The 1,153,433-nt window shown below is 42.1% G+C and overlaps 2 protein-coding genes and 1 pseudogene across 2 annotated transcripts; 2 read left to right on the top strand and 1 right to left on the bottom strand.

Annotated features, from left to right (window-relative positions):
- Positions 1-26,497: 26,497 nt before the first annotated feature.
- Positions 26,498-47,103, top strand: LOC126188089 (V-type proton ATPase subunit e 2-like). The gene is made up of 4 exons (XM_049929548.1): positions 26,498-26,700; positions 26,833-26,880; positions 45,792-45,879; positions 45,990-47,103. Exons 1-4 carry the CDS (start codon positions 26,603-26,605, stop codon positions 46,008-46,010), a joined length of 255 nt encoding a protein of 84 aa, XP_049785505.1. The 5' UTR covers positions 26,498-26,602; the 3' UTR covers positions 46,011-47,103.
- Positions 47,104-63,536: 16,433 nt separating this feature from the next.
- On the top strand, positions 63,537-63,654 carry LOC126189884 (5S ribosomal RNA; annotated as a pseudogene).
- Positions 63,655-98,486: 34,832 nt separating this feature from the next.
- On the bottom strand, positions 98,487-931,036 carry LOC126188506 (atrial natriuretic peptide receptor 1-like). Its single transcript, XM_049930109.1, has 10 exons — positions 930,990-931,036; positions 930,647-930,892; positions 502,725-502,874; positions 244,917-245,040; positions 211,288-211,356; positions 208,938-209,112; positions 162,260-162,358; positions 159,653-159,744; positions 111,261-111,613; positions 98,487-98,669 (listed from the first exon to the last, which is right to left on the bottom strand). The coding sequence occupies exons 1-9, from the start codon at positions 931,034-931,036 to the stop codon at positions 111,281-111,283; spliced, it is 1,335 nt and encodes a 444-aa protein (XP_049786066.1). The 3' UTR covers positions 98,487-98,669; positions 111,261-111,280.
- Between the last annotated feature and the right edge of the window lie 222,397 nt (positions 931,037-1,153,433).

A 1,153,433-nucleotide genomic window follows, 5' to 3' on the forward strand; every position in this document is an offset into this window, starting at 1 on the left:
GGCAACTTTCCCTAGCCTAGCAGCTACAGTAAAATTCCAACGTGGTTTTATAGTCACCCCCTACGCACCTTGCAACTGATCTCATTTCTACAGCTTTCCGTAAGTGATCATTCCAATTTAAGTTGGAACTGCGCAGAAATCGGAGAAAGACGTATCCACCACCTCTTGCAACCTGTGTAGAAACAGAACGACCTGAGTTAGTGCAACAGAACCGTGTTTTGACCATTCAGCGGAAATGTGTGCAATGTGGTATGTATCCAAACTAGATACAGCTACTACAATCCGAAGCAGATCCATGTCCATTCAAGGCAATCAGCCCAACATGCTATCATCGTTATTCTCTACCCCTCAACAGAGAAAAATTACAAACTATAAAAGGTCCACTAACTTCATCCGATATAGAAATCACCTAGGCACCGACGCTGGCGCAGTGGCGCTAAGCCTCAATGCGGTCCATCGTGGAGAAAGGGATTTCGCAATGCTCCCTATAATAGCGCAGCGTGCAGCCCTCCAAGCATTCCTAACGGTATACCCCCTCCCTCATCGAATTTACACATCAAACTGCTGCTGCTACTGCTGCCTGTGTGACAAGATCCTAATATATATATACAGGTACTGCAGAGGCCACTTCAAAGTTTGATCACCTATACTCTAGGCGAATGATCTTATCCCACAGACTATACTAAGTCGCAAGAGACGCTTGCTCTGGTACTATTTAGTTGTTTGAACCACTGTTTTCTAACTCACTTTTGTACAATGCCAAACATTTCGTTTTTCTGTCAAGACTTCAGCTCCTGTGCCAGGTTCTAAACTGACATTAAGAAGTTCTGATCGATGGCCTTTCGCAGGAAACTAGACGTTGCATGGTGTAAATCATGTTCTTATGGCAGATACCATAAGCCATGGATCAAAAGACTGTTACGACGTAAGGAAACCGGAAGAGTCTGCTCGTGTTGTGCAGAGTCTCCAAACTACAGTCCGAAGGTGATTCATGAGCTCTACATTTAGAGTCGTCTCTCACACTGACGGAATAGCTGATAACTCTACGTTGCATTTCGACTGATTCTTCATATTGCAGTCACGTATGCAAGCACTGTTTCGCTGCTAGCAACCCTCGGAAGATGTCACCCATCCACAAAACTCATTCCCCAACTCAGACAAGCGCTGTCAGTCAGTCAGTCAGTACTGTAATAATAAGCATCACAGTTGATAGCACAAACAAGTTTAGCAATTTTACAGTAACTTCAACACTGACCAATGATGTGACAGTACGTTTCCCCAGTTTCAGTATCATAGGTAAACCACCCCTTCTCCACTTTGCGAGTATCATTGCGAACGTGGATAGATGACTGTGCAGTACCTCCATTCAGTGTTGATTCTCGAACACATAAATCATCAAAGTATACCAGACAGTGCTCCACACATTTCTAATACCTCGAGCATAGTGATTAATTTACGATCTATCTCTATGTGTATGGGAGTCAAAGAGCATTCTCGCTGTCTTAGGGTAAAATTAGAGAGTGAAAGACCCTCCTCACACTGTCATTGACCAACCCGCCATGCAGCACCGTTACCGAATTAATATGCAACCGCCCAGAAGAAGATCGCAACACTCTACGTCTCCTGGATGAATGGAGCTTTCCGATTCCTCACCCATCCAAGTGCAAGAGATTTCTTGAGATGCGCCCATTCGAGGAGCTTAGCACTCCTTATCGATGTATAGGAAAAGATTTCAAAGATGTAAAAGCAGACGATTAAGAAGAACAATAAACGACTGATTTTTATGCATGATGGAGATCCAGACGGCTGGAGGTCAAGGTATTTTTACGTAAATGAACCAAGCTATCAACACTTAAGTATTGTTCTAGAGTCTAGGATCGGTACCTGGAAGGTATCGGTAAGAGAGACATAAATACACCCATCCCTGAGGCTACAACGTTCTGCACTTAAAACGAGCTATAATGTTAGATCGCCTGCATTTCTAACCTATCAGTCGTAGGGAATGTAGCGTTGTTAATATTCCAATGTAAGAAACATATTTCAAGCGCATGATACACATCTTTCTTCCTGGTAAACTATGTTATCGAACAGTAAAACGAAAAAACTACTTCCGTAAAGCATTTGCTCTACATGATACGAGCACAATATACCTTTCCAGAGACATATAGTGTCCAATGTTCACATTTGACCACGGTTCAGAAATTAAACGATGCCTACATCAGACCTATATAAAATGATCGTTAGTAGCAAGGGATACCTCCTACAAGGAAACAGATAAACGCATAGCAGAGCATCTGACATATGAAAATTGCAAGTCATTCTGTCACAAACTCTGTAAACAGAACATCTGTCAGGCAAATGTGTACACGGGGTTTGTCGCGCCTCACAAGCTCCCATCGCTAACTTAGTTATGATGCTGATGTCTCGATTTTACACACAAGATGCGACAAGGGGGATGGAGTACATCGCGTAAATCAAAGTTCGTTTAGATGAATGTGTCAAGTTTCATCACACATGAGATGGAAGTCCTCTGCTGTCCGACTGGTTTACCATTAACGATCCCAAGTAGACTGTGCTTTAAACCACATACAGAACACATAGCTGTATACGAGTCACGCGATTGATGCATCTGGACAGAACACTGGAAAAACTGACCTGCAGCAACTTCTCCTTCTCGAGAATGCATCAGTCAACTATTAAATCGTACCTCGTTACAGCTCCAGCTCAATAGATCACCCTGTCCACTCTCTGTTATCCTTTAATGCAGATGCAAGTAAGTTTAGAGGTGAATGGTTCTCTGTCCTCCTAAAAAGCATCAAATCAGTAGTCAACTCACTTATATCACTGTTACCTCATTAGACATACGGTATAATGCTGCGTCGACGGAAAAAAATTGACTGCCTCCCTGATTCCCTTCGTTTCGATGTCGACATATTCACGGATTCCTCTTGTTGCCGCATACTTGTTCCCACGTACAAATTGTTTGGCGCGAACCAGAAGTACTTCCTCAATTTCCCCGCATTTCGGTGTATATTCGGTCAATTTATACCTATTCCCTCATCATTTTTCGCAATTATATCGATTTTATGTCAGATCTATCCATGAGATCATGACATAACCTCTCGTTCTGTGTTCTAAAATTGCCTGTAAATGTAGCACAGCTGCCAACACCTAGCCAAAATGCACTGATTGAAGGTGTAATGCAGCACTGTACTCGACTGTATACAGTTACCTGCACATTCGGAGATTGCTCTGTTTTCTGTATTCGGTGAGTAAATTGAATACGATCCAATCATAATGCTCGATTCATTCACATCCTTTGTGCTGGGATATAGGAGCCTCTACATAGCAGAGGGAACGTTTGTGTGTGTTGAAAGTACGAAGGGTAACACATGATGGACTGGGTACCACGTTAGGTCCGCGCGGAAGACTGCATTCGGCGTTATTCCACGCTATTTTCGTAAACAGGTTTTGTTATGGCAAGAATTTCCATGCTTCCAAGCTGAGACATCAAGAAACCAAGCGTTAACTATTTCTGGAACACTATGCAATTTCAGCGATGTCGACTTGGCTCTTATTTTTTACATAGTCATGTGACATCAATATAATATTGGGAACATTGTTAGAAGCGCTTGCGAGGGTTTGTAGCTACGCGTGCGTATTTCGCGGTGTTACATTAGTCACGCTGAGCGGTTAAGCACGGTTAGAGACGTCTCTAATGTCGCGATAGGAACAAAGCGCCCTGTGCTACTCTGTCATCAATGGTAAAGACAAGTGCTACCGAGAGGTCTCTCGCATATGAGAGCTGCGTGAGCGCGCCTTGGAGTTCTGTGACATCAGTATAACACTCGAAGAATTCTGACTGTATACAAGAAAATAAACCCAACTTCCACCAGCAGCTGTGTGAGAGCGATGGCTCGCGCTAGCTTGTGATTGGCGGTGAGTCGCGGCGGCGACTGCGGCTGCAGTGGGGGCGACGGCGGCGGCGTCGGGCGTCGAGTGGCGGGATGTGTTTTTTATTAGCAATCTTTTGTTTAAACTATGTTCCATCGATTTTACCGACTAATAGGATGTTGCGAATTAACAAAACTACTCCATACATGTGAAGAATACTGATTTAATTGATTTGCGTAATATTTTTTATATCAATGTGGTGTTGGCGGTACAGTAGTTAATGGGAGGGGGAGTGCATGAGTGGGGGACTTGGAGCAGAAGAGTAGGTTATGTGCAGAACACTACGCTCATTTGCATAATTTTTATGTAAAACGGAGTACAATAGTTTAAAAGGGTGGGTGACAAAGAAGAATGCGTCAGAAATAGCATTGAAAAGCATATGAAATTAGAAAAGTGTTCCGGAAAATGGTGGGAGGACATAACTGATTACTTAATTTGGTATCAAAGGCGATACAACAGTTTAAGTGCGGTGACACGGAAAACCACTTAGCAGAACAATAGGTTAAGTGCCGACAAAGGCCCAAACATTAGGTTAAGACATCCCAAGTACAGAGCCTAACATTAGGTTATGCAACATGTTTGCCCCATGTAATTACTTCTTGCAAGACCTACATGCTTCCAAACTGTCGAGAATTATGAGCAAGAGAAATCCAACATCCACAAAGTGATTTTTTTATAAATAAACAATGTACCATCTCCATATTCCATACATTGCCTAAATTGTTTAAACAATATTCCACACAGTGCAATCGAATTCCCTACAAATGATCGATCAACTGAGTCTTCTTCCCGCCAATTCCTAGATAGAGGTGGCGGTCAGATGTATTAGGTTAGTGGAGGTAGCCAAACTGCCCTTTTTTCCCGCCAAAATTCAAACTTGCAGCCAGGCGGGTGTGGCACTTGCGTCATCAACTGACATCACGACCGCCATCTTGGATGAGGCCGTGTGCTGTAAACATTAGTACACATTAGTGCACATTAGTACATGTCAGTGCACATTAGCCTGACAACATGGGTTGGTAAGGGGACGTGACGGTCGGTTGAGGATCGTTGTGGAGACTTTAACTATTTCATTCCAAGTCTGGGCGGGCATGGTACTCGCGAAAATCTGACAAAATTTGAGTTTCCTACCTGGGAGGGAGGCATGGCAGGGGGGCATGGCACTTTCCCATGAGAGAGGTTAATTAACTGATTAATTTATTTAGATATCAATGTGAACTTCCTGCCATTTTATTAGGTTAGAAGGGTTGCATTGTCCTGCCGGAGTTTGAACTTCCCACCAGAGAGGTTAATTAATTGCTCAATTTAATTAAGTAAATCAAATTGATAAGAGTGAGAGGGGGGCCTATTCTAATAACTCAGAACTGAAAGTGTACCTGAAGCAGCAAGGGTTTAGGAGGTTGGAGGAGGGGGAGGGGGGAGGGTATAATAGGTTAAGTGCCTGTCAATCCAAAGAAAATTGGGGTGACATGGAAAAGCACTTAACAGAACAATAGGTTAACTCAGACCTGAAAGTGTACCTGTAGCAGTGAGGGGGGAGGGGGTTTGGGAGAGGGGGAGGGGGTGAGCGGATCATAGGTTAAGTGCCTGTCAATCAAAGGAGAACAATAGGATTTCATCTGAGTGCATACCTGCCCCTGATGTAGGCAACCCAGACTAACAAAATGCATCAGCATCCCCTTCCTAAGGGGGGAGGGGAGAGGGAATGGGTGGGGGACAATAGGTTAAGTGCAGAGACATGGGAAAGCACTTAGAAGAACAATAGGTTAAGTACATGTCAATCAAAGGAAAATAGTAGGTTGACGTGGAAAAGCACTTAACAGAACAATAGGTTTGCCCATGAGTGCCTACCTGCCCCTGATGTAGGCAACCCGCACTAACAAAATTCACCACAAACGGCCTTGTCCCCATACTGCCAGCTGTACTGAAGGAGAAAGATAGTGGTTCTTATGTTATTTGGTTCTTAAAAAGAAAATAAACATAGTGGATAAGGTAAAAGGCTCTATGAAGGGACTTTTAAATATTTTTGATGTTTTGTATATACTTTCTTTTGCAAAAGATTGCCGATCTTTTGAATCGTTTTATGGCAATTTTCCTAGAGTTTCACTTTACTTTTAAAATAATTATTCACACAGCAGGAGACTTTCACAAAACATTGTTTATGTTGTACGAAACTAGAATAAAAAGATCACACAGAGAGAAAAAGGAAGAACCTGACCCCTAAAGAAATTCAAGACTATGATAAATCGTTCACTAGCCGCATGCCATAGCTGGACCACGAAGTTTTTCTGGAGATTTTTCACTTTGGCGTACTACAAAGCCATTCCGGAAAACCACTGCAGGATAATATACTAAAACAGATACTTGGCAGGTATGATAAACTGCAGGGAAAAGCCTAAACAATAGCAGTGCTTATATCTTCTTTCCTACAACAAAACCATAGCAACAGCTAATCTGACACATTTGTCATAGATAACCAAAATGCCCCTGTATTTACCTCTTCACAGTTTTAAACAAAATATATTCCAAAAATCGAATACAAATTGTTAAGGTGCCTATGGATCAAGTGTACAATTTCCATAATACTTTAGAACAAAATTTTTCTGTACTACCAAAGCAATGATTTTCAAAAACTGCAGGGCACTTGCAGGAAAACTTAACACTATAACACAGACTCGTGATTTTGGGGGAAATGTATGTCAACGCAAAAAAATTTCTCTTGTGTGCATCTGAGGCTAGGTGTGAATGATCGATTCTTCTGTCATTTGACTATCATTCAGCCAATCAGCATGCAGTGATATTTTGTAAACTGGTAGTTCACATGCATTAACATTTTATCATTTATTGACAACTTACACAGATAGGAATTTGGAAATAGTGGCAAGTGTTTAAACCCTACATTTAAAATAATGACAGAAGAAACAACAGCAAAAATGTTAGGTGCATCCAGTATTAAATGCAAGTCAAATGAAAGATGAATGTAATGAAATTTCACAGGAGAGCTTCTGTGAAGCTTGGAAGGTAGGAGATGAGGTACTGGCTGATGTAAAGCTGTGAAGAACAGGCGTGAGTAGTGTTAGGGTAGCTGAGATAGTAGAGCACTTGCATGTGAAAGACAAAGTCCCGAGTTCGAGTCTCGTCCTGACACACGCTTTTAAGCTGCCAGGAAGTTTCATGTATTTAATAGTTCATATGAAGAATCGACATTAACCTTTCAAAATTTTGGGACTCCAACAGAATGTTGGGCAACCACTTTCATATGATACTTCCTATTATTTCATCTCATATTACATACCAAAATGTTCTTTGAGATAGTATTTCAAGCACAGAAAGGCTTTTAGCTACCACAAGTTAAGAAGACACACAAAAACAACAATTCCCATTTTGAAAAGTGAGATTTTATTTCAAATTTGTTACAAATGTTGCTAAAGTCGTTCCGTAACAGACATTATCGCTGCTGTTTTCCATTGTTTCAACAAAACGCAGTTCCACTGAGCTATGGACTGAAGCTAATGACCTTAGTCCAATTTGGTACAGGTTCAACACACATCAGAGATATGCTAGGATGGGTCACTTGAGTGATATGTAAGCACTCTCCTATGTAGACTTAGTGCATAAAATACCAATAACTTGAAGGATATCACCTGCTTTCCCCACGACTGAACCCAATGTGATCATTCCATTTTACATCCCTACGAAGTGTGAAGTGTTCAACTCAGATATTTGTATGAATTGGTCCATTCCAAGTGTGCCTCACTGATGTTGTGGTTATAGGATACTATGTCTTTTTCAAATTAGTTATACACTTTTGTCCATTAAAATTGCTATACCACGAAGATGATGTGCTATAGGCGCGAAATTTAATCGACTGGAAGAAGATGCTGTGATATGCAAATGATTATCTTTTCAGAGCATTCACACAAGGTTGGCGCCGGTGGCGACACCTATAACGTGCTGACATGAGGAAAGTTTCCAACCGATTTCTCATACACAAACAGTAGTTGACCGGCGTTGCCTGGTGAAACGTTGTTGTGATGCCTCGTGTAAGGAGGAGAAATGCGTACCATCGTGTTTCCCACTTTGATAAAGGTCGTATTCTATTCGTGCAGCCACGTCTCGATCCCTGAGTCAACAGATGGGGACGTTTGCAAGGCAACAACCAACTGCACGAACAGTTCGACGACGTTTGCAGCAGCATGGACTATCAGCTTGGAGACCATGGCTGCAGTTACCCTTGATGCTGCATCGCAGACATGAGCGCATGCGATGGTGTACTCAACGACGAACCTGGATGCACGAATGGCAAAATGTCATTTTTTCGGATGAATCTAGTTTCTGTTTACAGCGTCATGATGGTCGCATCCATGTTTGGTGACATCGCGGTAAACGCACATTGAAAGCGTGTATTTGTCACTGCCATACTGGCGTATCACCCAACGTTATGGTATGGGGTGTCATTGGTTACACGTCACGGTCACCTCTTGTTCGCATTGACGGCACTTTGAACAGTGGACGTTACATTTTAGATGTGTTAAGACCCATGGCTCTACCCTTCATTCGATGCCCGCAAAACCCTACATTTCAAGAGGATAACGCACGACCGCATGTTGCAGGTCGTGTACGGGCCTTTCTGGATACAGAAAATGTTCGACTGCTGCCCTGGCCAGCACATTCTCCAGCTCTATCTCCAATTGAAAACGTCTGGTCAATGGTGGCTGAGAAACTGGCTTGTCACAATACACCAGTCACTACTCTTGATGAACTGTAGTATCGTGTTGAAGCTGCATTGGCAGCTGTACCTGTACATGCCATCCAAGCTCTGTTTGACTCAATGGCCAGGCGTATCAAGGCCGTTATTACGGCCAGAGGTGGATGTTCTGGGTACTGATTTCTCAGGATCGATGCACCCAAATTGCGTGAAAATGTAACCACAAGTCAGTTCGAGTACAATCTATTTGTACAATGAATACCCATTTATCATTTGCATTTCTTCTTGGTGTGGCAATTTTAATGGCGAGTAGTGTGCATGTGTTGATGATTATCCATCCAGGGTAACTCGCTGCATCCTCTTTACCAAAATATCTTCAGTCCACGCACAAACTTTTCTTGATATTCCAAATGATCATAATTTTGATAATAAGCAGAGGTGTGGTACCGAATCAAATGCTTTTTGGAAATCGGGAAATACTGCACTACCTGACTGCCTTGACCGAAGGCTTTCAGTATGTCATGGGAGAAAAGTGCAAGCTGGGTTTCACATGCTCTTTCCCATGGAGGAGGTAATTCTATTCGAGATCCCTCATTATGTTTGAGCTAATAATAAGTTCTAAGATTCAAAACAAATTGATGTCAAAGATGTGGTAGTTTTGTAGGTCACATCTGCTACCCTTCTTGCAGATGAGTGTGACCCGAGCTTTCTTCCAACTTCTGAGTGTGTTTTTTTGTTTGCAGAATCTACATTAGATTATAGTTACTAGAGGGGCTAGGTAAGCCACAAATTCCGTGTGGAATCTGATAGAGATTATTATTATTATTTATTGACTGTTCATTTTATGATATGAACTTTGTCATGTGTCGATACAGAAAAAATTAATGAAAGCTTCTTACATAATAGTGTCTGTGAACAAATCTGAAAAACAGATACATAAACCAAACAAATTAAATTTTCATGACATAAACTTGTAGCAGTATAGTAAACATATATATATATATATATATATATATATATATATATATATATATGTGTGTGTGTGTGTGTGTGTGTGTGTGTGTGTGTGTGTGTGTGTGTGTGTGTGTGTGTATATACACACACACACACACACACACACACACACACACACACACACACACACAGTCACATATATATGTGTGTGTTTCTGTGTGTGTATATACAACATATAATCATACACACCCACCCACACACACACACACCCACACACACACACACACACACACACACACACACACACACACATATATATATATATATATACAACATATAATCACACACACACACACGTGTATATATATATATGTGTGTGTGTGTGTGTGTGTGTGTGTGTGTGATTATATGTTGTACATATATATATATATATATATATATATATATATATATATATATGTGTGTGTGTGTGTGTGTGTGTGTGTGTGTGTGTGTGATTGATAGAAACAACTAGTTATTTAATACTCTTTATTGACAGATTAATTATTTTTTTTACTTTTTATGTGTACATAAAAATAAGTAAATTATACTGACCACTATACCATGTGGTTGACACTACCTTAAGCAGCACTTGATAAAAGCACTGCTAACTATGAACAACCAATTTCTGTATGTCTCAGTGCATCATTCAGTCCATATATCCAGGGCCACAGGGCTGCATGTACCTTGCATTATGCAGTAGGGATACTGAAATTCTAAAAATTAAAGTATACTCTAACACTATAAAAACTTTCACTTATTAGCATTTTTAAGCTCATTTTTAAAACTTCACAGCTTCGCTATCCTTTTAATTCTGAAGAAAAGAGCACTAAGAAGAATTTTTAGATGATATATTGCACTTTTGTGATATTGGGCTTACTTATGTGTTTCTCTGCGAAGAGCATTACTGTGTATTATTGGATATTTATGGAATCCACTGTTTAAAGAAGGAAACTGAGGGTGAGACTTCAAAAAGCAGATCTTTCATAGACATACATAGATGGAAGCATCATAACTTTAAATTCCTTGAAAATGTCCCTACAGTGCTCCCTGTGTGCAGCCCCTTTTATTAGGGTCTGTCAATGGTAAATCAGTGTTTTGCTAGACATGAAGGCACACGTTACTGTTTGTTCACTGCCATAGTTTTTAAGCATTCTAAACACATACCAGATTTTACTTGTTGTTGCTGTTGTGGTCTTCAGTCCTGAGACTGGTCTTATGCAGCTCTCCATGCTACTGTATACTGTACAAGCTTCTTGATCTCCCAGTACGTACTGCAACTTACATCCTTTTGAATCTGCTTGGTGTAATCATCTCTTGGTCGCCCTCTACGATTTTTACCCTCCATGCTGCCCTCCAATGCTAAATTGGTGATCCCTTGATGCCTCAGAACATGTCCTACCAACCGATCCCTTCTTCTAGTCAAGTTGTGCCACAAACTTCTCTTCTCCCCAATCCTATACAATACCTCCTCATTAGTTATGTGATCTACCCATCTAATCTTCAGCATTCTTCTGTAGCACCACATTTCGAAAGCTTCTATTCTCTTCTTGCCCAAACTATTTATCGTCAATATTTCCATACGTGGCTACATTCCATACAAATACTTTCAGAAACGACTTCCTGACACTTAAATCTATACTCGATGTTAACAAATTTCTCTTCTTCAGAAACGCTTTCCTTGCCATTGCCAGTCTACATTTTATATCCTCTCTACTTCGACCATCATCAGTTATTTTGCTCACCAAATAGCAAAACTCCTTTACTACTTTAAGTGTCTCATTTACTAATCTAATACCCTCAGCATCTCCCGACTCAATTCGACTACATTCCATTATCCTCGTTTTGCTTTTGTTGATGTTCATCTTATATCCTCCTTTCAAGACGCTATCCATTCCGTTCAACTGCTCTTCCAAGTCTTTTGCTGTCTCTGACAGAATTAAAATGTCATCGGCGAACCTCAAGGTTTTTATTTCTTCTCCATGGATTTTAATACCTACTCCGAATTTTTCTTTTGTTTCCTTCACTGCTTGCTCAATATACAGATTGAATAACATTGGGGAGAGGCTACAACCCTGTCTCACTCCCTTCCCAACCACTGCTTCCCTTTCATGTCCCTGAACTCTTATAAGTGCCATTTGGTTTCTGTAAATTGTAAATAGCCTTTCGTTTCCTGTATTTTACCCCTACCACCTTCAGAATCTGAAAGAGAGTATTCCAATCAACATTGTCAAAAGCTTTCTCTAACTCTACAAATGCTAGAAACGTAGGTTTGCCTTTCCTTAATCTAGCTTCCAAGGTAAGTTGTAGGGTCAGTATTGCCGCACATGGTGCAATATTTCTACGGAATCCAAACTGATCTTCCCCGAGGTCGGCTTCTACTAATTTTTCCATTCGTCTGTAAAGAATTCGCGTTAGTATTTTGCAGCCATGACTTATTAAACTGATAGTTCGGTAATTTTCACATCTGTCAACACCTGTTTTCTTTGGGATTGGAATTATTATATTCTTCTTGAAGTCTGTGGGTATTTCGTGTGTCTCATACATCTTGCTCACCAGATGGTAGAGTTTTGTGAGGACTGGCTCTCCCAAGGCTGTCAGTAGTGCTAATGGAATGTTACCTACTCCCGGGGCCTTGTTTCGACTCAGGTCTTTCAGTGCTCTGTCAAACTCTGTATTGCTGAGGCACGCAAGCCTCCCCACCAACGTCAAGGTCCATGGTTCATGGTTTGATTTCTGAATGTTTATTTCTATTTATATTTATTTTTGAATGTTTACCCTTTTTTAGAAGCTCTTCTAACAAAATTTCTAAAAGTTTTTTATTTTGAGTTTTTTGTATCTCTGGTTAGACAAACTTCACAATTATTTTGGGCTTCATATTGTTGTTGTTGTTGTTGTGGTCTTCAGTCCTGAGACTGGTTTGATGCAGCTCTATTCATCCATAATTTTTTCCTCAATTGCAAATAAACAATTAGTACCTCCTTCTTCTTATTTCTAGTTTTTTTGTGAAACTCAGATCTCATTATGAGCTTTAATAATGGGACTTGCATCATCAGTAAAAAGTACAGCATCAGCTTGTGATAAATAGCTTGATAAATCATTTATGAATATCAAATGCAACAGGGTTCCTGGCACTGAACCTTGGGTCACTCCACAACTAACTTCTTTATATTCAGAAAATTGTGAGTTCCCTTCATGAATTATTCCTATTTTCTGGTATCCATGAGATAAGTATGATTTAAGCCATGTGTGAGCAATACTGTGGATTCTGCAGTGGTATAGGTTTTTGGGCAAGAGATTATAATCAGTAATATTAAATGTCTTGGATAAATCAAAAAACACCCCACAGTTGGCTTCATTATGATCAATGGAGTTTAAAACAAGGTTTAGGAAATTATATATAGCAGTTTCAGTTGATTTATTTTTTCTAATACAATTTCATTCATTGACAAATATTCCACTTTTGGTCAGGAAAGCAAAGAGTCTTTCACACATTATTCATTCTATAATTTTTGAGAAACAATACTGTTGTAGAGGTCTGTAATTTCTTGCATCATAAGTATCACTGTTTTTATGTAATGGTTCTGTAAAAGATAGTTTATGTTCTTTAGGGGAAGTACCAGTGCTGAAAGAAGCGTTTTTATATCTACAAGTTCAGAAACAATACATTTATTGTGTTTAATATATCTGGATGTCATCAGTGAGAGAGGGCAATTTATTTTTTACAGGATTCGAGCTGGCCCAGGAGGTTTTTTCAATTTTACCACTTGCAGGTATTTCTCAATGCCACTAACACTAATTTCTGTTTCACTAATCTTTTCTGTGCTACGAAATTTAAATTGGGTCACTACTCCTGAGGTTTCCTTTGTAAATAACCTTTTGAAAATAGAGATAAGAATGTCTGCTTTTGCTTTGCCAATGTCAGTTTCAGTTCCTGTCTCATCTACAAGTGACTGGATGCTTAATTTAGTGCCACTGACAGACTTTACATATGACCAGAATTTCTTTGGGTCTTGTGAAAGATCTTTTGACAGTATTCTACTACAGTTGTCAACGAAGGCTTTGCATGTTGCTTTCTTCACAGCTAAAAGCATTTCATTCAGCATCTCTCCATCTATAGCCCTGTGCTTTGTTTTGCACCTGTTATGCAGCAGTCTCTGTTTCTTTAGAAGCTTCTCTACAGGGACTGTATGTCATGGAGGGCCCCTGCCATTAAGAACCATTAAACTGGGTGCATATTTATCCAGTGCATAGTCATCCGTTCTTTTAAATCGAAATAAATCTGCTGAAAGAGAATAACTTGGCGTCAGTTGTATTAGGTGCAGTTGTTCTACCTATTGATGATACGAAAATTTTTTCTGGACTGGGATTCGAAGCCGGATTTCCCGCTTATCGTGAACAGTCACCTTACCTTTAGCTTATCTGTGCATGTGACCTGGACCAATCAATACTTATGTATGTCACACTGTCTACTTCCCTTTACAATAACCTCGTACTTTCATCTCTGAATGTTCACAACTTAATTATGTATTCCTGCATTAGTGAGAATAAGACTTTGTGGAATCAAGACCTATGAATTATTATCTAATGCCCAACTCAGCATGTAATATTTACATTAATGATGATTGAAGCAGCTCAAAATCAGATCAAAATAAATTGGCTGAGTGTGAATAGCTTGTGTCACCTGTGTTATGTACAATTGACAATATATGCCAGACTGGGACTCGAACCCAGATTTCCTTCTTATTGCGAGAAGTCACCTTAGGCCGGTATTACACTATCAAATTTCTTTGTCCAATATCTTTGTCCAATATCTTTGTCAAAGATATTTGATAGTGTAATAGGGACTTTGTCAAATGTCGTCCAATATTTGATCAAATCTAGGGCCTCGCTGTATATTTGATCAAAGAAACCACTTGTCTTCTGTTCACTGCAATGTGACATGTTACCACATGGAGCGCTAGCATCGCTGCAGCGTTGTGTCGTCTGTAGTGTTTTTATAAACATTGGCGGTAAATACAATTGATGTGTGCCGACAACTACAAAATTAATAGAGATGTATAAAGCTGGTGGGGAGCTTTACAACGTGAGGCACCCTGAATACAAAAATAGATTAAGGAGATTGGAGACCTGACCTGACCTGACCCGACCTAACCTAACCTAACATAACCCTCTCCTGTAGCAAGTAATCGGAGTGTTACAGTGAGACTGTCTTCTGAAGATGTAGCAGTTCTTAAGTGAATATTGTGCTTTGTGATATGAGGATACACTTCATTGAGTACATACAGAAATGTATGCTCATCCATTCTTAAGTAATTGGTGTATGACTTGAAGTCTTCCACTGTAAGCTCACGTAACAAGTTTTGTTGAATGCTTTTATCGTGTCGTCGTAAAACCCACGGCTTCACCCAGATTAGATTACTTTTTCGTTCCATAGATCCGTGCTGAGGAGAGCCTCGTGGATGTGGAACATGTCGATTTTTTTAAGCTGAAATAACAATACTAATAGTATGAATAAATACATCGTTTGTTTCTATTAAAAATTTCGCCAATGCAGTAGGAGGAGTTAGCCAGTACTAAGTCTTTCAGGCTCCTTTTAAACTGATCTTTATTTCTAACTAAATTTTTTATGTTTCCTTGCAAATTATTGAAGATGAGTGTTCCTGAGTAGTGGACCCCTTTTTGAACTAAAGTAAGTGCTTTTAAGTCCTTGTGCAGATCATTTTTGTTCCTGGTATTGTATGTATGAACTGAGTTGTTTGTTGGAAAAAGAGATGTATTATTTACGACAAATTTCATTAAGAAGTAAATATACTGAGAGGCAGTAGTTAGTATACCCAGTTCTTTGACGAGGTTTCTGCAGGAGGTCCGTGAATTTACTCCACAAATAATCCGTATTACACGCTTTTGGACCTTGAAAACTTGTTTGACTTCAAGATTTACCCCAAAATATTATCCCATATGACATTATGGAATGAAAGTATGCAAGCTTTTTCATTTTTATGTTGCCTATGTCTGCTAACACTCGAATTGCAAATACAGATTTGTTAAGGCCTTTCTGCAGTTCTGTGGTGTGCTCCTCCCAACAGAATTTATTATCAAGTTGTAATCCCAGGACTTTTAAAGACTTTCAACCTCGTATGTATGGTTCCATTTTTCCCCCACTTCTTTTCCACATGTGCACACAATACAATCGGAGTACGTAGAACTGATGCGGTTAATAACAAGTTGTTGTCAGCCATCTTGAACTTTGACGAAAAATTTGATGACAGTGTAATACCCCCTCTAGCGCTACGTCAAAGATCTTTGTCAAATATATTGGACGGAATATTGGATCAGATCTTTGATCAAATCTTTGACAAAGAAATTTGATAGTCTAATACCGGCATTAGCATTAAGCTATCTGTGCACACCTCTCGGACTGACCCAAACTTCCATATGTCGCAATGTCTACATCCCTATACAACTGAGTTATTTCGATCTAATTTTAAACAACTGTCAGTCGTCACCAATTACATGTAAATATTACATGCTAAGGTGGGAACTAGATGATAATTCATAGGTCTTGATTCCCCATAGTCTTATTCTTACTAATGCAGAAATACAGAATTAAGCTGCAAGCATTCAGTGCTGAAAGTATGAGACTATTGTCTAGGGATATAGACAGTGTTAAATATGGAAATGTATTTTGTGTTCTTTCCTCTCCCTTGCTGCCATTCTCCTAAGGGGTACTATTATTCACTGTATGTTTGGACTGCCGAAAATTAATAGACCCATACCCCATTTTGTTTACCTGCGCTTGACACAGGACACAGCAGGTTTCCCATCAAATGAAGTGACTCTCACTGGCTCAGTTTCATTTTCAGTGAAAGGAAGCACCCCAGACTTGTTGGTTAAGGGTACCAGTATAACACCATGAGCTCTCCCTGCCCCCACCCTTCCTTGCAGGGCGCCCAGCACTATCAATGACACACTGCTCACAATCAAGTGGACGACTAATGATAGATTCCATACTTCCTACAAAGGAGTCAGGATCCACAGGAGAACATATATAAGAGGTACCATTGATATCTCTGATACAAAACTCTGGAGAGCTTTCTCAATGCACAGATTCACAGCTGCTGCTAACCATTTGACAGTAGTCAGCTACTTAAGAAACGTCAACCAACTTATCCTGTGTGAGAGAACAGCATTCACAATGGGGCTGTAGTGTATCTGCTGCAGTGTTTTACAGGACTGTGAACAAAAAACTTTAAAGCAAGTGTGCTGATATTCTATTTATCTGTTGAGCTAAATGTATTACTAATTCCCTTTAAGAACTAAAGCATTTAGTACAAAAAACGAGCTTTCCATTAAAGTAACAGAAAAACTAAGTTAAAAATTATTAGTTTCTTAAAAACTTTTGGGGTTTAATTGGCTAATAAACTCGAAAAAATCGTTAATTTATGATAAGCATAGATGATATACACTTCTCTGGAAAGGAAAAACTATACACACCACATTATTTTACAATATGTGCTACAGTAACTAGATTGTTATATTGTAGCCTGTCAATATCACACATAGGGCAACTATTACAGGTACAGAGGTTGGTACTATGAGGTCCAGCTGTTGTCCAACAGTGGCAGCAACAGTTACCAGTGCCATCCAAATGTTGGCTGTGTGAGTGCCTTGTGTCTAGAGCTGAGGCCCCACTAGCGCCATGGATAATGTGCTTAAGAGGACGTCTGACTGCAGCTCTGCTGATTTGAGTAGTCCCAGTCTAGCAGCACCCGAATATCGTTGTAGCTGCAGTCGCATCTTTCCCTACCAATGCAGTGCAACAGAACTGTCTCAAGACTTGACTTATGTTTAATTCTGTGTATTGCAAGACGGACGTGAAATACGTACTATTGATATGTTTAATGAGTCCTGTTCCATGACGACCTAAAATTGTTGCAGATTCATTTTTAGCAAAGACTACGTGGTTGTTTATGTGAGAGAACTTTTGTCTGTCTTTATTACGTTTTGCTTTGTGACCCTAGCCATACAAGACATGTCTCTGACACAGGCTATTCGGTTTCAGGTATGGCAGATACAGTAATAGATGGAAGGAATGACCAACTTCCTGGACAATCGGACTCAGGTGTCAGCACTGTTTACGCCACTTCATCACCTCCATAGTGAACAACACCTGCATGTGCCCTGCAGTTCAGGCAGTTTAAAGCATAGGAAGAATCGGCGACCTATACAGCGCAATTACATACACATACTTCGCGGTGCACCATATCCAAGGTATGGATCGACATACACATTTCTTGACCACAGCAGGATTGGAAATGTAACACCTTTGTGTGTTTCCAACAACCAACCCTGAAAGTGTTTCGTATATAGAACTAGTTGCTGCCCTTTATAGATGCATTGATGAAGAGATTCATGTTGCAGGTGCTAGATTCAAATTTTACAAACTTTGTAGACATCCCAATCAAACTAACAGGGAATGGATAGCAGACTTAAGAGGTCTGAATAGACAGAATAAATTCGGAGGTGAGTGATGAGATGTTACAAAACGCCATAACGCAGAATGTCTCTGGCAGTCATATAAGGATCAGATTCTAAAGTATCCAGATCCTATTTTAAAGTGAGTGCTTGATTTGATGGGTACCCCAGACACTTTACACATTACACTGTTAGGATTTGTGTCCCCACTCATATCTGTTGTGCAAAGTAGTGACAGTAAAGAGGGCACTGCAGGCAGCTGTCCAACATGACACGGCCGCTGCAGTGCGGCAGAAATAAAAAAAATCCTCTCCATGCCAAACATTCGTTTCCTTATGTAGAGTTCGTTGAAAAAATTGTAGTCATATGCAGTAGATGAGAAAGTTATGTGGGTCACATATGGTGAAATACTATCCGTTTTGCATGCTATCATCTGACAAAATTGGTTTCACTTTCTTGAACAGTTTTTGAGATCTGGAGGATGGTATAAATATTTCACATCCACTCTCGTTTTCGCAGACAAATGGAAGTGAGTACGCTACATACAATCCAATTTCTCAAGAATGTCGATAGGAACAAAGCTCGTCTCAAGTTTAAAGAAAAATTCAGTATGTTAGCTCCATTTCGTATACAGCAACACGTGGGCTAACATGGACCAAACACAAACTCATAGCGACCCCAGTTTTTCATTTCAAGGTATTCGAATTTAGCACAGAACATTACTGAAAACAGAAACGTCACAATAACTACGGCGGATAACAAAATGATAGGAAGTTGATCATGAAGATGATAATGAGGCTATGAGATGTATGAGAATAACGTTTTTGCCAAATAGTTTCTTTAAAAAGTCTGAGAAAGAATGCAGTCCCATTGGCGTGCACACGCCTCTGTTCTCACAGTATACCCGAGGCAGAAAGAGAATGTTTCGTTTTAACGGACGGAGCCCACAGCTGTGCAGGGGACAGGCAACTGGGACAGCCGCCCCTTTGGAACAAAGGGAAGGACTCGCCCAGCACTGAGAATGAAAATGCGTTTCTGCACACTGACCAAGTAATCCTGTGCGAGATCTAAAATACCGTCCACAGTGTTTTAAGTCTCACAAGCAGCAGGCATACACTTGCCGAAATTCGCAATGCTACAGTTCTGGCAAGTGTGGTCATTCATACACTTTGTATAAAAAAGATCATTCAGACAAAGTGAGGAGTTCATTTCTCTAAACATCAAGCTGTATGTGTTAATGTAATCAGGTTCATATTATCTAGTCAGGAAGAAGAGTGTTACATCAAAATCAAAGTCAGTGTCTGGTTTCCAGAACTTGTGTTCTATTCAAAGACATGCGAACAAGTTGTTTGTGTCATTGGTCAATTACAAGTAGGACGTTTTCATGTATCTTGATACTGGAGTATCTATTATACTTTTGAATAGCCATACCTCTGAATAGCTAGGTCGGCCTCAATTTTGTCAGGCACAATGTTGTCTACATTTAGTGGTGATGATATCCTTATCTTAAGTGTTTGTACTTCCCTGTCACATTCAAGAAAGTTTCAAAAGCAGTTTCATTGGTATTTCTCTGTGCAAAGGACAGTCCAAACATTTTAGGTAGAGACACCTTCAGCGCCGGCCGCTGTGGCCGAGCGGATCAAGGCGCTTCAGTCCGGAACCACTCTGCTGCTACAGTCGCAAGTTCGAATCCTGCCTCAGGCGTGGATGTGTGTGATCTCCTTAGGTTAGTTAGGTTTAAGTAGTTCTAAGGGGACTGATGACCACAGATGTACTTAGAGCCATTTGCACCATTCTGAACACCTGTGTTCTCAGTGAATACTTTTGTGCCTAAAGACAGTGTCTCGAGGTTATGTAGTGTGTTTCACGAACTCTTTCAGGCCATGTTAGGCTAAGCTAATAATTTTGAGGTGCACATAACATTAAAAGGCAACGCACAATCGAAATTCTTCCGGGCACAGCCGGTCCTGCAAGCTGTTTTGGACAGTTATTGCAAACCCACGGTTTTTCTCCTCTTGTAATCCTCGTCAAACTGAACAAGTTATGTTTGTGTGTTGACTCCAAGTCCACTGTAAACCTCAGACAGTTGTAGATTCATATCCTTTGCCACAGTCAGAAGAACTAATTACCATATTAGGTGTTGGCCAATACTTTTCCAAAGTTGACTTGCAAGATGCATATTTTCAGATATCCTTGGATGAACAATAACAGTAGTTTTTTGTGATCAACACGCACATGGACTGCTTCGAGTTTCTACAGTTACCTTTTGGGAGCGCGTCAGTGTCTGCCATGTTCCAGTGATACTTTGAACAGCTGACAGTAATTGCTCCAATTATTTGGACTATATTGTGGTTTCTCGTCACATGTCAGAAGAACATTTGTCAAATCAGTGAAGTCTTTTGGGCATGCTTTCCTTGTGTGGGTCTCTTATGCAACAAGGACAAATGTTCATTTTTTCAGACAGAGTTCGCCCATCTTCGACGTGTTTTAATGCACAAGGCATTCATACATGATAGGCGCATCTCTCAGCCATTCGTGACTTACCAGAGCTCTGCAATGTCAGTGAATTACAAGCAGTGTTCGTTAAACTTACTTATTATATTCGACTTATCCTGAATGCTGTTCGAAACGCAGTTCTGTTACATCAACTTTATACGAAGAACGTCCAGTTAGTGTGGTCCCATGACTGTGCTTCAAATTTCAGGAAATTAAAATACACTTTGTTGAGTATCAGTTGCCGACGCATTTGGATCCAGCCAAACCAGTTATTTTGGCAGTTCACACTTCTTTGTATGGAACTGGGGCAGTTCTTTCTTACAGAATCAAAGGAGCAGACAGAGCAATTGCATTTGCATCAGAGTTGCAAAAAAAGCAATGTAATTACTTCCAATCAGAGATAGAAGCTCTGCAATGATTTATGATATCACTAAGTTTCATCAGTACCTGTGCAGGCATAAATTCTATCTTATCACAGACCACAAACCATTGGCGTCACTGTTCATCCTGCCATACATACCTCAGAAACTGCAGTGCTGGTCTCTTATTCTGTCTAATTACCAGTGTGAGGTTGTCTGCTGTTGTATGACTAAGGACTCCAATGTTGGCACCCTTTTGCAATTATCTGTTGAAAGTGACAAAGTTCTTGAGCATTCAGAGGACTCATGCTTTTACTTGGATGCGCTGGATGTGGCAGTGCGCCAAGATTTCCCAATCACGCATATGATGGCTACTCAGTAAATGGTGGTGGATCCTGATTTACAAGTGTAGGTTCAGCACCTCTGCACCGGTTCGCTGTGTACAGCCAAAGCGATTCAGAACTCATATTTTCCAGAACGACTTGATCTACCAATTCAGCAACGTGTGTTTCTCCTCCATATGGAATCAAATCATTCAAAAATGCTTGTACTATGGTCTTTACAACAAGACATACCTCATTTATTGCACAGATGTCACTGGAGCATGGTCAGAAGAAAACAACTTGCCTGACTCCATTGGACTTGGATCGGGGTGCACTCCCAGATCGAAAAGTTGACTGCCAGTTGCATTCAAATGACGGAAACAGGCTCTACTAACATATCTGGCAGCCTACCAGTCCCAGCCGAGAGACGGCAAATCACATGTGGAATTGATTCATGACCACTACCAAAGAACTCTGCTTCGCCTACTGCAGCAATTTCAACAGTTAGCTAAGTACTCTTAAAATACTCAGTTCGAAATTAACTGTGTTGTCTTTATCAAACTGTTCAGAACCTGCAGAAGATGGGAATGTGGATCCATTTTGAAAATTTTGGGTCGTTCTCTTTTCATCATTCAAGGTCCTACAAGAATATGTGTGCGTGTTGGCTGTGTGATCCTGCCTCAGATCTCTCAGTTTCAGATTCGGTGCCACACTGGTCTTGTTGCCAATGCTGTCCACGTCTCCCTTGGTTTCGACGCTACTAGTGCCTGACATGGAGACCATGGAGATTGATGCAGCGGCGCTGATTGCATCTCAGCGCCTGCTGCTTCTGATACCAGGTTCAGGTCAGGATCATCCAACTGTCGTTCTTCACGACACCAGTGACACACCAGAAGCTGCGATGTCGTCCACTTCATTAGGGCCTCAGTCACTGGTCACAGGTTTGCACCATACGCCTGGCTTTTCGACCAATGTTAGGTGGGCATCCACAAGGCAAATGCTGGAGTGTGTACTGGGACCCTGCATTGGCTGTTGCCCTAGCTCCTGCTTCCTCAGTGACACATGTGGGCAAGCCTCCCCCCCCTCCCACTGTCGTTTTGCTCATTACAAGGCGATGGTGAGGAAGTCTGGGGGCAGGAATATGGTATCATAGCCTCTCGATATCACACAGGGGGAATATTTTCTGGTACAGACCCTGAGTTGCATGAGTGCCACTCCCTCCCCCCTCCCCATGAGCTGAAGCGCCACCAGCGCTATGGATCACATCTAGAAGGGGTCACTCAACTACATCTCTCCAGAGCTGAGTAGCTCCAGTCTAGCAGAAGTCGAGTATCGTTGAGCGGCAGTCGCAACATTCGCTATGGGTGTAGTGGAGCAACCTGGCCTCAAGACGTATGTTTAATTCTGCGGATTTGCAAGCTGGACATAAAGTGTGAACGATTAAGGGTTTTAACTTGCTCTATCGATGCCAAAGGAATTGTAATAGCATTTTAATGGGGATTCATTACACCAAGTTGAGTATATAATAATATTTCTACAGTATTTTGTTCTCCCATTCTTTTGATTTCTGTCTCAGAAACCCACACACCACCCCAGGGTGACACATCACAATTTTGGCGATAAGACTTCACTTGCTCACTTCATAGATCACAAACGCTGATTTATTACGAAATAGCTTATGCACACGAGGATTGTAACGTCTGAATGTTTTCAAAATTGTACTTTTATTCCTGTTGATATGCACTGCAATTCAGGGTGAAGTTTTCTTTGACAGTAACAGTAAATCACAGACGCTGATTTTCTACCAAATAAGTTATCCACAACACTTGTAACTGAGAAAAATTTTCAAAACTTTTTCTATAAGAATCCACAAATTATAAAAAATAAAACAATTTCTTACATAATTACATAATGAAATTAGGGATGGATTGTTTCTGAATGAGGATAGTCCTACTGTTGTCAAAAATTTATGAAAATCGCAATTTAAATTTAGGCCTACTTCTGTTGTAACAGACTAGTGATTTCAATCTGCACTGCAGTTAATCTTCAGGTCTGGCACCTCAAAGGACAGTTTGTTGCCTAACAAAAATTTTATGTTAGTGACAGACTGCACTTTGAGGTGCCAGACATGAAAATGATCCACAGCGCAGACAGAAACTGGTAGTTAGAAATAAAAGAAGTGACCCAGATGGTATTTGTTTATTTATAATTACACCAGTATTTCTATTTACTTTTTTGGGACACCAACAGGTGTATAAATTCATGTGGGTTGGATTGGTATCTCACAACTATACTACAAAATATTGTATTTATACACTACAGAGCAAAAAAAAAAAAAAAAATGGTACGCGTGCCCAATACCACGCAGGGCCCCAATAGCACCCAGAAGCGCCACAACACGATGTGGCATGGACTCGACTAATGTCTAAAGTAGTGTTGGAGGGAATTGATGCCATGAATCCTGCAGGCCTGTCCATAAATCCGTAAGAGTACGAGGGAGTGGAGATATCTTCTGAACAGCAAGCTGCAAGGCATCTCAGATATGCTCAATAATGTTCATGCTGAAGAGTGTTCCTGGAGGCACTCTGTAGTAATTCTGGATGTGTGGGGTCTGCAGGTGACCAGACAGGATGCTTATGTATGTGTCACCTGTCAGAGTCGTATCTAGAAATATCACAGACCCTGTATCACTCCAACTGCACAGGCCGCCTACCATTACAGAGCCTCCACCAGCTTGAACAGTCCCCTGCTGACATGCAGGTCCTTGGATTCATGAAGTTGTCTCCATATCTGTACATGTCAGTCTGCTCGATACAATTTGAAACGATATTCGTCTGACCAGGCAACATTTTTCCAGTCGCCAATAGTCCATTTTCGGTGTTAATGGGCCCAGGTGGAGTAAAGTTTCGAGTCATGCAGTCATCAAGGATATATGAGTGGGCATTCTCGTCTCCCAAAGCCCATATCGATGATGTTTCGTTGAATGGTTCGCACACTGACACTTGCTGATAGCCCAGAATTGAAATGTGCAGCAGTTTGTGGGAGGATTGCACGATTGTCTACAGTCTTCGTTGGTCTCCTTCTTGCAGGATCTTATTCCGGCTGCAGAGCTGTCGGAGATTTGATGTTTTACCCAATTCCTGATATTTACGGTACGCTCCTGAAATGTTTGTACATACTCTACTTCATCCCTACAATGGAGATGTCGTGTCCCATCGCTCGTGCGCCGACTGTGACATCACATTCAAACTCAATTAAATCTTGATAACCTGCCATTGTAGCAGCAGTAACTGATCTAACAACTGTGCCAGACGCTTGTCGTTTTATATATGCATTGCCGACCGCAGCGCCGATTTCTGCTTGTTTACATATCTCTGTATTTAAACACGCATGCCTATACCAGTTTCCTTGGCGCTTCAGTGGATTTCAAGATACTGTTGCACTGGATGGGTCTTCTGTGCTCAAACAGTCTGCTGCAGCTGATGATCGCACTGATATCAAAGTTTGTGTGTGATGTTTGAAAACATTGCAAGCGGTCTGCCATTCCATTAGTGGTGGTAACAGAAAAAACAACTTATCAAAATTTTTGTATTTTTTCGCTCCCTTGTGGCATGCACGGTCTTTTCACACCATGTGCTACACTCCTTTTTAAAACAAGTTCTTAAATTTTGACAACAAATTTATTTTTTTCTGTAAAAAATAAAATACATGCCCTGTTTTGAATTTTACGTGGTTTTATAAAACATGTAAACTATTAATAATACTGTCCACAGATATTTATTCATAGGGAACAGCTTCCAGTCCCTAGATTCCGAATATTTTCTTGACAGTACAACTGTTAAAGAAATAGTTAGAGATACATATATTAAATTGTGGAAATGATTCCAATCTATTTATATGTCAAAAAGACAACTGAAGCTGGATAAATAAATCAGAATGTTTTATTTACAAACTCATTTTCCAAATTATTTTGGAGCTCTAGGTGGGAGATACATGCACGTGATAAAACCAAATAATATAGTTCACCTCTAAATCACTCTTTTTATGAAGCACAAATTATATTTGCATGTATGAGAAGTGTTGTAATAACTATGTTCCCAGATGGACTGTTCCAGGATCTCCCATTATCAGCTGAACACAATATTCTGACTGTATACTTACTTAGAACAGACATGGTGTACTTTTTTTCTACACTGTCATGAGTGACATTAGTTTATTACATAGGATAGTAATGAGTGAAAGTACACCAACAATCCCCCAGCACTACATTGAATAGATTTAGTTACTTTGATTAGCTTTTTGCGGGAAACAGTTCACAATCCAATGAATTTTTAAAATTATGTTCCGTTTCTGTATTTGCTCTAGGGGCAGCCCTAAGCTTTGTTTTACACCTAGTATACAATAATTGTTTAGAAGTTTCTTTACAGTGACTGTATGCAACGCAGGTTCCCTTCTATTATGAACTTTTCTACTGAGTACTTGTGTCTATCCAGTGCATGGTCAACTATTCTTTTAAACTTAAGCCAGAGATCCTTTACATGGTCCCTTCCTGTGCTGACAGTTTCAAGTTTCTGACTGAGATATGACTGATTTTTCTATGTAGTTTACTGAAAGTGTATATTATTTTAGTTGTCCTTTGAACTTTGGTAATAATTGTTGCCACAAACGCGTCATTGTCAGTGATACCAGTTTCAATGTGGACATCCTCAAAGAGGTCACGTCTATTTCACTGACTGAACAAACTGCTGACTCAGACACGTTTTAACACCAGAGTTGCGGCTGTCTCCTATCCACACGCTACAGTTTGTTTGTACAGATATGATCTGAACCTACAAATTTGAGTAGTCTCTCTCAAACTTCTCCAAACATCAAGTTTTGCGCGCATGTCGTTTCTGCGCAAATCTTCTTCTCACACGCAAAGATTAGTTTGCGCAGATATTGAATTTTGCGCAGGCAGTCCGTTGCGTGTTAAGCGTCTTAAGAAGAATATCCAAAACCTAACAATCAGGATTTCTCCAAACTCGGATATCTTTTAGATGTAGAAATTAATGTACACTGGCTGCACAGGAGGTAAATTGTTGTTATGATGTATTGCTACCAGTACAATGCATCTTCTTATTATATCGATCAGAAGAAATCGACATCCTTTCGAAGTTTGAGAAGCTTTTGTTACAATGTTTGTATCACTGACGTAACAGATCATATGATTAGTGATAGCTGAACAGGAGAAAAGAAGGCGTGTACGTCGAAGAAACTTGGAATCGTGTTGTTATTAAAACGCACTGAACGAGATGGGAGCCGCAGCCACTCCTATTATTGTCTTTACTGCAATTTGGGGTGTTGTTGGTATTGTTTTACCATTTGTAGTGCCTAAAGGACCCAACAGAGGGTAAGGAGATAGGGTTGTCAAACGATAGAATTCGTCCGATTTATGTTACAGTGATATAGTTTCTGCTTTTATGCCATGAATATTTCCTGCGTATGTTACTTACAGAAAGCTAACAGTTAAAACTTTTCACAGGGTATTACAAGTTGTATTGATGCTGACGGCTGCAACTTGTTGGCTCTTGTAAGTACAATTTTTTTGCTTCTTTTCGCAGTCTCTTAGCTCTCGTTCACATCAATCTAAAGACTTGAAAGAGTATAAATTCATACAGTACGGGGAGGATATAGGTATTTCGTTTTTTTTTGGGTAGGATTGTTGTGAAATTAGAGAAAGACTTTCTGATTCAACAAATCTTGCATTATTTTATTGCGTGTGACAAAACTGCAGATTGAGACAGAGAGAGGCTCGATATTGATTAAAAATTTTGGTACACTATGTATTTTGTATCATGATATACCATGTTGTAGTTTACAGACACTGTGTGTGTGTGTGTGTGTGTGTGTGTGTGTGTGTTGGAGAAGACGCACAAAGCATCTTTTTATGAATGTCCTAAAACTGAAAATATATTATGACATTCCAATGAATACGGTTCAGTATAATTATCTATGAAAGCTCTTTACAGACTGGTAACACGTTATTCGCAATACAACAAAGTCGGTTGGTCATAATTTTGCCCCGAACAATCTTGGAGATAAGGCTAGGAGGAATTGATGAAAATATTACCTAGGTTAAGTGTGCATCACAGTTAGTAAATACTGACAAATGAGTACTTGAAACAGAAGTTGTTAAGCGCCTGAAAAAAGTTTTTCCTTGCCCATTTGTTGAATAATCGAAATTGTTTACTGATTACAAAATAGCGTTATTTTGTTGAACTTGTCAAGGATGCTTATGTTTTGTTAAAGAGGAAAAATGCACAGTGAATTACTTTATGGTGTTCTGTAAAATTAGTGTATCGTTGCCCTGTAAGTTCCTGCGTGTTATGTATCGTGTAATTGTAATGGAGGACTTTGTATTATGCATATTACACTGAGGTGCTGTAACGATAATCAGGATCAAAACAAATCATTAGTGAAGTCTAGATGAACATATTTGCTCTCTAAACTAAATGTTGTAGGTAATCAGTGTTCCAAAAAATGACTTCTTACCCTTGTGCAGTAAGCCAACCTTGATACGATGCCATCAACAGTATTTGAACATAGAGGATTGACTAAACTACACCATTATAGCGATCCTTGAGCATTCATGGCCCTTCCCATTATTTCAGGGAAGTCTTACATTATCTTGCGATTGATGAATTGACAGATGCAGCTCTGTAATTGAGTTTAAATGCAACCAGACTACAGAATACTGTACAGACTTAGCTTCATTGGGTTAACACTAACAACACTATTTACTAGCCTGAGATTAAATAATCGCGTATTTGTGCTTGTCGTATTAGTCTTTTCACAACACGTGGTAGAGTTAATTGGAAGGCTCTTCGATGAAAAGGAATGCACAAAAGTATCTAATGCTTTTAAGGAAGTTACACTCACCACTGAATGAAGTTAGATTACTGAAAATCGTTAAGTATTTTTTCTGACATCAGGCACAACCAGTCTAAATCCTGTTTCTCATTCATGACAGCAGATAATTAAGGTGACAGGAAAATTTTTCTTCAGGCAGTAAAGTCTACAACCATCAGTTCTACACGTGTTATATGGTATCAGTCTTTAGTCAAAAAGATATTCTTGTCTGGTTGTTCAATATGTGGTAAGCTGGTTTTGACCCCAAATTTTGAAAAGAGGACATCAATCTCACAACAGAAGGATAACATCTCACCCATAGTGAATCATAACATTGCACTGTATATGTAACAAAGTTACCGAAATGGATTCTAGACCATTGTATCATACATACATGCATTAATCCTTGTTCCATAGATCATGAATACATTTTGTAATGATGTGGAACGTGTCACTTTAATATGTTTTCTTTACACAAAATAATTAATTTTTTATAGTTACTTCATGTATTCATCTATTGAGTAGGAGGAGTTGTCATTTATAGATTCTTTTAATTTATTTTTAAATGGTGGTTGGCTCACTGTCAGACTTTTAATGCTATTTGGCAAATGACCAAAAATTTTTTTGGCAGCATAATTCACCCCTTTCTGTGCCAAAGTGAGATTTAATCCAGTGTAGTGATGATCATCCTTTCATCTAGTGTTGTGGCTATGCACTGCACTGTTATTTTTGAATTGGGATGGGTTATTAATGACAAATTTCATAAGTGAATATATGTATTGTGAAGGTACTGTGAATATCCTGAATTCCATAAATAAATGTCTGCAAGGTGATCTTGGGTGGGCTCCAGCTATTATTCTGATTATATGCTTTTGTGCAATGAATACTTCCTCTCTTAATGACGAATTGCCCCAAAATATGATACCATATGAAAGCAATGAATGAAAATAGGCATAGTAGGCTAATTTACTGATATGTTTATCACAAAAATTTGCAATAACCCTTATAGCATAAGTAGTTGACTCTAACCATTTCAGCAGATCATTGATGTGTTTCTTCCAGTTCAATTTCTCATCAATGCACCCACCCAGAAATTTTGAGTGTTCCACCTTAGCAACAGACTTATGTTCATAGTCTATATTTATCAATGGTGTTATGCCATTTACTGTACAGAATTGTATAAACTGTGTTTTCTCCAAATTTAGTGAGTCCATTTGCAAAGAACTACTTAATAATTTTCTGAAAGACATTGTTTTGCAATTTCCTCAGCTGATTCTTGCTTCTTGGGTGTGATTACTATACTTGTATCATCAGCAAAAAGAACTAGCTTTGCATCTTAATGAGTGTAGAGTGGCAAGTTCTTAATATATATTAAGAACAATAAGGGACCCAAGACTGAACCCTGTGGGACACCATTCTTGATGCCTCTCCAGTTAGAGGACTCTGCCGGTTTTTGCAGACTATCTGTATTGTTAATTTAAACCTTCTGCATTCTTCCAGTTAAGTATGAATGAAACCATTTGTGCACTGTCCCACTCATACCACAATACTTAAGCTTATCTAGAAGAATTTCATGATTCACACAATCAAAAGCCTTCGAGAGACCACAAAATATCCCGATGGGTGATGTTCGGTTGTTCAAGTCTGTCTGGAAAAATGCCCTGTTTCAGTGAGCTACTACCCATGTGGCTGGGAATCCTACTTATTTGTTGGGAACAAGCTTTTAGTACTCTGTTGGAAATGCCATCAATTCCATGTGAGCTTTTACTTTTGAGTGAATTTATTATTTTCCTAATTTCAGTAGGAGAGGTAGGTTGAATTTCAGTTTTATCAAATTGCATAGGTACTGCCTATTCCATATACTGCCTTGCATTTTCTAATGAATAGCCGGATTCTATTTTCTCTATAACACTTGAAAAATGATTATTAATAATGTTTTCTACTTCTGATTTCTTGTTAACAAACTTTTTATTGTGTTTGATAGAAATACAGTCTTCCTGTGCTCTTGCTTGCCCAGTTTCCGTTTTAACAATATTCCAAATTGTTTTAATTTTATTATCAGATGTGCTAATCTGACATAATGCACATACTTCTGGACTTTTTAATAACTTTTCTTAATACAGTGCAGTAGTTTTTAGAAAGTTTCACTTTTTCGGGATCATTACTACTCCTAGCTGTAAGATACATTTCCCTTCTCTGTTTACGAGATATTTTTACCCCCAACAGTAAGACATGGCCTTGTACATGGTTTCTTACAATTATGTTTCTCTGTTCTCTTAGGAAATCTGTTTCCAAATATATTCACAAAGGTATCATGAAATAGGTTAAATTTTGAATTAGCGTCGTATAGCTCCATTATCTCGTAAATAACTTTAAGATTTGGTTTAGGGTTATCAGTGCCCACTAGACAATCTGACTGGAATAGATTATTTCAGTATAGGAGATTTCCCTAAACAAACGATACCTCCTTGGAATATTGTTTGACCTAGATAAAAGCTAGAAAAACCTCTTGGTGTTACATTACATGGAACAGTTACATAAATTGAAATTTGAGGATATGACCCAGATCTCGCAATATAATTTCTAATGGAGCTGTCATTTTGCTGCAAAAATGGAGACACACTGGCCACTTCACTCAAGAGAGCAGAGTAATTCAGGAGAGCGTTGTAAGTAGAGCTTTATTGCTAATAATGGTATAATGTACACAATGTGACTGGCATTTGTTTTCTTTTTTAATAATTTTTTGTTAGTCTTTTAGTTACTAACGTGTTCCATGGATCATTTTGCATGGTATATCGTAATGATCTGTCATGCAAGTCGTCGTACACTCACATCACAAATTAATTTGTACATATGGTGATATTCTGAACCTTTCTAACTTTTTTGTTTTTTACAAAAATAAAAAGATGTGAGTTAGTAATTCATACCCACAATCTTTTACACATTAAAATAATAGAAATTTTTCTATGGAATAGGAGTTGTCATGGAGAAACTTTCTCAGTTTATCAAATTTTACTTTGCTGTCTGCCAGACTTCATGTCAGTTGGTAAATGTTTAAATATTTTTGTTGCAGTATTGTGCATGCCTTTTTGTGCTGAAGACAACCTTAATGTAGAGTAATGAAGGTCCTTTCTCCTTCTGGTACTGTACTTAGGTACCTCATTGTTCCTCTTGAACTGTAGTGGATCATTTACAACAAACTTCAGGAGGGAATAAATATACTGTGAAGCAAGTCTGTATGCACAACACCTCAAACAGATGTCTAAAAGATGATTGTGGGCGAGCACCACATATTAGTCTCGCAGCATATTTTTGTGCAATGAAGACTTTCTTGTCTAAATATGAGTTACCCCAGAACATTATTCTGTATGACATTATTGAATGAAAATATGGAAAATATGTCAAATTACTGAGTTGTCTCCCCAAGATTTGCAATGCTTCTAAGCCCAAATATGGCTGAAATAAGTTACTTTTCTATTTCAAAGGCAGTATTCATTGTAAATATGCAACTGTGATGCACTGAAAATTAACAGGAGAGAATTGTTGAGTGCAGATAGTAGAGGACTACTTCTTCTCAAGCAACCTAAAGGGAAATGAATATGAATGGTTGTAAAATTTTACGTTGTCAGGCCCCAGTGATTTTAAATGTCTCTTGGTGTCTTGTTCATCCTATGTATGCATGTTTTAGTGATGAATGCCCCATATCCAGTTTAGTATTAATGTTATTATTATAATTACTCCACTTGTTCAGGTGCTGCTGCATCACATGCTCCATTGCAAAAAATTTTAATCAGCCTAAGAAATCCTATATGACCTATTTCATTCAACCTGTGTTGACAGGGCAGAAGTTTATTGATGTAACAAACTCAGTTTTAATAGAACCACTGGCAATTTCTCTCTCACAAGTTATGTAAGTATGTTTATATGAAAAGAAAAGTTTCGTTCTGGATTTTGTTTTCAGGAGAGGAAGTTGGGCTCCGCTGTTCTTACCTTCCCGAGGTAGAACTCCAGTAGACTCTCACAAATGACAAACAAGCAATAAGATCCTTGTCAAAGAGGTGGGGGGGGGGGGGGGGTGAGAGGCAGAACAGGTCACGAATAACACAGGGTAATATGAACCAGAAAGATGTAAGTTGGAAGGCAGGTGAGGTAAAGAGAATTGGTGGAATTGAGAAATCAAAGGTAGTAAAAGTTTGTGACAGATACAGTTAAAACATTTTCCTTTTATGTCTCCAGAAGAATGTATCTGTGGTCCAAAAGCTAGAGATCCTGTATCCTATTCATTTCTGTATGTAGTGGCTATCCTAAAAATTTACATTCTGAATGTGAAGTGCATGGTTTATCGGTGTGATGTCGGACCTTATTTCTCTCCTCTGATAAGATGTTTTAGGTGCCAAATGTTTGGATACATGTCCTCCCACTGTTCTAATGAGACTGTCTGTAGGGCATGTGGTCTGGTGTCCCGTGAGGACAGCTATTATGACCAACCCGCACAGTGTGTCCATAATCCTCTGTGGGGCGGTGGCACTCTCTCTCTCGCAGATGGAGAGTATAAGAAACCTCCTTTCAGAAATGGATGTCTGCTTACTCAACACTGGAGCTGCAACACATTTCAGTGCAGACCATGGAACACTGTCAGCTATTGATCTCACATTTTGCAACCTGAGTGTTTTACCCCTGATTCAATGGCGTGTCCGTGGTGATCTTTGTGACAGCGACTATTTTCCTATTGTTCTCTCCCTCTCCACTCGGACATCATGGACATGCTTCACATTGATATCTTCAGGAAAGTGACTGTCAGGCTTTCTCCTCTACAGCTACTTTAGCAGCCGTTCATGTGACTGATGTCGACAAAGTGATACAGAATACTATTGATACTATTCATGTTGTAGCAGCAATGATGCTCTACTCCTCCAGCTCATCCTGATAACCACCAGTGCCATGGTGATTTGAAGATACAGTCACAGCTATTAGGGGATGCTGCAGGGAGCTTAAACGGCACAAGTGCCATCCCTCTATGGCTAATTTAACAATATTCAAGAGAATATGGGTGAAGGTGCAGTTTTTAATACAGAAAATGAAACAGGAGTGTTGGGAGCAATATGTATAATCTATGTGATCCCATACCCCATCATCCCCAGTATGGACTAAACTACGTTGCATTTGCGACCATCCACCACCCAAGGCAGTTCCTGGCATCGTTGTCAGTGGTAACATCTACACTGATCCCATGGTATTTGCTGAATGTTTTGTGGCACACATCATGGAAGTGCCTGCTTACAGTAATAACATCCTCATTTTCTGACCTGGAAACACCTTACTGAATGCTGCCCGCTATCCTTCCATGCAAGCAGCTCTCTTTATTCGTGGAGCATCAACAATGGCTTTTGCTTTTCCACTGACAAAACCTTTTGTATGATTTTCTGGCGTCTGTACATCTTGGGCCTGTTGCTCTTCCATTCATTGACACTACGAAATTCCTGGGGCTCATGCTCGATAGGGAACTTTCTTGGTCCTCCACGTGTCTTACCTGGCTGCCTGCTGTACCCAGTCCGTCCCTGTGTGTCTTTGGCAGTACTTCGTGGGGAGCGGATCGGATCTCCCTCCTCCATTTGTACCAGTCCCTTAACCATTTGACTATGGGTGCTTCATTTACACATCTGCACCTCTGTCCATCTTACACCACCTCAATACAATGCACCATCATGACATCTGTTTGGACACTGGTGCCTTTTACACTAGCTGGATTGAGAGCCTCTATGCAGAAACTGCCGAACTATTGCTGTCATACTGCTGTGATTTTCTCCTCAACAGATTCACATGCTGTTTGTCTGCCAAGCCTTGCCACTCATTCTATGCACCCCATCTTCAGTGGCTCCTTTGCTCACCAACATATGATGTGTCCCTCTTCTCTCTCATCTCCTGGAGTTCGCTTTCGCCAGTTGCTCCAGCAGCGTAACTTCACGTTACCTGCTACTTTCCCAATGGGTGTGAACCCTTCACCACCTTGGCTTTGTGTGCCAGCCCATGTTCACTTTGGACTTCACTCACTGCCTAAGGACACTACTCCAGGCTTGCTGTAAGTTTCTTGGCCTTCACATGCAACTTTGTGCCATTGTGTAAACTGATGGCTCTCAGACTAACCATGGTGTTGCGTGTGCCTTCATCGTTGGCACCAACACTTTTCGTTACCGGGTTCTGGAACACAGCTCAGTATTTACAGTGGAGCCCTGTATCGGGCCACGCAGTGCATCTGGTGACACACACTTTTAAATTGTCATTTACTCTGAGTCTCTCGGTCCCTATCAGAGCCTCTGTGTGCTGTACAGTTTCCATCCCTTAGTGCAACAAGTCCAGGAAAGCTTTCACTTAGTCGCTCTTGATGAAACCACTGTGATGTTTGTCAGTCCCTGGTCACGCCAGTCTGACAGGCAACGGGGCTGCTGACGGTGCTGCCAAAGTTGCAGTCCTTGAACCTCGGCCCACTAGTTCTTCCCTTCCCTTAGGTGATCTCTGTGTTGCCCTCTGTCATCAGGCAATGTCACTTTAGCATCACCACTGGTCTTCCCTTCATGGAACAAGCTCCGGGGAATGAAACCTCTCCCAGCTGCTTGGCCGACCTCCTGGCCCTCTCGCTGCGAGGAGATAATTATAGCTAGGATCCCCATGCGACCACAGGTTACTTTCTTCCCTCTCTCTTATTGTTATGCCTTTAGACCCTCTTGTGCAAGATGCTGCTTGAATTCTCTCATTTCTTTTACATATCGTGTCACAACTACTGTCACACACTTTTTCACACTCTTTGACTTGCTTATGTAGTTGAAGCAGACAAGTCCACCCTCATTTGCTTTTTACATGTTTTGTGTTTCTCTCATGAAAGTAATATAGAAGGAATAACTAAATACCATTTTCATTGAACACACTAAATAACATCATGCTCGTTATCTTCTTGTATTTCATTTCCATTGTCTGACTTCAAATTTTGATGAAAGCTATTGTGAACAGGGCTACAAACTTCAACATAAACATTCTGTCACACAGTATAGCAGCTTTGATGGACCTGCTATTCTGATGCTTAGGTTCCAAAACAGTGGTTACCTATGCCTTAATGCAGATTTGTGCTAGTGTAGTAGGGAATGTTAAATATTTTGACTTAATTATTTCAAAAAATGAGGGAGGTCTTAAAGTTGTATTTTGGTTAGCAATTCCCAATTATATCTACAAGAAATGGCAGTTACATTGTTTTGCTTGGTAAATAGCTATTGCAGTTTCGTGGTATTTTGATGTTTCATTCAAAATTTGCTCAAACTGTCTTCTTTCAAGAACTGCCTTATCATTATTTCTCTCTGTACTTCTGTTCTAAGGATAAGAATATACTATAAAATCTGTAATAATTTTAAACCACCTGTAAAAGTTTTTAAACTAGCAATACTCATTTACAGCAGTGCATTTTCTTAATATCTCACAAATAGTTAAGTTTCTTGTTTTTCTTTTTCCAAGCACAAATAGTTTCTTTCATTTTCAAAATCTGAAAATTAGGAACCATGGCTAATAAAAGGAAGAAAAGGCTGGAAACTACCACTCAGATGAGTAACTTTATAGGAACTGATTGAGAAATGCTGCTTTCTGAACTCTGAAATTTGCTTGATGTTCTAAGATATGTGCAGCTGCTAAGAGACCAAAGTGGATAGAATGTCAGAAATTACCCAGCAGTCACTCTTTGCAAAGGGTATTTATCCAGAAGTGCTTGAAAAGTGGTCGCTAGGAAATAGTTGTTTGTGATACCAATTATAAATTTTAGAATCGCATGTAGTGATCCATGCCATTCATGGAAGGGCATGTATCACATGTCAAATATAGAGCTCAAAGTAAAGATGTGCGTGATTGCAATTAGGTGGTAAACATGGAGCAACGTACTGTGATAAAGCATTACGCAATAGGTGTAGAGTCTACCTGCTGGAGTGCAATTGTAACCTCTGTGGAGCAAGGAGGAATGAAGGAGCTGTGTTACTGGGGAAGATTTTCAGCCCAAAGGAAGACTAATATGACGTATATCAGTGTACTACTCATAGAATATTAATGAGAGGCCTTTGAGACAGTAATATTATTAGTTTCCATGTAATGTGTAACCTTTTGTGAAAGTTTGTGATAGTATATAGAGTTAATAGGAACCAGTCTCCACTCTGAGTAGAGAAGCAGTGTTTTATTTTATAGCTACTTCATTTATAGAAATCTACCTTGAAGAAAGAAGTACAATGCCGAGGAAGAAGGGGGCACTGCATATCTGGATCCTGAGGTAAATCACGAGAGTTGCAAGGCTGAATATCGAAACTAATGTAATAAGGGAGTGTTATGGCAGTGGTGTTACATCTAGCTGCATGGAGTAATAGGTCTAGAACAGACATTGCTTAAGCAGTTAAAAGATCGCCGCACTAGCCAAGTACAGAAGTCATCAGCCATGTAATAAACACTCCACACAGTCCTGAAGAAGGGAGAGGAAAACTGGAAAAATGCCAAAACATATCACCTGGCAGAGGAAAAGTGAAAGAGACTTTCATAGCAATGTTAGACAAGCACCTTGATATCCTCAATTGCAAGTGTGAGATAAAGCTATGTTCAGAATTTGAGGGTCAATGTCAAAGGGAAGCTAACTGTAAACATGGAATGCACATCTCTTGCTCTTGTTCTAAGGATGTGAAGATCCCTGTCAAAGGACTGATGTTTATTAAAGGTCAAAGAAATAAAGTTGTATCTGTTGGTCAGCATCCGATTGGGTTAACAGATCTACCTGAGCACAGAAGACAAATTAAAATTCAGAAGAGGCAAGAAAATGAATTAAGAAGGCTTCCTGAATATGGGCAGAAAATGAAGGAAGAGTTAACATTACAATCGGATGAAATTATTTTATCTGATAAAAGATGAAGAGGCAGATGATGATAAAGATGAAGATTCTGAAGACCCTTTGCAGACATGATGCGATAATCCTGATGTACCCTCTATTTGAAATAAGAGCTAGTATTATACATTAGTTGCACAATGTTGCAGTGCGAGGTATTAGATACGATGCCACTCTGTGTGCTACAGATGCCATTGAAATAGCTACACATTTGGTGCTGGATTAACTATTGAAGGAGACAGGAGACTAGTGGTTTATTACAGTACAGTAACAAGGACCCAAGAGAAAATCATGTATCACTTGAAGAATTTCATGATCGATGCAGGATATGCAAGATTGAATGTATGTAATTTGATGAACCCCAAAATTCCAGTGAAGCTGTGTTACAAGCAGATAACTCAAGCTGTCAGTTTCCAAGTATTGTGAAATAAGAGCACTACACTGTTTGCAGTCAGCCAGGTGGAAGGTACCTTTGCCATTTTACTCCAGAGAACAGCTTAATGGGAAGTAAACCTGCTGAAGTTATTGATAATCATCTAGTGGATTTTTTAAAAGAAACAGTATTTATAGAAATTTGTAAACTATTGGTGGAGACTGAATGAATTTTAACACTGGTTGGGAAGGAGTCATGCATTGGGTTGAGACAAAGCAGAATCGTAAACTCATCTGGTTGGTTTGTGCTCTTCCTACTAATGAGTATCTTTGAGCCACTTGATCAGTTGGATGGGAAAACTTTGTCTAATGCTAGTGGAGCTGTAACTTTGGCAACATGCTTCATAGTGGAACAGAACTTGAAATCAATCCTCGTTTCTCAGAATTTTCTTGCCAGAGCTTCTGGTTCCAATGAGTGACACTATTGTAAAAGATATATCTACGTGTTAGGCTTGTGGTCACAGGATAACTCCGGCTATAAGGGCAAATGCACTTCCAACTGAAATGTCAGTATTGGAAATTGGTCTTGCAAGCCACTCTTGGTGGTTAACAACTGCAAATAGGGTTTGTTGAATATGGCTTTGAAAACATGGCCTTAAAGGCAGTAACTTGGTGGTGTTAAAACTGTTATGGAATACATTGATGCCTTTTACTATCCCTGTTGGTTTACAATCAAAATAGAAATTCTCTCAGATGTAAGGACCCCACCACATTCTTCAACTGAAGCTTTTAAAATCCTGGAAGAAGGCACTAGCATATATTGTTTTGCCATCAATTCAACGTTCATCATGGTTCACATTTAGTGAATTGGTGCGTTAGACAATTTATGCATGGAAGACCAAGAAGAAAAGAAAGCAGGGATGCAGAAGGAAGATAACTGAGTTGAGGAATGAAGATGATGATACACCATGAACCTATCTGTTCACCCTAGGAAGACACCTACAGTAAATTCATATGCAATTTGTTTTAGAATTGATAGAGTGGTCAGAAAAAGTATGTGAATCTTCAGTTACTTTTAAAATCAAAACAGAAATATGAAAGTTTGTTCTAGAGCCAATGCATGTTCGAAAGGAGCCTTTTCATAGACAGTCACTAGATAGGTGTGTGAAACAAGGAACGAAGGCTTCTGGCAAAGCGTGTATTCCTGAGAAGCGAGAGGGATGTGCTAGAGGCCAGGAAGCAGTTAGAAGAATGATTTCTAGGAACAAATTGGAGCAAGATTTGATGAATATTGGTGGCTGTAGCTTTTACATTTTTATAATGTGTTTTAATTGTTTGGGAGATGGCAAAGAAAATTGTTTGAGTTCATTAAACCACTTTTTGAACAAATTTTTCATTAGTTTATATTAATTTATGACCCTTTTGTTGGATATTTAGATATGCATTATAATCAAGCCCAAATGTACTGAGCTAAATGTTTATCAATAAAGAAAAACCTTTTAAAAAGCATATTACACATCAAAAGCCACATTTTTGGACCGCCTCATTCACAAAAATCATGAAATTTTATTTTTGCCCTCTAAAATGACACGCTCTACTAATATAGTCGCCTATATCACTGTACATGAACTTTATGCCCTCCCTCCAATCTTGGAACTGATATCTTTCGGAGATCCTACTAGACAGTTTTTTGTTATTTTTGTTAATGGAGTTAAACCAACAAAATCACCTTTCTGCATTTCCACTGCAGCAGATGGTTTGTTTTTCCTTGCATTCGGATCAGGTCTGCCTGATCTTGAGGGTTTGTCAGTAACTTTCCACTGATGTCAGAATATGCATCAAAAAACAAATAGGTATGGCCAGGTACCAAATATCTTTTCTCCATACTCTCAATCCAGCCCATTTCAATCAGGTAGATCCAAACCCACATAATGGGAAAGTTCTTATTTTTTCCCCACACAAAAATCACTATAAAAATGTGTTAAATGTTTTCTCTAATTTTGGAAAAGCTTGAAGCAAACAGCTACCCACTTCATCTGCTCCCTGTCCTGCTGTAAACTCTGGCCAAACACATGCAAGAACATAAGTTGTATTACAAACGTGAACACCGAAGTTTTGGGCCCATAGTTGTCTTAAATAAAACACAACTTTGGTTGAAATTGTAGGTGTCAGCAATGCTTTTCTGTTGCAATAATCAGTGTGTCACTTGTGGGATTGAGACATTTTCTGTAGCTCAGGTTAGTATTCTTTAGATATAGGAGATTATGTAAGACAATATCTTCAAGCGGGCTGCTTGCAGCTTCTTCATTATCTTACATGTGCCCTTCATGGAAGTTTGAAGGCTATGTTGAAATAGTTACTGAAAACGAATTTGTATTCACATAGGTTTAAAAAGCAACTATGTGACATACAGTCGATACCTTTATTAACTGAACTGAAATTGAGAACATAATGTCTATGTACAGTCTGAGAAAGTGAATGAGATCAGTACCTAGTGAACAATGCAGTATGCTGCTTTGCAGATTTGACATCATCTTTGCACACATGAGGCCTGTTGTATTTTCCATGTCTGTTGGAGTATTTAAACTATACGTCTTGCCATTGGTATTTGGAGGAACAACTTAAATAATACTTACAATGACTATCTCCTGTTAGGAACTAGAAATACATTTTATCGTATTTCAAAACTGAGATTTGCGCTATATTGTAGTAGTCTTGTGGGTATAAAATAGTGTTGATAACCTTCATACTAACTGAAACTTCATTAAGAATATAATTTAGGAAACTTAGAATCATTTTTTGAAATAATAAATGTAATCCATACCTTTGAAATAATCGAATCGCTTATTTGAGATTCCATGCACCAACAGAAATGCACTTTTTGCACAACTCGACCCTGGTTATTGTTTTAACATTATATTTAAAACTTTTGTCTTCTTCATGCTTCAGCATTTAATGTCTTTAATGTACTGTCTATTCCAAGAAACCCATTTAACAGAGCCTACAAGATAGCCATGTTGAGCATTTTGAACTCATACTTTATAATAAGTATTACAAAGTACTTTCTTTCTGCATTCTGCAGTATCTTTGTACCTACACCATTGTACAGTATTTAGCAACATTGAATGCTGCTGCACACTTCTAGCAGGTATAATTTTACTTCTGTAATATATTCTTGTCCACTGTTAGATGCCATCTTTCTGCTGTAATATTTCCAATGTTCTGGATTTCTCTTCTTCTTTCTGCCTTTAATTTTTATAGTTTTGTTACTTGTAAGAAAATTGTCACTTGATGTGTCAGTTACGTTTATTATAAACTCAAGGTATAAGGCTGCTCTCCCATTGGTCAGTTCAGTAGCCAGTTAGCCATTCAGAACCCAGGTATCAGTGAATGGGATACACCATTATTCTATTTAGAAGTTTTGAGACTGCTTTGTTAGGTCTGCTATCGTACCCTTCTTAGTACTGATGTGGAGCTATCCTATACTCTTGATAGTTCAATATACTGATGCCAGGTGGTCCCAGCTCACATAATGTGCACCTAGTTAACTTTTCATCACACTGGGGGATATTCCATTAGTTCATTGAGCCCTTCAAATGTCAAAACAACCTTTAGTGAAATTGAAATTAAGGGTTGCAAAACTTAGTGTAATGAGAATTCCACAGTTAAGTGACAGGAGAGAGCTGGTAGGTGGAAAGAGTACACCAAAGGCCTCTAAGAATGCGGGGACTTGTTGGATGTAGTAGAGGAAGAAATAAGAGTCGATATGGTAGACACAGGTCATCCAGTATTAGTCAGTTCAATGCAGATTTGGAAGACTTGTGATCAAGGTAGGTAGAAGAGGTAGAAAACATCTCTAGTGAATTTCTGAAATCTTTGGGGAACTGTGAACCAAGTGACTATTTGTTAGTGTATAGAATCTGTGTTGAGAGATGTAACATCAGACTTTCAGAAAATTATATCCACATAATCCTGAAGATAGCAATGGCTGATAACTGCAAGAATTATCGCACATTCAGCTTAATGACTTGTGCGTCCAAGTTGCTGACGAGAGTAATGTACAGGAGACTGGGAAAGAAAGTTGAGGACCAGTTAGATGACGATCAGTTTGGCTTTCGCAAAGGTAAGGGCACCAGAGATGCAGTTCGGATGTCGCGTTTGACAATGGAAACAAAACTGAAGAAAACTCAAGACGGATTCAATGGATTCGCTGACTTAGAAAAAGCTTTGATAATGTAAAATGGTACAAGAAGTTGGGAATTCGGAGAAAAATAGGAGTAAGCTATAGGGAAAGACTGATAAAATACAGTATGTACAAGAAGATGGAACAGTGAGAATGGAAGACCAAGAATGATGTGCTTGAATTAGATCGTAAGACAGTGATTGTGTTTTGCTTGTAGCATGTAATTTAAACAGTGAAGAAGCAGGTATGGAAATACAAGGAAGATTAAACAGTGGGATTAAAATTCTGAATGAAGGGATATCTGTTGTATGAATTGCTTGTGATGTTGCTACCCTTAGTTAAAGTGAAGAAGACTTAAAGGGTGTGCCAAATAGAATGAACAGTCTAATGAGTCCTGAATATGGATTGAGAGTAAACAGAAGGAAGACAAAAGTAATGAGGAGCAGCAGAAATGAGGTCAGCAATAAATTTAACATCAAAGTTGGGAACAACAGAGTAGATCAGATTAAGTGATTCTGATATGTCGCAACCAAATTACAAGATGGATCGAGCAAGGAGGACATAAAAAGCAGATCAGCACAGGCAAAGAGGGCATTCATGGCTAAGAGAAGTCTGTTAGTATAAAAAAATCAGCCTTAATTTGAGAAAGAAATTTCTGAACAAATTTTTGGAGCACAGTATTGTACAGTGGTGATTCATGGACTGTGAGAAAAGTGGAAAAGAAGAGCATTTAAGATATTCTGTAAAAGAATTTTAAAAGTAGATGAACTTTGTGTCTGTCCTGTTGAGAACCTCCTCATTCCTTATCTTATTGATTGGCAATGAGGAGGTTCTCCACAGAATTGACAAAGAAACAAACATACGGAAAACGTTGGCAAAAAGGGCTGTGATAAAGCATGTTAATACATTAAGGAATAACTTCGTGGAATTACAGGGTGCTGTAAATGGTAAAAACTCTAAGGGAAGATGGAGGTTATGGAGGTTTTAATACATCCAACAAATAATTGAGGATGTAGGGTGAAGAGGTTGGCACAAGGGAAGAATTCATGGTGAGCTGCATAGAACAGTCAGCAGATTGATGACAAAAAGTAGACCTGAAGATCTCTTTGGCAAGTCTGGTATCCTTGCACCTGCAAGAAAAATCACTCGATGATGTGGGCAGATATTATCATTCATAAGGAAGAAGTCTGTATCCATAGCAAATCTGAACACACTTACACAAGTTTAAAGCACCATGTATATGTTCGATCAACTGTGTTCATTTGGCCACCACCACCAAACTGATACCTTTCTGTGATTTACTTTGCCAACAGATTAAAGTGAATCATTCTACAAACAAAAATGTAATTTTCTTGTGAACGGTGCCTCTATATAATTCCTCTGCTTTTCACACTCTTGTGTTTGGCATAGGGTTCATAGAACTGCTCTGACTGCTTCTCTACTGTTTCACCCCTATATAGCAGCTGGGGGAAAATGGACACCTAAGATTCTCCATGCAAGCTCCAATGTATCGTATTTTACTACAATAGTCATTTCTCTGTGTCTGTAGGCGTCAACAAAATATTTTCGAGGAGAAAGTTGACTGAAATTTCATATATCTAAGTAACAAGAAATGGCTTTGTTTTAATGATTCGCATTCCAGCTCAAATATCGGATCATTGATACTCTGCCTCCTTTTTCCTAAGAATACTCTACCTTCTTTTTCCTGATGATGCCCTTCTTTGAACTTTTTGAATGTCTTTCATCATTGTCATCCAATACAAAAACTGTACTGCCCAGCTATGCTACAGTTGAGGATGGTCAAGTGTACTGTAGGCAGTCATCTTATTAGATTTGTTACACTTTTAAAATGTTGTGATAACATGCAATCTTTGGTTCACCTTCCTCACAAATTTTGTTGTCTGACAGTGTCAGTTCATTATCTGTAACTGTGATCCCAGGATGTTGAGCTCAGCTGACTACCTTTAAAGTTCTTTGATTTATCGTGTAACCAGAAGTTTTTAGTTTGTGCAGAACCTCACTGTTTATTTTTTGGGATCAGTTGCCACATTTTGCACCATGCAGAGATATTGCCTGAATCATATTGGCTGATAACTTCATTTGCTGATGACGCTGTCAGTCTAACAATATGAGTGGACTGCTCTGGTTGTCTCCAGATCATTTATGTAGGTTAACAATAGGAAACAACTTATAACACTTCCTTGGAAAACACCACATATTACTTGAGTTCCTCTGGATGACTTCCCAGCAATTACTACAAAGTATGACTTTTCTAGCAGGAAATAACAAATCAATTTGCACAGTCATGACAATACCATATATGTGCACAATTTGATCTGCAGCTGCTTGTGAGGAACGATGTCAAAAGACTTCTGGAAGTCTAAAAATATGAAATCAACTTGAGATCCCATTTTTATAACACTCTTTACCTTTTGTGAATAAAACTACATTTTCTGAATCTGTGCTGTTTGTGTGTCAGTAGATCATTTTCTTAGAGGTATTTATAATGCTGGATCTTGGTATGTGCTCCAAAATCGTTTTACAGATCTGTATCAAAATATGGATGTATAATTCAGTATATTACTTCTATTTCCTGTCTTGTGTAATGGCGTGATCTGTGAAACTTTCCAGTCTTTAGGTGCAGATCTTTCATCAAATGAAAAGTTGTATATGAATACTAAAAAGTGGAGCTAGTTCGTCAGCATACTCTGAAAGGGACTTACTTCGTTTACAGCCTGGACTGAAAAACTTGTATGCAGTTGCTTCATTACATGTACGTCTAAATCACTCATGTTGACAGCTGTTACTGATTCAAATTCAAGAATATTTACTGCAAATTGTGTGGTAAAAGAATATCAAAAATTTGTGTGTAGAAACTCCACTTTAGTGTCATTTAGTCAGTGACATTACCAGTGATATCACACAGTGAAGGTATTGATTGTGTTTTGCTACTGGTGTACGTAACTTTTCTTCATTCACAATCCAGTCTTGATGTTGCTGATTCCACAATAGATGTGCCCAGCTTTGCACTGTTGCAAGCTGCATGCGTACACTATTAGATTAATGACATGGAGACCAACTGCTCAGAGCCCTCCTACACAGTTTTTTTGTCTACTGAGGCATGTGGGAGCTCTGTAGTCATTGAACTACAGATGAGAGTTTTGTCCTGTTATGAAATTATCTTTACTTTCCTTATCTTGGCCTACAACAAACAATTCCTTTGTCTTGAAATCATTGACAATGCCTGAAATTTATAATTGGTTGAACCCTCAGTAAATATGAAACCGTTCTCTCTTCGACCTCTTCCTAGGCCTCAGGGAATTTAATCCTCCAAAGTAGGGTCCAAATGGTTTCCTTATAGCATGATGTAGACTTGGAGAGAACACATTGTACCCACAATGAAAGCACAGTAACAAATACAGAAAATCATTCTTTGTCCTGCACAGTGCTTGCATTGTCTTTGAATTGTGTGCTGAGACAGGAAGTACTTCTTTCATTTAAAGATGACATAATTCCATGTGAAGATATGTAATTTATGGTCAGGAAGCTACATTGCAATTGTAGTTAATATATTTGTAAGATCAACAGTATTGAGAAACACTTTGTGGTCTTCACCCATTGCTCAAAAGGCAGCAACCCATGGCATGTTTCTCAAAATGCCTCTTACGGTAGAATCCAAATGAAACAGTTGAAATGAATGCTCACAAAAGCAGACTAGACAATGTATCAACCTCTCATATGTTTACTTAAAATATGGTGAATACTTAAAGGAGTTTGTCTTCTGGTACCTTTATCATTCAGAACCACCACCTTGGTACAGGAGCCATTGTCGTAGGGTGGTGTGTGGGATAACATATCACAGGGCACAGAGAATAGCTTGCACACAAGAACTTGAGAGAAGAAGGGCTGGACCTCAGCAACTTGTAATAGGGTGAAGTGAGGGCTAATATGCACTTTTTAAGAAAAACCTGTTCAATGTTAGCCACATCAATCACACAAACCTTCAGCGCTGGTTTAAAGGTAGGTGTGTGTGTGTGTGTGTGTGTGTGTGTGTGTGTGTGTGTGTGTGTAAACTTTTCCATGTTGCGTCCCTCGGTTGAATGTTTTCCTATTCACTCATTGCATTATTATTATTTTCCAGCTGGTTATGTTGTTACATGGCTCAGATGAATCCTTTGATTGGCCCTAAAATTTCAAACACAACTCTTGCAATTATGGCCACTCAGTGGGTGAGTATTATTTGTTCTCTGATTACATGCATCATAATGTCTGACTTCTTTTTCAGTCTTAACATGATTTTGTAAGATACGTGAAAAATGCATTGAACTGTTTGTTTCAGAGTGGATACACACCAAAATAAATGGGTCACAAACATGACATAAAGTAGGGAGGACATCTCTCTACACATGAGGAAATGGTTTTGTGTTACCATTCTAGTTCAGGAAAGAACTATCAGTTCATTTGTTGGTGTTTGTATGTTTGTGTATATGTAGCAGAAAATGATTAAGTTATTTTCAAATAATGTAAAATCCAAGATGGAATAACAGTATGTAAAGGATTCTTGACTATTGACCACACAGAAGAGGCATTTATTCATAGAGCAGCACAGTGAACAAGAATGCTAGATATATTTAGCAGTCAAAGCCTGTCACACATTTAAGATCTCACTAATTCTACTTGTTCTCACAGTTGCTCTGTCATACTGATTATAACTGCTGGAAGAGTTTCCCCCAAGTCAGTGTTTCAACAATTGCATCAAAATATGGCCCCATGAGCTTCTTTTCCAATTTTGTAGCTGCTGCTTGTTCAGATTTGATTGCCGTGCTTCTCCTTGTAACAGACTTCTTTTCAGTGCTAATCTATTTTGTCATCATTGAATGACCAGTGGCTTAGAAACTTGAAGAAAGAGCTGATGAGGCTGGATTTTGAAACTTGTGAAACAATTTTTTGGTGAGGCTCCATCAGTTCGTCTGTATAACAGAATATCTGTAACAACGAAAGTAATTTATTAACTCTAGAGGTTCACATGCTTTGCCTACTGAATATCTCAAGCATTCTCTTTCATTGTGCTTGTCTGCTGCTCAGTGTGGAAGTAGCAATTTATTCTTTCCATAAAGTTGTTATTATTGTCTATATTAGTGTCAGAACTGTTTATTTCTGGAAACATCGTAAATACTGTTGTATAATAACATTTATTATTTAAGATAAACTAATGTGATCATTTAATAAAAAACATTCCACAAAGGGTAATTAGGAGGGTGTTTGTGTAAAGTCATGTAGTTGTATAAAAGTAATCGTGTTCAGTTTTCAGCTGTTAAAATGTTTTGGAGTAGCATAGATTTCTGGCAGTGATACTTACTATCTGTGAAAGCTACTAACATAAGTTTTTCATCAGTGTAATAAAATATCTTGTTTCATTATTGTCAATAAATTGATTACACATGTCTTTTAAATCTGGCCAGATGTCATTGTAGTGCTGCACTCACCTTTAAAGGTTAGTGTATTTTATTATGGGAACTGGTCATAGAAAGCAGCATGGTCTTGCACTTTAAGTGCAGGAGGTAGACAAAAATATGGAAACACCAAAAACAAAACACGTTAACATGCCTAACACGATACTGAGAAACTTTTGGCACTCGAAACAGCTTCCTTTGTGTAGTGCACCCCTGACCTATCTAGGGGCGTCCTACAATTCCCCACCCAATAGCGCAAGTCTAGAAATCTGCAGCTAAGACCGTGACAGTCGACGAAGCCTTTGGTTGAGACCCTCCACTCAGCTCCAAACCAAAGGACCCCGATCCACTCTGGGAACGATGCTGCAAATAGAGAGCTCTGCTTGCACCCCGCGTGTGAGGCCAGCGGTCTTCACCAAATCCGCCAGCCGCCCGTACGAACTGAGGATCACCTTAGAACCCAAGCGACAGGCATCATTGGTGCCGACGTGAGCAACTACTTGCAGACGACTGCACCTCGTATGCTCGATAGCTGCAGGCAAGGCCGCCTCCACATCTTGGATGAGGCCCCCCCCGGCAGACAAACAGAGTGCACGTTGGAATTCTTTACAGCCCTGTACGCTATTTCCCTGAGGGGCTCCATCACACGCCTAACGTGGGAGCTCCCAATAACCAGCACGCACACACCCTATCCATCCTACTGCTAATATCTAACTACTCTGCGAATTTTTACTCTATGGCTATCAATAAGCAATATTACTTCTCTCAAATATGAGAATGCGCAAGGATTTTATGTAATTAAATATGCATGCGCACAAACTCTCGAAAAGATACTAAGAATCAAAGTACAAAACAAATATGAAGCTAAATATGCGACTCGCTACTGCACTGCTGCTGCACTGATACTTCACCAGCGGCTGCTCAAGTCTCACTTAGCGTTTGACTACAGAAATTAGTGGTTTATGAAGATCTGTTCAACCATTGTAATCTGTCCACTTTAACTTGCTACGCACAACTTGGACAGCCTTAGAAGTGAGGAAATGACCGTGATAGATTTGTTATTCAGGTGACACTCAATGAGCTCTCCTGACTGATGCAGTCAGCTCTAACTGACCCTCTACTGACAACACGATATTCCCCACCTCCTTTTACAGTGAGATGCCTGGCTCCTGACATTTAGTGGACAATTCCACATTACATAGAATTATCTGGATACTTTTGACTACACAGTGTAAGCTCGATATTGATTTATTAAAATTCATTTTGTCAGGTAATCAAGTGATAATATTGACAGAAGCCGATCTGCTGATGCAATTTCTATGGAGATAGTGTGATACGTGACATTTGTTCAAATTTAAACTACAGTCTAGTATGTTTTACACGTGTAGCAGCAGTAACTTACTTGGTGGGTATTCCGATTATCAGTGGGGAATATTGTCATGAGAAAGTAGATGTAATTTTTATATACTGACACAGAGTTGAATTGCTGTATCTCAAAGTACTTCCAGATAAAAGACGTCAGTCATCTAACCTTCGCTGCTGTTCCGTGCCATGTTGCTTATATACGTCAACACAGATGGTTTGTGAAGGAATACTTCTGTGCTTGACTAGAAAGAATACTGTCCACATTCTGTTGAACCAGATGACATGAAACTTTACTGTAATAAGTTACTTTTCATACTACAACATGAAGATTACTTCTGTCAGTTCATGTATCTGTATCATATTCAGTGGGTGCATAGAGTTGTCCACCAGTAACTGAACACAGGAGAACTTTAGCTAATGGTTGGTTGCTCAAACTGCCAATTAGTTGTCCGTATCTCTTCAGTCTTGTTTACAGATCAAGCAACATGTAGAAAGGCAAATAGCACCTTTTCAGGCAATATTTGTGGGTGGAAACAAACAAAGAAAGAAAAACTCATGACAAGACATGAGCACCATTTAAGATTAATGTATGAACTAGAATTTAGGTCTCTGCCTTCTAGGTTCATTCTTTCTCCCACTGCATATTATAGTGGCTATCGACAAGGACCCAGAGAAAGGTGGTGTTGACAGATGTGAAAATTACTGAACTATCAGTTTAATAACCCATGGCTTCAAAATACTAACACGAATTCTTTACAGACGAATGGAAAAACTGGTAGAAGCCGACCTCGGGGAAGATCAGTTTGGATTCCGTAGGAATGTTGGAACACATGAGCCAATACTAACCCTACGACTTACCTTAGAAAATAGATTAAGGAAAGGCAGACCTACGTTTCTAGCATTTGTAGACTTAGAGAAAGCTTTTGACAATGTTGACTGGCATACTCTTTCAAATTCTGAAGGTGGCAGGGGTAAAATACAGGGAGCGAAAGGCTATTTACAATTTGTCCAGAAACCAGATGGCAGTTAGGAGTCGAGGGACATGAAAGGGAAGCAGTGGTTGGGAAGGGGAATGAGACGCTTAAAGTAGTAAATGAGTTTTGCTATTTGGGGAGCAAAATAACTGACGATGGTCGAAGTAGAGAGGATATAAAATGTAGACTGGCAAAGGCAAGGAAAGCGTTTCAGAAGAAGAGAAATTTGTTAACATCGAGCATAGATTTAAGTGTCAGGAAGTCGTTCATGAAAGTATGTGTATGGAGTGTAGCCGTGTATGGAAGTGAAACATGGACAATAAATAATTTGGACAGGAAGAGAATAGAAGCTTTCGAAATGTGGTGCTACAGAAGAATGCTGAAGATTAGATGGGTAGATCACATAACTAATGAGGAGGTATTGAATAGAATTGGAGAGAAGAGAAATTTGTGGCACAACTTGACTAGAAGAAGGGATCTGTTGGTAGGGCATATTCTGAGGCATCAAGGGATCACCAATTTAGTATTGGAGGGCAGTGTGGAGGGTAAAAATCATAGAGGGAGACCAAGAGATGAATACACTAAGCAGATTCAGAAGGATGTAAGTTGCAGTAGGTACTGGGAGATGATGAAGCTTGCTCAGGATAGTGTAGCACGGAGAGTTGCATCAACCCAGTCTCTGGACTGAAGACCACAACAAGAAAAACATTGACAAGGGCCATTCAGTACAGTGATGGGGTTGCAGTGTTGACAGTGGAGAAGGTAAGGGAGGACTAGGTCTGTGCCTGCATGTTCTCCCAACCTCAGTCCTTAGCGTTATGTGAGGCTACCTAGGTTGGTTGGCTTGGGAAGTTTCCGTTGCTACTATCAGGCTATATGCAAATGAACTATTGTCTGAACACGGAATTCTATTACAAATTCCCCCAATGTGATCCTTGTGTGCTTAATGACATCTGAGTGTGCAATCCTGGCCTCTGTTGAAGAATCGGATTGAGTGAGGTTGCATACCTCATAGAAAATAGTTAAGTTTGTAAGTTACTAACATAAAGTTAACACCGCCAAAATTTGTGACTTGGTTTTAGGTAAGGGTTAGTGTGCTGATATATATGTGTAATCTGAATATTGGGAAAGACAATCTGGTTTATTCCAGTTGACCATTACATGTACTAACAAACTGAATTATTGAAGTGATGCCTCTTGACGGTGGACTATTAATATCTTAATAAAGAGAGAGGAGTGTAACTTGAATGTATAACTATAAAACTTAGGAATGTGGATTGGCATTTCCCCTGAACAGAATCGGAGCACAAGATTCTAGGTCACGTTCTTTCTGTCAGTATCGAATCACAGAAATAATGTCAGAATGTGCTGCGATGCTCAAAGGGCCAATGACAAGTCATTTAACTTCTATGATCTGCAAGGCTGATCGTGCTACGGCCGGAGCTGTGTGTGTTACCTAGTCTGCTCCACAACGGGGTCCCCAGCTGGCTGTTCTCATTGTGCTGTTATGATGATCAGGTGTGATGTTGCAACCACAGCGGTGCGTGTATATGACACAGTTCTGCAAAATTATCCAGAGTTCCGGATAAGGTGCACAGCTATTCCGTCATACTCCATATCATATGGTACAGACTACTGCGGTCTTGGTGGACAGACGCTGAAATGCAAGTGTCTCATTTCTGCCAAAATCTTTTGCGGCTTATGGCTCCACTATTTTGTCTATCCTATTGCAACATTCTAACAAATTTTTTGCCAATGAGTGCTACTTCCGACCGGCTGTAAGTGCGTGGGAAACATTGCTTATGCCACGTCGATCAGCCCAGTCAGTAGCCATTGGGGTCACCGCTTGTCCAAACAACTTTCCAGACATTTCTTTGGCACCAGCATTTAAACGGACACATTCCACCCCTCTGTCCCCCACTCCAAAAATATGGAGTGGGGGTCCTTGCTGGCAATGTCGCCTGTGATGCTTTCTTGAATCCAGGGCGACATGGCCGAGTGGGAAACAGTGTCTGCCTGCATTATTCACTTTGGAGAGACATTCTGCTTGCCTCACAGTGTTCTGCCGGAAATGTCGGCTGCTTGTTGGGTTGCATCAAAGCCCAGCAACTGGTGCCCGGCCTAGCGGGGCCAGCACCTGCTGGGGTGCTGCAGGTTGTAAAATTTGACCTTCAGACTAAAGTGCTGCTGGCTTCGTGCTACTGGCTCCCTGGGTCCAGTCCCATGCAAAATTCTGTTTGCAAAAATTATTTGCACTTAACTCAATGCAGTTCATTCTCTTTTCTCATTCCTTAGCCATCTCTGTTAGCATAGTGCGATGAAACGCAAATTTGTTCACATCAGTGCTGCTACTTGTCATTACTTCTCTAATTAATTATTAAAAAAAAGCAAAGCGGCAATTCATATGGGCCTTGCACCTTCAGTAGACACAACCCATATAGGTTGTCACCTTACATTGGCCCCTTCTTAACACTAGAATTTTTTACTGGTCTGTATGTAGTTTAGAGCAAGATAGGTGTGGTACAGGTCCTATAAAATTCCGTGTGAGTAGCTTACATATGTGCTAATTGGGACAAACGTCAATCATAAATCAGACTGGGTGCCAGTCCACATAGTGTAACATGTATGTACAAATTTAGATGAAACACAGATAGACAATATACTAAAATAAATATACAACCTCTGACAATAAAGTTTGGTGAATGAAGTCGGAAAGGTCGATCAGGTAATACCGGTGACTCTCAACACTGCACCTGTGTAGTGGCAGGTATTGACAACCTGCCCCCACCATAGTTCAGTTGAGTGTTATGTGTGTTCTGTGTTAGAGCTGTTGGAGGATGTGCTTGTTTAGTGCATTGGTTCTGAACTGAGAACAGGACAATGAACGAACAAAGGATCAGTTTAAAGTTTTGTTTTAAGCTTGGCAAGACTCCGAAAGAAATGTGCAGTGTTGGTACAACTTTATGGGGATCAAGCGCTGTCCGTGAAGTGAAGTGTGTGTACGAGTGGTTCGCCCATTTTCAAGAAGGCCGGGAAAGTGTTTCTGACAGTCCCCGTAGCGTACGACTGGCGACAGCAGTCAGTGACGAAAACTATGAGAAAGTGAGGACATTAATCATAAACAACTGTCGATTAACTGTACGCATGATAGCAGATGAACTGCAGATGAACCATGAATCTGTACAACAAATCCTTACCTTGTCGTCTTGTACCAAATCACTTGACTGACGACCAGAAACAGGCACATTTAGAGGCTTCAGAGGATTTTATCGAAAAGGTGGGTGCGACACCCAATTTCTTGAACCGTATCATCACTGTGGATGAAACCTGGTTTCTCCAGTACGACCTTGGAACGAAACAGCAAAGTGTGGAATGGCATTCTGACATCATCTCGTCAGAAAAAGGTCAGAGTCAAAAGATTGTGCATCAAAATGACGCTCACCACCTTTTTTTGATAGTCAAGGCATTATCCACAAGGAATTTCTACCTGAAGGAACGACGTTGAACCGCGCGTCACCTGTTTCATGCAACATCTATGCAGGGTACGACCCCAGTATGCACATCAAGGTTCCTGGTTTTTTGTTCACAGCAATGCTTGTCCACACACAGCCAACATCGTCAAACAGTTCCTGGCAAGAAAGAGGGTGGTACAACTTGAACATCCACCATACTCGCCAGGTCTCAATCTTCCAGACTACTTCCTATTCCCTTGAGTCAAACTCGCTTTGAAAAGAAAGAGATTTGGTGGTATTCCTGACATCCAACACAACGTGATGCGGCTTTTGACCACCATCCTGAAAGAAGACTTTGTGCAAAGTTTCCAGAACATGTATCACAGAGCTCAGTGGAGCATAGTTATGGGAGGTGACTATTTTGAAGACAATAAGGCAATTGTAGTTCATAGTTCATCTATGTTAATGTTACAGGACTATTCACCGAACTTTGACAGTGGTTGTATTAATGGCCAATGATGGCATCTGTATACGAATAAAGGGTGACCCTCGCCATTGAGGGCAATGTAAGATGACACATTGTCTGGCAAGATGTATAGACATATTGACATTAATCATATATAAATTATAATAATTAATTTATCTTGAAATACTGTAATCAACAGGAGAGAATTATGGAAAGAACAGAGGGGTGACACGATAAAGAGTGTAACATCACCCAATACTGTAGTTTTAATCAAGGAGCCTTGAGAATTAATATTTGAGATAGATGAAAAACCCTAAGATTAACGAAATAAACTAATAATAATGTCAATGAACACGAAATACATGTAAATATTTAAAAATCCATAAATGGAATGAACTGTGCTAGAACAGTGTGGGTGCACACTTCAACGTTATGATTCAGATAGAGGTATGAATTAGGACAAGCTAGACATGAGCAATCAAGCAAATGTGTGTAATGTCTAATCATGAAATTATGTATTTGGTTGTGCAGTTAAGACATGGATACAATGACATGCAAGTCAAGCTTCGGTGATTCAATAATAACAATAATTTGATCATATAAACTCACTGATGCAGAAATAGCATGTTTTGAACACCAGTTTCCCTCCACTATTTGTGTAAAGGGGCACAGCAATGGCACAGTAGCTCATTAATGGCATAACTCTGTGCAGCTACCTCCTTCAAAACCTTCCGCATATTTTTCCATACCGGAGTCCCCACTCCATCAGCTGAACCACTTACAAAGCCCATCTGAACATCTGAATGTTACTTCGTAAGGTATAAAATTAATGATATTTTATCTTAAAATGATCCAATTATTGTTTGGTTAATGAGTATTGTCAGTGGCAACTCTCCCAGTTAACGTGAAGTGCTCAACCAATGTGGCGAAGAGAGCAATTTGAACAACACTGAAATAACGTTGGATCTTTATTCCCTGAACAAAATTTAGTAGAGAAAAAAAAAGAGAAATCTTAATAGTAGCCTAATTAGGGCACTAGATAAGAAAAACATTAGCCTAACCTAATATTGGGATACCACTGAGTCCAGTGGCAGCCATTTTTAATTTGCATTCTAATGGCATGAGCCAGAGAGAACAAAAAAACATTAGCCTAAAAATACAAGAAAAATTTGCTATTACTGTCATTTGTGCTGGCCGTTGTGGCCGAGCGGTTTTAGGCGCTTCAGTCCGGAACCGCGCTGCTGCTACGGTTGCAGGTTCGAATCCTGCCTCGGGCATGGATGTGTGTGATGCCCTTAGGTTAGTTAGGTTTAAGTAGTCTAGGGGACTGATGACCTCAGATGTTAAGTCCCTTAGTGCTCAGAGCCATTTGAACCATTTGCACTGTCATTTGTCTGTGAGGACTAGCAATAGACATTGTTCATTCCCAGAAGTGTTTCACATGACATACGTTGTCTAACCCAATAGACTTGTATGACTTCATAAATTCCAATTCCAGCAAGTCTCCATTGGCTGCTCTCCAGACACGGAACAAGGCATTGTAAATGGAGTAAAACTTGTGGCATTTGTGCTTGGCCTTGTTGGGTAGGCAGAATGATTTGAGGACTTTTTTGCCCATATGAAACACTCTAATGTGCGCCTTCTTATCAGCGTGCGTCTTCCTGCAGAGTGCCGCTGCCTTATTTCTGTTGAGCGCTGACTCGATAATGGTGTCATCTTGGTCTCTGTCTCTCAGTGGAAAGTCAGCTAACTTTCCAATAATGTCGATGGTTAGTTCCAGAAACACAAGTATGTGACAAAATCTTCATTTCGTATGTAGCATTGGTCCAGTCTGTTGCAGCACAAGAAGGGGGCATGTGGGTTACACCTCATACAGTATGTTCTGGAAATCTGGAAGAAAGACCTCCCAGGATGTGTGCTGGTTGGAGCAGTATGACCTACACAGGATTACAAGCTCTTTTATGATGTGCCCTGATGGGTTTGAGCTGGGATGGTGGGAGGATATATAAACAGACTTCACTCTGTGTCTTTGTAATGTAATGTTCCAGAGATTAGAGCTAAATTATGGGCCATTGTTCGATATCATCTTACCAACATGTCCAACTTGTTGCAGAAAGTCCCTTTGAAAGGCTTTTGATACATTCCAAGGGAGTTAGGGTAACAAATTTGGATGTTAGTTCCAGAAACACAAGTATGTGGCCGAATCTTCATTTCATATGTAGAATCGGTCCAGTGAAGTCTGTTGCAGCCGTGTATTTTAGCTTGTTTGATACAACTGGGTAGAGGTGTGTCTGCATGCTCATCATGGTATGTTCAGATTTCTGGTAAGACTAGCACACTGGTAGTACTCGTCTAAAAAGCCTCTCCATATTGATGAAGTGCATGAGGGTCCTCAGCTTGAGGAAGCATTTCCATGCACAAAATTGGCAGTAGCTCAGATGCATATGCCAAATGACTTTCTTGACTAGGTGTTCAGGATGGTACAGTGTCAAAGTTGCATTTTCAGTACACCCACAGTGGAATAGAATATCTTTCCTGAGGAGGTAATATTGTCTTATATTTGCCTCCCATTTGTCCTTGTATTTTAGTTTGAGTTCAACCATTTTAGGATCCTAGTCATGTTGACTGTGGGTATCCTTCATGGTAGCAGACAAGTCTTCTTGAAATGCGATGTTCCTCATGTAACAGAGGCTGAAATATTCCTCTTCTAGGTAATTGTTGGTGGTTTCTGCGAAGCCTATAGGAGAGTGTGACAAGTCGCCCACAGTGGTGTTATCACTGCCTTTAATGTGTGTAATTTGAAATGTGTACTTTTGTAGGAGCTGTACTGAATGTGTTAGTCACCTGTTATGAGTTTAGCACTTCAAAAAACTTCAAGAGCCTTGTGGTCAGTATACACTTTTGTCCTTCTACTATACAAGAAGTAGAGGAATTTCTGGAGTCACAGAGAGTGCCTCTAACTTGGTCCCCGAGTAGTTTCACTCACTTTTTGCAAGAACACGACTGCCAAAGGCAATAATCTTCCAGACCATGGTTCCCTTTCCCATATTTTGTTGAAAGACCAAGACACCTAAGCCTGTGAGTGAACTACCTGTCACTATGCAAAAATCCTTCCCTAGGTTAGGGTGCAACAGTGTGGTTGCGTCAACTAATGCAGATTTTAGCACTAGAAATTGCTTTTTCGCCTCTTCATCCCACTGCCATGGTGTGTTCTTTCCAGTGAGTGTACTGACTTGTGGGTTACTGAAAGGCACGGTTTGTAGGAATTTTCAGTAAAAATTAATGGCCTAGGAATTTTCGGTAAAAATTAATGGCCCCCAGGAATCCGTGTAACTGATGCTTACTTGTGGGCTGTGGGAATTGTGCTATTGCTGCTATCTTCTTGGAATCGGGAGAAATTCAGTAATTATGTGACCAAGGAAATGACCTTAGGTGGTGCCAAAGTATGATTTCTCAATGTTCATTGTAACCGTGTGATCTCTGAATGAATGGAGCAGTTCATGAGCAGTGGGAAAATGTCAGTATGGCCCCACTCTGTGTTGTTGCCAAATTAATTCAAGATGGAGGATCCAAGGTGGTGGCCTCAGATGTGGCAACATCACAGTGACATCATGGCGGGAAGTTCAGATTTAGAGGGGAAAATGGGTCAATTGGGCTACATCTACTAAAGTAACACTGCCTCCCCTCCCCCATCTGGAAATTGGCAGTAAAAGGCCTCAGTCTATGCTAGGCTACCAGATAGGACAAATGTAAGTATGCATTGTTTGTTCAAACAATTTGAGTTGTCATAGACAGTAGCTCCATCCGATGTGTTCACCATGAGGTCTGGTTTCCAACTGACCTAGTTCACAACATTGCCACCAGAAGGCGATGTCAGCCCTCCCCCTCTCTCCTCCTGTGATGCAACCCAAGATGGCGGTCTGGGGAAAAAATGGTAGGAAAAGGACTCGGTCTTTGACTAGATGATGGACTGGGAGGATGGATGTAACTGATTACTGTATTCAGTGGATGAGATGTCTGTGCTGGAGGAGGAGGAGGAGGAGGAGGAGGAGTCTAATGGGTATATTAGCTGTAATCGTGTAGCGGATGTCTGTTTCAATAGCAATGATATTTTGTGAAAATGAATATGCTTCACCAAATAATGAAGATTCAGCAGGAAGGGTCTAAATTACACTTTGCAACTCATGCTGATAAAAACAAGTGCTGTAACTTGAGATCACTCGATAAAATTCCAGTCAGTCTTCTGAAGAGGAAGACATTCACTCCAGTGTGCACACTCCCTGCTCCCAGAGGCCACATGCCAGTTTTTGGCACGGCCACATAGGAGCTGCAGGAGCGGTCGCGTACTTCTTCCTGTCACATTGGAAATAACTACGGCCTTACTCGCCCCCCCCCCCCCCTCCCCCCCCCACAACACATGGATACCCTTGGTCATTGAATACAAACTGCTTCTGGAGTTTTTACATCCGGTGTTGCGGAATATTGTCACATACATAACATGAAGATGTCACAGGAACTAAACAATGTACCACTGCACAGAGAGAGAGAGATAGGCGGGGAGAGATAGGCGGGGAGAGAGCACTTTGCAGATAATGTGAGAATATTGATCAGTTACACTTTTTTTTTTACTACTACCCCTGAAACACTCCATGCGCTTTTTTGGGAAATACCCTTAACTTTGAGCATGAGCTGCTTCAGGAGTTACTGAATCCAATTGAATATGTCTCTAAATACATTTTCAAAAAGATGGTTGCACAGTAGTTTACCCCAATTTTGCGGTGTATACCATCACACTAGAACATGTCCATTTTGGGCAGAGTTAAGTTAACTAGAAACTTATCTTGTCTGTGAATATCTTAACATGAAAATACAAAAACAGAGGAGCAAGACACACTTGTGAAACCATCCCTGAGATACTTTGTGCACTTTTGTAGTAAATACCCATGTCTTTGAGCAAGGGCTGCTTCAGAAGTTACTAAATCCAGCTGAATATGTCTCTACATATGCTTTAAAAAAGATTGCTGTGCAGTAGTTTGCCTCAATTTTGAAATGTATACCACTGCACTTGAACACTGACTCTAGAAGGATCATGACACACTTGTGAAACCTTCCAAACGCACTTTGCTTCAGAAGTTAATAAATCCAACTGAATATTTTTCTAAATACACTTTCAAAAAAGATCTCCACACAGCATTTTCTATTAATTTTGCGATATATACCACCACATGTGAACACGAACTCTTAAAAAAAAAAATCAGTGAACAGTTGTGAAACCTCCCTGAGACACTTAACTTACTTTTGTGGGAAACTTATCCTGAAACTGATATTGGCTGCAATATCTGATTTTACATGCCAAAATAATGATAGTTGGAACTTGAAGTACATATCTCTGTAAGTTTAAACAGGACGCTCACAAATTTTTGAGTTTTAGATACTTGTTTGAAGGCACTGCCCTAGAAAGAAAATTTTCTGAGTTCTACAGCTGCTGTGGTGCTCACCACTTTTCTAAAATAGTGAGTGGGCTTAGTTTACATTTGCTGCTGCTGGAATCAGGGATGTTATTTTCCTTACTTCTTGAAGCACACTTTAGTGTCTAAGCACAATCAGGAAAATCAGAACAATTGCACAAACAGAATTTGAAGCACTGTCATGCAGACAAGAAAAATGGCTGGCATTTTCGGTGCATTTTCGATGTCCTACAGCTGCTGGTCTGGAGATGCTCTAAAACCACAATAGTGGGTGAGGGATATCATCCTACCTGACCAAACCAGAGGAGTATGGTCTGCTAGGACTTGTCTCTGAACACTTGAACAAAGAAAACATCACATGACTCTCAGACGTCACAGAACTTTCCATAGACACCTCTCCCCCATCTTGCTTGAAACAGTTTATGGAGGTCCCTAAGCACCGCACAAAGGATATCTTGAGCCTCTCTGACATCATGGAACCTCTTGTGAATGAGACATTCTGTGATTGGTTCTTACTTAATTTACCCACCAAACTGCTGCTTCTGTTGGTATGGGAGCACTGCCCACCATTTTCTGCAGATGGACATATTACGATATTTTCAGTGACAAAACTATGTTGTACAGATTGAAAAAATGTACAACAGCCATATTGCACTGACGGTTAAATCTAGCAAAATTGGTCTACAGTTCATGAAATACATGTACTACCACCATAGATACTTCCTCAGACACACTCTTCTACTACTATCAAGGAAAGCTCGAATTTTTCAGTGTGAAACCAATCTACAACTGGACTGTATCACATACCGTACCAATGTAGCAAACACAATTCGTATCCTGCGCCATACAAAATCATCACCTCTGCATCCTGCATATAGGTATCAGCCACCAGACACTCGCACATATACTGCGAAGCCAGACAGATACCCAAAAAACATAAGCACATGCACCATATATAATCCTTGCTGCACTAGATATTTGCCGCACAGTCGGTCGATCATCCACTGCGGCCAGCGGTCACAAGTCAATTGCCCCCATACATGCTGCTGCGATATGCAACCGGAGTGCCCTCAGCAGACTGCTGTCCCTCTCAGAACTGGTGAACAAAGGCTGGGCTGCTCCCCCGTGCCAAAAAGGCATTATGTTTCCAGTGCTGATCTGCTTGCTTACACACACACACACACACACACACACACACACACAAACTGCAAACTGTGTTGTCCTCCTTATGACATGACATAGTCATTTTCACAGCACTTGTTGGAGCACTGACCACAGTATGAGCGAAAATCCGCAATGGACAGATATGTCTCATTTGTTTTTTTTCTTGCAAGTGGTACCAGCATGTCTTAGGAAGACAGATGTATTGTCTTACAAGCCACCAGATGTTAAAATCACGACAGCAATGCCTATGTTAATGTTGTTCTTGAATAAAAAGTGGGCTTAGCTCTATAGTGCAAACAAGTATCACTAATGATATCCATATTAAAAATTATGCAAGCTTTATAAATAGGGGCTTGGTATTGTTTTCAAAAGAAGTGGTCTTCCACACAATACAGTGACCTTAAATATAGATGATGATTGTGGGATGCCTATTAACAGACAAAGTGCGAGTGCAGTTTCCACATTAAATCCAAACCTTCCTTACGACAAGACAGTCATTTTCTTTGCACCACTGCTGGCATTCTGATTGCTTGTGTTCTCCATGAAAATTTGAGAAGATTCAATAAGGGTGTTTGTTTATGCTGGAGAGCTATTGACTCCCATATAAATTGTCTGGTTGACTGCTTCTGCTCATTCCCTGTGTTTATTTGGTTGAGAGAATGTCAGTTGTTGTTTTGTTGTGTGCATCTAGAGGGCGAAAACAGAATGAAGAGACATTTCTTGGTTCTCTAGACATGAGAAATACCCTAGTTGACTTTGTAAAGTCGAAGGATGATTTGGAATCTGTTACATCATTGACACCAGTATCTGTTTAAAAAAAAAGAGAGAGAGAGAGAGAGAGAGAGAGAGAGAGAGAGAGAGAGAGAGAGAGAGAGAGAGAGAGGAACAACCAGTTTCCTCTACTTTTGTTTTTTTCACGTAAAGATCTTCACAGACATTATAAGTTTCTAGTTAACTTAACTCGGCCCAAAATGGACATGAAGGCCCAAAGGTACCATCGTCACCGTGCCATGCTCAGCCCGCAGGTGTCATTGGATGCGGATATGCAGCAGCATGTGGTCAGCACACCACCCGCATGGCTATAAGTCAATTTATGAGACCAGAGTTTCTAGTTATTGAGTGGTTTGCAGCATGTCCCACCTCCCTGTGCCTTGCTCAAGTTTCAGGTTTCTAGAGATATAAATTCCAATCTTTATCTTTGGACTTACACTGTGCAGGCAATTGGTAGCATACTGATATGTGCTGGATTCGAGAACTATCGCGTGAATGGTATGATATTGTGGCAAACCATGTGAAAATACACATGTTCTTGTAATCCCAGATTCTGGAGATGGCTGTAAAAAGCATGGCAGCAAGCAAGCAGATTGTTGCTGGAAACAGTAATGCCTTTCTGGCACGGGGCGCAGCCCAGCCTTTGTTCACCAGTGCTGAGAGTGACAGCACTGCTGAGGGAACCTGGTTGCATATCGGAGCAGCATGTATGGGGGCAGTTGACTTGTGACCGCTGGCCGCAGTGGCTGATCGACCAACTTTGTGGCAAATACCTAGTGCTGCAAGGATTATAGATGACGCGTGTGTTTATGATTTTTGGGTATCTGTCTGTCTTCGTGGTATATGTGCTAGTGTCTGGTGGTCAATATGCAGGATGCAGAGGTGATGATTTTGTATGGTGCAGGATTACAAATTGTGTTTACTACATTGGTACAGTATGTGATATGGTCTAGTTGAAGATTGGTTTCACACTGAAAAATTCGAGTTTTCCTTGATACTACCAGAGCAATGTAACTGAGACAGTGTCTTTGGCATAGTTCCCGTATTTCATGAATGTAGACCACTTTTGCTGGTTTTGACTGTCAGTGCAATATGGGTGTTGTACGTTTTTTCAGTCTGTACAATATGGTTTTGTTGCTGAAAATATCACAATTCATCCATCTGCAGAAAATGGCGGACAGTGCTTCCATATGGCAGAAGCAGCAGTTTGGTGGGTAGACGCAGTAAGAACAAATCACAATTTTCCATTGACAAGAGGTTCCATGATGTCAGAGAGTCACAAGACACCCTTTGAGCGGGGCTTAGGAGCCTCTACAGACTGTTTTGAACAAGCCAGGGGCACAGTACCTATGGAAAGTTCTGTAATGTATGAGAGTTGTGTGATATTTCAAGTGTTCAGAGACAAGTCCTAGCAGACCTTCTCCACGGTTTGGTCAGGTAGGATGATTCCCTCACCCACTATTGTGGCTTTAGAGCATCTCCAGACCAGCAGCTGTAGGGCATAGAAAATGCACTGAATATGCCAGCCATTTGTCTTTCTGTAGGGCAGAGCTTTGAATTCTGTTTGTGTTATTGTTCGGATTTTCCCCCGACTGTGCTTGGACACAAATGTGTGCTTCAAGAAGTAAGGAAAATAACATCCCTGACTCCAGCAGCAGCAAATGTAAACTAAGCCCACTCAACATTTCAGAAAAGTGGTGAGCACCACAGCAGCTGTAGAGCTCAGACATTTTTCTTTCTCTGGCAGTGCCTCCAAAGAAGCAGCTAAAACGTGAAAATTGGTAAGTGTCCTGTTTATACTTACAGAGATATTTATTTTGAGTTCCTAATATTTTCTCATGTAAAATCAGATATTGGTTTTGGGATATGTTTCTCTCAAGAGCATGTTATGTGTCTCAGGGAGGTTTCAGAAGTGTGCACTGTTCTTGTTTTGAGAGTCTGTGTTGGTGGATTGTGGTATACATCTCAAAATTGAGAGAAATGACTGTGCAGAGATCTTTTTTGAAAGTGTATTTAGAATGCTATTCAGTTGGATTTAGGAGCTCCTGAGACAGCTCGTGCTCAAAGACAAGGGTATATCCTACAAAAGCAAGCAAAAGTCTTTCAGGAATGGTTTCATGAGTGTGTCGATCTTTTTTAGAGTCTGTGTTCAAGTGTGGCAGTATACACTGCAAAATTGGCATAAACTACTGTGCAGTCATCTTTTAGAAATTGTATTTAGAGACATACTCAATTGGATTTAGTAACTCCTGACGCAGCTCATGCTCAAAGACAAAGGTATTTCCCGCAAAAGTGCGCTGTCTCAGGGGTGGTTTCACAAGTATGTTACTATGTGGCCATGGTGATATTCCTTGGAATAAAATGCGTAATTGTTAAAATATTCTTGTGTCATCTGCAAGGCGCTCTCTTTCTCTTTTTGTAGTTCCTGTGACGTCTTCAAGTTATTTATGTGACAATATTCTGCAACAACATATGTAATAACTCCCGAAGCAGTCCTGATTCAACGACAAAGTGTTGGGGTTGAGAAGGAGGAAGGCTGCAGGTATTTCCAATGCAACAGGAAGTACTAAGCTGCTTCTACAGCTACTGCATGGCCATGCCTTAAGCCAGTGCATAGCCTCTGGGGGCAGGGAGCACGTGCACTGGAGTGAACATCTTGTCTCTTGCAATTCAGAAGACTGATTGGAATTTTATTGAATGATCTACAGTTACAGCATATACATGTAATAGCATGAGTTATGAAGTGTATTTAACCTCGTCCTGATGCATATTCGGCAACGGCCTTGCCGTAGTGGATACACCGGTTCCTGTCAGATCACCGAAGTTAAGCGCTGTCAGGCGTGGCTGGCACTTGGATGGGTGACCATCTGGGCCGCCATGTGCTGTTGCCATTTTCTGGGGTGCACTCAGCCTCGTGATGCCAATTGAAGAGCTACTTGACTGAATAATACCGGTTCCGGTAAAAGAAAACCATCATAATGATCAGGAGAGTGGTGTGCTGTAAACGCCCCTCCTATCCGCATCCTCATCTGAGGATGATACGGTGGTCGGATGGTCCCGATGGACCACTTGTGGCCTGAAGACAGAGTGCTGTGATGCATCTTCATTATTTGATGAACAATATTTGTCTTTACCAAATATCATTGCTATTGACACAGTCCTCTGATTTGTGATTACAGTTAATACACCCATTAAACTCCTCCTCCTTCATTACGAATATCTCATCCACCAAACACTTTTGTCCTCCCAGTCCAGCAGCTAGACACAGGCAGACTCCTTTTCTCACCCTTTTTTCCCCAGACTGCCATCTTGGGTTATGTCATGGGAAGGGAGAGGGGATGGACCAACAGCTCCCTCTGGTGGCAGTGTTGTGAACTAAGTCAGTTGGACTCTGGACCTCAAGGTGAGAATACCAAACGGAGCTACTGTCTATGACAACTCAAGTTGTTTAAATGAACAATGCCTACCTACATCAGTACTATCTGGCAGCCCAGCATAGGCTGAGGCCTTTTCCTGTCAATTCCCATATGGGGTAGGTGAGGGTGGAGTGGTGGGGGACGGGGAGGGGAGGCTTAGGTTAGTGGAGACAGCCCATCGACCTATTTTCCCGCCAAAATTTTAACTTCCTGCCATTACGTCACTGCGACATCGCCGCATCTATGGCCGCCGTCTTGGATCTGTCATCTTGAATAAATTTGGCAACAGTACAGTGTGGGGCCACACCTGCTTTGTCCCACTACTTTCATGTAACATTTAGTTTTGATCTTCCCATATCCTTTTTGCAATTAAGAGGTCGTCACCATACTTAGTGACTCTCTCCTCAAGAAATTCACTGAGTATCCCATGTAATCCATGTGTAAAGGAGGCAGAGGACATATTGAGGCCAGAGGGAAGTCCTCAGAATTGATAGCCCTTTCTGAAGGCCAAAAAGGCAGTGTATTTCCTGCAATCCATATGAAGCTCAATTTGCTAGAAACTGCTGCAGGGGTCGATTGATGTAAAGAGCGAAACGGCATGAAAGTTCTGCAGCAGTTCCTTTAATCTCTTGGGCCTGTCAGTTTTAGTGTCAATGATGGTACTGACTTGGCTTGATTCTAATACATACCTAATGGATCTGTCCTTTTTAAACAGTGTTAATGGGGTTGTTGTATGTAGACCATGCAGGTTCAATGACACCATCAACTAACATCTATGATATTTCATTCGCAACCCTGTCCTTGAATATGTGAGGTATGACATACAGAGCTGCAAAGAATTTCTTGTGATGTTTGACATCAGATTTGTATATAAAGTTTTGAATTATGCCAAGTTTGGGCATGAACACATTGGAGTTATCCCTTAGAACATTATGTAACTGCTCTCTGTCATATTCCTGCGTACATTGTACTGTTTTGACCTTCTCTGTTAGGACATATTGTATTGTTTCTGTCCGGTCGCCCTGATCCAGTCCGTTGGCTTCGTTTTGTTCAATGAGTTGTGTTGTCTGATTTCATTTTTTATTTATGTAATGTAATGTGATGCTATTTGTGGGTGATTGTGCTTTCATGGCCTGTTCATCAGCACGAATTATGATCTCATGTTCCTTACTCAGAGTGATAATACCTCTACTGATGTCAATGAGAGCTAGATGGTCTCTCAGCAAATTCATCCCTATAACCATCTGAACGGACAGATTGGGTACCTTGAGAAAGTTAGCCTCTAGCTGATGTCCCTGGCAGAGAAACTGTAACTGGGATTGTGGCACACTTCCATGGTCTTTCCTGAAATTTCATCTTTTGTGCATGCTTTCTTCATTGCTAAGGTGGACCAAATTTTGTCCACATTGCACATATGTAACACATTGCTTGATATGACAGTTATATGGCAGCCACTGTCAACAATGGCACATAAAGCTACCAACCCTTCTGTTATGGAGATGACAGGATGGAGTTCAATACTGCTTTCCTCCTCCCTATCATCTGCGAGCACATCCCATGCATCCTTATACGCAATGAGATTAATATTTTGCTTATTTGTCTGTAATTATGGGCGTTATGGGATGTTCTCGCACATCTGAGGCATCAGCTATGGTTGTTGCCACTGTTATTGGAACTTGACAATGGATTAGGGTCACACATTTCCATTCTTTGCCATTATGGTTTATGAAGTGCAGGCCGTTATTGTCATTGTTAGATTGTTGACCCTGTTCTGGTCCTGCCAATCAGTGTAGGTCCTATCGTCATTGTATCTATGGTGGTCATCATTGCCATTATTGTGTCTACCATTGTTTTGGATGTTACTACTTTGCCTGTTTTGATTATCACATTGCCTGTTGACTGATAATTAGTTTGTCCATTTGATCTGTTGTTTTCATATTAGTTGGTCTTTCTATGACCATTGTGACTTCCTGAAGTAGATGTCTGAAAACGTCCACATTTGCATCACACAGACTGACGAAGGCTTGCTGGTATATAGAAGGTAGTTTAGAGTAACAGATTCGCATGCTATCTTCTTCCAAATGTGGCATGTCAAGAAACTGACTTTTTTTCATCAAGTCTTCAAGAATTTTTACAGGTTTTGTGCAGTGTGAAGCCTCTAGGTCTGGACACTTGGTGATTTCATCTTTGACACAGGTCTGGACACAAGGTGATTTCATGTTTGACACGAGATTGTTCTGCTTGTGACCATTAAACCAACCTCATTTTTTTCTACATGTCTCATAAGTATCGCATCACTCTGCAGCGCATAGCATTTTGTCAGCTGCACTGCCATCCATGTGCATATATAATGGCCAAGACACAGGAAACATGTTCTGAAATAGTCTGAACCAGGCAATGGGGTGAAGTGGGCCTTCTTCTTTGAACGTTGAAAATTTCCTGATGGACAGATAATGTTTGAAGTCGAACACTAAATCTACTGATATATTCAGATATTGAATGGTTTGTGCAAATTGTGCCTGTTTGATGTGACGGGTTGTACAGCGCGAATCGAGACTACTCACAGGAACAGCACTAGCACTAAAATTCATTGGTGCGGCCTCTTGCATATGCCCAATGTGAGGCACCGGATGGTGGACGTTCTGATGTGTTTGAATCCACCTGTGTGGTACTACAGGGGGTAAGCCACTTTTACAACAGGTAAACTGTTGTGCAATGGGATCGTGTTGTTGGAGCGTGTATTTCCAGTTCTGATTGCATGCTCAATGGCTTTGATCAACTGTTTCGAATTTATTTGCATTTTCTTCCCTTAAAGTGGTGACCTGTTCAGAAACTATTTCTAATTTGTCATCCACATTTTGTAAATTGATGGCATGTCAGTCAAATATTCTTTTACGCGCAGTAAACCAGTTTTTAACTGCCCACGATGCTTTTGTGGCAGTCTAAACAGCATGTTTTGCTTGTTTTATTGCTATGAGTGACATTTTCTTAGTTACTACAGCATCTGATCTTGCCAAAGGACCACCTCTTTTGGCAGATATAGCCATTTGTTTGACTTCAGCAACGAATGCGTGCAGTGACTCTATCTTTATAGGTACCGCCACACAGTTGTCCTCATTTTGTTGACGCAATTCCTCATTAATCTTTCTTAAGTTTTTCATTTGCCGCTTCTCATTTTCCTCTAGCTGCTTCATAAATGCAATGAAGTCATAACACTCTGTGTCACGTTACTTATTTGGTAAGCACAGTGAGTTGACCCTTGGCTCTGGTGCATTGTAAGCATGACACCTACTTTGGGAAAGTATCTGGGGAAAATCTTGTGTGTAATTATCAGTGATTGGATTATGATTTGTCTCTGGTTCTGATTATCACACCAGCTGTCATGTTGTTGAATGTGTTTGCCTAAGTTTGGAGAGTCATGTGACCATGAATGGCTTGCACAAGAAAGTGTGATCTCATTACTCTGAAACACGCGGCTGTCTGACTGTTCCGAGAGTGGATTCATAGTTGGCAGTGTGGAATAGGTCCTCACCATAAATATGTATCTCCCCTTACAGATTCTTTGTCCCCTCTGTTTTGTCATTCCACAGTGTCTGTCATATTTGTTTGATTCCCCTGTCTAAGAAGGCTAGCATGACTCTGCATCAGCATTCAGAACTGGCTGGTATTAAAAGATGTGAGCAGCACATGGCATTGTGACTGATAGTATCATATATGAAAAATACACTAAACAACCTAACCATGTACTCACATACCCAATACAACTTAGATATTAACGGTGCAACACTGATGCGACACCGACGTGCCAGACCATGTTTTCATTGGCATGACAAAGAAGACATGAGAACAGAACAATTATCACACAAAGTAAAAAATGGATGAAAAATGAACACAATAGATTAGGAAATTTGCACAAGCACTTAAGGTAATGTGGCTCTTCAATCAGCTGGTTATGTGAAACTACCTGTGTGCTGAGTGACAGACTGAGAAAAAAATCTGTTTTAAAATACTGAAAAATGAACAAATTTGAATATCCTGTTTTTGTATCAGAAGGTCTCAGTGTACATACTTAATAGCAGGGTCACTAATTATGGGAAGCAACCTCTGAGTTTCCTTTGCTACTGTGAGGTGATATGCAAATGAGCTATTTGCTGAACTTGGAATTCTATTATAAATTCCCCCAATGCGATTCTTATGCACTTAATGATATCTGACTATGCAATCCCGGCCTCTGTTGAAGAATCAGATTGGGTGAGGTCGGTTACCTCATAGAAAGTAGTTCTGCATGTTGATTATTAACATCAAGTTAACCCCTCCAAAATTTGTAACTTGGGGTGCTGATATATGTGTAATCTGAAATATTGGGAAGATAACACAGGCCAACAATGGAAAAATTTTTTGCTGAAAATACCTTATTCTTATCCAAATATGATACCGGTATCACCCACCATTTCTTCACATTTTACAATTAAATTTATCAAATTAAACGATTTTTTTAAAGAATTGAACTGCTTTTATATAAACAGATGGTGTTCTGTTTACCTCAACCTAACCTCACTTTCCTGTTTCCTCTATAAGTGCTCAGCACAATGTCTAATCATGGTTGTAAAAACTCTGCTGACAGTTTTTGTTATATTTGCGGTGAATTTGTGATTAAAAAACACCAAAGAAACATTACAAACTTTGTGAAAAAGCTTTATCTATCATACTTTGTATCTAAACTTGGTGATAAAGATAAATCTTGGGCGCTGCATTAGGTACATTATGTGTGTGTTGAAGATCTGAGAAAATTGTCAAAAAAGGAGGGAAAAAGCCTTTAGATTTGCTGTTCCTATGATATGGAGGGAGCCAAGAAATCATTCCGATGATTGGTACTGTTGCGATGTTGATATTACTGGTCGTAATTCGAAAAACAAGAAGGTAATAAGCTACCCTAACCTTCCACCCACCGTCCAACTAGTAGGGCATGGTGTAGATTTGCTGGTTTCTGAACCACCAGATGATTTAAATTCAATTCCAACAGAATTATTTTCTGATGTACAATCTGATTTACATGAACCAGATGATGATGAATTCTATTGTAATACAGAAATTGTTTACTCAGACCGAGCTTAACGATTTGGTTAGGGATCTGGGCTCAATGAAAGAAAAAGCTGAATTGCTTGGCTCTAGTTTAAAAGAAAAGAACTTATTGGCTGTTGGAATCAGCATATACATGTATAGAAAGAGAGAGCAGCAATTTTCCAAGTTTTTTCAACAAGAAGGTAATTTAGTGTGATGCTCAGATATTCCCAGTCTGATGAATTAGTTTGGTATTGAACACAAAAAGGAGGACTGGAGGCTGTTTATTGATTCATCCAAAACTAGTTTAAAGACTGTTTTATTACACAATGGTAACATGTATGCATCTATACCTGTTGGACATTCTGTACATATGAAAGAAAGCTATGAAAACCTATAAATAGTGCTAAATAAAATAGGTTGTTCTGCTCTTGGTTGGATGATATGTGATGATCTAAAAGTAGCATGCATGCTCCTTGGTCAGCAAGGTGGCTTTACCAAATTTCCATGTTTCTTGTGTGAATGGGACATTAGAGCTACGGATCAGAACTGGTGCAGAAAGAACTGGCCCGTGAGGGAGTCTTTAAAACCTGGTGAGAAGAACATTCCACACAAAAACCTTGTAGATCCCAAAAAAAAAAAAAAAAAAAAAAAAAAAAAAAAACCAAACATACTCTTACCACTTCTACATATAAATTTAGGCCTAATGAAACAGTTTGTAAAGGCTTTGCCTAAAGATGGACCATGTTTTAAGTATCTCTGCCAAAACTTTCCACACCTTTCAGAAGCTAAACTAAAAGAAGGTGTATTTGTCGGACCTGGCATTAGAAAATTGATTTTTGATGTTAACTTTGAATCCACAATGACCTTAAATGAGAAAGAAGCTTGGATATCATTCAAGCAAGTCCTTACAAAGTTCTTAGGACATGAAAAAGACTCAGAATATGTTTCTATAATAGCTAAAATGTTAGAGAAGTTTGAAACTTAGGATGTTTAATGAGCCTGAAAGTTCACTTCTTGAACAGTCATCTTGATTACTTCCCAGACAATATGGGAGATGTTAGCAAGGATCAAGGAGAGTGCTTTCACCAGGTCATTAAAGTGATGAAAAAACGCTACAAAGGCCACTTGAACACCAACGTGATTGGGGACTACTGTTGGTCACTTCACTGAGAAGCTGAGAAGTTCAGCAAGTCACTCATCGTAGGAAAAGCTACACTAGAAGTTAAAAAAAAAAAAAAAAAAAAAACCAATTCCAACTGACATGTGAACCCTCTATTAACACATATCATTGTTTTAAGTAGCTTACTGTAAATACAAACCATGCTTATGTTGTAACGAAGCGTTTCATTAATTTCCCTGTTTACCGTATAGCATAGGCTTTTGAACTATATAATAAAAAGCATATTGCTCGAAAACTATGAGTGATACAAAAAAACTAAGGCTAGATTTGGATTCAGCTTGTAAAAATCTATAAACATCAGCTATCAAAGTAAAAATAGTTTAAAAAAATTTTTTTGTTGGCGTTTGTAATGAGATTTATTCCAGTTTTATTTATTTATTTATTATTTGTCCCGTGGATCAAATCAGTACAATGGCTTGTACAACTGATATGGGATAAGTCAATACAAATATACAGTTTACAGGAGTCTAAAATAGTAAACATGAATACAGAGGAAAGATTATTTTACATTACCTACAAAATTATGTTACTTAAAGTTACAGCTTTACAGAGAATTGTTACATGATGTGACAAAACTGACTTAACAACATTCAGCTTTGATACTTTATCATGCACTAAGACAATTTTGGTTCCAAATATTCCTGGATGGTATAAAAGCATTCTTTTAATAAAAGAGATTTCACTGTCTGTTTGAATTTATTTATTTCTTGGATTTCTTGTATAAAAGTTGGAGGATGATTATATAATTTTATTCCCATGCACTTGACACCATCACTGTACAGTTTTGTTGAGTGGGGAAGTATTCTTAGAGAGGTTTTTGATCTTGTGTCATAATCGTGGTAGTCCATATTTTTGCTAATTTTGTTGATACTTTTTTTGGTAAAGAATAATAATTCTAGTATGTATTGGCATGGGAGGGGCAAAATATTTAGTTTCTTAAATAATGGTTTACTAGTGTCTCTTTGTTTTTTGAACATAATTGTTCTGACTACCTTCTTTTGCAGTTTGAATATCTTAATTGATTCAGAATTTTGGCCCCAGAAGATGATTCCGTAGTTAAGTACGGAGTGAAAGAGTGCATGGTACATTGTGGTTAGGGTACTTGTGTTAGTGACGTTCCTTATTGATCTAATCATGAAGCATACTTTACTAAGTTTTGTGCTGGTAACGTCAATGTGCCTTTTCCATGTGAGCGTATCAGTAATAGTGACCCCCAAAAATTTTATTTCATTTTCAAGTTTAACATTATTTTTTTCCAGTGACATAGTTGGTTGTAATGGATTTCTGTTTTGGGCAGTGTGAAAGGTTATTCCAATTGTATTTTTTGCATTAATCAGCAGCCTATTACTTTGGAGCCATCGACTTATTTGATCTGTGGTTCTATCTATATTGGATTGGAGAATTTGTTCGGGCGCAGATATGAGTATAGAGGTGTCGTCAGCAAATAAAAGGGTTTTTGTGTTTGGTAGGCTGTGAGGAAGGTCATTTATGTAAAGTAAGAACAGCAAAGGGCCCAGGACGGAGCCTTGGGGAACGCCTTGCTTTATGGTATGTATGGAGGAATGTACTGTGCTAGCTGTACCTGAGAGCTTAGTTTCATTTAATTCGACATACTGCTGTCGATCTTCCAGATAGTTTTTAAACCAGTCATAGGCATTTCCTCTTATTCCATAGGAATGCATCTTTTGCAGAAGTATACTATGGTTAACCATGTCGAATGCCTTTGTTAGATCTAGGAATATACCTATGGCTGGGAGTTTTTTGTCCACAAGCTCCAGTGCATGATCTAGAAATTCTTGTATTGCATCTGTTGTAGCTTTCTTACTTTGGAAGCTGAACTGAGCAGGTGACAGGATATTTTCTTTGTCTAGAAAGGACATGATTCTGGTGGCCATTATATATTCAAATACTTTACTAAAAGTTGAAAGCAGTGCAATGGGTCGATAATTACTGGGATCCTCTTTGCTTCCTTTTTTGTGGACAGGTATAATTTTTGCAATTTTGAGCATGCCAGGAAATGTACCATTCAGGAATGAGAAGTTTATTATGTGAGCGAGGGGTTTACTGATAGAGTTACTGCAATTATGAAGGAGGAAGCATGGGATTTGATCTTGTCCAGCAGATGATTTTTTTTAATTTTGCTATGCAGTGTCTTTTCTATTTCAATTTCAGATGTAGGCCTTAGAAATAGAGTCTCAGAGCATAAGTTTGGTTCAAGTTGTAAGGGACAGCTATTTTTAAGATGGTTAGCCAGGTTTTCTACTGTTTCTGTAAAGTAGTTATTGGATTCCTCTGCTGTTTCTTTCCCACAGGAGACTAATTTTCCATTTATTTTTAGGCTAATATCACTTTGTAACTGTTTTCCTCTATTAGTATTCATATTAATGAGTTGCCACATGCTTTTGCTCTTATTTGATGACAATTTGAGGTAGTTATCATTCTGTAGCTTTTTGGCTGCATTTACTACGTTCTTTAATATCTTTTTATATAGAGTAAAGTATGACTTAAATGCTTCACTACTGCCTAGTTTGGATTTGCTCATGTAAAAAAGTTCTCTTTTTCTTTGTGATGATCTAATGATTCCTGGGGTGATCCAGCTGGAGAGTTTTCTATCTTTGGTGATAGATTTTGTTTGTAAGGGAAAGTGGCAATTAAAATAATAACAGAAAATATCCAAGAATGCTTCATATTTGCTGTCTACTGTTTGAGCCTCGTATACATTTTGCCAGTTTTCATTTTGTATATCAAAGAGGAAAGTATGCATGTGGGTTTTATTGAAGTTTATCCTCTGTACAGTGATTTTATTGTGTTCGTGACTGTTATTTTGCAACCAGACCTGCATAATTAATGCATTGTGGTCTGAAAATCCTAGTTTGACGGAGGATACAGTACAATTTATATTGCTTGCTACTTGATCCAGACAAGTGGTACTGTGATTTGTTATCCTGGTTGGAGTGTTAACCATTAGGTCTAGGTTGTAGCTGTTCATAAAATTTTTAATGCTTAGATGGCTGGGGTTTTCTGAGAGAAAATCTATATTATAGTCACCACATATTAGAACACTATATGATTTTCTTTTACTTAGATTTTCTATTACTGGTGCTAGATTTTTGTAGAAAGTCCCTATGTTACCAGAGGGTGACCTGTAAAGTGCTATTATATAAACATTTAGATCTGTAAGCTCTACACCTGACATTTCTATATCTTTTTCAATACTATACGAATTGCAAATATCAAGAGGTGTAGCAGTAATGTTGTCTTTTACAAATATGGAACTGCCTCCACCTTTGTAAGATGTTCTTGAGAAGCGACCCACGAGTTTAAAATTTGGTATCACAACACTTTCTATTTCAAAAGACCTCAAGAAATGTTCATTAATACATAATATCTGAGTATCTGACAGTTCACTTGCACTTGATAACAAAATTTCTAATTCATTAAGTTTGCTTTTGAGTCCTTGTACATTATGGATGTATACTTTTAGATCAAGAATTTTTTTGTTTAATTTTTTTACACATTGGTGAGGAGGTTCAGACTTTACCTTATTTACTACAATTTGCTGATGGAGTCCTTAGCCAGTTTTATGGTGTATCTTTAACTTGTTTGATGATGCTAAGTTTTTTCTTTTCTCAGAGGGGGATAGAAAAAATCCTCCTTCTTGGGTATATTCCGTCTTGATCTTAAATTTACTCTTACAGGTGTAGCTGCTGCAATCCTTTGTGGATCTTCTGATGTCTCCTCTGTCCTGCTTTCTTCGTTCTTGTCGAATTTGCTTTCCTCATTTTTGCATGTAAGTCTTTCAGGAAGCTGATAGACTGATCTATTTCGTAATAGTCTTTTTTTAATTATTTCACTGATGTGATCGCACATAATACTTTTTCCGTCATAATTAAGGTGCATTCCGTGTTTGGTGTGTAGGTTTCGATGTAGTTTACTTACGTCCAGTACATCGCACTTTGGGTATTCTGCACACAATTTCTTAATTTTGATGTTAGTTTTCCTGATTTCTTTATTAACACACGATCTGTAAATTAGGTCGTGTCTATGAGGCACAGTGGCTACTGTTATGTTCCTAGATTTATTCACTTCTAGAAAGTTCTGTAGCGTTTTAACGCAGGCATCGGCTTCATTTTTAGCTATGTCATTCGAACCCGCTATACATACAATAAAGTCATTATCCTCTATTGTGTTCATCTGAAGATCAATGTCTACAACATGGTGTGTTCCCGCTCCAGGTTTCACTATGCTAGTCACTGCCGTTTCTCGATTTTTCTCCCAGAGCATGCTTGATAGCTTTCTGCCGTGGCTGTCGGCAAGCAAGAGAATACCACACTTTTCCCTTAATGATTCGTGTTTGCCCTTACCACTGTTTCCAAGTTTACAGTTGGTGTTCGGATTGCAGGTTTTCACAGCGTCACGATCAGTTGTACACTCGTTATGATACATCATATTTGTTTTTTTCTCTAAGAAAGTAACACTTTTAACAGTTTTCGTGATTTGAGACCGAACTTTTTGCGACACTGCTTTCCACTTGGATGATTTATCACGTGTATCTTGTTTCACTTCACACGAATTTTCCACTGTTTGTACTTCGCCGATTTCTTTCTTCAGTCCAGCTATTTCTCTTTTTAAATTATTGACTACGAATTGTAGGCTTGAAATTCGTTCGTTTAGGGTTGTAATTTCAACTTTACAATTTTCACAGGTTTTCTTTTTAGCTACATAACTGTAACTATTTCTCGTGTTAAAATTATCGGCTTCCACACTCGTGGCCATCTTGGTTGCACAATTACATATACTAACAAATTGAATTATTGAGGCAATGCCTCTTGAGCATGGACTGATTAATATCTTAATAAAGAGAAAGAAGTATTACACGAATCTATAACTATAAAACCTAACAATGCGGATTGGCACTTTCCCTTAATTGAATTAGAGCACAAGATTATAGGTCATGTTCTTTCCATCAGTAGCTAATCACAGAAATAATGCCAGAATGTGCTGCGATGCGCAAAGGTTCAATGACAAACAGTTTGACCTCTGTGAACTGCAAGACTGATCGTGCTACGGTCGGAACCGTGTGTGTTACCTATTCTGCTCCACGACAAGGTTCTCAGCTGGTTGTTCTCATCATGCTGTTTTTGGTGATCAGGTGTGATGTGATTGCAACCACAGCAGTGCACGTGTACAACACAATTCTACGAAATTACCAGAGTTCTGGATAAGGTACTCAGCTACTCCATAATTAACCCGTATTGCCTGGGACAGAGTACTGCATTCCTATTGGACAGATGCTAAAATATGAGTGTCTCATGTCTACCAAAATCTAGTGTTGTGTGCTGCTCTGCTGCTGTGGCTGTGCAATTGGAACATTTTTACAAATTTTTCACCAATGAGCATTACATCCACTCAATTGTGAGTGCACGGGAAATGCTGCTTATGTCATGTTGATCTGGCCGATTGGGGTCACCTGTGGTAGTCGTTGCTCATCCAAAAAACTGTCCTGATACTTTCTTAGCACCAGCGTGTAATCAGACACGTTCCACTCCTCTGTCCCATGCTAAAAAAATATGGAGTAAGGGATTCATGGAGGCACATTCCTTGCCGACAAAGCCGCCTGTGACGCTTTTGTGAGCCCAGGGTGACACGGCAGAGGGAGAAACAGTGTCTCCCTGTGTTATTCACTTTGGAGAGACATTCAACTTGCCTTGCAGTGTTCTGCCATAAATGCCACCTGCCTGTCTGGCAACATCAAAGCCCTGCTACTGGAGATCAGCCTGGTGGGGCCAGCATCTCCTGTGGTGCTGCAGATTGTAAAATTTGACCTTCAACCTATCACACTGCTGGCTTCATGCCACCGGCTCCATCAGTACAATCCCTCATGAAACTCTGTCTGCAAAAATTATTTGCACTTAATACAATGCAGTACATTCTCATTGCTGATCTCTTAGCCATCTCTATTAGCATAGCGTGATGAACTGCAAATTTGCAAATTTGTTCACATCAGTGTTGCTACTTTTCATTACTGCCCTAATTAATTATTCAAAAAAGTTGTGATTGATATGGACCTCGCACTCCCAGTGTACGGCCCATATAGGTTGCCAACTTGCTGTCATGACTGCTTGTAAAACTGTTATATAACTCTTTCATTGCTTAACAAAATTGAAACTTATATCATATAAATTGTTTTGCATTATTTATGTCTCTTCCGTACTTTAATACTGACTGACAAAAGTAAAGTTAACAAATACCTGCTGAAAACCACATCTTTTGTGTTGCTGGAGTACATTGTAATCCAGATTCAGAATTAGTCATGATGAATGCGGTAAACCTCCTAAAAACACGCTTGAGTTGACTGTTAGAACCAATCCTTAACAGCCTAGAATAGAACAGAGACCACTTTCCTGTTCCCAGTTTGACATATTGTTGTGCAGCTCTTCCTACAAGTTGCAGAATGTGTAACTACATTTCTACATTAAGAAAAGTGTTGGCACCATCAGGATATGGATTTGTTGGTTCCTAGGCAATACAGGTTTCAAAACAAAACAAAAAATCACTGTTGTTCCACTTCCAGTACAGAAGATGCCTGATCCATTTACGACTCATGCATCTGGGTCACAAGACCATGTTCTAACAGTTGCTCTGCTATGTAAAAGTGAGAGTAGTCTGATAAAGACAACACAGATCTATACTGTAAATGAACAAATGGTTTACTGCTGTGGGTGTTAAATACAGAAATGGGGTAGGGGCAGTTTTTGAGGAATTGGCAATGGGTGTCAGCTAGGTATGTTTTGCTGATGAGGGATGAGATGGGAAAAAGTTTGCTTATGTCTTCATTGTAGGACAGCACCAAAACTGGTGCCAAAAAATGGAAAAATTGACCTTGAACAGATTGACTACCCAACAAAGCTAAGTTATGAAGTAGCTGTTAAAGTCACAGTATTCACAGTCACTTTTGCCAATTTTATACTAGAGTAGGCTGAACCTACTGTTTAGTAGACCATACACAATCATTTCTAGAAATTCAGGAGACATCAGTAACCCAGATTCCATGAAAAAGCAGGAGCCTCCATTTTACTCCCCTTGAAGATGCCAGTTGCTTTCATAGAATAAAGGACATAGTGATTATGGTGGCATATATAACCAAAGAAGACTGAAAATTAAGAGTAGGGATCAATGTTGGAAATGTACCTGTATTCCTTGTTGATGCTCTTGACTTTTGCCAACTGTTGTAAAGTTGTGTTGCCGTCATTGCAAAAACATGTTACTCAGCAAATAATTTACAGAAATGGCAAGTGTCTTCATCTTTTTAGGGACAGTAACCAGTTTCTCAGAGGAAATTATTATGCTTTATAACATGAGGAAGCACTGTATGGTGCCAGCCAAGCACTATCTGATAACTTTAATGTAAATTGAAAAAAAGAGAGGAACATCTGTTCCTTTATGTACATACTAATCAAGGTTGTTGTTGTTGTTGTTGTTGTTGTGGTTGTGGTCTTCAGTCCAGAGACTGGTCTGCTGCAGCTCTCCATGCTACTCTGTCCTGTGCAAGCTTCTTCATCTGCCAGTACCCACTGCAAACTACATCCTTCTGAATCTGTTTAGTGTATTCATGCCTTGGTCTCCCTCTACAATTTTTACTGTCCACACTTCCCTCCTTGATGCCTCAGAACATATCCTACCAACTGATCCCTTCTACTAGTCAAGATGTGCAACAAATTCCTCTTCTCTCCAATTCTATTCAGTACCTCCTCATTAGTTATGTGATCTACCCATCTAATCTTCAGAATTCTTCTGTAGCACCACATTTTGAAAGCTTCTATTCTCTTCTTGTCTAAACTATTTATCGTCCATGTTTCAGTTCCGTACATGGCTACACTCCATATAAATACTTTCAGAAAAGACTTCCTGAGTCTTAAATCTAAATTCAATGTTAACAAATTTCTCTTCTTCAGAAACACTTTACTTGCCATTGCCAACCTACATTTTATATCCTCTCTTCTTTTGCCCTCATATCTTTAAATAAATTAAATGAAATATATGTTTGGTATTTTCTTGGAAGATGTAATGTGCAGGGTTGTAGGACAATGATTTTGAGTACTAGGAAGATGTTCCTCTGGAACTTATCAGCAAACTTACTAGGATCCAGACCCTGCAACTGTGAGGTAGTGTTGACCTTCAGCTGCTATGCCATATCGAGCTTACTGCTGCTATTTTCTCAACTACTGCTCTTCTACAAGAAGTTGTTTTATGTCTTAAGTCATATAGGCAACAAGTATGGAATACATATGCTTGTGTTTTTAACTATCTAAAAATTTATTTCTTTATGATATTAAAGTGAATCACAGCTATTTTCATGCAAGATGTGATATCTCTTCTAATCTGTAGTGTGAGTCACACCATGTGGGTAGCAGATTATGATTCTCAGTCATTTGATTTGATTTTGTATTCCATAGGCCCAACTGTGTTGGGTTCATGAGGATGTGGAACAAATCAGTTTTTTACAAATACAATATGATTATCTTATAGCATATGCAGACACTTAAGTACATAATTATATAAAAATTGATATGGTAAATTCTCTGAGCAGCAATACAGAAAAAAAAACAAATACATATTTTCTTAGAATCATTAAAGCACTAAAGAAAACAGATACAGAGCACACACAGATACAGAGCTCGAGTTAAATAACATTCTAGTGGCATTATCTCAACTTGTATTATATAATATTAAAATTTTACAATTCATTTAGTTAAAAAATCATCCAGACTGTAAAAAGCTTTTTCTAGCAGAAATACTTTTAGTGATTTCTTAAACTTACTCTTGTTATGAACCTCTGTCTTTATTTCAGGAGGAAGAGCATTGAAGAGTTTTGTTCCAGTGTAGTGCACTCACTTTTGCACCAAGCTCAAATTTTAATGTTCGCTGTGTATGTCATTCTTCCTCCGTGTGTTATGCTCATGATAATTACTGTTTGGTTGAAACACCTCTATATTTTTACAAACAAAACACATGAGAGAAAAAATATATTGGCGTGTAGTTGTGTATATTTTAAGTTTTCGAAAGCTATTTCTACACGAGTCTCTTGGCTGCAATCCTCATATAATTCTTAAAGCTCACTTCTGTGCAATGAACACTTTCCTTGCTAATGGCTGGTTGCCCCAAGGAATAATGCCGTATTCAATGAGTGAGTGAACTTTAGCAGTGTTAGGTTCAACACATGTAGTGACAACCCGTAAAGCACATGTAGCAGAGCTAAGCCTCTTACAGAGATCCATAATATGCAAAGACCAGTTCATTTTATTGTCAATGTGCACTCCAAGAAATTTTGTTGCTTCCATGCTTTCTATTGGCTGATTACCACATGTCACACTTATCTCTCTCTCTCTCTTTTTGTTTTTGTACAGAACTGAATAAAGCTGGTCTTACTGGAATTTAATGAGAGGCCATTCACCTTGAACCAATTAACCACATCTGAGAGTATGTGATTAATGAGTTCTTCAAGATTACTATCTGTTTTACTACTCAAAAAAATTGTGGTATCATCAGCAAATAATGTAAATTTAAACGGCAGGCTTGTACATGATGGTAGAGCATTTATAAAAATCAGGAATAATAGATGCCCAAGAATTGAGCCCTTAGGCACTCCACATGTACTGGAACTCCATTCAGAATGTGAGGAAATGTCACATACTCCACCTGTGGTATTCAAGACAACTTTTTGTTTTCTGTCTTGGAGTTATGACTGTAGCCAATTGCCTGCAACACCACTTATTCCTACTAATTTTGCTTTTTGCAAGAGAATCTGCTGATCAACACAGTCAAATACTTTGGATAAATGACAAAAGATACCAAGTGCTAGCATTTTTTCCTTAAGGGTTTCTAGGATTTCATTTGCAAGTGCATAGACTGTGTCTTCTGTTGAATGGCCCTTTTGAAAGCCAAATTGGCTCTTGCTAAGAACTCAATTCTTCACGAGATGATCAGTAATTCTTATATGTATTAGCTTTTCTAGAATTTTGGAGAAATCTGTCAGCAAAGAGATAGGTTGATAGTTAGTTAGTTCAGCTTTATCTCCCTTTTTGTACAGGGGCTTCATGATGGCATACTTAAGTCTACTGGGAACAACACCTTTCTGAAGGGAAGCATTGAAAATATGACAGAGAATGTCCCTTATCCACACACAAGAATATTTCCATAAATTACTGGATATCAACCCCTGCTGGTTTCTTACTTTTTAGAGACATGACGATTTTTTGAATTTCTTCTACAGTGACAGGATTAGGGTGCATTTCTGAAATTGTTTGAATATACTGCTTGACAAAGAGTTACAGCTTCATCGACATTGGACTTGCAACCAGTCTGTTGAGTTTCTGATAGGAAGTGTTTATTAAAAATCTCAGCCACACTTTTGGGATTATCTACTAGGGTACCTTCATAGCTGATTTTATTTACATCTTCTTTGCTTGTTGTATCTCTTCCCGTTTCTTTTTTTACAATGCTCCAAATTGTTTTCATTTTATTATTAGAATTATCTATTTTCATCTCATAATAAAGGGCTTTTGATTTCTGTATTAGTTTCTTTAAAATTTTACAGTATAATCTGTAGTGTTCCCATTTTTCTACATCTTTACATAAACTTATTGCAGCATAAGTTTCCCTTTTGGTTTTACATGACTGTTTTATACCTTTTGTAATCCAAGGCTTACTTACAGAATTGGAAGCACTGTTTCTGAATCATTTCATGGGAAATATTTGTTCAAAAAGAGCACAGAATTAATTTATAAAACAGTTAAATTTAGTATCAACATTATCGTGCCTATATACTAAAGACCAATCCATTTGCTGCAACCTATGGTTGAAAGTTTCTTTTGCTTCTTCATTCATTACTCTTATGAATTTCCATTGAGGGAACATGATCTGGAAGCCCACTTACAACCTGCCTGACAGTATACTTCTGATGTCTACTTACATCTAAAAAATGTTGTCTGTCATAGTTTGGGACTCAGATGTAATTCTTGTTGGGAAGTTTTTTTACTGATATCAGATTATGTGAGGTCATCACAATCTCAGAGTCCATTTTATTCTTATTTTCTGTCATAAAGTTTGTATTGAAATCACCTAAAACTACAATATCCTTTGCTTTTGAATGTAACCCTGACAGAAGGAGTACCATTAAATGTAGAAAAGTTTTTATCTCACCTGAAGGAGCCCTGTAGACAGCCAAAACTATTATTGTGTAGAATTTAGTTATCATTTCTGTTGCACATGCCTCAAATTGTTGTTCCACACAATATTTCTTAATATCTATAGCTTTGAATGCAACACTATCCTTAACATAAATTGCTACTCCACCTTTGTGTTTACTTTCCCTACAGTAGTATGTTACTAAACTATAACTTGCTATAGATGGCAAGGCACATTTATCAGTAACTTGGTGCTCAGTTAAGCACAAAATCTGAGCATTATTTATGCTGTCCTCTTCATTAAAGTTAATAAGAAGTTGATCTGTTTTGTTTAAGAGGCCCCTTATATTTTGATGAAGTAAAGAGATGCCTTCCTCTTGTTTTTTCATTCTATTTATTCTGATAATGCTTATTTTTACACAATGGGATGAAGTGGAGGACTTGATGGAATGAAAATCTCCAGTAATCTTACAAAATCAGAGAGAGACACTGTGCTGCAGTAGTACCTAACCTCTGACCACGTCCTTGGTATCAAAATTGCAGATGCAGCCGAAACAGTGTAGTGACATCATGCATGGCTTTGTTTCAATCATGAGAGATTGCGCCACCATCTCTACCACCTCAACATGACCGCTTCGTCTTCATGTGAATGTGGCAGTGAGGAGGATGTTAATCACATTTTCTTCTGCTGTGACAGGAGGTGTCAAGAAACTATGAAATAAATACAGCATCTGAGGTTCTCTGGAAATACTTAACCAACAAACAAGCAAACTCTTTTAGCAGCAATTTACAAAATGTGTATAAGCTCCCATACAATTTTATAACAGAAGGTCCTATAAGAATATAGGAAAAAATTAATTTTTTTATATTATATATAGTAAGAAAAGACTGATTCAGTCTTTCCATGTCATCCCATCTGGTAAGTCTTTCCTGACCTGGGGTTCTGGGTGACTTTTCTCAACTGTATCCCTTTTCCTAAACCTCTCCAGCTCTTTTGCTTCACCCCTCTTACTTCCCTTTCAACTCTTCTGCCAGAAGATGCTGGCTCTGAAAGCTTGTAAAAATTAAACCTTTTTTGTGTGTGTGTCCTCCTGTCACCACTTGGTGAGTAGTTTTTCTATCTATCCATTTACATTAAGTTCAGTTTAAATAGATGTAATGGATAACTATTGTTTTTTGTGATTCTAGGGCTGGCAGTATGGGTGATACCCAAAAGTAAGTAATAAATTAAACAAAAAAAAGTTAGTTTTGCCCTTATATTCTTAAACAGCAGCCTAGAATGACACATGGAATTCTTTGAACAATTTGACTGTGATTACCGAATTGTTCTTTTTTTCTGTTTACAAATATTGTCAAATATGAGGGTGTGATGGAAAGTAATGCCTCCAAACTTTTTTATGTGAAAGTTCTTAAAGCTATTTAAATAAAACAGATGTTATTAACACCCTACATCTCTATTCTATGTGTCTTCATATTTGCAGCCCTCTGCCACTAGAAGGCTCCAGATTGTAGCATATAACATGGTGGTGTGTAATGCAACTATGTTGGTGCATGAGAAACAGCATGATGTAATTGCATTTCAACTTTGGAGAATTCATCTGCATATGGAGCACCATCTGTTTCAGCATGACAATGCCAGATGATATGAGTGCTGCGACATCTGCAACAATCTGATGCTTCGGGTTCATGGTCATCAAGCTTCCTCCATACAGTCCCAATTTGACCCCATCAAATTTTCAACTCTTTCCAAAACTTAAAGAACACCTTCAAGGAACTCACTGTGAACTGGAGGTGAGCTTGTGACTCTGACAACAAAGTCAAACACTCTACAGTGATGGTATCAACAAGCAGGTTTCTCATTGGGAAAAATTTGTTTGTCACCAGGATGATTATCAAGAAATAAATATGTAGAGGTGAAGAATAAAGATGCAGAATGTGAATAAAATTTGTTTTATTTAAAAATATTTAAATGTTTTCCCATTAAAAATTGTAGGCATTATTTTTCAGCACATCCTCATAGTACAGTGTAGCACAGTGCAACATATCTTGAGTCTGTAAGTATTTTCTGTGCTCTATTTGTCTCCCATGTGTTATTTCTTCTCATTATGCAATACTGGCCATATTCACTTTAAAACATTAGTCACCTGTTGTGCTGTTTAATTGGAAATGTGGTGTTTATTCTTGGTGTAGTGTTTACTGTGTAAGATTGTGGCACGTGCTGTTTAGTACCAAGTTGTCTTTTTCTTACCTGGCCTTATCCCCTAAGTAACAGGGTCTGCATGCTGTTCTGGATTTGGCATTGCTGTTGGTAAAGGGTGGCCCCTCGGTATGGAATGTGTGTACCCCATCTGTCTGCATGTCCTGGTAGTATTGCCCCTTGTGAAAGTGCAACAAAATTTTCAAAATGTTTGTGAATCATGTTACTGATGTGGGATGTGGGCACAAGTCTGGTATTCACTTAGTCAGATGTAGGAAACTGCCTAAAAACCACATCCACATTGGCTGACACAAAATGCACATGGCTATCCACAGAGGTCATTTAGTACTAAGTTACATTCGATTAAATTATGGTTTTTGAATGTTTTGTTTTTTTGTTTTGAAGTTAGAAGTAGTTTTCAAATAATGACGATGTGCTGTTGTGTTAAGCAAAGTAGCAGGAATGGGAAAGTTGTTAAGTTTGTGTGGTTTTATGTATTAATGATAGCTGATTCCAGTCTGCACTAATCCATTTAACCACCTTGCAAAGCTTACAGGGAAGGACAGGGAAGGTACAGCTAGCGATAGATCAGTGTCATGAAAAAGTATACTTATTCAACATTCTGATAACGAAAATAGTCAATGTTTGAGAATATAGTGTAGGTGGAGAAGAAAAACAATCTACTCACCAAGTGGCAGCAGAACACGCACATAAAAGGAGGTTATAATTATGCAAGACTTTGCAGCCAGTGGCTCCTTCTTCCACAATAAGGGTTGAATGGGAAGGAAGAGGCATGAAAGAAAAGGACTGGAGAGGTTTAGGAAAAAGGGGAGTACTGTCCAGTAAGCCTCCCCTGACCTGTGGTTCTGGGTGACTTTTCTGAAATCTATCCCTTTCCCTAAACCTCTCCACTCATTTACTTTCACCCCTCTTCCTTCCCCTTTAACCCTTTTGCTGGAACAAGGAGCCACTGACTCTGAAAGCTTGCTTAAGTATAACCTTCTTTTATGAGCTTGTTCTGCTACTGCTTGGTGAATAGATTTTTTTATGTATCCAATTACATTATTCAACAGTCTGCAGTTTGAGTGACATTTACAGAGGAGTTTGGTCTTTGTCATTTAGTTAGGGCATGTTTAGCTACAGCCTCATTGCTGGCTTGAACCATGAGCTATAATTGATTCGTTCAGGGTCTCACTAGCCTTGCCTTTGTTAAGTGGACTGTTCCTTTTTACACAGTTTCTCTGGCACATTCCAAACTAATTAGCATCTTATGATTTTCAGAGGCAATTTCAAGAGTAGAATTGTGAGTAATGATATTGAAGACGCTCTAATTTGAGCCATTTTTGAACACAGAGCTTCTATATCTGGGACCAGTGGTACGCAGATCATTGCAACTGCCTTCTACTGAATAAAATTAGGTGTAATAATGTTTTAGCATTAGCACCAATTTTTCACTAAATTTATTATTTTTATTCACTAAAATATCAGGACAAAAATCTATACATGGCATATATATCTAGTGCTTGGAGTTACTATAGATAAAAACTGATGTAATATTACCTCAGGAAGAATACCACTTGCTCTTTCACAAAAATTGCACTAACTGTAGTGGACTGAAACATTGTCTATTTAACTATTTCTGGCATAATAATACATAAAATTTGTGGAATTTGTTGAGATGATCATAAATTACACTCCTTTGGAAATAAAAGTTGCAAAGCTACACTTTTCATTTTTATTTCTTTGTCCACTATTAGTTTCAGAGTTGCAGCCTCATTCTCAACCACTCTTGTGTAAGATAATACATAGTGAGTATCAGCATGAAGCTATACATTTTATGGTTTTATTCCTATGATGACATTTAGCTATTTGATTATCAGATTACATAGCTAACTGTAACCTAAACCATATTTTATTCTCTGTAACAATTAATATCTTATTTTGTACTACATAAATCAATGACAGTATAAACAGTTTTATATTATTCACTAAAATTTGTATATTTATGCTGAAACTCCCTCTTCATGTATTGGTTTATACCAGAGCACCAAACAGTGTTATAACCCAGAAACTAGCAGCAAGTAGAAACCTATAAAATAAAAATGTGCAGCTTTGAAACTGTTGTTTCCGGGGAAAACCATGTCATCAGTTATGGATCTGCAAATAAAATTTCTCCTTATAAAATAATGGAAAAGTTCATGAGACATTTGTCAGTGCCTAGAAAAGCCCCGTGGATAATTTTTTAACTGTTGATAAAACTGATGGACATGTACATGGTGTGGATATTGCTTTTCTCCTTGTCAATAATCACATTTTTGTCAGAAGCAAGTCACTGTCATTGTGGTGAGGCAGTACTGAGAACATTGTTTTGCTGTCACACCACTGAAAGTAATCCACTCAACTAATGATGTGAATGGCTGCAAGGTAAATACTCCTGGCAAACAAGTGAGATGCCTGCATGAGCAGCAATGTGCTCACGTGAGCAACAATGTGCTAGCAATGATGCTACCCTCAGGTACTTTAAGTGTGAGATGGTAAACAAGCTGTAGCCAAGCAATCTACAAGAAAAAGCTTTATTCCAATGCTTCCCAGACAATCTTTTTAAAATCTGTCAGACTCTCAGCCTACTTTTTCATTTGTACTCACCAATCCTGTAACTCTGGGTAAAGATTTGAATGCAAGAGAAAGGTTCTCAGACATTTGAGTTGCTATAATTTTACTGGTTCCTTAGTGTTTTAAATATGTTGATTGCAAAAATTAATCTCTTCAAATTAATTGTTATTTTCTCTCTGTGCAAAAATTTGATGATTAATATTTTGTGTAATCATAAATTTACGATTAAAGAAAATGTTAATCATCAATTTAGCATATCCTTAAATTGTCTTACAAAAAGTGCTTGGATGGTGTTGATTATTGCATGTTTATTGAAATCAAACACCACTGTTGCCAGTTATGTTGCAGTTTTATTCATACAGTATCTTTTGACTGAATGAGACGTCATTATCAAGCATATTAATTGTTATAGCTGAAGACAACACAGCCACATAATGGGACTACTTGTGTCAGTATTAGCTGGAGTAAAAATTTGTACTAATTCTTACTTTGGAAGAGGATGTCATATGAAAGTGGTGATTCACAGTGAAAAGCATCAAAGACACAAAGGTCTAAAAGAAGTGTGGTTATAATGTTGAAAGTAGGAGCCAGTACTTGTCAGTAATTAGAGATGAGTGCTATGGTGTCACATACCAAATTGATAAAAAGAGATGTTATCTAAAGTATGTCTAACTGATGAATGATGATCATGACAGTTAAAAGTATTTTTTAGTTAATTTGTTTAAAATAGCAAACTGGTCAGAAGTTTTGTTACAGTTTGTGCATGTAAATTGGTATGGATGGCCGCCATGTGCCTTCAAGGTGCGACAGTGACAGCAGCTTTAATACACTTCACAGTTGCTGTTGGCTTGGCAGTATTCCAGGCCGAGACATCTTGGCTTATAGTAGCCGGGTGCGCCATCGAATAAAGGGTGTGCCTTCACTATGGTGCTGATATCATGGAAGACAGATGATGCTTGGTAACCTGTCAGCTTCGTATGGAATTTATGTACTGTCAAATCGCGTATATGAATACTAATGGTATATGTAATGTTGCCTTACATATACCAATTGTAACATAAGGAGCAGTATAACAGTGTTTCAGAAAAAGTGCTTCCTATTATCTAGTAGAAAGCTGAAAATTTAGCAGAACTTCCTTGCAACTGCAGTAATGAGGAAATCCACATTAATGCAAACTGTATGGTTTCTCTGAACATTGTTTCAGGATGCAGCATTTCAGAATTTAAGAGTAACAGTGCTTGCAACCTAGACATATGCATTTCTCACAAACTAGAGTGGGTCATGTCTTCAAGGGTTCCATAGTGCTTTGCCCACAAAATTATTGTTTGCAAGGATAAGCTGATAAATTCCAGGTTTTCAAATCTCATTGGAAAGATTTCCTTATTTTATAGTCTTCCAATTCTTTACACAAGTTCCTTGCAGTAGTTGAGAACTTCCCTATGTAATATTTTATTTATTTATATAATTTCCCAGTTTTGTGTATGATTAGCTCATTTGTCTTATATGATTATAAAAATTCTGATCAGTATTCTGAAGAGTAGGTATTGACTCGTTCCGTGTCCAAGTTAGCTTTGGCTCACATGGAACCTGCAAAATAATAACTAAATAAATAATAGGTAGGCAAATTTTCTCTACAATGCTTTGTTTGAGTATTTATGCGTGATACTATATATATACCTAAAAACAAAGATGATGTGACTTACCAAATGAAAGTGCTGGAAGGTCGACAGACACACAAACGAACACAAACATACACACAAAATTCAAGCTTTCGCAACAAACTGTTGCCTCATCAGGAAAGAGGGAAGGAGAGGGAAAGACGAAAGGATGTGGGTTTTAAGGGAGAGGGTAAGGAGTCATTCCAGTCCCGGGAGCGGAAAGACTTACCTTATGGGGAAAAAAGGACGGGTATACACTCGCACACACACACATATCCATCCACACATATACAGACACAAGCAGACATATTTAAAGACCTGTGTCTGTATATGTGTGGATGGATATGTGTGTGTGTGCGAGTGTATACCCGTCCTTTTTTCCCCATAAGGTAAGTCTTTCCGCTCCCGGGACTGAAATGACTCCTTACCCTCTCCCTTAAAACCCACATCCTTTCGTCTTTCCCTCTCCTTCCCTCTTTCCTGATGAGGCAACAGTTTGTTGCGAAAGCTTGAATTTTGTGTGTATGTTTGTGTTCGTTTGTGTGTCTGTCGACCTGCCAGCACTTTCATTTGGTAAGTCACATCATCTTTGTTTTTAGGTATATTTTTCCTTCATGGAATGTTTCCTTCTATTATAACCATACTATATATATTTATAATAGAATAATAGAAGGAAACATTCCACGTAGGAAAAATATACCTAAAAACAAAGATGATGTGACTTACCAAATGAAAGTGCTGGCAGGTCGACAGACACACAAACGAACACAAACATACACACAAAATTCAAGCTTTCGCAACAAACTGTTGCCTCATCAGGAAAGAGGGAAGGAGAGGGAAAGACGAAAGGATGTGGGTTTTAAGGGAGAGGGTAAGGAGTCATTCCAGTCCCGGGAGCGGAAAGACTTACCTTAGGGGGAAAAAGGGACGGGTATACACTCGCACACACACACATATCCATCCACACATATACAGACACAAGCAGACATATTTAAAGACAAAGAGTTTGGGCAGAGATGTCAGTCAAGGCAGAAGTGCAGAGGCAAAGATGTTGTTGAATGACAGGTGAGGTATGAGTGGCGGCAACTTTAAATTAGCGGAGATTGAGGCCTGGTGGATAACGGGAAGAGAGGATATATTGAAGAGCAAGTTCCCATCTCCGGAGTTCGGATAGGTTGGTGTTGGTGGGAAGTATCCAGATAACCTGGACAGTGTAACACTGCGCCAAGATGTGCTGGCCGTGCACCAAGGCATGTTTAGGCACAGGGTGATCCTCATTACCAACAAACACTGTCTGCCTGTGTCCATTCATGCGAATGGACAGTTTGTTGCTGGTCATTCCCACATAGAATGCATCACAGTGTAGGCAGGTCAGTTGGTAGATCACGGCGGAAAGACACTCTTGGTGGAGTGGGGAAGATTTCATGAAGGATGGATCTCATTTCAGGGCAGGATTTGAGGAAGTCGTATCCCTGCTGGAGAGCAACATTCAGAATCTGATCCAGTCCCGGAAAGTATCCTGTCACCAGTGGGGCACTTTTGTGGTTCTTCTGTGGGAGGTTCCAGGTTTGAGAGGATGAGGAAGTGGCTCTGGTTATTTGCTTCTGTACCAGGTCGGGAGGGTAGTTGCGGGATGCGAAAGCTGTTGTCAGGTTGTTGGTGTAATGCTTCAGGGATTCCGGACTTGAGCAGATTCGTTTGCCACGAAGACCTAGGCTGTAGGGAAGGGACCGTTTGATGTGGAATGGGTGGCAGCTGTTGTAATGGAGGTACTGTTGCTTGTTGGTGGGTTTGATGTGGACGGACGTGTGAAGCTGGCCATTGGAGAGGTGAAGGTCAACATCAAGGAAAGTGGCATGGGATTTGGAGTAGGACCAGGTGAATCTGATGGAACCAAAGGAGTTGAGGTTGGAGAGGAAATTCTGGAGTTCTTCTTCACTGTGAGTCCAGATCATGAAGATGTCATCAATAAATCTGTACCAAACTTTGGGTTGGCAGGCCTGGGTAACCAAGAAGGCTTCCTCTAAGCGACCTATGAATAGGTTGGCGTACGAAGAGGCCATCCTGGTACCCATGGCTGTTCCCTTTAATTATTGGTATGTCTGGTCTTCAAAAGTGAAGAAGTTGTGGGTCAGGATGAAGCTGGCTAAGTTAATGAGGAAAGAGGTTTTAGGTAGGGTGGCAGGTGATCGGCATGAAAGGAAGTGCTCCATCGCAGCGAGGCCCTGGACGTGCGGGATATTTGTGTATAAGGAAGTGGCATCAATGGTTACAAGGATGGTTTCTGGGGGTAACGGATTGGGTAAGGCTTCCAGGCGTTCAAGAAAGTGGTTGGTGTCTTTGATGAAGGATGGGAGACTGCATGTAATGGGTTGAAGGTGTTGATCTATGTAGGCAGAGATACGTTCTGTGGGGGCTTGGTAACCAGCTACAATGGGGCGGCTGGGATGATTGGGTTTGTGAATTTTAGGAAGAAGGTAGAAGGTAGGGGTGCGGGGTGTCGGTGGGGTCAGGAGGTTGATGGAGTCAGGTGAAAGGTTTTGTAGGGGGCCTAAGGTTCTGAGGATTCCTTGAAGCTCTGCCTGGACATCAGGAATGGGATTACCTTGGCAAACTTTGTATGTGGTGTTGTCTGAAAGCTGACGCAGTCCCTCAGCCACATACTCCCGATGATCAAGTACCACGGTCATGGAACCCTTGTCCGCCGGAAGAATGACGATGGACCGGTCAGCCTTCAGATCACGGATAGCCTGGGCTTCAGCAGTGGTGATGTTGGGAGTAGGATTAAGGTTTTTTAAGAAGGATTGAGAGGCAAGGCTGGAAGTCAGAAATTCCTGGAAGGTTTGGAGAGGGTGATTTTGAGGAAGAGGAGGTGGGTCCCGCTGTGACGGAGGACGGAACTGTTCCAGGCAGGGTTCAATTTGGATAGTGTCTTGGGGAGTTGGATCATTAGGGGTAGGATTAGGATCATTTTTCTTCATGGCAAAGTGATACTTCCAGCAGAGAGTACGAGTGTAAATCTTTGACGAGGGCTGTTTGGTTGAATCTGGGAGTGGGGTTGAAGATGAGGCCTTTGGATAGGACAGAGATTTCAGATTGGGAGAGAGGTTTGGAGGAAAGGTTAACTACTGAATTAGGGTGTTGTGGTACCAGATTGTGTTGATTGGAATTTTGAGGTTTTGGAGGGAGTGGAGCTGGAAGTGGGAGATTGAGTAGATGGGAGAGACTGGGTTTGTGTGCAATGAGAGGTGGTTGAGGTTTGCTGGAAAGGTTGTGAAGGGTGAGTGAGTTGCCTTTCCGGAGGTGGGAAACCAGGAGATTGGATAGTTTTTTGAGGTGAAGGGTGGCATGCTGTTCTAATTTACGGTTGGCCTGTAGGAGGATGCTCTGAATAGCCGGTGTGGATGTGGGAGAGGAAAGATTGAGGACTTTTATTAAGGATAGGAGTTGACGGGTGTGTTCATTGGCTGAGTTGATGTGTAGGTGAAGGATTAGGTGGGTGAGGGCAATGGATTGTTCAGTTTGGAACTGGTATAGGGACTGATGGAAAGAAGGGTTGCAGCCAGAGATGGGAACTTTAAGTGTGAGGCCTTTGGGGGTTATGCCAAATGTCAGACAAGCCTGAGAAAATAAAATATGCGAGCGTAATCTGGCTAGGGTGAAGGCATGTTTGTGGAGGGAATGTAAATAAAACTTAATGGGGTCATTGTGGGGGTGCTGTGAGGGTGACATGGTATTAGAAGGTGGAAAGTTTTACATGAGGTTGAAATGAAAATGAAAGATAGAAATATATGGGGAGAGATAAAGGTGAACTAGAAAGCAACTGGAGATCTGGTATGAAAAAAGGCGAAAAAGTGTTGGTTAAGTGAATCTGTGGTGAACTTGGGTTGGTAGACAGCGATGTGCATAAAGGTTAGGTGGTTGTGTTGCCGCTAAATCACGTTAAAGGACGGAAAAATTAGGGAAAATTTCGAAAAAACGTATTAAAAGGAGTGGTGTTGTGGTGAAACATTACGAAACTGGGGCTAACAATAGTCTGACGAAGAAATAATGACGTTAAAACCTGTGGAGAGCGGCTAAAATGATCAGTGATGTGCGAAAAACGGAAGTGGAAATAAAGTGAAAGTTATTAGAACTAGCCGAAATGGTTGTTTAATACGTGAAAGCAGCTGTTATTGAACTAGAAATGGTTAGCGGTAGTGTTGAAAGCGGAAAATAAAATTTTTTTGGTTATGGTTTGGAAGTGGGTTACGTATTATTGAGCATATATAGGCGGGATAAAATTGTATAGTAGATTACGGTAAAAGGGGAAGGTGAATACAAAGTGAGACTACTGGTAAAAACAGAAAGAGAAAATAAAGAGAAAATAAGAAGCATCACACCAACAACCTGACAACAGCTTTCGCATCCCGCAACTACCCTCCCGACCTGGTACAGAAGCAAGTAACCAGAGCCACTTCCTCATCCTCTCGACCTATTCATGGGTCGCTTAGAGGAAGCCTTCTTGGTTACCCAGGCCTGCCAACCCAAAGTTTGGTACAGATTTATTGATGACATCTTCATGATCTGGACTCACAGTGAAGAAGAACTCCAGAATTTCCTCTCCAACCTCAACTCCTTTGGTTCCATCAGATTCACCTGGTCCTACTCCAAATCCCATGCCACTTTCCTTGATGTTGACCTTCACCTGTCCAATGGCCAGCTTCACACGTCCGTCCACATCAAACCCACCAACAAGCAACAGTACCTCCATTACGACAGCTGCCACCCATTCCACATCAAACGGTCCCTTCCCTACAGCCTAGGCCTTCGTGGCAAACGAATCTGCTCAAGTCCGGAATCCCTGAAGCATTACACCAACAACCTGACAACAGCTTTCGCATCCCGCAACTACCCTCCCGACCTGGTACAGAAGCAAATAACCAGAGCCACTTCCTCATCCTCTCAAACCCAGAACCTCCCACAGAAGAACCACAAAAGTGCCCCACTGGTGACAGGATACTTTCCGGGACTGGATCAGATTCTGAATGTGGCTCTCCAGCAGGGATACGACTTCCTCAAATCCTGCCCTGAAATGAGAACAATCCTTCATGAAATCCTCCCCACTCCACCAAGAGTGTCTTTCCGCCGTCCACCTAACCTTCGTAACCTCTTAGTTCATCCCTATGAAATCCCCAAACCACCTTCCCTACCCTCTGGCTCCTACCCTTGTAACCGCCCCCGGTGTAAAACCTGTCCCATGCACCCTCCCACCACCACCTACTCCAGTCCTGTAACCCAGAAGGTGTACACAATCAAAGGCAGAGCCACGTGTGAAAGCACCCACGTGATCTACCAACTGACCTGCCTACACTGTGATGCATTCTATGTGGGAATGACCAGCAACAAACTGTCCATTCGCATGAATGGACACAGGCAGACAGTGTTTGTTGGTAATGAGGATCACCCTGTGCCTAAACATGCCTTGGTGCACGGCCAGCACATCTTGGCGCAGTGTTACACTGTCCAGGTTATCTGTATACTTCCCACCAACACCAACCTATCCGAACTCCGGAGATGGGAACTTGCTCTTCAATATATCCTCTCTTCCCGTTATCCACCAGGCCTCAATCTCCGCTAATTTAAAGTTGCCGCCACTCATACCTCACCTGTCATTCAACAACATCTTTGCCTCTGCACTTCTGCCTCGACTGACATCTCTGCCCAAACTCTTTGTCTTTAAATATGTCTGCTTGTGTCTGTATATGTGCGGATGGATATGTGTGTGTGTGCGCGAGTGTATACCCGTCCTTTTTTCCCCATAAGGTAAGTCTTTCCGCTCCCGGGACTGGAATGACTCCTTACCCTCTCCCTTAAAACCCACATCCTTTTGTCTTTCCCTCTCCTTCCCTCTTTCCTGATGAGGCAACAGTTTGTTGCGAAAGCTTGAATTTTGTGTGTATGTTTGTGTTCGTTTGTGTGTCTGTCGACCTTCCAGCACTTTCATTTGGTAAGTCACATCATCTTTGTTTTTAGGTATATTTTTCCTTCATGGAATGTTTCCTTCTATTATAACCATACTATATATATTTATAATAGAGTAATAGAACCATACTATATATATTTATAATAGAATAATAGAAGGAAACATTCCATGTAGGAAAAATATACCTAAAAACAAAGATGATGTGACTTACCAAATGAAAGTGCTGGAAGGTCGACAGACACACAAACGAACACAAACATACACACAAAATTCAAGCTTTCGCAACAAACTGTTGCCTCATCAGGGAAGAGGGAAGGAGAGGGAAAGACGAAAGGATGTGGGTTTTAAGGGAGAGGGTAAGGAGTCATTCCAGTCCCGGGAGCGGAAAGACTTACCTTAGGGGGAAAAAGGGACGGGTATACACTCGCACACACACACATATCCATCCACACATATACAGACACAATATATATATATATATATATATATATATATATATATATATATATATATATATATATATATATATATATATATATATATAATATGAACTGTGAATTGGTAAGATTCATCACCCACATTAAATACTGTCATGAGGGTATCATGTAAAACATATTTATGCAAATAAATTTTGTTTAAAATTTGTCTTTTATTGCAAAATGTAAAGTCTGTAACAAGATATTTAATGGTAGCATTGTTAAAGAGTACAATATCTATCTCACAATGAAATAACATTTAATAATTTATTAAATATTTATTACCTTGTTATAAACTATATCTCAGATAACTTTGGTACAATATTATTTGCATGAATACTTTGTTCAGTAAAATATTTCTTACATTCTTTTTCAATAGCATTTTCTTAGAAGATTGTTATTTGATATGTACATTAATCTACTTTCATGTACTAATCTAATTAATTTACATATATATCAAGTGGTAAGAAAGACATATTTAGGTACAGCTCTTTTCAGTTTAAAGTGTGTCAGAGCATGTTTCCATCATCAATAATTACAGATTTGTACATCTATACAGAGCTTGTTTCACTAAATAGCAGATGCGTTGGGTTCCTGAAGTGTAACAAGCTGATTTATTATTACAAGCATGCTCTTCAAAAGAGCAACAATATCTAAATTCAAAACTTTGTAACATAATGTAGGCCACATGTATAAACTAACAACAAATTTATATACACAAGTTATTTACATCATTTAGATCACCATTCTTTCTCATTTCATGACTTATTACATATAATTAAAACAATGGAGTAACTTTATAAATTATATTCTCAGAACTGAAGAAGCTATACATTTCTTTGTTTAATGATGTACAACCAAAAACAGAAAAAATAAGATTGCATTATATCATTGAAATAATAAACATACAGTTTGATAATTGTAAAAACTTTTTGTTTAAGTGAAAAGTGATTCTGTTTCATACACTTGACATTATTGAGTTTGACAGTATTTTCATATTGTTTGCTATAACATGTGAATTCTTGGCCCCTTCACATATTCTCTTTCACCTGACTACAAAATTTTTTGAGTGGACTTGTTTTCTATTTCTGTTGTAAGCCTAAAATAACAAATAGGCACAGTGATACACAATTTTGGCAAATTTAACATGTCATAGATTAAGTAATTACATAAAAATACATAAACTTGAACAGGAGCAACCACTAAAAACAAATTTGCAACATGAAGTTTTCTGCTACAACTTTTGTTTTCCCACTTATATATAGTTCCTTAAGGCATGACAATTCAGTACCAAATTATGTTTTTTTTAATTTTTGTTTTCATGTTTCTTCACTGCTTCTCACTGTTGTTTAATGCATTGATAGGTAACATTTCAGGAAGAGATAGATTTGTGTGATATCATTCTAGTGGATGAAGATGTTTTGTTGGTTGACAATTGAGATATTCACTACAAAAATAACTCTTGTCAAAAATATCCTTTCTTCAGGTGATCCCAACTATTTTAATAAAAAAGTGCCATTGAAGTGACTTAACTATGACTAGCTACTAAGAAAATTTTACAAAGTACAATCTTCACTGATTTTAGTTTTTGTTTTCATTAGAAAGTTAACTTGTCAACAAAGCAGAACAACACAGTATCTGCACTAATTGTGAATACCTATACTAATGTTTCCTTAAAATTAAAAAAATAAAAGAACTCTCAACAAAATCAAATGAACCACTCCTCATCTAGTTTTGTCAGTTTTGGTCCATCATTTTCCTATTTGGAAGTATTTTGGTTCTCATTGAACAAGAAAAGAAAGAGCCTTGAGATTTTGACGGTATGTTCTTCCTCCTTTGAAATACTGAGGTGACATTTTCTTACTCTTTAGCAAAGTGATAGGCTGTGATAAACATTGTGATGAGTTGAAATTGTACATTGGACTGAGACTCATACTCAGATCTGCCTCTTGTGGTCAGCATTTTGCCAACTGCTCTTTCCAAACTCACCTTGTGAATCCACTCTAAGCTTAAACTTGTCACTTGCTCTCCTCCACACTTTCCCAAGGTTCTCTTGCTCTACAGCAAGCTAATTCCCTTGGGAGGGAAGTTGAGACTTGGACCATAAGGCTTGCAGTTAAGATGGACCTTGATGTGATTTCTGCTTGAAGGATAGTTCATAAATGCCTTTCCACTTTTTGTAAATGATACTCTTTTTCAAATGATCACCCTTGTTTTAGCTTAACATTGCACCAGATATATGTTTGTCTGAGGTAAGAGAGACAAAGACAAAAAGGAAGATAAAGAATAACATAATTTTATGATTGCTAAGAAATAGTAATTTTGTGTGTCTAGTTAAGACAGGTACAACAAAAATTTTGTTGCTTACGCACTGAGCTTTTGGCCAAATCCTTCTTCAAAAAGGAGTGCCAAGCGCGCGCGCACACACACACACACACACACACACACACACACACACACACACACACAAAAAAAAAGCACACCTCCCGCACACGCGACTGCTATCTCCTACCACTCTGATCAGAATGTAATTAGAATGTAATTGCTGCATTCTGGCCAGAGCGGTCAGAGATTTTTTTTTTTTGTTTTACATGTCTGCAACTCAACATGTCATCTTTATGGTGAGTAGCGATATATCCTTTTCATAACATTGTTGATATTCCAACCTGAACTTGCCATTGTTTAAATTTGAGTGTCTCAGTGTCCCTGTGCAAGTCTTTCAATTGGACACCAGTTTGGTGACTTGTGTGTCTGACCTACCCCAGTTAGCCAAATGGGGAAAGGGGACCTACAGTTTAACATGAAATCCAAATCATGTGTCATTTCTGCCAACTCCTGATGTCACTGAGAGGTGAAGGCTAGGTTAAAAAGCACACAGAATAATCCTTGGTCCAACTGGGATTTGATCTCGCAACCCCTCAGTTTCCAGACATGCGCGTTACTGCTAGACTACCAGACTCAACAGATGAGCTACTATTTTCCAGTATAGTAACATACTTGTAAAGTTCTCTCAATTTTAAGATCTATTTCCAAATGTCTTATTGAAAGGGTGAATGCAGTGACAGTATTTATACTTGTCCAGAAAACATTGTGCATTTTCATCAGCATTGGGAATTCGTGCAGGTATTTCTTAGCGCACTTGCCACCGAAGCTACAAGGCAGATTTGTGATGTTCCCTGATACACACTGAACGCCTGAGGAACTGAAGAAGACTGTTAATATTTCGTTTCCCCTCATAACCTTCAGGATAAATATTGTTCACAAGCAGATGATTGCATAACATTGTGGCTGACCTCGAGTAATGTATGAAAAGCCATGAATCTATCTGTCTAGTATGCCCAATACTTAAACTTTATTGTAAAGAGAAATTGTATGCATAAAAGTGATTGCAGACAGTGTAACTGAATCAACTTTGCCACCATTAGCCCCTTCCTCAGCAACTACTTTTTGTTGCTTCATATTTCAAAATCTAATAAAACACTGACAAAAGAAAATCTTGTTTTTGTTTTCACTCCATTCCAAAGAGCTCTGTATAAATCAGCTCTCTTTGTCCAGCTATTGTTGATTCAAAAAAGAAAGTCACATTTAGTGCTACATTCTGCTACATATATAAACAATGGAAAACCCAGGCTGGAATAACAGTAAAACTATGAATTACAATAGATTCCTATTCACCACATACATGAGGTGTTGAGTGGAAGACAGTCATGTTGGATATTACCAGCTTTTGGGTACAAAATCCTTTATCAGATGAAAACACACACACTTCTCTCTCTCTCTCTCTCTCTCTCTCTCTCTCTCTCAGACATATTTAACTAAACCAAACTATGAGTTTCAGCCTTGGCCACTAGTCAACAATCACCCTCACACCACCCCCACCATCACTCTCCTCCTTTTACTCTTTGTTGCTTGTACTGAGCAGCTACAAAGTTCATGGAAAGCAAGTACTAGTAGCACTTTATTGTGAAAGTAAATGTGTGTTTATGCAAAGAAAGAATGGTGCCTAATGATAAAGATGAGTATTTTTTTTTTGCATCATGTAGTTCATTTGCATTTCCAGAGGAGAACTAATAGTTACACATGTACTTGTACTATACTGTAGCACATGAATGAGGTCTTCTGTAAGGTTGGTCCTTCCACTTGATTAGCACCTGAAATAAATTTAAAAACAGAAGAGAAACAGTGAAATATAATTCTATATAGTGGGCTATGGCATAAATATGTTTTCATTTTAACTAAACTAGGACAGATACTATTCTGATAAAACTAAATGTAGGAAAGGAGCACTACAGTGAGAGGCTACACACTGACTAACAGAATTGTAAATGTATGTTGTCGGATGTGCTTATCCTCTGTCACAATATGTATCTGGCAGCATGAAACCAAACAGCAAACCAGAGTTATAATCAACTCCTACAGAAATCCCATCCATTCTTATGCAGAACCCATTAAAGGGATTTTAATTCTGTGAGAAAGACTTATCACTCATCAGAAGAAATCCCCAACATACAATGCAGGAAATCATCCCAGTATCATACACTAGTCAGGCCACATCCTACACATCTTGTGACTTTATGGAGAGTCATGGGCCAAATAACTGAAATCTCTGCTGGCACCGTACTTCCAGTGCTGGTCCTTTTTCATGAAGTTACTAGACTGGAACATTACTTCTTTTTCAGTCTGGATGTGAAATTCCTGGGATTTGAACTGTGATCTGAATATTAGTTCATAAGTGAATAGAACATTGCCTCATTTTTTCCTTGCTTTTATTTATGCCTATTATGAGTTATAATGGAAATCCCAGGGTGGAATAATAAAGGATAGATTGCTACTCACCATATAGAGGAGATCTGAAGTCACAGACAGGCACAAGAAAAAGACTGCTATACATTTTAGTTTTCAACCAAAAGGCCTTTTACCAAAACAGAAAACACGCATACAAGCACAACTCACAGATGACCACTGTCTCTGACCACTGTGGCTGACTGTGACCATGCCTGATGGGAGCAGAAATTTGGTAAAAGTGGTGGAGGTAAGGAAGAGGCATGGTTTGGGGAGGGAGAGGGTTATTGGGGTAGAAGAGTGACAGATAGACAGCTTGTTACTTGTCTTATACACATAGAAAGCAGCACAGTGGCTACAGCTTAGTTTGTAGATCACATTGCTGCTTTCACAGGTAGCTCTGCCTTTTATGGGATAGATGATGCCAGTGACCAGACTGGAACAGGAGGAGGTGGGAAGGGAAGATGTGTGGGGTGGGTCATATATCTAGCTCTGTTGCAGGAGCAAGGGGTTGGGAGAGCGGGGTGAAGGATAAGGAATGGATATTGTTTAGGTTCAGTGGTTGGTGGAGTACCACTGTGGGAAGACTAGGAAGAATAGTGGATTGGATGTTCCTCACTTCAGGGAATGATGAGAGGTAGTTGGAACCATGTCGGTGGACGGGATTCCATTAGTGTAGTCCTGAAAATTATGGAGTCATGAAAGAGTGCTCCTTTGTGGATGGCAGACATGAGGAGGTGGTAGGTGACTGGAGAGACAAAGTACAGGAGATCTGCTTCTATACCAGGTTTGGAGAGTAACTTTGGTCTAAGAAGGCCTCAGTGTGGTCTTTAATACAACTGGAGAGAGACTGCTCATCACTACAGATGCAATGGTCATGGGTGGCTAGGTTATATGGAATGGGTAGCAGCTGTCAAAGTGGAGGTATTGCTAATGGTTGATAGGCTTGATATGGATGGAGGTACTGATACAGCCATCCTTGAGGGGGAGGTCAACATCAAGGAAGGTGGCTTGTTGGGCTAAGGAGAACCAGGTGAGGTGAATGGGAGAGAAGGTGTTAAGGTTCTGGAGGAATGTGCATAGGGTGTCCTTGGTTCAGATCATGATGTCATCAATGAATCAAACCAGTTGAGTGGTTTGGGATTCTCAGTGGTTGGGAAGGATACCTCTAGATGGCCCAAAAATAGGTTGGCATAGGATTAGGTCATGTGAGTGCCAATTGCTGTACCATGGGTTTGTTTGTAGATGGTGTCTTCAAAGGAGAAGTAATTGTGGCTTAGGATGTAGTTTTTCATTGTGACCAGGAAGGAGGCTGTAAGTTTGAAGTCAGTCAGGCATTGGGGAAGGTAGTGTTCAACAGCAGCAATGCAACATTAGTGTAAAGGAAAGAGGCAAGAGGCATCAACAATGATGAGCAGGGTGCTGTGTGGTAAAGGAACAGGACCTGTGGAGGGTCAATGAAGGAAATGGTTGGTGTCTTTTATGTAGGTTAGAGGTGTTGGCCCACAAAAGCAGAGATTCTCTTTGTGGGGGCACAGTAACTGACCACGATGGGGTGTGCTGGGTAGTTGGGTTTATGGACTTCAGGAAACATGTAAAAGGTAAGTGTGTGGAGAGGGTAAGGGTGAGGAGAGAGATAGATTCAGGGGAGAGGTTCTGGGATGGGCCTAAGGAGTTGAGGAAGAACTGATGATCTTGTTGGATTTCTGGAATGAGATCACTGTGGCTAGGTTTATGGGTGGATGGGTCTGACAGCCAGTGGAATTCCTCTATGAGGTTAATTCCTGCAGTTCAAATGACAATGGTGGAGCCTTTGTTGGCAATAGGATTATAAGGGTAGGATAAATTTTTATGTGGAGGATTGCAGTTCCTTCTGCAGATGTAAGGTTGGTTTCCATGCTGTGGGGTTTGGGAATGATGGCAAGGCATGGTTAGAGGTTAAGAAACTCTGGAATGTTAACAGAGGGTGAATTAAGAGCAGTGGGTGTGGATCATGTTTGGATGGAGGAGTGAAATGTGCCAGGCAGGGTTCAATATTGGTTTTGGATTTACTTGTAATCTGATTAGTAGGGTTGGTGCCGACAAAGTGTTTCCACTGCAGCTGTCTGCAGGGAGATAAGGTCTTTACCAAGTTCAGCATGAGTGAATTTGAAAGTGGAAAAAAGTTAAGGTCTTTGGAAAGAACTTATACTTTTGTGTGACTAAGTCTTTTGGAATGAAGGTTCACACTATGTTTTGGTACAGTTTAGATTCTGGATTCTTTATGGTGGTGGGAGGGACTTTCTGAGTGTGTGGCAAATGTAGTAGGTCTCTAAGGCAGGGTATATCAGCTATGAGGGAATGTGGTTGAGGTTTGGTGGCTTTTGTAAAGGTGATTGATGATGGTATTCCAAGCATGGGAATAGGAGGTGAACACGTTGGAGAATTTTTTGAGGTGGCATTGTACATGCTCCTCAAATTCTGGAGGGCATAAGTACACTGTGAGAGACTGGGTGCAGGAATTTGGAATTGCAGAGTAGGAGAATTTTACCAGTGAAGAGGAAATATTGCATGGAGGTTTGGACCTGATTTACATGGTTCTGCAGGACTAGGTTGATGAGAGCTGTGGACTGATGAAATCTGAACAGATAGAGGTCATCATGGAAGGAGGGCTTGCAACTGGAGATGGATATTTTTGATAGATGAGTTACTTGGGGAGATTCCATGAGCTAGGCAACAACACAGCAACAGTATCTGTACTCAATGCTGAATGTGGATAGGAAAATTTTTCTGTACTGGTGCAAGGGGACGGAGCAAGGATTCTTAGCAAAGGATAAATAAATGTATAAACAATGTAAAATATGCAAAAATATGCAGGGAAAGCTTACAAAAAGGATGGAATAGATGAAGAATGAGGAAACAAGGTAAAACCTGATGGAGTAGGGCTTACAGTGAAAGGCGAAAATAAACTAAAATCGATATGAAAACACAATGAGATGAAAGAGAAAAATAAATAAAAAGATAATGATAGTGGCATTCAGGACATTGGATGGACATGTGTGAAGATGCTTCCAATCTCTTACCTCATGGCTCTTATCCCTGCAATAGATATAGATACAAGACCTAACCCAAACATCCTCTCACCAATGTCTACTTCAGTCCAGTCACAGGCATCTGTTATTTCATCAAAGGCAGGGCTAGCTGTGGAACCAACCATGTGATCTACAGTCTAAGCTGCAACCACTGTGCTGCTTCCTATGTGCACATGGCAACTAACAAGCTATCTGTCCACATAAATGGCCACTGCCAAACTGTGGCCAAAAGACAATCGAGCCACCCAGTTGCTGAGCTTTCTGCCCAAAATGATATGCTTCACTTTAGTGACTACTTCACATGGTGCACTGTCTGGTTCCTTGGTACCAACACCAGCTTTCCTGAATTGCACTTGTGAAAACTCTCCCTGCAATATATCCATGTTCCCACAACCACCCTGGTCTTAAACTTCATTAGTCACTGTCCTCCACCTACCTATACCATTCCCTGCTCTTACTCCAGCACTTCACAGACTTCTATTCTGACAATGCACCAACTAGTCTTTTTCTCCTTTTCTTCTTCTCTCCTTTTCTGTGCCCCTTTTGCCCCCACTCCCACCACAGGTCCTGACAGCACCTAGCAGCCCTAACCTGCCCCCATATCATTCCTGCACACTCCCACAAGCAGCACTACACCTTTCTCCACACCTACCCTGCTCTCCCTCCTCTTCCCCACCCCATACATCCTACTTACCCACACCACTTCAGTCAATCTGAAGTCTGGTCGCATTGGGGGGAGACTGTGGTCATGTGTGTACAAGCTGTACATGTGTGAATGTGTCTGTTTTCATTTTTAGAAGAAGACCTTTTGGCCAAAAGCTTAAATTAGAGCAGTCTTTTAGTTGTTTTTGTGCCTGTCTGCAACTTAGTGTCTCCTCTATATGATTGGTAGCAATTTGTCCTTTTCATAATATTATGAGTTATTGTTTTTTATATGAAAATTGTCTTACGTAGAACACTGTCTCCCTCAGTTTCCTGTGGACTCTATGTTACTGGATACCTCTTTTTGTCATGTCATTACAGCAAGCTCTGAAGCAATTTGCTATACAGGTGCCTACACCATCCTCTCATGCACATGTAACTCAGAGATGTATAATGTCATCTTCTGTCACTTGAGCATTTCTGCTGATTTGTCCTTTAAGCAGTTACTTGCAGAATCACCAACTTACAGCTACTTTGTTGCTTCATCTTGTGGTTGTTCAGTTTCAAAAGGTGTTGGAAGAAGGAAGGGAGGATTAGGAGAAGGAGAAATACTGGGGTCAGACAAGAATCTTTAAGCCCTATACAAAAATGATACTAAATGTTTTCTGTATCAAAATATATGATTATTTTATGGAAACAAGAATAAAATCTCTTGTCAGTTGCAAGCCATTCAAAAAATCAAACCGCTTATTGATGGTAGGCAATGAAAACCTCGTAACTCCATCTGTTTTGAAAACCTCATAATTCCAGTAACCAGTAACTCCATTACCAGAGAGAGCCTTGAAAGTGCATGGATTCTCTAATCTCTCGATAACTAGGCATCTATTATACAGTTACAAATGTAGCAGCATTATCTGTGTCACTTTACTTTTTGAGAAGCTTTTTTTGTTTTTCCTGTAAAATTTAACAAAATGGAGTTATGAGGTTTTCATTGCCTACCGTCACTATGATTAAGAAGACATGTTAAGATGTGTGATTACTGAACTAACCAACTTCATCCATGTTCCTTTCATTTTATGTGTGTCTTGCCATTGATTCTACCTTTAAAAATACCTGTCTGGATGTTTATATCACTTAAGAACTAACCAGAATGCTAATGAAGGGTGTTCAGATTTTAACAATTTTACTTAATGTTGAATCAGAGTCTTGCATTCCTTTTGTTTGATTGACTTTATAAGTGCTTCAGTGCCATAGTTATGTGTCTCCAATATATCCATATAGAAAAATATTCTTAAAAAACCCTGTGTAAGTATCCGTCATTCACCCATAATCAAGTTTTACAGAAGCTTTATACAGGAACAGATATTGCACTAACAATGGGAATTGCAAAGAAGGATGCAAACAAAATTATATCTTGATGCATAGTTTTCTCCCTCTGAATCATAAACACAAAATAGTGTCAGCATAGGAAGGAGTTTGTGAATATAGACAGACAAGCAAATTTTCAGACACCACTGGTGGCTTTTTAAGAGAATATTGTGATCGTATTGTGATCTCCAGACAGTTAAAACACACTTATAATTCCATAGAAGAAGAAAATTGGATGATGTGTTTTTTGGAAACATAGCTGCCTCTAATAGAACCAGATTGTTAAGAGCTGATGTATACTGCCTGATAAATCAATAATAGCTGTGAGAGAAGCTTCTCATTTCCAAACCAAATGACAGATTACAGTTCTCTGCTCTTACTAAATTAGTGTGGTGGTCCAGTAACAGTTGAGGTGTATTTTATCCTCTTCTAGAGTTAACAGAAGAATAAAAATTGCTTTCCTTCTTCAGCTGAGCAATTGTCCTGTATGCCATATTTTATTAAAGAATATTAGGATTTCCTTTGAAATGTTTCCAAGATGCTGAAGTATATTATATTGAATTCAGCTGCTATAAGGAACATTGTCATTAGCCTCATGTAATCCTGAATCCCATGTAAATTTACTATTGGAGCCACAGTGATTCATCTTAGGAGATTGCTTGGTTTGAGACTGAGCCACCTTTGCAGTATCAATTAGCTGTTAGTGTCACTCATTTGTTTTTGTATCAAGACATGGCTTTCTGTATGCAAAGGAGTTAAATTAGGTGACTGGTGCCTAGTACACATTTTGTTCTTTTTAAGATGAGCTATCATAGAGAAAAATATCTATGAGTCCAGTTTGTGTTTAATTTTACAAGTAGTTGATGAATATGATTTAAAAGTTAGCCTAGCTGTATAAATGAAAAGACACACTTGCCAGAACTAAATATTATGCCATGTACATTATTTTTGTATTAATATATATACTGATGTTTGTTGTCCATGTGGCAGTGGTGAATCAGTTAGCGGCATGCATTAGGTTGTCTATTTGACAAAGACAGCAGTGCCCAAATTTCTGCCTTTAGCTGTTAGATGCTGTATGGAAGAGGCTTGCAAATGATAGCCCTGAAGTAAACTAAATGAAGAGGAGCTAAGGAGCAACTACTTTACTGTTGTTATTAATGAATTCCTCGTTATGTATTACAAAAGTATTAGTATTCTCCATGTGCTTGAGAAAGATGGGAGCATGGACAGAAGAGTTAGCCAACTGTGCAGGCATCACACAAGGAGATAAGGAAATAGGCCACAGAAAGAGCATTGTGAGCAATCCAAACACAACTGAAATGTTGAGATACCTCACAGGCCGTCCCATAATTTATGTTTTGCTTCTGTACACATTCACCTCCTCAAGGCACAGCAGAACTAGTTACATGTTTAGTTTCAATCATTTCTGATTTATTTCACATCCAGTACAAATGTTTCAGTTATTCTGGAAGACATAATTTTAGAGCCTTAGGTGGTCCAACCTGTATAAGCCACAGCTAACTGGAAGTTTGCAGTGTGAGATTTACACACATTCTGCCAGTTGCTGGGTTTAATCACAGGCAAGCTCCACCAAAGCATTGTCTTTTGAGGAATTCAACTGAGAATAATAGAACTAAGTGGTGCAGCATTATTGTGCGGATGGTACACTATAAGGCACTAGAGCACTTTCAGCGATATGACTACTGGGAAGTTTCTTGATAAAAATACGACTACATTTTATTTCTGGTTTTGTTAATCTCAGTCTTTTATTGTCATAGAGGATTGTCACCTTTGGAAAGTTAGGAGTATGCTTATTTTCGTATGATATAGGGGAAATAATTACCTACAGTTAAATTGAAATTGGCTTCATTATCAGCTATGAATATCAATACCTCATCTTCCTGTTTTGTTTGGTCACTGTAATAATGACTGCAGTACTACCTGCTGCAGGGAGGAATTTAGGATGGTGTGTTTACTAAAAATATGTAGCAGCTGTCAAAATGGATGTGTAGCTGACAAATAGTAGGTTTAATTCAACAGAGTTTCTTATGAAGCCATCAGTGAGGTAAAAGTGCTTTCTGCATGGAAGGCTGTTTACTGAGCTGAAGTGGGCCGAGTAAATAAATTGGGAATCAGTTTGAGATTAATGAATGTGAACTATCATAAAAAGGATTCCTCAAAGACATATAAGGCAATTCAAGAATCCTGGGGACATAGACCGATAAAATCACTACTGGAAATTTTCATCCAACGTTCCTGAGCATACAGTTGGTCATGAATATGATGAAATAAAAGTATCTGGTAGTGGTAAATGGGATGGTAAAGTGCCTGTACAAGGTGGAAGAGTTAGCAATGATTAACAGTATGAGGATGCAGAAGACTGTGAAATCCACTGCATTAAAGACATGCAATGTGTATCCACTGTAAATGTAGCCTGTAATTGAAAAAATGCCATGATGATCTCCTGATTGCTGAAAGCATCTTTCAGTCTAGATATAGTGGGGATCTGTGAAGTTAAATGAAGAGAAAAAGATAAGGGTTTCAGGTTACAAAAGTGTAGGGTAATATCAATAGAGACAGAAAATGGTGTAATGGGAGTAGGATTTATTATGAATAGGAAGGTAGGCCAGAGAGCGGCTTCTTTGAACAATCCAGTGATAGAGTTATTCTATTCAGAACTGACAGAAAACCAATATCAACACAGTTCAGATATACATACCAGCATCACAAGCAGAAGATAAAAAGAGAGATAAAGAACATGAGGATACTGAATGGGTAATTCAGTATGTAAACAGAGATGATAATATAATAATCATGGTGTTTCCTTCCCCTTCTACCAGAAAGAGTCATGGGAGACTATGAGGATGTACTAGGAATTAGAGAGCAGAAAGACTAACTGAGATCTGTTACAAAATTTGGCTAGTGACAGTGGAAGCACTGTTCAAAAATTACAAGAGGAGGAATTATACTTGGAAGAGACCTGGAGATACTGGAAGATTCCAGCTGGAATACATCATGGTCAAACAGAGATTCCAAAATCAGATATTGGATTGTAAAGAGTACCCAGGAAGAGATATATATTGGGATCTCAATGTAGCAATGATGAAGAGTATCCTGAAATTTAATTGACTTGTCCAGAGGAATCAAACAGCAAAGAAGTGGGATACTGAGGTACTGAGGAATGCACATATCTGGAAAGGGCACTCACAGAAATTGGTTAGACAAACATAGGTACAAGGAAAGTAACTGTGAAGAAATTACAAGTAACAGAACAAATACACCAACTGATCAACAAAGGAAGGAATTACAAACTGTTCAAGGTAATTCAGGATACAGAAATGTAAATCAGTTAAGAATGAAATAAATAGGAAGTGCAGGATAGCCAATGTGAAATGGCACCAGGAAAAATGTGAAGAAACTGAGAGAGGGATGATCATTGGAAGAACTGACTGAGGTATATAGAAAAGTCAAAACAGCCTTCAGTGAAATTAAAAGTATGTGCATTAACATTAAGAGCACAATGGCAATTACACTTTAAGTGTAGAGGAGAGAAAAGAGAAGTGGAAAGAGAACACTGAGGGCCTCTGCAAGGGGGAGGACTTCTCTGATGATGTGACTGAGATAGGTATGAGAGTCAGTATGGAAGACATAGGGGATCCAGTATTGGAGTCGGAGCTTAATAGTGCTTTGTAAGGCTTATGACCAATTCAGACAGAAGGGTTAGGTAACAGTCCTTCAGAATTTCTGAAATCATTGAAGGAATTAGCAACTAAGTGATTATTCAAGCTGATGTGGGGAATCTATGAGTCCAGAGACAGACCAACAGATTCTAGAAGAATATCATTCATACAATCCCAAAGATAGCATCAACAGGTAAGTGCAAGAACTATTGCACTCTCAGCATAATGGTTTACACAACCAAGTTGCTGACAAGAATAATATAAAGAAGAACGGAAGAGAAAGTTGAAGATCAGTTACATGACAATCAGTTTTACTTTTGAAACGGTAAGGGCACCAGAGCAACCAGTGTGAGATTGCAGTTGGTAACGGAAACAAGGCTTCAGAAAAATCAAGACATGTTCATAATATTTGTTGACCTGGACTAAGGATTTGACAATGTAAAATGTTGCAGGTTGTTAGCATTCTGAGAAAAATAGGAGTAAAATGTAGGGAAAGAAAGATAATATACAGTACGTACAAGAACCAAGATGGAAAACTAAAAATTGAAGACCAAGAATGAAACATTCAGACTAAAAAGTGTGTGTAGTCTAATGAGTAAAGAAATAGTCAGAGAGTAGACTGAAGCAAGTTGAAAGTAATGGGGAGTAGCAGAAATAAGATTAGTAATAAACTTAATGTCAAAACTGAAGACCACAAAGTAGGTGAAGTTAAGGAATTCTGCTACCTTGGAAGCAGAATATCACATGAAGGACAAAGCAAGGAGGACATAAGCTGATAAGAGCATGTAAAGAGGGCATTCGTGGCCACGAGAAGTCCACTGTTATCAAACATTGACCTTAATCTGAGCAAGAAGGTTTTGAGAATGTGCATTAGGAGCACAGTATTGCATGGTAGTGGATCATGAACTGTGGGAAAACCAGATAAGAAGATAATCAAAGCATTTGAGATGTGATACTATAGAAGGATGTTGAAAATTAGGTGGACTGATAAGGTAAAGAATGAGAGGGTTTTCCACAGAATACTCGAAGAAAGTAATACATGGAAACCACTGACAAGAATAAGGGAAATGGTGATAGAACATGTGTTAAGAATAACCTCCATGGTACTAGAAGGAGCTGCAGAGGGTATAAACTGTAAAAAAAGTTAAGAGATTGTGGAATTTGGGCAACAGTTGTATACCTGGAGTTAGGATATTCACTGTGTGTAAGATCACATAGGTAGATTGAGGATACTGCTGTGGAGAAAGTTAGCATTAGCAGTGACAGAGTACCAGGTGTAAAGGGACTGCAACTGGGATGGTCAGTGATTAGTGTGTTGGATATGGGAGTGTTAGCTATGGGCAGTAGACTGTGAGGGTATTGGCTTATAAAAGTGTAGGTTCTTTCAATGGAACTCTGTAATCAGCCATAGAGAGGTATCACAGGTGGTAGAATTCAAGAAAGTAGGTATTAGGGGAAAGGTGAGAGTGAGAAGAGAGATATTCTGGAGAGAGGCTTTCAGAATGGCATAGAAATCTGAGTAAGGAGTGGACTTCTGGAAAGGATCACTGCAGGAAGCCTTGCAGGCAGGTGTTTCCATTCACTGATAGAGGCCCTCCACCAGTAATGATAATAGTGTTGTTCAAAATTATGGTGGTGGAGCCTTTATTGATATCATCAGAGTTAATCTCTCATGAATGCCTTTCATTCATTAAGTGATTGACATATGTAACAATGAAGAATGGGCTGTGAGGGGAAGGAGGGAGTTACGTGAGGCAAAGTTGCAATGCAGCATAGAAAGTTGTCCCATCTGAACTGTGTCTCTCTGTTTCTGGGTGTCATGTAATTGTAATGAGCTGCAGAACACTTGGGAATCATTTACGTATTTAATATACAGGAAAATATTGGGTCATTTATGAGGCATGTTTTTTAAGTAATTACTGTTTTGAAATAAAAATAAAACAAGTAGACTTTGCTTAACAATGTTTTTACATAAAAGCCTGCTCTTTAACTTACTTATCTACATAATCACCGCCAATATTCACTGTGTTTATGTTTGTTTGTGAGTATTTGAAGTGCCTCCTCCAATTGTGAATCTCACAGATTGTGAAATATGCACAGTGATCCATTTTATTAGTGCTAAATGCGTGAAAACAGGTGAAATTCATCATCAGATCAGTGGAGTGTATGGAGAAAACATTATGAGTGATACAATGGTATAGAAATTGAAGAGAACTTTTAAAGACAACTGCGTGAATGTGCATGATGAGGAACAAAGTGGGTGACCTTCAGTCATACTGACGTTTGTTGCAGAAAGTTGATGAAAGTGAGAGGGAACAGATGCTTTACAATTTCAATGTTATGTGGTGCGTTTCCTCAAGTGTCAAGAACTGTGTTTTATGCAGCTGTTGCCTAATCAGGTGGTGATTTCTATAGGATGGTACTCAAAAGCTTGGTGTAAGTTATGCTACTTTTTGTATGTACTTTTTGTTTCAAAATGGTACTTACATAACAAATACACCTTTTATAACCTCAGTTGCAGTTTACTCTGATACGTAGGAAAAATTATAAAGCTTAAGAAGGTTAGCTTCAAATGTGAATGCTAACCAGAAGCCTATCTTCTTGTATGTCATTAAGACTTAACAACATTGATATTAATAACTGCTTGAGCTGCTGACTAATCTGCTTAAAGATGCAACTGAGCTAATCATATAAGAGACACTCACTTACCTATTGTTAGTAATCTTCTTCTAGTGCTACTTAATGATATATTGGGAAGTAAAATATTTTAGATATGATATTAAGATCTGCCTATTGTGAACCATGTTGGGAAAAAAAAGAATGTCGGAGGTCAACAGAGGTGGTTATAACAGCTGCTCTTCACACACTTTTACAAATGATTTCCTTGAAACCAAGAAGAAATTTAATAATTAATCACACATCATATTCCTATTCTGCAACTCTATATCAAGTTTGCCCTCAAAATAGGCAAAATCCCATTATTTTAAATTTGTTGCACATGCAGTTCTGTTCATTATCTTATCTGGTATGTCTACCAGCAGAATGAATGAGTCACCAGTCCATATTGAGACTAGTGTGACATTCAGTGAAGCTCATAAAATTAAGTATTTACATGTGATTTTTAATATTATTTTCACTAACTGCAACTCCTCCTTTTCTTTTAGAAATGAAGTACAATTAAACATCAGAGTTTTACCTTTTAAGCTAAGTGAACAATCACTTCTTTGGAATTGGCTTTTTAATATCGCATTGCTGTGCAGCTGATAATTTATTGCCATTTTTAGTTTCAGTCCTGGATGAAACAGTACTTATACTCTTATCTCCTTCTTGCACACAGACATTGTTGCAGGCCTCTGTAACACTCCTCTTTGTATTTCCTGCACTTCCTCTTATTGATACTAAGCCAGTTTCTTCGGCACTAACTGCAAGTGCACAGTTCATGCTGGAATCAGTTACAACAGTAGGCATCTGACCCCTGTTGCCATTTGCCACCACTGGTAGACTTTGTTTTTCACCAAGTAACCAGTAGGTAATTACTTTTCCTTTCCCCTGGAAATAAAAGTAAGAAAAGTTATTACTAAACTACAATAAATTAATTATTACTCAACTTCAGTAAATTAATGTATATGAAAAATTAAAAAGCACTGTATCCTAATAGCTGCTCCTTCTACAAATTATTTAATTATTTTGATCTGAGGTAAAAAAAATACCTCTCAGTAGCACATTAAATAACAATGCTCATTGGAAATATGCTCCTGTTCTGATATAATAAGATAGGTAAATATGTTTCATACATAATAAATTTTATCCTCTGAGAATAATCAATACACCCATGTAAATATTAACAGAATAGCAGCGACACTGAAACTTTCTGACAGTAGAAAACTGTGTGTTAGACTAATACACAAAAGAATATCTATAAGGCATGTCTGGATAGGCAAGTTGTGATGAAGCAAGCTGGGATATTTTTACTTCCCTGCTTGTTTTGCTATCTGCCTCCTTAAAATTCATTTTTTCATGTCTGACTAATTACCATTAACAATACCAGAGAAGGGAAGCTGCTACTCACCATATAGCGGAGATGCTGAGTCGTGCAACAAAAAGATTCATTCACCATTCACCAATCACCATTAACATACTTGAGTATAATTGGCATTTTCATAAAAGAAAAAGGTTGACCCTCAGTTTTAAAGAATATAACACCAGATCTAATTTTGTGCTTAGTTTTATGTATGTAATTGATTTTATAATTTATTTTGACTATTCCTAGTACTAATTCTGTACTAATTATAAACATTTGGAGGAACAACTAATTGTATCTTAAAGGATCTATTTGGCTCTATTCAAAAACATGTTAGCAAAGCTAGCTCTTAATTAATTGCAAAATAATTAACATTTTTATCAACAGTATTGTTTGCATAATGATATCTGTTAATGTCATCATTTAAACAAATAATCCAGTCTAACTCTTGTGGTGGAAGAAACTGTTAAAAAGAACCAGTTTTTTAATGTATTCAGTTAATTTAATGAGTTAAGTTTTAATTGTAGTTTCTGTAAATTAAACATTGAACAGTGTGTAGTTTCAGTGCCTATTATTGTGAGGATGTATAAGGGCCCGATTTTTGGTCTGAGTTTCAGACAAGAAACCTGTGTTGGTTAGAACAACAACAATGCATCAGCTTAATTGTGAAATAAGTATAACACAATTAGACAGTGAGTAAAAACAATGACAGTGTCTGTTCAATTTACCTGAAAGACTGTGAAATGTGTGGTTAGACTTTTACTGCTTGTAGATGTTAAACAGTAAACTACTATAGCAGTATGTGGATGTTTGCCTGCAAACTATTAATGAGGCTTATTGAAAGTGAAACAATAGTGCACTAGCCGTATTAAATATGTATATTGGAGGGGGAGGGGTCTACATCATTTACATAGTCAGTGTCAAACTTCCACACCCTATTTTTCAGCCAGTATAGCAACACGACACTTGGATACTGAGGACGAGCAATGATGAAATAAAGCAGGTGAATGTCACAAAGTCCACAAGATGAGTCTGTGTTTGATTACCATTGTGGCACACAGCTTTAATATATCTGTGATATTATTTTAAGTAAATTAGAATATTATGGTGTCACAAACAGTGCTGCAAAAAGTTTCAAGAAATTGGATGTCAGTATAGAAGCCATGTAAATTAGGTTATCAGTAATCATCTGACTGGGGACTAAGTATGTATGGTGTCCCATAATGTCCCATCTGAAGGCCACTGCTCTTTTTCGTATCTTGGTGATTTTTCATCAATTAAATTGATAGGTGCTACGTATTTTTTATTTGCAGTGGGACTAGTGTTACTATAAATAACAAGTCAAGTGGTTTTTTTTAGGAAGAGTTGTTAGTGAAGTTTTCTCAACATAATGATAAATGACTTTTAGCCATTTAATTGACATTAAACTTTGAAAAAAGTCATGTTGTATAGTTCAGAACTACATGCATAAAATATGAGAATTGGGACAACATTAAACTACTCTTACTTCAACATGCTCTTCATATCACAAATTCAGTATTAAAAATAGGAATGCTTTGTAACCATAAGCCTCTATTGGTGAAGCACCAAGAGATTAGTGAGTCATGTGTTTAGGTTTTCTGCCGGTATTCATAGTTTAATTCTTAAATTCTTTACAGGTTTTCATGTACTTGTAGAGTTTCATTCTTAAATTCATTGTGTATTTTTGTATTTAAGAGGTAAAGTACCACATTCACTTTTTCTCTTTGTTTTCACAGTTCAATTCTTAAGTTGGAAGCAGAAGGATGTGTAGGGTGTGCATGTGGCTGTGTAAAGATGCAGGAGGTGCTGGCCACAGTTCACAAACAGCTGAAGACACGTATGGTCACAGTCAGCCATCTGCTGTCTCAGTGTGTGGCAGTGGTGGAGAAACTGGCACATTGCTTGGGACACCTTGGGTGTCACTTGCTTCATCTATGGGCTCTGCTGCTGAGGCACCTTCCAGTGCACTTGATGTGGGGGTCTGTGCTAACTGCAGGTTCGGTGGAGGGTGGTAACATGGTTGTGTTGCTCAAGGCAGAGAGTCAGTTGGGAGGCTGGCCATCTGGCCTCACCCATTCACTCTGTGACAGGTGGCTGCTCTTTCAGCAGGGTCTGAGCAGGCACATGTGGACGAGGAGGGAAAGGCGGGTTTACTAGCAATCAGGTTCCAATGTTAGGCATGTTATAGGGCCCCTTTGGGAAATAGCACCCAGGACCAGAAGGAGTTCCAATGCACACTCAGTGTGTCTGCTGGGGGAGGGGGCCTCATATGAGATGTGGAAGAAACCGTGCCTGCAGCTATAGGGGGTGCCAATGGCTGGCTGGTGGATGTGGCAAAGGCTACTGGGTCTGCTCACAGGGTGCAAGCAGAGCTCACAATGTGCAGCTGCATATCCAAAGTTGATCAGAGTCCTTTGGTTTAGAGTCAAGTGGAGGGTCTCAAACAGAGGCACCACTGATCCTGTGATGGTCACGGCTGCAGGTTTCTGAGTCTGTATATGGGGTGGAGAGTTGTAGGACTCACCATGAGTTGCATATGTGTGCATGTGCTGCTTTCACTAATAAATAAACTGATTCAAAATGATGGTATTTTATGTACAATTTATTCTCACTACACCAGACAACTCATCCACCTGTAGATATGTAATATTACCCATGCAGAACTGCGGCATCATTGTATAGTAAAACCCTTTTTTTACACTCCTAGATTTCACATTTTCCTGTCATTTACATTGGCATTCCTAACAATAGTATTCTACAATCATGTTGTGAAGTTATAGCAAATGGCTGTTTCAGGTGGCATTGCACAATTTTGGAGTATGCATGTCTCAAGAGGGTTGCTTTAGATGTGATACGGAAGCTGCAAGTGCTGCAGAATATAGCCTTGGAGGGAGCATTACATGTCCCATACTTCATGAGGGTTGCTGTGTTGCATCAACACATCTGGAATCTCAGGATATATGACAGGTATGAAGCCTGGAAAAAGCAAGCAGCCTTTATCTGCTAAGGAATTGAGTCCACTCATTTCCAAGTCATTATCATTTCACCCTATCACATCCAAGCCCTCATTAAATTGCTACTCATGAGTCATTAATCAATTACCATCATGTGATATTGATTAATGCCAGGTGTAGCCATACCCTGGTGTGCAATATTGAAGTAAAGGTTAAGTGGCAACAGCCATTTGAGGGTTGTGATGCTGCATGCATCTAGATATGTGGAAACTGGGATGGTGAATTTTTTGTTCCCTAGGGAGGCAACCGTGGATATCCTTCTTAATGGGACTGTATATTCATGTAATACACTGAAAAGGCAAAAAACTGGTACACCTGCCTAGTATTGTGTAGGACACCCGCAAGCACGCGTAAGTGCCTCAACATGCCATGGCATGGACTCAACTAATGTCTGAAGCAGTCCTGGGGGGGGGGGGGGGGGGGGGTACTGACACCATTAATCCTTCAGGGCCATCCATCCATAAATCTGTAAGTAAAAAATACATTGCCCAGCCCTTCAATCAAAACTTCTTTTTCAGAGAATAGAGTGTAACTGCTTCTGCTAAACAAAAACTTGCAATTTATCACCAGAAAATTAGAGGCCTAAGTAGTAAGATCAATGGGCTTATAGTCAATATACATGAGCCACAAGATATGGATTATGCCTATGTATTATGTTTTAGTGAGCACTACATTAATTCTGGTATAGAAAAACTTATAATAAACAATTATTACTTAGCAACATCATTTTGTAGAAAATGTAAAGAAAAAGGAGGTGTTGCCATTTATGTTAAAAACAATATCACATGTAGAGTAATTAATGTGCAGAATTATTGTTTAGAATGACATTAGGAAGTGTGTGTCACAGGATTGTCATTGAATAATTCCCATATATCAATAGTCACAGTATATAGAGCATCTTCAGGGAACTTTAGTCTCTTTTTGAATAAGCTAGATGCTCTCCTAATATACATATTCAAACACTAAACAGATGTGATAGTGCTTGGGGACTTCAGTGTTAACTTTCTAACAAATTCTAGAGACAGATCAGACCTATAAAATCTGATGTCCACATATAATCTGGTTTCTCTGGTTAGTTTCCCTACTAGAATAACTTCATGTACAAGCACACTGATCAATAATATATTTATAGACCAGACCAAAATAGGTGATATACTACCAGGCAAGTCATGAATGGTCTTTCTGACCATGATGGACAAAGACTCACTATAAACAGCACAAGTATTTACGTGAATGATAGTGGTCCCAGTTGGAAAACAGTTAGGGCAGTTAATGAAGAAACTATCCAGATTTTTAAATCATATCTCCAAGCCACAGACAGGGCACCTATGTATAATTTAGAAAATGCCAATTCCAAGTACAATTTTTTTCAGTAATGTAATAGCACTGAGATTTGAAAGCACCTTCCCAATAAGGATATACAAGATCCAAACCACAAAACATACCAAAAAGCCCTGGATAACCACTGGTAATAAGATTTCATGCAAAAGGAAACAAGTCGCAAAAAATCAGACAGCCACCACATCCAGCTAAATCACTACAAAATACTGCAAAGTACTAAGCAAAATTATTCAGAAGTCAAAAAGTTTGTATCTCTGCTCCAAAATTAATAAATCTACTAACAAAATCAAAACCATATGGGAAGTGATAAAGAGTGAGACTGGTGCAAATTGCCCCAGTAGGTCCCAAAACATTGTTCTCAATAATGAAGATAGACAGGTACAAAATCAAACTACTGTGGCAAAAATTTTCAAAGAGCATTTTTTTGTGTTGCTGAGAAAGCAGAACACAATGGCTCCTTAAAAGAAGCATTAAAAATACTGAAAGGTCATTTCGCAAACTCTGTAGAGCAGATAGTTATAGCCCCTATAACAGCAAAGGAAGTAAGAAAAACCATTATTTCTTTAAAAGCAAAAAATTCAGCTGGTGTTGGCGACATCTCTAGCAAATTTCTAAAAGCCTGCTGCAATGAGTTCAGTGAAGTCCTAGCTCATACATTTGTGGCATTCATTGACCACTGGAATAGAGCAGAGTGGTATCTCTGCACACTGACACGCTCTTAGGATGTGGCTTTGGTGTGCGCCTTTGTAGAGTGTGTGTTTACGTTTTGACCGCTGACGCTCGCAAGGCTTGTTTATGTGTGTATATGTGTAATTGCAGTTAGAATAAATACGAATTTCATACAAGTGGTTTTCAGGTTATTATGGCAGCTAAGCGACCTGATTCCCATAGTGGTGACCCCAGACTTTTTCGATACAACCTCAGTATGCGCGTTTCTCATCTTTCCTCCTGCCACCGTCATGCACCGATGAACCACCACGTGATTTGTGACCCAGAGCTTGCCATGAGTCTGCCTACAATTTCATTCATGGACGAATTTCTGGTAATTCAGCCATCGATGGCTCTGACTGCAGTGTTAAACCCATGTGCACAACATAACCCCACTAGTACAGTCCACGCATCGTGGCCCACACATGTTGCAGTGCATCCAAATGCGTGGCAGTTTCCGAACTTCATACTGCAGGTGAAACAAGAACTTCCCTCACCACAGTGCTCAGCAACATCCTGTATGAATATGTTACATACCAGCCCGACACACACCCAGGTACTTTCGCCCGAAGTGCATACCACTACGTTCCCAACATACAAACGGCATGCGACCGCGTTTGCAGCAGCCACGACGCCCGCGCCTACTGCGTTTGCTCCTGTGCCATGTGTGTCATGTAGTCAGAGGCCTAATTGTGCTACAGTACAGACAATTGACCCTATACCAGTTTCTGGGCCTCTGCAACCCCTCCCCCCCCCCCAATCGCCATCTTCCCACAACGCCACAGCAGCCACCTGTAGGGCGGTTTCGGAAGCTGCCACAACTACAGAAGGACAATGCTATATCATGGTTTGTGTTAGTGGACAATATTCTGGACATTCACGGAGTGTGGGGAGATGACACACATTTCATTTGTTTAATTATCCACCTCCACGATGAACCGGACCTGGTCAGTGACCTATTGCTCTCACCACCGAGCCAGCACAAATATGCCATCGCAAGAGCTCGCATCATCGAGCACTTATCGCGCCCTCCAGCAGAAGCCATCCACTTCATAATTCATGACGTGCCAATAGGGGACCGTACACCTTCACAACTTTGGCGCCATTTAAGGCCCCAGGTGGGCAAGGAGCAACTCTCCGACCTCGCACTCTGGGTGTTGTGGTTTATGAAATTACTGCCAGACCTCCAACTACACCTGTTGGCTTACCAAAACGCCCCTCTGGAGAAAAAACTATGACTGGCGGATCAGGCATATTCCATCATCAAACATTGCCAGGTTGCATCATCCTGTTTTTCCGACACTCCGAATGTTGGCGATACTGCCGTCATGTCTACTACGTTTCACCAGCCGGCCGGCAGAGGCCGGACACGCAGCTCGCAGCAACACCGATGGAGCCCCCTGGTGCCCAGATGGCCATACTTGTTACGGTTCCTCGACCGGTTGCCCTGCTCACCTCCATGAGGGAGCAACAGAACATGCCACGCAGAGTTACTGGTGCACCGGCTCAGGCACAACACCCAGCATACCCACTATGCTGGTATCATATCATGTTCGGCAACACTGCGCGTTCTTGTCACGCACCCTGCAACTACCCAAACGGGAAGTGCGAGTCAGAATAGGTGCCACAGCTCGAACCGGCAGTTTAGTGCGCCAGAAACATTATCGACTGACCACCTCCACTGCCCACCATGCTTGCAGACTGTACATCCACAATAGGACGAGCAACTCTATTTCCTCATGGATACGGGCACCGATGCTAGTGTCATTCCTAAGTCGAGCGCCCCATCTTTGACACTGACGCCCGCCGTGCCACTGTGAACAGCCAACAATTCTGCAATTCACGTCCATGGTTCAGCCAAACTCCAACTAAATCTCTCGCCTGATTTACGCTGCACCTGGACATTTTGCATCGCAGATGTCGACTGCCCCGTTATCGGTATGGATTTCTTGCATAACTTTGGGCTCTTGCCAGACCTTGAGGCAGCAGCCTTCCTGCATAACGCTTCCAGCAACAGGATCACAGGGATTTTCGCCACCTTCCAACTGCCCCCTGCCACACACTGTGATACCTTGCCCACCGTGACAGCCGAACGCGCCCATCTCACGACAGAGCTCTCCGCCGCAAGGTTGCGCCTAACAACCCAGCGCCTCGAGATCACCGACCTTCACGCCGAAAATGCGTGCCTGCAACAGCTGATCACCGCCATGTCAGCCGAACTGTCATGCACACGGGAGGCAGCAGGGGACGCTTCCGCACCACGGGGATAGACCCACGAGAACTCCACCGAGGCATAGATACCTCCGCAACAATGTGTTTTCCTGCAGGTCAGTGACATTCCTACCTCTAATGTAGTGTGTGTTACCTCACCTAGTCCCAGTGTGGTTCCCCAGGGTGTCCCGCAGGTGATAGGCACGATTACTAATGGCACCTGTCACCGTTTGACCGCCACGGAAGGCCCCCCAGTACGCAACAAGGCTCGACGCCTTAATGCCACCAAATTACAGCATGCAAAAACTGCTGTACAGGAGCTGTTAGATTCAGGTTTTTTCCGTCCATCCAACAGCAATTGGTCCTCACCTATCCATCTAATGCCCAAGAAGGACGGTTCATTTCGTTTCCATCCTTTTCTCACTCCCATACTGTTACGCGTATTTGGACGACATCCTCATTTCATCAACTACCCTTGAGGAACACGAACAGCACCTATCAACAGTTCTTAGTATTCTCGCCGAGAATGGAGTCCAAATCAACGACGATAACTCTCAGTTGCGGTCTGCTAGTGTGACATTTTTGGCTATACTGTTTCTGCGAAAGGGACCCGCCCCACGTCAGACCCGCCGTCTGCCCGAGACTTACCGTGACCTACGTCGTTTTTTAGGGATGATAAATTTTTTCTGGCAGCACATACCACATGCTGCATCCCTACAGGCTCCATTGACTGTCGCGCTCATCAGAAAGAATACTTCAGGGCTCCGCAAGGTCCCGTGGGGCGACGACACTCAACCCGCATTCAACGCACCAAAAACGGCACTAGCGAACGCTGTCACGCTCGCGCACCCGGTATCTGACGCCCCAATATCAATCACAGCTGATGCAAGCGACGCTGCTAACGGCACTGTGCTCCTGCAGCAGGTGGCAGGCTCCACACAACCACTACATTTCTTCTCGCGGAAGTTGTCAGCCTCCCAGCGTAAGTGGTCCACTTTCGACCAAGAACTCATTGCTATTTACGAGGCAGTTCGGCATTTCTGAGAGGACATTGAGGGTAGGTCAGTGACCATATATACAGACCAAAAATCGTTGGTGGACGCTGTGCGTAATCCTACAACCCCCCCCCCCCCCCTCCCTACATGTCACGGGGCAGTACGATCTCGTTTTCTTGGGACTTCGACGAACTAGCTGCCCAGCAACAAGTGGATGACGACATTCAACAGTTACTGAATAGCGAGTCCACCTCGCTCTCAATTGAGCCCCGCCGATTTCCAGGTTCGGCCTTACCAGTCCTCTGTGATGTCTCCACAGGTACTGCCTGCCCCCTAGCACCGACCGCCTTGCACCATAAGTTATTTGCTGCTATCCACGACCTAGCACATCCCAGTATTCAGGCTACCACATGCCTCATAACAGAATGATTCGTATGGACTGGGGTTAGAGCAGACTGCAAAAACTGGACACGGGCATGCATACCTTGCCAACACGCTAAGGTCGGCCGTCACGCATACCCATTGTTGGGCTCGTTTGAGGTGCCGAAAGGCAGGTTCCGTCACATCCATCTTGACCTGGTCGGACCGCTCCCTCCTTCTGAGGGTTCTGATACATTTTATCTATCATCGACCATGTTAGTCGGTGGGTGGAGGCGATTTCAATAACAGACATTACCACCGACTCTGTTGCATGGGCTTCATTGCCTCCTGGATCGCGTGGTTCAGTTGCCCATCTTCAGTCACAACAGACCAAAGATGACAATTTGAAGCTGTGCTCTTTGGCAAATTATGTGATCTATGCAGTGCAAACAAATTACGTAGAAGCACCTACCATCCGCAAAACAATGGGTTGGTCGAACGCTGGCACCGCACATTAAAAGCAGCGCTGATGTGCCACAACAGATCTTGGTCCAAAGCCCTCCCCTGAGTACTAATAGGTGTCCATTTGGCTTACAAAGACCATTTGCAAGCCTCCCTACTGGAATTGTTGTAGGGAGAACCCCTCGTCCTCACCAATTAATCTGATTAAAACAGCAATACATATTGAGGCAGGAATATACAATAGTATTTGGGAAATAAAATTAGCTACCTCTGCTATAGAATTCTTCTAAAGAATAGAAACTTTTTCAAGGAAGAACTCCTTTAGCTTATTTTTAAACAGTAATTTTATCTTGTAGACACTTTATATTACTTGGAAGTACATTGAAGATTTCGATCCTCCCCCACAGTCTGAAATTCCAATGCTTAAAGAACGCATCTGACACTTCGCCGTAAATGTATGTCCCCCACCCCCATGAGCACACACGGTCCCTCGTGTCTTCGTGCACAAAGATCTACATGTTTGCGATTACATAATGCTGCGCGATGATATGGCATGACCCACGCTACACCCGCCCTACTCAGGCCCACACAAAGTGATAAGCCACTCGCCGCAGACCATTGACATTCTATGCAACGGTAGAATACAAACAGTGTCCGTCTAATGCCTTAAACGAGCTTGGCGTCTCAACAACGAGGCAACTTCAGAATACAATTTCCACCCCGACCACACTCTCATGCCACCTTACATCTCTAATACCTCAAATGCGCTGAACCCCCCCTCCGGTAGCCGTGACGCGTGTGACGATGCGTGTGATGATGTGTGTGACACCAGTGGTTCGTGTTCTCCCCCCAGCTCAGAGGCTGCAGGAAAGGTCGCATGTGAAGGTTTCACCCCTCCCTCTCCTCACTATAGTGTTTCCATTGACCAGCCGACACCAACCAACGACGCCAGCGTCGCCATTTTCCAAGTCAACGTGTCACCTTTTCCGGTCGAGGACCTGTCTCTCCACCTATGAGATGGGACACTGTTTGTCCTGCATGTTCCTCCCCACACATTGGATGATTCAGCCACCCAGGCTACATTCCTATGTATGTTTGCAGTACCGACAGACACGGAGGAGGCGGCAATCACTGCTTTAAGGATGGCCACCTCTGCATTTGCATGCCACTCACGGCACACCACGCCCCCGCATCGCTGGGCAACTTGATCCCAGTTTCCCATTTCGGCCGCCCGCTACGCCCACTGGTGTGGCACCGCGACTTCATCACAACGGACCAATCACCACGCCAACCTACATCACCTCCTCTCACCGTACTCTGCACTGGAAGGGGGGGGGGGGGCCTCTGTGGTGGTCATCGACCACCAGAATAGAGCGGAGTGGTATCTCTGTGCACTGACATGCTCTTAGGATGCGGGTTTGGCGCACACCTTTGTAGAGTGTGTGTTTACGTTTCGACTGGTGACGCTTGCGAGGCTTGTTTATGTGTGTATATGTGTAATTGTGCAGTTAGAATAAATACGAGTTTCATACAAGTGGTGTTCAGGTTATTACGGCAGCTAAGCGACCTGATTCCCATACATTCAATGCCTCTCTCAAACAAGGTATCTTGCCTGAAAGGATGAAATATGCTATTGTAAAGCCCCTCTACAAAAGAGGCAATTCCTCAGATGTTACAAACTATTGGCCCATCTCTCTGCTGACTACATTTTTTAAAGTTCTCAAAAAGCTAATATATGCCAGAATAGTCAGTCACCTAGAAAAACATGCAGTAATAAGTAAAAACCAGTTTGGAATCAGAGAAGGTATCTCCACAACTGAAGCAATATTTTCATTTATGAATAATGTTTTGGAGTGCCTCAACAAAAAGACATTGCCTGTGGGCATATTTTGCAATCTGTCTAAAGCCTTTGATTATGTTAGTCATAGAATACTTATAGAGAAAGCATGCCACTATGGACTCCGAGGACAAATGGGCAACTGGCTCAAATCCTACCTATAGGGCAGACAACAGAAAATAGTGCTAGATGGTAACAGTAGTCACATAGGAGGGGTAGAGTCCAACTGGGGAACAGTAAAATATGGAGTTCCAGAAGGTTATGTCCTTGGTACCTGCTATTCCTCATAGATATCAATGACCTACCATTGTCCTCAAACAAAGCAAGCAATTTTACAGTGTTTGCTGATGACACAAGTATTGTGATAGACAGTAAGATATCCTTTGATCTAGAATTAAATGCCAACCATTTGCTTGAGGATGTTCTGAACTGGTTCACAGTAAATTCTTTATCAATAAACCCTAGCAAAATTAATTATATTAATTTCCATTCTGGTCACAAAAGTCCACAGGAAATAAACATTATATATGAGAGCCAGCAAATAGAGAGAGCAGATTGTTTGAAATTCTTGGGCATATATATATAGATAGCAGGCTTAACTGGGAACAGCACATCAACCAAACCCTGAAAAGGCTCAGCTCAACAACATTTGCCATTTGGATAATCGCCAAACTTGGAGACATCAGTGTCTCATAATTTGCTTACTTTGGTTACTTTCATTTACTTATGTGTTATGGAATAATTTTCTGGGGCAATTCACCACTATCGAAAAAGGTTTTTACAAGTCAGAAAAAGGTTGTCTGAATTTTGTATGGAGTGCCTCCAAGAATCTCATGTCACAATCTTTTTAAACAAATAGGGATCCTAATGACTACTTCACAATGTATTTTTTCAATCATGACATTCATGCTTCACAATCCTTCTCAGTATGAAATAAATGAAATGTACCATCACAATAACACAAGGAGAAAATGTGACATACACTGTGACCTGAAAAATCTGTCCCTGGTGCAGAAAGGTGTTAAATACACAAGCACAAAAATCTTCAATGCACTTCCAAGTAATATAAAGTGTCTACGAGATAAAATTACTGTTTAAAAATAAGCTAAAGGAGTTCTTGCTTGAAAAAAGTTTCTATTCTTTAGAAGAATTCTATAGCAGAGGTAGCTAATTTTATTTCCCAAATACTATTGTATATTCCTGCCTCAATATATATTGCTGTTTTAATCAGATTAATTGGTGATATGTAAAAAATTGTTTGGACAAAATCAGAATGTTATATCTGGAACTCTGCTTGTGAGTGTGATTTTATCCTACCCATTGTGTTCCAACTTGTGTTATAATCTTTGTTTATTGTTCTTATGGAAACTAATGTAATAATGAACTAAATGTTTTTGACTTGTTCCACATCCATGTGTTACACACCATTACAGAGCCTCCATCAGCTTGAACACTTCCCTGCTGATGTGCTGGGTTCATGGATTCATGAGGTTGTCTCCATACGCATACATGTCCATCCAATTAATAGAATTTTAAATGAGGCTCATCCAAGCAGGCAACATGTTTCCAGTCATCAACAGTCCAATGTCAGCACTGATGGGCCCAGACAAAGCATAAAGCTTTGTGTCATGCAGTCATCAAGGGTACATGAGTGGGCCTTCAGTTCCAAAAGCCCATATTGATGATGTTTCATTGAATGGTTCACATACTGACACTTGCTGATGGCCTGGCATTGAAAAGTGCAGCAATTTGCGGAAGGGTTACACTTCTCTCATGTTGAATGATTCTCTTCAGTCATTGTTGGTCCCATTCTTGCAGGATCTTTTTCTGGCTGCGACCATATCAGAGATTTGATGTTTTACCAGATTTCTGATATTCACAGTACACTTGTGAAATGGTCATATGGGAAAATCCCCACTTCATCGCCACCTTGGAGATGCTGTGTCCCATCACTCGTGCACCGACTATAACACCATGTTGAAACTCACTTAAATGTTGATAACCTGCCATTGTAGCTGCAGTAACTGATCTAACAACTGTGCCAGACACTTGTTTTTTTATAGGCGTTGCTGACTGCAGCACTATATTCTGCCTGTTTACATATCTCTGTATTTGAATACGCATGCCTATACTGGCTTCTTTGGTACTTCAGTGTATTTTCATCATGCAGTTGATTGGCAGCTTCATTTCATTTTATTGTAGCTTATTAACAATGCTCAGAATTTGTTGACATGTAATCTTTCTTTCCTTATCAACTACGCATTATTCACTGGTACTAAAATCCTGAATATTCCACCTATAGAAATGAAAATTTAATTTTGCATTTTTTGTCATTTTTCAAGAATAATGTCTTTTTTAAGATCTTACTTGATTTCCCTTTACATGTTTGTGTTAAACATCAGTTTTTTTGTTATTTCTGTTGTTACTGTTTATTATTATTATGGTCTTCAGTCTGAAGACTGATTTGATGCAGCTCTTCACACTACTCTGTCTTGTCTTCATATGTGAACAACTGTCGCAACCCCATATCTATTTGATCATGAGTACTGTACTCATCTGTTACTCTCCCTCTGTAATTTTTATGCCCTCCCCTTCCTCACACACACACACACACACACACACACACACACACACACACACTTTCCTCCAATACTAATTGATGATTCCTTGATGCCTGAGTATGTGTTCTATCAACTGATCCCTTCTTTTAGTCAAGTTATGTGACACATTTCTTTTCACCCCAATTCTATTCAATACCTCCTCATTATTTGCATGATCTATGATCTACTCATTTAATCTTCAGCATTATTCTGGTAGCACAACAGTTCAAAGGTTCTATTCTCTTCTTGTCTGAATTGATTTTTAAAGAGTGTATTCCAGTCAACATTGTCAGTTTGTGACACAATACATAATTAATGTAGTTAATGTTTGCAAAGAAAAAACACTTCAATTGCCTCTCAAAAACAGCAACAATATTGCTCAAGAATGTATTCATACATGTGGAGAATAAATTGATGGTTCATATCCTTGTTATCATTGTCATGCCACTTACTGTTCCTAACATATATCAGGTATGGGTACTGAAAAAAAAATATTGATATTATACCAAACATAGTAGCCACCTCTGAAATTTTGGTGTCAATGTGTCAATTTCTTTAGACTGATTTTTGAAACAAAAAAAAAAAAAAAACAAAAAAATCAAAATGTACACTCCAATTGCTTAAGATTGCTTAAGTAAACATTGAAAGATTTTCTAATTACAAGCAAGTGTTGTCTGACAACAGACATTCCCTCACTTTAGAGAACCTCTGTATGCTGATTCTCATACACTGCAATACCTCTATAATGGCTATACAACAATTTTCATACATCTTCAAAGAACGACATTTCTTAAAGAAAAGTATAGCAGTTTTAAATTAATTACACTTACATAACCAGCATCGTGCAGATCACATGCTGTCCTTACAAAATGCCTCCAGCAGTTCCTGTCCTGTGCAACTTCCATCTAGCCCCCGGTAAACCATAGTTCTTACAGGCCTTCCCATAGGTCATCCTCCCATCTTGTTCATAGTCTTCCCTGGGGATACTTACCCTCTGGCCATTTCATTGACACTACTTCTGGAACAGCATCATCTATCATCCTTGCAAATGTGTCCAGATCATTGTAAATTGCTTAACCTTTCCATTTTGTATAATAATATGCTGTTCCATCATAGCATATATTTCTTCATTTTTCAGGCTCCTCAATCCTGTTTCTTCCTTCATTGGTCCAATACTCTTCCTCATGATGTTTTTCTTGCACACCAATAGTTTTTCTCTAATGCTCTTGATGGTACTGTGTTTCAATGCCACATAACAGCACTGGGACAATTTTTGTAATATAAGGCTTCTTTTTAACTCTTGTTTACATTATCTTTGATTTTATGTCTGCTTTTAGGCCATAATGTGATCTGGAAGCATTTACAATAATTCATTGATTTATTTCTAGATGGATACCTCTGGCTGTAGTATGATTCCAAGTACTTAAAGTTCGTGATTATTTTCAACTTCATCTCTCTCACCTGTAAATTCCCTGGCACATCATTCATCCTTCTACTTAGTTCTCTTTTCTGGATTTATTCTCAAGCCCACCTTCCCTGCATTACTACTCAGGTCTTCCACTGTTTATATCATTTATTCTCTTTATTCTCATATAGCTCTCATGTCAACCACATATGCTAGTTTTTGCAGATTTCCATTGAGATTGATGATGAGTAGGAAACTACTCATTTCATCTCACGCATAACACTTACAAGGACAAGATTAAGTAATTTGTATGACAATGCATCACTTTGTCATACCCCAGTTGGTAGCTCTACTTACTTTGCAATTCTTTCTTGATACCTTCTTTTAGCTTTCATCTCTGTTATGCATGCCTTTTACCAAGATGATTATTTTCTCAGGTGCTCAAAACTCCCAAAGAATATTGTGTATGCTCAGTTTATGGATAATACCACATCCCTCTGAATAACATATGAATGAGGTGAATACTAGGTTGATGTATGGACAGTTGTAGATTTTCTTGGTAATTCTGTACTGCTTCCTTGGCAGTTGGCTTGAGTTTTTCTAGCATTATCAAGTATAAGACCTTGTAGCTTGTATTCAGCACTGTGATCCCACTATAATCATTACAGTATCTTTTGCTTTTCTTATTGTGGATTGGTACAGTGACAACTAGCTTCCATTATGTTGGTATCTCATCCTTCTTCCGTATAAAACAATGGAAACTCCAGGTAGAAATATCAAAATTTAGGACAAGACAGATTGCTATTTACCACAAAGAAGACACGTAAGGTTGCAAACAGGCATGGTTAAAAGGCAGTCACATATGGCTTTCAGCCACAGCCTTCATCAGTAAACATACTTATGACTGCCAGCACCTCGGCCCAGAATGCAACATCACTTGGGATGCAAGCAGTAATCTGGAGGGGGTGGGGAAGGGGAAGGGATAGTAGTGTACATTTGGGGAGAGAGACAAACACTGTGTGGTGGAGTGTGCAGGGACTAGACTGCCAACAGATGCAGTTTCATGAGGTTGTGAGGCAGGGAGTTGAGGAAAAAAGGAACAAAAAAGAGAGGAGTGGGGAAAGACAGGCAGATGCATTGGCAGAAGGGTGCAAATAAACAGAGTGGGAAATGAGAATGTGGAGGAGATGATAGGACAGAGATGGTGGGAACTGTTGGATGGAGGATGTGAGGACAGTATATTACTGTAGGTAGCCTTTTTTTGAGTAACATTACCCAGTATGTTGACCTGTGGTAACAAACTGTTCACATACCCTCCACCCAACAGTTTCCATCCCTTCTGTCCTATCATCTACTCCCCATTCTCATCTCCCACTCTGTTTATTTGCAGTCCTCTGCCAATGCATCCACCTGTCTTTCCCAACTCCTCTAATTTTTGTTCCTTTTTTCCTTACCTCCCTGCCCCACAACCTCTTGATGCTACACATGTTGGCAGTCTAGCCTCTGCACACTCCGCTAGAGAGCATTCATCTCTCTCCCCACGCATACAATACTATCCCTTCCCCTTCTCCAACCCCTCCAGATTGCTGCTTGCATTCCATGTGCCATATGATGTTGCATTCTGGCCCAGGGCGCTGGAGTTGGCAGTTGTGTGTGCATGAGGGTGCTTGTCTCTCTCTCTCTCTCTCTCTCTCTCTCTCTGTCTCTCTCTCTTTCCCTTTCCTGGTGAAGGCTGTGACTGAAAGCTGTATGTGGGTGTCTTTTAATTGTGCCTGTTTGCAACTTGACATGTCTTCTTTACAGTAAGTGGCAGTCTATCTTTTCCCACATTGTTGATACATCTTCCATATCTGTTTGACTAGTCTGGTCAACTCCTTAACAAGGTCTTCACCTCTTTCCTTTATCATCTCTGATATTATTTGATATTATCCTGGTGCTTTCGTGTTCTTCAGATTATTTATTGCCTTTCTCACACCCTCTTCAGCAATGTCAACTATTTCATATGTAGGGTATTTAATAATTATAAATAATAATTGTTTACAATAACTGTGTGTTATTTATTTTTTTTCAAAGCAGAGACCCATCAGAAAAACACATAAAGACTTATTATAGATTAAGTGAACATTTTAGAGACTTTGACATGTTAAGCAACAATATTCAGTAGGGGCAGCTGTCGAACAAGGAGGCCGATGACAAGCAGAGTTTGCGCAGTAGCAGTCAGCACTTTGACAGATTGACAAGTGAGCAGATAGACAATGCTTCCAAGGAGAACAACTACCAGTGCAACTTGTACATCAGTGGTCAATGGTCCAGGAACTGTCAACATACTGACTCATGTGTGTGGCCTATCTGGCAATGTGGAGGAGGATGATAGGGCAACGTCCAACCATGCCAGCATAAAGGTAAAACAGGGAAAGTCAGCACATGTGTTGATATTGGTAACATTTCTGCCCAACATGAGAAGCATAGAGCAATGACCGATGAGTCAATCACTGCCCTAGAAATTTCGTAACATTGGCAAAAACACTGAATAAATACCTCCAACAAACAGGCATGAGGGGGTCTGTTGATGGGAGAAAGAAATAATGAAGAAACCTCACCCAGACAAACGGACTGATCGTCAGTCAGCAGATGTCATACTTTGCTGCAACAACTTCGCTGCTAAGCTGCTCAACAGAAGAAGATGTCAGTACTGTGCCAATAGGTCAACGCAAAAGATGCCATCCCAGATGTTAACAGAAAGAAATTCGCATGGTACTTAGCCCAGTGGCTGGTGAGGACAAAGGGACTGTGGCCTGATCAGAGGGTCACCTGTGAACCTAGAGGTTGATGAACTCCACCAGAAGATGCTGAGCCTGAGGGTCGCTGGTTCGATTCCAGGACAGAGCACTTCATGCCACACCATAGCTGCATGTTAATAATGCAATGAGTGAATTCTCAAGGAGAGGACCATGCTGACACCACAGAGGGTCATGGGTATGGTACTGAGTGGAAGAATATGAAGTCTGGCATTCTGCTGCAACACAAGCCGTCAGCGTTTCAGCAGTCTCTGGAATCTGCACACTACGACTCTTGCCAAATCGCTGCCAGTGAGTTAAAACACAATGTGTTGCTCTGTTTTTTTAAAGGATCTTATGTGTCAATAAATGACTGATGGTGGAACCACCGATGTTTCACTCTCACCTCACCCACAGAGCCAAGTAAAGAACCCATTCCACCATTCACAAAGTTCTACTTTTTCTTTTCTTGATCTGTTTGCTGATACATCTCCTCTGGGTCTTATGCATTTAACATACTTGCAAAATATTCCTCCTGCCATTCTAGGATAATTTCTTTGTCAACTATTAACTTCCCATTTCTATCATTTATGACTAGAGACTTGCCTCTTCTTCAACTTATCACTTGATTGTTATTTTGGAACATTTGCATACTGTTGTTTTTTGACCTGTCTCCTGAATTTCTCTAAGCACGGATGTCAGATATTTAATCTTTTCTGCTCTCAGTTCTCTCATTTCACTTCCATGTATCCTTCACGATTGTTTTCAAAGTTTTTAAGTTTATGGTCCACGTCGCATAACTTATTCTTCACAGCCACATAGTATCTTCAAGCTGTATCAGTCTGATACAGTTTATCTACATCAAGTATTATGTTGCTGTTGCTCATTTGTTTCCTGCTGAATTGCATTTGTAGTTTGAGCTTCTCAACAAGTACAGAATAATTTGTATCCTCATCTGCTCCTCTGTGTGACCTTGCACCTTCTACTCTCTCCTTTTGCTTTATGTATACAACAGTTGGTTAACTTGGTTCACAGTTTTCCCAACTGGTGATTTATGAATCATATTATTGCAGAACTGATTATTAGATCTTGGGTAGACACAAAATTGATCAGCCCCAAGCCACTGTCATCCAATTTCTCATGTAAGCTCTTGCTCCCAATGTTCATTCTATATATACTTCCCTGTCGCACTTTAGCATTAAAATATCCAAGAACATTTTTTATGTTTCTGATACACACACTCCTTGCAAGCGTTTTCCTATTGCTCATAAAACTTATCTTTTTCCTCTTCTTCACTCACTTATGTTGGGGTAGGTGCATTTACAAGTACAAATGTTATGTCCCCAGATTTGTGTTTAATAGTGAGGTATTGTTTATTAATTGCTACAAAACTCTTGATTTGTGTTACCAGACACTCATTTAATACAAAGCCTGTTCCATACTCATGTTTGTCATTTTCTCCACATCCTTCATAGAATATTTTTGATGTACTCTCTCTAAGTATGTCCTCATCTTTCCACTTCAGTTCTTGTAATGCAGTCACATCAAGTTTATGCCTCTCTATTTCTGATATTGCTCCCTTGGTAACTCCTGGGAAATATAAACTTTTAATGTTCTGTGCCCCACATTGTATACCTGTTTGTTTAGCTAGTCTTGTCTTACTGGTTAACAAACTGATCTGTGGCTCATTTCTAAGGTTTTTTGGGGCAGAGAAATATTTCCAACTGCATTACATGCGCTGTGCAGGGTAAGCTCAGTAGTGGGGATACCATATCATGGCTCATGATCTAGCAGGATTTGTAATCACTTTTTTCTCCCCTAGGAGAGCAGGCTTCACCTCACCTCTAGAGCCCCTTCCTCCTTGCTGTATACTGTGGGATAGGTAAAAAGGAAGGCTAGGTAGAAATGGAGAATGCAGAAATGTGTTGTCACGAGGCACATTTTGTCTGGATCCTCTGTTGAGACCTGTTGGACTGAGTTTTAACTAGATTAGATTAGATTAGTACTTGTTCCTTATATCCTACTTATCTGACACATTCATCGCCAGAGCATGATTTACAATCAGTTTAAACTTTGTCCATAACACTTCTACAGCTATCATATTAGAGCTAAATGATGTCTGTTCATTGTCTAACTGAGATGCTAACAACTTTTCATCTGCTTTTTCTATCACAAATACTCTTGTAGCCTTCTTGATGCCTTAATTAACTTTAGTAGTATATGTATATGAAAAAGAGCCTGTAACCATAGCTTCTGTATTTTTGTATGAATACGAAACTTCGTAATGATGTGGAATGTGTCAGGTTAATAAAAGTTTTTTTTTTTTTGAGGCTGGGGAAATTACCCACTTACTATATCCAAAAATTCATCTAATGAGTAGAAGGAGTTGCCATTAAGAATTTCTTTTAATTTCCTTTTAAATGCTATGTGGCTGTCTGTCAGACTTTTTGATGTTATTAGGTAAGTGACCAAAGACTTTCGTGGCAGCATAATTTACCCCCTTCTGAGCCAAAGTTAGATTTAACCTTGAATAGTGAAGATCATCCTTTCTCCTAGTGTTGTAGCCATGTACACTGCTATTACTTTTGAATTTGTTCGGATTGTTAATAACAAATTTCATAAGTGAATATATATATATATATTGTGAGGCTACAGTGAAGATCTCTAGCTCTTTAAATAAGTGTCTGCAGGATGATCATGGATGAGCTCCAGCAATTATTCTGATTACACGCTTTTGTGCAATGAACACTCTTTTACTCAATTGGGAGTTACCCCAGAATATGATGCCATATGAAAGCAGGGAATGAAAGTAGGCATGGTAAGCTAATTTACTCAGATGAATATCACCAAAATTTGCAATGACCCTAATAGCATAAGTAGCTGAACTCCAACATTTCAGCAGATTCTGAGTGTGTTTTTTCCAGTTCAACCCTTCATCAATGCATACATCTAGAAATTTTGAATATACTACCTTAGCTACAGATTTCTGATCAAAGTCTACATTTATTAATGGTGTCATTCCATTTACTGTGTGGAACTGTATATACTGTGTTTTGTCAAAGTTTAATGAGAGCCCATTTGCAGAGAACCACTTAATGATTTTCTGAAAAACATCGTTTACAATTTCACCAGTTAATTCTTGTCTGTTGGGTGTGATAGCTATACTTGTATCATTGGCAAAAAGTACCAGCTTTGCATCTTCGTGAATATAGAATGGCAAGTCATTAATATATATTAAGAACAGCAGAGGATCCAAGACTGAACCTTGCGACACCCTGCTCTTGATTGTTCCCCAGTTTGAGAAATCACCAGTTTTTTGCATATTATGTGAACTGCTTATTTCAAATTTCTGCACTCTTCCAGTTAGGTATGATTTAAACCATTGGAGCACTGTCCCATTCATACCATAGTACTTGAGCTTTTCTAGAAGTATTCCATGATTTACACAATCAAAAGCCTTTGATAGATCACAATCCCGACAGGTGACTTCCAGTTACTCAGAGCATTTAATATTTCATTAGTGAAAGTATATATAGCATTTTCCATTGAAAAGCTACCACAAATATAGCTCTCAGCTTCATTGGAGCATGCATGGTAGCTATGCTACCAGAAGTATAGCTCTCAGCTTCACTGGAGCACAAAAATTCTCCCACCCACATGGACAGTGCCACAATAAGCCAGCACCCCCATGGAGAACAAATTAATTGTTCTTAAAACATGATATAAAAACATATGTAAAATGAGTGATGAAATGAAGTAGAGCAATGAAAAACTTTAGAGGAAGTTGAAACTGAAATTACAAAAATAATTTTAAAAAATCTTTTTTGTAATTTCCGTTCAAACTTCCTATAAGGTTTTTCGTTACTGAAGTTCATTTTAACTCACTTTACATGTGTTTTATATCATGTTTACATCATTTTAGTGATAATTTTCCAGATATCTTAGGTAACAAAAATACAGAAGCTATGGTTACAGGCTCTTTTTCATATACATATACTACTAAAGTTAATTAAGGCATCAAGAAGGCTACAAGAGTATTTGTGATAGAAAAAGCAGATGAAAAGTTGTTAGCATCTCAGTTAGACAATGAACAGACATCATTTAGCTCTAATATGATAGCTGTAGAAGTGTTATGGACAAAGTTTAAACTGATTGTAAATCATGCTCTGGCGATGAATGTGTCAGATAAGTAGGATATAAGGAGGGTAATGACCCTCTGTGGTTTAATCATCAAATTCAGAAATGGCAAGGAAACATAGGTTTGGTTAAAAAAAGAACATACAAATGTCAACAGGCAAGAGTTCATAGAAATTCATGTCTCTATAAGAAGATTAATGTGCAAAGCGTGCAACAACTGATCTTGCTGAGAATCTGAGAAAATTTTGATCCTAAGCAGGTCAAAGGCTTCATTCCAGTCACTCATCAACCAGTCTGGGGTGGCAGCAGAAGACAATAAAAGGAAAACTGGAGTTAAAATTTCATGTTTAAGAAATAATTCACACAGGAGGATTGTACAAACATGACGCCATTTGACTGTCACACCGACCCCTGCATGGAGAACATAGAAATAGACATCTGTAACAGAAGCAACTGAAAGAGTTGAAAACAAATAAGTCGCCAGGTCCAGATGGAATCCCAATAGTGTTTTACAGATAGTACTTTGCAGCATTGACACCTTACATGACTTGCATATATCATGAATCTCTCACCCAGCACAAAGCCCCAAGCGAATAGAAAAAGTGCAGGTGGTTGCTGCATATGTCAAAGGTAAAAGAACAGACCTACACAATTGTAGACCAATATCCATAATATCAGTTTGCTGCAGAACTCTTGAATACAATCTGAGTTCCAATATACTAAATTTCCTCGACTCAGAAAAGCTTCTGACCACAAATCAGCACAGTTTTAGAAACCATCACTTGTGTGAAGCTCAGTTTGCCCTCCCCCCCCCCCCCCCCCCCCCATGATATCCTGCAAACCATGACAACAGCCAGATCCCATATTCCTAGACTTCCAGAAAGTATTTGACATGGTACCCAACTGTAGACTGTTGGTGATGGACTGAACACACAGTTTTAGGTTTCTGGATATGTGAGTAGCTTGAACCCTTTTTAAGTGCATGTTTCACTGTAAATTGTTCAATATGTGCTCACTTCTTGTAATTGCTGAAATGACTGATAAATGCTTAACATAAGTGATATCTCTCCTAAGATTGGCAGAAATAATAGTGAAATGAAACAAATATAAAATAATGTTCAATGAAACCAAGTTTTGTCTTACACTTATATTTACGGGAACTCTAACAATGCTAAGTCCCAGTTGGAACATCAACAATATTATGAAAAGGATTGATTGTTACTCACTGTAAAGATGACACATGGAGTTGTAGACACACAATGAAAAGACTGTTACACATTCAGCTTCCAGCCAATTCCTTCTTCATAAAAGAAAACATATACACATTCACATGAGCAGTCACACCTCATCACCCCATGCTCTTTTCTGAAGAAGCATTTGGCTAAAAAGTCGGTGTGTAACAGTCTTTTTGTTGCACCTACCTGCAACATAAAGTGTTGTATTTATGGTGAGTAACAATCTCTTCTTTTCATAACATTGCTTTTTACAGGACTCAACAACACCAAAGAGATAAGAATATACATTAATAACATTAATAACTTTAGCTAGGGTGGCAGTTATAACAGCGGTGCATAGAAGCGAGTGCTTGATGTTAAGAGTAGACAGAGTAATTTGCAAAGTTGTTTACATTCCAGTGGGAGCAGTGCAACCACCAGCATTTCTTCATCACAGAGCTTGACAATATCTCTGACAGCATAGTATAATAATGATGTAAGCAGATCAATAAGAGGCTGACTACTGGCTATAAAAGGTCATCCCATCAGTAGTCATGACACACCATCACTTCTGACAAGTATGATGTAGATCATAATTGAAAGTTCAATGTTTTACTCTAATTTGACATGGAAAGGACACCAAGAACATGTTACACAAAGATGTTCAAGACTAAAAACTTGATGCTGTTAATACTTTTCTCTACAAGTATGGTGAAGTACATAGTTTTTCAACTGGAGAAGCTTTGCATGAAATATTCAGAGCTGCAAAGCACCTTGGCATTTCTGTAATGCTGTGAAGATGAGGAAATTGTGTAAGAGTTTACTGTGGTTAAAGGGTTAACAATACTTTCTAGAAGACTAGCAGAAATGCACAATTTTTCATTTCTGAATATTTAAAGCAAATCCACGAACTTTTCACCACTTGTAGATCTTATCAAGATCCAATAGAATGTGTGTGCAGCTTTTTCCATTATAGATAACTGTATCATCTGTGAAAACTCAGAGCAATATTGTCCAAAAGGTCATTAATACACCACATGAACAGCAAGGGTCTCAACACACTTCTCTGGGCAATACCTCAATTTGCTTCTAGACTCTCTGTATAAGGTAATATGCTGCACCTCCCCACCAATAAATCCTCAATCTAGTTAAAAATCTCGCTTGATACCCCATATGATTATAGTTTTGGTAATAAGCATATGTGTAATACTTAGTCAGATGGCTTCTGAAAGTCAAGAAACACTGCATCTACCTGAATGCCTTTATGCATGGTTTTCAGGATGTCATATGAGAAAAGTGCTTGTCAGATTTTACATGATTGATGTTTCCAGAATCCATGCTGGCTTGCATGGAAGTCATTCTGTTCAAGTTGTGTCATTAAATACAAGCTCAGAATGTTTTCTTTATTTATCTATTCATTGATCCAGTGACAATTTTACTATGATACAGGATTTGTCACTGTAATACAATGAAAATAAACAGCTCAGAATTACACATAAACACAGAAAATATGAGCATGTTTCATGAGGATAGATCAGGTGGTCAGCTGTGGCCTTGATGAAGGAAACATCCCAGCATTTGCCTGAAATAATTTAGAAAAACCACAGAAAATCTAAATCTGAAGGCTGAATAGAGTAAATTCTATATTCCTTAAAACAGGTCAGTTTCTTAATGTTCTGTGATTTACACACAATGTTATTTGATTTACACACAGTTTGCTCTGGGCAACTTATAATATTGAAAGATAGTCTTGCTCTTCATCGCTGCATGCACTAAGGACACCTGCTGGTAACTTCTGAACCATAAACATGCTGCTGTTCCTGATGTTCTAACATTTCTTCTTCTTTGACTTTTCACATGAGAAGTTAGTCATTTTCTCCTTTCAGTTGTCATAGTTGCTCCAGTAAAAAGCTGTAACCTCTTTTCATCCATTGCTCAATCAATACGTAATTTCCACCACAAAAATGGTCATAACCTTTTTGTTCTTCTTGGGGCCCACATTAACACCTTCTCAGGCTGTCTATCATTGCTCATTCTTTTAACATGCCAAAATCACTGATGTCTTTTATTCTCCACTCTACTTGCTGTGAACTGTGATGCTTTCATTTTATCCCACATTTTAGAAGTTTTGATTTTATGTTCATGGGTGACCTGAAGGTATCCTATCATAAAATCTACTTCCACTTTCTTGATCTTGACCCTTCTTTTATCTGTAAGTGGCCATATTTCTGCACCATAAGCAATTATATTCTCAGTAGTACTATGGAACATCCATTTTTGGTCTGTTGATTAATTATGTTGTTCCAAACCAGTTCATGTAGGGATCTTGTCATCCATTTATCCATTGCTGCTTTGGTCTCAATATCTGTGACACGTGTGGCTGTAATAGAACCTAAGTATCTAAAGTATTCATCTTTTCTAATATTTTCATCTTTGAGACCTAAATCCGTTCCTTGTTTACCAAGACAAATGTACTCTGTCTTTTCTATATTAGTTTTTATACCCCCATCTTGTGCATTCATTCTTCAATTTATCCAGCATGTGTTCTTATCATGTCTGTCATTTGCGAAAATTATTTCATCTGAAAAAAGTAACGAATGCATTCTGTTGTGTCCAACTAATATACACATCCCTGAACATTTTTTGTACTACACTTCCAGTGCTTGGTTATGTATATGTTAGAAACTGATGGGAACAGACTGCAAATTTACTTAAGGCATTTGATGGTTTTAAAGCTTTCTGTTATTCTATTTCCCAGCCTAACTTTTGCTTCTGTCTCATTGGACATTCTCATAAGTATATCAATCCATTTATCATGTACTGTTAGTCTCTTCATGGCAAGTTTGATCTTGGATCTTGGGATGCTGTTGTATGATTTTTCCAAGAATCATGCATTTCTCTGAATAATCTCTGGTTTTCTACTGCTAACCATAACAATGGTTATTATCTCTGATCTACCAGCCTTAAAGCTATTGTGTTCCTCAGAAAAATTTGTTATATTCCGTTCAGTCTTTTCCTTGAGGAAGCTAGAGAAAAGCTTTGCTACTGAAGATACTACACTAATTCCCCCATAATCTGAATAACATTTCTTGTCCTCCTTTTTAAAGGTGTTACTAATAAAAGACATGTTTGACTGTATTTGTATCCTCCCATTCTGTTTTGTGAAAATTTACAATCAAATTTTTTACAATCTTTCCACCTCCATATTTCAATATGTTGATTCTAAATTTTCCTGGACTAGGAGACTGTTCTAACATTTTACAACAAATGAATGTCAAAGATATTGGACAATGATTTTGTGGATCACTTCTACCACCCTGCTTCTAGATGGGCATGACCTGTGCTTTCTACCAACCACTTGACATGAGTTTTTATTTGAGGTATCTACAGTACATTATGGTCAAAAGAGAAACTACATCAGCCACAAATTCAGTATATAATCTAATGCAGGTTCTATCAGTCCTGGACCTTTGTTGGATCTTAATGATTTCAGCTCTTTTTCAGTGCCACTGACAATAACATTATTTCGCTCATCTTTGCAGTGATAAGAGAATTACACTGGGGTAACTCCTGAATTTTCTTTTGTAAAGGAATATTTGAAAAAGGAATTCAGCATTTCTGATATTGTTTTGCTACCATCAATTTCAGTTCCTGTCTCATCCATGAGTTTGTGAACACTAACTTTGGTGATACTAACAGCATTTACATATGACGAGAATTTAATTGGGATTTCTGAGAGAACATATGATAATATTTAGCTACGATAAGAACTGAAGAGTTCACACACTGTCCTTTTCACAGCCAAATGCCTTTCATTCAGTATCTCTCTATATACAGCCCTGTGTTTTCTTTTATATCTGTTATGCAGTATTCACTGTTTCTTTAAACATTTCTTAACAATGGCTGTATATGTGTAAGACTCTATTGAGCATGGCTATGTCTTGATATGATGTTCTGTGCTTTTGGAATAGAGCACAGTAAATGCAAAATAGTGCAAGTTTTGTTTAAGAGTTATTAATTTACTTGTGTACTTTCTGGCTGTTTGTACATTAGTGCTCTTCACTGTCATTATAGTACACACTGAAAACTGCCCAGTGTACATTAGTGATCTTCACTGTCATTATAGTACACACTGAAAACTGCCCAGTTACTTAATCTGGTATTCACCACTGCCTCCCCTTGAGGGAATACCAACATTAAAATGGTGAGTCACCAGCTCTCAGACTAGATAGATGTACTGTACATTAAGGTCTGTGTAAACTAGTATGGTAGGGAGTGCTCCCCAAAAAATGTTTGGTTAATTTCAGAATATATACATCTTTTGAACTTCATACTGTGTTGATCTTTTCCCAGTGTATGTGAAGTATGAGAGATGAATGAGAGATGAATGCTAGCTGTGTGAAATGTGTGGTGTGATGGCAGTCAACTCAGTATGAGTAGTTCACCATCACCTCTATGAGGACTAACTTCTTTTTCTTACTTTCAGTTTGTCCCTGTTCAGCCATGTTGTGTGTCATTTTTGGTACCTGATGCGATTTTTGTGCAAAAAGACTACATTAATAAAGTGTTTATTATTTAATAGTGTATCTCTAGTACTTCCAACTATAGCACAGTAATGGAGTATCCATAGTGATGATCCCATTATTGTGCATTCCTGCATCACATCAACTTTCCACAGTGATCATCACCATTTGTTATGAACAATGTTTCCCATGACCAGTTCTGCCTCATCGTATCACATTTCAGATGCTGTGTGCCAGCGTCTGTATTTGAGTGCAGTACAGAGTGTTGCCTCAAGTATGTCAAACACAGCTTCAACTATGCACTCACAGCCCCATATGCTGCCTTCACATCCCTAGGCTGGGTTCTGCTGCTGCCAGCTGTCAACAGCAGCCATTTTGCACACTTTGGGCTACAGCACAATGGACGCTCAGCTTGAGCAAGTGGTGATAGAACAGGATCCTGTCCTCATGTACCCATGTCAGACTGTGAAGTAAGTGAGCATCTATCCCTCCCAACCTGTGTCATTTTTTTGGTCTTGAGGCAGGGCGACCCTGTCTGCTCGGTTTGAGTATTCCAAATTCTTTCATGATATAATGGCCATAGCCATTTCTGCTGCACTGGTCATGCGCCATCTGTGCTTACCATGTCTGCTGCAATGTATGACATCCCGAAGTGCTCCTCCACTACTGCTAAGATGTCAGGCACTGGGCAGTTCTTGCATGCTGCCCTCGCTACATTGAGCATACAGGCATCATCTGTATGTGGTTTTGTGCTCCAATGCTAGCCTAGGCCAGCCCCTCCCCCCCCTGCCCCCATATGGCACCAGCGACAATGCACACTTGTAAGTCTCATTGGACACTTACACACTGACCTGGGCTGACCTGGAACTTGCTAGTGATATCACCCCAACACCATGTTCTCCCTCCAGATAACTCAACAAGAGGCAGATCATTATCAAGAACCTTTTTCATTCACTGGAGGAAGCACTTCATTATGTGATACATGTGAAACAAATCAGCGACAGGACACCCTCTCAACTCTGGTATCATCTACGTGCCCCTAGCAGATGCTGGCTTATGGGCCATGTGTATTATCAAGTTCCATACAACATCCAGCAGCAGCTCTTATCTTTGTCTACAAAACCATTGGAATGTATATTTTGACATGTGGATTGCATGTATCAAGTCATGTGTCACCACCAGCTCACCACTTCTGCAAGAATGGATTCTGTTACCCACATTGGCAGTCCTGCTGTGGATACAGGTGCCCCTCCTTCAGCCTACCTCGAGTAGGTCAAATGAGTTGTCATGCATCATGAGACAGAGCAGTCTCCTAGCATCGGATCACCTGCACTTGGTGCATTCCCTGCTCACCCACTCCTCCCCTTCTACTCTTGATGGCTCCCAGCATAGCACAGCAGTGGATGTCAGAACTTCATGTCCTGCTTCTCTCCCCACCTACCAACTGTGTAGGTTCCATCTGCCATGTGGACCACAGTGGGTGCCATATCGCACACTTCTTCTCCAGGGTGCCACTTCCAAAATCAATCATACAACTGTCATCTCACATCCAGACACCTCTATGGACTCAAGAGGTTAACCAACATGTGCTTCCTGATTGACAATAGTGTGGCTGCAAGCATTATTCTACCAGATTTTGCTCTGTTGAGCATCCTACCCTTGCCATGCTACTGCTTCAGTTCACTTCTGATCTGCAGTTCCCATGGACCTTCCATAGAGCAGATGTCAACAGTCCTTCCTTGGAATTGACTTCTGTAAGAAATTAAGCCACTCACTTGACATCCATCCAACTGTGCTGTTGCATCATACTTCTGACACACACATACCAGGTTCCTTGGCTCCACTGGCTACAGCCCCTATGTGCTGATATGACACATTTATCAATTCCTCATCTGAGTGTGTACTTTTGACAGCTCAACTCACTATCTCCCAAATTGAGCTCTTACTCCAACATTATGTCAATGATGCCCTTTTTGGCAGCAACAACACTCTTTGTCAGCTGCTAGTGGACTTTCCTGACAACCTGACACGTGCACATAGTGCAGTTAATGCTCTTCCCGCCATGATACACCTGTTTTAACTTCAGCTGATGAAACACACACTACCAAGCCACAGGCTTAACAGGTCAGTGACTCCTCATCTATCAGTGTAGTGTGTGATGCTCCCATGCCCTCTTCACACGTCGTGGCTATTTCAAACAGTACCTTTCATAGGTTAATGAACATGGAGGTCCTCCTGTCTGTTTTATGGCAAGGTGTCTCACAGCTAATAAACAACACCATGCTAAGGCTGCTGTGCAGGAATTGTTAGACGTGGGTATAGTTTGCCCCTCTTCTAGTAACTGGTCTTCACATATCCATCTGATCACTAAGAAAGATGGTATCTACAGGTTGTATGGGTACTACTGCAAACTGAACATGCTCACAGTAACTGACAGTCATCCCATTCCACACATCCAAGACTTCATACAACAGTGCACATGTGTTTAGGGTCATAGACTGCTTCAAGGCCTACCATCAGGTTTCTAATGACATCCCAAAAATCATTACACCATTTGGCCTATTTGAATATTGTTTCATGCCTTATGGACTGACAAATGCCACCCAAACCTGGCAGCACTTTATTGATTTTCCATTTTTCCCACTGCCATTCTCCTATGCATATCTGAATGGCTTACTTATCTTTTCCTCTTCCAATGACAAACATGAGAAACACTTATCAATTGTGTTACAAGTCCTCATGGACAACAGTGTCAAAATTAATCATGATAAAACTCAAATATGCTTCTCTAGTGTCACATTCCTTGGTTATGAAGTTACTACTGCAGGCATGGACCCGACTTCTGATCATGTTGCCTTCATCTCTGGCCTACCACTATCTGAAACCTACTGTGATCTTTGCAGGTTTCTGGCTATGGTAAACCTTTTCAGGTACCATCTACCCCATGCTGCCTTACTTCAAGCCCCTCTCACAGATGCCTTAGCAGACAAGAGCACTTATGGACTGCTTAGAGTGAACTGGTATGAGGGTAATCCCAAAAGTAAGGTCTCCTATTTTTTTTATGAGTACATAGACCTGTTTATTTCTACAATGGTTTACATCAGTTTACAGCTTGAACATTTAGCTATTTTTCAACATAATCACCATTTCTGTCAATGCATTTTTGTAGACGGTGTGGCAGTTTTTGTATGCTCATGTCATACCAGCTCACTGCCATGCTGTTCAGAAAGTTATGAACCTCTTTCACCTTGTAATCGGAGCTGAATCGCTTTCCGGCCAAGTGTTCTTTTAACTTAGGGAACAGGTGACAGTCACTGAGCACCAAGTCAGGACTATAGGGTGGGTGGGTGATTATGTCCCACTGAAAATGTTGCATGAGAGAAACGGTTTGCTGAGCAATGTGTGGGCTAGTGTTGTCATGGAGAATGTGTATGCCTTTGCTCAACATTCCTCCTCTCCAGTTCTGAATTGCCCGTTTGAGTTTTTTCAGAGTCTCACAGTACCTGTCAGTGTTAATTGTGGTCCCACTGGGCATAAAGTTGACCAACAATACCCCTTTCTGATCCCAAAAAATGGTTGTCATGACTTTACTGGCAGACTGTGTTTATTTGAATTTCTGCGGCTTTGGTGAAGAAAGATGCCACCACTGGCATAATTATTGCTTGGTCTCAGGTGTAAAGTGGTATGCCCAGGTTTCATCAGCCATGATAACTGAGTTCAGAAAGTTGTCCTGTTTGGCTGCATGGCAGCGAAGAAATGTGTGGGAACCATCAACTCTTTGTTGCATGTGGATCTCAGTCAGCATGCATGGCACCCATCTTGTGCACACCTTCCAGTAGTTCAATGTTTCCATTAAAATTCTGTGAACGGTACTTTGGGAAACCTCAGGAACCAAAGTGCAGAGATCATCCAGGGTGATCCGCAGATCTTCACGCATGCTTTGCTCAACCTTCAACACTGTCTCCTCAGAAATTGACAGTCTCCTGCTCCTTTGTTCGTCGTGAATTTCAGTCCGACACCACTTACGAACATTTTTGACATCCATGCATGACTTACATCAATTGGCAATAGATTTCAATCAGTGCAGTGCCCTTTGCGTTCAAAAACTGAATAACTGCGTGAAATTCACACTTGGCAGTAACACCCGATGGGAGCTCCATTCTCAATGGCTGCCAAGCCAAGACTGAGCACCTCAATGTGGTGTGCACATCTTTACACACAGCATGTGAAGCACTCTTCATTACAGTGTGACCAAATGCCACACAAACAGAGTTCTGTACTTATAAAAAAAATAGAAGACCTTACTTTTGGGATTACCCTCATATAAATCTACGTTACAAGCTTTTGAAAATCTCAAGGTTGTGCCCTCCAGTGCTGCCACACTCATGCACTCCCATCACCAATGCATGCATCTCTATTACCACGAATGCTGTTGACTCCTGTATTAGTGCCATGGTTCAGCAACATACAGGTGACATCTCACAGCTGCTTCTCTTCTTCTCCAAGAAACTGTCCTCCTCCCAGTGTGTATGGTCTGCTTTTGATAGAGAGATATATGCTATTCATGAGGTAGTGATATACTTCTGTGAAGACATTGGAGTTCATGATGTTGCCACCTTTATAGACCATTGACCCGTTGCAGATGCTTTACATAACCCTGATAATGACCCTCACCTCATCATTTTTGACATATAGACTTCATTCCTCAGTACACTACAGATGTCCATTATATGAAAGGTGCTGACAATGTTGTCAAGGGCTAAATGTTGAGAATTAGCTCCATTACTTTACCCCTTCACTTGGAAAAGCTGGCTCACTTATAGCAACAAGGTTCTGATGTACAGAATCTGTTACAAGACTTGGCTACACCCCTTACAGTGGAATCCCAACTCCTACTTGGGTCAGCTGCTCCAGTATTGTGTAACACTTCTGCTGGCATGCCACATCCCATAATTCCTACTGCCCTGTGATGCTAAATCTTCAATGCCATTCAGACCCTGCCCATTTAGGCATCAAAGCCACCATGCACCTGCTTACCGAGTGCTCTGTTTGGCCAAACATAAAAAATGACTTCCATGCCTGGGCATGAGCATGCAAGATTGGGCAACATGTGCTGCCTCCTCTTGGACATTTTAACATCCCACAAGGACGCTGACTTGGTGGCCCGTACTTTTGTTCACACTCGGCTGGCCCACTTTGGCTGCCCGTCATCAGTCTAGATGAGGGTCAGCAATTCAAAATACTCCTTTTTGCTAAGCTCTATAATCTATGTGGTGTTAACCAAGTTCTGTACCAGCACCTACTGTCCACAAAGCAATAGACATGTGAACCATTGGCATCGCATTCTGAAAGTGGCACTCATCAATCGTAGCAGTGGCTAGGTGGAAGCATTGCTGAGGTTTTCTTATGCATATGTACCACCTTTAGAGAGGATCTTGAATCATCTTTAGCTGAGGCACTGTATGGTGAAACTTTGGTCCTTCCCACAGAGTATGTTGAGAACTCCAATCTGCTTCTCCCCTCTGCCTTACCCACATTAATTGAATGCATCCCATCACATAATTCGCACATTCATGTGCCCCTTTCTGCTCCTTTGATGACTCCATCACTGCACACGTTACCATTTACCACCTTCTGCTGGTGAGGTCAGCATTACTGCCTCCATTGACTCCTCCAGGCAGCTTACCATTATCGTCCCTCTTCTCTCCATGTCCTCAACCCGCTCCCCATCCCCTCACATTCCTTTATCCTGTGCAGGTCATCTGCTGTACCTCCAGTTTTGGCACTAAAATTTACTTGCATTCCTCACCTCCTTCTTCCTCACAGAGCAGTGGTCCAATCCCCCATGGCAGCTACAACACGGCTGGTCACGCAGCCTCTCATCACATTGGGAGCTCCTCCATCCTGTGACCTCCTTGCGCTCTGCACTTCCATGGTGGTGGGGGCGGGCAGGGGGGGGGGGGAGAGGGAATGGGGCTTTGTGGTGGCAGTTGACTCAGTATTAGTTGACCACAGCCTTTGTGAGGACTAACTTCTTTGACTTACTTTCTGTGCTCTTGTTCCGTCATGTTGTGTATAATTTTTGGTATGTGGTGCAATCTTTGCATAAAAAGACTCTGTTAATAAAGTGTTTATTATTGAATAGGGTGTCTCTAACACTTCTGTCTACAGTGTAGTATCAGAGTGCCTACATGTGGTTTTATTGCCAGTGAACCTAAAATGGCAGGTATGCAAACCGATGTTCAGACAACCAATGTTAGCAAGCAAATGTGAGGACAGTCCTGACATTGCTATTTAGTTAATGGTAACAACTTTTTGAAAAGCAAACAGTGCATATTTTAGCAATGAAGGGTATAAAGTAGTAAGATTTAGGACAGTTAGAGAAAATGAACTGTCTGATACTATTTTTGGAATTGAAATATTTGATACCATTTTAATTTTTAAATACGCAATACTTGATAACTGTACACAATACGTTGGCTCATTTTCAGCAAAAGTATTTTCCCTACTTGCTTATAATTAGTGAGAACATTTCTGTCAACCATAACATGTGAACATAATATTCAATAAAGTTACTTGTCCCATCAATTTAATTTGAAAACAAAGAAAATAATTTTGAAGATGAATGTTTCTTGAAAACAATGTAACTTTTCATCATTTAATTTGTTTAAATCATAGAAAATGTCACATAAACATGCAAAATCAAGAAATTTTATTATTCATTATGTAAACAGTTATCTTTTGATACAAAAATGTAGTTAGTATCACAAAAAATATTTTTGTTCAGTATAAAATCATGCAGCTGCAAAATGTGAGCAATGTTTTATAGGCATTCCATCCTTGAACTTCTACATTTAATTTGTAATTATTTAGCATACCGTATTGTCCCTATCTCAGTTATCTGATTTTTTTCACACATCTATATCTTCTATACTAATAATAAATCTGTAAAACTGCCATGTCTGTCTATCTGTACATACTTCTCCAAATCTACTAGGTGAATTTTCATGGGGTTTTTGCAGGTGGCTTGAACATAGCTCTTTGCCTTGTATAGGCTTTAGCTCATCAAAATCATAGATGACAGAAAAAAGATTTCATTTTAAGTTTTACTAAAACCATCTCATTTGGCTATTCGAACACAGTACTCTTCAGACTATTGGATGAATTTTCATGAGGTTGTTGTGGGCACTTGAGCATGGCTTGGTCCATCATATAGAGTTTATTTCATCATAACTGGATAATGGAGAAACAGATATTGTGATCTATGGTCTCACCTAAAAGTGTTGTACCTGTCTGTCTCTGTTTGAACATGCTAATTTCTTTTATGAGGTTTTCACAGGTAACATGGGATTAGCTCGGGGCACCGTATAGGCTGTTTTTCATCAAAATTGGGTGACAGAAAAAAAAAGATATCATAATTGAAAGATTTGTCCATGCTATCCACATACATATTAATATTATAAATTCAAAAATCCGTCTGTTATGTTTCCATGACTAACCCGCTGAACTGATTTTGGTGAAATTTGGTAAGGAGTTAGCTTGAACCCTGAGGAAGAACATAAGCTCCTATGAAAGCATGCAGTAAAAGATACTTATTGATTTGAAGAATGTTATATGAATTAGGAAAAATAATTGCTCTTGGGAAAAGCTATTTATCTTTCACTATTGATTTTTATCTTGTTTGTGGAAATGCCTTTATTGGTTGATATGTTTACATGATGTGATTAAAAGTAATGAATAGTATGTTTAGACAATCTTCAGTGTGTTTAATCCATATTTTCATGCTACTTGTTGCTTAATGTGAATATTGTATGATGCATGGCTGCTTCATTACCATGATGCATAGATGCATGCTCCTGCACATGCTTCTCTGTATGCACTGCCTGGCGGTGAGGCTGCACGTGCAGACACATTGAATGTTGGGACAACTTGGGTGGGGATAGAGCTGGGTGCACATCATAAGCTATGCTTATCCAAACAGGTAGACATTTGAGGGCAGCTGATGTTATTGCCCTTACAGTAGTTTACTTGCCCAACAACATTTATCATAAAAAAGCTACTGATATGAAATTGCAGCACTAGGTAACAGCTAAAAAAACATGTATTTTCTGAAACTTCCTGGCAGCAGCTTTTGTATTGCATATCTTTCTTCCTTGGAAACATTACTTCTTTGTGGATGATGTTGCATAATTGCTTGACAGGTTTCGCGTCTGATTTCTTCAGCAGAGTCCTCTGTTAGCAGTTGGACAGCTTCTTCAATGGCATTGATGGAAGATGATATCAGCGAAGTTTCCAAGGAAGAATGCTGTGTTATATGAAAGCTGTGTGAGGATACTGACACAGTCGTATTGCATGCTGATAAAGGTAATGCTGCCATCCTTCTGCCTCAGGAAGTCTACAAGGAAAATACATGTGGACTACTTAGTTCTGGTGCATACCAGAAGATTAACAAAGATCATACCAACAAGGTGACAATAAGGACTGCTGCTTTGCTGAACACTTCATCACTACCAAAGGAAGTCATAAGAAGTTTAGAATTGCGAGGTGCAGTACCACCAAGATTTTCTGGGCTTCCTAAAGTTCACAAGTTGGATAAGGATGAGCATCTAGAGGACTTGTCTATGAGGCCTATAATGGGCACTATTGGTGCACCAACATATTTTTCTGCCAAATATTTATCTTTCTTATTAAAACCATTGGTAGGAAGATATAGACACCACATTCGTAATTCTATGGATTTTATTGAGAAACTTAGCAATGTCAGGCTAAATAGTATGGATGTGCCTGTTAGTTTTGACATGGTATCATAATATACCAAGGTACCTTTAAAGGACTCTTTATCTCTTATTGGCCAACATTTTGATAAGAACATTACAGCCTTATTTGAACTTGTATTTTTATCACATTATTTTCAGTTTAACGGTGAATTTTATGAGCAAATTGATGGCATTGCTATGGGAAGCCCCATCTCCCCTCTGGCAGCTAATTTATTCATGGAAGACTTCGAGGACAAGGCACTGGACTCAGAAAGTTTTAGACCAATGGTCTTCTGGAGGTACGTGGATGATACGTTTGTGGTGTGGCCGCACAGGATGGATGAATTATATCGATTTCTTAAGCATTTGAATTCTATCCATGCTAGTATCAAATTTACTTTAGAAATAGAAAAAGATGGCTGCCTCCTCTTTTTGGATGTTGTCGTTTGTTGTAAAGTTGATGGCACGTTAGGACATGCCTTATAGCGGAAACCAACACACAAAAATCTATATCTATGTGCCAGTAGCTGCCACCACCCTTCACAGACCATAGGTGTCCTTAAGACCTTAGTGCATAGGGTGCACTGTATATCTGATAAAGATAATTTGCAAGGAGAGCTCACATACCTCAAGAGCATTTTTAAAGTGAATGGATTTCCTCTGCAACAAATTTGTAGAGCAGTCAATGCAAAACCTAGAATGTAGGTATGTGATGGGGAAGAAGATAGTAATTCCTTCAGATCAAGTGCGTTTTTGCCCTATGTGGGTGCTCTTTCCTTGAAGATAGGCCGTATTCTTGAGAAACACTGTGTTAAGGTGATCTTCCGGCCCCCCACAAAGATTACAGCTTGACTAGGCTCTGTAAAGGCTGATTTACTGCTTCGTAAAGTGGGTGTGTATCAGATTCCTTGTGTGGAAATTGTGCAGTCATACATAGGTCAAATAACACACACTGCTCATGAGAGATGTGTGGAGCATCAAAGATACACACACTTATCACAGTCAGACAAGTCAGCAGTGGCCGAACATTGTATTGATACAGGGTATTCCATGAATTACAGTGATGTGAAGATTTTAACATCCACCTCTTCCTTTTGGAAATCTGTCTTCAAGGAAGCTATAGAGATTAGATTAGCTAATAATTTAATAAATAGAGATAGTGGTTTTAATTTGGACAAAGCATGGAATCCGGTTCTTGAGGTAATTAAACTGCAGAGAAGTTTTCGTAGTATCACCACTGCCAAATGTACATCGATAAGTGAATTAAATGTCAGTACGCCTTCTCCACAGGTTGCTTAAGTGTAAGCATATTTCTTTGCTGCTGACCAGCAACTGTGACTTGCATGTACAGTACCACCATGGTGGAGCATATGAGGCAGCACTTGGCATCTTGTCATCAGTCTTGTGACTCACTCTGAGGATGGTAGGATGATACATGGCCGAAATATCAGTTGAGGAAATTTTATTTGTGCAGCTGCATGCCCAAAATTTAATGGACTATTTATTATGCCATTAGAAGTTGAAAATGCACAAAAAGTACTTGATATGTTTATCTTTTACTATGTTATCTTACATTTACATTTGTGTTTATTCCTTCCACATTCACCTGTCATCATGTAACACTATTTGGTTAACTGAATGTCCTATAAGTAACAACTTAGTTATATTAATTACAGTAATTTGGAATTTAAAGTGTACATTTTTGAGTCTATGAAAACACTAATTTCTAATCAAGAAAGATAATAATTCATTGCATAAAGTCATAACCAATAGTAAGGAATGATGTTGTTATAGCATAATTTCTGAATTTTCTGTCTGTGCTTTCATTCAAGTAAGAATGCACACTAGACACATGCCCTGACCACTACACCTCACTGGCCAATGGCTTTGCCCAACTGCATGGATTATTCTACTATGCCTTCCTCTTTAGTCCACATTCCCATTCATGTCATTTGGCCGGCCGGGGTGGTCTCGCGGTTCTAGGCGCGCAGTCTGGAACCATGCGACTGCTATGGTTGCAGGTTCAAATCCTGCCTCGGGCATGGATGTGTGTGATGTCCTTAGGTTAGTTAGGTTTAAGTAGTTCTAAGTTCTAGGGGACTGACGACCACAGCTGTTAAGTCCCATAGCGCTCAGAGCCATTTGAGCCATGTCATTTGTTTTTTCAGTCTGCACACATACATAACTTCTTCAAGTTGTTGTTCATAACAAAATTTACCCTGATGTTGAAATATTCAAAGGAGTTACTAAAGTAACGGATTTTAGTGGTCAAAGAAAGAGTATATATTATGGGAAGTATATACTATTAACAATTTCTATTTGGTTGATTCCATTATGGAATCTGTATATGATCATTAATTTTCTTATGGTTATCGAACCTGCACTGTGGAGTAATTTTTCAGAAACTAAATTCAGCTTTGCTTGTTGTAAGGCCAAATTGTTTTTCACTGCATAGGACATGCTGATATATCACAGTATATTCTGCTTGCTGAATAAATTAGTGATTATAACTGGTAAAGGAGTTTTGCTATTTGGGGAGCAAAATAACTGATGATGGTCGAAGTAGAGAGGATATCAAATGTAGACTGGCAATGGCAAGGAAAGCGTTTCTGAAGAAGAGAAATTTGTTAACATCAACTATAGATTTAAGTGTCAGGATAGTCATTTCTGAAATTATTTGTATGGAGTGTAGCCATGTATGGAAGTGAAACATGGACGGTAAATAGTTTGGACAAGAAGAGAATAGAAGCTTTCGAAATGTGGTGCTACAGAAGAATGCTGAAGATTAGATGGGTAGATCACATAACTAATGAGGAAGTATTGAATAGGATTGGGGAGAAGAGAAGTTTGTGGCACAACTTGACCAGAAGAAGGGATCGGTTGGTAGGACATGTTCTGAGGCATCAAGGGATCACCAATTTAGTATTGGAGGGCAGCGTGGAGGGTAAAAATCGTAGGGGGAGACCAAGAGATGAATACACTAAGCAGATTCAGAAGGATGTAGGTTGCAGTAGTTACTGGGAGATGAAGAAGCTTGCACAGGATAGAGTAGCATGGAGAGCTGCATCAAACCAGTCTCAGGACTGAAGACCACAACAACAACAACAACTGGTGCTTGTTTGAAGAGGCAAAATTTTAACTTTCACATATTAGATAAACTAAAGAGTATACTATTTTCTTTTTAATGAAACTGTACTAATTAGGACTTGAGTGGAGAAAGAAAACCAGTAAAGATCAAACGAATAGCACACCAAGAAAAGATGGAAGTTTATCAGTAGAGTAACAAACACAAATGACAATTTATGCATTTTCATACTGACTTGCATGTATCAGGTGCTCAATTACAATATCTCAGAGTTCACCATAATAGTTTTTAATAATTTATAGTAATTAAATGAAGTTGGTAGTAGTATTAAGCAGTCAGAAAGGGGCTTCTACATTCTGCCACAACAATGAGGTTAGAGGTCTTTCTTTTCTTTTTTTCTAAATGCCATATTATGATGCAACGATCATTGTCACAAGATGATGACAGGGAATTTAATGCAGTACTTATTTATTTTACTAAGGAAGAGACTGAAAGTTTCAGAAGTTTTGTCAACTCCATGGTGTGATAAGAACAAGGGCACTGATGTTAAACTTGGAGACTCATGAAGATAATTTAGTAGAAGAATATAACCCTGAAGAAGAAGGGAATGTCACGCAGGCTAATCAATTCACAGATCCATTAGCTGCATTATAGAGAAAATTAGAGATGGGGGTCTTTTACAATGTCTTTCATATTAAGTCAAGTAGGTGAATTTACAAGGTAACAGGACACGGTGACTGCAGAACTTGATGTGATGTCTAAAAAACAGGATGGACTGTCTACAATAGATGTCACTATTATGTTAGAGATCACTGAAATTCCAACAATGTATGATGCTTTGGTGAGCAATTAATGATGATAAACCAGCATTAAAAGTATCTCACACAAGCATATCTGAGGCTGTGTAGACATTATCAGGGGAAATAAATGAGGTTAACAGATGCAGTCTGATTTATCCAAAACTGTTCAGCAGCTCTCAAATAAATTGAATGATTTTACTGATCAACAAGAAGAATAAATGAGCATTTCAAATGACAAAAAAAAGCAGTTAGCGAAAGAAATCACTTGTTGGATGTCTAAAAGGATGAACAAATCTCACCGTTAGCCAGCACAAGGTGCATTCCAAGATGCTATTATTAGAATTTTGAGTGAAATGTCACTGTGACATAATCAACCCAACATCCAGGTGGAGACTGAATTGGGTAAAGCAACCAGAAACCTAGATCAAGACATAATAGTACATGATGAGAAATCAGTTGCACAAGGCTCCAAGGAATATTTATTTACTGAACTTATGCTGAACAAGACAAAGTGTGTGCACTCTAACCTGCTAATCCTATCATCACATAATTCACCATGTGGTATGGGGTTGTACCATACTTCACTTCCATGATGGTGGAGGAGAGTAATTTGACATAGGTAGTTTCAGGTATTTGCAACCAGATAAAAAGAATGTTCACCCTGTGGTAGTTTTAAGAACTTTTCATGGAGCGAGACCACATTTCTGGACAGATGCACAAAGAATAGCCTTTGACACAGGATATATCAGGGGAACATTGTGTTATGGACTACAGAAGTAGCTGAATACTGTAGAGCATATGATGAGTCAAAAAGGTTTTCTAGCCAAATATTTGTTTTCCAGGGTGCAAGAATTGTTATGTAAATAAATTTTTAACCTGGAACTATTCCAGGCATGTGAATGTAGTCTCTCAGGAAGTATTTTGAGAAGTATTTGGGTAAGACAAGGTACTGGGACAATCCTTTGTTGCACCAGAATGTGGGTGAGAATATTAAACACAAAAATGCCCACACACATCTGAGAAAAATTGGTCAATGTATCAGAACTGAACATTGAATTCATGTCTATTTTATATTATACAAATTTGACTCATGAGGGTTCAAGGGCCTCTTTGCAGAGTGGAAGGTTCATTAACAATGATAACAATTACAGAAAGCGAAATCACCAAGGCAATCATTCTGGTTAGAAGGATGTGCTGGGAGAGCACACTGTAATAACCTTAACAATAATAAATGACAGAAAACAATGATCATTTCAATCAGCAGAAGCAGAACTGTCACAATAACTGGTGTAATCTGAGTTATATGAATCAGAATTGGAGTAATTTGAGTCCAAGTAGAAATGTGACAGATGATGGAAACTGCATGTCCACCTTCAGTCTCGAAAACTAACTGCTTCACTGGAATCCCAGTACTGGTATTTTAGGAATGTGGTAGGGGCACTTACCAAATAGTCTCGCTTGTTAAGTGTAATAAAGGACGTGACATTTGGGAAATCTATGCTCCAATACAGTTAAATGTGACAGCTGACACATTACCATATCACAGTCTCCATTAAGTGCTTATGTAGTGAATATTCTAACCTTGCTTATACAAGATACAGTTGTTGCAGCTAGTGTGATATCCACTGACTTGTATAACGGGGTCTGTGAAAGCACTGATGTTTTTACCTTGGCTGTAAGTAGCTGCTGGATTCAGGGAGAAATTGGCACCAGATTGCGAAATGTGACACAGCAGGACCATATACCAATTAAAATATGAAATATTGCAACATTATACACTTTCCTAATAATTGAGTCTCTGGTTCTGGACTGCATTTATGGACTGATTTCCTGTGTGAGAGAAAAATGCAAGTATTGGCCTCTCCATTGGGAAATATAAAGTGGTAGTTGATGGAATCAAGGTTGTGATGGAATTAGTAAAAACAAGTCCTGGTCATAGTAAATACTGCAAAGGATTAAGAATTTACAACTACTGAAATCATAAATAGTTCAGTAGATAATAATCTTTGACATTGTTTGTTAGATAGTTGGTTGTACTAAATAATGTAACTTTAGCACTGAAGTCTATGTAAAGGGTAGCAACTAAAATAACTAAGCATTTTAGCAACAACTGGCATATTTAAAAAGTAACTATTCAAAATCAGCGCTTTATGAAATTTTGTATTAAAAATGCATGGCGCTCTCCTGGTCTTTGTCAGCTTTCGTGTCTTTGCAGCCACTACCTCTCACTCAAGTATCTCCTCAATTGGCATCACAAGGCTGAGTGCACTTCATTCTAGTCCTCCCACCAAGGAAAAGTTTCATGGGATAAGTATTATTTAGAAAATTCAGTGCATCCCTCATGTCATAAAAAAATTGCATAATAAATTCACTTTAGTTGATCTGCAGTATGGTTGCAGTTACACATGTGGCTGTACACCAGGAGTTACATATTTTACCTATAAAGTAGAAGTAGAAACTATGATTAAGTCAGTGGAGAATAAATGTTTGCAACATAAGGAGCATCTTCAGAATAAACTAGATACAAATAAAGTCGAGGGTATAGCTTTAGAACTTCATTGTAATTGATTTAGTAGAGCATCATTACTAAATAACAATTTGCATGATCAAAAATATCTCAATAAGGTAGAAGGAATCTACAAACTTGGTGTTAAGAAGTGGTGTACATCCAGTTGAGAATATATTCCCACATGCTCATGAAACAAAGAAACAAAGTCCTCCCTTAAGAGACATGTAACAGCCAATGCTTATAGGAGGGCTTGTCACTTGTCACTATTTTTCACCTACAATCATGTATGTGTTAGACACATACCTACAGATTAACTTTTTAAGACTGAAAAATTCAGCAAGCACAACAGTTTTAAAGTTGAATACTGATCTGGTTTCGATGTGCTTTTGAAGTACACATTGAGATCTCTTATTCTTAATCCCAGAAACATATGTGGAAGATTTTTAAATCTGAGGAATCTAATTCTACTTATACTGCTGCTGGTAAACCTTTTGGGGTATAAGGTCATGGTCCACAAAACTCTTCTGTTCCTAACATTTCATCCGGAACTGTGCTGGACATCTTCAGAGGTGTTGCTCCTCCATTGAGTCTTGTTGATAGGACTCAATGGATGAGAAATGCCTCTGAAGATGTCTAGCACAGGACTGGATGAAACGTTAGGAACAGAAGGGTTTCTTGGACCATGATCTTATACCCCAAAAGGTTTACCAGGCAGAAATGTCATCCAATTATGATAGCCTTCATTCTATCACCTCCATATACTGTTGACAATCAAAGCTACAGTTGCATGTATCATCTATTCATTACATTTTCCACTTTGCTGTCCATCGTTCACACAGAATTGATGACAACATATGGTAATTGAAGGATTTCCTTTTTTCAGTTTAAACTGTTTTTTCTATGACCTCTGTATGACTTCTACATATGTAAGAATTTTTACTAGCTCTCACCTAGAACCTCCCAAACAGAGCTCCACGTAAGAATTACTCTCACATTTTAGCAGCTGGCAATATTGACATCAAAAAAAGGAAAATGAATGTGAGTTGATATAATATTAATTATTGTAATTCATAGACTTTCTGTATAACTGTATTTTTAATTTAGTGTAATTAGATTTTGTTTTAAGTATACTACTGCTGATGTGGCCAACTCATGTGAAACAGTAGCTCAGTTTAGGAACAGATTATTGGGGTAATTTTAACTGAAAGAAAAACAGCAGACTATTTTGAGTCAGTTTTGGGGTGGCTGGAAGTTTGATCCTCATAAAAGAAGTACAAAATCCTTTTGATGAACAAAATTAAGTACTTGGATAATAAATTGGGTATTAAAACTGCTGTAATGCATTTAGAAAACTTGCAGAGACTACTAAGACAAATAATACCACTAAATTTACTGAATTATGATCTAGCAAGCACAATGTGAAGGAAGTGTCAAGGAAATTGTATTTAAGCAATGGAAGAATCTGATGGCGAGAGAAATTACTCAGTGCAAAATGTTAGCAGAGAGCATTCAAGGGATGAAATAGAAGCATTGTCTAAGGAGGTGGTGCTCTGACCAGCCTGGATGTGGTATTTTAGGCAGTTTTCCACATGCACTGAGGTGAATAGCTAGTTCTCATGCTCTGCCTCAGGTACTTGATGCACAAACACTTTGGAAATGATATCAAATTTGACAATGCGATTATGCTATGCTAGACATAGACAGAAATGGTATACAGATTCCTTTCTGGGGTGGGATGGAGGGCGAGGGCAGTGAGGGGGGAGAAGGTGATGAGAGAGGTTGGAGGGGGGGGGGGAGAGGAGGGTTGGAGTAGCTTTAAAATACCTTTGGGAGTGACAACCCAGTCACAATTATTGTAGTGTATATACAGATGTGGACGGTTCTCCACCAAATTGGGGAAGTACCATATCAGTCTTTATCTGGTATCTGGCTGTGGATATAGGGCACCAGGAAGACAGGAAGGAAGAAAGAAAATATAAAGATAAAACTATTAACTAGGCCAGTCACAATCAAGAGTCATTGGGGCAACTGGGAAGTTAATCAAGGCTGTAAAATAGGACACTATTTTGCTACTCAGCATAGATAGTTGTACTTTAGATTTTCAATTTCTTACCATCCCTTGGTTAAATGTATACTTATTAGTACATACAGATCTTTCAAATGGAACAGATATGAACATAATTTTTCAAAAGGGTGTTTTGTTTCAAATGGGAAGGTAAGCGTATGGTATCTTTTGTAGATCACATAAGTAAATAAGAGACAGAATTTCCATTAAGATTCATGGATGTAGGCTGCAATGAATGAACAGAAGAGAGGGCTTAAGAGGATAATCAATTAGAAATTTCTGGATCTAAGATAGGAAATATTCTTGAGAAAGTATGTCAGATACCAGGCCTGTTTAAGAAAGAGCAGAGAGATCTGCACAACATGTTATTGCAAAATGAGTCAGTATCTTCAAGAACATCAGGACTACATAGCGATATAGTGAGTAAATTAGAATTAAAGGATCAGGTGTGATAGTCTGGTAAGCACAACATGTTATTGCAAAATGAGTCAGTATCTTCAAGAACATCAGGATTACATAGAGATATCATGAGTAAATTAGAATTAAAGGATCAGGTGTGATAGTCTGGTATGCATCATTTTCAGGCTTCTCACCAATACATAAAAACAATGTTAATACTGGTATCCAGACAGAGTACCACAGTGTGACATGAAGCTGTGCTGCTACCAGCAATAGTTCTGTTTGTGGTATTTTAAATATTTGTTAACCTTGTAAAACTATTATTGTCCTCGTAGGACAATGAAATGCAAGAAATAGCTTTATTTTCTTCCCTAAGATTTACTGGAAGTGCTCATAAAATTGTTAATACCAGGTTTTTAGACCATAGCTGCTCATTCAATACAATAGTTCCAAAGTTGTCCTCATGAGGCTGCCTGATCACCATACTAGACCTTGCACGTTAGAATACTCTTTGGAGTTTGTGGGGACTATTCTTAGTGTCCTCTACATGGCAGACAGATAATCTGACATTTCAGTTACAGATCTGCTTCTCTTCACATTGTAAGCATACTTACCAAAAACTGAACATTTATTTGATCACAATACTCAGGTGAAAAGATATCAATTATTGAATTTTATGATAACATTGATATTCTGATGGAGGTGAAGAATAATTACAGGATTTGCTGAATGTAATGAACAATCTAACGTGTACAGGATGTGGACTGAGAGTAAATTGAAGAAAGACAGAAATAATGAGAAGTTGGAGTTAATGAGAACAGTGAGAAACTTAATATCAGGATTGATGGTCATGAAGTAGATTAATTTTTCGGAATTCTATTACCTAGGCAGCAAAATAACCAATGAAGGATGGAACAAGGAGGACATCAAAAGCAGACTAGCACTGGCAAAAAGGGCATTTCTGGACAAGAGAAATCTTCTATTATCAAACATGGGCCTTATTTGAGGAAGTTTGGAGCACAACATTGTGTGGTAGTGAAACATGGATTGTGCACAAAACTGGAGCAGAAGAGAATCAAAGCATTTGAGATGTGGTACTACAGATGAATGTTGAAAATTAGGTGGACTTGTATGATAAGGAATGAGGACATTCTGTGCAGAATCAGAGAAGAAAAGATTATGTGGAAAACACTAACAAGGAGAAGGGACAAGATGGTAGGACATTTGTAGAGGAAGACAGAGATTGGAATACATCCAGCAAATAATTGAGGACATCGATTGCTACTACTACTCTGAGATGAGGAGTTTGGCACAGGAGAGGAATTCATGGTGGGCCATATCAAACCAGTCAGAAGACTAATGACTCAGGAAAAAAAGCCTCAGAAATATGCTGTCCAATCATATTAATATGACCACCTGTCAAAAGCTTGAATAACCACATTTTGCAGTGTGGATCACTGAGAGACACACATTAAGAGAGTGAGTGGAGTTCTCAAAGGTACTGATAGAGATGTGGAACCAAACTGACCCCAGTGCTGCAGCCAGATGTGCTAGAATTCTCAGTTGAGGATTCATGCCATGAACAGTCTGAATGAGGTAGTCCCATAGAATCTTAACTGGGTTTAAATCCAGGGAGTTTGGTGGCCAAGGGAGGGTTGTAAACTCATCCCAGAACTCTTCATACCGTGCACATACATTTTGCATTGTCCTGCTGGTAGATGCCATCATATCAAGGAAAAACAAACTGCTTGTAGGGGTTGACATGGTCCACATGAATAGATGTATACTTGTGTTGATACATTGTGCCTTCCAGATTGATAAGGTCAACCAGGAAATTCCATGACAACATTCTCCAGATCATAATGCTTCCTCCTCCAGCCTGGACCCTTCCAACAATCCAATGGCCATCTGTCCAAGGGAGCAAAAAATGTGATTCATCTGCAAAGGCCACTTGTTGCCACTCAGTAGATGGGTATATGAACCAGGCACCTGCTGTGGAGGCCTGTACATAGTGATGCTTGCTGGATGGTCATTGATGAGAAACTGTTGGTATCCTGTTGGTTCATCTAGGCAGTCAGTTGCTAAACAGTTGCACATCTGTTTGACCATATTCATCTCTGCAGCCATCATCCACTCCTGTCGCCTATGGTCCATGGTGTACCACAATTGCCTTGGTGCCAGTTTTGTAAAGCACCATTTTGCCATGCAAAACATACTTTTAACACAGCAACAAGTGAACAGTATAGAAACTTAAGTGGTGATCACACTAATTTGACTGGACCATGTAGAACAACTATTTGATATAATTAACAAATTCTGATGACTTTTGAACAGAAATCCATGCATACCTTTATCTCAGTTTCGCCTCTTAGCTCCAATTCAAATGTGTCAAAAGTGTCGAGAATTGCCTTAGTGCTAGGGCTTACATGGATCTTTAGAGCTGAAACAAGCAACAATTAAATTTATTAGGACAATTTGTGCTGGTATCGATATCAGACTGAACAAACACATAAATCAAGATTTTCATCAATTCATCACTCAGAGATGCAACACATCTCTTTATCTAAGTCAGTTTGGCAAGTGTCATTGAAAATATAAAAAATAATACTTCAGTCTGCAACATGTTATGAAGGTAATATCAAAATTGTATCATTCTTAAAATATATTTAAAGTAAAGTGTAGAAAGCAAGTAATAAAAATTACAGGACAGTAGCACGGGTGTACACTGAGTTGAGCACAATGAATGACCATGGAAGAGCAGAAAACATTGTGTGTGCTTCTCATTAAAACCCTTATGTAGTTATTAATTTATGTCAGTGATTTGATGACGCTGTTAGAAGTGCACTGTATTGAAGCACCCCTTTCCACCAAAACCCTCACTCCCATTTTCCAGCTAAATCATTCTATATCTTGAGGAAGACAGCTGAAGCATGACTGAAACATTGCTTATTTTAGTATTCTAGTATTTTAAGTATTTTATGAGGTGTGTCAATACACCCAGTAGGGTTTTGAAATGATTGAAACTGGCTCTATGACATACACTGATCAGCCAGAACATTATGACCACCTACCCAATAGCTGCTATATCTACCTTTGGCATGGATAACAGCAGTAACACATCATGATATGGAGGCAATATGGTAATAAGGTCTTGGTAGGTTGCTGGAGGGGATTGACACTACATATGCACAAACAAGTTGCCTAATTCCTGTAAATTTGGGGGAGGGGGGGAGGGATGAGCTATGACTCCACATTTAATCACATCCCAGATATTTCCAATTAGGTTCATGTCTGGCAAGATGGGGGGCCAGCACGTCAATTGTAGCTCGCCACTGTTCCTTGAAGCACTGTATCACATTCCTGGCCTTGTGACATGGTGCACTGTCTAGTTGAAAAATTCTGCTGCCATTGGAAAACATGATTGTCATGAAGAGGTGTATGTAGTCTGCAACCACTGTACAATACTACTTGGCCATCATGGTGCCTTGCATGAGCTCCACTGGATCCATGGATGCCCATGTGAATGTTCCCATGAGCATAAAGGAGCCACCACCAGTTTGTCACCTACTACAGTACAGGCATCCAGGAGCTGTTTCCCTGTAAGACAATGGATTTGTGTCCTCCCACTGGCATGATGAAGAAGGTATCAGGACTCACCAGACCATGCAGCGCTCTGCCACTGCAACAGTATTCAGTACTGATGGTCATGTATCCATTTCACTCATAGTTGCTAATAAAGCGGTGTTAATTTGGCAGATGCATGGGCTGTCGGCTGCAGAGGCCCATTGCTAGGAATGTTTTGTGCACTGTTTTCAGACGCACTTGCACTCTGCACAGCATTAAAATCTGATGTTAGTTCTGCCACAGTTCACTTCTTTTCCTGTTTTACTGACAGTCTGCCCTGCCTATGATGTCTGACATTTGTAATGAGGGCTGGCCACCCAACACCATGATGTGTGGATGTAGTTTCACCTTGGCTTCACCACATATTGAAAATGCTCATCACAGCACTCCTTGAACAGCCAACAAGTAGCACAGTTTCCAAAATAGTCATGCCAAGCCTCCAGGACATCACAGTCTGCCCTCGGACAAACTCAAATAGATTGTGTGCCTTCCCCATTCTATACATGGATACTGATACTACATGCCCAGTGTGCGTATGTGTCTGACTAGCAGTCATTCCTAATCAGGTGACACTGCTATTGCCTGGATGGGTTTATACTGATAGTAGGTTGGTGGTCATAATGTTCTGCTTGATAAGTTTATTTGTTTTTGTGTGACCTAATTGTTTTAATATGATTTACACTGGCTGTGGAATATGATATATTTGTATTTTGTGTTATTGTCTGTCAGCTGTAAATTCCTCCAAAGGACATCTTTTTGAAGGCTTAAGTGTTCATCTTTGTGACATACTTTGATATAATTTCATATCTCATTCCATGAAATGGCTCCTCTCACACAATTTCTTTCCCAGCCTCTTTATATAACTGTCATGTTATTATTTTACTAGGAAATTTGCTCATGCTGTTCATCCAGTTGGCAGTTCTGGTGAATTCTGAACACAAATTGAAATGATCTAGAATGTCATCCACATGTATAAATACAAAGTTCATTTGATTCAATGCTGTAGCCTGCAGAAGTTGTTAATGTGACGTGCTATGGTTGAAGAAAATACTGACATTAGGCAAGTGATAAAGTTTTATTGGTCTCTGACTTTGTACCATTGCAATGGAGGTGCAGATCAGTGTCATTCATTTTTGAGTTATTCCTTTGTGTATAAAAACTAAACAAATGTAAATGTTTGAATATGGAAAACTTGTAACAGAGAATGTAAGATAATAGAACCAAAAATTAGATGATTTTTGTGTTGGTGTTCATGAAGAATCTTTCAGTTTATAAGCAACCTTAATGTATATCAATAATCTGAATAGTATACTTTAATCTATGTCACTTACGAAGGCCATGGGACTCCATACGTGAAGCAGTGTTGACAGTGTCACCAAAGAGGCAGTAGCGAGGCATCTTGTGACCCACAACACCAGCAACACAGGGACCTGTCAATAAAAGTCCCTGTTCGATTAATAGTGAAAAATGTTGATTTGGTACACTGATACTGTCAGATGGACAGAAAGTTTAGGTAGTTATTTTAGAGCCACTACTGCCCAACAGTATAGTATGTGTCACCTGTAGCTTGGTCAAACATTATATCGCAATAACACTCAGTCAGATAAATTTGAGATCACAATACAACTAAAGTAAAACAGAAATATGACTGTTATAAACAGTGATATTATGTCACCTGGCAGCAGTTGTATACATTTTTAAACTTGTACAATAAATAAATAGTCTGTCAAGATGACAAGTGACAATTTTGGTATAACTCATCTTGAGATTGAAGCTCACACTTGTAGCCATGTTTGCTTATAAATAAATTTATTCCTGGGTAGGTTCCAGCTGGACAAAACAAAAATTTTTCTTAGTATTGACCCAGATATATTTAGTTGCAGTTACAGCATCATCAATGTTTTTTTCTCTATTAAATAACAGGAAAATTGCTTTTTAGTAGTTGTACATATAGAATATAAGTTTTTAAGTAAAGGATTCACAAGTTTGAAAACAAAACAATTTTTTATATATGTCTAAGCAATATACATTATTATTATTATTATTATTATTATTATTATTATTATGATTGTTCACCTTTAGGAGAATGATTGAACTTGAATTCATAATTTCACCTCCGGATGTTTTTCTTCTTTGCTACCCAAAGACTTTTCATCGTCACAGAATTCTCCTTCTTCTGTTCTTATGTCCATTTTTTACCAGGCTGGTGTGATGGTCTTTCTTCAAACTTCACACTTGTGACTTTATTCAGGCACTCAGTGCAGTCTTTGAGATTTTTTATGTTGATCTGTTGCATTGTTATAATATTAAAAAGTTTCCTTGCTGTTCTGGAGTCTTCCATCCTGTAGATATGTGTATAAAATTTGGCTCAGCGTTTTCTAATTTCATCTGTTACTGTGTTGGTCTTTATATAGATCTCGTTTTGTGGTCTCTTCATACAAATGCCATTTTTGTTGATTGCCCCATCAATCTTCATGAGAATTTTTCTTTCCTGCTTTTCAATTACTCTAATTTTTGAATGACCATCAATCACCATTGTTTCAGCTGTGTAAATTGCTTCTGGAAGAATTGCTGTACTATAGTGCCTTAATTTTGCATCAGTTGAAATACAATTCTTTTTGTAATGCATCCATGTTAGCTCGTGCATCTTCTGGAGCTTGGTGATTTTTTGTTCACTGGTGATTCAGTTTAATCCTGAGGACTGTATAGTTTTTCTGAGGTATTTAAAATGGCAGAGTTGTGCAATTTTACCATGTTTTGTGGTTAAAGGGGATTTGCTGTTTTTCCATATATTTGATTTTTTCATAAGATATCAGTAGTCCAGTTTTTTGTGAAAAATTCATGTAGTTCATGTAGTATACAATATATATTTTATAATATATAAAATGCCAATACTTTACTTAAAAACTGAAATTCTATATGTAGACCTACAGATAATGAAAAGCAATTTTTTTGTGTTATGTAATAGAAAGAAAACAGAAAGCCCAATGACGATACTATAACTTCAGCGAAACATGTCTGGGTACACAAGAGGAAAAACCAATTTTTTGCTTAAGGTGAAACTTACCGAAAAACAAATTTGTGTAGCTGTTAAAGATATACAGGGAGAGAATATAATTCTGATAGTATGTTATATAATAAGAAAGATAATATGACAACTATCTTTACTTCACACACAAATATCAATGGAAATCAAAACAAGTGGGAATATCAGAAAGGTACAGTATGTACATGTTTCAATTACACTCCTGGAAATTGAAATAAGAACACCGTAAATTCATTGTCCCAGGAAGGGGAAACTTTATTGACACATTCCTGGGGTCAGATACATCACATGATCACACTGACAGAACCACAGGCACATAGACACAGGCAACAGATCATGCACAATGTCGGCACTAGTACAGTGTATATCCACCTTTCGCAGCAATGCAGGCTGCTATTCTCCCATGGAGACGATCGTAGAGATACTGGATGTAGTCCTGTGGAACGGCTTGCCATGCCATTTCCACCTGGCGCCTCAGTTGGACCAGCGTTCGTGCTGGACGAGCAGACTGCGTGAGACGACGCTTCATCCAGTTCCAAACATGCTCAATGGGGGACAGATCCGGAGATCTAGCTGGCCAGGGTAGTTGACTTACACCTTCTAGAGCACATTGGGTGGCACGGGATACATGTGGACGTGCATTGTCCTGTTGGAACAGCAAGTTCCCTTGCCGGTCTAGGAATGGTAGAACGATGGGTTCGATGACGGTTTGGATGTACCGTGCACTATTCAGTGTCCCCTCGACGATCACCAGTGGTGTACGGCCAGTGTAGGAGATCGCTCTCCACACCATGATGCCGGGTGTTGGCCCTGTGTGCCTCGGTCGTATGCAGTCCTGATTGTGGTGCTCACCTGCATGGCGCCAAACACGCATACGACCATCATTGGCACCAAGGCAGAAGCGACTCTCATCGCTGAAGACGACACGTCTCCATTCGTCCCTCCATTCACGCCTGTCGCGACACCACTGGAGGCGGGCTGCACGATGTTGGGGCGTGAGCGGAAGACGGCCTAACGGTGTGCGGGACCGTAGCCCAGCTTCATGGAGACGGTTGCGAATGGTCCTCGCCGATACCCCAGGAGCAACAGTGTCCCTAATTTGCTGGGAAGTGGCGGTGCGGTCCCCTACGGCACTGCGTAGGATCCTGCTCTTGGCGTGCATCCGTGCGTCGCTGCGGTCCGGTTCCAGGTCGACGGGCACGTGCACCTTCCGCCGACCACTGGCGACAACATTGATGTACTGTGGAGACCTCACGCCCCACGTGTTGAGCAATTCGGTGGTACGTCCACCCGGCCTCCCGCATGCCCACTATACGCCCTCGCTCAAAGTCCGTCAACTGCACATACGGTTCACGTCCACACTGTCGCGGCATGCTACCAGTGTTAAAGACTGCGATGGAGCTCCGTATGCCACGGCAAACTGGCTGACACTGACGGCGGCAGTGCACAAATGCTGCACAGCTAGCGCCATTCGACGGCCAACACCGCGGTTCCTGGTGTGTCCGCTGTGCCGTGCGTGTGATCATTGCTTGTACAGCCCTCTCGCAGTGTCCGGAGCAAGTATGGTGGGTCTGACACACCGGTGTCAATGTGTTCTTTTTTCCATTTCCAGGAGTGTATTTTTCAACGTAATCACCATTGCAACTGAGACATGTGCCATAATGGTGTGACAAATTTCTTGTCCCTTCTGCAAAATATTTCTACTTGTCTGTATTGCATCATCATCACAACACCATGCAATTCCATATGTGCGATGACATTTTGTCAATCCAGCCACTTTCTCAACCCTGGAAAAATATGTATGTAAAATCTTTGTGGTTGGGGAAGTCATCAGTTACCTTTCTTTTATTAGTGAAAGAATTTGTTGAGATGATGACCAACATATAGTAAGGTGCCATGTAATAAAACAATACACTTCCTTTTTTTTTGAAATGGACACACAACCTCATCAATGTCTCAAAATATACAGTTTCATTGATTACTGTCCATGTTTGCTTGAAGTCAACAAAAAACAACACCATTCTCATTCTAAATGAATATAGTCACATTCTTTTTGTAATTCTTGTAATTTTTTGGCATGTTAGGAGTAGGGGGATACAGAGACTGCTGTGGTTGCTGTTTGACTTCTGAAGAGTAGAAAGAAATTAATGTTTCATTGTAAGGATTCTTTTGTTGATGAATTCCTCATTGTAATCTTAGTAACACAGTAGAAATGTTAACACTGAGCACAACTGCTAAGTATTCTAATCACTATTCAACATTTTGGGTTCCCATTATGCACAAAGTTAGAGTCACTGTAATTGTACTGATATACACTTACCTGAAAATATTTGGGAAGACATTCATCAGTTACATTGATGATTACAAAAATGTTGGATTAACACTATTTGCAACTGATTTTTAATATACTTTACAGAAGTGGCCTGCTGTTACAGTATGGCTTGATTCACTCCTCATCTTTGAAATTCAGTCCTTCGTGATGGGATTTATGAATGCAAAGTATGAATGAATGATTGACTGGTTGTCGGTTGGTCACAGCCAGTGTGCTCCCTGCCGCCGTAGGATAAGCAGCTGCCAGTAGAAATTCATATACTCCTAGCTCACTTATTTGTTACATAGTTTAATTCTTAATTTCTTTGCATGTGTTTGGTACTTGCATTGCCTAATTCATAAATTTTGGGTGTATTATAGTATTTGAGAGTTGTAGCATCGCGTTTTAGTACCTGAATAATGTAAATTCGCATAGTCATCTGTCTTCTGTTTTTGTTTTGAACGGCCAGTGTTGGTTGGTCACAGCCAGTGTACTCCCTGCCGCCATTGGATAAGCAGCTGCCAGCAGAAAGTCGTATACTCCTAGCTCACTTATTTGTTACATAGTTTAATTCTTAATTTCTTTGCGTGTTTTTGGTACTTGCATTGTTTAATTCATAAATTTCGGGTGTATTATAGTATTAGAGAGTTGTAGCATCGCATTTTAGTACCTGAATAGTGTAAAATCGCGTAGTCTCCTTCCGCCGCCGAGCAGTGTCAGCAGTGCGCAAGTAGCAGCATTACTGCATTTACTAGGCAATCTTGTATTTTAATAACTGTTTAAATTTTGTGTCGAATTGTTTGTGCTCTCTGTAGATTAGTTCAGATGTTCCTTGCCAACAGTTTTTAGCATGGATAGGGACTGCAACTGCTGTGGTCGGATGCAGGCTGAGTTGGCATCCCTTCGCTCCCAGCTTCAGGCTGTTGCCAATGGGCATCACTGTGGGGGTCTGGATGGGGGTTTGTCGGGGGTGGCCAGCTCGTCCCACGCATCCCCTGATTGGACTATGACTGTGGCTGCCCGGTATACTGCCCACATTGAGGCTGATCCCTCACCTGTGGTAGAGTGGGAGGTCGTCTCGAGGTGTGGCAGGGGGCGAAAGACATTCCGGAGGGCTGAACGGAAGGCCTCTCCAGTCTGTCTGATGAACCGCTTTCAGGCTCTGTCCCAGGCTGATACTGATCTTCGGCCAGACATGACTGCTTGTCCTGTTCCAGAAGTTGCCCCTCAGTCTGCAAGATCCGGGCGGTCACAGAGGGTGGGCTTACTGGTAGTTGGGAGCTCCAATGTCAGGCGTGTAATGGTGCCCCTTAGGGATATGGCAGCAAGAGAGGGAAGAAAACCAATGTGCATTCTGTGTGTATACCGGGGGGAGTCATTCCAGATGTGGAAAGGGTCCTTCCGGATGCCATGAAGGGTACAGCATGCACCCATCTGCAGGTGGTCGCTCATGTTGGCACCAATGATGTGTGTCGCTATGGATCAGAGGAAATCCTCTCTGGCTTCCGGCGGCTATCTGATTTGGTGAAGACTGCCAGTCTCACTAGCAGGATGAAAGCAGAGCTCACCATCTGCTGCATCGTCAACAGGACTGACTGCGGACCTTTGATACAGAGCCGAGTGGAGGGTCTGAATCAGAGGCTGAGATGGTTCTGTGACCGTGTCGGATGCAGATTCCTCGACTTGCGCCATATGGTGGTGGGGTTTCAGGTTCCGCTGGATAGGTCAGGAGTCCACTACATGCAGCAAGTGGCTACACACGTAGCAGGGGTTGTGTGGCGTGGACTGTGCGGTTTTTTAGGTTAGATGGCCTCAGGCAAGTACAGAAAGGGCAACAGCCTCAAAGGGTGCGGGGCAAAGTCAGGACATGCGGAGACCAAGCAGCAATCAGTATTGTAATTTTAAACTGTCGAAGCTGCATTGGTAAAGTACCGGAACTTCAAGCGCTGATAGAAAGCACCGAAGCTGAAATCATTATAGGTACTGAAAGCTGGCTGAAGGCAGAGATAAATTCTGCCGAAATTTTTACAAACGTACAGACGGTGTCTAGAAAGGATAGATTGCATGCAACCGGTGGTGGCATGTTTGTCGCTGTTAGTAGTATTTTATCCTGTAGTGAAGTAGAAGTGGATAGTTCCTGTGAATTATTATGGGTGGAGGTTACACTCAACAACCGAGCTAGGTTAATAATTGGCTCCTTTTACCGACCTCCCGACTCAGCAGCTTTAGTGGCAGAACAACTGAGAGAAAATTTGGAATACATTTCACATAAATTTTCTCAGCATGTTATAGTCTTAGGTGGAGATTTCAATTTACCAGATATAGACTGGGACACTCAGATGTTTAGGACGGGTGGTAGGGACAGAGCATCGAGTGACATTATACTGAGTGCACTATCCGAAAATTACCTCGAGCAATTAAACAGAGAACTGACTCGTGGAGATAACATCTTGGACCTACTGATAACAAACAGACCCGAAGTTTTCGACTATCTAAGTACAGAACAGGGAATCAGTGATCATAAGGCCGTTGCAGCATCCCTGAATATGGAAGTTAATAGGAATGTAAAAAATGGGAGGAAGGTTTATCTGTTTAGCAAGAGTAATAGAAGGCAGATTTCAGACTACCTAACAGATCAAAATGAAAATTTCTGTTCCGACACTGACAATGTTGAGTGTTTATGGAAAAAGTTCAAGGCAATCGTAAAACACGTTTTAGACAGGTATGTGCTGAGTAAAACTGTGAGGGACAGGAAAAACCCACCGTGGTTCAACAACAAAGTTAGGAAACTACTGCAAAAGCAAAGAGAGCTTCACTCCAAGTTTAAACACAGCCAAAACCTCTGAGACAAACAAGCTAAATGGTGTCAAAGTTAGCGTAAGGGGGGCTATGGGTGAAGTGTTCAGGGAATTCGAAAGTAAAATTCTATGTACAGACTTGACAGAAAATCCTAGGAAGTTCTGGTCTTATGTTAAATCAGTAAGTGGCTTGAAACAGCATATCCAGACACTCCGGGATGATGATGGCATTGAAACAGAGGATGACACGCGTAAAGCTGAAATACTAAACACCTTTTTCCAAAGCTGTTTCATAGAGGAAGACCGCACTGCAGTTCCTTCTCTAAATCCTCGCACAAACGAAAAAATGGCTGACATTGAAATAAGTGTCCAAGGAATAGAAAAGCAACTGCAATCACTCAACAGAGGGAAGTCCACTGGACCTGACGGGATACCAATTCGATTCTATACAGAGTACGCGAAAGAACTTGCCCCCCTTCTAACAGCTGTGTACTGCAAGTTTCTAGAGGAACGGAAGGTTCCAAATGATTGGAAAAGAGCACAGGTAGTCCCAGTCTTCAAGAATGGTCGTCGAGCAGATGCGCAAAACTATAGACCTATATCTCTGACGTCGATCTGTTGTAGAATTTTAGAACATGTTTTTTGCTCGAGTATCATGTCGTTTTGGGAACCCAGAATCTACTCTGTAGGAATAAACATGGATTTGAGAAACAGCGATCGTGTGAGACCCAACTCGCTTTATTTGTTCATGAGACCCAGAAAATATTAGATACAGGCTCCCAGGTAGATGCTATTTTCCTTGACTTCCGGAAGGCGTTCGATACAGTTCCGTACTGTCGCCTGATAAACAAAGTAAGAGCCTACGGAATATCAGACCAGCTGTGTGGCTGGATTGAAGAGTTTTTAGCAAACAGAACACAGCATGTTGTTATCAATGGAGAGACATCTAAAGACGTTAAAGTAACCTCTGGCATGCCACAGGGGAGTGTTATGGGACCATTGCTTTTCACAATATATATAAATGACCTAGTAGATAGTGTCAGAAGTTCCATGCGGTTTTATGCGGATGGTGCTGTAGTATACAGAGAAGTTGCAGCATTAGAAAATTGTAGCGATATGCAGGAAGATCTGCAGCGGATAGGCACTTGGTGCAGGGAGTGGCAACTGACCCTTAACATAGACAAATGTATTGTATTGTGAATACATAGAAAGAAGGATCCTTTATTGTATGATTATATGATAGCAGAACAAACACTGGCAGCAGTTACTTCTGTAAAATATCTGGGAGTATGCGTGCGGAATGATTTGAAGTGGAATGATCATATAAAATTAATTGTTGGTAAGGTGGGTACCAGGTTGAGATTCATTGGGAGAGTCCTTAGAAAATGTAGTCCATCAACAAAGTTGGTGGCTTACAAAACACTCGTTCGATCTATACTTGAGTATTACTCATCAGTGTGGGATCCGTACCAGATCGGGTTGATGGAGGAGATAGAGAAGATCCAAAGAAGAGCGGCGCATTTCGTCACAGGGTTATTTGATAACCGTGATAGCGTTATGGAGATGTTTAGGAAACTCAAGTGCCAGACTCTGCAAGAGAGGCGCTCTGCATCGTGGTGTAGCTTGCTCGCCAGGTTTTGAGAGGGTGCGTTTCTGGATGAGGTATTGGATATATTGCTTCCCCCTACTTATACCTTCCAAGGAGATCACGAATGTAAAATTAGAGAGTTTCGAGCGCGCACGGAGGCTTTCAGACAGTCGTTCTTCCCGCGAACCATACTTGACTGGAACAGGAAAGGGAGGTAATGACAGTGGCACGTAAAGTGCCCTCCGCCACACATTGTTGGGTGGCTTGCGGAGAATAAATGTAGATGTAGATGGAGTATGATTTGTGATGTGTGAATGAGTGAATGAATGAATGAATGAAGTGAATTCAGACACTAAACTAATGTCTGGCTAGGATTGATTCATTTGCTGCACAAACTCTTCACTTGCCACTGATGTCAATCTTTGGCCAACTTGATCACACACATCAGATCAACCTTCTCTAAATTACTTGTACTTCTCTTGTACCAATTGGCACATGTAGTTGTTCTTATAAAAGAATCATATAAAGGTCTGATGTACTTTATGTTGTATGGTCATGTACAGGGTGAAAAAAAGCTACACTTGTAGGTCAGCATGCAAATCCTCATCTGAATTCAAGATAAAAGTTTATTTAGCAAAATTAGATTGGATGCATTTTGAAAACACATATTTGAAAACAAGGAGCTGGCAACACTGTCACACCATTCAGTGCATTGGGGTGTACAGAGGAACTTGTATCTCCCTGCACTGCTGTACCAGGCCTTCTTGTCATTTATAAGCAGGACATCATTTTGTCACATGATAATAGCCAATCACATGACAGTGGAATCCATTAAACTGCATTCAGGTATCTACTAACTATGCAGTGCACAACCATAACTGGTCCTATCCAGTACATGTAGGGCATCTTCCCAATGCAGAACACAAATGATGAATGCATCACTCTGGTAGATTAGACTCAGTCTTGATGGAAGTATGCAGCCATACTCACAGCCAGCATAAATATGACTTTAAAAATGCTGATAGGCTGGCAAAATGAAGGAGATATAGATGGCAATAAATCCTTTATTGCATTGATTAGTTTTGGGCAAAGCCCATCATCAGAGCACCTATTAAAAATACAAAAACAACACAAATAATAATATATACAACTAGTTGAAAATGAGTAGAACAACTAAAAAAAAAAGGAAATACATATAACTACTTACAAAAGAATTTAAAGTGGATGCATAATGACATCCGTACAAACTGACAAACAAATTTTTTTGTCAAATACAGTAAGAGATGTAGATCAGTTGAAACCAGAACACGAAATGAGACTGGTTCACTAAGGAGCCATAATGAAAGCACAGAGTACATAAGCTGAGTGCCCTTTACATTGTATGAGACATCATAAGTTTAAGAAATAAAATCAATAAAAACAATTTTTATGTTTTGTCATTTTTGACTAAAATTATGCAACTTTCTAGGTGGCTCTTTTTACATGTTGACATTTTCATAATTTTAATGAAAAATGACAAAACATAAAACTGCTCTTATTGTTCAGTTGCAAAAGCAAAACAGAACTCGGGTAGATAAACAGAGCAGTCTCATAAATGTGTGGAATACAGTTATTTAATGTTAACAAGAAATTCAAAGTAGTCTTGTCCTTAGGTTGCAAGCACCACATATCTGAGGAATAGGTTTAGATAAAAAAGAGAACTTTACCACACATGCTAAGCAAATAAACTAAAGATCTATTTTTGTATTTAATAGGTTTATTAGTATAGGATGTAAACTTTTCTTCTTCTACACACTCTTACCAAATTTTTTAACAACAGTTTACTTGCTTCAGTTGTAACTTATGACTCATTTGCAAAGGCCCACAAATTTGACCTGGAGAGACCTGCCATGGTTGTAAGAAGAGCACAAAGAAACCTCAACCTCTGAAGTATTTTATCTCTTGGAACCACACTAACTGAGGCATACCGCCTGAACTTTGATTTGCAGTATCACAAAGTAAGACATGACAATCATTTTGATGCAGTTTTTGCCTCTTTGCCTAGTGTTCGGAGTGGAGTACCCTGGTGTAAAGGTATTCATCAGACACCTGTCTAAAGTAAAGTGTGAAATTAGGAATGCTACTAATCCCAAAGAAATTAAAATGTACCTAATAAACCTCTACATTTAGAAATTATATAATTGTCTATGTTCAAAGATAGAACATTTCCGTTAGCTACATGGTAACTAGTCACAATCATTGTATAGTTCCATGACAAGTAATAGTGTATTGTAAACTGGCATTTGTTGTTACAGATGTAGGTAACAATTTTCTTTGTAAAATACCAACATAATTAAATTTAAAATTGCCAATAGTGGATAAATGGTGGTTGTTAAATATAACTGAAGAAGAAACAGATTTTTCCAGAGTAGCTGTTTTGTGTCTAATTTACTGGTTTACATTTATCTAGAGTAAATATAATATTAAGCAGTGTAATGATTGTTTATTGTTAATACAGTGCACAGATTAAGTTTCTACAAGCTGCTTGTCTTTCAGTCTTGTAGCCCCGACATGTTCAGAAGCTCTGAATGTCTGAATAAGCTGTCACCAACATGAAGATTGATTTGAACAGTGCAGTGCTTTATTAGGCATGCTACTATTTAAGCCTGTCTGCTCTTGCCTTCCTTTGACCTTGCTTTATCCTGCTACTAGCACATGTGAGTGTGAGTGTGCTGTGTGTGGTGTCACTGCACATGTGTGTTTGAACCTGTCACCAACTGTATTAGTGGTGGCTGGTCATTGGAGGGTGCCTGTGAGAGGCATGCCAGCGGTGTGGTCTCTGCATGTAGAGTCTTTAAGTGTAGTTTCATCAGGTTTAGTCATTATGACACTGTAGTACCAGCCCTGATTGAACAGCTTACTTCGGCAGTGACCTCTTCGTTAGCCTCCATTAACAGACAGGATACCATTCCACTGATCCATCTACCCACTTTTCCTGTACAATGATTCAGCCAATGATTGTGAAGCTTATAAAAATGACTCAGACAGCATTTTTTGGCTTTTGGTGTGACAGACTCAAATTTGTGCAAAGGCTTCTTCTCCTCTTTACCAGTTGTTCTTGCTTTTGATCACATGTGCAGTTTATTGTCCAACTACCATTGCAAATGAATTGGTGCCATAGCCGATACCGCAAGAAACTAAACAAGTCATGTAGGGCCCAGGCAGCTGAACTTCATGGCCCTAACTGTAAGTATCAGTTCATTACTGATGCTCACAATAACTCTCATGCAGACTCTATGATGCATGATACTATTATCTGTTTATCTCTGGACAAGAAAGTGTGCCAGAAGACTTTACTCTGTGAAAACCCCTTGTTAGCAGAAGTTTTGCAAATAGCACAATCTTTTGAAGTTCCTTGGTCAGCAGGTGACTAAATTGAAACATGCAGCGATGTTGCAGTAGTGTCACAAGGTATGCCCACCAGGACGTCAGAGAGCTTGCATGAGGAAGCAGCAGTGGCAGTGGTAAACATGCAGGTTCAGAGCTGAGCAGACTAAGGCTGGCCCAAGCAACTGCAAGCACCACAGCACCAGCATCAGCGTCCTCTGTTTCTGTCTTGTCCTTTCTATTTTTACTTCTAATGATTGCCAGAAGAAAGGTCACATTGCCTCCATGTATCGTTCACCAAAGGTTGCACAGGATATGGACAGAACCTATGTGAGTTTAAGCTCGCCACTGTTGACACTGGTGACGCAGCAGCTGGTCACTTATAACAAACGGAACATTGTGCTGTTGAGACAATTTACAGCATCTGCCTCATACAAGCCAGTGGTTCATTTCATTAAATTTTTGGTTGTTGCTGATGCTGGTGTTGAGAATTTGTTCGGGATGGACACGTTTCACGCATTTGGATTTTCTGTCACCGATGCAGTTCACCTTGGGTCCAATCAGGTACCGTATTCTTAATTGGAAACACTGTGTGAGGAGTTTTCGGACTTGTTTTCGAAAACTATAGGATGTGCTACGAATTTCACTGCTCATATTTCTTCGAAATCCACGGCTCGGCCTCGTTTTTGTAGTCCTCAAAGATCAAGTGAAAGCAGAAATGGTCAGACATCAATCCCTAGGGGTGGTACAGCCTGTTATGGCTAGTGAATGGTCGTTTCCGCTGGTTTCTCGCACGCCAGGAGGAAATGTTGGAGAAAATATCGGGTGGCCAGTACTTTTCTAAAACTGATTTTCCTGAAGCATATATGCAGGTTCTTGTGGATGAGGAGTCTCAGAGAGTTCAGGTTTGAATACTCCTTTGGTCTCTTTCAATATTTACATCTTCCTTTTGGTGTGGCTAGCGCCCGTACTGTTTTCAAACGATTTTTATAGCAATTGACTATGCCTGTCCCAGGTTGCTTTAATTTTCTGGATGATTTGACGGGCTCCTCCACGGCCTATCACTTGAAAAATTTTCGGACTTTGTGTTTGTTTTGCAGTCCGCAGGCTTACGGTGTAACTCGCTAAATCTCAGTTTTTCAACCTTCTATTGTTTATTTGTGGTTCGAAGTCTCGCGGGATGGGGTTTGCCTTCTACTAGGCAGCATCTCTGCTGTTACGTCTATGCCTCGCCCCTCGCTCATGAGGGAGCTTCAAGCTTTCCTATGGAAGATAGCCTACTACCATAAATTCTTTCTGGGGACAGCCACATTGGCCTATTCAAGGCATGCCTTGTTACAGAAGAATGTACCTATTTCCTGGAGCCCGGATTGCAAACGTGCTTTTCAAATGTTGAAATCCAAATTACTCTCGGCCCCTTGTTTAGCTACGTTATCTCTGGACGCACATAGTTTTGGCGACTCATGCCACATAGTATCAGCGCGGGTCCTAGTGCACTGAAATGCCAATAGCTCTGAACGACCTGTTGCTTTCACCTCTAAATCTTTCACTCCAATCAAGCAGCTTTATTGTCAGGCGGAAAAAGAAGCTGTTGCCATAGTCTATGCTCTCCGAAAATGTCATGATTTTTTTTGTGGCTCTAAGTTTCAGATTATTACTGATCATAAACCCTTGGTTTCTTTGTTTAACCCTCACATACGTTGCCTGACGTGACAGCACACCGCCTACAACGCTGTGCTCTGTTCTTGTCTCGCTACAATTACGAAACCCATTTTCGATCTTCTTCTAAACATGCCAATGCGGATGCCTTGTCCCGCCTTCGTGTGGGTTCTGATCCCGTCTTGGATCGTGAAGATTTGCTTTGCTTCCATCTTGATTCTGAAATGCAGACTGAGGGTTTCCGAATTACGAGCTTGCGCGTAGTAGCTGCTGTTGCTACCGACCCGGTTCTCCTCCACATGGTTCGGTTTGTTCAACAGGGCTGGCCGGATTAACTGCTGGGTCGAGCTTCGGACCCTCTGCACAAGTATTTTTCCTTACGGCATCGCCTCTCTGTTTTTGAAGATGTTTTTTGTTGTCCACGGAAGACCTATCTCCCAGAGTAATCATTCCCACTGTTTTACGACGCGAGGTTCTTTCCCTTCTTCACCAGGGCCGTTAGGGAGTTGTATGCACTACACTGTTGGCTAGGAGACATACCTTTTAGCCAGGGATTGCTAGAGAAATTGTCTGTTTTGTCGCAGCTCGTGAGCAGTGTGCCTGACAGCAGACAGCTCCCAGGGCATCCTTGTCCCCGTGGCTCCCTCCCCACCAGCCATGGGAACGAATTCATGTAGTCTTTGCGGGTCCGTTCTTGACTTCCTATTGGCTCTTTGCTGTGGATGCATTTCCTTGGTTTCCTTACACTCTCGAGTGTGCGTCGACGTTGGCTGAGGTCAAAAGTTGTATGCTTTTGAGGATTTTTTCTATTGAGGGGTTGCCTGATACCTTAGTTTCCAATAATGGGCCCCAGTTCGTATCTTACACCTTTCAATTGTTTTGTTCCCATTAAGGTATTTGTCATGTTACGGCGCCACCATTCCACCCTTAATCAAAGGGCAAGACAGACTAATTCAAGTCCCAAATGAAAAAAGTTTGCTGTGGATTATTCGCCAGATGACGCCCTTCCCCATTTTCTGAGGACCTATCACTTCACGCCTATGGGAGAATGGAACCTGGCTGAATTGCTTCACAGCTGGCAGCCACTCACACTCCTCCACCCTGTTTAGTCTGTGCCACACAAGCTGCAATGAGTTTTGTCCGGCCAATTTGTGCCGGGATTGCAGATGTGGGTGCGAGGATTTGGTTGCCTTTCCAAGTGGATACTGGCCACCGTTGTCTGCCACCGAAGATGACGTCTCTGTGACATCCTTATGGCTGATGGCTGGTGGTGCATCACTTTGATCAGTTGCGTCCACACTGGCCACCAGAAGCTACTGGTTCATGGGTGCAGCCCCGTCACTGCACCCTGCCCCGCTGCCCTCTGCCTGAAGCTCATCATCACCTGCTGTGGATGTACCCACTTTCTTTTGGCTACCTCCTTCACATGTGGCGCCATGGGGTTCTAGCTTCTGTCTCTGGCCTCAGGTCCATTACCACAGCCTGGGGTTCTGTTGAGGCCACCTCACTGTCGTCGCCTCAGCCATTGTCACTGGTGTGTCCACCCCATTTCCTCTGCACTGGCACCTGCCTGCTGATGACGAGGCAGAGATGATGATGGCACCCTCATCTCCCCTGCTGTCATTGGGTGCTGTGTGGGCCCACCGCCCTGGGGTCCTATGCTCTGGTGCCTGCCTGGCACATCGTCCCACCCCCCACCAGCGGCACCTGCTGCTGCTGCTCTGGATCTGGCAGACGAGTCTCTTGTTGGGCCGCTGGCGTCTTCTACGTCACCTGGGCGCCCACTTCACATGAGGGAGAAGTGTGCTGTATCCTGCTACTAGTGCATGTGACTGTGAGTCATTGTGCGTGTCTGCTCGAATTGGCTGCCAACTGTATCAGAGTGGGCCAGCTGCTGGAGGCCACTTGTGGGAGGCGTGCACATTTCACAGTCTCTGTTGCATCATGTGCTGGTGACATGCGCCTATATACTGTATGTGTAGAGCAGCACTGACTGCCCCTCTCTATGTTCTTCCAGTTTGTACCACTCACATCAGTTATTCTGTGTCTTGTTACGTGTGGTGTCATGAGAGGCTTATTTCCATTGTTGTTCAGAGGTTTATGAATAAAGCCATATTTGTATTTCCAGAATGAGATTTTCACTCTGCAGTGGAGCGTGCACTGATATGAAACTTCCTGGAATATTAAAACTGTGTGCTGGGTCGAGGCTCAAACTCGTGACCTTTGCCTTTCGCGGGCAAATGCTCTTGGAAGGTAGGAATCGAGGTACTGGCGGAATTAAAGCTGTGAGGGAGGATAGTGAGTTGTGCTTCGATAGCTCAGTTGGTAGAACACTTGACCACGAAAGGCAAAGATCAAGAGTTCGAGTCTCGGTCTGGCGAACAGTTTTAATCTGCCAGGAAGTTTCCTATTTGTGTTACTTGGATCGGTTTTGTGTATTCCTTGCTTTCTATAGACCTTCAAACAGACTTACCTAGCCAGTTGTAGGAGGATGTACAAAATAATGTGGAGTCTAAACCTCAAGGGAATTTGGGATTTTCATGCTAACAAATATTGCCAGAAGTGAAAGAAGTGGTAAGAGAGAAGTAAAAATCACAGGACTGACCAGATTTTAACCTCTAAATTTGTGATTGGCTCTTTATCACTTAGATATCAAGCCACCTTGAACATCAATGGAATGGTCTATGGGACATGATGAATGAATGACACATTACTATAATAATGGAGCTATGTCCATAGGACTTGGATATTAGAAAAAAAATTGTTGAAGAAAGGGAAATTCAGCAGAATTAGACATGTAATTGGTGTAGAGGTAATTAGCAAACAAGAAATTAGGATCCCTGAACGATAGAAATTTTTCATAATGTGAAAGAGAGATTAAACTTATTATTACTTCTGTCAGTTTTTGGGAAGGTGAACTTATTTACTCTTCATGGCTCCTACCCAACAGGAGGGAAGATTATATTGTAACATCGCATCTATAGTGAGACCATTAGAGATGGAGCGCAAGGTTGAATTGAAAAAGGATGGAGAAGGAAATCAGCTGTAGCCTTGCATAGGAACCATCCCCTGGCATTTGCCTTAAGTGATCTAGAGAAATTGCCGAGTATCTAAATCTGCATGGCTGGGTAGGGATTTGAAGTGGTGCATTCCTAAATATAAATTCAGCGTCTTATTACTGGGCCACTTCACTCAGTAGTACTTAGAAGAGATATGGGAAAGGTTTACATTAGATTGTGATGGTGATGTTCTGGATGGAATGTCACGTTACAGTATTCGAGTGCAAAGTGCACGCCCAGGTAGCCACTGTGGAAAGGCAGTAAAAATATATGTGAAATAGAGATATGAGAATGGAAGCGTAAGAGGGGTTGGTTGATTGGTTGAAGAGGTGCATTTCGGCACTTAAAATGTTATAAATTAAGCACTGTAATATTGTATTATTTAACTGCAGTAATGTTCATGGGAAGGTTTCAGAACTAGTCTCGTTTATAGACTGTAATAATGCCCACCACGCACTAGGGGCAGAAAGCTGGCTAAAATTCTAAATTTCGATCTGATTGTAAGCATCAAACGTGGACTGGAAGCCGTTGATGCAGGCAAGTTTATAGCCGTATGTAATACGATGATATCTATGAAGTCTAGTACAGAATCTGAATGCGAAATAATTTGGATAAGACAGAACGTTTAAGGAAAAAACTTGAAGCAGGTTGCACGATAATGTCCTGGTCATGTCACAGTAAGTACCATATGTAGATTTGGTCTTACTTACTACAGACAGAAAGACTAAAGTGACTAGGGGATACAGTAAGGCGAAGGAATCCCATGAAACCGTTATAAATGCTTAAAAAATTACCTTGAGCAGTTAATCAGAAAGCCAACTCATGAGACCTCTTTGATTCCCGAACTTTTCGAATCAGTTAACGTATAACAGGGAATCAGTGATCATAAAGCCATCATACGAGGTTTCACTGACTACAGGAGTACAAAGAAAATAGGAAGATTTTTCTGCTTCATAAGTGCTGCAAGAAACAGATTTCAGAATACGTGAGCAGTCAAACCAAACATTCCTCTCTGAGGCCCAAATTGATGAATAAAAATCAACAATACAACAATACTCAAGAATATTGCACAATAAGCCTTAGACAGGTAATGCCAGAGAAAATTTGTGAGGGATCGCAAAGATCCGGCGCAGTTCGACTGTCGTGTCAGAAAGCTGTTCCGAAAACAAAGAGACCTTCACCGCAGATTTATACGTAGCCAAAGCCTCGTAGAGTGACAAAGACGAACCATGCGTGAAACGTTCATTAGTTCGGAAGTAAAATTCTAGTTACTGATTTGACAGAAAATCCTAAGAAATGGTCTAGTGGGCTCAAAGGGATTGTCTGTTCTGAGGCGCTAGAGCAGCTGCGAGGTACTCAGCCGAATGGGTGTCGAAGTCTCTGCCACGTGCATTTTTAAATTTTTAATGTGCTCAACAAAGGCACATGTGTGGCACCGAGAATGTTGCGGAACAGGGGGGGGGGGGTGGAGGGAAATGCCTTTAGAGAATCCCTTTGCCTTTTATTTAGCCCCATGTCAATGTTGCACCCCTCCATGATCACGCCATAAGCGAACGCGCAGCGGGAGGGTTAAGAAAGCGTAACCACCCTTTACTGCTTCAGATCACGTTCAAATTTCGTCGAATGGATTTGAACGCCCCGCAGTGGCTCGACCCTGTTTACCAGAGTACTACATTCCTCAGGAGTGAGATTACGTACAATGGGGTAGCAGCCTCAGGTTGTCGTTAGACTAGGGTTTAATCGCCAGGAGAAGGAAGGGGGGGGGGGGATCAGTAGTGGTGTCGAACGTTGTCAGGAACGTCGTTCTGTTGCTCGTCACACTGTGAACTACTAAATGCGTGGGAATCAGCGCCCCCAAGGAAAGGGGCGGTTTCAATGGCGCGAGTTACGCCACCTCCTGAGGGCTTTTCATGTCGATTCTGAGCGGCGTGTGTCTGAAATCTTTTCCCCGACCACCCATAAGAAAACAGCGCAATTTTAACCCTGGGCATCGCAGTTCTCACCTTCCATCACAGAGATGTCAAAAGAAGGGGTGAAATGTGGGTAAGAGAGGACGTGACGACCTTACCATCGTGTGACACATCCAGGGTGGCATTGGGCAGAACTGTGGTGAGATTTGGTGCCAATGCGACATCATTAACCCACCTTACATCCTCACATGAACTTTCGAGCTTTGGCCTTATCTTTCGCACGTTGCAGTTTGAAGCGTCGCCGAGCCGGAGACTGACGGACGCAGGGAGCTACGCTTTTGCTCCGTTACAGAGTAAGGTTGCAGGCGTCTTTGAGCCAAATTTCAAACTTATGCCTCGCCACGGGAGACAATTACGGGCTTCGAAAGAGCGATACTTTTTTGTACAGTGTATATTTACTATAGTCTAGTATTTATTTAGCCTGCTGAAATAGGGTGAAAGTTTCTTTTGTTTCAAAACAGGGGGCGGTGGAGCAGTGGTTAGCACACTAAACTCGCATTCGGGAGGGTGATGGTTCAAATCCGAGTCCGAGTACCCTGACTTAGGTTTTCTCTGATTTCCCCAAACCGCTTCAGGCAAATGCCGGGATGGTTCCTTTGAAAGAGCACTGTCAATTTCCTTACCCCTCCTTAAATAAACTGAGCTTGTGCTCCGTCTCTAATGACCTTGTTGTAGATGGGACGTTAAACATCTTCCTTCCTGAATGAGATTTTCACTCTGAAGCGGAGTGTGCGTTGATATGAAACTTCCTGGCACATTAAAACTGTGTGCTGGACCGAGACTCGAACTCGGGACCTTTGCCTTTCGCGGGCAAGTGCTCTGCCATGTGAGCTACCCAAGCCCGGCTCACGCCCCGTCCTCACAGCTGTACTTCTGCCAGTACCTCGTCTCCTACCTTCCAAACTTGACAGAAGCTCTCCTGCCAACCTTGCAGAACTAGCACTCCTGAAAGACAGGATATTGCGAAGATATGGCAAGTTTCATATCAGCGCACACTCCGCTGCAGAGTGAAAATCTCATTCTGGAAACATCCCCCAGGCTGTGGGTAAGTCATGTCTCCACATTATCCTTTCTTTCAGGAGTGCTAGTTCTGCAAGGTTTGCAGGAGAGCTTCTGTCAAGTTTGGAAGGTAGGAGACGAGGTACTGGCAGAAGTAAAGCTGTGGGACGGGGCGTGAGTCGTGCTTGGGTAGTTCACATGGTAGAGCACTTGCCCGCGAAAGGCAAAGGTCACGAGTTCGAGTCTCAGTCCGGCACACAGTTTTAATCTGTTAGGAAGTTTTATATTTCTTCCTTCTTTTTCTTTTAAAGTTGTGTGATGTTTGAGAGCAGCACGATCACTTAGACGTTTCTCTAGCACCAGTTCAGCTGGAGTTGTTTCCGGCTGACGTTCTAGGTAAACCACTAGTTTTTCCAGTTGCGTCGATGCCTCCTCATTGGGCATTATTTCTTCTCCTTAAACGGCGCTTTCGTTGTCTACTTCATTCTCACTGTCGTTCTCAGTACAACAAATGGCAATACAAATTTTGTCAATGATCATTAGGCCGTAACCAGCATCACCGTCTAGCATGGTCTCCATCATACCTGCGGTACCAACATAACAACTGTATATATACAGTACCGTACCAACTACATACAGTACCACAAATTTTCGCGTAAAAAAAAGAACAGAAAATTGCTGATAGTGTAGAAATTTAGCTTTATCACAACCCATTTTTGTACTAGGTAACAGGCTTTATGTAATGAGAACAATAAACGAAAATATAAAAAAATACACTATTCCTGTACCATAACCTCCTTTATAAAGTTGAGAGTATACATTAGACTCACCTTCTGCTGAATTTCTGTTGCATTATCCCTCTTCATTTGCAGAAATCGAATAACGCTAAGTAACTAACACTTGTGGGAAAGTCTAAATCTTAGCTCTTAGTATTTGTGTGTACGTGGCCCGTTCCGGGTAGCTTTCTGGGTCTGAAAAACGAGTTTTGTTCTCGTAAGTTACGAGGTCTGTGCAGTGAATTGCCCACCGTATCAGTCATGTACTTTTTACTTTGCCAGGATCGGATGGTACTGGTGAACACATACGTATAGTCATACACATCCGATATTCTGCTACATTCAGACACGTATACGATTTATGCGTAACATGTGACTAACTTTTTCTTTCGTCCGGTAATTATTTTTCGTGATATCCGCAGCGATTTTCCACTTTCAGATGACCGGTATGCTTATGGCTCGAGTTATTCCTGCTCTTCTATAAGCAAGCTGTTCTCTTTGTTACGTGAGGAGACCAAACCTTAGAAATATAACACATCGCGTTTTCGTAATTTTGGATATTTCGATCCTCTATCTTAGGGTGTGAAAAACGGTAAGAATCTCTTCATCAGGCACTGAAGAGCATCAGTTTTCAGCTTTCTATGGTGTGCTGTTCGCTAACCTTCCTACCCGAAGCTATGCCAGTGTCAAAGAAAGCACCGCAAAACGAGACCCCTTCCATGCGCGCAGCAGCTGCCATACCTAAAAGGCTCGCTATTGTGGCAGGCACTTACAGTTCCTACGACGACGTACTCCAATATTTCTAGTGCGAAATTTACCTGACGGAAACGCGGAACTTATGGTGATCATATATATTTGAGATGTTCTTGATCACGCTAACGCTGACCTAGTTATTTGCAAAGTTATGCATTCTATAACGAGGCAGAGCACAAAGCTTCTCGCTCGTTGTTGGGTCTGCTCTTAACGAGCACTTTACGTGAATCCACAATCGTTTACATCTGAAGCGCTGCTCCCCCAGCAGCACCTTAAAATAAACTCACCATTAACGGTTTTCTTCGGAATGTTTTTATTATAACAACTATGCTTCTGCGGCGTAGTAGTAGAAGCAAACACTTATCCAGCTACTGTTGTCGGTATGCTATCGAAATTGTTGATACAGGCTCGGACAGACTTACTTCTGTGTTATTACGTTGACTTCTCAGTTTTTAAGGCGATTTACTATGTGAAACCGTGATACCAAAGCGTAATATTAGTACGATTAAAATAATCACGCACTTTTTCCTTGACGAACGAATAAATCCCAGATTCTGTAAAGAATCAAACTCACTTGTATGAAACAAGTTCACAACTCTTGATTACAAATGAGATAATATGCTAAATATTTGACGCTAAGCAAGTAAGAGAGAAGAAATTTTTGGAAGTCGCTAAAACACTGGATAATATGAATATTATTTGCACTCTGGTGTAAGAAAAAGTTAGATTTTCAAGCTTCTCAATGTTTGTGACGTCATATCTCGCGAACTGTGTGTCGTACAAAATGCATAATTTTGCAGGTGTGATTAACTTATTTCCTTTCACGATTTTGCTGCGGAGGGGGTATGGAGGGGGGGGGGGGGGGGAGGGAGGCTTAGGGAGAAGGTTTCATAAAGATTTGAAATTATGTGTAAAGTTTGTTGGCGGACACCAAGTGCTCTCATTCTCAAATAATGGATGAGTACAGTCTGGGTATTTGCGCACCCTGAGTTGCTCTGTCTTAAGACAAATAAACAGTTTCAAACTGTAATATTTGTCTTACTGTGTTAAACCCTTCACGTAAGATTATATCTCTTAGTGAGCAGATTATGACAGCATTTTAAATAAAAATTCGGTCAATAGTTGTGTGAAAAATTGGGAACCACATTTCTATTGGCCATGGAAGCTATTGGAGAGGGAACTTGCAACTGAGATTGTGCACCATAAACCTTGAAACATGAATAGCAATTTAGTAACATACGTGACCAAAAGTGTCCGCACACCTGGCTGAAAATGACTTAGAAGTTCGTGGCGCCCTCCATCGTTAACGCTGGAATTCAATATGATGTTGGCCCACCCTTAGCCTTGATGACACCTTCCACTATCGCAGGCATACGTTCAATCAGGTGTTGGAAGGTTTCTTGGGGAGTGGCAGCCCATTCTTCACGGAGTGCTGCACTGAGGAGAGGTGTCGACGTCGGTCGGTGAGGCCTGGCACGAAGTCGGCGTTCCAAAACATCCCAGTGTTCTGTAGGATTCAGGTCAGGAGTCTGTGCATGCCAGTCCATTATAGGGATGTTACTGTCATTTAACCACTCCGCACAGGCCGTGCATTATGAACAGGTGCTCGATCGCCTTGAAAGATGCAATCGCCATCCACGAATTGCTCTTCAACAGTGGGAAGCAAGAAGGTGCTCAAAACATCAATGTCGGCCTGTGCTGTGATGGTACCACGCAAAATAACAAGGGATGCAAGCCCCCTCCTTGATAAACACTACCACACCATAACACCATCGCCTCCAAATTTTACTCTTGGCACTACATACGCTGGCAGACGACGTTCACCGGTCATTCGCCATACCCACACTCTGCCACCGGGTCGTCACCTTGTATACCGTGATTCGTCACTCGACACAACGTTTTTCCACTGGTCAATCGTCCAATGTTTACTCTTCTTACACCAAGCGAGGCGTCGTTTGGTATTTACCGGCGTTATGTGTGGCTTATGAGCAGCCGCTCGACCATGAAATCCAAGTTTTCTCACATCCAGCCCAAATGTCATAGTACTTGCAGTGGATCCTGATGCAGTTTGGAATTCCTGTGTGGTGGTCTGGATAGATGTCTGCCTATTACACATTACGAACCTCTTCAGCTGTCGGCGGCCTCTGTCAGTCAACAGACGAGGTCGGGCTGTACGCTTTTGTGCTGTACGTGTCCCTTGACGTTTCCGCTTCACTATCACATCGGAAACAGTGATCTAGGGATGTTTAGGAGTGTGGAAATCTCGCGTACAGACGTGTGACGCAAGGTACACCCAGTCGCCTGACCGCGTTCGAAGCCCGTGAGTTCCGCGGAGCGACCCATTCTGCTCTCTCACGATGTCTAATGACTACTGAGGTCGCTGATACGGAGTACCTGGCAGTAGATGGCAGCACAATGCACTTAATATGAGAAACGTATGCTTTTGGGGGTGTCCGGATACTTTTGATCACACAGTGTACTTGATGGAACGGAACGGAGCAGCAAAACATTCCACTGTGCATTTCAAAGAGTAGTATTCATACAGGCCATCAACGGAAAATGGAACGGAGGCGGAACGCGTCGTCAACGTCAAGATCTCTAGGAAAGAAATGTTGGACGTTGGTGCTCGGGTGGCGGGAAGGGAGGTGGGTGACGGTGGCGAAACCTGCCAACATCGAAAGTTGACCTGTACTCTCCACACTCACTGATGACATGCTTTTGTCTCTTCATACTCTTAATTTTGTTATTTACTCTATTTTCGTGACACATAACAAAGATTCCATGAGTTGTTGACTCTGTGCTCCTCTTCTTAGTGTGCATCTTATTGTTTGCTTTATTTTCGGGACACATTGTAAAGATTCGATGAATTTTTTATATGAATGTTCTTGCACTAAAGGAGCCACATATCGGAAAGGGAAAAAGATTTAGTTTTTACAGTGCCTGGACAAAGAAAATGTCAGCACTTTGCCTAAATAAAAACATGAATTGATTACAATTTTCATTAAATAAACTTTTTAACATTGAAAAAGTCGGTCTTATTGAAGACCGAAAATAGAGTTTTTTTGGCATTATTCAATACTTACGGAAGATAAAACCGCAACCAAAAAGGTTAAAAGGTTCTGTTTATTGTCATATAAATACTGTTTGACGAGTTTTTGTCTATATATTTTCTCTAGAAAATACATATCGGTGTTTTGCTATGATTCTGTTAGTTCAGTTGGCAGCAGTTTACTGTCAAACTTTCTCGAAAACCTCTACTATGAATCTTACTTTGGTCATTAAAAAACTTATCATTAATAGTGGACTTAATTCTGGAGAATATTTCTTGTTTTTGCATCATGGACGGTATCTCATACCCTCTCATTCACTATTTGGTACCGGGCCAATTGAGTGGCATTGTGCTGGTGTTCCGCATAGTGTGAACACACCATTATTTCAATGTGACGTCGCCTTCAATTCCGTTTCGTTGACGTCCAGTAAAAATCGACCTCAAAGCGTCTGAAATTATCTTCTGTTCTAAGTCTTTTTCAATTTTTTTTTTGAACATAAATCGCCGACGTTTACTGCTCATAACTACACGTCACCGTTTCTGTAATGTAGGCCTAAGCAGTGGCGGATACAGAAAAACCTCAAGGAGGGGGCGCTAAGGAGCTACCTTTACGTTTACCGTAATAAAAAATAATCAAGTCACATGGAAAGTTTAGGAAAGTTTTATATAAACTGATTATACACACATACAAGACATGCCATCTTATGATATAAAAAAGTTACAATTGTGGTTCTCTTCCTTAAATGATGAATTCTATGCGCCTATTCTTCCTGGAAAATTGGTTAATTACATCTTCAATAGGACTATCAATGTCAGGATGAGTGTTCAAGAGAGCTAGGTATGGGAAACTATTGTTAGGCTGTTAGTAAAAATATTGTTATGAGTCTCGTAACAATATTTTTACTGAGAAATTACTGTGAATTACTATTATTAATACTTCACAGTCAACTGATCACTCTGACTCTTGACTTATCTTCACACTTGCACTTGCTACAACTTGCACTTTTTACTTATTCATTGTTCAGTCTTAATATTTCTGCTTCCGAATATAAAGTAGCTTCCTATTCGGCGAATAGACCGTATTTATGACGCTACAGATCTAAGGTTTTCTGTACAAGAAAACAATAGAATATTCGCGACTTTTACCGAACAAACGCCAGACAGAATAACATATCGAGATCACTACAACTGCCGCGACTTTTCTCGTAGGTATATGTTAGCTATCTATGTGCGAGACAAAAATGTATAAAATACGATGACGTGGACGCATGTGGTACATAGGAAAGTACAACCACTCGATAACTCGATTCAGTCTAGTCGACTGACGAAAGAAACAAACGAATAGCGTGCTGGCTGACTGCCGGAGGCGGCGCGATGGCAATGCCGGCGCCCCGCAAGTGCGGGGGGGGGGGGGGGGGGGGAGGGGGCCCCCTAGTCCCACTTATTTATCCGCCACTGGGCCCTGATATGTGGTTATCAGCATCAAATAACTGTTCTGCAACTAGTAAGGTAGAGTGAATCACGGATAATGCCCACTACTTGTGCCAGTGGAACATTAGAAGAAACAATTGCTAATAGAAAATTCTGAGAAAAATGGGAACCGATACTGAAACAATATCATTTAATTTGGTGATTATTATTCTTTTTTTGGCCACTTAGAAGTTTCTGCCGTGGGTCTACTTGTGATGCTGAAAAGCGGTACGGAAACTTGAAATATATACTGCATTGTAGTGGCACTACCCAGTATTTTAGCTAAAAGTATTAAGTCTTTGGTGTAGGTAACTGGAAGTAGCATGGAGGCCACTGCGGAGTATTGCAGTGAGAGCGCTGTCTATCAGCCACGCTATATCGACATGTAGGGCACAATAACAGATGCGCAAGCGACTTGCGAAGCGAAGATAGCTGAGCGCAGGGCAGTTTAGCACTGCGGAGCAAAAACCGCCACACTCGAGTGTCTCCTTGTTATGGGCAACGTGACTAGACGCCAGGTTTTAGAGAAACAAATGGGCAATAAAGAAGTATAATGAGGCTGAATTGGAGGACAGGACGTCATTCCATTGTGGTACTTTGCCGTAGCTGAGTAGCTGCTCACGACGCAGGACCGCCGACAGACCGCGAGACAACTGGGCAACGCCAGCAGCAGACTTCGGTTCGAGACCAGACTGCACTGGGTCCATGGGACTTCGTGCCACAGACCCATCGACCCGCTGTCGGTGCCTGCTTCCACCAACGCTGATGCCCAGAGATGGCGTCATCCGTTGCCTGACCGAGGGGCGCAGCCGCCTCTGCGACCACAGAGCAAAGAGCAGCGGGCCACTCACTGCCTGGCATGTCAGTCCACTGTGAAGCACCGCTGTTGCAACTAGCTGTGGGGCCTTGCCTTGGCTGCTGGGCCGGACTCCTGATGCTGCTGCACCGCCAGGCGCCATCCTAGCAGCCAAAGACGGCTGCACAGTCCAGAGCTCACAAGGAGAGGCGTCCCTGCCTCTTGTAGAACAGAAGATATAACTGTCCACAGTGTTTCCACTGGTTACCCGCCAGCTACGGTATCACCACAAACGCACCGACTCCTATAAAAGTGCACTAGAGTGTGGTCCATACAGAGTGGTGTGAGGAGGGCCGACGTTGTAGCAGTCAACAGCGGAAGGTGGGCACGCCCGCAGCCCGTTGTTCGAACCACAGCCCGCTGCATCGTCATTGGCCTGAGTGAGGCTATTTTCTTGTGTGGTGCTAATCACGGGCTCGAAGTTTAGAGGGTGTGGTTTTACGAAACTTACCTTTAAGAAACCAGAGGAACCTGTGGGTCTGTCTCAACTTACGAGTAATGGTAAAGATGAGTGATTAGTACCTGTACATTGCACTCAGTGTAATTTACTTATTCGTTTTTGGTTTACCAGTCTTGACGTTTGGTATCCTTGTGCGCTCTGTCGTATCCGTGAGCCAAATTGGTCCTCGGTATGACCAGTGAACGAGTGTGTCACACACTGTAATCTACCATGATTTCAGGGCTCTGGTAGAGAGTAAATTGCGATCTGTCTGTCTGATCGCTAGACAGTGAGATATTGCATTTCTTTCGTGGCCACGATCGATTCATAAGTGCTGCCTTACGCCTCGCCTCCACCGCACTTATCTCGCCAGCTGCAAGCTACCTCGCTGCACGAAGCAGACAGGGTAACATACAGCTGCTCCGGCATTGTCAGGCCATACAGATCTCAATCGCCACTTGCTCTCAGCTGCACCTAGGTAAACTTCTGTAGGTTATCAGTCCAAGTCTGCTCAGCGTCGGATCAGTTCAGATTGCGTTATCCACATTTTTAGAACCAGAGTACTTGACTCACTTCTGCCACCCAGGATCCTTGTCCATTGTCTCTTAACCCAACTGTTAGTTGTTTACTGTATTCAATCAATAACTATAATTTATGTCTGTTTTTCTTTTAAAAATAAATGTTGTTAGTAAATTCTACTACATTTTCAATCATTTTATGTAATCAGCACCACGCGTTAACTTTCATTGTGGCGTCCCATGCCAGGATAACTTTCAAGACTTACAAACGTTAACGTTGATATTATGGAATAGCAATAAGTAACAACACATATGACCTACAAGGAATGAAAAGAGCAGTGTGGGCTTCATTCTTCCACAAATGATACACTGATGATACACTTATACATGGTCTTTGCCACCTGGTGCTGATTCATGGTGCAAGTACCCTAAAGCTCAGGCAGTGGGTACAGAGGAACAATTTAAGCACAAAAACAGTTTACCATATGCAGTGATGGAGGTTATTAAGCCAATATGTAGAGAGTTAGCTCATCCTGATCTTCTTCCCAAATGTCTCAATGGCCGAACGCAAAACCCGAATGAATCTTTCAATAATGTTGTTTGGACCTGCATACCAAAAAATGTCTTTGTAGGTATGAAAACTCTATGCCTCGGGTTTTTTGATGCTGTGACAACGTTTAATAATGGCAATAAGGGAAGAATTTGGGTACTAGAGCAACTTGGTAAGACTCCAGGTGTCAACACACTGCAAGCTTTCCAGCGAATGGATCGAATCAGGATCATGAAAGCACAGCATGCAGCAGAGGAAGTGACTAAAGAAGCAGGAGGCAGGAAAAATGGCTCAAATGGCTCTGAGCGCTATGGGACTTAACATCTGTGGTTATCAGTCCCCTAGAACTTAGAACTACTTAAACCTAACTAACCTAAGGACATCACACACATCCATGCCCGAGGCAGGATTCGAACCTGCGACCGTAGCGGTCATGCAGTTCCAAACTGAAGCCCCTAGAACCGCACGGCCACACCGGCCGGCCGGCAGGAAAAGAAGGAAGCTTGTAGGTTTGCAGGATGATCAGGTACACAATCCAGATAATGCTGATTTTGGGCCTGGCTGTTTCTAGGAGCAGGCATGGCTCCATATGTGAGTTAATAGCAAATAAAACGTTTAAACTTTATTTCCCAGAAATGACATTTTTTAAAAATATTTGATCCATTATGTCAGGAACTATTACAGATACATATGTCTTATTTTACACTATGTTACCTCTAAGTATTCTGCACCTGCTGAACCACAAAAACATCTCTACTTGTTTTTACTTAGAGAAGGAAAAGCGGACTTTAAAAAAAAATTGAACATAATTTTTGAACAGTCATAACTAACTAATTATTTGCCTGCGTATTCTGACCCTGGTTCAGTAATCAGAAAAGGAGTAAAACTATATAAAAAAAATTCAGACCTCCATCTTGAGGTTCTGAGATAATGGGTCATCAATAATGCAAATTTAACACTGTAGGTTTAGGACGTACTTACTTCCCTTAAGGTGATAATGGATAATGCTGCTTTAAAGTGGTTCTTAGGCTTGAAGGACCTGTCTAGTAGATCAGCGATATGGATATTGAAATTAATGAATTTGAGTACGAAGTGGTCCACAGGCTGGGAAGAAAACTCTGAAATATGGATGGGCTAAGCAAAAATAGCTGTAATAAATTCACTGGGTCACGATCTTGAGGAATGGCGAGCAGCACAGAACACCAGCGATGACTGTAGGTAGTATAAGAAACAGCAGCAAGTTGGTATGCATGGTGGATTATTGTGCAGAGAGACAAAATTAGGATCGTGAGTGGTGGTGCTGGCCAAGTTAAAATTGGAAGCGTTACTTGAGATATATGATCACATTTTGGCAGGTCATTGTGGATGCAGGGCTACAGTAGAAGGGTGGCAGAGAAGTATTGGCTGGAAGGAAGGAAGGATAAAGAACTGTGTGGACTGTTCAGAGAGGGCCAATTTCAGTTGGAAGTAGGTGTTATTACAAAGATTTCCAGATGCAACAGAACCTATTACTTTCGTTGGGGTGGACGCGTTAGGACTATTCAACCAAACACCCGAGGATACTCGTATTGTGCTGACCATACTAGAGCATTTTTTTCCGTTACGTCTAGATAGTGCCAATGCTGGACCAACAGGCAATAACACAGACGATGATAACAGACCAATGGACGAAATTCATGTCAGACCTGATGAAGGAATTGAGTCAGTTGCCGAGAATGAAGAAGTTGAGTTCTAGACCATTACATCCGCATTCTAATAGGAGGACAGAGAGAGTTAATAGAACAATTAGCAAAATGCTTAGTTACTACATGGACTCAAATCATTCAAACTGGGATACATACCTAGCTTCAGTCAAACTCTAAAGTACGTGGTAGCAGGGGGTTATCATCATTCAAGGTAGTGTATGGCAAAAAGATGCCGTCACTTTTCAACATGATTGACCAGAAAGTGGCAGAAAGGGAGACGCAGTCTGTGATGTTGCAAGAAAAGTAAAGGTGGTGTGGAACAGGGTACAAAGAGCAAATATAAAGACTTTGGAGAAACAGGAAGAGGCAGTGAGGCGCTTGGGTACGTTAAAACATAATAAGGCGGGCGAATATGTGATGTTGTTGAGTCCATATACACCAAAGAGAAAGAAAAAGAAGTTTTTAAAACGATACCAGGGCCCGTACCAGGTAGTCAAAACTACTTCACTGGTGAATGTGAAGCTGCAGTTCCCAACAAGGACGACGATTGTGCATGTGCGACATCTGCGACCATTCGGGGGGTGCGCCAGAGGTGATTCCACGAGAAATGATAGTAAAGCCGAGGAAGGATATTAAGAGGAAAAAGTGAAAGGAGAGGGAAGTCTGGATACCTTACACTCGTTGTACATTAAGGTCAAGAGAATAGTTATGTGTATCGATTTTGTGAAGTTTTTTTTGTATGTGTAGTGAAGGATGTAATGCTGATAGTAGTAGGTGCAGACTTATATATTTGTGGTAGTCTTATCAGCAGAACAATAAGATTATCACTGTTCAAAGACAACAGGCTTCTTGGGGGAAGGGAGGTAATATGGATACCTGTCCTCGGGTTGCCAGATGAAGGAAGAGAAGAATTCTAGTTTTGGAAGTATTGTACCTCTTCCCAAGAGGGTGGGGTAACGGGACTACAAGTGCATCACCTGGACAGTGGAATGTTGTTTTCCAGACAGCCAGATGTGGTATTTTCTAGCCGTAGACGGGTTTTAAGTTCTAATATTTAATGTCTGGGAGTTAAGAAATGAAATCAGGAGGCTTGAAGAAGTATTTTCAGGGGTACATGAAATGTTGATTAGTAGTGGGAAGCAGAGAGAGGTCTCAAAGGAACACAGGAACTTGTTCAGGACATATGCACGATTAAAGGAGCAGATGGAAGAGGAGATTGAAGTAGCTACGCACGAGCTTAGGAGAGTAAAAAGAGTACAGATAGATGCTGGGGGTAGCATACTGACGACAATTTTCGGGACGGCAGATGCAAGCGACGTGTGAAAATTGAATGAAATAGCAGAAGTCGCAAGAGGGTTAACAGAAGCGAATAAGGTAACTGTAGAGTGGTATTCCACACAAATTATGAACTTGGAGAGCGGCAGGCTGAAGAGCACAAGTATGCTCTGCCAATTGACTAAGAAAGTGGCAGTATCTCGGCTAGTACCCTGAACGTGGATTTGGAGGCAGTGCAAGCACGTATGCAGGCAGGTATTAGATCATTAGATGCAAGGTTAGCCTTGACAAGATTAATGTAGTCGCTAGGTGACAGCATCTGGACGCAAGGTCGAGCTAAAAGATTTGTGGGAGGCAGTCCATTAGGCACAATCAAGTCCTGACTTGCTGTCACCTGAGAAATTTCTGAAGGGGTTGAGGAAGGTGCAAGGAGAATTGACATCGGAGTTACAACTAGTAGTGGAAACGAGTAGTCAGAAATTAACTATTTTTCTACCATAGTGGAGCAGTGAGTGTAGTAACAGATAGTCTGCAATTGTAGACACTGGTGAAAATACCAATAGCTGGGAAACACGTAGTATTTAGGTGTTATTCAATGCACACTTATCTGGTGAAGCTAGCGGCAGTTGGGAAATTTATGCAAGTAAAGGAAGAAGGGTGTTACTACTAGCTGAAGATGGGGAGCAACATGTGGAGATGAGCGCGGGTGAGCCCCAGGAATGTCGGAACGAAGTGGTCACCATATCCTGCATTAATTTAAGGGAAAACAAGAGAACGTCCCTGCCCAAGGAGGTGATTGAACCAAAACCTTATTTTAGGAGAGCATGGCTCCACTGGATCCATTCAGTATACAGTGAAATGGTGGTGGTCGCTAGCTGTTATGAGTGAGGGAAACTTAAGGGGGCAAAAATTTTGGAGTTGCGAGGCAGCGGACTACTAATTAAAGTATGATGTAGTAGGACCTACGTTTCATTAACCAGTGACCATGATTGGAATTACTCTATTTGATGTTACACAGCCGCAGCTATACTGACCATACAAACCACTAGAGATCTTATCCATAGAGAATCTTTCCTTTCTGAATGGTACTAGGGAGTCAGGTCTGGACCAATCCCTAAGTTAAATGATAGCCCAAGACGGGCGGGTAACTGCGAAACAAACGCTACAGCATGTAGGGCAGTACTGGAATAGGAGACGTGAAGTAACAGTGACTTCAAGTATCGCAGTTCCTAGCGCCATAGTGATTCTGATTTTGCTCTACCTAATCTTTCTTATATTTGAGGCGACGTAGCGTGAGAAAACCCGATGCAGGGCTAATAAAAGTTGAAGTAGATTGGATTCCTAGGGTACGAGAAGAAAGATAGATCGACTTGTTTGATATTTACTTATGTAATAGGAATAGACAAGCTGGGGTAACTGTACAGAAAAAGGGTATAGTTGTAAGCAAAGTAGAGTAATGGGTCGGATTAAGATTCGAGGTAAACGTGTTAAACTTTTAGCATAAGTGACTGCAAGTAGCATGGAGGCACAGTAACAGATGCGCAAGTGAGTTGTGAAGCGGGAGTAGATGAGCGCAGCGGTAAACTGTCCCGTGCAGCAGATAAAGATGTAGAAAGCGGGTCGTTGCACCACGCTTGACGAGTCTCTTTGTTATGGGTGATGTGACTAGACACCAGGTTTTAGAGTAACAAATGGGCAGTAACGGAGTATAAATGAGGGTAGGACGTGATTCGATTTGGGGAGTTGGTCGTCGCTGAATAACTGCACCAAGGTGCTGGAGCACTGTCAGACTACGAGACGTCTGGGCAGTGCCAGCAGCAGCCTCCGTTTTGAGAACAGGCTGCGTCTGCCACTGCACTGGGTCCTTCACTGTGCTCGGTGTCACAGCCCAGCCGGCCTGCTGTCGGTGCCTGCTACCACCAATGCTGAGGTCCAGAGATGGTGTCACAACTCTAGCAGCCATCCGCCTCCTGCCCGAGGGGCGTGAGTCGAGAGCCGTGCAAAGCCGCCTTCACCGCCGTGGATCGAAGAGCAGCGGGGCCGTTGTCCGCCAGGAAGTACTGCTTTCGCAAATGGCCATGGCCTTGTCTTGCCGCTGGGTGGGAGTCCTGACACAGCAGCGCCGTGCCCCGTGCTTACAGCCGACCCCAGCTTTGGGTTGTTTGTGCTAGACGGGTGTTTGACGGAGGGAGGTGTCAGCTTTTGTAACCTCTGTTTCTTAATTCAGCTCAGCTCGTAGGAGATTCCACTGTAGTGTCCTTTATTACAGAGTTGCAGAGGCTTTTCCTGCTTGTTGTTTTCTTATCTTTCAAATACTTTTTGGTTTCCGATTGTATTTTTTACAGGATGTTGTAGTTTTGTGGGATACCATGTCTCTTATATTTCCTCAGTGCTTTCTTACGTTATGCTTTCTGGCATTCGGTATTCCACCACACAGGTCTGTCTCTGTTTTGGAGCTGCCTCTACAGCGCCCTCAGTAATGCACTGTGTTGGTTTGGAGTAGTTAGAAACTATATCTTCAGATGTCTACAATTGTGGGAAGTTCACTTTTCACCTATCAAAATTTGTTTTCTAGTCAACTTTCCCGATTTTCCATCTCTGTATGGGATAGATCCAGCGTGGTTCCTCCCCTGTTCGAGGTATACTCACAACTGCTGGCAGGTGATCGGAAACCAAAGGATCTATTCTAACTCCCCAGTTTGCAAGTAAAGTGAAGTCGTATGGCATGACTGGTTGGGATACCTCGAGGGGCAGGTTGAGCAGCCTGAATAGGAAAGGTTTTTCCAGTCCTCTCACACTGGCACCTCTTCTTCGCGATGTGTGAAATTCTTGTGTTAAGTGTACCTGATACGTGTAGATGACTGTAATAAGTGTGTATGTAGTGTGGTATCATGTCTGCGTTGTATGATGATGAGAGAAGGGGGTAGTGTGAAATCCGGTGCCTCCACATAGCCTACTCCTCTCGAATAGGATCAAGGGGCTGCTACGTCGGTACTCTTCGTCCTCCCGCATAACAGCAAGGCGGTACAGGTTGCCTACGCAGCTAGCTGCAGGAGCCACGTCAGCACGTGTTCTTGCTTCCGCAGGATCAAGTATGCGCAAATAGGTCTGGCAGTATCCTGAGGCCTCCACAATATTTATGCCATCGCCCTGCAGTGCTGGACCAGGTCTACCGGGTGACCTCTTTGGGTTCTGAGTTCTTCAGTTCAAAGATTCGCTCCGGGAATCGTCGTGCAATCGGATCTCCCCGCGCTGTCTTTCTCTGCTGGGACTCTTCGCTAAGTGGAGCAGCCAGCAGTCGTCTTTGAGCTATACCGAGACTTGCCTCCTGTAGCGTGGTTGATTTTGCACAGTGTTATTTGGATCGCCACTATCGAGTTATTAAATTTTCAGTTCCTAGTGAAACCATAACTTGGACTTATACAATTTGGCCTACTGCCAAGTAAGCGTACGTTATGTAATTCTTCGCTGAGACACAGACTAAATAGCGAAATTTCAGTTGTGCGGTGTAAATCAAATTCCAGGAAGAAGACTTGAGTTGATGAGTATTTCAGTAAACTATTCACTGTCTATTTCTGAGGGCCTCCACCGGCGTGGGCTACGCCAGTCCCCATCCGACGGTTAGACGCATGCCCTCACTCCATGAGACACTGTGGATGGTTTGGAATTTAATACAGGATATTGGCGCGAAGTCTGGTGATCAGAAGCTTTGCGCAGCCACCCCTCCTCCCCTTTATCGGAAAAGCAAAGGGAAAATTGCCAACAGCGCGTGACGTGCTCGGACGGTTACCCACCCAAGTACCGGTCACGTCCAATGTTGGTTAACTTCGGTGATGTGACAGGAACGAGGCAAGGCAGTCGGCGAGTTTGTTATTAGTGTCACATGAGGCGATAATAATCAAGGGTCTGTTGTTCATCTTGTCTGTAACGATGTGGCTGTTCTTGTGGGGGAACGATCGTTCAGTAGCACAAGGTTTTCATCTTTTATGATTATCTTAAATAGCTCACGAATGTGATCGTCGTACTTACATCCTCTTGATGTGCGATCGACGTAAAAGTCCCACATCATAAGCAGTGAACGACCAGATTGTTATAATAGAGGTGTAACACCAGCGTCTAATAGGAGCGTGATAGGTGGCCGCCGGCCGTGGTGGCCAAGCGATTAAAGGCGCTACAGTCTGGAACCGCGCGGCCGCTACGGTCGCAGGTTCGAATCCTGCCTCGGGCATGGATGTGTGTGATGTCCTTAGGTTAGTTAGGTTTAAGTAGTTCTAAGTTCTAGGGGACTGATGACCTTAGAAGTTAAGTCCCATAGTGCTCAGAGCCATTTGATAGGTGGCCTGTAGATAGCAACTACGTTCAGGCGGGATTCTGAGGTTCGTGTGGCTATTGCAGCGGTTTGTAACATATTTCCGGGTCGTGCTTGTGTGCTAGTCCTGAGTGATATCATGGTGGCCACGACCAGCTTATGCTTACAGGGGGAAGGGTGCTTCTGTTTAGCTTGAAGACGATGGCTGGTATTTTTTATAATGCTCCAAATCGAATAGTTGTCGGAGTTGACTAAGCTGATTTCAAGGGCGAGTATTTTTCCCATGACGGCCGGTGCGTTTCACTGTACTATAAGTCCTCGCAGGAAATAACACCTTGAGACTGTCCTATATCCTCACGCATCGTAAGATTTACTGTTTTAGCATTTTTTGAGCTTATTGTTTCTTTTTGTCGCATACTTAATATCAATAGCCACCCAGCAACAGCTCGCTGAGCCGTATCCACCGGGAAGAAATTAATCATTGCTTACCGATATGCAAGTGAATTATTATTGTTGTTGAGTCGTCGGGCGAGATGAAGGTAATATTTGACTCAGAGTGGATCGGTCGACAGTGATATTGCGGTACTGGTGCGTTTAGACACTTGTGTTGCAATATAATCCAAGTAAAACTACACCCAATTCGAGAAAATGTTCAGTTTAATTATCCGTATTGTGTTTCCATTGTATCTGAAATCTAAGTGTGCAGATGTTGATTATGTGTTGTGGAATACGGGATTTTTCTAAACCAAAGTGTAGTTTCAACTGATTTTCGGAGAAGGGAACATTCCAATAGAAAAAAATACAATGCAATTTGTGATCCGTCACTGACTATTATCAACTGAATTCTTTGTAGTTTGTTTCATAATACGCCAGTGAAAGAACCGTTATGAGCAGCCGATTGGGCAATGGGAGGTGCAGATGAGTGATGTTGCACTGCCACTAACATCTTCGTGGAATTCTTGCAGCCTTACAGAACACGGTTTTCCTGTCTGGAGTGGAATTCCAGAACTGTTTCACAGGGAAAGATCCTATTGTAGCTCCTCTTTTAAAGCGCCCCACGAACGAAAAAGTGGCTGATTCCGATATAAGTGAACACGGGATAGAAAAGCAACTGAAACTACTCAACAGAGAAAAGGCCACTGTACCACGCGGGATACCAGTACGATTCTACATAGAGTATTGGAAAGAACTTGCCTTTCATGTAGCACCTGTGTACCGTATGTCTTTGAAAGAGCGAAGCGTTCCTTATGGTTCTAAAGAAGCACAGTTCATTCTAGCTTTCAAGAAAGATCGTCGAACATACGCACAAAACTATACGCTTGTATCTCTGGTGTCGATCAGTTACAGAATTTTGGAACATGTTTTATGCTCGCGTATTATGACATTTCGGGAGGCCGAAAATATCCTCGGTATGTTCCGGTTTTCCCACAGTCCATGTCTCACTACCATACAACGCTGTACTCCAGACGCATATTCTCAGAAATTTCTTCCTCAAATTAACTCCTATGTTTGATACTAGTAGACTTCTCTTGGCCAGGAATGACCTTTTCGGCATTACTAGTCTGATTTTGATGTCCTCTTTGCTTCGTCCGTATTGGTTATTTTACTGCCTAGGTAGCAGAATTCTTTAAATTCATCCACTTCGTAACCATCGATCCCGATGTTAAGTTTCTCGCTGTTCTCATTTCTGCTACTTCTCATTACTTTCGTCTTTATTCGAGTTACTCTCAATCCATATCCTGTACTCATCAGATTGTACATTCCATTCAGCAGATCATGTAATCCTTCTTCACTTTCACTGAGGATAGCAATATCATCAGCGGGAATGGATATCATTGATATCCATTCACCTTGAGTTTTAATTCAACTCCTGAACCTTTCTTTTATTTCCATCATTGCTTCTTCGATGTACAGATTGAACAGTAGGAGCGAAAGACTGCATTCCTGTCTTACACCCTTTTTAATCCGAGCACTTCGTTCTTGGTCGTCCACTCTTATTATTCCCTCTTGGCTGTTGTACATATTATGTATTACCCGTCTCTCTCTGTAGCTTATTCCTATTTTTCTCAGACTTTCGAACATCTGGCACCATTTTACGTTGTAGAACGCTTTTTGCAGGTCAACAGATCCTGTGAACCTGTCTTGATTTTTCTTTAGTCTTCATTCCATTATCAACTGTAACGTCAGAATTGCCTCTCTCGTGCCGTTATCTTTTCTAAAGCCAAACTAATCGTCATCTTGCACGTCCTAAATATTTTTTTCCATTCTTCTTTATATAATTCTTGACAGCAACTTTGATGTATGAGCCGTTAAGCTGACTGTGCGATAATTCTCGCACTCGTCAGCTCTTCCAGTCTTTGGAACTGTGTGTTGATATTTTTCCGGAAGTCAGAGGGTATGTCGCCAGACTCAACATTCTACACACCAACATGAATAGTCATTTTGTTGCCGCTTCCCCCAATGGTTTTAGAAATTCTGATGGAATATTATCTATCTGTTCTGCTTTGTTTGATCTTAAGTCCTCCAAATCTCTTTTAAATTCTGATTCTAATATTGGATCCCCTATCTCCTCTAAATCGACTCCTGTTTCTTCTTCTATCACATGCAGACAAATCTTCCCCCTCATAGAGGCTTTCAATATATTCTTTCCATCTGTCTGTTCTCTCCTCTGCATTTAACAGTGGAATTATCGTCGCACTCTTAATGTTACCACCCTTACTTTTAATGTCACTGAAGGTTGTTTTGACTTTCCTGCATGGTAAGTCTGTCCTTCCGATAATCATTTCTTTTCCGATTTCTTCACATTTTTCTTGCAGCCATTTCGTCTTAGCTTCCCTGCATTTCCTATTTATTTTATTTTTCAGTGACTTTTATCTCTGTATTCCTGAGTTTTCCAGAACATTTTTGTACTTCCTCCTTTCATCGATCAGCTGAAATATTTCTTCTGTTATCCGTGATTTCTTCTCAGCTTCCTTCTTTGTACCTTTGTTTTCCTTTCGAAGTTCTGTGACGGAGCTTTTTAGAGATGTCCATTCCTCCTTAACAGTACTGCCTACTGAGCTATTCCTTATTACTGTATCTGTAGCCTAAGATAACTTTAAGCGTATCTCGTCATTCTTAGTACTTCCGTATCCCACTTCTTCACGTATTGATTCTTCATGACTAATGTCTTAAACTTCAGCCTACTCTTCATCACTACTATATTGTGGTCTGAGTCTATATCTGCCCCTGGGTACGCCTTACAATACAGTATCTGATTTCGGAACCTCTTGTCTGACCATGATGTAATCTAACTGAAATCTTTCCGTATCAACCGGTCTTTTGCAAGTATACCTCCTCTTGTGATTCTTGAACAGAGTATTGGCTATTACTAGTTGAAATTTACTACAGAACTCAATTAGTCTTTCTCGTCTCTCATTCCTTGTCCCAAGCCCATATTCTCCTGTTAACTTTTCTTCTACCCCTTCCCCTACAACTGCATTCCAGTCCCCCATGACTATTGTCACCTCCCTTTACATACTGTATTACCCTTTCAGTATCCTCATACACTTTCTCTGTCTGTTCATCTTCAGATTGCGACGTCGGCATTTATACCTGAAATATCGTTGTCGGTGTTGGTTTGCTGTTCTGATAAGAAAAACTCTGTCACTGAACTGTTCACAGTAACACACTCTGTCCCACCTTCCTATTCATAACGAATCCCACTCCCGTTATACCATTTTCTGCTGCTGTTGATATTACCCTATAGTCTTCTGACCAGGAATCCTTCTTTCCATTTCATTTCGCTAACCTCTATTATATCTAGTTTGAGTCTTTGCATTTGCTTTTCAGATTTTGTGGCTTCCCTACCACATTCAAGCTTCTGACATTCCACTCCCGGGCTCGCAGAACTTTATCCTTTCGTTAGTTATTCAATCTGTTTCTCATGGTCACCTCCTCCTTGGCAGTCCCCTTCCAGAGATCCGAATGGGGGACTATTCCAGAATCTTTTGCAACTGGAGAGACCATCTTGACATTTTTTCAGTTACAGGCCACATGTCCTGTGGATACGCGATATATGTCTTTAATGCAGTGGTTTCCATTGCGTTTTGCATCCTCATGCCGTTGATCATTGCTGATTCTTCCGTCTTTAGAGGCAGTTTCTCACCCCTAGGACAAAAGAGTGCCCTGAATCTCTGTCAGCTCCTCCGTCGTCTTTGACAAGGCCGTTGGCAGAATGAGGGTGGTTTCTTATGCCGGAAGTCTTCGGCCGCCAATGCTGACTATTAACCAAAATTGAAGGAGTGGCAGGTTTCGAACCCGGGACCGACGATCTTTTGATCACTATTAAAAGAGGCTCCCCCTAGACCACGGGTGCAGAAGGAGCGGATATTCAACATCATTATGTACCTGCAAGGTCATCCGCAGAACAGTAAAAAAGGCATTATGAAAGATTTCGGATAAGTCCGCAGAAATATGGTCGTGTGGTGCGTAAGAAAAATTACGAATATTGAAGAGAGGACAAGGCGCACTTGTTACAAAAACTGGTGTTAGCGCGTTTCAAGTAGTTCGATACAATTAATGGGATGTGCATGATATTGACTTACTACGTCATGCACATCAAACTGCGTGCAACATGGATTACATCGATTTCAAGGGAAGCAGTGGGTGGTTGCGTAACATGAAACAGTGTTACGGAGTTCGAAGACGTAAGATAATGAAATTTCAAACGAAGCGTCAACTTGACGATGAATGGCAAACTGCGAAATCCGCCCGAAAATTTTTAGGTGAAATAAACAAACTTATCCCATCGTTCAGCAAGGAATTCATTTTCAGCTTCGACCAAACGGTATCTGACAATGAAATACAAGCAATCGTGGGGAAATGAGCGTAAGAGAACTCTTACTATGGCATGAGCACTGCTTTTGCCCAATAATTGGTCAAAATAACTTGTTTTTGCTTGTTTACTTGTCTGTATATAAATATCTTACTCCTTTAGAGCAAACAATCCCTCCTGAAAAGTCTGTGATATTGGAGTTCATACCACCTGGAGCCATAGGATAAATCTAGACTCTGTTTCTTCCGTGCCCATAAAACATATAATCGGACTATGCAGCTACGCCGGTTTCACTATAAGCTTCACGACAGACTGTTTCGCATTCGGTTGCATGCCATCATATTCCATCTGTTCTCATCACTCCTTTGCGCCAATATTCTGTATGCATTCTCTTTAAGAGTGGATACCTATCTGCCGCGCGGGTTTAGCCGAGCGGTCTAGGGCGCTGCAGTCGTGGACTGTGCGGCTGTTCCCGGCGGAGGTTCGAGTCCTCCCACGGGCATGGGTGTGTGTGTTTGTCCTTAGGATAATTTAGGTTAAGTAGTGTGTAAGCTTAGGGACTGATGACCTTAGCATTTAAGTCCCATAAGATTTCACACACATCTGAACATTTGATACCTCGCTGAACATCCTGCACGGTGTGTAACACCCAAGGAGTTCCCCGCCGATCTTGATGGTGCGAACCTTTTTCGAGCGGATTTTATGGACGTTTGATTCCATACAACATTGGGGTAAGGATGGGCACAAATGGTTAAGTGATTTTATTTTTTACACCAGATGACGGAACGATTGTGGATTAAGCAACTGTTGTGCTGTTTCTTCATTTTACAATACAAAGAAACAAGAACGAAACATTCTTAGAAAAATCTACAGTGCTGTTTTCTGATAGGTCTACAGTGCTGTTCTCCGATGAAACTCGCGTTAGGTGACTTACAAAGGAACACTACGAAATCAGAGGCAACATCACAGGTAACAGACTGACAACAATTGAAAATTTCGGTGGAAGAAACTGAGGAGAGAAAACATTTCAGAAGTAAAATGATAAGCAAGAAACTTGAACAGGTCTGAACGAAAGAAACAACGTAGAAAAAGGTGGACCGACGAAAAGAAGAAAAAACACAGTGAATTAATGAAAGGTTTTGGGAAGAAGAGAAATAAAGCTGTGATTTGTTTAAGTTCACATGCTCTACTGAATAGGAACAATGGAGTGGGTGTGTATGCATACAAAGCTGGGGGACCGGTAGCAGCTAAAAGAAGTGGAGATGTCCATTTTCCATCATAGTTTGATATCCAAAGACTGAAGCCAGTTGATTGTTGCAGGTGTTGGTCTGCGAAGTCGTTGCAGGTACCTATGAATTTTCTTTTTGGGCGGTCGTACAAAATATGGTCCAGTGTTTGTTCCGATGTTCCGCAGTCGCATTGGTCACCATCGATCAACCCCGTAGTGTTGCTTTGGTCACAGCGTGGTCATTTCTGACACGATTGAGGGAGCTCCATATTTTTTCTTGGGTAGTTCACTCCCTGGGGTTGGACGGTCGGATCTATTTTATCTATCTTCCAATGACCATACAAGAGCGTCCACCGATTACTCCATTCTTCTCTTAGATCATAGCTCTCTGGGGCGAGCTGGCCATTGTTTGGCTCTCTAGATTTTAATCGTCTGTGTGGTAAGTTGTTCGATGTTTCATGTTTTGGTAAGTCTTTGGATCTTTTGAGTTTCGTTCATTCATGTCACTGCTTGCTGATGTCGGAGGTTTGGATACAATATCGACGAGTACTGATAGCCACTTCGTCGCTTGGATGGATACCTACTTTGCTGACATGGCTACATCTACATCTAAAATCTGCAAGTCACTTTTCGGCGTGTAGCCGTCGGTTCTTTGTGTACCACTGGGGCATGAAAGGGGAACAGTGGCTGAGAAGAAAGTGAGACAGGGTTTTAGACTATCCCCGTCGATGTTGTATCAGTACATTGAGCAGGCAGTAAAGGAAGCCAAACGAAACCTTGAAGAAGGAATTAAAGTTCAGGAAGAAGAAATAAAAACTTTCAGGCTTGCCGATGACATTTAAATTCTGTCAGAGAAGCATAAAACTTGAAAGATCAGTTGAAGGGAATCGACAACGTCTTGAAAGGAGGATGACACATTCTCAAACACCAAGGGATCGCCAAATTAGTAGTAGAGGGAAATGTAGGGATAAAAAATTGTGGAGGGAGACCAAGAAGCAGTAAGCAGGTTCAGAAGCATGTAGGTTATAGTACTTATTCGGACACGAAAAGGCTTGCGAAGTACAGAGCAGTATGGAGAGCTGCATCAAACCAATCATCGGAATGAAGACCACAACAACAATAACAATTAAAACTTGTGTCACAGCGGCCTTTAAGACGAATCTCTTGCTTATGGCGAGAAGTCACCTTAAGAGACTGCCCTCACTATTGATATGTAAGTTCTCCATGATTTCCTTAAATATGTTCAGGTGAAGATCGACCGGTGATCTTGGAAAAGGATTCGGCAACTTTTCATCCTCGTCCTTGTCAATTCTAGCTTGTGCACCTTCTCAAAATACATTGTTGTTGAGGGATTATGAACGCTAGTCTTCCTTTCTTCCTTCTAAAGTAACCTTAAAATAGGCTAGATTAAAATCAGTGACGCACTTCGTAGTGATTGAGAGAATATGGCTGTAAATTTATGAAGGTGTCTTTCGCATGCCACTTTATACACTTTTCAAAGATGAGAACGTAAATTAGGGATAGCTACCATTTTTGAGAGATAGCATTCCTGTACTGAGTAGTTTAACGTAGTACGTCAACTTGATCTCCCCGCTCCTAGCGTTTTCTGTGCGAGGACAACTGCGCACAGGATAACGCGAGATTTCTCGTCATCGGGGCGCGTGCTTCGCACCATCCCAGTAGTTGTGTAATCACTGTGCTTTTTTACTGGACAGGCTGTCAAGAGCCTGCGGCGAGCAATATCATTCGGGTAAAATTACAATCGCCAGGGGGACCGCTGTTGACAAAAATGTGACGACAGAGGTCGCCCGATTGCTACCTCGTTCCCTGCGGTGAATAGAAGGGCTGCAGCACACTCGGTAATTGAATGGTCCGCGTCATTACCATTCGAGTTACTACGCAATACAAAGATAGATGCCCCAACCCGCGAGAATGTTTCGGCAAATTGCTTGCAACAGTGCACATACATTAGCAGGCACGCAGAAACAACGTTATTCGATGCTAAAAGCGTGCAAACTATTCGCTTGGACTTATGAGCTGCGGTACATCGTGGTTTGGAAGCGTCGAAAAACACAGGAGGTAACGGATTCCGCCTACTTGCAGGGTTTAATTAATGCTGGTGGAAGTATCCTAAGGGGTAGGAAAGTTTATATAACATTAAGCGAGCATCTTGGAATATTGACCATCATTCGTCGCTGGCGAACGGATAGGGTGAGAGAGACAGGAAAATGAAACTTTTGCTTTGTAGCTGCCCGAACAACGTAATGAAACTTGCCGACAGATAGTAACTATGTTAATGAGTGAGGCTCGAAAGTGGAACTCGTGTTTTGCAAGCAACATTTTAAAAACTGTGCCATCAAACAATGCCTGACTTCAACACTCAGTCTTCCAGTTATTCTGTGTCTCACTGTTACAAACTCCACAGTAGCTCATCTGCATATCTCGCTGGACTAGCAGTTATAATCTGCCAGTAAGTTTCATTACACTGTACATTGCGTTGCAGATAAAAGTTTTATTCTGTAAACAACTACATTTCAAAAAATTAAGCATCCTACTGGAGACTTGTGTGTACAATAAGGTACTCTCCACCATTCCAAATCTGTACCTCAGTTACCTGAAGAATGCTCTACAGATAGTAAGGTACCTACAACGGCTGCGATGTCGCCTAACCTGACTCCTACTGAGTACATTTGGGATGCTTTTAAGAAATAAAATAGATTGCAGCATTTTTTTTTCTACGCAATCTAAAGGATTACATTTATGGAGCATTTAGGTTATATAAACAGGCATTAGGGTGCTGTAGCTGATTTTAAATCGATATTAATTAAACTGGGGGATGGGGGGCTTTATTATAAACAAAGCACTGTACTGAAAAAAATTGTACTGTAATACGAAATGTTAAATTGGGAAGACTATGGAACGAGATAGCAGTTGCGCAACAGTGAGTGTGTAATGTGAAGCGTTCTTGATTGAGAGAATTTGGAAGTAGGTATAACACACGGGGGGGGGGGGGGGGGGGGTGTAGATGCTATGTCGAGAGAAAATGAGAGGAGGGGAAGAAGTAGAGGCCTAATATATCGATGGCAGGGAAACAATGGATCAGATTTAGTGGTTTGAGAAAGGGAGTAGCTGAAAATTATCTTCGAAGTGGATTTTCAGGGTATATAGGCTTAGAGTCGCTAGGCTGTGTTCATAATACGAGTAACCGGGTTCGTGCACCAAGGAAATAACGATATTTAAGATTTCGTATAGGAAAAGGACTTTCAGTATGGTTGAGGACAGTGGGTAGTTTGATTATGTTGCAAATATTTCCTCTGAAGCAGGTAAACAGAGACAGAAACGAGGCAGACACATGAATTTGAAGACGTCTAGGGAGTGATGGAATATTGGTGGAGCAAGAAGCGAAGTGGTTTTCATTTGAGTAACATTGGGTCAGCTGAAAACTTTACAGCTGTGCACGGCGGTGAAAGAATGTAATTTCCAAGATTGACCAATTACTGACTGTAACTTCAGTAGTTTTTGCACGCTGAAGCTTTTATGTTGGGTTGGTAGTAGGAGTAGCTCTAACAGTCCCTTATGTCCTATTCCCGAATTTCTCAACCTTTTTACCTTTGAGACACACCAAATTTTCAAACTTTCGTGACAAACTTAGATGTGAGTTTTTTCCCTTTATGCAAAAAAGTGCATACAATACCTTTTTTCGTCATGGAACGACCATGAGATGTAAGTTTCACAAATGTATTACCCAAGAAACGATTTGGCGAAATTTTTTTTATGTTCTACATATTTTATCTTGAGGAAAATTAGAAGACAGTAAAAATGTCGCGGCATGCCTGACTTGAGCACGCAACACACAAGTGTGATATGGCACAGCGATTGAGAAACGCTGGTCTGGGATCCAGGATAGGTTTCTCAAACAGTTTCGACATTTTAACAATATTTATTTCCTTAGAATTATATTGTGATTTCTGTGCTATTAGTCATGATTTAAAATGGAAGTAATCGCTGAATAAAACAAGTTTTTCTCATTTAAAAAAAAATTATTAGCCTTCAAAATAAACCAGGTATTCCTTCTAAGTACCAGAATTCTCAAAATGTTCCATCAGAGGAAAACTGTGGGAACCTCTTCACTAGGGTGAGACTCAAATTAGCCTTCTCTCGGCTGGTCTTCCTGTGTGTGGTGCCCCATATTCCAACATGACCAGGCACCCAACAGAAGGACACCTCCTTACCCCGCCGTTGGAGCAAGTACAGTTGGTCATACATCAGCTGGACCATCTCCTCAGTTGGGTACAGATTTTGCAATGATTGTAAGGCACTAAGAGAATCGGAGCAGAGGAGAAATCGATTGCCCCGAACACGATTCATGTGCTCCAGTGCCTTCAGGATCGCTTGGAGCTCCGCTGCGAAAACGATATATTCATCAGGGAGGTGAATCCGGGTAACATGATCAGGGAACACTACAGAACAGCCAAGGAAACTCTCTTGTTTGGAGCCATCAGTGTAAACGATGGTAAAACCGTGATGCACATCTAAAATGTTAAAAAACTGCGATGAACAGGCCGATCGAGCTGCCAAGGAGGCCTGCAGAGAGCAGGATGTGGTCCAGTGATCTATTCCCTTGCAGTGTGTCATTTCTACACTCCACAAGAGGTGCAAGGAGTTGTGGGAGGAAGAATGGCTGGCGGTGACGGCCAATAAATTGCGGTTGGTGAAGTCAACAACTCGGCCATTGCGTTCCTCCTGCCGGTTGCTCAGGCGGGAGGAAGTGACCCTCACGCGTCTTCGGATTGGGCACTGTCCTCTCACACATAGCTTTCTATTACGGCTGGAGGATCCCCCGTTTTGTGATGCTTGTGATGTGCACGCCTCTGTCCCCCACATTTTAACAGACTGCATTTTATACCACGATGCAAGGGCAGAAGCAAAAGTTGATGGGGATCTGGCCTGTGTTTTAGCTAATGATGAGACGTGTGTGTCTAGGGTTTTAAAGTTTTGTGATGTGTCTGGACTCTGGCCTAAACTTTTAGGCTGGAGGTTTTAGTGTATTGCAAAGTGGCTGGCTCCTCCCTTTTTTCATTGAGGTCAACCAGCCACTTCCATCTGCTATATTGTTTTAGCTCCCTCTACCACTTTCTTATTGCGTTGCCCATGTTTTACTGCTGACGGCACGCTTCGTCCCACGTTTCGGTGTGGGTAGGCACATATTTTTCCAACCTTGTTACCTGTGTTTTACGTTCTGTTTTAACTTACTGTTCTGAGTATTTTCTTGACACCCGTCTCAATCTGTTACTGAGCGTGTACTGAAGACCTTACCGTCGTGCGCCCATACAACCCTCTCCATCATCATCATCATCGGTGTGTGGTGCCGGCGACGGCTAGCCTTCTACATGGCGGTAGAAGATTAACGAGCTGCTGGGAAGGTGTTTAATACTCGTACTATGTGTAGGGTTAGTCGTGGTTGCGGAAGCTAGGCAGGCGCCACTGACCGGTGTGCATGCCGATGCGCAGCTTGAGCTGCTCTCCTGGCCTGTGCCGGATGCGGAAGCCCGCCACCGCCTGTCGCAGCGCCAGCGACATGCGCGCCACCTCGCGAGCGTGCCGCGAACCATTCCGGACTGGCAGCCCAGATACCACCATGTAGGCGTCCCCGATTGTCTCGACCTGAAAAACATGAGACTGAAAATGTAACTCCTAACTTCACATCATTTAAGGCAACGAATACTCGAAAGCAGATACCCCATACCCTATGGTTATTACTTCCAGTCTCGACCAAAAGGAAAATGTCTCCATTAAACCAATTACAGATTAAGAGCTAGCTACCTCACTAGCAATAAAAGGGAACAACTGTCAAATTTAGCTCCTATCTCCAAATTGCAGCTGTTGTACAATTAAAGAAGACATCCTGCTTTCTTAAAATTCGTGTTTGTAACACCCAAAAAGCAAAGACAGGGAACGCTGTACAACGAATTAAAATTGTTAATTGCTTCTTAATTCTACTATTTGCAATTTCTTTGAACTATCAAATCTGTGTAGCCATTTACAAATTTATTAGACTTCATGGGACGAATCTTTACTGATAGTTTATGTTTGTACTTATCACTTGATTCATTCCTTGATTTGTTTGTGGAAAAGTTCAGCTTTGAATTACACAATGTTAATTGGCCTTATATTCATGAAAACGAAGTTACAAACACGAATTTTATAAATTTCACAATGTTCATGTCCTATGTAAATGTAACCACAACTTAATTTTACCTCGTGTTTCTGATTCTTCTGCTTTGTTGTATAGGGCACTGCCTGAAGCCATTTGAAACACAATAAATAAGGCGACACTAAAATAGTTCGGAAAAAATGGGAATGAAGTTTTAAACACTGAGCACACCTACTCAGAGTATTATTATTTCACAGGCACCAACTATGTGTATGTATATAAGTCATGCGTTTCAAACTCATGTTGGATGCTACATTAACATATAACAGTTAAGCTAAGTGAAAATATGAGAGAAAATTTACTGAAAATGAGTACAGAAGAGTTATAAGGAAGAAAAACTTAATTCACATGACGTTAGAGTAGAACGGAGAACAAAACGTGATTCTGTTCGAATCTTCAGTCTTCTGATTGGTTGATGCGACCCGCCACGAATTCCTCTCCTGCGTTAACCTCTTCATTTCAGAGTAGCACTTGGAACCTATGTTCCCAGTTGTTAGTTACATGTATTCAAATAAAATCTCTGTCCCCCCACACCGCTCCACAGATTTTGTCCTCTGAAACTCCCTCAAGTACCACAGAGATTATTCTCTGATATGTTAACACATGTCCTGTCATCCTGTCCCTTCTTGTTTTGAGTGTTCCTCTTTTGTTTCCTCTTTTGTTTCCACTAGCGACTCTAAGCCTATATACCCTGAAAATCCACTTCGAAGATAATTTTCAGCTACTCCCTTTCTCAAACCACTAAATCTGATCCATTGTTTCCCTACCATCGATACATTAGGCCTCTACTTACATCAGACTTACATAAGAGGAATTTGTCATTATTTAACCTATCAGTTCCCTAATTTTCGTCATTCTTTTGCAGGACTACCGTGCAGAAACCAGACTGTAGTTATAAGAGTCAAAAGACGTTGAATGGAGGCAGCAGTTGAGAAGGGAATGAGACAGAGCCATGTTATTCAATATACAAGTCATGCAAATAATAAAGGAAATTAAAAAAGAAATTTGGCAAGGGAATTAAAGTTTATTTAGAAGAAATAGCAAGTTTGAGACCTGCTGATGACACTGTAGTTACGACGAAGACAGCAAAAGACTTACATCAGTTGAAAGAAAAAAATGTTTAAAGATGATCGTTAACAGTAACAAACCAAGGGTAACGGAATACAGTCAAATTAAATCAGGCGAAGATGAGGGACTTATATTAGGAAATTAATAAAAGTAGTAGATGAGTTTTGCTATTTGGACAACAAAACAATGACGATTTGCAAAGGAGACAGGATATAAAACGCATGTTAGCAATGGCAAAGAAACTTCCGGAAAAAAATTGTCTGATAGTAATTTAAGTTAGAAAATCTTATCTGTTGGTGCAGCTATAGAAAAGGAAATCTCCGCCAACTTTTGGCTATGGCCACAAATCTTTTGCGCTACTGACTTACAAGGGCTTGTTAAGCGAAGAGACAAATGCTCCTATGTTCAGGGACATGTGCGCTAAGCTGAGCAGCCATGGATAGCCATAAAACACTGAAGCTCAACTTTTGTGCAACACGTGTACCCGCAAAGCTGTTAACTAAAGCGAGTGGAATTATTGTAAACAAACTGTAAGAAGATACTTAGAACTGGCTTACCTTATACACGTCGAAGTGCTCTATGATGGAGTCGAAGCAACTGTACAAGTCGTTGAGTAAATCGACAACCTGTGAAGAAAAACGACAGAATTCATTACTGAATAATGACGGTGATTTATCCGGGAACAAGAATAATAATGCACTGTCTAGTGGGGAGAGAGAGAGAGAGAGAGAGAGAGAGAGAGAGAGAGAGAGAGAGAGAGAGAGAGAGATGCTTATTTTTAGTATACTGAAGTGCGATATTTATAAATTCAGCCGTAAATGCAAACAAATCATACGGTGTTTCACATGCAGAATTAAGAAATAATTATTTAAATACAAATGAATTTTTAATACACCGTGTTTTTAAATCGGACTAAGAAGTTCCAAATAATTTCTCCTAGCCCACATAGATTCCTAACCCCGTACTATCCTGAAAACTTGTAATTGTGGATTTTAAATAGCTATGAAAAAGGTAGGAATTTAAGGAGATGGGACCTGGATAAACTGAAAGAACCAGAGGTTGTAGAAGGTTTCAGAGAGAGCATTAGGGAACGGTTGACAAGAATAGGGGGAAGAAATACAGTAGAAGAAGAATAAGTAGCTTCGAGAGATGAAATAGTGAAGGCAGCAGAGGATCAAGTAAGTAAAAAGACGAGGGCTAGTATAAATCCTTGGGAAACAGAAGAGATACTGAATTTAATTGATGAAAGGAGAAAATATAAAAATGCAGTAAATGAAGCAGGCGAAAAGGAATACAAACGTCTCAAAAATGAGATCGACAGGAAGTGCAACGTGAATAAGCAGGGATGGCTAGAGGACAAATGCAAGGATGCAGAAGCATGTATCACTAGGGGTAAGATAGATACTGCCTACAGAAAAATTAAAGAGACCTTTGGAGAAAAGGGAACAACCTGCACGAATATTAAGAGCTCAAATGGAAAAACCAGTCCTAAGCAAAGAAGGGAAAACGGAAAGGCGGAAGCAATATATATAATATAGGGGGCGATGTACTTGAAGGCTACGTTATGGAAATGGAATAGGACGTAGGTGAAGATGAAATGGGAGATAAGATACTGCGTGAAGAATTTGACAGAGCACTGAAAGACCTAAGTGGAAACAAGCCCCCGGGCGTAGACAGCATTCCATTAAAATTACTGATAGCCTTGGGAGAGACAGCCATGGCAAAACTCTTCCATCTGGTGAGCAAGATGTATGACACTGGCGAAATACCTTAGGACTTCAAGAAGAATATAATAATTCCAATCCCAAAGAAGGCAGGTGTTGACAGGTGTGAAAATTACCGAACTGTCAGTTTAATAAGTCATGGTTGCAAAATACTGACACGAATTCTTTACAAACGAATGGATGAACTGATAGAAGCCGACCTCGGGGAAGATCAGTCTGGATCCCATAGACATGTTGGAACAAGCGAGACAAAACTGACCATACGATTTAACGTAGAAGAACGGAGCGAGGTGGCGCAGTGGCTAGCACACTGGACTCGCATTCGGGAGGATGACGGTTCAATCCCGCGTCCGGTCATCCTGATTTAGGTTTTCTGTTATTTCCCTAAATCGCTCCAGGCAAATGCCGGGATGGTTCCTTTGAAAGGGCACGGCCGACTTCCTTCCCCGTCCTTCCCTAATCCGATGAGAGCGATGATCTCGCTGTCTGGTCTCCTTCGCCAAACAACCCCAACTTAACGTAGAAGATACGTTAAGTAAAGCAAACCTACGTTTCTAGCATTTGGAGGCTTGGAATAAGCTTTTGACAGTGTTGAGTGGACTACTCTCTTTCTAATTCTAAAGGTGGTAGGAGTAAAATACAGGGAGTTTTTTTTGTAAAGAAACGAGATGGCAATTATAAGAGTCGAGGGGCATGAAAGGGAAGCAGTGGTTTAGAAGAGGGTGTGACAGAGTTTAGCCTATCCCCGATGCTATTCAAGCTATGCGCTGAACAGACTGCAAAGGAAACAAAAGAAAAATTTGGGGAAAAAATAAAAACTTTGAGGCTTGTCGATGACTTGTAATTCTGTCAGAGACAGTGAATGACTTGAAAGAGAAGCTGAATGGAATGGACAGTATCTTGAAAGGAGGATATGAGATGAACATCAATAAAAGCAAAAAAGGATTATGGAAAGTAGTTGAATTAAATCAGGTGATGCTGAGGGAATTAGATTAGCTAATGAGGCATTTAAAGTAGTAGATGAGTTTCGCTATTAAAGTAGTAGATGAGTTTCGCTATTTGGGCAGCAAAGTAACTGATGATGGTCAAAGTAGAGAGGACATAAAAAGTAGACTGACATGGCAAGAAAAGCGTTTCTGAAGAAGAGAAATTCGTTAACATCAAATATAGATTTAAGTGTCAGGAAGTCTTTTATGAAAGTATTTGTATGGAGTGTAGCCATACATGGAACTGAAACATAGACGATAAACGGTGTAGACAAGAAGAGAATAGAAGCTTTCGAAATGTGGTGCTACAGAAGAATGCTGACGATTAGATGGATAGATCACGTAACTAATGAGGAGGTACGGAATAGAACTGGGGAGAAGACGAATTTGTGGCAGAACTTGACTAGAAGATTGGATCAGTTGGTAGGACACGTTTTGAGGTATCAAGGAATCACCAATTTAGTACTAGAGGGAAGCGTGGGGGGGGGGGGGGGTAAAAATCGTAGAGGGAGATTCTGAAGGATGTAGGTTGCAGTAGTTATTTGGAAATGAAGAGGCTTGTACAGGATAGAGTAGCATGGAGGGCTGCATCAATCCAGTCTCTGGACTGAAGACCACAACAACATGAAAATATTTGCAAGATTTAAAACGAAAAACGTAGGTTGAATCCAACAGATATTTTTAATGAGGTGAACTACTTAAACATCAGCCGGTAAGTAGTATAATAATGAGGAGGTGAACTATTCATGCATGAATTATGTATGGCATATGACTGAAATTTTTCGTTTTGAACTTTACAAATATTTTCATAGTTATTAAAAATTCGCAATCACAAATATTCAGGACTATCTGGAGAATGTTAGAAATCTGTATGAGGTTAGGAGAAATTATTTTGTACTTTTCAGTCTGATTTAGAAACATGGTATGTTAAAAATTCATTTTTATTTGAATAATTATTTTCTGCTTTTTAGTCTTATCTGTGTGTGTGTGTGTGTGTGTGTGTGTGTGGAATTTTTTAGTCTGTTTCAAATGTTTTCTGAGATTATACTTGAGGAAAAAATTGGAAATTTGTGGTAAGGACTATGGGACCAAACTGCTGAGGTCATCGGTTCTTGGGCTTACACATTAATAAACTAACTTACACTAACGACAACACACACACCCATGCCCGAGGGAGGACTCGAACCTCCGACGGGGGGAGCAGCGCGAATTATACTTGAGACATGAGGTAAATTCAAGGTTTTTATAGTTTCTTTCACCTGACTCAACCAATATTCCTACATTTTCCTCCTACGTAGGCTTACCAGCAATTGTTATTTCCATGCACCATTTGCGACTGGAACAAGAAAAGTGGGAAATGGCAGTGATACACCAAGTACCCTCGCCACACACCAGACAAGGAAGCAAGTTAATATTGTATTGTCATCAAATTCTGAGTTACGTCTAAAAATTCAAATCTCCAGGTCATCAGGACGTTAGGTTAAAATCGATGCCAAAATTTGTATCGAACAAACAGACAGACAAGAAAGCGACCTAATACAAACATGATAATCTAGGTGTCGGACAGCTGATACTGTGACGAAGTCTCAGAAATCGCAAATGCGACAATTAGACTGGTCACCGTCGGGATTCTCTCACCTAGTTTCATTTAGAAATTACTGTACTGGCTCATTTTTGCTGTCTAGAATATGGAGTACTATGTACGAACAGGTAAAAGAAATGTTCGTTCTACCTAACACACTATAGGATGTAGCAGTTTGTGAAGAAAGTTCTCTGCAACTTCAGCAATCCACTGTGTATGTATTAGTGATCCAGTGGTACAGTGGTAGGGTAGAGTATAAACATTAAGTTTAGTGTTCAGGACACAAATTGAGCAATTTGCATAGAATTACCTGCAACGATTCTGAACACTAGCTGAATATCAGACATTCGTTACATCACCTTTTGTCAGCTCAGTCCATAAATATTTTCACAAAAGGGTTATCAGTACCTCTCGGTCTCAAAGCCATCGGGAGATTAGATTAAAATCATTTCCAAAATTTGTACTGAACAGGTAAACAGACAAGAAAGCGATCTAATATAAACGTTGTAAAAATAATCTGTCAGTCAGCTGATACATTTGTTCTAAAGTTCTTCGGAACCCGCCTCGACGCAGCCGATGTCAGACATTGCTTGTATGTACTGTCTGCATCTCGGGACGCTACCTACTGCTTATTGCTTTTGTGAGCTAATCGTTTTATTGTTGTCGGTGTTTTTCGTAGGGAAATGTCTATGAAAAAAAGACTGACATCCTGGAAAAACTACATTTTATACAGAATCGTGTGTTTTTGAAGTTCCTTAGTCCGAAAAGCTCTAAATATTTGTTAGTTTCTAACATAATTGTCAGAAAATTTCGAAGAAATGATGATAAAGCAATGTCGCGACAACTGTTCATGCAGGATATAGATCAAATCAGTAGATGATGGGTGAATTATATTAGTAAATGACACACTAAAAGTAGGTAGATTAGTTTGCTATTAGGAAAGCAAAATAAATGACAATGGCCAAAGCAGAGAGGGCTTAAAATGTAGATTGCTGACAGCAAGAAAAGAGTTTCTGAAAAAGAGATATTTGTTAACTTCTAATATAAATTTAGATGGTAGAAAGCTTTCTGAAGTTATTGTCTGGAGTGTAGCCTTGTACTCAAGTGAAATGTGGATGATAAACAGAACAGATAAGAAGAGAATGGAAGCTTTTGAAATGTGGTGATATGGAAAAAACCTGAAGTGTAAACCTGTAGGTAGGATAACTAATGACGGAGTACTGAATCGAATTAGTGAGAAAATAAATGTGTGGCACATCTTGACTAAAAGAAGGAATCCGTTGACAGGACACACACTTAATCATCAAGTCATAAATACAGTAATCAGACTCAGGTGAATGTAGATTGCAGAGGTTCGCCCCAGGTAGGCTGGTGTGGACTGCTGTGTGAAACACAATAATAATACAGGGTGTGAAACATTAAAAGATATGGTCTGCCATGGTGATTAAAGTTTACTCGAAATTTGAAAGAATTACACACGTATCACGGTTAATTAACGATGAATATTGATTTCAAAAAATGAAATTTTATTTGAAGTCGTACTTTCCAGAAACGTCACGAAGCAGTTTATTATGCATTTCTGACCTCTAAACTGTTGATGTTCGCTCTTGTGTTATATACAAATAATATTTTACGGCTGACGCAAAAGTGTGAATTTTTGATGGTAGAGGTAGATGCATAAAGAAACATAACTACGGTAAGAAATTATTCGACATAAGCAGTCGCCGGCCGGGGTGGCCGAGCGTTTCTAGGCGCTACATCTGGAACTGCGCGACCGCTACGGTCGCAGGCTCGAATCCTGCCTCGGGCATGGATGTGTGTGATGTCCTTAGGTTCTAGGGGACTGATGACCTCAGAAGTTGAGTCCCATAGTGCTCAGAGCCATTTGAACCATATTTTGTGCAAGTAGAGGTGGGGTTATGACTCCGTCAACAAAATCACACATTCTGCAGTGGCAGTATGAACAGACTGGTCTCTCGTTGGGAGAAATAAAGACGTAGAATGTTAAAAATGTCCGTTTTATTTAAAAAGTTTTAAGAGGTTTTTCATAAAAAATTCGGAGGAATTACTTTTCAAAATTCTCTTAACAGCTACCTGTATGTTGGCCAATGAGACGCAGATAAGATCTAGTGATTCGAAAGCTGGATCAAGCGGTGAGAAACGCAAGCGTATCCAGGGTGGAAAGTTTCCGGACTTGGAAAAATGCTCAGCAGCTGTGTGCTACTATTGTGCTTATTTCAGTCACAATTCTGAGAGAAAAGGCTGTAAAATTCTCAAAAAAGCAGAGTTTATGTGGAGGCTAATAGCGTGGATAATTTCACCGTAGAATATTGGAAAGGTTCTGATCTTTCAAATCTAACTGCAAAACACAGTATGAAAAATATTTACAATACAGACGTAACAGGACTTTTCTTAAACTTATTACGGACGAAACATGGGCGTTTAAGGGCGACTCCTCCTTTGGGGGCAAAAGTAGAAGAGCGGCGGCACTCTTTACCACAAACGCCAGTGATGGGGAAGTAAGAGCAGCCTCGGTGTTTCAAGGGAGTAAAATCGTACCCCACCGACTATGAATCAGACAAGAAGGCATGGAGGACTGAAAACCTCTTCAAGGGTCATCTCGAAAATCTTAATGGCCGCATATGCCGCGAGAACAAATAAATAGCTTGAGTTTTGAACAATTATTGTTCCGCTCACCGCCCGGCAGCCCAGCGACATGGACATGTTATTTTTACCAGGAGCCATCTTCAATCTCTGGACATGGGCGTCATTGCTGCCGAAAAAGCAAACTACAGGAAGAGGCTGGTTCAACCACTCATCCTTCTTCTCAGCAGCGGAAAGGAAGTTCCTAAACTGGACATGCTGCAGGTAAGCCAAATAATCGAATTGTAGATTAGGATACTCTTTATGCATAACTACATACTTACAGCATTCCCTGTCATTTCCCTCTGAACGTCACTGAAGTTTTTTGAATAGTTTTATAAATCAAAATGCGGTATAGATACTTATATTATAACCGATTTTTACGTATGTAGGCAATGCGATACTTAAGGACTGCATTGAAGCCAAACACAACACGCAACTGCTTTCGAAAACTGGTCTCACAAAAAATGAAACTCAAGCTGACCCAGAAAATGTTCAAGGTTTTGTTGTAGATCTCTGCGTACCAAAAGACAATGTCTGGGCTCGTATTTCAAATGGGATGTTTTTGATGACTTTGTTCACTGTGGTGCTGATAGCGCCGTTTGTTGTGTGTAAAACGATGACGAAATAATTAAAGAAGTTGTGCCATTATCAGCTAAAAAAATTGTTCTGAGGAATCCGAAGAATCGGATGATGAATCTGTGACCTGTCTCAGTCTGTCAGAAGCACTTACTGCAGTGGAAGTAGCACACTGCTACATAAGATCAAGAAAAAATATTTGATGGCAAAATGTACACATAATTGCGTATGAACACTTGATCTATGAGCGCTGTGTTGATTCCAAAAAACAAATCACAACTGATTTAGTCTTTAGGCATAACCTATTTGAATTTATTTACTACTGTATGGTATATGTATCTTCCGTTTGCATGCACTTAAGGTTAATACAAATACATTAGGAAATTTCATTTTCACTTTAATCTCACTTGTACATTTATTTGGTCATCCGCCTTTACGAACATATAAACGAGACTCAACTGAATTGGTTTTATCGTAATTTTGTTACTAAAAGTATCTCAGTATTTGCAAAGCAGGCTTCTGTAACCACTCCTGCAGGCTATTTCATCGAAATTGCTCAAATACTTACGGATCATATGCCACAATAAGAACTTGTTGACAGCTACAATTGATGACTATTTTGTGATGGAACCAAAAAAAGAAAGAAAGAAAGCAAGAAAAAAGAAAGAAAGAAATGTATGTTATTCTTTGCATAGGTCACCAGAAATGTGTCAATCTTATCAACCACGTTCCCCGATTTGCGCGATCACGCTAACCGTCGTTCGTCGGTCCCAATTTCGAATATATTAAGGTTTATGATTGTCGCCTTTATGATGCAACGCACCATTTACATAAAAGCCATTTAGCGCTTAAAAGAGTGAACACAAAAAATTAAACTGGTATTGTGGAGGCTATTCTTCCGAAAGTATGTCTACCGTGTTACAGATTCAAAAAAATGGTTCAAATGGCTCTGAGCACTATGGGACTTAACATCTGTGGTCATCAGTCCCCTAGAACTTAGAACTACTTAAACCTAACTAACTTAAGGACAGCACACACATCCATGCCCGAGGCAGGATTCGAACCTGCGACCGTAGCAGTCTCACAGATTCTACACACTACACTAACGTGAATAATAGTTTAGTTGCAACTTTCCCGGATGATTTCAGAGGTCCGTATTGATTTTATTTCTAACTAACTTACGTGCTGTATCGTGTTCTTTTACTGAATACTTTAGTACTTCCTTCTTTCGTCGATCATTTAATGTATTAATTCTGTCATCCAAGGTTCATTCACAGTTGCCATTCTTATTACTGTTTTTATCTGTCCAACTATTGTGACTGAGACGCTAATTACAGAACTAGTGCCGTCTACTATTGGAACTACTTTTAACTGTCGATCCAGTTCTTTTATATGAACAGATTTCACTCGCAGATGTAAATGTTTTCTGTTGTGTTATTTCGATGTAGTTTTTACAGTTGATAACTGTCCTGTGACTGTTCAATTTACACTTCTCATTTAGTTTCTCTCATGCGATACCGTGGTAAATTTTTACGTAGCTTTTTGGGTACTGTATTTAAATGGTTCAAATGGCTCTGAGCACTAAGCGACTTAACTTCTGAGGTCATCAGTCGCCTAGAACTTAGAACTAATTAAACCTAACTACCCTAAGGACATCACACACATCCATGCCCGAGGCAGGATTCGAACCTGCGACCGTAGCGGCCGCTCGGCTCCAGACTGTAGCGCCTAGAACCGCACGGCCCTCCGGCCGGCTACTGTATTTAAGTTGATGATATTTGACATATGTGTTAGTGTCAAAACCTTACACGAAAACATTTTACGATATTTATATTTTATATAACTCGTGCCATGATTAGATTTCACTTGAGATTCTTCTAAGTTCTGAATCTACAGTCCATTATCGTCGTTTAGTAGTGTGAGTTTTAGTTCAGGAAAATTTTCTTTTGGTTTCTTTTTTTAATTTGTGAAATATTTCTAAATTTGATTTTATGGTTTCTTTTAATGTTGCGTTAAGTGATCTACTTGCTGTAAATTTTAGTAACTACAGCCTGCAAACTTATCGTTGTCACATTTGCGTTTCTTCATTAGTTGAGTTAAATGTATTCCTACTACTTTTTTTCGAATTTGCGCCAGTAAATTTTCTGTCTGCTTTCGAGAGTCTCCATCATTTTCCACGTGGAAAACTGAAAATTATTTTATTGTAAGGTTCAGTAAATAATTTTGAATATGAATTGCAGTGCAGGCAGCAGTGCTAAGAAAGGGTTCTCTAGGGGCAACGACTGTGACTAGCAATCAAAATGTCCCGGATCTCCGAATCGATTCCAACCACTGTTTAAATCCATATATGAAATAAAAGCAAGTGTGGTGTGTCTGTCCATGTGTATACAAAAAGCAGTGGATATGGGAGACATAGTGGAGCAGTTGTTGTTGTGGTCTTCAGTCCAGAGACTGGTTTGATGCAGCTCTCCATACTACTCTATCCTGTGTAAGCTTCTTCATCTCCCAGTACCTACTGCAACCTACATCCTTCTGAATCTCTTTAGTATATTCATCTCTTGGTCTCCCTCTACGATTTTTACCCTCCACGCTGCCCTCCAATACTAAATTGGTGATCCCTTGATACGTCAGAATATGTCCTACCAAGCAATCCCTTCTTCTACTCAAGTTGTGCCACAAATTTCTCTTCTCCCCAATTCTATGCAATACCTCCTAGTTAGTTAGTGATCTACCATCTCATCTTCAGCATTCCTCTGGAGCACCACATTTCGAAAACTTCTATTCTCTTCTTGTCTAAACTACTTATCGTCAACGTTTCACTTCCATACATGGCTACATTCCATACAAATACTTTCAGAAACGACTTCCTTACACTTAAATCTATATTGAAGTTAACAAATTTCTCTTCTTCAGAAACACTTTCCTTGCCATTGCCAGTCTACATTTTATATCCTCTCTACTTCGACCATCATCAGTTATTTTGCTCCCCAAATAGCAAAACTTCAAGTGTCTCATTTCTTAATCTAATTACCACAGCACCACCCGATTTAATTCAACTGCATTCCATTATCCTCGTTTTGCTTTTGTTGATGTTCATCTTATATCCTCCTTTCAAGACACTGTCCATTCCGTTCAGCTGCCCTTCCAGGTCCTTTGTTGTCTCTGACAGAATTACAGTCATCGGCAAACCTCAAAGTTTTTATTTCTTCTCAATGGATTTTAATTCTTACTCCGAATTTTTCTTTTTGTTTCCTTTACTGCTTGCTCATTATATAGACTGAATAACATCGGGTTAGCCTACAACCCTGTCTCACTCCCCTACAAACCACTGCTTCCCTTTCATGCCCCTCGACTCTTATAACTGCCATTTGGTTTCTGTACAAATTGTAAATAGCCTTTCGCTCCCTGTATTTTACCCCTGGCACTTTCAGAATTTGAAAGAGAGTTTTCCAGTCAGTGGAGCAGTAGTAGAGTTTAAAAATACTTTGGAAAACTTGTGATCAAATAAGGCAGAAGAAATAGATAACATTTCTTCGGAAATGAAGCCCAAAACGACTATTCAAGTCAGTGCGTAGAATCTGTGAGACTGGTGACATCCAGTAAGACCTTCGGAAAAATATCTTCCACATAATTCCAAAGATAGCAAGGGCAGATCGAGAATTACCACACAACCAGCATACAGCGACATGCATCCAAGATGCTAACAAAAATAATATGCTGCAAAATGGAAACGATAACTGACGGTCTGTTAGATGAAGATCATTTTGGCTTTCGGAAATGTAAAGGAACGATGCCGTTGATAATGGAAGAAAGACTTTAGAAAACTGAAGACACGTTCATAGGGACTGTCGACATAGCAAAAGCGTTCGACAATTTAAAACGGGGCAAGATGTTCGAAACAGCGAGAAAATTAGGAGTAAGGTATAGAAAAGACGACGCCGGCCGGAGTGGCCGAGCGGTTCTAGGCGCTTCAGTCTGGAACCGCGCGACCGCTACGGTCGCAGGTTCGAATCCTGCCTCGGGCATGGATGTGTGTGATGTTCTTAGGTTAGTTAGGTTTAAGTAGTTCTAAGTTCTAGGGGACTGATGACCTCAGAAGTTAAGTCCCATGATGCTCAGAGCCATAGAAAAGATGGGTAATATACAATGTATACAAGAGCGAAGAGGGACCAAAAGAATGGGAGATCAAGAACGAAGTACTCCGTTTAAAAAGAGTGGAAGACAGGAATACAGTCTTTCTCCATCACCGTTCAATCTATACATCGAAGAAGCTATGTTGAAAATAAAAGAAAGATGATGGAGTGGGATTAAAATTCAGGGTGAAAGGATATTAATGATTAGATTCGCTGATAACATTGTTGTCCTCAGTGAACGTGAAGGAGAATTTCATGACTTGTTGAATGAAATGAACAGTTTAGTGAATATAGAATATGGGCTGAGACTGAACCGGAAAAGAATAAATGTAATGACAAGGATCAGAGATGCAACTATCGACTGGCGACCATGAGGTAGTTGAAATTATGAAATTCAGGTACCTTGGAAGCAAAATCACACTTGACGGGCGAAGCTAGTAGACACCAGAGAAGCAGAGGCATTTATGTCGAAGAGAAGTCTACTAGTATCAAAAATATGAAAAATAAAGGAAAATATGTAATACTCTGACAAGAAGAAGAGGCAGGACGTGTGTTAAGACGTAGGGAATAGCTTCCATTGTACTGGATGGAGCTATAGAGGGTAAAATCAGCAGTGGAAGAAAGAGATTGAAATATATCCAACAAGTAATTGAGAACGTTTGGGGCAAGTGTTTCTCTGATATGAAATGGTCGGCACTAGAGAGGAATTCCGTAAAGTTTCGGAATTGCAGCCGGGTGAAGTCCACGTCTTGTCACGATATTTCGGCTTACAACCATTCAGGCAACTTCAGGTGAGTGTTTTACAGTGCTAAGTATTCACACGAAGACGGCTGAATGATTGTCAACCGAAATATCGTGGCAGGGTATGAACATCATCCGGTTGAAATCCCGAAACTTGAGGAAATACTCATTTCGCCGAGAAAACTTCAAGAATCAAAAGAGAGGAATTCATGGCGAAGAAGACTGATGACTCAGAAAAGTTAGCAAAATCTTGAAAAGGATATCATGTGAAGTGACAAAGAAGCTCGGTGTGCGAAACAATTTAGGTCATTTTAATGATATACCGTTAATTTGAAAAATTGTGGAGGCCTGTTTGCGTAAGAGAAAAACTGACAAGCTGCGGGGTGTTTCGAGAAAAATATCAATGTAAGATTTCTGAAAAAAGTAAAAATAAAAATTTAGTGCCTTCCACTGTTTCTTTTGTGGCAATGGATAAACTTTCAGAATTTGTCGCTGAAGTTATCAGTGTTATTGAAAGATGTCAGGGGTTGCTAAAAAAAAAAAAAAGGGTCTTGAATGAAATACATGTGAAAACATATAGCTGGGGACATGGAAGGGAGCTCAAAAATATGGTGCCTGAAACGTTCGGCTTTGATAGGAGAATAAGTGTAAATAATAAACTGTTACGATTGTTGAGACTTAATAAAATCATTTAAAGCCATAATGACTTAATAAAATGTCAACTGACATTTGCGTCGGTGCATGGTTTCATAAAGTGGGTAGATATGTTTTCTCAGTTCCACTTTATATGCTGCACATGATATTCTCAAGAGGGGATCTTTTCAAGCCACTCAGTAATCACCTGGACATCAAAAAATAGAGAGAGTGTAGATCATACATCAGAAATGCTGTCACTTAATGCGACATAAACTGCTTAAAATAAGAGATTTTTGCGTCTTCGTGCAAAATTTATCACTAGAGATGAATGCAACGGAAATTTAAAGCGATCTTCTCGTACACAGATTGACCTAATGCTGTCAAACTCTCCATTAGCAGGGCCCATAAAATATTTGCCCGTCTGGTCCCTTGTCCCGACCTAACCGCGAAGCTTGTGTGTGTTTAGCGAAGTAAACTCACGAAGTTTTCAAAGTTTCTCCACAGTATCGATCTGCCCATGCCCCGGCTCAGTCTTCCAGCGTTCTCCTGCTTTAATAAGTTTCGTTATGAGCTTTTTTACCGATATTTTCCTCAAGGTCCCCGAGTTCAAGGGAAAATGCTGATACGTGTTAAAATGTGGTACCTTTTGCATTTTTTCGACTTGTCTGATTTTACGCTTTAATACTTCAGATATGTTTTTTGTTCATTTGCATGCCGTCGATTTGAATACAAATTTATCGCATAAAAAATTTGGCATCGTTTTGGGACACATTGAAAGACCTGATTAAATCTTTCTAAGTAACTTTTTCACGAAAGCTATACTTCAGGATTAATAATCACGTATTCACAATATTAAAACAGTTTGATAATGTCTAATATTTTCTTGTAGACGTAGACGATGGAATTTATTTTTCTGTAAGAATATGCAGAAAAAGACGAATTCAGAAGTATGAGAGACAGCGGCCACTTAACTAAGCAAAATCATTAAGAATAAATTATCGGAGCAGCACAATAAAAAGTGACGAAACCATACCAATAAGAATTATAAATGTAGCCATTGATATTTGAGGAAATTACGCCCACTTAATGGTGAAACAAAAGTGAAAAATGTAGATACGCCATAGCGCAGATGACTTAGAAATAAAACTGACAATGAGGGTAAAGAAGCGAAGAGTGAAGTGGGTGGTAGGGGGATGTAAGGGAACAGGAAAAAAAGTCGTAGGAAGAGAGAAATGAATGTCTCAACTTCAAGAATGAAGATCTGTTTGCGGATCCTGCTCTCTGCTTGCAGTACTAACATTTACACACCGTCCAGGGACATTAATGTGACCACCTATCAAAAGCCTGAATAACCGTCGTTTTCAGCGCAGGAAGAGAGTTAAGGAGATTCTGGAAGTCACTGACAGGGATGTGGAGCGTTGTCGACTCCAGTGTCGTGGTCAGCTGTCCTAGGTTTGTGATCCATGGCTCAAATAGCTCGATCTACGTGGTCCCACATATTCTCGATTGTATTTAAAACCGGGGGGGTTGGTGGCCAGGAAAGTACGCTAAATTTATCCTGGTGCTCTCCGAACAATACATGTACATTCTGTGTGAAGTAAGTGAGTCGGGTGTTGGTCACACTATTGAAAGGTCTGGAAACGGCTTGCAGAGCATAGAGATAAAGATACAGAAGACGTTGAATTTTGGAAATGTGGTATAGTAGAGATTTGTTAGAGAAGTGTGAAGATTTACAGGAATGTTGTTGTTGGACTGCTTGTCTGCATGTAGTTTAGGACGTGTTTGGGAAATTGATAGTTTTAGTGGGATTTTTCTTCTTCGGTTCGGGTTAGTTAGTTTCATTGTTAAGACCTAAATAAGTAATGTTACCCGTTCGCATATCTTCAACTCACTCCTTTACCATTTCAATAATTAATTTCATGGCAGAGTCATATTTTTAATAAGAAGTAAGTTTTGCAAAGATGATTGCAGTTGTTTTGAAAACAGACTTCCAGTATACTTTTCGATTGCTAGTATCTTTTGCATCACTTAGTAAACGCAATATCTTCCACCGCCTCCTCACGAATTTTGTTTTTTGGTTATGTGTGTCGCCGCATTGCGGAACACAGTTGCTTAAAAGCGAAGCACCAACTGTTTAGCGTAGTTGCACGTCCTTGCATTGCACGGCTCAAGGCTTTGTCCTATTTAGCTGGTTTGCTGCTGCGCTGTGCTTCAATGTGCATAACTCCTGAGCCGTATCAAGTTCCCGATACTACAAGTAAGCCATAAAAATTAGTTACGGCCAGGTTAACATCACAGTCAGAATATAGCAAGATGATTTACAGTTGTCTTTGCATTTCAAAATTATTATCAGTTTCAGTTTAGCTAAAGTTTATTTCAGACTTCATTTCATATGCAGACGGTCTTATTCTTACAGTACAGTGTTACATTCGTTTGTATCATTTAAGGTTCGGAATATTACTTAGTCAGTTTGCGTACGTAGGATCACGTGGCTTTCTCACAGTAACATTTCGGTTATTTTTTTTTTTCAAAATTCGATTAGTAATTTTATGTAGCATTTTTTATTCTGTTAGTTTTGGGTGCTGAAACTGCTAATCAAGTATTGTAATTTCAAGCGCTGTAGCATGTTCATTGCACTGCACAATACAGAATTTCACGGTATAGTTTCTTTAATCTACAGCTTTAGGTTTTCTAATTAATTTGACTGAAGTTAATTGCAATTTCAGTTAGTTAGTGACTAATTTTATCAGATAGTGTTTCGTAACTGCACCACTTGCATTGCGTCTGTGTTGCATTGTTCAGCATTACAACACGGACACACACACCAAGTTTAAGATAGAAAACCAGTTCAGTTCAGCTCAGTTTTTTTAGTTCACAACATCACCATACTGTCTATATTTACTTTAATTGAATCAGCTGTGGGTTATTGGTGAAACATTGTAAATTAACTAAACAAACACTGTTTTTAACCTTGTTTCACAATTTATTATTAATGTTATTGCACAATCTAGGTTTCGTGTTATACGCCCATTTTCGGGTACATTACTGATTCCCAAAGATGATAATGCACCGATAAACATGATGACAAAGCAAAGATATTCATCTCAACTTCTTAAGATATCGATCCATAGCTTAATGTACAATTATGTCAATGTCTATTTTTTTTACAAATTACATACATTAATACACATTCACCAATTATACTACAATGACCGGACTAAAGTTATGCATCAGGCAAGATACGTGGGTGAGTCAAATGAAAACCTTAAATTTGTAACAACAAATCGAAATTTCGCGCCGTTATCCTGTAAGTTGGTAAGCATGCTACAAACAGCGTGCAGAATGGCCTGTGGGTGGCAGCATAGTGCAGATGCACACATACAGCCGCAGTATCAGTGTAAAGATGGCCGCCCCACTTGCGACTTGCACGAGGGAAGAACAGCCTTCTGTTATTCGGTTTTTGCGTATTGAAGGTGTGAAACCTATTGAAATTCATCGACGAATGAAGGTTCAGTACAGTGATGCATGTTTGTCACAGCAGCAAGTCTACGAATGGAGTAGGAAGTTCGCAAATGGTGTGACTTCAGTGGAAGATGTTCCTCATCCAGGTCAGGCACGACGAGTTGTGACTCCACAGAACATTGCAGCAGTTGAAGCCATAGTGAAGGAAAACCGCCGAGTGACACTGAATGACATTGCAGCATGTTTACAGATTAGTCATGGGTCAGCACACCACATTGTGCATGATGTGCTCCAGTTGCACAAAGTGTCTACAAGATGGGTGCCATGGCAGCTGACTCCTGAAATGAGAGAGCGACGTGATGATGCTTGTGAAGAACTACTTCGGCGCTTTGAACGAGAAGGTGATGGCTTCCTTTCAAGAATCATTACTGGGGATGAAACCTGGGTTCACATCCACCAAACGGAAACGAAGAGAGCGAGCAAGGAATGGCGCCATTCCTCATCACCAAGTGATTTCCATATGTTTCGACCACTCAAAGACGCAATGGGAGGAAAGAAGTTCCGTTCTGATGAAAAGGTACGCTACGCTGTGCACGAGTGGTTGCGCGGACTACCAAAAGAAGTTTTTTCTTTGCAAGTGCTGGAGAACTTGCATTGAGCGTGGGGGAGATTATGTTGAAAAGTGATACAGCGTTGTACCACTTCTGCACAACAAATAATATTCAAACAAATATTTAAGGTTTTCATTTGACTCACCATCGTATTTTGAACTACGATGGACTGGGGCCCAAAGTTTTACTTCTATCCTGGGGTAGTGATCTCATGTAAAAGAGGTGAATAACTGAATTCGGTTTGCTCGTTTAATTATAGGCGTGGGGATATATACATCTGTTTTTTAATTTCTAAAATTTCTGATTGGTTGTATTTGAGCCCCTTTTCCTCTGTGTGTAGGACTTGTACATCTATTGTGTATTTGTGGTTACTGTTCAGGCAATGTTCTGCAAAGGCTGAATCAGGCTTCTTCAATCTCCAGCTTCTGTGGTGTTCTTTAAGCCTGGTACAAATTGACCTCCCCATCTGTCTTGCTCCACTGGACAGCATCTCTTATTAGTGTTGTAAGAGTTCAGACACCGGTAATTGGTGAACTGAACAATTTGGCCTTAACCTAACCCCCCCCCCCCCCCCGCCCCCAAAAAAAAAATGTCAAGGGAAGTTGTGTATTGCGAACGTGGTGGCCGTGACGTTGGACCGTCTCTATCGGTCCTTCTGTCCGGAAAGGTTTCATCCAAGAACAAGTGAACAAGCAGCCCCAGTGTGGCAGTGCACCGTCTTACTGAAACATTGTTCGTGGTTGAAACTCCGATACCTCAGGTGTAACGTAAAGTTCCAAACTGTCGAGGTAAACTGTTGCTGAATTATTACGCTTAATCAAAAAGAACATCCCAATAATTATGTTGTACATTAAGCCACACTACAAACGCACTTTCTGGCTGTTCCTTATCTACTGTACCATGAGATGTGGTTTCTGCGACACCCAGATCCGCATATTACGCTTTTTTACTTTCCCAGAAATGCGAAAATTCGGTTCATCGGGAAAACAAACCGTATTACTGTTGTCAGCATCGATTCGTTCTAGCATGTTCCTGGCAAACTCAGCCCGTCTGAGACTATCATCTGGCAGCAAATCTTGCATGAACTGCACTTTGTGTGCAAGGGAATGCAGTCATTTGTGTAAAATCTTCACGACAGTGCTCTGACAATGTCTGTTTCTCCGGAAACACGACTAGCCGATTTCTGGGAACCGTGTTGAAATGCGGTATGCATGGTAACAAAAGTGTCGTCATTCACCCTAGGTCTACCACTTCTTGACTTGCCACCAACGTTGTCAGTCTCTTCAGTCCTTTGATTCTCTTCACAACTGGAGGATCTCGACTAGGCACTTCGAAAATGTCACTGAAGTGCAATAGTCAGCCGTGTTTCATGAAATCACAAAACACACTGTGCTTTCTCCTCTATAGATGCAACTGTGACAGCAGCGCTCCTGAATTATGCTGTTTGTAACAAGAGAGAAAGAGAGTAAAGAAACCACATGCTGTCAGGATACACGCAGAAGTGTTTCCATAAAAACTTCATGAGCCATTTAAAAAGGTTGCAGTGACACGAGAAAATGCATCCTTAAAAACTTTGTGAGTTAAATTACCATTTGCAAGAAACCACATAACCGTATCTAGCATACTTCTTTAGAAATAAATTTTTGTAATCAAGGAAAGACATTATGCTCAGCCTGTATTGTTCTGCAGATATATTTCGTAACGGTTTTTGGCAGAAATGGGTTAATACACTGCCTGCTACACTATTAAAGAGGTCTAAATAAATGTTTCAACCCTCGCTTTAAGCCGCGAGAGGGTTAAACTTATCGCTACTCCAATGTCAATAGTTAAATCCATGTAGCTGTCTAACTACTCACAGAAATATTCCGAGATTCAACCATTGGACTGAAACATGCCACCGCTAATAGTTCACACATCATCTTTAGCTGGCTCCTAGCAACTTACGCCGATAATTTGCGTATTATGTAAATTGGAGATGGAGGGGGAGAAAAGAAAGGAAAGGAATTATTGATGTCAGCTGCATCGGCATTTTACGTGCAATCACCGGCAACGAGTGAACATGTGTGCCGGACTGGGACTCGAACGCGGGATCTCTTGCTTACTAGGCAGTTAAGTTAACTACTGAGCCATCCGGACACAATGTTCGGCGCAATCGCGTGGGCTACCTCCGCACGAATCCTGGCCGACTCACGTTCTCACCTAGCGCCACCTATCTGCAGTCCACGTCCGTGTCCTCCACGCTCGCTACTTTGAGATTACCACCACGAATCCACCACCTTCAGGGAGGTTGCAGAATGAAGTCCGACATTCTGTGGGAATTTCAAAGTAGTTTGCACATTATTGTCTGACGTTCGCCAGTATTTCTCCTTCCGACACAACACCTGCGACCAGCGGGTAGTCTGTTCGAGTGCTGCAGGCGCTCCTCCGGAGACAGTCATGCCCCGAGCATCGCAAGTACTCCGCATGTTTTGGAAATATTACCGCTGACGGACGATAATATGTCTGTTGATACGCTAACGTGTAGCAGGCGCCACCAGAGGCAATAGCCTCGTCCACAAGCATCTCGCGCAACGACGACAGTGGCGCTGCAATCGCTGCGACCATGTTGCATTATAACACCACTTGTTTATGGTTCATCTAACTTTTTATCATTTTTTGCTTTAAAATGTTCGCATATTGATACTATAATTTCTGTATATGTAAAGTAAAGTGTGTTGTACTGGAGGTTGAAGTTCTTTCCACTGTATATGAGTAATGTATGTAAAATACAACATAAATTGTTCATTACGTTAAATAATTTTCTGATGACATTTTGTATTTAAAAATATTTGTGTGTATAAACTGTTCATGTTGACGTAAATTTGACAATTGTAAGAAATGGTCACGCTTAGGAACAATGTAAGAAATAGGTGTTATGTAAAAACCAGTGCGCTTTTGTTTGAAACGAAAGCGGCTTTGGGGAGTGGAAAAGGTGGCAAGGACAAATTGACGCGCTACCTGGAGCAAGCGCGGGAAGTAAGCCACACAGTCTGTAGGCAGCAGTGACTGGGGCAACACCCTTTTGGAGCTAGAGAAGCTTTGCCACAAAATTGCCTCGAATGAAGATTGCAAACGGATTACGGCATAGTTACGAGATGTTGGGCAACCGTAGGTAAAATTGAACGACTCCAAGAAGAGAAATTGAGCCCATACAGCAATATACTTGCTGGCCATAGTGCAGCCGTAATAATTGTTCCCGCCACACCCAAGCCTACAGCCACCAGATAAGTCTTTTTTTGGCATTTTTCTTTTGAACAGGGTGAACCATTAATTTAAACTGTGTTTTATTAGTGAATAACCATTCTTGAACTTTAAAGAAACTGGTTCGCCCTGTTATTTCATCCTAATCGTACAGCTATATTACGTTCCTCCCTGATGTTTGATTAATCCGAGTATTCTGTTTTACAGACTTATGAAGTGCCAAGTTAATATAAAGAGACACCATTTAAATTGTTTTTGTGTAAATAATGAGATGTATGTGTGAGGCACTAAATCGGTAGTAATGAAATCACGACTGAGTAGTGGAAGAGTGTAAATTGATTAGTGAATTTTAATGTAATTTTGCATCATATAGTAAAAGAGTTCACAAATATTTTCATCTTGAGCAATATTTAAAGAAAAGTTTTCTTAGTTGTTTCACTCAAAGGCGTAATGAAAATTTTAGTTAGAGTAATAACACGTCCATGCTTTGGTACGTTACGGAGAAATAAAATCAAAACATTCTTGTGTTAAAAGTTTTCTTAACTATTGCAAAGTTTTATAGTAAAAGTTTGCTTACATAAAATTCAGTCAGTGAAGCAAAGTTACCAGAATCTGTTAAATGACTATACAGAGTTAGCTCAACAAGTAATAACTTTTGAAATTAAATTCTAGTAAGAAACAGGTTTTCTTGAAGTGAAATGTTCAGTATAAAAAGTGTGTGCTTTAGTATCTTAGTATTTTAGTATTTAAGTTGGTTGATTTTTTTAGTTTCCTTGAAGTTATCTACTGGGTTCTATCTCTTTTAAAACGTAATGTATAAGGGTGCAGTAGTCAAATAATTCCAGTGACTGCACCAACATTGTTTACTTGGAGTAATATTTATTTGAAGAAGCAACTTAAATAGTAGCAAGAAAGTAGGCTAAATTCATACTTCTGCTTTTCCAAGACTTCATTGTGTCATTGCCTGGATAGTCTGGTGACCGATAGTACATATTTTAAACCACTAAATGAACTTGGAACTGAGCTGTCCTAGCTTTAATATAATACTTTTCATACTGCGTTTCTTTGTAACCGCTGGGTAAGATCTTAGGAAAAGGATCGAGTAGTCTGATTTACTTATCCATTAGACACAGCACACAGTCAAATACTATAAAAAGGGTATCTCTATTGATTAGATTTATTAACAGGACTATCCTCCCATAGTGTACTTTACTTGGAAATTAAACTAAATTTAATAAGAGGGTTATAGGTGGCAACATAGAAACAGGGTTTTCTGTTATTTAGGTAAAAGCATACTAAATTACAAATGTAGTCGTAGGGTTATAGCATCCGCCAGTCACTTGTTCGCTGAAAGATGAGCGATATCTCTCAGCGTGCTGCCTACTTAAGGCCCGACTCGATCGCTAGCAAGCTATCCATTCTTTCACACGCACATCGAGGACTTACGCATCAAGGCCACGACTAAAGACAATAGATGTGTTTCTTCAATAGCTCACACATACCAAACTCAAACTCTATAAGGCCACAGTTTCAGTGAAGATTCTCTGTGGTACCCCGGTGAAAGGGCCGACTCAAAAAGTCTTTCAGAACAATTGCCTCTGCAGGATACTGCGTGCACACGAAGAGAGCAGGATTGCGGACCCTTACGCTGAGACCCCATCGACACTACTGATGAAGCGATTTGGAAACGATCTGAAACCCTCTACCGAGTGTCGAAGAGGAGAGCCCCGCCCACGGTTCCCACGCTCAGGGCCTTATGCTGGCCGCGGCGCAGCCTTTCAGCTGTAGCGCCTGAACCGAGACATCGCCCCAACAGCCGCCACGGATGACACTCCACAGCAGCCTACCGTGGCCCCAGCCATCTTTCTCAGAGTCTCCGGCTCCTCTGATGAAGGCCTTTCCGGGACTCGGTGCGGCTGGACTGTTGGTGCTTCTATGTAACTTAAAGTGTTTACTTGTTGCTAGTAGTGACCGTCGCAACCAACGTCACTCTGAACTTCGGTTGTGTCATACTAACATCAGAACAGGACGATCTTTCAGCTGTATTACTCATACTCTGCTTTATGTCGAACTTTCTTTCGTGTGTTGTGTAAATGAAAGTGAAATTGAATGCTACCAGGGAATCATCAGTCGTGAATCATTAATGCCTGTGTGTACTTATACTACAAAGGACATAAAACTCCGCAACATACAACAGGACTACGGTTTTTCAAAGTCAGTTGATCAAAACGTACACGAAAACACACATTTCAATATTCTTCATATACAAATATAATTTATTGGCTTCAATTAAATTTCGTAAAGTCCTTTACTTTCAACTTACACCACTACCCTACGAAAATACCTGAACCACGCAACTCTGGATGCCTGACCATAACCCACTTACAAAGATTATGAAAAGAACAGCCGAAAATCTTCGGGTTACCGAAAACCGGCCCAGGTGTTGACAATAGCGAATAGGACGAACACACAGGCGCCACCGGGCCGGGAATGGTATGCTACAGCCACATGCCAGGGACCCTGGATGCATTTCTTGGACACGTCAGTGCCATCCATGGACATACAAAATTCACCATCGAACAAGAGGGGGAGAGTTGTCTTCCCCCTTTTGGCAGACGAATATTGAACAAGCAAGATCTGCATCTATATCTACATCTATACGACTACTGTGTAACTCACACGTAAGTGCCAGGCGGAGGGTTCATCGAATCACTTTCTTACTATTTCTCTACCGCCCCAGTCTCGAACAGCACGCTGAAAATAGGCACTCTTAAATCTCTCGCTCCGAGCTCCGATTCCTCTTATTTTATTACGATGATTATTTCTCTATAGTTAGGTCGGCGTCAAAAAAATATTTTCGCATTCTGAGGAGAAAAGTGGTAATTGAAATTTCGTGAAAATATTTTGCTTTTGTTTTAATGATTGTCATCCCAGCTCTGGTATCATATCCGTGACTCTTTCTCTCCTATTTCGCGATAATGCAAAACCAGCTGCTGTTCCTTGAACTTTTCTGTATGTCCTCTGTTCCATACCGCACAGCAGTACTCTAGCAGAAGAGAGACAAGAACAGTGCAGGTAGTTCGTTTAGTGGGTATGTTGTATCTTCTAAGCGTCCTGCCCATAAAATGCAGTCTTTAGTTCGCCTTCCACCCAACGTTATATACGTAATCGTTGTCATTTAAGTTGTTAACTCTTGGTATTTATTTGAACTGACAGCCTTTACAGTTGTGTGATTTCTCGTGTAACCGAAATTTAACAGATGTGTATTAGAACTCATGTGAATAAAATGTAAATGTCGTGTGACTAGGGCCTCCCGTCGGGTAGACCGTTCGCCGGGTGCAAGTCTTTCGATTTGACGCCACTTCGGCGACTTGCGCGTCGATGGAGATGAAATGATGATGATTAAGACAACACAGCCCCCAGTCGCTGAGCGAATAAAATCTCCGACTCAGCCAGGAATCGAACCCGCGCCCTTAGGATTGACATTCTATCGCGCTGACCACACAGCTACCGTGGGCGGACACTCATGTGAATGACCGCACTCTTTTCATTATTGAGGGCCAACTAGCACTTTTTTCACAATATAGGTATCATGTCTAAATTATTTTGCAGTTGGGTTCGATCTTCTGATGACTTTACTACACGGTAAATGACAGAATCATCTGAACCAATCTAAGAGGACTGCTCAAATTTTACTCGATGACTTACGTCAATCACTATGAATTGGAAAGGTCATGAATCCAGTCGTAAAACTAAAATGATACTCGACAAGCATACAATATAATTATAAGTAGTTTATGAGGAACAGTTTGAAGAGTCTTCTCAAAATACAGAAAGACGGAATGAATTTGAGATCCTCTATTGATAGCACTAATAACTTCATGAGAATAAATAGCTGGTTGTATTGCACAAGAACGATATTTTCTATATCCGTGATAATTATGTGCCAATAGATTGTTTTGCCAATAGATCGTTTTCTTCGAGGTAATTGGAACACAGAAGATTTTTCAAAACCCTATTGCAGTCATAAGGGTTTGTAATTCAGCGGGTTACTCCTATTTCATTTCTTGAGTATTACTGTGACATGTTTAGCTTTCCAGTCTTAAGATGCGAGCCTTTCGTCAAGTGAGCGGTTGTATATGACTGTTGGGTATGGAGCTCTTATATCCGAATATTCTGAAAGCAATCTAATTGGTGTACGATGTGGACCGCAAGACTTCCCTTTAGTAGGTTATTTCAGTTGCTTCGCTTCACCAAAGTTATCCACATCGCTCAAGAAAATTGAAGGACCACGTTTTCGAATCACCGTAATTGTCTCCCATAGAGATGGATAAGTTTTAAATTTGGCTCAAAGGTGCCTAAAATCTTCCTCAGTGACCCTGCAAAGGCGTGGCGCCCTGTGACGACACCATAGGGCTAGGCGACGCCTCAAACAGAAAGTTGTCGACACATCCGAAAAAAGGCCACAGCTCGGAAGTTCATGTGAGCTGTAAGGTGCATCAATAATGTCGCTTTAGCACAACATTTCACCACAATTCTGTCCAACGCCACCGCGAACCTGTCACACTATGAAAAGATGCCCCCCTTACCCATATTTCACCTTTTCTTTTGACGGCTCTGCGATGGAGGTCAGAAACGCGACGCCCAGCATTGAAATCGTGCGGTTTGTGTGTTGGTGGCCGAGGAAAAGGTTTCAGTCACACCTCTGCTCAGAATCGAGAGAAAAGGCCTTCGGGGGTGGCATAAAAGGTATTGATGAAGCGTTGATTCCCACACATTTCGGGAACGACATTTCGCAGTGTGATGAGCAACAGGAAGATGTTCTTCAAAACATTTGAAAGTGCTGACACACTCGGACGTTTCAGTCCTTATCGAAGTACATTCTGGGACTGTATCCGCATTGACTGTGATATGACCCCTTTGGACTGTAACACGACCGCAGTTTTTGCTCTCATATATAGGTTAAAATCACTAGGGACCATTAAAAATCATTCAACGAAATTTGAACGTGATTCAAAGCAGCAAAGGGTAGTTATGATTTTCAGCCCTTATGCTTTCCGCTCTCCTGTGGCGTGATCATGTGGGAATAGTGGGAGTCAACATTAACATGTGCGTGAATAAAACGACAAAAGGTCCCCCTATGTCCGTCCCCGCCCCATGCAATTTTGTTGATCACGTGTCAAACGCACCTGTCAGAAATTTTCCAGCAATTCAGCAGGGCGGCTGCTCTAGCGCCTCTATGTAGGCAAACCCAACTACCGGGTGTCGAAGGGGTTGCCTAACGCTCAGGTGCTACACTAGCCGCCAGACTGAATTTTTGTCGAAACTTCTTAAGGTACATCCCTAACGTATTCAACAAAGGTGTGTGGGTGACACAGAGAGTGTTTTGGGACCGAGGGAGGGGGGCAGGCTTAGAGGGATCCCTTGCCATTTTATTCGTGCACTTGTTAACGTTTGACTCCCTCGTGATTACGCCACAGGAGGCCGGAAAACAGGGGCGCTGAGAAAGTGTAAGTACCTTTTGCCCTTCGGATCACGTTCAAATTGCGTCGAATGCTTTTGAAAGGTTCCAAGTGGTTCTAAACCGTGCACGAGAGCAAAAACTGCGGTCATGCAGCACTTCAAAGGCGTGTGATCACAATCAATGGGGATGCAGTCCTTGGAGATGGCTTGAACCTTTCGGGGACGTTAGTAGTGTCTAGTGTTGTGAAGAAAGTCATCCTGTTGCTCACCGCACTGCAAACTGTTGTTTCCAAACGTGGGAATTAACGCCCCAGGGAAAGTGATCCTTTCACTGACGTCCTTTATGCTACCCTCTGAGGCCTTTTAGTGTCGATTCTGAGCGTCGGTGTGTCTGAAATGTTTCCCTCAGCCACCCGTAGAAATACCACGAGATTTCAATGCTGGGTATTATGGTTCTGACCTCCACTGAAGAGACGTCAAAAGAAGGGGGAAATGTATGTAAAAGGGTCCCCGGAGGCCTTGAGCGAAATCTAATGCCAATGTGACACCATTAACCCACGTTACTACTCGCATAAACTTCCGAGCTGTGGCATTTTATTCGCATGTGCCATTTACCTTGCTGTTTGAAGTGTAGCCGCGCCCTAGAGTGACATCGCAGACTTCCACGCTTTTGCTCCATTACAGAGGAAGATTGAAGTCACTGAGCCGAATATGAAACTTGTGCGTCGTAATGGGAGGCAATAACGGTGTTTCAAAAAACTGATTCTTTAGCTCTGTTGCGCGGTGTGCTCCTAGGTTCCACAGGATGTATGTATGCAGGTAATTGAATTACATGGATTTACGGGATTTACATGCATACATTGGGCAGTTCACCACATCTCTGTCTTCGAGAACCCAAGTCTACAGAGTTAGTATCATAAGTGAAATAGAGCTTTCCATCGGAACTGTAACACCCGAGGGAGTTCCTCTGGAGAGATGGCTTTATTGAGAAATAGAGAGAGAAGGCAGTGCGAACAAGCTGCAACTCCAAACATACACAGGAAGAGATCTTGCGATTAGCGTTTCTCTCTACTTGGAACCAAACTCAAACAAAGCACAAAGAAATGTGACTTCAGAATTATCTACTGACCACCATAGAAGATCAAACAACTAGTACTTTTTAGATCGACCAAGATTCGAACCCTAGGACTACGAACGGCTGGTGGGCTGCGGTACATCGGGCAGACACAACCAAGCGCAGTTGGAGCACGTCAGTTCCACCCGCCTTGAACACAAACCAGCAATCGTCGAACACAGCTTGGATGATGACGTATGTTAGATTATGAACAACAGTCCTGTGCGGGACCATTGGATTCTGAGGAAGCATAATAAAGGAAGCCACGGAAATTACGGCCGCAGATGGCCTCGTAAACACAGACGGAGGCTACCAGCTGAGCACCGTTTGCGACCACAGTCCCCTGGGAGGTCGTCCACTCGATCGACATGCAGACGGCACGTTGGAAGTCGACTGACCATGCGAGGACTTCGCTCCAGCCATACCTTGTATAAATGGAAAGAGCCAGAGACTCTCAGATATTGCCTTATAAAGAAGGCACAGATACTGTCTTAAGACTTCGTCAGAAGACGATGAGAGAGACTCTCTTCGAATCCTGGCCTTTTCGATGAACTTACCTGGCAGGAAACCGTAGGTTTCTGTATCATTTCAACTTACCGGAAAAGGGACATACATCATATGCGTTTCATCAGAGAAGGAATGCTGGATTTTCGAAGCAGTATCACTAACAACTTTTTCTGCTGTTTCTTTGTTAATGTTCTTACTTCGAATTTGTAGTCTGGTGACAGAACTTCCTGTTCCACGAAGCTACTGACAATATTGATGAAGACAGTGGAGCTGAATACGTCTACCCACAAACCATTTCGTGGTCAGTTCTGGTTCTCCTGATTAATTTTGATGACGCTCCCCATATGTTACTGACGCATGCCTGTACAGAGGGACAGTCAAAAGATGGACGTATCTCACCAGAGGATGACGGTCCAGACTGATGGAGAGAATTGGGCAGTTGTTGTCGCTACTGGAGACAGTAAATTAAATACAGAAGCCCTGACTTCGTCACCTGGCAGATAAGACTGGCTGTAACCGTTACGACGTAAAGATCTTCGTCCATGTCAAAATGTGTTGATCTTGGGAAAAGATTTTTGTGAAATGGAATTTTTATGTAAGACTGTTTTAGAGAAGAAAATTTTATATGCAAGTCAGACGTCTGAGTGAACACCTCTGCTTGAGACTTAGTTGCAGATTTTGATTATTAGCCATAATGAGAGACTATTAGCTAGTAGTTGACAGGTACTGCATGACTAGTATCGTCGCTACATTAGCTGTACCCAAGTTACCGAAGAGTTCTTCTGTAAGCAATGATAACAGAAATCGGGACATTCCGTTCACGTACAGAAATTTAAACAGTGTTAAAGTTAGTAATCATGTTAGAGAAAGGAGTGTCATGGAACTGGTCGGTTTTATAGCTTGTGTATTCACCGAAGCACTAAAACTACTGGGGAAAGGTGACGCAGCACTGCTTACTACGAGACGCAATGCAGGGCGGTTTGAGGTGACGTGGAACCATGCCGTGGAGCTTCCAAACGCTCCTGCGGAGGATACTTCTACTTAGACGAAGTCATTGCGTAGAAAATATGAAGGAATATCCTCAGCTGAAAGAATGACTTCCACCGAAAGAGATAGTACACGATTAAGCAGGTAAGAACTGAGCACCTTTAAATTGTATCTGAAAGCGTGCTTCTGTAAGAAAGAGTGAAAAAGACCGCGGCATGCGCTCCTACTTATATCATAATTTCATATTGTATTGTATGTTAACCGGGGACCTAGAAACGACGGAGAGGCGCCGTCCCCGCCGCAGCCGCAGTGGTCCACAACCCCACGACGACTACCGCAGTCCACTTCACCCCTCCGCCGCCCCAAACCGAACCCAGGGTTATTGTGCGGTTCGGCCCCCGTGGACCCCCCCCCCCCCCCCCCCCCAAGGAACGTCTCACACCAGACGAGTGTAACCCCTATGTTTGCGTGGTAGAGTAATGGTGCTGAACGCGTACGTGGAGAACAATCGCCGACATAATGTAGCTGAGGCGGAATAAGGGGAACCAGCCCGCATTCGCCGAGGCAGATGGAAAACCGCCTAGAAACCATCCACAGCACAGACTGGCCGGCTCACCGGACTTCGACACTAGTCCGCCGGGCGGATTCGTGCCGGGGACCAGGCGCTCCTTCCCACTCCGATAATTTTATATACTCCGTGCAGAACGCGAGTTACTTTTTTGAAAGTATCGTATGCCTTGCAGTGCAGGCCGCCAAAATTCACGAATAACTGGGATGAGATATATCTGTAACTCCAAAATTGAGTTGTACCGACATGCTCTGAACGAGAAAATTACGCATTTGCTTCTGGGTTCTGCTCTGGTGTAGTTTTGAGGTTCTGGAGGAAGACGGTGAAATTTCAGTCCTCGCTGTATGGCACAACTACTATGAAGCGCCAAAGAAACTGGTATAGGCAGGCGTATGCAAATTCAGAGATACGTAAACAGGCAGAATACGGCGCTGCGGTCGGCAACGCCTATATAAGACAACAAGTGTCTGGCGCAGCTGTTAGTTCTGTTACTGCTGCTACAATGGCAGGTTATCAAGATTTAAGTGGTTTTGAACATGGTATTATATCGACGCACGAGCGATGGGGCACAGCATCTCCGAGGTAGCGATGAATTGCGGATTTTCCTGTACGACCATTTCACGAGTGTACCGTGAATATCAGGAATCCGGAAAAAGATTCTGCAAGAACGACAACTGAAGAGAATCGTTCAACGTGACAGAAGTGCAACCCATCCGCAAATTGCTGTAGATTTCAATGCTGGGCCATCAACAAGTGTCAGCGTGCGAACCATTCAACGAAACATTATCGATATGGGCTTTCAGAGCCGAAGGCCCATTCGTATACTTTTGATAACCGCACGACACAAAGCCTTACGCCTCGCATAGGCCCGTCAACACCGACTTTGGACTGTTTATGACTGGAAACATGTTGTCTGCTGGCCGGAGGAGTCTCGTTTCAAATTGTATCGAGCGGATGGACGTGTACGGGTATTGAGACAACCTTATGAATCCATGGACCCTGCATGTCAGCAGGGGTCTGTTCAAGCTGGTGGAGGCCGTGTAATGTTGTGGGGCGTGTGCAGTTGTTTTGGCACGTCCAGCTACATTGCTGACCATTAAAGTTGCAATACCATAAATGTGCCATTTACATGATGCATACTAGGAGAGATTACGTAGCGGATTTCTCTTTCAGTAATGGCATTTAAACGTTGTTTGCTCATGAGAGACTCTGTAATGAAGTTGCTCAGTGAATACGTGCGTGAACGGCCTTTTTACGATTATGAACCTAAATAGATCACAGTTCCAGGGCAACCTGAAAGCGACAATATGTGCAATTGTCTGCGTCCGCTCGTGTGCCGACAGTTTGCACCAGATAAAAATTTATTGTGCCTTGAGCGCACCAAAATTAGTTAAATAACACTGAAAATTTGTTTCATTTATGATCTGTGTTGTTGATAAATACGAAATGTGACTGCACTGACATCCGTAAATGGTGCATTAGCAGTTTCCTCCACTTGCCTCTTGCCTCTCCTCCCCGTCAGACAGCATGGTGTGGTGGTGGAGGAAGTGTATAGCCAGACTGAGTGCTATGGCACATGAGCCTGGGCATGGATCATGGGGCCGAATTTTTTGTCAGTCCGTGTCCTAGATATTATACAACGGGTTTTTGTCCGAATTTCCAAAGCCAAAACAAGAGTACGAAATGGGCAACTTGGGTATCAAATTGGCCAACATGAAGTCTACTTTTGAAAAAAAAAATATTTCTTTGGAAGCAATCAGGGTAGATCTGGAGTCCACAAACATGCACGAGTCAGGGTAATTAAGAAAGAAAGTAATTAGTGATATGAGAGGAAATTTTTGTCTGATTTTTCATAGCAAAACGAAGAGTGGCAAATAGATAAATGAAGAATCACATTAACTAGCGTGCAGTCTCATTAAAAAAGTTTATTTAATTGCTTTTGTGAAATGATTTATTCAAAAGGAAGAAATAACGTAACTAGAGGAACACTTGACGTGCCTTTGAATCATGCTCGAAATCATGTGCAGCAGATGAGGTGCGTCAAATGTTTACCCTATCTATCTTATGTCTTACTTTTAAACAAACTATTTCACAAAACATTTGATCAATATCTTTTCAATTTCTTTTATTTAGAGAAGAGAATCAAATGCAGTTTTTTCTTTGTCAATTCTGTCGAAAGAGAGTAGTTCACTGAATAACAAATGTGACAAAACTACGTACGGAAACAGTTCACAAGTGGATTGCACCAAACGAGGGTCGAACAGCACACGCGCAGCGGGCTTACGATGGTCCTCAGCCGTGATAGTCATATCTGATAACACCATTCCATTGTTCTGAAGTAATCCATAAATTCCGCAACCGGAAAAACGTTTACCTTGATTAAATGTTGTTTTTAGTGGGCAGCATATTTGTGTGCAGACAAATACCTTTGATGTTAATATTTACGTTTGATGTAAAATGAAACGTTCAACATTGGTAGCTCATGTATTTTCAGGTACTGTTTATCACGATCAGGAAAAAAAAATACCAGAAAACAACGGCAGGAAAGGAGGGAAAATATCAACGGAAAAGAACTAATTAAAAATCGCAATGAGAAGCGTGTTTGTATTAGGCTGAAACAAACATTTTAGGTCCATCTAAGTTTACTTACGACGTGTACCTTGAAAAGAAAAATAACACAATTTCACTACATAAACACACGAGAATGTCGAATGCACGACTGCGCGACCGAAAAGCAATAAAATTCCAGCTGAATATTCTGTACTGAAAAGTTTTTAACAAGGTATAAGCACACAGCGTTCTGATAAACTTCGTAAAGCATTTTAGGAATAGTAACGCAGTATTTGTTTTTCAGATTTAGCTCTTACCGTTGCCAACTATTCTTTTCGGTTGGTCAGAATGCTAAGCGATAAAAGCTTGACTACCTGCTAAATTATGATGGAAAGACGTGGCTGTATGTACTGCATCTACATCGGGTTCTGCAAATCACTGTGAAGTTCATGGAACAGGGGACACTCCCGCCTTAGTACTGCCCGGCAGCTGGCTTCTGACCTCCCAACATCCACTGGACGTGTTGTGTCGAGGTTTACGGTGTATAGAAGGCTTCGGTAGAGTGGCCTTTACTGTTGGAGACCTTCTGTATGTGTACCTCTGATGTCTCTTCACAGAAGGGGGCGTCTACAATTGAGTCGTTTACAGGCCACTTGGACAATCGAACGTGGGTCAATGTTCTCTTCACAGATGAGTCCCCATTTGGTCTGGAGAGTGATTCTCGGCGGATTCACATCTGCAGGGCCCGTGGACCACTATTCTGGACCCAAACATTGTGTAAAGAGTTCGATGTCGAGGAAGATCGCTAATTTTGTGAGTAGAGATTATATTGAGCACTCGAATACACCGTCAAGAAGTAGTACAGGCGAATCGGCGAGGTTTAATTGTTGTCATGTATCGTGAAGAGATCTTGGGACCTCATGTGCGGTTACTGCGAGGTGCTGTGGACACCGGCCGGCCGGAGTGGCCGAGCGGTTAAAGGCGCTACAGTCTGGAACCGCACGACCGCTACGGTCGCAGGTTCGAATCCTGCCACGGGCATGGATGTGTGTGATGTCCTTAGGTTAGTTAGGTTTAAGTAGTTCTAAGTTCTAGGGGACTTATGACCACAGCAGTTGAGTCCCATAGTGCTCAGAGCCATTTGAACCATTTTTTTGTTGTGGACACCGATTTCGTATAAGTGGACGATAATGGTTCAAATGGCTCTGAGCACTATGGGACTTAACTTCTGAGGTCATCAGTCCCCTAGAACTTACAACTACTTAAACCTCACTAACATAAGGACATCACACATATCCATGCCGGAGGCAGCATTCGAACATGCGACCGTAACGGTCGCGCGGTTCCAGACTGTAGCGCCTAGAACCGCTCGGCCACCCCGGTCTGCGGACGATGATTCTGGACTTCATACAGCACGGGTGGTTGACGTTTTCTCTGAAACGAAAGATACTGCACGCATGTCGTGAGCTGCTCGCGCTCCCAATTTGAATTCCTTAGAGCACATCTGAGATGCACTTGGGAGACGGGTGGCACTACGTCATCATCCACCAACCACACTCCAAGACTTGCGAGCAGCTTTGTGGAAAGAATGGGCGTTATTGCCTCAATGTGAGATTGATGACATCATTCAAATCATATCCTATCGTTTCCAGGCCTCTATTGCTGCCAGAGGTGGTCAAATCCCACACTGAGCACATTAACCAGCTGTGTGCAAATCCCTTTAGTTGGAAAAAACGAAGAAAATTTTGTCTTCCTTTACGCTTATTGCCGTTTTTTATGTTCTGTATTCTTTATATTGTTTTTAATTTACTGTCAACAGTTTATACTGTTTTGTGGCAAAATAAACGGAACCTTGCAAAATTTCCGTTTGTTGCTTTAATTTTGGACACCAGTGTGTATCATAGCGTGGCTTTACAGTTCAGGGTTTTACTTTTCTTCTCTTGGTGGTAGTTATTATAACAAAACGCACGACATGCGACACTGTTGTGCTTTTTGATAGCTGTACCAAAGAAGTGTGGGCAGCTTCTCCCGAAACAGTGGAAAAAATTGTCCACTCTCCTAGCTGGAAAACGTTATTAAAAAAAAAAAAGTTCAAATGTGTGCGAAATCTTATGGGACTTAACTGCTAAGGTCATCAGTCCCTAAGCTTACACACTACTTAACGTAAATTATCCTAAGGACAAACACACTCATCCATGCCCGAGGGAGGACTCTAACCTCCGCCGGGACCAGCCGTACAGTCCATGACTGCAGCGCCTTAGACCGCTGAAAACGCTATCTTCCTGAGGTATATTTGGAAGGATTAAATCATTGTTTCTTCGATAAACAGGAAAATATTGTGTTTAGGGCCTCATATATATATATATATATATATATATATATATATATATATATATATATATATATATATATATATTATAGTCGAGTGTTTTAAGGATTCCACCTGTTCCAAATCAGATTCTCCATCGTGATCATTTTTTTTTTGCAAAATGGAAAGTAACTGCATTCACTGAAGTTACTTTCGAGTCGTCCCGACTAGTATGCCGATGCTTGCTGAAATCTATCGGTCTCAAGGTCTGGCCCCTCGTTGATAACACAGAAGAAGAGACTGGTAAGAAATTTAACTGTGCCTGCTGCACCTCACTGGGTGTCCAACTGACCTGTAGCGGCGTACTTTCTGCAGACAGTGCCGTGAATCCGACTATGTCGCTGAAGTAGATGGTGACGCTGTCGTACGTTTCGGCGATAACTGCTTGGCCCAGGATCAGCTGACTGGCAACAGACCTATGGGCAAGAGAAAGAAAACGCGTGTTGCCAAGCAATGATACCAGACATTAAGGATATCAATGTTAAATGGATGTAGGGACAGAAGTCTTAAAAGTGGGAAATGGTATGCAAGGTTAATTTTAAGCTCCTTACTTTCTCCATCATACAGAATGATTCAGCTGCCCCTACCGAAAGGTTGTATGCAACATGCAACACCTTCAGATACCATACACAAGATTTTTATATTCTCATGCTCTCTCCTTTCAAACTATTAGTCCTACAGAAAAAATGAGCAGGGCCTTTTTTAGGAAATTCAATGTAGTTAAATTTTGTATTGCGATACATGTCCGTTGGGGGCCACCGTTTTTGAATTATATAAGAAAAACTTACAAGTCACCTTCAAACGCATATTTCTTGAAAAACACGAAAACTATGGTCTTCAGCGAAAACATATTCCCATATAAAATTTAACCACATTAAATTTCCTACAAGAAGATCGTGTTCATTTTTTTAAGTCTAATAGTTTGCATGCAACACGCGAGAGAACATGAATAGTTCGTGTGTTGTTTTTAAAGGCGTTACAGGTTGCAGAAAACCTATCGGTAGGGGCAGTTGAATCATCCTGTGTAATTCGAATAATAATTCTACAGCTTCATTGCTAATGGTTCCTATTGGCCTACTAAGATAATACAGCAGATATAGAGAATATGTATAAATGTAAAAAGGATGTCTAGAAAGTGCCATCTTGGACCAACAGCAATCCGTAAGTGCCTTCTGATTTATAGCTGTTTCTGTTTTTTAGAATAATTTCAGTACTAATTGATTTGTGATAAACTGATTTAGTGAGACACATGACAAGCGGGTGGGGTAGGGGGGGGCGAGAGGTGCCCAACAGCACTATGAGAGGCCGCTACCAAACAGGCACAACCAGTTGCGTGGCGCCTATCAGTTCTGAGCAGCTGCCTCCATATGGAGTTCTCTATTCGGACCACTTTCTACTCAACCAGCATGTCATATGCGTCAGCCAACAGTGTTGTTAGCTGCCAAAGAGAATGCTGTCAGTGGCGGACTATTTGCTTCCGCTTGTTCTGTCAGAGATGTAAATCCTTCTACCGACAGGAAGAAAAGATGCCGAGCTGCTGACATTTCACCAGTTCAGTGCCTGCAGCTCAACTATTCCTACTGTGCCAGCGTTTCCTGCGTTATGTCACAGAGCGTAGTTTCGCGAGTTCCGTTCAGAGGACAAGTGTTCCGACCTAGCAGTCACTATTAAAGGAGCTATAGATACCGTAAACGAGCGTAATTACTTTCAGTCACATTGACAATATCATAGACTGCCAATAGACAGCCAAGTTATTTAGATTTCATATGTATTATGTGTAGAACATCAAGTGTCATGTATTAGCTGTTACGAAACTTAAGTAAAGTTTTGTAACATACTATTAATAAATGTTAAGGGTTATTTCTCATTGTGTTGCCACAATCTGTTCTAGAACCACCCAGGCAACAAGTGTTTAATTAATAGTACTGGAATACAAACTGACAGCCCTTTTATTGAACAATAGTAGGAATGAAGTTTTTTACTACCGTGGATGTTTAGGCTTAACTGATAATAACATGCATTTACAACGTACCAACTTCGAGTTAAGGTTATTTAATCATATAAAATAGTATATTTCCAGTCTATTTAGTCGTTTAGAAACACGCTGTAGTTGTCATATGCTGCAACTTAGTAAGTTTTAAAATTTTGATTTTTCAGGGAAGTATGTAATAAAACCACTATAAGTCGATTTTTTACTGCGTCTTGACTACTTCCTAGTAATTTCGTGGCAGTGAACCCCAGAGAAAACTTGGAGAATAGTACAACTAAGTTTCCGCTCATGGTCCTATTAAAGTGTCGTGATCGGGAAACTTACTCGCGGTATTTTCCATTCAACATAGCAGTTATAGCACAGGAGACCCGCGCAAGTGAAACTGGTGTCAGCGACAGGGATACATGTAAAATTGTTTCGAATATCTTATCTGAAAATTATTTCGAGCAGATAGAGAAACGACTTGTCAGGGTATTGTCCTAACAAACCTGCTTTCCGAATCGGTTAATGTAGAGGATGACGTTATGGCTGTTATAGCATTATTGACCGCAGTCGTTACTAGCAATATTAAGCAAGGGAGGAAAATATATTTGCTTAACAAGTGTGATAAGAAAAAAAAATGCAAAATATGACAGGTTTCTTGCCCTCTTCTGATTGGTTTGATGCGAATTCCCTCTATTGTGTGATTCATATCAGAGTAGTACTCACACCGTTTGTAATCAATTGTCTGTTAGATGTATTCCAATCTATGTCTTCCCCACAGTATTTAACCTCTTCAGTTCCCTCTAGTATCACGGAAGTTATCCCCTGAAGTCTCAACATACGTCTTATCATCCTATCCTGTCTTCTTGTCAGTGTTTTCCATATGTTGATTTCTCTATGGATTTTGTGGAGAACCTTCTCAGTCTTGTTCTTATCAATCTGCTTACTTTTCAACATTCTTCTATAGCACCACATCTCAAATGCTTTGATTGTCTTCATTCTCAGTTTTCTCACCGTCCACGATATACTGCGGTATGAACGTACATTCTTAGAACTTTCTTCCTCAAATTACGCCATATATTTGACATTAGTACACTTCTTTTGGCCAGGAATGCTCTCTTTGCCTCTGCTGTTCTGCTTTTTATGTTCTCCTTGCTTTGTCTGTCATGTGTTGTTTTGATTCCAAGGTAGAAGAATTCCTTAACTTCGTCTACTTTGTTGTTACCAATTTGTGGGTTATGTTTACCGCTAATTTCATTCCTGCTACTTCTAATTACTATCGTCTTTCTTCAGTTTACTCTCAATCCATATTCTGTACTCATTAGATTGTTCATTCCATACAACAGGTCCTGTACCACTTCTACAGTTTCATTAATGATATCACGGTCTCCAGATAATCTTATCACCGATATCCTTTCACACTCAGTCCTGATTCCACTCCACAACATAGCATGGCGGTGGTATATTTCCTCCTTAAATGATCAATTAATGTAATTTATTTGGTCGATTAGATTAACATATTTACATCATTTGGGATAGAACGTTTCATGGTGTTACAGTTTTCTTAATCATACTGGTTAATACTGGAGAGCTTCACTCTGCCAGTTGTAGTTGTGAGTGCTTCACAAAAGTAAATTTTGCTCTGGCTATGACAGCAACAAAGGCTGAGAAAGCGACGGATGTCGGGCAGGTCGGGAGTGAGCTGGGAGTTTTTTTTTATCAGCAGCTGAAGGGCAGAATCTTACAGCCCATCACAAAGCCGTCCTCTGCAGCAACCCAGTGAGGGCCACCTCACGTTGTTAGGGGTGCGGGCGAAAGTTGAAAGGGAGTGGTAAAGAAAGACATCTAACAAGAATAGCTTGCAGTTTTTTTTCAGCCCCATTGGAAAGTGTCTCCTGTCGCCACACAGATGCCTGGGAGTTGGTTCAAATGGCTCTGAGCACTATGGGACTTAACTTCTGAGGTCATCAGTACCCTAGAACTTAGAACTACTTAAACTTAACAAACCTAATGCCAACACACACATCCATGCCCGAGGCAGGATTCGAACCTGCGATCGTAGCGGTTGCGCAGTTCCAGACTGTAGCGCCTAGAACCGCTCGGCCACGCCTGGGAGTGAATGGTTAATAATTCTTTCTACGCAGATCACGTAGCAGTTTCCAGGAGGCCTTGTGATTGGCTGAGCCCTTCAGGCAGACATTGCTTTAAATTTTTTGAGAAGCTTCTGGAGCGCTTTGTATGAACTGCTCAGGGTTGGCCTGCGGTTGCATGTTTGGCAGGAGTGGGAGGAAATCCGGTTGTAATGAAGCCATTATTGAGAGAGACGAGATCCCACATTAGTGAAACGAGGTTTGCTAATACCGAGGCAGAATGTGTCGAGGACTCTCTGGTAGGTGTCCAGCCGACATCACTGGAGAACATGTAATTTGTTTGAGACATTGCTGGGAAAGCAAACTTTGCCTGAGAAAGTGCCGATTGTGCCACCTGAAGCAGAGAATCATTTTGTTTCTCAAATCGGTGCTTCTCCGTGGATGCTTAGGCATTCCGAAGTGCTCACTTACAACCGCATACTTGAGTCAAGGTCTGCTTCTGGCATGTTCAAGCAGATTGTCTCGACTCGTGAACGGACTCTGTACTTGAGTAACTTCGAATGTACAGCTTGCAGGCGCAATCATACGTTCTCTGCATAGTTACATTCACATCATACGTCTCCACGACGACTGAATCCTTCCTCTGATTGATGCAGCAGATATATTTATGGTGATATACGCACCATGCATTGAGAAAGAGGGGACCGTAATGATAAATGGTTCAGTTCCAATATATTGTTCTCTGCGATCTCTGCTGTCAGCGTCATTCAGGGTGGGTGTTTTTATTAATAAAGAAGCTAGACAGTGTCAACCATTTACGTGTTCCTGTTACGAAAACAGAGGGCACGAATTTAGCACATAAGATAGGCATTCTGCCAATCTTAAATTTAGTCTGACCAGTATAATTTTGGAAATTTGTGGTAAGGTCTTATGGGACCAAACTACTTAGGTCATCGGTCCTAAGCCTACACACTACTTAATCTAACTTAAACTAACTTACGCTGTGGAAAACACGCACACGCCGCACGGACCGTGACAACGCGCTTCAGACCACGCGGCTAACCCGCGGGGCCCAGTACAATTAACTGAACGTTGTCTTGTACAGACTCTGTTTTGCAATTTACTTGATTTTTTGTAATAAATGTCTTTATAGCATGTTACTATTCTTATTTAACTAGGCTTACTCTTTACCTCACTTATTCTGAATATGTTTTTAAGAACAATAATCAGTAAGGATCAACTAAATAATTTATCTCTAACATCTCAGGGAGGTCAACCAAAGTAGGGGTTGTTAGATAGCAACATATTAAAATCACGACCCATTCCAGTGTTACACAAAGGTGACCCCCTGCCACGGTCTTGAAAAAATAGGAATCTACTAATCATATTTAGGTCTTAATTTTATCAATGCAATTTTTGTAGGCACTAGGTTAATAAACAAAAAAGTGCTTAGTCTTATAAAAATAAATGTGTGGAGCTGTTACTAGCTTAGCGCAATTTTGTAATAAACAATTAACTTCACGTGGTAGAATAAGTAATGTACATGTGTTCCGCTGCGCTACCAATATTTCTTTTTCAGAAATTTTATATGAGATCCGTTAGAAACAGTTTTTATAGTAGATTCAGTTAGTGTATAGGAATTTTTGATTCCTGTGAATATTATTTTCATGTATGTAAGTGCAAACAGTAGACAAATTTGTTTATGTTGCCGAGAGCATGTAAAATCAATAGTTGCTGTGCGGAACTATCCAGAAAGTGAGTCAGATAGTCCGAAAGTGCAAAGAAGGTGTTATGAGGTTCATTCAAGTTCTAAGGCCTCCGATTTTTTTTTCTAATTAACTACTCACCCGAAATCGATGAAACTGGCGTTACTTCTCGACGTAATCGCCCTGCAGACGTACACATTTTTCACAACGCTGACGCCATGATTCCATGGCAGCGGCGAAGGCTTCTTTAGGAGTCTGTTTTGACCACTGGAAAATCGCTGAGGCAATAGCAGCACGGCTGGTGAATGTGCGGCCACGGAGAGTGTCTTTCATTGTTGGAAAAAGCCAAAAGTCACTAGGAGCCAGATCAGATGAGTAGGGAGCATGAGGAATCACTTCAAAGTTGTTATCACGAAGAAACTGTTGCGTAACGTTAGCTCGATGTGCGGGTGCATTGTCTTGGTGAAACAGCACACGCGCAGCCCTTCCCGGACGTTTTTGTTGCAGTGCAGGAAGGAATTTGTTCTTCAAAACATTTTCGTAGGATGCACCTGTTACCGTAGTGCCCTTTGGAACGCAATGGGTAAGGATTACGCCCTCGCTGTCCCAGAACATGGACACCATCATTTTTTCAGCACTGGCGGTTACCCGAAATTTTTTTGGTGGCGGTGAATCTGTGTGCTTCCATTGAGCTGACTGGCGCTTTGTTTCTGGATTGAAAAATGGCATCCACGTCTCATCCATTGTCACAACCGACGAAAAGAAAGTCCCATTTATGCTGTCGTTGCACGTCAACATTGCTTGGCAACATGCCACACGGACAGCCATGTGGTCGTCCGTCAGCATTCGTGGCACCCACCTGGATGACACTTTTCGCATTTTCAGGTCGTCATGCAGGATTGTGTGCACAGAACCCACAGAAATGCCAACTCTGGAGGCGATCTGTTCAACAGTCATTCGGCGATCCCCCAAAACAATTCTCTCCAATTTCTCGATCATGTCGTCAGACCGGCTTGTGCAAGCCCGAGGTTGTTTCGGTTTGTTGTCACATTGTTCATTAAACTGTCGCACCCACGAACGCACTTTTGACACATCCATAACTCCATCACCACATGTCTCCTTCAACTGTCGATGAATTTCAGTTGATTTCACACCACGCAAATTCAGAAAACGAATGATTGCACGCTGTTCAAGTAAGGAAAACGTCGCCATTTTAAGTATTTAAAACAGTTCTCATTCTCGCCGCTGGTGGTAAAATTCCATCTGCCGTACGGTGCTGCCATCTCTGGGACGCATTGACAATGAATGCAGCCTAATTTTAAAACAATGCGCATGTTTCTATCTCTTTCCAGTCCGGAGAAAAAAAATCGGAGGCCTTAGAACTTGAATGCACCTCGTACAGTAGGCCTCCGTCAATGGATCCAGACGAGGCATTCCGAGGGGCAGATACAGTTGTAAAATATTAGAAACACAAAAACCAAGGTCGCCTGAAAGGAGAGACTCATCCATCAAGTTGGAAGGAGGGAGAGCAGCACGAGATTGAAAGCAGGATAGTGATACATGTCTTCTCAATTGTTTGACAGCCGTGCGGGATTAGCCGAGCTGTCTAGGCGCTGCAGTCATGGACTGTGCAGCTGGTACCGGCGGAGGTTCGAGTCCTCCCTCGGGAATGGGTGTTTGTGTTTGTCCTTAGGGTAATTTAGGTTAAGTAGTGTGTATGCTTAGCAGTTAAGTCCCATAAGATTTCACACACATTTGAACATTTTTTTGATTATTTGACAGAGATGAGACAGAAAATGCGAGAACAGATTAGGAAGATGTGATGATAAGTCCGAACAGAAATGAACAGGACACAAGCAGATATTAACAAGACACAACAATAAATAAATAAAGTAGGAGAGGAGACAGGAAGAAAGATAGAGCGGTTAGAAAAACAGATGTTGGTGTTATCAGCAGAATTAGAACAAGATATTTCAGATACAAAAAGCAAATAAAGTAAGTGAGAATCATCGCACAAGGCGCAAACCGAATCACGGAAGAAACTCGAGAAAAAACCAGAACCGCTACGAAAGCGGGTGAAACTGTTCTCATTAAGGTCCACAGATATAGAAACTGGAACAGGAAAAAAACACGATCTTCAGAAATGCTAACGGCCTAAGATCATGACGTAAAGCACCGAGACACTGAGAAGGGATTAGAGCAGAGGCTACTCCAACATCATGAAAAGAAAGAGTCCTCTGTCGGTTACGGTACACAAACGCAGTAATCGGACACAGGAATGTGCGATGTTACGAATACTGAGACAATGAGCGTCGCCATGCGATCGGGCGATGGCGCAAGAAACTTGAAAACAACGTATCAGCTGTGCGTGAAATCGGACTAACCGGTGAATGGACGCAACAGTAGTCAGGAATCGCAACAAATATCAAACTGGATTTTATTAAGGACATGTGACACTCATATCACTAATGTGAGCGCATCGCAACAAGCAGCAGAAACGGCTAGAATGGAAAACACACATTCGTGAGAGAAATATAACAGTACAGCAAAAAGGACAGTCAGAAGTGGCATTTGGCCATGACAAATATTTCACCACACGGAAGTTTAAACGTTATAAAGGGGACGGTAACACACTGCGAGCCGCGCGGAGTGGCCGCGGGGTTTGAGGCGTCATGTCACGGACTGCGCGGCCCCTCCCGTCGGAGGTTCGAGTCTTCCATCGGGCATGGGTGTGTGTGTTGTTCTTAGCATAAGTTAGTTTAAGTAGTGTGTAAGTCTAGGGACCGATGACCTAAGCAGTTTGGTCCCTTAGGAATTCACACACATTTGAACATTTGAACAACACACTGCGTTCCTGAACATTTGTTGAACAATTTGTCGAAGCAATACCACCGTACTGACTGCAACAAAAGAAAACTGATTTTGTGTCAACTTATCTCGAATGAGTGCTGGCAGAGATGATGGGATGGAGCCCACGATCTTCCAGGATGTATGAAGAGTTCAAAATTGCGTTCTTTAGTCGTTACTGGCCACGAACAGCGCAAGAAAGAATCAAACACGAGTCGATGATGTACCGACACATGGAGTCATCTGGTTTAAAAAGCGCTGTAAAAGTCTTTGATTAGATGACCAAGGAAAGCCATTATCTGGACTCACTGTGCAGCGATAGAGAAATTATACGGCTGTGCTTCATAAAACTGCCACCTTAATATCAGCAATTGCTGATTGGAAAGTGCAACAACGGCACAGTAACGTGTCGCGTAATTTTACTGGAGGTCGAGTTCGACATGAACGAAGAGCAAGTAAAAAATAAGCGAATACAATACGACGCTACTTCCAATAAGCCATGCAACAATAATAACAGCCATAACCATAACGAAGGAAACTTCAAAATACCAAGTAATTGGAATGGAAACAGAAGCAGGCCACAATACAAAGGTCAGAAATTCCGAAACCAGAATAATCGAAGCTGCTACTGAAATGGTGACCATAGAAACAACGGAACCCATTCTCAGCGAAATGGGAATGTACGAGGCAATACTAAGCAAGGACGTCAAATTGTAGAAATTCGTCCACTATACATGGGGTGGGAAGGGAAGAAGAAAACACACAAATGGACTACGTTCTACAGCGGGAAAGACTGTACATAAAGCCGTACAAAATTAATCGATTATGAAGATTTAGGGGAGCTACTGATCGAATAAGAGGATACAAGACAGAAATAGACTTGTATCCAATAGTAAACATCTTAATAGGAAAAGTAAAGGTAGAGGCTATCTTATATAGTAGAAGCCAAGTATCAGCCTTTCCAAACAATTATACAAAACAGGTGTGAAGTGTATAATCACACCAGTATTGAAGGTACAAAAAACAAAGGTACAAAGAGCGCTCTTAGGGAAAAATATCAAGATAAATAAACAGATCAGGCTTGAATTTGTGTGTGAAGGTCACGAACTTCCCGTAAATCTGTTTGTTATGCCTAACTTAGCAACTGGCACCATTCTTGGAATGGATTTGATAAGTGAAAAAAGGCCACAATGGACGTAGGAGGTGGCTTTATAGCGTTAGGTGAAAGCGCAGAAACTAATATCAGGCTTTATAAGGAAGCTAAGAAGGGGCAGATAACTTCTAGCTGCTGAAAGCTATAGGCGGAGAACGTGGTGATAAATCAATAGAACAGCACCCCTGGTGCAATGGAGAGAGCAACAATAAAGTGAGGGACACAGAGGTAATGGCCGAAATCCATCAGGCTATTGACGAGAAACTAGCGGAATTAATACAAATTGACGATGTAGATAAAGCAGAACTAGAAGGGACACTGAGGCGCAGCGCCGAGGTGCTCTTGCCCAAACGTGGGTCAATGAAAGGACTCCAGCACCAGTTCCAAACCAGACCACACAGGCCATCCTCCTTGCTTACAAAAAGGCCTTTATTGAGCTGCAAAAGACGATGATCGATAGGGTGAATGCGATGGTCGATAGGGTGAACAAGCATCCTCCGCATATATTACGAGGAGTAGAGGGGATAGGAGTATCCGACAGTCCTCGAGTACATGCAGATCAACACTAATCATTCTAGAAGCGATGGACCGACCAGAGAAATTAGAAGAACTGTTACTGAAATTCTATAGAGTTTCTGCGTTTACGTCATTAGGTCTTTGATGAAGTTTTTGGCAAATTGAACTGGCGCCTGAGTGTCATTTGTACGCTATCTTTATCGTGTTCGGTAGGTGCTTACAATTTCAATAGCTATCTCGGCCTCAAAGTATCATTCGCAGTTTAGGGACCATTCTAGACAGACTTCGAGACAGAATTGTGTGCTACGTTGATGGTACCGTAATAGGAGAAAGCGACTGTATATGGCAAATGAAGTGCTTGGTGCGCTACTCAATAAGATGAAAGCACATGGAGTAACTATTAATACTTACAAGTCCTGTGTCAGGACCAGACAAGTACACTTCCTAGGGCATATCATTTTACTAGCCACTCCTACACTGTCTGCTAAGACAGGGAAAAAGACGCCATTCGTGTGGGACGAGACAGGGGATGGAAAGTTCCTTAGTTTGAAGGTGACCCTGTTAGCGGCCCCATTCCAATTGCATCCAAATTTGAGAGAGGACTTTTGCATGGGCACAGATAATTTTAAAACAGGACTTGATGTGTTAATATTCCAGGAGTAGGACGAAAATGGTAGGATGACATACAAGACAATTAGTTTTGGAAGTTCTACGCTCATGAAGTCCAAGCACATCTGTTTCGTTACCAAACTGGAGGCCCTAGCGATCGTCTTGGTATTTCAGAAATTCTCATATTTTCTCTGTGGGAGAAAATCCTTACTCTATGCCGACAACTGCAATTCTTAATGACCGCAAAACTGGGGTGATGGATTTCTATACTCCAGGAGTATGATTTTTCAGCAATTTAGATCACAGGCCCAACGAATGTGTTTCGCAGAACCTCCGTCTCAGCCACCTATCGGAGCCAAGAATCAAAGGGGGAAAGCCATTAAAGACGAGCGTTTCTCGACGTGTTGTATAAGAAAGGAGGTATTCGAAAGCTTCATCATGGTGTCGATGGAGAATATACATGCGGGACAAGATAAAGACCCACATCTCCTCAACATAAAGACAAATAACAGACACAAAACTCGGACATAAATTAAGTAGCCCCATTGGCGATTATTCGCGTTGTTATGTAGAATGTATAAGTCTGGCAATATACCATCTGACTTTCAGAAAAACATCATGTACACAACTCCGAAGATTTCGAGAGCCAATAAGTGCGAGAATTATCGCACAATCGTCTCAAAAAGTCAGAAAAGTGAAGTTTTGTTAGACGACGATCAGTTTGGCTTTATCAAACGTAAAGGCACGGGTGAGGCAATTCTGACGTTGTGGCTGGTAATAGAAGCAAGACTAAAGAAAAATCGAGACACGTCACAGGATTTGTCGACCTAGAAAAAGCGTTTGGCGATGTAAGATGGTGCAAGCTGTTAGAAATTCTGAGAAAAATGGGGGTAATCTATAGGGAAAGATGAGTAATATACATTCTGTTGAATCTATGCCTCGAACAAGCAATGACAGAAATAAAAGAAAGGTGGGATTAAAATTCAGGGTGAAATGGGATCAATGATAAGATTCGCTGATGACATTTCTATCCTCAATGAATGTGTGGAAGACATACAGGATCTCCTGAATGATATAAACTGTCTAATAAATACAGATTATGGATTATGAGTAAATCGAAGAAAGACGAAGGTAATGGGAAGTAGAAGGAATGAGAACAGCGAGAAACTTAACATCAGGATTGGTGATCACGAAGTAGATGAAGTTAAGGAATTCTGATGCCTAGGCAGCAAAATAACCCATGACGGGTGGAGCAAAGAGGACATCAAAAGCAGACTAGCACTCGATAAAAGGGCATTCCTGGCCAAGAAAAGTCTACTAGTAACAAACACAGGCATTAAGCTGAGGAAGAAATTTTTGAGGATGTACGTTTGGAGTATGGAATTGTACGTTTGTGAAATATGGACTGTGTGGGAAAACCAGAACAGAAGAGAATCTGAGCATTTGAGGTGTGGTTCTACAGAAGAATGTTGAAAATTAGGTGGACTGGTAGGGTAAGCAATGAGGAGATTCTCCGCAGAATCAGCGAGGAAAGGAGTATATAAAAAACGCTGACAAGAAGGACCAGGTTGGTAGTACATCTGTTAAGACATCACGGAATAACTTCCATGGCACTAGATAGAACTGTAGGAAAAAAGTGTAGAGCAAGGCAGAGATTGGAATACATCTAGCAAATAACTGAGGGCGCAGGTTGCAAGTGCTGCTATGAGACGACGAGGCTGGCACAGGAGATGAACACAGCCACACGAAACCAGTCAGAAGACTGATAACTCAAGAAAAAGCACTGTCTTAAAAAGGCGTATTATTCTTCAGAAGTAAACAGGACAGCACCCTGTGGAGCTGATCATCAAAATTATTTGGCACATCCACCTCAAGAGCGCACACTTTGGTGCCAAGAAATGCTTCCTTAAGCTGTGTCATTTTAATAATATGCAGAGGTGATTACGGAAGCTGGTGGCAACGTGTAATCTTTTTCAGACGGCCAAAACTATGACAATCCGAATGCAGGCACCAGTGCATGCCACTGTGCTCCCAGAATCAAGGGAGACAGTGGCATCCGATCTCATGGGCCCCATGCCACGCACATCACGTGGGTTTGCATACATTATTTTGGTAGTCGAACTAATGTCATAGTACGTAATGCTCACACACTCGGACAGACAAATAGTTCTTGTAGTGTTGGCAGAAGAGCCAACACCGTGTTACGAGAGGAGGCCGAAATGCACGCATTTTAGCTCACGCAGGCTGGCGTGAGGAGGAAAGGACTATACTGACGTGAGGTCTGGAACATGACAAGGAATTAGAATTCAGAAAGCGGACGTCATTAGTTTGATACTTAACTTTAATACGTTAATGATGAACGTCGCTCTTGATGGTACATGACTCACAATATCAATATCAATAGTAACTGAATATGGCGCCTTGCTAGGGCGTAGCAAATGACGTAGCTGAAGGCTATGCTAAACTGTCGTCTCTGCAAATGAGAGCGTATGTAGTCAGTGAACCATCGCTAGCAAAGTCGGCTGTACAACTGGGGCGAGTGCTAGGGAGTCTCTCTAGACCTGCCGTGGCTGCGCTCGGTCTGCAATCACTGATAGTGGCGACACGCGGGTGCGACGTATACTAACGGACCGCGGCCGATTTAAAGGCTACCAACTAGCAAGGGTGGTGTCTGGCAGTGACACCATAGTTCTTACGTTATTGTGGTGGTCGAATTGATGTGAGTAAACGAACAAAGCGAGATCTGACACAGCTTACGTTTTTGCCATTTCCTCCCCCTCCTCCCCCCCTGGACGTTGACTGGTAACATCGTACTGACGTAATGGCAGGAACACCAAATTTTTTGGGGGAAATAGATCAGTTAGGCTATCTCCAATAACCTAACTCCCCCTTCCCACTACCCCCACCTGTATGACATCATCCAACCTCCCCACACCCACCACCAACCCCGCACTCGTGAAAACACTGAGAAACGTTCAATCTGTGCTCAACTGCTGGTGAGGAAGGTTGTGCAGTGTTCTTTATTTATTTTCTGTGTACTCCACTGGCCCCCCTCCCCAATCTCCCCACCCGTCGCCCTACTACTTTCAGCTGCTCATGTGGAGATACTGTCAGAGTGAGAAAAATTTCAGAGTACTACAGCTATTGTGGTGTTCTTAACTTTTCTGAAACGTTGAGGACTGGTTATTTTCGCTGTTGGAGTCAGTGCTGTTAAGGCACCTATTTTTTTTTATTTTCCTCACTGGTCGAAGCGCAGTTCTAAGTTGGGAAACCCACAGGTATCTAAGAACAGACGGGGAAAGCGGAACAATTGCATATCTAAAAGTTCATGATATATTTCGAAACCCACAGCAGATCGAGATAAAACAAAGATCACACACAGACGCAGCAGACCGGATGTCTAAAAGATTCTCCTAGAATTCGAAGCACTGTTCTTCGGACGAGAAAAATGGCTAAGTTTTCGGTTAATTTTCGGTGTCTTACAATTGCTGGTCTGGAGATGCTCTAAAGCCACAATAGCATGTGCAAGACAGCATCCCTCCTGTCCGAACCAACGGAGGCTGGGCTGCCTCGACTTGAAGACGTCACGTCGCTCTCTGACATCACAGACCTTTCCGTAGATACCTTGTTCGAAGTAGTCTGTAGCGTTTCCTATGCTCCTCCTCCCCCGCTCTTGTGACTCTCTGATGTCATGGAACTTAATGTGAATGGAGCATCCTGATTGGTAGTTGCTGAATTTACCTGCCTAAATGCTTCTACTGGCTTCTACTGCCACAAATTAAGATAATTGTAGCGGAAGCCACACAGATACCAAAAACAGAAGCACACGCAATATATATGGTCACAGCGCTAGATATCCCCCGCCTACGAAAGCACTTCACCTGCGAAGTCTGTTGGTCATCCACTGTGGCCAACAGTCACAAGGCAACTAACTGCCTCTGCTTATGTGGGCCTGGTAGGCTTGAGCCGTGGTCACGCTCCTAATTGGTGTACAAAGGCTGGGCTGGTTCCTTCGTCACTATGTCGTCCCTTAACGGTGCTGTTTCCGGCCCGGCCTGGTTGCTGCTGTGGTTTCTGCAACGAGTTTCGAGCATCTCCAGACTCTGGGATTGCAATAATATTTACTTTCTGAGCTCAGTCGATGAGAAACGCTTCGTCAATAATGGACTAATTATCGATATCTCGAAACCGATATCAGCTGCAATATCCGATTATATACGACAAAACGACGATACTTTTGACACTGTGCTGAAATAATAGAGTATCACATGAAAATCTCCAGAATTTCATAAATTTTCATATGGTTTGCCGGAATATCTTACCATTTACTTGACTGTTCTCGATATCAACTTCGTAGCAGTATGCTAACGAACGCTTGCACAATATAATTCCGAAGATAAAGAGTGGAAATTGTATCTCTAGAGAGCCGAAACTTTAGCAAGGTCATTACGTGGGGCATGCTACAAATGTAAGTAAGTATGAATATGGAGTAACTTATCTCATCTGCATAGATTTTTACGTGAAAACTCGAAAACGAAGGAATACGGCAGTTGCGCTGACATTTTTTAACGAATACTGATGTCAATGATATAATAGATTCCAGATCATCCATGTACTTCACAAAGCCAACTAATGTTTTAAAAGTCATTATCTTACGTGTTTCTCGTGTCTAGAGAACCAGCAAATGTCTGTTCCACCGGTGTTCCACATTCTCGATGCAAACAATGTATCACAGTCGATGTTGTCTCAGCCAACCAAAGACGGAAAATGTGTACAATGGTAATATACCTCACAGACGAACGAGAGGTTTCTGAAACTCTTTGACCTGCCCGACCGATGACACAGAGAGAGAGATGACTTGTCTCACTACAGCCCCTACAAAGAAGTGTTATGTCACTGATCTCACTACATAACAGTCGAACAACAGCTTCTGGAAATTGCATTCAAAGATTGACTCTCAATGATTCCTGAAAATCCATTAGTAAGATTTTGTATTACTCTTTAAAACAGGGTTATTTCCTGTTAAGGTTTTCCAGAACAATTTTTCTGCATCCCTTCAGCTAGTGTGTTAATCTGGCCAAAGCTACTCTTTGATGCTTCTTACAGGCTATCCTATCCTTCACAGTGCTTCAGCCAGTGTGTTAGACTGGTCAAAGTTACTCTTTGGTGCTTCTCACTGCTGGTGCCTTCATACCTATACCCGCTGGAAACTTTTAGCACTGAAATATGGTCTCTTGTGCGTATTCCGGAGCGTCAGATTTAATATGATGGGTTAAAAGAATGTTATTTCGTGTTAAGGTTTCCAGAACAATTTCTATAAACCGGGACATCCCTTCAGCTAGTGTGTTAGACTGGTCAAAGCTACTCTTTGGCGCTTCTCACTAATAATCCCTTCATACCTATACCCAGCGGACACTTTAATGGTTCTCGTTCGTTAGATTTACTCTCAAGTGAGAGAGATTCACGACACGCTATATCATTGTCGAAATATCCTCCACATCAAAACACAACCACCGCCTCCTTGTTACTAGCACCAAGTTACAACAGGCTAGCGGACCGGAAAAACAATCCCGAGGGCTAGGGGACCGGGGGGGGGGGGGGGGGGGGAGAGATAGAGATGGAAGGTTGCTTCCCCCAGCACCCTCTATCGGTTGAATTGTGAACTTACTTAGTTGGTCCTTTGATATCTAGGTAAACACTAGAGTCTGCCTCTATTGTTTCTGGGTGAAGGTTTCTATTACATTGATTTTTCGTAATTTATTTCGATGTTTTGGTCGATTTCAGGTATTAGCGCTGTGAGTCATGATCTGAAAGTAGGGGAGCTGAGGGTGTATTTCATGACAATTTCGAGGTAGGGTGATTGTTCCTCATGCAATTTAAAGCGGAAGTTGTTATAGAAGACCTTCCTGATACATTTTTCGTAAGTGATGGCGCCGTGATCTCTGTGTTTCGAGCACCATGATTGTTTGGCAGTTCAGTTATAAGATCTGTAATTTTAGAGCTTCTCCTTTATGTTTTCAAAGGCTGTATTGTGCACTAACGCTTCCCAGTCTCTCAGGGATAGTGGAATAGGACAAAGTCACCAGAGAGTATCGTTTAGAGAAACAGGGCTATAGAGTGCTTCATGGGATAGATGGTTGGTGTTTTCGAAGTGCGGTTAGCCTACTACGAGGGCCAGCCACGTGGCTGTTGAGGCATCGCACGCCGACCGCCGACGAGGAATTGGTCCCGGTAGGTATGTGCCTGATATTGAGAACAGTCGTATAAATGATACGATATTCCGACTAACCATGTGAAAATAAATAAAATTTAGGAGATTTTCATATGCTCCTTGACGACTTCAGCACAAAAGTATCACAAATATCGTCGTGTTTGCGTGTAAAATCGGAAATTGCAGTTGATATCGGTGTCACGATCGGTAAATTATTTCGCGATTGATTAAGCATTTCTCATTGACATAGCTCAGAAAGTAAATATTCTTGTAATCCCCTAATCTGGAGAGGGTTGCAGTTCATTGCAGAACCACGGCAGGAAGCAATTCGGACACCCACATGCCTTTGTGGCTTTAGAGCATTTCCAGGCCAGCAGTTGTAGGACATCGAAAATGTACCAGAAGTTCTAGCCATTTTTCTTGTCTGTAGGACATGCTTCAAACGCTAGGAGAAGCTTTTAGACATTCGAACTGCTGTGCCTTTGTGTGATCTTAGTTTTTTCGCGATCTGTTGTGGGTTTCGAAATATCTCATGAACTTTTAGATATGTAATTGTTTTGATTTTCCCGTCTGTGGCTAGATGCCAATGTAGGTTTCCCACACTGTACTTCTAAAAGCGAGGAAAACAGAAACAGTACCTTAACATCTCTGACCCCAGCAGTGACAATAAACTGAAACCACTCAGCTTTCCAGAAAAGTAATAAAGACCACAGTAGCTGTAGGACACTGAAATTTATTTCTCTGTGACAGTACCTCTAAACAACTGAAACTCGAGAAATGGGGTAGGTGCGACGAAAAGCGGATGAGGGGCGCAGTGGAGTACACAGAAAACAATGTACACTAACCTAACTCTCCTTTCCAGTAGTTGACCACAGAGGGTTACTCACCATTTCTGGGGATGGGGTGGTGGTGGTGGAAGGTGTGGAAGATGTTATAGGAGTGGGGGGAGGCGTGGGGGAGTTAAGCTAGTGGAGATAGCCCAGTTGACCTATTCCCCCCACAACCAAATTTTAGTTTCCCTTCATGACATCAGTACAATATTGCCAGATCTGCGACTGAGGGTGAGAGAGTTTGGAGAATGGGGAGGAAATTGGGCACCAATGGAAACTGTGCCAGAACCTGCTATTTTTTTTCTAATGACATACTGAAATAGTAAAAGGGGTGCTCCACCACAAAATGATAGTTAGGAGAACACCTAAGAGAACATAACCTCAAACCAACCACTAGAAAAACAGCAGATAAGTTGACAACAGTAAGACACTTACATAGGCCAGAAAGACCTGGTAGAATCGCACCATTTGTTAACTTACTTACAATGGTCCAGTGCAGGTGGGATACATAGTGGTGTTAGATAGTATCAAATCAAGTAAGGCACCTAAACACATCCATCAAATAGAAAATGACAATTTAATAAATTGTAAACATAATGTAGAGTTTGTAAATACTAACATGGGGTAGAACATAAAAAAAGGAATTCACAAAATCAGAAAGAAGCAAGAAAAGTAAAAGTTAGTGTCACAGTAATTGTTCAACCAATATTTTCCTAGATAGCATTGGAACGAGTGATGCATTTGTTTGTGGCAAAACATATCTGAGAATGAAATGGAAATGCTACACACAAGAACTGTAAACAGAGCCTGACAATAAAGAAGTGGTGACATTTCCATTGTCATGATAATCAAGCTCATAACTTACATGTTTGGTGGATTAAATGGAGCAATGTATGAACAATTAGATATTTGGTAGGATGGTGTTCGGCAGCACCATATGTCAAAGAGATAGATCCATAATGAACCAGCAATATGATGACGTTTTCGAAAAGAGGTATCAAGAGGTATTGTTGAACTGAAAATTTTGTGTTTGCAACAGAGGAAAAGGTTTGTCTGACTTAATGGTTAACAATTTACATGTTTGGTATTCCTTGGCTAAGTCAGTGTGACTTGTTCATTTTTTTCTGGTTCTTTCTCCCTGTCAGTCAGACATAGAAGACCAATTATGTATATGAAGGACGTGTTTGTAGATAGACTTGACGCACTGTATGTGAGCAGTAGCACCTTCATGAGGTCCTATGGGGCTAGCTAATGGCAGTGCAGTATGCCATGAGCTATGGGTGAGGCTGGGCTAGTAGGTATCTATGGTAGGTTGTCAAAGTGACAGGGAGAGGTTCCCCACCACGTGAACGATTGACTCTGGGAACTGCAGGGGAGGAGATGCGCCATTCTGCGTGCCACAAGAAGAGCTAATCTGAAAGTAATGTGCCACCTCAGATGCAAAAGTCTTACTTCTCCTCCACACCCACTGCACTGGGTAGTAACACACTTGTCATCCATAACAGCCACAACTGCAAACAATAATGTTGAGCACCCATTGTACTTGCACCACACAGTGCACCAACTCCATGTAAAAATGATTGCAGATCGCTGTTAATTTCTATGTGAACATTTATTCACTATGGTGATCCTGGATACAGCTCCATTGCTGTTGTTTTATGATAAAAAATTATTCTACCGCTAATGATGTGATCGTTCAACAGGAAAATACCAATGAAAGAAACATAAAAATATTAATGGATGTCACAATAACTGTAGGTGTGTTACCATGTCACATTTTGCAGTTTAAAAGATACGTCTAATAAGCTGTCTTATACGTCAACTGCACTTTGTAAATCAAAAGAATTATGAGGGTAGACTGCCACAGACATTAGGTTTTCCACATTTTTGTCATCTGAGTTAGAGTATATTTATGGATGGCTGAAACAGACTTGCAATTTGAGATGCATCAGCGCACTCAAGGATAGGCTTGAGACTGCCTTCGTCAGACAGACAGTACAGAGAATTGTCTTCATCAAGACTGATTTGCAGTTTGATTTTTGTTCCTTGATTTCTCCATTTCTCCACAGAGTCAGAGAAATCAGAGATCTTCCTCAAATTAAGAGCTATTTTTGACATTAGTATACTTCTTTTGCCAAGAAATGTACTCTTTGATTCTGCTAGTCTGTGTTTTATTCCCTCCTGTCTTTGTCCATCATGTGTTATTTTCTTTCCAATGTTGCAGAATTCCTTAACTTCATCTACCTCATGGTCACCAATTTGTGGGTTACATTGATCACTAATTTCATTCCTGCAACTCTTCCTTCAGTTTCCTCTCAGTTCATATTCTCTACTCATTAGACTGTCCATTCCACATAACAGGGCCTGTAACTCTTCTTCAGTATTGCCGATAATATCAATGTCTACAGTGAATCTCATCACTAATATCCTTTCACACTCAATTTTTATCATACTCTACAACCTTATAATGCAGCAATATTTTCTCTCTTTACATGCTCATTAACATAATTTTTTGATTGATTAGATGCACATATCTATACCATTTGGGACTGAATGTTAGATGGTGTTGTCAATTTATTAATCATACTGGTTGATACTGGAAAGCTTCACACTAACAACTGTAGCATTGCATGCTTTACTGAAGTTATTTTTGCACTGGCTAGGAGAGAGAGGCAGGCTGAGAAAGTGGCACACTTCAGACAGGTTGGGGGGGAGCTGAGAGTTTTTTGTTGGTGGTCAAAGAGCGGAATTTTACTGCCTGCCACATTGCCGTCCTGTGGAGCAGCCCAACGAGCATGACCTGCCATTGTCAGGGGCCTGGGCGAAAGCTGAAAGGGGGCAGTACAGACAGCCACTTACCAAGAATCAACTGCAGTTTTTTGAGCAGCACGTAGGTTCCTGGATGTCAACAGTTAAGAATTCTTCACACACAGAATGAGTAGCACTTTTCTGCCACAGCATCTAGGAGGCCTTCTGACTCGCTCATCATTATTGCCATAATGGTGACCATCAATGCCCCGATAGTATCCACCACATGTCCTGATATATGTGCAATCTGTTAAAATTTGTGCAGCAGTGGTGATGTAGGGAGTAATTTGTTACAATTTTATTCTAACATAGCGATGCATGGAGGAATTTGTTACAGTTTTGGTATAACATTGTGATACATGAAGTAACTGATTACAATTTTGCTGTAACATGGCGATGTATGCAGTAATTAATTACAGTTTGACTGTAATGTGTTAGATGTATGAGATAGTTTGTTTCAGTTTTGCTGTAACATGGTGATTTATGGGGTTACGGGAGGGGGTCAACATATTGTATAGTCTGTATCATGCAATAGTATGGGAGTTATATAATGTTAGGCTGAATTTGATATGAGCTTTTGTTGAATAAAAAAGACTTTTTGGATGTCAGACTAACACTGTTACTTTGCTGCAAAGATTAGAGTATTCTATCAACATAATACAGCAATGCAAAAAAAAGGTATAAAAAATAAAATAAAAATCGAACACTAAGGAGTTGTGCCATTGCACAAATTTTTGTAGCCTTGTTATAAAATCTACAAGATGATGTCTATTCAGATTGTACACTAGTCGAATAAGAGTGGTTCTAGTAGCACCATTATGAAGATGAAAATCAGGTTGTCTTTAAATACACACCATAATGGTCGTGAGTGTTGGTTACCTTAATATTGGATATGATGAGTTGATGTTAGCCAAGGATGTCTTTAACGCTACAAATGCGCCATTATGAACCTCACAGAGTTTGAAGGAGGTCGTGTAATAGAGCTATGAGAAGCTGAATGTTTCTTCTGTGATATTGCAGAAAAAACGTGGCAGGAATGCAGCCACTGTACATGATTGATGGCAGCAGTAGTCACGAGAATGCAGTGTCGCAAGAAGACCGGGCTCCAGACAGGCACATGGCACTTTAAAGAGGAAAGATCATCATCTTCAGCATATGGCTCTGCCACATCTTCAGCAGCAGTTTGAGAACCAGTTGGCTCCACAGTGACACAGCGAACTATTACAAACTGGTTAATTCAAGGACAGCTCCGAGACAGACGTCCTGCAGTGTGAATTCCTCTGGTCCCAAATCACCTCCATTTGCGTCTTCAATGGTGTCAAGCGAACGCTCATTGGAGGGCAGAGAGGAGGTCTCTTGTGTTTTTGGATCAGGCTGGTTCTGCCTTTGTGCACGTGTTAGCCATGTGTTGATTAGGAGGAGGCCAGCTGAGAGCCTGGAACCAACCTGTCTTTATGTTAGACACACTGGACCTACACCTGGAGTTATGGTCTGGGGTGTGATTTTGTATGAGAGCATGAACACTCACGTGGTTATCCCTCACATCCTGACTGCAAACTTGTACATGAATCTGGTAATTTGACTTGTTAGACTGCAATTCATGAAAAGCATTCCAGGGGCTGATCTCCAAAAGAATGCTTCTCCAAACGAATGCCGCTCGTCCACCTACTGCTGTTGTAATCCAACATGCTTAACAGAGTGTCGACATGTTGCCTTGGTCTGCTCATTCACCAGACCTGTCTCCAATAGAGTACATATGTGATATAACTGAACGATAACCCCAGCATTATCTACAAACAGTACTGACTGACCAATTGCAACAGGCATGATACTCATCCCACAAACTGACAGTTGATACCTAGTCCATTTTTTCACAATAAGGAGGAGGTGATGAGAGGGAACAGCTTGCTCCATCTCATTATAATTAACTTGTTCCGTCGCATTATATTGAATACTATATATGTTTGAGATACTTCCATCATTTTTTCCATATTTAAGAAATGTTATAACTCGAGTGAAGAAATGGACTAGCTGTTTATTTAATTCATAATTACATAAATGCACCTTATTTCCTTAATCCCTGTATGTTGTCTTGGGTTAATTATCTTTGAGTTTGTATTAAGATTTCGTCTGCAGGTAGTGGCAAGGCAGCAATGTGGACACTCTGTAGGATGGTTAGTGTCAACCTAAATTTGGGGTAAAGGCGGTGATGATGCACCTGTTTGCCAGGGATAGTTCGGGGTTGGTAACAGGTTCCCCTCCCCTCCAGGGTGGAAGAGAACGGCCGGTGAGGGCCGGCGTGACAGGGTCACTCTGGGGGAAACTGTTGAACTGAGTGGATGGAATCGAGGGTGATCTCCATCTTTTCCGCCAATTTCTTTGTAGGATCAGGTATAATTTATTATATTGTTATTAATTCGCTCTTTTTCAGGATGGACGTAGTTAGTATGTCGTTACAACCTTTCATTTTTTTTTGAGGAATTTTGCCTGTAAAGATTAGAATTTTCAGTTAGGGTTTCTTATCCAGAGGTGAACTTGGGGGCTCACGTTATCCATTTGTAGTAATGCAATGAGTTAGTGCCATCAGCACACGAGGGCAGCAATAGTATCAGAAATCATATAGTTCCACTTTAAGGAGTAGTGTTTTGCAATTTTAAATTTCTTACTTCTCTTGCTAGAGTAACATGGGTCTTATACCACCTAGTTAGAAATATAGACGATGATTCCATGAGAAACCGGCTAAGATATGCCTGTGTTTTGTGTGAGGTACTTAAAGCTCTAAACATGTGATGTAATTCTTTTAGCAAATTCATAAATTTTGTGCATGGGTCTCTTGATTCATGAATGAACCCCATTTGCAAACAGCAATGTAGACGATCCTCCATGTCCTAACTAATTGGTAAATAATAGGTTGTGCATGTAACAATTGTATAGATTGAAAACAACAACGAACAGTAAGGTGAGTACAACAAATTAGCCATTGGTGTCGATCACCCAGGTGGTGTCTAATTGCACTGCCAGCGAGCTACCAGTTCGTTCTTGAAAATAGTTAAGGTGAGGATGCTTGCTTGTGTTGTAATCTGTTAATTTGCGGGTGCCACATTATATGGGATGTTTTATTTTTGAGAAATTGTTTCTTTTGTGTATACGAGAGATGTTTGTGTCTGATTTGTTTCCCTGTTTTCTCGCCAAGAATCTTTGCTATAATTTTGAATAAGGGAACCATGCTGAGAAGTAATGGAGAGAATGGTGTAATTGCTTATCTCATGCTTGCATTAACCTGTTATCTTGCAGTGTTAATCACTTACATAAGTTACCTTTCCCATTGGTGTATATTATAAGCTATGTATCACTGTGCTTTTTGTGGTCTCTACCTATTATGTCCAGTTGAACTTCCATAACAGACAAAATATGATAGAAAACGACAAACACTTAGTACTACAAGATACAGTTAGTAACCTAATATGGGATTGCTGACCTTAAAAAGTAGTTTCAAAGCGGTTAGTTGAAGATATAGCAACCCTCATTTCTTATCTCTACAAATGTATAGCACTACTTTTCAGTTTTCTGTTTCGCCAAGATGTCGTGTAGTATTGTGCTGCAGAATGTGTTAGCATTATCACCAGAAAAAGATGTCAAGCATATAGCACTGCAAGACGAAGTCAATAGTCTAACATGGGAGTCACATAATGTTTGTTGACTTTAACGTCAGGTTTAGAGAGATTAAGACGAATTTTTGACAAATAATACAGTCAGTTTAGATATGGGTATAACATTTTCTACTCTATTATCATTGACATAATATATCATGAGTTAAATAACTCAGTGTTATTTTTTCTGATCGATACCCATCATGTCCTGATGGACTTCCATAACAGACAGAAAATTCTAGGCCTTCATGAATTTCCTAGATGATATCACACAATAGCTTCCAGAGGAAGAACTAAGCTGCATGTAAGCAAACATGGACAGACATGATGCACTGTGTGTCAGGTTTATACGAAGTCAGACAAGTCTAGACTTGACATAGTATCATGCTGTCCTCCTTGATTTCACTGCCACAGCTGACTGGCTGTTTGGTTTACACAGTTCAGATCGTTGAAGTGCTTTTGAACATGGTATCTATTAATGCAAAATTCAGAACATGTAGATACTGTTGAATATGGTTACTTTCGAACATGACACCAATCTATGCAAAATTCAGATTGTTTGGGTACTTTTGAACTAGGACCAGGGATGAAGCTATGGATGATTCGTTTTAAGGCTCAGTACAATACTGTGCTACAATTGGCTGTTTCGATTTAATTAATGGTGAAATATTGAGCTATTATCATTGGGAGAGCAAAATGTTGTATGTGTGTGAGTGTGTATGTTTGTTTGTTTGTTTGTGTGTGTGTGTGTGTGTGTGTGTGTGTGTGTGTGTGTGTGTGTGTACATGTATGTGTGTGAGTGACCGAGTGAGAGACAGAGGGAGGGAGGGGAGAGAGAGAGAGAGAGAGAGAGAGAGAAGGAAAGAGTGTTACTGTTTGCACACATGAGATGAAATTTCTGACTACAAAGCAGAAATTTTGTTGTTGATACAGAATTTTTGCTTATGAAACTCTATATCATGTTACTGCTCACGCAGCATCTTGCCCCTGCATTTATGATGTCATGGATTTTCCCTGTTGGTGTATGACCTTCAGTCCAATATTCAAGGTCAAAGTTAGCTGGAGTCGTTATAGTCCTACTAGTCCTTGTGGTGATAAATAGTTGATATAATTACTGGCAGCCATTTTCAATGTAAATAAATGCGCTGCAATGCAGTGATGTCACTTCACCTCACTATTGGCCACCAGATGTTGGATCCAGTCCTAATGGGGAAGTGCCTAGGGCAAGCGTACGTTGTACAACTAAGTTGCTGGAGCAATCTTCCTTTTCTCTCCATCTCACAGCTTGTCAAAAAAGACATTGTTGCATCATGGATTCACATAAATAAATGAAAACACTTGATGTCACTTGACATCAGTGTAGGCATCCAGTTATTGGAACCAGTCTTAATGTGAAGTGCCAAGATGCAAGTGACAGTTCTATGACCACACGTAGACAGAGAGTGTTCCTTTTCTCTCTGTCCCACAGCTAGGGCGAAAAGTACTTGTCATAACACCAAACTAGAGAAAGTGGGTTTTCGAAAGTTAGGTGCATGGTCGCATTGGAGTAGAAGAATTGGTGATGACAATTCCTTCAGTAGGGTCAAAACAATAATGGATGCGTTGTAATATCGCAAATGTTCTCTTGATGTCAGATACAAGGAACACATGAGAGCCTGGAAGTATGGGACAAACCACTCCACATTTGCAGAACACTTAAGAGAACATAACTACAAATCAACCACTAGAGAAGAAGACATGAAAATAATTAGAATCAACATTGCAAAATATCTCCAAACCCTGCAAGAAAATTACCACACACAGAAAAAGCAAAGTAGAAAGGAAAACCCTGTTGAATGATCATGTACACTTGCCAAACAATTCATTGTTTACACTAATAGATAAAATAATAGAATGACACTCCAAAAGAGGATTATTATCATAATAATAATAATTAACAATATCACCCAACACCTTGTCACTCACTTGTCCAAGGACCAGTTCACAGAACATGTGACCTGAAACTCAAATTATCTCATTACCAGTGTTTTCAGTCACTTTCTAATAACTATTAAATTCATATTCAACACACTGAAACTCAAACCACCAACACCCACCCCTCCACACACACATGAAAAAAGCTCTCTCTCCATTTGTGTGTGGGCACACACACACACACACACACACACACACACACACACACACACACACACACACACACCTTGAATAAACATTAGTTTTCAAAATATACTTCATTAGTATGGCATGGCAACTTGTAGGTGAACAAACCAAACAGGAGGAAACACAGAATGAACTCAGAGTATTTACGTCTATGAAAGCACAGTGTTATAACAAATAGCTGTAACTATAGGCAAAAGAATATTAGTGCACCACAAAGGAGAAGAAGAAACACAGTGAAGAGTGTGAAAAGTTTGGAATACAAAATTGGGCTTATGTTTCGGAAATCAAGTGGTAGGGCGCCCTCCAGACCAGAGGTCAAGAAACTGTAAGTAGTTACTTCTTTACATGAAAAACGCAATGTGAACTGGTGGGTAATCTAAAAATACAAAACTGTATCGATATTGATCCCACTGAAGATGCCTTAGAGTAAGAAGAAACGAAATGCTTCTGGGAAAAATAAATTAAGTTGCAGCAAGAAGAGGCACTTTTATTTACAAAGTTGACTTTTAATGATATTTTATACTCATGACAACGTCAAGTATATCAAGAGTGGGAAGCATCGCAAATTATTACAGACAGATAGAAGTATGTTGAATGTAATTAAGATCGTCGTTGAGGTATGGGTCCTTAAGTTCGCATTGGGAGTGATTATGAATTTTATTCGCTCAACAATAATGGCAGCTGTAGGGATTGGAATATAGGCCAGCATTATGCAGATTAATTATGCGAATCTATCCAAAAACCGGAAATAGCATATACGAAAAAAGTTTCAGCTTGCTGTCGATCTCTATTTACAATGTTCCACGATATTTCGTCTGGGTCATTAAATACAAAATTTTTGTACTGTGAATGGTAATTTAACATACCAGATTCACGCTAATTATTTTAAGAGAACAATTAAAATAAACTTTTGTGACTTTGACCTGACTGATCGAGGTGGCAAAGTGGTTAGCATACTGGACTTCCATTCGAGAGCACGACAGTTAAAACCCGAGTCCAGCCATCCTGATTTAGGTTTTCATGATTTCCCCAAATCGCTTGAGACAAGTGCTGGGATGGTTCCTTGCAAAGGACACAACCGACGTCCTTCCCCATTCTTCCCTAATATCATGGGGTTGATGATCTCACTGTTTGGTCTGTTCCCTAAAATCAACCAACCAGCCAACGTGACAAAAATGTGTTTTCAAAATAAACTCAGGTCAGTGAAACTTAATTTTGGGACTGTTCATATTAAAAATTTTCCCTTCGTTAATAGCATAGAATGTTGATTGAAACTTTAATAGTGTTCGTATTTGTTAAGGCACATGGTCGATGATAAAAAGATTTTTTATCCATGGATGTGAGCCTGCTAGTCAATGTTCGATGGACAAATTTTGATAAACAATAAAAGAAAATGCTGGTAGGAAGCTTTCACGTGATTTACTGTGCCACGATCTCAGTTTTTAGTTAAAGCTTCGGTAGCGGCTGTTATGAACTTAATTCGATCAATAGTTATGGCAGCTTTAGGGACTAGAGCTCAGGCCAACACAGAGTAATTATGTGAATGTATCAAAAAACCAGAGGTAGCATATGCAAAGAAATTTCGGGCCTGCAGTAAGCAGCGCTCCTGCTGATTGAATACCAGAACTCAGTTGTCCTCCACATGTAGACAACTGGTAGGTTCCCAGTCCAAATATCATGGATTGTTCTAAACGACAACTGGCTACAAGCCCAAAAGTTCTTTGGATATTTAGTTCTCCGAGCACTGCAACAATAACTACTGGGCAATAAGAAATGCTCTGAAAGCATCTGAACATGTACCCTTAGTGTCACAGTGATGCGCATTTTCAAGTGTATTTTACCCCACAGACTGTAGAACGCATTTTGGATGACGACTGAAAAGTCTGGCACGATGTGTAGATCAGTGATCTACATGTGACGAAGTTAGTAGAGATATTCAGTAAGTTCTAGTTCAGTTTCTGTGAGTTAACTCACTAGCTCATTTCACTTGCTTGTTTCACTCGCTCGTTCACTAACTCACGAATACTTACCTTGAACCTATTAAGTAGCTATACTATATTCCATTTTTTAGATCTAACTCACTTATTTTCATTTAAAACAACCCTATTTACTAATAAATTACTTAGAAAAATTAAGAAAAATGACTGTTTTTCTATTGCAGTCACTTATTATAAAAAGTAATTTTTTTCTTACAAAAGTGCACAAAAGAAAAAAGGTAAAATGGATGTTTTTATAAAAGGTGCATGTAAGGAAAAAAATGAAATGAATTGTAGTGATCATAAGAAATCTATTCTTTGAGTAAAATTTTTCTAATTCTTTCTTCTTATGCACTCATAAGATTTTTATGAACTGTTATTTCTGAGCTTGACTCTTCTTCTACCACATTCACATTAACTCTTATTTTCATGTATTTATTTTTATATTCTTTATAATCTGAACAATATCTATATTTTCGATATTTATCTTTATAAAATCATTAATATTCAACTGGAAACACTGAGTAAAAGAGGTAATCACTTTTTTCTATTTCCTCATTCAGTTATTAAAACAGTTTTAACAATTGATGTATTTTAAAACATGGTTAACGAAATAAATTGACTGCTTAAGCAGTCTTAGACTGCAAAATGTCCGTATGGTAATGTATCTATTATTTTATTTTCCAAAACATATCTTTTCTCATCATGAGGATTAGTGCTTTCTTGTATATTTAAGTTGTGTTTACTTTGTGTTTTTGACTTCGAAACATATTAATACTTCTGTACTGTTCTCTATTGTTAAACAGGCCATATTTATAATGTGACTTAAACAAGATAAAATTGTTGTATAAAAATAGTGTGAATAGTTATCATTCTTGAAATAAGGGAATTTACATGCTTCTCCTTCTTACATTTTGTAATTTTTAATGGTTACATTTGATATGTTTACTCAAACGAATAAACATTAATCGATACATTAACTCTACTCTCAATTTTTGAAATATTATTATCAACCACCAGAAATTCAAAATTTTGGGTTACAAATCAAGAGCTAGGCCAACTTTTTTATATTTTGTTACTCTTTCAGCATTTTTGTCTATAGGATATTATGCAGATTTTATAAAGCAGAGAGAACATTTTTGAACATTATTTTTTACATAAATACATGCTTTTTTATTTTATCTGTGAATTCATTGTAAGATGATCCTCTCAATAGAACATATCTATTAATTCCTAGCTGTAATTCAATAATTCAGTTTAATGTCCATCCTGATCCATGTGCTTGAAAATTACCCATTTCAAATATTTTGTTTACCAATCTTAATTTTTTGATTAACTCTCTTTCATTTGTGATCCTTAAGGACTCTTGTGGAAATTAAATACCATAGTATTTCTATTTGTCTGCATTTGGTAGTCACAAAATATTTAAAGTTACTTTCAATGCATGATGTGTTTTTAGATTGTCTTTTACAATTTTCATAATTTTCGGTTTTACTGCAGTTTAAGAAATGCAAATGTCTAAAATATTTAATTTTTAATTGCTTATCTAATTCTTCTATGTCAAAATTTGGGAGTCATCTGTCATATATATTAATCATCTCATAGAATTTTTTTTCATTCCAACACCAGCTTTCTTTTGGTTTCTAAGTTGTGTGTTTTTTGTTCTTCTAATCCCTTATCATTCTTCTGTTTACTGTGAATTTATTTTGGTATTGCTTCTGTACTTCCAGCTAATGAAGTAAAATTGGAAAATCTACACCTCTGTGTTTTGTTTCTTTGTTTTTTGTTAAATATTCGATCATCTTCTTTGCAGCTGTGATACATAATGTAATAAGTTAATTTCCACTAGTTTTTTCTCTCTTTTTCTTTTCTGTGCATTAGTTAAAAATAATCAGTACTTTGTAACTGATCATTATTTAGTTTAATTTTAATTGATTTTGGTTTTGTGTTGCCACTAGGTAGCAAAGTATAATGTAATAAAGTTATTCATTCATATAGATTAAAAATTTATAAGTATTAATAATTTTAAGGTAAACAACAGCAACTTCATCAAACCACAGGCTTAAGACAGCACAGTGAAAAGGCTGCTTTCACCTGCTGGTGCCACTGATAGCGCAACATCAATTCCATTGACAGCTGCACTCATTCCTAATTTTCGTTTTCCAGTCATTATTGCTTCAACGGCAGTTTGCAGCTAATTTTTTCCCCTAATGAAGCACCAGAAGCATACATTCTTTCTTTTGTAACTAGTTAAAGTTCTTTATTTGCTTTGTGCCTTCTTTCTAAATCTTATTTATGTCTACAGGTAATATCTCGTTTTTTACAAGCTTCATCTAATGGATTTATTTCTTGATCTCCTCTAGATAATCTGTCCTCTAATTTTGTTCCAGGACCATAGTAAGTATAGCCAGGAAGATGCATTTCAAATGGTTATTTGTTATTCAGAGTGTTTACTAAACCTTTTCCATATTTTTCACTTTTCCCAAACATATGTGGTAAATCATTCAAACATTCTAATCAAATGTGGAATTCCTTTTGTATTATCGATAAGAATTCACTAAATTTATTTGTTAACATCTGTGCTATGCCAACATTTTCGTTATGATAATTTTTGTTTGCAGCTGATTGTTATCCATGAATTAATGCTAATCTATCACTAAAATCTCTAACATCATTCATGCAAACATATTTGATGTTTTTTTTCTGAATATTTCGTTACTAAACCTTCACCCAATTTCTTTTTGGAGCTTGTTGATTTTCTTATTTTCAACGATATTGGATTCATTAATGGACTATATTTCTCACCTCTACTTGATTTAGATTAATTAGCACTAGGACCATTATTTTGAAAAATAGCATTTGTTGATATTAATATGTATTCATAGTTATCTAAAGCATCCTCATAAAATTCATCTTCAACATTAATTTTAATTAAGAGCTTCAGTAAATCTACAGTTGCTCTGTAATTTTTATCTTTGATTAAAATGTTATACTTGATAATTTAACTGCAGAGCCCCTTATTTACTTGAATCTAAGCTGCACTTTTTTCCGGTTTTTGTAATCCAAAAAACCGCCTGTGGCTTAGAGTCGAGTGCAAAGAAAGCGGAAGTTCTGAAAAATGTTGGTAGGTGCCGCCACAACTAACTTCTGTCGTCGAATATATGTAGCGCTACACGGGCATGTTTTGCAGGCAGAAAGATAAATACTAGCGCCAAAACCTCTGTGTCAGTAAATAAAATAAAAAAAGATGGAAGATGAGCTTTTTTCTCGACCCCGAGTTTCAACCACTGCATTTTCATACATTATCCGACGAAGTAAAAACAAAGTCCGTATTGTTCATCTTCGAATGTAGCAGCATTTCAATGTACTACGAAAATCAGAGTGGCAAGACTGTTTGGGATGTTTGTCAATATGGCCAACTCTACATTCTGAATTTTTTCCTACCTGTGAGAAGAGATGGTTGCTAATAGGAACTTTTATGAATTGTGAATCACATGCAATATTCTCTTCACCATAAGAATAATAACAAATATAAACATTTTGCCATGTATTCTTTCGTGTTTGCTGCTATCTCATTTAAATCCTGTCTGCCTAATAAACTACGAAACTGGAGTAAGACAACAGCAAACACGGAAGAATATACATATCATGTCATGTTTATATTCGTATTATTCTGCATAATAGTGACACAGTCAGAAGTGAAGCAAGACAATTGACTAGCTTTTTAAATCTAAGATGACACTAATTTCTGTGCAGAATATAATGTACTAAAGAAGCGTCTGCAATGATTTTCAAATGGAGAAAAATTTTCGCTAAACTCTCGTTCAGAACATCTTGTATCATACACAGTCTATTGTTTGCTTCTTGTTGATCATTATCAAAGAAAGCAGCAGTGTAAGTAACAACAAATTGCAATCTCTTGCCATTGTTTCGCTAATAAGACGATTCCACTCTTTTTTTAACTGTAAGCAGCAGTAGCGTGCAAAACAGCAAGCCATGCCGTGACAGGCTCTAAACGCTCATTATCAGAATGCGACAATCAATGCATGACACAGTACAGTAATGCATTTTCAGCTTAAGGTGACGTAAACACCTATAACAAAAAGAACGGCACTTACCAGATCAAATAAAAATAAGCAATCAATGCAAACCAGACGGAGCACGTGAAAAAGGAAGGGTACCCGTATAAATACAGATGGAGCGTCTAATGCACAGCAGTGGCTACCTGGTAAAGCTTAACTGCTAAGCTTATGACTTGAAATAAACTACTGTAGCTATATCGTCATTCTTTCGACCTAAATTGTGTCTCATATTACAATGGACCAACAACTTTGTTTCGATTTGGAGGTGCAGCCTAAAACCTTTATCTCCCCTTGAATTTCAAGTCCCAAATTTCAGGTGTGGCTTAGATTACAGTGTGGTTTAGATTCGAGTAAATACGGGAATGTTTATCATTTTCAAAATGGAAGCCAAAATCTTTATCATTGAGAGCACTGACATATTTTGATGTTGTTGGACCTATACCATAGTTTTAGGTAAAATTCGTTTTCCTTTCTCCTTTTCTTCTTCTTCAAGATGTTTTTGTATTTGTGGTGATGAACTTTCAGTTCGAAATAAACTTTTCTCAAATGAAATTTTTGACAGTGTCGATGGAATAGTAAACATAACATTATAATTTGATTGATGGCGAAAAGGAACTATTTGTTTTTCAACCTCTCTGTTTTCTTCAATAACTTTCAGAAAATTATCACTTAAACCTTCGATTACTAGTTTTACTTGTTTGATTGCATTGATCTTCCTTTTTATATTTTTCATATTCTGTTATTGGTTGTTTCTTCCAAAGTTTGAATTGTTCTTTCAATTCTTCAGGTTCCTTTCTATTTCATTTAGCTTCTGGGTTATATTTTGCAAACATTTATTAGAGATGAAAAATAATAATCAATTATTTTTAAACATTTAATGCTCTTATTTAACATTAATGTTTAATGTTTAGGTTGTTAAAGAATCAAGAGTGTTGTTATGAAATTTTATATTTTATTTCTGAACTTACCTCCATTTGCCTTTCTAGTCATATCTATTGTAAAAAATCCAAACTGATCATTCCAACATTTACTACATATTTCTTTAAAACCATCATACTTTAAATCATCACCAACAAACTCATGATAAATATGATTTAAATTTATGTCATCATGTCAGAAAGTATTCAAATAATTAAATTATCTCTGACTAATTGTTTTGGTATTTTTGAATAAGTTTGAGGTAAGTAAAAAGAATGCATTCCTTTATATCTACCTCTAATAAAATATTCTCTAACTATATCTTTGACTTCAAGAATGAAATTGTCAATTACTACTACTGAATTATCTAGACATTGATCCAATAGAATAATTTCATCAATATTCAACAAAAGTAGCAATTATTTCATTACACTTTCCTTCAATTTTTCACACCTTTTTATAAATTCTTGATGTTTTGCTTGATCTAAACTTTCAGAATAAACGTATAAATGATTAATTTTATTCCAGTTCAACCATCCTGGTGCTAGAATGAAATTGTCAGCCATTAGTGTAGTCTTACCAGAACCACTAGTTGGTATAAGTTTACGATGTTTAATTTTTGATTTCTTTTCTAGAATTCTTATTTTCAGATCCCAATTCGTCATTTATTTAAATAAATTTTTATTAGTCTAAATGGTTCATCTCTTTAAGTTGAGTGATAAATCATCTGTTCTTAAGAAAAGATTAACCTTTCCCATAAGAGAAACCTATAAAAATCTTACATTAGGTGGTTTTTATACAACTTTTTAAACTCCAAATATTGCATCAAAGAATAATAAAGTATACTGCAATAGAGAATCGATAGAAATTCCTTTAGCTCAGTTAAGTTCGAAAAAAATTTAGAAAATTTTGTTCATTTGAAAAAGCAAAATGCTCACATTAAAGCTGTTGAAATTAAAAAAAAAACTCTTGAGTGTGATATGTATATAATAGAAGATAATATTGCAAGTGTGTTAGGATGTAATAATCAAATATTTAAATCTAATAAAAAGACTGTTGCTAATAATGTTCCTAAAATCATTCCATTGAATCAACAAATTTTTTAATCGAGCTGATGAAATTTTGTGTTAAACATTCTGACATTTTCATAGAGAAACTAAAATTATTGCACATTATCTTGTATATATTGCAGTTCATGATAAAATTAAGACTTAGAAAAACTGTAACTGAAGAAAGTGACAGTTTGAGTGCTTTTAATAATGCTTCTGTAACAGATGTTTTAGAAATGTCTTAATAAATTTTATCCATAATAAATCATGAATAAAACTAAGAATTATCAGTTCCACTCATTCCCTGTGAATGAGAAGACAAAAAACAATTTAAATGCACACAAGAAAGATACAGATATTGAAATGCTGGAGATGGATGGCTCAGTCCTAACAATGCACAGTTATACATTAACTTTAGAATTGTAATAGCTAATCCTGATGGGTCACAAACGGATTATCCAACATATGATTAAAAATACAATAAAAATTAAACGATAATCATGTGGCAAAATTGTTTGATCTTGTGACCATAAAGAAAGGAAATAATATTTTATATAGAATCGAACATCCTTTTATTTCATCAACAGCTATGTTATATTTGACTGCATATGTTGCTGACAAAATAAGCATGAAAGTCATATACTTAATAATGAGAAAATAAAAAGTGAAAAAAATGGAGTGTTTTGTCCATTATCAATGCTTGGTGGATTTTTTAAAGATTATAAAAACGTTATGTGGGAAGGGGATTCAGCTGTAATTTTATCAAAGTCTTCTAGTTCAGGAGATGAAATTCTTAGATGGCCTGACTATAATCATTCTGGAGTTGAAATAAAAGACACACTTCCAAAAGAATGTAAAATTGTCATAGAATCGATGGAACTTCTCTTTGTGTTGTTGAATATGAACCAAATTGCGAGTTAGAACAACGAGAAAATACTCTAAATAATTAAAAATTTCAATATCTTTTTATAAACTACAAAGTGTAGAGGTTGCAGGATTAAACAGAAAGAAGAGTTTGAGTTAGATATCATGCTTCACTGTAACTCAGCAGAATTTGATATGCCATATTTTGTATTTGTTAGATTTCGGACATATCCTAAAAATAATCAGTTAGTCGACTCTTTATTATAAAGTCACGTTAAACTACAGAATAAATAGACGTAAAATGGAAGAAAAACGAAATTTTCCCACAGGAGATGTGGAATATTAATCCTCCGAGCAATTTTCTCAAAGCAGATGATGCACTTCTCGATTTTAAATGAGTCACACAACTCTGAGCAGATATAGATATTAGTCCTCATAATTTCATAAAAATTATCCAATTTATGTTATCAACATGACTCATAGGAAGAATATTGTGACAAACCAAAAGACGACTATGAACTTATGTGATACTTTTATTGATAAAATTCCAAATGACACATTTGCTTATATAGTTATATACGGAAAAAAGGATAACAACACAGAATATTAACAGAGAAGTATTAATATGAAGATTATGTTAGCTTAAAACCAGGTAATAATTGACTAAAGAATTCATCACTTTAAAGAGCACAGTATGTCGAAAACGTACGCTCGTTTGAAAGAACTAAGTTGATTGATAGGTGAACGATCTTTTCTGGTCATTGGCATGCACGAGAAAAATACATAGGTCCTTCTCCTGTAAGTCCTCACAGTCACAGTCAACTGAGCGCTGCAGGAAATGCAAGCCGATAGATTTCCACTAGCAACATAGCCTTCAGATGACTAGCCTTGCCTTCCACTTGCTCCGCCTTTTATCTCTATTTCTGTTGCTCCTCGCACAACAAGGAACAGCGCCAGTTGCTGAGAGCTTTTCATAGGTGTCTCTGAGTGTAGAAAACTATTATTACGATCCTTTAGCTATTTTTAAACGATTTTGAATTGAAGCTAATTAAACCGTTTCCTAACGTTTCTAAGTTTCGAGAGCGTATGACAGATGCCGTTGGCGTAAGTTTCAGTAGAATTAATACAGTAACAGACATCACTTAAGACGGAATTTTCTCTTTTTTAATTTTAATTTTGGTGTTCAAAATTATATTTATGTCTTGTTTACACACATTCTCTGATATAAGAGTAATAACTGTAGGAAAATAATGAATCTGCGCCCAAAATAAGCTGATGAAATGTAGTGATTTTTAGAATGTACTTTGTCACTCCAATACGAAATATATATACGATTTGTGAGTGCTAATACCTAGCGCTGTGGGGCACAGCTGAATTGAAATAGAATTGGTTTGGCTCGCCAGTACTATTCTAATTTGCTGTGTCATCCACTGCTCGAGTCCATCAAGAAGAACATAGCCAGAAGCAGCTCTCCCACTACATACCAATGTGTACTGACCAATACAGAGCAGGAGAAGATGGGTGGAAGATGGTTAGCAGCCAAATCGCAGAACAACAGTGACGTTCAATAAAGCAAAGCCCCCATGGGAAATGAAATAAAGAGAGTAACATCTAGAAACCCGGAGGGCTTATCTTCAAAAAGCACCGAAGGTTTTGCACTTTTTGAGAATGAATTGTTTCTTATTCAGTTTTTGGTAGAATTGCTAACAAAACATTAACTATAAGAATCTTATCGTTGGTCAAGAAGAAAGAGATAGAAAATATTTAGGTAAAGAATAGATTTCTTACGTTCACCATAATTCCTGTTATGTTTTTTCTTACTTGCAACTTCTGCAAAAAAAGTATATTTTATTTTTTTCTTATGTACGCCTTTTGTGAGAATTTTTTTTTAAGTGAACATGTTTAGAAGAAATAGTGATTTTTCTCAATTTTTAAACTAATTTATTATAAAAAACGGTTTATTTTAAACGAAAATAAAAATGGAGTATAGTAGAGATATTCGGTAGGTTCTAGGTAATTTTTTGTGAGATAGTGAACGGGTGAGTGAAACGAATGAGTGAGCTAACTCACGAAATCTGAGCTAGACCTACCGAATATCGCTACTGAACTTTTATTTAAACTGTGTGGTAACATTAAGATATTGCGACTGCTTACTTATTTACTTATGTTACTTATTTATCGCAGTTGTAATCATGGAAGGACAGGAAGATGTAATCGATTACTCGGAAGTTTTGTTGCACGAACTTCATGCTGCAACGAAACCAGAGGAAGCAGACTCGAGGCCTTCTGATCACAGAAAGACGTATAATGAGTTGTTGGACGACAAATTTGAAGCGGGAAATTGTAGCCTACTCAGCGTGGACATAAAGCATATAATGGTTAAAAGCGGGAGAGAAGAAATTCTCCAACAAGAATGAAACGAAAACCACTGAGAGACAAATATCTTTTGAGTGGTAAGTCATAGATGCGCTCTTTGTGGAACAAGTAAAGTGAAGACAGAAAGATGCACCTAATAAGGCAATGGAGTATCGGGAGAATGCAGTTACAAATCGAAAAAAAACCCAACCAAAATGAAGTCAAGAGTAATCACTCAGACAGCAAGAAAAAAGCGTTAAGGAGCTAAAAATAAGAAAGGAGGAAGCAAAAAGCAGGAAGAAAGCCTTAAGGAGCTGAGGCGCAGTGAGGACACAGTAATCGGGAAGCTAAGAGTAACTTCGTAGGAGGCAAGAAAAGGAGATACAAAAAGAAGAGGATAGAAAATAACAAGACCTAGAACTCGAGAAGCAGGAGAAGCAACTAATTGCTATAGAGTAAACAAACACCGAGCATGCCAGGGAAAACTCGAAACTCAAATTCGAACGGAAAGCAAATAAAACTGAACGTGAAAATCGGGCAGATTCAGACCGAAATATGCCTGCATAGAAAAGAAGGTAGTTTCACTCGAGGGTGCACTAAACATCCAGCAAAAAATGTTCAAAGGTGTGTGAATTCCTAAGGGACCAAACTGCTGATGTCATCGGTCCCTAGACTCACACACTACTTAAATTAACTTTAAATTATGCTAAGTACAACACACACACCTATGCCCGAGGGGAGACTTGAACCTTCGGCGGGAGAGGACGCGCAATTCGTGACATGGCGCCTCAAACCACGCGGCCACTCCGCGCGGCAAACATTCAGCAAGAAGAGCTCGCACCCACTAGCTGAAACCACAGGAGGGTTTATTCTTATATTCTACAAATTTAATCCAAAAGGGAGATTAACTCCAGTAGTTTTTCTGTCCAGTTTCGAAAGTTCGTTGCCAGAAATCTGACCAGAAGCACACAAAATCTCATATGTAGTGAAGCTGCAAGTTGAGAAGACAGGCTCGAAAAATACAAGTTGACGTATACCGTTTCGAAGCTACATTTCTAACCAAGTGTTAAACAAGATGTCGCAGTTAGTTCGATTAATAAAAAATGGTTCAAATGGCTCTGAGAACTATGCGACGTAACTTCTGAGGTCATCAGTCGCCTAGAACTTAGAACTAATGAAGACATCGAAAAAGATATGATTGTCGGAAGGACAGACTCAGCATATAGGAAAGTCAAAACAACCTTTGGTGACATTAAAAGCAACGGTGGTAACATTAAGAGTGCAACGGGAATTCCACTGTTAAATGCAGAGGAGAGAGCAGATAGGTGGAAAGAATACATTCAAAGCCTCTATGAGGGTGAAGATTTGTCTGATGTGATAGAAGAAGAAACAGGAGTCGATTTAGAAGAGATAGGGAATCCAGTATTAGAATCGGAATTTAAAAGAGCTTTGGAGGACTTACGGTCAAATAAGGTAGAAGGTATAGATGACATTCCATCAGAATTTCTAAAATCATTGGGGGAAGTGGCAACAAAACGACTATTCACGTTGGTGTGTAGAATATATGAGTCTGGCGATATACCATCTGAATTTCGGAAAAGCATCATCCACACAATTCTGAAGACGGCAAGAGCTGACAAGAGCGAGAATTATCGCACAATCAGCTTAACAGATCATGCATCGAAGCTGCTTACAAGAATAATATACAGAAGAATGGAATAGAAAATAGGAAATGCACTAGGTGACGATCACTTTGGTTTTAGGAAAAGTAAAGGGACGAGAGAGGCAATTCTGACGTTACGGCTAATAATGGAAGTAAGGCTAAAGAAAAATCAAGACACTTTCATAGGATCTGTCGACCTGGAAAAAGCGTTCGACAATATAAAATGGTGCAAGCTGTTCGAGATTCTGAAAAAAGTAGGGGTAAGCTATAGGGAGAGACGGGTCATATACAATATGTACAACAACCAAGAGGGAATAATAAGACTGGACGATCAAGAACGAAGTGCTCGTATTAAGAAGGGTGTAAGACAAGGCTGTAGCCTTTCGCCCCTACTCTTCAATCTGTACATCGAGGAAGCAATGATGGAAATAAAAGAAAGGTTCAGGAGTGGAATTAAAATACAAGGTGAAAGGATATCAATGATACGATTCGCTGATGACATTGCTATCCTGAGTGAAAGTGAAGAAGAATTAAATGATCTGCTGAACGGAATGAACAATCTAATGAGTACACAGTATGGTTTGAGAGTAAATCGGAGAAAGACGAAGGTAATGAGAAGTAGTAGAAATGAGAACAGCGAGAAACTTAACATCAGGATTGATGGTCACGAAGTCAATGAAGTTAAGGAATTCTGCTACCTAGGCAGTAAAATAACCAATGACGGACGGAGCAAGGAGGACATCAAAAGCAGACTCGCTATGGCAAAAAAGGCATTTCTGGCCAAGAGAAGTCTACTAATATCAAATACCGGCCTTAATTTGAGGAAGAAATTTCTGAGGATGTACGTCTGGAGTACAGCATTGTATGGTAGTGAAACATGGACTGTGGGAAAACCGGAACAGAAGAGAATCAAAGCATTTGAGATGTGGTGCTATAGACGAATGTTGAAAATTAGCTGGACTGATAAGGTAAGGAATGAGGAGGTTCTACGCAGAATCGGAGAGGAAAGGAATATGTGGAAAACACTGATAAGGAGAAGGGACAGGATGATAGGACATCTGCTAACGACATGAGGGAATGACTTCCATGGTACTAGAGGGAGCTGTAGAGGGCAAAAACTGTAGAGGAAGACAGAGATTGGAATACGTCAAGCAAATAATTGAGGACGTAGGTTGCAAGTGCTACTCTGAGATGAAGAGGTTAGCACAGGAAAGGAATTCGTGGCGGGCCGCATCAAACCAGTCAGTAGACTGATGACAAAAAAAAAAAAAAAAAAAAAAAAAAAAAAAAAAAAAAAAAAAAAAAAAAAAAAAAACCTAAGAACATCACACACATCCATGCCCGAGACAGGATCTAACCTGCGACCGTAGCGGTCGCTCGGCTGCAGACTGTAGCGCCTAGAACCGCATGGCCACTCCAGCCGGCAGTTCGATTGATAACCGGGAATATTACCTAGCGCAAATGGTACGCACATGGAATCTCTGAAAGAAAGCTCAAACGAAATCAGTACCATGACAACCTGTCTGAAGGACATATTGTAATATAACTTATAAATCACTTGTATCGAACGTACAACACACATGATTGCAATCGTCATCGGAACTGTTGATTAAGCGACCAATTAGGCGAATGCAATAAGAGTGTCGGTAGTATTTGCATCTGATCGAAAAGAATACAGCAGAATGGCAAAGACAATGTTATAGACCGAATGATAACAGGTAAACTTCCACAAATCACAGGCAAAGCAGACGTGGGGAGGCGACAGATACGTACCGAACAGAACCGGATATGAACGATACGGATAGCGATAGCAAAACTACCGGAGTTATGCCGACAGGAATAAAGGCCAGTGAAGTCCGAACTCTGATCAGTAGCACAAGAGAATGAGCGACCACATATCAAGCCCTGGAAACTCACTGGAGCAGCGAACAACGCAAACGTGTCCTATGAAGAAGAAAGTGGTTGGAGGAAAACATAGATTATGCATCAGGAAGCAAAACGACGATTGATGGTGCTGTTAACGATGTGGATGAGGACTGTGGCAATGGGCATACCCAGTGGCTGGCAGCAGTGGGGGGCAGTTGCCAATGCTCCAGCCCCTGCCTTAGAAAAGCATTATCTTCACAAAGCGCACTCGCACCTACCCCTGCCACACAGACAAAATTATCAGTTCACTATCAGTTTGAAGAAAGCCAGGACTTGTAATGGATACTCACTATAGGGAAGTGTGTGTCATGCATATGTCGTGAAATATCAAAGCTATTTCGCTGATCACCGCGAAACTAACATGAATTCCACATTCCCCCACGCCCCGCGACCAGTCACGATCCTTCATCCAGTTTTCACTGTGACCATGCGACCATGACGTAATATCAAGGAAGAAGAAGACTGCAACTGCTGTAAGTTGTGAAGATGAAGAAAATAGTTCTGTGATACGTTTCGACGCACCTTTTGCCATTAAAAGAAAGAAAAATAACCTACAAGACAGGGAAAGCACTTTACGAGAAAATGTGGTAAACTTGAATAATGTCTTACAAACTTGTCAATGGCTATATCTGTAATCGAAACAAAAGTAATGGCAATCGAAGAGAAGCCAGAAAAAGGGCTATAAAGAAGCGTTCGTAGTTAAGAAGTTTCGTTTAATAGGTTGGCTAGGGTAATGTTTGGCCTACTGTATTCCGGTCTCAGAAGTGGCCAGCTAGGTAGAAATTTCAGGTTCAGCGCGACATTCGTTTATGAGCACCGGGCAGAGCTAGCCGGGCTAGAAAAGTACTGCGCCGTTCGGATGAAATACTTTTGTTCAGAGTAGCTAGACCGAAATTTTTAAAAGGGAGGCTATTCCAGAAGGCATTTACTTAATTACGAACACTTATTTCATTATTTAATCATTGATTAACAATTGGTTTTCTTACTGGAATGCAAGCAAGGAAATTGTCAAACACGAGAGAAACAAGGGATAACGTGTAGGTTCCACTACATTCCGTCTTCTTTTTACCCTGTCCTTAAGCATCTGCTATTATCATCGTGAACAAAGCTTTAAATCCTACTATACGCAACTCCGGCTTTGAGCCATTTTTAAGCTATAGTTGCAAAATGTCATTATTTACTCTGAGAAAATAGAAACTGACGTCGAAAGGTTTCTGAACTACGCCACTGCAATAGCCAGGCATTATGTCAAAGAGCACTTATGGTACAATATGCCAAAAGGAGTCCATGGACGGTTGATCGACTGACCAGACATAATTTCTCCTATACTTTACTAATAGGTCAGCTGCCCTAACATGCTTAGGGATCAACAAACAATTTAATAACATCGCCTAAGCCGTGCCCAAAAGTCTTTTCACATGAAAAATGTGGAGGATGTGTTCTGGAGACATCTGGCAACAACTGATCCCTATATTTATTCTTTGCCGAAACTGTCTCCAAAGAAAGTGAAAACTTTGTCGTCGGAAACTGTTGCCCTCTTGATACCTGCTGCAGACGATTACGAGGAATCAGATGCTGCGGATGATGAAGAGGAAACAAAAGTCGTCGAGGAAGAAGATGAAGAAGGAAACGGAGAATTTGAACTAGAAGTACAAGAGAAAGAAGGTTGGGAAGAATTATAAAACTTTCAAGTTTTGTAACTCATATATTTTCTGCAATAAAGACAATAATAGAGGCAGTTTTGCAATAACGTTTACCTTCAAAATCATAAATGTTTACCGAAAATATTTAATGATCATTAATTTTTTCCAGATTCTTTTCGCCATACTGGATCTGCCATTTTGAATTTTTACATTTTAACATAAAAATCGTTATCTGAAGGATCAGAAGCCCCATTACACCCCTTTTTGGCCATAGCGAAGCAATTTTGGCCAGGTTTTCAGGATTCTGGCCTACTGTTCTCTATTCCGAGCCTTGACGGAATAGCGTGAGGCGAGAGGAGGCAGCCACCTGCTCCGTATCGAACTTGCTACAACTCTCGGAGGCCAGCGTCATGACTGCAATCGGATAGCCTGCGGCGCTTCGTAAACAGTCAGCGCTGGTGTTGGAGATTTGGATACGGCAACCGTGGTTGACGTCTCAGGCCGCGCTGGGAGTTGGGCAGTGGAGTGGGAGTCTTGGGCCGCCAGCAATCTAGCCGCAAGGAGCTGTTACTAATGGAGAGGTCACTTGCTGGATAGTCAGGAAGAAGGCAGTGGCTGCAGAGCCAAGTACGGGAAGCTTCTACAAGCTGGTACGCTGCGCAGGTGTCGACAAGACGTTATTAATTGTCAGAATAGGGCGTGACTGCTGTCTGGACATAACAACTTGGTGGAGCGTTGTTGTCCTTTCCTGGAAGAGAGGAAGACGATTCCAGTGAAAGCAGTGAAAGGGGCTTTTCCATGTCAGGAGCAATTCTACCAGCATACTTCAGTAGGCCACTGTTACGCTCTGATGGATGATGATTCAGTGCGCTAAGCGGTGCTGAGTTGAAGCGCTGGATTGACTGTATTGGTTAGCAGACAGTATCATGCGCGTAAGTCCGAGGTTATCGTGTGATAAGTTAATATTATTGTCTGATGGCACACTGTGAGTGCGATTGAGTTCTCTAAAAGTGACAGCCATTTTGGTTTTTCTAAATTATGTACTGTGAACACGACTGATTTGTATTGCATAGACGATGATTGTTTGTATTACGCTGTGAGTGTGACTGATTTCTTAATGTCATTTGTATGAGGGAAGTGGCCTTGTTATTTTCTCTGCGAGAGTGATCAATTTATATATTTCATTTTACAAGAATTTATTGAGATACACAGTATGTATCATATTTAACGGCTTATGCATGTGCAATTGAAAGTATACGGTATTAGAAGCAAAAATGTGTGAGTCAACACAGGTTCAAAAACGAACAATTTGTAAGATTATTTCAAATAAACATCATCCCTGTTAGAAAAAGGGAACATTCAACATTAAGGAAATATACTACCGATAGTTTGGTAAAGGTGCAGGTATTTTGAGTGAATACGACAAGTTATATTACTGTACTCGTAGTTATAGGAAGTGTTCAAAGTGCCGTTCTTGTTCCCCTATGCAGGTATGTACCTGTCACCGCAATGGCTGTAGAATCCTTTCAAGCATCTCTGGATTATCCTGAAATTCTTGACAGGCATTGACAAGTCTCCGCTCACTTCTTCAATCGTGTTAACTGAAAGTTGGGTACACTACACCTTTAAGTTGGGTCAAACACAGAAATCCATGGGGTTTGGTTCAGGTGGTCTTGGAGGCCACGGTACAAGTCCTCCTTACCTAATCCATCTTTGGTCATATCGCCTCATTGAGATACTGTCTCACCATCGCAGCAAAATGTGCCCGTGCTCCATCGTGCGTGTACCACATCTTTTGGCGTTGCTCTGAGGGAACGTCCTCAAGCAATCCTGCAAGATGATAGCGCGGAAACCGAAGGTAATTTCTTCCACTGACTTCGTTTCGTCACATATATGGTCCAATAAGACGTTCACCTAGTACCCCTAACCACACATCCAATGAGAAACGTCGCAGCATGTGGGTTGGTATCTTGATGACGTGAGAATTGTGAAAATGAAGCACACCACCTCAAGTGAATCCTGCTTCATCTGTAAATAAAATGTTACTGTCAAACGAAGGATTGCCTACTGATTGTTGTTGCATCCACTGACAGAACGTTAATCTAAGGCCAAAGTCCGCCTCAGTAACACAATGAACTCGTTGGAGATGGTAGGGCTGCGTTGCATTTTGATGGAAAATACTCCAAACGCTACTGTGGCTAATTCCAAGAATTCGTAAGGCAAGTCTCCTTGTCGAAATTCATGGAGAGTGTTAGACAGTTTCAGGACCGCGTATTCAAGCACAGGTGTAATTCGTGCAGGCCTACCAACTCCCGCAGTCTGTGCAATGCTCCCAGTTTCTCGGAGGCACCATTGTATAAGTTCGACTCTTGGGGTGCCTTCATGTAGGAAGAAGCTTGCAACCTCCCATGCATTGCCGTTAGGCAAACCATACACGAAATGCAGTCCCACGTATTCCGCATTATCGTAATGGGCCATGTTACCTCCAACACTCGAACAACACAACTGACCTCAGCAAACAACTGACGTGAGTGGCACTCTGTATACTGTAATATCGTATCCATTCTGTTTACAACTCCATGTATCGAAAATGTAAATAAAGACCACACCACGGACCTGCATGCGGTGTTTACACAGAATCACCACAAAACTTGCAATTATCTCACAGACGGTTGTTTGTTGTCCAACGTTTACTGCAAATGTTTTGCTTGTAGTACCGTGTATTTTCAGTTGTATGAGTTTACGACATTAATTATGATATACCCTGTATATGTAAGAAGTTTTGTAGGGTATTGGTGGTAGTGGTGGTAGCAGTGGTAGGCCAATATTAAATTATGTGGTATGTGGGTAATCTTAAGTATGGGACTTGTTTTAATGTCTTATGGTTAATTGCAGAAGTTATATCTATTGTATTTCCTGTCTGTAGCTGAGAGCCCTTTACTGTAATTGTTACTGTAGTTTGCTGATTCTGTGAGCTGGGCAAAGCTTTGATTTTAATTGTATGAAGGCATTTTATTTGTATTCTCTTGATTGAGCCTTGATTTCAAAAACTATACCCAGCTTTGCTGTTCTTGTATTGTTATTCTGTTATCAAGAAAACGTTTATGTTTAATAAATTAATAGTTAAATCGAGGCCATTCTTCTACAACTCCTACTGTGAGTCCCAATACACCCAAACCCCACGCTACACTAATGATAAACAATAAGATAATACGACAGGTAAATTATTTTAAATGTCTCAGGACAGGTATTCTACCACACAAACGAAATGACATGTGGTTCAAAATGTACTGAAATACAACGTTATAAAAGGTTGTATGAGGAGGTAACTTGGCAGAACTGTGAGGAGAAAGATAACACTAAGACTGCAGAAAGTGATGGCTGGACTCTAAGAAAAGGAGAAGGACAAGGAATTGAAGCAACTGAGATGAAGTTTGTAAGGTCATTTTCTGGTTTAACATTACGAGATAGAGCGCGAAGTAATGACGAAAGACAACAACTAAAAATGAAAATAACAAAGGCAGAAGAGATTAGACACTACGGCAAAAGAAAAAAGAATGTGATGCACATACGAAGCCACACGAGCGCCTGCCATGGCAGACATTACATTTCAACCAAACTGAAAGAAGGGATATACAGCGGCCAATGAAGAGATGGAGACAGCAGTTCTGATGTAATGGAAGAAGATGAAGGAATAGAAGAAGAATGTACACAGAGCCTCAGAAGATTATTTGTTTTTATTTGTTAGGAAAAAATGAGTAGTCAATTAGTAAATGAGTGAGATGTGATGTGCACTACGTCATATTTATCATTGTGAATTGGGTTTATGTGTACTGACAGGTTTGTTGTGGGTATAGCTAGAATGAACTGCTACAAACTCAGTCTTTGTCTGTAAGGGAAATTCTACGATAGTGCGTCAGTGCATAGTGCAGTTCCAGTTAGGTGTGTGGTGGATGTAAATTAGGCATGTGATGAGAGTGTTATGCAGTACTGCAACTGAAGCACTCTGCGTCTTTTCATGCAGATCGGGGACAGAACGAAATGCTTTGAGTGCACCGGCTGATGAGACCTCGCTAGGCAATCTTGCCGGCTGGTCGGACTCTATCACGCCAGCAGTGGGGCAACCGACAGACTAGGGGTAGGGGAGGCCAGGCACCGGGCGCAACGAGCAATGCAGGGGCTCAGCTCCGCTAAAACACCTACATTTTGTTCTTACTTTTCTCTAAATCTCCAAAACTAATAAAGAAACATAATTTCTCCTCGCAAATTTTGAAGCACTGACTTTGTCGCTTCCTGGCTGATGACCTTTCGCTTGAACAACTATCTATCTGCAAAAGCGATTACTCAGTTAGTCTGGATCTGTAAAATTTTCAAAAGAAACAGGCCATTTACGAGTATGACAGGACAGCATTTGCTATGTTGAATTTGTGTCCGTAACCAGCGAATACCATTGCGTTTGCACCATTATACTTTAGAATACGGTCATTTGTACGCTTTCATAAGCAGATTTTCAGATTTTTGTCCTTTGTGGGAAGTAGATACACAGAATAAGACCTTTTATTCTAGGTCTCATTTTAACATCATACTGCACCATATAGAACTGTGCTTAGCGTTTAAGTAGAAAACACTGCATAAGACCTCTCCCACGTGTTGCTACGCTGTTATTTACGCATGATAACGCCTTTTATGATATAATCCATAGGACCAGTTAGTACCATTAAAGGAATAAAACGTGGAGTAAATTAACATCGATGGTGTCCATGGACCAGGTTTTCATTCGTATCTTTTGTCTCGCATCGGACATTCACGTCACCATTGATGCTGTTGCTTTCATCGATATTCAATTACGCCTTCCTATTTGAACCATGAGTCCACCAGGCAATCAAGAGGACAATGTCGGATTGAAGGCAGCTCAGACAATACGTCCCTTGTTGAGGGATAACGGTTATCTGCGTGTCCTCTCCGCCTTTGAATCTTCGGAACTGTCAGCTGCATAGGCACGATCAACAGATCTGGTAATATGAGTTCTTTCTCAATGCATTGGTGTCCATGATTTAGGGAAACATCACAGAACAGGAAAAAAACTGGGAAAACGTAAAGTCGGTGAGTCGGAAGCTGAATATGCAGCTGCCACATAGTAATCGTAATCTCTCTACTAATAAATTATTATTACAATTTATAAGAGGTGATAAAAAAGTTTGCGTCTGAAGGGGTTGCTGCACCGTCTACGCAACGTAGCGCTACTTCAATATACGGGTGTACAAAGAGTTAGTGTGGCATTTATGTATTTCAGACGTGTGTTCAATAAATGCAGAAACGTGAACTATTGCGGCGTTATTACCGAATCCGCCAGAACATGTTCAATGTGCTGTTGTTCTCTTCCTAGCTGTCGAAGGACAAGCACCGATATACATACATCAGAGAACGAAGAATATGTATGGGGCAATACGTCTGTCGAGAACCATTGTCTTGGAATGTTGCTCTAAGTTCCGTGCTGGCCGCGATTCGACACAAGACGGATGTCGATCTGTGAGGCCAGCCAGATGAAGTCGGAGGCACTCGAGGAGCATCCACCCTGATGTCGTACCTTCTATCTCCCAAAAAAAAAAAAAAAAAAAAGGCCCTGAATGGTCGACTGTTTAATTAGTAGCGTAACTCACATGTATTGTTCATATTCACTTCTCAGAATGACCGCATGCTCTTAACTAATAAAACTATGGTTAACGTCATTATTACGAGTGTGTGCTGTTAATGACTGAGAAGGTACTGAATAATAACGGTTTACGTCAAGTATCACGACACTTTTCAAATTTATTATCAAACTTGATTTCTATTTTATACACGAAAGCCCATTGCCTTCCAGTTATTTGAAATAGTCAAAGTAAGAAACATTCTGTGTAAATCACTATATTGTTTCGCCTTTCCGCTGTTACCAAACTGTCGTATATTATTTTTCACATCCTTAACTACACGCTTCGCGTCTATGCACCGGCCTAAGATTCGACAGAGTCCTCATGGTTCACTCCAAACAACGCCTATCGTCTGCACTAGCCGCGGTGTATTTCAGAGAGACCCAACGTCGACAGAAAGAGCTCGCAACGCTGGCTTATGTGAGGTTACGCTAACACCACACATAACAGTTTTCCAAATAATCCAGGGTCAGTTTATAAAACACAAAAAAATATCCCTCATAAGAAAAAATAAATAAATAAATAAATAAAAAAAAATAAAAATAAAAAACTACATCCAAAAGCTAAAACCTCCAGTAATGAATCATCAGTCGCAGTCACTTAAATGACAAGCAAAATAATGAAAGTCAAGGTTTGTCAACAACATACCAATATTTCTGTTTCCCTAAGAACTCATTATCACATTCTGATAAACAACGCAAAATGGAACAGTACAATTACAAATACATAACTGATCGTGGTATGACAACATAGTCCAACTCTAGCAATAGTAGACGAGAGCGATTAAATCAATAATACATAAAAAATACAAATATTGTTTGAAAATGTGCCCACAACGGAAAAATAGAATTTATGTTTCAGTGAAATTTCTCATAATTAAGAGATTGGAAGGGGCGAAGTATATTTGCTTTGAAAAAACTTTTTAATAGGCAAGATAACGTTCAATACTTTTTATTCCTGTTGATCAGTTTCAACAGTTTGTCATTTCCTCATCTGTCAAGTGATGCATTTACAAAGAGTACATGTACAATCGTTGTTTGTATTTGTCATTACAAATGTCAACATGGCATGAGCCATATAATCATACAGGAAAAGGATGTATAATAACAAGTTTTTTGTAGGTATAAAATGTCGAATTTCCATTTCTTCATTTGTTATAGCAAATATAATTTATGATTGTACATGCACTCTCTGTAAATGCATTACTTTATAGATTAGAAGACGATAGTCATAACGGTTGAAACCGCTTTTCAGGAATTATATACCGGTACATATAAGTTTGAATAACAACAACATTGTTTTTATTCTATTATTTTTCCTTAGTTCAAACAATTTTTCGGCCATGTTCAGATGAAGACGGCCCAACAACCCGAAAACTAGTTTGAAATAAACAAAAATCAGTAGAACAAAAACAGTGTGCTTGTTATTCAAGCTTAATAACCAATAAATAAAATCATATATATTACTCAAGTCAACATCCCTTTTTCTCAACACATACTAATCGTTCAGGGATTAAGAAGGCATAGTTAGAAATGTTTTTTAACTAGCTTGTGACACTGCATACCGATTTTTCATTAAAACTTCTTATTCGAGGAAAATTTTCACATAAAAGAGATTTTTAACTATCATAGGCAAAAAAGGCATAATGGATGTTCAGCTTCGTACAAATATTTTACGAAGGTAACTTATTAATCAAAAATAAGACTCTGCGTTTTCAAATTGTCTTACTACAAATACCTTTTTATTTGTTTTAAAGTACTTACTAACCGGATAATTTGTATACAGTAGTGTCATAGTTAATAACCGTGGCAACTGCGATAGTCCTTTATCTCTGCCTGTCGTAATGGTTGACTTTGCTGAACGAATATACTTCCAGAAACGACAAACATATTTGTCATCATCGCCTTGAATTGTGAGTTACCTATTGCCACTACGGCTTGACATGCTTACATTAAATGAAAATGTTTATCGAGTTAAAGTTACAGGTTATGTGGTCCTACTGACACTCCCTGATCTCTTCCGGTCGTACAAGCGGGGACAAACATTCCGAATGCAAAACACGTTTTTGGACTAATGGAAATATGCATATGAGGATGCATCGGAAATTCATGATCATTAGTTCATGTCCTGTGGTTCATTTTTACAGTCGTTTTTTCTTTATTACCACAACTACATTTATCCCAACGTCTGAGCTTATTCCAAATACTGCTATTGCTTAAAGTGCGTAAGTGTTTCACGGGCCTCTGGCAAATAGACTTTACGGACTTCAATATGCACTTTTTTCTTAAAAAAATTGCCTCCAAAATCACGTGCGTCTTATACTCGAAATTAATATAAAAATGTTCAGTGCTTGATTTAAAATTCTCGCCAGTCTTAAAAATGGCCTTATAGATATTCGATGCTGCGGAAAACCTATCACTATCTGGCAACACTGGATTCAACTGGCAGCAGCAAAGCACCGATGCTACAAACATGAGTTGCGGAGGTTAACAAGCTTGCTAACTCTGTCTCTTTCCCGCCTCGCCATCACAGACCCAGAACATTGTCTAGCCTACGATGCAGTCTACAGTGCCAGTGAACTTGAATTGAAAGTGATTTGTGTTATTGGTAACAGTACGTTAGTGGCTCGTTTCATAATGGAAAAAAATAAAAGGCATTCATATGATGCGGGCTACAAATTGAAAGTAACAGCATATGCAGAAGAACATGGAAACGGAGCAGCTGAGTGGCATTTCAGCCTTCCACCAACAGAAATAACCATTCGCTACTGGTCGGGCTAGTAAAGAAGAACTGAAAAAATGAGTAAGACTAAATGTCCAAATAGAGGATTGAATGAAAAACAGCCTAAACTAGAAGATGACGTACTGAAATGCATTCGAGGATACCTTCAAAATGCCACTGGAATTAATGCAAAAATGATTCAAATACACGTTCGTAAGCTAGCGCTACAGTGGAACTTAATAGACTTTAAGGATGGAGCTGGTTGGTGCAACATGCGAACCAAAACCAAAATATCTCAGAAAACGCCACAAGAGTATGAAGGGAAAATATTATCTTTTTCTCGCCTTATTATTCAACATCGAAAGAAAATCAGTGAGGAACTAAGCAAAATAGCGAATGCTGACGAAACTCCTCTGACATATGATGAGTCAAGTAACAGAACTGTTGCCATGAAAGGTGCTAAAACTGCAGTTATAAACTGAAGTCGACATGAAAAAAGTGCTACACTGTTGTTATGTAATCCAATCATCATTTTCAAGAGCAAAACAATGTCAGAACCTTCTGAAATACAGCCAGGTGGTGGTGATGTTCACATACATGACAAGGGTTGGATAAGGAGGCTAGTACGAAATCATGGATTGACGGAGTGTGAGAGAGAAGGAAGGGTGCTTTACTGAAGAAGATTTTTTTTTTTTTTTTTTTTTTTTTGTAGAGATCTGTTTAGTAGTCATTTGAAAAATTCTGTGAAAGAGAAACTGAGACAGGGAAATACAAATCTTGCTGTTATTCCAGGAGGACTTACTTGATATTGCAACCGCTTGATATCTCGATAGTTAAAACATTTAGACTGTATATGAGAGAGGAAGGGAACAAATCGATGATGGATGAAACCCAATATGAATTCACGCCGATGGGAGATTTAAAACGACCCACAACCAAACAAACGTATCAGTGGATAAAGCAGTCGTAGTCTAGAGGGAGAGAAGAGATTGTTGTTAAACCTTTCAAGAAGTGCAGCGTAAGTATCGCTCTCGATGGCAGTGAAGACCATGTTATATATGGAGAGGACAACGATGACAACGGAGAGGAAGAAGAAGAAGAAGAAGAAGAAGAAGAAGGAAGTTCAATGACGATTTTCAGGTTTTTAAAGGTCAGTTCGGTTTTATAATCTAAGAATTTTTTTTACTCTGGTTTTGCAGTCTAGCAATAAAAACGGTAAAAATGTAATTTTTTAAAACACTCCTTAAAAATTAAGGTGCGTCTCATAGTCTGTAAAATACGGTATTGAACGCCATCTTGGCTATTAAAAGTTTCTTCGTTTATATGTTCCACTCTGCATAAATGTACAATAACGGGTTACCTTAACTAAATAAATCGCTCGAAAAGGAAAATCGTATAGTTCTGAAACAGGTTCAAATGGCTCTGAGCACTATGGGACTTAACTGCTACGGTCATCAGTCCTCTAGAACTTAGAACTACTTAAACCTAACTAACCTAAGGACATCACACACATCCATGCCCGAGGCAGGATTCGAACCTGCGACCGTAGCGGTCGCTCGTTTCCAGACTGTAGCGCCTAGAACCGCACGGCCACTCCGGCCGGTCTGAAACAGGTATTCATATTGTTAGTTAATACATATTTATAAAGGGTTGTATCAACACACCGCATAGCAGCCTTCGCGCAGTACCATGGGACAGCAGAACGTGGCGATCACTGCTAGTGCATACAACCTGCGCCCCCAGCACTGTGGGCCTGCTTTACAACATCCGCCCCACCAGAATGAGACAACAGATGTGCGGGTAACGCATCCCGACTCACATATTTTCAGACGACGATGTCGTCGTAAGACGTGAAGGACCATAGCTACTCACCAACGAATGCATCACCAGTCAATACAATAACGGAAACTTGGTAAAAACCTGTTGTGCAAAGCAGAGCATGGTGTAAAATAAAGTTTCAATTTTTTTTACTTTACCACTCGAACTTCGTTATTATGCCTCTAAATTTTTCTTTTGTTGTGTGATTGCTACACTGACTGACAAAAGAAATGAATCACCTAGAAGACATGGTCGGTTGTCACTTTAACTTCATACACGTACACACCATCGGCGGGTATTCAAATGATTAGGGTTCCAATTCTCTGTGACAGAGTGATTACCGGATGTCATTAGTGTTGTTGTTGTTGTTTAGTGTTGTTACCAGACGTGAAAAGCAGAATATGTTGAGTGATCACTGTAAGGAACATGCAGATGACGCGTACTTGTATTGTTAAATCAAGCAATATCTAGATTTGGGGGCATTCGGATGTGACTGTGGTCCGATGTTGGACTGCACGGAAACATGAGAACAGGCATACCAGTCTTCAACGTTCCGGTAGACCACGTCTGACAACCGCAAGAGAGAATCGCCGTACTGTGGACCAAACACTTCGTAACTCGTTCGCATCTGTGCCTGTCATCCGAGAACGATCTACGGATTCTCTGTAACATTCTGTCTTATCTCGCACCACTGGTCAGGGACTAGGGAATTAACATCCTATGCGTAGGCTGCTGTTAACACCACAACACTAGTCGCTGCGTTTGGAGCGCTACTGTGACCAGGGAGGATGGACTGTTGATAAACTGATATCACAGTTCATCAAGAGTAGTGACTGGCATATTGTGACGAGCCAGTTGCTCGGCCACTAATTAACCAGACGTTTTCAATTGGTGAGAGATCTAGAGAATGTGCTGGCCATGGCAGCAGTCGAACATTTTCTGTATCCAGAGAGGCCCGTACAGGACCTGCAACATGTGGTCGTGCATTATCCTGCTGAAATGTAGGGTTTCGCAGGGATCGAATGAAGGGTAGAGCCACGGGGCGTAACACATCTGAAATGTAACGTCCACTGTTCACAGTGACGTCAATGCGAGCAAAGGGTGACCGAGACGTGTAACCAATGGCACCCCATACAGTCACGCTGGGTGATACTCCAGTACGGTGATGACGAATACACGCTTCCAGTGTGCGTTATCCGCGATGTCGCCAAACACGGATGCGACCATCATGATGCAGTAAACAGAACCTGGATTCATCCTAAAAAATGACATTTTGCCATTCGTGCACCCAGGTTCACCGTTGAGTACACCATCGCAGGCGCTCCTGTCTGTGATGCAGCGTCAAGGGTAACCGCAGCCATGGTCTCCGAGCTGATAGTCCATGCTGCTGCAAACGCCGTCGATCTGTTCATGCAGATGGTTGTTGTCTTGCAAACGTCCCCATCTGTTGACTCAGGGATCGAGACGTGGCTGCACGATCCGTTACAGCCATGCAGATGTGATGCCTGTCATCTCGACTGCTAGTGATCCGAGGCCGTTGGGATCCAGCACGGTGTTCCGTATTACACTCCTGAACGCACCAACTCCATATCCTGCTAACAGTCATTGGATCTCGACCAACGCGAGCAGCAATGTCGCGATACGATAAACCACACTCGCGATAGGCTACAATCCGATCCGACCTTTATCAAAGTCGGAAACGTGATGTTACGCATTTCTCCTCCTTACACGAGGCATCACAACAACGTTTCACCAGGCAACGCCAGTCAACTGCTGTTTGTGTATGAGAAATCGGTTGGAAACTTTCGTCATGTCAGCACGTTGTAGGTGTCGCCACCGGCGCCATCCTTGTGTGAATGCTCTGAAAAGCTAATCATTGGCATATCACAGCATCTTCTTCCTGTCGGTTAAATTTCGCGTCTGTAGCACGTCATCTTCGTGGTGTAGCAATTTTAATGACCAGTAGTGTATATGTCTCGATTAATCTGTGTTTAATGTTCCCATATTTGGGTGTCCACATGTTCTTCTTCGTGCATTGTGTCCTCTGTGACGGTGTTGGAGGAATCCGTGGTAATGGAGTCGTTACCTGAACTAACCCGGTCGTCTCTTTGACGTCTGCCATGATGCCTGTAAGTCTCATTTGTGTAAAAATTGGGCTATGCTCAATCAGAATATGAACCGTGCCACTGCCGCGATTGGGATGATTCACCCATAATCGTCCCCTGATGGTTGGGAAAAAGTTGTACGTCCTTCGGCCTTTGTCACTTCGGTCCCACTCCTGTTGCCAGACAACGGACCACCAAGTGCGGAGTTGAGTATTATGTTCGATGTATTCCCCTGTTATTTCCCCGATCTTGTCAGTGTTCCCCTCTTGAGCAAGCAGCATGTGACCCGTTATCTTATCGTTATGTCGTTCGGGAAGACGCCCTACACCTCACACAGCGCCTCTGTTGATGTAGTGCGGAATGCCACCGACAGCCTGAGCACACTCCTTTGTCTCCGCCGCACTGCTGCCTTGTTGGTTACTAGAGCTAACCTGTGTGACCATACACTCGCTGCGAAGCCCACCGCCGACTCACAGAGAGCGCAGTGGTATGCTTTGATTTGTGTGATTGGTAGTCGGTACTGTGTAGTGTTTATGCATGCAAGTTTGTAGAGTATTGTTTTTACTTTACTGGTAGTAATGCGTATGTGTCTGTGGAAATTGCGTTTTTCGTCAGTGTATTCTCTGCGTTATCATGTGCCTATTCCTCTTTTAATGTTTATGTTCTGTATTTTGGTCGATCGGCGTCACTGTAATGAGTCTTTCAGTAATATGTAAGCTGTCCTGTGTGCTGCGATTGTTTGTTTGCTTTGCACCAGTCTTGAGTAGTGTTTAAGATACCAATGCCTTTGCTCTCTAGTGAAGACTCGTTGTCTGCGGAAATTGTACTAACAAAAATCGCCGGCCGGGTGGCCGAGCGGTTCTAGGCGCTACAGTCTGGAACCGCGCGACCGCTACGGTCGCAGGTTCGAAACCTGCCTCGGGAATGGATGTGTGTGATGTCCTTAGGTTAGTTAGGTTTAAGTAGTTCTAAGTATTAGGGAACTGGTGACCTCAGAAGTCCCATAGTGCTCAGAGCCATTTGAACCATTTGAACAAAAATCGGCGTATGCCACAACCCAATCAATGCGTGAGTCTTCGTCTATGAGATGCAAGTAAGGCTCGATTCTTCACCTACATAGGTACTCTGCAGGTCGCCGCACGGTGCTTGGCGGAGGGTACCCTGTACCACTATTTGTCATTTCCATTTCTGTTCCACTCGCAAACAGAGCGAGGGATAAACGACTGCTATATGCTTCATATGAGCCCTAATTTCTCATATTTTATCTTCGTGGTCCTTAACGCGAAATCATATGTTGGCAGCAGTGGTATCGTTCGGCAGTCAGCTTCAAATACCGGTTCTCTAAATTTTGTCAATAGCGTTTCTCGAAAGGAACGTCGCCTTCCTTCAGAGATTCCCATTTGAGTTGTCGAAGCATCTCCAAACGTTGGGTCCCCAAATAGAGCTTCTGGGGCATCGCTTTGTGATCTCTTTCACCATTTTCGGCCTTCCCGCCTGCCACTTCGCAACTCTGTTTTTGCAATAATCGGATAAACTGTTGTAGAGGGATGTGGATACCTGAAGGTCACGGAGTCGTGCAAACAATGCAGGCTACCAAAGATTACCGAAGCTCTCTGCAGTGTCGATTAATATATCGATAGAATACTTAAGTTGATTATGCCGTATGATGTTAGAGACTGTATTTACAGCATCGTCTACTGATTCTCCTACTCTGAACCCATAGTGATGGGGGCTAAGACCGCAGTGTTCTCTATGTTCCTGCAGGCGCTTATACAGCAGCCGTTCCTGCACCTTAGGTAGGGATTGATGAGGCATGTAAGTCTGTAGCACTCGGTTTCTGATAGGTCTTTGTCTACAGATTTCTTGATGATAAATGTGTTGGCGGTTTTTTCATGATTCAGTCGCCATTTAATAGATAAGTCAGGTAAGGTGTTACTAGTGACATTGCCTGTTGTTATTTTTCTACATGGATGTTGTCTGGCCCTGGTGCTTTGTATTTATTCAGACAGGCGATTGCCAGTTGAACTATGAAGCGAGCAAGGAAGTATACAAAACATAAAAACTGCTTTAGCACAATTACTTCCGCTTGTAATATGTGTCTTGTGGGCAGCAGTGCTGTCGATGAGTTCATACTGGGTGTGACAAAGTTCCTGCACCACTTTCTTTTCTCAGGTCAACGCTCTGCCTGTAGGCTGGGGGTCGTTTTCTGTGAAGTTGGCAGCTTATTTGCGTCGCACTTCGTTTGCACCTCACGGCCGACTTTTATTAGCTGTTGTCTCGCCCTTCCGGGCCGGGCCGGCAGTCGATTCCGACAACTTGATTGTAACGATGTTAGAGCTCGTCGGCGCTCCCAGGCTGCCGTTATCGACGAGTTCTGGCTCCTCGGCTCTCAGACGAAATGAAGGCAACTCAATTACCAGCAGCTGCCAGCTAAACGTCGTTACCTCACTCAAGTGTCACTTTGGCCGCTTCCGCAGGAAAATATTACATCGTTTATGGCCGCTGTCACCGAGGAGAGCACTCAGATATCGTCAGCGGATGAGAAACACGCAAACAATAAAACAAGTACAACGAACAATTACGCTCTATTCTGAAGGGACGGAATCGGCTTGTAAGCTAAAACTGAGTGTGCCATGATACTCAGAAGATTTGAAGAGAAACCCCTGTATTTTTCAGAATTGGTGTGGAAGAATATGACTTTCGTTCCATGCTAAAGCAATGATGTTTTCGTGTAAGTCACGAAGATAGAAGAAAGTTTCCCGAGAAAACTATGTCGGGACTTAACGAGAAAACCAACAAATCAGTGATGGATTAGTTTCTTTTTCACATGTCAATTTCTTTTGATGTGATGGGCCCCAGATCCGCCAAAAGCCATAAAGATTTGGAGCACAGGGCGTTACCATTTTATGCAAACTTGAAGACCTTAGCACAGTTGTCTACCCGGCCCTTTCCCTTATTGGGCGGAACCTGTACCAACGAGTCACTTCCCTCCTTCCGCTTCCACACTTTGCGTTTCCTATCACAAAGCAACCTCAACGGGCTAGGTGGGCTTGGTGGTCTAACGATGAAAGGCGAGCCTGGAGACAGTAAGGTCGCAGGATCGAATCCTGGTCAGACATCGGATTTTTTCAATTTGCTTTTAAGCTAGACTTCACCTCTCAGTGATGTGAAGATACATCCAAACATATGATGATCATATCCAAGAATCTAACACCAATAGATGGAATACTTAAAGGTGCCCCGATCACTCCAACACTGTTCAACGTAGAAATAATTCAAAAGCCAAGATCGCGTAAACACTGTTTACTAGATGACCGGCTACAACACACTAAAGGTGCCAGCATCGGATCTGAATGTAGCTTAACATTTACAGAGCATTTGGATATAACGATACATGAGGCAGACCAGCTGATATAAAATCATTGTCGCAGAAATAAAAATTAAAAAACTACTGCTCTCATGGTCATTCTATTCCATCAGATACGTAAAACCGAAGTCACAAGATAAAACCATTTGACAAATGACGGCAGCTCGACTAACAACGGTCGCCATCACACTGTTTTTTAATTTTTATTTCTGCGACAATGATTTTATATCAGCTGGTCTGTCTCATGTATCGTTATATCCACATGATCTATACATGTTACGCTACACTGAGATCCGATGAAGGCACTCTTAGTGTGTTGAAACCGGTCACCTAGAAAACAGTGTTTAAGCGGTCTTGGCTTTTGAGTTATTTCTACAACAGAGTGATCGCCCCGCAACACACTATGTGTTCACTGCAAAACTGTTCAACATGACAGCATATACCACGAAGATCGTCATGGAGCATCTCAGCAGCACTCATACTTTATTCGGATGAAATGGTAATAGGTTCAGAATACAAAGAAGAACAATAAAAGGTGCTAAACAGACTGTCATGGACTGTGGAAAATGACGTGCAGACAGACCACAGCAAAAGCACACAGGTGATCATCAAAACGGTGGTAAAGTCTTAACAAAAGACACGCTGGCCCTTCACAACAAACCACTAGCAGTAACACCAAAATATAAGTATCCCGGAGTACTCTGCAAACAATACTCACATCATCCAACACTCATGTGAAATAAAGAGCAACAGCAGCAATAAAAGCAATTTAAAACATTCAACAGCCTCAGAAACTCCCAATAAAAACGGCGATGACATTATTTAAAACGACCATAGCACCAATATCAATTTACGGGATCCACATAATTTGGGACAAACTAAACTTCAATGACCTGGTAACACTAGAGAAAGTCAAATCTCGCATGTAACGAATCCTGGGCATCGGGAAGTTAGTACCTTAAAGACTGAGAGGACATCAGAATGCAGATACTCCTGTCCAACGCCAAGGCCTACGCAAACACGCGGCCAATACTCATAGAAAAACTCAACTCTATCTGGAATGATTCTATTCATCCGATGCCATAATGGCAAAAGAGCGGAAACAGGCAAACTACGAACTGCGACACATGGTAACACGATGCGCAATACATGGATCCTATCACAAGTTTTGCCAAAACGAGAGATTCTACCAGCCAATTGGAGACTGCAGTTAACACTGTGAAATACATCATGAAAAAAATAGCAGAGAAGGAAAAATGTCAATAATAAAACTAGGACTAGAGTAATATGACTCTACTTTATATTTGTATTGGTAATTACACATTGTACGCATTTTCATCAATAAAATAAAAATGATGTGAAGATATGCCAGAAACGACATAGGGCTCGATTTCCCCGTTAAACTGTAGGTCCCCTTTCCTTGGTAGGATTATTACGGTAGGTTAACGGAGCACGTAAGTTCGGTTGTAGGGAGAAACCGAATAGTAAACTTCGGCTTATTGGGAGAAACGTTGGGAGTGTAACTCGTCTGCAAAGGATGTCTCGTACAGAACATTTGCGCGACCCATTCTTGAGTATTCATCGAGCGTTTGAGATTTCCAGCAGCTCGGATAACGGAAGACATCGAAGCAGTTCAGAGCTCTGCAGCTAGATTTATTAACGATAGGTTCGATCAACACATGAGTGTAACTGAATTGCTCCGTGAAATCAAATGGCAATCGCTGTAAGGAAGAAGACGTTCTTCCGCGAAATACCACCGAGAAAGTTTAGAGAACCAGCATTTGTGACAGACTGCAGCTAGGTCCCACTGCCACCAACATTCACCTCACGCAAGGACTGCAGAGATAAGTCAAGAAAAATCAGGGTTAGTACTGAACCATATAGACCGTCGTATTTTCCTCGCTCCATTTGCGACTGGAACGGGAAAGGGAATGACCCTATGCCACGCATCGTGCACCGTATGGTCGCTTGCGTTGTTTGTACACAGTTGTAGATGTCGCAATGTGCAGTGGCGTCAGCGTACATATGTTTGCTGCAAAGCGGTGCTAGGCAGGGACTGGTGTCTTGTAACTTCGAAGGTGTGAACGTGTCATTGGAGGTCGTTTCCAGACATTGAATTACTGCCCTTGATTTGTTCCTAAAGATACCCTTTACAGCCTTACGAAGTTTGTCGGTACCATTTTGTTCCACCCTGCATATTGTTGTTGTTGTGGTCTTCAGTCCTGAGACTGGTTTGATGCAGCTCTACATGCTACTCTATCCTGTGCAAGCTTCTTCACCTTCCAGTACCTACTGCAACCTACATCCTTCTGAATCTGCTTAGTGTATTCATCTCTTGGTCTCCCTCTACGATTTTTACCCTCCACGCTGCCCTCCAATACTAAATTGGTGATCCCTTGATGCCTCAGAACATGTCCTACCAACCGATCCCTTCTTCTGGTCAAGTTGTGCCACAAACTTCTCTTCTCCTCAATCCTATTCAATACTTCCTCATTAGTTATGTGATCTACCCATCTAATCTTCAGCATTCTTCTGTAGCACCACATTTCGAAAGCTTCTATTCACTTCTTGTCCAAACTATTTACCGTCCATGTTTCACTTCCATACTTGGCTACACTCCATACAAATACTTTCAGAAATGACTTCCTGACACTTAAATCTATACTCGATGTTAACAAATTTCTCTTCTTCAGAAACGCTTTCCATGCCATTGCCAGTCTACATGTTAGGAACAGTTTATTGAAAGCTTATATGGTTCAAGAATTCGAAATTCCATTCAAGTAAAAGAGTTAAGTTATAGATAATATGTACAAATATCTATGTACTCTTGAAGTTTAGTAAGAACATACATTGTAACAATAAAAAAAACAAGCAAACATCTTCAAGGAGTGCATAGCCGGATTAATGTTTAAGGAAACATATTCACGTTTGGCAAGGTGGGATTAACCTTCGATGGATATGTGATTGGACTTCTTTAACATGTATTTGTATTTTATTGTAAAATAAACTGAGCAATTTATTTCTTATCCAAAGCAGAAGCTATAATTAGAGTATCTGTGCATTGTACGTCCAGTTTCATGTTTTGCCTTTCACACATTAGTCGGTATACTTTAGCTTCTGTTTGTACGATGCGTTTTTATTAATTTTACTGCTATAATCTGGGCACCTCTATTATCTCAGCTGTCAGTTTTCGACTTTATTCATATATCTCTTACAGTATCTAGAACTTTCAGTATTCAGTCGATACTCACGATGTTCATGTGAATTCCTTAAACGTCACTTTTACAGTGTCAGTAACGCTCTATTACTTGCTACTGTACATCTCTTCATTCTGTTCTAAATCTTCCGTTTTTCCTCTTTGCAAATGCCGATTTCATAATGTCATTTTAACACACAAAAATTGTTTGGCCGCCGCGCGGGGTAGCCGCCCGGTTTGAGGCGCCTTGCCACGCTTCGCGCCGCTCCTTCCGTCGGAGGTCCGAGTACTCCCTCAGGCTGGGTGTGTGTGTTGTCCTTAGCGTAAGTTAGTTTAAGTTAGATTAAGAAGTGTGTAAGCCTAGGGACCTCAGCAGTTTGGTCCCATAGGAGCTTGCCACAAATTTCCAAATTTGTTTGTATACTGCGTTCTTACACTGTTTTACTCCAAGAGGATTGTGCCTAGTAATGTACTTTCATGTTCAAAATAACCTTTGTCTCGACATCCACTTTACTTTTATACCACAGATATAACCTTTTAAATGTTTTTATTAGTTAAACAAGTTCATCAGCTGGTGTCGATCGTGTTTTCGAACTAATAAAAACTATTTACAACTGAAGCGGTTGATTATCTGATTCTGCTATGTAGTTGCGAATGTCCTTCTTATCAAATCTGATGTTTTTATTAGTGTAACAAACTTCGTATGAAAATATGTGTTTCAACAGTTCGTTGAACAGAATCATAAGACAGAATAGAAAAGAAAGATAGACGGATACTACATACAAGTAAACTATCTTTATTCGCTTTCCAACTAAAATCCATTGGACTCAATACACTTTCGACACGTTTATATAGCTGGTGGAAACCACAAGCAAAGGCTTGTTTTGCAATTAGGAAGTGAATAGTCGCAAAGGTTGAAGTTGTAAGTAGGCTGTTTAGGTTTTCTTATTGGTAACGCCACGTGGCGCTCTGTATGAAAATCACTGGCTGTGCTGTGTGCAGTCTGTGGCTAGTTTGCATTGTTGTCTGCCATTGTAGTGTTTGGCAGCTGGATGTGATCAGCGCGTAGCGTTGCGCAGTTGGAGGTGAGCCGCCAGCAGTGGTGGATGTGGGGAGAGAGATGGCGGAGTTTTGAAATTTCCAATACTGGATGTCATGAACTGCTATGTATATTATGACTATTAAGGTAAATACATTGTTTGTTCTCTATTAATATCTTTCATTTGCTAACTATCCCTATCAGTAGTTAGTGCCTTCCGTAGTTTGAATCTTTTATTTAGCTGACAGTAGTGGCGCTCGCTGTATTGCAGTAGTTCGAGTAATGAAGATTTTTGTGAGGTAAGCGATTTCTGAAAGATTTAGTTTAATGTTACTCAGGGCCATTATTTTGCAGGGATCTTTGATAGTCAGATTGCGTTGCGCTAAAAATATTGTGTGTCAGTTTAAGCACAGTCTTGTATAATTGTTGAAAGGGGACGTTTCAAAGTATAAGACTGACGTACGCGAGAAGTTAGGTTCAAATCCACTTCCAGTCGTCGAGATTTAGGTACCCCGTGGTCTCCCTAAATCGATTAAAGTCGGGGCGTGATTCCTTTTGAACGAACAAGACCGATTTACTTCCCCATCCTTCTGAGGTTGCTTTCCATCTCTAATGAAATTGTAGTTTATGAAATATTTGGCGATCATTTTCATTCTTTTGAGACCGATTCAAGCATTGCCTGATACCTTTAAATGTGTCTGGAAGTGTGACGCAGCCAGCTGACCTTGCGACGATAATAGTTGCCTGTTGTACTACGGGTCGAATTGACAGCATAGTCCCCTATGATGATGTCTTGCAAAAATGGATCTCGGCCATATGTCTCAAAGAAATCACCAGAAATTTTAGCTCATGTAGTCTTTTGCTCGACGCTTAATCTGGGGAGCACAAATTCCCCCAACTCCCACCCCCCCACCCTACCCCAATCATATATTTTTGAACGCTGTTGTTTCGTTAGTACTGTCTCTAACTATACTCAAATCATATGGTACTATTCTCGGAGTCATTCACCAATGTTGTCTTTGCTTGATTCTTCTGCTATGCAAAGAAATATCGACGCTGGCCGAAGAAAATGCCGAACTACATACACAGTATTTCTATTTGATGTATTGACTGGAAACGGCTTTAATTGTGGGAAAATCTAAGATAATATCAATAAACAACAGAAATAATCCCATACTATTTTAAGAAGATGATGGCCCACAGCTCATAAATATCTGAAGAACTCCATGATTTACCACCAAGAACTTCTGATAGAACTTCTTCATTTAACAAACAATTTCAGTCAATAGAGCATCAACAGATCCATACCAGGCGTCAAATAGTAAAATCCATGAATTCGCCACAGTTTCCAAATAGTAAAAAATTACATTGTCAGTGATAAGAATGTGCCAAACAATGCGCCCAGCCATGTTATAAAAAAGTACGTAGTATTAAGACAGTTAATGTAATGTAAAAGAGTGCACTGTATGGCACTGTACATTTTTATGACTGACGATGTAAATTTGATTTTATTATTTGAAAGCCCTAGATTTTATTGCCTAATATGTTTTTAAACGTTTTTATGAACCTGAAGATAATCAATAGTATGATTAAAGAAATTTTGTAAGAAGCTCTTGAAGGTAAATCAGGACGCTCTTCCTTAGTATTTCCTTACAATGTAAGTTCCGTCACGGGATCGTTTCGTTAGTGCGAGAGCTTTACAGAGATGTTCAACAAATCGCAGTGGCAGACGCTGCAAGAGAGACGTTGTGTATCACGGAGAAGTTTACAGTTGATATTCCATGACTGTACGTTCCGAAAAGAATCGAGCAACTTCCTCCCACACATATTTCGCGAAGTGTCCACGAAAATCGTAGAACATCGGCAAAGAGTGCATATGAAGTTTTACCGATCGTCGTTTTCCCCACGCACCTTTCGTCAAGTGGAACTGGGAATGGACCAAAATGATCTTGATATCAGATGTACCCTCCACCACACGCCGTAAGGTATCTTGTGGAGTGTGGATGTACATACAGTAATAACTTCTGGAGTCTTTCACATTGGCGCAATACTATGAAGCGGCACGAAAGGGGAAGAATATGTAAAATCAGTAGCAGGGAAGGGAATGAGAACTTAAATTCGCAGTGTTCTGAGCAAATGCAGTGAATATATTATTATAATAAACAACATGCGAGACGCTCATGTGATATAAACTATTGCTGAATAAGATGGCGCCTTGGTAACACATGAGACTCCCCTTTCGGAGGACAACGGTTCAAAACCAGTCTGGCATCCAGACTTTCCTTGATTTCCCTAAATCACTTAAGCAAAATGGGTGGATAGTTGATATAAAAAATACACGACTGATTTCCTGCCTCATCCTCCTCCAAAACGAGCTTCTACTTCATGTCTAACTTCATAGTCATCAATGAGATATTAAATTACCATCTTCCTTTCATTCTCTTCTAGGTTACTGCTTCTGCGCGTGGCGTGTTTGTCAAATGAGCCGGGCGCAATCCGTAAGAAATTCAGAGACGCGCTGCCAGAATCATAACAAGTCCGTGTGACTCATTTGAAAGTGCAAAAAGATACTCAGGAACCTCACACGAAAACGTTTGTTGTGAAAGCGCAAGGCGGTAGTCGAGTACCGACGCCTTCTCGTGTCATACGTCCTTACTCCACACGACAATGCGGAGAGGTGTAGGATTTAATCCGAAGCTTCGGTGCGTAATCCAATGACGAGAAATTTTAGACCGCGTCCTATCCTCTTCTTATGGCCAAAAATAACGGTGACGAGTCCACTTCCAGTTCGAGTGCCACCAAACGTGTGCTTACCGACTTCGGCTCGGGATATGAGTATTTGGTATTAGAGGGATCGAGTGTGGATCTGCGAGAAAGAGTGGGGATCACACACCATACACCTCTCGGATAGCAGTAAGGAGTCGTTTGAATTTAACTTCCCCTTGTGATCACCACCGTCAGTGTCAAGAGCTCTCACTCAACGAGGCACAACGAAAGTGTTGGCGATAATATAAAGAAGACAGAAGCATACTTTGGTGTTCCGTAGCTGTAAGTCTCCAACTCGGCACCTATTGAGGTTGAAGTGTTATAAGTGTCTATTTTTGCTTCTGGCATCATAGCAACATAATATTGAAAACTAAGGAGACTAGTATAAGCAAAGAGGGCGTTTATCACTGATGGAAGTCTATTATTATCAACGTAGGCCCTCATTTCAAGAAGAAATTTCTAAGACTGTGCCCTTGGAGCATAGTATTGTGTGAGATTAGTGAGTGTGAGAAAACCGGACAAGAAGAGATATGTCGTGTTACCGAAGTATGCTGAAAATTAAGTGGATTGATAAGAAAGGGGGAAGTTCATTGAAGAATCGGTGAGCAAAGAAAATCTGGAAAAATTTACTAAAAGAAGGGACAAGATGATAGGACCTTTGTTAAGACAACAATGAAAACTTCCATAATGCTAGACACTAGCTGGACCTGTAAAGGACAACATTTTTAAGTCAAGGCAGATGCTCCAATACGTAAAAAAATAAGTGGAGACACGGAGTTGTAAGCTTTACTGTGAGTTCTTGGCACAGATAAGAAGTTGTGGCGGTTGGCATGAAATCAACGAGAAGACCGATAAAAACAACGAAGAACACTACAGAATGCAATTTTTGGAAAATTTAGAGGCTCCTTACATAAAAGTAGTATTGCAGTTTTATCTTTGGATTCCGAGTTTAAAAAACATGAAGTCTTTGTATGTGTTGATGTTATAGAACAGTTGGTTTAATTTTAGCAGGCTGTTTCCATTATTTATGTTGAAAGAGACCGTGAGCGACTGCTGAGTACGAATACTTCCGCTCTGAAGCGCGCTGAAATATTTCAGAAATCCTGATACTCCGTGCTTTAAGTCCTTTGTGGCTTACGGCTAAAGTGAGCCGGTTCTCTGTAAACATGAATGTACGTCAGAGTAATTAGCCGACACACGTCTTTCCTCTTTGAAGCACTTTTCGCATGCTTTCACCCGAGTACAGCGTTCTCTGTACTTCCGCCGCTCGCTGCGTGTGGTTTGAATATTTCTATCGCCCATGCATTTCACTTCCCCCCCCCCCCCTCCCCCCCCCCCCCCCCTCCTCAGCCACTCAACACTTTGCCGACGACCCGGAGCGCTTGCTTTGCATCACGTACTTCGCATAAGAGATTTCTGTCCGTGTTTGCAGTCAGGGCTAACACGGTACTAGACGACCAAATTTTGTTCTCTTCTATATTCTCTTAGCATATTTCTACGAACGTCAGTACTCCCAAATTATGAGTGCGCCTTTCACATATCTGCAACGACAATGAAAAATAACGAAGTAAGCGATTATGTTCAGAATTTAAATGTTTGATATTTCGACGAGAAACTGGTACCGTAAAAAACAAATATTTTTCTTGTGAAATATGGTTGGTTTCTTTATCTTTGAAAATCGTCTCAGCACTAAAAAGAAATGTTCAGTAAATTCTGCCACCGAAATCAAATTAAAAATTCCATAGTTAGTTCTTGTTTCGAAACATGGTCATATGGATTTCGTTTTCCGCGGTTTCCAGAGATTGCTTAAATCGATTGCCAGGTTAGTTCTTTTCAAACGCACGGCGCAATTGAAAGGTGACGATGATCACACCTGTGTATTTTCAGGGAAGATTCAGCGAAAGAGCTTAGCGGTGGCATTTACGACATTACATGCTTGCAATGGGACTGTGGCCGGGGCCACAGCGGAAGCAGGGCATCAAGAAACCAGCGAGATATTCCCATACGTGCCTGGCCTGTTTTCGCACAGACATATATGAGGGTGAACAAGAAACAGTATTCTTGTTTGAGTAGTGAACAACATAGATAAAACTATTATTGCTGAACTGACCGAGCGATATTCTAAATAAACATATTTATTAACCGATCAGCACTAACAAGCTATATCAGTACAACAATATCATTAATCACTTTTATATTAACAAAAAATGATGAAACACCACAGTACAAATTAGAGAATTCTTTTCTTTATATTACTTACCATTCTGTGAGCTTGTCATGTTGTTCAGTTAAGTTTTGCGTTAAACTTTATTACCTTAGCTTAGTGATTAAGTAGCAAGTGGTGCAAGTGAATAAAGATTTACTAGCATCAGAAGAAACACAGTGAAGAAAAAACGTAAACAATGCAATATAAGTGTTTTTAGGATAATTTTTGTAGGATGTATAATATTTTTTCCCCGGCATTTACCCCGTGCCTCAATAGTATGACGGTCCACTTATGTGGTCCGTCTTTGTGCCTTTTTTTCCTTCCTCGAATTAAAAAGGGACAACTTTGTGCTCGAACGATCCGAAACTCACGAAATCATGCTTAGAGTAACACTAGAGGTAAAAAATAGCGGTTTGTGTCGTTTCCATACAAAACATTGCATTCTACCACAAGTGACATTTTAATAGAGAGAAACAAAGTAAAACATTATAAAACCATACGAGGGAAATTATACGTAATTCAGTGACGCTAGTGTATCATTACATTTTCAAACAATGGTGCCAAAAACCCTGTGCATAAAGTAATTTTAATAAACCCATAATTAAATGGAAATTCTTATGTTCGCCTACTAGGAGACCATGTGCAGCCATTCATGTTCCCAAACAATGATGGAATTGTCACCGGGCCACAATTTTTCGCAATTGGTTTGAGGAACATTCTGAACAATCTAAGAGAATGATTTGGCTACCCATATCGTCCGATATGACTCCCGTCGGACGTTTATGGGACATAAGCGAGAGGTCAGTTCGTGCACAAAATCCTACCCCACAACACGTCCGCAGTTACGGACGGCTATAGAGGCATCATGGATCAGTATTTCTGCAGGGGACTTCCAACGACATGTTGATCCCATACCAGATCGAGTTGCACTATGGCGGGCAAAAGGAGGTCCGACACGATATAAGGAGGTACCCCAAGAGTTTTGACGGCTCATTAAAATTGCCACACCACGAAGATGACGTGCTACAGACGCGAAATTTAACCGACAGGAAGAAGATACTGTGATATGCAAATGATTCGCTTTTCAGAGCATTCACACAAGGTTGGCGCCGGTGGTGACACCTACAACGTGCTGACATGAGGAAAGTTTCCAACCGATTTCTCATACACAAACAGCAGTTGACCGGCGTTGCCTGGTGAAACGTTGTTGCGATGCCTCATGTAAAGAAGAGAAATGCGTACCATCACGTTTCCGACTTTGATAAAGGTCGGATTGTAGCCTATCGCAGTTGCGGTTTATCGTATCGCGACATTGCTGCTCGCTTTGGTTGAGATCTAATGACTGTTAGCAGAATATGGAATCGGTGGGTTCAGGAGGGTAATACGGAATGCCGTGCTGGATCCCAACGGCCTCGTATCACTAGCAGTCGAGATGAAAGGCATCTTATCCGCATGGCTGTAACGGATCGTGCAGCCACGTCTCGATCCCTGAGTTAACAGATGGGGACGTTTGCAAGACAACAGCCATCTGCACGAACAGTTCGACGACGTTTGCAGGAGCATGGACTATCAGCTCGGAGACCATGGTTGCGGTTACCCTTGACGCTGCATTACAGACAGGAGCGCCTGCGATGGTGTACTCAACGACGAAGCTGGGTGCACGAATGGCAAAACGTCATTTTGTCGGATGAATCCACGTTCTGTTTACAGCATCATGATGGTCGCATCCGTGTTTGGCGACATCGTGGTGAACGCACATTGGAAGCGTGTATTCGTCATCGCCATACTGGCGTATCACCCGGCGTGATGGTATTGGTTCAAATGGCTCTGAGCACTATGCGACTTAACTTCTGAGGTCATCAGTCGCCTAGAACTTAGAACTAGTTAAACCTAACTAACCTAAGGACATCACACACATCCATGCCCGAGGCAGGATTCGAACCTGCGACCGTAGCGGTCGCTCGGTTCCTGACTGTAGCGCCTAGAACCGCACGACCACTCCGGCCGGCTGGGGCGTCATTGGTTCCACGTCTCGGTCACCTCTTGTTCGCGTTGACGGCACTTTGAACAGTGGACCTTACATTTCAGATGTGCTACGACCCGTGGCTCTACCCTTCATCGATCCCCTCGAAACCCTACATTTCAACAGGATAATGCACGACCGCATGTTGCAGGTCCTGTAGGGGCCTTTCTGGGTACAGAAAATGTTCGACTGCTGCCCTGGGCAGCACATTCTCCAGATCTCTCACCAACACCAATTGAAAACGTCTGCTCAGTGGTGGCCGAGCAACTGGCTCGTCACAATACGCCAGTTTCTACTCTTGATGAACTGTGATACCGTGTTGAAGCTGCATGGGCAGCTGTACCTGTACACGCCATCCAAGCTCTGTTTGACTCAATCTCCAGGCGTATCAAGGCCGTTATAACTGGCATAGGTGGTTGTTCTGGGTACTGATTTCTCAGGATCTATGCCCCAAATTGCCTGGAAATGTAATCACATGTCAGTTCTAGTATAACATATTTGTCGAATTAATACCTGTTTATCATCTGCATTTCTTCTTGGTGTAGCAATTTTAATGGCCAGTAGTGTACTTATAACGTGCATATTAGAACTTATAATTTTTAATGTAACCACGCCACCAAGGAGGTTAAGCGATCAAATTGTTGCTCCGATGAGACATATCGACTGAGATAATCATATGATCCGTAATTAAGACGAGTGAATCAATTTAATTGCAAATCAATTCAATTTAACTTAGAAGACAGATACACTGACGGTGCCGCAGTATGTGTTGGCAGCGGATACTGGTAACTACACACGCTGTTTAGATGTAGAATGTAGTTATTATTAATCATTGTGATTGTTTGATGTTAAATTTATAGTTATACCTGTAGTTTTAATGTCATTAAAGATACGTAAATTCTGTTTACAGCAATGAAAAGAGGAAACGAAATCTGATGAAAATGATGTAACATTTGTAATAATAAACTAAATAACAAAGATACCAAGATCATAAAGTTGTGTATAAATAAACTCTAATTTACGGGCAAACATTGGAACATAGAAATTATTATATATATGTTTTTCAAGTAGAATTACAGGCGCTGCTAATGGCATGATCGGACTTACCTAAATGACAATTAATAGTTGTCTCGGTCTGACTGAGTATATTTTATCATAATTTGTAGCTGTGAACACAGGCTGATGTTTTTTCAGCTAGTTTATTAATTTTTTAAGTTTATGGTGAGTTACTATCCAACATTGTGGCTCGAGTCATATCATATATTGCACCACAATAGATTATGTTGGTCACGAGAGGCAATAACGTATGCTGATTGGACAATAAATTTGATTTGTGAAAATTTAAATGAATTTTAGTTGCGTTAGTGATTTAAAAGTTGCACCTATGTTTTAGCCTAGCAGTTAGTTGAATTCTAACCAGTTGTTAGTAACCACTCTATAGTTCTGATGTAAATTAAAGTGAAGCATGGTAAATACATAAATATGCTCCTAGACGAACAGATGCAGAGCCCAATTTCAGATACGTATAAACTTTAATTTAACTCCAGCAGCGTCGCAAACTGAAACGCTTATCATTTGCATTTCTATAAATGCCAGTTTGACCTTTATTGCAAGGCACCTTCATAGTGTATCAGTTTAAATGGCCAGCCACGTATCATGCCAGCGAAAGTACCCGTATTGGCAAAGATGCGCATACTTATTATTTAAGAAACAGGATGGAAAAAGTTACCCTAGGCTGTCTGAGTAAAACAAAGAGGGTGTCACATTATCTGCATGTCCCACAGGGTTCGGTCATTGGCCTACTACTGTTCGTGCTTTGTGTTCATAATCTGTCATTTTATTTTAATTGGGAGACAGAATTATTCCTGCTTGTGCATGATACAAGATTTGTTGTGAAGCCAAGCAATGAGGTATCAGCAGAGAAAATAGTTAATAATATATTTCTGAAAGTTACTGACTGGCGTAACTTTAAAGTTTGAAAAAACATTTTTTGTTCTTTCCAAAGTACCCTTCCTCCTAGTAACCTAGTACACCCAAGAAAAATAATAAATAAAGTAGGAAGTTCTAAGTTCTTAGATATGCTTGGAAATTGGAAAATCATATAGTAGGGGTACTAAAACTTTTGAGTTTGGATACCTTTGCCATACGAACAATTGACAGCTTTGAGTGTATAAAGTCAGTAAGTTAACATATTTTGCATGTTTTCGTTATAATTATTTCCATATAATATCCCGGGATAGTCCCTCACTCAAGCAGAAAATATTAGTTTCACAAAAACGTAAATTCGCATAAATACGTGTTGCAAACCTCTTTAACCAGCTGGGGATATTAGCTGCAGCCTGCCAGTGGGGTTATTCAGTTAGAAAATTTGTCATCAATAATCCACGTCAGCCTGAGAGAAAGGATAAATGATCTGAATATTCCTGTCATGAATCCAGTTCGAGTGTCCACGGTCTTGTCAGTGGCATCGCTGGCAGCAGGTCCTGTAATGTCAGAGGAGAATTACATGAACCAGTCAGGGCATACCTGCCTGGCGATAAATTCGCCAGATCGGCAGAGCTCTGGCGTAAACCTAATTCACGGGGACGCCCATCACAGTGATCTACCTGGCAAACGTTGAACGATGACAGCTGCTATTTGAAACCTTAAACGAGGTCACATTGTCCTCAGGAGGAGACCAGTTTGAAACTTCCTGGCAGATTAAAACTGTGTGCCGGACCGAGACTCGAACTCGGGACCTTTGCCTTTCGCGGGCAAGTGCTCTTCCAACTGAGCTACCAAGGCACGACTCACGCCCCGTCCTCACAGCTTTACTTCTCCCAGTACCTCGTCTCCTACCTTCCAAACTTTGCAGATTCTCTCCTGCGAACCTTGCAGAACTAGCACTCCTGAAAGAAAGGAAATTGCGGACCAGTTTGTTTGATATCTAAATACATATCGAGCTCACAGGCTTTGTCTCATTTTATTTTGTGGTTACATGTGGTTGGTTTCGGCTTTACAACCTCATCAGACCTTATAAGGCAGTGACGTATAGCGTCAACTCAATTTACGAATAATATTGTTACACATGACTCTATTTGGTTTAGTAATCCGGCCTGTTATTTTCCCTGTGGTCTGTAACGACTTCTCGGAACTGGAACTGGAACTGATTTTGGGGTGTCGACAACGTACCCATATCCACCTGTCCTCACTGCTCGAGTGACCGGTGCATCCTTTTGAGCAGCCGCAATTCAGAGCTCGGTCCCCAGATGAAAAACATCTATGGATTTATGAAAGTGTGGACGTGGAAGTACCAGATGCTACTGTTATTAACATCAAGAGACTTATACACTGAAGTGCCAAAGAAACTGATGCAGACATGCGTATTTAAATACAGAGATATGTAAACAGGCAGAATGCGGCACTGCGGTCGGCAATGTCTGACGCAGTTGTTGGACTGCTACATTGGCAGGCTATCAAGATTTAAGCGAGTTTGAACGTGGTGTTATAGTCAGTACACGAGTGATGGGACATAACATTTCCGAGGTAAGACAAAAAGTGTCTGGTGCAGTTGTTGGATCGATTACTGCTGCTACAATGCTTTATCAAGATTTAAGTAAGCTTAAACGTGGTGTTATAGTCGGCGCACGACTGATGGGGCACAGGATCTCCGAGGTAGCAATGAAGTGGGGATTTTCTGGTACAACCATTTCACGATTGTACCGTGAATATCAGGAATCGGGTAAAACATCAGATCTCCGCAATCGCTGCGGCAGGAAAAGGATCCTGCAAGAACGGGACCAAAGGCGACTGAAGAGAATCGTTCAACGCGACAGTAGTGCAACTCTTCCGCAGATTGCTGCAGATTTCTATGCTGCGCCATAAGCAAGTGTCAGCGTGCGAACCATCCAACGAAACATCGTCCTAAAGCGACTAGGTTCAGCAACTTTTACATTCAGAATAAATTGCCAATTTTTAGAATGTAGAAATTAGTAAGCTAACATACTTAGCATATTTCCACTCTCTGATGTCGAACGGAATAATATTCTGGGGCAACTCCACACTTAAGCAAAAGGTATTCACTGCGCAAAAGAAAGTAGTTAGAATAATGTGTGGGGTTCAAAGTCGCACATCTTGTAGGCATCTGTTTAGAAGGTTAGGGATTCTTACAACTGCTTCACAGTACATTTACTCAGTAATGGACCAGCAGCAGGTAATGCATCAATTAACAACATGGACCAGTTTAAAATCAACAGCGACATTCATGATTACAACACCAGAAAAAAGAAAAACCTAGACTATCCTTTACTTAACCTATCTTTGGCACAGAAAGGGGTGAAATATGCTGCTATAAAACTTTTTGATAAATTACCAGATGAAATAAAATGTCTGACAGACAGCAGTAATAGTTTCAAGAACAAATTGAAATCATACCTCCTTGACCACTCCTTCTATACCATATATGGCCGGCCGGCGTGGCCGAGCGGTTTTAGGCGCTACAGTCTGGAACCGCGACCTCTGCGGTCGCAGGTTCGAATCCTGCCTCGGGAATGGATGTGTGTGATGTCCTTAGGTTAGTTAGGTTTAAGTAGTTCTGAGTTCTAGGGGACTGATGACCTCAGAAGTTAAGTCCCATAGTGCTCAGAGCATTTGATTCATTTTATACCATATATGAATTCTTGAATATGACTAAATAGATCTCGAGATATAATTTATGCATTTTGTGTCTTTTAAGGGAATGGAGTAGATAACAGAAATATTTAGGTATAACACTATAATGTAGAGAAAAACTTGTTTCCTGTGCGCATTTCTTGTGCATTTGATACGTTCCACATTATAAAGGTTTTTCCGTGCTATTGATCAATGGAACACGTAACTAAGTAACTAACTAACTAGCTTTCGGAGCCGAAGGCCCACTCGTCTACCCTTGATGACTGCACGACACAAAGCTTTACACCTCACCTGGGCCTGTCAAAGCCGACATTGGATTGTCGAGAGAGAACATTATAAATCCATGGACCCTGTAAGTCAGCAGCGGACTGTTCAAACTGATGAAGAGTCTATAACACCATGGGGTGTCTGCAGTTGAAGTGATGTGGGACCCCTGATAGTCTAGATACGACTCTGGCAGGTGACACATACGTAAGCATCCTGTCTAATCACCTGCATCTATTCATGCCCACTGTGCATTCCGACGGACTTGGGCAGTTCTAGCAGGGCAATGAGAGACCCCACTCGTCCAGAATTGCTACAGAGTGGCTGCAGGAGCTCCCTTCTGAGTTTAAACACTTCGGCTGGCCATGTTTCCAGGCATTATTGAGCATATTTGGGATGCCTTGCAACGTGGTGTTCAGAAGAGATCTTCTCCCCCTTTTACTCTTACGGATTTAAGGCCAGCCCTTCAAGATTCATGGTGTCAATTCCCTGCAGCACTATTTCAGACATTAGTAGAGTCCATGCTACATCGTGTAGCGGCACTTCTGCGTGCTCGCTGGGCCCCTACACGATATTAGGTAGGTGTACCAGTTTCTTTCGCTCTTTGGTGTATGAGTGTATCAGCATTCAAGACTGTTACTTACAACCAGAAACTTTACCATCATTTCTTTAAGAAGCGGTTTAACGAAACGAAAAGCAACTGTTAATGCATATATCTCACTGTGAGAGAAGACTGGTCAATGCGTTCGTGGATAAATGTTTGCGGTTGCTAACAGAAGCATCATTGTACAAAGGCATGCACTTCTTCGGCCGAAGCAAATCAAAGCAACGAATGTTTTTCTTCTCCAAAAATATAGAAATCGCATGGAGAAAGATCTGGACTGTATGGGGTGTGTGTAAGGGTTTCCCAGCGTAGATGAAACAACATCGGCAAGTCGACAGGGGGCGGAGACGTGTGTGATGCCTTTTCAATAACAATCGGTTTCTAATCCCGCAGAAACTACTGCTGTCAGTAAGTATGGTCCTCCACAACCAGTTTTCAAACGATCGTTGCGAAGAGCACTGCATGCAGTCGACACCTGGAGTCCAGCATCTCGCAAAACGCCGTTACTCACAGCGATACATTAAGCCGAAGCTCTTTAGTGGGCCAAACAGCATTAGCCAATAGGTGACTGGAGACGTGTGGTGTTCAAAATGGCTCTGAGCACTATGGGAGAGGAGGAGGAGGAGATTAGTGTTTAACGTCCCGTCGACAACGAGGTCATTAGAGACGGAGCGCAAGCTCGGGTGAGGGAAGGATGGGGAAGGAAATCGGCCGTACCCTTTCAAAGGAACCATCCCGGCATTTGCCTGAAGCGATTTAGGGAAATCACGAAAAACCTAAATCAGGATGGCCGGAGACGGGATTGAACCGTCGTCCTCCCGAATGCGAGTCCAGTGTGCTAACCACTGCGCCACCTCGCTCGGTGTCTGAGCACTATGGGACTTAACTTCTGAGGTCATCAGTCCCCTAGAACTTAGAACTAATTAAACCTAACTAACCTAAGGACATCACAAGTACGTAAATTCAGATATAAGTTACCTTATATTTGTGCACACTAAATCGGCCAATAAGCTGATCCATCACTGTACATTATTATAGTATTCCGTTACAGTGATTCGTGATGACTGGGTGTTGCGTGATGTCCTTAGGTTAGTTAGGTTTAAGTAGTTCTAAGTTCTAGAGGACTGATGACCATAGATGTTAAGTCCCATAGTGCTCAGAGCCATTTGAGCCGTTACAGTGATTGCGCAATGTGGTGGCAACTACATGTTGGTAGGTGGATTTGCAGGCAGAATTGCTGGACTCTGTTCCTTCTTGGTGGCGATGATGGATACCAATTGCAGAATCGTTCCAGCTATTTATCCATCCATCCGAGGCATTGGAAAGTGGAAGAAAAAGCTTCTCTCGCAACCAGCACAATATGCAACTTTTAAACGGCAGTTCACAGTTTGGTAGCTCGTCCCCGACTGACTCTTGGTTCCACCTTTTCTACCTAGGCCAGCTACAATTTGCGCGCGCTAGTCAGTTCCGTTCCAGAGGGGATGGTACACCTTTTACATACAAAGTAACTAAGAATTCTAAGTGAAGGTCAGCAATTTACATAACAGCAACCAAACGCATAACACAGAACATTTGCACATATTGACATTTCTACAAAAAATTATTCACACAGAAATTACAATTATATATAGTAAGTTTTGTTCCCTCCAAATGGGACAAAGAATTTAAATGACAGATATTCTACATTGCATAGAATCAAACCACGACATCAAAGTTTTCACAAAGAAAGGAGTATACGTTTTTATGTTATCTGTTCAAACATATTTACAGATACTCAATGTTATAACATTAAACCAAAGCAAAAGGCAAAAAAATCCGTACAGCATTAGAGCTATGATGTTACACCATCACATGTCAAATGCTTCGATTATCTTCTGTTCGGGTTTTGCCACAGTCCGTCTTTCACTACTGTACAACGATGTGCTCCTAACTACATTCTCATATATTTCTTCTTCAATTTAAGGCTTATGTTGCCCACCCAGTTAGCCGTCGGTCTAACCCACGGCTTTCCGGATTGGGAAGGAGCGCCTGGTCGCCGGCACGAATCCGCCCGGCGGACTTGTGTCAAGGTCCAGTGAACCGGCCAGTCCGTGGATGGTTTTTAGGTGGTTTTCCACCTGCCTCGGCGAATGTTGGCTGGTTCCCCTTATTCCGCCTCACCGATTGCTGCGCAAACAAGTTCTCCACCACTACTGTACCACAGAAACATAGGGTTTATACTTGTCTGGTGTGAGACGTTCCCTGGGGGATCCACCGGGGGCCGAACCGCACAATAACCCTGAAAGAGTGGTTCGGTGTGGGGCGGCGGAGAGGTGAAGTGGACTGCGGTAGTCGTCGTGGGGATGTGGACCACTGCGGCTGCAGTGGGGACGGAGCCTCTCCATCGTTTCTAGGCCCCTGGTTAACATACAATACAAGGCTTATATTTGACACCAGTAGACTTTTCTTGGCCAGGAATGCCCTTTTAGCGAGTGCTAGTCTGTTCTTTATGTCTTCCTTGTTCCGTCCCTTATGGGTTATTTTGATGCCTAGGTAGCAGAATTCCTTACTACATCTACTTCCTGACTACGAATCCTTATGTAAAGTTTCTCATTGTTCTCATTTCTGATACTTCTGATCTCTTACGTCTTTCTTCGACTTACTTTCAGTCTATAATCTGTATTCATAAGACCGTTGATTCCATTCAGCAAGTCCTGTAATTCTTCTTTCCCGTAATTTTTCTTCACTTTCACTAAGGATAGTAGTCTCATGAAGTGAGCAACATGGGGCTATTTCGGACTCTAAAGACAAACGTTTTGCAATCCTAGCAGATACGATCCTTTCAAAAAGGACCTCTGAAACCATGCCTGCCATACCTCACATTCTGAAGAAGTTTCTTTCCCGGCACGGATATATGTACAGGACGACGGCCATTGCGCAGCACGGCCTGAAAGTTGTAAAAAGCCGTGCAGCTAGAGCTGGGAACAATACACACTAGTGCATTAACAGCAGGACACCGATAGCGGCTGGGCTGCTTCCCAGTGGCATGTATCTTCCGAAAAGACTCTCTCGTGATGTGAAAGCCGCGACCTGACCCTACGTAATCCTTGCGATTGTATCTCCGGTTTGGTGCATCGACCTGCACAGAACTTCGGTCGCTAATGCGTCCCTGTGGTAACTCTCCGAGCAATGTGTCTCTTCCCACACACTGGAACACAAACAGTTCACAGATTTTACTCAACAGAAAGAAAGACCCATCACCTCCAATTACCCAGTGCAGCTACCCTTTCGGAAAAAAGTTAATACCCCTTTTAGAGGTTTCCAGTTCACTCAAGATTTATTGTTGCGTCAGTGCATATGGAGTACATGGAATGATTACATTTACAGATCTATAGCACAAACGGTTCTGAGCTACCAGGTTTCGACCCATGCTGACACACCCGTGATTAGTACACGTTGTAGCTTCCGTGGACCGCAACACACGCGCTGACTCTGGTTCAAAAATCGTTCAAATGGCTCTGAGCACTATGGGACTTAACATCTGAGGTCATCAGTCCCCTAGACTTAGAACTACTTAAACCTAACTAACCTAAGGACGTCACACACATCCATGCCCGAGGCAGGATTCTAACCTGCGACCGTAGCGGTCGCGCGGTTCCAGACTGAAGCGCCTAGAACCGCTCGGCCACTCCGGCCTGCGCTGACTCTGGCATCCAGTCGATCGCACAGATGGTGAATACTGTCCTGGGCTACAGCTGCTCTACCTATTCACGAAGTTCTGTAAGAGTTGTTGGTTGACGAGTCACTTCTCGTCCCACCATATCCTTCACATGATCGATTGGAAACAAATCCAGAGCTGTCCAGAGAAGTTGCCACACATCTTGCAAAGCTCGTTGAATTTCACGGGTAGTGTGTGGGCGAACGTTTCCTGTTGGAACGACACATTACCTTCCTGCTGCAAGAACGGCAGAAGAACAGATCTAACGACATTCTGCATATACCGGGCGCCGGTTAGCGTCCCCTCCAAAAAACAGCTAAGGTGAACGAAAGTTGCAGCTTATCGCATCAAACAGACCGCAAGGCCTGGTGTGGGGCCATTGTGTCTTGGACGAATGCAGTCTACGAGACATTGTTCACCAGTCTACGACGTTCGCGCGAACGACCTTAACTTGCGTGCCGGCAGAATCTGCTTTCATCTCTGAAGATCACGGCGCGCCATTCAAAGTGATCCTTTGACTATACCACTCAAGCCTATAACACTCCTTTCTGCTACTGCTGTACCATAACCTCAAAACTGGAGGCAATTTGCAAAACAGAATTATTTTGTTGGATTAATAATGGTATAAAGCAACAGAACAGTGTTACCCTCTGAGAGGAATTTTGATAGGTTGACCGTGTTGTTCCTAACGGAGGTGGCTTATCGGAAATCAAAGTCAGAATTACGTAAATATTTGAATACTAACAAATAAAATTTTGCCTAGCTATACTGTTTATAGAATAAGGAAAACGGTCGCCAGCCTAATTAGGCAAGAGAAAGATTAACGTTCTCGTTTAAGAAAGTAGGTATAAGTAACTATAATGGACAAACACAACCTAGACTTAACCACACGCGAGTGCAATGAACTCTGACACACATATGTTTTAAGATTGAAGCTAACAACTGGAGCAGCACAAACTATTTGCTAAATTATAAGAGATACCGAAACACCCTATTACTTTCAGGCTTACATAAAGTGAATGGTCTTTATAACATTACTATTAACATGCACTTCTAATACACAAGATACACAAACACTTAGCAAACATGAATATATAATGTTTCACAACTGCAGCTTTCTCACTTTTACTACAGCGAAACACAATACTGACCAAATTGCAAGAAACTGACTCACCTTTTAGAATTTACTACAGGCAATAATGTGATCATTTGCCTTATAAGCCTCAGTCTTAAGAACTTTTAATATTGAAGTTAGCAACAGCACTTTAAGTAGCAGTTTTAATAGGAAAATTATTTTGAGCAAATAACATTTACTTTAACTCACTCTATTGCCACATTAACTTTAACTTTCTTATTACTAAGTTCAAGAGGCATTAATTAGCAAAACTCTAGGCTTTAATTTCTTTTAGTAAGGACACTCGGATATCACTTTAGCTCAAACGGAGAGGAACCTGAGAGGTGTTATGATGAGGAGAAAAATCAAGGTAGGTACATAAATTCAGATACAAATTACCTTATATTTCAGCACATTAGCACGTCCATTAAGCTGATCCTTCACTGTACATCATTATAGTATTACGTTGCAATGATTGCGCAATATGGTGGCAACTGCATGTTGGTAGGTGGAATTGTAGGCAGAATTGCTGGACTCTGTCATTTCTTGGTGGCGATGATAGATACAAACTCCAGAATAGTTCCAGCTATTTATCCATCCATCCGAGGCCTTGGAAAGAAGCAGGAAAAGCCTCTCTCGGAATCAGCACAATATGCATCTTTTACATGGCAGTGCACGGACTCGTAGCTCGTCTCCGACTGGTAGCTCGTCTCCGACTGACTATCAGTTCCACCTTTTCTACCTAGGTCAACCACAATTTGCGCGCGCTACACAGTTCCGTTCCCGAGGGGAACCACTACACCTTTTACATACAAATTAACTAAGAGCCCTAAGTGAAGGTCAGCAGTTTACACAACAGCAAACAAACACATCAAATAAAACATAACATTTTCACTTATTGACTTTTCTACAAAAAATTATTCACACAAAATTACAATAATATACAGTAAGTTTTGTCCCCTCCAAATGGGACAGAGAATTTAAATGACAGATACACTAATTTGGATAGAACCAAACCATGACATCAAAGTTTGTACAAAGAAAGGAGTATACAATTTTGTGTTACCGATTCAAACAAACACATTTACAGAAGCTCAACGATATAATATTAAATAAAACAAAAGCAAAATAAATCAGTAGAGCATTAGAGCTATGGTGTTACAAGCCGTGCACGTCGATGCTGTGGCAGGAGTGAAAGACGGGCTAGAGATGTTTGTGCCTGTAGTCCCACTGCTAACAAACGGCTCGCAACACTTCGTGTTGACATGTCTGGGCTCAGAAGCCCTCTTATCTGTGCTGTGATAGCCTTACGACCTGCTGCTGCTGCCCTTACAACACTACGATCCTGGTGGGCGTCTGTGCTGCGTAGACGTCCATAACCTCGCATGTAGGTGTGAGAATGTTCACGTGATCACCTGATACCATCACCGTTATTCATCTCACGCAGCTTGTCCAACTTGTATGGTAATTGTCCGGAAGGATCATCCCCTCACATACACTACTGGCCATTAAAATTGCTACACCACGAAGATGACGTGCTACAGAAGCGAAATTTAACCGACAGGAAGAAGATACTGTGATATGCAAATGATTCGCTTTTCAGAGCATTCACACAAGGTTGGCGCCGGTGGTGACACCTACAACGTGCTGACATGAGGAAAGTTTCCAACCGATTTCTCATACACAAACAGCAGTTGACCGGCGTTGCCTGGTGAAATGTTGTTGTGATGCCTCGTGTAACGAGGAGAAATGCGTACCATCACGTTTCCGACTTTGATAAAGGTCGGATTGTAGCCTATGGCAATTGCGGTTTATCGTATCGCGACATTGCTGTTCGCGTTGGTCCAGATCCAATGACTGTTAGCAGAATATGGAATCGGTGGGTTCAGGAGGGTAATACGGAACGCCGTGCTGGATACCAACGGCCTCGTATCACTGGCAGTCGAGATGACAGGCATCTTATCCGCATGGCTGTAACGGATCGTGCAGCCACGTCTCGATCCCTGAGTCAACAGATGGGGACGTTTGCAAGACAACAACCATCTGCACGAACAGTTCGACGACGTTTGCAGGAGCATGGGCTATCAGCTCGGAGACCATGGCTGCGGTTACCCTTGACGCTGCATCACAGACACGAGCTCCTGCGAAGGTGTACTCAACGAATCCAGGCGTATCACCCGGCGTGATGGTATGGGGTGCCATTGGTTACACGTCTCGGTCACCTCTTGTTCGCATTGACGGCACTTTGAACAGTCGATGTTACATTTCAGATGTGTTATGACACGTGGCTCTACCCTTGATTCGATCCCTGCGAAACCCTACATTTCAGCAGGATAATGCACGAGTGCATGTTGCAGGTCCTGTACGGGCCTTTATAGATAGAGAAAATGTTCGACTGTTGTCCTGGCCAGCACATTCTCCAGATCTCTCACCAATAGAAAACGTCTGGTCAATGGTGGCCGAGCAACTGGATCATCACAATACGCCAGTCACTGCTGTTGATGGACTGTGGTATCGTTTTGAAGCTGCCTGGGCAGCTGTACCTGCACACGCCATCCAAGCTCTGTTTGACCCAATGCCCAGGCGTATCAAGGCCGTTATTACGGCCAGAGGTGGTTGCTCTGGGTACTGATTTCTCAGGATCTATGCACCCAAATTGCGTGAAAATGTAATCACGTGTCAGTTCTAGTATAATATATTTGACCAATGAATACCCGTTTATCATCTGCATTTCTTCTTGGTGTAACAAGTTTAATGGCCAATAGTGTAGAAGGTCACAGGTTGACCCATTCCAAAAATCACTGTGTTACTTGTAGGAAGTGCCTCCACGGCACGACTGCCTGCTTGCTTCAGACGCTTGCACCACACTGAGCCTTCAGGTCGTCGTCATGGTCGTACTGGACGAGCGTCCAGTGCTCGGCCTGGGGCAGGGTCAGGGTGAGCATGTGGCTGCTGTCTCTGCAGTATGTAGGACTTATGTGTGCCTGTGTCTTATCGTTTGTTTGAGGATTAGCTCTGAGACCGCTGGGGAGCTGTTCAGTACCGCAGCAAGTCCGGTCAACGTGTGTTCTGCCGATGATTTCGTTGTTTGCCCAGTCCTCCTATTAGCCTCTTGCGAGAATGTCCCACTTTGTCATAAAAAGAACGTGCTGTGATCCGGAAACTGTCGCTCAACTGCAGGATAGCGGTATCCTCATAAAACTAGTGGGTGGGGTAGTATCGTGGGAGGTGGAAATCGAGCTTTCCCTCGCACCAAGGTCGCGCACTCCAACACTAGACTGATCAGTGTGAGGTACATTGTAATGCAGTGGTGAAGAGGCAGAGTCGACTTTTGGTTCAACAGAGGGTAACAGGCGCGGAGCCGCCCTATTGCTCTGTTCCTAATCCATCTGACGTGAGGGGCCAACGACAGCCTCTGGTTCAGCTTGACACCGAGGTAAGTGGTAGTCTTGGTCCACAGGACGGGGCCACCCTCGTTGGTGATTGGCGCTTGTTCTGGGGCTTAACGAAGGCGACCGCGTGTCTCTTGGCAGCGTTGAACTTACGGCGCCACTTTGTGGATCAAGCTCCCAAGACATCACACCCAAGCAGGAGGCTGCGACCCATACTGCGGACATTCAGACCATGGATGAACAACGCTCTATCGTCGGCGAAGAGAACCAGTTCCACTCTTTCCACAGGTGGTGCTGAGCCTTCTGTCTGTGATCATTCTCTATTAAAGGGTAGACACAGATGGCGCTTTAGTAGCTATACAGATATCTGTTGGCAGACGAAATTGAAAGCTTTATCAGAATCTTCATTACAACTCAGATGGAGTATACCGTTAACAGATCAAAATCCATGTCGTTTTTTCACATGTACTAACTTTTTTTCCCAGCAGTGTATATACCAAGGGAAGCAGTATACAATCACTGCCAACCCACTTTATTAAATGTCGTAACTGTCCTAGTACCTTCCTGTTTAAATAACACTGCATTAAGATACTCTCCGTTTATCCATTCCAAACGCGACCACCTATCCAAAATCAATACAGTTTTTACACATGGACCTCTTTATGTAGATCACTGATCTAGGTTAAATATTACCGTGGTTGTTGTTGTTACTTGTAAAGACAAAATTACAATTCAATGTTGTCTTTTCTATGAACATGACTTACGTGAATGAACTTTTTTCAGATAATCAATATGAGAAATTTGCTGTTCGGTCCACTTTTAGGTTTCTTGCTCAATGTCGTTGTCGAAATGAATCAAGTATTAGCCACAGTTAAATTGTTTCTCAATAAGTTATCTCAGATATGCAGGTGGTTGGAAAAGACGGATACAATTACTGTAGGTAACAAACCTTTCTTTCCTTTACAAGTAAGTGGGAATGTAAATTCAACATTATAAAAGAATTTAAGCATAAGTGCCAAAGATGATAATCTGATGTGTGTGTCTCTACTTGCTGGTTATATTTTCCGGCAGTTGAGCATGCAAGACAGTGTTGTAGTACCCGATACAGGGCAAAACAGTATTACAATATCTGATAAGGTTAAAACAGTATTGTGATATTCGATGCATGGTCTAATTCATTGGTCGGCCGGTGTGGCCGAGCGGTTCTAGGCGCTTCAGTCTGGAACCGCGTGAGCGCTACGGTCGCAGGTTCGAATCCTACGTCGGGCATGGTTGTGTGTGATGTCCTTAGGTTAGTTAGGTTCTAGGGGATTGATGACCTCAGATGTTAAGTCTCATAGTCCTCAGAGCCATTTGAACCAATTTCTAATTCATTACAGTCCTCGAGATGAGTATGCTGTGGACACTCTCGTCTTCCAAGATGACAGTAATTGTGTTCACAGGGCTGCATGCGTACGTTGCTGGTTTAACAAACAATTAGGCTTCCTATCACCTAATGAAACGTAGCAAATAACATCACCACAATTTCGTAACTGTACGGGATCTAATAATCAGTGGGTTACTTCAGCTGTGTATAGTAGACCAGAAGAAACTTGTCAACTTCCTTCCTTGTGGAACTGAGTACATTATCAATAGAGGAGATGTTACACGATATTACCAGTTGTCTACTGAGAGTTCCTAATTTTTTGCTCGGTGTGCTTATGATCATATGCTGTTGTGCACGTCGAACTCAACGTTAGTCTGAAATCAGCCAACAGTATCAGATAAAACATCGTAGTCAAATAGTCGAATTTTGATAGCTGTGGACCAAAACATAAGGAGAACACCTGGTAAATGAAACAGTGATACAAGCCCGTCGCTCGTTGTCGCTACCGTTCCTCTCTTAGTTATACCAGGAGGCTGGCTGGACGTGAGACTGCAGACTTATCACCAGCGAGAGCGAGCGCGGCGACGAAAACGGCGAGTGCGTAGGCAGCGTGAGGTGGGCGCCATGCGCCGCCTCTGTGGCAGCAGAGACAAAGCGAACCGTGGCGCCCGCGAGGCAGCCGCTCATACATCATGCGCTCAGCGCGGCAGAACGGAGCAGTCGAAACAAACCGCCAGCCGCCTGTGTCCTGAGGGGGAGGGTGGGGAGGGCGGAGGTGGGGAAGAGGGTAAAGAGAGGCGGCGCTAATGCCGGGCAGGCGACGTAAATCAGGCGCCGGAGACCTGTGGAGCGCGCCGACCCGCTACACGCGGCATGGGTCGATCCAATAGGCAGCACGGCGCTGCGAAATGCTGCCGATAAAGGTGTTGCCGTTCGTGATTTACTGGCGGGGAAGGTCACGGCGAAGGAAAGGAAATGAAATGAAATGAGACCCGGACTGCACTGAGAAGCGTTACAGCTTCTTCGAAGCGCTACTCAGTCATGTCAACCCTAAGATGGTACTGTTTCGTCGACAATTCCTCGACCCTACTCACGTACTGATTGTTGTAACGAAGGCCTTTCCTTTATGGATGATTGCTGATCTGAAATGGCTCCCCCCGTCTCTGTTTCCTGATAACGTGGATTCCTTTTAGGAGAAGTGATTGTTTCGCGAGAGAACAGTTTATAATCGAGCCGCCGAAAGGAAGTCGCTGTCAACCGGAGGCTATGATGTCAATGTTGCTTCGCGCTCATTGTTTTTATTCCGTGTCGGCCGCCCGACTACTAATGTCACACCCGAAAACTGTAAGAGCCTTTGCAAGTGGCGAACTACTGAAGCGTAAATAAAGAAAAAAAAAAACGCTAATAACCTTGGGAGATTGAAACATACTCTCTTCGTAATTAAAAAAGAAAAGGTTTGGAAATATATGTTAGGATAAAGTAAAGATTACACTGTTTCAGTACATGATTTAATGCATAGATGCATCTGTTACCTGTATATAATTGAAGAGGATAGAGAATCACAGTCTTCAATGTGAATGTCGTCGTTAAGCACATCTCCTACATCACAATCACTACCTACAATCTTGCTCCTGCTATTGCTATCATCCCCAATATTTTTTAAGACGTGCCATGTAAATGTGATAATATTGTTCCGTGTTATGGGAGTAATACTGCACAGTGCCTCACGCACTAAAATTTCGACATCTTTTAATTTAAAACTTTTATTTCTGTCTGCAACGTATGATTTTCACCTGAGCCCACACGACTTCTGATATTGTGGAAGTCAATTTTCTTCTGCAATTTCGTCAATGTAGTAACGTAAAATTACATGTTTCATGCTCCTTCACGATTTCCAGCGTTTCTGTCTTTTACTTTTCCCCATCAAATGGATCAATGTCATTCTTCTTTAAACAGTCCACTTGTAACACCATAGCTCTAATACTCTATTGATTTATTTTTGCCTTTTGTTTTATTTAATGTTAATGATAAATAGCTGGAACGATTCTGGAATTGGTATCCATCATCGCCACCGAGAGGGGACAGAGTCCAGCAATTCTGCCTGCAAATCCACCTACCAACATGCAGTTGCCACCATATTGCGCAATCACTGTAACAGAATACTATAATAATGTACAGTGAAGGACCAGCTTATTGGATGTGTTAGTGTGCTCAAATATAAGGTAACTTATAATTGAATTCATGTACCTACCTTGATTTTTTTCCTTATCATAACACCTCTCAGGTTCCTCTCCATTTAAACTAAGATTACCGAGTGTCCTAGTTTGTGGAGAAAATGAAAGCCTCAGAACATTAAATAATGTTGTTTGATCTTTAGTAAGAAGGGAGTGTTCAGATTTACTGTGGATTCAGTGAAATTGTGAGAGGTAGTAAGTGTAGTCTTGTGAAAGCCTCCCAGGGATGGAAACAGTCTAATTTAAAGTTTTGTAGAATTTCAAAGTCACCCATTTAGTCATTTACTTGAAAGTAGAAGACTGTGGTAATAAAGACAATTTGCAGTTTCTTTTAAAGATTAAAAGCTCTTAAAACTGAGGCTTAGAAAGTGTTGCTTGGTTCAAAAATGGTTCAAATGGCTCTGAGCACTATGGGACTCAACTTCTGAGGTCATTAGTCCCCTAGAACCTAGAACTACTTAAACCTAACTAACCTAAGGACATCACACACATCCATGTCCGAGGCAGGATTCGAACCTGCGACGGTAGCGGTCTCGCAGTTCCAGACTGCAGCGCCTAGAACCACACGGCCACTTCGACCGGCTGTTGCTTAGCTAATGATCATAGTGCTGCCTGTAGTATATTGTAAAAGGTGAGTCAGTTTCTTGCAAATTTGTCAACATTATGTTTCACTCTAGTAAAAGTGGAAAACTGCAATAGTGGATAATTATATATTCATGTTTGCTAAGTGTTTGTATCTGTTGTGTATTGGAAGTGCATTTTAATAGTATAACTGGATCCACAGTTTTTCAATTGTGCTAATGGTAGGTAACAAGTAGCGGGAAGACCACTATTTATAAAAACAATAATTTCTTTATTCAAAAGATAGTGAGAAGCAACCTGTTAGTGGATTCCAATTAACTTTCATTTTAAATAGTAAAGTATTTAACTGAGAGAGACTTAACCTATGTCCAATTTATGATTCTGCAGTGAATGTTAATAGTAACGTTATAAAACTTATTCGGTTTGAATAAGCCTTGAAAGTAATAGTGTATTCCGTTATCTGTTATATTTATGCAAATAGTCTGTCCTGCTCTGTCAGCTTCCAATCTTAACCGTGGACATATGCAGGTGTCAGAGTTCATTGCACGGTCGTGTGACAAAGTATAGGTTGTGTTTATCCGTTAAAGTTACTAATAACTGTTTTCTTAAACAAGAGTGTTAATCATTCTCTTACCTAATCAGGCTGGCGACCGTTTCCTTTATTCTTTAAACAGTGTAGCTAGGTAAAATATTATTTGCTACTGTTTGAATATTTAAGTAATTCTGATTTTCATTTCCGATAAGCCACTTCCGTTAGGTACAGCGCGGTCAATACAACAAATTCCTCTCAGAGGGTACCACTGCTCTATTGCGTTATACCATAATTGCTTTAACAAGATAGTTTTATTTCACAACCTGCCTCCAACTTTAGGGTTATCGTATAGCAGTAACGGACGGTAGTGTTATACGTGGCTTTTCCGTGACAGGACTATTTGTTCTGTTGGGGCATAGTACGTAAACCAAATTTGGTATTTCATAGTACAAGCTACGTAAAATCCATAGCAGTGTTATACACTGTCCAGTCCAGTCCTGCACGTAGGGATTGGTTTAATTGAACCAAGTGATATGGTGCATAATCGAACACTATAGTGGAGTTCTCTTCTGTGTTGGGGAGCAAAGAGTGTAAGAACCATTTCATTGCCCTGTTTTCCATGAGACTTCTTTGATGTAAACAACAACAATCCAATTTCCACGCCGGCATGCGTGGCCGAGAGGTTCTAGGCGCTTCAGTCTGGAACCGCGCGATCGCTACGGTCGCAGGTTCGAATCCTGCCTCGGGCATGGATGTGTGTGATGTCCTTAGGTTACTTAGGTTCAAGTAGCTCTAAGTTCTAGGTTACTGATGACCTCAGATGTTAAGTCCCATAGTGCTCAGAGCCATTTGAACCCTTTTGAACCAATTTCCACAAACGCATCTATTGTTCTATATAAAAAAAGAATGAACCGTCTTTTCCAGCTGGAGCTTTCATTGTTCTTCGTGGAGTCATTAATCTTTGCAGTCTGTCTGGATTGACAAGCGTTTTCCCACATTTCGTCCAACCAAACTGCTTCGTGAGGCCCGCATTTAGATACTTCCCTCAATAAATAGCGTCTCTAAGCAAACATCCAGCAATTTAAGTAGAACTGTTCTGCCAGAAAATATTTCCACTGAAACCCTATCTTCTTTAATATAACTCAAAGAAAGTTTTTTTTCCTGAAATACAACTTACTACTTCGTAGAGAGACAAGCAGATTCTTCCGAAAGGGGTATTCTATCCGCACATAGTAGTCATCTATATGTAGCCGAATTGCGTCCTCTTGAATGTTAACGAGTTTTCTCATTTTAGCAGCACCCACCCTGGCTTTTTCTGAAGAGTTCCAGAACACTTATTGCTCGTTATTTTCTTCATAGACGGGATTCCAATTTTCAAGGCTGCATTACTCATTCGAAAACTTCCAACAAAGGCAGAAGAGGACCGCTGTTATCCCCTTGTTCCTCAAAATATCGTCGTACATTAGATGCAAGCTCACGACAATGGCTCTTTAACGTAGCGTCCCTTCCTCTCTACCTGCTTTACTGCAGCTTGAGGAAGATGCCGTGTAGCATAAGTTTTAAAATAACAATACGACACTAACCGCTCCGTTAACACGAACGGTATCGGTAACGCACGATCCGCGACAAACGCTTTGCAGCTGCTGAGTATAGCACCACGCGCGACCTTGAGTTATTGGGGTGACAACGGGACACCATCAATCACCATGGCAACGTTAACCAATCACAGAGCTCGGATTGGCTCTAGAATTGCCGCTGCACTCAATGCGCTCCACGTGCGTGAACTGTCAGGAACGGTCTTTCAATGGCCTGACTATAGCAACGGCTGAAAGCACTAAAGTCACAGCTTTCTCGTCTTGGTCGAACTTTCTTTTGGAGCATACCATTGAACAAATGAGCCTTTCACCACAGTCTAGGTGCTACTGTAGTGCTCTTCGCATTCTCAGAGTTTTACTTTGGGTTATGTCCAAGCTAATCTGCTTGTGTATCCGAAGTACACTCGCCCATAATAAGTTAGGGAACGAGTCAGACATTTCACAAAAAGGTGACTTGTTTCATTTTACACGACAGGGCCCAGAGGACCACGCGGCGTCACGATTAAGGCTCTCCATCTGCCTCTGTCTTTTGCTATCTGCTTCCAGTTCTCCAGTTGCTGCAAATCTTGTCTTACTACATCGATCCATCCAACCATCCATCGACCTCTTCCCTGTTTTCCCCACTGGTCTGCTGCGTAACGAGGTGCTGTCAATCATAGGCCACCTCGTTTCCTCCATGGTAAACATAGTTCGTAAAAATATCATTGACTTGTTTTTCTGCTAATGGTCTCATCGTCAATTTTAAAATGCCACAACATATTCATTTCTGCACACCTAGGGATACTACACAAGTGATAAGTGTAACACATCGGGAGAAAATTACGGGATGAGGTGGAAACGTCAAAAGTTTTGGTTGTCCATATTGATGAGAATTTAAACCGGAAAAAGCACAGTTTGGAACTTCTCAGCTTAGTTCAGCCGCATTTGCACTTGGATTCATTGCAAATCTTGGGGAGAATCTTCAGTAAGGTGACATATTTTGCATATTTTCATTCGACAATGTCACATAGAATAATGTTCTCGGATAACCTACCTTTAGCAAAGAAAGTCTTCATTGGTCAAAAACGTGCTGTAAGAATAATTTGTGGTGCATACCCACGATCATCTTGCAGACGTACGTTTAAGGAATTGGTCATTCTGACTACCGTTTCACTGTATATTTATTCCCTCATGAAGTTTTTGTAAATAATCAGCTGCAGTTCCAAAGCAAAAACGTTGTACATAATTACGATACTAGAACACAACACAGAAAGGGGTGCACAATTCTGCAAATAAAATTTTTGATCACTTATGGAGTAATATAACATGTTTGACAGATGCCGAAATAAAATTAGAAAACAAATTGAAAATGTTTCTCCTCGACAACTTCTTCTATTCTGCAGAAGAATTTCTAGAACTGTACTGTGTGATAGGTGGCAGATAGCACTTAGTAACTCACATCTGTACATTAAAAAAATTAATAAAAATAAAAGTAATCCTTATACACTTTCAGCATGCAGCCATATTTGCAAATTAATTTGCGATGTGTATGTAAAATGATTCGTTCCACATCATAGCGACTTATCATGTGATATGATCCATGTAACATGAAACTAACTAACTATCTAGTTAGATATCCAGTCAATTGAAGTCTTTTGTTCATCTCTCGCACGATGTTAGGCTCCTTGTACAGCACTTCTAGTTCCGTATACGGTGCCTCATCCACTCTCAAGTATTTCGTTGCCAGACTGGTCAGTAGAGTTTCTTAAGAACTTTTCTCTCAGATGTAAGTAGTCGGTTAAGGTCTTATTTTCGACTGCTCCAACGTCAGTATTTGTGTAGCCATTAGCAACTGCAAACAGTTTAAGCATAATTATTTCTTTGCCTATCATGTTTCTTCTATCTCATCATCTGAGAAGCCGTCCCCTGATAGAGGCCTTCAATGGAATCTTACCAGCTGTGCGCTCTCTACTCTACATTTAACAGTGGAATTCCCATTGTACTCTTAACGTTACCATCCTTCCTTTTAATTTCACCGAAGATTGCTTTGACTTTTCCATATGTCGAGTAAGTCCTTCCATCATATCTTTTTCGTTTTCTTCATATTCTTCACGCAGCCATTTCGTCTTAGCTTCCCTGAACTTCCTGTTTATTTCATTCCTCAGCGACTTGTATTTTTGTATTCCTGAATTTCCTTGAACATTTGTGTACTTCCTTCTTTCATCTATGAACTAAAGGTTTTCTTCTGTTACCCATGTTTTATTCGCTGTTACCTTCTTTGTACCTATGTTTTTTCCTTTTTAGAGTTGTCAAATCCTCTTCAACTGAATTTCCCGCTGAGCTGTTCCTTACGGCAGTATCTATGGCCTCAGAGAACTTCAGGTGCATCTCTTCATTCCTTAGTACTTTCGTATCCCACTTCTTTGCGCACTGATTGTTCCTGACTAGTTTCTTAAACTTCAACTTACTCACTATTAAACTGTGATCGGAGTCTGTATCCGCTTCTGAGTACGCCTTATAATTCATTATTATCTGATTTAGAAATGTCTGCCTGACCATAATGTAATCTATTTTGAAATCTTCCCGTTTCACCGGCCTCTGCCAATTATACTTATGCCTCTTGTGATTCTTGAACAGAGTATCCGTTGTTACTAGCTGAAATTTATTGCAGAACTCAATTAGTCTTTCTCCTCTCTCATTCCTAGTACCAAGCTCATTTTCTCTTGCAACACTTTCTTCTACGCCTTCCTCTACAACCACATTTCAATCCGCCTTTACACACTGAATTACCCGTTCAAATTAATAGTAAGGTTTCTCTATGTCTTTATCTTCGGCTTGCGACGTCGACATGTATATCTGAAAAATTGCTGGTGGTGTTGGTTTTCCTGTCGATTCTGACCATATCGCTGAACAGTTCCCACTGACCCTATCTTCCTATTCATAACGAACCCTACACCCATTATATTATTTTCTGCTCCTGTTGACCCCACCCTATACTCATTTGACCAGAAACCCTTGTCTTCTGTCCATTTCATCTTCCTATTCACAACAAATCCTACAGCCGTTATACCATTTTATGCTGCTGTTGATCCTACCCTATATTCACCTGACCAGAAATCCTTGTCTGCTTTCATTTCACTGATCTCTATATATATCTAGACTGAGCCTCAGCAATTCCATTTTCAGATTTTCTAGCTTCCCTAGCACATTGGAGCTTCTGACACTCCAGTCCCCGACTAGTAGAATGTTACCCTTTTGGTTGGTTATTCAGTCATTTTCTCATGGTCACCTTTCCCTTGTCAGCCCCCTCCCGGAAATCCGAATAGGAACTAATCCGGAATTTTTTGCTAATGGAGAGACCATCATGACACTTTTTCAGTTACAGGCCACATGTCCTGTGGATACACATTGTGTGTTTAATGCTGTGATTTACATTGTCTTTTGTATCCTTATGCCGTTGATCAACGCTGATTCTTCCGTCCTTATAGGCAGTTTCCCACCCCAAGGGCAGGAGAATGCCCTGGATCTCTGTCTACTTCTCCATCCTCTTTTGACAAGGCCGTTGGCTGACTTCTCATGCCGGGAGTCTTCGGCAGCCATTCCTGATGATTTTTATTCAAGATATTACCAGTGTTGCTTTGATTCAGTTTGTTCGGTTTCGATCTGGCATTTGTCTAGGCGGACGACACGTGATGGGCGTTGAAGTAAATCGTTGAATCCTTTACTCAGTTTTTTTGTTACAGAGGACAACCAGCCCTCTGACCGAACACGCTGAGCTTCCGTGCCGGCGCCCCTAGACAACCCCATTATCTATTTTATTTGTTCTCTTAATCGCGTAAGGCTTGGTTTCATCATTCTACGTGGCTTCTTCTCTATGTTTGTGAGAAGGAAAACTGTGCTGTCTATCTTTCATTTTAGATTCTTCGCAAAACTGTTCGTTGGATGTTTCATAACTTCAACGATACCATTAATAGAAAAGAAAGCTTCAGTTTTATTTCTACTTTTGAGGTGTGTTTCTAGATTTTCGTCTGCAGTCTTGCCTTAATCTGTGCTTTAGTTGATATTACTTGAGTAAAAATTGATCCAATATATTAAAAGCCTTTCACATGCTTATACCTGGAACAGTGCACTGTTAGGTCTTGGGAATTATGGGGATTTCTTCCTACGGTCATGTACTAAGACCTTTCAGAACTATTTGTGGACTGAATAACTGTGCCACTAATACCAGGAAATGAATATTTTTTCTGAGTTATTCTTTTGTGCATGCTGTTAGGACAGTTTCGTCTGCACAGGACCGACAGGTGATATTTTCATGGTTGATTCGAACACCCTGAAAGTATCTTTATTGAACTTCTCTATTACCTCTCTGAACGCCGGGTCGAAAACAACAGGTGATGTCCGCAGCTCGTGGTCTAGTGGCTAACGTTGCTGCGTAACATGGTCCCGGGTTCGATTCCCGGCCGGGTTGGGAATTTTCTCTGACGTAGACTGGTTGTTTCTGTTGTGCTCATCATTTCATCATCATCAACATTCGTGAAAGTGGCTAGATTGGTGTAAAGATTCGAACTTTGTACGGGCGCTGATGACCGCACAGTTGAGCGCCTCCCCATCCCATCACGGCAGATGATAATCCTCTCCTTGTTTTAATCCGGTTTCCACTTTGAACCTTTCTGCCATTTGCCTACCTATCTTAACCTTAGCTTTCGTGTCACTTAAGCATATACAATCAGTTTAAATAAACGCAAATACACCCCCCCCCCCCACACACACACACAGAAATCGAAATCTAAAACGTTTGCGAATAAACTTATTTTGTGATTGTAGTTCTGAACTGTCTCACTGCAGTGTTGCCACATCCACACTAGACAAAATCAGTACTACGATATCACGAAAAATATGCGCTCCTGTAGTTCTCAAGGCTTCTGTTTACTATACCTGTAAACATCTTGCCAACGCTCTCCAAGACCACCTTCTTTTTATTTGGTATCTTGTGACGTCATTCCCATGGCGTCAAACAGACCCTACGTCGGAATTACGAGCTGTCTTATGAATCAAATAAAATTCGGCGCATTTGAATGACATCTGTAGTTCCTCACAAACTGGGTGTTGTTTTCGCTTGCAAATCGTGTTTACAATTTATTGATTTATTGATTGAAAGAGGACTGGAAGACTAAAACATATAACAACAAAGATCATTAGAAACATGCCTAAATCGGAATCAAACAAGGTGTTATTGTAAAGTATATATATTGCGTTTTATGCGCAGAGGATTATTGAATAGCAATTGTATTTTGTATAGGCAAAATATTACGAGAGTTATCCACGTATCTGTGTTCTAATTAATTAATATTAATTAAAACATCTTCTTTTGACTAAAATTAGTTATTAGAACCAGGGAGTTTTGACCTTGTGCTTCAGTTTAAATACTTCAGTTGCCTCGAAGGGACTTTCTAGAAAAGTGTCGAAGTTAAGATGAGCAGTGCTCTCAAATCAGTTTCTGTAGGTTTGGTTCATGGAAGATGTCACCCGCAAAACTTATATCTGTGTGAATAAGAGGTGGTTCTGACATCCAACGAATGTTCGCAAAAGTGGACAATTTCTTAAAGAGATGCCAAATACGGAAACTTGAGCCATATGAAGAAGGCTGATAAAATAAATGCAAGTAAAAAGATTAATGCGGAAAGGGCAGCAATTTTATGCAGTGGCCGAAAGTGAGAATCAAGTTTTATTACGTAACATCATAGTTTATGCTTTGCAAAGGAATTTTCATCTTAAGCAGTTGATTGGACGTAGATCGAGAGCTTGCAATCGATCTACGTTTTATGAAAAGAGCGACGAATTCAACAGATTTATATCACAAAACACACACATGCAGACACATAGACACACACACACAAACACACACACACACACACACACACACACACACACACACACACACATACAGACGCACGCACGCACTTTAAACTAGAACTTGATGCGCAACGTGAGATGGTTGACAACGCACGTTTGCTGGTAGTTTCTTATTTTTGAAAGTGGCTAGTGGCATAAAAGCTTGAAGCACTTGATAATGGGATAACGTAGTCCCGAAATATGCTGTAGTAAATATGTCACCCATTTGACAACTGACGCGTAACATGCTCATTATTGAATCAATTCTAAAACTATGTTTTGTCCACTGCAACTCAGGTGGAGTAGGGGGTGGAGTAAGGGGTGGTCAGCTGTTGCAGGATTCGAAGAGGAACTAAGTCGAAAAGTCGCAAAATAATTCACGAGTAACGAGTGCTTGCCTTGGAAGTTACTAGAATAATTGTAGTGACAGAGAGGACTGTATTCAAAAAGTTCATTGAAGGATGAAGCGCCATTGATGGAGATCCCAGAAAATATTGTGCCTCTGTCGTACAGCTCGTCCCCAATGCGAGTCCAGCGCTTTTAGCAGTGTGCCGCTTTACTCGGTAGCACCTGCGGGGGAATAATAATTTAGCGAGGCACCAACGCCGGAGCTCGATGTAAAATTTTTAAAGTGAACTCACTGTGCCATGTATAGGACTCTTAACGCTTCTTTTTTTTAAATTGAAATCCTCTTGCGCATTAAGCCGTGTCATATTGAGGTGAAAAACTGCTATTAGAACCGACGTTTCGACCAGTTTCGCAGCGGTTCTTTTCAGCGTGACTATACCGTTGGTTACTGGGGATGGTCTTCCCTACATACCATCTTACGGCACTATACAGTAACGTCATTGGATAGTTCGAAGTCAGTGTTACGCCTTGTGCTACTGTAGCAGTATATTGGTAGACAAAAGTGAATCGGCAGCTTAGACAGCGTTTTCCTGCAGCAAGATGTCAATAACGTACGACAATTCCGTGTGGCCTCTTCTTCATACTGTTTATCATGGGTGTTGTGGAGCTGCTGGCTGGCGAACACGCACGGCATGTTGGACTGGAGTCGCTGGCTACTAGGACGTCGCAAGTGACGTTCATAGTATCGTAAACACAGACGTCGTTCCATTCACTGCGAAGTTCGTAAACGCCTGCGGTGTGAAGAACATCTACGTAACCCTATGTGGGACTCAGTAGATCTCGGATCTTGCGGTCGCTCTGGAATATTGGCTCAATTCTTCGGTCGCGCAGTATGTAGCTTCCGCGGTAGCTGATATCTCCCTCGAAAGTGAGTAAAAGAGTGAATTTTCTCATTTTGATCAAAAGAGCAATCTGTTTTACGCTCATTCAACGGCCTAAATCGCATAAATATTTCCTTATTTAAGACAACCAGGTTCGACGGGTGATTTATGTTTTTAAAAACACGCATAAAAAATTTTGCATTACCTCGGTTCGAGAGTTTCGAAACCTGTATGGAAAATTGGAATAGAGGTCCACATAAACATCATTTACACCTTTTTTATTGCTCAAGAAGACCACACATTGCAAGTTGTACCACCATAAGCGAGACTTTCAGAGGTGGTGGTCCAGACTGCTGTAAACACCGGTTCCTCTAATACCTAGTAGCACTGATGGCATGCCTGTATTCGTCGTGGCATACTATCCACAAGTTCATCAAGGCACTGTTGGTCCAGATTGTCCCACGCCTCAACCTCGATTGGGCATAGATCCCTCAGAGTGGTTGATGGGTCACTTCTATCCCAGGCACGTTCGATAGGGTTCATGTCTGGAAAACATGCTGGACACTCTAGTCGAGCGATATCGTTTTCCTGAAGGAACTCGTTCACAAAATGTGCACGATGGGGGCGGCAATTGTCGTCCATGAATACTAATGACCTCGCGAATATGCTGCCGATATGGTTGCACTATCGGTCGGAGGATGGCATTCACGTATCGTACAGCCGTTACGGTGCCTTCCATGACCACGAGCGACGTACGTCGGCCTCAGATAATGCCACCCCAAAACAGCAGGGAACCTCCACCTTGCAACATTCTCTGTACAGTGCGTCTAAGGCGTTCAGCCTGACCGGGTTGCCTCCAAATACGTCTCCGACGATTGTCTGGGTGAAGACATATGCGACACTCATCGGTGAGGAGAACGTGATGCCGATCCTGAGCAGTTCATTCGGCATGTTGTTGGGCCCATCTGCACCGCGCTGATTGGTGTAATGGTTGCAAAGATGAACCTCGCTATGGACGTCGGGAGAGAAGTTGCGCATCCTGCAGCCTATTGCGCACAGTTTGAGTCGTAACACGACGTCCTATGGCTTCGCGAAAAGCATTATTCAACATGGTGGCGTTGTTGTCAGGGTTCCCCCGAGTCATAATCCGTAGGTAGTGATCACCCGCTGCAGTAGTAGCCCTTGGGCGGCCTGAGCGAGGCATGTCATCGACGGTTCCTGTCTCTCTCTGTATCTGCTCCACGTCCGAAAAACAAAGCTTTTATTCACTCCGAGACGCCTGAATACTTCCCTTGTTGAGAGCCCTTCCTGGCACAAAGTAACAATGCGGACACGATCCTACAGCGGTATAGACCGTCTAGGCACGGTTGAACTACAGACCGTGTACCTCCTTCCTGGTGGAATGACTGGAACTGATCGGCTGTCCGACCCTGTCCCTCTAACAGACGCTGCTCATCTATGATTGTTTACATCTCTGGGCGGGTTTAGTGACTTTAGTGACATATCTGAACAGTCAAAGGGACTGTGTCTACAATCAACTTCTATCTTCAGGAGTTCTGGGAACCGGGCTGATGCAAAACTCTTTTTTATGTGTGTACTTTAGTTATGACAAACCTGATTTTTATCTACGCGACAACTTGGCGTGAGGTACAACGTAAAATAAACACGTTTCGCAAGAAAAAGACTTTTTAAGAGCTGAAGATGATAGCATAGTCTTAAATAAAGAAATGTTTATGCGATATAGGCGAATTTTTTTAGCGACTAACAGAGTGTTTGTCTTCCGTTCATTCATCTGCTTTATCCTCGCTGTACCTCGTAGCTTTCTGTACTGTGTCCATTCGCATAGACTATCGTTCAGACCTCGTTCGATTCATGTTCCACCTCTCCACAGGCATCTTGACTTTGCGCTGACGATGACCTTCCATTATAGTAACGTCGGTTGTGACGTGACAACCGAAACATGACTGATTTTAGGGATGACCATCGGCAGATATCAGCAGTTTAGTCGCCCTGAAATTGACTTGCAAAGAGTGCCGAAATTAATGCCGAAAAGAATTTGACTGAAAGTGATACTGTCTTGGATCTTACGAGCTTAACACTTCTTTTAGCGAGTGCTCGACGTCCCAACCGGGGGGAATACATGGATTGAGCTACACAGCTGACTGAGTGTTTCAAGGTGTCTAAATAGGAGAAATGGCCAGGGTAACAGTATGAGAAGATCGTAGGGTAGCTTCTGTACAGAGAACCATTAAGGAATAGGAAAAGGGAAGGTATTATTATCATATTTGTCACACGTACTGTAACTGCAACTGGTTGCTGTTCATGAGGATAATCGAATTGTGGTCTTCATCGTTTATAATTTCAGCAATGCCGCCACTAAGGTCGTCCTTTGCACGCAGATCAGCGATGACGAACTTTATAAAACTGGTCTCTTGCAGATAGGACGCAGAGGTGTTCCCTGTTTCGGGAGCATCACTTCCACCGAGAGTGGTACACTGACTGAAAAACGATTTGTGACGGTGTGGACTCAGGACAACAGTGCGGCAAAAAAGAATGAGCAGAGGTCCTTTCAAGACGACTACACGACGAGAAGATAGAATAGCTCTGATGAACAGATGGATGACAATCGCTGAAATTCGGACAGAAGTAGTGTCACCACAGACCTCCGGGAATAGTTTACTTGAAGGCCGGTTGAGATCTCGACTTACCACACGACGTTTACCGCTCACACCATAACACTGACAACAATCTTGCATGTCGAAGTGTGAGAGTCAACTGGGACCCTAAGTGGCGTTCTGTGGTGTTCAGCGATGGATATCGTTTCTGTTTGTGGCGATCAGATCGACACCGATGTGTCCGCAGACGAACAAATGAACGGCCAGAAGAAGCATCTGGATTCATGTTGCGTATAGGTGTTGGACATGACAATGGGACTGACTGCTAACTGCTGAAGGGATGCTGATTGCTCGCCAGAATGTGGCAAGAATGTTAAACACGGTTGTCATTACCAGGTTACCGTGTAGGTTTTTCCACCAGAATAGTGGAAGACCCTATGCAGAAGTTCAGACCACAAATACCTTGTGAAACTTAAAGATCGTTACAATAATTATTATGAAAAATGTCTTATGTTGCACAGGAAGACCATTTATTTATTGACGACCTGTTTCGGACTGCTTGTCCAGTATCAAATCAGCCTGAAGGATAAACTACAGGACATATTGCATATTGCAGTATACAGCAATAAGGTTCACAAAATGGCATTGCAGTGGCGAGATACGTCCTACAACACTAGTACTGTTCAAAAATAGATGACTTAACATAAATGTAAGTCTTGCGTTACATCGGTCATACAAGTGGAAAACTGGCTATGAAATCAATACGTGTGATATTGGACAACGTGTCCTCCTCATGTGCTGATTGCTAACTGTCTGAACTAAAACTGCCCCTAAGAGGTGCCTATGGCGTCCACGTGACGTAGGTGGTCGCTAAAGGTGGCGTGCGTCCAGGGTTTGGGGCACTTTGACATAACAGTAACGAGGTTTACCATACCCTAAGTGAAATACATTCTTAACAAGTTGTTTGTCGAATGCCTGGATAAAGATCCAAACACACAGACATAAAAAGCAGTGAAATTTTGAACTCGGATTGGACAATGCTTAGAAAGGATAGGACTGATGCTATGGGAGGTGGTGTGTTCATTGCAGTTAAAAGTTGTTTAAACGCAGTTGAGATCGATACTGGGTCGGACTGTGAAATAGTCTGGAAAAAGCTGTCAATCAGACAAGGATTGACCACTGTATTAGGATGTTTTTATAGACCACCAGCATCCACAACAAACGTCACAGAACGTTTCAGGGAAAGTCTTGAGTCCATAGGAAATGAATATCCAAATTATCCATTATTTATAGGTGGAGACTTTAATCTGGCATCCATTGACTAGGAAAATTACACGTTTATCACAGGGGGCAGGAGCAAAGATTCGTGTGAAGTTACTCTAGGAGCGTTCTCAACATACAACCTTGAGCAGTTGGTTAGAAAACCAACTCGAGATGGGAAAATATTAGATATCTTGGCGGCAAACAGACCTGATCTTTTTGAGGAGGTTAATCTAGAAGAAGGTATTAGCGACCATAATGTCCTTGTGGCTTCTATGTCAGTGGAAGTTGCAAAAAAACCAAAGAAACAGCGTAGAGTTTTTTTGTTTGGGGAAGCAAATGAAAGTGTCATGAATGAATATCTTCATAGTAAGCTCCAAGCATTCACAGCGGGACACAAAGATATTGAGCATCTTTGGTCGAAATTTAAAGGTATTGTCCACCATGTGCTAGAGAAGTATGTGCCTAGCAAAAATATAGGGGAGGGAAAGGATCCACCTTGGTACAACAAACACACTAGGAAGTTGCTGAGAAAGCAGAGAATTTTGCACAGTCGTTTTAAACGTAGCCACTGCCTCGCCGACAAAAAGAAATTATGGAAATGAAAGCAGCTGTCAAAAGGACAATGAGAGATTCTTTTAACGAATCTGAAAGCAATATTTTATCTGCAGATTCTAAAAATAACCCCCAAAAATTTTGGTCGTACTTGAAGTCTATGAAGACTACGTATAATTAAATACCTTCTCTTGCTGATAGTACGGGTAATGTAACTGATGATGATAAACAGAAGGCCGAACTTCTAAACCTAGCTTTCAAAAACTCGTTTACGGTAGAGGACTGCAGCACCATTCCCCCTTTCAACTCTCGAACAAACGCAAGGACGGCTGAAATAGTGTTTAGCTTGTCTGGGATTCTAAAACAGTTAAGACTGGAAGAACGCCCAAGTCATAGCAAATATATAAAAAGGGTAGAAAATCGGATGCACATAATTACCGGCCAATTTCACTGACATCGACTTGTTGTAGAATCATGGAACAAATTTTGTGTTCGGACATAATGACCTTTCTAGACTCTGAGAAGCTCATCTGTAGAAACCAGCACGATTTTAGGAAACAGCGGTCATGCGAGACACGGCTGGCCCTCTTTGTGCATGATATACAACAGGCTCTAGATACCGGCTCCCAGGTTGATTCCATATTTCTCGACTTTCGAAAGGCGTTCGACTCAGTTCCTCACTGTCGCTTGCTACAAAAAGTGCGCGCTTACGGTCTATCCGATGACATATGCGGTTGGATAGAAAGTTTTCTAACAGACACGGTGCAGTATGTAGTCCTGAACAGGGTGACTTCAACAGAAACAAGCATAACTTCAGGTGTGCCCCAGGCCAGCGTAATACACTCCTGGAAATGGAAAAAAGAACACATTGACACCGGTGTGTCAGACCCACCATACTTGCTCCGGACACTGCGAGAGGGCTGTACAAGCAATGATCACACGCACGGCACAGCGGACACACCAGGAACCGCGGTGTTGGCCGTCGAATGGCGCTAGCTGCGCAGCATTTGTGCACCGCCGCCGTCAGTGTCAGCCAGTTTGCCGTGGCATACGGAGCTCCATCGCAGTCTTTAACACTGGTAGCATGCCGCGACAGCGTGGACGTGAACCGTATGTGCAGTTGACGGACTTTGAGCGAGGGCGTATAGTGGGCGTGCGGGAGGCCGGGTGGACGTACCGCCGAATTGCTCAACACGTGGGGCGTGAGGTCTCCACAGTACATCGATGTTGTCGCTAGTGGTCGGCGGAAGGTGCACGTGCCCGTCGACCTGGGACCGGACCGCAGCGACGCACGGATGTACGCCAAGACCGTAGGATCCTACGCAGTGCCGTAGGGGACCGCACCGCCACTTCCCAGCAAATTAGGGACACTGTTGCTCCTGGGGTATCGGCGAGGACCATTCGCAACCGTCTCCATGAAGCTGGGCTACGGTCCCGCACACCGTTAGGCCGTCTTCCGCTCACGCCCCAACATCGTGCAGCCCGCCTCCAGTGGTGTCGCGACAGGCGTGAATGGAGGGACGAATGGAGACGTGTCGTCTTCAGCGATGAGAGTCGCTTCTGCCTTGGTGCCAATGATGGTCGTATGCGTGTTTGGCGCCGTGCTGGTGAGCGCCACAATCAGGACTGCATACGACCGAGGCACACAGGGCCAACACCCGGCATCATGGTGTGGGGAGCGATCTCCTACACTGGCCGTACACCACTGGTGATAGTCGAGGGGACACTGAATAGTGCACGGTACATCCAAACCGTCATCGAACCCATCGTTCTACCATTCCTAGACCGGCAAGGGAACTTGCTGTTCCAACAGGACAATGCACGTCCGCATGTATCCCGTGCCACCCAACGTGCTCTAGAAGGTGTAAGTCAACTACCATGGCCAGCAAGATCTCCGGATCTGTCCCCCATTGAGCATGTTTGGGACTGGATGAAGCGTCGTCTCACGCGGTCTGCACGTCCAGCACGAACGCCGGTCCAACTGAGGCGCCAGGTGGAAATGCCATGGCAAGCCGTTCCACAGGACTACATCCAGCATCTCTACGATCGTCTCCATGGGAGAATAGCAGCCTGCATCGCTGCGAAAGGTGGATATACACTGTACTAGTGCCGACATTGTGCATGCTCTGTTACCTGTGTCTATGTGTCTGTGGTTCTGTCAGTGTGATCATGTGATGTATCTGACCCCAGGAATGTGTCAATAAAGTTTCCCCTTCCTGGGACAATGAATTCACGGTGTTCTTATTTCAATTTCCAGGAGTGTAGGTCCGCTGCTTTTTACGATTTAAATAAACGATCTGGTTGATGGTACTGACAGCGGCATTAGACTGTTTTCAGATAATGCTGTAGTCTGTAAGGAAGTAGTATCACACGAAAGTTGTGAACAAATCAATGAAGATTCGCAGAAAATAAATACGTGGTGTAATAACTGGCAATTGTCTCTCAATATTAGTAAGTGTAACCTACTGCACATAACAAAGAGAAAATCCCCATTAATGTACGAGTACAAAATAAATGCCCACTCCTTGGAAGCGGTAACATCCGTCAAGTATGTGGGTATGACTATTCGAAATGATCTCAAATGGAACGATCAGATGACACAAGTAACTGGTAAGGCGAACTCTAAATTGCGGTTTATTGGTAGAATACTGAAGCGATGCAGTCCTTCAACAATGGAAATAGCTTACAATAAGTTAGTTCGACCAGTCAGAGTATTGTTCGTCTGCATGGGATCCTTACCAGTTGTGCCTGAGTCAAGATATTGAGAAGGTCCAAAGAAGAACGGCAAGATTCGTGACTGGTACATTTAGCCATCGCGAGAGCGTTACAAATCTCATAGAAAGTTTGAAGTAGGACGCACTTGCAGATAGACGGCGCGCTAAACGGAAGGGGCTGCTCCCTAAATTCCGAAATCCGACCTTCACCGAGGATGTAGAGCATATATTATTACCACCAACTTTCAAATCGCGCAATGATCACCATTCAAAGATAAGGGAAATTAGAGCTCGTACTGAGGCGTTCAGACAGTTGTTTTTCCCTCGCGCTATCCGCGAGAGGAACAGAGAGGGGGGGTGGGGATATGACTTTGGCGCGAATTGTGCCCTCCGCCACACACCGCTTGGTGGCTATCGGAGTATATATGTAGATGTAAATGGAATATACAAACGTCAGGTAGAATGACGCCACACACAGCATAGTTTAGAACATCAGGCAGTAGCACTGCGTGATAGGATTTGTAAATACACTGACGGAAAAAAATTGCAACATCAAAAAGTAATTAATGTAGGGTGATGAAATTTCGGGAATACATTTGTCTAGCTATATATAAGATTAAGATTGCTGTATCACAAGTTAATGTAAGTTCGAGATATGCCATTGCAAATGTGAAGTCCTGGTGCATTAATAGCTAGTACAACACCCAGCATGTGGAATGCACGCATGCAAACGTGCATGGATTATGTTGTTCAGGCACCGTATATTAGTTTGCGGGATGGACTGGTGCGCCTGTTGCACTTGATTGGACAATACAGGGACGGTTAATGCTGTTTGGGGAGGACGCTGGACGTCCTACATGTGCTCGCTTGGGGACAGAGCTGATGATCGAGCAGGCCAATGCAACATGTCGACACTGTAGATCATGTTGGGTTAAAACAGCGGTATGTGAGCGAGCGTTGTCCTGTTAGAAAGCGGCCACTGGAATGATGGTGGTGAATGTCAAAAATGGTTCAAATGGCTCTGAGCACTATGCGACTTAACTTCAGAGGTCATCAGTCGCCTAGAACTTAGAACTAATTAAACCTAACTAACCTAAGGACATCACACACATCCATGCCCGAGGCAGGATTCGAACCTGCGACCGTAGCGGTCACGCGGTTCCAGACTGAAGCGCCTTTAACCGCACGGCCACACCGGCCGGCTGAATGTCAAAACAACAAGTCTTAACACCAGACTGACGTACAGATAGACAGTCAGGATGCGTTGGATAATCACGACAGCGCTTCTGATGTCACACGAAATCGCACCGCAGACCATAACTCCAGTTGTAGGTCCAGTATGTCTAGCACGAAGGAAAGTTCGTTGTAGGCCCTCAAGTGGCCTGCTCCTAACCAACACACGGCCATCACTGGCACCGAAGCAGAACTAGCGTCCATCACAAAATACAACACATCTGCACTTTGCCCTTCAATAAGCTCACTTGTGACCCCACTGAAGTCCAGATGGCGGTGGTTTGGGGTCTGTGGAAAGCACCCTACAGTGCGTCTGGCTCGTAGCTGGCCTTTAAGTAACTGATTCGTAACAGTTCGTCGTGTCACTATGGTGCCAACTGCTGCTCAGATTGCTGCTGCAGATGCAGTACGATGCAACAGAGCCACTCGCCGAATACGATGGTCTTTCCCCTCTGTAGTGTCACGTGGCCGTCCGGAGACCGGTATTCTTGTGACCATAAATTCTCGTGACCACTGCTCTCAAAAATCACGTCTTTCCGCAGTATCGCAGAAGGAACATCCAGCTTCTCGTAGCCATATTATCTTCCCTTGTTCAAACTCAGTGAGATACTGATAATGGCGTCTTTGTCGTCTTATATTCTTCTCTAAAACAACTCACCACGTCCAATCTCAAAGGTAACTACGCTCACGACTATTACAGTATATATTTAAAGCTAATCTGATTGGCATCTTCAAAGTTGTGCTACTACCACCACTCCTACACTAATGGTTCGGAACTTTTAGCACGCGTCGTCTTTCAGATGTAGAAACACGCCTACCAGCTTTCGTTTCTGTCGCACAACTTATTCTTGGTCTTGTGATTTTTTTTCCGTCAGATTACTAAAATTCATTCTTTTCAAGTTGTTTTGGGTACAGGACTAAACAGGTTACAGCGTGATTTATCGCTCCAGATCACTCGTATCCAATCATACACTGTCCAGTGCCGTCGATCTTCACACCATCTCAAGTGTCACTTATCGATTGATTAAAGAAATGTATAAAGAGCTGCTCGACCATTGTACAGGACTACAGAAATGGAGGGCTTATGAAGAGCGTGTTTGCCATTGTCCTCGGTTCTTCTTAACAACCTAAGCAGAGTCTTTGTGCTAGCTTGACTGCTGGTTGCACTTTGGAACTCACCAGAGATACTCTCAGCTGATGTAATGCGATTTTGTACAATCACTCTCTGTGGTGCTCAAAGGTCCCTATCCGTGATTACATGAGGTCTGCCTGGTACTGGTTCAGCTGTGGCTGTCCCTTCGCGTTTCCACATCACAGTCACATCACTTACATCCGACTTGGGACCCTTTAGAGGGACTGAAATGTCCGTGATGGATTTCTTACTCAGGGCACATCCAATGACTGGTCCACGTTAGATGTGTCTGAGCACTCCTGTCCGACCCAAACTGCTTCTTTGCTGACGATACACCATTTTTATGCTGGCGGGACCGTTTGTAATGGTGGCTAGTGGTCAATACTGCATTATGTAGGGCTTTCCGGAGACTTTTTATCAGATGGTTCAAATGGTTCAAATGGCTCTGAGCACTATGGGACTTAACATCTATGGTCATCAGTCCCCTAGAACTTAAAACTACTTAAACCTAACTAACCTAAGGACATCACACAACACCCAGACATCTTTGAACAGATAACGTACAATGTTATGGTAATAGCAGATCGTCATCTTGGTAACAGTAGGTTACATGTCGAGTCCAGGATATGGTTCTTACTGCGGTATGATTTGCTGTGTTGAGTATTCTTGCATGACTCTTGGATCACGGCCCATTAATCAGTTGCGATGTGAAAGCTGATCATCGGCCACGATGGATGCCCCCCCCCCCACTCATCCTCTCTCCTCTGCCCTCCACCATGGAAATATGCCAGAAGCTATGGCAACAGACATCACTAGAAAGATACACAGCATGATTGAAAAACGGCTTACAAAAGAAATAACATATCCCTCCACACAGAGACTTTCTCCTGCAGGAGAAATGGTTTCACTTTGACTTTCCTTTCTGCCAAACTTTCTTCCAAGTGTATTGTGTCTGGTTTGAGCAGATTTCAAATGTGTGTTGGGCTCATATCCGCAAGAGCGCCGCGAGTCGCTTCCGCGGAATGGTTTCGACGGATCAAGCGGGCTCCCCGGCGGCGCGGCCGTTGAAAAATGCAGGTGGCAGCGCGTCGCGGATTATACAGGTCAGCTGTCCCACTCTCACCCGGCATTCCGTTTTCAATAGCACGCTCCTTCAATATTGTATAAACTGCGCCTGGGCGGCCCAGGGAATTCCGCTGCCTCGGATTTACTCTTCATCTTCTCTCGCGATTCTCTAGGGGAGAGAGACGCATTTTGTGGAAAACGAACCGATACTCTTGTTCCATCTTGTTTTGCGTCACTTCAGAGCGGGACACACTACGTGGACAATCACAGTTTTATACGGAAAGCTGTTGGGAACATACTGCGAGGCCTACGTAATATGAATAACCAAAATATTTCGTAAACTGTTTGAGCTGTGGAAAACAGGTTTTTGATAAGAGATAACTTGTAAGGGGCGAGCGTATTCTTTAGCTCTCGCATTTTTTAATTAAGACATTGTCGGTTGCCGAGCTCTATTTGCAACAAGCCGCTGTTATTCATTAGGCTTGTATACAATCGGCCCTTGAATGACAGCGCACGGTATCAATATGTTCCATAAAACCGCCGGCGAAAATCCAATTTCTAGGAGGTCATATCTCAGTTCTATTGATCACAGAGATAAACGTTACCGTGTTTTGGGTATCTCTTGGTCCAGCGATCATTTATATATCTAAAGGAAGAACAGACAGAATGTAGCTGCCCTAAAGAACAGGATCAAAATTTAAACAGTGTGCACTTAACTCCAGCTCACTCAGGCCTATGGAGCAAATCGATGTATTATATCGAGTTAGGTTTGTTATGGAGTGGATCTTGGCCGACTTATAAAAGAACCCTTTGTTCAGGGGCCATTCCTGAGAAAAGTCCGAAGTATCATAATGTTCGGGTACGAAAAGTACCAGTTGTGGGGATGGACACTTCTGTAATTTATATTCATGGCAGATCGCCGAAATTGTTACCTTATGTCCTTAAGATGATATCCTCGGCGAATTTAGAAACGTCTTTCGATAAAATTATTTTAACGAGATCCAGAGATTCAGTTTTACCGTACTTATGCAGAAACCCGCAAAACAATATTTTTAGCCGTTTTCACACCGTGGGCGGCAATTATCTAAATTAATTACTTTTGAATACATTATGGGAGTGGCAGTGGTCAATGTCTTACACATATTTACTATTAAAAACAGTCTTGACCACGATTTATTTATTTTTAATAGTAAAAATTATCTAAATAACTAACAATAGAAAAAGGCTAAAATTTTAATTGTAAATTCGTTAGACATTCTTCTAGAAACGCCATTATTCCGTTTTCGAAAATTTGTACCACCCGTTATCAAGATACACCCGAAAAGCTATCATTTTTTGGGGTACAGAAGTGCCAATTGTGGGGATAGCCACTTCTATACTTTCTGTTCATGCCAATTCGTCGTCATTTCTTCTACGTGTGCTTAAGGTGATGTTTTCGTAGCACCTTGAAGTTTTCTAGGTGTCATTATCCGTTACCGAGATCCATAGGTTCAAAATTACCGTACTTATGAACCTAAAATACGCATGTAATATTAGTCTGAGGTGGAAATACAATTTTACCTAACGCAGTGAACACTTTGCAGGGGCTCTGGGAGCATTGTAATGGTGCTGAAGTCACCATACTATGTTCTAATCATCATTTTTTCAGCAATAAAACTTGATGGAAATTTGTGGTAATGTCTTATGGGACCAAACTGCTGAGTTCATCAGTCCCTAAGCTTACGCACTACTTAATGTAACTTAAACTAACTTACGATGAGGACAACACACAACCATGCCCGAGGGAGGACTAGAAACTCCCTCGGAGGGTGCTGCGCGGACCGTGACAAGGCGCCCCTGACCGCGTGGCTACCCCGCGTGGCAAAAACTTATGACGGGCTGTCTCTGTATGATGGGTGCTTCACGTCTATACAAGTATGCCCAAAGTGGTGCTGCAGTGACAAGAAAATGAGCTGCAAAGGGTGTTAATATGTCTGGGAAGAATCAGAAATGACTACCAAAAAATTACATAAAATTTGTAAGGTTGCAGATTCAGTAAAATGTTTCTAATAACCTTTTTACTGTTTTAAGATACAAATCGTAAGCCGGGCGTTTACGATGAAATGCGATCGGTGAGCAAAGTATCCAGAAGAAATAAAAGCAGATTGTTTTGTGTTAACCTTGTGTTAAGAGTACTTATTGGTTGTTTATATGCTTCAAAGTATATAAATGCGTCGAAGCATATAAATAAACTATCAAATTTTACTGACCTATAGATTCGCTTTATATTTGCAGTACACCATGCTCTAGCAGGGAAAAGAAAAGAGCTATCGGGAAAATGCTCGTGTCGGAGCACAGAAAAGGCGAATATGTCCCTCTTTAAAAGACTCTGATAGAAAAGTGGGGAACCAGCTGCCTCAGTGCTCATTCTGTCTCCCTCATCACAAATTTTGGCACGCTATCTTATTCGTCTTTTTTGTTGTTGTTGTTGTTGCTGAGAGAGAGTAGCAGAGGAACAGTGACGGTGGAAGAGCGAGGAGACAGTGCCAAGTGAGAGAGAAAGAGAGAGGAGACAATGATGGAGGGAGAGAAACAGTGCCAGTGAAACAAAACAGGGATGGATGAAGACAATAGCAGAGGGAGTCAAACAGAAAGGAGATGTTGACGGTCAGTGAGAGACAGTGCCAGTAAAAGAGAAAGAGAGCTAAGTGGAGACAGAAGCAGTGGGAGCGAAAGAGAGAGGAGACAATGGAAGTGAAAAATACAAAATGGTTCAAATGGCTCTGAGCACTGTGGGACTTAACTTCTGAGGTCATCAGTCCCCTAGAACTTAGAACTACTTAAACCTAACTAACCTAAGGACATCACACACATCCATGCCCGAGGCAGGATTCAAACCTGCGACCGTAGTGGTCGCGCGGTTCCAGACTGTAGCGCCTATAACCGCTTGGCCACCACGGCCGGCGTGAAAAATACAAATGAGTGGAGGCCATACATGGGCTTGGGAGGATCTGGACCTTCGTAGATCGGAGAACGTTAACACGTCGGTAAGCGAGCGCATTTTCCACAAAAATTTTAAACACGTGGGTACAGGAGAAAAGAGAGGAATTTTTGAGCCATTGAGGTATGGTGGAGACAGTTGCAGTGGGAAAGACGGTGTATCAACGGGAGAAAAAAAGGAGGCAGTAAGGGAGAGTTATGTGTAGACAAAGGCAATGTGAAGGGGTTTCAGAGTATCAAGGCTTAACTACAAAGAGAGACTCGGCGACAGGATTTACAATATTCTGAGACGAAATATAGCGAATATGTTCCCATGCCATAATTTTTGGTGAGGAAGGCGGAATGAGGATTGAGGGAGCTCGTTTGCCACCTTCCTATCAGTCTTTCAAAGAGGAACATATTCGCTTTTTCTTCTCCGACAGGGTGTTTTTATGCTAGTTTGTGTAGCTCCCAAGTGTTTTTTGTACTTTTATAGATATTACTCAGTCATTAAACAACATTACATTATGGGCTCCTACTTTATGATTCCATCTGAACTACGATTAAAATAGCAGCTAACTCGAGAAAGATTGCGTTACAAAAATAGTAAACAACTTGTTACTCTCTCCCACAAATACCACGTGAAACGAGCATGAGGAGGCTTGTACAATGGTTTTCGACCGTCGTTTTTTTACTCATCATTCGCGAAGGTAGAGGATGTACCTTTCGCCATGTCCTGTGAAACCAAATACTAGAATATATTGAGACTGTTTTGATCCGATAGCTGCGTCTCTTAAAATGTAGGTTATGTCTGTGTCTCAATGTAATGTATTTTTGTTCCACGTGGTGATATTGTAAAATATTAAATAAGTGTAAAGGCTTTTGATGTTGTGTTTAGTACTTGAGCAATAGTTTACTGATACGGTCTCGCAAAAACCGAAATTTGTAGGTCAGATAATGGAGAAAGATACGGTTATTACTAACATCACTTTAAATCGGTTACGAGGTTCGTCTTTACAGTCGGTATTCTTGTAAAACCTTACAAAGGCAGCGGGTGCGACGACCTCTTAATATCTTGTTATACAATTTTTTAGGCTCTTTTTCTATCATCTTATGATCTGACATAGTTAATTCAACATAAAGAGAGGAAAAATATTGATTGACCTCAGGAGAAGCATTTCAGTTCCCATGTTCAAGAGCCTTGTGCGTTCGTGTAATTAGCAGCTGGAGGTCGGAGACTCCGTGTGCAGGGAGACTCGTTGATCTGGCTGCTGCAGTTTTCTTCCCAGGTCTTGACGTGTTGTGTTGCTGCGTATTGATGTTGCTAGGATCTCAGCAGTTAAACAGTTTGCTGTCCTGCCTGGTTCCTGACCTTCACCAAAGGATATTCAAAGACTGTGTTAAACGCAGTGATAAGGAAGTTCAGAAAGATTTCTTTGTATTTTGGCATTTTCCTAATTTTTAATATCGGCCCCAGGGATAGGTTAGAAATTGCAATTCTTCGTTGTGTCGCAGGCGGAAGATGAAGTGCGCTGTGTGGGCAACTATCCACATGCAGGCGATCTCTTTCATTCAGCGAATGGCTCATTGTGTTGGTTCTGGGCGGATCTGTTAGTCAGGTTGAGTATTTGTTTGCGTTTCCAAAAATCCTGTGCTGGTTAACTGGATGTCTCGTAGGCGTCTGTCCGGATCAGGTGTACGCATGCCAGCTTTTCATTTATCGGTATTATTTCCTGTTAACAGCCCTATACCACGTACTGCGGAGTTTTTATGGCAAGAAACGCACGGAATGATTTGGATATAAGATGTTACACCGAAACGGTGGGAATTTTAACTCAGTTATGTTTTTGAGTGAGTTGCCTCTGACAGCGTCGTATAGTTTCTTCGGAATATTCTTTCTCTGCAAAAACAGACATAATGTCTTATGGGATAACAGCAATCAGTGATTTTATAATGTTACTTAAAATCCGTCTTGATTGCAAAAATTTTTTTTATTATTCATATGACCGGTTTCGGTTCATTCAGAACCATCTTCAGATCTGATATTTCAGTTACAGGAGTAACCCGTCCAAATCCAGCAACTTTCACATGCTACGTCACTTCAATGATCAGATGTGACGTAGCATGTGAAAGTTGCTGGATTTGGACGGGTTACTCCTGTAACTGAAATATCAGATCTGAAGATGGTTCTGAATGAACCGAAACCGGTCATATGAATAATAAAAAAAATTTTTGCAATCAAGACGGATTTTAAGTAACATTATATTCTTTCTCGACTGAGGGTGTTTCCTGTTGGCTCTTCTGCGTAGTACAAGTACTCACGGAGGTCCACTGTGGACTATAATTATCGTATGGCAGCAAACTTGGTAGATAGGCTAATGCGTGAATGCTGATCTGATACACTGGAAAGCAGATTAGTTCCAATAGTGGCCACCAGATGCAAATATGACGCTGACGGTATGACATCCTTTGAGAAGCCATAACGTGAGTAAATAGTCTGGCTGTCGAGAAGAGAGACCGTTAGCTTTTAGTGATACTGAACGGCAGAAATTACGATGCTGCAGTGAGCGAGTATCGCCTATTGAAAGGACTGAGGAGAGGCCCGATGACATTACACGTTAAAGAAGATGATAACGGCATCCGGGTGAGCTTGGCATGGCATCTGGGAGAGGAAGGCATCCAATCCTTGTGGCAGTTATTAACGAGGTTGCTGTTGCTGTAACTAACCAAGCAGCGTCTGCCCCCGATAGTGCTAGTGCTCGTGCAGGAACATGAGAATTGTCCATCTCATGATTATCAGTACGGAAAGTTTTGCAGTCTATTTTACACTGGTACGCGTACAAGATCCAGATGGTGAAGGAACTGAAACGTAGTGATTTGCAGATCGTTCGTTTGTGGTTACAGACTGAAGTTAATGGATGCACCAAGAGTTTGTCAGTAAAAATATTTGTATTAATTGTATCTTTTCTACCAGCGTCAAATTCCTCGTTGCGTTTGCATTAGTTAGTGGTTTGACAGAATCTTTTATTGTCAGTCAGTTGTAAGCTGCAACTTGTTGATTATTGGTTTGGACATGTACTACGAGGATTTTATATTTCCCAAATGTTTTTTATTCCTGTCTTTGATCACAATATGAATCCTATAGACGATGACCGGTTTCAGTGCGTAATGACCATCCTCAGGTCTATAACATACAAAAATATACACCTAGTGAGCAGTGTGTCTTTCAACATAATACAGCAATACAATATACTATCAAACAACCAGGGAGATGTACAGAAAATACGGTAAACGTACCTTTTTTTACACCATGTCCTGAAGTGATAAGGCCATAATGGCATCGTCAAAACATATAAATATAATCAGCATAGCATCGTCATGTAGATCTAAAATAAGGTGTAGGATAGGCCGCATCGTCCACACAGTCATTATTGTAACTGGCTACTGAAGTACAGTAGCTACCAGAAATCTGTTTGCCTAAATCATTCCTAGATGTCGCTACTGTCGACTTGGATGTAGTCATCATTTACGCAAAAAACATAATCTGATAAAAAAAACACATTACGTAAAATACATATTTCCTTTTTATTCCGTGCCAAGGCCATTGTAATTGTGTTTTTCCCTGTGGATATGACCACCGTTTTTGCTGCATACGACGCTTTTTCGTACAGATTTAAATCTTACTTTGCTGTGTTAAAGATTTGGGCGTCTGTAATAAATATCTCCATATCATATGCGCAACCTTGCCAAACTGTGCGTGAGTTTCCCACTGTCAGGCCCGTGCAGGATAGCGAGGTTTCGGGTAGTAATGGATCGAGCGATATGACGAATAGTGCCATAGATGAAGAGCACTGTTATTTTGCGGAACATTTAATCGCAAATGTATCTGTTGCTTCCCCGTTGGTGATAATTCGAGTATTTACATTTGTCAGAAGATGAAACCTAAATTTATTCTCAAATCCAAGAGCGTCGACGACTGTCCTGAGGTATTCATGGCTGACGCTGTAGAAGGGCTTTTTGAAAACAATTGATGTTATTGCTGTGGGACTGTAGGTGGCTGTTGCACATCCAATACAATAGCGATACGTTAGAACTGCGTCAAAAATCGATTTCCTTGGTTCTTGCTAATAATTTTGTTCATGACCGGTGAAACATCGGGTTACCTTTTCATAGTTGCTGTTAGGAACTGTGAGGGGCCGAAGCTTTTCGATTTGGTATTATTTTTCACATTTTGGAATTATGATACGTCGACTTTTCGAAGAACCGTGGTGCTGCTAGGCTGGAGTGCGGTTGCCTTAGGTAAGAACTTAGAGGCGCATTCATTTTCGACGTCATGGAACGGAAACTAACGGAAAATCAACACATTCCGCATTGCATTTTAAATGGTAGAAATGACACATACCCGCAACTAAACGCAGCGTCACCGTTAAAGATTCTTGGAATGCGAGTATTAACGCTGGCGTTGGCAGGGGAATGATGGCGTCGTTTGCTAATATCATAAGTTAGCCTAAGCTCGCCATGTTCACTCAAAGTGGTGGATTTTCAGTTGTATTAATGTTTATTGCTTGCTTTGTATTCGTAAACGTTGGCTGAGGACTTAGATATTTTGCCTATAAGTTTTCTTACATCAACGACTGCTAGCGAAAAATGATTAAGATTTTGTAACACCTGTAAAAGGAGAAAGACTGCACCAATACCTGAGTAAATTTAACAGTTTTCATTTAAATATGTTTTTCGCATTGAAAGAGTCAGTTCTATCGAAGGTTGCGAAATATAGTTCCGGGAGATCAAAAATTTACGTTTTAGGCCGTTGCTGCAACGTGTATGCAATGTAGCGCGATTCCGATGGGGCAGTATAAGCACAGATACATAGGAAAGGAATTAACGTGGCACTCATGTCTTTCCGACCTGCATACGGTAAATGTGGAAACGTGAACTATGGCGACGCTTTTACCAAATGCGCCCAGACAGGACCAATATACTGTTATTCTTTTCTTGGCTGCCGAAGGATAAATGTCGGTAGACATCCACCAGAAAATGAAGAATGTGTATGGGGCAGAATGTCTGCCGAATGTCACCGTTGTGGAACGGTGCCCAAAGTTCTGTGCAAATCGCTATTCGGCGCAAGAAGCGAGTTGATCAGGGAGACACTGAAGCACCCGTCTTGTGGTCCTTATCTCTCCCTATTAGGTTATCACGCCTTCGATCCCTTCAATAACGCCTTTGAAGGGTCGACGATTCCTGTCAGACGAGAATGTGCAGCAAACATTTACGGACTTCTTCACACAGCAGGACACACGGTGTTTTATCCAACGTGTATCTGCAAGCTGGTGCGTCGGTGGGATGATTGCCTCAAAGTTCACGGCGATTTTACCTGATTGACATACCTATTCTGGACTCTATATCAATTTCAGTAAAGGGATCATGGTCCCGAAAAAACTGAGTCAAAAGTTATAAGCGAACCTCTGACAATAGAATCGGCACTGTTTCTATGATTTTAGGATAAGCAACTTTGAGAGGTGGTAGCATGGACCGCAACAAGGAAAAAATATCTAGTATAAATGGACTCTAAAATGCATACCTGAAGAGTTATTAACACTTGTTCATCTTCGCTACTATAAAACACCGCTCTTCTGCTGAACAAGTATTCATAGATCTTTAGATCTGCATTATGGAGCCCATTTTTACTATACGTTTATTTCTTATTTTGGTCCAAAGTATTACCTCTGATAGTTGCCTATCGTACAACAATGACAGTACGTAAATTTCACTCTCACAGGTATCAAAACTTTTTCGCTTACAGTCTTCGACTCGGTCGTTTCTGGACCAACGTCCCTTACCTAGAATTGATACATTACCCTTCTCCATCAGCCCTGAAAGTTTGTAACCTCATCACTGAATCACAAATTTTGCTTTAGTCGTTACTAAACTCTAATGTCGTTGGTAGTTCCTTCATTCTGGTACTATATTCCGATTGACTGTATCACAGGTGTTACCTCATGCAGTGACTTTCACCACTCAGTATTGGGACAGGCGAAGATACGTTGGGTTGAAGTTCTGTCTGAAGTGGTCACAGGTTGTTTGACGCTGACGTTACCTTCCATTCCGTTGATATTTTGTGTGAACTGAACCGAAATTCATTTGTTTTGTGGACGCTCCTGTAACGGTCGTTGTAGAAGTTAAAAGGGTAAATTTTTTGGCAAACTGGCCCTATGCTAAGATCTGATGTATTGTTCTGGAATATGGGATAGATTCAACTTCGCGACAAATGTCAGGTCGTGATCACACGCTGGGTGCGTGGTCGATTACGTCAACTGGCGGAGAAAACGCGTTTATCGTCTGTCTTTGGCTGTCCAGAGCGTGTACTTACAAGAAAGTGTCGCCTTTTCTGGTCTCTGATACGGTAGTTTCGAGAACATAGACTCCAGACCGAAAGGTCGGGAGTAGTGCATTCTTTTCAGGAATATTACAGTTCACGATTCATTGACTCTTAGATACTGGTTCATTACAGAGTGCATTATGACGGTGATGTAAACAATCATCGTCTCCAAACAGTTTGTATACTGTAGGTAGAACAATATGCTGTAAAAACGTGTTCGAATCCTTCCACATTTAGGTTTTCTTAAGAGTAATAAAGGGACCACAACCTAACCACAAAAAACGCTCCCTTGTCGAAGTACGATGTTCTCCGTACTTCACTGGTGGCACTACACATAATGAGAGGTAACCTTCTCCAGCCATTCGCTAAACACAAAGCATTCCATAGAACTGCCACAGGGTACAGCGTGACAACTCGTTTCCAGTAGCTCCTTACACTACTTCAAGCGTCGCTTGGCACCGACTACAGAAATGTGTGGTTCATGAAGACCTGCTCGACATTTGTACCAGATTATTTTTAACAGTTACGCACAGTCATTGTGCTAGCTGGATTGCTGGTAGTACTTTGGAATTCACGAATAATTCCTTTCGCTGAGCTCATGCGACTTCTTACAAACGCCTCCAGCAAATGCTCGACGGTACCAGTTGTAACACTACCGCCCTGCCGGACGTGCGTTAGCTCAATAAAGCCTGTACTGTAATAAGTTCACGGGCTTCACCTTGTAAACAAGGATTTAGTACATAAGTTGACCGCGTGTACCTAATGGAAGCAAGTCGGACTTATTCAGTCAGTAACTACAGTGATGCGTCAAGCAAATGTAAAGTATAATTACGCGTTCGCATGGACAAGAAATACATACAGTAGATACTACCAATGATTAATAATACGGTCGCCAGCCTAATTAGGCATTGAGTGAGTTTTTCCCTGTACAAGTGGTAGCATATTCAAGCATAATGACACGTAGTAATGTTGCGTTTTATGGCAAAATTTAGAATCAGAAAGAATCTAATGAACTAAGGTTTTCTTCTTTTGTACCAATTTATATGAGCTAAAATTACACAACACCACACAGCAATGATTACTACGAGCTGCACTTTGTATATTGATCAGACTGAAATCGGGCATAGATTACCCTAGAATCAGCAATTTTGAAAACACACATACAATGTCACTATTAAAATTGGAAAAAACACTAATACACTTAGATTTAACATAGAAATTAATTTTACTATTCAATTCTGATCAGTACACTTCAAAATGTGCAAGAATAGGCAAGAGAAAGGGGGGGGGGGCCCTGAAACTGTTACGGTCGTTATGCTGAAACTAGTAAGTCCTGAAGGTACATTAACACTCAAAATTATCAACCTATGGATTACTATTCTTTTGTCACGCTTCTGGAGTAATTGACTAACATTCTTTCAATCTCAAATGAATTAAATATCATTGCTAGCTCAATTCATAATTTATCTTTCAATTTAACCACACTGTTGTTCTTTACTAACATTTACATTGGCACTCCTAACTTTCAAACTGCTTTATAGCTTAAATTGGTCTGCAGATAATTTAGTACTAACTGTAAACTTTCAATTCGGGATACTCGGGTCGCACAATATGTGGTAAGGACCCTGTCTAGGTCAATGATAAGGATAAGTGACGGCTAAAGCAATTCTGGTAAAAGTCACGTTATTATTGAACAGTCAAAACAGTTTCAACACTGGTCCACACAGATACACTTCTAAAGATGAAATAAATGTTTGACCTGTGCAAGTCGGTGCGGCGGATGGCGGGCAGCGAGATAGCGGGCAGCACAGCACACATACAAGCACGGCTAAGGCTCTCACAGTATCGGCACTTTCATTCTTCTTGGCGTCGTAATCTTTCCAGTTTTGTGCCTGAGAATATAGCCATGCTAAGTAGTCGTCGGAATCGGCCCATCCGAGGCTCAATGGAATCCACTTTTCCTAGATAGCCTTCTCGGTACAGCACTAGTTCCTCTGACCGATGCCCAACTCCGACTGTGTTACTGAGCCCGTTGTGCCGAACCGCGCCAGTGTGCGTTTTTCCGCACTCGCCTGCATCCACCTTTTCCCGCGCCCCTACAGGTAGGGTATTCACCACAGGTTTTCTACTACACATATCCTAATGCATTAACTACGTATGGACCAAGTGTTTTAAATTACAATTTTCACATTATACAATAGTATTTAACATTAAATACATTTTCCTTTGGTTATCAAATTGCTTGAAATCTAACATAAATAATGACATTCATTTCAAAAGTTGTGTACCGTTTCTTTAACATGACACGAAAAGAAAAATTCTAAAAAAATATTTACATTATTTTACATAAATTCAGAAAGAAACATTTATCTAAATGCATAAAGAAAAAAATTATTATAGGTACCTTATTGTTACACATGCCCCTGTTTCCAGAAAATTTTCTTAAGTCCAAATTTTATGGGAACACTAAATTTAACAATGATACACTGGTTCTGAATCTTTACGTAAAAGTTGAAGAAGATTTACACTACATATTTCCTTCCACTCACTGTATATAGGTTCACACTATTTTAATATATTAAGACCAATATCTTGTTATTTACTTAAGTGCCTTTTGCACAGTCCAACTTCCCATTCTAACATTACTAAATAGGCAATTTAATCATTTTTTCCCAAATTTCTTAAAGAAATAATTTAAAATTCTGGAATGCAAACATTTAACTACAAAACAAATGCATATTTCGTATACACTATAGGATAATTTATCGCTGCTTGCTTTAAATAGCAGTCCATTTCTTAATTTACTAAACAAAACACACACACAAATTTTTCAGAAAATTATCTACACATATTTGCTGCCTATTATGTGGATTTGGGCAGTCCATTTCACTTCATATTGTCACATCCTCTGGATTACATTTACTATTTTCCATCGACTATTTATCTGCCCTCATTGGTATTTGGCAGTCCTTCATATTATGGTTCATACACTGCCCATTTTCATTTTTGACAGTTCCATCTGTTATCTGTCTGAAAGCATTTATCCTTTCCTTTCAGTCCTTTCCTCCATACATTTTTATAGTTACAGTACAATTGGTAATCTGAAACTCACATAACTACATTAGTACACTTTCTATGGAATACAGACATTTACAAAGATCAGTTACATTTCAAATAACTTGGGTTCAGCATAAGATACAGCACAATTACTCGTTCCTGGGAACATACAGTTTCATGTCCACAATATTTCTTACACCTAAAGGTCTTTTGGATTTTGGATAGATTAGGTAGTAAGCATTGTCGTGTGGAATATTCTGTATTATATATGGCCCATTATAAATATATTTAAATTTTGAAATCTCATGGTTTAGTTCACTAGACTTTTCGTGGGTTTTTAAAAGAACATAATCTCCAATTTTAAATTTTGAAACTTTTAGATTCTTATCGTGTCTTTTAGATCTAGATTCGGCTCTTTGCTTTGCCCTTTTTATTACCAATTCTTTCTTTTGATTCAATCCCAAACTTGTACAAGGTGGAAACTCTAATTTTTCTTCAATTAAACTTTTACTACTTTTATCTAACAAAATTTCTTCCGGTGGGAACCCTGTAGTTTCATGATGTAATGTGTTCATGACATTCTCAAAATCTGATATGAATCTGCCCCAGGCTCTAATAAAAAAAAAAAACACAAAACAATAATTCACTTTCAAATAAAACTGAGTTACAGTAATAATAAAGTCATGCATAATAATAATAATATATACAAATACAATATCCTGCCCCTGCTCGTCTCTTTATTAACAAGGCAGTCTTTTATGGTTCATAAAACAGTCACTCAAGTCTGGTGGCTTCTTAGGCCTCTGGAGTTCAAAGTCTTTGCTCACTTGAACTCTTCGCAAAATAAACACTGAGTCGTCAGGCGGCTCTTTCTTTCTTTGTTCAGTCACAACATCTGGATTCTGTTTTGATACCTCGTCATCGTTAGGTACAATATCGTACTTAACTGCCTCCCCTTTGATTTCACTGATTTTTTCATATCCTCTTTCAGTAAAAGTATATTCACTTTCTTTTACCCCGAAAAATACATCTTCACTAGAGTTATCACTACTCTCTTCCTCCACGTCAGATTCATTTAAGTATGCTACTTTTGCACAACAGGGAAAGTTAGTATATTCAATTTTGTCTATATTAACGTATCTTTCATCTTCTGCACTATCGTCGGAATCCGACCATTCCGGATCGCTATCAGGTTCTAACATAAAGGCTTTTCTGAGACAGGCACTAAGTTCTTCCTCGGTATTGTCATCAAGCTTAAATTTTAATTCAATCTCCTCTTTTGGTGAAACGGCCTCTTCATCAGCTTTATTTACCTCTACTGTGACTTCATATTCGGTGTAATCCTCGTGGACTTTAATTACTTTCATGTAATCATCTGCCCCTTCTCCACGGTGCCTCTCGGTAGCAGCTTGCACTATTGGCGGATTGTTAGCAGAAGTTATTTCTTCGTCAATGCTGAGGAATTCATCCTCCAAATCCTTCCTATCATTAACCTTCCCCTTATCGGCAGCACGCGTACTTTTCGCGGCGCTATTTATTCTCCCTTCTTCAAATTTGGGCCACGTCACTATATTGACGCCCCTATCATTTCCCTTTCTATTAACTAATTTCTTCGCCTCATATTCCTTCTTAACATCCTCCCACTCACTTTGCTTTAGGCCCTTGTACAGATCGTCGATCTGCACACGCCAATCAGTTACTTCTGCTAATTCATTATCGCCCTTTTCCTCATTGCGAACACTGCTAACCGCACCTCTCTGAGCACTCACTGTCTCATCTATTGTTTCCTTTGCCACGGAATTATCACTCGTAAAATGTTCATTATCTCTTTCGGCTACGTTCGTACCTACTGCTGCCGCATTGCTAGCTGCTTCTCTCTGAACAGATGTTCCGCTAGGCTGGGCCGTTGCCCTCTGATGCTCCACTCGCCCGTTAATCTGGAGTATGCAGTGCGGCCAATATGACTCATGCTGGCTCGCACCTGACGCTTGTCTCGCCACTACATGTTGCGTCGCTTCACGCCTGTCTCTAACCTGTCTCATTACATTGCGGTCGGTCCGGTATCTTTTCTTAAATCGGGGCCGGTATGTATTGTCCGCTTCCGTTTGGCCCGCAACGTTCGCGGAAATTAGTTTCCCGCGTCGTTATTATTTTGCGCGGTGTACTCTCGACCGCGACCTGGATAACTTCCTCTGCCTCTTCCTCTGCCTCTTCCTCTCTGCATCATATTGACGCGAAACCCATCGCCGTCATTTCTTTCGTCATTATATCGGTTATTATGGTTGCCAAAATTTTGATAATTGGCACGACTTGCGCGCCAATGGTCTTCGTCTTCGACCCTTTCCAGAAATGCTTGGAAGCTACGATGGTTGCTTCCTACATACCTCTTTGAATCTTCTGGGAGCTTTTTATACAGTTCCCAGATAATTTCTGAATCTGATCTCCGGCCTCTTAAGTGTGTCAATTTTCGGTACCAATACTCGCAGAAATCTTTCAAAGAATTCCTGCCCCTGTTATCATGCTGTTTGGCCATGATAAATTCGCGCCATAAATGGTCCTGCTTTTGTTCAGACCAATATTCTTCGGTAAATTTTTGCCTAAATTCTTCGAACGTCATTCGTTCGGTATTTAAATTTATTCCCCAGCGCTTAGCGTCACCTGCTAAGGCGCTAATTACTACATTTATCTTTTCTTGATCAGACAAGTGCTCAGGAAATATTCTCTCGCAATTTTTGATAAAGTCTAACGGATGCCACCCGTTATGTTTCTCGGCTGGATCGAAGCGTTCCTCGCCTTCTAACAGCTTCGTAATTGGTGCGCCATTACAGACCACACCAGGCCTATCTTTAATTTTGCTCTCTAGATCGAAAATTTTGCCTTGAATTTTCGTACAATTTTGAACACATCCGGTTACTTTTTCACCTAATTCTTTTTCAGTGTCTACAACTACCTTTTTCAACTGAGATATTCCGTGTTGACATTCGTTTACGATCTCAGTTTTAAGACCGAAAACTTTTTCGTCTACCTTAGTTTCAACCAGAGGTTCTACTTTCTCTTGTATGTTGAGAATTTCAACATCGAATCTACTGTTAATGTTACCGATTTCCTCCTGCATAGTATCCATATTTTTGTTAATAGTATCAATTTCAAATTTCAGAGTATTTACCACAGAACTTAAATTACCTACTTTTTGTTCTACTTGTTCTATTTGTTTACTAATTTTAATTCCCTGTCCTTCAACCTGTGCTTTAATTTGATCACTTTGGGTTTTTAGCTGCTCGTTTTGTGTTTTTAGCTGCTCATCAACATGTGTTTTTAGCTGATTAACCTGATTACCAACTTGTTTTTGAAGTTGATTACTCTGTGTTTTAAGCTGCTCGTCAACGTGTGTTTTAAGCTGCTCATTCTGTGTTTTGAGCTGCTCGTCAACGTGTGTTTTGAGCTGATTAACCTGATTGCCGACTTGTTTTTGAAGTTGCTCATTCTGTGTTTTAAGTTGCTCAGTCTGTCCTGCAATTTGTTTGGTTAATTGTTCTAATAGATCGTTCATGCTCAAAATTTTTACACTGTTTTGTTCTACGTAATCCGTGTGTTCCGAACCTACTTCAAAAGTTTCTTTCGGTTCTTTCTTTATCTGCGGTGAATCAAATATGTCAGTGGATTCGTTCACGTACCCACTATCATCTACAAAGTCACCCTCTTCTTCCCGTTTTGTCCCTTGCTGTGTTCGAGGCGATCGCGACATTTCAATCTGTTCATTGACGTGTTCATGATATTGTATGTATGCCAATTGTCTTCCGCTAACGCCATCTGTTATCTGGCTGCGTAAACTCCTGCTACTACTCGCCGCATTCTCCATTTCGCTCGGCACATCTATCCTGTCCCCGTTCTTGTCCATATTAAATGCCAATTACACCACACTATTGTACTTGACTCATACTGCAGTTTATTTTACTGAACTGTATTGCTATTCGTGCCACTGAACATCGACTGTTCGGTCTTTACATTAATTTGTAACCGACAATAACTGGATGTCCTGTCACCGGGAAGCCACTTGTAACACTACCGCCCTGTCGGACGTGCGTTATCTCAATAAAGCCTGTACTGTAATAAGTTCACGGGCTTCACCTTGTAAACAAGGATTTAGTACATAAGTTGACCGCGTGTACCTAATGGAAGCAAGTCGGACTTATTCAGTCAGTAACTACAGTGATGCGTCAAGCAAATGTAAAGTATAATTACGCGTTCGCATGGACAAGAAATACATACAGTAGATACTACCAATGATTAATAATACGGTCGCCAGCCTAATTAGGCATTGAGTGAGTTTTTCCCTGTACAAGTGGTAGCATATTCAAGCATAATGACACGTAGTAATGTTGCGTTTTATGGCAAAATTTAGAATCAGAAAGAATCTAATGAACTAAGGTTTTCTTCTTTTGTACCAATTTATATGAGCTAAAATTACACAACACCACACAGCAATGATTACTACGAGCTGCACTTTGTATATTGATCAGACTGAAATCGGGCATAGATTACCCTAGAATCAGCAATTTTGAAAACACACATACAATGTCACTATTAAAATTGGAAAAAACACTAATACACTTAGGTTTAACATAGAAATTAATTTTACTATTCAATTCTGATCAGTACACTTCAAAATGTGCAAGAATAGGCAAGAGAAAGGGGGGGGGGGGCCCTGAAACTGTTACGGTCGTTATGCTGAAACTAGTAAGTCCTGAAGGTACATTAACACTCAAAATTATCAACCTATGGATTACTATTCTTTTGTCACGCTTCTGGAGTAATTGACTAACATTCTTTCAATCTCAAATGAATTAAATATCATTGCTAGCTCAATTCATAATTTATCTTTCAATTTAACCACACTGTTGTTCTTTACTAACATTTACATTGGCACTCCTAACTTTCAAACTGCTTTATAGCTTAAATTGGTCTGCAGATAATTTAGTACTAACTGTAAACTTTCAATTCGGGATACTCGGGTCGCACAATATGTGGTAAGGACCCTGTCTAGGTCAATGATAAGGATAAGTGACGGCTAAAGCAATTCTGGTAAAAGTCACGTTATTATTGAACAGTCAAAACAGTTTCAACACTGGTCCACACAGATACACTTCTAAAGATGAAATAAATGTTTGACCTGTGCAAGTCGGTGCGGCGGATGGCGGGCAGCGAGATAGCGGGCAGCACAGCACACATACAAGCACGGCTAAGGCTCTCACAGTATCGGCACTTTCATTCTTCTTGGCGTCGTAATCTTTCCAGTTTTGTGCCTGAGAATATAGCCATGCTAAGTAGTCGTCGGAATCGGCCCATCCGAGGCTCAATGGAATCCACTTTTCCTAGATAGCCTTCTCGGTACAGCACTAGTTCCTCTGACCGATGCCCAACTCCGACTGTGTTACTGAGCCCGTTGTGCCGAACCGCGCCAGTGTGCGTTTTTCCGCACTCGCCTGCATCCACCTTTTCCCGCGCCCCTACAGGTAGGGTATTCACCACAGGTTTTCTACTACACATATCCTAATGCATTAACTACGTATGGACCAAGTGTTTTAAATTACAATTTTCACATTATACAATAGTATTTAACATTAAATACATTTTCCTTTGGTTATCAAATTGCTTGAAATCTAACATAAATAATGACATTCATTTCAAAAGTTGTGTACCGTTTCTTTAACATGACACGAAAAGAAAAATTCTAAAAAAATATTTACATTATTTTACATAAATTCAGAAAGAAACATTTATCTAAATGCATAAAGAAAAAAATTATTATAGGTACCTTATTGTTACACAGTGTGTCAGTATATGGCTCCCCGGTCTTGGTTTAGCTGTCTACATCAACATCTACATCTACATGGATACTCTGCAAATCACATTTAAGTGCCTGGCAGAGGGTTCATCGAACCACCTTCACAATTCTCTGTTATTCCAATCTCGTATAGCGCGAGGAAAGAACGAACACCTATATCTTCCCGTACAAGCACTGATTTCTCTTATTTATCGTGGTGATCGTTTCTCCCTATGTACGTCGGTCTCAACAAAATATTTTCGCGATCGGAGGAGAAAGTTGGTGTTTGGAATTTCGTGAGAAGATTCCGTCGCAACGTAAAACGCCTTTCTTTTAATGATGTCCAGCCCAAGTCCCGTGTAATTTCTGTTACACTCTTTCCCATATTTCTCGATGATATAAAACGTGATTCTAAAAAGAGGACGGACAAGCGTAGTGTAAGCAGTCTCCTTAGTAGGTCTGTTACATTTTCAAAGTGTCCTGCCAATAAAACGCAATCTTTCGTTAGCCTTCCCCACAACGTTTTCTATGTGTTCCTTCCAATTTAAGTTGATCGTAACTGTAATACCTAGGTATTTAGCTGAATTTGCGGCTTTTAGATTAGATTGCTTTATCGTGTAGCCGAAGTTTAACGAATTCCTTTTAGTACTCATGTGGATGACAACACACTTTTCGTTATTTAGGGTCGACTGCCAATTTTCGCACCATTCAGGTATCTTTCCTAAATCGTTTTGCAATTTGTTTTGATCTTCTGAGTACTTTATTAGTAGATAAACGACATCGTCACCTGCGAACAACCTAAGACGGCTGCTCAGATTGTCTCCCAAATCGTTTATATAGATAAGGAACAGCAAAGGGCCTATCTTGGGGAACGCCAGAAATCACTTCTGTTTTACTCGATGACTTTCCATTAATTACTACGAACTGTGACCTGTCTGACAGGAAATCACAAATCCAGTCACATAACTGAGACGACATTCCATAAGCAAGCAATTTCAATACGAGCCGCTTGTGTGGTGCAGTGTCAAAAGCCTTCCGGAAATACAGAAATACGGAATAGATCTGAATATCCTTGTCAATAGCACTCAACACTTCATGTGAATAAAGAGCTAATTGTGTTTCACAGGAACGATGTTTTCTAAACCCATGTTGAGTGTGTGTCAATAGACAGTTTTCGTAGAGGTAATTCATAATGTTTGAACACAATATATGTTCCAAAATCCTGCTGCATATCGACTTTAACGATATGGGCCTGTAATTTATTGGATTACTCTTACTACCTTTACCGAGCGAGGTGGTGCAGTGGTTAGACACTGGACTCGCATTCGGGAGGACGACGGTTCAATCCCGCGTCCGGCCATCCTGATTTAGGTTTTCCGTGATTTCCCTAAAATCACTCCAGGCCAATGCCGGGATGGTTCCTCTGAAAGGGCACGGCCGACTTCCTTCCCCACCCTTCCCTAATCCGATGAGACCGATGACCACGATGTCTGGTCTCCTTCCCCAAACCAACCAACCAATCTTACTACCTTTCTTGACTATTGGTGTGAACTCTGTAGCTTTCCCGTCTTTGGGTACGGATCTTTCGTCGAGCGAACTGTTGTATATGATTGTTAAGTATGGAGCTAATACATCAGCATACTCCGAAAGGAACCTAATTGGTATACAGTCTGGACCAGAAGAGTCGATTTTATTAAGTGATTTGAGTTGCTTCACTACTCCGAGGATATTAACTTCTACGTTACTCGTGTTGGCAACTGTTCTCGATTCGAATTCTGGAATATTTACTTCGTCTTCTTTTCTGAAGGCATTTCGGAAGGCTGTGTTTAGTAATTCTGCTGTGGAAGTACTGTCTTTGATAGTATCTCCATTGCTATCGCGCAGGGAAGGCATTGATTGTTTCTTGCCGCTAACATACATCGCACACGACCAGAATCTCTTTGGATTTTCTGCCAGGTTTCGAGGCAAAGTTTCGTTGTGGAAACTGTTATAGGTGTCTCGGATTGAAGCCCGCGCTAAATTTCGAGCTTCTATAAAAGATCGCCAATCTTGGGGATTTTGCGTCTGTTTAAATTTGACATATTTAAATTTGGCATGTGGTTGTTCCTTCACGTTTCCGTTTCACAGTCACATCACCAACAGTCTGCATGGGGAGCTCTAGAAAATTTGAAATATCCCCGATAGGTACGCTATCCAGCTGACATCCAAAGGCTAGTCCTCTTTCGAAGTCGCTGAGCTGTCTTCGCCAAGGCATTCTACTGTTACTGGCCCTCTGCTAGCAACACACTACTCCGTGCCTCCTCTTATGCTGGTATGCTGGCGAGACCTCCTTTCCTGACATCTAGTGGTCAGTTCTGCATTACGCAGGGCTGATCGGTTGCTTAGCCTTGAGATGTAGAGTCTGACATGCTGCTTAGTAATCGTATCTGTGCCATCCCTCACCGACAGCGTAATTGTCGGTGGGATTAGCGTGCAACGCTTGTTAGAGCGTTGGCTAGGCACCGGCAACAATTGGGGACGGGTCGCCCCGCCCACTGCGCCCTGACGCTAGCTGCGAGTAATTCGGCGCGTCCCGCAGGATTCGCGATAATCAGTTCAGCTATCGATTCGTGGGCGACGCCGCGGCGTTGTTGACAGCGCGGCTGGTCCATTAAGCGAGTAACCGTGACTGGCAGCGTCCGCGTCACGCCGCAGCCGCAGCGGCAGCCTGCGCCGAGTCCGGTCCTCTGGGATTCACTTCACACGCCACCGGCGCGCAACGCTCCAGCCGAGGTGCTGCGCGGCATTCGGATATGCAGCGGCAGACCTCGCACTTAACGCCTCTGCTACAGATTTAAACACTTTATATTCTCATACAAATAACCCACTGCCCACTAGAACTTCTACGGCCAAAATAACTTATGATAACTATTACTGCCTTTATAAAAGACATCATATTTACGCTGGTGACTGTAACACTTTCTTTACTTCACGATTGCAATTTCGGTCTTAGGCTATTATCAAGTGCAGATTTTAAGCCATGTCAACTTAAAAGCCACAAAAATATGCGCTTGATAATGGCCTAAGGCCGAAATTGCAATCGTGAATTGCAGTGTTGCCAGTGTTACAATCACTGGCGTAAATACACTACTGGTCATTAAAATTCCTACGCCAAGAAGAAATGCAGATGACAAACGGGTATTCATTGGACAGATATATTATACTAGAACTGAAACGTGATTACATTTTCACGCAATTTAGGTGCATAGATTCTGAGAAATCAGTACCCAGAGCAACCATCTCTGGCCGTAATAACGGCCTTGATACGCCTGGGCATTGAGTCAAACAGAGCTTGAATGGCGTGTACAGGTACAGCTGCCCACGCAGCTTCAACACGATACCACAGTTCATCAAGAATAGTGATTGGCGTATTGTGACGAGCCAGTTGCTCGGTCATTGACCAGATGTTTTCAATTGGTGAGAGATCTGGAGAATGTGCTGGCCAGGGCAGCAGTCGAACATTTTCTGTATCTAGAAAGGCCCGTACGGGACCTGCAACATGCGGTCGTGCATTATCCTGTTGAAATGTAGGGTTTCACAGGGATCGAATGAAGGGTAGAGCCACGGGGTCGTAACACATGTGAAATGTAACGTCCACTGTTCAAAGTGCCGTCAATGCGAACAAGAGGTAACCGAGATGTGTAACCAATGGCACCCCATACCATCACGCCGGGTGATACGCCAGTATGGTGATGACGAATACACGCTTCCAATGGGCGTTCACCGCGATGTCGCCAAACACGGATGCGACCATCATGATGCTGTAAACAGAACTAGGATTCATTCGAAAAAATGACGTTTTGCCATTCGCGCACCCAGGTTGTCGTTGAGTACACCATCGCACGTGCTCCAGTCTGTGATGCAGCGTCAAGGGTAACTGCAGCCATGGTCTCCCAGGTAATAGTCCATGCTGCTGCAAACGTCGTCGAACTGTTCGTGCAGATGGTTGTTATCTTGCAAATGTCCCCATCTGTTGACTCTGGGATCGAGACGGGCTGCACGATCCGTTACAGCCTTGCAGATAAGATGCCTGTCATCTCGACTGCTAGTGATACGAGGCCGTTGAGATCCAGCACGGCGGTCCGTATTACCTTCCTGAACCCACCGATTCCATATTCTGATAACAGTCATTGGATCTCGACCAACGCGAGCAGCAATGTAGCGATACGATAAACCGCAATCGCGATAAGCTACAATAGGACCTTTATCAAAGTCGGAAAAGTGATGGTACGCATTTCTCCTCCTTACACGAGGCATCACAACAACGTTTCACCAAGCAACGGCGGTCAACTGCTGTTTGTGTTTGAGAAATCGGTTGGAAACTTTCCTCGTGTCAGATCGTTGTAGGTGTCGCCACCGGCGCCAACCTTGTGTGAATGGTCTGAAAAGCTAATCAATTGCATATCACAGCATCTTCTTCCTGTCGGTAAAATTCGCGTCTGTAGCACGTCATCTTCGTGGTGTAGCAATTTTAATGGCCAGTAGTGTATGATGTCTTTTATAAAGTGTGACTGTGAATCCCAGGTATAAAAAGTTTATTACTGCCAACCGTTCAAGCCGTCTCTGAGGGTTAGTTCCTTCTCTACCACACCTAGCATTTTATGAAAAGTGGTTCAAATGGCTTTGAGCAGTATGGGACTTAGCTGCTGTGGTCATCAGTCCCCTAGAACTTAGAACTACTTAAACCTAACTAACCTAAAGACATCACACACATCCATGCCCGAGGCTGGATTCGAAACTGCGACCGTAGCGGTCACGCGGCTCCAGACTGTAGCGCCTAGAACCGCACGGCCACTCCGGCCGGCAGCATTTTATCGTCGCTCGTTGTTCGTGTATGCGTTTGTTAAGAATGTCTCGTAGTAACATTTTCACCTACACTGACGGAAAAGTAAAGCCCTACACCATGAACGCCTAGACAGCACGCTACGAAACTGTACTCCAAAATTTCAAGACCTGTGGGATATACACTGGTGGGCAAGACCTTTTTAACGAAAGTGTCATTGTCATGTACTACATTTCGATGAAACTGACCCATAAATTGGAAGAACTGCTACAGCACAATTTTTAACAGGGTGTGTTATCACCGTGGACTTCAATGCGCTCCTGTGCTCCTGTGCTGGCTACAAAAGTGGTAAAGAGTTTTTGTGGTTGGGCGTTGCGCGCGTTTGACGACCTGGATGGTCGTTTCTGGATTTGGACGTGCTGTGATACGTCTCTCCAAGGCATCCCACATGTGCTAGATGGTATTTAAGTTGGGAAACGGGCAGGTCCACCCATTCGCAGTACATCCTCTCGTGGCAAGAGCTCCTCCAACTGCGCATTGTCATCCATACAAATGAAGTCAGGGCTGAATTCACACCTGAAAAGACGCATATGGGGAACGAGTACAGAGCTGCAAGTCGACTGGATAGTGTATTATGTTCAAAGATTTCGTCAGCACGCCCAAGCAACTATACATCTCGTTAGACCATAGCACCTGTACTACCATACCGATCATGCTCGACAGTGTTCTTGGGTCCTTTACGTATTTCCACCTAACACCATTTAATAGAACGTAACGCACTCAGAAACAATGTCGAACATAATCGTTTTGGTGGTCCAGGTTTTGGTGGCTGGAGTCCTAATGATACGTGGGTGTGCTGACATCCATACCTTTGAACACGGTTCACCCCTCGGTCAGTGGGCGTATTTGCAGAGATAAATTTGGCCCAGACTTCATTTTGTGGATCACAATACGCGCAGATGAAGGACCTCTAGGACTGGCTTGCTCCCCCCCCCCCCTTCATATCCCCCGCCCCCCCCCCCCTCCCCGCGAACTAAATCACATCTGTGAGATGTGTTGAGTAGACGTGCTCCAGTACCAATGATCGTCCAGCGGTTGTCATCCGCGCCGGTGCAGGATTGTAGCGCTCCACCACAAGAGCTTCTAAGCAACCTTGTGGTCAGCATGGTAACACGTTGCAGAGGAAGCACTGCCGTCCGTGGTGATCACACACCCTATTAAGTACCATTTCCCGCCTTTTGTAACGTCCAGGGGATCATCATAAATCGAGATGACTTCAATGTAATTCTTGTCTGTGAGTAAACGAGTCATTTCTGTACGTCTCATTGCGTATTTATTCCACTTACCTTCCGCACTATAGTGTAACAGTTCTTCTTACGTACGGTCCAAATTTCATCTAACTATGTTGTTTAGCAGTAACACATCATGCGAAGGTTTTGCACGCAAGTGTATTAGTAATATCATCCTTGTGCGATCTTACTGCCAGTTTTTTAACGCAGCTTAGCGACCTGTCCCTGGTACGTGCGTGTAGCACTATGTATCTACCTTCGAACGACGGGTCTGGCGTACGGGTAATGAATTATAAACACAAACCTTCGGCGAGAATCATTCTATCAGTAAAGACCGTATCAAAATCCCTAAAGTGGTAGTTCCTGAGATATGCCTACCAATACGAACAGAAAAACAAGGTAGGTTGCTTTAAATTAGTAAGCTGTATAGAAGAAAGCCAACCCTACAGGTGAAGAACGGTGTGAATACATGATGGCTGTTGCGTGCGTCTAAGTTTACTGGAACTTTCCAGGTTAGATCGCAACATACCAAGCAAAGAGCTTATCGCTATATTTCGGCCTTTGAGCATGTTCTGATCACTGCATGAGGGATATGGGAGCATCATAGTAGTGCATTGACTGTAGAATGATCTCAGGACAACAGTGCGGCAAGAAAGAGAAGGCACAAATCCTTTCAGGTGTACTACACTCCGAGAAGGTTGAACAGGTCTGACGAACAGGTGGATGGCAACCGCTGACAATCGGGCAGACGTTACAGATAAAGTGTCATCACAGACCGCCAGGAATAGACTACTGGAAGCTATGTTGAGATCTTGACTTGTCATGCTTTCTTTCTCGATCATGCCGTAGCTCAGACGACGGCCTTGCATGTTGCAGAGTCTTAGTCAACTGGGACGCTAAGTGACTTTTTGTGGTGTTGAGCGAGGGGTCTCGCTTCTGTTTGTGGCTGTCAGATCGACACCAATGTGTCCATAGAAGGTGAAAGGTCACAAGAAGTAGCGATTCTGGGGTCTCATCTCTCTCCGACACGTGGAAGCATGTTGCGTGGGGAGCTGTTGGATAACACAACGGGGCAGCTTTGTTATTGCTGAAGGGAGGTTAATACTCGCCGGTATGTGGCAAGAAGTGTAAACCCTCCTCTCATACTCTCGGCGACTAGTGTACCAAATGGCGTATTCCAGCAGAGTAGAGCAAGACTCCGCACAGAGGTTCAATCCATAAACACCTTGAGGAATGTAAGGATCTTTGACTGGCCTAATCAGTCGACTGATTTATCACTCATAAACTATGACTGGTGTGCTATGAAAAGACGTTTACTTTCATACCAGCTTCCAATCAAGAGTATTGGTGAACTAAGACAGAATGTGTATCAGGCATGGCAATAAATTCGTCAAATTGACATTCTGAAACTGTTTGCTTCCATGGTGCAACTGATACAAGAGTGTTTTCATATCTGCAGTGGTCACACCACGTGCTGTTGTTGATGATAAACATCAGTTTCGAACGACGTGGAAAAAAAAAATTGTGGTGAGGTCTTATGGGACCAAACTGCTGATGTCATCGGTCCCTAAGCTTACACAATAGACTACTGGAAGGTAGGTTGAGATCTTGACTTGCGATGCGTTCTTTCCCGATCACTTTCCCTTAATCTAACTTAAACTAACTTACGCTAAGGGCAGCACGTCCGAGGGAGGACTCGAACCTCCGACGGAGAGAGCCGCGCGGACCGTGGCAAGGCGCCTTTGACCACGCAGTTACACCGCGCGGCGAACGTAGTGGAAATTTAATCATTCAGTACTCGTAACGTGATAAACATTTTCGCATTGACTGTTAAGTACCGGACTATTAACTCACGGTGTAACACTTCCCATTTCTGTCAACGTATTTTATTTTTAGTTCAGGCCAATTGTCATGTAAAATTAACAGCAATAGCAGCGCTTGGTCACAAAAAAGGAGTCTTTTGACCCAGGTTTCGTACTGCTATGAGTGCCTTCAACAGAAATAAAACACTCAAATTTGTCTATAACATGACTACAAAATTACAGGAATTTTTTTTTTAGTGTAAGTAGTAGGTAGTAGTACGAAAAGGAAACACACTTACATGTCACGTATTAAACGACAATCAAGCGATAAAACTTTAGTCACAAAATTTGTAAAACAGAATACATAAAAGGCAAGCCAGGATGGGCTGCTCACATGCGTCGTGCTACGGCAGCATCAGACTGAGGCGTCCGCGTTAGCAATTGCGGACAGGAGAACGTTACGCCAAGAGTGCCATCTAGTAGCCGCAAATACAAACAGGCAACTTAACATTCTAAATATAGACAGACGAATGTTTTGATGAACATTATTTTGTACATGAACTAAACGACAATAATTTTATCTGACACTAGCAGACATGGTAACAAATTGTCTACATAAGAGCTTATGAATACAGTTAAAAGGCTGAAAACGCCATTTTAGAAATACAAAGGGAACTGAATAACGCAGCGAGCAGAAAAAAATGGTATAACATGAAATGCAGTTGATATAAACTTTTAAGAAACAAAAAATTATGAGTTGATTTAGATAGAAAAAGTAGTTCGGTAACTGCACGAGGGAATACGAAATCAAATACCAAGTAACGGCTTTGTACCACTCAAGAAGACTTTATTACGTAATTGTAACTGATCTCTAAGAATGAGACCATCATTACAAGAAATGTGTTTAAAAATATTTCTAATTCCTCGCGATCATCTAATCTACTGCCTTTCTTCTCAGTGTGCAAAATGTTGATATCGTGAGTGCGTGACCTGTAATCAGAAGATGGTCGGCAAAAGACGAATTCTGGGTGCTAGTCCAATTTCTTCTTAAAAGATAGCCTTTGACTATAAAGGCACGTCTTATTTGTCCTATGTAGTAAGACGAGCAAGTGTCGCAAAAAATCTTACAGACACAAAAGTTTTTCAAAGGGGAACAGATCGATTTTAAATTGTGAAAAAATATTTTTTTTCAAACAATTATTGGTTGTAAAGACAACATAACAGTTGTATTTATTACGAAGAAGTCGTTGAATCTGATAGGAGCTGGGCCCTAAGAAAGGAATAGAAAAGATCTTCTTTTGGTTGGCCTCAATGATGGACGTGTCGATTGTAGTAATTTTTTTAAAAGATTTCTTTTTAAGGATGTCGTCAACTATGGCAAGTTAGAATTCGTTATTAACTGCTATAGTTATGATTAAATTAATTTCTTCCTTGTATTTTTCTTTCGAGAGTGGAATAGAAGTAGCTCTGTGAATAGCAGAGTGAAAGAAAGCGTTTTTATGAGATTGAGGGTGCATGGAAGAGGAAGGTACGATCTGATCGGTAAATGTTTCTTTACGAAAAACATTAAAAGAGATTTTATTTTCTCCTACTGTTAGCGTCAAGTCAAGAAAGTTCAGTTGGCGGACCTCGTTTTCGATTCATCGGTGAAGGATATTTTCGTGTGAATTTCATCAAAGAGATTGAAAATGCGGTCAATAGCATCAACAGGTCCTTTGTAGATGACTAAAATATCATTGACGTATCTGAAACAGGAGAGAATGCCCAGCGCTGTAGCTGAGAAACAGTTGAAGAACTTTTCTTCCAGAAAGTTAATAGAAATGTCAGCAAGGATACCAGACATCGGATTTCCCATAGCAAGAGCATCGGATACAATTATTCATTAAATTCAAAGTAGCTGTATTTGACTACGACTATGATTAGATACGATCCAAAGCGTTCCTTGCACGCGTATCTTTGCAAATCAAAAATCTTTATACAAACGTTCCCGTGTTGTTCCACTCGCAGACAGAGTGAAGGAAGAACAGTTGCCTATATGCCTTCATATGAGCCCTAATTTCTCTTATCTTTCCATCGTGGTCGTAACGCGAAATGTAGTTGGCGGAAGTAGAATAGTTCTGCAATCAGCTTCAAATGCCGGATCCATAAATTTTCTCAATAGTATTCCTCGGACAGAACGTCGCCTTCCCTCCAGGGATTCCTATTTGAGTTTCCGAAACATTTCCGTATACTTGCGTGTTGTGTGAACCTGCCGGTAACAAATCTAACAGCCCGCCTCTGAATTGCTTCGATGTCTTATATTAGTACGACCCAATACGGATCCCAAACGCTCCAGCAGCACTAGCGTCCTATACGTTGTCTCCTTTACAGATGAACACAGTTCCCTAATAAAATCACCCAATAAACCGAAGCGACCATTCGTCTTGCCTACCACAATCCTCACATGCTCGTGCCATTTCATATCGCTTTTCAACGTTACTCCCAGATAATTGAACGACGTGACTGCTTCAGGCAGGACACATTACGGGTCTGTTTGTCCTACAAGCAAGTATTTGTGATCGACCATCTTTGTATAGTAATAACTCGGTGAAAACGTATTCGAAATCATAGTTAATATGCTATTATTGTCGCAAATAATTCACAGTCATGTGTAAAACTATTTACAGTAACATACCGGGTGATCAAAAAGTCAGTATAAATTTGAAAACTGAATAAATCACGGAATAATGTAGATAGAGAGGTACAAACTGACACACATGCTTGGAATGACATGGGGTTTTATTAGAACAAAAAAAAAAAAATACAAACGTTCAAAAAATGTCCGACAGATGGCGCTTCATCTGATCAGAATAGCAATAATTTGCATAACAAAGTAAGACAAAGCAAACATGATGTTCTTTACAGGAAATGCTCAATATGTCCACCGTCATTCCTCAACAATAGCTGTAGTCGAGGACTAATGTTGTGAACAGCACTGTCAAGCATGTCCGGAGTTATGGTGAGGCATTGTCGTCGGATGTTGTCTTTCAGCATCCCTAGAGATGTCGGTCGATCACGATACACTTGCGACTTCAGGTAACCCTAAAGCCATTAATCGCACGGACCTGGGAGGCCAAGCATGACGAAAGTGGCAGCTGAGCACACGATCATCACCAAACGACGTGCGCAAGAGATCTTTCACGCGTCTAGCAATACTTTTTTTCGGTTCTAATAAAACCCCATGTTATTCCAAGCATGTGTGTCAATTTTTACCTCTCTATCTACATTATTCCGTGGTTTATTAAGTTTTCAAATTTATACTGACTTTTTGATCACCCGGTGAAATGATAGTAAATTCGGTTATAGTACTACGGAGGTACAAAAAGATATGGTAACGTACTGTAATATTATTGATTTATGCAAGAAGGTCTACTAATCTCCTCAAAAAGCTGGTTTTGCATCACGGTAGACTGAAAACCAGTTGTAACTTTCTCGGTTCTAGACGTAAGCCTTTTGATGTTAAAGAATCTCCGTGTTCACGGCCCATTGGTATTTTCTTGCCTGTAAATAGCGTCTGAGTGTTTCATGTAATGCAGTTAAAGGTTTTAGTCAAATGAACGGCGATGGTGATAAATGTAGCATCTTACTTCGAACACGAACCGGTGGTATAACGGTGATACTGTTTTAAATGTCAAACACTAGGAACTGTAGTTCTGAAACAAATAGGTCCGTCGCAGACATACAGAGCAATCAACTGATCCCTTTGTTCGAAATGCTGCTATAATATAGAATTAGTAATTTCTCTTTGCTGAAATATGTGATAGTGCTGCATGTTCATATCCTTTAAAAATTTATACGTGCTGCGGATCGCAGCACCTGTCGACCAAGAACTGGAGCACAGTACGGAAGATTACAATCAATATAGAGTACATAGGGTAGTCACAATAATGCTTTCAGATCATATAACTGCAATATAATTCACTACCAGCAATAATAAATTGATAGAGAGTTCAGATTCTGTGTTCGAAAAAACTAAACATCACTAAAGCGGTTACCCGTGCTTGCGCTACAAAACAAATGGCCGAGCAGCAGAACAGAACAGCTGAATACACGAAACAAGCTGCATTAGCGATGCGGAGCAGCCAACTGCAGGCCAGGATAATGGGCTGAAAGAGAACTCCGATATCGGTTCTGGAAGATTAATTCGCCAGTTAAATCTCCACTAGGAACCAATATCCAGCATTCACAGATACCTACCTAATCCTCGCTTCCAAACGAGTTGCTTTCCGATTGTAATTACCTCGGTACTCGAATGTCAGAGGGCATTTCTTTCAATCGTAAAAAATCAAATACAAGCTTATAACGGTCATGGATGTATTTACAAAATATGACAAAACACAGCTTCGCGTTCATTCATCATCCAGGAGTGATATTCATGGCTATTGTGATGCGTTTTATGACTAATGGGCTCAGAGAATGATTTCAAATTGAAGGAAGATACTTGGCAAGGTGAATTATTATTTGAATGATTTTTACTCTTAATTTCTGTTAATTGTATTACTGGTTTTTCAAGAGCGAATGGAGGAATCTTTTAAAAATAACATTTTTCACAAAGACTGTAGTTATCGCATATTCGGCCTGTTATGACATTTTAAAGAGACAGCTAAGTTTTAATTGCGTCATGCTTCGTTCCTTTTAACGCTTTGATGACCGAAACTCGTTGTACACCTATCACATTGCCAGCAAAAACGTTTTAAGTTGACAGGTTTGGAAGTCATTGTATGACCTTGTGACCCATGAACCTGACCAGGTCTTTGTTTTCGTTTGAATATACGATTTTAAAAGTTAAATTTTTATTTGAAGACAGCCTTCATTACAATAGTACATACAGAAAAAGTACAAAAAATCATTATCAAAGCGCAAGTATTCTTATGAGAATGAAAAACATGAAATGTTGAATACAAATTTTCGATATGAAATTTGAAGATGGCTTTGGCATAGCACATACCAACGTTTTCGTACGTTCTACGAACTTTGCTTTGTATACATCGCACTAATTTCAGGTCATATACAAAGCAGCAGAATTACTAAGGAACATAAAACTGTGCCTATAATACCAATAAGGCTTCAGAAAAGGAAGAGCCTCTCTGTCTAAAAAGCATCCTCACAGTAAAAGTAATAAGAGGTTAACGTACTGCAGGTGCATTTGGTTTTAAAAGAAGCATATGACTCGATCGACCAGCAGACGCTCCTTTGGAAGAATTTGGAGTAGGATGAAAAACTAAGGCAACTATAAATCAAACGCTAATGGAACCCATCACCAAAGTAGTATTTAATGGGGAAATTTCATTGCCTATTAAGGCAGATAGGATAGGTTAAAGTTAGATATAGTGGGAATTAGTGAAGTTCGGTGGCAGGAGGAACAAGACTTCTGGTCAGGTGGCTACAGTGTTATAAACACAAAGTCAAATAGGGGTAATGCAGGAGTAGGTTTAATAATGAATAGGAAAATAGGAATGCGGGTAAGCTACTACAAACAGCATAGTGAACGCATTATTGTGGCCAAGATAGATACGAAGCCCACACCTACTACAGTAGTACAAGTTTATATGCCAACTAGCTCTGCAGATGACGAAGAAATAGAAGAAATGTATGATGAAATAAAAGAAATTATTCAGATAGTGAAGGGAGACGAAAATTTAATAGTCATGGGTGACTGGAATTCGAGCGTAGGAAAAGGGAGAGAAGGAAACGTAGTAGGTGAATATGGATTGGGGCTAAGAAATGAAAGAGGAAGCCGCCTGGTAGAATTTTGCACAGAGCACAACTTAATCATAGCTAACACTTGGTTTAAGAATCATGATAGAAGGTTGTACACATGGAAGAACCCTGGAGATACTAAAAGGTATCAGATAGATTATATAATGGTAAGACAGAGATTTAGGAACCAGGTTTTAAATTGTAAGACATTTCCAGGGGCAGATGTGGACTCTGACCACAATCTATTGGTTATGACCTGTAGATTAAAACTGAAGAAACTGCAAAAAGGTGGGAATTTAAGGAGATGGGACCTGGATAAACTGAAAGAACCAGAGGTTGTAGAGAGTTTCAGGGAGAGCATAAGGGAACAATTGACAGGAATGGGGGAAAGAAATACAGTAGAAGAAGAATGGGTAGCTTTGAGGGATGAAGTAGTGAAGGCAGCAGAGGATCAAGTAGGTAAAAAGACGAGGGCTAGTAGAAATCCTTGGGTAACAGAAGAAATATTGAATTTAATTGATGAAAGGAGAAAATATAAAAATGCAGTAAATGAAGCAGGCAAAAAGGAATACAAACGTCTCAAAAATGAGATCGACAGGAAGTGCAAAATGGCTAAGCAGGGATGGCTAGAGGACAAATGTAAGGATGAAGAGAAATTTGTTAACGTCGAGCATAGATTTAAGTGTCAGGAAGTCATTTCTGAAAGTATTTGTATGGAGTGTAGCCATGTATGGAAGTGAAACATGGACGATAAATAGTTTGGACAAAAAGAGAATAGAAGCTTTGGAAATGTGGTGCTACAGATGAATGCTGAAGATTAGATGGGTAGATCACATAACTAATGAGGAAGTATTGAATAGGATTGGGGAGAAGAGAAGTTTGTGGCACAACTTGACCAGAAGAAGGGATCGGTTGGTAGGACATGTTCTGAGACATCGAGGGATCACCAATTTAGTATTTGAGGGCAGCGTGGAGGGTAAAAATCGTAGGGGGAGACCAAGAGATGAATACACTAAGCAGATTCAGAAGGATGTAGGTTGCAGTAGGTACTGGGAGATGAAGAAGCTTGCACAGGATAGAATAGCATGGAGAGCTGCATCAAACCAGTCTCAGGACTGAAGACCACAACAACAACAACATTAAGGCAGAAGTTAGGCAAGGAGATGGGCTATAACCCATTTTGTCTAAAAACGTCATGGAAAAAATAATGAGAACATGGAAGGAAGCCACGAAAGAAGTAGAAGGAATCTGTTGAAGTGAATGCTGATAAAACACGCCTTAATTTTAATCCAATCGATCGTAGCTCTTGACGCGCGAACGAGCAGTGCTTTATGAGTCACATTTGACTCGAAGTGTGTCTGATAAGAGATATGCCAGAGTTCTGGTTTGGAGCAGACGAAAATATATTCTTAAAATTTCGTTTGCATAATATTGGGTTAGTGCATAAGTTCATGGCATCTCTTCCATAAGTTTAATAAACATAACAGATACACTTAACAGAGACTTAGTCATCAATAATACGTTCTCCTTCACTATCTATTCAAGACTGGCAACGATGGGGTGACTTTTCGATTCCACGACTGTATAAATCACGTGGTTATCAAGCGAAGAACTCGTCGAGCCACTTTCGGAGTGCATATTCATTTCGAAAGGACGTTCCTTGATGTCTGTTCAATAGCGAGCGGAAAAGGTGAAAATCTCAAGTGAATAAGTGGGTACTGAAAGTCCTTCCAACCCAACTCCTGTATAGTGTTTTTTGTTAGTCTAGCAGAGAGAGTAGCTTCACTTCCCGCAGTCTTCCTGGCCGTTGTTCCTGGATTGCGTCTGCAAGAAGTCTCAGTTGTTGACAGTAAATATCAGCAATGATACCCCTTGGGGAAGCAGTTCGTAGTACACCACACCGTCGTTGTTCCACCAGATGCATAATAATATCTTCTGTGGATGCGCACAGATAGTTGTATTGGAAGTTGCTCCTTTGTTCGGGCTCAACCATTCCTTTCTTTACCTTACGTTAGCATAAAGCCACCATCGATCGTCACCAGTAAAGTCGTAGGATGGGAATGGTCCTCGTTATTCACCAGCCAATTGATGACATTCAAGCAGGGATGCTGATTTTTTTTGATTTTGGCTTAGAGCATTCTGCAGCCAAACACTCGATTTTTGAACCCTCCCCTTTGCATGCAAATGTTGCACCATGGCAGAATGGTCATGGTTGATTGCCATTTCTCGAGCACACTGATAATGATAATTGAGGATTAATGCCTTAAACGATCTTCATCAAACTCCACTCTTGTTGGACTTGGAAAGTCACTAATGTCAAAACGATCATCCTTAAAACGAGGAAACAATTTCCTTACGGTACTCTGTCCATTGGCATTATCCCCATATTTGGCATGAATGCTTCTGGATGCCTCCACTGCTGTCACATCTGTGTTGCATTCAAACAGAAGAACATGTCAGAAATGTTCCGATTTATCCATTTGGCGCTTTGTGCTTTAGCGTCCACAGCTCCACTCACTATCTCCAAATCACCAAATGGCAATATGTAAACTCAAATAGCAACCGTGAACTACAAATAAATAATGGAAATTGATAAATAAAGCCATAGAAACCGGAATACCAACATGCAAAACAAAAATGCTACGAACTTACGCACCAACCTAATATATGCACCTAACTAAAATGTCAAGAATGTTTTCTGCTTATCGAAATTTCCCTGTCATCACAAAATAAATTTTCATAAATTTACGTGTACCACAGAACCAAATAATAGCTGTTCCGTCTTTGTACATCGTACAGTTTGCAAGTTTCAGCGTGATGAATGAAATGTAGGATTACTTGTGAGTTTCGTGGGATATGTAACAACTCTATGCTCCGCCTCCGCTTGTGGATGAGCAACTGCTAAATCTAAAGTAATTTTAAACAGGAGATTAGGTGCGTGACAATACCTCTGTTATGCGTGTTGCATGTTAATTTGACAAGACGTGCCGAAACGGTCAGTAATGTAGAAGAGATGGACCTCTTGTAACATGACAGTGGGTTGCGTTCCAGACTCCATTCCTTGTTCCATTCCGCCTCATTTTACCTTAATTATAATTATTGTGTGGTTAATCTTACCTCAGATATTAATTAAGAAAATGTAGGCTGACGTGGGAGAAAAATCTTGATTTAATAACTGTGTGAGTTCGAACTATACACAGATAATTGCATATGAACTAAAGCATTGAGAACAAACATGATGGCACGTCTCTTAGTTACCCTGTGAGGACACCCTCTCACTGCAAGAATGAACCGCCCTTTTATCAGAGTCGGGAGAGGGGGGGGGGGAATCAGGAGGGGGGGGAAGGTGAAGGGAAGGAGACGAGAATAGTGCACAGTGTTTCTTATATTATTCATGAGGGATGGCAAGGTGCGTCAATGAACTTTATTAAGTTTCAGAGATATTTTCAGACAAAGATTTATTCAAAATAGTGGTTGTTGATCACTCAACAGAACGTTGCGATAAGACATTCAATGGAAGTTTATGTGACGGAGTGCTCGACAGAAAAACGATGTCCGTGACAGTCGAGCCATCCTGGGGCTCCGTAGAGCTCCTGGGAATCTAATATAATATTATATCACTTTATCGTGATGTACTACGCTCCTGGGAATCCTTAGTTACCCTGTGAGAACACCCCCTTACTGCAAGAACGAGACCGCCCGTTTATCCAAGTCGGGGGGGGGGGGGGGGGGAGGGTGGAGGAGGTCGGGAGGGTTGGTGGAAGTGAAAGGTAGGAGGGCGGGGCGATGTACAAAGACGGATACATATTATTTTATTACGATGTATTACGCCGGAGATAGTTTCAGCGTCGTCGAAGAATTCCAACTATCCACTGATGTAAGATGTGGCTATGCTATAAGCCTTAAAATACGTAAGTTCCTTCGTGTTTGCAGGGTCTATGTCAGTTTTACAATCTCTAGAACATAATAAGTAGTATTCCTAAACTAGCAACCGCATCCTGGAGATCATTTGACAGTGCGTCCAGTATATACCAAATCGTAAGATTAAACTCTTGAGTGTTAAACCTGACTGTGGCCTCATTCAAAGAGAAGAAGTCGATATTTTTGCTAAAGAAACTACAAAATCCAGAACCTTGACCAATGTCGAACTTTCGGCTTCAGAGTTGTACCATCTAGCCACACAGAATGCCTTTCAACTATGGCAAGAGTACTGCAACGTGTCTCAGTACTTCAGTGGAAGATATTGTGCCTGTGTTCTGCCTTTTATTCCGCGTGGATCTTGGTTTCGCGATAATAATAATAATAATGTCTTGTGACGAAGGGCTCTCGCCGGGTAGACCGCTCGCCTGGTGCAAGTCTTTCGATTTGACGAAACTTCGGCGACATGCGCGTCGATGGGGATGAAATGATGATGATTAGGACAACACAACACCCAGTCCCTGAGCGGAGAAAATCTCCGATCCATGATGTTCACCTACCTAAATGGCTGATATCACTGTCTGCCGTATGAGGTTCAGCCACGGAAGTTTCCCGACACTCCTTCACAGCACTGGAATTACCCCAACTCCATTCCGCGACTGAAATACCACAACAGAAGTTAGAGCCTCTTTGCATATGCAGAATGGGAGAGGCACAGACAATAGTTCTTGCAACAGTTACATCGTCTCAAAGCAGAGTTTTCTCCGAGTGCTGCCATTCTACTTTCTTTGAATAATCATGCATATAATTAAGAGCTTTTTAAAATTTTACAAGCTGCCAAGATATATTTGTAGTAAAAACGTGGCACTGAGAAGTATGTTAACAGTAGTTTCATGTTAATATGTTTTGTAGGTATAGTTACTTCACCTTTGGCACTGAATATTTGTAACTCTGTTGTTCCTGATTTTTTCGTTGTCTTTCCTTACTGTGGTGCCAGAAGAATTAACTCAGTCAATCTACCATGTCAAACACCTTTCTTAAAAGCTTGTGTCACAAAAACATTTTTACACGTTCTTCTACGTTTTCTGTAAGATTTCAAAACCTGTTGTTGGAAATCGCACATGCATGTCAGTCACCAGGAGGCTTATAATGCACTTTGTTAAACTAGTATGTGTACGTTCTTATGTTATATCGTCAATTTATGTTTTGCACTGCTGGCTGAATGGCTTTTAGTTTCCGAAGACCAAATGGATAAAAAAGTTTTCACGCTTGTGGTTCGTGTCTGCGTCTTCTTGACGATAGCAGATGAATTGCGATGGTCGCTGTGTAGCTCAAGTGTCGTGTCTCTGCAAGTGCTCCAGTATTCTATGAGACTGGTATAGTGAATAAATATCTAAGCTTTACAGAATATTACGTCGGCACTTAGAGGAACATAGACACATTAAAAATTGAAATACACAATATTGGTATTCTACAATACTGTGGAACTTTTAAAAATGTCAGAGACGCGCGGCAGAACCAAGAATGAGGTGAGCAGTATCTTAACTGATCAGTGGATTCCAAAAGATACAAAAACTTACACCAACTTGATAGTACTGGAGGAAGCTACACTGGACGGTTTGACTCCCTCTGCTATGGTCTCAGGCGCAAGTCTAATTGGGGAAGTGTTTTGTTCTTTACATACAACTAACTTAGCACCCAATGCTTCGCTCGCGTGGACTGTATGGTCTGCGCAGATTTGTTTCGTTTTCCTTTTATTTCATCGAATTATATGTTCTTACGCCCATCGCTCACGAGTGGATCTACACTCTATAGAAGTTAGTGGCCCTTTACATGGCTGCCAGACTTCGCATAATTAAAGTGTTCCTAAACATTTAATTTCACACAACGAGTTAAAAAAAACCAATCGGATATGTGTATCTACAGTTACCGGTACACCGGTACTAAATTCTCGCATCTCAAAACAAATATTCCTGTATATGGAGTCACATTCAAACGTGGTGTCTATTTCGTCATTGCTAATGATTAGTTTGCGTAGTAATTACAACAAAAATAATTTAATAAACACATTTTAGGCCTACTGAAAAAGTTAAGTATTAATAATTAGTTTCTTTTTCTACGCAATTCTGACAAAGCTGATTTGTCGTGGAGGCTGTTAAATAGCTTTCTTTGATTTAGTTCACAAACTGCAACACCTTATAAACTTTCCACTCTCATTAAGGCCATAGAAGCATGGTCTTTTCCGAAAAGCGATTCTGCTTTCTTAATGAAATGATTCTATGAAACATTTTCCCTTATTTCACTCCCTTAGGGATTGAATTCCCAAAAACACTGGAACACACATTTTTTTCAATTCTAAGCGGTAAGTTAAATACCTATTTTCATAGATGTAGCTTCAAACATGCTTTAATAATTCTTTAATAATAATTTACTTATAAAACTTTCACCAATGTTTTTACCTCCTTAGAGGCTGAAATTCCAAAAACTCTGGAACACGCATTTTTTTTATTTATGACCAAGAAAGCAAATATTAAATTTCGTAGCAACATATTTTCAAAAAACCTTTCATTCTCTCTTTCACCCCCTTAGCGGTGGAATTTCGAAAAAAAATCCCTTTTTAAAGGACGCTTACAGTATAAGGTCAACACTATCTATGTTTTGACATAACAAAAATTTCCATTAAAATTTTCATCTCATATTCTACCATCGTAAGCGCTGAATTTCCAAAAACACTGTAACATGTATTTTTAATTAATAACCCAGAACTCAAATAGCAATCTTTCTATAGATGTATCTTTAAATACGCTTTAGCAGTTCTCTAACAATGATTTATTTAAAAAAAGAAATTTTGTTTGGGGTTGATTCTCTAATATTTCTGAAACACGTATTTTTTAATTTTTGACCTAGAAATTTTTTTTCAAAAACCTTTAGTCCCCTCCTTCACCCACCTAGGGGTGGCATTTCGAAAAATCCCTTCTTAAACGATGTCTACAGTATAAGATCAACAGTCTCTCGATAATTTAAGTTTTTCTTATTACCGGTTTTGGCTGGGCAGTGATGAGTCAGTTAGTCAGGACATTGCCTTTTATTTTTTTTTGGTCATCAGTCTACTGACTGGTTTGATGCGGCCCGCCACGAATTCCTTTCCTGTGCTAACCTCTTCATCTCAGAATAGCGCTTGCAACCTACGTCCTCAATCATTTGCTTGACGTATTCCAATCTCTGTCTTCCTCTACAGTTTTTGCCCTCTACGGCTCCCTCTAGTACCATGCATCATGCATCGAAGCTGCTTGCAAGAATAATATACAGAAGAATGGAAAAGAAAATTGAAAAAGCGCTAGGTGACGATCAGTTTGGCTTTAGGAAAAGTAAAGGGACGAGAGGGGCAATTCTGACGTTACGGCTAATAATGGAAGCAAGGCTAAAGAAAAACCAAGACACTTTCGTCGACCTGGAAAACGCGATGGACAATATAAAATGGTGCAAGCTGTTCGAGATTCTGAAAAAAGTAGGGGTAAGCTATAGGGCTCAAATGGCTCTGAGCACTATGGGACTTAACATCTGTGGTCATCAGTCCCCTGGAACTTAGAACTAATTAAACCTAACTAACCTAAGGACATCACACACATCCATGCCCGAGGCAGGAGTCGAACCTGCGACCGTAGCAGTCGTGCGGTTCCGGACTGAGCGCCTAGAATCGCTAGACCACCGCGGCCGGCTAAGCTATAGGGAGAGACGAGTCATATACAATATGTACAACAACCAAGAGGGAATAATAAGAGTGGACGATCAAGAACGAAGTGCTCGTATTAAGAAGGGTGTAAGACAAGGCTGTAGCCTTTCGCCCCTACTCTTCAATCTATACATCGAGGAAGCAATGATGGAAATAAAAGAAAGGTTCAGGAGTAGAATTAAAATACAAGGTGAAAGGATATAAATGATACGATTCGATGATGACATTGCTGTCCTGAGTGAAAGTGAAGAAGAATTAAACGATCTGCTGAACGGAATGAGTACACAGTATGGTTTGAGAGTAAATCGGAGAAAGACGAAGGTAATGAGAAGTAGTAGAAATGAGAACAGCGAGAAACTTAACATCAGGATTGTTGGTTACGAAGTCAATGAAGTTAAGGAATTCTGCTACATAGGCAGTAAAATAACCAATGACGGACGGAGCAAGGAGGACATCAAAAGCAGACTCGCTATGGCAAAAAAGGCATTTCTGGCCAAGAGAAGTCTACTAAAATCAAATACCGGCCTTAATTTGAGGAAGAAATTTCTGAGGATGTACGTCTGGAGTACAGCGTTGTATGGTAGTGAAACATGGACTGTGGGTAAACCGGAACAGAAGAGAATCGAAGCATTTGAGATGTGGTGCTATAGACGATTGTTGAAAATTAGGTGAACTGATAAGGTAAGGAATGAGGAGGTTCTACGCAGAATCGGAGAGGAAAGGAATATGTGGAAAACACTGATAAGGAGAAGGGACAGGATGATAGGACATCTGCTAAGACACACACCAACGTGAATAGTCGTTTTGTTGCCACTTCCCCCAATGATTTTAGAAATTCTGATGGAATGTTATCTATCCCTTCTGCCTTATTCAACCGTAAGTCCTCCAAAGCTCTTTTAAATTCCGATTCTAATACTGGATCCCCTATCTCTTCTAAATCGACCCCTGTTTCTTCTTCTATCACATCAGACACATCTTCACCCTCATAGAGGCTTTGAATGTATTCTTTCCACCTATCTGCTCTCTCCTCTGCATTTAACAGTGGAATTCCCGTTGCACTCTTAATGTTACCACCGTGGCTTTTAATGTCACCAAAGGTTGTTTTGAATTTCCTGTATGCTGAGTCTGTCCTTCCGACAATCATACCTTTTTGGATGTCTTCACGTTTTTCCTGCAGCCATTTCGTCTTAGCTTCCCTGCACTTCCTATTTATTTCATTCCTCAGCGACTTGTATTTCTGTATTCCTGATTTTCCCGGAACATGTTTGTACTTCCTCCTTTCATCAATCAACTGAAGTATTTCTTCTGTTACCCACGGTTTCTTCGCTGCTACCTTCTTTGTACCTACGTTTTCCTTCCCAACTTCTGTGATGGCCCTTTTTAGAGATGTCCATTCCTCTTCAACTGTACTGCCTACTGCGCTATTCCTTATTGCTGTATCTATAGCGTTAGAGAACTTCAAACGTATCTCGTCATTCCTTAGTACTTCCGTATCCCACTTCTTTGCGTATTGATTCTTCCTGACTAATGTCTTGAACTTCAGCCTACTCTTTTATACAGAGAGATTTTAGCAAGCCACCACACTTTTAAGTGAGTAGTATTTCCTTGTAAATGATAGTTCTGCTCACAATACCCAGCCGACATAGATCCATTCCTAACTAAGGGGGTCCTTTCAGGGTGGTAGCCCCTATCTTAAACAATGTTAAATTTATTCATCTGAAAGGTACCTTTCATTAGAAACTATAAGGAATAAAAATTTGTAAAATACATGACTTGTGTTTACGCATTTCTAACCACTATAAAAGAAAGATTTCTAAAAATATTGACTAGTTTTGAAATAATAATTATTTCTGTAAAAGGTGGACATCAAAATATCAAACTTTCTAAATTTTTCTGTGTAAGCTAGACTCTAACTTCTTTGAGACTTACAAAATAAAAATCACAATACTCAGCGTTGTGTACCGTAATTTTGAACAAATTGTGGCAAGTAGAAGATGAGAACAAGTACAATTTATTCTTAAAAAATACAACTAATGGGAAACAGCCATTAAAGTTGTCAATGCATTCCCACTCCATAAGATGGGTTGTCTGCCTCCTCTTCCATCTGATCTTGCAATATCCTGTTTCCTGGTCGGCTGCTTTGTCTGTCCCTTGTTTGAAGGTCTCTAGTCACTTTTCGGGTGCCCTAACTCTTTCTTTATCTAAATTTAACATTTGTTTCACTATAAAACGACCAACAGTTTGTAGCGGTCTTCTCAGAAGTTCATACCTTGCACCGTTTCTTTCACTGAACGTTGCTACTCCATCAAAGACACCTAAGTGCACGGTACTAATTGACATACACGCTTTCTCGGTAATTCTGTCTCAGATTACGCTTTTATGAGCTCGTTAAGATTCTGGGTGTGGCCATGAAGACATTTCTTCAATGGCCTTACATCTGACAAAGCCCTGAAAGTCAGTTCAAGACATCCACTACAGCGAAAGGAATAGCTTTTTATGAATAAATTTCGCACCATTTTTCTATGCTTTGTTGTATTTGCACCATGAATCACTTCCTGGGTGACACAGACCATGAATGGATTTATCCTTTGTTGGACAGAGGTGAAACAAAATTGCCGATACTGATTTTCTGATATCTTCTATGCCACTAATATTTTGCCCGATAGCTACGCAGTAATAATTTTGATTTTATCTGTTCTAGATTCTGTGAGTCTGTTCTTACCATCTAATGCTCTGCCTTCTTCCAATTTATTCCCTTGCATGCGGTTTGTAGTCGTCACAACCTCGTACCCATTCACGTTTGTCTATGACCAATGCACTCCAGTTTAGCGACAGTTACACCTTCTCCCTACCGTTTCTCTTCCTCACCTGCTTTGAAAGCTTTTGAATCTCTATATCCTAAATAATTGACGGATCTTACATTATTCGGCATTCTTGGAAAATGGCTACGCTCACACAATTTTTTTTAAATGAATGAATTAACTATAAAGAAGGCAATAATACATGTGTATTATATATCAGTGGAAAGGGGAATATTAGGTAGAGTAAGATCAAGCAAAACAAAATTCAATGCTTCAACTGGTACGGAGCCTCTTAAAGTATTGGATATTCCTTATCCACATGTGTAACGGAAAGAAAGTGCCGCGCTCTCGTTTTTGCAACGATGGACTGTCATGTAGGTAACCCTCAAGTCAACAAGAACGACGCGCAATTTCAGGGTAAATGCCGGGCACCAGCAAAAGGGTTAAGTATAGGCGTACGTCACGGCCAGAGAAGGACGCTACGGAGCGCGCTGAGCAGCAAAAGAACATCAAAGTCGCTGCATACGCAAAGGAGCTGCCATGCTTCTGGACTCGGAACTCAGACCGTGGGGCTAAAACTATCCAGAATGGAAGTATCTGAATCATATGTACACAAGAGTGAAAAGAGAAAAACGACTCGATGGCGAAGGAACGGCTGCACAAGTGGTCGGCCTTTCGCTGGGCTTCGGTGGAGCGGACGTGAAAGGGCAGGCGGCCTACTTTAAAAGAGAGCTGCCGGCGCATTTTTCTGCCCCGAAGAGCCGCCATTACAACGCTGCGCCAGATCCAGCAGACTGCTGCGGAATGGGAGAGGCTGGTGGAGGGGGGGCTGGTTGTGGGTATGGGGGGCAGGAGGGTTGGGCGTAGGAAGTGAGTACACAAGTCGGCCCCCACCCCCTTCTCTCATTCCGCCGATAGCCGCTGCTGGGCCAGCGCGGGCTTAGGAGGGCTTCTATAAACATGAGCCGCCCGTACTCCAGCTCCCACACCACGGGTTTTGTGAATCTCAGCGCTACACGCGGGGCAGGTCCTGAGAAATATTGGCTGATAGTGCAGTAGAGGCTTCGACAGAGCATTAGTGTATTTCCCAGTAGAGTACGTACTCACAGGGAACTCTATGGAGCAGATTTTTCATATCTTGAATTGATGTACGCACTAATCGGTGTTCTCGACAGGGAATATATTTATTCCAGATTTATACACAGACGGAAGAAAATCACAATACGAAGATTTTAGCGATATAAACAAAACCTGGCAGGCGTGTTTGTACATCTGGAAGATGATGTACACTCACATTTTTCTCCAGTGGCATGAAAGTGGCGCTAGTAGAACCACTACGGGGATGCAAATCAGGTTTGCCTAAGGTGAGCCTTAGTTACCTGTGAGATTGGATGTGGTGAGTTGATGATAATCAAGAATACCTTTAAAGTGACAAAGGCGCTATTATCAACACCTCATTGAGTTTGAACGATGGAGTGTGATAGGGCTACGAGAAGCTGGATGTTCCTTCTCTGATATTGGTGAAAGACTTAAAAAGGAATGTAGCCAATGTACATGACTGCCGGCAGCGGTGGTCTCGAGAATGGACGGTCACAAGAAGACTGGGTTCCGAACGACCACGTGTACTACGGAGAAGGAAGACCATCGTGTTCTGCGTATTACTCTGGGGCACTGTACTGCATCTGCAGCAGCATTCTGACCAGCAGTCGGAACCAGAGTGACACAAAGAACTGTTACAAATCGGTTACTTTAAGGACTGCTGCCACCCAGACACACTGTACAGTGCATTCCAATGGCTCCAAACCACTGCCATCTGCGACTTCAGTGGTATCGAACGTGAGCTCATTGTAGGGCAGGGTGGAGTGTTGTTTTTTCTGGAGGACGCTAGTTCTGCTTCGGTGCCAGTGATGGCCATGTGTTGATTAGAAGGTCGGTTGAGGGCCTGCACCGAACCAGTCTGTGGCTGGGACACTGTGTAACCTCCCCCTCACTTATCGACCTTAATGACAGTGAAAAATTAAACCGCGTGCACCTAATGGAAATTTGGGAAAAGCACCGAAGTTAATTTGTCGGTAAAGAGGGAGGAAAGGATTACATCTAAATGAAAGGAAAAATGCAAATGAAATTGGTGGAAATTAATTTTGAGAAAGGGGTAAAATTAGTAAAGAAAGTAAATGTGCGGTCGTTACGTTAACAATTAATTGACGTTAATTAGATATTTGAGATTTGGGGAAAATTACGGTCGCCAGTCCCACAGACAACTAATATAATAACTGAAAATGAAAGATTAATGCACATATAATTAGAACCAAAAGCGTGGCAACTGAAGATTGACACGTGTGAAAACTGAATGTTTGTCATTAGTAATAAATGTCGTTACACTCTGACTTAATTAGTAGAATTAATAAAACTGGAAAATTGAAAGTTAATTTAGTGACTGAAATTAATAGTGAACTTTGTTTCTGAAGCACTACGAAATTTAATAAAATAAGGTTAGCCTTGGGCTACCTCAACAATCATTTCAAAAGCTACTTGAATCTACGCAATTTAGAAATAAGAGATTTAACTTTGAACTTGAATTAAATGATTCTGAACAATTAACAATAGTAAAATTTAGTTCGTACCGAGCTGAGCTGCAGCCACGGGTAAGCTAAAATATGGTAACAAAACTCGCACTTTTAATTTCTGCTTGTGTAATCTAAGTATTGTAGCCAGCTATGAATACTTTAACTGAACTTTGAAATTAATGCAGTGAAACGGAATGATATTACTTTAATGCTGGCGTACGAATTTCAACGACACTCGGGTTCATTCCAGAAAAGGAAAGGACCCTGCTTGGTAATGCAATTGGGACAATGAGCAACAAAGGTTCATGCTAAGTTGCTGTATTTTTGTGATGCAACAGATTGAAAATCTGAGCTCTGCCATACAGTTCTAAAACTTAACGTGCTTTTAGTCTTCCTTGTTGGTTGATTGAAGGTTTGCAGTCGTCGATCGGGGAGGTGGCGACAGTCACTCATTGTCGGCCGTCGCTGTTGCAGAAGCTGGATGTTGGCGCGCCTTCTTCTCGACACGGTCACCAGGCGAAACGGGCTCTTGATGTGCGCCAGCTAATGCTTCCCGTCCGCGACACCTTGTAAGAAACTATCATAGCAGGTCGAGCGCAATTACTTGCTGCCAAACCCCGAAAGCGCGGCAACTCGCCGGAGCGTCACACAACACACCTGCTCCACCGCCCGACTCCAGCCAGACTCCCTCTGCCCGCGCTCCATGCGGCAGAGTTAACTCTACCAAAGATCCTAAAGACTTTGGTTCTCCACACGACCTATCGATATAATCGTTCGATAACATAGTTTTCCCTAGGCCAGACCCAGCGTAAAAATACAAATAGTGTTTACAAAACTAACCAATTATACATCGACATAAATGCATATACAGGGTGAGTCACCTAACATTACCGCTGGATATATTTCGTAAACCACATCAAATACTGACGAATCGATTCCACAGACCGAACATGAGGAGAGGGGCTAGTGTAATTGGTTAATACAAAAAAAAAAAAAAAAAAAAAAAAAAAAAAAAAAAAAAAAAAAAAAATGAAAAATGCACGGAAGTATGTTTTTTAACACAAACCTACGTTTTTTAAGTGGAACCCCGTTGGTTTTGTTAGCACATCTGAACATATAAACAACTACGTAATCAGTGCCGTTTGTTGCATTGTAAAATGTTAATTACATCCGGAGATATTGTAACCTAAATTTGACGCTTGAGTACCACTCCTCCGCTGTTCAATCGTGTGTATCGGAGAGCACCGAATTACGTAGGGATCCAAAGGCAACGGTGATGGACTTTAGGTACAGAAGAGACTGGAACAGCTCATTACGTCCACATGCTAACACCTTTTTATTGGTCTTTTTCTCTGATGCAGATGTACATTACCATGAGGGGTGAGGTACACGTACACACGTGGTTTCCGTTTTCAATTACGGACTGGAATAGTGTGTCCCGACATGTCAGGCCAATAGATGTTCAATGTGGTGGCCATCATTTGCTGCACACAATTTCAATCTCTGGCGTAATGAATGTTGTACACGCCGCAGTACATCTGGTGTAATGTCGCCGCAGGCTGCCACAATACGTTGCTTCATATCTTCTGGGGTTGTAGGCACATCACGGTACACATTCTCCTTTAACGTACCCCACAGAAAGAAGTCCAGAGGTGTAAGATCAGGTGAACGGGCTGGCCAATTTATGCGTCCTCCACGTTCTATGAAACGCCCATAGAACATCCTGTCAAGGGTCAGCCTAGTGTTAATTGCGGAATGTGCAGGTGCACCATCATGCTGATACGTCGACGCGTTTCCAGTGGGACATTTTCGAGCAACGTTGGCAGATCATTCTGTAGAAACGTGATGTATGTTGCAGCTGTTTGGGCCCCTGCAATGAAGTGAGGACCAATGAGGTGGTCGCCAATGATTCCGCACCATACATTTACTGTCCACGGTCGCTGTCGCTCTACCTGTCTGAGCCAGCGAGGATTGTCCACGGACCAGTAATGCATGTTCCGTAGATTCACTGCCCCGTGGTTTGTGAAACCCGCTTCATCGGTAAACAGGTAGAACTGCAACGCATTCTCTGTTAATGCCCATTGACAGAATTGCACTCGATGATTAAAGTCATCACCATGTAATTGCTGATGTAGCGACACATGAAACGGGTGAAAGCGGTGACGATGCACTATGCGCATGACACTACTTTGACTCAGTCCACCGGCTCTCGCAATGTCCCGTGTACTCATGGTTCATGGCAACAGCAGCTAATACAGCAACTACACCCGCTTCTCCTGTGACGGGCCTGTTACGGACCCGTTTGCGTGCTACGACCATACCTGTTGCATACAGTTGGCGGTAGATGTTTTGCAATGTGCGGCACATTGGATGCTCTCTGTCCGGGTACCGTTCTGCATACACCCTGCGGGCTTCAGCTGCATTTCATCGACACTCGCCATAGATGAGTATCATCTCCGCCTTTTCAGAGTTCGAATAAACCATGGTTACAGTTCCTACAACACTACACAATCACAGACGTCTGGTAACACGGTGTACTACAGTTGGTCTGCGTGCGGAGACGAATACAGAATAACAATATCAGCAAGCGCTACATGCGGACACTGCGACAGCTAGACCAAACCACAACAGTGCACTACAGCCACAATCGTAAACACGGTCGTCATCGTAAACACGTACCTGCAGATGCTGCTCGCCGACCGTGGCCCGTGTTTGTTACAACACGCAACTGAACGTCGGAGGTTTCAAGCGTCAACTTTAGGTTACCATATCTCCGGATGTAATTAACATTTTACAATTCAACAAACGGCACTGATTACGTATTTGTTTATATGTTAAGACGTGCTAACAAAACTGACGTGGTTCCATTTTAAAAAAACGTAGGTTTGTGTTAAAAAAACATACTTCCGTGCATTTTTGTATGGTTTGTATCACACAATTGCACTAGCCCCTCTCCTCGCGTTCGGTCTGTGGAATCGGTTCGTCAGTATTTGATGTGGTTTACGAAATACATCCAGCGGTAACGTTAGGTGACTCACCCTGTATATATATATATATATATATATATATATATATATATATATATATATATATATATATATATATATAGTGAATCAATTAAAATATATAAAGATACAGAAATGTCATATCTTCAGGTAACAAAATAAGGAAAAAATTTATAGTACAATAGATGGAAATAGGAGGATATGCATTTCCGGCGTTACAACTGGACCTACACCTGGAGTTATAGTCTGGGGTGCGATTTCGTATGACAGCAGGAACACTCTCGTGGTTATCCCGCCCACCGTGACTGAAAATTTGTACGTCAATTTGATGTTTCGACCTGTTGTTCTGCCTTCCATTAACAGCATTCCAGGGGGTGTTTACCTACAGCATAACGCTCGGCCACATTTCACCATAAGGCAAAGCGAAAAATTTTGGTGCGATATTTGGTCGGACATGACGGTAGAGAAGACATTGACGGGGTCCAGCAAAATTAAGGAGGGCCTCGCTGGTGGTGGATGCTTCAGTGAGAATGTTCTTGCCAAGTGGACGCAAGGGAATGTCAATCTGCAATATGTGTTTGACGTAACGGAAACCTACTGTCAAGTGGCTGTAGTTTCGTCTGAGCAGCACGTCAATGCAAGTCCCACCAGAGTGGCTTGAGACAATGTCGATTCTCTCAAACTATAGGCATGGTTTCACCAGCATCCTCCATTTCCAGAGACCGATGTGATCATGTCAGTCTGCGGTGGAGTAGTTGGTGGGGAGCAGGTGAATTGTCATTCAGCCCAAGAAATAAGAGACCGCTGGACCGCTGACCAAGCAGTTTAGTCCCCCCACTTTAAGCCAACCAGGAAATAGGCAAAGTATGTATGATAAAGGCAATCGGCCAAAACTACCACAACCTTAAGTGGAAACACATGGATAAAGTTGTTACACTCGTCCAGGTTACACAAACCTTGAAAGTTGGCTCAAAAATGCTGTCTGATGTTGATCCTATCACGTTGTTTCAAAGAATTTGCACAGCGAAACAGTCTGACGTAGATTTGAAGCACTTTTTCATCCACGCAGTGGCACCATAACCATTATTGTTGGTCAGAAAAAATGGATTGCTAAAGGGAACCATATCTCTGTTGTAGAAGGCTTTCAACCCAGCAGCTGTTCCCACAGGATTACAAAATAAAACGGTTGTTGTGGATGCAGAATTCCTTCTTCTTGTTTGGGACAAGCACGAATCTTTTGGTGTCATCTGCAAAACTACACCAGCTTTGTCAGCTGGCACTATGGGTCCACATTGACTGTTGTATTCGATGGGTATCTAAGTTAGGAGAATCAGCGAGGCACTAAAAGCTTGGAAAGAGCTCGGCGTTCAAAAGTGAAGACTTCAGCCAGTATAATGTTTGATGAGAGTACACTACGGGCTGTTTTCCAACAGAAGTTCTTGGGAAATGAAACGAATAAGAGTCCCCTCACTCAAATATTGAGAACACGTCTGGAAGAATCTGCCATTGGAGTATTGGAGGTAGCAGAGGTCGCTGATTTACTGATTGTGACAACAGTTTGCTCTGTCACCCAGGTTAGACATCGTGATTGTAGTCCGTGACGATATTGACGACCTAGTCATCCTGTGTGGGGCTCCCAGCCATGCAATCTACAACAATATCTACCTAGTGAAGCGGGAAAAGAAGTTCGTCCAAGTTCGAGAAGAAACACCTCCTGCTCTCACATGCCTGTTCTGGGTGCAACACAACCTCCATGATATTCGGGCATGGGAAAATCAAACTTTGTGGTCTCATCGACAGGACGCCAGCATTGAGGGAAGCTGCTATGGTGTTCTACAAGGCATTTGCAACTCCAGCAGACGTCAGCAGAGCTAGGGAGAAGATCCTGATGGCAATTTAGGGCACCAGAAGAATGACCACCTGCGGTGTCAATGAGCTGAGTTATCATCTTTTTGTGAAGAGGCTGGTTCCTGTTTTGACAGGGGATACACAAATGGGCAAGGAAGGCGGGGGTCATTAGTTTCAGATTGATCCCAGTTTTCAAGGTTCAAAATGGTTCAAATGGCTCTGAGTACTATGGGACTTAACTGCTCAGGTCATCAGTCCCCTAGAACTTAGAACTACTTAAACCTAACTAACCTAAGGACATCACACACATCCATGCCCGAGGCAGGATTCAAACCTGCGAGGCTCCAGACTGTATTGCCTAGAACCGCTCGACCAATCCGGCCGGCAAGTTTTCAAGGCTAAATTGGTTTTTCTCGCTAGGCTGCCACAGTAATAGTGAGGGAGGAGGGAGAGGAGGGAGTGGGCAGGAGTACAAGTGTGGCACAATCAGGCCTAGGGTTTTAGGTACTGTACTTCCACTGTCTTGCGTGCAGGATCTCTCCAGTCTGCGCAGTGTTTATACGCCACACGCGAACAGCAAGGAAGAAAACCGGTTAATTTTGTGGGCAGAGGGCCCGGTGCTGATCGAAGACGGAAGCATGGCTGCAAGCCGAGAGCTGAACTATTTGTGTGTGTTTGTCGTACGTACAGCCTGGTTATGCCAATGGCGCATCGTAACTGTACTCTGAACGCCAAGGAATACGTTGACAAAGGAGAGAGAATTAGCTCACTGTTCATATTTCTGCTATGCATAACATAAACAGAACACTCGCTCATGTCACTGCATCATCTACTCGCAATAACACCAAAATGTGTACACCGAATAAAGTATTACCCTGCAGAGTAAAAGAAATTAAGATTAACTGTATATCTACGTACGCAAAAAGTAGTAGACCTGCCTTACTAACCTTATTCAGTAGGACCGATGTTAACGCCATTCAAAGGTATCTTTGAATTTTGACGAAGTGGTGACCACTTGTATAGGAGCTCAGTTCTTCTGTACTTCATGTTTGCAAATTTTTCACCCTTTGACTCAAATCAGAAATTTCAAAAATGTGGTCTCGTTCAGTACAGAAAATTTCGAGTGCTGATATTCTTTCTTGGTCTATAGTATTTTGCAAGAAGGTTTTTGATACGTTTCAGTGATGAAAAACAACGTTCAGTCATACCGGACTTATTTACAGAAGGGACCATATTTGCTATAAAGCGGGATCACTTAAAGGTATAGAACTGGGGCTATACTCTCTCACGGACCCCCAGATTAAAGTAAGTAAAAGGAGGGCATGTTTTCAAACTCTGTGTCAGAGTTCATCAGTTTTAGTGGATGTCGACTGTTAACATGCCAGTATCTCGGCACCTCATCTCCAGATGCTTTCAGAGGTCTAAGTGTCCAGAAATTGTGGTGACCAGGACAACAGCCGAACTCCCCCTGTACCGAGGGAGGTCAGGACAGCACGGGTAACATGCGGTCTTGCATGACCTTGTTGTAGGATTACGTTACGGAAAGTTCGGAGATGGGGCTAGGCTATAAATGTGATGACTAAGGTCCAAATTACTAGCTACGCGAACAGGAGCAGATCTTGTTGTGTACGCAATGGCACCCATACAATCAAGCCAGGTACTCGGTGTAACGATGAAGAATGAAGGTGGACGCACCGTTATCGGCACACCTGGCTCTCTACCGCCGTGTAAAGGGAAACTGTAACAATGATCACTGTGCTGCCATTCCATGGTGCTGCAGATGTCATCTATGTGGGTGCTTGCCCTGCTGGAAACAAGACACTTTTCTAAGTCAAGAAGTATCACGTGGTTGTGCTAGCGAACAATGTATCTGTCTCTCGATCGCTAGACCTGTGGAGCGGTTGACATTTCTCATAACGTTAAGTATGGCCTTCCTGAACCCAGGAATTCCATGTTAACAGTCATGGGATCTTGACCAACGCGATCAGCAATACCACGAAATGGTAAATTGCGGTATCGTTAAGCCACGAGGTAAGATAGATGTTTTTCATTCTTACGAGAGGTGTAACACGATTTCCTCACAAAACAAATAGCAAATACGATTTCTGAATGAGAAATCCCCTACATAATCTTAATCATAATCATAAAAGCTCGTTATTTAGAATAAGTGCCAAGCTTCTACATCCAAATGGATCTTGAGCAGATCACTTGTACTTTCAAATTAGTATGACACGTATGAAATGGGACTTGCATACAGACTACCAGATTACAAGTCATAAAAATAAAAGGATGATATCCAACTGAAACGGAGCTGCGCAATGTACTGAATTATAGTATCCTTGTTGCATCAAGCAGACACTCTATGGACACACCGAAATAGAAAATGAAATTGCCTTAATATATAACTGAAATGTACCCCCTCCGCCCACCTCCCCAAAGCATAAAGTCAAGAAAAACTCGTTAAGGAAACTAGCTCGGAAATAGCTTGGGGTAATAAAAGAAAACCACGAAATCTCTTGGCCAGGTTGTCTTAATCACAGCACCGCCTCGGCCGTCGTGTAATATTTAAGAGATAAAGGCACTTGCGAAGAGTGGTACGGGTACTCCATATCGTTGTTTAGCACTAAAAAGCTTCAGGATCGATACAACAAGTTTAACACAGCACCCACTCGCTGCCCGGCGCCCTGTTTTACAGCTCGCGTAATGAGTTAAAAGCTTCTGCATCGCGCGACATAAAATCTGCGTAACTGTCGCGGTTCCCGGCTTCTGGACGCCACAAAAATAGGATTGCAGTACCAGCAACAACTGCTCTTGCATCGAACGACCCTTTCAGTTCCTCTTTATTTTCATACGACTTACACAGTACTTTCAAAACTTCACGAAACTGGTACCAGTAAAGTGTAATTAATAGACAGCATACAGAAATACTCCCAGGGGAAGTAAGCACACCAACCAAAAAATTAGTCACCGCCAGGAGACACAACGCTAATATTACGTACTGATTCACATATGCCACATCCAGCCGAAGCCGCTCATTCTTAAAAAAAAAAAAAAAAAAAAAAACAACCAACGGAGAGAGCTTTCAGAGAACTGCCACACAAGTTCGACCTGCACAACGATGCTGGTATCAGTGGTCAGTGAACATTCTCACACCTACAGATAAGGTTATAAGGTTCTGCACGTCCACGCAGTACAGGCGCCCGCGAGGATCTTGCTGCCAGATCGTACAGCTAGCACAGCGCAGATAAGAGGGCTTGTGGTTCCAGACGTGTCAGCATAAGCTGTTGGGAATTGGTTATTAGCAGTGGGACGACGAGCACACGCACCTCTATCCCGTCTTCCACTCACGTCGCAGCATCGACGTGTATTGGTTGACTGGTCCAATTCGAGGATCGCCTGGAAGACGGAATGCCGCGCCGAGGTTTTCAGCGATGAAAGCAGATTCTGCCTGCACGCAGGTGATGGTCGTTTACTCGTAGGATGTAGAGCTGATGAGCGCTGTCTCGTAGAGAGCATTCGCACGAGACACGCTGGCCCCACCATGAAGCTTATGGTCTGAGGTGCGATAAGCTACAACTCTCCTTGTTGTGGAGGGAACGTTAACCAGCGCTCTGTACGTGCAGAATTTTGTTAGAGTTGTTCTTTTGTCTTTGTTGCAATAAGAAGGTGATGCATGGGTCCAACAGGCAATTCTCGCAACTTTCCTGGCCAGCACGTCCAATCGAGTATGTGTGGGATATGATGCGACGAGAAGTGACTCGTGCGACTCGTCAACGAACTACTCGTACAGAACTATGTGAACAGTCGGGCAGGCGTGGAATAATGTAGCGCAGGACAGTTTTCGCCATCTTTTCGGTCGTCTGGATGCCAGAATCAGCGCCTGCATTGCCACCCGTGGAGATTACACTACGTACTAATATGGGTGTTAAAACGCAGATCGATACCTGGAACCTCAGAACCGCCTCATCTGTAAACGTTATCATTTCATGTACTCCATATGTACTGTTGCAACAATGTATCATGAGTGACCTAGACGGCTCTGAAAGGATGCACTAATTTTTCCGGCTGTGAAGTTTCAGATATTTTCTATGAGATTAAATTGGAGTTGTTTAGCGTTCCAGTCACGGTGCTGTAGGGTACCTGAGTGTATGTCAAACCGAACTGCATGGTCGTAGCGGTGTGAAAACAGCCGTTGTTATCCTGGAAGACGGGAGTGTCCACAGTCGTCATGTAGATGTGTACGTAAAACTTGATCACCGAAAATGTCGACACAAACACCCTAATTCAGATTAAAACTGTGTGCCAGGCCGAGACTCGAGCTCGGGACCTTTGCCACTCCGCTGCAGAGTGAAAATGTCATTCTGGAAACATCCCCCAGGCTGTGGCTAAGCCATGTCCCCGCAATATCCTTTCTTTCAGGAGTGCTAGTTCTGCAAGGTTCGCAGGAGAGCTTCTGTAAGGTTTGGAAGGTAGGAGACGAGGTACTGGCAGAAGTAAAGCTGTGAGGACGGGACGTGAGTCGTGCTTGTTGTAGCTCAGTTGGTAGAGCACTTGCTCGCGAAAGGCAAAGGTCCCGAGTTCGAGTCTCGGCCTAGCACACAGTTTTAATCTGCCAGGAAGTTTTATATCAGCGCACACTCCGCTACAGAGTGAAAATCTCACCGTAATTCATGTTCTCAATAATAATGAGCAGGCTCAAGGTGTGGTACAAAAAACAGCCTCAGTCATCACGGAACCATCTCCTACCCGAAACAATCCTCCAAAAACCGTGTCTTAAACGCTTCATTGTGGTGTCCGTCCACTCGACTTATTGCATCATTTGAAAGGAAGCAAAACCAAGTGTGGTGCAAACATAGAAGTATGCTCATTGGCAAGTTAGAAGCACAGGGGACAAAGTGGGGCCCTGTTTCATGTCAGTGGACAGTAATATACTGGGATATGATTGATTATTTCACTTTAATGGCCGGAATAGTACATGGCTGTGACTGAGAGATCTAAATATTGGTATGATGGCTTAGATATTCTCTGGTTGCTCTATTTCCAAGTAAATGGACGTACGTTACCACCTTACCACCATGCTGGATTGTGCCATCATTGGCTTACCGCTGCATGTGGGCATCCCAAAGGTCAAGTTTGTCCCTAAAACCCCTTCTCCCTCCTACTGACGAAGAACAGAAGTTGAAAAATTTACATCGATCACTTGTTGAAAGAACTGAATGCCAAAGTGAATTGTTATGAAGGTTACCAGCAACTGGATGTTCCGACCGGGAAGATTAGTGAAGACTATGTCTCTAGAAAAATGAATAGCCGACGGGGATTGACTATCTGATGATGACTTAAGCGTCGAAAGCTGTGAAACCTAATTAATTTAATAATTGAAACTGTGAATAAAATTGCTGTACATGTGTTAATAGGTTAAGCAACTATGGATATGGAATTAAGAAAGTATGTTGCAAGGGAGAATATTGCAATGAAACTAACTGGAGACCGAGCTGTAAGGATCTAAATGAAGCATGTGTAGTAAATGTGCTAAAAATAATTCCCAGTCTACTGGAGCAAAAATAATCTTCAGTAATTTTTCATTCACATAACACAATTTACATGTTAACAGGAAATCAGAGATGCCACACATTCTACATTACGACTTACATAGAATTAAAATAGAAGCAAATAAAATCACTGTTTTACGAAATGTGATTACAGACAACAGCTACAGAAACTCCACGAGCATGCCTTCGGTTAGTAAGGTAACAAACCATCTGGATCGGAATCTAGTTCACTGTTCCTCAAAGAACACCATCTGTATGATGCAAGGCAATTTGAGTGGAAGAGCGTCCAGAGAAGTTTTCCAGTTTTGGCGGTGCTTTCATGAAATCATCTTCGAATTGTAATTATCAATAAAGGTTGCATATGACAGACAGACTGTCAGTACATAACGTAGGATAACGGTAAGAAAAGCGATCACTGTTCAAGGAAACATTCCAGCGGTTGCGTGAGGTGCTACACAGAATCCACGGGAAGCAAAAATAGGGGCGGCGGAGCAGAGATTTTAATGTCTCTTCTCCTAAACATGTGTCTGTTTGTGGAGTCCTGCATGAGAAGATGAAAAATATGGGGAAGTGCGTTATTACGACAAGAGAAGAAAAGATTGAAGAGCAGTTCGAAAGTTTAGCAGGGATCTCCAACGCAGAATCGTAGCTCCCGGAACGTCCTAAGCAGCCACTCCCGGGTACTCGCCTAAGGAGCAGGTCAAGGTAATTACACACCGTCTCGGAAGGCCGTAACTCTCAGTAAGCCCTGTCGTAAACTCTTTGGGGATTCTCAGGTAAGCTGAAATGGAAACGTTCCACTTTCACCAGCCTCGCTGAAGTGGTCGGAGAAAACAACTGTGCAGGACGTGTGTTGAGCGTCCCATCACTGTATACTTTTGAAAAGAAAAGCTGGATCGTAATTTTCTCTGACAAGATGAATCTGCTATGAAAGAAAACTCAGTAAACACATTGGTAACGTATGTAGGAGTTATCAATTACTTTTCTTAATAGAGTAATAGAGTCCCTTACTAGACTTGATAATTATGGTAGTGGTATGATAAAACCTCATTACAATCTCACAGCAGGGTCATCTAGCTACTGTGGGAAGAAATGAGTGAGTGTTGATTCAGGGATAGTGAGAGGGGAGGTGTTGTGGTGGGGGGGGGAGGGGTCGAGTTAGATTTAATGTTTAATTTGGAATCAAAGTCGTCGTGTAACTGAGTTTGCTTGCCATAAAAATTGTTAGCAGCCATGAAGATCACGTTACAAGGAAGAAAAAACTTAGTGCAAACTGAGGACGGTACTCAGTCATTTCAAGTTGTAGTTTTATCAGACTATTCAGCTAGTCAGTCACTCATAATATACATTAAAATTGTTCTTATGAGTATGCTTAGTTCAGCCATCTTCTAGTAATGAGACAAGAGCAGATAAATTACATCTGGTGCTATTAAACTGCATAATAAGGAAAATAAAGACAATTAATAAGTATTTTGGGAATTTTTTAAATAGATCATTTTCAGTTTCGAAGCATCAGGCTGAGTGTAAGAAAGGCGTATGAGGGCTCTGGGGCTGTTTTAAAGTCCCTAACGAATATGTGTGATGATGACCTGTTTATTAGGTTGAAACCAGCCATAACACTGGAAAAATTTAGATGCGATCTGATCATCAAGTAAACCTGTTAAAAAGGTACTCTAACAATAAATGAAGGTATTAATGCATTCAGTCTACTAATACAGTCAACACGCATACCACTAAGTTATGAGACAGGAAAATGAGGCCGACATTAATTAAATCTGCACACTCCGTTATAGTCAGTTCATCTTGAAAGCATAATTACTGATACAACACAGAAACAGAAGGGAAAAAAAAACATATATTTTGAGACGACTGCCGTACGTGACTTTCCCCTCCATTTTACGGAACCGGTCTCTGTGACGACGGGAATGGCAAAAATGCCAAACCCATGGTGGCTGTGAAAGAGAAAGTGAGTGTGTGCGTGCGTGCGCGCGCGGTGTGTGTGTGTGTGTGAGAGAGAGAGAGGGAGAGAGAGAGAGAGAGATAGAGAGAGAGAGAGAGAGATGTCTGCTCGACGATCCACAGCTGTTTGGATCAGTCTGGGGAGCGTGCACGTGCGACGGTGCCTAACGGTTACTGTTAGTGTAGTTGCTGTTGCTAACAGAATCCAATACAAGCAAGCCAGTTGCGTCTTTACCTGCGGTTACTCATACTTTAGGTACCTGGGTTATCCACAGACCTGCTTAAAAAGAATAGATCGATATAGACGTAGGGTCAGCCGCGCATCTCTTATTTCATGCTCTGCAGCTTACTGAAAATAGGAACCTCTAGCTTCGATCTTGTAGTCAAATAGTCTACGCATTAACTAGAACTGCGAGTTAACAAAATACACAGAAATACAAAACGAAAGGTACATGAATAATTCAATAAGAAGGGTTCTATTCTAAAGCCTGTATTTGATGTAAGTAACAGACAATTATGTTGAATAATGTTTATTTGAGAAAGGACGTCAAATAAACGTGAAGTGGCCCTATGATATTCAGTTAAAATGCGGACAGAAAGTACGCTTGTCAAACGGCAGTGAAGTTACGTTGAGAGCACTACCAGAGTAGCTGCAAAATCCCCAACCCAAACAGTCATCAAAGATATGAGAATACGAAGTCCCTCTCGTAATCACAATAAATAGTTCAGAGTTGAACATGATGATTTACAAATTAACACACAAATAGAAATTCAAACTTTTGGAAGTTAAAATACGGTAACAGCCGTTCACTGTTCAGATCCAATACCACTCGGTTGCACAGGCAGGTCTGCCTCCCTCAAGCGCAAAACGTCAAAATGTCCAGAATAGCTCCCTTGAGCTCTTCATTCGAAAAGTTCCAGTCTCCACATGACTCCCGTAATGTTGCGATACTGTCTGCTTTTCCATTGACTGAAGGCATTCCCCACCAAAAATACGTCATTCTTGAGTTCTACAGACATGATTTGACTCAATCGCTAGGAAATTCAATATTCCGTGATCCACAGTGTCACGAGTATGCCAAGAGTAGCACATTTTAGGAATTACCTCTCACCACGGGCAAAAACAGTTGCCGACGGCCCTTACTTAACGACAGAGAACAGCAGATTGGCGTAGAGTTGTCTGCGCTAACAGACAAGCAACATTGAGTGAAATAACGGCAGAAATCAATGTGGGAAGTATGACGAACGTATCTATTTGGACAGTGCCGCGAAATCTGGTAGATCACTGACGCGAGTGGCTCTGTTAACGGCGTAACAACGCATGGAGCACTCCTCCTGGGCTCGTTATTATATAGGTTGGGCCATACGCGATTGGAAAACCGTGGCCTGGCCACAAGAGTCACGATTTCAGTTGGTGAGAGCCGATAGTAAGGTTCGATTGTGACACAAACCCCTCGAAGCAGTGGACAGAAGTTACCAAGAAGGCACTGTGCAAGCCGGTGGTGGCTCCATAGTGGTACGGGCCGTGTTCACATTGAATGGATTGGATCTTCTGGTCTAAATGAACCTATCATTGAATGGAGATGTTTATGATCGGCAACGTGGAGGCCATTTGGAACCATTCATAGACACGAAGTCCAAACAACGATGGAATTTTTATGGACAACAATGTGCCATGTGACCGGGCCATAATTGTTCCCGATCGGTTTATTGAACATTATGAACAACTGGAGCGAATGATTTGGCCACCCAGGTCACCCTACATGTACCCCAACCATCAGTTATGGGACATAATATAGAAATTAGTTCGCGCACGAAATCCTGCACCGGGAAAACTTTCGCAGTAATGGACGGGAATAAAGGCAGCATGGCTCAGTATTTCTGCAGGGGACTTCCAACGACTTACTGAGTCCATATCAAGTAGTGTTGTTGCAATACGTCGGCCGTTGTAGCCTAGAGGTTCTAGGCGCTTCAGTCTGGAACGGCGCGACCGCTGCGGTCGCAGGTTCGAATCCTGCCTTGGCCATGGATGTGTGTGTGTGTGTGTTGTCATTAGGTTAGTTAGATTTAAGTAGTTCTAAATTCTGGGGCATTAGATGAAGAAATGAGACACTTAAAGTAGTAAAGGAGTTTTGCTATTTGGGGAGCAAAATAACTGATGATGGTCGAAGTAGAGAAGATATAAAATGTAGACTGGCAATGGCAAGGAAAGCGTTTCTGAAGAAGAGAAATTTGTTAACATCGAGTATAGATTTAAGTGTCAGGAAGTCGTTTCTGAAAGTATTTGTATGGAGTGTGGCCATGTATGGAAGTGAAACGTGGACGATAAATAGTTTGGACAAGAAGAGAATAGAAGCTTTCGAAATATGGTGCTACAGAAGAATGATGAAGATTATTGGGTAGATCACATAACTAATGAGAAGGTATTGAACAGAATTGGGGAGAAGAGTTTGTGGCACAACTTGACAAGAAGAAGGGACCGGTTAGTAGGACATGTTCTGATGCATCAAGGTATCACAAATTTAGCATTGGAGGGCAGCGTGGAGGGTAAAAATCTTAGAGGGAGACCAAGAAATGAATACACTGAGCAGATTCAGAAGGAAGTAGGTTGCAGTAAGTACTGGGATATGAAGAAGCTTGCACAGGATAGGGTAGCACGGAGAGCTGCATCAAACCAGTCTCAGGATTGAAGACCACAACAACAAACAACAAGTTGACCTCAGATGTTAAGTCCCATAGTGCTCAGAGCCATATTTTGCTGCACTACGCCTGGCAAAAGGAGGTCCGACACGATATTAGGAGGTATCCGATGACTTTAGTCATCTCAGTGTACTTCCATCTGTGTCACTTTTTCGGTGTTAAAAATGATACACTGTGTATAATGAGGGACCAGGAACAACGCTTGCCCCATGATTGAGAGAGATAGACAGACAGACAGACAGACAGACAGAGAGCTAAGATATCGACGAATTAGAAATGTTTCCATTCCACTTTAAATGTTTAGATGTCGAGCTGCCTGCACGAAACGATGCAGAATTAGCTCGCAAAATTTGCTTTTCGGACAGTGTCGTACGTAGATTGTCTCATGGTGATGTAATAGAATTCCCCCAAATCAATAGGTAATATCTCCCAGTGCCAAAGCAGTCAATGTCAGCTGAGAGGAGGCGAGGAACTTGGTGAGTTGAAGCACCAGAGGGGGGATCAAGTGGAACGGCTGAGGCGCAGGCGCAGGGGGCGCAGTAATTAAACTGTGTCTGGGGGCAGGGCTGCGCTGGAATTTAAGCCTGACGCGGAAGGCGGGAAAGATATTTAACTGAGATATTCCGCCGCTGAATGCCACCCGAAGCGGCTTCCGCGGGAACCAATTTCGCTGTTCGCCGTCGTCGACTCAATATCGTGAAGGTGCAGGGAAGGGGGGCGGAATTTGTTTGCCGCCAGAGGCTGCTTTGCTCCTGGAGCGACGGGGCGGCTTCGATAGCTCAGCAAACGCGTCCGCTGCTAATGGAATTTAGTTACTGCTGGTTATGAAACTGAATGAGGCAGCTGAATGTACCCCTCGTCTGTCGATTGCGAGAGATAAGAGAATGGTTTGGCGACTGAACCGAAAGTAAGACCTAGTATGTAAACACGGCTGGACATCTATAGTGCACATAAAGTCGTTACAGTTCCCACACCCAAGTTTTCGACTTTAGTGCTTCCAGTTATCCAGGTGATACCAACGGCCTTGTCACTGTGGTAACACCGATTCCGCCAGATCACCGAAGTTAAGCGCTGTCGGGCTGGGCTAGCACTCTGACGGGTGACCACGCTGTCTGCTGAACGCTGTTGGCAAGCGTGGTGCACTCAGCCCTTGTGAGGCAAACTGAGGAGCTACTTGATTGAGAAGTAGCGGTTCCGGTCTCGGAAACTGACATACGGCCGGGAGAGCGGTGTCTTCACCACATGTCCCACCATATCCGCATCCAGTGACGCCTGTGGGCTGAGGGTGACACTGTGGCCGGTCTTTAACGTTGGGCCTTCATGGCCTGTCCGGGTAGGGTTTAGTATAGTTTTTATTTATTCAAGTGATAACTGCATATTATCGATGACGATCTCAACTGTTAGGGCAAATACATCTGCTGATCTGATTTCACCAATGATTGTGAGCACTGCAACACATAGGCAGAATCGCCCGAAATGCAGAATTTACTGCTTTGGCTTATTTGTTTAGACGATATGGCTCCAGGCAAGGGAGTCATTTATACACTCCTGGAAATGGAAAAAAGAACACATTGACACCGGTGTGTCAGACCCACCATACTTGCTCCGGACACTGCGAGAGGGCTGTACAAGCAATGATCACACGCACGGCACAGCGGACACACCAGGAACCGCGGTGTTGGCCGTCGAATGGCGCTAGCTGCGCAGCATTTGTGCACCGCCGCCGTCAGTGTCAGCCAGTTTGCCGTGGCATACGGAGCTCCATCGCAGTCTTTAACACTGGTAGCATGCCGCGACAGCGTGGACGTGAACCGTATGTGCAGTTGACGGACTTTGAGCGAGGGCGTATAGTGGGCATGCGGGAGGCCGGGTGGACGTACCGCCGAATTGCTCAACACGTGGGGCGTGAGGTCTCCACAGTACATCGATGTTGTCGCCAGTGGTCGGCGGAAAGTGCACGTGCCCGTCGACCTGGGACCGGACCGCAGCGACGCACGGATGCACGCCAAGACCGTAGGATCCTACGCAGTGCCGTAGGGGACCGCACCGCCACTTCCCAGCAAATTAGGGACACTGTTGCTCCTGGGGTATCGGCGAGGACCATTCGCAACCGTCTCCATGAAGCTGGGGTACGGTCCTGCACACCGTTAGGCCGTCTTCCGCTCACGCCCCAACATCGTGCAGCCCGCCTCCAGTGGTGTCGCGACAGGCGTGAATGGAGGGACGAATGGAGACGTGTCGTCTTCAGCGATGAGAGTCGCTTCTGCCTTGGTGCCAATGATGGTCGTATGCGTGTTTGGCGCCGTGCAGGTGAGCGCCACAATCAGGACTGCATACGACCGAGGCACACAGGGCCGACACCCGGCATCATGGTGTGGGGAGCGATCTCTTACACTGGCCGTACACCACTGTTGATCGTCGAGGGGACACTGAATAGTGCACGGTACATCCAAACCGTCATCGAACCCATCGTTCTACCATTCCTAGACCGGCAAGGGAACTTGCTGTTCCAACAGGACAATGCACGTCCGCATGTATCCCGTGCCACCCAACGTGCTCTAGAAGGTGTAAGTCAACTACCCTGGCCAGCAAGATCTCCGGATCTGTCCCCCATTGAGCATGTTTGGGACTGGATGAAGCGTCGTCTCACGCGGTCTGCACGTCCAGCACGAACGATGGTCTAACTGAGGCGCCAGGTGGAAATGGCATGGCAAGCCGTTCCACAGGACTACATCCAGCATCTCTACGATCGTCTCCATGGGAGAATAGCAGCCTGCATTGCTGCGAAAGGTGGATATACACTGTACTAGTGCCGACATTGTGCATCCTCTGTTGCCTGTGTCTATGTGCCTATGGTTCTGTCAGTGTGATCATGTGATGTATCTGACCCCAGGAATGTGTCAATAAAGTTTCCCCTTCCTGGGACAATGAATTCACGGTGTTCTTATTTCAATTTCCACGAGTGTATAACTGTTGATAATTTAACTCACCAGGTAGACATGGCATCTTGTTTTCGTTATTGTCCTTGCTGTTGCGCACTTGTCCGGAGACTAGTTTGATGAAGATCTACACGTTCATGTGAAAGTCTCTTCATTTCTACATAATTACTACAGTCTACATCCATGTGAACCTGCTTTCTGTGTTCGAGCTTTGGTCTCTCCCTATATTTTTTATTCTCACATTTCCCTTACTAAATTAAATGTTACTCGATGTCTCAGTATCTATGATGTATACATGTAGACTGAAGCAACGAATGAAAATTTGTTCCAAAGACGTGATTCGAATCCATATCTCCTGCATATGCGCGTACCACTATCCGCCCCCCTACCCGCCCCTCTCCCCCCCCCCCCCCCGGCATAGTGGCTTAGTGGCTTTGCATAACTGCACGTTTTCCCCCCAATCCAAATTCCCATTCACGCCTCAGCCCACTGGGCACTTCTGCCTAATGAGCAGGAGACATGCATTCGAGTCCCAGCATTGGTACCAGTATTCATTCGTCACTTCAGTCTGCATATATACGTAACATCTGAGACTTGAAAATGTCTCTGGAACCATGGAGTTTCATCTGATAAAGCACCTATGTCTGGGTATCATGCAAGGTCCCCCGTTTCATTCGATGTTGAGGTGCTGTCTCAATGCACCTGCAGAATCTCTGCAATGCTGTTCGAGTTTAGGGGGAAAACCAAACGAGTTGACGCTTGAATGGGAATTTTGATTGAGGACGAAAACGTGCAGTTGTGCAACTCCAGGATGGGGTAGTGGTTAACGCCTCTGGTTAGTAAGCAGGAGACCCAGGTTCGAATGCTGGCCTCGGTACAAATTTTCGCGTCTGCGTATATGCCTCATATATGTTTCAGACTTGGAACAGTCTCTGGAACCATGTAGTTTCATTTGGTCTCTGTATCTGTCCTATCAACCTACGCCTTCTTTTGGAGGGACTTCAGTTCAGCTAAATACCTAAGGATGACAATTACGAACAACTCAAGTTGGAAGGATCATACAGATAATGTTATGGGGAAGGCGGACCAAAAACTACGTTTTACTGGCAGAACACTAGGAAACTAAAACCCCGTCCGACCAGGTCTTGGGAGGCCCAACGGTACTGACCGACCACCATGTCATCCTCAACCAGTAGTCGTCACTGGATGCAGGTATGGAGGGGCATGTAGTCAGCACACCGACCTCCTGCCTGTTGTCAGCTTTCGTGACATGGGCCGCCACTCCTCAATCAAGTAGATCCTCAATTGGCCTCACAAAGCCTGAGGGCACCCCGCTTGCCAACAGCGCTTGGCAGACCCGGACAGCCATCCATCCAAGTGTTAGCCAAGTCCGATTGCGCTTAACTTCGGTGATCTGATGGAAAACACTGTGGCTACTGCGTCAAGGCCTATGGCAGAACACTAAGAAGATGCAACGAATCCACCAAAGGGACTGCCTACACTACGTTTATCCCTCTGCTGGAGTATTGTTGTGCAGTATCGGATCCTTACAAAATGGGACTAACGGAGGACATCGAGAAAGTTCAAAGAAGGCAAATTAGTTTTTTTTTTAATCGCGAAATAGGGGACAGATTGTCATGGATATGATACGCAAGTTGGGATGACTATCGTTAAACCAAAATTGTTCGTTGCATCGTGGCCTTTTTACGGAATTTTAAACACCATCTTTCTCCGTCGAACACGAAAATATTTTGTTGACCCCCACCTACAAAGGAAGAAATGATCGTCGTAATAAAATTAGAGAAGCGGAGCTTGTACGGAAGTGTTTGTTTTTCCTACACGCTTTTCGAGAGTAGAAATGGCAGAGAAATAGTATGGAAGCGTTTCTTGAAGTTTTCCCGGCGGATCGAATATTCCATCATTTTTTCGGATGTGCATCCGGGATACCATTAATTCTTGTACCGATATTTCGGCTGACAGCTTTTTAGCCATCCTCAAGATGAGTATCTCGCAAGATTTTTAAAACTATGGAAATACAATTAGCAGACAGTCTACTCAGCCGAGACGAGCGTTTCCAGATCGACAAATCATGAAACCCCACATTTCACATCTGAGCTGTCAAAGAAAATATTTTTCTAACCGGTCACTGCCTGACATTCCAAAATATGTCAAGCATAATGATCAGCTAAATACTTATTAAGCACATTATATTCGCTGACGCTGCCCTTACTTTGTCTTACACGACGTAAGGTTTTACATGTGGATGCCGCTCTTGCTACCAAGAGCGTGATCTCTGACGCTTGCGTGGTTATTGAACAGTGCTTTAAAAATCTTGCAAGTGACACAGCTTGAGAATGACTGCAAAGTTGTCATGAGAAATATCGGTACAAGCATTAAGAATATCCTGGATGCACTCCCGAAAAATGATGGAGTAGTATGAGTGTGGTTTGGCGAACCCTCTGCCAAGTGCTTAACTGAGAATTGCAGAATAGTCATGTAGATGTAGATGTGGAAGACGTCTCCCCGAAGATTGTGGGGATTATAATCGGACTTCTTGCGAGCATCGAAGAAATACCAGTTAACTCTTCCGTACAGCTGCTGGTACACAGCAAGAGAGGATATGCAACGAAACACTGAGACGTAGCATTTAACTCGATTAAAAGTGGTTATAGCTTGAACACTGAGTCAATCTTAACGCTAAATGTTGAATATCTCTCACATCGGACGCTGGCGAATGATGTAGATTTAACGCTAACAAAGGAGAACCATGTTAAGGACAATGCAGATCTTTCTAGGAGATATTTCAGTCTCGTGGTCGAGCCACGAATATGGTCCTTCAGTCAGCTTCTAGTAGTCTAACAACCTTAACCACGAGTGAGGATATACCGAAATGTAGCCGCTCTCAGGACCTGTTAGGAGGCGAAAAACCTTCACCCCAACGCTAAGTATCCAGGTATACGAGTATATAGATCTGGCGGATGGCAAAATGCTTATTCTTCTGATCTCTGCAACGCTATCAATTAAAATGTGACACAATGGAAAGTTGTAAAGCCGTTTCCCCGCAGTCAAAACATATCATCCGCTATGATTAAAGATTCTACTCGCAACCTTAGTCCATCTTCGACGAAAGTTCGGACATGCAGGCTGGGAATATTTTAAGAACGATGTTGAAGATTCTGTCCAGTGCATCTCTCCAACCCCTGTGAGTTTTTAGAGATTTGCGGTGCTCCAAAATCGAATGTCTAAAGTTCATACTGCACGTAACTGGGGTTAATCTTTCTGTACCAACACATATGTCAAAGAAGACAACAGAGCAGACAGAGATTTACGGCACCTTTTTTCCGTCGTTGAGGGAACGAGGCTACCCCTATAAGCAGAAGAATCAGCAAATATCGTTTGAGGAACATTAAAATATAAGTACTAAAATAATTCCCGTTTCAGTCATATTGTAGCGGCCTTCCTCAGGCAGAGAGTAATTTAGCTGTGTAGGGAAGCAGCATATTCACGCCGTATAAAATTCACATCAGTCTTTCCATTGTGTGCCAGCCAGTCCGCTGTAACTAGATCTGACATCATAAATGTTGCACAATACTTTAAAAATCAAGTAAATAACCTGAAACGTTTCTAGCATGTCAGGATTAATACTAAATCAATATGTGTTGGATATTAATTCAATAAAAAAATGGTTCAAATGGCTCTGAGCACTATGGGACTTAACTTCTGTGGTCATCAGTCCCCTAGAACTTAGAACTACTTAAACCTAACTAACCTAAGGACATCACACACATCCAAGCCCGAGGCAGGATTCGAACCTGCGACCGTAGCAGACCCGCGGTTCCGGACTGCGCGCCTAGAACCACTAGATCACCGCGGCCGGCATTAATTCAATAACTTTTGTAAGTAGGCTGTTTATGTTTTCTTATTGGCAACGTTACGTATTGCGTTGCGCTAAAAATATTGTGTGTCAGTTTAAGCTCAGTCCTGTATAAATTGTTCTAAGGGGACGTTTCACTTCAACCATTTTCGAAATTTGGACTTTTTCTGTAAAAATCATTGGCGCAACAGAAAAGAGCTAGAAACTTAAAAATTTATATTTAGATTCCTTTTTCATAATAATTTAGTAAAAACAGTATTCTGTATCTCACAAATTAAAATTTTAGTCGAAATTCATGATTTTCTGGTTTTTGTCTTAAAAATTAAGGAAGCAAGATAGATTAAGTAGGCGAATAAATAAGGCTAGGATGTTTAAATTTAAGTAGAAGGGAGATCCGCTATAATCATAAAGATGTGAGAAGTTTCAGCTGAATAACTATAAAACTATAGCTATAGCGTATCTCCAAAGAGCAAGTTCAGAGCTCGTCTACTGCGTGTAGTGTAATTAAATTAATTCTCTCGCCCAAAATATTTGACTTAGCCACGTCAGACTTTTATTATGATTACTTACCTGTGTGCTGATTGCAAATTTAAATTGAGAGCTTCATCGGCCATCAGCAAAGGAAGCAATGATTTATTCGATAACTTAAAGTGGTGCATTATTAGCCCAGCGGCTAGTCGGGAGAGCGGATTTGATCAGGCGTTCCCTTAGCTGTCCGCACCGCGGCTTTATATGTAAGAATGCTGCGTGAGAGAGGAAGGCCCCAGTTCTCTCCAGACGCTGATTAGCACACCACATGTGCTGGGAGTCGCGTCGCGTCGGTATCATTGCTATAAACAGCCTCGGATGCCGTAATAAGTTACTCGGGATACGCGTAACCATGAAATCGTTTTCGAGTGAAGTGTTAATTCTGGGATGACTTTAATGATCTATCTTCAGTTTGCGGATATCGTATTTTCACGTGCCGCCGCGGGTCAGACATTCTACCATTATTTAGCGTGGCGTGTGATGAACAATATCATCAAATTATGGCGAGCATTCACTTAAACATTTAATTTGAACAGTTATAGTTACATCAGCACATTAGACTCTGAACTGCTCTGGTAGTTGGATTGTGTGGATTCTTTTTGGTCTGTAACTTTCAGAATATAGTGAACATTTTAGACAGTTTTTGATTATGAATCCCAGACAATCTCCTAATTCCTCAGAGCTATAAGCTGTAGCTATAAATGTATTTCTCAGATGAAGTGGGTACTAGGAATTCTAATTACAGGCTTCACGTTTTGCTAATCACTTTCTGGTTGCCAATATTGTAGTTAGAGAGGCAGTGTTGAGAATGGCAAACAACAGTAATAAATAAATAATAGGAACATTACATACAACAATGATTCCACCCGCCGCCCCACATATGTTGCTAATCGGCCAGGAAAAACAAAACATTAATTACAACTAAATCCACCCGCCGCCCCACATATGGTGCATCGGCCGGGAAAGAAACTGAGTAAAAGTGAAAGTGATTTTTAAATATTCGGGAGTGAAATGCGACACGCAACTGAGTAATAGAACAGTGATAGTGTTACGTGTGCATATGGACGGCGCAATTGGATTAACAACGCATATGGATTGACGGAACGGGCACTGAGTCTAGCGGCGCTGCCGGCATCGCGAGAAGCCAGTTTTGCCTCACCGCAGCAACCGGAGCCGCACCTGCAGTTGCGGGCCACGCAAACACACAGCAGCCGTCGAAGTGCCGTTTGCAGTTCAACGCGCCGCGTCGGATCAGTAATCCTGGTACGCCGCTCCGGCAACGCCATACGTCGTGCAGAAGGAACTAAGTTAAGTGAAAAGCTGTTAAAAATTTTACTAACCTGCACTAAAAGACTGTCGGCGATGGAACTGCCAGAAGAAACCGAGGTTAAACTTAAATCAGAACCTATGTCTTGAGGGAACTGTAAATCCAGACAACGGTTCAAGTGTAAATATGCATGAAAATAGTAATGTTAAAGTGAAATATGAAGTATTGTCTCCTGACAGTAGTGTGAAAAGGGGCAATGATTCAATAATAGAGACCCCTGTAGTAAAGCAGAAATTAGAAATTGTTAATTTATTGGATGATAGTTGATCTGATGAGTTAAAAACGAAACAGTCATCAGAGGTGGTAGAGTTTAAAAAGGATAAATTAGATATGACTGATCGATCAGTAGTTTCATTTAGTTTTGATGATTCTGGTGTTGGAGCTAGTTTTTCGTCACCTGAGTGTGATAAAAAACCAGCTAGTGAGCAACCCAAAGTTACTGGGGCTATTGATTTAAATGTTATATTACAAGCAATAGCTGCCAGTAATGCAAAATTGTCAGCCAGTAATGCTGAATTAAAGTATGAGATTGTGGCCAGCCAAACTAATTTTAATAAACGGTTTGAGGCAATGGACAATAAATTAGAATCCAATAATGCTGAATTTAAGTATGAGATTGTGGACAGCCAAACTAATTTTAATAAACGATTGGAGGTAATGGACAATACCTTCGAGGCTGGTTGCAATAAGTTCAAAGAGGATCTGGACAGTTTGAATTATAAAACTGATTACAATCATGAGGATATTAAGAAAAAGGTTGCTCAACAATTTTCTGAAATGTATAAAACAGTAAAATCCGAAGTTGCTGAGGTTCGCAGAGACTTCCAAATGGAAGATGCGAAGCTGGAGCACAAGTTAACAGAAAAGATCGAGGCGGAATCTGAACTGTGCTCAGATAGGTTTAAAGATGTTAATATAAAAGTAAACATATGTCAAGCAGAAGTAGATGCAATCAAAACTGATACTACTCATATTGTGCAAAGAGTAGATAATGTTGAAATGAGAGTAGAAAATATTAGTACTAACATTGCTAACATTGAGAGTAAAGTAGCTTCAGTAACTTCTGGTAATGGTAGTATACAACAAGTTGTAGCTGCAAACGCCGCTTTTATCGGGTGTCGGCAGTTCTTGCGGTTTGTTCCAGATAAAAATATCCACCCGCTAGATTTCTGGAACGATTTTGAAGATGTGATTCCACCAACTTGGTCAGAACGAGAGAAAATCTCATTTATTAGATGCTATTTAGCAGGTGACGCCATGCGTTGGTCAGCTGATGTTATGTTGAAATGTAAAACATTAGCGGAATTTAAAACAGCTTTCATTAATGAGTATTGGTCTAGTAATAAGCAAAATGAAGTGTTGAGAGAATTTTGGAGTGGAAAACGCTTCAATGCAGGCAAGGAATCTATTAAAGAGTTTGCTAGGTCATGGATCTCACGTTTGTGACATTTGGCCGAAAAGATAAAACCTGAAATAATAACACTAGGTCTTCAAGCCAAACTGCCATGGTATTGGCAAACTAGAATTATATCTGCCCCTAGAGACAATCTGGATCGTTTCATTGAATATTTGGAACGTGTAGAGCGTGTTGCTGCCAATGAGGAGCAAGCACGTAATAGCAGAAATGGTAATAACACTAGTAGTAATTTTAAGAACGAGCAGAATGGCAATGTAAACATCAGAACAGTAGGTGTTCGCCATCCTAAGAGAGGTAGGAATTGGAGAAATAATTATCAGAACCAACAATGGCATCCAAATGATAGTAATTTTGTTCCAAACAAAATTATGCAGGTAAAAAACAGTGCGGAAAGCTGTGCCAGTTAACTATAATGGAAATAAAGGAAACAGTAGTAGGCCGAGGCAGGAAAACTAGTTCCCGTCTATGAGGACACTGGCGCTCACCAGGCGGTTATTTTTCTTAAGCCAGTAATTACAGTAATTGGTAAGACAGATCAGAATACTCAGACTGAACATGTGAATGAGGGGTCGGTAGTATCTAAGGATACAGCAGAAATATTAGATCACTCACAGTATTTGATAGATACCGTGTTAGAGACGCTTTCTCAGTGGGAAGAGAAAGAGAAGGCGCAGTAGTGTAACGGTAGGGAACAGCTACAAAATACTGAATTGTCAGGTGAAGAAGCAGAAGAAATTCATGCTTATATTTACGATGAGGATGATGTGCTCTTATCTAAAGTGCCTGTGCAGGATGTTGGTACTGTACTAATAGATTTAGGACAGGAGGTAAGTGAGAATGTAGAGGATAGCCTGTTTGGGGTCAATGAACCCAGTAGCTGTGACCAGTTGTCACTTGAGAAGGAACCCGACGATAATAATGAAAGTGGTTTAGCTGTAACTAGTGTTATGCCCGGTCTGGAGGCGCAGAATCGCTCAGACTACAGTAATTTGGGTCATGTTCAGCAAACTAAATGTAATGAAGTCGTGCGGTGTTTCGATTTAAAATTAATAGACCGACTGGAAAAGGCAGCTGAAAATGTAATTCAGGAAACCCCTACACACTTTGACCTAAATGTAATGAAGACAGATGTCGATCACTTTAGTTGGAGACAAATCCAAAAGGAACTATTGGATGCGTTTGAGGAAACACCTGTATAAACTAGAATAAGCCACCCTATAATAATAGTGAATATGTTGGGTATCAATGTACGTTGTCTCTTAGACAGTGGAAGTGAGGTGAGTGCCATATCTCAGTCCTTCTTTGATGCATTACCTGGTAAAGACAAGCTTACAGTAATGAGGGTATCAGGACTAAGAGTAATTGGTGCTACTGGCAAGGTGTCAAAAACGGTAAAGCAAGAAGCTTTGCTGCCCTTTGATATTAATGGTAATTTAATTGATCATCCATGCTTAATTGTAAACAATCTCAGTATTGAGGTTTTAATCGGCATAGATTTCTTGTCTAAATATCAGAGTGTTGTTGACTTTGAAAGAAGCCAGTTAAAAATGGTCTTGCCAATAACCGGAGTAATTACGGTACCTTTTATTGATAAACATGTAGTAACTAATGATGAAACTTGGGAGCTGCCTATACGAGTCCTGAAAAATAGGAGATACTGGGACGAAGGCGTTAATCTTAGTAAAAGTAAGCTAAACACAAAAGAAAGAAAGAAGCGTCATGACGCAAAAGCTGTACCCACCAGTTTTGAAATAGGTCAGTTAGTCCTGGTCAAAACCAAGGAAAAATCAAAGAAAATAAATGCAGAAACAAAGAAATTCATGTTCGTATACCAAGGACTTTTTAGGATCATAGGAAAACCACATGCCAATGCATATAGGCTAGAGTATCCTAAGAGTAAAAAGCTATTATGTCTTAGGAACGTGATCAACCTAAAGAAGTTCATAGGTAGTGAATGAATTCTGTAGGGAGAAGGTTGTTCTGTAACCTCTACACAGTGTGGCAGCTGTGCAGTCCCAGCTGTGTGAGATCGTCTTTCCTTTTCAGGTCTCACTCATTCTTCATCTTTCCTATCCACCAAAATTTCGGCTCTTACTCTCAAATACTAAAATCTTCCTGTATGACTATCAAGCCAATAATAAACTAATGAATTCTGTAGGGAGGAGGTTGTTCTGTAACCTCTACACAGTGTGGCAGCGGTGCAGTCCCAGCTGTGTGAGATCTTCATTCCTTTTCAGGTCTCACTCAATCTTCATCTTTCCTATCCACCAAAGTTTCGACTCCTTCTTTGCAACACAAAAATTTTCAGTCATGGCTATCAAGCCATGAGTTCTGTAGCCATTCTATCCACCGATCAGTGAAAAAAAACCTAATGTGACAAACCTAACAGTGACATAAACAACAAAGAAGTATGAAGTAATTAAGATACAAATGTATTTGAGTAACAGGTATGTATAGAACCCTGGTAATATTGTAAGTACAAAGTGTTGTTTTATTGGAAATGGTCCACCAACAGTAATTTAAAAAGATATACAAATTCGTGTACAAGCAGGGTCTGAAGTGACAGTGAAACCTAGTGTATGCTGTAGAGCTAACTAATTAATAGTAAAAGAGATTGCTTAGTGTTATGAAAAATATGCAGATAAGTTACAAAAATGAACTCACCTTGTGTAGCAAGGAATGACATTGTAATAGAAGTGAACAGTGTTTGTGGTTGAGACGTGAAGGACACGTCCTTGAAATATTTATAAGGTAGGAGATGGCCATAATTTTGTGTTGGGTGTGCGGTGACACACCTACATGTATTGAGGTTATGAGTTGGAGGCGTGAATGCGACCATAGGTACCCTTATGTTAGATGAGACAGAGCAGCTCATGGTGTCCTATAGGTTTAAGGAATTTAGCATTACGCTCGTCCATAATTATTTAATACACTTTAGTGGTAAGAGAGATTACCTGTGGTTTCAGCGTCCGATCGAGTGGAAATGGATTGCCACGTGAGCAAACTGATCAGCAGCAGTACACTATAGATATGAAATAAATGTGCTATCCTATGCGTTAAATGTTAATAGAGTGAGTGTTAAATAAGTACATATACTAGCAACATAATTGAGTAACATAATGGCAGACGTGAAACATTATTTATAGCTCAGCATAAATACACTTAGATGAATTAAGTACATAATTGCAGATGTGGAACTGACACAGCAGCAGAGCACCAATAAGTGGAGTTAGTAGTCAACTAAACGTAATGTGTTTTGAACACTCAGAACTGTACTATTACCACAAGTTACTCACATGTACAAAGAAGCTGAGAAGACAACTACTAATCAAATATACTCGTACTATCTCTAAGAATAAGGTAATCGAAGATGAGTCAGTGCTTTCGAAGCGCATTCTGAGGTTGAGTTTTGATATTATGTGATAGACGCAGGGCCATTTTGTTATGAACACAGAATATGACTGACATCGACAAGTACACCTTGACACTAATAAATGTGTTCATGTTGGTGATCGGTCTAAAATGTAGGACTGTTGTGAAGAGCTCGGTGGAGGGACGGAACCCAGCCGCATCGGCCGGAGGTCAACCAGAGGGAAGATGCTGTGGAGTCAACCGACGGCTGGGGGCAGAAAGGCCCTTTCTGTGGTGGTATCTAGAGGTGCAACAGCAGGAGAGCGGGATGGCGCCACCAGCCGTTAGCAGAGAGTCACGTCTGCCAGCCTGTTTCCCGCGATTTTTAACGTGGAAGTTTGCTGTTAGTAGATCTGTATTACGTGATGGGAAAGGAAATTTGTTCTAGAAGATTTAGAAGGAGAAACCAGAGTTTGCGGTTGGCTGGAGTCTTTTAGAGCCAGGGGAGTGAGAGTAAGAACAGAACGTACTAAGTTGGTGATTCGGCCGCTCTTACTCAGGGGGGAGGTAACCAGAGGAGACTGGAGAGCCTGCATTTTTTGAGAAAGGAGAGAGCGGTCCGAGCCATCGCACTGGGCGGTCTTCTGTGTGAGCGGTTGAGCTGTATAGACCTGTGTAAGAGCCCTTGGGCTGGACAGAACTTCTGTTACAGGAAGTAGTTCCACATAGAAAACTTTGTTTTTCGTTTAAGACGATTCTGAACTCCGGCCCTCGGCTGAGAGTTCTCCGTCTTGTGTCTAGCGCACAGTTTTCTTATGAGCACTTTCTCTGTTGTACACTTACATTTAAAACATTTCTTAATTTCGTCTCTTTGTCTGGTAATATACGTCTTACGTTGGTTGATGGCAGTGAAACTTGGGCTTAGCAGTTTCTGGGCAGTAGTCACCTGTCTGAGGATTTAGATCTCAGCACTGAAGACATTGCTGACTGCCACCTTGCTTGCAGCACACAATACCTCGAGAGTCGTCGCTCCATGTCAGTGGCACGCTGCCTGAGACCGTGAAATCGCCACTCGCTCCGGGATTCAGGGCAGACAGTTTAAATGAATGGTATTACTTGTATAGAGATGCTCCAATGAGGTTTCAAGTCAATTGATTGGAGTAGATTCATCAATATTTTCAGTACGGAAGCGACGCCAGCCATTTCGTGTAGGGAATCTCAGGTCGCATTATTCACAGGCGGGCAGAATTAGGCAGAAGATACCCAATATTAATTTATTGCAGTCGCTTACGTCTCTATGTGTCCACTAGACGTTCTGTACTTATTGTTCATATTCATCATATGGGCTTTCTCCTAAATAAATTGTGCTGTCTAGACTATAATTTACATTTTCAGTAGAGTGTAGAGTTAATTTGTTCATAGGTTGTGTATTTATTAAGCATCGATCAGAGGAAGTATATGATCTGTGTCAGCAGGGCGTGGGACAATGTTTCATTAACTTCACACTGACTGAAATAACACACTGAATAATTTCATATTGCAGAGCACTTTTGCTGGGTCACAGTTAATGTTTTCTCTCACCTGTACTCTAAAAAATTCCTGCAGGGGGATATTTGTGAGTGACAGGGTCACTTGCTAAGATAGCGTTTTAAAATTCCCATTGTGTAATTAATACACAGACAGATACCCTGAGTCGCTTATCTCGAAACTGCACAGTAGAGCAGTATGAAATCAACAGACACAGATAACTAAGTACAGTGAACGCCTGGAGGGAGAGTTAGAACGGACTTGGAACACTAGAAGAGACGCGGCTGTGCTTTTTATGCGTGACAGGCAGGCAGGCAGGCAGGCAGCGGGCGGCAGAATCCGGTCGGCGGCCGCTGGCTGGTGGAGGAGCGTGGCGCGCTCCCGGGGTCAGGGGTCGGCAGGCGGCGGGCGGCCAGGCGTCGTCCGTGCCTGGCATCCGGCAGGCGGCGCCGCCGACATCACGCGCCGGGCTGCGCCGCGTCGATAGCCCCCGCCGCCGCCGCTGCTACCTAATGACATTGGCGTGCAAATTCCGTCCAGCGGGGCGCCGGAGGCTGTGGGTCGCAGCTGCCCCTCGCTGCCTGACGTACAGTCCGGGGCGGTCTGCCGATTCACTGCTGCCACGCGGCTGGACCTGGCGTTCTACATCTACATTCACATCTACATCCACACTCCGCAAGCCACCTTGTGCTGTATGGCCGAAGATACTTGTGTATCATTCTCTGCCTTTCCCTTTCCTGTCCAGTCGCGAATAGTTGGGAAGAACGACTGCCTGAAAGCCTCCGTGTGCACTCAGATCTCTCTAATTTTTTTACATGGGTTTTCTGGGAGATATACTGGATGATTACAATTAACGTGCAGCTGCTCGCAGAGGTTATTATGGCGAAACTTGGTAGATATTCTAGTTTGTTGACGAGGAACTGATTTACAAGGGAAAAAAATTAGTTCCAATTTTGGCCACCAGGTGAGTAGGTGGCGCTATGAATGCAAGAAAGACGTATCGAAATGTTTCCTAATGTAACGGATTAGGAACGGTACATGGGTGGAAAAGGTCAAACAAATTAGAAAGGCATTATGTTGATTTTATTATCAATCACTGCTGACACAGTTTGTTCAATACGAGCAGTGGAGTCATCGACGAGATGCTGCACAGAGTCAGATTTGCGTCTGGTAATTAAGATTGGAACTAATATTTTTCCAGCATAAATCGGTTCTGCGTTAACGTACTTAAAGAAATCCGATAAATTTTGGGTTTTTCACTTTTCCCAGACAAACGGGGACTGTGCTCTGGGATTTGCACATGGTTAAAAGTTGTTACTTCCCCAGTATAAAGAACATTCAAACGGAGGATATATGTAGCATCTTTAGTGACACCTTTGTACCAGTTTGACATTTCTACTTTCTGTTAGTGTTTTCATAATATACCGTTTCGTTAAAATAATCCGGATTAAGCGCTGAGTACTCGCGCAGCGGGCAGCCGATTTACCGCTCTTGGGGCCTTCTATTCAGGTAACCAGGCTATGCCACGTCACATGTCGATACCGTCGCGATTGATTTATGAGCTGCGGCTGTGAACGTGGAGGACATGTAGGAGCCACGCAACCCTTACTTGGTCTGACGATAAGGACTAGGGACTGGAGGCGTTGCAGCAAAGAAACAAGCTGTCCTGCCCATGTCCCATCTGACCGCCTCTGTTGAAGCTGTTCAACTGTGTTAAGCAATGTTCCATAACTGACACTGATCCCGCCTCTGTAAAAGTTATACTTCAGCAGCCAATAACTGTTGATAATAATTCGTTATTAACAACCCTTTCGATCTTCACACCACATTCATGTGTCACACATTTATTTACTACAGCCGATACAACAACACTATCAATGTAGCGCTGTTAGTAACTTTAAATTACCTGAAGATTATCTCAAGATCAAAACTAGCAGTAAACACAAAATTATCAGAAGCTCTTAACGGTTGAAATATGACATTTTCCACATGCCTACTCGCTGTGGATCGTCACCTGCACAAAATACGTCGATAAAGTCAGTTACACATATTTTTCATTAGTGTTAATAATGATGTAGTATTTCTGAGTTTCTTCAATATAAAGTCGATATAAATGTTTCTGTAATCTCTTAGTTTAAATCTGCGAATATTATAAAGGCGCACTCTGTTGCCGAGAACAGATGGACGTACTCTTGTAACGAAGAAACGCGTAATTTTCGACAGCAACACACTGGTAAATAACGTGTCTATGCAGACAAAAACTTCCAGCATAGGACTAAACACAGACGTTACAGCATGAAAAGCATACATCTTGTTATTATATCTTTTTTAAAATTATTGTCATGGTTTATTTAAAGTATGCAATAGCAAAAACTGAAAATTAAGAAACTGCCGCTAGAAAAACTCACGTGAATAATTTTGGACAGAAATATTGTAACAACCAATCTGAATAGAGTATGAGTACGAGGCTCTGAGCACTATGGGACTTAACATCTATGGTCGTCAGTCCCCTAGAACTTAGAACTACTTAAACCTAACTAACCTAAGGACAGCATACTACACCCAGCCATCACGAGGCAGAGAAAATCCCTGACCCCGCCGGGAATCGAACCCGATGAGTACGATTGACTGAAATCAGCAGAATAACTGTGAAACGATGTATGCACGACAAAATACTGTCAGCTTCTTAATCCAGCTTGAACGTTGACGAAATAAAGATTGTTTTATAAAAAAATAAATTTTTTACAATGTAGCATAGTAGTTTTTGAAGAAAACGTACTAAATATTTTATGTTGGTTAGAAATAAGGTGACCTTCCTGACAGTTACATTTATAGCAATTTCGTATAGAGAGAGCAATTTTCTGCTTGGTCATCAATAAAGCTCTAAATGCTCGATCAAATAGTATGTCATTTTGTACAGGGCTGGGCACAAGTATGGTTTGATACATGCATTGTTTTGTACGTACAAAGATTATTCTATTATTTTTAGCGTATAAATACCGAAACGATTATAAACTGCAACGCATGTCTACGAAACACCGTCCCACGTGCACTCGATAGCAAGAAAAGCAGACCACACTTGACAGCCAATGAGTAGGCCGCACCGGACTGTAGCAACCAACAAAGCGTTGCTGTGTCGCAGGTCCCCTAAACCCTTTGCAGTACAGTCGGTTGACTATACACAATGGGTTCCACAAGATAAGTGGTTCAAATGGCTCTGAGCACTATGGGACTTAACATCTGAGGTCATCAGTCCCCTAGAACTTAGAACTACTTAAACCTAACTAACTAAGGGCAACACACATATCCATGTCCGAGACAGGATTCGAACCTCCGACCGTAGTGGTCACGCGGTTCCAGACTGAAGCGTCTAGAACCACTCGGCCACACCGGCCGGCGGTACCACAAGAGATTACCACAGAACACTGCATTCATTCCAGATGACAACTAAAGTAGTCGTCGTATAAAACATATAGAAAACATGTTGTTAGTGATGATACAGTCCTTACCGCTTGAAGGTTAAACTACATTACAATAAGAGACACTGCAGACGTCTTATCACATTCATTAGATGAAATGACCAGGTGTTATTCGTGATCCGAATCTGAATCCACTGTTAATCAAACGAAGCTTTCTTATCTGCCCAGTCTCGACTAGACATAAAGAGACGTAAAATATCGAAAGTTTCACCAACATCAGTTCACAAGGATGAATGTCCGAACTTGGGAATAGATGACGATTCCTTTAGCACTACACTGGGAACCGCATGAAGCTTATACACTCCTGGAAATTGAAATAAGAACACCGTGAATTCATTGTCCCAGGAAGGGGAAACTTTATTGACACATTCCTGGGGTCAGATACATCACATGATCACACTGACAGAACCACAGGCACATAGACACAGGCAACAGAGCATGCACAATGTCGGCACTAGTACAGTGTATGTCCACCTTTCGCAGCAATGCAGGCTGCTATTCTCCCATGGAGACGATCTAGAGATGCTGGATGTAGTCCTGTGGAACGGCTTGCCATGCCATTTCCACCTGGCACCTCAGTTGGACCAGCGTTCGTGCTGGACGTGCAGACCGCGTGAGACGATGCTTCATCCAGTCCCAAACATGCTCAATGGGGGACAGATCCGGAGATCTTGCTGGCCAGGGTAGTTGACTTACACCTTCTAGAGCACGTTGGGTGGCACGGGATACATGCGGACGTGCATTGTCCTGTTGGAACAGCAAGTTCCCTTGCCGGTCTAGGAATGGTAGAACGATGGGTTCGATGACGGTTTGGATGTACCGTGCGCTATTCAGTGTCCCCTCGACGATCACCAGTGGTGTACGGCCAGTGTAGGAGATCGCTCCCCACACCATGATGCCGGGTGTTGGCCCTGTGTGCCTCGGTCGTATGCAGTCCTGATTGTGGCGCTCACCTGCACGGCGCCAAACACGCATATGACCATCATTGGCACCAAGGCAGAAGCGACTCTCATCGCTGAAGACGACACGTCTCCATTCGTCCCTCCATTCACGCCTGTCGCGACACCACTGGAGGCGGGCTGCACGATGTTGGGGCGTGAGCGGAAGACGGCCTAACGGTGTGCGGGACCGTAGCCCAGCTTCATGGAGACGGTTGCGAATGGTCCTCGCCGATACCCCAGGAGCAACAGTGTCCCTAATTTGCTGGGAAGTGGCGGTGCGGTCCCGTACGGCACTGCGTAGGATCCTACGGTCTTGGCGTGCATCCGTGCGTCGCTGCGGTCCGGTCCCAGGTCGACGGGCACGTGCACCTTCCGCCGACCACTGGCGACAACATCGATGTACTGTGGAGACCTCACGCCCCACGTGTTGAGCAATTCGGCGGTACGTCCACCCGGCCTCCCGCATGCCCACTATACGCCCTCGCTCAAAGTCCGTCAACTGCACATACGGTTCACGTCCACGCTGTCGCGGCATGCTACCAGTGTTAAAGACTGCGATGGAGCTCCGTATGCCACGGCAAACTGGCTGACACTGACGGCGACGGTGCACAAATGCTGCGCAGCTAGCGCCATTCGACGGCCAACACCGCGGTTCCTGGTGTGTCCGCTGTGCCGTGCGTGTGATCATTGCTTGTACAGCCCTCTCGCAGTGTCCGGAGCAAGTATGGTGGGTCTGACACACCGGTGTCAATGTGTTCTTTTTTCCATTTCCAGGAGTGTATGTCTCCAAAATGTATTTACTTTTTAATGGCAAAAAGAAGGTGTTTTGCGCTACGATCTGCTTCACAGGGATACGTCCCACGCAGTTGACATTTATTGCCAACAAATGAGATGGCTTGCAGTAGTAGAGTAACAGTGGGACCTGTAAGACACCACCAAAGAGCTTGGTTGGCCAACACGACTGCTGCACATCTTCTAATCTGGCAGCTTCATGTGTTCACCTTTCTTGCCACTTATCGATCAACATCAAGAAAGTTAGTTTTTGTTTGTTTCGTGTTGGTGACTACACTTTAAACATGACTTAACCCAGAATCAGCAAGTCACTACAAGTGTGTGGTCGGAAAACTACCCACGCTTCATCAGACGGTTTCTAATAATGAGGTGGAATATATTGTAGCCAATTTCTCTGATATTTATGACTGTTTCGTTCAATAACCTAACGGGAAACGCTATTAATATGCAATACACTAATACAAGTGGTGTGTCATCATAATACTTGAAACCTTTTGTCATACTCAAGTAGCTTTGCTGGACTACAACGCAAATACGCGAATGTGGCTGTGAGAGTAGTTGTCGAATGAAACAAAGTTAACAGTGATACAATTTCATTAACAGATTTGCGTATTTTCAGTAGCTGCTCTGCAGTATTTCATGTTTCTTACCTCTAGATCTACTGACTACTGAACATAGCGGGACGTCTTGTGATGACCGAATTTCTAAAGATGATGTTCTGAATACGGTGTAGCTGTTTGTAGCTCTCACAGAGGAGGTGAAATGCTACTCTGGCGCCAGTTTAGAACTGAGAGCTACTACCTTTTGCTCTTTACAATGCTTCGATGTTTTCATGGAACAAGCGACCAACTGCAGCATTCATCGCCTCTTCATTGCCCTTGTGATGGCTGATACAGATAATTTGCAATGTAGACAACCAGATTAATTGTAGTCGCTGCGTGAAAGTAATCCCTCCGAATAGTAAACATTTATTTGATAAGTCAATGACACACCAAAGAGGAATTCATTCAGAATCTTTGATTGGTATTCCATGAACATATCAAATGAATCTCGCAAGATAATTCTCTGTCATTCAGGAAGTAACATAACTATCCGAGGGTCACCAGACATATTCCACTATGTTGTCATGATCCTAGAGGCAACGTCTTTCTTGAGTGGTAGCAATGATGTAGCGCCTTAATTACTTTTGATATGACGTCTTGAGGAGTATTCTAGTATTTACAAGGAATGAGAAGAATGAAAAGTTGCACAGACCACGCAATACATACGAAAGTAAATAAACGTTATCCACTGAGTTACAGATCCATTTTATTGACATCGACATGTAGCAATGTTCCAATGTTATGAATTATCCTGAAATATACTACCCATTGACAGCAAATCAACGTGAATTTGGAAAGCATCACTCTTTTGAGACGCATCCGGTACTTTCTTCACCTGACGTAAGGCGTACATGGGCTCTCAAATTATTACGTATTTAAGAGTTCCAAAAAGGCTTTTGATATCATTCCTCTAAGCGGCTTCAAACCACGTTGCTTTCCTTTGGAATATCGTCTCAATTGTGTAACTGGATTCGAGATTTCCTATCTGACAGGCCACAGCTCGCAGTAACTTATGGAACGTCACCTAGTGAAACGGAAGTGATGACTGTTAATCCTCAAGTAAAGTGATGTAGTTCTTCTGCTGTATCTAATATATACAAGAAATTAGGCAGACAGTCGGAACATTTCTCTTGTGGCAGATAGTACTGCTGCCTCATAAACTCCTCGGGAGAGCAAGATGAATTTCAGAATCAAGTTGAAAATATATCTTCAAGGTGCAAAACGTGACAATTGACCCTAAACAACTAAATGCGTGAGGTTTCCACACGCATACCGAAACAATTACGTTTAAGTTCAGACACACTTAAAGGTTGTCTATTCAACTAAATGTGTTGGAGCTACGATCGTGAACTACTTAAACAGGAACTGTAAATTGGGATAATCCTGTGGAGAAGTAAGTCCAAAGACCGCGTTTTATTTATGGAGTACGTAGAAGATGCAACAAATCTATTAAAGTGACCGCCTACAGCACACTTATACTTTCTCTTTGTGAATATTCCTGCGCGGTATGGGATCTCGGAGTAGGGCTCGGGAAGACATCTCGAAAATTTTCAAAGAAGGGCTGCTCGATTTTATTTGAAATAGGAGATATTGTATCACGAGTTAGGATGTAAATCATTGAAACATAGGCGTTTTACATTGTGGAGAGATATTTTCACTAAATTCCAAGCTGGTTGTTTCCTTAGTATACTTTTTGGATCTTCTAAGAGTTGTATCAATAACCTAACATTTGTTTCACCTTTACCGGAACATGTGATGTTTCCCAGTTACGTTGTTTATATTAATAACACCTAGGAGTTTCGTTAGATCTATTACTCTCAAATATGTTTTACTTATCGATTTCTCGAAGCTTGACGACACCTACTTAGTAATCATGTGGAGAACCTCACACATTTTATTGTTTAGAGTCAGTTGTCATATTGGGCACCGTGAAGATATATTTTCAACATCATTTCACATTTTGCTTTGCTCTTCGAAGGAGTTTACTAGACGGCAACATTTCCTGCCACAAATGTAAGAGAGATGTTCTGATTGTCTGCTAAATGTTGTTGTTGTTGTTGTCTTCAGTCCTGAGACTGGTTTGATGCAGCTCTCCATGCTACTCTATCCTGTGCAAGCTTTTTCATCTCCCAGTACCTATTGCAACCTACATCCTTCTGAATCTGCTTGGCGTATTCATCTCTTGGTCTCCCTCTACGATTTTTACCCTCCACGCTGCCCTCCAATACTAAATTGGTGATACCTTGATGCCTCAGAACATGTCCTACCAACCGATCCCTTCTTCTAGTCAAGTTGTGCCACAAACTTCTCTTCTCCCCAATCCTATTCAATATCTCCTCATTAGTTATGTGACCTACCCATCTAATCTTCAGCAGTCTTCTGTAGCACCACATTTCGAAAGCTTCTATTTTCTTCTTGTCTAAACTATTTATTGTCCATGTTTCACTTCCATACATGGCTACACTCCATAAAAATACGTTCAGAAACGACTCCCTGACACTTAAATCTATACTCGATGTTAACAGATTTCTCTTCTTCAGAAAGGCTTTCCTTGCCATTGCCAGTCTACATTTTATATCCTCTCTACTTTGACCGTCATCAGTTATTTTGCTCCCCAAATAGAAAAACTCCATTACTACTTTAAGCCTCTCATTTCATAATCTAATTCCCTCAGCATCACCCGACTTAATTCGACTACATTCCATTATCCTCGTTTTGCTTTTGTTGATGTTCATCTTATATCCTCCCTTCAAGACACTGTCCATTCCGTTCAACTGTTCTTCCAAGCCCTTTGCTGTCTCTGACAGAATTACAATGTCATCGGCGAACCTCAAAGTTTTTATTTCTTCTCTATGGATTTTAATTCCTACTCCGAATTTTTCTTTTGTTTCCTTCACTGCTTGCTCAATATACGGATTGAATAACATCGGGGAGAGGCTACAAACCTGTCTCACTCCCTTCCCTTTCTCACTGTGCTGAATAGTTTATATATATTAGAAGAAGCAGCAGACCTGCATCACTTTACTTGCGGAATCACATTCCGTTCCACTAGGTTACGTCCCACCAATTACTGCGGTCTGTGACCTTCCAGACAGGAAATCTCGAATCCAATCGCACAACTGAAGCGATGGTACATAGAAAAGCAATGTCGCTGGTAGCCGCTTGTGAGGAATGATATCAAAAGCCTTTTTGGAACTCTATAAGTACGGAATCAAATTGAGAGCCCTTGAACACAGTACGTCGTGCAAATAGAGTGGCAGCTGTGTCTCACAATAATGATGTTTTCCAAATTCATGCTGGTTTAATGTCAACAGGTTCTAAATGTAGGGGTTATTCACAACGTTGAAACGAAATGGATCTATAATTCAATATTTTATGTTTATTTTCTTTCGTATGTATTGCGGTGGTCTGTGCAATTTTTAATTATTCTCCGTCACCGTAAATACTACAATAATCGTCGTAATGTCATAGAAAAAGTGATTAAGCCGCCACATGGTTGATGCCCAAGATACATCTGTCCAGGACTTTCTTTAGCCCTTTCTCAAGAATTAATCGTAAGCACTGTATTCCTTCTCGTGTGCCCACTTATGAAGCCAAACTGTTTGTCCGTGATCGTTGCATTTATCCACCTTACAATGACAGAAGTCAGGCAGGCACATGTTAACTGAGGATCCTAGAGAATTGGCAAACAAAATAAGCTTACAGATTTCAGATATAATTCCCATTTCCAGACGCGAACAAGAGCCCCGCTGCGCAGCAAGGAGAGGTACGGAAAATTTACAACATATGTGATAGAGAGAAATAAAGGAAAAAAAGAAAGAAGGAAATATCGGTGTGAAGTGAAATACAGTAAAAAGTGAGCTGCGTATCGATACAGGTTTGCCTTCTGTCACTATCTGTGAGTGCAGCCTAGTAAACTAGTCCGATGGCGTCTCGCTAGAGTGCGCGACCTTCCCAGTCTGTTGGCTTTCACAGCGCTCTCTGCGTAAGCTAGCTCTCAATGGTATTAGAGTTCATGCTGCGAAGCCCATGGCAAAGACAGGCCACGGCGCTTACGTTACAGTACGTGACACTACAGGTCTTACGAGTGCTACCAGCCATCTGCGGAGGGGAGCTATTTCAGATGAGTTTAGTACTATGCTCGTTTAAACGCTTTCAAGATCTCGGTAAAAGACAACAATTCTAAGACCTTTATTGGGTAGCTTTTGATTGATAGATTCGTCTCCATGATTTCTACCTCACCATTTATGGCCGTCCTATCCATCTACCCGCAAATAACTTGGCCTCCCCATCTCCTTACCATCCAACACAAAGCTCACAACAGAGTCCGCCTCCTGAAACTCCGGCCGGACATGAGGTCTGCATGGCTCTGAGCACTACGGGACTTAACTGCTGTGGTCATCAGTCGGAACTTAGAACTACTTAAACCTAACTAACCTACGGACATCACACACATCCATGCCCGAGGCAGGATTCGAACCTGCGACCGTAGCGGTCACGCGGTTCCGGACTGTAGCGCCTAGAACTGCACGGCCACTCCGGCCGGCGAGGTCTGCATCCTTCCACCATCCTTCTTACCTACAAATCTTTGATCCGCCCCATCCTTTGTTATGCCAGCGTTGCTTGGATTTCCGCCTCTCTCAGGTTCTATAAAGCCTTCCAAATCCTCGAACACCATGCACTCTGCCTCGCCTTCCCCATCCACCTTTCATCCCCTACATGCATCCTCTACCACCTCATCTCCTTCCCCCACCTTATCCTTTTCCTTGAACACATCCGCACCCTATATATTGTCCGCCGCCTCGATCCCTCTCACCCTCTGGTGTGTCCCTTCCTCTCTTCCCCCAGCCCTCTCCGCGCCTTTACCGTTGCGTCCCACCCTCTCTCCATCTCCACACCCTCCGCCTCCTTTCCCAACGCAACTTCCAGCATCTATCCCTCCAAGATGATGAGTCTCGCCCTGACGTCTACCCTTCCTACCCCACCTTCCTCCTGCCTCCTCCTCAGGGCTCCCTCTCCTCCCCTCTCCTGAGCGGCTTTCCCCTCCTACGCCCCCTCCCTCTCCTGTGCTCCCCTTCAGTGTATCTACACTCCCTCCTGCCTTGTCTTCCCTGTTCATCTCCCACTCCACCTGTCTCCTGCCTCTTGGTGCACACCCTGACACCCTTACTCTTTTCATCCCGCCCCCTCCCCTGCTGCACCTGCTCTCTCCTCCTTTTCCATCCTCTCAGGCCTCTCCCGCGGCAGGTCCCTCCTGGCAGTTTTATTCATCGTCATGTGTACTTCGTCTCTCCAAACTGTCTTGTTCTGGACTGTTTTTAAAACTGTGGCCAACGTTTAACCTGTGTGTGTGGGACTTCAGTGTCTTTTGTGTGCTCTATGAATCGTCAACTGTGTTTTTTCACTTTATTTCGAATTTTTTAATTGCCCCTCCCCCCCCCCCCCCCCCATGAACGTATTCATGTCAGTGTATTTTTACCTACATTATCTCGCCTTACTGTATTTTTATGTCCCCCATGCCCATATGGGGCAGGGGAATGGAATCACAATAAAGGAAAAAAAATGACATATTGACTTCCCCTGGTCCTGTACGGAGCCGAGCGTTGGCGAAGTATGGTAGACGAGGCGACTAGAGTAATGTTACGTTGCGGGGCCTGATTTCTTGTGGGCCCCGTCGTGCTTCAGCTGACGAGTACAAGGGACGTGGCGAACCGCGGCGGTCCGTCCGGTGTTCGCACCACCAGCTCGTTGGAGACGGTGCACTCGCTGGACTGCATTTGGAGAGACGTAATGCATTTTGAAGGCTCCGGGGAATGTCAGACGAAGCCGGCTAGCTCTAAAGAACTTGCTGCTGGTGACTTCAACCCACGCACCGCCAGCGTATTATCGAACACAATTTTCTGAGAACGCTCTCGGAATATTCGCCTTCAGCTTTCGGTGTTCCTCAGTCAGTGACTGGTGTTTGTACAATTTTACTGCCAGACAGGACGGTGTCTACTAGCTCTAGTGGTAGCTAATATTATTAGTAAAATTCTGAACCATTGCTGTTGCATTTGTCTATCTTATGCTAAGGATCTTGGCTTTTATTATGGCATGTTTTGGTATTTAATATTACTGCCTTTAAACACTACTAGGAACCCAACCCAGCTAACATTAAGTATCTACATACAGAAAACTTGTGTTATGTAGAGTATTTTGTTTCCGAGCCACTGCATAGAGTTGTGAATAAACTTCAGAGAACAGCATTAAGTAACTAAATATCATTACTTTTACATAACTTACGCGACGTAAGCAGCGCATAGCAGGAAAATTGTATGGAGACGTGACTGTTACGTGTTCCGTACTCAATTGGCGTTTGTTGTGATGTCTCATGGCAATGATGGAAGCACATCGTGATCTCACTTCTAACGAAGTAATGAATGCTACTGACGACGGATGTCAAATTGAGTCCATATTTTTAGGTTTCCAGAAGGCTTTTGATACCGTTCCTCACAAGCGACAACGGAATATCGTCTCATTTGTGCGATTAGATTCGTGATTTTCTCTTAGAAAAGTCACAGTTTGTCGTAATTGACGGAAAGCCACGAGTGAAACACCTGTAATATCTGGCGTTGACCAAGGAAGCGTTATAGGCCCTCTGATGTTCCTGATCTACATAAACGATTTAGGATACAATCTGAGCAGCTCCCTTAGAGTTTTTGCAGATTGCGCAGTCATTCACCGTTTTGTGAAATCATCAGACGATGAGAACTAGTTAGTAAATGAATCAGATAAGATATCTGTATGGTGCGAAAAGCGGCAGTTGATTCTAAATAATGAAAAGTCATCTTAAGGAGTACTAAAAGGAAACCGATAAATCACACAAATATAAGGGCTGTGAATCCAATTAAGTACTTAGGGATTACAATTACGGATGTATTAAATTGAAACGGTCACACACGTAATGTTGTGGGAAAAAGCGAACCAAAGACTGCGATTTATTTGCAGTATACTTAGAAAATTCAATAGGTCTACTAAAGAGACTGCCTACACTACCCTTATCTTTTCTCTTCTGGGGTACTACTGTTTGGTGTTGTATCCACTTCAAATAGGATTAACGGAGGACGTCGAAGAAGTTCGAAGAAAGGCAGTTCGTTTTGTATTATCCTGAAATAGGGGAGAGATTGCCATGGATAAAATAAGCGAATTGAGGCAGCAATCGTTAAGACAAAGGCATTTCCCTTTGCGACGGGATTTCTTCATGAAATTTCAATCGCCAAGTTCTTCCTCCGAATGCGACCATATTTTGTTGGGCCCCACCTACATAGGGAGAAATGATCATGTAGTAAAATAAGGTCAGATCTTGCACGGAAAGATTTGTGTTCGTGTTGTTTGTTTATTCCGTGCGCTGTTAGTGGTGGAACGGCAGAGAAATAGCTTGAAGTTAGATGAACGCTCTGCCAGACAATTAATTATGAATTGCGCAGTAATCATGTAGATGTAGAGTAGATGTGAGAAACATGTTTACAATCACTGTACATATTGCATGGGAATCTTAGGTGGTATGGGTGTATGTGTACGTGTTTGCGTGCGTGTGTGTGTGTGTGTGTGTGTGTGTGTGTGTGTGTGTGTGTGTGTTTGTGATTCAATATGTGTTATTGGAGGATAGCATAATTAGCGCAAATAAAAAAAAGTGTTAAGCACTCCTCTTGTGAATCTTGGTACACACAGTGATGCATTATTGAGACTCATTGCCGCAATTCTTTATCCTGGACTCTTTTATGGCAGACTTCTGTGTCATACCACGCAAAGAATCACGTCCCAATCAAGGTCTGAATCAAAGAAAAAGGAAATCTGAAAGCTGAGTGGTATGCTGTAGTGCTGAAGCAGCTTACTGTGTGTAACAAAGCAAAGCTGCTGAAGAAGTTTTCGGAAAACTTTTCACTTGTAGAAAAGAAAACAGCACGTATTTTAGATTTGCATTCTTTTTCGTCAAACTGTTGTTCTCAGACGACTGCAGGGGGACTTTTGGTTTAAAATATTTGATTATTTCAAATTGCAAGTCACAGCCTTTTCGTTATTGGTGATATTTATTACGATACTTAAAAAATGAGTAACTCACTACCTAATCTTCGAGGAATTTGCAGTGGCAACAATTTGTAATTCTCAGGGCCTGCTGCGTAAAAAATAATTTATTATGTCTTTGAAAGACGTTAATCTGCAGCGAATTGAGAATACAAATTGTGATTGCTCATCTGAGAGAAGCAGAAATTGACAGGCCGAAATTAATGCTAGACAGAGTGAAAAAAGTGAGCCAGCGAGGGTTTGTTGCAACTACTTCTCAATTTCAAGCTACATACCTAACCGCTAGAGCACCACATCAGACGCATATCAGTTCCCACTTGATCTTTTTTTTATTGTACTGTGTAGTGTGTGCTTAAGATCATCCTTGATGACTTATTCTTCTGGGATGGGATGTAAGGATAAAAGGAAAACAGTTTATTCAGCTAGATTTGGGCACTCAATGGTCCTTTAGCCTGCTGTCTTTGGTGATGTCTATCTCCTGTGGAGGGTGAGATGTGTCTAGGCTGTTACATGTGACTGCTTCTTCGTGTTATGACAGATTGCCAATGGGGGGTGAAACGTTATTGACTTCGGTACTCGATACTTGTGCCATCTTGCAGGGTTTACCGTTCCTACCGATTCTAATTGTCGAACTTCATTTCTAAGGACATCGATTTTGACAAAAACTCGTAGATGCTTGTCATGGGCCTTCTCTTGTGTAGTGGTCTCGTGGAGTGCGGTGCGGATGTTGACTTTCTTGTCCACCGTGGAGCTCCTGTGATCCATCGCTAGCAAATGTTTTGCAGCGCTTGGAGTTTGTTGTAGTTGGAGATGCACGTAGTTCCCCACGAGGTGGAGCCATATAACATTGTGGGTTCCACCGTTATCTTATACAATTGGAGTTTAGTCTTAGGGTTGAGATCCTTACTCTTCAGGAACGGAATCAATGACCTGGCCATCTTCTGGGCTGCCGTCTTTTTGTCGTCAATATGCTGCGTAAAGAGCAATTTTTTGTCAAGGTTGACACCGAGGTACTTCACTCCCGGCGACCATGGGATAAATTGATCAGCTATTTGGAGTCTGTCGTTCAGAACTGGTTTCCTCCGTGTGAACATAACGGCTGCCGACTTCGTCCGGTTGATCGTTATCTTATTTTGCAGCGCCTAGCGTTCCATTACATCAAGTTGCAGTTGCATCCTAGCGATTAGCTGGTCTAAGTGTCGTCCAGTCGTCAGAAAGGCCGTATCGTCCGCATAAAAACTCGCCGTAACGAGGGGAACTGTTGGGGTGTCATTTATATATAAGTTGAAAAGCAGAGGCGAAATGACAGATCCCTGCGGAATTTCATTTCGGAGTTTTTATTGTCGACTCGGACATACAGTTTCCTGTCCTGCAGAAAGTTGTCTATGAGTCAAATGTAACAATCCGCAATAGAGATAGTGCGATGTAGTTTGCTGATAAGGTTGGGTCGCCAAACTTATCGTATGCTTTTTCGATGTCAAGCAATACACCAATTGTGAAGTGCTGCTTGTTGTATCCTTCTTGTATCCGTCCGCTGATACTTGATGAAGGCAGTGCTGCTCTCTCGAATTATGTCGACCGTTCGCTAGGTGGCAGTGGCATCGTTTTCACAACTCAGCTTTAGTTAATAATAATTCAGACAATTTGTACGAAATATTTATAAATTATGCACTACTAGCACTCCCGAGAAAAGTGTGTTTCCCCTGCCATCTGTACGTATGTGCGCTAGGCTCTCCTGCAGATCTGGCTGTAGGGCTGCTGGGTGCTACGGCGGCATTGATTCTTGCAACCAGACGGTGGAAAGTGCGGGAGGGGAAGGGAAGGGGAGCAGTTTACGAGCGGAGCGGCGCCCACGGCTGTGCTCGCTCGCGGCTTCCGGGGGAGTAGCCGCTGGGCGCTAACTGCTCGCTACCGGTGAGGGGGGGGGGGGGGGGGGTTATGTGGAAGTCCTCCGAACCAGCAGCATGCCGCAAGGTGCGCTCAACCCTTACTTCCGCACGCTTCCCTCTCTCTCACACACAAACACATGTTCACACCCTACGTGGCGATGTGTGGAACTACGTACATGAGTTCGCTTTGCTACGTTTCGAATTTTTAAATGGAGCAGCGTCAACCACAGGATTGCACTTCCCCGCGTCGCTGTTTACGTGTCGTAGTTTCCTTTATTTTGTTTTATTTTATTTTCTAATTTTTTTTGGAAACACTGAGGGGACCAGTTGCTCGGTGTAGCATTAAGAAACGTAACTGGGGTTGGGGGTGTGGTCTACAGTAGCAGGTAGTTACCTGTTCTCCCTGCACTGTGCCATATTGGACTAGAATATTTATGTTTAGTTTCGGGCTAAATTGTGACTTACCGATGTCAATGATTTCTGTGAATGCTATTTTTCGGTAACTACGATCTTTAGTTGTGGTTTGCGCAGTTCACAACTTGTAACCCCGTGGAATCCCTGTGGAACGTTAATATATGATTTCTACGTTTCAACCCCACAGATGTGCGGTTAGTCGCAAGCAATAACGAACAGCCATTGGCAAATACTTCCGCTGGCGTGGTGGAGTGTTGAACTGCTTCAAGTGCAACGGAAGTGATATGCTCTCACCTATACATACATACATACATACATACATTAATCCTTATTCCATAGATAATGAATACGACATTTCGTAACGATATGGAACGTGTCACTTTAAAATAAGTTTTCTTTACACAAATTAATTAATTAACCAATTTTTTTACAGTTACTACTTCATATCTAAGAATTCATCTATTGAGTAGAAGGAGTTGTCATTCAGAAATTCTTTTAATTTGCTCTTAAATGTTGCTTGGCTATCTGTCAGACTTTTAATACTATTTGTCAAATGACCAAAGATTTTTGTGGCAGCATAATTCGCCCCTTTCTGTGCCTAAGGGAGATTTCATCCAGACTAGTGAATATCATTCTTTCTTCTAGTTGCTCTTCGCTGTTAATTTTTAATTGGGGTGGGTTGTTAATGACAAACCGAGCGTTTCAATAGTGTGTCACTGAAGTCCCTATGCGATTTGAAGGGATTATATGAATGTGAAATACATTGCGAATGAATAACGAAAATTCCCTGCTCCTCTTGTTAAGGCCGTTCGATAATCCTGAATTTTCCACCAAGCAGTTGTTGATAAGAACTTGGTTAGGTGCTTTAAGGTTGATGGCGTGGGAGTGAGAAGAGTGGGAAGAAAAGATCTTCCAGTTAGAAGCTGACATCCAGAAGAGTTTAAGTGCAGTTCTTGAAGATACACACAAAACTTTACCTGTGTATTCTATTGCTGAAAAAAAAGTCCGCCTTATGAATACAGTGGTGTTAAAGATTTCGTAAAATTTACATAGAGATTCCCCCCAACCTTCTTCGCATTTTCATATTTCATGTACGATATACGTGTATAATAAGCATCAAAATAGTCTACAGGGAGTTGTCCATCCCCTAATATACGTATTTTGATTTATCTTGCAGTTTTGTTTTTTATGATGAATAATACATTGTGTTTAAATACGGTGCGAACGTAAACGTTAGGCTACACTATAGGTCAAACCATTACCACAACTTCTATTTGGCATTCACATTCGTTGGCTTCACTGAGTCTCTAGCCAAACATATCAGTGCTGCTGCGAGCTGAAATACCAAGTGTAAATTATTTCGCAGAGCAAATTGACTTCTTGGTTCACTTCTTCGATTATAGTTACGTTATACATCCACAAACTGAAATGCAACGTTCTTGGAACCAAGTAAGAACTGCAACCAACAAGAGAAGCACGCCGTTGAACGTTAAATGCTGCTTTTAGTTGCTACTAGTGACTTCTTGTTGCGACTGAAATCACAGCAAGCTACTGTCATTATTGAGAAATCTGCGTCTTCTGAATCATTGTGATTTTTTAATAGATACGTGATTTACTGCCCACACCTAAAAATGTTCAAATGTGTGTGAATTTCTAAGGGACGAAACTTCTGAGGTCATCGGTCCCTCGACTTACACACTGCTGAAACTAACTTAAACTAATTTATGCTAAGAACAACACACACACACCGACGCCCGAGGGAGGACTCGAACCTCCGGCGGGAGGGGACGCGTATTCCGCGAGATGGCGCCTCAACCAGCGCGGCCACTCCGCGCGTCCCTGCCCACCCCTATTTACACTACAGACGGAGCAGAAACACGCGTTAACTAATGAAATCTGTCGGTTCCTTTTCAAAGGAACGTCTCCGTCATCTGTCTTAAGCTGTTTGAGAAAACCACGGAAAAGGAATTTTAAACACCGTACTTCTGAATGCTACACCAGTCGTGAAGTCTCATGTCATTGGGAACAGTGGGGAGCAGATTGTGAATGGCAAAAGGTTCTAAGGAATGACTGAGGAATGAATGCAGAACAGACGACTGTTGTTAACATGTTGATTACTTGCAACTTCCTGACAGATTAAAACTGTGTGCCAGACCAAGATTCGAATCGGGACCTTAGCTTTTCGTGGCCAAGTGCTCTACGAACTTCTTTCTTACACTTATCTGTTGCTAGAATTACGTGTGAATGAAATGAAGAAAGACTACCGGAAGGGAAATTCGACCCGCATATCTCGCGCTTATGAAACTAAGGGCTTAGCATTTTTTTTTGGGGGGGGGGGGAAGGGGGGTGCATTTCTTCTTCTGTAACGTCATTATACAGTTCCTCCCACTCGTAGAGGCCATTATACATATCCGCTATTTCCTCTGCGTTTAACTGTGGACTTCGCTTTACACTCTTATTGTTGATGATTTTGATTTCACCGAAAGCTGTTTTGACTTTTCTGTATGCTGAATCCGTCTTTCTGATGGCCATTTATCTTACAACGTCTACACATTTTTTCTGCAGCCGTTTCACCCTGGCTTCCTCGCAGTTCCTATTGGTTTCATTCCTAACTTATATTACTGTATTCCTCTCTTTCCCTGAACATTATCAGTACCTTTTCTTTCGTCAATGAATTTAAATATTTCTTCTTTTACACAAGGTTTCATTGCAGTTATTTTTCTTGTACCTATGTTCCTCTGCCCATTCTCTGTGTTTGCCTTTTGCTGACCTTTTCAACTGATCTGCCTCTCGTGGCATTCATTATTGCAGTATCTACAGCCTTAAACTTCAAATGCATATCATCATCCCTCACCAATTCAGTATCCCATTTTTCCCATATTGATTCTTCCAGGCGATTCTGTTACACTTCATTCTAGTCTTTATCGTTACTAAATTGTAATCCGAGTGTGTATCTGGATACGGTTTAAAATCTAGTAACTGATTTCGGAATCTGTTTGACCATGAAGTAATCCTTCTGGAATCTCCCTGCATCTCCGAGCCTTTTGCAAGTATACTTCCGCCTTTTGTGATGTTTGAATAATATATTCGCTTTTACCAGCTGAAATTTATTGCAATACTCAATTGGCCTGTCTCTTCTCTTATTCTTAATACCAAACGCACATTCTCCAGTAACTGTGTTTTCTATTGATTCCCCTAACACCACATTCCAATCCCCCATGATAATTAGATTATCGTTTCCTTTATGTAAGAAATTACCCTTTCTATACCCTGATATAATTTCACTGTCTCCTCATTTTTCTACTTGGGACTTCGGCGTGTATACCTGAACGCTTGCTGATGACGCTGGTTTGCTGATGAGAACAACGCTGTCACTGAACTGTTAATAGTAATTCACCCTCTGCCCTAACTTCCAGTTCATTAAGGATCCTAGTGCTGTTACACTATTTTCAGCTACTGCTGCCATTACTCTATTTTCGTCTGACCACAAAGTATCATCCTTTCCTATTTCACTTCACTGACTTCTATTGCATTTCTCTTTTCAGTTTTCTCTAGTTTCCATACCACGCCCAAAGTTCTGACGTCCACGTTCCGACTTGCAGAATGTTAGCCTTTCATTGGTTTTTTGATTTTTTTCTCATATTTACTTCCTCCTTAGCAGGCCCCTCCCGACATCCAAATGAAGGACTAATCTGGAATCTTTTACCAAATGAGAGATCATTTTGACACGTTTTCGATGACAGGATCCTACATGTCCTGGAGATACATATTATGTGTCTTAAGTGCAGTGGTTTTCATTGTTTTCTGCGACATCATATCGTTGATAATTCCTTATGTTTTCGTCTTTTATGGGCAGTTTTTCACCTCTGGGGCATTCATTTGTCCTAGAAGTAGTGTTGAAACTTCCGTCCGCTGCTTCGCACTCTTTGACAGGGCCGTTGGCAGAACGAGGATCACTCGTTACTCTGGAAATCTTCAGCCACCGTTGCTGGTGATTTTTATTGCTATGTGGATGAAAAATCTGTGGACAGGCAGGACAGTCAAGGATCCCTTCATTCCTCAAGAATATAAGTCGGTATGATGCTCTCACGCCTCTTATATGCCAATGGTTCAAACTTTCTCGAAGCTCGAAACTTTTCGAAAGTCTGCATGTGTACGTCCTATGGGTATGCTGCGTTTCGTTTTCCTGAAGAAAAATTTCAGTAGCATTAGACAGACCCACAAGCCATCATGTACTGACAAGCACGGGTCTATGGAAGGGAGGGGCGTGGGGCAGACCGGAGTATCTGCCCGGGCCGGTAATGTCAAGGGGCACCAAATCCATATTCTTGAAGAAAAAAAACCTTGTTTTGCAAAGCGCCTAGCATCCAGCGCACGTTTGTATATTGATTATTTATATGATTATTTGAACACATTCTAAGTTTATTTCTGAACGAATCATAAGTTGATTTTTGAATGCCGCCAGTGAAATCCCCTTTGCATCTAGAAATAAAAAATAAAAAACTTCCCGCAGACAATAGGGACAGGGCTACACGATCTGAGCCGAATAAACCCGAACGGGTGAATGCCAATTGCTGTTTGTATATGTTGTTGATTGGGTGTACGAATAATCAGCCAAATCCATGGATAATGACTACCAGAGTGGAAATAAACGAATAACACCGAAAACAGGCAAGAAAGATCACACATAATAAAAAATGGTTCAAATGACTCTGAGCACTATGGGACTTAACATCTCAGGTCATCAGTCCCCTAGAACTTAGAACTACTTAAACCTAACTAACCTAAGGACATCACACACATTCATGCCCGAGGCAGGATTCGAACCTGCGACCGTAGCAGTCCCACGGTTCCGGACTGAAGCGCCTAGAACCGCACGGCCACCGCGGCCGGCCACATGTTATCTTCTCGGTGTATCCAAGAAAATGAAATTTTGGCAGAAAATTCTTGAAAGATCGCTACACTACTAAGGACTAGTTGTACAGTCCCCGGTTAGCAGCTGCCTGAAGTTCATTTCTCGGAATAGCGCGGAAATGCGTTATACGAACGTGCAATAATGCCGAACCGGAGGATAAACGCTGGATAACTGAACCGGTGATTCTGGCAGGGTTTGTGAGGTTAACCGGAGACTAAGTTTTGACAATGGCAGGAATAGTTACAGAATTAGTGATGACAAGATTGTTTGTTAGAACGAGGAAGGAGAAGAAACGGAGGCGTCTGACAAATTATAGGGAAGAATGTGACTATTCCAAAGTTATATAAAAATTTTGTACTGCTATTTCTCGATATCATGCTTGAGAATCTGGGGCATGTCAATGAAATGTTGCGCTGTTTCCTAATATAAAACTTTTTCGAATGGCTCTGAGAACTATGGGACTTAACTTCTAAGGTCATCAGTACCCTAGAACTTAGAACTACTTAAACCTAACTAACCTAAGGCCATCACACACATCCATGCCCTAGGCAGGATTCAAACCTGCGACCGTAGCGGTCGCGCGGTTCTAGACTGTAGCGCCTAGAAACGCTCGGCCACCCCGGCCGGCATAAAACTTTTTGCTTGTAGTAGTCCTAACAGGAAGTTGATACTGGTACTTCGGGAATTATATTCTGTCGTGTTACTTACGTAAAATAGCCATTTGTGCTAAAACATTGCCGCAAAGCAGACGTAATCAAATCGAGAAACCGCACCAGTCTGGGAAGCGTTTGTATTAACAGCTTTTTCAGTATTAAACAACGACATTTTGATTTTTCATGAAATGTTTGACGACCTTTCATGAGATAGTAGATTCTTTCGCAGAAAGGAAACCACCACAAGTAAAGCTGTAGCAACATTAGAGAGAAAAAAACTGCTGGGACCTAAGGATTGAAGAAATGTGTATTGTCTTGCTTGTTTCTTCTCTTTACTGGTTTTATGCTTCCTGTGTATAATTATATGTCACACAAAGGAGTAAGTCATTAGCTAATAAACAATAAAGAGCTCAAATTTTCTGAAGAGTTCTTATTCTCCCGGTTACAAATAATCGCAACCAGTATTAAACGTGATTTTTTTAAGGGGGGGGGGGGAGTAAGACGTCAAACGGGCCGACTGGGAGCAGGAGAGGCAGCAAAGGACACCTTAATTTCCACTGTCCTGAATATAGGTTAGCCTCCTTCAGAAAATATAGACGTTTGAATTCAATAGAGCGAAATACAGCATCGTACGATAGAAGAATGCTGTGTGAAAAGACGTAGCGCTGCGCTTTGGCACACTTTAGATCACATAAATGTCTTACATTTCCTCGAACATATGGGTTTGATATATAAAACTCTTCAGAAAGATGTGCGCTATAAAATGAACGTATTTTTGAAAAATCGATTATTAAAAAATTTTTGACGTCCTATCCCAAACGTTCGAGGAGGAGTGGTGGCTGAGGGGCGCCACTATCAAGCTTTTGATCCGATTGGGAAATATCGTTTATCTGTAGGAATGGAAGTTTTCTGTACAGGAAATAAGCTTGTATAAACATGAAATTGTCATCAACATATCCCACAGGCATGCAGACATCGCAGTATCAGTTTCGTAGCGTTCGCTCGAGGTGTTCACAATATACACTACTGGCCATTAAAATTGCTACACCACGAAGATGACGTGCTACAGACGCGAAATTTAACCGACAGGAAGAAGATGCTGTGATATGCAAATGATTAGCTATTCAGAGCATTCACACAAGGTTGGCGCCGGTGGCAACACCTGCAACGTTCTGACATGAGGAAAGTTTTCAACCGATTTCTCATACACAATCAGCAGTTGACCGGCGTTGCCTGGTGAAACGTTGTTGTGATGCCTCGTGTAAGGAGGAGAAATGCGTAACATCACGTTTCCGGCTTTGATAAAGGTCGGATTGTAGCCTATCGCGACTGCGGTTTATCGTATCGCGACATTGCTACTCGCGTTGGTCGAGATCCAATGACTGTTAGCAGAATATGGAATCGGTGGGTTCAGGAGGGTAATACGGAACGCCATGCTGGATCCCAACGGCCTCGTATCAGTAGCAGTTGAGATGACAGGCATCTTATCCGCATGGCTGTAACGGATCGTGCAGCCATGTCTCGATCCCTGAGTCAGCAGATGGGGACATTTGCAAGACAACACCCATCTGCACGAACAGTTCGACGACGTTTGCAGCAGCATGGACTATCAGCTCGGAGACCATGGCTGCGGTTACCCTTGACGCTGTATCACAGGCAGGAGCGCCAGCGATGGTGTACTCAACGACGAACCTGGGTGCACGAATGGCAAAACGTCATTTTTTCGGATGAATCCAGGTTCTGTTTAAATCATGATGATGGTCGCATCTGTGTTTGGCGACATCGCGGTGAACGCACATTGGAAGTGTGTATGCGTCATCGCCATACTGGCGTATCACCCGGCGTGATGGTATGGGGTGCCATTGGTTACACGTTTCGGTCACCTCTTGTTCGCATTGACGGCACTTTGAACAGTGGACCTTACATTTCAGATGTGTTACGACCCGTGGATCTACCCTTCATTCGATCCCTGCGAAACCCTACATTTCAACAGGATAATGCACGACAGCATGTTGCAAGTCCTGTACGGGCCTTTCTGGATACAGAAAATGTTCGACTGCTGCCCTGACCAGCACATTCTTCAGGTCTCTCACCAATTGAAAACGTCTGGTCAATGGTGGCCGAGCAACTGGCTCGTCACAATACGCCAGTCACTACTCTTGATGAACTGTGGTATCGTGTTGAAGCTGCATGGGCAGCTGTACCTGTACACGCCATCCAAGCTCTGTTTGACTCAATGCCCAGGCGAATCAAGCCCGTTATTACGGCCAGAGGTGGTTGTTCTGGGTACTGATTTCTCAGGATCTATGTGCCCAAATTACATGAAAATGTAATCACATGTCAGTCCTAGTATAATATATTTGTCCAATGAATACCCGTTTATCATCTGCATTTCTTCTTGGTGTAGTAATTTTAACGGCCAGTAGTGTAACATCTTCCATTACAGTCGATGCAGTACTTGTGTTGGAAATTATTTCCATGTACTCAGCAACTGAGATCGCAGGAAAACTGCTCTGGCGATCGATTCAAAGTAAAAAAATAATGAATTTCTACATATGTTTCTCAAAATTATGCTAGGATTTTACTTTCTGTGAGAAGATAATTTAATACGAAAAAGCAGTTTGGTTACCACAGCGTTGGACGTTGCTGGAAAGTCTGGCGTATTTCAGGGCTGCCAGACGATCAGAACTGTAATTACACAGTATTAACCCGGCTGTCGGGGACGAGCACCCGTCGACCTCATCGCGATAAATCCGTGTCCTGTAAATAACTATTGCATGCAGAGTAAATTGCTACCTCGATAGAATTACGCGCGTGCTGACATGGGCAGGGGGGAGATCTAATATCCGCTAAGTCAGTTCTCGCTACAGCATTACCATGTCGCGAGCACCGTCACTGCCGCTAAATGCATCGAGATGGATTGGACTATTCCTGTCCACATACCGCCCACTTTCACTACAAATGTATGATTTTGATGATTAAGTGGAGAATTAATGAAACCAAACACATGCTAAAACCAGTATGGACCAAAGAATATTTTACATATTTGTTCCACGGTTGTGCATGTGGCCAACACATACTACTGACACTGTCGTAGAGCCACTATTTATTGTAACTATGAGGCTATGGAGACTGCGATAGGGACTGCTGCAGAGAATAGCTCAGTAAGCAGTTCAGTTGAAGAGGACTGGACATCTCTAAAAAGTGCAATCACAAAAGTTGGAAAGAAAAATATAGATACAAAGAAGGTAACTGCGAGAATACCATGAGTAAAGATGAATTACTTCAGCTGATCGACAAGAGAGAAAGTACGAAAATGTCTAGGGAATTTCAAGAACACAGAAAACAATTCACTTAGGAAGGATATAAATAGGGAGTGCGTGGAAGCTGAGGCGAAATAAAAGATGTGAAGGAATCGACAAAGAAATGATTGTGGGAAGAACTGACTTAACATATAGGAAAGTTGAAACAACCTTCGGTGAAATTAAAAGCAAGGGCAATAACGTTACGGGTACAATGGGAAACTCACTGTTAAATACAGAGGAGAGAGCACATTGGATACCTCTGTGAGGGGAAGACTTGACTGATGATGTGACAAAAGAAGGAAAAAGAGTCGATAGAGAAAAGATAGAGGATCCAGTTAGAATCTCAAAGAGCTATGGAGGGTTTAAGATCAAACCAGGAAGAAAGGGTATATAAAATTACATCGGAATCTGCAGAATTATTGGAGCAAGTGGCAACAAAGCGACTATTCATGTTGGTGTGTAGAATACATGAAAATGGCAATATTCCATCAGACACTCTGAAAAGCACCATCCACACAAATCCGAAGACTGCAAGAGCCGACAAGTGCGAGAATTATCGCACAATCAGCTTTACATTTCACGTATCCAATTTTCTGACAATAATAATACAGAATAATAGGAAAGAAAATTAAGAATGTGTTACGTGACGATCAGTTTGGCTTTAGGGAAGATAAAGGCACCAGAGAGGAGTTCTGACATTGCGGTTGACAATGTAAGCAAAACTGAAGAAGAATAAAGACACCTTCATGGGATTTGTCGACCTGGAAAAAGCATTCGACAGTATAAAATGTTGCAAGATGTTTGAAATTGTGAGGAAAGTAGAATTAAACTATACGGAAACATGGGTAATATATAATCCGACAAGAACCAACAGGAAACAATAAGAGTGGGAAACCAAGAACGAAATACACGGATTAAAAAGAGAGTAAGACAAGGATGTAGTCTTTCGCCCTTACTGTTTAGTCTATACATTGAAGAAGCAATGGTGAAAATAAAAGAAAGATTGAAGTGTGAAATTAAAATTCGGGGTGAAAGGATATCAATGATAACATTCACTGATGACACTGCTGTCCTGAGTGAAAGTGAAGAAGAATGTCAGGTAGCCTTGAACGGACTGAACAGTCGAATGGAAACAAAATATCGATTGAGAGTAAATCGAAGAAAGAACCGAAGAAAAAAGTAAGTAATGAGAAGTAGCAGAAATGAGAATAGCGAGAAACTCAACATCAGAACTGGCGCTCACGAAGAAGACGGAGTCAAGGGATTCTACTAAAAGAAAACATAGTCTGTTGTAGTCTGTATTGTGATTTTATTAAAATCGTGCTGTTGGCTAATTTCGGCCGGGAGCCATTATCAAGTACTTTCGCTATGTCATGTATTACATACTGTGTTCGTCACATTATTTTACGTCGCATACAAGTGGAAACCCAGTAGTAAACAAAGAAGGAAAAGCAGAAAGGTGGAAGGAGTATATAGAGGGTCTATACAAGGGTGATGTACTTGAGAACAATATCATGGAAATAGGAGAGGATGTAGATGAAGATGAAATGGGAGATACGATACTGCGTGAAGAGTTTGACAGAGCACTAAAAGACCTGAGTCGAAGCAAGGCCCCGGAAGTAGACAACATTCCATTAGAACTACAGACGGCCTTGGGAGAGCCAGTCCTGACAAAATTCTACCATCTGGTGAGCAAGATGTATGAAACTGCCGAAATACCCTCAGACTTCAAGAAGAATATAATAATTCCAATCCCAAAGATAGCAGGTGTTGACAAATGTGAAAATTATCGAACAATCAGTTTAATAAGCCACAGCTGCAAAATACTAACGCGAATTCTTTACAGACGAATGGAAAAACTGGTAGAAGCCAACCTCGGGGAAGATCAGTTTGGATTCCGTAGAAATATTGGAACACGTGAGGCAATACTGACCCTACGACTTATCTTAGAAGCTAGATTAAGGAAAGGCAAACCTACGTTTCTAGCATTTGTAGACTTAGAGAAAGCTTTTGACAATATTGACTGGAATACTCTCTTTCAAATTCTGAAGGTGGCAGGGGTAAAATACAGGGAGCGAAAGGCTATTTACAATTTGTACAGAAACCAGATGGCAGTTGTAAGAGTCGAGGGACATGAAAGGGAAGCAGTGGTTGGGAAGGGAGTGAGACAGGGTTGTAGCCTTTTCCCGATGTTATTCAATCTGTATATTGAGCAAGCAGTGAAGGAAACAAAAGAAAAATTCGGAGTAGGTATTAAAATCCATGGAGAAGAAATAAAAACGTTGAGGTTTGCCGATGACATTGTAATTCTGTCAGAGACAGCAAAGGACTTGGAAGAGCAGTTGAACGGAATGGATAGTGTCTTGAAGGGAGGATATAAGATGAACATCAACAAAAGCAAAACGATGATAATGGAATGTAGTCGAATTAAGACGGGTGATGCTGAGGGAATTAGATTAGGAAATGAAACACTTAAAGTAGTAAAGGAGTTTTGCTATTTGGTGAGCAAAATAACTGATGATGGTCGAAGTAGAGAGGATATAAAATGTAGACTGGCAATGGCAAGGAAAGCCTTTCTGAAGAAGAGAAATTTGTTAACATCGAGTGTAGATTTAAGTGTCAGGAAGGCGTTTCTGAAAGTATTTGTATGGAGTGTAGCCATGTATGGATGTGAAACATGGACGATAAATAGTTTGGACAAGAAGAGAATAGAAGCTTTCGAAATGTGGTGCTACAGAAGAATTCTGAAGGTTAGATGGGTAGATCACATAACTAATGAGGAAGTATTGAATAGGATTGTGGAGAAGAGAAGTTTGTGGCACAACTTGACTAGACGAAGGGATCGGTTGGTAGGACATGTTCTGAGGCATCAAGGGATCATCCATTTAATATTGGAGGGCAGCGTGGAGGATAAAAATCATAGAGGGAGACCAAGAGATGAATACACTAAGCAGATTCAGAAGGATGTAGGTTGCAGTAGGTACTGGGAGATGAAGAATCTTGCACAGGATAGAGTAGCATGGAGAGCTGCATCAAACCAGTCTCAGGACTGAAGACCACAACAACAACACATAAACAAGAAGTCGTACTCCACGGTACGTGTTGCAATGGAGTACGACTTCCATTTTGTATATATGTTGAAATTAGCTAATAGCACGATTTTAATGAAGCGAAATGTAACCTTTAAAAGACAATGTTTCCTTTTATTGCACATTTTGGGGCTATGGATCCCCACGGAAATTAAATTTTCAGGGTATCCTGATGTCTAAGCAACAAAACAACCCTTGACGGACTGAGCAAGGAGGACATAAAAAGCAGACTAGTACAGCATTGTATGATAGGGAAACAACTGCAGGAAAACTAGAACTACAACTGAAGAGAACTGAAGCATTTGAGATGTGATAGAGAAGAACGTTGACAATTAGGGGGACTGCTACGGTAAGGAATGAGGAGGTTCTCCACAGAATCGGAGAGGAAAGTAATGTATGGAAAACACTGTCAAGAAGAAGGGACAGGATAGTAGGATATCTGGAATAACTTCCACAATACTAGAGGGAGGTGTAGACGGTGAAAATAGTAGAAGACAACAGAGACTGGAACACATCTACAAATAATTGAGGAAGTAGTTGCAAGTGCTACTGTGATATAAAAAGGTTTGGTACAGGCGAGGAATTGGTGGCGGGCCGCGTCAAACCAGTCAAGATTGTTTACAGGGTTTGTATAATAAGTAATGAGTGATAATTTTTTCGGACGCGGCTGTAATCCACAGCATGTTCGCACCAGGCGGGAAATGTTCTTCTAAACGCAGCTCGTGACATTTACTACGAGCTTCCGCATGGTTCGTATCGTCGATACGTCAGTAGGATCGATCGAAGTGAAAAATGAACTATCTGTCTAACAGAGCTACGTCATCAGATTTTTTGCGTGTCGTCGATAAAGAGGTCGTTAGAGACACAGGCTATAGAGATGTTGGCCATGAGCCAGCAAGAATTGACAAGTCAGAGCCTACCAAAAGCTACAGTTCTGAAGTGACAAGTGCTTCACAGACGGGCGACAGAGTGTGGAAGAGGAACTCCAAGCAGGATGTCGTGCGACGGACGGAGATGAGGACATGTGCAACGTGTGAGTGATGTGTTGAACCCAGATCGGCGGTTAACTTTTCGACTCGTTGCTTGGAGGAAGCTTCACGTAATAACTTACTGAGCGCCTTTCAAGAGTGGGAAACACTCTGTCAAAAGTGTGTTGACACTTAAGGATTCTGTTTGAAGAATTTCAACAGTTTTTGAGATATCGTCAAAACACTTGTTCCCAAATTTGAGCTCATTACTTTCTATACGAATCCTGTAAGCTTTGTGTTTTTATTAGTTATTAAGAAGAGCTGCTTTACTGAAATGTGAATAATAATGGCGTAAATGCCATGTGTTTGTTGGCAGAATATCAATTGTAATATAACTTCGGTGATGGATAGTTGCGGGATCATTTGAAAACAGAGCAATTAAGGTAACATAGGGATAACCGCGGCGGTCGTTCAGTAAGTAACGCCCCAATTTTTTTTTTCTTAGAACATTATTAATATTAAATTAGAATTTGGTGACAGTATCAGTTATATTTCTTTTACTTGTAGCATTTTTCTACAGAGTTCCTATCACGTTCTATGGCCTTACGCCAGTGTCGCGCAGGGCAGGTACCCAATATTGGTAAAAGCTCTTGTCATGTGCTTGTAGCCCAGCTACTGCATGAATTATGCTCCCTTCATCCCACACAGAGAAGCCCTAAGTGGCCCAAACAAATGGATGACAGAGTGTACCAGGCCTGGGCTATGGTGTATACGAGGCAGTGATGTCCGACCAAATTTGGCGGTGTGTCCTGGGTTCTGAGAATTGTCTGAGGCCGTGCATTTTCTTGTCAGAGTAAAGTATCTTTTGGATTGTAATCAGACCGAACACTGGAAATGGTTCATGAGTTTGTTCAGCCTTCACATTTGCCTCTGACACGGTGGACTGCGAGGTTGCCATTCAAGGCAGCTTCCTCTGATGACGAAGTAATGATGAGTCTTTTGGAATAGTGATGCCACCATCACTACCCCCAAAAGACCGTTATCATGACTTCGTCAACAGAGGAAGCAGCCTTGACTGGTTTCCTCCCAGTTTACCATGTCAGGAGCAGTGCCTGTAAGAGGACGTTTCGAACCTGGCCGAACATAAAGCCCAGCTTCCTCGGCTCGGGAAGCTTTAACTCTGTTTAGCCATCCCACTATTAGCTGCATCATTACTATAGACTGTACACGAAAGTTTATGGGTGTTCACCGCGGTTCCTTTCTCCGCAACCAAGAATTCAATTACAGCACGTTTAGTGCAACGAGCGTCTTTCTTCTTCTGCTGCTGCTGACTAGAGTTTCTAACATTCTGCGTGGTGTCTGTTTGTTCTAAGTCGTGTCTCCCTACCACTTTCGCGCAACGACGCTCTGAGCGTGTTTTTTAGGGAAGTGACTAGTTTGAACCTGGGACCTGTTGCTGGTTAGGAGACGCCAGACCACACGTGACATGTAGAGTTCAGAAGCGTTCAGTGAGACTAGCGATGATATAATCAAGTACTTAATGATTTCAGCGTCAGCTCCACTGCACTCCCTGTAAAATAATCTTAATACTAACTAAATTTAGTGGAAGGGGTTCGAGGCTTTCCTATTTTTAGTTAGCTGGTAAAATAACGTCGAAAAAGCAGTTAAGTTTACCACTGGAAATTTTATTCTACTCACAAAACATTGTTTATAAATTGCACTATTGACAAAAGGAAATATTTTAATACAGGATGATAAAAACCAACTGCGTTCAACAAAAATGTGAACGAATATTCCCTGAATGGGTTTCCAAGTTCTACAATGGATCGAAGGATGCCCTGTGCCATATCACATCTATAATCTAGGTTTAAGTTAAGTTTCATAAAAGAGAAAACTATCAAAATGGTCTACAGTGACCCTCAATTATCTTTAATTACTTATTTAACTTGTCGTAAATTACAGTGGCTGATGTGGCTTCTCAATAATTATATAGCAGAAAAATCATCGCGTTTCGAATTTTAACTTCAAGTAGCAAATGTGAATACCACGATAATTGACGATCGTCACTAGTATTACGTAAAAAGGGGATGTAACAGATGAGACTTCCGCAGTTCTGAGTGAAGCCTTATACGCTCGCATCGCGTGCGTTCATTACCTTGTCGTTGGTTAGGCAGTGTCAGGGGGCGGTGGGCGGCGCAGCTCCACACTTCGCCGTCTCGGAAGCAACTCCCTCTAACTTCTCCTTACTACAATTTACCAAAGTTGGTTTTAAGAAAAGGTATCTGGCTGTGTTTTCAACAGACCAATGTTATCTTTAAGCTCCTCCTACAAAAATTCTGTCTATCCAATGGGAAACGTTATACTTTTCGTGGTGGGGCAATGTTTTTAATGTTTGCAATGTAACAGAGGCGCGTATAGTCTCACGCTAAAACTTGCAGCTGGTGTGGCCCTTTTAGTGTTATCGTAAGATCTATATTGTTCTTCTGGAGGGCTCTATCTTTTAACATGGGCAGGAGGGCTCTATCTTTTAACTTGGGCTGGGGGTGATCTTGGCGGTCGGCTGGCGACGTGGGTGTCCGTCCCTTATCGTAGGGCTTTCTTGCTTACACGACTCTGCTCTCGGCTTCTGTTCTCGTTTCTCCCCTCGGAACTGCGTCTGTTTCACGGTGGGAAGGTATGACATGCATTTAGGCGTTCTTGTGTTAGTCTGTGGTATTCCTAATGCTCACTCTTTGATCGTATTACTTTGGTTAATTTAATGTCAGGATTTATTCGGAGTTATGTGACATACTGTCGGATTTGCTATCATGTCAGAGTTTTCATGGAAGGGGTTGGATTTAACTGACACCTTACAAGTTACCCCTGTTTGTCCGTTTCATTGCGTGGGTGTAGCGGACCAACTGCTGTCCCTTTCTTTGGTGGTCATCTGGGTAGTCGTTCCCCTAGCTGTCGTACATTGCAAACTTAATTAGTCTTGTGGGTCCATCCTTTCTACATGATCTTCCCGATTCCTTTTTCTTATTTTCATCCGTTTATTTATATCTTGTATTCCATGCTGTTCCGTTATTGGCACATTTGTTCCTTTTTCCCGCACGGTTTCTCCTTGGATGTGTCTTAGTACTTTCATTTCTGCTGCTGCTGAATTTTGTTTACTCTCTTTCGTTTCTGCGCTAATTTTGTTGCATATATCAAAACAGGACGCACAGCAGTGTTATATATTTCGATTTGCCCTTCAGTTTTCATAAATTTGTTTCATCGTGTAGTATTTTCCAGGCATCCAGCTCCTCTTACTGCCTTTGTCACTTGATTTTTCACTTCCTTGGTTAAGTCTTTATAGTTGGTGCTAACAGTCCCTAGATAATTAAAACTCGTCACCTGTTCAATTAACACACCATCTACTACTAATTTACGTCGAATATATGTTTTTGACGCTACTATACTTCCATCTGTCGGAATTGTTCGAAACTTCTCACATGTGCAACAGAAATAACAAATCCGAAGCACCTAAGAAGACGTTTTCCTCTATACACTGCCGGATAATAATGTGAAGCACCCAGAAGACAAACTTCGCACAAGTACACGCCATTGGCTGGTATGTAAATGATAAGAACTACAATTCTTTGTGACAGGCCACCTGAGTGCACTTACGTTGTTGGTGTTGAACGTTGTTTTCAGGCCTGGTAGTGTATATAGGGGGCGTGGTGTAGTGTCAGATGTAGAGTGATCACTGTCAGGGACACGGAGATGCAGTATACTCGTATGTGACATCGGTATCAGTACCTGGAAATCTGAAATGGATGTTATTGTTGTTTCCATTTGGTCGTCTAATCGAATCGTGCAATATTTAGATTTTATTAGTCATTATTACTAGATAAACTTTGTAGACGTTCGCCAAAAGTGACCTCTGTAGGGCAATAAAAATACCAATTGAAGTTGGCACCACAGTAAAAATATGCGCAGGAAACATAAACTTATACAATAAATGATTTTTGTCGTTGTTACGTTACTGTCAAGAACATATATTTTGTGACTTCGCGCCAAAGGTTGAAAAGCCGTTCTTTAGATTTAGAAACCGCATCACAGAGATTACTGACGAGTTTCTGACACGATTACAGACATTTTAGAAGTATTTTTGATGCAGTTCAGTATTAATGATACCCGATGTTATGAAAGATGGAAAATGAGACCATCTTAAATGTTCTTAGTCAACGATATGTTTATGGAAAAAGCAAGTGGATGCACGGAGTAAAACTTCATTGAACTACTCAAAAAGTATCCAAGCGGCAATTGGGTCTGTGGCAGTGTAACAGATGCTTCGCGAAGAGACGTAGTGAATGTTGTTCAAAGTGAGTCACAGGTAAAATTTTCTGTGGTAGGTGTGAGTTAGGGATGGGAAAAACCGACTGATTAAAACCGATACCGGTTTTTTAGTCCTGAATAACCGGTAGTTTTTGTATTTGTTTTGCCTCTGATATAACAAGTATTTCTCTATTTTACTGATAACTGGCTCTACAGCCGATGTATCGATTTCCAAAGAGTGCTGCAAAAAATAAAAAAAAATAAAAAGAATTTTACCATTTTACCATTTCGAGAAAAGAGAAAAGTCATAAGGACTCAGACCAGGTGAATAGGAGGGCTGTGGAACAACAGGAATGCATTTTGAGGTAAAAAGTTTCTTGATAGAAGTGGCCGTGTGAGATGGGGCGTTGTTATGTATGAGGCGGAACTATGGGCCTCATGAAACAAGGGTGAACAGGCTGAGTCACGCAGTTTGACTCTTACAAGGGGAAGGCCTCAGACACGGCCAACCGATTCGGCTCAGATTTGGCAGGTCGCATGTGTACAACCTAAAACGAAGGAATCTAAGATATTTTGGGTCAACACCCCCGCGTTTTTGATAAAATCACCGCTAAAGGTTATGAAGAGCGATCGACTCAAAGTTGGCGGGATCGATAGATAATTGTAAATAGAGTATTTTTCATCGCCAGGTATGGGGTACTAAAACGCATACTTTTACTGAAATCGAGGTAAGGAACTTTTGCAACCGCCGCTTCTGTACCAACATGGTCAACACTTTTCGCCGACATCACCGATAGTGCAACGGCCAAGGTAACTGGCTGCAAATCTCGAAGAAACGTAGTGGATGTTATTCTTTTGGTTTGTATTTTTCCATATCTCAATTGATAGTGATAGGAGGGCTAATAAGGTAAGTAAATCAACAAGGAATGATAATAACGTAGGCAAATAAATTTCTCAAACCTCTTGGCATAGTAAACAACTAAAATGTTACTCCAGGTCACTTTACAATGGCTCTTCCAGTCACTGTTACGTGTCCTCACTTTTCTTCGAACAACTAGATGGATAGTACTTTTCATATAAACATTGGAAACAAATATACTCACGGCACCAAGAGCATCTAATGAATGCAATCTTTCGACAGCTACAATGTTCCTTCCCTATGATACGACGAAGAGCCAAACAGGACAACATAACTCTCACAGCTTGCATTCTATCCTGTGCCTCGCTGTAAACAAGCGTTGGCTATATGTGATCCCCCGTGAGGAAGTCGCAGCACTTTTACTCGGAGTTGTTTTCATGTGACAAGGCTTAAAAGTTTAATATTTTACTAACTCACGGCGTTTGGGAAATTAGTTTGCCTACCTTATTATTATGTTTCCTTATTGATTTACTTACCTTATGAACCCTCCTATCCCTATCAATTGAGATACGGAAAAATACAAACGAAAACTATAACATCCGCTAGGCTTCTTCGAGATTCGAACCCAGATTTACCGATTACAAGCCGGTTACCCTGGCCGTTGCGCTATCGGCGCTGTCGGCGACAAGCGTTAGTTAACCATGTGGGTACAGACACGGCAGTTGTAAAACTTTCTTACCTCGATTTCTGGAAAAGTATGCGTTTTCGGACCCCATACCTGATGATGAAAAATGCTCTATTTACAATTATCTATCGATCCCGCCAATATTGAGTCGATCGCTCGTCATAACCTTTAGGGGTGATTTTCTCAAAAACTTGGGGGTGTTGACCCAAAATATCTTAGATTCCTTCGTTTTAGGTTGTACACAAGCGACTTGCCAAATCTGAGCCGAATCGGTTGGCCGTGTCTGAGGTCTTCCTCTTGTTAGTCTGATCACGAGGTGTGGCCATTACTTCCGCGCGTTGATCACGTAGGCTGACGTGAGGATCAATGAACTATTCTTGACGGGATGTATCTGGAACATCTTAGGTGATTAGAAAGTTAGTAGACAGAAATACAATTAAATACTTAGCTTTAATTCAGCATCAGCGGTGAACGTCGATCTCCACTTTGTACAATAACATTTACAAGTGCAGTTATAGAATGAACTGCGAATATTTCTTTACAATTCTGATTGCTTCATACATATAGATCCACTGTCAATGCACAAACAATATGTGGCGCCTGGCTAGGTCGTAGCTACTGACTTACCTGAAGGCTATGCTAACTAGCGTCTCTGCAGATGAGATCTCTGAAGCTGTAACAAGTGAACCATTCCTATTAGAGGCTGTAGAACTGGGCAGTGCGCTAACTTGTCTCGTAAGACCTGTCGAGTGGCGGCGCTCGGTCTGCTAGCGTCGACAGTGGCGACTCGCGGGTCCGATGTGTACTGACGAACCGCGGGCGATTTGAAACCTACAACCTAGCAAGTGAGGCGCCTTGCCGTGACACCACAGTTGTCATGGTACCGCATCCACTTGTCTGAAATGTCCGATCACACTCGATTCACCCTTTAACTGAACTTTCCAAGGAAATCTTTGTAAAACACTTGATTGGTAATCCTGAGGGAACAAATTCTGTATGCACGGGACCCCTACTGTGAAAACAGCAAATCATCATTATTTTTAACTTTGATTTGCTCATTACAGCTTTTCTTAGGCCGAGAAAAAGTTTCAGTTTGCCACTCCTCACTTTGACGCTTTGTCTCAGGAGACTAATATAAAATCCAGGTTTCATCACCTGTGATCGCGCGAGTGAATCATTCGTAGTAATTGACAGTCCTCAAGAATATCAGCGTAAAAGTTTCTTCGACTATCCTTATGCTCAGTTGTGAAACTTTTTGTCAATTTATTGTGTAAAGACCTTCCGCATTTCCAAAACTTCTGTCAAAATTTGATGTACGGTGGAAGTGTTTAACAAGTCACTCATCATCCTTATTGTTAAATATGGGCCTCATCTCACAAGAGCACGCACATTTTCGACGTTCTCGTCACTTTTTGAAATTGGAGGTCTCCCTGAGCGAGTTTTATCTTCAACGCTTTCTCAGCCTTCCAGAAATGATTTATGCAGTGGAAAACTTGTCCTCTTGATAAGGAACGTTCTACGCAGGTCTGTTTGAACTTTCCTCATGTCTACTCTCGGATCCGCCAAGTTTACCACAAAATTTGACAGCATAACCTTGCTCTAAATTCCGCTGTTCTATTTTCGAAACACACAACAAAAACACAACTTCACCGGTGGTGCTCCCAAAACTCTCGTGCTAGCTGAACAGAGCTGAAAGTCGGACTGAGCCTCTGGAAGAGATGACCACAACTATCTACGCAAGTATAAAAATACAGCATTGCCATATAGCTCGCAGTGTTGTCAGCCTAATTAACTTTTTCACAAACCAGCTATGAACAGATTGGACAATAAATACTCGCTACTAGATTAATTATTATCGAAATTTTAACTGCTGTATTTTAATGTTCCTCGTTTTTCCCAATATATAAATTGTTTATTTAGGGGACTTATGACCTAAGATGTTGAGTCCCATAGTGCTCAGAGCCATTTTTTAGCCAAATTGTTTATTTGAATTTTTTAAAAGAGCATTTTTGGTTTTGTCAAAAAAACAACTGAATTTAACTTCTCTCTAAAAAGTAAAGATATATATTTGACTAAAAACGGCTTTTTTATTAGAAATAATTAAAGAAACAGAACATTACAAATTTTACACAAGAGCTTATTATTTGTTTACCATTTGAATGAAAGAACGAAAAAATGAAGTAATGTCACCAGTAATAAATTAAAAACTTAACAATTCATTCATATTTTCTAGGAAAAATAGAAATTAGTTGATCTGCTGCCAGTGCCAGTCTGAAGGAGTAGTAGAATTTTCAGCCTTTGTGCAATGTCACCGTTTAATATTGGAAATACAAAGAAACTGGTATAGGCATGCGTATTCAAATACAGAAACATGTAAACAGGCAGATTTCGACGTTGCGGTCCGTAATGCTTATATAAAACAACAGGTGTCTCGCGTAGTTCATAGATTGGTTCAAATGGTTCAAATGGCTCTGAGCACTATGGGACTTAACTGCTGAGGCCATCAGTCCCCTAGAACTTAGAACTACTTAAACCTAACTAACCTATGGACGTCACACACATCCATTCCCGAGGCAGGATTCGAACCTGCAACCGTAGCGGTCGCGCGGTTCCAGACTGTAGCGCCCAGAACCGCTCGGCCACCCCGGCCGGCTGATAGATTGGTTACTGCTGCTACAATGCAGATTATCAAGGTTTAATTGTGTTTGAACGTGGTATTATAGTCGGCGCAAGAGCGATGGGACACAGCATCTTCGAGGTAGTGATGAAGTGGGGATATTCCCACATGGCCATTTCACGAGTGTAACGTGATTATCAGAAACGGTAAAACATTAAATCTCCGACATCTCTGCGACTGTAAAGAGATCCTGCAAGAACTGGACCAACGACGACTGAAGAGTATCGTTCAACGTGACGGAAATGCAATCCTTCCGCAAAATGCTGCAGATTTCAATGTCGGGCTATCAACAAGTGTCAGCGTGTGAACCATTCAACGAAACATCATCGATAGGGGCTTCCAGAGCGGAAGGCCGACTCGTGTACCCTTGATGACTGCACGACATAAAGCTTTACGCCTCGCCTGGGCCCATCAACACCGCCATTGGACTCTTGATGACTGGAAACATGTTGCCTGGTCGATGAGTCTCGTTTCAAATTCTATGGAACTGATGGACGTGTACGGGTATGGAGACATCCTCATGACTGAAACTTCCTGACAGATTAAAACTGTGTGCCAGACCGAGACTCGAACCTTTGCCTTTCGCTGGCAAGTGCTCTACCAACTGAGCTACCCAAGCACGACTCACCACCCGTGCTCACAGCTCCACTTCCGGCAGCTGTGAGGACTGGTCGTGAGTCGTGCTTGGGTAGCTCAACTGGTAGAGCCCTTGACAGCGAAAGGCAAGGACTGGTCGTGAGTCGTGCTTGGGTAGCTCAACTGGTAGAGCCCTTGACAGCGAAAGGCAAAGTCCCCGAGTTCCAATCTCGGTCCTGCACACAGTTTTAATCTCCCAGGAAGTTTCATTTCAGCGCACGCTCCGCTGCAGAGTGAAAATCTCATTCTGGAACCTCATGATTCTATGGACTCTGCCGGCCTCGGTAGCCGAGTGGTTCTAGGCACTTCATTCCGGAACCGCGCGACTGCTACGGTTGCAGGTTCGAATCCTGCCTCGGGCATGGATGTGTGTGATGTCTTTAGGTTAGTTAGGTTTAAGTAGTTCTAAGTTCTAGGGGACTGATGACCTCAGATATTAAATCCCATAGTGCTCAGAGCCATTTGAACTATTTTTTTTTCTATGGACTCTGCATGTGAGAGGGGATTTTTCAAGCTGGTGGAGGCTCCGAAATGGTGTGGGGTGTGTGCAGTTGGAGTGATATGGGACATCTAGATACGATTCTGACATGTGACACGTACGAAATCATCTTGTCTGATCACCTGCATCTATTCATGTCCCTTGTGCGTTCCAAAGGACTTGGGAAATTCCAGCAGGACAACGCGACACCACACGCGTCCAGAATTGTTACAGAGTGTCTCCAGGAACGCTCTTATGAGTTTAAACGCTTCCCAGACATGAACGTTATTGAGCATATCTGGGACGCTTTACAACGTGCTGTTCAGATGATATCTCCACCCACTAGTGCTCTTACGGATTTATATACAGCCCTGCATGATTCATGGAGTCAGTTCCTTCCAGCACTACTTGAGACATAAATCGAGTACATGCCACGTCGCGTTGCGATATTAGGCAAGTGTACCTGTTTCTTTGGCTCTCCAGTGTATTAGTAATAAGAAACCGAAAATCGATTATTTCAGAAATCGTTTGACAGTTGGATGAAACTGGAGATGAAAACAAATTGTATAACAGAAAATGGTAGTTTCAGCGATAGACGCCATTCCTAGTGTGAGCTCGCGGTGATTTACTTAACTATTCTCAGACTCTCATTGGCGACATTGTGAACAAGTAAAGCTAGAAAAGAAAGCTTCTACCTGGAAACGCTTGGCACATGTGGAAGCAGCTTGTGACTAGTGCTAGGGACGTGCCGCGGCGCACAGCGGTGTCAGCAACAGCTGGACAGCCGAACCCGAGTGGCCGGCGGCGTCAGCGCATTCGGCGGCATTGACTGACGCCGCCTCGCGGCTAGCGGCGCCCTGTTCAGCTGGTGACGTGCTTTGTGGCCAGCGGTCCAGAAGCGAAGTAGCGCCGTCGGCACACGGACCGTGTATTCAAAAGTCCAGTGTTGAGCGTGCCGGCGTCATAGCGTGGAAAAAGCCCACTGGGGAGTTTTACCGAACATGCGTTGCTGCAAACACTGAGGCGATAAAAGTCATGTGACAGCGATGTGTACGTATTACAGATAGCGGTAGTACCGCGTATACAAGGTATGAAAGGGCAATGCGTTAACAGAGCTGTCATTTATACTCAGGTGATTCGTGTGAAAAGCATTCCGACATGATTAGGGCCTCACGATGGGAATTAACAGACTTTGAACGCGGAATAGTTGTTGGAGCTAGACCCATGGTGATGCCTTCTCGGAAATTGTTATCGAATTCAATATTTCACGATCCACAGTGTCAAGAGTGTGCCGAGAATACCAGATTTAAGGCATTATCTCTCACCACGGACCACGCAGTAGCTTACAGCCTTCCTTCACTTGAAGACCGACAGCAGCGACATTTACGTAGAGTTGTCAGTGCTAACAGACAAGTAGAACTGCGTGAAATAACCGCAGGTACCAATGTGGGACGTACGGCGAACGTATCCGTTAGAGTGGTGCGGCGAAATTTGGCTTAAATGGGCTATTGCGGTAGACGACCGACGAGTGTGCCTTTGCTATGAGCACGGCATCACCTTCGGTGCATCTCCTGGGCTCGTGACCTTATCGCTTGGACCCTAGACTAATGGAAAACTGTGTCCTGGTCGGACGAGCCCAGATATCAGTTTGTAAGAGCTGATGGTAGGGTTGGAGTGTGGCCGAGACACCATGAAACCGTGGGCTCAAGTCGTCAACAAGGCACTGTGCAAGCCTGGTGGTAGCTCCACAATGGCGTCGTCTGTGTTTACATAGAATGTACTGGTCCAACTGAAGTGATCATTGACTGTAAATGGTTATGTTCGGCTAAATAGAGACAATATGCAGTCATTCACTGACTTAATGTTCGCAAACAACGATGGAATTTTTATGGGGCCACAATTGTCCACGATTGGTTTGAACAATATTCTGGACAGTTCGAGCAAATGATTTTGCGATCCAGATCGTCCAGTATGAATCCTATCGCTCATTTATGGCACAAAGTCGAGAGGTCAGTTCGTGCACAAAATTCTGGATCGACAACACTTGTGTAATTATGGACGGCTATAGAGGCAGCATGGCTCAACATTTCTGGAGGGTGTTTCTAACGACTTGTTGAGTCCAAGCCACGTCGAGCTGCTGCATTATGCCGGCAAACAGGAGGTCCGACGCGATGTTAGGAGGTATTCCATGACTTTTGTTCCCTCAGTGAATAGAAAGTCAGGTATTCTGAATTGTGGATATATGGGCCCTGCCAAATGCTGAGACATATGTAAATAGTTCAGATTGTGGAGGGAGAGGAAATATCAAGAGAGTGGCGTGTATCATACACATCTGTTATCTATAAAAAAGGAAACAAGAAGCATCCAAACAGCTTTAAAGGAATTAGTGTCACGGCATCCATCAGCAGACGTCTTAGCGCTATCCTTAAAAAAATGTTGGAGAAAGAGATTGAGGGAAATATACGAGAGGAACAGGAAGGTTTTACGGTTGCGCGATCTTGTGTGGATCATATTTTTGGCCTTGGACAAATAATTAACTTATTTGTATTCTAAGGGTCACGAGGTACACCCAATATTTGTGGATCTAGGAAAAGCTTATGATTTTGTACCCATCAACGCACTATGGGAAACGATGGAGTGTATAAGTGTAGAATATCTATAATTTGGAGAATATACCACCAACTGTAACTGGTTGCAGCGGTTAAATTAATAATTGCCGAGATGGTTGATACCTATTGGGATATCTTACGGCATACACCGTACAAGAATGAGCTGCGTTCTTGCTACACTCTCCATACAACAAGAAGATGTCGCCTTTTTCTACATTGGTAAATGCTATCGTTCATTCACGATCTACAGCTTGGACTGTCGCTGAGATCTAATTTACCCTGCTTTTAGTTTGCTAATGTCAATAGTCGTTGTTCCGTTTGAAAAAGTGCATGTTTGCACAAAAAATAGACTTTCTAAGTGTTCTTACAATTCGTTTAATTACTAGCAATACGAGACAATGACTACCAATATGTTCTGTGAGAACCGCACATCAATACCACCTTCCATTTCTGCAACATTTGCGGCGCAAGTTTTAGATGATTCACCCTGTGTAACAGTCGATGAAAGTGCTCTCTTTCTGAGGAGTGAGTTTGTTTGTTTGGCTTTATCTACAAGACGGTTTGCGATACTTGCTGTAAGATATTGTGCACTTTCTTGTTTAATGTGTTGTATTTCACATACTGCAAAGATTCTGTTACTGAACAGGAACAGTGATCAAGTAAGAATGTGCTCAGGGTTTCACTAAAAACTAAGAATGATGAAATAATTATTATCTTATACAGAGAACTATTGTATATATGTATCACGCTTTTGGTAACGGAACTTTTATAAACCGGCGTCCTTATTGACTGGACAAGGTACTCTGATTTTTGCCCTATGACATGTTCATGGATATTATTTATGTATGAAAAAACAAATGGCTCTGAGCACTATGGGACTCAACATCTGAGGTCATAAGTCCCCTAGAACTTGGAACTACTTAAACCTAACTAACCTAAGGACATCACACACATCCATGCCCGAGGCAGGATTCGAACCTGCGACCGTAGCAGTCACGCGGTTCCGGACTGAAGTGCCTAGACCCGCACGGCCACCACGGCCGGCTATGTATGAATGGTAGCAGTATTTTGCACCTTACTGTAATATAATAAGTGTTGCAAAGACGAGTTAGATATCGGTTATTATGTTATTTATCAGGCAATGAGCCCATTGAAATTAATATAGGGAGTATCAGATGGCATAAGACGAGTATTAACTTTAAGAAATTCGCATGTTGCATGAAGTCGGGGTGCAGGTGATATTTTCATGGAGTTTGGCTGGAGCGGACGAGCGGCACTGCTCAAAGGTAGGGCAGAGGGGTGCGGAAGTTTAAACCGATCATTACGAGTCGCCATGTGAAAGCGTCCCACTGGGGGAGACGCGCCGCCGGAGCAGGCAGGCACCCATTGCGCGGACAACAGAGGCAGGCCTTCGATGGTCGGCGCCTCGTTGGCGCTGGGCGTTACGCCGACGCCACTATGTCGAGATGAGCTGGCGCCTAAGGGACCCTTCCCACGAATCTTAACGTTTTCTGGGGCTTTCTAAGAAACGCGGTTAAGCTAGTGCAATGACCTTTTCCGGCGCAAGGGCGAACAGAGAGACACGATTGGTGGGTTCAATTTTAAACGGAGTTTCAGTTTGTCCAGAACATTCTAGGCACAGTAAGGCGCAGAATGTTTTAATTGGCTGGATGAAGCCAGGAAATAATAGTGGGAGCGAACTGTGCTGGTCTAGAGCCACGGGATTGGCCAGCTCGAAAAATAGCATGGGGGTGCTGATTTTTGCAGAGGGAAGCTTTTGGAGATGTTATCGAGGAGAAGCGTCTTAGCCCCTGTAGCGAGCGGACGTCGTGCTTTCGGCTCTGCTGTAGGAGAGTAAATTCCTTTCAGTGTGCTGAGCAGAACTTTGAATAAGTCTGCCAGCTGCAACTGAACCTAGTATTCAGTTAGGGGTACTGTCATGTTTTACTGCTAGAGACAGGCTGATTCCACTAATTACGGTTGGGAATACTGTCTCACAGGAAGCAGACAGGAGCAGAGCAACTTCCTTGAGCCACACTTTATTAGAGACGTTACTGGATCCCGCCTTTCGGCTGGTGAGTCCCGTCTTAACGAGTTCGAGACGATTGGAAAGAAAGCAGAATTAGCTTATCAATAGGAGTTTACGAACAGGAAGCCTGTTCGCGAAAATAAATTCATTTTTGTTGCAATTGAGGCTCTTCGACGACGCAGACGCCATCGGCAGCTCGCTGACCTGTCCACGATGCTGCATTTGGTAACGTGATGCTCAATTTCGGCATTTAACCTGATATTACGCACGCCTGTGATGACCAGAGCTAAGTTTTCCAGCCACGCTCTTATTGAGAATTTATTAATTACAGTAGGTTTGTCTGACGTATTTTATGCCTTCTGACAAGGAGAGAGTAGAAAATAACAAGTACAGATGCGTTATCCGACCTTAACAGATAGTTTTGGAATTTAAGGGTCATTGACATTACTTGCATAATCGTATCGCTTATAAATGTATGTCATTATTCAGTTTGATGTTAGGAAGATTGTTGTTCAATAAATGTGTTCAATGCTATCCTTGTTTGTTTAGTAGTGATCAGTCCCCTGAACACTATTTAGTTATTAAATATTAATCAAAATTAGTGAAGGGGCAGTTTTAATTAACAGGTTGGGTCTCATAACAGGCCTTCAGCCAGAGCCAACGACCCGATCCGGTAAGCAAAGTGAACAAGTAAAAGCATTCTTGTTAACCCCCCCCCCCCCCTCTGACATTTGGCTGACTCGCCTAAGGTCCCTAATCATCATTCTATTGAAAGAAACCCTTCCACGTGGCTGATCCTGCCTAGGATGCGTAGACAGCTGTAATCTTCTGATTCGTAATCATGGCAGCAGTTATTTGTGCGGGGTAAATTCTTTATATTCGTGTTTGTGTATTTATGTTGTGTGTTTGTTACAGTGTTTCTATGTATCGCTAGCGCGTCGTTAATTTTTTGTTGTTGGGATTACTGCGTTGTTTCGTGTTCTGTGTCGTGTCACAGATTGAATAAATATTTTGGATTAGGGAAATAATTAGAGTAATTGGTTAGGAATAGGATCCGCAGAGATCGGGAATATTTGAGGGATTGTTGGGTAACCTGTTTGTGATTATTATAATAATATTGGGAGTTAATGATTATTATGTGTATTTTGTGCGTAAAGTTTTGTTAGTGTATAACGTTAGTGGGTAACGAAACGTAGATGATTACAAGGGCTAAAACGCGCTTAATAGAGACAGTTCAGGGCGCATCAGGGGTTGACAGAGTGGCAGTCATGAGAGGAAGAAGCGACAGTTTACACGAATTAGCGGCAGCGGAATTCGAAAGAGAAAACAGCTATTTTCGGGAACGAACAGAGTACATGGCATGGCGTCACCGGACGACATGGAGCAGGATGCAGAATTTGGTGGGCCATTGGCGAGTCCAAGAGGTGCAATCAGGCACATGGAACCGGTGATACGCACGCGCGAGGTTGGCAGTGTGTCACTGCAGGGGCAAACGTCGCCTGCGAGAAGTATGAATGGGTTGCGTAAAGAAGGATCGAAACGGAATAGTCCGACACTGTCGTACCGAGCAGGGTTTAGACCTCACTCGACAGGAGACGAAAGAATGAGCAGGAGATCACCTACAAGTCATGACAGTAGTTATCATGCGGAAAGTGGAGACTTGGCGGTTGACGGTTCACGTATCGCTGGATTCTTGGAGCGTATGATTCAGAAGATAGACGCTAGTACGAAAGTGATGCAGGAAGGAATTGAAAAGTGTAGAAAGGAGGCGAATGAAAGTAGAGTTGAGACGCAAGCTAGTTTGCAAAGAATCAGTGAAGAAACACAGAGGAGCATAGAGGAAAGTAGAGTAGAGACGCAAGCTAGTCTGAAAAGAATCAGTGAAGAAACACAGAACAGCATACAGGATTGTAGAAAGGAAACCCGGGCGCAGCTTGCCATCATAAAGCGTGAGACATGCGGTGTGAAGGATGAAGTAAAAGCAATGCGTGAGAAGTTAGAGCGAGAGATAGTCGAAGCGAAAAGAACCACCAATGAGGCGAAATTAATTGCGCGGAGAGCCAAGAGAATAGCGAGAGAAAAGAAGGAGGTCACAGAGAACACGACTAAGGTCGGCAAAACTGTTATAAATAAGCTGCAGACGCGAGTGAAAAAGATTGAAGAAACCATGTCGAGCAGGAAGGAGGAAGCCGGAGAGGCACCACTGATGGCAGAATTTGCCGAATTTAAACGACAAATCGGGAGTAGGGTAGAGGCACTGTCAGTCGACAGAACTTTTACAAATACAGGACAAACTGGAGCCGATATTCAGACGGTATCCACGGAAAAGGTAACCTCGGAAGTACGGCAACGGGACACAATATCTGTCACAGGAGCAGTGAACCGACGTGATAATGAAGCACGCATGCCGGAAACCAGACCGTTAGAACGTCAGAGCAGCTATGAACCGCGAGTCACACGTACGGAGGTACCGCGCGTAATAAGTGATTTGCCGGAGGCGGAATTCAATAACAGAACAACTGGCGCAAGCAATTGCTACCCGCTTAGGTGATCCATCACGCACGTGCGAGAGCCACAGGATATCCAGGAGGCGCACACGGAGGTAGTTTATGAAAACATCGAAACGCGACCGCAGGAAGATGAAATTAGGCAGTTTGATTATTAACACTTTCTGTCGGTACGCAAGTTCCAACACTATAAGGATGATAATAATACATTACATCCAAAAACGTTCATTGGACAGTTTGATCTAACGTGACCACCACAGTGGCCGTTAATGTACAAACTTGACTTTGTGTGTGCTCACTTGGAAGGTGCATCAGCGGAAAGTATGCGTAGTGTTGCTAAAGGTTGCAGAACGTACCAAGAGTTCCGCGACGCATTTATGAGCAGATATTGGTCAAAGGAGACCCAAGACAGAATTAAACATGAAATCCTTATGTCACGCGAGTTCGAGAGCTCAGGTTTCCGAAGTGTTGTGAAATTTTTTGACAACATGCTGGACGAACCGTGCAGCCCTGGGGAGATTACACGCGTATGCTATATGAAGTTGCCATTTACATATCAGCAGACTTTAGCTGCCAGATGCGGAAATGCCGTAGAAGCATTTAAGGGCATTCTTAGGGAACTGGAGTTTGCCTATAACGAGCAGCAAGTGCGTGAGAAGAAGAAGCAAAGGGAACCGCATGAGGAAGGCCAAGGCGCGAATATAGAGAGAAACAGAAGCTAGAATTGGCAAGGAAACAGAAACCTGATGAGGAATAACTATGCCCGTAACGGTAACAATAGGGGAAACAACCCACAGTGGCGCGATAATAGACGACAAAATTTTCCTCTACAGGAACGTAGGTGGAACCAGGGTAATAATAACTGGAACCCAGCCAATCAAAATGGAAGGGAGCAACCAGTGCAGAACTGGAGAGCGAGTGAAGACCGCAATCCAGAACATGCACAAATAATCGAAATTAGTCCGGCGAACCCTGGCCGTACGCAAACTGCGCAAAACAGACAAGAATGACTGGGGCGGCACACACGGCAGCGGAAGAACGCGGCCGGGAACAAAGTCGAACCTCAGGTGATACGGATCCTAGAATATAAAGACATACGAGACGCGTTGTTTGAAGAGACAAGCAGTAAGTCCCAGCAGGAAATCTACCCACTGATAACAGTGAATGTTGGTGGTGTGTCGTGTGTTCCTATTGTCGACAGCGGGAGCCAGCTGCCCGCAATATCAGAGGAGGTGTTCGCGAGGTGTAAAGACTCGGTAAACCCTCCGACTTTGAAAATCCAGAAAACGAAAGTGCGTGGGTCGCTATTAGGCAAGTGTAGCGATATTTCGCAACAAACACGGCTAGAATTAGAATGTCAGGGACACCACCTGGCTGCCAACTTGTTCATCATACCTAAGTTAAGCGCTGAAATGATTATCGGGATGGATTTCCTTTCAGAGAACAAGGCGATCTGGATCTGGGACGGGGTGAGATGTTATTAGGGGCTAGAGAAAAGTTGCGCATCCGGTTCAACGAACAGGCGATAAAGGCACAAGAACCAGCAAGCTGTTTACGGATACAGTTTGCCGAGGGAACAGAGGAAGTTAAGGGGGAAGAAAGTCAACGGTACGAGCAAAACTCTCGGATCGCAGGCAAGACGACCCACTCGATGACATTCACGATGAGATCAACGCAAAGTTGGACAGTATCGAAAGGATAGGAGAATCTGAAAAGAGAGAACACTTAGGGCTAACACGGCAGTATTCTTGCCAAAGCCAGGTGCCATCAGGGGATATGAGTACAGGTTCATGATGAAATAGCACATCCCTTTCCGTGTACTGCCGATATCCCTTGGTCGTGCCGGGAGAGGGTTGCCCAAGAACTTGAGAAGATGCTGGAGGAGGAAGTAATCGAAGCTGCAGCCTCCGAGTACAACAGCCCGCTCTGGGTCGTGGATAAACGGGACGGCAGTATACGGCTAGTACTCGATTTCAGACAGGTCATTACGATAATAGTACAAGAGACAGACCGGCCGGAGAGACTGGAAGAACTCTTGCAAAAATTCCACGGGGTTTCAGTCTTCTCTACGCTGGATCTGCGCTCTAGCTTTTATCAAATCGAGCTGCACCCTGAATGCAGAAAATATACGGCATTCGTAGCATTTGGTAGATGTTACCAATTCCGGAGACTGCCATTCGGACTTAACATCTACTCTGCCGCCTTCATTCATGGGTTAGGTACTATTTTCAATGACGAAATCAAGGACAAGAAGACGTGCTATGTCGACGATGTACTTATAGCAGAACCAAAATGGCAGAAGCACAATGAGGTGCACGGTGAAGTCTTAAATAGATTAAAGGAGTACGGTGCTACTGTAAACATAGGAAAATCGTGTTTCGGTAACAGTGAGGTCGACTTCCTGGGGCACGTGATCTCTGCGGATGGTATAGCGCCGAACCCAGAACGATTGGAGGCGATACGTGAATACGCGACGCCAACCACACGAAAACAACTAAGAAAGTTTCTGGGGGTTGTAAACTTTTATAAAAGATTTATATATCTAGAGGCGCTCGCGACGCCACGACTTTGCGAGTTGACTGGCAAAAAGACACCGTGGATGTGGGACAGCAGGTCTGACAGCGAATTTCATGCACTGAAATCTGCACTAGTGAGGGCTCCAATCTTGTCTCACCCAGACCTATCCCAAGATTTCTGCATGGCAACCGACAGTGCAAGAACTGGGTTGGGAGTAGTGATATTTCAGGACTACGAACAAAATGATGAACGTGTACACAAGACGATTGCCTTCGGGAGTCGGGTCCTGACCAAAAGCGAAAGGAATTATTCGGTCACGGAATTAGAGGCCCTAGCAGTAGTTTGGGGATTTGAGAAGTACCGGTACTTCCTGTTCGGGCAAAAGACACGGGTCTTCACCGACCACAAAGCAGTGCAAAATTGAAGTACGGAAGTCTGGCAAGATGGGTGACACTGCTCCAGGAGTATAATTTCACCATAGATCATGTGCCTGGTCCGAGCAACAAGATTGCGGATGCACTATCCCGGGCGCCGATAGGAGTAGAGAGTAATGTGATAACAAATCTCGAGGAGGAGCATTATTATCTGTTCTATCTGCGCAAAGAAGCGTTTGAAAACTTTATCACGACTACACTGGGTAGCATCAGGGCAGAGCAGGACAAAGATCCCCACTTGCTACAGCTGAAAGAAAGGGTAAGAGATCGGCGGGAAACAGCGCTGAGAGCACATTACCTTCTGAGAAAAGGAATACTTTTTCATAGGGCAGATCTAAATGCTTCATTGTGGACTGTGTGTATACCTGATGAGGTTGTCAACAAGCTTATCTGGTACATACACCTAAGCTACGCACATTTCGGGCCGAGAAAACGTTTTCTGAAGCTCAGGGGATTCAAATGGTTCAAATGGCTCTGAGCACTATGGGACATAACTTCTAAGGTCATCAGTCCCCTAGAACTTAGAACTGCTTAAACCTAACTAACCTAAGGACATCACACACATCCATGCCCGAGGCAGGATTCGAACCTGCAACCGTAGCGGCCACGCGGTTCCAGACTGTAGCGACTTTAACCGCTTGGCCACACCGGCCGGCTAGCTCAGGGGAGTGTGCTATTTTAAGAACATGGAGCAGCAGATACGGAAGGTGTTAGCACAATGGAAGCAGTGCCAGAAGGCGAAGTCATCCACTGTTAGCCTGCAAGCACCTCTGTACCCGATTATCCCGGAGAAATTGAGACAAATTTTCGGCAACTGACCTGATGTGCCCCTTGCCGACGACACCACGAGGGTACAGGTTCATCCTTGTAACCCTGGAGTTGACATCGAAGTACGTCACATTGACGGCCTTTAAACGTAACGGGCGTAACTGTTAGCTGGGCGTTCTGTAAGGATTTTCTTGCAGAGGTTGGACAGGTTGACTGCGTCTTGTCAGATAATGGTCCACAATACCGATCCAAGACGTGGATACGGACGCTGACAAGACAAAAAATCAAACAAATCTTCATCTTTCGTTGGCATCCCAGTTCAAACCCAGCAGTTAGAACAATGAAGGATCTAGGGAACTTATGTAGATGTACTCCAGGAAGCGCCACGGAACGTGGGACGTACTTTTGAAGGACTTCCAGGATATCATTAACGAGCTCCCTCATAATACCACATCGTTACCGCCAATGACGGTTTTAAAGAACAATTGGCCTCCTGACAGGATTAGGGAAATCATTGACTTCCCACCCAGGACACGCACACAGCACAGGGCACTGATAGCCGAAGCTATACAGAGGATAAAACGTGCAGGAGAGAAACGGAAGGCACGGGCAGACAGGTGGGTACAAATGCGAGATTTTGTTGTTGGACAAAGAGTTCTGGTGAAATCAAACCATCTGTCCAATAAACAGAAGAAACTCTGCTACAAATTTTTTGCACTGTATAATGGTCCTGTAAAGATTAGAAGGAAGGCTCACGACAATGCCTACGAGCTGGAATCACTGAAAACCGGCAAATCACTGGGCTTACACCACATGAGTCACATAAAAGCATTTGTAGGGTATGTTTGGGTGACCACAAGTGCGGAGAATGTATGTAAATAGTGTATAATTAGATTAGATTTTTGTGATTTGTTGGTATTTGTATTAGTATAGGCAGTGTTTTATTTGTGTTTTGTGATTATTTGTCTTACGTTGTGTGTATTTATTTTGCTATTTTTCGTGTTTGTCTTATTTTGGTATGGGTTGTGTCTATATTATGTGTTTCATGTTAAATTTTGTTGTATGGGGACCACTGGGTCGCTTAGTATAGAAAATTTGCTTCAGCTATTACACAAACAATATTTAGAAGTATAGATTAATTATAGAAGGGGTTATGTAAATAACTTCCTATACAAAATTTTATAGCAAGGCTATTGGACAGGAGAACTTTCAAGACAAAATCTGGAACTATGGTTCATGGATTTGGGGTGTGTTGAGCATGTTGTGATGTGGTAAGTGGACATTGTGTCCCACCGAACGTGTTGCGTTTCTTGAGACGAGTGCAGGGTGTGATGTCCGACGCGGTAGTGTTCAGGACCCACCTGTTGCGGTAATTACCGTATGGCGATAGTGGGTGTTTCGGGTGATAATTATGAGGTGGTCTGTCCGACGCAGTAGTGTTCGACACGCACCTGTTTTGTCAATTGTGTTGCTAGTGTGAACATGGTGACCAAAACGATTATCCGGTGGTCAGTCAATCGCAATTAGGACGCACCAAACATGGATAATTCGTAATGGGTGTGATGAGGGCGTTGTGTGAAAAGGCGAGTTTTGAGCCCTCATAGAAAGACGTAAACCAGGTGGCTGGCCGCACGCAATAGCGTGATCGACACACCTTATTGATGATTTGCGCCGTAGGAGTGTTGTAGAGACGTGTTAGCGACGCTAGCCGAGTCTGGACTTAACTATTTGAGTTAAGCAGAGACGCTAAAACAACACGCCATTCAGTTTAAATAAAGATAATGAAGTTCACCACAAGAGATAGATGCTCTGAACAGCCAAGAACCTTGACCAATATCACAGATTTTTATTTGCTGTAACGTGCAAAACTAACTCTTATTTTGTTCAACAGATAAGCATGACGTTGAATTGAGCCTACCGTTACAGGCAGAAGCAGACAAGGAGCGGAAGACCAATGCCATAACCAGTCAAACAAGCACAACATCAAAGGGGTATCGGAGAAATTCGGAGTTACAGTAACTTACAATAATGTGCAACAAATGTTTTTAAGTGTTCACAGATAATAGCAGCAGCTGAGCGACTCCAGGGAAAGGAGTTTACTATAAAAGGTCACAGTATGTAGTAGTAGCATGTTGAAATCAACTGTAGAAAGTAGAAATAGAGAAATTAGTAGTTAGAGACCATGTGGTGATGGGATGACTAAATTAATAAACCTTTAGTTTATTCACAGGAAAAGACCATCATGCTTGTTTCTATAATTTTGTTTTGAACATTTGTTTAGAAATGTCTTTCTGTAAAAGAACTGTAATGTATTGTACGTGATGACGTAAGAGGAAGTGGCTTAGGCAATAACTAATCATGTACAAAATATTGTATCCTTAGTGAGTGCAGTTACACATTGTGGCGGTGACTGGCCAGCTGATGATGAGCGGGACAGCAGATGAGAACCACGAAGGCACAGCGCAGAGCGGCGTGTGACCAAGGCGAGATGAATGAGCGGTTGGCAGACGGCGGCGTAAGTCAACACAGCGTGGGGCGGCTCTCCAGCAGACACAATGGCCTAGCTGGAAGGAAGGTGGGGGTTACGACCCTCCCCAGAACGCAGGGAAGCGGTCTGGGCTCTGAGATCCACCTTCGCCGGGCAGATGATGCAATGTGGAGAGGAGGACTGTCATGCAGAGAAGCGTGAGTCCAGGCGTTTGGTTCGTGTTCCTGAATGCTCTTGAAATGTGGAGGACAGAAGGTGGGAATGCCTACAAGTGGACGTTCTGCTGAGGAACCTAAAACCTTACCTTTACCTTATCCTAAAACATGAGATTGCAAGAACCGAAGAAACACGAAGAGCCTGTATTTAGGTACACTACTTAGATGTTCATACACGAAGATTGACAACTAGACACAGATACACAGAATCGTTAACCAGCGGAGAAGAATGATTAGGTTCCGAAGCCCCACCGAAATCTAACCATCAATATTTCAATGCCCACGACCACAAATGACGAACCTGGTGTGCACTAGGCTACCAATGGAGACACAGGGAGCAATTCCCCATGTCCAGGTGACGACGAGGTTGGTGCTGGACGGGACAGTGCGCCACGGCCGTGGGCGCAGTGGTACGATCGAGTTGAGAGCAGCTGGTCTTCACAGAATTCAGAGCTGCCACCCAAATTTGTTAGCGTGTGCTAAATGCTTTCGAATGGTGCCAGTGCTTGTGAATTAAATTTGCTGTGTTTGTGCCTGCAAACGAAGTGACAAAAGTGTAATGATATGCCCTAAGTCAATAGCCACAAAATTTAAAAGACAGCTAGGAACTGTGTACTCACTGACCTCATTTATGTGTTTGCTTTTGTATAGATTCACTGTAGTGGGCCTTTTCGTAGTTATGAAAATATGTCTGCATCATGATTAACATTAATGAATAAGCCAGATTCATTTTGGTCATCACTCATAATTTTCTTGTCGATTTTATTAATGTATATGTTGTGGAGTTTCTGTGTATTTGTTTGTTTTGTCTTGTATTGATTTGATTCATGTGTGTTTAAATTTTTTGTGTGTACTATGTTGTTTTATGTGTCACCTCTTTGATATATGTCAATTGTTTTATGTGATTTTGTACTATGTGGTTTTGGTCACTGTTTGAATATGTTTTTATGAAATTCTTTGTGTGGTACATAGCGTTGAAAGAATCCACATAGATGTGATATTATTCTTGCCAGCAGTTGCCACACTAATTCAATAATTATTTCTGTGCTATTTGACAAAATGTTAACACTTTCACAGGCACTGAACCTGAGCAGACCGTACTGAAATTTTGTAAAGCTAGAATGTCACATTGTCACCACAAACACGAAACATCGAGCAACAGGAACACGATTTTGACTGAATCAAGTGAGCTTCAGTTGGAAGCATATGTTAAAATTATTTTGTACAACTTTTGGGCAATCTGCTGAGCGTAAATTAAAGGGGGATTACCTGGCGATAACAGTGGACATTTCAATGTGTAGTTGTAAAGTAGGGAAGGATGAATGGGATGAATGGACCTTATGTCAAAATCATGAATAGGATAGGATGTATTAATTTTGAAAATAAATAATTAAAATTCATTTGATCATGGACAAGAGTAAGTTTTGCTGAGTTTTGCTATACCTCTGGACTGCGTTCCAGCAAAGAGGAAGGGAATGTAAATGTAGATATATTCTGGTCCATTAGTAATTTACTTGCCTTTCAGTACTTTGTGCGACACGAATCAGTTTTGACTTGCTATTAGTTTTTTTTCGAACCTTCAGGACTATGTACCAGCATAAGACGATGAGTTAAATGCAAATGTAAATGCGTTCGTGTCCATAACATATTTCATTGATTTTGAGTATTTTGGGGGACAAGAGACCAAAAATTGTTTGCATTTGTCGTAACTCTGGACTACGACCCAACATTATCGAGACGACTATAGAGCCAGTGTCCGTGTTCCATGATAAGATTAATAATATCTTCATAAATGTATTTATACAAGTATGATTGGAGAGTGAATGTGCAGGAGGCACTGGCACTTAAATTTCCTTCTCACAAACGTAATATAGCGAGCTCATAATATGTACAGATATGATTTTGTTCGGCGTGAGGTAACTCCAAATGAGTCAGCTCACTTGTACAAAATTAATGGAGGACGATGGGGTTTTGTAAGGTAGCAGTACTTTGCACCTTACTGTAATATAATAATTCTTGCAAAGACGAGTTTGATATCGGTTATTATGTTATTTATCAGGCAATCAGCCCATTGAAATTAATATAGGGAGTATCAGACGGCATAAGACGCGTATTAACTTTAAGAAACTCGCATGTTGCATGAAGTCTGGGTGCAGGTGATATTTTCATGGAGTTTGGCTGGAGCGGACGAGCGGCACTGCTCAAAGGTAGGGCAGAGGGGTGCGGAAGTTTAAACCGACCATTACGAGTCGCCATGCGAAAGCGTCCCACTGGGGGAGACGCGCCGCCGGAGCAGGTAGGCACCCATTGCGCGGACAACAGAGGCAGGCCTTAGAGGGACGGCGCCTCGTTGGCGCTGGGCGTTACGACGACGCCACTATGTCGAGATGAGCTGGCGCCTAAGGGACCATTCCCACGAATCTTAACGTTTTCTGGGGCTTTCTAAGAAACGCGGTTAAGCTAGTGCAATGACCTTTTCCGGCGCAAGGGCGAACAGAGAGACACGATTGGTGGGTTCAATTTTAAACGGAGTTTCAGTTTGTCCAGAACATTCTAGGCACAGTAAGGCGCAGAATGTTTTAATTGGCTGGATGGAGCCAGGAAATAATAGTGGGAGCGAATTGTGCTGGTCTAGAGCCACGGGATTGGCCAGCTCGAAAAATAGCATGGGGGTGCTGATTTTTGCAGAGGGAAGCTTTTGGAGCTGTTATCGAGGAGAAGCGTCTTAGCTCCTGTAGCGAGCGGACGTCGTGCTTTCGGCTCTGCTGTAGGAGAGTAAATTCCTTTCAGTGTGCTGAGCAGAACTTTGAATAAGTCTGCCAGCTGCAACTGAACCTAGTATTCAGTTAGGGGTACTGTCATGTTTTACTGCTAGAGACAGGCTGATTCCACTGATTACGATTGGGAATACTGTCTCACAGGAAGCAGACAGGAGCAGAGCAACTTCCTTGAGCCACACTTTATTAGAGACGTTACTGGATCCCGCCTTTCGGCTGGTGAGTCCCGTCTTAACGAGTGCGAGACGATTGGAAAGAAAGCAGAATTAGCTTTTCAATAGGAGTTCACGAACAGGAAGCCTGTTCGCAAAAATAAATTAATTTTTGTTGCAATTGAGGCTCCTCGACGACGCAGACGCCATCGGCAGCTCGCTGACCTGTCCACGATGCTGCATTTGGTAACGTGATGCTCAATTTCGGCATTTAACCTGATATTACGCACGCCTGTGATGACCAGAGCTAAGTTTTCCAGCCACGCTCTTATTGAGAATTTGTTAATTACAGTAGGTTTGTCTGACTTATTTTGTGGCTTCTGACAAGGGGAGAGAGTAGAAAATAACAAGTACAGATGCGTTATCCGGCCTTAACAGTTAGTTTTGGAATTTAAGGGCCATTGCCATTACTAGCTTAATTTTAGCACTTATAAATGTATTTCATTATTCAGTTTGATGTTAGGAAGATTGTTGTTCAATAAATGTGTTCAATGCTATCCTTGTTTGTTTAGTAGTGATCAGTCCCCTGAACACTATTTAGTTATTAAATATTAATCAAAATTAGTGAAGGGGCAGTTTTAATTAACAGTTTGGGTCTCATAACAGGCCTTCAGCCAGAGCCAACGACCCGATCCGGTAAGCAAAGTAGCAAAGCGAACAAGTAAAAGCATTCTTGTTAAATCCCCCCCCCCTCTCCCTACATTTGGCTGACCATCTAGGGTCCCTAATCATCATTCTATTGAAAGAAACCCCTTCCATGTACACTACAGATAAAACAACACAACCAGCACACGGACAAGGGAAGAAATTTTGATTTTAATAAAGATAACGCAGGAATTTTACGCCCGTCCATTAAGTAAACAGTGTAATTTGCGAGCCATACACAGCCGACAATTTCACTGATGTGCGGTGCGTTCGCATACACCACGATGAGCCATACGCGCCGTACGCACAAGTGGCATGGGTTCTTGGCGTTTAGCAGCGCGTTGAACTCGGCACGTTCACCGTTGACTTTCGAGAGCACTGTCAGAGTGCCGAGAGCTTAAGCAGCCACACGTAGCTGGCACCAAGGTGGTGACACTGGGTAAAACACTAAAGGTGTGAAGATGCCTCCTGGAAGAAAAAACTAACTGTGTGCAGGATCCTACTATGAAAACTTCTTGGCCTTCGTTGAGGAGTCAATTAAAAATTAAAGAAAAAGGGTTTCATTGGGCGTCACTTAAGAATTTCAAGTGAAAGCTGGTATGGCGAATAGCAACTACCGGAAAGGATTATACTGCAGTCAAAGAATAGCTCAAGTGTCAAGATCGAGAAAGTTAGACAGCAAAGCACACTTTTCTTTCGATCCAAGAACAAAAACAACGTAGAACAACAAGAAAAGACCGCCATAAGATTAAAACATTCGAATGCTCAGTAATGCGTTGATAACAGTGACTGAACCTGAAGAATACCGACAAAAGTTTACTAATAGAGCTGGTGAGTTACCCAGAAAGAAGAGACCACTGGTCGTATTGTATGATATCCGATTGGCAAGCAGCCAAAGGCGGTGTGGATTCGCTCTATGAAGAAAATAACAGATGGTAACATAATGAAACACGAATTATTATCTGAGATTCGACATAGCTCGAAAACGGGTTGCAGAGGGAAGAATTACGTTAACCTTATTCATCTTATCTTTGAAGTAAGTACAGGAGAACGAAAAATTTCTAAGGGTACAAAAGGTATATATTGAGTAAAGATGCGTGTCTGTCAAAAACTACGTTGTTATGTCAAGGTGCAATAAGTGCTGCGGTCTAGGGCACTATGTAAAGCCTTGCATGGAAGTTTGTGCAGTTTGTGCGCATTGCGGTTGTAAGTAGGCAGTTTGTGTTTTCTTATTGGCAACGTTACGTAGCGCTCTGTATGAAAATCACTGGCTGTGCTGTGTGCAGTCTGTGGCTAGTTTGCATTGTTGTCTGCCTTTGTAGTCTTCAAAAGTTAGACACAATGGAACAAAACCAGAGACAAACACAGCAACAGTTAGACACAATGGAACAAAATCTTCGGAAGTTAGACACCACACTTGAACAAACACGTGAAGATTTAACTACAGAGTTACATAACATTGAATTGAAATGTCAAAAAGTCTGTAATGACATAAAAACACAAATTTGTTAGCATTTTCAACCTATTTTTTCGCGGCATGAAAATGCATTACAGAATCACGAAGCAGCCATAAAAGAACTGCAAACCATTGTTCATGAAAATCATGAGACCTTGTGGGCTAAAATTGACTCAGTGCCATCTACCGATTCGGTTATGCAACTTGCAATAACTCAGGAAAACTTAAAGGACACAGTAGATTCGATTTCAACACAAATGGACACTCTGAAACTTGGTTCAGAAAAACAAACTGAGGAAATGTGTTCACTATCGGAGAAAGTAGCCGAACTTTCGGATCAGGTCACTAACTTATCTACAAAGGTAGATGATGATCTGAATGACACAAGACCCGTAGCCTTCACTGACACAGAAGAGTATGAACAAATTAGAAAATTCAAACAAAATCAAAATCAAATCAATACACAGTACAAAAGAGAAATCCGGGAAGTACAAGATCAGTTGACGCAGGTAATACAAGATTTACATGTTTCAGAGAACACTAGCGCTCCAGTACGGGAAGAGGGACATAGAAATACGGAACAACCACAAAATAATAACACAGGACACTTCGGAAATTATGAAAGAAATTGGCAAGGCGCATTGGATTTTGAGATGGAACCGCCGAAACGAAGTAACAATGAGCGATGTACGACTCGCCGAGACGATGATTTCGACTATAAGCTGTTCATTACTACACGTAAATTCAAAACATTTAAGAATTCTGACAACGACATTCATCCACAAGCATGGCTTCATCAATTTTCTCATTGTTTTCCTCCCAACTGGTCATTGGAGCACAGGTTAGAATTTATGTGTGGCTACTTGGAGAATGAACCAGCTGTAAGAATGCGGTCGGTCATTCACGATTGTCACAATGAAGGAGAATTTTATCATGCCTTCCTCTCAGCGTATTGGTCTCAAGCTACACAAGATCGAGTAAAACATAGCATCATAATGATGAAACGTTTCGAACAATCTGAATTTTCCAGTCTTATGAAATATTTTGAAGACATGTTGCATAAGAATCAGTATCTTTCAAACCCATACAGCCCCTCAGAACTCATCCGCATTTGCTTAATCAAACTGCCTGAACATTTACAACATATTATTTTGGCAGGACGTTGCAAAGACGACATTGAAGCTTTTCAGGGACTGTTACAAGAACTGGAAATTGACACTGACAATCGCGGAACGCGAAAACAGGAGCACAACAATTACAGATCACATCTGTCACAATTCCGCGATGACAGAAATAATAACTGGACACGACAAGGCTATTCTTACAACGCAAATCGTGAACAAAACAGACACCACCCATATGACAACCACTGGCAGAGTAATAGTTACAGAGAAAGATCACATTTCCGTAGTAATGAATATGACAGAGACAATCATAGAAACAGACAATTTGGCAACCAGAACTATTATTATCACGGGAGACAGAATAACTTCAGACGCAACAATCCACCATGCAGTTACAATTCTGGGAGAAATTCTCCACCACATGACCGACAAACAAGGAACTATGTCAACTACCGACATAATGACAGACCTGAATTTCATCAGAACTGGCGGGATTTAAACAGGGCTGGGCCCTCTGGGCAAGGTGAATTTGTAGAAGTTAGGTCTCCTAATCCCAGTAACGATGTGCGCCAACAAAGAAACAGACAATGACTCGCACCGCAGGCAGGCAAGTGCGCTCGCTGGCTCAGGGAAAAACAACATAGACGCTAACCTTGAGAAAAATTCCAGTATCCCTTACCGACGTATACCACATGATAATTCCGTTAAAGTTGAAACTCTGTGTACTAGGAAGAGCAAAGGGTTACACCACATTTCACATGAACAACCGTTTATTGAGAGATAATCTGCTTTTTTATTTTGACTTTGCCATATAACTTTTCACTTTACATTGCTAGTATGCTTTGTCAGACTTAGAATCTGTTAATATGCAACAATGTTTAAAGATAAATATCCAGTCAAGAACAAAGAGAGCTTATTTCAACAGAAATTATGAATGCATTGTTATAGTGAACAGACGACACAATGTTGTTATTTGTAAATTTTTGCTTGTTAGTTACACGATTACGTAACGACTATAAGGCTCACATACTTAGAACATTTACCAGTACTGCTAATGATATTTTAACGCAACATTTTGGTTTACTTGAAAATACATTCTGGATTTAAAGTACTTTCTGTGAGATACCAGATGACACAGTGGTTAGTTTATTTGACAGCTACACGATTATATCACGACGCTACTAATGAGTGACAATTTACAATGTTGCTTTTGCGGTGTTTCTGTTTTATATCTGCACAGTTTTTCTGAATTCTTCTGGAAAGTAAAACATGTTTAATAGTAACTTTGTGGTATAGCTACAATAAGACAGCCTTTTTTTTTTTGCTTTGTAGCACAACAATACGTTACAGTGTAGTACTTTCTTGATCATGGTACTGTACATAATAACCGCGATATCTATAAGCAAAGCATTTCACTTTTGTTTATCATGAGGTAAGTACATTGACTTCTGCAGAACTTAGCTTTCGGAGGACAATACCTACGACACTTCCACAGAGATTATCCTACAACAAGAAGCACAGTTTAGCGTTACATTACACGTATTTGAGTGATTAATTTTGTACTTAAAACATTTACTTTTAAAGATATTTGAAGTACAATGATACAAAGGTTTTCTGTGATACGTTTCATTCCATTGCTGTAATCTGTAACACCTGAGGGTATAATTACATTAATCCTCAGGGGGGTACACGCTTACTTTGTGTACCATGTGTTTGGCAAGCACAAGGAGCCCTAGCTAATATTTTATTTGCTTATACAACTTTACACATTGGTACCATATTTCTCTAACACACAAATTACACAGCTATCTGATCATTTAACAGAGAAACAAACATTTTCTTTACTACATCAGTGACACATGTTTACACAATTACACAGTTGAATAACTTCACACTTATGGAACTGTATTTTTTCTGTACTTTGTGAACTGTTCATGTTTTTTTTCGGAACCATTGTGATACAATGAGAGCTTTGAATGATGTATTTGGTAAGGCAGCATGATTTTAAAGTACGTTTGAGGTAGATGACACTATTGAAATGAGCAGAGAATTTTTTTTAGGTTTTGACATTATTGCAGAAAGCTACGACGTTTTTGAGATTTGACTGAGGTGTTATGATATTTTTACGACGACGGTGTGTATTATGCTGTTGAGGTATGTTTATGATCAATAAGCTGATGCTATATGAGGAATTTGATTATGCTACGTATTTATTATGATGAAATATTGGAGAAGTGTCGACGAATATGTATATGTGTAATAAGGTAAGGAATAATGTGTAGTGGTGAGGGTCTCTGATAAGTGAAAAAGGATGTTGGAAACCAAGAATCGTACTTTAAGAGTTATGAAATGTTTGTAAATGGGTGAATGTATCACAATGCCGGCGAAAATTTTTTGACACTGTTATATCAATTGGATTTTGTTTCTACAGATTTGTAACGCAAATTCTTGACCTGTGAAATGTTTTTATATGAGACTGTCACTGTAGCGGAAACTGCTGTCGAAAATATTTCCTTAAGAAAGTTAAGTGACCACCTGCACGTAATGCGTCGTGGGCACCCAGCTGTGCCAGACGCCTGGAGAAAAAGCCATTAGTGTGTGCCTTTTCAGAGGCACAGATAGAAAAAAGAGGGAGGCCATTATCCTCGCTATTGACATTCCTTTGTAGAAAGCATCGCAAATACGACACACTCAAACTTGAAAACATATGATTACACTGTGGAGCTCTTAATTTATGATATTTACTGAAATGCGTAATGAAATGATGAGAAACATTTTACATTTATTGTCTTTCTAGTTGAGAGATTCTTTTGCCTTTGGAGACAACATTTGCCCAGTGAATGACATTTCATGCATTGCTCTATATAGGCTATATATATTTGCTCATTTGTTTAATATCTAGTTTCAAGCTGCACTGCAGCAATGGTTAAAATAAAATTTTATAGATGAACTGATATAAATATTTTATGCCTACAGACCCAGTAAAGACTAACTTTATGATGTACTTCAAAAAACGAAGGAGCACAAAAAGACATTTCCCTTCACAGGAATTGCATACAGAATTTTCTTTTCAAGTACTTGGTAATTTCTTTTGTAGAATTAATTGTGATGCATCACTCTAGTATTAAGATGTGACATAGGTATTAGACATGGCCATCTTTAGTCTAATATTTTTTTTGCTTGAGCTTTGTCATGTTTAGATATAAGTTATTACATTTGCTGCTGCTGTGTGCCAGGCATAGTGCTACTAAAATTCACTTTGTATTACTCCGTTAAGCTAGTTTTACTACTGAGTTATTTTTCTTGTTGCTGCACATTGGCTCATATTAGTTGTAATGTTGCATTGCTTGGTAATTTAGATTTATTGCAGCTTGCTTTGACAATTTCCATTTTTTTCATTGCTGTTTGTATTAATTGTTTTATGCTGCTGCATTGCCTCATCCCTTAGTTTAGCATCTGAGCTCAGTAGATTTAAGTTAGCTTAAGAGGGGGTAGCCTATAAGAGAATAAGTTGCGATGAATTTGAAGAAATGCACTGAGATGTTATACGAGAAAAGTACAGAAAGCAGGTATAGATAGGACTTTTGGAAATAATGAAGAACGAAGGGAGATCTCTGAGAAGTAAAGAAAGTTTTGTTTGCAAAATACTGCAGCAAAACAAACCCTGTCCTTTCCTTGTATTATTCCGCTATATGTTTGTGTACCCTTGTGTATTTATGTTCTTCCTGTACTTATATGTTTATCTGATACGACTTATGTTGTAGAATTTTTCTAATACTCAGCTACATGAACTATGATGAGGAATACTGTTATCCTCAAATATAATTTGCAATAATAATATGTTATTTACTTTGTAAAGATGTTTAGACATTATTTATTCTGTTTTGTTTTAATGCTCATGTGTGAAGTAGATGTTTCAATAATTATTCTGATTTTTTATGTATTTACTTATGTCATAATTCCTGTAATACTGATGTATATGTTTATTTCTATTCTGTTGTAAAGCCTGTACTACAAATGTTATCTGTATTGTTATGTTCTTTAATGATGTATTTTGTACCTTTGTAATTGTATTCTTATGTTATAAAATTGTAATTGCCACCAGTTCATCATATTATTAAATTGTAAGTTCCATTTCACTGCACACGTTTCTGTTGGTCATAATATATGGACAATATGTGAGAAGTAGGGACTGTTAGTGTTTGCACATGTGGTAATAATTCAGCAAGGGACTGGATAACACCATTGCTGGTTCTAAGGACATTTCAAAAAAAATTTTTTTTTAGTGCACAAGTGGTGGTTCATGGACTTGCTATATTGTCCACAAGACTCTTCGATGGTGATTGTGGCACCCGCACAGTCACAACAGATGGCTGCTGGCCATCTGTACAAGGACTATAGTGGGTCTGCATCTCTGATGGCCCACCAATATCATTATTTCTACGAGGATTGCAGTGGGTCTGCATGTCTGGTGGCCCACTGATACCGTAATCTCTACCAGGACTACAGTGGGTCTGCTCTTTGATGACCTACCTACCAATGTTCTTCAAAACTTCGACTGACTCTGCTGTGGGTTTGCTCTGTTGTGGCCCATTACCTGTCTGCATGTCAAGAGTCAGCATTGTCTTTCTGTTGGAAGGACAACACTACTTCTTCAAGACTGCATGGAAATCCACTACTTCCTTGTCCATTGTCTTTTACTGCTCAGACTTTGAGAAAAGAAACGGCAGTTTTACTGTGATGAATGATCAGGACTGTCTTTATGGACTGTGAGAAAATTTTAGCTTTTGACCAACATTGTATTAATAAGTGTGTGCATTTGATATCTTTCTTACTGTAATTATAAAAAAATTTTATCAAATCATTATTGGCCACTGCCCAAAACAATTTGTAAAATTTTTTTTGGGGAGCATGGGGGCTATGTAAGTAGGCTGTTTATGTTTTCTTATTGGCAACGTTACGTAGCGCTCTGTATGAAAATTACTGGCTGTGCTGTGTGCAGTCTGTGGCTAGTTTGCATTGTTGTCTGCCATTGTAGTGTTGGGCAGTGGTAGCTGGATGTGAACAGCGCGTAGCGATGCGCAGTTGGAGGTGAGCCGCCAGCAGTGGTGGATGTGAGGAGAGAGATGGCGGAGTTTTGAAATTTGTAATACTGGATATTATGAACTGCTATATACATTATGACTTTTGAACACTATTAAGGTAAATACATTGTTTGTTCTCTATTAAAATCTTTCATTTGCTAACTATGCCTATCAGTAGTTAGTGCATTCCGTAGTTTGAATTTTTTATTTAGCTGGCAGTAGTGGCGCTCGCTGTATTGCAGTAGTTCGAGTAATGAAGATTTTTGTGAGGTAAGTGATTTGTGAAAGGTATAGGTTAATGTTAGTCAGGGCCATTCTTTTGTAGGGATTATTGAAAGTCAGAGTGCGTTGCGCTAAAAATATTGTGTTTCACTTTAGTGAATGTTTCAGAACGTTCAGTTTTGCTCAGCTGTTTGAAAAGCAAATAATGTAAGAGGTTTATCAGCACAGTAATTCTAAAATTGTTCTGAGGGGACGTTTCACGGTAAATGTGGTAATTAAACACTTGAATGCCCGAACAACCGGCAGCCAACATAACACATCTCTTGCCCCAGAAGGAACACGAAGTTCAGTCAGACAGGAGAGATTGCGCTACGTACCAGCAATTACTATAGAGAAAGAGATACCGGAACTGTCTACGATGGCCAAGACAGTTGACATTCAGGCCTCTCAGGATATACTTATTAGTACTGATACAAATACAAATAATTGGTACAGTTCTAGGTAAATAAAAGAGATCAAAGATTCCTTCTATCAAAATGAGGAACTGGGAGAGAGCACTTAAATAGCGAAGGAAAATATTTTCAATACTGATACGTCTATATTCTTCCAGAAATTGGACAACATGGCTACGTAAGCAATAAGCAAAGATCTGAGTGTGAACACAGAAGAAATGAGTCATAAAAATAATGTTCCCGTACAACTCAAGTAAGTGCAAGAGTATGTAAATTGTTTCTAAGTTCGCAAAAGGTATACATTAAGTACAGTCGTGTTTCTGTCGAAGATTACGTTGTTGTATCGAGGTGCAACGAACGTTACGATCTAAGGCACTATGTTAAGTCCTATATACAAGAAATTATTCGAGAAAGAACACTGAACTCTACTAGAGATCGAGGAACTGAAAGCCGTCGGTATGAGAAAGAGCCACGCAAGACAGCGAATTTGGCAGTATTGCTCAATGAGACTACCTAACAGATCCTGCTACTGTCGAATTCCGACATCTGTTGGTGGAGGCGTGAACCCTATTACACAATGACTAACACGATATTCTCATAAAACAAACCAACGTTAAAGTGCGGTTTATTGATGAGAAACGCGCTCCGTAATATTTGCTTGTATACAGAATGAAGGTGGCGTAAGTCCCACATACTTTTTTTGTTTGCTACGAAATACTAATTATTTGCATACCCAAACGTGTAGCACGCTTCAGGTGAATTTGGCGTTTGTTGCTTGCCGTCTTCGTAAAGCCATCAGTGCAGCTACATAAAAAAGGAGCTAAATCCTTATCTAAATGGCCGGGTACAAATGTTAAAAATTATTTAAGGAAAACCGTTTTTCGAGGTATTCATTTGTTGCGGATACGTTTTGATTGGCCTGTCTTATCTGTTTCAAAATGGTATACTAATGTAAAGTTATAATAACAATCATCCAAGACCGAATGCTGTGCACGAGGTTTCAAGAAATATTGATTATTTTTCTCTTAAATTAGCTCTTAGCCCATAGAATGGTTCGACTGTCGAATGTACATATTAATGATTAGTTTTTGTCATAAATTTTATCTTGTCTTGTAATTGTGAAGTCAGACAAATGTACTTTTCTAGCAAAACGTTATCACATAACTCTAGGCTTACTTCAGCTTATTAAGTTTTATGCACCAAATGGTGTTTCAAATTTCAGTGACGAAGTACGTCCAAAGCCTTGTTCAAATGACTTTGTAAAATGCATACTTTCACGGCCAGAAATGCCACAATTAATAAAGTATTCCGGGAAATTATGTAGTGGTCGAGAGATTTAACATTAAAAACCAACGTTTCGTCTCATCTGCGGAGGACCAAGAGAAAGTATCTTATTTACGCAAACATCTCGATGGGAGTAATCCTAAGATTGTTCACCAAGGAAGGAGAGGTAGGCGGCAGATTAAATTATCTTGATGTGCTAGTTTTCAAGAAAGAAGATGGTAGCTTAGGCAAGCACACAGTTCGTTACCTAAACCAGGATTCGAACCACCACCCACAATAAAATCGAGGCATCATAAAAACGTTGGCGGATGGAGCAAGGAACATTGGGGAGCCAAATCTGCTTGACGCTGAATTAAAACATCTCATCAGTGCATCGCTCATGAATGGTTATTCGTCCACTGAGGTAAAATGAGCGTCAAGACCGGTGCGCAGAATTCATACTGAAGCCTGTGAATTGAAAGTTTTCCTGCCTTTTGTTAAGGACACTGCTGACCACGCAGGAAAAATCGTGATAAAACGGAACATCACGGTAAAGTACAAACCCTCCCAGAAGATACAAGAGCACCTCAGACGGGGTGTTCACAAACCACTGGAACCGGGTATTTATAAGATTTCATGTAGTTGTACGGAGGTGTACTAGAAAAGAACAATAAAAAACGGCTAGAAGAGCACTAGGGCAACTCTAGAAGCGGAGAGATCGACAGACCAGCTGCTGCAGAACATGCTTTGCAGCAAGAGACAATCATATACATTTTGATAGGATACAAGTATTGGCAGTCATAAGCAGATACCATGAAATTCTGTGCAGAGAGGTCGTAGAGAGTGTTAAACACCTCAGGAATTTCATTAGGTAGGAAGTGGAAGTGTAATTTAATGACATCTGGATCGTGGTGCTGAAGAAGTTGTGTACGAGTCTTCCATCATGCGGTGATGGACAGCGAACGGCGGCAACCGACAACGGCCAATTGCGCCCGTGTATTCGAAGCATATGACGTCACGCCACTGCGCGTGAAGGGAGCACACGTAAACGGAATTTTCCTGCAGTCAGTAGCTAGCCAGTGTGTGAATCGGACACTTAAAGACCCTACGATCCCCCTTGAAAATGTCCTCCACAGACAGGAACGAAATGTTAGGCTTAAATGTGAAATTCATTAATATTTTAGTAATTAAACGTCTTTGTGCGATTTGTGGGTGGCAAATTCATTCAAGTTCGCACATGATTTTACATTGAATCTGGTCAAATGGAGTTTACGTGTAACCTAGAGAACAGGAAAAAGCTTATTCTCGCTTGTCTATAGAGTATTTTCAACGTTATCCAATACATTCGACCTATCCATCATTTTACACTTACCTAAAATTTATAGTACTAAGACTTTATTTTTAAATGAACGATTCACTTTTACAAGAATGTATCTTTTACATGTATTCGTACACAACCTTGAGGTACTTTTTACAATTACTTTTCAGAAATGTTCCATTTTCCCTCCACCGGATGCCCGAAAAACTCGTTCCATAATTTTTCATGCATGTCTGAAGTTATTGCATGCGTTGGCGCCACGCACGCGCGCGCACACACACACACACACACACATACACACACACACACACACAAACACACACACACACACACACACACACATGAAACATTGCATACACACCCACACACACACACACACACACACACACACACACACGAAATATCGCATACAAGCAGATCCTTGGAGACTACGTGGTGCAATTCGAGACGTCAACATTCCTTACGGCCGATGCATTATTAAGGTAGATCATTGTTAAGGAATGCTATTATATGTATGTGTCAGTCCGTGCTAAACGTAAAACGTGAAGCAGAGAATGCAAAATACCTCGTGTCGCTGTGTTATCACTGCTCGACTCGACACACATTGAGTAATAAACGAGCGAGCTAAATGTAACAGACAGACTCTTAGCGGCAACTACGTGAACTGGCAACTCACAACCGGCGCCAGAATAAACTTTTAATTTCGATGCGCAAGTTCACTTGAAGTTTATGTCTTCATTCATGTAGCAGATGTAATCTTGGCAAAGTCAGACGAGTGTCGTGGAAACAACCTATAAAACAGAGGCAACGTGTGCTCAGAAAATCTTCAGTACCAGTTATTTGTATTCCTTTTCGGCCTGAATCTTAACAATTCGCTGTAGGATATTTGGCTGCTATTAACAGTAAGCCAGTAATAGGATGTCTTAAAGCACAGTAGAAGTTATTGCTGCCAGTATCACTATTTAGAGAACGGTGTTATGAACATAGTCGGATGTACCGAACTCTGTACATTCACACATATCTAAGTACCTTTTATAATTACTGAGAGGATATGGTTCATGGGACATTATGAAATGGATCATGTCTCCACTTGCCCAATTCTATATGCTTGTACGAATGTCTGAAAACAAGAGCATAAACAGCCCTGTTGAAGCAGCTCTTTTGTCATGTACTGGTTCCCCAAAGGTTTTATTGAACTTTATACGTGATTTGCTCACAAGTGACTTGCCACATTTACCTAATGTCTCCATCCTGCCATCATTCAGTTGCAGCACTTCAGATGACCTTCTGTAAAGACCCAACAGAATGTTTTTTTCTCAGAAAACCGTGAACACCAAAATTTTGGAGGACGTATGTTCAGGATTTGTCATCCTCTCACATAAAGTCTAAGAGGTATTTAAAAAAGCTTGATTGAGAGAAAGATTTTGATAAAGTCGACTGCACTGCTGCCTTTCACATTTTGGAGGTAACAGGGATAACATACAGAGAGCGAAAGGTTATTTACCGCTTGTACAGAAATCGAACTACAGTTATAAAAGTAAAAGGCTGTGAAAGAGAAGCAGCGGCTGAGGAGAGAGCGAGAGAGGGTTGTAGCCTATTCTCGATGTTATTCAGTCTGAACATCGCTTAAAATGTGGAGGAAACCAATAAGAAATGTGGGAAGAGAATTGAAGGTCATGGAGTAGAAATTAAAACTATGTCGTTTGCCAGTGACAGCAAATGAGTTGGAAGAGATTATAAGTTGAAGATTAACGAAAGAAAAACAAGCATAATGGAATGTAGTCAAATTAAATTAGGCGATACTGAGGGAATTAGTTTAGGAAATGAGGCATTAAAAGTGGTAGATGAGTTTTGCTACTTGGCCAGCAAAGTAACTGACGATGGCCGAAGTAGAGAGGATCCCAAATCAAGACTGGCAATGGAAAGAAAAACGTTTCTGAAGAAGAGAAATTAGTTAACATCGAATATAGATTTCAATGGGTGGGAATCTTGTTTTGAAGCTATTCGTATGGAAAGTAGCCTTGTGTGGAATTTAAACATGAACTCTAAGCATGAGAAAGGACAAGTCACTCTCTCCTTTTCATATTCAATACTGCTCTTTAATGTTGTTATTACACCACAGACATCGTTTTCTGTGAGGCAACAGAAAGTTATCAACATGAGAAGGTGTTGATGGGAGGACATAGTTAATGAATGTGGAATCTTTATGGTAGGTCTCCTTCGAATAGTGTTTTCTGGGGTTGAGTACAAGCAGGCGGTTTGGCTGTTTAACAATAAATCTTGTAATGGATATTGGAGAGTTGGAAGCCACGTGCGGCTGTTAGGGAGAGGAACATGTCAAAGCACTTACTGGGGACAGAATGCTGGTCCCAAGCATTTCTCACACCATTGTGAAGACAATGCTTTCGGCCGAAGAGGCGAAAAACAGCCTTCCTGGATCCACCTGTCAGACGTTTCTGGCGACGGCAGGGACAGGGGTGCAGGAGAGACAGTAGGTCGCCTGGCCAAGGCATTTCGACAGTGTTGTAAACGCCTATTCTGTACAGAGCTGGTCTCCATAAAAATCCGTGACTTTCCATGTTCGCCTTGGGCCAGACGCTGTAGACGGAGCCATTAGGTTGTGTCATCCCTCTGTCTGCAGAGATTTTTGGGAAGCTTCGGGCCTTCGGAAGAATTTTAGGACGGAACGCGACATATGTGGTGGCTACGAAATGGTCTGTGTTGGGACACAAAAGCACTTCGCTTGGTTTAGCCAAGGCCTCTGACTGTACATGCTGTGATGTTAGGCCTGTCTAGATAATCATCTCTTTTATAAATGTGTTATTCACTTAAAGCCTAAACAAAAACATTCAGAACACGCTGCCTAAATTGGCTGTCGGGAGCTAAACGTCTTCTCCTCCATGTGTGAAGTTTACGAGTCAGGGATTGACTGTTTCTCCGGCAGGGAAAAGAATATTATCAACTTTAGTTAGGACTGGCTGGAAGGTTGAACAGACAAACTAGATGGGATGCGTGGCGCTCGTGAAACCAAAGAGGGGGTGCCTGTATTGGTGCACTTTTAAGTTTACTGAGTTTTGATGGAAAGGAATGTATTGTAACGGCGACCGGAACAGTCGCGGGGTTGTACTGACGGAAACGCGGCGGGACCCGCGGAGCGGCCTGCGAGCAACAACACAATGGGAGAGGACGGACACGGCCAACGAAGGACCTTACGACACAACAAGAACGGACAACAGAGTTACGAAAACCAAACAAGACAACTACGTCCACTTGTAAAGAAAACACGAAAGTCAACACGCCGTCTAATGCGAGGCGATATGTCCTGAGACGTACGCAAAGTTAGACTGACAGGCTGAGCCAGCCTCGGTGGCCGAGCCGTTCTAGGCGCTGCAGTTGGGAACCGCGCGACTGCTACGGTCGCAGGTTCGAATCCTGCCTCGGGCATGGATGTGTGTGATGTTCTTAGGTTAATTAGGTTTAAGTAGTTCTAAGTTCTAGGGGATTGATGACCTCAGATGTTAAGTCCCATAGGGCTCAGAGCCATTTTGACAGGGTGAGCTTTTTTTTTCTTTATTGTTATTTTGACACCTTATACAAAAGGTGGGTCGGCAGCAGCAATATTACGCCGCTCTTCGGCCACAGTCAGTACAAATAGAAACAATGAAGACACAGAGAAACATAACATAATGGCGGATAAAAAACAGTAGACACATGAGTAAAAAACACGGAACCGTTCACAGGTGCAGTAAAAAAAAAAAAAGGTTATCACTGTACATGAACACTGATGACTGAGATAACACACATGAACGATGGAGCATGGGGCAGTGAAAACACTGAAGCACTAACACGACGGCACACACACAGAACCGATGACGATGATCCCCGGCGCGCAAATGTTCACTTGACGTGTGCGAGTCCGGGGACCTGCCAAAAAGGGGAAAAGGTGGGGGAGGAGGGAGAGAGGAGAGTGTAGATGCCAGTGGCAGTGGAGATGGGAGGGGGAGGAAAGAAGGTATGGGGGTAGGGGAAGCCTGGGGGGAGGAGGGAGGGAGGAGGGAGAGAAGGGAGAGATGGTGCCCTAAGGAAACACAGGGAGGATCAAAGTTTATAGGAGGGGTAGATGGAGGGGATGAGGGCATCATCAGGGAGGGGAGTTGGTGGAAGCCACCTTGGGAGAAGGTATGGAGAGTGGAGAGATGGAGAGCAGGTGGGACGTGGAAATACAGGTGCGGCAGTGGATGGGGGTGGGAGAGGATAGGAGAGACAAGTGGGTGAGGGGGATCAAGTTTATGGGAGGTGTAGAGGATCCATATCCATTCGAGGAAAAGGAGGAGGTGTGGGATTGGAATAAGGTCATACAGGATCCGCATTGGGGAGGGGAGACGGATGCAATAGGCGAGGTGGAGAGCATGGCGTTCTAGGATTTGAAGGAATGGGGATCCAGGCAGGGTGGGCATAGCAGAGGATAGGGCGGATGAGGGATTTGTAGGTGTGTAGGATGGTGGAGGGGTCCAGACCCCATGTGCGGCCAGAAAGGAGCTTGAGGAGACAGAGTCTGGATCGTGCCTTGGCTTGGATTGTCCAGAGGTGGGGGGTCCAGGAGAGGCGACGGTCAAAGGTGACGCCAAGGTACTTAAGGGTGGGGGTGAGGGCGATAGGATGGCCATAAATGGTGATATAGAAATCGAGGAGACGAAAGAAAGGGGTGGTTTTGCCTACAGTGATCGCCTGGCTCTTAGAAGGATTCACCTTGAGCAACCACTGGTTGCACCAAGTGGTGAACCGGTCAAGATGGAATTGGAGAAGGTATTGGGAGGGTTGCAGGGTGGGGGCGAGGGCAAGGAAGGCGGTGTCATCGGCGTACAGGAGAAGGGGGGTGAAGGCGGCGGCATGTCCTCCGTATACAAGAGGTAGAGAAGAGGGGAGAGGTCAGAACCTTGGGGCACACCGGCGGAGGGGTAGAAGGTATAGGAATCTGTGTTATGGATGGTGACGTAGGAAGGATGTTGGGAAAGAAAGGACCCGATCAGACGGACGTAGTTGATAGGAAGGGCGAAGGCTTGGAGCTTGAAGAGGAGCAGGTTGAGCGACAGGCACGCGCTTACATACCCTAAAGGCCGGTTCCCACTAGGGCTGCCGCGCGTCAAAACCGCGCGTCAGCGGCGTAGTTGCCATGGAAACGGCGTCAGCGGCACAGCGCGGCGGGCTCTGCGTCGCAGTTTGACCATGTCGAACCGCTTGCGTTGCCGCGTGCCGCGCTCCAGGTGCGTGCCGCCAATCACAGAACGTGCTGGGCGTGACGTCAGGTACGGAACCCCGGGCCACACGAACTTTCGCTGAACCGCTGGCGCGGACGCGGCGGCAGCTATGAAATACTTATCATCCGAAACTATTCGGCAGAAAAATGTGATTCTTGGGCATGTTACAGCCTGATATCTTCTCTCGATAAAGGACCGAATTTCTTTTCATTATTTGTCGTGGTTACTTGCTGTATCGCATTTACGTAAACCTTTACACGAAATTTTAATGAGTGTGCAGAGGTAAAAACGCATTGCGTGGACTTTGCGTACAGTTCATTTTAGGTAATACATTATTGCGTATGAAATTTAGTCAACATATCGAAATTGTTTTTAAAGCTGAGAGCAGATCGATAGCTATCACCGTTCTCGAGATATTGAATAATATGTCGGCGGACGGGCTGTGCCGTGACCGCGCACGGGTTGCTCGCAACGCGACCGATACTTCGTCCTGCTCGTCGTAAACCATGTGGTTTTATCAACCGCAAATTTCGTAAACGGTTCAAGAAATCGAAACGAGTTTTTTTGCAAACGATAACTTGTGAAAAGTCATATATTTCGTCGCATGATAAATATCCTAAATCTGTTTATCTACCGAGATACGAAAGTAACTACAGTTTTTCAGAATGGATAGATGAATTTTTTTAAACAGCATTTAATAGCATATGGAATGAGAAGTTAAACCGAAAGTAATTTGCTGGTATGTCATAAGATGTAATTTACTAAATATCTACAGCTATTGATTGTTTCCTTTGGTAAGTAACAAACTTTTTTTTCTTTATCCAGTGTACTTTACTGATTCAAGACGCGTTTCGCCTTTTACTTTAAGGCATCTTCGGAGGAATCTAGAATGATTCAGTTTTGTTTTGACACGTGATACTTGCAGATTATAAAACAGTTCACATCTTTTTTTTTACTTGAATGACTGATTACTTTCAGTGAATCGAGTTTTTGGCGGACATATACGTTTCCCCTCATCTGATCACATGCTGGAGGTTGAACTAAAACTTAGATTATGGAACATAAGCACATTTTCATGTTCGCTCTTTTTTCTTCTGTCACTAGCAGTAGACGTTTTACCGAAAACTCTGATTTGAAGTCGTAACTACAGTGTGTTCACCTCACGTCCCTTCCTGTCTGGTTTGTTTATGTACCTGTTGCCAACCTGCAGAATTATATGCTGAAAACTAATGTTTGTTTATTTTTGTTCTCCTTATATCTGTATGTGTGTGTGGCTAGCCAGTGATAGTTGTAGAAAGTTGAAAGTGAATGCAGTAGTTGTCAGACAGTGGTTGAAAGATTTGGTGTTCAGCTGATTTCAGTTTTGGTTTAAATGTTTTGTGGAGGAGTGCATGGAAGAGTAAATTCACTGCTTACATTAATAGATAAAATAGTAGAATAGTATTTCAACAGATGATTATTATCATATCAACCAACCCCTTTGTCCTCACTCTTTGACGTCTCATAATATGTCCTGTCAACTTACCACTGTTGTAGTCAAAGTTGTGTCGTAATTTCCTCTTCCTCCTCTATTTAATTCGGTACCTCTTCTTTAGTTGCACGACCCTCGTATCTAATCTTCAGCATTCTTATTGATCACCACGTTTTGAAAGCGTCCATTGTCTTCCTGACAGAACTGTTCATCGTCCACGTTTCACTTACATACAAGGCTGCACTCCACACAAATACCTTTGTAAAATAGTATCCAACCATTAGAATTTATATTCGGTGTGAACAAATTTTCTTTTTCAGAACGCTTTTCTTGCTATTGACAGCAAACAGTCTGGACCTCAATCATTTCGGATAACTTGCTGTGCCAAGGACGATCTTATTCGTAGCTGGTCTGCTACCATGACGTTTGATTTCCTTGTGTAAACTGCTGTATAAGCGAGTCAAATTGATTCATGTTATGATCGACAAATGGGAGTGCCACACGCTAGAATATTCCGAGATTTCAGGGCTCCATTAAAGAGTAATTGAGATCCATCTGACAGATCGCCTGCCCGAAAATTAGCATATTTCATGCCCGCTACTCTGTCGATGCTTGTGCCACAACTGTCGCCTGAGACAATTCTGTCCGTCGAGAAAGGGGTATAGTATTGCTATTCCGGCTTGTTAGGGCAAACAGAATCACAGTCTCGCTACTTTTTCTCAATTGAACCAACGTAGTGTAACTTCTGAGAAGAAGAAATCTATCAGAGTCTATTCAGCGTTAAATAATTTCAGATTGCGTCATCGATGTTTTGAGCCAGGGTAAATAGATTAAACAGATAAACCTTAATCTTTGCTAACCAAACACCATCCAATGGATTTATAATTATTTATTGCTTCTATTTGTGTTGCCTACAGCTCATAATTTATTTGTACTCTCGCTTAACTTGTGTTGTTTGTCCTATTTTATGACTAATAAACTCTTGCTATTTTTATAAAAGATTAAGCCCATGTTGAACTATTAACCACCCATCAGCGATTGAGTACAATAATGACAGGGCCACCATTTTATTATTTTTTCTCAGTATTCAAGTCTTATTTAATATTCTAATGAAAGTGATAACCTCCAATGCAAGCTAGCAATTATAACCACCGTCGGAAGGCAGATTTAATTTAGCAGACAAGCGGAAGGCTTAAAAATTAAAGTGGTTGGTGTCAGAGCGTAAACCTGTAGTCTTTCAAATCAAACTGCAAGACCATTGTATCTTGCAAGTATTTCAGACAAGAACAGTGTAGAAGCTTCTGAAACGTGGTGCTACCGAAGGATGCTGAAGATTAAATGGGTACGTCGAGTAGCTGATGAGGAGACACTGAACAAAAATGGTTAAAAACTAATTTTATGGCATTATTTGGTTAAAAGAAAAGACTGATTCATAGGACACATCTTGAGGCATCAAGGAATTGTCAATTATGTAATGGGAGGAAGTGCAAGGGGTGAAAATTGTGGAGGGACGCCTAGGTATGAATACAGTAAGCAGGTTTAAATGGATGTAAGTTGTAGTACTTATTCATGATAGGCTACCATAGAGAGCTGCATCAAACCAGTCCCCAGACTGAAGATCACATCAACTACCACATAAAAATGCTTGAAAGCTAAGATAAATGAGCATGAATAATTATTAAATTAGAAACTGCAAAATCAGGCAAAAACATGATACATGAATTGGTGAAAGAAACAACCGATAATAAGGCAAAGCACAGATAGTCTAACTTTCGTTCATTGCTTATAATATCCAGTTTCCAGTGCATCCGAATAGCAATGGTTATTCAAACCCCTACTTCGCACAAACCGTTGAATACTCAGACCGTACAACGCAAGCAGTGCTGCGGCAGTATAAGCAGAGAATGGAGGCGGGCGTGGCGGCGCTCACTTGGGTAGCAGCTGGTACAGCAGTTCTTCACACTTGCGCTTCTCCTCCAGGTAGTCAGACGTCCTCTCCTCGACCAGCGTCTCCAGGTTGTTGGCGTACTGCTCCATGCGCGACAGCAGTTTCTCCAGGATTTTCCCGCCATCACTGTCTCTAAAACACACACAAAACGGATGGCTGCATAAACGATACAATCAGTTTAGAGCAGCAGATAAAAATACTAACGTTCCGCTTAAATTTCTTTCTTTGAACTGGTGTCCAAAGCTTGTATACAGTTGTTAAGTGACAAAATTTTTCAAATAATTGGCTGTAATTATTAGCGGATAGCGGAAAATTTGCTTTTCCCGCTTGAAAATGGCCGAAATCACCGGACTGCATAAGAGTAAAAGACTTTTAATCTTATTTAATCCATGGTGGATCTCGTTGAAATTCTTGGCTATTATTACATTAAGGATTGTACGTTAAGAACGAAATAGCCTCAAATACGTTTAAATAGCTCTAATTTATTGTCATGAAAGATTTCAGACTATCACGCCCCTCTTCAAATGGATACACTTCTTTTATTACAATGTTAGATTCATTAGCAGCATGTTGTCCGGTTCTGCACTTTATAGGAATACTATCACCATTTTATTTGCTGTGTGGATGACTTGAATAATATAGCAAAACATGCAAATACGCTACAGTTGATAGCATACCCTTACATTTGCTCTTGAGGTACGAAACGCCTTTTACTAGATCAAAAATAGGTGCAACTGACTAACTTGCTTTATGTGTTACCAATTGTAGCATATTTATCTGCATTACTCGAGTCATTCACCCAACATATGAAGTGGTCCTAACTACTCAGGTATTCGTATGCAGTTCAGGAGTGAACGACATGCTGCTAGAGAATGTAATACTGTAATAAAAAGAAGTGTAGCCATCTGAAGATGGACATGGTATCGCGAAACCGACGGAGCCTACTTGGTTGCCTTATAGGTTTTTAATTTCACCTAATGACTGATATTTGTCAATGGCCGTTGCACAAAAACTTATAAAAGACACGTCTGGGAACATCACCCCACATAAGTTTTCTTCGTGAGTGCAGGCAATGAGCGATGAAAATGCCTGCCTTTTGCTCCTGGTTCTGACTGGCTGGAATGCCTAAAGATTAAACCATTTCGTGGAGCGAGGGGATCGCGACATCGAAGAGTCGGCTGGCAGCTCTCGGGTGGAAGTAGAAGGCATGCCCTCTCTGGGTCGGAGGTGGTATTTTCACTGTGTATGTCAGAAATCGCAAGAAAGTAATCCTTCGTAATCAACTGTGCTATTTCTTACAGTACGCAAAATTATAAGGTAACGAAAGTGTGTTCCTGTGAGTGGTCGTGAATTTGGCGTCGAACCATTGTGGCGTGGGTTGTTTTAGCGATTGTGCAGAAGCTCAGTTAGCTGAGACCCATACATTGTGAAGCCAAGTAGCTATCTGGATGGCAGTTTGTAGTGAACGAGACGATTTGGCGAAATTTTCGCTGCAACCAATGAATTACGCAGGAACTTTAGCGTGATTTTCTTGCACTGTTTCTTGTTTTGTTGCTGTGGGGATTGTCGATGGACGTTTCTAGGAGATATTCGCAGGCGGCTATGGTCTATGAACACTTAGTGGTATACATATTCCAGACCAGTGATCAGATCTTGTATTTTCTCTGAAACTGGTTGCATTACTGCAGGGTTTTAATTATTAACAGCAGAGTAGTGAGAAACTTGACCTTCCATGAATTTTCGGCACTGCAGCCGTATGATGTCGACTTCAAAAATGCCTCTGAGCACTATGGGACTTAACTTCTGTGGTCATCAGTCCCCTAGAACTTAGAACTACTTAAACCTAACTAACCTTAGGACATCACACACATCCATGCCTGAGACAGGATTCGGACCTGCGACCGTAGCGGTCGTGCGGTTCCAGACTGTAGCGCCTAGAACCGCTCGGCCACCCCGGCCGGCCGATGTCGTCTTCTTGCCGCTTTATTTCGGTTGATTCATCTATCTTAAGGTGAGTGTTTAGCTTTGGAGATTACTAGCTTACGTCGCTAACTTTATACCAAAAAGTAGTGGAGCGGAGGCGCATGCGCAAAGGCAGCTGCTACATGAGCCACCTCTGTCGAGTTTCGCGCCCTCTTCAAATATTGCTCCATCTGTGGCGCACAGGCGTACACGTAAAGGTGATATCACATGAACGCTCTCTGTCGGAAAACGGGCTTGCGAAATACAGATGTGAAATTAACGAAATTAATTATCGCTAGACGTGTCACTAGCCATAAAAAATTCCTTTTTGTAGATATTAAAGAAGTCACCGGGTCCCACTCCTTATCCAGTTGAAAGGCGCCATCACAATTAAAAAGATCTTCCGCCAGACGTATTTCCACCGATTAATTAAAAACTGGATCCCAGAAGGATCTCGTCGAGGCTAAGATTTCTGTGGCAGAATAATACTTGGAATGTACTATGGAGATACAATACTCGTCTATTGCTGACTTCCTGGGCTGCTAAAGGCGAGTGCGGCGATCAAGTTCAACGCACCTCTGACGCACTGTGCACGTTGTCTGACCATTTAGGCTTTGCTGCACTAGCAAAATATTATGTACACTCCGGCCCTCCGCAATCCCAGATCGTCATTTGCCGAATCGGGAAGAGCACAAGTCATTGTATGTGGGTGAAAGATTACTTTGACGTGGTGTTTCCTTAAGACTCTTCCTAATTTCGCCGAAATGTTGCCAAGGTATGGGTGGAGCGTCCTGAACTTGAACCACTCGTTCTCCTTTTGATCTCGTGGGTGGTCACGTTCCTTCCTCCTTAAAGCTGCGCAGATCTAATGTGGAGAATAACCAGTTTCTTTGAACACAGCTTGTAGGTGTTCCGTCTCCTCTGCAAGTTAGTCTCCATCAAATACAACACGTGCCCGGTGCATCAACATTCGGAGGACGCCCTTAGTTTGTGACTGTTGGTCACAGTTAGGCGCCTGCACGTGCGGGCTCACAGTAAACGAAGTACTTCAATAATCCACCCACTTTACGACTGTCCAAAACATACAGAAACGGTAGACTACCGCCCTTCTCCATTTCCATCGTAAATTTTATACCCTCGTGGATTGAATTCGGGTGCTGCAGAAAGCGTGGCAGTTCCTCTTCACCGTGGGGTCTCACTACAAAAGCGTCATCTACATAACTCCATAAGACTTTGTGTTCTGCCGCATCAAGTGCCCTCTCCTCAAAAACTGCCATAAATGAAGTTTGTTACCGGAGGAAAGAGAGGACTTCACTGACGAATAAAAAGTAGGTTGAGGAAAGGGGATGATGAAATAGCGCTGTTATATCAGCTTCGAACTTACTGCTGATGCGGGACAATGAAGAGCGAGACGACATCGAAGCTAACTAAAAAGTCGGACTGAGTCTATTAACGAAGTCGTCGGACTTGCGATTATGATGCGAGCACTCCCCCACATAGCGTCTTAGTAAAGATGCAAGAAGTCTAGCAAAGTCATATGCCGGAGCTCCGATATTGTTCACAATAGGACGTAAAGGAAGACCATATTACTTCGGTGGAAGAGAGCTGTGAGGTCTTAATCTTTTCGCAACTTCTTGCTGAAGGAAAGAAGAATTCAACGACGCTGACTTTTTTTTTTCTATTCTCCCTGCGGGGACTTTATCGATCTTCCGGTAGATTGCTACACTCAGCAAGCTATAAATCTTGTAGAATGAGATTTTCACTCTGCAGTGGAGTGTGCGCTGATTTGAAACTTCCTGGCAGATTGAAACTGTTTGCCGGACCGAGACTCGAACTCGGGACCTTTGCCTTTAGCGGGCAAGTGCTCTACCAACTGAGCTACCCAAGCACGACTCACGCCCCGTCCTCACACCTTTACTTCTGCCAGTACCTCGCCTCCTACCTTCCAAACTTTACAGAAGCTCTCCTGCGAACCTAACCTTGCTGAACTAACACTCCTGAAAGAGAGGAGGCAAAGGTCCCGAGTTCGAGTCTCGGTCCTGCACACAGTTTTAATCTGCCAGGAAGTTTTGTAAATCTTCTGGTCATCGTGGGAACAGTACAGCATTTCCCTTGCCCGATTGAAGGACCAGCATGTGAGGATCTTCTCGTAGGTTGCTTAGTGCGACCCTTACCATGCAAGAAATGTTACTCTTCTGAGGTGGGCCTCTTAGTAAGTGTGCGGCATGTTTCACGCCTAATTTCGTCTGCAGTGTCATTGGGAAGTCTAACAGCCTCTCCAACAGCACTAATAAAATCAGTTAAAGGCAAGGTTCAAGGCGTAGGCGGGAAGTTCAAGCCTATCCCAAGCTCTGACAGCCTCACGTTGTCCAAAACGTTATCCGTAAAATCGACCATGGTGCGTCGAAAAGCATTTCCATGCGTTAATGTTGCTGACAGGAGGGAAAACTTCGCAGATAGTCTTGAAGCAGAATCTTTATGGGCCCAGTCTGATTTGGCCCACGTCATGCCGTCGACCTATTCCCAGAAGACTGGGAGCAATTTCCAAGCGCAGATAAAACAGCTGTTTTGAAATGACGTCCATTTCACGGCGAGTAAAACGAATCATCTCCTTCACAATGCTGGGCTTGTCTCACGTGGGATGAACTTTGCAACTGTGGTCTTGATAATATGTGTCACTGTGGCACTGAGAAGATTATTGGGCATTTGTCTGGTCGATCATATCAACAACACAACGATTCGGCAGCCTAGCTAAAGTGACTCCAATGAATGAGAAGAGGCAGGCATGGAACACCTAGTACGGGCACTGCCCAGCTGAGTCATCAGCTCAATAATCTCCTTGTCGAAGGCCAGAGATGTGGCTGGTCCCGGCGGGGGTTCGAGCCCTCCCTCGGGCATAGGTGTGTGTGTTTGTCCTTAGGATAATTTAGGTTAAGTAGTGTGTAAGCTTAGGGACTGATAACCTTAGCAGTTAAGTCCCATAAGATTTCACACACATTTGAACATTTTTTTGAAGGCCAGAGATAACGTGGAAGACCTAAATTACGGTGCCTGGACATAATAACAGCAAACCTTTGACCAAGAAAACTAAATCCACGGGAAGTTTATATCATAACAAATAGTGTGCAACGATCCAATTAGTGGACACTGTTCCAATGGAGAGGAGCTAGAAAGAAGAAGAAGAAGAGGACGAAGAAACGAACGAGCAGCCGTTGTTTTCACGTCCCACCCAGTAACAAAAATGGAAGGAACCTTAATCTACCTCTACATCAATACTCCGCAAGCTATCTGAGGGTGTATAGTGGAGGATACTTCTGGTACCAATAACTGATCCTGTTCCACTGGCGAATGGTGCGTGGTAAAAATGATTATTGGTAAACCTTTATATTAGTTCTAATTTCTCGAATTTTCTCATCGTGATTTTTTCACGAGGTGCATGTGGGAGCAAATAATGTGTTGTTCGACTCTTCCCGGAAAGTGCTTTCTCGAATTTTCTTTAGTACACCTCTCCGTGATGCACAAAGGCTCACTTGTAGCTCGTGCCACTGGAGTTTGTTGAGAATCTCTGTAACGCTCTCGCGCTGACTAAACGATCCTGCCTGGTAAGGCTCGCAGCTTGGTAAACAATACTCAAGAATCGGTAGAACAAGCGCTTTGTAAGTCACTTCTTTTGCGGATGAGTTACATTTACTTAAGTTTCTTTTATGAGTCTGTCTGGCGTCTGCTTTTCCTACTATTTGTTTTACGTGGTCATTCCATCTTAGGTCGCTCTGGATAGTTACTCCTAGATATTTCACTGTAGATACTGTTTCCAGCAGTTGGTCATGAACAGAGTAGTTGTGCAGTAGTGGATTTCTTGCGGTGTTTACACGCAATATGTCACGTTTATTGACGTTCAGGGTCAATTGTTGGAGCCTCCACAATTCATCAATCGTCTGTAGGTCATTCTTCAAATCGAGACTGTCGTCTAGCGTTGATACTTTGTTATAGACAACTGCATCATCTGCGAGAAGTCTTAAAGAGCATCCGACGCATTCTGTTGGATCATTTATATACGCTGTAAGCTGTAATGGTCCTACCGCACTGCCGGCCGCGGTGGCCGTGCGGTTCTGGCGCTGCAGTCCGGAACTGCGGGACTGCTACGGTCGCAGGTTCGAATCCTACCTCGGGCATGGGTGTGTGTGATGTCCTTAGGTTAGTTAGGTTTAAGTAGTTATAAGTTCTAGGGGACTTATGACCTAAGATGTTGAGTCCCATAGTGCTCAGAGCCATTTTATCCTACCGCACTTCCTTGTGGTGCTCTCGAAATTACCTTTACATCCGTCGATCTTGTTCCGTTAAGAGCGACGCGTTGAATTCTGTCTAGAAGGATGCCTTGATTCTAGTAACACATAATGGCATGCAATTCATATAGTAGATGCAGCAACGGAGAGTAATGGGGTGGGCTTTGTTTCCTGGTTTGGGCTTACAGCAGTAACTACATCGATGGCAAACACAGAGCAAATGTTTATGAAAAAACTTAACGTGGCGGAATACGTTTAACCCGTTTGGCAACAGTTTGGAAACGCATCTCTTCTGAATCAGTATGCTATTGTTTCTGCCAACGAAGCACGAGTAATTGAAGTCTTGTGCGGAAACAGTCAGGTGGATTTGCTTGTACAGACTGCTGAAAACCATAAGTTGAACCCCGTTGATTAACTAGATATTAGAGGCATACATCATTAGTTCACACAAAAACCAGGCAACAACCACGCAATGTTAGCATCAAGAAAAATTTAAACAAAATCTGCTCTCAACAGTACCAGAACTTAGCAACAAAGTCTTCCAAGAAATTAGACGACGTAGAAGCTGTTGATTTTAATTTTTTAAAGAGCACAATGGTCGTTTTGGAGCGCTGGTGATATTGTGGGAATGGTACCAGGCGGTTATGTGATCTTCCACGGCCGTCGTAAGTCATGGCAGTGAAGAAGAGTGTATGTGCAAGGCGGTTATGTGGAACCAGCGCAGTAAGTTGGGTCGACGTGGAAGCGTGCGAAAATGGCAGGAGGTACCGTTTTTGGCGTGCAGGAGGTGCCGTGTTTGGCGTGCAGGATGTACCGTGTTCGGCGTTCCTATGACCAAACTGTGTATAGGGGCGGCCGGTTTGCTTGTTATCAGTGTGGACTGTCCAACATGTCTAAAGCAGTGCTGTACCATTCACAGCAATATAACACAGCGTCAGCGCAGATTTATGAAGGAAAAGATAATAACCGAGAGGAACTGGAGGCGAAAATCGGTTTTAAACACGACAGAAATCGACGCTGTCAATGAGTGCATTTCCATCTCAACCAGTTTCCAAGCTAATATTGCGAAGAGAATCGCAAGCAATGGACACGGTGACTCGGATACTTCCCAAAAGGCCCTTATACACGGCGGCACGTGAAACTGCATCTCTTTAATGGGCCAAAGAACGAACTGGACAGGGAGCGTGAAGCGTGGTCTGATGCGCCGTGAGAGGTCTGTTTTTCAAATGATGCAGTGGCCCGAGTGTACCGACGAGCTAATAAGCCGTTTAATCAGCAGTGTGTGCAGTTCATACCGGAAGTGGTACCGTGATCTTGTGGCGTTGTTTTTCGTATCGTGTTTTGGGTCTGCTCTCTCAGGTTGCAGTGTACATGAACAAGGATGTGTAGTACTTCAGCATGTCGGTGACCTAGTGTTGCCCGTTCTTCTTCGTCTTCAGGGTGGGGATGCTGCGGACACTCCCGTCCCGCAAAATGACAACAGCCGTGTTCGCCGGACTGCACCCACACCTCCCTGTTCCGGCGTATAACGAGGGCCCCGTAACGCATTTTTACTGCTCCCCCGATAAATCACCCAGTCTTAACCGCATAGGAAATATATGAAAGTGTTAGGACCAGAGAGTGAAACGTAGTTAACATTCCACGCAGTTTGATAGCTGTAACGGATCTCATCATCAATAAATGGCTCCAGAAGGGTCTGGTATATCTGAAGAAATTTGTGGATTTCTCCTTGCCGAATTGAGGTCGCTGTCACTTCTAAATGTGATGTTACGTGGTATTAGCGTGATATTTTGTCTGGTGCCCTTACCTCGGTACGTGCCATTAAGAACCGTGAAATTATTTAGGTTCAGGATAATGAGTGCACCTCTAACGTAAGTGACTGTGGAGACTACTTGTCTTTGTTTCGATGAGTGAGTACGCGTCGTTGAGTGAGCACGAAAATAATCGGAGAAGATGTAACAGCCAATAAAACGTGGCAATTTCTGTACTACTATTAGAGCAATAAGTGTGTCTGTGATTTGTAATACGAGTATAAGTTTGCGATTTTTGCGAACTAACAGTGATTATTGTTGTTCTGTCAGACCGAAATCATATTGTAAAATTCTATTGTTTCAAAAAGTTCTTTCATTTTATAAAATCATTTATGTAATTGTGTACACTTGCAATAGTTAGTCTGATGTCGAAAATGTGAATTTATTTTGCAAAAACCAACTGTTTAACAACAGTCATATTATATCTTTTAACTAGTTATCTTTCTCTGTTACGACGTGTGTGGGATTCAGATACAACATCTTCAGTTCATATTTGCAGCTAGCTCGAGCATAACGTGAGATTTCAGGCTAAAAGTAACATTTCTCAATCGAAAGAAAATAAATAAATTATTTGTCGAATGTTAAGAAATAGATGACTCATTTGTTTAAAACCATTATCATTATCTGTGATACAAGAAGATAAAAAAGATGTGGAAGAAGATTGCTGTTTTATGAAAAAACGGGCAAGTGCGAGTAGCACTCACGCACTGAAGGCTCCGTACAAACTTTATTATGTATACAGATAGTGCATCTATAGGTTTTGATCAGTGAGTTTGCGAGTATATTGCCGTATCTTTTGATAGCATTGACTGAGAAGCTTGAATCTTTCTACATCGCTAAGGGACCGAAGACAATAGTTTTTGGCCTAAATTTTATCTTGATAAAGTGGTCCTATGAGGACTCCGTCATTAATGACTGAGGCACGAAACCCTAAAAAGTTAGTAACCGAGACTTCAGAACAAACTTAATGTCAGGATCCAGATCGCACAGTCTCCTCTACCTCACTGACGAAACAGTCAAAATAAAAATTACACAGATGTGAGAGATTCAAAGCCGCCACCTCTGCGACTGCACGTCACGGCGTTGATGGACACCCGCCACGGCAGCCAGTGTGAAAGACGTCACACGCTAAAGAAAACATGAGAGCAGCGGAGAACAACACGGCGGGGCACTTGGGTAATCTGCACACCAGATGTCTCCACACACTGCACTGAAAATTTGTAGTCTCAACCATGACTGAGCACAAAATTCAATTTGATATTTGTCATGCTTGTAGAGGGAACCTTAGTGACAAAAAATCGTCCGTACTGACGTTTAGGTCTGAAGAAAATAGAAAGGCTATTCTGTAGGAAAATGTTAACTTATGGAAACTCAGTTCTCATATCTTTAGCACCCTATTGTACTTAGAAGGGGACCGCATCTACTCGGTATCACCGATTTACTCCAGATTTGTAGTATATGCAGAGCTTAGCTAGAAATGAAAGTGATGGAAGTGGGAGTTCTAGATAGCCACACATCTAGAAAAATAAAATAGCAATTTTGGCGCGGCTCGGTGTGGCACGAGCCATTTATGTTAGAGTAGCTTGCAGGTATCTATTGGCGCAGAGAAAAGAGTGTAGTTCGGTAATTTGAGTGTCAGTGGGTGCATGGAATCTTGCACTGCAAATGAATCGAAATAATACTCAATAAATGGTACTAATTAATATTTTCATAAAAGGCATGAAAAGAAAAGGCAGAGTAGATTTGAGGTTGAAATTAATTTCTAAGAAAGGACTGAATCTGTAGCGACCACGAAGGAACTGCAATTAAAGAGTACAGGACTTCGTATGCCTACGAGAGAGCACTGGCACTTTTGGACTGACAGTTCAAAACACGGTGGATGTGTAGCCTATGCTGCAAAATATAGGAACTTCCTCATTACTTCATAGATAGCTGGGAAACTTACAATAACCTTAAACGAAAATGTTTTAACTGATGTGGTGAAGCCCTGTGCTGGAGAAGAAAATTCTCTCTTTAATTAACTCGTGGAGAGGTCTAATACATCCACAATTATAGGAAGAGATGTTTCAAGTTAAAGAGGATTGTCGACGTGCAGTATTAACGTCATTCTCCCAAATCCACTCCATTAATGTAACTCTGCTATGTTTATTTTTATCTTCAGGTAAACAATTTGATCAAACAGCGTCAAAACTGCTCTTATCTCATAGAGAGAGAAGAAGGAATCACATCCCGAAAACTGTACCAAAGTACATTCCACTGTCCATCATGAGCTATGCTACCCAAAATTTATGCGAAATGATAGATTACGCGTGGTTTGCTGCCAAACAGTGCGATGAGAGAGAACATTTATGACTGTAAATCAAATTTGTTTTTCTAGAGAAACTCTAAAACAAACATGCAATTGTAAAAATGCGGCGTTTATAACCTATGCAAGATGCCGAGAAAATTACTGCTTCCCTCGATTTTACGATATCACCTCTGCACGTGTAAACATCGACTGTAGAATAAAATGCATCAAATTTTACATGCGACGAGAGGAAATTATGCCTCTAGCAGTTATAAACATTGTCTATTCGACATATGAAAAAATAGTGAATTAATTATTTATATAATCTTCTATGATGTAATTGGACATATCGATGTGTATCACACAAAGACAATGATAATTGTAAATTCCTTTTATGATCTGTGTTTGTCTTCCTTTGTTTTTACCTTTTGTTGGTTGGCTTTTGTAGGTTCAGCAAGCAAGACGCATATCAAACTGAGGTCTGTTAAGAAATTGTAATTATTTGTTAATTATTACTTGAAAATAGAGTTCATTATTATTATAAACATGAGTGAATAATTATTTGTAACTTTAATTCCTCTCTCAGTAAGCATTATCTGTGTTAAGTATTTCTTTCCGCTGCAACGAGCGCAGCCACTGATGATAGTGATTTGTATCGCGTTTTTGTCTGTGTTTTCCTTAGAAACAAATCAAATGTTTGCTTGATGAAGTCTAAATAGTGCACAATACGAAAGTAGAGTGTCTGTAAAGTTCAATAAGCATTTAAAATACTTATTTGCTCTAACAATAAAAAGTCTCTATCAATTGTCTGCCGCCATCTTCACAATTATCACAGCGGCAAATTCAAATTACGCAACTCTGCAGACATAAATGCTGAACGTAATACAAATGTGTAAAAATAAATGTGCACCGGTGGTCCCGAACTCATTTTAACGAAAATAATTCGAATCAGATTGGTTCTTTAAAAACAGTGCTCATAGCACGATCGTTATAACAAACTTTTCTAGCTGATGTATGGAGCCGAAATTAATTACGCACAAGTTGCGAAGAATATTGTTTCAGGTAACATACGTCAGTGTTGTGCGCGGCTGATATTCGGTGGTATTAATGATCATTTTGCTGAAGATAACTGCTTCTTCCATCTTAATCAATAGTTGTATAGAATCTGTTGTATGAACTGTGATTTAGTGACACTTACACAACTTACAGATAACACTTTAACACGACGTTAACTTGGAGTTCTTTAGCAACTTGACCAAATCTTTAGCCGGGAGAAAAATTATGTAGTAATTACTCAGTGTAATAAAATAAGATTATCATTTTAATTTACAAATTAGTTAAATACCAAACCACTGAATAACACAGCGAGCGCCACATGTACCAAAGTATATTCCACTGTCCATCATGAGCTATGCTCCCCAAAATTTATGCGAAATGATAGATTATGCGTGGTTTGCTGCCAAACAGTGCGATGAGAGAGAACATTTATGACTGTAAATCAAATTTGTTTTTCTAGAGAAACTCTAAAACAAATATGCAATTGTAAAAATGCGGCGTTTATAACCTATGCAAGGTGCCGAGAAAATTACTGCTTCCCTCGATTTTACGATATCACCTCTACACGTGTAAACATCGACTGTAGAATAAAATGCATTAAATTTTACATGCGGAGTTCTCGTAAACGCATTACAAACCCTTATGGGAAATTTATTTGCAATCCCAAGTTCTCCTTTGCCTTTCCTCACATGCCTTTTACGACTCGACCACACGACCCTCGACTAGCGCTCTGTACTCTTTCAGTCACCTGGAAACTACGCTAGCATAAATGACTCATGCCTCACACGACCCGCGTCAAAATTTCCGCTTCTGGCCAACCCCTGCATATACCAAAAATTTGGACGAAATAGGTGATGAGCAGTAGGCGCAGTCCCTTGCTAGATCAAAGGCACATCGACATGTTTTGTGGGCTTATTCTCTTGAAAAATGATCTCGAAGAACATCTCCATTTTGTTTCTTGCTTGATTGCTGACATTATCATCCCATTTACTCGAAATTGCAGATAACTGTTCCAAAAATTCTGACGGTTATATTTTATTGCACGTTACTTGAAGAAAGTATATCGAAATGACACATTATTCAAGAGTTTTCATAAAACTTGGCATACAATACTGAAACTACCAGGAGCTGCTGATTAATAATTCTTCATTTACAACCGGTTTCGATCTTAAGCTCATCTTCAGGTGTCTTAGTCACTTATAATAGCTTACATGGTATCAAATAACTTAAAAATATCTTGTGGCCTCTGTTAATGGTCGTCTACGTATTACTATCAGGTTCCAGTTTTCCGTGTGGTTGCACTCTACATACTGAGTGACACGCAAAGTGTGTGACGTCGGATCTCCTTAGAATTGAAACGACTCAGTGGTGATGGTTGTTCCAGTCGGTATGACGTGGAACGGCGTCCCTCGCTCACGACAATGCTACCCTATAACTAGTAGAAAAACACAAACTCCTCGCGGGTTTTGGTCATATTTCAGATGCAGTCTTTCGTGATTAATGTCAATATTTCAATAGAGCGGCACGTCAGAATGTGTAAGCCGCTCTTTCTTCTTCACTGATAAACGCGGCAATTGCATCTCTCGATGGCGCGATGACTCCCTTGACCTGAAATAATGACCACTAGTTTTCTTTTGTTGTGAGCCCGCGACAGACCTTTAGGCTTGCGCGAACTGGCTAACTGTAGTCCTTTTTATTATGCCCGGTTAGATAATGGATGTTGAATATTAATAATATAAAGTCTTGAATCTTCAGCCCATCACCCAAATCGTAGCCACATTATGGAATTGCGAGGATGTTAAGTTGATAAAATTGTAATTCCGTCGTCAAGACGTCGCTACGTGACGTGTTCAATAACTACACGACGTAATTCCAGAGATAACATACAGTTAACCAATGTTCAGAATGCGTCGTAATCTTGGGACAAATCGATGACAGTTCACTGTTAAATAATCTTGAATTCATTTTTCACTTCATAATGTTCTACTAGTCAATTAATTTTCACTAATACACATGATAATGTCTATTCAATTATGTAGGCGACATGAAGAATTAGAGTTTGAATCCAATTTTATTGTTCCTCGTAATTAATTGTCGCTACGCTGAGCAGGCACACCGATTTCTCACTCAGGGAATGTTTCCGTTTGCATCAGTAATCCTGTCGTTAACGACACTGACAACTCGGCGCAATTGTACGTTCTTCGTGTTTGCGATGGTCTGTTACCTACTAGAGACTAATAATTGTTTTTCTGTCGGCGATCTTTTTTTTTGAATGTCCCTGAATGTTCGTGCTTATTCAGTGTCACGAAGGCTAAGTCCCATCACAAATCTCACACGATTTAATTTCGTCGCGAATCTCCGTATTCCGTTAGCTTTCTAACGATAAAGATGACTTTACTTTAGTATGACTTCTGAATAATACTTCAGTCTATATCGCAAAACTTTTAAACTTCCGATTAGCTTAAAACAGTCTAGTAGCACTTACATGTATACTGCTATCGCAATAGTAGTAGAGAGCGACTAGATAGCAACTGAAGCTAACATTTGCATTTCCGAGTTACATTGTAGTCACACCGAGCTTTCTTCTCGATGCGGCTACAACTCTTTTCTATGGTAAATGTTATCTTTGGCCAGTTTACCATCTGGGCTTTAACCTTCGTTATAAATTATTTTGCAATTCTTTCTTGGATGTTTTTCTTGCGTATCCTATTATATTCTTTCATTTAGTCTCTATTTCATGATAATTATCCACATGACATTCCTGTTGCTCAAATTATCACAAGTGTAAATTTTGTCTCCATTAGCTGCCGTCACTGTCAAGATGACTAATTTTCCTACTTCTTTTACAACAAAGAGTTGTTTATTAGGGTTTCTGTAATTGGTGTGTTATAAGTGTCTCCAGACGAAAATACTTACGAGCTGTGGCGCACCTCCTGCAAAACATACACGGTCCAGTCCAATTAATGTGACCACCGCCTTTGTTCTATGTCAATAAGCAATAACCACTAGCAATGGAGCGTAAATGAAGCATGTCGGGGGAACGCGGAAAACAGTGCAGACGTTGTCGCAAAGCGGAAATGGAGCGTTATCTGACGTCCAAATGGGAACGATCGTTGGCTTTCGGACCAAGGGTGGAAGCATTTCAGTAACGACTAAGTTTGTGAACTTCTTCTGTGCCGCCGTGGTTAAAGTCTACCACGCGTGGCAAAATGGTGCTACCCGAAACCTGCACCGAGGTAAATATGGTGAACACTGCCGTAGATGAGAGGGTTGAACGATGGCTGCGGAAATGTGTACAGGCGAAAAGCCGTGCAACTGTTGAGCAACTAAGCGCCCAGATGAACCAAGGGGCTACCAACAGTGTCCCCCCGAAGACTATTAATCGAACATCTGGAGCAGGCGCCTGATTCATTCACCCATGCTGACTGCTGTTCATCTGTGACGAAGGCTGAAATTTGCTCTCCAGTACCGCGACTGGACGTCCGTTGTTAGTGACAGTTGATCTTTATAGCTGAATTACGTTTTATGCTACATTGGACGGGAGGAAACGTAATGAAAGCAAACATCCACCGACAGCCTTTGGAAGGGCCCAGGCCAGAGAAGGGAGTATTATATGGCGGAGGTTCGAGTCCTCCCTTGGGCATGGGTGTGTGTGTGTGTATTTGTCCTTAGGATAATTTAGGTTAAGTAGTGTGTAAGCTTAGGGACTGATGACCATAGCAGTTAAGTCCCATAAGATTTCACACACATTTGAACATTTTGGAGTATTATAGTTTGGGGAACGTTTTCGTGTTATTCCCTCGGTTGTCTCGTCAGTCTGGGAGGCACAATGGACGACACAAGTATGCATCTATCTTTGATGACCACATTCAGCCTTCTGACATTTACGTTCTTGCGAATGGGTGGTATATGTTGGAAGTAAAATACTTATACAACAATAAATTTGCCAGTTGTAAACCGTCTTAAGGTGTAATTACATTGTGTAATTTCATAAGCAAGAGACTGTCATTGTCAAGGAAAATACAGCCTCTTGAAAACAGTATTTTATGTTGGTCATAATGTGAGGGCGGAAAAAATCATACGTGCTTGGTAATTCCAGTGTCAACAAAAGTCAAATTAGTAGACTCAGAAATCATTAGTTTTTCATTTACCTACTACCTACTTTTTGCATCTCTCGTCTGAGCGTGTCCTGTATCACAGACCTATACACAAAAAATAATTTCAGTTCTTTGCTTAGGTCTTGTATCCAAAGTAATAGATAAGTGGAGTAGCTGGTTATAGCTGGGAACAGCGTAAATTCTACTCATGATTTTACGGTTCTCGTACCGTACAGAAAGCTGGTCATTTCTCTAACCGAGCAGCGAATACATTTTTAATTTTGTTCGAATGCTATTAAACCAAATTAAATTCACCATGCAAAGAAACAAAGTAACATTCCCACCCGGTTACTTGGTTACAATAAGTACTTTATTTAGGAATACCTAACAGTTTCTATGTTTAACTCATTCTCATGTACCTACACAAACGGTTCTGGACACATTCTCCTAGTAAATATGTACCAAATATCACATGCCATGCACATTTACACATGGTATGGTCACTAGTGAACACAACGTGCAGACAAAATGGCCAATGGTGTTAAACAAAGTACTTATAAGTGGATATACAATGCCTTTCCTTGAATTTATTAAGGCTTTTGTGTCCATCACGATCAAATCAATGCAAACAGTTCTTATGTATTTGCACTCACAATTAAAAGGGTAAAATACATAGAGAATTCATAAAAGCTGGAAGAGTCGGTGGTGTCATTTATGGGAGACAGAAATACCATTAAGTGGTACGAAAAAATGAGGATAACATTCTCAAACATTGTGGAATATTATCGGTTTCCTTCCGACCTACTACATATTAATGAAATAGAGTCCTTTTCTGTGATACTACTCGTAATGCAGCATTGACCTATCCTGCCACTACACTAAAATGGCCTAAAATATAGTTCTTTGTGCTAGATTACATATTACCAACACTAAACATGTTTGTCTTTCCTGTACTGGGAACACCAAACTCTCATTTACTTACGAATACTACCACAGAAATAAATATAGACAGAGGAACGATTTTTAGCACAAAAATCAACTGAGACGGAGCGTTACCTCACTTGTACACGGATGGCGAAGAAAATCAGACGTGGCGTTAAATTTTATTTTAACTGATGTAGAGAATTTAGGGAAACTAGGGTAACGTTAGACTAGGTGGAAGAGTGACGATTTGAATTTTGAACCTATGTGTCTTAATCACTTATCGACTTTTCTCGGTACTGTTACTTGAAAACTGTCCACTGTGATGACGGTTTCAGAATTACTGTGTTATCCCTGTGGTTCTCGCGCATTGTATCACCTGATAATTTTTTCACAGTGCAGGAAAAGATATTCGCTACAGTTTCTCACTGCCGACTAACACATTTTAAGCATGCTTAACAGTGTATCTTTCACCATTAAAACTGTAAATTCACTTCATGTGTCTCTTTACAGACAAAAGTCTCTGATCGCCACTTTGACGATGCTCGCAACTAATCGTATCATAGAAACTAAAAATTTGTGAGGTAAAAAACACCCACATATTGGGATTCAAATATCTGTCCATTCATGTTTACTATTTTCCGCGGTTTCCTAACACCTCTAATTGGACATGGCCGGAAGGCTCCTCATAAATCGCCAAGGTCCAACGCTTTTCCCATCTTTGTGCCGTCCGAAGCTGTTCTCTGTCTCTAGCGACCTTAATAACGGTGGGATTAAACGCTAATCTCCTTCTTCCATTGCACATCACCGATAGGCACCAACAGAATTGAGTCATGGAAAACAGTGCGTGTTTGGGGTGGGGATGGAAGGAGGGGGAGAGGAAGAACGACACATAATCGTTTTTACATCCATGAGTGATACTAAAACAATTTTTAACAGTTCTGGAAATATGGGAGGGTACATTACCTTGCGGAATGTCCAAATTGCCTGTAGAATGCTGTAGGGCAATAAATACGTGTAAGGTGATACGACTGTAAGGTCAAAGGGTATCAATGAAAAGATTGCTGATAATAGTCTTCTACTCTGTAAGAATAGCAACAATACGGAGCTCATTGGAAGACAGGAATGAAAAGTGTGAAGTCATCTCCTAAATTTCGGTGACAGGATAAAACACACAAATGTAAAGGCTGTGAATTCAGCTCAATATTTAGGGAGTACAATTACGAATAACTTACGTTGGATCGATCACATGGATAATATTGTGGGCAAAGCAAACCAAAGACAGCTATTTATTGGCAGAACACCTAGAAAATGCAACCGTTCTACTAAAGTGAGTGCTTACGCTCGCTTGGCCGCCATCTTCTGGAGTACTGCTGTGCAGTATTTGACTCGCATCAGACAGGATTGACAGAGGACATCGGAAAAGTTCAAAGAATAGATACACGTTAAGTATTTTCGCAAAACAGAGGAGAGTGGGCCACGGATATGATATGCGAACTGAGGTGGCAGTCTTTAAACCAAAGGCGATTTTCGTTGCTGCAGGTTCTTCTCATGAAATTTCAATTCGGAAACTTTGTCCTCTGAGTGTGAAATACTTTGTTGGCGCCCACCTACATAGGAGGGAAATATCATAATAAAATAACAGAAATCAGAGCTCGCACAGAGAGATTTAAGTTTTACTTTTTCCCTCGCGCTGTTCGAGAGTGGAACGTTAGAGTAATAGCTTGAAGTTGATTAGATGAGTTGTCTGCAGGCACTGAAGTGTGAATTGCAGAATAATCGTGTAGATGTAGAATAGTCAGCTGAATATAGAATATGAGTTGCGAATAAACCTTATAAAGAAGAAAATATGAGAATAGCGACAAACAAAAAATTAACATCGGAGCCCACATAGTATAAGAAGGAAAGAAATTAGAAATTCTGCCATCTTAAGAGCAAAACAACGAACGACTAACGAAGCAAGGAATGAGAAGCAGACAGGCACAGGCAAAGAATTTGTTTCGCGGGAAAAGGCAGTATATTAGACTTTAAAATGGCTCACATGGCTCTGAGCACTATGGGACTTAACATCTGAGGTCATCAGTCCCCTAGATCTTAGAAGTACTTAAACCTAACTAACTTAACGACATCACACACATCCATGTCCGAAGCAGGATTCGAACCTGTGACCGTTGCGGTCGCGCGGTTCCAGACTGAAGCGCCTAGAACCGCTCGGCCATTCCGGCCAATTTATTAGACATTCCTTTGAGAAGTTGAACCGGAACTTAAGAGTACAGGAATAGCTGAGATGAGGTAAGTGCAGTGATAAGATACGAAAGGAAGCGCTCCACGTAATCGGCGAAGGAAGGAGGGTAGCACCACGTGTGAAAACATATTGCTATAACTTCCATGGTACTAGAGGACGAAGTAAGGGTAAACTTAGTGAGGGTATACAGAAATTGCAATACGCATTACAAATAATTGAGAAAGTTGGGTGGGAATATTACTCTGAAGAGGAAACAGAGATGGACTGCAACAACTAGTTCAACATTCAAAATTATAGAAACTACAGAGGTAAATCGATAGTCCCGTACACAACAGCTGCGAGGCTGTTGTTCACATTCATGGATGAAACTTCCTGTATCCTACTACGTCTGCAGCAAAAAATCATGCAGTTCTATTCACTCTTTATGACAGGATGTTTGTACATAATAAGAACATGTGTGGTCCTCTCACGTATTTTTTTCAAGTCATCCTATGCAAAAGTTCAACATAAATAAAACTGAGAAATTGGCACCTAGTACAGAACTTCACGATGAAAACACAATATGCTTGACCGTACTCTTGCACGGGTGATAACCAATCACACGTTGTATGTTTACGTTGGTGCACCTGACAAATTCAGTGACCTCGAAATTGACCATCCATGAAGTATGAAAATATTTCTTCGACAAAATGCAGCAAACTTGATTTCATTCCTTATTCAAACGGAGATTAATTATTGATCGTTATTCATAGGAGAATGAGACCAGTTGTATTGCGAAGTTATATCACTACTTTTCGTATTAGTTAGATTAGAGTGTACGGGCAGCACTGTGGGCACCAAACGCATGAAACAGCCACAAAGAATCTAAATATTTTAGAAAATGACAAGAAAATAATAGAAACCAGTCATGGTTTTGATGAAATATGACGTAATCACTGCTTTCGGCACAATGATCCAACGTCAAAAATTTTTATATGTTGAAGCAGTGTTTGATAGCAAAAATATTTGTTTTAGTAAAATGTATCTAATGATGAGCATACAGGCTGAAGCCAGTTATCAAATAAAAGTTTGCTGGATTAAAGACAATTCCACAACTTTCAGTCGTGGCTTAAAGATATGTGATCGCCTGCTTTCATTACAATACAACGTACATTCTATTTTGTAAAGCTGTGGAACCGAAAGTGAATAGAAAACGCTGACGGAACTTGCGAAGCTCACAGAAACAACTTCCTTGTGAATTTCAGCAAGTCGAGAATCGCCTATTCCCAGTTCCATATTGTCGTCTTGGACAGCAGCTGTGTAGGCTGCGCGCGGAGTTTTTATCTGGGCTAACAAAGCCCGAATGTGAAGCGGGCTGTTCCGTTCGGTCGTTCTGTGTGGCGCTTTAGATTTCCTGGTACCGCGCACACCTGTTTGAAACATCGTGCTATTCGATCCATAAGCTGCGCGGGGTAGCCGCGCGGTCTGCGGGGGTCTTGCCACTGTCCGCGCGGCTCCCTCCGTCGGAGGTTCGAGTCCTCCCGCAGGCATGGATGTGTGTGTGTGTGTGTGTGTGTCTGTGTGTTTGTGTGTGTGTCGTCCTTAGCGTAAGTTAGTTTAAGTTAGGCTAAGTAGTGTGTAAGCTTAGGGACCGATAACCTCAGCAGTTAGGTCCCATAAGTCCTTACCACAAATTTCCATATTTTTATTCTTGAGACTTGATTCTGGCTTGAAGGTGGATAGAACTACACTTTTAACAGCAACAAATTTAGCAGAATCTTATGGAATTAATAGATTGTCAGTTATCCATTTGTGTGCAGTGTTCGATTCCCGGCTGGGTCGGAGATTTTCTCCACTCAGGGACTGGGTGTTGTGTTGTCCTTATCATCATCATTTCATCCCCATCGACACGCAAGTCACCGAAGTGGCGTCAACTTGAAAACTTGCACCAAGCGAATGGTCTACCCGACGGGAGGCCCTAGCAACACGGAATTTCCATGTGTGTGCAATGTGTTGTTAATGACGCACATCAGACGCAGGGAGAACTTGAGGCTAGCTGAGTACTGGTAACATATCGTTAACTTACACCTCAAACCCTGTGAAGTAGGTAAGAAATGGAATGAAATATGCATTCCAGATGGTCACGTATGATTGGTAGAACGTTGTTCGCGTTAAGCCAACACCAGGTTTCAGCCCCAGGTCAGCACACAGTTATAACACGGCAAGAAGTTTAGAGACCGCACATACGTTAAAAAAAAGTGTAAATCTACTGAACAATCAGTTCTTGGCTGATGGTGCAAGTATTTTGCCCAATTCCATCATAGCTGAAACAATAGAAGGAGCAATAAAGGAAATACTGAAAAGTATTATTGGTTGGTTCTAGATAAGTGGCATATCACTTGGGAAAAACAATTAATTAATTACGTAAAGGCAAGATACATCATCGTCAATAAAAATGCAGCATGGGGGAAAGCAAGTACGTAAAACTGATTGTCCAGATTTCCTAGATGTGAATACTGATCAAAACTTGAAATGTAAGTCACCTGGAACAGATCTTCTCAAATGATTAAGTTTAGAAACACTAGCTCTGCATATAATTGCCTATTTTGCCCATGAAACCATCAGAAAATTAGCCTAATTCGCAAATTTCCATTCAGAGATGTTACATGATGGAGTAACTTTTTCAGGCAATTCCACAGATATACAGAGATTCACTGCACGAAACATGCTGCAAGGATATCCTCTAGTGTCCACGCTTGTTAGTTAGATATTAGTTAAGTGTTCCCTACATCATTTGAATGACTGTTTTATTGAAATGATGTGGAATGAGTAAGTTTACAGTACATGTATAAATGGTTCGTGTTAACATTAATAAACACATTATTATTTTGTTCTATTCATACAACTTTAAGGATTCATGTAAGGAGAAAGCCACCTACTTTACATGATATATTACTCATATAGATAAATTTGACTTCTTCTATAGGAGAATTTTAGAGAAACACGTTGTTTACCTCTTATATCAAGAAGAACTTTTATTTATAAAGAATAGCTTATCGACTGTATTTGTAGTGTATCGATTTATGCATATCAAAAAATTTGGAGCGTTCTACTCTGTTTACAGACTCCTGCTCATGTGCTACATCAATTGCTGGTATGACTTCTTTGTTGTATAGTATGAATATAGAGTGTTCTTTCAAAATTTAGGGAGAGTCCATTTTCTGTGAAAAACTTTATAATTCTTTGGCAAATATCTTTTACAATCTCTTGTGTTGCTTTCTCCCTAATGAGACTCAATCCAATACTAATACTGTCTGCAAAATGTATCTATTCTGGTTGTAGAATGTTAGGTCTGTCATCCAAAGATACAAGAAACAGGATTCGACTCAAAATTACTGCCTCTGTGTTTTCTTCCAAGACCCTAAAATTTACTAGCCTTCTGAGATAGTTTGAATTGTTCAGTACAACATTTTGCATACTGTTTATTAACTATGAGTCAATTAAGATGTGTGTAAAGCCATCTTGTCTCCAAAACTTGAGGTTTTCTAAGAGAATAACATGATTTACACAATCAAATCCCTTGAAAAGATAACAAAAAGTATGAACTGGTGATGATATATTATTTAAGGCTTGTCCCTTGATGAGCGAATGTATAAATGGCGTTCTACGTCCAGCAACCCTTATGAAAACTAAACTGTGATATATTGATTAAATTGTTTACGGTTAAGTGTTAGACTACTCAAAAGTGCATAACTTTTTAGAATATTTTGGAAAAAGTTATCAGTAGAGCAGCTGGATGAGAATTGTTTAAGTCTGTCTTGCCACCTTTGTTGTGAAGGGGGTTAACAATTGCATGTTTTAACCTGTCTGGAAAAATTCCCTGTGCTAATGCTGGATATATCACTAAACATGTTACATATTAAATTGTAACAACTTATCAGAATTCTGTTTGAACGTCCATCAAGACCACACGAGCTTTTGTCTTTTAGAATTTTTATAATTCTATTACTTTCAGTGAAGGATGTCAGTGCTACTTCTAGCAGCTTAATGTTTTGTGGAATGACATTTCACATATTCTCTAGCTTCTTCAATTGAACCATTCAATTCTCTTTTTGCTTCTACATTTGGAAAGTGTTTGTTAAAAGTACTTGTAACTTGTGAATTATCAGTCACAACATTGTCATTTAGTTTATTTGCTATGGTATCTTGTGCACTGATTGGCTATTCTGTCTCCCATTTGACAATATCCCACATAGTTTTTATCCTGTTACCTGTATTACACTCCTGGAAATTGAAATAAGAACACCGTGAATTCATTGTCCCAGGAAGGGGAAACTTTATTGACACATTCCTGGGGTCAGATACATCACATGATCACACTGACAGAACCACAGGCACATAGACACAGGCAACAGAGCATGCACAATGTCGGCACTAGTACAGTGTATATCCACGTTTCGCAGCAATGCAGGCTGCTATTCTCCCATGGAGACGATCGTAGAGATGCTGGATGTAGTCCTGTGGAACGGCTTGCCATGCCATTTCCACCTGGCGCCTCAGTTGGACCAGCGTTCGTGCTGGACGTGCAGACCGCGTGAGACGACGCTTCATCCAGTCCCAAACATGCTCAATGGGGGACAGATCCGGAGATCTTGCTGGCCAGGGTAGTTGACTTACACCTTCTAGAGCACGTTGGGTGGCACGGGATACATGCGGACGTGCATTGTCCTGTTGGAACAGCAAGTTCCCTTGCCGGTCTAGGAATGGTAGAACGATGGGTTCGATGACGGTTTGGATGTACCGTGCACTATTCAGTGTCTCCTCGACGATCACCAGTGGTGTACGGCCAGTGTAGGAGATCGCTCCCCACACCATGATGCCGGGTGTTGGCCCTGTGTGCCTCGGTCGTATGCAGTCCTGATTGTGGCGCTCACCTGCACGGCGCCAAACACGCATACGACCATCATTGGCACCAGGGCAGAAGCGACTCTCATCGCTGAAGACGACACGTCTCCATTCGTCCCTCCATTCACGCCTGTCGCGACGCCACTGGAGGCGGGCTGCACGATGTTGGGGCGTGAGCGGAAGACGGCCTAACGGTGTGCGGGACCGTAGCCCAGCTTCATGGAGACGGTTGCGAATGGTCCTCGCCGATACCCCAGGAGCAACAGTGTCCCTAATTTGCTGGGAAGTGGCGGTGCGGTTCCCTACGGCACTGCGTAGGATCCTACGGTCTTGGCGTGCAGCCGTGCGTCGCTGCGGTCCGGTGCCAGGTCGACGGGCACGTGCACCTTCCGCCGACCACTGGCGACAACATCGATGTACTGTGGAGACCTCACGCCCCACGTGTTGAGCAATTCGGTGGTACGTCCACCCGGCCTCCCGCATGCCCACTATACGCCCTCGCTCAAAGTCCGTCAACTGCACATACGGTTCACGTCCACGCTGTCGCGGCATGTTACCAGTGTTAAAGACTGCGATGGAGCTCCGTATGCCACGGCAAACTGGCTGACACTGACGGCGGCGGTGCACAAATGCTGCGCAGCTAGCGCCATTCGACGGCCAACACCGCGGTTCCTGGTGTGTCCGCTGTGCCGTGCGTGTGATAATTGCTTGTACAGCCCTGTCGCAGTGTCCGGAGCAAGTATGGTGGGTCTGACACACCGGTGTCAATGTGTTCTTTTTTCCATTTCCAGAAGTGTATTTATTTCTGTCAGCATGCATGTATTTCTGCACTTTTAATGACTTACATTAAAATATTACAGTCGTTTTGTAGCATGCAAGTAATGTCAGATGTTGGTTTACTCTGGCCTTTATATAAATTTCTGTCTTCACCTTAAAGAATTAAGTAAAATTTGAAAATAATAGTAGCGTTCACTAATATAAGACTAAAAATAAAAATAGAATCGACTGTCCGCTACTTAACTGTAGTCTTGTACAGAACATGGGAATGTATGCAGGCAAACACCAACTACTTAGCTACGAGTTGCAACCAGCAAGTTACCGTTAGATTGGAGGATGAGGGACAAAATCCTACAAAGTTTTTCACAGATTAGGAACGTGGGACATAACTCTTTACTATGAGTGTTAAACAGTTTATGGATGTGGTAACGAAAGGGTAACAAGGTACTCCCTTGAGGAGTACCATTCTTCTGTTGAAGGTACCTGAAAGATATTACTTTACCAGATTTTTCTTGGATTATAAATTAATACCTATTGCTAATATTGTATTAACGTGAAAGATGAGAGTTACGAAAGAAATCTATATTAGCAACATCTCTGGTGGAGAAATAGGTAGCCGAAACTTATGTAAAGTGTTTTCTCGAGACTAAAGAGGTAATTTTTATATTATTGGAATGTGAACTTAAATCTAGTTATCCATCAATGACTGGAATTGTTATCGTAAGCATCTGAAGTGACAAAAGGTATTTGAGTTTTTTGGAAATATCACTTTCACAGTCAAAGACGTGGCGTATGTTGCTGTGCGCTTGGGAAGTAGCGTCTCTGGACTGATATAACGACCGATCAACAGCTACGGTAATCATCATTTGTAAGGATCCTCAGTGCAGATAAGTCAAAGGACCTACGACCGTGTGACGTCTTTTGCGTAAGGGATATAAGTGCAAAAGACGCAAGTTTAGACGAAAGCGCATTCGCGATTTGTGCCTGAAATGTACTTGTCTGCCGGCATGAAATGTATTTCAGTTACAACCAGCATACATTGTCAAGTTCTCGGCAGAAATGAGGAGTGGAAATATTACGTTATCGGTTACAATCTACAGGAAATTAGTGATGTTTCTGTGAATACTGATTTGCGTGAAAGTGGGATGTAGCTCTATGAGTCCTTTCAGCATTGTAAGTACGTACGTCGTTTCATATATCGCACACAACGAAACTTGTCGCTGTATAATTGTTTCCTTCTAGGACAATGATTTCCATTGACTGTTTTTAGCTTTGAGTTGCTTAATGAACTGCTCTTCCTGAATGTGTGACTTATAGTTACTCATTAATCAGACGTATGACTAGTGTATAACAGAAGTTGAGGAGTATCAGGTAAATCGATATAGAACAATTATCGAGCGAGAGATAAGTGGCTCCATGATTCAATATTTACTGGGGCTCATTATTTTGCTGTTGAAATTTATAAATAAAATAATTACGTTTCATTCATTCTCAAATACATCTGCAACATTTTATACGTTTTTTAGTAATGAGACCGAAATAGACGTAATCGACTTGTTTGTATTGGAAGGCTGACGTAGAAACGGCCTGGTATAAACGTATGCGAACTTTCCCTTTATGGCGCTGTGTAATACGACATCGAGCACCTGTAATCAATTGCATCAAAGACCAACAGCTCCATTAAGCATCCCGTTCTGGCCGAGCGCGTTTGAACCTGCTTGTGTCCCCTGCCCTTGACTGTCAGTTTCGGTTTCCAAAAGCGCCCCACAGTATCGATCTCCCTCTAAGCGGTAAGGAGATCACACCCAGGTAATACAGTATATGCTAAACTATCACTTCGCTTATCTCTGGCCCACAAAAAGGATGACATTTAATGACACGGCCGTTCATGAAACTAACTACTCGATGAGTGACCTTTTCAAACTGTTTATTTCTCTTGTCATCATTGTTTCGTGACCGGAAAGAAAACTTTTTTTTCAGGAGTGGTAGTTTCCCTGTGTGTACGTCACGCAATTATTGATTTTTAGGTGCTGATAAATGGAACTCTTCTATAAATATTATTTCTATAAACTTATCAGCTTTCATTTGCACCATCCAACGTGAATCCTCGTTAAGATTTTTACATTTAATAATTTCTTCGCCATTTTTATATTTCGTTGTCTAGTGCCTCTCTGGTGCCTCTATCTTTCGTAACGTCATCGAATACGTTTTCAATCTTTTTTATTGTTCTTCTTTATATTATCCTGGTCAACCACTTTGATGCATGATCTGTCAAGCTGGTTGTACGATTGTTGTTGTTGCTATGGTGTTCAGTCCAGAGACTGGTTTGACGCAGCTCTCCATGCTACTCTATCCTGTGCAAGCTTCTTCATCTCCCAGTACCTACTGCAACCTACATCCTTCTGAATCTGTTTAGTGTATTCATCTCTTGGTCTCCCTCTACGATTTTTACCCTCCACGTTGACCTCCAATACTAAACTGGTGATCCCTTGAAACTTCAGAATATGTCCTACCATCCGATCCCTTCTTCTAGTCAAGTTGTGCCACAAACTTCTCTTCTCCCCAATCCTATTCAACACCTCCTCATTAGTTATGTGATCTACCCATCTAATCTTCAGCAATCTTCTGTAGCACCACATTTCGAAAGCTTCTATTCTCTTCTTGTCTAAACTATTTATCGTCCACGTTTCACTTCCATACATGACTACACTCCATATAAATACTTTCAGAAACGACTTCCTGACACTTAAATCTATACTCTATGTTAACAAATTTCTCTTCTTCAGAAACGCTTTCCTTGCTATTGCCAGTCTACATTTTATATCCTCTCTAGTTCGACCATCATGAGTTATTTTGCTCCCAAAATAGCAAAACTCATTTACTACTTTAAGCGTCTCATTTCCTAATCTAATTCCCTCAGCATCACCCGATTTAATTCAACTACATTCCATTATCCTCGTTTTGCTTTTGTCGATGTTCATCTTATATCCTCCTTTCAAGACACTGTCCATTCCGTTCAGCTGCTCTTCCAGGTCCTTTGCTGTCTCTGACAGAATTACAATGTCATCGGCAAACCTCAAAGTTTTTATTTCGTCTTCTTGGATTTTAATCCCTACTCTGAATTTTACTTTTGTTCCTTTACTGCTTACTCAATATACAGATTGAATAACATAATGGATAGGTAACAACCCTGTCTCACTCCCTTCCCAACCACTGCCTCCCTTTCATGCCCCTCGACTCTTACAACTGCCATCTGGTTTCTGTACAAACTGTAAATAGCCTTTCGCTCCTTGTATTTTACCCCTTCCACCTTCATAATTTGAAATAGAGTATTCCAGTCAACATTGTCAAAAGCTTTCTCTAAGTCTACAAATGCTAGAAACGTAGGTTTGCCTTTCCTTAATCTATTTTCTAAGATAAGTCGTAGGGTCAGTATTGCCTCGCGTGTTCCATCATCTTTACGGAATCAAACAGATCTTCCCCGAGGTTGGCTTCTACCAGTTTTTCCATTCGTCTGTAAAGAATTCGTGTTAGTATTTTGGAGCCGTGGCTTATTAAACTGAGAGTTCGGTAATTTTCACATCTGTTAACAGCTGCTTTCTTTGGGATTGGAATTATTATATTCTTCTTGAAGTCTGAGGGAATTTCGCCTGTCTCATACATCTTGCTCACCAGATGGTAGAGTTTTGTCAGGGCTGGCTCTCCCAAGGCTATCGTAGTTCTAATGGAATGTTGTCCCAATTATCAGCCCTTACTGTCTACGGGATTACGTTAATGATATTCTTCCGAAAGTCGTATGCTATGCCTTCAGACTTCTAAATTTTACATACTTACTTGAATATTCGAATGATTGCCACTTCGTCCAGTGATGTTATATGGTCCACTTGTTTTGTTTAACTGCAGCTGTACCAATTCTCTGTCAAACTCCAATTCTGAGTTCCATAAATCGAAATCCATTTAATCTTCTATCACGTTGTCAGACAGTTTTTCCCTCTCGAAGAGTCTCTCAACATAAGGGAAGATCGTTGTGCCTCGGAACACTGTTAACGCTTTCGCCTTTAGCCATCCCTGTAATTGAAATTTAATATATTTTCTTATTCCAGTATGAAATTCTAGCATTCATTTTGCGTGTTTCAGTCTTTTATGGGAGAATAAAAATTTTATCCCGGGAAAGTAAAGTTGTCTCAAACGTGAAAAGGTGTTCCAAAGTTCAATATTGCCATGTATCTAATAACAAATGTTCTATTCAAATTTACAAGTGTTGCAATCGAGAAAATCTTGCAAGTGCTATATTTAATAGTCTGCGTGTAGCATTGTTAGTCTACAGCACTCTAATATTCACAAGTGAAATCAAATTAAGAAAAAGTTTTATCAAAAACCAGTTACAAGTTATAAACTTTGCAATTGACACAAATTTTCAGTTTAGAGATACGGAATATTGTTGAGACATCAAAGAAACTCATTTTATTGGCAAATATCACGTCTTCCACGCCTAAAAAGAAATTCTGTTTCCAAGTACAATATGGTGCGCAACTGACAAAGCGTGGCTTAACCGTCCACATGTTATGTAATAATTTTAAAATTAGACAGACTTTTACTCGCCATGAAACTCTGTAACTGAAAATTAATAGTGTACGTAAAATAGTGTTAATATGTTATATAGAATTTAAATATGTCGAACTCGTAATTCTACAAATCTGCACAAAACACAATGTCATGTCTTTTAACAGCAAAAGAAGTGGTTAATGCTGCAACTGCTTGTGGCGGTCTGAAGGTCTCGGTCTGTCATGTGATTCTAAAATCTGTCACTAGAGTGAAACGCAGACTAGAAAACATCTTATGTTCCTACGTACATCAGTCTCCAGAAACATGTGTTCCTATGTACATCAGCCTCCGCAACAATTCTCACCCCTACTCTTTCCACCTATCTGCTGTCTCCTCTGCGTTTAACGGCGAAATTCCTTTTTCACCCCAAATGTTGGCGCCTTTGACTACCAACGAAGAAATACTGAAGAAAGGTACACAATGTTGCGATTAGGTACGGAAAAACTCTCTCCCAATATCAGTTACCTTAAATCTTCAATCAGAGAGCTTTTTTCCAAAGTGAAACGCGTTTCTAAACACTAAAAATGATAATGTAATGAACAAATACATAAAATTAAAATAAATTATCTTAAAAGCTAATAATTTGTAAGTAGTTGTTTGTAGAAGATAAACAAACAAGGTATATTTTTAATTTCATAGGAATATCCAGCAATTTATATGACAGGATCTTTAAAGCAAACATCCTAACTTTTCAGCAAGACAATGCTGTGCCCTGTTTCAGGCCAGAGACCGTAAAATATAGTATCAGATCTATCTGGCTTGTCACTTGATATTAGCAGTGGATATACGAATTGTATTTCTCACGTTGTCTCTTGCTAGAGCCTACGAAAGACGTACGGAAGGAGTGAAATTTGTGCTTGAATGTCATATTGACACAGAGGTCGTAAGTGATGGAGCATTAGCAATGTTTTACAAGTATTGTACAGAAAGAAGGCGATCGATTAAAGGCTGTTTACCCACAATGGCTGGAGCTAGTTAATGAAATCGTCAGAAGTAGAAATCAGTATGTTATTACGGAAATATTAACCCAGTCCCTGTGTCTTAAACGTTGCATCGTCTCACACAGATTCATGAGTGGGAATGGTGTAGATTTTCTTATGACGACTGAACCGGAAAATAGTTCTCTGGAGCTAAAATATTGTAGAGTGGTGTTATGGAACTAGTGCATGATGCTGCATAGTGGACGTTGAGACCCAGAGAATTCCTTACGATACCATCAAACAAATAACAAAAATATTGGGTTGTCGCTTTCGAAATAAGTTCCAAAAAGCATTAATTATTATATAACTTGTGCACTTCAACATCTGACACAGTGTATCAAACTAAAGTTCCAAACATCTTAAACATTCTGAGCGCCCACACTGCCATCTGTGAGTGTTACGCAGAGCACCAAATTTAGGAGGAGAGCTCGACTTTATCACAAAAAACCCACAAAAACGCATTTTATTCTTCAGGTTGTGATGTTACAAACTGGAGCGAGGTTCCTTTTACTTATTTTTAAGGTAATACGGTGATAAACTGATAATTTTTATAATATTTGCATTCAAAGATGCACCAAGTGGTAACTTACCAAACAAACTGTAATTTACTGCCATTTCACTTAATGTATAAACCTTTCAAACTATGTAAATTTGAAAAGTTAATGTGAGGTGTAGAATGTGAAGTAATTTAATAATGTGCTGTCAATTGCGTTCTGACGTGAGTTTGCATGTGTGCAGTTGCCAGGAAAGTCAGCAGTAGTGTCGAAAAGGAAAAGATACGTAATTAGGCCGTACCTCTTCTCATGGTATTCTAACATATTTAACTGAATTTTTCTTACGAGGGCATTCGGATGAGTATTTGACTGGTGGACAGTACTACCAAACTCATGAATGTTCATTAAGAACTGCTGGTTTTTAAACACTAATCGTCTGCCTTGTAGGGAGACATGAGTGCTGTACTGTTGCTAGTCTGATATTTAAGGCTCTGTGCACGCTGAGGTATGCTCTCATTCGCTAATTTTTTGCTCGGCCTAATCTTGCCCACCTCATTTTACTCATGACAAATCGAAGACAGGGTTAATGTCTTACTAATTCAGAGTATTTCCGCCAAAAATTCGATGTTGGCTTGCAAAATACAAAAGCTTCTTAACAAATTCTGTTCCCTCATGACTCGTATTCTTTGATTACTTGGTAGAGACAGAGACAGAGAGACAGAGACAGAGAGAGAGAGAGAGAGAGAGAGAGAGAGAGAGAGAGAGTGAGAGAGTGAGAGAGGGAGAGAGAGAGAGAGAGTGCGTGCGTGCGAGACTCACTAGCGCAATAATAAAGTGGTGAAATCAATTTTGTTTATTGGTCTTCTCGCTTATCAAGCCTATGAGCAATCAAGTCCGTGTCGCTTTCCACCCATCACTGAACACGCAACTCCTTCTCCGAGACCACAAGGGACAGCACATAAAAATTTCCCTGCCGCAGGTACAGAGTAACAATTACTGAACTGTGTGAAATAAAATCGTCATAACTTCTGAACGGTTTGCATTACGAAGTTCAAAGTGCACGTTTGGCCGTGTGGTATGATGCGGATCGGTAAGCGCCGTATGGTTTGGTTTAGCGACGAAGCCCACTTTCATTTGGATAGGTTCGCCAATAAGCAAAACTGGCGCATTCGGGGGGATAAGAATCCGCATTTCGCGACCGAGAAGTCTTTTCAACCTCAATCGGTGACTGTGTGGTGTGCAACGTCCAGTCGCGGAATAATCTGTGCGATTTTCCTTGATGGCACGGTGACTACCGAACGGAACTTGAAGGAACTTGAACGGAGCTCGACCCATTGAAGCAGGAGAGTGTTTGATATCCTGGAGGAGCACTTTGGGCGCCCTATTCTGGGTCTGGGGTACTCAGAGACCATTGGCATGGGCCTCGCATGGCCACCATATTTCCCATATATGAACACATGTGACTCCTTTTTGTAATGCTATATTAAAGACAAGATGTACAGCAATATCCCCAAAATCATTGCTGAGCTCAAAACAGCCATTCAAAAGGACACCGATAGCATCGATGTTCCGACACTTGAGCGGGTCATGCATAATTTCGCTATTCGTGTACGCCACATCATCGCCATTGATGGCAGGCATAATCGAACATGTCTTAACCTAAATCCGAATACCTGTAGTGACGTTTACATTTTGAATAAAGTGAGTGCACTCAGTAGTTCGTAACTAATTTACGTTTCTTTCATATAGTTCAATAATTATCACCATGTATAAAATTTCTTAGTATGTGCACATGCAGAATGCCTTCCTCTTGGAACTGAAATTCCTTTAGGGCAGCAGTCACACGTATTGGCTTCCGTTTAAAAAAATCTGTGATGTTACGGGAAGCCGGCTCAAGGAGTGAGATGCAGTGATGACAGCTCGTGGCGGCTAACCGACTACCTATGAAATGGAGGTACGTTCGTGACCGAGCGCTGGATGTAGGGAGGAGACGACACAGGGGCATCTGTCGTGGACGAAATGAAAGATTATTATTATAATTGCAACGACACTATGTTATAGACCATGCAAACGCGGTACAATGAAACCGAGTACCTGGGTGAATCAGAAAGCTTTTGTCCCTATTTTTTTTAGCCAAATCACAACTGTAAGTGCAAAGTCAACATACTCATTACCAGCGGTGGACCTTTCTTGGACCGCCGCGGCCCTATCTCCCGGTATCTCTGCGGCACTGTGCTACTTTCAATTGTTGAAGATGGCGGTCGTGCTTTACACGTCCACGACGCACGGGCAATGAAATGTGATTCGTTTTCTGTGGAGCAGGGAACGAACGTCCAGTGTCGCGCTTTAAGAAATGTAAGGTGATGATGTTGTGAGTTCGCAAAAGGCCATGATGACTTGTTACTTGCTTGACATCTAGCATCCAGGGATTCCATGTTCGTCGCTGACTGACAACATTTCCCTCGGGAATGCAACATTGAATGTGGTTCGGCTTGTACACTTCAAGGATATTTTCTGGAAGTTTGGGATTTCTTATGGAAATTTTTACATCATTCGTGGGTCATTACGGTACCGGAAGGTTTCACGTCAGTAGGTGCCTAAGCAGATGGATGACATGATGAAAGGCAAGCGAATAACTGGTCCACTGAATCATCTGCTACAGTATGCCGAGGAGGGTGATGGTTTCTTGGATTGCATTGTTTCTGGCAATGGCAAGTGGATACTGCATTTCATGCGAAAACAAATCAGTAGAGCATAGTATGGAAACATCCGGTTTGACCTGTGACAATAATTCCGTTCAGTGTCATCTGTTGGCAAAGTAATGTTAACGGTCCCTGGGATCGCCGTGGACCGCTCCTGCTGGATTTTACGCCACGAGATGCAGTTATCAACGCCGGCTGTTACTGTTCCACACTGCCACGTCAGTGGCCTGTCATCAGGTGAAGCGCAGAGGAGTTCTCGTCGTGGACAACGCGGTTATCTTCCCTGACAATGCGAGACCCCACGTACAATCAGAAACGCCGACAAGCTCCGGTCGTCTCACTGGCAGTGCGTGGACCACCTACCATACACTCCAGCCCACGCCCCTAGGATATGTACGCATTCCGTCCGCTAAAGAAGTTTCTGGCAGGACAGTGATTCACGTTCGACGATGAAACCGAGACAGATGCCCAACGGTAGTTCCAATGTCAAGTGTATGAATTCTACCACGGGGATATCTCAAACGTAATGCTGCGAAGGGAGAAATATCTCAGCCGGTGTGGGGACTACGTGTAAGATACGTAGATTGGTACGTATATTTGTAATTATCTGTTTGTATTTTACTTCTGCTAGTAAAAAAGGGGAAAAACTTTCTGATTCGCCCTTATACACCAGTAAAATTGTGGAAATGAGACGCCCTCATTGAAAAATGAAAGCTGACGAAATCGGTAAACACTGAAGCAAACTACGTTTCAAATCATGCATGTGTTTAAAGAATTACAGATCTGTTCATTAAAAGCTTATATATATATATGCCAATATACCAATGCTACAAATCTTCCATGCTTATACATAGTGTGAAGGAAGCATTAATTTCCTAGACGTTACCTGATCTTCCTAGTGGATGAGTACTAAAATTTTACTATTTGATACATTTTATTTGACTACTTATGCAAAAAGCCATTAAAAATTGTATGAAACAGCCGTGGAGTCGCAAATTATAATGAATAAAACATGAAAATAAAAGGTATTGTAACCATAGAGCCGAAGGACAATCTTTGTTGAAACTGATTATTTGTATTTATGATTCCATGTAATTTTTTTGTCACATTGTAAAAATGATATGAGCATTCTTTGTAAATTCAGTTAATAATTTCTTCTATTTTAATAAAAGTTGACAATATACTTTCAGTAATTTTAACAGTATTCTGGCATGTTGTATGTGTGTGCAATGAGCTTTATATACGAAGAGTACTCGTTATTTTAGTACCCAACATGGATTCAGTAGCTTGTGACATCATAGAAAATATTTAAAGACGAGTTGTAGAGTGCTCGTTTTAGTTTACATCATGATTTATTTTACATCACGGTTTATTTAGTCATTTATTTACTATACAGCGAAAATAGCAAATATTAAGAAATACGTACAGTCTACAATTATTACTTTTAAGGATTGAGGCACAAAGCAAATATGTGTAAATTCTGAACAGCAGCACTGAAAGGAGAACTTTTAAACTATAAAATTAGAACATAATTAAAATGGGTACATTTATTCACAGCTCAGCACCTAGTGAATGAAGCTAACTGATATGAGTGGGAGGAGCATTCAAACATTACTGAAGTCTTGCGTACTTTCTCAGAGGGCACACTCTGACAATGTGCTGAATGGTTTGTTCTTGAGCCCCACAATCTCACGCTGCAGAGCTTTGGAGACACCACTTGTGCATCATAGCATTGCACCTGACGTGAAATGTCGTTAACTTGATATCTGTGTATAATCTTCAAACACTGATAACCTACGATAATATTTGTAGTAGCCCATACTTCTATTCTATGTATGTAAAAAATTGGAAATTTGTGATAAGATCTTATGGGACCAAACTGTTGAGGTCATCGGTCCCTAAATTTATACACTACATAATCTAACTTTAAACAAACTTACACTAAGGACGACACACACACACACACCCATGCCCGAGGGAGGACTTGAACCTCCGACGGGGGGAGCCGCACGAACCGTAACAGAATGCCTGAGACCACGCGGCTACCCCGCGTGGCTTCGATGTATGTCTTGGAATTATTTTTACCTGTATTTTCCAAATATTTTTATTTGGTTTTATAAGTTTTTCTTTGCGTAATGTGATTCATGATATATGTTCTCTTAATGTAAGATACATATACATGGTTTTGGGAAGGATATTCTCCCATTTGTCTGAGTGCAATATTGTCAAAATGAATTACGGTCACACGGAAGAGTGCCGGTTCGCAAAACATTTTACCTGGGCCAGGCGGCAGGCCATCGTGAAGGAGGCCAGTTGGCGGAAAGTGGGTGGAGGAACTATTTAAAGAGACTACTGTAATCTGAGATTTTATGCAAACGGTGGGAATGTCATAAGACTCCTTGCATTCCCATGTTAGGTTCTTTTAGTGAGCAGCAAAAACATATATTTCATGGGCATGACTGTCTGGGAAGCTTAGCAGCCTTCTTTCAGAAATTGGAAATGGTCAGCCCAGAAAGATTAGATATTTGTGTAGATGAGAGACTGTGGTTCCACCTAGGTAGATGTTTATTGCCAAAAATGGTCATGTCTACGGCGAGAACGACGCCTCCTTATTCTAAAAGTCTCCTTTTTCCAGGCAAGAGAGATTTGGAGTCGCTAATTGGCTCTTCTCAGGATATGCAAAGTGGAGTCTTGTCCCCCAGCGTCTGAACCACGGTGCTGTGTCTGGATTGGCTACCAGGGCAAAAAAATAACCAAGAGGGGTGATTCGATGAGTATAGTTCGATTGGTTTGTACAATGGGGTCGGTTTCGTTTTTGCTAATTCAGCTCCCAAACCGAGGCTTGATGGAAAGTGGTTATGATTTTTGGCCTTCTTCGTCTTACAATCTTCCCACAGTGGAGGGTTGGTGTTTAGAGCCCTATCAAAGATCTCCATGAGGTGGTATGACTGCCGGTTACCAGCCTCACTTTCCTTCGTAATTCTGTTTCAGCGAGCTTTAAGCAGAGATCACTCCTTTCACCTTGTGGTTAGTCGATGCTTTCTCTGACACTTGTTACACTTTCTCAGAGCATACACTTAATCTAGTAAACTTAACCTTTGAATCAGTATTGATATCGATATTAATATTTGTGCGTCTTAAATATTATTAATTCTTAAATGACTTGTGTCAAAGTGAAAGATAGAACTGACCTGTGTTCTTGCCACATTTTGTATGACAGGTAGAAATAAACCACTTGAAACAAAAGCAGCAAATGGTTCCATGTCATTATTTGATTTTTTAGCTGTGGTTTCCATATTTGTCTTCTGTATCCATACATAATGCCCATTTTGCGGAATCAATTAACTGATTAGGTGCCAACAACAATATCACCTGCTAATTGGTTGCTATGTATATACTTGTCATTGTATTAACGTCCGCATTTACCGATATGATTGACTTGATGCACAGGGCGTTTCTATATGAACATACTGGTTTTAAGCTTTATACCATTTATTATAATCAACTTACAGTTACAAATAAGACACAAAATGAAAGAGCAAACCCAAAATATTTCTCTCACAAGTGTTCAATGTGAGCACCATTCGTTACACATCGAGTCAATAGGCGAGTTTTTCCGAAACTTTGATTAGTGTTTCTGAAGTAACTGCTGCAACAATACTTTTTTTAAAGTCGATCAGATCAGCTGGCAGCAAAGGCACATACACATGAGCCTTTATGGACTCCTAAAGGTAAAAATCACTTTGTCATCCGGTCACTTGAGGCCAATCCAGCTGTCGGGTACAACGTCGTTTAACCAATCGCGTGTTAAATTATGCGAGTGAGGCTGCACACCCTCTTACTGCCAAATAAAGTATCATGGTACAACTCCTGACAATAGCTGAAAGAGCCATAGTTCTAGTGCAACAAGATAAAAAACACCAGTTACGGCTGCTTCACTGGGAAAGAAAGCCCCATAAACTTTTCTCCCAAACATTCAATTAGAGTAGTGTCGTTGCACCTGTACCATCTAGTGGTGATTTCATAACCCCCAGTTGCGCACGTTATGTTTATTCACACGAGAGTTGCCCAGAAAATGATGCACCGCATTCTTTTTTCTTAGCCGGAAACAATGATACGAATGCGAAACCTTACGTCTCTATTATTTGAAATCTCCCGAGGGAGCGCGCCAAGTTTCCGTCACTTCCGACAGATAGCGCAGCTGCAATACATTTTCAAAATGGCGCCTGTAGGTGATGTACAAGCAACGTGACATCATTGAATTTCTCACTGTAGAGAAAGAAACTGTGAGGGATATTCATAAACGCTCGTGCAAAGCTTATGGAGCATCTGCTATCGACATAAGTGCAGTTAGTCGCTGATCACGGAGGTTGAAGTCATCAGAAGGCGGTTCGGCGGAGCTCCACTACTTACAGCGGTCGGGGAGACCACTCACGGCTGTCACATCTGACATGTTACAACGAGCTGCTGATGTCATTCGCGAGGACAGACGCATTACGACTCAAGAAGACATATTGAGGACGATGAGGAGGTGTTTCACACAATGAAGCAATGGCTCCGCCATCACGACAATGATTGGTACCGACAGGGCATACACGCCCTTGTTTTGCGCTGGAGGAAGGCCATAGAACGGGGTGGTGATTACGTGAAAAAATAGGGTATGTAGGTAAAACACCATTCTTTCGTGTGTGTAATTCTCATTATGTTCAATAAAGAATTGTTGAAGAAAAAAAGGCGGAGCATTACTTTCTGGGTAACCCTCCTATTTCCACTTAGGTGAAATGAAGTATCACTGAAGAGGACAAGATCCAAAAAATCTTCAGCATCATGCAGCAACATTTCATTTGCAAAGATGGCACATAAACCATAGTCTGTAGGCTTTAGAGCTTGTAACAACTGCGGACGATGAGGACAAAGCTGTAAGTGCCTCCGTAAAAGCTTGCAGATGTCACTGGCATTGCAAATTCGCGCCTAGCCTTCCGAAATGATTTCTTGGGACTATGCGGAAAGGACTCTCACTTGTTCAATACGTTCTTCAGTCACTCTTGATCGTTCCATGATCTTTCCTTCACGGACAGGCAAATAAACAAATCCGTTTGTGTTCCTTTTTCATCTGATGTATCATTTATAATTGTAAGTCGAGTGTAATAATTGCTGCAAAGCCTTATTGCCCGTAAATTCATTTTGAAACAACCTGTATATTAGGAAGAGATGATCGAGCTCGAATCCCGACAAAAGGAGGATGACTGAGAGAACAAGTACAGGTCACCATAAAGTATAGCGACTGATTACTTCAAACTGGTACTTGAAGTCGTGGCCATCTCAGTTGCTGGTAGTAGACCGATTGAAGGAATCGACTGCGATAAGAAAATCAGTTTAGCAAAGATATTACAGGAACGAATCTCCGTCGCACAAAGGTAGCATTGTAACAGGGGATAACCTGTTGGTAAACTGTGGGTTTTGCGGTCTGAGAGAACGAGTTTACTCGGATCTCGCGAAGCCCTGATTTGGCCGTGCCCTGCGCAGGCTGCGATGGGCTTAGGCTTCGGAGTTGGAGCTGCGGAGGAGCACGCTTAAGCCACAAGGCTGTTTGCGGCGCGCGCCCGCTTAATAATGCAAGGTGCAAGTTGCGGCGAGCGTGGGCACGCGCACCTGCCCATTGTTCCGGTGGGGCGTCTGCCCACGTCACAGCCCGCACTCTCACTGGAATACTGCAGCGGTGCCGCTCTGCAGCAGAAACCCGCGAACTCTGACCGCGCAATTACCGTCCAGGGTCTTCACTGGGAGCTAAAACTGCCACATGAGAAGCGCAGCAACTACCTGCACAATTAACGGCCATTAACGTGCTTTCAAAAACTTTTCTGAGAGACGGTACTTGTTAGAGCTATTTTACAGCAGCATGTTCGTTGGAAGAGTAACAAACACTGAATTCGTGCTGTAGAGAAACAGAGAACAGTTCTCTGTACGGTTATTCTGATACAGTCAAGCTTAATGTACATTAGGAACCGTTCGATAGTGGTCGATGACGATATCTTCATTTATCAAAAACTGAGTACCTGGCGTTGCCAGAGGATTTATTTATAATGATCTTCTCCTTCACCCTCTCTCTGTCCATCTCATCTTTCATTCCTTCCACGTTCATCTCCTTCTCCCCCAATCTCTGTCCATCCCTTCGTTTCTTTGTAAATCTCCTCCTCCCCTCTCTCTGTCCATTTTCCCTTCCACTCTCTTTGTCCATCCTCTCCATCCCCTATCTTTGTCCATCTCAAACTTTCTCTTCGATATCTGTCCGTTCCTTCCCACTCCATTTTCACACATCTGTGTTTATGAGGTCACACCTCCTGAACAATGTGTTTTATTATAATATAGTGTTGTAGATACATTCAGCAGCGTATGTGGATACTGTCTTTGAAAAGTGTTATGAATAGAATTGGTAGTAACGCACAAATATATGTGAATACTGACTGAAAAATATGCCATGAAGACAGTTAGTAGTAAATAAATAATAAATTAAAATATCATACTTCATTCTGTCTTTTTACTGTATGAATAGCGAAAATGTAGTAGGCGATAAACCTTTTTCCTTTCATCATTTTGTAGAGAGTTTTCAGCAAGAAAAAGTTTCACAAAGGCTTGAAACTATGAGTAATGTTTGTTGCAAGTCACTAAGTGCTCTCATTCTCAAATATTTAATAACTTAAGTATTAGTATCCTCACGTCGTGGGCTAGAATGCTTTTTCGTACCCACCCCCGCATCTTATATAAGTAGGTGGTTATTACCCACACAGAGATTGTTTCCAGACAGTAAGTGATACGTGTACCAAGTCTGAGTGAAATCGGCCTTGTGGTTTAGGAGGAGGTGTGGAACACACATATATACACATATACATACATATAAAGCATGAACCACTATTGCGGAAATGGAAAATGCTGTTGATGTGCGGTTTCCACAGAACGGATTGGTAGTTACGGGGTCGTATTGTTAGCCAATCAAAAAATTGTAGTAGTACTTAGGAAGTGTATTTTTGTGCAGACATACACTTTTTAAACAGAATAATGCCTATTGACATTAAAACATTAGAAATAGTGAATTAGAATGTTAGTGGTGTTTGTTGCAGGATTCTAGTGTGAGCCATTTACGAGATACCGTATTTTGAAAAGTTCTTACACCGACACTTGTACAATACCTGTGGCCCTAAATAATACACACTAAATATCAAAAGAAATGCATACACTAGTTATGTGGATTCTGACAAGTAACGAGACCATTTACCAACTTAGAATGCATTCAAAATGACCGCCGAACTGCTGGCAAGCTTCCAGTCTGCTATAGAACGACTTCTGCACACTTGCTAGGATTTCGGCGGAGATGTCCGAGCAGGCTGCAGTAATACGTCGTTGCACATCATCGAATGTAGTTGCTATACCCTTAGAGACGTCGTCTTTCAACTTTTCCTAGTTTGCCGAGGAACGTCTTCTAGAATCCGTGGAAGATAGCCTGTTAGAAGGCTGCGATACTCCTGCGCATTCAGTGTTGCGTCTATGAAAGGCAGGCCTATGAGCTGATAGTACACAATGCCGCACCATGTATTTACACTCCATATTTACACTCCATGGACGCTGATATTCTCCGTGGCGAAGCAACTGGAATTGTCAACAAACTAATAGTGCACGTTTCGGCGGTTTACCGGGGTGTGGCTGGTAAATGTGGCTTCATCAATGAACAATATACATGATACATCTGGAGTATTCTGTCTTAATGCCCATGCACAGATGTTAACACGATTCTTATAATCGTTTCCATTCAGCTCTTGATGGGCAGAGATGTGGTAGGGATGGAACATGTGTCTTTGGAAAATGTGTAGGACATTGCCTGACTCATGCCATTTCCTCGCGCGAGATCTAATGTGCGAATCAATTACAACAACAACAAGAACATTAATTTCCCCTTACTCTGTCGTCACTTGCTTCTTTTGTTCTGTTGCCCAAATGTTAAACTACCACTTTCACGTAACTGGTTGAAGAGGTTGAAAAATAACTGTAGAGATGGTTGAAGTCTATTGGGATTATTGCTGCATACACTGTACTGCATTCTCCCTACGCTCTCCATACACCATGAGTATGTCAGCTTTTTCTGCATTGGTAATTACCATCGTCCACTCGCAATCTACAGCTTTGACTGCCACACACTAACTGACTAGTAGATTGCAATGCACTCAAGAAGCATACAAGCATGCTGAAAGCAAACATAACACAATTGTACCTAGTCACTTCAGAGGCTGAATGGCACAAAAAGCCGGCCGGAGTGGCCGAGCGGTTCTAGACGCTACAGTCTGGAACCGCGCTACCGCTATGGTCGCAGGTTCGAATCCTGCCTCGGGCATGGATGTGTGTGATGTCCTTAGGTTACTTAGGTTTAAGTAGTTCTACGTTCTAGGGGACTGATGACCTCAGAAGTTAAGTACCATAGTGCTCAGAGCTATTTGAACCATTTTTATTTGGCACAAAAATTTGCCGGTGAGGAAACTTTTCAAAATACGGTATCTCGTAAACGACTCGCAGTAGAATCCTGTAGCAAACAATACTGACTCTCTAATTTGACTTAATTTTAGTTTTTAATGTCGGTAGGCATTGTTCCATTTAAAATAGTGTATTTTTGCGCAAAAGTACACGTTCTAAATGTTATTAAAATTTGTCGATTTGCTAAAAATACAAGCCCCGACTACCAACTTTCACATGAACAGCACTTCCCGCAATATTTGACAGACAAAATTTACTACATCCTTTTAGAGGTTACGAATTCACCCAAGATTTATTGTTGCAACAGTGTATATGGAGTACACGAAATTACATGTACAGATCAGCAGCACTTGCAGTTCTGGGATACCATGCTGAAACACCCATATTAGTATGTGGTGTAGTCTCCACGGACGGCAATATAGGGGCTGACACTGGCATCCAGCCGATCATAGAGGTGGCGAATACTGTCCTGGGACACGTTATCCCATAACGTATCGCACCCCAGAGCATACGACTTGGGATGGGGCCAGTCTTGTCTCGGATAAATGCGCTCTGCGAGACAGCGCTCACCAGGTCTACGTCGTATGCGCAGATCACCACCTCCTGCATGCAGGCAGAATCTGCTTTCTCGCTGAAGACCACGGCGTGCCACTCCATCTTCAAGTGATCCTCTGACGGCACCAGTCGAGCAGTATACGTCGGTACTGTGGCGTGGGTGGAAAACGGGCTAGAGGTGTGCGTGCCCATAGTCCCACCGCTAATAACCAGTTTGCAATATCTCCTGTTAACATGCCTGGGGTCACGAGCCCTCTTACCTGTGCTGTGGTAGCTGTACGATCTGCGACTACTGCCCTTACAGTACGACTATCCCGCCGGGCGTCTGTGCTGCGTGAAAGCCTAGAACCTAGTCTAGAGGCGTGAGACTGTTGACATGACCACAGATACCAGCATCGTTGCACAACTGGCGCGGCACGTCCAACTTGTGTGGCAGTTATCCGAAAGGATCATACCGACATTCGGAAGGCCACAATTCAACCTCTTTAAAACTGGCTCTGTTGGGTGTAGGAAGCACGGATGCATCTCCGTGGCATTGTTTCCTGCTTGCTTCACACACCTTTGTATCACATTGAGCATTCTGGCTGTGAGCATTCCTTATTAAAGGGTAGCTATGCCACTAATCCGTCTGTCAGCGGACGACGTTGAAATCGTTGTCAGTGCGTACACAGAAGAGCCAAAGAAACTGGTACACTTGCCCAATATTGTGCAGGGTCCACGCGAGCATGCAGAACTGCCGCAACACGACGTGGCATGGACTCGACTAATGTCTGAAGTAGTGCTGGAGGGAAGTGACACAATGAATCCTGCAGGACGCTCCATAAATCCGTAAGAGTTCGAGGGGGTGGAGATCTGAACACCACGTTGCAAGGCATCCCAGATATGCTCAATAATGTTCATGTATGTGGAGTTTAATGCCCAGCGGAAGTGTTTAAACTCAGAGTGTTCTTAGAGCCACTCTGTAGCAATTCTGGACGTCTGGGGTGTCGTATTGTCCTGCTGGAATTGCGCAAGTCCATCGGAATGCACAATGGACATGAAGGAAGCAGGTGATGAGACAGGATACTTACGTCCTGTCACAGTCGTACCTAGACGTATCAGGGGTCCCACATCACTCCAACTGCCCACGCCCCGCAATATTCCAGGGCCCCCACCAGCATGAACAGCCCCCTCCTGACAATCAGGGTCCATGGATCGATGAGTTTGTCTTCATAGCCGCACAAGTCCATCCGCTCGATACAATTTGTAACGAGACTCGTCCGACCAGGCATCTTGTTTCCAGTCACCAACACTACATTGTCTGTGTTGATGGGACCAGGCGAGGCGTAAAGCTTTGAGTCGTGTAGTCATCAAGGGTACACTAGTGGGCCTTCCACTTCGAAATACCATATCAATGATGTTTCGTTGACTGGTTTCCACCCTGACACTTCTTGATGACCCAGTATTGAAATCTTCAGAAATTTGCGGAAGGTTTCACTTGTGAAACATTGAACGATTCTCTTCAGTCATCGTTGGTCCCGTTCTTGCAGGATCTTATTCCGGCCGCAGCGATGTCGGAGATTTGATGTTTTAGCGGATTGCTGATATTTACGGTACGCTCGTGAAATGGTCGTACGGGAAAATCCCCACTTCTTCGCTGCCTTGGAGGTGCTCTGCCCTATCGCTCGTGCGCCGACTACAACGCCACGTTGAAACTCAGTTAAATCTTGATACCTGCCATTGTAGCACCGGTAACCGATCTCACAACTGTGTCAGAAACTTATCTTATATAGGAGTTGCCGACCGCAGCGTCGTATTCTGAATGTTTATTTGAATACACGTGCCTACACCAGTTTCGTAGGCGCTTCAGTGTATAATGCATATGCATATGCATATGCTGTCATCAGACCAAAAAAGACGTACTCTTTTCAGGTGCACTAATTTTTTGCAACAGTGGAATACATCCATTTTTATAGTATTTACGGATTATAACCTTGTCTAAATATAACTGGTTATAAATGGTATACTTTGTGAATTATAGATTTCATTCGAAATGAATCGAATAATTTTGAAGTTTATTAACAAGCATCATGATGATGTAAATTTTGCAAAGTTACTGGTGAACCTGACAATGCTTCTCAACTATTAAATACGTATGAGAAATGGATGTACGTTGTAGTCTGGGGTATCCCTGGCAGCTGTGTCAGGACGCAAATTTCGGTTCGTCTATGCGATCACATTTTTAGGGCACGGAGCCCGAAATTTTAATAAATCATACACAATACGAATGAAAAAGACTCCTTTGTTTTCGTTTATTTGTTTTCTTGTTTTTAACTTTTTGTATACAATCAAATTACAAAACATTTAAATATATAACATTTTCCTTTTTTCGGATACTAGCCTATGAATTGATTTTTCAATCTACTGGTGAAACAGCACAAAGAGTTGCCCAGTAGATCAGTTCAGATGTATCTGAATGTCTGACCTTGAACCTTCTTTGTCATTACAGCAAACGAATCCTTGATTCCCTTAAACTGAATGGATAAATCGGTTGGATCATTGGTAAACTTAGACCTTTCCGGCTGCTGGATTTGTGAGGGGTAGTAGATCCAGTGACATTATTTAGCCTGGTTTTAATCTGCAAACGGAGGGCATTAAAAAGTTTTGGACAACTCAGATTGCGTAGTAGCATTCGAATCATAAATCTATAAGCCACAAATACATCTTTCATAATATAAAGGTTTTCTATTAAACCCGTATGCAAGGAAGAAAGCAAATCATCACATTTTTGTGTACACAATTTTTGTTTAAAATTATAGACAGCATGATTCAGCTGCCCTACCGATGTCGTTTTATGTAGCCCCATATGACAGTACAACGTTGGCCAGTTCGTTGTGGGGATGTGAAGCTTGTTGTCAGAATTTCAGAGAATAACTGGTAACGTATTGGAAGACATCTTAGACCTACTGTACAAATTTTGCTTACGGAACTAATTTAGCATCTTAGCGCAGCAAGTGAAACGTTAATCTTTTCATTGGGTCATATACTGGAAAGTTGTTGCTTCCACGCTTCTCATTTGGTATCTCTTGTTAATGTAGTTGTTTCCGATGTGATGCACACTTTATGAGGCAACGTTTCTGAACCAGTTGCGAGGGATTAAGTACTATAAACTGAATGAACTGACAGACACATCCAAAAGCTGTATGACTACACCGCCAGTTACAGAAAGAAAGATTGAAGGCAGTTGGATAATTATGGCAGAAATAAGACGTATTTTGATTTTTTACAGCATGATTCTATTCGATAACTGTCGTCCAGTGCTTTGAGAGGAAACGTATATCGGTTACATGGCTTTCGCCTATCTGGATATCGTTCCTGATACAGATGTAGTGCGGGTTGCATGAGACAACATTGATAGGAACAGCTGCATCGCCCTGTATACGGAGAAACAGCTGGAGAAACAGTCTGCTATCATAGTTAAAACCTACTATGACAAAGAAAACGAAACTACGCAGCTTCAGAGCACACCACAGCGTTTTGCTTCCTGCATTCGATTTTAAAAGAATATCTGTACATTATTGTCTAAAAAATATACAGCCCACGTCTGTCGGAATGTGTTTTAGAAAATCGCGTAAATATTGGAAGTAAGTCGGTTAAGGACATTTCGAGATATTTTGAAACCACATTTCCCATTTATGTATTTATATAGAAGATTTATAACTACATCTCTCTTGTTGTATTTATGTAAAAATATGTGTAAAGCCATTTTACAAACATCTGTTGTCGTAATTGTAAATGATCAGATTATCTGCCTAGAGTTATAACCACTCTGATCTCTCTTACTTAGGGCGAAGAGACAATGGGAAAAGTCAGACATGTCTGTGTAGCTGTAAGGAATAGTTTGACTGCCGGCCGAAGTGGCCGTGCGGTTCTAGGCGCTACAGTCTGGAGCCGAGCAACCGCTACGGCCGCAGTTTCGAATCCTGCCTCGGGCATGGATGTATGTGATGTCCTTAGGTTAGTTAGGTTTAATTAGTTCTAAGTTCTAGGCGACTGATGACCTCAGAAGTTAAGTCGCATAGTGCTCAGAACCATTTTGAACCAATTGTTTGACTATTGTAGCTCATATGGACAGAAGGAAATTATGTTACGGTGGAGGTTGAATGATTATTGTGAGCCGGCCGCGGTGGCCATGCGGTTCTAGGCGCTGTAGCCCGGAACCGAGCGACTGCTACGGTCGCAGGTTCGAATCCTGCCTCGGGCAGTTAGGCCTAAGTAGTTCTAAGTTCTAGGAGACTGATGACCTCAGATGTTAAGTCCCATAGTGCTCAGAGCCATTTGAACCATTTGATTATTGTGAATCAGTTGTTTGAGTGTTCAAAAATTTCAGAATCTTATATGGATGAAGTGTTGTCAGATAGTGGTTAAAGTCACCCACTGAGCTTTTACAGTTTTGTAAAGTTCCAGATTTCTTTATATGGGAAAAATTCGAGACAATAGTCACACACCGAAGAAAAAGGTGGTTCAAATGGCTCTGAGCGCTATGGGACTTAACATCTGTGGTCATCGGTCCCCTAGAACTACTTAAACCTAACTAACCTAAGGACCTAAGGATATCACACATATCCATGCCCGAGGAAGGACTCGAACCTGCGACCGTAGCCGTCACGGGGTTCCAGATTGAAGCGCCTAGAACCGCACGGCCACACCGGCCGACCATAAAATGGGGGAACAATGCATACGTAATTGAGATCAACATAGTGCTGAGAACCCACGCTGGTTCCACAACATGTCAACCTTCAGGTACTGTCTGCTTCCTTTAGTGAGCAGAGCAAATCAAGTTATCAGATTTAATTCAACTGGGTTATAACTTTGTGATTATCACATCGGTCACCGCAATTTTTTTGGTGTGGTGATGTCCCTTAAAGACTCTTGTACATGATACCGGACGAATCAGTCGATGGAAACCCATCATTATGTGCTACTCGTCAAAGCTGCTCAGACTGCCTGTAACTTAAGTGAATCTGACATTTATCTGATACATTAATCATTTTGAGATTATCTCTGTGTGCAGCAGAATAACTGCATTTTATTTTTATTTATTTTCTTTCGTGTGGTTTTCACGTCAATTCTTTTAAGTACACGCAGTTTCAGTGTGTGTTGATGTTGCGCTACATATATGTTTGATTTCACCTCTGCCTCCAACACTGGAAATATTTAATACCAGGACACACTGACTGTAAGCACACTTTTTTAGCACTTTAATAGGCTGAGTGTTTCTGTGGAACCAACGTGATTATTTTGAAGTGTTCATCACGCGTCCTTTTAAAGCTGTAGAGAGCATAGCTCCAGACGCTGTGAACATTCGGTAACATTTAACGGTCTCACCCCCAACTCCTCTATCAGTTGCAATGGCGGTTGTTAGCAATCAAACATAATAATAACGCAACTCATTAGTGCATTCTTTTGATTTGTGTTGCATTTAGTGTCAAGTGAAAAGTGACGGACTACCCAATTCTTGCTGTTACTATTAGATTACTATACAGATGCGTCAACGATTTATATATGTGTGTAATGGTGTTAATTTCCTTTCTGCGTTGAATGAAATGCAATATAACTGTGGCCTACTTGAGTAAAAATGTGATAATGTGAATCCGATTCTTCCAGTTTTGTATGTTATCTTCTTTCAGACCGTAAATCACATCCCTTTCGAAAACTGGTGTCAGGAATTGCTCTCTACCTGGAGGTTTGCAAATTAAGGTAATTAGTGGATGAACTCTGCTTGCGGAGAACGCTGGCAAACGTCGCCTCATTAATGCGTTTACGGGAGAAGCGCATTAACTATATTAGCAACCAAGGCTGCCGTAAATTGCCGCTCAAACTAAACAGAAGCCGCCGTGGTGCAAGCGTTGGGCTAAAAGCACAGGTTGACGTAATCATATTAGTCTCCAGGGCTTCGCGTAGGGCGGAATATTAAACAATCTTCTGACATTATTGCGGAGTATGGCCGTTAATATGAAGGACGTAATATGTGACGCCGAAAACCTCAGCAATACATATGCGGTTATCTAGGAAAAGTCGGTACTTTAATAATACACCCAACAAAAGCTAGAATTTAGATATAAACAAAAGAGTTGAAATATCCTGGCAGATTAAAATTGTCTTTCAAAGGCAAATGGTATTTCTATCCCAGCACGACTCGTGAACCGCCCCACATCCAAATCTCACTCCGCTGAGTGAAATTTCATTCTGGAATAAAAGAGGTGCTTGTGCTACACAACTGCGGGTACAACGTCGAAAATAACGCCCTAATACAGAAGAATATGCGGGGTGTAACGATAACTGTTTGCAACACACCACAGTTGTGCAGCGACATTCGAAATGAACAATTTGATACGAGTCACTTGCGGTCTATGAAGTCAGGTCACCCTACCTCAAGCTGGCTCACAGAAACCACTCAATCTACAACGCGTTCACGTCGCGGAGATTTTCAGTAGCCTCACGCTCCCTTCATGGGGGGTATTACTGCTAGGAAAAAAATAACAGGATCTTCTTTGTAAGAAATTTGGTATAGTTTCATTTAATACTGAGATAAAATTTAATGTACTCGTAGTTTCATTTTGCACTGAGATACGTTTTCCTAGAAGCCGCGATTTTTGAGTTATTCAAGAAAAACCTACAGAAGTGGTCATCAAAGCCCCCCCCCCTCCACACTCCCCACTCCCCCCACCCTCCCCACCACAGCACACACTCACACACACACACACACACACACACACACACATTCAAACGTCCCTCACCGATCAAAATTTTTTATAAAGATCAGTTGAATGAAAATGAGGCAGGTCGAAAAATGTATGAATGTATGTATATATGTATTATTATTATTATTATTATTATTATTATTTCAAAAGCAGTCGCCATAACTGTTAATACATTTACCCCATTGTGAGTTAAGATGGTGGACGCTATTATAGAAAAAATGTTTGCTGTTGTCTACGGAACCATGATTGTACCCAGGCGTGCATCTTTCTGTCAGTAGAAAATCGACGTCAAGATCGTCTTTCTTCAAGGCTCCAAAAATATGGGTCCCACGTGTTGTCGACGTTGTTTCGAGTACGCTGTAGAAGTTTCGCCGGGAAGCCTTTATATAAGCTCCATACAGACCCAATCTCTCCTCATGCGATTTCCGGATTTTTGGGAGCCTTGAAGAAAGACATACGTGACCGTCGCTTCAGACAAGGAGTTCACTCCTGGATAGAATCCTACTACTAAATAAATGTTTGCCCTTACACGAATTATTTCGCATATTAGACCTTTTTCTGGTCTTTTACTGACGTCTTCCACATCGCTGTGGTGCATTGTAAACAGATATCGCTAAAAATCCTGTATGTAACTCTTGCATTGTTACATGCACGGTTGGTTTAAATGGAGCGATATACTTTGTTTTAATGGTTTTCGAAAGCTCTTGAAAAGGCGACTATAGTGATATAATGGTTTATGAGCTTCCTCGTTTGCTCACTTCAGCAATAATTACTCCTCTCCTTGTTGATTGTCGGTTGTTTCTTAACTATCAGTTAATAGTGATCAGTTGGGCGAAGTTCACTAAGCACAATTGTCTGAGGTGTCACTATAAGTTTATTACACCCGTTGTCGAAACCTGAATCGAATTATAATAACAAAACTGAGATACGATATTCGAATAAAACTTCATCTTTCATGAATACTTAAACTTGGAAATCACTCCTCAGTATCATTATCTCACTTTGACTGACATACGACCGTAGTATTCAGTTTTCGGCTGCCATTCGACTACTTCCTCCGACCCACTGTTCACTACCAGCCACATCTGTAGACTCTGCTTCAATAACTGTCGTACTGGCGCGCTCTTAGAACAAGCCATTCTCGGCCTCAGAGATGCTTAACCGCGCGTTGCTGTACGGTACAGAGGACGTGTTATTTGATTTCATTCCGATCGGGATGCAAGTTTTGGATGTTGTCGTTGAAACTTTTCGCATAATATCAAGAATATGAACTAAAATGGACAGGCAAAAAGGTCGGAACCGGCTGTTGTGGCGTGAACGCAGCCAAGCGTTTCCCAAGTTGTATACTACGTTGTTATTTTTAACTACGTCTATTGTAGTTGTAAATTTGTGTAGCGCAAATCAAAGAGGGTCGTTCATGTGACTTCAGATTCAGAAACCATTGAACGAGAGCTTTCAAACTTGAGACACGCTGCCAGGATCGATGGATACCATACTAGTCTGGTAGACCGAATGTGCAATAACAACTCTGAAAGCAGCACCTCCCCCGACTCCAGGGCCAATACTAAGCCCAGCTGTCTCCTTACCTTTTCTAGGAGCCCTCTCTTAAAGACTTGCCAACCTTCTTCAAGGTCACCACGTGAAGGTAGCTTTCACAATTAATGATAAGGTCTACTTCGTTTCTCAGCTATCGTTGAAAGACCCATTTCCTCGCTCTGTGGTCCAGAAAATCCTACGCTTGCAGTGCCCTACATAGTACATGGTCAAACCATATGGGCCCTTAAGACACCATTTAAACTTTTGTGAAGAGCGCTGTGAAAAATAACCCAGCCTTTGCCGACAATGTCAAGAGAGGCAAGCATAATAAGCCTCCTCCAGACATGCTGAAAATCCTTCACTGTACCTCACGGGAAAAAAATCACTTCTGGAAGAATTAGAAATTTCCAAATTCATGATACGGCCTGCAAAAAGACTTTTAACGATACTATGTTATCCATCTTCTTTCCAAAATGAAATAGTCCTGTTCTCCTCCCCACCCTTCTTATCCTATTTCCTCTTAAAAACCAATTCCAATGGCACCTTTTTCTCCATTCCTCCAGTCAAAATTTTTCCCTAACAGCCGACTACTTTTCCTTTCCTTTATAGCAACGGTACCCTCTATCTTAAATGAACCTCGCGTCACAATATTTCCTCTCTTATCCTCCCCTTTTTCCTACTTTTTCATATTGAAATATACCCTTGTTCGAGGAACAGCGTCTTTGACTAGCAGTTAAAACGTTCTGGCTCCCGGTTCGAACCTCGCCATTGCACAATTTTTGAACAAAAGTCGTCAGCAGTGGCAGCTGAGGACTTTCGATATAAGAAGTCGCTCTTGTTCTGCCAACAGCCTCGTCAAACAGAGCGAAGGAGAGGTCACTTTCTTGCCCTTGGGGTTTTAAATTGCCTCTAAAAGGCGGAAGGATCAATAGTGACCAACGGCTTGAGGATGAAGAAAACAATGGAAACCACTACATAAATATGTTGTTGTTGTTGTGGTCTTCAGTCCTGAGACTGGTTTGATGCAGCTCTCCATGCTACTCTATCCTGTGCAAGTTCTTCATCTTCCAGTACCTACTGCAGCCCACATCCTTCTGAATCTGCTTAGTGTGTTCATCTCTTGGTCTCCATCTACGATTTTTACCCTCCACGCTGCCCTCCAGTACCAAATTGGTGATCCCTTGATGCCTCAGAACATGTCCTACCAACCGGTCCCTTCTTCTAGTCAAGTTGAGCCACAAACTCCTCTTCTCCCCAATTCTGTTCAATACCTCCTCATTAGTTATGTGATCTGCCCATCTAATCTTCAGCATTCTTCTGTAGCACCACATTTCGAAAGCTTCTATTCTCTTCTTGTCTAAACTATTTATCGTCCATGCATCACTTCCATACATGGCTACACTCCATACAAATACTTTCAGAAACGACTTCCTGACACTTAAATCTATACTCGATGTTAACAAATTTCCCTTCTTCAGAAACACTTTCCTTGCCATTGCCAGTCTACATTTTATATCCTCTCTACTTCGACCATCATGAGTTATTTTGCTCCCCAAATAGCAAAACTCCTTTACTACATTAAATGTCTCATTTCCTAATATAATTCCCTCAGCATCACCCGACTTAATTCGACTAAATTCCATTATCCTCGTTTTGCTTTTGTTGATGTTCATCTTATACCCTCCTTTCAAGATACTGTCCATTCCGTTCAACTGCTCTTCCAAGTCCTTTGCTCTCTCTGACAGAATTACAATGTCATCGGGAAACCTCAAAGTTTTTATTTCTTCTCCATGGATTGTAATACCTACTCCGAACTTTTCTTTTGTTTCCTTTACTGCTTGCTCAATATGCAGATTGAATAGCATCGGGGAGAGGCTACAAACCTGCCTCACTCCCTTTCCAACCACTGCATCCCTTTCATGCCCCTCGACTCTTATAACTGCCATCTGGTTTCTGTACAAACTGTAAATAGCCTTTCGCTCCCTGTATTTTACCCCTGCAACCTTCAGAATTTGAAAGAGAGTATTCCAGTCAACATTATCAAACGCTTTCTCTAAGTCTACAAATACTACACTCCTGGAAATGGAAAACAGAACACATTGACACCGGTGTGTCACACCCACCATACTTGCTCCGGACACTGCGAGAGGGCTGTACAAGCAATGATCACACGCACGGCACAGCGGACACACCAGGAACCGCGGTGTTGGCCGTCGAATGGCGCTAGCTGCGCAGCATTTGTGCACCGCCGCCGTCAGTGTCAGCCAGTTTGCCGTGGCATACGGAGCTCCATCGCAGTCTTTAACACTGGTAGCATGCCGCGACAGCGTGGACGTGAACCGTATGTGCAGTTGACGGACTTTGAGCGAGGGCGTATAGTGGGCATGCGGGAGGCCGGGTGGACGTACCGCCGAATTGCTCAACACGTGGGGCGTGAGGTCTCCACAGTACATCGATGTTGTCGCCAGTGGTCGGCGGAAGGTGCACGTACCCGTCGACCTGGGACCGGACCGCAGCGACGCACGGATGCACGCCAAGACCGTAGGATCCTACGCAGTGCCGTAGGGGACCGCACCGCCACTTCCCAGCAAATTAGGGACACTGTTGCTCCTGGGGTATCGGCGAGGACCATTCGCAACCGTCTCCATGAAGCTGGGCTACGGTCCCGCACACCGTTAGGCCGTCTTCCGCTCACGCCCCAACATCGTGCAGCCCGCCTCCAGTGGTGTCGCGACAGGCGTGAATGGAGGGACGAATGGAGACGTGTCGTCTTCAGCGATGAGAGTCGCTTCTGCCTTGGTGCCAATGATGGTCGTATGCGTGTTTGGCGCCGTGCAGGTGAGCGCCACAATCAGGACTGTATACGACCGAGGCACACAGGGCCAACACCCGGCATCATGGTGTGGGGAGCGATCTCCTACACTGGCCGTACACCACTGGTGATCGTCGAGGGGACACTGAATAGTGCACGGTACATCCAAACCGTCATCGAACCCATCGTTCTACCATTCCTAGACCGGCAAGGGAACTTGCTGTTCCAACAGGACAATGCACGTCCGCATGTATCCCGTGCCACCCAACGTGCTCTAGAAGGTGTAAGTCAACTACCCTGGCCAGCAAGATCTCCGGATCTGTCCCCCATTGAGCATGTTTGGGACTGGATGAAGCGTCGTCTCACGCGGTCTGCACGTCCAGCACGAACGCTGGTCCAACTGAGGCGCCAGGTGGAAATGGCATGGCAAGCCGTTCCACAGGACTACATCCAGCATCTCTACGATCGTCTCCATGGGAGAATAGCAGCCTGCATTGCTGCGAAAGGTGGATATACACTGTACTAGTGCCGAAATTGTGCATGCTCTGTTGCCTGTGTCTATGTGCCTGTGGTTCTGTCAGTGTGATCATGTGATGTATCTGACCCCAGGAATGTGTCAATAAAGTTTCCCCTTCCTGGGACAATGAATTCACGGTGTTCTAATTTCAATTTCCAGGAGTGTATTTAGAAATTACCTGACGCTGTTTTTCTCTGGCGGCAGTTAGTTAATTAGGAACGACGTACTACTTCAGAATGAAAAGGATAAAACGTTGATTGAAGCATAAACCTTGACGTTTGACCGCAGTGTTCAGAAGAAACCTGTATATCTCTATAGTTTTCCAATTTAAAGTTCAGCGTTTCAGTTACTGGATCCTCTTATTCACTTAGTGGTCTTCACAACAGTAGTAACGTAAGAATACGATCAAAGAGCTCTGTCAACGCACATTTAAAGATGTTCACGTTTCGCAAACTTCAGATTGCAGATAATTTTCCTGAATATAACATTGTTAACGGTTATTAATAAAACGTGACGATCTGAGAAATGTTCGAAAGATTCTAAAGGTATTTTTATTATTACGCTTATTTATGTCACCTTAACTAATTACCTGCGTGTTGCGTTACAACTGAATGACTTTTTGCGATAATATTCGCCATACCTCTCCTGGTGAGGTGGTAGACGGCGGGCGAGATTTTTTGGCGTTCTTCTCTCTTTCGCTGAAAATTCTATGCGTTGAGCTGTATGGATATTTGAGGGAAGTGCATTGGCTGAAAGCCTGCCTCAGCAGTCGTACCCGCCCATTGTAAGAGAAATAAAAGATACGTTACAATGGAGGACCTATTTTTGAGAGCCGCATTCTACGCTCTGGCAGCCATTTCTCAACCGACTCTGTCGATTACTCTCCGCAGAATCAGAGGGCGTAAATGCCAAGTTCATTAAGAACGCTTTTGAATTATGGAAAAATCTATTTTTTGTTTTTTTTATTAAACTCTGAAGTTTTCCTGGTTACACTTATATATACATTATTGTGTTCAGAATGAAAAAGATCGCGATATACTAAATTTTATTTTAGGGCCGCGTACGCTGCCACACTCCCAACTGTGAATTGTTGACACTGCTGGTTTCCATCACCCTTTTGCTTTGTTGAATGTTTTATTTACGTCCTACCGAAAGTTTGTAGCCTAAGTACTACAGGTGTTGGTGGAGATATTCTTTAATGTATAAAGATATGCTTGAGTGCTGCCATGGCAGCTAGATTGGAAGTGTTGGAGAAATTTACACATGATATGCGGCTCTCCGAAGTGGCCGTGCGGTTCTAGGCGCTGCAGTCTGGATCCGCGAGACCGCTACGGTCGCAGGTTCGAATCCTGCCTCGGGCATGAATTTGTGTGATGTCCTTAGGTTAGTTAGGTTTAAGTACTTCTAAGTTCTAGGGGACTAATGACCTCAGACGTTGAATCCCATAGTGCTCAGAGCCATTTGAATATGCGGCTCTAATATGGAAGGCAAATTGCTTGGCTGTAACAGACTTCATGTGCAGAAACCTGAAACATTCGCTCTTCAGGTCAGCAGAGAAGGAAAAGGTGCTAAAATTAATGTCAAGAGCAAGTTTGAAAGTGAATAAGTGCAGCCGAATGGAGACTATGCTTGAGGAAACTTCTGAGTCACAATTTTGTTTGATTCATATCACAATTCACAGATTTCCGCAAGTATTTTTCAGTATTTAGGTCACATACCTCTTTAAGTTTATAAACCAGTGTACATTTTGTTCTGAAACTTCCAAATGACTATACCTGTCTAACAGATAGCAGCTTCCACGAAATTATGGAGAAATGAAATTTTTAATTTGGGAAAATACTCGAAACAAGAAAATATAAGACGTAATGATATTTTTTCTGTTAAATACACATGGTGTGTGATATTAAATAGATCTTTTATCTCAGCCATAATTTTACTGTAATAATGTGGTTTCTTATGTATTACGAGGTTAAACGATACCTGAGCTTCAGGAACCATTTTAGAAAGTCTTGTATAGTAGTTTTTTGTTATTTTTTTTGGAAGCAGCAGTACGTCATAAACTGTTAAAAATTCTTGTAAATTGTTTATAAGGTATTGTGCATTAAGTATGACAAAAAACTATGAAACATATGCAGAATAAATACTGCATGAAATAAATAGGTGTTGATTTTCATATTACACAGAGACGAAAATGCACTCAGTGTTCTTGAGCTATTTACCAGCTTTGACGTACTTTCACGAAAAGTAGACTTTTTATATAATGTGTTTCATAACCAATCGTAAGAAATTCTGGAGCCAGTTGTATGAAAAATTCGATTTACACAGTTCACACAAACCCGTTTTTAACTTGTAGCCGCGCGGGATTAGCCGAGCGATCTAGGACGCTGCAGTCATGGACTGTCCGGCTGGTCCCGGCGGAGGTTCGAGTCCTCCCTTGTGCGTGGGTGTGTGTGTTTGTCCTTAGGATAATTCAGGTGAAGTAGTATGTAAGCTTAGGGACTGATAACCTTAGCAGTTAAGTCCCATACGATTTTACACAAATTTGAACAATTTTTTTTTTTAACTTGCAATGCTGTTGGGGTACAGCGACTTCGATATTATGCTTTATAAAAATATATAGGAGCACAAAGATAATAATATACTTAAGCGTTTTATTCGCGGAGAAACAATGAATAATGTACAATAAAATTAAAAAATTCTACCATTGATTTCCGTTAACTTTTCGCCTTCCTTCTTAACATCACAGCTCGTGTTTCTGTAGATATAATGGTGCAATTATGTGAGAGTAACCTATTTTCAGAATGTCTCTTTAGAGCACACTAAAGGTTAAAGCAGATGCCCTTGCTACTTAAATGGAATTCTTTGGAAAAAAAGGCGTCATTAGTGCTGCAAAACTTTGTTGGATCAGTTTTAACAGTTTCAAAGAGGCAGTACAAAAGTTGTATTACATCAACGGTACAATACTTTTAGCGTAAGCATTATAAGAACAAGGTAAGAGCAACGAGGGTATTTACGCACCATACAGGCATTTATCTCTACGTTCATGAGCTAATAAGACGGGAAAGGAATTGTTTTATAATGTCGTGAAATTATCTTTACCGTACATTGTACAGTTTCTACAGAGAAATCATTTCTTACTCGATGATTTTGTACACCTTTTTTTCCAACGGGCGTTAAAAATATCATAGAATACTCTAAATTCTTAGACGTTTGAATTGAACAGGAACGGAACTGGAAGTAGCATGTTACAGATCTTCTTAGACGGCGAAGATTTGCAACTTTTGCGTTACCGGTAGTATCAAATTTTGGAGATTAAAATGTAAAAAATTAACTTATTTTTCACAGCTTCATTCAATAGTGTCTTATGTTATCATACTCTGTAATAACTAGTCACTGAAGAAAAAAAGGATCTGTTGCACAGAACCGTGTAACAAGGATAAGAAGTGAGGCCCACTCTAGAGCCTCTTGTACACATCTCTGTAAATAGTTGGACACACTGACAGCAGATCACATTACATATACTCTCAAAAGACGTTTGTTGTCAACAATAGCGTTCATAAGTATAATACTAGAAATACATGTTTTGTGTGTGTCACGGTGGGACGTCACAGTTGTGACTTATGGAACATGTAGATGATAACTAAACCTGAGCTTGTCTACATCTACATCTACATCTACGTGATTACTCTGCTATTCACAATTAAGTGCCTGACAGATGGTTCAACGAACCACCTTCAAGCTGTCTCTCTACCGTTCCACTCTCGAACGGCACGCGTGAAAAACGAGCACTTAAATTATTCTGTGCGAGCACTGATTTCTCTTATTTTATCGTGATGATCATTTGTCCCCATCTAAGTGGGTGGCAACAGAATGTTTCCGCAATCGGAGGAGAAAACTGGTGATTGAAATTTCATGAGAAGATCCCGTCGCACCGAAAAACGCTTTTGTTTTAATGATTGCCACTCCAATTCACGTATCATGTCTGTGACACTATCTCCCCTATTTCGCGATAATACAAAACGAGCTGCCCTTCTTTGTACTTTTTCGATGTCATCCGTCAGTCACACCTGATGCGGATCCCACACTGCACAGCAATACTCCATAATAGGGTGGACAAGCGTGGTGTAAGCAGTCTCTTTAGTAGACCTGTTGAACCTTCTAAGTGTTCTGCCAATGAATCGCAGTCTTTGGTTTCCTTTACGCACAATATTATCTATGTGATCGTTCCAATTTAGGTTATTTGTAATAGTAATTCCTAAGTATTTAGTTGAATTTACAGCCTTCAGATTTGTGTGACTTATCGCGTAATCTAAATTTAGCTGATTTCTTTTAGTACTCATGGGAATAACTTCACATTTTTCTTTATTCAGGTTCAATTGCCACTTTTAGCACCATCCAGATATCTTGTCTAAATCATTTTGCAAGTCGTTTTGATCATCTGATGAATTTACAAGACGGTAAATGACAGCATCATCTGCAAACAATCAGTTGTAATCAAGATTCCCTAAAAAATCAAAAATTGAAGCTTTTATTCGTCTCAAGACGAACTCCCTGTAACTGTGTAATACGAAAACCACCAGTGCAGAACTTGCATTCTTTGCAACCGTTCTGAAGCTTATGTTACTTAAAAAGAAATAATGTCATCACAATTCATTTAATGCAAGTTATCGGCGACTCTAAAGAACATGGAGCCTTCGTTATGATCGTAATGGTTGTGAAAGGCGTGCCGCTAGAACACTGGATTTTCAGCATACTGTGAGAGAAGTTTAATAATGCGCTATCAATTTGTACATGGTGTGTAGTGCATGGTATGGCACAGGTCATGTAAATATTTCGAAAGCGTTGCAGGAGGGCAGTTCTAACATGTGCGAGACTGATTCTGATCTACCTTCCTACCACAGTTGTGCAAGGACGCTCTGTGAGTGTTTTAGGAATTTGTGTTGAACCTATGGACTGCAAGGCAGGAAGACAGCAGCTCACTATGTAGAATTCAGAAGAGTGCAGCAGTACGCACAGTGATGTAATCAGACAATGGTCTCAATGTCAGTTCCACTACACTCACTGTAAAGAAAACTTCGTCATTTACAGAAATTAGTGTATTGGTTCAGTCGTATCTATATGTTATCAAAAAATGAAAATCTTAAATTTTCATTGTTAAGGTTTATATTTTACTCTAAGTATGACTTTATGATATCAGTCATCATTATAATACATACAGGATGGTACAATATTGATAGTGGGTGTTCACAACTGTGAAGCGTAATCCCTAACTATTCTAAGGCTCTTTAATAGTAAGATTGTGATGAGCATGTCTGGGGGTCGATAAAATACAAATAAATTAAATACAATTGGGGCCAGAGATATCAATTAAGCTACGTAAATACCACTGCAAATATAATTACATAATTAAAAACAGTTGAATATCTTCAGAGTGTAAAGCACTCTGCAGTGGCTGGTCGCGTTTCTGCTTCAATTAAGCCTGGACAGTGTTTAACTACAGGTCATGGTTGAATATACGAAAAATTAAGAGAGACGGAGACGACTGCAGTTCTATCAATTGAATATTACTTGCTGGCATAATGCGAGCGCGCGGGTGTTTACCTTTCGTCGTCGGCAGCAGTGGCTGCTGTCGACACGAGCTGTAAACCTGGGAAGCTATTCAAAATCTCTCTAGACTGTTAAACACCAGTTTGATACATTTCCTACGTCTTCGGTGAAGCCGAGACTCCTAGTTATTCCCTATCTAAGCTAATTGGCTCGTTACCGCTATTTGGATGTAATAGCACGTACACTATTGCCATCAAACCGCTCGCAAGCGTTAACTGTCAGTGCTCGATGCAATTATACATACCAGGAGACTTTGCAGTTTAGCCCCTTAAGAGTAAAGATGGCCTGTGAACAAGTGTTCACATAATTACTCTCGCAATCATCTAAGCACGGCGCGAGTCGCCTTACTCAAACACTCGATGATTTGCTGCAAGAGGAGAGCGAATTCTTCTGTTTGAATTTGCCTATATCAAAGCTGGTGGCCAGTTGTTTTCTTTCTGGCCAATCAGTGTGTTCTTATTTGCTATAACTCCACCCACTAGAGTTTCTGTAGCTTATCACAGGCGTCGTTTCTTTCGTAGGGCAGAGTTTAACTTTTGATACGTAATACAAACAGCTTTTTTCCACACGGATTTTAACATAGGAAGCTATAGTGAGTCACCACTGTTTTGAGGTGGGTTTCTCTGGATGTTTATCTGCCATCTCCAGCCGTGTTCCTGTAGAAAGGCTCCTGCATCGCATTGTGTCCGCGAATGTTCTGCTGTGAAGGTTTCAGCCTAACATGGGATGGGCAGTGCCATCGTAAAATTCTCCTTTGCTCACAACTGCGTCTCCTAGCTCGGTTTTGGGAAATAATTTGCTTGCAATTACTAGTACGAGTGATATGGTTTTTATTCACGAAATTTCATCTTGTTTATTCGATTTGCATATCAATAAACTTCGTACATGTTCACATAGCTATGTCGTGTGACATCGAGTTAACTAGAATTGTGTCAGGAATTCAATGTAAGGTGTGTTATTTGTCTGACACCTTACACAGTCTGTAAATGAACCATCTTAAGATGGCGCAGGCACTATAACTCAACAATTTGGTGGCTCATACGGAATTTGTGCTCTACAGAGTTATACGATGATTGCTGCATAGTTGTCAAGCATGTAGTAAGGGAAAGGGCAAGTGTTCGAGCATCTGTCATACATTTATTGGAACATGTTTTTAATAGTCGTTTGTGTACAATTTAGACACCTATTTATATCGGCTACAGGATAACAACGTGTGTGTGCATCGGTGTGACGCGGAAACAGTGCAGTCGTTGTCGTAATGCAGAAACGGAATGATTTATTTGGCTTTTGGCCAATATTGGAAGCAAAACTGTTAATGTGCCGCTGTGGTTGATGTTTACCATGTATGGCAAACTGGTGCTATCCAAAATCAATGCTGAGGCAACCATGCTGAAACAAGAGCCATAGATGACAGGGGTGAGAAACGACTGTGGAGATGCATACAGGTGAATAGATGTGCAACCGTTGAATGACTGCCATCTAGGTGAACCAAGAGACGACCAACAACCGTTTAGGGAACGTTGCTGAGTATGGGCCTCTGCAGCAGGCGGATAGTTCATGCACCCATGCTGCCCGCTGTTCATTGGTGATGAAGGCTGCAATTGATACTTTGGTACCGCAACTGGAGAACCACTGTGTGGTAAAATATGGCCTTTTCCGATGAATTACGTTTGAAGGTCCATCAAATAGGTGGCCGTTGGTATGAACGGCGAGAAATGTCTGGAAAAAAACACCATTCAAGCACCATCAGAAGGGTTCAGGCCGAAGGAGGGAGTCTTTGGATGATATCGTCATTCTGGAAGGCGCAAAAGATAAACAAGTATGTATCTACCCTTAGGGACCATGTTAGCACTACATGCAGTTTGTTTTTCCATGGTTGGTTGTTGGGTTGTTTGGTGGAGGAGACCAGACAGCGAGGTCATTGGTCTCATCGGATTAGGGAAGGAAGTCGGCCATGCCCTTTCAAAGGAAACATCCCGGCATTTGCCTGGAGCGACTTAGGGAAATCACAGAAAACCTAAATCAGGAAGGCCGTCGTCCTCGCGAATGCGCGTCCAGTGTGCTAGCCACTGCGCCACCTCGCTTGGTTTTCCATGGTACGATATCATGTACCACCAGGGCAATGCAATATGTCACACAGCTTGCAGTGTGTGTGTGGGTGCTTCAAAAAGCACCAGGATGAATATACCTTACTACCTTGGCCGCCAAACTCCCTGGATTTAAAAGCAAGAGAGGATCTGTGAGAGCACCTCGATTGATCTGTATGTGAGTGGGTCCTCAAACAAGAAACGTAACACAACTGGCCATGACATACGTCGTTCTCAGTACGTCCTAGAACCTCACTAACTCTGTGTCTTACAGTGGTCTGTGTTGCAAAAAGCGGTTATTAAGGCTTTTGACAGTTGGTCACATTAATGTGACTGGACAGTGTATAAACATCCACCTGTGGAACTGCGATCCAGTTATGGTGGAAATATGGGTATATGAAATAGTTTAATATCATGTAATCACTGTGTATATACACTGACTGAATTGGAACGCCTTGACCGAATGCAACCAATCTTACACTCCAGGATTTCAAGGGCTGTGGGATACTTTGGTTAAAATTTCGTCCTTAAGCGAGCATAATTTTCAGTACAGAAAAGTGCATTCCTACAGATGAAGGATAGAGTGAGTCCATGTTGGCTGTTGGGTGTACCTAAAGTTATAAGAACTCTCCATCATGCCCAGAGGTCGTGCATGTGCAGGTTGTCGTCTGTCAGACTTCGAGAAAGGTCCAGTCATTGGCATGGAGGACATAGTAGACCATACTGACAAATAGTACAGACTTTTAGCTGTAGTGGGATGACTGCAGAACAAGGAGTGATGAGGTGGGCTCAGGAAAACACTCTGACAATAAGGGTAGGTACGTTTCCTTCTAGCTATGTATGAAAGAGAATTGTGGAATATAGCTGATACCATTGAAGCCAAAGAGAAGATTTATGGGAAGAGCTCCAACACAAAGATTGCAAAAGTAGTGGCACTAGGTGGAAAGAAAAGGGTAAAGATTATGGTGAGTGGAGAAATGTTAGATGTACAGAGCTTTAAATATATAACAAGTGGGACAGAAGCCGACTGAAAGAGCAGCACAGAAATTGAAACCAGCATGGCGAAAGAGGTATTCTGTAAGAAAAGGATAATGTTCTGCAGCAATAACGACATAGAAAAGGCAAATAAAATATTTTGTAAGGAGAGTTGTCCTATAGGGTGCTGAAACGTGGACACTGAGGAAGAAAGATAGAGCAAGGCTAGAGGCTTTCTAGTTGTGGGTATGGCCAAGGATGGAAGGAATGTAGAGTTACTGAGAAGAGTATGAGAGTAAAGACAGTTACTGAATGCAATCAGAAGAAGGAAGAGAGCCTGGACATATATTAATAAAGAAGGGGTGGCTTATAAAAACAGTCTTAGATGGATATACGGAAAGGAAGAGGATGCGAGAGAAGAGAGTTCAGATCCTGGATGAGGTGATGGACGGCAGCACGTTTAGCGACACTACAATGAAGTAGCGGACCAGACGAAATGGAGACACAAAGAATTTTCTAACACAACAGAAAACTGGTGACGACGACGACGGTGACGACGATGATGACGACGACTATGTATGCCTCCAGAAGGAATACATCACAAGAAGCTCGTTCGACAGCATTTTACGAACGGCTGACATCTGCTGCGATCCGATCAGAGGTTACAGATAGTGTCATAATGTTTTCCGAGATCGATACCCATACAACTTCTGGAACCGTAGTAAGGGGAGCTACAGTACATAACAGGACTGATTTCGTAACTGTTGTAAGGAGGCATAATGATTTCCATTATGTGGCAAGAGAGCCAGTCCACAGTCAATCCAAAAGATTTGGATCCAAAAGATGTGGATGTATGGTGTCGTTTCCCGCCAGGAGGCGGGCTAGTCGTGTTATTGATGGTCAAAATTGGTACACGGCCCGGCTCGGAGACCATTGCATAAAGCCGGTATCAAGCAGCTGGTGTTCAGTGAGGGCCTGTAGCTTATTGCTTCCTCAAATAAAACCATTTGTTGACTGCAATGTTGAAATGATTTAATTTCGTGAGTTTCCATATCTAAACAATTTTGAAAATGTTTTATGACATAGATGTTTGAAATCAAATTCGCAGTTTAAGTGCTGTAGTCTATCCAGCCGCCGGCCGGTTGGCCGAGCGGTTCTAGGCGCTTCAGTCTGGAACCGCGTGACCCCTACGGTCGCAGGTTCGAATCCTGCCTCGGGCATGGATGTGTGTGATGTCCTTAGGTTAGTTAGGTTTAAGTAGTTCTAAATTCTAGGGGACTGATGACCACATATGTTAAGTCCCATAGTGCTCAGAGCCATTCTATCGAGCCTGTGCGTTTATTTCTGTGGTCCTTCTCTGATTAATTCCGTGTTTCTGTTTATGTGTTTGGTCTTTGCATAAAGTAATTTTATTTTACTTGTGGTTAATTGAGGTAAATAAATAATTTGAGTAGAGTAATGTAATCGAAGCACCATGTAAGGTGATTGTAAAGCGGAAAGTAAATCGACCATAGCTCAGCGAGACTTGTGAACTCCTCGTAAAAAGTTAACTAAATGGCTTATTCCAACACGATAATGCAAGACCCCTCACTTCTGTTCACCTGACAAAAGTGTTGAGGAGTGCACGGAACTTGGATTGGCCTGCCAGATCCCATTAATGAAAACCAAAGAGCATATCTGAGGTGGTATGAGGTTACAGCCAGAAGTTTTTAAATACTGACACAGCATATGTTCCACGCATGTGAAAAAAGATGTCAGTTCAGAGGTGAACGACAGTTTACTCATTTAATACAGGTCACGTTATGAATGTCACGAAGTCTGATAGATATCGTATTAGGGCTTCACTTCCTGTTTCCGTCAGTGTACAATTGATACGAAAGTAAAAAGAGATTCGGAAAACGGTGAAATTGGCGATCCTTTCCGTTCAATTATCAGTACGCAAGAGATCCAGAATATAAGAGTCACGTTGTAAGATAACTTTATGAACTGACGCCATACTTACCCGTCATTGGCAATCTCGGCATCAGATTTCAATTTACTCGTGAGATTTATCCCTGCGCAGGGGTGATAGGCGGGTGCTAGGAGGGAAAGGGGTTGCAACCCCCGGGCCGTTCAGAGGCGGCCCTGTGTGGCATTGCGGCCGGCCCGCAAATGCGGCGCGTTAATCCGAATGGCCGCCGCCTGCAGGCAGGGGATGGGCGAGCACGGCCTCGAGCGTCCCGCTATAGCGGCGCCGCGCTGCAGGGGCCGCCCGGTAGGCGGCAGGTGCTTCGGGAGGGGCCTAGCTAGAGCCTATACAGAGGGAGAGAGTGGCCAATGGTGAGAGCGCCGCTGATTGGCTGAGATCCTAGGACGCCATGTTTTTAGCAAACTGACGCTGACTTGGTACGAATATAAATAGATACTGTGTGTGATTCTGTACTATGGTTCTCTTCAACGCTTCGAACGCCAATTCCGCTGTACAGTTATGTACAGGTTGTAATACGGTAGGTATTGAACTTTTGCATGTTCCCTGTCGGTTCTATTTACGTAAATTACCTTGCAGTCACTGTGTTGGTCAGATCTATGACGATACTTTTAGAATTTCACTGCAATTTTAGAGGCAAAATTTTTATTTTGAGTGATTTACTGAGTGTCACTAATAATATGAACTACAAAATCATTAAGGACAGTCAAGAGGAATGCCTGATTGCTCCATTGTTGGGCGCAAAAATCGAAGTGAAGATGGATATATGATGCTCGTTTTCCCAAGAAATGAAGAAAGGCGTAAACAGTGGACAGTGAAAGTCAACCGAGAAGGCGGGAATCGTAAAGGCAACTTATGCAAGCCAACAAACTATTCCTGTCTGTGTGAAGTAAGTAATTTTCTCCTGTGATATGCCGTTAGTAAGGCCCAAGCGCCGGCCGGAGTGGCCGTGCGGTTCTAGGCGCTACAGTCTGGAGACGAGCGACCGCTACGGTCGCAGCTTCGAATCCTGCCTCGGGCATGGATGTGTGTGATGTCGTTAGGTTAGTTAGGTTTAAGTAGTTCTAAGTTCTGGGGGACTAATGACCCCAGCAGTTAAGTCCCATAGTGCTCAGAGCCATTTGAACCATTTGTTTTCCTCTTATTCTGTACTTCTGCGTGCTTTTCTTATTATTTTATGTGCTATATATTAGCCATCGGTTTTTTTCTTTTATAGTACAGCTCGATTTTTATTAATCCACGTACGTTGATTTTCATTTTAGTGCTCTAAAAGATATTGAGATTTATAGTATATTTGTGACCATATTTTACAAGTGTGTTTGTCTCCTTTTCCTTTCGGAAACTGCACAAAAGCAGACTGCTTCACGATACTTTCATTTATTCACAAATTTATTAGGCATATATAAACATAAACGAATGGCATTTGTTTTAATCATGTACCGAGTATTAAGCTAGAAGAACTGCTTTGGTCTCATGCGTCAAACACATGCCTTATTTTACTCGTGAAGTGGCAAGCTTCCTGCTTGCGTCGTTACCTAATTGTAAGTGCCGCAAGCAATCTGGTAAAAACATGGTGGCCACGGGCCGATTGGCCACTCTCTCCCTATACAGGCTCTCTAGAGGGGCCCAGCCATGGCACGAGGGGCGACAGCGGCCCTATGCAGCTACCGTCTTTTCGCTGCTGATAACGGGGGATCTCTGGAATGACGTCCAACAGCGAAGCTCGAGTCAACGTTAGGCGTAGCTGTCTTTGACATTCACGTCTTTTGGGGTCATACAACACATTCTGAGATCAAACGTGATGTATGTTGAACAAAATGACCGAGTCAACCGGCATGGATTCCGGAAACAACGGTCACGCGGAAACCAACTAGCACTTTTCTCATATGATATGCTGAAATCAACGGATCAAGGCCGTCAGGTGTATACAGCATTTCTTGCCTCTCCAAAAGCATTTGACTCTGTGCCAAACCCAAATGCTTATTAATGAAAGCCGTATCGAACGAAATCTGTGTGAATGGATAGAGGATTTCTCGATAGGGAGGACGCACAGTTGACAGAGGATCATTGACAGAGCCATTTACGCTTCAAGTTGTGTGTTAGTGAGCTGGCAGACATTACTAACAGAAACTTCAATCTTTTTGTAGATGTTCAAATGTCTGTTGATTCCTAAGGGACCAAACTGCTGAGCTCAACGGTCCCTACACATACACACTAATAAACTAAATGAAACTAACTTACGGTAAGGACAACACACAGACTCATGCACGAGGGATGACTCGAATCTCCGGCGGGAGGGGCCGCGCGATTCGTGACGTGGAGCCTCTAACCGGGCGGCCACTCCTTTTTGTAGGTATTGCGGTTTTCTGTAACGAAGTACTATCCGAAATTTCTAGGTAAATATTCAGTCACAACGTTTCATGTGTTAAATCCTGCCTAGCCGTCGAATATGGGGTGTCTAGGAAACCTGCTTCGGGGATCACTACAACATTCAAACAAATCGTTTTAATGAATCTTATTACGAAAAGTAAATGACAATACTTAACTTTGAGAATTACATAGATGTGTCGCAAACAAAGGGCGAAATACGAAATAAACAAGGTTCTTCAGCATAACAATCCTAATGCAAGCGAAGTAATACAGTTGAGCCGTGCGGAGTGGCCGCGCGGTTTGAGGTGTAACGTCAGTGATTGCGCGGCCCCTCTCGCCGGAGGTACGAGTCCTCCCTCAGGCATGGATGTGTGTGTTGTCCTTAGCGGAAGTTAGTTTAAGTAGTGTGTACGTCTAGGGACCGAAGACCTCAGCAGTTTGGTCCCTTAGGAATTCACAAACATTTTTAATTCAGTTCACGCTTCTACTCAGGTCGCAAGTCTTGAAGATTCTCTTCGACCGGGCCGCGGCCAATCTGGCGCGGTGCTTATGTTCTCTTCGCATAGAGGCCGGTGCTGTTGCGTTGTCGTCCTGGAGAGGGGTAGGTCAGCGTAAGATTGGCTGACGTCTTCACAGTCACTCTCTGCTCTCTCGTTCACGACTGGCGTGCCGGCGCTTGACTTTACGCCATGACAATACTGTTTCGGAAAGGTCCTAAGATTAGCAACTCATCTTAAAGTTTAAAATTGTGTATTTCACAAAATGTAGAAAACTAGTATCTAGTTGATACATCCCCTTAGAAAAATTTATGAATGACTGTGCTGATAAACCTCTTACGTTATTTGATTTTCAAACAGCTGAGCAGAACTGAACATTTCGCTCTTTACTTATTCTGATCAACACTAAACTGACGCACAATATTTTTTAGCGCAACGCAATCTGACTTTCAAAAATCCCTACAAAAGTATGGCCCTGACTAACAATAACCAATACCTTTCATGAATCACTTAACCTCACAAAAATCTTCGTTACTCGAACTACTGCAATACAGCGAGCGCCACTACTGCCAGCTAAACAAAAGATTCTAACTACTGAAGGGACTAACTACTGATAGGCATAGTTAGCAAATGAAAGATTTTGATACAGAACAAACAATGTATTTACCTTAATATATATATATATATATATATATATATATATATATATATATATATATATATATATCAGTTCATGACACCCAGTCTTACAAATTTACTGCCTCTGATGGACACACGTCCAGATCATCCGCTCTCAAAACTCCGCCATCTCTCTCCCCACATGCACGACTGCTGGCGCCTCACCTCCAAGTGCGCAACGCTACGCGCTGTTAACAGCCAACTGCCCAACACTAGCAATAGCGACTATTACAACAACGCAAACCAGCCGCAGACTGCACACAGGACAGCCAGTGGTTCTCATACAGAGCGCTACGTGGTGTTACCAATAAAAAAACCTAAACAGCCTACTTACACAGTGACTACAACATGAAAGAGGTACAAATGGAATCGCTCAGTAGGTAAAACAAATGGCAGGCGTCGCTTCATTGATAGGATATTGGGAAAATACTCTTCTTGACAAAAAGTCTGAGTTAGCTGGAAGACGAGGTCGGATCGCAATCTAACTTCATATACGGAAACAGCATCGAAGGGAACGTAAATAATTAGAGTTGAAATTCTTTGCGGCAGGTAAGGCGACCACCAGAGTGCATTAGTGTTCGTGTTTGTGGTATCAACGTTCGATACCACACTTGTTAGGGGTTGCAGTTATCTACCGTGGTCCGTGTTGGTATCGTTGGACCCGCGAGTCGCGACCAGATACGCTAGCGTAGCTAAGCGGGCTTGTATCAAGTTTCTAGCGAACTCTCGTCCACTCTTGCTCGGGACGTCAAGTAGTAAAGTAGCATAGCCTTCATCTGATTGGAAGCAACCTCTAACAAGGCACTTGGTAACGTATGGCCTAAGTGAGGCCTCAATATGTATGGAGCCAAGAAGAATCCTGTACAACCAGTTAAGTACAATATATATTATTTTTTACCAACAACTTCTAATTACTTTAGTCGTTGCAGATCCAGACCATGCACCCAGCACCTTACCGACGTTACTGACAAACCTGCTGTGATTTATAAGTTTCTATTTCGCATTGGCCACCAGTGAACTTTGGCGACGAGTGAACATTGGCGACGACTCGTTCGTCGTCGTCATAACAGTGTTCACTGTTGTTACCACGTCTGGTAAGATATGAGAGGGGCGTGAACAGCGTCAGATACTGAGTGATCTTTGTGAAGAGCACTGCTGTGTAGTGCTCGTACTCGTGTGAGACAGCGTTTACAGCACCTGACAGTCTGAAAGGGGCCTCGTCATGCATCTTCATTTGGCCGACTGGTCGAATCGTGCAATATCCAGATTTGTGGGGTATTAGCATGTGGTCCTACACTGGACTGCATGGGAACGTGAAGGCAGGCATACTCGTCATCAAGGTCGGGCCGATCACGTGTGACCACCACTAGGGAGCATAGCAGTATTGCGCAGCAAGCGCATCGTAAAGCCTTCACATCTACGCCTGTCAGCCGAGACCGAGCAACGGACTCCCTGCAACATTCTGTGTATTCTTAAACCACTGGTCACGGCCTAGCAGCAGCCGGAGAAGGGAATTATTGGTTCTCACGTAGGCTGCGATTAAAACCATAACACAAACGGCGCGTTTGGAGTGGTAGCCAAACCCTAAGCGTGGTTTCTTATGAATTGCGTCGCATTATCTTCAACGATGAAATGCGGTTCTGCACTACCCCGGATCACTATAATCATTAGTATGGCGGCGATTTGCGGAGAGATGATGATGTAATCCTGTAGCGAGCAAGATTCCTAGATGTGTCTAAGATAGGACATTTTTAGCTCTGTTCGAGCGCCGGTATCCAGGATATCTAGCACCACGTACAACAGCTGTGGGCCAGTTTTCCTCGGGAGACGATACAATGGCTTTATGATATCCTTCCCAACCACATCATTACATACATCCAAGACAGAGGGGTTGCAAAGTCGTTCTGTTACGTTGGCTCTTCGTAAATTTGCTTATGTAATCGCTGAAATAACAACACATGTTGTCTCAATGGGTGAAGCTTCATTTTGTTTGCTCTTCCACTTAAGTGTTCTTTACTTTTTTGTCACGCAGTGTGCAATCAGTCCACATATGAGACTATTGCTCAAGAGTATAGGACCCATACCCGGCAGATCTAACAGAAGATATAAGGGCATTTCTAAAGGGCAGCATGAATGACCACAGGACTAACCGAGGATACAGAACATTTCTAAAGAAGGGCAGCACGAATGGTCACAGGACTAACAGAGGATATTGGACATTTCTAAAGAAGGGCAGCACGAATGGTCAGAGGACTAACAGAGGATACAGGACATTTCTAAAAACGGCAGCACGAGTGGCCACAGGACTAACAGAAAATACAGGACATTTCTAAAGATGGACAGCACTAGTGGACGCAGGACTAACAGAAAATACAGGACATTTCTAAAGATGGACAGCACTAGTGGACGCAGGACTAACAGAAGATATAGGACATTTATAAAACAGGGCAGCACGAGTGGACACAGGTTTGCTTGAGTTAGGGAGAGGGCCACGGAACTGCTGAAAAACGTGAATTGGCAGACGCTTTGAGATAGACGCCAATTATCCAGCGCTGGTGAAGTGAATAATACAACAACATACTCCGTCTCCGTAAGTATCGCTCCCGAAGAGTTCACAACGACTAGAGTAATTATGGCACACAGCATTTTTCTCGCGCCTCATAAGTGACTGGAACGGGAAGATGCCCTAATGTAAGCTATTTACCCTTTGCCAAGTAATTCACAATGGTTTGCAATGTATGTAGACAGAAGTGTAGAAAGCCTGGATGGTCACAACGGAATAGATCGCAGCTCCTCTGGATTGCTAGGCTAATGTATCAAGGACGTCATCATTTTCTTCAGTGCAGTTTAAGTACCAAGTCACACCATTACAGGCCTAGAAAACTTTTCTTATTTTGATATTTTACTTTACTCCAATTTGTCCATCATCTCTCTCACTTTCACACATATTTTGAAAAAAGCTGCATTTCTCCTAATATTCTGGCGAACTGGAAATGAAAGATGGAAAAAAAATTGTCATCGGAGAATATAATGAAACTTCTAACGATATTTTCATTTGACTAAATCACAAGGGTATTCTTTATTCCCAGTGCTATTTAACTTCTACATACATAATTTAACATAATTTATAACTGAAAGGAAAGCAAGGCTCTGAAATTTAATAAAGAGCGCGAAGACAAGAATACTTTCTGCAAAAGACCAAGTAATTATAGCAGAAAATGATTACTGAAGTCAGTTTACGAACTGTACTTCATCACAAAAAACACATAATTTTGAAATGTTTGTATACTCTACATGCTAAGTTAGAAGCATTCAACGGACAGCAGTCACAAAAACAAAAATGTTAGTAGGAGACGAACCTGTGTTTTGCAATAGACTGGTATACAAAACTTAAGGACGAAAATAACCTTCGCATGATGCAGCAGTGCCAAGTAACACAGCTCGATGGAATTTGGACCATACATAGGAAAAGCTGCTACAGTGTAGTACACAAGAGACAAACAAAAATGACACTCTTTTTCAAAAATGTTTCAATTGGCTCTGAGCGCTATGGGACTTAACTTCTGAGGTCATCAGTCCCCTAGACCTTAGAACTACTTAAACCTAACTAACGTAAGGACATCACACACATCCATGCCCGAGGCAGGATTCGAACCTGCGACCGTAGCGGCAGCGCGGTTCCAGACTGTAGCGCCTAGAACCGCTCGGCCACTCCGGCCGGCTACACTCTTATTGAAAGACACTAATTACCTAGAAGTCGCCATGATTTATGATGGTCCATTGGACATTAAAAAAGATGGAACGTGGTTTTTAATAGGGTGTGTGAATGTCACAGGTGGCTATGCATGTTCTGAACGTGCATCGTTGCTGGCCACAAGGTTGGTAAAGAGTTATTGTGGTAGGGTTGTCCAGCCCTTCATCAGTACTGATGCAACTACCTGATAGTCATTGCTGAAAGTGCGCATGCTACAAGACGTCTCCAAAACGTATCTCAAAAATGTTCTATAGGATTTATATCGAGGGAACAGGCGGGGCAGTCCATACGACCAACATAATCCCATTCCAAGAGCTCCTCCGTCTGCACATTTGTCTTCTATAAAAATGAAGTTAGGGCCGAATGCAGCCCTCAGAAGTTGTACATGGAGTAGGGGTACAGTTGTCTCAGTACTGCTGAGCGGTGAGTGACCGTGTTCAAAGATTTGGAGGTCACTGCGGCCATGCAACCTTACGCGGCGCCACATCACAGCACCTGGACGAGCAAAACGAAGCTGTTTGACAACATTCCTGTCTCCATTACGTGTTCCCACCTCTCGCCATATGAGGGTACGTCCAGTATTGTCGAATATTGTCAAATACGATGGTTTTGGTGATCCAGGTATATTGGTGCTGTGAAGCATAAAGTTGGATGGGTGTTCTGACCTTATCTCTGAAGACGCTTCACTCACAGGCCAACGTTATTGTGGCACTGAATGCCTTCCACAAGTGCTACTTTTCAGGAGTGCGTTCTGCCTTTACTTCATTTTTATAAATGTCAATGCACGACCGCATCGAATATCGAATGTGGAGCAGCTCTTCGAAAGAGGAGCTTTTCTCTGAATGGACTGATCTGCCGTTATTCCGACTTAAATTCCATCGAACACTTGTGGGATGCATTGGGAAGACGTATTGCAGCCTGTCTACATACATAAACAACCATCGAGCAGTTGTCAAACACGCTTGTGATGGAATGGAACGCCTTACCACAAGAACTCATGAAAAGGATGGTCGCCAGCCATGCACTACGTTGCAGGACATGCACTGCCATTAGTGGTAATTTCGCACACAATTAAAACCTTTCCCCGCCTTCTGTAACGTCCATGGGATCGTCATAAATCGCGGTGACTTCATCGTGATTATTGTCTTGAGATAAGTTATTTCTGTTCGCCTCATTTTTTTAAATTACCTTTCTTTCAGTAATAGGCTGTGACAATTGTTTTTATATATGATCTAAGTTTCAGCGAGCTACGTTACTTGGCAGTCACACAGCATGCGAAAATTACTTTCCTCCTCAAGTTTTGCGCATCACTGCACATTGATTATAATTTAAGCGTAGGTATTTCAAGCGAGATAAATAAGGAAGTTAAAAGAAATCGATTTTTGAGTCAACGACAGAAATCATGACGCTTTGAACAGTGTTTGATCCTATTAGAAATACAAATCTGATGCATCCGAAGTGAAGATTAAGAATGACATTAGGTGTAACGTTTACGCAGGAATAAATTAAAGCAAGAGAAAACTGCTACATTATGTTAAACGAATGTACAATAATAGTTTTCCACAATAACGTATAATTACAATTCCATAGTGAAACGCAATAGCGGCAAACTACAGAAAAGTGGAAGACCAATTTTGAGATCCTTGAAGTCGGAACACTCTTAACAAAACTAATCCTTCGTGTTGGTTATGATGATGATCTGGATGACAGTCACGTTAAAAGGTATGAGTCATTATAGTGTACACGTTTTGAAGAGTTTTGTGACTGTGCGAATGAAAACAAAAACAGTTTAATTGTTGATATGAAACACAGCCATTCAAATGGTTCTGAAAACGTGAGTTTCGGGCATTGAACAAAACATTTACTAACAGACGATTCTACTGTGGCAAGCAGTGATATCATTGTGTTATTCTGTATATTGGAGCTGTGTATCGAAAAGAGCAGGTGCGCTGTCACCTCCTGGAAACAGTGTATGTGGCGCGACAGTGATGGAAAGCCGATCACACTGACAAAGGGCCGTCATATGTCAGGTACATCATTACGTAGCAAATGACATAGAGTGAAAAGAAAAGAAAATCACAGCAGATGTTAGACACATCTAAATGGACATTTACGAAAGTTTGATGTTGGGAAGACTGTGTAGTAAAAACCCGGCTGAAAAGACGACATCATGATGTCGCCCAACGAAACAGGATGTACAAACGAATTTCTCTACGTATCTACGAGGATAAGAAAGTTACCGGGCTGGCATAGAAAAACTGACGCAAATGAAAATTAGTTTTTATAATGCCGGTACACGCTACAAACTAACGTAACGGTGTGTGAAATTAATCTAAGGAATAATTCTGTTGAAATGGATTTTTTAAGTGATTGTAATGCTAGAGTTTTGCTCAAATGGATAACCGGAAACACACCACTGTTGCCAACGTAGTTGGAGTTTCATGACATTATTCCTCACCTTTCAAAAGTTACCAAGTGGACAGCTGAATTAAAAAGTTGCTTTATTTCTCTTGGAAGCGGCGAACTGCTTCGTATTTAAAAACTGCAACCGCAAACTTAAACTTTGAAAAAAAAAAAAAGCACAACAGAATTTGGGGCAATCTGAGATTGAGAGTACTTAAAAGAGTCGGTGACACGGAAATATCAGAGAAGATATTAAGATCAATTTTGCATGAAGAATTAAATATGAGAAACTTTTTTCATAAACGAGCACCACGTTTTTTGAATGTTCAAAATAGCTGCTAAAACTAATTTCCCTGAAATGTTAGGATCGTCTAGAAGGCTAGATGATACATGAGCTGAATCTGGTCGCCAGAAACGAAACAGTAAAAACGATGTACATATCATCTGAAGGAAAGTTTACGGCAAGTATTTATTGGAGCACAAGTGAGATTCTTCTTATTTATTACCTTATAAATTGATTACCTCCTGCTCCAGTTACAGAATGATACACTGAAGAGCCAAAGAAACTGGTACACCTGCCTAATATCGTGTAGGGCCCCCGCAAGCACGCAGAAATGCCGCAACACGGCGTGGCATGGACTCGACTAATGTCGAAAGTATTACTGGAGGGAACTGACACCATGAATCTTGCAAGGCTGTCCATAAATCAATAAGAGTAAGGGGGAGGTGGAGATCTCTTCTGAACACCACGTTGCAAGGCATCCCAGATATGCTCAATAATGTTCACGTCTGGGGACTTTGGTGGCCAGCGGAAGTGTTTAAACTCAGAAGAGTGTTCCCGGAGCCACTCTGTAGCAATTCTGGAAGTGTGGGGTGTCGTATTGTCCTCCTGAAATTGCCCAAGTCCGTGGGAATGCACAACGGACATGCATGAAGGGAGGTGATCAGAAAGAGTGCTTACGTACGTGTCACCTGTCAGAGTCGTACCTAGACGTATGAGGGTCCCATATCACTCCAACTGCACACGCCCCATTCGATTACAGAGCCTCCACCAGCTTTAACAGTCCGCTGCTGACAAGCAGGGTCCATGTATTCGTGAGGTTATCTCCATACCCATAAATGTCCATTCGCTCGATGCAATTTGAAACGAGACTCGTTCGACCAGGCAATATGTTTCCAGTCATCAGCAGTCCAATGTCAGTGTTGATTGGCCCAGGCAAAGCGTAAAGCTTTGTGTCGCGCAGTCATCAACGGTATACGAGTTGGTTTTCGCCCCTGAAAGCCCGTGTTTCATTGAATGGCTCGCATGCTGACACTTGTTGATGGTGCAGCATTGAAATCTGCAGCAACTTGAGAAAGGTTTGCACTTCGGTCAATGTGAACGATTCTCTTCAGTCGTCGTTGGTCCCGTTTTTGTAGGATCTTTTCCCGGCTGCAGTGGTGTCGGAGATTTCATATTTTACCGGATTCCTGATATTTACGGTATACTCTTGAAATGGTGTTACGGGAAAATCCCCACTTCATCGCTACCTCAGAGATGCTGTATCCCATCACTCGTGTTCCGACTATAACACCATGTTCAAACTCACTTAAATATGATAAACTTCAATTGTAGCAGCAGTAACAGATCTAAGAGATGCGCCAAACTACAGGGCCGTATTCTGCCTGTTGAATACGCTTCAGTGTATAAGCTGTTGTTATGGTCTTCAGTCCGAAGGCTGGTCTGATGGAGCCCATCATGTAACTGTGTCCTGTGCACCAGACTTCGTTCTCAATCTGCTCGCTGTATTCATCTCTCGCTCTCTCTCTAAAATTTTTACCTCTCACACTCCCCTCCCATACTAAATTGGTGATTCTTCATGTCTCAGAATGTATCCTATCAACTGATTCCTTCCTTTAATCAAGTTGTGTCACAAATTTCTGTTCTCCCCAATTTAGTTCAGTTCCTCCTCATCAGTTACATGATATAACTATCTAATCTTCAGCATACTTCTGTACTATCACATTTCAAAAACTTGTTCTCTTCATGTGCGAACTGGTGATAGTCCACGATTCACTTTCATAAAAGAGTACACTCAACACTTCCTAACATATAAATCTAAGTTCACTGGTAGTAAATTTCTCTTTTTCAAATACGATTTTCTTGCTTCTGCGACTCTACCTTTTATATTCTCTCTACTTCCGCCATCATCAGTTATTTTACTTTCAGATAGAAAATTTCATCTACTACTTTTAGTGTATCGTTTCCTAAGTTAATTCCGTCAGCCTCGTCTGATTAAATACCGTTACTTTCCATTGTCCTTGTTTAGCTTTTGCTGATGTTCATTTTATATCCTTTTTTAAAGACACTGTCCATTCCATTCACCTGCTCTTCCAAGTACTTTGCTGTCTCTGACAGAATTACGAAGCTCAAAGCTTTTATTTCTTCTTCCTGAACTGTTAATTCCCACTCCAAATATTTCTTTGGTTTCCTTTTCTGATTTATCAGTATACAGATTGAGTAAAATCAGAGATAATCTATAATCCTGTCTCACTCCCTTCCCAACCGATGCTTTCCTTTCATGCTTTTACACTCTTATAACTGTCGTCTGGTTTCTGTAAAAGTTGTAAATAGCCTTTCGCCTTTTCTATTTTACTCCTCCTCCCTTTGTTTCAAAGAGCGTTTTCCAGTCAACATTGTCAAATTTTTCAGTAAGTCTACAAATGCTATAAACATAAGTTTGGCTTTCCTGAACCGATCTTCTAAGATAAGTCGTAGGATCGATATTGACTTGAGTGTTCCAATACTTCTTCAGAACTCATGGTGATCTCCCCGTGGTCGCTATTGATATTGTTCATTAGCAACATTGTTCTAGTTAAAATGAAGCTTCCACAGCTTACTTTTCCAGAAAAATTCCAATGATAAGATTTTTTCGTAGTGATCATTTTGTTAACAGGTTACTTTAAATTGTCACTATCACAAAACGCTGTAAAACAAGTACACTGTGTACGCCGATACCGATTAACGTTGTGATGTGTTTTGTGGTTTTCATCATGACCGTCAGTGTCAAGAATTAATGTTTTTGAAACTATTCTATCTTCAAATATCTTACTACCGGTCTTACCAACTTTTCTCTTGTCTGCTTCTACTAGAACCAAGTAGATGTAATAATAAGTAGGATGTGGCCTGGAATGCAGACGAAGAAAAAACCGCTGTCATCGTGACTGGTTCACCCTATTAAATGGAACATTAATCACCTTACTTATACAATCAACTGCTTTATCAAAAATATACATGTACAGTTTGTGGATGTGGAAAATGCCGAGTTGCACTGTGGTTCTCTGCAGTTATAGGTCCCCCATAACTGACTGCGTAAGTCACGTCAAAAATCGGAGGAACACAGCGGCATATCACTTCAAACAAGAGCATGCATAGTAATGTACTGCAGGGTTCACAACAATCTTCCGGTTGATGACTGCTTTGTGGACAGAGATATTAGTGAATGCATATGTATCATTTTAATGAGTGTACTTGTAGATTAAAAAAAAAGAAACTAAACTCAGACCCAGAGGATGGCGCGATGTCGACCGTCCACCGTATCATCTTCTGCCATGCGGCGTCGTTTGATTGCGGTATGGAGGGGCATCTGGTCAGCACACCTCCCCACCGGCCGTTGTCGGCTATCCAGACATTGGAACCCCTACGTCTAGCGGTTGACGCTCGCCTCATCCATAGCAGTCCATAAGCTCTTGGGTGGCGTTGTAAGCAAACACGCCAGGGAGCATAGTCTTAGGTGGCTAAGGTCAGGTTTGGTGAGCCCGTGATTCCTGGGATCGCGACTGGTAAGCTCTAGGCAATATTTGGTGATTGCGTTGAAGCGTAGAGGTGGAATATTCTGTGTCATCGTGTACGGGGACATCCTATTAACAAACCAGTTAGTAGTGTTGGTTCCTATTTCTAGAAAATCCCTCAGCATGATGTACTACGTCCCGCTGAGGTGAAGGTCTGTCGAGACGACGCAGCTGTTAGCGGGGAACATCAGAAGAACTTGCAGGTGTCCAGCTGCGTGCTTACCTCTTACGACAAGTCCCGGAAACACAATATCAACTAGGGCCTTACCCATAATGTGAGCTTTCTCCATCTGCACTCCTAGACTGTTTTTCCTTCATAGAATTACAGAACAAGATCACCGGTATCACCTACAGCACAATGGTGCCTTTCTGGAGGAAAAACGTACGTATGAGAGAAACGACCGTGTCTACCAGAATCTTTCTCAGTGCAGCAGTGCTGCGTTTTCAGCACGTTATGTGAGCAGGGACCGACTTTGAGTATATCAGGAATGTAAATATTTGTTATACAGACCTCCTTAATATGAACTCCAAATTTTATTGTTGTTTCATAATGTTATGTAGTACGAGAAAAAATCCAATAGCAGGATTGCAGCTTGTGATTAAAACAAAAATATCGAGTTATGCTAATGACGAGCAAGTAGCCATGTTGTCACAGAGAAAATGTTTCTGAAACTACGTGGTAGATTAAAACCGTGTGTCAGACCAGGACTTAAAACTGCGAGCTTTAGTGATCTCTTATCAACTGATATATCTAGGCACGACAATCTACTTTCTCTCATAGCTTCACTTTTGGTAGTATCTCTCTCCTAACCTCCAAACTTCACAGAAGTTCTCCTCGCATATTGTGGAAAATAGGACAGTCGTTCTAGCGGAAATGAAGCTCAGAGGGCGGATCGTGAATCGCGTTGGGGGAGCACAGTTGGTAAAGGTCACAGTTTCGAGTACCACTCCCGCACACAATTAAAAAAGTAGTTTGTGGACCTATTGACACTTGTGGACCTATTGACATAGTACATCATGGCGAGCTGTCGTCAGTATGGTACACGGAACGTTGAAGAAAAGCCAAACTAAGGATGCCGGGAGTAGCCATATCGAAAGAAAAAAAATGCCGACATTCGCTTCGAATGATTTGTGAAAACAACGGAAAATCCAACTTGTAATGTTCCGACGATGAACTAAGTTCTGCTCCTTCCGAGTAGATATGTAATGCCCTAACCACATTTCTGCAACTTGCGTATATTTAACTAATGTCTGTCAGCGTTTATCTCTGAGAACTGTGACAACGCATTTATTATAATTTATTTTGTAATATTTCTTTGCAAAACTCAATATTTTCCAAGTCTGCATTCATAGGAGAAACGAAACCCATCGTTCGTATGCACATTAGTAGAATTTAAATATTGTTTAGCATATAGGGCTAAAAGAAAGTGATATTTTGCGTGCTTGTGTTTCATTTTACATTCACTCACAGAAATTATGCATGCGAGATTGCTAGATGGATATGACTTGTGCTGCCGCTTAAATTACTTTTTCAATCCAGCACCATTCAAAAAGCCACAAGTAGTTGTCAGGAACAGAAAACTAATTGTACTGTGGCATTAACCGATTTAAACATCGGTTTTCTCACTTGGCCTTAGCAGGCTAAACTTCGAGGTTGTTAGTGGAAATGTTTGCTAATCAGGCGCCATATAGATCAATTATTTCCTTGGGACTTTAGTAAAATAAAAATATAAATATACCTGTACGAAAAACGTTAATCTTACTCGTAGGATTTGAGTTTCATCTTTGGGAACATCGCCGAGTCCCACAGTATACTGCCTTCGCAGAATATGTTTAATTCATGTAAAAGCGATATCATGTGGACCTTGTTGAACTTATGATCCTTTCATGGATGACATGCACTGTAAACAAGGAGAAAATGGTCTGTTTTTGGTTTATCTGTTATTTCAACTAACAACAACAGTGAGTAATAACTCATAAATACTGGAAGTGAAACACAAATATCATCCCACAAAAGGCTGCATGAACATAACTGAAAAATTTAGGCTAAGCCTACTGTAACAATTTACTATTAAATTCGATGTTTATTCTGAATGATCGCCTGTTGGTGATCTGAGGTTCTCAGTGCATAGTGACACGCACTAATCCACATAGCTTCAATAACGCTTGTTGGCGGTTGGTAGCATAGCGTATAAAAATTAATGAATATTTTTGTCCAGAGACTCAAAAACAAGTTTAAACTGATGATGTATAGTGCATAAAATTTATAAATTTGATCGTTACTTATCAAAGAAGAGCTTGATCTTTTAATATTATTGTATTATCCGATGCATGTACTTTCGTCAGTTCCATTAGATACAGAAAATGGAATTCTGATCACGAATAAAAAGTTTCTGATGCAGGATAGTAACAAGTATCATATGCTAATATTAGGACCACTTAGGAAGTTATTTTCGTGCAACGCATAAGAATACACATTGCTTCAGGCAGTAAAAAGTCTGTTTTTAGCTTGTGTTCGACAAATAAGTGCGTGGAGATGGAACTAAAGTGACACTGAAAAAAAAGCAACAGTGATGAGTTTCACAATACTTTAGAAAGGCAATACGAATGTAGAAGGCTTGGATGTATCACGCGATGTCTAGTGTTTCAAGGGGAAGTCATAATCGTAGCAACAACAGCAGCTAGTTTTTTTCCATCGAAAGACACGAAGCCGTATCACCATATTTAGGTACTGTCAGTACAACTTAAATTGTAAAAATATTGACAACATTTCCAAAAAGATGTAAGTAGACGCATCTATCCGACTGGTTTGTGAACAAATTATGATATTATTTTCAGGGAGTTGTTATACTTAAATATTACGCTTAATGACATTCTTGTCTGATGTAAATTTATTCATCCGCGTCCTGTAAAGAATGCCGAAACTAGTTTCGAATTCCTGAATCTCCTGTGATAACAAAACTAAAATACAACTTGTTGTTTGACTGGAATAAAAAATGGCTCTGAACTCTATGGGACTTAACATCTGAGGTCATCAGTCCCCTAGAACTTGAAACTACTTAAACCCAACTAACCTAAGGACATCATACACATCCATGCTCGAGGCAGGATTCGAACCTGCGACCGTTGCGGTTGCGCGGTTCCAAACTGTAGGGCCTAGAATCGCTCGGCCACTAAGACTGGAATAAGATCCGAGTTTTGCATGTCTCTGATAACCTCTCCAGGTAATTGCAATTGTTGCTGACAACTTCTGTGAGCAATGTTAACTGTATCAGCAAAAGTGATATTGAAGAAATGTGTGCCCAGTGTAGTGTAGTTAAAACGGCAGTACTCTTCAATATTCGTAGAAGGTTTGATATTCTGCCTAGCGTTATTTTCTTTAAAGGTTTTTCCTTTTTAAGTCTTCTTGCTTCTGCGTAACTTGATTGCGCATAAGACAAAATTACTCTGCTACGCAAATGTTAAGGAAAAAGGTAACTTTATCATGTTGTATCACTGCCAGGTAACATAGCTCGACGAAACTTGGATCACACATAGAAAGAACAGCTACAGTATAGTACAGAAGGTAACTGAAAGAAATTCGCAATGAGACGAACAGAAATGATACTTTTATCAGAGGCAATAATTACATTGAAGTCACTGCTAGTCATGATGATCCCTTGACATTACAAAAGACGTGGCATTATTCTTAATAGAGTGTGTGATTGTCAAAGACAACAATGCATGTTTTGGAACACGTTCCCACGCTGACCACAAGGTTGGTAAGCACTCTTACAGCAGCGCCTTCCATTCCTCTACAGCTGGATGGTCGCTGGTGCATGAGGGCGAGCTGTATTACGTTTGCCAAACACATCTCACAAGTGCTCGATGGGATGTGAGTTGGTGGAATGCGCAGGCCTTTGCATTCGACGAATATTTTGTTCCAAGAGCTCTTCCATCTGCGCAGTTATCAATTATAAAAATGAAGTCAGGGGCGAATACATCCTTGAAAAATCACACATTCGGATGGACTACAGTGTCGCAGTAACACTGACAGGTCTTGGTCATCACACATTCTATTGAGCACCACGTCCCGGCTCTTGTAACATCCATGGGCCAACATTAATCACGGTGACATCAGTGTATTTATTGACTTTAAGTGTCATATCTGCTCGTGTCATTGCATATTCCTGACAGTTACGTCACGTACTATGCTGTTTCTATGTATGATACAAGTTTCATCGAAAATCTTATTTGCAAGTAATGCATCACGAGATAGTTACTTTTTCCCTTAAGTTTTGAACATCAGTACATAATTGTCCGACCCCGGTAGCTGAGTGGTCAGCGCGGCAGAATGACAATCCTAAGGGCTCGGGTTCGTTTCCCGGCTGGGTCGGACATTTTCTCCTCTGAGGGACTGGGTGTTGTGTTGTCCTAATCATCAACATTTCATTCCCATCGACGCGCAAGTCGCCGAAGTGGCGTCAAATCGAAAGACTTGTACCCGGCGAACGGTCTTCCCGACGGCAGGCACTAGTGACACGACATTTACATTAGTAAATAATTTTGGCGCATTGTCTAGGTTATTGCCGTAGTCTGTTGTACAATGAGGAAGGCAGCTCGGAAGCTACTTCTCGGTTCCTCTTCAGGTCTGCTGGGCGTTCATAGACCAGCTTCTTTACGTAATCGCAAAGGAAAAAAATCTGTGAGAGGGCAATACGGCGATTGAGTTGACCGTGTGGCATGATTTTCTATTCCAGTCAAACGTTGGTGGTATATTTCGTTGAGGTGTTCATAGACATTCGTATCAAAGACGGATGGGCCACCATGGTAAAGAAACTACACTCCTGGAAATTGAAATAAGAACACCGTGAATTCATTGTCCCAGGAAGGGGAAACTTTATTGACACATTCCTGGGGTCAGATACATCACATGATCACACTGACACAGGCAACAGAGCATGCACAATGTCGGCACTAGTACAGTGTATATCCACCTTTCGCAGCAATGCAGGTTGCTATTCTCCCATGGAGACGATCGTAGAGATGCTGGATGTAGTCCTGTGGAACTGCTTGCCATGCCATTTCCACCTGGCGCCTCAGTTGGACCAGCGTTCGTGCTGGACGTGCAGACCGCGTGAGACGACGCTTCATCCAGTCCCAAACATGCTCAATGGGGGACAGATCCGGAGATCTTGCTGGCCAGGGTAGTTGACTTACACCTTCTAGAGCACGTTGGGAGGCACGGGATACATGCGGACGTGCATTGTCCTGTTGGAACAGCAAGTTCCCTTGCCGGTCTAGGAATGGTAGAACGATGGGTTCGATGACGGTTTGGATGTACCGTGCACTATTCAGTGTCCCCTCGACGATCACCAGTGGTGTACGGCCAGTGTAGGAGATCGCTCCCCACACCATGATGCCGGGTGTTGGCCCTGTGTGCCTCGGTCGTATGCAGTCCTGATTGTGGCGCTCACCTGCACGGCGCCAAACACGCATACGATCATCATTGGCACCAAGGCAGAAGCGACTCTCATCGCTGAAGACGACACGTCTCCATTCGTCCCTCCATTCACGCCTGTCGCGACACCACTGGAGGCGGGCTGCACGATGTTGGGGCGTGAGCGGAAGACGGCCTAACGGTGTGCGGGACCGTAGCCCAGCTTCATGGAGACGGTTGCGAATGGTCCTCGCCGATACCCCAGGAGCAACAGTGTCCCTAATTTGCTGGGAAGTGGCGGTGCGGTCCCCTACGGCACTGCGTAGGATCCTACGGTCTTGGCGTGCATCCGTGCGTCGCTGCGGTCCGGTCCCAGGTCGACGGGCACGTGCACCTTCCGCCGACCACTGGCGACAACATCGATGTACTGTGGAGACCTCACGCCCCACGTGTTGAGCAATTCGGCGGTACGTCCACCCGGCCTCCCGCATGCCCACTATACGCCCTCGCTCAAAGTCCGTCAACTGCACATACGGTTCACGTCCACGCTGTCGCGGCATGCTACCAGTGTTAAAGACTGCGATGGAGCTCCGTATGCCACGGCAAACTGGCTGACTGGGTCTGACACACCGGTGTCAATGTGTTCTTTTTTCCATTTCCAGGAGTGTATATCCTCTCTCTGACAAGAGATGTAGTCTCCAACAACTGTGGCAGCTCTTGAATGAACATCACGTCTCTCTTCTTTCTCTCTGTTGTGTGTGTGTGTGTGTGTGTGTGAGTGTGTGTGTGTGTGTGTGTGTGTGTGTGTGTGTTCGCGTGCGTGCGTGTCTTTAGGGAGCTCAACGGCGAGGTTATTTGCTCATTAGCTGTGAAAATTTGAGACGAATATGGTAAAGGGTATAGAAGGGAAAAATGCATCAAATATAAACTCAATTAAAATAACAATCGCACTCATTCACATTTCCAGTCGTGCCCAACTAACGTGGTCGTAAAATAACCAGTGTAAAAAGGGACAGTAAAAATCCTAATAGAAGAACTGCAGAATAGAACAATAGAATTTATTGTAAAATAATAGCCGGCCGTTGTGGCCGGGCGGTTCTAGGCGACTCTGTCTGAAACCGCGCGAACGCTACGGTCGCAGGTTCGAATCCTGCCTCGGGCATGGATGTGTGTGATGTCCTTAGGTTAGTTAGGTTTAAGTAGTTTTAAGTTCTAGGAGTCTGATGACCTCAGATGTTAAGTCCCATAGTCCTCAGAGCCATTTGAACCATTGTTGTAAAATAATAACTCGGGGTAGTGCAGCTGCCTGATTACTTAGAAACAAACCAAGATGAACCAGATACAGCAACAACACACTGAAACCTCTAATCATTCAGTTAGCAAGTCAGACATTTACAAAATATTAAAAGTTGTACCATATTCGCCTTACCGCCTTGTAAAATAGTGGACCGATCACGTTGTGAATTAACCGGTACTGTCTTGCCTGATATAAAACGCATTCAGTGGAATTGTAGCGAAGTGGAATCTTTGCTTCGCAAGCGCCCAACGTAGATGACCCCTCGCATTACAATAGGAAGCCCTGCGTCATCGGACTGTGCCCCTTCTGCTATCCAGTGAGAACGACCTCATCTCCTCTTAGTGTTCGAAAAGATGACTACCAATTACAGCTTGTTGTTAGCCACCTTCAGACATGCTAGTTATCACCGACTTACGTCCCCGTACTTTAGCCAAGGATGAGTGGTACAGGGGGAGATGCTTTACTCTTTAATTTTATATAAGTTTCGGCTACAGTTAATGAACTTTTATGTTTTCAAATGATTCGTTGTACTCTGAAAAGGTATCTAGAAACGGTATTTCGGGACAGAAATGTTTGTTCTGTCATCGTACGTACGGTGTTCCTTCCTTACCGTATTTTTTCTATATTACCCACACATTAGGGTATGATTGTAAATTTAGTTATGTTGCTTTTATCAATAGAATATACTGCCTGTAAACTTTATGACAAATACGAATATCGTAAAAAGGCTTTTTGTGTCCAAATCTCGTGGAGCTACTTATTGAAAAACACATATCTGTACCTGAGATCTTATAAACAAACTATACATTCATTTGCTTGCAGTACCTCCGCTCTTTTGGTTTTTAATACTACAGTATCTACCTATCAGTACAGCTGTTTTTTGTTCCCACGTCATAACTTGTGGCGCAGATTTTGGATGAAAGGAAGACGAGGGTTGAACGTCCCGCCGACACAGAGGTCATTAGAGTCGGAGCACGAAGTCGGAATCGCTGCAAAGCGCTATGCACACACCTCACAGAAAATGCGACGTGCCATAAGGTGAAAACCCCCTGGAATGTTGTCAGCTGGAATCCTCCTGTTACCCGATACCGCCCGTCCCTACACCGCCAATCGGACGAAAGCAACGCTTCAGCAGTTTGGTTCGGAAACGATTCAACATCCTCTCTACAGCCCGGGTCTTTCCTCGTGTGATTTTTACGCCTTTGACGACTTGATGAAAGAAACGCGTGGACGTCAGTTTCAGTCGAACGAAAAAGTGCAAGAGCGGGTGCTGTCGTGGATCAGTCAGCGGCCGACGCATTCTACTAAACAGCAATTGATCTTCTCGTTTCCCAATTGGATAAATGTGGATCATTCCGTGGTCCCTTTGTGGCAGGTGTTCGATTTTCAATTGACTGCCCACACCTTCTAGGTGTACGTGAACGTAAATAGCTGAGACCTGTTTTCGGAATTTACAAAGAAAACTATGGACTGCGTGAGTTATACTAACAAGCTCACCTTTATACAAAAGTGCATTTTTTAATCGAAATATTTTACATTTTGTTGAGAATGAAATTTCGGCAATTTTTCTCTGTGATGGTTTGCTCTGCAACATGGTCAGATATTAGGGAAATGTCAGTTTCAGCTATAACAGCGTAAGGTGCTATTTACGTCGATGATTCTGTTTCTTGCACAGAATTGTTAACGAAATATAAAATTCGATAATTTAAGTGGGTACTTCCTTACGACCATATTATGAATGAGTAGGGCCATTAACAGCGGCAAGTTAAAAATCTTTATTTTTCGGTAAGAAATTATCTATATTATAATATCCACGACGTAATTGTTCCATTTAGCTACAGCACAGATTATTCGACGTTATGCTGAATGGGATTATTGGTATTATTAAGGACTGTTATCTCCTTCTTCTACACTTGCTATTCATTTTGTGATAGATACATTTGTTTTTAACTCGTGATGAATTTTAATTTACACATCAAAACTTAACGTTTATGATCTTGCCAGTTGTAAGTTGCCAGTTCATGAGATTGCTAGTAGGGGTCACAGTGGTGTAGCTAGTTCTAGTTCGCTAGTGTCTAGTTCGCTCGTTCGTTACCCACTACGGTCGCAGGTTCAAATCCTGCCTCGGGCATGGATGTGTGTAATGTCCTTAGGTTAGTTAGGTTTAAGTAGTTCTAAGTGTAGGGGACTGATGACCTCAGATGTTAAGTCCCATAGTACTCAGAGCCATTTGAACCATTTCGTTACCCACTGGGCGTCGACTCCTGGGATGGTGACACCAAAGCCTTTTTGAATTCTCCGTTTCAACAGGTGCAGTTCACTTACATTTGTGAGACGCGATCTTCGTCGTTAGCACGCCCTCAGCGATCGATTGACCATAAGGGGCTAAAGGGACTCGATCCTATGGCACAGAGCCTCCAAGGAGCCTAACCTGACGGTACGTGACATTTTGTGTGGTTTGTAAAAGAGTCCGTCTGTGAGCTTCATTTCTAACAAGTCGGAGTGAACTGCGACGTCCATAGCAGCAGCAGCAGCGAATTCAGCAACTCCATACATAGTCTCAGCATAGCGGAACGAGACTAGTGTTTGTCTTCCTTCCGGTGGAGGGCACATTGAACATTTGTGGAAGGTAAATGAAAACTTTGATCTTAAACGTAATTGTAAAATGTACCTCGAGATCGTATATGCATTTATGTAAAAGATATATCCTCATAAAATCGAATGGTTCTCTTGAATATAAAAATATGGTAGCCTATGCGTAAGTGATTATCTTCCCCGAGTTTCTAGTTTCACTCACAGTCTTGTTAAATCGAATGAATTATTTTTGAAATGTCCTGCATTTCAGCTACTTTGTGCGTTAGCGGCCTCAGAAATAGGGACCGGGAAGTTACTTTCTGTGCTCATAGCGATGCCATTATTGTGTGCAGAAACTGCGACGTGACGAGGCGATAACTACGTAGATCAAAGTGGCTGCATTCTTGGAAACTAGTTAGTGGCCTAGTACACCAGAGGACAAACACCTGCTCCGCCCTGCAAAATTTGACCGATGATCGACTGAGTTACATTCAGTAGCTGCATTCCGAAGGAATTATTGATGTGCAAATCTTTTTCTAATGTAACGAGGTGTTGTTTTGAACGCCGGCCGTAGTGGCCGTGCGGTTCTAGGCGCTACAGTCTGGAGCCGCGAGACCGCTACGGTCGCAGGTTCGAATCCTGTCTCGGGCATGGATGTGTGCGTTGTCCTTAGGTTAGTTAGGTTTAAGTAGTTCTAAGTTCTAGGGGACTGATGACCTCAGAAGTTGAGTCCTGCAGTGCTCAGAGCCATTTGAGCCATTTTTGTTGTTGTTTTGAACCTAAGAAGACAAAGAAAAACGCAAATGACGCAATAAATAGAGAACTGACTTAAACTAGTTTGTAGTTCATAGTCGAAATTGGTGACAAGCGTGAAACCGTGAAAGATCATTCACAGGCAAAATATAAATTTCTTCTTCCTATATACCATGCATTTGGGGTAAGTACACAGTTAAGGACGTATAGAATAAAACTTATGCAGTGCTTTTTACAGCTTCGTTTAGAAAACCCTTTTGGATCGTACAAAGTGTATGTCGTGAGTAGTCAAAAGCTGCACATAGCACAAAAACAAACCCGTGCTGTATAGTTATCAGAGTCTGTCGCTGGTAACGCAAAGTTGACCATCACAGTTCGATCTGCATATACGTCATAAGCAGTACTACAAACACGTTTCTGAACGGTGTCCGCAGACATTCAAGCGTTTGAATAAATTTGTTGCGTATTACCAAATATACCAACCGATAGCAAACAGCAGCAACTACTCAAAGAATTAAATTTCCCTACAAAGACCTAAACGTTTTAAAGTTATTGCAAGTTTTATTTTAATGAACTCAGAACATTTATTTCCGAAAAAGTACAATACCAATGGTATTAATGAGCCTTTCTTTCGGTTAGAAAGGTACGTTATGGAGGGACAAATAGGAATACCTTAAAAGGTACTTGCGTTGGGCAATACAACTCACATTTCCTCCGATACCTGTATTGATTTAAGGGAATTGTGTTTGTGTGGATGGCCATATTCCTCAGCAGGTGTTACATAAAAGCTTTTTTCTGACTTAAAGCGTAAGGAAGCTTAAGAGAGAGCAGTAAGACGTGTTTCGCTTTTAGCGACAAAGCATCAGCAGAAGAGTAATGTTGCATTCTTAATATCTCTCTACAATTGATTCACATATAGTAAAACAATTTTAGCCCTTGACTGTGATGCACATTTTAATTATTCTTCACTTTTACGCTCTTTGGAGTCAACAAGCTTTTCCTTTGTTGGTAACAGAGGCTACAGCCAAAAACTTTGATTTCACGCTCACCCTTCGCTTTTTTTTTCAGTTTTGTGGTCCTGCAACACACGAGAACAAATGAACACACAAAAACACAGTGCTGAATGGAGAACAGGTGAAGCCACAGTAACATTACTGCGAAGACTGCTTGCTTGAAATTTTACTAAAGTGATCTGAAGTGCATGGGAACCGAATACAGGAAAAGGGGGATCCTAAAAGCAGAAAAATCGCGAATGGACAAGAAGTATGTGTAGAATATAAGACGATTAAAGTTAGATGAAACAGCTGGCCTAACAGTTATAAACAGGAAATTTTTTTAACGAAAAACCGAATGTCGGAAGACTTCGTACAACTCTAGCGCCACTTTTATTGGACAATGATCAAAAGAAAATGTGAAAACTAAATTCTCTGCACTGCATCGTGTAAAACAATGAAGCCGACTGAATTTCTGCGCTGAATTATTACTATGACTTAAGTGTAGGACCAGCACTACACGGGAGAAAGCGAATAGCAAATAAAGAAGTGGGTGGAAGTCGATGGGTCTGCATGAAAAACTTGGAGTAAAAATATGAAGTCTTCTATAGCCACGCCCTTTAAAGATTCACTGATTTCATTTATACTATATTTTGAGACAATAGAGGTGCAAAGGTAATGTATTTGCATCTACTCGTGGCGCAGTACATAATAAGGATAGTATGTAGTAGCTTTTAACTGTCCTAGTGGTCTTCAGTGCTAAGACTGATTTGAGATGCAGCTCTGCACGATACTCTATTCTGTGCAAGTATCTTCATCTCCGAATAACTACTACAATCTACGTCCTTCTGAATTCGCTTGCTGTATTCATCTCTCGGTATCCCTCTACGATTCTGTCCCCTCAACCTCCCTCCCCCGACGAACTTCCCTCCAGTACTAAATTGGTGATCCCTTGATGTCTCAGAATCCATCGTATCAACCAATCCTTTCTCTTAGTGAGGTTTCACCAACAATTTCTTTTCTCTCCAATTCTACTCAGCACCTCGTCACTAGTTACGTGATCTACCATCTAGACTGCAGCATTCTTCTGTAGCACTACATTACAAAAGTTTCTCTTTATTTCTGAACTGTTTATCACCAACTTCCATACGTGACTACACTCCATAGAAATACTTTCAGAAAAGACTTCCGAACACCTAAACCTATATTCGATGTTAACTATTTTCTTTTGTTGGGAAACGTTTTTCTTGACATTGTCAGTTTACTCTATACATCCTCTCCACTTCGGCCATCGTCAGTTGTTTTGCTGCCAAAATAACAAAACTCATCTACTATTTTCAGTTTCTCGTTTCCTAATCTAATTCCCTCAGCATTACATGACTTAACTCTTTTTTTGCTTTTGTTAATGTTCATCGTATATCCAACTTTCAAGACATTGTCTATTCCGTTCTAATGCTCTTCCAAGTCCTTTGCTGTGTCTGACAAAGTTACAATGTCCTTGGCAAACCTCAAAGTTTTTATTTCTTCTCCTTGGACTTTAATTCTTACTCCAAATTTTTCTTTGATTTCCTTTAATGATCGCTCAGTGAAAGATTGAATACAATCGGGGATAGATTACAACTCTCACTGCTTTCTCAATCATTATGTCCCCTTCATGTCCCTCGATTCCTTTAACTATCGTCTGGTTTATGAGACCAGTATTTAACCGTTATCTCGAAGAAACAAAATCATGTATATAATTTTTTGTTTGTTTGCAGGTACATGTCTGAAATCCGTGCGCCACAGTAGCACAGCAGGCCGCTAAACGAGTCAAAACAAAATAGCTCAACCCATTAATAAAGTGCAGTATTGTGCAGTAATTTGTTTTCTGCATTTCAATGAGAACACTGCAGCTGTCCTTTGGTGCGTTGGTGGATGCGTATGGTAGTAACGCACCATCAGACAAAGTACGTATTTGCAGGCCATCTCTCTGCGAAGACGAAGCTCTGGTGTTCGAAAACTAGGACAAGGAAACAGTAAACATAGTCTTGGGTCTGCTTTCAGGACGTTGCACGATAATTTGAACATTACCAAGGTCACTGACAGCAGGGTTTCGTGTCTTTTACCATTCAAAAAGCCTACCTAACCGAGGCAGCTTTCGAAATGTTGGTGTCTTTAGCAATTTAATCAACATGGGCGAGTGCTTGATGTATGACTAGGAGACGAAGGAGCAAAACAAACAGTGCAAACGAGAGGATTCACCACCGCAGATGAAGGCGAAGTCCCAAAAATCATGGGGCATTGTCTTGTCCTAATAGATTAAGCCAGTGAGAAGCGAATCGCCACAAGAGCGTACTATGGAAATCTCCTGACCAGTTTACGGGAGACTATCTGCACAAGACGTCACAGGAAGTTGTCAAAGGTGCTGTTTTAGCTCCAGGATAACGCGCAAAGGCTGCTTCCACGGGTCAAGAAGTATACAGCGTCTGTATAGTCTGATGCAATGTTACTTTAGGCACGCATGCATGTCCGAACGAACAGACACTGCTGACCACCGACTGCCGTATTAAATCATGAAATGTATTCACAAACTGCGAATACAGCACCACAAAAGCTATACGATTTACTGGAAACATATGAAAATTTGTCCCAGATCGGGTCTCGAACCCGTCAAGCTTGTCGCAAGCGGTCACCTTAACCACTTCAGCAGTCCGAGCACGCTTCCAGGTCCGATCCAAATCTCCGTATGTTCCAGTGTCCGATTCCCATAGCGCTTGCACAGGGTAGGATTTGTTCACTTTTTTCTCTTTTGGCTGCTTTGGATTTGGCATGTATTCGACAGCGTTTGTATAGGTCGTACAATGTTCCTTCGGACATGAATGCGTGTTCGAATCCAGTCTGGCACAAATTTTAGTATGTTTTTGGTAAATTTCATACTTGTTGTGGTACTGTAATCGTAATTGGCGAATATATTTCATGACTATGACTATTTTGTTTTTTCCCCGGATCTGCGTCAGCTGATTGTAGTTCTGTGTTGTTATGTCGTACAACTATGTATCCTTAGCGTGAGAGTTGTATTAAGCATCCTGTAACTTCAGCTGAATATTTGTTCCAAAATCTTGCTGCTATGTGGCGCTTTTTTCCTAGAGATATTTGTGTAATCGTCAAAAACGGTAAGAAAGTTGCGCACTGTTTCACAATAAAAGAGATATTTATAATTTTCGTAATTGAATTCTACGTGATGTTTCCAAAAGTATGTCAGTATCTCCAGATAGTTATCGTATAATATATTTCACGCGTTGGAGTGCAATTTGTTGTCCGCGAAGTTCATCAACTCACACAATCATAGAACTGAACTCAGGAAGAGAATATTTCAAGGCGAAAGATAATCAGTATTTGAATTTGGAAAAAAACTTTTGCTCTGCAGTGCTGTGTACGTTAATCTGAAATTTCGTATCTGTTTAAAACAGTGTGCCCAACCAGACTCGAACCTGGGACCTTTGCCTTCGGCGGGTCAGTCCTATGTCGACTGATCTATCCAAACACGGCTCACAATCACGAAAGGGAGAATTCCAAGGTTCGAGTTGTTGTCCAGCACACAATTTTTATTTAGCAGAATGATTCAGTATTTAAAAGTAATAAATGTTACTAAATAGCCGATTTAGTATTATCTGTATTCAAAGATTTCCAAATGTCTGTTCGAAAAAAAGGACGACGAAGTACATAAAAGGCGAACTGTTGGTATTTAAATTCTATGTGCTACCTGTTATCGATTTCTAATAGAGTAGACCAGCGTGAACATGTTGCAAGGAGAATGGAGAAGCGAGGTTGTGCTTTTTTATGTGAATCAATAAAGTATGTGTATAATTATTTATTGAAGATAATTATTGGTTATATGACGGGGCTAAGCGCCAACAGTCGGACAAATTTTAGAAGCTTCATATGTTGTTAATTAACAACTTTGTAAATGATTCGTGCAATATACGATACTCAAATGATACTAAAATATGAGATGAATAAAATGTAAAATTAAAATTTTTGTGTTGTTTTGTGGTTAATATTAACATTCTTAAATTATAAGTGAATGTTAATTTGTTAAATCATCGTATTATGACAAAGACACAGCAAAGTGCGTCCGGTTCAGCTAGTACTACAATACAGAGTTTAGTTGAAGAGACGAGATGAATGAGACTGCATCTGAAGCTTCGAGGGTTTGCCTGTTGGTTTGTCAAGGGTGCTATGGTGCTGAGACTTGATCCACCTTGCTGCAAATTTTTCTGCATTGAAGCAATGCAGTGGAGGTCCATTTATTGAAATGAAAAGTAGCTTTGAAGGGTCGGAATTTGTAAGTGATTTCTCTGATCAGTCAGTGTTAAATTCATGGCACTAAATCAGCGTTCACATTCAGCCGTAGGTATAAATATAACTTCGACTGCTTTCACAAGTTCCTTCACAGAACTGGGCATGTGATGAGGATTTTCTTTATGGCAATGGTTCAAATGGCACTGAGCACTATGGGACTCAACATCTTAGGTCATAAGTCCCCTAGAACTTAGAACTACTTAAACCTAACTAACCTAAGGACATCACACACACCCATGCCCGAGGCAGGATTCGAACCTGCGACCGTAGCAGTCCCGCGGTTCCGGACTGCAGCGCCAGAACCGCTAGACCACCGCGGCCGGCCGATTTTCTTTATAGATTCGAAAATCTTTAACTAGTGATGCACACGTGCTTTCACGTAATTTAAAATCCACCTTATTACACAAGCGAGAAATTGACTTGTCACCATGAAACACACGTTCATAATCATCTGAAGGCCATGTATATGAATTTAATACGGTTCCACCCGAAAAGAAATCCAGGTCCTCAAAGCGATTTTTTGTATTGTCAAAGACTGAAAAAATTTCTTCCGTAATGTCTGAAATCTGTTATATTCATCATAAGATGGTTCTTTAATTACTACCCCTTTGAATGTGCGCTTTTCCTCCAACTCTTGCACTACCATCCTAATTCGTGGCGAGTCATTTGTTTTCACTGTTTCAAGAGTTCTTATAGCCACGTCAATTTCCTGTTTTGCTTTAAGGACTGAAGAATTTCTGTTCTGCATAAAGAATGATAATACTTGCAGAACTTCTAGGGCCTCATAAAGCATAACTAATTCCATTACAAGCAAGCACTTTGTGAGTTGTTGTAGTAAACCTTCAAATTTAGATCTCTCCTGGGTTGATCGGGAACCATCATGTCTCAGTTTTTCGAAAAGATGGACAAGAGAACTGTGACTTTCAAGAAGAGCTCGTATAGCATTAAATGAGGAAGCAACCCAACGTACACGGAAAATACCGCCTAGTTCTAATAGCTGCGAGGATAATTTTTGTGAAACAGTTTGTAGTAGTCGCTGAGTTTTGGGACTTCGAGAAAACACAGAATATAAGGAATCTAAAAAAAAAAAAAAACCTGTATATGGTATACATCTGCTACATCATTCATAACATCGTGGACAGCTAATTCCATTTTGTGGTTCATACATTGAACGACAGTTAAACCCTTATGTAAATGACAACGCAGTAGAGCGGCTACGCCTTTGTAAGGTGCAAGCATTGTTGAGGCACCATCTGTTGCGATACCTACAAGGTGGTTCTTTAGTACATCATTTGTAATGCCATACTTTTCAAGAGCTGCTAACTGTGTGCTGAAAATGCATTCTCCTGTCCCACTTCCTAATTCAGCGATGTCAAAAAAATAATTGCAAGCAACTCCCTCAAAGAACAAACGTAAATATATTATTAAACAAGTTTTATTGGAAACCGTTGTACTTTCGTCCATCATGATACTAAAGTTTGTACCCGATACTACAAGGAAGTGATAAAGATTATTTTTCATTTCTTCTTCTTCAAACATAATGATATTTCTGCATGCATGGTCAGAATGAAGCATATTACCGACTGATAAACCACTAAGCTTTTGTAGTTCGATTACTGCAAGATACGATTTGAATGATAATTTCTGTTTAGCTATTAAATATGCAGATCTGAACAACGAAGCAGTTGCGATTACTTTTTCTTGATGCTGCTTTCCTCACAACTTTTCACTTTCACTCACGCATTTTTCTAAACTTTTCTTTTATACTCATGATTTCTACGCACTTCATGTGTGATTTGCACTTTGCATGATCCCCGAATTTATCATTTAGTTTTTTGGCGTTATTAGCAGAAACACCAGCTAAAAACGCGTTATCGATAAGCACACGTTCACTGCTTTCCACCTTAAGTTCACGAACTAGTGAACACACTGTGCATATTACTAAGTTTTTGTCATTTACGGACAGCCACGGCTTAGTCTTTTGCCAGTTTTGAAAACGTGATAGGGCAACACAATTTCCTACTATAATCTCAAGAGTACTGTTACTCCCATTCCTACCTTGAGAAGTGTCACAATTTTCAGTCACCGGAGATTCAGTCTCTTCCCCTGTATCAGCACCATCATTACCGTTTTCTTTTTTACATTCACTGTCTATTCTAACTCTTTTAGCACCACTGTAGTATCCTGACTGTCAGAGTTTGTACACGTATCAGGTAATGCACTGTTCTTAAGGAAATCAGAAATTTTGCTTTGTTTGAATGACATCCTGAAATTCCGTAGTTCTTACAGGCCCGGACGCACTCAACTCCCTAATGAAGCTACTGAAGCGGGAACGTGTGAAGATCGCCGTGTGTTTGGCGGACGCGAGGCAACGAACGAATGGCACCAATTAATTTGCAGTACGCGATGCTGGGAAGCCTGTGTTAAGCTCCACCCACGTGGTTCGCGGCTAGCGAAGTCAGACTGTTCGATCCCGTCTGACCAGTACCGTTGCTCACTTCGCACTACTTTGTGCTTTCGTCCCAGGCGCGTTAATCCGTACCATACCGTTGCTGAAAGGTGTTCTAACAGTAAATGTTCGCACAGGTACCGGGCCGGTCACCACCCTGTGTCAGGGCCCGGGGTGGGAATTTCAGCCCCCAGCTCACCCAACTCTGCGGTACGATTGCTGCGGTATGACTGCCACACTACTTGCCTTGCAAGCTCGCAAGTAAACGGATGACGCACCTTAGACGAAAGCAACAATGACAACATGATAATGATGATTTAGTTCTAAATGTTTTTAAATGCTTAACTCCTACATAACACGTTTTCAAAATTAATAAGCAAACATATTAATAGTATTAATAGTAAGACTGTATTAAAAAAGTCCAGTGTTCGGCTCCACAAATGTTCGGCTCCACAAACTTAAATTATATGTAAAGTTTTACTCCAGTGAGTGGGAAATAAACATCCCAGGTTGGGATGCATAAACTAAAACCAGAGGAAGGGATGGTCTGATGCAGAGGGGGGGGGGGGGAAATCCCCCCCCCCCATCTCCCCCTGCAAATCGCACACTGCTGTCAGAAGACAATCATTCTTAAAAAGGAATTTATTGTGCTCTCTAACAAGAGTTAGAGATGTTTTTGGATGTCCTTCATTCCCAACTTATAACAAAATAGTTCAAATGGCTCTGAGCATTAGGGGGCTTAACATCTGAGGTCATCAGTCCCCTAGAACTTAGAACTACGTAAACCTAACTAACCTAAGGACATCACACACATCCATGCCCGAGGCAGGATTCGAACTTGCGACCGTATCAGTCGCTCGGTTCCGGACTGAAGCGTCTGGAACCGCTCGGCCACCGCGGCCGGCAAACTTACAACACATTGTATCGTTGAACATTTGACTTTTCGACTCTAAATTCTTATACTGCTGAATATTTTGTCGCGTTTATGTCATCTATGGGAATCCTTGAGCAACTCATTACTAGTTTGAATGTTTATCATGCTAATATCTGCCCGCAGATTTTATTAGAACTGTTACAGACTTGTTTTCGCCGCAGTCTGCTGTTGTCCAGCCCCTGCGCTCTTTTGAACAGCACTCGTTCAACTGTGAACTGCAGATAGGGAGTAATCGAAGTGACAGGGTTTTCCGCGGTTTGCGCAGATGTTACCAGCAGACAGTCCTCCGGGAGGTCCGCTTATTTCGCAGCGGGCGTGGAGGCATTCCACTAGTAGCGGACGGCCTGCTGGAACGCCATGCCGATTATACAGTCACCAGCTGTGGCTTGTGCGACGCGCTCATGAATATTCACGAAACGCAAGACGCAAAATTTATTCATTCGTTCAGTGTACCGTGAGAGGCGAACCTAGCTAATCTGTTTACGGTCTACTGGTCGCAGATATTAGTGCACTCTTGCGACACTAGTATTTGGTGGACAACTACTCCAGAATTATTAAGAAAACGGCTACACTTATGACTCTAACAGCGGTTGAATAAAAGTGCAGAAATATGTCATCTACAGCTTATATTTATTTCATTGTCATTTGCAACAGAGGTAGATGAGGAGCGGCTTAAGTGAGTAAGTTAATAAGTAAAGTGCTGTATGTATTTGATTCCTTACTTCATAGGTTGTCATAATGTTTCGTGTGCTGTAACATAGCAATAAAGCTTTTCAACCGCAATACCCACTCCAACTAAATGAATTGCTTTGCAGTCACACGCTGCATCTGCTGTATATCGTCAAAGAAATGGGGTAATTACCCTATCGAAGCGTCGTCATAATACTGAAGTGTAGATAGTTTATTAAAAAGAAAGAAATAAGTCCTCCACAAAACCTTTTTTTTTTTCGTCACCAGTCTCTTAGCCTTTTCTCCATCGCTTCCTTCGGCAGATACATTTCAGTCAGTGCACGTATACATAGAATAAAACAGAAATCACATGCCTTACACAGTTACGAAAGTGACTCCTTGTTTATATTGCTTACGAGAATGATACAACACGATATCCTTTGCATTTGACACTGGGTACACATACGAAATAAGGTATCGAGGGGGTTGTGTCCGCTCAGAAGAAGTCAATCGACAAATATCTATGAAGTTTTTCTGAATACTTTTTTCCTGGAAAGGTCATGTTTGCCTTGTACGAAGTAGGTGAGAAGCGAATAACGAAACAAATTTTTAAAATCTTAACAGAAGAGTTAAACATTCGGACGAATGGTCCTCAGAACCTAGAAAGACTGTGGCAATACTAAACTAATAGACATAAACATCTGAAACAGAACAGAGAACAAGTATCTCATTAATATCTTAAAAGGATTCAATAAGAAGAAAAGCGTTCAGCATAATGTCCCAGACTTTGTCACTCGTTGGCATTAAGAAAATACACGCGTAATACAAAGGAACAGACAGTTGTTTGAAATCAGATAGCAGTAAGACAGTAAGTTTAGATTCGAATGCGTATGTAGAGCACAGAAAAATAATTCAAGGAAGGAAGATTAGGTATTAAAGTCCCGTCAACAATGTCATTAGAGACGGAGCACAATGTTGGATTGTTTTTGTCAAGGACTGGGAAGGAAATCGGCAAAGACTTTTCAAAGGAACCATCCTGGAATTTGCCTGGTGCGACACAGGGAAATTATGGAAAACCTAAATCGAGATCGCCGAAGGCGGATTTGGACCGAATGCGTATAAATAACTCAGTAGAGTCTAATGTCATATACTATCGGACCGCGCCGCGCGGGATTAGCGGAGCGGTCTGAGGCGCCGCAGTCATGGACTGTGCGGCTGGTCCCGGCGGAGGTTGGAGTCCTCCCTCAGGCATGGGTGTGTGTGTTTGTCCTTAGGATAATTTAGGTTAAGTAGTGTGTAAGCTTAGGGACTGATGACCTTAGCAGCTAAGTCCCATAAGATTTCACACACATTTGAACATTTTTTACTATTGGACCAAAAATGCCCACAGCTGACCACTAGATGACACGAGAGACGGACCTCCCCAGTATAAAAGGAGACTGGGAGTTCTGTGTTGTCGGTAGAGAAGCAGTAATAGCAGAATTGATCGTTCAGATGAGCTCAGTGCTTCGACCGTGGAGAAGTCACTGGATGTCACGTGAGTATGAAATACATCAGAGACATTTCAGTCCTTCTAAATCCATCCGTTGTTGATGATGTGACTGGGAAGTGGAAGCGCAAAGGGACGACAACAGCATAAGAAGACCATGCAGGCAACATGTACTGACAACCAGGAACGTTCGATCACTGCGAGGGGTGGCTGTAAAAATTCGTGCGAAATCATCGGAGGGAAACACTCGTGTGTTCTAAAATTCTACCAGCAATCCAGTTAAAACAGTGATTGTAGGTAGGGAGTTAAAAATGTCACATTTTTATTGTCGGTGCTACGCGACGCTTGAGGCGGTGTATAAAGCGTCGTCACTGGATTGAAATTTCCCCCAGAATAGTTAAGCTGTCATAAAGAAGACGGGTGGTCACATGCCATATTAATACACTAATAGGTGTCCGGATACTTTTGATCAAATTGTGTAAATAGAGAGCTAACCTGTGTGAAGACGGGACTAAAAAAGTAATCAGATGCCACTACGTCAAGCAGAGAAAGCCTATAAAATATTATTGCTAATTCCCTTGACCCACGTCATAGTGACAGACGGAAATATCTGTCTGCTTTTTACGGACTGGATGACGTAAGACTGTAACACGGGAAGCAGGGTCAATATTACTGGAACTTTGTACTAAACGCATTCTCCGAAAGTTATTTGGACCTGTTGGTAAGAAAATCCACCCTCAAAGAAAACTTACTGGATCTGATTGCAAGGGCACAGATCTAAAATTTTTAATTCTGTGGACGTACAGGTAGGAATCAATGAGCAGAAGGCTGAGGTAGAAAACATGTTTTTTTTTCTTTTCTCTCTCTCTGAGCCATCAGCCTTCTAAATGGTTTGATGCGGCTTGCAACGAATTTCTCTCGTGTGCCAATCTTTTTATCTCAGAGTACCAATTGCAACCTATGTCCTCAATTATTTGCTGGATGTATTCAGTCTCTGTCTTCCTTTACAGTTTTCACCTTCTACAGCTCCATCTTGTACCAAAGAATTTATTCCCTCACGTCTTAACAAATGTTCTATCAACCGGTCCTTTCTTGTCAGTCTTTTCCTTTCTTTCCTCGTCGATTCTGAGGAGAACCTCGTCATTCCTCATCTTATCAGTGCACCTAATTTTCAATATTCTTCTGTAGCACCACATCTCTAAGGTTTCGATACTCTTGTGTTTCGGTTTTCCCACAGTCCAAGTCTCACTACCATACAATGCTGTGCTTCAGACGTACATTCTCAGAAGTTTCTTCCTATACTTGATACTAGCTGATTTCTCTTGGCCATGAATACCCTTTTCGCCAGTGATTGCTACTTAAGTTCTCGTTGCTCCGTCCATCGTGGTTTATCATACTATCTAGGTAGCTCAATTCCTTAACTTCGTCGACATCGTGATCTCCAATTCTGATGTTAAGTTTCCCCCCGTTCTCATTTCTGGCCTTCCCATTACTTTCGTTTTTCTTCGATTTACTTACAGTCCGTATTCTGTACTCGTTAGACTGTTCATTCTGGTTAACACATCCTGAACCCGGTATCTCCTGCTTCGTAGGCATTAATCACTGCGCCACCCGGCCACAGCGGTTATCTTATATGCGCAGGTTATCTTGGTACTTCAATCGGCCTACCCAAATACCCACCTAGCGCCGCCTACCCCAGTCTCCGTCCGTGTCCCCCTTGCTCGGTACTTTGACTTTCCCCCAGGAGGTATTACGTGATAGTGTATTCGCACTGAAGGTGGTAGATTCATAGCCCATAGAGGCCAATCATTTATATGAATTTCCTAAAGAATGGACTATACACATTCATATACTTCACTGTACTCTTTCCATCTACTCGTCCCCTCCTCTGCGGTTAGCAGTGAACTTTCCGTTGTACTCATAACGTTATTACTCTTTCTTTTTATGTCACCGAAGGTTGTTCTGACTTTTCTATACGCCGAGTCAGTCCTTCTGACGACCTTTCCTTTTTCGATTTCTTCACACTTTTGGCTTCCCTCCAATTACTATTTACTTCAATCCTAGGTGACTTGTATATCCTATATTTTCCTGAACATTTTTATACTTCTACCGTCCATCAACTGAAGTATTTTGTCTTTATCCATGGTTTCTTCGCAGTTACTTTCCTTGCGATTTCCTTTTCGTCTTTTGTGATTTCCCTTTCTAGAAACGTCCATCGCTGTTTAACTTAACTGCCTAGTGAGCTATTCATTATAGCAGTAACTACATAGCCTCAGAGAACTTCAAGCGTGTCTCTTCATTCCTTAGTACTTCCGTGTCCGACTTCCTTGCACATTGCTTCTTCCTGACTGGTCTCTTAAAGTTCAGCCTACTCTTCATCATTATTAAGTTATGATCTAAATCTATATCTGCTCCTGGGTAAGCCTTAAATCCAGTATCTGATTTCGGAATCTATGCCAGCCCATGCAATATTCTGAAATATTCCCGCATTTCCTGGCGTTTTCCTATTATATCTCCTTCTCTTGTGATTCTTGAACAGAGTTCTGTTACTAACTGATGTTTACTGCAGAAATCAATAAGTTTTTCCTCTCTCAATCCTACTACCACGCTTGTACTCTCTCACAACCCTTTCTTCTACTCCAATGTAGCCGCATTCCAGTTTCCACGACTATTAGATTTTCATCTCTTTTTACGTACTGAATTACCCGTACAATACCTTCATATACTTTCTCTTCATCCGCTGACTGAGACGTGAAGAACGTGTGATAGGAAAACTACTAGAAAATGACTGAGTTGTCAGCATAAAACCTGGAGAACATGGAGAATCTCTGACAGAAATTTAGACATACTGTAAATCTTGTGCTACGTAGGTTAGAAGCATATAAGATAGTGAGGATGGGAAAACACACGATGGTTTGAAAAAAAAAGTATTAATATGCTACTACGAAAGCAGACTTAGCCGTAGAGTAGATTCAGACAAAACCGAAACCTTACCGAGAAACAATAGCTGAATGAAGGCAAGTGAGAAGAAAGGATGCTGTAACGAGAAGTCTTGAATATATTCGGAAGCAACAGCATATGTCATAAAATCAATCAGGTGAACAAATATTCGTTGCCGATGATTGGAACCGATACGAAAGATAATGAAGCGAGAATTAATACATTCTGATTCCCAGCACCATTTTACAGTGTATTTCCTAGGTTCGACCGCTGCAAGGATATGAAAATAATAGACGCACAATTAAGTAAGCATGGAAGTAGAAAACAAAGTCGCTCAAATCACTCGTTAGACCAAAGGCCACAAGATATGATGGAGAGCTCGCTAGACTCTATATTGAATGTGCCCCTTCTTCTAGCATCAAATTACGAAAGAACTTGCCAGACAACTTGAAAAATTCACAAGCCGTTTAAATCGATAAGAAGAGTTGTAAGACCAACTCCCGGAGGTAAAGACCTACTTCACCAACGTAAGTTTCTTGCAGAATAGTGGAACATACAGCATTGTGATCGCGTGTGATATTTCTGGAGACCGAAGAACTCCTGTGAAGGAATCAACGAGGTTTCTGCAAGCACCGAGCGACTGGAATCCGGATTGCTCTGTTCGTATATGAGATTCCGAATGCAGTAGGTACCGGAGTTCAGATTGATGTCATATTTCGTGACTTCCAGAACCCTTTGATAAAGTTCCACTCCTTCGAGTAGCAAATAAAATACATACATACGGAATATCCGAGCAGACATTCGATTGGACTGAAGAGTTTCTTTTGCGAACTCATCACGTCGTTCGCAGTGGAGAGATGTTATTAGAAATGAAGGCAGCGTCTGGTATGATGGCGGCGATGCTGTTCACAGCTTATATAAGTGAAGACTGTTCGCTGAGAACGCAGTTATGCTGGGTCTCTCGCTGAAGTTTTTCTTTTATGTGAATGTACCAAGATACGCTGGCGATGCGGTCTACTCTTACTTGGACGTCAACACATTCTTTACCTTGATTGATCTGAGGATGGCTGTGTGAATAACCGAAACTAGTTATCAGCTTTAAAACTGTAGACTGTTCGCCATCTATACAGTTAAAATATCTTCTACAATTTTTGAAAAATACGTTCTGGTATTGTAATGCGTTTAAATAGACGAAAGTGTTAAATATCGTTTATCTATGCCACCAGCGAATCACCGAAGTCAGTCCCAACTTACAAATACCAAAACGTTTGTGTCCGAAATGATTTAAGGTAAAACGAACACATTAAGATGCGAGACTCAGATTAGTCGGAAGAATTTTAAGTCAGACGAATGAGGTAGTTTGAAAAACTATTCTTCTATCGATGTAGGTCCCTTATGGAGTTGCAGTAACGAAAGAGAGAGACTTTTTCGAGGAACAGCTTTAGGAATCGTCTCGGATTCCCTCATTCGGTGTGAGAGTGAAATGCCCAACGTACAGCTGTTTGGGGCGTTACAAGCATGAGGCTCCGTCTGATTGGGAGAGTTACTCACAAGTTGGCCTCATAGAGAGTGGTACCGACGTTCTTTCTTCCACAGTACCAAGTGTGGAAGGAGTAGGAAAGGAGCGAGGGGGATGAGGAGGAAGCTTGGGAAGAATACTCCTACACGATGTACCCTCCACCATACACTGTACGGTTTCTTGCAGAGCATAAATGTATATGTAAACAGTCGGACAATGATTGGAGGAAAGAAGACGAGTAGACAAGGAATAAGTGCTGACATACTGGGCATCAAAGAATACCAATACAGTGTCAAATACCTATTCATATTATAAATTTAGGCCTCCCTCCATGTTTATATGTCTGTACGTTAACGAAAATCTCAGAAACTACCGTATGGATATTGATACGGTTTTCACTAATAGACTGATTCACGAGGAGGATTTATCTACATTATTTATTACCTTTACGTCAGCCAATGTCGTCTGGCCGGATACAAGGCCGTACCAAAACTCCACCGACAAACTTTCAGAAGACCAAAGCAAGGAAAAAAGTACAGTAAATATGAGCTTTAAAGCCTTTAAAATGGCTACCTTAACAACCACGGGCACTTGCTCATCTTCGGAATGTATCTCTTTACTGGACAAGTCCTCGTAGGTCTTAAGGTGTGTAAATAAACTGCCTGTGTTTAATAGGCATTCTTTTCTTGTTTTGATTCATACTAGCCATACTACCTCCTCGACTTCTAGAAGACTCGTTCTATTATTAAAGAGATCGATAATCCTTTCATTGACTGAGTGCTGAATTTTTTAATGTGGTGGTATTTTGACGTTGAACTGGTACATATTAGGTAAGAGCTTATGGTTACTAAGAAACTTTCATTCGACGGCATTCATTAGTTTCATCATGAAGAACTAAACAGCTGAATACTGGAAATGCTTTGACGTGTTTATATATGCAAAGGTAATATAAGTTCTACAAAGTAATTGACCGGGTAGGTGAATTTCATATGAATTGTAAATTTTAGCAGCCAGATTCGCGCTCTCCGCCAAACCCATTATTTCGGAAAGATGACGAAATGGCTCTGAGCACTATGGGACTTAATTTCTGAGGTCATCAGTTCCGTAGAACGTAGAATTACTTAAACCTAACTAACCTAATGACATCACACACATCCATGCCCGAGGCAGGATTCGAACCTGCGACCGTAGGGGTCGCGCGTTCCATACTGTAGCGCCTAGAACCGCTCGGCCACTTCGGTCGGCACGGAAAGATGATGATAGGTATTACCCTCGTACCACCATTCACGCGTTTCTTTGAACTGTTAACAGTTAATCTCTTTTACTATGTGACGCCGTGATGTGCAATTCATTGAAGTTTTTATACGACGTCCTTAGGTCCAGGATGCATAACAGGAACTGTTGCATGTAATGACTAAGATTAATCACATTTTGTGGTGACAATCAGTGTTAATGTGAATGCTGTAATTATTAAGCGATCTTGACTTAATGAATTACTACATTTTATCCAAGTTATTCGTCTTTCGGAACATTTGTAATGGTTCATAGTAGAATGATCATTGTATGAGCTAGTGACATCAAAAGCCATTGCGGAACGGCGGACTGTTGTACGCTACAGATCTGATATTTTGGCAAAACACGGGAGCACAATCCAGCCACTGCTATGGGTCCCAGCGGATTGGTGTCATAACAAACCCAGATTCTGAAACACGGTTTCGTCGCCATTGCAATGTAAAGGTAAAACAGCCTCTTGTGGGACACGTCCATAACTGTGGCGTAATATTATTCGAGTAGCAGACAATTAGTCCTCCATGTAGACGCAAATGGCAAGGGATTATCAAACCGCACGAGTAAGCTTTGTTGTCGGAAGACAATACATGGTTAAACTAATTAAATGTAATAACTTGCAAAGGACAAGAGGTCTGTATATTGATAACTTTTTCCAGCAATTTTGTTTCTGGCAAGAGTAAAAGCTGGTCAAGTCACACAGCTTTTCACGTTAAACTGAGTGTCTGGCATATCTTGCTAAACCATCTCAAATGAGAATAAAAAAGCAATATACTAGTTTGAGCGGAGCTGCACTTTCTCGTCGTTTATGAAGCCATGTTCCTAGGAGGATCAGTTCTACGTCTGGCATTTACTTACGCATAGTTCAGTTTCACTAACATAAATTTCATAACCACAAAGTGAAAATAACACGGCCTCCTTGTAAACGTATTGATATGGCGCTGTTTCATAACATACTTCCATCTTTATTACTAAATTACACGATGTGTGGGAACGTTAAAAATATTTCCGATAAACTGAGTTAATTCAATGGCCTTAATTGAATCGGTTATTTAAGAACTCACTGATGTCCATTGCTAGTAATTTCGGGAAAAGTGGAAAAAACTGTCTCCGCCTTACGCCTTATGGTCTATTGTTCTGATTTTTATCCACTGGGTGAAACAGATCCTTCATAATAATTCGGCTTTATTTCCCAATAATCTTTTCATACAAGGATGCTCTGCGGTTCCGAAGTGTCCGGACATGTGTGGTTTCTCAAATAAAAGAAAATTTATTACAGAAAGCTAAAAAATAAATATTTTCTACGTAAACTCAGCACAGGGCCACGCATATCATGTAATTACATTGTTCATTTGAGTCGTCCCTTATATAACAAAGTAATGTCAATTCTCTGATGGTAACAAAACGATTCTACAGAAAGAGTATTTTTCTTGTACTACTTCGGCCACCACGTATATTGTCAGAGTCCTCCACCGCAATAATTGAACTGATTTTTACTGCTTGATGTTACTATTAGTTCTGCATCTTGGATAGATGAATTCTATCAGGCCTTCTCACTTCTCACCTTTTGTTTAATTATTCCATAACCTCTGTCGTATGACATAGGGGAGCGATCACGTATTGGGAAATAATGGCCTATGACGTCGTAGCTACCTTGATTTGCCCATTCTTAAAGCCATGTGGTTTTTGTTTTGTGAAAACATAGGAAATTCTCTCGCATCTTATCATTAACTTTCAAGATGTTCTAACAAATTTCGAGAACAACACTCTCTTTCCCCATGATGAACTACAATAAGAGCTGACGTTCGGCAAGAAAATATCGTGTTCAGCGCCAGTGGTTCATGTGGTTGTCGTCCGGACTTTTAAGTGAGGAACAGCTTTTTTCCTAGACATGCGTAATTTCTCAAATAAACAATACCTTCAAAAGTCTAGTAATACTGTTAAAACGAGGCTCATATGTATGCTTTCTCGCTTGAACATGAAACTATATCTTTAACATTATATATATGCAGTAAACCCATTTTGGCTGCAAATGGACATGTGTGGTTTCTCAGATAACCGATTCAGTTATGAAATGTGGAATGTCTGAAGATGAATTACGTACATTTTAATAAATAAATGATGCTCTCGACAGTGAGGTCCAAAAGACAAGAAATAATAGGGTGATCATTCCTACTCGAGAGAATGAATGTCATGAACTGTGTCTGTTAACACAAGCGTGCTAAGACCCAGCTTAGACCATCTTCGCCATAATGTATAGTTTTAGTAAGCAACATACATTAATTATTTAAAGAATAATAGATTTATCCTGGAGCATTCCTGTAAACACACTGTGAAATGTACTTTCTTTCTGAGCTATTAAGTAAATTATACCAATTTTGGTACGACCGTAATGTACTTGTCTCCCACTCTGATAATGCTTTGTCTGCTGACAGGAGACGAACCTGGCATCTGAAACTAAATATGGTCTGTGCCTGTCCGAAAGTACCCAGATCACCTGTGCTATCCCGCACAGCATTTTCCGGCTAAAGCTACGAATCTTACGTCCTGTAGGACGACGCGATATTAGAGCCCAAAACATCGGGGAAAGCTTAAAAGGAAATCAAATAAGTAACCTGTGGCCAAGATCCGTCACAAGCTCTTATTACAGCTCAGCCATACCATGTTTTTTATAACTAGTACCGTCAGACTTACATCTTCTTTCTGGCTACCCGTACTTAGCCACATACCACCTCCATCTCTGAGGCGGGAAAGTATACATTTACGGTACAAAGAACTACAGAAAAATCCTAACCTCTCTGTTCATGCAGGAATTCCAAGCACCAGCAAAGGGAGTCTTCGCACTCGTCGCGCACCAAAGGGGACTGCAAGAATGTTAGTTGAAAACGGGTTTACTACCGATGACTGCTGGAGCTTGAAAACAGGTTAATACTGATGATTGTTGGAGGAACAAATGGCAGATTAATGCTACGACGAAACAACTTGAGACGCAATGTGTTTCGACCAAGCCACCTGGCCTTGAATTGCCAGGCATGATCTGGTCGGTTCTTAACCGAATAAGAACCAACACTGGAAGTTGTGACGACTTTTAAATGTGAGGGGAACCTATTGTATGAGCACTCTACATTCCTCAAACAGCAGGATAGCATTTTATAGAACCTCATTGTATCATGTCAATGCCAAAAGACCTATTACCCCGTTCCTGTTGCTGCAGCTATTCAGCGGCAGAATGAAGTTAGTCGGAACCATGAGAAGTTATCTATCAACGTCTCATCAAGTGTGAGACCTAGATCATTACTGATGCAGCACTAGTTCAGAATGAGAATGAGCAAGGAGGCCGCCAGAAGTTGCTAAATCAGTCTGGAAGGCCATTCGAACCTCGCTATCTTCGCATATGAATCCATTATGCCACCTTGATCGCTAGAATCGATAAGTCTGGAATGTGTAGTTAGTAAATAGCTCGAAGAAAGTTTATGCTTTTGTTTCAGTTTGGATTTTCTTTTGCTAAACATTGTTCGCTACAATCAGATTTCGTCGTCTGGGTATATCAGATCTTGCACGAGCTACGAGCTGTTCGCGGGTGCTCGTCAATACCCACACTGACGCTCCATGTGAAACAGCTCCCTACAACCTATAGAAGACGCCATATTCCGTATGCTTTGATTCTAATTCTCCCTTTGATAGTCACAAAGCACCACACAAGTCTGCTGGTGCCGCGAAATTCTTGTAAGGTTTCAGCATTGCATCCTTCCCTATCTTCATTTTTGGGGTTACAGTTGTGGTGTCGCATATTATACAGAATTTCTCGATTTCTTCTAATATAAACATATGTAAAGAATTAATCTGTGTAACTACATAGTATAGTCTGTCAGTTTGTTTAGTATCGACACATCAGGCTAACATATAGATGACTAAAACACCGCTTGCATAGCTTTTTTTTTGTGTAACTTGATGCCGCTGAGAAGGCGTGATCGTACTGAAATAATACATCTTGACCATGCAACTTCTATTGATTACTAATTTCAAGTTTTACAGATTATTATCGTTATTTCAAAACACACATTCATCATCCTACATAACGAAAATGATCTTTGTAATAAAATAAGAGAAATCTGAGCTCGTACAGAAAGATTTAAGTGTTCATGAGAGAGTGGAACGGTAGAGAAATAGTCTGAAGATTGTTCAAAGAATACCCTGACAGGCAGTTAAATGTTAATTGCAAAGTAGTCATGTAGAGTGCGAGGGTAAGTCAATTATTATTCGCAAAGTAGTTATAAAATTTTATTGTAATCACATAGGAAAGTTACAAGATCATCATTTTTTGACGTAGTCTCCTTGCGTTTCAACGCACTTAGTCCATCATTGTACAAGCTTCCTGATGCCCTCATAAAAGAAGGTTCTCGGTTGAGCTGCGAGTCAGGAATGCACTGCTTCTTTCACTGCTTCGTCCGGGGCAAATCGACGGTCCCTTAATGCTTGTTTGAGTGGACCAAACAAGTGATAGTCAGAAGGGACAAGATCGGGACTATATAGAGGATGATCCAGTACTTCAAATTTGAGTTTCTGAAGCGTTTCATGCAGTGTGAGCGGTAGTATGCGGACGGAGATTGTCATACAACACAACACCTTTTGATAGTAATCCTCGGCGTTTGCTTCGAAAGGCAGGCTTTAGCCTGGCAGTAAGCATCTCACTGTAGCCGCGCGGGATTAGTCGGGCGGTCTAGGGGCGCTGCTGTCATGGACTGTGCGACTGGTCCCGGCGGAGGTTCGAGTCCTCCCTCGGGCGTGTGTGTGTGTGTGTGTGTGTGTGTGTGTGTGTGTGTGTGTGTGTGTGTGTGTGTGTTGTCCTTAGGATAATTTAGGTTAAGTAGCGTGTAAGCTTAGGGATTGATGACCTTAGCTGTTAAGTCCCTTAACATTTCACACACACTTGAACATTTTTGAATCTCACTGTAACGTACATTGTTTATTGTAGTGCCCCTTTCCCCATAATGCTCCAGTACTGGACCTTGTGCGACCCAAAAACCGTAAGCATCAGTTTTCCTGTGGTTGGGTCTTGAATTTTTCTTGCACGGCGGATTTGGATGTTTCAGTTCTATACTCTGCCGTTTACTCTCCGGCTCGTAATGATGAATCCATGTTTCGTGACCAGTAATGATCCTGTCTAAGAAGTTGTCCCCTTCGTTATCATAGCGATCTAAATGTTTTTTGCAGATGTCCAAGGCGTTTGTTATGCAACTGCGTGAGTTGTTTTGGGACCCATCTTGCACAAACTTTTTGAAACCCAAGTCTGCTGTGGATGATTTTGTAGGCAGAATCGCGACTAATTTGCAGACGATGTACCACTTCGTCAAGAGTTAATCGACTGTCCAAGAGAATCATTTCACGTGAACGCTCAATGGTTTCTTCATTTGTGGCGGAAAATGGTCGTCCGGCTCCTTCATCGTGCTTAAAATTGTGCGACCATTTCGGAATTTTTCAATCCATTCGTAGACAGCCCATTGTGGCAAAACACTGTTCCCGTACTGTACCGAAAGTCTTCTATGAATTTCGGCCCTTGATACGCCTTCCGACCAAAAAAAAAAAAAAAAAAAAAAAAAAAAAAAAAAAAAAAAAAAAAAAAAAAACAGATTACTGAAAGTTGCTTCTCTTTAGTGCAAATAGACAGCGGAGCAGCCAAGATTAACAGCACGGCAGCGATAACGAAACTAATCTAGCAGCTTGAAAATTACTAAGATATAACAACAAAACAAGCATGCGTCATCAACGTTAAACGACAGTACTACCAAAATATACAAAAATATAATTAAATTGCGCATATTGATTGACTTACCCTCGTAGATGTAGAAAAAAATCACTGCCAAATACTGTTAACTTCAGAAGTTGGTTTTCTTTGACACGATGATCCGTTAATACCACACATTTCATATAGTAAGAAAGGCGCTCAACATATATATATACTCCACTATGCCCGAAATGTCGCCAAGTGGATGACGACCATCACCGCTTAACTTGTATCGCGGTGGAGGACGTATGGTTCCTAGGAAGACAGATGGTGGATTGCTACCTCCGTGTGACCCCGCAACGTATTACACCTGCTTCCTTCTTACATTCGGAGAGTGACTACTTTCCGGCGACAAAATCACAGTCGCTCCTCTGGGTCAAAGGTTGGACGATCGCGTACGTCTATGGGGATGCTGCCAAGTCGCGACTTGACTTTTGGTATTTCTTGCAGCAAGCCCACAATGAGGTTCATAGATGGTCACACTATCAGAAAACCTTTGCCAACTATCTTCGGGCAGTCTTCCTCGACCCCTCTCACAGTTGGGATGTACCGGGTGCAGTCGGTGTGCACATTTGACAGCTGATAATGAACATCACGCTTCTCTTACCACTCAATGTGTAATGATCTACATGGATCTACATGTTCCTCTTAACAGAGTGATCTTGACTGAAAATAAATAAATACATTTAAAAAAAGCAACATCCCTGTTCCTTTAAATTTGTTTTTTGTTTTACAATGATTTTTTTTTTGCAGAGGATGCATTTCATTTAGTGTTTGTGAACTGCCTAATATTGTATCCAAATAGAATACTAATAAATAAAAAAGTCCAGCGCGACAGAATTCAATAAAAAAAAGATGGATAGAGCGTCTGCCATGTAAGCAGGAGAGCCCGGGTTCGAGTCCTGGTCGGGCCACACTTTTTCAACTGACCCCGTTGACTCATATCAACGCCTCAATGCAGCTAGCGGTATTCATTTCATTGTAATTTCACATATCACATATATTTATTCTCGGCCAATTTCAGTTGCAAAATGTGGAATTTGTTGTGTTACAATGCGGAATATTCCCGCTTCAGACCCTATAGTTTTATGAAGTTCCGATAGGTGGCGACAGTACATGTAAACTTCAAAATGCAGTTGGTAGCGTAGGTGCGTTCCAATTAGAGAGCTGTAATCGAGTTGCTTTCTGTAGAAAACTAGAGCATGGCAGATATGCGTAGGCACTTACCGGATGCCTACTGAGATCTGTCGGTGAACGAAAGAAAAGTGAGTCGTCAGGCGAGGCGTCTGTCATAATCGCGACAAGATCACACAAACCTGTCCGATCTCCGACGCGGCGGCCGGCCACACACAGCTGCCACTCCTGTAGTGTTGGGATGTGTGGACACTCTTATTCGAGGTGATCGACGGATGACAGACACCTCACTACACAACTGAACTTCTCTGTTGGCAGTGCAGACACACTCGTGCTCACAAAACTTCATTGGACTTTTCTCTCTCATCCACCCTACAGTCGGGCTCTCGCACCTTCGGATTTCCATCCGTCTGACCCAATCAAGGATGCACTCCACGGAAAGCAGTGCGTGGATGTTGAGGAGGTTGTTGATGTAACAAAACGTTGCTTACCACGTTGACCAGTAGCGGGGTACCATGCAAACCCTCCCAGTAACGCGGCGTAAAGCCATCGTATTGAACGGATAGTACGAGGGTCACTCCAAAAGAAATACACATTTTTTTTAAAATTCCATCTTTTATTCTAAATGTTTGAAACTTTTACCGTGTGTATATACATACTTTAGGAACAATATTTTCATTTCTCCACATAATTTCCATCCCTCTCAACTGCCTTACGCCATCTTGGAACCAACGCCTGTATACCCGCACGGTAAAATTCTGGACCAACCTGTTGGAGCCACTGTTTGGCAGCGTGCACAAGGGAGTCATCATCTCCAAACCTTGTTCCACGAAGAGAGCCTTTCAGTTTCCCGAAGAGATGATAGTCACATGGAGCCAGGTCAGGACTGTAAGGCGGGTGTTTCAGTGTTGTCCATCCGAGTTTTGTGATCGCTTCCATGTTTTTTTGACTGACATGTGGCCGTGCATTGTCGTGAAACAGCAAAACATCCTGCTTTTGCCGATGTGGTCGAACACGACTCAGTCGAACTTAAGGTTTCTTCAGCGTCGTCACATATGCATCAGAATTTATGGTGGTTCCACTTGGCATGATGTCCACAAGCAAGAGTCCTTCGGAATCGAAAAACACCGTAGCCACAACTTTTCCAGCAGAAGGTGTGGTTTTGAATTTTTTTTCTTGGGTGAATTTGCATGATGCCACTCCATTGATTGCCTCTTCATCTCTGCTGAAAAATGATGGAGCCATGTTTCATCACCTGTCACAATTCTTCCAAGAAATTCATCTCCACCATTCTCGTACTGTTCCAAAAGTTTGCTGCATACGGTTTTTCTTGTTTCTTTGTGAGCCACTGCCAACATCCTGAGAATCCACCTGTCACAAACCTTTTATAACGCCAACACTTTCAGTATTCTGCAAACACTTCCTTCCCCTATCCCAACGTAGCGTGACAATTCGTTCACTGTGATGCGTCTGTCAGCAGTCACCAATTCGTTAACTCTCTGCACATTGTCTGGAGTGTGTGCAGTACGAGGCCTGCCGCTGCGAGGACAATCCTCAATATTGCCGTGCCCGCTTTCATCACGTAACCTGCTTGCCCACCCACTAACTGTACTGCAATCGACAGCAGCATCTCCATACACCTTTTTCAACCTCTTGTATATGTTTCTCACTGTCTCGTTTTCACAACACAGGAATTCTATGACAGCACGTTGCTGCTGACGAACGTCAAGTGTAGCAGCCACCTTGAAGACATGCTGTGATTGCGCAACTCACGGCAACAGGTAGAACTAAGTTTGAAAACAAGCGGGAAGGATGTATCTACACACTGTAAAACTTTCACACATGCAGAATAAAAACTGTATTTTTACAAAAATAGCGTGCATTTCTTTTGGAGTGACCCTCGTATGTGGATGAAATGGTTTTGTAGTCAAAAGAGTGGCGAATAATATGCTGTGTTGAAATCCTGATTAAAAGCAACCTGCTTTCAGAAGAAAGACGTTATGCATTGTTTACTGACCGCACTTCGTTCTATGCGTTGGAAATAACAGATTATTGCAGAGACGTGAAACTGGCAATCAATTAAGTTTTTGTGTGATCAATGCGTAATACATAAACATAGTCTCAGTTCCACAATCTCTATTAAAGTTCTGAAGCGTGCATTGCGTGGTTATAATGTTAACAAAATTGCGGTGGCCTTGCAATGGGTCACTAAAACTTTGAGCTCTGTTGTCGCGAGTGAATTATCTGCTGAAAGATTTTCCTTTTCTGTTTAATAATTTACACCTTTCGAGTGACTGGTAGGTTCGTATCTGAAGGATGCTACTTACATGGTCACGAGTTTATAGCGTAGCGCAGAATTTCTTATAAAATTAAATTTTCTAAATAGAAAGTAATTTATATTGTGACCAGGAATCCAGGATATTTGTTGATAATTATGTGGATAGAACATATCGAAGTTTTCCAACTCAGCTGTATTTTTTACAATTATTCAGTGTGCTATACCTTTCACGATTGGCCAATCTACGCCTTAAAGGCTACTTTCAAGCGTAGCAGGCATCGGCGTGTTGTAGTAATCTGTGATCGGAAGTCAAGCACATATCGTACAATCGTCCGAATTAACACCAGAAAGCTTATCGCGTGTAGTAATAGTCAACTTTATAATTAACATCACGTTATAGGATACTGCTCGCTGTCGTTGTTGAATAACTCAGCTGGTGCTCAATAACGAAAATGAGCTCATATAGCGTCTTATAACGTGGCATTAGTTATAAAGATGACTATTACTGCAGCCAATAAGCCTTCTGGTGTTAATTCGGACGCTTGCACGTCATGTATTCGCTTTCAGATCGGTGATATCCATCGTTTATTGACACAATTGTATAACAGATCGACAGCTATTGCGCTTTAAAATTGCCTGTGCACAGAAATTGCCCAATAGTGTCATATATGATAAACTGAACACTTGTGAGAAAACAGCTGAGGTGGATGATTTCGATATCTTCTGTAACGGCATTACGACTGCGGCGTAGCACATGAAGAAAATGATCAATATGTGATAATTTTTGCCTTCTTACAAACGGAAAGGGAGTACTGTGTTACGTTGTAGAGTAGGCGTCGTTCTCGGAATCACTCTTCACAATTATATTGTGATAAAAGAATTTACAAGCTTTGTATTAGAAGATTTTAGTAACGCACTAGCAATACAAAAATTCACCAGTAGCAAATTACACTGAGGTGACAAAGGTCATGGGACAGCGATATGGCCGGCCAGGGTGGCCGAGCGATTCTAGGCGCTACAGTCTGGAACCAAGCGACCGCTACGTTCGCAGGTTCGAATCCTGCCTCGGGCATGGATGTATGTGATGTCCTTAGGTTAGTTAGGTTTAAGTAGTTCTAAGTTCTAGGGGACTGATGACCTCAGACGTCAAGTCCCATAGTGCTCACAGCCATTTGAACCATTTTGAACAGCGATATGCACATAAACAGATGGTGGTAGTAACGCGTACACAAGTTATAAAAAGGCAGTGCATTGGCCACGCTGTCAGTTATACTTAGGTGATTCATGTGAAGTGGTTAGCGACGTGATTATGGCCGCAAAACGCGACTTAACAAAATGCTTAAAGCTAGACACATAAATCATTACATTTCGGAAATCGCTAGAGAATTCAATATTCCGAGATCCACAGTGTCAAGAGTGTGCCCAGAATACCAAATTTCAGGCATTACCTCTCATCACAGACAGCGAAGTGGCCTATGGCCTTCATTCAACCACCGAGAACAGCGATGTTTGCGTAGAGTTGTCACTACTAACAGGTAAGCAACACTGCGTAAAATTCCCGCACAAATCAATGTGCGATGTTCGCAGCTCGTGGTCTCGCGGTCGCGTTCTCGCTTCCCGAGCACTGGGTCCCGGGTTCGATTCCCGGCGGGGTCAAGGATTTACACCTGCCTCGAGATGAATGGGTGTTTGTGTTGTCCTCGTCATTTCATCATCAGTTCTAAAAGTGGCGAGACTGGACTGAGCAAAGTTTGGGGATTTGTAAGGGTGCTGATAACCGCACGGTTGATACGCCCCACACACCAATCATCGTCATCGCCATCATCATCATCAATGTGCGATGTATGACGAATGTATCAGTTAGGACAGTGCTGTAAAATGTGTCATTAATGGGCTATGGCAGCAGACGACCGACATGGGAGTAGGAAGAGATGGCGAATTAGCACATGAACCAGCAGATTAAGTGCCCCTATCCTGCAAAGAACGAGCAGTCGCTCTTACAACAGATCATCCGGAAAGGAGCCTAAAGAGTTTGCAGCCCCACGGCGTCTCTCGATGAAAACATAAATCAATGCTGTATTGATGGAAAGAGGATGCGAAACGAGGTGGAACTCGTTGTGACAAAAGGAACACTATCGATCTTGAGACGTATGAACGGTTCGTCGAAGTGAGACATAATTTGGAACAGGTAAATCATATCAAAATATATGTCAAATAGACTGTAAGAAAGAGACTGGCTTGTTAGAATAATACCATTTCTTTTACGAGCAGGTGACAACCAGAACTTTACAGCAATGGGCGATGAACGCTGCTGTTCCAATTTTGTAGGATACCTTTAATTTCATGGCCAGCTGGACTCGGGTCCAACGTTTGAAACAAAAGCATAAAATCAGGCAAAGGAAGATTAAGAAGTTTATCAGTTCCAAAGGATGTGCAACGATGGAAGAAGTATTAGTAGCTGCGGAAGAATTCCGCACACAAACGAAAATACTTATTGGTAATTTTAATCTCAACTACGTAATCAACACCCATCAAACGGACTGTCAGTGTCAATCAACGTACAATATATCCCTCTCGGAGAAAGGTGCGAGAACCATTCTCGTGCAGAGGAAAGATTCAAACAAGATAAGTCATTCGCACACAGCGAAGTACACTCTGCGTGAGCAAAGGTGATCTCGTACGTTTTTTTTTTATGTATGCGGGAACCGTCGGAAAAATTTGGCCATAATGTTCAGAAAAGAGTGGATGAATTAACCCTCAAAGATAAAAACGTAATTGTGGCCTGCACGAAATCAAGGAAGTTCAGGAAACTAGTGTACGAAACTTTTTAAAATCTGATTCTTCCGTACGTGGGACAGGAAAAATTTCTGTACATCATCGATACGTGGGGAGGCCAGACTGATTTGACCGTGTACGATCAGGTCTTCGTGGATGAGAAGAAAGCGTGCACGTGCAGCGTAAAAGCTATCCAACCAAAATGTACTCCACTTTGCCAGTCTTGTGACGTATTTTTTTCCGACAGATTAAAATTTTCACGAAAAAAATTCACAATGCTCCCGATTTGTTGAAGACAGAGCAAACGCGTCCAGGGACGATTCCATAGAACTACACTCATTAATTTTGCGTCAATTCAGGGCACCTGCTTTTTCGAATATGATCAAATGCGCATGGGTCTCATCAGAGTTAACGTATGAAAGAGAAACCTTCTTGATTGTAAATTAATAATGTTTTCCGGTATCGCTCTTAAAATTCCGCGCCCTTGCAAGACAGTAGCTTTTATGAAATGTAATTGGTGCAGTAAAACATTTTGTTTCGGTTGCTTTTACGACAAATATCATACGGTTTTTTTCTGCATAGCAAGCGATGAAGGCAATAGCGGGTAAGATGATGTGAAAATTAAATTACTACGCCAAAATTGAATATTTGTTATCAGTTTCACACAGTGTACATTGTCTGTTGATATTCTGTAAAATGAAATGGAGAAATGTCGGACTATTCTGATTTAAACATAAACAAAAACACGGAAAGGACCCGAATACGGTACCTCCGACGTGGTAGCTGTAGATCTTAACCGCTGCGCCACGCTCACATGGTTGGAACGTGCCTAACGTTAAGCGTATTACAGCTCGTAGTGAACTTCAAAATCAATTTTCTCGAAAACCAAGCCCCGTCGTTAAATAAGCGGATAGTCTCATACTCAGGGCATGTCCCTCTACAACAAATCCGAGACGTATCAAAATCAGTTATTTACACGTCTGATGGTCCCCTTGTAAGACTCTGACCTAGCAACCAGTGCTATGGCGTCCCGCTAGGGTGCTCAACTTGCACCGCCTGCGTGCTTTAAGAGGGCTTGCTTTCAGTCTTCCTGGGAGTCTCCGTGTTGCAGCTCGCCTGCGGGGACTACCCAGTCCGGTGTGCCACGCTGTTCGTACAAGTAACGTCAACGCTAGCTCGTTGGGAGAGACTTTCTACAGTGAGAAAGTTGGCTTCCCGAGGCCAACTACATCTGAGCAACTAGCCCTTGGCGACTTCGTACACTGCACCGCCAAAGGACCATCGAAGACGATTAATCTGGTGATAAGCGATGTAGAACAGACGCTTCTAGTTGCCTGTGCACCAGAGCCAGAGACTTACGTGCTTAGTTAATTGCAAGACGAATTTTAGCTATCTTTTATGTAACTTTCCCGTTTTCATTTAATTTCAATTTTTTGGCAGTGCGCTCTACCTCCGGTTGTGTTCTCATGAGATTTCCTCCTCCGCCATTGTGTTAAAAGGGACTTTAAATCGCTTCCATAGCGTTTATGAAGTGATGTATAGATGTATAGGTGATTGTGGTTCGATGTCAACGTTAATTACATATAGTTGAATGGTTTTTGAATGTTAATGGTTCTATCCATTTTCGGCCACTTAACTGCGTGAAACTGTCAAGTTGCAGGGCAGAGCGTGTGCCCAGTCCTGATTGCCCAGCACCTCGCTCTCGACCTTTCTGCTGGAACGCATCTATAATATCGACGCAAAAATTAATGGAAGAGGCGTACTGCGCTTAATGCAAGAATTGAATTACTCGTAACAACAAAATGTCGATTTCAATTTGTTATTTCTCGTTTAGCAGGAGTTGTTATTAAATTTAGAAATACAAAAATGTAAATAACTCATTCATTGAATTTCGGAAGTTACATTACTACTGTTAAAAACGATCGAAGCTAATTACCAGGTACTCAATTACCTCTCGTGTCTCATTAAGTTTTTAATTTTATCCAAAACGATCCCGGTGATATTTTATCGCTGCGTAACCATTTTTTAGGTAATGCTAATATTATCTTAAAATTACTTAATGTTACAATTCAGCTTGGCTTTAGTGTCATAAGCGCGACGCGAAACACTTTCAACATTATGCAGCTAAAACATGATGGCAATGAAACATTTTCAACCACCTTCGTACATATTACACAATGGGAAAGCAGATGTCACACCGAAATAAATTGGTAGAATCATAATCAAACATAATTTTCTCACGAAAGAGGTTGCTGATAAAACCATAATTCGACTGATTCCTTGTCAGTTATTGATCCTTAGCAAGTAGGATTATTAGAGCAGATAAGTCCAAAGTATAGCGACGCAGTTTGTCACATCACGGAGATGCTTATCGATTTGCAGTGTCAGATGCTGCGAGACGGGTAGTAAGAACCACAGAAATATTTGCCGATAACTTGCATCATACATCTTAATGTAATATTATAAGAGGGCAAACTAGCTAAGTACGTTCCAGGAGGGGTAAGACAACGAGCTAATCCACTCACTTACATCTCCTCAAATGACCACGATGGTTTAAGTTAGAGCTCATATGTAGAAATGGGAAGTACAGATGTAGAAGTACATGTAAATGTGCGCAGTAAAGTGAGTGAATTTTCAGTCCAATGTGCGGAACAGTTTTGTTAATAAGGCTTCTTAAAGGATTTGCGTTGCGCGGGTTTCGTTCAAATGGAAAATTAGACTGTGTTGTCGAAAATTTCTTTGTTGTAGTTAGTTTGACGCCAACAGAAATTTTCTCGAAACAGATGAACGTTTTTAGGTGTCTTGTGCCTTACTCATCAGTATTTACGATATGGTTTGTGGAATTCAAACGCTTCGAAAATTATTTAGAAAGTGGACGGAGCACACAGATTAAGTAAGTACCCTGTTGGACGTGCGGTGGTTAAAGCGATGTGAAATGGCTGGTGCCTTATGCATATCAGAAGAAAGAGCGCTGTACATTTTACGGCCAGAAATAACTAGGAGCACATTTTACGCAAGGTAAATACTGTCACTATGCAGGTGTTGGCAGATCTGCAGGGTGTTACAAAAAGATACGCCCAAAATTTCAGGAAACATTCCTCACACACAAATAAAGAAAAGGTGTTATGTGGACATGTATCCGGAAACGCTTAATTTCCATGTCAGAGCTCATTTTAGTTTCGTCAGTATGTACTGTACTTCCTCGATTCACCGCCAGTTGGCCCAATTGAAGGAAGGTAATGTTGACTTCGGTGCTTGTGTTGACATGCGACTCATTGCTCTACAGTACTAGCATCAAGCACATCAGTACGTAGCATCAACAGGTTAGTGTTCATCACGAACGTGGTTTTGCAGTCAGTGCAATGTTTACAAATGCGGAGTTGGCAGATGCCCATTTGATGTATGGATTAGCACGGGGCAATAGCTGTGGCGCGGTACGTTTGTATCGAGACAGATTTCCAGAACGAAGGTGTCCCGACAGGAAGACGTTCGAAGCAATTGATCGGCGTCTTAGGGAGCACCTATGACTCGCGACTGGGGAAGACCTAGAACGACGAGGACACCTGCAATGGACGAGGCAATTCTTCGTGCAGTTGACGATAACCCTAATGTCAGCGTCAGAGAAGTTGCTGCTGTACAAGGTAACGTTGACCACGTCACGGTATGGAGAGTGCTACGGGAGAACCAGTTGGTTCCGTACCATGTACAGCGTGTGCTGGCACTATCAGCAGCTGATTGGCCTCCACGGGTACACTTCTGCGAATGGTTCATCCAACAATGTGTCAATCCTCATTTCAGTGCAAATGTTCTCTTTACGGATGAGGCTTCTTCCAACGTGAACAAATTGTAAATTTTCACAATCAGCATGTGTGGGCTGACGAGAATCCGCACGCAATTGTGCAATCACGTCATCAACACAGATTTTCTGTGAACGTTTGGGCAGGCATTGATGTCTTGATTGGGCCCCATGTTCTTCCACCTACGCTCAATGGAGAACGTTATAATGATTTCATACGGGATACTCTACCTGTGCTGCTAGAACATGTGCCTTTACAAGTACGACACAACATGTGGTTCATGCACGATGGAGCTCCTGCACATTTCAGTCGAAGTGTTCGTACGCTTCTCAACAGCAGATTCGGTGACCGATGGATTGGTAGAGGCGGACCAATTCCATGGCCTCCACGCTCTCCTGACCTCAACCCTCGTGACTTTCATTTATGGGGGCATTTGAAAGCTCTTGTCTACGCAACCCCAGTACCAAATGTAGAGACTCTTCGTGCTCGTATTGTGGACGGCTGTGATACAACACGCCATTCTCCAGGGCTGCATCAGCGCATCAGGGATTCCATGCGACGGAGGGTGGATGCATGTATCCTCGCTAACGGAGGACATTTTGAACATTTCATGTAACAAAGTGTTTGAAGTCACGCTGGTACGTTCTGTTGCTGTGTGTTTCCATTCCATGATTTATGTGATTTGAAGAGAAGTAATAAAATGAGCTCTAACATGGAAAGTAAGCGTTTCCGGACACATGGCCACATAACATATTTTCTTTCTTTGTGTGTGAGGAATGTTTCCTGAAAGTTTGGCCGTACCTTTTTGTAACACTCTGTATAGAAAATATGAGAAGAGAGGATTTCTGTTCAGATAGCATCCTCTGTGAGTGGAGCAGAAAACGCCACGTTTCTCACGGCACAGTCTCCATACTACACCTCTGCTTGTACTCAAAGTAAAATCGTGATCGCAAGACGAAATGATATAGACATTGCATTTAACTGGATGATCACTAAGCCACCAGACAAAATACATTCTAAAGAAAATTATCGTATTGGGATATAAATGGGTTGGTGTGATGTACATGTAGAGAAAAACAAATGATTACAGTTGCAGAAAAATTGTATGATTTATTCAAGGGAAAGCGATTTACTAATTGAGAAAGTCTACCTCTGGCTCTTATGCAAACGATTATTCGGCTATGCACTGGGTGTCAGAGTTGTTCGATGTCCTCCTGAGGGATATAGTGCTAAATTACGTCCAATTGCGGCCTTAGATCGTTTAACTCCCAAAGTTATTGGAGGACCCTGCCCATAATGCTCCAGATGATGTCAATTGGGGAGAGATCCGGCGACCTTGCTGGTCAAGGTAGGGCTTAGCAAATCCTAAAACAAGCAGTAGGCACTCTCGGCATTATCTGGCTGGAATGTAAGCCCGCGGTGTCTTGCCGAACAGGGCAAGGTAGTCACACCGTGGGCTGTAAGGGTGCTGCGAATGACGACCAAAGCGGTCCTGCTATGAAATGAAATGACACCCTAGACTATCATTCCTGGTTGTTGGGGCGTATGGCTGGAGACAGGAATCTGGCTGGAATAGCATTGTCATCAATTATGAGTTCAAGTCGGTTGTGTGGAGTCAGCGCTCTAGGGTAGTTCAACGTGGAGACGTGACACAATGGTGGAAAGAAGCAATCGTGTTTTGAATGGACTGGTGATCACACTGTGACTGAAGTCGCCCGATTTATTATTCGACCCGAGATGTAATACAGTGGCAGAAGAGACTATCGTGTTTGGAAGTGACGGTGACCACATAGTGAATGAAGTCCCCCCGATTGATTGCAGTATCAACGAAAACACAAATCGACTTTTTAATTTTTGTCTTAAGAAATTCTCAGTACTGTTTTGGACCAGTAATAGTTTACTGAGGGGAAACTGTACCGAAGAAAACCCCCAAAATTAGTGAAATTAAGAAGTGTCTGCACACGTGACGGCGCGCCAACTTCACGCAGATTGCTCTGTTAAAAACAAAATATTGTTCTCACTTGGTCGTTATTTATGACTTTGTAATCTCTAAAGCAATAGTGACACAAAAGTATTAAAGGAATAATAACATGGTGGGACTCAAAAACCAAATGAGAATTTTAACAACTGTACATAGGAATGGAAACAGTTCTGGTAGGACTAAATACTATGAAAATAGGTGTGCTGTATGCTCTGATACGTTTCAATGGTGGTGCAGTGTCAAGGAATTGATGAGAGTGCCTGCTTGACTAAATATGCAATGAACTTTAATTGCCATTGACTGCAAGAGACCCTTCGAAGCAGAGAAATCAGTGTTGGAAGCCACCAAAACAGGAAGAATAAGAAGAAAAAATGTGAATAAGAAAAGGGTGGGAGAATAACACGAGAAACAAGATCATTATGGACGTGGGACGTATTAGTGTTATCCAGGTGAGGTAGAGGAAGTTTGACTTGTATTTCCCGATAGTTCAGTTTTTTGAAGTCCTAGTACACACTCGTTAAAAACTATTAAAGATAGAGGGCTGAAATTTTATATACCGTCTTGAAATATACCTCGCTATAAAGTAGACTATTCTAATGACTTGAATTTGAAAGTTAATGAGTTTTCAAACAAAACTGTGAGTTAGTTACTGAAATTTTTGATAATCGTTATTAAAAATTTTTCGAATCATAATTTATGACAGCAAAGTGTTCTTAAAAGTCTACTTTAAAGATAACAGTGTAAAAAATTTCCAGAAGAAAATCAAGTTTCTACTTTGTTGTTATATTGACATATGTGTACAAATGATGTACATGGATAGTTAACGCACTTTATTTCGCTTGAAACAAAACACAATTCAGAAAAATTTGTGAGACCAAAAGCCGTATAGTGCATACGTCAAAATGTTCCTAAAAGGCCTATTAAAAGATAGTAAGCTTTACGTGGGCTTGCAGCTCTTATTCTTTGAGCTACACTATTTGGAAGAAATGATAAATTTTTCAAGATTTATCCTTGTGTTCTCGAACCATTTACCTTAAGAGATTATGACCAACAAGGTCTCGAGAGATGTGTCCCGCCTCGTCAATGATAACTGGGTTCAAAAGTTTACGATTAAAACATCCGCTACAGTTGTACGTTTACTAAAGTCTTTACCAGTTCTCAGGGACTCAGGTGTATCTATAAATGGTGGTCGAAGCGTCCATGTCAAAGCGAAGTTATATGGCAACACATCTGCCTGAAACCCAGTAGAGTAAGGACTTCAGTCAATAAACCAGTGTAAAACTGTAGAGGATGTTTTATTCGCGGTCGTTACATAGTATAACAGTTGTGGATGTCCCACCAGCAAAAAATTAGGTTTCAAAAGAGACAGAAATTGAAACTTCATGGCAGATTAAAATTGTGTATCGGACCGAGACAAGAAACTGACACCGTTACCTGTCGCTGGAAGGCAGGCACTGGCGGAAGTAAAGCTGTTACAGTGGGTCGCGAATCGTTCTTAGATCGCTCGGTAGAACACTTGCCCGCGAAGGCAAAAATTTCTGGTTTGAATCGTGATAGGGCACACAGTTTTAATCCGTCAGAAAGTTTCAGATCACTGCATATTCCACTGCAAACTGAAAATTCATTCTGGTGATAGGAATCGCTGCTGTCAGTGAATGAATATCAATCTCATCCAGTTTCCGAGTGAACATTGCGAAGGTAACTGCATGCAGTGGACATTTTAGTCATATACTTCGCATAAGGCAGTAAAGCTATTCATCTTTAATGGCAAAACAGCACAGAAGTTGAAAAGTAGCTGGTTGTGCAATACGTCACAATTTTGACCGTTTCCAAATGATACAAGGGTCTGAGTGCACTGACAGCTGACTGACAAGAGGAGATTCCCAAGTGGCAGTCAACAATATACGATATTGATGACACTTAGCGGGTGTGTACAGGGGGCAAAATAGTGCACTGTATATGTAACTTGTTCCCATTTACACTTTTAAGAGGTAAAACACACGCAGAGAGGTAATTATATAAAAGTTGACACGTAATTAATGTCCTTGAAAACTATATAATAAATTTCCGCAATAATTTCAAAATTTGGAAAATACCCCACCGCCATCAATTAAATCCGAAAAATGAAAATTTTTATCACAACGTAAGTTAAAGTAGCCTTCAAGTCACATATATTCCCGTGTACTAAAGCTAGTTTTCTGAAATATCATTTTAGGAAAATAATTGCAATGCTTAAAATATACTGTTTCTTACATCATGCACATAAAACGAACGAAATTTTTTTCACGTAATGTACAGGACGGAGAAGACAATATAAAACAAAATTTAACAGGATTTGAAATTTGCTCGTGCAATCCTCTAGATATCCTGGTGTGGTAAGCCGTGACCAAAGAAATTGGTTATGTGCTAACGACTCCAGTTTGATCGATGGAAATACCGACAGCACACTGTGTACAGCTTATTTTCAAAAAAATTACATTTCAGAAACAAGTTTTCAAGAACATTAATTACGTATCAACTTTGATATGAAACATATTTTTATATATCATCGTTTCGAAGATATGTCCTCTAAACCTAAAATGCCAAATAACCTTTAGGGGTGAGTTTGACCCTTTGAGATCAGGCACAAACAAAAACAAGCGCTATTTTGTCCCCTCTACATAGACGCTTATTGAAACTTAGAAATGTTTCCTTGCGAGTAATTTAATCCGTGATATCTGCAGCATGTAGTTCGTTAGGGGTGTTTCTACTATATTTTGAGGTGTTACTCGCTCTATGACTTGCCCTCACTCTTTCAGGTTAACGTGAACATAAACTAAGATGTTTATTTCGGTGGCCAAGTGTTGCCCTTTCTTTTACATTGTCATATTGTGAAAAATTCTGGGCACTCCTCTCTCTCATAATAACCGTGCTCACAGGGCTGCCGGCATAAGTCGTCCATCCAGAAAGTTTCAAGACTGATTTTATTCCTGGCACCGAAGCACATTGTAAGTTGAGCATATCATTTTAATTTTTGTATGTTATCGATGTGCACGTCAGAGAGAGAGAGCACGTTATGTTACTGTTAAACGGTCTTTGGTCCAGTCGTGGCACAGTCTATACCTCTACGCAATCTGATGCATTCTTAGTTGAAGTGTGGCGGGTTATGGACGTATTTGGTAAAGCTGTGTTTACTTGTGATTGTATGTGTTAGATGAAGAAAGATTTATTGTAAAGGGCAGCAAGGATACATATGACGTATACACTGAAAGGCAAATAGAATATAAATTTTGAATAATATTATTTTTTGTGAAGGAAAAAAGTCTGAGTTAAGACAACAGCGATGCGCAGCTAGTTCGTAGTAATGATTGTCAGCTAAATAATTTCGTTCACTTGCTCAGAGCTGAGAGAAAGAACACCTCACTTCCCAGAGTCATGCGTTAACATATTAACAGAGTAAGCCGTTCGGTTTTTATAGAAATTCTCTATTAATATTATACTCTTTTTAAACCATTGTTTCCATTTAAGTATTGTAGAGTTCAGATTAATGTTAAGTGTGAGATCACATGAAGTTTTACTCTGTATTTTTAATGTATAGTTCATTCTAATAGCGTTGTTTTGGAATATCGTACCATAGGAATAGTGACTGTTCCCATCCCACTGTTTAAAGATGGTTTATGATTACGCGTTACCACATTACGCCGTATGGAATGCAACAATTTGAATACTGTTTGGAAATGTTATTGAAAAAATGGAAATTAGCTTAGCCACTGCCTGCTTGCTGTTTGCTATTGTGCTTTCGAGAAATCTAAAACAGTGTTGTCAAGACACGAGGTAAATGGAAATTTTGATTGGGGCCAGATAACTGTTTTACTTCAGTTGCACATTTAATATAAAGAAAAGTAGTAATCAGATCATTTACAGTTCAATTCCAATTAGTTTCAGTATCGTCGAAGGTAGCATACTAGTTTAAGATGGATAACAGTTTGCCGGCCGGGGTGGCCGAGAGGTTCTAGGCGCTATAGTTTGGAACCACGCAATCGCTACGGTCGCAGGTTCGAATCCTGCCTCGGGTATGGATGTGTGTGATGTCCTTAGGTTAGTTAGGTTTAAGTATTTCTAAGTTCTAGGGGACTGATGACCTCAGAAGTTAAGTCCCATAGTGCTCAGAGCCATTTTTTTTATAATAGTTTGTGGGTACATAGTTTTGATGATACGTAGACGTTTTATAGAGTTGGAGGTAAATTTGGACTAAATTTCATACAGAAACACATAGTGGGAACTTACAACACCAGCGCGTAACTACCGTTGCAGCTTGGACTAGCAACTGTGAACAACAGATGTGCATTCGACCGGTCAACAGCGAGCAAGTAGTGTTAAAGTGGTGGACGTTGTCACAAGTTGCAATGGAGCAACATCTGTCAACTTTCATCACTACGTTTTGAATAAGAGAAAAGTGTTAACAAAACTTGTCCGGCACTACTTGCGAACAAAATCAACTTCGTTGAAATGCAAAACGCCGACCTCGTATTACCAACACTAACCTACCGCAAATCGACAAAGTGTAAAAATTCACTTGAAGGGTCAACGCTTTTACAACATAGCAGACATTAAAGCCACTGTGACGCGCCAGCTGAACAACATCCCAAACAAAGACTTTTCTGACAGTTCTATATTTAAGAACGTTCTGTACCTCTACTCAAATACTCTACATTGTCGCACAGATGACAAAATGGTAGATATCGAAATAGATGACAGAGGGATAGAAAAAACAATTAAAATCGCTCAAAGGAGAAAAGGCCTCTGGACCTGATGGGATACCAGTTCGATTTTACACAGAGTACGCGTGGAGCTTCCTCCCCCCAACCCCCCCAACCCCACCCTTCTTGCAGCGGTGTACCGTAGGTCTCTAGAAGAGCGTAGCGTTCCAAAGATTGGAAAAGGGCAGAGGTCATCCCCGTTTTCGAGAAGGGACATCGAACAGATGTGCAGAACTACAGACCTATCTCTCTAACGTCGGTCAGTTCTAGAATTTTGGAACACGTATTATATTAGAGTATAATGACTTTTTTGGAGACTAGAAATCTACTCTGTAGGAATGAGCATGGGTTTCGAAAAAGACGATCGTGTGAAACCCAGCTCGCGCTATTCGTCCACGAGACTCAGAGGGCCGTAGACACGGGTTCCCACGTAGATGCCGTGTTTCTTGACTTCCGCAAGGCGTTTGATACAGTTCCCCAGACTCGTTTAAGGAACAAAGTAAGAGCATATGGACTATCAGACCAATTGTGTGATTGGATTGAAGAATTACTAGATAACAGAACGCAGCATGTCATTCTCAATGGAGAGAAGTCTTCCGAAGTAAGAGTGATTTCAGGTGCGCCGCAGGTGAGTGTCGTAGGACCGTTGCTATTTACAGTATATATATAAATGACCTTGTGGATAACATCGGAAGTTCACTGATCCTTTTTGCGGATGATGTTGTAGTATATCGAGAGGTTGTAACAATGGAAAAATGTACTGAAATGCAGGAGGATCTGCAACGAATTGACGCAAGGTGCAGGGAATGGCAATTGAATCTCAATGTAGACAAGTGTAACGTGCTGCGAATACATAGAAAGAAAGACCCTTTATCATTTAGCTACAATATAACAGGTCAGCAAATGGAAGCAGTTAATTCCATAAATTATCTGGGAGTAGGCATTAGGAGTGATTTAAAATGGGATGACCATGTAAAATTAATCGTCGGTAAAGCAGATGCCAGACTGAGATTCATTGGAAGAATCCTAAGGAAATGCAGTCCGAAAACAAAGAAAGTAGGTTACAGTATGCTTGTTCGCCCACTGCTTGAATACTGCTCAGCGGTATGGGATCCGTACCAGATAGGGTTGATAGAAGAGATAGAGAAGATCCGACGTAGAGCAGCGCGCTTCTTTACAGGATCATTTAGTAATCGCGAAAGCGTTACGGAGATGATAGATAAACTCCAGTGGAAGACTCTGCAGGAGAAACGCTCAGTAGCTCGGTACGGGCTTTTGTTGAAGTTTCGAGAACATACCTTCACCGAGGAGTCAAGCAGTATATTGCCCCATCCTACGTATATCTCGCGAAGAGGCCATGAGGATAAAATCAGAGAGATTAGAGCCCACACAGAGGCCTATCGACAATCTTTCTTTCCACGACCAATACGAGACTGGAATAGAAGGGAGAAACGATAGATGTACTCAAGATACACTCCGCCATACACCGTCAGGTGGCTTGCGGAGGATGGATGTAGATTTAGATGTAGAAGTGGGGTTACGTTTCTCTGTTTTTGATTAATACGATCACGAACCTTTATGGACTGGTCGGTACGTACCTGACTTGACAGACGCTAAGGTACCCTTTGCACCTCTAATGGAACACTAAAGTAGCCGATATTAATTTTATACAAAGTGCCTGCGAGGATTCCGAACAGATATTGGAACGCAGAAGTCACACTCCCGCAGTTTGTTAGCCGTATCGGATCTAATCATGAATGAGAGGTTTCAGCTGAGTTTCGCAATCCTGAAGGAACTTGTAGGCTCCCTTTGTCGCCGAACTGGAGGCTAGAAGCGGTGTTAGACGGTATTAGTTGATGTATGTTGGGGCTTTGTTTGGTGTACTTATGTGGGTGAATATTGTAGTACAACTTTTTTCTATCGCTATTTCCTTTATTTTTTAAGTGAGTAGTTCAATGAAGCGACGTAAATTATTTATATTCTGTTCTTACGTTCGTTTGGGAAATTATTTCCATTTGAATCTTTCTGATAGATTAAAACCGTGTGCTGTACCGGAAATCGAAACGGGAATTGAAGACGGAACATTACCATTTGTTAACAATAGTCTTACCCAGTGGACTATCTGGCCACGACTCAAAACCAGTCCTGTCAGTAGAGAATGCTTCTAATGAAATTACAAATTTACTTTATCTTAGTTATTTTATTTTAGTACAGTATCTCTTAAAAACTATGTATGAAATTTAATCTGACACGAATAGAGAAAATATAGTAGTTCGGAAAGACTGTTATTTAGATTTTAAAAATTCTGAAATTAATGTTAACATTTTTGTTATTCTACATTTATGTTATTTACTGTCAGAGGCTGATTTATGACGCATAAAATCTTTTCGTGCTATAAATATGTCGCTAGTTGCGCTTAAGTACCTTATTGAACGCTGCTTGTTTTAGGAAAATAGAATTATTCCATTCCTGTTGCCTTTTTCAAGTGAAGTGAACTACAGATTGAAGGTTACTTGTTCCGAGTTGCAGCGACACGTAACTCATTATCATGATCCTTCGGAAGTCGAAACCTGAAGTTCAAACCGAGCGAGGTGGCGCAGTGGTTATCACACTGGACTCGCATTCGGGAGAACGGCGGTTCAATCCCGCGTTCGGCCATCCTGATTTAGGTGTTCCGTGATTTCCCTAGATCACACCAGGCAAATGCCGGGATGGTTCCTTTGAAAGGGCACGGCCGACTTCCTTTCCCATCCTTCCCTAATCCGAGCTTGTGCTCCGTCTCTAATGACCTCGTTGTCGACGGGACGTTAAACACCAATGTCCCCCCCCCCCCCCCTCTGAAGTTCAATTTTATCCGTGACGGATAACGCGGTTAGCGACGGTAACCAGCTATCGTATCTCGTTTTCATTTCCATTTTCGACGGAATAATGGTTAGCATGAAATCTTTGTGCTCTGAGAGACACTCTATTACACTAAAATGTAGAAGGAAAGCATAAACCGCATCACTGAACCATGTTTCTTCTTTTGTGGAGGAACAAGTCGTGGCATTAAGACGCTCATCATTAGACTGTGCTCTTGAAAGAGCGTACTCGTAACCCTAGTAAACATGTTTCAAATATCAATGAAACTTGCACCATTCAAACCATTCGCTGTTGAGTTTTACACACAGGAAAAATTCCAGTCATCCAACAATGTCTTTAGGGAGGTAGGACGTCAAACGGGTCGACTTGGAGCAGGAGAAGCACCACAGGACATTTTATTTTCTACTATCTATGCTTTTACAAATAAATTCATAAAACTTTGTCAGCATGACCAGGAAGTATTCAGGAGTCACACTCATAGCAGTGGAAGTGCAAAAACATAACAAAATAAATTTTTTTTAGATATGAAATTTCATCATTTTTTCACTTACTGTTGGCTACATTTGTTGCTATAGGTACATTTTTCTTCACAAGTAAGAGAGATTCTTTGACGAATTTTGCACAGCATACAAACCATACTTACAGGTGTATGAAACTCTAGTATGTTCCAAATCTATTAAAAACTGTGGTACAAATTGAGATAATTAACTACAAAATTCGATTTTTTTTCTAAACATAAAGTTTAAAAAGTAAAAGCTCATTCTAGAGTTTCGGACACCTGTAAGTATGGTTTGTATGCTGTGCAAAATTCATCGAACAGTCTCTCTTACTTATGAAGAAAAGTGTACCTATAGCAACAAATGCAACCAATAGTAAGTTAAAAAGTGTTGAAATTTCACGTGTAAAAAAAATATTTTTTATCTTTTTGAACTTCCGCTGCTACGAGTGTGAATCCTGAATCCTTCCTGGTCATGCTGACAAAGTTCTATGAATTTTCTTGTAAAAGTATAGACAGTATAGACAGTGGAAATTAAAATGTCCTGTGGTGCCTCTCCTGCTCTAAGTCGGCCCGTTTGACGTCCTAACCCCCTTAATAACTTTTAAGAGGGCTGTACCACAATGAGTGAACATGTTCGCGATTCTTTCTTCGAAGCTAACTTAACATTTGTAGCGTGTGCTGCTCCAAAATAACATAAATTTGTGCCTAGAGTTCCAGATGTCGGAGGGAAAAAGGGAAAAGCATATAGTCCGTGTGTATGTTAGGGAGAGAGAGAGAGAGAGAGAGAGAGAGAGAGAGAGAGAGAGAGAGAAAGTGTGTGTGTGTGTATGGTGTGCGTGACAGATGGGCAAATGCGAAGACAAAAAGAGAAAGAGTGGGTGTATAGTGTGTGAGAGAGGCAAAAATAAAGAAAAAGAGGGATAGTGTGCGTGAGACACAAAAATGAAGAAATGGCGAGAAGCAGACAGAGATAGAGAAGGATATGTATCCGGGTAATGTGTTTCGTCATTCCCTCAATGAGAGACAGGTTAACACATAGCGCATTGGAAGTCTGAGATAAATGTGAATTTCCCGGTGTCCATATGGAGCGAGTGACGCACAGGCCTGGCCAGCCGGGAGCTGCGACTACGAAATCAGGAACTGTGGGGTGTGGGCGCTAGGGAGCTTCGATCGGATCACATGTTCCCTCAGGAAGAGCGCTGCGGGTCGGTAGTTTATCACGCAGGGGGTTGGGTGAAGACGAAGGGAAACAAGAACACATAGTAACAAAGTTCCTCCTGGTCGGGAGGAATGCCGAGAGACCGAAGGGAGGAGGAACATTGGAAAGAAAACTCTGCAGCTATATCTAACGAACGAAATTCTTTGTCCGTTCATGTGCACTAATTCCGAACTAATTCCGAAAATGCGTAGCTTCTGAGTCGTCATATGACGAGTACTAAATACTGTTGAACTTCGATATTTGAAGCTGTTATCAAAATATTCAGCTTTTATGTTGAAATATTTATACAAAAAAGATAATCGCTATTTGATTTTAATAACTTACTTTTCTTGTGCAGTCTTCATTAGTTACCAATGACAAGCATTCACCTGCGCTAATTGACGTTCTCAGTACGTACATTATTTTATGAACGCCAACGTCATCGGTGCTCATATTAAACAAATTACGTAAGCGGCGGTTAAGTACGTTGTCCTCGATGGCGAGTGTTCATCGGAGGTGAGGGTATCATCTGGAGTGCCCCAGGGAAGTGTGGTAGGTCCGCTGTTGTTTTCTATCTGCATAATTTATCTTTTGAATAGGGTGGATAGCAATGTGCGGCGGTTTGCTGATGATGCTGTGGTGTACGGGAAGGTGTCGTTGAGTGACTGTAGGAGGATACAAGATGACTTGGACAGGATTTGTGATTGGTGTAAAGAATGGCAGCTACCTCTAAATATAGATAAATGTAAATTAATGCAGATGAATAGGAAAAAGAATCCTGTAATGTTTGAATACTCCATTAGTCAAGTCGATTAAATATTTGGGCTAACACTGCAGAGCGATATGAAGTGGGACAAACATGTAATGGCAGTTGTGGGGGAGGCGGATAGTCGTCTTCGGTTCATTGGTAGAATTTTGGGAAGATGTGGTTCATCTGTAAAGGAGACCGCTTATAAAACACTAATACGACCTATTCTTGAGTACTGCTCGAGCGTTTGGGATCCTTATCAGGACGGATTGAGGGAGGACATAGAAGCAATTCAGAGACGGGCTGCTAGATTTGTTACTGGTAGGTTTGATTATCACGCGAGTGTTACGGAAATGTTTCAGGAACTCGGGTGGGAGTCTCTACAAGAAAGAAGGCGTTCTTTTCGTGAATCGCTACTAAGGAAATTTAGAGAACCAGCATTTGAGGCTGACTGCAGTACAATTTTACTGCCGCCAACTTACATTTCGCGGAAAGACCACAAAGATAAGATAAGAGGCAAATAGGCAGTCGTTTTTCCCTCGTTCTGTTTGGGAGTGGAATAGGAAGAGAAGATGCTAGTTGTGGTACAATGTACCCTCCGCCACGCACCGTATGGTGGATTGCGGAGTGTGTATGTAGATGTAGATGTAGATATCAATATTATGCGTTTCTAACTTGTTTCACTTTTTCTGTCCACGCCCCGTTCCTATCCGTTACACAGGAAATATTTCTATACGCCTTTCGTGCGTTCACAGCGTAAGATTTGAACCTCCTAGCTAAAATTGGAACTAACTTTTCAACGTAAATCAGTTTCACATTAACGTATTAGAATGTTAACCAAGTTTGGCTGCATACGAGAATTACAGCCCATTCTGGACTTCTGCGTGTAGCTGCACTTTAATTAAAATCAAATAGTACACCAAAATTTGTTTTATGCACACACTAAGTTCCCGTAATCTGAATGAATGAAAACATTTCAAAAATGATCGAAAATAAATATATGAAATGAAGTTAATTACATTAACACTAATTTACGAATCCTTGCCAATTTGTATGAACAGTTCAATGTAAATTACTATTTTGTACTTTCTGTTTGTCTTTCGGTGTGATGATGAAATCTCGTGTTTCCAGGAAATTTCATATCCACCTCCACAACTGATGTAGCAGAAGTTGCTGCTGGCGGCGTGTCGAAGACTGGTAAGAGGGGAAGATTGTTGAAGCCGCTATTGTGTCCCAGAAAGAGAACTTCCTCCGAGAAAGTGAATCTCGTATCTGTCGTTGTCGTTTATAAAGAATTGACGAGCTGTGGGTATGTATCTGTGAAAGAATTATTTTGTTGCTTTTGGAGACAAACAGATACACGAACTCAATTATTAAGGCTGATTATTCGCATTGCTCATTTTAAAGACGGACGAATAAAGAAAGTTGTTACTTTTGATATGAGTTTTATCATCTATGAAGGGTGATGTGTATTTGTGACAGTTCGAGGCGCTTCAGTCTGGAACCGCGTGACCGCTACGGTCCCAGGTTCGAATCCTGCCTCGGGCATGGATGTGTGTGTTGTCCTTAGGTTAGTTAGGTTTCATTAGTTCTAAGTTCTAGGCGACTGATGACCTCAGAAATTAAGTCGCATAGTGCTCAGAGCCATATGAACCATTTGAACCATATATTTGTGAGTTAGGGGAAGAATTACTTCCACTACGTTGTGCAAACTGTTGCGTTTTAGGTATGATGGTCCAAGTCTTCATAAAAAGAGCGTGCCATGAAAATTCATTTTACAAATTCAGCATGTGAAGAGTTCTTGATGCTTACAACATATTTTCATTTTTTATTGAGAATCTGCACAAATATATTTCTCAATTAACAATCGAGATAAAAACGTTTACGTGTAAGTGGTGTTGCCAAAAGAGGAGATTTTTCTCTGTGAACGACTGTTTTAGTGAAATGAAGTTAACATTAAAAATACATTAATTACTTCCCAGAGAACAAGACACGTTACTCAGAATAGGACGTGTTTACACGATAAAAGCCTTCATTCTAGGAACGGGTTTCTATGGATAAATATTATTTTTTTATTTACACATTCTAGGAAATTTTCCTCAAACAGAGAATTCTTAGCTTTAATCCATACATATTATAAAATTGTTTGTGTGTGTGTGTGTGTGTGTGTGTGTGTGTTTTCCACTTCTCCTCCCAAACCACTGAACTGATTTCAACCATACTTGATACACATATACTTTACTGCCAGGCAACAATCGCTGTGGGAACAAGAAACATCTACCTATCAATGGGGTGGGGTGGAAGAGGAGCATAGCCCGCGACGAGCAAGTTCTCAGATTTTATTAATCCAATAATTCCGAATGAGAGCACTTAGCGTCTTATAAAAACTTGACACACAATTTCAAATCTTTATGAAATTTTTCTCGCTGAAAACCGCTACAAAATGATAAAAGTAAAAAATGTTCATCGCTTACTACTTTTCGCCTGTTCATGCAGTAAGAGTACCGCATGAGGCACGAAGTTATAATTTTGTACTTATTTACGACTAAGGGTATTCGCGACACATTTTGTGGACAGTAAGGGTATATAGCACTGAATGAAACAGCAAAATTATAACATTATACGACAGGTAGTTTAGGAGATACGACGTCATAAATATTAAGCCCAAAGTCAGGCGCTGTGTGGTACTAGCGAGGAAGCAGAGCTATAAATAACCGAGCCACGCTGGGTTTTTCTGCTAGTATCTAAATAAAGGTGGGCAGGAAAAACTGCCAGCGCTCTGTTATTACTCAAATTCAGACATAAATGCAGAACTAATCAAACCCGCGTACCACCCCCTTCTCCTTCGCAATACAAAGACCGCCTTTTGAGGATGTCACAGCAAGTTTTGTAGCATTTACCGCTTGGATCGGTTGATTACGAACAGAAGCAATGTGATACAATCAGACTTAGCGATTTTTTACTGACGCTTTTCGTCACACAGTTTCGCAATCATGTGCCACTAAAGAGCTATTTAGAAGAGAAGCAGCTTTCTTACGAATATTATTCTAGAGAGGGAAATTCAAACATAAAACCGAGCGCTTTTCAGGCTGGGGCAACAGTCGGCGAAAGAGCCTGAATAGCGGATAGAGCCGAAGTCGGAACAGAACTACAGCTGGCGCACGCGTCATATACCTGCATTGTCGGCACATCCAGTTACGTTCCACATTGTTAATATAAATAAATGTGACCTCCAGTGCTATGAGACGATTATGGAGCGTACGCTGTATACCAGGTCTCTCTCCAGTGGGTCGTCAGGCGCATTGTCTATGCTGTTTGAAAAGAATTTGCAGTTTCGTTCTTTCAGCGTGTAGTTGGAACCATTCCAAGCAAATATCGCTCATTCAGTCTCTCATGCGACGCCCTGTTTCGACGGAAACCGTCGGTTTGTTTTCCGCTAAATTCAAACTGATTTTTTTACCCGTCCATTCGACTTGGTGGCACCAAATTAGTCCATTGCGATGTTCCTTTTATTGGTATATATTTATAGGAACAGTAAAACACGAAGAATAACCCAGAACTCCAGCGGCGACGTAGCATTGCTGCTGCGTGATGGTAGCAGCGCGGGCCAGGGCGGTACTGTTGATGCTGGAGCACTCGTTAGAATACCTCGTGTTTTACTGCTCCTGTTAATACAGGTCGGTAAAACGAATGTCGCAGTAGACTTATCTGGGACCACCCTGTCGAATGGGCACATAAAATGTCATTTTAAATATAATTTTCTCTGTAACGGGAAACAAATGTTTAGTTTCTCGTTTCCTAAGCTAATCCCCTCAGCATCAACTGCTTTAATTAGAGTGCATTCCATTACCCTTGTTTTACTTGTTGCTGATATTCATCTTCAGTTCAACTGCTCTTTCATGTCTTTTACTATTTCTAAAAGAAGTATAATGTCATCGGCAAATGTTAAAGGTTTTATTGCTTCTCTTTGAATTTTAATCCCTTTCTCCAATTTCTCCTTGGTTTCCTATACTGATTCCTCGCTGTAGACATTGAAAACCGTTTTACACACTGAATAACACCGAGAAGAGGCTATAACCCCCTCTCGCCCCCTTCTCAACTACTGTTTCCTTTTCATGCCCTTTGACTTTTATAATTGCAGTCTGGTTTTTGTACAAATTGTTAATAATTTTGTACTCCCTGTATTTCAACCCTGCTGCCCTCTGAAGTTCGAGGAATGTTTTCCAGTGAACATTGTCCCTGAATCTACAAATGCGTAAACGTAGGTTCGTCTTCCTTCACTATCTTCTAACGTAAGTGGTAGGTCGTATATGACGTCCCGTGTTCCTACACTTCTCCTGAACCTAAACTGATATCAGAGATTGGATTCTATCAGTTTCTCCATAATTCCATAAAAAAAGCGTGTCACCACGACTTGCCAACATAATAGTTGGGTAATATTCAAAACTTTCAACACCTACTTTATTTGGAATAGCAGTTATTGGTTCAAATGGCTCTGAGCACTATGGGACTCAACTTCTGAGGTCATTAGTCCCTTATAACTTAGAACTAGTTAAACCTAACTAACCTAACATCACACACGTCCATGCGCGAGGCAGTATTCGAACCTGCGACCGTAGCGGTCTCGCGGTTCCAGACTGCAGCGCCTAGAACCGCACGGCCACTTCGGCCGGCAATAGCAGTTATTACTCCATGCGATAGCGGGATCATATTAGTAACGACAGCTGATTTTGAAAACATTCTGCTGCCGGTCTATGACAAAATAGGAACAATCACTACAAAGTTTTCTCTCTGTACTTCGTGGGAAAACAATTGTCTACTTGTTCACCCCTACTACTCCATTGCTCTGTGCAAAGTATGCGAGTCAGCTGATTCGTTACCGTGAACATAAAAGCTAAGTCTGAAATTTACACATCTTATGGCAATCTGGTGTGGGATACATAGACATGGACGAAATCTTTGTCCAGTTCTGGTACAATTATATTTCTGGTTGCCATTATTACTCTAGAATGGCTCGAGAGGCTGCCTTAACTAGGCCTTCAGGAAGCGCACTATCTAAACTTGTTAGGTATCTTTTAGATGGATTCTTGGACATGCGGGATATCAAATAAGCTGGCTTCTAGCTGCGTGATTTCCACACCAGCAAAGAGCTCGCCCGACCTCGCGTTGCTGACGGAAGAAGGCGACCGGAGGAGATGTTTCTCGGTTACCACGTTCAATCAGCTGTGTATCGATCGATACGGGCGCGAGGAATTCTGCCAATCCGAGCTGAAAGCGCTGACGATGCGCAACGGAAGCAAGACTGCGGCTGGTTTTAGCGTGCAAGGGACCCCCACCTGTGTCGAATACCTTTGTCGAAGAAGAACCGGAACAGAAATTATGTACTGCGTAGGGAAATATGAACTCAGGAGAGAGTACAATCGTTTTACTGTGTAGGTGTCTTTCTTAAATTTGAAGAAGCAAGTAGGGGCTGTACGAAGAAGTTATTACTACCACTGACGTCTATTGGCAAGAGTCGTTGTAATGATGCATCCCAGATAATGCCCTGATAATTTTGGATTGTAAGGTGGCCGAATTCGTCCGAAACCTATTATTGCAATTGATGAAAGCAACGTTTGAAACAGTCATATTTCAGAACCCCCAGAGCTACAGATAAAATAGTTCAGCTCTCAGTTTCGATAGTCTAATCGTCTTTAGGTATTATAACATCATTTACTATAGCCTAAATTACAACGTCCTTAGCGTGGCGTCTAATAAAAAAAAGGTTAACTTGTCAACAAGCGTGATTTAATGTTGACGGCAGTGATGCAGGGTGGTTTTTATTTTATTTGAGTCCACAGTAAGAACTTTTCCATACAGGCTGTTGTAAGTAATTTCATAATACCTGAAGTACACTCCTGGAAATTGAAATAAGAACACCGTGAATTCATTGTCCCAGGAAGGGGAAACTTTGTTGACACATTCCTGGGGTCAGATACATCACATGATCACACTGACAGAACCACAGGCACATAGACACAGGCAACAGAGCATGCACAATGTCGGCACTAGTACAGTGTATAACCACCTTTCGCAGCAATGCAAGCTGCTATTCTCCCATGGAGACGATCGTAGAGATGCTGGATGTAGTCCTGTGGAACGGCTTGCCATGCCATTTCCACCTGGCGCCTCAGTTGGACCAGCGTTCGTGCTGGACGTGCAGACCGCGAGAGACGACGCTTCATCCAGTCCCAAACATGATCAATGGGGGACAGATCCGGAGATCTTGCTGGCCAGGGTAGTTGACTTACACTTTCTAGAGCACGTTGGGTGCACGGGATACATGCGGACGTGCATTGTCCTGTTGGAACAGCAAGTTCCCTTGCCGGTCTAGGAATGGTAGAACGATGGGTTCGATGACGGTTTGGATGTACCGTGCACTATTCAGTGTCCCCTCGACGATCACCAGTGGTGTACGGCCAGTGTAGGAGATCGCTCCCCACACCATGATGCCGGGTGTTGGCCCTGTGTGCCTCGGTCGTATGCAGTCCTGATTGTGGCGCTCACCTGCACGGCGCCAAACACGCATACGACCATCATTGGCACCAAGGCAGAAGCGACTCTCATCGCTGAAGACGACACGTCTCCATTCGTCCCTCCATTCACGCCTGTCGCGACACCACTGGAGGCGGGCTGCACGATGTTGGGGCGTGAGCGGAAGACGGCCTAACGGTGTGCGGGACCGTAGCCCAGCTTCATGGAGACGGTTGCGAATGGTCCTCGCCGATACCCCAGGAGCAACAGTGTCCCTAATTTGCTGGGAAGTGGCGGTGCGGTTCCCTACGGCACTGCGTAGGATCCTACGGTCTTGGCGTGCATCCGTGCGTCGCTGCGGTCCGGTCCCAGGTCGACGGGCACGTGCACCTTCCGCCGACCACTGGCGACAACATCGATGTACTGTGGAGACCTCACGCCCCACGTGTTGAGCAATTCGGCGGTACGTCCACCCGGCCTCCCGCATGCCCACTATACACCCTCGCTCAAAGTCCGTCAACTGCACATACGGTTCACGTCCACGCTGTCGCGGCATGCTACCAGTGTTAAAGACTGCGATGGAGCTCCGTATGCCACGGCAAACTGGCTGACACTGACGGCGGCGGTGCACAAATGCTTCGCAGCTAGCGCCATTCGATGGCCAACACCGCGGTTTCTGGTGTGTCCGCTGTGCCGTGCGTGTGATCATTGCTTGTACAGCCCTCTCGCAGTGTCCGGAGCAAGTATGGTGGGTCTGACACACCGGTGTCAATGTGTTCTTTTTTCCATTTCCAGGAGTGTATATCAGATGCCGAAACTGGCAGTCAATAAAGAGTTATTTTATCAACAGCTCTTGACGGTTTCTTGGCACCACCTGCAAAATTATACGATGTAAGGAAAAAATAACGATGCAGCACGAAGGAATTGACGGAATGGGCTGGAAATTGCTAGAAGTAATGTACATGTACAGACAAATAAATGATTACAGTTTCACAGCAACTGGATGATTTATTCAAGAGAAAGAACTTCACCAACTGAGAAAATCAATAATGCATTGAATCACCGCTGGCCCTTATGGATCCAGTTATTCGGCTTGGCACTGCTTGACAGAGTTGTTCGACATCCTCCTGAGGGATACTATGGCAAACTCCGCCCAACTGGTGCATTAGATCGTCAAACTATCGAGCTAGTTGGAAATCCCTGCCCATAATGCTCCAAAATTCTCAATTGTGGACGGATACGGTGACCTTTCTGGCCGAGGTAGGGTTCGGAAAGCACTTGAACAAGCAGTAGAAATTCGCTGTGTGCAGGCGGTCATTAACTTACTGAAATGTAAGTCCAGGATGGCTTGCCTGAATGGCAACAAAACGGGAGTACAAATCATAGACGTACTGCTGGGCTGTAAGGGTGCCTCGGAACCTAACCAAAGAGATCTTACTATGAAATCAAATCGCACGCCAGTTCATCACTTTTGGTTTTCGGGCTATATGCCGGGTTAGCACCCCACCACTTTGCGAAGCGTCTCCAGACATATTTTCGCTGGTCATAGGTGCTCAATTCGAAGCGGCACTCATCACTCAAGACAAGTCTATTCTAATTAATGAGATTCGAGGCCGAAAGTGCCGCACACCACTGCAAATGGGCTTGTTGGTGTACAAACGTGATCTCAGCTTCCTATATGTGATCCGCCTATTAATGGCAACTGAAACACAAGTTGCATGTCGGATCGATGATAATGATAAATCCGGGGCTCTTGAGTGTATCTCTGACAATTGGTTGGTCCTCACTTTATGTCGTTTGTCTAAGTCAGCCGCTTGGACACGGTTGACCTAGTCCTGCCAACAACAACGAATAGCGGTCTTTTTCCTATTCAGATGTCGAAAATACTTTCAGTATCCTGTTTGCAGCTCCAAAAGTGAAAGAGCGATTCTGTAAACCACCAATGGGCTGTAGCTACGCCATTTTCCACTGTGTACTTTCACTATACTGCACGTTCAGCGAGGAATATAGAAGAATTCCTGAAAATCGCACAAACGCCGAAGTGGCAGGTATTCTGATAACTGATTGCGGAATAGAAAAATTAATTGCAATAGATTAATATTAGACGTCATCTAGACCGGACAGAAATTATGAGAAAGAACCAGCTTTGTTTGTAATAAGGCGATGGAGCAACGAAGGGTTCTAGCGGCTGGAAAAGAGCAGGTCATTTCCGTTTTAGAGACGGATAGTTGGGCAGATGCTTATACACTGCCCAACGAAAAGGATCCAAATAACCCTACGTAATGAGTAAATGACAACCAGTCGTCAAGAGAGGAGGATCCAGCATCAAGGTGGCGAGGAGTGTAGTTTCGCCAGTAGAGAAACAAAAACTGCAGAATGGGTCGGTCAGGAGCGCTCAGTAACTTTGAACGTTGATTAGTCATTGGATGTTATCTGAGTAATACGTCCATCAGGAACATTTCAACCCTTCTAACGCCGTCCAAGTCGACTGTTGATGATGAGACTGTGAAGAGGTTCAAATGGCTCTGAGCACTATGGGACTTAACTGTTGAGGTCATCAGTCCCCTAGAACTTAGAACTACTTAAACCTAACTAACCTAAGGACATCATACACATCCATGCTAGAGGCAGGATTCGAACCTGCGACCGTAGTGGTCGCGCGGTTCCAGACTGTAGCGCCTAGAACCGCTCGTCCACTCCGGCCGCAGACTGTGAAGATGAAACGCGAAGGAACAACCACAGCTAAAACCAGACTACAGGAGTGTCATGCATTGTTGAGGATTTTTGTGAAAAGTCGCGTGAAATCTGTGGCATAAATCACCCGTGAGTTCCAAAGTTCTACCAGCAGTCCAGGGAGTTGAAAACAATAAGATACAATGGTCAAGCAGTTGCTCGTAACCCACACGCTTCTTTAGTCAATGCAAAGTGATGCTTGATTTGGTGTAAAGAGCGACGAATCATGCTAGACCCTGTTGCGGTCCGACGGCAGTGTTTGGGTATGGTGAATTCCTAGATAAATTTGCCTTATTATGTGTAGGGCCAACAGTGAAGGACGGAACAGATGGTGTTACGGTACGGCGTTAGGTTTCATTCCAGTTAATGTGCTTAAAAACGCTAAATGCTGAGAGACATGTACATTTTTCAGAGCACTGTGTACTGCGTAAGATAGAGACACAGTTCGCAGACGATGACTGTATCAGAATGACACTGAAGCAGCATCTAAGAGACAATTGTTCGTAGGCAATAACATTTCTGAAATGGACTGGCCTGCCAAAAGTCCTCACCAACACGCAGTGGAATATCTTTGGGACGACCCCAGTGTCCATCATTACCTTATGTCGGCTCCTGAGCAATAATGGGCTGTAGACTCATCACATACTGATGTCCAGAAACTATTGTCCTAATATTTTTGAGCAGGTAGTGTATTTATAGGACTAAATCGCTGACATAGTCTGTTGTAGAATTGTGGAACATGTTCTATGCTGACACATTGACTCCACAAACAGGTAAAATAAAAGCGACAGAGAAGATTGAGCGAAGAGCGGCGCGTTTCGTTAGTGGATCGTCTAGTTTAGGCCCGAGAGTGTTACGAAGATGCTATAAAACTCTAGAAGCTTTGTGCACCACTGAGACGTTTACTGCTGAAATTTCGAAAGCGTGCGTTCAAGGAGAGTCGAGCAATACAATACATAGTCCCACGTATGTCCCGCAAAATGAGAAAATCTGAGAAACTGGAACGAATATGGAGGTTCGTCAACAATAATTATCAATTACCCGAACGCACCATTCGCGAATTGAACAGGGAAGGGGAGAACATATAGCGATACCAGAAATACCAACCACTTTTGGCGAACAGATGTATGTGTAAACGTAGAGAGATACCGACAGATTCAAGTTTTGAACAGAGTTGTGAGATGTGAATGACTTCTAAGCTGAGAGTATGCGTGCTGGACGTAAACTGTGTGACGTGACTACGACTCTAGTTTTGTTGTATGACCAAATTTCAGGACCTTTAGAAACAATTATTAATATATAGTGACAAAACACCGTTCCGCATAAACACTGATATAAAAAATGGAAAAGTTTCGCCGAAATAGACTCGCCACAGTAGTGTAAGAATAAAAATCCACCCGTTGACTCCATTATACACGTATGCGCGGCGTTAGCTTGTAACGCAAATGTTAAAATGTTTGTTTATTTACTCAAGTAGTCGTGCACGTGATGGCAACCCAAACGAAGTGTCATGGTTTTGATCCCTGGCACAGCTGCTACTTTACCCATTGTTTCAACACATAAAACCATATTTGAATATTAAAAATTCGAAGATATATGACGTATCACTGTATACTGCAACAACGATCTTTCCTGACACTAACTTCTGAAATACGCTTGTATTGTTGGTACATAAAAATGGTTCAAATGGCTCTGAGCACTATGGTACTTAACTTCTGAGGTCATCAGTCCCCTAGAACTTAGAACTACTTAAACCTAACTAACCTAAGGACATCACACACATCCATGCCCGAGGCAGGATTCGAACCTGCGACCGTAGCGGTCGCGCGGTTCCAGACTGTAGCGCCTAGAACCGCTCGGCCACTCCGGCCGGTTGTTGGTACATAAATTCGTAGCGTTTTTCAATAAGTTTCATTAACACAACAGATACACGTAACAGAGACTTTGGTCATCAATAATAAATTCTCATTCACTGTTTACAACAGTCTGCCAACACTGGGGTAGCTTTTAGATTCAGCGACTGTAGGAATCTCGTGGTTTTGAAGCGTAGAACTTGTCGAGCTATGTTCGGACCACATTTTCACCCGGAAAGGAGGTTCCCTGAAGGTTGTTCGATAGAGAACGGAAAAGGTGAAAATCTGAATAGTTCAAATGACTCTGAGCACTATGGGACTTAACTGCTGAGGTCATCAGTCCCATAGAACTTAGAACTACTTAAACCTAACTAACCTAATGACATCACACACATCCATGCCCGAGGCAGGATTCGAACCTGCGACCGTAGCGGTCACGCGGTTCCGGACTGTAGCGCCTAGAACCGCTCGGCCACTCCGGCCGGCAAAATCTGAATGCCAAGATCGGGTGAATGAGATGGGTGTGGAAAAACTTCTCAACCCAATTCCTGCACAGTGTTTTTTGTCAGTCTAGCAGAATGCTGGCGGGTGTTACCGTGGAGAAGCATCACTTCACATTGCCTTCCTGGTCGGTGTTCTTGGACTGTCTGTAGTACGTTCCATTTGTTAATGGTAATGTCAGCAGTGATTGTTACATCTCGGGGAAGCAATTCGTAGTACACCACTAGATACACAGAATTATCTTTCGTGGATGCGTGCAGATTCTAGCACGGGGGACTGCTTTGTTTGGGCTCAACCATTCCTTTCTTTGCTTTATGTTAGCATAAAGACACAGTTTCTATTCATCAGTAACGAAGTCGGACAGGAGTAATCGCTGTTGTTCACAAGCCAATTGATGACGAGCAGAGATGTACATATGACGACCCGGTGATTTTTGCGATATTGGCTTAGAGCAAGCGGTAGCCAAACACTCGATTTCTGAACCTTTCCCATTGCATTCAAATGTCGCACGATGGCAGAATGATCACATTTCATATATTTGCCAGTTCTCGAGTACGCTGACGTTTATCGTTGTGTATTAATGCGTTTAAAAGATCTTCATCAAACACCCGAATGTCTTTCTGAACGTTCAGGGTCACTAATGTCAAAAATATACTCTTTAAAATGAGAAAGCCATTTTCCTGCCGTGGTCTGTCCAAAGGCATTATCCCCATACACGGCGCAAATATTTCTGTCTGTTTCCGCTGCTGTCAGCCATCTTCTATTGAGCTCAGAGTATTATGTCGGAAATAGCCGATTTCTCCGCTAGGTACTCCATTTCCTAGCGTCCACAGGTCCTCTTACTTTCTCCAAATGACAAAATGTCAATTTTTAAATGCAAATAGAGACAGTAATTAGAAATAAAAAATGACAATCGATAAATAAACTCGTAACAACAGTGATACCAACACGCAAAAAAATCAAACTATTGGATATGTACTGGTAATAGCCTTCATTCCAGTGTCAGTATGCTTACAGAGGTATACGAAGATTTTCTTCCTTTTTTGACTTTAAGCGAGATCAAATCCTTTTCAGGATTATTCTAAGACCGGTAGGTATATAAAAAATATGTGAAATTTCTTCCTGTGTGAAGTTTACAGGTACACGTATATCAGAGGACATTAGAAGATAAAGAATAATTCTTGAAAAGTAATGACCTACCTTTTCAATCGAATGTGGCAAGGGGTGGGATTTAAGAAAGCATTTGACGGCACCATTCAAAGAATTCAATATCGCTATGTTATTTTCTTAGAGTACTGAATGTGTGTCGGAACATCAGTCTTGCATCTCGTAAACCTCTAACATAACATCACTTAACAGTTCGTACGGAACGGTTATGTGTTTATTTTAGCTGCAATATTAGCTAGACTTCAATTTATATTGTAGAGAATCGTCACTTTGCAGCTAATATCCTGCTTTGACTGACTTCGTGATAATAAATTTGTAAGAGAGATCTCCTTTGCTAGAATGAATACATGCACATACAACGAGCAGTAATAAACAAACACACAGCTGAATTACACGCTCTCTTTGGCATTTAGCAGCCGATGAAGTGCATCGAGATAAGCTTACAAGTGATGTGGTCGGACAGCAATTAAAATCGCACTAATGAGAGCTGGTACCACGTTGTAGCAAATCAAACCGCAGAAGCGTAACTGACGGCAAATTTGCGGGATTTAATAATATCGGATTCAGGCCACAAATGTATTTCGTTATGAGACTGATCAATAGTTTTCTACATATCAGCAAATTTATCTGCTCTAATGCTGAATAAAAGCGGACGTTCGATGGTTTTTTGGAAAATGTCTGTTTATGTTTTAATGCTTGATTATGAACAACAGTGGTGAAGCATAGTAATCTACTATTCTGTTTTAATTGCAAGCACTAGTGTTTCAGTGAGAAACTCTGGTCCTATGTGACGAAGACTAACTTAATATACCACGTCGAGCTTTTGATGGGAATGTGAAAAGAAAGGTGGATGTTTCTTACCTAATCATACAGTGTTTCCTATTAAGTTACTCGTTGGAGAGTTGAACCATGTAGCCGGCCGGTGTGGCCGTGCGGATCTAAGCGCTTCAGTTTGGAACCGTGTGACCGCTACGGTCGCAGGTTCGAATCCTGCCTCGGGCATGGATGTGTGTGATGTCCTTAGGTTAGTTAGGTTTAAGTAGTTCTAAGTTCCATGGGACTGATGACCTCAGAAGTTAAGTCCCACAGTGCTCAGAGCCATTTGAACCAAGTTGAACGATTTGTACTGAATAAAGGAATTAATTCTGCAGTTGCGTCATTAGAACACGTTTGTCGAGTTTTTCTGGGGACCTACAGAAGTACACAAAATATCGTGTTTTCTCGAAAATAAGTCGCACTTCTTCCTGCAAATTCAACCACAAAAGATTATGATGTTGCTTATCTCCGTGACACTACCACTACCGGTACAATATCGCGTTGTAGAAAATTCAACTCTTGTGCCGTTCCTTCATTAGACTTGGAGCAACAATATCGCTACCCTTCGGAAATTCATCGTTATACGGTGTGGTGCCCAAAATTTTTGAGAATATCAGCAGTACAAACTCCTGCCGCTAGGTGCCTCTAGTTATCTTCTTCAACCGCCAGTCTTCCGCTTCGTGTCACTGCGAGTGCATCGATGTGAACTTTGTTGCTGATGTAACACAGTGTTTCATTGCGTCTGCGAATTTAGAAATAAATGACTTGAAGGAACAAATGATCTACGTCAAATTTTCTTTTAAGTTCGAGAAAACGGCTGCTGAAACCTTCCGCGTGCTAACGAAGGATTCTGGTGAGCAAGCTTAGAGCCGAGCAGGACATCTGAGTGACTGAAGCGATCTGAAAACGGCCAGGATCTGTAGGGGATGACAAACACTTGGGCGACTATCGTCATGCAAAACTCCGTAAATGATGGCGAAAATGCGTGAAGTGATCCACAACTACAGAGGGCAGACAATTTATGATATTTGTGAAATCGTTGAAATTTCATGCAGTACACGTCAACGTGAAAAAACAGTTCCAGATGATCCAAGTTTCCAGTCCAGGATCATAACCGCCGATGAATAATGCATGTACAGCTGTGACCCTCAGGCAAAACAGCAGTATCAACGGTGGAAGACACCATTCATTTTGTCCGCAGCTCGTGGTCATGCGGTAGCGTCCTCGCTTCCCACGCCTGGGTTCCCGGGTTCGATTCCCGGCGGGGTCAGTGATTTTCTCTGCCTCGTGATGACTGGGTGTTGTGTGATGTCCTTAGGTTAGCTAGGTTTAAGTAGTTCTAAGTTCTAGGGGACTGATGACCATAGCTGTTAAGTCCCATAGTGCTCAGAGCCATTTGAACCATTCATTTCGTGGCCGAAGAAAAGAGCGCCACGTTCGCTACAACATTTTAACATTGATGAGTAACTCACGGAATCGCCCAGAATCTTTTCCATGTGATCGGTCAATCAGATGGAAGTTCTAATGTGACATTTTGAAGAGACTGGGGGAATATGAAACAAACGATCTGATAGATGGGAGAACAAAGACTCGTTGCTGCATAATGACAATGGACCTGCACACACTTCCCATATTGACGGAATTCCTGGTGTATTTATGTATATATAAACCTGAAACCCCACCCACCCATCCTAATCGTCTTGTGTAGCCCCTTGCGATTTCTTTCTCCTCCCAGGAATGAAACCGAAGTAGACAGACCGGCATTTTGAATACATAGAGGACAGTCTGTTATCTCCTCAAACTTTTACTAGAACAAATCTGTCATTATACCTTACACTGTTTTCCCTTATAACCCTTAGTAATACATTTATGCAACTAGTGTATTTTTAATTAGTGTGCGTCTATTATGTTCTGTGTTCGTTTCTGTTGATCATGAAAACTGTAATCCAACATCGCAATTTTACGTGTTCAGTGAGTGAATGATGAGCGCTCGATCTGACATTTCCGATCTAATCTCATGACCAAAGTTTCTGTGTGTGTTCATAATATCTTTGTTTCTAAAGTTTTGTTGGCTACACACTACTGTCTCTTGTGGTTGATTCCTGATGATGGCACAATAAGCCGAAAACTGTTCTGAAATAAACCAGTATTAATAGAATAAAAACGCAGTTTGTTTTTCAACGTTAAATGTGAAATGTTTTAACTAATAAGTGACGGAAGACTCTACAGATATGACAACTGTAATGATCCAAAGATTGCGCACCTAAAAGGTTTTGCCTCGGCACCGATTCACGATTCACCAAATTAACATGAAACTCATTTTGACCTCGAGGGGTTCTAATTGGTATCTCCACCACCCTGTTAAGGTAAAATTGCCGTTACATGTTACTCACAATGCTCCACTGGTGACTCACAATGCTCCACTGGCTTTCTGCATTTGGTCGCCGAAGACTGTGCAGTTTACAGCAGTACAGAACTAGAGCCAGTGACCATCTCCAAGCTTAGGGGGTTCGCCAAAATCAGAACAAGTACGCTCTGACTAAGCTCCTTGAGCCTGCGGTCATATTCGAGAGAAGTGCCGTGATTTCAGTAAATCGACAAGATAAATGTTACTTGGAAAAATATGAAATATGTAACTATGGCTCCTTTGCAAAGAACGCGACCGGTTGCGCATCCTAACGTTCCCCTCTCAGTGCAAGAACTCCGTGTCCAAATACCTAATTGTCAACAGGACCTTAAGCACCAATCTACCTTTACACTTCATTTAAAGAATTCCTTCGCAAACTAGGACGAGACGTTGGGATCTTCAAGAGATTCTACGATAGAACAGCCTGAATATTTTACACTACTGGCTATTAAAATTGCTATACCAAGACGAAATGCAGATGATAAACGGTTATTCATTGCACAAATATATTATACTAGAACTGACATGTGATTACATTTTCACGCAATTTGGGTGCATAGATCCTGAGAAATCAGTGCCCAGAATAACCACCTCTAGCCGTAATAACGGCCTTGATACGCCTGGCCATTGAGTCAAACAGACCTTTGATGGCGTGTACAGGTACAGCTGCCCATGCATCTTCAACACGATACCACAGTTCATCAAGAGTAGGGACTAGCGTATTGTGACGAGCCAGTTGCTCGGCCACCATTGACCAGACGTTTTCAATTAGAGAGAGATCTGGAGAATGTGCTGGCCAGGGCAGCAGTCGAACATTTTCTGTATCCAGAAAGGCCCGTACAGAAACTGCAACATGTGGTCGTGCATTATCCTGCTGAAATTTAGGGTTTCGCAGCGATCGAATGAAGGGTAGAGCCACGGGTCGTAACACATCTGAGATATAACGTCCACTGTTCAAAGTTCCGTCAATGCGAACAAGAGGTGACCGAGACGTGTAACCAATGGCACCCCATACCATCACGCTGGGTGATACGCCAGTATGGCGATGACGAATACACACTTCCAATTTGCGTTCACCACGATGTCGCCAAACACGGATGCGACCATCATGATGCTATAAACAGATCCTGGATTCATCCGAAAAAAATGATGTTTTGCCATTCGTGCACCCAGGTTCGTCGTTGAGTACACCATCGCAGGCGCTCCTGTCTGTGATGCAGCGTCAGAGGTAACCGTAGCCATGGTCTCTGAGCTGAGAGTCCATTTATTTATTTATTTATGGTTCCGTGGGACCAACTTAAGGAGAAGTCTCCATGGTCATGGAACGAGTCAATACATGAAATTATAACACGATAGTAAAACAGATAAAATGAAATACAAGAAACGTATTCAGGCGACAATTCTTAAGTTTAAATAAAGAAAATCAACAATGTAACACTGGAATTTTCTTAATTTTGCAGCTCTTCCAGGAGCTCCTCGACAGAATAGAAGGAGTGAGCCGTGAGGAAACTCTTCAGTTTAGGCTTAAAACTCTTTGGGCTACTGCTAAGATTTTTGAGTTCTAGTGGTAGCTTACTGAAAATGGATGAAGCAGAATAGTGCACTCCTTTCTGCACAAGAGTCAAGGAAGTGTATTCCACATGCAAATTTGATTTCTGCCTAGTATTAACTGAGTGAAAGCTGCTAACTCTTGGGAATAAGCTAATATTGCTAACAACAAACGACATTAAAGAAAATATATACGGTGAGGGCAATGTCAGAATTCCCAGACTATTGAATAGGGGTCGACAAGAGTTTCTCAAACTTACAGCACATATAGCTCGAACAGGCCGTTTTTGAGCCAAAAATACCCTTTTTGAATCAGAAGAATTACCCCAAAAAATAATAGCATATGACATAAGCGTATCAAAATATGCGAAGTAGACTACTTTTCGTGTTGAACTGTCACTTATTTCAGATACTATTCTAATGGTAAATAAAGCAGCATTTAGTGTCTGAACAAGATCCTGAACATGGGCTTTCTACAACAGCTTACTATCTATCCAAACGCCTAGGAACTTGAACTGTTCCGTCCCGCTTATAATATGCCCATTCTGTCTGATCAAAATATCGATTCTTGTTGAATTGTGAGTTAGAAACTGTAACAACTGAGTCTTACTGTGATTTAGCATCAAATTATTTTCCAACAGCCACGAACTTATTTCATGAACTACATTATTTGATAATGTTTCAATATTACACACAAGATCCTTCCCTACCAAGCTGGTGTCATCAGCAAACAGAAATATTTTTGAATCACCTGTAATACTAGAAGGAATATCATTTATATAAATAAGAAACCGCAGTGGCCCCAGCACTGACCCTTGGGGAACGCCCTCCCCCCCCCCCCCCCTTAACAGTGCCCCATTGGGACTGAACAGCAATAGCACTTTCAATATTGCGGAGAATTACTTTCTGCTTTCTGTTCTTAAAGTAAGAGGCGAACGAATTGTAAGCTACTAAAAAAATGGTTCAAATGGTTCTGAGCACTATGCGACTTAACTTCTGAGGTCATCAGTCTCCTAGAACTTAGAACTAATTAAACCTAACTAATCTAAGGACATCACACACATCCATGCCCGAGGCAGGATTCGAACCTCCGACCGTAGCGGTCGCTCGGTTCCAGACTATAAGCTACTCAAATGGTTCAAATGGCTCTGAGCACTATGCGACTTAACATCTGAGGTCATCAGTCGCCTAGAACTTAGAACTAATTAAACCTAACTAAGCTAAGGACATCACACACATCCACGCCCGAGGCAAGATTCGAACCTGCAACCGTAGCGGTCGCCCGGCTCCAGACTGCAGCTCCTAGAACCGCACGGCCACTCCGGCCGGCAATGTAAGCTACTCCCCTTACTCCATAATGGTCCAATTTATGCAGTAATATTTTGTGGTCAACACAGTCAAAAGCCTTCGGTAAATCAAAGAAAACATCTAGCGTTCGCAACCTTTTATTTAATCCGTCCAAAACCTCACAGAGAAAAGAGAATATAGCATTTTCAGTTGTTAAACCATTTCTCAAACCAAACTGTACTTCTGACAGCAAATTATGTGAATTTAAATGCTCCAGTAACCTTGTATATACAACCTTCTCGATAACTTTAGCAAATACCGATGGCATATAAATAGGTCTATAATTGTCAACATTATCCCTGTCTCCCTTTTTATAAAGTGGCTTCACTACCGAGTTCTTTAATCGGTCAGGAAACCGACCACTCCTAAAGGAAAAGTTACAGATATGGCTAAGTACTGGGTTAACTTACATAGAACAATACTTCAATATTCTGCTAGATACCCCGTCATATCCATGAGAGTTCTTGGTCTTTAGTGATTTAATTACTAACTCAATCTCCCTCTTGTCAGTATCATGGAGGAGCATTTCAGGTAACAGTCTCGGAACACTTTTTTCTACAAGCGCTATATGATTCCCCGTTGGGACTAGGTTTCTATTTAGTTCACGTGCTATATTCAGAAAGTGATTATTAAATACTGTACATATATGCGACTTATCAGTAACACGGACATTCCCACTACGCACTGATTCTATATCCTCGACCTGTCTCTGCAGACCAGCCACTTCCTTTACGACTGACCATATGGTTTTACTCGTAATTTTATCCTGCATACCACATACTTTTTGCCTTCCTAATAACTTTTTTAAGCACCTTACAATACTGTTTGTAATGGGCTGCTACATTTAGATTTTGACTGTTTCTAACGTTTCGATGTAACTACCACTTTGTTCTACAGGCTATTCTTATCCCTCTAGTCAGCCAGCCAGGCTGCTGCAAACTTCGTTGATCTGTTCGTGCAGATGGTTGTTGTCTTGGAAACGTCCCCATCTGATGACTCAGGGATCAAGACGTGGCTGCCCGATTCGTTACAGCTATGCGGATAAGATGCGCGTCATCTCTACTGCTAGTGATACGAGGCCGTTGGGATCCAGCGCGGCGTTCCGTATTACCCTATTGAACCCACCGATTCCATTTTCTGCTAACAGTCATTGGATCTCGACCCACGCGAGCAGCTATGTTGCGATACGATAAACCGCAATCGCGATAGGCTACAATCCGACCTTTATGAAAGTCGGAAACGTGATGGTAAATATTACACCTCCTTTCACGAGGCATCACAACAACGTTTCACCAGGCAACGCCGGTCAACTGCTGTTTGTGTATGAGAAATCGGCTGGAAACTTTCCTCATGTCATCACGTTGTGTCGCCACCGGCGCCAACCATGTGTGAATTCACTGAAAAGCTAATAATTTGCATATCACAGCATCTTCTTCCTGTCGGTTAAATTTCGCATCTGTAGCACGTCATCTTCGTGGTGTAGCGATTTTAATGGCCAGTAGTGTAGTTAAACCTCGGTCGTCGTGGACAGCCGAATGTCAATTTGAAACTTATTCCTCCTGTCTTAAGCACTGCATTATGTCACTCAGAATGGTAGCAACTACAGCTATTGGAAGCAACGTAATGAAAGCAGATTAAGGGTTAATGTTAGAACAGAATTCAATATGGGATTTATCAAGCATGTGCGAAGCATTCAGCAGTATCCTTCTCAAGGCAACCATTCCAGAATTGTTCTTAAACGAGCTAGGGAAACTAGGAATTACCAATATTTGAATAGCATGATGGAGAGTTCAATTCCCCTCACACCGAATGCAAATTCTATGCCTTCACTACACTGCCACCACCTTCGGTTCCGTTAACAGAGATGACAGCGGTATAACAAAATTTACTCTGCAGCGGTATGTGCGCTACTTTTAACTTTCTGTGAAGTTTGGGAGGTAGGTGACTAGAGTAAGTGGAACTTTCAGGGCGTATCTTGTACGGTGATTGGATAGATCAGTCACTAGGACACTTGGCCACACAGGCAAAGAGTCCAGTTTCGAGTCCCGCTCCGGCAAACTGAATCTGCCAGGGGAGTTCCATAACAGCGAAGAACTCACATCGTATTACAGCAGCGCAAGAAGAGTCACCGTCTGTTTGCATCGTTCAAAATATATAATAACTCAAGTGGAAGGAGCAAACCTGAAATGCAAAGAAAGACAAGTTAGTGTTAAGAAGGGCGTAAGAAAGTTTTGCAGTTTAACACCCTGTTTATTTTGTACATCGAAGTTGCGGTAATGGGAATAAAAATGAAGTTTAGACACAGGCATGAAAGTTCAAATGGAACATGTATCTCGAGGCTTAATTTCTCAGACGACGTAGCTCTCTTGGAAATATGTGAGAAAGATTTAGAAAACCTAATGAAAGGAATGATTAAGGTACATAGCGTAGATTATGGCTCAAAGATAAACAAATCAGACACAAAGAGCGAGTAAAAGGAAGGAGAATAATGACTTAACGTGAAAGCTGTGGAGTACACGATAGGGAAGGAAGTGAAATAATTCTTTTATCTACCAAGAAAAATAACAAAGGGTGGGCAAAGCCAGGAAGATATCAATGGTATGACACGTTTTCTTCCATAAGGAATGGATACTGATATGAAACTAAGGAAGGTCTCCAATGAGTAGGTCTTCAGCACTCTATTGTGTAGAAGTGAAATGTAAACCATCGTATATTCGCACAATATGAAACTGCATTTAAAATTTGTTTCTATCGAGTAATGTTAAAAACGTAAGAGGACAGATGTAGTACATAATGAAGAAGTAGCAAAAAAAAAGTAGGCGAGAAGGAACTAAAGCTGTGGAACATCTGCTTTTGTATCTAGGAATAGTTAACCTGACGATGGAAGGGCACTGGAAGAGAATAGTGGAGCAAGAGCAAAGTTAGAATATGCAAAACAGGTTACAAAGCGGGTTACGTATAACCAGTAAACCCCTAGATCCCAAATTGTTCACATAATCAAACTACCACGGAGAAACCAGCTTCCAATGTCTGGTTATTTTAAAATTAAATTAAGCATGTAAGCGAGAAAAGTTTAGAAAAGATTTGAAGTTTTGTTTAAAGTTTGCTGGAAATCGCTATTTGACCCTGTCATCAAACACTGCAAGAGTATGGTCTGGGAAATTTGCAGCCCGTTTTAAGCAAAAATTAGTTTTGCTCGCTTCTCGCTTCTCAGTGTTTATGTCATATATCTAGAAATATGTGTCGTTCAGTTGTGTAGTTTTGCAGATACAGTTAGTGATATACGTGGATACTCTTTGCAAAATATGTTGCGAATAGATTGCTTTTGGCCCCCAGTCACCACGTGTTAAAGTCTAAACCAGTCAATTTTAACCAAAGTAACTGCATAAACCGTAGTAAACACGTAAAAAATTAGAACTGCATACCTGATGCCGAAGTTTCACTTATGAACAGCAAAAATATAGTACGCGATAGACGTTTTACCTTTCATCATTTTGTGGGGAGTGAAGGCGCAAAAGGTTTCGTAGAAGTTTAAAATTATGTGTAAGGTTTGTTGGAAGTCACTGAGTGTGTAGCTGCTGTAGATGTTCTACGAACAGCTGAGAATCAAATTAATAGTACTGCCTGTCACCGTTTCCATGTTAGCAGATGAATGAATTATTACCTGCCAACATTCTGTCCGCTGTCAGCTCTTCAGAGCCCATGTTTCCTGGACATTTTTTCCTTGTTTTAGTCCATATTGCTATCTCTCAAAGTAAGGAAAACAATGAGCTTGCAGAAGAAGAGATTTGTTTCGCCGTATGAAAGATGAAGTGTTCACAAACTCTTTAGGTGCGCATTTTACTTGTTTACTACACTTTTTGTTCCGAATATCGGCCAGTCCTCCTGGAACACCCTGTGTAGTGTGGGTAGTTTGCGCACCGTCTGTTACTTTGCCGTCCTGACACATACACAGCTTCTAACTGTAATACTTGTAGTACTGTGTTAAACCTTTAACGTAAGGTTACATCTCTGAATGAATGGACTGCGACAGTATTTTAAATTTTTCTATCAGGTAAATAATTACGTTAAATATTGAAAATAAAAGTTATGTTCCCTCTGGAAGCTACTGGATAGGCAACCTGCAACTGGGAAATGCGCCATGCTCTGGGTTAACACTGAGGTGGTAACAGTCATCTCTTAATATCTTGTCGCACCTCCTTTTGCCCGGCGTAGTGCAACTACTGGACGTGCCGTGGACTCCAAAAGTCGTTGGAAATACTGCCTCTATAAGCCGTTCATAATTGCGAAAGTGTTGCCGGTGCAGGAGTTTGCTGGCGAATTGATATCTCTGTTGTGTTCCGTAAACGTTCGATGGGATTCATCTCGGGCGATCAGGTGGCCAAACCATTCCCTCGTTACCTCGAATTGTCCACAATGTCCCTCAAACTATCGCGAACAATTGTGGCCCGGTGACACGCCAAATTGACACCAATAAAAATTACATCGTTGTTTGAGAACATGAAGTCCACGAATTGCTGCAGATGGTTTCCAAGTAGCCGAACGTAACCATTTCCAGTCAATGATCAATTCAGGTTGACCAGAGGACCCAGTTCATTCCATGTAAATACAGTCAATACTTTATAGAGCCACAACCAGCTTGCATAGTGCCTTGTTGACAACTTAGGTCCATGGCCGAGTGGGGTCAACGCCACACTCGAACCCTACCATCAGCTCATACCAACTGAAAACTGGACTCATCAGGGCACAATTTTTCACCCATCTAGGGTCCAACCGATATGACCACGAACACAGGGGATGCACTGCAGGTGATGTGTTGCTGTTAGCAACAGCATTCGTATTGGTCGTGTGCTGCCATAGCCCATTAATGCCAATCTTCCTGGCACTCTCCTAAAGAGTACGTTAGTCGTACGCCCCACATTGATTTCTGTGATTAGTTCACGCAGTGTTGCTCGCCTGTTAGCATTGACCACTCTAGGCAAATGCCGCTGTTCTGGGTCTTTAAGTGAAGGCCATCGGTCACTGAGTTGCCCGTGTTGAGAGGCCTGTGGGATCCGTACCATGTCGGGTTGACGGAGGACATAGAGGGGATCCAAAGAAGAGCGGCGCGTTTCGTCACAGGGTTATTTGGTAAGGGTGATAGCGTTACGGAGATGTTTAGCAAACTCAAGTGGCAGACTCTGTTGGAGAGGCGCTCTGCATCTCGGTGTAGCTTGCTGTCCAGATTTCGAGAGGGTGCGTTTCTGGATGAGGTATCGAATATATTGCTTCCCCCTACTTACACCTCCCGAGGAGATCACGAATGTAAAATTAGATACGAGCGGGCACGGAGGCTTTCCGGCAGTCGTTCTTCTCGTGAACCATACGCGACTCGAACAGGAAAGGGAGGTAATGACAGTGGCACGTAAAGTGCCCTCCACCACACACCGTTGGGTGGCTAACAGAGTATAAATGTAGATGTAGATGTAGATGTAGGTAATTCCTGAAATTGGGTCTTCCCAGCAAACTCTTGACGCTGTGGGTCTCGGATTGAACTCCCTGACCATTTCCGAAATGGAATGTGCCATGTGTCTAGCTCCAACCACTATTCTACGTTCAAAATCTGTTGATCCTCGTCGTGCAGCCATTAACATGTCGGAAACCTTTTCTCACGACTCACCCGAGTACAAATGACTGCTCCACCAATGCACTGTCCTTTTTATCCTTGTGTATACGATACTACTGTCACATGTTTATGTGCATATCTCTTCCCCACGACTTTTGTCATCTCATTGCAGATAGTTGCTTCGAAATGAAATTATTAACACAAGATATGGAGGATGAGGGGAGCATCAACCCAGGCGAAAGATTAATAATGTTTATAGGAATGCAGTCTCTTCTGCGAAACGAAAAGTTGCCTCGGGTGTTGTGATAGACCAGACTAATGTCCTGACGGAGCTTGGGTGAATGCCTACGTGCCTGTGCATAACTAGACGTGGAGGATTAGTGTCTTATAAATTTCCCGTTCCCCCAGCGGAGCTTGCGGTAGAGCGAAGCGCATGCAGAGTACAGCCACCCCGCATGCGGGTCGTCTGCTTTAATGTGGTCGTTCAGTGGCGGGCGAGGCAGGAGGGGAAGGGGACGGGGAAGCCGCGTGCAGCGCCTCCGCGTCAACTCGCGTCCCCGTGACGTCCAGCCATACGACAACACTGAGGCCCCGTCCGTGCTGCCTGCTGCTTCAGCTCGTCCAACTTTGTTATCTCGGTGCGCGCAGTCGGGCGCTAGGACCGTGAGTTTACCTCGCCTGTGTGAGGAAATTGGTTCCAGACTACGTAAACGTACGAGGCTATAGCACGCCATCTACAGATATTTCTTTTTTTCATCTGTTAACGGTTAATTTTTTGATACGTATTTGCGCAACAGAAATAGTATCTGCTCATATGATGTAATCTGACTCCAATGAAATGTTGGTAAGCGAAACTGGCAACGTGCAAACTTTAATCTTGAAGCTTCCAACTGTTTGTATAGACACCATGTTATGACGTATCTTCTAGTTTGAAGAAATACTGTGCTACACATGCATATAATATGAACTGTGTAAGCTGCAAGATGATGGTGAGCTCCATCTGAGTGCGTAGATCTTTTCTTGACGTTAGTTCGCTATTAGTTGTAACTTATTATTTCCACATTGCTTTACAGCACCAACTGCATAACCTTCACTACTTTGTTTAAATAATGCGTACATAAACGTATTCGCAGCTGCGATTGTGAATAACCAACACCTGTGTAATGGAATGAGGACAATAAAAGTTTGTGCCGGACCCCGAGGTTCGAACCCAGAGCTGTCGTCTTATGTCGTATCAGTTCTTTTCCTTTTTTTTGGCTATCAGTGTAAGCTTCAGAGCCAGACCCAAACTTCCGTACGTCGTCAACCATGTGGCTACAACGTGCACTTGTACACCCATTACGTATATTCCCATTAAGCGATAGCGGCGGTTAAATACGATATAGCAGTGCCTGTGTTATTCAGAAGTACGATGCACTATTCCTTCGGATACACATACATGCATTCCCTGTGGGGATATACATCATGGATGTATAAGTGCAGGTTGTAGACACAAAATTTCGATGTGTTTATGAAGTGTGCACAGATTGCTTAATGGTAAGGTGACTGCTCGCGTTAAGCGAGAAATCCGCGCTCGGCACGAATTTTCACTGTCGTCATTCCATTATGCAGCTGATACACTATATGATCAAAAGTATCCGGACACCACCAAAAAACCGAGCGAGGTGGCGCAATGGTTAGCACACTGGACTCGCATTCGGGAGGACGATGGTTCAATCCCGCGTCCGGCCATCTTGATTTAGGTTTTCCGTGCTTTCCCTAAGTCGCTCCAGGAAAATTCCGGGATGGTTCCTTTGAAACGGCACGGCCGACTGCCTTCCCCGTCCCTCCCTAATCCGATGAGACCGCTGATCTCGCTGTTTGGTTTCTTCTCCCAAACAATCCAATCCAATCCAACCCCCAAAAACATACGTTTTTCATATTAGGTGCATTGGGCTGCCACATACTGCCAGATACTCCACATCAGCGACCTCAGTAGTCATTAAACGTTGAGAGAGAGCAGAATGCGGCGCTCCGGGGAACACACGGACTTAGAACGCGGTCAGGTGATTGGGTGTCACTTGTGTCATCGTCTGTGCGCGAGATTTCCACACTCCCAAACACCCGTAAGTCCACTGTTTCCGATGTGATAGTGAAGTGAAACGGGAAGGGACACGTAAAAGAAAATCGTACAGGCCGACCTCGTCTGTTGACTGACAGTGACCGCTGACAGTTGAAGAGGGTCACATGTGTAATATGCAGACACCTATCCAGTCTATCACACAGGAATTCCAAATTGCATCAGGATCCACAGCAAGTACTATGACAGGTGGCAGGTGAGAAAATTTGGATTGGTTCAAATGGCTCTGAGCACTATGGGACAACATCTATGGTCATCAGTCCCCTAGAACTTAGAACTACTTAAACCTAACTAACCTAAGGACATCACACAACACCCAGTCATCACGAGGCAGAGAAAATCCCTGACCCGCCGGGAATCGAACCCGGGAACCCGGGCGCGGGAAGCGAGAACGCTACCGTACGACCACGAGCTGCGGACAAAATTTGGATTTCATGGTCGAGTGAACAGTGGAAAATCGTTGTGTGGAGTGACGAATCACGGTACACAAGCTGGCGATCCGATGGCAGGGTGTGGGTATGGCGAATGCCCGGTGAACGTCATCTGCCAGCGTGTGTAGCGCCAACAGTAAAAGTCGGAGGCGGTGGTCGTGTTTTTCATGGAGTGGGCTTGCACCTTTTGTTGTTTTGCGTGACACTATCACAGAACAGGCCTACACTGATGTCTTAAGCAGCTTCTTGCTTCCCACTGTTGAAGAGCAATTCGGGGATGGCGATTGTATCTTTCAACACGATCGAGCACCTGTTTATAACGCACGGCCTGTGGTGGAGTGGTTACACGGGAATAACATCCCTGTAATGGACTGGCTTGCACAGAGTCCTGACCTGAATCATACAGGATACCTTTGGTATGTTTTTGAACGCCGGCTTCGTGCCAGGCCTCACCGACCGACATCGATACCTCTCCTCAGTGCAGCCCTCCGTGAAGAATGGGCTGCCATTTCCCAAGAAACCTTCCAGCACCTGATTGAACGTATGCCTGCGCAAGTGGAAGCTGTCATCAAGGCTAAGGGTGGGTCAACACCATATTGAATTCCAGCATTGCTGATGGAGGACGCCACGAACTCATTAGTCATTTTCAGCCAGGTGTCCGGATACTTTTTATCACATAGTGTAGGCGCCCATATTTGCAACTTCGAGTACGTTTCATGGATTTCATAACGGCTGTAATCGCTTTTTCCTTCGGATGCGCATGCATGTCCGAAGGGACATTGCATCGTACTTTTGTACAACACAGGCACTGCAGTATCGTAAAATAATCCTTATTCGATGACTTCCTTATTGAGCAGTCATGCCTGTCTTGTGCCCAAAGTACTCTGTTTGAACTTGTTAACTATCTCAATATTTCTACAGCACTTCTACGCTATTTGCCACCGCTCTCATCGTCATAGGCTGCTCTCTTTTTGTGTTGTGACGTTACCATGACATCCCCTTAAGTGGTTTAGCGTCCCTGCATAGCATGCAATGCTTTTCACCGACTGCAGGAAATGCATTCACCTGATTTGCCAGTAAGGGCGACATTGTTCTTAACAATTTCTTTTCTTACTGGCATACGTCTGATCAAACGGAAACATAGAATCGGGGCTTGTTGCAGGGTGCATTTATATATTCATTTAACTTACGGAAGTTTGTCATTTGTCAGTTAATAAAAATGTGAGGTGACATCGACGGTTTTCGAATATATGGTCACCTTACTTGGTGCTACTTATAATTTCTCGAAAGGTTCTTAAAAAGAACAGATACTGCAGTGGTTAGTCTCTGTCTACAAATCTGAATGTCACATGTCCAAGCCCCAGTTCTGAAAAAACAGAAAGAAAATTCACGTAATATGTGTCCAATATTTATCGGTAACAGAGACACAACTGTTGGAATACACCTCAAAGAAATGCTGACAGAAGGTGTTAAGCAACACAAAATTCTTGATAAGAAAAGTGGAGGAATGTAATCAGTGAAAAATCTTTACTAGAAGTAGTAAGAGGTTGACAAGGCATATCATAAGGCTCCGTTTTTACTAGTACTCGTAGGAGCAGCAAAAGTGGTAGTCTTTTGTATACATCGATATAAAGCCGCTATGGGTTTCATGAAGGAAGTTATTTCCTTAAGTAAGCTGTTTTTATTTTGAAATACTTTATTTCATGAGTTAGCTATTAGCTTATTTCCGCCTCGTTGGCACCTTCAATCTACTTATAACTAAAAACAATATCAAAAGTTACAGCAGCTTCAAGAAGCAGCAGGAAATAAATTTAAAAAATATACATATAGAGGGTGTATTATAATTTATGGCATAAACGTATACAGTTGAAGGTACACAATAATAGAAGCAAAAAAGTCTCTAAAGCACATACATTAAGAGCTATGAGCATTTCTTCATCTTAGATAGTGTGAAGCAAATCTCTTCCACTGAGAGCTCTCTGGTTGCCATATTCTGAGAGGTGGTAGTATGGACCATAAAAAAAGAATTGCAGAAAACATCAGAGTAAAGCATTGTAGGCATGTAGCAACTTCCGATAGCGTCCTTAATAACAATGGTCGTTACGGGCTCAAGCTCTATAAACGTCACTAATTAGCATAATTCATATTAAATACGTAATTATATGAATTTAATACCATGTTCTCGTCAAATGACGACCTCATACTTGAAGTCAACATGTGAAAGAGGAAATGCAAGTCTTTTATGGCCTCTACCGCAAGCCCTCCGCATGCCGTATTTGGAGACGTGGTAATATGGTCCAAAACAAGGAAAATAGTTTTCAGTAAACATACTGTGCCGCTAACAACACATTAAAATACGCTAGTTTAAAATTTTTAACAGCACAACTGCATCGCCAAGGACATGAGAAAAACTTACACAAATAGGAAACACTCACTGGTCAAATACATTACTACATGTGCTTACTTTAATGGTTTTACAGAACATAACGTAAGTGAAACATAATTATATCAGATAATGTGTTGTTTTATAATTAGGGAGAATTATTATAATTGTGGCAAGCAAAAAGTCGCTCAAGAATGATAGAATTGAGGATGCCCAGTTCAGTAGGTATGACCAACGTAAATATCTTGACATACGAGAGAAACCACTCCAATGGGTGAAGACTATAAAGACCCTCTCGTGATACAACCACTTTCAGTGAGTGACAAGTTATTTCTTATGATAAAATGCGCTTCACTGCAACTGACTGACGTCAAACAGCTCTTAAATGTCGCTAGTCGCAGGGAAATGACAGACATTTCGAAGAACGCAAACGAATAAAAATGATGTAGAGACAGTTTGTAGTCAGATTTTATAGCATTGTTTCTAGATGAAACCATCCCATTTGTGAGGAGTCACTTTCATCGAGTTCTTAATCTTTTATATTACAAGAACTGCGTTCATTTTCTGCTAAAGATACCGATTTCTTTCTCTGACAATACGTGAAGAATGTAAGAAAATATTAGGTACCTTTCTTTTCTAAATTAAATAGCAATTAAGAGACTGAAAGCTAATTGTATTTATTTTTCGTTTCATTTTCAGCATTGTCTTGATAGATGGAAAAGAAAAACAAAGAATGTGTCATCCAGCATCAAAACAACGAGAACATTGTTCGGCTGTGGACGATTGATCTATTTAACGACCGGGTCCACAAAGTATTTATAAAGCACCCTTCTAAATGATGAACTGCTGAAATTAGCGCTAACAACAATATATTACTTTTATAACAATATCAGTCATGAAGAGTACAGGTCGTGTTGGAAAGCAATACCTCTGAATTTTTATGTGAAAACTCTTAAAGCTTTTATTTTTTTTTTTTTTTTTACATCTTCATTCTTCGTGTCGACATATTTATTTCTCAACATACTTAGCATGTGCTTTTCACTGGTGGTTTGGGTGCGCTGGTACAGTAGCTCAGTGTGTTCGGTCAGAGGTTTAGCTACCTTCTGTAATGAAAAAAAACTGCGTGAATGGATCAACGCGGTCTGGAGCAATACAAGACGTAGTTATGAATTGTGATTATCATCTCTATAAAGTAAAGTTAGGAGAGACACATGCTTCCCGTGCAGCCACACGAGCCCGAATGCCGAAAAACGATGTGGCAGCGATCTCTCTTTGAAACACCGGGAGATGTAGCAGAAGTTGATATCCTGGTGTTCGAAGACTCAAGTTTCACAGTTGGGGCAAGAAACAGAAGATCAATCACGGCACAACTTTCAGTTTCTTGCACCACGTTTCTAACAAGACATAAGTCGCCTCCCACTGGATTCTTCGGCTTATCACACCCATTTGAGGAGCGCAGAAGCGTAAATGTTACTGCTGCTTTAGGGCAATCCAGATGAGTTCTCCAGTCACCTAAACACCATCGGCAAGTCCTAGGTTTATCGCCATGGTCCTGAGACTAGGAGTAAAGCAAACAGTGGAACCGTATGGATCATTACCGCCGAAAAAGGCAGTCACCATTGGGCAACTTGATGTTGAGTGATTACTGCGACAGCCACCATGTGCTGCTAACAGATTATGCAGTGAAGGGGTAAACCGCCGCAGTACTACTATAATCTGGCGAGGTTACAGGAGATTGTTAAGTCCAAGTGTCGCAGGAAACTGAGCAAGGGGCGGTTCCTCTCCCACTACAACGATCCAACTCGTTTCCAACATGACATTGCCACACACGCTGCTACTTCGAGTTACCAAAATTTGCCTACCCCATGGCACCCAGCGACATCGTCCTCTTTCAGCGGGTGGAGTAAGCGTTCCATGGCAGACTGTCCCAGAATGACAAGAAGATTTTGTATGTAGAAAGTTCCCGGAACATCCAAAATAAAGAATTTTACAACCAAGCTCTCCGTCAAGTCATCTATCGTAGAGAAAGATATATCGCACTGAAGGCTGAATATGTAGACTAAATCAGTCATCAGAATTTTATGGTCGCAGTTTGGTTAATTAAATTTTTACGGCCAGCCACCCCTCGTATAGGGGAGAAATAGGGCGAGTTCCTTTCGAACCAAGTAAAAGAGATTTCAGACCCGATTGCTTCTCAGATCGGAGGAAGAGTAGCAACTAAACGACACGTATATCGACGATTTTGTGTTTGAAATGTGCTTTGCTACAGAACTTGCTGCAGTTGTATAGTATCTGGAGGGCGACTGACGGCTACAACATCTGTTTTGTACAGTGTCTGTATGTTAACCCTTTATTTGGCAGTGTTGCTCTCAAGCAACCTCAAATTTACGTTGGCCTTATGGGACAACAAACACTCCCCAGTGCCTTTTAATGGCATTGCTGCCTACAGACAACGTTCCTTTACACAACGCGAATGCCAGTTGTTGTAATAGTTCAAGGTTTTCCACACGAGATGGCAGTTTGTGCAGTGGTGTTACACTGCGACGGAATTGAAGTCCGAGTTGGTCCCACACATGTTTTATTGCTAACAGATATGGCGATCTTACTGGCCGCGGGAGCATCCCAACATCACGCAGACAGTTGAGAGAGATATGTGCCATGTGTAGACAAAAATTGTCCTGGTGGAAAATGGTACTACGATACAGTTGCATGGGGTGTACAACATAAAACTGCAAGATCACCATGACATACGACTTTGCCGTCAGATTTCCCTCAGTCGCTACATTGCGTGATGTGAAGTCGTACCCAGTGGCTTACCATGACGCCACGAGTAACACCGCTGGCCCTCTGACAAACACTGAAAAATGGGACCTCTCCCTTTCGCCCTCGTAATCGAAAAACTGGTGATCTGGGCCAATGCAGAAATGCGATTCGCTGAACACAAAGCGACGCAATTCATCAGCAGACCATGGTTCCCAGTCATGGCACGACTCCAAATGTAGCCGTCTGTGTTGTGGTATTAACGGTAGCAAACACACGGAAGGGTAATTCACCAGTGCAGTTACTACTAGTCTCCGACCAATGATGTGTGAGGACATTTAATGTTGCAGGGAGTTCATTAATTGTTCTCGGATGGTAGGCGCAGATGTGAAGAGGTTGCGGTGTGCTTTGTGCACAATACGGCGATCTTTCCTTGTGAAGGTCAGATGTGGTCGATAGGAATCTTGACAACGAGTATGCCTGCCTTCACATTCCTATGCAGTCCAGAATAGGCCCACTTCCACATCTGAAGAAAATGGAGACCCGTAATGAGGCTCCTTTCAAACTCCAAAGTGCTGATTGTCTCACCTGCGTATGCAGCATTTCCGTGTCTTTCAAAGTCAACATCCAAAATCCGACGCTGTTCAAGATCTTCACATGCCCTCCCAGGCCACTACACGAACAACATTAATGCATTCTGGTTACATTTCTGCCTATCACAGAGAATTCAAACAATAATTATGCGCCAGTGTGTATACGTGTTGGAAGTTACATTGACACCCGCCCCCTGAGAGCCCACAGCTCTTTTGTGGGTACTTGTGTGGCGTGCACGGATCCCTGAGCTATTCCAGGCTTTCTACTTTTCTGGAATGCTTTATCTTCCCCCTTCCTTCTCCCTCCCTGCCCTTATTCCTTTCCCTTTTCTCCTTCCTTTCCCTCTCTTGGTGTTCTTATTTATGTCGGCCCAACCATCCTCCTGATTTAGTTTCGTCTTGCAGTTTTGGTTTGTTGTTTTTTCCTCCTCCTTTTCGGGTTTTCCTCTTTTAGTCCCCCTTAGGGGTTTGACCATCTCTTAATTTGAAATCTATAGTATGAGACAGATGGGGAAGAACTCCCTCCTTAGCGCCTTTGGCGCGGGTTCCTCTGCCCATCTTCCTCATCTAATTCCCCCCTTCCCTTCTCTCCCTGTCATGTAACTTTCCAGCTTCGTAGCCAGTCCATGTGGTGGGGCTGCTATGTACTCACCTGTCTGAGTCCCCAGATACCACAGGGCTCTCACTCCTGGTACCTGCGCTTGAACGCCTCGTGAAAACCTAAGACTGATTCCGTATCATTTCGGCGCATAGGAAATTCCGCCAATGACCGTCATGCCAGGTGGCCATTGCTGTGGCTGGGTGCTGCCCATGAGGTGAGCCCCTAATCGGAGCAGGCTGTACCTGGGTGGACGTTTGGAACATGAAACGTGTTAAATTCTCTGGTGCTCTTCTGTGGCATCAACCCTTCCTAGGAAGAGTTCCGTCTCAGTTCCTTTTCCTCCATCCACCGCGTTTTTCCCCTTGGCTACACCCTGGGAAGACGGGTGGCCCACTGGCTTGGGGCGAAACCCTTTCTGCGGTTTCTGGTCTGTACCAGGATTGACAGGGAGATTTTTGTCACCAACAAAATCTGTTTTCTGTGGAACACATTGAGAACAAGTTCGATGAAGTTGAGTCCTAAAGTAAGATGGGATGTGTCTCTCTCCTTATAAAGACAACTTACGCCAGTCAGTCGGCTTCCCTCCACACCTGCCACCGCTAAGAAGATATCCCAGTAAATATCACTCCTTATAAATTTCATTTCCTAAGGGCCTTCTCCTCCAGTCCGATGATGAACTTAGGTCTACATTCTTCCCACTCATCAGAGTGTCTAGCGTTTATAAAGGAAAAAAGAATCCAGGAAATAAAGATCCTTGACCACCTCAGCTACTTTGAACCCGTAAGAAGTGTGACAGACGTCACCTGTGAATCTCTCATCTACCTTTGCCTCCTCTCTTCCCCCTCCTCCTAACTCCCATCCTGCTCCCTCTTTCCGTCCCCCCCCCCCTCCGCCGGCGGCTCCTCGGCTCCTGTCCCTTCCCCTCAAGGAACTGCTTCTCCTCCTCCTCTTCTGCTTCCTCTATCTACACAGCTACTCCGCAAGCCACTGCATGGTACGTGGCGAATGGTACCCTGTGCCACTAGTTGCCATTTCTCCTCCTGTTCCACTCACAAATAGAGAGAGGGAAATACGACTGTGTGTACACTTCTGTATGAGCCATAGTTTCTTGTATCCTATCTTCATGGTCCTTAAGCGCTGTGTGTGTGTTGGCTCCAGTAGAATCGTTCGGCAGTCAGCTTCAAATGACGGTTCTCTAAATTTTCTCAACAGTGTTGCCAGAAAATAACGTGGCCTTCTCTCCAGAGATTCCCATTTGAGTTCCCAAAGCATCTCCATAGCACATATTGTTCGAAACTAGTAGTAATAAATCCTCCTCCTCCTTGGCCAGAGAAGGAATCCTCTTCTCTGGCTCCTGCTAGGGATGAGGCTCCCTCTTGGAACACACCGCACTGGTGCCCTCAAGAAGCCTGCAACCCCTGGTCAGATGAGGGATTCACGCTACCTTTTGATATAATCTTCTCCCTCCCTCTGAGGAAGAAGACGAAGCATCGTAAGTCCTCCTTCTCACTCTGAATCAGACCCAGTTTTATGGCTGTCATCCCATCCTCGTCGTGACGACCATTGGCCTAGTGAGATGACCTCTTCATGTGTGACCCGAACTCTCGCCACACAATAATACAGTGGGATTGCAACGGACATTACTGTCACTTGCGGGAAATACAACAACTTGTTTCCTATAATTCTGTGTTCTGTCTTGCTCTTCAAGAAAGGCATATACTTGACGACCACTCTCCAATTTCTCGTGGTTATCGGTCATTGTGTCAGAACTGTGCTGGCCCTGAGACAGCATCTGGAGGGGTCTGCACTTTGGTTTGCACCTCATTGTACCAACCTGGAAGCAATAGCAGCAGGAGTGTGAACAACCCCACAAATCACCATTTGCAACGTCTACCTCCATAGAGGTAGGTCACTTCCTTTTGTCGGAATAACAGCAACGTCCGTCCTCGTACCTCCTCTTCAGGGACTTCAGTGCACAGCCAACCCTTGTGGGATGTGCCACTTCAACAGGTAGGTGTCGTATAATTTACCAACATATTACAGATTTTGATTTGTGTCTCGTCAATAATGGTTCTCTGTTCACTTCAGTGCTGCACTTTTTATGCTGTCGATCTCACGATCCCCTCTCATGCTCTTGTGACTTCACTATACTGATCTTTGTAACAGTGACAACTTTCTGGTGATTCTGTCGTTCCCCTGTCGCTGCTAGGCAGATAGGCTCCCATGCTGGGCATTCCTCATAGCTAATTGGCTTTATGTACGTCTGCTCTGCACTTCGACACCTCTCTGTGGGATTGCACTGATGCGGTCGTGGAAGATGTCTTTGACACTATTCTTCATGCAACTGGCTCTGCTTTCACCCAATTAACAGATCCACTCGTCGTCGATCGGCACTGTGGTGGACCAAGGACGTAGCAGTCGCTATCTAGGACACCCAATGGGCGCTACAACGATTTAAACGACACCATTCACACCGCTTTTAAGTGTCTACGTGCTAAGGCTCACTTCCTTATTAAGCAGAATAAAAATCAATGCTGGGAGCACTTTATTTCCTCCCTGAGGCGTATGCCTCTTCCTCCCAGGTTTGGTCTAAGCTCCATAGCCGTCTAGGCCACCAGTGACAATCAGAAGTCGAGGGTCTGATCTATTGCTCTGTGTAGAACATCTCGTGATGCTCTTTGTCACAACATCAGCTTCCTCTTCCTATCTGCTACATTTCACTGGTGCAAACGACGCGCTGAAGAAACCTCCCTCTGTTTCGACTCCCTCAAACTGAAGCCTATAATGGACTCTACACTGAATGGGAATTCTCACAGGCTCTTACCTCTTTGTATGACGTGGTCCCAGGCCCAGATTCAATCCACGACCAGATAATACAACACTTGAACGTAACCCAGAGGCAACATCTGCTCAGGGTCTTCTACCAAATTTGGCTCAAGAGTGTCTTCTCCTCACAATGGCAAACCAGCATTGTTACACTCACATTGAAGCCCAGGAAGAACCCAGCCTCTCTCGACAGCCACCGGTCAATTAGCCTGACCAACGTACATTGTAAACTGCTACAGAGGTAGTTTAGCTTTAAATTTGTTGGTACCCAAATCTTGGGAATTTTTATACCCATATCAGTGTGGCTTCCAGGAAGGATGATCTACAACTGACCACTTACCCAGACTGGAAACATCAGTCAGAGACAGGCTTTTTCTGAAGGCCGACACTTCGTCGCAGTCTTCTTTGACCTACATAAGGCATGTGACATGGCTTGACACTGTCACATTTTAGTTGCCCTCCACTACTGGGGCTTTCGCAGCCCCCTTCGGATTTGTATCTGAGTGTTTCTTCCCACCTGTTCTTCTGGGTTAGAGTTGGCACTTCACTCAGCACCCCTTGGATCCAGGACAACGGTATCCTACAGGGTTCTGTGTTAAAGGTGACATTCTTCATCACCATCGATGGGCCTGTAGCCTCTTTTGGTCTTTTGGGCCAACAGTTACTTTGACATTGTATATCGACGATTTTTGCATCTGGTGCAGCTCCCACTCGGTAGCATCTGCTGAACACGAGTTCCAAGGCGCCATCCCGTGGCTTCCAGTTTTCTCCCTCCAAAACGTGGGTTATGTATTTTTTCGTCGACCCACAGTACACACCAACCTGGAACTTCATTTAGGCAACCAGCGTGTAGAAAGTGTAGCACAGTCCTGTTTCTTGGGCCTTCTTTTTGATAGAAAGCTGATTTGGCTGCCCCATATTCGCCAACTGAAGACTACATCCATGCAGAAGCTTAATGCTCTCCACCTCCTGGCCCACACATCTTGGGTTGCACACTGTGCTACTCTTTTCCATGTTTACCATGTCCTGGTTTTTATCCAGACTATATTATGGTTGTCAGGTTTATGTCTGAGCGGCCCCTTCCACTCTGAAACTACTTGACACTGTTCATCATTATGAGGTATTTATGCCTGTCAGTGCCTTACACACTAGTCCCATCGACAGTCTGCTCGCAGAAGTGGGGATTCCCCCTCTACAATTATGACAGAGACAACTCTTGGCTTCATAGCCAATCACCATTCGTTGATTCCCTGATCATACCGTGTACCCTATGTTCTTCATGAACGAGGGACACCTCCATCCTGATACCTGCCCAACTGTGTGGAATTGGCAGTTGGAGTGCTTCTCACTTCCCTCTGTTGGGATCTCCATCTCCACTCACTGGAATGTCCGCCATGTAGTTCCCCCTCACTCCCTCTCCCATGGTACCCAGACCATGGATTGAGACCGACCTGTTCCAGGGTCCTAAGGTCTCTGTCGCCCCTATGCTATTCCAGCTTCATGTATGTTCCTTCCTTGCCGAGTTCCAGGGTGCTACCACCTTCTACACAGGTAGTTCTAAAATGGTAGGTTAGGTGGGATATGCTTTCGCGTCTCTTAGTGGTGCGGAACACCATTTACTGTCAGGATCACGTAGCGCGTTCACAGCAGAGCTGCTAGCCATTAATGGGTCCTCCATTTTGTTACTCAGGTCTCTCTGCACAGTGTTTTAGTATGTACCGAGTCAATGAACAGCCTACTGGCTATAGACCGATGCTAGACTCGTCACCCTTTGATCTTTGCTAACCTTGACTGTGCTGCCTGCTCAATTATCGTTCCCTGATTCCCAAGTCATGTGAGAATACCAGAGAATGAACTGCCTAGAGACGCAGATACCTACCCTCATTCCTTTTCATGATTCCAGGTGCAGACAAGCGGATCCATATCAAATTTCTCTTTGTCCTAAAATGGAGTGACATCTGGTGCGCTATTGGTCTCAGTAATAAACTCCGCACAATCAAGGAGACTACTGCAGTTTGGTGCCCTTCCTTCCACTCCTCTCGGCAGGAGTCCACTGTCTAATACCATCTACGGATCGGAGATACGAGGCTCACCCGTTGTTTTCTCTGACGTAACGAGCCATCCCCATAACGCTGCTGTGTAGCCAGTCTGACGATAACCCATATATTGATGGAAAGTCCACTTATGTTTGCCCTTCGCACTAAGTATAGCCTTTTAGATTCCTTGACTTTAATATTAGCAGATGGTTCAAGAATGGTTGAACTGGTCCTCAGTTTGCTACGTCAAGGTGGCTTGTATTTTCAGTTATAAGGTTTTGCTTTACTCCTGGAGCAGGGGCAGTGGTTGCGGTTGGGGACTGTCTTCTGGGTCTGGGACCCATAACCACTCTTCTTTCATCCCACTGTTTTTGCAGTTTTTAGATTTGGCCTATCCTTTATGCTTTCTACTGTGTGTGTTTCTAGCTTCCTCGTTTTATAGTTTGACCTCTCTGATTGGATCCGCCCACTTTTAGCGAACACCTCTGTCTTACGCAAATAACTTTGGAATCGCGGGACTGATGACCTCGCCATTTAGTCCCGTAAGCCCCCTCAATCAACCAATCAGTCAGTTACATTGACACCCGACTATGTCTTCTGGTGTTTCACTGTTTGTAATGCGTAGCGTATACGTTCTTGAATCAGAAACGTAAAGATAAACATTGACAAGCAAATCTGGTAAGATTCACTGAGACGATCATCAGCGGTGGTACTCAAAAGGACCGAGATATTGTTTCTGTGTGGAAGATTTAGCCGGCATTACCATCCTTTGTATCTGCAGACAAATATTTCAGAAGAATACCATCAAAGTTGCCAAAGCTATACAACTAGTGCGTGCAGACTAAACGCGTTTGGTACCAGCTGACAATACCTTATGGATTACTTGAAGTAATTGAGTTATTAACTGCAAGAAGGTAATTTTTCTGGAACAGAAGCGGAAATTGCTGGTCTCTTGGTCAGCTGTAAAATTCCTGGCCGTAATAACTGCAGACAAAACATACATAATTAAATGACACTCAGGATGAGAATCAATAAATATACCCGTACATGCAGTGTTGGTTTTATTGCGACACACTCGTTAACAGAATTTCCCGAGAAAGTCCTCACTTCGCTATCCAGCCAAATAACCTTTTGCCGCTGGGGTTCACGTGGCGGGGTTGTTATACTGAGGATGTGGGCGGTCATAGCTCCCGATATCCGAGCCGCCTTCTGAGAATAAACGGCAAGTGGCAATCTGCGCTCGTTACGCCCTGCCCACGTACATCAAGAGGAACGCCTTCCTAGGTAGGCAGCCCGTGGCGCAGCATCACTGTGGGCAGCCCATTGTGCGCTCTCACTCAACACAGGCTTTGCGCGCTCGTTAAGCTTCTGTCGGAGAACTTGTTAACTCCTTGCGCGACTGGCGACTGTCGTTCCCTCTTACTGCCACTTCTCTTCTCCACTCTCAGCCTTACGTACTGTAGAAATATCGAGGCACCATGCAGGATCCTTGACAATATTCTAAGCACCAACATTGTGACGTTCCAGGAGGAGAGAGAGTTTCTTCAAAAGAATCAGCACGCGTTCAGACGAAAAGTACTAGTGTGAAACCCACACCACTTCAGTTATACACATCTTGCAAATAGCAGATGACGGTAGACCTGTGGATTCCGCGTTCCTGGTGGAAATAAGACGTTTGACACGATACCATATCCTTCACCGAGAGACGATCGTATGGAGAATAACCGTAAACGTGTAACTCGTTCGAGGAAAGTTTGAGTAACAGAATCCACTATGCTATGCGGTATGGCGAATGTTTCACAGAAACGTAAGTGACATGGGGTGTGCCTCAAGGGAGCGTAGTAGGACCTCTGATCTTTCTAGTACAATTTGAAAATTTATCTGATAGTATCAGCAGCGCTATCGATCCGTGCGCGACAGTGCACGGTAACAGCAGGTTCCAAAAAGCTGCGCACAAAAACGCAATATTTCAGGTGGTCCTACCCTGGGTTCTATTGATCAGAGGTAAGCGATTAAGTCTTTTTTGGGTAGACCATTTGTACACCTATGGGAAAAATGAGCATACTGTAGCTATCCTGTAGTACATTTTCAAAATTTAAACACTTCACAATCCCAGCAGCCCAGCAACATTGAGCAAATTTCATTAGGTGGGGTTTAGGCTGGAACTTAGGTGGCTTAAAGAACCAACACTTTTTTAAGGCTGGTTTCGAACATAACTTTTGGGTTCGGAAAACACCAATTGTGCGATTCCATTTATACAATTTATATTCATGGCAGATCGTAGAAAATTTTACCGTATGTTCTTAAGATGATGTTCTCATAGAATTTTTATACTTTTTTCGATATCGTTACCCGCTACCGATATTCAGAGTTTTAAATTTACCGCATTTATGAAGAAAACAGCAAAAGCTGGTTTTTATTTGTTTTTATCTAAATAACTAATCTAGGCAAATGGAAAAATTTTAAGTGTACATTATTTAGACATTCATGGAGAAACGTTATTTTTCCTGTTTTTGAAAATTTCTATTCAATATCAAGATAAAACCGAAAAACCATGATTTTTGGGTACGAAAAATACGAACTGTGGGATGGCTACTTCTATGATTCCTATTCATGGAAAATCGTCGAAAGTTTTGCAATATGTTCTTCAGGATATGTTCTCCGGGTACCTTGAAACTTTTTATTGTATGACTATCACCTTCTGAGATCGAAGGGGTCAAAGTTACCCTACTTACGCCAGTAATATTCGTTGTGAGGCGTATATTCACCTTTCTTATAATCCTATAGGAACATTGTTCCGCTGGTAAGATTGTTAGGTGAACATGCTGTTGTGTACGCGAAAGTATCATCGTAGGATGATTGTAAAAAAATTGCAGAAAATATTGGGCAAAATTAAAAAAAAATGTTCAAATGTGTGTGAAATCTTATGGGACTCAACTGCTAAGGTCATCAGTCCCTAAGCTTACACACAACTTAACCTAAATTATCTTACGGACAAACACACACACTCACGCCCGAGGGAGGTCTCGAACCTCCGCCGGGACCGGCAAAATTTCCACTCGGTGCTCTATTTAAACGTGAACTATGTAACCAAATGCCTTTAACAACGAGAAAGAAGCCTGCAGTATCTGATTACAATATTAATGATGAACGTCTTGAAAACATCACATCGTATATGTCGGTTTAATACTAAGAAGTGAGACGAAAAGAGGCGATCACTTGAAATGAGGGTACGCACTTTTAGAATCTTAACAAGTGGGTAGTATAGACCGTAAGGAGGTTTAACAGAAATGTTCCGTGAACGTAGATGGCATTTCTCGGAAGAAAGGTCTCGTCAAACACACTTGGACAAATCTAGACCCTTTATTCTGAATTTTTTGGCGTATAAAGACACCTTTAGGAGAAAATGAAAATTTTAAGGTGTCCACTAGACTGAGACAAGCGGACATTTCATCTGTTTTATTTGACCTCGTCTTAGAGAAGACCGTTAGAAAATATACTAAATGTAATCCACGAGCGATCTACCTGCAGGATGTGGACACTACTAGACTTGTCTAAGCAGATGATGTAGCATTGATAAGTAGTTACAAAACAGAACTAATCAGAAAGACGAAAATTTTTTACAGAATTACTGCAAAAACAAGATTATGTGTTAATATAGGAAAGACAGAACACCTGGTCACAAATAAGAAAATAAGGAGCGAGCCGTAGTAAAGCTAGCTTTGAAAAGCGCACCGCATCGCGTAGCGTGAAGCAGTCGCCCTCCGTTTTCTGGCGGTGGCGCCTTTGTCGCAACTGAAGGCTTCGGTGTCTCCCTCTAGCGGGAAAGTGGGAAAGTGGGCTGTTCGCGTGGGTTGAAGAAGTGGCTGTATGGGCTCTCGTGGAGAGTTGGCAGTCGGGGCATCAAGAAGCGACTTCTCTAGAGGGACAGCACGCAGATCGCGGCATCAGCGTAAGCGACGCGAGCAGCGGCTCCGTGGTATGGGGCGTTAACTGCTCGTCGCGAAAGGAATATTCCTGAGCGTGGGTCCACAAGGGGCCTAATCTGCAGTTCGGCCGTATGCTGTCGACCGGCGAGGAGGTTCTGAAAATCGGCGGGTTTTCCTGTGTCCGTTGAAACGGATGGCAGCGGGCGGCTCGGCAGAGCATTTGGAGGTGCTGCGTTGGTTCAGTCCAGGGAGTCGTAACGCACCAAAAGTTGAGTATTGATTGTTAGCAGTTGTTATGAAATTTAACTGAATTCAATTTACTTATTCTTGTTAATTATACCAGCCGTATTTTTTGGGGGGTTTCCCGCCATTCATTCTTGTCTGCCCACCCGCGGGAAGGCGGTAATATTTGAAAGGTTGGTCCGTTTGTCCCCTTTTGAGGACGAAAGGGGGGGTGGGGCAGTCAGAGTAAATCTGTAGTTCGGATTGCTTTTTACCCCCCCCTCCCCCCCAGCTTACCTACGGGTTTATTCGACTGTTAGCCTCTGCCATGTCTGTGAAAGCCTAAGACACCAACGACTGTACTGTTTAAAATACAAGGCACTAGACCTGATCCATTCTCTCACCTGCCATAGCTAGTATTACTAGACTCACGTGTAAAAGGTACTCTGAGAAAGAAGAAAAATTCCTTTTGCCTCGTGGTAAGAACTAGTCAATTGCACAACGAATTCCTGCTCATCTGGAAGCTGTAACTTACGTAAATTTGTGTTTATGTATATTTGGCTATAGTCAAGCAAGGTTGTTAACGTACGCCGTAGTGGATTTTTTATATTGTTTCTAGTCAGCAACAACTGTTGTGTGTTTTTCCAATTCAATACCTTTCAAGGCTTTTACTCAACGTGCTTATGTGTTTTATACAATGTGTTTTCTTGCCATGCAAAAGTTTGCCATTTCATTACGGGCAGAAATTGTTCCCTTGAAACGAGAATGTTGTAAAAGTTCAAGTCCTACCTGGCGAGCGTGTGTGTTTGCCGTAAGTTAACTGGCAGAAATTTGTAAAATTTGTTTTTTTATATATTTTGGAAATGTTAACGTTATCAACTGTGAATGTCGTCGTCGTCGTCGTCCCCCCCCCCCCCCTCCCCTCCATCGAGCATGACTCATGCGCTTTGGTTTTTCTATTTTGAGAACTTTTCAAAACAGGATTGTCTTTATATGTTGCAGACAAGTTAGATTCTGCGCCATTTAATGAATGGAGTGCAGTTCACCTGTAATTTAGCTGAGCTTGAAATATTATACAGCGTCACGTTGTATACGTTAAATTGCTTGCCTGTACTTGACTTTTATTGGAGTGAAATTTTTTATAATAATTTAAAAGTTCTTTCCTATCGTAAATTGTCACTTATTTGTTAAATGATTGTTGGTCTTTTTTAAAAAATGTCGTAAAGTGTTGCACCAAATTTGATTAAAGAGTGTTATTGAAAATCGTGTGTAATTTCACCAGTTATTCCTTGGCACCTACTTCCGCTCTACATTTTGTGCATTGATTGAGATTAATAACCTTTGGTGAACCAGTAGTAATTTTACGGTTCAAGAAGTGATGTATCCTTGGCAGTAGATGGTTTCACTTTCAAGAGTGTGTGTCGCTTCAAGTAGTTAGGGAGTCTTTTTAATAAGAACAATAGAGCGGATATAGAAATGGATGGCCGTCTAGCAACAGCGACGTTCTAGATTCATCAAAATTCTAAAAAAAGATCATTTATTTTTACATCTCCTACACGATTACTTAGCAATTCACACTGAAGTGCCTGGCAGAGGGTTCACCGAACCACCTTAAATCTATTTCTAAATGGCTCTAATGGTTCAAATGGCTCTGAGCACTGTGGGACTCAACTGCTGTTTTCATTAGTCCCCTAGAACTTAGAACTACTTAAACCTAACTAACCTAAGGACATCACACAATACCCATGCCCGAGGCAGGATTCGAACCTGCGACCGTAGCAGCAGCGCGGCTCCGGACTGGAGCGCCTAGAACCGCACGGCCACCGCGGACGGCAAATCTATTTATCTATCGTTCCATTGTCGAAGAGCGCTCGGAATGAACGCTTAAATCTTTCCATGTGAGCTCTGCGTTCTCTAATTTTATGACAATGATCATTTCTCCCTATGTAGGTGGACACTAACAACATATTTTCGCATTCGAAGGAGAAAGTTTGTGACTGGAATTTCATCAGAAGACAATTCCGTAATGAAAAAAGCCTTTGTTTTAGTAACTGACACCTCCAGCCCAAGTATCATATCAGTGGCACTCTCTGCCCTAATTCGTGATAATACAAAACGAGCTGCAGTTCTGTGAACTTTTTCGACGTGCTCCGTCAGTGCTAAGTGATGCAGATCCCACACAGCACAGCAGTGTTCCAGAAGACGACGAGCAAGCGTACTGTAGGGTCTCTTTAGTGGACCTGTTGCATTTTCTGAGTGTTCTACCAATAAATCACCACTCATAATTAGGTGGCGTGATAACATCCGTTAGGACACAACTGGGATGGACATTAAGGCCAAAAGGACAAAAATTGCACTCGTCGTAAAGAAATGGAAGAGGATCGCAGAGCAGGTGTTCGGATGAGTCTTGTCACATGTAAGTTTAAATAACAATTCGACGTAGACTGTGCGCTCTTTATGCTACCGCTGTCACATATCTCGCGTAGAAATCATGAGAGAACATTAGTACGATGTACCTTTCATCATTCACTCTGCGTGATTGGCTTTGTATAAATGTAGATACAGAAACGTAATTTCTTGTATTGCGTGCTTGTGTGTTGTATTGGACTAGCATGCTCTACAGCAACAGCGAGTATGCCACAATGAAACTTAATAGGATCTCTAGTGTTCTCTAAAAACATAAACAATTTATTGCATAGCAGTAGTGTAAGGTTAATTGTTGACTGCTGCTGTCTGCAAAAGGGCATCGTTGCTGGACCGTTGTAAAACACAAACAACGGAAAGGGCTTTGCAAAATTTCCATTTGGTCTAATGATTGCAAGCTCTCCATAAATGTGAAACGTAAACAAAGAGAGAGAATCCAATAATATCTAATCATAAGATTAGTGGTGTCACATGCTGTAAGTATTTATTAGATACAAAGAAAAGTTATAAAAACGAAATGATCGAGTAAAATCTGCGTTATGGAAGGCGAATGAAAGGCTTGTTTTGTTGGAAGGATTCTGGGGAAGTGTAATTCATCTATAAGTAACTATCGTAAATGACACTAGTGTGACCGATTATAGCGTACTTTCCCCGCATTTTGAATATTTATCAAGTACCATAGGTAGGGAAAAAACGTAGTAACTGTTTGCTATAACCCATACGAAAATCTAACAGAAATGCTGGAACTAAATTGAGAAGCCTTGGAGGAAAAAGGATGTAAATCTTTCGACACACTATTGCCGAGAACCTGTGCAACAAATCTACTGATGATGTTTGGTTTCTGGGGCGCTCAAATGAGCCGTCGTCAGTGCCCGTAAAAATGGCCCTGAGCACTATGGGACTTAACTTCTGAGGTCATCAGTCCCTTAGAACTACTTAAACCTAACTAACCTAAGGACATCACACACATCCATGCCCGAGGCAGGATTCGAACCTCCGACCGCAGCGGTCGCGCGATTCCAGACTGTAGCGCCTAGAACTGCACGGGCCACTCCGGCCGGCTCAGTGCCAGTACAAAGTTCCAATTTTTACACAGTCCTATCTAGCCAGTGTCCGAAATGATGATGATGATGATACAAAAACCCAATCTCCAGGCAGAGAAAAATCCACAACCTGGCCGGGAATCGAACGCGTGACCGTGTGATCCAAGGGGAGCAACGCTAGCCACTAGACCACGAGCTGCGGATACAAATCTACTGCGACCAACGTATATCACTTAGGGATAATGAGAATAACGTAATACAGATTACAGTGAGCGCTGACGTAAATAATCATTTTATTTCTTGCTCAATACGCGAATGAAGTATGATAGAAAAACCGATATTAGTACAGAATGCATTGCACAGTGGCTTATGTATATACAAGTTTTGTAAATACACTAGTAGACAAAAAGGTGAATCATGCGGAAGACATGATCGGATGTCAGTGGAACTCCATGCAGGAACACACCATTGGTGGGCGTGTAAATTGCTACAGAGTTGTAATTTTCTCTAACAGGTTGAACTCCCATCAGAATGCATTAGTGTTGTACGTGCCACCAGGTCTTGTAGCATATATAAGGGACGCGAGCAGCTTCACATCTTGACCACTGCGAGAAACACAGAGATGCCGCTTACTCGTGTGAGACTGCGTTATCAGCACCTCACAGATTTTGAGAGGCCTTACTGAGTGTTCCCATTTGGCCGGCTGCTTGAATCGAGACTTGTCATGCATTCTTTTGTGGCAGTGGCCCAATGTTGCACTTTATGGATCATTGAGAGTAGAAATACTCTCCGTCGAGATTCCAGTGGACTACGTCTGACAACCAGAGTGGAGGATCAGCGTGTTGTGCACCAAGAATATCGTAACCCATTCAAATCTACATCTGCCATACGAAAATGAGTAACAGAATTCATGCAGCACTCTGTATCATCTCGCACCATTGGTCACACACTAGCAGAAACTGGACTAAGGAGTTCGTATCCCATATGTAGGCTGCTTTTAACACCGTAACACGGATGCTTTGGAGTGGAGTCGTGACGGTGTAAGTAGCCTGTTTGTATGTTGGCAGCACTATAGACTGTGTTAAAAGCGCTGACAGCGCTCTGCGCCCTCGGCAACATATTCTGTGGGTGGACAGTCTAGCAATTAGAGAGAGGATAGGAACATGATATTCTTAGTGGAGACTCTGTGTTGGCAGGACATGCATTGTAAAGTGAGATGAAATGATGTGTTTATAACAAAATATGCAAGCAACTGTTTGGTTGATAATGTTTGGGCAGTGGTATTATTGACAATTACATAAATTTTGGAACTAGATGTCACATGAATAAGGTAAAATTATCTAAATACATTGTTTGCTCTTCAACAAAATCTTTCTTTCGCTAGCCATATGCCTGCTAGTAGTTACTCTATAGTAGTGAGAATCATTTTATTTAGCTGCCTGTAGTTGCTACTTGTAATTGCTGTAGTTCGTGTTATGAAGATTTTCTGTGAAGAAAGTGAGTTACGAAAAAGAATGGAGTTTGCACTCTTGGGACTCGAGACTGAAATGAGTTTAGGCAATTATCAGAGTTGGAGATAGTTTCATATTTCTTTAATTTCATACTAATTGGATTTGTATTATTATGATTTCTTTCAATTCAGGGCCAATCTTCTGTGTTAATTATTGGAACTCATGTTGTCAATGTATAGTAGTCAGATTGTGTTGGGCTTGTATATATTGTAGTAAATGAATAGGTTAATTTTGAGTTGTCTTTGTCAGCGAGAATTCTGTACGTCAGTAATTACTAAAAATAATTAAAGATGTAGTTTCAACTGTCGACCCTTAGCCGAGGATACGCTACTGTAATCTTCTGATTTCCTTGTAGTTTGAATTATTAGTGCATGATCAGTAATTAGCTATTTTTCACTGCTAACGCATAATTGTATGTATGAAATTTCCTTTGTAGTTGTAGTTTCTTATTTTTGTACTGTATTGTTATGAGCAAAGTAGTTGTGACCTGCATGTATGTTTGCATTAAGAATCTCGCAGTCGCTTTTGCAACTAATTAGACATTTATTATTTTCAGTGGTATTTTAGTGTTTCGTTTTATTTTTACTCTTCAAATAGTTTTGGTGTGGTATTCTGTAAAATAGTGTGATAATCATGGCGAGTGAAAAGCTTAACACAAGGCTGCAAAGCAAATTGAAAAATGACAGTGACGACGAGAGTAGTTTATTGGCACCACCTAGTAACTGGCAAATGTTCAAGACTATAATTTGGTAATAGTGTATAGGGCCATGGACCAGACAGTAAATAACGGTGTAGAATTTGGGACAATCAGTGAACAGGGAACTGTTCACGATCGATCGGTTGGTAACGGTTCACCTCAGGAATGCGAAGTTACAGAACAAAATCTTGCAAATACCGTAGATCAGGTTTTGCATCAATACACTTTTCTCAATTAACTCAAGACACACTCTCTGCTTTTCAAAATACGAATATTATCGATGTAAACACACTGACAAAAGCACGAAGGAACATGTTTCAGTCAATAATGCATTTTTATTGCAATTAATTAAAAAATTTGATCAAACAAACCAAAAGCTTCAAAAGTTAGACACAGTGGAACAAAATCAGAAACAAACACAGCACAACTTTAAAAGTTAGACACAACTGCCGAAATTAAACACACTTCAAAAACGCGTGATGATTTAACCGCTGAGATACTCAAAATTGCATCGAAACATCAAAACTTCTCTGAAGACGTAAAAACACAAATTTTTGAGTATTTTCAGCCTATTGTTTCGCGACATGAAGATACATTACAGAACCATGAGGCAGCAATAAAAAACTGCAGACCATTCTACACTAAAATCACGACACTTGCAGGTTAAAATTGACTCTGTTGCATCTACCGTTACGGTTGCGCAACTTGAAAAAAGTCAGGAAAACTTAAACGATACAGTAGATACGATTACGACACAAACGGACACGGACGAAATCAGCACGTTATCGGAAAAAGTAGCCGAACTTTCGGATCACTTAACAAATTTATCTATGAAAGTAGATGACGATTTGAATGATACAAGCGTTTACTGACACAGAGGAGTATGAGGAAATTAGGAAATTTAAACAGAGTCAGAAACAAATTAATACACAACACAAAAGAGAAACATGGGAAGCACAAGATGAATTGGCGTAGGTGATAGAATTACATATTTAAGAAGATACTCGCGCTCCGACACGGGGAGAGGGATTTAGAAATACGGAAATGTCACACGGTAATAATAGATAGTATTTCAGAGATCTTGAAAGGAGTCGGTAGGGTACACCGGGCCTTGAGATGGAACCGCCGACACGACGTAACAGTGACCCGATTTGCGACTGGCCGACACGATGATTTTGACTATAAAATCTTAATCACAACGCGTAAATTTAAAACATTCAAGAATTCTAATAATGACATACAACCACAAGCCTGGCTTCATCGAGTTTCTCATCGTTTTCCTCCTAATTGGTTATTAGAGATTAGAATTTATTTGGCTATTTAGAAAATGAACCATCTATAAGAATGCGATCGGTTATTCGCGACTGTCACAGTGAAGCAGATTTTTTTCATGCCTTTCTTTCTGCATATTGCTCTCAGGCTACACAAGGTCGAGTAAAACACAGTGTTATAATGATGAAGCATTTCGAACAGTGTGAATGTTCCAGCCCTGTAAAAAATTTTTGTAGATATGTTACACAAGAATCAGTCTTTGTCAAACCCGTACAGCCCCTCGGACCTCGGAACTTATTCGCATTTGCTTGATTAAATTAAAACACTTAAGACATATTATTTTGGCTTTTCAGGGACTTTTGCAAGAACTGGAAATCGACACAGACGATCGCACGTTGCGAAAACAGGAAAACAGCAAAAATTAAAGGTCCCATCCGTCACAATTTCGTGATGACTGAAACAATAACCGCGCATGACAAGTCTACATCTTATAACGCAAATCGTGACCAAAACAGACACCACTCGTACGACAACCATTACAGAGAGAGATCACATTTCCGTGGTAATGATTATGACAGAGACAACTGTAGAAATACACAATATGGTAACCATAATAATTATTAACAAGGCAGACAAAATGACTTTAGACGCAACAGTCCAGCCACTAATTACAATTCTGGGAGAAATTCTCCACCACCCAACTAACAAGAAGGAAAATACAGAAATTACCGACAAAACGACAAGCTATAATCATGACAACAGACCTGAATTTTATCTGAACTGGTGTTATTCAGATAGGGCAGGGCCCTCTCGACAAGTTGAAATTGTAGGAACCAGGTCTCCAAATTCCAGTAACGACGCGCGACAGCAAAGAGATAATAGACAATGACTCGCACCGTAGGCAGCTTTAAAATGTACTTATGAGGATGACGACGTAGCTGTCATGACTATCAATTAAAATGGAAGACGTTAGGTACATTTTACTCCAGGAACATGACATGAAAGAGAACAATACTGAATAACCTGTAATTCACATCGTAACAAAAGACATAAAATTTACGGGAGTACTTGACTCCGGTAATTAGTGAAACAGCTTTCAGTAAATACAACAAATCGAACGATTGCCCCATACTTCCTTCACGTAAAATGAAAGTACAAGGTGCAATTTTTGGAAAAATGTGTAGTTGTACGCTAACAAACTAACTTAGAATTCTTTTGTCAAAGCCACAGATTTATTATGATTTTTGTTATTGTTCCATTATTGTCGACGGAGATTATATTAGGTGTAGATTATCTGAATGAGTATAAAGCAATTTTAAACTTTGACGACGCTGAAATAAGTTTAGAGAAAGGAGGTAAGTCAATAGCTTTGACAGGGATGCCATTGATGACATATTAGATACTTACGTTTTAATTTAGAATAAAATTCAAACAATTGAGAACTGTAATGACATTGATCGGCAGGACCTTATTGACATCTTACAGTCACATTCCACCGTTTTTACTTACAAAACAGGAACAATTAAAGGATTTCAGTCCAAATTCCATGTTCGTGAGCATGCAAAATTTTTCGTCAGGCTGCACGTAATTTAGGCACATTATAGGGATCGTGTCAGAATGGAAATAAAATCTATGCTTGACAAGAGCAATTGACAAACTTCGTTTTTTTCATTCTGGCAAACATGTATAGTGATCACCGAGCATTGCAATTTATGTCCTCATAATGAAATCGACAGGTTGAAACGTTGGGCATTATTTCTGCAAGAATTCTGCTTCACAATAGTCTACATTTCTGGCACGAAAAATACTGTTGCGGACGCACTTTCACGTGCATCGGCCGGCCTTAAGAGAAGCAACACAGAAGCAAACCTTGAGAAAAATTTCGGTATTCTTTACATTCAAAATGTAGCTTTTGAAAACTTCGTCACTGCATCTTTCAGGGACATTGCTCTTGAGCAATGTATTTCCGATTTGGAAAGATATTAAAAGTAAATGGCATGAACAGACACACGCACAGATTCTTCATTATTATCTGGTTAGAAATAACATACTCTTCAAACGTTACGCTGTTGATGACAAGCTATGGTTCTTTGTGTTCCTGAAGATAAGCTCATCTGGTACTTTCATTTCAGCTACGCACAATTTGATCCACTAAATAAATGTAAATGCCGTGTGACGAGGGCCTCCCGTCTGGTAGACCGTTTGTTGGGTGCAAGTCTTCCGGTTTGACGCCACTTCGGCGACTTGCGCGTCGATGGGGATGAAACGATGATGACTTGGACAAAACAACATCCAGTCCCTGAACGGAGAAAATTTCCGACCCAGCCGGGAATTGAACCCGGGCCCGTAGGATTGACATTCTGTCGCTCAGACTGCATCCACTAAAATGTTATCATACGCTTCGCATGACTTGTTATTTTAAGAACATGGAAAAGATAATTAGAAGAGTTCTGTCTATTTGCAAACCTTGTCGAAAAGCTAAATCATCTCCCATCTCACATCGTGATCCATTGTTTCCTATTAGTCCTGCTAGATTAAACGAATAAGCTGTAGTCGATCTCCTGGGACCCCCTGTTAAAACACTGAATGGATTTCCGTACGTTTTCTTCACTGTTGAATTTACGTCAAAATTTTTCTTCCACATCGTCGCGTAAAGCTACTGAACGTTCTGTATTCTAAGCCTTCGTTAAAAATTTCTCACTTGAAGATGGACACGCTGACAAAGTCACTTCACTTTACGGAACACAATTCAGATCTGCTATTTGGCCGCGGATGCTTCGGAATCGTATAATCAAACCTGTTTTTATTTCATTGCACTCTCCACATTGTAACCCGTCTGGCGTATTATGAAAGAAATTAATAAGCTTTTCAGTGTTTTTCACAGAAAACATCGGTATTGGGACACATATTTACACTTATTTCAAAATGTAATTAATGAAATGCCTCATGACTCCACTGCCTTACCACCTATTCTTGTATTGAAGAATGAGGAACCACTGAACACAATCAGGGAGATGGTATCTTTTCCGAGTACAGGTAAACTTCGAAATAAAGACATAATTGATTCGTCTATTAAAAATATAGATTCTGCTGCAGACAAAAGGAGAAAACTACGCGGTAAGACAAATTCAAAGAAACTACACATTGGTCGAAAAGTTCTCATTAGAGCCCATTCAGTGTTACATAAAAAGAAACATTTGAGTCACAAGTCGTGTCTGATTTACAAAGAACCTTACAGTATCCGACGTATACCGCATGCTAATTGCGTTGTAGTTGAAACTTTGCGTACTAAGAAAAATAAAGGATTACACCACATTCCTGAAGTAAAACCGTTTATTGAGAACTTATGTGCTTTCTGACTCAGTAACTTGAAGTGAAAAATTTTTATAGCAAAGACTATTACATTTTGTCACATTTAGAAACTGTTAACATGCAGCGATGTTTTGAAGTTAACTATCCAGTCAAGAACCTATGGAATATATTAAGACAACACTTTTACGAGTACAGTTTTATAGGGAACAGACGACACAGTCTTATTTTGAGTACATTTTCGCTTGTCATTTGCACGATTATGTCACGACTATAATGCTCACATTCTTGGTATATATACCGCTAACGAGGTTTTACTTGAAAAGTGGTTTACTTGAAAAGACATTTTTGATTAAAGTACTTTTAGAGTGACAGATGACACAATATTTGGTTTGTCTGACAGCTACACGATCATATTACGACGCTACTATTGAGTGACAAAATTTTCATTATTGATTTTACGCTGTATCTGTTTTGTCTGCACACTTTTTCTACGTTCTTCTGGAAAGGAAAACACATTGTGGTAATGACTTTCGTGGCATGACTACAATGAGACTGTTATTTTCGTATCACAACAATACGTTACAGTACAGTACTTTCAAGGTCATGGCAATGAACTAACAACTACGACATTTATACACGTAGCACTTTACTATTGTATATGAGAAGGTAAGTACATTTATTTCTGGAGAACTTTGCTTATGAACGACGATAACTAAGATACTTGGCACATTTTTACCATTAAGCGATGACAGAAATTTTCTTACGGCAAGAAGTACAGTTTTGCGCTAGATGACATCCATTTGAGTGATTACTTTTTGCAATTGAAACATTATTAGAAACATTTTTGAATTGCAATGGTTCAGAGGTTTTCGGTGGTACATTTCATTCCACAGTTTTGACCTGTAAGATCTGAGGTATAATTACATTATCCCTTTAGGGGGTACGTCTACTTTGTGTACCATGTGTCTGGCAAACGCAAGGAGCCTTAGTTAATATGGTATTTGCTTACACAGTTTTACACATTGGTACCATATTTCTCTAACAGAGATAAACACAGCGATATTGTCATTTAACAGAGAGATTAACACTTTTACTATGTCACTGACACATTTCTATGTAATTACACAGTTGGACTACTTTGCATTCATGAAATTGTACGCATTTTGTGAACTGTTCACATATATTTTCGGAATCACTGTGACACTGTGAGAGCCTTTGAGTGATGTATGTTGTACGGAAACATGATTTTTGAAGTACGTTTGAGGTAGATGACACTATTGAAACGAGCAGAGAGCATTTTTAAGAGGTTTTGAGATTATTGAGGGAAGCTACGACGATTTTGAGATTTGATTGATGCGTTATGATATTGTTACGACGACGACGTGTGTTATGATGTTGAGATATGGTTATGATCAATAAGGAGATGCTATATGAGAAATATGATTATGCAACATTTTTATTATGATAAAGTATTGAATTATCGACGAATATGTATATATGTAATAAGGCAGTGAATAATGAGTAGGGGTTATGGACTTTGATATGTGGAAAAGAATGTTGGAAACCATGAATTGTACTTTAAGAGCTATGAAAAGTGAGTATATATGTGAATGTGAGCACCAGAAATTTTTGGACACTGTTATTGAGGAGATTTCGTTTCTACACACTTCTGTAATTTTTCAATCTGTGAAATTTTTTTATTTGTATGAAACTGTTATTGTAACTGAAACTGCTGTCGTAAATATTTTGGTAAAGAGTATATGAGACCTTGACGTAATGCTCTGCTGTGCTGGGCTGCGCTCTAGGTGCCTTGAAATATACCCATTGTTGTGTTGCCTTTCAACTTTACTGCTGCCGCTTCACCTGATTTGAAGCTCACTGCACTCCCACAAGCACTCACATAGCTATAGAAAAGAGAGGCCATTTACCTAGCTATTGACATTTCTTTGCAGAACACACCAGAAACATAACATACACTACTACTTGTAAACATATGTTTATACTTTGGAGTTTGAACTTTGTGTTACTGAAATGCTTATGAATTGATGGGAAATATTCTTACGTTTACACACCTGATTATGACAAGTTGCTCTGTACAAGAGTTGAGAGAATTTCTACTGACTTATGGAATGTCACATGGCTATTGAATGATGTTTTTATGCTTTGCCTTGTACATATTTGCTTGTTTTATTTGATACCTGGTTTCTGGCTGCACTGCAGCATTGATTTTATAAAATAAAATTTAATGCATATGCTAATGTGAACACTTTCTGTTAACAGAGCCATTAAATAGTAATTTTATGGCCAACATTCTTAAAAAAAAGAGCACTTGGAAAGGAAAGAACAATAAGAAGTAGAAGGGACTAGTAACAGGAAAAGCACCCATAATTTTAGTTTCAAGATCTTGTTTTTTTTGTTAAAGTAAGTTGTTGTGGTGCACCAATTTAGTGTTAAGATGTGACATGGAACCATTGCATTTCACATGGGAGACGGTATAGATCTTGTTCCTCATGCTGGCACTTTACACAGTTTTGATGATCACAGATGCACATATGCTGCTGTAAGCTTACACATATATTTCCCTTATCTGCGTTGCTGTCTTTACTATAATATTTTTTCTAATTGTGCTTTGTCATATTTAGGTGTAAATTATTGCATTTGCTGCTGCTACTTGTCAGGCACTGTCCTACTGAATTTTACTTTGTATTAGTGTGCTGAACCAGTTTTACCACTGATTTATTTTTCTTGTTTGCTGAATATTCCCTTATGTAAGTTTTAATGCTGTATTTCCTTTGCAAATTTAGATATGCTACTGCTTGGTTTGACAGTTTGCACATTTGTCACTGTTGTTTGTGTAAATTTCTTTGTGCTGATGCATTCTCATTCTGTAGTTTATAGATCTGAGTTCAGTAGATTTAAGTTAGCTTCAGAAGTGCTATGTTATATAAGAAAATGAGTTGTGATGAGTCAGGAAGAAATGCATTGAGAAGCTATGAGGAAAAGGTCTGGCCAAAAGTTTTGTATAATGAAGGACAATTATTTTGAAGGAGGAAATGGACAGACATAAGTAGGGTATAGTGACAAGATGTTTAGGTAGGATTTTCTTGGAAATGAATGATGAGGTAAGAAAAATGTGGAAGTATAAGCACTGGTTGAAAGTATAAATACAGATAACATGCTCAGGTAGCATTTTTGTGGGAACAAATGTTGAAGTAGGAGAGGTCTGCGAGAATGAAAGTTTTGGTTGGAAATGAAGTAGTTTTGGTTGAAAGTAAAGGATATGAGTATGAAGGATATTATTGAAAAGAGAAAAATGAAGCAGAGGTATAAAATACAACCCACAAGTACTGCAGTATCAAATGTTACACTTACACTTTTACACATTTACAATTGAAAACAGAGCCTGTCCTTTCCTTTTGTGTTATTACGATATGTTTATGTGTACCTGTGTGTCTCTGTGTTCTTCCTGTCTCTTTGTGTTTACCTGATAAGATAAGTTAGAATTGTTTTCCCCCTAGTACCAGGCTGCGTTCTCTACGATGAGGAATACTGTTATCCTCAATCCTAATCTCTGTTCTTGTACCATGTTCTTTACTTTAGGAAGATGTTCAGAAATTATTTATTCTGTTATGTTTTCTTTTAATTTTCATGTGTCAATTTCATGTTTCTACTGATATTCTCAGTTTTCATTTATTTGCTTATATCATAATTCCTGTAGTACTCATGAATATGCTTAGTTCTGTTCTTTTTCTAAAGCCTGTGTTACTACAGTTTGTTATTTGTGTTATCATGCTATAATGATGTTTTGATAATATGACTGTGTTGGTGTCTGCACGTTTGTTGATAATTCAGCAAGGGACTAGTTAACAGAATTGCTGGTTGTAAGGATATTGCAAAAAAAAAAAAAAAAAAAAAAATACTGATGCACAAGTGGTGGCTCAAATATGCATCAATACTGACTACACAGTGGTGGCTCATGGACTTGCTATATTGTCCTCAAGACTATTCAATTGTGATTGTGCACCCACACAGTTGCATCTGAACATCCCATCTCTACAAGGTGGCCCATTACTATCGTTATCTCTAATAAGACTATAGTGGTCTGCTCTGTGGTGACGCACTAATTCTACCAATATTCTTCAAGACATCGGCTGATACTGCTATGGGTCTGTTCTGTTGTTGCCCATTACCAATCTTATGTTACTATTTTAAAACTTCATGTAAGAGGCAGCACTGTGTTTCCATGGGGAGAACAACACCACTTCTTCTAGACTGCATGGTTGTGCACTGCTTGCTTGTAGATTTTCATATACTGCGCAGCCTTTGTGGGCAAAATTGACATGGACTTCTCTTCTGGTGAATTATTAGGACTGTCTTTAGAGACTGTGAAGAGAATTTTTACTTTATTGACCAACAGAATTTTACTTAACCTTTGTGTGCATGTGCGCTATTAGATGTTGTTAATATCAAAATGTTAACAACTTGGTCTTGACCACTGCCCAAAACGCTTTGTAAATTTTTTTTAGGGGAGCAAGGGGGGCTACGTAAGTAGCCTGTTTGTATGTTGGCAGCGCTATAGTCTGTGTTAATATCACTGACAGTGCTCTGCGCCCTCGACAAGAGATTATGTGGTTGGATAGCCTTGGTAGGACGTGCATTATAAGGTGAGATGAAGTGATGTGTTCATAAAAAAATACGCAAAGAAATGTATGATGCTAGATGTTTGGTTCATAATGTTTGGGCAGTGGAATTATTCACAATTATATACTTTTTGGAACTGGCTGTCTCATGAATAAGGTAAAATTTTCGAAATACATTGTTTTCTCTCCAACAAAATCTTTCTTTCACTAACCGTATTTCTCCTTGTAGTTAGTCTATGGTAGTTAGAATCTCCTTATTTAGCTGGCTGTAGTTGATACTTGTTGTAATTGCTGTAGTTCCTGTTATGATGATTTTCTGTGAGGTCAGTGACTTATGAAAACGAATGGGGTTGCGCTACTGGGATTCGTAATTGAAATGAGTTTAGGCAATTGACAGAGTTGAGGGTAGTTTCATAGTTTTTTAATTTCATATTTTTTGAATTTATATTATTGTTATGATTTCTTGCAATTCAGTGCCATTCTTCTATGTTAATTATTCGAAGTCATGTTGTCAATGTAAAGCAGCCAGATTGCGTTGGGCTTGTATATTGTGGGTAATAAATGAATAGGTTACATTTGAGTTGTCTTTGTCAGGGAAAATTCTGTAGGTCAGTGTTTAATGAAAATAATTAAATCCTGGTTAATGGTTCAAATGGCTCTAAGCACTATGGGACTTAACAGTTGAGGTCATCAGTCCCCTAAACTTAGAACTACTTAAACCTAACTAACCTAAGGACATCACAGACATCCATGCCCGAGGCAGGATTCGAACCTGCAACTGTAGCAGCCGCGTGGTTCCGGACTGACGTGCCTAGAACCACTCAGCTACCGCGGCCGGCAAAGCCTGGTTAATGGCGTCGCACTGTGTCCTGCAATATCCTGGATAATCACCGTCGGCGTGTGTGGGGGCGGATTGGGGAGTAGTCTCATACTTAAATTGTTTTGGTGTCCCACAGTGATGTTATTGAAAAAAAAATGACATTACATATTATGCCTGGCGTCATGGTGTGGGCAGCCATCGAGTGACTTCAGGACACAGCTGTTAGTGACTGAGGGAAGTCAGACGGCAGAACAATATGCAACGTATATTTCGTGTGTCAGCTCCGTCCCAGTGCCAGTATGGAGGATATCAAATACCAGATACAACACTTGTGAGGCAGCCTGCAGAGGAGAAAATACAACAGCTATATCAGATCCTTGGTAACCGAATGAGTGCATACTAGAGTGTGTGGAACGTCAAACTGATAACTGAGCTCATGCTGTCGTGTTATTTGTAAGTTACACTTAGTTTTCTGGCCACTACAATGACAAAACACACCCTCAATCCTCAAAGGTTCAATTCGTTTGCTCCTCTATTTCTGGGTGCTTCAAGTTTTTTGTCAGGCACTGTATACACTGGAATAAAAAAAACATTCATATAATATACAGTGGCGGCACTGAGTAGAATGAGGAACTACAAAACTCGATGAATAAGACAGGGTTCCGCCTCTTTGTTGCATATCACAAACTATTGCCATTTTCATTGTCCAGATATTTTCCAGAAATTCAGTGCTATCATCGGTTAATTGAGAGTTTTGTTAAATTTGATAAAAGCATCATTAATTTTGTTTGAAATGCCTGTCGTAGGTTTCTCTTCGATGTCATTGTTCATGAGAAGATGACAAAGCAAAATGAATGTTCTACAAACTCAATTAACAAGTTTTCTCTTGTAGTTTAGTTACCCCTGAAGATGAGAGTAAAACTGTAACTAAAGAAGTAATAATGACTTTTTACAGCAACTATGGAGGAAGAATATTATGGAAACATAAATGTTGGTTGCTGACATGATAGTGGGAAAAGTTATAACTTTAAGGGAAAACGAACTGATAGTTACCTTGCTACAAGGTGGCACTGGGAAATCAATCTATAAGAAAGTAATTACGTACCAGTGGTGTCTTAAGAAAAAACATCATCCCTTGGCTTCAGTCCAGATGGGGAGAAGTGACCACTCGCGGTAGAGGTGGTGACTCTGGCACCACAGTAACTCATTTTGCGGGCACAAACTGCGTTGCGAAAACTGTTCCGTGGCAGGAGGGGGCAGGGGCGGCTAGGCTGGAGAGGTTGGGAGTGTTGCCACCTGGGGCGCTGCAGGTAACTCCGTTACTTCCGCACAGGTGCGCCGCTGCTGGAATGGCATTCCGGGTCACGAGGCACTCTGCGTCCCTTTGGATTACCTGGAGAAGCACCTTCTGCATACAGACGAGCTAGTCATCGCTCCGGGAATAAGAAATCCCTAAGAGCCGGCCGGAGTTCCCCCTTACGGGACTGAAGTTCGGAGTCTTTTGTGGCGCGCGGACTTGCGCTGTTTTCCGAGGTCGTTCTATTAAGACAGAGCAATGACTCGTCCTGTTTTGTATGAAAAGGTAAAATGCTTCCAGTTTACACCTGGGGGAGATACCTAAATGAAACTAGTGTGCGGCTGCAGACTGACTGAGTGTCTTCTTCGCCATGAATTTAAATCGCCAGCAATTTACGCATGACCTAACTAGACTTTCCTTCGTTAATGTTGTGAGCTCGGCTAGACTTCCCTACTTTTGACTTCCTTCAGCTTCTCGGTGGCATACAGTGAAAAGTAAACAATATTCTCCTGGTGTCGGTAATGGAATATAGTTAATCATCATTATTCCCTATTGAAGTTCACTGCCTTAAGTTCATCGTACCTATTTTATTCGTTCTGATTAGGAGATTACTGGGTACGTGTAACATAAACTTTAAGGGGCAGTCAAATGTAAACTAGACGGAGAAAAAGTAAAGGGTTTATTGTTTAAAAAAAATACTCATCATATCTGCAAATGCATTTATGCCGCTGTGAGAGAAGCGTTGTCTACGTAACCGTGGCTATACTCAGGTTTGAACCTCTTCGTCAAAGCACATCGACGGCCACATATCGATGATAGGCAATGAGAACCCCGTCACTACATTTTGTTAAATTTTACAGGATAAGCAAAAACGGTTTGTTAAAAAGAAATATGAAGTGAAACACGTAAAGTTGCTGTATGTGTAACGGTATAGTAGATGCCTGACTATTTACACAGCAGACAAATACATGCGCTTCCAAATCTCTCTTTGGTTATGGAGTTACTGGTTACCGGCATCAGGAGGTTCTCACGGATAGATAGTTACGAGGTTTTCATTGCCTACTGCCGAAATGTGTTTCTCTTTTTCAGAATTCCAAAGATATGGTAATGGCATGGGGAGAGATGGGAACCACATGTTGCTACGGTTGTTCCGACTACTATGCAGACATTTCGGCAGGAGGCCCCTACACATCCTCCATACAGTTCATATCTTTCCCCATACGATTTCTCTCTCTCTCTCTCTCTCTCTCTCTCTCCCTCTCTCTCTCTCTCTCTCTCTCTCTCTCTCTCTCTCTCTCTCTCTCTCTCTCTCTCTCTATATATATATATATATATATATATATATATATATATATATATATATTAAGCCCTGACAAAAGGCATTCCTGCTGTACATTTGCTTCGGACGAAGAAGTGCACGTATGGTACAATAATGGCGCCGTATGTAACCACAAACATTTTTCCATGAAGGCACAGACCGGCTTGTTTCACGTGGGCTAAATGTACTAACATGTATGGAGACTACTTAGTAAACAGTGTTCTTAAATTTTTTGCATCTATTCTCACCTAACTGCCGCTTATGCATGTGAAACTTAGATCAAAACGGTATACCGAACTAGGACTAGGATCCGTGACGTCTCCCTTTCGCCAGCAATTGCTCTAAGAAGTATGGTATCCAAGCACGACTCACGACTCCTCCACACAGCTTTATTTGTGCTAGTATAGCTCTTACCTTCCAAACTTCACAGTTCTCCTCTGAAAGTTGCAGGACTAGCACTCCTGGGAAAAAGGAATGGGGACGAGTCGTGAGTCGTGCTTGGGTAGCTCAGCTGGTAGAGCACTTGCCCACGAAAGGTAAAGGTCCCTGTCAGGCACACAGCTTTAATCTACCAGGAAGTTTATCAGCGCTTTCCCCGCTGCAGAGTGAAAAATTCATTCTGTAAACTACATTTCAAGCATTGTAGGAATTACTTTTGTATTCTGTTACATTTATTGGAATATAACGTAATTTACCAAAATTACCCATTGCACTATTTTTATTCAGAAGAGTTTGAGAATGGGGATATGAATCAGAAACTAGTTTCAGATAAAGAGATAAAAGTTAATAAAAACAATAAACGGCTCTTTCCCGAGAATGGGCCTTCATAGATAATTCTCTTTGTAGTTTGATGGAGAAGATTATTGAAAACAATATGCCGTCGCTGCTAACGTCAAAAAGGTTTAAAGCGACATCCGCAACGCTTCTGGTGTCGTGTACGTATATGTGTAGCCAGTTATCTGCACTGACGAGCCGAGACAATATGACCGTCTGCTTAAATGTTGATCCACTATTGGAAGGAAATACAGCAGCAATTTGGCGTGGTGTGGTTTCCACATGTTCCACATATTCAGTGGCCTGGAGTATGTACATATTTTTGTTATTTAGTTTACATTTTGGGGCAATGAAGCTATAGGTTATAAACTGTTCTGGTGGTTGGTTTTTGCTGTGATGTAGTAATGTTTTACATTCTATATCATAGTAAAATGTCAATCACCAAAACTGTTTATAACCTATAGGTACATTGCCTAAAAATGTAAACTAAATAGTAAAAATATGTACATATTCCAGGCCACTGAAGATGCCTTTCAGAGAATAAAGGCGAAACGCGTTTGGCACGAAAATTGTGCTTCATCCAGTTGTAGTCAGACGCTCCAAAAAGTAAAAATTATCAATATACCGTAACATTACACGCAACTGAGGAAGACAGGACTACAAAAGTTGAAAAGGTGTCTACTTCAGTTAAAATTCCTGGGCTGAGAGGCCGTCGTCGTTTTACAGGCTGGACAAAATAAAGTTGAACCAGAAAATATTTCAAGCGCCTTAATATAGGCAACCCGTAGTACTTCATTCGTCCCCAGAGCCGATGATTCCTGTAGAATTGCCTGTTTAAGGTGCACGTAATGCACTCTTTCGCAAAACTTAAGAACGAAAGTAAGTTTTGCACGATGTGTCACATCAAGTAACATACGAGTAGCTAGATGAAGCTTGGACCATACAGAACTGCTACAGTGCAGTACGGAAAGTAATTGAAGGAAATACGCAATGAGATGAGCAGAAATGACAGTTTTATTCAAAGACAATGGCAGTGACATCACCGTCACTCATTATGATCCCCTCGACAAAACCAATTGCGTCCTTAGTAGGGTGTATGACCATCGCGGACAGCAATGCGTCCTCTCAACGTGCTACCTTGCCGGTCACAAGATTGGTAGGGCACAATGTTGCATGTGGGAAATGTCTTCCTACTATCTGGAAGCAGTACTCACCGGTCAACGTTACTGTGACACTGTACTCCTTCCTCGCGTGCGTCTTTGCAGGGGTGCATTCGAGCCTGATTTCATTTCTATAGATGACAATGCGCGACCGCCTTCAGCAGTGGAGATGGTGGAGCTCTTGGAACGAGAGGATATTCGCGCAAGAAATGAGTTGTCCGTTCTCCCAACTTAAGTGTTGTTGACCACATTTGAGATGTATTGTGCGAAGTACTGCAAACGCGTCCAGGTGCACCAATGACTGTCCAGCAGTTATCAACCACTGCCACAAGAACTTCTTGCCAACCTTGTAGCCAGCAATGGAGAACTTTGCAGAGCATGCGTTGTCGTCCGTGGTGATCACACTCTTTTTTAAGAACCATATCTCGCCTCTCTTAATGTCCAGGGCATAATCATAAATCATGGTGACTTCATTGTAATTGCTATCTTCAATGAAAGTGTCATTCGTGTTCGTCTCATTGTGAATTTCTATCAGTTACCTTGAGCACTATATATGGCAGTTCTTTCTATGTACGGTCCAAATTTAATGGAATTATAATACTTGGCAGTGACATATCATGCGAAAGATACTGCCATCCTTATGTTTTGCACAGTAGTGTATTTTCTGGGCCAGTTTTACTTTTTCCACCGTGAATAAAATTATTCCCTCACTTTTAGTTTCTGACCCTGAAAGACATTTTAGAAGATAAAACGGTAGTAACTGGATAAAATTTCACAAGTCGAGATCGTTAAAATACATTTTACTGGGTGACCTGTTCCGACAGAGCTAAGCTTTCATCATCAGATCTTATGGTTTAAAATTTTTACAACATATAGTGCATTGTGAAAATGTTAAAGCGTAAGATCCGACGATCACAGAGCAGATCTGTCGAAACCGGTTTTTCAGCGATCTTGGTTTGTGAAATTTCCTTCAGTTTTACACTTTGTAAATCATCTCCAGATTCTCAACGTCAGGAATGTATGCCGGCCGTTGTGGCCGAGCGGTTCTAGGCGCTTCAGTCTGGAACTGCGCGTCCGCTACGGTCGCAGGTTCGAATCCCGCCTCGGGCATGGATATATGTGATGTCCTTAGGTTAGTTAGGTTTAAGTGGTTCTAAGTTCTAGGGGACTGATGACCTCAGATGTTAAGTCCTATAGTGCTCAGAGCCATTTGAGCCAGGAATGTATAGTAAAACGGTAAGATGTCTCCCGTACGCAAGAGACTAAAAGTCAGGAAATACAAGGTGCATTCAAGTTCTAAGGCCTCCAATTTTTTTCTAATTAACTACTCACCCGAAATCGATGAAACTGGCGTTATTTTTCGACGTAATCGCCCTGCAGACGTACACATTTTTCACAACGCTGACGCCATGATTCCATGGCAGCGGCGAAGGCTTCTTTAGGAGTCTGTTTTGACCACTGGAAAATCGCTGAGGCAATAGCAGCACGGCTGGTGAATGTGCGGTCACGGAGAGTGTCTTTCATTGTTGGAAAAAGCCAAAAGTCACTAGGAGCCAGGTCAGGTGAGTAGGGAGCATGAGGAATCACTTCAAAGTTGTTATCACGAAGAAACTGTTGCGTAACGTTAGCTCGATGTTCGGGTGCGTTGTCTTGGTGAAACAGCACATGCGCAGCCCTTCCCAGACGTTTTTGTTGCAGTGCAGGAAGGAATTTGTTCTTCAAAACATTTTCGTAGGATTCACCTGTTACCGTAGTGCCCTTTGGAACGCAATGGGTAAGGATTACGCCCTCGCAGTCCCAGAACATGGACACCATCATTTTTTCAGCACTGGCGGTTACCCGAAATTTTTTGGTGGCGGTGAATCTGTGTGCTTCCATTGAGCTGACTGGCGCTTTGTTTCTGGACTGAAAAATGGCATCCACGTCTCATCCATTGTCACAACCGACGAAAAGAAAGTCCCATTCATGCTGTCGTTGCGCGTCAACATTGCATAGCAACATGCCACACGGGCAGCCATGTGGTCGTCCATCAGCATTCGTGGCACCCACCTGGATGACACTTTTCGCATTTTCAGGTCGTCATGCAGGATTGTGTGCATAGAACCCACAGAAATGCCAACTCTGGAGGCGATCTGTTCAACAGTCATTCGGCGATCCCCCAAAACAATTCTCTCCACTTTCTCGATGATGTCGTCAGACCGGCTTGTGCGAGCCCAAGGTTGTCTCGGTTTGTTGTCACACGATGTTCTGCCTTCATTAAACTGTCGCACCCACAAACGCACTTTCGACACATCCATAACTCCATCACCACATGTCTCGTTCAACTGTCGATGAATTTCAATTGGTTTCACAACACGCAAATTCAGAAAACGAATGATTGCACACTGTTCAAGTAAGGAAAACGTCGCCATTTTAAGTATTTAAAACAATTCTCATTCTCGCCGCTGGCGGTAAAATTCCATCTGCCGTACGGTGCTGCCATCTCTGGGCCGTATTGACAATGAACGCGGCCTCATTTTAAAACAATGCGCATGTTTCTATCTCTTTCCAGTCCGGAGAAAAAAAATCGAAGGCCTTAGAACTTAAATGCACCTCGTAGTTTTATATTTTGACTACAGCCTCCCAGCTTGGAAGTTTGAAATGGAGATTAGTGAGACAGTTTAGATTCAAGCCACCTATTCAATGACAACGTTGTTCTGTAGCCTATTGAAGAGAAATGTAAAGTTCCCGTAACTGCTTGGGTCTGGCGAAGTATTTTAGAATTGAAACAAATATTGCAGAAATATATCTGCGACGGCAAATTCAATCAGTTAATTGTAGTGTTGACACAGGTTTTGCCTAGAACGCACAGCCTCGCGACTGAGCGGAACAGAAGTGAGCTGCATTTTAAACGCCTCGCCTGGTCACTACTCCCACTCACTAATTCCCTGCGTGGAAATCAGCATTACGAGTCAGCTGGTTTAGAGCTAGCGTGTGACAGGGGCGGCCGCACAGTTGCCAGAGCGAGAACGCACCTCTTGAAATGAAGTAGATACGTGAATGAAAATAACGTTATTGTGGCTGGTTGGTTTTCTACACTGCTCCACACTTTGCTAACGGAATACCTAAAGGTACAATTTGAGAAAGATCAATTTTACTTTCGAAACATTGCACGTGTTTGTTGAGGTGTTCAGTCCGAAAACTGGTTTAATGCAGCTCTCCATGCTATTCTATCCTGTGCAGGACGCTTCATCTCCGAGTGACTACTGCAACCGTGGTCTCCCTCTACGACTTTTACCCCCCACACTTCCCTCCAGTACTAAATTGGTGATCTCTTGATGTCTCAAAATGTGTCCTACCAACCGATTCCTTCTTCTAATCAAGTTTTGTCACAAATTTCTTTGGTCCCCAATTTTATTCAGTACCTCATTAGTAGCATGATCCAAGTTTCATTTCTCTTCTTCTCTAAACTGTTTATCGTCCAAGTTTCACTTCAATACACGGCTAAACTCCTTACAAACACTTTCAGAAATGACTCTCTAACACTTAAACTATTTTCAACGTTAACAAGTTTCTCTCCTTCAGAAATGCTTTTCGTGCCATTGTCAGTCTACTTTTCATATCCTCTCTACTTCTGCCATTATCAGTTACATTACTGTCCAAATAGCAAAACTCATCTACTAGTTTGTGTCTCGTTTCGTCATCAAATTCCCTCAACATCATCTGATTTAATTAGATTACATTCCGTTTTCTCGTTTGGCTTTTGTTGGCATTCATCTTATATCCTCCTTCCAAGACACTGCCCATTCCGTTCAATTGTTCTTCCAAGTCGTTTGCTCTCTCTGACAGTATTACAATGTCTTCGGTAAATACCAAAGTTTCTTCACCGTGAACTTTAATTCCCAGTCCAAATTTTTCATTAGTTTCCTACATTGCTTACTCATTGTACAGAATGAATAACATAGGGGATAAGCTACAACCCTGTCTCACTCCCTTCCTACCACTGCTTCCCTTCCATGCGCCTCGTCTCTTACAACTGCCGTCTGATTTTTTGTACAAGTTGTTAATAGCCTTTCGCTACCCTCAGAATTTCAAAGAGAGTATTCCAGTCGACATTGGTAAAAGCTTTCTCTAAATCTATAAATGCTATAAACGTAGGTTTACCTTTCCTTAAACCAGCTTCCGAGGGAAGTCGTAGGGACAGTATTACCTCGCGAGTTCCTACATTTCTTCGGAATCCAAACTGGTGTTCCTCCGAGGTCGGCTTCTACCTGTTTTTCCATTCTTCTGTAAGGAATTAGCGTTAGTATTTTGCAACTCTGACTTAATAAACTGATAGTTGAATAATATTCACAGCTGTCGGCACCCGCTTGCTTTGTAACTGGAGTTATAGTATTAATACTGACGTCTGAGGGTATTTCGCCTGTCTCATACGTCTTGTGAAGCAGATGGAACAGTTCTGTAATGGCCGGCTCTACCAAGGCTGTCAGAAGGGGATGAAATGTCGTCTACTCCAGGGACCTTGTTTCGACTTAGGCCTTTCGGTGATCTGTCAAATTTTTCCGCAGTATCACTTCTTCCACCTCAGCTTCATCTACGTCCTCTTCCGTTTCTATAATACTGCCTTCAAGCACATCTCCCTTGCGTAGACCCTCGATATACTCCTTCCACCTTTGAGTTTTCCTTCCTTTGCTTAAGACTGTTTTCCATCTGAGCTGTTGATATTTATACAGCTGCTTCGCTTTTCTTCTAAGGCCCGTTTAATTTCCCTGTAGGTGGTATCTATCTTTCCCCTAGTGAAATATGCTTCTAAATCCTTACTTTTATTCTGTAACCATTCCTGCTTAGAAATTTTGCATTTCCTATCACTCATTTTTTAGACGTTTGTGATGCCTTTCATATGCTTCATTTACTGCATTTTTATATCTTCTCCTTTCATAAATTAAATTTAGTATCCCTTGTGCTACGGAAAGATTTCTACTAACCCTCGTCTTTTTATCTACTTGATCCTCTGCTGCCTTCACTATTTCATCTCGCAAAGCTAATTATTCTTCTTCTACTGTATTCCTTTCCCCTGTTATTTTCAATTGTTCCCTAATGCTCACGCTGAAACTTGCAACCGTCTCTGGTTCCTTCAGTTTATCCAGGTCCCATCTTTTCAATTTCCTATCTTTTTGGAATTTCTAAAGTTTTAATCCACATTTCATAACCAGTATATTGTGGCCAGAGTCGACTTCCGCCCCTGGAAATGTCTGACAGCTAAAGACGGCTTTCCGAAATCTTTCTCTTGCCATTATATATTAAATCTGAAACCTTCCAGTGCCACTAGGTCTCTTCCACGTATACATCTTCTTTCATGCTTCTTAAACAAAATGTTAGCTATGACTAAATTATGCTCTGTGCAAAACAAGGTTTTTAAAATAATATACTGTTTTTATTTATTTAATCGAAAAGTTCATGTGTGTTTAGATTTAAATCACCTTAGAACTAAATATGTAACCTGAATACCTCATGTGAACCCTCAAAACTTTATTTATACACATTTAGTGATCTTTTAAAACAATACTCAGTGTTTTTAAATAAAAATGAGAAACCGAACCATTTAACGTAGCCAGAAAAGAAGTAACGTCAAAGATGGTATAATAGTACTAAGCAAGGGATCTAATAATAGGATTGTTCAACGAAGATGAAATTGGTCTACGTTTACAGTCTTAAGTGCTGGTACCTGGAGAACACAAGGGGAAACCATTTGTTCTTATGAGAGATTTATAACAGGGATGTCTTGAACAGATTCTTCGTAGCAGCAATTCTTGTACAAGCTGCTGTGGGAAAAGCCAAATGAAAAGTAGAAAGAGTTACTTTAGTGATACGTTGCAGCTTCAGACATTGGTCCTTGTGATAAAAGTCCAGAACAGAGTGCCGAGGAAGATGAATTTCACGGAGACGACTAAGATCTGAATTCTGAACAATCAGATTGAATCTGACGATATGAAAACTAAGTTTATAAATATATGTAGTGATTTGCATAATTGATTAAAGTTTTATGTATTTCTAAATTAACTGCTTTTATTTAACTCGTACTTACAGATCAACCTATATTTTCTTTCTCATGAAAACTTTCTACAGTTAAAATATCTTTGAACATTACTTTTTTTTGAAAAAATAAACTCGTACTTTCATTTTCGTACTAGTGAATCTACAACCTAGGAATGTCAGGCAAATTCGTGCATTAAAGATTGGTTGTACCTACACTAAACATATGTGTGGAATAATGTTCGTAAATGCTTACAGGTATTCTTCATCCGTTCTCTTCCAAAATATCACCATCGCATCTATACATAAAATTACGAACTGAAGTTGAGAAACTTCACGAGGAGCCTGGTACAGTTGCCTGTCGTGGTCAGGATCGTAAGACAAATGAACGTAATACCCGCACCAGCCTAGACTACATCTCAAAGGGTGTTCGGAAATTCCTGTTACAAATTTGTAGGACTTGTAGAGAGGCGTAAATAATATTTTGAATGAAAACCCTTGTCTCCGTTCTACAACGGATTTAATTCAGGTGCTTAACTCATCCACTTCTGTTTGATGAATAGTATTAGGCGTCAAGCGGTACAATTATTAGGTAACAATTCGAAAGGAAACTTAACGAAACACTTCTTTATCACTTACACATTTGTATTTATACTTAAACATTACGTGTTTTCATTATTCAAAAACAAAAATGAAGCCAACATACTGCTGTTGTTGTTGTTGTCTTCAGTCCTGAGACTGGTTTGATGCAGCTCTCCATGCTACTCTATCCTGTGCAAGCTTCTTCATCTCCCAATACTTACTGCAACCTACATCCTTCTGAATCTGCTTGCTTTATTCATCTCTTGGTCTCCCTCTACGATTTTTACCCTCCACGCTGCCCTCCAATGCTAAATTTGTGATCCCTTCATGCCTCAGAACATGTCCTACCAACCGGTTCCTTCTTCTTGTCAAGTTCTGCCACAAACTCCTCTTCTCCCCAATTCTATTCAAAACCTCCTCATTAGTTATGTGATCTACCCATCTAATCTTCAGCATTCTTCTGTAGCACCACATTTCAAAAGCTTCTATTCTCTTCTTCTCCAAACTATTTATCGTCCATGTTTCACTTCCATACGATTTTTACTCTCCACGCTGCCCTCCAATGCTAATTATTATAAAATACTTTCAGAAACGACTTCCTGACACTTAAATGTCAACATACTGTACGTACAGAACAGTATTGATGCACTGCAACAGCGGAGCGATGTGGCGACCTCCGACGTTGATAAAGACATTGTACCAACTAAGTTTATTCTGGTACACACACTCCATCCCACCTGGTATCTCTTCAATCTGTAGCGCAGCGGTAGAGTTCGTGCCAGCAGATTTTCCTCTGTCTCTACAGGAGTCCCGCAAATTACACATTATGTACGACCCCACAAGAAGTAGCCATAGGAGTAAAACCCGGTGATCGTGCCGGCCACGGGGTTGGACCACCTCGGCCTATTCATCTTTCACCGTATCATCTGTTGCGATATCTCCGAACCGCATGTGAGTAGTTAAGTGGTGCACCATCATGCTGACACCACATTTCCTGACGGACATTCAGTGATACAGCTTCCGAGAACGGGTCCAATATGTTTTGTAGGAAGATCAAGTTTTCAGGATCAGTTAGCTTGAGTGGAAGGAGGTATGAACCAGTCACATGATCGTACAGAATACCTGTCCACTCGTCAACCGTGATTATGCATGGCACAAGGGTTTTCATCTGCCCAGAGATGGCCATTTCCCGAATTCAGAACACAATCCCCAGTGAACTTTCATTCATCTGCGAACATCTCGACGTGCGTCGATTCAGCGGTGTAGGAAGCATGTGCAGTAGACAACCCGTTGAGAAAATCGATTGGACCCATAGTGTGTACCCTTTGTAAGTGGTAAGGATGTAATTGTTGGTCACACAGAACGCCCCAGGCAGTACTGTAACGAGCACCTACTGCACAAGCAATTTTTCTAGTACTCGTTGACTGGTTCTCTTCAACGCGATACAGCACACCTTATTCAGATTCGGGAGGGCGGCGACGCCGTGGTGAACACCAGTCCTGCGTCCGCCCGGAGAAGGTATCTGTTTTTCGGAGCAGCTGCGTGACTTGGGCACACAGTTTGTGCGATGCGATGGGTGTTACGTTGCAGAAATCGTTCATGATACAGTCGACTAGCAGCTCTTCCGTTACCTCGAGCTCCACCATAAACAAGAAACATGTCTGTGTATTTCGAAAAGGTGTACCGAACCATGTTTACTGCATCGGAGACGCACAGGCAGTGAATAAGTCTTGCAGGAAGTCAAACGTTAAGTGAGATCAGGTGACCGTCTTACGTAGTACGTGTCATCCTGTCTACGTTATTGCATTCCAGGACAAGCAAGGCTGAGACCTTTCTCTTTCCCTCAGCAGACGTGGAACCGTTTCCACATCTGAATTGAAAACGTCGTAGAACGGAAACGGTACGTTTCCGGACACGGGTTCCCGTTCAAAATATTATGTACTCACTCCCCTCTAGAACTCTTAAAAGTTTGTAATGGAAATTTCCCAACACCCTGTATGACAAAGTACACGAAATACCCTTGTACATATACACTGAAGAGACAAGGAATCTGGTACATCTGCCTAATATCATGTATGGCCCTCGCGAACACGCAGAAGTGCCGCAACACGACATGACATGGACTCGACTAATGTCTGAAGTAGTGCTGGAGGGAATTGACACCACGAATGTTACACGGCTGTCCATAAATCAGCAAGAGTAAGAGGGAGTGGAGATCTCTCCTGAACAGCATGTTGTAAGGCATCCCAGAGATGCTAAATAATGTTCATGTCTGGGGAGTTCGGGGGCCAGGGGAAGTGGTTAAACTCAGAAGCGTGTTCCTGGAGCCACTCTGTAGCAATTCTAGACGTATGGGGTGACGTATTGTCCTGCTGCAATTGCCCAAGTCCCTCGGAATGCACAATGAGAGATTTGATGTTTTACCGGATTCCTGATAGTCACGGTACATTCGTGAAAGGGTCGTATGGGAAATCCCCACGTCAGCGCTACCTCGGAGATGCTGTGTCCCTTCGCCCTTGCACCGACTATAACACCGCGTTCAAACTCACTTAAACCATGATCATCTGCCATTGTAGCAGCAGTACGCGATCTACACTACTGGCCATTAAAATTACTACACCATGAAGATGACATGTACAGACGCGAAATTTAACCGACAGGGAGAAGATACTATGATATGCAAATGATTAGCTTTTCAGAGCATTCACACAAGGTTGGCGCCGGTGGCGACACCTACAACGTGCTGACTTGAGGAAAGTTTCCAACCGATTTCTCATACACAAACAGCAGTTGACCGGCGTTGCCTTGTGAAACGTTGTTGTGATGCCTCGTGTAAGGAGGAGAAATGCGTACCATCACGTTTCCTACTTTGATAAAGGTCGGATTGTAGCCTATCGCGTTTGCGGTTTATCGTATCGCGACATTTCTGCTCGCGTTGGTCGAGATCCTATGACTTAGCAGACTACGGAATTGGTGGGTTCAGGAAGGTAATATGGAACGCCGTGCTGGATCCCAACGGCCCCGTATCACTAGCCAGTAGAGATGACAGGCATCTTATCCGCATGGCTGTAAGGGATCGTGCAGCCATTTCTCGATCCCTGAGTCAACAGATGGGGACGTTTGCAAGATAACAACCATCTGCACGAACAATTCAGATGGTTCAAATGGCTCTGAGCACTATGGGACTCAACTGCTGTGGTCATCAGTCCCCTAGAACTTAGAACTACTTAAACCTAACTAACCTAAGGACATCACACACACCCACGCCCGAGGCAGGATTCGAACCTGCGACCGTAGCAGCAGCGCGGCTCCGGACTGGAGCGCCTAGAACCGCACAGCCACCGCGGCCGGCGCACGAACAGTTCGACGACGTTTGCAGCAGCATGGACTATCAGCTCGGAGACCATGACTGCGGTTACCCTTGTGCTGCATCACAGACAGGAGCGCCTGCGCTGGTGTACTCAATGACGAACCTGGGTGCACGAATGGCAAAACGTAATTTTCTCGGATGAACCCAGGTTATGTTTACAGCATCATGATGGTCGCATTCGTGTTTGGCGACATCGCGGTTAACTCACATTGGAAGCGTGTATTCGTCATCGCCATATTGGCGTCTCAGTCTGCATGATGGTATGGGGTGCCATTGGTTACAGGTCTCGGTCACTTCTTGTTCACATTGACGGCACTTTGAATAGTGGACGTTCCATTTCAGATGTGTTACGACCCGTGGCTCTACCCTTCATTCGATCCCTACGAAACCCTACAGTTTAGCAAGATATTGCACGACCGTATGTTGCAGGTCCTGTACGGGCGTTTCTGGATACAGAAAATGTTCGACTGCTGTCCCGGCCAGCACATTCTTCAGATCTCTCACCAATTGAAAACGTCTAGTCAATGTTGACCGAGCTACTGGCTCGTCACAATACGCCAGTCGCTTCTCTTGATGAACTATGGTATCGTGTTGAAGCTGCATGGGCAGGTGTACCTGTACACGCGATCCAAGCTCCGTTTGACTCAATGCCCAGGCGTATTAACGCCGTTATTACGGCCAGAGGTAGTTGTTCTGGGTACTAATTTCTCAGGATCTATGCACCCAAATTGCGTGAAAATGTAATCTCATGTCAGTTCTAGTATAATATATTTGTCCAATGAATACCCGTTTATCATCTGCATTTCTTCTTGGTGTAGCAATTTTAATGGCCAGTAGTGTAATAACTGCACCAGAAATTTGTTGTCTTATATAGGCATAGCCGATCACAGCGCCGTTGTCTGCCTGTTGACATATCTCTGTATTTGAATACGCATGCCTATACCACTTTCTTTGTCACTTCAGTGTAGCTAGAATTACTGAATTGGATCGAGAGACTAGTTTTAAGAAAATGATGACAGAAATTATAGAAAACAAACTACTTATGGGAAATCATTGTGTGACGGCGCATTTGGCTATCCTAATAGAAGCAATCCTGTAATCATATCACCTCCAATATTTATACAGAACATTGAAAGTATGTCATAAGACTGTATTGGAATTTTCGAGCCAAAACACCAGAATTTGTGGTAACTAGTTGGCACAAACTGGAAGACAGACAGACTAACAAATGCATACCGAGTCGTCCCATGTGCTTCTCTAAGTTTGGCAATCAAGTAATTTAGAGGTATTTACACTTACAATTAAATTAAAAGTGAACGGGAGTGCTTTAAACGTTTAAAACTATGATAAATAATTTTGGCCAGGTTTTCGGTACAAATACTGCACTCAGAAACGGCCCAACGAGGCAATTAAGCTGCAGTGCATAGAGTATGTCGCTCAGGCCAGAACTGTTTCTGCTATGTTTTTATGGTGTTTTCCGTTCCGTGACTAGGGCCTCCTCATTAAAGTTATCATAAACATCAGCCATGATGTTTATTTCAAAATTGATGGTGGACGAATTATTCCCTTTATCCCTTAAAAAAGAGCTTCATGATGGGTATGTGGTGAACACCTACGGCGTCCAAGAGGACGATAACTAAGTTCACAGCTTCGCACGCTTACGTTCCTGGTTTGATGAACGCTGAGGAATTCTGTCGCTCCTCGATTGGTCTGCAAAACCACATGATCTTAAGCCTTTAGAAAATGTCTAGGACTAGTTAGAGCAGGGTGTGAAACGTAGCGATCACCGTCCCCATAATTCAGTAGCTTTATCACACCTAATCATCAGTGGCTTCCTCGGCGAAATGAGGCAACTATCAAAGATAAACGATGTTTCAGGGTATCAGCTGGTCTGGTTTTCTTCTTACGAACCGAAGGATTCTGTAGGTTTACGTGTATGTACGGGGAACGTTCAATAATTGAAGAGACGAATTGATGTAGCTAAATCTGTATTGTTACAAAATGGGTCTTTTACTACATCTCACCATAATCCCCACTAATATTAACACACCTACCCAACGATGAAATAGATTTTTGGCACATGATTGTCCTTCGCAGTACTCAATAGGCTGTCTTCCGATCGAATATCACAATGCTCTTATTGTCTTGATCATTTATCCAGACTGTCTTTAGCCTGCTTCGACTGGGTAGTACTATTGGCGTTTCCACTAAACCCGCGGCACCTAAGTACATAACGGGATTACATCTGAGAAATTTGTTATGAAAACTGAATTTGTTAATAAGAACGCAAACAAACGATATAAAAGATAATTTGATTAGAAAATAAATGTACACCAAGCTTCTTTCCATTGTTTTAGAATTGCTGGCATCTCTAAGGGATGCAGTCATCAATGATTGGTTTCAGTTAGATGTGGCACCCCTGAAAACACTTGTGAGCTCTTTTCCTTTCAAAAATTGGACCATTGTTAGGGCATAGATGGTGTTTACATGGGATCAACGTGATGCCTCTGCCATGACAGATTTTTTTCTAGTTTCCTTAATTTCATTGGAGTGATATAACTGTTGGAGTAGCGCATATGGAAGCTTGAGTTTTAGTCCTCTCCCCCCCCCCCCCCACTCTCTCTCTCTCTCTCTCTCTCACACACACACACGTTTCAGCCACTTAGCGCTGATGTTTATTTTGAGCGATAGTATCGGAAAAACATCTATGGATTGCAGAAGTAGACGTGCAGACGTCATTACGTAGGCGTGAGCCACGGGAGTGCTTACGACCATTAAACTCCGCTTTGGTTCTCAGAAGAGCGAGCGGCGTCTGCAGATGACGGCGCGTTTTGTATCTCGTCACACGCTCATGATTTATTGCGCTTTTTGCTGCTCGCACTGCGACGCGGACGCCGCACTGCTCGATAATTTTTGATATATTACAGTTGGTACAATTAATTCTACCAAGAGACACGCTACCTGATAAATTAAACTCTCCGTAAATTTTCATCTCCTGTCACTTGACAATCAGAAATAATTGCAGAACACGACTGATTTATCAAATAAACAGACTGAATATTACCTGTGTGCGCAGTGCGAAAGTATTCATGGCACCCATATCCAAACTTAAACGTACCAGCATGACGAGTAATCCGTTGTTCAATATATCATTATTGTAAGAAATATATAGTAACGATTTATCAGATACGGTTGGCAGCACTAACGCATTGTTCGCTGACAGCAGACGTTGACATCTGGTCAGAGATAACAAAATCTGCAGCCGAACAGATGTAAAGCTATGGCGGACCTGAAACAGTGCTAGAAATCACGTGGAACAGCCGTGATAGTTACTCGCAGCGCTCTATAGATCCCGCAGTCGCACAGAAACGCGCCCAAAATCCTTAAAACCATTCTTATCCAAAGAACGAGGCTTTCGTCCTATTCCACCGCCGACCAACATCTTTACCTTACCCCTCTTATCTCCCACTAACTAAATAAATGAAACGCCCTCACATTTGTCTCCCTTGACATCCTGAAAGCCTATGACACTCCGGCATCGTGGATTGTACTTCAAGCTGCAAACCTATGCCCTCTACGTTAACTACGCCTTCTTTATACCACTCCTTCTTCACCAGAGTGCTACATGTGCTACAATCAACCACATCTGCTTCCGCATCTTTCACCCGACTGCAGAAGTGCCTCAAGGCTCTGTGCTGTGCCCCCTCCTTTACATCCTATGTACTGCAGACATTCCCATGTCACCACCTCCCACCTACCTCCTAGTCCGCCCCCGGTGGCTGAGTAGTCAGCGTGACAGCACGTCAATCCCAATGGCCCGGATTCGATTCCCGACTGGGTCGGAGATTTTCTCCGCTCAGGGACTAGGTGTTGTGTTGTCTTAATCATCATCATTTCATCCCCATCGACGTACAAGTCGCCGAAGTGGAGTCAAATCGTAAGACTTGCACCGGGCGAACGGTCTACCCGACGGGAGGCCCTAGCAACAAGACATTTACATTTTTACCTACCTCCTGCAACATAGTGGCTACACTGCCTACCCAACTACCCACCATTTGTTACAGCTCTCCCATGTCTCCCTCCAAAGCCACTTGAATGTCCTGGTCGAGTAGTGCAACACGTGAAAACTTCAAATAAATTCACAGAAAAGCCGAGCAGCCATCTTTCGTCGCCTCACTAAATGTTTTCGTCGTCCAGATGCTCACCTGTCCGTCTATAGTCAACCCATCCATCTGCCAAACACAGTAAAGTATTTCAGATTAATCCTCGACAGAAAACCGACATACACACCTCCTTACCCCACAACATAAAACGCAAAACCGACTAAAACGATTAAGTCTACTACCAGGCCGAACCTGCGCCTTACGTCCTACAATTGTTCTCATCTGTCAATACTTCATCCACCTCATCTTAACGTATGCGAACATTGCCTGGCTCTGTATATCCCCTAAATTCTACAAAAACTCTGAAATCCTGGAAAGATGTCACCTTGCTTCCACATTAGAATACCTTCCCCAATTTGAATCCTGTACCAACCAATCCTCTTCTCACAGCCTCTTCTCTTCTTGGCGTACCTACAGATCCAATATATTAACTGGAAAAGCGGGTCCTGGCATCCACTATCTTATTCACTACAATCCAGATATCCATTCTATTCCATCGGATCTTCCGATACTCAACTGTAGGATCCGTTCCTATATATATCCTTCTCTCTAGCCCTAGTCTCAACATTCGTGTCCACCTCATCCTTCCATTTCACTGCCTCCCCATACTCCAACTCAGTGATTTTTACTTGCTATCTGCGGTTCAGCGAGAAACTCACCACCACCTTCTCCTACGTATACATTAACTACAGACTGAAAACTAAACTCCTCCCGAACAGGCCATGAAGGTCCAACGGTAGTGACCGGTCACCGCGTTATCTTCAGCTCATAGGCGTCACTGCATGCGGATATGGAGGGGTATGTGGTCAGCACACCGCTCTCCCGGCCGTGTGGCAGAGACCAGAGCCGCTATTTTTCAATCAAGTAGCTCCTAAGTTTGCCTCACAAGGGCTGAGTGCACCCCGCTTGCCAACAGAGCTCGGCAGACCGGATGGTTACCCATCCAAGTGCTAGCCCAGCCCGACAGCGCTTAACTGCGGTGATGTGAGGGGAACCGGTGTTACCACTGCGGCAAGGCCGCTGGCACATTGACTTCAAAACGGACATAAAATACAATTAGCAAAAAAAAAAAAAAAAATTGAGAGTTTTGTCTCAAACAACATCTTACTTGGGTTATGTTATCAAAGTAGCGGCCGAATTTGTAATAAACAGTAACAATTTTGACAGAGACCAAGGGTACACAATAGGGCATGGGGGCGCGCTTTGGACACTGAACGAAAGCAAAGACGCATTCTTCACGCTTGTAGGGACGCGAGAGCGGCAGTTTCAAACGTGGTGCTGGGCGCTCTGGCGCTGGCCGCTGTGGCCGAGCGGTTCTAGGCGCTTCAGTTTGGAACCGCGCTGCTGCTAGGGTCGCAGGTTCGAATCCTGTCTCGGGCATGGATGTGTGTGATGTCTTTAGGTTAGTTATGTTAAAGTATTTCTAAGTCTATGGGACTGGTGACCTCAGATGTTAAGCCCCATAGTGCTCAGAGCCATTTGAGCCGCTCGGGCTTTGTGATTCACTAGCTCCCGCGGTGGGACGGAGCCACTTGGAGCTGCCCAACTTGCCTTCTGTACACACTCCATTCGGACCCTTTTTGGAAGTTACACACCCTGCCAGTTCTATATAATCAGAACACTGTGCCAGCCCTGGTAATCAGTGATTTCAACTCCTGATGACGATGGCGGAGACAACTTTCGAAAACTCGAGTGCTTTATTCGAAATGACACGTCAGTAAACCGAAGAGATTTTATTGAAACACGCCAACATGAAAGACTCCATGGACACATCTACAAACAAACTCCGAAAGCCTCCATACGGTGTGTGGCGCAGAGTACCTTGTACCGCCACTAGTCGTTTCCTCTCCTGTTCTCCCACAAACGGAACGAGGGAAAAAACGACTATCCGTATGAGTCCGTACGAGCCCTAATTTATCGTATCTTGTCTTCGTGGATCTTACTCCAAATGCATGTTGACTGCAGTAGGATCGCTCAGCAGTCAGAATCAAATGCTGGTTCTCTAAATTTTCTCAATAGTGTTTCTCGAAAAGAATTTCGTCTTCCCTTAGGGATTCCCATTTACGTTCCCGAAGCATCTCCGTAACGACTGCGTGTTGTTTGAACCTACTGGTAATAAATCTAGCAGCCCACCTCTGAATTGCTTCGATATCTTACCTTAATCCGACTTGGTACGGATCCCAAACACTCGAGCAGTACTCAAGCATAGCTCGCACTGACGTCATATATGCGATCTCCTTTACATATAAATCAGACTTTCCAAAAATTCTCCCAAGAAACCGTAGTCGATCATTCCGTATACCTTGGAGGTATATCTTCAAAAAAATGGTTCAAATGGCTCTGAGCACTATGGGACTTAACATCTAAGGTCATCAGTCCCCTAGAACTTAGAACTAATTAAACCTAACTAAGCTAAGGACATCACACACATCCACGCCCGAGGCAAGATTCGAACCTGCAACCGTAGCGGTCACGCGGTTCCAGACTGTAGCGCCTTTAACCGCTTGGCCACACCGGCCGGCGTATATCTTCAGGTCATATAAAACTAACACTACATGTACCGCGACTTCCAAGATGCAAGTGAGTATAACAACATATCAGTCCTTGATAAAACCATGGTTGAATTGGCAGATGGACATCCGATCCGAATCGTGCATGTTTAGTAAAAAAACTCCAAAACGTGACAATCCACGTCTGATGGGATAAAACCAACCTGAAAACCCGCGGGGAAAAAAAATTAAGACATACAATCCTTTTCAGTCGTCAACAGACTAAAATATGTTGGCAGGCGTCCAGTAGAACTGCACGCTATAGCGCTGGCCACACACTGGATACCATTCAGTTTAATATAGACTATTTTACCATCTTTGATTTTAAATTGTTTCATTGACCGTCATATTATGTGCTCGATCTTTAGCTGTGGTTTCCCGACCTATACGATTATTTGTACAGACAATTTGGTTAAGGAAATAATGAATTTTTCTTAAAATGAGTGGTACAGCAATTAAACTTTGGTCACCTACAACTGCTACTTTCTCTGAAGTTTTATAACTAGTGTTAATATGGAAGCCTTAAGATTTTTTAAAAATATTGTAGAAAAATTAAGCTTCAGTAGTAGAGGCAAGTGTTTTTTTTTACGTGAAATCTTAGATATTTTGACACATAATACAATTTTCGGTGCAATTTTTGAATTTTCGTTCGTGATCAGTGATCGGTAATTGTACTTGTGTAATATGATAAGCATATTGTGCGTGTCTGCGCGTGCGCGTCTATGTGTGTGTGTGTGTGTGTGTGTCTCTGTGTTCGTGTATATGTGTGTGTTTCTGTGCTGAAATCATTACTTATGATATTTATTTGGGTTTGGTGGAAAAGGCTGTATTTTTCAAAATATAGATCTTTCATCTGTTTAGTTATACCATTAGTTTTGGACATTTGCACCTCTGTCTTGTTCAACCACCGTCTTTGGTAAGATTGTATAGAAAGTAAACAATCAAATTGATGTAGTTTCCCTTGTGTGTTGCAGCGCAATAAAGATCTCTCCGGAAGACCTTCGTCGTTCCTTCCCAAAATGGTGTTTGGTCAGTTCGTTTGTCTTTTGGCTATGCTGTGTGTTTTTGCATCACACGTCTTGATTATATTTTGTTATTGTTTAATAGCTGGTTATGGGAAGTACTATCTGTAAATGTTTTAGAGGGCTTTAGTACCGTAGCTGCGATTTGTAAATATTGCAGCATTCCTCTAAAGTTGTTATTGTACACAATATGGTGCAGGCCTGAACCATTCATAACAAGAACAATAATTGCCAAAGAATACCGTAAGTTATATTTTTCTAGTGTATAACAGAATGGCAAAGAAAATCAAGGATGTGTTAGATGACGATCAGTTTGGCTTTAGGAAAGGTAAAGGCACCAGACAGGCATTTCTTACTTTGCGGTTGATAATGGAAGAAAAATCAAGATTCAGTAATAGGATTTGTCGACCTGGGAAAAGCGTTTGACAATGTAAAATTGTGCAAGATGTTCGAAATTTTGAGAAAAGTAGGGGTAAGCTATAGGGAGAGACGGGTAATATACATGTACAAGAACCAAGAGGGAAAAATAAGAATGGACGACCAAGAACAAAATGCTCGTATTAAAGAGTCTGTAAGACAGGGCTGCAGTCTTTCGCCCGTACTGTTCCATCTCTACATCGAAGAAGCTATGATGGAAATCAAAGAAAGCTTCAGGAGTGGAATTAAAATGCAATGTGAAAGGGTATCAATGATACCATGCGCTGCTGACACGGCTATCCTGAGTAAAAGTGAAAGAAAATTATATGATCTACTGAGTGGCATGGACATTGTAATGAGTAAAGAATACGGATTGAGGGTAAATCGAAGAAAGACGAAAGTAATGAGAAGTAGCAGAAATGAGAACAACGAGACACTTAACATCAGGATTGATGGTCACGAAGTAGATGAAGTTAAGGAGTTCTGCTATGGACGTAGAAAAATAACCGATGACGGACAGAGCAAGGAGGATATCAGAAGCAGACTAGCACTGTCAAAAAGGGCATTCCTGGTCAAGAGAAGTCTACTAATATGAAATATTGGCCTTAATTTGAGGAAGAAATTTCTGAGAATGTATGTTTGGAGCACACCATTATATGGGAGTCAAATGTAGACGGTGGGAGAACCAGAGCAGAAGAGAATCGAAGCATTTGAGATGTGGTGCCACAGGTAAATGTTGGAAATTAGGTGGACTGATAAGATAAGAAATGAGGAGATTCTGCGCAGAATCGGAAAGGAAAGGAATATGTGGAAAACACTGACAAGGGGATTGGAATAAATCCAGCAGATTATTGAGGACGTAGGTTGCAAGTGCTACTCTGAGATGAAGAGGCTGGCACAGGAAAGGAATTCGTGGCGAGTCGTATCCAACCAGTCACAAGACTGATGACTCAAAAAAAAAAAAAAAAGAGTGAAACATTAGTGAAAAAGTTGTAAAAATGTCAGGGGATTACAGTTTATTCTGTGAATCAACAACATAGTCTCAGATTGAAATACCAACATCATTTACGACTTTTAGACGTGGGGATAACATTGTAATGTTTGGGAAGCACCACAGAACAATTTAGAAATGGAAATACTTAAAAATGCATTATGCCTTATACTAATTGTAGGTCTAAAGATATTGAATTAGTAGCATTTTTCCCGATGGTAGTAATTCAGATTGCCTATTTTTTTGTTTATCTGCCTGCTTAGTGTTGTGTCTAGACAAGACAGTCTAGACACAAGGCGAGGAAACCGAAAGGGCACGCGTCAACTCACGCCGACTGGCGTGAAGTCTGGAACAGGATACGTAATGAATGCTATAAAGGAAAGTACGTAGCTTCTATAATACTTAACTTTAATCCATCATTTGTATACAGCATTCTTGATGATACAAGTGAGACTCTCAGATATGGTTAATGGCGCCTTGCTAGGTCGTAGCCATGGACTTAGCTGAAGGCTATTCTATCTCTCGGCAAATGAGAGAAAGGCTTCGTCAGTGTAGTCGCTAGCAAAGTCGTCGTACAACTGGGGCGAGTGCTCGTACGTCTCTCTAGACCTGCCGTGTGGTGGCGCTCGGTCTGCAATTACTGACAGTGGCGACACGCGGGTCCGACATGTACTAATGGACCGCGGCCGATTTAAAGCTACCACCTAGCAAGTGTGGTGTCTGGCGGTGACACCACACTTAGCATAATATTTTAGCAAACGTATGCTTTCTTCAGTTGTAGATTTTTGAGGTTAGTATTGCTACATCGTCTGATTTAGGCCCAACATAAAGTTTCAACTATATGTTTAGTGTGTTAGTTATAACTATTAGGCACGAAAATAGCATTGGGGACACATAGAGAGCTTACAGTCATGTTTTAAGCAGCGATTTTGACGCGAGTGTGTGGTGTGTTTAATTTTTGATGATCTTTATGATACTTTAGAGCCCATCCAATATGATAGCACGGGAGCTACAGTGCGACTGGCTGTGCCATTTTTATGGCTGATAAAATGCTATGCTGTTCTTGGCTGTTTCTTTTTAATACTACATCGCTAATGTCTGGAGAGTGGTGTAGAAGAAGAGGGAGCGGGAGGATGAAGGCGGTGGTGTAGAGGGGGGGGGGGCGTGGTTTTCCACATGATTGTGATGGCGTCATTTATTAGGGGGGTGGAATTACAGCCATCTTAGATTGTGACGTTATTGTCCCTGCAGGTAGCTAACCCGCAGTAACACTTTCACTTGACGTCAGTGGATTCCAAAAGTTCAATACTCCATTTAAATGAAAATTTGGTCCAGAGTCGCCATAGCCTTCAGTACTAACTTCGCGTAACTACACTTTGGGGGAACATGGAGTTACGATATCACTGTGTTGTTCAAGTTAACATTTTGTCTGTGAAATTAAATCGTAGCCGCTCCACTTACTGATCCGTCATACAAATAAGATGTCCGAACATCATAAAGACAAGCTCCGTATATCTTCAGTGTAGTACCATCGCAACTAGCATTACGATCATTTTGCTCTCATACCTGTGTGTCTATTTATCGTAATTTATTTTAAGATTTTGTTTCATCAAACAAAAAAACTAGTTTGTATATCATAGCACAGTTACGTTGGTATCACTGAATTCTTTTGTCAATGTAATGCACGAGAAACGGTCTTTGTTGAAGCAGCAGGTCAGTTTTGACGCTTTTTATCAGTTTTGTGTAGTTTATTGGTTGGCTGGTTGGAGGGGACTAAACAGCGATGTCATCGGTTCCATCGGATTAGCAAACGATGGAGAAGGAAGTTAGCCGTTCCCATTCGAAGGAACCATCCCGGCGTTTGCCTCAAGCGATTTAGGGAAATCATGGGAAACCTAAATCAGGGGGGGGGGGGGAAGCAAGTTTGAACCGTCGTCCTCCAGAATACAAGTCCAGTGTGCCAACCACCGCGCCACCTCGCTTGATGTGTAGTTTATTGATATCGCCAAGTCATATTGAAAGTATTGCTGTAACTGTCTACAGCTACATCCATACTCCGCAGGCCACCTGACGGTGTGTGACGGAGGGTACCCTGAGTACCTCTATCGGTTCTCCCTTCTATTCCAGTCTAGTATTGTTCGTGGAAAGAAGGATTGTCGGTATGCTTCTGTGTGGGCTCCAATCTCTCTGATTTTATCCTCATGGTCTCTTCGCGAGATATACGTAGGAGGGAGCAATATACTGCTTGGCTCTTCGGTGAAGGTATGTTCTCGAAGCTTCAACAAAAGCCCTTACCGAGCTACTGAGCGTCTCTCCTGCAGAGTCTTCCACTGGGGTTTATCTATCATCTCCGTAACGCTTTCGCGATTACTAAATGATCCTGTAACGAAGCGCGCTGCTCTCCGTTGGATCTTCTCTATCTCTTCTATCAACCCTATCTGGTACGGGTCTCACACTGCTGAGCAATATTCAAGCAGTGGGCGAACAAGCGTCCTGTAACCTACTTCCTTTGTCTTCAGATTGCATTTCCATTATACTAGAACATAATACGTCTTCCTAAATTCTACAACTGATCGACGTTAGAGATATAGGTCTATAGTTCTGCACATCTGTTCGACGTCCCTTCTTAAAGACGGGGATGACCTGTGGTCTTTTCCAATCCTTTGGAACCCTACGCTCTTCTAGAGACCTACGGTACACCGCTGCAAGAAGGGGGGCAAGTTCCTTCGCGTACTCTGTGTAAAATCGAATTGGTATCCCATCAGGTTCAGCGGCCTTTCCTCTTTTGAGTGATTTTAATTGTTTCTCTATCCCTCTGTCGTCTATTTCGATATCTACCATTTTGTCATCTGTGCGACAGTCTAGTGAAGGAACTACAGTGCAGTCTTCCTCTGTGAAACAGCTTTGGAAAAAGACATTTAGTATTTCGGCTTTTAGTCTGTCATCCTCTGTTTCAGTACCATTTTGATCACAGAGTGTCTGGACATTTTGTTTTGATCCACCTACCGCTTTGACATAAGACCAAAATTTCTTAGGATTTTCAGCCAAGTCAGTACATAGAACTTTACTTTCGAATTCATTGAACGCCTCTCGCATAGCCCTCCTCACACTACATTTCGCTCGCGTAACTTTCGTTTGTCTGCAAGGCTTTGGCTATGTTTATGTTTGCTGTGAAGTTCTCTTTGCTTCCGCAGCAGTTTTATAACTCGGTTGTTGTACCATGATGGCTCTTTTCCATCTCTTACGATCTTGCTTGGCACATACTCATCTAACGCATATTGTACGATGGTTTTGAACTTTGTCCACTGATCCTAACACTATCTGTACTTGAGACAAAACTTTTGTGTTGAGCCGTCTGGTAATCTGGTTGCAGTGCAATGCGTCGTATTGCATGTACCCCAAGCTAGCTTACATTTTGTCTTTTGGCTGACAACATAAAATGAACCATTCCAGATTAATATTATAAGTGACCTTAGAGAAAGCACGAATGGATGATTTTCTGCAACCAAATTCTCCATCAGAAAACACAAGAGATGAAGGTGTCCTGCGTAAGAGTACCCCTTCATCTAAACAGCAAACAAACACCAATCAAGAAGGTAATAATATGGTTGTAGGCTATGCACTATTGCACAGATTGGCCTATTATTATTATTATTATTACTGATATATTGAAGAGGGCAACAATGGAGATTCTTCTGTAGAAGACATTCCTTTGTTTGATGATTTATCAGAGTATCAACCAGTACGTAATTCTGAGATTCAAGATGGTGAACCAAGAGTTCCAGATACGAAGGAAAACTTATTTAAGCTCAATTAATTTGATTACTCTGACACAATTAGCAGTATTACCAACGTATTATAGTAAAGAAACGGAGTTACTACGTCATGAGAAACTGTTATTGATATGGGAATTTCACGAGCTCGCCGATAAGTGCAGGATCTTTCAACTGAAAATTCAGATGGGATAGATAATCACAAACAGTAGACAACTCTATTGAAACGTCTCAGACAACTGCACATAAAAGCACAGATAAGTGATGTTATAGAAGTATAATATGCTTGCTACATCAGAACCCACCTTTTGGATTCTTTAACTGAATGTGCTGTAACGGTAACTTTTTAGCCACGAATAACTCGCAAAAGCAAACGTGAAGAATGGAAATAGAGTAGATACATTAGAGACGGTTATCAGAAAGGAAAAGCATACATTAATTCAAGCAGAAACGCAGGCAACAAAAGCTGATTGGTCGAGGTTGTGGAATAACTGTAAGGTAACTCCAAGGTGTAACTGCAAAGATAAAGTAAGTTTAGATCAAAGACAGAAATTGTTTGAGATATTTTATATATTATTATAATTCCGAAGGTTGCAAGAGCTGACAGGTGCGAGAATTATCGTACAATCAGCTTAACAGCTCATGCATCCAATCTGCTGACGAAATTAGTATACAGAAGAATGGAAAAGAAGTTTCAGAAAGTGTTAGATGAAGGTGACCTTGGCTTTAGGATAGACAGAGGCACGAGAGAGGCAATTCTGAAGTTGCAATTGATAATGGAAGGAAGACTAAAGAAAAATACACGTTCTCAGGATTTGTCGACCTGGAAAAAGCATTCCACAATGTAAAATGCTGCAAGATGTTCGACATTCTAAAAAAATAGGCATAAGCCGTAGGGAGAGGTGAGTAAAATATACAATAAGTACAAGAGCCAAGAGGGAATAATAAGAGTTGATGACCAAGAACGAAGTACTCAGATTGAAAAGGGTGTAAGACAGGGATGCAGACTTTCGCTCCTACTGTTTAATCTGTGCATTGAAGATGCAATGATGGAAATAAAAAAGAGGTGCAGTAATGGGATTAAAATTCAAGGTGAAAGGATGTCAATGATACGATTCGCTGATGACATTGCTATCCTGAGTGAAAGTGAAGAAGAATTATGTGATCAGCTGAATGAAATGAACAATCTAATGCGTACAGAATATAGACTGGAGTTAAATCGAAGTAAGACGAATGTAATGAGATATAGCATAAATTAGAAAAGCGAGAAACTTAACATCAGCATTGACGGTCACGAAGAAGATGGAATTAAGGAATTCTACCACCTGGACAGCAAAATAATCAATGACGAATGGAGCAACGAGGATATGAAAAGCAGATTAGAACTGTCAACAAGGGCATTCCTGGCCAAGAGAAGCCTACTAATATGAAATGCAGGCCTTAATTTAAGGAAGAAATATCTAAGAATGTATATTTGGAGCACAGCATTCTAGAGCTTTGAAACATGGATTGTGGGAAAATCGGAGCAGAAGAGAATCGAAGCATTTGAGACGTGGCGCTACAGGCGTTCGGTGAAAATTAGGTGGACTGATAAGGTAAGAAATGAGGAGGTTCTGTGCAGAACTGGAGAGTAAAGAAATATGTGGAAAACACTGAGAAGGAGAAGGGACAGGATGATAGAACATCTATGAAGACATGAGGGAATGACTTCCATGGTACTAGAGGGAGCTGTGGAGGGCAAAAACTGCAGAGAAAGATATAAATGTTAATACATCCAGCAAATAAATGAGGACGTAGGTTGCAAATGCAGCTCTGAGATGAAGAGGTTGGGGCAGGAGAGGATTTCGTGGTAGGTCATATCAAAACAGACAGAGACCGCCGACTCAAAAAATACACTCCTGGAAATTGAAATAAGAACACCGTGAATTCATTGTCCCAGGAAGGGGAAACTTTATTGACACATTCCTGGGGTCAGATACGTCACATGATCACACTGACAGAACAACAGGCACATAGACACAGGCAACAGAGCATGCACAATGTCGGCACTAGTACAGTGTATATCCACCTTTCGCAGCATGCAGGCTGCTATTCTCCCATGGAGACGATCGTAGAGATGCTGGATGTAGTCCTGTGGAACGGCTTGCCATGCCATTTCCACCTGGCGCCTCAGTTGGACCAGCGTTCGTGCTGGATGTGCAGACCGCGTGAGACGACGCTTCATCCAGGCCCAAACATGCTCAATGGGGGACAGATCCGGAGATCTTGCTGGCCAGGGTAGTTGACTTACACCTTCTAGAGCACGTTTGGTGGCACGGGATACATGCGGACGTGCATTGTCCTGTTGGACAATGCAAACACGCATACGACCATCATTGGCACCAAGGCAGAAGCAACTCTCATCGCTGAAGACGACACGTCTCCATTCGTCCCTCCATTCACGCCTGTCGCGACACCACTGGAGGCGGGCTGCACGATGTTGGGGCGTGAGCGGAAGACGGCCTAACGGTGTGCGGGACCGTAGCCCAGCTTCATGGAGACGGTTGCGAATGGTCCTCGCCGATACCCCAGGAGCAACAGTGTCCCTAATTTGCTGGGAAGTGGCGGTGCGGTCCCCTACGGCACTGCGTAGGATCCTACGGTCTTGGCGTGCATCCGTGCGTCGCTGCGGTCCGGTCCCAGGTCGACGGGCACGTGCACCTTCCGCCGACCACTGGCGACAACATCGATGTACTGTGGAGACCTCACACCCCACGTGTTGAGCAATTCGGCGGTACGTCCACCCGGCCTCCCGCATGCCCACTATACGCCCTCGCTCAAAGTCCGTCAACTGCACATACGGTTCACGTCCACGCTGTCGCGGCATGCTACCAGTGTTAAAGACTGCGATGGAGCTCCGTATGCCACGGCGAACTGGCTGACACTGACGGCGGCGGTGCACAAATGCTGCGCAGCTAGCGCCATTCGACGGCCAACACCGCGGTTCCTGGTGTGTCCGCTGTGCCGTGCGTGTGATCATCGCTTGTACAGCCCTCTCGCAGTGTCCGGAGCAAGTATGGTGGGTCTGACACACCGGTGTCAATGTGTTCTTTTTTCCATTTCCAGAAGTGTAAATAAATAAATAAATAAATAATAAAAAAAGAAGAGACGTAACGGAATATAACATTTGTTTCCACAAGTCTTGAAATGTAGTTTACAGAATAAATTTTTCACTCTCCAGCGGAAGAATGCGCTAAAGAACCTCGTGGCAGATTAAAGCTGTATGCCTGACTGGGACCTTTTCTTTCGTAATTATACACTCGCAGCGACAGCCAGGCAAAGTAGAAAAAGAGTATGATGTACATGAAACGTCACAGAAGGATTTGTTTGACTTTAAAGTGACTTCGTCAACAGTCCGAAAGTGGACTAAAGCTGAAAAGAAAGAAAGGGTAAGATGATATGATACCAAAGTAATAATGGTGAGGAAAGACGAAGCATGGATGATGTCATTTTAAAGTACACATGATACAGACAACAATACAATCGATATAACGCACAAGTTTGGAGGACGCAGGCCAGGTGTAGAGCATGCTGTAGGGTACTTTTATTACTATGTATATTCTCATCACTGCCAAACTCAGAAGAAAATTTTATGGTCTGCCAGAAGAATATTATTCCAACGGTTTACCATGAATTCTACTAGAGTCTGAAGCGTGTGAACCCTCATAAAACTGAAAAAGAAGATGAAGAATTAAAACTATTTTAATTACAATATTAATCTTAGAATAGTCTTTATTTTCCCTGGGAAGTATTTTTTATTGTTCTGTTGTGGCTACATATTACAATATTCATGTGCTAGAAAGCTTCGGAACAAAAATGTCGTAGGGGTGTTGTTACTGTCGACAGAATTTAAGAAATAAAGATATTCTCATTTGAGCCATATGCTGATGTAGTAAAATTTCAGTGAAATATGATTGTAAGTACCATAGCAATATCTTTATCAATAATCCCGTCTCTAAAATAACTTCTGAAATGTTTTTTTGCTTCAAAGTACTTCACAACAGTGGAATAATAGGACATTCTAAGCGGCATTCGCAGGTGTATGTTCCCAGGTTGATTTCTGTGAAATACTGGAAGTTTATAGTTGTGATACTGTAAAGTATTTCTCTGAACCGTCGTTATGTGAAAACCACTTCCAATTCCGCAGTTGAGCTATGATACGGCACCTACCAGAGTCCGAGTAACAGGTTCCAGCGTATGCTGTGGTTAAGTTTGCCTTCTTGGTGTATACTGTGTATGATCACAACAGAGCCAACACCTGCCAAAAGTTAACTGGCTGTTATTTTCAAATTGATTCTAAGAAAAAGTTCATGTATCTTCGATGTTCTCATCATCAAAATCTGCACTGCCAGTAGTAGAAGTTAATAAGTAGATACGTAATGAGAAGATAAGTTAATAAGTAACGTGTTGTTTTGTAGGGCGGGCAAACACAGCCAAACTTCGACATTTTTCCAAAGAAAATTCCGCACTCTCTGTAAGAATGATTTTTATTAAATCTGCGACCGGTTTCGCACCACTTATCGGCCGTGTCCGCTGCCGTGCGGCTCCTCTCAGCTTGTACGGTCATTGCCATCCCCATCATTTAAAAAAAAATTTTAAAATATTTTTAAATATTAACTATCGCTTTCACCAGATGACGGTATATTGGACGTGAATGGTGGGGAGTGGCTACAGGGCAGTGTTCATCGTTACTATGTTATAAATAGCGTGTATTGCCTGAGGATGCACCGATAAGTGGTGCGAAACCGGTCGCAGATTTAATAAAAATCATTCATACAGCCAGTGCAGAATTTTCTTTGGAAAAAAGTTAATAAGTAGATAAGTTAATAAGTAATTCAGAATATGCGAAAATTTCTGTACTACTAAGAATTAAAATGTAAAATAATGAATATTGTGGAGTGTCGTAAATAACTCAGTACAGACACTTCTGTAACTCTTGAACTTTATAAGTCGCAGTGAGAAAGAATTAAGACAAATTTTGCTTCTTTTAGCTCGGTGACGTGGTATGGAAGTATATTCTCCGGCCTGTCATGTATAAAAGGAAAGTTTTGAGGCAAAGATGTGGTCGCAAACGATAATATTGTTGTCCACTTTGAAGAAATTAGGTAATGCAATTATTGTCTCCTGTAGTTTACTTTAACTATCCACAACATTTCAGGAAAAATAATGATGCGAACAAGTACCCTACTCGAAGAAAAGGTTGTGTACTGGAATAATAATATTTCGGTTGACAGTAAGTGCTGCACAGCTTCGGTATGTTTAAAGAACGGCATCATGGAAGCACAAAAAAACTGCTGTAATGAACATTTATTTCCAGACATATGGTTTTGGTTATTCACTGACTGGCACTACATAAAGTTTCAGTAGGTTTCCTTGGCGTCAAATAAAGTAAGTGTTTTAGTCACAGCATCAGCCCATGTGTATGACAAGTTGTATGTGAAAAAATACGCATTACACATTACATAGTTCACGTCTCTTGAACTATGTGTCGCACAGTGATATATTCATGTAAGTACATTCAGCGACATATATGGACACAGTCTACGAAATATTTTGTGGATAGAGTTGGTACCAAAGAAGTAATAAGTTCAAACATTATGCACAATGCTGCAGGTTTTCGCTCATCTCAGTGTCTGTGACGTTATATCTCCTGAAGTGTTTGTGGTACCACAACACACTTTTGTAATTCATTTAGCGGCGTATGGGACTACTGACTGTGAAATTTATTGTGAATGTAGTTCTTAGAACAGAAGTAATACATTTAACCGCTATGCATGCTGCGGCAGTTTTTCAGGCATCTCATTGTACATGGCGTCGTATCTCCGTTTTTTTAATGTATGTGGATAGTAAAAAGTGAGTTAGATGCGAAGTGTGAGTGAAGTTGAATAATAATCAAAATATCCACGGGTATGCTGCCGGTCTATAGTGTCCAACGGGCACAATATTTCGGCGATCAAACATGTCGCCATCATCAGGTGAACTGACGGACTGAGCTCCTGTGAACGTGCCGGCACGGAGATCCGTACGCTATGGCTGCTCAGAGGGAACTGGGTTCGGTCGCGGCGGCGGCCGATTTAAATACCCTCCGCCCGCGGCGCGCTCCCTCCGCCGTCCGCGCCCAGCGCCACGGTCGCGCGGTGGAACAGATTGCGGCGACGGTACGCATCGTCTGACCAATATACGACTTGCCACATTGACACGGAATCTGGTACACGCCGGCCTTCCTCAAACCGAGGTCATCTTTGGCGCTCACCACCAGTGCACGAGTTTTATTTGGAGGACAGATTCCGTGTCAATGTGGCAAGTCGTATATTGGTCAGACGATGCGTACCGTCGAGGATCGATGCCGTGAACACCAGAGGCACACTCGACTGATGTATCCGAGCAAGTCGGCGGTCGCTGAACATTGTTTGTCGGAAAATCACGCCATGGAGTATGACCGCACGAGGATTCTGGTACAGACGTCGAGATACTGGGACAGCGTTGTTAGAGAGGCCATCGAAATTCGCACCAATGACGACCTCATAAACCGGGACTGTGGCTATAATCTTAGCAAGGCTTGGGAACCAGCGATCGGGTTAATCAAGAGCAGACGTATAGTTGTGACGACCACGGCGGACAGAGCCATCACACCGACGTCATCTCAGACGCCGTCGCAATCTGTTCCACCGCGCGACCGTGGCGCTGGGCGCGGACGGCGGAGGGAGCGCGCCGCGGGCGGAGGGTATTTAAATCGGCCGCCGCCGCGACCGAACCCAGTTCCCTCTGAGCAGCCATAGCGTACGGATCTCCGTGCCGGCACGTTCACAGGAGCTCAGTCCGTCAGTTCACCTGATGATGGCGACATGTTTGATCGCCGAAATATTGTGCCCGTTGGACACTAGAGACCGGCAGCATACCCGTGGATATTTTGATTATCAAATACGCCGGGAGAAACTCAAGAATCACAAGTTGAATAATGTTCTGTGTCATTACGATGTATCGCACTAATTAGCCCAGCTTTCTTCTCAACGGTTCTATATGTTTTATGAGGAGCTCAATTTCATAGTTGTTGAATTGTAGGATGTCGGCTTCATAACGAAAAATGCTAAAAGTCTCAAAATTTTTACATTTTTTTCAGCTTTTCCATTATATCTCGAAAACTATGTATTTTTCGAAGATTGCTACTCTCAACAAAATTGAAGTAGGAAAATTCTTATAAAATTCACTATTCAGGTTTGATTTTATGACTAGCAGATCGGTGCTCGAGTGCACTGAAAAGAAATGATATTTTTGCTCTTTTCGGAAACCTCAGAATCGCCCACTCCGACCCCCTACAACTCGAAAAATATACATGTTATCAAGAAAACACTTACACCATGTGAAAGTTCATTAAATTTTCTACGAGAGGCGTCTGTAACATTGTTTTCTCATAAGGGCGCAGGAAGCAAAGCAAAAATTTCCAAATCTGCCTTCTGTATCTCAGAACCCTCCCACCTGTATCTGTCATCGGATGTAAACAAGCGGCGTATTACGCTTAAGAGGTTGTTTTTAATAAATTGTAGGGAAAACATGTTTGATGCAAACATCAACAATTTATATTTACTATGTAGGTACTCGACTGACTAGAAAGACGAATATGAAATCCGTAAGTAGTAATATATATGTATCGTGGAATGAGTCAATGTCGAGCCCAGGAGTGGGTCATCATTTAAAGCAGGTGCTCCGCTTGGAAAAGGAAGAAGGCACTTCGTGGTATAATATGAGTAGAAGAGATAGATAATTTGTACACGGATAGCCCAGGAAAAGTGTCAGGGGCTGTGGAAACTTTAAGCTGACCAGTGAGTCGCTGTTCAACTAAACAATTTGTAATCGAATGATCATTGTTATGATGGAGCAAAACTGATTAGTAAAGATGCACTGTGCTGCAAAAATTACGTGAATTAATGCCTTCTGTCGCCTCAACTGCTTCAGATAGTGGCACCGGCAAGGGGCACGTCCAGGTTGTCTTCGTCTTGGAGCACAACCCTTCACGTTGCTGGCAAAGCTTCATGCAAAACAGTCCTGCTCGCCTACAACCACACCGACCTTGCCAATCTGTCTTACATTTGCAAGAAACCTCTGGCGTGCAGTGGTTTTCCTGTGTGATAATGGGAGCCAGTCCATTTGTTGTCAACCTGAAACTCCACTGCTCTGGATGAAAATATTTTCCAATCCACTACTGCACCTGATTTAAAACTCTGAAGGTGTCTTCTGGAGTTGCAGCTACGTTGGAAGCTATGCTGATGCCGTGTAGGCTAATGTCACGTAATACTTATACCTCAGCTTGTTGAGTTTTGTGGTTGAGTGGTTCCATCATAAAAGGCAATCAGAAATTTCTGACCATCCTGTTATTACCTTCATATGGGCTGAACGCTTAATGAATGTAGTAATGTATGTTTCGAGATCCTGATTTCCGTAGGTGGTGTTGATAGATTTAACCTTGATTTGGTAGATTAACGCCCATAGAATGTCGCAATCAGTACTGTGTGGAGGAAGAACATGTTGCTGGTAACAGTCTTCTCCTCTGAACTTTCCGGGTGGCAGAGGAACTGAGGAGCCGCACCTCATCCTGGCTTGAGGAAGGATGCACTGCTGGGAGTTTGGAGACTCATCATTATGAAGAGAAGGTCAGCATCCTATTGCGATGCTGTTCTGAGCCGTAGAAAGGGATTCCGCCGTCCACACTATCAGTGTGTCTACATCATTACCTGATTGCATGAATGCCACTCTACTTTCATTGTATTTTGTAATCAGCAAGTTTTCAGTCTATCCTTCTTTTACGCATTCGATAGAAAATGAACTTGTGAGAGTGGTGGGGTAATGGTGCTGCTCAATTGTATCACATCGAACTGCGATTTCGTCGACCTCCTCAAGCGTTCCATAGGCTTGGTAGTCTTCTTCTGTCCTCCCACTACGCATCGAACACCATTGTCGCTCTTTGATTGTACGTACTTCGTACATAATGGATGTATGACGCACGAATCTGTTCGAAGGTATACCGTTCGACCATATCAATCTGTGCAGCAGAAAGCTCCTATTTCTTGGATCCAGAGCAATGGGAGTGGAAGTTGACAAAAGATGGGTTGGCTCCCATTATCACACTGAAAGCCCTGACTTCCCACAAACAGACAAACGAAGACGTATTTCCCTATACATCGATAGTTCACTATACAACTTATCTTTCTTTGTATTCTATTACTATATGCGCTCTTTGTTTTCCAGGTGTAGCGGCTGACTTAACTCTGGGCTCGACATTCACTCATTTCATGATACATGTACATAACTATATAGATCTCATATTCATCTTTCTAGTCAGTGTCAAATACTTAATATGATATAAATACAATTCGTTGAGGTTTCTTGCGTTTTTTATTGTGAAGACGACTTCCTACCAGGGAGCAAATATGAAATTCAGCAGATTCAGCAAGCATAGTGTCGGTTGGTTACAGCCAGTGAGCTCCCTGCCGCCGTTCGATAAGCAGCAGCCAGCAGGAAGTCTCACTATTAGCTCACTGTATACAGGGCTATTACAAATGATTGAAGCGATTTCATAAATTCACTGTAGCTCCATTCATTGACATATGGTCACGACACACTACAGATACGTAGAAAAACTCATAAAGTTTTGTTCGGCTGAAGCCACACTTCAGGTTTCTGCCGTCAGAGCGCTCGAGAGCGCAGTGAGACAAAATGGCGACAGGAGCCGAGAAAGCATGTGTCGTGCTTGAAATGCACTCACATCAGTCAGTCATAACAGTGCAACGACATTTCAGGACGAAGTTCAACAAAGATCCACCAACTGCTAACTCCATTCGGCTATGGTATGCGCAGTTTAAAGCTTCTGGATGCCTCTGTAAGGGGAAATCAACGGGTCGGCCTGCAGTGAGCGAAGAAACGGTTGAACGCGTGCGGGCAAGTTTCACGCGTAGCCCGCTGAAAATTGGCTCGTGCCACAACTGGAGACCGACAGCGCCGACTTCATCATTCAACAGGATGGTGCTCCACCGCACTTCCATCATGATGTTCGGCATTTCTTAAACAGGAGATTGGAAAACCGGTGGATCGGTCGTGGTGGAGATCATGATCAGCAATTCATGTCATGGCCTCCACGCTCTCCCGACTTAACCCCATGCGATTTCTTTCTGTGGGGTTATGTGAAAGATTCAGTGTTTAAACCTCCTCTACCAAGAGACGTGCCAGAACTGCGAGCTCGCATCAACGATGCTTTCGAACTCATTGATGGGGACATGCTGCGCCGAGTGTGGGAGGAACTTGATTATCGGCTTGATGTCTGCCGAATCACTAAACATTTGTGAATGCCTAAAAAAACTTTTTTAGTTTTTGTATGTGTGTGCAACGCATTTTGAAAATATCTCAAATAATAAAGTTATTGTAGAGCTGTGAAATCGCTTCAATCATTTGTAATAACCCTGTATATCCGCTGAGAAAAAATCTTCCTCAATTTTTTACGGAAACGGCTGTTTTGAACACCAGTTGATTGAAGCTTCCTGGCAGATTAAAACTGTGTGCCCGACCGAGACTCGAACTCGGGACCTTTGCCTTTCGCGGGCAAGCGCTCTACCATCTGAGCTACCGAAGCACGACTCACGCCCGGTACTCACAGCTTTACTTCTGCCAGTATCTCGTCTCCTACCTTCCAAACTTTACAGAAGCTCTCCTGCGAACCTTGCAGAACTAGCACTCCTGAAAGAAAGGATATAGCGGAGACATGGCTTAGCCACAGCCTGGGGGATGTTTCCAGAATGAGATTTTCACTCTGCAGCGGAGTGTGCGCTGATATGAAACTTCCTGGCAGATTAAAACTGTGTGCCCGACCGAGACTCGAACTCGGGACCTTTGCCTTTCGCGGGCAAGCGCTCTACCATCTGAGCTACCGAAGCACGACTCACGCCCGGTACTCACAGCTTTACTTCTGCCAGTATCTCGTCTCCTACCTTCCAAACTTTACAGAAGCTCTCCTGCGAACCTTGCAGAACTAGCACTCCTGAAAGAACGGATATAGCGGAGACATGGCTTAGCCACAGCCTGGGGGATGTTTCCAGAATGAGATTTTCACTCTGCAGCGGAGTGTGCGCTGATATGAAACTTCCTGGCAGATTAAAACTGTGTGCCCGACCGAGACTCGAACTCGGGACCTTTGCCTTTCGCGGGCAAGCGCTCTACCATCTGAGCTACCGAAGCACGACTCACGCCCGGTACTCACAGCTTTACTTCTGCCAGTATCTCGTCTCCTACCTTCCAAACTTTACAGAAGCTCTCCTGCGAACCTTGCAGAACTAGCACTCCTGAAAGAAAGGATATAGCGGAGAAATGGCTTAGCCACAGCCTGGGGGATGTTTCCAGAATGAGATTTTCACTCTGCAGCGGAGTGCGCGCTGATATGAAACTTCCTGGCAGATTAAAACTGTGTGCCCGACCGAGACTCGAACTCGGGACCTTTGCCTTTCGCGGGCAAGCGCTCTACCATCTGAGCTACCGAAGCACGACTCACGCCCGGTACTCACAGCTTTACTTCTGCCAGTATCTCGTCTCCTACCTTCCAAACTTTACAGAAGCTCTCCTGCGAACCTTGCAGAACTAGCACTCCTGAAAGAAAGGATATAGCGGAGACATGGCTTAGCCACAGCCTGGGGGATGTTTCCAGAATGAGATTTTCACTCCCGAGTTCGAGTCTCGGTCGGGCACACAGTTTTAATCTGCCAGGAAGTTTCATATCAGCGCACACTCCGCTGCAGAGTGAAAATCTCATTCTGGAAACATCCCCCAGGCTGTGGCTAAGCCATGTCTCCGCTATATCCTTTCTTTCAGGAGTGCTAGTTCTGCAAGGTTCGCAGGTGAGCTTCTGTAAAGTTTGGAAGGTAGGAGACGAGATACTGGCAGAAGTAAAGCTGTGAGTACCGGGCGTGAGTCGTGCTTCGGTAGCTCAGATGGTAGAGCGCTTGCCCGCGAAAGGCAAAGGTCCCGAGTTCGAGTCTCGGTCGGGCACACAGTTTTAATCTGCCAGGAGGTTTCATATCAGCGCACACTCCGCTGCAGAGTGAAAATCTCATTCTGGAAACATCCCCCAGGCTGTGGCTAAGCCATGTCTCCGCTATATCCTTTCTTTCAGGAGTGCTAGTTCTGCAAGGTTCGCAGGAGAGCTTCTGTAAAGTTTGGAAGGTAGGAGACGAGATACTGGCAGAAGTAAAGCTGTGAGTACCGGGCGTGAGTCGTGCTTCGGTAGCTCAGATGGTAGAGCGCTTGCCCGCGAAAGGCAAAGGTCCCGAGTTCGAGTCTCGGTCGGGCACACAGTTTTAATCTGCCAGGAAGTTTCATATCAGCGCGCACTCCGCTGCAGAGTGAAAATCTCATTCTGGAAACATCCCCCAGGCTGTGGCTAAGCCATGTCTCCGCTATATCCTTTCTTTCAGGAGTGCTAGTTCTGCAAGGTTCGCAGGAGAGCTTCTGTAAAGTTTGGAAGGTAGGAGACGAGATACTGGCAGAAGTAAAGCTGTGAGTACCGGGCGTGAGTCGTGCTTCGGTAGCTCAGATGGTAGAGCGCTTGCCCGCGAAAGGCAAAGGTCCCGAGTTCGAGTCTCGGTCGGGCACACAGTTTTAATCTGCCAGGAGGTTTCATATCAGCGCACACTCCGCTGCAGAGTGAAAATCTCATTCTGGAAACATCCCCCAGGCTGTGGCTAAGCCATGTCTCCGCTATATCCTTTCTTTCAGGAGTGCTAGTTCTGCAAGGTTCGCAGGAGAGCTTCTGTAAAGTTTGGAAGGTAGGAGACGAGATACTGGCAGAAGTAAAGCTGTGAGTACCGGGCGTGAGTCGTGCTTCGGTAGCTCAGATGGTAGAGCGCTTGCCCGCGAAAGGCAAAGGTCCCGAGTTCGAGTCTCGGTCGGGCACACAGTTTTAATCTGCCAGGAAGTTTCATATCAGCGCGCACTCCGCTGCAGAGTGAAAATCTCATTCTGGAAACATCCCCCAGGCTGTGGCTAAGCCATGTCTCCGCTATATCCTTTCTTTCAGGAGTGCTAGTTCTGCAAGGTTCGCAGGAGAGCTTCTGTAAAGTTTGGAAGGTAGGAGACGAGATACTGGCAGAAGTAAAGCTGTGAGTACCGGGCGTGAGTCGTGCTTCGGTAGCTCAGATGGTAGAGCGCTTGCCCGCGAAAGGCAAAGGTCCCGAGTTCGAGTCTCGGTCGGGCACACAGTTTTAATCTGCCAGGAGGTTTCATATCAGCGCACACTCCGCTGCAGAGTGAAAATCTCATTCTGGAAACATCCCCCAGGCTGTGGCTAAGCCATGTCTCCGCTATATCCTTTCTTTCAGGAGTGCTAGTTCTGCAAGGTTCGCAGGAGAGCTTCTGTAAAGTTTGGAAGGTAGGAGACGAGATACTGGCAGAAGTAAAGCTGTGAGTACCGGGCGTGAGTCGTGCTTCGGTAGCTCAGATGGTAGAGCGCTTGCCCGCGAAAGGCAAAGGTCCCGAGTTCGAGTCTCGGTCGGGCACACAGTTTTAATCTGCCAGGAAGATTCATATCAGCGCACACTCCGTTGCAGAGTGAAAATCTCATTCTGGACCAGTTGATTGGACTATAATGATCTACGGAAGACATTACTAACTGAACCAAAGGAAGTGCAGTGCTCGTCTAAGGACGATGCGTCTTCTAGCGTTACCTCGTCTAATTAACAAATCAGAAATTAGGGATCAGTATGGAAATGTTGCGATAAGTTGAATTAGGAATATATCTTACCTGACTGAAATTAGTTTTAGGACATAAGTCACCGCTACGAAATGGGTTCATGATTATTTCTATGCAGATCCCAATACTGGCGAACAGCTAAAAAGTTTTTTTCCGAAAATTTAATTCCACATAAATGAACTATAAATAAAGATTAAACGCGATTTACAAGCAACTTAGCTGTCACCATATTTGTCCTGTATACACAACGTACAGAACAAACTAAAGTATTCTACCAAATACAACAGGGGGACACATATTCAGAGCGTGCACGTACAGTAGAAAGCTTCTGAGGTGAGGTAGAGGTGGCAGTGGCTGTCCTTGTTTCGTGTTTAAGTGCGCCGTATACTTGTGCGGCTGGAAGTTCATGTCATCCTCTTACGGAGGCTTTAGTGCTCCGGCCTGAGAATGGAGTGTCTGTTCCTCTTAGCAGCGCCGCTTATAACAGGTAATATCTCGCACTGCCATGCCGCACGTAGCTGACCCATTTTAGTAAAGGACTGCACAGCGGAGAAGGGACAATACAGATGAGAGTTGTAATGCTCTTGCCTTAGGTGAAGGACTCCGTAACAGTCTAAACGAGAAGCTAAGACTATTTTGTTGTTTGAACCACAGTGGAAAATGGCATGTTCGGTTGCTATCAGAACAGAAATCAATTTTTATGTGACACACATCATAACTTAGATACAACAAACAGTGAACATGTCGATTCATGTTGAGATACATGTATGTCGTACCAGTGGTGAGAGGTGACGCACGGTAGCTCAGTGGCCTGGGTCAAGGGGCTGGTCACTTTTTGTAGTAAAGAACTGCAGTGAAGTGTTCAACGATGAACTTGAAGAGGTATCATAAGACATCTGCACAGATTTAACAGAGAACAATGGCGAAGAAACGAAGAAAAAAAAAACCAAGTGATAGCGTCCTACCCGTAATCAAAGTTCTGAGTCGCGGGTTCGAACCTACTCACTGCTTAAGTTTTAAATAAAAATCATCAGCGATGTCAGCTGAAGACTTCAGGCATAAGAAGTCGATCTCTTTCTATCAATGGCTGTGTCGAAGAGGGCGGAGGAGTGAACAGAGGAGGATCAGGCACTCTCTTGCCCTTGGGGTGGTAAACTGTTCCTCGATGGCGGAAGGTTCATAAATTACCAACGCAATGAGGCTGCAGAAGGCAACGGAAACCATTGCATTAAAGACACATAATATGTATTATGACATGTGGCCTGTGATTGAAAAAGTATCATGATGATCTCTCCATTAGTAACAGATTCAGGATTATCCCCGCAATCAGGTTTCAGATTTGTGGGAGGGGACTGCCAAGCGGGGGGGGGGGGGGGGTAACCATGAGAAAAAGATTCCATAACCAAAAAAAGGATAACTTTCTACGAGTCGGAACGTGGCTGTCAGAACTTTGAACATCGTAGGGAAGCTACAAAATCTGAAAAGGTAAATGTTAAAGATCAATCGAGATACAGTGGGGGTCAGTGAAGTGGAAAGAACATAAAGATTTCTGGTCAGATGACAATAAGGTATTATCAATACCAGCAGAAAATGGCATAACGAGAGTAGGATCCGATGTGAAATGGCTGTAGGGCAGAGAATGAGTTATTGTGAACAGTTTGGTGATAATGTTGTTCTCATTAGAACTGACAGCAAACCAACAACAATAGCTCAGGTTTACGTGCCGACGTCGCAAGCTGAAGATGAAGAGATAAAGTCTATGAGGATACTGAACGGGCAACTCCGTACGTAAATGGAGATGAAAGTCTGCTAATCATGGGTGATTGGAATGTGCTAGTAAGGGAAAGAGTGGAAGAAAGAATTACGGGAGAATATGGGCTTGGTAGTAGTAGCGAGAGAGCAGGAAGGCTGCCTGAATTCTGCAATATATTTCAAATATTCTGTTCAAGAATGACATTAGGAGGAGATGTACTTGGAAAAAAAGCCGGATATGTGAGAAAATTTTGCTGGATTATATCATGGTCAGACAGAGGAACCGAAATCAGATGTTAGATGGTAAGGCGTACCCAGGAGCAGATGCAGACTCAAACCACCATTTAGTAATGATGGTGAGTGGACTGAGAATCTAACGGCAGAATCAGTGTGGAAGGAAGTGAATTAGTAAATACTGAGGAATGTTGAGACACATTTGAAGCTCGCTAAAGATGTGGATATTGCGATAAGGAATGCTATAGTACACAGTTCAGTAGAAAAGGATAAATGGGTATCACAGATGTTGGAAACACAAAGATATGTACTAGAAAGGTAACTGCGTATAAACCTTGGGTAACAGAAGAAATACTCCAACTGATAGACGAAAGAAGGATGTACAAAAATGTACAGGGAGAGACAGAAGTGCAGCAGTATAAATTACATAGGAATGAAATAAAGAGGAAGGACAGGCAAGCCAAGGTGAAATGGCTGCACGATGAACGTGAAAGATTCAAAAAAGAAATGATTGTCGGAAGAACTGACTGAGTTTATAGAAAAGTCAAAACACCCTTGGATGAAATTAAAAGCACGCACCGGCGGCAAAATCAAGAATGCTATGAGAACACCACTCTTAATCGTATAAGACTTGGCGGGCAGATGGAAGGAGTGAACTGAAGATCTCTATTAGGGGGATTAATTGTATGATGTGGTCATAGAGGATAAAATTTTAGTCAATTTGGAAGATATAAGATATTCAGTATTAGAAGCAATATTTAAAGGAGCTTTTGAAGGTCTGAGATCTAATGTGGCAGAAGGGATAGACAATATTACATCGAAATGTATAAAATCATTGGAAAAAGTGGCAACCAAACGATTATCCAAGTTGGTGTGAAGAATTAACAAAACTAATGATATACAATCAGACTTTCGGAAAAATATCATTCACACAATTCTGAATACTCAAAGAGCAGGTCTACCGCACAATCAACAGGTCATGCATTCAAAATGATGACCAGAACAACATCCAGAAAATTCGTAAAGGAAACTGAGGATAGGTTAAATTTGTATTAGTTTGGCTGTAGGAAAGGTACGGGCACCAGACAGGTATTTCTGATGTTGTCCTTGAAAATGGAACCACCATTGAAGAAACAATACTTTCTTAGGATTTGTCGACCTGTAAAGACAGTTCGACAACTTCCATTGATGGAAGATGTTTGAAATTCTGAAATAAATTGGGGTAAACTACAGGGAATGACGGGTAATATAAAGTGCGTATCAAAAAGAATCATCGATTTAAAAAAAAGTCATAACTAATACATAATTTTTTATGTAAAAAAGTCATAACTATTAGATACGTGAATTAACATCGTACCTACGGAAAGAGCAAGCTCTCGAGTTTTACATGATTCCCGCTAGGTAGCAACAGTGTGTGCCCACTTCGGTTCTAGTAAAAATGGTGTCGAGACAACAGAAAGCGTTTTGTTTTCTGTGTTTTGCGCTGTGCGAGTTAGTAAGAACTGTTCAGCGTGACTTTCGTACTAGGTATGGTGTGAATCTTCGTACAGCACATGGCATGAACAATTCCGAGAAACAAATTGTTTATGTAAAGGCAAATCGCCGGGCATTCCTCGACTGCCTGAGACAGATATCGATCAAGAAATGGTTCAAATGACTCTGAGCACTATGGGACTTAACATCTGAGATCATCCGTCTCCTAGAACTTAGCCTTAGAACTACTTACACCTAACTAACCTATGGACATCACACACATCTATGCTCTTTGAAGGATTCGAACCTGCGAACGTAGCATTCGCACGGTTCCAGACAAGAGCCTAGAACCGCTCGGGCACACCGCCCGGCAGATCCCGAACGCATAGTTTCACAAGGAGTCCGTAGAAGTCCACTCGCCGTGCAGCTTGACAGTTCAATATGCCCCCCATGTCCGTCTGGCGTGTGTTGCGTCGACGTTTATACATGAAACCATACAAAATTCAGTACTGCATGCTCCCCGTGAAGGTAACAAACAACAACATGTGGACTTCTGTAATTTTGTGCTTGCCAAGATGGAGATTCACAGTTTTCTTCCACGCTTAGTGTTCAGTGATGAGGCAACATTCAATTTAAATGGAAGGGTGAACCGTCATAATGTGAGAATATGGAGTACGGAACAACCACATGAAGTTGTACAACTTGAGAGGGACTCTGAAAAATTTAATGTGTTTTATGTAGTTTCACGGGAAAAGGTGTGTGGTCCATTTTTCTTTGCCAAGAACACTGTTGCGGGAAGCATATGTCTCGGTATGCTGGAGAACTTTGTTTTCCCATAGTTAGAGACTGATTCTTACGACTTCACTTACCAACAGGATCGGGTACTGCCACCCTGACATCTGGAAATGTGGGAATTTTTTAATCAAAGTATTACAGAACGATGGATCGGTCGCATTGGACCAAGTGATTCAGCCTTACATTCCTGGCCTCCAAGGTCACCGGACCTAACTATATGGGATTATTTCTTGTGGGAATTTGTAAAAGACTCTATGTGCTTCGTTACCAGCATCAATGATTCAACTGAGACATCGCCTAACAGCAGCTGTGGAAGCTGTAACTCAAGACATGTAAGCTGCAGTGTGGGAACAGTTTGAATACCGCATTGGCAAATGCCGTACATCTCAAAGGGGGTATATTGAGCCGGCTCTAGGCGCTTCAGTCCGTAACCGCGCGGCTGCTACGGTCGCAGGTTCGAATCCTGCCTCGGGCATGGATGTGTGTGATGTCCTTAGGTTCTAGGGGACTGATGACCTCAGATGTTAAGTCCAATAGTGCTCAGAGCCATTGGCACCATTTTTTGGGCGTATTGAATACCCATGAAAAGCTATGAAAAAACTTTTTGAGTTTTGGCTAAAAGCAGTCTACTAGTATCAAACACCTTAATTTGAAGCTATTTCTGAGGATGTACACTTTGAGAACAGCACTGTATCGTAAAGTATCATGGAAAGTGGGAAAACCGGAACACAAGATAATCGAAGCGTTTGAAATTTCTTGCTTCAGAAGACTTGTAAATTACGTGGACTTGTATGGTAAGTAATGACGATGTTCTCCGCAGTATCGGCGATTAAAGGAACATGTAGAACACACTGACAAGGACAAGATGATATATGTTAAGACATCAAGGAATAACTTCCATGATCCTAGAGGGCACTTTAGAGGGTAAAAACTGTAGAGGAAGATAGGGACTGGAATACATTCAGCAGAGACATAAGGTGCAAGTGCTACTGTGAGATGAAGAGGTTAGAACAGGAGAGGAATTCATTGCCGGCCGTATCAAACCAGTCAGAAGACTGATGACTCAAAAATTTTCTAACAGGTGTGTACCGTTGTATTGTCATTAGGCTAGACATGTTTATGGTTTGTTATTATAAAAGTAATTTAGTATTGTGGTGTATCAATGGGCACAGCTAATCAAGGTGTAAAGCAATTGTGAAACACACTTAATGACGACCTAATTCAAAACCTTCAGCATTACGATGTGACAACTTGGTCATTTTTTAATGCCAGCAGATCTTAAAAAAGCGTTAACACATTTTTTAAATGTTCTACAACCCAGGGCATCTACATAAATTGCAAACTACTTTGAAGTGCTTGGGAGGGAATCCTGCAAATTTAGGGTTTTTTGGCGATCCTATCGTTTATGGAGCTTGGGGTGAGTGGCTACTAAATGGCCTCGCTGCGCCTGGTGTAGTCTGATCCTAACTTTATGAACAGGGAGCAATAGCAGAGAGTTGTAGTATGTTCCTAGATTCCTCGTTTAAAATTGGTTCTTGAAACATCTGTGAAGCATGCTTTCGCAGGATAGTTGGCACCTATCTACAAGGGTCTTTCAGTTCATATTCTTCGGTATTTCCGTGGCACTTTCCCGTGCATTCTTTCTTTCTGTAGTTACATATCCCCTGTAAGTTGTATTTGGCGTGTGTCCGACACATATAAGAGAAACTCTAGGATGCGTCTTATACATTGTTTGTGACCAATCTGCCTATGCACCAAGCACATCATAAGCCATTTATATCTGTGCGTGGCAGCAAAGGATAAGTAATTCACTCGCTGCAACATACTGTGTCATCACGCGCTGTTGGTCGTAGACTAGCAGTATGCGGACTAGGGATCTACCATCCCATGCAAACGCAGCCATTAATATCACAACACTAACGACTGCGTTTGGAGAGGTACCGTGATTGGCGACTGGCGACTGATGAATGGCGTCGTATTGTGTTCAGCGATGAATCGTAGTTCATGACCATCGTCAGCGAGTATGACGGCGACAGGGGGAAGTTCCATTCTTGCAATATTTTGGAGAGCCACAGCGGTGTTACTCTTGGTCTCACAAAGTGAGCAGCCAGTGGGTGTGACTTAAGGTCACGACCGGTAATGACAGAGAGAATGGTGACACATCGGTACGTCACGGACTTACCTCTCATGCGACAGTATTGCGGTGCCATTTTTCAACAAGACAATGCTCATCCGCAATGCTCGTCCTCATAGGGCACCTCTGTATGTCAGCTATCTACGTATTGTTGAGATTCCCATGTGGCCAGCAATCTGTCTCCGGTAGAAAATGTATGAAACCAACTCGGACATCAACGCCGTCCCACTACTAGCATTCAGGATATCTAGGACCAGTTACAGCAGTTATGGGGCAGCTTCCCTCAGGAGCGGATAGGGCGACTTTGTGACCCCTATCCAACCGAATCAGTGCAATGTCAAAGATGGTGAAACGTCATACTGATAAGTAGTCTCATGTTGTCAAGTTCTATGCAAATCTGATTAGATTTTTTAATCATTGAGATAACATCTCAGCCTTGGTTTATTTGCCATGCAGTGTATTACGAAAACAATTTGGTTATTTGGGGCAAGACATTTGCCCTGAGCACTGTTTGGCAAAGTATTTGGAAGCAACAAGAGAGAGTGACATCACGTTGCAAACTTTAAATCCTTGCGCTGCCGCCTAGGCAAGCAAATGGACTATGACAACGGCACATCGTCGGTAGATGGGAGGAGAGAAAGTGTTTCCTGAAGTGTTCCGGGCACGCTACGAATAGATGCCGTTCCTAATCCTAGATGATTCTGTTGCATCAACATGCAGCAAAAACCTAGTTTGCTCATCAATAAGACTTTGTATCTGTGTGTTCTACTGCTAGCCACCTAGCCACGGAATAGGGCTGACCATTCTGCAACAAGTCTTCGTTTGTTTAGTCATTCGCTATGTTTTCCTGTGGTGCTATCTGAAAGGCCTCTACGGTTATTAGAAAGGCACTGACATACCAATTTCCTCTTTTCGTAATCCAGTAGTCTCCAATGAAAACAAGAGTTCCACTCTACTACACAGCACTTACCTGTTACGGTTTAGGTTAAAGTCAGCCGAATCGGGTGAACATTTTTATGCAGAAGATTTTGTAGTCAGGACAGCCACAGCTTGGATATATCATTCTGAAGATAAAATCGCATCAGGTGTAAGTAATTTATTTATAAGCACAACCGGTTCCGCAGCATCTTAACTGCATCATCAAGTGCAATAAAATCAGAAAATAGAATGTGATGAGTTAGCTTTCATACTCAGCAATTTTTCACTAAGTAGCAGACGTCAATTATAAAATTCAACAAAACAACATAGAACGCTCCCACTCCATGGTACCAGAGAAGCGTTCTATGTTATTTCATGCTCTTTTATAACTGACGTCCACTACTTAGCGAATAATTGCTACGAACGCTGGGTCACCCCATGCTCTTTTCTGATCAGAAAAGGACATGATTTTATTGCAGCTGATGACGCAGATATAATGCTACTAAACCGATAGTACTTATAAATAAAGTACTTCCAGCTGAAGCTGTTTTATTTATAAAATGGTTGAACATTTGTTAGAATTTGAGTGGGAGATATATATCCAATGAACTGATTTTCATTGTAAATGTCCTTTTGGCTACAAATTCTAATATGTAAAGCTACACAAATGTTGTTCATCTATACAAATAAAAATGTAAATCTTCGTTTGTTAAAAATCGTGTATCTCCGAAAGTTCTTGACCGATTGCTTTGAAATTTTGACAAAACGTTACATCCTAATACAAGAGTGTTTTAGGTACCAATTTAAATGGCTCTGAGCACTATTGGACTTAACATCTGAGGTCATCAGTCCCCTGGAACTTAGAACTATTTAAACCTAACTAACCTAAGGACATCACACATATCCAGGCCCGAGGCAGAATTCGAACCTGCGACCGTAGCGGTCGAGTGGTTCCAGACTGAATCACGTACAACCGCTCGGCCACATCGGCCGGCAGGTACCAATTCTTCGTGTGATTTATAAAAGTAAAACATTTAATTTAATTTTTTATACGTTACTGTAATGAAGTTCAAACACACATAGACTATATACTATGGACTATGTATACAACCTTATAATACATAAATATAAATGTAATATAGAATAGCGTAACGTTGACAGCAAACGGTAAATAGCATTTCTGGCTTGTGGTTTTGTAATTAGAATAGTATTACACAATGTGAATAAGTAATAACAGTAAACAAGGGTCAAGGTAAGAGAGAATTGGGAACAGGAGATGGGTAGAGGATTGGGAGGAAACAGGAAACTGGAGGGAGAAGGTGGACAGAGAGAGGGGGCAGGAGGAGATGGAGAGGGGGCAGGAGGACAACGAGAGAGAAAGAGAGAGAGAGAGAGAGGGAGGGAGGGAGGAGGAGGAGGAGGAGAAGGTGGACAGATGGAGAGGTAGGAGGTTATGGACTGCGAGAGGGGGAGGGCGAGATGGACAAAGACAGAGAAGAGAAGGATATTGGAACGTATATCCAATTTCCATACATATTAGGAACTTGTGCTTTCTCTTTTCTTTCTTTTGCATTTAAGAAGACTGAGCCACAGAAAAGAGTGTCTGGGTACAGCTATTAGTTCACAAAATGAATCTGAAGAAAGAACTGTATGACCCTATTCACCTTCTTTAGCTAAGGCGAAAACGATCATACGTTTGGCAAATAGGACCAAAACACATATGTATCATACTGAAATAACATTTTTCCACAAATAAACCTCTTCTCCCTCACTGACAAATTCATCATGGTACCATTTCCTACCGTTGCTTTACAGTCAACCCAATCCAATCCACATCTTACGTTAATATTGAATAGCCGTATGTGATCTTGTTGAGTTCACAAAAAGTGTCATTCTCATCTGTATCTTTTGATGAATCTGGCTCTGATGATTCTTTCTCTAGGTGTATTCTCTTCTCAGGCTGAGGTTTCTTCGACCTTTTTGACTGGAAAGAGTTTTTTCTTTTGTTTTCTATTTTTTGCTCGTTAAATTTATATTTTCTGGTTGAAGATTTTCTTTAGACTGCTTTGAAGATGGCTAAAAATTATGGAATGAAACAAAAGTGTTTGGCATTTCGTTATTATCATGACCAGGAACAGTGGATGGTGAAAGAGACTGTAGCTCGTTGTCCCTTGGTGTGTTCTCTTGGCTCGACGATTCCCAGACAGCAATAACTGCGTTTTCTTTCAATGGGAAAACATCTGCTGAACGAAATCCATTTTCTGCTATTGCTGGTGTTATCGCTTTTGCCCTTATTGAATAGAAAATAATTCCGAATATGAATTTGCTGATCTTCTTTGTATCTTAAACTTTCTTGCCCCTTACTAAATATTGTTCAAGCACGTTTTACCTCTGCTGGAGATTATTTTATACGGAGTCGTCTTTGTAGGCAGAACTGCGGCACCCCAAGTAATTCCGCTGCGTGTCGTTGACTTTTACCTTCACACAAAGCCTTTATTGCATTTTATTTGACATGCTTGGTCCACGAATATTAAGTTTTTCTTTTACACTTCCTCTTTTTCAATATAAAACGAAGAAAACAACAATTTCAAAAAACTTAGAAAAAAATACTGACCCTTTTCATTCGCATTGTAGTGACCCGTTTAGCCGGAAACGCAGATCATTTTATCTCCTACGTTTGGACAGCTGCGCAAGCATATCAATGAGCAGGTAGCGCCTTATCTTCATGTCTACTGTTTAAACTTTCTGTGGAACGAATACTTTATAAGTTACTAAACAAATAATCCAAGATATGTTAGTCTGATCAAAACTAATTTGCAGAGAATATTTTCAGCACTTAAGTCAAAGAGCGTACTCTTTCACTAACTTTAACACAGCAATGAACACACCTGGCAATGTTTTGTACATGTCAGAGTATACATAAGAGTTCCAACGAAGTGACAACAGTTCCTTTAGAACTTCGTATCTGACCATCAGCAGAAAATTTCTAGAATTGACGATATACACCTTCTGATTCGGCCGACCTTACACAAATTTAGCCACACACCTTTTGAAAGAGAGAAATTTCTTAATAAAATTACCTTCAGTTCCTATAGCATGTATGTTACCAAAGAAAGAATGGCTACAATTTTTATTTTTTGATTAGATTTTAAAGTAGTGGATGTGGTAGTCCTATGAGTATTCGCCGAGTTCAGCAGGTAGTTATTAGGACAGTTTTTATAAAAAAAAGTGCCTTCAAGTTAACCTGAAGCAGTTTGAGAACATGCGTGATAATGATCTGGCAAAAATCTGAATCAGTCTCTCCTCGCGCAGAGGTCTACGAAAACATTTACACTGATGCGACAGAAGTCATGAGATATCTCTTATTATAGTGTCGGACCAACTTTTGCCCAGAGTAGCGCAGCAACTCGACGTGGTTCAAATGGTTCAAATGGCTCTGAGCACTATGGGACTTAACTGCTGTGGTCATCAGTCCCCTAGAACTCAGAACTACTTAAACCTAACTAATCGAAGGACACCACACATATCCATGCCCGAGGCAGGATTCGAACCTGCGACCGTAGCGGTCGCGCGGTTCCAGACTGTAGCGCCTAGAACCGCTTGGCCACAACGGCCGGCAACTCGACGTGGAATGGACTTAAAAAGTCGTTGGGATAAACCTACAGAACTATTGAGCAATATTTACAGCCGTCCATGACTGCGAAAATAATGTGGGTGCAGGATTTTGTGCACGAACTGACCTGTCGATTATATCCGGTAAATGTTCGATGTGATTTGTGTCGGGCGATCTCGGTGGCCGAACCATTCGCTCTAACTGTCCAGAATGTTCTTCAAACCGATAGCGAACAACTGTGGCCAAGTGACATGGTACATTACCATCCATAAAAATTCCATTGTTGTTCGAGAACGTGAAGTCCATGAATGGCAGCAAATGGTATCCAAGTAGCCGAACGTAACCATTTCTTGTTAACGATTGGTTCAGTTTGACCAGACTACCAAGTCCAGTCCATGTAAACAGAGCCCACACCAGGATGGAGCCACTACGAGATTGCACAGTGCCTTGTTGACTGGTTAATAGCTTCGTGGGGTCTGCGCCACACTAGAACCATTAGTTCATACCAACTGAAATAGGGACTCATTTGACCTTGTCACGGTTTTCCAGTCCTCTAGGTTCCAACCATTATGATCACGCGCCCAGGAGAGGGGCTAATAGCGATGTCAAGCTAGTGGAAAAGGCACTATCATAGGTAGTCTGCTGCCACGGTCTATTAACACCAAATTTCGCCACACTGTCCTAACGGAATGTGTTCGTCCTACGTCCTATATTGATTTCTGTGGTTATTTCACGCAGTGTTGCATGTCTGTTCCACTGACAACTCTACGCTGCTCTTGGTCATTAAGTTGTCCATTGTGAGAGGTAATGTCTGAAATCTGGTATTCTCGGCCACTATTGACACTGTGGATCTTGGAATATTGAATTCTCTAACGATTACCGAAATGGACAGCCCCGCACATCTAGCTCCAACTACCATTCCGCGTTCGAAGTCTGTTGATTCCCGTCGTGTGGCCACAATCATGTCAGAAATCTTTTCGCTTGAATCACCTGAATAAAAATTACCGCTCCGCCAATGAACTGCCCTTTTATCCCTTGTGTGCGCGATACGTCCGCCATCTGTATATGTGTATATCGCTAAGTATGACTTCTGTCACCTCATTGTATGTCAATGCGGTGTCGAATCAATCTACACAGCCTCTAGCCGCATTTCAAGAAATACATGTTTCGTGTTACTGGCTAATAAGTAAATGTACTATCTCTGAAGCATCTTTCAGTTACATATTAGCTTATAAATAGAGATTGTAAAATGTTGTTCGTTCATCCCCTCGAATCAACAAGAACAAATCTTGCATGTCTCTTCACGCTTCTACGCTTCTAAGACGAAATGGCTGCATGAAAAATATGAAGAAATCGAAAAAGAAACGATTGTCGGAAGGACTAACTCAGCGTATAGGAGAGCCAAAACAATCATTAGTGATATTAAAAGCAAGAGTGATAACATTGAGAGTGCAACAGGAATTCCACTGTTAAATGCAGAGGAGAGCGTATAGGTGGAAAGAGGACATTGAAGGCCTCTATGAGGGGGAATATCTGACTGATGTCACAGAAGAAGAAACGGAAGTCGAGTAACACAGATAGGGCATACGGCATTAGAATTAGAATTTAAGAAATCTTTGGAGGGTTTAAGATCAAATACGTCAGAAGGAATAGATAACATCATGAGAATTTCTAAAATCATTGGGACAATTGGGCACAAAACGACTATTCAGTTTGGTGTGTAGAACGTATGAGTCTGGCGACATACCATCTGCCTTTCGGAAAAATATCATCCACACAATTCCGAAGATTGAAAGAGCCGACAAGGGCGAGAATTATCGCACATTCAGCTTAACAGCTCATGCATCCAAGTTGCTGACAAGAATATTATACAGACGAATGGAAAAGAAAATTGAAGATGTGTTAGATGACGATCAGTTTCACTTATTTCTTTTGAGCCATCAATTTTCTGACTGGTTTTATGCTACCCGCTACGAATTCCTCTCCTGTGCCAACCTCTTCACCTCAGAGCAGCACTAGCAACCTACGTCCTCAGTTATTTGCTGGATGTATAGCAGTCTGTGTCTTTTTAGGAAAGGTAAAGGCACCAGAGAGGAAATTCTGACGTTGCAGTTGACAACGGAAGCAGGACTAAAGAAAACTCAAGACACGTTCATAGAATAAGAGCGGACAACGAAGAATGAAGAGCTAGGATTAGAAAGGGTGTAAGAGAAGGATGTAGTCGTTCGCCCCTGCTGTTCAATCTCATCATCGAAGAAGCAATGATAGAAATGAACGAAAGGTTCAGGAGTGGAATACAATTCAAGGTGAAAGGATATCAATGATACGATTCGCTGATGACATTGCTATCCGGAGTGAAACTGAAGAAGAATTACATGATACGTTGAATTGAATGAACAGTCTAGTGAGTACAGAATATAGATTGAGAGTAAAGCGAAGAAAGTCGAAATAGCTGAAATGAGAACAGCGGGAAACTCAACATCAGGATTGATGGTCACGAAGTAGATGAAATTAAGGAATTCTACTACCTAGGCAGCAAAATAACCAGTGACGGACGGAGCAAGGAGGATATCACAAGTAGACTAGCACTGCCAGAAAGTGCATTCCCGGCCAAGTCTACTATTCACTTCGGTGTGTAGAATGTATGTGTCTGGCGACACACCATGTGACTTTCGGAAAAATGTCATCAATTTGAGGAAGAAATTTCTGAGAATATACGTTCGGAGCACAGCACTATGGTAATGAAACATTGACTGTGTCAAAACCGGAACAGAAGGGAATCGAAGCAATCGGGATATGGTGCTATAACCGAATATTAAAGATTAGGTGACTGATAAGGTGAGGAATGAGGAGGTTCAGCGCAAAATTGGAGACGAAAGGAATGTGTGAAAAAGACTAACAAGGAAAAGGGACAGGATGATAGGAAATTTGTTAGGACATCAGGGAATGGTTTCCATGGTGCTAGAGGGAACTGTAGAGGGAAAAAACTGTAGAGGAAGACAGAGATTGTAATACAACCAGCAAATAATTGACGGTGTAGGTTGCAAGTGCTACTGTGTGATGAAGAGGTTGGCACAGGAGAGGAATTCGTGGCTGTCCGCATCCTACCAGTCAGAAGATTGACGACTCAAAAACAGAACAAAATTAGTCAGAGCGTCAGGCGATGGTGAGCCGAGCCAAGGCAGAGGTCACTGCCCTCTCTCGACGTCACTTTGAAGTAGCTATGATCAGAGAGCACACGCATCATGATAAGTGTCCGCCCATGTACCAAGTGACCGCAGAACGGCGCCACCGTCAGAGGGCTTTGACTAATGCTCTTACGACTGATGATGGGCGATGCTTAGATACCCAACAATATAGAATCTGCCCTCCAGGCACATTACGTTAAGCTGTGCGAACATTGATGCTGTCTCCTGACTGTCCTTTGGCTGGGTTCCTGGGGATGCGATGACGGTCGGTCTCCTTGCCGACGTCGCGGAGGAGGAAGTCTATGATGCTATCTAGGCGGATTCTGCGAATAAGTCGCCCGGTCCGGGTAGCCTCCCACTAGATTTTTATCGGACACTTCGCCCGTACCGGCGCCGGTTTAGACGGATGCCTGTCGGAACCTTACGTCGCCTGTGGTGCAGATCCCATACGTTTTCCTCAATGGTCTCCTTATTCGCATTCCGTAGCGTTGGGGTATATCGCCCCTTAACGGTGCTCAACAGCGACACCAAAATCTTTACCTGGATCTTGGCTGCACGACTAAAACAGATAGCCTGGTATGAGATTTCCCCTGATAAAACCTCTGAGAGGTGCCAATAACATTCTCTGTCGCTATCGAGACATAATCGCTCTTGCTCACACTCGTCATGTGCCTGAGTTTTGGCCACTCTTGACTTCAGGCAGGTGTTCGATCGTGTCGGTCACGATCACCTGGAATAGGTGCCCCACAATATCGGATACCCTGACATTACCGCCGACGTCGTAATGCGTCTCCTTCGCAGAGTGACGTCCCGTGTACAATGGCTGCCCGCTCTCATTACAGTTGTATGCTTCAGCCATGGAACCGTTGCTCTGCGACCTCCATCAGTTTTTGTCTGGATCTCTTTTGGTGGCCATGTATTCAGCTGCACTGGTTACGTGGATGATATCGGTACTGAGGTTAGGGAGTGAGGCTCCACCTCTCGGCTAATACATATCTACACAGATGCAAATTAAGTGTTTATCTTTCCTTGTCTGTCCCTCATAGTATGTTTACTGTCCGCCGCGATAGCTGGTTGGTCGTGACGTAATGCCGTCCTACGGGCCCGGTTTAGATTCTCGGCTGGGTCGGAGATTTTCTCCGCTCTGGAACTGGGTGTTGTGTTGTCTTCATGGTCATTTCATCCCTATCCGGTGCGCAGGTAGCCCAATGTGGCGTCGAATGTAATAAGACTTGTAGCAAGGCGGCCGGACTTGACCCGCAAGGGGCCTCCCGGCTAATGACGCCGAACGCTCATTACCAGTATATTTGCTACATTACATGCGTGTTTTTCGGTTTAAGAGGTTTAATACGGCATTATTGCAACTTTAAATTCTTTCAGTCATAGCGCAATAGTTGATCATTTGTTTTGTTTTGAAGACAAGCGTCTATTCGTTTAGTAAGTCAGTCAGTCAGTCAGGCAGGCAGCAGCTCCTGGCTGATAAACATCTGCAGAGCGGTAAGTTAAGTGTTCATCTTTTCCTGTCTTTTCCTCGAAATACATTTCTAAAATTTCATGCGTGTTCAAAAAATGGTTCAAATGGCTCTGAGCACTATGGGACTTAACAGCTATGGTCATCTGTCCCCTAGAACTTAGAACTACTTAAACCTAACTAACCTAAGGGCAGCACACAACACCCAGCCATCACGAGGCAGAGAAAATCCCTGACCCCGCCGGGAATCGATCCCGGGAACCCGGGCGTGGGAAGCGAGAACGCTACCGCACGACCACGAGATGCGGGCTTCATGCGTGTTCCCGTGTAAAAGTAAGAGGTGTAAGCTTGCATTTTGTGACTGTAAATCCGGGGAGTCTGTAGCTCAGTTCTCATTTCTTCTGAACAGCAGCTGCATATTGAGCCGTCAGCGTCCACTGGTGACACATTAGGAGGATAGTAAGTTGCTTATCTAGTATTCTGTCTGCTTTTATGGTTTATTTCTTCAGGTAGTCTTGCTAGCATGTGTGCATGCTGTATGCAGATGCAGTAGGAGCTGGTCACAGTTCGCAAACAGCTGACAACACACCTTCAGGGTGCTGCCTCGGGATGTAGCGGTGGCGGAGAATCTGGGGCATCGTCTGGGACACCTCAAGTGTCGCTTTTTCGCACGTATGCTTTGCTACCAACGCAGCTCCTTGTTTACCCGCTGCAGTGTGCAGTGTATCCACCCACATAGCAGAGTGAGTGGGGGGTGGTAAACTGTTTACATCGCCTTAGGCAGAGGGCGAAAGTGGCCGTCTGGCCTCACCCATTCGTCCTGTGAGTTGACAGGTGGACGCTCCTCAGCAGGGCCCGAGCAGATATACGGGGGGGGGGGGGGGGCAGCAGGAGGAGTTTACTAGTTATCGGGAGCACCAAAGTTGGGCGCGTTATGGAGCCCCTTAGGCAGGCAGAAAGCTTTCAGGATGGAAAGAAGGCCAACGTGCACTCGGTGTGCCTGACAAGGGCTTCGTCCGAGATGTGGAAGAGTCCTTGATGCGGCTGTCGATTGTGCTGGGTCTAGTCGTCTGCAAGTTGTGGCCCATGACGCTTGACACATGGGATCTGCGGCGATCTGTTCACACAGGCGGCTGGCGGAAGTGGTGGAGGCTGCTGGTCTCCCACATGAGGTGCAGGCAGAGCTCACAGTTTACAGCATTGTTCCCAGAGTTGATCGGGGTTCTTTAGTTTGGAGCCGAGTGGAGAGTCTAAACCAAAGGATTCGACGGCTCTGAGACAGTCCTGGCTTCAGATTTCTAGACCCGCGCCATAAGTAAGGTATATGTAGGACTTCCCTTCATTGGTCAGCGGTGCACTACAGAAACGAAGCAGATACTTGTGGGGTACACATGAGCTTTTCTAAGCTAGAAGGTAGTTTGAGGTACTCTGATGAACACTCACCACTCGATAAGCAGCAAGGGAAGCCAGCCTGTGCTCGGAATAAAGCCACTTCGACTGTATCAATAACCTATCGAAGTATTCGTAACAATTTACTGCCATCCAGGAAAGTTGTCGCACTCAAATCATTCTCGGGACTAAAAGCTGGCTGAGACCCGAAATAGACAGCTCTGAGATATGTAGTGAGTCATGCAACGTATATGGGAACGACAGATGCCATAAGAGTGGGAATGTTCATTGCAGTAGACAAAAATATTGTCTCCCAGGAAGTTTCAAAAATATTGTCTGTTGAGGTCGAATTTGAGTGTGACAGTGAAGTTATCTCGTCGGGTATAACAGGACTAAGTGAAATCAAGTTAATTGTTGGATGTTTTTACCGACCATCTGATTCGACTGCGGCAGTGCTAAAGTCATCCAAAGAATGTTTACGATTAGTAGCACGTAAATACCCAGACCATGCATTACTAGTTGGAGCCGACTTTAAACTACGGAGAATAGACTGGGATGTGTATGGATCCATTACCGGGGCTCATGCGAAGTACTTCTGAACACGTTTACTGAAAACTGTGTTGAGCAGCTAGTGAACATTTGCAGCTACGTACCATGAACGCAGGAATGGAAATACAACCCTTTTCATTGTCAGCGTTTAAAGAAACGTTTTGCATGTCGTGGACACGGCTTGTTTCGCACCACTGCGTTTATTAGCTTCCAAACCTGTTTTGTTTGTACCATTCCCCAATGCTCCAATCAATGCTGACGGACGTAGTTACCACACATGTGATCACAGTGTTGCCAGATTCCCGATCTTTAACGTCCATTTCGTACCCGGAATATGCGTAAGAAGAAATTTTGTGACAGACATTTTTGTATGTGAGAAATCGCATTGCGAAGTCCGAGTGCGCGAAATTTTCTTCACACTGTCCGAACGTTTGTTTATCACGTAAAAAGTTGGTCAAAAAACTTCTCCGCATCTTTGCTAACTACGTTTCCCTCTGCTATAGTACATACTGTGTGTTTCAAAATTAAACTTACAAACTTCGAGGGAATGTAAAAGGTGTCTTGAGGAAGAAAATGAGGCTAGGAACTTGTGTCCGAAACAGTCATCGAACGACGCTACAGAGCGACGAAGCTACATTCACCAGTTCCTGTATATGTACGAGTCATTCGGAAAAGTAAAGACGATCGATCGCGAAATGGAAAACGCAGTGAAAATCTGATGAAGCTTTGCACAGATGCATTGGGCACTGTGTCTAGTACGCGTGCTGATCGCATCATGTCGCTATTTTCAGTTCTGAGCTCACAGTGAGAACGTAAAGACGGCTAGAAATTAGCGTCTCCCGCCAAGTATGAGGGCCTGGCGAAAGATTTCGCCTGAAGCTATGCAGTCCACATAACTGTCATGTGGCTCGTTGTATAAGACAATTTCTCGGTCGCAATCTGCAGGGGCAATGAAGATGCTCCTGCAGCGTTTTCGATTGGAAGTGTTTGATGACCCACAATACAGCCCGTAATTGGAAAACCCTGAGGTTCATCTCCACTCAAATGAACCGCTGGCTATGAAGACAATATTTTGACACAGACAACGAGCTGCAGTCCAGAGTAGCACTGGCTGCTGTCTTCTATAACGAGGGAATTGAAAAGTTGATACAACGCTACGACAGATGTCTAATTCTGGGCGGCGACTGTGTAGAGAAGTAGCTGGAAGGTGTAGCTAACCACTGCAAATAAAACAGTTTTGATTTTCACTGTGGTTTCCATTTCGCGACCTATCGTTTCTTGCCTTCCGAATAGCCTTCGCATGTATATACAGGGTGATTCCGTGACGATGCTACAAGCTATCAGGTATTATGGCGGAGGATAAGTGTATCAATTTGACGTAAGGGACCCTGGTCCAGAAACGAACTAATCGAAAGTTATAAGTGATAATTGTTCTGTAACCTCTGACAGTGGAACGCATGTACTGGTAATGTTGTTACTAATATTTTGGGCTAGACAACTTTTAGAGGTCCCACTATCGACAAAAAAAATTGTCTAATAACCGTGTACTCTAAAATGAGTACTTCAAGAGCTATGAGCTCTTGTTCCAAAGAGGGAATGTGATTCACAGTAGCAAAGATGAACAAGAGCTCATAGCTCCTCAGCATTTTAGAGATCATGTTTACTGGATTTTTTTTCTTGGTCCATGTTACCACCTTTGAAAGTTGCCTAACCTACAATCTTACAATCTTAGCAGCAACAGCACCGGTACACGTATTCCACTGCCAGAAGTATAAGAACGATTTTTACATATAACTTTCGACTCTTTCTTTTCCAAACAAGGTACTTCAACTGAAACTGATAGATTTATCCTTCTCCATCATCCATGAATGTTTATAACATAATAACGAATCTCCTTGTATACTGCATACATAAACATATACGTTCCGGCGCCTGTAGTTTGAGTGACGTTTCCGGACACAGGTTCCTATCCTCATTTTGTGTTTCAAGACACTTTCTACATTATTTTGTAGTTTGTCAATGTAATTCTGAAAAACACGGTACATACTGGTATTTACACAGTATACTATACAGATTAAAGAAATATGTAGCCAGGATCCGTCGGAACGTTTGCTAGAATACCATGTACAACGTTGAAGCAAATCGATCAAGACATTTTGAAGATATTTGGTAACAACGTTAAACAATGAATTGTTACAATGAAGGAGTATAAATTCCAACGAACGCTCGAATGGACAAAGGCGAAGCTTACTGCACATCCAACAATCTATGAAGTAGAATGATGCAGATAACTCACGAACGCAATAGTTAAAACTTAACATTCCCTAGCATTCAGTTGGTAATGACAAACTAAGAAAAGTCAAGCCACCTTCATGACATTCACGGCACGTTTATTAACACTCGTACCTCGTAAACGACTGTACAGTGGATGCCGATGCCACACTTACGGTAGTATGGTTACCCTAACCGAACACGGCCCATGAAGTGAGGTGACCGAATAATCAAAAATCCATGAAGAAGAAAAAAAAATTATGGAATATTAAAAACTGAGGAAAATATCCTTAGACCGTGTAGCAACTTGTCCCAAATATTGTTCAACTTAATGCCAAAGTCTCCCCCTCCCCCCCCCCCTGAACCATGGACCTTGCCGTTGGTGGGGAGGCTTGTGTGCCTCAACGACACAGATAGCCGTACCGTAGGTGCAACCACAACGGAGGGGTATCTGTTGAGAGGCCAGACAAACGTGTGATTCCTGAAGAGGGGCAGCAGCCTTTTCAGTAGTTGCAGGGGCAACAGTCCGGGTGATTGACTTATCTGGCCCTGTAACACTAGCCAAAACGACCTTGCTGTTGTGGTACTGCGAATGGCTGAAAGCAAGGGGAAACTACAGCCGTAATTTTTCCCGAGGGCATGCAGCTTTACTTTATGGGTAAATGATGATGGCGTCCTCTTGGGTAAAATATTTCGGAGGTAAAATAGTCCCCCATTCGGATCTCCAGGCGGGGAATACTTAGGAGTACGTCGTTATCAGCAGAAAGAAAACGGGCGTTCTACAGATCGGAGCGTGGAATGCCAGACCCCTTAATCGGGCAGGTAGGTTAGAATATTTAAAAATGGAAATGGATAGGTTACAGTTAGATATAGTGGGAATTAGTGAAGTTCGGTGGCAGGAGGAACAAGACTTTTGGTCAGGTGAATACAGGGTTATAAATACAAAATCAAATAGGGGTAATGCAGGAGTAGGTTTAATAATGAATAAAAAATAGGAGTGCGGGTAAGTTACTACAAACAGCATACTGAACGGATTGTTGTGGCCAAGATAGACACGAATCCCACGCCTACTACAGTAGTTCAAGTTTATATGCCAACTAGCTCTGCAGATGATGAACAAATTGATGAAATTGATGATGAGATAAAAGAGAAAAGAGAACCACTTGCATGAACATCAAGAGCTCAGATAGAAAACCAGTTCTAAGCAAAGAAGGGAAATCAGAAAGGTGGAAGGAGTATATAGAGGGTCTACAAAAGGGCGATGTTCCTGAGGATGATATTATAGACATGGATGAGAATGTAGATGAAGATGAAATTGGAGGTGTGATATGCGTGAAGAGTTTGGCAGAACACTGAAAGACCTAAGTAGAAACATGCCCCAGGAGTAGACAACATTCCATTAGAACTACTGAAAGCCTTGGGAGAGCCAGCCCTGCAAAACTCTACCATCTGGTGAGCAAGATGTATGAAACAGGGGAAATATCCTCAGACTTCATGAAGAATATAATAATTCCAATCTGAAAGAAAGCAGGTGTTGACAGATATGAAAATTACCGAACTATCAGTTTAATAAGTCACAGTTGCAAAATACTAACGCGAATTCTTTACAGACGAATGGAAAAACTGATAGAAGCCGAACTCGGGGAAGATCAGTTTGGATTCCGTAGAAATGTTGGAGGCACGTGAGGCAATACTGACCCTACGACTTATCTTAGAAGGAAGATTAAGGAAAGGGAACCTACGTTTCTAGCATTTGAAGAGTTAGAGAAAGCTTTTGATAATGTTGACTAGAATACTCTCTTTCAAATTCTGAAGGTGACGGGGGTAAAATACAGGGAGCGAAAGGCTATTTAAAATTTGTACAGAAACCAGATGGCAGTTATAAGATTCGAGGGACATGAAAGGGAGGCAGTGGTTGGGAAGGGAGTGAGACAGGGTTGTAGCCTCTCCCCGATTCTATTAAATCTGTATATTGAGCAAGCAGTAAAGGAAACAAAAGAAAAGTTCGGAGTTGGTATTAAAATACATGGAGAAGAAATAAAAACTTTGAGGTTCGCCGATGACATTGTAATTCTGTCAGAGACAGCAAAGGACTTGGAAGAGCAGTTGAACGGAATGGACAGTGTCTTTAAAGGAGGATATGAGATGAACATCAACAAAAGCAAAACGAGGATAATGGAATGTAGTCGAATTAAATCGGGTGAAGCTGCCGGAATTAGATTAGGAAATGAGACACTTAAAATAGTAAAGGAGTTTTGCTATTTGGGGAGCAAAATAACTGATGATGGTCGAAGTAGTGAAGATATAAAATGTAGACTGGCAATGGAAAGGAAAGCGTTTCTGAAGAAGAGAAATTTGTTAACATCAAATATAGATTTAAGTGTCAGGAAGTATTTTCTGGAAGTAATTTGTGTGGAGTGTAGCCATGTATGGAAGTGAAACATGGACGGTAAATAGTTTAGACAAGAAGAGATTAGAAGCTTTTGAAATGTGGTGCTACAGAAGAATGCTGAAGATTAGATGGGTAGATCACATAACTAATGAGGAGGTATTGAGTAGAGTTGGGGAGAAGAGGAGTTTGTGGCACAACTTGACTAGAAGAAGGGATAGGTTGGTAGGACATGTTCTGAGGCATCAAGGGATCACCAATTTAGTACTGGAGGGCAGTGTGTAGGGTAAAAATCGTAGAGGGAGACGAAGAGATGAATTCACTAAGCAGATTCAGTAGGATGTAGGCTACAGTAGGTACTGGGAGACGAAGCAGCTTGCACAAGATTAAATTGCGTGGAGAGCTGCATCAAACCAGTCTCAGGACTGAAGACCACAACAAAAACAAACAACAATGCCAAAGTATCTTTGACAACAAATCCATCACAGAAGAAAGAGTGAAAAAAGAACTGATACCATAGCTAGACCCTACAATGATCATGTCCTTTGGACTGAGAAGGCTTAGAAGTATTAAAGCGAGTATCGGGTAGAGATACCGTGCTCGAAGTGCAGAACTATTCACTGACATTTCGGCCCCGTTTGCAGGAGATGTCTTCAGGGATAAATCGGCAATTGCTTAAAGCAACGTCAGACACTGCATCTAGCTGCAACATGTTGGCGTTAAACACAGCCCATCTTCAATAGACAATTCCCGATTTATCACCGAAGATGATTCCCGCAGGTGAGGACGAAACGTCAGTGAATAGTTTTATACGTCGACCACGGACTCTCAGCCCGGAGTTTTAATCGAAGTAAACGTTAGCCGTCGAAGCCTACATTGTACTATTGAATAGAAATGTACAGCCTGGTTACCTAGTCAGTATAGAAACTGGGATAAGAATATACAAAATAAATTCAGGAATCGTCTTTTACTTTCACAAGCAGGTAATGAAATTGTGTATTGTGAAAAGAAATCAGCATAAATAATTTTCTACAGCTCCTAGGAACTGGAACGAAATACAGTGGAGACTGATGCTGCTCGTAAGGCTGCAGAAAAAGCCATGACATGGCTACGCGCCAAATGCGCTGTCACAAACACAGAGGTATCATTCACCAAGCCAGGAACTTCACATGAAGAAATGTAACATTTCTCTAGATGTCACTTTCGCTTCGAACAGCAAACGTGAGTGGTACAAACACACCGAAATGAAAGATTACGTTTTTAAATTTACTGTATGTTGAAATGGGCTTTCGTCATTGTGATTTAGCTGCAATTCGTTTGGCGTTGATATTTAGATACAGTAACAAAAATCAATCATGTTAAACAGCTATGTTTTTGACATTCCTGTCTTTTTACTTCTAAGGTGACGTTACGGCTAGAATTTGGTAGATAGTAAGTACTGAAACGGTTTTTGTTAAGCGTTTCACTACGTTCAGAATGAGCTTGTTTTCCAGATAGCTGCATAATTCCAACTTCTTCATATCTGCTTAAGATTATTACGAAGAGCCGAGTAAATTTTTAGTATTAAATTATCAACACTGAGCCTTCTTGTATTTTTACCATGGTTGGATGCTGAACTGAATATTTACTGTTGTTCACGTATACCGTTAGCGATTATTGTGATGGGTAATATGGGGATAGAAAGTGTGGAGTAATGTAGCTTCTGATTCTTCCTTTTGTTACACCGACGTTCCGGCGAGAAATGTCTTTCAATAGCCGTAACGGAATCTTGGAGTGACATATAGTGGTAAGCCCATTTAATTCAATGAATAATAAATAATACGTTGAAGGCCTGCACGCCGAAGACGAGTTTAGTTCACGAAGAGACACATCTGAATTTACTGCTGATAATGGATAGCAATTTAAAAAATCGGATGCTGTCACAATGAATGTGGACCTGGAGCAAGTCATTAGTCATTAAAAAGATAAAGTGAAAAAACGATGTTTGGAATTCTTAAGAAAGTACGGAAAGAAAATGAACTACATGTGCGGTTGGAATTACGGGTAACAATAACAGCTGCAAGTATTATGAGAGGAAGATTCGTACCACAGCTGGTGTAATGTACAGTTTTAGTCTGCCACTACAACAATTTAATTTTCTTGCCAGACAATCGCTATCAAAAATGAAAGCTGTTAAACAAAGACACAGAGGAGGAGGTGAACTGTTCCAGTAAAAAATATACAAACTATGTGTCTGACGTCTGGGAATACGTAGTTTAAGACGTAAATGGATTTTGATACGTTCAAAGAACGAGATACAAGGAGCAGACGTGAGGCAATGCTTCTTCTAACAAAGAATAATAATGCTAAGAATCGACTTACAAGGTACGAAAACGTCTCATAAAATTTTTATTTGACGTGCTAGGTGGAAGGAAAACAGAGCTGAAACCAAACGAAAAGAAAAAGTTTTTTATTTTTTTATTTTCTGTTTTTACAAAAATGGGAAATTAAATATGTAACAAAGATTAAATTACTATCACGTTCCCAAAAGAAGAAAAATAATAGCTATGTTCGGCAGAACTGTGTGATGCAGCTATTTAGAACATTCGATAAAAATTATAGCCGTATATTTCGGTAGGCAAATATGCAAGCTATACATTGAAGTTAATAAACAGAATGCACTGTCAATGTGCTCGAAAAAGAAAATAAGTCGTATTTAAATATGAGCATGAAGTCTTTAGCGATGGATCTGTTCTATAAGACATTCTCGGACTTTCTGCATCAGTTCAGGGTAAAACCTTGAGCTTTCGACGATTTCCACCATCATTCACTGCTGCTCGAGGTCTTACCCTGAACTGACAACCGTTGCTCCTGACGAAGACGACGGTGGGGGTTGTCGAAAGCTCGAGGTTTTACTCTGAACTGACACGGAAAGAAGGCCGAGAATTGTATTTAAATAGTTGCTAGATGGAGGACAGCATCAAATCACCCAGACCACAGATATATGGCAACATGGTAGGTAGCACCATACAATGAAGTTGTAATTCATTTGATTTTGTAGTGCACTATGCTCTGTGATGACGGTGTCTGTGCTCGCTTAAAACTGTGTGTCTTATCAAAATTAGAATCCTGATACCTGATTTTTCCTGTTTACTCTGTGGCATGATACTGCTATATAGGCTGTCCTCCGCCGTATTTTTTATTACTTCTGATTTAGTCATGGAGTCAATGGGTTTTATTTTCTCCTGTGTAATACTTGGTTACGCAACAGAGAATGTAATAGGTATACTTGAAAAAAGGGACAGCATTGGTCGTATATTTTTCTATTGCAAAATCGATTTTCTGTCACTGAGTGACCATCTTCAGTGCTATATTGTATAACAAATTGGGATGCACTGTTCATCCCAATTTGTTATACAATATAGCACTGAAGATGGTCACTCAGTGACAGAAAATCGATTTTGCAATAGAAAAATATACGACCAATGCTGTCTCTTTTTTCAAGTATACCTGTTACCTGGTCGTAGTGCACAAGACAACATGGAGTCGCCAATCAAGAGAATGTAATATCCATACTGTGTCGTTTTCCGTGTACACTATTTTTCTTTAAGTATCTTGGTTTGCATACAGGATGTATCACAACAGCGCAGGTCACGAAAACTTAGAATGGCCGGGAGAGCGTTGTGCTGACCGCATGCCCCACCACATCGTATCCCGTTGATGCCTATCGGCTGAGGATGACACGGCGGTTGATAGGTACCGTTGGGCCTTCCGGGGCCTGTTGGGATGGAGTTAAGTTTTTGGTTTTTTATGTATCAGCTTAGTGAAAGGTGGCACTTCTTTATGTAGCTGTAGTATGCTGAAGGTGAAATAGGAATGCAACTTTTTCTTTATTGAAATAAATGGTGGGAATTCCATCGTAAGTTTCATTAAGAATTATTCTTTTTATATTGGGGATAACTAATTTCGGAACTGGTCACCACTAATAAATAAAAGTTTGGCCCTACTTCTTAATGCAAATTAGACAGAATTGAAACCATTTATTTCAAAGGTGACAGTTGTAATAAATAAAAATAAATTAATGTGTGATTATACTGTTTGAAGGCGACACTCACAGGAACTGAAAGAAACATTAGATGAAAATTTTACAGTGACATTTTGTACACGCAATAGTAACATTTACGTGTATTGTCCTTTAAGCTAAATATTGATGTATATGGGCTTCTAAATACGGAATATTGTCTTTTATTACCTCAACATCTCGTAGTATTTCAGTCTCTGTGAGTTAACTGTGGTCCACCCGACACATCTTTTATTGTTTCGGACTCAGCGATCGGAAGTGATTTTGCGTTCCGCCGTGCTACGACTTTTCTACACCAATAATTCTTCCTTCATAGTTTCAGAAGGAAATAAACGAAAACCTTTTGTTCTTGATAACACTGGCAGTTATATTTTCCTCATAAGCATTACAGAGAACTGTTATGTCTCTTCAGTATATGCAGCTCTCTCAACAGTTAAAAATAAAAATAAAGACGGAATGTAATCTAATCTTCAACGTTTATTTGGTACTTCACAGATATTTGGTTTCTTGGTTATCGTTACTCTGTACAATTTATCATATGCTGTTATAGGATAATAAAGTTCATCGTCCATCTGCGAATGTGCGTGACTTTATTATGAAATATTATCCTAGCTACTTCAAATGTATTTGAAATGTGGTCTTTTCGACGAATACCCCAACTAATTGGACTCAATTTTTACCCATGTCCATGGAATGGGGTGGCGCAATGGTTAACCCACTGGACTCGCATTCGGGGGGACGAGGGTTCAAACCCGAGTCCGGCCATCATGATTTACGTCTTCCGTGATTTCCCTAAATCGCTTCAGGTAAATGCTGGGATCGTCTGTTCGAAAGGGCACGGCCACTTCCTTCATCATTTCCTAATCGAACTTGTCCTCCGTCTCTAATGACCTCGTTGTCGGCGGGATGTTAAACACTAATATTCTCCTTCTCCTCTTGCTCCTCCTCAGCCATGTGATAGATGCACGATGACGCACCGCTACATTTTGCTGCCGATGCAAGACACCTAACTCACCAACATCTTCCAAGAAGGGTAAGTCGAGTAATGCCTGTATCTTGGTCTCCAAAATCAGTGACCTCAATTCTGCGGAATTTTTCTGTCTGAGATCAGCTGAAAAGTGGAGTGTACGTAACTACCGTTGAAGAACTCAAGTAGCGAATTTTATGAGAACAGTCTTGTCGAAATTTACGAGACGATCCGTAGAAGTATTTGACAGAATTCCCAACTCTCTGCAGAGATGAGAATGGCATGCTTGTGGGCAACGTTGGCCGTAGTGAAAATGTCAAATTTACATTTCAGATACATTTGTAATAACTGGGGCACTATAACATACTGAAGGCAGCGACAAATTCTCAATTATTTTCTCGCAAAGGGCTCCTTTCCGGGACTCATATTTAGGGGGAAACTTTGGCTTCTTCTACTGTATACTACTCGACGAGTTTTTACTATTCAGATATACCATACACAGAGCCACAAAGCGCCTCTCGTAGTCTCGACTCGCAGCCAGCGATCTTGCTTGTCGTACCTCTTGCCGGCACTTCTCTTTTCTTCTCCGCGCCCGCCCTGAGTCTGCAGCCGAGGTCGACGCGGTGGCCTCTGAGCAGAACAAATGGCCGCCACGGCTCGATGACGCGACCTCGGCAAGAGCGCAGAGGCAGACAGAGCGGCATACGCCAGACAGCTCGGAGGCGCCGCAGATTCCAGTACGCCGCCGCGTGGGCAGTCCATCTCGCGCTGTTGCTGATTGCGGACGTCCGGAGGCACCACATTGTGATGCTGTTTTGTCGTCCCAGCCCAGTCCTGGAGCACTCGCGCCAAATCTTCATCATCTAGCTACGGAGTGCACTGCACAGATATGACGAACGCTCCATTTTGCCAAAGTACCATTGGTCTACAAATGGGCGGATTAGATCTTGACGACAAAGCTACTTTTATCCAAGTGTAAGATACAAGCCTACGGGTGTTCTCAATATTTATTTTATTGAAAGAAAAGGCTGGTTACTGCTTAACATAGCATTGATCACAATGCCACTAGAACCAGTTCCTTCATTGGTGTTTCATTCTCTCGTTTCCGATGGGCGTTGGTGGTATACCAACAAAACAACATACCGAGATTCGTACTCGGGACCATTGCCTTCCGAGGGCACGTGCTCTACCAGCTGAGCAACTGAAGCTCGACTGACGAGGTACTGGTGGAAGTAAAGTGCGAGGCAAAAGTTTCTGTCCTGCGTTTAATCTGCCAGGATGTTTCGTATAAGCGTCCACTTCACACAAGAGCGAAAATATCATTCTGTAAAAGTCCACAGTCTGTGACTAAGCCATGTCTCCACAACACCCTTTCTTCCAGAACTGCTAGTCCTCCAAGTTTTGAGGAGAACTTCTGTGAGGTTTGGAATGTAGGAGATGAGGTATTGGCCGAAGTCCAGCTGTGTGGGCTGCTCATGAGCCGTTCTTGGGTAGCTCAGAAGGTACAGCTCTTGCCCGCGAAAGGCAAAGTTTCACGTCAACGCACACTCTTCTGTTGAGTGAAAATTTCATTCTGGAATACTGCGCTATTCATACAAACGAATGTAAAAGATATAATGAGGGAATTAAAATTCTAACAGCATGTACTATATACATCACTTGACTATATACACTCCTGGAAATGGAAAAAAGAACACATTGACACCGGTGTGTCAGACCCACCATACTTGCTCCGGACACTGCGAGAGGGCTGTACAAGCAATGATCACACGCACGGCACAGCGGACACACCAGGAACCGCGGTGTTGGCCGTCGAATGGCGCTAGCTGCGCAGCATTTGTGCACCGCCGCCGTCAGTGTCAGCCAGTTTTCCGTGGCATACGGAGCTCCATCACAGTCTTTAACACTGGTAGCATGCCGCGACAGCGTGGACGTGAACCGTATGTGCAGTTGACGGACTTTGAGCGAGGGCGTATAGTGGGCATGCGGGAGGCCGGGTGGACGTACCGCCGAATTGCTCAACACGTGGGGCGTGAGGTCTCCACAGTACATCGATGTTGTCGCCAGTGGTCGGCGGAAGGTGCACGTGCCCGTCGACCTGGGACCGGACCGCAGCGACGCACGGATGCACGCCAAGACCGTAGGATCCTACACAGTGCCGTAGGGGACCGCACCGCCACTTCCCAGCAAATTAGGGACACTGTTGCTCCTGGGGTATCGGCGAGGACCATTCGCAACCGTCTCCATGAAGCTGGGCTACGGTCCCGCACACCGTTAGGCCGTCTTCCGCTCACGCCCCAACATCGTGTAGCCCGCCTCCAGTGGTGTCGCGACAGGCGTGAATGGAGGGACGAATGGAGACGTGTCGTCTTCAGCGATGAGAGTCGCTTCTGCCTTGGTGCCAATGATGGTCGTATGCGTGTTTGGCGCCGTGCAGGTGAGCGCCACAATCAGGACTGCATACAACCGAGGCACACAGGGCCAACACCCGGCATCATTGTGTGGGGAGCGATCTCCTACACTGGCCGTACACCACTGGTGATCGTCGAGGGGACACTGAATAGTGCACAGTACATCCAAACCGTCATCGAACCCATCGTTCTACCATTCCTAGACCGGCAAGGGAACTTGCTGTTCCAACAGGACAATGCACGTCCGCATGTATCCCGTGCCACCCAACGTGCTCTAGAAGGTGTAAGTCAACTACCCTGGCCAGCAAGATCTCCGGATCTGTCCGCCATTGAGCATGTTTGGGACTGGATGAAGCGTCGTCTCACGCGGTCTGCACGTCCAGCACGAACGCTGGTCCAACTGAGGCGCCAGGTGGAAATGGCATGGCAAGCCGTTCCACAGGACTACATCCAGCATCTCTACGATCGTCTCCATGGGAGAATAGCAGCCTGCATTGCTGCGAAAGGTGGATATACACTGTACTAGTGCCGACATTGTGCATGCTCTGTTGCCTGTGTCTATGTGCCTGTGGTTCTGTCAGTGTGATCATGTGATGTATCTGACCCCAGGAATGTGTCAATAAAGTTTCCCCTTCCTGGGACAATGAATTCACGGTGTTCTTATTTCAATTTCCAGGAGTGTATATATATATATATAGTCACCGAGGAGACATGATCGGAAGTTCATGAAACGTCGTACACGTACACATCATCGGCAGGTATTTATCGGGTTAGACTTGAAGTTCTCTGTGACATCAGAGTATATCAGTATCATTCGTATTTAGTCTTATTACTGTACCTCGTATGGTATATTAGGAGCGTGAGCAGCGTCAGATGTCGAGTGAACGGCACAGAGATGCAGCAACACAATTTGAGAACAATACTGTTGTCCACTCCTACAACACGGGAGGAAAAAGATATTATCCATCATTAAAGCTACCAGCTGCTCAGAAAGGAGTTAAAATGTACCACCAAATGTTTTTGATCATTTGTCAAATAACATAAAAGGTCTGGATTATTGCAAAATAAGATTTGAATCTAACGTAAGATCATTTCTCCTAAGCAACTCCTTCTATTACATGGACAAATTTCTATTTAAAAACTGGTATCTTGTTAAAAAAGACCACCAAACTTTGTAAATGCAGTTGGATGTGTAGGATTAAAAATGTATTTATTAATGTTAAAACTAAACATGAATATGTATCCTGTAAATTGATTCGTTTCTTATATTACGGATTAAAGAACCGTTGAAATTTTCTACAGAACATGTAGCTAACAAATAACTAGCATACTCTTTTGACACAATGTTGTGATTGTTAAACACCCCTCATTCCGTGTCTCCATTTGGCGCAGCTGGTCGAATCGTGCTATATCCAGATTTATGGACCATGCTGATGTGACGGTGGCTCGATATTGGACTTGATGGAAACGGGAGAAAAGTCATACTCGTCATCAACGTTCTGGTCGACCACGTCTTAGCACCACAAGGGAGAACATTGGAGTAAACAGTCTACAACAACGTTTACACTTTTTCCGTCAAAATACATACAGCCCATGGTCGTGATCCGACCGTGCTACGTGACAACGCAGCCAACGGAATATGACGATACATCAGCCGAATCATATCTAATCTTCCACCGTGTTATCGTGAGACGAATCATGATTTAAGATTGAGTCGTTGATCTCTATAAATAAACCAGCTTGTAAACAACAAACGTAATGACATTCCATTTTTCGGCATACCTAGTTCTGTTTTATACTCTTGGCACTCTTCTTCTTCTTTTCCCTTGTGCTTGTCCCGTATAGTAGGTGCAAGATTTTAGCTGAGTACTCAGTGTTGCCCGGCTATGCATTTATTTCGATCTTCTGTTAGTCCAACTCTTCCTCCCTCTCTCCCTGTCCATCTCTTCCTCCCCCCTCTCGTTGTTGATCCCCTCCTCCCTCCTCTCGCTGCTCATTTCTCCCTCCCCCCGTCTCCGTCCATCTCCACTTACCTTTCTCTGTCCATTTCCTCTCTTTCCCTCTGCCCTTCTTTGTGTTTTTCTCCATCGCCCACTCTCTGTCCACCTCTCCCTTCCACGTATCTGTGTCCTTCTTTCCCAGCTCTCTCTGAACATCATTTTCTTTCCCTTCCGCGTAATCACCCCCGCCCTAATAGGTGGCTGGTAGTTTTTACCACCACAGTATATTTTTCAAGATTGTAACTGTGTTCAAAAGGTGTTTGAAATTGGACGAGCTATTTACACCTGGCTTTACCTGCGTACATACTTGTCAGATATATTTCACATATATTTAACATGTCTCACACATATTTGTATACACATTTTACGTGTATCTCTAGCGAAATTCATCCCGCAGTTTCTTTTATTTGCATCTCAATGTTATATCTCCTGAACCACGTGTCTAAAAATGATATATTTTTTAGGTACATTCAACGGATTATGTAGATACGGTCTGACCTATACCCATTTTTGTGAATTTCATTTTGTGGCCGGATGACCTTCCTGACGTCACGGTCTTCAAAGAAGCCCATTAGAGGGAACACGTTTGTGCCACGTGTCTGTGAATCGTGTGGACATTATTCTGTGTACCGTATTCTCTAAAAAGGAATTTCGAAACTAACTGAGAATTTTCTTAAACGAGCGTAGGAGACCGCCTAAAAACCTCATTCGGGCTGGTCGACGTACAAGCTCATGGTCTTAAACCAGTCGCGCGGAATGGATCTGGACGTGGCTCACTTCCCGTATCGGTAGCTAGTGCACTGCCTGCGTTACGCTATACGAGAAACCTTTATACTCATGGTACTAAAGCGAAAAAACGAGGCAGTTCATGCTTCTTTGCTATCATTTGCTCAGTGATGCATTAAACATAGGAACATCCTGCGTGTATTGAAACACGTATGTCGCTCCAAAAAATTGCCAGACATATGAGGAATGGCTCTGTATCGGGTGGAACAAGGAGAAGTTATTTTGGACCAGGTGGAAAACTCCGATGAACGCGCACTATTGTTTGAATGAGAACATAGGAGGGGTATCTGCGGATATAAACAATCATTATCTTGAGATAGCGCCTACGTCGCATGCTTTGATACTATGTCGTTGTCTCGACGAAAATCACGCTGTACAGTAGTAACTAAACTGAACCGTTGAAACGAAGAACATAAAACGCCCTTTGTTGCTGTATTATTGCCTTTCAACACGAGGCACGTTGGGAAACGAACGAGCGAGCTGGTAAGTGAGCGAGCAAGCTGCAGTGCAGAAACTCCAACAGGTAACCATGTGAGTCGGCAACTTAAAATCGGATCAGAGTAAATCTTTAGCCTCAATGGACAGAGTAAAAATTAAAAGTTTGTTATTTTTCATTTATTCAGAAGATACATTATTGTGAAAACGAATGAAAGTTTTGAACACACTGCAATTCACGAATACCCACATGGCAGCAGTTAGTTTTATGTTCAACACAACAAAGTTCTAACTTCTAAATACTAACTTCATCGAAATTAAGAGGGTGGAAAGCCGGACAATCCCTCTCTTTAAGAGATACGGTAAGAGAGGCATAGTTCGATTTGAGAAAAATAAAAGATGATACCACTATCTTTCAAATTAATAAAGGACTTCCTTCCAATTATTTAAATGAGAAGAGAATTAAAGCATCTTAAACGGTTCCGCAGGTATTGTAGGTTATCGGTTTTGTTTCCTGTATAGGGAAGACCACGTTATTAATTGCATTTGATCGGAGAGAACCACTGCAGATTGGCTGAAACGTTGCCTTTTTATTTGTTGGTTACAAATTATATGGAATGTCAAAAATTTTGTCCACTGTACAGCTCTCAAGCTTATTCTGTGATTCATCAACAGGTCAGGTTGATTACCGCACAGAAAACGCCGTCTTCTGAAGCTACGAAAACATTGTTCAATGCGAAAATAAGAAAACAGTGACGTATCAAATCATGGAGAGTGGAACGAAATCACATAGATACGTAACTCCACATTTCGGCGTAACATTTAATCACATTTGTGAGAAGATAGTGTTAATCCACCTGTAATAAGAATAAACTGCCTCGCGTCAGAGAAATATAAGCATCAACGAGCTCATGTCGCTGCCCACGTAGGTCAGAAACCCAAAACTGTCACCCGAATGTGGACTGAGTGGTTCCTGTATTGGACCATACTCAGCAACATGCGGCAGTCCCATACAACTAGCACCCGAGAGGACAAACGCAGGAAACGTATAACGACGTCATGTGTCTGTACTCAAGAAAAGGGCTTGCTTCCAGGAAGGGCACGCTTCTCTGGATATCCAGAGAAGGGTTCAGAGGGAACAGTAAATGGATATTATGTAAGAAATGCAACCCATGTATAAGAACATTGCTGCACCTTACATGCAACCTAGTGCAGCCCCGATGTGGATATATAAACACCGACACGTAGACGAAGTATTAATGTGGCGTTCGTGTCTTACAGACCTGCGTATGGTAAATGCGGATACATGAACTGTGGCGATGTTACTACCAAATCCGTCCAAACAGGACCATAGCCCTGTCATTTTCTTGGCTGCCGAAGGATAAAGACCATTAGACAGCCACCGAAGAATGAAAAATATGTATGGGACAGCCTGTCTGTAAACAACCACCGTCGTGTAATGGTGCGCCAATTTCCATGGTGGTCCCGATTCGACACAAGGCGCTGGTCCATCTTGGAGACCATTCGATTCCTTTACGCCTATCCAAGTGGGTGACACTCGAGCACTAACGTAGTACTGAAGTCTCCCCATGCGATTATCACGCATTTCGTCCCTTGGAAAAGGCCTTGAATGGTAGTCAATTTTTGTCAGACTATGATGTGCACGAGGCAGTTAAAGCTTCTTCACGCAACACGACTCGGTATTCTAACAAACAGGCATCTTCAACTGCCTGAATGCTCGCAGCGCTTTAGTGTGATCGCCATACCGATTCTTGACTGTACGGCTTTCGAACAGAAGTTTTTTGATCGCCCCTTGTAATACCCTGAATGAGCAGACAGAGCTTAAGAGCCGGCCGGAGTGGCCGTGCGGTTCTAGGAGCTACAGTCTGGAGCCGAGTGACCGCTACGGTCGCAGGTTCGAATCCTGCCTCGGGCATGTATGTGTGTGATGTCCTTAGGTTAGTTAGGTTTAATTAGTTCTAAGTTCTAGGCGACTGATGTCCTCAGAAGTTAAGTCGCATAGTGCTCAGAGCCATTTGACCAATTTTTGAAGAGCTTAAGAATAAAAAATATCTACACAGTTTTGAGCAAATGTTAATGATCTCATCTGAAGGAAGTTTCCATGATAAGTTAGCCGTGCATGTCCCCTAAAAATTTTGTGGTTGTGAATAATTTCTGTGTTCCTGAAGGACATGTAGGTTGTGCACGCCACTGTAGCAAGCTTCAGTCGGCACCGATGTGACTGGCACCCTTTGGAAGTGGCATCTCTCAAATAAATAACTTTGAGGTGCTTTCGTATTTAAAAACTTTTGAAGATCGTGTAGCAATATGTGGTTTATCCCAATTCCCTTTGACGACGATGAAACCCACCGACTACTACACTATAGTTTGAAGTTTTCCTAAAGTCGTTGTTTGTGCTAGGCTGTCAAAGGAATTATGCTTTTTTTTTTTGTACAATGCCACTGCGAATGCTTGAGGTTCTGCCCTGTAAGCGATGGAGCTGGGTGATAATTTCTCTTGTTGCACTATGAGGTACTATTTCTAAAGAAAATGTGATTATTCAGTGTGCTCTGTTTATTGACAAGATTTAGATTGCTGTTGGTTACTGCTATACCATGGTATTTAATTTAAGTGGAATTTGTCACCAAATGATGCACAACAGTATTTTCTTTTCATTTTTATAGAGACAGATTAACACAATTATTGTTTTATTTCACATGTAGTTGTTACTTTAAGCACAGGGCCAAGCAATGTGGGACAGTCTACTCTTATGGACGATTACGTAGTGGTATTAAAAAATTGGTTCAAATGGCTCTGAGCACTATGGGACTCAACTGCTGTGGTCATAAGTCCCCTAGAAGTTAGAACTACTTAAACCTAACTAACCTAAGGACATCACACACATCCATGCCCGAGGCAGGATTCGAACCTGCGACCGTAGCGGTCCTGCGGTTCCAGACTGTAGCGCCTTTAACCGCTCGGCCACTTCGGCTGGCCGTAGTGGTATTAATTGTGCTACCATAGTCTGAGATATCGTGGTTCTGATAATTTCGCTTAATATTAGTGTGCGTTGGACACATACCTTGGATTATTGTTTTCATTTTTAAAGTTGTACTACACTCCTGGAAATGGAAAAAAGAACACATTGACACCGGTGTGTCAGACCCACCATACTTGCTCCGGACACTGCGAGAGGGCTGTACAAGCAATGATCACACGCACGGCACAGCGGACACACCAGGAACCGCGGTGTTGGCCGTCGAATGGCGCTAGCTGCGCAGCATTTGTGCACCGCCGCCGTCAGTGTCAGCCAGTTTGCCGTGGCATACGGAGCTCCATCGCAGTCTTTAACACTGGTAGCATGCCGCGACAGCGTGGACGTGAACCGTATGTGCAGTTGACGGACTTTGAGCGAGGGCGTATAGTGGGCATGCGGGAGGCCGGGTGGACGTACCGCCGAATTGCTCAACACGTGGGGCGTGAGGTCTCCACAGTACATCGATGTTGTCGCCAGTGTTCGGCGGAAGGTGCACGTGCCCGTCGACCTGGGACCGGACCGCAGCGACGCACGGATGCACGCCAAGACCGTAGGATCCTACGCAGTGCCGTAGGGGACCGCACCGCCACTTCCCAGCAAATTAGGGACACTGTTGCTCCTGGGGTATCGGCGAGGACCATTCGCAACCGTCTCCATGAAGCTGGGCTACGGTCCCGCACACCGTTAGGCCGTCTTCCGCTCACGCCCCAACATCGTGCAGCCCGCTTCCAGTGGTGTCGCGACAGGCGTGAATGGAGGGACGAATGGAGACGTGTCGTCTTCAGCGATGAGAGTCGCTTCTGCCTTGGTGCCAATGATGGTCGTATGCGTGTTTGGCGCCGTGCAAGTGAGCGCCACAATCAGGACTGCATACGACCGACGCACACAGGGCCAACACCCGGCATCATGGTGTGGGGAGCGATCTCCTACACTGGCCGTACACCACTGGTGATCGTCGAGGGGACACTGATTAGTGCACGGTACATCCAAACCGTCATCGAACCCATCGTTCTACCATTCCTAGACCGGCAAGGGAACTTGCTGTTCCAACAGGACAATGCACGTCCGCATGTATCCCGTGCCACCCAACGTGCTCTAGAAGGTGTAAGTCAACTACCCTGGCCAGCAAGATCCCCGGATCTGTCCCCCATTGAGCATGTTTGGGACTGGATGAAGCGTCGTCTCACGCGGTCTGCACATCCAGCACGAACGCTGGTCCAACTGAGGCGCCAGGTGGAAATGGCATGGCAAGCCGTTCCACAGGACTACATCCAGCATCTCTACGATCGTCTCCATGGGAGAATAGCAGCCTGCATTGCTGCGAAAGGTGGATATACACTGTACTAGTGCCGACATTGTGCATGCTCTGTTGCCTGTGTCTATGTGCCTGTGGTTCTGTCAGTGTGGTCATGTGATGTATCTGACCCCAGGAATGTGTCAATAAAGTGTCCCCTTCCTGGGACAATGAATTCACGGTGTTCTTATTTCAATTTCCAGGAGTGTATTTCCACTTGTAGCTGTGAATTACAGAATGGGTACGTGGTCTCTACAATTATATAGTGTATTTTACTTTTTATACATGGATTGCAGATTCAGTGCTCCTTTGATTACGTTAATTTAGTATTATGTAAGGTTCCTTCGAACACTGTGAAATAGGATGAAGATTTTTGTGCACGTGAACATAATGATAGCATTATGTAACACAACATTAGACTTCTGAAATTGTTTTGCTCATCGTATTCGTTGGTTTGTCAAGGTGTATATTCCATTTCTCCAAATGTTTTAATTTATACTACGTTGTACATTGCTATGAAAAATGACTGAACGGAAAATTTTGTTAATATTTTGTCATTATGATACGGTTCAAAAATGGCTCTAAGCACTATGGGACTTAACATCTGAGGTCATCAGTCCCCTAGACTTTGAACTACTTAAACGTAAGGACATCACACACATCCATGCCCGAGGCAGGATTCGAACCTGCGACCGTAGCAGCAGCGCGGTTCCGGACTGAAGCGCCTAGAACCGCTCGGTCACAGCCGCCGGCAATATGTTTAACGATATTTTCAGACTATTGTGTCATATTTCCACTTACGCTTCCGTCTATATACTACGATGTAAAATAACGTTCTGCTTTATTTATACAATATTGTAATCAGCTGCGACCAGCGTCGTATCGAAAATACACTGACAAAAAAAAATTCTATCACCAAGCAGGAGTTGTGCGATATAAACGAATGTTGCTAAGCGTGTTTCTACATCTGGAGGATGATGTCTGTTCAAATACCGCACCAATGGAACAAATGTGGCGCCACTAGCACCAATCTTAAGCTACCGGCGTGAAATATGAATAGATATCACCTATAAGATCTAGAAACAAGACTACCATCTATCGTGTATTTCACACAACTCCTTCTTAGCGTTGAGAATTTTTTTTTTTCGTCATCGTAATTTGGTTTCGCATAGCCAAGAGACTGAGACCGCATCGCTTGCCATCCACAACGACCGATGAACTCTGGCAAAGAGCTGACTCAGTATGGAATGGTGAACCGGTATCTGTCATCGGAGTTCAGTTCGACTCAATGGTCATCCGGTTTAGAAGCCTTGTTGCCGTCACAGGTGTACGAAATTAAACCTGTGTGATACGAAATTATCTACATATTTAATCACATTCTTCCTCTTATACTGTACGCGCAAAGTAAATGAAATTTCATTATTCGCTATCCTTAGTAACGTTTTAATTTTAATATCCAGCAGGGCATCTTTGTATTTCAAGTCATTTCCTGCCAAATGGCACATTCATTTTAATGATGAACTGAAAGGTATTGTTACCGTCTAGTTATCAGCACAGACGGTATTTTCTACAATGAGAATATACAGAAGCCGGTCTCCCGCTGCAATAGCTACCTGATCAACGCATGTAATAAAGTAGGAAGATAGAGGACAATACAATTTTGTCTATACAATGAACGCTGTTGTCATCTGTTTGCTAATATAATTTATCTATAATTTCTTATAGAGATGATCCAGGGATAAATGGGTTTTCAAATTATTACAGATAGTTCCATGCAAATAAAACGAAATGAAATTTTTTGTGCACTGAAATCATCTGAGAGACAATTTAGTCCAGCACTGTCCTCAGCTTAAAGCACCTAATCTCGAAGTATATGTCGAATCGTGATTTACTGGCATACTTGGCAAACAATAACTTGCTGTCGAAGAATGCTGAAAACAACGAAAAAAAGTGCTTCGAAGAATTGGTTGCGTCAATTGGAGAATATTTTGCTACCCTAGAAAACCAAAACTTGAATGCCTAAGCATATGCGTTCTTATTCTTAGTAAGAGTAAGCTGGACGCGATACTTTGTATGGACGGTCTTTTGTTCCTTAGACGCTTATGGATAAAATAAAACAAATGTTTCGTTTTCAAGAAGACTGTTTCATTATAAATGAAGAGCATGACGGTAACATCTCGCAAAGCTTTCATGCAATATGGATTTAATGAATTTAGTAATTGCAGTAAGGCACTTTATGGAGGAATTTACTAATTTCTTTTTTGTGGATATTTCGAGAGTTCCTAAAAGCGAGTTAGTACTTTTATTTCGGTATTCACCAGTCTGCCTCAATTCTGTGAAGTTTTCGTGACTCTTAGAAACACTTTCGGAACCGGCTGTTACCAGTTTAAGCTCCACCGCACTAGTGTGTTGTCGGTCTTGGTTAAGGTGCGTCATTACGAGTACCACCTGGCTGAAACGCATTTAAATTCTGTTCGCTACTTGGATGATTAAGCTCCTAATTGTTTTCAATTTGACTTTCCAGAAGTTATCTGGTGATTGTTTCCGGTTTTTGACAGTGCCTTATTTGTCAATCAAATAATTTATTCGTTCTTTCTACAAGAAACGTGTAAAGTCAGATAGTGTTAATTTTTTAGCTACCTCGATTTTAGTGACAATCCGATGTAAATTTGCTTAGAAATTGTTCACTGAAAATTATTACATAATTTTTGTCACCGGGTCATTATCCCATTTTTTTATGTCTTTAGTGCTCTTGGTCACTATTAACAGATGTGACTAACACTGTAGCTTGGTTACTGTGTCTCGCGTATTCTTATCACCACACTTTTTATTAAAGCTGGCATAATTCGAATAATCACCAAGACACTGGGAGGTTTTACAATTGCAAATATAGTTGTAAAGGCAAGTAGTAGTTCTTCAATTTTTTCCTATTGTGAATGTCTGACAGTTTCTGTGGCCTTCGTTTAAAAAAAGTCAGTTTCACTAACTCTGGTAAACACGTAATACAGCAAATTATGTCCGCTCATAGCATAACAGAATGATATTGATATAAATATACACTACGAGAAGGGATTAATAATTCAGTCACATAAGGATAAAATTCTAAAAAACGTTTTGAAATCAGTTTGAAACTGCTTTTGAATGTCTACAATGTTTGTTTGGCCGACAAACATTTACTCTCATATATTGCGAACTACATTCTACTCTCATTTATTTAAAAAGATGTCCTGTAGAATATTGTCAGACGCAGCAGAATTATTTTGAATTGTCGTTTGTTCTTGATTTACACGGCTTTTTAACCTTTTTATGCATGTAAACAACCCAACACGTTTGTTATGCTATACTGTGGCACTGGCGCGATTCTTCTTTGTTTAGTCCAGTTCAGTTTTTGCAAATTTTTTGCGTCTTGTCTAGTAAATTAATTCTTACTGTAAGGCATTCCTAGTTTTCTAGTGTAAAAGACGTTTTCTTAAAAATATTTGTTAAACAGCGAATGACTAAAATGACTGTTCCACTATTCTGTTGTCATATTGGTGGAGCTGCTTCTACCGTCTGCAAGAAAAATTCTTCCACCTTCAACAAAATTTTTGTTCTCCTTTTAGCAGTAGCCGCATGATTTGGTTAATGTTCCGCTTCGCTAAAAACTGTTTAGGTTGGCCTCGGAGAGCTTATGTCGTGAGTTCATGTTGCATTACTGAGAACTGTAATTGTGGAGTTACTTTGCGCACATCATAAGTAAAACGAAACAGCGATAGAAATAAATATACGGCGAGTGCGTGATTGAACTTACAAGGCTAGTAAATTGGTGAGACAGCTGGTACTTCTTAATTTCTTACATAACCTCCTCACCGTTACCTCCAAGCGATTTTAGTGTATTGCCAACAGTGAGAAGCTATAAGCCTCATAAGATACAGACCAACAGCTACAAAAATGGACGAACATACTAAACGGTGGGGAGGGCCAAAGAGCTATTTTTATTAATTTATTGATGGTAAAAGCATTGTGAGTGATGGCAATCTACATCTACATCTACATCTATACTCCGCGAGCCACCTTACGGTGTGTGGCGGAGGGTACTTATTGTACCACTATCTGATCCCCCCTTCCCTGTTCCATTCACGAATTGTGCGTGGGAAGAACGACTGCTTGTAAGTCTCCGTATTTGCTCTAATTTCTCGGATCTTTTCGTTGTGATCATTACGCGAGATATATGTGGGCGGTAGTAATATGTTGCCCATCTCTTCCCGGAATGTGCTCTCTCGTAATTTCGATAATAAACCTCTCCGTATTGCGTAACGCCTTTCTTGAAGTGTCCGCCACTGGAGCTTGTTCAGCATCTCCGTAACGCTCTCGCGCTGACTAAATGTCCCCATGACGAATCGCGCTGCTTTTCGCTGGATCATGTCTATCTCTTCTATTAATCCAACCTGGTAAGGGTCCCATACTGATGAGCAATACTCAAGAATCGGACGAACAAGCGTTTTGTAAGCTACTTCTTTCGTCGATGAGTCACATTTTCTTAGAATTCTTCCTATGAATCTCAACCTGGCGCCTGCTTTTCCCACTATTTGTTTTATGTGATCATTCCACTTCAGATCGCTCCGGATAGTAACTCCTAAGTATTTTACGGTCGTTACCGCTTCCAATGATTTACCACCTATGGCATAATCGTACTGGAATGGATTTCTGCCCCTATGTATGCGCATTATATTACATTTATCTACGTTTAGGGAAAGCTGCCAGCTGTCGCACCATGCATTAATCCTCTGCAGGTCTTCCTGGAGTACGTACGAGTCTTCTGATGTTGCTACTTTCTTGTAGACAACCGTGTCATCTGCAAATAGCCTCACGGAGCTACCGATGTTGTCAGCTAAGTCATTTATGTATATTGTAAACAATAAAGGTCCTATCACGCTTCCTTGCGGTACTCCCGAAATTACCTCTACATCTGCAGATTTTGAACCGTTAAGAATGACATGTTGTGTTCTTTCTTCTAGGAAATCCTGAATCCAATCACAAACCTGGTCCGATATTCCGTAAGCTCGTATTTTTTTCACTAAACGTAAGTGCGGAACCGTATCAAATGCCTTCCTGAAGTCTAGGAATACGGCATCAATCTGCTCGCCAGTGTCTACGGCACTGTGAATTTCTTGGGCAAATAGGGCGAGCTGAGTTTCACATGATCTCTGTTTGCGGAATCCATGTTGGTTATGATGAAGGAGATTTGTATTATCTAAGAACGTCATAATACGAGAACACAAAACATGTTCCATTATTCTACAACAGATTGACGTAAGCGAAATAGGCCTATAATTATTCGCATCTGATTTATGACCCTTCTTGAAAATGGGAACGACCTGCGCTTTCTTCCAGTCGCTAGGTACTTTACGTTCTTCCAGCGATCTACGATAAATTGCTGACAGAAAGGATGCAAGTTCTTTAGCATAATCACTGTAGAATCTTAAGGGTATCTCGTCTGGTCCGGATGCTTTTCCGCTACTAAGTGATAGCAGTTGTTTTTCAATTCCGATATCGTTTATTTCAATATTTTCCATTTTGGCGTCCGTGCGACGGCTGAAGTCAGGGACCGTGTTACGATTTTCCGCAGTGAAACAGTTTCGGAACACTGAATTCAGTATTTCTGCCTTTCTTCGGTCGTCCTCTGTTTCGGTGCCATCGTGGTCAACGAGTGACTGAATAGGGGATTTAGATCCGCTTACCGATTTTACATATGACCAAAACTTTTTAGGGTTCTTGTTTAGATTGTTTGCCAATGTTTTATGTTCGAATTCGTTGAATGCTTCTCTCATTGCTCTCTTTACGCTCTTTTTCGCTTCGTTCAGCTTTTCCTTATCAGCTATGATTCGACTACTCTTAAACCTATGATGAAGCTTTCTTTGTTTCCGTAGTACCTTTCGTACATGATTGTTATACCACGGTGGATCTTTCCCCTCGCTTTGGACCTTAGTCGGTACGAACTTATCTAAGGCGTACTGGACGATGTTTCTGAATTTTTTCCATTTTTGTTCCACATCCTCTTCTTCAGAAATGAACGTTTGATGGTGGTCACTCAGATATTCTGCGATTTGTGCCCTATCACTCTTGTTAAGCAAATATATTTTCCTTCCTTTCTTGGCATTTCTTATTACACTTGTAGTCATTGATGCAACCACTGACTTATGATCACTGATACCCTCTTCTACATTCACGGAATCGAAAAGTTCCGGTCTATTTGTTGCTATGAGGTCTAAAACGTTAGCTTCACGAGTTGGTTCTCTAACTATCTGCTCGAAGTAATTCTCGGACAAGGCAGTCAGGATAATGTCACAAGAGTCTCTGTCCCTGGCTCCAGTTCTGATTGTGTGACTATCCCATTCTATACCTGGTAGATTGAAGTCTCCCCCTATTACAATAGTATGATCACGAAACTTCTTCACGACGTTCTGCAGGTTCTCTCTGAGGCGCTCAACTACTACGGTTGCTGATGCAGGTGGTCTATAGAAGCATCCGACTATCATATCTGACCCACCTTTGATACTTAGCTTAACCCAGATTATTTCACATTCGCATTCGCTAATAACTTCACTGGATATTATTGAATTCTTTACTGCTATAAATACTCCTCCACCATTGGCGTTTATCCTATCCTTGCGGTATATATTCCATTCTGTGTCTAGGATTTCGTTACTGTTCACTTCCGGTTTTAACCAACTTTCCGTTCCTAATACTATATGCGCACTATTTCCTTCAATAAGAGATACTAATTTAGGAACCTTACCCTGGATACTCCTGCAGTTTACCAATATTACGTTAACTTTTCCTGTTTTTGGTCTCTGAGGACGGACGTTCTTTATCAACGATGATAATGTCCTCTCTGGTAAGCCGTCAGGTATTTTATCGTTTCGCCCAAGGGGGGGTCCCTCTAACCTAAAAAACCCCCGTGTGCACGCCACACGTACTCTGCTACCCTAGTAATGAGATAGATTCAGGGCCATTGCGGATTTGGACTGGATATTTGCTTACTTGATCAAGTCAATTTGAAAGTCAGTGAGACAACTATGTGAACTCAGCAGGATTCAATAGTATCCCTATACGAGTATAAAAGGTTGAATAAAAATAACGTAAACGAATATCAGAGGTTGAAAATACCGTCTCAGTTGTAAAGTTCTTTCATTATCACACGACATGTTTCGGGCTTTTATAAGCCCATCTTCAGGTGTCGTAACTTGGTTACAACACAGGCGGTATTTTAAACCTCTGATATAATGCTCAGTTGTGGATGTTCCTCCAACAGGATTGTTAGTAGTAAACGAATATACCGTAGACAACTACGTGGATGGAGAAAGAGCATAAACTCAGATTGGAAAAGCCTGATGCACTGCGCCATTTACTCGATTCCAAACGTTCATCCTAAAAGACGGACATTGCCTACACATTATTTACTGGAAATAAAGATGTTAGATATTTTTGTATTTAAGTTTTCACATTTTCTGAGTATTTACACGTTTGTAAACTATTATATCTGCAAAAAACTTAGCTACACGTGTTTCAAAACTACGCAAATTTTATGCCCCACCACGTTTATCTCATATGCCATCAATTCTGTTTCCTCTTGTTAAATTACACAGTGGACTCTAAGGACTCCATGTGTTGTTTCTGCATAGACGAGCTACACCAATCCTGGGGTTCTGCGAAAGTTATTTCATCTCATTGCAGTACTTTCGTACAGCACAACTACTGAAGACTACATGTAGCAAATGCAGTGATACATCAGCAACGTTGAATCATTACAGACAGTGAACGAGGAAGAAACAGGAAGTTTATGGTGGTCTTGATGAAGAAATATTCTTGATTAGCCGTCCTTCCACCCCTTGTATTTTGCATTGTTGATGTACCAAAATACTCTTAGAATATTTTTTATTGTGTAACGCAATTTCTCTCTATTTATTTGCTATTTTAGTTACTTATGAACGTTAAACTGCGGAAGAGTGTCGTAATGACAAATTATTTCCGAATTAAGAAATGCTTCACCCAAGTATAAAACAATATTCTCATTGCGTTATAACGACTTGTGTTAAATATGGAGTGAATGTATATCATAGAGATCAGTTATCATTACCTTGTAATCAGATTCGTTGGCTTCGGTAACCATCAACCAAACTGACATTTTTATGACTACGGTTATAATGGGTAGGCTTGATCAGTGTGACTGGACGGTGATATGATTGCTGCTCTTTGCAACTGTCGTGTCTCAACCATTACGCCACATGGTGTAGCTATTGTGGAGTGAGCGAAGATTAACTGTATCATTACTGAATTAAATAAACGGATGTTACTACCGAGAACTGAATTTGACTGAAGACGAAATAAGAGGAAATTTACTATCTACCGAAGCAATACGTTCTATATTATTAAGATAAGTCATCTTAAACACATTGACATATTTTACTTCTATCATTATCATTTCTCTAGTCCAAAGGGGGGGGGGGGTGAGTTGGGATGAGAGTGTAAATTGCTCCACAGCTACACTGGTTCTTAAAATAAGATTTGATTAGAACAAATATAAAAAAGGTGATAAACATTGGGAGATGTGGCGATGATTGTTTACTAGGTGATCATTTTGGCGTCAGTGTTAGGCTGAAAGATGATGTTGATGCATGAGGTTCTTTGTTAAATGAGTGTGCTGTTGATGGCTTGGTGAGCATGTCTGGGTATGGGATTGAATGGGAATAGGATTAAAATGGATAAATTTGAAACGCAACACAACCGAAAGCTTATTTAAGAGATTAGAGATGGTAATTTGTAAGGTTTTATTCCATGGATTGTGTTTTAAAGAGCAGGATCAGAGTATGTTTGAAAAAAGGATATTTTGCAACAGTCTTGGACATGTATCTCACGGTAGGGTGAATGTGGGTTCAGACGAGGTAATCTAAATGAGAAGATGTGAAATGTAAGGAGATTATGGGCCTATTTGACGATGGTATATAGACGAAACATGGAACGGCAGGCATTGTGTCTTGAGGAATAATATAGGGTCACATGGAGGGATGGTTATTTTTGAAAATGTGATGAACCGGACTATGTTTTCTGTGGTAGAAACAGGACACAGAGATCTAAACATACACTTCTTTTGACCATCATTGTTTCATGTCATCAAGTGAGGGGGCAGTGGGAGAGAGATGTCAGCGGATAAAACAGCTGTTCAGCCAAGGGCTTTAGTTTCGCATGTTAAAAAATTTAATTCTATAAAACATATGCAATAATTTCTGTGTTTAAGATGTATACATTTGTGATCAGTTTAAAAAGTTCCTATGAAACGTTAAAACGCTATCGCAGTTGATGTTGACTCTTGTATGATACAATGGTGATGCCAATGCCACATTAATTCATCACGTCATAACGGAGTTGCAATAATGAGTACTACAACGAGCCCCTGTGGGTCCGCAGGAAACAACTAATAGTTATGGAGAGGGATAATGGAGGAGCGTGGAAATAGAACAGTGGGGGGGGGGGGGGGGAGGAGGAGCATTGAAGACTAGAGATTGAAAGATAGGGTATCACTCAAGACAGATTTAAGTGTTGTGTTGTGGGAGTTGGTTGATGTTCTGGAGGGAGATGCAATGGTGTAGCAGAATGCCTGGACTATTTACTAGTGGAAAAGATAAAAGGTGCTGCGACTGGCTTCGCAGCATCTGAAGATGCTCCAGAAAGACAACTTGGTCTGCTAAGCGGATAAGTTGGTACAGAAAGCGATCTGAGGATTTGTGGCACTTAGGAGAGAAGGATATGTAGGTACTACTAGCTAAGCTAGGATGGTGTGGATGAGGGATTTATTGGGGAGAATTACACTAGGAGAATAGTAGGCCCTAGGTCAGTAGTTTTAGTCGGTTTTGTGTTTTGTGTTGGGTCTCCAGAATGTGTACATTACATATTTGTTTTCTATATGGGCTTACTCTACAATATGTCCATGTCCTTGCCGCGGTGATAACTCTGGTTAACGTCAGATCACGGAAGTTATGCACCGTCTGGGTCTGCCGAGTGCTACTGGCTACTGTGCTGCACTTAGCCCTTGTGAGGCCAACTGAGGAGCTACTGGGTTGAGATAGCGGCTGTGTTCGCGAAAACTGACAACGGCTAAGAGAGCAGTGTGCTGATCACGTGCCCCTCCATAGCCGCATCCAGTGACACTGAGAATGACACAGCGTTCGGTTGGTACCGTTGGGCCTTCCGAGAGAGCGTTGTCTTAAATACTTTACACTGGTGCCATATTAACTCTACCACCAATCCCTATTGTGAGTGCATGAACAATGAAGCTGCCAACGAATGAACAAGTACTGAAATTATTTCTGGTTTTTCGCTATTATATTCAGACTGTCTATATAAGAGTGTCTATACAAGGGCGATGTACTTCAGGGCCATATTATGGAACTGGAAGAGGATGTAGATGAAGATGAAATGGGAGATATGATACTGCGTGAAGAGTTTCACAGAGCACTGAAAGACCTAAGTAGAAACAAGGCCCCAGCAGTAGACAACATTCCATTAGAACTACTGACAGCCTTGGGAGAGCCAGTCCTGACAAAACTCTACCATCTGGTGAGCAAAATGTATGAGACAGGCGAAATACCCTCAGACTTCAAGAAGAATATAATAATTCCAAACCCAAAGACCGCAGGAGTTGACATATGTAAAAATTACCGAACTGTCAGTTTAATAAGTCACGGCTGCAAATTCTTTACAGACGAATGGAGAAACTGGTAGAAACCGACTTCGGGGAAGATCAGTTTGGATTCCGTAGAAATATTGGAACACGTGAGTCAATACTGAACCTACGACTTATCTTAGAAGCTAGATGAAGAAAAGGCAAACCTACGTTTCTAGCATTTGTAGACTTAGAGAAAGTTTTGACAATGTTGACTGGAATACTCTCCTTCAAATTCTGAAGGTGGCAGGGGTAAAATACAGGGGGCGAAAGGCTATTTACGATTTGTACAGAAACCAGATGGCAGTTATAAGAGTCAGGGGCACGAAAGGGAAGCAGTGGTTGGGAAGGGAGTGAGACAAGGTTGTAGCCTATCCCCGCTGTTGTTCAATCTGTATATTGAGCAAGCAGTAAAGGAAACAAAAGAAAAATTCGGAGTAGGTATTAAAATCCATGGAGAAGAAATAAAAATTTTGAGGTTCGCCGATAACATTGTAATTCTGTCAGAGACAACAAAGGACTTGGAAGAGCAGTTGAACGGAATGGACAGTGTCTTGAAAGGAGGGTATAAGTTGAACATCAACAAAAGCAAAGCGAGGAAAATGGATGTAGTCGAATTAAGTCAGGTGATGCTGAGGGAATTAGATTAGGAAATGAGACACTTAAAGTACTAAAGGAGTTTTGCTATTTGGGGAGAAAAATAACTGATGATGGTCGAAGTAGAGAGGATATAAGCAAGGAAAGCGTTTCTGAAGGAGAGAAATTTGTTAACATCGAGTATAGATTTAAGTGTCAGGAAGTCGTTTCTGAAAGTATTTGTATGGAGTGTAGCCATGTATGGAAGTGAAACATGGACGATAAATAGTTTGGACAAGAAGAGAATAGAAGCTTTCGATATGTGGTGCTACAGAAGAATGCTGAAGATTAGACCACATAAATAATGAAGAGGTATTGAATAGAATTGGGGAGAAGAGGAGTTTGTGGCACAACTTGACTGGAAGAAGGGATCGGTTGGTAGGACATGTTCTGAGGCATCAAGGGATCACCGATTTAGTACTGGAGGGCAGCGTGAAGGGTAAAAATCGTAGAGGGAGACCTAGAGATGAATACACTAAACAAGGATGTAGACTGCAGTAGGTACTGGGAGATGAAGAAGCTTGCACAGGATAGAGTAGCATGGAGAGCAGCATCAAACCAGTCTCAGGACTGAAGGCAACAACAACAACAACAACAACAACAATCAGACTAAATTTAAATTTGGTGTGCTGCTAGACGTACTGGTGTTTTTTCTTCTTGAATTCGTTAGAAATTGTGGAGGTGGGCTGATGGAGTTAGTCTGCCTCGACAGCACGCGGGAATACGAGCCACCTGCCGAGACCCTGAGCTTCCCCTTGGCGCCACCGCCAGACCTGGCAGCTCCGGTAGCCGCAGCAGCTCGCCGCCCTCATCCATCACGGGGAACTGCCACAGGCGCTGAGTAGCCAGCCGCGCCTCGCCACAATTAAATTCGATATCGGCTGCGCGTCAGACGTGGCAGGCCGGAGCGCGCTCCCACATTAAACACTCGCACTTCATTTGCCACGTAGCGCAGCGCCGCCACGTCGCTAGTCGGCTACACCTGCCGCCTGTGACGGCGCCGCAGCTGCGACTGTCAGCCCACTGCGGTCTGCCGCTCGAGTGCGGCGCGCCCCGCTTCGCTTCGTCAGCACTCCTCTAATTGAGGACGAGCTGTCCGTTCTGCTCGCACCAGTTACCGACCGTATAACGCCCTGCATATTCAATCACGCTGTCTAGACTGCGCTACTGTACAATGTGCGATTCGCACGCTCTACTTGTTGCCGGCGGTATCTATCCATTAAATCTCTGTTAATCTCTCCAATGCACGTATTCCATCACACCAGGTAACTTCCAATTAACAGTTATTGACTTGCTTTCTGAATGGCAATGAGCTACAGCACTGGCTGTCGTTACTTGGACTGAAACACACTTTTTTATGTTCTTCACTATTACATAATTGTGTTTGATGCTGCCTGTCACGAATTCCTCCCTTGTGACAACCTTTTCATCTCAGAGCATCACCTGCAACCATCATCTTGAGTTATTTGCTGGTAGTATATCAATCTCTGTCTTCCTCCGATGTTTTTACCCTCTATAGCTCCCTCTTCTACGTTGGAAGTTATTCCCTGATGTCTCAACAGAAGTTTACCATCCTATCCCTTCTCGTGGTCAGTGTTTTCCACATATTCCTTTCCCTCCTATTCTGCGCAGAACCTCCTCATTAATTACCTTATCAGTCCACCTAATTTTTAACATTCGTCTGTAGAACCACATCGCAAATGCTTAGATTCTCTTCTGTTCCGGTTTTCCCACACTCATTGTTTCACTGCCATACAATGCTGTCCTCCAAACGTACATTCTCAGAAATTTCTACCTCAAACTAAGGCCTATGTTTTACACTAGTAGACTTGAAACTTCCTGGCAGATTAAAACTGTGTGCGGACCGAGACTCGAACTCGGGACCTTTGCCCTTCGCGGGCAAGTGCTCTACCAGCTGAGCTATCCAAGCACGACTCACTCCCCGTCCTCACAAATTCCGCCAGTACCTCGTCTCCTACCTTCCAAACTTCACAGAAGCTCTCCTGCGAACCATGCAGAACTTGCACTCCTGGAAGAAAGGATATTGTGGAGACATGGTTTAGCAACAGCCTGGGGGATGTTTCTAGAGTGAAATTTTCACTCTACAGCGGATTAGACTTATCTTGGCCAAGAATGTTTCTGCCAGTGCTAGTCTGCTCTTGATGTCCTCCTTGGTCCATCCGTCATTGGTTATTTTGCTGCCTAGGTAGCAGAATTTCTTAATTTCATCTACTTCCTGATCCATAATTCTGCTGTTAAATCTCTGGCTGTTCTCATTTCTGTCACTTCCTATTACTTTCGTCTTTCCTTGACTCACTCTCAATTCATATTCTTTACTCAGACTGTTCATTCCATTCAACACATCCTGTAATTCATCTTCACTTTCACTAAGGATAAGAAAGTCATCAGCAAATCTTATCACTGATGTCATTTCACTTTGAATTCTAAGCCCACTCTTGAACCTTTCTATTATTTGCGTCATTGCTTCTTCGATGAATAGATTGAACATCAGTGGCGAAAGATCAGATCCCTGTTTTTACCCTGTTTAATCAGAGCTTTTCGTTCTTGGTCTTTGACTGCTATTGTTCCCTCTTGACGCTCTTACATATTCTGTGGAGCATTACCCATCTTTCTCTGCAGCTTACCCCTATTTTTTTTTTTTTAGAAATTCGAACATCTTGCACCCGTTTACATTGTCTAAAGCTTTCCTCCAGGTCGAAAAATCCTATAAACGTGTCTTGATTTTTCTTTAGTCGTGCTTACATTATCAACGGGAACGTCAGAAGTGACTCTCTGAGGCTTTCAACTTTCCTAAAGCCATACTGATCGTATATTATTCTTGTCAGCAACTTGGATGATTGTGCCGTCAAGCTGATTGTGCGATAACTTTTGCACTTGTTGGCTCTGTCTATCTTCGGAACTGTGTGAATGATGTTTTCCAAAATGGCTCTGAGGACTATGGGACTTAACATCTGAGGTCATCAGTCCCCTAGAACTTAGACTAATTAAAACTAACTAACCTAAGGACATCACACACATCCATGCCAGAGGCAGGATTCTAACCTGCGACTGTACCGGTCTCGCGGTTCCAAACTGAAGCGCCTAGAACCGCTCGGCCGCAACAACCGACTGATGTTTTTCAGAAGTCAGATGGTACAACGCCAGTCTCATTCGTTCTACACGCGCACGTGAAAAGTCGTTTGATTACCACTTCCCTCAGTGATTTTAGAAACTTCAGTGGAATGTTATTTACGCCTTCTACCTTTTCTTTTCTTAAATCTTCCAAATCTCTCTTAAATTCTAATACCGGTTCCCCCCTCTCTTCCCTATAGACTCCTACTTCTTGTTCTATCGTATCAGCAGACACGTCCTCGCCCTCACAAAGGCTTTCAGTGTATTTCTTCCACCTATTCGCTTTCTCCTTTGCATTTTACAATGAAATTACCATTACACAGTTAATGTTACCATTCTTGCTTTTAATTTCGCCGAAGATCGTTTTGAATTTTATATACGCTGGGCCATTTCTTCTGTCAATCATTTCTTTTTGGATTTCTTCACATTTTTCGTGCACCCATTTCGCCTAAACTTCCCAGGACATACTATTCATTCCTAAATGACTTTTATCTCTGTATTCCTGACTTTTCCTGAATAATTTTGTATTTCCTTCCTTACTCGATCTACTGGAGTATATTTTCTGTTACTCATAGTTTCATGTCACTTTCCTTCCTCGTATTTACGTTAGCTTTCCAATTTTTGTGACTGCATTTTGAGAGGTGTCCATTCCTCTTCAAATGAACAGCCTGTTGATCTGTTCACTATCGCAATATCTATAGCCTCAGAGAACAAAGATAAAGTAAAATAAGGATCTACGTAATATAACCCACCAAACAAACACATTTGGGTTACAGTCCAAACCTCAAGTTGGTCTTACACAGTGGAAATGCAATGGAACGGCTTAGTGAGCCCTGGCGGCTCTAATCTTGGTATCATAGCAGTCCACTAGCGCCACTAACTACTTAAGTTGCCGATATCGATTCTATCGTGTGTCGCGAGTTAAGGTCTCTCGTCGAGGTTTGTGTGTTGTTGGTTATTTAGGTCAGGGGCCTGTAGAGTCCTTTGGCTGCGGGAGGGGGGGGGGGGGAGCACGTCGCTGTCAAGTTGTTGCTTTTGGGGGACTCTGGCTGTCCGGTAGGAGTCGCGAGAAGCCGCGAAAGTTTAAAGCCTTGCCGACTCGCTTAAGGATTGGTAGCGCTGGCCTGCGGGAAGGCCTACAGACGTCCTGCAAGTCACTTCTCCTTGACACCTGAGTGGAGTGTTGTCTCTTATTTTTGAGTCATTGATATTATAAGCTCATGCCTATGTTATATGGAACCGGACCCTTTATATTAATGCACCTATGAGTGATTGATTGGTGATCATCGGTCAGTGTTACTAATCGGAATTTGTGTTCCAGGCTATGTGTTAAGGAGTATTCCGTGTTAAAAGTTCCATAAAGGGAATTAAATTGTAACATAATCTGTGTGGGAGGCCTGAGTTATTCATCAGCAGGTGCTGATATTTTCGCTTCTAAATAAGAGTAATTTTAAGGGGTGTTAAACTTGTAACGTGTATCGCTAGGTGGCGGCAAACGACGCGTTCCTGTTCCCTGGACCCGTAGCAGAGGCCTGTTTGCTTTTTGCTGCTGCTGGCCGGCCGGAGTGGCCGAGCGGTTCTAGGCGCTTCAGTCTGGAACCGCGCGACCGCTACGGTCACAGGTTCGAATCCTGCCTCGGGCATGGATGTGTGTGATGTCATTAGGTTAGTTAGGTTTAAGTAGTTCCAAGTTCTAGGGGACTGATGACCTCAGATGTTAAGTCCCATAGTGCTCAGAGCCATTTGAACCATTTTTTTGCTGTTGCTGCACTGCTGTCGTCGCATGGCGTCTGGGTTGGCTGGCAGTCTGGTGCCCCTACCAGTTGCGTTGCGATGGCTTAAGAAAATTTGATCGTTTGATGTGTACCACAGCGGAGTGTCGCCGATTAAGCGGGAACCAGTAGCTTGCTTATTTGGTGAACTTAATAAGCTCAGGGGGCTTAAGGCGTGTTTGCTAAGCCTAAGGTTCCTTCTCATTATTCATCTCGAACTACTCATTTAAGCTTTACACTCTTATTACTACTTCTCAGCGCGTTAAGTTTAAGACCTTTTGCTTATCAATATGAAACGTCGAACTTTATCTAGGTTCACAGTCATTAGCTACCTCGATTTATTGTGAAACTTGGCTGCTCATTCCCTGTCGGCTGTGATAATCGTCTGCTGTAGCTTTCAGCTTACTTTGATTTCTAGGCAATTTTATATTTACTAAAGGTTATTGTCAATGTTTTTGCTGGTTTGTACCAGTAGGAAATACATTTCAGTTGCATGTACTCCCAACTTATTTTGAATTTTTTTGCAACTTTATATTTATTAAAGCCTATTTTCAATGTTTGGTTGGAGTGTACCTGTTCGGATTTATATTTCGATTTTACACGTTCCCAATAGGTCTGTTTTGAGGGATTGTGTATTTTATTACGTAACGGAATTTTTATTAAGGCTTGTAAATTGCTAAGCGACCTTCCAGCAGCTACAATCAGTGGCGTGTCTTGTGATCCTTCTGTATTTGGATGAATGTTATCGCATTGTCTTATGGTTACCTAAGCTTTGAAATTGTTAGTACATTTAATGGCTGTCATTGTAATACATTTTGTTGACAAAACTGTTTGTTGAACCTGCTTGCAGCCATACCCAGCTGGTGTGATCTTTTCTTGTTTTTGTGAGCTGTATACTTCCTGTTTCAAGCCCCGCTCTTAATGGTATAATTATAAAATATTAGTTCAACATTTTCAATTTTGTCAATACTGCACTGCCAAAGTTGACATTTTCTCTGTGTATCTTACCCTCCATGGGTAACACGTATTTCATTACTTTTCCTCAGTACTACGCCTCTCTGATGATGAAAGACAGTTAACCTCTGATACTGGCCTTGTAAACCAAAGATGCAATAAAAGGCATCTAGAGTTTCGGGATTTTCATTTACAACTGTAACATTTTTGTGACAATTTTTCTTATATAATCCCATATACATTATAAATGCGAATGTTCGTGTGTGAGTGTGTTTTTTACTCTTTCACGCTGTAACGACTGGGCGAATGTGGAAGAAATCTGAAACGGAATTAGGCTTATACTCTGAATTAACATACAGGCTGCCTTTCATTCCGAGAAGTAATCAATATTCTGGTAGGATGTTCAAATGGCTACTGTTTCCGTAGGATGGGTAACATGACAAAAATTTTATTCATGAGAGTTAACTATTAAATGAATGCATCAAGTTTAGCTTAGAGATACTGACGCCAAAGGACGAATCGGTGCGAAACATCAGTAAAGAAATTATTGACCAAGTACCCGACGAGGCAACTGCTTACACGTCCATCGATCCAGTGATGTCAAGAGACGACGCTACTACATGTGCTGTAGAGTTCCTAAACTCATTAGAGCTGTTGGCGGTGCAGTCTCACAAGTTGGAGCTCAAAGTGTGTGTGCCTGTGATACTGATGCGTAGCCTCGATGCAGCGAGAGTGTGCAATGGCAGCAGATTACGCATCACGGAGCATATCGTGAAGGCCACCGTCGTCACCGGCGGAGCCACAGAGAGATTGTATTGGTATCAAGAAAGACAACGAACTTGTCTTTCCAGTTCAAGCGCTCGCAGTTCCCTTCTGAAGTAGCCTTCTCGTTCTTTATAAATAAGTCAAGACAAACGTTAAAAGTAATAGGTATTCATCTGGGCACACCACGTTTTTCACACGGACAGCTGTACGTTGGCTGCTCGCGTGTATCCAGAACCAGAAGTCTCTAGATATGCACAGAGAAGAAGTAGCCTCGGAACGTTGTTTACAGAGACTTATTACAGTAGGTTTCTGGTTCTCCATACACAGTAAGACAAGCATGATTTCCATGTTAGCCGTGTCGTAAGCATTCGTGAAATTATTTAATAGCTTTCCTGGCACATTTTGTGATTTGCTACTGGGTCGCATACGAATTTCTTCCGTAAGTAAACGAGTGAGCTTTGAGCGACATGTACGAAGTGTGTGATAAAAGTAGCGAGACTGATTTGCCCGCATCTCGTGGTCGTGCGGTAGCGTTCTCGCTTCCCACGCCCGGGTTCCCGGGTTCGATTCCCGGCGGGGTCAGGGATTTTCTCTGCCTCGTGATGGCTGGGTGTTGTGTGCTGTCCTTAGGTTAGTTAGGTTTAAGTAGTTCTAAGTTCTAGGGGACTTATGACCACAGCAGTTGAGTCCCATAGTGCTCAGAGCCATTTGAACCATTTTTTCGAGACTGATTTATTTATCTACTAAAGTTTTATTTTTTCCAAGCAACAGTATTGTCCCCTACAGAGTAATTCCCTTCAGCAGTTATACACAGACGGCCTTTAAAACGCTGGTCACATTCTTTTCAATATTCTCCAGAGTCCCAAAATAACGTCCATTTAAGATGTCCCAACTTTTACACAGTCCAATTTTTTACACAGTCTAATCTAGCGACTGTCACGAATGATGATGATGAAATAATGAAGAAAACACAAACACCCAGTCCCCAGGCAGGGAAAATCACCAACCCGGCCGGCAATCGAACCCGGGACCCCGTGATCCACAGGCAGCAACGCTACCCACTAGAACACCAGCTGCGGACTAGCATCTACGTGTCAGCAATGTCAAGTCTCGCTAAATTCAGTCTTTTTCTGAGCTTTTCAGGGACATATTTCTAAAGCACTTGGTTGATAGTTTGTCCTTATTGTTAAACGTCTGTCTGGTCTCACAAGAGTACGCATACGTTCTATGTAAGGTTCATCTTCAACGTGCTCTTGGCCTTCTGAAAATAATTTGTGTCAACGACAACTTTGTGCTGTTAATGAGGAATGTTTCCCATTGGCGTCTTTCAACTTTAAGGAAGTCACACTTGCGGATTACCCAAGTTTGGCACAAAAGTTGGTGGCATGTCGTTGCTCATAATACTGCTGTTACATTTTCGTAACATACAACACAAACATAACTACAATGATGGCATTCTCAAAACTCACGAAGCTTGTACGGAGCTGAAACTAATACTGCGCGTTTGGGAGAACTGGAGAGACCGATCTGCACAAATAGAATAATACAATGTTGGCAGATCGCTCGCAGTGCTGCAGTCTCATTACTTTTCTCACACACTTCGTATTCTATCAGCTTCTTACAGTGTCTCAAAATTTGATGTCTTTTTCGGATGTCGCGCGGCTTGCTGGCCCGCAAATGGCTCGAGCCTCTATAGATCCAGCAGATAACTTTTTCATGGTACGAGTGGATAGTGAGTTTCAGCATTAATATTTGTTTGTAAGAAACTGTTTAACGGCTAGTAGCACCGGGGGGGGGGGGGGGGCAACTAGTATACTATGACCAATAAGAGACACTGATACACAGCTTCTTATTTACATCCTCAGCAGTGGCAGCTGTGTAGGAATATCCGGTTGATATGATGATCAATAATAATTAAAATTTGTTGAGTTAGGTTGCTCTCTGTCAGTCGAATTTCAAAAGTAATACTGTAGTAGCAATTGGTTCTGTCTGTTTTTGTGAGTATAATTATTTACGAAACGATGTCGCTTTGACCTTTCGAGGAGACTGATCATTTCGATGTGTAAATAAGCTGTAGGATTCGCTGTTTCCGTCATATTTAATTTATTTGAACAGATAACCGGTTTTGGTTCTGTTTACAATTACGCATCGTCTCCATCGCTGCCTTTTTTCAAGATCTGATGATTACTGTAATGTGGGAACTTCCAAATAAATTGTCACTAAGACTGAGAATTCTATAGTTTATTTACTGTTATATATTTATATTGTTTAAATGATAACACTATCGGCATTTGATTTTATTTTATAAATTTCTTTGCATGTGAACTGATTCTTTCGTCTCTTCGTGGTAGAACAATTTCACAACTAGAAATGTAAAGCACTAAATCTTCGATGCTCTACAGTATTTAGGTTATTGCAGTTTCGGCTTTTAGCGATGTTCAAATGATTCATTACTGTTGTTGTTGTGGTCTTCAGTCCTGAGACTGATTTGATGCAGCTCTTCATGCTACTCTATCCTGTGCAGGCTTCTTCATCTCCCAGTACCTACTGCAACCTACATCCTTCTGAATCTGCTTAGTGTATTCACTACTATCCTATGATAATTAGTTCATATTCCATATCGTAGCACATATCAAGAGCGTGATGTGCAACATATGACAATACGGCAAACATCGCGTCAACGCTCTCTACGTGGTATGTCAATCCAGCATTAGATCTCAGTCCAACAACAGTCCAACTTGCCAATCTGGCAAAGGTATAGATATACTCGTTTGTTATACTACATACACAGTAAGAAAAATTTCTATTTATTTATATCTATATTCGTTTCCCAAGTCAGTGTCGTCATAGTGGGCCATATTCGTATCTGATACCCGAAATTCGAAATTTTAATAAATAACAGGAATACTGTAATAAAATTAAACTTACGCCTTTGTTAGATATAAATATAGGCTTCCGCGGCCATTGTCACATTCAATGAAATTTTTATGGGTTTGAGACCGCATTGTCAATACGTGAAACTACCAATGTTTCGGTCACTGTTGCAAGTGACCTCCTTTAGGGTGTTTTTGTTTACTTTGTTTCTTATATAAAGCATTTTATATTCAATCAACCTGTATCCGCAGGAAGTCTACGGAACCATCAGGCAGTTGGAAATGCTGCGGCTAAGAAAAGGTAAACTTCTGAATGTTCTTGGCTTTTTGAAGAGATGGAGGGACACCGGTGTAGTGCCAAAATTCTTACGGCTGGCGTCCCATATAAAATCGAACAAGGCGAAGAATGTATACAAGCCAGCAAAGCTTTGTTACGGGAAAGCATACGCCACATTCGAGCAAATGGTTCAAATGGCTCTGAGCACTATGGGACTTAACTGCTGTGGTCATCAGTCCCCTAGAACTTAGAACTACTTAAACCTAACTAACCTAAGGACATCACACACATCCATGCCCGAGGCAGGATTCGAACCTGCGACCGTAGCGGTCACGCGGTTCCAGACTGTAGCGCCTAGAACCGCACGGCCACTCTGGCCTGCTCATTCGAGCAAGTCTCGACACAAACAACAGGAAACTTTGCCAGCTGCATTCCTTCCTTGCTGGAAAGCTGGACATGGAGACTGGGAGAATGTCGGTAGGTTAACTTTTCAACAGGACACAAGGTCGAGCGATAGTACCGCCATGCAGCACAAAATCACCGAGGAAGGACTGATGCTGGACAGTCCACGGACTGTGGTCAACCTTTCCCACCACATCTTAAGAGACGCTGGCTAAGCGCATGAATTTCGCAGTCTCACCAAAACGTGTTCCGAAACAAGATATCATCGAGTCTGTAGAGGCTTCGATTCGTCATCTACCACAAGCTGAGGCACAGATGATTAGACAAGAGACGGTACGAGTCCTGACTCACGCGAAGACTCCGAAACAAAATACTGTACCAGCAAGGAGGAGCTTCATGCTATTCCGGAACTGACGAACAGCTCTCATTTAGTAATAACGCGAGCAGACAAGGGAAATGCGACCGTTGTGTTGAACACCGAAGATTATAACAAACGAATGTAGGATGTTCTGAGTGAACCCATTTATAAGAAGTTAAAGGGGGTCCTACGGCCAAGATAATCAAATCGATGCAAGCACTGCTAAAGCAAAATAGAATGAATTTTGACACGGCCAGACGACTCATCCCACAAGTTCCACAGGCACCAAGAATATATGGTGTACCGAACCATAAAGAGATATTTCCCTTATGACCGATTGTACCATTAATTCACAGACGTGCAGTCTAGCAAAGGTACTGGCTCCATAGCTCCTACATTTGGTGAGCCTCACAAATTCGTACCTTAAGGACTTCACACATTTTGTAGAACTTTTAAAAGAAAGGTGTATCTCTGCCACAGGCCTGATAGTTGGTTTCGACGTGAAGTCTTTATTCACGAATGTACCGGTACAAGACACCATGAATATCTTAGAGGAACGAATGATACCCGACATCTGCGAGCTATTGCGCTACTGTTTAATGACCACGTATTTCAGGTGCAAAGGGGAATTCTACGACCAGACAGATTGGGTAGCTATAGGCTCCCCTTCTCGCTTATTGCAGCAGACATCTTCATGGAAGCATTTGAAGGAACAGCGGTCCAGACCGCATCATTACGCCCGGAATGTTGGCTACGATATGTTGATGATACCTTCGTTATCTGGCCACACGGAGAGGAAATGCTACGAAATTTCCACCAACACCTCAACCAAAAGCACAACAGAATCCAATACACTATGGAAATAGAAAAGAATGGGGTGCTGCGTACCTGGATGTGGTAAACTGGGCAGTGGAGTATATAGGAAGCCAACCAGTACTAACAGGTACCTACAAGCCTCCTCTCATCATCACACTATGCAAAAGAAATCCGCTCTGCACACTTTAACAAAGAGGGCTCACAGAATTAGTGATAAGGAACATCTAAAGGGTGAACTACAAAGCTTCAAGTCAAATTCTGGTGCCAATGGTTATGGGATGAAACTATGGCGACAAAGAATGAATTCAATAGAGGAGAGAAGGAAGCAAGCTCAAAACATAGCTCTGCTACCATATGTTCGAGGTGTCACTGATCGAGTGGGCAAAATTCTCCGCCGAGCAGGCATCAAGCTGATTTTACGAAGCAGCAACATTATAAAAGATGTTCTTCGCACAACGTAAGAGGCATTTGACAAACTACGTGCTGCTGGAGTTTACGAAATCAGGTGCGAATGTGGATTAGTGTATGTAGGCGAGACGAGGCGACCCATCAGCATACGGATATCTGAACACGAAATATATATCCGACCAAGACAACAAACCAAGTCAGCGGTGCCAGAACACCAGGATGAGTGCGGCGAACTGATTGTTTTTAGTGAAACTCGCGTACTGGCGAAACAGCCTCGTACTTTCAGGAGGAAGATTAGAGAGGCCATAGAAATAGACAAGCGACCCGCCAACATGAACAGAAAAGACGGGTACCGACTTCCGACGTCTTGGTTGCCAGCGATAAAAGTGTTACAACAGCTCACACAGGCGCGCAGAAGATCGCAGCGGTTGCAGATAGTACTGGCGCGCCTCAGCCGGCGTTAGAAATCAAGAAAACAACGCCATGTCGCAACTGCCACCTGGTTTTCCATTCGCCGATTTCCACCAGTCACAAGCAGTAATGCAAACACCAATCAAAAAGCCAGGTTTCCACGAATGGAAAGAAATAATAAAAAACACCCAATAAAGAACTCGTAACATCCCTCCCCATCATTCTTATCAGCCTATCAGAATTAGACGAGAGCCACGTCTGCAGGTGTATAAGAAAAAGTTTTCTCATTCGTCAGTAAACAAAAACACCCTGAAGGAGGTCACTTGCAACAGCGACCGAAAGGCTGGTAGTTTTATATATTGACAATGCGGTCTCAGATCCAGAAAAATTGTACTGACTGTTACGCATTTGTTGTTATTTTTGAGATATTTTTACTTTACTTGATATAATAGGATTCTGTCGATTTGCTCCACTGTACTTTCTTTGTGTTTCAATTCGCTCACTTCTTTGTTTTGGACACAGTTGTGTTCTAGTAAACACAACAATGTAAAGACCGTGTTGACAATCCTGTTCTCAGACGATTTACAGTTGCTGATGCAGCAGCGTTGCAAAATAAATTTTCATGCAGAGTGCTCCGAAGTTTCGACGACCAATCGAGTCGTCAGGTGCTGCGAGCGTTAATCGTGTGTGTTCATTCCCTGGTCTCCAGTCTGCGAAACGCTGATGATGTTGGGCCGCTAGTGATAGTTCATTTCGATTCTTGCCGTTCGTAGACTTTTAATGAGCTTTTGATTTTACATGTTACGCTTTCTACGTTACGAGACGAGATGGTCGGCAAATTAGAAAAACAGAACAATCTAGAATAAAAATTTAAAATGGATTTTCAGTTTCTGATTATTCTGTGTCCAGGTCCCTGTTTCGGTACTCATGCTTGATATTCAGAAAAATATCGCCTGTGTACTACATCGAGAAAACTGTTCAAACGTTGTTTACGTATCTAGAGATGAGAAAAACTTTTGCTTCCTGGTTCCGTAAAAATACCAGAAACAAAAATGAAATAATAGTAAACTGTAAAACCTGCAACGAAATTCTGATTCCTCTCGCGTTTTCTGTGTCAGTGAAGCTTGAGGAAGCGGTACACGAGAAGTTGTCACATCTGTTGGCGCAATGTAAATTACGCAGCGCCGTTGCACAGTGCGTTATTTCAAAACTTCTTGACACAGAGGGAACGTGGGCTGCAGTCTGAATCATTCCGCAACACGCTCGCAGCTCTATACATTCCTCTGCAGCAAATATTCACAGCACGAATGGAATAGCGCCGTGCATGCCTGGATTTCGTTCTGGGCAGCACTGACGCACACATAAAGATTCACAACTCGGCGACAGCGAATGCAGCATTGGAACGGAATATTTTCTGCTTCTAGAACACAAACGTGATTTTTTCGTTTTCTCTAAAGCGATAAAAGTCACGGACAAGCAGGTGTTGAATGAAAAGGAGTGAGTTAGGCACTAAATTCGTCATTCCTGTTGAGTAGATTGTTTGTTGCCGAACAACAAGAGAAATTAATGGTAAATTTTAGCAGGAGAAAATTACCGCTCGCACTCCTACTGAAAAGTGGAGAAGCTACACTAGAAGAAGTTATGACTTTCAGTCTTTGAGAAATATGGGTAGGACAAACGAAACGAAGAAATGGAACATAGTGTTAACAAAAAGGCACAGTTGCGAGTACACATGTCGACCTACAATGATGAGCGATGGTTCTAAGTTATTGTTGTCGAAAGAATGTATCACCTGTATATCTAGGATACATTGTTGAGAAACCCGAGAAATGAAAGTAGAAGGCAGTTAAATAACATACTTATTACATGCTGATGACATAGATCGTAACTTGTACAGGTCATCCAGATGAACTGTAAGAAAGCCCTCATTAGCGATATATAGTCTCATAGCTGTTTAACATATATTGGAAACAAATTAACTTTTCAAATGGACCTATTGCAGTTATTATTGCTAATATAGTCTGTTAAGTAAGAGTGTCGGCACTACACACAGATGGAAAAACATATCGCCTTAGTCCTTCTACAATCCGACAGCGGGAACATTTGTCCTTCATGCTACGTCCATAAAGCATTAGTTTAATTTGAATCACTGACTATGATACACAAGAAGAGAAAAGAGTGCAGCTTACGCGTGGCGTTTCGAAGCTGTTTTTCTCTGTAGCCACAACAAAGGTCCGAAAATGGCTCATGTCATGGCATCTAAATATATGGGAAAATCAGAGTCATTTGTACTAAAGTGGGCAATTGGTTAAATACGTGAATGACTTTGACAATGCGATACACTCATCTCTCTTATTGCGTATCTCAGACAAGAATTAAAAGTAAACTAATGTTTTATGGACAGTGCATGAAGGAAAAAGATTCCCTCTATTTGGCTGCGAAAGAACTAAGACGATATCTTTTACCATCTATGTGTGTAATGACGACCACGCTCTTACTTAACAGGCTTTACGCCTACATATCAAAGAGACGTATTCAATGCATCTTGCTTTGTAAAAACGATAAGTAGAGTCCAAGAAATTAGAATAATAATTATAGCTTAGTATTTACCATTAAATCCATCACCTCAGATTCCGAGAATCGGAGGCACTTTTATAATTCAAATTCATAAGTGTGCTTACTTACTTCCTTACTTTTTTCGAATTTGCTTATCGCTCTCGTTATCAAACACTGGTTGAGAATAGTCTGGGTAACCTGCGCTTCGTTTTAAACAAAAGCTAGTTCTTCACGCATCTTGATGTTGACGACATTACTTCTCCCGGACTATGAATCGTACAATAGCGACAAAAAGTTTCGTAAGGATTTGAAATTACGTGTGAAGTCTGTTGAAAGTCCCTAAGCGCTCTGATTGTGAAACTGGATGAATGTAGTCTGGATAACTTGTGCGTTGAGAGTCACGCTGCCTGAAGATACATACACTGTTTCTAACTGTAATACTTGCCTTAGTCTTTTAAACCTTCAACATATTCTTAAAGGGTAGATTATGATACCATTCTACACTTTCAAGTTAGGTCAATAATTGTATGAAATATTAAACATCAAATTTTTGATGCCCCTAGAAGCATTGAATCGTGCACGGGATTAGCTGTTTCGTGATGTCGATATGTTTTGGGATTAAACGAGTTACTCTTTTGTACTGATGTGCGTAATTTCATATTGAAATAAAGAAATACGCAACATTGCACCAGGAGGAAACTGTTTAACAGCAACGTTATAACGGTAAGATGAACGCGTAAAGAAAAGAAACTTTCTGTTGTTTCGAAGGCACAAGGAGGAGCTATAACTGAAAATTTTAGAAGACATTGATTACAGTACACACGAAAATTGGAAAATTGGGTGTAGATGCTACGCTGAACTGAAGAGATTGACGTAGGATATTGTGGCGGATCGTATCAAACCAGGCTGATGTGTTAGCTCATCCAGAAGTAGGACGCTTGTGTCATTGACTGAAACACTGGGTTTATAAGCAACATGACGAATGCGTCGCATACCCGGGAACGTATTTCTGATTACTCAGATGACTGATGACCGAATGTGGGACAACGGAGAATGCCAATGGTATCCTGATAGTCGATTACTATCAAGAATGATAATAATTCAGGGATATGTAAAGTACTGTTATCGGAAAGCTACTCTATAGTATATAAGAAGCGGCCCAAGCGAAATAGACTTTCTGGTAGCTGTAGTTAACAATCCTCAGCTTCAGACGATTTGTAATCCAGTAACACTCGAATAACGTTCAGGTACAATCGGAATATTCCGGAGTCCCACGACCTAGCAGTACCAGGATTTCTCCAATGATTTTTCGAAGTCCACATGGGGCTGATTCACCTCATAATATTCGCTGCATGGAAGTCAGCAACCGTGCGCCGGAGGAGACCACCTCAAAGCGTTCTTCTCGCCCCTATTTCTAGTGCCATTCTATTTACATTATGGATCGAGATTTATAGTTCGTTCAAATTACGTACATATTACACATATCAATTTGAGCGTATTTCCATCATGCAAATTGTTACGTGTTTACATATGTTGTGTGATTTGTATTTTTAATGCAGGCGGATAACTCACTGTTAGTATAAAGCTATTATTTTATCAAGTGTTGTGGAATGGGGTGTGGTCGATGTTATTGGGACTGGGTACTGTTTTTAGGTAATGTTTCGGGCGTTAGAAATTATGGTCTCGTTTCTATGTGCAGATTATTGCCGATTTTCTCGAATTATATGGAGCACGTTGTTGGTTGCGGTGTCTTAATGGACTGGACTTTATCTCGGCTTTACCATGCTGCATAGATTTTCTTATTTCAAATTCACACTCTATATATAAAGGCAATGTCGTGAATGACTCATCATAGCCCAGCCCAAACTACTAAGTACAAAAACTCGAGATCTGGAAGGGGTGTGGATCTTATCCGGATCGTTGAAGAAGGGCTTATTATAAATTCCATTCCTAAGGTCCTGAAAAAGGAGATGAAAGACTTTTTGAAAAAATGTCCGTATTAAGGCAATTCGAAGCTAGAATTACGAAAATTGGTATTTGGTTTCTGAGTCGGAAATAAAAATATGCGTGTTGCAGCATTTTTGGAAAATCAGCCTCTAAAGGGTAAAGCAACGGGCGAGAATTTTCTTCAGAAGAAATCGTTATCAAAGAACTATTAAAGCATTTTTAAAGCTGCATCTGTGAAAACTGGTATTTGATTTCTTGGTTGGAAATAAAAAAATAGGTGTTTCATTGTTTTTGGAAATTCAACCCCCTAAGGGAGCGAAATAAAGGATTAAAAGTTTACGATATATTTCGTTATGAAAGCATTTTCAAGGCTAAATCTATACTAATTTGTATTTGCCTTCTCTGTTAGAAATTAGAATGATGCGTGTTTCACTGGTTTTGGAAATCTGACCCCACAAGGGGTGAAATAGGGGATGAAAATTTTCAAGGAAATATTTCGTTACATAAAAAAGTTTAAAGCTAAACCTATGAAAACTGGTATTTCACGTCTTGGTTAGATATAAAGAAATATATGTTAGCGGATGAAAGTTTCTATGGAATATCACTACAAGAAAGCCAAAGGCTTGGTCAACAAAAACCTTGGCTCCAGCTACCAGAATCGCTTTTTGATCAGAAGTACTTCCGGGAAAAACATGTTTCTATGCCCTTAATTAGTGTTAAACGTTTCGAAGGCGTTGCAATTTATGAACAACGTGAAAATTCGATTAAAGAAAAAATTGTCTGTGCAGATCATACTCTCTAGGCGAGCGAAGCAGAGGGCGCTAAGTCAGCGTGGAATAATAGTAATAACAAAAAATGTAACTCTTTTGTACCAGACTAGCGTTATGTGTTATTTTTACTCTTCTTTTGAGTCTTTGCTCAACCCTGTATCTTTAATCAAAACTTAGTCATTTACTTAAATTATGGTAGTATGTAAATTTTTATCCTTCTGTAACGCCTAAACTAAATGCGATACGAGGTTCAGCTTAGGTAAATTTCTTTCCTTTGCTTTAATTGGATAGCTCTTTTTGCGTCGTGCTTCATGCGCTTTCTATATTGATTGTAGTTTTGTATATTCTGTTAAGCTGTTCTCATACGGAGTGGGTTAGCTAACATTGACATGAAGCTGTACGAGTTTTGTGACGACAGCTCCTGTTATTTTATTTTGAGGAGCCAATGTCTAGGGTCAAACACAAAATAGTTGTGTGATATTTCGGCATGGTGTTACGAAAGGTTGAATCAATAAGAGACAAGAAAGCTGACTGAGTTTTATAATTGACACGTTATGAATATATCCTGTTTCTAAGCAACAGGTAATTGAGGAGCTCTCGGAAACGCATCATCATTGGTGGTATAAAAGTACACCGTTTTAAGGCAATGGCACAGTGACGATTTATAGAAAGGGCATCGTTCTTTGTCGAATTCGTTACACACTGACAACTGTTAGGGGATACTTCCTAATATCGTGTCGGACCACCTTAGCAGCTTAGTGGCATGGACTCAGCAAGTGGTTGGAAGTCCTCTACAGAAATACGGAGCCGTGCTGCCTCTACAGCCGTCCATAAGTGCGAAGGTGTAGTCGGTGCAGGATTTTGTGCAAGACTGACCTCTCAATTATGCCCCATAAATGTTCTACGGGATTCATGTCGGGCAGTCTGGGTGGCTAAATCATTCGTTCGAACAGTCCAGAATGTTCTTCAAAGAAATAGCGAACAATTGTGGCACAGTGATATGATGCATCGTCATCCATAATAATTCCATCATTGTATGGATATACGAAGTCTATGAGTAGCTGCAAAATGTTTTCAAGTAGACGAACATAACCATTTCCAGTCATTGATCGGTTCAGTTGAAGTAATGGACCTATGCAAACACAGCCCAAGCCATTATGAACCCATCAACAGCTTGCATAGTACCTTGTTGACAACTTGGTTCCACGGCTTCCTGGGTCTGCGCCAACCTCGAACCCTACCATCTGCTCTTACCAAATGAAATCGGCACTCGTTTGACCAGGCTTCGGTTTTTCTGTTATCTAGGATCCAGCCGATATGATCATGAGCAGGAGAAGCGTTGCATGCGATATGCTATTAGAAAAGGCACTCGCGCTGGCCATAGCCTGTTGCCATAGCCCGTTAATGGCAAATTCGCCGCGTTGTCCCAACGGGTAAGTTCGTCGTCGCTTGTTTGTTAGCACTGACAACTCTGTGTAAACGCCGCTGTCCTCGGTCATTAAGTGAAGGTCGTCGGCCACTGTGTTTTCCGTGGTGAGAGATAATGTCTGAAATTTGGTATTCTTGGCACGCTCTTGATACTATGGAATGTCTCATGAATCTAGTTTCAACTTCCATTCCGCGTTTAGTGTCTGTTAATTGCCGTCGACCATAACTATGTCGGAAACCTTATATCTTGAAATGCCCGAGTACAAATGATAGTTCCGCCAATGCACGGCTTTTTTATACCTTGTGTACGCAATACTACTGCCATCTATGTATGTGCATATCACTATCTTATGAATTTTCTCACCTCAGTGTAATCAAAGACTAGTTGATAGCAAGGACGTGATTAAAGCCTTCAGGACATCGTAACATAAAATAGATAATCATTGGGTGCAGAAGTTCAATGTAATGTAGTTGGTAGAACTGTCGAGCTACGAAACAACGTTTAGAGGGTTGACGTATTTCTGTGTCCAAATATTTTTTGTCTTCAAGTTTACTATAAGATTGTGGGACCTTTTTTTATTAAATATATGTGCACTCTCTCTCTCAGGAGTGTGTCTGCTCGATTCTTTGAGGTTTATATAAGGTGATGTCTTTACTGATTGTCTTATAACATGTTCGCGGGTATTCAATTCTCAACATGACTGCCTAGTGGATAAGGAGAAACGTGCGCTATAACAGAGATAATGTAGGCATTCTAGACGCGTCCATTTTAGTAAATAAAATGTGGGGTTTGCCAGCCAAATGAAGTCGACAACTGCTGCCAGAGGGCGCTACTATCGCATATCGCTTTAACTAGCACGTCCCACGTGACGCGGGTTCTGTCTCGTTAAGACTGGACTTCCAGTCCCCTTCAGTGTTAGCTGCCTTGTCCCGTGTGAGCACGGTTTTAGACAGGCGCTTCCTTTCACGCCGGACACAAAGAAACGCGCAACGAATCGCTCGGTTACGGCCAAACTTATCCATCTCCTAGGCGTCTTCCTTGACAAACACGTGTCTCCTGCAAGGTGGAACTGTAAGCTGTCTCCTTGGAGGCAGTCGCACCCCTTCAGAACTCAGAACTAAGTTTGTATGCGTGATATTACTGAGTGCCCAAAGGGCATACCATCATTAAGTTTATGCATAAACTCCTATGAAGTGAAATGAAATGATCATGTGGGATTAATGACCGGGAGTCCCCCCCTGAAGAACTTCGGCCGCCGAGTTGCAAGTCTTTTCAGGTGACGCCACAATGGGCAATTTGCGTGTCGATGATTACGAAATGATGATAACAACACAATACCCAGTCCCTGAGAGGAGAAAATCTCCGACCCGGCTGGAAATCGAACCCGCCCCCCACCACACGTCAGTCAGAGGCGCTGTCCGCTCAGCTAAGGGGGCTGACACAAACTCCGATACGGCAAGGTCATTAGAATATCCCAGTGTTGCAGTGCGAGAAAAGATATCGGAGGAAGTAAAACATTCTCTGGTTTCTTGCCTTACCAGAGCGCAGTGTGTCCACGATGTTCGGAAGACAATCAAAGATGGAAGTAAAGAACATGTCTTACGAAACTCTTCAGGCACACTGCGGGTTGATGCAGCAGGAAATCCACGATGATTTTATTGCCCTGATTCATGATGAGAACCTTTATTAGCATATCGGAGAAGTCAGTCTGTCCAGAAAACATTGCAATAAATACTGCAAATGTATATTTCAGTAGACGGCGGGAATTTCAAACACTTCACTACATAAACAAAATGTTACTTTTTATGATTACTGTTTAGTGATTTCGTATTTTATTGCTGTTGACGATGTTGTAGTAATTAAAATGCTGAAGACTATATGTATAAGTAACGTACCTAGTGGAGAGGGACTGAATCGAATCGCCGAGAAAGTAAATTAATGGCACAAGTTCTGTAAATGTATTATTATAATTTATATTTGATGATGAATCGCAGTTTCAAATACTGAAATTTATTCCTGAAATAACTTCGCTGCAATTGGTATAGATATAGTAGCTAACGCGACATATGAAAATTTGTGCTGGAGTGGGACTCGAACCTGGTTTTCCTCTTACGGAGAGTGGTCGCCTTACACCTTAGGCTACCCGATCACGCTCCTAGGGGCCGACGGAAACTTACCTATGACATGAGTCTATCTGTTTCTTCTCACATTTTTAATTCATTACCCACACTCGTACATCTCGTAATTCCCGTGCATGTTTTTAATGTGAAAACAACGAGACGGATTCCTGTTATATATATAGAATGAGTCACGTAAGACATAACACATCTTTTATTTCGTGAACGGTTACACATATCGAAGCGCAAATGTGTTTGTTTAGTTAATTTCTTTAGCGCTAGTATCAACCGAGATATTGAAGTAACAACTTTTTTTAATGGAACGGTATACTTTTTATAGCTGATTTAGATAATTCTTGAGAAAAAAATTACAGTGATATAGCGTCTGATAATGTTGACGTTGGAACCTGTAGCAAGAACCTCGAGAAATGTTTTAGAATGGCATTTACGGTGCCGACACTGCCAAGCAGACGTCTCGGACCAGGCTGCGTAGTTGTATAGCGAAACGTAGGCCTGCACTATGATGATAAAGCCTGATTTCCCCTTGAACCAACTTACGACCTAGATCACTGCTCACCTACGAATGTTAAATATGGAAATACGACGTACGCTAGAATCCAACGTATCACGAAGAAATTAGGAAAACTATTTCGCAATTGTGTATCTTGCCATATTTACGTGAGCTGAAATAGAGAAATCAACTGTTCAATCTTCAAAAATAAAGAGGTCTTATACTTCAAAAAGCAACTACTGTATTAAATATCTAAATGTTAAAAGGAAGATTTGACCTCTCTTCTCCTGTACGTGGCTGGATGCTACTTAGAGATAAAGTATGTGGTGTCGAACAGTTGCCTCTTCCTACACTGCTCTAAATTATGTCATGAGCGATATATTCGTTCAACTAAATATTTTATTAAAATACTTTGGTTATCACTTGTACAACGCAATATTCTTATTAACGAAACGTCGTTTCATGCTGAACGTAAGTGCGTAATGGCAGTGTTTCCGTCTACGTGCAATATGCGCTGTCGACTTATTTGATATTGCAGTGCAATTTTGTGCACACGTAAATGAAATAAACAATTTACTAACAATGAAAGGTAACCACCCAATCACATAACATAAATTTTGTCTTCCAAAAAAATGACTTTATATTTTATTTAAGCATGTGTTCAAACTCTTAATCATGGACTGAAAGGCACATTTGCAATCGCCGTCGAGAGAATGATGAACAGATGTAGTTACAGTGGATGATGTGGTAGAGTAGATGATATGGTACAGCGATTCGACGACACATATCACTGGCGTAGTTGGGTCTTCGTCATATACTGCTTCTTTGAGTGCTCCCCAAAGAAAACAATCATGAGGAGTCAAATCGCAAGATCTCGCGGGCTATTTGAAAACAGAATTTTGTCCTAACCAACGCCCAGGAAAGTTCTCATTCAGAATTTGCCATGTAGGAGCCATCTACACTGTCGAATGTCCAGTGGTACCTCCTCTAGAAAAACCGGCAGAATGTTCGTCAGAACGTGTGCGTACGAATGTCCATCTAGAAAGCCTGAGAAGAAAGTAGGGTCCCACAGAGTAGTTTCCTGTGGTGCCGCACCATACGTTTCCGCTCCACGGCCGTTGATGTTGCACCTGCGAATTTTCGGCTGTCCAGTAGTGCATGTTATGTAATTCTTTTTAGCGTGATTAGTAAACGTTGCTTCATCGGTAAAGAGCACGCGTTGGGAAAACGTAGGGTCGTCTCTCTGTTCTTTGTCACTTGTAGTCTTTTTTCTTGTCCTCTTTTTGACGTTCAAGCAGCCTGTCCGCACTAGCGTCTTAATAATTCGTGCAATTTCCCGGCGCGTCGGATACTGGCGATCCAGATAGATACCCCTTAAACGGCTGTAATGTTTTTAAATCAGTTCTTTTACATTCACCGTATAAATGTAGTATATTGAACTTCTCCTCGTTTGCGTACAAGTCTGCACGCAACGAATGCTGTATCAAAAATGAGTGGCCTGCAACGCAGACAAGTAAACAGGCAAATGTGTTGACATTCTGACACAGCGTAGTACGAGAGTTCTGCTTGGCGGTATTTGCACTACCACATACAGACGAACTAGAAAATTAAAACAAACAGAAGTTAAAGGTATATAATTAACAATAGAACTCTGCAAGTGCCGACTCCGGCCACCATGCTCTCAAATTCTAGGATATTTGTGGAATTGTTTTGCGAAAAGTTTCAAAGTCGACATTAACAAACATTTTATCACTGTAATTGTCTGCTCAAGAGCTACTGAACACACACACACACACACACACACACACACACACACACACACACACACATATATATATATATATATATATATATATATATATATATATATATATATATATACGAAAACTATAAAAATATACGGTTCCCCATTTAGAAAAACCTACTTCCTTCAACATGTCCGCTGATACAAACTCTAAAAACATCAACCAAAGAAAAAAATTCGTGCCCTCGACGCTCTTTGCCGATAACCGCAATTCTATCTGTGTAAGCGCTCACTACATAAATGGGGGTGTTACACACATAAAGAGAAGTCATAGAATATCGTGGCAACGATAGTCTGTGACTTGTCGTTGTCTTCATTCTAAAAATATACACGACACGACCGAGTATGAGTTGTCAATTAATGGTCTGTGAGAAGATATAAGTAGAAAGGTGCGTGACGTGTGGAAGTTTGGGTCGGTCCGGGGAGCGTGCTTGGAAAATCTAAGTAGTACCATGCTGAAGATTTGGACCCATCATCGACACAGTATCATCGGTCTCCTCATTGATGAACTTGCGCCTCTGTCCTGCCTGGTCTCTGTTGCACTTACTCAGGTCGCGCCTTCCACATCAAAACATTTTTCCTCGATTATATTTATGTGCACACGAATTTCCGCTGTACGAGGACACCTACGGTGCGTGATGTGTACGGCCTGTTGATGACGAATCACCCCGTAAATGTGGTTGAGAGACACCACCCAGGAGCGGCGTCAGCTGCGGTGTGGCGAGCGATTCACTAAACATGTTTTGCGACGGAGATTCACGCCTCTTGACACCTAGGGGTTAACGAAACCTTTCGACAAAGCGTCGAATGCAAGAGATTGCTCAGGCCGAATCCCCAGTGTGCATCTGGTGTCGTGCGACCGACATGGATGAACGTCACCTGGAATGTGGTCCTTCAGCGGATGTGTGGCTTCTAATTCGAAAAATACTGCCTTCTATCCCCGGGTGCAACCGTGGTCAGAGCCCGGAATTCTCCTTCAGCTGATTGAGATCTACTTAGTCCAATGAAAGACACATGTCATGAACTGGATCAAACGACGTATTGTGTAGTACCTTTTCCGGGATCGTCTCAAAAATGTGCTTGACTTTTGAACTTATATACAGGCACGACACGATGAACCGCAGTACTCTTCCAGATTTCGTCAGATTTTTGTTAATTACTTAAACAGTGTAATTATGGATCCCCTCCACATTAGGGCTGTACCCGGTATGGGAGCATCTACCAACGGAACACTAAACAAGAATGTACTCCGAGAAGACATACCCGGATCCCCGCTGTGGAGAGCTGGGACCGTATAGCGTTTATTTTCTCAAGTTTCGAGTTGTCATCGCTTTTATAATGTATTACCGGAAAGGTGTCCTCAATTTGGTTGTTTTCCGTTTTATACTGCTTTATAATAAAATCCATCGCTGTCACGCAGGTTTCATTTCGTATTGTAATTTTATTTTGTTGTTAATTGTTGGGAACATGTGGATTCACTGGCTTAAAAAATGGTTGTCATCGCAAGAGGAAGAACTACAGTAAATTTTTTCTTCATCATTTTCCATCTTGTCATTAGTACGAAATTTTTGTATTTGTACATTTGGTCGAATAAAAAAGAAGATGGTTAGGGCAACCAACTTAAAAAGAAGAAAAGTTGTAAAGATACTGCCTCCGATAAACCGGAAATCCGTTTTCGAGTCCCTGTCCGGCAAAAACATTCACATGTCGCTTTAGGTAGTGCACCTATTCCTATTGCAGTTAAGTCGAATGTCATGAATAAATTTAGATTATTATGATGTTTACTCTGGCCAGCGTTGCTGTTGTTAATTTCATATGTTAGTTTCTTTTTTCTTTTTTTTTTGTTTTTGCTTGTATCATGATGTCATTTGAGTATCTGACACCACGTCAGTTCTTTGTGGCTATGTGACGTATATGCCTATGACTTATTGTGGTCAGTTTCGGATATCATTGCAAAATATTTTATATTACCATAGATAAAAAATGCTTCCAGATAGAAAAAAACCATAAAGTTCAAGCATTTTTTTCTCATCCAGATTCAAGACAAAAGTTTATCTAGCAAAATGACCGTCCCCGATAGCTGAACGGTCATCGCGACAGATAGTCAATCCTAAGAGCCCGGGTTCGATTCCCGGCTGGGTCGGAGATTTTCTCCGCTCAGGGACTGGGTGTTGTGTTGTCCTAATAATCATCATTTCACCCTCATCGACGCGCAATTCGCCGAAGTGGCGTCGAATCGAAAGACTTGCACCCGGAGAACGGTCCACCCGACGGCAGTCACACGACAGTTACATCTAGAAAAATGAGATTGAGTGCATTTTGAAAACACATGTACGAAAACGAGGGGCTGACAACACTGTCACATCGTGCAGTGCATCGAAGTGTCCAGAGGAACGCGTATCACCTCGCACTACCACACCAGCCTACGGCATCCATCAACCTGCATGTGTGTGTCTAATAACGGCGCAGTGCACAAACATAGCTGGTCCTATCAAGGTCATGTAGGGCGGCTTCCCGATAGAGTACACAAACGATGAATACGTATACATTGTTTTGGTGCCGTATGCATCCGATAACCAAGCTGCTGCTGCTGCTGCTGCTGCTTGCGCGGACGCTACGTGGTACCTTCAAAGGTGCCATCCTGGTAAGGATCTTTTTCGTCGCCTGTTGATCTTCCCACAAATAACGTACAGAGGTCGTCCAAGGACTATACGTACGCTAGAAACAAAGGACGCGAGTCTTGAAACTGCTCACCACTCACCTCGGCAAAGTACGCGAATATTACAAGATGGTTCCAGATATCTCAGAGTTGAAGAGATGCACGATGAAGAACTGTATCCATATCGTTACACGTTAATTCAGCACCAGCGCCCAGAAGACTGCATTCGACGAGCACAGTTTTGTGAATGGTTTTTGCATCAAGTGGACGATAGCGAACATTTTATAAATAACGTGATGTATACTGACGAAACTAGGAATCTGCTTGTTCCGTCTGGTCACCAGTCTTGTGATGTGTGGTGAGTGTGTAGTTGCTTTACGCCCTCATCTGTGTTTCTGGTCTTGATCCTGGTCTTAACAATTTGATCAACATGTATCTCCAGCGGAAGGGGTTTTTCTGTTGGTATTCTCCTCGAGCCGATGTCATGCCGCAGGATATGTTTGGTTGTATCCATTGCGTTGATCGCTTCCCTCAGCCACTTCCACGCTCTTTCTTTCCACTTATACCTTCCGTATTGATAGCTTCATATTCTTAACTCATCAATACGTAAAACTAACCTTATTTGGGCAAATGTACGTTGGCATAGTTTCTGTTTCAGTTGCCTAGCTATGTTGTAGTCCAAAGGCTCTACATTACAACGTCGTCTTTGTACTTTGTCGTCCTATTTTACCTACTATGCACTCGATTCGACTTCAAAGGAGACAGAGAGCTTGCGTGTCGACTCTAATTACGAAGCCATTTGTCGCGTCATGCAACAGCGCAGCATAAGGCACATGTTCTTGTCTACATCTACATCTACAACTACGTCTACATACATATTCCGTAGGCCATTATGTGGTGCGTGGCAGAAAATACCTTGTACCACTACTAGTTATTCCTTTTTGTGTTCCACTCGCTAATGCAACGAGGGGAAAACTACTGTCTATACGATTTTTTCTTTTATACTTCTTCGTCACTGTTGGAGCCGGAGATTACGACCTGGTCGGCCCAGATATGTTCTCCTTCAATGCCTACGTGCTCACTGTCATGCTCATGTGCCATACCAGTGAATTCACGTGTGTTTATATTCAGTGCGTGCTATCTGCCTGTCATATAGTTGTCTGAATGTCTCAATCTCCTGCCCCCTGCCTTTTTGCAGTCCCTTCTTCGCCGTTTTACACGGTATGCATCCTACTCTTTCAGATTCCATACAGTAAAACATTGGTGGCTATACTGCTACATTACTTTGCAGTGTGATATAGGTCAATATATACTCACTCCCTCTGGAGGAGAATGTACTGAATTCGAGGACTGACTACAGTGATATTGTTTACAACCTATTTGGCCCTTGGCCCTGTCTTGAGTCTTAACGTGACCTCTCTCGTAATCTCCTCTTTATCTATGTCGTCATTTAGGTGGATTTAATTATCGCCTCGAGTGGAAACTACGTAATATCTTTTCATTTATTTACAGGTACATGTCGGCTGCCCTCGTAGACACTGAAACCGTGCGCCACCATACCGCAGTAGTTGTCTGAGTCGCCAGAACAAAGTGGCACAAATCATTAAGAAATTAGTGTCTTGTATGGTGATTCGTTTTATGCATTTGGAGGGGAACAACGCTATAACAATTCACTAGTTGTCAGGCTGCAGCACGTAGAGTGTTGCGATGGAGTGACACTTCTGGTTTTATGTATTTGACATAAAAGAATGTGATGAACAGGGTATGTAATACATGACATAGCAAAAGGAAATAATGTTATTGCACTGTAAATCTGATTATGTTAATGTGAGTTATAGAATGCTTTACTTACTACTTATGAATGACGAATTCTACAGACATGTGAATCTCTTTCACGTTGGTTTATTCCAGATGTTTGGCAATGGCTCACGGCCGAAATTAGCTAATAGCACGATTTTAATAAAGCACTTTACAGCCTAGAAAGGTCAATGAATTCTTTTGTTAAACACTTTGAGGCTGTGGATTCCCACGGAAGGAAAACCTTCACGAAAGCAAAAAGAAAGATCAGAACCAACAGTGCTCTGTCACTATTGGTTAGGTGGAACAAACGCTTCCAGTATGATCAAAAAAAGTCTGAATGACAAATAATGAAGTGGAAGACAATCTCCTATGAAGAACCAGAAACTTGGAGAAGGCCTTGGTCATCTAAGATTGGTGTATTACAATCGAGAAGATAACGTAAATACATGGGAGAGTCATATATCAGTTTTCAACACCTAGTACCATGAGCACGAGAAAGGGTGTATCACTATGTCTGGGAAATAAAGGAGCAAAAAAAAAAAAAAAAAAAAAAAAAAACAGTGGAAACATATGGATTCAAAGAACAGAAACAGATAAAAGATCAAAACGTCAACAAGCAAGTTATTTATTTTTCGGAGTGCCATGCTGTGGAGCTAAAGACTATGGTCGTAAAGGCTCAAAAGGGGAAAACTGTTACAGGAGCATACTACCTAAATCTCCTGATGAGATTTTGACAGATTGTCGAGGGAAAGCATCAGGGGAAGCTTCACGAAGTAGTTTTTGCTCCACGACAGTGCCCCAGCTCATCCCTCACTGGATATAGATCTGCTGCGGTGCCTTGTCGAACAGCAAGGTCGATTTTTCCCGCCTCCAGAGATTTCATATCATGTGTTGACACTCATACCACGAGAGGACGGGTGGTACAGGTCATGTGATGGACTCGAGCGCCGCTGCGGCCGAGCTGGGAATAGGCATGGGCCGTGGTGGGTTGTCGGCTAGAGATACAGTAACGAGCATCATCTCCCAGAAGAGAATTCCGTGTCTGTGATCAGTGCCTGCAACGCGTCGTAGAGTCAGTTCCAGGCGCGGATGGGTATGGCAACGTCTGAGGCTAGCAGATCGGGATGTGCTTATAGATAGGTGGATGGTGGCGTAGTCAGTTACTTTGGCGACACGGAAGGAGATAGTTCTGGCTCGAGCCAAGTCGATGGCCTGAAGGAGCGGGACGATACCGGACGAGGCGACCGTCAGCAGGGGCGGGGCTGCTGTGTGAACAACAGACTGATTGAGCGGTTGCCGCCTTTCCCGTCAGACGCAAAGCATTGGGGAACAGGCGAGGGAACGGCTGCTGCAGATCATAAGGACTACAGCCAAGGCCTACAGCCTGAGTGATTTTGCAGTTAATGGTGGCATCTGGGGGCCTTGTGTTTGAGGTGGTGCACTGTGTTCTGTAAGAAAATCCACTAAGGGTAGCAAATTGTAAATAACTTTACCCGCGGCAGTATGGGAGAGCTGAGTAACAGCTTGTTTTTGTTTAACGCACGCGGGGCTGCAACTGTGTTTATTGTGTGCAAGAGCAAGCCTAAATATGTCAGTACGCGCCATTGGCGTGATTAAGCAGAGTTAAATAAAAGTTAATTATTTTCTTAGCAACGATTGTGAATCAGTTGTTTGTGCAGCTGCTTTAAGAATTGATTCCATATGAAATTCCTGTGAGTGAACCAGTGATTCTCTCACATGCATTAACATTTAGAGTTGATTACCCTATCTGAATGAATTTTCGTTTACTGGGTGTCTCAGGAGAAATGATGTGTCTAGGATATGACAGGTACAATGAATCGATCAAAAAGTCTAGTAAACATGGGCTCCAAAATGTATACATGGAGACCTAGCAGCACTTGTTCATCCTCGCTAACGTGAAACACACTGTTCTACTGAACAAGTTCTCAGAGCACCTGGGGTATGCATTTTACAGCCCATGTATACTGGACCAATTTTTCTCCTCTTTGTCCCTACCGCCTACTACGGAAATTTGGGAAGCAAAATGCTGGCAGTAGAAGAAATTTGTTTCACAGTATCGAAGATGAAGAAGTGCTCATAACTCCTAAGGTATACATTTATAGACAATGTTTGATAGACTCTGGCTTCGAATGAACATTGCTGTCCTGTCCTTGAATAATGACCATTCCTCCTGGGACACTCCATATGTAATCGGTTAACTATTCATTTAAGCCTTACCGTGGGTAGCCGGTCGGTGTGGCCGAGCGGTTCTAGGCGCTTCAGTCTGGAACCGCGTGACCGCTACGGTCGCAGTTTCGAATCCTGCCTCGGGCATGGATGTGTGTGATGTCCTTAGGTTAGTTAGGTTTAAGTAGTTCTAAGTTCTAGGGGGCTGATGACCACAGATGTTAAGTCCCATAGTGCTCAGAGCCATTTTTTTTTCTACCGTGGGTAGCTTCATAGTGTTATAGGCAGACGGTGACGTAGTTGTCGAATAACGGTAGTAGTATTAGAGCTATGTGTGGTTAGAAGCTGTACCTCTGACCCTAAAAAATTTAAGTATTACATGGCTTCGTAAGTTTTTCATTTGTCATGTAGGCTTCGAAGAGGGCAGACCGCCTGATGTTTTAAACTATTGTGATGTTGCCCTTTGTAGGGCCAGAGTGAATTGGTTTTATACTGGAACTTGCTCTTTTGTTGTAAGCGAACATTCTGCGTTTAAATTTTCTAACCTTATGTAAGTTCTTCCAGGCAACAGAGAATTATGTTTTTCTGCTGTGAGTGGTTTCTGTTTTGTCAGTACAAAATATCGATGATAAATAAATGATAGTTAAATTGAGTCCCACTCTGCACAACGTCCAGCTCGAACTCCGCTCTACCTCAGTTTTATGCTATATTGCTTCTTTGGGACATCAAACTTTGTCTTATGTACCGTATTCTCCTGACATAACACTCATTGATCCCTTTCTCGTTCCTGAGACGAAGAAACCTTTTCCAAAATGACACTGGTGGAAAATGTTCTGAACAGGCAAACGGAAGACGTCTGAAGAAAAGTCATTCATCGCTGAAAAGCTATGTAGACAAGAACTAATACCATCACCAAGTTTCGCAGACGCTGCTCGATTTTTTTGATGTGATAATTAAAGTTTTATGAGTATCCCTCACAGTTTCATGGCCCAGACCCTGAGAATATACTTAGTTTGTCAGGCTTTAACGATAGCCCGTTTCCATTGAAACAACTGCTCATATTTTGAAATATTTCGTTAGATGCCCTTTCATGTAAATTACACTAGCTTTCATTTCTTCGTACGTATCTTCTGCTAAAGCTTATACCATTAAGACTGAGACTGCAGAGGAGAGTTTTGCTGTAGCCAACGACTGAGATATCGCGACTGTTTACTTGTTCCGACAACGGTCAGTACCACAAAGTTGCAGCAGGCAGCGAGCACTCTGCAATAGACTGGAAACAAGACCTTCTTCGCATGTCACGTGATGCGTCCCCAAGGTCTCTATAGAGAGATAAAGCTGTCAGTACAGTGACGATAAGCCAGTGTCGTATTCAATCTACATTATTGCAACACTGTTGCTGCCTACCTCCTGTTAACTACCTAAAATGCGGGCTTGGGGAACGTTTTGTCTTTCACAGTGCTAGATTTCTGACAGCAGTACCACAGACGTAGACTTTATTCATAGCGTTCCTTCTCTGCCAGCTACAAAACGTTGTGCTTTGTGCGCCAAGCTGCTAACGTGTACCAAACTTTTACTAATGTTTATTTTCCAATAAAGGAAATGGAAGCACTGTTACAGCACGTTTTCTTTTTAATTTGGCTTTGGTTCTGGAACGGTGACAACTAGGTCAGGGACAGGACTTGATACTGAAGCTGTCATTAATTCAGCGCCTACGACAGCCGCCGCACTTTCGGCAGCTCGTGAGCTGCCGAGTTACCGGCAGAGCCTCTCAGGCTAATGAGAGGCGTCGCGTGTCGCGGGCGGCCTAACAGCGCAGTGGCAGGCGCCGCATAGGCAGCCCGCGTCGCATGGCCAGTACCGTAATGTATTGGCCGGCAGCTGCTGGCGACGCGTCAAAGGCCCGCATGAAGGGACTGCGGCGCCGCGAGTAATCATGCCGGCGACCAGAGGCGCATTCAGCCGATACTCTAGCAAAGCGAATCCTCCGTCTCTGAGCGGGCGGCAGCGTGGTCATTACACTGTGCGAGCCAAACCAAATGCGACAGGAAATCGAAACATTATCAATCTTCCTCTTCTCTGCTTTCCGTATTAGCCAAATTCTCTGTGACGTATTACGATTCCCATCTTTTTCCCGGTCTACCAGTATCTCTGCTTCATTTCAGTTTAAAGTCTTTATCTGACGTAGTAGTCTCTGTAGATGCATATTTTGTCTATAATTATTCCTTTTCTTTTTTATTTAATATAATTTTGTACACATTCCCCCAAATTTTCTACTGATCGAACATCGTCTTCTCATATTTTAGTATTCTTTTACATCCCTTCCCTTATTTAACAAATCGCATTACTACGCATTGCATCTAGATTTTTCTTCTTTTTTTATTCAATATAAACGTTTAGTTCCACATAATAGGGTTGATAATGTAAGTGTTCAATAAAATTTCAGTCATGTTTTTTTCCGTGTTTCCGTTCAGTTAATTCTTAGACAGATATTTACAAATATATTCAACATAATCTGCGTATGTTCTTCGTATTCATACCACATTTTAAATCCAAGATTTTCAAAACATTTTATCTGTTCTATTGTTTTTCACCAACTACTTATTTCTCACTGAATATTTTACGCAAAATGACAATGACTTAGAATTACTAGAAGATATTTTCATGTTATATTATGTATTTAGTTCATATCTTCCTTTCTGTAAATTGTCTTCTTGGGAAAAAATCTGTGTCACCAGCATAGGGGATTGACCTCAGCTTTACCGAATTGCTTAGATGCATTCCAAAGTCTGTCCTAAAATTCTATCTGCAAAATGCATCGTAGATGTAAATCCTGAGTAGCATTGGGGATAAACTAGTCTTACCTCACCCCTTTATCTACCTGTATCAGTTCTCTGTATAGTGATATTTTATTATAAGTATTACAATTATATTATTGCCATTTCTTTAGACAATCTTTTGATAGCTGATATATGCTCTAAAAAGTAACATATGTGCTCCATTATTCTCCACACGTTTTCTACAACCAGTTATCAAAATCTTTCTCAAAACCTATAAAAGCAGTATCTGTCTATTTGTTAAACTCTCTGTGATTTTCAATAAGCCGTCGTAAAATAAAAATTGATGTCTATGATCGCTGTCTAACTCGACCTGCCTTTCCACTAGTAAAAAATCTGCTCTTGTTTTCAGTATTACGTTTAAACTTTTTGCATTGATTCAAATAAGCTTATCCCAGTGTAATTTTCTCAAATGTTCCGTTCTTCTTTCTTGTGTATCGATTTTACTTCTTCTTTCTGCGAGTTTCTGGTACATCTACAATGAGGTGACAAAAGTCATGGGATAGCGATATGCATATGTACAGATGGCGGTAGTGACGGCTACACAAGGTATAAAAGGCAGTGCATTGGCGAAACTGACATTTAGACTCAGGTGATTCATGTGAAAATGTTTCCGATGTGATTACAGCAGCATCACGAGAATTAACAGACTCTGAGCGCGGAAAGGCAGTTTGAGCTAGACGCATGAGACATTTCATTTCAGAAATCGTTAGGGAATTCACTATTCAGAGATCCAAAGTGTCAAGACTGTGCCGAGAATACCAAATTTCAGGCATTACTTCTCATCACAGACAATGCACTGGCTGACAGCCTTCACTTAACGACCGAGTGCAGCGGCTTTTGCGAAGAGTTGTCAGTTCTGACAGACAAGCAACACTACGTGAAATAAACGCAGAAATAAATCGGCAGGTACAACAAACGGATCCATCAGGACAGTGCACCGAAATTTGGCGTTAATGAGCTATGGCAGCAGAAGACTGAGGCGAGTGCTTTTACTAACAGCACGATATGGCCTGCAGGCAATCCTCGTAGGCTCGTGACCATGTTGGTTGGACTCTAGATGACTGGAGAACTGTGGTCTGGTCACATGAGTCCCAATTTCGTTTGGTAAGAGCTAATGGTAAGGTTCGAGTGTGTCGCAGACACCACGAGGCTGTAGACCCAAACTGTCAACAAGGCACTGTGCATGCTGGTGGTGGCTCCGTAATGGTGTGAGCTGTGTTAACATGGAATGGACAGATTCCTGGCTTCGTTCGACCACTTGGAGACCACTTGCAGCCATTCATTCATGGACCTCATGTTACAAACAGCAATGGTAATTTTATGGATGACAGTGCACTATGTCACCAGCAATATTGTTTGCGATTGGTGTGAAGAACGTTCTGAATCATTCTGTGGTATATTTTGGCTATCCAGACCGTCCGAAATGTATCCTGTCGGTTTATGGGATATAATGGAGAGGTCAGTCCGCGCTCAAAATTCTGCACCGGCAACTCATCCGCAATTATGGACAGCCATAGAGGCAGCACGGCTGAATATTTCTGCAGGGGACTTCCAACGACTTGTTGAGTCGATGTCACGTCGAGCTACTGCGCTACACTGAGCAAAAGGAGGTCTGAAACCATATTAGGAGGTATCCCATGACTTTTGTCACCTCAGGGCATGTGTCCAGAGATTTTATTTGAAATGACACTTTCCTCAAGAAGATGAATTTCACCCTATCCCAAAGGTTCTAGTCTCTATCTTCAAAAAGACAGTCCAATATTCCACCTTGACTGGATCTTAATGACAGACAAGGTGGAAAACTGAAATGTCTTGTAATAAATTTGCGACTGTTGCATCCGGTAACAAAAACTTATTTCTTAAGACACGTGGTAGTAATGTTATATTGCAATTATATAGCTTCCTGAGAATCGATAAATGCCCTCTCTGGCATTTCCAGCGTCTTCGGACTTTTCTGAATTTTCCCTTGAACTGCATGTTCTACAGAAATAGCCATATCTTACCAACGTATTTCATCTACGAAAGTATTCAGTTTTTTAGTTGCTTTCTTCTTTACGTCTTGTGCTACAGAAACTTGGGCAATAATTTTACCAGTCTTATTGTTTCGGTCGGTGGAATATATGCTCACTTGTATCGAGCAGAGGTTTCGATTTCAAAAGAAGGGAAAGAACATATCTATAATACGATGGTATGATTTATCTCAGTATTTTGTATCTAATGCTCGCGGTTTGCTTCCTTTCATTGCCAAAAAAAGGGGTGTATTAATTACTATAATATGAAATTCGATCATGGCAGTTTCCTAATCCATCTGCACAGAATTAATTTGTTAGATTCTCCCAGTTGTGACTGCCACAGCGATCTGTGTTTCAGTTGTATATGGTACATTTGAGGAAAACATAATTTCCCTTATGATTTAATGTAACTAATTTCTTTGCATTCCCGCTAAAACAAGTCAAGCAAAACCGTCTAGAGGTGGTCTTTGGTGTAAGTTAGATCTAGTGTTGGGGTCGGTCATGGCTGTACTCTCACTGTGTTTAGAAGTTTGATAACCTGGCTGCCAGAGGAGGCATGTCCAGACTATAGCTTAAGATCCCTGAAAGTTACTAATGAATTTCTTGTGTTTTACTGAAATTTCATGAAATACTAAAGCACCTGCAGCACTTGTGAAGCTTTTTGGCGTGTTTGCCGGCTGTTAAAACCAGTTATCCTGTATCAGTCTTAAACGGTATTAAAGTTCCTTGTATTGAAGTTCTGTTCACTTAAGACTGGTCATTGTTGCCATAAACAGGTCTGTTTGGCAGAGGCATTGTGATCCTTAATGAATTTTGTATGTAAAATTCAAGTGTTTTACATTAGTTGGTTTCGCCGTGGTAGGCATTTGTTTATAGTCTCGCTGTAACTGATTAGTGCTTTATATTTTGTTTTTTTTTCGGTGTGATAGGCATTTACCATTGGGCCTCAAGTCGTTTGCGCAGTTGCGCAATGTAATTATTTGCTTGATCTGTTGATGTTCTTCACCTGTAATTGTCCGTTAATGAGAAACACCCTATGTCAATTAATTAATTTTCTGCAACTACTTAGTATTTTAACTTTCTTCTAAAATTTTATTTTTTCCCGCCAATATAGGGCAATCTTTGTTATCTTTTTAAAGTATCATCTTGCATTTACGCATTTCAAGGATTGTATTTATTGATGTGATGAGCCATGGCCTTTCCTGCCTTATTCATCAGTCATTAGCGCTCACACTGTTAAGTTGAGTGTTATCTCAGTGTAAAGAATTGAACTCTCCCTGATAATAAACTGCTATACAGGTATCCTTTATGTTGCGGTCCCAGTACCTTACCATTCCCTCAACGAACTCTCTACCACTGCAGTGAAGTTTTGGGGCCGCATTTCGTGATGCCGTGGGTCCACTCGTCCACGTTACTGTGAGGTTCATCAGTGTTTATTTTTTCTCGGTGTCGATGTGTTGCCCTTTTTTCTGCATCTTCTTGGTGAGTACGATGTGGAAACTATCGTCTTCCAAGATTACAACAACTGTGTCCTTAGTGCTCTATACCTGCATTCCTAGTTTATCCTATAAGCAGCCCCACTAGAGTACCAAATAATCCAATTTGAATTTTATAGGCAATGTCTGAGACTGTTTGGATCATCGGGTGAAATGTAGTATCACCATCTCCGCAGTTTGGTAGCTTCGTGGGATCTCATCTTCTATGAATGGCGTCAAGTGGACATAGGACATATCTAAAGAAACCTATGGCCTCTCTTCCTTGACGAATTGAGGCCACTATCAAAGACGTGGTGTTACACGAGTTCAGATTAATGTTTCCAGGCGATATTGTGTGTGTGTGTGTGTGTGTGTGTGTGTGTGTGTGTGTGTGTGTGTGTGTGTGTGTGTGTGTGTCTGAGATGCCCACTTCATCTTTATGTTACTTGCACGAGTTTAAATCTGTTACAGCACAGGAAAAGTTGGGTGTACTTCGCTTGTGGCTTAATGACTGGTGGACGAATGCCCACTACGTGAAATAAAAAGTGAATAAAAACTAGTTATATCTGTCCAAAGACCATGCTTCGTAATGTAGAAGGCTTACTACTATCGTTGTTGTTGTTATGGTCTTCAGTGCAAAGACTGGTTTGATGCAGCTGTCCATGTTACCCTATTCTATGTAAGCATCTCCGAGTAACTACTGCAACCTACGTCCTTCTGCATCCATTGTTATATTAGTTTGAAATTTCGTAAGTCCATACTTTTTTCTGTGTTCTCTAATAATTCCTGGATATAACATGATGGCGAATATTGCGTCATTGTATGTCTTGATGTGATTCGCATTCATCACGTGGACTTACTGCTCCTGTATTTGCCGTGTTTGAAGTTAAAATTATTGGACATTAGGCCCACCTGTTACGCAAAACACTGTTTTTTCGGCACCTCTGTGCCTACATCAGTGGGTTTTCTTAATAAAATCGGTGAAGTGTGAACTCATTTTCAGCAATAGGTAATATACTAAAAATTAGACCTACGGAACAGTTCTTCTTTGTTTTTGTCATTACTGTAATTTCACATTATACGTTTATAGAGGACCATTTGTACATTGTCGTATGCTGGTAACGTGTTGTCTGCCAAAGCAAAACCTAGGTACAGCAAATATACTAGCGAAGTATCTTGGCACGACAAAATCACGTTTTAACATAATATTATGTGTTAACTTGCCAATCAAAGTCACATAAACATCGTCCAGTTGCGGAAGACATGCTATCAGTACATGAGAATGTGGAAATGGTCTTGCAGAAGCTTATAATGTGAAATTAAGCTAATGACAAGACAAACGGCAACTGTTCTTTTTTCTGATTAATTTTTCGAAGGCTTATTATCCAAAATATGTTTACATGTCACAGATTTTAATAAAACAAAACCCTCCGGTGATGGCACAAAGGTGTTGAAACAAAACCGATGTTTTGGTTATATTCAATAATAATTGTAAGAAAAAAACGGCAAATGAGAAAAAAGACTCACTTATTATAAAAAAATACACTTACTTTATTAATTCACCAGCTTGTACTGGCGGGTGGGTGAGGGGGAAGGAGGGGTGCAGGTGGTGATTCAGCACGAACAACCGAAGGAAACTATTCGACAAGATGGAACGAAAAAGATTAGGTTTTACCGACATGTCGGTGATGAGATGATTAAAGACGGAAATCAACTAAATGAACTTACTGAAAGTAAAGTACGTACTTCTTCTATCCCGTTAAGCTGCTTGCTCCTCACTAACGATACTAGCAAAATCAGTTGCACTGTCAGACACAGAGTTCCCACAAACCAGCCGGAAAAAGTTATGCGGATTTTGATCATTCCGCAGCGCTACCTCCGCGTATAATGCCGTTCAAAGTAAGGGAACAGAGGGAGTTTCCAACTCGCTGCGGCTCGCGGCTTTCTCCGCAGGCTAGGGCCGGATTTGCCTTTTCACGTTCATTAGTCGCGCCTCTGAGGCAGCGATAACGCTGTCGTGCGATTTAAAAGTCAAATCGCGACACTGTTGCCACGCAGAGGGTGCGTCCCGACAGCGTACCGCCGTGCGAAGAAATTCGCTCTGCTCTCTTTATGGGCTGGCGGCGAAAGCCAGTCCAGATGCCCGCTGCTGCTACTGCTGCTACGTACATTAAATCAAACGACCGCCCAAGTGGCAACTTGTGTAACGCTCTACTGATCTAAGAAGGCCAGCGCACGAGGTACGTTTCAGCATTTCTTTATGGCCGAACCTGGTTACGTGAAGTCAAATAGGAAGAAAGTCATAAGAAGAGTTCAGGAGAAGCCTAATCGCAATTTCTACAATCTGCAGCCTCATGATTACTCTGCAATTCACAATCAAGTGCCTGTCAGAGGGTTCAACGACCACCTTCAAGCTATTTCTCTACCGTTCCACTCTCGTGCGAACTCTGATTTCTCTTCTTATGATGACCATTCGTCCCTACGTAGGTGGGCTCCAACAAAATATTTTCACACTGAGATACCAATATTGGTAACTGCCGCAACAAAAAACGTCTTTCTTTTAATCACTGACATCTCAATTCACGTATCATATGCATGGCACTTTCAAGCCTATTTCACGATAATACAAAACGAGCTGTCCTTCTTTGAACTTCTTCGACATCATCCGTCAATCCACCCTGATGCGGATCCCACACCGCACAGCAGTACTCCATAAGAAGACAGACAAGCAGAGTGTAAGCAGCCTCTTTAGTTGAAATATCGCATTTTCTAAGAATTTTGCCAATAAATTGCAGTCTATGGTTTGCTTCCCTCACAACATCATCTATGTGACCGTTCCAATTTAAGTTATTCATAACTGCAATCCCTAAGAATTTAGTCGAATTTGCAGCCATTTTTGATTTTTGTATTTTACATTATAACCGCAATTTAGGGGGTTCATTTTAGTACTCATGCTGATGACTTCCCACTTTCCATTAACTTGAGTAAAGTGCCACTATTGGACCATATAGATATCTCGTGTAAATTATTGTGTAATTGGTTTTGATCATCTGTTGACTTTACAATACGGTAACTGATGGCATCATCTGCAAACACTCAGCCGGCCGGAGTGGCCGAGCGGTTCTAGGCGCTACAGTCTGGAGCCGCGTGACTGCTACGGTCGCAGGTTCGAATCCTGCCTCGGGCATGGATGTGTGTGATGTCCTTAGGTTAGTTAGGTTTAAGTAGTTCTAAGTTCTAGGGGAATGATGACCTCAGAAGTTCAGTCCCATAGTGCTCAGAACCATTTGAGTCCTTTTTGCAAACAGTCTAAGCAGGCTGCTCAGATTGTCTCATAAATTGTTTATGTAGATCAGGAACAGCGCAAGGCATATAACACTTTCTTGGGGAACGCTACTTCTTGCATCTGTTTTACTTGACGACTTTCCGTCATTTAATACGAACTGTGACGTTTCTGACAGGAAATCATCAATATAGCCACATCACTGAGGCTACGACAAAAGCCTTCTGGAAATCTAAAAATATGTAAATAATTTGACATCCCCTGCTAAAGTCGTATTTCACAAGAACTCATAATTAGTGTTGTTAATATTTCAAATTATCCTTATTATGCAGATAAGAAAAGTACTGTCTTTTGCAAATAAATAATTTATTTCCAACCAAACATGTTTTGCTATTCGTACTAGAGATCAGAATAGGTTTTTATTTAACCGTTCTTTCATATATCCATGATCTTCTGCAGGCGCTAAACACACACCGTGCAAATTACCCACTGACAGTATGTTAAAACTTACACAATTGAGCATACACGACCCGTCCCAACGAAAAGTGAGCAAGACCATGTGCAATGTGTTAACAGGAAAGGTTATGTGTAGTGAATTGTATAAATATGACCTACTATATTAAAGGTGCCTCTAGTACTTCAGGAGGCCGACTTGGAGTAGGAGAGGCACGACAGGGCATTTTAATTTCCACTGTCTATACTTTTACAAATGAGTTCATAAAACTGTCAGCATGACCAGGAAGGATTCAGAACTCACACTCATAGCAGTGGAAGTTCGAAAACATAACAAAATAAACTTTTGTTACATGTGAAATTTTATCTTTTTTTTTCACTTACTATTGACTGCATTTGTTGCTGTGGGTAAACTTCTCTTTGTAAGTAAGACAGATACTTCGATGAATTTTGCACAGCATACAAACCATACTTACAGGTGTATGAAACTTTAGAATTTTTCAAATCTGTTAAAAAGTGTGGTAAAAATTGAGATTTTTAACTATAAAATGTTAGTTTTTTTGAAATACGATGTTTGAAATGTAACAGCTCTTTCATTTTTTCACAAATTAAATAAATTCTAGAGTTAGACTTTATTGGTGCATACGTGGAAAGGCTATGCAACAAGACGACAGGCACCACCTTATTTACCAGACGTTGATAAACGTGTTCCCCTCATTGTTTTGAGCAGTGTACTTCACTGGAATGACTTAGTTTAGCAGTGGAGGCTTGATACCAGCCCCACACCATCAACAGAATCCCCAAGCGACCATGTTCTATATTAAGCAGGTCATTAATATTTCATCCTGTGGGCTTAGCATACATTCTCTCGCGAGCATGTTACAATATAGTGATGACCAGTTTCGGATGGCAAGCATTCATTATAGTTTCAAACAGTCATTAAGCTTTCGTTTCCTGTTGATAATGTTTCGGATAGTCATTAAGTTATCGGTTCCTCCTGAAAATGTGTGCTTGCCATTCGAAATCGTACGTCAATAAATTATAACGTGAAAGCGAAACTCTATATCACGAGCTATTTTCTGCTCAGTTGCTGTCGCTGTCTGCCACAGCGGCGAATATTATACTTACAGTAACTGGCTGAAATTATATCCTCATACTCGTTGGGAATGTACATGCTATTGGCGTTTCTATATTTAATTTGTTACTGAAAACTCAAAGTCTAAGTGCTTCAAGAAGTGCCAGTGCACAGAAAAGCATTGTGCGCGAATTCGTTTCTCAGACTTTATCAGCACACTTCATACTTCACAACCTTGAATAACACATTTGTAACGCCATAGAACAGTGAAAGCAAAGTCAGAGTAAGAAACTTAAAACACTTATGGACAAAGAAATACAGTCAAACGCCCCAAAAAGGCAGACACACGTACATCAGTTCCACCCACCTCTCATAAAACTCACACGCCACAAACTTAAGGATGAAGAAACACAGCTACTACAGGGAGGTTTAAAACACAAAAGTAAATGAACATTTCATAGAGCATTTCTCCATAGAATCTGAGAACATATTGTGTCAAGAACAGAGGAAGGACAGAAGAATCACTTAGAAGGCTGTGACAACATTTAAAATTTAGATTAGAACAACTAACAATGACAATATTACGTAATGGTATTGTAGTTTGAATCAGACATAATTAACCTGTCACATAGAGATTAAACACTATCAATATCTGCTTTCCCTGCAGACAAGAAACAGGGCAGAGAGGAAAAGATCTATAAAACTGGTCCAGTCCAAGCAAATGTTCTAAGATAAAAACACAAGGAAACATTTATATAGACTTTAAAATTTTTTGCATCATTTCAGATCAGACAATTTTTACATCATTTCAGATCTTCGGAGGGTGTGGATTGTCTTTCATAGGGTTCTATCACACAGCTCCACAGAATGGCGTTGGCACAGTTTTCGTAGTCGACTCGACGACGCCATTGAATGAACCTTCAGTCTACAAATATACTCACGTAGAGAAATTCATTAGTTTTCATTGTCTATTACCGTCACAAAACTTGTATTCATAAGCAGCGTCATTCCTTCTCTTGCCGTATTCTCGACATACGGGGTATGTGCAGAGTGGCTAAAATAAAAATGTTTGTAAGTTAGACGGGAGATAAATTACCCTATAAATGAACAGACGTGCTGCTCTTTACAGAAGTAGCTAGGAATGTTTTCCGTCTTCCGCGTTAAACGTTGCATTAGAGATTATCTCAACGACTGTAAAGGGTGGCTCATCACTTAGTTGTGGTGACGAACATTAGCTTAATTGTTTATTGGATTTGTTGTATAATGAAATCAGCCCGTGTGTGCACAATGCTGCTAGCGTTTGTGAATATTAAAACGCGAAGTGCTCAGCACAAACACACTAAATGTGTCCTCTAGATGGGATGTCACATTTAAAAAGCACAGACGAACTAAAGAATTTCATCTTTTTTGCAGTGCTCGAACTACAAAGATCTTGAAACTTCCTGGCAGATTAAAACTGTGTGCCCGACCGAGACTCGAACTCGGGACCTTTGCCTTTCGCGGGCAAGTGCTCTACCATCTGAGCTACCGAAGCACGACTCACGCCCGGTCTCACAGCTTCTGCCAGTATCTCGTCTCCTACCTTCCAAACTTTACAGAAGCTCTCCTGTGAACCTTGCAGAACTAGCACTCCTGAAAGAAAGGATATTGCGGAGACATGGCTTAGCCACAGCCTGGGGGATGTTTCCAGAATGAGATTTTCACTCTGCAGCGGAGTGTGCGCTGATATGAAACTTCCTGGCAGATTAAAAAGCCATGTCTCCGCAATATCCTGTCTTTCAGCAGACACGTAAACGAGGCTTGAATCAGGTCAGAGAGGTAGGATAGACATCAAAAGACATCAACCTATCCGACGTAACCATTGATCCGTTGCATATTTTCCTATCAAAAATGATAAATTTCTATGATGCTGATAAAGAGTCTACGCATGTATGATGCTGATAAAGAGTCTACGCGCTGTGTCTATGGATTCTGAGAAAGGTGAATGACTTGTTTTCTGTCGAGCGGGGGTTGTAATGGGACTAAGGTTACGTTGACGCAGTCGGCGAAACAGCTATCAGGGTTTCTTGGCTCCCACTGGCGTATTTCCAAGGCTTAGTAGCATTATGACAATCGCCTAAAGACTGTCCGCAAAACATTAAATATTGCGACAACTACAGTGGGCCTAATTTCACAGACTTTTAGGAATTTTTGTTTTTCACCGCTGTAGAAAAGTAAGTTGGCAACGTGCTGTGGATCGAGTGGGGTACGAGTGTGTCAAGTGAGAGAGAATTCCAGACCATATCGGTGAAATAACAAATATCTGAGGTAGGCAAAAAATTCTATGATTGAAATTTATGTACTTTTTTAAAAAAATATATAGGAAATCAAACGAGCAGTTCCAATGAAGAGAGTTCTCTGTACTACAGAAAGTGCCGTGGTTGCAATCGTCGAACAATGTTAATTGCTATTTTATAACGAGGGCCGTGTATATACTGAGGAGATTCTACAGGTACATGTGGCAAAGTTAATACCGTGAGTGACTGCTCCCCTGTTCATCGCGAAGGGGACTCTTGAAGACTGTGCTTTAAACAGTATCCCCCCCTCCCCCTCCCCAACCAGTTCGTATCGATTCTGTGTTATGTATCAGATGGCAGCAATGAATTTATGTACTTGCATACTATGTATGCAAGTACACACAACCTGAAATAAAAAAAAAATTAACGCTTAAGTGGAATTTTTCTTTCCTCGCTACCGTTAACGAGCTAAGTAAGCAGGAACCAAATATATAATACCACAGCCACCATGCAAGCCAGGCTTGGTACCCGAACCTGCAGAAGGATTTTATTGGACATAACTGATAGCAGTGACAATTTAAGCCACCTATGCATAGTTTTCACACGCATTGTTTTCACTAAATTATTGTCTCTGTCGTGAACGCTGTACACAGTAAACACCGAGCGAAGCAGTGCAGTGATCAGCTCGCTTGTAGTGGGACTCAAATTTTCATTCGATCGTCCTGATTTACATTTACTGCGGTTTCAATAAATCGCTGCAGGCGCACGCGGGGACAGCAGCCGATACAGTTCTCGGTACTGGCCTTGCTTTTGTAATTATCTTAAAGCCGCGGAGGACGTGAAGAAGTAGTCTTAGTTTTCCTTCCACAGTTTTATTTGGTTACTATACCGAGAATTGGAGATGTGTAATTTAATGAGTTATAATACCATCGGAAAATTTATATGCGCTATCATCAATCAGATTTCGTGTAATTATAGCACAGAACCACAGATACTCTTTGTCGAAAGACATTACAACGACTACCTTAGTTTTCATGCTAAAGGCATACACGCACCTAAATGAATTGGTAGCATCTATTTGGTTTTGGCAGGTCTCCATGGAGATTTGGAAATTTATGTTTTACAACGCTTTCCACACTTGTATTGCGCTCAGGATGATGAAAGTGAGTTTATAATCTTAATAATCTCTCCGTTCTGCAAGTTTGCAACTGGATAATAGATCGATAACTCCACAGCCCTAGTGATGTGTAGCAATCAAAGAATTAAAACCAGCCAAAGTGCATCAATATGAGGGCTAATTTATAGTATTACATTCCAGCTTTCTGTGGCATCCGATTTTAAGAATTTTTCCGACAGCTGTAGAAGATTTCGTGGAGAATAAATCAAGCACGAAAATACTTAGCCACTTCCACAGATGTTCATTTTCCTTAATATTCGAGAAATCTTCATGTAATGGGAGAAAATTTACGTTTTTAATCGAGCTGGTAGCAGATATCTCTAGCCCAGGGACAATACACTGTATTTGGAAGAGATCTCATCCTCCACTGAGCAGGAAATGATCACATAAGCGGAATGTTACCATTGAGGACGGAAGCATAATCCAGTAGTTCAAGAGTAGCTTCGACAGACAATAACGCTTCAACAGACACACTGTTCTTCCGACAAAGGCAGTAAACTGCTTGTTTTGAGCCAGAATAATTATAGCGTGTGAAGCAGAAATTCTGACCTATCATAGAAGTTCAGTTTCTCTATCGATACGCTACCGTAAATATAGTTGCAAAAGCCGTATGTTTTTTTTTTTTTTTTTTTTTTTTAGTCTTGTAACCGACAGAATCGTCTGATCAGTTAAAATTAACTATGCGCTCCTCTACTGCGTTTCAGCTGATCCTCGCACACTTAGGTGCCATTCAACCTCTGGTATTAAAAGAACAGCTATTAATGCGGAAACACTAGTTTCTTGACCGTGGGTTCTCACGACTACAGCACGTGAACAACCGACGTTTCCAGGTACACTGCCTCTTTACCTACTACCCAGCAAGGAGATTATCATTTCGCCACGGCGATAAATCGACTCATTCACTCGTGACCTCAGCGACCAACATACACTCCTGGAAATGGAAAAAAGAACACATTGACACCGGTGTGTCAGACCCACCATACTTGCTCCGGACACTGCGAGATGGCTGTACAAGCAATGATCACACGCACGGCTCAGCGGACACACCAGGAACCGCGGTGTTGGCTGTCGAATGGCGCTAGCTGCGCAGCATTTGTGCACCGCCGCCGTCAGTGTCAGCCAGTTTGCCGTGACACACGGAGCTCAATCGCAGTCTTTAACACTGGTAGCATGCCGCGACAGCGTGGACGTGAACCGTATGTGCAGTTGACGGACTTTGAGCGAGGGCGTATAGTGGGCATGCGGGAGGCCGGGTGGACGTACCGCCGAATTGCTCAACACGTGGGGCGTGAGGTCTCCACAGTACATCGATGTTGTCGCCAGTGGTCGGCGGAAGGTGCACGTGCCCGTCGACCTGGGACCGGACCGCAGCGACGCACGGATGCACGCCAAGACCGTAGGATCCTACGCAGTGCCGTAGGGGACCGCACCGCCACTTCCCAGCAAATTAGGGACACTGTTGCAACTGGGGTATCGGCGAGGACCATTCGCAACCGTCTCCATGAAGCTGGGCTACGGTCCCGCACACCGTTAGGCCGTCTTCCGCTCACGCCCCAACATCGTGCAGCCCGCCTCCAGTGGTGTCGCGACAGGCGTGAATGGAGGGACGAATGGAGACGTGTCGTCTTCAGCGATGAGAGTCGCTTCTGCCTTGGTGCCAATGATGGTCGTATGCGTGTTTGGCGCCGTGCAGGTGAGCGCCACAATCAGGACTGCATACGACCGAGGCACACAGGGCCAACACCCGGCATCATGGTGTGGGGAGCGATCTCCTACACTGGCCGTACACCACTGGTGATCGTCGAGGGGACACTGAATAGTGCACGGTACATCCAAACCGTCATCGAACCCATCGTTCTACCATTCCTAGACCGGCAAGGGAACTTGCTGTTCCAACAGGACAATGCACGTCCGCATGTATCCCGTGCCACCCAACGTGCTCTAGAAGGTGTAAGTCAACTACCCTGGCCAGCAAGATCTCCGGATCTGTCCCCCATTGAGCATGTTTGGGACTGGATGAAGCGTCGTCTCTCGCGGTCTGCACGTCCAGCACGAACGCTGGTCCAACTGAGGCGCCAGGTGGAAATGGCATGGCAAGCCGTTCCACAGGACTACATCCACCATCTCTACGATCGTCTCCATGGGAGAATAGCAGCCTGCATTGCTGCGAAAGGTGGATATACACTGTACTAGTGCCGACATTGTGCATGCTCTGTTGCCTGTGTCTATGTGCCTGTGGTTCTGTCAGTGTGATCATGTGATGTATCTGACCCCAGGAATGTGTCAATAAAGTTTCCCCTTCCTGGGACAATGAATTCACGGTGTTCTTATTTCAATTTCCAGGAGTGTATGTCAAATCTCTGTGAAAATTTCAGTAACTGCTCTTCCCCTCAAAGAGCACACCGGTCGCTTTGGACCGCTATAGATGAATTCAGACGGTCATGTGCCAACCACCGCTGGCGGTAGGACATGGTCGTAATGTGTGCCTGCCATTAATTTGTATGGAGCTAACGCAATAAGAAGGGGTGAAGTGGAGACACGACAGAACGGAATAAGGCTTCTACCATGTATGGTCGTGCCCATGACCACACTGTGGATGTGATTGCCAGATTTGTTGGTGTATCAATGGTGACAATCTAAAGTGTCAACAAGGAATGGTTTATCAGTCACAACGATGTAACACAGACGGAGAACGGTGGTCGCTAAAAGCTGCTAACCGACAGGCCCTAGGGCGAATGTCAATGCTATTCGTTTTCAGACCCGACAAAAAGTGCTACTGCAAGGGAATGCAAGTGCATCTAGAACAGATTCCAACTGAATGTTGCAAAAGAAATCGCATGTAATGTACATTAGCGGTAGGGTACATCGCACAACGTAATTACCCGCAGCATCACACGAAGCTGCACGTCATCTGTGGAGCAAATAACACAAACACTGGACATAAAAAACTGACGGCGTGTAATACGACCGGAAGAGACGCGAGTTCTCCTCTCCTGAAATGGCGCAAGGCGCAGAATTTGGGCTAACAGAAGTGGATCTGTGTTGATTATTCGTACCATGATTGGGAGCCTACTCATTCGCGTTAGCGTGAACGTCAACTGATACTTTTTTTTCAGCATCTTCATGCTATGAACACTCCTGCCTCCCACAACTTCTGTGCTGCTACGGAACACCAGCACCGTAAACTACCAGAAAGAACGCCGCACAGCACGAGTTACGGCATAGAGAAGTGAAGACGACCTACAGCGCTAGGAAGTGGTCGTAGCACCAGCAACAGACGTCGCTAGCGGCGCCCAGAGAGGTCACTAGCCGCGCAGAGCTGTTCACTTCCACACCGAAAATAGTTCGCCACGTATAATGCCACCCAACCACTATTTAGCGAGACGCGGTATCCACAGTGAGCCAGTTACGTCGGAGCGAGCGGAGTCTACTAGGTGCCGAATACATTAGTACTTCTCTAATCAGAGCTCGCTCTCCACGTGTCATCAGCCGTACAACAGGGTCGTCACGCGCTCCCTCCAGGACGTCGCTAGGTGATTTGGGGCTTCCCCTTAGACAGTCAAGTGATAGTGATTCAACGTCTTCAGTCAAGTGCACCGTCGCAGTGTCATAATTCCTCCAATTTGTACATTTTTTCCCCTGAACAAGTTCTGTCCTGCCCAATTGCCGAGCGGTTCTAGGCGCTACAGTCTGGAACCTCACGACCGCTACAGTCGCAGGTTCGAATCCTGCTGCAAGCATGGATGTGTGTGATGTCCTTAGGTTAGTTAGGTTTAAGTAGTTCTAGGTTCTAGGAGACTGATGACATCAGAAGTTAAGTCACATAGTGCTCAGAGCCATTTGAACGTTTTCTTCCTGAATTAAGACAGTCTGAAAAAAGTCTTGTAGTAGTGTTTCCGTTGTTGAGGTTGGGAGTTCTGTTTATGGGTACTGCGCAAAAAATGCGAGAAGAGCGAAATTTTGTTAATTTACTTACTTGTTCTGGAACTTTACAATTTGTGAATAAATTTTCAAGTTTCGTTAAAAGCTACCTGGGCTTATATTGTGGCAGTCCCCTCAATCGACGGGTACTTCAACAATGACAACAGCCGCGCTCCTATGACTTCAAGCATACGTTCCTAGTTTGATGAACAATCTGGCATTCTTTTTCACATCGACTGGCCATATAAATCATCCGATCTCAATCTCATGGAAAATGGTTGAGACTATCTGAAACGGCAAGCGTAGCGTTACAGATAACATGTCTGCAATTTGATCGTTCTACAGGATCAAATTGTCAATGAGGTACTAGATGGATGTGCCATACATGAAGTGGACTCTCTTTATCGCCCAACTGAAGTATGCTAGCTAGAGGCAATGTTACACTGGGTGACAAATTTTTGTCCAATCCACTTCTTACGACTCATTTCCTGAGCTATTCGCTGTACAGGCAGTGGTGCCAATAGCGGATGTCGAAAGCGTACTAGCGGCCATGGAAGTGCGTATTGTTGTGCAGTGTCTGGTGCCTCCACTGGACCAGAGGCGCAGAGCCCCTCAGCGAGACAGCAGAGGAAGCCCTTATGATTGCAGAATAGGCGGCGGCGGGCGTGGTGCGGCAAGCTAATGAAAGCCGGCTGCGCAGCCGCCGCCCCCAGGGCGCGCTTGCGGCAGGCCGGGCCCTGCATAATGCCCAGGGCGCGCCTCGGCCCCCGAGTCCACTCGAGGGCCGCCCTAGTCCTAATGAGGCGCTCTGACGCCACCTGCCAGCCGCACTACCTCAAGCTTTTCTCTCTGCTCACAGGCTCCTGCTACCCGACTGTGCAACTTCAACACGAGCCACCAGGCTCCTGTTATCCAAATGTGGAACTTCAATACGAGCTACGACCCAATTCTGGGCGAAGAACAACAAAACCGACATGTCCATTATAATTATCCGGGCTGTTATGCCGTGGTCGGTTGATGAATGCTGTGGTGATTCCCAACGTTTCGTCTCCGACTGCGGGAGACATCTTCAAGGGGGTCCGTAGCTTGATGGAAGGTCCAACACACACACTGGCTCGCTACTGACTCAGTAGCGAGCCAGTGTGTGTGTTGGACCTTCCATCAAGCTACGGACCCCCTTGAAGATGTCTCCCGCAGTCGGAGACGAAACGTTGGGAATCACCACAGCATTCATCAACCGACCACGGCATAACAGCCCGGATAATTATAATGGACATGATATTTCCGGCCGTGAAAGTTTACATTTTAGTAACAAAACCGACAATCTGCAGGAATGGATTCCTGGTTGGAAATGAACGAACAAATCGTCCCATGAACATGTGTCGTTTGCCACAATAGATGGCGCTGACGCGTGAAAGTTCCTCTGATCACGTACCGCTTGTTCCCTGTATGTTGCACGCTGTATGTTTGACCCAGCGTACTGTAAGCAGCAGAATGATCCGGCCTTCATGTCGGGAACAAACCGAGATGGTGTTTGTGTGGATGGATTGGTCAAGAGATAGCACGTCTATACTAAAACAAGTACCCTCACAGACACCAAAAACGTAACTAACATTTCAAGCCCTCTTTTCAGTTTGCCTGATAATACACTATTGGCCATTAAAATTGCTACACCAAGAAGAATTGCAGATGATAAACGGGCATTCATTGGACAAATATATTACACTAGAACTGACATGTGATTACATTTTCACACAATTTGGGTGCATAGATCCTGAGAAATCAGTACCCAGAACAACCACCTCTGGCCGTAATAACGGCCTTGATAAGCCTGGGCATTGAGTCAAACAGAGCTTGGATGGCGTGTACAGGTACAGCTGCCCGTGCAGCTTCAACACGATACCACAGTTCATCAAGAGTAGTGGCTGGCGTATTGTGACGAGCCAGTTGCTCAACCACCACTGACCAGACGTTTTCAGTTGGTGAGAGATCTGGAGAATGTGCTGGCCAGTACAGCAGTCCAACATTTCCTGTATCCAGAAAGACCCGTACAGGACCTGCAACACGCGGTCGTGCATTATCCTTCTGAAATGTAGGGTTTCGCAGACATCGAATGAAGGGTAGAGCCATGGGTCGTAACACATCTGAAATGTAACGTCCACTGTTCAAAGTGCCGTCAGTGCTAACAAGAGGTGACCGAGACTTGTAACCAATGGCACCCCATATCACCATGCCGGGTGATACGCCAGTATGGCGATGATGAATACACGCTTCCAACGTACGTTCACTGCGATGCCACCAAACACGGATGCGACCATCATGATGCTGTAAACAGAACCTCGATTCATCCGAAAAAATGACGTTTTGCCATTCGTGCACCCAGGTTCGTCGTTGAGGACACCATCGCAGGCGCTCCTGTCTGTGATGCAGCGTCAAGGCTAACCCCAGCTATGGTCTCCGAGCTGTTAGTCCATGCTACTGCAAACGTCGTCGAACTGTTCGTGCAGATGGTTGTTGTCTTACAAACGTCCCCATCTGTTGACTCAGGGATCGAAACGTGGCTGCACGATCCGATACAGCCATGCGGATAAGCTGCCTGTCACCTCGACTGCTAGTGATACGAGGCCGTTGGAATCCAGCACCGCGTTCCGTATTACCCTCCTGAACCCACCGATTCCATATTCTGCTAAGAGTCATTGGATCTCGACCAACGCGTGCAGCAATGTCATGAAACGATAAACCGCAACTGCGATAGGCTACAATCCGACCTTTATCAAAGTCGGAAACGTGATGGTACGCATTTCTCCTCCTTACTCGAGTCATCACAACAATGTTTCACCGGGCAACGCCGGTTAACTGCTGTTTGTGTATGAGTAATCGGTTGGAAACATTCCTCATGTTAGCACGTTTTAGGTGTTGCCACCGGTACCAACCTTGTGTGAATGCTCTGTAAAGCTAATCATTTGCATATCACAGCATCTTCTTCCTGTTGGGTAAATTTCGCGTCTGTAGCACGTCATCTTCGTGGTGTAGCAATTTTAATGGCCAGTTGTGTACAATATCTATAACTCTTCGAAGAATCAGCATCGTTTATTTTTGAGAGGTAGTTATGGAGCCTGAAGATGGCATAATGGAATACCATCACCAGTAGTTAAAATAAAATAAAATAGCATCTCAGCTACATGGATGTTGGGGAATTACATTATTAAATACTTCAGCAGCAGCTGCCCTACGTTCACAATGGATCAATCGTCATACAGTTGGTCTGATACTCCATAGGCTTGTATTTTGCTCATTATGGGGGCTCGCAGAACTGTATAGAATGTCTTTCGAACTCCATACGTTCTTGGGCGCCTTCATCTCTGTTTTCTGTGTCTCCTGAATAGACAGATCGAGCTGGTCTACACACGATCATTGTTTTCGGAACTGTCAGTGATTTTTACATCAGAGATTCTAGGTCTCTGGAAACGTCATAATATGGGAATTTAAAACATGTTCCAGAATTCTTCAACAGACTGATGTTAGAGATATAGTGCGTCTGTTCGACGACCCTTCTTGAAAACGGAACTGTCCTGCGATTTTTCAAAAACATTAGGAATTCTTCGCTCTTGGAGAGACGTACGGTACACTGCCGCTAGAAGATTGGCAAATTCTTATGCATACTCTGTTCCAACGTACCTTCACTTCTTCTACTGGCTATTGATGGCGGAGACTTGGCATGAGCTCGTACAAGTGATAATTTGCACAACGGATATTTTAACGCTACTGAAGTCGCCCTGACATTTATACGTCCCCCAGTAGGACTACGTTATTCTCATTAATTACATAAATTGTCATGTGATAGCCTACCCGTTTCCTAATCTTATCCTGTGGATACGATAGAATATTAGGATAAGCCGACAAAATCGAAATCCAGTCCACCTTTTAACGAATAAGTTATAAAATGTACACAAGAGACAAGAGTAATTGGTACAGAAAAATACAATCTACTAAAGGATAGCCGGCCGCGGTGGCCGAGTGCTTCTAGGCGCTTCAGTCCGGAACCACGCGACTGCTACGGCCGCAGGTTCGAATCCTGCCTCGGGCATGGATGTGTGTGATATCCTTAGGTTAGTTAGGTTTAAGTAGTTCTAAGTTCTAGGGGACTGATGACCTCCGATGTTAAGTCCCATAGTGCTCAGAGCCATTTGAACCATTTTACTAAAGGATAAATGCCGTGCTTTAACAAATTTATTCATCATAAAAATAATTTAAAGAAACTAAGTCAGGCTTACCGGATTCTCCCCGTATTAATACTGTCCCTTGAACTGTCTGGCTCTGCTCTATAATGTACTCGCGATCTGTGATTAAGCACGGAGTAGCTGACATCCCCCGTTCTGCTAAATAGCAAGAAGGAACTACTATATTAATGAGCAGTGTCAAACCTCAGTGCAGAATGGAGAATAACACGTGATTCACCAACGTAGATTCAATTTCCTACACCCCGGTGCATAAGCAAGATCACTGTAATGATCAGAAGATATAACCGCAGAACTTCTCGCCTCAGCGAGATAATAGCAAAAGTGTACTTCACCAAAATTACAGCCGAAGACGTCAGTAGACTGCCGTGGACCTCCAAGACGACTCTCCTGTTCCACGACCCCGCAACGACTCTCTTCCTCTTCTCTCCTCTTATCGCTGCTCAGTCTTTTCTCCCCTTAATTTTTGGTGGCGAATCATCTTTCCGGAAGGCGCTCGTTTATGAACGCGGACCAATCGCAGTTTAGAATCCAAATCGAAGTTTCTGGAAGTTCTTTCTATGTCCGTAAGAAAGTACGCGAATACCTCTCCCCAGATGTTTTGGCCGACCAAGACGCCTTCTCACGCCTGCCCGCCGGACACGCGTTCCCCCTTTTTGCAGGCGGTCCAGCTCACGGGCGGGTTCCGGGCTTAACACCGGAAACGGATGTGCCGTCCTATTGCCCGAAGGAATGTGTGAGCTTCCTGTGTCCTTCCGTTCTTCCAAGAGTTTCACAGCTCTGCTTGTTCCCCAGTCACCCAACATGCAGACATTATACAATAAATTAACTATTCGAGACGATGCCAGTCATATACATTATTTTAATGAACGAGCACAAACCTGTCTATTCTATCATTGAAGGGGCTTGCTTATGTAGTATTGGATGTAAACTCGGTTTGTAAGTTGCACCTTACACTGTGTAATAGAGTATAGACCAAAGCAAGATTCATTATGGACGTTGAAGACAAAGGTTGTGTGTTAAAAACATCACTATTGAGAACTGAAAGAATGGGGAACATGCTGTCCAAAACATTAAAAAGTTCTACATTTATATGATCGAAAAAATATATACTTGGTGTATTACAATTAATGGTGTAAACACATACTGCTGAAAGTACACAGTAGTAGAAGTGAAATAGCTCAGTAAATACAGATCGGCTACCTTGTGGTTATCACCCACACTAACTTCATTTTATGTAAACGTCATCCCAGATAAGGAAAGGTAACAGTACTGTATGGCCTTAACCAAAATTGCTAGTGGTACTTTGGTAGAAGTCCAGATATTTAAAAAGAACACAAAAACGTGTATTTAGGTAGGTGTTCAAAGTGTCGTCCTTGTACCCGTGCCGCTGTGGGTTTCGAAGCCTTTCAGGCACGTCTGGATCATTACGAAATTCTTGACAAGCATTGACAAATCTCGGCTCCAGTTTTTCAACCGTGTTAACCGGAGTGCCGTACATTACACTAGACATCCATGGGACTCAGATCAGGTGATCTTAGAGGCCACGGTACAGGTCCTCCTCGACCAATCAGTCTTTGGCCATTTCGGTGCGTTAGCTCTCGTTCCGTCATAGTAGGAAAATGTGCCGGGGCTCCATCATGGACGTACCACCTCTTCTAAGGGAACATGCTCAAGCAATTCTGCAACATGATGCCGCAGAAACCGAAGGTAATTCCGTCCACTGATATTGGTTGCTAACATGTACGGCCCACTACGACGATCACCCCTAACCCCTCATTCAATGAGAAATGTTGCTGATGTGGAGACTCACGCGCAGCCTAGATCAAAAACAACTTGTTGTTGCATTCACTGGCGAAACATTAGTCTAGGACCTAAGTCCGCCTCACTGAGACACTGAACCCATTGGAGGTGGTACGGATACATCGCATTGCGACGCATTATTCTCTAAACACTACTGTCGAGTTTTCTGGAGAGTGTTCCACTGTTTCCGCCACCACGCCTTCAAACACAGGTCTTATTCGTGCAGGCATGCCCGCTCCCACAGTATATGCAAAGCTTCCATTTACTCGGAGGCATTGATGCTCAATTGTAAACGTTCGATGCTTTATGTACCTTCTCGATATAAGCGTGCTGCCTCCCGTGCAAAGGCGTTAGCCCTATTATACATGGAATGCACAGTCGCATAGTTCTCACCACTGTAATATTCCATCTCACCACCCACACTCCTACACCACAATCGATGCTCCGCATGGATGTGTGTGATGTCCTTAGGTTAGTTAGGTTTAAGTAGTTCTAAGTTCTAGGGGACTGATGACCACAGATGTTAAGTCCCATAGTGCTCAGAGCCATTTGAACCATTTGATGTTCCGCAAACCACTGAATTGAATGGCACTTTGGCTGTGTACTGTACTGTCGTATTCATTCTGTTTACAGTGCCAGGTCCCTAAAATATAAACAAGGACCATATCACAGCTCGGAGTGCGGTGATTACACAGAATCATCTCGATAGTGCATGGTAACCACAAAGTCGTAATTATATCACGGACGATTCCTTTTGCATATCTATGTTTACTGAGACTTTTTTGCTTCTAGTATCGTATATTTTGAAATAAATGCGTTTACGCCATTATTGTACATAGAAACACGACTAATAACACTCAGAAGGAAATAAATAGCACCTTTTCAATTTTTCCTTTGTATCGTGTTTCTTTCTAAGTGCCAGACAACATCAAAATTATTTTTCTCACAAAAAAAAATCTGACGTCGTCACTGTTGTAGCAATTTTCACGAAAAATGTTTACTTCTTTGAGCATAGAGCAGACTTTCTTAGTCCGCAGCTCGTGGTCGTACGGTAGCGATCTCGCTTCCCGCGCCTGGGTTCCCGGGTTCGATTCCCGGCGGGGTCAGGGATTTTCTCTGCCTCGTGATGACTGGGTGTTGTGTGATGTCGTTAGGGTTAAGTAGTTCTAAGTTCTAGGGGACTGTTGTCCATAGATGTTGATTCCCATAGTGCTCAGAGCCATTTGAACCAGACTTTCTTTGTTGAGGTTTTGTGTCATGCGACTAGTTGGAAGTGATCTGTTATCACTTCCTCTCCTGTGTCAAGATCTTCATCTCAGGTTGACACTTATGAGTTATGTGTACTCGAATACATGTCTTTCCCTACAGTTATTACCTAGTACACCTTCCTCTAGTACTATGTAAGTTATTCCCAGATACCTAAATTACTTTTCTAAGAAAATGAAACGCCTATACGAGCGCAGGAGCGAAGGGACACCATACCTCTGGGGTAGCGATGAAGTGGGATTTTCTCGTACGAATATTTCACGAGTGTACCGTGAATATCATGAATCCGGTAAAACATCCAATCTCCCACATCGCTGCGGCCGGAGAAAAATCCTGCAAGAACGGTACCAACGGAGACTGAAGAGAATCGTTCAACGTAACAGAAGTGCAGCCCTTCCGTAAATTGTTAAAGATTTCATTGCTGGGCCATCAACAAGTGTCAGCGTGCGAACCATTCAACCAGACATAATGGATATGGGCTTTCGAGTCGAAGGACCACCCATGTACCATTGATGACAGCTCGGCACAAAGATTTACGCCTCGCCTAGGGCTGTCAACACCGACGCTGGAGTACTGATGACAGGAAATTTGTGGCCTGGTCGGACGAGTCTCGTTTCAAATTGTATCTGGCGGATGGACGTGTACGGCTATGGAGACAATCTCACGAATCCATGGACCCTGCATGTCAGCAGGGGACTTTCCAAGGTGGTGGAGGTTCTGTAATAGTGTGAGGCGTGTGCAGTTGGATACGTCTAGATATGACTCTAACAAGTGACACGTAAGTAAAGATCCTGTCTTATCACATGCATCCATTCATGTCCGCTGTGCAGCAATTGATTATTCACACAGAACAAGTAACGAGGTTACTTATCACAAGAACTGCCTCAACAGCTGAATCCATCACTGCACAACTTAAACTAACCCTTTAGGGTTAATATAATTAATCATACTAACAGTGTGCAGTTAATAATTTGAACTGTTCTCCCTCACAGCGCACACTCTTCCATCCCTGTGTTCCATCAGTAAACGACCACAACTCGTCACACGGCAACTACTGACTTCGGTGCGAAATTTGTGGGTACTAAACAACGGTGGTGCAGCACTCGTATACCATTCATTTCACTGTATCAGCCATAAAACCACCAGTTTGCAACCGTCAGCTGAAAAAGCGCTCAGGTAGTGCTCCTCTTGACACGGAGAAGCAGTGCAGATCGTAGTGCCGTCCGGCTGACAGTACCGCAGCACACTAGCTTCTCGAGGTCCTCGCTCACGGCTCTGCCCTGAACACGCTCGTTCGTCCCCGTGCAGTGACAATCTCCAACACCTGGAGGCCCAGCGCACCGTTACGAACAAATGTTCAAATGTGTGTGAAATCTTATGGGACTTAACTGCTAAGGTCATCAGTCCCTAAGCTTACACACTACTTAACCTAAATTATCCTAAGGACAAACACACACACCCATGCCCGAGGGAGGACTCGAACTTCCGCCGTTACGAACACCCCGGCCGCCGCGCAGCGGGCTTGTCCACTGCTCCACCAAGCTGTCCTCCACAGGAAGTTGCTGGACCCACTTGCTGCAACTAACTGACCGCTCCTCCAGCCCTGCTTCCGACCGGTTCGGCCACAGCGGCCCTCGGACAATCACATACCGGCGGTCCGAACTCCGCGGTTTTAGCACGACACTCCACTTAAAAAGACCTGGAGACAGGGGAAACAATCGTGCCTTTCGACAAGACGCAAGAATTATGTGAGAAAAAAGTAATTTAGTTTTTATATGCCCATCCTATTGATAGGAGATCTTGGGAACCGCGTTCGCTTACTATTGTAAGAAAATGAAACACATACAGCCGTACTTCTGATTTTATTTATTTTGTAGCTACCAGTTTCGGTGCTTCAATGCTCCCTTAGGCCGTAGTTGATGCTGAACGAATTAACACAATCCCTATATATACCGTATCAATGGCCTACATAATTGGTTACGCAGACTATCTGTGAACTTTGATGTCAGCACTCCTACCATCAGTGTCAAGTTGGAAGTACTTAAGATCAAATGAGGTAGAGGGATAGATAACATTACATCAGAATTTACAAAATCATTGGGGGATGGGACAACTAAACGGCTATTCACGTTGGTGCGTAAGGTGTATGAGACTGGCGACATGTATCATCTTACTTCCGGAAAAATATCACCCACACAATTCCGAAGTCTGCAAGAGCCGACAAGTGCGAGAATCAGCTTAACAGGTCATCCATCCAAGTTGCTTATAAGAATAATATACAGAAGAATGGAAAAGAAAATTGAGAATGTGCTGCATGACGATCAGTTTGGCTTTAGGAAAGGTAAAGGCATCAGAGAGGCAATTCTGACGTTGCGATTGATAATGGAAGCAAGACTAAAGGAGAATCAAGACACGTTCATAGGAGTTGTCGCCCTGGAAAATGCGTTCGATAATGTAAAATAATGCAAGATATTAGAAATTCTGAAACAAATAGGGGTAAGCTATAGTGAGAGATGGGTAATATACAGTATGTACAACAGAAAATAATAAAAGTGGACAACCAAAAACGATATGAATATGGTAGCCGTTCTTTCGGACATGCCAGATAGAACAGATACCATCTTCATATAGTTAATGCTAACCGGCCATTGACCTTCTTCTGTGCTGGATGCACACGCATTGCCCGAACTCTTACGGGATTCGGTAAGATTGTCTGCCGCGAGTAATGAGTGTAATGGCCAGGGGCACTACGAATGACGTGTGTCGACATTAAGTTGTGAATGTGGGTCTCACGGGGAGGGTGCAAGGGATAAATCCCTGCAGTCGCACTATTCTCTGTGCTCTCGGTGGCTCAGATGGACGCCGGCACGGTAACTCAGCGTGTTCGGTCAGAGGGTTATCTGCCCTCCGTAATAAAAAAAAAAAAATGAGCTAATGGATCAACGACGAACTGAAACGGGTGTCTTGCAACGTCCGCCCCGAGCACATACAACGAACGAAAACGAACAAAATGAGATTACACAAAAAAGATGGATAGAGCGTCTGCCATGTAAGTAGGAGATCCCGGGTTCGAGTCCCGATCAGGGCACACATTTTTGACTGTCCCCATTGTTGTACATCAACGCCTGTCAACAGCTTAGGGTCTTGATTTAATTCTCATTTCAACCAAGAACGAAGTGCTCGGATTAAAAGGGCTTTAAGACATGGATGAAGACTATCACCCCTACTATTCCATTTCTATCTCGAAGAAGCAATCATATAAATAAAAGAAAGGTTCAAGAGTGCGATTAAAAAATCAAGGTGAAAGGATGTTACGATTTGCAGAAGACATTGCTATCCTAAGTGAAACTGAAGTAGAATTATATGATCTGCTGAATGGAATGAACAGTCTAATGAGTAAAGAATATCGGTCGAGAGTTAATCGAAGAAAGACGAAAGTAATGAGAAGGAACACAAATGAGAACAGTGAGAAACTTAACACCAGGATTGATGGTCACGAAGTAGATGAAGTTAAAGAATTCTGCTACCTAGGCAGCAAAACAACTAGTGACGGACGGAACAAGGAGGATATCGAAAGCAGGCTGCCACTGGCAAAAAGGGCATTCCTGGTCAGGAGAACTTTACTAGTATCCAACACAGGGCTTAATTTGAGGAAGAAATTTCTGACAGTGTACTTTTGGAGCACAGCATTGAATGGTAGTGAAACATGGACTGAGGGAAAACGGGAACAGAAGAGAATCGAAGCATTTGAGATACGGTGCTATGACGAATGTTGAAAATTAAGAGGACTGATAAGTTGTGGTTTGCTAAGGCTCTACACAGAATCGCAGAGGAAAGAAATTTGTGAAAAACACCGACAAGGAGAAGAAACATAATGATAGGACGTCTTTTAAGACATCAAGGAATGACTTCCATGGTACTAGAGGAAGATGCAGAGGACAAAACTGACTGTAGAGGAAGACAGGGATTGGAATATATCCAGAATATTATTGAGATTCGAACATCACAGATATAATCTTATCTTTTCCTTTTCTGTAGAATTAATCAGACAATCTTGACGTAATCATCTTTTGATCAGATTAATTGCTTATCACATACTTACTTCTGTACTACATGGGAATTCTGCATCCAAATTATCGAAAAGATGGTTGTTTCTTTCCCTTCGTTTTTTAGTGTACTATGCCTTTTAACATCGAAAATATCAAAGATACAGTGTGCGACATGATCGACTATCATTTGCCACTTATCAAACATACACCAAGAAAAGTTTTGTATCACCTCGGTTTCGAGAGTTCCGGAAGCTGTACAGAAAATTGGAACAGAGATCAACATAAACATCATTTCCGCCCTTTTTATTGCTCATGAAAATCACACATTGCATGTTGTACCACCATACAGCGAGACCTTCAGAGCTGGTTGTCCAGATTGCTGTACACAGCGATACCTTTAATACTCAGCTGCACGTCCTCTTGCATCGATGCATGATTGTATTCGTCGTGGCATACTATCCACAAGTTCATCAAGGCACTGTTGGTCCAGAGTGTCCCACTCCTCAACGGCGATTGGGCGTAGATCCCTCAGAGTGGTTGGTGGGTCACATCGGCCATAAACAGCCCTTTTCAATCTATCCCAGGCATGTTCCGATAGGGTTCATGTCTGGGGAACATACTGGCCACTGGTCGAGCGATGCTGCTATTCTGAAGGAAGTCATTCACAAGATGTACACGATGGGGGTGCGAATTGTCGTCCATGAAGTCGAATGCCTCGTCACTATGCTGCTGCACTATCAGTCGGAGGATGGCATTCATGTATCGTACAGCCATTACGGTGCCTTCCATGACTACCAGCGGCGTACGTCGGCCCCACATAATGCCAACCCAAAACGGCAGGAAACCTCCACTTGCTGCACTCGCTGTACGGCGTGTCTAAGGCATTCAGCCTGACCGGATTGCCTCCAAACACGTCTACGACAATTGTCTGATTGAAGGCATATGCAGCATCCATCAGTGAAGAGAACTTCGGCATGTTGTTGGGCCCATCTGTACCGCGCTGCTAGGTGTCGTGGATGCAAAGATGGACCTCGCCTTGGACGTCGGGAGTGAAGCTGCGCATCATGCAGCCTCTTGCGCCCAGTTTGAGTCGTAACACGACGTCCTGTGGCTGCACGAAAAGCATTATTCCGTAGGTAGTGGTCATCCACTGCAGTAGTAGCTCTTGGGCGGCCTGAGCGAGGCATGTCATCGACAGTTCCTGTCTCTCTGTATCTCCTCCATGTCCGAACAACATCGCTTTGGTTCATTCTAAGACGCTTGGGCACTTCCCTTGTTGAGAGCCCTTCCTGGCACAAAGTAACAATGTAGACGCGATCGAACCGCGGTCTAGGCATGGTTGACCAGACAACATGAGCAGTTTACCTCCTTCCTGGTGGAATGACTGGAACTGATCGGCTGTCGGACCCCCTCTGTCTAATAGGCGCTGCTCATGCATGGCTTTTTACATCTTTGGGCGGGCTTAGTGACATCTCTGAACAGTCAAAGGGACTGTGTCTGTGATGCAATGTTCACAGTCAACGTCTGTTTTCTGGACTTCTGGGAACCGGGGTGATGCAAATCTTTTTTTTGATGTGTGAATAAGTAACAAATCGGGTGGAGCTTAATGACAAGCTAAAATCTCCAATTCATGAGTGTGGGTCGAAATAGTCGCAAGTGGTTCTCAGATGCCTCGAGTACATAAGACAAGTGCATAGCATTTGGCATGCCGTACAAAGGAAGGTGATCACTAGAAGGCATTATAAAATCAAGACTAAAGCCGCTTTGAGTGCTTAAGAGGAATCTTTCACAGCAGCGGGCTTTGTAAAAGTGGAATTCTTCTAAAGGATAAGCTCTTGGACTACACTGGCTGTTATCCTGCTTAAATTTCTTTTCTATTAACGTCCCTCAGCATATGCTAGTATCATCCCAAGGAAAAGTTTCGGTAAGAACTCATATTCATACTAGAGAATCGAAAAGTGGGAATCAGAAGCAACCAGCTCATTTTTATTTAAAGGACAATGAATGCGAGAATATTCTGACATGAATACTAGTAGATTATATTCTGCAGTAAGTGTTGTGACATACTCGTCTTTCTTTCGAGTAGGTATCTCTGTTTCACTGTCAGCGTAAGTTGCTTCGGAAACACTTTGCTGCAACCAAAACAGTTCTTTCCACTAGATAAATTTCCCCAGTGAGCGTCTGTTAATTTACGTGGATGGCCAGCAGTATCCAGACGTTACCCAACATGCAACAGTTCACCACGCAAAAGCAGCCAGTTTCGCGTTTACGTCATCGATAATCTGAATAACAGTAACACACATTTTCTTTCCAGGAAAAATTGATAAAATGTTTTGAGAAAGATATCGATGAGTTAGAAACAATTCGTATTATACGAGTCGCTTGCCTTGATTAATACCAAAGGATAGATATCTTTTGAAGAAAATATTTACCTGTTGTAGACGTTTCAAATTATTGTGCAGATATAAAAGTACTAGAAATATCGCTGATTTCAGAATCTCGAAGAGTTATTTCTTAATGAAATCAGGAAATCGGAGACAAATAACACGAAATAATGTAAGACAATGAACAACCGTATTTTGTAAAGGTGAGAAAGGTGTGTAAGTCGAAAGCTTTATGACTGCTCGCATTTTTATAGATTCATTTGTAAGAATAACCTATTTCTAATGGTACGGCAGTTAGTTATAATGAGTACTTGTTGGGAGGGGGGGGGGGACGAAAATTATCACAGACCGTTTTAATAATAATAAGATTGAAGGCTTTAGGGGCCTTTGTCAGTTACAACAGAAATTATTGCTGTTACAATTATGATCAAACGGTGGTGTTATTACCGTCAGGACTGTCAATAAAATTGGCAAACAAACACGGAAATTCACCTCTGAGTTTCTTCACTTCAAGAAAGAAATTAATCTGCCTGTTCCATGTGACAGTCAACAAGTCGATGTTTACAGTTTAAACGTAATTTTTAAAAACTGTGTAATGTTGATGCATTAAGTTGTTCTGAAAGCGGTGCTGATATTCAAGACAATAAAAGCGGGTTAAAAGCCGTGAGCTATCTGGGGAAGTTAACCTAGCATTACTGAGTAACTGTTTCACCAGGTATCCAATCTAGCTTACCTAATTCCCAACCAGACTAACATTAATTATAATCTTTTAATAGTCATCTTACGACAACCGGTGATTATATATATATATATATATATATATATATATATATATATATATATATATATATATATATATAATGTGTGTGTGTGTGTGTATAAAGAGAATTTAAATAAAAAGAAATAAATCAGTTTATATTTGGACATTTATTTTAACAATTGATCATAGTTCCGTTAAAATTTCAGCATATTGCACTTGATTCATAACTAAACTGGTGTCTTATTTAGGATTGTGAAAATGTGAGTTTGTAATCTTATGGAACACATCAAATATGGAACCAAGATTGGGAGACTGCATACAACACTGCGTTCATAAAATAACACACGAAGAACATTGAAACATATGCAAGAGGAAATTAACCACAACCAATCGATTCAATTTTCACCCAAAGAAGTTACGTTCGTAGTGCAATCCTGTCCGTCATGAAATTACCACACACTGGTATACTAAATTCATACTAACTCTCTGTGAAATCTTCCCGAAGAGAATAGCTGAGGGCTACTTTGATGATTACACCACATGCTTCACGTGGTTAACTTGGTTTACACAAAGAGTGTAACTCCACAATAATTTTGATAATTAAAATAAATTACATTGAAACGCAATTTACATAAGAAAAACCTCGAACTGGTTAATATCGTCTTACTAGTAACCAGATGGGTCAAACAATTGTATAAGCACGTGGTACAGGTCTCACGAAGTACACCCCGCATGGGTTGAACATTAAGAAAAGTTGCTGTATTGAAAAATATTGTCAAGAGGAGACGATATGATCTCACGCACATTCGCATTTAAGATTGATGATCTTAATTAGAGTTACGGATCATCAACTCGTGGTTCCACTTTACTCACAAAGTAGTGACAAAGCAACTACTGGAAGATATTCTGAACTTCACACTCGAATTACACTGAGTTACAATTTAAGATAACATAAGATATTTTAGATCTAAACCTGAAATAAAGGTGATTAAATTTTCAGTTAGACTGAACTTAAGAAATCCATTGTCCTACGGACTTAGCAGAGACGCGCTTAGCCGTAGATCTTACCACTTCAGACGCTCGCCGCGGACAGACTTACGTGGGCCCGTACCGAGGGTGTTTCACAGATACAAACGGAAGTGACCAGAGAGGCAGCTTCCTATACCAACATGACAAGGGACGGACAAGACCATACTAAGAATAGAAACCTCTTTGGTTTTAGAAAGCGTAGCTAACTGTTCCGACGTTGGATCATATTTTTAGCCTTAGACAAATAAGTGAGAAGGCGTATTGTAAGGGTCTACATCTAATCCAGAATGATATTTTCACTCTTCAGCGGAAAGTGGGCCGATATGAAACTTCCTGGCAGATTAAAACTGTGTTCGCAGAAGAGCTTCTGTAAAGTTTGGAAGGTAGGAGACGAGGTACTGACAGAATTGAAGCTGTGAGGGCGTGTTGTGAGTTGCGCTTGGGTATCTCAGTTGGCAGAGCACTTGCCCGCGAAAGGCAAAGGTCCCGAGTTCGAGTCTTGGTCCAGCACACAGTTTTAATCTATCAGTAAGTTTCATGTCTACATCCAATATTTGTGGATTTATAAAAGGCGTATGATTCTGTACCCTTCAACGGATTATGGGAAGCTACAGAGTATATAGATACAGAAGCACAACAGATATCCCTAGTCCAAAGAGTAGACCAACAATAGTACGCAGCAGTTAAAGCAGGGAGAAAGTCGAGTGAGAAATTCCAAACATCTAATGGACTTAGACAGGGCTGTAGTATGTCGCCGATTCTGTTTAAAATATGTTGGATTGTATACTGGAATGGTGAAATCATTCATGCGGAGATGTGGGTTTTCGTTTCCAGTATGATACTATCTACTCATTATTTGCCGATGATGAGGTACTGACAGCGCAGGGGAGAAGGGTATCAAATCAGTGATAAAGAAGTTAATCGAAGCATTTGAATGAAGCGGGCTTGCCGGCCGCGGTGGTCTAGCGGTTCTGGCGCTGCAGTCCGGAACCGCGGGATTGCTACGGTCGCAGGTTCGAATCCTGCCTCGGGCATGGGTGTGTGTGATGTCCTTAGGTTAGTTAGGTTTAAGTAGTTCTAAGTTCTAGGGGACTTATGACCTAAGATGTTGAGTCCCATAGTGCTCAGAGCCATTTGAACCATTTTTTTGAAGCGGGCTTCAGATAAACATGAGCTAAACAGAATATCTAGTTGAGGGAGGTGATGAAAGGGATATAGTACTGCCGCAAGGAACTATTAAAGCTGTAAAGCAGTCTAAATACTTTGAATTGATTATCCATTCCTCGAGAAGCTGTGAAGCAGATATGGGACGCAGGATCCAGCAGGTAAGAGGAGCAATTAAAATGGTAAATAGAGTTCTATGAAACCTGACAGTATCAAAAGAAAGAAAGAAGAGGGTCTGCAAACCGTATAGGAAAGTATACTAACACACTGTGCGGAAGAATGGACCCTGGAGCAGAGTACATGCAGTTGAGAGTGATGGAATAAGAAGGGCAGCCAGAACATCTAGGACAGAACGGAGAAGAAATGAGGAAATCAGTGATAATGAATATGGAACAACCAGACGTGCAAATAACTGAGAAGAGAGCTCTTCAACGACATGGCGAATAGAGAAAGGACGATGGCTAAAAGCAGCCCTGCAATGGTCACTGCCAGGAAGTAGGAAGCGTGGACGGCAGAGATTAACTTGGAGAGCTGGCGTACTATGAATGATGAGGAAAAGACGTCTGGAAGAGCAAGACTGCCGTGGTCGTGAAAGCTAACGAATGGGAATAAAGGGAAACTGTTGAAGAGTGGAGAAACCCTTAAAAGTAAGTAAGTCACTATCTTTCTTCTATCACTGCTTTTATGACTATCTTTCCTCTATCGCTGCTTTTACTTGCGTGCTGTGAAAATGTTGACTGGTCTCATCTCAAAGTAAATAGAACAAATGTTAGGCATTATCTCTCTCTATTGGAGGACTCATTTGTCCCTTGTAATTCTGTGCAGTTTATATTAGTGCTACAAAGCACACGAATCAGTGTGGTTTTGACAATGCATTAGTAGTTTTCCTCTACTTACTCACTAAACATAAAGTGGCAGTATATTTGTACCACGAAGGAAAGCAAGAAGTTTGGTGTTTAAGTTAACTGCTTTCAAGAAACTTCCGAAAGCTTCAGTCTGTATGGCCGAACAAGATTTGAACTTTTCGAATGCAAATCCAATGCGTTAACAACTCCAGCACGTCAACGCGCTAAATTTGTCGGTAAGGAGTAGAAAATACATTACCACTAGACGTGATATTCTAAATATAGTACACAGTTTTGTGACATGGTATTGGATTCGTAAACGCAGTATCGCTAAACGCGTCATAATGTGATTGGACCACACTGCACAATTGCTCACGGGTAACTAACCTGCTGCTGAGTCCTTGCTGGATGGGTGCACATTGTATACGGGGTAACTATAATTAAAGTTAAACTTTCAAAACGCTGTACAAATAACATCACTGGTGAGAATGACGTCAAATTGCAACGGAATATTATCGGGGAAAGGGGGAAACGTATGGCAGAAAAAAGTAGCGTGAAAATTGATCATTAGATGGCGCTGTTTGTGTCAGAATAGTTAAATGAAAACACCTGTCATGCGCACGACTCATTGAAGTCGGTATCAACACACCGGGTACACGGCTTTTCCTCTTTTCGCGTCGGCGATGTTCACCATGACTGTCTCAATGCAGGATAGAGCTCTGCTTATAAAGCTGTATTACAAGAATGATGCCTGTGCACAAATCGCTCTGCAGAAGTTTCGGACACTGTAGGGTTTGGCAAAAGGCGTTAGTTCGATGACTGCCGTGGGTCTGAAATGATTCGGAAAACGAAAAGACGGATTCTTTTGGTGTACAACCTGGTACAGGGAGGAAACGAATTGATTCGACGTCAGTGGAAACAGTGGCCACAGCAATACAGTACACGACGAGTGGTGGTGTGCAAACCTGTGGTGCACGGAGAACTGTATAAACATTGGACGTACTCGTCAGCACGGTGCGTAAAATTCTTCGAAACATCCTTCTTTGCTGTCTATTCTGAATCACCTATGTGCACGAGTTGCTTTCTGTTGATGTGCCAGCAAGAGAGACCTTTGCCTTAGAACTTCTTGCTCACATTTCTTTTTTGTCATCAGTCTACTGACTGGTTTTTTGCAGCCCGCTACGAATTCCTTTCCTGTGCTAACCTCTTCATCTCAGAGTAGCACTTGCAACCTACGTCCTCAATTATTTGCTTGACGTATTCCAATCTCTGTCTTCCTCTACAGTTTTTGCCCTCTACAGCTCCCTCTAGTACCATGGAAGTCATTCCTTCATGTCTTAGCAGATGTCCTATCATCCTGCCCTTCTCCTTATCAGTGTCTTCCACATATTCCTTTCCTCTCCGATTCTGCGTAGAACCTCCTCATTCCTTACCTTATCAGTCCACCTAATTTTCAACATTCGTCTATAGCACCACATCTCAAATGCTTCGATTCTCTTCTGTTCCGGTTTTCCAACAGTCCACGTTTCACTACCATACAATGCTGTACTTCAGACGTACATCCTCAGAAATTTCTTCCTCAAATTAAGGCCGGTATTTGATATTAGTAGACTTCTCTTGGCCAGAAATGCCTTTTTTGCCATAGCGAGTCTGCTTTTGATGTCCTCCTTGCTCCGTCCGTCATTGGTTATTTTACTGCCTAGGTAGCAGAATTCCTTAACTTCATTGACTTTGGGACCATCAATCCTGATGTTAACATTCTCGCTGTTCTCATTTCTACTACGTCTCATTACCTTCGTCTTTCTCCGATTTACTCTCAAACCATACTGTGTACTCATTAGACTGTTCATTCCGTTCAGCAGATCATTTAATTCTTCTTCACTTTCACTCAGGATAGCAATGTCATCAGCGAATCGTATCATTGATATCCTTTCACCTTGTATTTTAATTTCCTTTATTTCCGTCATTGCTTCCTCGATGTACAGAATGAAGAGTAGGGGTGAAAGGCTACAGCCTTGTCTTACACCCTTCTTAATACGAGCACTTCGTTCTTGATCGTCCACTCTTATTATTCCCTCTTGGTTGTTGTACATATTGTATATGACCCGTCTCTCCCTATAGCTTACCTCTACTTTTTTCAGAATCTCGAACACCTTGCACCATTTTATATTGTCGAACGCTTTTTCCAGGTCGACAAATCCTATGAAAGTGTCTTGATTTTTCTTTAGCCTTGCTTCCATTATTAGCCGTAACGTCAGAATTGCCTCTCTCGTCCCTTTACTTTTCCTAAAGCCTAACCGATCGTCACCTAGCGCATTCTCAATTTTCTTTTCCATTCTTCTGTATATTATTCTTGTAAGCAGCTTCGATGCATGAGCTGTTAAGCTGATTTTGCGATAATTCTCGCACTTGTCAGCTCTTGTCGTCTTCGGAATTGTGTGGATGATGATTTTCCGAATGTCAGATGGTATATCGCCAGACTCATATATTCTACACACCAACGTGAATAGTCGTTTTGTTGCAACTTCCTCCAATGATTTTAGAAATTCTGATGGAATGTTATCTATCCCTTCTGCCTTATTTGACCGTAAGTCCTCCAAAGCTCTTTTAAATTCCGATTCTAATACTGGATCCCCTATCTCTTCCAAATCGACTCCTGTTTCTTCTTTTATCACATCAGACAAATCTTCACCCTCATAGAGGCTTTCAATGTATTCTTTCCACCTATCTGCTCTCTCCTCTGCATTTAACAGTGGAATCCCCGTTGCACTCCTAATGTTACCACCGTCGCTTTTAATGTCACCAAAGGTTGTTTTGACTTTTCTGTATGCTGAGTCTGTCCTTCCGTCAATCATATCTTTTTCGATGTCTTCACATTTTTCCTGCAGCCATTTCGTCTTAGCTTCCCTGAACTTCCTGTTTATTTCATTCCTCAGCGACTTGTATTTCTGTATTCCTGATTTTCCCGGAACATGTTTGTACTTCCTCCTTTCATCAATCAACTGAAGTATTTATTCTGTTACCCATGGTTTCTTCGCAGCTAACTTCTTTGTAACTATGTTTTCCTTCCCAACTTCTCTGATGGCCCTTTTTAGAGATGTCCATTCCTCTTCAACTGTACTGCCTACTGCGCTATTCCTTATTGCTGTATCTATAGCGTTAGAGAACTTCAAACGTATCTCGTTATTTCTTAGTACTTCCGTATCCCACTTCTTTGCGTATTGATTCTTCGTCACTAATGTCTTGAACTTCAGCCTACTCTTCATCACTACTATATTGTGATCTAAGTCTATTTCTGCTCCTGGGTACGCCTTCCAATCCAGTATCTGATTTCGGAATCTGTGTCTGACCATGATGTAATCTAATTGAAATCTTCCCGTATCTCCCGGCCTTTTCCAAGTATACCTTCTCCTCTTGTGATTCTTGAACAGGGTATTCGCTATTACTAGCTGAAACTTGTTACAGAACTCGATTAGTCTTTCTCCTCTTTCATTCCTTGTCCCAAGCCCATATTCTCCTGTAACCTTTTCTTCTACTCCTTCCCCTACAACTGCATTCCAGTCGCCCATGACTATTAGATTTTCGTCCCCCTTTACATACTGCATTACCCTTTCAATATCCTCATACACTTTCTCTATCTGTTCATCTTCAGCTTGCGACGTCGGCATGTATACCTGAACAATCGTTGTCGGTGTTGGTCTGTTGTCGATTCTGATTAGAACAACCCGGTCACTGAACTGTTCACAGTAACACACCCTCTGCCCTACTTTCCTATTCATAACGAATCCTACACCTGTTATACCATTTTCTGCTGCTGTTGATATTACCCGATACTCATCTGACCAGAAATCCTTGTTTTCCTATCTTCACTATATCTAGATTGAGCCTTTGCATTTCCCTTTTCAGATTTTCTAGTTTCCCTACCACGTTCAAGCTTCTGACATTCCACGCCCTGACTCGTGGAACGTTATCCTTTCATTGATTATTCAATCTTTTTCTCACGGTAACCTCCCCCTTGTCAGTCCCCTCCCGGAGATCCGAATGGGGAATTATTCCGGAATCTTTTGCCAATGGAGAGATCATCATGACACTTCTTCAAATACAGGCCACATGTCCTGTGGATACACGTTACGTGCCTTTAATGCAGTGGTTTCCATTGCCTTCTGCATTTTCATGTCGTTGATCATTGCTGATTCTTCCGCCTTTTGGGGCAATTTCCCACCCCTAGGACAAGAGAGTGCCCTGAACCTCTATCCGCTGCTCCGCCCTCTTTGACAAGGCCGTAGGCAGAATGAGGCTGACTTTTTATGGCGGAAGTCTTCGGCCTCCAATTCTGATTATTTACCAAAATTTTGACAGTGGCGGGGATCGAACGCGGGACCGAAGACGTTTTGATTATGAATCAAAGACGCTACCCCTAGACCACGGGTAAAATTCTCGCTCGCATAGTAGTGGACAATGATTAGCCCTGGAAGATTTTGTGGACAGACGAAGCCCACTTCCATCTGACAGGGTGTGTCAATACGTAGAGTTGTCGAATATGGGCAACGGAAAATCCACACGCCAATCAACCAGTACCACTTCATCCTGAAAAGGTCACTTTGTGGTGCGGGTTTTGTAGTGGGACGCGAAATTGAAGTGTCACCCATCCATCAGTGTCAGCCCAGTTTGCAGGTGAATATAAGTTAATTTAGTGTTTTTTTTATGTATTTTTGTAATATTTGTAATAGTTGTGAATTGTCGAAAGTTTTGTATTTAATTTTTTATGTTTCATGTACGGAGAGGGCGGCGCAACGAACGGAGACAGCATCTTCACTGCCGGGACCAGAGAGAAAATTGCTGGTCACTATACGTCACGGGTCGACAGCCAAAGAGCAACAGAAGATCCTGAAACCGAGTTGTTGCGTCGTGCTTCTAAAAACTGGAAAAATAAGAATTTGTAATGTTTCTACAACAATGATGTCATAGAAAGTTTAATCATGTTGTAAATGGTCAGTCCTATCTTGTCAAGGCTCAGGTTCACGTCTATATGTAGGAAGATAATAAACTAGTGGATATTACTAAAGTTCAAATACGTGTTCCGAAAATTTATTTATGAAGAATTATGTTAATGAATTATTAATTTATTTGACAAGATTATTAATTGTGACAACGTTCATCGCAAGTTTGAATCTGGAAAGTTTATTAAATGTGGTTCTAATATTTGTTAAATCAGATAACTTGCATTAATATAATTTCTGAGAAGAAACAAAACGACATCTAAATTGAAAAAAAAGTTTGCACAAAAAATTGGACTTAGTGACGTAATTCTGCGCATACGACTCAAATGATGATGTTTTACACTTTCGTTCAAGAACCATTCAGAGACAATTTAAAAAGAATTTAAATAATTTTTAAGTGTGTTGTAACTGACGTAGGTGACGAAGTCTGCACATGGTCATATGTCAAAAGAAAATCCTTTATACAAAACTTGCGTCGTTATACTACAGTTTACGGTATCATTTATCATAGGGCCATATTTTTTCGAAGAGACAGACGCTTCTGGTCCTGTTATCTGTACCGTCACTGGTAAGCGCTATGAGTGTCTTTTGAGCACCCACGTCATTCCAGCTCTCCAACAGAGTGGATCTGTCGATGGGATCATTTTTATGCAAGATGTATCCAGTTAAGCAGCTGCTGAAGCACCATTTCGGAAATGCTAGAGCCATCAGCCGCCATTTCCCTTCAGCCTGGTCTTCCCAATAACCTGATCTTAGCCCTGTAACATCTGGTTGTGGGGCTATCTGAAAGATGTGTTCAGTGTTCCGATTGCAAACTTAGCTGCATTGAAGGCACGCATTGCGCAACACATTCCGAACGTGACTCCGGAAACACTTCGATCAGTTGTGGAAGATGCTGCTTGTCGATTTCAACTTGTTACAGAAAACGGTGGACAGCATATTAATCGTGTTTTGCGCCAGTCACTCGGAAATTAATAATCCGATTTGATTTTGATTGATTGCTTTTTACGCGGCTTTTGGCCTCAGGACAACTAAAATCCGATTTTTCACATCCGATGTGGTGGATGAGCTTAAGTAACTAACAGTATCTCACCTATACGCCCTTGCACACTGAGTACTACAGTTTGTGTAACGTCATTGTTGTATGATTCGTATGACATTTGTAGGCGACCACAATTAAATTATGATCAATAAAAACTTTTTTTTTTCTTTATTGTATTTCAATTCCCCATCGGAGCGGGCTGGTAGCAGCATATGCGCTGCTCTTCAACCGAAAGGTATAGAACAAACAATAGAAGACATTTAAAAATAACAAAGGAAAGAATATGGTGAACATAGATATACAAAAGGGGGAACATCGTGGAAGGCAATAGATAAAAAACGGGGGTGACTGTAAAATGGAGATAAAAAACTGTTTAAAAGTAGCACACGCAAAAAACCACACACTGCAACAATTAAAATAACACAAGGCACAGTATGACTGGAGCATAAAAGGTATCGACGGATGGCGTAGCACAGAACAAACACTGACGGCGAACCTCAAGGCAGTACACAATTAAAATCACACCTCTTGATGCACAGGAGAAACAGCACTAAACACAACACTGATGTGGCACACTGACAATGATCAAAATGGAGGATCTGCCAGGCGCAAGGAGACCGGAAGAAGGGAGGGAGGGAGGGAGGGGAAGGGAGGGGTGAGATGAGTGGGGGCGCGCTGAAGAGGGCCAGGTAGGGAGGGATGTCGGAAGGAAAGAGGCAAGTATGGGGTGCAGGGTCTCAGGGGGTGGGAGGAGGAAAATCCGTTCTGGGAGAAGGAGGGGAGAGGAAAAAGGGGGCCCTGTGGAGGGGGGGGGGGAACAAGGCCAGGTTATAGTTGGAAGGAAGGGTAGATGTCACGGCGAAGTTCGTCATCCGGGAGGGGGAGGCGTTGGAAATTGCCCTGATGAAGGAGATGGAGGGTGTGGAGGTGGAGAGAGGGAGGGATACAGCGATAGAGCGCGGCAACGGGCGGGGGGTAGAGAGGAAGGAGGAAACCAGAGAGTGGGGGGGATCAAGCCTGCGTGGGGGAGGGGGGGATCAAGCCTGCGGACAATGTAAAGGATGCAGAGATGTTGGAAGTGGGGAAAGGGGATCAGTTCATACAGGAGCCGTGTGGGGGAAGGAAGGCGGATACGGAAGGCAAGGCGGAGCGCATGGCGTTCAAGGATTTGGAGGGCCTTGTAAAAGCGGGCGGGGACGGAGATCCAGGCAACGCTGGCATAACAGAGGATAGGATGGATGAGGGATTTTTAGGTGTTCAGGATGGTAGAAGGATGCAATCCCCATGTCCAGCCAGACAGGAGTTTCAGAAGGCGGAGGCGGGAATCGGCTTTCTGCTGGACGGTCTGGAGATAAGGAGTCCAGGTGAGGACTCAGTCGAGGGTGAGGCCAAGGTATTTCAGGGTGGGGGTGAGCTGGATGGGACGACCATAAAGGGTGAGGTAGAAATCATGGAGGCGAAAGGAGCGAATGGTGTGGCCTATGATGATTGCCTGGATTTTGGAGCGGTTGAGACAGAGGAACCACTGGTTACACCAAGTGGTGAACTGGTTAAGGTGGGTTTGGAGGGTACGTTGGGACCGTTGAAGGGTAGGATAGAGAGCCAGGAAGGCGGCGTCATCAGCATACTGGAGAAGGTGGACTGGTGGGGGTTCAATAAAAACAATACCCATCACCATTATATAGGTTTATTTCTAGACAACCAGTTTCGACGTTACGCTACGTTCTTCAGGCCAAAACTGCTCCAACCCAGTAACCTTCTTTTTGGATGACGTAGTGTAACGTCGAAACTGGTTGCCTAGAAATAAACCTATAAAACAGCGATTGGTATTGTTTTTATTGAACATTGAACCAGAAGATGGAGTTACATTAAATTATGATGCTTACAGCGCCATCTATTGCTACATTTTGTAACTATTTATTTTTCTTCTGCCAGACATTTTCCCCCTTCTCCGATAATATTCCGTTGCAGTTTGACGTCATTCTGACCAGTGTTGTTATTTCTGCAGCGCATTGAAAGTTTAATTGTAATCACCCTGTATATGAACTCCGAGTAAGGTATTCATGGGTAGGTGATGCTACGGTAGTAGTGCGCAACAGCTGGGAATTTGGGTCGGATAGGTAGCGCGAACAGAAATCCGGGTTCGAGTCCCGGCCTGGCACAAATTTTCATCTGTTAACATTGATTTATTTCACTACTCAAATGCGGCTAAGGCCATTAAAAAGCACTGAACGGGGCAGACATTCAAAACAAGGGTCTAAGGATCGTTTATTCCGCTTAGAGGGACGTTAGGATATTTCAGCATCTGAAAAGAAATTAAATTAGGTAACAACTGCCTACGTTTCTGGAAAGGTTACTCAAATAAAATAAGATGAAGATCGCAAAAAATCGAAGGCAACCCTGGTTAATCCCCGAAGAATAATTGGAGTAATTCGCGTTTTACACAGTAGACCTGTACAAATGATAGTTTAATTTGAAATGGGCCTTTCGCAGAAATTATTCTGTATTATGCAAGACATTTTACTCTCGAAACTTAATGTAATAACTGTCAGTATAAACTGCTATGACAGAAGGTGCGCGGGAGAAACGACGTAAATGAAGTAAGGCAGAATAAAACGCAGCTCGCCCACGCTGAGCAAATGCGAATTTCACTAATGACTGCCTCGTTATATTGCGCCTGTTATTCCGCAGGTCTTTCTACTTATTTGCTTTTATTGTCGTGATTCCGGACCACTGGACAGATTGGCGATAAGGAGAAACAACGGAAGGCGAAAGTTTACAGACTTCCGCCGGCAGTTGTGAGGCGGCGCGCCGAAAATAAAACAGTCGGCGAACCCGGCAGGTGGGGCGGCAGCCGCGCTTCCGGCCGGCGCGCCGCCCACGCAGCCAGAGGGTCTCCTTCTGGCTGGTCTGCCGGCTCGGCTCCGCCCCCGGCTGACGGGATATTACTTCTTTTCCGGAGTCATTGTACAACACTGAAGAGTTTAACGTTTGCAGTGAAGTCAGAGTTCCCATTAGAGGAAACAACACTTTTGAGACTTAAGTTAATTTACACGGAAGTTACGCAGGTGCCTGCGGATGCAGTTGTGGTATGAAACCAGTATCTTTAAATAACTTCCCCTTTTACACTTTTGTCCATTACACTCTGAAAGTCTTTCGTAAGAGACATCAGTTTGCAGTGTCAAGGGCTTGAATGTCTGAAGTACACTACGAAACCAGTCTCCTGTAGGCATTTGCATGCTGTACTATGTATTGATATGCGTATCGACTGGTACTCACATGTCGAATAGAACATACAGTCAGTGTTCTGCTTGCTACAGTAGCTTCATATTTAGTTAATAACCGCAAATGCACGTCGTAGCAACACTACTTAAATGGCCTCTAGACGGTCAATAGTATTAAACAATAATAATGTACAATATTATTGACGTTCTCCCTAGACTGCTCAGTAATATTGCCAGTTATATTATCAATAATAGTGAACAATAACAGTGTTTTTCGAAATTTTGAACGATAAAGACAGTGCTGCAGTGATAATTGCTCTGTTTTGTTGCAAGCAGAAGAAACGTGGATGAAAAGTCGGTTCAAGGAACGTCAATGATCACTCAGAAAAGCTCGTTGAGAGAACTGAGGTTGAACGAAAAAAGAAGATTATCTTATATTTATTATATTACAACCAGAAATGATTCTCCCCACACATTTCCTGCATCTCCCCCCCCCCTACCACCACTACCACCAAGAATAAATAAATAATAAATTGAGAGACGCAGTTTCACCAAGTCAGCACTTCTCTATTACGCTATGATACCTTGTTACTGGCAATTCTTTCAAAGACATGGAATTTACAAGTGCAGTTTTAGCACACAGTATTTGAGATATAATTATGCAAACATTTCATACTTTAAAACGAGCACGACAGGGTTACATTCGGGTAAACACAGAGTGTATACATAGAGATAAATTTTTATTCATAACTTAGCATTAGCAAATTTTTTTTTTTAAACCGTCTTCGTCGTGACCGTTGTCTATATTTTCTGAGCAACGAATGATACTGAAAAAGTTTATATAATTTATTCACTGGGTTACTGGCAACCGATTTCGGTACACAATAACATCCTCAGACTATCTCCCTGCGTGCAGTCGTCACGTTCGCTTCCCAAGTAGATATATCAAACCTATCTGATGATTGTATACCGAAATCGATAACCAATAGGAAAAATAAATAAATAGCGACTACAGATTAAAACAACCTTCTTCATCTTCCATACACCAAGAGTGGCACTAGAAGTACATAATAAGCCACTGACGGTGGGCTATAATCCCGAAAACCGGATTGGCCAAATAAAACATTCCTAGTGCAGTTCACGGTGTATGGAAGATATCTTTTAATAAGTATCTGAAAGCTGGGGAGCACCAAGCATTCAAGATTTTTACAGGCTTTTTGAGTTTTCTATTGACCGCTGTTCGGCTGGCAGTATGTCGGGAATATGTAACAAACCATACCATTCAGCACTCTTAACTCTTTGTTCTTTTACTCATCGGCACTAACATTCCACAATGCCGGCAATGATTAATACACTCCAATGCACTCTTATAATTATGCTCGTTCGTCTTGTTTTGAACTCATTTTCTACTCAAAAACAACAAACGTATCCTAACATAAGCTCCATGGTCTGTGTAGCACGCGACCAACTGTCAAGGATGGCGTCAGTACAGCCCACAGATGGCACAATACTTCCACACAACGCCATATATTTCCAAAGTTTTATATTTTCTCCGTAGTATTGCAGAACCTCTTAATCTCACTCCTAGACGATCAATATCATTGCGTATCCCAAAACATTACAAATATTATTGACCGTCTATGGACCACTTTAAACTTTGAAGTTACAGATTAGTGAGTCAATGGCATTACTTGACACGAAGATCGCTTAGCAAGGCCCCTCATGATTTCTGGGGTAAACGAGCACTCTTGGTTTCCGCCTGCTCTAGTGTACACTATCTACTTTCCTGCTAATTGGACATGACATTCTATTTAGTACAGATGCTTGTCTTCTGATACTGAAATGAGCACAGTCTAAGGTTGTGGTGAGGTGGTTGTCTGCTTGTTCAGCCGTTCCGTAATTATAAGATCTGTTGTTTTTAGAAATTTTTCAGCTCAATTTTCATGTGAGCACTATCTGCTTGTTTGATCGACTTCACAACTTGGTTGTAACATGGAGGAATCGATACGTTTCCCGTTGATTCATCCGAGTCTGCAAGTAGTTTATCCGGTTGATTTTTTCGCTCTTTAAATAATATTATGGGTGTTAACAAGAATGGTTCAAATGGCTCTGAGCACTATGGGACTTAACATCTATGGTCATCAGTCCCCTAGAACTTAGAACTACTTAAACCTAACTAACCTAAGGACAGCACACAACACCCAGCCATCACGAGGCAGAGAAAATCCCTGACCCCGCCGGGAATCGAACCCGGGAACCCGGGCGTGGGAAGCGAGAACGCTACCGCACGACCACGAGATGCGGGTTGTTAACAAGAATATAGGATTGTTATTTATAATATTTGGTGATGTAAATCGTCCGTTAAAGGGCGCTTGCATGTAAGACATGAGACTTTGTATACCTTTTCTGCATAATACATTAATAATGTTTATTCAATTTTAATGTAATTTGCGAAGTTTATAAGTTCAGTTTCCATTCTTATGAATTCGTTTAAATCCTCACATGTGCTCCCTCAAGAATACCGTTCAAGAGAGAATTAACTTTAGTTTTATTATATTTCACAAAAAAAGCGAATGATTGGCCTTCAGCAGAGAGATTATGTTATTGTTTAATGCAGTTTTCTGCTAACATGTTAAGTGAGTGTCGCAGTAGACTTATAATAGAAAACACAATCACATAAGCTAGTTGCACTTGATACACGTGGGTTCCATAAGTATATATAGGAAATTAAAAGTCAATTACATACTCAGTTTCATATAGTCAAGCAAGAATAGAATGATTTACCTGCCGGCCGCGGTGGTCTAGCGGTTCTGGCGCTGCAGTCCGGAACCGCGGGACTGCTGCGGTCGCAGGTTCGAATCCTGCCTCGGGCATGGGTGTGTGTGATGTCCTTAGGTTAGTTAGGTTTAAGTAGTTCTAAGTTCTAGGGGACTTATGACCTAAGATGTTGAGTCCCATAGTGCTCAGAGCCATTTGAACCAATGATTTACCCTTTTCTACTTACGTCAAGTTCTGGTACTTAAATGAAAGTTTGTGTGTTTAAATACTCGTTATGATCATTTATTCCATATTTTAAACAGTTGTTGCGCCTTAGATTGCGCTGTTGGTTTGATATAGAGTGAAATTTAAAAATTCCACGTAATGGCGGATCAAATGGTGGTCAGCGATAATCTGTTTCGCCTCCGCAGCAGCTGTGAGAAATTGCTGGAAAAATCTCAAGTACGTAGCAGATGGGGTCATTACCTAAAAAATGTATGCATGTACATTCATGTTGCTTAATAATGTATTAAGAAACATAAGCGTGATACATTTACGACAATACTGACCTATAATTCCAGATAAAAACAATTGTTCTTATAACAAATGAAACAAAAGTAGATCGATACGACTTACGAGCTACAAGATCAAAATAAAACAAGCAATGCAGATCAATAGACATGGATTATAATTGCGAGTTGCTTGTTATACACTATTTACTTTGGCAGTGATTCGTATATGCTGGTTGCATCTATATCTCTTCGATTGTTTTTCATATAATTAATATCTGACATCGTTACACAAAATATCATTTCATCACCGTTTGTTCATTTTTATGCGTTTAAAAATTTTGTTTCTTAATTTTTAGTGTCACTTTTTCTGTACATTATGTACTATTTTGAATTCTCTATCCAACGGACGCAATATTTTATATGATATCATGCTGTTTGAACTCTGCTCGTCTGTAAAGTGTACATCGTATGGCTGGCGACTGAGCTGTGTCAGACACACGACAATCCATGTTCAGACGTTTTCTATCAGTGAGAGATCTGCTGAATGTGCTGGACAGGGCAACAACCGAAAACACACTGTAACGAGGTAGGTGAGGACACTCAAAGCAACATATTCCATTGCGATATCTTGTTCAAAGATAACGACGAGGAAACTGTAATCCCACTGAGCCGTGCGTGGCTCATGGCTCCGCCAGCCATAATGTATTTTACACCCTGTTTTTTTTTTTTGACGTTCTTCCACCACACTACGTTAATTTAAATTAATAAGTCACTGAGTTGCTGCTTTTCCTGACCCTTAGCGGCGTTAGCAGCGCGTATTGATATATCCCCTCTCGCTCTCGCAGTATTTTTGATCGACTGATATTACTTCCCGCTCGCTGTCTGTTTTAAGTGAGTTGGTCGCAGTTCGGATCGCGAATTCTAGGCTGCCAGTCAGTTGGAACGCGTCTAGAGCGCGGTCCGGACCTGCCAGTTGGGAGCTTCAATGCGGCACTAGTGCAGTCGCGTTGGAGCAGCAGTGAGGCCTGCGTCGACAAGGCTCGCCCGACCATTGCCGCCACGCATCACTTGAGCCGGGCCACGGCCTCGGAGGATCGTCGGCCGGTCGCCCTATCGGACGACGCGCTTTGGCTCGCCGATCGTTCATGAGTCGGCTGTGTGTGTCTGCATCGACTCCCGAATTGTCGACTCCCGAATTGTCTTCCTGCGTGTTTAGTTACTGTTGGGTATCGTCCAGGTCTTCGTGCAAGTGTTCGTTAGGTTGTGTATGTAGTTAGCGTAATTCCCTTTGACAAGTTATTTTAAATGTTTTCGGCTTACTGGCTCTGAGAGGTCAGTCTCTCATAGGGCGACGTGTAACTGGTTCTCTGAGCGCTTTTGGGCCCCTTCAACAACCATCTTGTGGAACTTGGGTCGGACCTTTCCTGCTGCACGGCGTGTTTTCTCTGCATGGTTGGGTCTGAGCCAGTATTTCCGCCGTCGTATGTCTGGAAGTGAGTCGGAGACGTACCAGCAGTGCAGTCGCGACGGAGCAGCAGTCGCACACGGATCATCAGGAATCGGTCGGTCGTTGCGGACGAGGGAAGTTATCTCCGTGCGATGCAGTCGGCTGGGACCGCTGGCAGCCCCTGCGCAGTGTCAGAGCGTGTGTGGAGCTGTCCCATCGCTACGAGCTTCGTGGTTCGCCGACTCAGGACGTCAAAGTTGAGTAGTGGTTTCAGCTACCCAAGCCACGTCTATTCATGTTGTCATGGTTCGCTTCGGTGGTTTGCTGTTGGGGAGGTTTTTTGGTGAGTAACACCGAGTGGTTCTACTGCTGAGATTTAGCCGCCATGCGGTGCAATTAACTATTTTGGTCGACTACGATTTGAGTGCCCCAGTGGAATTTTCTGTCTTGTGGCCATTAGTGTTCCGGTTACCTGCCCTGGCCACTAATATAATTTCAGGCAGCGTCCTTTCCTCACCTGTTGTCACTGTCCAACATTGTGTGTAATTTTGACAAGTAATACGTACTCCTTTGTGGATTATCACGTTTGTAACATTGCCAGTTTGGATTCTCATGTACTGCTTGACGGGAAGGAAGTTGTTGTGTCAGTCGGTCTGTGGCTGCCCCTGGTCGGGTTCCGACGGATCAAACGAGGGCAGACCGACCTTCCTGGAGGCCATCTGAGTGCCAAAATAGCTGTTGTCAGCTATTTTAAATTTTATGCTTATGGTTATTGTTTGTTTCTTGAATTTTGCAAAATTAATTTTTAAATTATCCTTTCAAGCTTAAACTCTGCGGTCTTCTGCCTTTAAAGATTACCGTAATATTTTTTTTGAAATTTTGAAGTTAAATTGTGGCCCTCAGCCATTGGTATTGCACCTTGCATATGTTGTTTCTTTAAATTATTTTATTGCTGTCTTAATTGGATTTTTATCTTGTTGATTTTTAAGATTTCTTGTTGTTAAACATGCTGGCCTTCTGCCTTTAAAGGTCTATGGTAATATATTCTGAAGTTTTGGAAATTAATTGTGGCCCTCAGACATTTGCATTGCACTTTGCGTATGTTGTTTTTGGAATTCTTTTATTGCTGTCTTAATTGGATTTTTATCTTGTTAAGATTTCTTGTTGGGGGCCTTCAGCTGTGAGAGAGTTGCTACATTACAATAAATGACGATTAGAAGCAGAAACTGATCGTAACCCCTGGCCCTTTCCACAATCCAATTACCTGTTCTGCCCAGTGGGTTTAGCGGGCGTCTCACCCACAGTTTATTACCATCAAAATCCCAGAACGTACAGTATCATCATCATTCAAGCTTCCAGATCTCAGAGATATGTCCTATGGCCTCTCATCTGCTCCAAAATTTTTTTAGGACAAATGCTGGTGTCTCAGTACTGTCTTGTATTGTCTTCCGTCGTAGCCGTCTTAGTGAACGGCTGGAATAAAGGGTACTGTCTTATGATGTTATTTTGTATTATGATGTTATTTTAAAGAAGCCGAATCACAGTAACATGAATATTTTAGTTTATTCATCTGTTCGTCAGCAAATATTCATCGTTGGTCGTCTAAATACAATAATGCAGTTGATCGGCGGCCATTGTCCCCGTCTTAAGTGCTCACAGCTTGTTCCAGAAAACGAATTTATCTTCATTCAAATGCATGACAACGAAGTCCGATGCCGATTTATGAGCGACGTCATACTGCAAAGTTAATTCTGATGCCCAAAATTGATTAATCATCTTTGCATGGTCACGTGTCATCGTGTAAAAAATGGAGCTACAACACAGGCTTCACCGATTTTCGTCGTTCATCTCATCATCATAATCGCCCTTTTTCTCCTTTGACTTTTACATTCACTGCAATCAATATTAACAACTTACTAAATGGAATGAGCGATTATAAAACCTAGAAGATAAGAAATAGTCACTGGCAATTATCATCATCATCAGGATTTCCTTCGAGCGAGCAGGGTAGGAAGTTGGTGAACGATATGCCTGCATTGATTTCCGTCCTGGTATAGCTTTTCCCTCTCCACTACATCCCATGTTACTCCTCTCCTCTTGAGATATTCCTTACCATGGTCTGTCCATCTATTTCTAGGCCTCTAGACTATACATCAGGACTGGCAGGAGATAAGTTTTATACATGGTCTGTTTGGCTCTTAGAGGGACTCACTTGTCCCAGATTAGATTCCGTATTTGTTGGAAGAAGCTAGATCCTTTTGTTATTGTTTATGACTTCTAGTGTGGAACTTACATCTCCTGATATGATGCAATCCAGATAATTGAGGCTTTTCACACATTCAACGTCCTCCCCCTCCAGCATGGTGTTAGGTGTGGGTGCCCTGCTCGTCTTCATTGCCACTGTCTTGTTCCTACTCACAGTTATCTTGAATTTTTTAAATTTTGTGTTTCAGTAATCTAGTCTCCTCTGAACCTCCATTTCTGTATCTACCCAAATGGCGATGTCATCAGCAAAAACAAAAGCACTGAGACCTTCATTTTCTTCTTACTTTATTTCTTTCACGATCGAGTCCATAGGTGTAATGTAGAGTAAAGCGGAGAGCGAACTGGCATGCTGAACATCTCTCTTTATCTTAAACCATTTTGATCTTCCACCTCCTACTTGTACACTGGTTTCACAACCATCGTACAGCATCTGGACTTTTTTAATTAATGAATCAGGAACATTATGTTTTCTGAAGCATTCCCATATTTTATCCTTTCGTACACTGTCCTGTTTTTTCCAAATCTATGAACACTACTATAGAGTCTTTTCCTTTTTCCCAATACTTCTCCATTAACTGACGGAGGGAGAATATGAGATCAATTATTCCCCTATTACTTCCGAACCCACGCTGTTGGTGCTCTAGAATCTTTTTTCTATGACCTTTTCCATTATCTTAAGGCAGTGTGATAACAGTGTGATTCTTCCGTAGTTGGTACATTTCTTTCTACTACCTTTCTTGAACGATGGTATTATAATTCCTTTTCTCCATTCATCCGGCACTTTGTTTTCATTTCATATCACCCCAGCACCCGGCGTAACCAATGTATTCCATGGATTCCTCCGGCTTTAATCATATCCGCTTTCAGCCCATCTACTCCAGTCGCCTTCCCATTTTCATCTGTTTCAGGGAATTGTCAGTTTCTAACCAAGAATTTGGATCCTACTCCTCCACTGATTCAATTACTTCGGTGACAGTTTCTTGTGCACCTTCTCCACGAAGTAAGATTTCAAAATAATTCATATCTTCTCTGATACATTCCATGTCCCTCATAATATCCCCATCCTCTGTTTCAATGGCTTATATGTCTTCTCTGTTAGATCTTTTACTTTCCAAAAACCCATACAGCAATTTTTGTTTCCCTTTGCTATCCTGCTCTAGGCTCTGGGTGAATATTTCCCAACTCTTCTCCTTTTCTTCTTTCACAATTCTCTTTGCTTGGATTTTCTTTTGTCGGTATTCCTTCTCCAGTGTTGTCACCTTGTGCTCATCTTTTGGCACCAGCGCCTGGTTCTGATTTATTTTTTCAAACTCCATGTTTTTCTTCACCATATAACGTTTTTTTAATGCATTTTTTACTACATCGTTCCAATAACTGATTTCTTTATCTTTTACTTTACCCTATGTACCCTATATCTGCACAGCACTATTAACTACTGATGTTTTAAAAGGTTCCACTCTCCCCCTACACTACCCCTTTCAGTTTTTGGCAATTTTTGCGCTACTAGATTTTGGAAACTTTTCTTATTTTCTTCTTCTTTCAACTTCCATTCCTTAATTTTTGGCATTCTTTGAACATCATTCAAACTTTTCATCTTATAATTTAGATCAGCTTCTAGTAGCCTGAGGTCACTATCAAAGTACTCACTTGGTATGACTTTAGTGCCCCTTTCTTTTCCTCCAATTAATTTGTCTGTTGATATATAGTCTATAACTGTCTTAAATTTGCCATCCCAGCCATATATAGTAATCTTATGGCTATCTTGTTTCTTGAAGAATGCATTCTACACTATAAGATGATTCCTTATGCACAGATTTAGAGTCTCTTCGCTCTCCACATTTCGTCTTCCGTATCCAAAAGGGCCCATCACCTCCTCAAACCCACTTCTATCCGTGCCGATCTGAGCATTCAGATCCCCAGTTATCATAATGTTATCTTCTCTTAGTTGGTCTTCCAGTTCTTCAAAGAATTTGGTTTTTTCTTTCTCACTGCTCCCTTGCTGAGGCGAGTACACTTTGAGTATAGTAAAACTATTATTTCCCAATTTCACTCTTGCTCTAATTATCCTTTCACTTACAAAGCTCACAGCTGTAACTGGGTCAATTTCTGTCAATGTCTTTGTGAAACACAAACCCCACTCCATTTTTTGCCCCTTTATTGTGACCCTGCCAGTGTACTTTGTACCCAACTCTCAGCAACGTAGAATTTTTTCCCTTCCACTTGGTCGTACTCAATCCGAGGATTTGAATCTTTCTCCTCTCCATCATGTCTAAAATCTCTTCAGTCTTTCCTGTCAAGGTTATTACTTTTAATATTCTCACTCTCAACTTGTTTTCGTAGTTTTGTTGGTTTCTAGTACTCTGTTCTTGTTTAGTGTATCTCCTTGCGTTCCTTGGTTTTTCTTCAGCCGTCGTTCGTTGCAGGGGACAAGAAGTGCTGTATACATTAGGTATTTTTAATCCGAGGCTCGTTGTTTTATTGAAAGGAATAACAACTTTTTTCCATCTGCTGGCCTGCTAAGCCTAACGCCTCTGAAAATTTTCTTTCAGGGTTTACTCCCTCAGCCTTCGAAGATCCCTCTTCACCACAACGCAGTGGTTCCACTCCTCATTTGCCCTTAGGAGGGAAAGGGTGCCTCCTCCGCCAGCTGCGCCGTACTAAAGATGTTCTTCTCCGCCGTAGCTGCCATTAAGGACTTCGCCATATCCCTAGCAAGGATTGATAATAGTAAGGAAAAAGGAGAGGCTTAGGATAGGATTATAACGTCAAAAATGTATCGCTGGCTGCGTGAAAGTTTTGTTATCAGAGACAATCCCAGTAATTTTTAAATGAAATGACCAGTATCTACATGCTTCGGTCGTTGTCAGATCGTAAAATACATGTGGTTCAGCTATCCCATCGCTATAGAAACAAAGCTGTCGATCAACTGACTGAACAAGGTAATCGCGTAGTGTACCTATCTGCGTCCCCTACCGCCACGTTAGATACTGCGCTCTATGGCAATGACGAATGGAATCTAGCTACGGCCGTTCTCTACTGAGCCTTCACACCCAGGCATCCGACACTCATATACTGTTTTTTTTTTTTTTACAGAGGACAGATATTCATCTGGAAAGCCGCAGTGCCATTTCTATGCCCATCGCTGTCCTCGGGAGCAGCACTGTCTGCGCACCTTTTCTGCACCCGCCTCGAGCAGAGAAAGAGCAATGGTCGTCATGCTGACACTCAATGGTGCTCCTACTCGGTTCTTGCTGCGAACAAGCCCATTTCCTGATTATAGGAACACGAAACGCTGTGTGATCCTGCATGAGCGAGGGAAACGTGTAGCCTTATTCCCATGAACTAATCGCACAGGAGTCGCTGAGATCCTCCTTGACCTTACGATTCTCCTGAACCCACGGATCCAATATTCGTATTATACCCATGAGATCCTCACCAACGCTGTCAGCGGTATTGCCAAACGATAATCTACGGTCTCCATAAGTCACGAACCTATCACTGTCGAATCCCAACGCTAGCTAATAGACGTTTTTCGCTCTACACAAGGCATTAAACATCTTCTCAAGAAACAACGTCAAGATATAATTTTTGAATGAGGAATCCACTGCGTAATTCAAAAGACTCATGACACTCGACTCTATTGCAACAATTTATTTATTTGCTCCCTTTTCGGTTAATAACCATGGTCTGGCACCTTAATCAACATTGAAAAACAAGAGCGACAACAAAACCTCAATACTCAAAACATCGTAAACACATGGACGCACAAAACATACCTTACCAAATCTTGGCTAATACAAGTCACTTGTCAATCACGTTGAAGCATAAAATTACAGCCGGCCGGTGTAGCTGAGCGGTTCTAGGCGCTACAATCTGGAGCCGTGCGACCGCTATGGTCGCAGGTTCGAATCCTGCCTCGGGCATGGATGTGTGTGATGTCCTTAGGTTAGTTAGATTTAAGCAGTTCTAAGTTCTAGGGGACTGATGACCCCAGAAGTTAAGTCCCATAGTTCTCAGAGCCATTTGAACCCTTTGAAAACATTTTCACCAACTAGTGCGTAATATTCATAGTACTGATTCGAGATATAGTTGTACGATGGGCTCACGACAGATAATGTTTCTTCAGTTATACGCATGCGTTTAATGTGACGTACTACATCGCGTGATATATAAAACCGCTCAATTCTGTGCCCTTGTTATGTTTTACGATAATGTCGCTTTAAAAATACATGGTGTTACAAAAAGGTACGGCCAAACTTTCAGGAAACATTCCTCACACACAAATAAAGAAAAGATGTTATGTAGACATGCGTCCGGAAACGCTTAATTTCCGTGTTAGAGCTCATTTTAGTTTCGTCAGTATGCACTGTACTTCCTCGATTCACCGCCAGTTGGCCCAATTGAAGGAAGGTAATGTTGACTTCGTTGCTTATACTGACATGCGACTCATTGCTCTACAGTACTAGCATCAAGCACATCAGTACGTAGCATCAACAGGTTAGTGTTCATCACGAACGTGGTTTTACAGTCAGTGCAATGTTTACAAATGCGGAGTTGGCGGATGCCCATTTGATGTATGAATTAGCACGGAACAATAGCCGTGGCGCGGTACGTTTGTATCGAGACAGATTTCCAGAACGAAGGTGTCCCGACAGGAAGACGTTCGAAGCAATTGATCGGCGTCTTAGGGAGCACGGAACATTTCAGCCTATGACTCGCGACTGGGGAAGACCTAGAACGACGTAGACACCTGCAATGGACGAGGCAATTCTTCGTGCAGTTGACGATAACCTTAATGTCATCGTCAGAGAAGTTGCTGCTGTACAAGGTAAAGTTGACCACGTCAGTGTATGGAGAGTGCTACGGGACAACCAGTTGTTTCCGTACCATGTACAGCATGTGCTGGCACTATCAGCAGCTGATTGGCCTCCACGGGTACACATCTGCGAATGGTTCGTCCAACAATGTGTCAATCCTCATTTTAGTGCAAATGTTCTCTTTACGGATGAGGCATCATTCCAACGTAATCAAATTGTAAATTTTCACAATCAACATGTGTGGGCTGACGAGAACCCGCACGCAATTGTGCAATCACTTCATCAACACAGATTTTCTGTGAACGTTTGGGCAGGCATTGTTGGTGATGTCTTGATTGGGCCCCATGTTCTTCCACCTACGCTCAATGGAGCACGTTATCATGATTTCATACGGGATACGCTACCTGTGCTGCTAGAACATGTGCCTTTACAAGTACGACACAACATGTGGTTCATGCACGATGGAGCTCCTGCACATTGCAGTCGAAGTGTTCGTACGCTTCTCAACAACACATTCGGTGACAGATGGATTGGTAGAGGCGGACCAATTCCATGGCCTCCACGCTCTCCTGACCTCAACCCTCTTGACTTTCATTTACGGGGGCATTTGAAAGCTCTTGTCTACGCAACCCCGGTACCAAATGTAGAGACTCTTCGTGCTCGTATTGTGGGCGGCTGTGATACAATACGCCATTCTCCAGGGTTGCATCAGCGCATCAGGGATTCCATGCGACGGAAGATGGATGCATATATCCTCGCTAACGGAGAACATTTTGAACATTTCCTGTAACAAAGAGTTTGAAGTCACGCTAGTATTCTGTTGCTGTGTGTTTCCATTCCATGATTAATGTGATTTGAAGAGAAATAATAAAATGAGCTCTAACATGGAAAGTAAGCGTTTCCGGACACATTTCCACATAACATATTTTCTTTGTTTGTGTTTGAGGAATGTTTCCTCAAAGTTTGGCCGTACCTTTTTGTGACACCCTGTACAAGAAACTCTGTTCCAGTACACAATTCAACGCAGAATAAAAATTTCTTGCACGAGAACATTTTGTAAATCATCTCTGACAATAGCTATGACGTCGTTACGAAGAATGTGTGAGAATTAACATTTCCACCCTGCTTGAGATGTGGGGAGCTGTACGTACGGCTTGGAGAGCTCTGTCGCGGTAAGTCGTGCCTGAGCCGACAAGAGAACGTACACACAGTAGAATTCAGCACCACAGAGCCGACAGAACCCCAGAGGTCGGCGTCCTCTACCCGCACGAAGAGCACTCTATGTTGTGGCTTTTACATTTTAAACGGGTAGCTACCTGCCAAACTACGATCGTTCATTCCGTAATTCCCTTCCAAGAAATCCATTCCACAAAACTAGTAAATTGGAAAGTTAAAACGTCTTTTTTGAGTACCAAACGTAGAAAGAATGAACTCTAGCGTGTTTCATGTTTTAACAGATGTCATAGTATTTACATGGCTGCTGTCTGTGAATTATTAACGGTTCCACTAAACTTAATTCCACATGTACAAGTACATAACTTAGGGTTGCAACTCGCATTCTGCCGTACAGCTTTAATCTGCCAATATTTTTCTCACAATTTCTAGCCCCCACTCAGTTTTTACTTGTGTTTTGCAGGGATACCGTTTCTGAAAATTTTCTCTACTTTCGGATGCTGAATTTGGTGATGAAAGAATTAGACAGCTTACTTTGCATACCGATATTCATTGTCTAATGTACAATAAATTTTGTGGGGCTATTCCACACATGGACACAAAGTATTCACTGGACAGCAACACGCTGCAAGCATTATACCTGGTGTCCTTCGTCGAATTACTTTTAGGTAAATGTTTACAAAACTAGGCATACTAACAGCAGTCTCACATTACATTCCCTCTCTCACAACGATTGTGTGAAAAGTCTCGCGTAATTGGAAAATAATAATATCATTCATAAAGTAATTTAGTAACCGAACTAGCCTCTTGTTTGCAGAAATTAACATTACTCTTTCCCAGAAAGCTGCAAATTATGTAGTCATAAAATATTTGACCATCTACCTGGTGAATTAAGGGTACTGTCAGATAATGAAACTTTTAGAAAGGAATGGAGCCCATTTCTGTTTAACGACTCCTTCCACTCCATACATCAGTATCGGAGCAGATGGTATGTACATGGTTGGATTACATTTCTCCAATTTTGTCGTTGATTAAGATTAAAACAAAAAGTTCAGTTCTGTAAATGGTCAGCAAACAGCCACATTTTCGTGGTGAAAACGCGCTTTATTTGTAAACCTCTTGGTACGTTCCACATATTGGCTAGATGTAATGCAAATGATCTACGTAACATGTAAAAAATCTAAAATGGACTAAAGAGTGTGTTATGTCCTTAGTTTAGTTAGGCTTAAATAGTTCTAAGTTCTAGGGGACTGATGACCATAGATGTCAAGTCCCATAGTGCTCAGAGCCATCTAAAGAGTGTTAGCGTAGGAAATTACGAGTATACACCCTATGCTTGGTTCCAGAAAGTTGCAGTCATTGGCAGAATGTTCACTCATGTTTCAGAAGAGGTGAAATGCTAGCCACTCTCGTGACATAAGAGACATACATGTGCCCTTTATTCGTTGCTCTCACGAAACATCGCGATGACCGTCTCTGCTTGTTTCGATAATTTGACTCGAATCGCTTCTATCTCAGAAACTTTTGGTATGCGAGATGTCAGCGGTGTCTGCAGTGGCACATCTTTAGTTTCTCACAAAGAAGCAACATCAGGATTTTCCATATCGTTATTGAATGAAATTAATGTAACTTGAAAATTAATAACATATGACACTTTCAAGAATGTTCTGCTTGAAGTGAACAGACAAAATAGAGAAGCATAGTGCTACGACCCTTTAAAATTTAAAACAAACGTGATTTTCATTAATGTAAATGCGAGATAACTAAGAATGGCGTCGTTATTACAAAGAGATGACGCGACTCTGAGGATTTGGTTCAAATGGCTCTGAGCACTATGGAACTTAACTTCTGAGGACATCAGTCCCCTAGAACTTAGAACTACTTAAACCTAACTAAGGACATCACAGACATCCATGCCCGAGGCAGGACTCGAACCTGCCACCATGGCGGTCGCGCGGCTCCAGACTGTAGCGCCTAGAACCGCTCGGCCACTCCGGCCGGCTCTGAGGATTTCAGCAGGTATGACCGATGTAATCAAAAGCGAGATGGTTAGATCAGTAACCTTCGAAGGACGTCTTCACAGTGTCACTGACTGCAATAGTGAGCTGCCAGAACATGGGTCAGGTTGTGTAGCAGCGTCCTGGGACATCGGGCTACAGCGGCCTTGTGCTGTTAACGAAACCGACGCTTTACATAGTATCACAGAGCAGGCCACAGTGCTACTGAGCTCTGATCCTTAGTAAACTCTGTTGGTCGGTTTAAACAAAAAGACCATTGAGGAAGGTCACTTGCAACAGTGAGCGAAACATCGGTAGTTTTACATATTGACAATACGGTCAGAAACACAGAAAAATTTAATTGACTGTGACAAGCCGGCCGGAGTGGCCGAGCGGTTAAAGGCGCTACAGTCTGGAACCGCACGACCGCTACGGTCGCAGGTTCGAATCCTGCCTCGGGCATGGATGTGTGTGATGTCCTTAGGTTAGTTAGGTTTAAGTAGTTCTAAGTTCTAGGGGACTTATGACCACAGCAGTTGAGTCCCATAGTGCTCAGAGCCATTTGAACCATATGACTGTGACAATGGTCGCGCAAACCTACGTTTATGTTGGTCGGCTGTTTGCAGATTTGAATTTGGCGCACGGTGATGAACCTGTGACTAGAGTTCGATTCAGGACACACACACAGTACCTGATCAAAAGCATTTGGACACCCAATTATGGACATTAAAAAGAGGTGTATCCGGCTTTCGCCCTTATGAGGTCGTAAACTCTGCTAGACGCACATTCAGTGAGGTGTCTGAATATCTTTGGAGCAATGGCAGTCGAACGGTCTTCAAGCGTCGAAACCAAAGAAGGGACGCTGCGAATCTGAGGCTAAGTCAACGTTCTGACTCATCCCAAAGGCGTTCCAGTCCGTTCATTTCGGGACTCTGGGCAGGCCAGTCCATTTCAGGAATGTTGTTGTCCACAAATCGTTGCTTAACAGATATTCTGATGTACGACAGGGGTGTATTTCTCAATATCTTTCTTTCGAATATTCCAAGCGGATTTTCATCGAATTTAGTTAGAGCCCAGGTTTTAACATCGACGCTATTAAAGTCTGATACGTCATTACATTAGTTTTCTGAACAGCATCTTGGATTGCAAGTGCTTTTCGAGGCCTGGTAGTAACATTTGTAAGCGATCAATATTTGGTTTTGAATTCCATAGTTGATATTGTCCTCACAGCAACTTCTTGATCCAAAAAATGTTCGAGGGCATCCGGAAAGTAAGATCCGATAGGCCGCGAAACGGAAACGACAGTGAAAATCCGATGAACCTTTGTACAAACGTGCTGGGCAGCAGTCTCTAGTACGCCTCTCGACCGCGTCACGTCGCTGTCTTCAGTTCTGAGAACACAGTGAGCGCGTGGAGACGCCTAGAACAACAGTGTATGGAAGCCCGCTGAGAGGTTTCGGCCTGGAACAGTAGCATCTCCGGCCAAGTATGAATTCCCGCTGAGAGATTTCACCTTATTTCATGCGATCCCACGTAACCAGATATAGACTGGGAGACTCAAACGTTTATAACGGTTGGCAGCAGGGACAAAGAATCCAGTGAAATACTTTTAAGTGAATTATCTGAAAATTACCTTGAGCAGTTAAACAGAGAACCGGCTCGTGGCGATAACATATTAGACCTTCTGGTGACAAACAGACCCGAAATATTTGAAACAGTTAATGCAGAACAGGGAATCAGCGATCATAAAGCGGTTACTGCATAGATGATTTCAGCCGTAAATAGAAATAATAAAAAGATAGGAAGCTTTTTCTGTTTAGCAGAAGTAACAAAAGGCAGATTATGGAGTACTTGACGGCCTAACACAGAAGTTTTGTATCAGGTACAGATAGCGTTGAGGATCAGTGGACAAAGTTCAAAACCATCGTACAATATGCATTAGATGAGTATGTGCCAAGCAAGATCGTAAGTGATGGAAAAGAGCCATCGTGGTACAACAATCGAGTTAGAAAACTGCTACGCAAGCAAACGGAACTTCACAGCAAACATAAACATAGCCAAAGCCTTGCAGACAAACAAAAATTACGCGAAGCGAAATATAGTGTGAGGAGGGCTATGCGAGAGGCGTTCAATGAATTTGAAAGTAAAGTTCTATGTACTGACTTGGCAGAAAATCCTAAGAAATTTTGGTCTTATGTTAAAGCGGTAGATGGATCAAACAAAATGTCCAGACATTCTGACCAAAATGGTACTGAAACAGAGGATGACAGACTAAAGGCCGGAATACGAAATGTCTTTTTCCAAAGCTGTTTCACATAGGAAGACTGCACTGTACTTCCTTCTCTAGATTGTCGCACAGATGGCAAAATGGTAGATATCGAAATAGATGACAGAGAGATAGAAAACAATTAAAATCGCTCAAAAGAGGAAAGGCCGCTGGACCTGATGGGATACCAGTTCGATTTTACATAGAGTACGCGAAGGAACTTATCGCCCCTACTTGCAGTGGTGTACCGTAGGTCTCTAGAAGAGCGTTGCGTTCCAAAAGATTGGAAAAGGGCACAGGTCATCCCCGTTTTCAAGAAGAGACGTCGAACAGATGTGCAGCACTATAGACCTATATCTCTAACGTCGATCAGTTGTAGAATTTTGGAACACGTATTATATTCGAGTCGGAAGTTCACGGAGGCTTTTTCCGGATGATGCTGTAGTACATCGAGACATTGTAACAATGGAAAATTGTACTGAAGTGCAGGAGGATGTGCAACGAATTGACGCGTGGTGCAGGGAATGGCAATTGAATCTCAATGTAGGCAAGTGCAATGTGCTGCGAATACATAGAAAGAAAGATCCTTTATCATTTAGTTACAGTATAGCAGTTCAGCAACTGGAAGCAGTTAATTCCATAAATTATCTGGGAGTATGCATTAGGAGTGATTTAAAATGGAATGATAATATAAAATTAAATGTCGGTAAAGCAGATGCCAGACTGAGATTCATTGGAAGAATCCTAAGGAAATGCAATCCGAAAACAAAGGAAGTAGGTTACAGTACACTTGTTGGCCCACTGCTTGAATACTAGTCACCGGTGTGGGATCCGTACCAGATAGGGTTGATAGAAGAGATAGAGAAGATCCAACGCCACACACCATCAGGTGGCTTAGGGAGTATGGATGTAGATGTAGATGTAGAACGTAAAACTTATAAGAAACAATTTCTATGCATGGAGTTTCACAACGGAAATCATTTTTAGTTACAGCCATATACTTATTTTTTCCCCTCATTTTTCTGTAGCGGCTCTTGACTTGTAAAAGCTTCGTTCATTGCTCTTGCCGTTCTTGCAATCTCAGCCTTTCTATTACACATTGTTGAATCATGAACCATGGACCTCGCCGTTGGTGGGGAGGCTTGCGTGTCTCAGCGATAGAGATAGCCGTACCAGAGGTGCAACCACAATGGAGGAGTATCTGTTGAGAGGCCAGACAATTGTGTGGTTCCTGAATAGGGGCAGCAGCCTTTTCAGTTGTTGCAGGGGCAACAGTCTAGATGACTGACTGATCTGGCCTTGTAACACTAACCAAAACGGCCTTGCTGTGCTGGTACGCCGAACGGCTGAAAGCAAGGGGAAACTACAGACGTAATTTTTCCCGAGGGCATGCAGCTTTACTGTATGGTTAAATGATGATGGCGTCCTCTTCGGTAAAATATTCCTGAGATAAAATAGGCCCCCATTCGGATATCCGGGGGGGGGGGGGAGGGGGGGACTACTGGGGAGGACGTTGTTATCAGGAGAAAGAAAAATGACGTTCTACGGATCGGAGCGTGGAATGTCAGATCCCTTAATCGGGCAGGTAGGTTAGAAAATTTAAAAAGAGAAATGAATAGGTTAAAGTTAGACATAGTGGGAATTAGTGAAGTTCGGTGGCAGGAGGAGCAAGAATTCTGGTCAGATGAATACAGGGTTATAAATACAAAATCAAATGTGGGTAATGCCGGAGTAGGTTTAATAATGAATAGGAAAATAGGAATGCGGGTAAGCTACTACAAACAGCTTAGTGAACGCATTATTGCGGTCAAGGTAGACACGAAGCCCACGCCTACAACACTAGTACAAGTTTATATGCCAACTAGCTCCGCAGATGACGAAGAGATTGATGAAATGTATGATGAGTCACGGGTGACTGGAACTCGATAGTAGGGAAAGGAAGAGAAGGAAACGTAGTAGGTGAATATGGAATGGGAGTAAGGAATGAAAGAGGAAGCCGCCTGGTAGAGTTTTTCACAGATCATAACTTAATCATAGCTAGCACTTGGTTCAAGAATCATAAAAGAAGGTTGTATACATGGAAGAAGCCTGGAGATACTGGAGGGTCTCAGATAGATTATATAATGGTAATACAGAGATTAAGGGACCAGGTTATAAATTGTAAGACATTTCCAGGCGCATATGTGGACTCTGACCACAATATGCTGGTTATAAACTGTAGATTAAAACTGAAGAAACTGGAAAAAGGTAGGAATTTGAGGAGATGGGACCTGGATAAACTGAAAGAATTAGAGGTTGTAGAGAACTTCAGGGAGAGCATCAGGGAACGATTGACGAGAATGGGGGAAAGAAATACAGTAGAAGAAGAATGGAGAGCTTTGAGAGATGAAATAAGGAAGGTAGCTGAGGATCAAGTAGGTAAAAATGCTAGGGCTATTAGAAATCCTTGGGTAACAGAAGACATACTGAATTTAACTGATGAAAGGAGAAAATACAAAAATTCAGAAAATGAAGCAGGTAAAAAGGAAAACAAATGTCTCAGAAATGAGATCGAGAGGAAGTGCAGAATGGCTGATCAGGGATGGCTAGAGGACAAACGTAAGGATGTAGAGGCGCATATCACTACGGGTAAGATAGCTACAGCCTACAGGAAAATTAAAGAGACCTTTGGAGAAAAGAGAACCACTTGCATGAACATCAAGAGCTCAGATAGAAACGCAGTTCTAAGCAAAGAAGGAAAATCAGAAAGGTGGAAGGAGTATATAGAGGGTCTACACAAGGACGATGTTCCTGAGGATGATATTATAGAAATGGATGAGAATGTAGGTGAAGATGGAATTGGAGATGTGAAATGCGTGAAGAGTTTGACAGAGCACTGAAAGACCTAAGTCGAAACAAGGCCCCCGGAGTAGACAATATTCCATTAGAACTACTGACAACCTTGCGAGAGCCAGTCCTGACAAAACTCTACCATCTGTTGAGCAAGATGTATGAGACAGGTGAAATACCCTCAGACTTCATGAACAATAAAATAATTCCAATCTGAAAGAAAGCAGGTGTTGACAGATGTGCAAATTACCGAACTATCATTTTAATAAGCCACGGCTGCAAAATACTAACACGAATTGTTTAGAGACGAATGGAAAAAATGGTAGAATCCGACCTCGGCGAAGATCGTTTTAGATTCCGTATAAATATTGGAACACGTGAGGCAATACTGACCCTACGACTTATATTAGAAGCTAGATTAAGGAAAGGCAAACCTACGCGTCTAGCATTTGTAGATTTAGAGAAAACTTTTGACAATGTTGACTGGAATACTCTCTTTCAAATTCTGAAGTTGGCAGGGGTAAAATACAGGGAGCGAAAGGCTATTTACAATTTGTACAGAAACCAGCTTGCAGTTAAAAGAGTCGTGGGGCATGAAAGGGAAGCAGTGGTTGGGAAGGGAGTAAGACAGGGTTGTAGCCTATCCCCGATGCCATTCAATCTGTATATTGAGCAGGCAGTAAAGGAAACAAAAGAAAAATTAAAATCCATGGAAAAAGAAATAAAAACGATGAGGTTCACAGATGACATTTTAATTGTGTCAGAGACAGCAAAGGACCTGGAAGAGAATCTGAACGGAATGGACTGTGTCTTGAAAGAAGGATATAAGATGAACATCAACAAAAGCAAAACGAGGATAAATGAATGTAGTCGAATTAAATGGAGTGATGCTCCGGGAATTAGATTAGGAAATGAGATGCTTAAAGTAGTAAATGAGTTTTGCTTTTTGGGGAGCAAAATAACTGATGATGGTCGAAGTAGAGAGGATATAAAATGTAGACTGGCAATGGCAAGGAAAACGTTTCTGAAGAAGAGAAATTTGTTAATAGCGAGCATGGATTTAAGTGTCAGGTAGCCGTTTCTGAAAGTATTTGTATGGAGTGTAGCCATGTATGGAAGTGAAACGTGAACGATAAATAGTTTAGACAAGAAGAGAATAGAAGCTTTCGAAATGTGGTGCTACAGAAGAATGCTGAAGATTAGATGGGTAGATCACATAGCTAATAAGGAGGTATTGAATGAAATTGGAGAGAAGAGAAATTTGTGGCACAACTTGACTAGAAGAAGGGATCGGTTGGTAGGGCATATTCTGAGGTATCAAGGGATCACCAATTTAGTATTAGAGGGCAGCGTGGAAGGTAAAAATCGTAGAGAGAGACCAAGAGATGAATATACTAAACAGATTCAGAAGGATGTAGGTTGCAATAGGTACTGGGAGATGAAGGAGCTTGCACAGGATAGAGCTGCGTGGCGAGCTGCATTAAATCAGTCTCTGGACTGAAGACCACAACAGCAACGAGTATAATGTGCTGCCATTTTCTAAACCGTATTCTGCCACCGCTGCTTTCTCAGAACACATGAGAGTAAACATCTCTCGTGTTCTCTCTGGTGTTGTTCTACAGTGCGCACCGTTTGCTAACCTAAGAGTAGCCACACGTACAACGTATATTACATAGAGCGGGCGTATTGAGTACTGTATGTGTTGCGGTCTACAGTCCGGAGTCTGGGTTGATGCAGCTCTCCACGCTACTGTATCGTGTGTGACCCTCTGCACCTCTGAATAACTATGGCAACCTACGTACATCTGAATCTGCTTACAGAAGCCAACCCTTCGTCTCCCTCTACACATTTTACATCTCACACTTCTCTCCATTACCAGTTTGAGGGATTTTCAGGCCTCAGGATGCGTCCTGCCAACCGATCGCTTCTTTTATTCAAGTTGTACCACAAATTTCTTTTTTCTCTAATTCTATTAAATATCCCTTCGTAAGTTATCCGATCTTCCCATATAATATTCAGCATCCTTCCGTAGCACCACATTTCGAAAGCTGAGCTGCGTACTACACACGCAAGAAGTTGGAAATATCTTTGCTCCATTGTGAAAACTACTGTATTCTAAGGGTTATGCTGGATAACTTCTGTCCTTTCAGTTAATTACAGGTTTTTTCGATACTTTTGCATCCACGTCTGAAGTAGCTGGATCACCTGAGCAGACTGTCGTCGTTTTCTCTCTGTGGACGCTGCAGATCTTCAGTAGGCAGGAGCGACAATATTTCGGAACATAACTTCACTGCACAACAAATAATTTCTCGCACTTCGCAGGAATTTGTAATTAATAAGTGATGTACGAGGATGGATCAATATATAACGCAACACCTTATTTCTGAAAGGAGGTTGGTTTTATTCAAGATATAAAGACCCCAAATTATTTCGCACTCTCTTGGCTATAAAATTCTATTTTTCAACAGTCTCCGTTCAGTGCGACGGCCTTACGCCACCTTACTAGAAGCCTCTGTATACACGCATTATACAACTCTACTGGTCGGTGTCGGAAAAAATGTCTTGGTGCGTCAATAACCCCCCGGTCATCCACGTTCTTCTCCCTGCACAGTGCACCCTTCATTGGGCCATGGAAATGAAAGGCTAAATTGCGAGGTCGGGGCCGTAGGGTGGTTGAGGAAGAACAGTCCAATGAAGTTTTGTGCACAGACTTGTGTCAGGCCTTGCTTTGTTACAGAAAAGCAGAAGTTTGTTTGCATTTTGGTGGCAACGAACACGCTGAAGCCGTTTCTTCAATTTCCTGAGGGTAGCAGTGCTGTGTGCGACCAGACGGCACGGGAAAGATCGCACAGATTTGTGCGACCTTGTTGTGATAATGACAGACGCCTTGCCCAACGACTCACCGTACTTTTGTTCATTGTCAGGACCCCGTAGAGATTCTGCAAGCGCCTGTGTACATCTGCAAAGCTCTGGTTTTCCGCCAAAAGAGACTCAATGACAGCTTTCTGCACGGAAATCACCTCCGTTACAGATCCCATTTAGAAGCCTACGTAAAACGCCGCTACCTATTGGAAATACATGAAACTATAGAGGCCGAAGTTTGAATATTCCACGATGTTTCACAACAAATTCCGCATTTTTTCAATGGAAATTGGCCGAGAAAAATGTCTTTTGCATTACTTATTGAACACCTCTCGTATTAGTAACAATTAGGCACGTGATAGTAGTAGTACGCTGCCGAAAAACGTCGTACCAATGAATATAGGAACAGAAACGTGGTCGAATCCGAAAAATTGTTATACAAACCAGTAGGCTGCGGCTTCGGCGTGAAGTTGATCACTGGGTGCAGTCGTTCTTGGTACATCACATTTAGAGAACTAAGTCGAGAGGGGATGAACTCTCCTTGTGGTGTTACTACTATGGGGTCGGATAAGATAATTGTGTTCGAGTGAGTGAACGTGGCCGTTAGCTAGTTTTGGGGAGTATGTTACAGTTTATATGGGTTCATAAGACTACGGGTCTGTCGCGCAAATGTGAGCCATTTATACAAGTCAACTGCCATCCTAATTCCACCTAGTAAACCAGTATTTAGGAACATTGTCGACAGCACATAGGGCTGATATTATTGACCAGGAAAGTGATTTGTCGTACGGCACTAGCCACCAAATTTGGATATAAAGTCGAACGTGTGACATATGCGTAAATGCTGGTTTCAGCCCTCGAAATATGTACAAAAGTCGACGAAATACGTGGGAGTAGTTTTACAAATGACCTGTTGGTCTTCATTCTTCCTGTGGTTTTGGTCGAGTTATCGTTTTTGCTGATGAAATATTGTTCTTCGATATTTATCTGTATTAAAGCTTCTATGCGTTCATGTTGATGCGAGAAATGCAGTTTGGTTTGTAAATTCCCAGCGTTTTAGGTGTACTGACAACAGCAGCGGCCTGGAAATGAATATGACATTGGAAATTGGGCATGAACTGTACGCCCTATGTTTCAAGCTTTTAAAGACGGTGAAAAATTCCGGAAGATAATTATAGATTTAGTGTTAACTGTAACGCTACTCAATTCTCTTTTTTTTCTGTTTCCTGGCAAGATATGAATATAGAGATAACAACTGAGTCAAAACTTCATATTCTAAAATAAAACATAGTTTGCTTAGCAGGCAGTGTGTGCTAGAAACGTAGAATAAGTAGTAAATTGCAACTGAGCATTTCTCTCACATAGGCTGTGATTAAACATACAGTTAACATTGGCTTCATATGTGGCTTCTGAATCATTTTTCGCTGTGTTGTTGGGAAGAGACGATATGCAAACCGCTACATGTGTTAACAAAATGAAGTCAAAAAACGTTTCCAACAAGTTCTTGATGCTGTTCAGTTGTTTGGGTAAGGTTTTTATCTTATTTCTGGTGGCCATGTTAGTATTTATGACTCAGGGCGGCTTACTATACTGCATATTTCCGCAAATGCCGTGACTATCGTTGTGTGGTACGTTTGAAATCACGTCGCGACGACCACTAGCTGAAAGTAATTTGTAAAATAACAGGCCGTCCTTTTTCTAGGAATTAGTTCAGATGTGTGGCGGAAACATGAGTCATGCGCCATGTAGGGTCCGACAATTCACTAATGGGAGTGAGAGGCGAGACAAGAAATGCTTTTGATTGTGTCTGTGTGCACGGTAAATTAAGGGCATTGGACAGCAGAATTGCACCTCGTGTATGAAATCTAATTACTTTCAATCATCTCCTACAGAGAGTTAAATCACGGACGTCTTTAGCATACTATTTTGCTAGCAGATTATGTCATGCGGGTGGAGATAACGATTTCGACTAAACACTCGAAGCAAGTGCAAACTAAAACTCAATTTAAAACCACATCGCTACTGGTAGCCCATATATATTTGACGTCGCAAGCCGGAAAGTATTATTACCCCAGGCAAAAGTTCAGTCGAATGAGCAGTGATTCCTACAAGAAATCCGGAATTTCACAGAACCGACACATCGGCAATCTGGTTACCAGTATATTGTGCCGCCACGCCGTAAGACGGCACAGTCAGGTTTAGCCTCTTCCTTCCAACATACTAATATTAGAAGTTTTACGCGTCTTTCAGATAGGTAACAGGGATGACAATTAACGTAAAGGGTGCCAGTTGGTATGAAACATCCAGAACGTGTGTGTGTGCGCGGGCACACACACACACACACACACACACACACACACACACACACGCTTTTTCATTTATGGCACTGAAGAGCGAAGACTCTTACTAAAATGATTTGAGACGAGTTTGATTCAAAACAAAAGTCTAACTGAACTACACCGAAAAAGCTAGGCCGATAATTCAGAAAACTGAGGCTGACGTTCTGCTAAGCAGCTCTCTGCGACAAGACAGTAACTAAGAGTACTCATGCAAAAAAAAAAAAAAAAAAAAAAAAAAACAGGAAATGTCAGCCATCCTAATAACGCATTAAAACCTACTTGTTGATACACTCCTGGAAATGGAAAAAAGAACACATTGACACCGGTGTGTCAGACCCACCATACTTGCTCCGGACACTGCGAGAGGGCTGTACAAGCAATGATCACACGCACGGCACAGCGGACACACCAGGAACCGCGGTGTTGGCCGTCGAATGGCGCTAGCTGCGCAGCATTTGTTCACCGCCGCCGTCAGTGTCAGCCAGTTTGCCGTGGCATACGGAGCTCCATCGCAGTCTTTAACACTGGTAGCATGCCGCGACAGCGTGGACGTGAACCGTATGTGCAGTTGACGGACTTTGAGCGAGGGCGTATAGTGGGCATGCGGGAGGCCGGGTGGACGTACCGCCGAATTGCTCAACACGTGGGGCGTGAGGTCTCCACAATACATCGATGTTGTCGCCAGTGGTCGGCGGAAGGTGCACGTGCCCGTCGACCTGGGACCGGACCGCAGCGACGCACGGATGCACGCCAAGACCGTAGGATCCTACGCAGTGCCGTAGGGGACCGCACCGCCACTTCCCAGCAAATTAGGGACACTGTTGCTCCTGGGGTATCGGCGAGGACCATTCGCAACCGTCTCCATGAAGCTGGACTACGGTCCCGCACACCGTTAGGCCGTCTTCCGCTCACGCCCCAACATCGTGCAGCCCGCCTCCAGTGGTGTCGCGACAGGCGTGAATGGAGGGACGAATGGAGACGTGTCGTCTTCAGCGATGAGAGTCGCTTCTGCCTTGGTGCCAATGATGGTCGTATGCGTGTTTGGCGCCGTGCAGGTGAGCGCCACAATCAGGACTGCATACGACCGAGGCACACAGGGCCAACACCCGGCATCATGGTGTGGGGAGCGATCTCCTACACTGGCCGTACACCACTGGTGATCGTCGAGGGGACACTGAATAGTGCACGGTACATCCAAACCGTCATCGAACCCATCGTTCTACCATTCCTAGATCGGCAAGGGAACTTGCTGTTCCAACAGGACAATGCACGTCCGCATGTATCCCGTGCCACCCAACGTGCTCTAGAAGGTGTAAGTCAACTACCCTGGCCAGCAAGATCTCCGGATCTGTCCCCCATTGAGCATGTTTGGGAGTGGATGAAGCGTCGTCTCACGCGGTCTGCATGTCCAGCACGAACGCTGGTCCAACTGAGGCGCCAGGTGGAAATGGCATGGCAAGCCGTTCCACAGGACTACATCCAGCATCTCTACGATCGTCTCCATGGGAGAATAGCAGCCTGCATTGCTGCGAAAGGTGGATATACACTGTACTAGTGCCGACATTGTGCATGCTCTGTTGCCTGTGTCTATGTGCCTGTGGTTCTGTCAGTGTGATCATGTGATGTATCTGACCCCAGGAATGTGTCAATAAAGTTTCCCCTTCCTGGGACAATGAATTCACGGTGTTCTTATTTCAATTTCCAGGAGTGTAGATTAAGGCGCAAGTCAGGCTTTTGTGTGTGTCTGCGGCGGAAGGGTGGGTTTGGTGGGGGGGACGGAAGGAGGAGGGTAAGTCATCAGTATTTAACTGTTTTGATGTAGTTTCCCATGAATCCCTGCCCTCTACCATCCTCTATATCTCAAAATAGCACTTGCAACCAACATCCTCAATTACTTGTTGGCTGCGTCCTACTCAAATCACTATCGTCCACTGCAGTTTCTACCCTTTACAACTGCCCGTAATACTATGAAAGTTATTCCCCAATTCCCTAACAAACATCTTGTCATCATATTCGTTTTTCTTGATAGTCTTTTTCAAATACCCTTTCCTCGTTGGCTCTCCCGAAAACCTCTTTATTCCCTATCTCATCAGTCCAACTCATTTTCAACATCCATTCTCGTTTTTTTCTTCTTGTACACGTTGTGTATTGCCCGTCCTTATCTATAGCTTACTCCTATTTTCCTGAGAATTTCGAATATGTAGCACTATTTCACTTTGTCGAATGGAGTATTCAGGTTGACGGGTCCTAAGAACATGTCTAGAGTTTTCTTAAATCTTCCTTCCATTACCATGCGCCACTTCAGAATTGTTGTATACATGGAAGAATCCTGGAGATACTAGAAGGTATCAGATTATATAATGGTAAGACAGAGATTTAAGAACTAGGTTTTAAATTGTAAGACATTTCCAGGGGCAGATGTGGACTCTGACCACAATCTATTGGTTATGAACTGTAGATTAAAAGTGAAGAAACTGCAAAAAGGTGGGAATTTAAGAACATGGGACCTGGATAAACTTAAAGAACCAGAGGTTGTACAGAGTTTCAGGGAAAGCATAAGGGAACAATTGACAGGAATGGGGGAAAGAAGTACAGTAGAAGAAGAATGGGTAGCTCTGAGGGATGAAGTAGTGAAGGCAGCAGAGGATCAAGTAGGTAAAAAGACGAGGGCTAAATATTGAATTTAATTGATGAAAGGAGAAAATATAAAAATGCAGTAAATGAAGCAGGCAAAAAGAAATACAAACGTCTCAAAAATGAGATCGACAGGAAGTGCAAAATGGCTAAGCAGGGATGGCTAGAGGACAAATGTAAGGATGTAGAGGCTTATCTCACTAGGGGTAAGATAGATAATTCCTACAGGAAAATTAAAGAGACCTTTGGAGAAAAGAGAACCACTTGTAAGAATATCAAGAGCTCGGATGGAAACCCAGTTCTAAGCAAAGAAGGGAAAGCAGAAAGGTGGAAGGAGTATATAGAGGGTCTATACAAGGGCGATGTACTTGAGGACAATATTATGGAAATGGCAGAGGATGTAGATGAGGATGAAATGGGAGATACGATACTGCGTGAAGAGTTTGATAGAGCACTGAAAGACCTGAGTCGAAACAAGGCCCCGGGATTAGACAACATTCCATTAGAACTGCTGATGGCCTTGGGAGAGCCAGTCAGACAAAACTCTACCATCTGGTGAGCAAGATGTATGATACAGGCGAAATACCCTCAGACTTCAAGAAGAATATAATAATTCCAATCCCAAAGAAAGCAGATGTTGACAAATGTGAAAATTACCGAACTATCAGTTTAATAAGTCACAGCTGCAAAATACTAACGCGAATTCTTTACAGACGAATGAAAAAACTGGTAGTAGCCGACCTCGGGGAAGATCAGTTTGGATTCCGTAGAAATATTGGAACACGTGACCTTACGACTTATCTTAGAGGAAAGATTAAGGAAAGGCAAACCTACGTTTCTAGCATTTGTAGACTTAGAGAAAGCTTTTGACAATGTTGACTGGAATACTCTCTTTCAAATTCAAAAGGTGGCAGGGGTAAAATACAGGGAGCGAAAGGCTATTTACAATTTGTACAGAAACCAGATGGCAGTTATAAGAGTCGAGGGGCATGAAAGGGAAGCAGCGGTTGGGAAGGGAGTGAGACAGGGTTGTAGCCTGTCCCTGATGTTATTCATTCTGTATATTGAGCAAGCAGTAAAGGAAACAAAAGAAAAATTCGGAGTAGAAATTAAAATCCATGGAGAAGAAATAAAAACGTTGAGGTTTGCCGATGACATTGTAATTCTGTCAGAGACAGCAAAGGACTTGGAAGAGCAGTTGATCGAAATGGACAGTGTCTTGAAAGGAGGATACAAGATGAACATCAACAAAAGCAAAACGAGGATAATGGAATTTAGTCGAATTAAGTCGGGTGATGCTGAGGGAATTAGATTAGGAAATGACACACTTAAAGTAGTAAAGGAGTTTTGCTATTTGGGGAGCAAAATAACTGATGATGGTCGAAGTAGGGAAGACATAAAATGTAGACTGGCAATGGCAAGTAAAGCGTTTCTGAAGAAGAGCAATTTGTTAACATCGAGTATAGATTTAAGTGTGAGGAAGTCGTTTCTGAAAGTATTTGCATGGAGTGTAGTCATGTATGGAAGTGAAATATGGATGATAAATAGTTTAGAGAAAAAGAGAATAGATGCTTTCAAAATGTGGTGCTACAGAAGAATGCTGAAAATTAGATAGGTAGATCAGATAACTAATGATGATGTATTGAATAGAACTGGGGAGAAAAGGAGTTTGTGGCCCAACTTGACTAGAAGTAGGGATCGGTTGGTAGGACATATTCTGAGGCATCAAGGGATCACAAATTTAGCATTGGAGGGCAGCGTGGTGGGTAAAAATCGTAGAGGGAGACCAAGAGATGAATACACTAAGCAGATTCAGAAGGATGTAGGGTGCAGTAAGTACTGGGAGATGAAGAAGCTTGCACAGGATAGGGTAACATGGAGAGCTGCATCAAACTAGTCTCAGGACTGAAGACCACAACAACAACAGGTGATTTATTTAAATTTAAAATCGTATTTAGTGAAGCTATTGTAAACTAATTTACTTATTGTTGAATAAAACGTGGAAATGTTCACTCAGAGCTCTGCCCATCCCTCCCACACCCGCTACTATCAGTACATATTGCGTGCCGGCTGTTGGTTCCTGTCTTACAACAACGTCAGAATCTTACGTAAATTGGAGGTGGAGGGAGAATAAAATAAAGGGAAGGAACTAATGGTATCTCCTGCAGCGGTATTTCGTGCGGTAACAGCGGCGACGAGTGAAAATGCATGCCAGACCAGAACTCGAACCTGGGATCTCTTGCTTATTAGGCAGTTGTGTTGACCACTTCGTCAGCCGGAGGCAGTGTTCGTCACAAATGTGTAGACTGTCTCCGGTACTATCCCCAGCTGACTCGCACTCTCACCTAGTGCCTATCAACAGTCCTCGTATATTTCCTCCATGCTCGGTAGTTTTAGATTCCTGCAGGAGGTCGAACGTAAGTGTGTATTTCACTGAAAGTAGTGAATGCATTCCCAATCGAGGCAAATCAAATTAAAGGAGCATTATACACTGAAAAGTCAAAGAAACTGGCACACCAGCGGAATATCGCGTTGTGGCGCCGTGAGCACGTAGAAGTGCCGCAACACGACATGGTATGGACACGACTAATGTCTGAAGTAGTGCTGGACGGACTTGACACCATGAATCCTGCAGGGCTTCCGTAAGTCCGTAAGAGTACGAGGGGGTGGAGACCTCAAGAGCACGTTGAAGGCATCCCAGATGTGCTCAATAATGTTAATGTCTAAGGAGTTTGATGGCCAGCGGAAATGTTTAAACTCAGAAGACTGTTCCTGGAGCTACTCTGTAGCAATTATGGATGTGTTGGGCGTCGCATTGTCCGCCTGGAATTGCCCAAGTCCATCGAAATGCACAATGGACATCAATGTATGCATATATGAAGACGGTATCTGTTCTTTCGGAAATTTCAGAAAAAACAAATACTGTCTTCATATACAGTTAAGGCTAACCGGCCATTAACCTTCTTTTTCTGTGCGGATGCACACGCATTACCCGAACCCTTATGGGTCTCGGTAAGATTGTCTGTCGCGAGTAATGAGAGTAATTGGGCACAACGAATGTAGTGTGTGGACGTTAAGTTGGGAAAGTGGGTCTCACAGGGAGCGTGCAAGGGATATAGGCCCCAGCAGTCGCTCTATCCTTTGTGCCCTCGGTGGCTCAGATGGATAGAGTGTCTGCCATGTAAGCAGGAGATCCCGGGCTCGAGTACCGGTCGGGGCACACATTTTCAACCGTCCCCGTTGATGTATATCAACGCTTGTCGGCAGCTTAGGGTGTTGATTTAATTATCATTTCATTGAATGTATGCAGGTGGTCAGACAAGATGCTTACGTGCGTGTCACCTGTCAGAGTCGTATCTAGACGTATCAGGGGTCCCATACCACTCCAGCTGCAGAATGTCCACAGCATTATAGAGCCTCCACCAGCTTGAACAGTCCCCTGCTGACGTGGAGTGTCCATGGGTTCATGATGTTGCCTCGATACCCGTACACGTGCATCCACTCAATACAATTTGAATCGAGGCTCGTCCAGGCAACATGTTTCCAGTCATCAACAGTCCAACGTCGGGTCCAGGCGCGGCGTAAAGCTTTGTGTCGTGCAGTCGTCAAGGGTGCGCAAGTGGGCCTTCGGCTCCGAAAACCCATATCAATTGTTTCGTTGAATGATTCGCACGCTGACACTTGTTGATGGGCCAGCATTGAAATCTACAGCAGTCTGCAAAAGGGTTTCACTTCTATCACTGTACAGTGGATTTTATTTTCAAAGAATATTCTTAAAATTTATTTTATTTACTAGCGATTCATCAAGAACATTAACACATTTAATCACACCATGTGAGTGTGGGAGTAGTTGCCAGAGAGTAACTGATGAAATCAAATTGCTTTTAACAAATGGGAATTTTATTCCTAAAAGCTTTTTTTAAAGAAACATTTAAAATTGTAAGCAGAAAGCACCCTCTAAATATCAAGTTGCAGTTTATTCAGAGGCAGAAAGAAACAAATTTTTGAGTGTATGAGCTTTCGGGCTGAGAACCTTGCCGCTCCCCTTTGACACGGCCGTAGTCGCTCACAACAACCTCTGAAAGACTACACTGGTGCAAATCTGCAACACACCAGATTACCTTAAAGTAAAAGTTTTAACAATTCACACAAGCACACAAACTATGCACCCCATAGGAGGGATGGAAATGGTACAAATCACTAAAATTAAAAGATTAACTTGCCACCGAAGGTGCAACTTGATTTTAACTTCTAAGAAAAGTCTTACGGTGGAAAGGTGGCAACTTCATATACTAAAATGACCATTTAAATAAAAGCCCATGAAATGCAATCTTATATAAAATTATACAAGGTTGGCCAAACGAGTTAACATGCTCTGCAGTACACATTTACCGCCTCTCAAGATGATCGGCAAGATAAAACATATTTCAGGAACTAGGCCGTTACACTCCAAGCAATAAATTCGTTAACACACCGAATCCGACAAACATGAGAAAGCCAGCTCTGAACGACAGACATACTAGCACTCCGACCGACAATCTGACCGATTTCAAACCGTCAGATCCAACTGCACAAACAACAGAGAATATCGTCCGATGTCGAGTAAACCAAGATACCTACACCTTCTAACTCGGCCTCACCAAGATCAAGGCATCAAACACGAGTTTAAAAGAAGACAGAAAACACAAGTCACAACTGTCAAATCACTACGGAAGAAGGCTGCGGGTTCCAGAAATAACGAACAAATCTTAACAGTCGAGATAGGAAGTCACTAATTACTCAACTTGAGGATCCTGCTTCGGAGGAAAGCGAAAAGTCGCTCTCGCTGCTAGCGCCTCCCAGTGCAACAGCGCGTGCCCGCCGCGAAAAGCCCCGGCCAGGCTTCGCGCTATGGAGACTACGTCGCTGCTCAGTTCCAACGAACCAACAAGGTCCAACCACATCCCGACTCGGAAAATGGTGTTCATCCTGAGGATCCAAGACGTCGTCGACCGGCCGAGCAAACGACCAACGGCAGCCCGCTTTCGCCGACAGCGGTCCCGGCGAATACTAACACCATACGGACCCGACTGTTGCTGGCTGCCAACTCTCCCCGACTGATACAGGTGTCAGTGCTCAGCAGACCACATGTCGCCATCCGACGACCAACCGACTGATCGACCAACGGCCTTCCGTCTGCGTCGACCACGGTCCCGGCAAGTACTTGCACCATGCGAACCTGCCTGTTGCTGACTGCCAACTCGTCCAACAGCAGAGTAACGACGAACTCGACTCAGTCCACAACCCAACAGCGACTGAGAGCCGACTGACAAACATACGAGTGTCCGCTTTCCGACTGACTCTGTCGACTCACTGCACAAACTCCCAGACTGACCCCTGGCGAGCTCGTAGCGACCCTTTCCCACCAGAGGGAGACACCAAAGCTGCGATTGCCACAGCGGCGCCACTGCCAGAAACGGAGGGCGATTGCTTCACACTACGCGCTGCGACGGGCTCTCCAAAACATCAATTTTTACCACGGAAGGAAAACATAGGTACAAAGAAGGTAGCTGCGAAGAAACCATGGGTAACAGAAGAAATACTTCAGTTGATTGGTGAAAGGAGGAAGTACAAACATGTTCCGGGAAAATCAGGAATACAGAAATACAAGTCGCTCAGGAATGAAATAAATAGGAAGTGCAGGGAAGCTAAGACGAAATGGCTACAGGAAAAATGTGAAGACATCGAAAAAGATATGATTGACGGAAGGACAGACTCAGCATACAGAAAAGTCAAAACAACCTTTGGTGACATTAAAAGCGACGGTGGTAACATTAGGAGTGCAACGGGGATTCCACTGTTAAATGCAGACGAGAGAGCAGATAGGTGGAAAGAATACATTGAAAGCCTCTATGAGGGTGAAGATTTGTCTGATGTGATAGATGAAGAAACAGGAGTCGATTTGGAAGAGATAGGGGATCCAGTATTAGAATCGGAATTTAAAAGAGCTTTGGAGGACTTACGGTCAAATAAGACAGAAGGGATAGATAACATTCCATCAGAATTTCTAAAATCACTGGGGGAAGTGGCAACAAAACGACTATTCATGTAGTGTGTAGAACATATGAGTCTGGCGATATACCATCTGACTTTCGGAAAAGCATCATCCACACAATTCCGAAGACGGCAAGAGCTGACAAGTGCGAGAATTATCGCACAATCAGCTTAACAGCTCATGCATCGAAGCTGCTTACAAGAATAATATACAAAAGAATGGAAAAGAAAATTGAGAATGCGCTAGGTGACGATCAGTTTGGCTTTAGGAAAAGTAAAGGGACGAGAGAGGCAATTCTGACGTTACGGCTAATAATGGAAGCAAGGCTAAAGAAAAATCAAGACACTTTCATAGGATTTGTCGACCTGGAAACAGCGATCGACAATATAAAATGGTGCAAGCTACTCGAGATTCTGAAAAAAAGTAGGGGTAAGCTATAGGGAGAGACGGGTCATATACAATACGTACAACAACCAAGAGGGAATAATAAGAGTGGACGATCAAGAACGAAGTGCTCGTATTAAGAAGGGTGTAAGACAAGGCTGTAGCCTTTCGCCCCTACTCTTCAATCTGTACATCGAGGAAGCAATGATGGAAATAAAAGAAAGGTTCAGGAGTGGAATTAAAACACAAGGTGAAAGTGATACGATTCGCTGATGACATTGCTATCCTGAGTGAAAGTGAAAAAGAATTAAATGATCTGCTGAACGGAATGAACAGTCTAATGAGTACACAGTATGGTTTGAGAGTAAATCAGACAAAGACGAAGGTAATGAGAAGTGGTAGAAATGAGAACAGCGAGAAACTTGACATCAGGATTGATGGTCACGAAGTCAATTAAGTTTAGGAATTCTGCTACCTAGGCAGTAAAATAACCAATGACGGACGGAGCAAGGAGGACATCAAAAGCAGACTCGCTATGGCAAAAAAGGCATTTCTGGCCAAGAGAAGTCTACTAATATCAAATACCGGCCTTAATTTGAGGAAGAAATTTCTGAGGATGTACGTCTGGAGTACAGCATTGTATGGTAGTGAAACATGGACTGTGGGAAAACCGGAACACAAGAGAATCGAAGCATTTGAGATGTGGTGCTATAGACGAATGTTGGAAATTAGGTGGACTGATAAGGTAAGGAATGAGGAGGTTCTACGCAGAATCGGAGAGGAAAGGAACATGTGGAAAACACTGATAAGGAGAAGGGACAGGATGACAGGACATCTGCTAAGACATGAGGGAATGACTTCCATGGTACTAGAGGTCGCTGTAGAGGGCAAAAACTGTAGAGGAAGACAGAGATTGGAATACGTCAAGCAAATAATTGAGGACTTAGGTTGCAAGTGCTACTCTGAGATGAAGAGGTTAGCACAGGAAAGAAATTCTTGGGGGGCCTCATCAAACCAGTCAGTAGACTGATGACCAAGAAAAAAAAACCACTGCTGAATCACGTTGAACGTTCTCTTCAGTCGTCGTTGGTCCCGTTCTTGCAGGGTCTTTTTCAACCCAGCGATGTCGGAGATTTGATATTTTATCGGATTCCTAATATTCACGGTACACTCGTGAAGTCGTAAGGGAAAATCCCCATTTCATCGTTTCCCCGGAAATGCTGTGTACCGACTATAACACCACGTTCAAACTCACCATTGACCGATCTAACAACTGCGGCCGACACCTGTTGTCTTATATAGCCGTTGCCGACCGCAGCGCCGTATTCTTCCTGTTTAAATACCTCCATATTTGAATAAGCATACCTGCACGTTTCTTTGTCGCTTCAGTGTAGCATAGACTGTGTTTATTGTATAGAAAAGGTTAAATGAGATGTACGAGGTGCTGTAACGAACTCTTTCGATCCGTATTTCTGGGGGTGGAGGGGGGGGGGGGGGACAGGCTATGTCGCCAGAGCGACGGCACAAGGCACAGACTCCATGCCTTGCGGCCTGCCCCTGCAGCAGCAGCAGAAATGCAGTCGCCAGGCGTGGCCTGTGGCCTGGGTGACGCCAGGACGCCGTCAGGACGTGGCTTTAATCTGAGCCAAGCAGCCTGCCAGCTCGGCTCAGCCGCTCTGACGTCACCACAGGCGCCCGCTGCACTACCCTAATTGCTTCCAGAAATTACTACCGGCACTGGTCGGGATCTGCCTCTGCGCGGGCGTCACGGTATTACCGACGAAGGAACAATTACGTTTAAGTCGCTTTTTGGGTTTCTCTTCTGCCTCGTCTGCATTGGATTTTCGTTTAAATGGCAGTCATTCCCCAGTCTGGAACCTGAGTCGATATGGACTGGGATAACATATATTTTTCCCTCCAAGTTTTACGATTATGCTCGCGTGCTGTGAATGTCATGGAGCTTATATTGTTCAGAGGGGAAAGCCTTTTACAACTACATTTCAGAAGCATTTACTTACTAATAAAGGGTAGCTTAAGCGTAATTCCGCCTTCGCTGAGCTCCTTAAATCTTTTGACAACCAGTTACCTACGCTCGGGAATTTTGGGGTTTCACACCATGCTCCCAAAAGGTAAGAGGCATTGTCTGTTTGAAGAAATCGAAACTGTTAAACATTCGCATGCTAAGAAGGATATGTAACTCAATGATCAGCTGTCAAGTAAAAATCAAGTATTCTATGATTGCACGTTTCCCATTTTTAAACAATTTATTAGCTTTTAAAAAATCAGGTTTTCTATGATTGCAGGTTTCCCATTTTTAAACAGTTTATTAGTTTTTAGCTTTTTATTACCAAGCCCTTGATGCTTGTCATGTGTATGCAGTTTTATTTTATCTTTTTAGTATTGCTACCTTTTAGCCATATATTTGTAGTCTAACCTTTATTTCATTGATCTACGTATCTTACATCATTATTCTTCTACACTGCTTTTGAGCAGAAGGGTCTGGGCATTGATTTCGATCTGACATTGCCTGCATTGTGTATATTGCCACATCCTCAATTATGTTTTATTTATTTCTTAATTTATCCATTATTATTTGAACTTTACACCCACCATTATCACTGAACACCCGATGGCAGCGCCGCATGAGTCCCTATCATTCATACGTGTATACTATGTGAATCAGGACGGGGCTCTGCGGCCGCTTACGGCTGTTTACAGTTTGCTCGCGAGGTCCTGTTCTGTGCTGCTATGCCTGTAGTCGCCCCCATAAGGCAATACGCATTTTTCGGTTTCTCCTTCGCTCACTATTCATGCCTGATCCCCATGATTCTATTTTATTAAGTTTTAATATATTGTTTTCATTTAGGTTGCCTTTTAGTTGTTGCCGTTTAGTATGTTTTATGCGGCATCAAGCCTTCTTGACGGATGTTTTTTGGCAGAAAATTTCTTATTTTTTAAAAGTGAGTTACATTACGGTTCTCTATATAATTTTATTTGGTCGATTTTTAAAGCTGATCCAGCTTAGGACCAAGCCATATTTATTGTAACATCATCGTCCCCTTATATTTTCCCGGTAACATGATGATGCGCTATCCGGGCGAAACGCGTCGTTCTTAAGTTAATAAATAGCATTCTGCAATCTATGACTCTTTTTAAAAAGTATATGTCCCTGTATTGTATAATAAACATTGTAATCGATTTCCATAATGTACCCTGAGGCCTGTCTCGTTGTTGAGGCTTGTTTTTAGCAAGGCAACCATAAATTTATTTCCGTATATCCTTTAGTAAAGCCACCATAAAATCATCATAAAGCATCGTTTCTTTCTCGATTTCTGTTAAATTCCACGCACTCTTGGCAGCCATGATTCTGTCACGCCAGATGTGTCAGAAATTTTCAAATGTGTGTGAAATCTTATGGGACTTAACTGCTAAGGTCATCAATCCCTAAGCTTACACACTACTTAACCTAAATTATCCTAAGCACAAACACACACACACACCCATGCCCGAGGGAGGACTCCAACCTCCGCCGGGACCAGCCGCACAGCCGATGTGTCAGTTTAGAGATCATTGTCTATCCCTAGGCAATATACTGCTGTTAGCCAACATAAGGGAAGCCTGTATCCATCATAATAATTCATGTTAGCTGACTTCTTCACAATTTCAATCGCCTCTCCTATGTTTCTCTTGAAGGGAAGTCGCTGCCTAGATATCACGCTAGCTTCCCGGAAGGTATAGTGTCAGATAATTGGTAAGGAAAATTGTTTAAATCTGAAAGGACATCGACAGCCGCTATGTAACCAATAAGTGTCACTCTGTGAAACAGATAAGACACATAGTTTGAGTTCCAGACTCTTGGGTAAGGAGTGAGATAGGTGATCGTTCTGAAATGATGTGCATTACATCCAGAAAATTTTTTACTGTTGTTGTCTGAAAAAAATCATTGCTTCTGAAAAAATCATTGCTGAATTTGAAGAGTCCAGGTTTTCGACCTATTTAACCGTTTGTACTGTACATCGCCTTCGACTTAGACTTTTACGAAGTCATTTATATTAACACACGTATTCAACTATCAGTGGCAGCAAATTAATTAGCCCCTCACTATGCCAGCTGCAAAATATTTTATGCAGTTTCACATTTTCATATGGCTTATTGCAGAACCAATGACAGAAATAAAGTAAAGGTTCGTGGAAGTAAAATACAGGTTGAAAAAATAATTTCCTCCTCGGTGAAAACGAAGAAAAACTGTAGGAAATACTGAATGGAATGAATAGAGTACAGAGCATTGAAGATGAACTGAGGGTAAATAAAAGAAAGGCAAAGGTAATGTGGAGTAACAGAAACGAAGTCAGCGCTAGGGTAAATACCAGAACTGGGGCCAATGAACTAGAAGAAGTGCAGAAATTCCGCTACCTTGGAAGGCGAGGCAAGACGGACATAAAAAATAGAATAGAGCAGAGGGCAATATGGCATTACTAGCCAAATGAAATATCGAACATCGACCTAATTTGAGGAAGAAACTTCTAAGTATGTGTGTTTGTAACACAGCATTGTTTGTTAGTGGATCATGGATTGTGGGGAAACCGGAAAAGGAAATTGAAGAGTTTGAGGTGTGTTACTATAGAAGGGTGTTAAAAACTAGGTACACTAATAAGATTTGAGGAGAATCTCCGCAAAGGCGTCGAGGAAAGAAATATGAGGAAAACACAGATGAGAAGGAGGAATACGGTGATAGGATATGTGTCAAAACATCAGGGCGTGATTTTCATGGTACCAGAAGGTGCTGTGCAGACATTTAGACACCAAACGTTAGAAGAATAATTATTTTCCGCGGATTAGCCACTTAAACGTAGGAATTTCAGCTTTAATTACGAAAAGGAACACATATAACGTATTTATGCAAGAGTCTCAGGAATTACATAACGTAGTGTTCTCGTGAGAGGATCCCCAATAGCAGGAGCCCTTTTGTCCTTAATCTCGTACTTATAACTCGTTTTGTTCTCACTTCGCAGTAATGAGAAGGCCAGCGCAAAACTCATTGTGCGGGATGTAATCCAACTGGTCCATCCGGGCCCCTGGGCCACTTTGCACACCCTGCACCTGTTGCTAGCCGCTAGCACACGGCTCCAGCCGGCCGGCGTTTACAGAGGCCACTTGCCGGCTGCATTATACTTGCTGATGAGCCGAATCTCCGGCACAGGTCAACATACCGCGAGCGACGGTGTATACCATACTCCGGTATTTGGAACGAAGTAATAATGCTTTACTAGAGCCAAAGTTGTATTTAGAATTCGGTTCTATGATTTACGCGCCGTGCTCCGTAGTCTGCGTCATGGACAGCCTTCAGCGACATTACGTGAGTCAAGTTAAACGTTACCAGACGGAAGCAGCCACTACAGAGTACCTCTGTAAACTATACTAAAAGTTGATTAGTGTTAAACTACTACTAGTCTTGATTTTTATGCGTGTACTGCGGGGCATTTCAGAAAGATTCGTCCGATTTCACAAGCCAGTACCTTCTATATGAATGAAGCCGTGAGTTTGGTGTAAATTTTAACTTACAAAAAGGAGTACAAAGATTTTAGAAACTAAAGATCTAATTTATGCCAGAGCACCACAGCACAACTATCATTCCATATCTCAACGGAAAAACTACCAATGAGATACCAACTATCAAAGAAGTACGGCAAGGTTGCTGCACCTCCCCAGTTTTGTTCAGCATCTGCGTACGTAAAATAATGCATGTATGGGAAACAGAATTTCAAAAAAGTATATACTCTACTTAGAAAGGCATTCTCTTAAATAATTTATTACTTGAAGTCATCCTAGCCGATAAAGAAAGGGTCCATCGGACAGGAAATTACTTGCTGAAAAAAAAAGAAGTGCGAAATTTGACATAGAGACCTCAAGAGTGAACAGACAATGGATTTCATGGGGACAGGAAACATTAGAACGAAAATAGTAACAGATCAGAAAATATTGCCAGCCCGGGTGGCCGAGCGGTTCTAGGCGCTACACTCTGGAACCGCGCGACCGCTACGGTCGCAGGTTCGAATCCTGCCTCTGGCATGGATGTGTGTGATGTCCTTAGGTTAGTTAGGTTTAAGTAGTTCTAAGTTCTAGGGGACTGATGACCTCAGAAGTTAAATCCCATAGTGCTCAGAGCCATTTGAACCATTTGAACCAGAAACTTTTATAGCAAGCAATCCACTTCAGTTACCTATGAGGTGAGGCGACGGGGCTACTAAGAAGATATAGAAACTAAGCTTAGAAAATTCAGCTGTGTATGTGGAGCAACTAGCAGAAAACTTAAAAACACAATTAGCTCCCACACTGATCCGTGCAAGCGAAATCTGGGTGACTATCAAAAAGCAAGAAAGCTATTTTTAGGCATAAGAAATGAAATTCCTCAGAAAAGTTGGCGTCATACAATTGGCGAAAACTAGAGAATTAAGACATTATAGAACATCTAAAATTTTCTAGTCTAAATGATAAAATTCTAGATTATTGAAGAAACGCAATTTAAAATGATTTCCTCTTTCGGCTTGTTGGTACAGGAACCAGTATGCAGAATGTGGTGAAAAGATTAGTCTTGATTACAGAACTGATTTTATTGCTTCATTTATGCATGACACGGATGTCGCCTCATACAAGGCACCTTCACGTTGACCAGTACAGCGCTAGTAAGTGGGTTTTGGGTGCCACGTTTATGGCATCAGAAAAAATAGACTGTCCTCTTCATACAGAGTAAAATAAATCGAAGGAAGTAAGTGTTCACTTCATATGTTAAAAGCGTAACATCCGATAACTTTGCATGTTTGTGTAGCGTAGACCAGTGGTTACAATGCAGGATCGGGCTTACAGTAGTCAGTCACATGTAAAAATACACTGGAGGCATTGTTCTTCTTTCTCTGGTCTGATACACGAAACTCACCTCACTATGGTGTATTAGACCGGAGAACGAAAAACCTGAGTTAAGTTTTGCAACAATACCGCTAGCCACCACCGAATATCCCGTGTAAGGACCCCCAAGAACGGTATGTCTGTGGATTAAAACGCAAACTCGCTAATATGGGTAGAAAGTAGCCAACGCCATGCACTGCACAGTACGAGGTGCATTCAAGTTCTAAGGCCTCCGAATATTTTCCTCCAGACTGGAAAGAGATAGAAACATGCGCATTGTTTTAAAATGTGGCCGCATTCATTGTCAATACGTCCCAGATATGGCAGCACCGTATGGCAGATGGAATTTTACCGCCAGCGGCGAGAATGAGAACTGTTTTAAATACTTAAAATGGCGACGTTTTCCTTACTTGAACAGCGTGCAATCATTCGTTTTCTGAACTTGCGTGGTGTGAAACCAATTGAAATTCATTGACAGTTGAAGGAGACATGTGTTGATGGAGTTATGGATGTGTCGAAAGTGCGTTCATGGGTGCGACAGTTTAATGAAGGCAAGACATCGTGTGACAACAAACCGAAACAACCTTGGGCTCGCACAAGCCGGTCTGATGACATAATCGAGAAAGTGGAGAGAATTGTTTTGGGGGACAGCGAGGCCGTAATCCTTACCCATTGCGTTCCAAAGGGCACTACGGTAACAGGTGCATCCTACGAAAATGTTTTTAAGAACGAATTCCTTCCTGCACTGCAACAAAAACGTCCGGGAAGGGCTGTGCGTGTGCTGTTTCACCAAGACGACGCACCCGCACATCGAGCTCACGTTACGCAACAGTTTCTTCGTGATAACAACTTTGAAGTGATTCCTCATGCTCCCTACTCACCTGACATGGCTTCTAGTGACTTTTGGCTTTTTCCAACAATGAAAGACACTCTCCGTGGCCGCACATTCACCAGCCGTGCTGCTATTGCCTCAGCGATTTTCCAGTGGTCAAAACAGACTCCTAAAGAAGCCTTCGCCGCTGCCATGGAATCATGGCGTCAGCGTTGTGAAAAATGTGTACGTCTGCAGGGCGATTACGTCGAGAAGTAACGCCAGTTTCATCGATTTCGGGTGAGTAGTTAATTAGAAAAAAAATCGGAGGCCTTAGAAGTTGAATGCACCTCGTATTCAAAACATACACATATAAGTTTAGTATTATTCTTACTTAGGGGGCGTCCATTAGATACATGAGCTCAAATGAGCTCCGGCAACATCCTATCAAATTTCAACTAAAGCGTTAACATTGTGTTTTATAAAATTAATCCTAAGCATGCACTAATATAGTTTGCCTCTATTTTTCTCAGAACTTCGAATATCTTGCACCATTTTACATTTTAGAGTGCCTTTTCCAGACCAACAATTCCTATGAACGTTTCTTAACTTTTCTTTAGTCTCGCAACGACAGAAGTATGTCTCTGGCACCTTCACCTTTCCTAAAACCAAACTAATCGTCATTCAACTCATCCTTAATTTTTTTGAATTCCTCTGTAAGTTATTCTTCTCAGAAACTTCGATGCATGAGGTGTTAAGCTGATTATGCGATAATTCTCGCAGTTGTCAGCTCTTGCAGTCTTTCTAATTGTGTGGATGAGATTTTTCCGAAAATCAGATGACATGTCGCCAGACTCATACATTCTACACACCAACGTCAATATTCGTTTTGTTGCCACTTACCCAAATGATTTTAGAAATTCTGATGGAATTTTTGAGCCGTGCTGCGGCTCGCGTTGGTGCTGTTTGTAGGTTTTCGCCCACTGTTGCAGGTCAGACGGTATCGTTTAGTTGGCATTGTTTGTCATCTTCTAGTGCTGACTGGCGCCACTCAGTTTCGTAAGCGTTGCCTGTCCACTAGTGGCAGCAGCGGCGGTTATCGATATGTATTAACTGTTGCTCTATCTTTGGGGCGACGTCGTCGTTTTTTCGGGTCGTGTGAGTGGGACAGTTCGGTTGGGGACTCAGGAGGAGCCAGGTCCACGCAGTACCAGAACACGCCCGGACCGCTGGCGGCACGCATGGACTGCCGGGCGGACGGGCTGTGGTCACGAAGATGCAAAACCTCGTCGTAAACCCGATCCAGCAAGCCTTAAGATGACTGCATTTCAATAAAAGTAGAGAAAACTCCACCATTGTGATATCTCGCGATTCTCCAGTGACTTGTGTCAGTGTTGCTGCTCGTAGTGTCGTCGAGGCGAAGAGCAGCTGTTCGAGTGCTTTCTACTCTGGTGGTATTGATACCTTCCTCGTTCCGGGCGCTCTAAACACAGTGTTCTGGGGACGTCGTGCAGACAGCCGGTTCCGGCTTTGGAGTATTGTTCCATCGTTGCATTTAGTTTATCGGACGTCAGGTAGTTTCACCATGATTATCTTTATTCATTTGTTAGACTGCCACTAATCTGAGTTACCATCCTGTGAAATGAATGCAACTCTTGGCTGCCTATTCCATAGCTCGCGAAAGTGTTTGTACCGGACCTTCTCAGAGGTTGATTCCTGGAGCACCGTCTGTGGCCCCTTGTGTTACAAAGTGTGCCATCATCTTATTTCACCAGTTTGGTGATCAGTTTCTTGTTTTTTAATTAACCTTTGCTATTGTATTTGCTGTCTTACAGCAGGTTTCTAAATTTTTTGTGTTATTGCCCTCCGTGGCGTGTAAGAGCTTAAGCCGTGATTGTGGTCACTGGCCTTAAAATTTTAATCTGGTTTTTGTATTTTAGCAATAAGCCTTAAAACCTTATTTACTGCCATTCCTAGCGTCTGATGCCTTCTGCTGTGTTTGTGGCGACTTGCCTTTAATATTTCAATACGTGTAATTTGTAAGTTGCAGCGAGTTTTAAGCAATTCTTGATTAATTGCCATTCCTGGCGTGTAAGGCCTTCTGCCCAGAACACAGTGGCTTGTTTTTAACACGTTATCTGTTGTATCTGTATTTAAAGCTGATTTGCTAAATTGTAGCTCACTGAAAACACTACTATTTACATAGTTGTTTAACATTCATTAATAACGTGTGGTATTTTATGTATTGTTGAGTCTGAAATTACTAGTTTAAAATAAATTGTGTGTAACTGTAAAAGGCAACCAGTAGTAACTGATTATGGCCCCGTCCACAATCGTAACCGAATCCTGCCTTTCCTTGCCTACCAGGTCTCAATGTGATCCATCCCTTCTGCCTTATCTGATTTTAAGTCCTCCAAAGCTCTTTTAAATTCTCATTCTAATACTATCTATCTATCCTCTCTCTCCTCTGCAGTTATCAATGGGACTCCTGTTGCGCTCTTAATGTTACTACCCTTTCTTTTAATATCACCGAAGGTTGTTTTGACATTCCTATATGCTGAGTCAGTCCTTTCGACAATCATTTCTTTTACAATTTCTTCATATTTTTCATGCAGCCATTTCGTCTTAGCTTCTCTGCATTTCTTAAGAGGATTTATCTCATTCTTCACTTCCTTGTAATTCTGTATTCCTGAATTTTCCTGGACATTTTTGTACTTTCTTCTTTCATCGATCGACTGATGTATTTCTTCTGTTACCTATGGTTTCTTCTCAGTTACCTTCTTTATACCTATGTTCTTCTTTCCAACTTATGCAATTGGACTTTTTAGAGATGTCCATTCCTCTTCAACTGTACTGCCTGTTGAGATATTCCTTATTGCTGTGTTTATAGTCTTAGAGAACGTCAAGCGTATCTCGTCATTCGTTAGTACTTCCGTATCCCACTGCTTTGCATATTGATTCTAAGGGACTAATCTCTTAAGCTTCGACCTACTCTTCATCACAACTACATTGTGATCTGAGTCTGTATCTGCTCCCGGATACGTCTTACATTCCATTACCAGATTTCGGAATCTCTGCCTCAGCATGATGTAATCTAACTGAAATCTTCCTGTATCACCTGGACTTTTCCAAATGTACCACCTCTTGAATAGAGTATACGCTATTACTAGCTGAAATGTATCACAGAATTCATTTAGGTTTCCTCCCCTCTCATTCCCTGTCCCAAGCCAATATTTTCCTGTAACCATTTCTTCTGTTCCTTCTCCTGTAACTGCATTCCAGACCCCCATGACCATTAGATTTGCATCTCCCTTTATGTACTGTATTACCGTTTCAGTATCTTCGTATACTTTCTCTATTTCTTTATTTTCAGCTATCGGCGTCTGCACATATAGCTGAACTATCGTTGTCGGTGTTGGTTTGCTGTCGATTCTGATAAGATCAATCCTGTCACTGAACTGTTCACAGTAATACACTCTCTGCCTACCTTCCTATTCATAACGAATCCCAGTCCTGTTATATCATTTCCTGCTGCTGTTGATATTACCCTGTTCTCATCTGCCCAGAATTTTAAGTCTTAATGCATTTCACCTCACTAACCCATATATATCTAGATTGAACCTTTGCATTTCTCTTTTGAGATTTTCTAGCTTCCCTACCACTTTCATGCTTCTGACATTCCACGCCCCGGCTCGTAAAAAGCTCTCCTTTTGTTTGTTATTTTCTCATAGTCACCTCCTCCTTGGCAATCCCCTTCCAGAGATCTAAAATCGGAGCTATTGCGGAATCTTTTGCCAATGGAGAGATCATCATGACATTTTTTTTTTTTTCAATTACAGGCCACAAGTCCTGTGGATACGTGTTATGTGTCTTTAACGTAGTGGTTTCCACTACCTTCTGCATCCACATGCCGTTGATCATTGCTAATTCTTCCACTTTTAGGAGCAGTTTCCCATTCCAATGACAAGAGAGCGCCCTGAACCTCTGTCCGCTCTTCTGCCCTCTTTGACAAGGCAAAATGAAGGTCACTTTTTATGCTGGTAGTTTTCGGCCACCAGTGCTAATTATTAATCAAAATTTAAGCAGAGATGGGTTTCCACCCGCGACTGAGGAAGTTTTGATTACTAATCAAAGACACTACCCCTAGGCCACAAGTCAGGCACTCCCGACATCCCCTCTTCCGTATCCAAGAGAATGGGATCCTGAAATTCTCACTAGTGTCGATTTCTTTCCAGCAGCCATCACTGGTCTAGCAGCAGCTGTGGGGTCCTCAGTATTTCCTTGCATGCTGACGACTTTTGTCTATACTACTGTTCCACTAGTGCGGGTGTCGCTGAAAGTCGACTGTAAGGCGCCATACGAAAGAGGCAGCCACGCGCCTCACCCATGACTTTCGATTTTCCGCCGCCAAGACTCGCGTTACGCTCTTCTGTAGGCGTCGTAGCTTTCACCCACAATCAGTACTTTACCTCGACGGACAAGTACTCAATGTGGTGGAGACTTATAGGTTTTTAGGATTATTATTCGATTCTCGGTTGATGTGAATTTGCATCTTCGCTAGTTTAAGCTAAAGTACTGGCTGCACCTTAATGCACTTTACTCCCTGGGTAACACCAGCTGAGGTGCAGATCGCACTACCCGTCTGCAGCTTTAGAACCCTGACAGTCCCATCTCGATTATGGGAGTAGCATTGTGGATACTGGATCCAATACACCACTGTGGGCATGACGTTAGGAAGAACTCTGCTTACACCTGATAAAATTGTTGTTTATAAAAACACGACCTGTTTCACGGCTTTAAGCCGCATCTTCAGGTGAACAACTTTAAAAGATCATAGGCATACCGTCGCTCCTAGTCAAAATTTGGAATCAACAGAATATCTTAAATTTTGACTATGAGCGATGGGTATCCCTATGATCTTTTAAAGTTGTTCACCTGAATATGCTGTTTGAATCAATGAAAGTGGTCGTTTTTTAATAAACAACAATTTTGCCAGCTGTAAGTGGAGTTATTCCTAACACCATGCCTTTCAACAGCTGCGGTTGTCCGGAATATACAATATTTTGCACCACTGGGGGTTCGACTTGCGACAGGAGCCTTTCGAACTAGCCCCGTGAACAGCCTACTCCTGGAGGCTGGGGTCCATCCACGGCGGGACGCCAACAACAGCTCTCTAAACACGGTAATCCATCTCCTGCAACCGTGGCCCCGAACAGGGATTATGATCGCAGTCCGCATCCGCTCCATCCTCTCTGAACTTCAATTGTTTCGTCTTCCACCTCTCCTCTGGACTCATTACCGTACACACATGTGGTGCATACCTCGGTCACAGCTCCGAAAGAAGTGGTTCTTCCTGTGGCCCTTCGCCATCAATTTTCAGATTTGGCCTACACTGGTGCCTCGATGGTTCCTGGCTTTGCTTATACTCACGCATTATATACTGAACTGCTCTCCTCGCTGGATGGCTGTAGTGTTTTCAATGTGTAGTTGGTAGCCATCTCTTTTGCTTTTTAGTAAATCCTTTCCTGGACTTGTAGGGGCCTTTCTCATCTGCAGCGACTCCTTGAGCAGTCTGCAAGCTGTTGACCAGTGGTACCCTCGCCGTCCCTTGGTCATTGCTATCCAGGATTCCTGTATGCAGATGATCAGTCACTTTCGTCTGGACTCCAGGTCCCATCGAGATCCCAGGGAAGTAACTCCGGGTAGCCTGGCCAAACTGGCTATCAGCACACTGACTCTTGAGATTGATATTCCGGAAAAGACCTTCGACCTGTATTATGTTGTGAAGTTTTAGGTGCTGCATCGGCCATACTTGGCTGACTCATGGTCATCTTGCTGCAGTGAGGATCCAATCCACTGTCAGTGTGTCTCCAGTTTGGCAGTGGTTCATATTCTGCACGACCGTCCCAAAAATGCTAGCTTGTGGCGTACTCTTAATATCCCAGAGCCGCTCCCCAAGTGTTAAGAGACCATCCCCAGCTGCTTAGTTTTACGCTTTATTCGTGAAGTGGGCCTTTATCACTCTTTAAGGAACGGCCACTTAACCTTATCAGGCATACTGAGGGGTTGTTAGAACACTCTGACGCCTCCTCTACCCAGTATGGACTGCAGTTTTCTCGGGTGTGCGGTCCAGTCCAATTCTCGTCCTACCTGCTCTTTTACAGTTCTTCACCACCACCCTCCCTCCCCCCGCCTCTCGAGTGGTGCGTTAAGCTCGTTCGCCTTGCCCTGTGCGTGTTGTAGTCCTTCCAAGCCAGTCTCGGGGTGGAGTACCTCTGGTAAGTGGTGGGGGCTGGGGCATGTATGTTCCCTTTTTGCACCCTGCTTTCAGGGACTTCCGGGTACTCCCCGGATGGGGCACCTAGCTTGCCTTTCTTCCTCTCACTTCCTTCTTTTTGTCTCTTAGCTCAAGTGGTAGACCTTGGGGTTTTCTTCCCCTGGATTTTGTGTGATCTACAGCTATATAGACCTGTGTGTTCGAGGACAAAGGGACTGATGACGAATTAGTTTTGTCCCTTTAACCGTCCAACCAACCGACTGTTATGGTACCTAGAGGGAGTTCTCATCTAAAGAGTTGGAGTGTTTGAGCGATTACATATCTCACGATGGCAAAATGTATCTCAAAATAATGTGTGCTGAGTTTCTTGATGCCCTAACCGAGAACAATAAGATGACTTTCTTTAGAATAACTCATTTTCTCGATGTAATTTTTCAATAGTACTACCGCGTTCTAGAAAAAAACGGTAGTTTCTTAGAAAGGCAATCAAAACGTCTTGCCTCCAGGGTTCGATGCCAGCCAATGCCTGAAATTTGAGTAAAAGTCTTCAGCATAGGTGGCCGAAGATTTTTGGCACAAGCAGTCGTCCTCGTAATAGTGTCCTTCTCAAAGAGGGCGGAGGTGCTGACAGAGTTCGGGGCCTCACTTGCCCTTGAGGAAGGAAAGTGTCATTAAAAGGCAGACGAATCAGCAATGATCAATGGCATGGAGATGAAGAAAATAATGGAAGCCACTGCATTAAAGATACATAATATGCGTCCACATGACATGTGACCTTAAATTTGGAAAGTGCGAAGTTGATCGTCGGCAAAAGATACTGCATTAGGACTTGGCGGATAACGTGATAGAAGAAGTGGGAGTCGCTATGGAAGGCATAGGGGCTCTAGAAAGACAGTTAGATTTTAATACAGTTTTATAAGACGTAATCACGTAAGGTAGACTGAAGAAGTAACATTACCCTCGGTCATTCTAAGACCACTGGGACAAGTGGCGACCAAACGACTATTCATGTCGGGGTGTAGGACCCTTGAAACTGGAGACGCACCGTCAGAATTCGAAAAAACTATCACCCGCACAGTCCTGAAGATGGCAAGACAACTATCGTGCAAACATGGTTCCAATTTCTGACAAGAATGAAATACGAATGAATGGGAAATGAAATTGAGTATCAGTCTAGGACAGACAGGGGTATACAATATGTACAAGAACCGAGAGGAAACCCCAGAAAGGTTATAAATTCTGTGAGAGAGGAATGCAGCCTTTCTTCACTCCTGTTCAATCTACAAATCGAACAAGCAATGACGGAAGTAAAAGAAAGGTTCAAGAGTGTGCTTAAAATTCAATGTGAAAGGATATCAGTCATAACATTTACAAGACACTGCCACCCTCAGTGTAATTGAAGAAGAATTGCAGAAATTGTTGAATGGAATGAACAGTCAAAAGAGCACACAACATGGTTGGAGAGAAATCTGATGGAAGAAGAAAATAATGAGGAGATGGAAAACACTGACACGAAGAAGGAACAGGACGATAGGACATGTGTTAAGACATCAGAGAAGAATTTCCATGGAAGTAAAGGGAGCTGTATAGGATCAAAACTGTACGGGAATGAATCTGACAAATATATGAGGACGTTCTGTGCCAGTGCTATTATTAATTCAAGTTACCACAAGAGAAGAATTTGTGTCAGGCTGCAGGAACTCAATCACAACATTAATGACTCAAAATAAAAATAAAATCGAGTTTCCTACTTTCACGTAATGAAGTATTTTCACATTGCAATCAAACGCATGAACGTTCAAAATTGCAAAGCGTTTCTGTTACGAGGAATGGCACAAGTCATGGTTTTGCCGTAATGTGATACAGAATGGGATTCTTTCTATAGACGTAATTCGCCCTATACGGGATTTCCAGATTGGCTCAGCTTTACCGGATGGGTATCAAAAGACTCCTTGCTGCCCTGAAAGCTAAGAACTACGGAAGATTGCCGCTGGCTTCATCTCCACTGATCTCTTCTTCCGACGGATCAAACAGAAGCCGCGAAGCTGTAGTCTTCTGACTCCTTGCTACTACGATGTATTTCAGAGCCACATTCTGCTCCATTATTGTTCCAGATTCATTTCGTAATGAGCAGTTTCCTTTCTGGCTGTCTGTATGTGTATGTATGTATGTGTGTGCGTGTGTGTGTGTGTGTGTGTGTGTGTGTGTGTGTGTGTGTGTGTGTGTGTGAAAGAGAGAGAGAGAGAGAGAGAGAGAGAGAGAGAGAGTTACGCAGCATAATCCACATGAGTATATATTTATTAGAATGCCAATTTCAGAAGTCTTAAATGAAAACTGTGCGTTATAGAGGTTCGCATTACAATTTCTACCTTAAATGCGGAGTGTATGGATTTCCTTACTGGTTATGTACAGATACTGCATGTACTCCATCTTGATCGTCAGTTTATAAAGAAACCGCTTACGTGTATTCAGTACGTGGTTTCCACTGCCTTCTGTAGCAGTCACACCGTTGATCATTGCTGATTCTTCCGCCTATCCCAATGGAAAGATGGTTCCCTGAGCCTCTTTCCGCTCCTCCGCCCTCTTTGACAAGGCATTTGTGAGAAAATAGGTGACTGTTTATACCGAAAATCTTCATTGCTGATGAATTTTATCTAAAATTAAAATAATGGCTGGGATTATATGCAGAACCCACGACGTTTTGATTACTAGTCAAAGACGCTACACTAAGATCAGGGAGTTGTTATCACGTTTATATAACATCATAAAAAATCCGAGATAGCTATGAACAGTTCCATTTTATTGGCCTAGCAAAAGAATGCAGTTATTTCACATGAAGTTTTATTTTTCTAACTACTGTTCACAGTGTCAAAGTGTCACGTATTTTTAAAGCAGTCATTCTCATGCCTTTCGATCTAATGGATAATTCGGAATACAATTTCATCATGAAATTCTTTGTTCCGGCGCAAACGGAAATTTCTGCGAAAGTTGGTAAAGGTTTATAAAGGTTATGTTTAATTATACACAGCAGATGAGATACATATGACTAAATTCGTCGTGTTGATACTCAGAGCTGATCCAACTTGATGATCACCCTAGAACTACAGTCACAGGTGAAAACAGCGAGATAGTCCCCGGTACAACATGGATAATTGAAGGCGCATGTAGTAGCTGAGGCACCTCAGAAAGGAGAGAAACGTATGTTTTACGTGCAGAAGTAATTATGAGAAATCCTTCTTTCTTTTAATGGTGTCGCCATTTAAAGACTTTCGGACAAAAGCAAAAGCAAATTTTAAGAGCTCTAAGAAAAGTAAGAATCATTTGGTGTATTAATATTTAAATGTTGCTCAGGCTTGGCTTCACTGCATAAACCTAGAAAAGAACAATAAGAGCGGTGAGTGGAAACTGAAGTCTCTAAAAAGACAAAGTCTTTTTCGTTTACCAAAAAATGTAATATGTTTGTGTACCAGCATGTAAAACGGTTCCATTTATTGATTAGTTTGCCTGAAAACAAATGGCGAAAAATATAGATGTCTTCTGTACAAATTGGGTGAAATTGACTGCCGAAAGACGTAATACCCATTCATCATTGAGACAATACACAGAGGGCAACGGGAAAACTGAGGGATTTGTAGTGTAAATTGTTTGGGACATCCGAAGTAGCAAACAGAATTGACACCCACGCCTTCATGTAAAGAAACCTGTGTCTGTATACTTGTTTGACATCAAATAAGAGGCTCTTAACAGCCTGAAGTCGGAGAGTCATATACGTCTCTTTCACGTAACGTACCCTAGAACAATTAATTTCAAGATGGTAGTGAATCATTAGGTCTGAAATATTTGGTGGCAACGGAATTCGCATTTTTTCGGTTTTCCTACATTTTAGTTTGATATAGTACATCTTTGTGGTGCGTTTCATTCTCTTCTGGGTGTTTATTCCATCTGGGAGGGCGCTATCACTGGATCCTGTAGCGGTGCTAAGGAGAGCATGCACGAACCAAGCGTATTCGAACAGTTTCGGCCGTTTACTATTAAAAATACAAACGGTTACAGGACTACTCTGAAATTGCAACAGAAGGAGTCATACTTTCGCGTGACTTGCAAACTTTCTGTTCCTACTCTAGTTTCTTTGTTAAAATTAGTTTCTTTTCCAAAAACACTGCGGAGTTTACACAATTTAATCTCAATAACATGCTAATGCAGTTGCAGTTGCGAGAGAATCCTGAAACAGTCCGTTATGAAACAGGCGGTTGAGGGCAAGTCAGATCAGTAGCTTATGAGAAGCTCATGGTCTGCATAAAAATAAACATATGATACCTTCACCTATACTACTACCTATCATTTCCTCAGCTATCGATGGCTCGTAAAATAATTAATATTTAAGTGAAAAAATCTGTCGTTATTCGTATACTACAGTAGAAAAGAAAGTTTCGCAGTTAACTTCTCGGTAAAATACTTTTCGCTCTGCATACTATCATTTGCCTAAAACTCGTTTTGATATCTCGAATCGTTTGTGAGATATCGCAAAGGTTATGAATATTTTACTTTCACTCCATCGTTTGCGCACTCGATCGGAAATGAGTACATTACATACCATCCATTTTCTCGAGAGTGAAGAGAGATATATATCTCGTCTCAAGTTTAATTAAAAAAGAATATATTGCCTACATTTCGAATGTAGCAACGTATAACTTATCATTTATCTAATCCGAAATCATACCGACACCTACTTTTCATTAGAAAGTATTCGAATTCTACACAGTACCTTAATTAATAAAGGAATATCATAACAACTATGTCCATTGACGAAACAATGGGCAGTTCACCATGAAGCTGACACATGAGATGTGGAACATCTTTTTAACCAATTTTTTCTTTAAAACCATTTTAGAAATGTTGCAGCCGGCGTCTCCAAGCTTCCATTTCTGCAGTGTAGCCTAGATGAAGAGAGAATGTTTCGTTCATAACAAAGCACACATTTTAATCGGCGGCAGTAGACTTAAGTGGCCGTTCCAACGGAGCAGAGGACTGGACTCTTCCAGTGCTGAGAACGAGAATGCGTTTCTGCACAGGGTCCTAGTTATCTTTCACAACCTCTACTGATCCATGAATACGGACGAGAGCAAGTTGAATGATGAAATGACGACAATGGAAATTTCTGCCCGGCCGGGTATCGAAGTCGGATTTCCCGCTTTACACGATTGGTTGTCTTAACTCGACTATCCGTGCACGAGTCACAGGCGGACCAAAACTTCCCTATGTCTTCGCTCATGCATCACAACCTGCACTCGTACACATTATGTAATTCTCGTACAGGGGGACGGCATTTCAATTGGAAGTCGTTGTCTGGTATCAGCGTATAAATACGATACTGCAGTGCCGGTATTGATAAGAAGTATGATGCAATTTTACTTCGGACATGCATGCATGTCTAAAAGAACATTGCATCTTAACAACATAGGTACTCCAATATCGTCACTCTACTGAACCGTCTGAATGTCTCTCTTTCCTGCTGCGATGTTTGTAACTGCTTTTTCCACAGCTGGTACGCCTCTTTTCTTGAAATTTGGTAAAAGTCACAATACAGAAGCTGCATAAATAGCAATTTCCTTTCTTTGAAGTTGGCTTTTGCAAAGCTAGATACAGTGAGCTGACAAAGGTCATGTGATAGTGCACATACACGGGTAGCGGCAATATCGCATACACAAAGTATAAAAGGGCAGTGCATTGGTGCAGCTGTCATTTGCACTCACGTGATTCACTTAAAAAGTTTTCCGTCGTGATTATGGCCGCACGACGAGAATTAACAGACAGGGAATTCAACATTACAAGATCCACAGTATCAAGAGTGTGCCGAGAATACCAAATTTCAGGCATTACCTCTCACCACGGTAATGCAGTGGCCTACTGCCTTCACTTATTGACCGACAACAGCGTCGTTTGCGTAGAGTCGTCAGTGCTTACAGGCAAGCAATACTGCGCGAAATAACCACAGAAATCAACGAACGTACCGCCGTTAGGGCAGTGTGGAGAAATTTGGCCTTAATGGGCCATGGCAACAGACGACCGACGCGGGTGTCTGTCCTAACAGCGCGACATCACCTGCAGCGCCTCTCCTGGGCACGTGACCTTCTCGGTTGGACCCTAGACGAATAGAAAACCGTGGCCCTGTCGGATGAGTCCCAATTTCAGTTGGTTAGAGCTGATGGTGTGGTTCCAGCGTGGCCTGGACCCCACGAAGACGTGGACTGAAGTTTGCAACATGGCACTGTGCAAACTGATGGTGGCTCTATGATGGTGTGACCTGTATTCAAATGTATTGCACTGACCATTGACTGGAAATGGCTACTTGGAGACATCTGCAGCCATTCATGGACTTTATGTTCCGAAACAAGGTGCAATTTTTATGGGTGCCAATGCGCCGTGACACAGGGCCACAGTTGTTCGCGACTGGGTTAAAGAACTTTCTTGGACCATTCGACCGAATTATTTGGCCACACAGATAGTTCGACATCAGTCCCATCGAACATTTATGGAACGTAATCGAGAGATTAGTTGGTGCACAAAATACTGCACCGGCAAGGCAACACTTTCGCAATTACGGACGACTATAGAAGCTGCATGACTAAATATTTCTCCAGGGGTTTGCAACGATTAGGCAAAATGAGGTCCAACAAAATAATAAGATTTATCCCAGGACTTTTATTATTATTATTATTATTATTATTATTATTATTGAATTTTTTTTCTCAGACTTAAGTCTGGTTAAAAATGGAACGTGACGCGGACCTCGATCAAGCGTGACTTCCTTGTAACTGTATGGTATATGTTATATTGCATTTAGGAACTTTCGGGTAATTGAACATGTATGAATAATTACAGATTTTTGTAGTTGTATATATATGTTTGGATGTAGCTGTATTGCATTGATGTACTGGTGGATATTGTGAGGTATGACTCCTGTAGTTGATAGTATAATTGGATAATGTCGACTTTATCCTGATGCCACATGTCCTTGACTTCCTCAGCCAGTTGGATGTATTTTTCAATTTTTTCTCCTGTTTTCTTCTGTATATTTGTTGTGTTGGGTATGGATATTTCAATTAGTTGTGTTAATTTCTTCTTTTTATTGATGAGTATGATGTCAGGTTTGTTATGTGGTGTTGTTTTATCTGTTATAATCGTTCTGTTCCAGTATAATTTGTATTCATCATTCTCCAGTACATTTTGTGGTGTGTACTTGTATGTGGGAACGTGTTGTTTTATTAGTTTATGTTTTATGGCAAGTTGTTGATGTATTATTTTTGCTACATTGTCATGTCTTCTGTGGTATTCTGTATTTGCTAGTATTGTACATCCGCTTGTGATGTGATCTACTGTTTCTATTTGTTGTTTGCAAAGTCTGCATTTATCTGTTGTGGTGTTGGGATCTTTAATAATATGCTTGCTGTAATATCTGGTGTTTATTGTTTGATCCTGTATTGCAATCATGAATCCTTCCGTCTCACTGTATATATTGCCTTTTCTTAGCCATGTGTTGGATGCGTCTTGATCTATGTGTGGCTGTGTTAGATGATACGGGTGCTTGCCGTGTAGTGTTTTCTTTTTCCAATATACTTTCTTTGTATCTGTTGATGTTATGTGATCTAAAGGGTTGTAGAAGTGGTTATGAAATTGCAATGGTGTAGCTGATGAATTTATATGAGTGATTGCTTTGTGTATTTTGCTAGTTTCTGCTCGTTCTAGAAAGAATTTTCTTAAATTGTCTACCTGTCCATAATGTAGGTTTTTTATATCTATAAATCCCCTTCCACCTTCCTTTCTGCTTAATGTGAATCTTTCTGTTGCTGAATGTATGTTATGTATTCTATATTTGTGGCATTGTGATCGTGTAAGTGTATTGAGTGCTTCTAGGTCTGTGTCACTCCATTTCACTACTCCAAATGAGTAGGTCAATACTGGTATAGCATAAGTATTTATAGCTTTTGTCTTGTTTCTTGCTGTCAATTCTGTTTTCAGTATTTTTGTTAGTCTTTGTCTATATTTTTCTTTTAGTTCTTCTTTAATATTTGTATTATCTATTCCTATTTTTTGTCTGTATCCTAGGTATTTATAGGCATCTGTTTTTTCCATCGCTTCTATGCAGTCGCTGTGGTTATCCAATATGTAATCTTCTTGTTTAGTGTGTTTTCCCTTGACTATGCTATTTTTCTTACATTTGGCTGTTCCAAAAGCCACATTTATATCATTCCTGAATACTTCTGTTATCTTTAGTAATTGGTTGAGTTGTTGATTTGTTGCTGCCAGTAGTTTTAGATCATCCATGTATAGCAAATGTGTGATTTTGTGTGGGTATGTTCCAGTAATATTGTATCCATAATTTGTTTTATTTAGCATGTTGGATAGTGGGTTCAGACCAAGGCAGAACCAGAAAGGACTTAATGAGTCTCCTTGGTATATTCCACGCTTAATCTGTATTGGCTGTGATGTGATGTTATCTGAATTTGTTTGGATATTAAGTGTGGTTTTCCAGTTTTTCATTACTGTGTTTAGAAACTGTATCAATTTAGGATCTACTTTGTATATTTCCAATATCTGTAGTAACCATGAGTGGGGTACACTATCAAAGGCTTTTTGGTAATCAATGTAAGCGTAGTGTAGGGACCTTTGTTTAGTTTTCGCTTAATATGTCACCTCTGTATCTATTATCAGTAGCTCTTTACATCCTCGTGCTCCTTTGCAGCAGCCTTTTTGTTCTTCATTTATAATTTTGTTCTGTGTTGTATGTGTCATTAATTTCTGTGTGATGACTGAAGTTAATATTTTGTATATTGTTGGTAGGCATGTTATGGGGCGATATTTAGCTGGGTTTGCTGTGTCTGCTTGATCTTTAGGTTTCAGATAGGTTATTCCATGTGCAAGTGTATCAGGGAATGTGTATGGGTCTGCAATGTAACTGTTAAATAATTTAGTTAGATGTGAATGTGTTGAGGTGAACTTCTTTAGCCAGTAATTTGCTATTTTATCATTTCCAGGGGCTTTCCAATTGTGTGTAGGATTAATTGCTCGGGTGACTTCATGTTGCAAAATTATCACTTCAGGCATTTGTTGTATCATCTTGTATGTGTCTGTTTCTGCTTGTATCCACCGTGCATGCCTGTTATATTGTACCGGGTTTGACCATATGTTGCTCCAGAAGTGTTCCATGTCTGTTATGTTTGGTGGATTGTCTATTTTAATGTGTGTGTTATCTATTGTTTGGTAAAATCTCTTTTGGTTTGTGCTGAATGTTTGGTTTTGTTTCCTTCTATTTTCACTTTTTTTGTATCTTCTAAGTCGTTTGGCCAATGCTTGTAATTTCTGCTTCTTTTCATCTAATTGCTCTATTGCTTCTTGTTGTGAGATTTTACCTAACCTTTTTCGTTTTTTGTCTGATATTTCATTTCTTATAAATTGTGTTAGCTGTCCAATGTCTTTTCTCAGTTTTTCTATTCTGATCTGTAGCCTGTGTTGCCATGCTGGTTTTGTGGGTTTCTTCTGTGTGTTGGTTTGTTCTGATCTCTGCCTAGTGTGTATATTTAGTGTAGTGAGTGCTCCTATATAAACCAGTAGTTGTAACTCTTCCATAGTTGTGTTTTCATTTATTTTGTTGTGTATGATTGTGTTGATAGTTTTTATTGTTGTTTCGACTTGTGGGTTATTTGGCGGTCTATGCAAGAATGGTCTAATGTCTGTATTTGTGTCTTTGTATTCTATATATGTCAGCTGAAATTTCTCTTCTATATCTAACACGTGTGTCTCTTCGTGTTCTATTTGTGCTTGTTCTGGTGGCTGTGTTAAGATTTCGTTTTCCTCTGATTGTTTAATTGATGCGTGTTGGTCTTTGTTTGTTTGCTCTGGGATGTTTGAGTCCATTACTGTGTTTTCTTCTTCTTCTGATTGCACATTATTTTGTTCCAGTATTTGTTGTACTTGTTGTTTGATGTTTTCTAATTCTGACTGGGGTATCCTGTTATTTTTGATTATTACACGGATCTGATCAGCTAGTCGTTGTTCTGTTAAAAATTTTAATTCCGGGTATCTGGTAATAAATGTTGTGTATACTTGTGATCTGTATCCAGTTGTGTTGGTTCCTAGGTTTGTTGCTTGGTAATAACAGAACATGAGGTGTCGATTAACTTCATCTGACCATCTCATCCTCTGTCTTTGTTTTCCTTCTAGGGTGGTTGCAGGAAGCATATCCTGCAAAACACCTCTATTTGGATTTAAATCATTTTCCAGTTGGCTAGCAGTGTCGTTACCATTGTGGGCGGGCATAGGGTTCAACCGTCGTCCCCGACCATGACGGCGCTTGTCCGAGGCTTCTTTAGTTCTGTCCTGAACCAAGTAACCACACTAAAAGGGGGGTTAGCCCTATTAGTGGTTTGTTCTTTTCGTCGCCTTTTACGACTGGCAGAACATACCGGAGGCCTATTCTTTTATTTTATTATTATTATTATTATTATTATTATTATTATTAGAGTTATTGCTGTAGTGATCTTCAGTCCGAAAACTGGTTTAGTGCAGCTCTCCATGCTAGTCTGCATAGTGTGCAAATCTCTTCATCTTTATATAACAGCTGAAATCTACACTTTAATCAGCTTACTGTAATCAAGCCTTGGTCTCTTTTTACAATTCTTCTCTTACGTTATCCTCCATTACAAAACTGACTGCTCCGTGGTACCTCAGGATGTGTTCTATCAATCGATCCCTTCATTTAATCAAATTGTATCATAAATTTATTTTCTCCTCAATTCCATTCAGTTCATTTTCATTATTTATTCGATCTACCCATTTTATTCTTCTGTAGCACCACTTTTCAAAAGATTCCGTTCTCTTCTTGTCTATAATACACCATAAGAAAAAAATCTAAGCACCATGAAGGAATTATCCGAGTGGAACGGAAATCGGTAGATGTGATATACGTAAACAGATAATAAAAATTGCAGAAAAATTGATGACTTATCGTGAGAAAGAGCTTCACAGACTCAAAAAGTCAATAAAGCGTTTATTCTTCTGTGAGCCTTATGAGAGGTTGATTGATAGTTACTGAATTGATTGATTGTCATTGAATATCCTCATGAGGCATATCGTGCCAATTGGCGTGTTGGGTCGTCAAACGTTCTCCATTGGAGGGAGATCGGGGACCTTGTTGGCCAAGGTAGGTTTCATCCAGCACGAAAACATTCAGTAGAAACTCTCGCCGTATGCTATGTGGACTGGCATTATCTTGCTGGAATGTGAGCAAAGGGTGGCTTTCTATGAAGGGCAACAAAACGGAGCGTAGAATATCGTCGACGAATCGAGATGCCATAAGAGAGCCGCGGGTGACAACAAAAGGTGTCCTGATATGAAATGAAATTGCATTTCAGACCATCACTTCTGGTTGTCGGGCCGGATGGTGGGCGATAGTCAGGTTGGTATCCCACCGCTGTTCCGAGCGTCTCCACATAGGTCTGCGTCGATCACCAGAGATCAGCTCGAAGCGGAACTCATCACTGAAGACAGTTCTACTTCAGTCAATTAGATTCCAGGTGGAATGTGCCTAACAACACTGCAAACGGGCTTGTTGGTGTACGGAGGTCAATGGTTGTCGGTGCAAGGGGCGCCATGAACTCAGATCCTCTTTGTGAGCCGCCTTTTAAGGGGAGGTTTACTATCTTTGGCCCGAAGAAAGCATGTTCTTTGAGAATTTTTTGTCGAGATGTGTTATAGATATCAATGTCAAATTTGGTCAAAACGTTTACTGATATTTCCTACACAAACTGAAATTTTTGCGACTAGAAATATCGAAGAACAAAGGCGGAAGTGGCGTCGGAACAAAACCAAATTTTGCTGTAGACCTGCACGCGCGGTATTTCAGAGGTCAGCCGGCTCGTCTGAAAACGAAATTGAGTTGACGTTAGCGAAGTATATAAGGTTCTTTAGGAGTTGTATCTCGTTTAAGTTATTTGGACCATAGGAAACAAAATGGCGGCCATTTGGAAAAAATAGGATTTTTTCATTCATTTTTCGACTTCGCCGGCCAAGTAAAAATATTTATAGTTGATTGATCGGAATAAAAGTGGTACAACTCCAAGACAATTTAGTTAGGTTCGTCGGAAAGAAAGAATCGTGCTAATTGGTTGAGTACATTTGAAGTTACCATACCACGCGATTAAAAAAAAAAGTCATTTCGAGAAAAACGCGTTTGAAGTTTTGACTACATATAAATGCAATATTATGCAACGTACGTTCAATCTGCTATTCCGAGTCCATAAACTAGTCCTTCCTCTTCCTCATAGAGGGCGTCCTGCTCGATCTGGGCCATCCTGCGCTGCTCCAGAGCCGCTCGTTCGGCCGGTGACGTTTTCGGCCGCTTGAATCCGGTGGTCATCCAAATGCTTGGCGAACTGCGTCGAATGGTGTTCCAGGGTGATGTCCATCGTTGTCATGGTCTTCAGAATTGCTGAATACCCATCGTTGAAGCTGCTCACTGCCAGGAAAGTCGCAATCTCCACAGTCCCCGCACCAGAATGCAAATACTTGGGGGCTAACTTCCAAATACACGCATTCAAACTTTAATTGAATTTTTTGTGTTTCCTCCCAAGCATCTGTACAATAACTCATCCTCCGAACGAAAAAAACTGGTGCGTGAAAAAGGCCGATTTCAGGAAGGTGCATTTTTTTTGTTCTACCGCGAATAACAAACATTTCCGTTCCGTATTCGGAAAAACCGTCTCGGGGTGGATTCAAAACACTTTCATGGATCCGAAACTGCAATTTTAAAAAATCAATTTTTTGAACCAAAAAATAGTAAACCTGCCATTAGTGGCTCTTTCGGTCACTGAAGCGCCATTTGCACGTCGGATAGGTGATAACGATGAATCCGGGGCTCTGAGTGTCTCTCTGACGATTATTCCGTCTTCACGTCCTGTCGTCTCTCTAGGTCGACTGCTCTCTTTTTGATGCTGTGTTCGGCCATTGTTTACCCTTTCCTGCCAGCATCGTCGAATAGTGGCACCGCTCCTATTCAAATGCAGAGCGATTCGTCTATTACTCCAACCGTATTCTTTGAGCCCGACTACACACCTTGTCTGAAACGCTGATATCTACGTATATTGTTTACGCGCCTGTCTGTGAGACACAGTTACTGTCCAACCGGGTACACGGAATGAAATTCGAACAGACTTTATGCCATGGTATCGACATGCCTCCTGTTTACTATCCTTGACAGTTGTATGATGAAACTGCGCTGCTGCGTCACACATTCATCCATCGGCCGCCAAAGTTTATAATTTTTCATTTTCCATCTATAATTATATAAACATCAATTTGTGACCAGTTTTCCTAAGTCCTTTGTGGTGCGTCATTTTGTTTGCTTAGAATGTATTTATTGTCCACGTTTCACCTCCATGAAAGGCTACACTCCAGACGAATGCTTTCAGAAAAGACTTTCTAACACTTATATCTGTATTTGAAGGAAACAAATTTCTGTTTTTTGGAAACGCGTTTTTTGCTGTGGTCAGCCTGCATTTTCTGTTATCTCTGATTTTGGCATTCCCAGTTATTTACGTCATACATACAATTTTTGGCGACACATGGATATTTCTAATGCTCTACATTGGACCAGAGCACTTCTACAGGCAGTCCTCCAAGCGTCGTACGACACAGGTTATGATCGTGTGGTCCGCTACATGCGCTAATACGTCTGCCGCCACAGAGAGCTCTAACACCAGGATCTACTTCCATCATCCGCCAAATGGATCACAGGCAACGATTCCTCCCCCGTTCAAAAGCTAAAAGCATCCTCACAGCTTTGTTTTGTCAGCTGTCGCAGATCAGCAGTTGTACCAGGTCATCAGCTGTTACCAGTCCCACTTGCTAAACTGTCATACACAACTGCAGCAGTTATAGGCCAGCAGCTATCTTTTATTGATCATCGGACAGTAAATACCGAGCGCCGATGTGGATATCGTTGTTAGAGTCTGAACAGCAGTGCAGACTGAACAGTTGGGACATTAGTTAGCCAACGTTCACAGAGTTTACGTTAGAGGTGTATTCAGAACTTTTACTACAGTGCCACGTATGTTCGTCACTCTGCATATTCATTTTGTACGTAATTTTATTAAATGCTTATTAATATCTCTGCCGGCCGGAGTGGCCGAGCGGTTAAAGGCGCTATAGTCTGGAACCGCACGACCGCCACGGTCGCAGGTTCGAATCCTGCCTCGGGCATGGATGTGTGTGATGTCCTTAGGTTAGTTAGGTTTAAGTAGTTCTAAGTTCTAGGGGACTTATGACCACAGCAGTTGAGTCCCATAGTGCTCAGAGCCATTTGAACCATTTTATTAATATCTCTTATTGTCTTGCCCATCTTATTTAAGTTCTATCTTAATTAGCCCAGGGACGACACTAGTTGGAAGGACGCAACCTGTATACAGCCACTAATTTTCTGTGGTAGGAGGTCCACTTTATGCTACCATTTATGCTGTGTGCCAAACTTATTTGGTATATACGATAGGTTTCTTGCATTCCAGGAGCAACCTAAAGCAATCTTGAGGTGACCATTCAGGTCACAATACATGTAATAACTAAGGATTACAAAATGCCGTAGATGAAAAACAGATACATAATGCTGGAAGGGTAGTTACTGGGTTGGTTGCAGCAACAGAGCACTGTATGACTTATCAGTTCGCAGGTAGAAAGTAGAGATCAGAAGCGGAGCTAGTCGAGTCTGATGTTGGGGATTGCATACCTAAGAAATCAAGTCGCCCCTGTATATTCGCCAATGCAAACTCAGCGCCTTATCGGCTTCATTCCTTCTTTCCTTCCGTAGCTCCGCGAGTGTAACGAATCTGACATCGATGGTGCTGCGTTCGCTTCCTAATCGACGACTCGATCTCTCTCACGGAAGCGTTCACGAGTGTATGACAAATATTGACGTACCGTGGAAGCTGAGTGACAATCTTTGTTGTAAACTAGCACTGGCAGGGATAAATGAAATCAGACGGATGACGAAGCTAGTTTTTCTGAGGCTGTGGAGGGTGTAAGACAAAAATCGAATGATACAGGGTGTTGTTCTTGTGGTCTTCAGTCCAGAGACTGATTTGATGAAGCTCTCCATGCGACTCTATCCTGTGCAAGCTTCTTCATCTCCCAGTACCTACTGCAACCTACATCCTTCTGAATCTTTTTAGTGTATTCATCTCTTGGTCTCCTTCTACGATTTTCACCCTTCACGCTGCCCTCCAATCCCTTGATGCCTCAGAATATGCCCTACCAACCGATCCCTTTTTCTAGTCAAGTTGTGCCACAAACTCCACTTCTCCCCAATTCTATTCAATACCTCCTCATTAGTTATGTGATCTACCCATCTAATCTTCAGCATTCTTCTGTAGCATCACATTTCGAAAGCTTCTATTCTCTTCTCGTCCAAACTATTTATCGTCCATGTTTCACTTCTATACATGGCTACACACCATGCAAATACTTTCAGAAACGAATTCCTGACACTTAAATCTATACACTTTCCTTGCCATTGCCAGTCGACATTTTATATCCTCTCTACTTCGACCATCATCAGTAATTTTGCTCCCCAAATAGCAAAACCCCTTTACTACTTTTAAGTGTCTCATTTCCTAATCTAATTCCGGCAGTATCATCCGATTTAATTAGACTACATTCCATTATACTCGTTTTGTTTTTGTTGATGTTCATCTTATATCCTCATTTCAAGACACTGCCCTTCCTTTCAACTGCTCTTCCAAGTCCTTTGCTGTATCTGACAGAATTACAATGTCATCGGCGAACATCAAAGCTTTTATTTCTTCTCCATGGATTTTAATACCTACTGCGAATTTTTCTTTTGTTTCTTTTACTGCTTGCTCAATATACAGATTGAATAACATCGGGAATAGGCTACAACCATGTCTCACTCCCTTCCCAACCACTGCTTCGCTTTCATGCCCTTCGACTCTTATAACAGCCATGTGGTTTCTGTACAAATTGTAAATAGCCTTTCGCTCCCTGTATTTTACCCCTGCCACCTTCAGAATTTGGAAGAGAGTATTCCACTCAACATTCTCAAAAGCTTTCTCTACGTCTACAAACTCTAAAAAAGTAGGTTTACCTTTCCTTAATATATTTTCTAAGGTAAGTCGTAGGGTCAGTATTGCCTTACGTGTTCCAACACTTCCAAACTGATCTTCCCCGAGGTAGGCTTCTACCAGATTTTCCATTCGTCTGTTTATAATTCGTGTTAGTATTTTGCAGCCGTGGCTTATTAAACCGATAGTTCGGTAATTTTCACATCTGCGAACATCTGCTTTCTTTGGGATTGGAATTTAATATTCTTCTTGAAGTCTGAGGGCATTTCGCCTGTCTCATACATCTTACTCACTAGATGGTAGAGTTTTGTTAGGACTGGCTCTCCCAAGGCTGTCATTAGTTCTAATGGGATGATGTCTACTCCCGGAGCCTAGTTTCGACTTAGGTCTTTCAGTGCTCTGTCAAACTCTTCACGCAGTATAGTATCTCCCAACTCATCTTCATCCTCTTCCATTTCCATTATATTGTCCTCAAGTACATCGCCCATGTATAGACCATCTACATACTCCTTCCACCTTTCTGCTTTCCCTTCTTTGCTTAGAACTGTGTTTCCATCTGAACTCTTCATATTCTTGCAAGTGGTTCTCTTTTCTCCAAAGGTCTCTTTAATTTTCCTGTAGTCAGTATCTATCTTACCCCTAGTGAGATAAGCCTCTACATCCTTACATTTGTCCTCTAGCCATCCCTGCTTAGTCATTTTGCACTTCCTATCGTTCTCATTTTTGAGACGTTTGTATTCCTTTTTGCCTTTTTCATTTAGAGCATTTTTGTATTTTCTTCTTTCATCAATTAAATTCAATATCTCTTCTGTTACCCAAGGATTTCTATTAGCCCTCGTCATTTTACCTAATTGATCCTCTGCTACCTTCACTATTTCGTCTCTTAAGGCTACCCATTCTTCTTCTACTGTATTTCTTTCCCCCATTCTTGTCAATCGTTCCCTAACGCTGTCCCTGAGGCTCTCTGCAACCTCTGGTTCTTTCAGTTTATCCAGGTCCCACCTCCTTAATTTCGCACCTTTTTGCAGTTTCTTCAGTTTTAATCTACAGTTCATAACCAATAGATTGGTGTCAGAGTCCACATCTGCCCCTGGAAATGTCTTACAATTTAAAACGTGCTTCCTGAATATCTGTCTTACCATTATATAATCTATATGATACCTACCAGTATCTTCAGGCTTCTTCCATAAATACAACCTTCTTTCAGGATTCTTGAACCAAGTGTTAGCTATGATTAATTTATGCTCTGTGCAAAATTCTACCAGGCGGCTTCCTTTTTCATTCCTTACTCCCATTCCACATTCACCTACTACGTTTCCTTCTCTTCCTCCTCCTACTGTCGATTTCCAGCCACCCATGACTATTTAATTTTCGTGTCACTTCACTATCTGAATAATTTATTTTATCTCATCATACATTTCATCAATCTCTTCGACATCTCCGGAGCTAGTTGGCATATAAACTTGTACAGCTGTGGTAGGTGTGGGCTTCGTACCTACCTGGCCACAATAATGCGTTCACTATGGTGTTTGTAGTAGCTTACCCGTATTCTTATTTTCCTACTCAGTATTAAACCTACTACTCCGTTACGCCTATTTGATTTTGTGTTTATCACCCTGTATTCACCTGACCAGAAGTCTTGTTCCTCCTGCCACCGAACTTCACTAATTCCCAATATATCTAATTTTAACTTATCCATTTCCCTTTTTAAATTTCCTAACCTACCTGCCCGATTAAGGGATCTGACATTCCACGCTCCGATCCGTAGAACGCCAGTTTTCTTTCTCCTGATAACAACGTGCTCTTGAGTAGTCCCCGGCCGGAGACCCGAATGGGGAACTATTTTACCTCCAGAATATTTTACCCAAGAGGACGCCATCATCATTTATCCATACAGTAAAGCTGCATGCCCTCGGGAAAAATTACGGCCATAGTCTCCCTTTGCTTTCAGCTGCTCGCAGTACCAGCACAGCATGGCCGTTTTGGTTACTGTTACAATTCCAGATCAGCAAACATCCAGAATTTTTCCCCTGCAACTACTGTAAAGGCTGCTGCCCCTCTTCAGGAACCACACGTTTGTCTTGCCTCTCAACAGATACCCCTCCGTTGTGGTTGCACCTACGGTACGGCTATCTGTATCGCTGAGGCATGCAAGCCTCCCCATCAACGGCAAGGTCCATGGTTCATGGGGATACAGGATATGAGACAACAAATGTGGTCCATTACAGAAAGGTTGATATATGGAAAAAGTTCGATGCTGCAGCCAACCTTTCAAACTAAAAACAAAGTTTTCCAATCTAAACAAAGTGATTATATTCTTCCTCATTTCACCTCAGCCATGTGCTCCATCAAACGGAAACAGGGTACAGAGCAATGTCACTTTTTCGTCCGTGCAGTCAAATGTGCTCTATTTGCGTATTCTATTGGTCATGTCAAATTCCGTTTATGGCTAATAGCGTCTTATGTATCCTATCATTCATTTTTTTTAACTTTTCGGAAGACTGTTTCAATTTATTTCAGTAATTAATCACAAATTAGACGATACACTTCGTTTTTATATGTTTTCTTGTGCTGTCATCACAGACTCACTGATGTATCGGAAAGAGTGTAGTGTAATTGTTACACTTCTCTGAACAGAAATTAAATATTAAATAAATTTACAGCAGTCTTCAGAAATTTTTATGGTTCAAAATGGCTCAAATGGCTCTGAGCACTATGGGACTCAACTTCTGAGGTCATTAGTCCCCTAGAACTTAGAACCAGTTAAACCTAACTAACCTAAGGATGACACACATCTATGCCCGAGGCAGGATTCGAACCTGCGACCGTAGCGGTCTCGCGGTTTCAGACTGCAGCGCCTATAACCGCACGGCCACTTCGGCCGGCGAAATTTTTATACGTATATAAATACATATAAGTATTTCCTACCAGACACTGGGAAGTAATGGTCAGAGACTGTAGTCCCCACCAGAAGAGGGACAAATTGGGCTTAAAAAATATGTGGGAACAAAATGAGAGCTCCTTGGAGACGCTAAAGATTGAATACGAGGACCAATCGCACATGATACCAATTTTTTATCTCCAAGAAGGAGCTGTGCGACATAAACGAAAGTTGGTGGGGTGTTTCTGCACCTGAAGGATTCTCTATTTTCAAATTTCGTGTCCGTCGCATAGGAGTGGCGCTACTAGGATGCAAATAAAGTTTGCTTTAAATACACGCCGTAACGGTCATGAGCGTTAGTTACCTTGGAGACTGGACGTGATGAGTTGACGTTAGATGAGACTGGCTTTAAATCGATAAAGCCATTATCAGTACCTCACTGAGCTTCAACGAGATCGTGTAAAAGGGATATGAGAAGCTGGATCCTTGTGCAATATTACAGAAAGGCTTGGTAGGCATGTAGGTACTGTGCATGATTGCTAGCAGCGGTGGTCATGAGAATGTACGATCGCAAGGAGACTGGGCTCAGGACGGCCACCTGGCACTACCGAGAGGGAAGAACAAAGCGTTCGGAGTATGATTCTGGCGCGTCATATTACATCTGCAGCAGCGATGTGGGCGGCAGTTGGCAGCATTCTTGTGATTATCTCACTCACCCTTACTGCAAATCTGTACTCAGCCTGGTGATTCGACTGTTGCTCTGCCATTCATGAAGAGCATTCCACAGGCTGTTTTCCAACAGGATACCGCTCGTCCACAAATCACTGTTGTAACCCAGCATGCTCTACAGTGTCGACATGTTGCCTAGACTTGCTCGCTCACCAGACAAGTCTTCAATCGAGCACATATGGAACATCATCAGACGGCAACACAATTTCATCCAAAATCAGCATTAAGAGCCCCCCTATTTACCGATCAAGCGCAACAGGTATGGAACTCCATCCCACAAAAAGAAATCCGGCATCAACATTCTGGCGGTTATGCCGGTTATTAATGTACCATCATTTGACATTTGCAACAGTTTATCTCGTGCTTACGTTATTCTGTGATATAGCAATGTTAATCACTTAAATTTGCCACCTAGGCAAACGTATTCCACAAATTTTATTTCTCGTTAATTATTTTTGTGTGTTACGATTTTTTCGGGATGTCCCAGCTGACTGCCTCCTTATATATTTTCGAAAAGGAACAAAATATGAAAAATTCAATTGACCTGGGACGTACCTATGTCAATGGCTCACACAATGAGTAGGACTGCACAATCCACAAACGTAAACAAAGAAGAGCATTCCTCAGACTGTTTTCCAACAGGATACCGCTCGTCCCCAAATCACTGTTGTAACCCAGCATGCTCTACAGTGTCGACATATCGCCTAGACTTGCTCGCTCACCAGACAATACAAATTTACGTTTTTCAAACAGCACGTGTATGTTTTTTTCTACGGAAATGAAAACTTAAATATAATTAGCGACGGTGACCCTCTTTTCAGTGTTCTAAACCTTATAATCTCTGAAGTACGTAGACTTTAAAGGTTGGCGACGACGCCATAGTTTCTGCTGTAATGCGCGGAGAAAGGTTGCCTGTAGCAGGCTTCATAACAGTGCAGGCAACCCGCCTTACGGCATTACAGCACCGTTGTCATTTTTTTAAGTCAATTTTTTTCCGAAAATATAAGGTTAAGGGCAATGAAACCAAGTCTGCCATCAGTAACTGTGTATATAGTTTTCATTTCTGTACCAAAACATTCACGTGCCATCTTAAAAAACTTAACTTCGTGTTAAAAGTGGTGTTTGTTTACTTGTAGGTTCAAATGGTTCTGAGTACTATAGGACTTAACATCTGAGGTCATCAGTCGCCTAGAACGTAGAAATACTTAAACCTAACTAACCTAAGGACATCACACACATCCATACCCGAGGCAGGATTTGAACCCGCGACCGTATCAGTCGCGCAGTTCCGTACTGAAGCGCCTAGAACCTCTCGGCCACAGCAACCGGCTTACTTGTAGGGACTGTGCATTTCTACTCATTGTGTGAGCCCTTGAAACAGGCACATCACTGGCCAATTGTGTTTTTCACATTTTGTTTCATTTCAGAAATATGTCAGGTGGCGGAGTTATGTGGGGCGCCCAGTACATCCTCCTATACAGGGTGTCCCAGTTATCTTGTCCACCCTAAATATCTCTGGAACAATAACAGCTATTGGAAAACGACTTTCACCGGTATCAATGTAGGGCTGGGGCCCATGAATTTGGAAACATTCTAAAACGAAAGCATATGTGTTTTTTAACACAAACTTAAGTTTTTTTAAATGGACCTCCTATATTTTTTCTTCAGCAATCCATAGCATGACAAAGCACATACACAATGGCGTTGATTGTATTGCAATATTCCCATTACATCCCGAGATATTGAGACGCGAAGTTGACGCTTGAAACACCCGCACCGTGCTAGCGCACGTCCTGAGGCTCAGGCGTGAACCCCATGCAGCTGGATGGCAGCAGACCGTATTATTTGTTTCGGACCTCTTGATAAGTATGGAAGTGTGATTACGCATGTCAATCACATCGCGATTACGGGCAGCATGGGGTTCACGCCTGAGCCTCAGGACGTGCGCCAGCAGCGCATGTCGGGTGTTTCAAGCGTCAACTTCGCGTCTTAATACCTCGGGATGTAATGGGAATATTGCGATGCAATCAACGCCATTGTGTATGTGCTTTGTCATGCTATGGCTTTCTGAAGAAAAAATATAGGAGGTCCATTTTAAAAAAAACGTAAGTTTGTGTTAAAAAACACATATGCTTTCGTTTGAGAATGTTTCCAAATATGTACATTCATGGGCCCAGCCCTACATTGATACCGGTGAAAGTCGTTTTCCAATAGCTGTTATTGTTCCAGAGATATTTTGGGTGGACAAGATAGCTGGGACACCCTGTATAGAACGGTCAGAAACATTCTGAAAAGCTTGTAGGGGAGGTTGTGCTGATTAATAAGCATTTAGAAAAAAATTGTATACGTTGCGCTGTTTCCGAAGATTGAAGTTAGGCAATCAAGTCGTTGCACATGCAAATTCAAGTGCTTGTACTCGTTAAAAAAATGTAATGCACAGCAACCTGTGAGTCCGCAAGTTACCGGTTGTTCGAATCCTCATTAGCAGATAAAATGTACCTTTTTTTTGGAAGAGATAAATTTAAGCTAGGCGAGAAAAAGGTACGTTTGTTCGGTTTAAGGAAACCGAACGAAGAGCAAGTTTGGCGACACTATATTTGAAAGACTGCTAGAATTTGTGCGTATGACGTCTTGATGGACTAACTTCAGTGCTAAATAACTCGGAAATGGTAAAACGAAGCGATTTTTTTTCTCAGCACAAACTGCTCTGCAACACCCTTACAAGTTTTAATCTCATTCACGTCACGCTCACCGGTTGCTGCTGGTAGCGGCAATGTCGTGAGTCTCCCGTAATACACTACTGGCCATGAAAATTGCTACACCACGAAGATAACGTGGTACAGACGTGAAACTTAACGGACAGGAAGAAGATGCTGTGATATGCAAATGATTAGCTTTTCAGAGCTTTCACACAAGGTTGGCTCTGGTGGCGACACCTACAACGTGCTGACATGAGGAAACTTTCCAACCGATTAGGTATACACAAACAGCAGTTGATCGGCGTTGCCTGGTGAAACGTTGTTTTGATGCTTCGTGCAAGGAGAAGAAATGCGTACCATCACGTTTCCAACCTTGGTAAAGGTCGGATTGTAGCCAATCGCTATTACGGTTTATCGTATCGCAACATTGCTACTCCAGTTGGTCGAGATCCAATGACTGCTAGTAGAATATGGAATCGGTGTGTTCAGGAGGGTAATACGGAACGCCGTGCTGGATCCCAACGGCCTCGTATCACTAGCAGTCGAGATGACAGGCATCTTATCCACATGGCTCTAACGGATCGTGCAGCCACGTCTTCATCCCTGAGTCAACAGATGGGGACTTTTTCAAGACAACAACCATCTGCACGAACAGTTCGACGACGTTTGCAGCAGCATGGCAGCTCGGAGACCATGGCTACGGTTACCCTTGACGTTGCATCACAGACAGGACCACCTGCGATGGTGTACTCAACGACGAACCTGGGTGCACGAATGGCAAAACATTTTTTCAGATGAATGCAGGTTCTGTTTACAGCATCATGATGGTCGCATCCGTGTTTGGTGTCATCGCGGTGAACGCACATTGGAAGCGTGTATTCGTCATCATCATACTGGCGTATCACACGGCGTGATGGTATTGGGTGCCATTGGTTACACGTCTCGGCCACCTCTTGTTCACACTGACGGCACTTTGAACAGTGGACGTTACATTTCAGATGTGTTACGACCCGTGGCTCTACCCTTCATTCGATCCCTGCGAAACCCTACATTTCAGCAGGATAATGCACGACCGCATGTTGTAGGTCCTGTACAGGCCTTTCTGGATGCAGAAAATGTTCGATTGCTGCCCTGGCCAGCACTTTCTCCAGATCTCTCACCAAGTGAAAACGTCTGGTCAATGGTGGCCGAGCAACTGGCTCGTCACAATACGCCAGTCATTACTCTTGATGAACTGTGGTGTCGTGTTGAAGCTGCATGGGCAGCTCTACCTGTACACGCCATACAAGCTCTGTTCGACTCAATACCCAGGCGTATCAAGGCCGTTATTACGACCAGAAGTGGTTGTTCTGAGTACTGATTTCTCAGGATTTATGCACCCAAGTTGCGTGAAATTGTAATCATATATAATACATTTGTCCAATGAATATCCGTTTATCATCTGCATTTCTTCTTGGTGTAGCAATTTTAGTGGCCAGTAGTGTAGTTTCGCTTTCCTTTCTGCGCTGTATTCCAGTCGTAGACTCAAGCGAACGACTTTACAGTTAAATGGACAGTGGCGGAGACTTGCTAGTCGAGTGTCCGAGTGTATGGAGACCGCGGGATCAAATTATAGGTTTCGCTGGCGAGTTTAAAGCGAGGGTCGACAGCCCGTGTTAGCAGAGAGACGAGGCTTACCTGTTGAGGCTGCGGATGGCGGCCTTGAGCGCGTGGAAGTCCGGCCGGTCAGCCGGCTCGTCGGCCCAGCAACGCCGCAGCAGCTGCAGCACAGCTTCGTCCTCGTCAGGGGGCGCCCGCGACTGCTGCGGCGCGGGGCTCTTGGACGCCTCCGCAGTCCCTGCAACAGGTGAAGTCACATGCACGGCTGTCGCTGTCTGGTAAGTTGTACAGGGTCTGACTAAAGCAGCACTACGTTCCTTGACACTGGAACACACCGTTTCTCTGCGTCGACTTGTTTCGCAAGAGTGAAGAGGTCCACTCAACAGTCTCCTATTTTCTTCCAGAATATCGTAGCTCTGACAGGCTTCGCTGCCTAGCTGGTGTGAGGCAACGAGATTTTCCACACATTTTGTAGCCAAAAATTGGAAATAGTTTCGTTGAGTGGAAGCGAAATCTCGAACTAATTTTTAATATAAATGAGCAAGCTTTATCAGTGGAATTATATGAATGTTTTTATTCTGGATAACAGTTCAGAACATAAAATTTTAATTCTTATGTAAGATGATTTATTATGGGACAAGTGTGTGGTCATCCACATGAGTGCTAAAAGGAACTCGTTAAACTTCGGTCACACGATAAATCAGTCTAATATAAAAGCCGTAAATTCAACTAAATACCTAGGTATTACAATTACGAACGAGTTAAATTGGAAAGAACACACAGAAAATGTTGTGGGGAAGGCTAACCAAAGGCTGCGTTTTATTGGCAGGACACTTAGAAAATGTAACAGACCTACTAAGGAGACTGCCTACAATACGCTTGTCCGTCCTCTTTTAGAATACTGCTGAGCGGTGTGGGATCCTTACGAAGTAGGACTGACGGAATACAACGAAAAAGTTCAAATAAGGGCAGCACGTTTTGTATTATCTTGAAATATGGGAGAGAGTGTCACAGAAATGATACAGGATTTGGGCTGGAAATCATTAAAAGAAAGGCGTTTTTCGTTGCGACGGAATCTTCTCACGAAATTCCAATCACCAACGTTCTCCTCCGAATGCGAAAATATTTTGTTGACATCGACCTATATAGGGCGGAATGATCACCACGATAAAATAAGGGAAATCAGAGCTCGTACGGAAAGATATAGGTGTTCATTCTTTCCGCGCGCTATACGAGATTGGAATAATAGAGAATTGTGAAGGTGGTTCGATGAACCCTCTGTGATTTGCAGAGTATCCATGTAGATGTAGATAGAAGTCCTGTTTTGCGTATTTTATTATCAGCATGATGTATTCAGCCTTGTCTCTATGCCGTTCCAAGAGAGTTGAAGACATACTTGTATTGGGAAAAGTATTCAAACGTGGCAAAGAGCCCTCTGTGCCAGCCACGCGTTTGAGTTACACCCAATGACCAGAAGTTCGTTACCCAGAAAGTCTCCTGTAACAACATACTTATCGTCTACTATGTGATGTGTTTAAAGGTGCAATAGAAGTCTTAAGAGATCCAAGTTGACACGTTCTGGTTTTTATGGTTTTTAGTAAAAATTAAGTTATTCTACACATTAGAAGAATATTTGACAACTCAGAGGTGAAGATCGCAACGCGGTAACTCTGTGTGGTGGCATGTGGTGTGTCCCACGGAGGTCAAGGACTTGGCCTTGCGAGAGTGAATCACAGAGTTAGTGCCAGTTTCAGTTAGGGAGAGAGCGAAAACAGAAGGGACACCATTCATGACTAAGGTTTGGTATCTTACAGACGTTGGTCTGGTATTCTGTCATGATGCTCCATTTACTTGGGTGAGGTCACTAGATTCACCTCGTTTAAACCACATTTTCCACAAGCGATTCGTTTACGTTTCTTGCATGACTTTTTTCTTTTTAGCTCGTAGAGAAATTTCTCACGTAATGTGTTCATTTAAATTGCAATGGAACACGGTATGCCTTTGTGTTAGGTTCATAAAAGTTGGTCCGCTTGGATAAAGGTATCCAGGTGTGCAGCACACACATCCTTGAGACCTCATGGGAACTATCAGTGAGCAGGTTATGACTATCATGTAATTTCTTTGGTTGTGCAGTAAATTTGCAGGAGTTTGCATAACCTTTACGTAACATTTGAAACGGTTTGTACACCTTCATTTAGCGCTGCCTATCATGTAACCGAATTACTTCAGTATTAGATCACCCTCGGCTATATTAAAGGGTTTTCCTTTATGTGATCAATTAACGACTCTTTTGGAACAACTTACGCATGCTGTACTGCCAGGCGCTGTATCTTACGTAACATTTATAACCCCACCGTTAGCGCTGCTGTTGGAGTTTGTCGTTGAATGCAGTTCCACCGACATCCACAATTCGGGTCAATCGTTTACGTAATTTAGTCAATAATTGCCAGGGTATAGGAATTAATTTTCGGGCATAATTAGATTAAGATCGTTCAAATAGCAAATGCATTTGCACTGTACGACTCTTCATCTATAACACGAAGCTCTCATTAGCTTTGCGGAAAGCAATGTTAATGTTACTTGGTTCAGATTGCTCTATGTACTATGGGACGTAACATCTGGGGTCATCAGTCCCCTAATCTTAGAACTACTTAAACCTAACTAAGCTAAGGACATCACACACATCCATGCCCGAGGTAGGATTCGAACTTGCGACCGAAGCAGCAGCGCGGTTCCGGACTGAAGCGTCTACAACCACTCGGCCACAGTGATCGGCTAATGTTACATAATCAATCCCTCGCAAACACTTCCGTGTAATGAACGTTGTGCTTGAGAAAGTTTAACCGTTTGTCGCTAAATACTGTATTTCGAATCAGATATCGTTATCACAGAAGTATGACGGATATGAATTAGTTTAAAAACTGTGTCAGTATTTCTATGGAATATATATGTAGAGTCACAAGACAACGGTTAGCTTTCAACATTCCTTAAGACCCCTACCGGCATACAAAGCCTCCACTTTTCTAACATGTCGCATAACTTGACAGTTACGTCAAACATGCGACACAGGATCCCGCACGATGTCTGCTACTATTATACAAAGTATTGTATCAAGTTTGTTTCTAATATTCTGATGATGGTCCGTGCTGGCAACGGGTCAGTAAGTTGATTCTTGTTATTTAGCGGCCTGAGGCAGTTTTAGGGCACGTTCAGTTAGTTAGTCCTACATCTGTCGCAAAATCGAATCTCAAGATCCCACCGTATTTATCATCCTTCATGTCCTTTCCAATTATGTATTCAACCGTCTTCAAGACAACGAAACAATTCCTGAAATCTAATTATCCTAAAAACTGCAACCCCCCCTCCCCCTACCTTTTCCTTTTGCAAATGGGCATTCCAATCAACCCTTACCCTCCATAACTGCACTACTACTCAACTACTGCCACCAATATCCCCAACAATATCCCATCTATTCACCTGACGCAGTACTCATACCGCATCTCTCAACCACAAATTGTTGAAGAGTCTGCAGCACCATTATCCTCACAGGTCTTAACATCACATAGATCTCTATAGCGTGAAGGATAAAACCTTTGTTTTCATTTTTATAAGGTTTTGGTATGCATTTACTTTCGTCATCGGCTGAAATGCTGCGATATGGCCTTGGTGAGGAATGTGATGAAAAATAAAGATTCACTCAGGTAATTCGTTTGTCCCTAATCCATTTCGAGTTACCAAACTAAGAATTTCTCGAACTACCCTGGAATGTACTCCGCAAGCCACTGTATAGAATATATATATATACATATATATATACGAGGGCAGTTCAATAAGTAATGCAACACATTTTTTTTCTCGGCCAATTTTGGTTGAAAAAACCGGAAATTTCTTGTGGAATATTTTCAAACATTCCCGCTTCGACTCGTATAGTTTCATTGACTTCCGACAGGTGGCAGCGCTGTACGGAGCTGTTAAAATGGCGTCTGTAACGGATGTGCGTTGCAAACAACGGGCAGTGATCGAGTTTCTTTTGGCGGAAAACCAGGGCATCTCAGATATTCATAGGCGCTTGCAGAATGTCTACGGTGATCTGGCAGTGGACAAAAGCACGGTGAGTCGTTGGGCAAAGCGTGTGTCATCATCGCCGCAAGGTCAAGCAAGACTGTCTGATCTCCCGCGTGCGGGCCGGCCGTACACAGCTGTGACTCCTGCAATGGCGGAGCGTGCGAACACACTCGTTCGAGATGATCTACGGATCACCATCAAACAACTCAGTGCTCAACTTGACATCTCTGTTGGTAGTATTGTCACAATTGTTCACCAGTTGGGATATTCAAAGGTTTGTTCCCGCTGGGTCCCTCGTTGTCTAACCGAACACCATAAAGAGCAAAGGAGAACCATCTGTGCGGAATTGCTTGCTCGTCATGTGGCTGAGGGTGACAATTTCTTGTCAAAGATTGTTACAGGCGATGAAACATGGGTTCATCACTTCGAACCTGAAACAAAACGGCAATCAATGGAGTGGCGCCACACCCACTCCCCTACCAAGAAAAAGTTTAAAGCCATACCCTCAGCTGGTAAAGTCATGGTTACAGTCTTCTGGGACGCTGAAGGGGTTATTCTGTTCGATGTCCTTCCCCATGGTCAAACGATCAACTCTGAAGTGTATTGTGCTACTGTTCAGAAATTGAAGAAACTGACTTCAGCGTGTTCGTAGGCACAAAAATCTGAACGAACTTCTCCTTCTTCATGACAACGCAAGACCTCACACAAGTCTTCGCACCCGAGAGGAGCTCACAAAACTTCAGTGGACTGTTCTTCCTCATGCACCCTACAGCCCCGATCTCGCACCGTCGGATTTCCATATGTTTGGCCCAATGAAGGACGCAATCCGTGGGAGGCACTACTCGGATGTTGATGCAGTACGACGTTGGCTCCGACATCGACCAGTGGAATGGTACCGTGCAGGCATACAGGCCCTCATTTCAAGGTGGCGTAAGGCCGTAGCATTGAATGGAGATTACGTTGAAAAATAGTGTTGTGTAGCTAAAAGATTGGGGAATAACCTGGTGTATTTCAATGCTGAATAAAACAACCCCTGTTTGAGAAAAAAAATGTGTTGCATTACTTATTGAACTGCCCTCGTATATATAGTATCGATTGTCTTTCCTATTCCGAACACGTATAGGACAAGGAAAATATGACTCCATATTCACCAATGTTCGTGCCCTAATCGCTTTCAATGATCCACTTGTCGGCAGTCTTATGACTGGTTTGATGCGGCCCGCCACGAGTTACTCTCCTGTGCCGTCCTCTTCATTTCAGAACAGCACTTGCGACGTACAACATCAATTATTTGTTGTATTTATTCCAGTCTGCCTTCCCTTGCAATATGTACCCTCTACAGCATCCTCTGACACCATGGAAGTTATTCTCTGATGTCGTAACACATGTGCTAGCAGTCTGCCTCTTTCTCTTGTCACTGTTTTCCCTACGATCCTTTCTTTGCCGATTCTGAAGAGAACCTATGATTCGTTACTTTATCAGTCCACCTAATTTTCAACATGCTTCTGTAGCACAACATCTCACATGCTTCGATTCTCTTCTAATCCGTATACGGGCTATATGATGATGGCAGTATAATGGCTGCACATACTTCGAATACACGTTTACTAAATTTATCCATTAGGATGACGCGATAGCTGTGTCGTCCTTCTTCCAAGGAATCCCATTTAAGTTCTCTACTGGTTGTTACTTTCGCATGGGCTGTACCGAATTGTCAGAATCGTAGCAGTGAGTCTCTCAATTAGTTTCATGTAGGTTGCTCAAAAAAGTGTAGAATTCCTTGAGTGGTGGTCTTACTCATCAAAAACAGGAAAAATAAGTCCAATAAACACGGGTCCGGAAACGTATGAACACGTGTTTATAGGGAGGGATGCGTGCCGCTTCGTTGCTGGTATTAGCATAGTCGCTGCATTGGTGCTCCGTCAAATGCGTCGGCAAACAATTATGTCTTACTCAGAGTACTCTACCTACACTTACGTGGTTTGCAGTCAGTTGTGTGGTTCGACACGTCTTGTGGGCCACGTTAGTTTTCGTCGTGTTTGTGTGCCTTATAGCACAGTTCTGTCAACCCTGGGTACGTATGATGATGTTTTACCTTCTTTCAAATGCGGATTCACTTACGTGTTTACTGTTATTGCACTGTTTGTACATACAAATGGTGTATTAGATTTACATTTTCTCTATTCGGCCAGTTGTTAGCAATGGAAGCCAACTATTCAACAAGTGAAATGGCGGATATGATATTCTTCTATGGCTTAGCAAATGGACGTACCCTAAGAGCCCGTGATCTCTACACTAAAGAATATCCACAGCGTAGAGTACCCTGTAATAAGCTGTTCGGAAGACTTTTCCAACGGCTGAGGCCCACAGGTACCCTTTTACCTCGGAAGACTGAGGAAGGAAGGCCCCAAGCAGTCCGCACGCGTGACGTGGAGGAGCGTGTGCTACGTTTGGTGGAAGAAACGCCTGGAACTAGTGTGCAACGATTAGCAGCAGCAGAAGGCGTGTCTCACTCTCGTATATGGAGTGGCGGATACTTAATGAACAATTGCTGTACCCATATCATCTACTGCGCGTTCAGACCCTTAGGCCACAGGATCACCATGGCGGACGGAGGTTCCGTCAATGGTTGTTGCAGAAGTGTGCCGCAGATACACTGTCTACATCCAAGGTTGTACTTACCGATGAGGCAGGGTTCACAAGAGATGGTGTTGGGAATTTTCACAATCAGTGTGCATCGGCAGGAAAAAGGAAAATTCAGGAAAAAGGGCATCAACACCGATTATCAGTCAACTTATGGGCAGACGCATTTGGCGATAGATTACTCGAGCCATACGTGCTACGACAAAGGTTAAATGGGCACATTATCTGGGCTTTTAATCGAGCCATACGTGCTACGACAAAGGTTAAATGGGCACATTATCTGGGCTTTCTCATTAATGTATTACCTACCTTGCTGGAGGCTGTGCCATTGCAGCAGCGAATACAAATGTGGTTCAAGCATGATGGTGCACAAGCACGCTTTCGTCACAATGTACACGACCATCTGACGCAGATATTTCAGGACCGCTAGATTTGGCGGGGTGGCAGGGGGGGGGGGAGGCACATCTTGTCATCCTCGTTCCCCAGTCCTCAATACCCTAGACTTTTAGTTATGGGGACACTTGAAATAACTTGAAATAATTGATCTACGCCAGGCCAATTAACGATGAATAGATACTACAGGACACGTCTTCAATGCGTGTCAGTAGATACAACAACAACCGGGTGTACTTCAAAGAGTGCTTCATTCCTTACGTCGGAGGTCAGAGAGGTGCATAGTCATGAACGGACGCCACGTTGAACACCTCGTCAAACACATGTTTATGGCAGCAAGTATGCATTTCCATACCCATGTTTATTGGACTTATTTTTCTTATGTATATTCTGAATCTGCTTAATCTATTCATCTCACGGTATCCCTCTACGATGTGTGTGTGTGTATCGCTTCTTAGTATTATCTTACATTTATCCCCATTTAAAGACAGCTGTCACACATTGTTGTTGTTGTGGTCTTCAGTCGAGGGAATGATTTGATGCAGCTCTTCATGCTACTCTTTCCTGAGCAAACCTCTTCGTCTCTGAGTAACTACTGCAACCTACATCCTTCTGAATCTGCTTAGTGTATTCATCTCTTGGTCTCCCTCTACGATTTTTACCGTCCTCGCTGCCCTCCAATACTAAACTGGTGATCCCTTGAGGCCTCAGAAAGTCTCCTACCAACAGAACTGTTGCTCTAGTCAAGTTGTGCCACAAATTCCTGTTCTCCCCAATCTTGTTCAGTACCTCCTCATCAGTTAGGTGATCTATCCATCTAATCTTCAGCATTCTTCCGTAGCACCACATTTCGAAAGCTTCTATTCTCTTCTTGTCCGAACTGTTTATCGTCCATGTTTCACTTCCGTACATGGCTACACTCCATACAAATACTCTCAGAAACGACTTCCTGACATTTAAATCTATGCTCGATGTTAACATATTTTTCTCCTTTTAGAAACGCTTTCCTTGCCGTAGCCAGTCTACATTTTATATCCTCTCTACTTCAACCATCATCAGTTATTTTCTCCCCAAAAGCAAAACTCATCTACTTCTTTAAGTGTCTCATTCCCTCAGCATCACCTGACGTAATTCGACTGTATTCCATTATCCTCGTTTTGCCGTCATCTTATATTGTCCATTCAAGACTCTGTCCATTCCGTTCAATTGCTCTTCCAGGTCCTTTGTCGTCTCTACCAGACTTACAATGTCGTCGGCAAACCTCAAAGTCTTTATTTTTTTCTCCTTCCATTTTAACTCCTACTTCAAGTTTTTCTTTCGTTTCCTTTTCTGATTGCTCTATACAGATAGAATAATATCGGGGATAGACTACAAACACTGCTTCCCTTTCATGCAGTCAATGAAAATATGACAGAAAAGCATTTTCTTTATTAATGAAACTTGCCAACACCGGAAGAGCAGATAATTTATTGTGAGAGTGATAGAAAATTTTACGTGAAATTTACAGACTCTATTTACTCATATGTGCATCGTTTCAGCGAATCTACTCTCTGGGAATGAACAGCTACAAATGATGCGGAGCGCAGCGAATATTGAGAACACATTAAAACGACTGACTGATAGGAATTTCCCGTTCGGCGTCACCCGCTATCGTTGTGGTGACAACGCCGCGCATTTTATCGGTGAATGGAAGAGCGCATCGGAGCCGTATGTCTGCCGCTGGAGTAACGCTGTTGATTGTGCTTCGGCAGCTGCGCTCGCCCCGTAATCGGATGTTACGCGCCTGAAACCGCACTGTAAAGGCGAGCCGTGCTGCTTTTTTGACGGATACGCAGATAACCAGACAATGAATGAGTAATGCTGCGGACATAAATGTTTCCGATGGAGGATGCAGGTCCGTGGGGCGTTTGCCAACCGTATTGATTAACAACAACAAGCTGCAGCTTAAACAGTGCGAATAATGATATTACAGTAACTAACCACAAGCGGCAATATAGGTCAATGACCACAACAAATGTGAAGTTTCCTAAATTGATGTGTTACGATTAAATGAAAGCCACTCCGATTCACGGCTCTCACAACTGATTGCAAGCGTGTTTACCTCAATAGTGAAACACATATGCCATATCTCAGCCGAGAAGCTGCACTTGGAGTTCAGTTTGTTTCAAGTAACGTAAGTATTAGTTATTATGCCCCCAAAAGTAAGTTTATTGAAAATATCATGGTCATTCTAATAACTATATCATATGTTAAAAGTACTAGGCCTGTATTTTTAATAAAAGATAACTCGGTACCTGGAAGGAGTGTTAGAAGTACTAAATACAAAAGATGTAAATATAGTTTCCAAACAAACAAAAAAGAAGTTAAAGGAAACGAGAGATTTTAACCAATACATAATCATATTTAGTAGAGGGGACCAGAACGAAAGAGCTTGGTATACAATAGCCGTATTAACTGACCAAATGTGAAGAAGCGATTAGAAAGTTATATCTACACAAATGAAAGAATAGAAACAGCACGATTTAAAACAGAATGATCTTATATGACAGTGGTAGCGATGTACGCTCCTGAAGAAGGGAAGAGAGATAGAACAAAATAGTTTTACAAAATACTTAATCTGTAGTAGATACACGTATCAGATTTGAGCAACTATCAATGGAAATCAAGTGATCGAAAAGGAAAAACACTTATTTAATATGTTGTGAAGACTTGCGGAGAACAGAACTAAATGAAACTGGAGAGTAACTTAGGCAATTTGCAACTTTCATCCATCTGAAATTAACAAATACATACATACTCAAGAAAGATATTCATAAGCTTACACGGAACAGTAGAAATTATAGACCGTTAATAAATTATATACTAGTCAGTAATAAGTTAAGTTTCATGGCACAAGATGTACACTACACAGAGGTACTGACACATATTCGGAATACTATTTCTCAATTTTAAATTAGAATAATCGTGTAATGGAGTAGAAGTAACCCAATGAAGAAACGTGTAAGGTGTATATCTTACAATAAATAAATTTAAAAACTCTTTATGAAAACAGACATATAAAGTATCTAACGAAAACAACCACTAATGAAGATGTAAATAAATAATGGGAAAATAAAGTACAGACAATCTATAAAACTGCAGATGATATTTTGGGAAAGAAGGAAAAGATGAGTAATAAGAAGGGTTTGAGAATTTGGAACCCAAGTATATGATGAAAAACGGAAGGGGTACAAGTACATTTACAAAATAAAACGGAAACATCATACGAGGAAAAGAACAATTGCTAAGAAAATAAGGCTCACGAGGAAACAAGGAATAAGTCTACAAGTGAGGTAGAGCATGACGTCTATCAGGGCAACTAACTGGATATAAACTAATGAAGCAAATATATAAATCAGAAAAAGATAGCAAACAAAAATAGATAAATCATTATAATTCATTATGGCATAATGTGGGGGTGAATGAAACAGAAATACACTGCTCCAATGGAAATGGAATACTACAAACAGACCCTATCACTTTATAAGAACGAGGTTTAATATTAAGACCTGTAAAAAATAAGAAGGCAACTGAATTAGATGGAGTGAGTATGAAACTTATTAAATATACTTGTATAATATGCAAATTAAGAAGTTTACATCCGCTCAATAGAGACTGGGAAGATTGCAAAATACTTCTCTTGGTCAGTAGCTCCAGTTAAAAATCTATTCAAAAGAGGAGACCCCAAAAACGTTTATTCAAACACTCTTATACTTGCAGATGATCAAATAATAATTCAGGTAAAAGAGACCAAGTTACAGTAATCCACATGTCTTTTTAGGGAGGTAGGACGTGAAACGGGCCGACTTTGAGTAGTAGAGGCACCACAGGACATTTTAATTTACACTGTCTATACTTTTACAAATAAATTCATAAAACTTTGTTAGCATGACCAGAAAGTATTCAGGATTCACACTCATAGCAGAGGAAGTTCAAAAACATAAAAAAACACAATTTTTTACATGTGAAATTTCATCATTTTTTCACTTGGTATTAACTGCATTTGTTGCTGTGGGTACACTTTTCTTCATAAGTAAGAGAGATTCTTCTATGAATTTTGCACAGCATACAAACCATACTTACAGGTGTATAAAACTCTAGAATTTCCCAAATCTGTTAAAAACTGTGGTAAAAATTGAGATAATTAACTATAACATTCGAGTTTTCTCTAAACACGAAGTTTAAAACGTAACAGCCCATTCATTTTTCCATAGATTAAATAAATTCTAAAGTTTCATACACCAGTAAGTGTGGTTTGTAAGCTGTGCAAAATTCATCAAAGAATCTCTCTTACTTATGAAGAAAAGCATACCTATAGCAAGAAATGAAGCCAGCAGTAAGTGAAAAAAACCATGAAATTTCACATTTAAAAAATATTATTTTTTCGCGTTTTTGAACTTCCACTGCTATGAGTGTGAATCCTGAATCCTTGTCATGCTGATAAGGTTTTATGAATTTATTTGGAAAAGTATAGACAGTGCAAATTAAAATGTCCTGTGGTGCCTCTCCTTCACGAAGTCTGCCCGTTTGACGTCCTACCCCCCTTAAATAACCTTTATAAATGTTATAATTTTAAAATCTCAATAAATGTAAAGAATGTTAAAAGGATACAGTCAGAAGTCAGACCAAAGATTGTGTTACAAAGCAACATTTAAAAAAAACTATCGAATTTTAAATGTCTTGGTTACGATATAAGTTTTTATAATGACGCGGACATTGAGCAAAAAATTAGAAAACTTCAAGTTGTTTGTGGATCACTGAAATAACTTTTAAATATTAAGGTTCTTATGGTAGGAAAGAAACGACAGTGAAATTTGTTAAAACAATAGCCTTAGGGACATTGCTTAATGGAAGTGAAGCATGGATGCTGTCAAAGAGCAACTAAATAAAATACAATCGGCAGAAACGAGATTCTCAAGGAGTATTAAAAGATGTAGGAGGATGGATACAATATGAAGATTAGTAAATATTTAAAAGTTAAATTGCTACATAATAAAATACTAACCACTGGACAGAATAAAAAATACCAGACTTCCAAAGCAGCGTTGGATTAGATGCCGAAGGAAAGAAGAGATGGAAGACGACCCAAGTCATACTGGTGATAACTCTGAAGCAGGAACTTTCAAGAACACCTAATCCATGAAGTGTGTAGAAAGAACTTCTTGGTCGCGAAAACCGATAATCGTAAACCATCCCTGAGTTACTGTTATTATAAAATCAGTAGTCTGTCCTTAAATATCATGTTTCAGTAGGGAATCGTCTGCAACAGCCAACCCGTTGTATACAAGGCTACACAGCCGTATTTGCTCTAAGTCTTTCAAAGACAACTCACTTCAAGGTTTCGAGTTGTTACACGATACAGCGGTGATTAAATTATGCACCCTATTTAAGAATCTGTCCGTATGAAATACAAATCCACTTCTTTAATAGAGATCATACATAAACAATTTTCACTTCTCTGACGATACAGAGAGGCAGGAATATTTTAATAAATGGCTTTGGTTGCTCTCTTCTGATACCAGGACGATCTTAGTGCCTTTGGTTTGAGTTTACGTCACCAGCTTTCGTCACGCGTAAGAAAAAAATATCACCCTCATCTCGAGAATCAATAAAGCTATGCTTAAATGGAAGCACCAATATTTTCCCGATATAATTCTCTATTTGTTTCATTAAGTTACAAGACCACCTTGCCGTTTGAAAATTACGAGTTGCACTCAAAGTGGTGGCTTCTGAAATGACCGGAGTGCTGATAATATAACCTCACAGACAGCCACCTCTTAATTATTCAAATTTTTGTTTATCACACTGTTATTACTGAATAAGGTTGGTTGTAAACCTCAGTACCACCTTGTAGCATCGGTAGGCATGCGACAGCTTGCGCTACCTAATACGTATGTTCCAAGACGCCGCGCATAAAAACGGTATTTTTCCAGGTTCATACATCGGGTTCTGCTGGTGGTAAAAATTTGGCTACGGACTCAGCAGAAGGATCGTCCTACGTTACAAGGTCAACGTTTGGATATTACAACATCTTCCAGCCTAGACAAATGGTCTAAATCGGTTGGTTCTTTTTGAATTACATGCAGCCTACGGTGCGCCTTAAGGACTTATGGAAGTACCATTTAGTTTATGAGTAGTTCCTGAGAAAAGCCGAAAAACATTGCTTTTGTGTACCTAAACGGAACCGCGTATTCGAGAGGGTATACATAGCAAATGACAAAAATTTTTACGATATATTCCTAAGATCCCGATCTCTAAAAATATTGAAAATGTTCCTCACATCTTTATCCGTTTCCGAGATACACAGGTTCGAAGTACCCTACTTGTACACGTAAAATACGAACGTAATATCCTGTGTGAGGCGAAAGCATGGTTTATGAAGTGACGTATCATGAATAAGTAGTGTCTACGTTATCATCAGAAGGGCTCTGATAACACCATGTTGTGGTACTGAAACACATGCAGATTTTTTTCTGCACGTAAAATCCAGTATGAGGTGTAAAATTAGTTTTGCAGTATTTCAGTTTCACTTTGTTAACTATCAGTATTTTACTGAGCCACAGGTTTTTTTTCATATGGGAGACATGCTCTGTTGTAGCATGGAAAGGAAAGGAACCAACGGAAAAATGCTCCTAGGGGAGCACTACAAAGGCTAATATGGTCTTGTTTAAGAGATTATGAATGAAAAGTGGTGTACCAGTAGCCTCATTCTGTCTTCCTCAACACTTTAAAAATTGTCCCAAAAATTTCGGCGGGTGAGCATATATGATGAGAGTGAAGGAGACAGTGGCAGCGATAACGAGACGGAATAGTAATTAATACTGGAAGATAATAATCTGTGTTCGTGGTATAGTAAGAGCGAAGTAGACAGTGATAGTGTGAGGGAAAGGGAAGGTACACAGTGACAGTGGAACATAGCTGACAGTGACAGGACAGTACTAGGAAAAGAGTGAAGGAGACAGTGCCAGTGGAAGAGGAGTAAAGAGAAGGAAAAAGTGAAAGTGAGTGAGAGGCAGTGAAACAAGAGGCAGAATCGATGACAATGACAAGGAGGAAGAGGAAACAGCAGTGGGAAGGAATGAATAAGATAGTTGCACTAAGACAGAGCAAGAGGGAAACAGTTAACAGTAAGAGGAGACATTAATAGTAGGATAGAACGAAGGAGACTGTGGCTGTGAGACAGGACACAGTGACAGAGAGACAGAAAGGTAATGACAATGAGTACGGCTAAATGAATGAGTGAGTGAGATTGGGCAAGTGGGAGTGGTGGGTATGAGCGGCTCACAGCGATGGACTAATCGGTCTGAGCGACCTACAGTTAGGAGAGCTTGTGGGTGTGAGATTTGAGATACGTGTTACAAAGATCGCGAATTTATTAGCATGCCAAAATGTTTGGAAAAAGTTTTAAATATGCTGAGGAAGGAAGAATGAGACAAATGGTTCCCCGCTTTTTTCCTTCTGAATCTACATACATACTCTGGAATCCACCGTACGGTGCCTGCCAGAGATTACCTCGTAGCAATAATAGTCGTTTCCTTTCCTGTTCCACTCGCAGATGGAGCGAGGGAAAAACGATAGTCTACATGCCTCCGTATGAGTCCTAATTTCCTGTATCTTCGTGGTCCCTGTGCAAAATGCATGTTGGCAGCAGTTGGATAGTTCTGCAGTCAGTTTCAAATGCCGATGCTCTAAAGTTTCTCAAAAGCACCTCCGTAACACTCGCACATTGTTCGAACCTACTGGTAACAAATCTAGCAGCCCGCCTCTGAATTGCTTCGATGTCTTCCTTTAATCTTACCTGGTGCGGATCGCAAACACTTGAGCAGTATTTGATGTTGCTGAGCAACAACCATACAATAATTTTTAAATAAACACACCGCCATTTGACTGCACTGTTTTTTATTGAACTACGTCTCAGGTTTCGGCTGTTTATACCATTTTCATTTTTCAGTCACCCGAAAATGACTTACAAAGCCGAAAACTGGGTCGTAATTGAATAAACAACAATACAATCAAATTGTGGTGTGTCCATTTAAAAAATTAAAAACGCGAGCTGTACTCAAGAATAGGTCGCACCAGCGTCCTATATGCGGTCTCTTTACAGATGAACCACAGCAAACTTCCAGAAGAGATTTTCACTCTGCAGCGGAGTGTGCGCTGTTATGAAACTTTCCTGGTAGATCAAAACTGTGTGCCGGACCGAGACTAGACCTCGGGACCTTTGCCTTTCGTAGGCAAGTGCTCTACCATCTGAGGTACCCAAGCACGACTCACGTCCTTTCCTCAGAGCTTTACTTCCACCAGTACCTCGTCTCCTACTTTCCAAACTTCACAGAAACTGTTCTGCGAACCTAGCAGAACTAGCACTCCTGAAATAAAGGATATTGAGGACGAGGTACTGGCGGAAGTAAGACTGTGGGGACGGGGCGTGATTCGTGATTGGGTAGCTGAGATGGTAGAGCACTTGCCCACGAAAGGCAAAGGTCCCGAGTTCGAGTCTCGGTCTGGCACACAGTTTTAATCTGCCAGGAAAGTTTCATCACAACAAAATTGTCCCGATACACCGAAGTCGATCATTCACCTTCCTTACCACAGTCGTCACATGCTCGTTCCATTTCCTATCTCTATGCAACGTTACGCCCAGATATTTTAACGATTTGACTGTCTCAAGCAGGACACTACTAATACTGAATCCGAACATCACAGTTTTGTTTTCGCTACTCATCCTCATTAACTTACATTTTTCTACATTTTGAGCCAAACAGGCATTTTGTCAAGTCATCTTGTATCCAACTACAGTCACTCAACGACGACATCTTAACCGTAGACAATAGCATCATCAGAAAACAACCGCAGATTGCTGGCCGCCCTGCCCGCAATATCCTTTACGTATATAGAAGATAATAGGGGTCCTATCACACTTCCCTGGGGCACTCCTGAAGATATCCTTGTCTCTGAATAACACTGGTAGGCCGGTGTGGCCGAAACGTTCTAGGCGCTTCAGCGTGGACCAGCGCGACCACTGCCGTCGCAGGTTCGAGTCCTGCCTCGGGGATGGCTGTGTGTGATGTTTTTAGGTTAGTTAGGTTTAAGTGGTGTAAGTTCTAGAGGACTGATGACCTCAGATGTTAGGTCCCATAGTGCTCAGAGAGATTTTAACCATTTAAAGAACACTCCCTGTCGAGGTAAATACAGTAGTTTTTATTACTTAAGAAGTCTTCGAGCCATTCGCATATGTGGGAACCTATGGATAAGCTGGTTCCTCCGTTAAGAGTCTGCAGTGAGGTACCGTGTCAAATGATTTTCGGAAAACTAGGAATATGGAAACTGCCGTTTGCCCTTCATCCAAGGCTCGCAGGATCTGAAGTGAGAATTGATTCTGTCGGTAGGAAATTTGCTATATCCGAACTTAGAATACTAGGATCTGCCGCAAATAGATATTAAAGATACAGGTGTACAATTTTGTGGGTCCGTTCTTTTATCCATCTTAAACACAGGAGTCACCTGTTCTTTTTTATAGTTGCTTGGGACTTCGCGCTTGGTGAGAGCTTTTGAAACAGGAGGTCAGTGGTCTCTTCGTGCTCCGATAGGGGCATTTTTCCGCTGGTTCAGCATGCGCCTGCAAATCTGTATCTCAGTTCCACGAAAACGCTTCAGATGCGTATCGTACTAGAGCGGCGTTGGTTACGTAAACTATGTTCTACATTCGTGAAACGATGGGCGAAATCGATAACCTGTTGGCTGTATGCGCCCCTTGTGAGGCCACCTGCTGCCGTACTTCCTCCGCTTGGCGGCTGCCGTCAGCGACAGTCGGCCGAGTCAGTGAGAGCAACTGCCACCATTTCCTTTTCGGCGGAGAAGAGCCGCGCCGTACACTCCAGGCAATATACCCAAATACGTGCCGGCCGAGTGTCGCAGCGGAGCACTCGAGGACCGCCGAGCTGACGTTAACATTCGGCCCCTCGGCTGGAGTGCACTTGCGGCTGACGCAGCGGCAGCAGCAGCGGGCGGCGGCGGCTACGGCGCTGGCGAGCGCCGTCCCGGCCTTGCCTCGCAGGCGGCCGTGATGGGATTGCGCCGGGGCCGCCTTTCATGCATCGCTGTGGAGGGGCGGAGGGCATCCATTACCCGCCCTCCGGCGGCGGAACTGGGCCGCCGCCTTTCGCACTCTGCCGCCGCCCGAGTTTCGCTTTCAGACCTTTGAAGTTCCTCTCCCTCTCCTCATTCAATTTTATCACTGCTTCCAGCACCAGTCACATGCGATGAGCAGGCTTTCGGAACAGAATTTTATCTTTGCTTATCAACAGCAGTTGGCTATCGGAAAACTAAAAATACGTAAGGGCATTCGTCAAAGTTTCTTCGAACCTTCTCGTCTGCCACAGCCCTTCACTTCTTTTAACTGTATAGCGGTACTTTCTGGTCATAAGTAATTGAAATACTCTTTTTCCTCATTACTTTATGGTGCATGTTAACCACTGCAATACCAGTGTGTTTTCAGTAACATATACTACCACACAGAAGATGGAAACAAAGACGCAGGCGCACGGAAGATAACTGCGTAGAAACCACAGGTAACAGAAGAAATACTTCAGTTGATCGACGAAAGAACGAAGTACAAGAATGCTCAGAAAAATTCAGGAATACACTTGTGAATGAAATAAATGTGAAGTGCAGGGAAGCTAAGGCGAAAAAGCTGCATGAAACATCTGAAGAAGTCGAAAATGAAATGGTTGTTGGAAGGACCGATTCAGCATACACAAAAGTCAATGCAACCATCTATGAAATAAAAAGTAAGGGCGATAACATTAAGACTGCAGTGCATATCCCACTGTTAAGAGGCAGGGGAGACAACGAATAGGTCGAAAGAGTGCACTGAAGGCCTTTGTGATGGGAGGACTTACTTGATGACGTGACAGAAGAAGAAATATGAATCGACAGGAAAGAGACAGGGGATCCATTACTAGAATCAGAATTTAAAAGACCTTTGGTAGACTTAAGATAAAGTAAGGGAGAACTGGTAGATAGTATTCTAAAAGAATTTCTAAAATCATTGACGGCAACAAAACGAATATTCACGTTGGTGTATGAGTCTTGACTTTCGGAAAAAAATCATCCACATAATTCCTAAAATAGCAAGAACCAACAAGTGTGAGAATTATCGCACAATTATCTTAACAGCCCGTGCATCCAATCTGCTGACAAGATTAACATACAGTAAAATAGAAAGGAAAATTGAGTATCTGTTACATGATGATCAGTTTTGCTTTAGGAAAGGAAAGGCGCTAGAGAGACAGTTCTGCCGTTGCGGTTGATAATGAAAGCAGGACAGAAGAAAAATCAAGAAAATTTCATAGGATTTTTTCACTTGGAAAAAGATTATACACAAAATGTACAAGAATCAAGACGGAACAAAATGAGTGGAAGACCAAGAGCGAAGAGCTCGGATTAAAAGCGGTGTGAGGCAGGGACGTATTCTTTCGCACCTACTATTCAATCTCTATATCGAGAAGGCAGTGATAGAAATAAAAGAAAGTTTCAGAAGTGGAATGAGAATTGAAGGTGAAAGATTATATATATATATATATATATATATATATATATATATATATATTCGCTGATGACATTGGTGTCCTCAATGGAACTGAAGAAGAATTACAGGATCTGTGGAATGGAATAAACAGTCCAATGACTGCACAAAATGGTTTGAGAGTAAATCGAAAAAAGTAAAAGTAATGAGAAATAGCAAAGAACGGCTACAAACTTAACATCAGAATTGGTAATAAAGAAGCAAATGAAGTTAAGGAATTCTGCTACCCAGGCAGCAAAATAACCTATGACGGACGATGCAAGGAGGGCAGCAAAAGCGTACTAGAACTGACACGAAGGGCATTCCTGACCAGGAGAAGTCAGCTGGTATCAAAAACAGATCTTAAATTGAGGAAGAACTTTATGAGAACGTACGTATGGTAATGAAACATGGACTGTGGGAAAACCGGAACAGAAGAGAATCGAAGCATTTGAAATGTAGTGCTGCAGAAGAATATTGGAGATTAAGTGGACTGTTAAAATAAGAAATGTGGAGGTATCCACAAGGAAAGAAATATGTGGAAAACACTGGCCAGAAAAACAAGAAGTAGAAACAGGATGATAGGACATCAGTTAAGACATCAGGTAATAACTTCCGTGGTACTGGAGGAAGCTGTACGCTGATGCATGAGAGGAATCTGTGGGGGGCTGCATAAAATCATTCAGAAGACTGATGATGACCACCATAAAAGAGGAAAATTAGACTACATCGTTACTTGATGTTGTCTCTTACTAATAATCTAACAACGTACTTTAAGGGGATACGGATGTGTAAGTAGTTTCCAGTACCTGTCTCCAAAACCGCGTTCATTGTATGATTTAAGTTTTGTTCAATGTTATTATCTTGAGCAATATTTTCTTTTAAATTAGTAGTGATAGTCGTTTCAGAACTCTTGAGGAAAACTTTCGTACAACTAAAAAATAATCAAACTTTTTAAGGTAGATTCAAGTAGTTTACATAACATACTTTCTGTGAAAATTTTTCCATAAACTTTCATCATTTTCTTCGCATTCTTCTTCACACTTGGAACATGAAGAAAGTTTTCTTGGTGTTTTCACAGCAGGGGTATCTCTTATAGTTGTTGCAGATTGTTGTTGTTATGTTTACTTCGATGCAGTTTTCTGCCTTTGACCGTCTTTCACTAGGAAACAAATGATATTCCTCTTTACCTCCTTTGCGCTAAAGTTATGCTTGACCTTCCGTCAGAGTATTATTGGTCAGCACAAAGAAAAATTTGATGTGTAAGTGTCGCCCTACTACTAAGAGAGGAAGGGTGGGAGGGAGGAAATCATGGTCTCCTCAGTTACGCTTTAATTCTTTGATTACATTTAAGTGAAACATTTAAAACAAATATTGACTATCGTAGAATAATTAATTACAAACAAGTCACATTTATCCCAAAATTTTAAAATATAAAGTATATGAGTAGATTATAATATTTACGAAAAAGGCATAAATTGCCCCCCTCCCCCAACTCGCCCGTCATTATTGCTAGGATTAATGACTTGGGAGACATTGCTGAAGTAATATCAGTCTTTTTGCAGATTATGCCTTTATCAACAACAAATTGCTAGCTGAAAAAAGCACCCCAAATATTCAGCCAAATGTTGAAAAAATCAAAGTGCTTGTAACATTGGCAACTTGCTATAAATAATCACAAATGTAAAATTGCTCACGTGAAGAAAATACACAAAAGTTATATTCTGTGACTACAACATTAATAAGTCACCATTTAATCAGTGAACGCATATAAATACATGGGTGTAGCAACTTGGAGGAATACGATGTGAAATGATCGCATTAGTTTATCGTGTTTCCTGAAGGTGGAGAGGGGAGAAAGGAGAGGAAAGGAAAGGGAGAGAACTATGTCAGCTGTATCGAGACTTCATACGGAATCAGCGCCGACGAGTGAAAATGTGTCCTCGACCAGGATTCGAACTCGGGATCTTCCGCTTATTAGGCAGTTGCGTTAACCACTGTGGCATCCGCACAAAGTGTTTACCGCAATTGTGTGGACTATCTCGACACTCCTTTCGGGCAACACACATTCCCGCCTATCTGCAGTCACTGTCCATGGCATCCGTGCTCGCTACTTTGAAATACTTGCAGAAGTTCGAACGTAATAGTGCATCCACACTGAGGGTGGTGAATTCATTACCCATGTCCAGAAGAGCAGACACCACACATTCATGTAATAATACATTAGTTCAGTGTAGGTAAGGCAGGTTCGTGACTGGATAATGGAAAAACGCAGACGGTCTCCAAACGAAACTCCATACAAATCACATGGACGTCTCACCCTAGAAATCTCTCAAGTGTGTGGGACCCATACGACATAGGACCAACACAGGATAATGAAGGTACACAACGAAAGCCTGCACGATTGGAGACAGGTTTGTCTGATTCACGGGTGATCGTCAGAGAAATTGTGAAAAGCTTCTTGAAGACAGACGTGATTAAACCGCAAAATTCTTTAAAAATTTTCAAGAACAAGTACCAGGTAAACACATTCTCCATTCACCTACGTAGGGCTGCTTCCGAAGGAACTCTCAAGAAAAGATTAAATAATTATGCACGCATAGAAGCGCTGAAGCAGCCATTCCGTCGCCCTCGTCCTCTCCCTCCAACACACTCGATTGGAACTAGAAGAAACCCTAAAAATGTGAGATCGTATTAATTAAACTATCTGATACACTACACAGTGGTTCGTACAGTATACAGGGTGGTCCATTGATAGTGACCGGGCCAAATATCTCACAAAATAAGCATCAAACGAAAAAACTACAAAGAACGAAACTCGTCTAGCTTGAAGGGGGAAACCAGATGGCGCTATGGTTAGTCCGCTAGATGGCGCTGCCATAGGTCAAACGGATATCAACTGCGTTTCCTTTAAATAGGAGCCCCCATTTATTATTGCGTATTCGTGTAGTACATAAAGAAATATGAATATTTTAGTTGGACCACTTTTTTCGCTTTGTGAATGATGGCGCTGTAATAGTCACAAACGTATAAGTACGAGGTATCACGCAACATTCCGCCAGTGCGGACGGTATTTGCTTCGTAGTACATTACCCGTGTTAAAATGGAGCGTTTACCAATTGCGGAAAAGGTCGATATCGTGTTGCTGTATGGCTATTGTCATCAAAATGCCCAAAGGGCGTGTGCTATGTATGCTTCTCGGTATCCTGGGTGACATCATCCAAGTTTCCGGACCGTTCTCCGGTTAGTTACGTTATTTAAAGAAACAGGAAGTGTTCAACCACATGTGAAACGCCAACCACGAGCTGCAACAAATGACGATGCCCAAGTAGGTGTTTTACCTGCTGTCGCGCTAATCCGCACATCAGTAGCAGACAAACTGCGCGAGAATCGGGAATCTCAAAAACGTCGGTATTGAGAATGCTACATCAACATCGATTGCACCCGTAACATATTTCTATGCACCAGTAATGGTATGGCGACGACATTGAACGTCGTGTACAGTTCTGCCACTGGGCACAAGAGAAATTACGGGACGATGACAAATTCTTTGCGCGTGTTCTATTTAGCGACGTAGCGTCATTCACCAACAGCAGTAACGGAAACCGGCATAATATGCACTATTGGGCAACGGAAAATCCACGATGGCTGAGGCAAGTGGAACATCAGCGACCTTGGCGGGTTAATGTATGGTGCGGCATTATGGGAGGAAGGATAATTGGTCCCCATTTTATCGATGGCAATCTAAATGGTGCAAAGTAAGCTAATTTTCTACGTAATGTTCTACCGATGTTACTACAAGATGTTTCACTGCATAACAGAATGGCGATGTACTTCCAACATGATGGATGTCCAGCACATAGCTCGCGTGCGGTTGAAGGGGTATTGAATAGCATATTTCATGACAGGTGGATTGGTCGACGAAGCATCATACCATGGCCCGCACGTTCACCGGATCTGACGTCCCCGGATTTCTTTCTGTGGGGAACGTTGAAGGATATTTGCTATCGTGATCCACCGACAACGCCTGACAACGTGCGTCAGTGCAATGTCAATGCATGTGCGAACATTACGGAAGACGAACTACTCGCTGTTGAGAGGAATGTCGTTACACGTATTGCCAAATGCATTGAGGTTGGCGGACATCATTTTGAACAATGATTGCATTAATATGGCATTTACAGGTAATCACGCAGTAACAATATGCGTTCTCAGAAATGATAAGTTCACGAAGGTACATGTATCACATTGTAACAACCGAAATAAAATGTTCAAACGCACCTAAGTTCTGTATTTTAATTTAAAAAACCTACCTGTTACCAACTGTTCGTCTAAAATTGTGAGCCATATGTTTGCGACTATTACAGCGCAATCTATCACAAAGCGAAAAAAGTGGTCCAACTAAAACATTCATATTTCGTTACGTACAACACGAATATGTAATGAAAAATGGGTGTTCATATTTTAAAAAAACGCAGTTGATATCCGTTTGACCTATGGCAGCGCCATCTAGCTGGCCAACCAAAGCGCCATCTGGTTTCCCCCTTCAAGCTAAACAAGTTTCGTTGTTGGTAGTTTTTTCGTTCGACGCTTATTTCGTGAGATATTTGGCCCGGTCACGATCAATGAATGGACCACCCTGTATATGTAGGTGTAGACGTAGAGTACTGGTGTAGTGGTGACAGATGCATCTTGTAATTCACTCCTGGCGCTAGCCACACTCTACGGCCAATAATATTCACAATTTTTAGCCTTATTGACAGCACTGTATGAGGGGCGTAATGTTCAGGAGACGGTATTGCTACTTGTGCCTTACCGGAAGCTAAGAGGGTTTAAAAGGGGCTTCGTTGTGTGTCTTTATTTAGCCGGCTGGTCAAAATCGTGCAATATCCGGATTTCTCGGGCATTCTGATGGGACAGTGGCCCAATGTCGAACTGCTTCAGAACGTGAGGGCAGGCATATCGTCGTCGAAGTTCATCTGCACCTACCATCTGAGAAAGAGTAATAGACTCCCTGTAACATTTTAAGTCACCCCATACCATTGGTCGCAGATTAGCAGCAGCCAGATTAGGTAATTAGCGTCCCTTGCGTAGGCTGCCTTTAATACAATCAAACTGTTGCGTTTGGAGGGTCTCGTGTCCAGAAAGCATAAAGTGCTGATGAATGGCATCACATTGTGCTGAGCAATGAGTCGCGACTCTACACAGCCCTGTATGACAATCATCGACGAGTATGACTACGACCTAAAGGAGACATCCCACTCTTCGAATGTTTTCGAGAGGCACAATGGTGTTACTCCTGGCGTCATGGTGTTGGGAGCCATCACTTATGATTACAGATCACGGCTGGTAGTGATTAAGGGAACAGGCATCCAGCATACTTCATCCAGCCCCTTCATGTGTTACACCTCCTGTGACAGTAGCTTGATGATATTATTCAACAGAACCATGTTCGTCCACAGATGACGTCTGTGAATTGTCTGCGTTATGTCGAGGTATTCCCAAGACCAGCAAGATCCCACAGATCACTCTCCGGTAGAACATATGTGGAACCAGCTCGGACGTCAGCTCTGTCCAAGTGACACTATCCAAGACAGACCAAGTACAACCGGTGTGGATCAACTTGCCGCAGGAGAGGATAAACGACGCTGTGACACCATTATCAATCGAATCAGTGCATGCTCAAGGCCAGATGAGGTACTATGTCATAGTGATAAGTGACTCATCCCGCCCAGTCCTTGGTAAATTTGACTCAAACATTACAGCCGCGCGGAGTGACCGCGCGGTTTGAGGTACCATGTCACGGATTGTGTGTCCTTTACCATCAGAGGTACGAGACCTCCCTCGGCCATGGGTGTGATCGTTAGCATAAGTTAATTTAAGTTACTTTAAGTAGTATGTAAGTCTAAGGACCGATGACCTCAACAGTTTGGTCCCTTAGGAATTCACACACATTTTTAAACATTACATACCCTCGCAAGCTCTCAAGTTTCATTCTGGTTCCTCCCCTTCATCTGAGTGCTTCACTTCTTTTGTTAGCCTGAAGACAGCCATCAGAAATCCAAAGCGCGTCGCAAATTAATATGCACGTTTCCCTATACGATTAGTAACACTTCAGCGTTAAAACTAGTTATTAGACATACATGAGACTACCTTTCTATTTTATTATCCACTTGATCATCTCTCAGCCAATAAAAAAAAGAAAAGGACTCAGTGATTCCTCGGTCTGCATAGACGTGGAATAGATATTTCGAATTTCAGAAAGCACAAAGTATCATTAGCACGGAGAGCACCTTATCAGTTACATGCTCAAATATTCAGTTGAATTGAATAGGATGGTGATGGATAATACGCACAAAATTATTTCACTAGGTCCTATTTTATATTGATCCTTTTGATTACAACACCACTCACATTCCCCGAATACATTCGCAAGTAAAAGGTAAGTGATGAGAATGAGCATGTTTTGCAAGATCTGAATCGGCCAGCAGGTTACGTCAGTTCTACCACTACGTTACACAACAATTCTGGCTAAATAATCTGACTAAATCTAATCTGGTTTACTAATGATTACATCACATTATCCTGTTTTATCCAAAGAGGTACGGATGTTCACATGCTGGGATCGATGGTGTATGGCCTAGTTTATCTCCATGCCATGGACGGACGTGTGACACGTCTTGCGCGAAACGCTTTCGTTTGTGATCGCCAATCAAACGGCTTATCGCGAGGATTGGTTCTTTGAATTCGCATGGCGTGGGTCCAGTTTCCGGTTTGCTGTTACCAAAGTCATTGTTCTGGTCTTAGTTCTACTCGGTCATGCATTCGCAGGTTGCTGTTCCACATCATGCTGCTATAAATTTGCTGATGAGATCACTAAATGCTAATTCCCTAAGCAACGCAATGCAGATATGAACGGCTGCACTCAAAAAGGACGAGCTGCTTTCCGAGATCTGTTTCCACTACCTGGCCTTCCGATTTCAAAACGTGTACCGGTTGAGCCACATGTTCTCGTGAACCAATATCTCCAAACATACTACAGCCATCCACGATCATATTAGATTCTAAAACATCCTCTAATTTAGAAGCAAGTCACTTTGAGCCTGCAACTGCATTTTTTAATACTGCAAAGTAATTGATCTCTTTTGCACTCTGTTTTAATTTCGATAGTAATTGAGGCGGTTGTCTGCGGTCTGCATATTCTGTAGTTACAGTCACTTTCTGATAGGGTAAGTTATTAATAAATCTGGTGTCGATGTCCCCGTCTCTCTTCAAATATTCCTTGTTCCCTCTGCAGCCACATGGTCATAATGTAACCACGTGGCCTATTCCTTACTGCTTACAAGCTCATGTCCTGCAGCGGGCCACACATTGGTTCCATTCACTGTTTAGTTGCACCGCCACTCATAAATATGTCATACATTTCATTACACCACGAGCACTATTTTGTGTTAACGGATTTTTCAGTATTTCTGGGTAAATATTTGAGCAGCAGAGTAACAACAAATGCAATAGAGCTGCCAGCATACACTTCGGCTAAATTTTCACCGACTGCTCATAGGAAAGCTTTCTTTTGTGTTTTGAGGATGAGGAATTTTGCATTTAAGTAAGTTTCAGAGTTGTTTCAGATATACAAATTGTATAAACATGTGAACTGCAAGGCAGATCGTCTATAAGGCGAATTCCATTTCACATGAGAATTTCGTAAGCTATGCAGTCCCCGTTGATTCCGTTTATTTCCCCTGTAGCACTGGATAAGTATTGATTCCTGAGACACAGAAGTCATTTTCCGTTGCTCTCGCGAAATTTAACTGTTGTAGACACATAGTTTGTAGTCAGATACGTTTTTTACTATGGCACGCTGAATGAACGGCTGTATCAGTTACACAAAATCAGAGTAGCAAATTAAAAAATACAACAGTTGGCTTTCAGTTTTAATTGGTATATTTGTAGACTGGGGTGAGGAATATTTTATTTCCTCTGTTCAATAACGCGTTAAACTATACAGTGGGTATCATACTTAATATCGAAAACTGACACGGGTAAAAGTTTACGATAACAGAAGCAAAGACATTTCCGTAAACAAGGGAGTGCAAACAAGCCGTTTGGGAGATAATTGCAAATGTGTAGCTACGGTAAGCCACTGACTTCAGTATCAAATATAGTCATGTTTTAAGTGTAAACTTTACGGTTAATACCCAAACTAACTCGGCTCAAATCCCACCCACGGCTTAAAAAGAAAAATAGTACTATTTGATGGAAGAGAAATACCGAGGTCGGCCGCACGAGGGCGTTGAAGTAATCCAGGGGTGACAAGTGAAAATTTTTGCCGGACTGGAACTCGAATCCCAATTGCCCGCTTTATGCAAGCGGTTGTCTTAACCAAATCGACTATCAGAACAAGCTTCCCTTCCATTCCAAATTCAAAACTTACAGCACACTGCTTCCGTAGTGGCCCCCACCCACCACCCTCATTTTTGTGATTCTCGGAAGAGATCAGACCTGGGGTGTATCCATACTGAAGAGATAGCATGAAATGCCATCATGGCGTATAGATATTACTATTATATGCGTGGTGTCTGTTCTTTCGGACAGGTCTGCGTTACGGGAGTATTCTGCGACAAGCTGAGTATATAGGTCGGAAGGGATGCCTTTTCCAATAGCCTAAATGCTTAAGGTGTCCTCTCGTAGAAAGTACGAAATGCGGGGTCGAATTCGGCTCCGGCAACACTTTTCACTCGCTCTCATAGGCTGACGTCAGAATTTTTATTCCATTGTGTATATAAACGGGTGGGGAATTATAAAGGTGCGGTGCCCGTTCTTTCGGACATATCCGAATGTTAACTCCTGCGAGCAATGAGGATGTTGGACGGATGGGTGCTAAGGAAGTAGTGTATGCCAAAATTGGGACGGAAAGTAAGTATTTTAGGATAACCGAAGTGGTTAGGGCGACGAGTCATGTAAAGTGGGAAATCGGGATTCGAGTCCCGGTCCGACACAAATTTTCACTTGTCATTATTTCAACCCGTTCACCCGCCAAGGGAGCCGAGAACACTACCGCGCTGCTGTCTCGAGTCGGGTAGGCGCGCCGGCGCCGGATCGAATCCTCCCGGCGGGTTAAGGACGAGGGGCGGTGTACCAGTCAGCCTGGATGTGGTTTTTAGGCGGTTTTCCACATCCCGCTAGGTGAATGCCGGTATGGTCTCCACGTTCCACCTCAGTTACACGGCTCGCAGACATCTGAACACATTCGCGATTTTCCATGCATTACTCTAGATGCAGACAGTTGGGGTACACTAATTCTTTCCTTGGGGGGGTGGGGGTACGGGGTGGCAATAGGAAGGGCATCCGACCGTCCCTTAAAATTAACATGCCACATCTGATTAACCAGCAGACTCCGAAAGTCGGCATTAATGCTTGGAAAGGGAGAGATTATTTCAATGCCTTCATGCGACTGATGTCGGTATGCATCTTCCATCATGTGTATAAACATCCATTGAATCATAAATTTATGGGGTCTGTTCTTTCAAAAAAGTCCGAAATAACAGCCACAGTTCGGTTTTGCAGTTGATTACCAATCATTTCAATCATCTCCGAATCACATCCGAATCATTTGCTAAACCTTTAGAAGATTGTAAAATTTGTTGCTCAATTTCATCAACCCTATCAAGGGGAGTACCGTAAACTTCAATTTTGGAATGGTCCTAGACAGGAAAAAAAATCAGGGAAATGAGTCACGTGATCTTGTAGGCCACGGTATAGGACATGCTCGACGTATGGGTCACATTAGCGCGTCAGATGTCACCTCACAGTAGCAGCAAAATGTACCGGTGCCCCGTCACGTATCTGTCACAGACCCCAATACAGCCATGGATGAAATTTAAACCCAAGTGAATGGCGACGTAATAGAAAAATATAAATTTCAAATACATCTGCACAAGCTAGGTCCTAATTCGTTCTCGAGAGACACTCATTGACGACTATCTCGCTAACCGCTCGTTTGGGACCAATGTCAATGTAATGTTTTTGCTCCATTATCGTATACTTTCAACCGTGTCAGTTTTCGCCATTTATTATGATTATGGTCTGTATATCTGTTTCTCCAAACGTACCTATAACAGATGGGACTACATCATAACCGTCAATTAAAAACCGTGAGCCAAGCACGACATTGCCAAGCACGGTCATCAAAGTGCACAATCTCGCGATTCATCGCCACAAACGTGTGAGCGTACAAACTGCGGGGGGGGGGGGGGGGGGGGGGGGAGATTAGAGCGGCAGTTTCCCGCCGCAGAGCACGTGGCTAGCGGTTTGCTACGGGGGCTGTGGCGAGCGGCTAGCGTTTACACGGTCTTGGAAAAACCCGAGCAGGGGCGCGTACGGCCATGTTTCCGTGCTTGGAGTAATTTGTATGCTAGAGAAAAATGTAAAGCTAAATTATCTATACGCGTCAAAAAAATATATAACAATTTAAAAGTTAGTGTTGTCTTAAAAATTGAAAATTTATGAAAGTCCAAAAGCTAATATCTCGGCAATGCTTTGGCCGATTAATATAAACAAATTGTCTAAAGACGCGGCTAGTAGAGCCGCATCGAGCAATCATAGCCGATTTCGCAGACTATGTACCGATTTTGAATGAGAGGTCGGAATACGGAATTCGACTGAGAGAAACTGTGTTTTTGGAAACAAATATATTTAAAGAGACGAAACTAGCGGCAGTATTCTAAAGTTTAAAGAGGTAGGTCAGTAATTAAGAATTTATTTTTGTTTATTTATGTTCAGTATCAAAAATCCGGAAAAAGCAAAATCACGCCACAAGATCATTTGTGAAAAAACGGCGGCAGATACAAAAATTGGACTTTCGATTGTTATTGCCCATAAAATTTCCATATTTTTCAATGTATCATTTGTGTTTTTATGTTTAGTTTTAGAATGCTCGTAATTTTTTTTGTCAAACATTGGTTTGACTTATGCAGTCGTTTCAAGGGTGCGTAGGGCGGCCATCTTTGGGGACAACTGAGTGTGAGCGACGTCCATCTGGGACTATTAGTGGGTTGGTAGCCACGTTCGAGGACGAGTATGTATGTAGCGACGTTCGATAACGATCAAGTTGAGCGTAATATAATGGTTTAGGACAGCAGACAACAGTGTATTTTGTGAACTGCGAGCAGAGTGTTAGGTGCCGTATGGCGACATATGAATTTTGTAGTCAAGTGTTGTAGCATCAGTTATTAACGGTCGTCCTTACGTAAAAGGCACTGAGACTACATTTTAAGTGTTTAGTGAATATATTGGAGACTTTCGTGAAAAAATAGAAGTAAATTACTTGTTTAAATTACAAATCTACGTGAGTGGCTGAATATTTTTAAATTTCACCGCAAAACCTGTCTGCACTGTTTTCTTATATTTTATTTCAGCTTGAAAATTGAGTTTAAGACAGGTCTGAACTGGCACCCTAGGACGAAAAACGTAGCCAGATCTCTAGGCCGCTCAATTCAACTGAGTGTTGAGTGTAACAAATATATACATATTCGTGCCATGGCACGTGGAGGTTCGAGCCAATAATTCTGTCCACAGTGCGTAGTGCCCAGTAGCATCGTAAACCACGCCCATACACACCTGTTTAGGGTACCGGTTTGTAACGCTACGTGGTTAATACCAAATAGCTTTAAATCTGTTTCATACCGTAATGGTGGCGCGCTTTTATCAGCCTGTAGCGGGTCATGCCCGTTTAGTTTAAATTTTCATAAACGTATACTACTTATGACGTGAATGACCTTTGAGTTATAAATAATTTTAAAATAATTTTGTTAATTTAATGTTTACATTTTAAGAAAAATAGTTTTTATACGAATGCTGTAGGCTTTTTAAGAATATGTAGTTTATTTACATTCTAAACCCATGGTTTTTTTAATATAATTCTTATTGTAAAATTTGGCAGGGTCCCCAGACAACAGCAGAATACTTCGAACATATAGGTTTGCTGCTTTTATAACACGTAATTTGTATTTTTCCATCTTTCTTCTCTACGCAAAATGCACACCTTTTCTTAGCTGCAGGTTTCGCTGCCTCTCCTAGATCTGGAGCTACTAATGAATTCATTGAATTTCTTATCCCTACTAGTTGCTGACTCATATTGATTATGAAGGTCTCCGTCTCACTTTTATATTCGTAGCCAGGATCAATCAAATTAAGTATTCATGAGTTCCACTTATGTTTATTATGTTGTAGGAAATCACCAATGGCCTGCCCATTGTTTTTCTCTTTACAGTGTAGCATTAAGGACACATAAAGTGTATCCACAGGACATGTGGCCTGTAATTAAAGTGTCATGATGATCTCTCCATTGCCAAAAGATTCCGGAATAGTCCCCCATTCGGATCTCCGGGAGGGGACTACCAAGTAGGAGGTTACCATGAGAAAAAGATTGAATAATCAACGGAAGGATAACGTTCTACGAATCGGGGCGAGGAATGTCAGAAGCTTGAATGTGGTAGGAAAACTAGAAAATCTGAAAAGGGAAATGCAAAGTATCAATCTAGATATAGTAGGGGTTAGTGAAGTGAAGTGGAAAGAAGACAAGGTTTTCTGGTCAGATGAGTATAGGATAATAACAGTAGCCGAAAATGGTGTAACGGGAGTAGGATACGTTATGAATAGGAAGGTAGGGCAGAGAGTTCAGTGGTAGGCTTGTCCTTATCAGAATCGACAGCAGACCAACACCGACAACGATACTTCAGGTATACATGCCGACGTCGCGAGCTGAAGATGAAGAGATAGAGAAAGTGTATGAGGATACTGAAATGGCAATACAGCATGTAAAGGATATGAAAATCCAATAGTCATGGGAGACTGGAATTCAGTTGTAGGGGAAGGAGTAGAAGGAAAAGTTGAAGGAGAATGAGAGAGGAGAAAGACTAATTCAGTTCTATAACAAGTTTCAGCTAGTAAAGGCGAATATTGTTCAAGAATCACAAGAGGAGGAGCTATGCTTCGAAAAGGTCAGGTGATACGGGAAGATTTCAGTTAGATTGCATCATGGTAAGACAGAGATTCCGAAATGAGATACTGTATTGTAAGACGTACCCAGGTGCAGACATAGACTACGATGAAGAGTAGGCTGAAGTTTAAGATATTAGTCAGGAAGAATCAACACGCAAAAAAGTTGGATACGGAAGTACTAAGGAAAGACGAGATACGGTTGAAGTTCTCTAAGGTTATAGATACAGCAATAAGGAATAGCTCAGTGGGTAGTAAAGTAGGAAGTACAGTTGAAGAGGAATGGACATCTCTAAAAAACGCCATCACAGAATTTGGGAAATTAAACTTAGGTACAAAGAAGATAACTGCGAAGAAAACATGGGTAACAGAAGAAATACTTCAGTACAAAAAATTTCTGGGAAACTCAGGAATAGAGAAATACAAGTCGCTGAAGGATAAAATAAATAGGAAGTGCAGGGAAGCTAAGACGAAATGGCTGCAGGAAACATGTGAAGACTTCGAAAAAGAAATGATTGACGGAGGGACAGATACAGCATATAGGAAAATCAAAACAACCTTCGGTGACATTTAAAGGAAGGGTTATAATATTAAGAGTGCAACGGTAATTCCACTGTTAAATGAGAAGGAGAGAGCGTATAGATGGAAAGAATACATTGACAGCCTCTATGAGGGGGAAGGTTTGTCTGATGTCATATAAGAAGAAACAGGAGTCGATTTAGAAGAGATAGGGGATCCAGTATTAGAATCACAATATAAAAGAACATTGGAGGACTTAAGATCAAATAAAGCAGAAGGGATGGATGACACTCCATCACAATTTCTAAAATCGTTGGGGAAGTGGCAACAAAAAATCTATTCACGTTGGTGTGGAGAATGTATGAGTCTGGCGACATACCATTTGACTTTTGGAAAAGCATCATCCACACAATTCCGAAGACGGCAAGAGCTGGCAAGTGCGAGAATTACCGCACAACCAGCTTAACATCTCATGCATCCAAGTTGCTTACAAGAATAATATACAGAAGAATGGAAAAGAAAACTGAAGTTGCTCTAGATGAAATTCAGTTTGGCTTTAAGAAAGATAAGGGCACGAGAGAGGCAAGTCTAACGTTGCTGTTAATAACGAAAGCAAAACTAAAGAAAAATCAAGACACGTTCATAGGATTTGTCGACCTGTAAAAAGCGTTCTACAGTGTAAAATGTTGTAAGATGTCAGAAATTCTGAGGAAAGTAGGGGTAAGATATACGGAGAGACGAATCATAAACAATATATATAAGAACCAGGAGGGAATAGTAAGAGTGGACCACAAAGAACGAAGTGCTCGTATTAAGAAGGGTGTACGACAAGTATGTACTCTTTCGTCCCTACTGTTCAATCTGTACATCGAGGATGCAATGATGAAAATGAAAGAAAGGTTCAGGAGTAGAATTAAATTCAAGGTGAAAGGATATCAATGATACGATTCGCTGATGATATTGTATCCCGAGTAAAAGTGAATAAGAATTACATGATCTGCTGAACAGAATGAACAATCTAATGAATACAGAGTGTGGTTTGAGAGTAAATCGAAGAAAGACGAAGGTAATGAGAAGTAGTAGTTATGAGAACAGCAAGAAACTTAACATCGGGATTGTCGGTCACGAAGTAGATGAAGTTAAGGAGTTCTGCTTCCCAGGCAGTAAAATAACCAATGACGGACAGGGCAAGGAGGACCTCAAAAGCAGACTAGCAATGGCAAAAAGGGCAAAGAGAAGTCTACTAATATCAAATATCGGCCTTAATTTGAAGAAGAAATTTCTGAGAATGTACGTCTGAAGTACAGCATTTTACAGTAGTGACACATGGACTGTGGAAAACAGGAACAGAAGAGAATCGAAGCATATGAACGTGGTGCTACAGGTGGACTGATAAGGTAAGGAATGAGGTTATATGCAGAATGGGAAAGAAATATATGGAAAATACTGGTAAGGAGAAGGGACATTATGATAGGACTTCTGTTAAGACATGAGGGAATGACTTCCATGGTAACAGAGGGATCTGTAGAGGGCAAAAACTGTAGAGGAAGACAGAGATTGGAATACATCCAGCAAATAATTGAGGACCTAGGTTGAAAGTGCTACTCCGAGATGAAGAGGTTGGCACAGGAGAGGAATTCGTGGCGTGCCGCATCAAACCAGTCAGCAGACTGATGACAAAAAAAAAAAAGTCGCGTCTCTTGGAACATGTTGTCAACACCGCCTTTTGTGACATTGTCAGCCGTCACCCATCTGTACTTCTGATGATGATACCTTTAGTTGGACATGGATATAGCTAAGGACGGTAACAAGTTGTTCTGCTTAGGAACATAAGACACTATCATCACATCTGGCTGGAAACGAAATAGTGTAGAGAATATTTCACGTTCTTTAGGTGTAATATAATGGCAGGCAGTTTATATTTGTTTTTTCGGATATACAGTTATTTTAACAACAAATAATAAATCAAGAACGTAAAAAGATTATTATAGGTGTTATTACGTCTAGATATTTCAGGTTCAATCACCAGTGTTTTCAAAACATTCTGTCCAAGCCGCACGGCTCTGGTGTCTTCCTTCCTCCCCAGATATACTTTCATCTTCCAGTAGCAGTTTCCTGCACTATCACAAACCACCCAGAACTTTATTCGTATCTGCCAGAATTTGATGGCATGTATTGTCGAAACGGACAACGAACTCGAAATGTGACCACCTGTTCATACACCGTTATGCACCATCCTGGAATAGCGGCATCCCTCAGGGTACTTTTCCATATTCAAAAACTTCTCTAGTGGTTTCCGTTTGTCACTTTACCTATCTTCACGTCAAGCTGCCACACTCTCAAAGCGCAACACCCTCAGAATGGCATGAAACCGAGAGACATAATTTCATTGAACAATGGTAGGCCATTCTCAACATTCTAAAACTGGCTGAGTTCATTTCTTGACTTGTAAACACCGTTAGGACCAGAACACGAAGAATGGTTTACATTTCATCCAAATACGTACACAACCAGTCCTTGTAATTGAACGACCTTTTCTGTTGGACCACAGACTCACATTTTTAATGAGGGGTACACGAAAGAACAACATAGAACAAGACTCTCCATTATCACAGTTCTAATCGCATGCCTTGTAAGTCTTTCGTCTTCTTTCAAAACATCTTTTTGTCCCGACTACAAGATATTCCAGCCTGAGCGGCTGTAGACAATAATTCATTCCCTCCCACTATGAGAAAATAAGTCACACTAAACAGAATTTGCACTGAATTATTTTTCTTCTTCGTAAAGAGATTCTACATGATAATCATCGTCTTGTTGTTCCGATTTTTCAGTGCGTCTACCTTATTATCATCATCACTGGAAAATTCAGTTGCTGTGTGGGTTTTTAGGATCAGAAGACTGCTCCAACAATTCCTTTATCTCCTTATCTGATAGCCCTGCATTTTATTTTCAGTTTTCGATACAGAGAACTATTATGAAATTAAGCACCAAAATCAACATTGCTGATCACATGGATAACTTTTGAATAGTGAAAGAATAACAATGCGAGTCAACACTAGCAAACGCTGTAATAGACGCTGCGCAGACACACATCTGGTTGTTTAAAAGTTGCTTCTAACTGCATCGGCTTGCGGGGCCTGTACGGGAGAAAACGGGAAAAAACTCTTTAACTCAGAGCCAAAGCTAAATTTCTATTATTACACTACTGGCCATTAAAATTGCTACACCAAGAAGAAATGCAGATGATAAACGGTATTCATTGAACAGATATATTACACTAGAATTGACATGTGATTACATTTTCACGCAATTTGGGTGCATAGATCTTGAGAAACCAGTACCCAGAACAACCACCTCTGTCCTGGACATTGAGTCAAACAGAGAATGGATGGCGTGTACAGGTACAGCTGTCCATGCAGCTTCAACAGGACCACATTCATCAAGAGTAGTAACTGGCGTATTGTGACGAGCCAGTTGCTCGGCCACCATTGACCAGACGTTTCCAATTGGTGAGAGATCTGGAGAATGTGCTGGCCAGGGCAGCAGTCGAACATTTTCTGTATCCAGAAAGGCTCGTACAGGACCCGCAACATGCGGTCGTGCATTATCCTGCTGAAATGTAGGATTTCGCAGGGATCTAATGAAGGGTAGAGCCACGGGTCGTAACACATCTGAAATGTAACGTCCACTGTTCAAAGTGAACGTCAGTGCGTTCCAGAGGAGACCGAGACGTGTAACAAATGGCACCCCATACCATCATGCCAGTATGGCGATGACGAATACACGCTTCCAATGTGCATTCACCGCGATGTCGCCAAATACGGATGCGACCATCATGATGCTGCAAACAGTACCTGGATTCATCAGAAAAAATGACGCTTTGCCATTCGTCGTCGAGTACACCATCGCAGGCGCTCCTGTCTGTGATGCAGCGTCAACGGTAACCGCAGCCATGGTCTCCGAGTTGATGGTCCACGCTGCTACAAACGTGGTCGAACTGTTCGTACAGATTGTTGTTGTCTTGCAAACGTCCATATCTGTTGACTTAGGGATCGATCCGTTACAGCCATGCGGATAAGATGTCTGTCATCGCGACTGCTAGTGATACGAGGCCATTGGGATCCAGTACGGCGTTCCGTATTACCCTCCTGAACCCACCGATTCTATATTCTACTAACAGTCATTGCATCTCGACCAACGCGAGCAGCAATGTCGCGATACGATAAACCGCAATCTCGATAGGCTACAATCCGACCTTTATCAAAGTCGGAAACGTGATGGTACGCATTTCTCCTCCATACACGAGGCATCACAACAACGTTTCACCAGGCAACGCCGGTCAACTGCTGTTTGTGTATGAGAAATCGGTTGTAAACTTTCCTCATGTCAGCACGTTGTAGGTGTCGCCACCGGCGTCACCCTTGCGTGAATGCTCTGGAAAGCTCATCATTTGCATATCACAGAATCTTCTTCCTGTCGGTTAAATTGCGCGTCTGTAGCACGTCATCTTCGTGGTGTAGCAATTTTAATGCCAGTGGTGTATTTTGCAGGATTATGACCAACAAGACAAATTAGGAAAATTACTAAAATTTCATTTAAGTAAAATTTTTAGTTACTGAGAGAGATGATAATAAAAATCGCGGACGAGCTTCTGAGGCCCGATGGTAGTTAAAATATTAATCCATCATATGACGAACCTAGTAGTGTGGATGAACTTTCTTTACTCTGTCATATCATGAGTCTCGTAGTAACGATATGCTTTAATTTTTCCGTCATCAAGCCTGACAGTGAGTACGCACTGTCATTGGTTCGTCATCTGACGAACTTTTTACACTGAATATACGCTTTCATTCGTCCTACGTATGACAGACCTCGTAGTGAGAGCACGCGTTCATGCATCAATCATGTGACGAATTCTGGATGGTCCGTCAAATAAAGGATCTTGGAGTTAGTGTTAGACGTGATGCTACTGCTGTTTAAAGTGCTATCTTCACGACTCGAAATCGAAGTGATACGTTTCCACGACTTACCCAAAGCAGCCGCCATTTCTTGTCTGTCATGCGGGTGGCCTGCCGGTAGGCGCTGAGCCGCGGCCCCTTACAGACCGCGCGGTACGTTAGCCCACACTTCTCGCGGAGGTCGCACACTCGCGGCGGCCGGCGCCCTCTGCTGTCCGGAGTAATTAGAGGCGAGCGTTCTGCCTAATTCCATTACGGACACCCGCCTCGCCCCGTCCCTCTCAGTGCTGCCGGCTCGCTGCAAAGGCAGGTTCACTCGCGTTCATTTCACATTCCTCTCACCCATTTCACGAGGCTCTGAAAATGGTAATGAGGCATCGCCCAGACTAGCGTGTTTGAAATTCTAAAATAAACTTTCGCCTTAAGCTACCTTTCGCTTTCCATACACAAGAAAAGCTTCACCGCCCTGTATTATTACTAATTTTTCGCAGTAGCTCAACATATTCGGATGACTGTATGACTAAGACGATGTGGTATTTTGCAATTGTGGTAGCAAATAAAAGTGTCTCGACGTTCTTTGTTTTTTAATCTTATGGGACGTACCTGCTAAGGTCATCAGTCCCTAAGCTTACACACTACTTAACCTAAATTATCCTAAGGACAAACACGCACGCCGGCCGGAGTGGCCGTGCGGTTCTAGGCGCTACAGTCTGCCTCGGGCATGGATGTGTGTTATGTCCTTAGGTTAGTTAGGCTTAATTAGTTCTAAGTTCTAGGCGACTGATGACCTTAGAAGTTAAGTCGCATACTGCTCAGAGCCATTTGAACCATTTGAACAAACACGCACACCCATGCCCGAGGGAGGACTCGAACCTCCGCCGGGACCAGCCGGTTTCGACATCTAATGGCGTTGTGTTATACTTTATTATGATAGAATTGTGAGTGATACAGCATTTGGCAGTCGAATTACATGCTTTTTTTTTATTCCGCACGACAGACAATACCAATTACCACTGCTAGTCATTCCTTTCCCTGCTTCACTCGCAAATGGAGCGACGGAAAAAGAGCTCCCTTTATGTTTCCGTACGAGCCCTAATTACGCATATTTCCTTTAGGCGACATGTATGTTAGTAGCAGTAGGATCGTTCTAACTACGCGGGATTGGCCTAGCGGTCTAGGGCGCTGCAGTCATGGACTGTGCGGCCGGTCCCGGCGAAGGTTCGAGTCCTCCCTCGGGCATGTGTGTGTGTGTGTTTGTTCTTAGGATAATTTGGGTTAAGTAGTGTGTAAGCTTAGGGACTGATGACCTTAGAAGTTAAGTCCCGTAAGATTTCACACACATTTCAACATTTTTTTGATCGTTCTACAGTCAGTCGCAAATGCCGGTTTTCTAAACTTTCTCAATAATGTTTCGGAAAAGAACGTCTTCTTCCGTCCAGGGATCCTAAACGAGTTCACGGAGCATTTCGGTAATATTCGCATACTGATCGAACCTACTGCTAACAAATCTAGCAGAAGGCCTCTAAATTACTTCGATGTCTTCCTTTAATCCGACCTGATGCGGATCCCAGACACTCGAGCAATGCTCAAGAATGGGTCACACAATTCGTAGAATTTTTTCAGTAAACGGAAGTCGACCATTTATCTTCCGTACAACCGACCTTAAATGCTCATTTCATTTCGCGTTGCTTTTCAACTGTATACCTAGGTATTTAATGGCATGATTGTGTCAAGCAGCACAACATTCACGCTGTATTCGAACGCTACAGAATTGTTTTTCCTACTCCGTTGCATCAACTTACAGTTTGTTCGCGTTTACCGCAACCTGCCACCCACTCACCAAATACAAATTCAAGTCAGTCTACATCCTCCTACAATAACTCAAAGATGACAATTCGCATACACTTCAGTGTCATAAGCAGTCGCAGATTGCTGCTCAATCTAGTCAACATATATTTCATGTATCTAGGGAACAAAAGTGATCCGTCACACTCTTTTGGGTTTAATGTATTGATATAACATGAAAATGAAATATAATGAGCATTACACGTTTGCTGAGTGAAGACATATGGACAAAAAAATGGTAAAAATATTATTTTGTCAATCTGTATAGATTTGTTGCATTTTACAATCTTTGAAGAACCTCCGACCTTCCGCCAGCATCGTATTCTGATAAATGGAGTATCTGGATGCGGCAGAGTCTCAGAATAATGCTCTAGGAACAATCTACATCCAAGACCAGCTGTTGCTTTCTCAGAAATAATGACTAATATGGCAATGTGATATAGTCAGTCTTTGCACAGTATCCTTTCCGCACTGACGTGTCTATAACTGTGCTTGGGAAGGGCTATTACCTCCATCACTGGTTATTAGTCAAGCTGTCAGAAAAGTTAGTTGTTCAAGGCAGACGCTTTTATTACAGTGATCAATGCTTAAGTTTACAGAATAAACTTATATGTACGTTCATTAAATTTCAGAAATTTTGTGTAATGAGGAGTAAATAAATCGCTGCGTGAAGCTATAAACAGTCACTTCTCCAGAATGTATTTTTCACTTTTCAGCGGAGTGTGTGCTGATACGGAACTTCGTGGCAGATTAAAACTGTGTGCCGGGCTGAGACTCGAACTCGGGATCTTTGCGCGAGGGCAAATGCTCTGCCAACTGAGCTGCTCAAGCCCGGCTCACAGCGCGTCATTACAGGTTTTCTTCGGGCAGTACCTCGGCTCTTGTCTTCCAAGCTTCACAGAAGATTTCCTGCGAAATTTCAACGACTAGCACTCCTGCTTGGGTAGGTTGGCTGGCAGAGCAGTTTCCCGCGAAACGCGAAGGTCCCAAATCGAACTGTCGGTACAGTACACATTACCTGCCAGGAAGTTTCAGTCGCTCACTCTTTCGCAACATTATTGATAAAATCAAATATTACTCCAGCACTGCAATTATTATCTTTACACTGAAAACTTAGTTTATATTTAGGCCGCTTAATGCATTGGTGGATACCGCCTCGCGGCTGTTAACGCAACGATCTAAGGCTGCTTCCACACTGCTTCTCATTACTTTGTTAAATACTTATAATAAATTTTACTCAAAGGCTAGGTAGCGCCACTGTAATAGGAAATATCTTAAGGAAATGTAACGTATAAATGAAAGTGTGCTGTTCATCAATCTGGGACACTTACCAGGAAGTATAGTTGGAATAGATCCAAGGAACAGCGCATTTGGCCGGTTCGAGAGTGTTACAGAGATGGTCAACAAACTTCAGTGCATACGCTACAAGAGAGGCGTTGTGCATCATAGAGTGGCTTGCAATAGAATTTCGGGAAGAGCCGGAAAACATGTTACTTTCTTCCACAGACAAATGGCCACGACGAGAAAATTTGAGAAATTAGAACTAATACAGAGGCTTATCGACAGTCATTCTTTCCGCCATTCGCGAGTGGAACTGGGAAGGGGGGAGATCAGTTAGTGGTACCAATAGTACCACCCACCAGACACAAGACACCGTAAGGAGGCTTGCATAGGAATGATGGTGATTAATGCGATAAGATTTTTTTTTTTTGTTCGTTACATGAGCGATGGGTGACTGCGAAGTTTGGTTGTGGCCATACTTTCAGTTATAGTCATAACATCTACTCAGGGTGCTTAAATGAATTCCTTGTTGAAAGCAGACAGCCTTCCGTTAACATCTGAGGCTGGTGTACTCATGAGGTCTGCTACAATACGAAGCCTAAACTGTTGGTCCATGTGTCCCAAACACTGACAGTAACTAAAGCAGATATGCGTATTGACTTCTTCACTGTGGGCCAAAATGTCAGACCCAATTATCGCTTTGGGTGCAGTCTGGATCCTCAGCTTCAAATCAAAATAATAACATATCATAGTGGCAACACCTTTTACGGCTAACCTGTGTCTTTTGCAGCAGTCTTGCACGGACCTCCCTGGGAGATAAAGTTGTCACACAGTGGCGTCTTAACGGCCACCTTCACCTTGAAAGTTGCATCCCTTGTTTTTAGGAAAATCGTATCTTGGTGATAATAAATAACTTTTTAATAGAATTAAGTATCGACTCGCAAAAATCACATAAGGATACCTCTACACTTGCGTAACATCACTATCTATTCATCATCTCTCTGCCGCCTTGGCGTCATATATAATATTTGTACGCATATTTACTTGTCCACTAATTACTGAAGGTCCTTTCTCAATTTTTACCCTCATTTTCTTCAGTCTTAGCACTTATAAAGTTTTGTCGTCCTCCCTTGTCGATTTGACGTCACAATAGTAAAATCAAAGAAGCGGATGAACTGAGAATACGACATTCTAAGTACAGTACATTGTCTGAAACCAAACTGACTATCGAAAAAATAGGCGCGAAAATAATAGTAGCAACGGTATTCATAGACTGTAAATCCCTTACTTAAGTTGCGACAGGTTTCGTAATTTAAATTACATCATCAGGTGCTAATATTAAAGTGATCAAACCAGTTTTACAGCCCAATATTAAACTTTTCTTTAATGGTTGGGATAAAACTGCAACAGATCGAAATGCAATAGTGGCTCGACCACAATAATATTTGTGCCTGATGTATTTTAAATTACGAAACCAGTCGTGACTTAAATAAAGCATATACAACAGCTTCAGCGGTTTTTATTCAGAATACAAAAGTACGGCTGTGAATGCCCGTCTAATAAGCAGGTTATTTTCATTATTAATTGGTTTAATGAAAAATCTACAACGAGTTTTATTGGCTAGAACATTAACTAAATCTTATTACTCTTTTCTCAAATTGAAAAGAGGAATGTTTATGTCCAACTATAAATTTCAGTTACGTGGTGTACTTTGTTGGGGTTATTAGCTGACGGATGGCCTCGTCTGCGTGTGGCAGTCTCAGATTGTTAGAGAACCACTGAAACAGGTGCAATACAACAATGACACGTGCAGTCAGTCAGACACTGTTACTTCTATTGCGTCTATTTAAACCTTCAACTGTTGAAGAGAAATCATTTTCTGAAGAATTGTCTGTGAGAGAAACGACACAGAAAAAAAAAGTTCCGGTTATGAGTTAATCGCTCGACAGACTGCCTTAATGGAGTGAATCCATTAAGGAAATTGGGCTAAACAAACTTGATGGTGGTGAGCACACGTTTACTATAGGTTTTCCATCTGACAGGTCGAAAATAGCGTAGGCTGCGGTGTTTGCGTAGGCAGCGTCCAAATTCTGCCGCTAAACCTGTTAGCGGGTCATTAGGAGCTCCGGTAATTAAGGACCAGCGAGGGTTGCGCCGACTGCTGACGTGATGCCGCGGGTCAGTGCCCACTCCTGGCTGCTCTGGCACTCGCTGCCTTGTTTGCGCGCTCTCTCTGCCCAATAAGGCAGCCTACCGTACTAACCGGAGTGCGCGCTTGCGCCTTGTTTACTCCGCCCCAGTAAGCGCGATAATAACCTGACAAAGTTTCTCTTCAACTTATGTTTATTTTTGACACAATCGCTTTTTATTTACATCAGTACTCTACAAGCCACCTGACGGTGTGTGGCATAGATTACCACTAACTGATGGTCCTTCCTCCCGTCGTGGTCATTTCGTGAAATGGCTTTGGGAGGAGGATGTAAGTTGTCCGACTTTTCCCTGAAGGTACTCTCTCGAAATTTCTACAGTACACCTCTTCGTGATGCAAAACGCCTCTCTTGTAGCGCCTGCCACTGGTGTTTTTGAACAATCTGTAACGGTTCCACTTCGACTAAAAACGTGCCGCTCTTCGTTGGATCTTGTCTATCTGTTCTACCAGTCGTATCTCGTAAGGGTCCCGCAGTGATGAACAGTACTCAAGAATCGTGGTTGAGTTACAGTTCCTTAGGATTCTGCCTATGTATCTTAGTCTGGTGTCTGCTCTTCCTAGGTTTTTTATGTGGTCATTCCAATTAAGGTTACTGTGGGTAGCTACTCATAGATATTTTAGGATATGTACTGCTTAGAGTAACCTGTCATCATTAGTGTAGTTGCACAGTGGTGGATGTTTTCCTATGTATTCGCAGTATGTTATACTTATTTACTTTCAGGATCAACTGACAGACCCTGCACCATTCATCAACCTTCTGCAAGTCATTTGGAAAATCTGTACTGTGTTTTGGCGTTGATACTTTCTTATAGACAACCGCATCATCTACATCTACATCCACATCTACATTTATACTCCGCGACCACCTTTCCTTGTGTGGCGGAGAGCACTTTCTTGCCACTGTCATTACCTCCCTTTCCTGTTCCAGTCGCATATGGTTCGCGGGAAGAACGACTGCCGGGAAGCCTCCATGCGCGCTCGAATATCTCTAATTTTACATTCGTCATCACCTCGGGAGGTATAAGTAGAAGGAAGCAATATATTCGATACCTCATCCACAAACGCAGCGTCTCGAAACCTGGACAGCAAGCTACACCGCGATGCAGAGCGCCTCTCTTGCAGAGTCTGCCACTTGAGTTTGCTAAACATCTCCGTAACGCTGTCACGCTTACCAAATAACCCTGTGACGAAACGCGCCGCTCTTCTTTGGATCTTCTCTATCTCCTCTTTCAACCCGACCTTCTGCGAACAGAATTACAGATCTGCCTACGCTTTGTATGAGATCCTTTATATGCGTTGTAAACACTAACGGTCGTATTACACTTCCTTGGGATACATCGGAAATAGCCTTTACATCTGCAGATTTTGTTCCATTAACAACGACAAGCTATATCTGCAAGCCGGTCCTGAATTCAGTAGCAAATCTAGTCCAATACTCGGCAAGCTCGTGATTGTTTCAGTAGACGTCAGTGCGGGAAGGCGTCGAATGCCTTCCTGAAGTCTATAAATACTGCAGCAACCTGAGGGCCGTTTTCTACAGTGGTATTTATTACAAGGAGGAACAGAGGGAGTCGAGTTTCGCAGTATCTCTGTTTGCTGAAATCATGCTGATTTTTGGTCTCAAAAAACCTTATAGTTCTTGAACATTTTAACACGTTCCATAAATCTGCAACAGACTGACATGAACGATATAGCCCTAAGATCGTTTTTGAAAACGGGAACGACCTGCGCTGTTTTTCTAGACGCTAAAAAACGATACTATCATTACAGATTTCGGCTCACAATGCACATCTTCAGTGCTACAATATGAAAAAGGTACAGAGGCATATAATAAGAACTTAAAACAAGTAAAATATTTTCATTGCGTCTATTTGCGAGTTAGATATAGAAAAATTAAAATGTGTTGTTGACACCTATTGGCCATGGGCGGTATTTGGCGACAAACATTCGTGTAATTCAGGCTGAACACAGTACCAAAAAGTCAAGGAATTCTGTAGTCACAACGGGATTTGCCTACTTTCTATAAGACAATTATTTAATAGTAAAAAAACATAAAATATCAAAGTTACAGTATAATTTCCATCAGTTATTTGTAAAACATGAAAATAGAGTACAGGTCGTTAAAGCAGTAAAGCCATATTCAAAGCAGGGTGGGGATCTCACGTGACTGTCACATATCACTTTGCGATTCTGTTTCATCTGTTTTACGATTACATGATAATTAATTTGAAACCTTTGGAACAGTTTGTTGGAAGTAGAAGGTGTTACCTTTATGGCCAGAAACGAGTAGGTCTGCAGGGTTCGGCAGTACAACAGGGTAAGCGGAAGACTTTTGACGGTGCGTCAAAAGCAGCAAACGAGAACCTGGGTGGCAGCCAATTTCGGCGAAACTGGGCCTGTTTTCCAAATAGCTTTTTATGGACACTTCCTGGGGCTAATCCGCTTGCCACAAGCGCAGTGCCGCCGTCCGCCAAAGCTTTCTTCTGCTTAAGGGCGAAATTCGCCTTTCTGTCCACACATAAAACAGGAACCCTATACCGGCGCTTCCCTGATGTGAGAAATTTCGTTACTTCTCTCCAAAATTACGGACTGTTCATTCTAACGTAACTTCCCCGCCACCAGACGCATTACCAAAGGTGCTGAACAATGGAGAGTGACTGTTAGAAACCAGTAGTAACTTCAATAAGCTTTTTGCAAGGTTTGACTGGGAAGTTGCTGCTTTCCTCTGATTTTATGTTAGAAAAGGAACTTATTCGTTCATCACATTCGCAGCAACTTTCAGTCTCCTCTCTAAGTGGGGTATGGTAACTGCGGGAAGTTCAAGAGAAACTGGAGAGGATTCGTTCCCTCCACTAGGCTGGTGCTCACTGGCGTCCGCTCGCCTTAATCGAAGAACGTAAGTTTCGCTCTGCCAGTAGCGTAATCCATCTTTGGGGCAGCTCGTATTTCATTCATTTTATTATGCAGCTTAAATCCTCACTTATCTGTGTTAAATATTCGGGTCATTTATTTTGGTTTTGCGAGCTGCTGAGATGTGACAGTCTTATTCTACTTTTCCTCCTGAAGTCTTCAAATTAAATGCAAGTGCCACGGAGTTCGGAGTCACTTTATTTTCATTTGTTAAAATTTTCAGGACATTGCTGTGTATTATTCATTATCATTTGCTCACTTAATTATATTAAATAAAAGTTTTGTATCCCGATATGACTTACATTTTGAGATCCCTAATGTCCTTCAACATTACAATGTACCTAGCTGCATTTCTATGATGTTGGCTTCTTTGTGACGAGTTTCTGTTGTGTGCAGTGCACTCCATCTTCAGGCCACGAGAGGCATACCGGGACCATCCGACCGCCGTGTCATCCTCGGTGGAGGATGCGGATAGGAGGGGCGTGGGGTCAGCACACCGCTCTCCCGGTCGTAAGATGGTATTCTTGACCGAAGCCGCTACTAGTCTGTCGAGTAGCTCCTCAATTGGCATCACGAGGCTGAGAGCACCCCGAAAAATGGCAACAGCACATGGGGGCCTGGATGGTCACCCATCCAAGTGCCGACCAACCCGTTGCCTGTTGTGTGCAGTGGCCAAGTACTATTTTTAAGGATACTGTACACGACATGCAGTGTTGGTAACGAATGTCAAATGATCAGTTTTTTATAGTAGTTAGATGCACAAGGTATTGTGCCTCATTTCGACCTCTTCCACGTCGGTTGGTTGGGTCAGCGTCCGTGTTGTGTCATGCATACCATGTATCAACATTCTGTATACTTTTTATTTAGTTTCTGCAGGCTGTAAAGTAGCTAATTACCTGCCGAGATACGTCATCTTAACAATACAAGGCATGTAATTTCAAGGTCTTTGTAACAATAAAAAGAAAATAAATGATCGTAAGGTATATACTGTATATTTCCGACAGCTGATGACGCCGCACTTCGGGCTGCGAGAGGTTTACACCGCTGGTCAGAAGCACAGAAGTGACGGCGCTACCCGGACCACAAGGACGGAAATTCACAGCAAACCTCTGGCTGTCTTTTTGCAGCACCGAGCGAGGTGGCGCTGCGATTAGCATGCTGGACTAGCATTCGAAAGGACGACGATTCAAACCCGCGTCCGCCCATCCTATTTTAGGTTTTCCATGATTTCTCTGCCGCGCGGGATTAGCCGAGTGGTCTCTGGCGCTGCAGTCACAGACCGTGCGGCTGGTCCCGGCGGAGGTTCGAGTACTCCCTCGGGCATGGGTGTGTGTGTGTTTGTCCTTAGGATAATATAGGTTGAGTAGTGTGTAAGCTTAAGGAGTGATGACCTTCGCAGTTAAGTCCCATAAGATTTCACACACATTTTGAACATAATTTCTCTAAATCGCCCCAGGAAGTACCGGGACGGTTCCTTTGAAAGAGCACGCCAGACTTCCTTCCCCATCCCTTCTTTAATGACCTCGTAGTCGATGGTAAGTTAAACACTAATCTCTTCCTCCTACTTTTCCGGCTGCGGAGTGTTCGCAGTAGCCGCGGAGGAGCTTGGAGGTGAAGTCGCGATCCGAACGGCAGGGTGCAGACGGTAATCGTGTAGTTGTATAATGATGGGTATTACGCAGAATACGTTACATTCGTTTATGTTGAGGGTCAAATGCCAGTCCCTGCACTAACCGTAGGGCCTGTACAGTTCTTGTATTTCGCTACATCAGTACCCCTCAAGCCACATTATGGTGCGTGACGGAGGATTGTTTGTTAACCACTGTCTTTCTCCCCTTTCCTGCACGTGGGAGGAACAACTGTTAAGTCTACATTCGAGCGCGAATCTACTCTTACCTCCACTTTCTTTTCGAAAAATACGCAGAGGGAATTCCCCGAAACCAGATCTACATTTTGCTTTCGATTTAAAAAAAATAGCAAATATTAAATGTTTTAAAATAATTATTTACTTTATAATGTTACGCACCATTTATGTTTTAGTAGCAGAAAATACTATTAAAAGTTACTACAAAAATCTTTTCAGAAAACTTACAGTTAGCGAGATTGAAAACAGGTTGTTGAAATCGGACTGCTTGTAAAAATAATCAAAATGACAAAAATCGAAGATAGAAAATGGTGTTATATAAGTTAAAACATAATCTGGTCTCAAGCTCAACACCTTTTGGAGGCTACAGACTTTCTCTGTGCTGAAGCCAAGAGTCCTGCTGCGGGATATTCCGACAGACTCTCTTTCTGGTAGTTTGATTTTGTGGCGTTTAAAGAATAGATTCATTTTTCCTCAGCATTTTCGTCGTTGAAAGAGTTCAATGTTAGTTCTCTTTCCTAACCGTACAGCCATTCTTCGCAAATCACGCAGAAACACACAGAAAAAAGTTTTCATAGTAAAACAATAGTAAACCAACTCTTCTTCAAGATCTATCCAAAACTGTAGGCCTGTCTGTTTTTGTTTTTCCTGTTTCCTCGGCTGTAACCTGCTTTATGATGTACCAACTCATGTGGTTTTTGGAACATAAGCAGTTTACTGGCCTTCTTCCAGTATACCATTTCCGAAGAGGATCAGTTGCTTTAGTCATTTTAGATGGACTTCCCCATTGTCGCCTTGGATTTAACAACAGAATTCTTGCTTACTAATACAAGCAAAATTTCAATTTGACTAAATTGGAGGTACAATTTAAGCAAGTGAATGATGTCTATTTTTCATGATTATAGTCTAAATTTTGTTAACCCTATAAAGACTTAACCAAAGAGCTAAATGAAATGGTTTAATCACGAACAAATAACTAGGAGAAATAACGAAAATTTAATAACTTTTTGGATTATCAAACCATGTAGTTGCGCAGTAATAAACAACGAATGAAGTGAGGAACGTGTGCGCTCCGTTGCAGAATGATAGAAACTTAAACTACTGTTTATGCTGGGGCCCATTAGAGTTCAGGAGAAACCGGAGCCAGTGGAGATCATAGGTCCGGTATTGGAGCAGGAGTCCAATTTAGGACACTCTCTCTATAAGTAGGTGGAAACTATGCGTTGAGTGACAATTATACAAATGTACGCTTTCGGAATTTTAAATGTAAACGACACCGTCATGTACAACGCCTTTGTTGTACCGTCTGCCATTGGATGTAGATGAGCATAGGAGCGCCACGAGAAGGATAGGCCGTCGCGCTTACGAAACGGCACGCGACACTGCAGGTCTTACGAGTGCCAGCAGCCGTCTCCGGCGGGAAGTCGAGTAACTATTTCAGAGGAGTTTAATAATTCTTGACTGCGCGTTTAGATGCACGAAGACTCTCGACAGCACACGACTAATTTAAGACCCTTAGTAGGTATCTTTTCGTTGGCGTATTGATTTCCCGTGGGCCCTGCACGGAGCCGTGCGTTCGCGAGGTATGGCGGACAAGGCGACTAGTGTGACGACACATGTTCATTACGTGGCCCGTATCTCTCGCGGGACCCGATGAGCATATCCGTGACGTTTCCATGCTCAAGTTGTCGGCACAAGGGACATTAGCTATCACTGACATAGCGGTTAACGAATGTTGTGACGTCACTTCCTACTATTTCACGCCGACGAGCCATTACGACACGTGAAAGGCAAAATAAGTTCTACGGTATTTTGGCGACGTGTCACGTAAAGTAGAACCAATAGGAAGCAAGAACGCTCGCTACATCACAAGCTAGGGACTACATAAAGCAAGATGTCGTACTGCATTTATTGTGTTCTGTGGAACCCATATTCGGTGGGTTTTATGTTATACCTTAGATAAATGTATGCTGTGTCTTAAGCACTAAGACACTGAATGTATCGGTAACGGATCATTATTGGTACGATTTGCTGGAACAAAACGTAGGGAAACGTCAAATTTGTGGTTAAAGAATTTTCGTATTTAATCATTACCGCTCTATAACTCTCGTGTGAAGCCAATAACCCGTTTTGAAGCAATGGCACACTGAAGATTCACGAAAAACGTGTCGTTCATATTAGGACCTGTCATAATTAAATGTAAATTAATAACATTTCTACGATTAAGGCCTATAGGAGACTATAATATACAATACTAAGTCCCTTATGATGAAGCTACAGCCTAGCATAGTGGGTAGAGGCACCAGGTTAGACAGCACAGGGTATGACGGCAGGGGGTTCGTGTCCTGCAATACCTACATTTTTTTCACCTTCGCATTTTCTAAAAGGTTGAGGGACTCTTTTACGAAATGAACAGAAATAAGTTCTGTAGTACTTGATGTTATATAAATATCAGTACGTTCCCAGTTAGGAGTCAGTTTGTTCGATTTGGTGACCATTTAAAAGCTAAGCCCCTTACTGACTGGACGTGTTTATTTCCTTTTTGTGTTATTACATGTTCACGGAGATTGATATTTTTATTTATGTACACCTCTCACAGAACAACATGGGTAGCATATGGACAAGGGGGAAATATGCGATTTAATAGACCTAACATAGGAATTGTACGCGCATCCACTTTCGTGAACAAACTGCATCGTTTGAGAGCCAACTAAAGCCAACAACTGCTGCCGGAGAGTGCTGAGGGCGCAAAATCACATAACCGGATCGTACTGGGTGTCGACGGCGCTGTATCTCGTGACGATGGATATCGCGTCTGCGTGCACGTCAACGTTAGCTGCCTCATCTCGTGTGCTGGCGGCTTTACGAAACTAACATGTGACCAAGCCCTCTGTTTTTCACTGTATCTCTATGTGGTAACGATGACTCACCTGTGAATTTCGTAACTCTACTGACTCAAACGGAAAAATTTTAGTAGGTGTAGAGACGATTTAAGAAGTAGCACCTGTTCCGCTCACTTGCACGCTCTGTCCCAGCCCACGCTTCACCGCGCAGCCGCGGGCTGTGATGACGGACAAGCGGAGTCCCCGGCAGCGGACGCGTGGCGCTCCCCTGTCCACGGCAATGTTTATAAATGAGCGCCGAGACAAAACGCCGCCCGGCCGCACAGGACAGTGTTATTCGCCCGACGGCAGCATTGATGCTCCCAAATTGAATGGCTGACAGCCCTGGCCTCCCCGTTGCGCGGTATTAACTTCGCTATCCGACTGGAAAATACCAGTAATAGAAAAAGCACCGCAATACATTATCTTTCTCCCTTTGTTCTCTCTCTCTTTGATATTTTGTGCGAAACGATAGCTTTAGCCAAAAGGTCACCGCGCCAGTCCGAAATATTACTACAAAATACCACACATTTGTGTTATTTTGTCGGAAATTGACATGGTAAGACAGTAGCTGGTTAAAAATGTATGTTAACTCTTACAGTATATTAAATCAAACAGCAACCAGCCACTTTTAATAATAGTGGCTGGTTGCAATTTCTGCTTATTTATCAATTATTCTGTACGCATTTATGTACATGCGGGTCGTGACGTTTGAGACTAGAGGGGTCCACAATTTGGTACCGATTAGTTTTAACTGCCCTACTCCGCTTAGTTACATCACAGTTTTGGTAACTTGCGCTGGTGGTAACGCAGACACCGGTGCAACAAACAGGATGTCTTTGAGGTCGATGACGGCGGACTTCACGAATTGAAGGGTTAAACATAAACAAGTCCAGCGAGCAAACACAAACGTAATGACAAAAGCCATGGGATAGCGATACGCACATATGCAGATGGCAGTAGTAACGCATACAACGCTTCAGTGCATTGGCGGAGCTGTGATTTGTACTCAAGTCATTACGTGAGTAGATCTCCGACGTGATTATGGCCGCACGACTGGAATTAACAGACTTTGAATGTGAAATGGTAGCTGAAGCTAGACACAAGGGACATTCCATTTCAGAAATATTTAGGGAATTCAATATTCCGTGATAAGAGTATGACGAGAATACCAGATTCGTTTCGCTTAACGATCTAGAGCAGCGTCTTTTTCGTAGAGTAGTCAGTGCTATCAGAAAAGCAACACTGCGTGAAATAACCGCAGAAATCAATGTGAGACGTACGACGAACGTATCCATTAGGACAGTGAGGCGAAACTTGGCATTTATGGGCTAAGGCAGCAGACGATTGGCGCGAGTGCATTTGCTACCACCACGACATCGCCTGCAGCGCTTCTCCTTGGGTCGAGACCATATCGGTTGGACCCTACACAATTGGAAAACCGTGGCCTTGTCACATGAGGCCTGATTTCAAATGGAAAGAGCTGTTACTAGGGTTCGAGTGTTGCTCAGACTCCGCGAAACTATGGATCCAAGTTCTCAACAAGTCACTGTGCAAGCTGCTGGTGGCTCCGTAATAGTGTGGGCTGTGTTTACATGGAATGGACTCAAGCTGCTCGTCCAACTGAACCAATAATTGAAGGTAAATGTTAATGTTCGGCTTTTTGGACATCATTTGAACGTATTCATGGACTTCTGTTTTTATGGAGGACAATGCGCCGTGCCACGGGTCTAAAAGTGTTTGCGATTGTGCGATTTCCAGAAGAACATTCTGGAGGATTTGAACGAATTATTTGGAGAGCCAGATCGCTCGGCACGAATACCACCCAACATTTATGGTACGTAATCGAGAGATCAGTTCTTGCACAAAAATCTACAGCGCAATTATAGGTGGCTATTGATGCAGCATGGTTCAATATTTCTGTAGGGACTTCCAACGATTTGTTGAGTCAATGCCACGTCGAGTTGCAGTACTACGCTCAATTGATAGAGCTCTTGCTCATAAATGGCAGTGGTTCCAGGCACGATGTGAAAAACAGTTTTAATCTACTTGGAAGTTTCAATTAAATATTTTTTTCCCAAAACTAGACCTCTTACTATACAGTTTGATACTACGTTGATACTACGTTTGCCCATTTCCTACTTTCGCTGGGCTATGAAAATCCGGACAGAAGTCCTTTGTGTAAATTATAGTGTGTCTTTGTTTGCTGTTCACCCAAACGTGTGACCAAATCGTTCACGTGCACACGGGTCCACAAACTCAACATTTTCAACTATATTTCGAATTTGTTGCTTCCAGTCGAGATTGAATTGCTAGCTAGTAAAAGCCCTTCTGAATGGAAAGTGCTGGATGTTAATAAACCCTATAAATACATCGTATTCATAGAGTCCCGCTATCATTTCCGAAAGACACAGCCTGAAAATTATTCGAAAATCATGATTTCCTGGAAAAAGTGTAGCAGCATTCGAAGTTCTTTTTCCTTTTGAGGTGCATCAAAATGGCAGCAGACCAGGGAAGGCGCAGTGTGTCATCTCGTGGTATGCAGAATCCGAAACTATTACAACGATGTTACGGAATTATCGGCGGCAGTAAGGCAGGGCACTATAGGCAGAAGCAATCGAAACAGGTGCTTCAAGAGCTTAAAGATGTACTGCTCAGTAAGACAACAAGTTCGGGGTGAAATGATGGTGCTGCAATTCGTGCATGCTCTGTGCTGTTGGTCTGATAGGGCCAACGATGAATACGTCATAGATTAACTGCGGAAATCCGCAGTAATATTGGGTTTGCAGATAAAACCATGCGCCGATAAGGATAACAGTGGAGGTATCGGAGGATTTCTACGGTCATATTTTGCAGAAAATTTCACAAAATCTGTTTCAGTAATTACAACAGAAATTTGTAACTTAAGGAACGTATGAAAAATATAACTGTAGTATCACGTGGATACAATAACTTCTGAATGGAATTGGTTTTCCTCAGTACAAAAAAATATTCAAATGTGTGTGAAGTCCTATGGGACTTAACTGCTAAGGTCATCAGTCCCTAAGCTTACACACTATTTAACCTAAATTTTCCTAAGGACAAACACACACACACACACACACACACACACACACACACCAATGCCCGAGGAAGGACTCGAACCTCCGCCGGGATCAGCCGCACAGTCCATGCAGCGCCCCAGACCGCTCGGTTAATCCCGCGCGGTTCTTACTACACGTAAGTGAGATTTTGATCAATATCGACAAAATATTCCAAATAAGTTTTTAGAAATATTCCATGGTAAACCGTTGTGGGGTCGTCGGCTCGCGCCACGTGTCGTGGAACACGATTTTTGGCGTGAAAGGGGCGTGGCACGTTTTCCGCGAATGGGGTTGAGGCCGTTTTCCGTTGCTTGGAAGTATAGTCCACCAAAACACATGCAACATGATTTGCTATGTAATATTCACAAGCCTGTGGACTCCAGATAACTAAAGAAAGCGACTTGGCGATTTAGTATACCAACAGCAGCACAGACAGCGCAGGGCTGCGGGGCAACCGGCTGGCTGTTTCATCTGTCTGTCACCTGTGTGCCTTCCAAGTTTGTCTGGTTGAGCATATTCCACAAGAAACGGGAGTGGACACATCATTCCTTTAACCGAACATATTTGGAGGCAGGCGGTGGGTCGTCGTCGTCATGCACACCGCTCCTGGCGGCTCCTAGTTTTTCCATTGTTGGTCACCGCACGGCGGCTTTGGGTGCTCGGTAAGCTACTTTTAGTTCGTCGCTTCGGTGCCGAGACTAAGCGGCGTTCGTAAAGAATGACCTTGCTCCCCGCTGTGAGCGTGATATTTGTGACTGGTTCACTTCCTGGGCGTGTTTGTACCCTGTTGCTTCTACATCGGACTCGGTTTAGCCTCCTGCAGTAGTTGTTGTTCCCTGTTCCTGTGTCTGGCCAACCGGTATGAGGAGCGTGTCGCTCTTACCAAAACATAGCAGTTGAGAGTGCATAAGTGACTAGTGATGGGCTAACGAACATGAGTGTCTACAGACTGTGTTGTTTTATGACATATGGATATGTGTGCTCGCAATATGAAACAGCGTCACGAATATATTCAACAGTAATGATAACGACATATAAATGTGTCAGCTCATTTTAAGTTGACATGGCTTAAAGCCACAAAAATCTGCACTTGGTAATGGCCTAAGGCCAAAATTGCCATCGTGAAATAAAGAAAGTGTTACAGTCACTGACGTAAATGATATCTTTTATAATAGCTTCAATTTCGCTATTATCATAAAGTTGTGATTTGATTGTGTGTTTTAGATTATTGGGGTTTTGTTAGTTTTTTTTCTGTTCAATGTGTCACTATCCGTTACTTTCAAAGTTTTTTGCCTAGTATGTTGGTATACTAAATCGCCAAGTCGCTTTCTTTAGTTATTTGGAGTCTACAGACTTGTGCATATTACATAGCAAATCATGTTGCATGTGTTTTGGTGGGCTATACTTCCAAGCAAATGTTGTGTTTAACGTAGGCGACGTTCATCAATTAACCATTCTTTTCACCTATATTTTCTGTCCCGCGTGACGGTTACTCTTGTTTCATTTTTATACATGTTCGTCTTACAGTCTCTTTATTAGACAATATCTACTCCATTCAACTGATATTCTAAATCCATTGCATTCCCTGTCAGAATTACATTCTCATTGGCGAACCTCTTATCTTTTATTTCGTTTCTCTTAAACTTTATTACATTTCCAGATTTCTCATTGGTTTCCTGTACTCTTGTTTACTGTACAAAATAATATCGGGATAGAGTGCAACCATGTCTCACTCTCTTCTCAACTAATGCTTAGACTCTCATATTTGCAGTCAGGTTTCTGTACAAGTTGTAGATAGCCTTTCCCTCCCTGTTTATCCCTGGTACTAATAGAATTTCGAAGAGTGTATTTTAATCAACATTTTCTCTAAAACTACAAATTTTGTAAACGTTGTTTCTTTTTCCTCCATAAGTTGTAGGTCAGTATCGCCTAGCGTGGGCTTAACTTCTCCGGAACTCGAACTAATCATCCGTGAGGTCAGTTTCTAAAAGTAATATAGCAACAAAAATCTGTATTAGTGAATTGATCAGCCTGGTTTAACACACATCAATCGGTATGATTAATTACCTTCACTTTTTATATGAAAGTTGTTGGGATTATTGTATTTTTCATTATGTGCTAAACATGCATTATAGTGTCGGTTTGTAAGAGCGCCCTGTAATGCAATGATTCTTCGGGTCGGGGTGTGAAATCATAAAGTTTATCATTTTTTTTAATCTTGAGATGCAATTTACAACAGTGTTACACGTGCCATGCAGACTAGCCTACACACGTTGTTCTCCTAACGAGTTCAGTATTCGGTATGCTATACTGCAGTAGAGCACCTATTATCGGAAACAACTGGGAAGGGGATCTTCACGTATCTAATTTTTCGAATAAGCGGTCATTTGCGAAAATATTTTGTTTGCGTATTCATAAAAACATGAAACAAAGAGTTACTAAATACTTATGATACAAAGAATTGTTGATAAACACGAAATTGTACATATATGCATTAATTATCACACGTCTTACAACTAACACAGAAAACTGACTATAAAGACTAGTTTGGAAAGTTCAGAACAGTCGTTGAACAAGTACTACAGGTTAGCAAAAGAGGGCTAACTTTTTCTTCCGAATCCTAGGTTCGCCTTTTATCGCTAAACGCTAAATCTCACAGTTCGAAAGACAGCAATTGAACAGCATCGCATGGTACTTGTTGTTTTAAACATTTAATAGTTGTCTTAAGCAACTGGAAAACATTGCTAGATGGTACTTTTCCAGCCAGTCTTTGTTACTAGTCTCTGTCTTTTCGTCGCGAGTGTCTTGGTCGTCGACGATACTGACAATTATTTCATTGACCTTCACTATTTGACAGCCAGTGTCATCAAAATAACGTTAGAGCCAGTCTTTACGCTTTTGCAGATCGCATACTTCAAATCCTGACTAGAAAATCAACCCAGCCTGTTCGGATAAATTCTTAAGATTCATGGTGAAACCTTCAGCTGGTTCTTCGATACCTCTTCAGGTGCAGCGTCAGTTTTATATGAAAGGAAGAAAATAATTTCAAGATTCTACTAGTGTAGTGTCCTTGACAATAGCCAAAGCTTCTGTCGCCACATCACAGCATGCTTCAAGTCAGTTTCTTTGGATAGCTCCTTTTCAACCATATTCTTTCCCAGTCAGTGCTATACGCAGCAAAGGCTTGTTGGATTTCGAGCTCCATATTCCAGAGCTAAGCTTGACCCTATAGCACCTCCCTCCCACTGATCTACAATATTATGCTGCTCAGAATCACTAAGAACAAAGCGTTTGCGCTTCGTCGTCCTTACGAACGCAACAACACCAACAGGATCTGTCACAAGAGAAACTTCGGACGATGACAACGAAAAACAGCAACAATGACGGCATCAAGGCTGTTCTCTCTCTCACACAAAAGCGAGGATTGGCACGAACTACTAATCGCATACGCGTCTAAAACGGTCACTTCACCTCAAACATCTCACAAATCAAAAAATATCCGGTGGCTATCATAATTGGCATTCAAATCTTCCATACATTCCTTTATAGCAAAAACTTTCACCCATAACGGACCATAAACCATTAATTTTCTTGTTCAGTCTGAAGAAACACCGTTACTTGAGCTGATTCGGTCATCTTGTATGTTTAGCTTCAAGTTATCAATGTAAGTAGCAGTTTCGTTCCACGATCTCCTTTTCAGTGTTTTCAACCATTAAGTATTTTAGACTTTCATTTTACAATATATTGAAAACATTATAGGCGACGTCCATCTGAAGAAGATACCTTTCATGGTATCGAAACCTGATCAAGAATTTTACATTAGACTTATGCAACCGGTTGGCTGTATACCTCATATATCGAAAATTTGTTTTACGGTTGCTGCTGTCAGCCATGTATAAAATTGTACAGTTAGTCATTTTAGACCTGAGTCGAAACAAGGCCCCCGGAGTAGACAACATTCCATTGGAACTACTGACGGCCTTGGGAGAGCCAGTCCTGACAAAACTCTACCATCTGGTGAGCAAGATGTATGAAACAGGCGAAATACCCTCAGACTTCAAGAAGAATATAATAATTCCAATCCCAAAGAAAGCAGGTGTTGACAGATGTGAAAATTACCGAACAATCAGTTTAATAAGTCACAGCTGCAAAATACTAACACGAATTCTTTACAGACGAATGGAAAAACTAGTAGAAGCCGACCTCGGGGAAGATCAGTTTGGATTCCGTAGAAATACTGGAACACGTGAGGCAATACTGACCTTACGACTTATCTTAGAAGAAAGATTAAGGAAAGGCAAACCTACATTTCTAGCATTTGTAGACTTAGAGAAAGCTTTTGACAATGTTGACTGGAATACTCTCTTTCAAATTCTAAAGGTGGCAGGGGTAAAATACAGGGAGCGAAAGGCTATTTACAATTTGTACAGAAACCAGATGGCAGTTATAAGAGTCGAGGGACATGAAAGGAAAGCAGTGGTTGGGAAGGGAGTAAGACAGGGTTGTAGCCTCTCCCCGATGTTATTCAATCTGTATCTCGAGCAAGCAGTAAAGGAAACAAAAGAAAAATTCGGAGTAGGTATTAAAATCCATGGAGAAGAAATAAAAACCTTGAGGTTTGCCGATGACATTGTAATTCTGTCAGAGACAGCAAAGGACCTGGAAGTGCAGTTGAACGGAATGGACAGTGTCTTGAAAGGAGGATATAAGATGAACATCAACAAAAGCAAAACGAGGATAATGGAATGTAGTCGAATTAAGTTGGGTGATGCTGAGGGAATTAGATTAGGAAATGAGACACTTAAAATAGTAAAGGAGTTTTGCTATTTGGGGAGCAAAATAACTGATGATGGTCGAAGTAGAGAGGATATAAAATGTAGACTGGCAATGGCAAGGAAAGCGTTTCTGAATAAGAGAACTTTGTTAACATCGAGTATAGATTTAAGTGTCAGGAAGTCATTTCTGAAAGTATTTGTATGGAGTGTAGCCATGAATGGAAGTGAAACATGGACGGTAAATAGTTTTGACAAGAAGAGAATAGAAGCTTTCGAAATGTGGTGCTACAGAAGAATGCTGAAGATTAGATGGGTAGATCACGTAACTAATGAGGAAGTATTGAATAGGATTGGGGAGAAGAGAAGTTTGTTGCACAACTTGACCAGAAGAAGGGATCGGTTAGTAGGACATGTTCTGAGGCATCAAGGGATCACCAATTTAGTATTGGAGGGCAGCGTGGAGGGTAAAAATCGTAGGGGGAGACCAAGAGATGAATACACTAAGCAGATTCAGAAGGATGTAGGTTGCAGTAGGTACTAGGAGATGAAGAAGCTTGCACAGGATAGAGTAGCATGGAGAGCTGCATCAAACCAGTCTCAGGACTGAAGACCACAACAACAACAGTCATTTTACTATTGACGGCGTAGCGCCCTAACGTCGATGCCCCATATAAACTACCTGTGGTACCATATCCTATCTTTGTCTCTTGGGAATCACAGTGCTTTAAAAACGACGACACTTTACATAACCGCCTACAAGACTTTTCTAAGGCTGCATACGTTATTACGAAGATGCAGTTGAGGACATAAGATATACTTTCACCAAGGCTAGCCAGAACACTTCCACACCCACCACCCTCACTTCCTCCTCCTCCACCTCGGAACTCCGCACACACTTCTCCCGAGAAAACAGGACTGAGATGCTGACATAGACAACGACGACTACCGGGAGTTCGTCCCGCCTTCACTGCGTCAGAGTGTTATAAAACTCCTGCACACCGACCACAGGGGGAAGATCTGCAACAAGTACTTGCAAGGTGGCACACCAAGTGTCCTATCATCACTCAGGACATTGAGAGAACACTCCGGCGAGACCTGGGTGTCAAACCTGTCAGCCACCCAGCAATGCCCCCCCAAGCCTGGCCAACACCAACGATTGTCCACAAAGACTTGGTCGGCCCACCCCACAGACAGTTTTGGCTCATCGTTACAGACTCACTTTCAAAGTTTACTTATAACTTACTAGTGTCATATAACACATATAGGGAAACAAGCGCCTAGAAGAAAATATTCAACACTGAAGGGCCCAGGAACAATCGTTTCGGATAATGGCTCTCAATTTTCGTCCAGTATATTTCATATTTTCTGTTCTCGGAATGGAATAACGCACTTGAGCATGACACCGTTCCACAGAGTCTTCACTGGTGAAATTTTTTCTTTAAGATGCAGATGAGAAAGATGTGTCCCAAAGGGCCACTGATACAGGGGTGCATTGCTGTGGAATTGGTGCATGGCCACCGACACCAGACCCTCTGGGAGCTCGTGAGGTCTACAACACGCCCACGCCCAACCCTCGTCCTCGCTACTCGCTGGCACAGTGGTATGGGTTTCACCCATGGTAGAGGATACTAGACCTCATGAGAGCGTCCTGGGGTGACAAATAGCCACAGTAGACGGCAAAGGCGAAACGCATATATGACACGCCAACCAACTACGATCATGCTTATCAGCTGGAGACAACCACCATTCCCATCACAACCAACTCGATGTAATATGAGTCACCTGGTACACCCACATCACCCGGTTCAGTGACATCAGAACTGGTCTCCCATGGAATAGGACCATTACCTCCGGCAACCATTGACTTACATCACAGAGATCGGAATACAAGCTCCAGCTGACTCCAGCATCAGCAGCACTCGTTGTTCAAGCAGAGGACACAACGACTCCAGACATGGATAGTGAACCTTTAGCTAGCTTTCGCACCTTCCTCCCCCCTCTACATACCAACTGCAATACCTCTCGTCCTACGAGTTGATTAAATGGGGGGGGGGGGAAGCTATATCTCTTCGACAGCGACGTCATACCTAGTGATGTTCGCAATTGACAACTCCTGCAGTGGTCGGTAATAGGCCACTGATGTGAAGACAGAAATGAAACTCAGACTCCGAGTAGCTGCAATCCACTTCAAATCAAGCTTTTATAAACTCTGTACATCACTTACACTTGGCTGTTGACTGGATTGCTGTACTAGAGATTATTCATGGATCTGCTTGACCGTCGACTACCTGGATTATTATCTTGGTGTGCTCCACCATTTACTATGTCACGAAGCACATTAGAATCTATCCCTATTTTCTGCGTGATAAAGAGTACGTTGCATCGAGGAAAGTCTGATATTTTTCTTCTTGTTCAAATGGTTCAAATGGCTTTGAGCACTATGGGACTCAACTGCTGTGGTCATAAGTCCCCTAGAACTTAGAACTACTTAAACCTAACTAACCTAAGGACATCACACACATCCATGCCCGAGGCAGGATTCGAACCTGCGACCGTAGCGGTCGTGCGGTTCCAGACTGAAGCGCCTTTAACCGCTCGGCCACTCCGGCCGGCTTTCTTCTTGTCTTTACTGTTTATCGTCCATGCTTCTTTTCCATGTAAGGCATACAAATAGCACTGGGCTCATTTTTTTGTTTTTTTTTTTTCACCGTAGTTCTAGCTGCTAGCAACTACAATCCTACTGAACAAATTGTTCACGTGTTTTGAGCTCAGCCCAGATTCAGAATATTAGATAAAAGGACTCAACGAACACCAATGTTAAGATTCAAATTTTGTGACGGGATACTCTGTATTACGGTCTTTTATCTGATGTTGGGCAATGTCCGAAACGGGTATACAAGTAAAGTTTTAACAAGAGGGATTTCTGTTGTTAGCAGTCCAAAAAAATGTCGAAAAAGAGGTGCTCAGCAATCACTGAATGTTCACAGGACTCCTGCGTGACCTTAAGTCGCGAATGAAATAGCTTCAAAAAATACTTTCCAACTTTTAAATTTATATTCGATGGTGGGAATTTAGCTTTCTGATCGTTTCACCTAAAAAATAAATAATAGTTCCAACTGTGACTAACACAAGTAATTAATTACAAGTCCTGACTGAGTCATCAGTTGAAAATAGATACATATCCCAGCTGCTCATCAAAATACAAACAAATTTAAGCCTTAGCCAGTGTCCACAACAGGGGATATTACAAGTTCTCAGAAATGCACTCAAGAAATTGACACAGTCCATCAGGATAAGTCACAGTCAAAACTATAACTAAATAGTGAAAATTTCACAAGTGCCAAGGGCACGCATGCGCATCATTGTAAATTCGCATCAAAGCGTACGGCTGATACACCATACGGAGTAACGCAGCTCCTACTGCTGCCGCTGCCACAAGCTGAGGTCACACTCTAGCGTCAATCTGGCCCGTAAACACCCCCACGGTGGACTTTCCGCCATTATTTATCATTAGCTCAGAACTTTTACCAGTACAAAATTAAAATCTAACTCCCAGGGGTTGCACGCTTTCGTGATAATTAATACTAGATGCCGCAAAAAGTTGTGTTCGCCAAAAATTAATAAAAATACAGTTACCGTGATTGCACAGTTTCACTAAATTATTAAGAATGCCTAATTCTATTACTGATAAACAAAATATCACATCATTCTAATGGAAATTACTTAGCGCCTTCTGCTAGTGAAATTGTTTTTCTGGTAATATTTGAATTAAGGGTGATTACTAAAAATTTATTTGCCTGAAATCATTTAATCACTTATGTAAAACATATATTATACAAATAATGTGTTGTGTGTACGACAGTAACCTAGCATATGTCGCATTACTGTAACATGTAGTTGATTTCTTCGATTAATTAAACAGAATACTGGCACTGAGTCAATCGTTTTATGTTATCAAACCTACCAAGATTAATCACCAACAGTGAACAGTGTAACATAACAAGTGGTGAGGTATCATGACCAGTTACTGCTGTATGCTGGACTGGGACAAAGACGGCTTCTTTCTGTTAGAGGGAACACTGACTTCCATTAGAACCATCCGAGAACGAATCTTTGGGCTAGGATTATGGAGTGATCAGAATGCTAGCAACGGTATGGAACACAGTTCAGACCAGCCATGAAGGATCAACGCAGCTCATACACCGTAGGAAAGTGCGAATTTCATTCTCGGATGATTTCTGCTTAATGAAGCAAGCTGTAGCAGCAGCAGCAGCAACAGCTGTACATTTTTCCTGTAACACATTTCTGTTAGTAAGTCTTGAAGTATATACTATATCACTCTATTTACTGTGTCATAATTCACACCCTTTCACTCTGTTTCACAAATGAACAAACAGAACCTCCCATATATGTTTATGTGCGAGTCTAGCTTGAACGGGTCGCAGATTTTGAAAGAATAAAATAAGTATTCATAAAGAGATTTACATAAATTGCGGAAATGCCAAAATCACCACAGTTGGTCAGGGATTTGTATTGCGCATCTCCCAAGCGCGAGTTTGATGCAATAATTACTGTGAATGTGTGTGTGTGTGTGTGTGTGTGTGTGTGTGTGTGTGTGTGTGTGTGTGTGTAGAGAGAGAGGGATAGGGAGAGAGGTTGGCTGCTATACACACGAACGTTCTGCCCACGAGACGTAATTGCATTTGTACTCTGAAAGCGCCCTAATTCTCCACGGCGCATAAAACACAGAGATATGGGCCGTTAGTCTTCCTGCAGCAGCAGTGATGTGTGCTATCTTACCGTCCCTAATGTAAATTTTCCTACAAAATATCTGCGGAAAATTGTATTTAATACGGAAGCTCATTAAGCCACGCTAGTCACGAGTACAATACGAAAACAACACGCAATTTATTATGATAAAAGCCAGTCTAGTCACATTCGAGGGTGCGCGAATAAGGCCACAGCCGCGAAGGCAGACTGTCCCGGATATGCTGGAGACGCTTACGTGTTTTCATGTACTCAGATAGGATAGGTTTGTTTACCGTCCCTAGAAATAAGCTCATTTCCATCGATTGCACTGTACGCTACTGGTAGAGATTTGCGAATCAATCTAATTTTTACCTATTAAATCTATATTTTGTCGGAACAATGAATTTTCTTCCTCCGCTGGCATTCTGTAAATAGCTTTCTGTAATTTCCTGTTCCTTTCCCCCAGCTTCAATCATTTCTTGTATGTTGAAGGTGGAGGGGGAGAAATGAAACGCGAAGACTACCGATTGAACTCGTCCGAAAGAACAAACGCAACGCATTCATATAAAATCAATCATTTCTATTGCAGGCAGTTTTCCTCTCTTCATACGTCTTAGCTATGTACACTTTTCACTCACCTCTTGAATTACGCAAACATTTGAAGAATTCATCTGATACACTACCGGCCATGAAAATTGCTACACCAAGAAGAAATGCAGATGATAAACGGATATTCATTGGACAAATATATTATATTAGAACTAACATGTGATTACATTTTTACTTAATTGGGGTTCGTAGATCCTGAGAAATCAGTACCCAGAACAACCACCTCTGGCCATAATAGCGGCCTTGATACGCCTGGGAATTGAGTCAAACAGACCTTGGATTGTGTGTACAGGTACAGCTGCCCATGCAGCTTCAACACGATAGCACAGTTCATCAAGAGTAGTGACTGGGGTATTGTGACGAGCCAGTTGCTCGGACACCATTGACCAGACGTTTTCAGTTGGTGAGAGATCTGGAGTATGTGCTGGCCAGCGCAGCATTCGAACATTTTCTGTATCCAGGAAACATGCGGTCGTGCATTATCCTGCTGAAATGTAGGGTTTCCCAGGGTTTCGAATGAAGGGTAGAGCCACGGGTCGTAACACATCTGAAATGTAACGTTCAAAGTGCCGTCAATGCGAAGGTGACCGAGACGTGTAACCAATGGCACCCCATACCATCACGCCGGGTGATACGCCAGTACGGCGATGACGAATACACGCTTCCAATGTGCGTTCACCGCGATGTCGCCAAACACGGATGCAACCATCATGGTGCTATAAACAGAACCAGGATTCATACGAAAAAATGACGTCTTGCCATTCGTGCACCTAGGTTCGTCGTTGAGTACACCATCGCAGGCGCTCCTGTCTGATGCAGCGTCAAGGTTCAAAAATGGTTCAAATGGCTCTGAGCACTGTGGAACTTAACATCTGTGGTCATTAGTCCCCTAGAACTTAGAACTACTTAAACCTAACTAACTTAAGGACATCACACACATCCATGCCCGAGACAGGATTCGAACCTGCGACCGTAGCAGTCGCGCCGCTCCGCACTAGGCGCCTAGAACCGCGAGACCACCGCGGCCGGCATCGTCAAGGGCAACCGCAGCCATGGTCTCCGAGCTGATAGTCCATGCTGCTGCAAACGTCGTCGAACTGTTCGTGTAGATGGTTGTTGTCTTGCAAACGTCCCCATCTGTTGACCCAGGGATCGAGAAGTGGCTGCACGATCGGTTACAGCCATGCGGATAAGATGCCTGTCATCTCGACTGCTAGTGATACGAGGCCATTGGGATCCAGCACGTCGTTCCGTAATACCCTCCTGAACCCACCGATTCTATATTCTACTAACAGTCATTGCATCTCGACCAACGCGAGCAGCAATGTCGCGATACGATAAACCGCAACCGCGATAAGCTACAATCCGACTTTTATCAAAGTCGGAAACGTGATGGTACGCATTTCTCCTCCTTACACGAGGCATCACAACAACGTTTCACCAGGCAACGCCGGTCAACTGCTGTTTGTGTATGAGAAATCGGTTGTAAACTTTCCTCATGTCAGCACGTTGTAGGTGTCGCCACCGGCGCCAACCTTGTGTGAATGCTCTGAAAAGCTAATCATTTGTATATCACAGCTTCTTCATCTTGTCGGTTAAATTTCGCGTCTGTAGTACGCCATTTCCTGGTGTAGCAATTTTAATGGCCAGTAGTGTAGTTGCGTTCTACTTGCCGTTAGTTACTGTACCTGCTGCTATCCTAACAAATGAAATATTTATCCTGTATAAATGCGTGTATTATTAAAACGTAACATGCTTGTCAGTTGGGAGTTCTCCGCGGCCGTATTTGTCGTATATGACAGGAAAACTGATAGTTCCATTATACTCCGATTAATACTGCTTAGTAACTGACGCTTCTTAGTGGGGCGAATGATAGGGGATGGGCGTCAGCCAGTCGCATCTGTTTCTATGGCTCCACGCGCTTGCTATGTTGCCTGCTCTGCCTTAACCAGTGACGCGGCCTGCAGGAATGGAGAGTTGGGCTGGTGCTGCAGAACGCAACGGTGGGACGGGAGGGAACAAACAGCCAAGTACGCAGGATTTTTAGATGTTCGATTGCATCACTACTAAAATACTTTCTTACAAACAACGCAGTACTATATCTACAGCTGATGTTAGAACTTTGATAAACGTTTTAGTGAACAAAAATATTGAAAATGACAATGTCAGGTTCCAGGGGCGAGGCGTGTTAGTAACAGCTGTAATCGCCGATTACAGTTACAGACAAACCGTGTTTATTTTACATTCTTGGTACATATTTTTCCTACAGTTTCAGTTGCGGACATACTTCATACTTGTAAAACGCACTGTTAACCCGGGGTCGTTTAAGAAATTAATAGCTGTCAGAGTGACTCGCTAGTCTGGAAGGCCACAGGGGCAGATCTGCTACTCCTGTAACGTCCAGCAACAGCGATTAACGGTGCACGCGCATCCCATTGCAACGTTCATTCCCTCTCTCGCTTCCGCTGGAGAAAGAAGGAGGGCTGTGCAGCTGTTAAAGGCAGCTCATAATCGTGTAGCGTCTTCGATTCTCTAGTTCTTCCAAAGACAGGTGTGTCATTCTTTCGCGAGATACATTGCTGAAAGTGTTCAGATATAAATGGTTGCATATTTAAGTTTCATAGTGTTTTAGCACACATTACTTATTCATTATAGTTTAGCGAACGTTTATACTTTTTCATGAGTATGTTAGTTTCTCCATAAGTGCGAAGCTGATGTCTATTATTGTTTGAAGAAAGTTGGCCAGTTTGAGACTGACTTACAGGAACTTCAGGGCAAATTTCAAGAAGCGTCGACTAAAACCGAGACAGAAGAAAGCAGTAGTGAGCTCCGAGAAAGCACCAATGCGATGGCGTGACTGAAAAACATCGTACCGTGCTTTGTTTCGTGAAATTGATATTGTCTCGCTTCGGTTAACTGACAGGTACCCTGATTGGACAATTTGGAGTTTCTGCCAGCTGTGAATTGTTATAAGTATACTCAATGTGAAGGTAACTTCGCTGAGGATGCATTTGATTCAGTGAAGACATCCTGCGGTGGACATTTTGATACATCTCGACTAAGGACGGAATAACCTTCGGACGGATTCCAGAACCAGCCAGTACTTAGGCAAGGTAAATATCTCACCTCCTGTAGTTTCAGTGGAGCAGTACCTTAAGCAAAAAAAGTAATGAAATTAATTTCAGCCATTCCTGCTGCCAGTGCTTCGGTAGAAAGATCGTTTTCGGCGTTCAAGAGAATCAAAACTTGTCTTCAAAATGCACAACTGCAAACTAGACTTTCCCATATTGCTTCGTTGTCCATTGAAAAAGGTTGCAAAAGTCCGTGAAACAACAAGCGTCATTCTACTGCTCCAAGACTTAAGTTCTCGACAAGACGGATCCCGGGATTGACTGAAATATAAATAAAATTGTAATACAGGAAATTTTAATACCATTGTTATTCATGTAAATACAGCAACAGATATTTTCTGAGTATCCAGTATCTCTCAGTAGGCTTAATCTTTATGAGGTGGGACCTTGCACTGTAACATGCGGCGTACGACATTATTCAGTGTAATACTAGGGCGTGATGCGACACAATACCGGATAATCGTAAACAATAACATAATACTAATAAAAATGTCAATAATAATAATTACAACGACGCTGTTACTTGGATAATAGTAAACAATAACATAATAACGATGACAATAAAAATAATTACAACTAAAATACTGTTACTTCCAATATTTCTTTAAAAGCGATTGCAGTTACGAATAACTCATGCCTCATCGCTGTCAGATTCTCAGTCATTGTCAAGAGTTCACATATCAACTATTTCGTTAAATACTTAGGTTCTTTCGCGTCCTATAGTCTCATATCGTAGCTTCCTTTTAGTGATCCCAGTTATGATGATGTTATGAATTTAAGAAACACAGCAGTTAATTGGGAGAACTTGCAGTGAAAAGTGTGGTCGCTTGATATTTTACATTTAGCGGACCTCGAAATGTAGCCATCGTGGAAAACTATGTTGTTCAGATCGCAGAAAACCACTGATTACCACGAAGAAATGAATTGAGACACCCTTCAGCGATGGTTTATGCCCTCGCTTTTGAAAAAGTTGAGCAAGCCTTCAGTAATAGTTATGGCCAACGCCTCGTGTCATTCGACTATCCTCGATAAGGCATTTACAGTGGCTTCCAGAAAATAAGACATTATCGATGGACTACAATGAAAAAACAAGAAAAAGAAAAAAACGTCCGCAGCTCGTGGTCGTTCAGTCGCGTTCTCGCTTCCCGAGTATGGAGTCCCGGGTTCGATTCCCAGCGGGGTCAGGGAGTTTCACCTACCTCGAGATGACTGTGTGTCTGTGTTGTTCTCAGTGTTTCATCATCATTCATGAAAGTAGCGAGATGGGGCTGCGCTCAGGTTGGGAATTAGTACGGGGGCTGATAACCACCCAGTTGAGTTCCCCACAAACCAACCATCATCATCATCATCATCATACAACGAAAAATCATTCCCAAACCAGACTAAAACAGAAAGGGTGAATTACTGCATCTCGCTGCTAAGAATAAACCACCTTTACTCCACATGTTGTAGATGAACTGGCAATATGTACGTAATACGTTCATAGGGTCTTCAGCTCCATACCAGTGCCACATCAATTCCATTGAACTTATGCGCTCAAGTTAAAGATTATGTGACAAGGAACAACGAAAATTATAAGTTAGCAGAAGCGGAAAGACTGACAAAGAATGTTATAAACCAATCTTCGTCGTCAGATTGGCATAATTTGTAGACATACGAAGGAAGTAATAATGAAAGCATGGAAGAGTGAATGTGCAGAGCAAAATTACAGTGAACAATTTATTATTTCATTAAATTCTGACAGCAGTTGTAGTGACAGCACGGACAACAGTGAAAGTGATTCAGATGTAAGTGACGCTCATACGTTTTCGGTATAGTGTTACTAAAAATTCAGCTGTGATCACCCCTTTCTCCGCTTATTTAGATTATTTCTTATTGCGCGATGTGTTCGTGACAGGTACTCGCCTGTAACATGAGATTGCGGTATCTTAAAGCCTCACCGTCATTACAGCAGCAGTAGCGGCGGCCCCGCCTTTACATTCCTCAGTACCTACAAAGACCTTGGCAATAGTTGTTGAGTAGTGGAGTCCGGGTCTGGCACAAAGTTTTAATTTGCCAGTAACGTTTAGTTACATAAATCACATGTATGCTATGCTACTCTTTATAGGTTAAACACCAGCATCCACAGAAAGCTTCAGTGCCATGACTGTTAATATAAACAGAACGTGAAAATAAGACCTAACTGTTACGGGAATTCAGGTCCATCTATTATGCAAACAACTGTTGCTGACAAATGCCCAAACATGTTTCAACACTTTTATGCCAGAAGCAGTGGGAACTTTTATTTCGTTCTTGTTTTTCTACGGACACTGGTTCTGTAAGACTATTTTCAAATTGTTCAAATGGCTATGAGCATTATGGGACTTAACATCTGAGGTCATCAGTCCCCTAGAACTTAGCACTACTTAAACCTAACTAACCTAAGGACATCACACACATCCATGATCGAGGCAGGATTCGAACCTGCGACCGTAGCGGTCAAGAGGTTCTCGACTGAAGCGCCTAGAACCGCTCCCCCACAGCGGCCGGCCGACTATTTACGAACTACTTTATGTAGTATGCAGTAATGTAGGGAAGGTGCTACACAGTATAGTGGGACGCGTCACCCATCCATCAGTGTCAGCCCAGTTTGCAGGTGAATATAAGTTTAATTAGTGTTTTGTTTATGTATTTTGTAATATTTGTAATGTTTGTGAATTATCTAAAGTTTTGTATTTATATTTGTTTCATGTACGGAGAGGGCAGCGCAACGAACGGAGACAACATCTTCACTGCCGGGACCAGAGAGAAAATTGCTGGCCACTATACGTCGCGGATCGACAGCCAAAGAGCAACAGAAGATCCTGAAACCGAGTTGTTGCGTCGTGCTTCTAAAAACTGAAAAAATAAGAATTTGTAATGTTTCTACAACAATGTCATCATTGAAAGTTTAATCATGTTGTAAATGTTCAGTCCTCTCTTGTCAAGGCTCATGTTCACGTCTGTATGTAGTATATATGAAGATAATAAACTAGTGTATACTACAAAAGTTTAAATACGTGTTCCGAAAATTTATTTATAAAGAATTGTATTAAGGAAGAAGTATTACTGATTTACTTGACAAGATTATTAATTTTTGACAACGTTCATCGCGAGTTTGACTCTTAAAAGTTTATTCAATGTGGTTTTAATATTTATTAAAGCAGATAACTTGCATTAATACAATTTCTGAGAAGAAACAAACGACATCTAAATTGAAAAAAGTTTGCACAAACCAATTGGACTGGGTGACGTAATTCTGCGCATACGACTCAAATTATGATGTTTTAATTACAGTTTCGTTCAAGAACCATTCAGAGACAACTTTAAAAAGAATTTAAATAATTTTGAAGTGTTTTGTAACTGACGTAGGTGACGAAGTCCGCACATGGTCGTATGTCAAAAGAAAATCATTTATACAAAACTTATCGTTACACTACAACAGCCCAACAATGTACGAAGGTAAGTCAATTATTATCCGCAATTTAGTTATTTTTTGTATTTTGGTAGTACTGTCGTTTTACTTTGATGACGCATTATTTGTTCATTTGTTTTTATTTCTTTGCAATTTACAGGCTGCTAGGTTAGTTTCGTTATCACTGCCGCGTTGTTAATCATGGCTGCTCCTCTGTTTATTGAACCAAAGAAGAGCAACGTCCAGTGATCCGGTTTTTATTTATTTATTTATTTATTTATTTATTTATTTATTTTTGGTTGGAAGGCGTATCAGGGGCCGAAATTCATCTAAGACTTTCGGTGCAGTAGTGGAACAGTGTTTTGCTACAACGGAGTGTCTACGAATGGATTGAAAAATTCCTAAAGGGTAGCGCAAGTGTTACGCGCGATGAAGGAGCCGGACGACCGTTTACCGCCACAAATGAAGAAACCATTGAGCGTTCACGTGAAATGATTTTCTTAGACAGACGATTCACTATTGACGAAGTGGCACATAGTCTGCAAAATAGTAACGGTTCTGCCTACGAAATCATCCACAATAGAATGGGCTTCTTAAAGTTTATGCAAGATGGGTCCCAAAACAACTCACACAATTGTATACAAAAATGGCTTGCAAATCTGCAAAAAAACATTTGGATCGCTATGGTGACGAAGGGGACAACTTCTTAGACTGGATCATTACTGGTGACGAAACATTACGAGCCGGAGAGTAACCGGCAGAGTATGGATTGGGAACATACCACAGTTCATCAAGAGTAGTGACTGGGCTATTTTGACGAGCCAGTTGCTCGGACACCATTGACCAGACGTTTTCAATTGGTGAGAGATCTGGAGAATGTGCTGGCCAGGGAAGCAGTCGAACATTTTATTTATCCTGAAAGGCCCGTACAGGACCTGCAACATGCAGTCGTGCATTATCCTCCTGAAATGTAGAGTTTCACAGGGATCGAATGAAGGGTAGAGCCACGGGTCGTAACACATCTGAAATTTAACGTCCACTGTTCAAAGTGCTGTCAATGCGAAGGTGACCGAGACGTGAAACCAATGGCACCCCATACCATCACGCCGGGTGATACGCCAGTATGGCGATGACGAATACATGCTTACAATGTGCGTTCAACGCGATGTCGCCAAACACGGATGCGACCATCACGATGCTGTAAACAGAACCTGGATTCATCCGAAAAAATGACGTTTTGCCATTCGTGCACCCAGGTTCGTCGTTGAGTTCACCATCGCAGGCGCTCCTATCTGTGATGCAGCGTCAAGGGTAACCGCAGCCACGGTCTCCGAGCTGATAGTCCATGCTGCTGCAAACGTCGTCGAACTGTTCGTGTAGATGGTTGTTGTCTTGCAAACGTCCCCATCTGTTGACTCATGGATCGAGACGTGGCTGCACGATCTGTTACAGCCATGCGGATAAGATGCCTGTCATCTCGAGTGCTAGTGATAGAGGCCGTTGGGATCCAGCACGGCGTTCCATATTACCTTCCTGAACCCACCGATTCCGTAGTCTGCTAACAGTCATTGCATCTCGACCAACGCGAGCAGCAATGTCGCGATACGATAAACCGCAAACGCGATAGGCTACAATCCGACCTTTATCAAAGTCGGAAACGTGATGTTACGCATTTCTCCTCCTTACACGAGGCATCACAACAACGTTTCACCAGGCAATGCCGGTCAACTGCTGTTTACGTGTGAGAAATAGGTTGGAAACATTCCTCATGTCAGCACGTTGTAGGTGTCGCCACCGGTGCCATCCTTGTGTGAATGCTCTGAAAAGCTAATCATTTGCATATCACAGCATCTTGTTCCTGAGGGTTAAATTTCGCGTCTGTAGCACGTCATCTTCGTGGTGTAGCAATTTTGATGGCCAGTAGTGTATCACCTTAGGAAATACTGTCCGAAGACTAAGGAAAACGTGAAATTCATGCGTTGTGAAGTGCGTTGAGAAATAAAATATGTAGAAATCCTAGAGTGCCCTAGTGTTTCACAGAAAAAGAAATCGAACAGAGCATACTAAGCGTGCAGATGTGGTCTGCTTGTGGGACCTCTGCCAATTATTCCCTACAGGCGCACGCTGCAGAGCTTAAGTCAGCTTTTCCCTAACGACAATCCATCCTGACCAGTACACATCGTGTTACAAGAAATGTTAGGAAAGGTAGACATTAGAGGTGCAGGTGCACCCTTCTACAGCTACCTACAGGCACAGGCTTCACCCTTTTTTTTTCTTTTTCTTTTAATGAGAATCCGTTCTGACCAATGTACCGGATCATGAGTACGATGCTCTAAACTAGTTGTAAATGAAGACGAATGGAGATTCTGACAGACACGGTGGTACATTAACTTACGCAGAAGCTATACGTGCGGCCATCATTCCTGCAATAGAAATTTCTGGACCACCTTCTTTGCACCTTTTGCCATCCGCATTACCTGCGCCATCTTTATCATAATCATCTGTGTCTTGCTCTTGGTTCAGTGACGTGACTGTCAAATACCGTTATGCGATATTGTTTCATTTCTTGCTACTATTTCGTGGTTATTTTATGGAGTGCACTGGACGTGAGTGTCTGGTAGGAAAGGCTTGCGTTTTTCTCCCATTAGGAAGGTGCGCTCCCAGTGTGGTCTGTATTCGCGTTTGTCGGTAGGAGGCGTTCAGTGAGTCTCTTTAGGGGCGGCGAGTATCGCTGTGGAAATGGGCTGTTTTCTTGGGTAATGGGCTGCAGCGTCCTCCGTGCTTTTATTGGCAGAGCCGGCCGGCGCTAGCCTCACTCAGAGGACGCCATGCCACCATTGTCATTCCCCAGACAAAAATTGAGCATGGAATAAGTCGTCCCCGGCACGATGATTGGCACGAAAAGACTGATCAATCGAGGACATATTGCTCGCCATAGAGAAGATTCTTTTTCATGTTACCAGTTGAGGGTTTTGAAGTAAAATTCTTGCTGAATTGCCTCTCTGCTGCCATCTGCTCCTCATCGGCGCACGCTGTCTCATTTTTGGGGAAACTTAAGTGTCGCAATTGCGGTAGTATGATCCATATTATGAGTAACTTGTTACTTGCTTACTTCGTGGATCGACATCCGTTACTTAACTGATTATTATTTGTGGCCACCTTTGTCTCTTTAACTTTGAAATCGTAAGCTTCCCAGATGAGCAGATCTTGCGATTTCTCTGTAGAGTCATTCATATAATTTGGTACCTCCCCATAGAGTTAGCGTCATCATTTACTAATTTCATTTCAGCTTCTAGAGAACATCTCTCTGTGGTAATTTTATGTAATTTTATATCAATCATTAGAAGCAAAGAAATACCTGTTACTCTCAGTTATATTTCAAGATCCCTTGCTTTCCTACAGTTTCTCCATGACTAGGAGACCCACAAATAATAAATGTAACCTACTGCATTCATAAGCTGTTCATCTCAATGTGGCAGAGTTTTCGTTGCGTGCAGGGGCCAGATTCAACGATAAGTTTTCTAAAAATTCAGAGAATGGAACGAGCATTGCATTCGTTAGTCTTGTATGACTATAAGTTTGAAACTTCCTAGCAGATTAAAAGTGTGTGCCGAACCGAGACTCGAACTCGGGATCTTTACTTTTCGCGGGCGAGAGGCAAAGGTCCCGAGTTCAAGTCTCGGTCCGGCACACAGTTTTAATCTGCCAGGAAGTTTCATATCAGCGCACACTCCGCTGCAGAGTTAAAATCTCATTCTGGACTATAGGTTTGTTTATTGACCAGAGAGAGTGGTTTCGATTTCCTCTTGAACTTAGTTTTGTGTAATTTCTCGATAAAATTGGTTCAAATGGCTCTAAGCACTATGGGACTTAACATCTGAGGTCATCATTCCCCTAGACTTACAATTACTTAAACCTAACTAACCTAAGGACATCACACACATCCATGCCCGAGGCAGGATTCGAACCTGCGACCGTAGCAGCAGCGCGGTTCCGGACTGAAGCGCCTAGAACCGCTCGGTCACAGCGGCCGGCTGTTTCATGATACTACGGCTAACGACTTAGCATTGAGCACCGAAATAACGAGCCATGGATTAGCCACTGCAAGTTACACAGTCATTTCCACATACCAACTTAACTAGAATTTCCGATATTCATCGCTCTATTTTGTTTCCTTTGCCATTACACCAATATGTGCCGCAGCCCCTTAACCACAGCCAACACCACATGTGCAGCAATATCCAACAACAACTCCAGTTGCAGTACGCCCGCTACCATATCACATCTTCATCAGCCCTCATCTTGCTTCCCTCACATGCTCTTGTTATAGTCGCACTTGCATCATAACACCATCTCATCAACTCGACTACGCTCCAGGTAAGGCAGATCGACTTAGCAAATTCCAGTCAAGCTTTCTAAATAGTACCGGTGCTCCATTCATTTCAGAAGCCTACAAAAACTACACAGGACCTTGTTACGTGACTTACTCGTCTAGCATTGCTTTTCCTCATCAGTAGTTGTCGATACCAGTATTATTTTTCGAATTTTCGACAGGTCAGCACTATCTCAGCTGCTTTTCTGAAAACTTTCATATAATTCTATACACAGTACGTTATGTTTCAAGCTAAAATTTATGAAAAGGAATTACTTTATTGTCGCAACCAATAAGCTCTGAATGTACAGTTAAAATTATTTTTTTAGAAAAATTTGAAATTAGAATTATTTGGGACACTTAAAATGTCTATTATTAATTACGCAATCTAGTACTGTTTATTTTGTTTATTTCTGGATTCATTTACAGAATAATAATCATAACTAACAGAAATTTATTTCTGAAGAAAAATTTTAAACCCATCGGAATATGGTTATTACCGCAGAGCGAAGTAGCAGTAAGCATGCCTCTAATGTGATCGGACGTATTTTTGTATTTTGGACAAACAATGTAATTTCGGCTTTGTTAATGTAAGAATTCACAAGACTGTATGACATACTAGAATGTGACAAAATATAATAACGTAACAACAAAAATTCTGAAACAACAATCTTCAAATTGATTTGGACTAATTCAACAACGAGGACCTAAAATGTGGTAATTTTAGCTTCAAGAATCAGACCCCTATACAAGAAGAACAGGAGCCAACTCTACACGACAAGCTATGTAAACTAGAAAGTTTATTGTAATCTTCGCTCCTCTCAAATTTTTCTTAAGAGACATTGCTTATTGTGGACAATAACTGGAATTAGGAAGGAGGGGAGAGATTACAACATTGTAACACTGCACCATTACCGTCACCCCAATTACGGCCCAAACACACTTCATTGCTTTATCGTGACGCGACCAAACGATTCTTAGACCAAATTATTTAAAATATTAACTTTCACGTACGATTCCGTAACCATCGATTCCTCAGTTTCTAAATTCGATTCCTTCCTATTGCGTTGACTTCCGTGCATTGCACAGTCTCTCAGATTTTGGCAGAGAAAGATGCTCCAGCAGTCTGGTTGTGGTCTAAGCAGCAGGTAAACACGACAGCAAAACTCGCAGCACCTGAAGACGACGGCTTCATTGATCGTCGAAATTCTGTGTAAACGATGGAAACAACAAGTCGGCATAGCAGCCGGAAAGACGCCATTAATTTGGTCCCCAGAGGCCTCAATAACATGAACCTCTAAGCCACCCGTCAGCTCTCAATGTTGCTGTCTGAACGAAGTGTACCCAGGACTCACAGCCATGGAGGTTAGCGGGAAATTAAGTAAGATATTGAATCCATAATCTGTTAAGCTTTCTGCACCCACAACAACTCTGGCCTCGAATTCTTTGTTCGTGTATTTCCGAAGTGTCCATTAATTTCTGACTTCATTAATTACTGCATACAACGGTAAACTATTGTATGCACTACGTACCACACCGTTACATAAAACGCCTTAGTCATCACCTAACCAATGAATGTCAAAACATGCCTACATGCTCGCAGCAATAAAAATATAATTTCCTAAAACAGTTTTATGCAGGATGTACCTCACACCTAAAACGTAAAGAACGACATATTCACCTTAATTAAGCTGTTGGCTGCACAACAATTTTTAATTAATACCACTTTCTGTGGCGCATATAATTACCAGATATACAATATCTTTACATAGATAATCATGTATAGTCAGTAGTAATGTGATGCAGTATTATAGGCATAAACAATTAAGGATCCTATGGCAACATACTCACATGGTGTCGGTCACAAAGTAATTTGAGCTGATTCTCCAACAGAAAGAGGTTCCTACTCAATGGTCTGAAGATGACTACAGTAGTGGTCGAAACCGACCACCTTGATAAATAAATCGTGATCAAGACTGTTTTTAAGAGTAAATATTTGCAACGCATTGATCACTGCCACTCCCATAACGTATTCAAAAGTAAATATTCTTTGGTGTTTTACCAAATGGTCTATTGCCCTGTTACTGATTCTAGTCAGACTTTCGCATATAATCAGTTCCTCACCGATTCTTCGCAGAATTACCTCATGTCTGGAGCTCTACAATGAGCAGAGAGTAAAAGGTTGTAGTTAAATAGAAACCTTGGAAGCCAATTTAATTTTCAGCATGCTAATGTCACACCACGTCCTAAACACTTCTATTCTCTTCATATTCTGACTTATGACAGCTTATCTTTCAGTTCCATACTACACTGCTCTCAGAAACTATGTTTATAGAATATATTCTAATAATCATGGGGAGAATGGAACGCTGCTGTAGGAGACAGTAGGGGAGGATGTAATAGAAGACAGTGTTACTGGACAATACGGTTTCGACGACAAGAATGAGAGCTCCGCAGGAAGGTAAATCTAATAACAACAAATACACAAATATACTGTTCAAAAATCACAAGATGTGGAGAAATACTTGCAACACGCCAACTGGAACGGGGAGATATTGGCTGGATTGCGTCAAAATGAGATAGAGATTCCAAAATCAGGCATTAGTTTGGAGAGTGGATATACCCGTATTACGTGTCAGAAAAGCAGGCTCAAACGTAAGAGCACAGCCAGGGAGACACATTGTACAAGGACGCAGGGTACTGAAGTGTTACCAATGCAGATGTGCGTATGAAGTTCTCTGCGACTCTTAATACTGATAACAGGTTGCACAGAAGGCAAATGAAATGTCCAAGGATTTCAGTCTTAAGGGCTCTCCGCTCCAATTTATCGATTTTGCGGTCTGAATTTCTTCTATTGTCGTAGCTGTCAAAGAATCCCTATCGCTCCGTACCATTAAAGCCTTCATCATCATTCATTGTTGATGTATTCTTCTTACGTTGTAAATATCAGACCGATCGGTAACAGGTTCATAAATTACACTGCTGCGTTTCTTCTTTATTCAGTGAATTCACATTAACAAAAATAGTTCGTAGACGTCTATTCAGTACTTCGATTTTAATTCAAATAATACGTAACAAGAAGCAGAGAATTGTTGTTTATTCTACTTTTCTGTCACAAGAGCACAGGTTTTTTTCTTTATATTGTATGTGGTAAAGATTGTGAAAGGAATCATTGAAGTTCATTAATGGCAGTTGTGAAAAACTTCACCTTCAAATCAACTGGATCACTGTTGCATTTTTTATAACTTTTGTTTGTGGACAAAATGTCAGAAATTATTAGAACTAAACTCAGTTAAATCTGCCTCACAAACAAATATGGAAATATCATGCCTATGCTTTTTTGTGCGAAAAACTTGGCTTTGCGTCACACAAATGTCAAAATTTTCGAAACGTAAATTCGCCATCAGTGTGTATTTTAAGCGTATCTCAGTGTTTGCCTAGCTTCGAATTTAAATTCCTCTTCTAGTTGGTGGGCGTAGAGAAGTCATACGATCATATTTGTGCTTTATTTCAGATTATTTTCCTTACATGTAGTCTGCTAACATAAACATTAGTGAACAAATGAAACGTCTTACGATAACACTGCTTGACAGAAACACAAACGCTCGTTAGGTAAAAGCGAGGAGTTGACGTTTTGATTTTAGCGATACGACGCACGAAAATTTTCCTTCCATAACTGCGACGACGGTAAACAAATTTCGCAGCGTATCGTCCCCTCCCCCCTTCCCTCCCCCTCCCACCACAATTCCAGTGGCGACCGCTCCCCATCAAATTCCACTCGCGTGTGTCGACCGCGATCGCTTCGTGATATATGGCACATATTGCATATTTTCGCGTTTCCTAGATGTAAAAGTGAGATGGGCGCGCTTGCGGTGTTGGACAGTGAAAAATGGCCGACAGGAAGCAATAGATCGCAACAGCATTGCGTGACTGTATAACGTTAGCCTTAAGGAAAGCTCCTTCAATTAATGTCACGCTTTTAGGATGCAGCATTTTTCAGTTCAGATATTTAGCATAGGTTGCGAAAAAAGGCGTAAGATCGCTATAGACCACAAAATGTCTGCAGGTGAAATTCGTATGCTTGACATATGTTGACATTTCTCTGTAAGTTACATGGGCGTCCAAGGATTTTATAAGTAAATGTATAAATCTGTGGAGTAAACATTTTGTAGCCACCGAGAAATGGAAGTGATTATCCACACACACACACACACACACACACACACACACACACACACACACACACACACATACATATACACACGGGTGGCACGCGCCCGCCCACGCCCAGAGACAGAGAGAGAGACAGATTGCTTTCACAATTTCTTTCCAGGTTATGTGGTGCATGTCACGCCCAGTCGACAAGTATGTGCAATAAATAGACTGTGTCAGAAACATTGTTCATTTGTATGAAATTGGTGATTATTCTGAGCCACTGAAGACACTAGAAAATTTTAAAAAAGAATGTGGCGATTTGTGGTCTTGATAATTTCGTTTTCACAAGAGCCTTTCCTAAGTTCCAATGAGTTAAAAGAAAAGCATTGAACAATATTGCGCATCTTAGTAAAATGAGAGACATCTGAGATGATACAAAATCGTGCAGGCAATCGTGTATTCCTGCAACACGCTGGAAATTGGGAGGGGTGCTAGTGGGACAGGAATTTGACGGATGGGAAAGGATGGAGGTCGGATGGGAGGGAGGGGGCCTAGCAATGTGTCTTATAATAGTGACACGTGTATCCTTCGCTGTACAGTTTACTTTATTTTTATTTTGGATGTCGTTTCTAATGTGGATTACGTTAGCAAAAATTTTCAAAGGTAGGTCAAACGTCAATACAAAAACAGATCACAGGGCAACTGTGTAGAGTAATGGAATAACATGAGCAACATATACACATCTTTCAAATTAGTGAAAAACAATCTAGACGGCAGTGGTTATGTATGCCATTGGGATCGCGACTGTTTCTCAGTAATTTTATATAGCGTACAAGATCGCTGTTCTCCGAAAATGTTACCAAAATTTTTGATAAACACGTCTTTGTTTGCTCTGCTCTAAAATTTATTAGTAGAGAAATCACCCAGTATCTTAGCAATCTCCAAATAGTGCAAAGTAGTCATGAGTTGGATAGTTCTTGTTGGCGGCAGTACGATATTATGTGGAACGGAGGGTTGTGATAGGCAGTCTCCCTATATTGTCTAGAACAGACGAGCTTCCTTACTTAACTGAAAGAGGCGACCTATTTTATACATTATGGGGAAGAAGTAAATGTACAATTATTATGTAAAAACGTTCGTAGATCCACATAAGCACAGAATTTATTCGCGATGGTTGTTTAAAATGTAAAGTTGATTTGTTCTGTATTAAAATTATGTACTTAATTATACACAAACAGACTTGTTGCTGCATAGTCACGACCTCACGTCAATTAATGTGATAGAATTTGCATGATTACCAGCTGTTGTAAAATTTCAGAGAGACTTTTGAACCGAACGGAACGATCTCCTACAGAAATGTGTTTGCAGATTCTGTATGCTTATGCTTCGCGAAAACACCTTACAATTCTAGCAACTCGTAAATTTTGAGACAGCAAAGTATGTAAGCAGTTCAAAGAAATTGCTTGGTTGTATGGTGTTTTCTCTGAATGCGTCTCCTCTAAGCCATACTGAATGCACCTTGCCCAGATTTTTCCACCTGGAGACAAGTCAAATCAGGTACATCATCTCAAAGAAGAGAAGATGGATTGACTGGCGCTTTCGGTGATGAGTAAACTTTCTCCTTCATTGGGAAGGTCAGTCACCATAATGTTAAGATCCAAGACACGGAATACCAACCTGTGGAAAGAAAAACAATGTTGTTATGCTACAAATTTTGACTTGGAGATCCCTATTGGTTGTATTGGACTTACGCATAACGTGTTGGCACGTGTATGCTGCATGATGATGAGAGAATGGAGAGGTAAAACCTGTTGGCAATACATCGCCTCTCAAATAGCACGAAGGGGACCTCCGAGATTACCTCCATTCGACGGATGTCACTGTGAAGAAAGGTATAGACAGATCAAACATATTTTGCTTTCGCGCTGTTAGTAATTGTAAAACATAGGAACACTTCCCTTTTGCAGAGCTAGCCGTCACAGACCTCATGTTCACAGAAGAGTTAACATTCTCCAGATTGCTTCTGCTATGGAATATCTTCGTAGTGCTTCACCCGGACTGTTGATCGGATCGATTATTAATATCTGAATGCCACTCTACCGTAATGGAGGCGTCACTGCTCTCAACGGCTGCGATAGGTAGCGACACACGGGTCTGAAAACTTAACCCTGGATACGTATTAACAAATACACTTTCAGATACAATATGCTCTCAGAATATTCTCCCATCTGTGGCTCTGGTCGACCGCAGCGCCTTATTGTGCCTGCGTACACATCTCTGTATTTGAGTACGCATGCCTACACCAGTTCTTTGGCGTTTCGGTATATATAAAGTTGAGCGATTTATTTTTATGGTGTTAACGCTTACATCGTGGACCAGGTATCGGAAGACAGATCTGGAAGTATAGGAGTCAGAATGGACTACATCCGAGACGTTAAACAAGGCAGCGCCAGCTACAGTCTTAAATTTCACTCACGATATAAATATATTTTCATCAAAGATAATTTAAAAGCAAACCATATCTCAGACAATTATATCTATATTATAACAATCATAACAAAAATGTAAGAAAATAAAAGTATATCATACTACACTCCTGGAAATTGAAATAAGAACACCGTGAATTCATTGTCCCAGGAAGGGGAAACTTTATTGACACATTCCTGGGGTCAGATACATCACATGATCACACTGACAGACCCACAGGCACATAGACACAGGCAACTGAGCATGCACAATGTCGGCACTAGTACACTGTATATCCACCTTTCGCAGCAATGCAGGCTGCTGTTCTCCCATGGAGACGATCGTAGAGATGCTGGATGTAGTCCTGTGGAACGGCTTGCCATGCCATTTCCACCTGGCGCCTCAGTTGGACCAGCGTTCGTGCTGGACGTGCAGACCGCGTGAGACGACGCTTCATCCAGTCCCAAACATGCTCAATGGGGGACAGGTCCGGAGATCTTGCTGGCCGGGGTAGTTGACTTACACCTTCTAGAGCACGTTGGGTGGCACGGGATACATGCGGACGTGCATTGTCCTGTTGGAACAGCAAGTTGCCTTGCCGGTCTAGGAATGGTAGAACGATGGGTTCGATGACGGTTTGGATGTACCGTGCACTATTCAGTGTCCCCTCGACGATCACCAGTGGTGTACGGCCAGTGTAGGAGATCGCTCCCCACACCATGATGCCGGGTGTTGGCCCTGTGTGCCTCGGTCGTAAGCAGTCCTGATTGTGGCGCTCACCTGCACGGCGCCAAACACGCATACGACCATCATTGGCACCAAGGCAGAAGCGACTCTCATCGCTGAAGACGACACGTCTCCATTCGTCCCTCCATTCACGCCTGTCGCGACACCACTGGAGGCGGGCTGCACGATGTTGGGGCGTGAGCGGAAGACGGCCTAACGGTGTGCGGGACCGTAGCCAAGCTTCATGGAGACGGTTGCGAATGGTCCTCGCCGATACCCCAGGAGCAACAGTGTCCCTAATTTGCTGGGAAGTGGCGGTGCGGTCCCCTACGGCACAGCGTAGTATCCTACGGTCTTGGCGTGCATCCGTGCGTCGCTGCGGTCCGGTCCCAGGTCGACGGGCACGCGCACCTTCCGCCGACCACTGGCGACAACATCGATGTACTGTGGAGACCTCACGCCCCACGTGTTGAGCAATTCGGCAGTACGTCCACCCAGCCTCCCGCATGCCCACTATACGCCCTCGCTCAAAGTCCGTCAACTGCACATACGGTTCACGTCCACGCTGTCGCGGCATGCTACCAGTGTTAAAGACTGCGATGGAGCTCCGTACGCCACGGCAAACTGGCTGACACTGACGGCGGCGGTGCACAAATGCTGCGCAGCTAGCGCCATTCGACCGCCAACACCGCGGTTCCTGGTGTGTCCGCTGTGCCGTGCGTGTGATCACTGCTTGTACAGCCCTCTCGCAGTGTCCGGAGCAAGTATGGTGGGTCTGACACACCGGTGTCAATGTGTTCTTTTTTCCACTTCCAGGAGTGTATAAAAATGGCACTTCTAATCTTATAGCATAAGTAAGAATTCATAATATAACTAAACATGATACATTTATATGTACATGTGTGCTGTGTCGTCAGAACAAGACATAGCCAGGGCAAAAGCACCACAGGGACAAAGATGCGAGCTGGTGCCAGTGCCATAGATTCACCGACTGCGCGAGGTCCATCAGCGCAAAGGGCGTCGCTGAGAATAGACATTGATTTCGCCTCGACCAATTGCCGGCCGAGTACAATCCGCCAATGACCGAACTAAAACGGATAGAAGCCCACTCGGAAGATAGAAGAGCGGCTCTCGGCCACTCGGTTATAGATCATCGTCCAGGGCTGACTTAGACAGGGGACGCCGTTCATTGAACTCTAAGTGGAGAGACAGGTGCATTTGCTATATACTGTGACCCCCCATTAACCATAGACCTTGCCGTTGGTGAGGAGGTTTACGTGCCTAAACGATACAGATAGCCGTACGGTAGGTGCAACCACAACGGAGGGGTATCTGTTGAGAGGCCAGACAAACGTGTGGTTCCTGAAGAGGGGCAGCCGCCTTTTCAGTAGTTGCAGGGGCAACAGTCTGGATGATTGACTGATCTGGCCCTATAACACTTAAAAAAACGGCCTTGCTGTTGTGGTACCGCGAACGGCTGAAAGCAAGGGGAAACTACAGCCGTAATTTTTCCCGAGGGCATACAGCTTTACTGTATGATTAAATGATGATGGCGTCCTCTTGGGTAAAATATTCCCGAGGTAAAATATTCCCCCATTCAGATCTCCGGGCGGGGACTACTCAAGAGGACGTCGTTATCAGGAGAAAGAAAACTGGCGTTCTACGGATCGGAACGTGGAATGTCAGATCTCTTAATCGGGCAGGTAGGTTAGAAAATTTAAAAAGGGAAATGGATAGGTTATAGTTAGATATAGTGGGAACTAGTGAAGTTCGGTGGCAGGAGGAACAAGACTTTTGGTCAGGTGAATACAGGGTTATAAATACAAAATCAAATAGGGGTAATGCAGCAGTAGGTTTAATAATGAATAAAAAATAGGAGTGCAGGTAAGCTACCACAAACAGCATAGTGAACGAATTATTGTGGCCAAGATAGACACGAAGCCCACGCCTACCACAGTAGTACAAGTTTATATGCCAACCATCTCTGCAGATGAAGAGATTTATGAAATGTATGATGAGATAAAAGAAATTATGCACGTAGTGAAGGGAGACGAAAATTTAATAGTCATGGGTGACTGGAATTCGACAGTAGGAAAAGGAAGAGAAGGAAACGTAGTAGGTGAATATGGATTGGGGCTAAGAAATGAAAGAGGAAGCCGCCTGGTAGAATTTTGCACAGAGCATAATTTAATCATAGCTAACACTTGGTTCAAGAATCATGAAAGAAGGTTGTATACATGGAAGAACCCTAGAGATACTAGAAGGTTTCAGATAGACTATATAATGGTAAGACAGAGATTTGGAAACCAGATTTTAAATTGGTTATGAACTGTAGATTAAAAGTGAAAAAACTGCAAAAAGGTGGGAATTTAAGGAGATGGGACCTAGATAAACTGAAAGAACCAGAGGTTCTACTGACATTCAGGGAGAGCATAAGGGAACAATTGACAGGAATGGGGGAAAGAAATACAATACAAGAAGAATGGGTAGTTTTGAGGAATGAAATAGTGAAGGCAGCAGAGGATCAAGTAGGTAAAAAGACGAGGACTAGTAGAAATCCTTGGGTAACAGAAGAGATACTGAATTTAATTGATGAAAGGAGAAAATACAAAAATGCAGTAAGTGAAGCACGCAAAAAGGAATACAAACGTCGCAAAAATGAGATCGACAGGAAGTGCAAAATGGCTAAGCAGGGATGGCTAGAGAACAAATGTAAGGATGTAGAGGCTTATCTCACTAGGGGTAAGATAGATACTGCCTACAGGAAAATTAAAGAGATCTTTAGAGAAAAGAGAGCCACTTGTATGAATATCAGGAGCTCAGATGGAAACCCAGTTCTAAGCAAAGATGGGAAAGCAGAAAGGTGGGAGGTGTATATAGAGGGTCAATACAGGGGCGATGTTCTTGAGGACAATATTATGGAAATGGAAGAGGATGAAGATGAGTTGGTAGATACTATAGTGCGTGAAGAGTTTGACAGAGCACTGAAAGACCTAAGTCGAAACAAGGCCCCTGGAGTAGACAACATTCCATTAGAACTACTGACAGCCTTGGGAAAACCAGTCCTGACAAAACTCTACCATCTGGTGAGCAAGATGTATGAGACAGGCGAAATTCCATCAGACTTCAAGACGAATATAATAATTCCAATCCCAAAGAAAGCAGACGTTAATAGATGTGAAAATTACCGAACTATCAGTTTAATAAGTCACAGCTCCAAAATACTAACGCGAATTCTTTACAGACGAATGGAAAAACTGGTATAAGCCGAACTCGGGGAAGATCAGTTTGGATTCGGTCGGAATGTTGGAGCACATGACGCAATACTGACCCTACGTCTTATCTTCGAAGAAAGATTAATGAAAGGGAAACCTACGTTTCTAGCATTTGTAGACTTAGAGAAAGCTTTTGACAATGTTGCCTGGAATAGTCTCTTTCAAATTATGAGGGTGGCAGGGGTAAAATGCAGGGAGCGAAAGGCTATTTACAATTTGTACAGAAAGCAGATGGCAGTTATAAGAGTCGAGGGACATGAAAGAGAAGCAGTGGTTGGGAAGGGTGTGAGACAGGGTTGTAGCCTCTCCCCGATGGTATTCAATCTGTATATTGAGCAAAGACACGTAACGTGTATCAACAGGACATGTGGCCTGTAATTGAAGAAGTGTAATGATGATCTCTCCATTGGCAAAAGATTCCGGAATAGTCCCCAATTCGGATCTCCGGGAGGGGACTGCCAAGGGGAAGGTTACCACGAGAAAAAGATTGAATAATCAACGAAAGGATAACGTTCTACGAGTCGGGGCGTGGAATGTCAAAAGCTTGAACGTGGTAGGAAAACCAGAAAATCTGAAAAGGGAAATGCAAAGGCTCAATCTAGATACAGTAGGGGTCAGTGAAGTGAAGTGGAAGGAAGACAAGGATTTCTGGTCAGATGAGTATCGGGTGATATCAACAGCAGTAGAAAATGGTATAACAGGTGTAGGATTCGTTATGAATAGGAAGGTAGGGCAGAGGGTGTGTTACTGTGAACAGTTCAGTGACCGGGTCGTTCTAATCAGAATCGACAGCAGACCAACACCGACAACGATAGTTCAGGTATACATGCCGACGTCGTAAGCTGAAGATGAACAGATAGAGAAAGTGTATGAGGATATTGAAAGGGTAATGCAGTATGTAAAGGGGGACCAAAATCTAATAGTCATGGGCGACTGGAATGCAGTTGTAGGGGAAGGAGTAGAAGAAAAGGTTACAGGAGAATATGGGCTTGGGACAAGGAATGAAAGAGGAGAAATACTAATTGAGTTCTGTAACAAGGTTCAGCTAGTAATAGCGAATACCCTGTTCAAGAATCACAAGAGGAGGAGGTATACTTGGAAAAGGCCGGGCGATACGGGAAGATTTCAATTAGATTACGTCATGGTCAGACAGAGATTCCGAAATCAGATACTGGATTGTAAGGCGTACCCAGGAGCAGATATAGACTCAGATCACAATATAGTAGTGATGAAGAGTAGGATGAAGTTCAAGACATTAGTCAGGAAGAGTCAATACGCAAAGAAGTGGGATACTGAAGTACTAAGGAATGACGAGATACGTTTGAAGTTCTCTAACGCTATAGATACAGCAATAAGGAATAGCGCAGTAGGCAGCACAGTTGAAGAGGAATGGACATCTCTAAAAAGAAGTTGGGAAGGAAAACATAGGTACAAAGAAGGTAGCTGCGAAGAAACCATGGGTAACAGAAGAAATGCTTCAGTTGATTGATGAAAGGAGGAAGTACAAACATGTTCCGGGAAAATCAGGAATACAGAAATACAAGTCGCTGAGGAATGAAATAAATAGGAAGTGAAGGGAAGCTAAGACGAAATGGCTGCAGGAAAAATGTGAAGACATCGAAAAAGATATGATTGTCGGAAGGACAGACTCAGCATACAGGAAAGTCAAAACAACCTTTGGTGTCATTAAAAGCAACGGTGGTAACATTAAGAGTGTAACGGGAATTCCACTGTTAAATGCAGAGGAGAGAGCAGATATGTGGAAAGAATACATTGAAAGCCTCTATGATGGTGAAGATTTGTCTGATGTGATAGAAAAAGAAACAGGAGTCGATTTAGAAGAGATAGAGGATCCAGTATTAGAATCGTAATTTAAAAGAGCTTTGGAGGACTTACGGTCAAATAAGGCAGAAGGGATAGATAACATTGCATCAGAATTTCTAAAATCATTGGGGGAAGTCGCAACAAAACGACTATTCACGTTGCTGTGTAGAATATATGAGTCTGGCGATATACCATCTGACTTTCGGAAAAGCATCATCCACACAATTCCGAAGACGGCAAGAGCTGACAAGTGCGAGAATTATCGCACAATCAGCTTAACAGCTCATGCATCGAAGCTGCTTACAAGAATAATATACAGAGGAATGGAAAAGAAAATTGAGAATGCGCTAGGTGACGATCAGTTTGGCTTTAGGAAAAGTAAAGGGACGAGAGAGGCAATTCTGACGTTACGGCTAATAATGGAAGCAAGGCTAAAGAAAAATCAAGACACTTTCATAGGATTTGTCGACCTGGAAAAAGCGGTCGACAATATAAAATGGTGCAAACTGTTCGAGATTCTGAAAAAAGTAGAGGTACGCTATAGGGAGAGACGGGTCATATACAATATGTACAACTACCAAGAGTGAATAATAAGAGTGGACGATCAAGAACGAAGAGCTCGTATTAAGAAGGGTGTAAGACGAGGCTGTAGCCTTTCGCCCCTACTCTTCAATCTGTACATCGAGGAAGCAATGATGGAAATAAAAGAAAGGTTCAGGAGTGGAATTAAAATACAAGGTGAAAGGATGTCAATGATACGATTCGCTGATGACATTGCTATCCTGAGTGAAAGTGAAGAAGAATTAAATGATCTGCTGAACGGAATGAACAGTCTAATGAGTACACAGTATGGATTGAGAGTAAATCGGAGAAAGACGAAGGTAATGAGAAGTAGTAGAAATGAGAACAGCGAGAAACTTGACATCAGGATTGATGGTCACGAAGTCAATGAAGTTAAGGAATTCTGCTACCTAGGCAGTAAAATAACCAATGACGGACGGAGCAAGGAGGACATCAAAAGCAGACTCGCTATGGCAAAAAAGGCATTTCTGGCCAAGAGAAGTCTACTAATATCAAATACCGGCCTTAATTTGAGGAAGAAATTTCTGAGGATGTACGTCTGGAGTACAGCATTGTATGGTAGTGGACTGTGGGAAAACCGGAACAGAAGAAAATCGAAGCATTTGAGATGTGGTCCTATAGACGAATGTTGAAAATTAGGTGGACTGATAAGGTAAGGAATGAGGAGATTCTACGCAGAATCGGAGAGGAAATGAATATGTGGAAAACACTGATAAAGAGAAGGGACAGGATGATAGGACATCTGCTAAGACATGAGGGAATGACTTCCATGGTACTAGAGGGAGCTGTAGAGGGTAAAAACTGTAGAGGAAGACAGAGATTGGAATATGTCAAGCAAATAATTGAGGACGTAGGTTGCAAGTGCTACTCTGAGATGAAGAGGTTAGCACAGGAAAGGAATTCGTGGCCGGCCGCATCAAACCAGTCAGTAGACTGATGACAAAAAAACAAAAATATTGAACAAGCAGTAAAGGAAACAAAAGAAAAGTTCGGAGTACGTATTAAAATCCATGGAGAAGAAATAAAAACTTTGAGGTTCGCCGATGACATTGTAATTCTGTCAGATACAGCAAAGGACTTGGAAGAGCAGTTGAACGGAATGGACAGTGGCTTGAAAGGAGGGTATAAGATGAACATCAACAAAAGCAAAATGAGGATAATGGAATGTAGTCGAATTAAGTCGGGTGATGCTGAGGGAATTAGATTAGGAAATGAAACAAAGTAGTAAAGGAGTTTTGCTATTTGGGGAGCAAAATAACTCATGATGGTCGAAGTAAAGAGGATATAAAATGTAGACTGGCAATGCAAGGAAACCGTTTATGAAGAAGAGAAATTTGTTAACATCGAGTACAGATTTGTCAGGAAGTCGTTTCTGAAAGTATTTGAATGGAAGTGAAACATGGACGATAAATAGTTTGGACAAGAAGAGAATAGCAGCTTTCGAAATGTGGTGCCACAGAAGAATGCTGAAGATTAGATGGGTAGATCACATAACTAATGAGGAGGTATTGAATAGAATTGGTGAAAAGAGGAGTTGGTGGCACAACGTGACTAGAAGAAGGAATCGGTTGGTAGGACATGTTCTCAGGCATCAAGAGATCACCAATTTAGTATTGGAGGGCAGCGTGGAGGGTAAAATCGTAGAGGGAGGCCAAGAGATGAATACACTAAGCAGATTCAGAAGGATGTAAGCTGCAGTAGGTACTAGGAGATGAAGAAACTTGCACAGGATAGAGTAGCATGGAGAGCTGCAGCAAACCAGTCTCAGGACTGAAGACCACAACAACACCAACAACAACATATATTGTGAAGTTTACCTACTATTGTTTGCATGTAGCCATTGAGGGGCTTTTTTATATTATATTTAGCGTTGCAGACTTCATTATTCGAAGATAAATAAAGCTTTTTAACTCATTTGTTTGACTTTGTTACTAATTTGTTGGAGTGTTGTGGAACCTTCGCTCTCCTATCCTGTTACCTGGCCCTGGTGCATAGCTGTGTAATAGTGGCAGGGAGAAATCGTCTTATCGGTGTATTGCACTAGAAGCCGTTTCACGAACTCACAAACACGGCCTACCGTAACAACTGTGGCAGCCAGGCCTCCACAGAAGTAGCGACGAGGCGTTTACAAAATTGCGACTAATGTTTACAAAAATATGTAGATACATATATTGATAATAGCTTTGTTATATTTAGGTGCCGCATGAAAATGAGTCATGATCTAAACCTATAGCAAATAAATAACAAAGTCTGTAACGGAACAGGTCTGGTGGACTAGCTACTGTTACAAGCATTTTTCCTATACTTTTCAATCAATAACCGAAAGGGTATAGTTGGCTGTATGAGACTCTATAACAGGGCCTTTCTTCAGTATCAATGAAACAGATTTTATTTAATTTATAAACGGCGTATGGCATGGTAATTGTATATAATTTGTACATAGTTAATTTATCTTATTTTTGTTTTTATGTGTAAAAGAACTTAATCTGCAAATGTGTTACCTCCTACGTAACACTGACTATACGTAATTTATATGTAAAGAAATCGCCTTTGTCTTATAGTGAAAATTTAATCTGTGTGAAAGCAACAGATGAAACAGAGTTAGTCGCTGCTGAATCGCGATAATGTAATGGTGGATCGATGGGATGTGACTTTGGATTAATGGAAAAGAGTGATTGTTTCACGGAAGGGGAAGCAGATTTCGTTGGGACAAAAGCAGAACGGTTTTGCTTGAAGATGAGAAGTAAAGTGCTGACGTGGAGAGAGCAGTTAGAGTATGCAGAAACGACCAGACTGCAAAGTTTTCCAGAAAGCTATCATAGCAGTATTGCTGCAGTAACCTACAAAATTTTTGGAAGAATTATCAATTTTGAGATTATTAACAATTTTAAGATTATTAACAAAGAAGGGGAGATGCAAGAGGAAGAGACCGTAATAAAGTCTGAAGAGACAAGATTTCGAGAACTAAAGCTTCCGCTGAATACCTACGTAGAAGGACAGAAGAATGATGCCATCAAATGTACGAGAAAGAACCCGTCATCATCAAAAATGGGAAGTACATGCCGCTCTAACAGAGATTGCGTCTAGGATACATGTCGGCTTTATTTTGATTGGAGAGTTCGAATGTCATATGTGTTATGAGTGGCAACACTTTACTGCTCTTTCGAATTAATTGTAAAATGTAAATGTGTGACTGCCGGCCGATGTGGCCGAGCTGTTCTAGGCGCTTCAGTCTGGAACCGCGCGACGGCTACGGTCGCAGGTTAGAATCCTGCCTCGGGCATGGATGTGTGTGATGTCCTTAGGTTAGTTAGGTTTAAATAGTTCTAAGTTCTAGGGGACTGATGACCTCAGTTGTCAAGTCCCATAGTGCTGAGAGCCATTTCAACCATTTGTCGTGTGACTAGGGCCACTGTTAAAGTTGACAGTCAAACTCACATTTACTTTTCTGCAAAATGACAAACAGAGTGTCATTCTCACCGAGCGAGGTGGCGCAGTAGTTAGCACACTGGACCCGCATTCGGAAGGCCGACGGTTCAAACCCGCATCCGGCCATCTTGATTTAGGTTTTCCGTGATTACCCTCAGTCGCTTCAGACAAATGCCGGAATGGTTCCTTTGAAAGGGCATAACCTACTTCCTTCCCCATCCTTCCCTGATCCGATGGGACCGATGCCCTCGCTGTATGGTCCCTTCCCACTATCAACCAACCAGAGTGCCATTCTCCTTCTTTGTCAGCAGTTAATGATGTTTTAATTGATTTTTTTTGTACCAGGTGGTAATTTCCACCAGCACATATCTATATGTATCAACAAAAACAGAGCTTGACTGATACAATTCCATACAGTGCAAGAAATCTTATGAGAGACACTTCAGGTTATCATTCCTTCCGATCATTCATTTTACACAAAATGTACTCAATAATCCATAACAGTTCATACGTCCATAACTTTTCACTAGAGAATACACATACACTTATGCATGACCATTCAGTCGATAGACGGATCGGCACTCAAAATCCTCCAGTACTGAGTGCTGATCCGGTTCTTCAACTAGTACTATCAGTTACCATCCAGGAGGCCAAGGAAGCGGTCAAGAAGATGAAGAATCGGAGGGTTACTGGCCCTGATGACATCCCAGATGAGGTATGGAAGATCCTTGGCCACGAAGGTGCCACAGTACTTACTACCCTCTTCAACAGAATAATTTAGGAGGATATAGTCCCAGCTGTCTGGACAACTTGTGTCACACTGCCAGTCTGGAAGGGAAAAGGTGATGTAACAGAATGCTCGCAGTATCGATCAGTTTGAGTGCTTTGTCACACCACGAAGATCTTACAGCGAGCGTCTTACAGACTCCAGGCTCCGCATAATTGTTTCTGTTACCCGAAACCAATGCGGGTTATCATGCCGCTCGGTTAATTATTGAGAAACACACTCAAAAGAACAAGAATATTTATAAGTCATTCCTAGATCTGGAAAGACCTTAGACTATGTCCCACATCAGGTTATTTGTAATGCATTACGATCTCACAATGTCCCTGAAGACTACGTCTGATAGGTTCAACTGCTGTATCGAAATGTCTCCAGAAATTTCCGATGTGCAGAGAAACGTCCCCCCTCCCCCTTACCCCTTTCACTATTAACGTCGGAGTACATCACGTCCTACAGTGCCTTATATGCCGTATGCTGAAGATGTTTTACTGGCAAGCGAACAATGTGAAGACCACCAGGAACAGACGCAGCAATGGAATCGACTTGTAAATTTGGTCTCCGACTGAACATCAAGAAAACAGAACACATGGAGTGTGGTATTCAAACCGATGGGACCATCAAGGTCAGTGGAAAAGATCAAATATCTTGGCTCACTCAGTCGCCGTGATGGTGAAAGTCTACCGGATGTCTGTGGCCGTGTCAACACAGCGTGGGTGAAAAGGCGCCTATATGATCGCCGTAAGCCTTTGCACCCTACGTCTGAGGTTTATAGAACTACAATAAGCCCAGTCGCACTTTATTGGTCGGAATGTTGACCAACGACAAAGAACCATGAGCAGGCTCTCCATATGATGGAAATGCTTATGCTGCGGTGGTCCCTTGGGCTTACTCGATTTGACCACGGAACGCATGTCGACGTAAGACGGCGACTTAGAGTTGCATTCATCTCAGACAAACTACATGAAAGCAGGTTAAGATGGACACGTCATACACAGAAAAACGGACTCGGTGGCAAGAACAGCTATGCACCTGGACATGATTTGCCGACGACCTCGTGGCAGACGCAAGACACGATGGATGGATTGTATCAAGAAGGATACGGAATTCATCAATGCCACCTACGAAAATGCCCTTGACAGACCAAAATGGAGACAGATGTGTCAACAGACGATAAGAAAAAAGATTCAGTCGACAGTCGCTTCATGTCACGAACTATATTCCAGTTAATATTTGATGTACAGATTTTTCGATGTTGTTGTCGTTGTGATCTTCAGTCCTGAGACTGGTTTGATGCAGCTCTCCATGCTACTCTATCCTGTGCAAGCTTTTTCATCTCCCAGTACCTACTGCAGCCCACATCCTTCTGAATCTGTTTAGTGTATTCATCTCGTGGTCTCCTTCTACGACTTTTACCCTCCACGCTGCCCTCCAATACTAAATTAGTGATCCCTCGATGTCTCAGAACATGTCCTACCAACCGATCCCTTCTTCTTGTCAAGTTGTGCCACAAGCTCCTCTTCTCCCCAATTCTATTCAATACCTCCTCATTAGTTATGTGATCTACCCATCTAATCTTCAGCATTCTTCTATAGCACCACATTTCGAAAGCTTCTATTCTCTTCTTGTCCAAACTATTTATCGTCCATGTTTCACTTCCATACATGGCTACACTCCATACAAATACTTTCAGAAACGACTTCCTGACAAATCTATACTCGATGTTAACAAATTTCTCTTCTTCAGAAACGCTTTCCTTGACATTGCCAGTCTACATTTTATATCCTCTCTACTTCGAACATCATCAGTTATTTTGCTCCACAAATAGCAAAACTCCTTTACTACTTTAAGTGTCTCATTTCCTAATCTAATTCCCTCAGCATCACCCGACTTAATTCGACTACATTCCATTATCCTCATTTTGCTTTTGTTGATGTTCATCTTATACACTCCTTTCAAGACACTGTCCATTGCGTTCAACTGCTCTTCCAAGTCCTTTGCTGTATCTGACTTAATTACAATGTCATCGGCGAACCTCAAAGTTTTATTTCTTCTCCATGGATTTTAATACCTACTCCGAACTTTTCTTTCGTTTCCTTTATTGCTTGCTCAATATACAGATTGAATAACATCGGGGATAGGCTAAAACCCTGTCTCACTCCCTTCCCAACCACTGCTTCCCTTTCATACCCCTCGACTATTATAACGGCCATCTGCTTTCCGTACAAATTGTAAATAGCCTTTCGCTCTCTGTATTTTACCCTTGCCACTTTCAGATTTTTAAAGAGAGTATTCCAATCAACATTGTCAAAAGCTTTCTCTAAGCCTACAAATGCTAGAAACTTACGTTTGCCTTTCCTTAATCTTTCTTCCAAGATAAGTCTTAGGGTTAGTATTGCCTGACGTGTTCCAACAGGTCGATAAATGTTAATAATTTACATGTGTTTATACTTTCTTAATTGTATGCATTAAAAGAACGTTTTACCTGTATTGACACATGACAGTTCAGTCGGAATCACAGAAGCAACCTGGACATCCAAATAAATATAAATGTCATTGTGATTTCATATTTGTGTTTTTATGTGAGTGTGAATGTTTACATGTGTAAATACAACCTAACCAGTTATAGATAAGATCAGGTGAGAGGCTAGCACCATTTAGGTTCGTCAGAAGCATTAGTTTAGTACTGGATTGTTTTGAGTGGAACACTAGCAGGAGAAGCGGTTGCAGTTCAAGTGATTGTCATTGACAGTGACAGTAAGCAATCATTCAAACATGTTTCACTGATACTTCGGGGGTAGTAAGCCTTAGGAAAGCAGTATCAGTTCCCGCGTTACTTATGAAGGCAGATATGCATGTTATTGATGTTAAACACAGTTTGTTTCGCATGACCTCCACGTTCACCTGATCTGACGCCATGTGAGACTTACCTTAGGGAGTTCATAAAGAATCACATGTACGTGCCTCCGCTTATCAGTTGATCTACCCGACTGGACTAAAGCTGCTCTCGGAACAATTACTTCATACTAACTGATCGAGTTTCGCGAAGAACTCTCCTATCGACTTGATGTGTGTCGAGTATCGAATGGTGTTCGTATTAAACACTTGTAAGAAAAACTCTTTGAGTTGCTCTTTCATTTGATGTATGAGCTATAGTTGCAAGTTGAATGTTAATAAAATGCTTCAAAGCCTTAAAATCCCCATATTCATTTTGAAACACCTGCTATGTCACTCTGGTAACAGGATCTGCTGAGTATGTGGCTTCATAGTGCCCTCTTCAAATGGAAGCAACTGGTCATGATCTCTCTCTGGGCGAAACGCAGACCCTAACGCTACTGTACCTACGACAGTACCTATAACCAAAAAGCGTCATGATACTGTGGTAAATTTGAGCCACATGGTCAAGCCAAGCATTTCTCTGTATGAAATTATTTATAATGAACAATGAATAAATTGCTGGTCCTCTGAAAAAAGGTTTAAACACATTATTCACATATCTATAAGAAATTATGGTTGGATGAAAATAGATCAGTCCATTATACCTCGCTAGTGCATATCACACTCTGTACAACGTTATGCAGAGGCTCTTGATCTAACTGATGACGATTTGCATTACTCCATGTTTCACAGTACTTGATTTTCAACCTCTCCACCATGCGGCAGCTGCAATAGACAGTTACTCTACTGTTGTCGCGCAACAGCATCTGAATTGGTCTGTCTTTACTTTGTAAGGCTTCAATTAGATAATGTGCACTGCTCTGTGTAAGCAAATGCTGCAGACGCACCAGTCTGAAGCGTCACATGGCACAACAAGATTTTCACCGGCTAAAAGCGATACGCAACCCACCACTGTCCAAAGAACGCATCCGATCGTTACCGCCAATCGGAGCCGGCCTGCCCGGTCTTGCGGTTCCCACGCAACGTTGCATTCACGGCTTGCATCAGTCGTGAAGCACCTCGTAAATGATTATAGAAAATCTATACATGGCGCTAAACAAGATATGTATTTCATGCGTTTGTCACGGAAATCAAGTACATCCACCGTAGGAGCATATGTTAGGATCATAGTGTATAAAAGTGTATGTAAGTACACTGAGAATTTAGTTTACCATATACGATATCAGAGGAAAGTTAATCATGTGTATCAATGTAATTGCTTTTACTAGTAGTAAAAGAGGCTGTAATTAAACAAGGAAACCATTAACAGTGTTTCCGGAAAAGAAACTTGCACGCTGAAAACAGTATCACGAGTTGTAAGGAAAGCCATAGAGCAGACAATGCTTACGTATTTAGCACGCTGTGCAGATTTCTTCTTTGAAAAAGCTTTCTGACATCAGACTCATAAGTATTAACTGCTTACAGTTTAAAATAAGAGCTTTTGATGTATACACGGCTCTAAGTGCCAAGCTGGTTTCTAACGTAGTCTCCTTAAACATAATTTTGAAAATTACTTTTCTCCCTTTAAAAAACACAAATATATCTTTTTTAACACCTAGATATGTTTCGCTGAAATTTCACCATCGTCAGCGCAACCAACACTATCACAAACAAACAATACATCTGGAATCTATCAACTCACTTGTTTAGACTGTAACTCTAACTTATATCAGTAAGGTAGATGGAAACTTCAGTATTAGACACACTCAACAAAGAAGAGCGCATAACAGTAACAGCAATCATCGTAAATGTTCTGTGCACTTCATGAACATGAATCACAGAGCAACAGGTATGTCCACCGGCCTAAAAATTTTTAAATGAATAAACTGTCCTCCACAGAAACTTAGGAGAAAATTAGCATATAAAAAACCCACATAGAAGAAAAGAAATAATGAAAACACAGCACTATGAAATGGAACTCTGTTCTCACTTCTGAAAGAACTATACAGAGATCAAGGAAATCAAGGTATATAAAACAAACACACTCAAACACACCATCTTCACACCTCAAAGCCCTATGACACTACAAAATTCGCAACTCCCGCCCAGAACACATTAAGCAAGATGGCGAAACAAGTGACTATCTCAAACAGTAACATATTGTGTTTTAGAAAGCACAGTTTAATACCCTATGGGGGCATGAAAAAGCGGAATCAACTAGCAGTAAGAACACATAATTTACATAAAAGCTGCTCCCCTCAAGGTCAGCAATTCATAAAGTTCATTCTTAACTAACATATACCCTCAGCATTTTCGAGAACTATTACTTTAACCCAAAAACAAATCAGCATGACAGCAGAATCTACTGTAGTATAACGACAGTATTCTGACCTAACATTAACAAAGAGGGGAAACTGCCATTAGTTTCGTTTTAGGATAAATATTTTAGTAAATATCCGCAACATAGTATTTTGCAGATACAGCAGGAATGAAATATATATCATCTGCACTGCAAATGTCAGACAGCCACATAAACATCAGTATGTGATACTACAGTAAATATTTTCCGTTACTAATTTTGTTAATATAGCTACCGTAACCTGTAATACGTACGGTACCATACCAAACGTTTTTACATGTTATTTAACAGAGAATAAACGAATCCATTGATGACGGTGAAACTTCACAGTAACACGTTTGGGTGCTAAAAGAGAAATTTTTTTTTTTTCACACCAGACTCGATTTCCGTAATTACATATTAGGAAGCAAAAAAGGACAAAAATTAGCTTCAGCCACAAGCTGAATATCTTAGAGTCGTTGTTTATTACATTTACACTGTGACATCAAACTCGGAAAAACTTTGCTGTACCAAATAAATTAAATATTTTGTCAGTGTTCAATGTGGCAAATAGCGTAGTGAAATCTTATTTGGCAGTTGCCTTTCTTTTTCAGGATATCCTTTCTCAGGTGTGTGATTATGAACGGGCTCTATTTCAAGTTTCCATAATATTTAGAGTTTTCATCTATCCTCCTTACTTCCTGAACTTTTGCAGCCATATGTTTCACATGCTTTAAGATATTTACCTAGCCTTTCACTACACAAAAAGATGTTACGAATGACATGGGGTCATCATGTACCGAAACTGAGAGATAAGCCGCATGCAGATTGACACCAATCCACATAAACCGTGACACATGTCTAATTGAACGTATTGACAGTAAAGTGCCATTGCTTTACAGCGTAGAGCTATGTCCAGACCATTAGAATGTTAACACCATGATAAAAAAAAACACAAAACTCGATTTTATGGTTATATATTTTGTAGTTTTATGTATCAAAGGAAGATGGAATGTCAGAACAAGAATAAGAACGTCTAAGAAGTCTTTCCCTTACTGACGACATGTCTCTTGAATGAGAGGGCTCGGCACGTAGCCCAGAGTTTGGGTTAATGATAAACAAAGAAAAGTGACGAAGAGTAGTAGACTGAGACCAACGCCTAACTGAAGATTGAAATTGTGCAGGATGCAAAACACAAATGCTGTAGAATGCAATGTCCGCTCTAAAGGGACATCACGTAAGGAGGCTGAAGTACACTGACATTAGCAAAGGAAGTTGTCTCATCGAACACGTTCGAATGGTATTACTTATAGCCACTAAACTGAGAAAACGTGGAACGGCATGTGTGTCTTTCATCATTCTATGGATATGGAACGTAGATAAGGGATGAAGATTCTCGAGGTATTAGACGTGTACTGCTTCGTAGGGACGCCGTTAATTGAATACGGTATGAAATGAATATTTAATAGCACTATAAAGCAAGAAAAACAGTCTGTGCGTACTTCTTTCGAGAATTTGGCAAGAAATTGATGAATGTTTAACTTGAAACTTTACAACATAATAGAGGAAAAGAATTCTGAAATCTCTTTCATGCTTTTGAGTAAGGGTTTCACCTTTCTGACATGTTCCGTAAGATACGTAAGATGAATAAAATTGTATACACCGACCCAGTTTTATTATAATCTTCCAAGAGACAGAAACGAAAAACAATACATCTGTTTTAATTGTAGGTTGTTTACATCTATGAATGTAATCCTTTTTTAAATTAGGGTTCAAAGAATTCATCGCTAGGGAGACAATTTTTTAATTGTGTACCTTTGCTAATTAATTTCTTTGAAAGAACACAATTATGTCCTATGAAACAATTCACATTTGTCAGTGTAACAACATAATGCAGTATTCTGTCTATAAAGAATAAATAAAAAGGCTTTACGCTCTACCATCACCTAGATATCACTTTCTTGAAACAGTTAACATAGAACACTAGCGGTGTTAAGTTTTTCTTCTTATCATATTTTTACTATTTCTCAAAAAACGTATTATGAACTGTTGATGGAAGTTCACACCCTTGTCTAATGCTTTAGTTATTATTTGTTGTGACTGACATATTGATCTCGAATTATATCACGTTTACCAAGTAGCACTTTTAATTTCCAAAGTAGGTTGCTGAAAATCAGCGTTCAAATCCAGTTCATTAGTCAAATCAATATTTCATTAAGAATCATGTACTCACCATTCTCATCACAAGTATGCACATTAATTATGCCCTAAAATTGGTAGTTGTTGTTATGAGCCAGATTCGCTATGTTTGACATGTTTGTGTGTCCACATTGTGAGGGAAAGGTTGCGACATCTCGATCGATACAATATAACAAACACAACTCCTGTGAGGTGTAACGATGTGCGGAAAGCATCTCTGGACTCAACTATGTTTTACAGTAGCTTGTATTTGAGCGTGCACCAGCGTAGCAGACATTAAAATGGAGTCTACAGGTGTAGTCTGACGCGAACACTTTGTCAGGGTAAGTATTTTTGAAAGAAAGCCAAGTAGTGTTCTGAATTTTACGGTCGCCTGTCGGAGCAACATTGAACAGTTATTCGCAAGCAGAGAATGTCGTCCAAGATTGCAACATTCGTGAAAGCTGTAATTTTTTTCGGATCTCATTGCATGACTTTGTTACTGAAATTCAATAATATCTTTCAACAAGTGATATCCTAATCTAATAGTGACATCTTAATTCATTGCGTTTAATGAACTGCTCCTAACCGACCACTAAATAACATTAATGATGAATCAGTCCATCATCGACAAGAAGAAAATTGGAAATTTGTGGTAAGGTCTTATGGCACCAAACTGCTGAGGTCATCGGTCCCTGAGCCTACACACTACTTAATCTTGCTTAAATTAACTTACGCTATAGACAACACACACACACACACACATGCCCGAGGGAGGACTCGAACATCCGACGCCGGGAGCCTCACGGACTGTGACAAGACGCCATAGACCACGCGGCTACCTCGCGCGGCATCGACAATCAGAGACGTAATTATCAGTGAAGTGAGCAGTAAAGAGTAACTTCACAAGGTTTTTAAGAGACGAATATATCTCATTTTCCAACTACTTCTATCCTCTCTTTCAGGTGACACAACTACAGTATGAGCGTTGGGCAACCAATCCGGAATTGAAGCAATCCGTTCCGAAACACAGCTCAAAAGAGATGGGGAAATGTGCATTGAGTGCCAAAGACAGTAGCTTCGTCTCCTACTCAGATTTGATGAAAATGATACGCTCTACTTCTGATGTAGGCTAACGGCATTGCTGCAGTGGTAACACCGGTTCCCACCAGTGCACCGAAATTAAGCGCTGTCGGTCTTGGCTAGCACTTGCATGGGTGACCGGCCGAGTCTACCGAGGGCTGTTGACCAAGCGGTGTGCACTCAGCCCTTGTAAGGCCTATGGAGGAGCTATGTGATTGAGGAGTAGCGGCTCCGGTCACGAAAACTGCCAGCAGCTGGGAGAGCGGTGTGTTGACCACATGCTCCTCCATATCAGCATCCAGTGACACATGTCGGCTGAGAATGACAAGGCGGTCGCTGGGGACAGTTGGGCCTTTCGAGGCCTGTTTGGACGGAGAGTCACTTTTGATGTAATTGAAAGGTAGGGAGCGAGGAGCTGCGGGTGGAACTGCTAGACAAGCAATTAAACATCAGTCACACAAAAATTGGAAATTTTTAGTTAGGACAGGGTCCAACTGATTTAATTAAACACCAAATTACACAAGCAACTGCAAAACTGTACAGGAAAACCAAGGTACTTGAAGAACGATCCAGGGTCTTTACAATAAGCTGTTAATACACCCAGTAAGACGTCGGCGCTGGCCGCCAGTACTGGAGTTGCCGCCCTATAACTTGAGTCTAAGTTCGCGCAGCCGCTGACCATACTACACCATTCAGAGAGGTCTCCATTAGATTATACGAACAGTTTTAAGTGAGAAGGGGGGTAATTTCTCTTGTGATTCTTAAGATACGATGACCGAGCGAGGTGGCGCAGTGGCTAGCATACTGGACTCGCATTCTGGAGCGCGACGGTTCAATCGCGCGTCCGGCCATCCTGATTTAGGTTTTCCATGATTTCCCTAAATCGTTCCCGGAAAATGCCGGGATGGCCGACTTCCTTCCTAATCCGATGAGACCGATGACCTCGCTGTCTGGTCTCCTCCCACAAACAACCTAAAAAGACCCGACGATTAACAAAATACACGATCTAGTCACATTAATGTGACTACCATCTGTATTCGACGCCAACGTGCAATAACCACTCGTGGATGGCAGGTGGCAGCATTAGTCGTGAACGGTGTAAAAAGCGTGTCGGGGGCACGCGGGAAACAGTTCAGTTTTTGTAATGCGAGGACGGAGTGATATACCTGACGTTCAAAAGGGTGCTATCAGTGCCTTTCGGCCCAAGGATTGAAGCATTTTCGAAACGGCTAAGTTTGTGAACAATTCGGGTGCCACTGTCTTGAAACCATTCTTCGCACCGAAAAATCGCGCAATCCAAAACGGGTTCCGAGGCAATTCTGGTGCACCACGGGCCGTAGATGACAAGGGTGAACGACGGCTGTGGAGATGTGTACGGGTAAATAGACGTGCAACTTTCGAGCAACTGACGGCCCAGATCAACCAAGGGGTTACCAACAGTGTCTCCAACAGTGCGTTTGGGCCACCGCAGCAGGCTCCTGACTGCCGTTCGTTGGCGATGAAGGCTGGAATTTGTAAGCCAGTGCCGCAACTGGACGTACACCAAGCGCGACGAGTAGTCTTTTCTGATGATCCACGTTTTGTGATCCATCCGACAGACAGCTGTTGCCGTCTAGTGTCCTGCAACACTCGCCGGGAGGATCCAGGCTGGAGGAGGGAGCGTTATGGTCTCGGGAATGCTTTCGTGGCATTCCCTGGGAGATCTCGTCGTTCTCGAAGGCACAATGGATCAACACAGGTATCCACTTATCCTCCAGGACCACGTCGACACCTACATGCAGTTTTTGTTTTTCCTCGTGACGATGCCATCTACCAGCAGGACAATGCAACATGTCAAACAGCTCTCCATGTACGTGCCTGATTCTAAGGGCACCAGGAAGAGCTTACTGTACTGTCCTGGACACGAAACTCCCCGTATTTAACCCGATTTGAGAATCTGAGGGAAAGTCTCAATCGAGCTGTTTGCGCCGTGGATCCTCAACCGATAAACCTAGTGCAGCTGGCCACGGCACGGGAGTCAGTAGAGCTCCGCATCCCTGTCGGTACCTTCCAGAACCTCACTGACTCTCTTCCTGCACTTCCACGCTGCAAAACGTGCTTATTCATGTTTTTTACAGGTGGTCATATATAAAGTGACTGGACCGTGGATAAACATTCAGAAACGCCGGCAATACAAAGAATTCTACAACGTGATAATTACACCAATAGAAAGGAACAATTCAGCATAAAACAAGTTATTATAAAAAAAATAAAATGGTAATCTACAGTTTAAGTAAAGCAACTATTTGAAAGTAATTATCCAAGATCTTAGTGAAAGCTGTAAGGAAAGTTAAGTCAAACTCAGAGTAACTGGCTAACAAAGATCGTTATAACTCAAAACTTCAGTAACAACAAGTACGAGGTAGGGACCTGGCAATCTCCGTCACAAGAATTCCCAATTTAAGGTGCAGTAAACTAAAAGGAATCTTTAAACACAAAATTAAATGATTTAACTCAAAGAATTTTAACCAGCAAACAAGGAGACAGAAAGTTTTCAGTTTTGCGCTGTCACGCAACGACGGCAAAGGTATCTGCAACGATCCTCGCATATAGGATTACTTGCCGCGCGGAATTAGCAGAGCGGTCTTGGGCGCTACACTCATGGACTGTGCGGTTGGTCCCGGCGCAGATTCGAGTCCTCCCTCGGGTATGGGTGTGTGTGTTTGTTCTTAGGATAATTTAGGTTAAGTAGTATGTAAACGTAGGGATTAATGACCTTAGCAGTTAAGTCCCATAAGATTTCACACACATTATTATTATTATTATTATTATTACAAATACTTGCTGAAACAAGGTGCCAAACAGACTCACACAGTCGCGGGCGTGTACCCAAGAACACACAAATGTGGTGACTAAATATTCGGAAGATGCTCACCAGTTCTTTGCTTCTTATATGGGTGAGGGTTAAACAAGGTGGGCCTCGCACGTCCACAGCCAGCTCACCAGTGAAATTAGAATCATATTAATACCGTCAGCTGCGCACGAGCGTTGATATAAATCAACGGGGACAGGTGAAAATGTGTGCCCCAACCGGGACGCGAACCCGGAATCTCCTGCTTACTTGGAGATGTTCTATCCATCTGAGCCACCGAGGACACAGACGATATTGCGACTGCAGGCACTATCTCACGCACGCCTCCCGCGATACTCACATTCTCACCTTGTATGTCCACACACTACATTCGTAGTGTGCCACCCCAACACACTCATTACTCGTGGAAGACATTCTTCCAAGTCCCGTAAGAGTTCGGGGAACATGTGTGCATCCGCACAGAAGAAGGTCATGGCCAGTATCGCCAGAACCATATACTTATATGGATATGGTGTCTGTTCTTTCGGACATGTCCGAAAGAACAGACACCATATCCATATAAGTATATCATTCACCAGTGCGTCCAACGACTGTTATGCGATCGATCGTGCCAAGTAGGCCACTGCGCACTACAGCCGGAAAGCTTCTTGCAGCTCACCGCCGCCACAGTATACCGCCCTCGGCCAGCACTCGGCCGGGTTTGGCTCTTCCAAACGATCCAGTGCGAGGCCGAAAACATGCTGCAACCGGGACGGCAAGCGCCATTAACCTTCACAGACGGGCAGGCCGTGCCCCCATAGGAAATGTTCCCGGACCCGTTGCTGGGCGACCAGCACAGAAGTAGAGAAACACTGTTGATATCAATCGGCACGGCCCCGTTGTATAGTACCAGTCACTTTGAGTCAAACTGTTTTATTGTTTACTATATGGCAAAAATAAACAATAAATAAGAAAATAATAACTACAAAACAATAAGACTGTTGCTCCACGACAGGCAATTTCATCATCTGGTTCATTAGTCATCCCAAAACCTGTTCTCATAATTTAGAAATGTACATGCGTTTACTATTGCTAAATGTGTCACAAGAGCTAACCGAAAGTATCTCTGGGTGACAAACATTACACTGATTTACAGAAAGTTTAAAAAAAATTGTTGGTAGTATAATTTTTATTCTACTTACTGTGACTCAAATAACAACCACATGACACTGCAAACGCGACCCGACATACTGCCACTCACCAGTAGAGGTTTGAATTCTCTATTCTAACCAGAACTTTTCACAGTAACACATTAACAATATTGCAATGATAAGTCAAAATCGGAGCACTGCATCTAAGGCCCAAGAAGATCGATTAATTAAAATCACAAATTTATGAAATAAGCCAAAAAGTGTGAAAAACTTGTGCCTTAATAGTTATTAATAAACAAATAAATTCAATTTACCGTAATGACACTGATTACTTTCTTTTGTTAGACTGAAGGTCTTTTGTACATACTTAAGTTTTTAAGCCAGTGTAATGACCAAGAAAGTTAAGTTTTAAATTATTAATTCAAAGAAATTGAGAAACAGTTGATTTTAGATATGTGGGCTATTTCATTAACTTATATAATTAGGAGAAGCACAGGAAGTTATTGTAGGCAATAATGACGTGAGAAAAACTGTGGGCACTAACTACAATATAACAGTTACAATAACACTACTGTCTTATTATTTAGCCAACAAACGCACTGGGACCGTAATTTCCATGCCAAACTGTTTAATTTTGTTCCTTGTAAATTGTCGACGCCTGAATTACGGTCGCATCGGACGATGATCGCCTCGAACACTCCACCATGCTCCCCTGTACCTCTCTCGGACTCAGCGTGCGCCATGTACGGGAGTTATGCCCAAAACTTTTACCCGACAGCACCCGGCTCGCAGCTGAGCACGAAGATGTCATGCAACACGAATACCGCCCAACTTACAATTACTCCAGCGTTCCTCGCTCGCAGTAGCGTGTATCGAGCCTTCTGCTTCTGAATTAACAACGGAAGAGCATTGAAATAACTCTCATGCAGGCTTCTTGTTCTATTTCCAACGAACTTAGGAAGGTCACCTTCTCCGGGCAATGCGATTACAGTTACATGTACTGACAAGAGTCTACTGATTTATGTACTTTAGCTTTTCCAAACAGCTCCAAACAAATTTCGTAATTAGGTTTTTCAACAATAGCGCTATAATTTTTTTCACTCCGACGATTAGTTTGATGCACTCACCGCGCTAGCCTCTCCTGTATAAACCTTTTCATCTCGAAATAACTACTGCACTCTACATCCGTTTTAACCTGCTTTCTATAGTCAAGTGTTGTTGCCGATGACACCGCCTTCCTTGCCCTTGCCCCCACCCTGCAGCGCTCCCAACACCTTCTCCAATCCCATCTTGACCGGTTCACCGCTTGGTGCAACCAGTGGTTGCTCAAGGTCAATCCCTCCAAAACCCAGGCGATCATTGTAGGCAAAACCACCCCTTCCTTCCGCCTCCTTGATTTCTTTCTCGCCATCTATGGCCATCCTATCGCCCTCACTCCCACCCTTAAGTACCTTGGCGTCACCCTCGACCGTTGCCTCTCCTGGACTCCCCATCTCCGGACGATCCAAGCCAAGGCACGCTCCCGACTCCATCTCCTCAAGCTCCTTTCTGGCCGTACATGGGGTCTGGACCCCTCCACCATCCTCCACACCTATAAATCCCTCATCCGCCCTATCCTTTGTTACGCCCATCCGGCCTGGATCTCCGCCCCCCCCCTACCTTTTATAAATCCCTCCAAATCCTTGAACGCCATGCTCTCCGCCTCGCCTATCACATCCGTCTCCCCTCCCCCACGCGGATCCTGTACGATCTCATCCCCTTCCCCCACCTCCTCCTTTTCCTTGAACGGATACGGATCCTGTACACCTCCTGCAAACTCGATTCTCCTCATCCGATTGTCTCACCCATCCTCTCCCACCCCCGCCCGCTGCCGCGCCTGTTTTCCCACGTCCCACCTGGTCTCCATCTCTCCATCCTCCTTACCCTCTTCCAAGGTGGCTTCCGCCAGCTCCCCCTCCCTGATGATGTCCTCCTCCCCTCCATCTACCCCTCCTATCAACTTTGATCCTCCCCCCTCACTTCCTGTGTCCTTTCCTTTAGGCACCCTCCCTTCCTTCTCTTTTCCTTTTCCCTCGTCCCATCCCTCCACCCCTCTTCCCCAGGGCTTCCCCTCCCCCTTCCTCCCTCCCCCTACCCATGCCCCTGGCACCTCTGCTCTCCCCTCTCGCTCTCCCACTTCCCTTCCTCCTCCTCCTCACTTGGCAGGTCCCCGGACTCGCACACGCTCAGTGAACATTCGCGCGCCGGAGATCTTCATCATCAGTGTCTCGTGTGTGTGCCTTCGTTTGTGTTTAGTGTTTGTTCGCCGTCACGCCACCCCTGTTCACGTGTGCCATTGCCATCATCCATGTTATATGCGCCGTGTCAACTAGTCTTCGTGATGTTTCTCGTCCAGCGTGAACGGCTCCATGTTTTTTTTTGTTTTTGTTTTTTAGTGTCTACATTTTTTGCCCGCCGTTTTGATTGTATTCTCTGTGCCACTTATATGTACTACTTATTGTCAAACTCAAGGCTGAAGAGCGGCGTACTGTGCTGCTGACAGCCCGTCTTTGTATAAGGTGTTTAAAATCACAATACAGAAAAAAAAGTGAAGCGTTGTTTAACCACTTTACAGACACCTCTCCCCCTTATCCCCCCTTCTCTCTCTCTCTCTCTCTCTCTCTCTCTCTCTCTCTCTCTCTCTCTCTCTCTCTCTCACACACACACACACACACACACACACACACACCTCCTGTACCAGATTGATCACTCCTTGCTACGTGAGGACGTGTCCTGTCAGCAGAGCGTTAAATTCATTGAAGTTGTGCCATTAATTTAACTCCAATTCAGTACTACCGCATTAGTTTCCCGATCAACCAATCTGGTCTTCAGCATTCTCCTATAACATCACTGAGCCGTGGCGGGGTCGACGCCAGTAGTATCTCTGACATGAGTACGATCGAATCTCTGACATGAGTACGATCGATTTCCTAGTACAGAGGTTTGTGTTGGGGCTTGGGTCGGCTAGGGATACAATCGAGTGCCGACAGCGAGTAAGGAGGAACAAGGCTTTGAGAACGCAAGGCGGCGGTGCGCGAGTCGGCGATTGGTTGTTGGACAGAAGCGAAGACGGCGTGCCTGAAGCCGGGCGGCGGTTATCACGTGGTTATACTGGAGGCGGCGGGAGTTGGCCGGCGCTGTGCATTCTCCGGCAACCTCGTGAGCTGTGGATGTGCGCGCTTCCTTGGAGGGACAAGCTGTTAAGGTCTTGCGAAGTGATGGTCTGACATCTTCGCAAAATCGCCCCAGCATCAAGATACGCAGTGAGGTGCTCTAATTACTAAGAGCGCTCAGTTAACCGTGATTGTGATCGCTCTTCGTACAGTAAGACGTTGCCGCACGCGTGATATTATGTGTGTTCGATTTCATTTGATGCCTCTTACTAAGCGAGTGCTCTGCTTCCGAATAATATTGATGTATTTGCTGAATGTTAGTTCGTTAACTACACTCCTGGAAATTGAAATAAGAACACCGTGAATTCATTGTCCCAGGAAGGGGAAACTTTATTGACACATTCCTGGGGTCAGATACATCACATGATTACACTGACAGAACCACAGGCACATAGACACAGGCAACAGAGCATGCACAATGTCGGCACTAGTACAGTGTATATCCACCTTTCGCAGCAATGCAGGCTGCTATTCTCCCATGGAGACGATCGTAGAGATGCTGGATGTAATCCTGTGGAACGGCTTGCCATGCCATTTCCACCTGGCGCCTCAGTTGGACCAGCGTTCGTGCTGAACGTGCAGACCGCGTGAGACGACGCTTCATCCAGTCCCAAACATGCTCAATGGGGGACAGATCCGGAGATCTTGCTGGCCAGGGTAGTTGACTTACACCTTCTAGAGCACGTTGGGTGGCACGGGATACATGCGGACGTGCATTGTCCTGTTGGAACAGCAAGTTCCCTTGCCGGTCTAGGAATGGTAGAACGATGGGTTCGATGACGGTTTGGATGTACCGTGCACTATTCAGTGTCCCCTCGACGATCACCAGTGGTGTACGGCCAGTGTAGGAGATCGCTCCCCACACCATGATGCCGGGTGTTGGCCCTGTGTGCCTCGGTCGTATGTAGTCCCGATTGTGGCGCTCACCTGCACGGCGCCAAACACGCATACGACCATCATTGGCACCAATGCAGAAGCGACTCTCATCGCTGAAGACGACACGTCTCCATTCGTCCCTCCATTCACGCCTGTCGCGACTCCACTGGAGGCGGGCTGCACGATGTTGGGGCGTGAGCGGAAGACGGCCAAACGGTGTGCGGGACCGTAGCCCAGCTTCATGGAGACGGTTGCGAATGGTCCTCGCCGATACCCCAGGAGCAACAGTGTCCCAAATTTGCTGGGAAGTGGCGGTGCGGTCCCCTACGGCACTGCGTAGGATCCTACGGTCTTGGCGTGCATCCGTGCGTCGCTGCGTCCGGTCCCAGGTCGACGGGCACGTGCACCTTCCGCCGACCACTGGCGACAACATCGATGTACTGTGGAGACCTCACGCCCCACGTGTTGAGCAATTCGGCGGTACGTCCACACGGCCTCCCGCATGCCCACTATACGCCCTCGCTCAAAGTCCGTCAACTGCACATACGGTTCACGTCCACGCTGTCGCGGCATGCTACCAGTGTTAAAGACTGCGATGGAGCTCCGTATGCCACGGTAAACTGGCTGACACTGACGGCGGCGGTGCACAAATGCTGCGCAGCTAGCGCCATTCGACGGCCAACACCGCGGTTCCTGGTGTGTCCGCTGTGCCGTGCGTGTGATCATTGCTTGTACAGCCCTCTCGCAGTGTCCGGAGCAAGTATGGTGGGTCTGACACACCGGTGTCAATGTGTTCTTTTTTCCATTTCCAGGAGTGTATTATTAGCAAGTGTTTAATTTGTTTACAATCTCGGTTAATCCATGTCAATATGCCCCTTCGGGCAATCTGAGTTTTTATATCTAAAGGTTACCGTGTTGAGCTTTGCAGGCCCACTTCAGATGGCCAATATGTGTGTTATTGAGTTCTAGTGAGTGTCGGTTCTCGTGAGCCAGTTCATTTCCCACTCTTAGCGTTTATCAGGTACTGTTTCACTTAAAGAAAGGACTTGCGAGTGAAGCTGGTTGTTGCTTAGCCTTGGTTTTATAGTGTAAATTTACTGATCAATCTTTAATTTTAAAGATAAGAAAAGTTCTTTTGGCCTCCTGTTGTCGTGTGTGTTCTGTGTTTCAGTGAGCTGAGGCAGCGGGCAACCGAAGCGCAGAGCTTCCCTTTAGATTACAAGTTTGGCTTACGGGCGGTGGACTTCGCCTGAGCTCGTATGTTCCTCTTCGATAGCGTTTGCCGGGTTCACATTTCGGTGCCCTACTCGGTGTGGGGTTGCAAATGGAGCCACGTGTTGGTTCGAAGTATTACTTCCCTCAGTCGGTTCCACTGTTCGTGGTTAAACTCCGGCCTTACAAGCTTAAGCATTATCTAAGTTCTTCCACATTTATGATTGTACGAAGTTGTAACTTTCTATGCCATAAAAGCCCATCTTACAAGCCAATGAGCATTTGAATAATTTCGTGGTTCGCTCTGCAACGTTCTCTAGTCTAGTAATTTGCAAGACTGCCCAAGTTACGTTTGAAATAAATATGTTCTAAGTATTCGTGTTAAAATTGAGGCTGCGTGTGCAGTGTTATTTTACATGAATTGTTAAAGTATTGCAATTGAAAGGATCTTAAATAACTTGTCTTAACTAAAGCTGTTTTGTTAAAGTTATGGTCAAATTTAACCTTAGTGGCTTCTGTCAATTTTTATATGAGATCGTTGCTAATGGTTCATTAGTTTATTAATGATTTTATGCAATGAGAGAGTTTATTAAATATTTTGCCTTAGTGGCGTTTCTCAATGTTTATGGGAGATCGTTGGCTAATGATTTATTAACTTGCTTATGATTTAATGTAATGAGTGTTTCGTAAATAATCTTGCCTGAGTGGTGTCTGTCAATTTGCATGTGAGATTGTTTTTGGTAGTTACTAATAACATTGGAATTGAAATGTTCACTTTATTGGGTCTGCCCTTCCACTCCCTTTAGATTTAAAGATTATACGAAGCAGGTGTTAAGTAAGAACGTTCCAATCACATTTCAAAACCTCCTGTTCTCGTCTTGTCTGAGCTGTCCACGTTTCACTTCTGTGCAAGGCTACACTCTACATAAAAAAATTATAGAAAAGAATTCCTAAGATTCAAATTTATGTTCATGTGTAACGTTTTTTTTCGAGTCATCAGCCTTCTGCCAGGTTTAATGTGACCCTTCACGAATTCTTCTCCCGCGCCAACCTCTTCATCTCAGAGTAGCACTTGCAACCTACGTCCTCAACTCTTTGCTGGGTGTATTCCAATCTCTGTTTCTTCCTCTACGATTTTTGCCCTCTACAGCTCCCTCTAGTGCCATGGAAGTCGTCCCCTGATGTCTTAACAGATGTCCAATCATCCTGTTCCTTCTCAGTATTTCGGCATATTCCTTTCCTCCGCAGAAAGTCCTCATTCCTTACCTTACAGTAAACCTTATTTTCACCTTTCCTCTGTAGCACTATATCTCAAATGCTTCGATTCTCTTCTGTTCTGGTATTCCCACAGTCCATGTTTCACTACCATAAAATGCTATACTCCAGACGTACATTACCAGAAATTTCTTCCTCAAATTATGGCCTATGTTTGAAACTAGTAGACTTCTCCTAACCAGGCACGCCCTTTTTGCTGGTGCTAATCCGCTTTTGATGTCCTCCTTGCTCCGTCCGTCACTGGTTATTTTGCTGCCTAGGTAGTAGGATTCCTTAACTTCATCTAATTCGTGCCCATCAGTCCCAATATTAAGTTTCTCGCTGTTCTCATTTCTGCTAGTTCTCATCCATATTCTGTACTCATTAGACTGTTCATTCCACTCAGCAGATCATGTAATTCTTCTTCCCTTTCACGCAAGATAGCAACGTCATCAGCGAATCGTATCATTGATATCCTTTCGCCTTGAATTTAATTCCACTTCTGAAACTTTCTTTTATTTCCATTATTGCTTCCTCGATGTGCAGACTGGACAGTAGGGGTGAAACGCTACATCCTTGTCTTACAACCTTTTTAATACCAACACTTCGTTCTTGGTCGTCCACTCTTATCATTCCTTCTTGGCTCTTGTACATATTGTACATTACCCGTCTCTCCATGTAGCTTACCCCTGTTTTTCTCAGAACTCCGAACATCTTGCACCATTTTACATTGTCGAACGCTTTTTCCAGTTCGACAAATCCTATGAACGTGTCTTGATTTTTCTTTAGTCTTGCTTCCATCATCAACCGCAACGTCTCAATTGCCTCTCTCGTGTCTTTACCTTTGCTAAAGCCAAACTGATCATCTTCTAGTACATCCTCAATTACCTTTTCCATTCTTCTGTACATTATTCTTTTCAGCAACTTCGATGAATGAACTGTAAAATGATTGTGCGATAATTCTCGCACTTGTCACTCTTGCAGTCATCGGAATTCTGTGGACGACATTTTTCCGAAAGTCAGATGGTATGTCGACAGACTTACATTTTACACAGTAACGTGAATAGTCGTTTTGTTGCCACTTCCTCCAATGATTATAGAAATTGTAATGGAATGTTATCTATCCCTTCTCCTTTATTTGATCTTAAGTCCTCCAAGGCTCTTTTAAATTCTGATACGAATACTAGATCCCCTGTATCTTGTAAATAGACTCCTGTTTCTTCTTTTTTATCTCATAGGGGCTTTCAATGCATTCTTACGCCCTATCCGCTCTCTCCTCTGAATTTAGCAATGGAATTCCCGTTGCACCCTTAGTGTTACCACGCATGCTTTTAATGTCACCAAAGTCTGTTTTGACTTTCCTGTATGGTGAGTCTGTCCTTCCGACAGTCATTTCTTTTTCGGTTTCTTCGCTTTTTTTCCTGCAGCCATTTCGTCTTAGCTTCCCTCCACTTCCTATTCTCAGTGACTTTTATTTCTGTATTCCTGAATTACCTTGATCATTTTCGACTTCCTTCTTTCATCGATTGACTGGAGTATTTCTTATGTTACACATTGCTTCTTCGCAGTTACCTTCTTTGCACCTATGTTTTTCTTTCCAACTTCTCTGATAGCCCATTTTAGATACGTCCATTCCTCATCAACTGCACTGCCTAATGGATTCTTCTTTATTGCTGTATCTACAGCCTTTGAGATCTTCAAGTGTATCTCACCATTCCTTAGTACTTCCGTATCTCACTTCTTTGCGTATTGATTCTGCTTGAGTAGGCCCTTAAACTTCAACCTACTCTTCATCAGTATTACATTGTGATCTGAGTCTGTATCTGTTCCTGATTACGCCTTATAGTCAAGTATATGATTTCGAAACCTCTGTCTGACCCTGATGTAATCTGAAATCTTCCAGTATCATACGGCCTTTTCCAAGTAACCGCCTCCTCTTGTGTTTCTTGAACAGAGTATTCGCTACTACTAGCTGAAATTTATCAGGAACTCAATTAGTTCTTCTTCCCTCTCTTTCCTTGTCCCAAGCCCATATTCTCCTGTACCTTTTCTTCTACTCCTTCCCCTACAACTGCATTCCAGTCCGTCATGACCATTAGATTTTCATCTCACTTTACGTGCTATATTAACCTTTCAGCATCTTCATATACTTTCTCCAATACTTCATCGTTAGCTTGCGACGTCGGAACGTAAACCTGAACTATCGTTCTCGGTGCTTGTTTGCCTTATATTCTAATAAGAACAAACTTATCACTCAACTGCTCACAGTAACTCAGTCTGTGTCCTATCTTCCTATTCATAATAAATCCTTCTCCGTTAAGTCATTTTCTGCTGCTATTGTTATTACCCTATACTCATCTGACCAGAAATCCTTGTCTTCTTTCCATTTCACTTCACTGACACCACTATATCTAGACTGAGCCTTAGCATTTCCCTTTTCAGACTTTCTAGTTTCCCTGCCACGTTGAAGCTTCTGACATTCCACGCCCCGATTCATAGAATGTTATCCTCTCGTTGGCTATTCAGTCTCTTTCTCATGATCACCTCCCATTGGGCAGTCTTCTCCTGGAGATCCGAATGGGGTACTATTCCTGAATCTCTTGCCAATGGAGATATCATCATAACACTTTTTCAATTACAGGTCACTTGTCCTGTGGATACACGTTATGTGCCTCTAATGCAGTGGTTCCCATTGTCTTCTGGCCCTCTGCATCCTGATGCCGCTGATCATTGCTGATTCTTCCGACTTTAGGGGTAGTTTGCCACCCCAAGGACAAGAGAGTGCCCTGAACCTCTGTCTGTTCCTCCGCAATCCCTCACAAGGCCGTTGGCAGAATGAGGATGACTTCTTGTGCCGGAAATCTTCGGTTGCCAATATTGATATTAGTCAAAATTCAAGCGATGGCGGGTTTTAACCAGGGACCGAGGACGTTCTGATTACTAATCAAAGACGCTATCACTAGATCACGAGTGCAAACCCATTATTAAACCGAAAAAGAAGTTGCTATTACAACGGCATTGATTCTTTAGATATGTGGTATCTTGTTTAATTTTGAGGTAGCAAGTACTGAGTGAAAAGGACTTCTGTAGCTAGTAGTTAACACCTTGTAATTGCTAAAGTGAAATGAGCTAGAAAATACATCGTTGCTGAAGATGACTGAAAAAGAAAATATGGAAGTTAACAAAGAAAGTACTGCCTAACTTATGGCTTTACAATTATTTCATATTGAAAAACGTAGAAAAGGTATTTTTGCACTCAAATTTACGACAGGGAGAGTCTCACGGAAATAGTGGAATTGCATGGAATTAATTAAACTGCGTTAACATTTATTAAACCTAATTTATTCATTAACTCCTCGGTGATCATCATATAAGATACGCTTGGATGTAGTTTCAGTTATACGTAATTAATTAGTTACACAAATAGCTATGTTATTTTGAAACGTTGGCGGTACTTGCGAATCAGCAGTAAGGCTACTAATCATAATTCTGACACATTTGCTGCTTGTAGTGGTTAATAGTTCTTATTTTTGTAGCTGCAAATGTTGTCACATCTTGACAGACTCGAACCTTTGATTTAAGTTGATGGCTACGTATTGCACGTTACAAGGGAACTATCCCGTCCGACTCAGAATTTTCGCTGATAAGACTCACTGCAAGTATGTTTAAAAAAATATTGAAATTTTTTCCAAATTCGTGGAACTCTAGTTGGCTGGAGATACGTAAACCCTGCCGTAGCTGCAGCCGACAGAGCAGGCGCAACACGGCGGGTGCATAACCTTGGTAAGCAGATGCAACTTGAATAGATAACACAGTACAACACGATCGTAATTTGCAGATACTTTCTCTGACACAACTGTTCACAGAATGAGATTTTCACTCTGCAGCGGAGTGTACGCTGATATGAAGGAGAGCTTCTGGAAAGTTTGGAAAGTAGGAGACAAGGTACTGGCAGAAGTAAAGCTGTGAGGACGGGGTGTGAGTCGTGCTTGGGTAGCTCAGATGGAAACAAAAAAAAAAAGATAGAGCACTTGCCCGCTAAAGGCAAAGGCCCCGAGTTCGAGTCTCGGTCCGGCACACAGTTTTAATCTGGCAAGAAGTTTCACAATTGTTCACAGTTACTATTCACTTCGATTTGCAACGCTCTAATATCTATAATAATTAGCGGTTGTCTTTGCGGTATCTCTAAGTGTTAACAATGAAGATGGAACTGAATTAATTTTTATTTTGCTTTCTTCGTATATGATAGCTAATAGCATTTGTTTTTGAGCAGATTCCAGAGCTTCACAGTAATGTAGAATTCAATTAATGTTTTCAATGTTGCAGAGATGAAATTTCAAGAACGTCGTATAGCAGTAAAAATCATCTACTTCTCATAGTCATGTGAACCGTGTGAACCGTTCGAACCGCGACAAGAAATCAGTTATTTAAATTAGGTACCGATCTTAAGAACCCACAAAATGATAGTACCATGGAGGCAAGATAAGGTTAAACATACTTTCAGAAACAGAGAACAGCACCTGGAATTGTACAACTTCATTATAAGTCCTGAACTGCAAGACCAACAGTTTAAAAAAAAATTCTTCACAGCGAAAAAGCCTGGTTCAAGAAGAATGATGTAGTGGATATTCATAATATGCACGGGTATGAAGAAGATAATCCGCGCAGCAGGCACTTAAGGTAACACCGTCAAATATAGTGTCAATATCTGGTGTGGTATTATCGAGCGTTGTATCACAACGCCGCATGGGCTACCATAACTGTCGGGACAAAATTTTCCGGCCATTTCTCTACCGGAATGATTTGAAGAAAAAAATTAAATGATCGTGGAAGCACTAAGTGTGTCTTTTTAAATGGTAAGCGCTAAACCCAACTGATTTCTTTCCGTGCACCCATCTGAAATTATTAATTTATGATGAACGGATTTCTGACATCATAAACCTGCGAGACGGAACGTAATAAACCTGTGTAATAACGTGAAGGGACACAGGCATGATGGATTGCTTTCATCAATCATTTCCGCAAAAAATTCCAATTTTGTTTCGTTGTTCCGCGAACGACACGTTGAACAGTATTAACAAAACGTGTATGTAAGTGAAGGTTTTGTGTTTCTGCGTTACTTTCACACTTACATTATATAGAGTCAGTTTAACTGAGACACAGAACTTCAATTTTGGTTTGTGATAATTCGTATACATTCTTCAAAATGAATAACAGAAACGAATTACAGTGGCATTTACACGAAAAGCATACACTTTAACAGACTATTACGGAAAGCTCTACACCCTAAACACCTTGATCGAATACTACAAAGCAGATATTCCACTATTTCCATATCTGTATGCTGTATTGCTTAAAATTTTCTTCGTCTGGGGCCTTATTTTCTATAATTCCAGTACAGAAATAAGTCATTTAGACGGATAAAGAATGGCGTGAATACATGGTGGCTATCGAGTGTGTCTAACGAAAATGGAAATTTTCAGGTCGATCAGAACACAGCATGCCTAGTGAAAGAGCACATTCAGTCATCACCACCTTTCAGATTTTGGGAATGGTCAAACAGTTGAGTATACTGCAATGACTGCAGAACGAGTGGTGAAGGGATGGACAGCGCGGCAATAACAGTACGCAATGATCCTTCCAAAAGGATTACTTCACGAGACTATAGTGCCATTGTTCGACTGCCTTTTGGAATGACAACAGCTTAAATTCAAGCAGAGACTAGAGACAGTGTGGCACCACGGACCATTGGAAAAAATAACTGGAAGCCCAGTTGAGATCTCCAGTTCCCATGTGCCTCTAACAGCTGACACCGTACATAGACAGCGGAGTCTTAACATGGTGCAGAGACAGTCAGTCAAATTTGCTGGCTTTCTATGGTGTTCACCGGTGAGTCTCACTTCTGTTCGTGGCTGCTAGATCGACGCCAACGTGTCTGTGGAGAACTGGGTGGAAGTCGCTGAAAACAGCTATTGTCGAGACCGGTACCGCGTCATCTCCTACAAGGTCAAGTCACATTAATGTGACCACCGCTAAGTTCGGCGTGAACTTGCAGCAACCACTCAGTGGGACGCGTAAAACGGTGCAGTCGCTGCCGTAATGCGGAAATGGCGCGACTTATCTGACATCCGAAAGTGCATGATCACTAAATTTCCTAAACGGCTAAGTATGTAATCTACACTCCTGGAAATTGAAATAAGAACACCGTGAATTCATTGTCCCAGGAAGGGGAAACTTTATTGACACATTCCTGGGGTCAGATACATCACATGATCACACTGACAGAACCACAGGCACATAGACACAGGCAACAGAGCATGCACAATGGCGGCACTAGTACAGTGTAACTCCACCTTTCGCAGCAATGCAGGCTGCTATTCTCCCATGGAGACGATCGTAGAGATGCTGGATGTAGTCCTGTGGAACGGCTTGCCATGCCATTTCCACCTGGCGCCTCAGTTGGACCAGCGTTCGTGCTGGACGTGCAGACCGCGTGAGACGACGCTTCATCCAGTCCCAAACATGCTCAATGGGGGACAGGTCCGGAGATCTTGCTGGCCGGGGTAGTTGACTTACACCTTCTAGAGCACGTTGGGTGGCACGGGATACATGCGGACGTGCATTGTCCTGTTGGAACAGCAAGTTCCCTTGCCGGTCTAGGAATGGTAGAACGATGGGTTCGATGACGGTTTGGATGTACCGTGCACTATTCAGTGTCCCCTCGACGATCACCAGTGGTGTACGGCCAGTGTAGGAGATCGCTCCCCACACCATGATGCCGGGTGTTGGCCCTGTGTGCCTCGGTCGTATGCAGTCCTGATTGTGGCGCTCACCTGCACGGCGCCAAACACGCATACGACCATCACTGGCACCAAGGCAGAAGCGACTCTCATCGTTGAAGACGACACGTCTCCATTCGTCCCTCCATTCACGCCCGTCGCGTCACCACTGGAGGCGGGCTGCACGATGTTGGGGCGTGAGCGGAAGACGGCCTAACGGTGTGCGGGACCGTAGCCCAGCTTCATGGAGACGGTTGCGAATGGTCCTCGCCGATACCCCAGGAGCAACAGTGTCCCTAATTTGCTGGGAAGTGGCGGTGCGGTCCCCTACGGCACTGCGTAGGATCCTACGGTCTTGGCGTGCATCCGTGCGTCGCTGCGGTCCGGTCCCAGGCCGACGGGCACGTGCACCTTCCGCCGACCACTGGCGACAACATCGATGTACTGTGGAGACCTCACGCCCCACGTGTTGAGCAATTCGGCGGTACGTCCACACGGCCTCCCGCATGCCCACTATACGCCCTCGCTCAAAGTCCGTCAACTGCACATACGGTTCACGTCCACGCTGTCGCGGCATGCTACCAGTGTTAAAGACTGCGGTGGAGCTCCGTATGCCACGGCAAACTGGCTGACACTGACGGCGGCGGTGCACAAATGCTGCGCAGCTAGCGCCATTCGACGGCCAACACCGCGGTTCCTGGTGTGTCCGCTGTGCCGTGCGTGTGATCATTGCTTGTACAGCCCTCTCGCAGTGTCCGGAGCAAGTATGGTGGGTCTGACACACCGGTGTCAATGTGTTCTTTTTTCCATTTCCAGGAGTGTATTTCCGTGCCGCCGTGCATGACAAAATGGCGCTCATGCGAAACCGGTGCTAATGCAATTGTCCAATGCAATTGGTGCAGCATGGACCATAGATGACAGGAGTGAACGACGGCTGCGGAGATCGGCACGGCCAAGTAGACGTACAACAGTTGAGCAACTGACCATCTAGATGAACCCTGGGGCTACTAACAGTGCCTCCTCAACGACCGTAGCTGCATAAGTGCCTCCGCAGCAGGCGCCTGTTAATGCACGATGGTAACTGCTGTTCAGTGGCGACGAAGTGTGGAATGCACCGAAACTGGGCGTCCACAGAGTGGCCCCAGATGGCCTTCTCAGATGAAACACGTTTCATGCTCCATTGGGCAGATGGCAGTTGGCATGCAATGCGTGAAACGCCTCAAAATAAACATCCTGCATCCAGGAGAGAGCGTTATGATCTGGGGAATATTTTCATGTCATTCCCTGGGTGACCTCGTCATCTGGAAGGCACAGTGGGTCAACACAAATATGTACCTATCGTTGGGGACCATATCCACCCCTAAACGCAGTTCGTTTTTCCTTGGCACGGAGGGATCTAAACAGGACAATGCAACGTGTCACGCAGCTCTGAGTATACATGCGTGATTTGAAGAGCACCAGGATGAGTTAACCGCACTTCGCTGGCTACCAAACTCCTCGGGTTTAAACCCAGTTGAGTATCTATGGGACCACCTCGATCGTACTGTTCTTGCCATCGGTCCTCAACCGAGAAACTCAGGGCAGCTGGTCATGGCACTGGAGTCGGCATGGCTCCACATCCCTGCAGGTACCTTCCAGAATTTCATTGGCTCTCTTCCTGCACGTCTCGCAACGTTCCGAGCTACAAAAGGTGGTTATTCAGGCTTCTGACCACCTTAATGTGACTGAACAGTGTAGGATCATGGTGTGAGCAGCTGCTGGGTGTGACAACAGGAATCAAATGTTCAAATGTGTGTGAAATCTTATGGGACGTAACTGCTTACACACTACTGAACCTAAATTATCCTAAGGACAAACACACACACACACACACACACCCATGCCCGAGGAAGGATTCGAACCTCCGCCGGGACCATCCGCACAGACCATGACTGCAGCGCCTAAGACCGCTCGGCTAATCCCGGGCGGCGGACAACAGGAATCGTTTGGTAATTTTTCAAGAGAGTCGGTATGCCGTTCGGCTTGTGACAAGAGTCACAACCCTTATTTTTGCATCCTTCATGACCAGTGTATCAGAAAGCTTATTCGAGGAGGAAAACTCAGGGCCCCACACGACAGTACATCCCACAATCGCTCCGGGGAAATGTAGGGATCTTTTACTGCCTGCTTGGACATCCATAAAACAGCCAGCTATCATTTGTTTCCGGCAATGCAAGTGATTCCTCGATATGACATTCGGAGGCTGTTCACTTCAATGGCTGATGGAAGAATGTGGCCCGTGTGCGGAGGCGGGTGGAGGCACTCATACTGATGTTAATGCTGGACGTGAGTTCCCAAAGGAATGAAAGTTTAATCACTCTATTCTAATATACGATGAACACCACTACAAAGTTTGATAAATGTTTAACTGGTGCTTTACTTTGCGAGATTTTCAATTTCTCTCATTAGTGTAAGTCGTTCTCGCTTTCAATTTTTTTTGTTTTTTGTTTTTTTTTTCCAACTACCCCAACATCAACTGAAGGAAGAGAGAGAGATAGGTGGACGGTGTTTTCGATCATTTTCTATCATAAACATTTTTCTAAATCCGTTTCTGTCGATGATGTTGTACTGACGTAGGTGGAAGAGCAGGTACGTTGTGTCTTAAATAGAATATAATAAAAACATTCAATCCAGTTATCGTCATAAAGATTTTACAATAAAACTTTGACCTAAAGTATTATGAAAAATATAGCACATCAGGTGGTGTACAAAGTTACTTAAAGAGCCTTCAGCTTCATTTCATATTGATATTGGTATTGATATTGTAGTATGCCCTGCATAGTTATTTTATCTGCTGTGTTTTTACGTAATGAAATTTGATTCTCATTGTTCAGCGAAACTACGGTGCACAACAAGAATTAAAGAAACACTTCTTGGAAACCCCGTAATTGTACTCCATTGAGACGCATAAGTTTGAAATGCGGTTCAAAGATGCGTATGAACTTCCTCTGTAAGAGTGCAAAACCATGGTGCCCTGCGGCGTCACCCTCGAGCTCGGCGTGGCTTCAAACAGTAAGATGTCAAAAAAGGCGAAAAAAGGCCACAGCTCAGGAGTTCACGTGAGGTGTAAGATGGGTTAATGATGTCAGATTGAGACCAAATTTCACCACAATTCTTTTGACGTCTCCGAATTGGTGGTCATAACCATGACACCTAGCGTTGAAATCACGCGGTTGTCTTAAACGTGGCCGAGGAAAGTTTTTCGAAAACACCATCGCTCAGAAGCGACACGGAAAAGCCTCAGAGGGTGACATAATGTGTGTCAATTAAATCATCACATTCCTGTGACGTTGTTTCTTCATAATTCGCGGTTGGAAATGGTAGTTCGCAATGTAATAAGCAACAGGAATAAATTCATGAGGACCGACCTTTGACATTGCCGACACTCTCGGGGGTTTCAGCCCTACGCCAAGGACGCTGCGTGGCTGCATCCCCATTGAAAGCAATCACACCCCTTAGGAGTGTAGCGCGATCGCAGTATTTACTATCGTGTATATGGTGGAACCACTAGGGACCGTTCGCGTACATTCGACGAAATTTAAACGTGATCAGAATCGTCAAAGGATAGTCATACTTTTTCAATCCTTCTGTTTTCCACCCTCCTGCGGCGTGGTCGCGCAGGGATGTAACGTTGACATGTGCGTGAACGGAACAGCGAAGACCCCCTTTCAGACCCCACACTCCGGCAACAACTTTGGTGCCACCGACGCAACTTAGTTGTGCACGTTACAGATATACACTATGTGATCAAAAGTATCCGGACACCCCAAAAAACATACGTTATTCATATTAGGTGCGTCGTGTTGCCACCTACTGCCAGGTACTCCATATCAGCGACCTCAGTAGTCATTAGACAGCGTGAGAAAGCAGAATGGGGCGCTCTGCGGAACTCGTGGCCTTCGAACGTGGTCAGATGATTGGGTGTCACTTGTGTCACACACCTGTACGCGAGAATTCCACACTCCTGAACATCCCTAGGTTCACTGTTTCCGATGTAATAGTGAAGTGGAAACTTGAAGGGACCTGATCTGTTGACTGACAGACCGCCAACAGTTGAGAGTCGTAATGTGCAATAGGCAGACATCCATCCAGACCATCGCATAGGAATTCTAAACTGCATCAGGATCCACTGCAAGTACTATGACAGTAACTAGGGAGGTGAGAAAACTTCGATTTCGTGGTTGAGCGGCTGCTCATAAGCAAGACATCACGCCGGTAAATGCCAAATGACGCCTCGCTTGGTGTAAGGAGCGTAAACATTGGACGTTCGAACAGTGGAAAAACATTGCGTGGAGTGACGAATCACGACACACAATGTGGCGATCCGATTGTAGTGTGTGGATATGGCGAATGCCCGGTGAACGTTACCTGCCAGTGTGTGTAGTGCCAACAGTAAAGTTCGGATGCTGTGGTGTTATGGTGTGGTCGTGTTTTTCATGGAGGGATTTGCATCCCTTGTTTTGCGTGGCACTATCGCAGCACAGGCCTACATTAACGTTTTAAGCACCTTCTTGCTTCCCACTGTTGAAGAGCAATTCGGAGCTGGCGATTGCATCTTTCAACACGATCGAGCACCTGTTCATAATGCACGGCCTGTGGCGGAGTGGTTAAATGACAGTGCCTCTTAGTATCGATACACTGGGCAGTCGCAAAATTAATAGTAATATAATTATTGGTGTTTGGTGTTCAAGGTATTTCGCAGCTTAAAATCCATTCTCAAAGACTACGCATTTACTTCAGTTTTTCAGCTCATGGTTACATCTACGAAAACTGTGTAGTAAATGAAATATAGCGCGCAAGTAGCTATAACATATATTTACGACAATTGTCTTGTGGATCACTGAACATTTGTCTCGCGCATAAGAGAAAACAACCACTTCTCTCGACCTATTTTTAGAAGCACAGCGAAAGACAAAAGTATTGTCGAAACATCCTACTAATATTTATTAATATTTCCATCGCTAACGGCCTTGCCACAGTGGTAACACCGGTTCCCGTCAGATCAACGAAGTTAAGCGCTGTCGGGCTGCGCTAGCACTTGGACGGGTGACCATCCGGTCTGCCGAGTCTTGTTGGCAAGCGGTGTGCACTCAGCCCTTGTGAGGCAAAATGAGGGGCTACTTGATTGATAAGTAGCGGCTCCGATCTCGAAAACTAACTTACGGCCGGGAGAGCGGTGTGCTGACCACATGCCCCTCCATATCCGCATCCAGTGATGCCTGTGTGTTGAGGGTGACACGGCAGCCGGTTGGTATCGTTGGACCTTTCAAGTCCTGTTCGGACGGAGTCAATATTTCCATCAGATCAATTTCCGTATCTTTCCTGTCATACCTATTCCTTCGGCGAATACTATTCTCTCCACTGGTATTTCATAAAATCTTTGTTATTGATAGATCTAGATCGGCGTTGATACTATTACGTGAGTAAGGAGAGAAGGTCAGACGATATGAATTATAAGGGAACAGAGATAAGATAAAATTGTAGAGAAAGGGTGAGAATGTTTATTTTCGTATTCGATATCTCAGAGTTCGTTCTTGGCGGAGAGGGAGGTGGGAGAGACGAGGAAGCAACAAGAAATTTGTGTTCATAGATTATTTTTCATTGCGGGATGGTTCTTTATGACAGTCTGATAGCTCTTATTCACGAATATTGAATAAAGAGTCGAAATGAAATGCCAAATGACAGTCTTTGACATCTGATAAGGAAAATATAGATACATATAATAATATTGTTCAGTACTGCACATGATGTGTTGAGTGGTACGAAATAAGCAGAGTTTCTCTTCCCGTAAGAAAATCACAGCTCCGACCGTATTTATGAACAGGGCTGGTGACAGTTTTCGTTTCGCTTGTATCTGACGTGCAGCTGTTATTACTATTGAAGCAGCCATCGACTACACCGACCATATATCCCGCAGGGTTTATTGCCACACGATACGAAAGGGCACGTGCAGTACAGTAGTGTGTGTGTGGGGGGGGGGGGGGGGTCTGTGTGAGCGCGCGCGCGAGCTCATGTATGCGTGTGTTACGTAACGACACAAGGGAGAGGCGCTTAGTTGACGGGCGCACTCGTGCGTTTGCCTGTGTCAGATATGTCAGAGACAGCTATATTTTTCGGGATATTGATGCTGTTGGAGCATTACGTCGAGAAAGACACACATCTGCTGACACTGATGATTTACTCGAACACTCTTTCTTTCCCTTTCACCACATGCACATAAAAGCATGACCTGTCTCTCGCACCTGCAATTCAGATGGGAGAAATTTCACATCATACTGTTTTATATTTTAGAAATGAGAGAATGAACTGTTATTCTGCTATGGTTACATCACAAAATTATCCAAGGTATTCCGTCATTCTTCATGACAGGCGAGAATACGTATTTTTTACCATCAAATGAAATAACCGATTTGCTGTTACCGGTCACAATAAATAATTTATTGTTTCACTCAATATCAATAACAGGCACGGTATAAAGTATGAACAAAAGTGTCAACATATGTAGTTAATTTGCGCTGTCAGCCAATCCAGGCTATTTTCAAATATAAAAATACCTCAGAGAAACCTGAATAATTTGTGACTGGTAACATTAAACTTACTGTCGATCCAATAACAGTCAAAGTGTAGCCAAACTAGGAATGTCGTATTTAAAATATTGACAGAAAAATAAAATAATTTTAACTCTCAGTGATCCATTAACTTTCTTGATGCATGCCTCCATAATTTTCTCTCCTGTGCGTCTCTATGCCATCTCTTCGCCTCAGAAGAGCCCTTACAGCAAATGTCCTCACTTATCTGTCTTCTCCTACAATTATTGACCTTTTTTGCTCACTCTACTTCCAAGGAAGTTATTAGCTGATATCATCTCACATTCAATTTCATAAAACGCTCATTTGTTTCTTGCGACTTCGGGTAGGTATATATGAAATATCATTGCCGGTGTTGGTTTGCTGTCGATTCTGATGAAGACAATCGAATCATTGAACTAAAAATGTTCAAATGTGTGTGAAATCTTATGGGACTTAACTGCTAAGGCCATCAGTCCCTAAGCTTACACACTACTTAACCTAAATTATCTTAAGGACAAACGCACACACCCATGCCCGAGGGAGGACTCGAACCTCCGCCGGGACCAGCCGCACAGTCCTTGACTGCAGCGCCAAGACCGCTCGGCTAATTCCGCGCGGCCATCATTGAACTGTTCACAGTAACTCACCATCCGTCTTACAGTTCTAATGACAACGAATCTTCTCACGTTGTACCATTTTCTGCTGCTATTGATATTACCTTACACTCGTCTCCCCAGAAATCCGTGTGCTCTTTCCACTTCACTTTACTGAACCCCACTATACATGTATTGAGCCTTTGCATTGCCCGTTTCAGATTTTCTAGCTTCCCTACCACGTTCAGACTTCTGATATTCCACGCCTCGATTCGTAGAACGTTACCCCTTCATTGGTTATTCAATCTTTTTCCTGATGCCCCCACTTGGCAGTCCCCTTCCGGAGATCCGAATGAGGGACTACTCCGGAATCTTTTGCCAAGGAGGGATCATAATGATACTTTTTCAATTATAGGCCACATGTCTTGTGGATACGCGTTGTGCGCAGTAGTTTCCATTGTGTTTTGCATCCTCGTGCCGTTGATCACTACTAATTCTTCCTCCTTTTAGGGGCAGTTTCCCACCCCAAGGGCAAGAGAGAGTCCTGAATCTCCGTCCATTCTTCTGCTGCCTTTGACAAGGCCAATTTGCAATAACGAGAGCGACTTCCTATGCCGGAAGTCTTCGGGTGCCATTGTTGATGACTTTTATTCAAAATTTAAGCAATGGTTACGACATTTAAGTTGTGGTGAGGTTCGAACCTGGGTCCTAGGACGTTTTGGTTACTACCAGAAAATGGTACTCCTAACCCATCAATCTGATAACATTAAGCGCGATGGCCAACACCGACTGGAGGTAAGGGTAGCTGCAGCCGTCTTGAAGAAACCATCCTGGCTCTGCATTTAAAAAAAGCCGTCTCCTCTGTTACGTGAGAGCAGTGTCTCAACCACAGCATCATCTTTTTGGCATTTTAGACAAAACTCTCTTCCTTTCACATCATTTACGACCTAAATGAACGTGTATTAAGCAAATTGCATTTCTCTCTCTCATGCTGCCTGTTACTTCTGCCAATTAATATCACGATTGATATCACATCGCCGTTGCTTTCATAAAACTGCAACAAAACTGCAGGCCCGTGCTTAGTCATTCACATGATGACATTCATATAGTTTCCAGAACGAATTTTCACTTTCGGTAGAGTTTACATCGATTTGAACCTCTCTGGCGAATAAATTCCTTGTGCCGGAATGAGACTCCAACCTGGGAGTCATGCTTTTCACGTGAAAGTGCTCTAGCAACTGGACTGTACAAGCACAGTTTGAGCCCTGCTTCGTTAGCTCAGTCAGTACAGTACCTGCCCGCCTAAGGGGCAGGTCCTAGGTTTGAGCCCCGGACCGAGTGAGATAGCGCAGTAGTTAGCACACTGGACTCGCATTCGGGAGAACGACGGACGGATCAAACCCACGTCCGGCCAGTCTGATTAAAGTTTCCCGTGATTTCTCTAAGTCGCTTTAAGCAAATGCCAGGCTGGTTCTTTCTAAAGGGCACGACCGCTTTCTTCGCCATCCCTCCCTAATCTGAGCCCGTGCTTCGTCTCTAATCTCCTCATCCCCTCCTCGAACCCCGGTCTGGCACAAAGTATAATCTGTCAGAAAGTTTCATTCACAAAAAGCACACGTGTACCACTCTTTATAATTAAACGCTAGCATCCACAGAAAGCTGCAGTAACGTGTCTTTTTATACAGACAGAGCTTCAAAATACGACTAAGAGTTATGAGAGTTCAGGTCCACCTATAATGCAAATGACTTTTGTTTACAAATGCCCGAACATATTTCAACACCTTTGTATCAACATGAGTGAGTACTTTTATTTTATTCTTACTTTGCTAAGGTGTTGGGTTGTGTACGATCCCCATTGAATTACTGTACGTCGTATGCAGTAACAGACGATGCAAAAGAGCCCAACAACGTAGAAAAATAACAATAGAATAAAAAGTACCCACTGATGCTAGCAAAAAAGGTGCCATTTACAAGCAACAGTTGTCTGCATATGATTCGGACCTGAATTCCCTTAATTTTTTTGTCTGTAAACACGGTTACAGCAAGTGTTTCAAAAACGAGTGATGAATATAACTAAGAAACTGGGCGTTCGGCGAACGTTTTTGATCGTATCAATAGATTCAATTAGTAAGTGGTAATTCATATCAGTTTTGAGAAAATATGATGAGCCTTACAGGCGGGAGAACTGGACAAGATACTGGCCAGGACAATAGTCGAGCACAGCCAGGAAGGCGGTAGTTCAGGACAGCACGGGAGACAAGAGGGTTTACGATATCTTTTTCAAAGGCAGCTCACAGCCAATAGCATTAACTCGTTAGAACGTAACGCCTGTTATGTAAGTTACCAGCTATGTGATCCAGGGATGACCGTGTTGGATTCCCAAAGGCAGCTTATACCATCCCGCCAGATGTTGGGCCCATATGAAACTGAATAATAAAATCTGGCAAAGTACGTTCTCCTTGGAGCCTTCGAAAACAAATAAATCCAGTTGGTAAGGTGCGGTATCCAGGAGCTAGGTGATGGAGTGATAAGGGGATAGATTAGCTAATAAACATAATATTTTAAAACATTTATTAAAGATAAAATTTCCCAGAGGATAAATAGGATCTTAATTATATATTTAACTGATCACGTCTACAGCAGACAGACAAACAGGATTGCAGGAGAAAACTCAATCGCTCCATCTCATTTAAACCACGGAACGCTCATTTACCTTTAAACTCCAAAAAATTACTGCAGCTACAAGGCACAGAATTCTTACACTAAAAGTTTGCTAGCAACCAAAGTAAAATAGTAAGACATCAAGAAAGTTAAAAAAAAACAATAGCTTACACCTCATTCTTCTAAAAGGACTCCTTTCTAAACTACTTAAAGAATTAAATTCCACACAGCAGTGTGGTTGCACAGTGTCTTAAGAAATACAGTAATGACAAACTCGTGCATCACGTCCAGAACTATAGGGCGTAGCAACTGGCATTACATGATGAAACAATTACACGTGGCAGTAAGAAGGCACTACTAAGCCATGATATACGTAACGCCCGTCAGCGATCAATACAACGTATAGGATTTAAAAGCAAAATTGAAAATGAATAACTTCAACTTTTCACAAATGAACGAAATTTAACTACTTGGGCGTCAGCAACTATCGTGCGGATTAAGTAACCGGCTGAAAATTTCCCTTTAAATGTATCAACGGCTCCGGCCAGTATCTTACACAATTAGGTAATTATTTAACCACTGTGACAATCTCAGTCAACAAACTGGTCTGCGCTCAGCGCAGTTTAATTACTTCACAAGCATCAGGAGAAATTTTGTCACAGCCAAGATAACCACACTCAACTCATCCCCGTACTCTCTTCCTTTCCTTTGAAAAATAAAATAAAATAAAAGTTCAAAAAGGTAGTTTCCCCATAACAATAACAATTCCGCAATGAAATTTATCAGAGCTCACCATTAAACAAAAGAAGTCCCCACAACAAGGAGACAAATCAAGCCGGATCTTCAAGGCGTTCACAACCCAGATGAGAAGTCATCAACAGACTGCCGTATCACAACAGCTATGGCTCTCCCAAGGCGTGCAGTGAAAGTTTCCGTCCGCTATTCCCCTGGCCACCTCTCGCTTCAAAACACTACGGCAACACGGGCAGGCTCCATCCGTTCACCACTGAAGTCCGTAACAAGTACACGGCTTCCACTAGGAGCATACCCATGCTCCCGCCGTCTCGGGGAACACCATCTAATATTGTTTTTCTCTCCAGCCGTCAACAAGCGAGCACTTCTGAGCATCCGCTCCCCTCAACCATACCCTCTGGTCGCGACCAAATAGCTGATCACTATCGATATACGAGGCAAAGAGGAAATACGCGCAAAGATAAATCGTACTGCCGCCCCAGGCTCATCAACGTGATGTTGTTCGCAGAACATCAGAAGCTAACAGAAGCGAGTGGGCACTTCTTAATTTACTGTGATTTTGATATATCAGTTGCAATTAATATTTAAATAAAGATATTGGCAAAGTAGTAAAATTTTCATGAAGTAAATACACAAGCACATGAGGTAATCATGCTGCATTCATTTCCTGTCTTATTGTGGAGAATACGATGTTCTGACAGATATTTGCGCAATAAAAACATTCAAAAGACGACATAAGTCAATAAATAAAATAAATGCAAGTGAGCGGCTTACATGTGTGATAACTAACCTGCAAAGCTCTTATGTGAGATATCGTTTGTTAAAATCGCATGAAGCATTTAAAAGTTGTTAATTCAGAGGTTCACTATGTAAATGTTTAGTCACTGTAAAATATTAACTTCCGTTATTTTAAAGATATTGAAGATATCGCCTCATTTTTCTGAGATCGCAGATCCAGATTTGCTTTTTTATGTAAGTGTGAATTGTTGTCGAGTATCAAAAAGCTGTAAGAAACCATTTTTCAGCTTTTCTTACACTCCGCCATCGCTAGCGCAAAGGCGGTCTTTTTAGGCGATCGTGCGTCGCCTAAATTCCCAGCTTCTGATTTTCCCCATGTTCGGCCAAGCCTTTGTACCCGCATCAAAGCTCGCCAGCAACGGTCGCTGCGGGTGGACCGGGCACGCTGCGCTCACCGCCCTGTGGCCGCCAGCTAGCATTCAGCTGTTCAACAAACTCACCTCACCAATTCTACGCGGCCGAATCGCTCCCTTATATACGCATAACGTGTAAGAATTCCCGTGTCACGTGACTCGCATTTCGTTAGCGAGTACAGGGACGGCAACAGACGTGCAGTAACTGCGCGTTCACTTGTGGAGACTAAACGCTGAGAAGAATCTCCAAGGTCGTGGAGGCCTGTGCTGTCACAAGCCGCCATGTACTGTGAATAGCTCCATCCACCTCAGTAGTCGGCTGTAGTGGGCAACAAATGGACAACAATATAATGATGGACAAATGTGCCACAAGACCGAAATTAACTCCACAGTTAAACGTTGATCAGACAGAGCGGGGGGGCTAAGTCCTTCTATCCAGAACCATCGCCTCATCCGTGTGACTCTGCTCTCAGCCTTTAATGGGACGTCGAGATTATGCAGGCCAAAGATCGGAACTGACGACTGACATGTGGTGCACATTAATAAACGCAGGGTGAATCGTGTGGGTGTTTCGAGGATCACATAAGCTGAAGCGTCCCTCTGGTCAGCAAGTCAACTTATCCGACAGTTCTCGTGCCAGTTATGTTTTCGTGGGATGAAACGGTGTTGATATGTCTGCTATCGTTTCTTAATTGTAAACCTAGCAGTAGCAGATCACTTGCAACATTTACTAGTCTACAGCACATTGCAAGCTACCTGTACTTAAGCAAAGAAATGCACACCTCAAAGTTCCCAAATTATCAAATTCGTTTGAGATTTCTTGTGGGTTTCAAAAGAACGTGTCCTGCATCCTACTGAGACACGGTCGAATGAAATATGTGAGCCTTGAACAAAGTTCCGTCTGGTATCGGCGAATTGTGTTCAGTGATGAGCGATCGTCAATTGTGATACTCTCTAGACTTCAGTCGCTCGCGTAATCCTCGTCACGACGCATCTCAACGCCATCGTGCTACGAGGCTATACATGACGCTAGAGAACAACGTACAAGTGGAAAAGCGTATACGAAATGAGAGTGTTGTATGACAACTACAATGAATTCCTAGCAGTCTGAGAATGGTTTATGTTTTACACATAACGTTTCTTAGATACTTAGTTTTAGAACCAAGCGTAGAAAATCTACTCAATTTCTGGCTGAAAACAATCTGCTTTTGTTGTCATGTTTTGCTGTCGCAAAATTTGTATTTTTCTCATCCTACATTTACCTATTAAATTATGCTGTTAACTGCTTAGCACAGCACAATTCGGTATTGATATATCACACAAAACTCCTCCCCCTCAAACCACTCGAACACAATCAGTACATTCCTATACCTGGAATTATACCGAGTGAAGAGAAACTACCGCACTTGGCAGTCGGTATGCGATTCCTAATCGCAACTGAAAAAAAAAAAAAAAATGTGGGACGAGGCAGGGCCCTGCGGATCAGATACGCAGATTCGCCCATGTTCGAGTCTCGTTCGCGCCATACATTTTTCTTTTCACTTAAAACATCAAATTGTATCCAATCTACGCCTACACAATGCTTTATCTTGTGTATTTCGTTCTGTTACTGTTACCCTTATTTAAACATTAAGACATAAGAGTCTGTATATTTCATGTCAAGGCTTATCTTCACATAACCACTACATACACGTACGAGCAACGTTCTCTTTAGAGAAGATGTTCAAAGCGACCACCTAGCATTTGCAAACTTTTCACTACTCGCTGAATCATACTCTACTAGATCCTAGGCATCATACGCGTATCCGCCATTGCCGAAGCGGCAAGCACATCCATGGGTGGAGTCCTTAAATGAAATGTATTCGCAGTTGCGAATATGGACAACCATCAGCTGTATGATGGAATGACAATGAAAATTTGTGCCAGACCAGGACTCGAACCCCGATTTCCTGCTTATAGTGAGAGGTCGCCTTAACTTTATGCTATCCGAACACGACTCACGGCCAGAACCAAGCTTCCACATGTCGTCAATCATGTGTCTGCAACCTGTAGTCGTACATACATTATGCATATCACCGTACAGGTGACACATTTTACTTGAAAGTCACCTGCACGGTGTTGGCGGATAGATACGTCACTGAAGTGCCTTTTTTTATTCAGAATTATGATGCAATGGCTCAAATGGTTCAAATGGCTCTCAGCTCTATGGGACTTAACATCTGAGGTCATCAGTCCCCTAGAACTTAGAACTACCTAATCCTAACTAACCTAAGGACATCACACACATCCATGCCGGAGGCAGGATTCGAACATGCGACCGTAGCAGTCGCGCGGTTCCAGACTGAAGCGCCTAGAACCGCTCGGCCACTCCGGCCGGCATGATGCAATGATCCTTTAGACATGTCCAAAGGAACATGCACTGCTGCGACTACAGTCGTTACGAAATGCGTGAAATGTACTCGCAAGTGAGAATATCGACGACATCAGCTGTATGATGGAATGACGACACTGAAGATGTGTCCTGGACCGGGGCTCGAAACCTGATTTCCCGATTTTCGCCAGTGGTCACCTTACGTTAGGCTATCCGAGCACGACTCATGGCCAGACCCAAACTTCCATATGTCGTTAACCATGTGTCTACAATCTGTATTCGTACATCCATTATGTACATTCCAGTATAGGGGAGACATGTTACTTGAAAGGAGTTTATACATTTTACGTATTTCATAACGACTATAGTCGCCGCAGTGCATCTTCCCTTGGGCGTGCATGCATGTCCAAAGGACCACTGCATCGCAATACGGAATAACATAGGCACTGCAGTATGGTACTAAAACCTTGTTCCTTTAAGTATCCCCACAGTTATCTGGAGGATTAAGGTCTGGGGAATGCGGAGGCCAGAACACTGACGGTCCAAAACCAATCCATATTCTTGGAAATGCTTCATTTAAATAGTTACCGCAAATTCATTCCAAAGTGTGGCAGTGTACCATCATGCTGAAACGATAGGTACAACTGAGTACCAAGTGGAACATTTTCCAATGAGCTAGGCAAAGTATTGCAAAGAAACGTACGATAAAGGTGAACATTCAACTTGACTGGCAATAGGTAAGGGTCCAAAGGCGCTCTCCCATGATTCAGCCCACAGTTTTGTGCGGAAGAGTGCATGAAAGTCACTTTCAGGTGCGACATGTGTTTCGTGTTCCGATTGATAATGGCTGTTGTGGAGGTTGAAAATACCTTCACGAATGAAGCTACATTCATCACTCCACAACACTTTGTTTATAAAATGTTCGTTGTCTTCAGCGTGGTAAATAAGCTATTCACAAAACTGTACTCATCGAACGCGGTCGTCTGGTCGCTGGTATCCTGTTAATGTATAATGATGTATATGCAGTTCTAAATTGTGCAACACTTCAACAAATCGTTTTTAATATCTCTGGAACTGCCTTGCAATATCGCGGGTTCTTCGGCGAGGAGACAGGTGAACGGTTTCAAGAATTGCGTTCTCAGTTTATGGAATGTGTATAGCCCTTGGACGACGTCTGTCCATTACTTGTGGACGAAGATTACCAAGTTTTCGAAGTCGCTGCTCCAAGCGACTAAAAACATTCTTGTTTGGGTGGTGCCTTCAAGGGTACCGTGAAGTATACGCAAGAGCAGCAGGAGCAGCCTGGTTATCGGATGCTCCCAGCACCAAAAGCATATAGACGTGTTCATCGTTTGTGTACTCCATCGGGAAGCCGCGCGACATTAACTTGACAGAACCAGTTATGGTTGTACACTGTGCGGTCGGTAGCCACATACATGCAGTTTAACAGATCCCACTGGTATGTGATAGGCTATTGTCATCTGCCAAAATGCTATCCCACTTATAAATCATGTATATTTATTCAAAGAGTGTTAGGCCGGAACCTATTACGAAAATAACACTGTAAATTATTACTTCTCTTCTGTTATGGACTATGAGATGCAAATATTATGCTATCAAAGAGCTCTTCGGGCTACATGGGAGAAATGACTAACAGACTTTCAATGGGAAAAACTATAGCATTAGAAAGGGCAGAAGGAAGCTGAACACGTGAAACTAGAATGTAACTTAATGTCATTCTATTTCCTTACCAGTCAATCCAATGGCTAACCTGAATTTGTATAATCTCTTTAAAAAAGCTAAAAGCGATTGGAAATTAACATCGCAATACTATGAAAAACTCTAAAAGTTTATTTTAACTCCAATCGTTGGCTGCAAATGTTTATTAATCAAGTTGTAAAAGATGGTCAATGATGACTATCTTCCGACCTGAGTAAAGGCAGTACACCACACAATTCGTGTCATTACTTATTTTAATGGCACAGTCACGTTAATTAACCGTACGAACTTCGTCAAAAAACTACATATTTTGAGCACCGTGCGCATCATTACTCCATACCTGTATGTAATCTATAGTTCGCCTGCTGTCAGACATAATCTACACTCCATGCAGTGTATGCTTCCGGATGTGAGTATCTATGAATAGTGTGCCTGCTGTCAGATGTAACCATCACTGTAAGCATCGCCTGCTGCCATATGTAAGCATTTAAGCGTTGTTATACGGAGCACCTCGTGTTGGAAGAAAACATTACAGTACGCATTGGCTGCTATCACATATAAACTTACAAACATTGCTGTATGCTGTGCCTACTGCCAAAAGCAACCATCTCTGTACACATTGCCTGTGGCCAGATACATAGCTGCAAACATTGCCCTGCTGCCAGATGTTTGCATCAGTGTAGGCATCGCCTGCTGCCAGGTATGTGGACCATTCTCCGCAACGCCTGCTGACAGATGTTAGCACTGCTGTATGCATTGCCTGCTGTACACATCGCCAGCTTTAAGTAACAATAATTGTTGTACAGCCTCGTGTCAGGTGTAGAGATGGGCAAAACTGTTCTTTTCAGAGATTGGATCAGAACTGTTCACTCCCTGAAATGAATTAGCTCTTTTTCATGACTCACCACTCATTTACAATAGAAAATAAATGGAAGGCACATTGCCCTTTAAACTTGGTTTATTCCAGTACTATACCTGTATTTTGATCTTATTTGATCCTATTTTGAAGTAACACAGATAATGAGCAAGAATTTTGTATTGTTTATTGAAATTTCCACGATATGACAAAGTTTTTGATTATTGATTTATTTTGCACTATCGTGGTTTTTGGGTGATCGGAAAATGTTGTAACTTGAGATTTACATTAACAATATATTTGGCTATAATGTATTAAAATTTCATTAACCTCATACAAATACATCGCAAGCCATATATTTTTAAAGTGAACGTTTGCTTCCGAAGACGCCTAAAATCGCAAAATCCGTACCAGAATAAGAAAAAAACATATAAATTTGACTGTAAAACGAAAGTGCTGCATATAGCCTTACGCAGAATAAAACAAGAAAAATATTGGTGTATCACATTTTGCGGTTTATCGGTTCGCTCGTAATTAAAGTGTAAATTCGAGTGTCCATAATAAAAATCCTATAGTAAGAGGAGTCATCAGGAACCTAATCTAATCAGTTTAAACAAATAAAAATAAAATAAAAACAATTGATGTATACATAACATAGTAATGTAATATACATAGCGGTATTACTACGAAGAACAATATCCAGTAAAGACGAACTCCGATGCAGAGGCGCTGAGTCGAGCAGGTCGAGCCGCGAGCTGTATTACTGCATGAGCTGAGACCGCAGAGACCAGAGTGACACCTGAGTCGCTTTGCTCAACGCTCTGGCTAGAGTCGAGACGGTGGGGCGAGCGTTGAGCGGGCGAGTTCCGAGGGTGGGGAGAGCGGTGAACTCACCCGCTCCGAGACAAATCGTCCGTTCCCTTGCGAGCAGGTTGTTGCAAGTAGTTCCTATGTTATCCGCTAGGTGGCTCTCTGTCCTGTTGCTCGCATCAACTGCCCAGAGGGCAGGACATGCGACTGAAATGATCGCCGACAGAGTGCGATGCAAAGTTACGCTGCGCCAGACACTGCAGGCGGCAGACGACGCACAGAGACGGCACGGCATATGTGAAACACAAAATCCAATGGGGCACTGCACAATGCAGGCAGCCAATGTAGAAGCAGGGCAGAGGCCGGCGCTGGCTGTGTTGTGTGGTGTGCACTGTGCTCTGACCAGCAGAGGCGCTGCTGATATGCTCCGTCCCTCTCTCTCTCTCTCTCTCTCTCTCTCTCTCTCTGCCGTGGGAAACGTTTGGAGCTACCGTTCTTTTTTTCTGAATCACTGATTGTTCACTCCTTTGGAAGATTCAACTCTATGAATTAGTTCAAGAGCGGATACCCCATCTCCAGTCAGGTGTGAACATCACAGTTGGCACCATTTGATGCCAGGTGTGTGCCTCCCGATGTTCACATTGCCTGCCGCCGGATACAGGCATCGCTGTTAACCGCACGCTCTCAGATGCAAGCGTCACTACAGGTAGCACCTGCTGCCGCGGTCTCTTCCTGGAAGATGCGGCAGCCGGCCGCGACGGGAATTCGTCGCTGCTCCTGGAATTATCGAGCGAGCTCCAGTGGTGTCGGGCCCTTCACGGATGCGCCCGTAAAGTGCGTCGTAAAATATTTCATTGTCGGCGTCGTTTTAATACTGCAGGAAGCAGCGGGAAATGAGCGAGATGGATGGCCGGCGCCCTCCTCCGCTCCGGCTACCGGGGGACCGTGATTGATTGCGCAACGAGCCAGCCAGGCTGCCACGGCTGCGCACGTGTGCAGTCCAGGTGCGTTCCGGGCTGCGGCCGCCTGCACCTGCGCCGGATGGAACGCTCCCCTGAGGAATCGTCTTCATTCGTTCCAAGACTCGCAGACCGTCGTTCTCTGGACCCGCCAATCTGGTCGGGAAAATTGGGATGTTGTTCTTAAATGAGCTGGTTAAAAGCAATGGGTTATGTTTGACAAAACCACCATTGGGAGAAAATGAGCTTCAAAGTTCGTATCAGATCTAAATTCTATGTTAATTTGCTATATTGTCTACAGGCAGGTAAGCACCATATGCAATAGATATTAACGAAGCTATAAACAGCAATAGAATGGAAATGCCCTGTGGCTAAAGCCTCCCGTCGGGTAGACCGTTCGCCTCGTGCAAGTCTTTCGTGTTGACGCCACTTCGGCGACTTGCGTGTCGATGGTGTGAAATGATGATAAGGACAACACAATACCGATTTTTTTTACCAATAATCCAGCTAGCACTTATATATACCCCTCTGCCTCCAAGGTTGTCAGTTACTTATATTTGACTCTCATTAATATCAGATCTGGAATGACCCACAATAATGTAATACAATATTTTGTTCCTTTTTCGCATATTACGTTAATCCATGCACATAATTTTTATTGATTATTCATATAATGGAGAGGATATGACAAATGAATAAACAATGTTCAACAGTCAATCCCCTTGCGTTTGCAAGAGTAGCCACTGAATCTATTGTTGACAGATCGTCTGAACTCGGCAAGGTTGCTTGTCGTGTCACACACGTCTGTCGTACCTCGCTCAGCATTTAGATGAGTGACACACTCACGTAATGCGCCAGAACAATGACAGTTACATTTAATAAACTCTAATAGTGTCACAGTTTAGCTGATGAGACATATTATAGCGTAATCAGCGGTATCTACATCCGACACACAATCGCTCACCATCGCTGTCCCTTCTCGGCTATCGCTTTATCGTCTTGACACAGGGTAGAAAAGTGCTTCCTTGTATTTTGGGCCAGTCAGGGAACTCCGTTGGTTCATATATATATATATATATATATATATATATATATATATATATTGCCTTCTGGTGTCGACCAATGGCCGTCTTCTTACGTGACTGATGCCTCGTCACAAGGGACGCTACGCGGGACGCTCTGCCTCAGTTTATTTACAGTCTTTCTCACACAATACAGTGGCAACATACTGCCCAACACTGCGTAATCTTAGTTATCACTCATTAAGTATCCCTTATTAGCACAATCATTATAAATGTTTCACACAAAAACATAGATTGAGCAAGCAAGCAAGCTCTTAACACATTTTTTTTTAGGGAAACATCTATTTCGAGACTAAAAACCTTACTCGTTTCCACTACGATACGTTTAAAAAGTACGTGCGTATACAATATATCATCTGTTTTATGTTTACGAACACGTTTCATGGACTTTTTCACTATCGTTCTTATTTTATACAGTTAAGAATTCCTGTTTAACTATGTTAATTTCAGTTTAGTTGCTCGACGAGGCAGTCTTTCGAAGGTTTTTCTTTTACTTGCAGATAATATCTCGTTAAGCCAAAGTACAATTGCCAAGAAGAAAATTCTACCTTGGGACTGGGCAAGTGAAGGTAACTCGTATTGCTTGACAGCTGGTGCATATATGCGTCAAAAGTGTTGGGAGTGCATTAAAATAGTTCGGTTAATTCAGAAAAGGATGAAAGTCATGATGAAAGTGATTGTGACATTGGGTGAGGAGAAAAGGTCGAAAGCCTGAAAATGGTTATCATGAATACAATGAAACACATCAGACGCCCATCTTTAGAGAATCAGGAAATTTTTAATAGAAAAAAACTGAAGCATCTACAGCAACAGAACAGTAAGAATATGAACAACTTTCGTCGTTAGTCCCGACATCGCAAACGCTATTGCTCCAAGTAAAAAGAAATATTGAAATTATGGATTTCAGGCTGTGTTGCAGCTTTTCAGTGTGTATGCCGAAGAAGCGATAAATAATGAGAATATTTCGGAAGTAGAATAAAAATTCAAGAATAACAGATGCAGATGCAGATATAGAAGTTCATCAGCAGCATTGCCCTTCTAGCCGAAATAGCAGAGATCCTCAATTTAATGGGCCCTACGTTCTACTATGCACATACACAAGGTCACCACTAAAAAATTGGTCGGTACTGCTGACATTTTGTTCAAAAATCAGGCGTAATGTCCATGGACTTCTTGATTACAACCAAATACGACGAAATAAAGGCTCCAACCTAGGGAGCGAAACGCCGTTAGCAGACCGCAAATAAAGAAATGATTCGGTACTAGTGTCTATGAGACCTTTGCAGTGACTGACAACTGCCGCTAAAGCCCTCATCTGACAAAAACGAAGGGGATGAGTAGAAAAAAGAAAAATAACTATGGGAAGGGTAGAAGAAGAATTGCAATTAAATTGAAAGTAAGATTGCCGTCTGGGCTCCGAGATCATACTGGATCGTTCCGGCGACTGGAAGAGAAGGCTGTGAACGCCAGCCATGCTCACGGAGTTTCAGCGATAAATCTACGATATTGTTCTCAGGACAGACCGTGGCTTCCTAGTTCTGAGTAGGAAGCTTGAACCGGGGAATACTAAGGTTCTATGACAAGGTAGCCTGTGAACATTGGGTTGAGAACTGCATGGACCCCACAAATGAGACACACTTGCACTACACATCAGAGAATTCTATCCAGGTAGGTGACTGTGGGTCGAAATACACACAAGGACTTTTTAGATTAGATAACTCTCCATCCGGTCAGACAACAATAGTTGTGCGCCGGCCGAAGTGGCCGTGCGGTTAAAGGCGCTGCAGTCTGGAACCGCAAGACCGCTACGGTCGCAGGTTCGAATCCTGCCTCGGGCATGGATGTTTGTGATGTCCTTAGGTTAGTTAGGTTTAACTAGTTCTAAGTTCTAGGGGACTAATGACCTCAGCAGTTGAGTCCCATAGTGCTCAGAGCCATTTGAACAATAGTTGTAGCAGACCAGTTATCTGCGTAGGATCCAAAGAAATGTCCCTAGCCTTCCCCCCTCCCCCCGCAAGGGTATTAAAATCCGAATGGTTAAAGCCGAAGTATTCTCAAGAGCGGCATAGTTTGGAAAAGCAGCGAAGCTCGCTTAATACTGCAAACAAAAAGACGGTTACAGCATGCGTTTGACAGCGGTCATATTTTTGGGAACAATTTAAACGTATATCGAAAGGATATGGGAAATGGAGGTGGTGTGTTTGTCGCAGTAGACAAGGAACGTAAATCTGTCGAGACAGAAACTGAACCCACATGCGAGATAGTTTGGGCAAGAGTCCGAACTAAGGGTTTGGCATAAAATTATAAATGGATCCTTCTATCGACCACTCCCTGAAGCAATCGAACAATTTAGGCAATGATGATTACTTTGGTTCACGGGGCGCTCAACGACGTGGTTATCATTCCCGGTACAAATTCCCAAAATTTTTCAGTTCCAGTCTCGCCATTTCCTCAATGATGATAAAATGAAGAGGACAACACAAAAATCCAGTCCCGGGCAGAGCAAAGAATTGTTCAGATGAAAACTCAGTTCGCTGGTATGTAAGTACCCCAGTCACACAGTAATAGTCAGAGGAGTATTTAATAATCCAACAATTAAATGAGATAACTGGTATTATTTAGTGGTGGGTGTGACAAGACATCTTACAAAACGTTTCCAAAAGCCTTCTTTGAGAACTAACCTAGGAAATATGGTCTGGAATCCCACTCATAATGAAGATGCAATAGATCTAACGGTAACAAAAAATTAGACCTCTTTGAAGATGTCCACATTGAAACTGGTGTCAGTGACATGAAGGACAATGATGACCAAAGTACAAATGGCAACTAAAACAAATAGGAAGATTGCATGCTCAGTAAACTAGGTAAAGAAGAAATGAAGAGCTTGAATCTTTTACCTCAGGACAGCAGGATACTGATCTCTAGTTTAAAACAGTAGTGTACCATCCACTGGATAGGTGTGCAACCAGTAGAACAGTTCTGGATGGAAGGAACCCTCCGAGGTATACATTCAATGTAAAGAAGCTTCTGAAGAAACAGAGACTGCTACGTAATAGGTGTAAAACAATGCATACAGCTGTAGACAGAGAGATGCTGAATAAAAAGCGTTTGGCTGTCAAAAGAGCAGTGCGGAAGCATTCATTGACTACCGTAGCAAAATACTGTCGAAAAATCTTCTACAAAACCGAAAGAAATTTTGGTCGTATGTAAAGGTTGTTAGTGGAACCAAATTTACTGGCCAGTCAGTCACGGACGATACAGGAATCGAGATTGAGGATAGCGAAGCAAAATCAAAAGTGCTTAATACGTTTCCAAATGTTCTTTTACAAAGGAAAACCCAGAAGTATTACCCCAGTTTAATTCTCATTTCACAGAAAAGAGGAGTGCAATAGATATTAGTGTTTGTGGAACTGAGAAACGGATGAAACCACTAGAATTTAAAGTTTCAAGGTCCGATGGAATGCCTATCAGATTTTACACAAAATTTGCGGATCAGTTGCCCCCCCCCCCCCTGTTAACCTTACATACCTCGAACAAAACCGCGTGCCCAGAAAGAAAACTTAAGTCACACCCTTCTACAAGACGGTTAGCGGAAGTGACCCACAAAACTAACGTCCGATATCATTGACATCGTTATGTTGTAGAATATTAGAACACATTCGGAGCTCAAAAGTAATGGGTGATCTGGAACAGAATGACCTCCTCGATGTCAGCCACCATGGATTCGGGAAAAAAATAGATCATTTGAAGCGCAATCCGCACTTCTCGCATATGACGTACTGAAAGCCTGGATCAATGCAGGTAGGCAGATCCAGAATTTTCCGGTTTCCGAAAAGCGTTTGACTTAGTGCCACATGCACGGTTACTTTCAACAGCACAATCCTATGATTTATCGAGCGAAATTTGTGATTAGATTAGAGGACGCAGCAAATTTTCTTGGATGGAGAGTCATCGACAGATGCAGCAGTAACTTCGGGCGTTTGCCAGAGAACTGAGTTGGGACCCCGTTTATATTGTATCTTAATGACCCTACGGATAATATTACGTTACCTCAAAGTTTTCGCAGATATTGCAATCATCTATAATGAAGCACTTCCTGAAAAAGGGTGCACAAATATTCAGTCAGACCTCGACAAGATTTCAAAGTGCTGCACAGTTCGGCAGCTTGCCTTAAATACTGGGAAATGTAACATTGTGCACTTCACAATACGAAAAAACATAATAAGCTATGACTGTAATATCAAAGAGTCTCAGCTGCAATCGGTCAACTCATACAAATGTCTGGGTGTAACAGTTTTTAGGGGTATCAAATAGATCACGTAGGTTCAGTCGTGGATAAAGTAATGGCACACTGCGGCGCAATCAGTCCCGAAAGGGGACTGCGCATTAGACACTCCTGCAATTTATACTACAACATCACACGTGTGTGTGAGACCAGTACCAAATAGGACTGACACCGGATATTGAACGGATACAAAGAAGGGTGCCACGAATATTCGTAGGTTCGTTCGATCCGCGGGAGAATGTCAGAGAGATACTGAAAAAATTGAACTGGCACACACCTAAAGACAGAAGCAAAGTATTCCTCTAAAATCTCATTAGAAAGTTTCTAAATCCAACTTTATGTGATGAATATACACTCCTGGAAATTGAAATAAGAACACCGTGAATTCATTGTCCCAGGAAGGGGAAACTTTATTGACACATTCCTGGGGTCAGATACATCACATGATCACACTGACAGAACCACAGGCACATAGACACAGGCAACAGAGCATGCACAATGTCGGCACTAGTACAGTGTATATCCACCTTTCGCAGCAATGCAGGCTACTATTCTCCCATGGAGACGATCGTACAGATGCTGGATGTAGTCCTGTGGAACGGCTTGCCATGCCATTTCCACCTGGCGCCTCAGTTGGACCAGCGTTCGTGCTGGACGTGCAGACCGCGTGAGACGACGCTTCATCCAGTCCCAAACATGCTCAATGGGGGACAGATCCGGAGATCTTGCTGGCCAGGGTAGTTGACTTACACCTTCTAGAGCACGTTGGGTGGCACGGGATACATGCGGACGTGCATTGTCCTGTTGGAACAGCAAGTTCCCTTGCCGGTCTAGGAATGGTAGAACGATGGGTTCGATGACGGTTTGGATGTACCGTGCACTATTCAGTGTCCCCTCGACGATCACCAGTGGTGTACGGCCAGTGTAGGAGATCGCTCCCCACACCATGATGCCGGGTGTTGGCCCTGTGTGCCTCGGTCTTATGCAGTCCTGATTGTGGCGCTCACCTGCACGGCGCCAAACACGCATACGACCATCATTGGCACCAAGGCAGAAGCGACTCTCATCGCTGAAGACGACACGTCTCCATTCGTCCCTCCATTCACGCCTGTCGCGACACCACTGGAGGCGGGCTGCACGATGTTGGGGCGTGAGCGGAAGACGGCCTAACGGTGTGCGGGACCGTAGCCCAGCTTCATGGAGACGGTTGCGAATGGTCCTCGCCGATACCCCAGGAGCAACAGTGTCCCTAATTTGCTGGGAAATGGCGGTGCGGTCCCCTACGGCACTGCGTAGGATCCTACGGTCTTGGCGTGCATCCGTGCGTCGCTGCGGTCCGGTCACAGGTCGACGGGCACGTGCACCTTCCGCCGACCACTGGCGACAACATCGATGTACTGTGGAGACCTCACGCCCCACGTGTTGAGCAATTCGGCGGTACGTCCACCCGGTCTCCCGCATGCCCACTATACGCCCTCGCTCAAAGTCCGTCAACTGCACATACGGTTCACGTCCACGCTGTCGCGGCATGCTACCAGTGTTAAAGACTGCGATGGAGCTCCGTATGCCACGGCAAACTGGCTGACACTGACGGCGGCGGTGCACAAATGCTGCGCAGCTAGCGCCATTCGACGGCCAACACCGCGATTCCTGGTGTGTCCGCTGTGCCGTGCGTGTGATAATTGCTTGTACAGCCCTCTCGCAGTGTCCGGAGCAAGTATGGTGGGTCTGACACACCGGTGTCAATGTGTTCTTTTTTCCATTTCCAGGAGTGTATTAACAGCAGTTTGCCTGTTAACTTGAAGGGAAAGGGTTTGTCGTATTTCGTTTTTATTATGGAATACAGTTTTGTGTTTTGCAGCTGGTTAGGTGACGAATATGGTGGAAAGGGGCACTTGGTGTGTATATATCCGTTGGGTTGTTTGTTTCCTGAGAATGATTCGTATTTTTATTTTGCAGGAGCAAGGAAAAAAGTTATGAAATGACGGACTACGCTATAGATCGTAAATTTCATTACAGTGAAATGAATTTAAGACCAGTTATTACAACACTGTTGTTTTCAAAAGGAATGGAAAATCATATGCAGCATATGTATATATAATGCGTGTGTGTGAGTGTGTGTGTGTGTGTGTGTGTGTGTGTGTGTGTGAGAGAGAGAGAGAGAGAGAGAGAGAGAGAGAGAGAGATCATAGTTACATGTAGTAGTGTACAAAATCTAAGAAAGAAAAAAAGTAAGTTAAATTTCAATAGTACAATAGACAGTCATTCCAGCGCAGTTAGTTTGAAAATTGAGCCTACTAAACCCACCTTACAATATTTTACAGTAGTATTAAAGAGAAATGCAGATGAGTCTACTCCCCTTCGGCTCATCTGATGAGACGCTCTCTCTGATAACTAGTTAGTGGGCAGTTCTTTTTGGAGCAGCCTCCTTCAGAGATCGGTGTTGTTGCAAACTCACGATTATACCTACTCACCTATTTATTCTCCATAAAACTATTATAGTTATCGCGATAGCTACGGATTCTGAAGGTGGTAAGCACAAAATCCTAAAATAGAAGTGAGGCACATCATTTGCAGAATACTCGTTTTCTTTAAGCACCACACAGGAAAAAAAGAACCCGATTACTATAGACGGTGCCAGATCACATACATGTATTGTATGTATTGTTGCAGTTACGATACAATAGTTTTATTTGTAGACTGAAGCACGGGCATGTCTCTAGATTTCATTTTAGAGAGGCACATAGAATAAAAATTGATCATACCCTAGAGATGATGCTTCATTAGTGATGCTATCCATGTCTTATAGTTTACTAGAGATACTATCAATATGTGCGCGTTTTGTGCATACACCATTATCGTAACTGCAAGACCGACCACGCTCCACGTATACTCTGCCATCTTCGCGCAGACCAAATTGCGGAAATAGCAGAATTCCATGCGTTACCCAATTTATAGCTGCTGTCCCGGTCAATACCGTTTTATGTCTGCGGATTTTTTGACAATGGAATTGCAAAATGAACTAATAGCAGTCAAAACTGCGTTTTTATCGTGTCCCACTGTATTTCAGGTAGACATGCAAATAACTTGCTTACTGTGGCCATAATGACAAACAAAAATGCCTCAAATGGCTCTGAGCACTGTGGGACTTAACATCCGAGGTCATCAGTCCCCTAGAACTTAGAACTACTTAAACCTAACTAACCGAAGGACATGACACATATCTATTCCCGAAGCAGGATTCGAACCTGCGACCGTAGCGGTCGCGCGGTTCAAAACTGAAGCGCCTAGAACCGCTCGGCCACAGCGGCCGGCTTAATGATAAATACTCTTTATGAATTTTGGGATGGCCGTACAGTTTGAGTGGAACAGAACTGTGTGTTCTTAGTCTCTTGATGATTGGTTGAGGTAACGAAGAAGAATTCAGGGGTGGTGAAGTTTTCCGTTTCATCCGCCATTTGCAGACCGCGAAATCCGCCACTTCTAAAAATTCTGTTTCCACCGAAAAACAATTTTAGCCACTGCTAATTCATTTTGGGATTCCATTACTAAAGAATCCATGGAGATAGTAATGGCACATTACCTTATTAAATGGGATATTGGTTCTCATTTCGAGACTCATTGTTTCCACGAACTGCTCTCGGTGGAGACGATAGTGAACGCCACAGAGAGCGGCAACCCACCGAACAGTTGAGTTTCGCATTACTTCGACGCATCACTGCAGAAGTCCTCGAGCCAATAAGAAGTAAGCACCTGCAAGTCCTACACATGACATCATCTCCGTGTCCATTTCGTCCAAATTATAACCAAGACCACATCCGCACCAGCAGTAATGCCTACGGAAATCCATAGAGATACGCAGATTCACAGACAGCAGATAGTCAGGCGCGATATCCACCCATATTTCTAGCAAGCTTATAAATCTCATTCTCGGAGAATCAAGTCGCGTACACCTTACGTAACGCTACACTCTCCATTATCTCCTCCAAGTACTGCAAAACAGTCCTTCGACTTACTGGCGATAATTCTACACCTCATTACCACTTTATTCAAGACAAACATGCCCTACCTGACAAACTGAGCAAATACAAATTCTACCGTCAGTGGAAGAGGCCACTAAAGGCTCTTGTCTTACATAACTAGAGCAAAGCTGACCACTTTACATCCCATCTCTCCGACGTCCTCACAGTTTCTGCCAACTCATTTCAATTACTCTCTATCTCCTACAGTCCATGAACGCGAAGATACCACTGTCCCATGCGTGCCTTGGGACACCATATCAAGAAACAGAGTCAAACTCACTGCTTATAGCACACGACATAAAGCAAGTAGGCTAGTTCGTAAAAAACAAACATCATCGCCAGTCACGACTGCGTTACCATTTGATCCTCATCAAAGTCATCCTTCGCTTTTCTACATGTCGTTGCCCCTTTTACAACACGATCATCTCCAAAGATTGGTGTCCTGAACTAAAGAAAACTTCCAAACTCCTACTTTTTTGGCTGAGTGGTTCTAGACGCTTCAGTCCGGAACCGCGCTGCTGCTACGGTCGCAGGTTCGAATCCTGCCTCTGGCATGGATGTGTGTGATTTCCTTAGGTTAGTTAGGTTTAAGTAGTTCTAATTTCAAGGGACTGATGACCTCAGATGTTAAGTCCCATAGTGCTCAGAGCCATTTGAACCATTTTTGAACCTACTTTTATTCAGACTGCACAAACCCTCTACCGGTAATTCCTGTTACGACTCAATGAGCTTTATCTCAGTGTTTGCCAAAATCTTTGAATCCTTCATTGCCCGACGCATGCATCAGCAGCGACTCCTTCTTCTTACAACTACTTCTACATTTACATCATACTCCAGAAGCCACCGAACAGGGCGTAGAGGAGGGCACTTCTGGTACCAGTAACTGATCTCCCCATCCCTGTTCCACTCGCGAATAGCACGTTGGAAGAAAGACAGACGGTGAGCCTCTGTATTTGCTCAAATTTCTCAAATTTTCTCGTCGTGCTCTTTTCGCGAGATGGATGTGGGAGAAAGTAATGTGTTCTCCAACTCTTCCCGGAAAGCGCTCTCTCGAAGTGTCAGCAGTAAGCCTTTACATGATGCACAATGCTTCTCTTGTAACGTCTACCAATTAAGTTTGTTGAGCAACGCTGTTTCGCTCTCGCACCAAATGAACAATGTCATTACGAGACGCGCAGATTCTCGTTGCGTCTCCTCTATCGCTTCCACCAGCCGCATCTCGAGCAAGTGCCTTATAAGCCACTTCCTTCACGAATAAGGCATATTGCCTTAAGGTTCTATGAATCTCAGTCTGGCATCTGCATTTCGTACAATTTGTTTTATGTGGTCGCTCTAAATAGTAGCTCCTAGGTATTTTGTGGTAGATATTGTTTCCAGCAATTTTTCGTCAATGGTATAGATGTGCAGTAGTGGATTTCTTTTCCTATGTATCCAGTCGCTAATCTGGTCCGATACTCGATAAGCTCGTATTGTTTTCATCAAACGGCTGTACGGGACGGTGTCAAATGCCTTCCTGAAGTCAAGGAACATAGCATCAACCTGAGTTCCGCTTTCCACAATGCTATGGATTTTATGGAGGATCAGAGCGATTTTCACAGGATCTCTGTTGGCCGAAAATGGTTCAAATGTCTCTGAGCACTATGGGACTTAACATCTGAGGTCATCAGTCCCCTAGAACTTAGAACTACTTAAACCTAACTAACCTATGGACATCACAGACATCCGTGCCCGAGGCAGGATTCGAGCCTGCGCCGTAGCGGTCGCGCGGTTCCAGACTGAAGCGCCTAGAACTGCTTGGTCACACAGGTGGGCTCTGTTTGCCGAATCCGTGTTGATTTCTATATAGGAGATTTCTGTTCTCCGTCATAACTCTTGAGTATAATACATGTTCCGTAATTCTACAACAGGTTGGCGTCAACGATATCGTCCTATAATTATGTGCATGTGTCCCAGGAGCCCTCTTGTAAACGGGAATGGACTGCTGCTTTTTCCAGTCGGTAGGTACCCTCCGTTCCAGCAGCGATTTACAATAAACTGCTGTTAAAATGGGAGCAAGCTGTTTCTGATAATCATTGTAGAACCTTATAGGTATCTCATCTGGTCCTGATGCATTTCCATTAGCAATCGTCAGTAACTGCTTTTCTATTCCGCGGTCAGTTATATCAATACCTGCTATTTAGAAGTTCGTACCACGATAGAAAGGAGGAAGTGAGTTACGATGTTCCTCGCTGAAACAGTTTCGGAAGATCGACTTCAGTATTTCGGCCTTCTCTCGGTTATCTTCCGTTTCAATGCCAATATGATCAATAAGTAACTGAATAAATGATTTCGCTTACTGATTTTACGTAAGTCTCATTGTATTGTCCCTTTTTTCAGCTTTTGTTTGTCAGCTAAGTTTTGACTCCTCTTTAACTTGTAATGATGCTCTCTTTGCTTACCTGGATTTTGGACGATGCATTCAGAGTAATGTCTCACGAATCCCCGTCTCTGGCGCCAGTTTTTATGGAATGACTCTCCCAGTCTATACCTGACATGTTGAAGACATCTCCTATTACAACGGTATGATCAGGAAAATTATTAACTATATTCTTCCTCTCTGTAGCGCTCTACCACTAAAACTCCTTACCCAGGCGGTCTATAAAACCATCCGATTACCGTTTCTCACCTATCGTTGATACTTAACTTCACCCAGATTAATTAAATTCGCAATCCAAGATAACTTCGCCAGAATTTACCGAATTTCATACTGCAATGAACAAGCTGCCACCATCCTTACGATAAATATTCCAATCTGAACTTTGGATTTCACTTTCGGTCTCAACCAACTTTCTGTTCTTAATTCCATCCAGATATTATAACGTTGTTAATGCCAAAGCCATCACGACGATGATACTTAAAGATAAAATAAAAAAATATTCCTTTCTTTAAATACAAAAATGTTATCTATATCGCTACAAACTTCTTGGACAGTAATCGAGAATAATTTGCGGAGTAGTGCTCACCACCAAGAGCTACAGGACGTTAGAGGGCAACATAATCCTTCAAAGATCCTTAACATATGGTGCAGGATGTCGCATTTGCTGCAGCGGATAGAAATGTGCGCATAAACGCTTCGAGGAATACCACACAGGTTTCTTAACCACCAGCCGAAGGTTGAAGACTGAACATCCCGAATGGCATACTGTACAGCAAAGAACCGATAAAAAGATTAGTTCCTTCTGGCTTCGTAAGACATATTTTATAACTGAATATCGACGATACTTCTATAGCAAGCCGTAAAAAGGTGAGTACCGCTGTCAGACGTACCGTTAGCCGCTACGACTCATTCCTTTCTTGACGACTACTATGTCTATTACCAGATTTCCGCTGAGACATGGGGGCCATTACCAAGAAAAGAGAAAGTGTGAATGTTATTTATTTATTTATTCAGTGCCCGTCGCCATAGTTGAGCAGAGAGCTTTGGATTGCAGCCCTAGGTTCAATTCCTGGAACCACACGGGATTTTTCCTCGTGGGAAGGTCGGAACGGGTCCAGCCTGCCAGTTGAGAAGTTACTTGTACGAGATGTAGCAGCCACAGGGCCTGGAAAAAGCGACATTGGTACGGAGAGCGGCGTGCTGACCACGTGCCCCTACATGCCTCATCCGAATGACGCCATCTGGCAAAGGACGACACGGCGGCCGACCGACAAAGAGCCGTCCTCAAAGCCTGATAGTGTTTTCGTACTTCTTCTGTATGTCATTCGCTGTTAATACAGAAGGTACTCTTAAATTTATGTCGTCATTAGAGAAAAGGTACAATGATGTGGTGACACTTTTCAGTCGATTGGTCTAGCGCGAATCTGCATATCCTTCCAGAATGAGATTTTCACTCTGCAGCGGAGTGTGCGCTGATTTGAAACTTCCTGGCAGATTAAAACTGTGTGCCCGACCGAGACTCGAACTCGGGACCTTTGCCTTTCGCGGGCAAGTGCTCTACCATCTGAGCTACCGAAGCACGACTCACGCCCGGTACTCACAGCTTTAGTTCTGCCAGTATCTCGTCTCCTACTTTCCAAACTTTACAGATACTGGCAGAAGTAAAGCTGTGAGTACCGGGCGTGAGTTGTGCTTCGGTAGCTCAGATGGTAGAGTACTTGCCCGCGAAAGGCAAAGGTCCCGAGTTCGAGTCTCGGTCGGGCACACAGTTTTAATCTGCCACGAATTTTCTGCATATTCTTATTTTAACTCTTCCATGCTTTGAGCAGCGTGCCTTTCCTAATAACCTGTTAACAATTCTAGACGTTGTTCCTACCGAATTGACATTTCTACTTCTGCTCCTGCGGGACTGAATGACTCACAGTACACAAAAACAGATATTCTCTGAAGAACTGTAATTCTGTCGTTTTTAAACAGAACTGGCAAAACAACGTTTCAACCTTTTTGTTACTCTTTTGTCTGCCAAATGTAAAAACGACAACCATCAGATTAACATTAGGAATTTTGAATAAATTAAGTTAACCGTGATAATACATAATATGCAAGACTAATACAAAAATCCGATCAGTTGATATAATAAATGCTTGACTTGAGCTACAAATGAGGCAATCTGTAAGTGTCAGGTAATGACAGAAACTCGGCTTTATCTCCTCTGTCATGTGACTTAAACGCTTTTTTCATACATTGACGCGGTAGATATAGGGGTGTGTGCGGCAGTGATCTCTTTGAACTCTAGTCTCTGAGCGTACAGTTTCGGCATGCCTGTGGATTCCTGTCATATGCCGTATTGTCGTTATGAAAAAAAATTGATTCGCCCGTACTTAATAAAGAATTATTTAGTTGTTCCTAATTTTGGACTTACGTCAACATGCGATTTAACAGTCTCAGACATCTGGTGTCCGACATCAAGGTAGTATAGAGATCATTGTTCTGTAGTTTGCTTGTATCTGTGATCTACGATCCATACAATTCTCTTTCTTTTGTTCTCAGGCGAAGATACTGTACCGTCTTTGCTAGAGTACCTTTGCTTACTTCTGTTCTATTGAAAACATGCGATGGTTACATCTGAAATTTTAGGTTTACATATAGAAAATATTTTCTCTGCATCAACTCACGTTCTTGAAGTTGTTTTAAGGGAGAAGTTCAATGTCTATTCTAAAAGTACGACGGTTTAGACTTTATGAGAAGAACATAACGTACCAAAAGATAGAATCAGTCAGTTTGTCCCAGGTAGAGCAACAGTTATTATTATTTTTAATGCAAATTTTAATGTTTTGTTAACAAATACAGAAAGCATCGATGTGCGTGTTATCCGGTATGCTGATTATCAGTTCAAATTTTTGAAAAAGTTAAATAAAAGGGAATTTGAAATATTCTGTTGCATATTATAAAGAATAGTTTCGTTTAAAGCCCAGATTTCTTGTTGTAAAGACGTAGATTACGAAAATATCAGCGAGTGGTTAAATAACGATGTTTCTGAGGATGATGATGTTTGGTTTGTGGGGCGCTCAACTACGCTGTCATCAGCGCCCATACAAAGTGCCAATTTCTTTACAGTCCAATCTAGCCACTGTCACTAAAGATGAGGATGATGATGAAATGATGAGGACGACACAAACATCCAATCCCCGGGCAGAGAAAATCCCCAACCCGGCCGGGAATCGAACCCGGGACCCCGTGATCTAGAGGTAGCAACGCTGGCCACTTGATCACGAGCTGTGGACGCGATGCTTCTGAATAGGGTACTGAAAAGGCTATAGTGATCAACGTGTGCTCAGTAGATGAAGAGTGCCAACATTAGGCGATCGTGGAACCCATCATCACACAAAACGAGTACATAAGGACGTTCGTCTATACAACAACATGTAGGACAAAATTCGTTTACCTGTACCAGCGTTTTGGCACTCTGTAAAATGAGAATCTTTATCAGCAAAAAGTGAATGAGAAATATATACAGAAAAAGTCACTTATTTCCCCTCATTACGGGCCGATAGTGTGTGATCGTGGAGCTAGAGCCCGGTAGCATCCGAACGTGTACCATCGGGTTTAGATTAGGCGACTTTGGTGTCCAACGGATTAACGTGAGTTCGATCATGCTTCTCGAAACACTGTAGGGTGATTCTAGCCCTGCAACACAGACAACTGTTCTGCTGTAAAAAGCCATCGGAGAAGACATCGACCACTAAGGGTTGTTCACGAAGTCAGCAGCTGTCATGGTTCCCTCCATTACTATCACAGGTCCTTCGAAAGCTCAAGTGAATGTCCCTCCAATGGCCTGTTTCCATGGGTTCGTGTATGATTCTACCAGCAATGCACCCGAATTTTGGTATATTCGTACACGACCAACACCCTGGTGTAACAAGAAACACGATTCATCCGACCAGGGGAGATGTTTCCATTGACCCACGGTCGCCTCTCGATTATCCGGTACCCACAGCAATCACAATTGAAAGTTAACATGGGGGTCATCTGCTGCGGAGCCCCATGTTAAACGTCCGCTGAACTATGCATTTCAGACCATTGTGTCTGAAGCTTCATTGTAATCTGTTACTCTGTCGTCAGATCTGCCACAGTTCGATGGTTATCCTCCTTTACTTTACGGTCAAGCCTCCGACCTCAGCATTCTATCATTTTCCACAGACGCTTCGCCGTTTGCAGGATTCTCATCCCCAGACACCAGAACTTAACAATTTGCTTCTTCAGAAAGACACTTATTTCAGTGGATTTCCTGTTCGTAAAACGTGACTTACACCGCGATACCTTGAAACAATGGATGGTGGGTCCCACTAGGATAAAAGACTGTGGGTGGTTCACCAGCCAGTCTAAGTGATGTTTTTAGGTGATTTCTCACGCTCGTTTATGGAAGTTCTGTGATTATTCCCAATTTCCACCTCAAAAAATACGATACATGATACAGTTACAATACGATCACATCCAGAACAGTGTTTAACTATTCACCGACTGGTGACACCTACGACTTTCATATTTAGGTGGTGACTGCGGCGAAAGGAAGGACATTCAGTTGCAAAGTTAAATAATTTTTCCTAATTTCCAGGCGTCTGGAAGGCATGACGTCGCCAACTGTATGGTTTATCAAACTACGCAATAAACTGCAGAGAACTGCCGAAGTTGCAACATTAATTTTCTTTGATACTTGATGACAAGTTCCGAGCCTTATCTCATAGTAAATCATGCACTGAGCTATGCAATAACGTCCATTATGACAGCTTCACGCCCATTCATTCCTGTTAACCACATGTTGTAAATTAGTGCAGAGCTGAGCTTCATTCGCCTAATTAATAATTTTACCAAATATTTAGCACAGCAGGCCCCGTGCTAGACGGGACTTAATCAAAGAAGAGAAGAAAAAGGATGAATACTCATTCGTCACTGCTCCATTTATTTAGACTTTCTGACCAAAAGTATCCCTACACCCCTGTGTAATGCAGACGTATCCATTAGATGTCACGAGAAGCCGAATCTACAGTATAAAAGCAGATAGGAAGTACTGTTGTCTTCTTACATGGACTAGTCACTCCATTGAACCATGCTTTATTTTCAAAGAATATTCTTAAGAATTTATTTTATTTACTAGCGATTCATCAAGAACATTAACACATTTAATCACACTATGTAAGTGTGGAAGTAGTTGCCAGAGAGTAACTGATGAAATCATAACCAAATTCCTTTTAACAAATGGTAATTTTATTCACTTTAATAGTGCCTAAAGGCATTTTTTAAAAGAAACAGATTTAAAATTATAATCAGAAAGCACCCTCTAATATCAAGTTACAATTTATTCAGAGGCAGAAAAAAACAAGTTTTGACTGTATGAGCTTTCGGGCAGAGAACCTTGCCGCTCCCTTTTGGCACGGCCGTAGTTACGACCGCTCACAACAGCCTCTGAAAGACTACACTGGTGACAATCTGCAACACATCAGATTACTTTAAACTAAAAGTTTTAACAATTTAGCCCGCATCTCGTGGTCATGCGGTAGCGTTCTCGCTTCCCACGCCCGGGTTCCCGGGTTCGATTCCCGGCGGGGTCAGGGATTTTCTCTGCCTCGTGATGGCTGGGTGTTGTGTGCTGTCCTTAGGTTAGTTAGGTTTAAGTACTTCTAAGTTCTAGGGGACTGATGACCGTAGCAGTTAAGTCCCATAGTGCTCAGAGCCATTTTTTTAACAATTTACACAAGCACACAAACTATGCACTCCCGTAGGAGCGGTGGAAATGGTACAAAATACTAAAAATTAAAATGTTAACTTTGCCTCCTAAGGCGCAACTTCTAAGAAAAGTCTTACGGTGAAAGGGTGGCACATTATATACTAAAATTCCATTTAAATAAAAGCCCATAAAACGCAATGTAGAAGATTGGCCAAACAAGTTAAGATGCTCTACAGTACACAGATACCGCTTCTCAAGACGACAGGCAAGATCAAAACATATTTCAGGAAGTAGGCCGTTACACTTCAAGCAATAAATTCCTTAATACACCAAATCCGACAAACATGACAGAGGCAGCCCCGAACGACAGACAGACACTAATGCGGACGAGAGACAGACTAGCAAGCTGTGCACGAGAGACTGACCCTGACTGACTCCGACTGACCCCTGGCGAGCTCATAGCGCCCCTTAAATGCACGTGAACAGGCAACCTTTCCCCTTTCCCACCAGAGGGAGACACCAAAGCTGCTATGGCCACAGCGGCGCCACCGCCAGAAACGGAGGGCGACTGCTTCAGACTATGCGCTGCGGCGCGCTCTTCAAAACAGCAATTTTTACCACGGCTCATCCATGTCATCTGAGTAACAAATCCATCAGGGATATTTCAGCCCTTCTAAGACTGCTCAAACCGACTAAGGATCATGTGGTTGTCGAGAAAAAACGTGAAGGAGCAACATTAGCTGAATCAAGACATCAGACATAATTTACTGACAGACAGGAACGGTCGAGCACTGCAGTCGGCTGTAAAAATTCGCACGAAATCAGCGAAAGAAAAGTCTTGTGAGTTACAGAGCGCTACCAACTGTCCAGCTAGCATAATGTGTGTGGGATACAACGGTTGAGCGGCTCCTCAGGTCAAGTTGGTCACTTGTTTGTTTATCTGGACAATCTCGTAAACCGTGGCACCTAGCAAAAATGTTTCCCAGTACAAAGTCAAACTACATTAAATTACCTATAAGGAACGTCCTACTCATGTTTTCAAGGCTAATAGCTTCAGCATTTCAGAGGATGGAAAAATCGAATTAAAAATAGCTTTTTAATGCTATAAAAATAATGTACATTTTTGAATAACTTGTGTTAAGAACAAACATTAAATGTTTGTACCACATCTAAGCGCAGAAGCACCGTATTGAGGAATAAATTGTGTTCTGGGTGTGTAATGGGGTAGAAAAGCAGGGTGGAGGTCAGAAGTTTGAGGGAAGGTAGGTTGTCGGATTGTGGTCATGCACTTCCCTACTTCATGGGTCTGAAAAATGAAGACCGAGCAGGTAGTTCCTGTTTCTCTCTACAGTACTACGGCACAAATGGCGACTGCAGGGTGTTTTACGCTTTCAGCGCTCGCCTCATGAATCACTGGCGATTCAGTATGAAGACACGCCCAGGGGGTGTTTACTTTGCACCAGGTGTGTTAACACTGCATTGAATACAGATCTGAATTACTAATAATACTAATGCAAGGAAAGCATATGAACAGAACCTACATAAATTTCTGCGCGTTGTTCTAGAATGCTAGAGGGAAATTGGTTCTCATTCAGGCTATAGCGTTCTTCCAGGAGTACAACTTTCCCCATCACGAGTGCTGCTCGCCCTTCGGTTACCAGACAGGTTATACCTCCCCAGAATTTCGTTTCCAGCTCTCTCGTATGAACAGACAAAGTAAATTTACTGAACCACTGTTTACATAGTGGAGTTGTTTTCAACTTATTAAACTGGTATTAATTTTCCGTTGTTAAAAAAGTACAATAGCTGGAGCTATCAACTGTCTGCCAAACTGTAGAGCCTGTCATTGACAATATTTATTCGACGATACCGATTTCATTGTCTCTACTATCAATGGCTGAAATACTTTTCACAGCTTGAGGTTATCAAATGAATCGCTCTGTCCTCAGCTCACACAGCATATGAAAAGGCTCAGAGACTTACGTTGGTTCCCTCTGTAACAGAGGTAAGTGGCTTAGGTGTTACGGAAAATCAGATATTTCAACGTAAGTCAAGCAAGTTATAGCAGTTCTATTCTATCAGAAACACTGACACGCACTTTGCAAGATGTACTTTGGATGTGTGGTAAATGGAAAACAATTATGCAGTCTACCAGTAAATCAATAAACGGCGAGAGAGGTGCGGTAACTTTCTGGTAATTCACTAACCATCAAGTAACTATAATAGATTTACGTAGCTTTACAAGATGCTGTCAACGACAGATAACAGCAAGATACATTTACCAATCCAATCCCTTTCCCACCAACATTTCACAGATCACTGACAACATCACACAAATTACGCACTTCTCAACCAATGTTTATAGGAATGTAATTAACTTAAAAGGTCACTTAACAATTACAAACAAACACTCACTTAATCAACCGAAAATAATCCAGCTATATAAACACGAGCTCAATGAAGATACTCTCTACTTACGTATGAGAACTGGGCAGGAAATCCTGGGGAGCCATAGTGTTTATGGTGGAGGAAATTGCCTTTCCTGGACGAACTCTACAGCTGCCGTATAGGATGACTGACAATCATCTTCCCTCTAGCATTCTAGAGCAGTGTGCAGAGATTCAAATAGATGCTGTCAGTATGTGTTTCTTGCAACAGTATTACTAGTAATTCAGATGTGTATTCAATGTAATGTTAACACACCTTGTGGAAAATGAGCAGCCCTGGGCGTGTCTGCACTCCTAAGGTGAGCTGCGGAAGGGTCGGTATAACTTTCTGAAACATCCTGTAGTCGCTTTTTGTAACGTAGCTTGGTGGAGAGAATGACTTGCCTGCCCGCTCTTCATTGGGCAGGCCTGTCAAGGAGGGAAGCGCATGGCCACAGTGCAGCGTCCTGCATACCCTAATGTTTCTAGCTCCTATCCCCGAATTTCGAGCCTGTTATATCCCCAGAACACAATATATCCATTAATATAGTACAAACATTTAATATTTGTTCTTCGAACATTTTCAAGTACAATGTTAACATTTTTTTTTCATAAACGGTATCAGATCTCAGTGCATCTGAATTTAAAAGCAGTGACTAAACAGATCACAGGTTCTGTTGTCTATATATATCCTAATTGGTAATGTCTTTAAAGGACGATATAAGGTGAACATCAACAAAAGTGAAACAAATATAATGAAATGTACTCAAATTCAGTCGGCTGATGCTGAGACCATAAGATTAGGAAACGAGACATTAAAAGTAGGAGATGAGGCAGTAAAACAACTGATAATGCCCAAAGTAGACAGGATATAAAATGTAGACCACCAATGGCAAGAATATGGTTTCTGAAGAGAGAAATTTTGTTAATAAAGTATGTAAGTTTAACTATTAGGAGGTCTTATCTGAAGATATATGTCTGGAGTGTAGCGTTGTGTGGAAGCAAGACGTGGGCGATGAACAGTTTACATAAGCTTTTGAAAAGTGTTGTTACAGAAAAATGAATGTTAGTCGAGTGTATCGTGTAACTAATTAGGTGGTACTGAATAGAATGGGGGATAAAAGAAATTTGAGGCACAACTTGACTAAAAGAAGGAATTGTTCGACAGGAAACGTTCTTAGATATCAAGGCATCGCCAGTTTCGTACTGGAGGGAAGTGTGGGGGTAAAAATTGTAGAGCGAGACCAAGAGGTGAATGCAGCAAGCAGGTTCAAAAAGATGTGGGATGCAGTAGTTATTGGGAGATGAAGAGAAGTGCACAGGATACAATATCAGGAAGAGTTGCATCGAAACAGTCTTCCGGCGGAAGCCTACAACAACATGATACGCCAAGGCTTTTAATGGTTGATCGTCCTGTATGATGCATTTTGTCGACGTTTTCATCTGTTTAAGAGACGATGGAGATCAGCCGCCTATTTAACTGCAGAAAATGACTGTGCAGTCTTCTTATAAATTTTTACCAGCTTCGGCTGAATTTCCACGACCGAAAAACTGTCCAAACTAAATAGATTTATTTTCTTACATAATTCCACATCGACTTCAAGTATTGAATTCTAGTTTATTGCACAATACAGGCCTTAGAACATTTTCAAATACCATGTTAACAAACAGCCCACAGGTGTACTGCCGGTCCATAGTGTCCAACGGGCACAATATTTCGGCGATCAGATATGTCGCCATCGTCAGTTGCGCTGACGATCTGAGCTCCTGAGGGCCAGCGGCCGTCTTAAATTCCCTCCCCCTGCGAGGCGTTCTCTCCGCGGTCCGCGCCAGCGGCCGTGCCTTGGGGGTCACTGAGATGTTGGCGTCGGCGTCTGTGTTTGCGTCGGTGTAATTGCCTCGTTCGGCCTGGTCGCCCGTTCGTTGTCTTTGCTGAGCGTCTTTTGAATTCGTCTCAATGCTGGTTCCGTTGCCTTGCTGAGGTTACAGCCGCAATCTCGGTTGATTAGTCCATCCCTGATACGAATTTCGATAGCCTCTCTAACGACGCTGTCTCAGTTTTTAGATGTCTGTGTCAAGACCCTGGTATATTGGCAGTCCGTTTCGTGATTTGCGGGCAAACAGTGCTATGCGACCGCCGACTTGTTGGGGTACCTAAGTCGAGTATGTGTCTGATGTTCTCGGCAACGATCTTTGATGGTGCACACTGTCTGTCCAATATAAGTCTTCCCACATTGACATGGAATCTGTTATATGCCGGCCTTCCACAAACCGAGATCGTCTTCGACACTTCCCACATTGACACGGAATCTGGTATATGCCGGCCTTCCACAAACCGAGATCGTCTTTGACACTTCCTAATAATGCTCGTGTTTTATTGGGTGGGCAAAAAACAGTTCCTACTCGGTGATTCCTCAATATTCGTCTTACTTTCCCCGATAGTGCGCCAGTATACGGTACATAGGCAGTGGCTGTCTCTTCCTGGGTGACTTCTTCCGTCTCCACACGTTGTACTGTAGAGGTGGGGCCGAGAGCACGTCTGATCTGCCATTCCGAGTATCCGTTTTTCCGGAATACAGTTTTGAGGTTTTCCAGCTCATGAGGCAGACTCTCTGCGTCAGAGATGGTGCGCGCCCTGTGCACCAGTGTTTTTAGCACCCCCTTCCTCTGTGAAGGGTGGTGGCAGCTATCTGCATGCAAATACAGGTCGGTGTGCGTTTTCTTCCTGTATACCCCAAGGCCCAGGGTGCTATCCGCTCTTCTTTTGACCATGACGTCCAGGAATGGTAATCTTCCTTCTGCTTCGGTCTTCAGAGTGAATTTGATGTTCGGATGTATGGGATTCAGGTGTATAAGGAAGTCTAGGAGCTTGTCCCTTCCATGAGGACAGATCATGAAAGTGTCATCCACATTACGAAGGAAACAAGTAGGTTTCCATTTGCATGAGCCAAAGATTCCTCCTCAAAATACACCGTATAGGAATTCGCCACCACAGGTGAAAGTGGGCTCCCCATTGCGACTACTTCTGTTTGTTCATCGTATTCTCCATTACAGAGAAAATACGTGGAGGTCAGAACGTGCCTGATAAGGTGGGTCGTCTTCTCGCCAAATTTCTGTGCAATAAGCTTAACTGACTCTCGAAGAGGCACCCTGGTGAATAATAAAACAACTTCAAAACTCACCAGGATATCTCAGTCTTTCAGCTTGAAGTTGTCGAGACGTTTTACGAAATCCACAGAATTACGAATATGATGACGGCATTTACTCACATAAGGACTTAGTAATTCTGCCAGGTAATAGTGTAGCAAATTTGTAGGTGCCCTAATATTGCTGACAATTGGGAAGAACTGCACCCCTTCTTTGTGGCCTTGAGGTGTCAATTTCTTGGCGACACCCTTTGGTAAATCCGCGTCCTTGAGAAGAGCCCTAGTCTTGTTCTCCACCTTCTTTGTGGGGTCAGCGTTGATCTTCCTGTAAGATTCGTCATTTAGCTGGCTCTGCATCTTCTCAATGTAGTCCTTAAGGGAAAGAACAACCGTAGCATTGCCTTTGTCAGCTGGTAAGGCAACAATCTCACGGCTCTCCGTCTCAGGTCTCGAATGGCTGCCCTCTCCCTGCTGGCAATATTCGACTTGATCGGTTTAGTTCTCGTCAGAACACGGCAGGTTTCCTGGTGCACTTCTTCAGCTGCCTCAGGTCGTAGTCTCGCAGCGACCCGTTCAACTGCACTGGCAATGTCCGCTACCGGCGTGAAGCTAGGTGTTGGAGCAAAATTAAATCCCTTCTCCAGAACAAAAAATGCATCCCCAGTCATCTCAATGTCCGTGATATTGATGACCGTCTTGTGTGGGGCCTCCAGCGATGGTTTGTCAGAGAGACGAGAGAATTTAGATATCTGACGTCCCGAGGCCTTCTTATGTGCAGAATCGGCCGTCACCCAGGTAACACCATCAATCCAGTCCCAGGTCCCGGAATTAAAATGATTGGCTAGTTGTAGATGTAGTTTAAGTAGTTCCTGGGAGTTGTACTAAAGGGCGGCTGGTGAAGTACACCTCTCATGAACCAAGGTGAGGTAGCACGCTTCTTAATTCCCCTTATCTGCTGCAGAATCGATGTGGTGCGTGACCCTAGCAAAGTTTGGCACAACCTGATCGGCACGATATCTCTTCAGAAAAGCAAGAGCAGTGAGCAAACGGCTCCTTCGGTGGCGCAGCTTGTCGAATTTCTTCATGCTGCGATACATCTCCTCCCCGTAGAGGTGTATGATGTGGTCCTTCAGTTTCCCGGCGTATTTCTTGCTCCAACAGTCCACGGGTGTACTGCTGGTCCACAGTGTCCAACGCCAGCGTCTCAGCGACCGCCGACGCGCGGCCGTGGGCGCGGACCGCGGAGAGAACGCCTCGCAGGGGGAGGGGATTTAAGACGGCCACCCGCCCTCAGGAGCTCAGTTCGTCAGCGCGCCTGGTGATGGCGACATGTGTGATCGCCGAAATATTGTGCCCGTCGGACACTATGGACCAGCAGTACACCTGTGGACTGTTTGAGCAAGAAATACGCTGGGGGAAACTGAAGAATCATACCATGTTAACAATTTTTTTTACATAAACAGTATTATATTTTACTGCAGCTGAATTTAAAAACAGTGCCTAAACGATTCATAGATTACGTTATGGATGTCTATCCTAATAATAAAACTGTAAAACCGCCTGCCTGTCTGTTTGAATACGCTTCTCCGAAACTACTATATGAATTTTCATGGGGTTTTAGAGGGTAACTTGAGCATAATAGTCTACATTTCATCAAAATCGGATCACGAAAGGAAAAGATATCGTAGTTTAAAGTTTTGTCAATACTTATGTTGAAAGTAACACTATCTGTTACGTTTTAATGATTATCCCGCTAAATAGATTTCGATGAAATAGCTTGAACCCTAAGTTAGGTCATAGGCTACTTCAGAAACTGTGTAGTGAAGATACTTACTGATTTGAAGAATATTAGGCAAGTTAGGGAAACATATTTACAATTTGAAAAATCTATTTGCTCTTTGACTTTTCAGGTTTATCATATTTGGGAAAATTCTTTTATTGGTTGTTATGTGCTACGTGATATGATTCGAAGTAATGACTACAACGTTTATACAACCTTCGGTTTGCTTAATTCATACCCCCACACAATTTGTTGTATAATGTACATGTTGTATAATGTATAGCTAACCCAGTAGCACGATGGATAGTTGTACGCTTGTGCCCACGTCCTTCGGTATGCACTACTCGGCAGCGATGCTGCGCACACCAACGCAACTTGCGTTAGATCAGCTTGGGATGGACGCACGACACGGTCTATGCTTAGGCGAAAGGCAGAAATGCCAGGGTAGCATATGTTATTGCTCGTGTTGTACTTACTCACCATCACTCATCATAATAATGATGTGTGAACACAATCGCGGGTAACAGCTAGTACGCAATGAATTAGTACATACTGTACATTCGTTTATTAATTGTCCATCGAGATTCCGTAATGACAAATAGCCCACATTGTTCTGTTGAATGCGTTGTACATAAAACGTGCCACTAAGCCTTAATGGACGAAAATACACTGTCGGGGGGGGGGGGGGGAAGTTAGTGCACCTGGAAAGACGACGTCGATTTTGATCCGATGACGGCATATGCCACCTAGGGAATAGTAGATGTACTGATCACTGCAGTGAAGTGAGTAGTGATCGTCCTCGCCTTAATTTTGTAACTTTTGGACAAGTCCGAAAGAACAGCGCTTCGATCTCGTCCTCATTGTTACTTTGTGCCAGGAAAGGCTCTCAACAAGGGAAGTATCAAAGTATCTCGGAGTGAACCAAAGAGATGTTGTTCGGACATGAAGGAGATACAAAGAGACAGGAACTGGCGTAGTGCGCCACTGTGTCTGCCCTTTACTAGGGAACCCTCACAGGTAGAAGGCTCATTGTGGTGCAAACTTGTGAAGCAACCAAGCAACCATAATACGGGGACGCACTCATGCTGCATACAGCCAACTGAGCGAGTTATGGCCTTCCAAGTGGGGGATTGTCCTTTCGGACAACTGCCACACTAGTTGGACGTCCTGAGTTGGCTGTGCAATGATGCTGGCATCAGTGTTCATGTGAACATTCTTACACCTGTAGACGATGTTCTGGGTGTCCACGTTGCACAGACGCCCATTTGGATCGTCGTATTGTAAGGGTAGCAGAGGCAGATGGTACAGCTACCACAGCACAGATGAGACGGATTCTATGCACAGATGTGTCAACACGAAATTTTGCGAACCGGTTATTAGAAATGCGATCACGGGTACCCACGCTTCTAGCTTCTCTTCCACTTACGCCACGGTGTCGAAGTCCACGGCTCGACTGATGCCGTCAGAGGATCACTTGGGAGATGTAATGGCGCGCCGCGGCCTTCAGCAATGAAAGCAGATGCTGCCTGCACGCAAGTGTTGGTCCTCGGCGTGTAAGGCGTAGACCTAGTGAGTGTTGTCTCGTAGAGAGTATTCGTCCGAGACACACTGGCTCCACCCCCAGGTCTGGGGTGCTATGAGCTACAACGCTCGTTCCCATTTAGTGTTTCTGGAGGGCACACTAATCAATACTCCGTATGTGCAGAATATTGTTAAATCTACATCTACATTTATACTCCGCAAGCTACCCAACGGTGTGTGGCGGAGGGAACTTTACGTGCCACTGTCATTACCTCCCTTTCCTGTTCCAGTCGCGTATGGTTCGCGGGAAGAACGACTGTCTGAAAGCCTCTGTGCGCGCTCTAATCTCTCTGATTTTACATTCGTGATCTCCTCGGGAAGTATAAGTAGGGGGAAGCAATATATTCGATACCTCATCCAGAAACGCACCCTCTCGAAACCTGGCGAGCAAGCTACACTGCGATGCAGAGCGCCTCTCTTGCAGAGTCTGCCACTTGAGTTTGTTAAACATTTCCGTAACGCTATCACGGTTACCAAATAACCCCGTGACGAAACGCGCCGCTCTTCTTTGGATCTTCTCTATCTCCTCTGTCAACCCGATCTGGTACGGATCCCACACTGATGAGCAATACTCAAGTATAGGTCGAACGAGTGTTTTGTAAGCCACCTCCTTTGTTGATGGACTACATTTTCTAAGGACTCTCCCAATGAATCTCAACCTGGTACCCGCCTTACCAACAATTAATTTTATTTCCTGCAACAGGAAGGTGAGGTGGTGTACCAACACTATAATGCTCGCCCATACATTCCCCTTGATCAACGTGCTCTTGAAGCTACGCAGCGGCTTACCTCGCCAGCATGATCTCTGGACTTGTCTGCACTCGAGTACTTGTGGCATATAGTGGGACGAGAAGTCACCACTACGACTCGTCAGTGAACAATTCTTACAGAACTACGTGAACAAGAGGAGCGGGCTAGCATAACGTATCCCAGGACACTATTCGTCATCTGTACGATGACTGGATGCTAGAGTCAGCCCTTGTATTTCCACCCTTGGAGGCTACACCACACACTAATACGGGTGTTTCAGTATAAGTCGACGCCTAGTACTTCAGGCCCGCTAATGCTTTTGGTCTATAAATGTTATCGTTTTATGTGCTCCATGTGCATTGTTGAAATAATAAATCATGAATGAAATGGAACTCTCTCAAGGGTGTTCTATTTTTTTTCCAACCGTGTATGTTAGAAACGTTGCTGCTAGCACCAATAAAGGATAGTCCATCACACAATCCTGAAACACTTTGTCACCCTTGAGGTACAGAATGATGAAGTTCAGCTGAAGCTGCTATTATGAAGCATAGGCGGCACAGGTATTCCATATCTAGGCACAAAGAAATTTATTATATTAGCTAACAGTGGGCATTGATTTACATTAATGGGAAAAGTTCAAAATTTGTTTCCGACCAGGATTCGTACACAGGTCTCCTCCTTACTAGGCCGATGCGCTGAGCACTGCGCCATGCAGACAGAGTGGTCATATCCACTGTACGGACTTGCGTAGCACGCCTCCCATCAGACCCAAATTCTCAACTTATCCACACACTATTGATATTGTGCCCCTCGCCCATTATTCTCATTAGTTGCGGCACTTCGCCAATTCACGTAAGATTTCGAGCACAGCGTGCATCCGCAGTGAATTGATCGCCCTGCCTCAATTATGTAACTTTTGGACATGTCCGAAAGAACAGACACCACGTATATACACACATCAAGAAATGTTTTGCGTCATTCCAGTTCCCAGAACTCCTGAACATAGACGCTGACTGTGAATATTGTATCACAGTCCCTTCGAATGTTCATAGATGTCACTAAACCTGTCCAAAGATGTAAACAATCATGCATGCGCAGGAGCAGCGCCTATTAGACGGAGGGATTCCGACAGTCGATTAGTTCCATACATTCCACCACGAAGGAGATCCACGGCTCCTGTTGTCTGTAATCAAACCATGCCTAGACATTCAATATCCCGCTTCGATCGCGTCCTCATTGTTAATTTCTGCTAGGAAGGGCTCTCATCAAGGGAAGTGTCCAGGCGTCTCGGAGTGAACCAAAGCAACGTTGTTCGGACATGGAGGAGATACAGAGAGACAGGAACTGTCGATGACAAGCCTCGCTCAGGCCACCCAAGGGCTACTTCTGAAGTGGAAGACCGCTACCCACAGATTATGGCTGGGAGGAACCCTGACTACAACGCCACCATGTTGAATGATGCTTTTCGTACAACCACAGGACGTCGTGTTTCGACTCGAACTGTGCGCAATAGGCTGCATGATAGGCAACTTCACTCACGAGTGGACCGCTTAGGATTGGCATCACTTTTTCTTCACACATGAGTGTCGCATATGTCGTCGGAGACGTGTTTGGAGGCAACCCCGTCAGGCTGAACGCCTTAGACACGTGACCCAGCGAGTGCAGCGAGGTGGTGGTTCCCTACTGTTTTGGGGTGTCATTATGTGAGGCCGACGTACGCCGCTGGTGGTCATGGAAGGCGCCATAACGGCTGTAAAATACGTGAATGTCATCCTCCAACCGATAATGCAACCATATTGACACAGCATATTGGAGAGGCATTAGTCTTCATGGACGACAATTCTAGCCCCAATCGTGCACATCTTGTGAATAACTTCCTTCAGGATAACGACATCGCTCAAATAGAGTGGCCAGCATGTTCTCCAGTCGTGAACGCTATCGAACACGCCTGGGATAGATTGAAAAGGGCTGTTTATGGACGACGTGACCCGCCAACCATTCTGAGGAATCTTCGCCGAATCGCCGTTGAGGAGCGGGAAAATCTGGACTAACAGTGCCTTGATGAACTTGTGGATAGTGTGCCACGACTAATACAGGCATGCATCAGTGCAAGAGGACGTGCTGTTGAGTATTAGAGGTACCAGCGTGTACAGAAATCTGGACCACCACCTCTGAAGCTCTCGCTGTATGGTGGTACAGCATGTAATGTGTGGTTTTCGTGAGCAATAAAAAGTGCGGAAATTATATTTATGTTGATCACTATTCCAATTTTCTGTACAGGTTCAGGAACTCTTGGAGCCGAGGTGATGCAAAACTTCTTTGTTGTGTGTATGTTCCATATTTACCGAACACCGTTAGTGTAGAATTGTGTACTTGAAATTGACCTAAGGTGCATAAATAAACTGAAATTCAAGAGAAGAAATCTAGATTGTCATTTAAGAGATTGACGGCAAGTGTGGGCTCGATTCGGAAAAGATCAAAGAGTTTCGTGGTGGTTATAATATTTCAGTTCACCAAACTGAAAAGAAGAATGAACTACTCGGCAGATAAATTTGACGTCAGGCTGTACTTTATTACTGTGACCAGCAATAACAATGCCACACCTCGTGTAGGTCGTTAATGTTTCACATTGCCACTGTGAGGAACATACCGTTCATTTCGTTTTCATGGCTAATGCAAGCTATCTGCACGCCCCGATGCAGCGCTACACAGGAGAACAACTTGCAAACATAACGCTGCTTTTGTAAACACGGAGTAAAGCTGCAGAGCGCGAATGAATTTGTACATTTAGCATTGCAGGTTTATGCGGATTGTTGGCAAGCTGGACGGCGCAGATAAGAATGCCCGCGTGCTGCGATCCTGGTGTTATCTCTCTCCGCCAGGGCGGCTCCAGTGAGAGCTGGTTGCAAGGAGGCGGCCACGTCCGCGCGATAATATAGCGCTCCGTGACGGCCGCGTGGCAGCGTGGCCCACACACAACTGCGATCCTTGTTTACGAAGTTGGTGGTGTGGCGAGATAAACGAGGCCGTGTATTTCCATAGTGCTACAAGCTTCGCTGTCCGCTTTGCTTTATTCTCAAGTAAAGACACTGCGCCCCCTTTCCTCAGTGCTCTTGGTTACTTCCGATCTATTAAGACATAATACGAGTGTTTCACTTAAAATTTTAATTATACATGTACGAATATTTTCACGATTCTATCACAACACTATCTTGGCTTGGACCAATAGATGATATAGACCGCGCATTACGTCATAATCTTGAAACCGACGTCTCGATCCGCTGATTGACGTCGGCAACCATGTCCAGGAGATTCTGGTTAGAATACTGTTCAATTTATCTTATCTGTAGTATTTTGAGTAAAGATTGAATTCTTGAACTGAAAGATATGTAATGAAAAGAAGTAATATGGCGCCATCATAAACGACTGAAACGATTTCATTTATTTGCTGCAGCTTTGTTAGCTTACATATTGGCTTTGACACACAGACATAGAAAATATCAATAAGTTTTTTTCACATCTTAGATGTGCTCCATTGCCCCCCCCCCACCCCCCACCCCGTAATGGTTCTGCAGATATCAAGCCGATAATAAAGTTATTTCCACGTTCGGCGTAGGATGTCCTTATCCGTCTGTTCCGAAGCACCTTTCCTGCGAACTTCAGCAACCCCCACACGCTCGATCCATTGGTTTTTGATTTTCCTATTTATGAATTGACGAACAACATGATGGAATTGGGGAGGATCACCATCATATTGGGATATGAATTCCCCACTGTCGGTGGCATGGGGCAATTTCCCAGTATGTCCAGATAAACGTGTCCTGTAAAGGTCTTTCCGCAGAAGAAAAACGGACGGAAAGCTGTAAACCATGAGCCTGAACACAACACATTTCCGAGCGATATCGTGGAAATTGTCTGTCTCCCAGATTCACACACTGGGCCTGTTCAATGTGCTGCTCACAAAATATGTTGTGAATCACTGAAGGTTAGTTTCTCACAAACCCCATCCTCCTCCATAAGATGATGCATCTGTGCTGCAAATTCAAAGTGTCTGACTTTATTATTGGGAGTAAGGGCTTATAGAAATTGCACCTGCGATCTAGGGATAGCGTTTTTGATTAGTAATCAAAACTTCCTTGGTACTGGGTTCGAAACTCACCCCCGCTTTAACATTGATTAATAATCAACATTGGCGGCCGTAGGCGTCTAGAAAAAGATGTCACCCGCATTCAGCCAACTGGTAATTACTTTTCAAAAATTGATTTGCCCAACACGTATCTTCAAATAACACTTGATGAATAATCTCAAGCCGTGCGTGTTGTGAACACTCATTTGGGCTTGTTTAAATATTTGCATTTGCCATTAGAAAGAGCTTCCACACCCGCCATTTTACAAAGGTATTTAGAACAGCTGACTGCTCAAGTTCCAAACTGTTCAAACTACACTCCTGGAAATGGAAAAAAGAACACATTGACACCGGTGTGTCAGACCCACCATACTTGCTCCGGACACTGCGACAGGGCTGTACAAGCAATGATCACACGCACGGCACAGCGGACACACCAGGAACCGCGGTGTTGGCCGTCGAATGGCGCTAGCTGCGCAGCATTTGTGCACCGCCGCCGTCAGTGTCAGCCAGTTTGCCGTGGCATACGGAGCTCCATCGCAGTCTTTAACACTGGTAGCATGCCGCGACAGCGTGGACGTGAACCGTACGTGCAGTTGACGGACTTTGAGCAAGGCCGTATAGTGGGCATGCGGGAGGCCGGGTGGACGTACCGCCGAATTGCTCAACACGTGGGGCGTGAGGTCTCCACAGTACATCGATGTTGTCGCCAGTGGTCGGCGGAAGGTGCACGTGCCCGTCGACCTGGGACCGGACCGCAGCGACGCACGGATGCACGCCAAGACCGTAGGATCCTACGCAGTGCCGTAGGGGACCGCACCGCCACTTCCCAGCAAAGTAGGGACGCTGTTGCTCCTGGGGTATCGGCGAGGACCATTCGCAACCGTCTCCATGAAGCTGGGCTACGGTCCCGCACACCGTTAGGCCGTCTTCCGCTCACGCCCCAACATCGTGCAGCCCGCCTCCAGTGGTGTCGCGACAGGCGTGAATGGAGGGACGAATGGAGACGTGTCGTCTTCAGCGATGAGAGTCGCTTCTGCCTTGGTGCCAATGATGGTCGTATGCGTGTTTGGCGCCGTGCAGGTGAGCGCCACAATCAGGACTGCATACGACCGAGGCACACAGGGCCAACACCCAGCATCATGGTGTGGGGAGCGATCTCCTACACTGGCCGTACACCACTGGTGATCGTCGAGGGGACACTGAATAGTGCACGGTACATCCAAACCGTCATCGAACCCATCGTTCTACCATTCCTAGACCGGCAAGGGAACTTGCTGTTCCAACAGGACAATGCACGTCCGCATGTATCCCGTGCCACCCAACATGCTCTAGAAGGTGTAAGTCAACTACCCTGGCCAGCAAGATCTCCGGATCTGTCCCCCATTGAGCATGTTTGGGACTGGATGAAGCGTCGTCTCACGCGGTCTGCACGTCCAGCACGAACGCTGGTCCAACTGAGGCGCCAGGTGGAAATGGCATGGCAAGCCGTTCCACAGGACTACATCCAGCATCTCTACGATCGTCTCCATGGGAGAATAGCAGCCTGCATTGCTGCGAAAGGTGGATATACACTGTACTAGTGCCGACATTGTGCATGCTCTGTTGCCTGTGTCTATGTGCCTGTGGTTCTGTCAGTGTGATCATGTGATGTATCTGACCCCAGGAATGTGTCAATAAAGTTTCCCCTTCCTGGGACAATGAATTCACGGTGTTTTTATTTCAATTTCCAGGAGTGTATTTGGATGATATTGTTGTAGAAGTTTGTAGGCCTGAAGAACACATTGCAAATTTTCACATTTTGTTTTATGTGTTGTCTGATGCAGGACTGAAATGTAGACTGGACGTAGACTGGACAAGTCTGATTTTCATAAAACTGAATTGCAGTATCTTGGTCATGAGCACAGTGATCCTTCTGTATCTCTTCCCCAGGATTCACGGTTCCGGAGGACAGGGCGGCCACAGCAGCCGCAAGATGATGTCTTGAAGACACCGAGGGACGACCCCCTGGAAACGGAGCCTTCAACTCTTCCGCCTCCTCTCTTCCTACCGATGGAACGGGACCCGCCCACGCCGCAGCAGCTGACGCCTTCTGCACCGTGGTATGGGCCTCGGGAGGCGGAAGCGTACCCTTTTGGGCGTTTTCCGGGGGACATTTTCACCAGAGCATAGGCCAGATGGCGGGATACGACCGGAAATCTGACGTACGCTGCAGGCACATCTTTTGGTCCATTGCAGCGTCCACGTTCCTGCCTCCCCTCCCGTTGTCATGCTCGTTATACGACGACGGTCGGTCGCTTTGGGTGTAAAGTCAAGCACCGGCACTCTAGTCGGGAACGACAGAAACAGCTATGAGAAGACGTCAGCCAATCGCAACTGACCGACCCTTCTCCAGGACGATCACGCGACAGCAGCGGCCCCTATGTGATGAGGACATAAGCGCCGCCACCGACTGGTGACGCCCCAGTTCAATAGCAGATACAAGATTCGACGCTTGGAGAGGAGCGTCAACTCTAGTCACTACGCTTGTACACTCTATGTAGCACAGACATGGAATTGACAAACTGCCTATTGGCTTCTGTCTTGGGTTCTTCGGCCGACGTTAGTCTGATGACTTTATTGACGTTTCGCCAGCTCAAGTGGCTGGCATTGTCAAAGCTTCACTCTCCATTGCCGGTGGTGAACTGGAGCCGAGCTCGACAACGTCCGAGGGATTCTCCGTGGTCATTTCCTGTGCGGTTCTCCTCTTGCTACCTGCGACGGTTCGTTCGCTGCAGTACGGGAACCCACGATCCGTTTACCTTAAGGCTTTCCTCTTTCTTCTTGAAGCTATTCGCGTGTTTTTGTATTTCTACAGCTTCTCTCAACAGCCAGAACGTCCGTGTCGGCGAATTTTACTACGCGGTCTGTCTCACTCAGTGAGTGCTCTGCCACGGCCGACTTCTCTACCTGCCCCAACCTGCAATGTCGCTTATGTTCTTTGATCCTGGTGTTGACTGGTCGTCCAGTCATTCCGACATAAACTTTTCCGCATGTTCATGGTATGCGGTACATTCACGATATTGCAAGTGGGTCCTTTTTCTCCTTTGCCGATCTAAGACACTCTTTGATCATCCTTGTCGGTTTGAAAATCGTCTTTACGCCGTGTTTACCCGATATAAGGCGGATTCTGTCCGTCACTCTGGGAATGTATGGCAGAAACGCCGTACCCGACATTTCTTTCTCCGATTTCGTACTTCGGCGAATGTTTGGCTCTGTTACACTTCTAATATGCGTTGTGGAGTACCCACTGCTCCTCAGAACACTTTCCACGTGTTGCATTTCGCGTATGAGGTGCTGCGGCTCACATATTCGTACTGCTCGCGTTACGAGCATATTAATCTTGCCTCTTTTCTGGCTCGGGTGGTGGTTTGATAGTTTATGCAGGTATCGGTCCGTGTGTATCGGTTTTCAATATACCCGTGTCCCAGGTTTTGCCATCCCTCGTGACCAGAACATCTTTTCTATTTACAAGGTAAATTTTATGTTGGCATTGAGGCTGTTCAAGTGTCATAGGAATTCACCGAGCTGTTCTTCACCATGGCTCCCCACAGTAAAAGTATGATCGACGTGTCTGTACCACACCTTAGGTTTACAAGTCGCCAAGTCCATTGCCTGTGCTTTGAAATGTTCCATGAAGAAGTTGGCCCCCACTGGACTCAGAGGACTACCCACGGCAACGCCTTCCAGCTGTTCGTAGAAACAGCTTGTGGTGAGACATGCATGAAAGAGCTTTCTGATGTCTTGCGGGAAAATGGAACCTATGTGCTCCAGAGCGTCACCGAGTGACACTTTCGTAAACAAAGAAATTAACCAGGATGTCATTTGGTGCAAGTTTCAATGTTTTCAGCAGCTCAGTGAAATGTCCTGAGTCGTTTATGTATGTGTCGATCTTCACCAAGTGCGGCTGGAGCATAGAGGCCAAGTGTTTTGCCAGTTTAGACGTCGGTGAGCCAGGAGCGCTAACAATCGGTCTTAGTGGAACGTCGTTCTTATGGATCTTAGGTAATCCGTACAGCCGAGGTGGTAGGGCTACTGTATGTCTCTGTATGTCCGCCGGCAGGTAAGACGCCTTGACTAACCGATTCGTATTCCATGTGATACACTGCGTCGGATCTGTGCTTAGTTTTCGGTACGCCGTCGAATCTAATAGGTCTCGGATCTTTTGCTCATAATCTTTGGTCTTCATTACGACGGTCGATTCCCCTTATCGGTAGGCAGTACCAATATACCGTTGTCGGCATTAAGATTCTTAATAGCTTATACCTCTTCTTTCTTCAGGTTGCAAGCTGGTGGTTTGGCTCGGCGTAGATCCTGGCTGTTTCAGTGCGTATTTCCTCTGCCTTTTCACAAGAAAGGGTCCCAATGGCCGCTTCGGTGTTAGCAATGATGTCCTCCATAGGTATAGTTCTCGGTATGAGAGCGAAATTTTCTCCTTTTTTAAGAACAGACACTTCCTCTTCGTTCAATAGTCGTTCACTGAGGTTGACCACTGTGTGTGAGATGTCGGGAATCGCCTTGTCGGTCTGCTTCCGGCATTTTTCAAACTTTTTCTTCTGTCGCTCAGTGCAGCACTCGAGTTCGTTCTGCATGCTCCTGTGAGTGACGCTGTCGATCTTGTCCCAGTCGTCTCTATGCATTCTGCTACTTAGACTTGGAATTGTGCACTTTGAAGAAAATTACTTAAAAAATAATTAATATGTCGCCCTTTGCTTGCGGCACATCTGTGTAAAGTAAAGTTTTGTATATTTTCATTTTTTACCAAAACTCATTAATACGATTTGTTTGAATTGTTTATTTAGTGAACCGAATACGTAGGATTCCTAGACTACACATATTTGACAGCGAGCATGAAGACATAGTAACTTTACTAACAGTAAATGACACTATCATCTGCAAACAGTCTAAGAAGGCTGCTCGGATTGTCTCCTAAATCGACATAAATCCGTCCAGACGATAGCAGAGTCACCTGGCGAGGAATGACTGCTAGTCGGACACACGCACGGTGTATGTAATACTAGTAAGCGTGCTATCTGTGTGTGGAACGTCTGTCCGAGTTTGATCGAGGGGGGATAGTGATGGGACGGAGGCTCGCCACGAGCATTTCGGAAATTGCGCTACTTGTCGGCTGTTCAGTGAGTGCTGAAGTGATTGTCTTCAACATATAGCAAAACCAATTTGAAACCATGTATAGACGTCGTGGGGTTGGGTGGCCATCCCTCATTACTGATGTCGGACGTCGTAGCCTGGGCAGACCGGAAAAACAGGCGACTAACTGTGGCGGAACTAATGTCAGACTTTAAGGCTGGTCAGAGCCCAAGTATGTCTGAACACACTCCTAAGGGTGAGCCCCGCAGTCGACGGCCTATGCATTTGCCAATGCTACTACGAGGATGAGTCAAATAAATATCTTAAATATTTTTTAAATATTATTTATTGTGCAGAAGTGGCATAAAGCTGTATCACTTTTCAACATGCTCTCCCCCACGCTCAATGCAAGTCGTCCAGCTCTTAAAAAGTGCATAAATTCCTTTAGAAAAAAATTCTCTTGGTAGTCCGCGCAACCACTCATGCACCGCGTGGCTTACCTCTTCATCAGAACGGAACTTCTTTCCTCCCATTGCGTCTTTGAGTTGTCCAAACATATAGAAATCACTTAGGGCAACGTCTGGTGAATATGGTGGATGAGGAAAACACTCAAAATACAGGTCTGTCATTGTTGAAACAGTTGTACGGGCAGTGTGGGGTCTTGCATTGTCATGTTGCAAAAGGACAGCTGCTGACAGCAATCCATGACGCTTCGATTTGATTGGAGGCCGAATATGATTTTTTAGGAGATCTGTGTATGATTTTCTGGTGACAGTGGTCCCTCTAGGCATGTAATGCTCCAAAATGACGCCTTTTCCGTCCCAAAAGAGTGTCAGCCTAACCTTCCCTGCTGATGGTTCTGTTCGAAACTCCTTTGGTTTTGCTGATGAGGAATGGCGCCATTCCTTTCCCGCTGTCTTCGTTTCCAGTTGGTGGAACTGAACCCAGATTTCGTCCCCAGTAAAGATTGATCCAAGGAAGCCATCACCTTCTCGTTTAAAGCGCCGAAAAAGTTCTACACAAGCATCAACACGTCGTTCTCTCATTTCAGGAGTCAGCTGCCGTGGTACCTATCTTGCAGACACTTTGCGAAACTGGAGCACATCATGCACAATGTGGTGTGTTGACCCATGAGTAATCTGTAAACATGCTGCAGTGTCATTCAGTGTCACTCGGTTGTTTTCCTTCGCTATGGCTTCAGCTGCTGCAATGTTCTGGAGTCATAGCTCGTTGTGCCTGACGAGGAGCATCTCCACTGAAGTCACACCATTTGTTAAGTTCCTACCCCATTTGTAGACTTACTGTGACAAACAAGCATCACCGTACTGAACTTTCATTCGTCGATGAATTTCAATAGGTTTTACCCCTTCAATACGCAAAAACCGAATAACAGAACGCTGTTCTTCCCTGGTGGAAGTCTCAAATGGGGCGGCCATCTTTATACTGATACTGCGACTGTATGTGTGCATCTGCACGATGCTGCCACCTACAGGCCAATCTGCACGCTGTTTGTAGCACGCTTACCAACTTACAGGATAACGGCGCAAAATTTCGATTTGTTATTACAAATTTGAGGTTTTCATTTGACACACCCTCGTACGTCTGAAATGGGCACTGGGCCATGCGCAATGGACGTTGGATCAGTGACAGAGCATTGCATAGTCCGAATAATTCCGATACCTTCTTCATTATGCCGATGGAAGGGGTATACCCCTTCATGACGATCATCTTTGCCGACGGCAGTGGCACTTTTGAGCAAGATAATGCGCCATTTCACGAGGCCAAGAGTTTGGAGGAGTGGTTCGAGGAACACAGTGGCGAGTTCCAGTTGATGGGCTGGACACCATATTCGCTAGATCTGAACCCGATAGAACACAACTGGGATGTGATTGAACGTGGCGTCAGAGCTCATCGTCCCCCTCCCCGGCACTTACGGCAATCAGGTCACTTGTGTGGTGCCAACTACCTCCAGCGATCTACCAAGGCAGATTGCTTCCTTGCCACGACGCATCGCAGCCGTTACCCGTGCCAGTGGTGGACATACCGGCTATTAGGCATGTGGTCATTACGTTCTGGCTGGTGTAGATTAGGAACAGCGGAGGGCCAATAACAATTCCTTGTGGAACACCAAATATCACTTCTGTTTTCGATGACTTTCAGTCGATTGGTACTATGACCATTCTTACAGGAAATCATTAATTCAGTCGCACAGTCGAAACGGTATTCCATAGGCACGAAATTTGATTAGAAGTCGCTTGGGAGCAATGGTGTCAAAAGATTTATGGAAGTCTAGAAATATTGAATCAATTGGAGATTCCATGTCAACAGCACTCTTTACTTTTACAACAATATAAGGTTTTCGTACTTTTATTACTGTTAAATTAACAAAAGGTACTATTATTTGAATGTAATAAATAACTTTTTTCTCGTAACAAAATTAGAAATATATTTTAGCCACCGATAACTAACCGTATTTCTGTTCCTTTTCTTAATATCTTTAACTTTACAAGATTTCGTGACATAATTATCGTGTGGGTGCAAAATGGAAGAAAAAGCTTTACATACAGAAAATGTTCAGCTCTTCGCCCTCTTTTCGAAGGTACTAACTTTGTGACATCCTACCGTTCTAGATTCTGAAGCTGATTGTTTCCTACAGTTTAGTGTATACTTCATTGTGAGGCTAATTCATTTCGCTCTTAGCCTGTGCAAACAAATTTCACCCGAATATCTCGGACGAGCTGTTTTGACGAAAAGGTCCGCTGTGGTAGGTATGAAATACACATTATACGTCACATTTCCTCCGTACGATGTAGTCCTGCCCTGAATCAGAGTGGACGGAAGGTTTCCACGTCATCACTCGTAAATTATTCAGTAGGGAGCACTCTGCAGCGATCAGTTCTGACAAAACCTCACACGCCCATCATAACCAACACCGACAACACTAAAATTAGTCGTAAAGAGTCGTTATAAACGCAGAGTAGCAACGTAGCTGCTGTGACCTACTTCGTTCTGAACGACTTCCGCTGCGTTGAGCTTTCTTTGCAGATTCTGGAGTGCCACCGAATACTCTACACAAGTCTGATGTCGTTTATTATCTTGCAGCTATATCTCTGGTTGGGAAAAACGTACAACAGCTCATTCCCGCTGGAGAATTGTGTTCGCCGTCATTTAATTATTTAACCTCATTGGAGACAGTATATTCACGCTCGTCAAATTACCACTTAGAAAAAATACTCGCCCTACCACATTATAGAATTTCTGTTGAAATGTTTCACAAAGATCTCAACGTTTTGTACCAATAGTATTTTATCGGTTGCACACCTGTTTTAAATTTCTTCAACGAAGTCGTCATTTTTCCGCATGAAGATGTTTTTTCTTTAAGAGATTAGCTTATTTTGCCCACTTCTACACTGCTAAAAGTCGTTGCGTCATCCTACACGATTACGTCCTACAGTGTGGTAGTGACAACGTGTGACAGCTTCTCTATTTAGAATGCAGGACAACCGTGAGCAGATACAGCTATCACTTATGTGAAGTGCTATATCAAGAATTAAAAAAAAAAGTTCAGTACCCATATTAGGCTTGTCACTACACTAACTAAAGGAACTGCCCAGTTCGGTAGCTTCACGGTCAGCTCAATGGTTGCTAATAGAAGGGGCCCGGGTTCGATTCATAGCCGGTTAGGCATGGTCAGAAATTTTCTCAAAGACGGAACTCGATGTTGTACCGTCCTTACGTTCTTATGGTCATAATAGAAGTGTCCAACAAACGTCAAACTCGCAGAATGTGTCCTACGCGCTTGGATATGCAAATAATTAGCATTATTGTGCAATCGCAAGGAGTGGGTAGGAGTAACGCTATCTACATTCTGCGTTTAAGGGAGGATAACGCAACTGCTTTTCCAGTCTAACATCGCATTTTAGTTATGGTCGTTTGTGATAAAATCGTGTTATACCTCCATGAAGGTGAAACGTCTATCAGTGCAAGGCCTATCGAGAGCGGTTTATCGTTCCCACTACACCGATGCTCGTATGTCATGCAGTTATGGAACTGATGCGTTCAGTGAGACCGTACTTAATGTGCTGTCGGATCTCAGTGGCACCGCGCGATTAGCAGACGGAATGACAGGAGTATTGTTCGCCCGGTTATCAAGAATAACATGGCAACGTCACGTGCTTTAACTCTTTAAGGGATAGGTAAACGCGATAAAAATTTATTCAAAGGTGAGGGGTGGCATGAACAATAAATTACATATTGAAATTCGATTCACTCGTAGCATTTTAGTTTTATTATTGTGATATATTTTCTGCAGTAGGTTTGTAAAAATTCACATTAACAGCAACAAAATATTAGGATGAAATGTGGTCACCACAGACAACAATCGCCTCATAGCGTTATACAAATTCGATAGTCGGTGGTTCAACTTCCGTATAGCTTTCTTTTAATTTTCGCAGCATCTCATGAACCAGTTCTTGCCTGCTCTAAGGCACAAAGGTACTTTGCACACTGAACATATCCACACAGTTCGGTCTGTGGTTTTTCTTGAACTGCAAACTGCACATCTTCTAGATGATGGGTGAATGTGTTGATATTTACTGCTTTCGTGGCGAATACTTTCGTCTAAGTATGTCTTGTGTGACGTGATCATGGATGATAAATTATTTTTGTGTACACAGAATGAATCAATGGCCTTGTCGCAGTGGATGCGCCAGTTCCCGTGAGATCACCGAAGTTAAGCGCTGTCGGGCGTGGTTGGCACTTGGCTGGGGGACCATCCAGGCCGCCGTGCGCTGTTGCCATTTTTTCGGGTGCACTCAGCCTCGTGATGCCAATTTACGAGCTACTCGACCGAATAGTAGTGGCTTCGGTCAAGAATTCCATCATAACGGCCGTGAGAACGGAGTGCTGACCCCACGCCCCTCCTATCCACATCCTCCTCTGCGGATGACACGGCGATCGGATGGTCCCAGTAGGCCACTCGTGGCCTGAACAGGGAGAACACAGAATGAAGCGCCAGCCACTAAAACTATTTTTGGAGCCAACGAACTTTATACAACTCTTCACAAAAGACTTTATTGGGGAACTGCTCCATTTCAATCTCAATCTTCATCAAGTAATATCCAAATATGTTCTTCCTCTGTTATTGTTTTCTGGTGAGACATACTGGATAGAGAAGAAAATATGCTGGATGGAGGAGAAGGGCGGTGGTTGACGCCACGTGGTCTGTGAAGTATAGAAAATTCTAATCGAATAAAAATTAATATTACTTGTAGATTTATGGGAGGTCAAGACATAAATATAAGCAATTACTTACCAAAAATAGCTACAGAGAGGAATGCACGATATTTCCACGAACAACATCAATGATGCGAGAAATGTCAGCTCGTGTCGTAAATAAGTGGCGAAAGTAGTGCGCTGTGAATCTTCCGCCATCGAGTGAAACTTAAGTCAACAATTAGCTAGTTGGGTGAGAAAATTACCACCCCTGGGCGGTAAACTGAGAAAAATATGTGGCTAGCTACAGTCCCCACGGCCCTTCCAAGGCGTCTGCATATGTGGTAGATTTCAATGATGCCCACCCTTCAAACAGTTAAGGCAGGAAACTGGCTTGTTTCTAACACGTCAGTAATCAGCACAGACACGGTGACGACGAGTGGAGCTTCGCGACTCTGTGAGCACAGCGACCTTACTAGGCGTTCCCAATATAGATCAGTCAACAAACACAAAAAAAGTCGACTGAAGGAAAAAATTCTTGTAGTCGCAAATTTCTATACTTTCACGAGTGGAAGTGTCACGAACAACATACTAAAAATCCTGGACGGTGATTGATGGATTGTTCCTTAACTGTCACTTTTTATGTTTTTTATTGACTTTCTCGAAAAAATGTGGCTCCTAGCGAAAATGTTTCTTAGTACAAATTTAAACAACACTATGTTTCCTACGAAAAAAACTCTGCTCATTTATTTAGGACTAGCAGTCTCCGCATTGCAAGGGATGGGAAAATTGAAGATAATTAAAGACAATGTTTTAATGCTGTACAATTTATTTATATTTTTAAATAACATGTTTTAAGAACAAATAACTCATCGTATGGGGCAGACGCAACTGTACAACTCCACATTGAAAAATGAAGAAATCGCAGAACTGTTGCTTAACCCACAATCCTTTGTTGTTTACACGACTGGTTTCTGAGCACTTACTGTTCCATCATCTGATATAAACTGTAATAATAAAAATATTCTGTTAAACACTTATAGGAAATATCAGATAAGGAACTATGCGGCTAAAATTTATAAATTAAAAGCGAGAGCAGGACGTTACTTACAAATAAGATGAACGGACCATTCCATTCAACTGTTCTTTCAAGTCCTTTGCTGTGTCTGACAGAAATACAATGTCATCGGCTAATTTCAAAGCTTTTATTTCTTCTCACCCAACTTTAATTCCTTCATAAGTGCCGGCCGGGGTGGCCGTGTGGTTCTAGGCGCTACAATGTGGAACCGCGCGACCGCTACGGTCGCAGGTTCGAATCCTGCCTTGGGCATGGATGTGTGTGATGTCCTTAGGTTAGTTAGATTTAAGTAGATCTAAGTTCTAGGGGACTGTTGACCTTAGAAGTTAAGTCCCATACTGCTCAGAGCCATTTGAACCATTTGAACTTTCATAAGTTTTTCTTTGGTTTCCTTTACTGCTTGAAAAATGTACAAGTTGAATAACGTCTCATTCACTTCTCAACCGCTCCTTCCCTTTCATGCCCGTCAGCTGTTATAACTCCCGCCTGGTTTTCTGCAAAGGTTGTAAATAGCCTTTCGTTCCCGTTAGTTTACCCCAGCTACCTTCAGAATTACAAAGAGTGTGTGCCAGTCAGCATTGTCAAAAGTTTTCTCCAACTTAGATTTCCCGTTCCTTTACTTATCTTCTAAAATAAATCATAGCGTCGATATTGCTTCGCATGTTCCTACATTTCTCTGAAATCCAAACTGATCTTCGCCAAGGTTGGCTTCTACCAGTTTTTCTATTTCTGTAAAGAAATCGTGCCAGTATATCGTAATAATAAATTATTAAACTGATAGTTTGATAATATTCACACCCTTTGGCATCTGCTTTCTTTGGAACTGGAATTATAATACTCATCTTTAAATCTGAGGGTGTTCTGCATGTCTCGTTCATGGTGCACACCAGGTCAAATAGTTGTTTTTTTTTATGGTTGGCTCTCCCACGGCTATCAGTAGAGGACGGAACGTCGTGTACTCCAGGGTCCTCGTTTCGATTAGGTCTTTCGGTGCACGGCCAAATTCTTCTCGCACTATCGTGTCTCCCACCTCAACTTCATCCACTTCCTCTTCCATTTTTATAATATGGCCTTCAACTACATACCCCTTGTTTAGAACCTCCACATATGCCTTCCACCTTTCAGCTTTCCCTTGTTTGCGTAGTACTTGTTTTCCATATGAGCCTTTGATAGTCATAAAGCTGCTTCTCTTTTCTCGAAAGGCCTGTTTAATTACCGTATAGGCGGAATTTATCTTACCCCTAGTGCTATGTGCTTCACATTCTTACATTTGCCCTCTAATCATTTCTACTTATGCTTCCTATGTTTCTTGTCAGACTCATTTTTTAGAAGATTTTATTCCCTTCCGCCTGCATCGTTTGCTGAATTTTTATAGTTTCTTCTTTCATCAATTAAATTCATTATCTCCTGTGATTTCCAAGGGTTTCTACTTGGCCTTGTCTTTTCACGTATTAGATGCTCTGTTGCATTCACTATTTCACCTCTCAAAGCCAGTCATTCATATTCAGCTTTATTCGTTCCCCCTGTTAGAGTCAACTGTTGCCTAATGCTCCCTCTGGAACGATCAACAACCTCTGTCGTATCATTAGAACAACAAAGAAAGAGAGATGATCGTTTAATAAACGATTTACGAAATCATGGAAAATATAAAACTGAATGACGTGAAGGCGTCATGAAACGCTATCTACCTGAGTGCAGGACCACTGCCTTACTACTGTACTCCCTTGCACTGTATCATAAGAGTGAGAACAATATTAATCGCGCAAACTAAATTAACACTCGCTAAAAATTGGAAATGCCTTTACGGTCGCTCCCATTAGCCACAGATCCGAATGCTTGTTTGCGGGAAGTAGTACTGAACAGAAAATTTGGTGCAAGAGGAGTTCCGTACTTCCTGGATGCCGTACAAAAAGAAATGTGAAAAACAAACCCTCAGCAATGTTTGGGAAATTTTTACAGTTTTTTCTCTAGTTTATAAATATTACGCGTGGATCCCATACTTCACACACGAAACAGCAATCAAGGTAATGGGTGAAACTCCCGCTTCAAAATAGGATAAAACGATTTCATCGGGGGGGGGGGGGGGGGTGAGGTAACGGCCAGTGTTTTCCACTATGCGTAGTGGATGCTAATCCATTATTTGCTTGCATACGAAAGTGATTTGACAGTAAGACAAATGAGGGACATTAATCGTTTGAGCATTCTTCTCTCTTCTCTGTCTGTGAGGTCTGCACCCTGCGAAATACATATGTTTCTTCATTTAAAGAAATTTGTGACTGGAAACGAACTGACTCCAATGAAGGGGTTATGAAGGAAGATAGGTGTTGCGCAGATCTTCCGAAGTATTTCAGCACTTGAATCTAATAACTGGAAAAACACATTGGCAATAACGCTTTGACCAGAAGGGGGAATATGTCGAATAATAAATATGTTACACAAAAACACTGTTTACTTTCCGAGTAATTTTCACCTAGACCCGTAGTTTCGTCAGTCAACGTGCAAGGTACTGCGCAGAATTGACTCTGGTACTACGAAATAAAACAGGGGTGGTCTAGGGAGCGTAGATTATTGATAATCACTGGGAAATCTCAGACGATTGCACACGTATTGAACAGGTCACTACGTCCATCGTTGTACAGTACAAGTAATAAATTTGAAGTGTGCGAGTATTGTTGCAACTAGTCTCAACCAACTTCAAACAGTATGTTGGCTGCCTTCTTTCTTTCATCAACTGAGAACTTCTGAGCGAGCAGATTTGTTAGTTCCTTTTAGGTAGTGGATATCATTATGCGTAAAATGTTTTGCAAGCTTTTCCTGTGTCACTCGCTAATCTTTCTTATTATCTTTCACTGCTGGTTTGAAAGGTTTATTGTAAGTCCCTATGTATTGGGGTTTTTAAATGTGAGAATTTAATACACGAAACTGCTGGCTATCCAACTCTAACATTCTGCATGGTGTCTGTTCTATATCGTGCCTCCCAACCACTTTCGCGCAACGACGCTCTGAGCGTGTTTTTTAGGGAATTGACTAGTTTGAACCTGGGACCTGTTGCTGGTAAGGAGACGCCAGACCACACATGACATGTAGAGTTCAGAAGAGTTCAGTGAGACTAGCAATGATATAACCAAATACTTAATGATTTCAGCGTCATCTCCACTGCACTCCCTGTAAAAGAATTTTCATACTACCTAAATTTAGTGGAAGGGGTTCAAGGCTTTCCTGTTTTTAGTTAGCTGGTAAAATAACGTCGAAAAAGCAGTTAAGTTTACCATTGGAAATTTTATTTTACTCACAAAACATTGTTTATAAATTGCACTATTGATAAAAGGAAATGTTTTAATACAGGATGATAAAAACCAACTGCGTTCAACAAAAATGTGAACGAATATTCCTAAATGGGTTTCCAAGTTATACAATGCCATATCACATCTATAATCTAGGTTTAAATTAAGTTTCACAAAAGAGAAAACTATCAAAATGGTCTGCAGTAATCCTCAATCATCTTTAATTACTTATCCAACTTGTCGTAAATTACAGTGGCTGATGTGGCTTCTCAATAACTATATAACAGAAAAATCATCGCGTTTCAGATTTTTACTTCAAGTGGCAAATGTGAACACCATGAGCTTTAATTGACGATCGACACTAGTATTACGCAAAAAGGGGGTGTAACAGATGAGACTTCTGCAGTTCTGAGTGAAGCTTTACGCGCTGTTATGCGGCATCGCGTGCATTCATTACCTTGTTGGTGTTCGTCAGGGGGCGGCGGCCAGCACAGCTCCGCTCACCTCGCCATCTCGGAAGCAACTCTCTCCTAACTTCTCCTTACTACAATTTACCGAAGTTGGTTTAAAAAAACTATCTGACTGTGTTTTCATCTGACCAATCAGGGTCTCAATGTTAACCTTAAGCTCCACCTACAAAAATTCTGTCTATCCAATGAGAAACGTTATACTTTTCGTGGTGGGGCAATGTTTTTAAAGTTTGCAACGTAACAGAGACGCGAAAAAGTCTCACGCTAAAACTTGCGGCTGGGGTGGCCATTTTAGTGTTATCGTGAGATCTATACTGTTCTTCTGGAGGGCTCTAGCTTTTAACATGGGCTGGGGGGTGGTCCTAGGGGTTAGCTGGCGACGTGGGTGTCCATCCCTTATCGTAGGGCCTTCTAGCTTAACACGGTTCTGCTCTCAGCTTCTGTTCTCGTTTCTCCCCTCGGAACTGCATCTGTCTCACGGTGGGAAGGTATGACATGCATTTAGGCATTCTTGTGTTAGTCTGTGGTATTCCATTTGCTCATTCGTTACTCGTATTACTTTGGTTAATTTAATGTCACGATTTATTCGGAGCTATGTGACATACTACTGGATTTGCTTATCATGTCAGGGTTTTCATGGAAGGTGTTGGATTTGCCTGACACCTTACACAACCGCAGCTAATGTGCTATTGGAAATATTCACAAACGAAGTTTTGAAATACTAGATGTCGATTTTGTGCGGCGCTGTTCATTTTTATAAAGCTAGCTGTCGTGTTTTCCAGTTCCATATCTTTATTCGGTGCTTGTGTGAGAGTTCGTGAGCCACTTAAGATGTTGTACGAGTATTGCGCTCTTCACTGTATGGGCTTCTTGCTAGGTTAAATCTGCGTATTTGTTTAGACGTCGGGATATTTTCCCCGACGACATTTTCAAAATGGTTCAAATGGGTCTGAGCGTTATGCGACTTAACTTCTGAGGTCATCAGTCGCCTAGAACTTAGAACTAATTAAACCTAACTAACCTGAGGACATCACACACATCCATGCCCGAGGCAGGATTCGAACCTGCGACCGTAGGACGACATATTACCGTGATAGTGTGCGGTTTTTGGTAGAGTTTCACTTTATATATTGCTCCAAATCGTAGGCTAGTCTGCTGCGTAATAACTACGCTGTAGTGTTTTTAAATGCCTAAGTCTGTTTTTTTTTCTTTACGGAGTATTTTTAACAATTTGCATTTGACTAACTTGGTATTAATAATTAAACCAAAAGACTTCACTAAAATTTAATGAGAAACGGTCACGCCTCCAACTCGGCGACTTGATGAAACGAATTTTCTTGTAGATGCTTCTTTTTGTTAAATTTAAAAACAAGCAATAGCAAACAGAAAAGGATCTAGCGTGATGCAAGTTTATGCGGAAATTAAGGCAGAGAGACACTACAGGCGAAAAGGCTATTGCTGAAGAAGCGGTGCAGGAAAAACAGCTTCTTTGTCGAATATTGTGAAACGCTTTTGGAGCACGTAGACGTCCTGTAGCGAAAAAAATTCCCGTAGTCTGTCGTATGGGAATCACCTGAGGAGATTTGTATACGAGCACAACTCACGTCACAGAGTAGAGCTATCAATTTATTAACTCTTTAAGTTTTGCACCTCACGCACACTAAAGCAGGAAGTGTGGAAGGAGACATAATTGGGTAAAATCCACTTTAATAAAAACAATTCAGTCTCTTGGTGTATAAACTGGAGATTAGAGTGTACAATTAGCCTCGCGGAAGCACACATAAAGTGGAGAGAGGCGTCTGCTAATGACTTGGAGCGCAGTCCGCCGAAACACGATATATGGCTTCCATAACGTAAGAATGTGTGCAGTAACGCTCCGTGCAAACGCTAGCCTCGGTGATAACAAAGTATTTTTATAAATTCTAAGATAGCTCGCACACTACGCCGAGTGTTTGAATAAATTTCTGAGTAGTAACGAATATCAGTTTCGCGCAGATACATATTCACTGAGATCAAAATGGTTCAAATGGCTCTGAGCACTATGGGACTCAATATCTGTGGTCATCATTCCCCTAGAACCTAGAACTACTTAAACCTAACTAACCTAAGGACATCACACACATCCATGCCCGAGGCAGGATGCGAACCTGCGACCGTAGCAGTCGCGCGGTTCCGGACTGAGCGCCTAGAACCGCTAGACCACCGCGGCCGGCGACTGAGATCACAAAAGTCATGCGATAACACGTAATATCATGTAGGAACTTATTTGGCCTCCCGTAGTGCAAAAACTCGACGTGGATAGACTCAACATGGAATGCCAGTGCGAAAATACTGAGCCACGCTGCCTAGAGCACATATGTGAAACTGTTGCCGGTTCTTCTGCACGAATTCAATTCTTGATTATGTCCCATAAATGTTCGAATTGTCCAGAATGTTGTTCAAACGAATTGTGAACAATTGATGTCCAGTGAGATGTCGCATTGTAATCCATAAAAATTTCATCAAGGGAACCTGAAGTTCATGTACAGCTGAAGATGTTCCCCGACTAACCGAACATAGCCATTTCCAGTCAACGAACGGTTAAGTTGGACCAGAGGACCCAGGTCCATTTCATGTAAACACAGTCCACTCCCTTTTGGAGCGACTACCAACTTGAAAGGTGTCTTGTTGACCACTTGGGTCCATGGCTTCGCTAGGTCTGTGCCCTACTATAACCCCGCCATCAGCCCTTACCATCTGAAATTGGCACTTATCTGACCAGGTCACGGTTTTCCAGTCGTCTGGGTTCAACCGACATGGTCATGGCATCAGGAGAGAAGCCGCAGGCGATGTGCTATTAGCAAAGGCACTCATGTCGATCGTCTGTTGCCATAGCGCATTAACACCAAATTTCGCCGCACTGTATACATTCGACGTCTGTTCCACATTGATTTCTGCGGTTCTTTCACGCAGTGTTGCTTGTCTGTTAACACAATTCTATGCAACAGACTCGGCTCTCGGTCGTTAAGTGAAGGCCGTCGGCTATTGCATTATCCGTGACGAGAGGAAGCGCCTGAAATTTGGTATTCTCGGCACACTCTAGACACTCTGGATCTCGGAATATTTCGGGATATCGAATTTCCTAACGATTTCGGAAATGGAATGTCCTGTGCGACTAGTTGCAACTACCATTCTGCGTTCAAAGTCAAAGTGAAGGCCGTCGGCTATTGCATTATCCGTGATGAGAGGAAGCTCCTGAAATCTGGTATTCTCGGCACACTCTAGACACTCTGGATCTCGGAATATTTCGGGATATTGAATTTCCTAACGATTTCGGAAACGGAATGTCCCGTGCAACTAGTTGCAAGTACCATTCCGCGTTCAAAGTCAAAGTGAAGGCCGTCGGCTATTGCGTTATCCGTGATGAGAGGAAGCACCTGAAATTTGGTATTCTCGGCACACTCTAGACACTCTGGATCTCGGAATATTTCGGGATATTGAATTTCCTAACGATTTCGGAAACGGAATGTTCCGTGCGACTAGTTGCAACTACCATTCCGCATTCAAAGCCAAAGTGAAGGCCGTCTGCTATTGCATTATCCGTGATGAGAGGAAGCGCCTGAAATTTGGTATTCTCGGCACACTTTAGACACTCTGGATCTCGGAAATTTTCGGGATATTGAATTTCCTAACGATTTCGGAAACGGAATGTCCCGTGCGACTAGTTGCACCTACCATTCCGCGTTCAAAGTCAAAGTGAAGGCCGTCGGCTATCGCATTATCCGTGATGAGAGGAAGCTCCTGAAATTTAGTATTCTCGGCACACTCTAGACACTCTGGATCTCGGAATATTTCGAGATATTGAATTTCCTAACGATTTCGGAAATGGAATGTCCCGTGCGACTAGTTGCAACTAACATTCCGCGTTCAAAGTGAAGGCCGTCGGCTATTGCATTATCCGTGATGAGAGGAAGCACCTGAAATTTGGTATTCTCGACACACTCTAGACACTCTGGATCTCGGAATATTTCGGGATATTGAATTTCCTAACGATTTCGGAAGCGGAATGTCCCGTGCGACTAGTTGCAACTACCATTCCGCGTTCAAAGTCAAAGTGAAGGCCGTCGGCTATTGCGTTATCCGTGATGAGAGGAAGCTCCTGAAATCTGGTATTCTCGGCACACTCTAGACACTCTGGATCTCGGAATATTTCGGGATATTGAATTTCCTAACGATTTCGGAAATGGAATGTCCCGTGCGACTAGTTGCAACTACCATTCCGCGTTCAAAGTCAAAGTGAAGGCCGTCGGCTATTGCGTTATCCGTGATGAGAGGAAGCGCCTGAAATTTGGTATTCTCGGCACACTCTAGACACTCTCGATCTCGGAATATTTTGAGATATCGAATTTCCTAACGATTTTGTAAATGGAATGTCCTGTGCGACTAGTTGCAACTACCATTCTGCGTTCAAAGTCAAAGTGAAGGCCGTCGGCTATTGCATTATCCATGATGAGAGGAAGCACCTGAAATTTGGTATTCTCGGCACACTCTAGACACTCTGGATCTCGGAATATTTCGGGATATCGAATTTCCTAACGATTTCGGAAATGGAATGTCCTGTGTGACTAGTTGCAACTACCATTCCGCGTTCAAAGTCAAAGTGAAGGCCGTCGGCTATTGCATTATCCGTGACGAGAGGAAGCGCCTGAAATTTGGTATTCTCGGCACACTCTAGACACTCTGGATCTCGGAATATTTCGGGATATCGAATTTCCTAACGATTTCGGAAATGGAATGTCCTGTGCGACTAGTTGCAACTACCATTCTGCGTTCAAAGTCAAAGTGAAGGCCGTCGGCTATTGCATTATCCGTGATGAGAGGAAGCTCCTGAAATCTGGTATTCTCGGCACACTCTAGACACTCTGGATCTCGGAATATTTCGGGATATTGAATTTCCTAACGATTTCGGAAACGGAATGTCCCGTGCAACTAGTTGCAAGTACCATTCCGCGTTCAAAGTCAAAGTGAAGGCCGTCGGCTATTGCGTTATCCGTGATGAGAGGAAGCACCTGAAATTTGGTATTCTCGGCACACTCTAGACACTCTGGATCTCGGAATATTTCGGGATATTGAATTTCCTAACGATTTCGGAAACGGAATGTTCCGTGCGACTAGTTGCAACTACCATTCCGCATTCAAAGCCAAAGTGAAGGCCGTCTGCTATTGCATTATCCGTGATGAGAGGAAGCGCCTGAAATTTGGTATTCTCGGCACACTTTAGACACTCTGGATCTCGGAAATTTTCGGGATATTGAATTTCCTAACGATTTCGGAAACGGAATGTCCCGTGCGACTAGTTGCACCTACCATTCCGCGTTCAAAGTCAAAGTGAAGGCCGTCGGCTATCGCATTATCCGTGATGAGAGGAAGCTCCTGAAATTTAGTATTCTCGGCACACTCTAGACACTCTGGATCTCGGAATATTTCGAGATATTGAATTTCCTAACGATTTCGGAAATGGAATGTCCCGTGCGACTAGTTGCAACTAACATTCCGCGTTCAAAGTGAAGGCCGTCGGCTATTGCATTATCCGTGATGAGAGGAAGCACCTGAAATTTGGTATTCTCGACACACTCTAGACACTCTGGATCTCGGAATATTTCGGGATATTGAATTTCCTAACGATTTCGGAAGCGGAATGTCCCGTGCGACTAGTTGCAACTACCATTCCGCGTTCAAAGTCAAAGTGAAGGCCGTCGGCTATTGCGTTATCCGTGATGAGAGGAAGCTCCTGAAATCTGGTATTCTCGGCACACTCTAGACACTCTGGATCTCGGAATATTTCGGGATATTGAATTTCCTAACGATTTCGGAAATGGAATGTCCCGTGCGACTAGTTGCAACTACCATTCCGCGTTCAAAGTCAAAGTGAAGGCCGTCGGCTATTGCGTTATCCGTGATGAGAGGAAGCGCCTGAAATTTGGTATTCTCGGCACACTCTAGACACTCTCGATCTCGGAATATTTTGAGATATCGAATTTCCTAACGATTTTGTAAATGGAATGTCCTGTGCGACTAGTTGCAACTACCATTCTGCGTTCAAAGTCAAAGTGAAGGCCGTCGGCTATTGCATTATCCATGATGAGAGGAAGCACCTGAAATTTGGTATTCTCGGCACACTCTAGACACTCTGGATCTCGGAATATTTCGGGATATCGAATTTCCTAACGATTTCGGAAATGGAATGTCCTGTGTGACTAGTTGCAACTACCATTCCGCGTTCAAAGTCAAAGTGAAGGCCGTCGGCTATTGCATTATCCATGATGAGAGAAAGCGCCTGAAATTTGGTTATCTCGGCATACTCTAGACACTCTGTATCTCGGAATATTTCGGGATATTGAATTTCCTAACGATTTCGGAAACGGAATGTCCCGTGCGACTAGTTGCAACTACCATTACGCATTCAAAGTCAAAGTGAAGGCCGTCAGCTATTGCATTATCCGTGATGAGAGGAAGCGCCTGAAATTTGGTATTCTCGGCACATTCTAGACACTCTGGATCTCGGAATATTTCGGGATATTGAATTTCCTAACGATTTCGGAAATGGAATGTCCTGTGCGACTAGTTGCAACTACCATTCCGCGTTCAAAGTCAAAGTGAAGGCCGTCGGCTATTGCATTATCCGTGATGAGAGAAAGCGCCTGAAATTTGGTATTCTCGGCATACTCTAGACACTCTGTATCTCGGAATATTTCGGGATATTGAATTTCCTAACGATTTCGGAAACGGAATGTCCCGTGCGACTAGTTGCAACTACCATTCCGCGTTCAAAGTCTGTTAATGCCGGTGTGGCCATAATCAAATGGGAAACATTTTCACATGAATCGTCTGAGTACAAATGAAAGCTCCGCCACTGTACTGCCCTTTCACATCTTATGAACGCGGTACTACCGCCACTTGTAAGTGTGCTCATCGCTGTTCCAGTACTTTCGTCACCAGTGTAAGTAACATGTCGATCAGGAGAGACTTTTTCTGAGTGAAAAAGTATTCATTTTTCTTGTGAAGGTTTAGAACGACGGTAGTTCCGCATTCTTTAGACAAGATGACTAACAGTTTCAGAAGCTTGTCTTCGCATTTGATGTTTACCTTTGGCTCACGCCGATGGCCTATTGGTCGCCTGATGAACATCTGAACTGCAGATTCATGTTTAGAATATGCAGGTGACCAAGCCTTTCCTTTTGAACGTAAATTTCAAGTTCTGGTTTGAAATAACTACTTAAAAATCAGCGTTGCAGCACTTTCTCAATTGCTATTGTCTGTCAGTTTTGTAACCACAGACAGTTGTATAAATTCCTAGTTCCGTAAGAGATTTCTTTTGCTCACATTTTGGGTGTCGTTTCACTGATAGTTACTCAATGAGTATTACACTCACGATCTTTTAAATGCAAACGTGATCGACGCACATCTGATAAAGGGTCGCTTGCAAATTTCGAGGCGATAAACATGACTATGTACAAAATGTATGTATTCAGGTTCAGCTAGTCAGGAGAGGACAACGCTCCTCGACATTAAATACCTCCCTTTTTATGGTCTTGGCTACGTTCTTTCAGTGGATTCCCTAGCCACCTCTTAATAAAATTCCAAAGTGGATAATTATAGCCTCTAACAGAGAGTGCACAGCAATGGGAAAATCCCAAAGAGCAGAGAATACGGTCTTAGCAATACTGTTCGCCCGCTGCCGACGCCACCAAGTGAGTAACAAGTCACCTAAGCACTTAAATTATTCGACACTGATACCAAGCAAATACTAAGTCCAATCCCTTCAGCTTTAGCCTAGTCTCAGAGTAGTGGATTCAGAAAAAAGTCCTTTATTAGCCAAGATCATAACCAGCTTCGGTTACATTAATTACTCGTCTCAACAATTAGACATCTTCAGATCACAAAAAGTTTTTGTTTCTTTTACATCATCAATTGTCGCGATACTTAGCCATAATTTGTTTTAGGAATTCCACTGTTATACACAGAAGAGAGAGCGGATAGATGGCAATAGCACATTGAACGCAGGCCTGTATGAGGGGGAGGATTTGTCTGAGGGAGGATTTGTCTGCTATGAAAGTAGAAGAAATTGGAGTCGTTATGGAAGCGGTAGGGGATCTTGTACTATAGTCGAAATTTAAAAGAACTTTGGAAGACTTAAGGTCAAATAAGGCTGACGGTATAATATTCCATAGGAGCTTCTAAAATCATTCAAAGAAGTGACAGCCAAACGACTATTAAGTTGGTGTGTAGAATTTATAGACTTGCAACATACCATCAGACTTTCGGAAAACACAATTCTGAAGATAGTAAGAGCTGATAAGAGCGAAAACTGTCACACTGTCAGCTTAAGGTTATTTATCTATGCTCATTACAAGAATAACATACAGGAGAATGGAACAGAATAATGGAACCAAGACTGAAGTAAAATCAAGGTGTGGTCACAGTATCTGTCGATCTAGACAAAGCACTTGACAATCTCAAAAAGTGCAAGACGTTCGAAATTCTGATAAAAATAAGTATAAATTATAAAGGAAGACGGGTATTATATAATACGAACAAGAACCAACAGAGAGCACTAAGACTGGAAGACCATAAACGAAGCGCTCCGATTAGAAATTGTGAAAGGCAAGGGATGTAGCCTTTCGGCTCTACTGTTCACTCCATCCATCGAAGAAGCAACGACGGAAACAAATAAAACATTCAAGAGAGGGATTAAAATGGATGGTGAAACGATATCAATGGTACGATTCGCTGATCGTGCTGCTCAGTAAAGGTGAAGGAGAATCACAGAATCCGTTGAATGACATGAACTGTTTGAGTACGGAATATGGACTAAGAATAAACCAAAAAATGACTAAAGTAATGAGAAGTAACAGAAAGGAGAACAACGAAAAACTTATCAAGTTCGATGGTCACGAAGTAGACGAATTTAAGGAAATCTGCTGTCTTGGATGCAAAACAACCCATGACAGACGAAAGAATGAATACGTAAAAAGTAGTCAAATACAGACCAAACGGGCAGTCCTGCCCAAGAGAAGTCTTCTAGTCTCAAACGTAAGCCTTAATTAGAGGAAGTAATTTCTGAGAACTTTCAGTTGGAGAACAGTAACATATAGTAGTGAATCGCCGACTCTGGGAAAACCAGAACAGAGGAGAGTAAAAAGAATTTGAGATGTGGTGCTCTATAAGAATGCTGATAATTATGTGGACTGATAAAGTAAGGAATGGGAGATTCTTCATAGAATCTGCGAAGTAGGGAAAAAAGTAGTGACTGGATGATAGCACGTGAATTATGACATCAGGGAAAAAGTCCCATAGTACTAGAATGAGTTGTAGGGAGTAAAAACTGCATATGAAGACACATTGAAATACATCCAACAAATAATTGAGGATCTAGGTTGGATGTGCTGCACTGAGGTGGGGAGGCTGGCAAGAAGAGGAATTCGGGATGGACCCATCAGATCAGTCAGGGGACTGAAGACTAAAAGAAAAAATTAGTTTCTGTAGAGCATCTAATCCCCCGTGCTATTGTCTTTTGAAGGGACTCGTCCCCGATATAACTTGCTACGGAAATACGAGCAGGGGTCTCATATCACTTCAACTGCACACGTCCCACACCACTACAGAGCCTCCACCAGCTTGAACAGTCCCCTGCTGACATGCAGGTTCAATGAACACGTCCATCCGCACGATACAATCTGAAACAAGTCTCGTCCGACCAGGCTACATGTTTCCAGTCACCAACAAGCCAGTGTTGGTGTTAAGGGGCCAGGCGAGGCGTTAAGCTTTGTGTCGTCCAGTCATCAAGCGTACACGAGCGGACATTCGGCTGCCAAACCGCATATCGATGATGCTTCGTTGAATTTTTCGCACGCTGACACTTGTTAGAGCAGCACTGAAATCTGCTGAAATTGGCGGAAGGGTTGCATTTATTTCACGTTGATTGATTCTTTTCAGTCGTCATTGGTCCCGTTCTTGCAGGATCTTTCTCCGGCCGCAGCGATGTCGAAGATTTGACGTTTTACCGGATTCCTGATGTTCACGGTACAGTCGTGAAATGGTCGTACGGGAAAATCCCCACTTCATCGCTACCTCGGAGATGCTGTGTGCTATCGCTCGTGCGCCGACTATAATGCCGTGTTCAAACACAGTTTAATCTTGATAACCTGCCATTGTTGCAGCAGTAACCAATCTAACAACTGCGCCAGACACTGTTTGTCTTATATAGGCCTTGTCGACCGCAGGGCCGTATTCTGCCTGTTTACACTGTTTACACACCTCTGTATTGTAAATTGCATACCTATACCACTTTCTTTGGAGCTTCAGTGTATGATGTCTCATTATACCTGAAGATGGTCCGTTTCTGACCGAAAGTGATTCTTTACCAAAGTGAGAATGCAGCTGTAAGCAAACCATAATTTTTCAAAACATTTTAGAAGCTGTAAATCATCGTCTCCTCAAAATACTGTAAATACAAGCGAGTGTTCGTGCCAGTGGGGGTCACATCTCATATACATGTTGCTGAAGAAAATCGGTTGTGTGAATGTAGTTTTGATATCGTTGTCAGTATTCTGCTTTTATAGTGACAATCATGTCAAAAATAAAGGCGGATTCTTCCTTGAACAACAAATCAGATGCTCAGTCTAATTGATGCAAGGAGAAAATTTAAAAATGCCGAAATGAAGCAGGCAAAAGGAAAACTGCAGTATTCCAGTGCTGTACCCCTGCGCAGTTCGCTGTACCGCACTAAATACAGCCTTCCCGCAGCTGTCCTGCACAATTCGACCGCCAGAAAACAAACACGAGCTCCAAGTCCGCGTCAGGTAAACATAAGCATATTTACCGGCCGAATTAGGGAAAGCACCGTACAACACCGCGGCGCCAGTATTATTATAGGTTGCGCCACAAACACGCACCTATTTCCTGCGCTGGTCACGTGACGCCTGGAAACTTCGTATATGCTTCCTCCGGGACTGTACTTAATCAGCCGCCCGGCCCACAGCCATTCAGTCGCAGTTTAAAAGTTCAGCACGCGACGCCATGGAAGAGCGTACGGTCGTGTTTACGTGCGCGGTCAGGCTACTGATCGCCGTCCGGCGGGGCTTGCCCCGCGCCACTTTATCGGCTGCTCCACCAAAGAACTTAGCAATGGCAGAAGGCACGAACGTGGAATTCGAGAACGACTGCAGCACTGATTCAACCGATCAAACCAAGGGCTTATAGATCTCTACCACGACGTCCAGACGGAAACCTAGTGTTGCATTTACCACCAGCAACGGAAGATTCACGAGACCGCCGCGGAAAAGCTGGAAAAATCGAGAATAATTGCGTAGACACCATCAACAGAGACGAAAAATTCCTTCATCACTCTGCAAGGCGGTGACTCTGGCCCAGACAGTGACGTGGCAGCACTACAACAACAGCAGCAGCAGCAGCAGCAAAGACTACGAGAACAACAACAACAAACAGAACAGCAGCAGTAGCAAAAGCAACAACAACGGCACAAGAAGAGGACTCTCCCTATAGTTCTCCAGTATTTCGAAAACTAAAAGACCTTGTATGACTGGATACAGCAGAATTATCAGGAACCATAAACTGTCAAATAAGCAGATGGTGACAGGCTAAAGCTATTCTGTACTACTAGCAGCGATTATGTTATAGCGATAAACATGACGGAAACCAATGGCATCTCAAGCTACAGGTTTCCTGCCATTAAACCGAAGCTCATTAAGGCAGATATAAGGGATTTTTCGAAAGCAATGCCACATGTAGAGATGAAAGAAGCAGTTAATGATATGGGCTTGTTGTCAAACTTCATTGTAGATGACCATCAGCCCTTTATTTTTATGCTCAGTGCTACCGGTTTCCATCAGCAGACCATTATCAAGCCGAATCAAATCGTATTGTGTGCGTTTGGTCCATATCTGTGACTTTTGAGGATTATTTTTTGTAACAGAAGCTATTCTTGTCTTTCTACATCGAAGTTGTACACTTCAAATGTTGTAGTGACAAGCTGATTATTTTTTGCTTTGCTTCTAGTGATAAAGACCGGTAACATTGAGCATAAAAGCAAACAACTGATGGTCATCTAGAATGAAGTTTCACAATTATTTGATAGCTGTATAAAGCCTGACCTCATCACAAATGTGGGTTTTGCCGCATCAGTTATCGACTATCACAGGATTCCAGGCTCACAGAAGCAAACTCTAGTGAGAATTGTTATTATCCCTGATACTGAAGACCACAGTAAAATCTTTGAGATGACGCGCCTCTGTGCGTTGATCGTCGGCGTTGAGAAGTCGTGAGCATTTAGATAACAACCGCAGGGCTCCAGATGCCAGGGGCTCTATAATGTACTGCATTATACCACGGAAGTATGCGAAATGTAGTGGCGACCATGACAGTCGGGAATGCCTATAGTCACAGAAAACTGCAACTGCAGCGCCCAGCACCCAGACACTACAGAGGCCGCATCGTGCACATAAATACGCGATGACGCCGAAGGAGCCTCCAGCCTCTCGACCCAAAGACCATTCAGCCACACAAACAGGTACGTCAAGCAGTGACTTCGCAGCCCAACCTCCAGCGGGAAGTACAACCAGACCGACCAGCTCTCATGGAACGTCGTTCAGCTATAATTCGGCAGGGGGTTATAGCGTCAGATATCGGAAGGACCACATCCCGCCTTCAGCAGTGACAGAATACATTCACCCTCAGCAGGGACCTGCACCCGGAAGTACCGTCACTTTGTAGCCTCACGATGTGCAACAGACTATTAAGGACTTCCCTCACGCCGTGGTGCTAATACGGTCACTCGGCCTGCCGCTGTGGTCGAGCGGTTCTAGGCGCTTCAGTACGGAACCACGCGGCTGCTACGGTCGCAGGTTTGAATCCTGCCTTGGGCATGGATGTGTGTGATGTCCTTAGGTTATTTAGGTTTACGTAATTCTAAGTCTAGGGGACTGATGACCTCAGATATTAAGTTCCATAGTGCTTAGAGCCATTTGAACCATTTTGTACGGTCGCTCAAGATTCTCTTCGAAGAATTCTCAGGAATGATGACCAGCCTACGTACTCTCATTACCTCAGCAGTCATTGAAGCGATAAGGTTCAAATGGCTCTGAGCACTGTGCGACTTAAATTCTAGGGTTATCAGTCGCCTAGAACTTAGAACTAATTAAACCTAACTAACCTAAGGACATCACACACATCCATGCCCGAGGCAGGATTCGAACCTGTGACCGTAGCGGTCGCTCGGTTCCAGACTGTAGCGCCTAGAACCGCACGGCCACTCCGGCCGGCGCAGCAATACGAAATCCATGCCAACCGCCCATAAAACCGTAACGACTGCACAAGGGCAGATATAGAGGCTTTGAAGACTTCATTATTGTACGTAAAGGGAGCACATGGCCAGATATAGAGGCTTTGAAGACTTCGTTATTATAACGTGGAATGAGAATGTCGCCGCATGAAGATGCTGAACACCTGCTTCAGCCTAGAGGCAAATGCTTTGTCACCAGTGACCTAACGTGGAACATCCGATATAGAACTCAAGGACGACCTCATACAGCGGTCGCGTCCTCCTACCAACTATTGAGAGCCAATGCTGAAGTGTGTTGTCCACTTGAACCCACTATCCACCCGTATGGAAGAGAAGCACCAGACGTCCTGGACATTGGCGTCTTTAACGGTATCCCAGGATTCTTCTCAGCAGATGTTATCCATGCTCTCGCCTCGGATCACCTGCCAGTGGTGTTTACAGAGACGCTACAGCCCAGTGCCAACACACGAAGATTCAGCCCTGCCAGGAGCAACTGGGACCGATACCATCAGCACGTTCGCAGTAAGTTTGAAGAACACTCAGCTGGCGTTAACACGACAGTCAGTGAGGCAGTAACTCAACTCACCGATTCAGGCATGGAGGCAGTTCACAATCCCACTCCACTGCAGTCACATGTAGCAGGGTGCATGCAGCAAACACTCCCTCTATAAATTTTACAATTCATCCGACAGAAAGCTAGCTAAGGGATGGCGCCTCACTAGACAGCAAGAAACGAAAGCTCGTATTAATCTCCTACAGCGCCCGATTAAAGCGGACCTAACAGAACACCGCAACAGATGCTGGTTCGATAAACTTGCGACGCTTCAGAGAGACGGCTCAACGTGGGGGAGGCCGCCCGCATCTTTAACAAGAAAAGGCCACAACTGCCACTACTGACAACGCCAGACCGTCAGATGTATATACTCACAGACAAGGCGATTACCCTGGCTGACGCATTTGAAGACAACTTCCGACTTCTGCTGGTCTCAATGTTTATCTGTCTGCTGATGGAGAAGACACAGAAAACCAAGAAGTCGTCATAGGACTCAAAGTACAGCAATGCCTGGAAGTGCTTCCCACCAATAGAGCTCAGGGGCGTGATGAAATCGACACCAAGATGCTAGAAGAAGCCATCAACTATCTTGCTTGCATCTTCTCCAACACACTGCGGCAAAGAGCCTACTTCACGGCGTGGAAGCGGGCGGTCGTTGGCGCGATTCCCAAATCCGGCAAAAATCTGGCAGATTCAATGAGCTACCGGTCGATAAGCTTAGTGCCAATAGTGAACTAGGCCTTTGAAACATTCTCCTTCACCAACTGAACCGTCACCTAAGCTTAAAGAGCAATTTGGTTTGACGCCTGGACATTCTAAATCGCAGCAGCTAATCCGGGCAGTAGAAGAAAACATACAAGACTTCAGCAAGGAATACTGTAGCGTGATATTCTTAGATGTCACGCCCGCATTTGACAGTGTTTGGTATCGTGGCCTCTTGTACAAGTTTTACACACAAGAAATCACTTACTCGCAGATTGCCTCGAAAGCAGGGCCTCAGTCATCAGGAATATGCAGGAGTACCAGAGGGGTCGGGAATAGGTCCTGTCTCATATAGTGCCTATGCTGTCGACCTCCCTACGTCACCAGATATGTCTACGCCGGTGAGATCACACTCATCTGCCGGAGTCGGTGGCCAGTAGCTGTCCCGTTAAGACTACAAACTGCCTCAAGTGACATCGAACGATGAGTGACAGACAGTCATGTGGGTTTTACTGCCGCAAAAAGTCAAGTTATGCTACTGACTAGGAGGCGTCTGTCAGACATCCATAACATTCCGCTATTAAGTTTGTCGATTCCATCGACACCAACTGTGACGCACCTTGAAGAGACTTTGTACCTCCAATTACTATGGAAGCAACATGTCGATGAAATCCAACACTCTGAGCGTTCTTTATCTGCTCATCTGCACTGCATGTGGCCTTCAGATTTATAGGTATTACATCCGGTCGATAATGGACTACGTCTGCCCTGTCTGGGAAACAGCTGTGAAGACTCATCACACCAACCTCCAGCGCCTTCAAAACAAAGTTGCTACGACGGATATACTATGTCCTGAAGATCTTACCAGCGGCGTACCTACACGACGCAGCTGATGAGAACTCGTGCTTGATGGATTTAAAGAACACGCAATGAAGTTTTACGACAACGCGAGGGCTTCCCAAAACCTTCGATCTGTCGCCTCCTAAGGTCCAGTGACATTACTGACCACTACAAGCGGCCCGTGGCCATGCTTGACCTCTCAGTCAAACCTAATTCCTGGGACAGCGCAATCCAAACTCGAAACGCAATAACTAAACAAAATTATACAGAATGTGGTGTCACCGCCAGACACCACACTTGCTAGGTGGTAGCCTTTAAATCGGCCGCGGTCCGTTAATATACGTCGGGCCCGCGTGTCGCCACTATCAGTGATTGCAGACCGAGCGCCGCCACACGGCAGGTCTAAAGAGACTTCCTAGCACTCGCCCCGGTTGTACAACCGACTTTGCTAGCGATGGTTCACTGACAAAATACGCTCTCATTTGCCGAGACGATAGTTAGCATAGCCTTCAGCTACGTCATTTGCTACGACCTAGCAAGCGCCATGTTCAGTTACTATTGATATTATGAATCATGTACAGTCAAGAGCGACGGTCATCACTAATGGATTAAAGTTAAGTATTCCACCAGCTACGTCCGTTTTTCTAAATTCTAATTTCCTTGTCCTGTTCCAGACCTCACGCCAGCCTGCGTGAGCTAAAACGCGTGCCTTTCGGCTTCCTCTAATAATCACGGTGTTGGCTCTCCTGCCAACCCACAACACAGAATAGCGGGTAGTACCCACCTGCTAAACACTGCACCATCAGTACTGTGAAATTTTCCATAGAGACCATGCTTGCTCGGAAGCCAGTCTCGTTCCGCGAGTTCCACCACGAGTCGTTCTGCGAGCAGCCAGACCGGCAGCACTGCCACTCGCAGCCGGGAAGGATTTCGCCAGTAGCACTCCCCTCCTCCTAGTCGCCTTTCAGCGACTACAGAGTCGTGAGTCCAGAGCCTCGACCTCGCTGGGCGCCACCTGCCTTACATCCTCAACCCGCTTAGCTGTCACTCAGCGCTGCCATCGCTCAACACGGGCCCCTGCCTCATAGGACTCGGGAGATACGAATGCTGTGAGACAATCCTACTTTAGTTATTAAACCCAGACGCTGACTGAACCTTCTTACTGGTGGATACAGTCTAACTTTATTTCTTGTTGTGTAGGAGCGACTATTCGTTTCATTCTTATCACCAAGCGGTGACTCTCATTTTCCTTATTCATGTTCCATGTTTACAGACGTAATCAAGTTTTATTCATCATTAACGGCGGCACATCGATAAGAGCGTTGTCCCCGTGTATGTTCACGGGTATAAAACTTATAGCTAAAAAAGAGTGACAGGAAGTGCAAAATGGAGGCCAGCCATGACACAACTATTCCACCTAGTATGTAAGATGTTTGAGACAATCGAAATACCCATAGACTCAAAGAAAAATGTATTCAGTCCTGTTCCAAAGAGGACAGACGCTGAAAAGTGTTGATATAACAGAACCATCAGTGCAATAAGTCACGGTTGCAAAGTACCCACATTAATTATTTGCGGAAGAATGGAAGAAGTGTAGAAGCGGATCTCGTCGAAGACCATAAGAAATACATGATGCAGTCAGATCCTACGTCTCATCTTTCAAGACATGCCGAAGAAAGGCAAAGCTAGTACCTCTCTAGGTTTTATCAATGGTGACTAGAATAGACATTATCGGGGTAACTAGGAAGGGAGTGAAAGGCCATCTACAGCTTGTACAGAAACCAGACTGCTGGCACGAAATTTGCATGACGTAAATGGAAGCAATTGTTGAGTAGGGAGTAAGTCAGGGTTGTAACCTGTTTCCAATGTTACTTAACCAGTACACTGAGCAAACTGTTACGGAAACTAAGGAGAAATTAGAAAAACGCATTAAAGTCAGGGAACAGAATTAAAAACTTTGAGGTTCACCGATGACTTTGTAATTCTATAAGAAACACCAAAGTATTTAGAATTTTAATTTAACAGAATGGATAGATGTCTTGAAAAGAAATTATATGATGGACACCTACAGAACAAGGATAATGGAATGTAATCGAATTAAATCAGGTGATACTGAAAGACTTAAAAAATAAACCACTAAATCCGTGATTCCCTCTCAGAAAGGTTACAGTACGTAGTGATCGACGAAAAATCATCGAGTAAAGTAGAAGTGATATCCAGTTTCCAGAAGGAAGTGTTAGGAGTCCCCTGTGCTTCCTAATCTACATACACGATTTAGAAGATAATTTGAGTGGCCCTCTTAGATTGTTAGTAGATGATGCTATCATTTATCATCTAGTAACAGAAGATCAAAACCAATTGCAAAATGATTTATACTCAGTATCCAAATGGTGGGTAAAGTGGCAATTGCTGTACAATAAAGAAAAGTGTGAGGTCATTCGCATGAGTAGAAAAAGAAATCTGTTAAATTGCGATTACACAATAATCACACAAATCTAAAAGATGTCAGTTCGACTAAGTACCCAGGAATTACAATTAGGGACAACTTAAGTTTGCAATGATCGCGTTATTGAAGTTATGGAAAAGGCCAAACAAAGACTACTTACTTTGGCGCAACACTTAGAAGATGCCATGGATCTGTTAAGGAAACTGCCTACACTACTCTGCTAGAGTATTACTGTGCTGCCTGGGATCCTTAACGCATGAGATTAATGGAGGAAACTGAAAAAGTTCAAGGCAGGTCTTTTTGTATTAGAGCAAAATAGGGAGAGAGTGTCACGGATATAAGTGAGTTGGGATGGCAGTCGTAAAAAGTCGTTTTTCGTCGTAATGAGATTTTTTCAAGAAATTTCAGTCACTAATATTTTCCTCTGAATGTGAAAATATTTTACTGTTGCCAGCCTACACAGAGAGAAATAATCAACATAACGCAATCAGAGCTCGTACAGAAGGATTTAAGTGTTCATTTTCCCCACGCACTGTTAGAAAGTAGAACGCTACAGAAATAGTCGGTAGGTGATTCGACGAACCCTCTGCCAGGCACTTAAGTCTGAATTGTCGAGTAGTCATGTTGTTGTTGTTGTTACTGTTGTGGCCTTCAGTCCAGACTTTGGTTTGATGCAGATCCACATTCTACTCTATCCTGTGGAAGCTTCTTCATCTCCAAATATCTACTGCAACCTGCATCCTTCTGAATCTACTGAGTATATTTATCTCTTGGTCTCCCTCTACGATTTTTACCCTCCATGCTGCCCTCCAATACTAAATTGGTGATCCTTTGATGCCTCTGAACATCTCCTATCAACTGATCCCTTCTTCTTGTCATATTGTGCCACTAATTCCTCTTCTTCTCAATTCTATTCAGTACCTCCTCATTAGTTAGGTGATCTACCCATCTAATCTTCAGCATTCTTCTGTAGCACCACATTTCGAAAGGTTCTATTCCCTTCCTGTGTAAACCACTTATAGTCCATGATTCACTTCCATACATGGCTACATTCTATACAAATACTTGCAGAAAAAACTTCCAGATACTTAAATCTATACTCGAAGTTAACAAATTTCTTTTCTTCAGAAACGCTTTCCTTTCCATTTCCAGTCTACATTTTATATCCTTCGTACTTCGACCATTATCAGTTATTTTACTCGCCAAAAAGCAAAACTCATCTACTACGTTAAGTGTCTCATTTCCTAATGTAATTCTCTCAGCATCACCTGATTTAGTTAGATTGCATTCCATTACCCTCGTTTTGCTTTTTTTAATGTTCATCTTATAGCCTCCTTTCAAGAGGCTGTCCATTCCGTTCAACTGCTCTTCAAGGCCCTTTGCTGTCTCTGACAGAACTACAATGTCATCAGCAAACATCAAAGTTTTTATTTCTTTTCCATGGATTTTAATTCCTGCTCCGAATTCTTATGTTTGCTTTACTGCTTGCTCAATGAATAAATTGAATAACATCAGGGAGAGGCAACAGCGCTGTCTCATTCCCTTCCTAACTACTGCTTCCCTTTCGTGCCCCTCGACTCTTATAACTGCCATCTGGTTTCTGTTCAAATTGTAAATAGCCTTTCGCTCCCTGTGTTTGACCTCTGCCACCTTCAGCATTTGAAAGAGAGTATTCCAGTCAACACTACTGTCAAAAGCTTTCTCTAATTCTACAAATGCTACAAACGTACGTTTACCTTTCCTTAATCTATCTTCTAAGATAAGTCGTAGGGTTAGTATTGCCTCGCGTCTTCCAGCATTTCTACGGAATCCAAACTGATCTTCCCCGAGGTCGGCTTCTACCAGTTTTTCCATTCGCCTGTGAAGAATTCGTGTTAGTATTTTGCAGCCGTGGCTTATTAAATTGATAGTTCGGTAATTTTCACATCTGTCAACACCTTCTTTCTTTGGGATTGGAATTATTATGTCATATTGAAGCAGTAAATAAAGTAAATGAGTTTTCCCATTAGGGCAGCAAATATGTGACGGTGGCCGAGGTATATAAGATTTAAATGCACACTGACAACAGCAAAAAGAATTGCATATAAATTTCTTGGTTCAAGCTATCGATGATATCCGGCATCATCTTAGTCAAGGACTAAAACTGAGTGACGAAGATGATGGAGGACATCAAGGAAACATTGGAACTTTATCCGTATTTGACGCGGAAAGTAAACCGAGAAATTATTATGCAAGGACTACACCAAGGAACACTTTGTAGCCATAGAAAGAAAAAGTTTTTGAAAAAGAGAACTTTGTTAACTTTCAATACAAACATAAGTGTTAGGAATCTGTTATAAATGTATTTGGATGGACTGTAGGCTTGTACGGAGGTGAGAAGATAAAACAGTGAACAATTCGTAAATGAAGAGAATAGAATTGTTTTATGAAAAGTGAATGAAAGTATCCTTAATAACTAATAAAGTGATTCGGAGTCGAATTCGGGAAAAAAAATAAAATTTGTCGAACAATTTGATTAAAAGAGGGATCGTTCGTCAGAACACATACTGAGGCATCAAGGAATTGTCAGTTTCGTGATGGAAGGAAATGTCGGGGTAAGAAATGGAGAGGTAGATCAGTGCTTAATTATAGTAAGCAGTTTCAAATGAACGGAGGTTGCAGTAATTATGTAGAGATGAAGAGGGTTGCACAGGGTACAGTATCTTGGGGAGCTGCATCAAACCAGTCTTTGGACTGAAGATTGCAATAATAACAATATTATTAGTTTAATTTATTTACTAGCGCGATACCATCGTCTCTTTAAACGTCTTTCATCGAGTTTGATTTCTGCATATGCATTTAAAACAGCTGAAATTTGTGTTATCGATAATGTGAGTACAAACCTGCGTAAAATACTGAATACGGGAGTAAGACATGAGCGTGTACTGATAATTATTTCCAAATCCTTATGCGTTACAAATTTTCGTTATACCCCTTCAAATACTATATTAAGGATAATTGGCAGCGCTGACAGATAAAAACTAAATATAAGCTTCAGTGTGGTCTTGGTTGATCAGTAACTCGCAAATTTCTTTAAAAAATTGATGTAGCAAGCTAATTAATAGAAAATTATCGTTATCTTCATTAAAATCCATTTCCTGGATTCCGTTTGACGAGAGAAAAGTAAATAATATGCTTTCCGATTCAAAGACTGTTCGATTAAGCCATGAACACGCAAACTAAACCTCTGATGTGAGGAGACATAAACCGCAAAAGCTTAGTAAAAAACCTTACGTTACGTGGGAATGTACTACACAAAAGATTTCTAACAGTGGAGGTTGTTTGACGGTATGCTTCATCACCGAAATGCACAACCCTTATCTGTGAGATGGGTCGAAAAGACAGAAGAAAGAAGAGAAATGTAAGCTTGCAGCTAGGCTGCACCTCTGGGTAATTTTTCATTCGGCAGCGCTGCTACGTAAACCATCTCGTTACGTTACCCCAGAGTAAACAGCTCTGCAGTATATCTCTGTTGTCCTGACACGGACACGGATTTCACTTTCAGTGTTCTTCTCTCTTTCTGACATACAAACACAGCGGAAAGGCAATCTGGAAAGAGTAGATCTTACGATATTGCCCTCGCCTTGTAGACAACCTTGACAGTATAAAAAAGGGACATCTAAAGCGCAAGTTTCATTTTTATTTTATCACACACACATATTTGAATATAAGTCTCCACTTTTAGCCTGGTCAGTAAAACGACTGGAAACAACAGTCAGATGCAGATTCCCTACACCACTAACGATATCACTGAAGGATAAAAGATTCTGAATTTCTCACTAAACAGTTCGTGAATTTGAAAATCCGTCAGTGATAATTTGCGTCTATTAGAGTGTAAGTTCATTATCGTCAGTAGTGGAAATGTTTTCTAATACAAATAAATAAATATTGAGCCAAAATGGGCCTAAGAGAGTTTAAGTTGTTACATTCTTTCGCTGAAATACGTCACGGAATAATTTTACACTCCTGGAAATTGAAATAAGAACACCGTGAATTCATTGTCCCAGGAAGGGGAAACTTTATTGACACATTCCTGGGGTCAGATACATCACATGATCACACTGACAGAACCACAGGCACATAGACACAGGCAACAGAGCATGCACAATGTCGGCACTAGTACAGTGTATATCCACCTTTCGCAGCAATGCAGGCTGCTATTCTCCCATGGAGACGATCGTAGAGATGCTGGATGTAGTCCTGTGGAACGGCTTGCCATGCCATTTCCACCTGGCGCCTCAGTTCGACCAGCGTTCGTGCTGGACGTGCAGACCGCGTGAGACGACGCTTCATCCAGTCCCAAACATGCTCAATGGGGGACAGATCCGGAGATCTTGCTGGCCAGGGTAGTTGACTTACACCTTCTAGAGCACGTTGGGTGGCACGGGATACATGCGGACGTGCATTGTCCTGTTGGAACAGCAAGTTCCCTTGCCGGTCTAGGAATGGTAGAACGATGGGTTCGATGACGGTTTGGATGTACCGTGCACTATTCAGTGTCCCCTCGACACCTCGACACCAGTGGTGTACGGCCAGTGTAGGAGATCGCTCCCCACACCATGATGCCGGGTGTTGGCCCTGTGTGCCTCGGTCGTATGCAGTCCTGATTGTGGCGCTCACCTGCACGGCGCCAAACACGCATACGACCATCATTGGCACCAAGGCAGAAGCGACTCTCATCGCTGAAGACGACACGTCTCCATTCGTCCCTCCATTCACGCCTGTCGCGACACCACTGGAGGCGGGCTGCACGATGTTGGGGCGTGAGCGGAAGACGGCCTAACGGTGTGCTGGACCGTAGCCCAGCTTCATGGAGACGGTTGCGAATGGTCCTCGCCGATACCCCAGGAGCAACAGTGTCCCTAATTTGCTGGGAAGTGGCGGTGCGGTCCCCTACGGCACTGCGTAGGATCCTACGGTCTTGGCGTGCATCCGTGCGTCGCTGCGGTCCGGTCCCAGGTCGACGGGCACGTGCACCTTCCGCCGACCACTGGCGACAACATCGATGTACTGTGGAGACCTCACGCCCCACGTGTTGAGCAATTCGGCGGTACGTCCACCCGGCCTCCCGCATGCCCACTATACGCCCTCTCTCAAAGTCCGTCAACTGCACATACGGTTCACGTCCACGCTGTCGCCGCATGCTACCAGTGTTAAAGACTGCGATGGAGCTCCGTATGCCACGGCAAACTGGCTGACACTGACGGCGGCGGTGCACAAATTTCCAGGAGTGTACAAACAAGAAAGGTGGCAAATCACAATCCGCAAATTGCCGAGGAATTAGTCTATAAAATTCCTGTAACAAACTGTATGTTAAATTATAAACAAGTGATTAATACCAATAGTGGAAGCACACATGCTACAGGCTTAACACATGAGCCGTGTGCGGCTCACGGTTATGCAGTTTATTTTCGTCATCTTGTTTTTATGGTTCTGTCGACTCGTTTTCTTTTAATTCGATTTACTGGCGTCACTAGTCTGCTGGTTTGCTTGCCGGTGAATGGCAGCAGCAGCGCTTATCGATAAGTGCATTGTCGTACTATCTCTGGAGCGACCCTAGTATTTCCGGGTCGTCGTATGTCTGGAGTTCAGTCGGGGAGGGAGAGCCAGTGAGGCGCGGACAGCCAGTATTCAGCGACCGCTGGCGAGGCACATGAACTGGCCGACGGAAGGAGACTTGAGCGGGGACGACCATTGGTTGGTCGTTCGGTCGGTCGTCTCATCGGGCGACGTGTATTTGGTCTTCTGACCGCATCTGGGCCCCTAAAATTGGTTATTTTGTGGGACTTGGGTCCGTCCTTTCCTTGTGCAGAGATGTCGGGTGGCCAATGGGCAGGTGTTCCCTCTACAGGCTGGGTCCGAGCCAGTGTCTCCGGGTCGTCGTGTGTCCGAGTTGCTAACGGACATCAAGCGAGTTGGGACGCAGCCCCAGTGAAATCCAGACAGCCAGTAGTCACCAACCGCTGGCGACACACATGCACTGTCCGACGGAAGGAGGCTGAAGCTGGAACGACCGTTGGTTGGTCGTTCGGTCGGTCGTCTCATCGGGCGACGTGTATTTGGTCTTTTGACCGTTTCTGGGCCTCGTCAGTAAGTCATCTTGCCGTACGTGGGTCGGTTCCTTCCTTGTGCAGAGATGTCGGGTGTTACCACTGCATGGTTGGGTCCGAGCTAGTGTGTCCAGGTCGTCGTGTCTCCGAGTTCAGAATGGACATCAAGGTAGTTCCGGGTAGCCATAACTCACCCGACCGTTGCCGACAGACATAACTTGAGCGGGGACGACCATTGGTTGGTCGTTCGGTCGGTCGTCTCATCGGACGACGTGTATTTGGTCGCCGACCGCTTATGGAGACTCTGTGTGTGTCGACTTGTGGTTTCTCCTTGTTGTTCCACAGTGATTGGTTTTAGGATCGTCGCAGTTCTCGGTGCAAGTGTTTACGTGGAACTGCGTGTAGCTTCTGTGATTTGAAGTTAGCAATTATCAATGCTGTCTTCGTACTGGAGTAGGCAGTCGGTCGGTTGGGACAGAGCAGCGAGTGTGTGTTTCGCCGTGTTGATGCTGTCCAGCATGGCGTGTGGTTCGACAGCCTTGGTGTTAGTTTATATTTTTGAGTGGTTGTTGCGGCTTGGCTGTATTTAAACGCCAATTTTACGCACGTAGTGTTGCTGGTATCTTCTTCCTCGCTGATGTTTTCCGTTGTCGTGCCGTTGGTTTGGACAGAAATGGATTGATTAGGTTGTCGGTCGGTACGTCAGGCGTCCATGAGTCTGGTTGCCGTCCGATTACTTAATCTTACTTTTAGCTGCCTGTCTCACCCAAAACTTTTGTTGCAGTTACCTCCTCAGGCCGACACTTGCAGCACCCCTGTTCTGTTTTTTGTGCCTGTGATTTTCTTTTGTCGCAAGTACTGTGCTAGGCCTTCAGCCGTACATTAATTTTGTCTGTTCTACTCCTATGTTCAGTATAAGGCCTTCAGCACAACCTTATGTGACGTATTTTAAGATTAGGCCTTCAGCGTGTTTTATTTAAAATTCTTGTTTGCTCTGTATTTAGGCCTTCAGCCGCGTTTGTTTTAAAATCTGTGGCTTTCAGACGTAATGTGTAAATTCTTGTCTATAAGGTTTCTCTTTAATTATCTTGAATTCTTAAAATGGACTTCAGCCATACTGCGTAAATGCTTATCTTAAGGTCTGTCTTTAATTATTGTAAATAATTGTTTGCGCCTTTAAACTAGAAGATATTTTAATTTTACTTAAGTAAGGCCTTCAGCCGTTGCTCTAAATCATTGTGTTTCAAAAGGAATTATTTAAACTTTATTATTGTGAAGTTACTTGGGTCCTCAGCCGTGACTTGCTACTTGTTGTTTTAAAGAGAAAACTGTGCATTGGTTTTCGAGCAGTAAAGTTATGTGTTCTTGTGTAACTAACAGTAGCTGATCTTGGCCCCTTTCCACAACCTGATCCGCTCTGTCCTGCGAAAAGGTAGATCATATTCTGACTGACTTTTGACTTTGACACAAGTAAGAGAGAGAAGAAGAGAATTTAGATACCGACTTATTATGTTTTTCATGATCATTAAAGGCGTTCGACAAGAAAAACCAAAAAATATTATAGGAATCACTAAAGGAAATGGAAGCTGCAGCGTATTTGATCACAACAATTCAGTCATTACACAAAAGTAATAAATAATACGCTATGCGTAGCCTTCAAAATGTAGTCTGTAACGTAGGTGCCTTCCAAGCAGATAGTTATTACTGAGTTTCTTTTGGTGAAAAACCACAGCATCGCAGATATTCATTGGCGCTTGAAGAATGTCTATGGAGACCTGGCAGTGATCTAAAGCACGATTAGTAGTCGTCATTAGCGGAATAAGATCGCGCAAGCTCGTCCCATCTCCCGCGTGCCGAGCGGCTGCACACAACTGCGTCTCCTGGAACGTGCAGACACTCTCATTTGAGGTGATCGACGGATCAAAATCAAACACCCTGCTGCTCAGTTGGACGTCACAGTGACACACCCGTCCACCAGTGGCGGCAGTCAAATGTTTGTGCCCGCTGGCTTCCTCGCCTTCTAACAGAAGACCATAAAGAGCAACGAAGCTCCATCGGTGCGGAACTGGTTGACCATTACGAGGCTGATCGTGAAAATTTTTTCTCGGACATAGTCACAGGCGATGAAACATGGGTTTATCACTTCGAATTGGAAACAAAACAGCATTCCATGGAGTAGCCTCTCATCACACCTCCTCCGAAGAAATTGAAAGCCCCACCACTCATCCGGGAAAGACATGGTGTCGTTCCTCTGGGATTCTGAAGGGCTTATTCTGTTTGATGTCCTCCCTCAATCAACTCTTAAGTGTACTCAGCTACCCTCACGAAACTGAAGAAACGGCTTCAGCGTGCTCGTCGACACGTAAGTACAAACAAACTTTTCCTTCTCCATGGCGACCAAGGCCTCGAACAAGTCTGCGCACTCGAGAGGAGATCATTAACCTACATTTGACTCCTCCCTCATCCATCCTACAGCCCACATCTCGCAACTTCTATGTGTTTGGACCAAAGGAGGACGTACTCGGGGGGAAGCAGTACTAGATATGGGGGTTTTATTGAGGCAGCAAGACATTGCGTCCGACGTCGACTCGTAGAGTGGTACCATGCGAGCACAGAGGACCTTCCAGTATAGTGGCGGCGTAAGGCCGTCGCATTGAATGGAGATAAAGTCGAAAAACAAGGTTTTGTAGTCAAAGTAGTGGGAATAATTTGGTGTATTGGAATCCTTAAAAAACCGATCTATTTTCAGAAAAAGAGTGTTTCATTGCTTATTGAGCGCCCATCATGACACAGATTTCAAAATATCACACACTCCAATGGACTATTTGTAGCGAGATATTCATTATTGGACCAAGGATATTACACAAGAACTAAATGTTGAACCTATTACAAAAATAACGAAATTATCGAATATACCGGAAAGACCATGTGCAACGTGTGTCTGGTAATAGGATAAAGTAAGCCGCGATAGAATATAATAGCAAACAGAAATATAAGACATTGCTTAAAGAAAAATGGTTCAAATGGATTTGAGCACTATGGTACTCAACTTCTGAGGTCATCAGTCCCCTAGAACTTAGAACTACTTAAACCTAACTAACCTAAGGACATCATATACATCCATGCCCGAGGCAGGATTCGAACCTGCGACCGTAGCGGTCGCGCGGTTCCAGACTGTAGCGCCTAGAAGCGCTCGGCCACCCCGGCCGGCCATCTCTTAAAGAGATGGCGTGAAAAATAGTGAGACGGAAAAGGTCAAAACGGCTAATTCTTGAGGACGATGAGGGTGATTTATTCGGAAGATTTTTATCGATATTAATCAAAATCTCACTCTAGACTGAAAGTCCAAATGTAATGACAAATAGCAGTGCCTGTGTTATTAAAAAGTACGATGCATTGTTCCTTCGGACTCGCGTAAGTGTTCGAAGTAACAGGCACTGCGTCTAGTACAGCCATCTAGAATAGAGGAAATGTATCGCAGTTGCGAATATGACCACCATCGGTTGTATATTGGAATGACGACAATGAAAATTTGTGCCCAACCAGGACTCTAACGCGGATGCCCCGATTTTCAGTTTATACCCATAGAGCCATCTCACTTGTGGAATGTAATTTATAACTATACGAACGTATCACCCAGTCCCTGAGCAGAGAAAATGACTCGGCTGGGAATCGAATGCGGGAGCCCCTCCGTTAACAAGTCGCCGCGCTGACAGTGCAGCTATCTAGGCGGCTGCAGCAAAGGCCGCCACTTCCACGACATCCCCGCCAGCCGGGGTCGTCAACTCTTCAACGAAAGTGGGGCCCGCATCTTTGCACTCTCGTCAAACTCAATCCTTTTACGCTTTCCGCCTCTTTCGCGCTGCTAAGCCCCGTGCTGGCGACTCGAGTTACTGCCATAACCCGTATCTTTACGTGGTTTTCAGCCAATACATTTTGTGCAGGAATATGGACCACCATCGACTGTTTGTCGGTATGAGGACAATGAAAATTTGTGACGGACGGAGACTTGAAACCAGATTCCTCGCTTTATGTGAGTGGTCGCCTTAACCGATTACGCTATCCGTGCACGAATCACAGCCAGACCCAAAATTCTATTTGTCGTCGCCCACAAGCTGCACTTGTACGTTACGTACTTTCCCGTCAAGGAAGGACGTGTTTATTGACAGTCGAGGGCCGGGTGTTGGCGAATAAATACGAAATAGCAGTGCCTGTGATACTGAGAAGTACCCTCTCAATAAATATGTGCTTCCTGAACGCTAATATACTCATCGTACGAGTGCAGACTACGCCTCCTGGACGACAACATATGGGAGTTATGGACTTGCGGTGACTCGTGGACGGATAGCCGAAGCGGTTAAGGCGACCGCTCACGTAAAGCGAGAAATCTGGTTTCGAGTCCCCGTCCGTCACAAATTTTCATTGTCCTCTTACCGATATCTACATCTACATCTACATCTACATACATACTCCGCAATCCACCATACGGTGCGTGGCGGAGGGTACCTCGTACCACAACTAGCATCTCCTCGCCCTGTTCCACTCCCAAACAGAACGACTGCCTATATGCCTCTGTACAAGCCCTAATCTCTCTTATCTTATCTTTGTTGTCTTTCCGCGAAATATAAGTTGGCGGCAGTAAAACTGTACTGCAGTCAGCCTCAAATGCTGGTTCTCTAAATTTCCTCAGTAGCGATTCACGAAAAGAACGCCTCCTTTCCTCTAGAGACTTCCACCCGTGTTCCTGAAGCATTTCCGTAACAATCGCGTGATGATCAAACCTACCAGTAACAAATCTAGCAGCCCGCCTCTGAATTGCTTCTATGTCCTCCCTCAATCCGACCTGATAGGGAACCCAAACGCTCGAGCAGTACTCAAGAATAGGTCGTATTAGTGTTTTATAAGAGGTCTCCTTTACAGATGAAACACATCTTCCCAAAATTCTACCAATGAAACGAAGACGACTATCCGCATTCCCCACAACTGCCAGTACATGCTTTCCCACTTCGTATCGCTCTACAGTGTTACGCCCAAATATTTAATAGACGTGACTGTGTCAAGCGCTACACTACTAATGGAGCATTCAAACATTACGGTTTTCTTTTTCCTATGCATCTGCATTAATTTACATTTACCTATATTTAGAGTTAGCTGCCATTCTTTACACCAATCACAAATCCTGTGCAAGTCATCTTGTATCCTCCTACAGTTAATCAACGACGACACCTTCCCGTACACCACAGCATCATCAGCAAACAGCCGCACATTGATATCCACCCTATCCAAAAGATCATTTATGTAGATAGAAAACAGCGAACCTACCATATTTCCCTGGGGCTCTCCAGATGTTACCCTCACCTCCGACGAACACTCACCATCGAGGACAACGTACTGGGTTCTATTACTTAAGAAGTCTTCGAGCCATTCACATGTTTGGGAAGCAATACCATATGCTCGTACCTTAGTTAGGAGTCTGCAGTGGGGCATTGAGTGAAACACTTTCCGGAAGTCAAGGAATATGGCATCCATCTGATACCCTTCATCCATGGTTCGCAAGATATCATGTGAAAAAAGGGCGAGTTCGCAGGAGCGATGCTTTATAAAGCCGTGCTGATGCATGGACAGCAACTTCTCTGTCTCAAGGAAATTCATTATATTCGAACTGAGAATATGTTCGAGAAACCTGCAACAAACCGATGTTAAGGATATTGGTCTGTAATTTTGAGGATCCGTCCTTCTACCCTTCACTTTTTTCCAGTCACTCGGGACTTTACGTTGGGCAAGAGATTCGCGATAAATGCAAGATAAGTTAGGAGCAATGCAGTAGAGTACTCTGTGTAAACCCGAATTGGAATCCCATCAGGACCTGGCGATTTATTTATTTTCAACGCATTCAGGGATGTCTATCACTGTGTCCTCCATACGTGAATCTGTACCAGACTCAAACGGCGGTATGTTTGTACGATCCTCCTGCGTGAAAGATTTCTCAAGTGCTAAATTTAAAATTTCAGCTTTCGTTTTGCTGTCTTCCGTTGCCAGGCCAGACTGATCAGTGAGTGAACGGATGGAAGCCTTCGACCCGCTTCCCGATTTTACACAAGACAAGAATTTCCTTGGGTTTTCAGCAATATCTTTTGCAAAGGTATCTGGTGGTAGTGGTTGAATGCTTCGCGCATCGCTCTTTTTACAGCAGCACGAATCTCTACTAACTTTTGCCTGTCCTCATTCTCCCGATCTTTCTTGTACCGCGAGTGCAACTGTCTTTGCTTCCTGAGCATTCTCCGAATTGCGCTGTTAAACCACGGTGGGTCTTTTCCGTCCGTAACCCATTTTTTCGGCACATACTTGTCCTATGCGTGATTTACAATGTGTTTAAAATTTGCCCATAATTCTTCCACGTCGATCGTACCGGAAGTAAAGGAAGTCGATTCATTGACTAAGTGAGATGCTAACAACTGCTTATCTGCTCTTTCTAGTAGGAATACTCTCCTAGCCTTCTTGACCGACTTTTTAACTTTGGTAATCGCAGTCGTAATGACAACGTCATGATCACTAATCCCTGTCTCGACACTGACACCGTCGATGAGGTCTGGTCTGTTCGTGGCTACCAGATCTAAAATATTTGCATTACGCGTTGGCTGTCGATTTCGCTGCTCAAGACAGTTTTCGGATAATGTGTTCAAAAGTAATTCACACGATATATAGTCGATAGTGGCCCATATTCCTGTACAACATGTATTGGTTGAAAACCACATAATGGTACGGGTTATGGCACTAACTCGATTCGCCAACAGCGGGCTTAGCAGCGCGAAGAGGCGGAAAGCGTAAAAGGAGCGAGTTGGCCGAGAGTGCCAAGTTGGGGGCCCCACTTTCGTTGAAGAGTCGGCGACCCCGGCTGGCGGGGCCGTCGCGGAAGTGGCTGGCGTTCGCGGCAGCGGAGGCGCCGCCGCGGCCCCGCGGACTCCGCCGCCGGCACCACAGCAGCCGCAAACGCCGCCTCCGCTGCCGGCGAATCAATAGCGGCGCGCGGCCGCCCGCGACAACAGCCTCCGCGTGGCGCCCCACGTGTCCTCCTCCTGATCCGCGCTGTGGGCCCTCCGTGGATGGAGCGCGATATTGCCGGGATTTGCTGCAAAGTTTCCGTCGCCGCTTCACACCTGCGGCCAACCAGCGCCCTCTCAGGTGCACGAGATAAATGGTCTGGCTACGTCAAAGCGCGCACCTTAACGCGCCAGAATCTCATCATTAAACCTGAAATATTACGAGCCTTTCTATTCTTCTTCTGTTCAGTATTATTCAAATGTATAGGGTTATCGGTGATGTAAAATAGCGCAAGATCGAAATTCTCGGGAAAACAGAAGTAAGAAATGAAGAAAGGCGTATTATTTAAAGGTACCAAAGAGGAGAACATGACAAGTGGCATAACTATATTTCCCAGGAACGTAGCACAGTGGAAGAAGAGACAAAAATAAGCAGACACGTATCCGTAGATTACCGCTTCTCAAAAAGAAGACTGTTAAAAGTTTTCGACGTGCTTTACATACCTTTTACGAAATGATGGCACAGTGGTTAGCGTCGCGACTTTTTAATTTTGTTCCCCGTGTACGAAATCCGAGCCGGCCGGTGTGGCCTTGCGGTTCTAGGCGCTTCAGTATGGAACCGCGTGACCGCTACGGTCACAGGTTCGAATCCTGCCTCGGGCATCGATGTGTGTGATGTCCTTAGGTTAGTTACGTTTAAGTAGTTCTAAGTTCTAGGGGACTGATGACCACAGATGTTAAGTCCCATAGTGCTCAGAGCCACTTTTTGAACGAAATCCGATTATTGTTTTCATTGCTTTATTTTATTTCATTTTTATTGTTTTCGTTACCCTAACCATGTCTAGCCAAGATTACTGCACGAATGTTTCTTATCATATTAGGGTATAAAAGGTCTATATATTAAATGTAAAATTACAACTGCATTTCACAATAATTGCCATTATAACGCAGGGTGAACATGAATACAACCGGAAAACTATGGGACAGACTCTGGACTGAAAATGGAGGAAAAAAGGTCCTATGAAAAGTGTCCGAAAATGCTTCATTTCCACGGTAGATGACGAATGAAAGTCCCTTTCATCACGTCCCGTGTGTTCTTTGTGTGGTGCAGGCTGCGTGACTGACGCAGAGTACTGTAAGCAGTAGAATAGACTGGTACTCATGTCGGTAACACGCCGAGATGGTGCTTTTGTACGGCCAAGCATACAGAAATGTGGCTATGTCAAAACAAATATCCTCAGGAACACCAACCACGTCACGCACTATTTCAAGCCTACTTTGGGCGTCTGTGTGATCATAGATCCTTGAAGACAATAACTTGCAGGGAGACGGCGAACTTTCGAGGATGTGCATATCCTTCGACAGTGTGTTCACGACACCTTTGATGCTATTCGCAGCGAGACGGAAACATGCAGCAGTCCATCATGCGAAGTTTGCTGTGCATCGCATAGAGACCACTTCGAACAACTGTTGTGACGTCGATGCGATGGATCTCTATTTTTTGTTCGGGGATGCATACCGTAAATTTCCGAACACATGTTCATAAGACCTTTCTTTCTCCATTTCCAGTCATGAATCAACCCCTGCAGTTTGTTGGTTTTATTAATGTTAACCTTGTATATGTGTGTATGTTATATTGAGGGGCTACATTCCTAAATTGTCATATTCTAGTGTTTCATCCTCATATCAGTTCTGTTATTAGTTCTTACATTAATTCACATGTTTATTCCTGAGGAAGATTTGATGCTTTCCCCTGGATGATGCAGATCGTAGAAACATTCGAAACACAGATATTCCGAACACCACGTGTATCGCGCGAAGGCAGGTTTACCAGAGTAACATTTCTTTGTATGAATCTTAAATGGGAAAGACGCGTCTTTAACACTGATAAAGATTTAGCTCGTTGGCGATAATTTCGTGGAAAACTAAGCATATCGAATCACTTTTCCGAAAACTGGCGCTTGCAGTTGATTGTTATAAAGATACACTACAAGAATTTCACCGAAAACGATTTAAATTAATTTTATCATCTATTTTTTCTCCAATTCATTCATCCGACGTACAGTGTGTAGACTAATAAGGATAACGTTATATCAGTATTTACTCGTGTAGTAATCTTCTACAGATAAGGATACATAAATGAAAAACAAAAATTAAATTAGTAATTGGGTTTCGAACATGCAGCGGAAAATTGTCAAGCCGCGACACTATCCACGGTGCCACAGCTTCGGATGAAGTTTTCTCTCTAAAAAGAACATAAAGTATTTCGAAAACTTTGATCGCCATATTTTCAGAAACTAAATTTGTTGGTGATAGGGATTTCTTTTCGTTCAAAGCTGTAAAATATAAAAATCCGTACAATACAACAATAGAAAAGGTGGAATGTGTTGACACATCCAAAAGAGGCTTAATGGTAGGCTTCGTCACTTGCGGCGAAGTACTTGAAGATGGAAAACCACTAGGAGGAAAATACAGGATTACTCTGAAAGAAACTGATTCTCTTCAGTTATTTTACGGGAGAGCTATCAGGAAAAACACACATAATTTAGAGACAATGAGCCGTGCTGTGTGGGCAATTTTTTTCCACAAACTATCCACTGACCAAACACTAATGCACAACCTGTGTCCGAAAGACGATTGGGTAAATTCAACAACAGAAATGAGACGTATTTACATAAACACTCATTACCGTAACCTGTTATGAATGCAGTTAAGCCTACATTCAGGTTTCTTGCTAACCCTGATTTATTGAGGAAGTGTCTTCACGGAAAGGCAAAAAACGCAAATGAAAGCTTCAATAATTTAATGTGGATTAGATGCTCAATATGGACATTCTGTGGACTTGAAGTACTCAAAATAGACGTCTATGGTGCAGTTTTATGTTACAATAACGGAAACAATGGCAGAATTGATGTGCTGAAGAGAGTTGGCACAGATCCTAGTGTGTTTACAACAAAAGAATTTTACACCATCGACGAGAGCAGGGACTTAACCTACGAATACAGGTCAGGCAGATTCGAAGAGGAGAGAAGAGAAACCTGGAGGATGAAGAGTATCAGTACGGAGGATTTTAAAACTGAGTAAACTTATTACGTGTAGAAGTACGAGAAGAAAATCTTTGAACCTCATTTTCTCTGTTTTACATTTTTTACGTCATTAGAAGTTTTTTCTCAAAAAGTATATGCGCTAATGTTATGAAATTTTCAGAAACTGGTCGCAACGCGTTGCTGTCCCCCTGGAACTAAAAATACGAGATCCTGCAGTTAACATTCTGTTTTTTTAAATGACTGTATGTGGAAAAAAAGTTAATTTTGGATGTGCAAAATTAAAAACTCCGTTAATGATACAGTTTGTACCATAAATTAATAACTGTAGTTCAGTGGTCTTATAACCTTTTCAGGACACTACAATGAAATTTTCAGATTAATTGCACATTTAGAATTTGAGTTATGGCTTTTTATAAACAAGACAATAATAAAATTAAAATTCCAATTTCTGGCAAAATATTAATCCTGCATATTTTAATATATTTTTCCGTTAAAACACAGCTCTTTTGCTTTACACATGCAAAATTTTAGATTTGTACATTAATAAATATTGCTGTGATGATTTTTTAAATAAATGTTTACATTTTCCGTTACATCCCCCCTAAAGGGGGAGATACAGTAACCATAGCCAAAAGATCACATTTTTCAAAAATAGACCCATAATGTTCGTCATTTCTTTACCTTTGCATATGTGAAAATTTCATGAAAATATCTTGATTGGCTGCAGAGTTATTGATTAATGTGTATAGAGATGTACGGGGGACATTTGGTAATTCCATGCCCATCTCAGTTGTTTGTTGGTAATTGACTTTTGTGACTTCTAATTTTATCTTCGACACAACTTTCTCATACTTCTGTAACAGAGAATGGCACTCTAAATTTCTCATACTTGTTAAGTGATATTTTTCTTAGGTTTGGGTCAAAGGAATGATAGCCGACTGCCCTTGTTTTGCGTTATTGTATGTGTGGTCGATTTCAAGTATTTTCTACAGAATGATTTCTGACGTAATTCTTTTTCACTGCCAAATTGGAAAGCGCGGGCATCTTATAAAACAAAACGTGTGTGTTTTCATGGAAATAGATACAGTAACCGTGGTAATTGCAGTAACACTGCAAGTTCTTCTAAGAAGAAAGTGAAAAGCAACTATAGACCTTCGAAATCTCCAGAGAAGATTGGACATGCAATTTTTAAAATTGATCTAATGTTTAAAGAAATAGAGAGATGCCTACATTGTGTGTGTGGTGAACAAGTGATACTAAATGCCGCTTTTTTAGGTTTAGGCCGGAAAGTCTCAATAATGTGCGGTAAATGTGGAAAAATTGTTGCATTCTGAAACAGTGCGATGATTGGAGAGAAGAAAAGAGTGTATGCAATCATCAGACAAATTGTTTACACTATGAGGTGCTTAGGACAGGATTTTTCAGGAATCAGCTTGTTTTGAGGAATGATGGGCTTTCCTCCTCCAATAAAACAAACAACACACAACCTGATTCTTGACAGACTTCTAGGCGGTCTTGTGTCTCTAGCAGAAGAGTCAATGTCACAAGCTGCTGATGAAGAAAAAGCTTTGGAGAAGAGTAATGAAATTGCTGTTAGTTGTGATGGATCGTGGCTAACAAGAGGATACACATCACAACATGCAGTGTCAACAGTCATCGGGGTAAAATGTGGTTAAGTTCTTGACGCAGAGGTACTGTCTTTGAGTTGTAAATCTTGTCAGTTTTGGAAAAATAAGAAGAACACTGGAGAATATGCTGAATGGATGGAGAAGCATGAAGGTATTGATAACTCAACCAATTTTTTGCTTGTAAAGGTTTCTCCTGTACTGATAGACAACATACTTCACTCTTCAGTCCGCCTGCTTAGCTGGGTGGCAACGTGCTTGCCTCCCACGCGAGTGGGCCTGAGGTCGATTCCCAGCCAGGTAGGAGATTTTCTCCTCTCCTGGAGTGGGTGTTGTGTTGTCCTCATCATCATTTCATCCTCATCACCGCCGCGCAAGTCTCCCAGTGTGGCGTCGACTGAAATAAGACTTGCACTTAGTGACCGAACTTCCCTGGATGGAGCCTGCCAGCCAACGATGCCATATGCTTATTTCCATTTCTTCCACTCTTCAGTTCAAGTAACTGTTCTATATTCACATTTAGTTTTACGTCTTGACCCAGCACAGCACCTTTTTTTACTGATGGAGTGATACACCTGGAGTGAGAACACTGGTACGGTTGGTGCTTTCTACATAGCTTTAGGGTCTTCAACATCCACAATTGACGTGTGAATTTAATCCACCTGCCACTTCTACTCCCGCTCATCAAGTGCGGTTCTACGTGAATGTGTGGGCAGGTGTTGTTGGTGACTGTTTAACTGGGTCATATCTGCAGGAAGTTAAATGGCAGACATTATTACAATTTCCTCGCCAGAGAACTGCCAGGATTGGTAGATGACTTCCAACTTGCTAAAAGACAGCGCCTTTGGTTCGAGCATGACGGGATGCCTGGAGATTTCAGAACTTCTCTGCGTTAATTCTTGAAGCGACAGTTTCTCGAAAACTAGATTGGTAGAGGTGGATCTGTACCATGGCCTACTCGAGCCCCTTATTTGACCCCTACGGACATTCGTCTGCGGGGAGATATGCGCAACTTTATTTAGAAAACCCCTGTTGAATCAGAAGAGGATCTGGTTGCCCGGATAGTGGCAGCAGCAGGAGTAATTAAGGGTGTTCTTGCATTCTCATTGTGTTAGACAGAAAATGACTCGCCGATGTAATCTTTGGTTACAAGTCAATATCGGCATTTTTACGTAATTACATTGTGTTAATGTTGTTGTCTCTTAGTAATAAACAATTAAAAATTGGTACTGTTACATCTCGTCTAGCCGGCTGGTGTGCCCGAGAGGTTCTAGGCGCTTCATTCTGGAACCGCGCGACCGTCACGGTCGCAGGTTCAAATCCTGCCTCGGGCATGGATGTGTGTCTTCAAATTAGTTAGGTTTAAGTAGTTCTAAGTTGTAGGAGACTGATGACCTCACATGTTAAGTCCCATAGTGGTCAGAGCCATTTGAGCCATTTGAGCCATCTTGTCTACAGTACGATTTGATGTACTCGTACAGTGGTACCTAGTAGGAAAACACGCTGGATAAAGTGTTTTCAGTGTTCCATGCAACCACACAGAATTCGTTGGTTTAATCAGTTTTCATATAGAGAAAACTCCTTCTACACGTTTCAAAAAATAGTCACATGAAAATGTCACATTCGAGAAAAATCTCTGTTTTAGTGTCCCGTGTAATCTCCCACAGTTTGTCGGTTTCAATAATTTTAACCCTGTATACGCTAACGTTCATGTGAACCAGTTGTAGTGGGAAGCGAAATTGAAGCGTCACCCATCCACCAGTGTCAGCCAGTTTGCAGGTGAATATAAGTTTAATTTAGTTTTTGTTTATGTATTTTTGTAATGGTTGTGAATTGTCTAAAGTTTTGTATTTATTTTTTATGTTTCATGTACGGAGAGGGCGGCGCAACGAACGGAGACAGCATCTTCGCTGCCGGGACCAGAGAGAAAATTGCTGGCCACTATACCTCGCGGGTCGACAGCCAAAGAGCAACAGAAGATCCTGAAACCGAGTTGTTGCGTCGTGCTTCTAAAAATTGAAAATTAAGAATTTTTTAATGTTTCTACAACAGTGACGTCATAGAAAGTTTAATCATGTTGAAAATGTTCAGTTCTGTCTTGTCAAGGCTCAGGTTCACGTCTATATGTAGGAAGATAATAAACTAGTGGATGCTACTAAAGTTGAAATAATTGTTCCGAGAATTTATTTATGAAGAATTATGTTACGTAATTTGTTTGACAAGATTATTAATTTTTGACAACGTCCATCGCGAGTTTGAATCTCGAAAGTTTATTCAGTGTGGTTCTAATATTTATTAAAGCAGATCACTTGCATTAATATAATTTCTGAAGAGAAACAAACGACATTTAAATTGAAAAATGTTTGCGCAAACCAATTGACCTGAGTGACGAAATGCTGCGCATACGACTCAAATGATGATGTTTTAATTACAGTTTCGTTCAAGAACCATTCAGAGACAAATTTAAAAAAGGATTTAAATAATTTTGAAGTGTGTTGTAGGTGACGAAGTCTGCACATGGTCATATGTCAAAAGAAAATCATTCATACAAAACTTACGTCGTTACACTACACAGTCTACGTTTTACTGTATACCATATCCAAATCCCAGCAGTAGTTCCTGAGAGTAGACTTCACATACAGAGGTAAAAACATGATATTAGACTTTAATTTATAATATGTATAGTTCTATAAGAACCAAGAGAGTGATGTAGTCACTCTTCTCTGCTGTTTAATCCATATATCGAAGAAACATTGATGGGAATAATAGAAAGGGCAGCGGTGGGATTACAATTAAGGGTGCAGGGATATCAGCGATAAGATTCACTCAGGACTTTGCTACCCATAGTGGAACAGGGAAGAATGCAGGACCTGTTGAATGGAAAGAACAATTTAATGAACACACACTATGGATTGATACGAGGGCTGCCCAAAAAGTAGTGCAGCGCCTTTTTTTTCTCAGCCAAAAACAGTGTCACGAATCGAAACGTTACGTGTATATTATTTGAAGTCTCCCGAGAGAGCACCCCAAGTTTCTATCGCTTCCGACAAAAAATGGTTCAAATGGCTCTGAGCACTATGGGACTCAACTGCTGAGGTCATAAGTCCCCTACAACTTAGAACTACTTAAACCTAACTAACCTAAGGACATCACACACACCCGTGCCCGAGGCAGGATTCGAACCTGCGACCGTAGCGGTCGCGCGGTTCCAGACTGTAGCGCCTAGAACCACCCGGCCACCCCGTCCGGCTCCTCACAAAAGGTTCTGTATTTATTTAAAATTCTTTGCTTCGATCATCTAAAGCTTCAGCACTTTTCAGGTAACTCAGGAGAGGAAGTCAATCGTCATACTATGATTAACACAAAGATTTTCTAGAGTTTATTTCCCTTTCCTATACCAATTATGCTGGTTACAACAACATTTCTTAATAAAGTAAAAGATGGTGGCCTATAGTCAGTGTTTTGAGGCCTTCAGTTGCTCCCAGAATTTTGCTTATAAATATTTATTGGTGAGAAGTAGAAATTAGGTATATGCCATGGTATATCTGTTCAGTCATAAAATAGTTTGGTTCAGATATATTCCACACGTATTCAGTTTCATAGGATGTGTATCTACACAGTATCTACACATAATTCTGCCCACCCCCGTTCAGAGTGAGATTTTGCTTCTCCGTCAGTGCTGTTTTTCGTAGAAAGAAGATGAACTACCTCGCCCACAATTTTTAGAAATAGCGATAAAGTTTTGTTTAAAGCATTGTACACTAAATAGCACCACAGCTTGCACCATCTCGAACACATCACAAATACTTCGGATGTTCTCTTCAGAAACGGACAACAGGTGAAAAAAATTTTCTTACTGCAAGACAATAATTTGTTCGTTCCTTTTTTTCACATCTGCGTGAAGAAGGGCTTTATTATCTGGAAAGAAGCCACTAAATTGGAATTTAGGGCCTCTGGAGGCAATTAGCAGTGATGCAACGAGCGTGAAATTCGGCTGCCACCTGCAGCTCCCACGCTGGCGCGTTCCCATGGGCTGTCGGGAGCTTCGGCGGCGTAGATCTTCACTCGGAGATTAAAGTGGGAAGAGAGGAAAGAATTTAAGGAAAACGAACACGAGACCATCCGCGTTGTGTTTTAGAACACCAGTGTTTGTTATATAAGCCAGTAGTTCATTTAATTAATGCATGGCTTATAGTAATACGATTCACAAGTAAATACATGACATAATTACTACATAATGTGTTCAACACAAGTATAGCACGTTTCTGCTTCTTCCCCCTCCTTCTGTGCATCTTCTCCAACGTGACCATCTCCTCCTGTTCGCCTCTCCCTACACCTCTCCCTCACCATATCGCCCTATTCATCTCCTCCTGCCCATCCCTCGCTGTCGATCTCCTGATTCCCGATCTCCACCTCCTCCTTCCCCTGTCCCTCTATCCCCTCTTCTCTCCCTATTGATCAGCTTCTCCCACCTCTTCCTATCCATTTCCTCCTCCTCCTCCTCGCCCTCCACCTCCTCTCTCTGACCTCCTCCCCCACCCTTCTGTCTTTGCTCTCCTTCCTCACTCTCTTTGTTGATCCCCTACTTAACTCACCCTCTGTCCATTCCCTCCAGCCTCCATCCCTCCATATCCATCTCCTCTGCCTCCCACTCTATATGTAATCCCTTCACTATCTCCAGCCATGTCCATATGTAGGCCCCACACGACAAGTCAATAAAGCAAAACGATAAAGCCCCCACTCCAACTGTACATGACAGCCTTCACATCAGGAGTTGTAAAATCGTTTCTTGCCCCCAATGTGTAGGCTGACCTGCAAAACATCTCAATAAGGCTGGC

The sequence above is a fragment of the Schistocerca cancellata genome, chromosome 5 (assembly GCF_023864275.1).
Source record: "Schistocerca cancellata isolate TAMUIC-IGC-003103 chromosome 5, iqSchCanc2.1, whole genome shotgun sequence".
In the NCBI taxonomy this organism is placed as follows: Eukaryota; Metazoa; Arthropoda; class Insecta; order Orthoptera; family Acrididae; genus Schistocerca; species Schistocerca cancellata.

Excerpts from the sequence above, each read along its gene's own strand:
- LOC126188089 (XM_049929548.1), top strand. The coding sequence starts at position 26,603 with ATGGGAGCCGCAGCCACTCCTATTATTGTCTTTACTGCAATTTGGGGT. Across the intron at positions 26,881-45,791 it reads GCTGCAACTTGTTGGCTCTT|CTGGTTATGTTGTTACATGG; the intron begins GTAAGTACAATT and ends ATTATTTTCCAG. Across the intron at positions 45,880-45,989 it reads CAATTATGGCCACTCAGTGG|AGTGGATACACACCAAAATA; the intron begins GTGAGTATTATT and ends TGTTTGTTTCAG.
- LOC126188506 (XM_049930109.1), bottom strand. The coding sequence starts at position 931,036 with ATGTGTGGAAAATCTCGTTGCCTCACACCAGCTAGGCAGCGAAGCCT. Across the intron at positions 245,041-502,724 it reads CTGTACCAGCTGCTACCCAA|GTCTGTTGCCAGTCAGCTGA; the intron begins GTGAGCGCCGCC and ends TCTTGCCCATAG. Across the intron at positions 162,359-208,937 it reads GCGCATCGGCATGCACACCG|GTCCCTGTGTTGCTGGTGTT; the intron begins GTCAGTGGCGCC and ends TTTTATTGACAG.